General features: G+C 43.1%; 3 protein-coding genes and 3 long non-coding RNA genes across 22 annotated transcripts; 5 read left to right on the top strand and 1 right to left on the bottom strand.

The window, feature by feature from the left end:
* The first annotated feature begins 22,116 nt into the window (after positions 1 to 22,116).
* Positions 22,117 to 757,539, top strand: CACNA1E (calcium voltage-gated channel subunit alpha1 E). Of its 10 annotated transcripts, none has more exons than XM_029617785.1 (49): positions 22,117 to 22,199; positions 46,553 to 47,043; positions 188,522 to 188,788; positions 280,184 to 280,289; positions 288,864 to 289,003; positions 401,401 to 401,504; positions 406,035 to 406,187; positions 406,670 to 406,851; positions 435,578 to 435,681; positions 455,037 to 455,152; positions 461,372 to 461,425; positions 475,944 to 476,033; positions 488,089 to 488,298; positions 491,282 to 491,394; positions 503,792 to 503,904; positions 559,355 to 559,486; positions 561,234 to 561,306; positions 568,956 to 569,073; positions 569,408 to 569,475; positions 571,630 to 571,727; positions 586,173 to 586,775; positions 597,018 to 597,337; positions 605,962 to 606,133; positions 618,754 to 618,883; positions 619,467 to 619,526; positions 622,051 to 622,157; positions 634,277 to 634,288; positions 636,985 to 637,081; positions 645,078 to 645,238; positions 650,594 to 650,731; positions 651,609 to 651,810; positions 697,316 to 697,480; positions 703,851 to 703,961; positions 704,616 to 704,699; positions 712,224 to 712,349; positions 712,675 to 712,740; positions 716,317 to 716,408; positions 720,602 to 720,767; positions 722,565 to 722,692; positions 725,546 to 725,642; positions 732,880 to 732,985; positions 733,618 to 733,725; positions 737,665 to 737,765; positions 748,880 to 748,986; positions 750,002 to 750,110; positions 752,072 to 752,200; positions 755,182 to 755,365; positions 755,813 to 756,003; positions 756,603 to 757,539. In XM_029617785.1, the coding sequence occupies exons 2-49, from the start codon at positions 46,574 to 46,576 to the stop codon at positions 757,131 to 757,133; spliced, it is 7,314 nt and encodes a 2,437-aa protein (XP_029473645.1). In that variant the 5' UTR covers positions 22,117 to 22,199; positions 46,553 to 46,573; the 3' UTR covers positions 757,134 to 757,539. The 10 variants fall into 10 exon arrangements, 8 of the variants coding, with proteins under 8 accessions (XP_029473645.1, XP_029473643.1, XP_029473647.1 ...); XM_029617783.1 differs by lacking the exon at positions 725,546 to 725,642 and adding an exon at positions 727,980 to 728,076 and having other exon boundaries at positions 756,603 to 757,133; XM_029617784.1 differs by lacking the exon at positions 725,546 to 725,642 and adding an exon at positions 727,980 to 728,076 and having other exon boundaries at positions 22,119 to 22,199; positions 46,557 to 47,043; positions 756,603 to 757,133.
* A 154,729-nt stretch (positions 757,540 to 912,268) lies between these two features.
* Positions 912,269 to 936,199, top strand: LOC115100444. The gene is made up of 3 exons (XR_003859067.1): positions 912,269 to 912,322; positions 935,509 to 935,563; positions 936,135 to 936,199. It is a non-coding gene; the product is annotated as an uncharacterized LOC115100444 (long non-coding RNA).
* A 19,857-nt stretch (positions 936,200 to 956,056) lies between these two features.
* LOC115100112 (zinc finger protein 501-like) lies at positions 956,057 to 975,555 on the top strand. 8 transcript variants are annotated; one of them, XM_029618339.1, is made up of 3 exons: positions 956,057 to 956,075; positions 965,175 to 965,290; positions 973,719 to 975,555. In XM_029618339.1, the coding sequence occupies exon 3, from the start codon at positions 973,793 to 973,795 to the stop codon at positions 974,966 to 974,968; it is 1,176 nt and encodes a 391-aa protein (XP_029474199.1). In that variant the 5' UTR covers positions 956,057 to 956,075; positions 965,175 to 965,290; positions 973,719 to 973,792; the 3' UTR covers positions 974,969 to 975,555. The 8 variants fall into 8 exon arrangements, 7 of the variants coding, with proteins under 7 accessions (XP_029474199.1, XP_029474194.1, XP_029474193.1 ...); XR_003858967.1 differs by lacking the exons at positions 956,057 to 956,075; positions 973,719 to 975,555 and adding exons at positions 956,383 to 956,680; positions 967,402 to 969,294; XM_029618334.1 differs by lacking the exon at positions 956,057 to 956,075 and adding an exon at positions 956,393 to 956,738.
* Positions 975,556 to 1,002,570: 27,015 nt separating this feature from the next.
* On the bottom strand, positions 1,002,571 to 1,009,358 carry ZNF648 (zinc finger protein 648). The gene is made up of 2 exons (XM_029618876.1): positions 1,008,834 to 1,009,358; positions 1,002,571 to 1,007,625 (listed from the first exon to the last, which is right to left on the bottom strand). Exon 2 carries the CDS (start codon positions 1,007,553 to 1,007,555, stop codon positions 1,005,894 to 1,005,896), a length of 1,662 nt encoding a protein of 553 aa, XP_029474736.1. The 5' UTR covers positions 1,007,556 to 1,007,625; positions 1,008,834 to 1,009,358; the 3' UTR covers positions 1,002,571 to 1,005,893.
* Positions 1,009,359 to 1,009,660: 302 nt separating this feature from the next.
* On the top strand, positions 1,009,661 to 1,023,072 carry LOC115099887. The gene is made up of 3 exons (XR_003858910.1): positions 1,009,661 to 1,009,733; positions 1,022,238 to 1,022,302; positions 1,022,971 to 1,023,072. It is a non-coding gene; the product is annotated as an uncharacterized LOC115099887 (long non-coding RNA).
* Positions 1,023,073 to 1,095,527: 72,455 nt separating this feature from the next.
* On the top strand, positions 1,095,528 to 1,139,346 carry LOC115100431. The gene is made up of 4 exons (XR_003859059.1): positions 1,095,528 to 1,095,645; positions 1,122,394 to 1,122,803; positions 1,132,102 to 1,132,145; positions 1,139,261 to 1,139,346. It is a non-coding gene; the product is annotated as an uncharacterized LOC115100431 (long non-coding RNA).
* Positions 1,139,347 to 1,153,433: the final 14,087 nt, after the last annotated feature.

Genomic DNA, 1,153,433 nt, shown 5'->3' on the forward strand with positions numbered 1-1,153,433 from the left:
TTATATACAAAATGAGCTAGCCTTCGTGGACACACATTTAGGGAACTCCTGTCTAGTACATCTTCGGAAGATAAGCGGGGATATAGTACTGAAGGAACACTCTCTATTATTTTAATTAAAGCTTAGATAGGTGAAGAAGCAAGCCAGGAGGCGAAGCTCTCCACACAGACCTTGGAGAAGGAGCTCCACTCAGCTATTTCAACTGCACCCGGTACCAGCATTTCTCCAGCCCAGTGGCTCAACACGGGAAGAGAGGACGGGGTTGCTTTTTGCCAGCTTGTCAGCTAAGTTTTGCCACTCCTCAAAGTCCAGCTAGATTGTACCACTGACAACATTACAGAAAGTGAGAGAGAGCCATATAATAAACAGGGACAGACATAAGTAACTGTGTTAATAAAGTAAAGGAAAAATCGTACATTGCAGGAGAACTCAAGACTCACAAAGACTGGAAAACATTTAAAAGAGCCCAGAGTAACTAAAAACATACAGAGATAGATAAACAATGGCATATACCTTGTCTTAACCTACCTGAAATTCCATCTGAAATCAGTGCTCAGCTGCTCCTGAAAGACAAAAATGTAACACAAAGACTCCTATTTTTTAAAGAAACATTAAGTAGTGTTCTATTTACAGGTAAAGCACCACAGATTATAATAAAACTGTACTTATCTGATTATCTGAAAGAATCAGTTCTCTTAGTAAGGTTTATATTATTACCTATATCAGCAAAGGGAAAAGTGTTAAATGTTGATATTGAAACTGTTAATAGAAATTTATTGATAATTCTGCTTAATTGCATTTAAAACAACATCTAAAGTTATTTTAAATGCAATTGTAATCTATCTAATTATTGCTTTCAAGACTCTGGCTTCCCACTCAGTCCCTGGGAGATTGCTTGGGTGGGTTCAGTCCCTTGTTTCCTTTGAGAAGACCAAGCCGTGAGAAGAGCAACATTTTTCTCTTTCCGTCTTCACGTTGGTGAAGACATCTTACGGTGACTCACTCCCTACCAGCAGAAATCCCATTACTTACTATTGCCACCGTACCACTGAAGCAGGAGAATCATTACCCCAAAGAGTCTGATTGGTTAGACTAAGACCCATGGTTTGTCCGGCTAAGTCCAAAACTTAGCCGGACAAACCGCCTGAATATTGACCTCTATTTTACAATGTTTGGTGTTTCATTTGTGCTGTCAAGTGTTGTGCATTGCTTGGTGCTTATTTTAAAAAAGCGATTCACAAGCTTAATAAAATTAGAATGAAATGGTCTGCAGCGGTTCTCAAAAATCCGTTAGTAGTTCTTTTGGAGCCTGAGGAGTATGAAAAAACCACTTTATTCACCTTTCATCAACTCTGGTACATGTTAGATTATCTCCAGCTCAAAAAACGGCAAGTAACTTTAAACTGAAATTTCACACCTGTTGCACATAAACCTGAAACAGGTAACTTTTTAGTATTTTTAGATTGAAAGTTTTAGGGGGGTTTTAGAAATTTTCAGGCAAATTTTAAAATGAGCGTGCTTGCTCTCGTAAACGCACACATCGGCAATCGAGCGGAGAAACGCTGGAATTTTAAATCATACTCGTGCTCCTGCATGTATGTTTTAAAATACGCCTACCGTGTGTAATTATGCTCCTAATGTTAAGAGGTTACTCGAGCAAACCTACTTCACGTATCTTCCATAAGACTTTGCCGGCTTTAACATGCGTATGTCAGCGGATTTTAAAACATGTTTGTGTGAGGGACATTCCCAGTTTTTACAGTTAGTCCACCAGTTTGCCTGGTCAATATCGAGGTGTTCCAGACTCCTGTGGTTCTTCATCCCGCACCCCTCACCCTGTCCTGTAAGCCCTAAAATATGAGATCTGCAGACTTGCTCCTCACCAGGAACAGGGATAAATTTGCGCGGTTTTAAAGTACGGAGTTACGTGCGTAATGGTTGTCCCTGCCTCAGAATGCCCATGCCCTGCCACTTTTCTGCAGCCTTATTTTTGGCAAGTGCATGGGTATCTGCGTGCGTAAGTCACAGCTTTTAAAATCCACATTGCTCACGCACGGCCCACATGCACGAGTATGTGGGCATTTTTGCGTGAGCAACGCTTTTAAAATAGACCTCATTGTTACGACTGTCACTGCCCGACATCTCCACTCCGCCCTCTGGTGACTCCTCCCGCGGTTGACGGATGTTTGGCTGCCGCGGCATCTGCTGCCGTCCTCTCCGGCGTCCCCGGTCCGGCTTGGGCGCTGCCTCCCGCCATGCTGTCCAGCTGCCTTAGGGCGCGCACGCCGCGCGGCCCTGCTTCAAATACTTTCTTTGGTGCGAACCTCAGGGGCGTCCCCCTGTGATGACGTCACGCATTCCCGGATACAAAAAGCCGACACTACTGCTAGCTAATCGAGTTAGCAACAGGTATTCATACTGGTGAACTCCTTATGGATGGGATTCGCTCTCCGTACCTAGCTATTCTGCCTCTCCATTATTGGACTTACTCTATTTGGGGTACCTGCTCCTCGGGGGCCTCTCTCTTCTCTTTCAGGTCGCTGTCTGTAACCAGGTACTCGCTCCTTGAGGGCCCATGTTCCTGGACTCGCTGCCTGGACTTCACTTCTGCCTGGAAGATACCGCTGCCTACACCATCAGTGAGTTACCATCTACTTCTCTCAGAGCTGTTCCCTGGAACCAGGCACTCGCTCCTCGAGGGCCTGCCTTTACCTCAGCTCCTGTGTTCCCTACCGAGGGAAACCGCTGTGTGAGTACTCAGCCAACGAGGCTCTATTCCAGAACCCTGCATATACTTCATTGTACTCACTATCTCAGTTTCTCTTCACTACAGCACAGCCATGTGGGATCGCTTTTCCAGAGCCCTGAGGGACTACAAGCCCAGCTGGCCTTCATCTCTGCTCACTACTGCCACCTCTGGTGGCTCCTCAATACTGTTAATAAAAGATCTATCTGTGTTGTGTGTCCTAAGCTGAGCCTGACCTGTGGCCCCTCACGGGACTTCCCCCCGTGGGCGTGGTCATCTGCCACAGTGTCCAAGGGTCTACCCAAAACCTTACAAACAATAACAATCTCTTTTTTTTCAGAAGGATCAGAGTATGTTTTGCTCTTTTGATGATCTGCAGGATAAATTTGAATTGGTCAATAAAGACTTTTATGCCTATTTACAGATTAGGCATTTTGTGAAATCAGATTTATCACTTAAAATTGGTTCCATGGATCTGGAGGCTTATGAAGAAATCCTGTTAGGGAAGGCAGGTAAAAGGACATCATGTGCATTGCTGATCAAAGCTATTATAGCGTTAAATACACCAGGAACATTGCAAGATCTAGTTACCAAATGGATACAAAAGTTGGATGTGCCAATCACAATACAAATTGTACAAAAATGTCTTGAGAGCATCAATCAGACCTCTGAGACCATATTGTTAAGAGGGACGCAATTTAAATTACTGTGGCATATGTATGTTTTCCGCTTTTGGTCATTTAAAGCACAGATGTGTAAGTTAGATCTATGTCTAAAATGCGAGGTGATGAAAGGATCTTTATTTCACTGAATCTGGGCTCCCGAATCCAGATATTTTGGAAGGAAGTACTCACCTATCTTGGGAAGCTATGTCAGCTCATAATTCCTATGTCCTCCATGTTATGTCCCTTTGATCATATGGATGAACTCAACATTAATGTTACAAAGAGCCAAGTATTTTTCTTGAAGAAGTCTTTCCTTGTTGCTAAAAGGTCTACACTGGAAAAATGGATATCTTCAGATCGACCTACAATTATACATTGGAAACTATGAATACACAAGTTAACAGTCAAAGAGTATTTGTCAGCTAAGAACTCTACATCAAAAAATATTACTTGTTTCTAGACATTTGGCAAGATTATATTCAATCTTTAAATGTTAGAGCAAGGCGCGCTTTGTTTGGCTTAGCATGAAAAGGTGAAGCTACGAAACTGAGGATGTTACTATCTTTCTCTCTTGGCATGAATCATTAAACTCTTTGGACTGAGAAGCAAGCTATGGACAAGTTAAGTTTTGTTAGTTAATGTCATGGAGGGGGATCAGGCATTGGACAGAGGTGGGGGGTTTGGGAAGAGGGAAACTTGTTCCTTGGCTGTATAATGATAATGTTATGTTTTGTTGAAGGAATATTGAAAATGTAAAATAAAGATGATAAAAACTGAATTTGTGTGCATGCAAATTACTAAAACAAATAGTGATTTTAATATCTATGGATTTGCTTCACATGCATTCAGGATTTAGAATTTCTGTCAAAAAATATTTCTTGATTTAAGATTACATCCTAAGTTTTAAAAAAAAACCCTGGTTCAGAGGCCCTGCTTATCTCAGAAAATCTGAACCCCCCCCCCCCCCCCACTTTATGTGAGTTTTTTAGGCTGAGTCAAACGGAGAATCATGTCGGTTTTGCTACAAAGTGCATTAGCTTCATTATCTGAAACCCTGTCCAAATGAATATATGGGTATCATACTAGGACCCAGGAAACCTGGTCAACACATCTGTCACTAGTGAGCAGTGGGCATAGCTAATCTGTATTTTCAGCCTCTGATAATGCTTATTGCTCTGGCCAATGATTTTTTTTAAGAAATCTCCTTTGCATCTCCTGACTCTGCTGCTCTGTACAGGGTGACTAGGTGCACACAGGCATGTAGGCAACTGGCAGCCATGAAGAAGTTGACACATTTTTGGAAAGAAAGCGCTCACAGAAGCCAGTCCTGCTAGAGATATTGTATTGTGACTGCTTCTTTGTTCCATATTTCAATGCCTATTACTGGCACCTCTGTCTTTTCTGCTTGTGTATGTTTATATGCTATTGAATTGTCAATAGGTTTTACCCGCGTTACGTGCACTTAATGTGGGTAAATGGGTTTTTGAAAATTGCTATGCTAGTATGATACATTTAGATTTTCCTTGGAAAATTTCCCTGACAGTGTTTTTGTGTATAACGAGCAGCATTTTGGATGTGCTTTTGTTACATTACCTCTCTTTTAGTCATTGCCTGGCTAAAATGTAGCTGGAAAAAAAGAAGCGGAGAAGAGGGCATTCTGTGGGCATGGCTAAAATTGATCCGGCCAGCTCCAGATGTGTCTGGCCAGAACAAGTTACCCAGGGAATTTTAGCTGGGTATATTCAGCAGCTAGGTTGCCACTGAATATCAAGGTAAAATTACCCAGGTAGCTGTCCTGCTCACCAGCCCGCTGAATGTCAACATCTTAGTGGCTGTTATACCAATCCATTAAATAAATGCACCCACAATGACATGCTGCTAGCAACAGCGACACCCAACATGTGCATATTTTGGACTTCACAGAAGCCTGCCTCATAGACACATTGACATATATGTGAACAGCTCTATGCAACAACTGCGTACAGTGCAATTATATTTTGTATGAAAAAAATTGGAATAATTAGAATGAAATTTTTCTTTTTCTTTTGCTTTTACCTCTTTGCTGTATCAACAATGAGAGCTGTCTGGAAATTTGCTCATTACTCTTCTCCCATAAGAAAAACAATTGAACTCCGCACAGCAATGCCCTACAGCTGAAGAATCTGAATACATAATCTACACATAACCCTACTTTTCTGCTAACTTTAAATCTGTTCTATAAAGCTATAAAAAGAATGACAAAATAATATCCTATAAAGATTATTAGGTTGCCTTTATACATAAGTGTTTTTTTTTAGTAGTCATTGAAATTCACTAAAAGGAGAGAGAGACCTGGTTTAAATATCCCTATTAATAGAGCCCTTAGCATGGAAAACTCTTGAGCATAGTCAAAGAATCTCCTCCCTATTACAAAGCAGCCTTTCCAGGTTTCTGCCTAAATCAAACAAACCAATAACCTTAAATAACAGTAAAATCAATCACACTAAGTAGGGAAGTGCAGAAGCAATATTTTTGTTTTGGTTCTTTTCGTTTTGGAGCTCATTTTTGGGGGGATTCGGTTCATTAAGTGTCTAATTTTCAAAAGGATTTACACACATAAAACTGGGGTTTTACAAATGTAAATGCGCTTTACTCGTGTAAGCGGGCTTTTGAAAATTTCTACAATATGTGCCATTGAATTATCCATAGGTTTTGCTCACATTGAGTGCACTTAATTCTGGCAAATGGCTTTTTAAAACTGCTACGATAGTATGTCACATTTACTCCTTTGAAAACTCACCTGTTAAGGTTTTTCAGTTTGGTTTGTTTGATGAACTAAAATAAACATTTAAATTTAAAAAGAAAAGGCCTCCCTCTCTCAAAGTCCCTAGCATCCTCTTCCCCCTTCCATGGCGTTGTTGGAAGGGGCAGCAGCGATCCCCAGTGGTTCTTGCCTTGCCGGTTTTTCTTTAAAAATGTTGCCAGTTGGCACCATTTTTAAATCTCTTTATTGTATTTATATTCTGCTTTTTTGGCACTTCAAAACATGTTTAAAGCTTGTTTTATGTCCTTATTACTCTATGGCATGCTACTTACAGCTGTAAAACATGGTGCTTGCTGGCCCTGAAACTGGTGCCATTTTTAGAGGACCTGTAGGGTAGGGAGTGACTGGGGATTGCTTCTGCCCTTTTCATCCTTTGAGCAGCCCTATGGAAGTGTGGGGGCCATGGGATGATGGCTTTTAAAAAATCTCTAGGCAACTATTGGGCAAAAATGTTTGAGTTTTTGAACCCAATTAAAGATTTTTTTTTCATTTGAAATAAACAAAACCCAAACTGGGCATTTTTGGTTTGGCTTGCACATTTGTTTCAGATGAATGCCTTGACCTCTCCAGGCCCCTCTGATTCTACATACATTCACAGCATTAATATTGCGCCAGGCTTTGTCGTGGTTATAAAGGACTAGCATGTGGTAATTTGGTTCAGTTAGTGTTTGGGTCTCAGGCTTGGGCTAGGCCCCTTGATTTGGCTCATCTGCCTCTAGGCCACTGGGCATGGTCAGTGCAGCTTGAGGACTGGAGTGCAGGCCTATAGCCATTCAAAGGCTTCTCCATTGGGTAATCTTAAATTGTATTCTTCTAAATATTCCTGGTTTCCATTGTTTTGTATGGGAGGATTAAGACAGCTCCCTCTTTCTTATCTCAAATTTACCATCTAACAGCTTTCAGAGATTTGCTCTCTGCCATTTCTTTTGTAGATCAAAGTCTGTTGAAGTAGTGGTTATTTTACTTATTTACTTTGTTAAAGTGACAGAATGCAAGAGACTTGTGTAGGGTGAAATGGTCCCCACAAATAAATAGATTGTGACTGAACTGTTATTTGATCTGGTTCCAAAGTTTGTACTGTGATGCCGTTTAACCGGTATTTGGTTCTTGGATTGGTGAAATAAATGTTGTTATACTTTGAGTTAACTGTTGAATAATAGTCATCTAAAATGGTCTGCAGATTAAAAAGATTATTAACTTTTTGAAAAGAACATAATTCTGCAAGCCAATCCTGCTGAGATTTGGACAGAGAGGAACAGGAAGAGAATAGTGGAGTAAACCTGAAAAATAAATGGGACAACTAAATATATTGGAATAGCAGACCTTTGCTAACATGTATGATATTTCTTTGTCTATCCCAGAAAGTTGGCAATGATGCCAGTGCATAACTTGGCGTGAGTAACTGCTTCCAGTTTAGTGCTAATCAGCTCTAAGAATTTCAGCAACCTGCTGCATTTCATCTTGCACTAAGCAACATGTACGCATTTTAGCAAAAGTATCTAAATCAACTGTATTCAGCTGGATTTCTTCAACACAGCAAATTTTAATAAAGCAGAAAAACACAACAGGTCATGCAATTATGTGGGCTTATTGTATACCTCAGGTAGAATTTGGCTGAATGGCTCAAGACACCTGAGAAGTACAGTAATCCTCATGAATGCATGTCCTGGAGTGTCTTATTGCTATGGTGGAATAGCTGCTAATAATAAAACATGGAAAAACTAATTGTACTGCATAGACTAAATGTGAGTTTACTGGATACTGACATGCATATATAATTACCATTATCCAATCATATTGCTATGTTTGTTGGCTGTCTAAGGGTCTAATGGAAATTGTAACACAGGGGTTGAAATTCCAGCATTTTTGTAAGGAAAACTAATTTATACAATGAAGTAACAATGACCCATGGTATTATATCTATCTTCCTTTTTATACATTCCAACATATATAATGTTGGAAAGAATTATGTTAAATAGATCTGTCTGTCCATTTGTCCATCCGTTCATTTATCTGAGAGCAACATATTTCTCCAAAGAAGGATCAAAACGTCACCAAACCTGGCTCACTGGAAGAAAATGTGAATTTCTTGGACAAGCTTGAAAATCAGAAGCTTCAGGTCAATATTTTTGAAGAACAAATTTGCCCAAACAATTCCTATTGATTTACTCTGGAAGACATTCCTGGGAACAATCCCACTCAGATATACCCTGCATATGCTCCCTACCACACACACAGACAGCTGAGATTTATCGGTCTTCGTGTGTCTACGTGTCCACCTTCTCCTCTACCAAATGTAACATTCACCTTGACTTTACATATAGCAATAGGCAGTCCACGTTCCTCTGCTCGAATTTACACCAGAATGGTTGGTGCGAACTGAACTAATTGGTACCTTCTCTGGTATTTTTTCCATGTCTGTGTCTGTCTGCCTGTCTTGCTTTGGGCCAACTAGCATAAGAGGTGGGAGGAAGAGGTGTTCTTTGGGAATGGAGTCGCTCGCTGACATTTCGCTGCTTCTAACTGCCTCCCTTAAGCATCAGGATCCTACCTAAGGCTTCACATGGTCACATGAACAGTCTTGAATAAAATGTTTTATTCTGAAACAGCATAGGCCTCTCTACTTTGTAGCATTGACACAAAGGCTTGAATATGTTGCAACAAGCAGAAAAGTGTATTGAGTCATAAATATGTGTTCAGCATGTAACATAATAACTCGACCGTCCTCTTCTACAAAGCATTCCCAAAGTCATGTCTCTGCATGGTTTTCCTATTTGTTTCGTTTTTGTTTTCTTCAGAACTTTTATTTTAATTTTCTTTTTTTGTTTTTTTTTTTTAACCCCCATGCCCCAGACGGCAGGAGGGCTGAAGTGAATCCTCTTCTGAGGTTTTACCCTTGATGCCCTTCTTTTGTCTGGCAAGGTAGCTGCGATAGCAGCCGCCGCGGTCTTCCTTCCCTCCAGACTGAGCTTGTCTTCTCTGCGCCATGCCCAACCTCCTCCAGCCTTTTTGGATCAGACACACAGATCTGAGACCCCCTATGTATATTGCAGCTTGACCCTTAGGTGCTGGCTCTCCTTCGGCAGTTTTAGTTTCAAAATGTTGCATGCCTTTTAATGGAGCACACTTAAAGGTCTTTCTAGACAATCTGTTTTGAAATTATAAATTTGCTTTAGAGTATTACCAGAACCAGGCCATTTACAGTTTAGAGTTTGTCTGAAAGTGCTATCACATTGTCTGAAGAATCTCTTAAAATATGGAAGGGAATCTCCTAGCAGGGAGCTAGCAACACTTGCTATCTCTGTATCTCCCAGCAGGAGAGCCACTTATCTTGGAAATGGTGTAGAGTTATTGCTAACTATGAGGGAGTCAATAGTCTGTGAACTAGTCGTCACTGCATGGAATGTAGCAGGCACAGGAATATAGACTTTGTTTTGTCAATGATATGATATATGTCAGAGAAATAGAAGAGCGTTGAGACTGCCAAATATGATTTATTAAATAATAAATGATTTTAGATCTCATAATTGAGACTTATGAAAGGTTTACATTTCATGGCTTGGCTTCCTACCCATTTGAACAAGTGAAATTTGTGTGCTGGGGATGAAGAGTCAGTGCCAGGAAATAATTCTCTGCTTTTGTTACTTTGAAATTCTCTCCTGAATATAATCAATGGGCTTGATGTGCTGGGTAGGTGGCAGGGGGCGTTGGAATCATTGTGTGTGTGTAAAAAGGAGGTGAATCCTTCATGAGAATAAAATGAACCTGCTAAAAGGGGAGGATGGGAAAACATGTTATATTTAAATAACTCCCATCGTATTCAGGTAGGCAGGCAGTCTTTAATAGATATGTTGTACCAAAGGCCCATTTAACTGTTATGAACATTTTCTGTCTTCCTTTTCCATTTGACTGCATACCTTCGTGCTAGATGAAATCTCCACTTCTCTATTCTAGATCATTATAAATCATTTGGTCTACGAGTACATTGCTTGTTATCCCGTAGTAATAACAACGAGTAGAAAAATATCTATAATACAAGTGTGAATGTCTTTGCGTATATGTGCATGTACAGATAGTATATTAGGCCTATTGAAGTCCATATTAAACAGTTCAGCGAGTGGAAAGCTGCTCAGATATCTTTAGCTGGGATATTCAGTTGGATTTGCTCAGGTAAGTCTGTCACTGAATATAACCACTTAAAGTTTCTTGTTTAGGCCTGTGATTTCCTCGATGATCCATGCCCACATAAATTTATCAGTACTCTATGGATAAATGTAGGATGTACCCCAGAACACTCCCCCACATCACACTACTCTCTGCTTCTTTTTATCTAAATAATTTTGCCCAGATAAAAAGTTACTCGGATAACATTTCACCAGTCACCAGGATGGGAAATTGAAATCTAGGAGTTTCTCTGAGTAACTTAAGATAGCCCCAGCAAACACTTTTCACTATTGATCTAATTGAAAAAAGGAACAATGTTTTCACAAGCAAGCCATGGCCTTTGAAATGCCTGTAATGCAGCTGATGAGTGGTGCTGGTAATGACTAATGACCACTTCCTTCATCCTTGTGATAGAGTATGTGACAGAGAGCCTCAGACTGCCTTAATGGACCGGCTCCAGCTATCTGGCCCGGTCTACCTTAAGACAGACAGGAAAGGGATCCTCAGATGGGGGCATTTCCCTGAGGTAAGGGATACAAAGGTGAGGCCCTGAGAGAGTTAGAGAGGCCCCAGGGAGAAGAAGGAAGCTGTAATGGAGTGCTGTGCTCTTGTTGAAAATTGTTCTTGCATTGTCAGTCTGCTGAGGTAAGAAGCCATTTTGATTTTGTCTTGCTGAACATTTTGTAATTAAACTGTTGAAAAACAGAACAGACTCCAGCCTGGTCTGTTCTCCGACCTTCTCCTGTCTTAGACCACTCCAAGGGTATCACAATCCTACTGTTTTTTTTTTAAATTTATGCAAATTCATTTTGACCATAAAGGTAATAGGTGAGGGGTTCCTAAACTCATTCCTCAAGGGCTGTGACCCAGTCAAGTTTTTAGGATTGCTGTAATGAATATCCATAAAATCTATCTGCCTGCAACCAGATCTCATGCATATTATTTATGGCAATCCGGAAAACCCGACTGGGTTGCTGCTCTTGAGGACTGAGTTTGGTGACCCTCTGTACTAAGTTAACTACTTTTTCAAGGTTAAATGTGGTTATTCTGTTCATTTTCAAATGGTTGTTACAAACTGAGTTTGGGCCAATGACATGAAGCCTTATTAAATTTGTCTTTTCATTGTGAACACCTGGCTTTCTATGCAAATAACCTATTTATAATTCATTTTCTACTAATGCTGAATATTCTCAGTGACTTCCGACATGTATATAGTGAGAATGTTTTTCAAAATTGTATTGCACATGAATTCATTTTCCTAATATGACTGTCAGAAATATGTAAAATGGAGCAATAAATTAGGTAGTATGGTCTAGTTATGTGTGTATAGATACAGATTTATTTACATATATCTGTGTTTTCTGTTTTATAAGGGCATATATCTGTCATGATCTGTTTTATAAGGGCGTATATCTATTGTGAGGTTTTAGGTGTGATTACATTCTCTATGCAGGCTTCAGAGTGATTCACCAAGAAATGAGTGTGTTTAATTTAAGCTTTATGACTTTTATAAGGCTCTTGAGAACAGGAGGTTTTGAATTTGGAGTGAAAACATGCTAAGTCCCTCTCGCCTTTTTTTTTTTTTTTGCTAATTATAACCCCAAATAATATTTATATGTTCTCTAGTTATTTCTTATAGACTGTTCCACCAGCAACAAGATACTTACATTATTAAAAAGTCTGGAGAGCTGACAGTATATCCCTTTTATCAATGCTACTAAACACTGTTCTCCCTATATATAGCTGTCCTTAGTGCACAAATTGAGCACAGCATACATACTGCTTCTCCCTCCCCTCCCAATGGAGATCAGTCAACATCTCATTATTTTTTCGGCTTCTCATGGTGCCATTATCCTAGGTTCCTGACAAAATGGAATAAATAGGAATGGAATAAAAAGGTATTTTAGTTCCTAATAGCCGTCAATGAGAGGGAAAAGAGAAAGAAAGGCAAAGACATCAAAGATGCAGGGAAAGAAAAGAAAGTGCTGAAGATATTTTTTTCTGGGGCCCTGGCAATTACCTTCTGCTTTTCTTTGGCCTTCCAAACTCCATCGTAACTGGGGCTGGGATTTAGTGCCATGAACTGTTATTCACTTTCCCTTGTTTTGTATCCCTTCCCAACTAGGCCCAGTCATTGTGGTGAAGAGTCCCCAGATTGGGCCCTAAGTTCAACCACTAGTTATTGCTATGGCCTGATGATTTGGACTTCTTCCCTCCTCCCCCTCACCCCAGTGGCTGTGAGTGCTGCCTCAACAGCACTGCCACCGCCAGCTGGCCCAGGGAGTGGAAAATGATCTGACTTGGAAATCAAATCAAGATGCTTTGCATGGCAGTGCGAAAAATGGCCGCTGATCTACCGGCCTGTCCCTAAGGTACTTCTAAAATAGGAAAAACTGAAGTAGCATGGTGCATGGAAAGGCGATAAGAAACTTATTTCAAAAAGGATAATGTAATGAAATAAGACGTGCAGACCCACAGTGTGGCAGTTGAGGTGCAAGATTTACTTTCTTGGAAATGAAAGAACTGTAAGATTGCATCTTGAAATCTGTCAATTGTGGTAAATGGGAGTGTGTCCATGAATTTAATTGATAAAATGACCAAGACAAATATTTTGAAGTGGATAGACAATGGAGTTAATGAGCAAGTTTGAAAAAACGTACCCCATGCAGTATACAAAATTTACAAAGGCATTCTTTATATTATAGAAACATAGAAATGACGGCAGAAGAAGACCAAACGGCCCATCCAGTCTGCCCAGCAAGTTTCGCACTTTTTTTTTCTCATACTTATCCGTTACTCTTGGCTCTTAGTAACCTTTTGGTTCTATTTCCCTTCCACCCCCACTATTAATTAATTAATTATTAATATTGAGAAGAAATTTCCAAAATGTGATTGTGTGTATGTGTTTGGGGAGCTTGTGTTTGTGGGCGTGAATGAGAGTGAAACTCTCTGTATGTGCGTGAGAGAAAGCTCAGTTTTGTGTGTGTATGACTGGCAAGAGTTGTGGATGGTTCTTTGTGTGAGAGGAAGGCCGTTCCTGTGTGTGCACAGGGAAAAAAAAAGTTGTGGGTGTATATATTTGAAGAGAGTTTGAATTTACATGTGTCTGTATGTATGTGTATGTTTGTGACAGTGATTCTGCTGTTTGTGTGGGTATTTTTGTGTATATAAATTAGAAGATGTCTGTGTATATTGTCATATTGGCGGGTGCATTAAAAAGGAAATGTGGGAGACCAGACTGCTGGGTCCCTCTTCCGGGACCGGACCAACTCCCCGCCCCTGCTGATGTGAGTGGGAGGAGCCGCGAGCAACAAAAACGCCGCGGTGGTGTCAAGGAGAGCCGGAGACCAGACTGCTGGGTCCCTCTTCCGGGACCGGACCAACTCCCCGCCCCTGCTGATGTGAGTGGGAGGAGCCGCGAGCAACAAAAACGCCGCGGCGGCGTCAAGGAGAGCCGGAGACCAGACTGCTGGGCCCCTCTTCCGGGACCAGACCAACTCCCCGCCCCTGCTGATGTGAGTGGGAGGAGCCGCAAGCAACAAAAACGCCGCAGTGGCGTCAAGGAGAGCCGGAGACCAGACTGCTGGGTCCCTCTTCTGGGACCGGACCAACTCCCCGCCCCTGCTGATGTGAGTGGGAGGAGCCGCGAGCAACAAAAACGCCGCGGCGGCGTCAAGGAGAGCCGGAGACCAGACTGCTGGGCCCCTCTTCCGGGACCAGACCAACTCCCCGCCCCTGCTGATGTGAGTGGGAGGAGCCGCGAGCAACAAAAACGCCGCAGTGGCGTCAAGGAGAGCCGGAGACCAGACTGCTGGGTCCCTCTTCCGGGACCGGACCAACTCCCCGCCCCTACTGATGTGAGTGGGAGGAGCCGCGAGCAACAAAAACGCCGCGGCTGCGGCGCATCACCACCACCGGCGTGTCACCAAAGCCGTGCGCACCCAAGGGGTGCGCACGGCTTTGTCCGGCTTAGTCCGGATTAAGACGGATAGAGGAAGAAGCCCTTTGTTTGATTCTCCACAACTGAGATCATTGGAAAACAGGTACTCCTTAAAGCGTCTATTGTGCTGGTTAGATTTTGTTGCTTATAGTTTAATATGCCTGCCAAAAGGAAAGGGAAGGTAAGGGTGTTTCCCTCAGAACCCCTGCCTCCCCTTTTACAACTAGAAATAGACCGCTTTATGACACAGTTTAAAAAAGAGGACCCCGAGGAATCCTTTGGAGGCCTCTTGGAAGGAGAACAAGCGGCCTCCCAGGAAGAGGCTTCCCTCAGTCCTATCTACCGTCCGTCTCCCTTCCAACGAGGAACAGGTGGAGGAACTGAATCTTTGCCCACCGATGAGGAGGTGCAAAAGATTGCATCTGGGGGAGTAACCCCCGCCTTGATATCGGGAAGGGAAGGAGTTGAGGATGTTCCTCTTGAAACAGGGGAACCCTCATCATCCCCTATAGGTCCACAACAATGATCTCCCCAACCCGAGAATGCCATGGAAGTAAGGCCATTAACAACAAGGCCAGAGACAGTTACATTGGGAGCCATCTGGGACTTGGTAAGTGGTTTGAATGCCACTGTGAATAGGTTGGAAGGGAAACTTGATAATGTTGCTTCTAATTTACAACAACAGGTTTCTACTATGCAGAATTAAGTAATTGGTCTTACTACTAGAGTTGATGAAATAGAACGAAAGATAGAAGTGGTTAACTCTGTGAACAATAAGCTTATTAGTGATTATTTAATATGTTCCAAACGTTTAGAATATCTTGAAAATAATGTTAGACATTTAAATGTTAGGATTGTTAATTTCCCCAAAATTGTAGGTGAAACTGCATTTTCATCTTTAAAGAGATTTTTGTCTGAGATACTTGGTTTTTCTGAAAATGAAATTCCCTCTGTTAATTCATGTTTCTTTGTTAAAAAGAGATCTTCTGATCTAGTAGTGACTATTCCAGAAAACCTTACTGGTTTTCTGGAAGACTCGACTTTACAGGTTCTTGACAGGAATACTTTAATTGTATCATTAGTAACCACTGGGGATATTACCAAATTAATGAAGCACTACTTTCAAAAATTTCCGATTTCTTATATGGGACAAGATGTAAAAATTTTCCCAGATCTTGCACATCTACTCGTAGTAAGCGAAGAGAATTCCTGGCATTAAAACCCAGAGTTTTAACTTTGGGTTTTTCTTTTCTCTTGAAATATCCATGCAGATGTTTAATTAAGAGGTAATGAATCCTTTTGTTTTAATTTGGTGGAACAACTGACCCAATTCATAGTTGCTAGAGAACCAATTACCTCTTCCCCAGTGGTAACCTAGGTGTCAGGCAATATAAATAAATAACTGTGATAATGTACCTAATTCTGTAAGATAATTTCAGGTTAAAATTTCTCCATATATCTTTTCCATTGATTCTCAGACTTAGTATTTATACTCCTGATGAAAAATTTAACCTAATAATGATGGTAGTTCAACATAAGTATATTTGAAATGTTTATTTTCCATTTGTTTTATTTGATTTCTTTATTATGTTGAAGTTGAAGAGATTGAATTTCAAATGTTGTATTTGAAATGAATGATATTTGAAGTGATTATTTGTAACAATATAATAAATAATTAATTAAAAAGGAAATGTGTACGTGTATGAAGAAAGGAGGCAGTGTGTGTCTAAGAAATGGAATGTGTCTGTATGTGTATATGTCCTTGCTGATTTCTGTCCATGTGCTTTTTCAACTTACACATACAACTTTCCATTGCTGGTCAGTTTATATGTATCACGTAGATGGAAAGTGTGAGCTTATGTGGGAATGGATGCTGTATTGCTGCATCTGATATAGCTGACACACAGGCCTATTTTGCAATTGCCAATGCCATGGAACGTATAAGCATAATTTTCCTAGAAATGGAAAGTTGTGTACATAAGATGAAAAAGGACAAAGACAGAAACTGGTGTCAACAGAGAAGGTATTTTCCACCACTTTCTGTAAATAACACCTAAAGAGTGGGGTGATGTCAGTGTGAATTTGGACTTGCAATATGTCAGACTGGCAGCAGGGTTCTGCACCCAGGGTGTCAACAGGAAGGCGAAGTAAAAAGAATATCAAAAATCAAATCCTGCTTTGGGCAAGGGTAAGTACTGACAATTTGGAGGTGTCATGAAAGAGACAGAGGTTCAAGCACAGCTGAATTTTTAGCAGTAGAATAAAAAGGTGGAGTGCGGAAAGCAATCAAAACAGACAAGGTGATGGAAAAAGCAGGACAATATGAAAACTGTCTTTAAACTCTTGTCGGGCAACTGTCTTTAAACTCTTGACTGACCAACCAGACAGGCACAGCATCAAGTCAGAACATGGAAAAATGTGTAGCCAGGCCCCCATTTTGGTTTCTCTCACGGGTCAATCAGCTCCTTCTGTCCTCCAGTCAAGCCAGCTTGTTGTCCTCGTCTGATTGACAATTGACCAGGTCAGCCATCAAAAACCCACACCATGGCATTTCCAAATGATCTGGCTGGTGCTCAGTCACTGTAAGGCTATGGCAAGCAGAACAGATATCCCCTATTCCTCATGGTGGGGCGGAGTCTTCCTCTGTCCACAAAAGTTAGATTGCACTGAGTGGCTGCAGAGTGATGACACTCTGCCATACCTGTGCATCACATCCTTCTTCTTGGTTTATTGGCACAAAAATGCCATCTTCTTCCTCCTGTGGTGGGAATCGGCCATCTTGGTCCAGTGCCGCACTAAGTCAAAGAATATTATAAATCCACACAAGTCACATAGAAAACTGGGGATTTCTTTTTCCACAGAGTCAAAAATATCTGCGCCAGTGGATCCCTATCAGGTGCCAATGTATGAAGCCAGTCCCCCATTTTGGTGATTTATCCTATACTATGGGTGCTACAGGTCCAGGTTTAAGTCCAGGCGGAGAAGACTACTTCTCTTCTGGGGCCCCTGTGGCTGTCTATCTCAACCTCAATGATCATTTCACACTATCTCAAATAGTTCCAGAAGGTTCCAAATAGCGAAAAATAAGAGCAGGGAAACCAAAATTATCACCACAGAGAGAAACCAGGAATCACAAAAGGGTCCATCCATCTCCCCTATTAAGTCCACATGGGAAACACTCAAAGAAAACACTGGAGTCCGTAGTTGGTGTTCAACTAAAAGATAATCTTTACTATAACTTAAAGTAGAGGATCCAAATCAAGATGACAAAAATAAGAATCGGCATATATCCAATGATCAATAAAAAAACAAATGGTTTCTCCATCTATCCTTAATCTGCTCACTTCTTTTCTTGTTCTTGCACCTTCATCCTGATTGAAAATATCCTCACTAGTGAGAGTGGGATAACTTGTGTGTGTGCCTGTGAAAAAGAGAGAGAGAGATTGGGAGCCTGCTTGTGTGTGTACCTGTGAAAAAGAGAGAGAGAGATTGGGAGCCTGCTTGTGTGTGTGCCTGTGAAAAAGAGAGAGAGAGAGATTGGGAGCCTGCTTGTGTGTGTGCCTGTGAAAAAGAGAGAGAGAGAGATTGGGAGCCTGCTTGTGTGTGTGCCTGTGAAAAAGAGAGAGAGAGAGATTGGGAGCCTGCTTGTGTGTGTGCCTGTGAAAAAGAGAGAGAGAGAGATTGGGAGCCTGCTTATGTGTGTATCTGTGATTGAGAGAGACTGGGAGCCTGCTTGCGTGTGTGCCTGTGAAAAAGAGAGAGAGAGATTGGGAGCCTGCTTGTGTGTGTATCTGTGAATGAAAGAGACTGGGAGTCTGCTTGTGTGTCTGCCTGTGAAAAAAAGAGATTGGGAACTTGCTTGTTTGTATGTCTGTGAAAAGAGAGTCTACAATCTCAGGGTAACAGGAAATGAAAGGATTCCAGGTATGGGAAGGGGGGGGGGGGGGGAAATTTTTTTTAAAACCCATATTAGTTTTAATTATTGGGTGATTGATATGTCTGCTGTTAAATATTTGATTGATTTGGGGGAAATGTTTAAAGGATTTTTTAAAATCCTTATTCTTATTTATTAGGTGGTATTTTATTTGACATCTCTTTTGAAATATGTTTTTCATTAGTATGATTTCCTCACTGTTATGAATGATTTATATTGCTTGACTTTGTTTTATGAGGAAAGGTGATATGTTTGTGTTTGATTTATTGAAATGATCACTGAGATTGTGATCTACAGCACCAGGGGCCCCGGAAGAGAAGTCTTCCTCCCCATCCAGACTTGAACCTGGACCTGTGGCACCCCTAGTATAGGACAAAGCATCGAAATGGGGGACCAGCTACACATATGTCAGAAATTAGAGAATAGAAAAATAAATGCAGGACTGTCACCTTGCTTGCATTAAATCTTAAGTGCCAAATTCTTGACCACTCCTCTAGTTTTCTTTAATCATTCCTCATTTTACTTACTCCATTTGGAGTATCCTACCCTGTTATAGATCTTTGTACCATCAACAAAGTAATACATCTTTTCTAACAATTCTATATCAATATCACGTACCCTTAACCGGGACTGATTCTTGAGGCACTCCACTATAACCTTCCTTTTTACTCAAGTAAACTCCATTCATTTTTACCCTCTGTTGCTTATTACTCATTTTGGTTTCTAACCCAGTTGACCAACTTCTAGTTTGCACCACATTACTGGCCTCTTGTGAGTAACTATGTCACAAGCTGCTTTAAAATCTAAATCTCTCACTCCTCGTTTAATTCTTCGGACACCCTGTGAAAACAAATGATAAAATTAGTTTTATATGAGTTTCCTGTGGTAAAACCATGCTGCTTTAAATCCTGTAACTTGCTTGAGTCAAGATATTCCACCATCTTCTCCTTTAATAGTGACTCCATAAATTTATCCATTAAGGTCAGACTGAGAAGGATGTAATTACCAAATTTCTGTGGTCCTACTTTTATTAAAAGGGAGGGCATTTCCAGTTCTCTGGAACCATTCTGGTCTTCAACAGTGGAGCTGAGAGAACCTCTGTAAGCTCTTTTAATATCCTGGGATGTATCCCGTCTGGTCCCCTTTGCCTTGTATATTTTCACTGTTGTAAGTTCCAAGCAAAATATCTTCTGTGAATACTGGAGAGGCATCTACATCCTGCTATCTGCCTTTTCTAACTCTTCCTTCAGTGAATACTAAACAAAAATATTTGGTATTTCTGCTTTTTTTTTCCTTTTCATGATTAATTGGTGCCTTTTCCTGATCGGAGAGTTTTCATGTAGGGAAAAGAATATACAGGAAAAGAATAACAAAAAAAGAACCGAACTCACAATCCTTTGGAAAGAATAAAAAATGCTTCTATGTTTACTAATGAGGATGTTGGGGAGATACCGGTTCCAGAGATGGTTTTCAAGGGTATTGAGTCAGATGAACTGAACGAAATCACTGTGAACCTGGAAGATGTAGTAGGCCAAATTGATGAACTTAAGAGTAGCAAATCACCTGGACTGGATGGTATGCACCCCAGGGTTCTGATGGAATTCAAAAATGAAATTTTAGCTCTATTAGTTAAAATTTGTAACCTATCATTAAAATCATCCATTAAACCTGAAGACTGGAGGGTGGCCAATGTAACTCCAATTTTTATTAAAGGGCTCTAGGGGCAATCCGAGAAACTATAGACCAGTGAGCCTGACTTCAGTGCTGGGAAAAATAGTGGAAACTATTCTAAAGATCAAAATCACAAAGCATATACAAAGACATGGTTTAATGGAACACAGTCAATATGGATTTACTCAAGGGAAGTCTTGCATTACAAATCTGCTTCATTTTTTAATTTTTATTTATTTACTGATTTTGTATACCATAATTCGGTGAAGCCATCAAAACGGTTTACAAGATGTTAAATGAAATATATAATATGCAATACATAAGAACATAAATACAATGCGTGATAAAAAAGGGGTTAATAAACATGTGGATAAAGGTGAACCAGTAGATGTAGTCTATCAGGATTTTCAGAAGGCATTTGACAAAGTCCCTCATGAGAGGCCTTTAAGAAAACTAAAAAGTCATGGAATAGGAGGTAATGTCCTTTCATAGATTACAAACTGGTTAAAAGACAGGAAACAGAAAATGGGATTAAATGGTTAATTTTCTCAGTGGAAAAGGGTAAACAGTGGAGTGCCTCAGGGATCTGTCTTTGGATCGGTGCTTTTCAATATATTTATAAATGATCTGGAAATGAACGCGATGAGTGAGGTATTCAAATTTGCAGATGATACAAAATTATTCAGATTAGTTAAATCACAAGTGGATTGTGATAAATTGCAGGAGGACCTTGTGAAACTGGAAGATTGGGCATCCAAATGGCAGATAAAATTTAATGTGGACAAGTGCAAGGTGATACATATAGGGAAAAATAACCCTTGCTGTTGTTACACGATGTTAGGCTCCACATTAGGAGTTACCGTCCAGGAAAGAGATCCAGATGTCCTAGTGGATAATACATTGAAATTGTCAGCTCAATGTGCTGTGGGGATCAAAAAAGCAAACAGAATGTTAGAAATTATTAGGAAGTGAATGGTGAATAAAACAGAAAATGTCATAATGTCTCTGTATCGCTCCATGGTGAGACAGCACCTTGAGTACTGTGTACAATTCTGGTCACCGCATCTCAAAAAAGATATAATTGTACTGGAGAAGGTACAGAGAAGGGCGACCAAAATGATAAAGGGGATGTATCAGCTCCTCTATGAAGAAAGGCTAAAGAGGTTAGGGCTGTTTAGCTTGGAGAAGGGATATGATAGAGGTCTTTAAAAGCATGAGAAGTCTAGAACAGGTAAATGTGAATTGGTTATTTACTCTTTCGAATAATAGAAGGACTAGGGGGTACTCCATGAAGTTATTAAGTAGCACATTTAAAACTAATTGGAGAAAATTCTTTTTCACTCAATGCACAATTAAACTCTGGAATTTGTTGCCAGAGGATATGGTTAGTGCAGTTAGAGTAGCTGGGTTTAAAAAAGATTTGGATAAGTTCTTGGAGAAGTTCATTAACTGCTATTAATCAAGTTAACTTAGGGAATGGCCTCTGCTACTACTGGCATCAGTAGCATGGGATATACTTAGTTTTTAGGTACTTGTCAGGTACTTGTAGCCTGGATTGGCCACTGTTGGAAACAAGATGCTGGGCTTGATGGATCCTTGGTCTGACCCAGTATGGCAATTTCTTATGTTCTTATGATGATCCATCTAGTCAAATGTTGCAGATGTATCTATATGAGAGCAAAAATGAAAGAAAGTCAAAAAGCCGCAGTGTGAAAAATGAAAGACATGGTCTATAGCTGAAAAAGTGATCTCAAGGATCCTGACTGATGGGAACACAGGTGATTGCAGAAGTCAGCAAGCTGAGCAAGGAGACCGAGCACCCCATGAGTTGTGCTATGCAGGAGAGGAGAGAGAAGGGCTAATGGCCTGAGAGATCACCGTGGTTCAGGGAAGGCTGGCAGCTTCAGAATTGGAAAGAGAGAGGATTTAACAGAAATGGGGATGAAAGGGAGAAGGAAATTTTGAGAGATTGGGGGCTGCTGGATCATTTGTAGGACACACACAGAATGAGCAGATAATGGTGAGGATGCTGAAGGGAAATGAGGATAACCGAACAGCGCGACAGAGGAAAAGAGGAATTGATTGTGGACATTTTAATGTCTGATATTCAAAAAGCTTTGTCTGGGTAACTTTTGGAGTGCAAGAATCTTACTGGTCTAAACCTGGGCTTAAAATTAAATATTTCTTTCCATTGCAGAACCATCCCACGATTTTGTGCAATGCAGGATAATGGGCAGTCTAAACTCATCTGAGGCCCAGTGCTGAAAATCATACAGGTGGGTGAATTCACAAAGAATCTATTTTCAGTCCGTGCGTTTTCAATAAATGTGGGTTAATGCAGGGTCAGATCTAAGATTCTGGTGCCCATAGCAGGACCAGAAATCAAGGGGGAGAGGGGAGGAGGGCAGAGTGCCATGGTGGTAACCCTCTAAAGCAGCACCAGTGCCCAGGCTTCAAGCAATGGGGAACAGGCTCCTCTCTAGCACCTTGAAAATCTGGTGCTCTAGGCAATTACCTATGTTGCCTGTGCCTAAATCTGGTCCAGGGTGAATGATATAACGTCTAAGAGCCAAGTAGGGGATGTGTGAACTTTGCTAGCATAGCCTGCTATACCATTACCTGCTGCTATCTCATTTCATTCCACTGCCTTTGAGACAGAGATTGCCAAGCATGTCATGGGTGATATCAACCATGCCATGTGCTGTATGTTGCAACTGTTGTCAAGAAGGAGTAGTCCTCTACTTGGAAAATATCAGAGATCACAAATCTCATTTTAATATGACTTAAGTGTGTGACTGGAGGGGATAACTCAGCGATCTGTAACATCTCTATGAAGCGATTGGAATCTGATAATGATTGCAGAGCATAGAATTTTGTTGTGAGATGTTTTAAAGGAATTGGTGTAAGTTTGATGTTTTAAATATTTGTTTGTATTTTTGTTTGAGTGAAAGGTTGTGCACCGCCTAGAACATGTTTTATAATTGTTGTATATAAACCCTTAAAATAATAAAATAAATACATAGATCTCTATGAATCCAGAGTTGTCAAGTTCAGATCCTGTTATGTTTGACTTGGCCTCTTATCCTTCTGAGGGAGACACAAAAAAAGTACCCACTGTAACTGTACAAATAATAACTTTATTATAACTTTTCGGTATCACTGCAAACGCTTTTCATAAAATTACCAAAATTAAAATACAATAACATGGGCAGGGAGGGGACACCTCGGCATTCTCCCCTCATTCCCCTAAATACACAGACACCAATATTAGGTAACAAAAGGCCGCAGTTTGTGGAAAGATACAAAACCAGAGTTTGAACAAACACATGAGCACCCCCTCCATAATTTCAACCCCCCCCTCCCCATTTGTACAGCCTTATGACAACTCACCACCTTGTCCCAGTGATGTCAAACACTCCCTCCCCAACATCTCAACAGTAGTCCTGTGCCGCTCCCCCCTCCCCCACTGCCACCAGGTCCTACCTGCCACGTCCCAACAGGATAGGACCTCCAGCCGATCAGTGACCACACTGCCCACCAGCGGCTTCAAGCAGTACCGCTCCCTCCCCAGCTGCCATCCCACCAGACAGAAAACTTTTGTAATTTGCACATTGGAATGACTGAGGCTCAGGTTTACCACCACCATCTGCGGCATAAACCAATTACCACTTTACAGTTACAAATCCGACAGTGCCCCAGGAAGGGAGGGTGGGAGAAAATCCCGTGCCAAACGCCGGCACGAGGAAACTGAGAGGATTCCCGCCAGAGCAGGCAAGCCAAGCCGCTGCCTCTCATCCAGCAACCACCACGGCTTGGCCAATCAGGGAATTCCTAACTCTTTTAAACTAGCCACCCCTCGCCCATTCCCTCCTCCCCCAGGACCTAGCAACCAAATGCACCCCTAACCTGCAGAAGGTGAGGCCATGTTAACGACGGCAGGGTGGACCTAGCTCCCCAGCCTTCTACATAGTAAAACAACCCAAGAAGATGCAAATGATTGCAGTTGTGTGGTGTGTTCCCAGCCTCAGTTATAGATACCTTCTTCACTTGGGAGTAGACATCTGGCAAGCTGCCACATGTGGTTTGACTTTCTTCCTTCTTATAGTGCACTTGGTTGTATGTTCTTGAGGAAAACTAACTATGTGCACATTGGACAAAATACAGTATAGCCAAAATATTTACTCTGTATCTGCCAGCCACAAGTATCTATTGAAGACTAACCACCTGTTCGGTTTTTAATGGCTTTGCTTTATTTTGAAATGATCTGTTCTGTTTATAATAGAAACGTCTTTCAGTTTGTTCCTGTTTGAGTATCATTTTCCATAGTGAGTTGGAGGAGAGTGGAAGAGAACAGAGAGAGACAGCTGATGGGAGTGGTGAAGAAAACGTTCAAGGCTAGTGGGTGCAGGAAGGGGCATCGTAACTGAAGCGGGTGCAGTCAGATGACATCCGGTTACAAAGGACAGGCCAAGCCAGCCCATAATTAGTCCAATGCTGTAATTCATCCATACAGAGAGGCAGACCCAGGACTGAGCCAACTGATCTCTTATGATCTTGAGTCATTTTGTAGTTCTACAAGAGGGACAAGGGGGATTGCCTGCATGTGAGGTGCTTAAACCATGGCCACCTAAGGTACTACCTGGCCTGCAGAGGTATGACAGAGGGGCTTAGGTAGCCATGCTAGGGTGTGTCTGTGGCCAAGAGACTTTATTAGAGTGTCTCCTGTGAGCAGTCTGTGTGAGATTGTGAGAGCTTGCATGCCAGAGACCATGAGAGGGAAATGTTAAGCATTTGTTCCCTGAAGAGACCTTGTGCATTTGCATCTGAGGGAAGCCCTCTGTGTGAATTACACTATTTATTTACGTATTTATATACGTCTTTTAATCATTTCTGCAAACCAGCTCGAAGTCTTAGGTGCCTCAGGTACGGTCCAGGGAGGCTCAGCCAAACTTTATCCCCAAGCTGCGCTGTCGCTCTCTCTCACCAAGCCCGCAGCCGGGCAGGCACCCTGAGAGGTGCCTGAAGGGAAAACTGGCAAACCCATCCAAGCTATACTGCCTGACCTGGGTAAAGCTGGAAGGTCCGAGGGTTAGATTCAGAGCTGCCCCTTTCTTTTGGCTGGCATGTAAAGAAAAGTATGTAAAGGATTATCTAAAGCCGCTCAATCCCTATTGGGGGGAGGGAGGTTCCTCCATTGCCTCACATTGCCTCAGACACAAACTTAACGCATGATTTTGAAAAACATTTACACACTTAAAACTGGGTTTTACACTTGTGAATGCATTTTACCTGAGTAAGTGGGCTTTTGAAAATTGCTACAATATGCCATAGGATTTACCCATGTTAAGTGCACTTTACATGGATGAATGGCTTTTGAAAATTTCTCCAACTGTAGTGTACCTCCCCTCCTTGGTCCAGACCACGAATTGCCCCTATGCTCAGGATGGGGAGTATCTCATGAGAAATTATATTTACTAATATGATTTATCTTCAGGTTTGTAGCTTGAGTGGGGGATGAGACAGGGTACTGGTCACCCTGATTCCACAATTCTGTGCCCTTCCCAAACAGCCTCTCCCTCATGGTAACATAGACCAGATAATATCATCACCCGAGGATAAAACAGTAATTAATCTTTTTAATAGTAATATGTAGACAGTAAATGGGACAAGTACAGTAGTGAAGTATAATATAAACTTGAAATTTTCTTATTTTAAATCAAGCAATGTGCTCCTAGGCCTGGATATCTCTGGAAAGGAAGTCTCTCAGCTCCTGGCTCCTCTGTCCCTTGTTGGTATTTTACATATAGCTTGGCTATGAAGCAAGAACAGCTGTCTGTCCCTCTGTTTCCTCAGAGTGCAGACTTCTGACTCACCCTCTCGATAATTAGCTCTTAAGGTGAAGAACTGATTGCAGGGCTGCCAGATGCACTCCTCTGTTCCTGGATCCTAGCTCCAACTCCTGTCTCTAACTCCTGGCTGTCACTGCCCCCCACACACAGCTACAGCCAGCCAAATTGCACCTTTTCTACCTTAAATGGGCTTCCAGCATTCCTTTGGCTTCCTCTTCTGCTGGCTATGTAGTGCTGTTGTCTGGGCAGGCTAAACAGTATCATCCCTTTCCCAGCTTGTTAACAGTGAATGCCGAATGCTGGTTCTTTCAGAACATTTGTCATTCACAGGAGAGACACAGGGGTTTTTAACATATTTTTATATTCCTTCACCTTGGCTGTAGTTGTAGACTCTGCAGGGTTGAAAATACCTTTTTGACAGGTCCAAAACACATCACTGAGATCCAGGCGCAGCTCAGTCCATATTGTAAGGCTCCAACACATGATAAACTCATGAGGACAGGAACCTGGTTTATAGTAGCTTGCTACAGTAGTTATATATTGTAAGCCCTCTGGAAATAGGGAAATACCTACAGTTTCTGAATGTAATCTGCTGTGAAAGTGCCTGAAAAATAGAATATAAATCAAATAAAATAAATAAGATGCTACTTATTATTTTATTTTTTATTATTTTACTAGAGGCAATGCTCCTGCTCGCTTTGCTCACCAAGCTCTTCAGTGGGCTCTCCACGCTAGATTCCATTTTCATGTCTAGGTGGAAAATGCAAGCTGGATAGGGCAAGTGATGCTAATGAAAGGGCAGGGAGACCTCTATAGAATTCCCCTCCCCAAACCACCTTTATTTCCCCCCTCAAAAAAGAGAGAGTGCTAATTGCATGGCAACCTCAAAAAGCGAGTTTTATGACGCCATCAGCTCAAAGTATGCATTACCGGTGTCTTGTACTTGCTCTGTTGGGGATAGAGGAATGAGGTAGGTGTGTGTGTGTGTGTGGGGGGGGCTTCGAGGGGGGGAGAATGTAGGTCAGAAAGCTTGCAGAAGATGTGTGAGGTTGAGGGGTTGTGGTAGCGGCGAGGTTGTGGGGGTGAGATATATGGTGAAGGGTGAGGTTCATGCATGTGATGGTGTAGGTGGTATGTGTTGTTGGGTGGGATGTGAGGGGAAATTTTCCCTCTTACACTCACCACATTCTCCCCTTACCCTTCTCCTCCCCACCTGCGTGAGGCTGGTGTGTATGTGCTGCGAACGCATAAGTGATATTGGGAAGTGAGTGTTGAGGGGAGAACCCATCCCCTTCTTCCACCCATCCTCCCTCCCTCTTCTCCTCCTTCCCTATGCAAGTGTGGGGGTGTCAGTGTGTGCGTGCGCACATTCTCCCTCTCCTCCACTGCACTCTTCATTTCCCCCTCATCCCTGATGTGCATGCAAATGGGGTGGGGGCGGGAGGGTCTGTGTATGTTGTGGGAAGGTGAGAGTGAGGGGGTGTGTGTGCTGAGGGGTGGACTCTTTTTTTCCCTTTACAATCTCCACAGACTCCCCCCTGTTTGTGTTGGCTTGAGGGGATATTTGTGTGTGAGTGTGTGTGTGTGTAAATGGGGCTGGGGTGAGTGGTCATAGGAATGAATTGGGTGTGTGTGCATGTCTGGGAGGGAGGGAACTAGGGGAGTGTGTGCATGGTCTTGAACAAGTAGATGTGACTCGGTTATTTACACTTTCGAATAATAGAAGGACTAGGGGGCCATTCCATGAAGTTAGCAAGTAGCACATTTAAGACTAATCAGAGAAAATTCTTTCACTCAACGCACAATAAAGCTCTGGAATTTGTTGCCAGAGGATGTGGTTAGTGCAGTTAGTGTAGCTGGGCTCAAAAAAGGGTTGGATAAGTTCTTGGAGGAGAAGACCATTAACTGCTATTAATCAAGTTTACTTAGGGAATAGCCACTGCTATTAATTGCATCAGTAGCATGGGATCTTCTTAGTGTTTGGGTAATTGCCAGGTTCTTGTGGCCTGGTTTGGCCTCTGTTGGAAACAGGATGCTGGGCTTGTTGGACCCTTGGTCTGACCCAGCATGGCAATTTCTTATGTTCTTATGTTCCCCTCACTCAGTTGTGTGTAGATGTTATGGGCTGGGAGTGAGTAACTGAAGTTGTGTGTGCACATGCGGCATGCGGGCGTGTGTGTAGAGAGGGCTGTGTGAAGGCTGTGTAGGGGGCTTATCTGTGTGAGAGGTATATGGGGGTGTGAATATATAAGACCCAGATGCAGTTCAAAGGTCTCAGGAAACAACCTGTATTCTAATTGTTTTTACAGTACCTTTGATCTTAGCCTTTTCTATTTCCTATCTTTCCCTATGCATGGGTCAGAGACCTTTTAACCCCCAATCCCATCAAGAGATTCTATAAGTATGCTAAGTAACACGTAAATAACAAAGCACTGTGGTGACCTGTGCTCAGGGCTCAGGACTGTTACAGATACCAGAGAAACTGCCAGAAGTAATACCAAATAAGGGCAAAGGGGAAATGGGCGTACAGAGATAAGAAGGGTATAAAGTTGTAGTTACAGCAAAGAAACATTGGACTGGCTTCTTTTCTCTGCTACTTTACAGGCAGCTGGTGGAGATCTGATTCCAGTACCTCAGAAAAATGACTGTGCAGTGTTTTAAATGTACTTTTCTGAGTTTCTTTCCCATTACTCCTCTCAATAATAAAAGTTCTTTACTCGAAAGAAGACTGCCTAAGTTGTTATCTAAGAAAAACTGGATAACTTAAACTTTATTAGGCCTTGCAGAAAAACACACAACAGAAAAGGGTGGTGGATGCTTGGAATAGCCTTGTGGGAGAGGCAGTGTTGAGAGAGCAACGGTGAGAGAATTCAAGAAAGAGAATAAAGACCGCGTTAATTTGTGAGCTACAAGAAACGGTTTTGAGTAAGAGCACATGGCAGGCACTACACTGGGGGCTTATTACATGTCTTGGTTGGTGATGTGGGCACCGGGCCAAAGCCTGATTTCTGTCACCTGAGAAGTACTGTAATCTTCCTTATACTCTGGCGTGACTGCTACTAGGAAATAACTAGTGGAAAACAAAATGATTATACAATGTCTTCAAACTCACCTGTGCATCTAATTGGAATTAACATGCCTATGTGATCATAATTAGCGGAGCTGCCTGCTTGATTAAGCCATTTAATGTTGTGCATAGCATGCTGTGCGGGAGTTTAAGTTCACCAGTTACCAGCGCAGTGAGTAGATCTTCAAGTCAGGCAAATGGTGGTAGAGTCCATGCTGGCAGCAAAGCATCCATGGGGTCTTAAGGACCTCTCTGAGTGAGATCAAACAAAAACATTTTTTGTAATTTTTCCATGTTGTACTTCACCTTATACCAACAATTGTTGGAAAAACCCAGAATATAAATGTAAATGAAATATAGTTGAGCCCTATTAAGTGATTACCTGGTAATGAAACAATCTGTTAAAAGAATATTTAACAACATGCTGCTGTGTGCAGCTTTCGTGTTGGACAACTGGACTGCTCTACTGTACGGAACCGAAGAGTTCCAAATGAGGGAACCAGACTCTATCCAAAGGCTCTGAGGTGAACAGCTGCAGTGTTTGACCAGTTCCCTCCTGTTACAGGTTATACATTGTCTTCTTTATCATGGGTAATGATGGAAGATGTGAATGTGTCACTAAAGCTCTTTTTTAAAAACCAGCCTTCACCTTTTGTATGATTCATCCAGTGAACAATGTCACAAACCCACAATCTGGGAACACGCTATCTTATTGTTCTCTGTCTCTGTTGTATCTGTGTTGGGAACAATTCCTGGCTATATTACGCTGCACCTACCACTTCTTTCTTCAGCTACAGAGGACGTAATTCCTTATCATATTACACAGCAATTACCAGTTAACCCCATGTCATCCATGCTGGGAAAATCCTTTACTATTCAACAGATCATTTTAATTTTGCCTATTGCTAAGGGCACTCTTGCTGGATAGATACCACCTGTTGGATACCATCTCTTTTGCGAAGGAGGTGATTGCTTATTGTATGACACTGTACTTAGCAGTAAACCACATTTTATCTGTGCTGGAGTGCTTCCTTATTGTATGGCATTGTCTTTTATCTTTTAATCCTCTTTTTTGCTCTGTAGTGATCTCTGATTGCGCTGTGTTGTCAAGCCATTTAACGCCATGGGAGAGATGATCTCTTATTATGGAACATCACGCTGTACTTACTATTTAACACTAACTCACCCTTAAGGGAAGTGATTTGTTGTAGTTTTATACTTGTTATACATTTTGAGGTCATAAGAACATAAGAAATTGCCATGCTGGGTCAGACCAAGGGTCCATCAAGCCCAGCATCCTGTTTCTAACAGAGGCCAAACCAGGCCACAAGAACTTGGCAATTACCCAAACACTAAGAAGATCCCATGCTACTGATGCAATTAATAGCAGTGGCTATTCCCTAAGTAAACTTGATTAATAGCCATTAATGGACTTCTCCTCCAAGAACTTATCCAAACCTTTTTTGAAACCAGCTACACTAACTACACTAACCACATCCTCTGGCAACAAATTCCAGAGCTTTATTGTGCATTGAGTGAAAAATAATTTTCTCCGATTAGTCTTAAATGTGCTACTTGCTAACTTCATGGAATGCCCCCTAGTCCTTCTATTATTCGAAAGTGTAAATAACCGAGTCACATCTACCTGTTCAAGACCTCTCATGATCTTAAAGACCTCTATCATATCCCCCCTCAGCTGTCTCTTCTCCAAGCTGAACAGCCCTAACCTCTTCAGCCTTTCCTCATAGGGGAGCTGTTCCTTCCCCTTTATCATTTTGGTTGCCCTTCTCTGTACCTTCTCCATCGCAACTATATCTTTTTTGAGATGTGGTTACCAGAACTGTACACAGTATTCAAGGTGCAGTCTCACCATGGAGTGATATAGAGGCATTATGACATTTTCCTTTTTATTAACCATTCCCTTCCTAATAATTCCTAACATTCTGTTTGCTTTTTTGACTGCTGCAGCACACTGAGCCGACAATTTTAAAGTATTATCCACTATGATGCCTAGATCTTTTTTCTGGGTGGTAGCTCCTAATATGGAACCTAACTTCGTGTAAATACAGCAAGGGTTATTTTTTCCTATATGCAACACCTTGCACTTGTCCACATTAAATTTCATCTGCCATTTGGATGCCCAATCTTCCAGTCTTGCAAGGTCCTCCTGTAATGTATCACAATCCGCTTGTGATTTAACTACTCTGAATAATTTTGTATCATCCACAAATTTGATAACCTCACTCGTCTTATTCCTTTCCAGATCATTTATATATATATATTGAAAAGCACCGGTCCAAGTACAGATCCCTGAGGCACTCCACTGTTTACCCTTTTCCACTGAGACAATTGACCTTTTAATCCTACTCTCTGTTTCCTGTCTTTTAATCAGTTTGTAATCCACGAAAGGACATCGCCTCTTATCCCATGAATTTTTAGTTTTCTTAGAAGCCTCTCATGAGAGACTTTGTCAAACGCCTTCTGAAAATCCAAATACACTACATCTACTGGTTCACCTTTATCCACATGTTTATTAACCCCTTCAAAAAAATGAAGCAGATTTGTTAGGCAAGACTTCCCTTGGGTAAATCCATGTTGACTGTGTTCCATTAAACCATGTCTTTCTATAAGCTCTAAGATTTTGATCTTGAGAATAATTTCCACTATTTTTCCCGGCACTGAAGTCAGGCTCACTGGTCTATAGTTACCCAGATTGCCCCTGGAGCCTTTTTTTAAATATTGGGGTTACATTGGCCACCCTCCAGTCTTCAGTTACAATGGATGATTTTAATGATAGGTTACAAATTTTAACTAATAGATCAGAAATTTCATTTTTGAGTTCCTTCAGTACCCTAGGATGCATACCATCCGGTCCAGGTGATTTGCTACTCTTTAGTTTGTCAATCTGGCCTACTACATCTTCCAGGTTCACAGTGATTTTGTTCAGTTCTCCTGACTCATCACCCCTGAAAACCATCTCCGGAACTGGTATCTCCCCAACATCCTCATTCATAAACACAGAAGCAAAGAATTCATTTAGTCTTTCTGCAATGTCCTTATCTTCCCTAAGAGCCCCTTTAACCCCTCGGTCATCTAATGGTCCAACCGACTCCCTCACAGGTTTCTTGCTTTGGATATATTTTTAAAAGTTTTTATTATGAGTTTTTGCCTCTATGGCCAATTTCATTTCAAATTCTCTCTTCGCCTGTCTTATCAATTTTTTTACATTTAACTTGACAATGCTTATGTTTTATCCTATTTTCTTCAGATGGATCCTTCTTCCAATTTTTGAAGGATTTTTTTTGGCTAAAATAGCCTCTTTCACCTCACCTTTTAACCATGATGGTAATTGTTTTGCCTTCCTTCCACCTTTCTTAATGTGTGGAATACATATGGACTACGCCTCTAGGATTGTATTTTTAAATAATGTCCATGCCTGTTGAATACTTTTAACCTTTGCAGCTGCACCTTTTAGTTTTTTTCTAACTATTTTCCTCATTTTATCAAAGTGTCCCTTTTGAAAGTTTAGTGTTAGAGCTGCAGATTTACTTATTGTCCCCCTTCCAGTTATTAGTTTAAATTTGATCATATTATGATCACTGTTGCCAAGTGGCCCCACCACAGTTACCTCTCTCAACAAATCCTGTATTCCACTAAGAATTAAATGTAAAATAGCTCCCTCTCTTGCTGGTTCCTGAACCAATTGCTCCATAAAGCTTAGTGGCCTCAGCCATTTACAGGCAGCTGGCAGCAGTGGGAGAGTTGGGATTGGCTTGGGAGGTAGGAAGAGGTGGGAGTTGTGGAAAGGGTGGGAGGGGCGAGTAGGGAGGAGAAGGCCTTTTTTATTCCAAAATTAATGAGATCTTTGTGTGTGGAGGGCGGGGGGCAGGCTGGCCAGCCTCCTTTGGCCTTTTGGCCCCTGCCATTTCAAAACATTTTGGAGCGCCTCAGAGGGTGGGGAACACAGGCTCACCAGCTGGAAGTGGTTGAGTAGTATTTGGATGGGGAGTTTTGGGTCATAAGCCTGCTGTCTCAAACTTTTTTTAAAAATTTGGTCGGTACCTATCCAGCTATGTTTGAATATATCCACATAAGCTTAGTTATCCAGCTAAAATTTGCTAAACAACTTTAATTGATGATATTCAGTGGGATGCTTATCCCACTGAAAATCCATAATAACTTACCTGCCTAACTTTAACCTTCCATTGTAGGAATTTCTGAATATTAACTTCATTGTAAAAAGAAAAACTCCTTTCCGTAGACACTTATAGTTTCATAGTGGCTGTGTAAAACTAAATTGTAACAGATCATGAGGTAGATGCTAAACCTCGATCAACAATAATGGGAAAGGCAGAGGAAAAACTTTCCTGCTTTACAAAAGAGAGTTACCAAACAAACAAACCAAACTGCTAATGTAGGGTAATCCAAATACAACACCACAATCGAAATCTACATGTCAATACCTAATATGGTGTATTCAAAATTTGTTGGTTTTGCTATGAGAAATCCCTCTGAAACGTTTTTTAGAGAGGAAGGTGATAGTTTCATATGTAATGCTATTTTGAAGGTACCATCCAGGTTACCCAAGTATTTATTTATTTATTTGGAAACTTTTATATACCGGTATTAGTGGGGACATCATACCGGTTTACATTTGAACAAAAAGGCTTGAAAATACATGTTAACAGGGAAAGCGAACTGGGAAGGGGATAATGAGGAGCAGCTTGGAAAGAAAGATTAACATAACAGCAACAAGCATAAGTTAACAGTATAATTAGTTCCTTAATATAAGGAGGTTGTGATCACCATGAGGCGGTGCAAGGATGGGGTGGATGGGGGATCTATTCTAGATAGGCTTGTTTGAAAAGTAGCGTTTTTAGTTTCTTTTTAAATTTGAATAAACATGGTTCAAGGTGCATGTGTACACGGAGGGAGTTCCAAAGAGAGGGGCCTGCAATAGAGAGGGCACGATCGCGAGTGGAAGAGAGGTGGGCTGTTTTCAGAGAGGGAACATGTAGTGTGCCCATGTTGGTGGATCTGGTGGGATGGGTGGACTGTGGGGTATTGAAGGGGATGTCGAGCCAATTGGAGTTGTGGGCATGTATGGATTTGTGTATTATGGTCAAGGTTTTGTAGTGAATGCGAGAGAGAATGGGGGGGAGCCAGTGAAGGTCTTTGAGGATGGGAGTAATGTTTTCGTATTTACATGTGTTAGTGATGAGTCTTGCTCTCGCGTTTTGCAACATTTGTAAAGGTTTTATGGTAGAGAGGGGGAGCCCTAGGAGGAGTGCGTTGCAGTAATCTAGTTTGGAGGTTATGGTGGCTTGTATTACTGTGCGGAAATCTTGGGTGTACAGTAGGGGTCTGAGTTTCTTGAGTACGTTGAGCTTGAAAAATCCTGTTTTGAGAATGGAGTTGATGTGCGGTTTCATACTTAGTTGATGGTCGAGGAAGACACCGAGGTCCCTGACAAAGGGTTGTGGTGTGATGAGGTTGAGTTTGGGGTTGTTAGGCTGAAGGGGGGTGGGGGAGGAGTGTGAGGAGATGAGGAGGAGTTCGGTTTTATTAGTATTAAGGGCAAGGTGTAGGTTAGTGAGCAGCGAGTTAATGGCTGTAAGACAATTTTGCCAGTGTTCTAGTGCATCAGAAATGGAGGTGTGGATGGGGATGATGATCTGAACATCATCCGCGTAAAGGTAGAACTTGAGCTTGAGTTCAGAGAGTAGATGGCATAGAGGGGTAAGGTAAATATTGAAAAGGGTTGAGGAGAGAGATGAGCCTTGCGGCACTCCTTGTTGTAGAGGGTATGAGGTGGAAAGGTTGTTTCCTATTTTAACAGAGAACTTTCTGTTAGAGAGATATGATTTGAACCAAGCAAGGGCTAGACCAGAAATGCCAATATTTTCTAGTGAATATCCTCCATTAAATCTCTATCCATTTCTTCTGACTGTGATGGAAGTAGACTTATTGTAATCATCAACATACCACCATCCACCCATTTTTTAAAAAATGTTTAAATGCTTCACCCATAAAATATTACCGTGGGAAATAAATTGTTTATAATGCCGCCCTAAACTTATGCTGTATTCTAATCATATTTCAATCTCAATATATGTCAGCACCGTAGATGCTCATAAAGAACCACATATAGTTAAGGCAAACAAATTCTTAGCTGCTTGTTGTTCCCAACATGGCCAGGTTTGGGATGCAATCCTTCGTCAGGGTCGCAGCATATTAAATGAAGAAAGCTTCTGTTCTGAGTCTCTTCAACAATGCGGTGCTGCCAGCCTCAAAACATGGCAGTCTGCATGAATGTGCTGCGCTCCCTGACGAAGGATTGCATCCCAAACCTGGCCATGTTGCAATTTCTTGTAGTTTATGAATGCTAACCTTTTTTTTCTTACCTTTTCAGCTACTTCTTTATTAAATCATAGTAACCTCTCTTCCTTTTGTTTACTTTTCTAACAAAAAGGTTACAATATTTGATTTTAGTTTTGCCCACTGCTCTTCTACTTCCCATAGACCCTCCCATCTAGCTAATGACATTTTGAGGTACTCTTCCATTTTAACAAAATTAGTTTTCCTGGAGTCTAGGACCCTTACCTTAGCATGAGCCATCACTTCCTGTACTTTAATACTGAGCCACATCATCCAGTGTTCACTGGATCCCAGATAACCACCACTACGACATCAAAAGCATTCCAATTGGTAAGCACCAAGTCCAGTATCACCCCCTCCTGTGTGGGTTCTGTTACCAGTTGATGGAACAGTTTAATTCTGCAGAGAATCCATGATCTCCCTATTTCTAAAAAAGAATACAGCTGGGATATTCCAGTCAGCAGATTGAAATCCCCTAGCAATAGAATCTCCCTTTTCATGGCAATCCTGTGAATATCCTCCATTAAATCTCTATCCATTTCTTCTGACTGTGATGGAAGTCTGTATATTACACCAATATAAATAGATGTTCCATTCCCTCTTTCCAGATTAACCCACAGTGTCTCCTCCTTACCTCATAAATCCTGCAGTTATGTTGTTTTAATATTTGTATATATAAATATAGCTCTACTCTTCCTCCCTTTCTTCCTACCCTATCCTTCCTAAATAGATCGTAGCCTGGTATAATTATATCACAGTCATGGTTTTCTGTGTTCCATGTCTGTGTGACAGCCACTACATCCAAATCAGCCTCTTCCATGACTGCTGCTAGTTCCGAGACTCTTATTTCCCATATTATGAGCATTAGTGTACATAGCTTTCCAGATGTTGTCCTTTATTCTTATTACTCTTCAAGTATTAAATGTTTTAATTACCTGAGCACCTTGTTCACTCATTCTTGATGATTCTAGCTAAAAGTCCTCCTCATTAGGTTTTCTAATCTGTCCTCAAAGACGCCTCACCCCATCTTTGATAGGTGGATCCCATCTCTGTTCAGTAGTCCTTAAAACATCATCCCCAGATCCAGACACAGCTTGGTCCACACTGTAAGGCTACGACTGTTAGGAATCTGTTAGGAAAGCTCTGTGTTAGAGCTGGGAGTAGCAATCTGTAATAAATCTGCTGTTAGTTAGACTGCGGAGTTGCAATCTGTTCTTATTGGCTCCTAAAGAAGGAGGAGTCAGCAATCTGATATAGTTGTGGGTGGATTCCTGGGCCGGTGGCAGATGACCATGCCCCTGAGAGGATATCCCGAGAGCGACCATAGGCTAGGCTTGAGTATGGAGACAGACACACATTAGTTCTTTTATTAAACAGGTTTTTGAAACCACCAGATGTGGCAGTAGTGAGCTGATATGCCCGGCAGGGCTGTAGTCCCTCAGGTACTGGAACAGCGATCCAGGATGGCTGAGCTGTTGAAAAACTGTAGAAAGCGAGTAGGCAGAGTTCATGAACAGAACTAGATGACAAAACTCACAAGGTCTCAAGGAAGCTCAGTGCTAGAAAGGTTTAGGCCCTCGAGGAAGCGAGTACCTGGTTCCAGGGAAAGCTCTGAAAGAGCGATGGTAACTCACAATTGTATGTAACAGCGATAGCTTCCAGGCACTAGAGAATCTTCAGTGTCCAGTAACATGGGCCCTCGAGGAGCGAGTACTGGTTTCTATCTGTATAATCTGAAAGTAAAGAAAAGAGCGAGGCCCCCGAGGAGCAGGTACCCCTGGTAAGTCCGAGGAGGCAGAGTAATTTGGGAGGTGTAGCCAAAGCAATCCCCTTCCTTGCTAACTCACTTAGATAGTGAAATAGAGACCTTTAAATATTGGAAGCAGATGACATCATCTCAGGGGAACACCCCTGAGGTTCGCGCTCTTGCTGGTATTTCAATCAGAGCGCGCGCGCCCTAGGTCTTCAGGCAACATGGCGGATCTGCAACATCAAGCCGGTCTGGGTACGCTGGAGAGAGACAGCATGGAGACGCCGTGATAGCCAGCCTTCCATCAGACCCGGAGGGAGTCGCCACAGAGGTAAAGAGGGCGGAGTGAGGGCATCGAGCAGCAACGGTCGCAACACCAACACATGATAAGCTTGTGTGGGCAGGAACTTGGTTTATAGTAGCTTGTTACATCTGGTTAGCAGAAAGTCACCTCCCATGCCCCTCAGAAAAGAGTCACCAGCATCATTAGCTTTGCTTCCTAGACATAGTGGTTGCTGACCTTGCAGCTTTGGAGCACATGAGCTTAGGTTCCTCCTCATCCTGGGATAGTTTCTCCATTTCTATTTCCTGGGCTGCATACTGGATCTTCAGCTCAAGAGAAGGTGGGTTCTGGTTGAGGATTCTACTGGTTTTAGTAATCTCTGTCCAGCTGCCATCTTGTGGTCCAGTTTCTCCTTCTCCACTGGAGTTTTTCATCTTAGATGCCTCAAGAAGCATTCCATTCATTGTTGTAGTCCTTTTTGTCATGGATGCTTCTGAGCCTCACTGCCTCCTCTCTCAGCTCTGCCACCTGTTTTATGAGTGAGTTAACCTCTGGTATCTTTAACCCTGAACTGGTTTCTCACTGTGGCTCAAGATTTCTGTGTGGATGGAGGCAGAAGTATTAACTCTGGTGGCAGCTGCTTTGGTGCAATGTTTCCCAGCCATCCTTCTGCTCATCTTAGGACTTTGAGACCTTTAGAAAAAAATGAAAAAAGAGACCTACCAAATCACTATCCTGACCTCAGCTGACATGCAAGTTCAATTAGCTGGCTTCCTTTCTGTGAAATCTAGTACTTACACATTGATTCCCTTTGTATAGGTCTGTTTGCTTGCTCACATGTAATTATGAAGTACAGAGTAATTGTTAACATAGTGTTAGCAGTCTTTGGCTTGCTGGAGGATAAAGCAGTATGGACTCTGGCTACTCTTCTACAGAGTTTTATTATTTGCAAGCAAATTAACAAAACAGAAGCCTGCTTACCTCAGCAGAATTAGAAACAGGACAACAGCAGCTTACAGGTAAGTAGTTTAGCATAACTCTTTCTTCTACTTTCATCTAGGGCCTGTGTTCCTCTCTGGAGCGTGACTTCTTATCCATGTGAAATGCCCTGCAGCCAGGAATCCCTTCTGGGCTGCGTTAATGTAAAGCAGGCTAAATGCCTAGTCCTGGGCTTTTAAGGAGGGTTTAACATACACTCCTTTACAACAATGTATATTTTAGTTTAGAAAATGTGTGTGCTTTTTAGCCATCTGGTGTATAGTCTATAAAGAATCCTGTTGCCTTCAGTACATAAGAACAGACCAACTAAAAATAATTACCTGAAAGATCTATTATGTTATTACTAATTAAGCTCCTCCTGAACTTTGTTTTTATAAATGACTAACAATTAATCTAAAGTACTTGCTTACGTTTCTCTGCCAACCAATGTCAGGTTATTCTGTGCAATCCAACATCCTAATTAGTGGTTTAGTCTATATAATAAGAATAGAAGGTGGGATGGGTAGGAGACAAAAACAGAAAAACAAAATAAAGAAAAGCTCCCAACAGCAAAGCAGCCTTTCCCTCTATAAACTTAAGATCCGTTTTTCAAAAATGACTACTGACTTAGCCAGATGGGGAGTGTTTTCAGACTTACCCAGCTAAGTAGAGCTTATATTTTTAGACTTATCCGGCTAGTTTCGCCATTTTTACTGATGCATTGCCAAGATCAGTCGCCGTTTTTACTGATATATTGCCGAGATCAGTCGCCGTTTTTACTGATGCATTGCCAAGATCAGTCGCTGTTTTTACTGATGTAGTGCCAAGATCAGTCGCCGTTTTTACTGATGCATTGCCGAGGTCAGTTGCCATTTTTACTGATGCATTGCCGAGATCAGTCGCCGTTTTTACTGATATATTGCCGAGATCAGTCGCCATTTTTACTGATGCATTGCCGAGGTCAGTCGCCGTTTTTGATATGCAGTCCTTCTGATGGGCGTTTAAACTTTGTGCCTGTTCCGATTTGAGTGGTCAGCCTTGAGGCAGGCGGTGGTGTCCGCAGAAACGTGAGCTCATGTTGGGTTTTCCTTTTCTGTGAGTCAGCTGGGAAGTTGTAAATGGCCTGTCTACATAAGATGAGTGCATTTCTTTCTTAATATTTTGTTTATTTGTTTCAGTGGGTATATGAAAGATCTTATTGCTTTTTCATATAGAATTTTTAATAAACTAGCTTTTTATACAGCATTTAATGAACCGGCTTATGAATGAAACTGAAGGTGGGTACTGCTGATACCACTTGAGGCCCATTGTGTGGTGAGAGGTGGTGGATGTAAACTAATGAAATGCCATTGTTCTGATGCTGAGTTCTATAGTATTTGTATGAAAAATCTGTTTGAGTTTTGTTAATTTTATAGAAATTCCCCCTTGTCTTTTGGTATTTTTGAAGGGGCTTCTGCTTTTGTTTTATGTAGTTTAACTGTTATAGCTCAGCCAGCTCCTGGCTGTTTCATGGTGGCTTGAAGAACCCCTGTCATACCTGGTACCATTCTGTGCCTTCACAATGCCTTGGGGTATTCATGAGACTGTTATTGTTGCTCTTTGAGTGCCTTTGACTGTTCATGCCACTGTTGTTGGTGCCCTTTACTCCTTTCCTGATTTCCTTGGAGTTTTTATGCCACTGTGCTCTTTGCCATACCCCACACTCTATACCTTGGGGTTTTGATGCCACTGTACTGTTTGGTAATTTGGTAAAACCATGCTGCTTGGGATCTTGCACCCCACTGGATTGTAAGGAGTTAACTGAAAAGTAATTACTTCAGGTCTCACCAGTGCCCTTTTCCAAGGTGGGGTGATCCCAATGGAAATTGAAGAACAAAATTTAGAAGTGCCAACTTCTGAGACAACCCCTTCCTGGTAGCGTTCATTCCCCAGAACACTCCTCGGTGCAGACTCACCCACCATAGTTTTCAAATGTAGTGGCTCTCACAGCACAGCACCCTCCATCATAGATGTAGATGAGGGACAGTAAGATACAGGTAGCATTCTCACTAATGGAAGTGCCCATGCTCCCAGTGCTGTTCCGATTTGATCCCAGTCAGGTGCAGGTGGATAATCTTTGAGGTCTGGGCTAAAAGATATATAAAACTGCAGCCGGAAAGCCACTTCTTTCCCTTTTATATTCTATTGTTGCACACCTCTATCTCTTTGTCTATAGTGTTGTTTTCACTTGCTGATTACATTGCCTCTTTGTTGGAGTTACTTATGGAGTATAACACATTTTTTTCTTTTTGTGCCTCCCAATACACTTATATGGTGCTCTTAAAAGTTGTGAGGTAAATTTTTAAAAGCCTGGCGAGCGCCAAAATTGAGAGATGTGCACGCCTAGTGGATTTTAAAAGCCGCCTACATGTGGACGCATCTCCCAATGTGCAAAAATCTCAGATTCAGAAAGGGGCATGGTTTGGGTGGGGCACGGGCATTCCGGGGCGGGGCCGAGAGACAGACGTGCAAATACTCGCGCACCTGTGCACGTGCCAGGCCCAGTGCTGCATAACTTTACTTCTGCTATGAAGGAGGTGTAAGTTTAAAGAAAAAAAGCCATCCCTGAGGGGGTTTAAAGGGCCTGGGGTAACTGGGGGGGTTTGGAAGACCTAGCGCTACCCTGGGTGAATTGGCGGACAGATTGGTGAAACTGGTCATGGAGAGGATGCACGCCGGTTATAAAATTCCCCCACTTGTGTGGCTCTTATCCAGATGCAAAATTGGGCGCACCCAGGCTATTTTATAAGATACACACGTGTGTTGTAAAATTGCCATGTTCCTGGGTGCACAGCGACACACATGCATCAATGGACATCCTATGAGCCTCTTTGAAAGTTTATGTCCCTGTTAGCTCCCTTTTAGCAGTAAGTTTTATATGTGTGTGCTATACTTTGTAATAATTATCATCAGTTTGGGGGTCAATTTTCCAAAAGCCACTAAGCGGCACAGATAATTAGCTAATTTTAGCTAATTATCTTTAGTCAAATTTTCAGCCAAACCCACCTAGGTAGGTTTTGGGCTGAAGATTTGCCTGCACATAGCCAGTTAAGCTTTGACTAGACTTAGGACAGCTATTTATGCAGTTGGGATTGCCTGGATAATAAGGATGTGCAGCCTTTTATTTTTGTGTTCAGTTCAGGTCATTCATTTTTGGTCCATTTTCCAACACAATCTAATTTTTGGGGTGTGGTGGTTGAATTTCTAGGGTTATTCTTTTTGGAAAATAGTGTATTCAGACTATCCAAATGCACATCCCTTACAGCTAAACTTAGGCAGTTAGAGCTGGAAATTGGTTAGGCCTGTCCCAGCAAGACAACACCCTTTTTTTTTACCTGGCTAAATTTGGCCACCTTGTGCATTTAAGTGGTTCAATGTAATTGTTCAGTGGGGTGGGGGAGGAATTTTGAAAATGAGAGAGATAACCAGCTAACTTAAAGTTGGCCAGTTAAGCAGTTGAATAATTGATCCCTAGCTTAAAGTGCTTTTGAATCTTTTAGCTTGGAAGATTTGGTTCCTGCCAATACTAGCAAAAAGAAAATAATAATAAATGTTGTTTTCTTTGTATCTCTGTTTGTTGGAAACTGTATTTTCTATGTGTGATCTCTCAATAGTTGGCAAATAATTTTTCTGATTCCGTAATCAGATTTATAGGTAGCACAGACACTCCACTGGTTTCTTTTATTTATGTGTGTATGTGTGAGAGAGAATGTGTGTGTGTGTGTGTGTGTGTGTGTGTGTGTGAGAGTGAGAGAGGGTATGGTACGGGGGCTGCCAAGCTGCCTCTTCCTTGGTTGGATTTAGCCGGTAACTCAGTGTTTCCTTTCAGGCACTGGGGTTGTAAGGCTCTGCTTACCATAACTTGTTTGGACTGGACTACATTTTCACTTTGCCTAGCTCATGCTCCTCTCCTCTCTTTTCTAAATGCTGGATGAAGGCAAACAACCTTGTGCCAGCTCTGTCCACAGTTGTATGGGCTGGCGAGAGCTGCTGGTTCATGCAATTGGTTGGTGGTTCTGTACCTCAAGCAGAGCAGAGTTCTGACATTTCTAGTGCTGTAAATGTGGGAAACCTTTTAAAGTGCTACATGACCGTTTGCATGACGTGTCCTTGTGATTCCAGGAAAATACTATCTTTGGACTCGGGGAGCAGTTCCACAGAGTAGGTACTTGCCCTTTGCATTAGTTACTCTATTGTTGCCATTTAAAATACCAGTAGTCATCTCTCTGTGACAGTAGGTGAGGAGAGAATGAACTCCTCACTTTCTAATTCTGATCGCGTTGATCATTTCCAAAAGGTTTCTAACAGAACATGAAATAATAGTAGCCAGCAATTTACTTAGAATAATTCAAAAGCTTTCTTAGTTTTCAAGGTAGTGGGGTTTGTTTGTTATTTTGGCAACTTGCTCCTTTTCTTTTCCGTTTCCTGCTGACTCAGAACTTCTCCAGCTGGGACTGAGCAAGCCTCTGTTTTACTCCATTTGACTCTGTCTCTCGTCCCCTCCTCATCCAGACAAACCATCACAGTGACAATCCAGTCGCAGACTGCAGGTCCCTGAAGAACAGGGCACAAGTGCACTTTGGAGCCAGCCGGTGGCAGGGGGAGGACAACTCCGGTATTCTAGCGCCAGAAACGGGCCTGGTTTTCAGGATATCCACAATGAATTATGCAGGAGATAGATTTGCAAGCCCTGCTTCCATTGTATGCGGATCTATCTCATGCAGTCTCATTGTGGACACCCTAAAACCAGGCCTGTTTGTGGCTCTTGAGGACCAGAGCTGGCCACCCCTGCCTTAGCGGGTGTGAGTGCCGCCTGTGCAGCTTTTCCAGGACCTGCTAGCCTAAGCAGGAACTGAACACAAATCTCTTGCACAGCTGGACTACTGGGCCATTGGGGTAACCCTGCTTCTGTGTGTTGATGTGAAAATGTTAAGTTTTCCAGTGCTGGCTAAAGATAGTGTAAACCTTAACTAGTGATCTGTATATAAAAAGAAATGTAAGGGAGGGACACTGGGAGCAAAGTGGAGCACAGCCAGGGGCAGGGGGATGGGGGAGGATGGCAGTTGTCAGGTTGATCAGGAAAGAGGACTGTGTGACTGGGGGAAAGACAGACATCGTTCAGAACTGGCTTTAATGAGTTAATTAAAACATCCGCTGACTTCTTCATTTAGGTGCTTGATATCGGATTTGGACAGATAGTCCTGTTTGGCTTCTTTTCATGAGCACCCGGCTTTTGAGATGTTCTGCACATGTGGGAAAGACAACTGTGTGCACAGGCTACTGTGGGAGAGCCGCTGGGATTCCTTACTATTGCCTTCATGATGGAACCGCTCCTTGTGATGCTGACGTGACGGGATCACCCCTTGTGTCCACGAGTTACTATTTCAAGGCATTTTGGATGGGAGGGACCCTGGGGGTGCCCTTGATCTGAGGGTTTATTGATTGGGCCTGCAGTTCAGCGGGATGGCCACCGGAAGGCATCGAGCAGAGTGCTGAGCTGTGGATTATATTGCATTGCAGTCCTGTAACCTGAACGTTATTAAGGTTTCTGATTGGTGAGGGAGTGGCCTAGGAAGGTATAAATTCTCACTCAGTTTGACAGGTGCTGCCCTTTCTAGGATGGAGCTGGGGAGGAGAGGGGCCCGCAAGGATGCAGTTGTCCTGGAGTCGCCAGCCTGTGGGCTGGTGGGGCCCAGCAGGGGTTTTTCCCCTCCAGTGAAAAGGCTCAAGGCTGAGGAATGGAGAGCCTGAGATTCCTCCCGTTGAGAAACTGACTGGGAAGAGGAGCGGTGATTCCTTCCCCTAAGAAAGAGAGAGCCTGGATGAGGAGATGAAAGGGCGTTCTCGGGTGAGGGGTACCCCACGGAGAACCTGAGCGTGGAGGAGATGGGGGAATCCTGCACATTGTTCAAGTGTGAGGCCCAGGACAAAGGAAGACAGGTTCCTGAGGACAGGAGGTTGTGAGTAGCCCTTGGGGTCAGATGTGTGCGACCAGAGGGATATTAGGGATGTACACTCTGTCCCAGAAGCTGTAGAGAGGGGACTGGGAGTATGGTACTTTAACCCTTGATGTACCAGATAGTTGTATTACAGTGTATCTTTTCCTATGACTCTGCATTCCCTGAACTCTGGCTATTCAGTACTGACTGTTTAGCCTCTGCTAACATGAACACAGTTGTTGGCTGGAAAATCCAGGAAAAACGAAGTTTGGAGTGTTGGTGAAGCCTGTAAGTGGAGTGTGTGCCAGCACTAACTGAGAAATAGGGGGACCAGGTACATGGAGTGGAGGATAGGAGATGCCCTCCCTGAATAGCCAAAAAAAATAAAAGTATTCTGCCCCCTTGCTTCCCATTGGGTCCATGTGACGAACCCACAAAATAAGTTAGAAAGCCTAATCCTCACCATATGGGGACAGATCCTCTTGACAGTTTGTGTGTTCAGTGATTGGGGTCATAGTGCTCTGTCTAAGGAATGGACTGTTATTCTCTCATATTACTAGCTGTCATCTAACGAATATTCACCAGAAACGTATGGATCCCAATGCTTTCCTCCCTACCTCTCACCTAGCCAGGCAACTGTAATTTGCCCTCCCCACCCCCACCCCGGTCCTGATCTGAACACTTCCCCCTTTTACCCCTCATATCCTTAAAGTTTTGGCCTTGCCTGCTTCTTTTTGATCCCACAGGTTGGCAAGTAGCATGCACCAGCGTCCTCTCTCTTCTAGGCCAACAGTCCCTTTCCTTCCTTTCGGTGCTGTGGCTTTTCAAACTAGGCGCATTGGGTGGCACATAGCGCTCCCTTTTGGCCGACACCACTACAGCACCCCCTCTACAGTCTCCAACAGACTCCTCACGCCGCACCAAGAGCCCTAAGCATATTGGGGTAGATTTTAAAAGGTTGCGCGTGGGCGTAGTAGCGCGCGAACATGTACACCCAATTTTATAACTTGGGCGCGCAGGCACGCGCAAGTTATAAAATCAGGGGTCGGCACGCGCAAGGGGGTGCACAATTGTGCACCTTGCATGCGCCGAGCCGTGCTCCATTACCCGTTCCCTCCCCCCTAACTTGACCTTCCCATCCCTTCCCCCCCCCCCCCCTAGCCCTACACTAACCCCCCTCAAAAATTTAGTTTTACCTTTTAGGCAGGTGAAATTTGCATTTGCCAGCCGACTGCCGGCGGGCGATCCCCGGCACAGCAGCAAATATGGCCGCTGTGCCGAGAGCCTGACCCCGCCCCCGGACCGCCTTTTTAAAATAGGCGCCCGGCATGCGTAACCTTTTGAAAACCCAGCCCATTATATAGAGAGACTACAAATGACTAGGGGAAACATACATTCAGACCCGTTCCTTCTGCATGCCAATTGCTTGAGCTTTGCCAAAGCATTAGCAGTTCGGGACTCTACAAGCCAGCTGAGTGCTCATTATCTTCCATATCATGATTTTTGTAATAAAAATGCTGATAACTTTAACCCTGGCTGTTACAAGATTTACAGTAGTGGTTTAGGTTGAATGCCATGCGGAAGTGACACAGGCTACATTTATTTATTTTTATTTAGTTGCTTTTCATTTATATTCTGCTTTTTCAGGCACTTCAAAGCAGATTACCTTCAGGCAGTGTAGGTATTTCTGTCCTCTGGGAACTCACTGTCTTAAGTTTGTACCTGAAGCAGTGGAGGGTGAAGGGACTTAAAGAGCGATGATGCTCTTTGTTACTGTACTTGAATTTTGTGAGAAACCTATAGAGAGAGACTAAATTAAGACCTTGCTGCCCAGGGCTTGATGCTTGCCACCAGGCCTAAGGCACATTTGTGACTGGTCTGTGCCAACAGTAGGAATAATTTTGCATCTTCGAGGCTGTCCATCATAGGTGCCCTATGTCTTGTAAGTAACCCCTGTTTTCACCCATGTTTACAAAATCCAGTTCAGCAGGACATGTGTGGGGCAGACTCCAAACAACCACCTGCTTGAGATGTTCAAGGAAGACCAGAATGTTTTTGTCTTTATTTTATTCATTTATTTATTTTTTTTTTAAATAAAAACCTTATTAATTATTTTGGCCTGAAATTTGTCAGAATATAAATTGCATTCTAGGGCTATAATACCCAGAAATATTTAAATTTACTTGCCATGCGACAAGGATGCCGCTCTGTCTCTTTCACTCCCGAGATGGGAGTGAGCCTGGTGGTAGCATCTCGCTCTCCCTGCGGGTCCTTCTTAATTTTTTCATTTGCTAAATTCTCTCACTTGTGTGTTTTGTGTTTGTTTTTTTTTTCAATTTTCCCTAGCCAGAGCGATGTGTGGTTCTGATGGTGCCAAAAATGTTGGAATTAAGCTCATGCTCCACCAGCGCCCATGCTCTGACCGAGCCGGACCCGGCAGCGACCCTTGGGATACCCGAGTTGGAGGCTGAGTCTCAGAGGTATGTCCTGGCACTTCCTGAGGCCGAGGCCTGGCGCAAGCACCGCCTTGGGCTGACGCAAGCCACCCGCTCCTGCAATCTGCTGGACCCTGAGACGCTCTCGGAGACTATTGTTTCGCGGACTGCCAGTTACGATGCCTTGTACGAGCTGCGGGCCAGAGAGACGGAGACTCACTTCCCCTTCGAGGGGAGTAGCATGTTCCAGGTGCCCACGTCGGGCGCTGACCCCGAGATGCCGGTGAGCCCCCATATTATCAAACGCAGAAGAGGCGGGTTGATCGAGCAGCGGGATATCATCAAGGCACACGAGGCCCACAAGATGCAGAGCACGCCACAAGCAAGGCGGAAGGAATGGGAGTAAGTATCCATGTAAACTTTAATTTGCTTGCTGTGTTGGTGCCTGAGGGGGGGGGAACAGCCATGGGAAATATTTTGCCTATTAAGTGATAAATTTAGCAATGGCAAAAATCAAGGTCCCTGTAAAAAAATAAGTAAAGTACTGTTGAAATGGGGGGTAGGGAGTTGCATCAGTTTATAGGCCAAAAGTTAAATTCTACTGGTAGTCCCTGTTTGCGACATCTTGTTAAGCTCCCAGTGCAGAAAGATAGCTCTAGAAATCATGAACTCTTATCAAATTCTAGTGACATGGTATTTTCTGTGGAAAAAGTGAGCAAATCTCTCTAGCAAGAACTGTCTCTCATTTTCCAGTAAAAGACACTGGGGAGATCACTCCCACAGTCACATTTATAGAATAAGGATATCACAATCCATCATTAGGATTTTATTACTCACCTTTCCAAATCTGTGGGTGCAATCAGATATAATTGGTAGGTCCCTACCTCAGTGGGCTTACGATCTAAGTCAGAGGTAGGCAACCACAAACAGGTCTGGATTTCAGGATATCCATAATGGATATGCATGAGAGAGATTTGCATACAACAGAGGCAGTGCATGCCAGGTACTTGTGGTACTTCCCAGGTACTTGTGACCTGGATTGGCCACTGTTGGAAACAGAATACTGGGCTTGATGGACCCTTGGTCTGACCCAGTATGGCATGTTCTTATGTTCTTATGCCAATCTACCTCATGCATATTCATTATGGATATCCTGAAAACCAGACCTGTTGGTGGCACTCAAGGACTGGAACTGCCCACCCCGATGAGTGGTGCCTGAGGAAATAGAAAAGGGTGAGTGACTTGCCCAAGATCACAATAAGCATCTGTGGAAGAAGTGGGATCTGAACCCCAACTTCCCTGGTTCGTTGTTGTAATTTACTGATCGAACCACTAGGCTACTCCTCCACTCGCTCTGGATCAGAAGGAACCAGTAAGCTGGTGTTGGTTTCTCAATTCTTTTTTTCAAACCCTTTTGGAAATTTCTCAATATTAAAAAAATTTTGAAACGGGACTTTCAAAATGACATGAGGCTGCCTCTGTGATTGAAGATCCCTCCAGCTATAGCTACCTTCTCGAGGCTGTCCGGATATCACATGTCTTGCCTTTCCTAGTAATAAAACCGGATTACAGATTCTAGAAAGCCTTGCAATGGGAATTAAAAAAAAAAAATCAAGGCTAGCCCCCAAAACACACCCATGATCTTGGACAGTTTGCTTGTGTGTGTTGATGCTTCCACCCCAAAAAAGGTAAAAGATTGGTCAGTTTGGTGATCTGTGCCTTATTCTAATGCTCTTTTCTTTAAAGCAGGGCAGTCTTCAAAGGCTGCACACCAGTTGGGTTGTCAGGATATCTTTACTGAATATGCACAAGAGAGACTGAGCTTGCAAATCCTAATGCATATGCATAAGATAGGATATCCTGAAAATCCTTCTAGTTAGTGGCCCTTGTGGACAGACGGTTCCTTCTTCTTTCTTTAGAGATGATATATATTTGCAGAGATGGCCAACTCTGGAGCTTGGGAGCCACAAACAGGTCTATATTGTCAGGATATCCACAATGAATATTCATCAGATAGATTTGCATACAGTGAAGGCAGTGCACGCAAAGCCATCTCATGCATATTCGTTTTGGAGATGCTGAAAACCGGTCCCGTTTGTGACCCTCGAGGACCGGAGTTGGCCCTCCCCGCGCCCCCCTCGATATATTGTGTTTCTGCAATGTTTGGAAATAGAACCTGCTCTCCTTGCCTCCCCGAATGGGTAATGGTAGCCTCATATTCTTGGGGTAAAACGTGCAGATGTCAGTGCCAGAGAGGCCTTGTCAATTACAGGGTTATTCCTACTACTCCTTGCACAGTAACGTCATCGACCTGAATCAAAGCTTGTAGATTAATTTCTTGTTAATATACAGATTATAATGCTCTTAAGATGCATGCACTAAGGGTTGGGGTGGGAGAGGAGGTGTTACTGTAGAAAGATAGTATATTACTTTAAAGTGGCTTAAGCAGTCCTTTTTAGATCATTCATCCGTTTTGAAGATAGATATTTAGTGCCCAAACTCAAAATTAAAAAATTAAAAAAGTAACATAACATTCCACAGCCAAATGCATTGGATAATTTGAATTATATAAATTACAAGGGTCTAGTTATCAACCTGCAATGGGCAGTAACAGGTTTTATAAGTAAATAAGCCTCCCCTGCAAGTAACGAGAGAGCCGAAACAAAACACAGTAATGCAAATCGTGGTTCGATAAATAGGCTGTCACAGGCAACAAGTACGTTTTCTCCAGTAACCAAGGTCTGGGTTTATCCATAGCATTTTTGTTCTGTGATTGACATTTCATGTGCTTTCATTCTGGGACAAGACTTACAAGGATCACCAGAGGCTCTCTTGAATTCGACCTGAAGCGGTTGTGAGGTGACAGCGTAATTTGACTTGCAAATTACAAAAGCTGGGCTGCAAATGCCATTTGCCAGGCTATTCCGCATCGCAAAGTAATTTGACATATGGTAAAGTTGGAAATAGTGCATTGTTTGCCCAAACCTTAATTTTACTGTGGAAAAAACCCAGAGGTCGATATTCAAAAGCCATTTAGAAAGATAACTTTGAGTTATCTGTCTAAACGGCAAGGGGCAGATTTTAAAATCTGCGCGCGCGGGGTACATTTGTGCGCGCTACCCGGCGCGCACAAATGTACACCCGATTTTATAACATGCGCGCGCTGCCGCGCACATGTTATAAAATCCAGGGTCGGCAGGCGCAAAGGGGTGCACCTTACGTGCGCCGAGCCCAAGGGGAGCCCCGATGGCTTTCCCCGTTCCCTCCAATGCCACTCCAAAATGTCTCGTAGGGAACTTTTTTTCTGCTCCCCCCACCTTCCTCTCCCTTCCCCTATCTAACCCAGCCCTACCTAAATCCCCCCCCACCTTGTTTTACTTATTTACGCCTGCCTCTGGCAGGCGTATCTTGTGAGCACCGGCTGGCTGCCGGCGCGCCAACCCCCGGCACAGCCGCTGTGCAGGAGGCCTCAGTCCCGCCCCCAGATCGGCACCACGCCCACAACCCCACCCCTTTTTCAAAGCCCCGGGACATACGCATGTCCCGGGGCTTGCACACGCCACCGAGCTTATGCAAAATAGGCTCGGCGTGCGCAGGAGCAGGTTTTTGGGGTTACGCGCTTAACCCTTTGAAAATCTACCCCCAAGGTTTTGTATATTCAGCCCCTTAACTGGCTGTTTTGCCCGTTCCTTATATCTGGCCCTGAGGACGTCCAATTCCCGTCTTCTGAAACATTCTCCTTAGGGCTTTAAAGCTGGCAAGTCTCGTGTGCTACTTCTGAGAGTCTAATTCGGCTGACACCAAACTGCTTAGCCTTGCATGCCATAGCGCTAAGATTGTGCGTTTCTGTCATGGTTTATCATGGTAGGAGTCGTAAGTTGCTCGATGGCAGTAAAGAAGCAAAGGAATGTAAATTTAAGATCCTTCTATTTCTCCTTACAGAAATATTTCAATATTCTTATTTATGAATAAATAAGATTCATCTTCACTGGTGTCTTGAATGTACTTATTGCATAAGATTACGCTTGCTATTTTCAAATGCGGTTAGTGTCTAAACCTCAAATTCTTTCCCTTACGCTAGTAGAGTTATCTTGGGACGATCCACATGCAGCTGGCTAAACGAGTCAGCTTTTGGATTTATCAAAAATTCCTTGGAGCTTCACTGGAGAGAGAATGTTCTGAAAGAAACCCTAACCCACGGGCAGAGCAGCAATGCATGGAATCCAGTCTAAGGCTAATATATATTTGGTTTGGTCTGGAGGAGGCATCCCTTTTCTTCTCAATCCTTGCCTTAGTTATTCTGTAACATTTGGGAACCACAAAGTAAAGCTGAGCTGTTCTGTTTCAGGAAATGTCTGAGCCATCCCTCTGACACCACCATAGGCTCCTGTTAGCACTATCCCTTTACAGGCAGGGCCTTTACAGTTGAGGTCTTTTAACCCTGACAGAATAATGCATGCCCTGTACAGAGGGGAATAATGCTAGTATAAACTTTTAGTTTTAATTCTGTTAGATTTTGCATGTTAAAAAAAAAAAAAAGCACTATTTATTTTATTGATTTATTTGATTTCTATTACGCTTTTCAGGCACTTCAAAGCAGATTGCATTCCAGCACTGTGGTTATTTCCCTGTCCCCAGTTGGGCTCACACTTTCTACCTGTGGCAATGGAGGGTGAAGTGGCTAAAACTCGGAGGGGTGAATTTTCAAAGCAGTTACGCACGCACCATTAGCATATTCATGCCATGATGCGATGCTAATTTAGAAAAGGGGTGGAGTTTGGGGCGGGATTTCTGGCCAAGTGGCTGGCTGGCTTTGCAATTTGCGAAGCCATATCGCACAGTTTTAGTGCAGCAAATAACTACACCTGATGTTACCCAGGTAGAGAGTCTATCAAGCTAGGTTGAGACAACATTGTACAAATCTCATCTTTGTGAGAGTTTCCTCACTCTGAAGGACATCAAATCTTCACAAGAGTGTACTGTTCTGTTCATACGAGCTAAGTCTGAACTTAAACAGCTAAGGGGCACTGAATATGTGGGTCATAGAACATGATGACAGATGAAGACCATATGGCCTATCCAGTCTGCCCAGCTTTATAGTCCTATCTTCATCCTCCATGGTCCCCTATGCTTGTCCAATGTTTTCTTGAATTCAGATACTCTCTGTCACCACCACCCTTTTTATAAATAAATCTTTCCTTAGATCTGAGTCTAACCCCTTTCACCCTCATCTCCTGACCCCTCATTTCAGAACCTCCTTTCCTTTGAAAGAGGCCAGCCTCCTGTGCATTTATTCCTTGGAGGTATTTAAATGTCTCTCACATATCTCTCTTTACCCTCCTTTCCTCCAGAGTGTACATCTTTAGAACTTTCCACCCCCCCCCCCCATTTGCTTTATGATTAAGACCATTGACCAGTTTAGTAGCTGCCCTATATTTGATTACATTAGATGCAAAAATAAGGGATGTTTTGAGTGTTACTGATCTTAAATGGAGATTGAACTGGAGGGAAAGTTGTTAAGTGAGAAAATAAAAGAGGAGTAAGCCAGGTTGGATTTCCTGTGGGACACTATCAAACCAACCCATCTTACTTTGACTCCCATTCCTATTTTTGACGTAGCTTGACAGGGAACAAGTGGTCTGGGAATTGGATGCTCATGTTCTATTTTTGGATGATTGTGGTTAAAAGCTATAGGTTGGGTAATACGGTGACTTAGGTTAAGAGGAATCATCCTGTTCATTTTTCACCTGGCAAGGTGGGCAAATGCAAGCTGGCTCTCGCCAAATGCTGAGGCAACTTTTGTTCCGAGCCAGGCTAGACCTGCGGAAATCTTCATAGAAATTCAAACTGGACCCATCTGGGAATACCAGCTAGGCCACAAATGGTTCATTCAGTCATACTGGGGGGGGGGGGAAAGGTGTGCAAGAATTACAGAAGTGTAATTTCCAATAAAACAATACCATATCAGGTGTGGCAACTTTAAAACAAGAGTCTACAAAGTAATGAATTTTCATTGTTGGTGAAAACAGTTACTTTTGCAAATACTCCCTGTGCAGTAGCAAAGAGCTAGATGGTCTGCATGATTTTATTTTGGTTTCACCAATAAATTCCTTCCTGTTTCTCCTGTTTTTTTTTTCCTGCAGAATGAATTAGTATAAATACAGGGAGGATAACTTTCAAACAAATGTGTGAGGTGGCATATGTATGCTTATATGACCACGAGCAGATCTACACTAGTATTTTCTAACACGTGTGTATGATATATACGCGTTTTATAAAATATGCATATCTCTACCCCCAACATATGTGCAAATGTACGAATAAATGCAAAGCATTGAAAGAACATATATTAATGCATTGAATGTGCATCCTTTTCCTACCTATTTTTTAAATATATGCACTTATATTTTACATGTGATAATAAAGTAGGACTTATCGGTGTATTTTAAAACCTGCATGCATCAAGGAAATGACCATTTTACCAATTAGTCCACCAATTTGTCTAGTCCTTCTCCAGGTCATCAAGACCCTCCTGGTTCCCCCCAGTTCATCAAGATCTCCCACCTTCTCAGTATTACATAATAAACAGGATTAATATAATTTTCTCCACATAATCATTAGGTGTAAAATTATGCAAATAAGTTGGCAAATCTACACGTGTGTCTTTTAAAATAGCAGCTTATGTGTGTAAGTGTTGGCCTCGCCCTAAAATGCCCTTAGACCGCCCCATTTTATGTGCATATATGTGCACGTGAAAGCGAAACTTTTGTGTAATTTGGACTTTCATAAAATATGGAATATGCAAGTAGAGGCTACTTATGTGCATATAAGTTTAATTTTTGATAATTCACCCTGTAGTACAGAATGTGGAAAATAACTTGGTAGACAAGATTTTGAGTATTGTATTGCTAGCGTTTCACTTTCCCCAAATCTCTACGTTACACTTGTTCTCTATCCTGCGTTCTCCATCCTTGTGGGTATCACACAGCCTGCTCAGGCTGTAGCAAACAATTGTTGGATGTTATCTTCTACTGTACTGTCAGAGCCAGGAAGTGTTCAGGGGTTCAGGCATTATGAGCCACTGTAAACATGCAGATCCTCTCATCACATATTAATTATGCAGCAGCATTTAGCAGGACACAAGATCAAAGAGCCTCATCTTTGGGGTTTTTTTTGCACTAATTCCTCTACCTTCTTGGCTTTCAGAGCTTACTCAAGTGGCCTGCCATAGGGTGGGTGTCTGGCTGATGCCTGGAGGAGAGAGCTATTTGGTAGGTAGTATAACGTTCTAGATTTTGACTATAGGAGTGTAACGGGGATGCAGGAAGAGACCGCAGATTTCTCTGCTTTCCATCTGCAGACTGCCTGTAGTCAAACCGTGGAAGGCCCACACCTATTTGCTCAGAAACCTGCAACATTTTGGTGGTCTGCATTGTATTATAAAACCCGTGAGAGAGATGAATAAACCATGAGGTTAGGTATGTGTGAATTTAGGGGAGAAGTCGGGTGCGTTCCACAGTATTTTTTCACAGGAGAACTTTGCTGTTACTTTTTCTAGTTTCACAGCTACTGCTGTTGCAGATCAGAAACAATACAATTAGAGTGTATATAATTCATTGATACAGAGTGTAAGATTTATATTCACAGGGAAGGCATCTGACCCACATTTATATCCACTGACTTGCAGCGAGGGGTAGGAATTAGGGAATGTTTAAATTGTACAAATGGATCAGTAGCATGACACCTGAGCTTTTCAAATGCAGGCATCCTATATGCTTGCCCTATGTCCATTTCTTAGCAGGGAGTTAATAGACATAAGATCAAGCTTTTGATTTTAGTCTTACTAAAACTTGAAAATGTTGAATGCCGGGCCTACAAGGGAAATTAATAGGCATGCATTTTCTGTAGTTAATAATACAGATTTTTAGTCTGCCTTTCCAAATAACACTCAAGGTGACTTACAGCATTATTAGTAATTCACGTACAATAAGTCTCTGCCCTAAAGAACCTATAATCAGGGAGGCTAACTTTCAAACAACTGTGTGCAGTGGCATATACACGTGTATGTGGCCATGCGCAGATTTACTAAAGTATTTTATAACACTCGCATATGATATACACGCATTTTCTAAAATACACGGATCTCTACCCCTCAACATATGTGCGTATTTAGGCTTATGCGCAAATGCATGCAATGCATTGAAACCACGCATATCCATGCATCGAACGCATGTGCGTTACCCACCTGTTTTAAAAATATATGTGCGTACATTGTATGTGTGAAAGTAGAATAGGAATTACCTGCGTTAAGTCCCGATTTTGTTCCTAAGCGGCTGCATTTTATAACATGTGCGTGTCGATGAAACCACCGCTTGTATCCATTAGTTCACTTGTTTGCCCAGACTTTCTGCAGCTTATCGAGGCCCTCCTGGTTCTTCAGCTTAAGGTCCGCCGCGTCAGTATTACACAATAAGCATGGTTAATATCACTTAGGCTAGATAAACTAGCATGTGTAAAAATACGGGAGTAAATTAGAAAAAGCTCGCATGCAAGTGTCTTTTAAAATAGCAACTTACATGCATAACTGTTGGCCCTGCCTGGGAATGCCATCTTTTTTTTACATCCATATATGTGCATGTGAAAGTGGGAATACGCGTGTATTGTGGACTTTTATAAAATGCAGAATGCGCAAGCAGAGGCTACTTACGAGCATACCTGCTCATTTTCACACGCATAATGTTCTGAAAATTCACCTTAAAGGAAGTGCCCTGAGCAACAGAAGATAAAGTGACTTTTCCAAGGTCACAAAGAAATATCAGTGAGGGACGTGGGATTTGAACCCTGGTTCTAATCTCAGCCCATTGCTCTAATCGCTAGCTCACTTGGTTTTCATTTCTCTTGTTTTCGTTGTCTGTGGTTGGGGAAGTTTTGGCATTGCATAGGTATATATCATTAAAAAAAAAAAAAAAAAGTATTTGTCTTTTTAGCCATCAACTAGCAGATATGCATATTCTGTTACTCGTGCCTCTTGACTGACAAGCTGTGCTCTCTGTCTGAAGATTGCAGAGGTGAAAAATGCTGGCCTCTGGGTAGCAATGCGAGGCCTGACACCAAATGGGCCTGGTGAAGCTTCCCTGAAAATCGAGCGAAATCCGAATGCTGGAGGGTGTTCAGTGTTCATTCAGCCTGGATGACCGTCCAGGAGGTCGGCTGCAGAGAATTCCAGCTGAAATAGACATGGTTAATTGCTATAGGGCCAGATGTGCTAACAGGTTTTTCACGTTTCTATGGGAAAAAAAGCTGAGGACGTCGTGTCCAAACGGCATGTATTGGCTCTTTTGAAACGTGACCTCTTTACATCCCTCGGGAGTTGTAGGCCCACATGTAAAATGTTCAGAGGGTTTTTTTTTTTAGGAAAAATACTGAAAATGGTTATTAAAAAATTCTCTCAGAAAAGCCAGAAGTGTCTCAAGCAGCCCTTTGAGGGTACCCGGCCTCCCTCCTCTTTCTTACAGTTTGCTGTTGTTACATGTATAATGGAAATGGTGCCAGTGTCTTGGTCACCAGGGATCCTGAATAAATAATAAGCAAGTCGGAAATACAGCCATTAATTGTCAATTAGTGTGTTTAATGCACCAGCTGATCTCTGTGTCTTCTTTCTAGGTCAGTTTGAAGAAATTTGAATGCTGAGAGCACAGCTTGCATGGCCAGGCAGGGCCTGGCTTTTAGAGGCTGCGGCTGCTGAATAATAATCAAACGCCGGGTTGTCTCTTTGAGAGAGGGAGATTAATGAACCTTGGATTCGGTATTTAAGAGACAGGGTTGCAATTAATGAATTGAAAATCACATTCACTAAGAACCAGGATTTTTAAAATGGAAACAGGAGCAATAACATAATCTGGTCTCATTTGTTTGCCAGCAGTAGGAGTGTAACTGCTCTCCTCACCGGGGAGTTCGGGGGTGGGGGGGGGGGGGTTGTGACCCACCCTCCCGGGGTTGTTTCTTGATTGGAGGGAGGGCAGAGTGGTGGATGGAAACGAGGGGATCGATAAGTCCTTGAAGACCCTGGGGCTGGTAGAAACTCTTGTAATACTTTCCAGTAGGAGTAACGCACCTGGTATTGCCCAAAAAAATAAATCCTTATACTTAGGTATTTGATGCACATGAATAACTTGGCAAACAGTATATACTTGTGGTACGGTGCAATCCATAAAAAGTCATAAAGGCAATACACATTACAGTCCAAAAATCACAGTCAGTGCAAACCTGTGCATAGAACTGGGGGCTTCTTCGGCAACCACGCACTCTTTGGAGCAGGGACCCTACCTGTGCTTCCCCGTTATAGGCACTGATTTACTCGGTACAGATCTTTTTTTAATTTTTTTTCAAGCAGAAACACTTCTCTAAAAGAAAAACAAATGAGCTCCTGTTGACTTTCATTCAGACAGCAACTCTGGAGACTTCCTGTGACTCCCAATGCAGGGAACTTGTACTGGGAGCAAGGAGTATGGAGGTAACGCCTCATTCAAGGGGATCTCTGAGGGAGGGAGGGACTGTGAGCTGAGTAGTTGGTGTCTATGGGCAGACTAGATAGGCCATATGGTCTTTTTCTGCTGTCACGTTTTATCTGTTTCTGCGTTTTCTTATAAGGAAGTGCTGTACTTCACCATATGTGTCCTAATATGCTATGCCAGGTCTAACTCCTCCTTTTTGCTTTCTATATCACATGGATTTCCTTTCCCCTTCCTCTGACTCAATTCCCACTTTGATCTCCCCCAACCTAATTCCCTAATCTCTGCTGTCTCCTCCCCAGGTATCTTTTTCTCCTGCCATCCCTAGGACCCAATCTCTGATCCCTACAATCCCCGAGTTCCTTCTTTTCCACTCAGTCCCTCACTTGCTCTCGCCCAGTACCCAAAGTCTTCTCTTCCCAGCTGGGGGCTGCTCTCCACCACTCAATGTACCAGATCCGTGTCACCCTCCCATCCAATCCCTGAATACCATTTTCTCTTTCCGAGGCCTCATCCCCACACCCCAGTCCTGAATCTCTCTTCCTTCCACTCTCCATTAGTACCCCACTCACCCCCAACTGCACCTAATCCCTGACTCTTCACTTCCCGCATCCCCAATTTCCCACTCTCCCACCCAATCCTCCACTTCCTACTGACATCTGCTCACTTCACCAAATCCCAGAGTCCCTGCTCTCTCTCCCACCCAGGCCCTCAGTGCATTGCCCAGTCCATTATGTCCCCTCTCTTGGAATCCCTACCACACCTAAGTCCCCCTCTTTAGGCCTTTATCCTTCCCTTCCTAATTCCAGTTTCCCACTTAATCCCTGAGTTTCCCTCCCCAGTGGCCTGGTGTTTCTCGTGCTAAAGCTCCAGTCACTAACAGACATTGGGAGGGGGCAGGTTTGAATGCAGTTCTCCAGGCTCCTTTTGGGCAGTAACCCAGTGCCTGGGCTAGCTGGCAATCAGTAACACCCAGCTACACCCTCATTTCTCTCCTCTCCTGCACTGCATGCCATGTTTGCACCGTCTCTGCTCCTTTTCCTCCAGTATAACCATTCTGACCTCAGGCAAGGGTATTGACCATAGCTGGGAACTCTCAGGATTTCACCCTGAGCCTCAGGGAATTTCCTTCAGTTGCAGGGTCTTGGGGGAAATACTAGAAACCTCAGGGTATCTCTGGATGCAGCTCAGCCACTCCCCTTCCTCAGTAAACTTGCAGAGAACAGAAGTGGGGTGAGTCTGGATCAGTCACTGCGAGCAGCATATGGGGAGAAACTGGAAGGGCTCAACACACACAAAAACTCAGTCTGCAGCTGTGATTTCAGGACTTGGGGACTCACTCAGCTAAGGGTAGAACGAGGATGCATAAGTCATGGAGCAGAGAGTTATAGGGGGTGGGAAAAAGAAGATGCTGCGGTCAGGGAGAGAGAGAGAAGGGGAAGTATGCTGGGATCATCTCTGGAGGAGGGGCAGGTGATAGTGGTGGGTGGAAGAAAGAGAGAGAAACGGTGGGGGTGGTAGAGAGAAAGCGGATACACATTCCATTCCTACCTCTCCCCCAGGGTGCCCACAACTCCAAAGTTCCCAGGTATGGTATTGACTCTGTCCATCAGTAGTTAGTCCTGCACCTGTGCTTGGGGCTAGAATTGCTGCAGCAAAGCGCATAATTGGTGCCTTGCTTCAGGACCAAGACACCAGTAATAATTTGGTGCCGCATTGCATGAAGGCAAGCTTGCAACTTTGTGTTTTGAGGCCATTAATCCAGTGCTAGGTACTGTCATGTACCGTCTGAGGAAAAGCTCTGGGTGATAAAGTATTTTTGTATCAGTGCTAGCAGATGTGGCATGCAGACAACATTTTTGGAGTTCCTGCTGTTCCTTGAGTGGGAGAATATGTCTTGAGATCTCTCTTCAAGTATAGCTAATATCTATAGAGACAGAGGATATTTCTAGTGCAGAGTTGCAACATTATTGTTGTGTTCATGCCTGCTCTTCGCCCTCGCTCCACCCTCTCTGCCTGTGTGGCGACTCCCTCCAGGTCTGAGGGACAGCTGCTGCCGCGGCGTCTCCCTTCTGCGTCTCTCCGGAATCCCCGGGCTGGCCTGATGCTGCGGATCCGCCATGTTCCTGATGATGTAAGGGCGTGCGCATGCGCTCCAGAGTTTGTACCGGCAAGGGCACGAACCGCGGGAGCATCCCCCCCGTAGTGACGTCATCCGCTTCCAACTTAAAAGGCCTTTTGCTTGCAACTATGAATCGAGTTAGCAAGGACTCGAATTATACTCTTCCTGGTTACGATTCGCCCAAGCTACTCTGCCTTCTTGTACTTACCAGGGGTACCCACTCCTCGGGGGCTCCGCGCTATCTTCTTGATTTCAGATTGCTAAGATGGGATCCGGTACTCGCTCCTCGAGGGCCTACGTCCCTGAATGCTCAGAAGACTCCTTACTGCCTGGAAGCGATCGCAGATGTGAACACTGTGAGTTCTATTATAGATAGGAACTGGTACTCGCTCCACGAGGGCCTATGTTCCTAATCACTGTAGACTCTCTTCTGTTTATGACGTTATCACAGGTACGGAGATCGTGAGTTCTTATTCCAGACTGCATATAGGAACCAGTACTTGCCTACGGCTCCTGTTCCTGAATATACTGAAGATTCTCTGTTGCATAGAAACCATTACAGATATATACAATTGTGAGTGTATCATCTACTACTGGTTATGTATCCAGCATACCCAGTCTACTCACTACCTATAGTCTCTTTCTACAGCTCAGCACCCAGAGATCACAGGTCCAGTATTTGAGGGACTTCAGCCCTGCCGGGCACATCAGCTCACTACTGCCACCTCTGTTGGTTCTACTTCCAGTCTAATAAAGAACTATCTGTGTTTGTCTCCGTACTCCAGCCTAGCCGGTGGTCCCTCTCAGGATATCCTCCTGGGGGCGCTGTTATCTGCCATCGGCCCAAGGATTCACCAATTTCCATTAAGTGTTTATTCCTTACACTACTAGAGCGGTATCATACGGACTGCCACTCTGTGGGAACCAACCCACAACAGCTCATTAACTCCGCCTATGGAGTATTACAAATTGCTAATTCCTCCCCTTGGGGAGCAGCATTGAACAATTATGTAGAAGTGCAATGACGTTTTCATGACGTGTTTTGTGATTGCAAGTACTTTGGCAGTCCATGCAATGAACTGGGGGTTACTACAAGTACTTGAGATACTGCTTGGTTATATGACAGAGAATCCGACCTGGCATAATGAAAACCCTGAGCAACCAAAATTGGGGATATTATGGGGGATGGGCATTACAAGTTCCTGTAAAGTGATAAAAAGTTATGTTCTGTTGTTGACACCATTTGTAAATATTAATAATAATAGTATAAATGTCCATAGCAAACACCAGTATTTGTGGACATATCTGTGAGCCCAAATCATTTTGAGTGAATCAGATTTATTAAGAGAATGGACAACATGGCACTGTGACTCTTAGAAAGTTAGTTGGCATGCTTTTCAGTTAGAGCCTCCTGTGGTGGCTGCAGATGAACCAAGCTAGCACTGTCCGCATGTTACACCATCAGAATCCCTTTGATAGGCTGCAGCCTTGAGAAAAATATTGCCTGCTGCAGACAGCACAAAGACTGGCCTGATTACAAGCTGCAAGATCTAAGAAGGCACAGATGGGTCTCAAAAAAGAAGTATTTGACATTTTGGCTGTTATCCTTGAAAACAGGGTGGTGCAGATTAAGAACTTAACTGCAGAAAACAAATAATGATTATGGAAGAAATGGATGAATCTGTCAAAAATGTCCTAGTGAGTTTATTATATATATGTATATATGTGTGTGTATGTATATATATATATATACATATAATATTAATTTTTTGTCTTCAAATACAGTAGTTTTCAACATAGTTGCTGCTTTAACATTTTGTGGTGACCAGAGCTCAGCTTCCTAGGCCTTTTGTATGAAAGAAACCAGAACAAGTTGTACCCTCTGGAAATGTCATGCAGCAAGAGCAAGGCCAGTTGCATTTTGACTTTGCATCAAAGATGTGTGCGCCATAAACAACAGCTTTAATCCCCTCATCTGCTCGCTGGCACTGCTGAACGAGGTGACCTTGACTAGCACATTTCGTAGGCTGGATTTGGGTGGGTATGAGTGGCATTATTGCAGCATTGTTTTCCTGGCAGGCTGAGTTGATACTGCACTTAGTTTTCTACCTCCCCCCCCTATCTTGATGACATCTCTGCCGGATGTTGTGATAAATGCAGACACTTTACTTAAACAGCATCAACTCGCGCTGATCACCGAAGACGTGTAAAACTTTGACATGAATGGGAATGCAGATTGCTCTGTGAAAAATGAGATGGCTTGGCTTGCATGTGCATCTGCTCCAGTGCATCCAGGTCATATTTGCACAGTTTGCTGGCTAAAGCTCACTTCCACAGATTGTAACTGCACAGAGGGAATGATTTATGCAACTCCAGCTGTGTTCTTCCAGCTCATGACAGCACCAGACAATTATTAACAGATTGTTTGATGTCATGAGTAGGCAGGGCACAGCTTGATGTTCATAAGCCATTTTGTTTATGAAGTGTGTGTAAAATAAAAGTTATTTTAATTAGTATACTGAGCAAATTTGATCAGGAAGTCCCAGAGTGGATCATGGATTCCATAGAGCTTTGTTGAGTGACATTTATTGTTAGAAGAAAGGAGATACCCTTCAAGGCAGCAGCATTAACTGGATTCTTCAGTATATCAATTTGCCTGGTTCTTGGCTCTTTTAGTTTTATTCCTAGGCTTCTTCTTTTTTTTTTTTTCCAATGTCCTTGTGGGAATGAACAGTGATTCCCACAGGCCTGGAGACAAACTAGTCTGATTCTAGCCTTTCTGAAAATACTTTTATTATAGCTTCACCATCACACAATGGTACTCTCTTTCCTTACAGTTCAGTACTGCTTCCCTCAGTACTCACAGTTCAAGTTCGTCTCAGTGTTGTGTCCGTCGCAGTCCGACGTCTCTGCTCCGCCCACCTTACCTCATTGGCGACTCCCTTCGGGGTTGATGGAAGGCTAGCTGCTGCGGCATCTCCAGGCCGTCCTCCTCCGGCGTTCCCGGACCGGCTGGACGCTGCAAGCCGCCATGTTGACCAGATACCTAAGGGCGCACGCGGCCCGACTAATGTACCAGCGTTAGCGTGAACCTCAGGGGCATCCCCCTGAGATGACATCACCAGCTCCAGATATTTAAGGTCTCAGTTTTCGCTAACAAGACGAGTTAGCAAGGGTTCGCTTCCTCCTGGTCACTGCGGATGGGATTCGCTCTCCGCAAACCCAGCTACTCTGCCTCCTTGGACTTCACTAGAGGTACCCGCTCCTCGGAGGCCTTGCTCTCTCTTTTTCTTTGCAGGTCACAGTCCGGAACCGGTACTCGCTCCTCGAGGGCCCACATCTCAGACTTGCTCCTGAATACCACTTCTGCTAAGAAGTCAACGCTGCTTACAACATTAGTGAGTTTCCATCTATCTCTCAGAGCTTTCCCTGGGTCCAGATACTCGCTCCTCGAGGGCCTAGTGCATACCATCTCCTGGGCTGCCTCAAGAGACTATTGTGTGAGTGTTACCATCAAGGACTTGTTCCAGAACTCTGCATATACTGCCTACTCACTTTCTTAGTTTCCCTACAGCTCAGCCACCCTGGGATCGCTGTTCCAATACCTGAGGGACTACAGCCCAGTCGGGCGCTTCCAGCTCACTACTGCCACTTTTGGTGGTTTAATATATTGCTTCTAAGAAGTCTTTATTGCTTAACATCAGCGAGTCTGTATCTAACTCTCAGAGCGTGCCCTGGAACCAGGTACTCGCTCCTTGAGGGCCTAATGTATACCAGCTCCTGGGCTGCCTTAAGAGACTATTGTGGGAGTGTTACCATCAAGGACTTGTTCCTGAACGCCGCATGCTTTGCCTACTCACTTTCTTAGTTTCTCTACAGCTCAGCCACCTTGAGATCGCTGTTCCAGAACCTGAGGGACTACAGTCCAGCCAGGCGCTTCCAGCTCACTACTGCCACCTTTGGTGGTTTACTATATTGTCTAATAAAAGAACTAGTGTGATTCTGTCTCCTACACTAAGCCTGACCAGTGGCCCCTCTCGGGATTTCCCCGAGGGCATGGTCATCTGCCACTGGTTCAAGGATCCACCCACAACTATTCTAAATAACTACAGATTGTTAAATCCCAGCTTTATTAACAGAGCTTTCTGACACTCAGCTCAGTGTTTGGACAGTGTTATGTTACAGGAGCTGCCTTCCTCTTGGAGATCTGGGCCTGGTCTGGTTATCCCCACCTGGATCCCAGCTCTTATTCCTCAGTCTCTGGCTATGCCCCGCATACTCTCCTTAAGGATTTTAAGGTGGACCAGCCATCTAGCCTGGTCCTGCACATTTAAATAGAGGAACACTAGGGGCACTGTCTCACAGCCCTGATATTTGTATTTCTAATCATTCTGCACTTTCAGAAAATAAAAATTGTTCACTTTTTATTATGGTCCTGTCCCTGTTGTTAAAAATCAACTTTCATCAGCTTTTGTTTCAATTGTAGGCAATGGCTGTGGTTGTAACCATCTGCTACTATGATTCTTGTACAGGGTTCTGATGAGGACCAGCATGTCTGCCTTGCAAGTTACAGAACTTAGATAAAACGGTGAGAGAAGTTTAGTAGAAGGAACTCTCAAAAATATCGAGCACTTAGGAAGAGAACAAAACTTAGGAAAATGAGGATCTCCGAGGCTGGGAAATGACAGCCAACTGAATGATCTGAAAAGATTTTCAACTGCTGCTGCTTTTAAATTCACATTTCAGTAAAGTTGGTCAGAGGATTCCTGTGCTGAAATTCTCATTATGAATGTGTAAAGCTACAATGTGCACAGGAGCTATGGGTTAAATGATTGTACTTTTTCAGAAAGCAAAATTATTTTAAACGTATCTTTATTATAATTTGGGTCAACTAGGAACACCTGTGGCCCAATGCTGGTACCTTTGAGGGAGACCTATGTTCTGTGAGCTGATAAAGCTCTGCAGGAATTGAGAGACACATTTAGGTAAGAGCTGGAAGGCCACTGAATATTACTAAGTTAATATACTGTATTTAGTAAAGACTATGGGATGGATTTTCAAAACTTTACAAGTGTAAAAATTAGCACATATGTGAGTAAGTAGCGTCTACTCACGTATTCCATAAAAGTAAAAAAATACACACATTTTTACCTTCACACGTACATATATGTGTGTTAAAAAAGGGGCAGTCTAGGGGCATTCCAGAGCAGGGCCAACATTTATGCATGTAAGTTGCTATTTGAAAGATGCATGTACATTTTACAACTTACTGGTGTATTTTTGCACCTGCTAATTATCTGGCGTAAATGACAATAAACGTGTTTATTGTGTAGGGCTGACTGGGTGGGAAGTCTGGGTGAACTGGAGGGAATTCAGGCTGAAGAACCAGAAAATCTCGATGAGCTGGAGAAGGACTGGATGAACTGGCGGACTGATTTGTAAATTGGATGTTTTCATTTACATGTGCATGTTTTAAATTGACCGATTTATGCGAGTAAGTCCTACTTTACTTATGTGCATAAAATATGCATGCATATATTTTTAAAATAGGTAGGAAAAGTATGCATGTTCAATGTATTGATATAAATGGTTTAAATGCATTGCATGTATTTGCGTGTAAGCCTAAATATGTGCATTTGCTGCAGGGTAGAAATATGGATAGTTTATAAATCTTTCAAACAAATATGTGCGACAGCATATGCGTGTGTATATAGCTGTAAGCAGATCTAAGTATTTTATAACTCATGCATGAGAGATGCGAGACATAAAAACTTTGGGGTAGATTTTAAAAGGGTTACGTGCATAAATTATGCGCATAACCCTTTAAAACCCCCCCTGCGCATGCCGAGCCTATTTTGCATAGGCTCGGCAGCGCGCGCAAGCCCCGGGACGCGCGTAAGTCCCGGGGCTTTGCTGGGGGGGCGTGTCGGAGGGTGGCGTGATGTTTGAGGCATTCCGGGGGGCATGGTTCCAGCCCGGGGCGTTTCGGGGGCATGGCCAAGGCCTCCGAAATCGCTCCCAGGCCGGGGAATCGCGCGGCAGTGGCCGACCGGTGGGCAGGTGTAATTTTCGCAATAAAGGTAGGGGGGGGGGGTGTAGATAGGGCTGGGGGGGTGGATTAGGTAGGGGAAGGTGGGGGGAGGCTGGAGGGAACGGGCAGCACGCGCAAAGTGCACAAATGTGCACCCCCTTGCGCGCGCCGACCCTGGATTTTATAAGATACACACGGCTACATGCGTATCTTATAAAATCTGGCATACTTTTGTTTGCACCTGGTGCGCGAACAAAAGTACGCACGGGCGTGCTTTTCTAAAATCTACCCCTTTGTATATATGCTTGCGACCATAGACACTAGTATGTGCCACCAAACACATTTGTTTGAAAGTTATCCTCTGAGTGCTGCAGAACATTGCCCGTTTTCTTGAAATAGTCCTTTGGTACAGGATAAGCATTTTGCCCTAACAAGCCCTTCTTATACTGAGTGCATAATGCTTAGTCACTAGGGGCAGGTTTTTCCAGGTCTTAACTTGAACTCCTAGTGAAAAGCTTTATAACATTTTGGAGACTGCTAATTTTTCTGCTGTGAAAATAAACTTACAAATGCTGGAATGCTTTGAATGTACAAAGGAACAGAATTCTACAAACACCACCAAAAAGAAACCAATCCCAAGTCAGGCACATGTGCAATGTGGTCTATCAAATCCTCTCTTGGCAAATACTGTACCTTGGTTAAACTGGTAATAGTTCCCATGAGCTATGACTAAAACATGATACAGTCAGCTTCAGCCTGTTAAGCAGCAATATTTGAGAGAAATATTTTATATACCAGAGCTAGCATTTAAACTTAGAACGTTCTGGAGGGGAAGAACCAAAATGGTGTCACATATATTTTTATTACCTTTTGAACATGCCTCACACAAAGAGAAAAGGCCAACTGAGGGACGCTACCTCGACTACCCCTCAGTCGGCAATGATCCGGACAAGGATTGAGGGCTTCTGCACCGCTGCGGATCAAGCTCTGGAGACTGGCACCGCTGGGGCAGGAGGTAAGCAGACTCCTGCACCCTGGGAGGAAACATCTCTGAGCCCTGGAGCCCCAATGACTCCCTTGCCACCATCGCATGATGCAGCTGAGAGACCGGGTGATCAGGCAGGGCGGAGGGCGCCTGAAGCCGATAGGACCGTCTTCGAGAGAGGCCCCCCCCAGCCGAAATTGCGTCTCGCGACAGCCGCGGTGGAATCTGGACATCTACACCGCAGCCAGTTCTAACATTGGGAAGATTGGAGGCAGGTCAGTTGGGAACTCCAACGAGGAAACCTACCCTAGCAGGGAGAGAATTCTTGGAAGAGTCCCAGAGTAAAGATGGAAAACCCCAATGGTAACTTTTTCATTAAACCTTCGTTGTAACAATGGACTCTTTGTGGAAGGCCCTATCTACCTTAGAAAGTTAAATTGTTTCATTGACGTCAGCCTTAAAAGATTCTCAAAGTCAATTTGCTTCACTAAAACCGGAGGTTTTGGCACATACATTTAAAATTGAAGAATTTGAACTCAAAATATCTCAAATTCAGAACACTCAAACTGCATTAATACAAGGAGAAACTGTAATTTCAAGAAGAGTAGAAAATTTGGAAAAGTCTTCTAAGTATTTAAATCTTAGAATGTTCCGGAGAAATATACAGAGGTCTAATGTAAGTACAGGTGAGACCTGTCCTTTCCAGGCCAGAGACCAACATCCCCTAAGAATTAGTGCAGCCAAATGTCTGGCATGCCCATTAATCAGACTTCTTAGCTCTGAACGCAGCATATTTAACAGGATTTCTGCATGGCCATCATTCTAATATTCAGACCATTGGGTTTCCCGTTATGTTGGTGACAACTTCCTGCTTGAGTCTGATCCAAGTAGCAGAGATTTCCACTGACAGGAGAATAGTGGTTGGAAGTGTTCCTTTTTTGGGAGGTTAATTCTATGCTCTAATAATTGAAAAATCTTTCAAACCATTGTGGAAGGGAGAAATCTGAGATCCTACTGCTTTTGGCAGACATTCTTTTGGTACAAAAAAATTCTTTGCCCAGTGGTCTCCAACTCTTTTAGCTAGAGAAAGCCAAAATGCTGGATTCATGGCTGAGGAATTCAAGGCAAGTTTTAAAAAATTTATGAAAGTGCTCTTGAAATATCATGAAGTGCAAAACTCAAGACAAAATGGGTTCACTAAACATGAACATGTGCATCCTCTTCCATCCCTTTACAGGAACGTAAGAAACCACTGGATCCTTGCAAGTGTAACCCCTGGACTGATGTCCTCACCTCAGTCCAAGGACCACTGCCGCTGCAAGGGCTTACGCTGTCGTAACCTCCCATCATTCCCTTAAGCCCCTCTCTTTCCAGGGTTCCCTGTAGGAGGTGGGGGAGACTTCTCAGCAAGGCCCTGAGCATTGCTCCTATGGTTCTTAAGGTCTACAGTAATAATCACGCTGGACACTGGATGTTGTTACTGATAGCTGATTTTAAATAGATCTGAATAACAGTATACAAGTCGTGGTTTAATGCAATCCATTGTGTATTCCAGTTCCAATAATGCTGTGACTCTTTACTGATGGTTTACATTGATTTTCTGTTTCCACAGCCCTTCCCAATTGCAGGGCCGCTTTTGGAGGCCCTTCCTAAAATAGGTGGAATAGAATACTTCACATGATTTAGATGGCATAGAAAGCAGTCCCACTTTTCTTAACTTAATTCAGATATTTACTTCTAATTCCACTTCCTGCATTATTTCCTGATCATCTTTCAGTGGTTTGCTCTGGATGGGTGCCACGGTTCACATTCCCCCCCCCTCCTCGCAGGAATGCATGTGAATCCATTCCTTCTGAAGGATCCTTGGATCTCTCTGAGTGACAGACTCCTGAAAACTCCTTTCTAGCTGATGGCGCCTAAATTCCTTTGACCCTGAGGAATTTAGATAGTTGCCTATGCTTTAGCTGCTACTATGGGTTTTGCAGTAAGAAGCAAGAAAATAATGTTTAAAAGAAGATAGAAAATTCCTAATTGACCTTTCCTGAAGAGCTGAGACAGTGGGCACATAAACAAAGTTCAGAAACGTCTTGTGGTCAACATTCTCCCCTTGCCCTCAATTCCTATCATGAGTAAAGTCCTAAAACTTTGTTAAAAGTTTGTGCAAAATGCTCTTTAAGCTTCAACCACATATTTTATGATAATTTGCTGAAATGCAAGCTTTGACTGAGATTGATAAGAGAATTTGACAAACATGTGCAATATATTTAGAAGCGGAGGAATAGCCTAGTGGTTGGAGCAGCAGACTGAGACTCTGATAAAGCCAGGGCTCAAATCCCACTTCATCCAGACATGTCGTGTGGCATTGGGCAAGTTGCTTAATCCTCCATTGCCTCAGGTACAAACTTCAGGCCCTGTTTACTAAGCATTTTTCTCCTAGACACACAAGGGGAGAAGACCTTCAGTAAATAGGCCCCTTAGACTGTAAGCCCCTTTGGGGAAGGAAACTACCTACTGTACCTGATTGTCCTTTACCTTCAGCTCAAATTTGGAAAGGCGAATAATTAAATAAAAAATGCATTCCAAATGTAAACCCTCACCCCTGTCTTATGCATGGCATATGGAACTTTTGGAAGCTACCCTGCCTGCGCAGTTCCCAAGGAAGCACTAGGAGCTGAAAGGGTATAGAGACGGCACACTAAGAAGTATTCTGAGAGAGAGAAACCACCGAGGAACTAACATCAAAGACCAGAAGCAAGATGCCAAGTTTTTCCTCGAGGAGATGGAAGGAAGTTTGGCTGACCCCCAGGATCCCCTAGTATCATCAGGGATTGGACATCCCTTTGTAGGTGATATTTAAGGAAGTCTGGGGTGAGAAACAGTATTGCTCTGTTGGGCAGATGACTGCTTTTCCATAGCTTGTGAGAGAAGAATGTTAATTGCTTCTGCTATTGCTTTTTCTGATGATGATAAATGTTATCATAATTGTTACTCAATGTCTCCCAGCTGTTCTGATAATTGGTAGAAAATTCTTAAGGGAACATATTAGTAGATTCTATACTTGTTACCAAAAAGGTAAAATAGTCCCCTGCGTGAAATAACGTATAAGAATGCCATCATTGATAATTAAGCTATCTATCACTCCTTCTCTGTTTGATTTTCTGTTGTCACACGTCAGTCTATGTCCTGGTGAAAATGGGGTCTCCATGCCTCTCAGCAGTCAACAATTAATAAATCTTTTTCTCTCATCCTATATCTGTCACACATAATGGGCCAACATTTCTAGTAAGCTTCCCTCGCTGATGAGGTAAAACCTGTCTATAAACTCATTTATTTTTGTCTCTCTCACAAGTCTTCTTTCTCCATAAAGGAAAGCGTTTCTGCATCTAAGGCTACGCGCCTGGTCCTGGAGCTTGCTTCTCCATAAATTCAGTATTTTAGTTAATCCATGAATCCTGTGAAAGGGAACGTGCTAGATATACTGCAAAATTGATTATGTATGTTGATGTGTAAATCTCTTTGGGCTCTGGCGTTAGCGATCAATACATTTTAATAAAATACAAAAAAGTATAAATAAATAAACAAACTGTGATTAGGAAAGCAAGTACTCCTAAACAGGAGCTGAGCAGGGGACGTGAAATTGAAGCTTGTAGGAAAAATATGCTGGGACAGGATATTTGGGGCAGTCTATTAATAGCTAATATCACTTGAAAATATATACAGTATATGTACAGTAAATAACCAAGGAGAACAGGCTAATAAATGCAATGGCAATGTTTTTAGGGCTGAATATAATCTGCTCTGGAATGTAAATTCACCAATTAAAAAAAATAAATATTAAATTCAGAGCCATTCTGTATCTCCTGAACACTTACTGGTATTGGTACAGTTTCCTAAGTAGAGAGAGGATTCAGCAACAGAATGATCTGCTGTAAATAGCCAAGAGACAGAAGGGGACATCCCACTAATCTGTCTCGCTCAGCTGGGAGCAATAGAAAAAGACACAATTCATAACTCACAATGTAAGAGCACAGTGTACATAAAATATTTTGGACCTTCACCTATGGAAGAACTGTAACACTTTTCACTGGATTTGCCTTATGCATTTCTTCTTTATAATCATAGGTCCAGTTTTATTCCTTTATTTTTCAATGCACTTAAAATCATTTTTCTTCCACACCAGCATATGTCCCTTAATGCAAAATTGCACTTATCATAGGGGTTCTGACATGAATCCATGTTTCGATTTAAATTCTGCATCGCGGGGAAGCTGCTCCAACTCCTAATGTTGATGTCACTTTTCCTTCAGTGCCCTGCCTCTCATTTTATCTAGTTACATTTTAGTCTTGTAATGACTTAGCTGATTAAAATTTCATTGGTGAAAAGAACAGGGATTTCATATTTCTGGGTTTGGCTAACTTAGAAGTTAGTTAGAAAAGCACTTTTGAATATTAACTTTAGTACTTTCTTTTAAGTTGCTTAGAATTGTAGATAGGCAGGCTATATATTTTTAAATAAAGTGCAAAAATTATTTTTAAGCAATGCAAAAATGAAGTGTTTAAAAAGAAAAAACATGACTTAAAAATTCAAAAGAAATCAACATTTCCCAGAAAGTGTCAGTCGATATGCTGAATCACAGCGCAGCTTTTGCAGAAACTCTGTAGATAAAAGGGGTTAATTTTCAATAAACTATTCCACCGCGTTTTGACAAGGTATGCCTGCCTCAGGATTATAACACGGAAGCATAGGAAAGTATTGTGATTCAAACAGCTCTTCAGGAGAAGCTCTCCAACTGCTGTGAAACTTTACATGAATGCCGACTGTGACAGATTTCTCAGAACCAATACATTTCCACGACACAGCCAGTCTCAGTTTATGACCAGGCTGGTGTAACTGTTTCTGAAGATCAAGCGCGCTGTGTTTCTCCAGAGATGGAAGACAAGGTGATTCTGACTAAATCTGTATTCTGTGGAAAGATTGAAACAACCTTGGGACTTCCTGTCTTTGTTTGGTTTTTCTTTAGACTTATGTTAAAAAGAGCAAAACAAAACAAAATACCAACTTTTGACTGTTGGGACAAAATTACAAGATTCAGAAGCTTTTTTGCCTGAAGATCAGTCTCATCAGAAAAGTTTGGACATTTTATTGGAAGTCCTTGCTAGGCTTGAAGCTTTAGTAGCAGCAAAAATTGAACTTCAGCATGGAGTGGCTGTAAAGTTTGAGGACGGGGGGGGGGGCTGCAGTTCACCCCGGGTGATCGCCAGGAGCGGGAGGTCAGCGGCCGCGAACGGAGCCCATCCTGCTCGCGACAGAAGAGGGAGGCCTCCGGGCCGCGAGCGCTGGGATCACTGGGCTGCCGCCTAGAGCCTCACGGGTCTGGAGCCGGCAACCGCACAGCTTTTTCTTCTCCCCGCGGCCCGGAAGAGGAAGTGGTGGATCCGCGTGGGCGGGAAGAAGGAAAGGTCATGCAGTCGCGACCCGAAGCAGGAGGAAGAGCAACAGCAGTGCTCCCCACCGAAGATCCGGGAAGTAGAACCACACCAGCCCCCCCCCCCCCCCCGCAAGAAAAACGAAGAATCCCCGTCTGAAGGAGGAAACTGCTGCTGTGCTTCTGATGGGGAGCGGGGTAAGAAGTGGGAGAGAGTGTGTTTGTGTCTGTGTGTGAGTTAGAGTGTGTGTATGGGTGTGAGGGTGGCAACTGTGTGTACATGTGCAGGGGTGTGTGAGGGAGAGGGGAACCGGAGATCCCTGGGCGAGGAGGGGTGGAGAAGTGAATGGGGAGGAGCGATGGAGAGCTGAATCGGGGCCAAAGGAAGTATCCACCCCGGGTGCCAAGTACTTTAGGTACGCCTCATCAGGACAGGATCATTAAATACGAGGCAGTTGTGGATAAATGCAATGAAAGTATCATCTCTTGAAACCACACTTTCTTCATCTCAGGATATGTGTACTGCATTCATTAAAACTAATATTATACTTCATAGGAGACGGGAAAATGCTTTAAAGAAAAGAAATCTACGTTTGGTACATTTTCCAGTGGAGGCTGTTTCAGGTATTGATTTATTTACGAGTTATTTAAAAGAAGTATTGGAAGTCCCTGAGACTGCTCTTTTACCTATTGTTCCTGCTTATTACTTGCCTAATAGAGGGAGAAAGTAGTCTATGAAAAAGATGGATGAATTTCCAGTCACTAACGATAGTAAGCAGGTTACATCTATCGTGGAAGTTTCTTTAGATTTATTGCCTGAATCATTAGGGAAAACAACTTTACTGGTAACTTTATGGTTAGAATCACAAATTGAATTTTCACATTTTTTCCCAGATGTGATAAGAAATTTCATGGACAAATAATGTGAATATTTCCAAATGTTACTATAGAAACTCAGGCATGTAGACGCAAAGTTTGATGTTAAAATCTCAGGTGCTTACATTGGGTGCCATATTCTCTTTTATGTTCCCATGTAAATGCTGCATTTACTATCAACATGATAGGTATCTATATATTTTTTTATTTTAGCTATAGAAACATAAGAGATTAAGAATTGCTATACTGGGTCAGAGTGAGGGTCCATCAAGCCCCCTATCCTATTTCCAATAGTGGCCAATCCAGGTGATAAGTACCTGGCAGAATCCCATGCTGCTAATGCTCAGGGATAAAGTGGTGGCTTTTCCCAAGTCTATTAGGTAAATAACAGTTTATGGACTTCTGTTCCAAGAACTTGTCCAAACCTTTTTTAAACTCATCTGTGCTAGCTGCCTTTACCACATTCTTCAGCAATGAATTCCAGAGTTTGTGTGTTGAGTAGAAAAAAAAGTTCTCTAATGTGTTTTAATGTTCTGCTAACTAACTTCATAGTGTCCCCTAATGTTTGTATTTGAAAGAGTAAATAAACAATTCACATTTACTAGTTGTCTTCCACTCATGGTTTTATAAACCTCACCTCAACAATCTCTTTTCCAAAGTAAACAGCCCTAACTTCTTGAGCCGTTCCATCCCCATTATCACTTTAATCGTCCTTCTCTGTACCTTTTCCACTTCAGCTATATCTTTTTTGAGATATGGAACCAGACAGTTCTCTAGGTGCTGTTTCAACATGTAATGATACAAAGGTATGATGACATGATCCATTTTATTCTCAATTCCTTTCCTAATAATTCTTAACATTCTGTTTGCTTCTTGGATCACTGCCATACACTGAGCCAAGGATTTCAAGATATTGTCCACGATGACACTCAGATCCTTTTCCTGGGCTGTAATTCCTAATATGGAATCTATCATCATGTGACTACAGTATGGGTTACTATTCCCTGTGTGCATCATTGCATTTCTTAACATTAAATTTCGTCTGCCATTTGGATGCCCAGTCTCCCAGTTTCTCTATTCCTGCAATTTCTCACAATCCACTTGTGAATTCACTGCTTGGAATAATTTTATGTTGTATGCAAATGTTATCACCTCACTCGTTGTTCCCCTTTTGAGATCATTTATAAATAAATTAAAAGGCACCAGTCCCAGTACAGATCCCTGAGGCACTCCACTGTTTACATTTCTCCACTGAGAAAACTGACCATTTGTTTTTACTCTCTTTTCTTATCTTTTAACCAGTTTGTAATTCACAATAGGACATAGCCTTTTATCCCTTGATTTTTTATTTTTCTCAGGCATTAGTAATGGGGGATTCTGTCAATCTCTTCTGAAAATTCAAATACACTATATCCAGTGGATCACCATTATCCACGCTTATTAATTCTTTCAAAAAATGTAGCAGATTGATGAGAAAAGACTTCTCGTGTTTAAGTCCATGCTGGCTGTGTCCTATTAAACTAAGTATAACAAGTTACTATAAACCAAGTTCCTGTCCCCACGAGCTTATCATGTGTTGGAGCCTTACAATGTGAACCAAGCTGCATCTGGATCTGAGTGATGTGTTTTGGACCTGTCAAAAAGGGGTTTACAACCCTACAGAGACTGCAAGCTGCCACATCCAAGGTGGAGGAATATAAAAATACATCAAAACCCTCTGTGTGCTCTCCTGTGAATGACAAATGTTCCGCAAGAGACAACATCTAGCACTCACAGTGTTAACAATTTGGGAAAAGGGCTGAACTGTTTAGCCTGCCCAGAGAACAATACTATTTAGCCAGCAGAAGAGGAAACCAAAGGAATGCTGGGAGACCATTTAAGGTAAAAAAGGTGCAATTTGGCTGGCTTTGTGTGTGCAGGGTGGGATGGCCAGGAGTTGGAGCCAGGAAGAGAGGAGTGTATCTGGCAGCCCTACAATCCGGTCTTTTCCGGAAGAGCTAATTATCAAGAGTGAGAGACAAAGTCTGTGCTCTGAGGAAATAGAGGGACAGACAGCTGTTTGTGCTTCATAGCTGAGCTACATGTAAAATCCCAACAAGGGACAGAGAAGCCAGGAGATGAGAAACTGAGAGACTTGCTTTCCAGAGATGTCCAGGCCCAGGAGCATATGGCTGGATCACCCTCTTAAGAGACTGAGTTAAATAATTTAAACTTTGCCCAGAGAGTATCTTAGCAGAAGGGGAGAGCAGGTTTATTTCCTTGCCTTTTGTGACAACTTCAGTATCTCATCTTAACTGCTTTAGCCTTTCAGCCAAAGTCAAGCATAAACCCTTGCTTGGCAGGTCCTGGGAAAGAAAAGCTGGTGGACCTGGGTCTTTCTGAAAGAGACTGAAACTGTGCAAGATTTCTGTTTAATACCAAGTAAACCATTGGGGGAAGCTCCCCAGGAAAGAGAGACCTTTCACGCACTGCAGTGCTCATCTATTTGGTTTGTCATCTAGCCAGCTCCACCATCAAGAGGGACTTCTTCATTTTCTTGATTGCTTTTTTTCCCCCATACAATTTTGGGTTTGGGACAGGTGCACCCTTTACAAACTGTTGACATTGGGGTGGATCTGTTCCCCCCTACCCCCTTTTTGAGTACTCAGGAGTAAAGATAATTTTTGAAAGCTGTGTTCTTCACTGCTTTTCCCCCATCCTTTCTCTGTTAGCGTTCCTTTTTTTTTTTTTTTATTATCCATATGCCCTGGCTAACAGGCCATACCCAGTGTTATTTTTGCATTGCTTGATTTAAAATAAAACTTCAAATTTATATTATACTTCACTACTGTACTTTTTCTAGTTAATGTTCTGGTTGTTGCTGCTTACCTACACAGTACTAGTAAAAGGGTTAATTACTGTTTTATTCTGATGTGATGAGATTATCTGGTCTGCAGTGAGAGGTTCTTTAGGAAGGTACCACAGAATTGTGGTATCGAGATGCCTGGGACCCTGTCTCATCCCCTACTCAAGCTACAAACCTGAAGATAAATCATATTAGTAAATATAATTTCTCATGTGGTACTCCCCATCCCAAGCTTTGGGGTAATTCATAGTCCAGACCAAGGAGGAGGGGGGCACAATGCTTTTCTAAATGTTCTGTGATTTTATTCCTTAGACTAGTTTCTACTATTCTGGCACTGAAGTGAAGCTCAGCAGTCTATGGATTCTTGGATCATCCTTTAAGCCCTTTTTAAAGATTGGTGTTGCATTGGCCACTCCACTCTTCAGATTCAATAGACAATTTTAATGATAGGTTACAAATTACTAGTAATAGATCTGCAATTTATTTGTTAATTCTTTCAGAAGTCTGGGGTATAAACCATTTGGTCCAGATGATTTGCTAATCTTTATCAGTCTGCCCTATTACATCATCCAGGTTCACTGTGATTTGTTTCACTTCTTCCAAAATATCACCATTAAGTATCGTTTTCAGCACAGGTACCTCCCTAACATCCTCTTCAGTAAACACTAAATAAAAAAAATTAATTTAGTCTTTCTGCTATGGCCTTGTATTTCCTAAATGCCCCTTGAATCCCTCGATGATCTAATAGTCCAACTGACTTCCTTATAGGATTCCTACTGCGGATATATTTTTAAAAGATTTTGGTTTTTTTGCATCTATGGTCAGCTTCTTTTCAAATTACCTTTTTTGCCTACCTTATCAATATTTTACATCTAACATGACAATGCTTATGCTTTTACCTATTTTCTTCAGTTGGATCATTATTTCAAAAATTGAATGTCTTTTCGGATAAAATAGCCTCTTTCATCTCATCTTTTAACCATGCTGTCCTTCCTTCTACCATTTCTAATGCATGGAATACATCTGGTCTGGGCTTCCAAGATGGTATTTTTAAACAATATCCACACCTGATGTAAATGCTTCACCTTTGTAGCTGAACCTTTTAATTTATTTCTACCTATTTTACTCATTTTATCAGTCTTCCTTTTGAAAGTTAAAATAGATCAGTAGATTATGCTTAATGTCCTCCCTCCAGTCATTAATTCAAATTTAATTGCATTATGATCACTGTGGCCAAGCAGCACCACATCCTGTATTCCTCTAAGAATTAGGTCTAAAATAGCTCCCCATCTTGTCCATTCCCAGACCAGCTGCTCCATGAAATAGTAATTTATTCCATCTAGAAACTTTTTATTTACCTAACATGTTCTGAGATGTCATTTACCCTCTCAATATTAGGGTAATTGAAATCTCCCATTATTAGTATGCTGCCAAATTTGTTAGCTTCCCTAATTTTCGTTAGCATTTCATTGTCCTTCTTTTCATTTTGGCCAGGTGGATGGTGGTAGTATATCCCCACCTGGTAGTATCTTCCCCATCACACATGCAATTTCCACCCATAAAGATTTAGTCTCCTGTGGGATCTTTGTACTGTTGGCGCAATATTTCCTAAATCCCACCCCTCCCAAAAATTTGGAATCTATGCCATCCTGAAAGTAAAGCGCCAACCTCACCTCCAAGTTGATTCACCCTATCATTGCAGTATAACATGTACCCTGGTTTAGCAGTGTCCCATTGGTTATCTTCCTTTTACCAGTTCTCTGAGATGCCAATTATGTCTACCTCTTCATTCAGTGCTATACGCTCTAACTCTCCCATCTTACTTCTTAGACTTCTGGCACTGGTATACAGACACTTCAAAGTGTGTGTTTTGTTTGTATTAACAACCTGATCAGTTGACTGGGATAATATGGAATCTTTTATTTGTTTAAAAGGCATTTATGAATCTCTCTCTTCCTGTTTAAGAATCACTCAAAGCAATATAAATCAATATCATAATACACATCAGCTAAAATAAAACTAAAACATAACAAAACAAAAATCTACACACACAATTAAAATGTTGAGAGTGTATCTGCTGTGTACCTCGCTTACGGTAACAACCTAGTTTAGCCATGTTTTCAGCCCTCTTCGAACTTATAGGCACATGGACTACTTTTGCTTTTATTGGAACCTCTGTGTTGGGATGCCCTACATCTCCTGTTTCATTAGGATCCTTTGAAGATACCTCCCTCTGAACCATGCGCTGTTGAGTGACTGAAGACTTTCCCCCTTGTTCTAGTTTAAAAACGGCTCTCTCTCCTATTTAAAGGTTAGTGCCAGCAGCCTGGTTCTACTTCAGTTAAGATGGAGCCAGTCCTTTCAGACTAGGCTCCCCTTTGCCCAAAATGTTGCTCAGTTCCTAACAAAACTAAAGCCCTTTTCCCTGCATCATCACCTCATCCATGCATTGAGACTCCAGAGATCTGCCTTCCTCTGGGGTCCTACACATGAAGGAGCATTTCAGAGAATGCTACCCTGGAGGTTCTGGATTTCAGCTTTCTACCTAAGAGCCTAAATTTGGCTTTCAGAATCTCCATCCCATACTTTCCCATATCATTGGTGCCCATATGCACCACGACAGCTAGTTCCTCCTCAGCACTGTCTAAAATTCTATTTAGATTACTTGTGAGGTTCATTGCTTTCACACCAGTCATGCAAGTTACCAAGTGACCCTCATGTCCATCAGCCACCCAGCTATCTACATTGCTAATTATCGAATCACCAATTATGATGGACGACCTAACTCTTTCCTCATGGGCACAAGCCCTTGGAGACCCATCCTCTGTGTGAGAGTATAATGCATCACCTGGAGGGCATACTACCTACAGGATCATTTCTTACTACACCAAGTTGATGCTTTCCATTCGAGTGACCTTGCTCCTCCTGCCAGACTGGAGTTGGGACTTGGCTACTATGTCCCTGAAGGTCTCCTCTATATAACTTGTCTGCTTCAGGTCCTCCAGATCTGCCACTTTAGCCTTCAGAGATTGGACTCATTCTCTGAGAGCCAGTAGCTCTTTGCACTGGGTGCAGACATACAACCTCTCACCATTTGGTAGATAATCATATATGTGGCATTCAGTGCAAAAGACTAGAAGGCCGCCATCTTGCTGTTGGACTAGAGTCTGCATCTTAATTTTGTGTTCTTAATTCATAGGATCATTCATCAAAATCTGTTAATGCATGTGATAAGAACAGTAATGCAAATTTTTGGGAGGGATGGGATTTAGGCAATATTGCACCATAACACATGCTCTCACACAATTTTAATGCTTGAAATAACTACACCTTTTTTCCAGGCATTAGGCTGTGTGATATGCCCATAACACAATTTGAGAGAGAGAGAGAGAGACTATCTACAAGGCCTGCATAGTAGCGAAGTATTTATATCTCTATAGGAGGGGTGAGGTGTTGGTGGTGCTTTAGGGTTTAGGGACCACTTTCTCATGTAGAGTGAGACGTACAAATAGCACAGTACACCTTGGTGAAGATTTGACATCATTTGGAGTGAGAAAAGTCTCACAAAGATGACATTTTATCTCACCCTAGCTTGATGGTACCCTGTTATAGAGTCCATCAAGCTAGGGTGAGAGAACACAGTAGAAATTTAATCTTTGTGAGATTTTCCTCACTTCAAAGGACGTCAAATCTTCACCAAGGTGTGTACTGTGCTGTTCGTACATCTCACTCTACATGAGAAAGTGGCCCCTAAAGCACCAACAACACCTCATCTCGACCTATTAGATGGCCCTCCTGTACAGATATAAATACTTCACATCACTACTATGAGGGCCTTGTAGATAGTCAGTCTCTCTCTTAAAAAAAAAAAAAAAAAAAAAAAAAAAAAAAAGGTGTGATAAGTTTACCAGTGCAAAGCAGTAAGTTACCACATGGTGCAGTAATTCTAGAATTTTCCTAAACACACTCCTTTTTCTTAACAAGGGCGTTATCAATACATTAACACATTTTGATGAATCTAGGGGTTAGGTTGCTAAAGGAATAGGTATGAGTAAACTAAAGTTCTTTAAATTAATAAGGTGCATTTAATATTAATTTGGAAAAGACCTCAAGGAGACAATTAAACTACTGATAAGGACTGGGTCATTCCCTTGTTTCCTGATTGACTTTTGGTGTAAAAATGTCACTTTTTGTTTTAAATGGAATAAGAGACTATAAATTAAAGAATTTGCTTAGAAGTATGTGGGAGGGAAAGAGAGACACATAGAATGACCTACCTTTTCTTTTCTTTTTAACAGGCAAACACAATTAGAATTACCTACCTTTTCTTTTTAATGAAACACACAAACTAAAGATTAGTTTACTCCGCAATCTCACTCTTCCTCCCCAAATTACCCAGTAAAGCGATACTCACCGCTTCTTTTCAGCCACCAGCAAAATCGGATAGTCAACTTTCTGAATTTTTAAAGAGTCAAAGAGGATTCTAAGGAAAGATTGTGTGACTGGAAGTTATTATTAGAGGAATGATTTATTCAATTTCTGTTTGGTTTGGGCATTAATATTGTATGTTCTCCCCCTTATGATGGATTTATCATGGAATACATTTATCTTTGTGTATTTGGATTTTTCTGATATATTTCCTTTTTTATTATGTATGATTTCTTATTGTTGATTTACTGACATTAATAAAAAAAATGTTAATTAAAAAACATCCTCTGGCCATCATAAATCAAGTCTGTGCTTTTAGCACTGATGCAATTACAAGGAAACTCACAAATATAAAAATCCTTACAACCCAGCTCATAAAAGTGAGGAAACATGAAGAGGTCATCAATGCACATACTTAATGGCAAAGAATTCAAATTGAAACATTTCTTAAATAAGGGATCCCCTTAGAGGGAACCAAATTCTAAAATATGATGTACACTGGCCAGGCCAGATTGACTGCACCCTGCCATGTGGAGAACCTGATTTTGGCTGCCAGGTCAGATCTTCCATTCCCTGGGCAGGCTGGGTTTGAGGATGCTGCAGAGGTCTGGCAGCACTATGGGAAAAATAAACAGAATAATTCTCCAATCCTCTATACAAATATGTGAAAAAGTCTGCCCCATAATTTATTGAATTTATATTCTTTTTCACACATATTAATAAGTATCAAAAAAAAAAACAAAAAAAAACCCAGCAAACAGCTAGTTCTTGCAGCATCCCAGACCCTTGTAGTATCTGGAAAGGGGTCAGTTCTGGAGCCTCTTTCAGTTTTGGTTCTCATATTCTTGAAGCCTTTTGTACCGATAGTCCCATCATGCATACCTGATTTTCCACATGAGATCGTTATTTTGCATATGTTACCTTCTGTACCAGAACAAGCTTGTTTGGTAACTTTGGACGGAGAGGGGGGAATTTTCAAACTGTCTTCATTAGAACAAAGATTGTGTGTATTCTTTAATCATGAGCCTTGCCGGAGTTTTCAAAGAGAAAATACTCACATGCTTTTGCCTTGAAGCTTGTTGCGCATACAAAATCCATGCAGTCACTTGCACTTGCCTTTTCTGTGGGTAGATTTTTATACTTCATATTCACTGGTGGATAGAAAGGAACCCTCTCGTATTCTAGCACAGTTCATGTGTGATGTTCTAAATATTGGTTTTGGTTAATACTTTTTTTGCTTTGAGATTTTTTATTCACAGACTAAAGGGACAGCCATGGCTCCTGATGTTGCAAATTTGTATGAGTTGCACTGGCCAGTTTCATTACCTTTTCATGATTACATCTTTCTTTGCTAAAGATGTATTGATTCTATTGACATTTGGACTGGTTCTGCAGCACAATTGCAGGATTTTCAAACCTGGTTCAGTTCCCTGTTATAACAACCGGAAATCTTTTATGCAATTTCACAAACCTGAAATTTTCTTTTCTGGATAATTTGGTTAGAAAAGATGAAAGTGGCTTTCTTTCAGTCATTTTTTGTAAGCTTACTAACCGTAGTGCATGTCTGCTTTTTATCAGCTCTTAGGCAAAGATGTTTTATAAAAAAAAAAAAATCACTCCTTAGTCAATTATTTTGTTTGTGCAGACTTTGTACTTATGTTGCTGAATTTAAGAAATGAGCCAATAGCTCTTGCAAACAGATTTTTTAGTTGGAGTCTCTCTTATAACTGCATTAATAAAACTTACAAAAACAGTGTTTTTCTAACAGAATTTTTGCTGCATGTTATGAGAGAAAATGTGGAAGAGAAATCGTGCAATACCTGTATGTTACATTATTCCAACATATCTCATCAAATTTGTGATGGTACCAGAAAATGTTGAGCCTATTCCCCGATTTTTTTGACCATCCATGATTGCTTTTGCGCATGGGACTCTAAAATCAGGCATAAAGTTGCATTAATACCGCACACACTACAGACTTTTCTCCATTGGATTGTAATGTGTGCACACAAGAAGGACATTTTTCAATCAGGCAAGTCTTCAATTAGTCCTTGAACACTGTAATGCAAGGACTCTACACATCCTTTACTTTTCAAAAGTCTCAACATGTGCACTGAGGACTCCACTGCTCCCTTATCACGTTGCCCCAGACTCTCCCCAATCAATAAACCAAACAGTCTGAGGTCGAAATAAAACTTCTGTATGGGGATATTTATTTATTTATTTATTTATTTAGCATTTTTCTATACCGACTTTCCAATAACAGAATTATTGATCAATTCGGTTTACATTCTCAACAATAACAATGAGGGCTGCAGTCTTGCAAGGAGCAATTACTGAAAACGTGCAACTATAAACCATCAAGCCATACTGCAACAACCAAAACTGTGAAACTTGAACCAGCAAGAGAGAGACCCACTGATCTACCTCCGCCTCTGACTATTGTCTGCCTGTCTACCTGGCAGTAGAAGCCATTGGCGCTGGTCCAGGTTACTCACCTGCATTGCTCAAGTGTCCATGCTCTATAAAGAGACAGGGAGTTCAAGTACTAAAGTGGTTGCCATCCTTCCCCAAGTGCCACTCAAGCTGTGAGTGTGCATTCAGCTTGCATCATGCGTTCCGCTGCTAGCGGCTGTAGAAACCGCTGCAGGCATTCACCGTGTGCCACTGTATCTGCTGTCTTCTCTGTGAATTTGCCTGGCAAGCAGGCCATCCTGCCGCAGCCCCGCAAGAAATGATTTCTCATTTGCAAAAGGGGGCCCCTCCCACCCACTAAGAACTGCGGCTGTACTGAGCTTATTAGGGCGTCTGAGCTATTTTGTAAGGCGCTATTAAATATATATCCAGGATAGTGTCTGACAAATGCAGTCCATCTGGTCGGAGCAACCCTGAGCAGCTTTCATTTATCAGGTCAGAGAGGCTCTGGAGAATAGGCATGAAGACTTGCATACCTTTGTTGATCTTCCTCCTAGTCCTTCCTGTCACCTGATGGGCCTGCTCGCGTTGCTGCATGTGCCTGGTGACGATGCAGTACCAAACAATGTGGGTTTTGGGGAATAGCCCTGCCATTGCAATGCATTCTGTTTGCATCTTTTGGACCACCATCGTGTTACAAAGATCTTTTCCTCAAATCCTTAGAGCCACGTCTATGGGGAACAATACCAGAAAGGTTAAGTCCCTGGAGGTCCCAGACGCATGCCAGTCAGGAGGCCATAACCTCAGTGCACCAAGACGTCCTAGATCTGATGCCCAATCCGGGAAGAATTCTAGCTCACAATTGGGTCTGGGTGGGTCCTACCACGTTGTCAGTCCATTAACATCATATAGGAAATATTCCAGAGCTTAATGGACCTTAAGAGACACAAATACGTGGATTCTTCTTTACTATACCTGCTGTGGCCATAGCCAGCCAGCAAATGGAACCCTCCCCATCAGCATGGCCCAGCAGGCAAAGTTTTAGGAGCCTCATGAGGGATTGAAACGCCCTCGGGGTAAACTTCCTTGCCCTGCCAATGCTGGCTAAGGCCTCTGTCAATCTGGCAACTTTGTCCTGTGGGACGATGGTGACTCTAGCCTGTGTATCTATCTTTATGCCTGGCCGTCAACTCTAAATAAAGGTACTGGGCGGGGGGTGAGTGGGAGAAGGGAAAGGGTTGTGGTGGGAGGGAGGCGGGGGGAAACAGGGCATATCAGGATTTTTTATTTCTTCGGTGTAATTTAATCGGATTATATTCGTTTTTTGAATATATCTGGTTAAGTCTCAAGTTAGGTGGCTAACCATTGCTGAATAACTATATTATATATATATATATATATATATATATATATATATATATATACATACACACACATTGCCTTCATTTTTGATTTCTAGATATAGATTATATATATCCGGCAATATTCATAAAGAATATCCAGTTATGTGTAATGTTATCTGGCTATGGTTAGTCGGATAATTTTAAACAAGTATATTAAACGGGACAATTATCTCACTGAATATACGGGAAAAGTTATCTGGCTACCTGTAGCCAGATAACTTGCCCACTAAACGTCTTACTGAATATGGACCCCATCTTGTTTTATGTACATTATATGTTTCTACCCCTATTGGTTTGTAATTGCTACCTTATGTCCTGCTCATGAATGTCTAGGTTCATGTCCTAATGTGTACTCTGCTGACATGATTGTATAATGTGACTATTACCTTATCTTAATCTTCCAATGACTGATTTAACTTGCTGTACATTGCTTTGGGTGAATCTCTTCATAAAAATGGCTAATAATAAATAATAGGAACAGGCTGATCTATAATCGGGGTTTTCCTTTAAATATTGATCAAAATCCTCATTTTAACCCCACATGTAATCACCTACTTCAAATTTCCTCAGTCACGCCCTTGCTTTGCTAACTCAAAGCCTCTGATTTGTTTTTGCTATATGTCCTGTCTGTCTTGACTAATGATAAGTACCAAGAAGTAAAGATTGACCACGACGTGCCTCTGTGCAGCGCTGCATATATCTGCTATGCCCTATACCGCCTCATAACAGTAAACCTGATATTCAGCAGCGCGGGGAGCAGGCAACTTATCCGGCTAACATAATGTCTCTTCTGAACGACCCCAGCTAACACAAGGGTAGGCAACTGTGTTCCTGGAGTGCCACAAACACATCTATTTTCCAGGGTATCCACAATGAATATGCATGGGGTATATTTGCAAGCACTGCCTCCATTCTATGCAGATCTATTCCCTGCGTCTTCATTGTGGTTACCCTGAAAACCACACTTATTTATGGCATTCCAGGGCTGGGCTAACAACTTAGTCTGATAACTTGGAGGCAGTCAGCGAGCAGGAATTCTGAAAACCCACTATGTGGCTGGCTAAGTTCCAAACTTAGCTGGACAAACCATTTGAAAACTGACCCCCATAATATGAATAATAAGGTGGCAGGGCAGGGCACAGCACTCCAGGAGTGACTTTTCGTAGACTCTGCAATTTTTCTCTCTGTTTGGTCTCAAGGAGCTTCAATCACGACACCAACGCTGGCTATGTCATGAGGTGAAGGTCACATTTTCTGCATGGCTTCTTCCATCCAATAGGACCCACCTACCATTCAACATTCCTACTACTCTCTCAGTGTTCTAAAACTCACCTAAAAATCATCCTTCTTGTCTAAATTATACTTTAGCTTCTCCTTTTTTTTCTTTCTCCTTTCGGTTTGATGCTACTCTCCCACCTACTCAAGTGGATATTGTAACTATCTTTACCACTGGCCCTTTTATTAAGTCATGTTTGACAAAGCCATCAGCTAAGAACTGTAATAATACTACTAATAATAATTATCATGTCAGAAGAGGGAAAGACATTATAAAGGGAATGGGCATATTTATTATATACAGGCCTGGGATATGAACTACAAATTTGGAAGTTAAGAAGGGGGAGGTTATAATAAACCTTGTATAAATACCTAACGGGCAAATATGACATGGTTTATGTGAGAGTAAGGCTCAAGCTAGAAATGCTGGACCGAGAAGAGCGACATGGATGAACATAATCTGCCCTTTATTTCGAAGTCAAGGGAAACATTTTTATAATCCAAGTAATTAAAATTTTGAAGGATCTGTTATTCAGTCATCTTCAAACGAGTTATTTAAAAATAAAGTGCACAGCCTACTAACTGATATGACAGAGGGCACAGGGATTTATGAATGACACAATTTAAAAATGGATAGTTTGTTTTTCTTCACTGATTTTAAAAAAAAATTTCTTAGGTGGTTGTTTTTTTTTTAACGAAGATGATTCCCAGTTCAGTTTTTCTCATCAACTCCTATGTGGGCAGCCTAATGGCTCAGGGGAATGGTTGCAGTTTTTCAGAGCCTTTCACCTCCTGGTTCGGAATCCCAGCTTGGGTAGCCTGTGTAAAGTGTGCTATTCTTGTGGGCACATAGCAGATGTATTGCATCATGACTCCTGACAGATTTCTGTGAACCTGAATTTGGCTGCACACCTCATTACCCGCTCATGATAAGGAGAGAGCGAATCCTCCTGTACCATTCCCATTAGCTTGTGCATATGATGACAGGGCATCTGGGACATGAATTGGCTGCTTCTGCAGGGGTGATGACACACAGACCTCCTGAAGTCAGCTTTCCTTGTTTTTCCTGTCTTTTATAATGAGAGCCAAGTCTTCTAAACATACCCGGACAGTGTCGAATTCCAGTCATTCTATTTAATCAATCAACCAACAAACTATAAGTCAATTTTCCTCAGAAGCTCAACACTGTTAACAGCTAGAGAGGTGCTTTCATTGCGTTTTGAAAGCAAAATGAATACAATTTTCTTCATTTTTATTTCATCTCATTTTCCAAAGGAGCCACCAGCCCTGGTCCCCTTACTAGCCAAAAAATACCCTGCACTAACATCACAAAATAAAAAAAATGTAACCCCCCCCCCACTGGGACCTGATCACACCCTCCCCTACACCCCCTCCAGACCAACTTACCCCATCTGTGTGTCTTTAGAAATCCAAATGGGCAGGAACAATCTCCTGTCACTCCTGCCTCCTTTGAGCCTTATTCAAAATGGCATCAGCTAGCTCCGAGGATACCAGCTAGCCCTGAAGCTGGTGCCACTTTGTTGCATGTAGAAAATCTCTCTACATCAGTACAACAAATTGACGCCAGCCCCAGGACCACCTGGCACCATTTGACTATGACCAGGCAGGACAGGAGCGATGAGGGGATTGCTTCTGCCCCCCTTGGATATCTAAAGACCCATAGATGGGAGTAAGATGAGCCCAGGGGGCTTTGGAGGAGTGAGCAGGCAGGCCTGGGTGGAATTTTTTAATTTAAAAAAAAAAAAAAAAAAAAAAAAAAAGTGTTTTTGTCATGCCTGTGAAGATTTTTTTTTTGACAGGGGAGGTAGGACTCCAGCCCTCCTCTTTTCACTTTTTGGTTTTTTGTGTTTTTCATTCCTTTACATTTAGAAATAAACCATGAGCAAAATGAAAAAACAATGGAAACAAAAATGAAAAAAGTGCACACCCCTATTAACATTTAACAAAATACAGCATCATCGAAACAAAATCGGCAATAATAAATAGTACAATATAAAAAATCCAATATATTATACATAAAGGAATAATAAGCAGAAATATAATACAATATAATACTGTCTGTTATTAAACTTTTTATATTGATCCAAAAAGTTATTCAGAGGTCACACAGTGAAAAGAATAGTTTATTTGTTGTGCTTGAGAGCTTTCACTTTGGGTCCTGGTCCTGTAAATATTACATCTATCTAAAGAGCTAAGAGGGAGCCCTAGATTCTCTGTCATCCTTCCCTTCTCTTTTCCTCTACTTTTCTCCTTTTCCAGCCTTCCTTATCCTCTCCCTCTCAAGCTGGCCATCTTTAACTTATTCCCTTCTTCCCTTACATAGCACAGCCTCTCTTCAATTACTCCAGCCTGTTTCTTGTCTTCTTCCTGATGCTTCTTTTCCTCTATTTTTTCTTCCATGTCTCAGATTTCTGGACTCTCATCTTTTCATCTTATGCCCTCCTTTCCCATCCCTGTTTCTCTTTTCTCATAGCCCCCTCTCTCTATCCCCGTTTCTCCATCTCTCCCTATCTCTTGCCTTCCTTATTCCTATTTCTCCTTCATCTTTCCATCTCTTATCCCCATCCCTGAATCTTTCTCAATATATTATCTCTCCCCATGTCACTCATCTCTCTCACTCCTCCTTCCAGTTCAATCCACATTCCCCTCTCCTCTATCCAGCTTGATCCCTTGCCTTTCCCACCCATTTGCTCTCCTGTCCCTTTCATTTTTTCTGCATTTTACTCCCCCCTCCCTCCTTGCCCAACAATGCCAGGTCCTCACTACTTTTCACCTCAAGCCCTTGATATCAGATCCTCCCCAACTTGCTGGTAGAGGAAAGCAACAATTCACAGCTAAAGGTAGCCTAGCCTCCTACCATGCAGTATCTGTCCCAATCTGAGGTTGTGCTTAGCCAGTGGCATCTGTGAAAATAGTGTGAGATCTGAGGGTCCCTACATATTCCAAGCCATGCAGTAAAGGAGACTAGAAGCAGATAAGAAATGCTGCTCTCCTCCTATTAGTGTGGTTAGGAGGGGAAGAGAAACATGGATTAGCATTGGAGATAGGAGTGGACCCAGTGTTGGGGTGGAATGGGGTGTTGTGCTGGGGAACGTGCTGGAAAGGAGGGAAGAAGTGCAGAGGTTGATATGAAATTTGGCAGATATGCTCTCCTTCTCCTCGGCTCTTCTTTTGGCCAGCTCCCTTCACTCCACCCGATCTGTGAAAGCCATATCTTTCATCTGCAGGTGGTCTGCACTGCAGGGCTGTCTTTAGGCCTATGCGATGTGACTTCTGTGGAGCCCCTCCAACTGTAGGGCCTGGTGTAATTGTATTGTTTGCAGCAGTCTAAAGATGTCCCTACTTCTGGTCTGTCCCTACTTCTGGTCTGAGCCCTCGTCAACAGGGAGTTATGGCATTAGCAGGAAGCTATGGAATTAGTCTATACTCTCTGTTGGGAAGAAAATACTCAGTATGTCTCCTGGAAGCTCCAGGTTGTCTTTAAAATGTAGGTAACTACGTCTATTCTATCCCAGTAATGACTCCTGATTGGAAACATGTGCACCTGCTGCAGCAACCACAAGCTCTGGTCTGCAGCCAATGATGACATCTGCCCCTGTGTAATTCTTCTCAATTAGCACCAATGATACCTGTAACCCTCTTGCTTCCTAGAAAGAGTGTTGGGAGTTCTGCTCGAGGAGACAAATAAGTAAAATGCACAACAATCTCATCCCCTCTAAGGTTAGGCCCTCTGATTTCAGATAAAATATAATATGAAAGACAAAAGTAAACTATAATGTATGTTTGCAGAGTCCAGGATATAAGCAAAGATCAGCTGAGAAAGCCCTGTTCACAGTTTATTTGCACAGGGTCTGAGATGCTTTGGATTCACTGGCAGTCACAATACACTGCGTTGTTATACTTTTTCATAGACACAGTCCAAGAGAAAGCATTCCTACTGCATCCGAGAGCGTTAACTCTTTCAACGTTAGCTACAACTCTTCTTCACACTACGACAGTGCCAGCACGCCAGGTCCTCATAATTCTTGGCCATATGGCTGCATCCATTTACGTGGTTCCAAATACGCGCCTCCATATGCGCCGTCTACAATGGGGCTTGAAACATCAATGGGATCAATTTCTCCAACCATTGTCAACCCCCATTTCATTAACCAATAGTATGAAACAAGACCTGGAATGGTGGATACTTCCAGGAACGCTACAAACGGGCTCCCCCTTACGCCCATTACGACATCAGTTCATACTAACACACATGCGTCCCCCACAGGATGGGGAGCACACTTGAACCACTTACAGACACAAGGTCAATGGACTTCATACAGACACTTCACATCTACCTCTTGGAACTGAGAGCAGTACGTTACGCCCTTCGAGCCTTCGAAAGCTACCTTCGGGGAAAAATTGTAATGATTCACACGGACAATCAAGTTACAATGTTTTACATCAACAAAGAAAGAAAGAGGGTCCGGTTCTTAGAACCTCTGCAAAGAAACTGTTCAGATTCTGGAATGGGCCCACTGCAGACTCATTTCCCTGCAGGCAACTTATCTGCCAGGCATTCACAATTCCAGAGCAGACAGATTCAGCAGGATTTTTCATCCCTAGAAATGGGAGCTAAATCCAAAAGTGATCAGTCACATATTCTCGGTATGGGGTCTCCCATCCATAGATGTCTTTGCAACAGAAATCAACATGAAGATCAAGACCTTTTGCTCCATTTACCCGAGCCCGCACAGACTCAGACTCACTGCGGATGCCTTTTTAATCAGTTGGAAAAACAATCTCCTATACGCATTTCCTCAGATACCTCTCATCGCTCGAACAATTCAGAGATGTATCGAGGACCAAGCAGATCTGATACTCATAGCACCTGCATGGCCAAGGCAACCATGGTACAGCTACCTCCTACGCCTATCGATTTACAATCCAGTACCTCTAGGGGACAGCGATCGCCTTCTTACACAGGACAATGGATCACTACTACATCCCCTTCACTCTTCCCTGCATCTTACAGCATGGAGGTTGAGAGGCTCGCATATCAGCATTTGAGCATCTCTCCTGCTCTCCAGGACATACTACTGTCCTCAAGAAAACTTTCCACAAGATTAAATTACCAAAGAAAATGGATTCGCTATACTTCCTGGTGCTTATCAACAGGAACAGATCCATTCACTTGCTCTCCGGAACAACTTCTCTCGTACCTTCATTTGCTATACAGTGACGGACTCGCCACTTCTTCTTTACGGGTACATTTAAGCGCTATTGCAGCTTACCACATCCCTCTTAATGGAGACCCTATTTCATGTCATACTTTAGTTTCGAGATTCATGAAAGGAGTACTACGCTTATGTCCACCTTTACAAAAACCACTAGTACTGTGGGATATTAACACAGTTCTCGAACAACTCATGCTTCCACCGTTCGAATCTTTAGAAACCTGTCACCTTCGTTACCTCTCTTGGAAGGTGCTCTTTTTGGTGTCATTAACTTCAGCGAGACGGATAAGTGAATTGCACTCCCTGGTTTATTTCCCTCCTTATCTTCAATTTTACCATGACAAAGTGACCTTATGGATACACCCGAAATTTCTGCCAAAGGTGATATCCAGTTTTCATATTAACCAGACTATCACCTTACCTATGTTTCATCCAAAACCTCATCACAACGACAATGATAGGAAATTACATACTTTAGACTGTAAACGTGCATTGGCACAAGCAGCACACAGATTCTCCCAATAGGCCATCCCAATTATTCCTTTCATTCACTCTAAATTCACAAGGATGGCCAGTAACAAAACAACTTTATCCACATGGATAACTAACTGCATTCAGTTTTGCTATGCTCAAATATCACAGACGTTACCTGCAGCACCAAAAGCACATCAGGTATGCGCAATGGCAGCTTCCATAGCCAACCTCCATGAAGTACCAATCACAGATATCTGTAAAGCAGCGACATGGTCCTCGTTACACACTTTCACATCCCACTATTGTTTGAACAAACAATCAGCGGATGACGCATTAATGGGTCGGACTATCCTCCAGAAGAGTACAAAATCCACAAACAAGAAGCCTTCATAGGAACTGTCCGCCATTACCTCTAGTATTGAGCACATCAAGCACTCTGAACGTAACAAAACTGCTCAATACGTCAGCTGGGGACTCCCAGACAGCATGGCTAATTCAGATGCTTATCTACGTGAAAAAAGCAAGTTTGCTTACCGTAAACGGTGTTTTCTGTAGATAGCAGATGAATTAGCCATGCTGGCCCGCCCGCCTCCCCGGACAGTTCTAACATAACTTACTTGCTTTGATACTGACTGAGGAACCTGAGGCAATCCTAGCAACAGGCAGAAGGGAGCCCCTGGCTGGAAGATTTTACTAGACTTAGAGAGAGCTCCATCACCTAGTGGCACGGAAGACGTACCCAGACAGCATGGCTAAGTCATCTGCTATCTACAGAAAACACAGTTTACGGTAAGCAAACTTGCTCTTCTAAACCTGTACAGAGGCGCAGTGTCCCCTCACACTCTGGTCGCAGTGTAATAGCACTTTGCAATTGTGAATACACAAAATATGTGTGATCTTCAAGGTAAAATGCAGCCTGAAGTTCCTGAAAACTTTTAAATTGGCCCCCTGCCCTTATCTAATTAAAAAACAAAACATAAATTCATAAAATAGACAAACCTACTAAAACAATTATTTCAGTATAAAATAAATCATAATAACATCACAAAACAACAGAACCCATTGTAAAACATAAAGGCACAATATTAAGATTTTCTTCCTTTTATAAAATTGCCAGCAGGCATATTGTGGTTGCTTAGGCACAGCCATGAGTTTGGAAACAGCTAGAAGTACAAAAAGGAGGCCAAACTCCAGCTGATTCCACACACACTATTTACAATTAAAAACCCAAAAGTATAGCACAGAGGCCACTTAGCAGTCTCACAACAATACAATATATGCAGTTCTTACTTAAGCTAACTTCCTGCCTTTTCTCTGGGATTTCCCCAGCCTTCTGGGCTCTGCCTTCTTATCCAAGGCTTCAGGGATTCTCCCTGGCCCAAAATCTCATGCTGAGTTGGTTCTTAAGGAGGACTGGGCCAGATAGCTGTGGCTGGTCCTTTAAGATGTTCTGAGGGAGTTTCTTATACACTCCTGCACACATATACATATCATAAAATAGAGATTTATTTATTTAGTATTTTTCTATACCGACCTTCATGGTTAAATACCATATCAGGTCGGTTTACATCGAACAAGGGGATAGTAACAGAAAATACATATTTAAATAAGTGGATAAACAGAAGAATCAAAGTTACATTCAACAGGGATGGTAAAAACTTGGAAGCTTAAGCAGCTGGAAAGAAAGGCCTAAGAAGGCATAAAGTTAAGTAAACATAAAAACCAACACGGTAACATGGTTAGTGCTAGATTAGAAGAGACTTGTGCTTGTGGGAGTTAAAGGATGTCAAAGTGTTAATCATCTATTGTGTGTCCGATGGATCTGGGAAGGCTTGTCGGAACAGCCAAGTCTTGAGTTTTTTCTTGAATGTAAGTAGGCAAGGTTTCAGCCTGAGGTCTGAAGGGATGTTGTTCCACATGGATGGGCCTGCTATTGAGAAGGCTCGGTCTTTGGTCGAAATGAGGCGCGTGGCTTTGGTAGGAGGGGCTTGTAGAGTGCCTTTATGGATTTCTCTAATCGGTCTGATTGACGTATGAGGTTTGAGTGGGATTTCGAGATCAAGTTGCAGGTGATTATGGATGGATTTGTGTATTATAGAGAGTGATTTATGTAGAACTCTGTAGTTAACTGGTAACCAGTGTAGATAATGGAGGATGGGAGTAATATGTTCTCCTCGCTTGGTATTGGTCAGAGTTCTGGCTGCCGCGTTCTGTATCATCTGTAACGGCTTAATAGTTGAGTTGGGGAGGTAAAACTGAGATAAAACTAAAACAATTATTCCAAGAAAAATATAAAACAGAACCCATCACTAACCATAAAAATATAAATCAAAATATTACAATATTTTTCTACTATAAAATTATAAACTGATATATCCTAATCGAACATCCAGGACTTTGCCAGTTTCTGGAATTTCAGGTAGTTCACTTCTGATCAAAGCCAAGGAGCTTGATAAGTAATTGTTGACGGGCGCATTTAAAGAGCTTGTTAAGACATGTATTGACAGTTAACATTCTAATTGGTACTCCAAATATCCTTTTTCACAAAAAAATGATACATCTAGACTAGTTATTGGAACGTTGGGTTCACCACTCTAGAACTTCCATACTAAGTTTCACTCTGTATGGTCATGTAGCTACCTCCTTGCTCAGCCCACAACATAAGACAGACAGTAACAGCCAGAGTCTCCCAGTCTGGGCAAGGCCTGCTAGGGTATTGCACTAAGGCAATTGAATGCACAGATAATGTAGGAGAAATCCCGAGATGAACATAATAAAGAAATCAAAAGCTCTAATGCATGATTCTCCATTAGACTTTTTTTATTTTGCTTTAGCTCTATTTGTTTTGGCAATAAATTTCTCTTCTTTATGAACTCCATATCCCATGAGGACCAGCTTCAGGATATAGCAGGGATCATACTGAGCAACTGGAGTATATAGAACATAAGTCGACCCTTTCTAGGAGAGAATGATCGAAGCAGCAGAGTGACATGGATGTCTGCAGTAAGGATAATTTAGCTCACCCAGTCTGCCCTGTTGACCCTGCCTACTCCATTCTATTGCAGGTCATGTTAGTAATGTTTTTCAAGGCCACTACCTTGAGATGTCACCTGAGCACATCTACTAGATCAGGCCAGCAGTGGCTCCTCCCCCTTGTGAAGGTTTTGTAGTACCTCTAATAACCTCCCAGTGAGAGAATGCGTGCTTCTTTTTAACATGGAAAATAAAATCATATACTGTATATATGTACTCAGGAAAATGCTACACTCCGAGCAGTCTGTGCAATAAATCTGGAATGCAACAGGAGATGTTTGTATAATTCATCCTTATGGCTGATGTAGTGTAAGGAAAGCTGTAATGAAAATTTGAAGGTTGTAACTGCAAGCTGGAATAATAACACACACATGAAAAAGCAAATAATAACCCGGCAGCCAATGTGCAAGAACAGGATCTGTAATGAGAATCGTAAAATAAGCTGCAAAGAAAGCTTTACTCCGTTGGATAGGGAAACTGTATATATAGCAAAGCAACTCATAAAATCAAGAGATGAATGAGGACAACTTGTACTATCCTATCCTGAGAAACTTTAATCCTAATTCAATATATAATCATGTATTTGATCTCGCAGATTGAACTAGTATTGCACAATAAACCAAGAGTGCTGATCTCCATACTGAGTTATGTCAAGATACAGTAGTAAGACTCTGAGATCAGCTCATTTTAGATAATTGTTCACCATATGCCACATAATCCTTTTTTTGGGGGGGGGGGGGGGGAGAGTAGAGAAGAGTCTGTTCGTGTGAGTGGGTGGGGAGAGGGAAAGGAAGAACCAGAGGAGCATTAAATTGCTAAATTATCTAATGTTTGGGTACTTGCCAGGTACTTTGACTTGGATTGGCCACTGTTGGAAAGAGGACACTGGGCTTGATGGACCCTTGGTCTGACCCAGTATGGCATTTCTTATATTTCTTAAGTTTACATCTGAAAGTTCAGTATGAGATACAGCTCTTTTCTTCTTTTACATTTTATTGAAGCAGTTTTCTGAGGTTAGAAAGACACAGCGAACAAAGACAAATGTTTATTAACTTTTGCTTCTCTCCTGAGACCATCATTTAAAAACACAAATTCCTTTCTCTAGTACATTTAGTTCTTGTGGCAGGTTAACTGCAGTAGAAACAGAACAGGTTTTGCACGGGCAGTGGCAGTGCAAGGCTCCCCAAGCTGCCTTGGCAATGTGTCTGCGCCCTGCTCTGGAGGGACCACCTCCAGGTCCGCACACCTGCACCTTCCTTCACCACAATTCCGAGATCGCCAACAGTTGTGCCAAGTAGTGCCACCTTGTGATGGTGGTTTTGGTGATGTGGATGCTTGTCGAGTGGGAAGAGGACTGAGACCAGCAATTTCATTTTACGTAGGCCATCAGTCAGCTTTCAGGTGTGTCATGTCTTTTTCACTTACCACTGAACTGGGCTGCATTTACACAGTCAACCTAGAGGTGAAAGGCTCTGGAATCCTGGGCTAATTCCTTCGAGTTGTCCCATCTGCTGAGATTACGGTATTATATGTTTGCTGCTTCTCAGTTCTCCAGATCATGTTTGTCTCCTTTTCTGTTTCGTTGACCAGTTCATTCATGTACCTTTTAGCGCCTTAGACTAGACACAGGAGACAATCTTCAGTCTGCATAGGTATAAAGTCTTTGGATACTTTGCACCCACAGGCCTTGCATCTAATTTTAAAAGGAAAATTGCATACATTATTTCAGCTGGAAAATTGTTCCTGGGTACAAAGGACCCATGGATTTTCCACCTGCTTCTTCTGCGGACAGAGTTTGCCTGGGAAATAATGCATATAGATTGGAAAATCAAGTCTGCACTTGTAGTTTACCCACCTCGCCCGTAACTGCTTTGGGAATATCTCTCCTAAAAGCAGTAAAAGGTACCAGTCTGAGGTTATCTTCTCCAAATATTCAGTGCCACTTATCTGGATGAAGTGCAGCTGAATATTGGTTAGTCGGTCAACTTTTGAACAGCTAGATTTGTTAACGTAGCCACTTAGCACTGGAGATCAGCACACAATCGGTTAACTCAAGTCCCACTCACCTAATGGAGTGGTAAACTTGGGGCCCCCTCCCTTCTCCCAATGTAAAAAGATTCTGTTTGTGATATATCAGGATGGTCAATTTATTTTTAGTTTTCCGTCTGTATGATTACACTGAAAAAAGAAGAGGTCCCAATTTGTCCATATTCCTCGGGTCCTATCAGTGGTACCTCAGATGAAAACTGATCCTTTCTTTAATGTAGACGTTTAATTTTGTTTCTCAGGTGTCTCGTGGTGGTCAGTGCACTGAGTGCTACTCTGAATGCCTTTGAGAGAAGTCCTTTGAGAGGCCTTTGTTGCAGGAATTCCTTTCTTCCTCATGGAATGATTGACTTCATTATCATTTTCATAAGACCAATGGTGTGAGGGAATCTGTGAACAAGACAATATATAGATGAGGTCTAAATGTTCCAATTTTAACAAAGTCTGGTCAATCACAGAAACTCTCAATTCAACAAAACCAGAGAGGGGGGGTGGGTTTATATTTAGGTAACCCATGCACAGGTTAGCTTCAGTCGCTAAGTGGCAAACGAGCATATCCTAGCTAGGAGTACATTCAATTTGGTACACTCACGTGCACAAGGTGGCAATCTCTCTGTGATTCTGTCTCTGTGTAAGCAAAAACACACGCCTTAGCTCAGTGTTTCCTAACCCTCGCCTGCAGGCACACCTAACCAAGTCGAGTTTTCAGGCTTGCCACAATGAATATGCATATGATAGATTTGCATGCCCTGGGGTTCCAAAGTGTGCAAATCTGTCTCATGCTTTTTCATAGGTAGAATTGTTACTGTTTGAGTGCTAGCAGTTAGGGCTGCTTTTTTATGGAAGGTTTACCATATTGTAATTGAAATTCAGTTTACTCGTGGCTTTCCCGGGGCCAAACCCACACCCAACATGTGTTACCATAGACCTAATACCATATGGGTTCCAAGTGTCTTGTTTTACTTTTTTGCAAGGTTTTCTGGTTGGTACCACAGTAGTGCATGTAAATATAATATACATTCTGTAAATTATATTTTCAAAAAGTCCTTTCTCATGTAAAATCTGTTATTATAAATGCACAATTTTTAGTTGTATGTGGAGAGGGGGGGGAGCAAGGCTGTATGGTTCACCTGGCCCTAGAGAAGAGTGGAAGGTATGACTTGTTGGCAGATGACGGTGGAAGATGAGAGAGGGGGGGTGAGAAGGAGGATTTGGGGGTGAGGGGGTATCAAGAGAACAAGAAAGGATGCAGCTGTTGAGGAGAAATTCAAGGGGCCAGACAGCTGGAGATGGTAAAAGGAGGGGGAGATGACAGAGTGACAGGAGGGAGTTGGCAAGGTATAGGATTGGCACAGAGAACTGGAGGGAGAGAAGGGGGATGATATTTAGGTGAGTGGATAGAGAGACAGAGATAAAAGAATGAAGACAAAAGAAAAGTAAATGGAAAGATCAGTATTAGACAGAGGTGTAGGGGAGGACCTGAAGAAGACCGGAGGAGAGAAATAAAACAGAAAAAGAACAGGAGACCCTATAAAGGAGTTAGGAGACCAAGAAGAGGAAATGAGTGCCAAAAGTGATTACAAAAATAAAATGTCCAGAAAGCAAGGACAGATAAAAGCATTTTATATTCAGTTTAGTGAATGGAATATGTCGGCTTTGGGAATGTGCAGCTCATGATATCTTTGGTTTTGCACAGTACAGGAGGCAATGTTTCTATTTCTTTGGGGTTGCATGGCATGCAGGGTCTCCCTTCTGGGAAGGGGGGGGGGGGGGGTTCCAGTTCAGTTTTTGAATGAAGGCTCATGATGTTGCCAGGATCCCTGTACTGGTTCCGATTGAGCTGGAAGCCCAAAGGAGCAGGAGGAAACTGCTGGGGTAAAATAAACACAAAAATGAAAGCCCCCTCCAAGTAGCAGAATCTCCCAGCTTGTGGAGTTGGATGTTGTGTTCAGGGTGAGGGTGCACATTTTTACATGGCCGTAAGTGCCAAATGGCCTGGCTACAGCTCTGCTGGCTTCAACCTGCAAGAAGGGAAGTTACTAGGAAGACCAGGAATATAAACAAGTATGATTGCTTGTGATGTTTTCTTTCTTTCCACTACCCATGATATGTCCAGGAGAGATGGATTTCTGGGATTTATTGGACACTCAAACTCTAAATTAGTTAATATTAAAAGATTAAATTTGCAGCTTTAATGCGTTGGTGTTATATTGTACTGTACATTGCAGTATGTTTTTCAATGGAAGATAGCGTAGGTGGTAATGTGCAAATATCAGTACAAAAAATTGGATAAGAAACTGTACACAGAGGATGTGTGTAGGCAGTAGGATCTTGGACTGGAGGGGTAAATTAATAATGATATGGAATTGGGAAGTGGTGGTAAAAGAGCGGTGCCTTTCAGGGGGAGGGGGTTAAAAGCTCTGTGCAAGGAGCGTATTTTGGGGTATTTTTATTATAAACTATGTTAAGGGTATGCAGGGAATTTTTTTTTTTTCATTTTGTTTCATTAAGCAGGTTTGTGTTTGTTTCATTGTGATTCTTTCTTTGCTTTATGTTTTAGCGTATGTGAAATGGTTTTCACGTGCACTAAATGCTTTTAGTGTTAGCAAAAACCATTTAACAAGCACTAAAACGAAAAACAAAAAGACAAAATCTTGTTTGTTTTTTCTCTTTCATTTCATTTTGAAAACAATTATTGTTTCAGTGTTTACAACGAAAGCACATCCCTACTGTGTATGCCATTGAGACCAATAAAATAGGGTGAGGGTCATTTCAAAATGATCGAGCCCCACTGAGAAACAGATTGATCCCCCCCCCGAGTAATTTTATGTGTCACGGAGAAGAATAGCACTTTAATTATGAAATAAAATTGAAATGTTATCTCATTAGTCTATAGTTTATGCTAGATCATGTTACCCAATCTAGCTGGCATGGAAAGAGTACAGATTTATTCATTAGTAATATCATGGATAATATGCATTGTCTCATTAGTATGGGTTCAATTCACTGAAAACTTTTAGGCCTCTGGTGGGTGAACAAAGCTGATACCTTAAATAAGGAACTGTCATTAAAGCTCATATCTAGCAAAACAAGAAAATATTTGTCACTGGCCTGCAAAAATAGAGTGTGCAGAAAAAAGAGCCACCATAGCCACTTAGGGCTGGATTTAAAAACACGCGCGTAGCTGGGCCTTACGTGCACCGGGCCAATTTTCAAAGGGCCCAGCCATGCGTGTAAGACCCGGGACTTGCAAAAAGGGCTGGGGAGGGGGCGTGCCCAGAAGCCTTCGAATGGCTGCTGTGCCGGGGAATCGTGCGCCGGCAGTCAGCTGGCGCGCGCAAGTTACACCTGCCTCTGTCAGGCGTAACTTGTGCGATAAAGGTATGGGGGTTTTTTTTTTCCGGGCTGGGGGGCGGGACAGGTGGGGGGGGGAAGGAAAGTTCCCTCCGAGGCCACTCAGATTTCAGAGCGGCCTCGGAGGGAACGGGGAAAGCCAGCTGGTCTCCCCGAGGGCTCGGCGTGCGCAAGGTGCACTAGTGTGCACCCCCTTGCACGCGCTGACCCCTGATTTTATAACATGCGTGCGGCTGCGTGCGCATGTTATAAAATCGGGCGTACCTTTTAAAATCTGCCCCATTGTAGATAAATTGCTTCTAAATATATAATCATCGGTCTTTGCAGATACTAATCCTTATTTTATACTTCACGCTTTTATTTATTTTTATTTTTTAAATTTTTTATTTATGCAATTTCAAATATTACACACACAAACAATAATTCAATGAAATACAGATACATTGTAATATAATATATATCATTGTACAAATTTAAACCAGAAAAGCAACTTTGATCTGTATTATAGAGGAAATCTCCAAGAAAAGAAAAGGAAAATTAAAATAAAGGCAATTGAAGGAAACCCTAACAAACAATTGAAAATTAGGAGAACACATGAATTTCTACTTTTGCTCTGATCCATTAGCCAAAGATGTTTGGGCTTGGGAATCTAGAAAAGATCGTAGCTGTGAAATTTCAAAGAAAACATATTTCTGATTTTGAAACAGTAATTCGCATCGACATGGAAATTTTATAATCATTTTGCCACCTTTACTCTCCACTTCTTGTTTAACTGCGAGAAATTTCTTCCTCCTTACTTGAGTTGCTCTAGAAAAGTCTGGATATATCCAAACTTTTTCTCCATGGAAAGATTTAGATCTATTTCGCATGTAGAGGCGAAAAACCGCATCCCTATCTGAGGCAAAAACAAAAGAGACATGCAACGTTGCTCTAGTATTTATACTGGTCTCAGGAGTAGCCTCGATTATAGCTGTTAAATTTAAGGAGTTATCTCCTGGTTTACCATTTGATAATACTTCCTTAGCTGTAATGTAATATATTTTAGAGAAGGCAGGAAGAACCTGCTGTGGCATATTCAATGTTTGACTCAGATATTCTTTGAACATATCTTGTGGTGTTATTAATGTATGTCTGGGAAAATTTAATACTCTGAGATTTAAATATTTTAATGAATTTTCAATAGATTCCAATCTTTTATCATAAAGAGTCTTAGTCTTTGATGGCAACTTTCCAATTTAACCATTCTGGCCTCCATTTGTTCTTTTCCTGTTTCCAATATTGAAATATGAGTTTCAATATCTATGAATCGCTGTTTAGATTCAGTTGTTATTTTGGTTAAATTGAGAATAGCCTTTTCTAGTGATTTGATAGCAGGCCAAAGAGATTCCAACGTTATTTGTACAGGATTTTCCAATTGTAGAGAGATAGCACTTTCTTCTCTAACTTCTCCAATTCCCTCTTTGGCCAAGTCTCCTCCTCTCACATCCTTTTGATCAATCTGTGAATTTAAAAGGTCTGAAGAAATTGACTGAGGTGGGGGAGGGGTTCTCGGAGCCCCGGGGCTCAGAGATGTTTCGGCTGGAAGAATAGGCATCCGCTCTGTCTAATTCTTCAATAGCCCTCTCACCGGGTTCTATATCATGTGCTGGAGAGAATAAAGCAGGTATCTGTAATTGGGAAGGCACTGTCAGGGGAGATGATGTGGTCATCTCCCTTATTTTTGCCTTCCTTTTTGTATGAGGCATGTTAGTTTATAAGGAAAAAATCCAAACTCTTTCTTCAACACACACTCCTAAAAAATGCTTTCTTTCCTGGAGGGAGGTTAGAAGTCTGAGGAGATAGATATATATAATAAATCATTTATACCATTTACTCACGATTTTGCTGGTGCCCGAAGTTGAGGGTTTGAGATTGAGCCAGAAAATTCCAACAAAGCCACGCACCCCTTTGGCGACGCGCCGGCATCGGCAAGCGCCGCAGGGGACTGGCTTTTAAGCAAGAAGCCAGTTGCCCCTTGATGACATCAGCGGCAGGAAAAAGTTGAAGCTGTGGGTCTGTTTGGGGCCAGAGAACCGCGTCTCACCCCACCTTCTCCTCCAGCAAGTAATAAAGGGCTCAGTCAGGAATCTCCTCTCTCCGGCACCTCGGAGAATCGCTGCAGGGGGCTGGCTTTTAAGCAAAAAGCCAGTCGCCCCTTGATGACATCAGCGGCAGGAAAAAGTTGAAGCTGTGAGTCCGTTTGGGGCCAGAGAACCACGTCTCACCCCACCTTCTCCTCCAGCAGGTAATAAAGGGCTCAGTCAGGAATCTCCTCTCTCCGGCACCTCCTACTTCATGCTTTTAAAATTTTTATCAGTTGCAAGTAAAACAAAATTCTTAAATGAAATAGAAAGCCAAGCACATAAACATAGTAAGATATCTGTTTTATGAAGGTCACTTATTTCTCCAGCATGGAATAGGTTGTTAGAAGGTATTCTTTTTCTTTTAAAATTATACCAGCCATTCTGGGAATCAGTAGCCACAATCAGTGTTGCTGGGACAAACCCATTATCCAATGGCCGGAATTGTGGGATGCATGCAATGAAGTGAATATACATCTCATTCTTGCCCCTACAACTAAGGTTCCTTGCTTTGACTCATCCCAAAGACAATGGATAGCCCTAATAGAATATGCACAGGGCATGGACAATGCAGACACCTGCTGTACAAATTGAAGATGAGAAATGGCCCAAAATGTGACTGCGACCATTAGTCTAAGAATTCAAAGCAACCTTGTTTATATTGTCTAGATGTAATTCATAGAGGCTTCAATACAGGTAAACAATTTGTGCTCATATTATTAGATGTTTCAGAAGCGCTTGACATGTTGTATCATCAGATCTTAATCCATCGATTACAAGAATGTGGCATTTCTGGTACAGTTTTAGACTGGTTTCGTTTTTACATATCTCATTGTCAACAATAGATTAGAATTGGTTCATCGACTTAATCATGGCATAACATTGATACTGGTGTGTCTCAGGGCTCTTCACTCTCTCCCACCCTATTCAATATCTATTTTGCCCTGATATATAGATTGTTCTCTGTTTGCTTGGGTGTCCATTACCGGGTGCACACAGATGACATCTATTTCTTTTTCCTAGTTTCCTCCACCTGGTCGGATACAGTTCAAATGGTTTCATTCTGTTTGTCATCAGTTAAAGCAAGGCTGTTTCACAATAAAATTTTGAATCTGGAGAAAAATTAAATTATGAGCCTGGAAACTGGTCCAACACCAGATATGCCACCTTTATTTTGTGTTTGAGGATCATCAGATTCCTTTAGACCCTCAAGTTAAAAATCTTGATGTCATCATTAACTCTAATCTTTCCATGCGACCACAAGTCAATGCTGTAAGAAAAGCAACTTTTTAAAAAATCAAACTCCTTAAGAATCTTAGGCCTTTGTTAGAGGCAAGTGATTTCCGGACAATACTCCAAGCTTTTCGGTTTGCTAGCTTTCATTACTGCAATGCATTATTTATTTTATTTATTTATTTTAAATTTTTATATACCGGAATTCCTGTATGCAATACAAATCAGTCCGGTTTACAAGTAACGAAAGAGGTTGCCCTCGTCTGGGAAGTTAGACCTGGGTTTTTTTACATAGAACATGGAACAATAACAATAAACCATTGAACATTATTACAAGTAACATAGAATGTAACAATAGCATTTAACAGATTTAACCTTTTTTACAAATAACTTTAGTAGCGAATATGGTCTGCAGTAGACGGTTATATAAAGGTGAATAATGACTGTTAGAATTGCGAATAAGCAAGTACGGTATGAAAATTAAGTGGCAAGGTGTTGGTGACACCCTGCAATGTTTGGCTCTGAAAGTCAGGAGGAGGTGCCTATTGGAAAGCTTGCCTGAAGAGCCAGGTTTTTAACCTTTTTTTGAACTCTAGTAAATTGGGTTCGAGCTTATTATAGCTTGGTGTCCCTGCCTCCACCCCAAAGGCCTGATTTACTAAGCTTTTATCCCATACACGCAGACAGGCCAATGCAATACTGTGTGCTGGTCTCAGCGCACGGCTCAACGTGCACTTCAACGCGCGTCCATAACTCCTGATGCATAAACGGGGGTTAGTCCATCCAAAATATGTATAGGTAAGAGCGCTGTGGGTATGTCACCATGAGGAATGTGCTGCTCTTCTCGGGGCAATTCCAAGGATGAGTCCTTCACTTAAGGCCGGCGGTTGTGACACTAGATTCCTTCTGGGAATTAACAGCAGGCTTTGCAAAGTTTTTAAATATTTGTTCTTCTAAGACTAATGCCTTATCCTCTAAATTTGATTGGTTGACAACTATGATGGCCAACTGTCTACTTTAAACACAGGGACAGAAACAGGCATGCAGGCACACACGTGTGTGTATTCGTCAGCCCGCAGCTAAGGACACGGCCATTTTATAACACACTTGCGTATATGCTCGCATGTTCTAAAATAGCCTGACTGCCTGCACTTGTGCAAACAATTTTAAGCAGACGCATGCCTATGTGAGCAGATGCCGCTTCTAGCACGTAAGTGGGGGGATTTTAAAAGACATGGCCGCCGATGCCATTCCCAGTTTTAGCACTTCATTTCAAGTTCGTCCAGTTCACGCATATTTCAAGGTGAAATCCCGGAACGCCTATGCCTTCCCAGACCACACCCACACCCTCACCCCACCCTTTTTTGGAACTTTGCATTTGTGCACGCAGCAGGAGATACGTGCAGACACGGATGGCTTTTAAAATCTGCTCAGCCCGCACCGGCCCAACTTGTGCGCATATCTCCCGGTTTTGGTGCGCACTAGGCTTTCAAAATTCACCTTAAAGGTTGCGGCTATTGAAACTGAAATTAAGGATATTCAGTCTTTCAACTCTGTGATTGTAAAGGATCACAGCGTGCTTTCTAGGCAGATTAGAATACCTTGAGAATCACACGAGATATTTAAATTTACGTTTCTTACATTTTCTTAAGGTTATGGGGGAAATTCCACATCTTACTTTTAAAAAAATATTTTTTGGGAGGTTTTAAAATATCAGCCTGACCAATTGCCTTCTGTTAAAAAGTTGTATTGCTTACCTGGGAATATTTCTGCTGTATATCAAGAAGTCTCCAATGAATCTTTTTCTGAAATTCAGAATTTGCAAAATTTCCTTCAGAGTTCTACCCCTGAAATATAGAACAGTCTACATTGCTAGTTTCCTTTATATCTACTCAAGATCTGAGCAGTGTGATACGAAAGTATTTCAGGAGCCTATCCTCTTTACTCCCGACTCTGCATGTGTGACTCGGGAGAGAAGGAGGAGCTTTCTTGCTTTTAGACTGGAGGCTCTCTCTTTAGGTTGTTTTTTCAGATATAATACTGACTGTTTCATTTTTTGCCCCCGAACAATTGAAAGTATTTTTGGACTCTAGAAGACCTTTAACTTCATCTCCAGTTGCCAATTAATTATTATTATGGGTTTGTCAGTTTTACAGTCCGCAACATGCTATTCTATTTACTATAAAGTATTCTTATTGTCTCCTTGATTTTCATAGACTCCCCTTCATCCGGTGTAAGACTTAGTTATGGATTTTAGTATTTCTTTTGCTATTAATCATTTTTATGTTACCTTTCTCGTATGACCTTATACAAATGTCCACATATTTTCTAGCAAAGTTCTAATGCTTTGTTAAAATATTGTAAAGTTTCATAAATAAAAAATACAAAAAAATCAGGCCCAATGTATGTATTTTACTTTAAAATAAAGCCTTACATGGATTGACAAACTGAACAGCTGAGTGTTAGGCTTTTCACATTACATGAAAGAAGAAAAGCTTGTAAAAGAATTTTTTTCATCTAAATGCTGCTGACATGAGCTTTGTCTATGCACTGTTGTTGTTAAGTTATAAGCCAGACTTGCTGAGGGCAATAATTTTGGGGGGGAGGGGAAAGGAGTGGGCTGGGGTGCCGGAGAACCTGTTTGTGAGGTCAAACAATTGTGTGGCAGATAGATGCAAAATAGCTTTCAAGCAGATAGCACTGCAGTCTTACTTCCATGTGGGTAGCACACAGTTGTGTGCTAAGGTTGGCTGCAAATTATCACCCGCAGGAAGCTGGTAGTAATAGTGTTTCAGATTTAAAGAAAGAAAAACAAACTATTTTGTCTTATGGTAGTGATGCTGTTTGATATTGTGTTTCGAGAAGACACAGAGCCCAAAACTGCTTGCCATTCAACTCCTGTAGTTCTCATTACTTCATAACAGGAATTAAACATAAGAAACCTTAGGATAAAAGGACAGAGAGAATCCTAGCAGCTCTGTACTGCAGTTAACTAATGATGTCACCCAGCAGATGTCACTGTTCCTTGACTGCACAATAGGGATGTGCCCACTAACCTTTTGTTATTGTTTCATTTATTTGTCTAGAGATTTTTTTTTTTTGTTCATTTTTGTTATAGAGTAATTTTTTGTGTTTTTTCATTATTGGGAAAAGTATGCACTGTTTTCCAAAAATAAAAAATCTTCTAGATTTTTAATTTTTTTTAAATTGGTTCATGTCAAATAAAACAAAAATGGGCCCAATTGTCACATTTTGTACTTTCAATTCAAACGAATGCATATCCTTTCTGCAGAATGCATGCGCCTAACTCTACTGAACTAATGAAGAACTTCTCCCATAATACAACTATTCTAAAACACGTTTTCTTCAATTTTGTTGGGACTGATGCTTAAGGCTATATTCTGTAGCATAAAACCCCTGCACAGATTCCTCCCTGAAAAGTTATAGCCCGTTTGAGGGTTTATAACATAGGGATTGATATAGTAAAACCCACACTAAAATTGGAATTAGATTGCAGTGCAGGTTTTATTTAATGTGGGTGTTAAAAAGCATGGTTCTTGCAGGATATAGTAAGCTAATGCCATGGAAATAAACCAGGAGTAAAAAAAAAAAGTATGCTAAACTGAAAAAGCTTGCTTTTTTGACTTGTGTTGTATTTGCATGCCAACTGCATTAAAAAGAAAAACCTCAAACAAACCCAAGTTCTCTGATCTCTCCAGCATGCCAAACCACTACTCTCTCTCACAAAACTGAAGTCTGACCCAGCAGGCCAGACAGTCCTGGTCTGGGGGTTCTCCCAGCTCCCCCCTCACCTTTTAAATGAAGTCAACTAGTAGGTCTGTCTGACTCACTTTTTTAAAGCAAAGTCGGCTAGCAGGTCCAGGTCCGGATCGGTCCTATTCTCAGCCCTCTCTCGCTTTTCTGAGAAAATTAAATTGGGCCATGCAACTCCTCAACCTCCTAAATCCTCTCTCCCACTGGGGAACTCCTGCTGGAGAAAACCTTACCGTACAACCTTCTGAAAGGGGATTGGTCCTTTCACTAACACGTGACTCTGGAGGGACCAATCAGCAGGCAGGGAAGTAGTGAATACATTAACATTAAGTGTCTGATACTTAACATAAATTTATTCACTCCTTCATTGTCTGCCGATTGCAGGGGCTCCCTGCTGCTGTACTAATATAGTGGAGGTAATACACTTAGGGGTAGATTTTATAAATCTGCACCCGCGCATACTTTTGTTCACGCACCAGGCGCAAACAAGAGTACACGGGATTTTAATAGATACGCACGTAGCCATTAAAATCTGGGGTCGGTGCGCGCAAGGCTGCCCAAAATCAGCAGCCTGCGTGCGCCGAGCCGCGCAGCCTGCCTCTGTTCCCTCCGAGGCCGCTCCGAAATCGGAGCGGCCTCAGAGGGAACTTTCCTTCCGCTTCCCCCCACCTTCCCCTACCTAACTCACCCCCCCAGCCCTATCTAACCCCCCCCTACCTCTTGTTGTACAAGTTACGCCTGCTTTGGGCGTAACTTGTACAACAAGAGGTAGGGGGGGGGGGGGGGGGTAGGGGCTGCTGGCGCGCGATTCCCAGGCCCGGGAGCCATTTCGGAGGCCTCGGCCATGCCCCCAAAACGCCCCCGGGCCGGAACCATGCCCGCGGCCCCGCCCCCAAATGAAGCGCCGCTGCGACACTCCCCCCGACATGCCCCCCCTAGCAAAGCCCCGGGACTTAGGCGCGTCCTGGGGCTTGCGCGCGCCGCCAAGCCTACTCAACATTGGCTCGGCGTGCGCAGGGGGTACTTCGGCCAGGTTTTCGGGGGTACGCGCGTACCCCTTTGAAAATCTGGCCCTTATTGTCTCTTGGCACAGGTAGTGCAGATGTGCTATGCTGCTGCCATGTTTCAGTGCCATAATATAAAGCAAGGTTGTTGTGGTTGTCTGCCAGAGGTGTAATGTAACAGGGCACATGTAGTCATTTATGCACTCTAGCACAGCATGGCCAGTTTTATATTGTTTCAGTGCTGTAAATATTATAGGGCAATTGCAGCTCAATATTGAGCAGTAGGTTTCTGTTTGCTGTGCTTTTCTGAATGTATCCGAGGAAGGTGGACACTGTCCTTGAAAGCTAATACTTCAATAAATTGGTTAGTCAATAAGGTGCCACCTGACTCCTGTCATTTTTTGCTACACCAGACTAACATAGTTATCCCTCTGATGAATGTAGTTAATGCAGTCGTCATACCTCCATGCTGTGGTGTAGTAAAGATAATAGATTAGTTTGCCGATTTGGAAAGTCAGATTAAGATGGATGCCTTGTGTTTAAATGGGTCCCAAAGGCACAGGAAGATAAAAGGATCAATTCTGAAAAACTTCTCAGGGTCTAATCTTTTCGATTACATCAATGTATGGTGATTTTCAGCTGAAAATTCACCTAGATTTAGAAGCTTAAATCTTAGCAGTCTAAATTTAGACCTGCAATTTATTTTCTCTGTCCAGATTTAGGTATCTATATCCTTTGAAGATTGACTTCCAAAGTGGCTTGTTTAACAGAGGTCTTAAACATGTTCCAGGATTTTTCCTGCATCATAGTTCCCCCCATTTAAAGGAAGAATAACGTTTGCTATCATTACCTGTTCCCACCTCTAGGCGGGATCAGGAGTTCCTTGATCTAAAATCTAACAACCAGGTTTCTCATCCGCCTAAGCTTAGGATGCACTATAACAGAAGTCCCTCAGATGTACCTCACTGCTCTGCCAACCTGGAAATAATTTGCTGCCAGTGCGTCTCGTTTCTGCAGCAGGGCTAATTCATAGTTAGATAAATGAGTTAGTCTGGTTCATAAAGTGCAATCTTGTTTAAATGAGCCTAATTTGTCTGTAACAAACCAAAAGAAGGGAAAGAGCCTTCTAAAGTTCAGCCAGTCATTTTTCAGAAATAAAAGAACTCCTCCTTGTTTTCATGCAAATGACAGACGCATATCTCTTGATCATCATCTATTATTTAGTCAGTCAAGGAACATCAATAATAATAAGTGATACTGTTTAGCCTTTAGTAATTCCTCCACGGGGTGAGTGCAAGGAATTTTGTTGTCCTAGGCAGCATCAGTATTTGGTACTCCCTGGTACTCCACACATCCTCTTGCTCTGCCGTGGGGAAGTCCCTCTAATATCAGTGAATGGCAATAGTGGCAGAGGACCAGCAGTCATCCCTCCCTCCCTCTGCGTAGGGAGCGTATGTGCTCGCTTGCAAACCCCAAACCCAGAGAGGGATCAGGGATGGGCTTGTTGCTGCTGTTACACCCCGTGCATAGTGAGGGGTCTGGGACTGCTCCACCGCAGAGTAAGTATATAGTGGGGATGGGGGGTGGGAGCAGAGTAGGGGGAAGGATGACCGAGGTGGAGGTCTGCTGGTGGTTGTTGCCAGTTGCCACCCCCTGCAGCCTGTCATTCTAGGCTCCCCTTTTTTGCTACCTAATAGAGGTAGCACTGGTCTCGCACATCCGATTTAGGGAAAGTCTGTCCAATTCTCTGCAAATTGCATATGTATTCACTTCTGTTTTTTCATGCTATTTTACCTTTGATGACTCTGTAATTTAATGGAAATTTTCCCCCTTTTTGTCTGTGTATCTCCCAGCATGCAAGGGATTAAATAGTAAGGGATGGAAGTAAAACCGAATGAAGATAACCACATTAGTTATTATCAGGTCGATCCAGTATCGTCCGCTCGAGGATTGCCCGTCTGTAACGTGCTCGTAGCGCACAATTCGGGCGCGCAAGGCAATTCGGCGATACAGTCTCCAGTTTCACGCGTCCGTATGCTTCTGAAAACAGACGCATAACCCTTTCCGCACCCGGCATGTAAATGAACGAAAAAGCTGTATAATGAAGGAATTAGCTATTCCCCTGCGATACTGTAACGGGCGCTGATATTATCTCCTCCGTAACCCGCTGTTCTGCCGCGGCCTTAACCTGCTAGTTTACCGCCTCCCCCTAGTAGGAGTTAGTGTAGTGTAGGGTAAAAACATTGCTTACCCGCCCTGGTCCCGCCGGTCTCCTGCAGCCCCGTCCGGACCGGACGGGGCTGCAGGAGACCGGACGGGACCAGGGCAAAAAAAAACAAACGAAAAAGTAGCAAGGCTCGGGCCTGCTATGGTAAGTTTAAAAAGTGTAAAAAATAAAAAACCTGTGTGTTATATAAAAAAATAAAACAATTTTAAATACCTGTCGGAGGGCCGTGGGTCCCGGTGGGCGGCGGGCAGCCATCAGCGGCATCCGGTAGTCCCTTCTCCCTTCCTCCCTCCCTCCCCTGCCTGGATGAGCGCCAAAATCGCACGGGCGGGTCGGCAGCGGGATCCGGGAGCGGCGGGTAGGCGGCAGCGGGGTCCGGGGGGGCAGCGGCAGCGGGGTCCGGGGGGGCAGCGGCAGCGGGGTCCGGGGAGCCAGCAGCGGCAGCATGTTCGATCGGGCAGGCAGCTAGGTGGCAAAGTAAAGATGGCCGCCTGCACGGGAAAATCGTGCAATTGGCCGCTGAAGACGTGACGTCACGACGTTTGGCGTCACGGGGTGTGACGTCACGTCTTCAGCGGCCAATTGCACGATTTTCCCGTGCAGGCGGCCATCTTTACTTTGCCACCTAGCTGCCTGCCCGATCGAACATGCTGCCGCTGCTGGCTCCCCGGATCTCGCTGCCACCCCCGGACCCCGCTGCCGCTGCCCCCCCGGACCCTGCTGCCGCCTACCCGCCGCTCCCGGATCCTGCTGCCGCCCCCCCCCCGCTGCCGACCCGCCCGTGCGATTTTGGCGCTCATCCAGGCAGGGGAGGGAGGGAGGAAGGGAGAAGGGACTACCGGATGCCGCTGATGGCTGCCCGCCGCCCACCGGGACCCACGGCCCTCCGACAGGTATTTAAAATTGTTTTATTTTTTTATATAACACACAGGTTTTTTATTTTTTACACTTTTTAAACTTTTTTACACTTCCTGGTGCCTGTCATTTCAAATGTCATTTGAAATGACAGGTACCAGCGCACCCAGGTTACTGTATAGGCGCTGTTACAGCGCCTATACAGTAAAATGGGTTGCGCGGGCATAACCCTTCCCTAACGCTTCACAGCCGCGGCATGCATTTGCATGCGATTAGAGGAGAGTATCGGGGAGTTAGTGAAGAGAACTGTGCGTGCGGGGAGGAAGGGTGCGCCTGACACTACCTCACTGTTTTTACCGCGGCCTTACTGGATCGACCTGTATATTGGGTAAATGTTCAGTAAGCCAAAAGTATGTGCATGCCTTTCGTCCTGGACAAACCAACCAGATTTTCAAACTCTGATCAGAGTTGGCCAAATAAGTTAGCCAACTAACTCAGCTCCTCCCAACTTTTGAGTTATCCAGCCAAATGTTTGGATTATGGACCTCCCAATAAACATGCATAGTTTTCTCCCCTGATAGTCCCAGGAATGCTTCTCTTTACTAAGGCTAAAAGTCCATACGCGGTGAAAGCATGCGTGCACCTTTATCTAGCTGAAAGTCCCCTTCGGCAGATTCAGCCATTCTACCTATGTAACTCCCACCAAGCGTGTGAAAATTGACCTCATTATGCATATGCAGTGAATAGGTATGGATCTTCCTGTTGCATATTTAGTCTAACAAGTAAATATTAGCTGCAGTCACTAGGTGGATACCAGGTTACCTTCTCGCTGAGCACATAGTCTGTTTTAACAGCGTGCTTTATGGGACCCACTTGGTCTGCATCTCTGTAAGCAACTTGAGCAGTCCATGAGCTCTGAAGTAAACCTGTGCTATCTTCTCTGTCTCTCTTTCTAACTCTGGGCAATGACACAACACTTCCATTTTCTTTAATTTTCAAAATGCTTATTGAAATGGCCAGAGTAATTTCCATTGGAAGTATATTTCATAATCTAAGCACTACGTGCCAGGTGTAGTAAGTACTTTAATTACAGACATAAAATGGAAAGCAGATTGCCAGTACATCGCAGCCTCCCAGAGTAATGGACCCTTTATCACTGGTTATGCAGGGGTCAGGGATGGTAGCCATATTGGCCTGGGGGAAATCAGAATTCTTTGTGTTCTGTGATGCCTTTTATTGGTCTGACATACAAATAATCAACAGAGGTAGTTCACAAGCTTTCATGAATGCATAGGGCTTTGTTTAAAGAGAACCATACCCGCATGCACGGATGACATTTAATAAGTTCATAAAGCAAACCAAAATATCAAAATGGTTTGAACATAATAAGCTAGGCATGCTAAGGGGTATAAACGTCTTAAACATAGCCATAAATAGTAAAGTTTCAGTCTAAACAAGCTGGACCATTGCGCCAATGAAGTTTTGGATTTTTTGAACCAATACTAAAATAGCAGGGGAGTTAGGGCATCCTATTAGAGAGATTCCCATAAAAACAAATGTGGCCCATGTGCCTGTAAGTAAAGAACAGATTGAGTTGAGTAAGATTCCATGTTATCCCTGTCAATGGCAAAGAAAGTTGTATATACAAATAAAAAAAAAATACCTTGAAATTGTTAGGATTCGTGGGTTTCGTGGACCCTTGGCCCGAAGTGAGGGTTGATACCACCTGCGGGGAGGAGCCCCACAGGTCCTCACCGTCGGGAGGCGAGGTCAGCTGCAGCAAGAGGTACAGTAGTGAGTAAAGGAACAGAGCGTCCTGCGTCACAGCCACATGATCGCAGGAGCTAGTAGAGAGAGTACTGTGGGGGATCCCGAGGAGCGGGGTAAGAGACACAGTTCGGAGGGAACCCACAGTATACAGGCAGAACTGGAGATGCAAGTGCCAGAGCAGGAACCTTTGAAAGAGAAGCTCTAGGCAGGCCCCGAGGAGTGGGGAGCGCAAGACAGGAACGTCTGGAGGTACGCAGCAGAGGCAGTCCCGAGGGGCGGAGCTGCGTAGCGAAGGAGGCTGTGGTGTGATGACGTAGGCTGTCCCACGGAATGGGGAAAGCCCGAGTTGAATCTCTGAAGTAGTGACATAAGCAACCCCGAGGAGAGGGGCTGCGCATGATGGAATCTGTGGTAGAGAAACGGATACTGACCCAGTATGGTAAATGTTTTATGTATTTATTTTAACATTTATATTATATATAACAGTTCTAGGTGGCTCACATCCAGTGCAGACATAATTAAGTAGAATATAAAATACATTAAAAAGGCTTTTGAAAAATCAAAGCATGACATTTAAACAATTAAAAAAACATAAAATATAATACGTTGAAACATGCATCAGACTTAAAACTAAATAAATGGACAAAATTAATCAGTAAAATAAGGTCAGGCACAGACACAATTTAAAAAAAAAATTAAAAACAAAAAAACACAAACAAATCAGTCTGAATCAGAAAAAGCCAACAGAAATAAATAGGTGTTTTTAAACAACTTCTTAAAACTTTGTGCAGGCAAGAATCTGGATTATTTCATGTAGGGGCATTTCAAATTGTAGGACCCGCAACAGAAAAGGCTGGTTCTTTGGTCTCAAAAAGATGCACATGATGAACCAATGTTCTTAATTATGTATGTTTCTTTAATGTATTTATTTGCATTAGGCCTACCTAGCATGTAATATTTATAAGTTTGGATGTGGCTTCCTAGTTACCACTTTTAGCCTTCAGCATGCAATCTTTTTTTCTAAGTTCTTTTTTTTTTTTTTTTTTGCTTTGAGCTCTTGGATCTGTAGTTTATCAGAAGTAGTAATGCCAAACACTTGAGGCTCAGTTTACCAAAACTATTTTTTTTTGTGTTTGGAGGATGAATAGTAGAAAAACCATCCATAAAATCAGATGTTCTGGAGATGGTCATGAAGGTCTGCAAAAAAGATATCTGGAGTGTACAGGAGAGGAGAATCCATCCCAGATGGACCTAATGCCCATACACAACTACTTCAACCGAATGCATAGGCACCTTATTCGATTCTGGCAGCCCTCCGGAGACAAAAAAGTTTCTTCCTGTCTGAGGTTGGCATAGGTCTAGTCTTGGGCCTCTCTGCAGACATGAATATCCTACTTTATTCTATAGTAACAATTTTGTCACTTAAAAAAGTTTTTTGTACTCTTCAGTTCCTCAAGTCTCTTATGAATGCTACATCAGCTCTGGCATAAACTTCGGATATTGTAAAAGTTTTGCATATTGCATTTTCTGTTCTTTACAAAATAATGTTCTTTAAATCAGATCCTCTATAGTATTTTTGTCTCCATATCATTTAATTCAGACCTTGAATTTATGGTTTATATTTTCTGCTCCAAGTCAGAGAACTCTGTTTCAGTGGGTTCCTCCTTATCATGGGCACGCTAATCCGTCCTCTGTGTTTGCATTCTGACCAGACTCCTGTTTATTAAGCCACTATATCTCCAGCATGTTTTGGATTCCCTTCTGATTCATGACTGCATTGTCTTTGGAGTCTGAGCTCTGGTTTGTTCTATTTGGAGACAGGTTGGATCTGGTTTACTTCTGGATTGTAGCTCTGAAGGACATAGGCACTATTTTCATCTGTGCATTGACCTGATAGCATGAGAAAATAATGTCTTTTAAAATCCTGACTGCAAATTCCAAACTGTATTACTAAGGTTTGGAGGTTTATATTGATTTATACTGCTGTGAGTATTGCAGTAACAAATAATACTTACTAAGGGCTTGATTTTCAAAAGCATTTACATGTTTAAAACTGGGTTTTACTTGTGTAAATGCACTTTACCCATATAAATGGGCTTTTGAAAATTGCTACAATGTATGTCATTGAATTGTCCATAGGATTTACCCACATTAAGGGCCGGATTTTAAAAAGGTTACGCGCGTAAATGGAATTGCATGTGCCAGGCCTAAAGCCCCGGGACGTGTGTAAGTCCCGGGGCTTGCAAAAAGGGGCAGGGGCAGGCTCCCGGCACAGCGGCCATATTTGCTGCTGTGCTGGGGATCACGCACCAGCAGTTGGCCGGCGCAAAAGGTAAAACAAATTTTGGAGGTGTTAGAGTAGGGCTGGGGGGGAAGGTTAGGGGAAGGGGGAAAGGTCAGGTTAGGGGGGAGGGATCGGGGGAAGGCTGCGCGGCTTGGCGCATGCAAGGTGCACAATTGTGCACCCCCTTGCGTGCACCGACCCTGGATTTTGGGTGTACATATGCGTGTGCCGTGTAGCGTGCGCACATGTACGCCCGCGCGCAACCTTTTAAAATCTAGCCCTAAGTGCATTTAATGCATGTAAATGGCTTTTGAAAATTGTTACGATAGTATGTTGTATTTACCTGCATAACCAGGGCTGGTGCATCCACTAGGCGAAACTAGGCGGTTGCCTAAGGTGCCATCCAGTAGGGGGCAGCAAAGAGTAGTCGTGTGTGGCCGCAAGTGAAGCCATCCTGCTCGCAGCCAAGAAAAGAGACTCAGCGGGCTGCGAATGGTGCCCATCCTACTCACGGCCAAGAGAAGCAGGCTCTGCAGGCTGCGAGTGGCACCTGTGTGTGTGTGTGTGTGTGTGTGTGTGTGTGTGTGTCTATGTATGAGACAGAGAGAGGGAGCCTGTGTGAAGGAGTGAGAGTGCATGTGTGTGAGAGAGGGAGCCTGTGTAAGAGTTTGTGTGCCACACAGAGAGGGAACCTGTGTCAAGGGGGAGTGTATACAAGAGACAGTGTCTGAATGAGGGGGTGTATGAGAGAGAGAGAGTCTTTAAGAGGGAATGTATATGTGAGTGTGAGAGAGAGAAGGAGCTTGTATGAGGGTGTGGGTGAGAGGGGTTGAATGTGTAGGATAGAGTGATGGTGTTAGTGAGAGGAAAGGAGCCTAAGTAAGAGTATGTGTGTGAATGAGACAAGGGGCCTGTGTTTTTGTGAGAGAAGGGGGCCTGTCTGAGTAAATAAGGGCATGTGGATGTGAGGAAGAGAGGGTGTGCGAGCGAGAAAGCATATGTGGTGTCTACTAGAGTGGCACGGATTCGAAAGCCTGTGTGTGTTTGTGTGTGAGAGAGAAAGAATGTGTATAACTATGTGTGTGTTTGAGAGAAAGTTTGTGCACAACTACCCCTGCTCCCCACCCCATCAACTAATCCATGACAATCTCGGGGCATCTGGAAATCAAATGTTCCCAGGTAGTTTTGTTAGTTTTAATCATTATGGGGCAGATTTTAAAAAAGTACGCCCACGCGTACTTTTGTTCGTGCAACCGGCGCAAACAAGAGCACGCCAGATTTTAATAGATACGTGCGCAGCCGCGTGTATATTTTAAAATCCGGGATCGGCGCACGCAAGGCTGCGCAAAATCAGCAGCCTGGGCGCGCCGAGCCGCACAGCCTGCCTCTGTTCCCTCCGAGGCCGCTCCGAAATCGGAGTGGCCTCAGAGGGAACCTTCCTTCCACCCCCGCACCTTCCCCTCCCCCCCTACCTTTGTTTGAAAAGTTACACCTGCGCCAGTGGGGTGCTGGCGCACCATCACCCAACCCGGGGGCTAGTCTGGAGGCCTCGGCCATGCCCCCAGAACGCTCCCGGGCCGGCACCACGCCCCGAACGTCGCGCCGCCCCCCGACACGCGTCCAGAGGCTTCCGCACGCCGCCGAGCCTATTCAACATAGGCTCGGCGCGTGCAGGGGGGAGCTTGGGGCAGGTTTTCGGGGGGTACGCGTGTATCTTACGCTCGTACCCCTTTGAAAATCTGCCCCTGTGTGCGCTGTTTTTTCAATTTTTGTTTTATAGCTGGAACTTTTTTTTTTTGTTTTAATTATTGGATGTCACTTTGTCTATTTTGAAATATTCCTTTTACTAGTATGGTTTTACTATTGATGTTTTATATTTCTTCATTTTATTGTTGCATAATTTTTACTTGTGTGTTTAGGGGGGGGAGGGAGCGCAAGGCAGAAGGTTCATCTAGGATGCCTAATACCCTTGCACCGGCGCTGTGCATAACGTCTTTGAGCATTCACCTGTTAATAATATTAGTATGCTCAGTGTGGTGTTCAAACTCCCAACAACTTCTCTAGATAGTAGATAATAGGAGATTCAGGCTTCAGGCCACTCTGCTTTCCTGTGTTCCACATTTTTGCTTTCCAAAATTGCACAAAACCTATTTTTCTTTGGCAGAATATTTTTCCTTGCCTTTTCTGTGTAAATCCCAGTATCTATTCTCAATTTTCTCCATGCCTCGGTGATTATGAACTATTATTATTATATGGGAGAGGTGGAACAACAGTGGACCAAACCAAAGGGAGCAATTACAAAAGCAACAAATCTGTTAGACAAGTAAACAAAAGTAAGAGAAATAAGAAACCGATCTGGTTCTCGAAGGAGGTGGCTGATAAAATAAAAAGAACAGCATTCAAAAAAAATAAAAGATCCCAAAAAGAGGAACACAGGGAAGAATATTTGGTTAAACTGAGAGAGACGAAGAAAGTAATCAGGAAAGCAAAAAGTCTGGTGGAAGAAAGGATTGCCAAAAAGGTAAAGAGAGGTGACAAAACTTTTTTCAGATACAACAGAGAAAGGAGAAAGGTCCAAAGTGGTATAGTGAAACTGAAAGGTGAAAAGGATCAATGTTATAGAAAGAGACAAAGAAAAGGCAGAAATATTAAACAAATACCTCAGTTCAGTGTTCACTAAGAAAGACCCTGGAGAAAGACTGTTGCTGGTTAACAAGGCCGTGGATGGGGGTGGATTTGACAAAACCCTGTTTACGGAAGAGAATGTATGGGAAGAGCTAGGAAGACTGAAAGTGGACAAAGCCATGGGGCCTGATGAGATTCATCCGAGGATACTGAGGGAGCTCAGAGATGTGCTGGGGGGATCCGCTGAGTGACCTGTTCAATAGATCCCTGGAAACAGGAGTGGTGCTGAGTGACTGGAGAAGAGCAGTAGTGGTCCCGCTTCACAAGAATGGGAGCAGAGAGGAGGCTGGAAATTACAGGCTGGTTAGCCTCACCTTGGTGGTGGGAAAATTAATGGAGATTCTGCTGAAAGAAAGGATAGTGAACTACCTACAATCTGGTGGTTTACTAAATTTGCAACAGCATGGATTAACCAGGGGAGGGTCCTGTCAGATGAATCTCATTGATTTCTTTGATTCGGTGACTAGAGAATTGGATCAGGGAAGAGCGCTCGATGTGATTTACTTGAATTTTAGTAAAGCTTTTGATATGGTCCCACATAGAAGGCTCATGAACAAAATGCGAAGCTTGGGAGTGAGAGCCAATGTGGTGGCATTTATTATTAACTGGTTGACGCATAGAAGACTACGTGATGGTAAATAGAACCTACTCTGAAGAGAGAATGGTGTTGAGTACCACAGGGATCAGTGTTGGGACCGGTTCTGTTCAACATCTTTGTGAGCGACATTGCGGAAGGGATAGAAGGTAAAGTTTGTCTATTTGTGGATTATACTAAGATCTGCAACAGAGTGGACATGCCAGAAGGAGTGGAGAGAATGAGATGTGATTTAAGGAAGCTGGAAGAATGGTCGAAGAAATGGCAACTGGGATTTAATGCCAAGAAGTACAGAGTTATGTATCTGGGATGCAGTAATCCGAAGGAACTGTAAGCAATGGGGCGTGAAGCACTGCTGTGCACAGAACAGGAGAGAGAACTTGGGGTGATAGTGTCTAGCGATCTAAAGATGGTGAAGCAATGCGACAAGCTGATAGCTAAAGTCAGAAGAATGCTAGGCTGCATAGAGAGAGGAATATCTAGTAAGAAAAAGGAAGTGATAATCCCTTTGTACAGGTCCTTGGTGAGACCTTACCTGGAGTATTGTGTTCATTGTGGAGACTGTATCTCAAAAGGGACAGAGACAGATTGGAGGCGGTCCAGAGAAGGGCAACTAAAATGGTGGGAGGTCTCCGTCAAATGACTTATGAGGAGAGGCTTAAGGACCTAAATATGTATACCCTGGAGGAGAGGAGGAGTAGAAGAGATATGATACAGACCGTCAGATACTTGAAAGGTTTTAATGATACACGATCAACAACAAATCTTTTCCGCTGGAAAGAATCCAATAGAAATAGGGGTCACGAAATGAAACTCCAGGAATGATGACTCAGAATCAATGTCCGGAAATATTTCTTCATGGAGAGGGTGGGGCACACCTGGAATGCCCTGCCGAAGGAGGTGGTGAATACAAAAACGGTGCAAGATTTCAAAAGGGCATGGGATAAACACGGTGGATCCCTAAAGGCAAAGGGGAGAAGAATGAAGTAAGAGGCATGGGGGTAACTTGCTGGTGTGGTGGACACTACCCTTAACAAATAAGCCTTCATACTGTTGATGCAACTCCATTATTGCTCGCTGCTTCAACGGCAGGGGGAAAAGAGGAACTGGATTCAGACAACAACCAACAAGGACATTGAACTGTTCAGACTGGGAAAACAAATAAGCATGGGAGTAACTTGCTTGATGCGGTGGTTGCTACCCTTAACCAAGGCGCCTGATACTACACTTCTGATGCGGCTCTGGCATTGCTGTCTGCTTCAGCGATGGGGAAGGGGAATTGGACTCAAACAGTAACCAACAAGAACCCTGACCTTGGTCGTCTGAGTAACTGATAAGTATGGGAAACTGGGAACTATGGGAGCTTACTGGGCAGATTGGATGGGCCATTAGGTCCTTTTCTGCTGTCACTTCTATGTTTCTATGTTTTTATGTTTCTGTATTTGTATTAGCTATGTTTTCTCACAATTTGTTTATATAAAGATTAGTGGAAGAGGACTCATTGCTACATGTTTATTTTTTTTTCCACTAATAACTTCTGAAATAAGGACATGAGTTCCTCCCACTCCTATGTTAAATGCCACACCTACTTCCTGCTAGTGCTAAGGTAGCCAGGGCCAGATGGGCTTGGGAAATTTAGCTGGGATCAGTGAATAGGGCGATAAGATCCAATGAACTCATTATTGCCCTCTGTGAATAATTTACATACCTGTGCGCATGCTCGATTTTGGTCTGGCTTTTCACCCGTGCTAATTTGGTAGTGATGAGGACAACATTTTTAGTGTGCCTGCTAAGTGTCGGCAGCCTCATTGTGATGTGGCCCCCTTAGTGGCTCACAGTGTGGGAAGTACATGCACAGCGACCTAGTAGGCATGAACTTTTGTGTGTGTGATCTCAGTGCTGTGATTATACCAAAGAGAATGCACATCTCTCTTTCTGTGACAGTATAGTAGAGATAAAATGTATTTGCTGTACTGTAGTAAGTATAATTAACTCAGCCATGTCATATTTTTCTGGCTATTTAGTGTGAAGTAAACTGTGGAATTCTTGTCACGTTACAATACGGTGCTGCTAATGGGAAACCGCTATTATAAATGATGTAATTAATACAGCAAACTTCTCCTTCATTATTCAGTTTGTAGCTAAGCTCCCCCCTGGCTCAAGCAGGAAAGAGTAATTACCGCAGTCTTGTCTTCCCTGCTCTGGAAGTCCTGCTGCTCATGCACAGCTTGTGGAAAGGAGACCATGAATATTGCATCCATCTGCTCAGGTTGTCTGAGGCTCTCGCAGCACACCTGCTGTTGTCACACCACCTGGACCCATGGCCCTTAAAGGCGTGGTGCATTACAGCAGCTGCAGTGCCACCTGTGAGCCAGAGGCTGGTTTATGTAGTGAATTATAATAGAACTATATTATAGGCATGTTCTATGATATGAGATAGAGAGAGAAAATGAGGCTGGATTTGCAATAGCTGGAGCAGTAAAGCAAGAGCAGGAAGACTGAGTTTCCATGCTGCCCACAGGAAAGATGTCCCTCCGGGCTGGAATCGGGGGGGTCTATTTGTGAAGCACTTTGGATGAGCCTAGAAGCTGGTTATAATGCGAAATTTAGAAAGTATTAATAGAAAATGGTCTCATTCACCTGTAACGGGATTTTGGCTTTGTGTGTCTCACTCATCTCTAAAATGGATCGGACAGGTGCACTGTCTTTTCGTTGTATCTAGTAGCTTCTCTATTAGGAATTGAGCCGTGTTAAAAATTCACTTTTCTTTTTCCCTCATCACCCTTCCTTGGTCCTTTGAATCCAATCTAACATGTCAAATCACAGAAGAGTTTTGGCAGTGGCTTTTCTGTGCTGGAAAAAGATCACTCCCTGGGGAGAGCCTGTACAAAATATGGTTGCCAAATATGTTATACATAATACAGTATAGCAGTAACCCATGATTTAACAGAGCTCTATATATGATAATATCAAACTTTCAATAATTTTGTTCTCTTCGCCTCATTTCAAACTCAGAGATGAGGGAGGTCACATGATGCGATGAGTTTGGCTAGCCATATGTGGAAGTTCCCCGGGTGCCATCCCTGCAAAAAAAACCCTTGTTTCTGTGCTTAACGTTTCTGCAACTAATCAAGCAGCTACTGTAAAGCCTGCTCTGGCATCTGGACACAGTTTTTAACACCGCCGAACCAAGAAATGTCCTCAAAACTGGGCTGGAAGGACAAGGAAAAGCTCAAGACACAGGAAGGCCGGTATAGCTATCTCAGAAAGCATGATTTCTGAACTCACCAATGCAGTGGCACTGCCTCTTGACTGTAGGTTTGAAACTATCAGTGCTGACGTCAGCGAAGTTAAAGATATATTTGTGTGAGACAGGCAAGCATTTGGAGAAGGCTGAGATCAGAGTCTTGATCCTGGAGGATGACTATAAAGGCCTGCAGGAAAAGGTAAGCAGAATGGAACAGCTCATGGCAGGACAAGTGGAAAAACTTGACGACCTTGAGAACCGCTTGAGGCAGAACAATCCGAATTGTGGGTCTAGTGGAATCTGTTTTAGACTCTGACCTTGCTACTATGCTAGAAACACGTTTTGCTGCAGGAACTGGACATGCCGGAGCCGCTGGGTAAGATAGCAGTAGAAAGGGCACACAGAGTTGGAGCCAAGCCAGGAACAGAAGGAAAGCTACGAGTTGTTGCGTGTTTTCTTCACTTTGCTCATATCCTCCAGGCACAAAGCAGGAAGAGAGAACTGAAGTACTTGGGACAAGAGGCACTGATCTTTCAGGACTTCTCCAGGAGTGTGGTCACTAAAGGCCTACATTTAATTCGCCTGCGCGCATCTTTTAAAATTAACCTTTAAGTGAAAAACGTTCACACAAACTTCTTCAGAGTTGGTCCACAGGAATCAAAAATGTGTGCTTCAGTATTGGGCATGCCTGAAGGACTGGCATGGAGGTCAGGCGCGCATGTTTGGGAAAAGCTATGGAAGCCAAATCGTACCTGCAGAATTTACCAGACCCGGGAATTGGCGAGAAAAAAGCAGGTCACAGAGAACGTGTCCTGGAGGGATTGTATGGAGAGCCTCAATAGCCAGATCTCCTCCCCCACCCCCACCAGCTCAACAACCCTCTCTCCCAGACCCTTCTTTCCAAAAAAATACCTGGTAATCTAGGGTAGGCCCCACCCTTACCATAAAATAAATACCCGGTGGTCAAGGGCTCCCAAATTCACACTCACCCCCGGACCTCATCCTTCACATCAGAAGTCACATTAGTGAGCTAGTGGGGGCTCTGAGTGTCCCTTAGTTTCAAACTTGGTAGACACGATTTTTCAAAATGGCGCTGACTGGCCTTTCCCCTTACAGCAAATAACTACACTTCCTTGAAACATGAAAAAATAAAGTGGTTGAATTTTTTCAGTCAGCTCTGTTATTTTATTAACATATAATTGCCTATGCATCAGCTGCATTGCATGCATTAGGCAATCTTATGCATGCAAATGCATGGCAAGCAGCTAATTTCCATAGGGAGAGGAAATCTTCAGGGATATCATGTGATATCACATGATAGTTATCACTTTCTTGCGACTTAGTTAATCTAGCTGTAAGACAATGTCGTTGGGTACTTATTCCATCATTTTTGGAGGGGACCTGAACTGCATAGCGGTACAGGGAAGGGGATGAGTCTCCAAAATGGGATTCATTTTCTTTGCAAGCATTTGTCCCTGATAGAGACATGGAAGACACTAAACCCATTTGCAAAATAATTTACCCCCCATTTGAGAGGTCATGACCCTGAGATGTGGACAGATGGCTGAAACCCTTTTCCTTAAGTTAAAAAAGGGTGGATATAGAAGCATTAGTTATATCTGTCCATTGCCCGTCTTGGGGGAACTGGATTTTGGGGGGGGGGAAAGGGACTACCTAGCATTGTGGAGAATGCCGATACACCTAGCCCAAGATAAAGGCTTTCATGAGTTCCTAATAGGGAAATGGAAACATTATGAAATTTTTAATAGTCGGCATAGAGATCATCCTATTCTATGCTGGGAAGTGGCAAAGGTGGTCTTGAGGATGGACATTATTGGTTATGTGGCATCTAAAAGAAAGAGTGAATAGTATCGTGGTGGAACTTGAGGCTATTGAGGCATACCAAATGACAGATAATGCAATCTAGTACAGAGGCAAAAAAGGGAAATTTTAAACAAATTTAGTAATTGTTGAATGACTTACTGCAGCGAAGAACTGACCTAACTTTGCAATCGGTGAGATACAAATTTTGCCTTCATGGTAACAAATCTAATAAATGACTTACAGCTGTAGTTAACAGCCAGCAATCCTCCACATTTAACACATCTGTTCAGGACATACTGTGAATGGGGTCAGATGTAACTCACCTGAGGGAATAAATAAGGTTTTCAAAGACTTTTATCAGACTCTGTATGCAGCAGACGAGGAGATTTGTAGAGAGAGATTTGTCCAAGACCTAAGATTTCCAGGTATCACTCCAGAAGCACTGGAGAACTTGAGCAGGCTACTCACTACCTTGGGGGTTGGCATGACCATTAAAGCCATTAAATTTGGAGTCAGCTGGGCATAGAGGTTTAGATGTCTTATTTTATAAAAACTTAAATGCAAGTATTCAAGGTGATATCCATCCAACAAGTATTTGAAGCTATGCTACACAATAATTTTATGCCCGGTGACATGTGTGAAGCTATTATCATGGTCTTTTAAAAAATGGATAGAGACTCAGAGAAACCAGTCTGGTATAGACTGATTTCTCTTCTGAATCTGAACATAAAAATGTATGTAAAAATCCTAGCCAACTAACTAAAATATATCCTGCCCAAATTATTCTCACCAGAGCATATGGGATTTGTATATGGAAGGCAACCTAGTGTCAATCTTAGGAAATTGCTCTTAGCATTGAAGTCCAGCCAGCAGGGAATGATCAGTGATCCTATGTTGGTGGGATGTGATACTTTTGGCCCCTTCGTGTCCTGTTCTTCAGCGATTCAGATTCCAAGGAAAAATATATGAGCATATCTCTATTTTCTGTACCAGTCCATGAGCGCAAATCTATACAAATGGGCATCTATTAGTGCAGTTGAACTTACAAAGAAGCATTAGACAGGGCTGCCCATTAGCACCCTCGTGTTTGTTTTAACCTTAGAACGTTTAATTTGGAAACGGGGGGAGAGAAAAGGATGACAGATTTCTCTAGGGCAGACTGTATTAAAAACCCTTTTATTTGTAGGAGACATATCGGCACTGTTATCAAATGCTAGAACTTCTCTACCAGCAGCCGTAAAACTTTTTGCTGACTTTAGGAATTGTTGTGGGTTTCGATTGAATTTAGATAAGTCAGAAGCTTTAGATTGTAAGTGATTCCCTTTGAGAGGGTTGGTCCAAATGAACAAAAGTTCAAGTATTTAGGCCTTCACGTACATAAGAACCTGGTATCCTCATAACATTTTACCTTTACTTACTGAATTTAAGAAGAGATTGGATAGTTGGATGGGCTTCCTAATATTTCTGCAGGGGAGGATTGCTCAGATTAAAATGATTCTTGTTCCTAAATTATTGTTTGAATTATGACTCCTTTATCCCTTCTGAAGATCTTGGGTGCCTGCAATAGGTTTTTGTGGAAGAGAGAGAGCAAGATTAATCATCACTAAACTAGTGATACCAATAACTTGGGGGGGGTGGGTGGGTGGCATGTGATATCTTAATATTAAATTTTATAATTTAGCATGTGAATTGTGTACCCTAGCTGACTGGTTGCTACGCAGATATACAAGTAGAAATATTGGTGTATTGACTCTTTGATTTGAGATTTATGTTTCAATCTATGAAAGACCAAATACCTGATGGGATTTCTAACTCTCTGTTTATAAAAGCAGCTTGGAAGGCATGGCTACCCATTAGACATATAATCTTATTATCAGAGACTAAATAATGGTATGATCCTCTTGGCAAGCTTGATTTTCCTCCTGGGAATCTGAAAGTACTCTTTCAACAGACCAGACTAAATGAGATTTGGCTTATTGAAGACTTTGACAAAGGCATCCGACAAATACACATGCACAATTATTGGATGGAACATTTAAAGAGAACTTTAAAAGCCTGACACGCACATTAATTAGGGGATGCGCGAATATGTTGGGCTCGTGCCCGCCGAGAGGATTTTAAAAGCCACCCGGATATGCATGGAGATGCTACAACAAGCATGTCTCGAAAGTTTTCATAGAGGGGCAGGAGTGGTCTGGGTGGGGCATGGTGTTTCAGTGCATGAAGCTGAGAAGTGCACATAAATCCTTATGCGATCCAGCACACACCGAGGCTCCCTGCCACGTAACTTAACTTCTGCTATGGATGCCGCGTAAGTTATGAAATAAAGTAAAATCGGTAATTCTGCAAGATTTTAATAGTCAGGGATAACTGGAAGGAGGGAAGGTTATGAAACTAGTGGGGGTTGGAAGACCTATCTCTTAACTGAGTGAACTGGGGATAAACTGGAAATGGCATCGGCATGTGCCCCTTTTAAAATCCCCCAATTTATGCGGTAGACGGTGGCGTTCACGTGCACTTGCGCGCACCTACTTAAATTTGACACACTTGTACACACGGCCAGGCTATTTTATAACATATGCGCGTATGTTATAAAATAGCTGCATCCCTGAGTGCGGACCAATGAACTTGTGCATACTCGCACCCACGCTGGTTTGAAAGTTACTGTCCCAGGTTTCAGGCTCACAGACTTTCTTCTTTATGTGCAACTGCAAAGTTACATCACCTACATATATTATATGGTGCTGAACTACCACTTACCTCCTCGGCTTTTCAGGCTTTAACAAGGTTGTATTTAATGCACAGAGGCAATCTTTCGAGATTATATAAATTTTTACACAATCAAATGTCATACACGGTCTTTAAATCCATGGCAGTGGTGTGGCAAGCCAATGTCAAAAGTGATTGATGAACAAAGGCACGAGTTTTATGCAAGCTTACTGAGAATGTGTTGTTAAGGGAACTGCAGATGGGGATACTCCAGAGAGTGGTAAATCTCCCCTGTGAGAGCTCAGAAAATGAGAATAACCGCATCAAGACGTTAATTCAGTCTTTGGGTATGTGCAGTTATTTCACAATTTTGGCAGTCAATTATTAGAGATCATGGAAAAAAAAGGCTGCACGCATTCTGGCGCATTTGCTGTTTTGTTACATGTGCCAGAAGGTGCTCTGAAGGCCAGTCTTATAGCCAAAAGATGTATTTTACTGAAGTAGATTCAGGAGAATTTGCCCCATTTGGAAGTATGACGATCTCACATGCTAGAAATAGTACAATGGAGTTTTGCTCTGCTTTGTTAATTGTACATCATTAATCAAAATAAATATTATTATTACCAATATGAGCATCTTTCATTAAAACCCTGCAACCTACAATCCAAAGTAACTTTATTTTTTGAATAATCTTCAACTGATGGAATTTTCTTTTGTGTTCAATATGGTTTGATATGTAAGACTGTTATTATTGTATATCTGGACTGGATGGTATAAACCCCAGGGTTCTGAAAGAACTACAAAATATGAAATTTCAGACCTATTTCAATTAATTTGTAACCTATCATTACAATCATCATTGTTCCTGAACACTGGAAGGTGACCAATGTAACCCCGATATTTAAAAAGGGCTCCAGGGGTGATCCAGGAAACTATAGACCAGTGAGCTTGACTTCAGTGCTGGGAAAAATCATGGAAACTGTTATAAAGAGTAAAATCACAAAACATGGTTTAATGGGACACAGCCAGCATGGATTTACCCAAGGGAAGTCTTACCTCACAAATCTCCTACATGTTTTTGAAGGGGTGAATAAACATGTGGACAAAGGTGAACCGGTAGATGTGGTGTATTTGGATTTTCAGAAAGCATTCGACAAAGTCCCATATGAGAGGCTTCTAAGAAAACTAAAAAGTCATGGGATAGGAAGCGATGTCCTTTTGTGGATTGCAAGCTGGTTAAAAGACAGGATTAAATGGTCTGTTTTCACAGTGGAAAAAGGTAAACAGTGGAGTGCCTCAGGGATCTGAACTTGGACTGGTGCTTTTTAATATATTTATAAATGATATGGAAAGGGATATAACAAGGGAGGTAATCAAAATTATGTGAAGTAGTTAAATCCTGAATACTGCACTACACTATTAAAAATGCAAGACTCTAAAATAACTGGCTGCAATAACTGGTCATCGATGCTGGTGCCGGCGCATCGGACCATCAACGGTCCGTCGATGGTGTCCTCCAAGACATTCGGGCGCTGAAACCTCTGCTGCGAGGCAGTTCAGATTCTGGAGAGGGCCCACCAGAGATCCATCTCTCTACAAGCCACTTATTTCCCGAGATTCTCAATTCAAGAGCGAACTAACTCTGTAGAATTCTTTGCCCCATGAATGACACCTGACTCCAAAGGTAACTCAAGCAGTTTCTCAGTTTTGGAGTCTACCTACAGTCGATCTCTTTGCAACAAGATAATAAATAACTTTTTTACTTTGTTTCTCCAAGCCCACTAGACTTGCTCCAGATGCTTTTCTCATTGATGGGTCACACAAACTATTCTTTGCATCCCCTCCACTACCACTCATCTCTCGTGCAATGCAGAGATGCATACAAGACCGAGCGGATCTGCACCTCATCCCACCATATGACCACGACAACCATAGTGTGGTTTACCCACTACACCTAATGATCCACAGCCCACTTCCTTGGTCCACCAGCCCACGGCTTCTTACCCAGGACAGGAGAACACTGCTGCCTCCTCTCCACTCCTCCCTGCATTTCACGGTATGGAGTTTTGGAGGAATCGCTTGCCAGCACTTGCACACGTCTTCTGCCCTTCAAGGCGCATAATTCTCAAAAAAAAGAAAAAACAAAAAAAAGAGGTCAACTAGTCTCAGTTTTTTCAGACAAAGTGGTCACGCTACACTTCCTGGTGTACATCAATGTGTCTCAACCCATTAGTTTATCGCCTGAATGGCTTCTCTCCTGTCTCCAAACAGGGAGCCTGTTTCATATCCTTCCTTAGTATCCAGATTCATAAAAGGAGTACCACAACTATGTCCACCTTGGCATAAGCCACGGGTGCCATGACACATTTATGTACTTCTCGATCAACTGATGCTTTCACCTTTGAACCTTTTGATACTTATCACCTTCACTGCCTCTCATGGAAGGTGTTTTTTCTTGTGCTTCCGCTTCTGTAAGTAGAATGAATCGTCACTTTGCCATCTTTCCTCCAAGACCTCGGGCAAATGCCAAGGACAAGGTGTCACGCACCTGGGATTGCAGCCATGCGGTAGCATACTGCAGAGCGCACTCTGTCACCCAATTGACCTTCACACCTGTTTCTTTCGCTCAGTCTCAATGCAAAAGAGTATCCAGTGACAAAGAGAACGCTATCCTCATGGATATCTAAAGATATACAGTTCAGCCATGATACAAGGTCGCACACACTATTTGCGACCCTAAAGGGCACATCACGTATGAGCAATGGCAGCCTCGATTGCCTTTCTCCATCAAGTACCTCTCATAGACATCGATGCACCAATGACATGGTCATCGCTACACATTTTTCACATTCCACCACTGTTTATACAAAAAGACGGCAGATGATTCCCTTTTGGAACGGACTATCCTACAGAAGTGCACAAATTCCAAATGAATACAGCCTTCCTAGGAACTGTCCGCCACTATTATCGTTTTGAGCAAAAAAATAAAATAAAATAATAATAATAATGTTATGACACACTGTATCTGCTCAATATGTTAGTTGGGGACTCCCATACAGCATGGCTAATTCAGCTGCTTAGCTATGTGAAAAGAGCAAGTTTGCTTACCGTAAACGGTGTTTTCCGTAGATAGCAGCTGAATTAGCCATGCTGACCCACTCGCCTCCCCGGACAGTTCTGGCATACCTAACTTGCTTTGATACTGACTGTGGAGCCTGAGGTAATCCTGTCAGGGTACAGGAGGGAGGGAGCACCTAGCTAAAAGACTTCGCTAATCTCAGAGAGTTCCGCCACCTAGTGGCACGGAGGACATACCCAAACAGCATGGCTAATTCAGCTGCTATCTACGGAAAACACCGTTTAAGGTAAGCAAACTTCCTCCTACCCTTAACAAACACGGGCGGCAGTTACTAACATAAGAAACTTGCTGGGCAGTTACTAACATAAGAAACTTGCTGGACCGTTTGGTCTTTTTCTGGCATCATTACTATGTTATATTTTGTAGTTGCTTATGATTTCTAAAGGGACTAGCTGCCTGATTCACTAAGGCTTTTCTCCCATTCTGTATCTATGGGGAAAATACCTTGATGAATCAGGCCCCTAGCTTTTTTGCTAAATGCTGTAGGCAATTTCATTTTTATTTCTGCATCGTCTGACACCAGAGCTCAGTTCAGCTGCAGGAAACAAACAGAAAGATCCTTTCACCTCAATAACTCATGGAGATGTGCTATGCACCTTCAGTTTTAAAGTAGTCCTTTGACAAAAAAATACAAGAAACTGCTTTGGGAACTAAGAAATGTAACTGTAAAGTTTTAGGAGATGACCTCTTTAAAGAGTAGGAAGGCCTTGTCCAATGATGTCAGCTCCTGAAAGTATCCTCCCAAGTCCTAAATATTTTACTGTGCTATAACTGGATATATAAAGCATGTTTTTCAGTCTATGAACTGCATGGATACAACCTGCAAATCAGAGAGCATCCTTATATAGGCAACCTAAAGGTGTAAGGATTACGTAGTGACATTTATTGCCAAAGGTTTGCTTTAAAAGGTATTTTCCTAGGTCTTTAATTCTACAACATTTAATCATCTTTTGATCTTCTCACAGCTGAAGCACAAACCTGACTCCTTCGGGCACATCCTTTCTCAATACAATACAGGACAGGTCTCTGTGTAATATCTCTGGCTTTGGGACTCTTGATTATTTAAGCCTGCTGTAGCTTTACATTTGCTGTCAGGGTATATTTGTTTAACAGTTCCCTTTGCATAACAATTCTCTGCTTTTCTGTGTTTTCCAAAATCAATCAAAAATGATTGTGTGTTAAAAGAAAGCTATGCCCTCAATGCCCTGTGCAAAGTTTAGAAGGAATATGTGGTAAATCTGACTTTCAGAGGGCAATTTTGTAAGAGCCGACATAAAGTCAACAAAAGTGCGCATAAGTTACATTAGTTTTCAAAATGAACTTATACACATACATATGTTCATTTTGAAAATTATCCCATCAAAATTATCCATACACAATTACACCTGCTAAAAATATGCTGATATTTTTTGGGAAATTTTTTGAAAATCCAAAAGTATGCATGTCAGTGCCAACCCTGCCTCAAATACACCCTGAGAGCCCCTGCACTCAATCCGGGTAAACTTACGTGCATGTAGGACCTAACACCCGTAGGGTAGATATTCAAAGCTGGCTGTGTAAATAACAGCTGGTTAGAGCTTATCCAGCTAAACCACGATGTATATTCAGCAGCACTGTGAAGCCGCTGAATATATGCGTTTATATATGCACTTAGCCGGATAAGTCTACCTGACTTAAGTTTACATCTGCTCTGTGGGGTCCCTAAACTTACACATATACTTATGCGGCTAAGTCAGAGTATCAGTAGTAAGCCGTTCTGCCTAGTACATACCTACTTTTTGTGTGTGTAACTTTTAACCGCAAAGTGATGGCCACTGAATGTGCATGTACATTTAGTGGCCACCACTTAGATGCATAACTCCCACTTATCCGGCTAAATAGCGCTGAATGTGCTTTGAATATCGGCTTCCATAACTTTACATAGAAACATGACAGTGGATAAAGACCATACTGCCTATCTAGTCTGCCCATCCACAGGACTGCTCAGCTCTAGAACTCTTACCACTCTCTCCAGAGATCCCTTGCGAAAGTCCCATGCTTTCTTGAATTCAGATGCTGTCCTTATCTTTACCACCTGTACGGGGAGGCTGTTCTCCATGCATCCACCACTCTCTGTAAAGAAATACTTACTTACATTACTCCTCAGTCAGACCACGTAAAGAAGGATGGAGCAGTGTGTGTCTGCATACAAAAGGAAATTGCAATGACCAGCAAATAATACCCATAAAAAAGTTCCAAAGTTTGTCTGTAGCAGACGTGGCTTTGAGCTCCAAATCCATCCACTTGAATAGGAGGCATAGATCTGTCTTTGGAACCTTAGATGCTGAAGATGAAAGGCAATAGGCATACCTTCTCCTTGGTGGATGCACGATGTTGGCGGTTGTGAACCCGTTCAACTCTTCCCTTGTGCATTCTGACTTGGGGGATGGACATGCTGGATGCAACATTGGGTGGCACTGTGGGTCCCACACAGGTGTCGTCATTGCCATCCATGAGTGTGACTGCAGAGCCCGTTCCATCTACTAAGACACTATGATTGGTTTCAGAGAGCCCACTTGAGTTGTAGGATTCTTCAGACTTGAATCAGTGTCTGCAGGTGGGGTTGCTTGAAAACTCTACTGGCACCATGGAGTTGCTTGCATCTGCAGGGCTATTGGGAGCAGAAGCTGAGTTTCAGATTCAGCAACCTTGTCAAAGAACTAAGAATGGCATATTGGTTTTAGAATCTACTCAAGAGGTATTTCTTGGTCAAATTTGGCAAGCTGTCTTGGAAATTAAGCAGGCTTAAATCTCTAAAGTTCATGCTTTGAATAAATCCTTTTTAGAGTTAAAGGGGCAAGTTACAGAACTTCAATCAGCTATGGAAAAGTTTTGAAATAATGTGAGATCTAAGGGGCAAAAAATGTGAGAGGTAATGGATTTAGCAGTCAACAAATTGGTTCAAAATAATATTGCATTAAGTAGAAGGTTAGAGAATTATGAAAATACAATGAAATATAAATACATTAGGTTAATAACTTTTACTGTGGATAAAGGGATTTCTCCCCTTAAGTTGTTTAAAATATATATATATGATTCCTAAAGAGACTTCTCCTCTGCTGAAAGTATATTTATTTATTTATTTATTTATTTATTAACTTTTATTTACCGACATTCGTGGAACACATCATGCCGGTTTACAAAAAACTCAAAGAAGGAAAATTACAATATAACAATAAAACAGTAAAACAGATAAATAAATAAAACAATAGAACAATAGAGCAATAATACAGGGGAGGGGAGTGGGGAGGGAGGTTACAGGAAGGGTGGGAGAGGGGGGGCTAAGGGGATGGGCAAAGGCTGGACTGATAGGAGTGAAAGAACACAAATAGAGGCAACTATATACAGTTGATGATATGTACAGTCACAATCAAATTGTAGAGCTAAGGAGGTATTGCGAGGCATTTACTTAAAAGTATTCACTTAAATATGAAATGAGCAGGGGGGTTAGGAGGATTTAAAGGGCGGCATAGAGGGAAGCAGGAGTTAAAAGGGTTAGCAAAAGGAGGGTAGTGGAGGGGCAGGGTGAGTAGGGCGGGGAGGGGGTACATAGGTTTAAATATATAGGGATCTCTTAACTACGTAGAGATACGGAGGGATGAAAGTCTGTAATCACTGGGAATCATGAGGAAATACGTTTTTAGAGGGTACTAAGGGAGGAGCGGGGAGGGGGAATGCTATATTATCTCCCATCTAAAGATATGATCAATTCTAGTAATTGAGAGTGTATCTATGGATTTGCATCTGGACATGTACACTATGGGGGTCATTTTCCAAGGAGTTACCGCAGGAGATAATTCCGCAAATCGCGCTAACAGCCGTTAACGCGATTTGCGAATGCAAATTTTAAATTTTGTATTCAGGGGGCAGAGTTGGGGCGGAGCATATGTTAAGTAGGAAAGAGTTAGCGTGGCTCCTAACGTGGCCAATAGCTACACCTCTGTCATTTGCGGTACGTTGTGCGCTAGAGGCCGGTAAAGGTTTATCGCGGTTTACGATGTTTCCGGACAGCCTGTTTCAGTGTTCTGCAGGAGGGGGGGAGAGAGAGAGAGAGCGAGAAAGAGAAAGAGAGAGCCTTGCTATAGTGTCTTCCCTAGACAGGTATTTGTATCCCTATGAGAGGCCCACCTAGTAACTCGAGGTGGGGATTAGGTATGAGTGTAGGGGGTTGGGGGCCACTTTCACATTCAACGTGAGACGTACGAACAGAACAGTGGTCTCTTGTGAAGATTTGATGGCCTTCGGAGTGAGGAAACTCACTCCAAGATGAGATTTGGGCAATGTTCTCTCAAACTAGCTTGATGGACACTCTACCTGGGCAACAACAAGCTCACTCTGAAGGCCATCAAATCTTCACAAGAGACCACTGTTCTGTTCGTACGTCTCACGTTGAATGTGAAAGTGGCCCCCAACCCCCTACACTCATACCTAATCCCCACCTCGAGTTACTAGGTGAGCCTCTCATAAGGATACAAATACCTGTCTAGGGAAGAGACACTATAGCAAGGCTCTCTCTTTCTCTCTCTCTCCCCCCTCTCCAGAACACTGAAACAGGCTGTCCAGAAACATCATGAACTGCAATATATACTCGCAATGTAGCCCAAATTGGGTTAATAGTGCAACTTGCGCTAAGAGCATGTTGCAAGCTGTTATCGCGATATGCATGCTTATTAGCATAAGGTAACACCCCTTTTTGGTATCCCGTGCGATATTGGAAAATGAGGCCCTATGCTTACTAACTGGTTGCTAAAAGAACATTGATAGTGACTTTCCTCTTTAAAACAGACTGGGATTGGTTTCTTAGAATATCAGAAACATAGAAATGTGATAGCAGAAAGACCATATGGTTTTTCAGATCTGCCCAGCTTTACAATTCCTATCCCTCAGACATCTCTTGTGCTTATCCCATGCTTTCTTGAAATCAGATACTGTCTTTCTCTGTACCCTCCATGGAGAAGCTGTTCCATGCATCCACCACCCTCTCTGTAAAGAAATATAACCTTAGATTATTCCTGAGTCTACCTCCTTTCACCCTCATCATGACCCTTCATTCTAGAGCAGTGATGGAGAACTCCAGTCCTCGAGTGCCACAGACAGGCCAAGTTTTCAAGAGGCAGTGCTTGCAGATCTTTCTCATGCATATTCATTGTGGATATCCTGAAAACCTGGCCTGTTTGTGGCACTCGAGGACTGGAGTTTGCCATCGCTGATCTAGAGCCTCCTTTTCTTAGAAAGAGGATTACCTCCTGTGCCTGAAAACCTTGGAGGTATTTCAATGTCTATCATATCTCCTCAACAAAGAGTCCAGAAAGATAAGCCAATTAAAATATGGTTCAAAGACTGAGGCTTTCTAAAAATACAATTTCATGAGAGACTTTAAATGCACAGCCCGATTGGCTACTTTTTAAGATTTGACAGCTTTCATCCTCGGTGACTTAAGCACTCCCTCCCATTCAGTCAATTTTTGCGTTTGAACTAGGTGCTGTGGTTAGTCAGATGCTGTGTTTAATGAGCAAGCTGCCAGAGACACATCCTGTAAGGCACCCTCATTAAACTGAAGCAGAGAGTTTTACTGTTATCTCGAAACATGGCGCCATGTCCGCATTTGAGTGAGAATCCACAAGCCAAGTTTCATACACTGGATTCAAAGGAGAACGGGCTCTGCATTTAAGGTTTCTCATGAAACTGTTTTACTCTCCAAGTTTGTTTCCCCATGTGCTTTAGAACAAAGATCGCTGACCATTTTAGTAGCCACTTTCTTGATCAATTCCAACCGGTTTATATCCTTCTGAAGGTGCGGTCTCCAGAACTGCACACAGTACTCCAAATGAGGTCTCACCATGTGTATTGATGTTGAAGAAAATATCTCCATTTCTTAATATGTACCTACAAACCAGACAAAATATGTCCACAATTAAGCTGTTTGAAATTGTAAAGTCAAAGTATCTGACTTGTTGAACTTAGCGTACCAATCACAAAAATCTAATTGACTATAAAGCTTACAGCTTTAATATGCCTTCATACTGCAGGTGGCGAGGAAAGAAGAGCTTCCTTACAACAGCCATGTAATTATAGATTTAATTGTGAGAGGTTTTTTTTTTAAAAAACTTTTTTAAATGTGCAGTAAGACATGGATGGTAGCCTCAGTTTTTGTTTTACTCCCCATTTGCCTTTCCTCTAAGGTATACATTTAAGGGTAAATTTTTAAACCCTGGCGCACGTAAATCCCAGGCCTTATGCTCACCGGGCCAATTTTCAAACAGGCTCGGCCACACACGTAAACCCCAGTACGTGATTAAGTGCCGGTGCCTGAAAAGGGGGCGGTCTGGGGGAGAGGGGCGGGGCTGGAGGAACAGCAACTTAAAAAAAAGGTAAGGCAGATTAGGTTTAGGGGGTGGGGAGGAGAGAGGAAGGGGAAGGGAAGTTCCCTCCCAGTCCGCTCCTTAATTAGAGCGAACTGGGGAAAGCTGCGATGTGTTGTCACGCGAAACTAGCTAACGTCTACCCTCCCCTTGCGTGCGCTGCGCACACGGATTACAAAATCCGGCCCGCATGTGCACATGGCCCACCGAGTTTATAACATCTGCACGCACATGTTATAAAATCACGCATCCATGTGTGTGTGCCAGGCAGCATGCGCACATGGAGGCGCATGTGTATTTTTTAAAAATCTACCTTTATTATCTTTAAGTATCTCCCCTTGTGCTTTATTTATTTATTTATTTTAAATCTTTTCTATACCGTTGTTAAGTAGTATACCATCACAACGGTTTACATCGAGGCACATATATACATTTATAAAAATGAATAATTTAATACTATCTCTAGAAGGTGCCATTTGAAGTCCGGTAACATAGTTTCGTAATAAAGACTGTTTTGCAAAAAGTTAAAGATCTTGTCCTTTTTCTACATTTCTCAGTTTCAATTGTATATCTAACTCTATTGGAATATATGTTTTGCTTAATAAAAAAAAAACACACTTATTGAGCGGATAAAGGTGCTGCGTTCTGGTGTTCTGTTGCCAGATTTCATATACCACTATTTACCGCTGTCTTTGTAAAAATGCTTGCTTGAAAATCCAGGTTTTTAAATTCTTTTTGAATAGTTCAAAATCTCTCTGTAGTCTAATTTCTAAGGGCATGGTGTTCCACAGTATTGGTCCAGCTAAGGATAGAGCCCGTTCCCTAACTTGGGTCAGTCTGGCTGTTTTAACCGAAGGGATGGGTAGGAGTGCTTTGTTAGTCGATCTGAGGTTTCTATGTGGAACATGAACACGTAATGCTGTGTTCAGCCATTCTGCTTTTTTGTCGTGTATTAATTTAATGTATTGTGCAAAGTGTCTTGTATTGAACTCTGTATTCGATGGGTAGCCAGTGTAGTTCTGCTAGCGTTTCAGTAATGTGATCATTTTTTCGTTTACCAGTAAGTATTCTTGCAGCAGAATTTTGTAGTATTTGGAGTGGTCTAATTGTTGTGTATGGTAATCCCAGGAGAAGGGCATTACAGTAGTCTGTGCTAGCAAATATTAGTACTTGTAAGACTGTTCTGAAGTTTTTCAATGTTAGTAAAGGTTTTAATTTCCTGAGAACCATAAGTTTGGTGTAACCTTCTTTGACTTTTAGTGATATGTTGTTTGAGGCTGAGTTCCGTGTCAATTATTACACTGTTTCATACTTTTTCAGTTAATTCTGTTTTCTGATTATTTTTGAGCAATTTTGGGGTTTGGATGATCGTCAGATTTTTTCGTTCTAAATGTAGGAATTCAGTTTTCTCAATGTTAATAACTAGCTCCATTTGGTTTAATAGCTGTTTGATGATGTCTAGGTACATGTTTGCTAGATTTAGTGTTTTTCCAAAGTGTCTTCAATGGGTAGTAGTAGTTGAATGTCGTCAGCATAAATGTAGTATATGACTTCTAGGCCTGCTAGGAGGTGGCGTAGCGGCAGCAGGTAAATGTTAAATAGGGTAGCTGATTCCTGTGGGACTCCTGTTTAGAACAAAGATCACTGACCATTTTAGTAGCTACTTTTTGGATCAATTCCAGCTGGTTTATATCCTTTTGAAAGTGCGGAGGAAAGGAATTTTATGATTTTTAGGTGATTTTAATTTTCATTTTGATGGCTCTATCACAGGCCCTGTTGATAATTTTTTGAACTTTTATGAATATCCTGCAATTTCAGCAAGTGATAGCTTTCCCTACTCGTGTGGAACAATATATTTTAGATTTAGTGCTTGTGCTGAGAGACTAGGTACACTCAAATGTTATACAGGGATTGTCTACCTTGAAGATATCAGGGACGGACCATGTCCTTATTATATTTAAATTTTGCTTTTAACAGAATGAGGTAACTGCTCATAGAGTTCTCCCAATCACTGAAAAATACCATAGAGTTATTAGCCAAGATAAGTTCCAGGAAGATTGGAACCAAATGGCCTTTGACTCTAAAACAGAGAAAGAAAGTTGAGATATACCACCATCAGATGGAATTCTCTTTAGAACAGGTTGTCCCATTGAAACTAGTGACAAGGAAAACCGTTTCTCACTGAGTGCCTTGGTTTACGTAACCACCGTATAGAAAGATGATGGCAAACAAAATCCTGAGGGTTGAGAGAGCTAATGTATAGGAAGAAACTAAGAATTATAGAGTATGTTTAGATGGAGTGAAGAAACAAAATTTTGTTCTTAAACTGCGTCTGCATCAAATCGCTCTTAGAGTTGTTTGCTGTCACTAAGCAGTTGTTGCATAATAACTCTAGTGCATCAAATATAAAAGAGTTGCATGTTCAAAGTGTGGCAAATGGTTGTGTTAAAAAAAAAACCCAAAACAGTTCCCTCTGTATTGCCTTGAGGAGGCTAAAGTGGGATTGAGTGGGGGGTATTAGAAGCAGGTTAAACCCTAGGTAATGAATGATTTTCTTTTGTACTCCTATAGATAGAGATGATAACGATCTTATCCTCATTAAAACCAGTTGGCTATATTTTAAATCCTTGCCCTTTTTGGCTGATACATACGTTGAAAGATAAGTTTGTTGGATTATTTACTGACATTGTTGTTAATGTCCCACTTGAACAAGGGATCATACCTGAGTCATTGAAGGTGGCTTATTGTAACTCTAGTTTTAAAAAAGACAGCAGATGATCATAAATAATTAGCAAATTACAGACCAATCTCAAATGTGCAGAATCTGACAAAAGTTCTTAAAATGTGTTTTGCGGCAACTAAACTGTTATATTAATTATACTGATTTCCAGAATTCTAATCCGTGCAGTTTGTTTGCCAGTCATAGGATAGAAACTCATGTTGGTCATAGACTCTTTATCAGAAATAGATAAGGGTAATGCAATTATTATGATGATATTGGATGTTCCATCCGTTGTGATGTAAATACGAACGACGGTATATAAAATTTTTAAAATAAATAAATAAAAATGTTCGATGCCCCGACTCATAATATTTTGTTATCTAGATTGTCTTCATTTGACTTAGGAGGTCCATTGCTGCAATAGTTTTCCTCTTACTTATTATCTCAGACTTTAAAGGTAAGGGTAGTAGAGTGGAATCAAATAGTGATGGGAGGCCACAGGGTTTCGCATCATCCATTATTTTATTCATATATATTTGGCTCCAGTGGGTGGATTGTTGAAGTCCATGGAAATATGTTTTAAATTTTACACTGCCTGATATTCATTTGTCTTTTCTGTAGTTGGTTCGGTCCAAACAACTTTTGTTCAAATGTCGGAATGTATCTCTAAGATTAAACATAGGTTGTCTATAAATGCACTCTCATTAAATCAGTCTAAGACTGAGCTCCTGTGGGTTAGCCAGCATGGTTTACCTCAGAATATGACTCAATTTAAAGTAGATGAGACAGTTTTCCCATTCTGGTCTAGAAATCTTGGAATCATACTTGATTCAAAGTTGTCTTTCAAATCTCAGATTTTAAAAAAAGGGTTAAAAATGACTAACTTTTTTGACTGAGAATTGGTGCGACATTTTAAGTACATGTTTTTCCACACTGTCTTCCAAGTGGTAGCATCGGGGTTAATATTATCCACCCTTGAGTATTGTAATGTGTATTTTGGTCTCCCTAAGAAGTATCTCAGGGTGCTCCAGATAGTAAAAATGCTGCCATCTGATTGATCACTGGGTAGGGAAGATGGGAGCATATTACACCTGACTTGTTTCATCTTCATTAGCTCCCTATTGTTTTGAGAGTAAAATTTAAGTATCTGCTGCTTGTATTTAAATACAGCCCAACAGGAGTTTGGATCAAAATATTTGCATGAGGTACTAACCTTATATGTATCCTCATGATTATAGTCCACCAGTCAAGGAGATTTGGAAGTGCCAGAAGTTAAATAATGATACTCACAACTGGCCAGGACTACAGCGTTTTCTGCAACCAGCCTAATGATGTGGAACAGTTTACTGCTAGTGTTGAGACTGGAAATTGATTTAATCATATTCCGTAAGGGATTGAAGTGCTGGCTATTTAAAGAAGCTTTACCTGAGGCTGTCACAGTGTAGGGACAAGATATAATTTTAGATTTTTATATTCCACTTTTTTGGCACTTCAAAGTGGATTACATTCAGGTACTGTAAGTATTTCCCCAGAAGGCTTACAATCTAACCGGGTTATTCATCAAGCTGCGATGTGGCCTTATCGCCTGCGATAGCGCCCTACTGCACGTGATACCGACTGCATTGCGGCGGTACCATTCAAATTAACGGAAGGGGAGTGTGGGCAGGGTTTGGGCGGAGTTATGTCGCCAGCAGCACCACGGGAAATAAGTACACCTTTTCCCGTGATGCTATGGGCGGTGATAGTGTGCAGCGCACGAAACCACACTCCCCCCCCCCCCCCACCCCTTTTTTGTTCGCGGGCCATCGTTCTGTTATAAATACAGCAGAATGATGAATCTAGGCCTAAGCTTGTACCTGAGGCAATGGAGGGTAAAGTGACTTGCCCAAGGTCACAAGGAGCGACAGCGGGACTTGAACCCCTTGTCTCCCCGGTTCATAGCAAAGGTGATATGGTAGTTGGGGGGGGGGGGGGTTCTATTTTATGCACGCAAATCAAGAAGAGAAGGTAACTGATGCTTTTTCTGACCAACATACGTATCTAAGGCACATGACCTGTCCAGACATGGGGTGGAAAAATAATATAGTAGGACACATTAGGGCTGATTCACTATACCGAACACTACATTTTTTTTTAATATGCACTAAAGTCATATTTAGTATCTGATTTGCTGATTTAATGATTTGTGGACCACATGATTGATACAAAAAGCTCAGCAAAATTGTACTGTCCATGCTACACAGAAAAATACATGCACATGTATTGGACACATGGTAACAGACACAGGAAAGGTAATATTAGAACACCAATAAAATCTGTATATATCTGCTACATATAGAGGATGAGGGTGAAAGAGTTTCTCAGGAGTAATCTTAGGAAATGTTCTTTACAGAGAGGGTAATGAATACATGGAATGGCCTCACAGTAGAGAAAGTGGTGGAGACAAAAACTATATCTGAATTCAAGAAAGCATGAGATAAACACAGAGGAACGGATTTTAAAAGGCCCGCGCGCGTAAATCCTTCTGGATTTACGCTCGCAGGGCCCTCGTGCGCCAGCGCGCCTATTTTGCATAGGCCGCCGGCGCTCGTAAAGCCCCGGGATATGTGTAAGTCCCGGGGGCGGGAGGGGGCGTGTCCGGGGGCGTTCCTGAAACGACGCAGCGTTTCGGGGGCGGGCCCGGGGGTGTGGCGCCGGCCTGGGGGCGTGGTCGAGGCCTCCAGACCAGCCCCCGATACCGGAGGACGGAGCAGGGCTGCCAGCGACGCACGCAAAGTTACGCCTGCTGAAAGCAGGCGTAACTTTGCCGACAAAGGTAAGGGGGGGTTTAGATAGGGCCGGGGGGGGGGGGGGGTGTGTTAGGTAGGGGAAGGGAGGGCGAAGAAAAGTTCCCTCCGAGGCCGCTCCGAAATCGGAGCGGCCTCGGAGCGGCCTGGATTTTATAAGATACGCGCGGCTACGCGCGTATCTTATAAAATCCAGCGTACTTTTGTTCGCGCTTGCGTATTTTTTAAAAATCTGCCCCAGAGGATCCCTGAGGGAGTGATGGGAATTGTAAAGCTAAATTAATTGGGCAGATGGGCAGATCTGATATGCCATACGGTCTTTTTCTGTCGCCTTGTTTCCATGTTAGAATAACTTTCAAAGAATTCAGCGCAGCTCCATATAGGTGCGTATATAGGTGTGTAGTGATCTACTATAGCATTTTATAACCTGCATATATCTGGTCTGTGCAGAATATAAAATATGCGTATGTCCAACCCCAACATAAATGCGTATGTTTCAGCACAAGTGACTGTCAGCAATGATTGAATGCACACACTTTTTCTTTTCTTTTTTTTTTTTAATTTTTTATTTAATAAGTTTACATTAAAGGGCAAACAAAAACTTGCCAAACAACAATCATTAAGCATGAAATATAGTAATTAACTTCATAAAAAGAAAAATAATACTTATAAGGAAAACAAAACCAATATTATTCATGCTCAGATACAATCTTAAAGGAAAATAAGAGAAGATTAATTTGAGCACATAAACATTAATCGTATTATTCTTTAGGTATTCATGCAATGAAATCCCCTTAATACCTATTTATTAGCCGGAGTTACAATATTCTGAAGAAGACTCTCAAGATGAACAGGGTCTGAGAATAAATAATCCTTCCCTTCTAATTTAACAGCGCAATTACAAGGATATTTAAAAAAAACAAAACCTCCTTTTTCCATAACGGCTTTCTTAAGGGTTAAGAATTTTCTCCTACGGAGCTGAGTATTTCTGACCAAGTAAGGGTATACCCAAATTCTCTGCCTGTAAAATGTTTTTAATCTATTATGGAAAAAAAATCTTAATACATTTTCTTTATCCGTGATGAAAGCAAATTTTACCAACAAAGTACTCCTGTATTTTACTTCAATTTCCTCTTGGGATCTTTGAAGTAAATCTGATATATTGATTGCGTTTTCTTGAGGGGCATTTTGTTCTTTACCTTCTTTAACCTCGAGCTGAGTTAAATCTTGTTCTTGTTCCTTCTTTTTCCCTATATAAAATGCTCTTTCAATCACAGGCAAACCTTGTTCAGGAACCTTTAAGATCTGTGTTATATATGATTTAAATAAATCAACAGGATTAATTTGGTTAATTATTGGGAAATTAATTACTCTTAGATTCAAAGCCCGGATAGAATTTTCCAAATTTTCAAATTTTTTATGAAACTACTCCTCTACTTTAACCTGATTACATTGAATTTTTTCAATCTTTGTAATAGGTTCAAATCTTTTCTACATAATAGATTCTACAAGGTCAGTGTTAATAACGAATCACACCCTGTCCGCGCTTCTCTGGGAGTCCCACAAGGCTCCTCAATATCCCCCACCCTCTTCAACATTTATCTACTACCGCTCTGCCAGCTCCTCTCCAATCTAAAATTAACCCATTACATCTATGCAGACGATGTGCAAATATTCATCCCGGTAACGGAATCTTTACAAAAAACACTAGAATTCTGGAATAACTGCCTTCTAACCATCAACAATCTTCTCTTGAGCCTTAACTTAATCCTTAACTCCAACAAAACTGAATTAGTCCTCGTTTCACAGGACAGTAACTATGCAGTGTCCAACATACTCCCCACCAGTCAACCTTCATTCTCATCTCAAGTCAGAAACCTCGGAGTCATCATGGACAATCAATTAAACCTAAAGAGATTTATTAATAACACCACGAAAGATGGCTTCTATAAATTACAAGTCCTGAAATGCCTCAGACCCCTCCTCCACTTCCAAGACTACCGGTCAGTCCTACAAGCAATCATTTTCTCAAAAATTGACTAGCAAGTGTGATTGTGTGCATCTTGTTTTGCCGGAATAAGTTTCAAAGTGAACTTACATGCCTAAATTTGCTTTAAAAATTGGTGTAACTTGGTGGCCTGCTTTAAAATTACCCCCAAAATAGATTTGAATGCAGCTGAAGCAGTGTGCTTCCAAATCAGTCTCATGCATATTCATTAGGAATACACTGAAAACCCGATGGTTAGGGGCCCTTCAGGACTGGAGTTGCCTACCTCTGCTTTGGTGGCTATGCCACTAGTTAGCGAACTGGCTAAACCGGTTTTACATGTGTGCTACGGGCTTTTGCCCCATTGTTTAACATGTATCTGGTCAATATCTTGGTACAAACAATGGAGAAAAGAGTGAGAGGGAGATTTTGGTAGACTTAATTCTCACTAACAGGAAGGTGTTATTTGAAAACCAGAGGAAGAAGGCAAGCTAAGTGAAAACTTGTGATTCTAAGGAAGGAGGAGAGAAATCAAGAAGGGCAAATGCCATCCATTAAGCAAGGGCATACTCCACATAAACCTTGTATAAATGTACTGCATTAGAAAGAAGAGAACAATGGAAAAGTAAGCCCTTTACTGAATGAGGAGGGAAAGTGAATAACATGTCGTTGAGGGTTTGTCTCCCGTTCTGTGTCTATTGGAAAAGACCTTGATGAGTCAGGCCCTGACAAGGTTGAAGTATTTAATGCGATTCCACTTCTGGTGTTACAAAATAGATCTGCAATCAAATAGTGAAAGTATATCAGAACAGATTACAATAGGAAAGGAACACGTTAGGGAGTATATTTTTAATACTGTATTTAGACATTTCTAAATATATATACAAAGAAACACTTTTCTTTGACATCATACATTATACTAAAGAATAAAGATAGCAACTCATCATCCAGAAATCGCTAGTCAAAAGCCTACCACCCCACATGCTTGGAAGCACAAGGTCACAATACTATTTATAGATTATATATGAAAATTAATTTGTGTGCTCTCACTTCATTAAGAAAGTTACAAAGACATGTGATGCTAAACTTGAAAACCTACTCTCACATCTCTAACAATGAGGACTTTCCAGAAGAGAGAGGGTTGATTATCTGATGTGACTTTTGAATCTGTTATGAACTTTTAGGATGCTCACCTTTCATAAAAGAAATCAGCTGGTTTGGATCATAAAAAAAAATATAAGAGCTCCTTGCATAACTGATTTTACATTTTGCTGGGTATCTCAATATAAAAGTAGCCCCTATATCAGGGCTTCCCAGGGACCCCATAGCCAGTTGAGCTTTCAGGAATATGCATGAAATAAAGTTGCATATAGTCTCCACGAGATGCAAATTAATCTCATGCATATTCATTGTGGATATCCTGAAAACCTGACTGGCTGTGGGCTACCCAGGACAGGTTTGAGAAGCCCTGCCCTATATGAAGGTAATTTGTTCCCTAACAAAAAAAATCTCCTCATTATCTCTGTTGAATGGGTTAAATCAGGAATCTCCAAATCTTAAAACTTCAAAGCTGAGCACCCTTTCTAAATAAATGTAACCTAAATATAGGGAACCCCTAAGTCTCCGCTAGATGGCCTTAGCTCCCTGCCCTTGGGTTAGCTATCTTAGAGGGGCATAACATTCCCAACAACACCTCCCCCAGAGGATTGCTGAGGTGCTGAGCTCCTGGTGCACAAAGGGGTGGGGGGAGCTAGGATAGAGGACAGTGTGGTCATTTTAGGTTGGATTTTGGAGACCAAGAATTTGTTTTTGTTACTTCTGCTTTGAGTTAGGGCCTTCCAGCTTAACTTGATGTTTTGGGAGAAGATTCCTTTCGGTGCATCCCTGGCCTGTTAGGATCTACGTAATTTTGAACCTGCTAATTATCTTGCATAAGCGATAATAAATGTGTTTATTGTGTACTATTGGCTGGGAGGGGAGGAGGTCTGGGTGAACTGGGGTGAGTTCAGGCTAAAGAACTAGGAAGGTCTCAATGGCCTGAAGAAGGACTGGGAGAACTGGTGGAGTAATTGGTAAAACTGGCAATTTCAATTGTGCACGTTTTAAAATATACCAACTTCACGCGAGTAAGTCTTATTTTATTCTCATGTGTGAAATATATGTGCTCATTTTTTTAAATTGGTAGGAAAAATACATGCCTTCAATGATTTGAAATACATACAATGCATTGAAAGCAAGTATTTGCACGTAAGCATCCATAGGCGCGTTTGTTGTGGGGTAGAACTACACGTATTTTATAATATGTGTGTATGTGATATATGTGAATTATAAAATGCTATCACATGCGTATATGCCACCGCACGCAGTTGTTTGAAAGCTACCCTATTAGAGGATAACTTTCAGACTCCTCCGCACAGTCCTATATACCCGTGAATATGGCCGCATGGAGATCTACTACAGCATTTTATAACTTGTGCATATCAAGTATGTGCAGATTATACAATACGCATATGTCTAACATACATGAGAATATTTGCACATTTTTATTACCCATTTTAAAAACATAGGTGCATATATTTTACATGTGAAGTAAAATGACTTGCTCATGTAAAAACATTTGTGCAAAGAAGGCTGTATATTTTAAAAGATGCGTGCGTAATTAACATTGCCAGCTTGCCATAACCTCCACCAGTTCACCCATAAGAACATGCCATACTGGGTCAGACCAAGGGTCCATCAAGCCCAGCATCTTGTTTCCAACAGTGGCCAATCCAGGCCATAAGAACCTGGCAAGTACCCAAAAAATAAGTCTATTCCATGTTACCATTGCTAATGGCAGTGGCTATTCTCTAAGGGGCGGATTTTCAGAGCCCTGCTCGCCTAAATCCACCCAAAACAAGGCGGATTTAGGCGAGCAGGGCCCTGCGCGCCGGTGAGCCTATTTTACATAGGCCTACCGGCGCGCAAGTCCCGGGGTTCTCCGAGGGGGGCGTGTCGGGGGCGGGCCCGGTCGTCGCGGCGTTTAGGGGGCGTGTCGGCAGCGTTTTGGGGCGGGTACGGGGGCATGGCTACAGCCCGGGGCAGTCCGGGGCGTGGCCGCGCCCTCCGTACCCGCCCCCAGGTCGCATCCCGGCGCGCAACAGGCCCGCTGGCGCGTGGGGATTTACTCCTCCCTCCGGGAGGCGTAAATCCCCGGAGAAAGGTAAGGGGGGGGGTGTAGACAGGGCCGGGCGGGTGGGTTAGGTAGAGGAAGAGAGGGGACGGTGAGGGGAGGGCGTTAGAGGATTCCCTCCAAGGTCGCTCTGATTTCGGAGCGGCCTTGGAGGGAACGGGGGTAGGCTGCGCGGCTCGGCGCGCGCCGGCTATACAGAATTCATAGCCTTGCGCGCGCCGATCCAGGATTTTAGTGGATACGCGCGGCTCCGCGCGTATCTACTAAAATCCAGCGTACTTTTGCTGGCGCCTGATGCGCCAACAAAAGTACGCCTATTCGCGTTTTTTGAAAATCTACCCCTAAGTGAACTTAATAGCACGTAATGGACTTCTCCTCCAAGAACTTATCCAATCCCTTTTTAAACACAGCTACACTAACTGCACTAACCACATCCTCTGGCAACAAATTCCAGAGTTTAATTGTGCGTTGAGTAAAAAAGAACTTTCTCCGATTAGTTTTAAATGTGCCACATGCTAACTTCATGGAGTGCCCCTAGTCTTTCTATTATCTGAAAGAGTAAATAACCGATTCACATCTACCCATTCTAGACCTCTCATGATTTTAAACACCTCAAGTCAGTATATAAAAATCAATCAATCAATAAATAAATAAATCATATCCCCCCTCAGTTTTCTCTTCTCCAAGCTGAAGACCCCTAACCTCTTTAGTCTTTCCTCATAGGGGAGCTGTTCCATTCCCCTTATCATTTTGGTTGCCCTTTTCTGTACCTTCTCCATCGCAACAATATCTTTTTTTAAATGCGGCGACCAGAATTGTACACAGTATTCAAGGTGCGGTCTCACCATGGAGCGATACAGAGGCATTATGACATTTTCCGTTTTTTTTCACCATTCCCTTTCTAATAATTCCCAACATTCTGTTTGCTTTTTTGACTGCCGCAGCACACTGAAGCGATGATTTCAATGTGTTATCCACTATGACGCCTAGATCTCTTTCTTGGGTGGTAGCACCTAATATGGAACCTAACATTGTGTAACTATAGCATGGGTTATTTTTCCCTATATGCATCACCTTGCATTTATCCACATTACATTTCATTTGCCATTTGGATGCCCAATTTTCCAGTCTCTCAAGGTCTTCCTGCAATTTATCACAATCTGCTTGTGATTTAACTAACCCAGTCCTTCTCTAGATCAAGACCCTCCTAGGTATTCACTCTGATCTTCACCCAGTTCACCCAGACCTCCCGCCCAACTAATGGTAAACAGTAGACAAGTCTGATATCAATTGCACAAGATAACTGACAGTGGTAAAATTACACAAATGTGTTGCCAAATGCACACGCTTTAATCTCTTATAAAATAGCAACTTGCACGTGTAGTTCTGGGCTCTACTGGAATGCCCCTACACCACCCCTTTTTTGCACATAAATGTGCATGCAAAACAGAAAATACGTGCATAGCTTTTTTTTTTTTTTTTTTTAATAATCAAATAGTGTGTGTGTATGTGAGCACAAGCTTCTTACCCCCATACATGCTAATTTTACATGTTGAAAGTTTTTTGAAAATTCAAGTCTTAGATTATACCTAGGGCTTATGTTCTTAGCTGTTTAAAATGGTAAATGTAGGTGTTTATTTTCCAGCTAATTAGGGAATCTTTGAAAGTACAAACAAATCTGTGGTGTTTGGTGTTTTTGTGGCACTGGGTTTCATTGCTGGGTAGTGGGTACCTTTTCTGGTTGAATTAAATACATGCATTTGGCAGCTGAGGAGTCAGCAGTGCAGAAAAGGCACAAAACCAGTGTGCAGGATCCAAAGCAGGTAACAGGAAGGGTGAGAGAGTACTAGGAGAATTGATGTTTTACAATAAACACTTGTTTTATTTTTGCACTGGGGTATGTTATCTGTGTGTGCTGGTTAAAACAAACAACAAAAAAAAAAATCAGAAGCCTTAATTATATCCAAACAAATTTTATTTTAACAACACATCTCCTTTCTTTTAAAATTCACACCCAAAAATGATGACACTTGCCCCTAAAGGGAAAAGATACCTTTCAGATGTCACAGTGGCAGAAGCCCCACCACGAGGCGTCTTTCACTCCACATAAGCTGGGGCAGCAGGGCTTTTTTTCAGGAGATAACGACTCACGAGTGAGTGCTGGCACCTTATCTTCCACCTGAGGTCCCTCACATGCATCCTGCATTGTGAGTACTGGCATCTTTAATTCCAGGAAACAACGTACTGATGCGGGGAGATTAATATCCGGACATCTCAGCCACTTGATCTGTTTTACACAGGTGCTAGCAGTGGCTGTGGCGTGGGAGGCAGGATGAGCGACTGGTCTGTCCCTGCCTCCCATAGTGCCACCGAGTGCAGCGAGCAAGCCGTTCATAAGAGGGCTGAGGAAATCTCCCCCTGGAAAGGTTTTCCCAGTCTGTAAAAATACGATGTTCTGATACCTAAGAAACATTCTTATAATTTTCTTCCCAAAACATATTACAGAAATAAAGGTTAACAAATAAAATCAAAACAAAAAAAAAGTAAAGTAATAACTTTTTATTTGACTAATACATTTATCGACTCATCCAATAAAATGAAAGTCCAATAAAAAGGTTTCACTTTTTTTTTTGTTTTCTTGTTTAATTTGTTAACCTTTATTTCTTTGCTTTCAAGTGGACTAACACAGCAACCACACTACTTGTATACCAGTCTCATCTGGTATACAATCTAACGGAAAAAAGGATAAAAGACACACACAAAAAAAACAAAAAACAGCCAATGAGATTCCGTTTTCTCCAGAACATAAATTCTTTCTTTCTGTATGGGATGTGCCCGCAGAGCACAATGCTTTGAACTGGACTCCAAGATTTTCTTTGGGGACAGTTGTCAAAGTGTCCACACTGGGACAAAATGTGTGGGTGCATTTCATCTGCAGATTCTGTGCCAGTCCTTAAAGCGAAAGTACATTTGCACCTTCCCTTTAAAGCTTGCTACCAGGGGCACTGGAATGCCTTTTGGGTTTGAAGGGCCCTGTCCCCTGGTTATAATTGTCATTCGTTCTTGCATGCATTCTTCACAGAAACCATATAAAGTATAATAGGTTATTCTGACAATGAGCAGGTGGGGGCAGGGAGAGAAAGAAAGAGTGGGGAAAAAAGGGGCTAAGGAGAATAAGACAGGGCAGGGGAAAAGAGCAATGGGTGGAAATATGGAGAGAGAGGCGGGGCTGAAAGGTGAAGAGGGGGATGGCGAGAAAGAGGTAGGATGCTGAAGGGGTGAGAGGAAAGGGCTGGCAGGAGGTGGCTGAGGGAGAGAAGAGAGACCTGGCCCCCCTACAAGAAAAGTGATGAGGGCTCCGCGCCTCAAACATAATACCCACCCACACTCCCACAAGAAACAATAATAAGAAACACGACGGCAGAAAAAGACCACATGGCCCATCTAGTCGGCCCATCCATCTAATTTATTTAGCCCATTCCCATCACATCCTCAGACATCCGCTCTATTTATCCCATAGTCTCTTGAATTCAGATACCGTTTTTGCCACCACCACTTCCACCGGGAGGCAGTTCCATGCATCTTCTATCTTCGCTATAAAGATATATCCCCTAAGAGTACTCCTGAGTCTATCTCCTTTCACCCTTATCCCATGACCCCTTCTTGTAGAGCCCTTTTCCTTCTGTACATGGAAACCTTTGAGATATTTAAATGTCTATCATATCATATCTATCATGTCTCTATCGTATACCCTATCTCACCTTTCATCTAGGGTATACTTATTTAAATCTTTTTTTTTTTAATTCTTTATTTATCAAGTTTTTTAATTTACAAAAACAAAGTTTTGCTTTGAAAACACATGGGAAACATTTCCAACTATTAGGATAGATTACACAAAGCGAAATCCTTTCTCCATTTTTAACCAAAAATCAAATATCAGAAGGTGTCCTGGGAAATTTAAAGAGAGAATTAATACATGTAATATGATTCAAATGAAATGCATAAATACGCTATTCCAGCAATTTAAATTTAACGTGCCTATTGGGGATGAAGTGGTAGGTTTTTTAGAGTCAAGAAATATTTTGAATGGCTCTGGAGAAAAAAAGATATATGTCTCAGCCCCTTTCCTCAACAAGCATTTACGAGGAAATCTTAACAAAAATGAAAAACATATATCAATAGCATCTTGATGGAGGGTTAAAAACCCTCTACGTCTAACTTGTGTAGTAGAGGCCAAGTCAGGATAAATCTTAATACTGCATTCATAAAAGAAACAGGAAAATGTCTGCAATACTTTTTCATAACTGTTTGAATATCTGAGGTAGTTATAAAGGAAACTAATAAAGTTGCTCTATCCAGTACTTCCAACGTAGAATTTTCAAGAAACTCAGTCAAGTCCTCCTGTATATTTGGTCTTATAGGTGGATTCATGGGTTTTGGCAAAAAGCAGCATTTATTTATTGACGGCATATCTTCTTGGGTAAATCCTAATATATCTTGAAGAAATCTCTTTAAAGTTATGTATGGAATCTCGCCAATAACTTTTGGAACATTCAAGAGTCTTAGGTTCAAATGTCTTTTTGTTTTCCAGATTTTCAATTCTTTTAGCCAATGCCTCCCTATCTCTGACTGTAGCAGCCTTGCAATTTAAAGTTCCAGTTTCCTTTTTTTCTAAACTTGTAACTTTTGAAGTTAACAAGTTAACTTGACTTTGTAAATCGGACAATATTTGATTATTCTGTTTTAGCAAATGCTCTAATTTCACATTGAAACTGTTTAATGTAGCGGCAAATGCTGCCACTAAATCCCACAAGGCACCAAGGGTCACTACTTCGGAGCGTTCAGGGATTGCTAGGGGTTTAAAATCGGCGGTCCCCTCTCAAGTAAGATGCAGGTTTTCCTCCAGAAGGTTACCCCCCGAAGCCCCTGCTTCCAGCCCGGTACCTGATGTTCCAGCATTATTCAGGACCTCCGGGACGACCGCTAAAGTTGATATTGCTTCCATTGAAGCAGCGGTCAGCCTTTCCTTCTCTGCAGATAACCCAGAAGGAGCTCCCTGGAATAACGCTCCAGGCGCAGACAACTCCACAGCCCTTTGCATCGGAGCCTGCCTTAAGTCTGGGCTCAACGACTTCTCCTCCGCCAGCACAGACGGTCCTCTCTCCCCACCTTGCACATTGGGCTCCTCGAGTCTTGGAGATATTGCTGGTGAGTTTAGAAAGCGAGTGATCTCTTGCTGCGTTATCGGGGATGGCAAAGGAACTGTTGGGTATACACGCACCTTTCCCTTTCTTTTGGAAGGCATTGGTAACAAGGAAACAAGAAAAACTCGAACAGCATCCAGACACACTGCTCCCTCCGAAACTCAGCGTGCCGCCATCTTGGACCACTTATTTAAATCTTTATCTCCATATGCTTTAGAATGAAGAAGACCACTGATCATTTTAGTAGCCTTCCTCTGGACTGATTCCAACCAGTTTATACCCTTTTGAAGGTGATTGTATGCAGTATTCCAAGTGAGGTCTCATCAGGGACTTCTACTGGGGCAAAGTCACCTCCCGTTCCTTGGTGACCCTATCATTATTCGGGCATTCTATTGGGGCTGTCGAGCTTTTGTTCTTTTTCTTGTGGGAGGTAAGTATGGATGGGAACAAGAGGGCAAGATGAGGGGGAGGAATGGGAGCAGAGAGGAAACTGAGAGTGGATGTTTCTCTTACCCTGGTATAAGAGATCTCATGCATATTCATTGTGGCAATCCTGAAAATCCGAATGGCTCAGTGTGCCTCCAGGAGAGGGTAGGGAAACACTGCATTAGCATCAGTGGGGTAGCAAATTCCTCTCTCCCCCTGCCCCAAATAGAAGCCTTATTAGTGGCAGTATGACACATTACTTCCTTTTCGGCATCTCACCCCCCCCCCCACCCTCCCTTCCACTGCCACGATCCCCCTCACTCACCCTCCATGTTGGGAAAGGAGAAAGAGAGGACCGCGGTCTTCCAGAGACTAAGGCAGGAGCAGGGCTCGTCTACTCCAGTGCCTCTAAGGTAACCCACAACCCCTTTACTCCCAGGCGCAGATGGGATTTTTTTCTTCTGTTGCAGAATACCTCCTGCCCTGGTGGCAGTTTACCTGCAGGGGGTGCTATACTTGCAGCACTTACAAATTGCCTTTGGATATATATGCACCTGCTGTTTAATGGAAAATAACACACGGATTTGAAATATAATCTGTGCACATTATTTTCCTCTTCCCAACATACCTCTGAGCACGCCTCCTCTTAAATGGCTTTGAAAATTGTCTTCCTCATGTTGTAAACTGCTGCAGGTTTATTTGTACATGTGTTGTATGTTTGTTTCTCTGCGCATACTGTACCTATGCGTTTGTACCTATGTTATGTTTGCCTGTCTCTATGTATGATATGCATGTATTATGTTGGTATGTAAATAGATGTAGTGTAAATATTTTGAAGTCCATATTGAAATGCCATTTGGACAGATAACATAACAGTTATGGGCCAGATCTTAAAAGATACGCGTGGGCATAGATTTGTTCGCACAACCCGGCGCGAACAAATCACCGCCCGATTTTATAACATGTGCACGCTGCCGCACACATTTTATAAAATCTGGGGTCGGTGCACACTTGTGCACCTTGCGCCGAGCCCTAAGGGAACCCCGATGGCTTTCCCAGTTCCCTCCGAGGCCGCTCCGAAATCGGAGCGACCTCGGAGGGAAATTTCCTTCCACCATCCACCACCTTCCCCTCTCTTCCCCTACCTAACCTACCCACCAGCCCTACCTAAACCCCCATCCTGACCTTTGTTGCAGAAGTTATGCCTGCCTCTGGGCAGGCATAACTTGCGCGCAGCTGCCGGCGCACCATGCCCTGGCACAGCTGCAACAAAAGAGGCCTCAGTCCCGCCCCCGGACCCGCCCCCTTCCAGCCCCTTTTTCGAAGCCCCGGGACATACGCGCGTCTCGGGGCTTGTGCGCGCCACCGAGCCTATGCAAGATAAGCTTGGCACATGCAGGGGCAACTTGGGGCAGCTTTTCAGGGGTTACGGGCGTATGTTACGTGTGTAACCCTTTGAAAATCTGTCCCTATGTGTCTAAATGGCTTGCCTGGCTATATTCAGTCCATTTGCAGCTAAATTCTAGCTGGGTAACTAGAGAAGCTGGGGACATTTTGGGGGCAGGCAGGAGGCATTCAGGGGAGGAATGGAGTTCGCACAGAAGCTGATTATGGACCCCTTTGTGAATATGTTTATGAGGTGAATGAGTAATATAAACTGGCAGCCTTTTGAGATGATGAAGTCAAGTTGGTCATGGACATTTTTCTTCAAGTCAGTTGGTACATTTTGTCACAGAAAGCATACGACTCCTAGTTTAGAGTTACCACATCTAAGAAATAAGAAACTTAGAAACATAGAAATGACAGCAGAAAAAGACCAAACGGTCCATCCAGTCTGCCCAGCAAGCTTCGCACTTTTTTTTCCCTCATACTTCTCTGTTACTCTTGGCTCTTAGTAACCTTTTGGTTCTATTTCCCTTCCACCCCCACCATTAATGTAGAGAGCAGTGTTGGAGGTGCATCTAAGTGAAATATCTAGCTTAATTAGTTAGGGGTAGTAACCGCCGCAATAAGCAAGCTACACCCATGCTTATTTGTTTACCCAGACTATGTAATTCAGTCCTTGTTGGTTGTTGTCTGTATATAGATCAACTTTTCTTCATTCCCCCTGCCGTTGAAGCAGAGAGCTATGCTGGATATGCACGAAGTATCAGACTTTCTCCCCTGCCGTTGAAGCAGAGAGCTATGCCGGATATGCATTGAAAGTGAAGTATCAGGCTTATTTGGTTTGGGGTAGTAACCTCCGTAACAAGCAAGCTACTCTCCACTTTTTGTGAATGCAAATCCTTTTTTCCACATTTCCTCTTGCTGTTGAAGCTTAGAGCAATGTTGGAGTCGCATTAACCGTGTGTATGTTTATTGAATATGGGTATTATCTCCAGGTAGTAGCCGTCATTCCGCAAACCACCCACTCTTCATTCACGTCCTCTAGACTTTATGGATCCACAGTGTTTATCCCACACCCCTTTGAAGTCCTTCACAGTTCTCGTCTTCACCACTTCCTCCGGAAGGGCATTCCAGGCATCCACCACCCTCTCCGTGAAGAAATACTTCCTGACATTGGTTCTGAGTCTTCCTCTCTGGAGCTTCAAATCGTGACCTCTGGTTCTGTTGATTTTTTTCTGACAGAAAAGGTTTGTCGTTGTCTTTGGATCATTAAAACCTTTCAAGTATCTGAAAGTCTGTATCATATCACCTCTGCTCCTCCTTTCCTCCAGGATGTACATATTTAGATTCTTCAGTCTCTCCTCATAAGTCATTCGATGAAGACCTTCCACCTTTTTGGTCACCCTTCTCTGGGCCGCCTCCATCTTGTCTCTGTCTCTTTGGAGATACGGTCTCCAGAACTGAATACAGTACTCCAGGAGAGGCCTCACCAAGGACCTGTACAAAGGGATAATCACTTCCCTTTTCTTACTCGATATTCCTCTCTCTATGCAGCCCAGCATTCTTCTGGCTTTAGCTATCGCCTTGTCACATTGTTTCGCCGATTTCTGATCATTAGACACTATCACCCCAAAGTCTCTCTCCTGCTCCGTGCACATCAGCCCTTCTCCCTCCATCGAATACAGTTCATTCGGATTTTCACACCCCATATGCATGACTCTGCACTTCTTGGCATTGAATCTCAGCTGCCATATCTTTGACCACTCTTCCAGCTTCCTTAAATCCCGTCTCATTCTCTCCACTCCTTCCAGCGTGTCCACTCTGTTGCAGATCTTAGTGTCATCTGCAAAAAGACAAACCATACCTTCTATCCCATCCGCAATGTCGCTCACAAAGATATTGAACAGGACCGGTCCCAACACCAACCCCTGCGGCACTCCGCTCAACACCCCTCTCTCGTCAGAGTAAGTTCCATTTACCATCACACATTGTCTTCTGTCCGTCAACCAGTTTGCAATCCAGGCCACCACCTTGGCACTCACTCCTAAGCTTCTTATTTTATTCACCAGTCTCCTGTGCGGGACCGTATGAAAAGCCTTGCTGAAGTCCAAGTAGATGACATCGAGTGATCTTCCTTGATCCAATTCCTTGGTTACCCAGTCAAAAAAGTCAATCAGATTTGTCTGACAGGATCTTCCCCTGGTGAATCCATGCTGCCTCTGGTCCAGCAATTCTTCTGACTGTAGATAGTTCACTATTCCTTCTTTTAACAGTGACTCCATTACTTTTCCCACCACCAAGGTGAGGCTAACCAGTCTGTAGTTTTCAGCCTCCTCTCTATTTCCACTTTTGTGAAATGGGATCACCACTGCTCTTCTCCAATCCCTCGGCACCACTCCCGTTTCTAGGGATCTATTGAACAGGTCACACAGCGGACCCGCCAGCACATCTCTGAGCTCCCTCAGTATCCTGGTATGAACCTCATCAGGCCCCATGGCTTTGTCCACTTTCAGTTTCCCCAGCTCTTCCCATACATTCTCTACTGTAAATGAAGTTACATCTACTCCATTCCCCTCTATTTTCTTGTTAACTATCGATGGTCCTTCTCCAGGGTCTTCTTTAGTGAACACAGAACTGAAGTATTCGTTTAATAATTCTGCCATTTCTTCATCTGTCTCCACCCATTGATCCTTTTCACCTTTCAATTTCAGTATACCACTTTGGACTTTTTTCCTTTCACTGATGTATCTGAAAAATGTTTTGTCACCTTGCTTTACCTCTTTGGCAATCCTTTCTTCCGCTTGAATTTTCGCTTTCTGGATTGCTTTCTTTGTCTCCCTCGGTTCCAATAGATATTCTTCCTTGTGTTCTTCTCTTTGGGATTCTTTATATTTCTTGAAAATTCGTTAAGAATTTAAACAGAGACATAAAGCGAATTTGGAGCCTCATTCTGCTAATGAGTGAAAGATAGATGGGGTGAGGTATGTCTAAATCTTTCACTTCTGTAAAGATAGCACGGGGCAGGCGGAAATCAAGCAGAGTCGAGATACCAGGCAAGGATCTAGGCAGGCGGAGATCAAGCAGGGTCAGAACCAGAAGATCAATCCATAGGGACGAGGAGCAAGGCAGGGACTGGAGGCAAGGACCTGGAACGCTGGAACCAGAAGTCAGGGACAGGAGGCAAGCCAGGAATGCTGGAATCAAAGCAGGAATTGGGAACACAGACAGCTTGCACTCAAGAATGAGCAGGACCTGTTGCTGAGGCGAAGTGATGGTAGCAGGGCAGGGTATATATACCCACCCTGCCTGACATCATCTTCGCGGGCCGCAGGGAACTTTCCCACCACTGGCCCTTTAAATTTACTGCAGAGGCGCGCATGCATGCCTAGGGAGCCAGGCGCAGAGCTCGGCGTCAGCGCCGTGTGGAGGCGCTGCGTGAGCAGGCCACTGCCATGGCAGTTGGCATCGGCAGCAGGAGGTGGCAACGGGGGAAGCGGGAACCCGCCGCCTGCCTGTCCAGGTGAGGGGACCCAGTCGCGGTCTCACTCGGCCGGGGTCCTAACACTTAGGATATGACTGCTTGATTGACGTACACAAATGCACAGGTAGAATGCATTATTCCTGGTTCATATGTGCACTGTTAGAAGTCTGTATGACTGTTTGTGACGTATTCGAGCATTTCATGTGGGTATCTAGCCATGCCTTTTGAATTTATGGAAATAAAGGTTAAACTAAAAGGAATAAAAAAATAAAGTGATATCTCTTTATCAGACTAACTGAATACAATTCTTGACTAGCTTTCAGGAGCTAATCCTCTCTCTTCTCTGTGCATTCAAGTGGACTAACACAGCAACCACACTATGTTTTGAATTTATATGAATGAATTCTTTTAGTTTGCCCACCAACTTACATTTCTAGCATTTTAGAGTAGATAATTGGTATATTTAAAGTATATTTATAGTCTAAGCAGCGTTTGCTCATCTTCTGAATCAGATTGAATACCACACTGTTAGAGAGGAGTTTAGTTGTACAGTTTATTTTTTAAATATCTTGTTTGAATTCAAATTGGAGAATATTTGCAGACTAAATTAGGTACAGAGCATCATGACAGCAGGGTAGATAAAACTCTATTCTTTCTCACTTGGCAGCTGTTAAATGTCATTGTAAACTTTACAATTTTATTAGCTTCTTGAAGAGAGAACGAGTTTGACTTTCTTTTCTTTGTGTAGTGCTGTCCTTAAGATGAGGTCAGCTGTGCCATGTGGGTGAATCATTCACAGATGTAGCATGCTTGGATGGTGGGAGTGCTTGCATGCTTCCTTTTTGTGCATACTGCGTGATATGTTCAGCATGCGTGAATATTTCTGCTGTCAGTGCGGAAATACATGTCAGGTTTTTTTTTTTTTTTTTTTTTTTAAACAGTGGCTAGAAAGTTGCTGTTTACTTGTATGTATCACTGGCTTCCCTCTGTTTTGCAGCAGGGTAGTGAGGTTATGAATTAAGACCAAGATTTGAAATGCAGTGTCATCTCCAGTGATGATCAGTAGTTTCTTTCCACTGCATTCTGTGAGGTTACAGCAAGTGTTGAAACACGACAAGCAAATGCATCGCTAAGTATACAAAAGATTTGGGATTTGGGATTAGAGGCAGGATTGGTCTTTCGGGAGGCATTTCCAAAGAGGATGGGGAGGGGGGGAAAGAGATCCTCACTGTCTTTTCCCTCCGCAAGCTGAGATCACCTGCTCAGTCCAGGCAGCTTTGTGACACAATGCATAGCTGCACAGGTGGCTGAGCGGAGCATCATATCAAAGGGCTGCTCAGAAACAGCAGCAGCTCCATGAGTTGCCCACTCTTAGGGTCATCCCCCAAGATAATTATACAAAACACTAACATCTCTTCCCACCTCCAGCCAAGCCCTGTCAGAGGTCTAGAAAGGCCCAGGCTTTGGAGGCTGCTAGCCATAATAAAAATTTAAAAAATGATGACATAATGCTGAAATCCAGAACCTCCAGGGTGGCCTTCTCTGAAATGCTTCCTCTTCCACATGCAGAGGCAGATAGAGCTCCAGAGTCTCAATGTGTGAATGAGATGATGGTGCAGGGAAGGAAGGATTCAGTTTTGTAAGGAACTGGGGAGCCTTTTGGGGAAGGGGGAGACTTTTCCAAAAGGACAGGCTCCACCTTAACCAAAGTGGAACCAGGCTGCTGGCGCTAACTTTTAAATAGGAGATACAGCAGCTTTTAAACTAGAACAAGGGGAAAGCCAACAGTCACTCAGCAGTGCATGGTTCAGAAGAATGTATCTTTGAAGGTTACTAATGAAACAGGAGAGTTAGGGCATTCCAACAGAGAGGTTCCAATAAAAGCAAACTTAGTCCTTCCTATAAGTAAAGAATCACCTGAGATAAAGAATTCCAAATGATCCCTATCGACTGAAAAGCAGGTTGTTAATACAAACAAAAACACACTTGGAAATGTCTATATGCCAATGCCAGAAGTCTAAGAAGTAAGATGGGAGAGTTAAAGTGTATAGCAGTAAATGATGAGATAGACATAATTGGCATCTCGGAGACCTGGTGGAAGGAGGATAATCAATGGGACAGTGCTATATCAGGATACAAATTATATCACAATGATAGGGAGGATCAACTTGGTAGGGATGTAACACTTTATGTCCGAGTGGGTATAGAGTCCAACAGGATAAAGATCATAGAACAGACTAAATGCTCAGTAGAATCTATATGGGTGGAAACCCCATGTGTGTTGGGTAAGAGTTGAGTGATAGGAGTATACTACCATCCACCTGGCCACAATTGTTAGACAGATGATGGAATACTAAGAGAAATTAGGGAAGCTAAGCAAATTAGTAGTGCAGTAATAATGGGAGATTTCAATTACCCAATATATCCGTATCAATTTGTCCAATGTACAACAAAACAAGTTAAACCTATGATAAATCATGTTGTAACAATTTTTTTTACAATTTTTTGTGTAGCATTGCTATTATATGAAAATCATTTTATCATACCTTTATATTTAAATATTGGACCTTCATACTACCAGAGGTTTGCAAGAATACAACTTGTAATTTTACCGTTAGGGGTCTTTTTAATCATCGGTCCACTAAATATAAATTGTTTAGTTTTCAATTTTGCAAATTGTTCTTTGGTTTTAAACTGTTTTTGTAAAAATGTGGAGAAAGGTCTTGCATCTTAAACTCTGGACTATGGATTTGGAGTGCGATAGCGCCAGCCAAGGGAAGTACCTTTCTCCACATTTTTCCAAAAACAGTTTAAAACCAAAGAACAATTTGCAAAATTGAAAACTAAACAATTTATATTTAGTGGACCGATAATTAAAAAGACCCATAGCGGTAAAATTACAAGTTGTACACTTGCAAATCGCGGGTAGTATGAAAGTCCAATATTTACATATAAAGGTATGATAAAATGATTTTCATATAATAGCAATGCTACACAAAAAATTGTAAAAAATATATTGTTACAATGTGATTTATCATAGATTTCAATTACCCCAATATTAACTGGGTACATGTAACATCAGGACATGCTAGAGATATAAAGTTCCTGGATGGAATAAATGACTGCTTCAAGGAGAATTTGGTTCAGGAGCCAATGAGAGAGGGAGCTATTTTAGATTTAATTCTTAGTGGAATGCAGGATTTGGTGAGAGATGTAATGGTGGTGGGACCACTTGGCAATAGTGATCATAAAATGATCAGATTTGAACTAATTTTGTAAAGGGGACAATATGTAAATCTACAGCTCTAACACTAAATTTTCGAAAGGGAAATTTTGATAAAATGAGGAAAATAGTTAGAAAAAAACTGAAAGGTGCAGCTGCAAAAGTTAAGTGTACAACAGGTGTGGACATTGTTTAAAAATATAATCTTAGAAGCGCAGTCCAGATGTATTCCATGCATTAAGAAAGGTGGAAGGGAAGGCAAAATGATTACTGGCATGGTTAAAAGGTGAGGTGAAAGAGGATATATAATCCAAAAAAAATCCTTCAAAAATTTGAAGGACCCATCTTAAGAAAATAGGAAAAAGTATTCAGCATTGTCAAGTTAAGTGTAAAACAGTGAAAAAGCAGGCGAAGAGAGAATTTGAAATGAAGTTGGCCATAGAGACAAAAACTCATAATAAAAACCGTTAGATGACTGAGGGATTAAAGGGGCTCTTAGGGAAGATAAGGCCATTGCAAAAAGATTAGATTAATTCTTTGCTTCTGTGTTTACTAATGAGGATGTTGGGGTGATACAGGTTCTGGAGATGGTTTTCAAGGGTGATTAGTCAGATGAACTGAACCAAATCACTGTAAACCTGGAAGATGTAGTATGCCAGACTGACAAACTAAAGAGTAGCAAATCACCTGGACCAGATGGAATGCATCCCAGGGTTCTGAAGGAACTAAAAAATGAAATTCCAGATCTATCAGTTAAAATTTGTTACCTATCATTAAAATCATCCATTGTCCTGAAGACTGGAGGGTGGCCAATGTAACCCCAATAATTAAAAAGGACACCAGAGGTGATCCAGGAAACTATAGACCAGTGAGCCTGACTTCAGTGCTGAGAAAAATAGTAGAAACTTTATCCCAGGACAAGCAGGATGCTAGTCCTCACATATGGGTGACATCGGTAATGGAGCCCTATGTACGGAAAACTTCTGTAAAAGTTTCTATGAAACTTTTGACTGGCACCAGAGTGCCTACTGAGCATGCCCAGCATGTCATGATATTCCCTGCCACAGGGGTCTCCCTTTAGTCTTCTTTTTTCCGCGAAGCAATTAGCCTCGCGGTTATCAGGAGTCCTGTGGGATTCTCCACATATTTTCCTTACGGAAAGCTTTAAAAAACTTCAAACGCAGAGGGTCTCCCTTAGTTTGATCATCGCGGTGAGTTTTTCCCGTTCTCGCGGTTCCGTGCCGTTTTTTGACTAAAAACAAAATTTACCTGAGCCTTAGGCCGTCGACGGCTGCCCGGCCACAAAATGGCTACAGGTTTTAAAAAATGTCCGAAATGCGCGAGAAATATGTCTATTACAGACCCTCACCAAGACTGTGTACTTTGCCTTGGTGAAGGTCATGATGTAAAAAATTGTCCCTTATGCGCTACGATGACCTCGAAAGGTCGACGTCTACGGATGGACAAGATGGAGCAATTATTCAAAATTCAACTGATTACTGCTCCATCTACTTCCACACAATCGTCTCCGGCTGGGGCGATTAGGAAAGTGGTCTTGAAGAAACGTCACTCCGGTGACTCGGGAGACGCTCCTTTTTCCTCCCCCTCACCATCGTCCAGAGCATCCACATCGAGTAGCGAAAAAGGGCGCGAAAAAGATAAACATCGCCATCGGCATCGCAGGCCGCAACCAGCAACCATCGCTCCGATACCCGGCGAGCCATCGGCGGAAGACGGGGCACCGAGTAAGAAAGCCCGGCTCCAAAGTAAGGCTTCCGAGCCACCGACAGGCCAACCCTCGCCGATTCCGGCGGAAGGAATCGTACCTCCTCAGGGCCCTGAGGTCGTACCACTGTCGCCACCACCGCCTCCCCCCATGGGTGCTCTGTTCACATCATCCATGCGGGCGGAACTTGACAGTTACATACGTCAAGCGGTTAAGGATGCCTTTATCGAGGCGATGCCACGGCCTGCCACTCCGGTTCTGCCATCGACACCGGTCATAGGAGGATCTCCGGTTCCATCACCGATTCCTTCACTACCGATGCCAAGGAAATCACCGCTCTCCTCGATGGCGCCGATTCCATTGCCGGTTCTACCTAGGCCGCAGCCACCGGATTCAGCATTGCCGATTCCCCGAGTACCATCGATTCCACCACGGCCATCGATCCCGATGGCACCTTCGATGCCTTCTCAAGAGTCCATTTTTCAACCATTGATGGACAAGCTGGACTCACTAATACATTGCTTCTCATCTCTACCACATCCTATAGATGTAGATGACAGTCAAGAGCCAATACCAGGTCCTTCGGGTGTCCCACCACCCCTCAGACCTCAGACTCCACTTTCTGAAATGCCAACTAAGCCTACTAGGCCGTTGGAGCTCCCTCTGGATGATAGTGACGAAGAATTCTCCTCGGATGAAGACCTCCTTTCTGAGCCTTCTCCCCCAGAAGATAGAAGAAAGTCACCACCGGAGGATCTCTCTTTCTCCAACTTTATTAAGGAGATGTCTCAAACAATTCCCTTTTCTCTCATCTCTGAAGTGGACAGCAGACAAAAAACCTTGGAGGTGCTTCAATTCGTAGACCCTCCCAAGGAAATTCTTGCTATTCCTGTTCATGAAGTTTTACAAGAACTTATGTACAGGATATGGGAACACCCTGGGTCGGTGGCAGCTGTTAATAAGCGGGCGGATGCCACTTACCTAGTACAACCCATCCCGGGGTTCCAAAAAACTCAACTACCGCATCAGTCAGTGGTGGCCGAGTCGGCCCAAAAGAAGGCCAAAAGATTAAAGCAACACGCCTCCATACCTCCTGGAAAGGATAATAGGTTCTTGGACAATCTTGGTCGAAAAATCTTCCAAGCTGCTATGCTGGTAGCTAGAATAAATTCATACCAGCTTTTTATGAACCAGTACCAGCGTGACCTATGGAAGCAAGTTGAATCCCTGTCTCAGCAGTTACCTGACCATCTTCAGGAAGGTTTTCAAAACCTAGTACATAAGGGCCTAGAGGCAGGGAAACACGAGGTTCGGGCCACGTATGATTCATTCGAGACAACCTCCAGATTGTCTGCAGCTGGAATAACGGCGAGAAGATGGGCCTGGCTTAAATCATCAGAGCTCAGACCAGAAGTACAGGAGCGCTTGGCGGACCTGCCTTGCTTAGGAGAGAACCTCTTTGGCGATAAGGTCAAGGAGGCAGTAGCCACCATCAAGGACCATACAGAAACCCTCAAACAGCTTTCTCAGCTGCCACAAGAGGTACATCAACCTTCTAGGAGGCCTCCAAGAAGGGAACAAAGAAAGCCATATTACCGCCCTAGGCGGTATTATCCGCCAGTAGCCAGGCCCAGACAACAAAGACCTGCTCAACGGCCTCAGCCTCGCCAAAGACCTGCTAGGCCTCAACAACCTCCGCCTGCGGCGTCCACTTCCGGATTTTGAAGTTCAACCAGAGGGCATGAGTCATTATCAAAATCCCTATCCACAAGTACCGGTTGGAGGCCGAGTTGCTCACCATCTTCAAACTTGGACCTCCATCACTACAGACCAATGGGTACTCTCAATCATATCTCAGGGGTACCACTTGGACTTCCTCACTGTACCAAAAGACAATCCCCCTATTCCGTCTTGGACAGTGTCTCATCATTACACAATCCTGCAAGCAGAATTATCTACCCTCCTGACTGCCAGGGCCATCGAAAGAGTTCCCAGGCCTCAGTGGGGCACAGGATTCTACTCCCGATATTTCCTCATTCCAAAGAAAACCGGGGGTCTACGTCCTATCCTGGACCTAAGAAATCTCAACAAATTTTTAAAGAAGGAAAAATTCAGGATGGTGTCCTTAGGCACCATGCTACCTCTTCTTCAAAAAGGAGATTGGCTCTGCTCTCTGGATCTTCAAGACGCTTACGCTCACATTCCCATATTTCCACCTCATCGACAGTTCCTACGATTTCTGGTACAAGGTCAACACTTCCAATACAGGGTGCTACCTTTCGGCCTTGCCTCAGCACCTCGAGTGTTCACAAAGTGTCTAGCAGTAGCGGTGGCACATCTTCACAAGCAACAAGTACATGTGTTCCCCTACTTGGACGATTGGCTCATCAAGAGTCATACACAGAGCGGAGCTGTCACTTCTCTCCATCTCACAATAAGATTGCTTCACTCCTTGGGATTTCTCATCAATTACGACAAATCCCATCTCACACCATCTCACCAGTTGCAGTTCATAGGTGCAGATCTCAACACCATCACAGCAAAGGCTTTTCTTCCGAAAGACCGGGCTCAATCGCTCGTTCTCCTAGTACATTCTATTCGCAATCAATATACAGTCACAGCTCATCAGTGCCTCATCCTACTCGGACACATGGCCTCAACAGTTCACGTCACTCCCATGGCCAGACTGACCATGCGACTAATGCAATGGACACTCAAATCTCAATGGATTCAAGCCATTCAACCACTGTCCACTCACATCCAGATAACACCAGAGCTGAAGTATTCCCTTCTCTGGTGGACATCACCACTCAACTTGCTCAAAGGCCTACCTTTTCAACAACCAGTTTCACAAGTGACTTTAACTACAGATGCGTCCACCTTGGGATGGGGAGCGCACATTGCTCATCTGAAAACACAGGGCAAGTGGACAAAGCAAGAAGCTTCCTTTCAGATAAATTTCCTGGAGCTTCGAGCTATACGCTATGCTCTATATGCATTCAAGGACTGCCTTTCACACAAGACTGTTCTGATCCAAACGGACAATACAGTAGCCATGTGGTACATCAACAAACAGGGTGGTACGGGCTCGTACCTCCTTTGCCAGGAAGCGGCTCAAATATGGGACTGGGCCCTAGCACACTCAATTCTACTACGGGCCACCTACCTAGCAGGCATCCACAACACAGTAGCGGATCGCCTCAGCCGTCACTTTCAACCACACGAGTGGTCCCTCGACCCAGCGTTAGCAATCAAGATATTTCAACGCTGGGGTCAACCAACAATAGATCTCTTTGCGTCACATCTGAACTACAAGGTGAACAATTACTGCTCTCTCCTCTTCCGGCAGAACAGCTTACCAAAGGACGCGTTTGCCCGCCATTGGAACTCAGGCCTGTTATACGCGTATCCACCAATACCGCTCATAACCAAAACCTTAGTAAAGCTACAACAGGACAAGGGGACAATGATACTCATAGCCCCATATTGGCCTCGACAAGTATGGTTCCCCACACTGCTAGATCTCTCAGTCAGGGATCCAATTCGCCTGGGAGTAGCTCCCAATCTCATAACTCAGGAACAGGGTCAGTTGCGCCATCCCAACCTTCAATCCCTGTCCCTGACAGCATGGATGTTGAAAGCCTGATCTTACAACCATTCAACCTTTCAACTAATATATCTCAGGTACTTATAGCTGCACGTAAACCTTCCACTAGAAAGAATTATTCCTACAAATGGAAAAGGTTTACTTTATGGTGCACTCAGAAAGATTTAGATCCTTTCACTTGCCCCACTACCTCGCTACTAGATTACCTTTACCATCTCTCAGACTCTGGTCTTAAGACGTCATCTGTAAGGGTACACTTAAGTGCAATCTCAGCTTATCATAACAAGCTAGGAGATGCATCGATCTCCACGCAGCCTCTCGTCAGTAAATTCATGAGAGGCCTAACTCACATTAAACCTCCAATTCATTCCCCAAGCATTCAATGGGACCTGAACGTAGTTTTAACCAAGCTTATGCGTTCTCCATTTGAACCCATAAATACCTGTGACCTTAAATTCCTTACTTGGAAAACGGTATTTCTTATAGCCATTACATCAGCTAGAAGGGTCAGTGAACTGCAGGCCCTAGTAACTTACGAACCCTTCACGAAGTTCCTTCATGACAGAGTAGTCCTCCGTACACATCCAAAATTCCTTCCTAAGGTTGTCACGGAATTTCATTTAAACCAAACCATAGTTTTACCTACATTTTTTCCTAGGCCTCACTCTCACCAGGGAGAGAGAGCCTTACACACTTTGGACTGTAAGCGTGCGTTATCTTTCTATTTAAACCGCACTGCAGCCCAAAGAAAATCAAATCAGCTGTTTGTGTCCTATGATCCAAACAAACCAGGTAAAGCAGTGGGTAAGCATACTCTGTCAACCTGGCTAGCAGATTGCATACAATTTTGTTATGAAAAAGCAGGCCTTACTCTCCAAGGGCGAGTAAACGCACATTCAGTCAGAGCAATGTCAACCTCAGTAGCACACCTTCGCTCTGTACCTATTCTGGACATTTGTAAAGCAGCAACATGGAGTTCTCTTCACACCTTTGCAGCTCACTACTGTCTAGACAAAGAGGGAAGACAAGATTCAGCATATGGACAATCTGTCTTAAAGAACTTGTTTCCAGTTTAACCCCAACTCCTTCTTCATCCAACCTGCTGGGATTTCGACTGATTCATTCCAATAACAATACCTTACAGTCGTTTCAGCACCGAATGAATCAGCCTCTAGCTCGCTAATCACCCATATGTGAGGACTAGCATCCTGCTTGTCCTGGGATAAAGCAAAATTGCTTACCTTGTAATAGGTGTTATCCCAGGACAGCAGGATGTAGTCCTCACGAAACCCACCCGCCACCCCGCGGAGTTGGGTCCGATACGTTTTATTGTTTTATTTTTGGCTAACGCTATTTGCTACAAACAAAGACTAAAGGGAGACCCCTGTGGCAGGGAATATCATGACATGCTGGGCATGCTCAGTAGGCACTCTGGTGCCAGTCAAAAGTTTCATAGAAACTTTTACAGAAGTTTTCCGTACATAGGGCTCCATTACCGATGTCACCCATATGTGAGGACTACATCCTGCTGTCCTGGGATAACACCTATTACAAGGTAAGCAATTTTGCTTTTCTAAAGATCAAAATCACAGAGCATATATAAAGACATTGTTTAATGGAACACAGTCAGCATGGATTTACCCAAGGCAAGTCTTGCCTCACAAATCTGCTTCATTTTTTTGAAGGGGTTAATTTTATTTATTTATTTAAAAGATTTTATATACCAACAACCGTTTGCACATCGTATCGGTTTACAAATAACCTAGAACAATGATAGCTTGAGTACCAATTAGGCATGGCCTTTACAATGAACAAGAAACAAGGGAAAAATACAACAAGAACCTGAAAAATAGTTAAATATGTTCAACTGGGAGCAGCATAATTGGGAGAGGGGGATAAACAATTGAAGAAGAGAAGGCTAAGTACAAGGTTCGAATATATGTTCGTTGTGATCTCTGAGTTTTTTAGAGGGAAAAAAGGGGAAATTGCATGGCATAAAGGTGGTACTGCTTAAATTTAAAGGATTTGACATAAGGTTAGTTTATATACAACAAATAACTAGATAAACATGTGGATAAAGGTGAACCAGTAGATATAATGTATTTGGATTTTCAGAAGGCGTATGACAAAGTCGCTCATGAGAGGCGTCTAAGAAAACTAAAAGTTTTCTCAGTGGAAAAGAGTAAACAGTGGCGTGCCTCAGGGATTTGTACTTGGACCAGTGCTTTTCAATGTATTTATAAATGATCTGGAAAGTAATACGATGTGTGAGGTAATCAAATTTTCAGTTGACACAACATTATTCAGAGTAGTTAAATCACAAGCAGACTGTGATACATTACAGGAGAACCTTGTGAGACTGGAAGATTGAGCATCCAAATGGCAGATGAAATTTATTGTGGACAAGGGCAAGGTGTTGCATATAGGGAAAAATAACCCATGCTGTAGGTACATGATCTTAGGTTCCATATTAGGAGTTACCATCCTGGAAAAAAATCTAGGCATCATGGTGGATAATACATTGAAATCATCAGCTCAGTGTGCTGCGGCAGTTGAAAAAGCTAACAGAATGTCAGGAATTATTAGGAAGTGAATGGTTAATAAAATGGAAAATGTCATAATGCCTCTGGATCGCTCCATGGTGAGACCGCACCTTGAATACTGTGTACAATTCTGGTCGCCGCATCTCAAAAAAGATATAATTGCGATGGAGAAGGTACAGAGAAGGGCGACCAAAATGATACAGGGGATGTATCAGCTCCTCTGTGAGGAAAGGCTGAAGAGGTTAGGGTTGTTCAGCTTGCAGAAGAGACAACTGAGGGGGGATATGATAGAGGTCTTTAAAATCATGAGAGGTCTAGAATGGTTAGATGTGACTCGTTATTTACTCTTTTGGATAATAGAAGGACGAGGGGGCATTCCATGAAGTTAAGAAATAGCACATTTAAAACTAATCGGAGAACATTCTTTTTCACTCAATGCACAATAAAGCTCTGGAATTTGTTACCAGAGGATGTGGTTAATGCAGTTAGTGTAGCTGGGTTTAAAACAGGTTTGGATAAGTTCTTGGAGGAGAAGTCAATTGACTTCTAAGTTGACTTAGGGAATAGCCACTGCTATTAATTGCATCAGTAGCATGGGATACACTTAGTGTTTGGGTAATTGCCAAGTTCTTGTGGCCTGGTTTGGCCTCTGTTGGAAACAGGATGCTGGGCTTGATGGACCCTTGGTCTGACCCAGCAAGGAAATTTCTTATGTTCTTTAAGCCAGCCAGAACCGCCCCCCCCCCCCCCCCCATCTCCCTCCTCTCCCACTCACGCCTTACAAGTATTGAAGACAGTTTTCTTTTAATAACTCCATTGCAAAAATGAATCCATAGTAAATGCCTGAAAAACTCCTGAAAGAACCTTTGAATGTCTAACCCCCTCTAAGGGAACCTCCCAGAGTGTAGGGGCACACGGTTGTGCCGGGGGGGGGGGGGGGGGGGGGGACGGGACATTTTTGCTTCTAGATCTCCTTCTTCTCACCGATATGATATCCTGGATGAATGTCGGTATATAAAAATTTTAAATAAATAAATAAATAAATAAATAAATATACACAGTCCACTTGCCTCAGGGTGCTGGGATTCATTCTGGTGAGGAGGAAGAGAAACCTCTGGGACCCTAAGCTCACAGGGATGGGCTGCTACTCACAGTCTCTCCTTGGTTGCTCTCCATGTGTACTCGCTATCCCAATGTCCTTGCTTTGGGGCACCTTTGACTTTCAATGAAGATGCTGGACACTCTGGTGAGATGTTTAACAAACATTTACTGCAACTAAAAATACCTGAAGTCCAATTCACAGCAAAAAAATTCTCCAGTTTATCTTCAGACAAAACTAACAGTCCAAAGGTAGCTCCTTCCTCAGATGCATTAGCAAAGACCCAGTGCTCCTGGGTGCTAGAGAGTTGGTTCCTAGTGGAGCTGGGATCTTCTTATCTCTCCCTCTGAAGATAAAAGCTGGACTTCTGGTGGTGGAAAGTCCCAAAAAATGTTCAAAATCCAAAACCTCTATTCCTCAGTGGACAGGAACTGATGGCAAAAATCCCTCCCAAAACAAACAGGAACAAAACTCTCTGGAGAACTCCTTCTCTCCTCTTCCCTGCAGGTCACTGCTGTCCTCCTTGAAGATGGTTTGGAAGGAATTGCAGCATCTTATGCTGACCTCCCAAGGCAGGAGAAAAAATCCTTCTCAGGAGGGAGCAGGATCCTAAAAAGCCAAACCCCAAGCAGTTCTCTTCAACTCCTCTTCCTCTGCTCCCAGACACTCCCTTGGGGACACTGGCCAGAGCAGAGTCTCGTCCCTAGAGTCAGGCTGTGAAGCCTAACAATAGGGAGCAACCCCTACTCCACTCCTCCAACTCAAAACTCCAAAATACCACTTTCCCTGTATCAGGCTGTGAGCCCGAACAGGGGGAGCTCTTTGAAGCACTCCAGCTTCCTTGAACTCTAACAAAAATTGCCAAAAGCCAACTCAAAATGGCAAACTAAAAAGCACCCTTCTTCTTGTGCACAGCCCACTTTTATAGCGCACTTTTGACCAATCCAGACAAGCCTCTGTGGAGGTGCCTGCAGGGATAGTCTGCAAATTTCTCTCTCTCTCTCCCCAAAAATCCTAACCTAAGCTCAGCTAGGGAAAATGACTAAAGGAGACTTAGAGGTAACTACATATGTAAGAAAATAGGTGGTATAATACTTGTGGTCTATCATGTTAGACCAGCTGGGCTGAAAGTGATGTTTATAGGGCAGGTTACTGTCCACTAAGTCTTAGGGATTGATCCAGACCTTGAGCACTGCTTTTAGCATCATATTACACGGAGACACTAGCAATTAAAGGAATTTTAGCACCTACCCACTAACGTCTGCAAGGACCCTCTTCAGCGGCGCGGCCGTGTAGACCTTTAGTGCACAGGCCCCATTGTGTGCATTCGTACTGTTATACATTTCATGGAAATGGAGGAGGCTACTGCTTTTTGCCTTCTGCTAACGGCCAGCATATGTTTTGGGTTGTGTGACCATGGGCTCAGTTTGCTGCTCACTACCGAGAGATGTGTGTTTGTGATACGCAAGTACACTGTGCACCTCCCCTGTTCTTGTGGGAGCAAAGATCGATGCTCTTTCCCAGTGGTCCCCAAACCTATCCTGGAGGGCCACCAGCCAATCGGGTTTTTGGGATATCCACAATGAATATGCATGAGAGAAAATTTGCATGTTATGGAGGCAGTGCATGCAAATTTTCTCTCATGCATATTCATTGAGGATATCCCAAAAACTGGCCCTCCAGGACAGGTTTGGGGACCACTGCTCTTTCCTAATAGCTGGTTTGTGGTCTGCAGGAGCCGGCGTCACTGCTATTTGTTTGCCTGCTGTTCATTAGCAGGTGGTTAGTCGTTTATGTTGTGTGTTTGTGTGTACTGTGCATACCTCCCTGTTGTGTGGGAGCTGCATTTGCTGCCACTTCTCTGTCTGCTGCTTGCTAACAGGGCTCTCTCCTGATGCTAAAAACTGTCTTGTTTGACAATGAGTTCTCTCTGGACCAACAGAAAAGAATGAAATATAATCACTGCCAAAGCCGGAATGACTAATACGCCCACAGGGATTCTTCTGTCAGGCTAAATGGAAGCTCAATTAATTACAGTACAAGAGGACTGGGACAGGATTCCCCTTTGTCTCCCCCTGCTGATGGGTTTCTTTTCTTACCGCCTTGCTTCCTGTATCTCCCCCCCCCCTCTCCCATTTTCTCATCTTTCTTTCTGCGCTATCTTGTGTTATGGACTTCTTTATTTCAACATCTTTGCCAGAAAACATGTTTACCAAACAGAATTCAGCAGCCTCAATCTCAAAATACATCTTCCTGCTGTCCATGCCCCTTTTAGGTTTGCTCTTAAATATTTAGTTCTCACAGCCCCCAGACAGGCGATGCAGGAGCTTAGTTTTGATTCTTGATATACTGTTGGTTACAGCAGTGTTGTGAAAAGAGGGGGCTTCTAGGACACAGCTAAAGCTACGCTTTGCTGATTTCTTTTCAACAACCAATTTTAACCAATCGTAGTTGTTGTTCTTTCACATATGTGTAGTGTACCTTGTACAGTCAGTCCATACCTTCATGCCTCTCACAAAAGTGCAACTGGGATATTGCTGATTTGTTGCTTCTGGGACATCTGCAGCCCTTCTCAACATGGCTGCCTCAGCCTGTCAGCTCCTCATGGGACTGCATTATACCCCTGATTGCATGATTCTAAGAGCCAATGGGAACACAGAGGAAGATTTGACCAAACAGAAAGCTGCAGGAGACAAATATTTCAAATCTTCCTGGGATTTTGGAGGGTAGTTCAATTAGAGAAATGAGGAGAGCTGAAGTGCCATCTGTGCCCATCAGGCCTGCTGTCCCCTGCATGGATCCTACAGTGAGTATTCCCAGCTAGACTGGGCAGTGGGAGATAGTAAACGGCTTGAGGAGACTCACTAGGAGTTACAGCACCCCTTCACTGCTGAGCCTTGGTCTTTAATGTTTTGCTGAGGTCTGCTGTCGGACCTCTGTGACCAGGGTGCTGTTCATTGCAGCCTAGGAGTGGAGAATAAAGGTACCACAGAGTAGAGGGAACACCACTACTCATAGAGGTCTTTGGGAATGTGAGTTAGCATTCTCATACACATGCAGGGAAAGAGGTCCGTACCTGGCCCATGCATAAATCAATGAGCCATCAGGTTATACCCCAATGATGTCTATCCCCAGCTTAAAAGCTTAGTTATTCATCTGTACCAGATGTAAACCCAAGTTCTTTATTGCCTTTAATTTTAACCCAGAAATCACTGGCCCTATCATCATACCCCAGGGGTAGAAGGTGACACCCCTTTGCACATCCCAGTTGAACTCTTCGCCTCCTTCATTATTGCCTGTTACTCTCAGGGGCACTGAGGGCATAACACATTGCTGCTAACCCCTGCAAGGGTTAAGGGGCAATTGCCCTCAGAGATCCTGACAGAAATTGTATATGTTTATGCATGCATTCTACTGGGCCCAGTTATCCATCCCCCTATACCTGGGCCTATATCTCCTATACCTGGGCCCAGTTAATCCCTCCCTCTATATCTGTTTATTGTAATTTCCACCCTGCAGTTCTGCTATAAACTGATATGATGTCGCCACTAATATCGGTATAGAAAAGTCTATAAATAAATAAATAAATAAAATATACACCCTTGAGCTAAAAAATAATGTACAGGTATATAAGGCTTTGGTAACAGTAGACAGTTTATTGCCCTAGGGCAGAGTATCATTGAAACCTGTTTTGACAGTGCATTTATATTCATATCTGTCTTTGATTAAACCTTTGTGTATTTCTCTTACTGCAGCCCTGGTTCTTGAAATAATGCTGCACTGCTTTACCTTGGTGTGTTCATTGCCTCACAAGTAAACAGAGTTGAGAGCACTGGAAGAACACTCATTTTAGAGACAGCTCCCCTTAGAAGTCGGTTTATCAAAGGGGAATCAATCATTATACAGACCACACCTCTGGGTGGAGCTATGTATGTACAATGTGGAATGCCTTGTGTAGCTGCCCATATCCATCCATGATGTTTTTTAAACTTGTGTATAACTTTCATGTCAATGAAAAGTTAAGGAGATAACAGGAACGTCATGCATGTAAGTTGAAAAATGGACAGAAATCATCAGGCTCTCAGTATTCAGCGCTCTCAATCCCATGGTCTTTTTTTTTTTTATGGCGATGTCAGCCTCCTATGGCTAGAAAGGCACATAGCCCCAATTATCTGGATTGCCCAAGGGAAGGTGCTGTGAGTACTGTAGCAGAGTGTCACTTGTTAGTCACAGTAAGCGGCAGAGGGAGGGCATGGAGACTTCTCCTGCTGGACCCTAGTGCTGCAGGTTTCCAGCTCAGCTTTCGGTACTGATGATATGGATAGAGGTTTCGGGGATGGGGGAAAAGGGAGGGGAAGAACCAAGGGGATGAATGAGGCTTGTTGTGGAGGCACAAAGAATGGAGGATTGATAAAGGACTGAGGATTGTGCAGTAGAAGAGAGGATTACAAAGGTGGGGTGAGTGAAGAACTCACGAAGGATTGTGTGTGTGTGGGAGGTGGGGAGGCAGAGAGAGAAAAAACTGGGAATCGAGTAGACACAAACCGGCACAGACCCTCTCACACACATGCATGCACTCACTCACACGCACATCATTGCAGAGCTACACTGTGGAAGGGCAAGTGCATGTGGGAATTTCATTTTGAAAATTAGCTTGTACCAGTAGTTTAAAAATTTCCACTTCACATGCTCAATGGAGTACACCTTCCCAATCTTATTCAGCAGACACTAGGAAAAGAATACATTGGACCCTGTTTGCTACTTTATTTTTCATCCTGTTGGGACTTATCTAATGGTATTAATCAGAATCAAATGATGTGGGACAGATGTGGAAACATTAATGAAACCCGGACACCTTTCCGGGTTACCAGTAAGCCCTGGGACCCTACACGTTAGTGCAGTTAGAGGGGGATAATTAGCAGGAGGAGCTTTTTGTTGGCAGTCCTTCCCATTCAGGGTGCTGTAAGGATATCCCCTAGAAGAGGTTTTATAGCAGAGCTCGGCAGAGGGCTCTGGGGCCAGTCATAGTTGGCAGTTTGAGAGGAAGGTGGAGATTTTTCCGAGTTCCAGGTAGGCCCAAAATGTGACTTTGGACTCCATCCGAGATCCTTCAGAGCAGGTTAGGGCTCCACTGTCGTGCTCTCCAGAAGTGCAAAGTGGTTGTCCAGAGACTAATTTGGCTTTTTGGACTTTTGCTTGATAGGAGCTTTGCTGACAACCTGGGCCTTTCCCGGACTCAGGGAGTAGGAAATCCACTTCAGGGGCTAGGGAAGACCTGCCCCTGAAGTGGTGGTGACCCATTGCAAGGGATCTCCAGTCTTGTTTACTTTTGGGGAACAGAAAAAATTAATTTGGAAGACCTGAGAGGAAGCAGATTTTCTGCCCCTCTTCCTACTCATCCCTGGACCTGTGAGATCTGCAGTTCCAGCAGGGATCCCCATCCAGACAAAGAACATCTACCTATTAGTAAAAACTCATCTGTAATTAGAGGACGCCCTTCCGGAGTCTTCACAGCTACCTGGGAGAGAGAAAAAAATTGCTGTCTGGGCAGAGACAGTTTTGGCATTTGGGAAGGGCTGCCCTGACTGAGAGGATCACCATTTAGCCAAGTCCAGGAGGGTGGCCAAACTCCCTGACAAAAGGACCCCTTTCTTCCCTCAGTCAAAAGGATCCACACCTTGGGAATAAAGGGAAGCAGAAGAGCTAGTCAGGGTCCCTGCCCAAAAGAGATTATAAATAACTTCATGGCCCCCCCCCCTCCCTGTGCTGGATGTGCACACCGGGGTGGGGTTACATTAACATGTATTTCTGCCCTTTTTATTTGGATTAGGTATTAACTTCCTGGCTCACATACTATTTCAGGGCTCAGCTTAACAGGATGCATTGGAGGTTACTGATTCAGGAGATGTGGCTGCTGCAGCAGGATTTGCTGGTGGGAAAACGGGAAGGAATGGAGGAGTGGGAGAAAGTGGGAGAGTGAGAGGGAGAACTGAGGAGGAGATGGAGTGGAGAGGTGGGGACATGAGAGAGGGATAAAGATAGAGGAGATGGACAGAGAAGCCTTGGGGGCAGGAGGTGGACAGGACCAGGCAATCACAGCCACTGATCCTTGCATTCTTTTCTTGGATGCCCCTTTTAATGTTCTGATATCATTGTTTAATGTGTTCTATTATCCTGGGAGTAACCCTGAGGTTGCTGATGTTTATTCTGTTCTTTTCTAAGTGCATTTCTTTAATTCTTGTGGAATTTTCCTAAAGAGCACACTTAACTTTCCAGTATTAGCTCCTGGACTGGTGCTTTTCTTCATGAGTGAAGTGAAACATTTGTTGGCATATTCCTGCACCTGCCTCCATAATGCTTAGTGCAGCCTTTGGCTTCTGTTCCTCTGCTAGCTTTTCTGTGCTTTCCTCCATCTCCTCCTCCTATGTCCTTGTGAGGCAGTGCCCCTATGTTCCCCCTTAAAACCAGTGCAGGACCAGGCTAGGTGCCTGGTCCCCTTTAATTCCCCTTGTGAGAGAGAGAGCTCTGTGGGTGGGGCCCAACAGGGGAAGAATAAGAACTGGGACCCAGGTGGGTTAATCAGACCAGGCCTGGGTCTCCAGGCAGCTCCTGTAAAGAAACACTGTCCAAACACTGAGCTGTGCCAAAGCTGAGCTGTGAGTACCGAGGGAAGCAGTACTGAATTGTGAGTGCTTGAGCACACTGTTCTGAAGGGAAGACAGTCTACTGTTGTGTGATTGTGATGCTGTAATAAAGATGAGTGCTTTAAGAAAGGCTGGAGTCAGGCTGCCTTTGTCCCCAGGGTTGGGGGATCCCACAGTCCCCATCGCATGACAGATATAGGAAGCACCTGCTTTTGGGAGTCCTTGCTTCCTTGATATCCCATCCTTTCCCCTCCTTGTGGTGCTGTCCTGTGTGCCTTCATTTGGAGTCCACTGGGGCTGTGGAGACTCTCTCCTGCATCTCTCTGGCCTGACTCCTCTGCCCCACCATAACCTCCTCCCTCTCTCTGACTGTGCCTCCTTCCTGTAGTCTTCATTCTCCTCCCAGCAACACTGCTCATCTGTCTGAGGAGGCAAAGTGACTCGCCCAAGGTCACAAGGAGCAGAAGTGGGCTTTGAACCCTGGTTTCCCTGGTTCATAGCCCACTGCTCTAACTGCTAGCCTTACTGCTTGAAATGTAAGCATTCCTCTAGATAATTAGTGGAAGATGCTATAATGCAGCTATTGATCTTTTTGTAGCAGTGCTTTATTTTTGAAAGGTTATCTGAAAGCACAAAGTTGGAGAAAATATTTTGGTAATGAAGCCTATTAAAGTTTCCAGAAAGACAGGGACATGAAACCTTATAAAGAAAACTGGCAAAAAAAAAAAAGGATAATAGATTTCTTTTGTAAAACTAGAAGAACTTGGGTTTATTAATGGTATGTGATTGTGCAATATTGTTGGGACATATTTCTGAGAGGTGAGGACATCTGCTGGCTACAAAGGAGTACTGCACCTAGCAGTCAGCCTGGGACCAACCTGACTCGTATTTCCGTGTCCAGGAATTATGGGACACGTGTTCCGGCTCATTGGAAGGGTCTGACTCTGTTTGCAGCTCAGAAATCTGTGGAGCAGGGGGGACGTCCTCCTCTCACATTCTAATGGGATGCTGAAGAGTTCCCCTCGCTGCCCGCTCGAAGCAGCGAATCCAAGAGAGTTACTAAAACGGCTTTGCCCACCCTTCCCAGTTTGTTTTAAATCTAAAGTTTCTCAGTCCCCCTGCGATCCGGAGCTGCTCCGCGTACTTCTCTGCAGCACTTCCGGGCTTGCCCCCTCAGCCCTGGAGGGGGTCGCATTCCATGGCTATAATAAAACTGGATGCATTTGAAAAAAAAAAAGAAAACAATCAATCTCTATTCCTAAAGTATTTTCTGCTAATGCTGAGAAGTGTCAGTGAAATACAGGCGCCTGGATTACTCGGTGTAGCGCCCTTTGATATTGGGCTGTATAAATTGGTGCTTGCTAAAGGGATGGGAGGAGCTGCGCAAGCCGAGAAGGCAGTGAGCGGGACAGCTTCTTTCCGCTCCCCTAACAGGGCAGATTTCAAGAGCTGAAACCCAACCTTCACACGTCTGATCATGATCTCCGGTGCCTTTCATTCTGATTAAAAGGGGCTTCGGATGTGTAGGGCCGCGTTTGCAGGAAGAGAGACAGGTTCATGAGAGAGGGCTGGCGAAATAAACTCCTTACAAATAGCTTCAGCTTTTCAGAACAGATCATATGAAAGAGCAGATAGTTAAGTTAGTCATGTCTATGAAAAATCATTAAAAAAACCCCATACATGTTCATATAAAAATATTAAATGGATGATTTTTCTTCCCAGGTACAGGAACCTCACGTGCTGAAAAGTCAGCCTGACTAAAATAATCAAACCACAGGCTGTACAAGTTTCTGTTATTCATTTCATAATAATCAAAAAGGAAAATGAAGAAACTATATTTTCTCCTGTACTTAGTTATTCGTAAGTCTCTTAGTAGCAGGAGGTAGGCAGGCTGCTGGCATTCATTTCTGAAACCTGCCAACATCTTTTATTTCTTTGTATTAGCTTGCCGATTCTGTTTTCTCATTCGCCTTCCTCGGTAGCCACTGGGCATAGCCATGTTCTCCTCTGAATGGGAAGCCTACAGGGCAGCGAAACCCATGAAGAAAGGCAGAACGCCACCAAATCGGAGACCCAATCACGCTTCGGGTTCCTGTGTGCCCAAGACACATAGAGACAAACCCTGATGCTCTCCCTCACCCCACATTTTCATTTGTTCTTGACACAATTCTTTCTCTTATTTATTTTCTCGGAGGACCCCCCCCCCCAAAGATTAAGTGTAAAAATAGGGGGAAAAGAGTGAGGGAGAAAATAAGAATTGCCATACTGGGTCAGAATGAGGGTCCATCAAGCCCAGTACCTCTCTCCAACAGTGGCCAATCCAGGTCACAAGTACCCGGCAAGATCCCAAACAGTAAATAGATTTATGCTGCTATTGGCTAGTGATAAGTAGTGGCTATTCCCTAAGTCCATCTGGTCAATAACAGTTTATAGACTTTTCCAGGAACTTATCCAAACTTTTTTAAAACCAGCCCTAACCAGATCTTAATTATGCAGAGTGAAAAAGAATTTTCTTTTGATTTGTTTTGAATGTGCTACTTACAAACTTCATGGAGTGTTCTCTTGTCTTTGTGTTTTTTGAAAGTGTAAATAATTGATTTACCTGTTCTATTCCACTCATGATTTTATAGACCTTTATCCTATCCCCCTCCGCTGTCTCTTTTCCAAGCTGAAGAACCCTAATCTCTTTAACTTTTCCTCATAGGGGAGCCATTCCATCCCCTTTACCTTTTTTAATGCAACTATATCTTTTTTGAGATGCGGTGACTAGAACTGCACACAGTACTCCAAGTGCGGCCTCACCATGGAGAGATACAGAGCCATTATGATATTCTCCTTGTTTATTCTCCATTCCTTTCTTAATAGTTTCTAATATTCTGTTTACTTGTTTAACCACTGCAGCACATTGCGCCAATGATTTCAATGTATTATCCACTATGACACCTAGATCTCTTTCCTGGGTGGTAGCTCCTAATATGGAACCTAACATCGTGTAACTACAGCAAGGGTTATTTTTCCCTATATGCATCAAATTATAAAAATACTAATACATTAATCCATCTACAAGCTTTAAAACCATGTTTATTTAAACACATTAAGTGTTTGGATTTGAATGTTTTTATATACATCGCTTAGGAAGCTTGTGATTAAGTGATTTAATAAATTTTTTAATAAATGTAAATGCAAAATAAATGCTTAGCTGCACGTACTGTATATCTTAAAACATAGTTTGCTTCTTAATGTGCTTCCATAATGTTAGTGCAATCTTACAATCGATGAATCCACAGCACATGTATCCCCCAAAAGTTATATAAATGTGAAATAGTCTTATAACTATGATCGGACTGGGAGGGAACTTCCCTAACTATCCCCCAATTTTTTATTTTCGTACTTGCTGCTTCTCAGGAGCAGAAGTAATCTCCGCACACCTGCTGGCATGCGCTTCCCCGGGACAGCATCGAATGGCGCAGTCCTGGCCCACCCCTCTCCGCCCAGACCATGCCCCTTTCTTTATGCCTGGCCCTTCGGCGCATAACGGGCCCTTTGTAAAATACGTGCGGCGCATGCAAGGCCTGCCAACACGTGTAACCTCCCCAATGTTACACTTTCGGACCTTTTAAAATTGACTTGTTAGTGTTTCAATGTGTTTTAAAGTTTGTAGATGGATTAGTGTATTAGTATTTTTATAATCTGATGCAGGTGTTCTGTTGCTAGTTTCATTATAGTTACACACCTTGATCTTCCTAAGTTATATTTGTTTGGCTATCTATTTATATATATATATATATATATATATATATATATATATATATACATATATATCTACACACACATATACGTAACTATTAGGGATTTGAATCGTTTTTTGACGATTTAAAATATCGTCCGATATTTTTTAAATTGTCATTAATCGTTAAAGAGTGTGGTACAATAGAAATTCCACCAATTTATCATGAAAAAAATCGTTAATCGGGTTAGTGCACACTAACGGGAGTTAGGACACAACCTAAAAACCCACCCTGACCCTTTAAAACCGCTCCCTTAGCCTCTACCACCCTCCCGACCCTCCCCCCCCCCCCAAACATTTTAAAATTACCTGGTGGTCCAGTGGGCCCCGGAAGCGATCTCCCACTCCCGGGCCGTCGGCTGCCACTAATAAAAATGGCGCCGATGGCCCTTTGCCCTTACCATGTGACAGGGTAACCGTGCCATTGGCCGGCCCCTGTCACATGGTAGGAGCACTGGACGGCTGGCGCCATCTTTAAAAATGGCGCCAGCTGTCCACTGGATGGCCCACGCCATTTTTAAAGATGGCGCCGGCCGTCCACTGATTCCGGTTCCGATTCACATCTCTAATAACTATATCTATATATACTGAATATGAAGGGTACGCACTAGGCAGCCACATTGGCTGAAAGATCTTGTGTCTCATCAAGTTGCTGAAAGGCGTAAGGTCACACATATAAACACACACATGGGCACAGAGAGGCAGGCACCTACCTTGAGAAACAGCTCATACCCAAACAGACACAGACATCCAGCGCAACAGACAGAGAACAAAACAAACAGACAGCCATAGACCAACACAGTTACCCCATACCCAGACAGATAGAGACTCAAAGATGCCCCACAGAGAGACAGAAACCAAACACAGAGAAAGAGATACCATAGACAGAAAAACACACACCACAGATGAACACAGAGAAAGAGTCATAGATACACCTCACCCAGACAGACAAACCTAAGCAGAGTGAGACACAGGCAGAGAGACCATATCACACATAGAGAGAGAGACAGCACACCTGAGAACACAGACACACAGGCCACACACCACTATGATAAGGGCTGGAAAGTTTTCCAAAAGTTTAGGTGCCAGCCAAAAGTTTTTAGGAGCCGAGGAAAAACTGCATTTCATCCTGCCCACTTTTATTTGCTGTTTTTTCTCTTTAGTTTGCTCGTCTTTTTATTTTCTCATCTAACTTTTTTTTTATACCTTTACCTTTATTCTCATTCCCCCCACCTCCTCCCTCTCTCCCCTCTCTGACTTCTTTGCCCATTCCTCTCCCCTACTTCACCATTTCTTTTCCCCCAGGCATGCAACAGCTGTGAGCTCTCTCCCTGGGTAGGGACCCGGTGGCTGTGGCTGCTCCCACGTCCAGTTCTGCTGCAGAGGAAGTGGCTCCCCCTTGGGTCCACCACAGCAGAAGCATCTCCTCTCCCTGGCCCACCAAAAGAGATACATGGCTAGACCGTGGCATGCTTACAATGATGCTACTTTCTGGCAGCTTGCCCCCCCCGTGCATACAGTGCCTCCACGGCACTGACACTTGACAGCGTAGCCATTTTTAAACATCTTGATTGGGCAGCCAGTATCCCTCCCCTCAAGATTATTCAGCACCCCCCCCCCCCCCCCCAGTTTGCTCACCCCTGAGGTAGTGCATGCCATTAGCTGTGCGTTCTCTCCTTGCCCTGCCCCTGTGCTCCTGCTGGATCCTAACAGGAGCTGTTCACTGCTCGGGTCCTGAAGTGAATCCCAGGGCAGTTGGTAGAACTGCCGCTGCTTTATATCTTTAAGAGCATATGTAAATAATGGTGGTCAGCTTTGATATCACCTGGAATGCGATGTCTTTGGAAGTACATAGTATGTTGGAGGTGAAGTTTTTTTAGAAAACAACTGAAAACTTATCTTTTTAAATGTGCTTTTAAATTTTGAGTTATGAATCTGTATTGTTTGTTGTTTTTTTATTGAAGAATGTGAATGTTTTTTGTAATCTACTCTAAACATTGTTTAGAGCTGCAGAATATAAGTATGGCTAAATATCTATTATTATTTTTTTTTTTAGAAATCAAGGACAGTTTATCAATAAAACATAAACCAGCAAAGAAAAAAAAATTAAGAAAACTTGTAACATTTGATACTGCAGAGAAACTAGTAAACTAGTATGGTACAATTATTAAGATGAAATAAGTCTTTCAGACTTCTGTTTGGTTATGAAACGAATGGCAGAAGTAGTTATACAGCCTGATGATTTCAGTTTAAAGTGATTTTTTTTTTTGTTTGGGCACCTGAAGAGACTAGAACCAGTTGAAAAAATACAAAATCTTCTGCAAAAAGTCTATTTCCATAGCCTTGTATCAGATAGGCCACTGCCACATCAGGTGTCATCTTCCTCTTCACAAGGGCATGCATGAATTAAAAAAGATCCCACTGAACTGGGCTGCTCTCCTGCCCACAGCTTGGCTAAAATGTTCCTCAGATGATTTTCAAAATCTTCTGTACATGTTTAGTTGATTGCCAATAATTAGGAGCAGTCGTCTAGGGTCAGCTGAAGGAACGACAGCGAGAAGAGAAGGAAATGAAGATATAAACTGTTTTAAAACTTTGAGGACCATATTCATGGTCATTTAGCCACATAACTCATAAGCTATCGTCCTAAATGCTGAGTTTTAAATAACTTTGGTACTTATTCAGCTAAAAAAAAGTGTTTCATGAGAGTTCTGGGGCAGGGACGAATCAGTTGGGTAGCTTATCCAGTCAACTTTGATAGTAGGAGTTAGTGAAATAAGTTTTTCAACTAATTCTAGCCATGCCTTACAGCAGGTCTAAAGTTATCTGCCCTCTTGTGCCTGAATAACTTTAGACTTAACCAGCTATCTTCAAAAGAATATAGCCAGTTGCGTGGCCTTGATGTGTTTAAAAAAAAAAGTGTCTCGTGGATTGCAAACTGGCTAAATGTTGCGTTCGTGGCTGCAAGGGGGTGCACTGTGCCCTCGGGAGACCAGCTGGCTTTCCCCGTTTCCCCCCCACCCCGTAACTTTATTTCACAAGTTACGCCTGCCAGAGGCAGGCGTAACTTGCGGTGCGCGATCCAGTGGCCGTGGAGAGGCCTCTGGCCATGCCCCGGGACTTACACGTGTCCCGGGGCTTTACGTGCACCGCCGGGCCTTTTGAAAATAGGCCCGGCGCGCGTAACCCCCCTTCACGCGTAGTAGGGCTTTGAAAATCTGCCCCGTAGTGTGTAAGAGAGAGGGATGGAGTGTGGAAGTATGACTATCTGGGAGGGAGGGTGTGAAGATGGAGGGGACAGTGAGTGCAGAGCAGAAAAAAAATCTAAATTTTGATAGCCCTTTCAGCTAGTGTATAATATGTCTGTCTGTCTCAATGTGCAGAAATAAGGGTTAGCAAATAAAAAATAAAGATGATACCTTTTTGTTGGGCTAACAATACATTACTTGACTAGCTTTTGGGAGCTAATACTCCTTTCCTTGGGTCAGAATAGAATGAGCAAAAGATAACGTTACCAGAAAATATAAGTGAATCATTAGAGGCATTCGGATGATAGTGTGAGAGGAAGAGGGCGGCGGTGGGGGGAGGTTTGAGCGATCAGAAGGTGACAGGCACTATAATTCTGGCTCATAACTCAGCAGTGGTCTGGTTCCAAAAAATGCTCTGCACAGAGGTGCCTTGGGTGGTTCTTGTGTCTTTTTGAATAGACTTGCCTTTAACGTCTGGCTTTGACTCACTGAATGTGCAGCTGCATTGTGATAACAGTAGATGGTGCTGTGGTATAAAAAAAAAATCAGAAGGCATAAGAAATCCAATCTCAGCTGCTCACCAAACGCTTCCATTTTCCCTAGACTGAATATCAAAAACAGGACTGAAAATTTGAGCTATGCAGTTATATCGGTCACAGAAGAGTCCTGAGGAGGGAAGGGGACATGCCAGGATGTTCAGATTTTCAGATAATCCACAGGTCCAATTCATTTTCCCCTAGCTGCAGTGTTCTCTTTGTAGGTTTATTTTTGGAGGGGAAAAAGTCTTGTTTTTGGAACTGATATGATGTAGTTTGGGGTTGGATGATCATTCCTAATAAGAGGAGAACACAGTTTGGCGTACTTTTATGGACATTTATGAATCTGCCTAGCAATGGCTAGTAGAGAGGTTTCTTAGTCCAGACACTACTAGAATTTTGTGCTTCATTGTCTCATTACTGATTTAGAATTCATGTGGAGGAGTAGCCTAGTGGTTAGAGCAGCAGACTATAACCCAGGATTTGAACCCTGGTTTCTCTGGGTTGTTCCTTGTGATGTTGGGCAAGTTACTTTACTCTCTGTTGCCTCTGGTAAAAAAATTAGATTGTAAGCCCTGTGGGGATAGAATCTAATCCACTCTGAAGTGCCAAAAAGCAGAATATATTAAAAAAAATATATATAGAATGTCTGTGTTCTCCTGGAACTGGCTCCTATCCCATTCAGGCTGATACAATGTTTGCACGTGTTAAACAGGCACTCACTCATGAGTACCTGCTCTCTTAACATGTGCTGATCCACCTCTCCTGGGCACCCAATTTAATATTTAAATGGACTGCTACTGGGAAAAAAAAAAAAGGAGCTAGGGAGAATTTTGCATCCCTAGCGCCTCCTCGGCTTCTGGCACCCAGGAGCGGTGGCTATCAGCAGCTGTGCACAGTTTAGGGAAACGCACGCTCGTAAGATTGAGCATCCGTTTACCTAACCTGACCGCCGGCACACTTTTTTTTAATTTCTTTTTTTTTTTTACAGTTCTTTTTTGGTTCCTCGGATTATAGCGCCATGATATTAAGTCGGAGGAACCACAGAAAAGCAGTATTTTCTGCTTTTCTGTAAACTTTTGGGGCTCCTCAAGAATTAACACCTGCTCCGGGGCAGGCGTTAATTTTTGAGTAAAAATGGGCACATCGCGTGCACATTTTTATTTATTTCTTTATTTTTTTGCAGCGGAGATAATGGCTAATAGCCTCGTCAACATGAATTGTCATGTGATGAGCGCTATTAGCTACACGCTCTATTGGATGCGCATTTTGCATCATGGGTCATGGATGTGCGTCCAGTCGTGTGTTGAGTGGTATTGCATCGGCCTGATTGATTGGGAAGAATTCTCATCCACTTGAATCGAATCTGATCAGTAGCTTTAACTCCCCCCCCCTCCCCCACACTGCCATGTGGCTTTCCCTGAGTTCTTGTTATTTGGAAAGGCATAATCTCGTCCTGCAGAGGATGAAATCCGTCCCACCCCGCATCATTCCTTGTGTGGGAATGGACTTGGTGGCCTCTGTGGCAGCAGCAAGACTATAATGATTTCATCTTGAGCACCTCCTAAGCGTAGATGGAATATCATCATAATTGATCCTTAGTATTAACATGACGTGCATCGCAAAAAATGCTGACCGTAGCCTTGCAGGTGAAGACAGTGCCTGAAGTGAGTCACGTTCTGCTGAACTGGGAGCTTTGTTGGCTAATGGATTGGGGTTTGGTCATGAGCCATGTTTTACTGGCATAACTTAAAAAAAAAAAAAAATAGAAACACATGAAAGGTTGGAATAACAACCTGATTTTTAATGTGTAGGTGGGGGAAGGACGCCAAATTACATTTTGTTATTATTGTTTCTTTTCCTTGTTGTCCAACTACCCTTCCCTCCCACTTAGACTGCAAATTCTTTGCAGCGGGAGGACTCTTTTGTTCCTATGTGACCTGTGCCAGTCACTTATTTTATTCCTGATATGACCTGTCAGTGTTTACTCTGTTCTATACGGCACACTCTGTCAGTGGTCTACAACATAATGCTAGCTCGAATAATAGGGACTAAAAATCTTGGATAAATTGCATCCTCTGGGTTTCAATCACCAGCGGAGAGAGGCTTGAATCAGTTGTCTGCTCCATTTCTGGTGGCATACCAGTGCTGGCAGTGCCTGAAAATAAACAAAAGGCAAACCCATTCAGTCCTTCTACAGATTCACTACAATTTCACAGCATATATTTTGAACACTACAATGCTTTGTAAAATGTGCTTCCTTAAAAAGTGCATTTCACCATGTCTCTCCACCTGTCTGTCCTCCTGTCCACCCACATATGCATGTTTCGGGGTGCACTCTGCAATGGATTTGGTTTAAATTTGGTAGAAGAGGCTCCTACCAAAATTCTAGCTCTCCTACCAAATTTCCTGTTACTCCCTTCAAGGAGAGCACCCCTGACACGTGTTCTGGGAAAGTGGGCCACCTGTGAGGGAGGCAGTAAGATCTCTGATCCTCCCCCCCCCCCCCCCCCGACCTAATAGAGCTCCAATCCCTTCCCTTCCCGCCTTATGTCTCTGACAAAAGACAGTGAGTGGGCAGGGACTGATCCAGCTTGCACTCAGAGGCCCCACCTCCTGCACAGAAGCCTCAGTGGGGGTAGAGTCACAGTGGTGCCAGTGAGCACCATGCTCACTGCCTGCTGCTGGAGCCATGAGGTGCTGGGGATGGGGGAGTCAGAAAGAGACTGGAGTTCCATGGGAGAGAGTGATGGGAAGCGGTGGGAGGGCCTCTGTGCCAAACTCTGAGCCTGCAATTTTTCCAAATCATTTTCTAAAGTATTTCTAATTTTTCTTTCTGTGGTATCAAACCATTTTCATTTTAGACACAATAATAAAACAGTGTCACCAGATTCTGAAAGAACAGATTGCCACGTGTCTGTTGATATGTTTCCATGTGCAGTGTAAAAATGAAGGCAGGAAAGTGAACCATAATGGCATCAGTTAAGAGCTGATTATTTCAGTACCTCATATATGCAAATCTAGCTCATGCATGTTCCTGGTGGATATCCTGAGAATTTACTGGCTAGGTATATCCCAAGGACTGGGTTGAGAACCTCTGATCTAAAGCAGGGCTTCCAAAATCTGTCCTGGGGCGCCCCCACAGCCAATCAGGCTTTCAGAATATCCACACTGAATATGCATGAGAAATTTGCATATACTGAATCCCCTAATAAGGGACAATTACAGCATTTTTCAATGGAGCTGGAAGTATCGCATTGGTGAAAGGCACATTAATACACATTGTAATCTGGGTCAGTAACCAGCTGCTTTATCCAGCCATGACCTTGCTGGATAAGGGCTGGATTTAAGATTGTGGAACCCAGGGGCAAAATGCCAGGGCAGTGCACCTTTGAAGCTGTGCTGGCATATGACCCTATAGCAAGCAGAAGCTGGCTTTTCTTTGGGCAAGATATGTGGTACCTTCAAAATTTGGCAACCTAGGCATATGCCTATGTTACCTATGCCTAAATCTGGCCTTGCTGTTTAAGTGGATGCAAGGTTAGACTAAACTAAGGACTAGTTTTCAGTGTGGTGCACCTGGAGCACAGGTATCAACCATTACACTCAGATCCTCAGCCGTCCACCTTTATTCCTTCTTGGCTGGGGGTGGAATAGTAAAACCAGGGGGCCACAAGGGTGGGAGAATTACATCCTTGCCTTCCACAAGCCAGGTATCAGTTATATATATAATAATTCAAGTTAGCCAGAAATCCATTTCTATGGGAAACTTTATTCCTTACCTATCTAGCTTTAAAAGACCTAAGCCTAAAAAGGAAATATCGAATGGCTTTTAAACCTCAGGAAGCAGAGGCTAAGAGACCAGTATTGAACAGAAATCGGCCATCTGGGGGTCAATACTTCACTCAAAATAATCCTGCCTTGTACCCCCCCTCCTCCCCCCAAGAACCTGAGTAGGAGAAGTAAAAACTTCAGACCTCTTTGGCAGCTTGGAAAGGTCCCGTGAGGGGGCAAGCAAAGGGCATTTAGGCACGAATGCCCTAATGGGGATGGGGTCCTAGGCGCTAGGCTGCTCTTAGTCCTGCACCCCCCCCCCTGCCTCCCCCAGGTCATCAAGGGGCGGGACTCGGGCTTGGAATGAAGGGGGGAGGGGTGGGATTAGCAGCTGGGTCAGTCGGCAAACCTCGATAAAAGCCCAGAAAGGACGCAATTCACTCTTCAGTTCAGCCCCCCCCCCCCCAGGATTAAACGCCGCTAGTTCAGACGCCGCTCGTGAGATCGGCGTTTTCGGAGCTGACCTCATCCGGGGGCGGGCCACAGGGCTTGTGGGCAAACACAGGTGAGAAGTTTCCTGTTCCTCCGCGTGCAGGGCTTTCTGATGGTAGCAAACGCTTCGAGCTCTCGACAATACAAGCTCCCCCCAGGGACGCATTGATTTCAAGTTGTTTACATCTGGTGATCAGCTGTTTCCCTGAGGCTAACAACATGTCAAAACATCTTGAAGTTATGTAAATATCCAGCTCATGAATATGTACAGGCGTGCAGGCTGACTCCTGCGCAGGTGCAGTGCCCGGGCAGATCGCTTTTGTTGGGGGCTGCGGGCGAGGGGAGCCCTGGAGGGAGAGAAGTTTCGCAGGGAACAGTAGTCACTACTTTCCAGCGGCAAAGAATATGGACTTGCTGACTTTTTAGACTGGGGAGGGGGGCTGGTGCCTGCTCATGCATTGAATCATCTCTTCAGAAGGAGGTTATCTTGAATTTAAATTACAACAGCTCCAGAGAGGAGGGAGGGAGAGAGAGAGAACAGGTTTGTTCCACTTGCCTAGGACAATGCTGGTTGCACCCACTTTACCCGAGTGTTACGAAAAGATACATTAATAACAATCAGTCATCGAACAGCAAATACACTGGATTTTTTTTTTTAATGTAGGTGTTGTATTCTAAAAAAAAAAAAATCCATTAGGCCTTTGTGTGTGAATGTTTGTTTTAGCAGGGACGCGCTTTTTTAAAATGTGTTTTTAACAGACGATTTGTTAAACTACTCCATAGTGCTGGATAGGTTGTTTTGCACGTTCAGATTGATTTAAAGCAGATTTCTCCACCTCATACTGCAAAGGCTCTGTGGCTTTTCCAGTAGGTGCTTTCTCATTTTTTTTTCTTGCCTTTTCATTCTCTCCTCCCTGAATATTGCTGGGATTTTTTTTGTGTGTGTGTGTATGTAGGTTTCTTCTTGCAGAAATCCGTGTTTCTTTAGGAAGCTCAGCTTTCGAGTAACTTGGACTGCAGTGCAACCTGTTTCTCTTCGGGGGCCGCTTTTTCCTGCTGCCTGCCTCCCTCCCTGCTAGCATTGTCTGGGCAGATGGAAGGGCTTGGGCGCCAGCCCTGCGCTCTGGTGTTGCACACAGGCTGAGCAGCAGAGGCAGCGCTCCTCCTCCTTCTCCTCCTCCTCCTCACCGAGCTGATTTGTCTCGTTGAATCGCAGGGAGCGGGCACCTTACATAGGGGGGGAAGCGCAGAAACTCTCATTCTCTCGGTATTGGAAAAGGTAGTGGATGCTTTTTAAAATTGTATTTTAGAAGGCATACAAAATCTATTTACCCGTTAGTTATTTTATTTTATTTTTTTTTTCTGTTGGAACTGCAGGGACTGGCAGTTGTAATTTAGCAACTGCTAGAGCAGGATCCTTATTTTATGGGAAGCCAAACATGTGCTGGCTTTTTTTTTTTTTTTTGCCCAAGGATTTTCCCAGGATTTTCTTTTCTTTCTTTTTTTCTTTTCATGGGAATGGAGCTACAGTAGCCACCTTTTTAGACTGAAAATTTAGACTACTGCTTGCTGCTGACTGGACTGTTTCCATTACTGTCGTGTCTGGAGCCCTTTTATCCCGAGCTCGATAATTTTGGCTGGCTGTTTAGCCTTACTGGATCACTTCTTCTTCTTTTTTTTTTTTGTTCTCTCTTTTTTTTTAACTTGCAGGATGGCTCGCTTCGGGGAAGCGGTGGCCGGAAGGTTGGGATCCGGGGATGGAGGCTCGGAACGCAGCAAGAACTTGCAGGTGGCGGCGCCAGCGCCAGTCGGAAGTCAAGCAGCTTTCAAACAATCCAAAGCCCAACGAGCGAGGACCATGGCTTTGTACAACCCCATCCCGGTCCGACAGAACTGCTTCACCGTGAACAGGTCGCTTTTTCTCTTCGGGGAAGACAATATTATCAGGAAATATGCCAAGAAAGTCATCGACTGGCCATATCCTTTTCAATCATTGCCGCTGATAATCTTGCTTTTTGATTTTTTTTTTCTCCCCCCTTCTGCTCTGGATCTGCACCTCTTTTTTTATTTTTAGGCAGAACTTATCTCCTCCTGAGCACTGATTCTGTTTATACTGCATTAGATGCAGAGCATTTACGGCAGTGGGAGGTAAGCTGTTTCTCTTTCATTCTGAGGGGCGTACGATTCTGTATGGAGAGTTTCATAAATATAAGCTTGTGGTATACAAAATGCAAAGTCACTTATACATTTCATTTCAGTCCTTTTTCGTTGTATTATATGCTGAAGATTTGCCTTCAGGTTGTCGCCTCCTTGCGCTTCTGCATTTTCCCTCCTCTGTATCGTTTTTCTCTGCAACCCATCAATGTCGAATCCTATTGTTTTTCTAGAGATTCTGGAGTCCGGCAAGAAAGAGAGAGAAAGCATTTGAGGAAACGTTTCTCCGAGTGGCCAGAGTTTTGGCCCGTATACTTTAACTGCACTAAATGAAATCTTAGAAACGCCAAAATTTAAGTTGGTAGCCTGTCCTCCAGGACTGAATGCAAAGAGTACTTTGGCTGTAACCTTACAGTTCAATTATTTCTTTTATTCTGGACTTTAACTTCAATAAATTTATAAAAAGTTAGCTAATGCCTAATTAGTTCCTAGTAATTTGACTGCTGGACTTATCTACCCCCACGTTCTCTATTTATCAATCAAATACTAAAATAGGATAATTGCATTTAATACACTTTCCTAGGAAGTCACATTAGTATTTATTGGTAGCATAACTGGATATGTTTATATCGGTTAAGCAGCAAGGATTTTGTTGTTCTTGCATTGATGGGGTGGGAAAGAGGAAAATTGGCGTGGCTGGTTATCCAGCCAACAGAGAAGTACGGTAGGACTTCAGCGCTTTGTCCTGTGCGTCCTACCGGTTAGGTGCCACATGTAGCTATCCTTTTTTTTTTTTTTTTTTAGGGTTTATTACTATGGAAACCTCCCAGTACCCCGTTTGGGATGCAAGAGCTTCTGCTGAGTTACAGACCTAGGGGGCAGGTCGTCTGGGATTCTGTACAAAGGGCAATTCTCTTGGAGATTTCTCCGTGTGGCACCTAATCTTCAAAAGGGTGCTTCTTTTGTGGTAATCTCCCTTTTGGAGTGTGTTAAAACTGTTTTATCCCTGCAGATTACTCTCATAATTTTGTGCAGAAACCATTTTCTCTGGTAGATTATTATTATTGTTGTTGTTGTTTAAGAAACACACAAAACCGTTCCGTCTCGATCGCCCCACCCTCCACAGCCTCCTCCCACTATCCCACACCGCCACGTTTTCCTCAGCTCAACACTGCAGCAAGTTCCCGACTCGCATTCATAAATACAAACTGCCTTTCATTTGTGCTTCCACTGTTGATTGCATGCAATTTATCCATTTGTGTTACGTACGGCAGGTGGCTTTTGTATGGAATTAATGCCACTGACCTCGCCCACGGGAATAGACTGCCGTCCAAGCCATTGGACCTCAGAATTCAGACGCGGTCTTATTTCAGCACCACAGACAGCTGCTCAAACACTGCAAAGCACCGAACAAAGGGCGCGCACGCATACAGCTTTCAGCACCGTCGCCAGTTCCGACTGATAGTCTTCACATAGCTGTAATCTGAGGCGATGAAGAGCGGATGAATGTACTTTGATTGTTAGGTACAGTTCTTTCCCATGGCAATTGTTACTGAAGCACAAAGCTCCGCCTTTATAAAGTGAGGGTACTGTGCACATTTTCTCTGCATCTTGCATGCTAATTCTTGCTTTACATTTGAAATACCACTAAATGCAAAATAAGACCAGCTAGTTGCTTATTTAATGGATGTTTCTTTCTAGCCATATAAATATGTATAGTTTTCTATCTAACCAACTTTAATTTAGGGCTTTATGTATCAACATTTTTTTTCCATTTTGTGCCTGTGAACCAAATCCTGATAAAACGGTCCCTTAGATTCACTTATTGCTATCTTAGCTCTTACCAAGTGTATCATTGCAAAATATTGTTTTGTATTCTGCTCATATCAGTTTCACAAATTGCTTTGCAACAGAATCAACCCATGTCATTAACCTAAAACTTTATTTAGTAATTTTTACCATTTTTTTGTAATTTATTTTTCTGTTTTTACCCCCTTGGTTTCACCTAGATTTTATGATGTCTTCATATTCTGTAAACAAGTAAAACAGCTGTAAGAAGCAGATGGTAAGAGTTGTCCTTTGTTTAAAAAAAAAATAAATAGCAAGTGTGTTCTGAGACAGAGTTGATGGTGATTTTACCAAGCTCAGGACAGTAAAATCTGTCTGATAATTACTGTTGGTTTTGTGTGTAGGGGTCTGAATCTAAAATCTGATTGTGTTCTGACCAAAAATGAATCAGATGGATATTTTTCCCCAAGCAGGGGACAGTTCCTTCATCCAGGAAACTAATCAGTGAGTGTGTAATTAGGTGAGGTGGGGTGAGGAGGCTAGTTCATATCATCAGGTATTAGACTATTTTCTGTTTGCTGGACCACAAGGACATTAAAATTTGAGTGAACTGAGCAAAAAGCTTTGGAGACAAAAGGGCTGATTCACTCTCAGCATTCTGAGCCTGCACTTGGTGAATAGTGTCTGATTATTGGGTTTTCTTAAATAGCAAGAGTCGTGAAAGGCTATATTCAAAGCAGGTAAATATTTATTTATTCAGAAACAAGTGGGAATATACAAGAGGTGGAGTCACCATAGATACTTCACCAACCCCATTTGCTCTGTCCTAAGGCAGCCCACCAATAGTTGGTTATGCATGCATTTCCTTAATGATTTACCTCCTGGAGACCTTTACCCCAGATATGTTTACTTCTACATAGAGCAGGAGAAATCTTGGTCCTCCCATTAACTTCTACAGGAGGAAGAAAATAAGCATTTCCTTTTCCTTTCATGGAAAATATCTGGAGCTGGACCATTGGAATGTAATATGAAATCAGGCTTTGTTCACTTTCAGACATGTACTGAGGGTGGAGAAATCATAGCACATGGAACAGATGACTTGCTACCTCCAGTACAGCTCATCTGCTCCTTGTAGCCAAAAACAAAGAGCTCCAGCCTCCTGATCAAACCCAGTAGGGCTGAAGAAGAGCTGCTACCTGCTGATGCACGCCTACACCGGATATGGCTTGTACAATTGAAGAGAAAACAGCACTGATGGATCCCACCCCCCAATATGGCTCTCTAGAGCCAAAGAAGAATGCTGCCCCACCTGATGTGGTATGTGCTGCCCAAGCTCTCTGCCCCCTTTCACAGCCAGGTAGAAAGCAGTCTGACACTTCTAACCTGCTGCTCCTGCCTCCAATTTTGTCCTTTCTATGCCGGTCAATCTATCAATCTGAGTTCATGGAAGATAGAGGCACTAGTGGCAGGAGTAGCCACTTACAAATGTCAGGTCACTAATGTTGCTTGCTCTTCTATTGGCCAGAGTAGGTTATTGGGGGGGGGGGGGGGTGGGGAGGTGAGGGAAAGATAGGCAACCTGGGAAAGAGGAGGAATAGCCTTAAAGTTGAGTAAGGGGACTCTGAGATTGGGTCAAGGAAAGTAAAGACTTGGGAGACTTGGAACTCAAGCATTGATGGTGGGAATCAACTGGGACTCAGAAATTGGGGGGAGGTATGTGGGAATTGTAAAATGTGGCGAAGATTGGGGGGCTGATGGGTGGGAGGGGTTGAGAGGTGCTGTGAAATATCTGGAAGGCTAGGGAATTGCTGAGAGGAAGTGAAAAGAGACTGGGAGCTCTGAAGGGGAGCCAGAAGAAATTATTGGCTCTGTGGAGTTGATGAAATGGAAAAGGGTATTGAGCAGGGCATGAAAGAAAGGGAAACTAGGGAAGGGGAAGTACAGAAGGTGGAAATTATGGACTTGTCGAGAAGAGACAAGGTTTTTGAAAGAGGAAGAGTTGGGGGAATAGAAAGTCTGGGGTGGGGTGAAGAAGGGAAAAGAAGACTGAAGATTGGGAAGGACAATGGGGCAAAAGACAGAGGTGGGATGGAGGAAAGGAGTTGTACTGAAAATGGGGAGGAGTAAGGAAGGGTGCAAAACAACAAAAGATGTAGTGATATGGTAATGGGAGATTATGATAGAAGGTGAGGTTGGGATTTTGGATTTGATTTCATTGCTTTCCAAATCTGTGCATATTGAGAATAACTTTCAAGATTGCTCACGTGTGCCCATATATGCATGTACATGGGTGTGCATAAAGTTGCTACAGTATTTTATAATTTGGGTGCAAACAATATGTGCGGGTTATAAAATATGATGGTAACTTTGATACTGGTACATGGGCACACATGTACGCGCATATGCCAGCTTGCGCCAAAGGACACGACCATTTATAACATATACACATATATGAATGCATGGTATAAATAGGCTGTATGCCATGTACATGTGAGCACAATTTTATATGGATGCACACATATGCGCGCAAATGTTGCCTTTACTGCATAAGTAGAGGGATTTTAGTAGACGCATGCCGACAGAATTACCAATTTCCCCAGTTCGCCCATGTAAAGGATGGGACTTCCTAACCTCCCTAGTTAAATAGCCTCCCTTTTATCCTGTTTGTCCCTATCCATAAAATCCAGCTGACTAGCCTAGTTTTTTTTTGTTTAGGACCTGCATGCCATTCATAGCAGAAGTAAAGTTAGGTGGTAGGGAACCCCGGCGCATGCTTGTGTAAGTATTTACACACTGGTTTCATTCATAAATCCTAGCATGGCCATACCCTACCCACACCTCACCCCTTTTTCGGAAAAATAATTTTGGGCACGTATGTGGGTGCCTTTAAAATCTGTGTGGCACATACCAGCACGGCTTCTACGTGTATCTCCTGGCTTTGGCGCCTACTGGGCTTTTAAAATTCACCCCTATGAGTACATATGCATTCAAACATGCTGGCATATGTAAAAACTGTGAGCCGCACAAGTTCGGCCTTATCCAGGTAAGTAGCAGCAAAGCTAAATCAGATAGCCAAATAAGTAGGACTTTTAGATATTTCGCCCCTCACCTCTGATCCGAAATGACTCTGGCATAGCTTCCAGCAGCATGTTGATAGAAATTTCTCTAATTCAGGACTGCCTTTATAGGTCCCCTAGCCAGGAATTCCTGTGGTGATGTCTGATGTGTCATCCTCCAGGAGAATATAAGGAAGTATCTTGCTACCAGCCAGTGCCTCAGCAACAGGTCTGCTGGTGCCCTTGCATTCCAGTGTGTGTTGCTTTCCTTGTCTCGTTCTTGCCATTTGCATTGTTCTATGTTCCTTGTTTTCTCCTATCTCCTCTGTGCTCTGTTCCTTGTCTGGTTGGCCTTGTCTGTCTTGTCTGTCCTGTTTCTCTTGGACTGACTATCTGATTCCTGACCCTGGCTTGGCCCCTGACCTTCCTCTGTCTGCTGCCTGCCTCAGTCTCTGGCATGTTACTCGTTTTGCTGTCTGCTGCTTGCCACGACTCTTGCTCAGATCAGACTATCTCTCAGTATAGCCCTAGGGATCCACCTAAGTCCTGCCAGCCATCAGAACCCAAGGGTTCAACCTGTGGGGGAGGAGGCTGGTATAGGTGACACTCCAGCCAGTCCCACCCAAGGTCTTCTCCGCCAGCTATTGGTGCAGGCCTGGTGGGTTCACTCACTAGGCAGTGCCAATTGCACCACAGCACAAAGGGTCCACAACCCTGGGCAGTGTTATATTAGACTTATCTGGCTATTTAACTTAGGGCCAGATTTATTAGGGCTTTTCTCCCATTTGGTATCTATGGGAAAACCCTTTGTGAATCAGGTACTTAGCCAGATAACTAGTGTTTTAAGATTTATCTATCTTACATAGCTGGATAAGTCTGAAAAGTGCTACTTAGTTGGAAAGTAGCTTTTTTCAGACTTATCTGGCTAAGTTACACCGGTTGCTACTTAGCCGGATAAATCAGTATATCTCACAGTATCCAAGAGTCCACTCAAACAGCCAGGTAAGTGTGCACAAATAATATACTCATGTATTTTTACTTCAAATTTTAAAAGGATACACAAAAATTTTACACATGTTTATTTGCATTTATCCCTCATAATTTGGCTTTTATATACATAAGTGGGGGATTTTCTAACATACGCACAGCAATGAACTAACCAGTTTTACCAGTTAGTCTACCAGTTTGACCAGTCCATCTGCAGCTCATGAAAATCTTCCTGGTTCCTCAGCCTGAAGTCCACCCCCACATTTCACCCTGACCCCACATCCTGTCATTGTTTTCATTTTAAAGATAATGGTCACTTACTCCAGATGTTGAGCAGGAGTAAATATACTCAAGTGAAGTTCTAGATTTACATACATAAAATAGCAACTTATTTGCATAAATGTTGGCCTCTACCCAGAATGCCCTGGCCTGTCCCTTTTTTTTACACACACATTGACTCATGGACCTTGATTTATGCATGTATGTTGAGGTTTCTAAAATAGCATATACACACGTAAGTGCTATTTTTTATGAGTGCAACATTTGAAACTGCACCTTAAATTGAGTTACAATTCAGGTATAGTAGGTATGATTCTGCCCGGAGGTCTTACTATATAAATTGGTATCTGAAGTAATAGAGGGAAAAGTGACTTGCCAAGGTCACAAGGAGCATGTGTGGGGGAAGTAGAATTTGAATCCTGGCTCCCCTGGGACAGTCCTGTCCTGCACTTGAAGTCAGCCAAGGGAGTGTTATGGTTTTGAGGTGTTTGAGTGGACTCTTGGATACTGTGGAGATGACCATGCCCATGGGGAGGAACCCTGTGAGGAACCACAGTATTAGGCTAGACTCGGGGATGCACAAACACAGAGATTTCTCTTATTATACAGCTTAGGTGTACCACCAGAGGTGGCAGTAGTGAGGCAATCCAGAGGTAGCAGTCTAGGGACCCTTGGCAGAGGGGACCCGTCTCGCAGAGATAGTATAGAGAGATCCGGATGCAGGTTCCCAGTGCAGCAGAGCTGTAGATGAGACAGACTGAGAAAGTTAATTACTCACTAAGTTGGTAGCTGTATAGGTAAAGATTCCAGCAGGCAGAAGTAGTTGAGCACAGGTACCAAGCCAGGGAGAATAGGCCCTCGAGGAGTGAGTATCTGATCCCGGATAGGCACCTGAAAGAAAGCAAAGGGCCCCCGAGGAGTGGGTACCTAAGTTAGAGAAATACCCTGAAGGGCAGAGAGAGCTTCCAGCAACAGCAAGGAAGCGGCAGAGTAGCTCAGACTGGAGGCTTTCCATCCATTCACGATCCTTGCTAACTCGATGAGCTAGCAAACAAGGGTAGGCTAAATACCTGGCTGGTGTGACATCACTCGAGGGGGACGCCCCCGAGGTTCCCGCCATGACGTGGATAAAGATGAGGGTGACGAGCACACGCACCTTAGGAGGCCCTTAGGAGAAACATGGTGTGAGGCTTTGCCAGAGCCATTCCGAGGACGCCGGGGAGAGCGGCAAACATACTCAGCGGCAGCCATGTTCCCAAGGCTGGTGGGGAGAGCAGAAAGAAAGGTGAGGCACAAAGGTCAAAGCCGTCTGAGACCGGACGCAACAGGGAGAAAGAAGCAGGAACGTCTCCATTACAACATGAGCTTCACTCTCTCCAACTGCAGATCTCAGCTACCGTTGCCTCTGCTGTTACCTCTGAGGAACTCTCTATCACTGGCTGGTAAGGAGCAGGAGCTGCTCTGGATTGAGAGCTTCAGCAAGCAACTAAGACTGCTGGTTATTACAAGTCCCCAAATGTAGAATTTGGAATAGAGACTCCGGAGATATGAGGGTCAAGTCTACCACCACCTAAGAATGCCAGCAATGGGTATAAGGAGTGACAAAAAACCTAGTGTGCTCAATAAGTGCAACATCCAGCTAGAACATCTTTGAGAGTCCAGGCTGTGCCTAAAGATGACAGCATTGTACAGTACTGGACAGTGTCCTGGGTATTAGTTTGCCTGCTATTCCAATGCCTATGGAAGTATTGCCTACTTGAGATTTACAAGGAAGAGTTAAGGAGAATATACCAGATACTCCTTCCAGCATTACTTTATTGGATTCTTGGAAGGTGGTTATGCACACTGAGACTACTCTGCAGGACTCTTTCTCAATTTTGCAATTTTTCTAAGGAGACTGTTTTGTAAGATGGAGGAGCATGCTACTTGATTTGTAAGTGTGGAAAGGCAAGTTGCTAGGATGATTACCCAAATCTCCACCTTACAAGCTACCAATGCAGCCCATATGAAGGATAATCTACTATTGCACAATAAAATTGAACCTTTGGAGAACACGAACAGGATGAGGAATTTGCTTTTATGAAATTTTCCTGCAATTGGGTTGATTCAAGTTTTTTTTTGTTTTTTTTTGCAGATTGGAATAATACATTTTTACCCAGGTAAGGAGAACGGCATTTCTCCAATTGAAACAATGTGTAGCCCTGGGAGCTTCTTTCTTTGTTTTTTTAAATTCCTGTGTAAAATGTATGGTGTATTCTAGGAATAAGTTTACTTTTTTAAAATCTTTTGCATCCTGAGTAATTCCTTCTTGATCGGAATGAAGGGAATTAACTTTCCTTTACGTTGAAGCGTGGGGTAGACAGATGTATGGTATTAGGCAGAAGCATAGTGTTTTAGGGGTCCTGTTGCACTGGATCCTGGCCTTGATATCTTTTTGAGATATTAGGTTCCCCGTCCTTTTTTTTTTTTTTTTTTTTTTTTTTTTGGAGACTTTTCATATATATCTATCTATGCTATTTCTGTATTAGATGTTTATTCTTTTGTTTACAAGATCATAAACTATAAGCCCAGACAATCAGTAATCTGGGGACATACCACAAATCACACCCAGTTATATGTTTCATTTCATTAAACACATAATTTCTCTTTTCCCTTTATATTCTTTTTGTCTTTTTTATTTGTATTTTATTATCTTATATTATACTTCTTTGTGGGACCTTCACGAGAACAGTTTGAAATTAGAGCAAACTGGGCCAGATTTTCAAACCTACGCCGTGCGCATGTTATAAAATCTGGGGTCAGCGCACGCAAGGGGGTGCACACTTGTGCACCTTGTGCGCACCGACCCCTAGGGGAGCCTCGATGGCTTTCCCCATTCCCTCCGAGGCCGCTCCGAATTTGGAGTGGCCTCGGAGGGAACTTTTCTTTCGCCCGCCCCCCCCAGTCCTACCTAAATCCCCCCCCTACCTTTATTATTGAAGTTGCGCCTGCCTCTGGGCAGGCATAGGTTGCGTGCGCCGGCCAAGTGGGCCTTCGGAGGCCTCTGGCCACGCCCCGCCCCGGGACATACGCACGTCCCGGGGCTTGCACAGGAAGGGTTTAAAAGGGTTACACGCGTAACCCTTTTAAAATCTGTCCCACTGTGTTCTCTGCAAGTCCAGCTTTACTTTATTATTTTTTCAATTTTTATCAATATCTCACTTCATTTAAACTCAACTTCATCTTGTATTAAAAACCTTCAACCGGATCTCCGGATCCTATACTCATAATAAAGGTCCCCCAGCAGGAGCCATATAAATTGAAAAAATAATAAAGTAAAGCTGGACTTGCAGAGAACACAGTTTGTGCTAATTACAAACTGTACTCGTGAAGGTCCCACAAAGAAATATAATATAAGATAATAAAATACAAATAATTTCTCTTTTCCCTTTTTATATTTTTTATGAAACACATAACTGGGTTACACTTTGTTGTTTTTTGTGTATTCTTTTGTTTATACATGAATAATGCAAAGAAAACATGGAATAATGTTGACATGCTAATAAATATTAAATATAAAAAAAAGAAACATGTCCAGACAGCAAAGACTAGAAAACACATATTGAGGCCAGTGTTCAAAAACTCTTAAAACAGTAAACTTAACCAGCTAAAGTGAGCCAGATAAGTTAGGTAGAACATTCAGTGAGATAAGTCCCACTGAATATCTAGGATTAGTTATCCTGCTAACTATAGCTGGATAACTTTTAAACCTAACCGTCGATATTCAAAACTAGCCAGTTAGGTTTTAAAGTTATTTGGTCTTGCAGGGCCGATTAATTTTAGGCTAACAGGCTGTGTTGAAAAGAATATAGTTGGTTAAGTGGCAAAGAGAAAAAATCAAAGGGGCCAAGCTCGTCTTTATCCCTGAAACATTCTAAGCACAATTTTAAAAGAAAAGTGGTGTGGGTCTAATGGACGCCTCCCCCCCCCCAGTGCAGAAAAAAGGAACAATCAGTGCCCCCTGCTCGCCTCCCATCCACCCGCCCAGTGCCTTCATAAACCCCTTTTTAGTACTGGGCTTGTGGGGATGCTCCGACAGCAATCCAGGCCAATTTCAGTGTTGCTATGATGATAGCAACACCGGAGGAGTAAGCTTACCTGCATTTTTTACTCTGACCGCAACAGTGAAAACGGCTGGGATTGCGATGGGAGCATATCCTGATTCTAGTACTAAAAAGGAGTTTATGAAGGCACTGGTGGGGTGGAACCGGGGGATTTGATTGTTCATTTTGCCACGCCAAGGAGTGTGCAGGAGGGATATCGCCCATCAGGCCTCTACCTCGCTTCTTTTTACATTGCTCTTGGAGGAGTTTGAGCCGCAGGCCTGTCTATCATCTTTCTTTTCCTTCAATGTACTACTTAACAGCTATATATATATATATTTTTTTTTTTTAATATAGCTGGTTAAGCCTAAAGTTATCTAGCCACATGAGGCCAGATAACTTTAGGCCTGCCTCAGAACAGACCAGCTACAACAAAAAATTGGCTAAATTGCCTTTTTTTTTTAATTTGGCTAAATTTTAGCCAGATAAGTGCACTAGATATTCAAATGTAGGCATTTGGTCAGATAATTCAGAAGTTATTCAGATAAATTCCTTTGAAAATGGACCTCTTTGTCTCAACTTTGAGAAATCTCTCATGCCTTTGTCTTTTTGCACTGTACAGTCGGAAATGCATTTCTGTTTCTAGTTTTCTGGTGTTTTACTGCATGCATATTCTGAGGTTTTCAGTTTCATTTTTGTCTGCACATTTTTATTTCTAATTTATGGCCACTTATTCTCTATTTGATGAGAATCTGTTTGTGTTCTGTATGTGTGACCAAGGTGAGTCATTCTGCTGGTGAGTAATTTTCTATATGTGGATCTCTAGCAGTCTAGCTTATTTTATTTTCCCAATAGGAGGTGTATTGGTGTTCTAGTCCCAGTATAATATTTGCAGTGCTGTCTTTTTATAGATAAAATTGTTCCTCTGTGAGTCCTGGGAATTAGAATGGCAGGCTTGTTACATAGGTATTAAGTGTATATTTTGTAAGGTTTTATTTTGCATTATAAAGTGCATGCTCCTGGAGGAACTTTGTATTGCTGTTATTGAGCTGACACAAGAATTTGAATAATTTTTTGATATGGGGGAACAGGACAGGGAATGTTCTTGTGGAGATTCTTTGGGCTCCGTATCAGTTTACAGAACTTGAAGTGTGAGATTTATGTTGGGGGTTCTGTCCCATTCTGTATTTACTTGATTGGAGGGAGGTGATGGCACCAACAGTGCTTAGGGGTATCAAAAGCTAAGTCCATTACTGTCTGAAACAAATTTCCAGAATGAACCCCTTTCTAGCTGCTTTTAAAAGCAGTTTGGTGATCCTTCTGCATATGCAGGCTAACAAACACACTATTTATTTCCCATAATTTATAGCCTGCCATATTAGCAATTTCTGTTCATGCTCCTCACTATCATGTATATCTCATGCACACATGATCTCTCACACTTCTATACTTATACCTACACTGTATACATGTACCTGCATGAATACACATCAAACACAGTCATATACCGCTAATCCTATGCAAAAAAAAGTAGGACTCCACAATTACCAGCAATAACTTTTTTCTGTAATTTAATAAAGAAAAATTAAATATTTTTTTTCTTTCACCTCCCCTTCTGTGGGTGAGGCAGGATGTTGAGTCCTTGCCACTTCTTTCTCCAGTGTTGAGACACTTCTCCTCCATAAATGTGATAACTCCTTCCTCTACCCTTCTCCTAGACATGGAGAGATAGCATGTCATAAGGGTAATTTTTAGTTTCATCAGTACAGTAAATGTAATTATAACATTATTTAGAAATGCAAAGAACGACACACACATTCCCATGGAGCTGGAATGAGTAGAGTGAAAAGTGAAGAGGCTGCATATAGTGCTTATTGGGCAAAGATTTGTGCACAACATACATATTTTCTATAGTGCTTGGAGAACTTGAAATGAGAATATTTCATAGAAACCTGTGGTCTCTATCTTGCCAAATATTACTGTGGTCAAAGGAAGCAGTGTAAATAGTGATAAGTGCTTATGTAGGTTGTCTTTCTAAGCGCTTGCCTTAATATCTATATTTTGTTCACACATTAGTGGAAGCTTATCTACATGTGCTCAGTTTCAGCCAAAATAATAATTTAGAAAAATTTCTAGCACATAATTGTTTGGCAACTTGAGAGTGAAGGAGTAGCATAGTGGTTAGAGCAGTGGGCTGAGAAGCCAGGGTTCAAATCCCACTGATGTTCCTTATGACTTTGGGTAAGTCACTTCATCCGGCACTGTCTCAGGTACAAACTCTGGGTCTGATTCACAAAGGCATTTATCCTGTGTCTATGAGAAACTGCCTCAATGAATCAGGCCTTCAGACAGTAATTCCTCCGGGGACAGAGAAATACCTACAGTCCTTGAATGTAACTTTCCTTGATCTACCAGTGATAAGAGTGTGAGAAATAAATAAATAATCACATTCTGGGTTAATAGACTACATTTTGGAGGCCCTGTGTACTCTCCTAAATGTGACTGGCCCCCTTTATGCCAGATTTTAGGCCAGTTCCAGTATAATATGTTATCAGTTTCATTACAATATTTGTGATATACATTACCCAGGAGTTGCTGTCCTGATGGTATCAACATTTGGAATTAGGCAGAGGTGCAAATAGATTTAAATTCTTATTGATACTGTACTGACCTCACCCCTCACCCTGGGAAGACTGGATGGGACAAATGGCCTTTACCTATCTCCATTTACTATGTTACTCTAAACTAAACAAAAACCATTCACTTACATAGTGCCTGTCCTTCAAACGGGATGGCCTAGGATTATCATCAGATCTGTTTTACAGTTGAATAATATATTCACAGAAAGAGAATTGTAAGCCTCCTCGTATGGGAGGGACCACATAAATAACTCTTTATCTCCCAGCTGTGTGATTTTAGAATAGGCAGGTGCAGCATGCCCATACAACTAAAGATTCTCCCAGGAGTTGGAAGGAGAGGCTGGAGCAGAAAATAAAAGTAACATAAAATAACAAACACACAATATTACTATTGCAAGTAATATAAGCAAAATAAGTGCATGCACATTTACTTAGCATATTTAGATTTTACTCGATAAGAAACAGAAGCACAAGGGCATTATACTAAAAGAAGAATTTATTAGCATTGGAAAATTAAGTAATTAAACTTTTTGTAAGTTAAAACAGAAAACCACCAACCCTGCCCTATATCTCGGTTCAGTTTGACAATTCCTTTCTAAATTCTTGCCAGAATGCTAGTGTAAATTTTCAATTTAATCTCATGTGATTGTAGAATACTTTTAAATGAACTTTTCTGCAGTCCAGATGGTCAGTGAAACAGTTGCTGAGGCTTGGGAAATCTGCAATTATTTCCTGCGCTCTCATGGGTCTGGGAGTCTTCTCCAAAATAAAGAATAAAAATTCCTCTCTCTATTCTCTATATCCCTCTCGCAGCAGATTTTCTGAAAATTTCCTCCAACTTAGTCAGCCTAATCCTAGTAGTGTATCGGTAATATTCTTAATATTGTTCATCTAGACTGAAATAAAACAAACTCAGGGGGGATAATTTTCAAAAGGAGTTATGCGCGTAAATGTAACTGCTATTATTACAATTTTCAAAAGCTATTTACTTGAGTAAAGTGCACTTATGCGAGTAAACCCTATGAAGAATTCGTTGGCGCATATTGTAGCAATTTTCAAAAGCCCACTTATTCGAGTGAAGTACATTTACTCGAGTAAAACCCAATTTTACTTGAATAAATGCTTTTTAAAATCAGGCCCTTAGGGAATATATACAAATCATCTTCTTTTCCCTTGTTACAAAATAACAAACTGCTGTCTATCTCAGTACTGCTGGATAAGCCATTTTCTTAGGATAATAATTACAAGTAAACTTCCAGCTACCAGAAAGAAGCTTTTCCTTTATCAGCAGTATACTGGAAGCTATGATCAAGGTCTCATTTCATGTCTATATCTTGTATCGCTCAGCAAAAGCAACCACCATTTATATTTCATTAGCAATGCTCATTAGTATTCAACTGTTTGCTTTATATTTGCTACTAGGAATGAATGAGTGATGTATTGAGAACGTTAGTGCTGATTTGAAAATATACCATTCATTCATTCATTCATTCATTCATTCATTCATTCATTCATTCATTCAAATATAACCAGTACCCCTCCCCCATAAACTCACAAAGAACAATTAATTATAATAAATTCTAGTATTCTCCCTTTCCAGTAATGTCTTTGTTGATCAGCAGATAACTTTGTCAATAGGACAACATATTTTCCCAAGAGACATCAAAAGAAGTAATAACCATCACAAGGAAGAGTTAACAGCCCTTCTCTTGGCTTCAAAAGGAACATTTGCTTTTCTATCACTGGGTATCTCCTGAGTTTTAAAAGAAAGTGGCCAGATCCTTTGTGATTTGATTTTCCCTAACCAGGCAGGAAAACCACAATTTAATAAGCTGCTAGTTTACAGAATGTTCATAGCAGCTAGGTTACCTGATTCCTGGATGGAGATTTCAGGCCATCCTTGGTTCTGACAAACCCCATCCTGATCCATTCTGGTACCTGCAGTGCAGATTTTCAAATGGTTAGAAGCAGGAGCTACAAATGCAACAATGCATTGAGATGAAAGCTCAAAAACCAGGACCGATTTAAAATCCTTGCAGGACCTGGCAACTCCATATTTTATTTTCATTTGATGCTCCAGGTCTTCAATAACCCGATGAGCCATAACCTGTCAACTCTGGCTTCTGAGTTCTGCTCAGATTGATTTGAAACAAGCATCAAAACACTAGGAGTGGCTCAGTTGTTCCTTAGAACCAAGCCAGATGCTTACCATAGAGTTGTTCTTTCCACTAGCCAGGAAATTCTATGGAGATTTGTATTTCTGCCTTTTTAATTTGTGTACTACAAAGTACTTGAGCTTGTGCAGTGAGAAGGGAATCCCCTCTGAGCTTGAGGGGAGGGTCTATTATCAGATGTTCAACCTCATACCCCATTTGATGCCCCTGTACAGGTAGTGGAACAAAAGGTAGGAGCAGCTCCAGAGAGCTACAGATTCTTACATAAAACCTATATTTTAGCAGAACATTTATTTATTTATTTATTTAGACATTTTATATACCATTGTTCCATGTAATGATCACAACGGTTTACAATAATGACATTCATAGGTATAAATCAGCAAATAATGATGGGTTACATAGGAAGTATTCATAAACAGGCATTAACATCTATCAATTGAATTGTTCAAAAGCATATTAATTGAAGATCAAGGACATAAGATGTGAAGTACAAAAATAAAATAAATTGCACATATTATTTTGTATCGAGATTCTTACAGTCTCTCATTAATTTGTTTCTCATGCATCAATTAGTATCTCTTGTCCTTTTTGTTATTGTAGATCTCTACATTCTGATGTTTTAAGTTAGGTTGTAGCATTTTTGAAGAGCCATAGTTTTAGTTCACATTTAAATCTTTCTGTCTGGTATCATACATAGCATTTCAGGTAAAGAATTTCAAAGTTTTGGGCCCACTATGGAAAACATGCAATCTCTTACAGGCATCAGGTGTGTGCTCCGTATTGTTTGAACAGTCAGTAGTCCTTTATTTTGGGATCTTAGTGTTCTCTGCGGTGTGTACGGTTGAAATGTCACATCTATCATACCGGTATTACTAGATTGAATGATTTTGAATATTAGTGTTAAATCTTTAAAATAGATTTGGGATCGCACTGGTAGCCAGTTTAGTGAAATCAGTGAGGGTGTAATATGATCGAATTTCCTGGATGCCAACAAGAGCCTTGCTGAGGCATTTTGAAGTATTTGTAATGGTTTTAAGAGGCATGCGGGAAGACCGAGAAATAAGGAGTTACAGTAGTCTAGGTTTGAGAAAATTAGATTTTGCAATACAGTTCTGAAGTCTTCAAAAGTTAATAAAGGTTTCAACCGATGTAATATACTCTACTTGGCGTAACCTGTATTAATTAATTTGTTGGTGTGCTTTTTCATAGTAAGGTTCTCATCTAGCTGGATACCTAAATCCCAGACTTGATTTGAATGAGTAATTTGGAAATTACCTAGGTCTAGAGCCAGTGGTTTAGCTATCAAAGAGTTTCTACTTAAACAGATGATTTCAGACTTTTTAGGGTTTAATGTTAATTTAAGTTGCGATAATTCCTGCTGTATTGTTTTCATATAGGTTGAACGTGTCGATACTGTATTTTCTACTGATTTGGAGAATGGAATGTAAAACTGTATGTTAGCATACAGGAAGAATGTAATTCCTAAATCCGCAAGTAGTTTGCACAGTGAGATCACATAAATATTGAATAGTGTTGCCGAGAGTGCTGAGCCTTGAGGGACACCTGTATCAATATGGAAAGTATCAGATATGTGATTGCCCAATTTGACTTGAAATGTTCTATTATATAAAAAGGAAAAGAACCCTTTGAGAACACTGCCTTCAATTCCAATGTTGTTCTGCTGCTGGCACAACAGGATATGGTCCAGAGTGTCAAAGGTGGCTTTTAAGTTGATTCGCCCAAGAAGATAGGATTCATCAGTATCAAATTCTCATAACAGAGTCCATTAAAGAGAGGAGTAATGTCTCAGTTGAATGACGTTTCCTAAATCTGAATTTATTTGGAAGAGAATATCTTGGTCTTCCAAATGATTTACAAGTTGGGATAATACTGCTTTTTCAAGCATTTTAGATAGAAAAGACAAATTGGATATTGGTCAATGGTTGTCCCAGTTGTCAATTCTTCCAGTTTTATTTTTAGGGATCGGTTTTATCACAATTTGTTTTAACCCATGTGGTACAATTCCTTCTGAGAGAGAATGATTTATTAAGGTTGTGATTGTCGGAGTGATAACACAGTGTATTTGTTTCAAGGAATTTGCTGGGATTGGGCCACGTGGGTGAGTAGCAGGCTTAAGTTTAGCAATGATCTGACTGATTTCAAAATTAGTACTCTGTCAAACGTGGACCACTTAACCAGGCCATGTGAGTCATCAGGTGCTTTTGTGGGAGAACAGATAGGGAATTGATTTTTTAATCAATTGATGTTATCTAAAAAGAATGTAGTATACCCCTTGCAAGCGGCCTTTGAGAAGTTATAGTTTCTTGAGATAGAGGATGACAGGTCCTTAATTAAATGTTTAACAACATCAAAGAGCAGTTTAGAATTAAATATTACCTCACAAATCTGTTTAGCAGCATAATATTTTTTTGCTTTGTTAGTGTGCGGTATTTTGTTAGAGATTTATATTTTCCTAGGGTTTCAGACGATGGGCATTTCTGCCATTGTTTCTCAACTTTTCTAAGGTTCTGTTAGGATTAGTGTGTGGGCCCTGGGCCAAGGTGAGAGATGGTACCGCCCACAGGGAGGAGCCCCGTGAGCCTCACCGTCGGGAGGCGAGGTCTGTGACGTCAGACACAATATCAGTCTAGAGTCTTTATTAAAGAGAGAGGATGACACAACCCGTGGAGCGGGGGGTGCCAGAGAAGAGGTCTTACAGACCCAGAGACACAGGGTCCGTAGATAGGAGAATACCTCCAAGTGGATACTTCTGTAAAGTAGATGATGATCCGCAGAGCGAGGTACACTGATGATGTCTTCAGTAGAGATGGTAGTGGCCTGCAGAGCAGGATACACCGAAGAAGGTCCTCAGCTGAGTTTGTAGTGGTCAGCAGAGCGGGGTACACCGATGAGGTCCTTAGTAGAGATGGTAATGGTCTGCGAAGCGGGGTACACTGGAGAGGATCCTCAGTAGTGATGATAGCTGTCCACAGAGCAGGGCATGCTGATGAGGTACTTAATAGAGATGGTAATGGCCCGCGGAGCGGGGTACTCACAGTGAAGGTCCTCAGTAGAGATGATAGCGATCCGCAGAGCAGGGAGCACCGGTGAGGTCCTCAGTAGGAATGGTAGTGGTCCGCGAAGCGGGGTACACAGAGGAATCCTTGGTAGAACAGGAAGTAGTCCACGGAGTGGAGTACTCATAGAAGAGTAGTGAAGGTTCCCGGAAAGCCCTGGGGAACGGGGCAGGCAGAAGTCCCAAGTGATAGGCCCTCCGAGGAGTGGATAGCCAAGACATCTATGCCTGGAAGCAGGAACTGGAACGCAGGTCCTCTAAGAGCAAGGTGGATTTAGCAAGAAAGGTTCTCTGTGCCAAGTCATCGGTAGGCAGGGCCAGCTGGCTTAAATGTCCTGGAGGGATAATGTCATCCGGAGGGGATGCCCCCGAGGTTCCCACCATGAATGCTTTAAGACTGGCCAGTGCGCGCGCACCTAAGGACTTCCGATGGCGGTTGGCGGTGTCCGTGCCATCCCGGGAGGCCTGGGAATGGTAGACAGGCCGTCAACAGTTGGCGGAGGCTGCCAGTCTACCCCATGGAGTCAGGGAAGTAAAAGAGGTGAGCAAGAGTGGTCACAGCCGTCTGCGACCGGGCATAACAGGTTCTGTTTAGTGCATCTTAAATCATCATTGTACAAGGGTTTCTTGTGTTCAGAGGTATTCCTTTCTTCTTTAATAGTTTTCATCTGGATAGGGCTGAGGTTTTCAGCTATGTCATTGACAATTTGATCCCAGGAATCAAATGCTGAAGAGGCATTGGTTTCAATGGTTTGATGTATCTCAAGGAGTCTCTTTTCTATTGCTTCTGCAAGTACCTTCATGTCTATCTTTTTCCTGAAGGTAAAATTATGATGATTATCTGTACTTTTATGAGTTGGGTTGAGGAAGGTTATTTCCCCCTTTATTAATTGGTGATCAGACAAAGGCGATACAGTGACAGAAGTATACAGTTACCTGTATTGGCAAATATTAGGTCTAGAATATGTCCTGCTTTATGAGTAGCTTTGGAAACAAGCTTCCATTATCTCTAGAAATGTTTCACAGACTGCTGTTCTTGGTGCTTTATCTACATGGAGGTTAAAGTCTCCTATAATTAAGTTAGATTCTGGTGATGTGAACATCTTAGTGAATAATTCAAATATCTCACCTTGGTTGCACGCATATAACACAGACAGACCATTACCAAATACAGAATAAGGAGCCCCAAATTAGAAATAAAAATGAGCAGTCAAAAACTGAAACAGAAACCCCAAATAGTGTAATTTTTGAAAAATAAATACATTGCTACCCCAACACTCCTGTCCCTTCCAGATGCTGTAGGAGCAGGCAGCAGCTCCATACAAACACAGCTGCTGCACATGCCTGTCTCCTGTATTATTCTTCTGAGGCTGCATGGGCTATCTGGAGCCACGTGAGCTCCACCTGCCAGCATTATCAGTGATGCAGACTCTCTGCCACACTGGCCGTAGCTTAACTGGGGATTACAATGACTAAATAGTGTTGTAACTGGACATTGTAGAAAAAGAAGCCAAACTAGATGGCCTAGTCCCAACTCAGGTAGATGGCAACCCTAGTGACAAGAAAAAACAGAAAAGATTCCTTCCCCCCCCCAATCTACCCATAGGATTGCCACTTCTCCCAGGTCAACCTAAACAAGCTGATCAAGTCCTGCTTTTGTCCCATGGCATGTGTGAAGTTATAGTTCTGCCATGTTTGTAGAGATTCTAATGCATAGTCAGGCAAAGCGGTATATAATAAAGTACAGTAGTCTAGTAGTGGTAAGACAAAAGCCTGAACAACTGTCTGAAGATTGGTAGGGGCTAGTAAAGGTTTTAACCTCCATAAAACTCCAAAAAATAAAGTTCTCACAACAGACTTAGGGGGTCATTTATCAAAGTGCTATTATGGCGTGTTTGCGTGTGTTAAGGCGCATGCGAAAACACCATTAACACATGTGAAAGCACCATAATGTTTGGTGCGATGCAAATGAGAAAAAGGGGAGGATATTGGGCCAAGTGGGCTGGGCTCACAGTTTTGCAGAGAGAGAGAAAGTGCCTAGCCATAATGCCCTCACACTAGATAGGTATTTATATTTCTATGGGAGGCCCACCTAGTAACTCGAGGTGAGGTTTAGGTATTAGTGTAAGAGTTAGGGGCCACTTTGACATTGAAAGTGAGACGTACGAACAACATTGCACAAATCTCATCTTTGGGTGAGTTTCTTCACTCCGAAGGTCATCAAATCTTCACACGAGAGCACTGTTCTGTTCGTACGTCTGTCTTTGAATGTCAAAGTGGCCCCTAACCCTTACACTAATACCTAAACCTCACCTCGAGTGACTAGGTGGGCCTCCCATAGAGATAGGTATTTATTATGTCTACTGTGAGGGCATTGTGGCTAGGAACACATCCCTTTTCCTATCGCATGCGATATTTAGTGCATTTTGATAAATCCAGGCCTTAATTTGATGATGAAAAGCTAAATTTGCATCAATGAACACCCCCCCCCCCTCCCCAACTCTTTACACATGAAGCTACAGGAAGCCTAACATCTTCAATAGGCATTGATAAGATAATCCTTCCACTTTGGGCTTATTCTCTTGCTGCAGGTGGAAGATTCGGGCTTTAAAATGAGATTTGGCTGCAATTTCGACAGTAATATGCAATGATACAATGCTCCAGTCACTCCTGTACAAAAACTGCTTTTAAGCATGTGGTAATTCTGGTACTCAGCAACAATAAAGCTCGGACTACATTGCACAAGGTTGCAAGTGCAACAGGTACATTTTACTGAAGCGGTACAGCAAAACTCATGAATGTTAGAGTGCATGAACCAGCAGTGACCAGTTCTACACAATATACATTTTAAGGAGAACTCTGGAGTGAGTGGCTTAGGCATATCACTATTTAGTATGTAAGGGCTCAGTTTGTCCTTAGAGTGGTTGCCAGTTCAGTGTGAATTATGCGAACAACCCCTTTCAAAGCTTTCTCTTTACTGTCTTAATACTGTAAGTGGCGGCTTCCTGGAAAGCTGACTTCTGCACTGGGGGATGGGTAGCTGATCAGTTCCTCATCCTGCAGCTTGCTTTTCTTCTCAAATCCATGAATATCTGTAACAGCTTTTTAAAGACATACAGGTGGATTTTCAAAGGAGTTGTGAGCGTAAATGTAGCCAACCATCACGGCAGTTTTCAAAAGCAATGTACTTGCCTGCATTTAACTTGGGTAAAACCTATTACTGACAATTCAACGGCACACATAGAAGCAATTTTCAAAAGCTCACTTACACGGGTAAAGTGCATTTATATATGTAAAAACCCAGTTTAAATGCAGGAGGAGACAGGTGAGACTGGGGAAATACTCAGCAAAGAAGGGAACAATGTCTCTGCTCCCTCACCAGCCTTCCCTCCTGTTTTCTACGGCCTGTCTGAAGGCGTGGGGCTGAACCCTATCTCTGTGTCTTACTGGTACTGCACACCGCAGAACATGTCTTACTGGTACTCCCTACCCGACTATACCAGCTTACTAGGCAGAGGATGCCCACTGAGGATGCTCATGCTGTGTTATCAGCTTGCACTAAAGGCATGAAGCTAAAAATGCTCATCGCACTGCTAAATATTCTTAAATAGCTTTTTTTTTTTTTTTTTTAGCAGCCCATATTCACAGGAATCAATGAAAAATAAATAAAAAAAAAAAAAAGAAATCTTTTAGATTCTTGTGGAAATGCCCATAGTCATAATTAGAGAGAAGTAAATGATGATGATTTTGTAGGAGCTATGGAAAGCTTAAATGTATGCAGAAATTCAGATAAGAAATTCCACCCAGAACTAAAGGAGCCTACTTTCTCGGAGGTGCGCGTTCTGCAGTCCTCCGATATGCAGACATCTGATTAAAAAGACACCACTTGTCAGTCCACATGTTCTCCCTGAAAATATGGTGTAGCTAGGACTCCAATACACAAGTTATTGGGGTGGGGTGTGCACAAACAAGCAGACATACCAGTCTCATGAGCCTTCTTTCCTTTCAGAAGGTAAGCTAAAAATTTAAGAGGTCAATATTTTGGGCACTTATCCAGCTAAATTATATTCAGATAACTCATTATCCATTTATAATTTAGCTGGATAATGTAGCGGCATTTCAGAGTGGAGTTAAGTTAATTTATGTAATGAGAGGCGTGCATGCAAATTTCTTTCATGCAAGTCATGGGATAGGAGGCGATGTCATTTCGTGGATTACAAACTGGTTAAAAGACAGGAAACAGAGAGTAGGATTAAATGGTCAATTTTCTCAGTGGAAAAGGGTAAACAGTGAAGTGCCTCAGGGATCTGTACTTGGACCGGTGCTTGTCAATATATTTATAAATGATCTGGAAAGTGAGGTTATCAAATTTGTGGATGATACAAAATTATTCAGAGTAGTTAAATCACAAGCTGATTGTGATAGATTACAGATTGGAAGATTGGGCATCCAAATGGCAAATGAAATGTAATGTGGATAAGTGCAAGGTGATGCATATAGGGAAAAATAACCCTTGCTGTAGTTACACGATGTTAGGTTCCATATTAGGAGCTACCACCCAGGAAAAAGATCTAGGCATCATAGTGGATAATACTTTAAAATCGTCAGCTCAGTGTGCTGCAGCAGTCAAAAAAGCAAATAGAATGTTAGGAATTATTAGGAAGGGAATGGTTAATAAAACGGAAATGGTCATAATGCTTCTGTATCGCTCCATGGCGAGATCACACCTTGAATACTGTGTACAATTCTGGTCACCGCATCTCAAAATAGATATGGTTGCGATGGAGAAGGTACAGAGAAGGGCAACCAAAATGATAAATGGTATGGAACAGCTCCCCTATGAAGAAAGGTTGAAGAGGTTAGGGCTGTTCAGCTTGGAGAAGAGATGGCTGAGGGGGGATATGATAGAGATCTTTAAAATCATGAGAGGTCTTGAACAAGTGGATGTGAATCAGTTATTTACACTTTCGGATAATAGGACTAGGGGGCACTCCATGAAGTTAGCAATTAGCACATTTAAGACTAATCGGAGAAAATTATTTTTCCCTCAACGCACAGTTAAGCTCTGGAATTTGTTGCCAGAGGATGTGGTTAGTGCAGTTAGTGTAGCTGGGTTTAAAAAAGGTTTGGATAATTTCTTGTAGAAGTTCATTAACTGCTATTAATAAAGTTGACTTAGGGAATGGCCTCTGCTATTACTGGCATCAGTAGCATGGGATCTTTTTGGTGTTTGGGTACTTGCCAGGTTCTTGTGGCCTGGTTTGGCCTCTGTTGGAAACAGGTTGCTGGGCTTGATGGACCCTTGGTCTGACCCAGCATGGCAATTTCTTATGTTCTTATGTTCATTTTGGATATCCTGAAAATCAGACTGACCAAGAGGTACTCCAAGACCAGCCTGAGAAACACTGGAGGTAAAATTGAGCATCCTAGATAGGCTGATCAGTACTGAAAGGATGCATGACCTGACAGTTCTGCAGACCATGGAGATTGTATTGGCACCATTAGGCCACAGTTCCACAGAAGCCAAGTGGGTCAGTGCTGGGAGGCTGGTGGTATCAGAGTACTGTCCAATAAGTCTATGGGACCTAGGAAGTCAGAGGTTTGGGCAACAATCTTACTAGATATACATTTTTAAGTAATTTATCCAAAAAGGATTTATTTCATTCTCAAACCATATATAAATAAGTAATTCCAAGTCAATTTTTTATATTTAAAATTGTTTAATGTATTACACAATAAAAACAAAATACATATTTAACAAAATTACATACAAAAGTCAAACATCATGTGCACTTTATTCATAAGCCAGCGAATGTTGGATATAATCTCTGATTTACTGCTAGTGCTCGCCTCAATACTTGCACTGTGCTGAAAAAAAGTTTCCTTATGGATTTCATAAGATCTAGTGGGGCCGATATTCAGCCACAGAGTGACTAGTTAAGTTAGCCGGATATAGCTATCCGGCTAACTTAACAGGGATATTCAGTGGTATGGCAGCACTGCTGAATATACCCAGCTATCTTAAAGTTAGCTGGATTAGTATATCTGGCTAACTTTAGGACAGCTCTACGGTGCGACAGGAGTTAGCTACATAAGTTACACAGCTAACTCTGAATATTGGAGGCCAGGCCAGTAGTGTAGATTACAATTAAGACTGTTTTTGTATCTTTCTGTCACATCAGTCCTGAGGAAGTGCTGATCTGCTGGAAGGTAAGTTGGATTTGATGGGAAAGAGTGCTTACATTCTACAAAAGAATTTGTCGGAGAGCTACTACTACTACTACTACTGCTTAACATTTCTATAGCATTGCACAACATATGCAGCGCTGTACAAACACATAAAAAGACAGTACCTTGCCAACAGAGCTTAGAATCTAATAAGACAACACTATTACTGTCTGTGGGGTGACTTTTCAAAATTTTGTACACACAAAAATTTGTGTATACATGCGTAAGTAGCCTCTACGTGCATATTTTATATATTATAAAAGTAAAAAATGTGCATATTTGTACTTTTGCATGCACATATATGTGCTTAAAAAAGGGCAGTTAGTCGCATTCTGGGGTGCGGCCAACACTTAAGTGCTTAAGTTACTATTTTAAAAGGCACTTATGCATGTATATTTGCCAACTTACTCGCATGTTTTTATATCTGCTGGTGTAAGTGATGTTAAATGTGCTTATTGTGCAGTATTGACTGGGTGGGATGAACTGAGGGGAGTTCAGGCTGAAGCAGGAGGACTGGGTGAACTGGTGGACTAATTAGTGGTTCATTTTATTTACATGTTCATGTTTTAAAACTGGCCGACTTACATGAGTCCTACTTTACTTTCATGTATAAAATATATGCATTGACATACATGGTTTCATTGCATGCATTCATGTATGTGCATATGTTGCAGGGTAGAGAGATGCATATTTTATAAACGTGCATGTATCATTTACTTGGATTATAATATACTTGCATTTATCTGCTCGCGGCCATATCTGTGCATGCATGCCACTGTGTGTATTTGTTTGAATGTTATCCTTCCTCTGTATTTGTGTGCTAGGAAATAGATTGAGATCTTAAATTAATTCTGTGAGTAATGTAAGGTTAGAATTTAAATCTAAGTTTATAATTGAGTTTGCAAAAGTTACTTGCTTGATCTAAGAAGCTATGAGAACTGGTTCCTAGACAATTGGTCACAGATGTTTACTCCCATCCACCCCAGTCACTAACTTAACGACGGTATAGAAAAGTTTTTAAATTAAAAAAAAATAAAAATAAATAAAATATATATATATATATATTCCCGTTATGAGGAAAATAAATTAGGGATTTAGAAGCAGGTAACCTGGATTTTAATGACTGACTAATTTTAGTCCTGTTGCTGGTCATTAACGAGCTAACACAAAAGATACTTAAAACCCTAAGACTTAAAGATAACCACTCCTTAAACAGCTTTAAAAACTCAGCCACAAATAAAATGCAGACGGACGTCCAACAGCATGATGGGGGCTATCCATTTTTTTGCACCAAGTGCCACATGCATGATTGTCACCCCCTGGTTATTTACAGGCTCAATCAGAGCTAAGGTCCAGGTGTGAGGTGCTCTGGCTGGGCCTAGAAAGACTGGGAACAGCTTAGGAATCTGCTAGGTTGCAAGCAGGAATAGTAGTGGACTTGAGTAATATGCTGCAGCTGCTGGTCAAGGGCTGGAATCAGGAACGAGTCATATAGAAGCAGGCTTGAGCAGGAACTAGGGTAGCAGGACAAGAGGGAGAAGCTTTTCAGCCCTAAGAGGTCCGAGCCTTCAACGTTGGCATCGGTGTCTTTGACACTGGAGGAACAGGGGGCTGGTGCTCGGCTCTCCTCAGTCTCTTCAAGGTCGAGGGCATATGGATCTTCACCTTCCACCTTGGTGCTGGGGAAAGACCAGGCCAAGCACCATGGGAAATCGAGAAAGCATTGGTTGCTGTTGGCGCATGGAGCTGGGCTTGGGGCTGGCACTGGTTCTTGCCGCGATGCCCCTGAAGCATCCCTGAGGTGAGGAGGTTATACCTCCATCGATGCTGGGGCTCCGAGATGGTCCCCACTGATTTTGGTGCCGGGTACCGACCGACCTCGAGGCTATGAGGAAGATCGTGCCACTCCTCCTCTCATTCAGCCGGTCCTGACATCAGTGACCTTCAAGGAGGAGTTGGAGCACAGGGTGCAGTTGGCAGTGGATTGAGCCTTGTCCCTGCTGGAGCTCAGTTGCGAGACCACCACGATACTCTCCAGCACCTTTCCGTCAGTATTTCTGACCCACCATATTTGGCCAGGAGGTCGGCGTGGCAAGGGTTGAGGTGTTCCATCTATCATCAGCAGAAGTATTATTTATTTATTTATTTATTTATTTATTTTATTTAAGGTTTTTATATACCGGCAATCATGAAAAACATATCTTGCTGGTTTACATAAAACGGGAGTGCAGTAGATACATCAAACTGGAACTGTGGTGACCGAAGGTGTAGTTACATTTAACAAGGGTAGCAGAACTGGGAGAAGGAGGAAAAGAGAGGATAGATTAGTAACAGTTAAACAATATACAAATTAAATACTATATACAAGACCAAAAAAAAAAAAATTACCCACCTACGTCTCATTCCCACCTGCAGAGGGTGAGCTCTCGGGTCCGTTCCAAGCAGCAGTGAGCCCCAAGCCACAACTAGCATCTCAGCCAAGCCCTGGTATGGGGTTTTGATTGGAGGGGAGGAAGCAAAAGCCAGCCACCCATCCCATGCAGTGCCCCCCCCCCCCCCCCCCCGGTCGGAGGTCAGCTATGGTTCTTCATGGATCGATGGATTGGGGTCACCTTGGACCAGTGCAGTGAGGATACAGGCTGAATCTGTTGAGCATTCCATCAGATTCTCCTCCGAACCCCTTTTGGGGGCCATCAGCATGTCAGGAGATTCTCTTGGCAGAGCTCTCCACCCTAGTAACGGCCAGGGCGGTCGAGCCTGTTCCACCAGGACAATGGGGATGGGGTTTCTACTTCCAGTATTTTCTGATTCAAAAGAAAACTGGGGGTCTTCGTTCAATCCTGGATCTGAGGGCCTTAAACAGATTTCTAAAAAGAGAATGGTTCAAGATGGTCTCTCTGGGCACCCTGATTCCCCTCTTGCAAAAACGGGACTTGCTATGTGCCCTCAATTTAAAAGATGCCTATACCCACATCGAGATCCTCCAAGGCCACAGGAAGTATCTCAGGTTTGTGGTGGGCGAATGCCACTTTCAATACAATGTGTTACCATTCGGTTTGGCCTCCGCACCATGGATCTTTACCAAGTATCTTGCCGTGGTGGGGACATACCTGCGCAGGTTGGGAGTGCAGGTTTTCCCCTACCGGGATGATTGGCTGGTCAAAAGCACTACCCAGGTGGGGGTGATGCGTTCTCTGCGCTTAACCATCCGGGTGCTGGAGTCATTGGGGTTCATGATCAACTACCCGAAGTCTCATCTGAATCTGTCGACCTATCTGGACTTCATCGGAGCACTGCTGGATACAACTCAGGCAAAGGCCTTTCTACCCACTGACCTTGGCGTCCCTTGCAGGGGTGGTGCAGTGGAGTAAGCGAGTCTCCACAAGGCAAATGTTAAGGCTGTTTGGGCACATGGCCATTACCGTCCATGATACTCCCTTTACCCGCTTGCACATTCACAAGCCCCAATGGACCCTGAGGTCCCAATGACGTCAGGCCTCCCAGAACCTCTGGGTTCACATTCGGTTACACCGTTTCTCCGGGACTCTTTGACCTGGTGGGGGAACCTCTCTGATCTGAAGCGTGGGGTGGGGGGTGGGGGGGTCTCGTTTCAATCAGCCCCGGTTCAGTTTGTCCATCGCAACGGATGCCCATGTGGAAGGGCTCCCCACCCCAAGGTCTGTGGTCTATCCAGGAAGCGCAATGCCAAATCAACTTCCTGGAGCTCCGGGCGATCAGATACACTCCCTGGGCTTTCAGAGATCGGCTGGTTGGCAAGGTGGTCCTGATCCAGACTGACAACTGGGTTGCGATGTGGTATATCAACAAGCAGGGGGGCACGCAATCGTTCCTCCTGTGTCAGGAAAGCAGTCCAGATCTGGTCCTAGGCCTTGTCCCAGGAGATGGTGCTCCGAGCCATGTACCTGGCCAGAACAGACAATGTAATAGCGGACTGATTAAGTCGAGCTTTCAAGTACCACAAGTGGTCCCTGAACCAGGGAATCTCGTTCAGCTCTAAACCCAACTCTTCTTGCCTATGGCCCCTTTTCTTTTTGGGTTCAGGTTGTCTCCCTCTGTTACCAGCAGCACCACTGTTGTTGTGCCCATTGGCACTTGGTTAGGTGTCTGTTGTCCTTTTGTTGTTGGACACCCTGGAGCTAGGGATTCACCCATATGTGAGGACTACCATCCTGCTTGTCCTAGGAAAAAGCAGAGTTGCTTACCTGTAACAGGTGTTCTCCTAGGAGAAAAGGATGTCAGTCTTCACGAAACCCGCCCGCCACCCAGCAGAGTTGGATTTCGTCTGTTTGTTGTTTAATTTTATTTGTAATTCTGTGTTACGAGACTGAAGAGGGACGCATGGATGCGTGGATTAAGGCATGCTGAGCATGCTCAGTGAACCAGTCAAAGTTCTAGAAACTTTGACAGATGTTTTCTGTGCCGGGCTGTATCTGATGATGTCACCCATGTGTGAGGACTAACATCTTGCTGTCCTAGGAGATCACCTGTTACAGGTCAGCAACTCTGCTTTCTCCTCTCCTGGAATCTAGCATACATATCCATTTCTATGTACAGTAGATAAGGAGCTGAATTGCTCACTCCTCAATCTCCTGGTCTCACTCCTGTCTTTCCTCTTCGTTCTGCTTCTTGCCATTTGCAGTACTTTCTTCCTCATGTGTTGCACCATTCTCATTCACTGGTATCTCACCCACTACCTCCTCCAATTGATCTAGCTGTTCTGACACTTCACTTCTCTTCGGCTACTCTTTGGTTGTTCTGGCACCTCCCTTCTGGCGCTGCTCTCTAATTTCTCTTTCTGTATCAGCTCTCACTTGTTTTAAAGGGTTATCACTTAAATACATCTTTACTTTGATTTTTCTAATTAGAGATCTTAAATTTGTGTCTGATACTTTTTACAGCTTTTCCTTTGATAGTTTTCCTTTCTCTTCCAGTTTTTGGTGTACTTTCTTGATTTAAGTATAGAGTTTGTGGCATAAATATAGCAATGCGTTATTGCCATTTCATCTTCCCGGGTCCATGTAACTTTATTTCTCCCTGTTCAGTGGTCTAGTGGGCCCATGAGCAGGGTCACCATGGCCTATAGCTGTACCGGGAATGTTGTCGCCACCTAAAGGTCTGCGTTGCCACTACTGCCATCTTTAGTTCTAGTGCTGCAGCTGAGCGAGGTGTAGCTAATATGAATTTTTCTTTTTTCCTTCCTTTTTACACTTCAGTTGTAGTGAACAGCTTGCGGAGATTTATGCAATGAGGTCACTGTGTGAAGTTACTTATCTAAACTTGGCAAGAGACATTTAGTCTTTTCTCTTCCCCCCACCTTCCAGAAATGTACAACAAATATTAATCACTGTACAACAAATATTAATCACTGTCATCGCTGGCTTCTCCTCCTCTGCAGTGCAAATAGTTTTAATCAGGCCATGACAAATATATGTATATTTTGAATATCTTCTTTAACAGTTGCTTTCCGTTCCCACCACCATTCCCCCCATTATTCACCTCCGAAGGCCAAAAGTTTGTGGTCAATTAAGCGCCCCCCCCCCCCCCCCCCCGGCCCTCGTCACCAATTAATATCCACATCTTGCAATTGTCACGTTCAACAGTTAACCATTAAGGTCCTGTCCTAGAGCTAGCAGCCTCATGACTTAGTTTACTTAGGTAATTATTTCTTTCCAGTTGAAGAGTGGTAAGCGTGTGAGATTGCCACATGTATATGTATGTGTCCTCTAATAACTTTTGTGTCTGGTGTCCTGCTCACACCAATCTTTCAGCATGTCAGGGGTTCCGTGGGAATCCTGAGAGGAGTATTTTTTGAGACCCACTTATATAGTGTGGATGCATATGCCCGAGCACACACCCACATATCCTAGAAAATAGGCTCCAATAGCTCTTTGTGGAACTTTTCGGGGGGTATTTGTTTTATTTTTTGGCCAGGCACTTTCCTCCTGCTCCTAGAAACCTCCAGCTCAATCAGAACTGTCTTCAATTGAATTATGGCACCATGAGCTAGGCTGCTCTCCCCCCCCCCCCCCCCCCCCCCCCCAAGCCATTGCATTCACAGTCCAGAGGCCAAGGGCACAGTCCATAGCTCCCTCTGGAACCCAGTGCCCATGGGCCCTGAGTCTGGTCATTAAATGAAAGCTGAGCCTCTTCATTGTTCTTCCTGCAGCATTTCCCACCCTGCTTGGCCGGGAGAACACAAGACCTAACCTGGATCTTATGCATGGCTGTGCCTAGTGTTGCCACTGAGCCACCGGGCAAGTCCCATGTCTTAGATCTTAAGTGCAGTCACCACAACAGTTTGCTCTTTCACAGTGATGAGGACGTTTTATTTCTTGATGATACCACTAACTGTAGGAGAGTTAGAAAGTGACCTTTTAAGAGCCTGCAACACGATGAGAAATTCCTCATGGAGCTCTAGTGGACTGAAGAATCTAATTCAGCAGCAATGGACCAGGAGGAAAGGGGCTAGGGAATCCAATCGGACATCTTTTTAGCACATTTTATCGTATAGACAGAGGTGAAGGGGATAGGGAAACTTTCCAGCAACAATAACTGGGATGGGAAGAAAGCGAGTACACCAGATTTGCAATAGTCGATTTATGGTATTCCATGAAGAAACAAAGCTGCATGGAAGATTTCAAATATCTATTTATATACCCAACAAATAGGAACCAAAGCCAGACACCTCTTTACTGTGCAAAAAACTAAACCGACACCAATTGTATTTTAGCAGTGTGCTAAGCAACTATTTTGTTTCTTGGTATTCATTATCAGGAAGAAGACATTTAAGTTTGGTCTCCCACAAGACTATAACAGTAATAAAATCAGACTGCATTTGATGGGAAGGGGGAGGGGAAGCAGTAAATGCCTGGCCCTGTCTGTCTTGATTTCATTTACGGATTGCCTGGCAAATGACAATTCAGTTAGAATGGTGGATGGCTTCTGACTCATCAGCAGCAACTTAATCTGTTTTCCTTCTTCAATTTGACCACATTAGAGCCAAAAAGGAGCAAGAAATGGGCATATTTCATGTTTTGTTTTCCTAAGGCAAGAATATGTAAATTAGCACAAATGCATATAGATAGATCTCTACTATATATGGAAAAATGCGCACACACACACATGTGAAAGCAAGGGTGGTGGTAAGTTTTGCTTCTCAGGTTTTTTTTTTGGTTTTTTTTCCCATTGACTTTCTCAAATGAATGTCGAGAGGACAGAAACCATTTTTGGAAGAATTTTTTTTTTTTAGTTTTTATACGAAATGAAACATGAATGTTTCATTCCATTTTTCTTTTCATAAATGAATGCTCACCCCTGCAGTTTATCCCCATCCTGGATTTAGAAAATTGTCTGGCAATCATATATTTTCCACTTCATTTATCTTGTGTTGTATATTGGAAAAAGACTAGGGAGGAGAGGCCTCATGCATCTTGGTGAAACCAAATAAAACTCCCTTTATTCAAGGTTTTAATCTAGCCCATGATCTCCAGTACACAAGACATTATCAGCTTCATTATAAATATGCACAAGCCTAATTTATTTTTGACACGCACAGAAAAAAAGATGTTATAATCCTCTGGCTCAGCCTCAGTGGCTTGAAAAAGTATTCAGCCCCCCCTAGAATGTCAGCAGATTTGTGTGGATTACAAATGACACTTACACAGATTGTTCCAGACAGTACGTTTATTGCATACCAGTGTGCTCTTACATTTTCAAATTTTCAAAGTCACAACTCATTATTTCTCTGCATTTTTTTTTGTAAAATAAAATTAAAAACTGAAAACTGCTGCTTGCAAAAGTATTCAATCCCTGTGCTGTGGCAGCTCCAAGTTTACACACATGAAAGAGGTTGCCGCTTACAATTGGCCTCTACCTATGAATCATAAAAAAGGTCAGCTTTTCTGGACAAAAGTCCTCCCCCTAATTCCAGTGCCATTGATTAGACTGCGATGAAGGAAAGCTGTGAAAATGAAGATCAAAGAGCATTCTAAGGAAATTAGAGCTAGTTTTAGACATGCACAAGATATGAAAAGGCTACAAAATAATATCCAACTGCTTGGATATCCCAGTGAGCACTGTTGGACCAATTGTGAGAAAATGGAAGCTGCATCATACCACCCAGATACTGCTTAGACAAGACCGTCCCTGAAAGCATCAGAGCAAGGAGGAGGCTTGTGAGGAAAGCCACAGAGGCCAACAATCACTTTGAAGGAGCTACAGAGTTCAGAGGCTGACACTGGAGCGGAGGTGCACCAGTCAATCATATCAAGAGCTCTGCATACACCTAGTCTGCATGGGAGGGTGGCTAGAAAGAAGCCATTTCTGAAGAAAGATTTGGGCCAAAGTACATCTGGAGATTGCCAGAAAGCATCAGAGTGACCCAGCTAAAATGTAGGATAAGGTTTGTCAGATGAGACAAAAATGGAGCTTTTTGGCCAAAATTCAAAACACTATGTATGACACAATCCTAACACAGTCCATTTCTCAGCAAATACCATCCCAACTGTAAAATATGGGGGTGGCAGCATCACGTTGTGGGGATGCTTTTCCTCAGCAGGGACTGTGCATTTTATTCAAATTGAAGGACAGATGGATAGTGCAAATACAGGGAGATACTGCAAGGCAACCTGCTTCAGTCTGCTAAAATACTAAAGCTTGGGGAAAATGTCACCTTTCAGCAGGACAGTGATCCCAAGCACAAGGCCAAAGCAACACAGGAGTGGTTGAATAACAAAAAGGTGAATGTTCTACAATGGCCAAGTCAAAGTCCAGATCTCAATCCAATTGAGAATCTGTGGCACAATTTGAAAATTACAGTCCATAAGCATCATCCAACCAACCTGGAGCAAATCTGCTAGGAAGAATGGGCAAAAATCATTCCCAAACTGTGCAAAGCCGGTAGAAACGAACCCCACCAGAATTAAAGCTGTTATTGCAGCTAAAAGATGGTTCTACCAAGTACTAGTCTGAAGAGGTTGAATACTTATGCAAGTAGCATTTTTCAGTTTTAAATTTAATTTTACAAAAAATGCAGAGAAATAATGAATTGTGAAAATTTACTTTCAATTTGGTTTGCAATAAACATAGTTTAGAAAAATCTGTGTCATTTGTAATCCTCACAAATCTGACTTTTTAGGGGGTTGAATATTTTTGCAAGCCACTGTTGCTTCTGCCATGATTTGAAAAACATTCATTTTATTACCGCAGTACATAAAAACTCGCATAAATCATCTGGTAAGACCAAAAAAACTGCTGGATTCCACTGTTCTTCAGTTCTCAGTCCATCACACATTTAGACTAGACTGGGCAGCCGCCAATGTAGGATCACTATTAAAGTTCAGCAGTGTCACATGGGTCCCCATTTGAGACTTACAAGTCCATTTTAAAAGCCCTGCGCTCGTGAATAATGGGGGTTATGCGTATGGCTGGGCCTTGCACGCAGCGTGCGCATTTTCGGAAGGTCCCGGTCACGCGCGTAACCCCCATTACATGTCGAAGTGTCAGGCCTTTCAAAAGGCCATTCGACGCTGTCCCGGGGCAGTGTGCGCCAGCAGCTGGCCGGCGCGTGGAGACTACTTACTGCTCCTCGTGATCAGAAGTAATCGAAGGAAAAAAAAACATAAGTAGCTAGGAAGGGGTGAGGGGACAGGGTAGGAAGGTTAGGTAGAGGTACAGGGAAGTTCCCTCCCAGTCCGCTCCTTAATTGGAGCGGACTGGAAGGGAACTGGGGAAGCCCTACTCCCGTTGCCTTACATTGCCTTTTAAAATTCCCCTCCTCCCCGCGTGCCTTGGAGGCCACTCGCCTGCACGTGCGCGCATGGATGTTAAAATCCGCCGCGCATGTGCTCACGGATATCGTATTTTCTAACATGCGTGTGCCGACATGCATGTGTTATAAAATACCGCGTCTATGTGCGCTCGCGCGGGTCTTAAAATGGACCCCTTAGAGAATTGTAGAAAACAGCTGTATGTTTGACTTGCCATGTTTTTTGTTTTAAAAAATTGCAGTAACCAAGGGTTGTAGCCTAGCCGAGTGGTTTTTAGGCTGGAGACTTGAACCCCATAGGACTCCAGCCTCCTCTTCTCTTAAGGAATACTTTATTTTATAATTCAAATAGTTAGCAACATAGTTCCATCTGCTTATCTTGTGCCGAATAACCCAGTACAGCATACAGACATACAGAACAGCAATGGTTCAGGAGCTGCCATCTCCTGGAGACCCAGGGCCTTGCTGTTCCTCTCTGGGCCCACCCCTTATTCTTGCTCTCATGGGACCCACCCATCTACAGGGTGGGTGGGTCCCACCTGTTTCTCTAGCCTGGTCCAACAGTGGTTAAGGAGGGGATTTCTGGGACACTCCTTCACGGGGTAGATTTTCAGACGTATGCACTCTTATGTCCATAAAAGAAAGGTTAGCTCATCTAAATCAGCTAGGTGGAGTTTTAGCAGGCTGAAAGTTAGTACGGCACACGTTCTTCCAGCCACATAGAATAAAGGAATTTTGGGGAGCATTTTGGAGATTAGGGGTGTAGATGTAAAACATTTTTGTTTTGTTTTCCATTTATTTTGATTCATTCTAAAAAGAATATTACTTATTTCATTTTTAGCACATGCTATTTTACACAAGCATTAGTTTCTGCATTGCACGGTGCTTTTTGAATAGCGCATGCTAAAAAGCTTTCGTGCATGCTAACATGGCATGAACGACAAATGATATTTTTAGTTCTTTGTGCATCGTTTTAGATGGGAAATGACACACAACAATATAACAAATATATTTTCATGCTGACTTAAAAATGACAGTGAAGTACAGGTAGGGAAGAAATCGGAGCTCCCAACTATTAATTAATATGACAAAAAAGGGGGTTGGTGCTCTCCAGATCTCCTTTTATGTCATCCTAAAATGACGGGATGACCCTATTTGAGATGTGATTGAAAACTGCATGCATACAAGTAATTACCGGTAAATGTTGGTGGCTGCTGGGCTTCTGTGTGTACTTGACACTGCCTTTATAGTTAGTGTAAGTGTAAATGTGTGCGTTTAGCCCCGTAACAGTCTGATGTTCAAACACAATGTATGTGGGTACACTGTGTCTGAAAATCGACTGGAATGGTGTAGGCTAAAAAGTAGGCCTGTAGATATCCGTACTGAAAATTAAGCCCAAAATGAATATTTTTAGAAACACAGAATAAGCAACCCCCTCATTGTTTTTTTGGCCGTGCAAAGTTGCATTGCTGATGTCAACAACATTGAGAATAGAGTGAAGAGAGGTGCACAGAACCTGCTTAAGGAGTGCAGACAAACCCTTTTGACTATGTATCTCTAAACCTTTACACATGATTATCTCAATCACACAAGTTCACACTCACTTCTTCTGCACCATACATACCACCCCATACACAACTATGCCTAGAACAAATGGCACCGTACAACAACAGTCATTCAGTCTTATGAGAGTCCAGGAACTTGAAATGTAGATTTGAGAGATGGTGGTCAAAATGGGAAAAAACACCAACAGAATGGTCAATTTTGTTGACAGCTGTAACCATGGTAATTTTATTTGTGGCGCTTTTAGATAAATAAAGTTGGCTGGCAAGAGGAAGGCAATTGATTTTTCTGTAGTCTTAATCACAATCTATATTAAGTACATGACTGTGCAATGCACTGATCTCATGTCCAAAGCACCACAGGCATCACAATAAGACAGATGTTTAGGAAAGGAAAAATACTGTACTTGAGATTTTCAATACACACAAAAAAAAGAACAAAAATGAAGTATTTCCAGGATTTTTTATTTTTTTACTTTGCCTGATTTCTAGCAGGCTCAAACTGTAAATGCATTGATGAAATAATTTGTTAATTTTAACGCTTTTTGGGAGTTGATCAGCTCACTAAAGAGCCTGATACACCTCCTGCCTCTTATACGGGGCATATTCCAGTGTGCAGAATTTTTCCAATCTTAAGAGGATACCAATGAATGTGAAATTAATGGGCGCTTTATTATAAAAGAATATGGATGCTGTGGGACATGCTTGATAAGAGAGAACATTTTGCATCAGTTGGAGTAGACAGAAGTGCTTATCTTTCTGTTTTCTGGCTTTTTCATCCCATAAAAGGCTTCATTCATAGCAAGATTAAACTTTGAAACTAGATTACCACCTTCTTCCATAATCGTTTTACCCCAACAATGTACAGGGATGGTGACTTTCAATCCGGTGTGCGGACGCTCATGGTCACACGTTCGTCGGCCCTTACCCAGGGACGCAGCTATTTTATAATTTGCGCGCATATGAAAAAAACCTTGCCATGCGCACCAAATTTTAAGTGGGCAGCGCATGGGCAAGCAAATTAATGTAAATTGGAGAATTTTAAAAGAGGTGTGTGCCAATGCTATTCCCAGTTTTACCAGTTCATCCCCAGCTCACCCAGTTAAGAGAGAGATCCTCCAAACCCCCCTCCCCCCCCTCCCCTGGTTTGATAGCTTTCAGGATCATCATAGTCCCAAGCTCTTCAATTGTAAATTTTCTTGGTGTGATTACAGGAATATCCTTAGTAGTCCCTGTTTGCAATTCATTCTCCACTCTTAATTGCTCAGAAGTCCCTCCAAATTCATCTAAAAGAGGTGCAGATAATTCATTTAATTCTCTGGGACCAAGTTCTTCTAGGTCCTCTGAGATGCTTACCGATCCCTTGGCATCTTTCTGGGAATCCAATGAATTTTTTGTTGACTTTATTTTAGATTCTAAATCCATCTTTCCAGATGGGGGGTCTGGTTTTTCTGGAGCACCGGGACTCAGAGATATTTCACATGCCTGGTAGTTTGGCTCCTGCTCCTGGCCAGAACTACCTGTGGCTTCATCTGGTGCAAATGAGGAGGTTCTTTGGAAGCAATCCACTATCCGGGGTTGATTTGATCTCACAGTTGGAGTTGAAGTTAAGGAAAACTCTTTCAGTTTAGCTTTCCTCTTTGTATGAGGCATAGCTAAAAGAGGAAAATATTATATAATATAGAGACAATTCTTAACCTTGAAAAAGTTACCCCAGTTGTAGTTGCTTCTCAAATAGACAAAATCTTGTTACTTATCTTCCCAATGATCTCAAGGCCGCTGAAATCGCCAAAGTAATCTGCTCCAATCCGGGCAAAGCCGCGAGCCCTTAGCCGTGCGCAGCTTTGTTGTCGTGCCAGCAGCATCGCGCTAGTGAATTGCAGCTTTTATGGCAGTCCTGGCTCCTCCCACCAATGTCACAGAGGGCGAGAAATAAGGAAAGAAGCTTGAGGAAGTACAGCTCACCGCCAGCGGGTCCGCTCAGCTCCAACAGGAAAATCAATTACAGTGGCTCCCTGTACATTTCTAAAGATATCAGCTGCTATGTCTCAAAAGAATCAATGTGTTAAACCTGGATGTCCATCTTTTTATTTCTTAAGCAGCTTTTATGTTCGTACAACCTTGTTTTGAAAGTTCTTTTGGTTTTCCCAACATATAAGCAGGGACAAGAGTATCTGATGAAAAGATGGAAGCACTTATTACATTGCATTGTGTGAATTTTCAGCACAAATTCTCAAGTTTAAAATGTTTTGCTATTGATTGGGTTGAATGGGACATTAGGGGAGGTGATCGAGAGAGAAAAATACTTCAGCTCGAACAACGTCTGATTTATAGGTTGCACAGCGTTGAACCACATGGAATTAATACTTTTATCGAATGGCCCTCTCTTTTGTGACATTCAAGTTTAACATACTGATTCTTTTCAGACCTAGGAATTGATATCTTCAGAAACATTCAGGGGAGTTTTCCCATGATATTTTGTATTTTTATTTTTAAATTGGAAGAAGCCAAGTATTGAGTGTTTGGGTTGACAGTGTTTTAATGTGCATGCTCATAAAAAGAAAAGCTTTTTAAAAACTTTGTTTTGAAAATGTTTTTTTGGGAACTAAAGATAAGGCATAGAGTATTTGTCTCTTAATATTAGCTTAATGATGTTTCTCAGAATATTAATAGAATAAAACTTTTTTTTTTTTACTGACCAATTGCTATAAAAACACCATGCGGAGTGAGAGGGAACTTCCCTACCCCCTTGCCTAACCTTCCTACCCTTTCCCCTCTACACCCCAATCCCTTCCCCCTACCTAAGTAAAAGATTTTTTTATATTTTTTTACTTACTGCTCCGTTACAGCAGAAGCAGCTTGTGTGCTTCAGCTGACTGCCAGCATGCGCTTCCCTGGGACAGAGGCTAATGGTTTCTCGGCCGACCTCTGTCCCGCCCCAGTCTGCCCTTCCCCACCCAGACCCATGGCCCCCATCCTTCCCCTTTTTCAGGGCCTGGCAATTGTGTGCATATTGGCACTTATGCGCGTGGCTGGGCCCTTTTGAAAATGTGTGTGGTGCGCAGGTCCCGGCCAAGTGCGTAAGTGCTGATATTTGCATGCCTGGCCATTTTAAAATTCGGACGAAAATTTTTAGAAAGGTCCCCCAAAGCAGGTTTAAAAAGTAATGCATGCTCACTCAGATGTTTTTATTTCCAAAATTTGAAAAGCGAGACACTTTTAGCTTTGTATAAGCTGTGTAGCCCGAGTATATGATGGGCCAATGCATCATTGTGTGTCAGTAGATATCTTAAACTCTGCCATTTGTACCAACAGTTGGTCATTTTAAAGCAAATACATTTTTGGTGTACCAGGATTGCCCATCCTCTGTATTTATACACACGCATGCACAGTAGGCACCCACTGCAAAAAGTGGTGCAGTCAGCAAGTGCATATTGGAAGCATGCAGTCACGTTCCCCCATCTCTTCCGAGCATCTTCCCAAGTCAAGATAGTGGAAAAACAAACCATGTTAACAAAATATTATCGTGATTTCCTTTCCTTTATATCAGTTTTTAACTGTGGTTGCTATGGAAATGGGATGCAACTTAGAATAACCATGACAACAGTTGCCTCTGTTTTAAATTGAGCATCTGACAACCCACCGCTCCCTCTCTCTCTCTCTTTAGCTGTCATGAAGATGAACCCTGCCATTACACCCTCTCAAAGGAGGCTTACAATGCAATGAATCAAATGCAAACAAGCAGAAACAGAGAGCTTAAGAGAGAGCCATCTAACTGCAAGCACTTCCTTTGAGGGCACCGTTTCATGCCACTGCCAGATAACAAAAATGAGGGGACATTTCCTAAACTCCTGCTAATGTTGGACATTATGAGGTCCATATTCAAAGGATTTATCTAGGTAATGTCAGGCATTAGCTAGAGAAATCTTTGGTTTTAAAAATTCTCCCCCAACTGGGCTGGATTTTAAAAGGGTTACGCTCGCTGGGCCTAAAGCCCTGAGACGCGTGTAAGTCCCGGGGCATTACTAAAGGGGCGGGAAGGGGGCGGGGTTTGAGGCTCCAGGCACAGTGGCCATTTGCCATTGTGCTTGGGATTGTTTGCTGGCAGTCGGCTGGCAGGCGCAAAAGGTAAATTAAAAATTTTTTTTTGGGGGGGGGGGGGTTAGAGTAGGGCTAGGGGGAGGAAAGGTTAGGGGAAGGGGTGGGAAGGTCAGGTTAGGGGGAAGGGAACGGGGGAAGGTGGCTCGGCGCAAGCAAGGTGCACAATTGCGCATGCAAGTTATAAAATCAAGGGTACCTGTGCGTGCGCTGGGTAGCGCGCGCTTCTTTTAAAATCTACCCCACTCTGTTTAAATTTTGTTCAGATTCATTACCTGCACAAAATGTAGCCGAAAAAAAAGGAGGCAGTGATGGGGGCGGGGGGGTTATTGGGGGCAGGGCTTAACTTTAGCGGGATAGCACTGATATTCAGCACTATCTGGGTTAGTCTGGTTGGCTGGAGACCTGTCTTAAAGTGGTCCAGATAACTTTATTTGGGTCACTTTGAATTGTATCTGAGTATATTCAGTGGAAGGTGTAACTAGGTACGGGTAACTTTACTGGGATAGCTTCACTGCTCCATGGCTTGCTCAATATGGACATTTCTTTTTATTGCATTTAGCAAAGTTCATAGCATCCAGGTTGAAAGTGGAGGTGGTGGAGTCACTGGAGTGCATACTGCAGGAACGGTTGAAGAAACTGAGAGGGCACTAGTATGAGCAAGATTATATTGCTACCTTAAGAACATAAGATGTGTCATGCTGGGTAAGACCAAAGGTCCATGGAGCCCAGCATCTTGTCTCTGACAGTGACCAATCTGGGCCACTAGGAATTACCTGGCAGATCTCAAAGTGCTGATCCATTCCTTATTGTTATCTCCCAGGGATAACTGGTAGCTTTTTCAAGTCTATTTATTTATTTATTTATTTATTTATTTAACACTTTTTCTATACCGGCATTCGTAGGACACATCATGTCTGTTTACAATTAACTGAGAAAGGAAAGGAAATTACAATGAATAGGGGAGGGGGTTAACTGGAGGATATGCAAAAGTACAGGAGAGGAGAGTCATCAGGCAGCATTGCAGCTATTTACATTCTACTTGGCTAATAATTATTTATAGACTTTTCCTCCAGAAACGTGTCCAAATTCCTTCTAAACCCAGTTATGCTAGATGCCATGTCTCTCTGGCAACAAATTCCATAGTTCAATTTTATTTATTTATTTGCTGTATAATTAGCTCACACTTTTCCATTGGTAACTCAAGGCGAGAGAAATTCAGATGCAGTAGGTATATCCCTGTCCCCAGAGAACTTAAAATCTAAGGGGTCAATTTTCAAAAGTCCGTGCATGCATCTATGTGTGCACGGTTCCCAGCGCATGCACATGGATGCTGCAATTTTATAACATGGGCGCCATCACCGCACGCATGTTATAAAATATGATTCCCGCACGCACATGTGTGGCCAATTTTAATATCGGCGCACACATGTACCGGGCTGGTGTCCTCTAACATGTACAATGGTGGGGGGAATTTTCTAAAGGATCGTGTGGCGACACAATAGGGCCTTCCCCTATCCCTATCCCCCTGACCCCTAACCCCTACCTAGCTATTTAAATTTGTTTTGTTTTATTACTTACTGCTCCTTTGGAGCAGAAGTAACTTTTGCGTGCTGGCAGCTGACTGGCGCACGCTTCCCTGGGACAGGGCCTAATGGCCACTGTCCCAGTCGGCCCCTGCCCATCCCCCACCCCCGGACTGCCCCTTTTACATGGCCTGGCACTTCTGCACATATTGGGAGATACGCACGTGGCCAGGCCATTTTACAAATGCGCTCAGCTCGCACACAGCCCAGCCACGTGCATATCTCCCGGTATTTGCGCACACGGGCCTTTTAAAATTCACCTGTAAGGTCCTAAGTACTTTATCCATAGACACAAAATGAAAGAAAAACTTTCAGCAAATAAGCCCCGCAAGGATAGCTTTCAAACAATTCCATTCAACCCCATATACATGCATTTATGGGTTTGTGGAGATCTACTATAATATTTAATAACCTAGGCATATCTGGTCCATGCAGGTTATAAAAAACCACATATGTCCACCCTGAACAATCCTATGTTTCAGTATGCATAAATATCAGCAATGCGTTGAAAGCACATCGTTTTTGTACCCATTTCATAAACATACATATGTATAGTTCATATGCAAAAAAATTAGAACTTGTTCTCATAAAACCCTGATTTATGCAGAAAAGTGGATATATTTTGAAAAAGGTGCACTTAATTGAAATCATCAGTTTGCCAATACCTTTACCAGTTCACCCAGTCCGACTCCAGTTCATTGAGACCCTCCTAGTACTTCACCCTAAATTCCCCCCACCAGACCTCCCACCCACCAATAGCAAACAAGGGACGAGTCTGATATCGATAGTGCTAGATAATTAGCAGGTATGAAATTGCACAAATAAGTTGCTTAATGTGTTCACGTAGATCTCTTATGAAATAGCTTACATGTGTTCCTCTTGGCCCCGCCCCAGAATGCCCCTAGAGTATCCCTTTTTTGCGCAGGTAAATGTGTGCGTAAAACCAAAATAGTCACGCAGTTTTGATATTTCTCAAATAGCATGTACACGAGTACAAGCTACTTATGCAAATATATGCTTAACTTTTTCTTCATTAGGGAGCCGTTCCATCCCCCCTCTGTACCACTTTCTCTGTACCTTTTCTAGTTCTGCTATCTTTTTATTGAGATGGGGCAACTCAAAGTGCGGTCGCACCACAGATCTACCTTAGCTGGCACTAATTGCAAGATGATTGAAATGAGCTTCAGAGAACTGCATTCTCAGCTGGCACTGAGGAGCTGCTGTTTTGGAATGATGTTGTATTTCAGATCCTCCCTGATACTGGCAGAACACTGTTGCGAGAAAGCTCATACTACTGCAGTCCTAGCTGGCACCGGAGGGGCATAGTTGTGAAGAAGCTGGCACTGAGGAGACATCCTAATTTGAGTTCATTGGGACGGTAACTTTTAAACAGGCTCAGGGGCGCACCTGTACGCACGTTTGCCGGCTTGCGCCCGGGGACGCAGCCATTTTATAACACACGCGCGTATGTGTGTGTGCATGGTATAAAATAGGCTGAACACGTGTACATGTGCGCACAATTTTAAGAGGGCGCGCTCCTATGAACGCAAATACCGCTTTGGCTGAGTAAGTGAGAGATTTTAATAGACGTGCGTCGATGCAATTAGCAGGTTTCCCACTTTGAGCCCAGTTCGCTCAGGCAAGGGATAGGACTTTCGTACCCTTCCCCCCCCCTTAGTTTATCAGCCTCCCTTTTCCCCTGTTAGCCACAACCTTTGAAACCCTCCTGACGGGCGTAGATTTTTAAATTTTATTATTTACATGCCATCCTTAGCAGAAGTAAATGTATGCGGCAGGGGACCCTGGCAGGTGCCTGTGCGCATAAGTATTTATATGCAAATTTGAAGTTGAAATCCAGGAAGGCCCACCCCCCACCCCTTTTTTTTTTTTGGAACTTTTCATTTGTGCGTGCAGTGGGAGCGCTGCGTGTACTCGGGAGGTTTTTAAAATCCGCTCGGGGCGCGCCAGCCCAACGTATTTGTGTATCTCCCGGATTTGGCATGCGTTGGGCTTTTAAGATTCACCTAAATGCTGCAGTCACATCAAGCTCTGCTAGGACTCTTGTAGCTCTTTTCTGAGGAAGGTCACAGTGCTAGTGTTCACCGGGTTCCTGCCGGCTACAGACCAAGTACTGCACTGTAGAAATTTCTTTTGTGAACATCAAAATGCTGGGGCAGACTTCCTCAGTCATTGCACAGGATACCACACAACCACTAATGTGTACGTTTATCTCATGATGCTTCTATCTAGATTTTCTTCTTCTTCTTCCACTATTTATATTGTCTTATATTGGACCAACAAAACAGGAAGGGAGGCAATCTATGAAAGCCAGAATGGTGTCAACAAACAGAACAGATACCAGATTTCCTTTATACGCATTTATTATTTACGTCTCCACCACAATAAATGCGTATAAAGGACATCTGGCATCTATTCTGTTTGTTGATACCATATTGTCTTATATTGTCCTTTTTTCTATTTCTTATTTAGTTTTTAGTTTGTTTTTAACTGATTATTGTTATAATTATGAATGGAAACCACCTAGAAAGGTTGATAGGTGATGTATACATTTTAAATAAATCATTGATTAGAGATTTCTTGTAAGCAGTCAACCTTTGAATTTGGCAGACCTTGTTCAAGTGCATCAATAGCGAGCTTGGTTGAGCAAAGCCCAGCCTCCTTCAAGATGGTGGATGGGATACTGCTCCTCAAAGATTACTGCTATACCTAGAGGAGCGAAAACACCCAATACCACAATGCACAGGGATTTCATTTCTAAGTCTGCAGGGTAAAGAATCCCCATGCTTGCTACCATTTTTCCAAAGGAAAACTCAGTGAATAGTTTCCCCGTTTGAAAATCAGCCTACAAGCCTGCGGACACTAAGTAACCGTGAGCTTGTAAGCGCTACAAGGAATATGAAAATTACGGTTTTAGTAGGTAATACTCCAGAATTACAATCAGGTAGTTGTTTTGGTGCATGTAAATGCTATGTGTAACAATTACTGGCTTCCAGTTATCCTCGAAAAATATTATCTGGGGCTGTCCCTATGAATCAAGTGGCAAGTGCTGTACCCTGGCATGCAGAAGGGCCCGAGATTGATCCAAGTCCGGTCTTCGGCTCCCTGAGTTGGATGGGACTGGGGATGCTGTGGAGGCACTTTCACAGCCCCTGATGGTGGTGGTGGGGAGAAATGTTTAAGGGTGACACCTGGTGGCCAGATTCTGGGTTCTGGAAGGAACCCTATTGCAAGGCCAAGCCAGATATTTTGAAATCAGGGTATAAAATGGAGGAAAAAAAATCCCCAGGTAATTGCAAATCAAGGTTCATGGCGCTGGACCCCAGCCCTGGTTCCAATTGAGCTGGAAGTCATAATGCCTCTGTGTCGCTCCATGGTGAGACCGCACCTTGAATACTGTGTACAATTCTGCTGACCGCATCTCAAAAAATATATAGTTGCACTGGAGAAAGGGACATGGAACAGCTGCCCTATGAGGAAAGGCTAAAGAAATTAGGGCTGTTCAGTTTGGAGAAGAGATGACTGAGAAGGGATATGATTGAAGTCTTCAAAATCATGAAAGGACTTGAATAAATTAATGTAAATCAGTTATTTACTCTCTCAGACAATAGAAGGACCAGAGGGCACTCCATGAAGTTAGCAAGTAGCTCATTTAAAACAAATCGAAGAAAATTCTTTTTCATTCAGCGCATAGTTAAGCTCTGGAATTAATTGCCAGGGGATGTGGTTACAGCAGTTAGTGTAACTGGTTTTAAAAAAGATTTGGATAAGTTCCTAGAGGATAAATCCATAAACTGCTACTACAGTAATTAATAAGCAATAGTAGCTGGAGATTTATTTAATGTTTGGGTACTTTCCGGGTACATTGGTCTGACTCAGACCAATGTACCCGGAAAGTACATTGGTCTGACTCAGTATGACATTTCTTATGTTCTTATATTATGTTCGTATGTACAACAGATCAGGAGCAAACAGCCAAGTACAAAAAATATATATATATATTAACCACGTTGGGTGGGGGGGGGGGAGCTGGGTAAAGTAACAGACAAAAAATGTTGTTTTCCAAAGCCTAAGGAAATGATTGCTTCTTGAGGTCATCATTCCCCCGCGGTAGGGGATGAAAGTGGTGGTTCATGTATGATTTATGGACATACACTTAAAAATTCAGGAGAAGGGATGCTTGAAGTCATAATCAGGTGAACTACTGCCCGATGCACGAAATGTGTTTGCCTTTTCTCCAGTGATGTGACACCTGGCTTCAAGTTGAAGGTCATCAGTTGATTTAAAATGAAATCTTGCATTTGAACATGAAGGATTATTATCACTTTTCATGTCATGTAAATTGCAAATCTCCTTAAGATCAATGTGACATTGAAGATTGCTGCCTGTGAGAGATGCTTAGACAGTTCTTTTCAAATGCAAGAACTGCTGGTATGAATCTTTTCATTTATTATGAAGCAGTTGGTATGTTGAGACAATCAGATCACTTGAGTGGCTGAATGTTTCCTGACCTCTGTCTCTGCACAATGGGGCTTACATAATGGAATGATCCTGCAGCTGGGGATGTTTCATGGGGGAATAGATTTGTAAATGTTGAAATGGTATGAAAAGAACAAACAAACCCTGAGTTCCTTGTAATATATGTATATCACCACTGGGCACATCCATTTGAAACAAAATACAAGGGCTTGCGCCCCGTGTGTGAGCCCGCCGCTAACGGCGCCGCCGCCGGGCACTGGGAGCACGCCCCGCCCCCCTCTGGCAGAGAGAGGGTTTCCGGGGGCCACTTCGGCCGGGGCCTCTCGCGAGACCAAGGCCCCTGACCGATGTGCCCCCCTTCCTGAAGTCATCTGCCCGCGACGCACGATCAATACGCGTCGCGGCCGGAATAAAAGGACGGGTCGCTGCCGCCATCGCTCTCTTTTGCAGCGGCGGCGACCAAAAGCCCGCTCACCCAGCCCCCAGTTAAGCTGTCGAGATTTATCCATAGGAACAGCAATAATGACATTTATGACTGGAGGGTGGACTTGGCGTTACAAGAAGAATGTATAGTAATCGTTATCGTTAATGTCAGTCTGTATATGGTTATTTTGTTCATTACTTATTCTCTTTGTTAATCATTGCAATATTCAAATGTCGATACACATGTCGCAGGTTTAGGCGGGTGCACGAGTCGGGGCTGGAGTTGGTAGGCCCGGATGGGGGCCCCCTTGCTAGGAGGAGCAGGGCGGAGGACCGGTGGAAGGGATCGCCTTGCTAGGAGACATGGCGGGTGGCACCCTGGACTGGAGATTATATACAGATAAGAAGGGCGATTCGTGCATCACAATGTTATTGTTAATCAAATAATAAAGCTGCGGACTTTTTACACCACAAGAAGAAGACTGAGTCTCATATGTTTGAATAAATTGTAAGCAAGATACAGAAGGTACGAGAGAGCGGCGGTGCGCGTAGTGCATCTGCGGTCACAACATTAGTTTTTTTGTGGCCTGAGCTTAATAGAACTTCAGGAAGCTTGAAATGCCCCTTTATATCTCTCCCTCTATCACCATTACATCAAGCTTGTTCGCGTTCCTACTGAAAGACCTGGCAAACTCATGGACAACTGAGGTTAGGATTATATTGAGTCTAGAACCCGTGATTTCTTTTAAAATATTATTTATACCTGAGAAATGTGTCAAAGAAAAAGCCTTTTAAATCATGCCCTTGGTGCTCTCCGAATACCATTTTGAAAAAGAGGTTCAATTTTCATCAATGTAGTTTGATATCTGTATGAGAGTATGAAAGGTGGGCTAGCAAATCACACCATACTCTGCTATTGCTTCCACTACTACAGATCTTTTCTATAGTATTACTATACAGCACTGTACAGATACACATAAGACAGTCTATGCTCTGTGGAGCTTAGTCTAATCAAGTCACAAATAAAGGAATTCATTATTATAATGAATGTGGTTAAATTGAGAATTAGATCTGGAAGAGCCAGTGTTAAGATTTAAAAGCAGCCTCTAAAATGATTTTTAAGTGGGACGTAGAGAAGAAGCATGATGTACCAGCTCAGGAAAACTATCCCAGGCACATGGTGCAGAAGTGCGGAGTCGGGAGTTGGCAATGGAGGAGACAAACGCAAATAAGAACAGAGTACCTGATGAATAGATGTTATAAGAGAGGAAGTAGAGGGAGAGAGGAGATAATAAGGAGCTGAAGAGAGAAGGCATTCATAAGTGTGTTGAAGTTTGAACTGTATGTGGAAGTAGAATGGAACCAATGTAATCATGAAAAGAGGGGTTACATGGTCGGAACAACATTGGAGGAAGATAAGCTAGGCAGCTGGATTTTGATTGCATTGTAGAGGGAATAGATGGGTCAGTGGGAGACCTGTGAGAAGCAGGTTACAGTAGTCTAAGTAGCAGGTGATGATAGAGTGGGTAAGGTGTTAGGATGGATCTTGGCAGTGGCGCATGGTAACATTCAAAGTAGGGGATTCAGTAAATGCACATTGTTTTCCACTTCTCTGCAGCATAATCATCTTTCCTTTCTTCTTTCCCCTGATCCCCTGGCATAGTCACATTCCCTTCCCTCTCCCCCCCCCCCTCCTCTGGCATAATCACTTTCATTTCTATTCTCTCCTCCCCCAGCAAAATCATCTCCTTTGCCCTCTGGCATATTCACCTTTGGCAAGTTAAACATAAGACATTGATAAGACAGGCTAAGAGAGATTTTGAAAAGAAGTTGGCCAAAAAGGCAAAAACTCGTAATAAAAACTTTTAAAAATATAACCAAAGCAGAAGCCTGCAAGGGAGTCGGTTGGACCATTAGATGATCAAGGGGTTAATGGGGCACTTAGGGAAGATAAGGCCATTGTGGAAAGACTAAATTAATTATGAATTTTTGAAGGCGTTTGATAAAGTTCCTCATGAGAGGCTTCTAGGAAAAGTAAAAAGTCATGGTATAGGAGGCGATGTCCTTTCGTGGATTACAAACTGGCTAAAAGACAGGAAACAGAGAGTAGGATCAAATGGACAATTTTCTCAGTGGAAGGGAATGGGCAGTGGAGTGCCTCAGGGATCTGTATTGGGATCCTTACTTTTCAATATATTTATAAATGATCTGGAAAGAAATACGACGAGTGAGATAATCAAATTTGCAGATGATACAAAATTGTTCAAATTAGTTAAATCACAAGCAGATTGTGATAAATTGCAGGAAGACCTTGTGAGACTGGAAAATTGGGCATCGAAATGGCAGATGAAATTTAATGTGGATAAGTGCAAGGTGATGCATATAGGGAAAAATAACCCATGCTATAGTTACACAATGTTAGGTTCCATATTAGGTGCTACCACCCAAGAAAGAGATCTAGGCGTCATAGTGGATAACACATTGAAATCATCACTTCAGTGTACTGCGACAGTCAAAAAAGCAAACAGAATGTTTGGAATTATTAGGAAGGGAATGGTGAATAAAACAGAAAATGTCATAATGCCTCTGTATCGCTCCATGGTGAGATCCCACCTTGAATACTGTGTACAATTCTGGTCACAGCATCTCAAAAAGATATAATTGTGATGGAGAAAGTACAGAGAAGGACGACCAAAATGATAAGGGGAATGGAACAGCTCCCCTATGAAGAAAGACTAAAGAGGTTAGGACTTTTCAGCTTGGAGAAGAGATGGCTGAGGGGGGATATGATAGCGGTGTTTAAAATCATGAGAGGTCTAGAATGGGTAGGTGTGAATCGGTTATTTAGTCTTTCAGATAATAGAAAGACTAGGGGGCACTCTATGAAGTTAGCATGTGGCACATTTAAAACTAATCAGAGAAAGTTCTTCTTCACTCAACGCACAATTAATCTCTTGAATTTGTTGCCAGAGGATGTGGTTAGTTCAGTTAGTATAGCTGTGTTTAAAAAAGGATTGGATAAGTTCTTGGAGGAGAAGTCCATTACCTGCTATTAATTAAGTTGACTTAGAAAATAGCCACTGCCATTACTAGCAACGGTAACATGAAATAGACTTAGTTTTTGGATACTTGCCAGGTTCTTATAGCCTGGATTGGCCACTGTTGGAAACAGGATGCTGGGCTTGATGGACCTTTGGTCTGACCCAGTATGGCATGTTCTTATGTTCTTATGATGAGGCCTGAGTAAAAGCCCTATACCTTTGCCATGAATAGGTCACTGGTAACTTTGATATGGGCTGGTGTTTCCTTGGAGTGGAGAGTGCAGAAGCCACATTAAAATGGATTGAGAATTGCTTAATATGCTATATTGTGAGAACCCACTAAAAGGGTTTCTGCCATGGTAAATGTCAAATTACAAAAAGTTTAGTCTTGGATGAGGTGAATGAGAAGATGGAAATCAACAATAGTGCAATAAATGTCATTGATCAGAGGGTCTTACATGGAATTGTTAGCGTTCTTGATCTACAGAGGAAAAAAAGAACAATTCAATCACTGCCCGACATTGGCCAATGTTTCATGATAGCACTTTGGTGTGGGTCTGACTAGGAACACCTTTTTATGTTTTACAGATAAGTGATTTTCTATTTTATTGCCCCGACAAAGTGCTAAAATGAAACATTGGCTGATGTTGGGCAGCGATTGAATGGATCTTTTTTTTTTTTAATGGATTGTGCTTTGATTTTGGTTTAGGAACATTTTTTAAGCCTTTGTGATTTTATTTGCAAAATCTAAAAATATGATTGCTATACATAAGAAGGTAAATGATAGAGACCAGATGACCTGACTTTTGTAAGGGTACACTGACTGGCTTTCTAATACCTTGTTTTCTATGCAAAAGTAACATTTAAAAATAGCTTCTGATATTAATGCTTTGATGCAATTGTTCCATTAGCAATTTTTTTTTCTAGGAAACACACTTAGATGATACAGAATATCAGAAATTGAAACTTGAGGGAATAGGACAGTTTTTTGTTTTTTCTCCAAGAGGCAAACGAGAATGCCATTTTAATTAACAAAAATATGCCTTTTGAGTTTGAGAAACAATTTATTGATATAAATGGGAGATATATAATAGTGATGGTATCACTATATGGTAATAAGCTGATACTATGTAATTTGTATGTGCCTAATCAATATTCACATTTTTTTTTTACCTATTAATTCTAGGTTGGCTCAATCTAGTTATAGGTGGAGACTTTAACCTGACTGACAACTCAAGGATAGATTGTTAAGTCGCCTAAAACTCCAAGGAAAAATCAAAAAGATATGGGGGTGAATTTGTGTATAGAGCTACAAATCTTTGATGTTTGGAGGCTAAAACATGCCAATGAGTGGGATTTAACTTTTTTTCTTCAGTACATAATATCTGTACTAGATTCCATTATATTCATTTGTCGGAAGTCTTTTTTGCTAAAGTGATTCTAAGTGAAATAGATGATGATGCCTTCTCAGACCATCCTTTGATGTTGTTCAAACTGAATTATTCTCTGAAAGGGAAGGAGTTAGGTCTTGGAAAATGAACCTTGCTTTGTTTAATGATCAAGCATTTGTTTAGTATCTGAGCCATGCTTGGATGGAATATAAACAACATGATGGATCTGAGGAGATGAATTCTGTGACTTTTTGGAATGGAGGCAAGGCAGTACTTAGGAGTCATATTATAGCTTATCAAGCACACCACAATAAATTGAGAATCAAAAGGGTGGCAAATTTGTACAAAAAAATCGATAGAATTGAAATATGCATCTAGGTATAAGACAAAAGATTACAAGAGTTAAGAATGAGTTGAATACTGTATTGAATATTAAAGCCCAAAAGAATCTACAATTTTTACAATGCAAGTTATATCAATTGGGGGGGGGGGGGTGTTAGCAAAGCGGGTAAAAATCTGACCATGTTAGTCAAGAATGAAAAAAGGGAAACTCTAATTAAGCAGATAGAGTGAATATACTGCAGCTGAGATAGCAGATGCATTTCAGCAATATTATAAGTCTCTGTACTTGACTGGAACATGTTGTATTTAAATCATGTGGTTTTAGAGCTTCCTCAATTATAAGATCTTCAATGTGAACAGATGAAGGCTCCTATAAACAAAATAGAGATAAGGGCTGTCATTAGAAAGTTAGAGTTGACTAAATCTCCAGGCCCTGATGGGTTGGGTCCTGAGTTTTATAGGATTTTATGTGATTCTATATTATATTCTTTGCAGTTTATGTTTTAGGAGGCAAGAGAAGTGGGTCTCTTTTGAAAAGGATAAGTCTAGATACTGTAGTATTACTTCATAAGTTGGGGAAAGACCCAGAATATCCGGAATCGTGTAGGCCTATCTCCTTTTTAAATCAGGATATTAAAATACTTTCTCAGTTCTGGCTAATAGATTGAATAGTATCATCAAACAGATTGTGCACAATGATCAAATTGGTTTTGTCCAAGGGACATAGTCAGTCAACAATGTCCTAAAGTTATTAAACGCTGTTCAAGTTTCTAAGGGATCAAGGTGAAAAGGTTTATTGACTAATCTTAAGGCAGAAAATGGGATTATTTGATATGGGAGTTTGCAAAGTACAACTTTGGAGAGACATAAATTGAATTACATTATTATATAATAAACCCAGAGTGAGACTGCTAATTGACAGTTGACATAGGGGTTTGGTTTGTTCAGAGGTAGTATACAAGGTTGTCCTTTGTCCCCTTTATTATTTATTTTCACTTTAGAGCCACTGGCCTGTAAGTTAAGGGGTCTATCATCCTTTTAGGGAATACATATAGGAGATAGAGCACCTAAATTGAGTTTTTTTTGCTGATGCTATGCTTCCCTGTGCAACCCCTCGGAGTCACGGGATTTTATTAGAGATTTTTGGTGCTTCTGTAGGCCATAACATTATTTCAATTCTGAAGCATTTCCTTTGGATCATAAGATAAAGGAAAGTTGGCAAGGTGCTTTTTTTTTTTTTTTTTTTTTTTTTTTTAATGGACAGATGAGAATTTAAGTTGCTTAGGAGTTTGAATTGTAAGAAATATAGAAAAGGTGTATTCTATAAATATTCAAACCATTTTAGACAGTATTAAAAGACTTTTAGAGAAATGGAAAACATTACCTTTTATCATTATTGGGATGTGTGCTCTTGTCAAGATGGTTGCTTTGACCAAAGTTTTATATTCTCTTCAAATGTTGCCTTTTTTGGTTAAAAAAAACCAAAAAAAACCATATGTACAATTTTTTAGGTCCCATATTATTACTTTTATATGGAGAGGGAAAAGAGCACCAGTTAGTTTTGACATGTTAGTGGGTAATAAGGACTTACCTGACTTGGAAATGTATAATGAGGCCTGCTTGTTGAGGGATGTGCATGAGTGAGTGGCAAAGGAAAAGAAATATGATCTTGGTAGCCTTAGTGGCTGATTTGTTTCAACCTTACTGGCCAAAACATTTGTTATATTTGCACTGGTATAAATTACCAGAGGTATGTAAAAATCATTTTTCTTTAACTTGTCAGGAAAGAAATGTTGATTTTCCTGCTGGGTTAAGAAGATCTATACTTCAGGTTTGGGAAAATATGGGGATTAGTAGTTTAGGTCAAATAATTCATGAAACGCAAGATTGCCTCTTGCCTTTTCAGCAGTTAAGAGATAAATGGAAGGTTCCCTCGAGCCATTTTTTTGGCTTATTTACAAGTGCAACATTAGTGTTTATCATACAGTAGGAATAATATAAGAAGTAATGGGAGTAGTGACATAGAGGAAATGTTTCTGGAAATTACGACCAAACACAACAGAATAGGTACTTGGTACAGTATGTTAAAAGGAAATATGGATAATGCTTACTTGCAGAAACTGGCTGATTTGTGGAGTGTCAGCCTTGAGGAAGAGTTGGCAGTGATTGATACATGTTGAGCATTTACTTTAATTTTTAAAAATCTATTGTTGGTCAGCATGAGAGAAATGCAGTTTAAAGTTATTCATATAACAAGATCCTTAGGGGCCAAGATGAACCTAATTATCAAAGTGGGACTCTGAGCCAGATGTTTACAGGTTGTCACAAGCTGAACTTCTTTTGGAGAAGACTGATTATCTGCTCAGTTGTCCTGTCAGGTGGACTACTAAATTGATATATTTGGGGCTGGAACCACTCCGGCTAGCTTTTACACTGTCTCTTTCCCCCAGGGTTTTGATCCCTTGTTTGTGGGGGGAAAGATTTACTTTCTGGGCTCAGAGTGCTAAGGTTGACTTTACTTTTAATTCTTCTTCCCCGGGAGAAGGAAATCTTCTCTTCCCTGTGTGTGCTGTACGTGCCAATAACCACACTGGAGCCAGTAATGGCATCCCAAAATGTAAAGACTTTTCCCACAGAAAGGTCAGATGGAAATGGTAAAATTAACTTGGTCCTCAGCACCGCAGGATTTTTGCTTTTTTTGTTACATTCTCTTTCCTCAGTTGGTGCATGGGCTTCCTTACCAGGGCAAGGGAAGCTTCTGCCTTCCAGGGCTTGGAAAAAATAGAGTTCCCAGATGGGCAGGGTGTCCTTTAGTTGGCAGGATGAGCCCTCCCAAACTGGCAAAATTACTGTCCCTGCACAGAGAGTCCAAACCTCTCTCTCTCTCCTCAGGGAGTGAAGACTCCAGATGGGTGTGCTCTATGCGCTTGTCTCTTTACTCACAGTTAGCCGAACTTCATGTTTTCTGTCTATTCCAGTACAACCTGCATGTTCACTTCCCTGTCGTCCAGTCTATTGCAGTCTTCTCTGTTTACAGAAAGTAGCCTTTTCTCAAGACTCCTGCAGCCAGAGTCCTCAAACTGTCCGTCTTATCTCACAGCTGCTTTCCTGGTGCTGTCCGTGTCCCAGTATGAAAGCCTTTGATCTTAACTGCTTGACCTGGCCTATGGGCATCTCTGGTCCTCAGATGGGGAGGATTTCTGGTTCCTTGTCTCTCTCCCATCTCCCTCCCCCCAGTTTCTCTTTCAAAGCCTCACCTCTTTTGAAGTCACCAGCTAAGGTGTGGCTGTGCAGTGGTCTTCCTTCTTCCTAGAGCTTGGCCGGCGAGACCCCTTTTGCCTCAGGAGTGAAGCCTCTCTAAGGCTTCCGACGGAGTTTTCCCCTAGGGCTAAACTGCATTATTCCTTTAGTGCTAACTATTTGACACCTGCTTGCCTATCCTTTCCCTCCTTTACCTCTGTGCGGGATGTAAACCGTGGCACAGACCGGGATGCGGGACTCGAGACACGAGGCAATCGTGGGATCTACCTGCATTTTGAAAAGTCAACCTCACTTCAGATTTTGTGCAGAGCATTGCACATATTCATCTGTCATCCCCAGACCAAGTTGTTAGCTGACATATCTCGGAAACTCAAGATTTCTGGGCAGCATGGCAACCATTACAGCACTGGTTATTTTCAAGTTTGTGCTGTGTCCAGGCATTGTTCGTCTGACCTGTCTAAATTCAACCTTATCGTCAACTTAATTGCCAAAAGAGCAGGAAAGCAGGACTTCAGCCTCTAGTGCTGGAGAAGCTGCTCCATGTCTCCCTTGGCCCTGCTCTCATGTTTATTGCCAGAATACAATTCACCATAAAGAAAATTAATAAGCAGCAGGTGTGCAGTCACAAAAGCACAGCTGGAGTTAGCGGACTCGTTTCCGTAGCAACTCAGCTGTTTCAATGGAAGAGTATTGGGTTAAAACACTTCTGTCAAAGGGATAAATCAATGAAAACCCTGTTTTTATTATTTAGTTAATAACCTTATTCCAGCTGCTGGACAGTAAGAGAGAAAAAAAAAAACAAGTCCAATCTTATTTCTCTCTTTGCAAGGCGTGAGTGGCCTTAATGGTTGGCCTGGTTATGAGAATGTTTTAGAATAAAGAAATACCTAGCCAGTAATGGGGGAGGGGGAAAGGCGGAAAATATCATTTTCAGGCTCTGCAGGTCTGACTTGTGGAGACTGCCTTTCTGGAGTTCACTCTCGCCTTGAGTTTCATGGGAATTCCCTCTGAACTCCTTCTGTTTTTGGCTTCCTATTGTATGCATCTAATTGGTTTCTACTTTAACCTGATGGGGCTACTCCTTACTGGGGTCAGAGAGCAATTCATCTCTTGTGTAGTCTGTCCTTGCCTTCCGCTTACTGCGCGCACACCTACCGCGTATGTGCACAGTGCCGAGCGGAGGGGAATTCAGATGCACGTTTGATCCTGGGCTTTGCATGTTATAAAGCCCCATATCTGGCAGTGATAGTTGTTTTATTTTGAAGCTGGGCACTGTTCCTGGAATGACTGAGTTTCCCATAAATGACATAAATTTCCTAGCAGTGGTGCTTAACTGTGGACCTGAAATCCCTTGAATACAGAGGCTTCTCTGAGCCTATCAGTGACGACTACTGCTACTGCTATTACTATTACTACTAATCATTTCTGTAGCACTTCTAGATGTATGCAGCACTTGAAGAGCTTAATTAAGTGTGATGAACTTTTTTATATATATTTTTTTATTTTTTGCTTGGGATGAGTGTTATTTTTAAGTAGAGAAATATTGAATACCTTTCTCTCTTCCATGGCTTGGATATAAAGACTAATGTGTCTAAGCTAAGTAGTTGCTTCTTTTGCTCAAGTGGTAAGGTTACTACGTGTGGAGTGGTTCAGGTCTCGCCTTTCCTCGAATTTATGGACCAGTGTACCTCAGCCTACCCAGAAGAAAATACCATCTTCTGTTATAAGGAAGGCTCAATCATCACATTGACCTAATAGTAAAAACGTCCTTTAGCTGCTCCACCAAGAGGCCAGGTACAACTTCAAATTGTTATAGTTGGAGAACTTACACATACATTCATTTAGCTCAGATTTGCGATTTTTAAAATCTCCAACAATTCTAAAAGAATGACATAAAAAAAAAAATAGAGAGGGCAATTTTCATAAACCTGGGTGTAGAAGGTTCTGTCTGCAAACTGCCCAGTGCTTTACCATCCTAAAAGCAAGCGAGGAGGGTTCCACCATGCACACTAACATGGGTATTCGAGACTTGCCGCTCTCTCAATCGCTTTCCTTTCTCCCACCATCACTCCATAAAATACACATGACAAGGTATGGCATTGAAACTCAAAGGCCGCAGTTTATTAAACATAACCCGAGCCGCTAAATTAACATCAAATCAAATAAATCTTAACCCCCCCCCCACATTCCTCGGCCGCATGCCTCTCTTTGCTTACCGTCGCGGCCCAACAGTAAGCCGACGTCACACCCCCCCCCCCAACACTTACCCCGCCACGTCACCAGCGAGGGTAAGCTTGTGGCCTGAGCATCGGCCCCCTCTTGCTCTTTAGGCCTTCCCATGTAGTGGCCCCAAACTACACGAGCATTTTCCCCCGACCCCCCCCCCCCCCCCCCCCCCCCCCCCCAGCCATGTCCTTCATAATGGAAAACAATACATTACATCTCTGGCTCGGGTTTTTTCGCCACTAAACAAAAGCACTAATTTGCTTTTGTTCCCCCACTGCGGCCTCCAACTAACAGTTGTTGTGTCAACCCTTCTTCCAAGGCATTATTAAAGAGATCCATTCCGATCTCTGACAGGTGAACCCCATCGCCCAAAAAATAGCCTCCCAATATATCCCAGGACCAGTGATGCCTAATCCAAAACCCCCCTTCCCGAACCAACCATTTCCCAATTTGCCTATTCAGTTTCTTAACTCCATTACACCAAAGGGGCTCCTCCGCCTTCTTGATCCGAATTATAATGTCGGACCAGCCAAATCTCGTGTTTGGTAGGCAATTCATCAAATAGGCTAAGTCCTTCCGCATCATCATGATTAACTCCCTGCACGTATATTGGCCAATGTCATTACCCCCCAAATGTATTAATATTAACCTGGGCACCCCTCGTCTGACAATATTGCCTTGTAAGAAGTCACGCAGCTCCCCCCACTTCATGCCCCCTTTTCCGAACCACTGCACGATTAAGTCCTTGCGTTCAATGTTCAAATTTTCGCCATACGGCCTCTTCCGTGCCCTCCTTTGTGCTCGATGCACAAAAGAATGGCCCACGATCCAAGCACATTCGCTAAGCACCTCCACCCCATCCGAGTCTGAAAAACAAAAGGCTTATGTTAAATTCGCCAATATACTGAAGTCGCCCCCTACTTCCGAACATATCTTTTAAATATCTCCGATTTCCAACGTCCTAATTCCTGGATCCGACGTGCTGACCACCCCAATTCAGCAGCCGTCGTGGCCGCTCCTATGCGAAAAGAATGCGAACTATATCGCCCCACATCCCACCCCAACAGACCTACGATCCTGTGCAAAACTACAGCAAATTGATATATGGTTAATGGGCTACCATTCTCATGTATCAAAAAATTCTTCTCCCCTTCAGGCCTGACCCGTGAATACGCCAGGGCCCCTCTCACCGGGCACACCAATTCATTGCCCGCACATAACAAAGAAATCCACGCCCCTTTACCTTTCTGATCCGTCTTGGATTTCCTAATATAAAGTGTCACCCTGTGCTCATAAATCCGCACATCTCCCACCAACAACCCCGACGCCCCTCCCTTTGATTTTGATCTCGCTACCAATTCGCAAACTCTAAAGGCTCCAAAGAAGGCCCACGAAAAAGCTAAACGAAACAATAAAAGTTCAAACTTAGAAAAGCAAACCCAACGCAAACCTTCAGCAATCTCTAACAGGTCTGTGTATCTGATGGGCAGCCTATGATCCGTACTGTACCCTTCCCCTCTACTCCAACCTTCCAATAATTTTTTGACTAGAAAACCTCCCGCAGGGTTGCCCCATCCCCCAATCTTTTGAAAGAAAACAAAACCCGCTAAATGACTCCTAACAGATGCCAACGTGTAGCCTGCATCTTTAGCCCATAAAATGAACTGTACCACCTCACGCTCTTTTACATCCCCCCCACCCCAGCCCCGCGAAATCAAATAACTAGACACTATTCCTCGTCCTGCTATGTATGACTTCCACGTGGCTGGCGCCAGCGATTGTCTGATCAACTGCCATTGCTCTTCATGCCGAGATCCCATAAGTGTCCTGGGACCAACTCTCCTGTCATGTTCGCATGCGGAGCTTCTGCTCGGAAGACATCCCACTTGAAACGAGAGAGGGCATCTGCAATAAGATTCAAGGTTCCCGGCACATGACATGCCTTAACAGTAACATTCCACTTCAAACTTAACATGACCATTTCCCGCAACAATGCAGATACTCTGGGGCACTTCGCTGTTTGTCTATTTACAACCTGAACCACCCCCAAATTGTCGCACCACCATAGCACCTGCTTGTTTGCCAACTCTGTACCCCAAATAGTCAAAGCCACGACAATAGGAAACAATTCCAAAAAGGTAATGTTTTTAACTGTACCTTCTTTGACCCACCGCTCGGGCCATTGCTCAGCGCACCATTTACCACCAAAATACACTCCCAACCCAGTAGCCCCTGCAGCATCAGAAAACAATTCCAATTCAATATTCGAAACTTCTGCCTCCGGAATCATCCGCGTCCCATTAAATGATTGTAAAAAACTCTCCCATATATCTAATTCTTCCTTCACCGCTTTCGTTACCCGAATAAAATGATGCCCCGCCCGTACTCCCGCCGTTCGGGCCGATAAACGCCGAATGAATGCCCGGCCCATCGGTATTACCCGGCATGCAAAGTTAAGGGAGCCTATTAAAGACTGCATCTGCCGCAAAGTCACCTTCACTGACGACTTAACCACTCTGATGTATTCCTGCAACTGTTCAATTTTTTCCCTAGGTAACCTTGAAACCATTGCCACTGAATCCAACTCTATTCCCAAGAAAATCAGCTTCGTCGTTGGCCCTTCCGTTTTATCATTAGCAATTGGCACACCGAAATGTTGCGCAGTCCGCAGGAAACCATGCAACTGATCCTGACAAGAGCTAGAATTTCCTGGTCCTACGAACAAAAAGTCATCTAAATAATGTAACGAATCAGCGCAACCATTAAAATCTTTTGTGGCCCAATGAATAAAAGTACTAAAAGCCTCAAAAAAGGCACACGACACTGCACAACCCATCGGTAAACAACGATCAATAAAATAGTTTCCTTCAAAATAAAACCCTAACAAAGGAAAACTCGACGGATGTATAGGCAATAACCTAAAAGCAGATTCTATGTCTGCTTTCGCCAATAAAGCGCCCTGTCCTGCTTTCCTCACTAAAGCAAGAGCTTCATCAAATGATGCATATTTAACAGCGCAGGCATGTTTTGGAATAAAATCATTAACCGACGCACCCTCAGGAGAAGATAAATTGAGAATTAATCTATACTTTCCCGGTACTTTCTTCGGGATAACAGCCAATGGCGATAAATGCATCCTCTCAAAAGGTCTATTAGAAAAAGGCCCTGCTATTCGTCCTATCAGTATTTCGTCCTGAATCTTACCACGGGCTACCTCTGCCAATCTATACGCAGACCTCGAGTTCCTTCGTTTTCCCCCTTCCCCAGGACCTTCGTACGGAATACTAAAACCACTACTAAAACTGTCTAGCAACAGCGACGCAGCTCCTTTATCAGGATAAAACCTCAAACCTTCCTCCAAAGCCTCCAGCACAATAGGCGATTCAGCCTTGGACTGCAAACATGCATTACTTGGAACCTTTGCCACCCACAGGCCCTTGCCCCTGTTGACATTTAATGGCAGAGTGGGCTCCCCCGCACGTTGAACAGGCGTGCTTAAATTTACAGTCAGGAAACAAGCATGTAAGCTTGTTGAATCTCCAGCACACGTCTGCTCCTCCCCCGACTCCTTTAACTCCTGTATCACTTTTACGAAATGTTCTTGACCGAAAGGAAGCACCTTTGGCACCCCCTGCAAAAGCAGTACCGGCACTCGTGCCACTTCCCACTCCCAAGGACCCACCTTTACCGGAGCTAGCATCTTTCTTTGTTGGTCATCTGGGTAAGCCAAAGATGAATATCCTGTGAACCCCAGGACATAAACTTATTGCCTGCCATTTTGTCCCTAAACTTCTCATCATAGTTGAGCCAAGCCCAACCTTCATAATCCCTAAAGGCTCCTAAAATACTATCAGCATAACACAATAACGCCCCATACTGTGAAGGATCAAAATGACTTACCACACTTGCTAAACGTAAGAAACCCCGCACCCAATTAACAATATTCTTGGCAATTCTCGGTCCCGTACCTTCTTTCTTATTCCTTTTCTTATCTTTTTTGGACATTTTCCTCCCCCCTCTTCTACCTTCCAATAATTTAAATATATTAATAAATTTCCGTTTCTTAATACGCTTTAACAATCTAGTAGGTACTTCCTCCCATAATTCTGTGAGTGAAGCTAATGCTGGCTGCCCCACGTCACCTGTAGGACCATCTGCTCCTACTACCCGCTCCCTAGAATTGCTGTCACTCGAGGACGAAGAAGAGGTCGACGAGTCTGTACTAGAACTGGAGTGCGACCTCTTCTTCTTTTTCTTTTGTCCCTTCTTATCACCCAAATGTATTCCCTTACCTGCTGTATGATCTTCTTTGCTGGCACCAGCGTACTGTGTTCTTGTCATCACATCACCTGCTCCCGACCTCGACTCCTTCCGCGCACTAGGCATTGAACTCCCCATGACCCGACCTTGCGCTGCTCCTTCACACTCCCTCCACGCTTCTCGGCTGGACGGACCTGGGATTTCTTCATCGAAGTCCGCTGCAGAAAAACTTCTAACCCTGCTATCCCGGCTTGCCCTCACAAAATCCCTGTCATCTGCACCTCCCCTTAAAGGCAAACCTTCGGCCCTTGAGCTGGTAGGGACTCCCGAAGTGCCATGTTGTCTGCTGGCTGACTTAGGAAAAACTTGAACCCCAAATGGGGCGTCCTGCACTCCACGCCAACCTCCCATTCCTTGAATGTTTTCGACCCCCGACCCAGTGTTCCCTGCTGAATACCCATATCCCGACTTAGCCATATGGCTTAAAATGTCAGCGATTAGGGATGCAGTAAAGGCAGCATTTGCGTCTCCAACCGGAGGAGGAATGAGAGCAGTGCCTCTGGGAGCCCTCCTGTCTGCCATCCCTCTCTGGGCTCTGGCCGCATGGGATCCGTCCACCACCTTTTCCCCTGCTACCCGTCGCATACCCTCTGAACATCCTGCCCTTTGTCCCCATAACACTGCTCTCAGGTGAAGGCTTGAGGGGGTGGTGATGACCTGGGAGAGGTCGGCTGCCGCGGGCCAGAGCTTGCCTGCGAGCTCCAGTAAACTTTTTACCACCAAGCCTCTCAACTGGGGAAAAAATGCGGGGTCCGCACCAAACTCGGCGTGGCCGCATATTAGCAACTATGTCCGGCGCATTACCCGCTCGGAAGGGGTCTGGGTTACCAGCTGGGACCGGGAACGGGGCACCGGGGGGCTGAAAGGGAACCACGGGGGCACCACCAGCCGGCAGGCATGGTGAGGGGGTAGGGGAAGCAGCAGGGGATAAAGCCGGGGAAAGGAATTGACTTCCTTCACGCTCGGGAGACGTGGCTTCAGGCCCACTCTCACCTGAATCTGTGAAAGCCTTCACAACCAAGGAGGTGGGGGGGCCGCGGGCGAGAGGGGGGGCGGCGGGGAGGCAAGCCTGCCTTCACTCACCGGGGAGCTGTGTACCTCGGTCCTGCGGCCCGTCAGCATGTCTGAACGCCGACTCCTCGGCAGAGGTCCTGTTGTAGGTACACCCCCGGGCTTGTGCCCCTGTTTTCCCCTGGTTCTCCCCATCTTCCGCTTGTTCAAAAAACCCCTCACAAACGCGAAAAAAACGGCAGTTGGGATTTCGCTGAGCAGCAAAGCAAATTCCTGCCTCTGCTACGCTGGCGGATTCCCAACTGCCCGCTCCCCCCTTGTCCCTTTCCTAACCTTGAGTATCCCTCCAATGGCAACACAGCAATTTGAATTGCTGCGCTACCATTGGCCCTTGCTTCTCTTTCCTACTCCTTCCCCCCCCCCTCCCCGATATCGCTCGCGCAGCTCTAACCCTGTTAACTGCAGCACACCAGGACAAGCCTGGCGTGCCTCCTCTTCTGCCTGCACTAGGTTAGGGGAGGAAAGTAATGCATGCAGATTGCATGTCAAATGTATACACATTATATTCCAGGAGAAAAGTATCTGCAGAAAAAGCAGGTGCCAAGTGTCTGCAGATAATTCATACCAAGAGCAAGTTTCAAAGCGAAAATACCCACTTGTGTACTTTCACTTTTGAAAATTTGGTGTAAAGGCTATGGGCAAAATGTACCCATGGACTTTGCAGCAATATGGCAGTATGAAAACTGCCCCCATAAATCTGTAGATTTTGTAGCATCGTTTCTAACTAAAACAACTCGGGGCTGATGCAAAAAGGTTGCGCTGAAAGCGGATGCTGTGTGTTCAGCGCCCGCTTTCCTAACGCACCCCCAGGCACCTCTCCTGGGGGAGCGATGCAATATTTAAATTAGGGCTCATGCTGTCGAGGAGACACTAGGCGCGATTGCGCACTCCTAGCGCCTCCTTGTCAGCGAGCGCCGGAGAGAGGTCCGCTGTCAGTGGCTGTCTGCCGGTTAAGAAAACGGATGCTGAATTTATCAGCATCCCGTTTTCCTAACCAGCGCACATGCAGGGGTTAGGAAAATGGACACTGATAAATTCAGCGTCCATTCTCCCAACCTGACTACTGGCACCAGAAGAAGTGTATAAATCAATATTAAAGTGTCAGGCACTTAATATTAATTTATTCACTCATATTGCTGATTGGTCCCTTTACTGTCACATGTCAGTGAAAGGACCAATTACCTTTCAGAAGGCTGTCCTGAAAGGGGATTGGTCCTTTTACTGACAAATATTGATTTATATACTCCTTCTGGTGCCAATAGTCAGGTTCGGAGAATGGACGCTGAATTTATCAGCGTCTATTTTCCTAACCTATGCATGTGCCAGGGGTTCAGGAAACAGACGCTTGACAACTGAACATTTGCTTCCTGCACCCCCCTGCCAGCACTTTTTAAAAAACTTTTTTTTAAATTATTTTTTGAAAGAGTTGTTCCTCCTGCTCAATATCCCAATGATATTAAGTAGGAGGCAGTACAGAAAAGCATTTTTATCTGCTTTTCTGTACTAGTTTTAGTAGAGCTCAGCAATTAATGCCTGCTCCAGGCAGGCAGGCATTTATTTATTTATTTATTTATTTATTTATTTATTTATTTAAAGTCTTTTTTATACCGAAGTATAGCAAAAAATGCCTTCACTCCGGTTTACAGAATAACAACTTGATACATACAACGATTTTGATACATATAACTAACAATATGAAAGAGAATCCAATTAAAACAAACAATGAACAATATAAATGGGTAGCATGTAAACAAGATGTTACGGGAACTATTAAGTAATTATTTTAGGTTGAACAAGTCTAACTATGTATAAATATTGCTTATCAGGTTGAAAATAATAATAATAGTAAATATATATCTAACTATGTAAAATATTGCCTGAACCGGTTATAATTTCTGATTTCTGATCGCTAAAATGTGTGTCCTAGACGCACATTATTATTTTTTGCATTGGGAGTGAATAGGTAATAGCCTCATTCACATGCATTTGCATGTGATGAGCACGATGAGTTTCACTCCGCATTGGACGTGGGTTGTAGAGGCGCTAATCCCCTTATTGCACTGTTTTGCATCGGACCCCTAGTCTGCATGGAAAAGCAAGTTAAACAAGTTAGGTCTCTTCAGCTTGGAGAAGAGGCAACTGAGAGGGGGGATACGATAGAGGCTTATGCAATCATGAGTTGGATGAAACAGATAAATAGGAGACATATATTTAAAATTAGGCGCACTCCATGAAGCTAATAGGTAGTAGATTTAAAACAAATTAGAGAGAGTATTTTTTCATGCAATGCACAATCAAACTGTGGAATTTGCATTCCTACTGGAGGATCTGGTCAGGGTATCTAACATAAAAGGTGTATGGACAAGTTCCTGGAGTAAAAGTCCATATACCATTATTTGGAAAACCACTGTTTATCCTTGGGAATCTCCTCTTTGGGGGTCTGCCATTTTAATTTGTGACTTGGATTGTCTACCCAGTCCAACTGACAGTAACTATCCAAAACTAGCAGTTTAAAGAAACAATTGCATAGAAAATTATGTACAATGTTTACGGTAAGGGCCCCAGATTAAACAATATTTGAAATGTGCATTCTGAAGTTCATAAATCAGCTACTCAATATCAGCTATCTTTCACACTTGTTTACGCCAATGTTCCGAGGAGGGATTTGTTTTTCAAAATGTGGCAATCGTAAATCTTGCTGCCAACAATAAGTGCCTTACTAATTTTTGGTGCTTCACCAGAATCCCAGATCCTGCCCACCTACCCAACAGCCCCACTTCTGGCCTGAAGAACACATCAAACCCCAGGATATCAGCAATCGCATGGGTAAACCCAGACCAAAAATAACAAACACTTTGACATTTCTACCACATGTGCATAAAAGTTCCCACCTCCCCACATCCTCTCCAACAAACATTATTCGCACCTCCAGATATTATAGCATAATATACTGGAGTGCGGTAAGTTCTGTGCAACAAATGAATCAAAACAACTTTCTTAGAACACATTGAAATGTGATGTACAGCCTTCCAGATATGTTTCCAATCTTTAACAGTTAGTGTAGTGTTTAAGTCAGTATTACAGGCATCTATAAGCACCTGCGGAGTGTCTCTTTCAAATTTACCTTCAAGAAGGCCTTTATATATGTGTTATTCAATGCATTAGTAGCATGGAATTTATTTAATGTTTGGGTACTTGTGACCTGGATTGGCCACTGTAGGAGACAGGATGCTGGGCTTGATTGACCCTTGGTCTGACCCAGTATGGCAAATCTTATGTTCTTATGCATATGAGTATCAGGGTCTCTGATACATTTTTCAAAGCCATTCAAAGGATGCAATGGACTTGTCAGGCAGAACTTATTCGATAAAGCCTGTTGTCACTTGCAAATATTGAGGGTGACTATCGGGGTTAATGTCAAAGTCTTCTTCTAACGTCTGAAAGGACTCTAATCCTTCGTCTCCCCATAAGTGCGCTATAGTGATCAAACCTTGCTCCTTCCAGGCACCGATAAAAGGAGAGAGAGAGAATGGCTTGATAAGTTCATATTGCTATAAATGGGAGATTCAGGCGAGAGCTCAACATACACCAGCACTTGAAAAATAAAACTCCAATACAGCTTGTCGAAGGCTTTTTAAGTATCTAGAGATATTACCAAAGCTGGTTTACTGCCCCTTTTAGTCAAATGTAATATATTAAAAAGTCTTCTTGCATTAGCTGATGACACCTTCCCCTTTAAGAAACCTGTTTGGTTGCCATGTGCCAGACTCGGAAGGATTGGTTCTCGCCGCAACAGCAAATACTTTGGCTAAGATTTTATATGAGTTAAGCAGAGAAATGGGCCGATAAAAATCACATTCATGTGTATCCTTGCCTTGTTTATATATGAGTAATTACAGCATCAGCCACCATAACCAGTCCAGACCCCCCTGTACCTGCCTCCTGAAACAAAGGAAATATGAAAGACACCATGTTTAGCAAAGGGTTTTTGGAAAACTCATTATGGAATCCTTCTGGGCCTAGATATTTTCCATTAGGGAGTTTCTTAATGGTTGCTTGAATTTCTAAAACAGAGAGAGGGGCATCTAGCACAGCTGCTTGAGCATCTTGCCAGTGAGGCATCCTCAAGCCCACCAAGAAGTCACTAATGGTATTTTAGTTTACTGGAGAAGGAGCAGCATATATATCAGAAAGTATTGATCTACTAAACACTCATTTTGCTCAGGGTCTTACCACCTGTCAACATCATAATTTTTAGGATATGAGATCTACAAGCTCTATGCTTAACCATTCTGGCCAGTAAAGCACTGGGCTTTCCCCCATATTCATAAAATCTAAGGGGTCGATTTTAAGACTCGCGCACGTGCGTCCATGTGCGCGCAGTTCCCGGCATTCGCACACGGACGCGCCGATTTTATAACATGCATGGGACGGGGAGGGAACTTTCCTATCCCTAACCCTATCCTTTTTCTACTTCTTCCCATCTCCTCCCCGACCCCTAACCTAACCCTACCTATCCTTAATTTTTTTTATTTGAATACTTACTGCTCCCCGGGAGCAGAAGTAATCTCTGTGCGCCAGCCAGTTGCTGGCATGTGCTTCCCCAGGACAGTGGCTGTTAGCGCTGTTGCAGCTAACCCCGCCCAGATCACGCCTCCTGGCCCACTCCTTTTGCAAGGCCCAGCACTTCGGCGTGTAACGGGGATTAGTTTAGTACATTTGAGTGCTCAGGTAATTTTGTCAGTCTCTAGAGTTTTAAGCTGCCTCCAGCACCCTATAGGTATGTTTAGAGCAGTCTTTCATATGTAGTTTCTCCAAGTCCCAAATATTTCCCAACAGAGTCTCTGCCACCGCTCTGTACAGCTTCTGAACATAACTCACAAAACTAATAATCTTACCATGCAGACAGGCCTTAAAGGTCTTCCACCGCAGGAGAGGTGTATAGTCATTCTCAAGGTTAAACTCATTAAACTTAGAAACTGCAGAGGGCAACAGAGCTGGAAAACGTTTGTCACCTAACAAAGAAACATTTAACCTCAAGGTAAGAGAATAAGTCTTAGGGGGCACTACATCAATCAAAATTTGGACTGGATGAAGATCTGATATGGCACATATCAGGGGGTAGGAAAGAAATTGAGAGTACACATAAAGTAGTCATTCCTACTGTAAATATTAGGGCAGACTTTAAATGCCCAGCACCTGTAAATCCCGGCCTTTAGTGCGCCGGAAAAATGTTTCCAAGAGGCCCAGCCACGCGCGTAAAGGCCGGGACGCACTCAAGTGCTGGGCCTCTTGGAAGGGGCGGGCTGGAGGGCCTGTTTTGGGGCGGGGGAGGGGGGGCGCACGCAAGTTACTTCAGTTCGGGCCCTGAAGAAACTTGTAAAAACATTTAAAATTGTTTTTTAGAGGCTGGGGAGGAGAGGGGAAGGGAGGTTAGGGTAGGGGGTAGGAAAGTTTCCTCCCAGTCCGCTCCAATTTAGGCGCGGACTGGGAAGGAACTGGGGAAGGCTCCGATGCATCGCCGCGTGAAAATAGCAAAAATGTACCCCCCCTTGTGCGCGTCACCCCCGATTTTGTAACGTGTGAGCATGGACGTGCAATTTTATAACATGCATGCGCGCGCATATGTATTTTTAAAAAATCTACCCCTTAGCGTCTCTGTTATATCTGCAATTTGACTTAGGGCCCCACCTCCCAATTTAGCTTGTGATGTCTTGCCCAATCCAGGGTCAGGGCAGACATTCCAGCCCTCACCTATACAAAGATTCACAAATCCAAACAGTAGAATTTTATCTGTCGGCCTACTGAAGAATTCCTTTTGATCTGTATTTGGGCCATGCACATTTACAAGAGTAAATGAAATGCTATGTTGTTCAGGGGACAGTTAAGTATGACAAATCTACCCTCGGGATATGACTTTGATCTATGCACCAATTAAAATGCAGACCTCCCTGCTTCTGGAATTATAAGATGCATAATAGGCTTCTCCCATCCACCCCACCTTCAATTTCTCATGTTACTTCCTAGTAAGGCGTGTTTCCTGTAGCATTGAATTTGGGCTTTGGCTCTCCTAGCATATTGTAATATGCATGTCCTTTGCTCGGTGAAGAAATACCTCTACAAGTGGACATGTATACACCCCTGTAAATGAGCTTTCCATGATTTCTCTCATATCCCAACCCTATTGTTATCCTCCCACCCACAGCTAACCCATACCCTCTACCCATCCCAAAACCCCAGACAAGCTGAAATACTTGCCCCAAATTTTCCAAGCTTCTCCTGGGACAGCAAAGGTCCATTGCCCCTCAGATAGGAATACCATCAGGATCTAAGGGGTGAACCCAGTAGCCTTAAAACCTTTCAGAAACCTCAACTTCCAACCAACCAAAAGATCCCCTCCCTTCCTCGCCCAACATTTGCTATGCAACCTACTCTTCCCCCATCCAACTATTACCCAAGTTCTCCATTCTCTCCTGCAAAACCTTAAGAATTTTACCTCTAGAGCCATGTAGTTCTGTAAAAGAAAACAGGCAAAGCATAAAAGTAATCATGAAAAAAAAATAGTCAAAATAGGGAGAGTAACTGCAGGAAAGCCTTCCCTGACAAGAATGGGCCATTGATAATGTTCAGACTCGGCCAAAGAATCTCACACTTCATCTCCATGCCATTCGGTCTTCTTACATAACCACAAACAGATGAATATTATAAGTACAACAGCATAGCTAAATCCTTTATATGTCATGTCCATGTCATCATGTAAATATTTATTTATTTAGTGTTTTTATATACCGATAATCATTTGGAACATCTAATCAGTTTACAGCGAACAGCAATTCAGCAACAGACTTTACATATAACTTAACGAACAGCAATTCAGAAACAGGCGATATGGATGGACAAAGAAAACTTTGTCCATCCACATTTCAATCTTTTTGAGCTTAAGTTGCAGAGTTCACAGGATAGCTGGATAATGGAGCACAATTACATTCAGGTTCCATGGGAACTGTTATGAAGATGAAGATCTGGAGAAATAACCAGATCAGCAAAAAACTGCAAAATGAACCTCCTGCACAGGCCACATCACGAACCCAGAGTTATTCCAGCTTGTCACAAACGTAGATAAGAAAACCAGCAAACTGAAAAAAATGCCGTAAATAAAACTGCTCCACCAAGCAAGAAATTGGAGGGAATTTCATACAAAATGCATTGCTCACTTCCACTTTGTCACCAAACAGTGCACTATCGCTGCATCGGTCCTTCCACTACATATGATCAGTTTCTTGCCTTTACACAATTATGACACCAGAGCTCTGTTGTTATCACTGTGAGATCTGTAGCCACATTTCAGCCTCTTTCACCGTAGCCTTTCCCTGTTCGAACACCCACAATTTTGCAGGATATTGTATTACATATTTAAGGTTATTCTTTTGCATTTCTCTTTTGACAGCTGCAAATGCCTGCCTCTTCTGTTGCAGCTCCGAAGAAAAATCAGGGAAAATCATAATACGGTTTTCCTGATACATAACATCTTTCAGCTCTTTAGCAGCAGATAGGATTTTTTGCTTATCTTAAAAATTATGCAGTTTGATAATCACTGTTCTCAGCCATTCCCCCTGGGGCGGAGCCAAAGCCCAATGTGCTCTATTGATATTGAAAGAGTCTTTACTATTAGAAGTGTGAAGTAAGTCCGGGAGCCATTTTGAAAAAAAGTATTGGCGTCATTGTCTTCAACTTTCTCAGGGAAGCCTAAGACCCGAATATTGCGCTGCCTGGTTCTGTTTTCCAAACCATTGGGTTTTCTCCTGAATGAAAGTGACATTATGTTCCAGTTTATCTAGCTTAGCACTGGCGGATGTAGCAGAGAGCTCAAGGTCTATTATTCTCATCTCAGCCTCTTCAATTCTGGTGGCAGTCTCCTGTGCTAATTTAACTAATTCTGCCACTTTATCAATTGTAATTTCCATGCGTTTGTCCAATTTCTGCAAGATTTTTTCAGCAAATTTTTCAAAAGAGTGTATACTGTCTAGTCCTCATGTTCTTACTTCTTGCCTACCTCAGTTTCCGCCGCAGCTGCATCATTTTTTCCTCGCTAGCACGTTCAGCTAATTTTCTACTTTTTGCCGCTCTTCCTGTCCACATCAATGGCAGTGAACGATTGTTAGAACTTTTAGCTTGTGACATATTAACAGCAGGGGCGGATTGGCCTATCGGGGGATTGGGCTTCCCCCAGTGGGCCGTTCTAGCTGGTCACATGGTCTCGACTGCGTGGCTCTTCCTAAGCCCAGCCTCAGTGTCTCCCAGCCAGCCCCCGCTGGAGACCAAGCCGGCGGGGCCGAAGAAATTAAAATTGAGGCCGGCGGAGGCCGAAGAAAAGAAGATGGGCACCTCCCAGCCAGCCTCAAGCGGGGACTGGCTAGGGGGCACCCATCTTCATTTTTTTGGCCCCCGCCGGCTTGGTCTCTGGCGGGGGCTGGCTGGGAGGCGCCCATCTTCTTTTCTTTGGCTTTGATTTTAATTTCTTCGGCCCCCGCCCAGCGGAGGCCAAAGAAAAGAAGATGGGAGTCTCCCAGCCAGACCCTGCCGGAGACCAAGCCGGCGGGGGCCGAAGAAATTAAAATTGAGACTGGTGGAGGCCAAAGAAAAGAAGATAGGCGCCTCCCAGCCAGCCTCAAGCGGGGGCTAGCTGGGTGGCGCCCATCTTAATTTTTTCAGCCCCCGCCGGCTTGGTCTCCAGCAGGGACTGGCTGGGAGGCGCCCATCTTCTTTTCTTCGGCCTCTGCTGGGCGGGGGCCGAAGAAATTAAAATCAAGACCGGTGGAGGCCGAAGAAAAGAAGATGGGCGCCTCCCAGCCAGTCCCTGCTGGAGACCAAGCTGGTGGGGGCCGAAGAAATTAAAATCGAGGCCGGCGGGGGCCAAAAAAGTGAACACCGGTGCTGCTAACCGCCGCCGGAGACCAGCTGTTCAGCTGGGGGCCTTAGATCGGAAGGGTGCTTCTGTGTGTATGTGAGAAAGGAACGGTGCTTCTGTGTGTGTATGTGAGAAAGGAATGGTGCTTGTGTATGTGAGAAAGGAATGGTGCTTGTGTATGTGAGAAAGGAATGGTGCTTGTGTATGTGAGAAAGGAATGGTGCTTGTGTATGTGAGAAAGGAATGGTGCTTGTGTGTGTGTGTGTGTATGTGAGAAAGGAATGGTGCTTGTGTGTGTGTGTATGTGAGAAAGGAATGGTGCTTGTGTGTGTGAGGCAGGGAGGGTGCTTGTATGAGTCAATGTGTGTGTGTGAGAGAGAGATGGAGCATGTTTTTGGCTGGCATGTGGCTGTGAGAGAGAGGGCATGTGTGTGTGATTGAGCCTGTTTGTAAGTGAGATAGAACATGTGTGTGATTGAGAGCTTGTGTGTAAGTGAAATAGAGAGAGCATGTGTGTGATTGAAATCCTGTGTGTAAGAGGGAGCGAGAGCATTGTGTGATTGAGAGAGACTGGCCAGAGAGGTGACTGGTATGTGTGTGTGTGTGAGAGAGAGAGAGAGAGACTGGTTGGGGAGATGATTGGTGTGTGAGAGACAGAAACTGGTCTTGAGGGTATGACTGGTGTGTGTGTGTGTGAGAGAGAGAGAGAAGAGACTGGTTGTGGTCCCTAAGGAAGAGGACCGTGAGGACAGCTTCAGCAGCTACTGCTGCTTCTGGTGTGGCCTGCAAGGGAAAGAAAACTGCTGGAGAGGGTAAGTAAAGGTGGCTTTTTAAGTTCATTTTTCTTGATTGGCTACCATTTTAATTATTGGCTAGAATGTGATGTGTCCTGCTGTTTGAAATATTTTATTGGTGTTTGGTAAAGCTTTCAAAATTTGCTTGAGTCTTTAATTATTGGATATTCTATTCATCAGCTGTTTTGCAATTATTTTATTAGGATGATTTTATAATTATGATTCATGATTTATATATCTTGATTTTATTGATTGTTTCATGAGGAATGGTGACATTTTTGTTTTTCCATTGTTGCACTGTATAGAGTCTGGCATGATACGTTTTACAGTTCAGTTTTTGTCTGCACATTTCTATTTATACTTTATGTGGCTTTATTCTGTATTTGGTGAGGGTTTTTGTTCTGCATGCAAAGACTGAGAGGAAGCATTCTTTTAGCATGTGGTTTCTCTGTAGGGATCTGTAGTAGCTTGGCCTGTTCTGTTTTCCTGATAGGAGGTGTATTGATATTTTAGATTCTGGTGTAATATTTGTGGTATTCTTTTTCATAGGTGGGGTTGTTATTCTTTGAGTTTGACAGCAAGAACCAAAAGGATAAGGTCAGAAAGTGAACCTGAGCGGGAGCACCAACAAACTGCGACCTCTCAGGCTCGTAGCATAACCGGAAGTTCATGTTCTTAAGCTTTTGACTAATTGAAGGGTAGGCTCTGTCTGCTGCTTGACTATTTTTCAGTGAGGATCGCTCAGCTCTGCCGTTCATTGTTCTCTTCCTGTTCTTCCGACACTGCTGCTGTTGTGCATTTCATTTATCATAGCCTTTAATTTACTGTTTATGATGATCCTGTCTACTTTAATTTCAGCATCTGTCAGAAGTACATTGCCCTTACATCTGAGTTTTACATTCCAGATCTGTAGTGGTAGTGATGCATGCAGAGCACCTCATGCAGTGGTGCAGGGGCAGACGGGGGCTGAGCTGTAGCTCTGAACTGGATTTTGCTGGTGTTTCATAAGGCTTGCCATGGTACAGTACGCACAGTGGCTACTACTGCGTGCATCATTATGCAAAATACTTAATCTGATGATTCCGCTTAGTCACTAGCCTCATCAACTCTCTTTGATCTTTCAACTGCATTAATCACTGCATCTAGATATTTCAAGAGAAAAAATTATACAGAATAAATGCAATTTCAGAACAGGCCTGTGGCAGTTGTGAAAATGAGAAATGGCCTTGTAAAATCACATACTTCAGTCTGATTATGATGTGTAATACACAGTTTTAGCAGCCATATTGCTCTTGAGAAAACTGAAGTCTTTGTAGGTTGTAATACCTTTTATGTATAAGCTTCTTTATCAAACAAGCAAGTAAAAAGAATGATCAATATGCTTGACAAGTGTTGTTTCTGGCGTACATCTAACACACATAATACAAAGAAGATACATTGTCTATAAATCTTAAAACGCACACTTCTAATTAACCCAACCTGAGATTCTCTCTCAAAACCCTACCCCCTCTCCCCACTCCATCCCTATTTCCAGCCCTCTACCCCACCTTCAACCTACCCAAGAGCTCCTGAAAAACATTTAGGGCAATACAGAATTTCATAGATAAAACAAAACAGCAGGATAATCAACATAGGTGAATGATATCTACCTCATCAACCTCGTGGATAATTAGGAATATCACTGTTTACCCATGCAGGAAGCCCCTGTATATATGGTTCCCATATGTCCAAAAAGGCTCTCCTACATTGAAAGATAGCTCTGCAAGCTAAAGTTTCTAATTGCATTACATTGTGAAGTAAATTCCACCAATGCAAAAAAGATGGTGGCTGAATGCCCTTCCCGGAGCTCAAAATATTCTTTCCAGCAAAGAGGCTTTCCTCAAAATGTTTTTCCTTCCACTTCCCTTGACTTTAAAAACCATCATGTCATCAAATAAAATGGCATCCATTTTTGGTCAGATATTTTTTTTTCTAAAACTGTGCATGCAAATTTTGCCAATTTCCCTGCAACAAGTCTGAATCGCTGGGCAGACCCAGAATACACATGCAAGAGATCCTTTGCCAACCTTGCAATTAACACATCTATCAGACTGAGTAAATCTAGCTTTATAAACCCTATCTTGTAATATATAAGCTCTGTACAAAATCTTGTGTTGGGTTTCTCTTAACACCATGCTCTTGGGGATCTCATTAATCCTTGCAAAGCAGTGCCCTATCTGTGCAATAGTCAAATTAGATTCTAAACCATTGTTCCACCTCCATCCAATATATCATAGGATTTATTTGGAACATATTTTTTAAAGACTTATGTAATCCAGAAATAGATACTCTCTCAACTGCCTCCAATTTAAAAAAGTCTCCATTTTAGAAATCTAATTTTTGTGCAAATCCTGTGTTGTGGGTGTTGACATGAGCACTTAATACCAGCCAGCAAGGAGAAAAATGTTTATTAGTGAGATATCTTAGGAGAACTGCAGATCCCCATTGCAAGGTAAGGAAAATGAGGAACTCAAAGATGGGTTATATTTGTCACCTCCCTTAAACTTACACACCAATGAGTTAGTTACTTCGTTAACATAACATTTTTCAACTGGCCATTACTATGTCTTATTTAAAATATTATAAATACTATGGGGCAGATTTTAAAACAGTACTTGCACCCGGCGCAAACAAGAGTACGCCAGATTTTAATAGATACTCGCATAGCCACGTGTATCTTTTCAAATCTGGGGTCGGTGCGCGCAAGGCTGCGCAAAATCGGCAGTCTGCACGCGCTGAGCCGCGCAGCCTGCCTCCGTTCCCTCCGAGGCCTCTCCGAAATCGGAGTGGCTTCGGAGGGAACTTTCTATCCGGCACCCCCCACCTTCCCTTTCCTTCCCCTAACTAACCCGCCCCCCCCCCCCCCGACCCTAACTAATTCCCTCCCCACCTTTATTTCAAAAGTTATGCCTGCCTGGGGCTTGAGCGCACCACTGAGCCTATGCAATATAGGCTCGGTGCGCGCAGGGGGTGGAAGGGGCAGCTTTTCGGGGGTTACATGCGTATCCCTTTGAAAATCTGCCCCTATATTCTTGTAAGTTGATCCCTGGAGCAGGTATAGCATGCATGCACTGACCTTTGGCACATAATAGCATTCCACAGCCTAATGTGGTGCTTATAGGTCTGAGCTGTTTCAGCTTTTATTGTGCTGCTATTATCCTTTTGCCTCTTCACCATCATCTCCATAGAGACCCTTCAAAGCACTCTCATACCTGTGCATGTAAGGAGTCCATATAATGCCTTAATTACAAGTATGCAAAAGAATCTTTGTTGTCTAACTAATATTGGTCTTTTAAGGTTTGGAAAAACAACATTCACCCCTCCTCAGCCAGTACATGTCATGGATGGTGAGCCCTTTGAATTGAGGCATGGTTGACTGAACCTAGCAGGTGAACCCTCTAGGCCCACGTTGTCAGTAGGCAGACACACTTGGGAGCAAGGTCTAGTCTTCACCTATACCAACTCCTTTCATGCAGCTTAAGCCCTTGGGTTCGGGGGCCAGCAGGACTTAGGCTTGGTCCGAATGAGCAAAAGGAATCCGAGAATAGGTTCATTTCAAGGAGAGGGACGTTATTAGTAGTGTGCCGCAGGGATTGGTCCTTGGACAGCTTCTTTTCAACATTTTCGTGAGCAACATTGAAGAAAGATTATCAGGAAAGGTTTATCTTTTTGCCGATGATACCAAGATCTCAAAGTCTAGGCAGTCAAAACATGAGAAGTGATCTCACAATGCTTGAGGAATGGTCGAGGGTTTGGCAGCTAAGACTTAATGCTAAAAAATGAAGAATTTGCATTTAGGATACAAAAACCCAAAGGTGAGGTACAGTATAAGGGGTGAAATTCTTCTAAGCATAAACAAAGAGTGGGATTTAAGGTTGATCATATTTGAGACCTTATGGTGGCCAAAGAGATGGATAATAGCAAAAGCTAGAAAAATGCTTGGGTGCATAGGGAGAGGAATGGTCAACAGAAAAAAGGATGTGATATTACCCCTGTATAAGTCTGTGGTGAGACCTAATTTGGAATACTTCAAAAGCTGTGGTCTTCAGAACTGGTTGGAGTTGGTCCAGCAGGTGATTACTAAAATGGTCAGTGGTCTTTGTTCTAAAGCATATGGGGACAGACTTACAGATCTTACCTTACAGGAAAGGCAGGATAGGAGAGGTGTGACAGACATAGTTAAATACCTCCAAGGTTTCCATGTGGAGGAGATGGGCCTCTTTCAAAGGAAAGGAGGCTCTAAAACAAGGAGTCATGGAATGAAGGTGAAATGGGGTAGACTCAGGAGTAATGTAAATAAATATTTATTTATATAGAAGGTAGTGGATGCATGGAACAGCTTCCCCATGGAGGTGCTGGAGACAAGAGCAGTATCTGAATTGAAGAAAGCATGGGCTAAAACACAAAAGATCTCTGAAGGCATAGTAGGGATTGTAAAGAGGCATAGTTGATGTGGATGGGCAGTATGGATAGACCGTAATGGTCTTTTTCTGCTATCATGTTTCTATGTTTCTATGAATTTTCAAAATGAACTTCTACACAGGGCCAGTGTAAAGATGCTGGGTATCCTAGGCAAACCTTACAACCTGGACCCCCAACATAATTAAAGAATTATAAATTTAGAATATCAGATCTTATATAAAAAAGGATATATTTTGAGATAAAAATATTACTTACAACATCTTGTATATTATACTTACATGCCAGCCAGAAAACCCTGCAAAGAAGACATTCGGAACCCATATGGTATTAGGCCTATTGTAACACATGTTGGGTGTGAGCTTGTCCCTTAGAAAGTGTTGAGTAAATGGAATTACATTTACAAAATAGAAAACCTCCCATCCAAAACAAATCTAAATGCCCATTCTCAAACAGAGTTCAGAGAAATTTAGTAAAGAGAGGTTTAGGTTTTGATTCCCCATATGGGAGCAATAGGTGGTATGTTCCAGTAGGATATAAACCTTTGCCAACGTTTTAGGGTGTGGATTGTTCAGTTGGAATTTCGTTTTGGATTTCTGTTGTGGTGTTTAGTTCTGTTTTTTTGAATTGGATTCTTGAGTTGCCCTTCTTTGGGTCAGCATTTTGTCTGACTTACTTGGAAGATTTATCATTTCGCTATAATAGCAAAATGATCGCCCACAGGAAAAAAAAGGGGTAAGGGGGCAGTAGTGAGCAGGCAGCCACATCGTGGTGGTGCATTTTCACCTGCCGCAGTTGTGGCCGCACTGTACACTGTTGCCCCCGTAGCGCCAGTGAAATAGTTGTAGCTATTTCCGGTGCTAATGTGGGCGATAATGTACGATACATTATCGCCCTTCTGAGCTACAAGCCCCTAATTTTGCTTAACCCCGCCTAAACCCCACCCAAACTCATCCCCTTTCCCTAATTTGAATTTTCAACTCATGATGTGGTAGTTATCACGTGTGTTAGGGCATTATCTCGTGCAATAATGCCCTAATGCATGCGCTAGCCTATCACAATTTGAAAAATTACCCTGTAAGTTTGGCTTATTTTTTCTGAGACCTCTTTTTTGAAACATCCCTCTGAGAGCCATGGTACCCCTTCACAGAGGATTTGGGGAGTCCTTGTTTAAGGATAGACTAAGGGGTAGGGAAGATCTGCTGCTCTCTCTCTCACTTCCAGAGGATAGATCAGTAGGTGACCCGATGCAGAGGATTTTCAGCTTGGAGTTGTTGGCTTCAGAAACTATCTTCTCATTATGAGAGATAAGTGTTTTATTCCAGTCTTCCTGTCTCTTGTTTATTTTTTTCCCCTCTTTTTAGTTATTTTTTTTGTTCCTTTTGGGACTGAGTGCCGTTGGTACCAGGCACCTAGTTTCCAAACTATTGGGAGGAGAGGTATCTTTCACCTTGGAAGAGTTTAAGAAGTAAAGATTTCATCTGTGAGGAATGGATTTCCATCCATTACTAGAGGGAAGGAATCGAAGATAGTGTTCAGGAGTTTTTTCTTTCTGCTGTCCCAAATGTCCCCCGTTCCCTCCGAGGCCGCTCCGAAATCGTAACCCCCTAATCTAACCTTCCTACCACTTCCCCTAACCTATCTCCACCCCCCCCCCCCCCGAACTTTGTTTTACCTTCTGTGCCTGCTGGCAGGTGATCCCCTGCCACAGCAGCAAATAGATGCTGTGCAGGGAGCCTCTGACCCCACCCTGCCCCTTTTTCGAAGACCGGTGATTTAGATGCATCCTGGGGCTTTCTAAAATAGGCCTGGCGTGCATAGGCTTTTAAAAATCTGGCCCTTTATTTTTGCACATCAATTTATTATTTTAATTCTACTTTTCACAGCACTTCAAAGTGGATTACATTCAGGTACTGTAGGTATTTCCCTATCCCCAGAGGGCTTACAATCTAAGGGGTGGATTTATCAAAATGCGGTAAGTACCGCATGCGATAGCAAAAGGGGCATGTTTTATTGCAATTTGTGCTAATTACCTATGTGAAGAGCTAAGTTAGTGCAAACTGTGATACCATTTCAGATTCTGTGATAAGTGCCAGACCTGTTGTATTTCTGTCATTCAACCACTGGGGGGGAGAGAGAGAGAGGGGGAGAGAGAGAGAGAGACTGGCCATAATATCATGGCCCATAGGTAGGTATTTGTATCCCTATGGTAGGCCCACCTAGTAACTCGAGGTGGGGATTAGGTATGAGTGTAGGGCAGGGGTGGGCAATTTCGGTCCTCGAGGGCTGCAAACCAGTCGGGTTTTCAGGATATCCTTAATGAATATGCATGAGAGAGACCTGCATACACACTGCCTCAGTTGTATGCAAATCTATTTCATGCATATTCATTAGGGGTATCCTGAAAACCCGACTGGTTTGCGGCCCTCGAGGACCGGACTTGCCCACCCCTGGTGTAGGGGGTTAGGGGCCACTTTGACATTCTACATGACACCTACGAACAGAACAGTGGTCTCTTGTGAAGATTTGCTGGCCTTCGGAGTGAGGAAACTCACTCCAAGATGAGATTTGGGCAAGGTTCTCTCAACCTAGCTTGATGGAATCTCTACCTGGGTAACATCAAGCTAGGTTGAGAGAACATTGCTCAAATCTCATCTTGGAGTGAGTTTCCTCACTCCGAAGGGTTTTTTTTTAAATCTGTAATTTGTAGAATCCCTCTTTCAATATGGGGTAGATTTTCAAAGGGTTACGCACGTAACCCCGAAAACCTACCCCTGCATGTGTATGTCCCGGGGCTTCGAAAAAGAGGTGTTCCGGGGGTGGAGTGCCAGTCCAGGGATGTTCCGGGGCAGGGCCGTGGGCAGGGCGCCGGTCCCGGGCCAGGGCCGAGGCCTGGCCTAACTTCTACGATAAAGGTCAGGGGGCCGTTTAGATAGGGCTGGGGGATGGGTTAGGTGGGGGAGGCGGAGGGAACGGAGGAAGGCTACGCGGCTCGGCTCATGCAAGTTGCACAATTGTGCACTCCCTTGTGCGCGCCGACCCTGGATTTTATAACATGCGCATGGCTGCGCGCGCATGTTATAAAATCGGGCATAGATTTGTTCGCGCCAGGTTGTGCGAACAAATCTACGCCCGCGCGTATGTCTGAAAATCTACCCCTATGGCTTTTATTTCTTAAAATTAAATTCACTATCTAAAATAAAGCCTAAGGGGTCGATTTTTAATCCTACGTGCGTAGTGTACATTTGTGCGCGCTACCTGGCACGCACAAATGTACACTTGATTTTATAACATGCATGCGCTGCCGTGCACATGTTATAAAATTCGGAGTCAGCGTGCGCAAGGGGGTGCACAATTGTGCACCTTGCGCGCGCCAAGCCCTAGGGGAGCCCCGATGGCTTGCCCAGTTCCCTCTCCCCACCTTCCCCTATCTAACCCACCCCCCAGCCCTACCTAAATCCCCCCTACCTTATTTTATTTTTTACGCCTGCCTCTTGGAGGCATATCTTGCGCGCCCCAGCCAGCTGCCGGCGCACCATCCCCTGGCACAGCCACTCTGCCGGAGGACTCGGGACCACCCCCGGACTGCCGCCCCGCCCCCACCCCATTCCCGCCCCTTTTTCAAAGCCCCGGGACGCGTGTATGTCCCGGGGCTTGCGCGCCGCCGAACCTATGCAAAATAGACTCTGTGCGCGCAGGGGTAAGTTTTCGGGGTTAGGCATGTATATTACAAGCGTAACCCTTTACAAATTTACCCCTAAGTCTCTTACTTCCTGAAGTATGGTGTGAGTAGTTGGTGTCTATTTTATTTCTGATGTTATCTTTTCGGTGACTTTGTTACAAATCAGTAAAATTTCTGTTTTGGAGTGATTTAAGGAAAGAAACATCTGAGTGAGTAATTGTTGTATGGATTTAAAATATATGTTCCAAAGTTTCAAGGTATTCTCTATAGACTCTTTTATGGGAAGTAGAATTTGCACATCGTCGGCATATATAAAGTGAACAAGTCCTAAACCGGCCAAAAATTTACAAAGTGGAGCCATGTAGATATTAAAACGGGTGGGAGACAAGGACGAGCCCTGGGGAACCCCAAAACTGAGGTTGATTGAATCCGATTCGGCTGAGCCTAATTTGACTTTAAAAGATCTATTCATAAGATCAGATTTAAATCATGAGAGCATAGAATCTGCTATGCCAATTTCTTGAAGTCTGTTTATCATCAAATCATGATTAATGGTATCGAATGCTGATGATATATCTAATAGAATTAGCAAGTACGAGTTTCCATTGTCTAGGCCTCTTAGAACAGTGTCAGAGAGTGAGATGAGTAGTGTTTCGGTGTTAAAAAAAAAAAATTTGCGGAAGCCAAACTGAGAAGGGAAATGTAAGTGGTTACTGACCAAGTAATCCATTAATTGCTGATTAACCACCTTTTCTAGTAATTTTGCTAGAAAAGGAACATAAGAACATGCCATGCTGGGTCAGACCAAAGGTCCATCCAAGACCAGCATCCTGTTTCCAACAGTGGCCAATCCAGGCCATAAGAACCTGGCAAGTACCCAAAAACTAAGTATTCCATGTTACTGTTGCTAGTAATAGCAGTGGCTATTTTCTAAGTCAGCTTAATTAATAGCAGGTAATGGACTTCTCCTCCATGAACTTATCCAATCCTTTTTTAAACACAGCTATAATAACTGCACTAACCATATCCTCTGGCAACAAATTCCAGAGTTTAATTGTGCATTGAGTGAAAAATAATTTTCTCCGATTAGTCTTAAATGTGCTACTTGCTATCTTCATGGAATACCCCCTAGTCCTTCTATTATTCAAAAATGTAAATAACCGATTCACATCTACTCGTTCTAGACCTCTCATGATTTTAAACACCTCCATCATATCCCCCCTCAGCCGTCTCTGAAATGGGTCGAAAGTTAGCTAGATTAGCTGGATCTAAGGGCGCTTTCTTTAAAATGGGCTTAACTACTGCGCACTTTAACAAATCTGGGAAATTGTCTTCATTCAAAGATATATGTTGATAATATCAGCTAAGGAACTTGCTAAATTGTCCGGGACGGACTGCAGAGTTTTTATCGATATTGGATCGAGTGGGTGAGAAACGGGATTCATCTTCTTTAGTGAATTAGCAATTTCTAATGATGAAACATTGTCGAAGACAGACCATCTCAAATTCGGGTTAGAAGGCAGAGAAATTAGTTGCATTGGGGAGCTGGTTAAATTGTCTATTAGCTTATGGATTTTCTCTTTAAAAAAGATAGCAAATTCATTAGCTTTGCTCTTTAGATTTCCAGGGGGAGGTGAATGTGAATTGGATTTGGTCAATTCAGAAATGTATGCAAACAAAATTTTAGGGTTGAATTGAAATTTATGTATTTTCTTGGAATAAAAGTCTCGCTTGGCAGTTAATCATGGATCTGTACTTACTGAGGGTCGATCTATAGAGTGCAAGTGATGAAGGGTTAGGATGTTTGCGCCATTTTCATTCGAGATGGCGCAGACCCTGTTTTAAAGATTTTAATTGTGGTGAAACCAGGAAGCTCTATGTTTTCAGAATGGAAAGATCTATTTCTTAATGGTAGGACAGAGGGTATTGGCTAGTTCAAGCATAATTTTTCCCCAAGAATTAATTGCGCCATCAGAACTGGTTGTGTCGAGGTTAGCAAGAGCTTCAGGCAGGCTGGCTGTAAGATTGTCCATCTTACAAGGTTTTTTAAATTCGATTTCTATTTTAGACGGGGGTTGATTCAGATTGGAGGACCTTAAAGTTAAGGTGGATTGGATTAAATAATGGTCTGACCAGGGGACAGGTAGACTACTAGGGGGTTCATTAGTGTCAAAGAATGAATTAACAAACAAGGTCTAAGGTGTGACCAGCTTTGTGGGTAGGGGCATTAATGATTTGTCTGAAGCCTAATGCCTCCAGAGCAGATAAGAACATATCAGAGCTAGATAATGGGAACACGTCTATGTGTTGGCATCACAACAGTGCATGTAAATATAATGTAAGTGATATTTTTATTTTAGAAAACAGTATTTTGATATTTTTCATGTAAAATTTTATTATAAATGCATAGCTCTTAACTCTGTGTGTGTGTGTGTGTGTGTGTGTGTGTGTGTGTATGGAGTGGTCCAGGGGTGGTTGGGGGAAGGGAGTGTGTTGTTTAAGGGTATAAGGTTTGCCTAGGGCATCTAATACCCTTGCAGTGGTCATGATTTCCAGGGAAGGGGGTGAAGACCCAGGGTTAGGGAGCTGGTCTTTTTTTTTTGGTGGGTCCGGGACAGAGAATGACTGAACGAGGGGGGGGGGGGGTGCAGCACAGTAAGAGGTAGATTTTAAAAACATACACGCACACGTACTTTTGTTCGCGCACCAGGCGTGAACAAAAGTATGCTGGACTTTATAAGATATGCGCGTAGCCTATAAAATCCGGGGTCGGCGCGCACAAGGGGGAGCACATTTGTGCAACTTGCGCGCGCCAAGCCCTGCGCGCGCTGCCGGTTCCTTCCGAGGCCGCTCCGAAATCGGAGTGGCCTCGGAGGGAACTTTCTTTCTACCCCCCGCACCTTCCCTTCCCTTCCCCTACCTAACCCACCCTCCCGGCCCTATCTAGACCCCCCTACCTTTATCGGAGAAGTTACTACTGCCTCCGGGCAGTAGTAATTTACGCACGCCGGCGCGGCAGGCCCCGACACAGGCCGCTGTGTCGGGGCACTCAGCCACGCCCCTGGACCGCCCACATGCCACCGGACATGCCCCCAATCCCTAACCGTGCCCCCTGGCCACGCCCCCGACCGCCCCTTTTTGCAAGCCCCGGGACTTACGCGCATCCTGGGGCTTGCGCGCACCGCCGAGCCTATGCAAAATAGGCTCGGCGCGCGCAGGGGGGGTTTGGGGTAGGTTTTCAAGGGGTACGCCCGTATCCCTTTGAAAATCTACCCCTAACTTTTTGCACAGGACAGCAAAACATCTAGCCAATGGTCCTGTGGACAAGGGCTGTGCACGTTGGTTAATGAAAAGGGCATTGAAGCTATGCTTCTCCCCACAGGGAACCCTGGATCTCAGAAGTAAAAGCTATCTGTGGAGAAATGGTGCAAATAGGGACTCATTAATTTCTATGTGCCTTAGGGGACTCTTACTAGGGTTCGCCCACCCAGGGGTTACATAAAATAGAACGGTAGATTTTTGCACACCCATAAACTTGTATGTATGGGCATGCACCCAGCTGATTGACATATCCTCCCTAAGTATAAATAGAAATGTGCAGACAAAAATTGAACTGGAAACCATAACAAACCAGACTCTGTAAACAGTGCTAGAGTGAAAAAAACAGAGAAATCACTATTCTTTATTAAACAATAAAATCAAGAAATATAAATTATAATAGCAAAATCATACTCATAAGCAGAACTACAAAAGACAATTGCAGTAAATTAACTTATCCAATTACACAATATTGTTTTGGGGTTTGTAAAAATCCAGCTGTAGTTTTCAGTGTTCATGGACATCAAACCTTTAGACAACTTTTCTCAGAGATGCATTTTTCATTTAACAAAGGAACCTGGCTTTCAGTGCTGTTACTATAGGCAGAGTTTAAGCGTCCATAAATATGCATGCATTGCACCACAGCACTGCAAGCTTGAACAAATGGGCAGGCACATAAAAACCCTGTGCCTGCTGGAGGGAAAAAAGGCAGAAGAAACACTGAGATGTAAGAAGGTACATGGCTCTGGCAGGAGGGGCCTGATAGTTTAAATTGAATGCAGAAGTGAAGGAAATCGCTGGAGGGACTAGAGGAGGAAGAGTGCAAGCAGGTGGCTTTATTGGAAGGGCATGCAAGTTTTAGAATCTATGAGGGGGCCAGATATCCTGTTCTCTCTCCCCCCCCCCCCCCCCATCACCATACAAACATAATTGACCAATCTTCAACCTTGCTCCCAATCAAGAGGGCATGCTTTGAAAACATGACTCCTCTTTGGACTGTGCAGCTCTGGAAAGTAGCTTTAAGTACCGTGGTCCGAGGATTACTAACAGACTTATCTCAGCTCTACAGGAATAGCATGGGTAGAGCCGGCACCATGGAGCTCTGAGTTACTCAGCAGAGCCATGTGGTCCAGAGGGGACTCTAGGCTGTGAGAGAAGAGGGGAGAGGCGACAGGTCGTGGCAAGGAGGGAGTGGTGAAAAGGCTGATGGGCTGCAAAGAAGGAAAGAGACCCATGGGGAGGGGGAGTGGTTTAGAGGGTTGTGAGTGATCCTGGTCCTGCACTCAAAGGGGCCCCATGATAGTACAGCACCTCTGCCTCCCCCATCAGCTGGAGGTCCTGTACAGCCTTGGCCTTTAACCTGCACTCCCCTAGCGCCTGCCCTGGAAAAGGAAATGAGAAAGCAGTATCTTTGGAAGGAGATACTGGTGCAGGAGAAAAGGTAGGAAGCTGTTTTGCGAAGGGAATGGCCCCCATTTCTCTAGCTTCATGTTTTTATCCTATCTTATTGCCTCCTCTTCCAAGCAACCCGGAAGCCCAGATTCTCATCTAAATATGGGTCAGTAAACCGAGGCCCAGGGAGAAAGAAAAGTGACTTGCGCTTATTCACCTAAAAATTCATCACAAGAGCAATGGAAGCTATTTCTGTGAGTGTGCTGAAGCATTGGAGAAAGAGAATGCGCAGAATCATAGGTGGATAAGGCAAAGGGATATAGTGGATGATAAGGCAAGGAAAGGGGTGCGATAATGTCTATATTGGTTGCTGCTTTGGTCCCGAGAGAGATGACTGAAAAAATGTTCTACATAAATGTTTTAGTTCTTAGGTTTTGAGGCCTGTGAAACCCCAAATTATCCTTTAGATTTTTTGTTTTAAAGATGCTCATCTACCTCCCTTAAATATGACTTCAGAGATCCGAACTGCATCATTTAGGAAATCTTGTTCCAGAAGGAAACTAAGAGGTCCATATTCAAAAGCCATTTAGATGGATAATGTAATAGTTATCCAGGTAAATGACTTAATCTGGCTATATTCAGCCTTTATCCAGCTAAATTCTAGTCTGCTAATAAGTTAGGAGGCTAGAATTAAAAAAAATTTTTTTTTTAATATTCTTTATTTTACTTTTTCAGACTTCCACAGTAGAATAACATTCCACTCCCGAAGAGGCGTAAACAATGGTACAACTTTCATTCCCACATCCCCCCCCCTCCCTCCTATTGTGCTTTATTGAGCGTGCAAGTTCTAGACTACGACAGGTCCATGTCACTATCCTCATTGGGTGGACTTGTCAGGATTGATTAAATCATGTCGAGTAAGTTGCTTCTAGCTTTAGCAGTCAAAGACATTAGGTATGGATTCCACCGGACCAGATAGTCTCGATATTTTGCAACAGAAGATCTCCGTGCTGTGATATGTTCAAAACTGCCAGCTGGTGCAGCTTCAACCTCCACGGAGTCTTTGTTGGGGCATCTTCCTTAAGCCAGACTTCCAGGATCAATTGTTTTGCTAACCAGAAGGCTTTTTGGAGAAATTCCCGTTGAAACACCGTTATTGAGGCGGAAAAAGCAGTCATCTCACCAAATATATATTCACTGATTCTGGAAAAGGCGGTATTTGTAATCCATGTAGGAAGGCGGTGATATCCTGCCAAAACTGCCGTACCCTCAGGCAGTCCCAAAATTGGTGACATAATGTTCCTTTTTCTGTCTTACATTTAATACATTGATCACTGTCAGTCATTTTTACCCTAAGGGCCCAGACTCTAGAGACATATAAGCCCCTGAGGAACTTAAATTGAGTTTCCCTAAGCAGGATATTGTCTGATACGGTTTTCAGACCTACAGGAGGCTAAAATTTAGTCAGATAAGTTAGGGGCGGTCCAGGGGCGTAACTGGGAGGAGCTGAGTTAACCAGCTAAGTTAACTGATACTCAAGAGTTAGCTGGATGACTTAGCTGACCAAGTCTGATTGAATCAAAGAGCTGTCCTAAAGTTAGATGGCTAACTAATTAAGATAGAGGTCTATATTCAGACATAATCCAGAATGGAAGCATATTCAACAATGCAGCCACACTATTGAATATAGCCAGCTAAGTTATCAGAGCAGCCACGGAAAAGACGTGGAGTACATTGCCTGCAGCATTTTGATATGAAGAGTGAAAAGGTTAGGCAGCTAAGAAAGGTAGGGTTAGGAACTGTTAAGGATGCCAACTGTCCTAATGGTACCAGGGCTATGAGAAGAGAATTGTCCCTTTGGATTAGCAACAGTTTAAACCAGCCTTTTCTGGTGCCACTAGGCCCTTCTGCTGTAGTAGGATTACTGATATATATTTAGGGATGTGCATTCGTTTTGGATGAATTAGACAATTTCAACGAAATTGTCTAATTCATCCTGGTTCGGAGGACGCGAAAAACGATTGGGGGCACGCTAACCCGGAAAAAAAAAAAAGCCTGAACCGTGGGAAAACGAAATTTCCTGCGGCGGGCCGAATCCGAAGCCCAAAACGAATATTTTACCTGATGCACATCTCTGATATAAATATATATATATATATATGTATACACGAGCTGAAGAAATGCATTAATTTTATTTGTTATAGTGTAAATGTAAACCCTCATCCAACATATTTGGTCTGGAATGCTGGGTAAGACAGTCGATAGACTTTTATCTTTGGGGCATTGTTGCTGGGAGTGCAGCAATCTCTGTTCATGCTGCAGCGAATTACTAGATTATCAGGAAAGGAATCGCAGAGAGTGCTACAGTGCTGTGTAGGAAATAAAATCTTCCTCTGGAAGTTTTCATCTGGGTGACTGTTGTATCTCAGACTTACAGGTTTTCCAGCAATGATATTCTGGGAGGTGAAACACAAAGAGAAATTGCAGCTGAAGGGTAGATTTGGGTCATGATCATCCTGGGATTGTGCCGGTAGGAGATCTTCCAGAGGAGTCTGGTAACTTTCTGCCTGTGCGAGCTGGCTGGAGGCTTTGCTGTCAGCCTTGCTCTGTATCTGCGCGCGCTCTCTCTTTGCAGGGCCAGCTGCCTGTCCAGAAGCGACCCTTTCGCTCACTGCTTCAAACTCTGCAAGCTCTCTCCTGGGCAGACTGCTCCTCCCCTTAAACTCTAGGTTGTGCAAATCCCGATCGCTTCCTGCATGCAGATCTGTGCTCTCAGCTTTCCTAAAAGGATGATATTCTGTCCCAGGCATTTTCAGGGGGTCGCCAGGTTCAAGTTAATAGTAAAAACAGACAGAATTAAGCAATTATTGAGGTTCAAGGAGGCAGTCGCCTACAAAGACATGGAGCTCCGTCTGCCTCTTTGTCTTCCTCTTTACAGTCTCCATAAGTCACTGCACTGTCTCTTTATATAAAATCTCACAGCAGGTGTTCTGTAGCTTGCAGGCTTCAGCCACATGCCTCATACCACACCTTGCATCCTGTCACATCAAGTTGCTTAATTATAAAATGGATCTGCGGTATCGCTAATTAGTGTGAAAAATGCCAGCTTTATACTTTGGGTGAGTCACTCAAATTTTAGTTTCAGACATTCTTTCGCTGTTCCCGAGTAGCAGCGTGCTCAGTGTTCAGGTGATGAGCCTGCTTCTGCGATCCTGTGTGTCTGCAATATGCTGTCACCATAATTATGCAACAATGAGCCGCCTGCAGAGAAAAATCAGCTTTGCCGTTCCACTGCAGCAGTAAAGGAATGGGAGGCAGAAAGGGTGCAGAGGCGTTTTTGCGGAAGAACGGAAGGGTTCATAGTGTTTGTATGGGACAGGGATTCAGGCTGGACGAAAGAGAGAGAGGTGGCTCAGACGGCCTCAGTTTGGCCAGGCTCATTTGGGCGCTCTGGGTTTGAGGGACTGATCCGCCATCTGTAGAATAAGGGTTTATTAGGGGTGAATTTTCAAAGATATGGGGGGTTGTGCCTGTCGTATCGGTGCACACCTGCATGTGCAGCCTTTGTGTGCAGTGGGCGAATTTTCAGAAGGGTGGGAGTGCACGCGTACTGTCACTGCCGGGTGGGAAAGTATGCATGGAGAAAGAGGGAATTTCAAAGGCACTTCGGGATGAGGTTTCCCACCACATGTACATTTACATATTTTATAAGCGGAGTGCGTGCTTGCTTCATCAATCATGCATGCATGCTTTTGCGCCCGCTAATCAAGTTGCAGTGATTACATCTCATTTTTCTTTTGTTTGCAGTTTTTTGGGTGGGGTATTCTGGAGTAAGCGGTGCAGGGTGCGGGAGAATTGATGAAGGTCCGGGTTAACAGGTGGAGGCCTCGGCAAACTGGTGCTTGGAAGTAGGCGCACAAGTAGTTTTGTAAGCGAGATTCTTTATTTTATTTTATTTTTTTTTAATTTATAGCCTGCACACTTTGTACGAACGCAGCAGGTTACTACTTTACATACATAAAATTGTCAAGGAAACCTCATATAACAAACAGGCATAAAAGCAACTGATATCCTGCATAAGAGTACAAAATGATACCCAGCTGGCTTCCAGAAGCTGAATCTACATGCTAAAGGAGCTTTTTTTTTAAAAAAAAACAACTATCAAGTCAATTTTAAATGCATTGCTCGTGCAAAAATGTCCAACCTATGTGTGTATGCGGGACTTGCGCGAGCAACAAGCCTTTTAAGAAGCCACGAAGCACGCACATATATATCCAGACGCGCGTGAAGAAGGGGGATGTAAAAGAGGCAGCACATATGGACGTTCCAGGGCGAGGCATGTGCAAGTCCGAATTATAAAAAAGCTGAGCGTGGCGTGCGAAGGCTTGTTATCTGCGTAACTTTTACTTCTGATCCTGATGAGGAACGGGTCTTGAGTGCTAGGGCATTTAGCACAGCGTGAAGGTTCGGGTTCAAGTGGGGGGCTTGCAGGATGAAGGACCAGAGGGGTCTTGAAAACCTTGATATGAACCGGGCCAACTGGTGGACTACTTTGTAAAAAAAAAAAAGAAAAAAGTTTTTCCCTCACACGAGCATATTTTAAAATCCACCCACCTACGTGCATAAAAGCCGCTAAAGCCCTAGCCAAAATACATGTGAGAGGGGTACGATACGTGTGAACTGGCGAGCACAATTTAAAATTGCAGCTTGCGTGCAGATACGCGCGTTTATGGGTGCAGACGCGTTCCTTTTAAAATTACCCTGTATGAGCATACCCCAGCCAACTTTATAAAATACCCGCCTCCGCACATTAACTGAGGGTTATTAAGCACGTACGCTACAATTATTTAATGCGTAAAATATATGTGCGTACTGTTCTACGATAGGTCCGTGCACTCTGCGGATCCCTGCATTAAAAACTATCTACGTACTGCAAGATGGACAAATATTTCCAGGACTGCCGCTGCAGAGTTTATAAACTACAGGTATAACTTTAGGCTCTCCTACTTATGTAAGTGCTGAGTGATGCACACTATTGAAAAGTACCCTTCCTAGCACATATTTCTGTTTTTGGTACTGTAAAAACTGTTGCACCTCATGGAGGGGCAGAGTTCCTGAAACTAAAAGCTGATGGGCATATTGGTTTTGGAAGCTGTGAGGTCACCAGGAGAAGCTAATAATTTCTGGCAGTGAAAATCATGCATTTGTATTTGCTTTTATTTAAGCAATCTTAGAAAACACAGGAAAAGAAGTTAGACTGTATCCTGCCACTCAAATCACTACCTTTAAGGGCCAGATCCCCTATGGAGTTTCTCTCATTTTGTGGCTACTGTATGAACCATGCTTAATATAATTCCTACGGGGGACAATGACTCCTCCTTCTGTTTTTGGCTGCCTGATCATTTCTGAGAAACCGGGAGTCCTGCTGCAAATCGAAATATTTCCATTGGTGGTAGGGAGGGATTCATGCATAGCCTGAAGTGTGTTACGCAGGGAGTAACTCACTGCTATTGAGAGAATATTCTAGGAATACTTCCTGCAGGTTTTCTCTTGGGGCGGGGGAAGTCCTTCTCTTGGGTGGAGGAGGAATCATTTATACTTTTCATTGCTAATGATGTGAATGTGAGAATCTTCATTGCCATTAACATTCTGAAAACCATTTTATTTCTCCAGGCTTTGTCAAGAAAGCTGCAGGAAATGGCAGTAATGGAGGAGTGAGCCCTCTCCGGAAACCACTCAGTCTGCTTTATCTCTGTGCTTTTTTTTCATTTATTGTTTCTCCCCAGGAGAGATTACGAGGATGGCTGGACTCAGTTTACCCTCTTTATGCTGAGGGATGAGAAGGAAATCTCCTCTGAAATGGAGCCCTTCGGTGCCACTCTATGCCAGCAGGAGTTGCCTCTTTTTTTTTTTCTGGATCCCGAGTGCATCACCCGGGGTGGCATGTTCACACCCCCACCAGCTCTGAAGGACCTGGGCCTCCGGTACTAGAGTGACCTAAGCAGCAGCCGTACACAGGGTCAGCCCCTGCTTTGTGTGCCTTTTTCCTTTTCTGTTTGGGGGTTGGGGAGAGGTAGTTGTTGGGTAACTGACAGCTTATTCCAGTCTCTGGCCTGCACTGCGTGAACATGGAAGGATATTTCCACATTCACATGCCATTCCATTTCACGGTACTTGAGAGCTGATCAGTGATTCTCACCTTCATGCCTTTTGACATACTGGGCCTCTGATCGCTTGTTTCTGGTCTCACTCTACTTATTGCCATGAAAGAACCTGTACAAAGCATAAATCTGGGAAAGATTTCAGTTTCTGATGAAGGCTCTGGCTAGAGATCAACGTTTTGAAGCTATGGTTCAATAAATGGTTTTGATTTTTCATTAACTTTTTCTGGGGCTCCTGTCCGCTTTTGACTATAAAATATTTGGCATATGTTAACATTTTCAAACTTCTTTCCATATGTACAGTGTTGGGAAAGCTGATTAAGGAAACAGGAATGTTAGTAGAAAGAAACAGCTTTTTTCTCATCTTCTTTTCAAGGATTTCCTGAGCTTTGATTCCTGTTTATTCAAGATGGTTGAGAATTAAAGGGTTTGTTTTTTTTGAGCAATGTAATACGCAGATTAATTTCCTGTATTTGAAAGTGAATGAGCCAGGTGATTAGGACTGAAATGGTGGAGGGGAAGGGGTAGCCAGAAGATGACTGAGAGGTATTTTCTCCTTCCACTTTTATTCCTTAACCTCCTATCTACTCCGTTTGAGTACATGATTCTTGCCACCATCATTGCAAACTGCATTGTCCTGGCACTGGAGCAGCACCTTCCAGAAGATGACAAGACACCCATGTCCCGAAGATTAGTAAGTGCCTTTTGTACTGTTTTTTTGTTTCTTTCTCTGTCTTTTTTTTTTCAAGTTGTACAGGTGGAAATCTCAGTCAGTCACTGGCTAGAATAACTTCACGATGATGAGTATGTAGGTAAGATTGTATTTATCCCATATCATGCTTGGAAACTGTTTTCCCTTATCATGCATAGGAAGGAGTTTCTATAAGTCACATCCCTCTGTCCCCTTCTGGATTAGAGAGGCAGCAGTTTTTACAGGCATTTCCCTGAGTAATACCAGTGTTTTATGCATGGAACTGGGCTTTTTAAGAATTGCCTTACCTCTTTGCACGTGCGTAGTGCCAGCACAAGCTTACTTCTACATGCAGAGAGAGGAGGCATTCCTGGAGGCAGAGTGAAAGAAAGCTTAGTGCTTACATGCCTATGGATGTGATTACACACAGAAGCCCATGTATATGTGCGGGACAGACACAAACAGCAGGAGTGGCTGTGCACACATACTTTTTTCCAACCCAGTTCTCATCGGCAAAGTTTTCTCTTTCAAAACCACCTACGCATACTTTGAAAGTTTCCATCAAAGAGGGTAATTTTTAAAGGGACTTCTGCAGGTAAAGTAGTACTTTATTCACAGAAATGGCACCTCCAGGAAACTGTGCAGCTGATACCCACATAAAATTATGCTTATACACACTATATGCATGCATTTTATGTACACAGGGGAGAGATGTACCAAGGATTGGAGTCTGAGCAGAGGTGTGGCTTATGTGCATAATTAACATTTTTTTTATAAATGTATGTGTGTAAATTCTCTCAGCAAAACTATGCACACCAAATAGCAGGTGTAATTGGGCGTATGTACTTTTGTTGGGATAATTTTCAAAGCAGACTTACATGGGTAAGTCAAGCTTTGAAAACTGGTGCAACTTATGCACTTATTTGCTGGCTAACGTATCCACGATGTTACAAAATTACCTTTCATATTTCTTATCTATCGTCTTTTCTCTGCCTCTGCTTATTTCTGTTTTCTCCCTCACTCCTTTATGTGTGCATAAAGGCTTCATCACTTGTGAGTTATTAAAACATCTCCCCTACTCAGAATCAGTGACAATTAAACTAATGAGCCACCATTATGCATTCTTTTTATACCGTGTCTATGAATTTGGTAACCAGCCGTTATTTGACTGGTAGGTAAACTTCTAGGAATTCTAATATGTCTAAGGAGCAGCACATCTATGTCTTTTTAGGGTTGCCAATTGGCTCTAAATTTTCAGGATTCAGTCCTTGCTACACCCCACTACATCCAGGAACTTGTAGTTTTGCTTTTTGGGGGAATGCAATACGGAACTCAGAACTAGAAGTTCCTGCATTCAGTGGGGTAAAACCAGGACTGGATCAGCCTGTCCTGAAAATCTGGAGCCAGCTGGCAACCCTAAGGTCTCTCTTTGCTTGTAGAACTTTGAGCTTTGCTATAGAATGGAATGCAGACCCCCCCACTGATAGGCCTGAATATCACCACAGTGGTTGATGACATCCCAGCACTGTCCTGACTGATGCTGCTAAATCCAAACAGTCAGAGCATTTTCTATTTATTTGCTGGGCTTATTCGCACAGCCCATTAAATAAGGGGAGGCATTACAACACATGTGCCATAGACCTGCTTCCATTTCCTCATGCTTAAGGAAAGTAATGCTTTCATCTACTGGTCCTTCATTATGTTCTCTCTCTCTTCGTTTACATCTGTGACACCTGAAATTTGTAACTTCCCATTGGTGCAAGAAGAAATGAAATATTACAAATGTACTTAAACGTGTATTGCCTAATTAAAAAGTCATACAGCAGCTAGCATGATGATATCATCAAACTAGCTGTGTGACTGTACAACATTGTGTTTTGTTCCACTTATAAAACAGTTTAAAGATTGCAGTGGAACAATCAATCCAAACTAACAGTTATGGCAAAAAAGGAATACAGTAATTGTGAATAATCTTGTTAAGATTATTAACAATACAAAGAAGGGTAGTTTCTATGAACTCGTGAATGTACTGAAATATATTCAATTTTAATTTATGCTGTCATTTCAATAAAACTGCCGAAGGAGGATTTGCACCTAATTTTCAAACTAAACAAGAGGCTACTGGGTTCCCTCGGCATTCATTATGCAGCTATATCAGGGAGCTGTAGCTCCACAGGAGAACATAAGATGTGCCATGCTGGGTCAGACTGAGAGTCTGTCGAGCACAATATCCAGTCTTTAACAGTGGCCAGTCTGGATCTTGAGGAAGTACCCAGCAGATTCCATACAGTAGATCCATTTCTTGTGGCCTACTCTTAGGGATAAGCAATGGCTTTCTGGCTAGTAATTTATTGATTTATGTAGTTAATTATGTTTTTTTCTTCTAAGAACTTGTCCAAATCCTTTTTAAAGTCAGCTATGTTAGATGCCTTGGCCACATCCTTCAGCAACAAATTCTATATCTAAATTTCCACTGAATGGAAAAATGTCACCAATGTGTTTTAAATTTGCTACCAGTTAGTTTCATGGAGTGTCCCCTGTTCCTTGCATTATTTGAAAAATTGTTCAGCCTTTCTTCATGAGCCGTATCATCCCCTTGATCATTTTTGTCATCCTTCTGTATCCCTTTTCTAGTTCCTCTACATCTTTTTTGAGATGAGGCAATCAGAATTGTTTGCAATACTCAAGGTATAGTTGCACTATATTTCTATACTGTTATACTCTGTTGGTTTAGTGTGCCCATGGGCCTCAGCCCAGACCAGACCTTCAGGGCCAAGCCAAGGGTTGACGGTGGCTCCGCATGGCTGACTGTCTACCCTCCGCCAGTCCGGCAAGCTCCCATGGCTAACATCCGAGGATGTTAGAAGTTGGATGGTCCTCCGACCATTCCAAGCCCTTTTGGACCTGCTGCGAGCAGCATGGAGCAGCAGGCCTGGCCTGAGGTTGAGGGCAGACGGACCTTGACACTTAGACAAGAAGATTGATGCGACGGCATCACATGGCACGAAGACTTGGGTTGATGCGACGTCATCACATGGCACGAAGACTTGGGCTGAAGACATGACACCAGGACTATGAAGACGTGACACCAGGATCGATGCAACGGCATCGCAGACGAGACTTGACACCTAGGCTGATGCGAAGACATCACGGACCAGTGGTCGATGCGACGGCATCCCGGACCAGGGTCGATGTAACGACATCAGAAATATGACGCTGAAGTGCAGACACAACGAGGAACTTGAAATCCAGACGAGACGAGAAGCAAGGAAGGCGGACATGGGCACCCTACTCAGGCCACCCGCGGGACTGAGTCGCGGACCACCCTGTCCCACTGCGCGCCCTACACAGCCCTTGCAGACTGGTCATGGACCATGAGGAGAACAGGACAGCGCAGGAACAAACAACCAGGACATGATGGCGCAGGAGCACAGGACAACCGTCCACTAGCAGGCTAGTCCACTCAGGCACACATCATCTGAGGGACCCCCGGCCTACCAGACCAGAAGGCTCGAGAGCGTGGGAGAGACGTAGGGATGAACATCGAGGAAGGCAGGAACACCAGGACGTAGAAGATCAAGACGCCAGGACACCTGGACAAGGACCTCAGGCACGAAGACATGACATGGCATGACGAGAAGACATCAGAAGATGAGGAGCTCCACAAGACTGGAAGACCTTACACAGGCTCTGGCAGGCAGGAGCCTCCAGAGTGAAGACACCACGATGCAAGGCACTGGACAACTGACGGAGCAGCCCTTTATAGGGCTAAAGCAGGAAACAGTCACCAAGGTGGGGCCAGGACACTTCCTGTGTCTGGCCCTTTAAATCCTGAAGAGAGGCGCGCGCCGGCGCCTAAGGAGAGTGCAGGAGCTGTGCAGGACCGCGACCTGCACCGACGTAGTCGCATAAGACGTAGGGCAGGGCCTGAGGAGCAGGCCCTGACGTCGGCAGCGGCTCCAGCCGCTGCGGGGAGCCCCGGGGGCAGCTCCAGCCGCTGGATGGCACTGGGGTTTGCGGCCTAGCGCTGCGAAGAAGAAGACAGCGTCAGGGGCACTCCCAGCCCCGAAGAAAGCTGGAAAGTCTGCGGCTCCAGCCGTGGTGAAGATTGGGAGCACGGGCGGCCTCCGGGCCGCATGGGCAGGCCAACATCGGCATCCTGCCACATCGGCGAAGAACGCAGCGTGGGTAAGTGGGCCTGCTCGCGGGGAGACCCGCAGGCAGAGTTCATAACATATACAGAGGCATTATGAGATTCTCAGTTTTGTTCTCCATTCCTTGCTAATTAAATCCTAACAATCTATTCACTTTTTTGAATGCTGCTGCAAACTGAACTAAGGATTTCAATGCATTGTCCATAATAATGCCAAGATCCTTTTCCTGCATGGTATATCTATAGTTAGGCTTATTTTTCCTATCTACATCATTTTGCACTTGTCCACATTAAATTTCATCTGCCATTTATTAGATGTCCTAGTCTTGAAAGGTTCTTCTGCCATTCCTCACAGTCTACTTATGTTTAACTACTTTGAATATTTTTGTGTCCTCTGTGATATGATCATCTCGCTCAGTGCGCCATTTTTTAGATCATTACTAAGTTAAACACTAATCCCTGTACAGATCCCTGAGGCATTCCACTATTTACTTCTTTCCATTGGGGAAAACTGACCATTTAGTCCTTCTCTCTAATCCTTCTCTTTTAACCAGTTAGCAACCCACAGTAGGACACTGCCTTCTATCTCATGACTTTTAGTTTCAGAAGAGTCTCTTGTGAGGAACCTTGTCAAATATCTTCTGAAAATCCAAATTCACTGTTAATTGACTCACCTTTGTTCACACCAAAGTATTCTAATAGGTTAGTAAATCTTCCCTTTACTAAATCCATGCTTGCTGTTCCTCATTAAATAAAGTTTAGCTATATTTTTAGTAATTTTGTTCTTAACAATAGCTTCTATCATTTTACCCAACACCACTGCCTGACTCACTAGGTTCACCCCAGAGCCCTTGTTGAAAATTGGTGTTACATTGGCTACCCTCCAATCCTCAGGTCCAGAGGAAGTTTGGAACAATACATTAATGATTTCTATTAGCAAGTCTGCAATTTCATATTTGAATTTCTTTAGAACCCTAGGGTGAATACCATCAGGTCCCAGTGATTTGCTACTATTTAGCTTATCAGTTTGCTCTAGCATCTCTTCAAAATTTCCAGTTTGAATCATCATCTACAAATAATGGTTTCAGAGAGGATATGTCCTCAATATCTTCCACAGTAAAGACCCAAGCAAACATTTCTTTTAATATTTCTGCTATGATCTTATCCTCTTTTAGTGCCCTTTTTATCGCCTGGTCCTCTAATGGCCCAACTGATTCCCTCATAGGTTTTTGATATACTTGCTAAAGCTTTTATTTGTTTTTGTCTCTGTGGTAAGTCTGTCCTCAAATTCTCTCTTGGCCTGCTTTATAACAGGTTGATTTTAAATCCCCAGAGTGCGTAAATACTGGGAGATACACACGTATTTTCCAAGCAGCTAGGCCATGCACATATCTCCCAGTTCACACGGAAGTGCTGGGGTCCTAAAAAAGGGTGGGGCGGGGGTGGGGGCCAGCTGGGATAGCACCATTAGGTACTGTCCTGGTGAAGCACACGCCGGCAGCCAGTTGGCGCGCGGAACTTACTACTTATTGTGAGAGCAGGTAAGTTTTAAAACAAAACAAATTTAGGTGAGTTGGGGGGTTAGGGGTCGGGACAGAGAGGGGAAAAGGAAGGATGGATCGTTAGGGGTTAGGGAAGGTCCCTCCCTGTCTTCTCCTTTATTGGAGCACGGTGACGCAAGCATGTTATAAAATCGGCGCATCCTTTTAAAAATTTACCTTTTAGTGTTTTGCATATAACTTGGCCATGCTTATATTCCTTACTATTTTCCTTAAGAAGTCCTATTTTTCATTTTTTAAAGAATGCCTTTTTGTCTTTAATATAATCTTTCACAGCACCATTTAGCCACTATGGAAGACACTTGTTCTTCCTTTGACTTTTTTAAATTTGTGGAATGTATTTTGTCTGGGCTTTCAAGATAGTACTTTTAAACAGAGTCTATGCCTCATGCAGACTTTTAACTCCTCTAACCATTCTTTTTTAGTTTCCTTCTAACCAGTTTCCTCATTTTATTATAGGTACCCTTTTTAAATCATATGGTACTGCATTTGTTTATTATCCATTTAGTTATTTTCCCAGATTTGATTGTATTATCAAGTGACTCAACCATCATTACCCTTTGTACCAAATCCTGCATTCCACTGAGAACTAGATCTAAAGTAGTATCTCTCCCTCATTGCTTCTAGGAACCCTTGCTCTATAAAGCAAAAATCTAGGAACTTATCACTGGCATGCCCTTATGAAATATTCACCCAATCAATATTGGGGTAATTGAAATCTCTGGGCACTTTAAATTCTCTGGCCTGTGGGGCGCTTCAGATTCGCTGGACTGTGGTTATATTTTAACTCAATGATTTTTTTGAAAAAAATGTATAAAAAAATATATATATACGAAGTATAATAAAATTTGACGGTGGATGATAGAGAAGACTGGTTGGTTTTGGTTGAAACAACGACAGGCTTGCTGACACCTTCATTTAGGCTATAAATTAATATTTATCTATAAGTTCCCATTTGTTTTGATTGGTAATTGAAATCTCCCATTATTATTGTGTGTTTGTTTGGTAGCCTATCTAATGTCCATTAGAATTTTCAATCTGTTTCACCATTGTGGTTGGGTTGATTGTAGTAAACTCCATTTGCTATACTCTTTCCCCATCATAATTTGGATTTCTATTCATAGAGATTCCAGGGAGCAGTTGGTTTCCTGCAGAATTTGTACCCTTCTTCACTTTATGCAATCTTTAACATATGGTGACATGCCCGCACCACTTCTGTTTACTCTATCTTTTCAATATATTTTGTATCCTGGTATCACAGTGTCCTATTGGTTGTTCCTTCTTCCACCAGATCTCTAAGATGTCTAGTATGTCAATAGTTTCATCTAGTGCCAAACACTGTAATTCTTCTATCTTATTTTTTAAACTTCTCTTTTATAGTCTGCTCACTAACAGTTGAATCAAATAATTTGGAATCAGATTTTACACATCCTCATTGTCATGACTCTCTGGTTTCCCCTTTCAAATGGTATCCCTTGTGGATTTCATTCTCTGAACATGCACTCTTGAGTGATTCTACTATTGTGTTAGAGCAGTAGTCTCATCTAGGGACATGATATAAAAAACATTGTTACAATGTCTTTCTCCATCTCAGAAATAAAGTTTTTAATACATTTGTTCTGATATGTTTCCTTATTTAATTCTTGGAGAGCTTTTCTTTTCTTGTTTGGTACCAGTGGGGGTTGGGGATTCCCATGCTTTCTGTTTCTCCCCAATGCATCATTAATATCACTGAGCATAGTTTCTTATCATTTCCCCTTTGACAAAAGTAACTTGCGTTCCTCAGCTAGGGTTATCAACTGGCTCTAGATTTTCAGGACAGGTTGATCCAGACCTGGTTTTACCCCATTGTTTGCTGGGACTTATTCTGATTTCCCTATTGTATTCCATAACAAAAGCAAGACTACAAGTATCGGCATGCAGGGGAGTAAAACCAGGACTGGATCAACATGGTCTAAAAATCTGGAGCCAGTTAGCAACCTTGTCCTCAACGGGGAAGTAGAGGCAAGACCTCAAATGGAAAACATCTGAGAATTCAGCTGATTGCCATGTCTAAACTATATATATATATTTATTTAAAAATCTGGATTTAAAAAAAAGTTAACCTAAGCCTCCATGAATGTTCTTGTATGTATGTGTATATATATGTAGGTGATACAGATATTTTAATCTATCTACTTATCTATATAATTAAAATAGTCTTATCTGCCTTATCTCTCTGTGGATTATGATCCAGACTTTTAGTTGGGCTTTGCATGTAGTACAGCTGTAGGCTTATAGTTCTGGTGTCCATACTTTAGCTACTTGCTCTGTATTAAAAAATTCAAGAAGGATCCCACCTTCATTTTTTGATTCATTGGTTTACCCCCAGTAATCCAGCCCATCCATCTTTGTATGATGAATTATCTTTGTTCATCAAATAGCATTAAATCTGTGGGTAGAGAATTAAATTGCAGTTTTGGATTGAATGCATATACATTGACTAAGTTCGCCATTAAACTCAATGAGATTAAAAATGTTGGAGAATAGTCTCAGCAGGGTATGGCAGTGACCTCTTTCTGGAGCATTGTTAGAAGACATCCAAGCCTGAATGGACAACATTAACACTGAATTTCTCTCTCATTCCTAGAAGAAAATGGGCTCTCCTATTTATATGCATGAGCAAAGCATCTTGAGAGGGATCCCATTGGTCTTTTCTGGCCTTCCTGTTCCTGTGCAGTTTATCTTCAGATTGCAGCAGAATGTTCGCTCATGTTCTCACAAATCGCAGCTTCAGTGAAATATAATGGGATTCATTTTTGCATCCTTACTTTTGATTTTCTGTATCTCATTGTGGGTTTTTTTTTTGTGAACTTGTTTTTGTAGGAGAAGACTGAACCTTATTTCATTGGGATCTTTTGCTTTGAAGCTGGAATTAAAATTGTTGCTTTGGGATTCGTGTTCCACAAGGGTTCATACCTTCGGAATGGCTGGAATGTCATGGACTTCATTGTGGTGCTGAGTGGGTGAGTCCATTTTGGTAGAATAAGAGGGGAGGCAGTGAAGTTTTTCTCCTCAGATTGTAAAGCTCACTGTGAACGAGCCAATGTGGTAACCAGATGTTTTGGCAAGTGATAGTGATTGGCAAAAATGAAATATCTAGGCATTTATAACCATATTTTAATCTATGCTCCTGTAAGAATTTTTCCATTTCTCCTTTCAAGTAAGAGAAGATTCTGTTAGAACATTGGGCGACTGGATAGTTTTTTTCTTTTAGGGTGCTTTTATAATTGTATGGGCCAATTGTTTTGACATGGTTTGCCTATTTTAAGCAGATTATATTTTATAGATTGCCAAGTGCCCCCCACCCCCCAAAAAAAGCCATTACTAATAGCAACGTTGCTATGTAGGGAATAGGAAGGGCTGTGTTAATCTTGTGCATTATGAAATTAGCACAGCCAGCCCACAAGAGTGATATGCTGGCCAAGAGGGCTTTGTGTGGCATGCATGCCAAGTGTTGCTGACCTCTGTTACATCTGAAATAATGTTTGATAAAGACCCATACATATTGCTGTGTGGGTTTTTTCAGAAAGAAATACTGGTGAGATTGCAGATAAGGTGATTGATGCTCTCATGAAGACTCATTCACATCAGAGGGAGGAACCTATCAGTTCTGGAAAACTCATTTAATATATCATCTTTGGATTATTCTCACATTGGTCCAATAACAGGTATTACAACCTACAAAGAACCTGGTTTTAAGAAGATAAGATGTGCCATGCTAAGTCAGACCATAGGTGGCCAATCTGGCTCACAAAGGAGGTACACATGTAAATGTAACATGCTGTTGTAGCAATTTTAAAAGCCATTAACATGTGTATAGTGCACTTACATATGACTAGCCTACGGACAATTCAATGGCATATAGTGAATTTTCAAAAGCCCACTTACACAGGTAAAGTGTATTTGTATATGTAAAACCCAATTTTAAGCGTGAAAATCCTTTTTATAATCAGGCCCAAAGTGTAGATCCATTCCTTGTTGCTCACTCCAAGGTTTATGGCCTTTCCCTCCAGGATCTTGTCCAAACCCTGAATAAGACCTGTCCCTGGGCCAGATAACTCTATAATATCAGAATTAACTGTATAAGTTTTCCAGCTAACGTTTCCTGCCACTGAATGCTCCAGAATGCCTTAAAATGCCCATTACTTATTTGGATAATTTTTATGACTTTTCCAGCTAAAAGTTAGCCAGATGAGTACTGGGGATATTGAAAACTTGGCATTTAGAAAGAGAACATGTGAGTTATCTGGCTAAATGCCTTTGAATATTGGTTTCAGATACAGTGTATTTTAAAATAGTAGCTACCTAGCTCCGTTTTGAATCCTGGATTCCTTATTTTAGTGTTAGATATTAGGGCTAAACAATATATACTCTCCAACAAGTGATGCCTGGAAATGCTGCTTTCAAAATGATATACATATGTTATTCTAACCATACATTTATATGTTTGTAGCATCACAAAAAATATCCACTAAGACAGTGGAATATGCAATAAAAAAAATCTATTTTAAAAGCAAAATATGTTTTTATTTTTCCCAGGATATTTATAAACACAATAAAACATGGTAAAATATACATTAAAATTTCAATTCTTTGCTGGAAACAAAAAGCACTGTGGAACCCATATGGCTAGAAATTCCATGTGGGATAGATAAAAGTTTAGTAGTGGATGTATACTACATATCCATCTAGTCAAGATGAAGAAACATGCCAAATTTGCCTTTTTTATTTTTGCTAATACAATAATAATGGGAGAATTCAGTTACCCCAGCATTGACTGGGTCAATGTCTCATTGGGACGTGCTAGAGAGGTTAAGACCATAACTTTCAAATGGGCGCATGGACGCACATTCACACGACAATTTTATAACTTGCACGTACATACATTATAAAGTATCCTGGGCGTTCATATGTGCGTGCCCTATTTTACAACTGGGCGCACACAGCTTCGCACATCTGGGTACGAGCCGCACAAGTGGATAAATTTTATAACCAGCTTATGTCCATGCCATGATCAATTTAACCAGTTCTTCCACCAGTTTTCCCAATGTAGAGCGAGGTCCTCCCCTTGGTTTAATAGCTTGCACTCCCCCCAGTTACCCCCTTAGGGTTGGCTGGCTTTTTTTTTTTTAAACTTACACCTCCTCCATAGCAGAATTAAAGTTACATGGCACTAGACCTGGGTATATGCCCATGTGCATAAGTATTTGCGCACACATCTCTTGGCCCTGTCCAGAAAGCCCAGCCCCGTGCAAACTACAGCCATACCATGCCCCTTTATGAATCGGAGTGAAATATTCATGCATCAGGCTTTTAAAATTCAACTTTAAGTTCTTAAAGCCATAAATTACTATTTTATAAAGCAGCTAGTCCTAGAAATATCAGGGGGAAGGTGCTACTTTAAATGTATCCCTCAGAGGAATGCATGATCTGGTATAAGAAATTACTGTGATGGGGGCCGCTTAGCAATACTGTGATGGGGGGCCTGCATGGAATAGTGAGCATAATGAAATCAAATTTGACATAATCACTGGAGGCGGGACATTAAGTAAAACCACAGCAGAAGCATAACACTTTAAAATTGAAGTCTATGAAAGAGTGAGGACAATTAGATAGTTAAAATTCTAAAAGGAGCAACTGCAAATACCATTTTGGAAGCCCAGATAAAATGTAGTCCATGCATTAAAAAAGGTTGAAGGGAGACCAGATAGCTGCCAGCATGGTTTAGTGCTGAGGTCAAAGAGGCAGTTAAAGCCAAAAGGGCATTGTTTAGAAAATGGAAAGCAGATTGAAATCATAAAAATAGACAGGAACATAAGTATTGGCAAGTTAGATTTATTTATTTGTTTTTATATACCGACATTCAACGCATGTTATCACATCAGTTTACATAGAACAAGTTGAAAAAGGTTACATTGCAACAGGGTAGATGTAAAAAAGTAGTAAGACAAGCAAAGAGAGAATTGAAAAGAAGCTTCCATAGAAGTAAAAACTATTACTACATCTTTTTCATATACATTCAAAGCAAAAAACTTGGAGGGAGTCAGTTGGGTTGCTAGATTACAAAGGGGTAAAAGGAATACTCTGGGTGGGGGGGGGGAGAGATAAGGAAATAACAGAAAATTTGAATGAATTCTTTCCCTTTTGAGGAGGATGAGACTAGAAACCTTTTTTTGATGGCGATGATTTTGAGCAACTAAATCTAATCTCTGTGATAATGGAGGAAGTAATAGATCAAACTGACAAACTAAACAGTAACAAATCATCATAACTAGATGTCAACTATCCCAAAGTCGTAAAAGAATCAAACATAAAATTGCAAACCTGTTACAAGTAATCTGTAACCTAAAACAGCAACAATACCTGAAAACTGGAGGCTGGCCAATGTAACAATGATTTTTAAAAAGGGCTCCAGTGGTGACCCTGCGAACTATTGACCTGTGAGCCTGACATTTGTGCTGTGTAAAGTGATAGAAACTATTTTTAGAATCACTGGCCATATAGATAGACAGGGCTTAATGGGAAAGAATCAACATGATTTTTGCAAAGGGAAGTCATGTCGTACCAATTTTTTTTAGATTTTTTTTTTTTTTTAAAGGTGTAAACATTTGGACAAAGGTGATTCAGTTGATATAGTGTATTTGGATTTTCAGAAGGCATTTGTCAAAGTCCTCCATGAGAAATTAAAAAGCCATGGGATAGGAGGCAATGTCCTGTTATGGGCTGGTAACTGGTTAAAAGACAAGAAGCAGAGGGTAGGACTAAATGGTCATTTTCCTAATGGAAAAAGGTTATTAGTAGAATATCAAAGGGAATCAGGACTTGGACCTGTGCTGCTTTAAATATTCTGGAAATAAATGTTGTGGAAAAGGAAACAAAAAGTGAGGTGATCAAAGTTGCAGATGAGATAAAATTGTTCAAAATTATTAAACCAGCATCAGATTGCAAAGAACTGCAAGAAGGACCTTCTGAGACTAGGAGGTGGGCATCTAAATGGCAGATGAAATAATGCTGAGTTCTGTTATTGGAATCACCACCCAGAAAAAGGACCTTGGAGTCCTTTTAGGACGATACACTGAAACTCTCGGCTCCGTGTGTGGTGGAGATCAATTTATTTACCCTTGCAAATAATACTAAAGCAAGGGGGGCACTCCATGAAACGAACAGATTGAAAACAAATCATAGAAAATGCTTTTTCACATCCCATAGTCACATTGACCACATCCTCTTGCAACAGACCACTGTGAAATCTGTTGCCAGAGAATGTGGTCAGTGCAACCAGCATAGTGGAGTTTGTAAGAGATTTGGACAAGTTCCTGGAGAAAAAGTCCATAAAACCTTTATTAGCCAGATAGACTAAAAAAAAAATATTGCTATCCCTGGTAGTGAGTAAGAAGAAATAGATCTACTTTTTGGGATCTGCCAGGTACTAGTAAGAGATAGGATGCTGGGCTTAATTGACCTTGGTCTGCCCCAGCATGGCATTTCTTCTGTTCTTGTGTCTCTGATTGGCTTTTATTGGAATAAAGGATTAATGAGTTGGAAATCAAAAAGTCCAATATTGTACCTTTCTGCCAATTGTAATGTGCAGTTCTGTTCTGTAATAGCTTTTTAAGTTACTTTGAGCTAGGGATTTTTCAAGGCAAAGAAATTGCTTTCTCCATTAATAAGGTATACAAAATATATTTCAAAATATAATAAAAAAAAAATAAAGTGAAAAATGTTCAAATACAAATTTTACATGATGATGTGAGAGAAGACCTCATAAAAGTGCTAGTTTTAATTAATCCCATAGGTTTCAGTACAAAATAATCATAGGTTTCCACATTTCCAAACATATATAAAAAATATTTTAAAATGTGTGAAGAACCACAGCCTATGACCATTTTAAAAAAAAAATCTTTTTATTTGTATAACTTGGCATGAACAGACTCATATAAGCATTCATGTAAAATCTGAATATGAACAGTACATAGTACAATAATAAAAAAAAGTTTAGCCAGAGCATATAGGTCAGCCTACACACAGCATTAAGGGTCATAAGTCTAAGTAAGTACCCCAAATACGAACATATTTAGTTGTCTCTCCCTTCAAAATGTATCGAAGATATTCAAGATTTGCAATCTCTCTGCACTGACGGTACCAACGTTCCACATCGGGGGTGTATTTCCAAAACATGGCAATAGTAAATTTGGCGGAAGGGAGTACCACTAATGGTTTGCTTTGACATAATATTACTGATCCGTCCCATCTCCCAAGCAAACCTAAAAGCGAAGTCATATGTATTTCTTCCCCTATAGAGATTTCTTGTGACCTGTCTAGAAACGCTTCACCTCTGGACAATTCCATCACATATGGAAATAAAAGCCTATTCCAATTCATCCCTTCAGCACTTAACATTGATAGCAGGAACCATCTTAGAATAATCCATAGGCATTCAATATGTTCTATGTAAGAGTTTCTATCAACAGTTTGCTCCATCTATTACATATTGAGGCCCCATGGGTAGCCTGCCATATTGCCTTCCACGAGGTGTCAGCTAAAGTAATTTGTGAAAAAGAAATCAAGACCGTTAGTGAACCAAGTTAATTGGGACTATTCCATGATGTGAAGACACAGTTTCATGTTGCGGTAACTTGCTCACTCTGAGGTCAGCAGTACCTATCCACAAGTATTTTCATTAATGGACTATTTTGCCAAAACATACAGAACACAAGAGTCACAACAGCAGTTTAGTTTCCTGTTCTGCTGGATGTGGGATAATACTGGTGTTTATGAATAGTGCATTCACAATTGAAAAGCAATCCTTGAAACCTGTTCTTAAGAGATTTCTCCATTAATAAAGATCTAGCTGCTGCTGATAAACAGCCTCTCAGCGCGTTTGCCCACGGCCCTGAGAGGCTCTTTTCCTTTGCCTCTCTATTAGCTCCCAAGTGATTTAAAGATTTTGCATTAATAAATAATGTCTCTGCCTCTCATTTCCATGTAGTGCTGATGCTTCAGATTGGAAATCCCCATTGACGATGACAAAGTTGTCATTGCTGAATTTGCACTGTGAGGTATCAGTGCAGCAAGCAGGCGGATTCTTACCGTGCACTAACACTGCATTCGAAAACAGAGAGACCCAGTGGATCTCTGTTCACATCTGAGGCTCTGAATGCTTGTTGGAGCTCTGGTTTCTGCCTCTGGTTTGTTCTGAAATTCTGTGCAGCACTGAAACCTGGAACGGTGTGCGCCGTGATCAAAGTGGAGCTAGAGTACTGAGGCTCTGCAAGGGTCTGAGTGGGGACATGAGTTCAACAGTTAGCTTAATGTACTACAAAACCTCACCGGCTTCATAAATAGCTTTACCTTTTACTCTACCTGCACATCCCTAAACAGACTTCCAAATTAAAAACATATAAAAGCAAACGATGACCATGCCAGAACTGGCCATAAATAGATCTTTCCTAAAAAAAATGGTGGCCCCTCTCTTTGGTTCTGCCCAGCCTGTTATAGCCCTGCCAAACCGTATCCTGCTCAGGCTTTCTAATTTCACACCCGGTGCGGTGCTCATTCTTCAAGTGATCGATCATTCTTCATTTTATGCCCCCTCAAGTCTGGCCCCGATTTATTACCAGATGCCACACAGAAAGGGGCACTTTTTCCTCTGCCCCGGCTGCACTTTCTCACGAGCTCTGCTCAGCCTTAGCAGCAGTGCCCCATCAGATCCACCTCCTTAGAAGCGCAGGGGCAGGCTGGTGGTGATTTTGATTTACAGGGCTCTCCATGTTGCCAGCCTGTGAGCTCCTGTGTCTTTGGGTCGGAGGCGGAGGGGGCCTGATGTGGCACTGATGATCAGGCTGTGAGCATTGCTTGTGAGGAAGCACTTCCGGATGGAGGAGGAGACGCCCCTTTCAGTGCAGCACATGTCCGGAGGACACCACTGCTGCTGCTGCTTTGAAGAGTTTCCCCCTCACATCCCTGGAGGGGGATCCAGCCCCCCCCCCTTCGCTCCTATGCTTAGGGACATTTAAAAGGTTAATCTGGTCTTGCCTATAGTAATGTCATCACCGGTGCAAATCCCTCCTCTACTTCGACGGTTCCCTATGATAAAGAGAGGTTTGATAGGCTCTAACAGACTGCTTGAAGTCCTGCATATACAGTCTGTCTACCTATCTATGTAAACCCCTCTCCCCACCATTGCCAAGGGGCGTCATCTTCACAGACTGCTTAACTGTTAGTCACTCAGCAGCATCTGGAAAATGCACAGATTTGTTCTGCAGGGGACAGGATTCACCTGTAAGACCCTGAGGATCACACTGTTTCTTGACACACAAAAAAAAAGCATTGTATTTCAAAACAAAGAGGAAACTTCACCAACAATTTAAAGTAGGCCAACAATACAATTCCCCCCCCCCCCTTCTGCAGATAGTTCTTCATAAAGCAGAAGACACAAAGAAAGGCAAACCTGGTCCTTCTCCAGGTCATTCTCAATATACAATTCCTCCATGCATCTTGAGTTTACCGAAAGCTGATCTTCCCTTAATTCGAAATGGTCTCCTCTTTCTCAGAACCCCTTCAGGATTTAGGAAATCCTTTTCCCAGTATGCACAAGAAAAGTACCTGCTGGTGCACTCGGTTCTCCCAGTAAGTCTCCTCTTTGGATGGAACACCCCCTCCCCCCTCAATTTCCTTCTTCCCAGATAAGGTGAGGCACACTTGTCAGCTGGATAGGAGACAAGGCTCTCTGCCTTTTCCTGTCCTGGAGCGCAAAGAGGATGCCTCTCTCCAGCTCTTTAGTGGATGATTCCTCTTCCTCCTTTCCCCTTTGAGGACGGCCTCACCTGTCACTCTTTAGTGACCCCCACTCCCTTAGAACTTCCCATTGCTGGAAAATTTTTAATAGACTGAGGAAAATCCTAACGCTCTCTCTCTTTTTACATCTCTCTCTCTCTCTCTCTCTCTCTATATATATATATATATCTATATATATCTATCTCGTACACACACACACACCACACTGTGCACCGAGAGAGAGATATTTTTAGGTAAAGTATGTCTGTATATTCAGAATCACCCACCACATATCCATCCATAATACCTGCATGCATATACATACACCTGTTTCCATAATAACACACGGGGTACATAGATAACATTTCAGAGATGAATTTAGACCTTTCCTAGAGGGAATTTCTCTGGGACAGAAGAAAATCTGGGGCAGAAGCCACATAGGAGTCATTTTGTAGTAGAAACACGTGAGAAGGCAGTGAATGAATGTAGCTTTATTGGTGCTGTTTGGCAAGAATATTCAATAATGAACATGGTTGCACTTTTTCAGTTTCAAAGGTGGGTGCCAGGAAGTCAATTGTCCATGAAAGTAGAACCAGCCTCAGTGACTTGTTTACTAGATTCACAGGAATCAATTGGAACTATTCTTTCTAGTCTATTATGAAAGTTTTAGCTCTGACAAGCCATTTTATCAAGAATGTAGGATGTCATCTTACAGTTCTCTCTAATGATTTCTACTTACACTACAGTCATGTGTAATGATTTCACCCACTACTCGCAGCACAGCTGTGATCCTTATCCTTTTATCTTTTCTGATTGATGTATAGGGGTCGGGCTTTGCTTGCAATCCACTACATATAAAAGCAAGTTAGTTTGTTCTGCTGGTATTCTGTCAACGCCACTGGTGTGTGCGAATGCGCTGGTGGACTGCACATAGCATGGTGTCTGGCATTTTACCATTCAGTGGCACGGGGGGAGTTGTGCTACCTGCACTCAAATGGGTGAGAGCCAAGAAACAGAAACCATTGGTGGCCTTCAGCAGTGCGGGTGGTGTTGCGTCGGACATGGACCCTTGGGCCGAGGTGGGGTTGATGCAACCTGTAGGTAAGTACCTACGGGACCCCACCGTCGGCAGGCGGAGTGGGCTGATAGAGGCCGCTGGAGCTTCACCTATACCAGCCCTCGTTTCCCGCGGGTTGAGCCTTTGGGTGCTGGGGCCAGCAGGACTCTGTAGGTAGTTGCAGTAGGAGTTGGTTCAGCCCAGAGACAGCAGGTGAGAGATGGTACAGTCTTACTCTGGCCTGGGTAATATCCTGGAAACTCGGGCGCCAATGGAACAAAGGCAGACAGGGGGGCGCTCGAGCAAAAGCAGGCCGAAGCCTGAAGAAACCACATCCAGGGAGTAAGTTGGAGAGGCGTCCAAGGGCAGGCTTGAGTCAGAGCTGGCGGCAATCCGGAGGCAGTGGCAAGCAAGCTGAGATCTGATCAGGGGCGGATTGTGGGAAAATAGTGGCCCAGGGGATTTTTCTCCGTACTGGCCCATGGGTACCCAATTACACATACAATTTGGTGAGTCACCAAATACAGAATAAAGGGACCATAAAATATGCACAGACAAACTGAACTGGAAATCACAACAAATTAGACTGTATGTAATGCAGCAATGGAAAACCAGAAAATACCATCATTCCTCATAAAACATCAAACAATAAAATCAAGAACTATAAAGCATCACAATAGGAAAATCATACTAAAAATATATATTTCAAAACTGCTGATGAATAGAACCTCCAGTAATTTAACTCAGGGAAATTTTCAAAAAATTGTATATAACACCAATAAAATATTTCAAAAAGAGCAGACATCAAATAATATTCAATAATTAAAACTAATAAGGATTTTAAAAAGCCCCTGCTGCCCCTTCTGTGGGAGCTCTTGATTTCCAGTCACCCTGATATCGTCGAGGATTAGGAGGTTATCCTCTCTCTCTCACACATACTCACATGTCCATTCTCTCTCACACATACACTGTCATATACATACACATTCATGCTCTTATATCCACCATAACCTCTCGCTCTCACAGACACTGACACACTCTCAGGCTCTAAGACACTCTCCCCCCCTCCACACACAAACTCTTACTCCCTTGGATTTTCTCAAAAACACTCATGCTCTCACACTCACTGGCTCCCTCACATACACACACACACACACACACACACACACACACACACACACACACTGACCCCCAGGCAGGCACCCATGCATTCACACACATACACCCCCAGGCAGAGTCCCATTCATACACATGCACATACTAAAGGCAGACCCCCCTCTCTTTTGCCAGCAACCTCGGAACCTCTCTCATTCCTCTGCTGCCACTGTCACTGATGCCGCATGGCTATTGGGGAGGTGCCGATTGCTGCTACTGACACTGAAGCCTATTCTGCTGCTGCCTCTGTGCAGGCCCTGTGGGTTTCCACTTTCTCCATGCTGATCTCGTACATTGTGAGATCCGCATAGAGAAAGTGCTATTCTTGCACATTCCCAAAGATTACATGTGCCAATCACTAAAAAGTAATTTATTTTTTTTTTACCTTTGCTGTCTGATCTTAGTTTTCTAATTGGTTGGTCACAGGCTTTTTTTTCCACCTTCCCTTTCTTATTTTTTTTGCCAATTCCTTTTATATTGTCTTTTTTTCTTTTTCTTTTCTCTCCATCTTCTTCCCTCAAACACACAGTCAGGTTCTCATTCTCACATGCATTTCTCTCTCTCTCACACACACACAGGCTCTCACTGTCACATGCTGTCTGACTCTCACACACACAGGCTCTCTCTCACTCCCACATGCTGTCTTGCTCAAGCACAGGCTCTCACCGTCAAATGCTCTCTCTAATACAATCATTCGTACACACACACACAGTCTTTCACTGTCACATGCTGTCTCTCTCACACACACAGAGGCTCTCACATGCTGTCTCTGCAAACATTCAGGTCCTCACTCTCACACACAATCTCTCAACTCATCTCATACACGCACACACACACATTTTACAGACCCTCAGCCTCTCTCTCTCACCTCTGGGCCTCCTCTTCGCAGGTCGCCGCAGGATGGGCTCTGCAGCGGCACTGATCTTCTCAGGCCGCGGCGGCCCTGCTACCGGGCCTCTTCCTCTTCTCGGGCCGCTGCGACTTGGGATTCGCGACGGCCCGTAAGCGCTGCTCCTCTTCTGCATGCGCTGATGCTCCTCCTCCTTACTGCCCACGCGGCTCCGGCAACGTTTACTTCCGGGGCCGCACGGGCAGGAAGGAGGAGGAGCATCAGCGCATTTAAACGCGATCTTTTTCTTCGGGCCGTGGTGACATGAGCCTCACCATGGCCCTGCCCATCTGCCTATCGCTGCGCCGCATGAGCCTCCCTGCGCTCGGGGGCATTGGCTCCCCTCGGGAGACCACTGCTCGCGACACCCCAGGCCCAGGCCTAGTGCTTCCACCGGCCCTGCCCGCAGGTTTCTCTTCGGGCCGCAGCGCCAGCAGACCCTCTTCTTGTCTTTGTCTGGGAAGTTTAAAAAAAAAAAAAAATCACGTGATGGGAGCGACCAGCCCACCGGGGGAAGCCCGATCCCCTGATAGGCCAATCCCCCCCTGGGTCTGATCACGGAGATGGTCAAGAGCGTAGTCAGGCAAAGTGGAGGTCTGGGTCTGGAGATAGGCAGTAGCGTAGTCAGGCGAAGCAAAGTCAAAGTCCGTGTAGTCAATCTGAAGCACGAAACAGGGTAGGAACGAAGAGACAGGAACCAGGAGCAACAAGGAACAGGAACGCAGGACTGAGACGAATCTCTAGGAGGCAATGAATACTCGACCAGTGAGGAGACCTGTTGCAAAGGCAACGCTAGGGAGCGGAGCCTGAGCTTAAATACTGTAGTCAGGTTGACATCATCATCCGGGGCCGCTGCTAGATTCCTACTACGGTCCCTACTTAAGAATCAATGGTGCGCGCATGCGCCTAGGGAGGGGCACAGCGCGAGCAGCATCTCTCCGTGGGCCACGCGGAGAGGCCCGACGAGAAGTGGAAGCAGGACCAGGAACACCGGGGACTGTGGCAGAGCCGGAGGCACCGGGGGAGGCCCGAGGACGGAGCTGATGGCCCACCACTGCCAGCGAGGAGGAACCAGAGGCTGGAGTCACTGTAGAAAAGTGAGGGGGCCATGCCATGGCTCTGCCGTGGACAGCACGTGTAACAGGTGGCAGGGAGCCCAGGCCCTGCTGGTGAATGTAAAGGAGCCAGTGGTGGCAGCGTGTGGCTTGGCTGCCCAGGAGCCCAATACAGTCGGCTAACATACATGGACCCATCTGCACAAATTAGCGGTGTGACTTGGGGGAGAGGGGAGACTGGCCCAAGTCTCTCCAGCTGGCAAGGTAGAAGGTGTCCTGTGTGACACCCCTCACCTCCTCGGCAATGCCCTCAGGTCACAGGCTCCTCTGACAGCTCCTGGCACCATGCTGCATCCAGTGACCCTAACTAGAAGGAAACTGCAGATCCTAAGCCTTTATGTAGACCTTGCATCCGGGACTTCCTGTGGCTGATGACATCATCACTGCCTGAATAAATTAGGAAGCTCCGGGCAGCTAGCCAGTGCCTTAGCAACAGGTCCTTCTGGGATTCCTCTGCCAATGTTGTATTGTTGCTTCTGTTCTGACTCCAGTTCCTGCCTGCCTGCCTGCCTGCCTGTTTCTGCTTCTGCTTCAGTCCTCTCCTGTTTCCTGCCTTGCTTTACCCTCACTCCTCGCCCGTCCTGGTTCCTGCTTGCCTTACATCTCCTTGCCTTCGGACTGACTTCCTGTTGCTGACCTGTCCTGGCCCTTTGACATTGCTTCGCTTGTTGTCTGCCCTAACCTTGGCCTGTTTCCTCATATCTGCACGAACTCTGCTAGCACCGACCTCTGCCTGCCTCTTGTATCTGCCAGTCCTGACCGTAGCTTTTTCACATCAGCCACCGCCTGTCAGGGCGCTTGTATGAACTAGGTTTTGCCAATCAGACAGCGGCCCAAGGGCTTACATTCCTGTAGCGTGACATCCTGGCACCGAAGTGGGTGCTGAGGAGCAATGAGGGAGGACAACCTAGTGATGAAGAGGAGAGTTGATGAAGGATAGCGGATCAGAGTGGGGGAAGAGGGAGGAGATAAGGAAGGCAGAAAACACTGGTGAGTAGAGAATGCAAGAGGCATAGAGTGATTCTTCCTTCACATACACCCCACTCACTCACACATACCCTGCCCCTCAGGTATATCCCCCCACCCCACAAACATATACATTCACCCCACAAACACATGCTTCCCATGCTTGCTCACATGCCCCTCACTCTCACAGGTACATTGTCCTACCCTCCGCACATACATGTACACATACCATTCCCGCCCACACACGCATATACCACCCAACGCGCACCCCACGTCAGGTGAAATCTGCTTACGCATCCTCCTCAGCCACTAAGCACCAGGTATGGATGTATAAATAGTTCCTATAAACTGCTTTCAGTGTCAGGGGCTTTCATGGAAAGGGGCTGGTGAAGGAGATGAGCAAATGTGAGACCATGTTTGCACCCCGGCCATCCATGTTTCCCAATATTTAATAAGGGACTTTATGACTAGTACTGTAATTAAAATGGACGTTTTAAATTGATGGTCCTGCATGCACTGTGGCCATCCAAGCCCCATGGATCCATGCCCGCAGTGCATAATGGGGGTAATTTTCAAAAGGATTTAAGCACTTAAAACTGGGTTTTACGCGTGTAAATGCACTTTATGCGTGTAAGTGGGCTTTTGAAAATTGCTATATGATGTTACTTTTAGGCGCATAACTCCTTTCAAAAATTAACCCTTATGTGTTCCAAGTTAGGTTGACAGATGACTCCAGGTCATAAGAGCTAGGCTAAGATAATGTTGTTTTGATCTGTTGTATAAACAGAATTGTAGACTTGCTTTTCTAAGGGAAATTTATTACAGTCGGAAATACAGCTTATTATATGCAATGGAATAAACCCAGGCCTGCCTCAAATGGTCCCCTTGTGTCTTGAAAGCATCTGGAAATCTTAATGGGTCATTTGCAAAGCTCTATTAAGGCATTTACCATGTGGTAAAGACCTAATGCACAGATAACGTGGTATTTGAAATAGTGCATATTATCTGTCCCCCTGAAAACCTGCCACAGTGTGGGCTTTAAAATGAGATGATTTGCATGCAAATCAGCGTATTATTTGGGAATATTATGAAAATCAAATAACGCGGCTTGCCTTAAAATTCGCAAGCTGCATTATTTGATCGAGAAGTGTAGCTAACTTCTATAGGAGCATCTGGATGTTGACGCACATCCTGATGCTCTTTGGTCCAGGCCTTGGAGCTTCCTGCTTCTGGAGTTGCAAAATCACTGGGAATCTTAGAAACCCCTCTCTCACCCACCCCTGCCACCCCTGAGGCAGACAAGAGTTACAAATAACTTTGTAAGTTAGCTCCACCCTATGCTGAAATCTCTCCCCTTTGTCCACAATATAATCATACCTCCCTGGCCCCACACTCCCCTGGCCCCTTTGGATCCCCTACCCTTTAGTTCTCTGGTGCACTTACTATCAGACAGAAACACCTCTTATGTTTCAGGGCCTATGCCATTTTCGATAGGATGCCGGCCACCCTCGGGAGCCCCTTTACTCTAAAAGTGGCTACATACTTTGTGCCTGCGTTTTTTGTACAGGTCACCAAGAGGAGATTAAGTAGTGTGCATACTTGTGAAAATGTCATGTTCATGTACTCTTTTCCTTTAAACACACCTCTGAGAATGCTTCCTCGCAGTGTAGCTAAAAGTATGGAGGCTGTAGAAGCCCACATATACTTTGTTCCAAGGCACAGGGCAGTTTTCAGCCAAGCCACTTCACCTGATTAAATTACTATTTACTCAGGTAAATATCTTTGAAAATTATCCTCAGCAACTTCATTGTTGGCTATACCGCTAGGTGCCAGCAGTGCCCAAATGTTGCTGTGTCAGCTCATGATGTACCTCACAGCACCATCATTCAAAACTTACTATAAGGTGAATTTTAAAAGCCCTATGCACTCCAAAGCTGGGATATACGCGCAGAAGTCAGGCTGGCACGCGGCTTGGATTTTAATAGGGGTGTGCATATCTCTTGGTACGTGCTATACATTTTGATGGTACAAGTGTGCACATATTTTTTTTAATGAAAAAAGGGGCGTAAGCGTGGTCTGCGCGGGGCATGGGCGTTCCAGGATTTATGAATGAAACCAGCATGTAAATGCTTAGATGCATAAGTGCGATCCAGGGTCCCCCACCGCTTAACTTTTCTTCTGGAATGGATGGCGTATAAGTCTCAGTCCCAGTCAGCGGGGGTTTAAGGGTTGGGGCTAACGGGGTAAAAGGGAGGCTAATTAACTAGGGGGGGGTTAGGAAGTCCTATCCTTTATGTGGGTGAACTGGGAACGAACTGGGGAAACTGGAATTGTATCAGATTGCATGTTTACTAAACTCTCCCCACTTATGTGGTAGAGGCGGCATTTGCATGCACAGGTGCGCGTCCATATAAAATTGTGCGCACGTGTATGCATGTACAGCCTATTTATAACATGCACATGTATGTAGAAATGTGGAGATTGCAGCAGCTTCTAGTGATTTTTTTTGTCTCTATTTTGTCTGAGATAGTGTGCTGTCCTTGATGCTGTGCTAACAGACTAAAGAGAAGAAGGGTTATACTAGGCTGCCAGTCTTTTTAGTTCTGTTTAACAGTATTTATCTGTGTGGATTGGAAGAGGAGTCAACTACCCAGCACGTGCATACAGCATACACACACACTATATATGTATGTATGTGACAGACAGTTCTCTACACATGGTAGACCAGTACTGCCAGTGGGGGTACAGTTACAGTATCAAATAATATCCAAATCTCAAATTCCATCATGTCATTGAGAGGAAAAGTGGGAGCAAGGCTTGATAGCCATGGCAGGGATAGAGGATTTGCAGTAGAACTAGCTAAGCCTAGAGGTAGCAGTGAGAAAAAAGGGAGTCCTGCCCCTAAATTGAAAAGAAACTTCTTTCTGCCGAATGGCAGGAGTGGAAGGCAGCTCAAAATAGAAGCAATTGAAATTTGGAGAGCATATGCCACTGCTTTCTCTCTTTTCCCTCTTGTTTTGGAGCAGATAAAAAAAGGCGAGAGAGCCATCCATGCTGATAGTAGCAGGAAAGGGCCATGGACTGGGGCAGCAGAAATGCAACAGCCAAAACCAGCAGCATGCTGCTCTACATTGGTTACTGCATCTGAGGTAATATAGACAGTATTTTCAACAACTAATTCTGAGGAAGAATCTTGTCTGGGATTTCCTGAATCAGAAATTGAAGAGATAGTAACTGAAGAAAATTTGGGAGGAGTAACCAGTAGCATTTAAGTTTTCAGTGCATTGATGAGGAAGATAGATGATGATGATACTGACTGTGATGACAGCAACTCCCAAGAAGAGCAGGAAGCACAGGTAGAGCATGAGTGATGCCCCTGGAATTCTTCCTTAGGGTCCGCTCTCAACCTCAACCTCAACTCCAGTGCCAGTATCAGCCCTTAAGGATGTAGGGAAGAGATTGTGGAAGACATTCCTGATCTGGAAGCAGATCAGGAATGTCTTTAAAGTGAGGGAAGACTCAGGTTTTGCTCAGTGTATTCACAGCAGTAAGGTTAGTAGTTGAAGGAAGCAAGTGGGGCATCTGACAAATACTGATAGGCAGCATCACCTGCAAAAGCAGCACCCACTAGCATTGGCATCAAAGATAGATGGTAGTACTAGCTTGGGCACCCCTTCTGCCACTCAAAGAAAAAGCCAGAGGAAAGAGATTGATAAGAGGAAAACCTTTCCCTAAGCTGATCCCACCAGTCAGTTGCCAGTCCAGCAGCCTCCTGCCATGGGTCCACATCTGCCATTATAGAGGAAATGAGGTGATAAGCCATATCACTGTCCTGGGGGCTAGAGACTAGCAGCATCGAAAATAGTAACAAGGAGCATTGGGGAAATGATTGCCCTTGATGACCAGCTCCTGCAGGTAGTGGAGATCATGGGCTTTAAGCCTCTGCTGCATGTGTTAGACCCCAGTTACAAAATCCCCTCCAGGACTACATTTAGAAGACAGGTTATCCCTGCCCTGTACAAACAATGCCATAGTTGAATCCAGGCGCAGCTGGCTACGACAGAGGGGAGTAATATGCATTTCACCAGTGATATCTGTTCCAGCATGAATGCTACGCATGCTTACCTCTCCCTGATGGTGCACTGGTGGGCCCTGGCCAAGGCAGGAGCCGGTAGAAGCTTTGCAGGAATTAAGCATCAGAGTGCAGCCGGGGTGTACCACACACCCAGGTGATGAGGGTTGTGCTCAATAAAGTATGTTCAGAAGCAGTTCCACGCATTGTTTCCTGCACACTAGAAAGAAGCATTCCGAGGGACACAGTTGGGATGAGAGAACCATTTATGTGCACATTTAAGATTTTTTTTTAAAATCTGCATATAAATCTACATGTACACATTTACCCCAGCGAAGCTTCACTTCCTTCCATGCACACTCACTAATGTTCAGATTGGACTTATTTGGATAAATATGCTTTGAACATTCAGGCCAAAGATTGCTGTGTTGATGCAAACTTTAGCTCTACTTGGGCCACAGATAATTACCTTCTTAAATCAGAAAATTAGGTTTTGAAGCTCTTGTTAGTAGAAGGGAAGTCCCAGAGACCAGATATTCCTGTCCAGAGGATCTGTGATGGGAACAGGGAATACCCTCTCAGGAACAGTGAAGGGCTGCATTGCTGGAACTTGGATTATCCTGTCTAGCCAGACTTCTCATCCGCAGGTTGAGCCCTTGGGTTCTAGGGGCCAGCAGGATTTGATTTCAGTGGCTGTGCATATTGGAAGCTGGAACAGGCTGGAGTAGACTGGTACAAGGCTGGAAGCTTGGAACAGGCTGGGTTGGACTGGTACAAGGCTGGAACAAGTTGGGCTGGTCTGGAGCAAGGCTGGGTAGACAGGAGTAAGGCTGGGATGGGCTGGAACAAGGCAGAGCTGGACTGGAACAAGGCTAGTTCTTGGAGCAAGCCCAGGGCAAAGACTGGGACAAGGTACATACACAGACTGGGTCCAGACAAGACAATGGCAAGACAGGGATTGGGATAGGAAACAACAAGACCAGACAAAGACAGGACTAGGCAAGGCAGACAGGGCTGGACAACACTGAACAAGGAACACTGAGGCCCGAAGGCAGCATAGGAGTAGGCCCAAAAGCCACTAAGCATAAGACCCAAAAGCGACTAGACATGGTAAGGCCTGAGTAGGCCATAGAGCAAAGAACAGGAGGACAGAAGGCCTGCAGGCCACAAGGTGATGAAGGTCTGAGTAGGCCACAGAGCTAGAAAGAAGGAAACAGGAGGCCCGGGGCCACAAGGCTTAGAATGAGAGACAGAGGCCATGTCAAGCAGCCAAGAGTAACTCTATGAAATGTCAAGGTAGTCCTGGCAAAGCTGGGTTAAATGGGTCTGGAGCTTGGGTGTGGTGTGGTGTGAGCCGTGAGGAGGAGTTTTGGCAATGCTGGAATTGAAGCTTGCTGAGGCCTCCTAGCAGAGAGGAGGCTGCACCGCAGGCAAAGTCGGGTAGCCTGTGAGGAGATAGCACTTTAGCTAGGAGCAGAGCTCACTAAAGACCTCTTCTGGTGGGGAGGTGTCACAGCAGACTGGAATAGGGCATGGTAAGACTGCACGGCAGGTGAAACCGTGACAGTTCCCCAGTATAAATGTAACCTGAATGAGATATCTTCCATGGTTTTACAGTTTCTGATGCTGGCAGAAGCATTGGATTGCTTATTTTTTTCCAAGCTTATGTATTGCACAAACATATTTTATGTTACTATAAAACTGACAGTCATAACTTCCCAATTATAAAAATGGTTCATTTGTCAAGTAGACACAAGGCAGTTAGCGCCAAGTCATCGAGGCATAGAGACAGGTCTGCTTTTCTGTCTATGCATTCTGGTGTAGACCCTACTTCTGTTCATCCTAGAAGTGGGGAGAAGTTAGGAACAGGGATGGCTCTAGGCAGTCTGCTACCTAAGGTGAGGGATGAGATAGCGCTCCCTCCTCAAGGCAACCTCATGTACAATCACTGAGAGGTCCAAGGAACGTAGGCTTCACCTTGGAGTTTTGCTAAGTGAGAGTCCCTTGGAGTCTGACACTTTTGGTGCTTTTTAAAGTGCTGGGAAAGGGGAGGAAACAGGGATTAGGATTGCCAGAGGAGTGGTAGATAATGTCAGTGCAAGAATTGACTATGGGATTGTCTTATTACCCCTTACTAAATATATCTTACTCTATATGCTTCCACAACAAAGGGACAAAAATAATTTTTAAAGGCTTATTCACCCAAGCTTAAAGGTGAATTTTAAAAGCCCGGCAAACACCAAAACTGGGAGATATGCGGATAAGTAAGGCTCATGCATGCTGAACAGAGTTTATAAGCTGCTGGATTTTATAAGCTGCGTGCACAAAGAAAAAGTATCCAGAAAGGGGTGGGATGAGGGCTTTCCAGGGTTTTACTGTGAGATTTGCGCATACATACTTGTGTGCACTGGCGCACACCGGGGGGCCCGTGCCGCAAACCTTTACTTCTGCTACGGATGATGTGTAAGAAATAAAACAAAACCAAATCTAAACAGATCAGTGGGGTTCAGCCTGCATTGGCTAACAGGGGAGAAAGGAGGCTATTAAACTAGGTGGGGGTTTGGAAATACTGTCCCTTAACTGGGAGTGAACTCAGGAAAACTTATCAGTAGCTTCGGCACGCATCCCTTTTAACATTTCCCCACTTAGAAGTGGGATTTGCACACATATACGCGCGTCCACTTAAAATTGAGCGCACATGTACGCACAGCAAGGCTATTTTATAATGTGCGTGCATGTACGCACATATGTTATAAAATGACCACGTCCCTCGCCGCTGGCCAATGAACTCACGCACATGTGCGCCTGCGCACCTGTTTAAAAGTTACCATCTTAGTGTACAAAAAATGCATAGAAACAAAGAAGCAAGATGGCAGAAAAAGACTGAGGGGTAGATATTCAAAAGCCATTTAGATGGATAAGGGGAAAGTTAAATGTCTAAATGGCTTAGCCACATATTTAAAGGTTATCCGGCTACAATTTAGCCAGATTAATAGGGGGCATTCCAGGGACAGAAAGTAGGCATTTTGGGGAGGAGCGGTGTTAGCTGGTTAAGTTAACCTGCTCACTCTAGACGCACCTTAGGACAGGTCTGAAGTTAGCCAGATAGACATATCCGGCTAACTTTAACTTAGTTGGTTATATTAAGCGGTGCAGCTGTGCCACTGAATATCCCATATCTATCAGCTCCACAAACCCAACCATTTCATACATGAAGCCTCGCGTATGCACACTAAACTTGTCTGAAAAGTTAGTATGTTCGTACTAGAATTAGTACATGTAAATGCAGGAATGTTAGATGCAAATGAGGCTTTAGTGGGTGCATGCTCTATTCTCCTCAATGCACTATTTAGTACACATTTGCTAAGGCCTACAATTTAACACCTGCCTCAGACCAAATGTTAACATTTTAATGTGCACACTGTTTCAAGGATCATCTGGCAGGATGTTTTGGGGTTTACTGATGGAGGAGATGGGACAGTTGGAGCACAGGATGCTGTGTGAGGTGTGCAGTAGAGAAGAGATGAAGGCAAGGGAGAACATGAGAGAGAGGAGGAGGAGGGCAGAGAAGAGAGACACCAATTCACACTTGAGATTAAAAAAAAAAAAAAAAACACATTAATTAGGCAAGAAAATATGTTCACACCAAAGGTTCATTAATCAAGTATTGATGCACATTGCACAGAATAGAAGGGGCCATTTACAGATCTGCATGGGTACTTGTAAAATTTGAAGGAACTTTAACCCACGGACCCTACACCAGTTCTCAGGGTGGAAAATATGCACATACTCTCCCTATGGGAATGGCCGAGGGAAAAAATGCCCACAGAGGTTTGTACCTGCTTTTTCTGCAGATGCTTTTTCCCTTGGAAACCGCATGTGCAGCTGTGAAAATGCCAAACTACACGCGTTGTTGCATTCCCCGCCTTTCCTGCCCTTGGAAACATCACTGATCAAAGCAGGTAAAAGTACATAGGTTGTTGCACAATGTGCATACTGTTACCCACGGAAAGGCTGGTCTAGTGTCCACAAACCTCTTTACCTACATGAATGGGTTTTGAAAATTGGCCTCTTAAGGCACAATTTTGTAACTATTACAATTAAAGGCACATCCCACAAGCTATGCCACAATTCTCCAATTCTGTCCTCTACAAAGTTTTATGCCGCAGTTCTATTAACAATGCACTGCATGTGTTCCATGTCCTGCATGGGCTTAGATGGTATGGACAGTTTGCAAGAAAGGTGTTGCAATGAACTGTCGGTGCCTCACAGAAGGCATCGAGTGGAAACTAGGAGGGCTACTCATGAGACAACATCTGCGCACCCAAGTTTAGATATCTTCCTTCAGGTCTTTCCACCTGTGGCCCCAGGAGACAGCAGCTCCTACGTCAGGGGTGGGCAAGTCCGGTCCTTGAGAGCTGCAAACCAGTCGGGTTTTCAGGATACCCCTAATGAATATGCATGAAATAGATTTGCATACAACTGAGGCAGTGTGTATGCAGGTCTCTCGCATGCATACTCATTAAGGATATCCTGAAAACCCGACTGGTTTGCGGCCCACGAGGACCGGAATTGCCCACCCCTGTCCTACGTGGTATGGAAGACGTAGACATGGTCAAAGCTGTTTTGGGGGTTGGGCCAGACAGTGGTGTGGTCAGTTGCCTGGACTTGCTTTGCTGGCATGTGACAATGGTGATAGCTGCTGCCATTGCTGAAATGAGTCCGTCCAAGACGACCGCAGACATTCTGAGGCTTCAGCATAAACTGCCGTCCATATGGTGCTGCTGCTGCTGCTGAAATACTACAGGGTGGCTTTTGGAGAGGAGAGGAGGGGGGATGTTTGAATGCCAAGTCCTTCTGACTCAGGGCTGGCAGATTTCCCTGCCTGGCATCATTCTCCTCCTTGGCAGACCTCGGAAGTGCATGCTTTTGGCCTGTGTTGTCTTTTCCCTGGAAGTCTTTTACTTTCTTTCACCACCATTCATGGGGTCCACATGCTGTGCTGCTTCTATCCTCTGCAATGACAACCAGCCCCATGTGCCAGGCTTACTTTTAGGAAGGTTTTCAGTAAGAGGACTGAGCCATGAAGAAAAGAGGACAGCTCATCTTCAGTTTGGCATGTACATGTTGTTTAGCACACAGGGACTATCGGTGCATAGAAACTATGAGATCAATATTCAGTAGCTGGATAGCCAGATAAGTCACTTATCCAGCTATTTGGTTAGCTGGATAAAATGTGGGCGGGCAATGGGCAGGTCGGGGCAGCATTACTTAGCAGGATGTTATCTAACTAAGTAGCGATATTTAGCCTTAGACTGAAATTATCTGGCTAACCCCTAGATTCATCAAAATGTTATAATAATGCATGGATAATGCCTTGCTAAGAAATTGGGACATGTTTATGGAAATTTTAGAATTATTGCACTATGCAATAGCATACCACTTTGCATCAGCATTATTACAGTAAACTTTTTGTGCCAAATGATAATTCCTATTTTGCATCTTGTGTGGAGGGGAGAAAGAGAGAGACACTAGCTACAAGGCTTTCATAGTAGTCACGTATTTATATCTCTATAGGAGGGCCATCTAATTGCTCGAGGTGAGGTGTTGGTGGTGGTTTAGGGGCCAGTTTTTCTTGTAGAGTGCAATGTACGAACAGCACAGTACACCTCTGTGAAGACTCGATGTCATTTGTAGTGAGGAAAGTCTCACAAAGATGACATTTCTACTATTTTCTCTCATCCTAACTTGATAACAGGGTACCATCAAGCTACGGCGAGATATCATAGTGCAAACGTTTTTCTTTGTGAGACTTTCCTCACTCCAAATGACATCAAATGTTCACCGAGGTGTACTGTGCTATTCGTACGTCTCACTCTACATGAAAAACTGGCCCCCTAAACCACTACCAAACACCTCACCTCGAGCTATTAGATGGCCCTCCTATAGGCATATAAATAGTTGCACACTGTGCAGGCCTCCCCAGAGACAGGCTCTCTCTCCCTCTTTCTTTTTCTCTTTCTCTCTGGCATTTTTCTCACTCTGCTGTTACTTCAAGATATTTAGGTGGGCTTAGGGGATATGCTTCTGTGTCTCAGAGCTTTACTCCAGTTCATAATGTTTGTGCATCTGTGAATTTTGCAGAATAGAGACTCTTTTCATATGACAGAGCCTATTCCTGGAGGTTTTGTAATATGATGTCATGACTTAAAAGACTGGGCTTGTTAAAACTGGTTTATTGTAGAGTGAGCAGCTTAATCATAGTCTGCTCCCAATAAAGAACCAATAAGTATCAGGGAGTGTGTGTCTGCCAGATTTTTCATGTGCACACAAATTCAGGAGCAATAAATAAAATAAAATAATACTGAAAAGCACTGGTATAATCATGTGAATTTGATATGTAAAAGAATGATGAGGTTCACTTTAGTGCTTAATGCATGTTGATGATGTATGTGTTTGCTAATTCCATTCAGTTCTTTAAAAGCAAGAATGACCAATAAATGTAGTACTGCTCTTCAGCACCATGGATTGGACAGCTCCTGCAAACAGACAGATGGCTGTATCAATAGGGCTTTTAGAAAGAAAAGAAAAGATAGCAATATTATCAAGAAATGATTAATATATCCATTCATTAGGCTAAAACAAATATTGAATGAATGTTATTAGGGGTAGATTTTAAAAGGTGTGCGGGGTTCCCCGCGCGCAGACATGGACACACAGATTTTATAACATGCATGCGCCGGCATGCACATGTTATAAAATCAGTGGGCCGCACATGCATGCGAGCCGGATTTTATAATCCCTGTACACATGTGCGGGCGGTGCGCAAAAGGGTGTGTGAATTTTACACAATTATGTGCGGCAATGCAATTGAGCCTCCCCCAGTTCCCTCTCAGTCCACTCCTTAATTGAACTTCCCCCCCCCCCACCTAACCTTCCTACCCTTTCCCCTCTCCACCCCGATCCCCTACCCCCTACCTAAGTAAAAGAATTTTTAACATTTTTTTCTTACTGCTCCATTGGAGCAGAAGCAACTTGTGCGTGCCAGACGGCTTCCGGAGCACACCTTCCCCGGAACAGCGGCTAATGGCTGCTCTTCCAGCTGACCTCCAACCCGCCCCACCCCGCTCCTCTCCACCCCTTTCTCAGAGCCTGGCACTTGTGTGCGTATCGTCAGTTACACGTATGGCCGGGCCCTTTTGAAAATGCGCATGACGCGCGCAGGGCCCAGCCATGCACATAACTGCCTTTCATTTGTGCGCGAGGCTCTTTCAGACTTTTGGCTGTTAATGTATAGAACATTTTAAAATGGGTATGTTATACATCACCTTGTGTCCTTGCAATGGGGCAGTTTAAAATGTAAGAAATAAATACTATTTATTATTTATTTATTTAAAAAAGTTGGATCTCCAGTAACAGAGTGTTTTTGCTCATGTTCGGTCTCCATCTTAAAACTGACACTACAATCACTGACTGGATTATGGTCTCCAAGAGTTTTAAGACATCTTAAAAGTTCTTGGAAACATTTATTTAGTGAAGCATTTGATAGTAATTGGTTCTCAGTTTGGCAGCATGTTAACCTATTCCTTGCTATGCTATTTGTCTGGAAGGGTGGAGTTGTTTTTGTTCTGTTATGTGATTTTATGTGTATTTTATCTGTGAATTGTGTTTATGTAAGCCACGTAGACCAATGGATGACGTGGCATATAAATCTTTTAAATAAATAAATAAATAAAATCGGTGAGAAACTGATAACAAGATAGACCCAATTCACCATTTGGTGCTCTTTTACTGAGAATATCCCATCACGTTTTTCCAGGATTGCCCTGCAGGTTGGACTCTAATCCCTGGAGACTCCTGCCTAGTCCTGACGAGTGGGGATGCCTACTTCAGAGCCACCCTAGGTGCAGGCTTTACTGTAATTATAGGCCTACAAAATATCCTGCCTCACTTCTTCCTTATTATTTGTCTGCTCACCCCTCAGTGCAGAAACATTAGTTCTGGCTGTTACAGGGTAAGAATTTAAGAACTAGAATGGCTTATAATATGACTTGAAGTAAATCGGTAGTTGAGATGGTTCCAGTTCAACAAAGCAAAATAACAAACAGTAACAAATAGCACTTTAAATCAGAGTGACCCACTGTGTATGTAATCTCATAATAATCTTCTTCTTCCCAGGTGTCTAATTGCTTACTTACACATACACTTATGTGTGACAATATTTTCTTTTTTAGTATTATGTATAAATGAGATTGAATCATTTTTGGGTAGGCTGTAGTGCACTGAATGTTGACTACCTACAGAAAAGCCCACTGCTTGGCTTGAAAGAGTTCTCATGCGGCTTTGCATACCATGATGGGCACAGTTCACTAAAGTTCTCCTTCAGAATGTATTTATAAGATTTTTGTCATGGGCATGTGAGAACAAACAATCACTCGGATATGCTTTAGCTGCATCTAGTAGCCAGAATCAGATTTAGACTTTTGATGCTCCTAGGTAATGGCAGTCTGCTTTCTTACTCCCTTACTATGGATCTTGGATCACTCCACTCTCCTCCCCCCCCTCACCCCCACCCAATAAGCAGACCTCGAATCACTTCCCTCTTGCTCCCGGCTCCATGGACTTTTGATCATTCCCCTTAGTTTTGTTCCCTATCCATAGACTTTGGATCACTATCCCACCCCTAGGAATCTCTGATCCTCTCTCACCGAACATCCGTTCACTCACCCATCTCTTGCACTGATGTTCAGGCCCTCTTGCCACATCCCCCCCCTCACCACAATCTCCTGGCTCCAGCCGCATTATCAACAACAGGCTGAGTGAGCACAGAAACTGAGCCAGCGTGTCATCACGGGTCCCATCTCCTGCATGGATGCCTGGGGAGTGCGGAGGAGGGAGGCTGTGAGCAGGGCCAGAGCAAGGGTATTAGGTGCCCTAGGCACCCCACCCCCAGCTTTTCCTACTGGTGGCAGCTCCAGCACAGCACTCCCTTCTTTGGAAGAATTGGCTCTGGCATAGCACCCCCATAATCTTTTCCCCTCTCCTCCTGTCAGAATTGCCCTCTCTTTGCCCCCTGATCTCACTGCTCAGCATCAGCTCCCTCCCTCTCCCTCTCTCTCTCTCTTTCCCTGCCCAGCATATCTTCATATTCCTCCCACAGCATTCTCCTTTCTCTCTCCTCCACTCTAGGCCTAACATACCAGCACCACCCTTATCTCTTGGCCCTGTTGCCCAAGGGCTAACTTTCTGTCGCTCCACCTAATTCCCTTTCTCTCTCAACTTTGGCAACTGCTCGGCATAGCACAAGTCAGAGTCATTCTTTACTTAAAGTGGTAGTTTTGAGCATTTGGAGAGCTGCCCGGTACCGAGGCGCACGGATTAACGCCTGTATTCTGCGACACCGTGGGACCTCGCTGGCTGCTGTTCCTCTTCCTTTATTTCCTCGCCTTCTTTTCCTAATGGTGGCTGCTTTCTCACATCCCCCTTTTGTGTCTTCCCTTTTCTCTTAAATATTCTTAGCATGACTAGAATATTTCTATTTGAAAGATATTTGAAAAGGAAGCAAGAATAATTGCCATATTTGTGTGCACCTTTGGCTTGTGTTGTCCTCATAATTTCCTGCGTTTGCCTTGTTTGTTCCCCTCACTCCTAATTTATTCTCAACCCTTCAGCCGATCTTTTTTTTTTCTTTGTTCTTCCCCACTCGGTCTTTCTGCTGCCTCTTTCCCCCACAGCCATCTCAGGTTCAGACAACCGCCTCCTCTCGCCTACCCGCAATTAACCCACCCACCCACCCCCATTCCCCCTGCCCCCATCCCCAACTTCTCCCATTGCATTTGTGTGAGACAACTCTGTCACACCAATATTTGCAAAGAAGATCTTTTTGGATGGATACGGCCACAGATTAGGTCAATACATACAACTCAGTTGCATACATTTCAGTTACTAACATATTTTCAGTCCCCAGGGTGATCACGCCCTCGCCTGCTAAAGTTCAATTTGCCAAATGCTTTATAGAATCATACTACAGCAATATCGCACCATTGGGGGGTGCAGGGCCGTTGAAGCCTCACCCCAGTTTACAAAATGCTCTAGAGTATCATACTACAGCAGTGTAGCATCATCGGGGGATGCAGGGCCGTCGAAGTCTCACCCCTCAAGTTATCCTACAATTTGATCCTTAATCAGTGGCATAGTTCTCTGCGGTGCAACGAAATCCTGGTCCATAAAAGAGCAGAGGGGTCCATTCGTTAAGCCTGTCAACACAGTTTGGGGTGGTGCACAGGCCAATCCCAGCCGTCAAAGCCAAAGACTTGACAGGCAACTCGTCTTGCTCCCACCCTCTGAAGCAGCATAGAAGCAGAATACCACATCACCTGGTATCCTCTGCCTCGTCAACTTTCAAATGTTACACATGCTGTGCACCGCAAGACATGGTCAACCCCGGGAGCATGCCATGACTGTTTGACGCCACCCCCCTCACCCCCATACTCATGGCGTCGCATTGAAAATTCATAAGCCGTCCTCAAATGGACGGACTGGGTGAGAAAACCACTGCGGGCCGGCCCTTCTTTAAATCGTGCTCGCCGGCCCATTTTTCAGCCTCTGCCCCCCCCCCCCCCACCCCCTCTCTCTCTCTTGCTCCGGAGGCGGAGCACCTCCCTGGTTGTGGCCTCCACCACCTTAGAAGAGGTGGGTCGGCTCCTTTCTCTTTATCCCACTGAGTATTACAAAATGGATCAGAATAAGAAGTCGTTCTTTCCGTTTTTCACTGAGGGAAATGTGGGACCGCATTAAGACTGATAACCCTGATGAAATGTTTATTCTTGCGTCTTCTATGGTCTGTACTAAATATGATGGTGGGAACCCAGCTTCTGGGCAATACGGCATTTTAATTACCTCCCTAACTGCAGTTAGCCTGAAATTAAAGTGCTCAGCCAATTTCTGGCAGGGCTTAATGTATCTGGAGGAAAATAAAAAAGAAAACTTTGATTTTGGAATCCTGGATAGCTTTTGTGTTCCGCAACCTACAGTTTATATTACTGTTTTAGAACCTGTGAAATTATTTTTCTTTCTAGTTTAACTTTTTTCTTTTTTTTTCAAAACTACCTTTTGAATAGCAGTGTTTCGTAGGTTCTCCCAGAAGTAACTAATTTCCCAGCTCCCTCTGTAATTAGCCTTGGAGGTGTGAGATCTGCCTCCATCCTGAAGAACGAGGGGGTCTGCGCAGTGCTGGCCCTGTAATAGCAGCATGCGCGCGCGGTTATCCTCATTCCCTATTCCAGCCGTGTTCTTAGGATGTCATTACAAAGTCAGAGGCAATGAATGCAAGAAACTGTTCATAAGGCGTTCTGTCGCTCTGCAGGGTATAAATTATGGCTGTAATTCTCTTTTTTTTTTTATGGCAATTTAAAACGTGAAATATAAAATAAAAAAAATCCCAGTCTTTTTTTTTTTTTTTTTCTTTGTTTGCAATAGTTAGGAAAGAAAAGTTTAATGCACTCATTCTGTAGCGTTCTCTCTTTCTGTTTGGAAGTAGTCAGGATCAGCATTGGATCTAGATCCACCCTGCTCCAGATCCAGGCTTGAGAACAATATTGACTTTCTCATGAACTTGACGTGGGGAGAATAAAGTTGCTGCTGATAAAGCAGTAAACAAAAGACGTATGGTAAATAGGGTGCTGGGGTGGAGGTCATTGGAGAGGTTGCTGTGGGGGTTAGGTATGGAATTGAGATCGGGGGTGGGGTGGGGGAAGGGTCTGGGTGTAAAGGTTGTAGATGGGTGAGGAGAAAGGAAGGAGTGGATCATCTGTTTTCTGCAAAAGAAAAAGGGGGGGGGGGGGGAAGGATGGGAGCGCTAGCCCCCACTGCTTTATTCTTTTTTAATTGTGGGGGGGGGGGGGGTTGGCAGGTGGAGGGGGTGTCGGGTGCTGTAGCTGCAATTATTTGTTTTCTTGGGTGGGGCGGTAAGAGATTAGGCTTAAAGGCCCCTATCTTTTTTTTGTTTTGTTTTGTTGCCACTTACCCTGCTACATTTTGAATATGGCTAGTTAAGTGGCAAGTTATCTGGCCACAGGCAGAGAACTTAGCCACCTACAGCTGACAACTGGCTAAGTTAGCCGGATATCTTCTTCGCTCCCGAATACCCTCAGAATGCCGTGAGCTGCCAGATGGAAGAAGAAGTTTATGATCGCTTACTCCAGATATTGAGCAGGAGTAAATGTATGCCAGTCAACTGCCAAATTTACATATGTAACTCGCTTATAAAATAGCAAGTTACGTAAAAGTTGGCCTCACCCCAAAACTCCCCTGGATCACCTCTGTTTTACATGCACACATTTATAAGTATATGTCCAGCTTTCTAAAAGAGCGTATCCTGGTATAAATGCTATTTTACATAAACACTTCCTTATTTTTAGGCATGCAAGTTTTGAAAATTCACCTTTCTGCTTGTAAGTAGTGCCTACTCATGTACATGATATTTTATAAATATCAAACATACGCGCATATTTTTGCTTTCGCGCGCACGTATATGTGCGCAAAAATAGGGCAGTCTAGGGGCATTCCAGGCAGGGCTAACGTTTCCGTGTGCAAGTTACTATTTTAAAGGTCATGCCTGCTAACTATCTTGCACAAATGATATTAAGCCTTGTTTATTGTGTGCTGTTTGCTGGGTGGCAGGGCTGGGTGAACTCAGGGGGTTCAGGCTGAAGAACCAGGAGGATCTCAACGACTCGGCGAAGGACTGGGCGAACTCGTGGCGTAATTGGTAAATGTTAATTATGTGCGCATGTTTTAAAATATACCCACTTATGTGCATAAATCGGGATTCACGCAAGTAAATCCTACTTTATTTTTGAGGATAAAATGTGTGTATTTTTACAATAGGTAGGAAAAGTATGAGCATTCATTGCATTGAAGTACTCGCTTTCATTGCTTTGCATGTGCTCGTGTGTAAGCATACGTACTCACATATATTGTGGGGTAGAGATACTTGTACTTTAACATACATGTAGATGTGATCCGCATGGGTTATAAAATACTATTGTGCGTCTGTGTGAGGCCATACAGGTGTACATGTGCTGCTGCATGCAGGTGTTTGAAAGTTATCCGCCATCTTTTTAAAATAGGAAAGTATACGCTTAAGTTATAATTCTGCGCCAGCCCCACTCCTGGGAACAGATTCAGCACTGTCTGGGTAAACTTATGCAAGAACTGGGCAGATAGTATTATAAAATCCCCTTTTTCTGCACTTAAAACAGTGTTTCACTTGCAGAAATGCTTTGAGAGAGAGCTTTCTTTGAGTTTATGAGCTACCCCTTTTCGTACTGCTGTAGAGACTTCTGAAGGACAAGCTCTATAGGGCTCCAAGAGCTTGTGTGTAATAACATAATTAGATAACATTTCTTTTGTTGGTCCTAACAAAAGCTATTACTACCTCCAAAGAATTATTATAGTTTCTTAGGAGTTCTTTATAGTTAAGTACTTGTCTTCCTGACCAATAATCCATCTGCATGACTTTTTCATCTGCGCATGCACAAAAACTTGTATGCAGAAATTTCCTGTCCACTGAAAGGCTCTGCGGTCAACAAGATGTTTTATGGCTGTAAATTAAAAAAGAGACGGACCATGGTGGGAGGAATTAGCAACCGGAAAAACAGGGCTGGTGAGATACTCCAGCCCAAAAGAAAAGCAGGCAGGATGGGGAGTGGATGGGGAGGGGGGGGACAAGCAGAGAGTGGTTTAGTGGATGGGGGGGGGACAAGCAGAGAGTGGTTTAGTGAGGAGAAGATAGGGGGGGGGGATGCCAGTGGGGAATGAGAGAGGTTGTGAGTGGGGAAATAGGAGGGAGGGTTGGGGGGCAAGGGGTGGGGGGTGAGAGGGAGAAGGGTGAGAGGGAGAAGGTTGCGGCCAGAGAATAGAGCAGGATAGGAGAGGTTGAATGGGTAGGTGGTGGGAGAGGACCTGCACCTGAGCAAGGGAGGGACTGTGATGGGTGCACATGGAGAATGCTTTTCATCTCTAACTAATAGGAGAGGGAGATAAAGAATGCCTTTGGAAATTTTATTCATGCCATGGAATACATCTTTTCAGTCTCGTTAAAGTTATAACTGTGACATTTTGGCACAGCAATCGAGTCGAAAAATGTTATTGCATGTTGATCACTCTCCTTCATCTCCATTTCCTTACAGAAAAATACTTAACAAGCAAATTAGACTGTCCTACCTTCTCTTACCCCAGAAGCTCTCTTCCCATCATCCCCCACCATGCTCCCCTTCTCCATAACATCCAAAATGCAGCAAGCAGGTTGGGTTCCACCCTCCATAAGTAGGAGTCTTGGTGCTGTCATGATGCTCAGTTCAGTATCTTGATGCTTTGATGGGGCCCATGGCACAGCCCAACAGCATGGAAGGGACATCATGTTTAGACAATGTGACGCATGGCCCTACCAAATGCTGGAACTGCAAACCCGTGGCCATGAAACAAACGGCAACTTTGCTATTCAGAAAATCTGTCCTCCATTCTCGGGCCTGGCAGTCTTTCATCCTTTCTGCTTTCTCCCCTTCCTAACCCACCTGTTGCTTTTCCCCCTTTCCCTTCCATTTTTCTTCCCCTCCTATTTCCCTTCCACCTAATTTCAGCTTCACTTTTTCCCCTCTCTCCCTCTGTTCTCTCTTTCCCCTGTCTCTCTCTCCCTCTTATCCCTCTCCTTCCACACTCGTGTGCTTCTGCCCGATGACAGCAGGTAGATCTAAGTGATTTAGTTAAGCTGAGCAGCGGCTGAGATTTGATGTGTTTAAAAAGTGCCATTCTCCTGCTGGGGCACAGCATACCGTGGGAGCTCTGTTGCTCTCAAGCCCTGCTTGCTGAGATATAAACTGGTGATGGAGGAGGAGGAGGGAGAATGTCCTGGTCTGAAGCAGCTGGCCAGCAGATTTTATTTTTAGAGCAGGACAGGAGTAGAGTAATATTAAAGGGCCTAGGCATTGAGCCACACACAGCATTCTTACTGCACATGACATGTATTAATAGGCCAATTTTCAAAGGATTTAGGTGCCTAACTTTGGGACTTAGGAGCCTAAATTGGCCCAATTGAAACTTGATTAGAACTGAAGCCCTAAATTTAGGAGCCTGTAAAGTGGGTGCCTATGGGGGGCAGATTTAGGACAGGGAAAAAAAAGTTAGGAGCTTAGCACTGATTTTCATCATTGGGTACCTAATCTAGGAAAATGAATAGCAAGCCTAAGTTTAGTATCTCAGTTTTATAGGTACATTGGCTTTGAAGCTCCTAATGCAGGCACAAAATGTGCTATTTAGTATAAATGCAAGAGTAGTAACATTTGCTCTGGTTGGGTATGCCAACGTTATAATCCACATGTAAATGAGGGTTTGTGTCCTGCTTAGCCATTATCCTTCTGTATGTTAACCTGTGGGAAATGGTTCAAGATTTTCCACAGTGTCGTTAATGTTGGGGAGGTTTTGAGCCAGAGCAAGGTAGCATTAGGAGCACTTTGTGCCTTCACAGTGGTTTTTGTTTTTGGAACTGCTTTACATTCCAGAAAACAGGATACAGGAAGGATAAGGATAGAAGTCTGCTTTCTGTACCTTTCCAGAAAGCATAAATCTTTTTTTTTTTTTAAATTTCCCATGTTACTGCAGGAAAATCACCACAGGCTCTCTTTTCATAAATTTGTTTTTTTTTTTTTCATACTGAGCTGAAAATGTGTTTATTACAGCTTAGTGCCTAGGTCACAAAGATGGAACTAAGTTTGGGAGGTTACCTAAACGCACTGCATTTGGAAAGGTAATGATATGCAGAGTGCGGATGTGCTCTACCTTCATTATCTTTCCGATTTCTTTTGAGCTAAGCAGTCTAATGTAACAGAGCTGGGTAGTGTGGGAGGAAATTTCAGCCGACCCCCCTGCTGGGTCAGTGTGCCAGGGTTGCCAGCTGTCAGTAACAAAAATTTAACAAAAGAATGTCATGTCTGTAAAAATAATTTCATGCCAGTGAAAATGTCACGAGCAACGGGGCCTGTCTCCGGCATCATGGGCTCAGATTTTGTGAAGCCGCAGTACTCAGGAGCAGGAGCCTACATCTCTGTACACAAGGGGGGCGAGTCTTAACATAATTGGGGTAATTTTCAAAAGGTTTTAACTCATTAATTTGGAAGTTACTTGTTTCAATAGTGTCACCCTCTCTTGGTTTGAGGTCCCTAATTTGGGGGGGATGTGTCATCGTTCCAGGGCCACATTCACCGTCCTGGACTGCTGACTCGTTTCTGAAGTTTCCCTGCAGGAGTCGGCCATTGGGGAAAGCGGCAGGAAGGAGGACAAGCCTCCGGTGCCCTGGGCTCTTGGGGGTGGGTACCTTGTACACATTCTTTCGTCATTCTTTCGTCATTCAAACCACTCTCCCACAGTACTCACACCTCTAGGTCTCAGTAATTTTCAACCAGCTGGTTTTCCGATTGGAAGAAAATAGGCAGAAATGTGGAGTGGTGGTCCAACCAAAAAATATTTTACTGCAACTTAAATACTAGAAGCCAGGCAAGGAGGCCAAAAATCATCTTATGGAAAAGAAAAATGATTACTCCAAGTGCCACAGGCTCTCTGTCCACATTCAGCCTCCGAATCAGTGTCCAAATGCATAGTTTATCTATCTATCTATTTATTTAAATTTCTTGCACGCCTCTACAAACAAGTTTGGGGTCGGGTACAATTGCAACATACATAAAGTTTAAAAAATAAAATAAATGAACAGTTAAATTTAAAAAAAAATGCAGGACAAGACAAGTCAAAGTAAAGGCACAAATTGGTTTAGAAGATGTGTTACTGGAAAGCCTCAGTAAATGTGTGGGTTTTTCAAATGTTTTCTGAATTGTTTGGAGTCTTGAGTGCGCCAGAGAGATAAGGGAAAAGAGTTCCACAGGGTAGACCCAAACGAGCTGAGGCTAATCTAGTGACTCCCGGAGATGGAATATCTAATAGTTGTTGACCGGACGGACGGAGAATACGGGCAGGAGAGTGCATACGGAGGGTTGAAGTGATCCAGGGAGAGGATGCATGGTGAAGGTGGTTGTGGGAAATGACTGCCATTTTATACTTGATTTGCCATGTAATTGGTAGCCAGTGTAGCTCTTTCAGAATGGGGGTAATATGATCTCAGATGGGTGTGCCTGTCAATAAACACATTTTAGATTATTTGCAAGGGTCACAAAGAGTGAAGAGGTAGACCAGTAAAGCTTTTCACAATCACCATTCCCAGTGTAAGAAAGCGAAACCTCACTTCTCCACAAATGGCAGGGCGATGGTGGTGGAAAAATATCTCCCTGCATTGCAAAAAGCAAAACCTTTTTCACAAAATAGCTCTGTATGCTGCCTAGGGCTTCAGCATAGGCGCCATATAAATAAATAAATAAATAAAATGCAGTTATCCTCCAAACTGCCCCTGCAAGTGGCATATTGTGCATACATTACCAAACTTACATGCATGCTTCTACATCTGCTAATTGAGTCACTGAAATGAAATCATACTCACCTTTTGTCTGCAGTGTTTGTGTGGGTGGTCTGGATTAAGTGGTAGAGGGTGTGGATGAACTGGTGGAAGTGCGAGTGAACTGGTAGTGGGATCAGTGAACTGGTGATTAAAAGTGTGCGCACCAGTAAGCATTTTCATAAGCAGAGCATGCACATACGGTATCAAATACCTGCTTCTGAGCATAAACCATGGTAAATACATGCACAATTATTTCATACACAAACTTTGAGCATGTACTTTTATGTAATAGGTATGTGGCTCCCAGCATTTAAAAAAAATATATATGTGTACTGAAACATACATAGATACATTTGGGGAAGAGATACACGGTATTTTATTAACTGCGACTCCCACCACACAGCTCATAAAAAAGCAAGCCAAACTTTGTGTGCACTTACTTCTACACACTCTTGAAAATTATCCTCAGTAAGTCCAGCTGTGCACAAAAGGGCCACAGCAAAACGTATGTCCATTACAAAACACTATCTATTTATTCTTTCATTTTAAATGTCTTACTAATATTCACTCTCCCTGGATCTCATCTATATTAAAAATCCATGCCCCTGTTAGATCATTAAGATCTTCAAGTCAAACCCTCCTCAATGTTTCTTCCTCGCATAGAGCCCATCTTGATGAAACAAGAGGACGTGCGTTTTTTTCAGCAGGCCCACTTCTCTGGAATACCTTACCAAAAGAATTGAGGAGCCTCCATGAAAGAAATTTCTTTTAAAAAGCCCTAAAAACATATCGGTTCAAAAAAGCATTCTCGAACTAGGCTAGCAACCTATAGTCTGTCCTGGCCTCTTTCACCCTTAGTGTCATCCAGTGTACAAAACTCTTTTTCAGCAAAGTGACACTAATTTGTAATGTATTTCTAACACATTTTAAGTTTTATTGTAATATTGCTTTTTAACAGTTACCTATTATGTGTGTTTTAATGTACCCTGCCCTGAATGTAGGAAGGGTGAGTAACAAACAAATGTTTTAAAATAAATAATTGCTTCCTTAGCTCATCCAGGCCACCCAAAGCATTGTACAGACCAACATGCATACTAAAATGTAAAAAGGCCAGGAGGGTGGAGTCAAGATGGCGGTATGAGTGGCTGCAATCCTGAAACTTTGCTGAATTACCTTGTTTTAAGAACATAACATAAGAACATAAGAAATTGCCATACTGGGTCAGACCAAGGGTCCATCAAGCCCAATATCCTGTTTTCAACAGTGGCCAATCCAGGCTACAAGTACCTGGCAAGTACCCAAACACTAAGTAGATCCCATGCTACTGCTGCCAGCAATAGCAGTGGCTATTCCTCAAGTCAACCCGATCAATAGGTTCTTGGAGGAGAAGTCCATTAACTGTTATCTAAACCTTTTTTTTAAAATCCAGTTACACTAACTGCACTAACCACATCCTCTGGCAACAAATTCCAGAGCTTAATTGTGCGTTGAGTAAAAAATAATTTTCTCCAATTAATTTTATATGTACTACTTGCTAACTTTCTAGAGTGCCCCCTAGTCCTTCTATTATCCGAAAGAGTAAATAACCGATTCACATCTACCCATTCTAGACCTCTCATTATTTTAAAGACCTCTATCATATCCCCCCTCAGCCGTTTCTTCTCCAAGCTGAACAGCCCTAGCCTCTTTAGCCTTTCCTCATAGGGGAGCTGTTCCATCCATTTATCATTTTGATTGCCATTCTCTGTACCTTCTCCAGTGCAACTGTATCTTTTTTGAGATGCGTTGACCAGAATTTCTTCAGTTACTTTTTCCCTTTCGGGATACTGACAACAAAAAAGAAAGGGAAAATCAAAGTCTATCCCTCTGGGGCTCTAACGTTTCCCACTGGTCAGCAGGGGATTGATTTGCTTGTGGCCCAGATCTCTGCTTCAGAGGACTCTAAGATCCTCACAGTTGAGCCTGGTGGAGGAACATTGGACTTGCTAGGGGATGAGGCATCTCTGAAGCCTTTGGATCAAATAGTTCCACTGCATTAGAGGAGTGTGCTCAGCATTATCCTGCTTCAATGGCACTAGCAGGACTTAATTTGTGGGGAAATGGCTGGGAATGCAGTTCCACCACTTCTTTTTGGACTTAAGAGGCAGAGCAGCAGGGGTGTTCTGCTCTAGCTCCTCTCCTTCAGACAACCTGCAGGGGAGAGGGAGTGAGCTGGAGCAGACAGAATAGCCACTCTGTTCCCTAAGTTAAAACTTCCCCTCATGATTTACAGGGAATAGGAAGGGAAGAGCTGTTACTCTGCAGAAATTGCAGGGGTGTGCCAGGGGCGTAACTGAGAGGAGCTGAGTTAGCCAGATAAGTTATTTGGCTAACTCCAATATGCAGAGTTAGCAGGTCGAGTTATTTATTTATTTATTTATTTGTTTATTTATTTAGGATTTTTATATACTGACATTCGTGGGAAACATCATGCCGGTTTACATCAAACAATGATAATAGTAAACGAAAAACTTACATAGAACAGGGCAGGGGCCTCAGGGAAGCTTGGAAAAGATAGGCTTTACAAAGTTATAAAATATATACAGCATTAACAATAACGAGTTAACCACAAATGCAATGTTAATGGGATACAAGAGTTAAATGGAGCATGGCAGGTGACTCTGCAAGGTTAGGGGGGAGGTAGACTTATATAATCTATGATAGACACGGAAGGGTAAAAATGAAGAGTTATGTAGTAAAGCCATGTTAAGAGGAAAACGGTAATCACATGACGAGGGGAAGCATGTTAAATGGTGGAGAGGGGATATGTGATAAATGGAGGATGCAGTAGTTATCAGTAAAGGGTTGAGCAGGGTTTCATTGATAACAGTGATGGAAGTTTACATGAAGTAAGGTAGGGGTTAATTATAAGCTTGTTTAAATAGCCATATTTTGAGTTTTTTCTTAAATTTATGAGTGCATGGCTCTTGGCTGAGATCGGGAGGCATAGTGTTCCAGTGGTGGGGGCCAGCTAAGGAGAATGCTCGTTCTTTGGTGGTGTTAAAGTGAGACTGTTTAGGTGAAGGAGTGTATAGCATGCCCTTATAGGAGGAGCTGGTTGGTCTGTTAGTGTTGTTAAATTGGATAGAGTCATTCAACCATCGAATGTTTTGGTTATGGAGAGATTTGTGAATTATGGAGAGTGTTTTGTAAATTATGCGGTAGGTGATGGGGAGCCAATGAAGATCTCTGAGGATAGGGGTGATATGATCCATTTTTCTGGAGCTGGTTAGAATTTGAGCCGCAGAGTTTTGAAGCATTTGTAAGGGTTTTATAGTGGCTTTGGGTAGACTGAGGAGAAGGGAATTACAATAATCTATTTTGGATAGAATGGTGGCATGTAGCACTGTGTGGAGGTCATTAAAGTGAAGGAGGGGTCTGAGTTTTTTCAGGCTGTTAAGTCCACCTAAGGTCTAGATTTATCAAAATGCTATAAATGTAGCGGAAACAGCGCCCTTGATAAAAATCACGCATGAGAGAGAGTCTCTGTAGAGTTGATTTGTACAATGCACTAACTAGCTTGATGCATTCTCTACCTCCTTTTGTTCCTTTCATCAATTAAAATGACAGAAAATCTTCAATGATGTCAACTTTGCTGTTCATATATACTGTGTATATAAAACCATCCTCTCACACCTACCCCACTCCTTGTTAAAAGTGCCCCTTCTTTCAGTGGTATAAATAGCAGAGTCCACTAAGAGAGGATGTGATCCGACGTTTGAGTTCATCTGCAGACAATATATATCTTGATATATCAAATAAATTTATTTTTTGCATACTGATTGAATTTTACTTCTTTAGCCCTTTCAAGACCAGACTGCCTGATACCTGAATTGGTAAAAATAAATGTATTTGATATATCAAGACATATTTTGCCTGTAGATGAACTCACATGTCTGAACACGTCCTCTCTCAGTGGATTTATTCTTTGGTGTGCTCCTATCCTCGTGTTGATAAATAGTAGAGTACCATACTGTTCTCTACAGAGTCTCTCTCCCTCTCTCTCATCACATGTCATAAAATACAATAAAGAAACACTTTTTTCTAGAGAAAAAAATATTCCAGATAGCAAAAAAAATATTAGCTTCCATTTTAGATAGATCTAATCCCAACTCAGCATGATCCTGTTTTTGCTACATCATATAAATTAGGCCTATCAACCAACTTCTTATCCATAATCATATTACAGTAGGGAAACCATACCCACTCTTTAAAAAAACCAAAAAAAACCCTGTTCCTATTCATGTTTTCCTAATCTTATCCTGAACAGAACACCAATTTCTACCAAGTCATCCCTTCTGAAAAAAGAGACAGATTTCACCTTTTTACAATAGCCCAGTAGTTCACAATCTGGGTGCTACAGTCAACCAAAACCCTGACTTGCAGTCAGTCTCACCCGATTTTCATCAGTTAGAAATCCTGGCTTGAACAATGTGGCTAATTGGTACCGGTTTGAGGACAGTGCCTGAGTCGGCAATTGGTAAAGCCTGAATCTTCCTGCTGGCAGGGTGGGGAGACTCTTGCACACTGGCCAAGGTGGGAGATAGGGAGGCAGAAGCTTGGTGTGTTGGGAAAGCCCTGGAGATTCTGTAGGGGGAGGGTTTTTAAAATCTTCAGTGGGTAGGGAGTTGCATGGGACACTGGGGAGGAAAGGCTGCTTAAAAAGAGGGTTGTTTAAGACACCTGGGAAGGATGCCCAGAAGAGGGAAGGGGGATTATTAAAGACATGGGTGGGTGAGTTTAAGAATATAAGAAAATGCCATACTGGGTCAGACCAAGGGTTCATCAAGCCCAGCATCCTGCTTCCAACAGTGGCCAATCCAGGCCACAAGAACCTGGCAAGTACCCAAAAACTAAGTCTATTCCATGTAACCATTGCTAATGGCAGTGACTATTCTCTAGGTGAACTTAATAGCAGGTAATGGACTTCTCCTCCAAGAACTTATCCAATCCAATCCATAGGAAAGGGTGGTTTGAAGGTGGAGTCTGGAAGGGGCTATAATCAAAAACCTTGGCTGCTGGTACCCAAGGGTTTTGATTATTACATCAGTGTGATTATTACATCAGTGTGATAGCCCTTAGCACAATTCTCACCAGGTTGAGCAAAGTTTTGTTCAGCCACTTCATCACATATAATTTAGCATTTTGTGCCTACAAGTTAATTAGAGGGGGAAATGAGCTAATAGAGGAATAAGCTTATTGCTAATTTAAGATCTCAATTTTAGCACAGCTGCAATAATTCAATGTAATGCAGGGTTTCACTTGCATTAAATCGTTAATGATTACTGTGGTCATTAGCATGCCTGGTAATGCAAGATAACACACGCACTAGCTAACTGCGCTTTTAGTGAATCTGCTCCTACATATGTCTTGCTTTTACTCGGTGCAAGAGACTTGGATGGTGTGATTTTGGTGCTAAAGGACATGGCAAGTTCCTACAGAAAGATGCAGCATGCAGTACGGGTATTTTGCTTGTTTGTGCTGTTTTTTTGGTTTTTTTTATTTGGGATTCCTTCTACATTTTGTTTTCTAAATGTTTAGCTGATTCTGTTGGTAAGACAGCTGCAGTCATCTGCTAACTAAACCACATTCATCACCCATAGCCATTCCAAGCCTATAAAGTTAGAAGTGACTAAGCCAGAAGTGACAGCAGTGTGTGTTTACAGCATCTGCTGTGACCCCTACATCTATACTCTTTCTCTCTTTTAGTGAAATGTTCTCCCACCTTAAGTGAATCATTCATGTTTCAAATTTCATCTCTCCCATTTAAATCTATCAATCATCCACATTCTAATCTATCTTTTCCTTCAATCCTAAACCATCTTTGCTGACATTTAAATGCAGTGTACTTGTGAAATCCTCCATTAGATTTAGATGCCACAAATTGTGGATGCTTGGGTTTTGACTAACCTATCCATGAAATTCTTCAGTGTTTTGAGGAAGTGGCAGACATATTGAGGTACCAGCTGATAGTGAGCACCTGCATTTGTTCCTCCTCCTGATTTGCTATGTGGTCCCTCAAAAAAATCATGCATCCTGCTTGTGATTACCAGAAAGAAAACACTGGCCATTAGGGATGTGCAGGATTTAAACCTTTGTTTCGGTTTAATTTATTTCATAGGTCACATTCATCAGGTTCATTTGAAATGAAATAAAAAAACATTTTTTTTTCTTTTACAGTGAAATCAATGGAGGAAGATCCCACTGACTTCACTGTAAAAGAAAAAAGCAGCCAGGACCTAAGCCAGTGCCGGGGCCCAGCTCAAGGCTGGGTTCAGTCACCTAGGCCTGAGGCCTGGTCCTGTTAGAGGCCATTATTTTAAATGCACAAATACAAAAATACCCCAAAATTTTGGGGTATTTTCATCTGAGGCTAATTTTTAGTTTATATCATTCATGCAAACTGAAAATGGCTTCATTTGTTGTGTTTTGCCAATTCATTTCAAATGAATGCACATCCTTACTGACCATTAGGATTTTGCAGAACAAAAATGGAATGGTGCTGGTCTGTATCTAAACCCCGGCTTTCCACACCCTTGTTTCTAGTTATGCATTCCCAAGGCATACATATGGGCTTGTCTGTGGCAGAGAAGCTCTGTCCTGGACCACCATTCGATGACCAGAAACTCCACACAGCCACCCACTTGCAGTAAAACTCAGTGTTTATTTTCTCGCAGAACCTGAGTTTCTCCACAGGTGATAACGCAGTCCTGTTCCCTGCTATTGCAGGCCTTCCAGACCTCTATACAACAAGCACCTCACATACAGGTTGGCTTAAGCGCCAAGCCGCAGCCCGTTTCTGTCTTGCTGTAGCCTATCCAGGCCATTGCGTTCAGTGGCAGACTCTCACTCATTCCACTTATAGGGATATTTCCTATGTAGGTGGTAGCCCTCGGCTTATCCAGGCCACATCCGATTGGGTGGCTGCCTCTTCTTGCAGCTCCCTGCCGTTGACCTTTGCCTGCTAGAGAGACTCTGTTTTCCCTTAGCATTCCCTGATCCAGCAATCATTGTTACTTCTTCCTGCTGTCAGCTCTTGGCAGGCCTTGGACCCCAGCTTTCCAGAACTACAGTTTCAAATTGCTTTTTCTCATTCTAGTACCAATTTTTTAACAGGTTGCAGTTTATAGCTTCCTAGGACTCCCACTCCCAGAAGCCTCCTGCCCTTTCCCTTTCACTGAATTCATTTAAGATCAACTTGTTTCTTCTAATGTATTTATAATTTATGTTTGTAAACCGCCACAGTCATGGGCGTTTGCATTGAATAAATAATGTTAAGTAAATAAATAAATAACACCCTCTGAAGCTCCTGTGGGCAGGGCAAAGGTATTAGGTGCTCTAGGCGAACCTTCTGCCTTGCGCCCACTCCCCCCCACCCCGGTCCAGGCCCTGGCTCTGGCCCCAAACTCATTCATTCAGACAGGCCCCCCTCTCTTACACTTTAGGTTCCTTGTCGCATTCACACACGCACTCTTACGCAGGCTCCCTCCCGCTCTCTCACTAACACAATTTCTCTCCCGTACACACACACACACACACACACACACAAATAGAGGTGCTGCTCATGGCCCACCGAGCGCCTGCCGCTCGCAGCCCACCATATCTCTACTCCTCTCGGCTGTAAGCAGGATAGGCTCCGCTCATGGCCCCATATGGCTACTCTTTGCTGCCCCCTAATGGCTGGTGCCCTAGGCGACTGCCTAGTTCACCTATTGGGACGCACTGGGCCCTACCTGTGGGCTAACTTTGTAGCATGGGACTGTTTCTCTCTGTGTGATGTTGTGATGTGCCCACCTTATGCCAATTATATCTCTCTCACATAAAGATCAGCCTTTCTTCTTTCATATGTATCTGGGTGGCATTTGAGGCATTATAATTTTAGTAGTGTAAGCATTCTGATCCATAGATCTCTGTTGGAGTCTTCTTGATCCCGTTCAGTTTGAGCTAACATAAAATTGAAAGACATTTTAACTGTTTATTTCTTCTGTGGAGGACAATTTAAAGACATTTAAACTATTTTGTCGCCTTGAAAAAAAAGACTATAGCTGACGTGTCAAATGTAATAAAGCTGTTTTTTGCTTGTTCTTTATGAACAAGGTTTTGATTTGGATAATTGTTTTTATGGATATATTTGATTGGTGAGTATCTATGTGGGTATGCATGGCTAAATGTTCCTGTTCTTAATGGCGATATAAAAAAATGATTTGAGCAATATATGATGTTGTATTAGGATATTTAATGTAAATTGATTATTTTGTTGCAAACAAATTCCTTTCTGGATGCCATTATTCAAAGATTTCTCATTGCTGATATAAATTAATAAAATGTTTAGTGCTAAATATAAATGGGCAGATTTTAAAAAGGCCACGCATGAAAAATCCGGCCTTTATGTGTGTGGCCGGGCCTAGCGCGCGCCAAGCCTATTTTCAAAAAGGCCAGGCCACGCGCGTAAAGGCCGCTACGCGCATAAATGCGGGCCTTCCTGAAAGGGGCAGGCCGGGGGGGGGGGGGGGGGGGGAGGCGTTTTCTGGGCGGGGAGGATCGGGCCGGGACAGCGCCATTGTTCGCTGGCTCGGGAGCTGAAGTAAGTTGCTGAAACAAGGTAAAAAAAACCCCAAAAAACTAGCATTTAGGGGGTGGGGAGGAGAAAGGAAGGGTAGGGAAGGTGGGGTAGGGGGAAAGGCCGACGATGCGTCATTGCGCGAAGTTTGCTAAACTGTGCCCCCCTTGCGCGCCCTGCCCCCGATTTTATAATGTGCGCACTGGCGCAGGGCAGCCGTTAATTTTTGAGCAGCCCCGAAAAAGTGCTTTTCTGTTTACCCTCCAACTTAATATCCTAGTTATATTAACCAAAAATGTTTAAAAAAAAAATAAAATAAAAAATGTGCCGGCCGGTCAGGTTAGAAGAATGGGCGCTCAATTTTACCAGTGTCTGTTTTCTTAACCTATGGCTGTCACCGGGTTTGGAAAACCAGCACTCGTAAAATTGAGCATTGGTTTCCTGAGCCCGCTAACGGGCTCAGGAAACCAAGGAAACCCTCTCCTGGTTTGCTGCTAATAAGGAGGCGCTAGAGATGCGCTATCGTCCCTAGTGCCTCCTTTTTAGTGCGACCTCTCATTTAAATACAGGATCGCGCGCCCAGGAAAGGTGGCTGGGTGCACGTTGGAAGAGCGTACGCTCAACACGGAGTGCCCGTTATCCTGCGCATCTTATTGAATCGGCCTGTAAGTGATATAGGGGCCTGTGCATTACAGGTTAGCATGCATGCTAGGATGTTTAGCATGCACCCGAAATGTGATGTGCACTAAGGTCCTAGCATGTTCGCTAATCTAGAGAGCAAGGATATTAGCAGATATGAGCTAAAATTAGCACATTCCTGTATGTAAATGAGTAATCATCATATGCAAATTAGGTTTTAGCATTTGCACTAAAGAGAGTAGTATGCTACTACTACTATTACGACCACTGCTATTTATAATTTCTAAAGTATTACTAGGTCTCCATGTGCTATTTACCGTGGCCTTATTAAAGCCTATAATTTAATACCTGCTTGGTTAACATACTATCATTTTACACTAGGGGAGGATCTCCGACTCTCTGATCATAAGTGGCAGGCCCTATCCCCTTCCCATGTGTGGCACACCCCCAATCCCTGATTATGCGTGGCAGGCCCTCTAACCCCCCACCCCAAAGATCATGGGATCTGTAAGCCCCAATCACCTCCCTACCCACAGCAGACAAGTATCAAGAGGTTCAGCAACCATAAAACTCCCACCCTCCCTGAACACAATAAAAAAAAGTGACGCAGTGGTCCAAAATAATCCCCCTACCCCCCCTGAACGTAATGCCCTTCACACCACCTATGTTGGTTTTATTGAAGGGGTGCCTGCTCACTGGACTGAGATCATCAACCAAATGGATTTGATGATGGATATGAACCAAATTTGAACTAGAGGTGACAGGCTCTGTAACTCTGTGTTATCTAGACTCCAGGGATCAACCATGTTACTGAGACAGGCATAGCCTATTTGCCTTTCACTGGATGCAATTGATTCATATTGCTAGACATTACACACATTGCATGAACTCATTCACATAAAGTGATTTGCAGCACTGTTCTGAACCTTGGCACCCAGCGGTTCAGGGGAATCGCATGGCAGCAAATTTAAAAATATATATATAAAAAAAGGATTCTGCGGTAAAATATACAAATGATTCTAGGTACATCCTGTAAGCAGTTTGAAATAGTGAGCATTGCAATGTGGGTACAGTTTTCTGCCAACTAATTAGAATGTTCTGACGTTCTCTTGTTTCTAAAAAATCTCAGCACGAAACAATAAATAACTCAAACAAATCTTAACTTAGTCTAGCTCATTATAGCATTTTCCATCAGCTAATGGTTTGTTTGAGTTAGTACTTCCTCCCTTGCCTTTGGTCACATCTGAAGAAGGAGCCAAGATAGTCTCAAAAGCTTGTGTACAAACATCCTCTTTGGATAAATGTCTATATCGAAGTACCATGTTGGGTCAGACCAGAGATTCTTCAAGCCCAGCATCTCATCTTCAGCAGTGACCAATACAAAAGGTATCACAGAAAACAAAGAATTTCCTCTGACTGTAAACTAGGAGGAAAAGCTGGATTGCAGAAAGTAAATTAAAAAAAAAATACATATTTTATTTTTGTTAAGTCACTGAGTTCTGTCGTTTACAAATCACTGGAAGACCTCGAGTGAAAGGAACAGAGTTTGCCCTCTGCACCAATGTCTCAGGAAGAAGTTGTCCCAGAATGCCACAGGGTCAGCTCGCTAACCCCTCCAGTGGTTTGTGAACAAATGATTGGCAAAACTAGGGCAAAAGAAGGTCATTTTAGAAGAACTGATAAAGTTTTATGAGACAGACTGGGCACTAACTGCCACAGAGCAGCATCAGTGAGGACTTATTGCAGAGATAACTGCCTTATGTTGCCCTTTGCTTAGTGATGCAGGAATGAAGGTCTCTGGTTACACCTCTTGCTGTCTTTTTTTTTTTTTTTCTTGCCTTCTTTACTCCTTTTCTCATTCTTCCTGTGCATTTAGTTCTTGTTCAGTCTTTCCCTGTCTCTCCACATCTTTCTCATTTTCTGTTTCTTGCTTTCTAACTTTTTGTCCTCAGCCTGTCTTAATCTTTCATAAAACCACATTTGCGCTGTCTCGTGCCATCTTTCTGACTTGTCGTCTTCTCCTCATGGTGCCTTTCTTTCCCTGGCCATCAGCACATGCAGTCTCTTAAAAATCAGTATATTAAAATGTGATGTGCTGGTAACAAACAGAAACTCATTCTCCTCCTGAAGAAGCTGGAAGCCCAAGCATTATGCTGTGTGTTTTATGAAGCTTTATGGTACCAAATTCTGTACTTTTATGCACATTTTCTCATCCAGTAGAGAGTTATAAAATGCAGGCAGTGCAATAAATATGCTACTTTAACAGCTTTTCTCCTTTATCAATTATTGGGTAAAAGGCTGTAAAAGCATTTTTCATAGTCTTCTACTTGATATGAATTGTTACAGAGCTGAATCGCTCATTGAGCAGAAATGTTAAATGTGGAACATTTAGTACAATCATCCCGCTTTCCTCAAACTGCTCTCACCTCCTCCTATCTTGCTTGCCTCTCTCTCTGTTTCCTGATCCTGTTTCCCTCTCCTCTCCTATACTTTTGTGACTTCCTCCTCACATCACCATTGCTGTCTTTTTTTTTTTTTTCTCGTCACCTTTTCTCTTCCTCCTGCTCCTTTCTATGTTCGCTAATATTTCTTTCTTCCCATCTACTTCTTCTTTAGTCGTCTGCACCTCTCCTTTCTGTGATGATATTTGGGCAGATTTAGCTAAGCTTATAGTAGATCGGGGTGGGGGGGGGGGGTCTTGATAGTTAATAAACTACAAAGTTTCTGTGGCTGAAACTGCCAAAACGAGTTTCTAGGCTTTACGCTCAAGGCACCTTACTAGTGACAATGTGCAAAAATGAATTCTTAAATGTTGAAATGACTTAACAAATACACAGTAAATGAAAGCATTTGAGATGTAATTTTATAGCACATATATTTTGTTTCTTTCTTTATTTAGCTCACACTTTTCCATTGCTAATTCAGTGCGAGTTACTTTCAGGTACTTGTAGGTACGACCCCAGAGGGTTTGTAATCCAAGCTTGTACCTGAGGCAATGGAGGTTGAAGTGGCTTGCCCAAGGTCACAAGGAGCAGCAGTGGGATTTGAACCCTGGCTTTCCCTGCACGTACTGTACCTACCAAGCTACCCACCATAGGCTGAAGACTTAAACACTCCTCCAGTTTGTAGATTTCTTTCCTCTTTAAATCTTGCCACATGAGGTCTCCCATTTGAACATTTAAGCCCGGATTTTAAAAGGCCTGCGTGTGTAAAACCGGGGGTTTACGCGTGTGTCCGGGCCTTGCGTGCGCTGCGCACATTTTAAAAAGGGCCCAGCCATGCGCGTAAACCCCGATACCCGCAAAAGTGCCGGGCTTCTCCGAATGGGCGGGGAGGGGCAGGGGCTGGGGGGCGGGCTGGGATAACACTATTGTACACTGTCCCGATGATTCGCGCGCAGGCAACTTACTTCAGCTCCAGCCCTGAAGTAAGTTTAAAAACAAAGAAAAATAGGATAGATAGGAAGGGTTTAGGGGGTGGGGAGGAGAGGAGGAGAGGGGAAGAGGGAGGGTGTTTAGGTAAGGGGATAGGGAAGTTCCCTTCCACTCCGTTCCTTAATTGGAGAGGACTGGAAGGGAACCAAGAACTGCGCCCACATGGATGCATGTGCGCATCTTTTAAAATCTTCCCCTTATTCGGGCTCTTAAGTGCCCCTTACTGCATTGTAGAATCTCTTCCCAGTGGTGTTGCTGAGCAGCTTAAGAGCTGAGTCTATTGCTATGCTATGTCTATTGCTGAGTGATGTTATTGTCACTTTGTTTGTCCTGAATGTTAATTTTAGTTTGTATGCTTATTTTTATCAAATTGTGTACTTTTTTTGTAAACAGCCTAGATCTTTATATAGGAAAATAAATCCGAGTAAACATAAACATAATTTGAGCAGCGGAAGCTCCAGAATAAGTCACAGCAGAAGTCTCAGGAGGCTTCTTGTATGCAAAGCTTCTCCCGCACCCCCCCCCCCCCCCTTGTTCATGGTAGGTGAGGATAAAGGAACCAAATAAAAGAAATAAAAAAATAAAAGAAATAAAAGAACCTTTAAAAGAATCAATCTCGATAACAATGGAATACTGGGACAATTGCCTACTAGAAATCAAACACCTCCTCAACAGCCTAAATTTAGTCCTCAATGCGTCGAAAACGGAATATCTCCTTATAGCACCTGAAAACAACAATACACTTTCAAAGCCTCCAACACTCCTACAAACCACCCATGTAAGAGATCTAGGAGCCTTCTTAGATAATCGTCTTAGCCTCAAACCATTCATTAACAGAACTACCAAAGACTGCTTCCACAAATTACATATCCTGAAAAGAATAAAGCCACTTTTCCACGCGCATGACTTTAGATCAATCCTGCAAGCAATAATCTTCTCCAAACTAGATTATTGCAATTCTCTTCTACTAGGCCTCCCAGCTTCCTACACCAAGCCTCTACAAATGGTACAGAACACAGCAGCCAGAATCCTCACAAACTCTAGAAAAATCGACCACATCTCTCCCATCCTCAAAGACCTTCATTGGTTACCGATCCACTTCAGAATTATGTATAAAACCATCATGATTATCTACAAGAACATCCATCAACACACTCAACTCGACCTACAAATCCCTTTTAAAAAACACACATCAGACAGACCCATCAGGGAACACTACAAAGAATCACTACAGGTTCCACATGCCAAAACCTACCATCATAAATCCTACAGCTCAAGAGCTCTCTCATCAGCAGGTCCAATCCTTTGGAACTCCATCCCACCGGACTTAAGACAAGAACCATGCGCTCCAACTTTTAGGAAAAGACTAAAAACTTGGCTTTTTAAAAAAGCTTTCCCAGATCTGGATTAAATTCCCCACTCATCATCAACATAAACACAAAAGTTAGGAACTGTAAAAAAATTAATCCCACTAACTTCACACGCAGTCACACCAAATTTTTATTATACTTCACAACAATATCATATCTGATCATTTTTCTACACACCTATATTTTATATTTTATAATATTATACATATTTATTAATTGATACAGCTGGTTAAAATGCTAATAGTCGTTCTACAATTCCTTCCCTTTCATATCCAAGTTATTTTTCCATGTTTTTTGTAACTTTCTCACATCCAAAATATTGTTATAATATTTGTTAAGTTTCATACTATATTTGTTGTTGTATTGGGAAATGTTCTTTACTTTGGTACTCTCTGTCTTTACTCACATTGTTAATTGTAAACCGGGTTGATGTGATTCCGATCATGAAACTCGGTATAATAAAAATAATAAATAAATAAATAAAGCAGGGTCTAGGCTTGGGCCTTGGCGGAAAATATGTCAGTGGAAGAATGTTAAGTGGGAATGAAAGAATTAGAGAAGTCTTATAAAAAAAAAAAAAGGCAAAAAAACCCAAGTTTAAACAAGTTTTGATAGCATAGGGCTACAAAAATTAAAGGGGGGCAATTTTCATTAAGCCTCTTAGAGGCAAGATATGCTAGTAATTTTGTACCTTCATAGCTTTGTAATGAAGTTTCAAAATAGAAACTAGCTTGTAGTTGTCGTCTGACAGCATCCTTACTGAATCATGTTGTAGAGGCAGAAGTAAAGGCAATATTCCAGCTTGGTTTGATTGAAGAATCCAGTAGTGACTCGTTCTGCTTGATCCCAAACCCATGGTAGCCTCTGTTTTCGCATTGTCTTCCGGAAAGTCAGTGAGGGCTCAAAGATGGAAACATATGTGATGACCTGAGTGAATGAATGTACTGAAAGACTGGGGGGCCACCCAGTTTATGTCCATGCTGGATTTGACAAAGCAGTATTGAAGGTACCTCCTACCCCTGCAGTTAAGGAGAAAACAGCCTTCTCTACCCAAGGAGGGCTATTTCAATTCACCATCCTCATGTTTGGACCGCATGGAGCACCTGCCACAATTAGTATTTATATTCCACTTTTTGGAACTTCAAAGTGAATTACATACAGCTACTGTAGATATTTTCCTATCTCCAGAAGGCGATAATCTTTAAACAGGCATCCGGGCGCATATGGACTTCACGTGGGAAAACTGCAGGCAGCGCTCACAATTCTATGGAAGGCTGATGGCTAAACCTGTAGGAGGAGCAAGAAATAGAGTATTTGGGATACTCATTAGGAAAGCGGCAAGTCCACCCATGGAAAATAGAGGTCACCACATGCATGCTGGTTCCCCAGACTAAAAGTAAGGTGAGATCCTTTCTAGCTCTTATCAGATACTATAGGAGGTTTATGGAAAAGGCCGCACCCCTCCATCTTCTACAAAAGGCCCTGGAAAAGGTCAACTGGTCTGAGAAGGTAGGCCTTCCAGAGTTAAAAAAAAAAAAAAAAAAAAAGGCCGTATGCTCAGAACAAGTTTTGATGAGTCTGGAGTTCAACGGGCCCTTCACGATCCAGATGGATGCTTCAGAGGAGGGCTTTGGAGTGGTCTTAGTCCAGGAAAAATAAGGTAAGAAACACCTGCTTGCCTTTATTAGCAGAAAGCTAATGCCCAAGAAGATCTACGATTGAAACAAGGTCTTAGCAGCCAATTGGGCTTTAGAGGTCTTCCATTACTATCTGCTGGGCCACCAGTTCACACTTATGTGGACCTCTAACTCCTCATATTAATCGCACTAAATTAGAAAAACAATGGCAGGATGATGAGATGGTTTTTTACCCTCCAATCCTTCACCTTCAAGGTGCAAACAGGATCAAGAAAGATAATGCAAATGCAGACTTCCTTTCTAGAGAGGTGTCCCTGGTACAAGTAGGTGCTCAACCCATGAAGGTTGAGCTGAGGGGGTAGGTATGTAAAGGAGTATACACTGTCAAACCCTGGGATGTCTTAAAAGACCAGGACCAGGCATTGTCCATCGTAAGACCCAGCCAGAAGGGAACCTCAGCCAGTAGGGCATTTCCCCGAGGAAGGGAATAAATGCCAAAGCCCAGGGAGGAATAGAGATGTCCAGAATGAGAGGAGGAAGCTACAGGTGAAAATCCTGACTTTGACAAACATTTCTGAGATAAGCAGGTTTTCTTATTTTGTGCTGTATAAAATAAAAGTATTCGTTTGTTGAAAACTGGTGCCCAGATTGCTTTCTGTTCTCTGGCACCCCTTCCTGTAGCCAAGGGCCACTCCAAGCAATCACAAGCAGTCTATAGTTTCCAGCCTTCTCTCTGCTAGCACTTTTCTGAAGCAAGACAACAACCACCCTTCTCCAGTCTTGTAGCAACACTCCCGTCTCCAAACCAGAGGCAGTATTTTGACCCCGGTGATATTCCTTGAGGATTTTCCTTCCAGTGCCTGGGTTACCTCCATCCCCATGCCTATAAGCATATTTTTCATATGTAGTATTTTAATTAGATATTATATAATGTAATAGCTGTATGAGAAGTTGATGTGGCCTACAAATGCAAGGGTATAATTACTTTCTAGGAAGAGAATAGATTTGGTAATGTGCCAATGTAGTAATTGTAGTAAATTTACTATTTTAATGGATTCCTTCTTGTTTTGGGGATTAAACGAAGGTGAAAACACAACTGTATTCCTCATCTGTGCTTCAGGCATGATACCCTCCCTCCCCAATCCCAGGAGATGGATACTGAGATGAGTTACTGTCTGCCTGGCTTGCAGAGGGTTTAGGAGGCCTGGACCTTAGGGGCAGAATGTTGTTGCCCAGTGACCTCATGACTTTTGTTTCTGTTTCAAATGCTTGCATGATTATGTATGATTAAGTGCCTACTGGTGCCAGTTTTATAAATGTTCTCATTTACATCATATACATCGGCAGACGTAAGCAGTGGATAAGAGAATTTGAAGAAATGTTGCCCTAAAGCAGAAGTCCATGCAAAACATGGCCATGTCAGCAATATCTATGAAGCGAAATAACCTAACCTAAGAAATTTCTTTGAACTTTATGGTTAAAATATCGAGAATTGTAAACGTGGAGGCATGTTGATCTGAAGAACTATTCTTGAGAAAATGTTGGAGTAAACGTCAGTGATTCATGAATAAACGTCACAGAAATAAAGGTTTTGTTGCAAATAAAATGTGGCTTTTAAATGTTTTTTTTCCCATGATGTCAGCTGAATAATTCAGAGAAGTCTGTGACTCCTCAGTGCTGTCTGAGGTTTTACCCCATTAATTGTGTTTCTCATACTAAAGTTGATATCAAGAATCTTACAACTCACCCCAGTTTTCTCTATAAACTTTTCAGAAATTTCTACAATGTAAGACGGTCTGGCTTCTTTGAAGATTTATGAAAATTCCATTTTGGGACAGATTAAAAATAAATTAAAAAATGTTTTTATTGGTAAAAGAAAAAATTAAAAGATGATGCACACGAGAAATAATTTATAAAATTGGCATCAGCGGCTTTTGTATTTATTTATGGATTTGGCCACTGGGATTTGTTTAGATGGATTAGATACTGTATGCATAATAGCAGCATCGCATGTTAAGTGTGCAGTGTGAGTGCTCAGTCTCATACATGTGATCTCGGTCATTTTTCAGCATGAACCTACCAATTCTCATTAGTTTTGCCATCTGTGAGGCAGACTGAGTTGTTCCATTTTTCGACATTTGTCTGTATTGACATATGTTGTTTTTTTGTTTGCCTCAGAAGAGCTTGTATATGCACATAAATACTCTATTATACCCTTTTTCTTATGTTGTTTATAAGAGAGGAGTTCAAGAACAGTTTTAGGAAGGGGGTAAAGAAGTTCAGATTTACTGGGTGTTCTGTTTTTGTAACTTTTTACATAGCTCTTATTTGATGTATTTCTGCAAGGAGGGAGGAAATCAATGGCAAATGCCACCACTAAGGCATAACTCCACTGGCTTCCCCTGCCTGCTTCACCTCAACAACTGTTTGGAATCATGCCTCAGCGGTGGCATTTGTATAAACGGAGGCAGAGGAACTATGTGGAGTCATGACCCGGCTGTGGTGCTTGGGGGTAAGCAAGTTGAGAAAATCAGTAGAGTTATGCCATAGTGGTGGCGCTTGGAATATGGCAGGCAGAATCAGGATGTGAAAAAAACCCTGTGGTGGTGTTGGGGTATGGACGTGAAAGGCTCCTGCTGGATGTGCTGCCAGCGCTCTGTGGTGTCAGGACCCAGTGTTTTTGTTAGGGACATATAAGGAGGAAGCATGACAGGAGGCAGTAGGATTGGTCAGACCCCAGCGTTGTCATTGGGAACATGACAGGAGGCAGCAGAATGTGACAGGCCCCAGTTTTGTTGAAGGGGACCTGTCAGGAGGCAGCAGAGTGTGACAGGCCCCACTTTTTTGATGGGGCCAAATAAGGAGGTAGCAGGGTGTGACAGGCCCCAGTTATTTTGATGGGGACATATCAGGAGGAAGTAATTTGAGTCAGACCCCAGTGTGGTTGATGGGGACAAGTCTGGATGTAGTAGAGTATGACAGACCCCAGTTGTCTTGATGGGGACAAGTCAGGAGGCAGCAAGGTGAGAGGCCCAAGGTTTCTTGATAGAGACAAGTCAGGAGGAAGCAAACTGAGTTAGGCCCCAGTATTATTTTAAGGAATACTTAGAGGCAGTGGGATTGGTCAGACCTCAGTGTTGTTGTTGGGAATATGACAGAAAGCAGCAGGATTGGTTAGGCCTCAGTGTTGTCATTGGGGAAGTGACAGGAAGCAGCAGGATGGCACCAATTATCTTGATGGGAACAAGTCAGGAGGTAGCAGGGGGTGATGGGGACAAGTCAGAAGGCAGCAGGGGGTGATGGGGGACAAGTCAGCAGGGGGTGATGGGGGACAAGTCAGAAGGCAGCAGGGGGTGATGGGGCCCAGTTTTGTTGATGGGGACATATCCTTGAAGGGCTCCATGAGATAGTGTGTCACTGAGATTTGAGCTGCCATCTACTTTGCTGGTATTGAGCATGTCTTTCTTCCTAACTGCTTTTGCGATCATCTGGGACAGAAGTGAGGATTGTTTCCATTTTACTGTGGAAGAGGGAGTACTAGGTGTCAATGATAGGGTGCTGCTCTGACTTCCACTACTATCTGACCTGGCCAATGATGGTGTTTCTTACTGTGCTACATCCCTCCTCTGCGTCAGCCTCCAGCACTCTGGTTTACAGACCTCCTCTGTCTGCATGCTCTTCATATGTATCAGATTGTTGGCCTTGAAGGCAAGTCTCCCTTTCACATGTGGATCACATAATGTAGTGAGAATATATGTGGGATTTCTGGTCAGAGGTCCTAGTCTCTCTGTTATCTGCTTTTCCAAAGATGTCAGACAGCGCAGCACCTCATCTCTCATTCCCTCTTCCTCTTGAAAGCCCTCCAACTTTTCTATCAGAATGTTTACTATGGCACTGAGCACCTCTGCCTCATCCTTAAAGGGCTGCGGAATTGTCACAAGCTGTCTCATGACTGACCAATCATTATGACCTGGGGAGCCTGCAGACCTATCTCCATTTCCAGAGACAGATCATGCAGGGGTGTCTGCTGCTCCACTAGCCTCATGTAGGTAGAATTCCAGCAGGTGCCCACATCTTGAATGAGACATTTGTGAAGCAACTCTAATTGCTCCTGCTTTTCACGGAGAAGGTCCCCCACATTCACACTTCTGTGGAATTGCCCAGCGATTTTCCTACACTTCCCTAGTAAACTGTGCAGGTTCCCTGGACCCACTGCTCCAAAGCCTCCTTCGCTGATAAGTGCAGGGTGTGAGCAAAGCATCGTATCCCCCATCAGATACTGCCTTTACCATTTTGGAGCCATTGTCAATGACAAAGAATCCTGCATTGATACTTCTGGCTCTTGGATCCAAGTACCAGCCCTCGAGTATTTCTCTAATGGCTCCTAAAATATTGGTAAAGGTATGGGCCCCGTTTACCAGGTGAATGTGCAGCAAAGCCCACTTGCACCCTCTTATTCCATTCCCTGTGGAGCGGCTGTCTGCCCCTACCTCAGTCAGATCCCACCAGTGTGCCTTCAGAGAGAGGAAGGAGTGTGAGGTTTTGTGGATGCCCAGATGTCGCTAGTGAAATAAACTCTGCTCCCCTGTGCCTTTACCAGCAGCACCTGGATGCAGCTACAGCAAATCTTTCAGCTGAAAGTGGTCCTAGAGGGCACTTTAGAGTTTGGCGCTAACAGACTCACGTTCTCCATTACCTGCAAGGGCTGGTCATCTAGAGCAATCATCTCGCCAATAGTCCTAGCCACCACTTTGGATGTTGCCTGCCTTGTTCCCTGTGACAGGGCCACCGAACATCACCCCATTTCCTCCATTGTGGGCTCTCACTTCTTAGGTATAGCTGGGGTCTGCTGCTAGTAGAAGGAGCTGTAGGCTTGGAAGCAGCTTGAGGAACACTTGTCCCCTTTTCAGGTAGTATCCTCTGCCTTGCAGAAGGGGCCCCCTGACTACTGCTTCTACCACCATCCCCAGATGCGTATTGAAGAAGATGCTGCATCCCAGAATTACTTAAGTGGCCCACTTGCTTCCCTCAGCTGGGCTCCTTTGTTCAATACTTACAACACACAAAACGTGGGTTCTCCCTGATTTGAAAATGGCTCCAGATCATAGATTTCTTTTGTGATCCCTTGCCTCTGTCTCCATCCTTGGGGGTGGATGATGATGGCACTGAAGTGGCAGTGGAGACAGATGGAGCCTGAGAAACTGGGACAGAGGATTCACTCATCCTCTGTTCCTGTACTGTCAGTGTGGCCTGCTCTCCCTCACCAACATCAGTTCCTGCCTCCCTCTCCTCTGTCCCTGAAGTGGAGGCTAAAACAGTACTCATTAATCCTCCTAACAGCTCTCCCATCTCTGATTCAGGAAATCCTTTAAAGGAAGATTCTTCAAACTGATTCAGAGGTAGAAGATAACTGCTTTTCTGCCTGTGCTGCACTAATTGTTGATTGCGCTGTCAGTGCTTTAGGTTTTACCACTTGCACTTCAACTTCCACAGGCACTGGTGATGGTTGTACCCTACAGCTGCTGCCTGCCCTTTCCCTCACCTCTGACACAACATGGTCTAGCTGAGATACAGCTGGTGCTGGCATATCCTCCTCCCCAAATTTTAATTTCTTGCAGCTTGACATGCCTGCCTCTCCTGCTGATGTTTTGGATTTTAAAAAATCCCTCTTTATTTTGGTTGGGAGACTCACTGTTGTCTTAAAAAGAATCCTTTTCCAAATGCGGGCTTCCCATGGCCTGACATGATGAGATTTTATCAGGTGCCTGACCTGTTGTGATTTTATTAGGTACTGTACCTGCTTACTGGGATTTAAATGATGGATTGGACAAAAGATGTAATCTTTATTATTTTCAGTCAGGTGCATTGATTACACAACTGAGTGATCACTCTGTGTGTAAGGTTGAACAACACACAGAGAATGCACTACAGTACTATTTTAATATACTATATTTTCCTCTTCAGACTACAGCACTGAACAACACAGGCGCACAAAGCAGAGAATGATGACTAATGCTATAATATGTGCATGAGTGCAGCCATGTGTTCACTAATACCGCAGTAACAAAAAGTGGTTAACCCTACCTGTGACATTAACTGCCTGCTTTCTTTGTAGATGTACTGACTCTGGTGAGTAGACCCAGACAGACAGAGAGTGTATAAAAAGCCTCTCTATCTAGGGCACTGTGGCACAGCTAGCATGGCACTGTCTAGCACTAGCTGCCTGCCTGGCACAACTGCTGGTTCACTGCAACAGGTTCAAACTTAAATCAATCACTGTACTGCAGTCTGAAGCTGCAGCCTTCAGCCTTTCCCCCACAGGAGAGAAAAGGCTTGACACAAAAACCTTCCTCTTCAGTGGCAGTGACAGTGAGATGTTACAGTAAATGCAAATTAAACACCTGTGCAGATGAACACACACAGCAGCCAAAGGGATTGGAATGCAATGCTTCAGTTGTTGAGCAAGAGTGCATTTTTGATTAAACACTATGGAGTATGAAACACAGCTCACACAACAGCTAGCAATGTTTCTTCCTTGAGAGAAAGATTCAAATGCACTTTTAAACAGTCTGCACATACTATAAAAATAGAGCAGTGATTTGCTGATTTAGAAAAATGCTTCACTCTGATATGTTCCCTTATGTTGTCAGTCTGGTTTCCTTGATAACAGATCTCAGTTATTCTCTGACTTTGCACATGAGTCATAGGCACAAAGGCTGGTTGCTATGGAAAATCCCACATGACCAGCTTCAGATAGGGTCTGTTCTTTACAGTGCACTTGAATGCAGCCAATGCTTTTCTCTGGGAAACATAAACAAATGAAAAGAATGACGTTTCATTCGTGAGACATGCCCGTTCTTATTCTTGGGCCCATGAATGAAACAAACTAGTCATTCATCATGGATTGGGCATTCATTTTAAATTAATGCACATCCCTAGTCTCCGGAAGGGTTGGGAAGCCAAACATTGTTAATATAGGCCTGGATTCACCATTTTATTGCAGAATAGTGAATCCAGCAAAAATGGGGGACGGGGGGGCAAAGGGGGGGTGGGCCTGCAAAAGCTGGCAGCCTTCGCACCACCGCGGTGTTTTCGCTGCCGGCCTTCGCACCCAATAGCGCCACCGTGAAAAGTGGTTCTATTGGGTGCGCTACTGGCGATGATAAGGTTGCTTAGCTTATCGTCGTCAGCGAAGACACTGCCGAGTCCGCGTCCTCGCCGCCCCAACTCCTCCCCCAGCATGAAAATGACCCCCTATAATTCTTCCATTTCTTCCCTGGCCACCTGATATAATAACTCTTTTTTTACATTAAAGAAGGGAAGTGGGGCTTTAGGGTCCACATTCTCATCCCCTTCATTCTCTTTCACTTGGACTTACTCAAACACATGCTTCCGGATATTTTCCTTAGATTGTGCTTTCTTAAAGTTTTCCTCAGAAGTACCCTGCGGTTCCTGCCCCTCTCCCCTCCCCAGAACTAGTGGAGCAAACTCTTTAGGGGGTTTAGTCTGAATTTCTACTTTCATTATTCAGAGTTCGGAACATATTCTTCCTCACATTGAACGAATCACCACTATTCACATGAGAGTCCTTCTAAATTTGTGCAAATGCCTATGGTTTGCCCAGTAAATAAATCTTCATGCAGCATATTACTATTTTCTGTGTTTGAAATTCTTTTAAGCAATATAGAGCCTTGTACTTTTTATTATTCCAGAGTACAATTGTTTGAGCTTCCCATATCTTTAGAAGCAATGCCCTAGATCTGAACAGAATGTCTCATATATCATCATTGCCTACGTCTTTGGGTTGATTGTGAATAATACATGCCACTTGTGATGTAATATAGTACTTTCTGAAAAATTGGTTTGAAATCTCTTTACTTGTAGAATTTCTCTGCAGCATTTCCAAAGCAATGTGCAGTGTCTATATACATTCTCTCAGCAATCCATCTGATTTTTGAACCACTCTTTTGGAACTGCACACGGCAAGTTATGAAAAATACATAAAAACCTTGGCATTTATCTATAACAGTGGTTATAGTTCTGTGACCTGTGAGATTCTTGTAACTCAAGAAAATAATTGGTATCAGACAGAAAAGAAGACATTACAACTGATTAGCTGGGTTCTTCAATAGTTTATTATATGCACTGAGCTTATAGTATTACAATTACTCTGAAGGCAATCTCTAGGAGTCATTACAGAAAATAAAGATAAGTTAAATGCAAGCACTCAGTGCAAATCTGATATGACATTTAATATGCACTTTTACATTGCAGCTGAGAATTTGAATCTGTTGTAAAAATAATGCACAATTATGTCAGTGCAATTTTTTACTACTGTCTGCTAAACGTACGGAAACCATTCTGAAATCTTTCAAGGAGAGGAATTCTCAGGCAAGAGCCACAGTGACAGCAGTAACTAACAAGGGCATGCTCGGAGGCTTGCACGCATTAAAGCGAACACCAACAAAACACAGTTCTCCTTCCTTGTCCAACATAAACCAAATACAGGAGGAAAAAGAGCATAGATGCAATTAATAATATTGCATCCTCCCATTCCTGTCAAGGGTAGGGAGCTAGATGCAGTCCAGCAGCACAGTTTGCAGGAAAGGAACCGACTCCATCAGAAGAAACATTCCCATCTTCTGTTTCTCAATACAGAGCCCTTTCTCTGTTCTTGCTCTCAGAACCTCTGCAGAAGTCACATATAACTAGACATTGTCCTTCTTTTTCTTTTCTTCTCTTCAGTCTCTTGTCTTGATTAATTGCTTGCATTAAAGTTGCAGTAGATAGATAGCAAGGAAGCCTTTTCTCTTCAGCAACTTGTAGATCTGAAACTACATTTGTGGTTACTGGAGGGAATCTAGTAACACTGGCCTTAGGTCTACAAGCTCCTTTTTACTGCCTGCCGGAGAGGAGTGGTGGCAACAAAAAAAACATACATTTAAAAGTAAGAAACAGGGTAAACAATGACAATAACATTATTTAATAAATAGTGGAATAAAATCAAACATAAAAATATATCATAGTATGAAATTTGGAATGCTTTATTTTAAAGAATTTATTATCCTCATACGTTCAAAAAATGTTTGAGATGGAATACAAAAAACAGCTATACATAAAAGCAAAAAAGACATCAATGAACCTAAGGAAAACATCACTGCATATTCAATAAAAGTTTTCTTAATCAAGTTCAACCATTTCAAAGGCTTGTTTAATCAAAATTGTTTTCAGGGCCTTTTTAAAAGGTTTGTTAGATGGTATGGATGGTAGTTGTGTAGGAAGAGAGTTTCAGAAAAGTGGACCCGTCACAGAGGAGACGTGATCACGCATAACATCAAGGTATGCCTCTGATAAGCCTGTGTTTTCAGACCTTAGCATAACGGTTTATATATCCATAATACAACATTGCTCCAAGGGGATGGAGTCATTGTATAACAGTCTGTATTAACATAGCCAACTTAAATCTGACATGCCACTGAATTGGCAACAAAGTAAGCATAGTACCGGAGTAATGTGGTCAGTGGTCACACATCTTTGCACTGGTCAAAATCCAGGCAACAGAATTCTGAACAATCTGCAATGACTGTATGGCGCTTGCTGGAAGGCTAGTATAAAGGAAATTACAATAGTGCGTTCCGGTCAGTACTAGATCCTTTAGCAGCGGCTTAAGTCATCTAAGCATATACAGCTTTTAAAAAGATGATTTTAGCACTGATTTGATTTGAGCATGCATGGAAAGATTGCTGTCAATAATTACACCCAGCTTTCATGCTTGGTGAGTGAATGGGATGTCAAGACCATTAAACTGAAAAACCAATGGGGCATTAGACAATGGAAATCTATTTAAGATAATCATTTAGGTTTTCTTAACCTTAAACACAAGTCTGTTGTGGAACAGCCAGAGCTTAATGGAGTTTAAGCATAGGGTAACAAGATCAGAGGTCTCAGACTAGGTTGAGTGGCACAGTATGAAAAACTGGATGTCATTGGTGTAGATCTGATAGGTTATGCCAGAATTTTACACAATAGGGAAAGATAGATATTAGAGGGTTGCAAACACGCAAAGCCTTGTGGAACTCCGGTGGTAACAGCACTCCAAAAAGACACTGAAGCACCAGTTCTAACCTGTTGTCAGTGGTTAGATAGATAAGAAGAGAACCAATTCAGTTCTGTCCCAGAGATATAAAAAAAAAAAATGTGGGCATGTTAAGAAAAATCTCATAGTCCAAAGTACAAAAGGCAGCTGTGATATCTAAGAGAACCATAACATAATTTGAACCTCTATTAAAATCTCTTCTTAGGGTATCAGACCTTGACAATAATGACTCAGTGTTAAAAGCCTTCCTAAAACCAAACTGGAATTGGTAAATAACAGCATGTTCCTCAATGAAATCCATCAGCTGGGTTAGAACAACTGATTCCATTGCCGTAGCAAGGCATGGCCATGTTTCAGCAATTTATGCTTGCATCAGGGGTTTAAAACCTATGGAGATAATTTTTAGCAGTCTGGATAAGTCAGCACCTACATACATATATTGATGCTTCTAAAGTTACAGCAGTATTTTATAAACTGAGTAGGAGGAGCTGCATGGTTTATAAAATATCGTGTATCTCTGCCTAGAAAGTACATGCTTATGTTTGTCATACACGGACCCCTGCGTACTTTGTCCATTTTATAAAAGTATGTGCATATATTTTACACATGTAATAATTGCAACGTGCACTTAATAACCCTCCGTTATATGCAGAGGCAGGTATTTTTTTAAAGTATTCACGTACAGTACTTATGAAAATACTTACTAAATCAGCTGTGTTTTTTTGAGCAGGTTTGTGTGTGGGTTTTTTCCACACTAACAGTGTTATTGTATACATGCATGAGATTAGTGTGAAAAAACACACATAATATCATATGCACATACCCATGGCAGGTCTACCACAGCTTATTACATCGGCCCCTATATGAGTTGACAATATAGGGATCCTCTGAGAACAGTGGAACATGTACATAATCACATGGACACACATACCAACAGATCTTATCCTAAAATCATGGACAGGATTGCCAGTAGAATAATTTCATCACTACTTATGGGGTATCATAAGGCACCTAGGCAGATTATACCTTATTCATTTAAGTACTTATCCAGCTAAGTGGTGACCACTGAACATAGCCAGATAAGTTGCTACTTATCTAGCTAAGTAGCACTGTATATTGGTGTCAAAGTGATTAAAAGCATATTTGGTTCTTTGAGTTTGACTGTCCAGGCTTATTTTACTGTGATTGCTGCTGCTATTTTCCACCTCACAGAAGCTGCCACTCTGTGCAGATGCATGTTTTGCATTCCTGAATGCACTGGCATTGAAAGTACTTCGAAATGATTGGAGTTGTACATTAACAGCAGCCATCTGAAATGGATTTAAAAGATCTGTTACATGCAGGTGTTTTGTGTGCCCTTGGGCCTCAGCCCGACCCCAGACGGATCCAGGACCAAACCGAGGGTTGACGGCGCGTTCCACCATGGCAGAACACGGTCTTACCCTCCACCAGGCCTGCAAGCTCCCAAGGCCAACAACATGATGACGTTGGAATGTGAATGGTCCTCCAACCATTCCGAGCCCTTTCGGACCTGCCGCTTGGAACGGCATGGAGCAGCAGGCCTAGCCTGAGGATGAGGGCAGATGGGCCTTGACATGAAGATATGACACCAGGACTATGGAAGACATAACATCAGGGCTGATGCGAAGACATCACGGACCAATGGTCGATGCGACGGCATCCCAGACCAGGGTCGATGCGACGACATCAGGAACAAGACTCTGAAGTGCAGACATGACGAGGAACTTGAAATCCAAACAAGACAAGACGCAGGGCAAGAGGACATTGGCACTGTCTCTCAGGGCGCCCTACTCAGTCCACCCGCGGGACTGGTCGCAGACCACCCTGTCCCACTGCGCGCCCTACACAGCCCGAGGAGGCTGGTCACAGACCACGCTGGGAGCAGGACAAGCACAGGAAGGATCCAGTCAAGGTGGGACTCCGACGACGAAGCCGATGTCATCCGAAGCACCAATACGGCTGGCTGCTGACGAGACTGCTCAGGAGCTCAGGTCACCAGTCCACCTGCAGGCCTCTCCAACCTGGGAAATACGTCATCTGAGGGAGCAGGACCAGAAGGCTCAGGAGCGCAGACGTGAACACCAAAGAGGGCAGGACACCAAGAGGCGAAACACCAGGAGATGAACACCAGGACACCTGGACGAGGACCTCAGGCACGAAGACATGGAATGACGAGGAACAGACGAAAAAGGAACTCCATGGAGAAGATAGAAGACCTGACGGAGCTCTGGCAGGCAGGAACCTCCAGAGTGAAGTAACTCCGATGCAAGGCGAAGACTGAAGTGACGGAGCAGCCCTTTATAGGGCTGGAGCAGGAAGTCCACTTTCTAGGTGGGGCCAGCACACTTCCTGTGTCTGTCCCTTTAAATTCAGAAGAGAGGTGCGCGCCGGCGCCTAAGAGGAGCAGGAAGCTTGTGCAGGACTGCGGTCAGCGGCCTGCACCGACGTCTTCAGACGCAGGGCTGGGCCTGGAGGCAGGCCCCGAAAACGGCAGCGGCTCCAGCCGCTGCGGGAGGCCCCGGGGGCGGCTCCAGCCGCCACTCGAGCCCGGGGATGCGGCCTCTGCGCCGCGAAGATGTTAAGCACCTCGGCGGCGGCTCCGTGCTGCGAAGATGGACAGGAAAGTCCGCGGCTCCGGCTGCAGTGAAGACTGCTGCCAGGGACGGCCTCCGGGCCGCGGGAGGAACTTCAGTCCGCGGCTCCAGCCGCACCAGAAGGCCCGACATCGGCGGCGTCCGTGCCGCGTCGGGTAAGGCAGCAAGGGGGAAGGTAAGTGTAGCCTGCTCGCAGGGAGGACCCGCGGGCAGCATTTCATAACAAGATTCAGTTGGGAGGGCTCACAAAGTAGAGCAAGTTTTGCTTAAGTATTTGGATGACTGGGTCCTAGGAAGTAGGACTGTGGGCAGAGTTAAATATATTAGTAGAGCGTCAAAGATTTCTCTGCCTCCTGCAAGGCACAGATATATATTTTTTGGAGGATCTGATGTCTCTTTTTTTTTAGCCCAAACATCTATTATGGCTGGTATCATAAAAAAAATAAATAAATCTGCTGCTCTTCTCTGTCTTCTAGCTAACAATATTTGGGTTAAAGGAGCTCATAATGACTCTGCCTTAGCTAAAGATGCTACCCTAAGTGATTCCAAGAAGGTGCCTCCAAAATGGACATTTCTGTAACTATCAATGTCTCTGTGCGATGTGATCAACTGCTGTCAAAGCATGTACAGTAACTTACATCAGTGATGTTGGCAGGAGTTGGCCTGTTGCATAAGTGCATTCCAGTTCCAGCGTGCTGCCTAAAGTTCAATAAACAAAAAATTACATTTATGGAACTCTGTGAAAGTTAATTTCATGATTGCTCAATTAAAGCAGTTGTGTGATGTGTCTCGTGCACAATAGAGAGCAATGCAGAGAAAGCAAAATATTGATGCTGTTTGGCAGTGCAAAGCGTATCTGTCATACTTCAGTGGAACAATTCTCCATTTTTTATTTTTTTTTTGCTAAAGGAAATTGCTTGAAGAATGAAAAAGTGGATTATGAGGAACTGCAGAAAAACCTGTTGCAATTAGGAGACTAGACAACTGAATGGCAGATGAAATTTAAACATGGAAAAGTGTAATGTGGTGCACATAGGGAAAAACAATCCCACCCTGATGTACACAATGCTTAGTTTTGCATTCGGAGTTACTACTTAGGAAAAGGACCCTGGAGTACTTGTAGACATTACAATATGTTGAAATTCTTGGCTCAGAGCACAGTGGTCAAAAATGCAAACAGAATGATAGGAATGATCCGAAAAACAATGGAGAATGAAACAGAAAATATCATATACTGCCTCTGTGTCAAGCCGTGATGTGACCACATCTTGAGTATTGCGTATAGTTCTGGTCAGCCCATCTCAAGAAAGGCAGAGCGGAACTGCAGAGGAGGGCGACAAAAACGATAAAGGGAAGAAACATCTCTGCTAGGATGAGAGGCTACGCAGGCTGGGGCTCTTCAGCTTGGAAACGAGACGGCTGAGAGGGGGCAGGAGAGAAGTTTATAGAATCATGACTGGGGTGGAAGAGGCAACTAATTATTTCACCAATGCAGTCAGGGGAGATATTTCTTTCTTTTTTTTTTTTTTTTAATGAAGAAGGCAGTGATGCTGCTTATGATACGTTTTCTGTTTCCTCTTTTTTTTTTCTGGGACAATTAGCAAAGTGTTTGGTCTTTGGTTTAAATGAATAATTAAAAGGCCGTGTGAATGATTTATGCACCATATGTCACTGGAAGAGGATGTGTGTGTGTGGCACACAGTCACCTCATTGAAAGGGCAGCTTTGCACTAGAGTAACGGAGTGAATGAGTGTGCAGTTCCTGAAAAGGGATGGGATGGACACGGACAAGTGACAGAGAGAAGGGAGAGACACAGGGACAGCACAAAAAAAGAGAGCGGGGTGAGAGAAATAATGAGAGAGCAATAGAATGGAGACAGAGAGAAAAGAGCAAACCTGTCACGTTGGTAGTATTTCTCTAGCTGAAGAATTGGAGATTGATTTGATAAAAGCGAAAATCTTATCTGTTGTGTGCAGTGAGGTGCTACCGGCTCTTATCCAGGCTTCTTGCCAGCTGTGCTCCACATGGTGAGACATTCTTTGCGTAAAATAAATGAATAAGGGTCACTGATTATAGGGAGTTAAGTTTTTTCAATGATGGTTTTCTCCCTTGACCTGACCTGACCTGATCATTAGAAAGGTTGTGGCTATCGTCAGGGCTTGGCGTGGAATGTACCCGTTCTAGTGACCACACACAAATTGATCTGAATGAGATTCCTTGAGTCTTTCCGGTAGGATGAAACTGTACAGTCCCTCTGTGACCTACATGTGACATCAAAGATGTTTTTTCACTGGCAGAAAGGTTTCCAGGGATCCTATGAATTGCTTGCACAGGTGGCGTTTTTCTCAGAACTAGCAATTTTCTTCGACATGCTAAACTTAGAATTAATGCCAATCATCTTGGGCTCCATCTGCTAACATGAAAACTGATTAGCTAAATCTCTGCACCTCCTTCAGTATTTTTTTTTTTTTTTTTTGCAGTACCTGCCACGCTCATTTCTTCCTTTGCATCTTCTTTGCTTCATCCAAGACATTGTATCTGACCTTTCTGTTTCTGCTCATAAGGTGGAAGATAAACTTCTGTAGTTCACTCGTGTGGTTGTCATTCTAATTGCATCTCTCGGTTGACCCCCAGATTTTCATTTGTTCACTGTTTCTGTTTTATTCAGAAATTTGGCACAGAGGGTCAGGCTCAGTCGCTGTCAGCCTGCCAAAATTTCTGAAAAAGTGGTAAATAGGTTTTATGCTAAACAAGGGAGAAAAAAGTAAAATATTCAGCTTGAAAAATGTCAGGCTTTTTCTTTTTACCTTCTTTAAGCTCAAAATCAGTTTAGAATGCTATAAACAAATTTCACATTCTGTTAGACATTAATTCAAAACAGGTATCTGTTTTCTTGTTTTAGTTTTTAATTTTTGTGAAACTTAGATTTTACATTAATTCTGGGTCAAAAAAAGTACAATCATAGATTGTGATCCAAAATCCTTTCTGAGGGTTCCCCCAAGGATGGAGTTTACGTAATCACCAGTCCTGACTAGAAAAGTCAAATCTTCTAAAACCAGGGAAAAACTTACTAATTTTTCTACCAGATTAATAGATTGGACTTTTAAGATCAGGGATTGCGATCTGATCACTCCTACTCATGGTATTAAAAACAAAAACAGATTAGAAATTGGGCTTTGGAGAATTTTTTATCTCTCTATAAATAAATTCATATTCTATGCATTGTGCTATATGCTGGAATCTCAAACACCCTAATCCATTGCCTACAACTGGTACAAAATGCAGCAGCCAGTATGACCATGAACATAGACAAATCTGAACATAAAATGCCTATCCTAAAATACTTACACTGGCTTCTAACACAGTGTTGCACCAAATTCATACTCTTGATCTTAACTGATAAAATCCTCAATGGCCTGGCATGTACCTACTAGGGATGTGAATCATTTTTCTGACGATTGAAAATATCGTACAATGTTTTCAAAGTTGTCAGAAATAGGGGGCTCCCCGAAACAGTTAGGAAAACCCCACGAAATTGTTCGTGGGATTCTCTTATCATTTTGGGGGAGGGCGGGAAAAATGGCACACAAAAACAACCCCTAAACCCACCCCGACCCTTTAAAACAGCTTCCTTAGCTTCTCCCACCCTCCCGACCCCCCCCCCAAAACATTTTAAAAATACCTGGTGGTCCAGTGGGAGTCCCGGGAGCGATCTCCCGCTCTCGTGCCATCGGCTGCCACTAATAAAAATGGCGCCGATGGCCCTTTGCCCTTACCATGTGACAGGGTATCCGTGCCATTGGCCAGTCCCTGTCACATGATAGGAGCACTGGATGGCCCGCGTCATTTTTAAAGATGGCGCCGGCCGTCCATTACTCCTGCTCTCCTGGATTGGAATGGGGCCTGGGAAAAAAGGTAGGTAGTATGATGGATTGATTGAGATGAAACTCTGAAACTACCTTAGGTAAGAATTTAGGGTGAGTGCGGAGTACTACCCGGTCCTGCAGAAGTTTAGTGTAAGGCGGGAAGGTAACTAGAGCCTGTAATTCACTAACTCTGCGAGCAGAAATGATTGCTAAAAGGAAAATCACTTTCCATGTGAGATATCGAAGTTCACAGGATTGAAGAGGCTCGAATGGTGGTTTCATGAGCCGACCCAAAACTAGGTTGAGGTCCCAAGAAGGGGCCGGAGGACGCAGAGGAGGCTTGAGGTGAAGCAAGCCCTTCAAAAAAACGTATAACAAGGGGTTGTACTGATATGGGAACATCCCCGACACCTTTATGGAAGGTGGCTACCACACTGACATGCATCCTGATGGAGGACGTTTTTAGACCTGACTCTGACAAGTGCCAGAGATAGTCCAGAAAGTTCGTGATTGGACAGGTAAAGGGGTCAAGGGACTGAAAAGAGCACCATGATGTAAACCTGGTCCATTTGTAAGAATACGATTTTCTCGTGGAAGGCTTCTGTGAAGCAATCAGGACACGGGAAACTGGTTCATAAAAGTTAAATGGCTGAAGGATTAACCTTTCAACATCCATCGTTGAATCTGCTCGCCAAACAGATTATCTCCTACACAAGGCAGGTCGGATAATCTGTCTTGTACTTCAGGGCGAAGGTTGAAGACTTGAGCCAAGCCCATCGTCTTGCTGAGATAGCAGCTGCAGATACCCTGGTAGCAGTGTCAAAGATATCGTAAAATGATCTGATCTCATGCTTCCCTGCCTCAAAACCCTTGTTTACTAGGGTTTGGCGTTGCTCTTGAAATTGCTGAGGCAGGGAGTCTGTTAAGTCTTGTATCTGCTTAAATAAGACCCTATTATATTGGGTCATATAGAGCTGATAAGAGGCAATTCTGGAGATGAGCATTAATCCCTCGAAGACACGGCGACCAATGGCATCTAGAAATGTCTGTTCCTTGCCTGGGGGAAAGGAAGTGTGAGATTTTGATCTCCTTGCTCTTTTCTGGGCAGATTTGACAACCACAGATTGGTGATCCAATTGAGGTTTGCGAAAGCCTGGAGCTGACTGAACGAGATAGGTGGTGTCAGCTTTCCTGTGGACTAGAGCCACAGAGCCAGGATGTTCCCAGTTCTTTTTGAGGAGATCCAGAAGAACCTGGTGGCTAGGGATGGAGGTTATTTCCTTGGCAGCATCCAGGAATTGTAATAGCTCCATCATTTGATGCCTGTCCTCTTGTTCAGTCTGCAATTGGAAGGGAACCAATTCAGACATCTCCTTCACAAAATTTATAAAGGAAAAGTCCTCTGGAGGAGAACGCTTTCTGCTTTCAGTAGGTGAAGGTGGTGAAGGCAAATCCTCGGTCTCTGGTGAAGAATCATCAGTCCAGGTGTCGTAGGGTTCAGCACCTGCTCCTCTAGGGACTAGAGGAGGACAGGGCAGTGGGATCCCTGAAGGTACTGGTCGTGGCTCCAAAGGACTCGAAGGAATAACTGGAGGCACCGATGAAGGCATCAAAGGCACCGGCGCAGGCATCAAGGGCATCGATGGATGGCTCGGTGGTGCCGATGGACAGGTCTGCACCGATGGGAGGATCGGTGGCACTGACGGACGTATTGGCATCGATGGCTGAGGCATCGGCAGAACTCCCGATGGAGGGATGTGGAACGGTGTTTCTCCTCCCGATGACAAAGCAAGTGGGGAGGGCACCCGGAACCATCGGTGACCCAGGGTTCATCGGTCGAAAAGCGGCCATGAGCGCTTCCATCCTCGAACAGCAGTGCCAACGCTGCTGGAATCGGGTCGGTGGTCGGTTCCGCAATCGGTACTGGTGTCGGTGCCGGAGGAACCTGGAGTCGATGCATCATCTTGTTGATGGCCTCCTGAACCATCCGGTCCAGTTCTTCTCGGAGACCTGAACCATCCGGTCCAGTTTTTCTCGGAGACCTGGAGCAAGCAGCCCCGGCTCCGGAACAGAAGAAGGAGGCAGAGGCATAGCCGGAGGGACCACCGTTAAAGGCGGAGTTGCAGCTCCCAATACCCTGTCGGGTGAGGGTTGCCTCGGTGACCCGGTCACCGAAAAGGTCTGTGCCTTTTCTGGACGGGGTTTCTTCGGTGGCTCGGACAATGGCAAGGTCGATGATTTCGCTTCCTCGATGGTCCGAGACTTTCAATACCGGTGGCAATGTTTATCTCTACGATCTCCTCGATCCTGAAAGGGAGTAGAGGGTGTCAAAGGCCGAGAAGTCGTCGATGCCGGACAGTCACCGGCCGGAGGTCAATGCTGGCGCAAAGTTGACTGTGCCGGCTCTGACGACATCAATGCAATAGACGGCGTCGGGGTTTGAGCTCGGAAGAGAAGTTCCATTTTCTCCATTCTAGCCTTGCGACCTTTTGGTGTCATGAGGGCACATTTGGTGCAGGTTAGGATATTGTGCTCACATCCGAGACACATTACACAGACTTTGTGAGGGTCTGTGATGGACATGGTGCGATTACAGTCCGGGCACCGGCAGAACCCCGACGCCATGACCATGAAAAAATTGAGCCGTGGTACGCTCGACGGCCAGTAGGCCGTGAGGGCCAAACTCGATGGTAATCGACGGGAAACGGGTAAAAAACTTACCGGAGTACCACGGCTTGAAAAAGGTGAAGGAGGGACCCTGTGGGGTAAATTAAATTTTAGTAATTCCGTGAGGAAAATTCCTGTCAGGAATCTCTGTAGAGCTCCTTAACTGCGTGGCTACTGCTGCGTGGAAAAAAGAAGACTGAAGGGGGACCCCTGCTGGCTGCAGTGTTAGTGCCATGCTGGGCATGCCCAGTAGGGGCCAGTCAAAGTTCTGGAAACTTTGACAGAAGTGTTCCGTGATTGGGCTCCATCCTGTGATGTCACCCATATGTGAGGACTAACATCCTGCTGTCCTGTGAGAACACCTGTTACAGGTAAGCAGCATTTGCTTTACAGCTTTTTGAAAGCTCTTCCTTGTTATCCACTTCCACCATTATGAATTTAATAAATCATGGCACTGCAGTATTGGGCAATGTAGCAATCACCTGCAGGCATTTCCTGTATGGCTGCACAGTAGACAACTAAAGGCTCATGAGTGTGGCTCTGATAAAAGGCACATACCTTTTATTCTGAAAGAAGACAGAAGAAGTAATGTATTAGGGCAAAGATTTAAGGACACCAATGAATAACTAATAGAGTCAAGTTTATATTTAGATGCTTGAGAAGATAGATCTCTAAATGAACACTGATCGATAAGAGGTTATGAACGAGGGAACAGTGTCTGTTTTAACACTGAATCCATTTTTAATGTGGTGCTGTGATGGTGGGAACCAGCCTTCTTGCAGTAAGATCCCTGTGAAAATCTGAGGTATTCCTTATGATTCCTTGCTTGGAATTGAAGATATTTCAGTGAAGCTTCAGTTTCCTTGTAGATCCTTAAAGACACTTCATGCTTCTGAAGCAAACTTGGTTTTGTGGAATAAAAGTCCCAAGCAGGTGACAACTCATTGAATCCCAGTTTTGAATTGTGTGTGGAATATTTTCCTGATCTTTCTCAAGCATTCGTTTAAGATGTGGCAAAGGGTAATTAGTTCTGGATAAAATGCCCTTAACATATGTTGTCTGACGTAATTGTAAGTTTTGCAGTTAAACAATACTTAGGCATTGTAATTTCCTCCATCCCCTATGTTCTTAAGCATATCCCAGTGCAGTTGGCGTCCCGCATTCTGTTTTTTTCTTTAGAAGTTTAGGAATCCTCACAGTACAGAAATGTGATTTGCTTGGAATCCTTACAGAACTGGCATCTTATGCACTTAGAATCTATACACAAACATTTAAATGTAACCCCTAGCTTGTTTCTGTTCCTAGGACTAGCTCTGTAGGTTCACGTTTTTTGGCCCCTCAACTTCCCCTCCCTTCTCCTATCTAACCCACCCCCCAGCCCTAACTAAATCGTCCCCCTGACCTTTGTTGGAGAAGTTACGCCTGCCGGCTCTCCATCTCCCGGCCCAGTGGCTGTTCCGGAGGCTTCGGTCCCACCCCTGGAATGCCCCCGGGCTGGCACCCCACCCCCGGAACGCCCATTTTTTTTGGCCCCAAGATTTATGCACGTCCCAGGGCTTGCACGCGCTGCCGAGCCTATTCAAGATAGGCTCGGCGCACGAAGGGGGAGGCAAGGGTAGGTTTTCCAGCATTGTGCACGTATCTTACGCACGCAACCCTTTGAAAATCTACCCCTATATTTTTTTATTTGTATTTTTGTCTATATTAATAATTTGCATATTAGCAGAATATGCAGACAGTTTACAGCCATTCATACCTGTATGCTCTTTTATTTACAGCCATCTATGCTACTTCTGCTTTAACTACATACAGTCTCTCTATTGGAATATTCTATTGCGATTATAGTCAGAGGATACCTCCCTCCTATACATGTGTTCCTGAGCAAATGTCAGCTTTCCTTCATGATCTACTTTAAAAGCTGTTCTATATCTTTTTTTAAATGTTAGCACCAGTAGCCGGGTTCCACCCAAGTTAAGGTAGAGCCTATCCCATCGGAAGATGCTCCCCCTTTCCCAGAATGTTCCCCAATTTCTAATATATATAAAGCCCTCTTCCTTGCACTATTGTTTCAACACATTGAGACTCCAGAGTTCATCCTGTTTCTGGGGTCCTTTGAGTGGAATGGGGAGTATTTCTGAGAATACAACCCTGAAGGTTCTGGATTTTAATTTCCTACCTAAAGGCTAAATTTAGCCTCCAGAACCTCCCTCATACACAATTTGTTGTTAGTACTCACATGTACCAAGAGACAGCTCCTCTCCAGAGCTCTTTAAAATCCTATCTAGGTGACTCATGAGGGCCACTACTTTTGCATCAGGCATGCAAGTTAGCAAGTGATCCTCAAGCCCACTAAGCAGGGCCGGTGCAAGGGGATTAGGCGCCCTAGGCAAGCCTTCTCACTTGCGCCCCCCCCCCCCGTTGCCCCCCCCCCAGGTCTTGGCCCCGATTCCTACTCATTCTCGATCATGCTTGCTGACTGTGTGGTTTTCTGGGTCGCAAGCAGGTTGGGCACTGCTTGCGGCCTGCCAAATCTCCACTCCTCTTTGCCCTCACTGGCAGCCCCATATGGCTCGCACCCAGTGGCGCACCAAGGGTCTCCGGCACCCGGGGGCCAATGCATTTATGTGCCTCTCCAGCATCCCCCCCCCCATAATCCTTCTTGTACTAATGCTTAAGAATTTTTTGGGGGGGTGGGGGGGGAGCCAAAATGACATTTCTTCATCACACCCACCTCTATAGCATGGATCCTGCTTTAAAACTGGTTATAAAAAAAAAAGTATTAATAAAAAAGTCCAAAGGGTCTTCTGCGTAATTTTAAAAAGCTGGCCAGTTTCACACTATAAAATTATTTGATAGCCTCATTCAACTAATTCTATATGGCTATGAGAGTGAAGTCAGGAATATATAGGAAGGGACAGAATGTCAATATAAATCCTGCACCTCCAGTTCTGTAACTCTGTGCACGCACTGAAATTCCCCCAAACAATGGAGCTTGGATGTTTCCCTTACAGCTCATCATACTAAAAGATATTTTCAAATTCTGGTGTCACCTCACAGTAACAGCAGCACAAACACCTTCCACTGCCAGACACATTGTGAACTAACACAAAACCCCGCAAAAAAGACACTCAAAATCTATACTGCAATCCCATCATAACATAACAGTAATAACACCAAGGACTCAAACAACAGTAACCCTACCTGTGAATAAGCAAGGGTAAATATTACACTGGGTCCTAGAATACCAATACACCACCTACTGAGGAAACAAAACAAACCTGATTGCTATAGATCCCTATTCAGACACTACATGCTAGCAGAATCTCTCATCATGGTCACAAACACAGAGCAGAGACAGACCCTCACAAAATACAGAATACAAAATAAAAGAGCACAAATTAGAAAAAACTGAAATGGAAACCCCAAGAAGCCAGACTCTAGGGCGGATTTTAAAAGCCCTGCTCGCGTAAATCCGCCCGGATTTACGCGAGCAGGGCCTTGCGCGCCGGTGCGCCTATTTTCCATAGGCCTGCCGGCGCACGCAGAGCCCCGGGACTCGCGTAAGTCCCGGGGTTTTTTGTCGGGGGCATGTCGGGGGCGTGGCCGATCGTGGCATTTCGGGGGCGTGGTTTCGGCCCGGGGCGGTCCGGGGGCGTGGCCGCGCCCTCCGGAACCGCCCCCAGGTCGCGTCTCGGCCCGCTGGCGTGCGTGGATTTACTTCTCCCTCCGGGAGGCATAAATCCGTGGACAAAGGTAGGGGGGGGGGTTTAGATAGGGGGGGGGGTGGGTTAGGTAGAGGAAGGGAGGGGAAGATGAGGGGAGGGCGAAAGAGAGTTCCCTCCGAGGCTGCTCCGATTTCAGAGCGGCCTCGGAGGGAACGGAGGCAGGCTGCGCGGCTCGGCGCGCGCCGGCTGCCCAAAATCGGCAGCCTTGCACGGGCCGATCCTGGATTTTAGAAGATTCGCGCGGCTACGCGCGTATCTACTAAAATCCAGCGTACTTTTGTTTGCGACTGGTGCGCCAACAAAAGTACGCGAACGTGCATTTTTTAAAAATCTACCCCTCTGTGTATTAATAATGGAAAAACAGAACCACCATTCCTCATCAAACAATAACATCAAGAAACATAAAACATCAGTTATAACAGTAAAACCATACTAATAAAAGAATAGAGGGTGAATCGTGTAATCGATCGTCTTAACGATCGATTTTGGCTGGGGGGGAGGGAAATCTGATCGTCGAGTTTTTTTTTCTTTCTAAAAATCGTTAAAAATCGGGGGAGGGCGGGAAAACCGGCACACCAAAAAAACCCTAAAACCCACCCGAACCTTTAAAACAAATCCCCCACCCTCCCGAACCCCCCCCCCCAAATGTTTTAAATTACCTGGGATCCCGTGGGGGGGTCCCGACACGATCTCCTACCGCTCTCTGCCCACCGCTGCGTTGAGAAATGGCGCCGGTGGCCCTTTGCCCTTATCATGTGACAGGGCAAAGGTAGCGCCGGCGCCATTTTGTTTCCTGGCTCCCGACGTCACGCTTGCGGGAGATCGCCCCCGGACCCCCGCTGGACCCCCAGGGACTTTTGGCCAGCTTGGGGGGGCCTCCTGACCCCCACAAGACTTCTAAAAGTCCAGCGGGGGTCCGGGAGTGACCTCCTGCACGCGGGCCGTATTGCCAATCTTCAAAATGGCACCGGCGCTACCTTTGCCCTCACTATGTCATACGGGCGACCATCGCCCATATGACATAGTGAGGGCAAAGGTAGCGCTGGCGCCGGTGCCATTTTGCTACCTTTGCCCTCACTATGTCATACGGGCGACCGTCGCCCGTATGACATAGTGAGAGCAAAGGTAACGCCGGCGTCATTTTGAAGATTGGCAATACGGCCCGCGTGCAGGAGGTCGCTCCCGGACCCCCGCTGGACTTTTGGCAAGTCTTGTGGGGATCAGGAGGCGCCCCCCAAGCTGGCCAAAAGTCCCTGGGGGTCCAGCGGGGGTCCGGGGGCGATCTCCCGCACGCGTGACGTCGGGAGCCAAGAAACAAAATGGCGCCGGCGCTACCTTTGCCCTGTCACATGATAAGGGCAAAGGGCCACCGGCGCCATTTCTCAACGCAGCGGTGGCCAAAGAGCGGGAGGAGATCGCATCAGGACCCCCCCACTGGACCCCAGGTAATTTAAAACATTTTGGGGGGGGGGGTTCGGGAGGGTGGGGGATTTGTTTTAAAGGTTCGGGTGGGTTTTAGGGGTTTTTTGGTGTGCCGGTTTTCCCGCGCCCTATTTAACGATACAATACAAAGGCCCCTGATGATAAATCGTGGGCATTTGTATTGTATCGCGTATCTAACGATTTTGGACGATTTTAAAATTATCTGACGATAATTTTAATCGTTCAAAAACAATTCACATCCCTATAAAAGAATATTTTTAAGCTACTGATAAATAGAATTTCTATTAATTAAAATCATATACATTTTTTACAATTTCCCAAACTCCAATAAAATATTTCAAAACAGCACATATATCAAATAACACACAATAATTAAAACTAATAAGGATTTTAAAAAGCCCCTGCTGTCCATGCATGGGAGCTCTTGATTTCCAGTCACCCTGATGTTGTCTAGGATTAGGAGGTTATCCTCTCTCTCTCTCACACATACTCACATATCCATTCTCTCTCACACATACACTGTCACATACATACACATTCATGCTCTTATACCCACCATAACATCTCGCTCTCACAGACACTGACACACTCTCAGGGTGTAAGACACTCTCTCCCCAACACACACCCCTCCCACACACACACACTCTTACTCCCCTGGATTTTCTCATACACACTCATGCTCTCACTCTCACTGGCTCCCTCACATACACACAAACACACACACCCAGGCAAGCTCCCAATCATTCTCACACAAACACACTCACATAGGCAAGCTCCCAGTCATTCTCACACTGACCCCCAGGCAGGCTCCCATTCATTTTCACACCACACCCTCCCCATCCCCCAGGCATGCACACATTCATTCTCACACACACAGACCCCCAGGCAGGCACCAATTCATTCACACACACACATGCACCACACAGAGGCAGGCACCTATTCTCACACATACAAACCCCAGGAAGACACCCATTCATTCTCATACACACATACACCCCCGGGCTGACTCCCATTCATACACATGCACACACTAAAGGCAGACCCCCTCTCTTTCTTTTGCCAGCAACCTCAGAGCCTCTCTCATTCCTCTGCTGCCACTGTCACTGCTGCCGCGTGGCTATTGGGGAGGTGCTGATTGCTGCTACTGGCACTGAAGCCCATTCTGCTGCTTCCTCTGTGCAGGCCCCGTGGGCTTCCACTTCCTCCATGCTGATCTCCTACATTGTGAGATCCGCATAGAGAAAGTGCTACTCTTGCACATTTCCAAAGATTACATGTGCCAATCAGTAAAAAGTAATTTATTTTTTTTTACTTTGCTGTCTGATCTTAGTTTTCTAATGGGTTGGTCACAGGACTTTTTTCCACCTTTTCTCTTATTTTTTTTTTGCCAATTCCTTTTATATTGTCTTTTTTTCTATTTCTTTTCTCTCCATCTGTCTTCTTCCCTCAAACACACAGTCAGGTTCTCATTCTCACATGCTTTCTCTCTCACACACATACACATACACACACACACACACACACACACACACACACACACACAGGCTCTCACTGTCACATGCTCTCTCTCATACAATCATTCATACACAAGGTCTCTCACTGTCACATGCTGTCTGACTCACACACACAGGCTCTCTCTCACTCCCACATGCTGTCTTGCTCAAGCACGGGCTCTCACCACCACATGCTGTCTCTCTCACACACACACACAGGCTCTCACATGTTGTCTCTGCAAACATTCAGATCCTCACTCCCACACACAGTCTCTCAACTCGCTCTCACACACAATCTCTCAACTCATCTCATGCACGCACACGCTCTACAGATCCTCAGCCTCTCTCTCACCTCTGGGCCTCCTCTTCATGGGCCGCTGCAGGATGGGCTCTTCAGCGGCCCTGGTCTTCTCGGGCCACCCACGATGTGGGATTCGCGGCGGCCCATAAGCGCTGCTCCTCTTCTGCACGCGGCTGATGCTCCTCCTCCTCCTTCCGGTACGCTGCTAATGCTCCTCTTCCGGCACGCGGCTGATGCTCCTCCTTCTTCCTGCCCGCGCGGCTCTGGCAACAATTTTCTTCCGGGTCCGCGGGGGCAGGAAGGAGGAGGAGTATTTGCAGGCTTAGATGCGATCTTTTTCTTCGTGCCGTGGTGGCATGAGGTCCACCAAGGCCCTGCCGATCTTCGGCGGCCGTATGAGCCACCTTTCGGCCACCAGCGGCTCAGTGCCCCCTAATGCTAGGCGCCCTAGGCGATCGCCTAGTTCGCCTAGTGCTTCCACTGGCCCTGCCACTAGGGATGTTCATTTGTTTTAAACGAATTACAAAAAACGATGAATAAGGGCAATTCATTTCATTCGAGGACCCTGAAACGAATAAAGCAAACCTTATTCATTGCATTCATTTAAAATGAATGCATCAGGCTTAGAACTAGGCCCAAGGCCAGGGCCTTGCCTAGGGCATAGGTTGAGCCCAAAGCAGGGACTGCAGAATATGCCCGAGCACCAACATAGGGTTTCAGCCTGAGCCTGGGCCATAGCCAAGACTTGAGCTCCCCAGTCGGTCATTTACATGATCAGGTATGGGCCCAGGCCTGACACCTGAACCTCCACCTAGGCCGGAGCCCAGGCTCAGGCCTGATGCGGCCCAGCCCAGAGGCCTGGTCCTGATGCCTCAGAGGCTGAGTCCCAATGCCTGGGCCTTGGCCTTGGCCAGTTCCCAGGCCAGGCCCAGTGCCACGACCCAGCTCAGAGACCGGGTCCTGAAGCTGGGGCCTTATCTCAGACTCAGGCCAGATGCCAGGCCTGGAGGCTGGGTCCTGACACCTGGGTCTTGGTCCACGGTCAGGCCCAGGTCCGGAGGCCAGGCCTTGCAGCTCCGTCGATGTTGTCCTCTTCTTTCTTCTTTCTTTTTTAAACTGATGCCATGTGCTGGGGTAGCGCTGGAGTTAATTAACTCCGGCACATTCACCCTAGTGGATGGTGCCTACGGCAATATATGGCAATGTACTGGTGCCATCCGATAGGGTGAATGTGCCGGAGTAAATTAACTCCTGTGTGACCCCAGTGCATGGTGTCAGTTTAAAGAAGAAAGAAGAGGGAGGGTGTCAACAGAGCTGCAAGGCCTGACCTCTGGGCCTGGACCTGACCCTAAGCCAAAGCCCAAGTGTCAGGATGTGGCCTCCAAGCTAGGATGTGGCATCAGGCCTGGGTCCAAGCCAAGGCCCAGGCATCAGGACCTGGTCTCTGGGCTAAGCCACAGCTTTTGGACTGGGTCTGGACTGAGGCCCCGGCTGCCAGGCTGTGTCATCAGGCCTGGGTCCAGGCTGCAGCCTAGGCTCATGCTCAGAACTGGCCCCTAGGCCTAGGCCTTGCCGGCAGATCCCCACCAGACTGGGTAAGTGGAGGAATCCTGGCCCCCGGCATTTTTCCAGCTGGGAGGAATGAGTGGTGAGGATGGGACGGAAAGCCTTGGGAGGCCTCTTTTTCTTTTTTGGGTCATTTTTATTTGGGTTTTTTTTTTTTTTTTTTTTTAAAATGTTTGATTAATTTTTTTACTCAAATGAAATGAATCAAACATTTCATGAACCAAAATTCCTGGGGGGGAAAACCTCCCAAAAACGAACCAAAACCCCAAAACACATTTTTTATCCCTGCATGTCCCTAATGCGAACCAGCCACCCAGCTATCAACATTCCTAATGATCGAATTACCAGCTTTAATGGCTTTCCTAATCCTTCCCTCCTCCGGCACATGCTCCTGGAGATACATTCTCGGTGTGAGAGAATAGTGCATCACCAGGAGGGCAGGTCCTAACTACAGGATCACTTCCTGCCACACTTCCTTCCAGGTAACCTTGCTCCTTCAAAGCAACACAGGGGCTGCCAGACTAGAGTCGGGATCGCTCTAGTATGTTCCTGAAGGTCCCTTAGGGCTGACGGCTTCTAAAGGCTCCTCTCTACTGGATGTGAAGGTAGTTTTCTTATGAAAATGTGTTACACTTATGCAGGTAAAAAGTATCTGTGTACTTTTATCCTGCTTCATCTGTGGGGGTGGAAAAAGTGTAACAGGAATGGGTAGATTTGAAACTTCATTATACATGTGTAGTTTACTCCCCTGGCCCTAGCTTATCTCTCATAATGCCCATTTTTTGGGAGCAGCAAAATACAGCCATCTTTTGGGGGAAAATTTTCACAACACCCTGTTCTAACAGCTATCTAAGAAGTTGGCTGGTTAGATCCATTTGAAAGTTGCTCCCTACATATTTCAAATCCATAAACCGCTGTTTATCTACCTGCTTGTTACTCTAAAAGAACTTTCTTTAAACACTCTAGACCTCTTATATTCCATATAGAACACAAGGTTGATTTCTGAAAATTTCAGATTGCTTACTGAAATGTCTTTTGCATGCTTAGAATCCATGTAATGATTTTGCAAAGGTCTCAGCCTTAGTGAATCCGTACAAAGCTGTCTTTGACCCACTTGTAATCCTTTGGCCCAGAATGAATCTGTTAATTGTTTTCTCAGTTCTCTTTCTCAGATTAGGAAGTGAATATAATGCAGAGCTTTGGTTTGGAGGTGTGAAGGAAGAGTTTTGAAGCAGCACTAGAGAATTAATTAGCAAATTCGCAGCCTTATACGAGCCGACAAATAATTTTTCATCCATTATTTTCTCTTAAGTGGAACATGATCAATCTACATGAGGCAGTCCAATTGCATGGAACAGGGTTACGAACTGTGGGTTGTGACGAGAATGAATTTGAAAGCAGTAACATGTCTTTAATGTGAGATATGTCAAAAATAGATGAGGATATATTGATGGGATAAGGGGGGGTATTAAACTAGACTGTAATAGTTGAGGATGAGTTGGTGAGCATGCAGTGCATTGCTGAGGCAATATGCTAGTGAAGAGCTGGACAATTGTTCAATGGAGGACCAGACGAAGTTCTGCTGAAACTGTGAAAGGAGAGTCCAGGATCAGATGAGCCGCACGTGTGGGCATTGGTAGGATAGAAACAGTGCTCTGTTTGTAGGAGTTAAATTCACTTTTACGTTCTATTTCTTTTATTTTTATTGTTCCCTTCTCACAAATTCATCTTTAAGAGCCTGTGCTGCAAGGTCCCATTTCCATAATGCAGAATATGTTCTCCTCTCTCTGTATCCTAGGCAACTGAGCTCTGCTTTATTGAAGAAGCAGCTGTATACTGTGCTATGTCACAATGGGGGAGAGAGGGGGGAAAGAAAGAATGAGAGTGAATGAAGATTGCTAATTGCACAGCACACGTAGAGACACAGTAGCATGCAGAACCGGCCTGTAATTAGAGGAATTAGTGCAACAATGACCCAATTTTTCTGGTTTCAGAATGACTGTGTATGTATCCCAGCAATTTCTGTCTCTCTCCTCCACCCATTAGTTTCTCTTCTGCATCCCAACTCTTTATCCCTGCACACCTCCGTAGTTTCTCCCTCTCATCCACTCGACCAAAATATGCTTTCTGGGCTGGATTCACCCAAATTCTTTTTGGCTACTGGAGAGTGACAAGAGCCAAAAAATCCAAATAGCTACTAGTTGTAAAAACAGATATAGGGAGGTACTTGGCAAGAGCAAAATACTTATGCCATGCACGTCTTCCCTCCCAAACCTAAAAGTTTGTGGAGCACGCAGGGATAGAGAGCACCATAGACGCTTTGCAAATGTCCCTCACGCCATTCAGAGACTTGTCCATAAACACCAAGTCATGCGTACCCACGCATACATTTTATTCATCTCCAGCAACCCTTAGATCCAAAGACTTTTTCCTGCTTGTGGAATGCTTTCCCAACCACACTGATCCTATTTCTTTCTTCTACTGGAGTTATTTTGATACTTTTATGATGGGAAAGCTATCATGCACAAGCCCTCTTCTTTTACTCTATTAGATAACATCCTTAGAAAAATGTCAACAGCCTTCTCCTACACACCTGCCACTTTCAAAGGGCCAGTGTCGCTTTTCCTTCTGGGGGTCATAACCGTAAAAAAAAGCACCGTGGCCTACCTCAGTGCTTACATAAGCCTGTACAACATTCTCACCATTGCTCCTAACCTATTCTGAGCTTCCTCCCACCCCTTTCAATCACCATTTTCTAATCTCTCACACACACCTATTCTGTCACACCTCCCTATATTCTCTCTTGCACTCCTCTTGCTTTCCATATGCAGGTGACTCAAACCCATTAACAGACAGAAACAGTACTTCGTTGAGTGGTTGCAAAAGAAGAGACACGGTGAAAAAGAGTAAGTACATAAATCCTTCCTCAAAATCAAACCATCTATAATATTCATCTTTAACAAAATGGCTCAAGAGAGAGAGAGGGAAAGCAGATCTATCGTAGGTGGGGCCCAAGCAAGAAAAGATTATGAAGGATAGGAGAAGCACAGCATTATTTACTGTATGAACACTGTAACCAATGCCAACCTACAGTATATCAAGAAAAACGAGGAAAGCTTGTAACACTTTGAGCATCATGAGCACAAGATTAAATGACTGAATGACTTCCACCCCCTCCCACAGTTACACATGGCAAACATGCTGCAAACCCATGTGGTCTACAAATCTTTTAATAAACATACGATGCCTGACTGACGCCTACCACTACATACAGCATATAGATAACGGATGACCTGGCGATGGAGGCTCATTTGAGCATCTGATAGCTCGCATGCGTGAAACAAAGAAGCCACGTTGATGCACGACCATGTGCTACAAACAAACTTGTGAATTAACACTTGCCTACAGACACCCAGACAGAAATTCAAGAATTTGAAAATGCAGACAAAAACTGTACTTGGTACCAGGCTGAATATGGCACACCACAGCTGAGGAAACCTCCTGAGCCTTCCTGAAGCATCCATATGAAGTCTGGGATGAGATCCAGAAAGCAGGATGCCCTGGGTCACTCCTTTTCTCCAGGAGCAGGTTTTCTATCCTTTTCTCAGTCTAAAAAGCAAACGCAGGGAAAACATGTTAATAAATAACTGTCACAAGCCATTAATTGGCATCATATAAATACTTAGGATGCCACCATATCTACCAAAGCTCGCACGTGACATTTTTTCTATTGGATCTTAGTAGCGCATTCAACACCATTGATCATGAGCATCTTTTTGGGTAGTTGGATGTTGTTGGAATAAAGGGAAATATATAAGATTGGATGGTTTCATTCTTAAGTAAAAGGTCGCAGTATGTTTTCATTGATGGTGGAATATCAAAAACATACTTGGTCCAATGTGCGATCCCTCAGAGATCACTATTTTTGCCTTTTCTTCTCGATATTTTCCTGGAACCTTCAGCAACAGTGAGAAAGTATCATGAGGTGAATTATTTTTCTTTGTGGACAGCATCCAACTATTTCTCTCTTAAGGGAGAAATCATGTGAAAGGGCTGAAGAGGTTTAATAGCTGTCTCAAGAAGATCCATATGGATGTCAACTAATAAGTTAAAATTAAACTCTATAAAATAGAGGTCCTCTGGGTCCACAAAGAGGGCATGCTATTTGAGGAACCAGTACTATATTTAAAAAATGATAGATTAGAATTAAAAGATCAAGTCATTAGTCTAGGTATTAAGATTGACAGTGGTCTTAAATGGAGCAGCAGGCATTGGCAGTGATTCAAAATTGCTATCTGCAACTGAGGCAGCTTGATTAATATATCCATTATTTGACAGGAAACATTTTTTTGCCTCTATTATACATATCACCTAGACTTCTAGCCTGAATTATTGTAATTTTTTGTACTTGGGATTACCAAAAAAATCAGAGCCTCAAATGATTCAAAATGTGGTAACCTGGTTGTTGTTGGATTGGGCTGGAGAGATCTTATCTCTCCAAAACTGGTGGATTTTTTATTGGCCATCATTTGGATCCAGAGTGTGGTCTAAAGCATTTTAAGATTCTCCATAAATGGGTCCCCATATCTGAAGATCAAATGGAGGATCTATACTCTGGTACGATCACTGCACTCATAGGAGAGAAACTTGCAAGAGTTACCATCAAGAAAGTGGATAAATCAGCAAAGTCTTTGCAAAAAGCTCTAGGATAGGATATGCTGCCTTGCAAATGTAGAACAAGCTGCTTCAGACCATTCAATTGGCAGATACATTTCTGAGCTTTAGGAAATTGTTAAAATCCTGGTTATTCAGCTGGCCAGATGATTGAGGTTTTAACATCTGAATGCTGTTTTGATGATGAGAAATCAGGGCCATTGGGTTGAGAATATATATTTAAAACAATGGTGGGGGCACTGGGTTGAGGGATGGGGTATGCTTTAAAACAGGGGCACCTAAGCTTTTCAGGGTTAGGGCCACATAAGACATTTCAAGTCTTCAAGAAGGCCAGAGGTGGGGGGGGGGGAGGGGCACGTTTGGCTCTCTGGATGATTTGAAATGCCAGGAAAGGAAAGAGTCAGGGTTCTCAGGCAGTACCAGCTATATTCCTAAATTTTTTGGAAGTTGGTAATCCTGCCACAACTCCAGGAACCCTTCTCCTTGTCTTCCCCTTCCCCTCCCCTTCCCCTGGGTCTGCCTTCTAAAGTATAGCTCTTGTGGGTTGTGAACCCTTCCCATATCTCCCTCCCTTAACCCTCTTATTCACTCCTCAACTTCTCATTCCACCTCCATCCTTCCTATCTCCAGTCACTCACCCCTTCTCATTCATGCTGTTCCCTCTCACCCTCTCTCCTCCACACCATTGCCTATCTTGCCCACCAACAAGTGTCCACAGCGAAGGAGTGTTTTCCTGACAGGAGATATCATAAGGCTCCAGGTTGTCACCACACCTGATGGAGAAGCTAGTGTTTCTTAAAATTAATCTACCCCTGCTTGGCTTTCCAGATTTGCTACGTGACTGGCAAGATGAATGAAAGGAACCTGAAGGTCTTGTAGCTGGCTGCCTCAATAACAGCAAAGAGACCTACATTCAGGATCCAGCAACATCCAATGACTAACTGACCTTATCTACTGCTGGGTCCCCAACACTACCATTTGGGCCACACTTCAACAACCACACTGGTGCTGCCTCCCCGGCCTGAAAACCTAATGCAAGGGCCACAACTCACCAATGCTGAGTCCTGTTTCCCCAACACTGCCAGTTGGACCACACTTCAACAACCACTCTGCTGCTGCCTCTTAAGCCTGAAAAGCCATCTCAGGGCCAGCAAACTCCAGTGCTGAGTCCTACTGTGTCCCTGACACAACTGCAGCATGCTGTATTTCAACCATTACCACTGAGGCCTGACAAAGCTGCGGTATGCCATTTTCAATCCCATAAGCATTATAGCCTGACATAGCTGCATCATGCCATGTTCCAACTATTACCACTAAGGCCTGACACTTCCAGCTGCAGCATCCCATGCTCCACCATATCCAGTCAGGCCTGACGTATCCTGCTTAAGCCTGTTTTGCTCCAACCACAACCCCTGGGACCTGACACTTCCAGCTTTAGCCTTCATCCTTCAACCATATCAAGATAATGTTTGCAAGGCTCGTGAACCTAATAATTATTTGATTTCCAATAAACTTTGCAGACCCTAAGAATGCTACATTTTCTACCTGCAAAGGTGTTTCTCAAATGCTACATGGACCTAAAACTAACAAAATCAGTGTTACGGCTCCAGCCTCACTGTGTTGCACTGCACCTACCATTCCCATTTAAAAAAAATTATTAACCAACCCCATTTTTCCTGCTGCTGCTCCAAGCCATTCTTGCCACGTTATGGTGCTTGCTCGCTGCACTGCTCTGTGCATATGTAAGAACTGGCAGGCAAATCCCTTTGTGAGTGTTACGGATACCCTTCTCGCTGTGTTGCACGGCTCCTGCTGTTCCAGTTCTAAAGTTATACCAACATCACTGCTGCCGCTGCCGTTCCAAGCCGGTCTTGGTACCTGAGAGTGCTTCCTTCCTACTGCTCCAGCTGATTTCAAGGCTCCTGCCAAATACTCTTTTCCTATAGTACCTGCCCACTTTTCTCCCATGCCACCCTGCCTTAATGCTATGCCCCCTCATCCTATACCTTTGGATCCTTGAGCCAATTGCTCTTGCTACCATGTGCAGCTTTTCCAACTTGGGATTCTTCACTTTTTTCTGCCAATGTTCTTTCCCGGCATACTCCAGCTCTTACACTATGAGGTCTTCTTGCCAATCTGGAGTTGCTGCTGTGCAACTCTCCTATGCTTTTAAAATCTTGATACCACTCTTTCTGATTCTTGATCTATCTATCTGGACCTTGCGATTTCTTCTGCCACGTTTTCTGCTTCATTCACCCTTCATGGTGCCTTAGGGTGCTGATGCAACTTTTGGAGCCACTTTGCCTCTCGTGATGCCATCAGCTGTTCATGACACTATTGCTGGCCTGGCATCCTCTTTTAAAACCTTGGAGTGTTCTTTCTCCTATTTCTGCTTCTTTGATTCACTCATATTGGTTTAGAGAACTCCTGCCAATCCCGTAATCCTGGTACCCCTTTGTGGAGCCTTATGCTACTATCTATGCCACCATTTGATGCCACTTTGCCACACTCTAAATACCTTACAGTTCTTTCCCCCTTCTGATGATTTTTTTCACGTTTCATTAGAATTGTTAAAAATATCACTATTCTGGAGCCCATAATAGACTGTAATAGTTCCCCCATAGGTTTAATGGAAAATGAATGAAACAAATGACATGAATAAACAAACATTTTTCATATTGAAACTAATGAAACAAATATGGGTCCCAATGAACCAAATGAACAAACCAAAATTAATATTTTTGTTCAGCACTTCCTACCGGATACCCCACATCCCCTACAGTTCTCCCTTGGAGCTTGAAACATTCTTTTTCTGCTCTGCCCTGCCTCTACCTCCCCACACCTCCCTCCTTCACACTGCATCTAGTGTTAGCAGCCTGGACATGTGGTTCTTGCTTCTGCAGCACTAAAATTTCCTGTCTGTGCTCGCCCCATTCTCTGATTAGCTTTTTAAACCACATGGCTCTGTATCTATGGGGCCCTGTGTGGTTGAAAAGGCTGATCAGTGAACCACATTGTCAGATACAAGAAATGTTGGTGCTGCAAAATCAAGAAATCTGGGCCTGGATAGCAACCACAGGACATGGTATGGAGGAGGGAGGTGCTGGCTGAAAGAGGCAGGGGTAGAGCCTAATAACATCCCTGCTCCCCTCACCTGGTGGTCCATCAATCTTCTTTGGCTGGCGGGTTCTGGCCTCCCCACCAGCAGCTGTCTCTCACAGGGAGAGGGGTCCTGAAGCAGCTGCAGGTCTTCGCTTGCTGGTGGGGTCTGCCTCCCCAGCAGCTGCTGTCTTTCATGAGAAGTCTGGAGGCAGCAGTGAGTCTTTCCTTGCTGGCGGGACCATGGTCTCCCCACCAGCAGCAATCTCTCATCCCTCCAACAATCCAGCTTCCTCTGTGGGCCGGATCCAGCCACAGGAAGTAAAAGCAGCTCGGCGGGCTGGGTCCATCCCACAGGCTGGTAGTTTGAGAACCCCTGCTTTAAAGTGAGATTCTGCTCGACAGGATCGGTTAGGTTTTAATGTTATAACTATAGCTAATAAGTAAAATGTGAGCAATTGAGAGGGGTAATATTCAGCTTCTGGCTGGCTTGCAAAGTTAGATGTATAAACTTTGAATATACCCAACTATCTTAAAGTTAGCTGGACAGCTACTCTGTGCACAACCAGAATTAGACAGACAAAGCATCTGGCTAACTGAATATCGATGGATAACTTAACTGGCTGCCTCTGAATGCTCCTGGAGTGCCCCTATATTATCCAGCTAAATGCTGCTGAATATAGTACCCTTTCTTTTAATAAAAAAAAAAAAGAAAAGTATATAAATGAAGATAAATAAATAGGATTTATGAGCTGTTTAAAAAAAACACAGGGAGGATAACTTTCAAACAAATGTGCACGGTGGTATATATATGTGTATATGGCTGTGAGCAGATATATGCTGCAATTTTGTAACCTGTGTGTATGACATGAGCATGTTTTAATAAAATACGCGTATCCCTACCAGCTACATATGTGCGTATAAAGGCTTACACGCAAATAAAGTAGGAATTATTCACGTAAGTCAGTGTACTTTAAAACATGTACGCATCAAGGAAATTTCAAATTACCAGTGTTACCAATTAGTCCACCAGTTCTCCCAGTCTCTCCTGGTTCTTCAGCCTCAACTTCCCCCAGTTCACCCAGATCTCCCACCCAGTCAATACTACACAATAACATGTTTAATGTCAATTACGCCAGATAATTAGCAGGTGTAAAATTACCCACCCATATAAACAGCTTTATTGCACATACGCACACAAACATATTTTATATCATGCATGTACACTATATAAAATGTGTAAGTTTATCCAACAATATGTTTGCATATCAAAAAAAATATGGCATTTCCTTTAAACATAAATAACCTATCCAAATAAATGGCGAGAAAAGGTCAGCCAAATAGTGCTGGGTGACTTACCCCCGGCTAAGAAGCACTGTTTGACTTATCCGGCTAAGTAAGATTGCCAAATAAATAAAAGAAAAGTGCTACTTGACGGATAAGTAAAGATAAACAGATAACTAGCTTTTGAAGATTTATCTGTCCAAGTAGTGCTTTTTAAGACTTATCCAGATTAGTCACAATTTATCCGGATGATTGGCAGGCATTTGCTATGCATGTGTATTTGTGCTCCTAATTTTAATCATTTATATGAAGAAATTTAACTTTCATATTTTCTGTAGCACTTGTCAGTTTTTCACATGTAAATTATCAAATTTTATAATATGTGCACATGAAGGAAATTACCAGTTTTACCAATTAGTCCACCAGTTTGCCAAGTCTATTTCTAGGTCATCTAGCCTGCACTCTCCAATTTTACCCAGACCCATTCACCATTTGGCTATAAAGAATTCTATTCTGACTTATACGAGATAATTAGTAGGGATGTGCATTCATTTAAAATGAAACTGAAAAACGCAATGAATAAGGCTAATTCATTTCATTTGGAGGGCCCCGAACCTTATTCATTCATTTTGTTTTTTAAAAAAATGCATTGGGCCTATTTCTAGGCCTGTAGCTGGGACCTTGCCCTACAGCAAAGGCCGAGGCCCAAAGCAGGGGCTGTGGCTTATGCCCTAGGCAAGGCCTCGGCTTTGGGTCTAGGCCAAGGTGTTGGCATTGCGTTTAGGCATAGGCCGAAGCCCAATGCAGGGACCATGGCCTAGGCCCGAATGCGATGCCGGGGTCTTGGCCGAAGCCCCGAAAATAAAAAAAAACAAAAACTTACCTGATCTGTTGGGTTCTGTCAAAGGCCGGGTCCCAAAGGCCAGGCTTGATACCGCAACCCGACCCAGAGGCCAGGTCCCGATGCTGGATCCTCATGCTCAGACCCAGGACTGACACCCCGGCCTCAGCCAGGAGGCCAGATCCTGACACCTGGGCCTTGGCCCAGGATCAGACCCAGGCCTTGATATCCAGGCCTGGGAGCTTCCCTGTCCAATGACTTCTTTCTTCAGCTCTTCACTGCCAAATGACGGTGTCTGCTGGGGTCACGCCGGAGTGAATTAATTCCGGTGTATTCACCCCAGCGGATGGTTGCCATAAATCAAAATGGTGCCATCTGCTGAGGTGAATAAGCCCAAGTTAATTCACTCTGGCGCAGCCCCAGAGGATGCCATCATTTGGCAATGAAAAACCAAAGAAAGAAGACATCGGATGAGGGAGCTCCCAGGCCTAGACACTGCGGCCTGTGCCTGACCCTGGGCCGAAGCCCAGATATCAGGACTTGGCTTCCGGGTCGGGTCATAGCATCGGGCCTGGGTCCGGGTCTAGGCCCTGGTATCAGGTCCAGGCCCCGGCCAAGGCCCAGGCATAAGGACCTGGCTTCCGGGTTAGACCAAAACCTCTGTTTTGAGGAGGCCGAGGTCGCAGCGACCTACCGCGCTGTCAGCCTACGCAAGTCTGAGGCTTCAGCCTAGGGCCTAGGCCAAGGTGGCAGCAAGCTACCGCGTCCTTAGCTTATGCAAGGCCAAGGCTTCAGCTGGCGGATCCTTACCAGACCAGGTAAATGGGGTCAGTGGGGGATCCTGGCCCCAGCATTTTTGCGAGCGGGAGGCCCAGGGAGGTCTCGTTTTCATTTTTGGCCTTTTTTTAATTGTTAGATTTTTTTTTTTTTTTTTTTTAACGAATGAAAATGAATCAAACAATTCACGAACCAAGATTCATGGAAAAAGCCCCTCCCAAAAAGGAACCAAATAACGAAAGCAAAACTTTTTTTCTCTGCACATCCCTAATAATTAACAGGTGTAAATACTGATGTGACCCAGCACACACAGAGGCGCCCTGCTGCATAACTTTACCTCTGCTATGGATGATGTGTAAGTTAAAAGAGAGAGAAAACTACGCAGATCTGCAGGGTTTTAAGGGTTGGGGCTAACTGGGGGGAGTGAAGGCTATTAAACTAGGGGGGTTTGCAGGACATCTCCCTTAACTGAGCAAACTGAGGAGAAAATGGTAAAACTGGGTATAGCTTCGGCACGCACCCCTTTTAAAATCCCTCGATTTACATGGTAGAAGCGGCATTTGCGGACTCATGCGAGCACCCACTTAAAATGTTGTGCAAGTGTGTGCAGCCAGGCTATTTTAGAACATGCACGCATATGCTCACATATGTTTTAAAATGATTGCGTCCCTGGGCACGGGCTGACTTATGCGCGCAAATGTGCGCCCGCACGGCGGTTTGAAAGTCACCATCCCTGCTTGCGCATATGCAAATTATTACACGCACAACTCTTAAAATTCACCTTTATGTTCGGTCTTTTAAAATAGCAACCTGTGCAGAAATGTTGGCCCCCACCTGGAATGCCCCAGGCCACCCCTTTTCTTTTACACACATATATGTGCACATGAAGATGAAAATATGAATGGATTTTGGATTTTTATAAAATATGGAATACATGAGGAGAGCCTACTTACTTACACATGTATATGCTCATTTTTGCACATGTAACATTTTGAAAATTCACCCCATAGGATCTAAATATTTGTATTCACCAATATCGGGAAAGAATATTTGCTATATCATTTTCTAAGATCTGAATTTGGCTGAAACAAGCTTCTATAAGCCCAAGGGAGTTGTACAATGTAGGGGGTGAAATTCTTCTAAGCACGGGTCTGGGGGGGGGGGTGATCATATCTGATGATTTTCAGATGGTCAATGATGTGGATAAGGTAGCAGCAAAAGTCAGGAAGATGTTTAGGTGCCTAGAGAAGAGGAATGGTCAGCAGAAAAAAGGAGGTGACATTGCCCTCTATCGGTCATTGGTGGGGGTTCATTCGGGAGGTAATTTTCAGAGGAGTTACATAGGTAAATGTAACTACTATTGTAGCAATTTTCAAAAGCCATTTACTGGAGTAAAGTGCACATATGCAAGTAATTCCTATGGTCAATTCAATGACACATATTGTAGCAATTTTCAAAAGCCCACTTGAGTAACGTGCATTTAGTCAAGTAAAACCCAGTGTTAATCAAGTAAATGATTTTTAAAATTGGACCCTTGGAGAGCACAACTTCAATAGGATGTAAACCATATGGAGTTGGTTCAAAGGGTGACTACTAAAATGGTCATTGGTCTTTGTTATAAATCATATGGGGACAGACTTAAAGATCTAAAAATGTATATCATAGAAAAAAGGCAGGATAGGGATAGAGACATTTTAAATACCTCAACGGTATCAATGACCAAGAGATGGTCCTTTTTTGATAGAAAGGAGGCTCTGGATCGAGGGGTCATGGAATGAGGGTGAAAGGGAGTGGACTAATGAGTAATCTAAGGAAATATTTTTTAGCAAAGATGGTACATGGAATAGTCTTTCAATGGAAGTGGTGGAGACAAGGACAATATCTGAATTCAAGAAAGCATGGGACAAGCAAGGGGGGTCTCTGAGGGAGTAGTAAGGATTGTAGAGCTGAATACTTGGAGTGGACATGCAGCTAAAATAAGCCATGGTCTTTTTCTGCTGTCACACTTATGTTTCTAAGTTACATTTCTAAGTTGCTACCTCCTTATTTTTCGGAGTCTGTAACCCACCCCTGCTCGTGAAATGATCTGCCTTTACCACCATGCTTTATTCATTCAGTATGTGCTTGTATTGCCCCTTAAACTGGCCATCTGTCCTGCATTTGTAGAGATTGCCCATTATTTTGTTTTAAAAAAAATCTCTATTTCTATGTTTTCAGCCTACCTTTTGTCCACATCTTTGCTCTTACCTTTTGCTTTTTTTTTTTTTATGTCAGTGTCTTCTCACACTGTTTTCTTCCTTATGCTTTACCCGTGTATACTTCCTTCTCTGCTTCTGTCCATCCTCCTGTCTCATTTCCTTTTTTTCCCTGCAGATCTGTGTTGGTTAAGGTAAAGTAGAAATTGCTATTTCTTGACTTACTGTTTTGATCAAAATTTGTCATGATATGTGTCACAGGAATGTTCTGGCTATCCTTCAGTGTCTCACAGTCATAATGGCAAAATTTCACTTCAAAGATTGTTTAACATGTCTTCTTGAGAAAGATAGGAATATAATCTCACAATGGTAGTCCCTGTTCATTCATTTGCATCGTTAAATTTTAGAAGAGCACATTGACCCAATGTCTCCTCTGATTAACTTTGCTCTTTGAAGGATAGCAGAACTGTTGCTGTGAGGGCAGCTATTCCAACTGGTTATAAATAACTGGAAATTGTCTCTACATGTTACAGCAAAAATAACATTGTATGTATCCATTATCTTAAAAATATACAAAAGAAAATAAATGTGGTATAATCTGTGTTGAGTAGTGGTGGACAGGGGCATCGTTAGCACCGGGCACATGGGACCATATCCTGAATCTCTGAATCTTCAGATGCTGGTGGAGAGGAAGAGGGAAGAAGAGATCCTGCCTGTATGTTTGAGAGTGAAAACCTGTGTGTGTGAGAATGAGAGCCCCTCTTAATGTGAGAAAGCCTATACATGTGTGTTTGAGAGTGAGAGCCTGTGTGGGTATTAGAGAGATAATGTGTATATGAGAGAGGTATGGAGGTGTTATTTGATGTGTCTGCTGTTTTGAAATATTTTATTGGTATTTAGTTATGTTTTAAACATTTTGTATGCATTTTTAATTACTGGATGCTCTGTTCATCAGCTGATTTGATATATTCTTTTTATTGATATGGTTGATGTTTTATAGAGGAATGGTGATGTTTCTTTTTCCACTGTTGCACCACATGCAGAATCTGGCTTGTTGCGGTTTCCAGTTCAGTTTTTGCATTTATACTTTATGGCAGGGATGGCCAGCTCCAGTCCTCAAGAGACACAAACAGTCCATGTTTTCAGGATAGCCACAATGAATATGCATATAATAAATGTGCAAGCACTGCCTTCAGTGTATGCAAATCTATCTAATGCATATTCCTTATGGATATCCTGAAAATCTAGTCTGTTTGTGGCTGTCAAGGACAGTTGGTGGCAACCCCTGCCTTCTGTTCTCTTTATTCTGGATTTCAGGGCACAGTACAATTGACCAACGATAAGGCTGAGTTTAAAAGTTGTATTACTCCACGATGAAACCTTTTATGAAGGTCAATCTAATCACATGCGTCTAAATAATAACGTGTTGGTATAAACGGGCACTTTTGGTATTATGTATTAGACATCGAGTAGACACCATAGTCCTCACTTTTGAAATACGTGATACATTAATTGATTAATATCTTTATTACTGATATTGCAGAGGGTTTCGAGGAGAAACTAGACTTGTTTGCAGTTGATATAAAAATCTTTAACAGAGTAGTCATAGAAAGAGCAAAAAGATAATGAAAAAGGGACTTGAGAAAACAGGGAGATAGTCAAGGGTTTGGAAAATGAGCGTCCATGCTTAAAAAACATACATAAAATTGTGCATTTGGGGCACCAATGTCTATTAGCAGCTACTTATTTAGAAGGACAAGAACTGGAAGCTAATAAACAAGAGATCTAGAAATTATAATCTCAGATCACTTCAAGGTAGCCAATCAATGTAATCAAGCAACAGGGAATGCTAACAGCATGCTTGATTGCATAAGCAGGGGTATCATCAACAGGAAAAGTAGGTAATATTTCCCTGCTTTAGATCACTTGTGAGAACTCAAGTTACCTTATGTATTTATTTATTTTGAACATGTGCTCCCCATCTATCCATAGTCCTAGGCTGGTTATAGAATTACAGACATAATAATAAAACAGACAAAACAAATACAAGTATAAAATATCATTAGTACATAGCACTAGCAGGTGAATATGGTCAAGAAGAGGCTCACTTCTTGAATGCCACTCATAGGCTTGTTCAAAGAGAAAACCCTTCAGCTTCTTTCTAAAAACCTTTATCCAAGTCTCATCTCTCAGCCCAGCTGGCAGAGCATTCCAAAAAATACTCCTCGCAGTGGTAATAGTTTCTAAACATTATATATCCACCATTTTTATACCACAAATCTAAGTGAATTCTTCCATATAAAGCAAGTTGCTCAGAAAGCTTTTTAAAAGCTGAAGGTCCTGTGCAACCTCAGACCGCTGTATCAATCGAACACTTTTGCTTGATGATACAAAGTCTGGTGATTAGCAGTCTTGATTATTGTAATAATTTAAATTTAATTTTAAAGTTTAATTTTTGAGAGCAGACATGTTCTATTTTATTTTGTATTAGTGTGTTTCTGTCTTAAAATTGTAATCTGGTTTATTGTTTTATTATGTATGTACTCCTGTATATCGCTTTGAGCTTCTGCATAAGTGATTCATTAAATCTTTAATAAAGTTCATAAAGATATAGTTTACTTGGAGCTTCCTTTCTCCATAACAAAGTCCTCTACCATTGGAATTGAATGCTGCTGCAAGCCTGATAGCTGGTGTGTTACGCAGCGAGCATCTCTTATCTATCGTGAAATCTCTGCATTGGGTACCTATCATTTGGTGGGTGAAAGTTAAAGTGGGCCTAATGATTTTATAAAGCCCTGCCTGATGCTTTTCCTTCATGTATATCATTGGCGATCAAATTGTATGTCCCCACTCATCTACTGAGATCTCAGGGTCAGATATTACTTGAGGTCCCATCTTTTCAAAGGACCAAGCTTTGTGAATGAAGAGAGTGGCTTTTTATGGTTGTGGGTCCTGTTTTTTGGAATTCTTTGTCAAAAAAATTCTCCAGTGTTTTCATGCACCATTATAAAATACTCAACACACACTGACAATAGTTTGTAAATATTATATATCCATTATTCTGGTCGCTGCATCTCAAAAAAGATATAGTTGTGATGGAGAAGGTACAGAGAAGGGCAACCAAAATGATAAAGGGGATGGAACAGCTCCCCTATGAGGAAAGGCTGAAGAGGTTAGGGCTGTTCAGTTTGGAGAAGAGACGGTTGAGGGGGGATATGATAGAGGTCTTTAAGATCATGAGAAGTCTTGAACGAGTAGATGTGAATCGGTTATTTACACTTTCGAATAATAGAAGGACTAGGGGGCATTCCATGAAGTTAGCAAGTAGCACATTTAAAACTAATCGGAGAAAATTATTTTTCACTCAACGCACAATAAAGCTCTGGAATTTGTTGCCAGAGGATGTGGTTAGTGCAGTTAGTGTAGCTGGGTTCAAAAAGGTTTGGATAAGTTCTTGGAGGAGAAGTCCATTAACTGCTGTTAATCAAGTTTACTTAGGGCTTGATTTTAAAAAGCATTTACTCACTTAAAACTGGATTTTACTCGAGTAAATGCACTTTACTCGTGTAAGTGGGTTTTTGAAAATTGCTACAATATATGCCATGAATTGTCCATAGGATTTGCTCACGTAAGTTTCCTTTACTCAAGTAAATGGCTTTTGAAAATTGCTACAATAGCAGTTACATTTATACGTGTAAATCCTTATGAAAATTACCCCCTTAGGGAATAGCCACTGCTATTAATTGCATCAGTAGCATGGGATCTTCTTAGTGTTTGGGTAATTGCCAGGTTCTTGTGGCCTGGTTTGGCCTCTGTTGGAAACAGGATGCTGGGCTTGATGGACCCTTGGTCTGACCCAGCATGGCAATTTCTTATGTTCTTATTTTTATAGTACAAACATATGTGGCTTCTTATACTGTTTGTTAATATTTTTTATTACATTTTTTTTAAATCCATAATTTTTTTCAAGCGTTGAGCACTTAACTGAATATTGTTAATATCTTCTTCACTCTTCAACAAGACGTTATTTAAATCAAAAGGGAAAAATTTCAGGCAGCCACTACAGAGTACCCAGACTTCTGAGCATATAATGTCAAGCTGTAATCAAGCTGCCATTATGGGGAAAAAACTCTTTCAAAAAAGACATTTTAATTCTTCAATTTTCAATTGATTGTAAACCTCTTTTCCAAATCACACTCTATATTCTCTTAGGGATACATTTTTAAAGGCCCACACGGGTGTCAATGTGCAAGCAGTTCCTGGCGCGCGCACATGTACGCATGGATTTTATAACAAGCACGCATATTATAAAATCCGATACCCGCAAGAACATGTGCACCTGATTTTGTATTGGCATGCACACGAGTGCCTACTCACGCACAGGGGGGGGGGGGGGGGGGGGGGAGTGCGGCGATGTGATCGGGCCTTTGCCCAGTTCCCTACTGGAGCAAACTTCCCTATCCCCCTATCTGACCTTCCTCCCTTTTCCCTTCTCCTCTCCGACCCCTAAACCCACCCTACCTATCCTAATTTTTTTTGTTTTTCAACTTACCTGTGCCTTTGAGCAGTAGTAAGTTGCGCCGGCCAGCACGCACATGTTATAAAATTGGTGTCCATATGGATGCACTGGGAACCGTGCGCACATGGATGGCTGTACACTGCTTTTAAAATAGATTCTTTAGCCGTTAATGTTCATGAAATCTCTTGATGTAAGTTTACAGTGTACAGTAATGTCCAGTGTTAAAAAAAATACTCAAGTTTCGCCTTTAGACCTCAACAGTTTACTTATTGATGTAATCTGAAAAAGCAGCAATAATGTTACTTATCTTGCCAAAGAAAACACTGACATGGCCATGTTTTGGTGCTATTTAGGTGTCGCATTAGGGTTGGTTGAAGAACAATTTCTCCGCGACCTTCGTCTGCTTGTCTTTTGCCTCAATGGCCATCTTGAATCTATGTGGACAAGTGCAAGAGGTTTAAAATTCCCTTACACTTATACACTACTAGGGAAGAAACCCTGATGAATGGTCTTAAATACACCCTCAAATCTCCTTCCCTCAGCTAATTTGGTGTAAGACTACGCTAATAAACCTCACCTTGTTTATCTCAGGGCCCCACCCTACACCAAATACCACAAAAGTAATCACACTGTTGAGCACAAAAAATAGGAATTCAACCACATTTTATTAATAAAGCTTCCTAACAATAAACAAAATATATTTTATAATGGCAGTCAAGATATATCTTCACACATCTTTATGACAAATTTTCAGTATTTCCAGTTTGATTTAAAAACATTATCGCTGGCCACAACAACAATTCAAACAAAATTCTCAGCGTCTCTCAGTTTAAAATCACACACATCCCTGAAAAGCTTAAGTAATTTTGGGTATTCTGTAACCCTACTTGTGACTGCCTTTTAAATGTGTGATAAGCTGTTTTAAAATAGAAAACTAACATTTACAAATCCCACCCTTCATGGAAATTTCTCACCTACAAGCTGGAAATGGAATTGCCAGCGGCCGTCTATCTCTTCCCAAATGTCCTGAAGTTCTCTCATGTGGGTCTCTCTCTCTCTCTCTCTCTGCGTCGTGTGATGAAAAGGCTGCTATTCCGGATACTGTAGCCTTTGTATGTGCATTACTGTTATTCTTTCACTCGTGCTATGAATCTGTAATTGCACTGGTATTACAGTAACTTATTACTGCAGTTATGCACAGCTGATTGTGTGTAAATGAACTGGACGTTCTTTCAAGAATGAGTAAGTGTTCAAAGTGAGTTCTGCCAGCAGCTGTCTCCTAGTTGCTTATACTTTTCCAAATCAATCAGCGGAAATCTTGCCGTGACATCATAGTAGCATTTTTCATGCAAGATATTGAAATTTTTCCCAATTCAGTAGAGTTTTACTTGCTAACTGATAGCTGGTGCTTCTGATGACCAGGATTTGAAACAGGTTACTTACAAAAGTCACACATTCAGCACTTTGGAAGACCAACAGTTGTTTTCACAGTTACAAATATCCATCTTCGATGAGTTGATGACCACTGACGTATACTTCTGACAGTTTCCCAGCCTTTGGCTAATTAAAAGTTCAGCTTGTGATTACTATCTCAACCACCATCTGCCTTAAGAAAACTGGTCTTTCTCCTCTTCCTTATCTCATAGAACAGAAAAGTAACAGGAAACGTAGGAGGTAATTTTCAAAGGAATTACGTAAATGCAACACACTAGCGTAGCAATTTTCAAAAGCCATTTACTCAAGTAAAGTGTATTTACATGTGTACAACACAATTTTAAGCATGTAATTGTTTTTTGAAAATCAGGCCCTTAGATAATAGATAATAAAGGTGAAAAGTCAGTTGGACAGAGGAAACTAGGACTTCTTCTAGAAGTCAGCAGGCTTCAAAGTAAGAAATAGAAGAAGATTACATGATTTACCTAAAATATTAACTATTAAAGTCTATATAAAAAAGGAATATATAAAAATTAGGTCAAAAGGAAATATTTGCAGGCCTTTAACTTACAGACTTAGAGAATAACGAATCAGAGGAGAACATCTGATGACTAGAACCAATCAATACTAAGAGTTTCATCTAGTACACTGGCTATTCTAAATAGCTAATTCAACTGACAAATCATAAGGCTAGAAGCCTTTATCAATCATTGAGGACAAACAATGCAAATTCTTTCATAAAGAGTCCTTCATAAAAAATGACTCCACTCGATTGCCACATTTAATCCCTTTGGTTGTAAGGTATCTAGGTGAATGATCCACTGTTTGTGCCGCATTAGCTGAATTCCATGGTTCCCCCCTCAAATTGAGGGGTATCACATCAGTGACACAGCACTATAAATGAAAGAAACAATGTTGAAAAGCTGGATAAACATGCGTGGGAGTAGCTTGCTATGACGGCGGTTACTACCCCTAAACAATTAGCTAGATACTTCACTTAGATGCACTTCCAGCACTGCTAACTACATCGATGGCGGGGGTGGAAGGGAAATAGATCGATGGCAGGGGTGGAAGGGAAATAGAACAAAAAAGTCACTTACAAGGGACAAGAGTAACAGATAAGTATGGGGGGGGGGGGGGGGGAGTGAAAGCTTGCTGGGCAGACTAGATGGACCATTTGGTCTTCTTCTGCCGTCCTTTCTATGTTTCTATGTACAATGTTGAATGACTGGCACTTCAAGTTGTTGGTGAGAAATACAGCTCTTGTATTCTAATTGGAATTTTAATTTTCTCATAATTTTCTCCACTTATTCTAATCTGCAGGGACAAACAAGCACATACACTACAAAGGAAGACTCACAGTTACTAATATGTTTCAAAATATACTGATGACCATCAGTAGGGTTAAGGAACATTGAAGGCTGTGTCATGATGGAGTACACACAGTGACCACAGCTACTATGTTATCTTCTCTCAATATGATCAGATAATGTTCTCTCTTTAAACATAGAAGGAACCAATAAGTCTCTCAGTTTCTGTTCCTGTGATATGCTGAATAGATCGGTCTTCTATGACATTCATGTAGAGAGAACATATTCCGGTGTTTCCGAATTAGAGTTATACATCCTGAAAGTTTTGAAAATCAAAGTGGACAAATAATTCCTTTAAGGTTGGATTTACTTCTCTCATAAGGCTGCAATGACCTCTTTCGATCAGTGTAAAGTGTGTGCATATATCCTGGTACTGGATACCTTCACTGAATAAAACGATCAGCAAGGGTATGTGCCTGCAATTTAAACTCTGGCAACCAAGATCATAAACGGCGACACCGAAGAAATTGTGAAAAAGGTGAATTCTGCCGCAGATGTTGTGGATGGAAACTCGAGTAATGCAAGCTAGTATTTCTGTCAGTGATTTTCTAAACAAGGTGGTCAAAAATCCACTTGATGATTTCATGATTCAAACATCCAAAAAAGAAATAGCTACAAAATCAAAATGAAAATTTGGATATTTGGATTGCACTGCTTCAATCAAGTCACAAAATATTGCAACAAAGATACGGAATCAGTCCACAAAAGGAACACGGCATCCATAAACATTTCCATAGAGTAATCAACGATGAATACTTGGAGGAATATACCCAGCGTTTCTTAAATTCAACCATAAATAAATTGGCAAAAGAAGGTGCAAAAGTAGCACCGCACCCATCGCAGTTCCAGAGATCTTTTCATATAGTTGATTATCAAAGAGAAAAAAAATGTGTTGTAAGTGTAGTCCTTGCTAATAAATTCAGTAGGAACCTGCACAGATCGTTCATGATTATCCAGCAACTGCTCTATAACATCTAATGCCTCTTCTTGTAATACTGAAGTGTACAAGGAGGTAACATCAAGAACTCACCAAATAACAGGCTATCACATCATCATTGATGGAAGATAAAATGTGCAAAAACTGTGATGAGTCCCTTATGTAAGACAAACTTGATGGTTCCATAGGTCTCAAAAAGGTATCCACATATTGTGAAAATGGCTTCAGGTACAAACTTAGTGGGGTCATTTACTAAGCTACAATATGGGTATAACATGCAAAAAACACTCTATATCATTCAATATAGCTATATTGCATGACATTGTGCATTATTTTGTGCCAAAATACACCCTTGTTAAGATGATTTGTATGCATAAATTTTACAAATCACATACAAAACAGCTCATGCCTAGGTACTTCAATGCAAATGAATTAACAGGGCCTACCAAAATTAAAAAATGCAAGCTGCATTAATTCCCGAAAAGTTGTTACAAATCAAAAGATCTAGCTAACTTTTCTTCTGAGTGACGGGACAGTAAGGCACATCTTGATGCTCTTGCTCAAAATTTAAAGACCGGCATTGGCCCTAACCTCCTCCCTCTAAAGTGTAAAAACCCCCTCCAGGGGTCTTGGCAGACCCCCGCTGCCTCTAGAGGCAGCCCAGCAGGCCAAAAAAACCCTCCCTTTTGAATAAATGTACCCCAACCTCCCTGACTGCTGGAATATATTCCTAGCAGTACGGCCTGGGACAACTGAGCAGAAAGGCTGGACCAATTGGTCTTTATCCTGGTGTTACTATTTGTGCTGCTACGTTACTCATCTCTCCCGATTGTACCTTTCCCTGGTCCTCCTCCCCCATTCCCTGTCCTAGTTCAGTTCTTTCTCCTTTCTGTCTTGTGTTCTGGCTTTCTGCCTTGCCTTTTTATCATTCCTCGCCTTCCGCAGGCACTCACGCTGGACATTTGCAGCGTGCAGTGTGCTGATCTCACATCAAAGAAAAGAAAGTTGCTGCTTATTACAGTCTGTGAGGGGAGCGAGCCTGAATACGTGTTAGTGTTAGTGCGTGTGCGCGCGTACAGACATGTATCTGTGAGAGCCTGCCTGAAAATGCGAGGGCAGTTTCTGGCCATGTGTGTCGATGTTTTTTTTTTAATACCAGGAAGTGAGCCGTCATGGCTGAGGTTTTACTGTGTGTTTGGGTGAGCCCAGCAAGGTCTGCTACAGTAGAATTTAAAGACGCCGTGACCACGCCAGTGCTGGGCAGAGCTTGCTCAGTTCTTCTAGAGATCCTTGCAACAAAAAGAGCTGGGTGACACAATTTGCTGCAGCAGAGCTTGGTGAGCTCAGCCACTTCTTGTCCCTGAGGTTCAGGCGGTGTGCTGCTTGAAAGCAGTCAGGGTACAGGAATCCTGTGAAAAGTGTCTCTGCACCCCCACTCCCCCTCCCCCTGCTCTCCCCTGCAGACAGTTTCATCATTGCAGCCTGGCAATATTAGACCATTCTCTTTCCCCATTGTTGCTTGTCAATGTCATTTTTCTTTTCTCAGAGAGCTGTTGTATTTCTGGGATCAGATGACAGCTTGAGGTATAAAAGACTATGTTGAAGTAGGTCTAAAGAAAGAGCATTAACTCTGGGCTGTGTCAATAACTACCTGGGGGGGACATGGCTATCTTTCTGCGTGCTGCCTCTTCTCAACTGCGTCAAAGGGAGATTAAATTCATCCCACAGAGAGCCAGAGACTTTCCCTCGGACTAATCAGGAAACTGACAATCTGCAGGAGCTAGCAAAGCAACTTTAGTTAATAAAAGAAAGCTGTAGGCTCTGTGAGGTCAGTATTCAGTGGTTTTGGTGAAGGGGGAAGTTAGTCGGTTAAAATTAAATGACTAACTTTGATCAGGATATTCAGCAGGACCAGGTAAGTCTCCTGCAGCATATACTCTGCTAAACTTCCCTGGATAGCGTTATCCATGTAATTTCGATGCTCAACGAGCTTTTATATATTGAAGACAAAACCCGGGATGCTGAATGGATACTGATTTCTCGACCCCACTGGGTTGCACTAAGGGGATAATATTCAAAGGGATCTAGCTGGCTAGGTAAGGACTTCATCAGCTAGATCAAAGACTTTGAAAATTGCCCATCCTGATTGGTTAAATCTAGCCCCCTAGGTTTTATTAGGAAGCTGAATTTTCCCAGGCAAATTCTGGGAGACCTAGGGATGGTGTTAGGGTGAGTTCAGAAAGTTAGGTGGCTAGCGCTGATTTTCAGCACTAGCCACCCAACTTGTCAGGACAAATTTAAAGGCTGCAATAGTCAATACTAAGTCCAAATTTTGTCCAGTGATTCTTCCTTTGGCTTTTTTATTAAAATTAAAAGGGAATGCCCCACAGAACCCAAGCTGTTTCCTCTCTTCCTCCAGCTCTTTAAATTTCAAAACCATGGTTCCCACCTCCATTCAAAATATTTACAAAAGGCCCCCACCTGATGGGGACCCCCTTTTCTTTCCTCCCTCCGCCTTTCTAATAAAAAGGAAAAAGAGTCCCTGTGGTGACCCACTTTCCTTCCATTTCTTTGCCCGTTTAAAAATGAAAAAAAAAAGTCCCCGCCTGCAAAGTCCCCTTGCTTCCTTCCTTCCACCTGTTTAAAACTGAAAACATTTTACCCCCTCCCCCCCCTGGTGTGGTGACCCTTTTCTCTCCCTGCCTCCCTTCCTTACTGCTCTCAAAGTAGGGATTCCACCTCCCTCTGAAAGGGCGAGTGACGCTGGGATTCCTTCTGCCTTCTATCCAAAAGAAAAAGGGGAGAGAAACTCCCATAAAGTGACTGTCCTTTTCAGGGGGAGATGGGATGTTTGACAGTGGGGATGTGAATCGTTTTTATAACGAATTGAAATATCGTACAATATTTCTCAATTCGTTATACATCAGTTAAAAAGCGAAACAAATATTTTTACCCTGAAATTACACCGAAACACGATTTTTCACAAAAAAAAAAAAAAAAAAAGCCGATCTGCGGGAAAACAAGATTTTCCCGTGGCCAGACGAACCCGAAAGCGCAAACAATCGGGCACCCGATTCACATCCTTATTTGACAGTAGTAAGGAATGGAGGCAGGAAGAGAAGATGATTGCCACCGGGGGGGGGGGGGTGTGAGGGGCAATTCAATGTTAAACAGGTGGAGGGAGGGAAGCAAGGGGTCCTCAACCTACAAAGATATTCTCTTTATTTTTAAATGAGGGGAGGGAGGAAAGGAGAAGCACACGGAGACATTTTTTTCATTTTTTTTAGAAGGGTGGAGGGAGGGAAGGAAAGGGGTGGCTACTGCTGCAGGGGGATATTTTTTCCTTTTCTGGGAGGCAGGAGGATTCCCACCTGGCAGGGGAATTGCTATTTTAAAGGGAGGTGTGAAGTGTGGGGTTGGGATGCCTCCGTGACCATTTTTTTTAAATATTGGAAATAGCGTGAAGGAGAGAAGGAGACCACCACAGCAAAGGAAAGGGAAGGTAGCAGGGTGGCATTTATTCCCTGGTGGGAGAGAGGCATCACTGAATGGGGTTTTTTTTTTTGTTTGTTTTTTTAAAGAGGATTCAGCTGGTTAGTACCTGATGTTCAGCATTAATCAGCTAAGTTTTAGCAGGGGAACACAGACCCAGGAAATCTAGTCTATTAAATTTTAACTGACTAGATTTAGGAAAAAAAATCAGCTGAATAATTTCCTAAAGATAACTTGTTGAGAATAAATTAGCTGGGTATCTTCCCTGTTCAAGGGCTAAGTAGGATAGAATGCTAATGAGCTCCTGGCTCATTAGCATTCATTAATGCACTTCACCCCAGGTGAAAGAGACCAATCCCCATTCAGAATTTGGAAAGTTAACTAGCTAAAGTTAACCGGGTAAGCTTTCTTGAGTTAAAGGTCCTCGGTTCTGAGCGGGGATTGGTCTTTTAATGGGCCGGAAGTGGTCGGCTCTATCGTACTTAGTGTTCAGCCCAGGGGGGGTCCATTTTTGTGGGTTTAGGAGGTAGGGATGGGGGATTTGGCCAATACCTTTTCATAAACATCGGGAATCCAGGGGTGGAGGGGGAGAGGGGAGGTTAGGGCATGGGGAGTCGGCTCCCAAGTTTTCCTAATTATCCGGCCAACATTAGGACAGCAATTTTTCCAACCAGCTGGATAACTTTATCCAGTGAGTCCTGAATACCGGTATTATCCAGGGGAATGTTAGCAATGCCCCCCGCACTGCCTCGTTCTATCTGGCTAAATTTTAACCAGTGAACAGGGTGACATTTTTAAATGCAGTGTTCTGTCCAGCTAACTCCAAATGTTAGCTGGACAAGCAGTTTAAATATTGACCTCTGCCTGTTTTGCTGTAATTCAAGACTGCGTGAGCAGTAAAATTCACCTTATATCAATTCCAGTTTTCCCGGCAGGATGCATTTTACTGGGCTAAAATGAAAATTATACAGAAATGTCGTGTATCAGCTGCTGAGACCAAGGGGGCCTATGTGGGCTTGCAAGCGAATACGCAGCATTATTTCTGTGACATTATTCTGGTAGTCCAATGCAAGTTTTCACAAACTGCAAAGAACCCAAGTTTCAACAAGAAGGAGGGAGTTCGGGGATGGCTGGCACTGTTGTGGTCTTTAGATTGTCTGTATTGTTTTATCATATCAATGTTATTTGTAATGTATTTTTTTAAACATTTTTTGTACCCTGTTCTTGGTGCTTTTTTGTATAAGGCCAGGCAAGAAAACAAATACATGAAATGGAGTGAGGTCACAGATTTCAGTGCTGGTTCTTGTAGGGTTCTGGAAGTCTGCAGTCACTTTCTGGAGTTTGGTTGCAAACCCTCATGTATTCAGACTACTTTATTGACTTAAAATGGAAGGGTTCTTGGCCTACTGGTGTCATGTTACATGCTGGCCCCCATCCCGGGGAAAGTCAACCACGCAGTCTGAACAGGAACAGAAAACGTCTTTATTTATTGGTACCTCCTGGTGCCCAATGCCCTTTTCTAACAACTTTATTAATACCCAGGCCAATATTCAGTGTGCTAGTGAATGGAAAAGTTATCCTGGTAAAGTTGCTGGGATAACTTTAACCAGATAATTCTACTGAATATTCCAGGCTAAAGTTTGTGCAGGTATTGAATTATTTGGATAAAATGTAAAGTCTAGAATGGGGAAAAATATTCAAATCATGGATTTTGTCCAGCTAAATCTAAAAGCCAACTGGACAAACCCCTTTGATATTTATCTCACAGCTTTTAACTTAACATTATTTAACATTATTTGTTAACTCGTGCATTCATTCACCTACTCCACCCTCCTGTACATCAGTACCATGGTCAGACCACTCTTTGATACATGCACTCCTCTCTTTACACTCCACTACTACACACTAACACCATCATTTTCAGGAAACCCTGCTCCTCAGAGGATCTAATTTCCGCCCTCGCTGACTCTCTCAATGATCTAGATCTCTCCTCTCCTGATACAGCACTCGCTGAATGGAATAACCTTACCAACAAAATTGCCAATGAAATATGTCCCCTTTCTAGCAAAGATCTACACCAAGTCCAAAACACCAAAAAGCCTTGGTATATGCCAGAGCTAAAAAGAATGAAAAATGAACTCAGACTGAAAGAGAGAACATGGTGCAAAGACCCCAACCCTCAGCACACTTCCACTTACAAATCCGCCCTCCACAACTACAGACTCTCAACCCTTAAAACCAAACGTGACCACTATTCCAACAAAATACACGAATACAAATTTAATGCCAAAGTTCTATTTTCCTACGTCGCAAACCTCACTAAATCTGTCCCCCACCTCGTCACCGATGAAGATACTAAAAGTGAAGAACTCGCCCTCTTTTTTCACAACAAAATAGCAAACATCCTTAGCCGTTTCTCCACGACCCCCATCCCCATAAACCCACTCCCAAAAACTGCCAACGCTACCCTCGATTCCCTTGATCTCACCTCCTCCAAGGAAATTGAATTTATTCTAAAAAAAATCAAACCAGCAATCCACCCATCTGACACTATCCCTACTAAAGCACTGCTGTCCATTCTATATATCATCGCCAAACCATTAGCAAACATAATTAATTAACTGCTCCATCTCCTTTGGCAAAGTCCCTGACGCTCTAAAACACGCTGTGGTCAAACCCCTCCTCAAAAAACCCACCCTTGACCCCAAGGACCCTTCCAACTACCGTCCCATCTCTAACCTGCCATTTATAGCTAAAATCATGGAAAAGGTGGTTAATGCCCAACTTACGGATTACCTTGACACCCACAATATTCTTCACCTGTCCCAATTTAGACTCGCTGTCTGCAGACGCTCTTCTTCAAATCTCTCAAAGTGTCACCGCAGCCCTAGACCTTCGCCTCACTAAAATACAGGCCTCCATGGACGATATCAAATCCGCGCTGGAGGGTCAGACGAAACGATTGGATGAAGCGGAGCATGTCCTGTCAGACCATGGAGACCGATTGGGCGAGTCGGAGCGCAAGGTAGAAGAGCTACAAGCCACCCAACGGGATTTGTTGGCGAAAATTGAGGATTTAGAAGATAGAAGTCGGAGGAACAACATCCATATCATTGGGATTCCAGAGTCCGTCAAAGACAGCGGGTTATCTGAATTTGTGGAAGCTTGGTTACCGGGGCAGTTGGGTCTGGAGTTTTCAGCAGTACCGCTGGTTTGTGAACGGGTACACCGAATTGGAATATTATGAGAAGGAGCGGTCAGACCCAGACCGGTGCTAGTGAAAATTCTGAACTGGACACACAAAACACAGATTATGCGGGCTTTCAAGCAGCAGGCTTCCTTGGAATTCCAGGGCCATAAGATACTTCTCTTTAATGATTTCTCAGTGGCGACGACGGCGCAGCGGAAAAGTATGTCTCCGGCGTGTACTGAGCTACATAAGAGGGGCATCAAGTTCGGGCTACTTTATCCAGCCAAGCTGTGTGTCTTTCATGATAACAAAGTTCTCCTCTTCACCTCTCGGGATGCTGCAGACAAGTTTATCGCTACCCTGCCCGCTGCGGGGGGAGAATAACAGCTAGTCATAGTAGAGGTGCCTTCTTTATTCTCGTCGAGGAGGTGGTCTGTTGGCGAATCTGACTCTTGTCTCATGGATCTTTCCCTGCACTTGCTGACTGAAGAGACGAATTTCAAGTCTTGTCATTGGGAAGTGTTAGGGCCTGACTTGTCCTAATGCCTGAGCATTGCAGTGAAGCTGGAGTGTCGGGGTCCTTTCACCTGGGGGACCACGAGGCTCCATATTGCGCTTAAAGTGTTGTTTACTTAGCTTGTTTGTTTGTAAATGTTCTGTGGCTGTTTCGGGGGGGGGGGTGTGGGGCACCTAGAGGGGGGCTCCTCTCTCCATTGCTCCAGGAAGTGGAGGGGGGGGGGGGGGAGTGGCTCTGAGCCTCTTGGGGCAGGTGAATGTGTTGAGGGTGTTGTGGGTATGTGGACTGCTATGGCTGTGGTCTGTTTGGTGTGCATGTATGTGGGGTGAGAAGTTCAGTTTGTTGGGGTTGGGGTGTGGGCGGGGGGGTGGGAACCCTGGGTGACATCCCTCTCAAGAGGATATTAAGGCAGTTCTTTATGGTTAATGGCCTCTATTTTTCAAAGTTTTTTTCCTATGATCCCGGTGGCTTAGGCTGGGGAGCCCCGGGACCCCTTACTCTCATAATTACTTTGACGCATCTCCCTGGTGAGGCTCTCTAAGTACTCCCTGGTATGGCCATGGTAAAATGCACATCTCTTAACGTAGATGGCATACACTCTCCTATCAAACGGAAGAAACTATTAATGGCTTTCAAACGCATGGGGTCGCAGGTGGTGTTTCTTCAGGAGACACTCTTGTCAGCGAGCGAACTGCTAAGTTACAGAGAGAATGGGTGGGGCAGTGTTTCTTCTCTTCATACTCGTCCCGTAAACGAGGAGTGGCTATACTAATTCATAAACAACTGCCTTTTCAATCAGAAAGAGTATGGCAAGACCCTGAGGGTCGATATGTCATAGTTCAGGGAATGTGTAACCAGCAAAGAGTGGCCTTATGTAACATCTATGCTCCTAATGTATATCAACATGTGTTTTTTACCCATCTCCTGGGGATCTTAGGTGAACTTACGGATTGTAAGCCAGCAGGGTAACATATGAAATTTGTAAAGCAGTTTGGGCATAAGCACCATCTTAAGGAGGGCACTTCTGCCAAAGAGAGAAAGGGGTAAAGAGCACCAAGCTTTGAGTTGAGCATCCAATTCTGCTAATGTGTTTTTTATATTCATGGCATAAAGATCCTGAGGATCCCAAGAGATCCAAACCCCCAAGTATTTCATTTTGCTCTGAGCCCACATAAACGGGAACCCTCCCGGCCAGTGTTGTTGCACTCCAGGGTCAAGGGCAAGCGCTTCCGATTTGGAAAAATTAATAGTCAGTCCTGCGATGGAGTGAAAGACATTAAAGCATTGAATAATAACAGGGATACACGGTGGTTGCAGTCTTCTTTCCAAAAATTCCTTTGGGCGGGGAGGAGATTGAGGTTACGCTATCAGGTGTTGATGTCTCAGAAAGGGGAGGGGGGGTCTTGGCCTGCCGGACGTCCGGTTATATAATGCTGCCTGCCAACTTTGATATGTGGGGGAATGGCTTCTTGATAAGTACGCGTATTGTGAGGATGGTCTGGTTATTAGCATGGTAGCCCCTTGGTCTCCTCTGTATCTGATCCAGGCCAGCCCTGGGGCTTATTGGACCTTAACTATCCCTCGCAGCTTGGTACAGCCATGTCGTCAGGCTTGGCGTTGGATACAGTCACGAGGGGGAGTGGCTGGACTTCCTTCTCTCTTTATGCCCTTGATGGGTAGCGTGGATTTTCCTCCAGGCCGCCTCAACCATTTTCTTTTTGATGCCTGGTTACAGAAAGGTTTGGCGTTCATTTTCCACTTTTATGATAATGACTCACCAACAGTGCGCGATTTCGCATCTTTGGCTAAAGATTATGACTTACCAGGTAAACATTTCTATGCGTACTTGCAGACCCGCCATTATCTCCAATCATTTCACTGGACTGAGGAGTCCTTTCATAAGGAGTCAGCTTTCACACAACGTTTCTTTGATAGGGCCATAAAGTGTAACTACATCAAAGGCTGGTGTAAGTTCGGTAGATCATATCGCTCTGTGCCGCATGTGGCCTCTTTAGCCAGGTATTGGACAGAGGCGTGGGACATGGATATCTCTACTCCATACGTGCTTTCATGTTTCCAGCTTATGCCTAAAAGCCTACCGGACCTCTCTCTTCAAGAGTTACAATTCAAGATTTTGCACCATATTTTTTGCGATGACATTCGCCGCTGCCGGATAGGGAGGGCATCTTCCCCTAAATGTATTAAATGTCATCAAGTGACAGGTACTCCGGCGCATAGGTTGTTTGCTTGCGCTGCTTTGAGAGCCTTTTGGACAAAAGTGCCTGTAGTAGTTGCTCAATGTACAGGCTCCTCTATTGGGTGGACAGGCAAGTTACTTCTTTCTGGATTAAGGGGTGCTCTCTCTTGTTATAAATTGTCCTTGGATAGATTTGGCCACACTGCAATATTGTTGGCATGCCGAACGATCTTAGCTGACTGGATAACACCGGATGCGCCACCCAATTTGTGGGCCTGGTTTGGACGATTGGCATGTACAATGCAAATGGAGCGGCTGGTCGCCCTGAATAATGAGAGGGCACAGGACTCGATCTACCAGGCGTGCTGGTCTACTTGTTATGACCTTTTGCCATCAGACCTTCAAACTACTCTAACTGCCACCGGATATCATCCTTCTTGGAAATGATTGGACCTTTAGCAATGTCTTGTGCTTTGCCAATTAATCAGAGATCAGTGTATGTTATGATGGGGACCGAACTTGGTTGGGGCCTTTGCAATATCTTTCTCTGCAAATGTTTGATAATGTTTGTTAAGGAGGGGATTTCTCCCAGGGTAGGGTAGGGGGAGGGGGTTATGAGTAGTGTGCGGAATGTCTGTGGATGTCTGTGATGTGACTGGGTGGTGGGTTATGGTTTGAGTATACTCTGTATATTTTGGTCCATAGGACCTCAAAAGGAGAGTACACGGTGGGGGGGTGAGACAGTTGTCTTTACTATGTTGGGGGATCGTTTTTGTGGTGAACAATGGGGTTACTTTTGACGCATACTGTGTTTTTCTTCCCCAAAGTCTGGTTTTGATTATCCTTGTGTTACTCTTTAATAAAAATGATTTTGCCAAAAAAAAAAAAAAAAAATTTACAGTTCAACATCTGAAATTACTCTAGATATCTCTTATTTAGGTCTTTTGTATTCTTTGATTTTTCTGGCTGGTTCTTGATTTTTGGTATTTTAAGTACAGGGAATATAGATTATAGTACTATACAAGTATAGGGAATAAACTGTATTTCTCTCCTGATTTTATATTATTTTACCATTTTATTTGTTCTGTTTTATTTATATTTTATTTTATTTTTATAGCATATTTATAATTTTTGTTTATTTTTTGAAATTATTGTAAACCATTATGGTCAATCCTGTATTGTTAAAGACGGTATAGAAATGGTTTAAATAAAATAAATAAACAATGCCCTTCACAGATGGTAAAATTATTCACATATTTCTGGTTGCAAAATAGTATTTAAAAATTAGTTACTGCAGTGTAAAATTATGTAAAGCAGTTAATTATTAGTGCATAGTCATCTTGTGTTATGCTTTTGAGTTTTAGAAAAATCAAATGGAATATCAAATATGAATAAAATAAATACCTAGTAAAACTAGGTGCAAAATTTGCTTCTCAAAGCACTTCTTGCAAAAAAACAAACAAACCCAAAAACCATTAACTGCACCTCAGTGAGATGTACTTTAATTGTGTGGTGCTGTGAACCTAAATTGTAGTATGGTATATGCATAAATGTATATTCGGCTCTGAAGCAAAGTGGCTCATTTATATCCTGCATGGCATTTTCAGGATCTTTCCTCTTCCTTTTTCTTCACTCATCTTCCCCAGGCAAGCTCTGTGAACTGGATAATAGTTATTAGGTACTGATAAGGTAATATTATAACAACCCACATAACTTATGCATTGCCAGAGTGCATCAGTTATGGCAATATTCAAAGCCTCGCGCAGGCGTTCACTCTGAAAATTATCCTTGAGAGTGTGCACAAACTAACCTGGGTAAAGTTACACCTGTACTTTGCAGGGCGTAACTCGTGCGGGTTAATTTACACGCCTATGTTTTAAAATCAAAAGCATGCACGTAACTCCCAACTCCCCTCCCTCCCAGAACGCTGCTCCCTGGAATCGGTTTACGTGCATGAAACTCAAGCCGTTCACGTGCATAAACCCATATTTTGTGCCCAAGTGGCTATGAGAATTACCCCCTGTGAATGGAACAGCAACACCACCTTACAGAATTAAATAGACTAGAATCCGATGTGTTACAGTTGCGTAAGGGCTTACAGCTCTTTTGTTTAATGAAGCCTTCCGAAGGAGAGTTGACTGAGGAGAAGCTAAGGAATATCTTGTACCTTGGGCCATGATGAACAGAATGGCGTTTCATTTTCGCTGATGTTATAGTTTTGCATGTGTAAATTGTCTAACCATAAAATGATTATTAAATGTTTTAAATTGTAATCCACATGGTACAACAATGTTGAAAAAATTGTGCAATGTAAGTTTTAAAATAAATATATACATTATGGGGTAGATTTTCAGATGGAGCCGAGTGCCCCACTTAGCCCAGATTTTGGATTTTGAACATCACTTTGGGCGTATGTTGGCATAGCGATTTGTAAACACAATTGGATGTGGATTAGTTCTCAGTGGGCTGGGCTGTGGTTTAAAATTATCCAAAGTCTGGTTGCCTAGATTTAGGCCTGCACAGTTGACACTCAGGGCTGGGTGTTGAACTAAGCTGGCGAGCACTGAAATTGGTGCTATCCTGTCACATGTTTCCCCCGACCTTGGCTGGATTTAGCCACTCTGAGAGTAACTTTTAAACAGGTGCGCGGGCGCAAGTGTGTGTGTGCCAGCTCATGTCCAGAGATGCGACCATTATATAACATACGCACGTACATGCGTGCATATTATAAAATAGCCTGGCTGCGCATACAAGTGCACACAATTTTAAATGGATGCCCGCATGTGCACACAAATGCTGCTTCTACCGCATAAGTGGGGGAATTTTATAAGGGACGCCTGCCGATTTACATTGTTCCAGTTCGTTCCCAGTTAGCCCAATTAAGGGATAGGACTTCCAAACCCCCACTATTTTAATAGCCACCCTTCCCCCCGTTAACCCCAACCCTTAAAACCCCACTGACTAGCCAATATTGATTTGTTTTATTACTTACACCCCATCCATAGCAGTAGTAAAGTTATGTGGCAGGGGACGCCGGCACGCACCTGTGCGTGTAAATATTTATTTAATATTTATTTTTATTTTTAATTTTTATATACCGACATTCTTAAATAATATACAATATATAATATTTATGTGCACATCTCTTGGCCTTCCCTGATAGGCCCATGACCCGCACAGTCCACACCCACACCCTGCCCCTTTTTAGAATCTTTTCACTTATGCGCATAACGGGAAATACAGGCATCCACGGGTGGCTCATAAAATCCACTTAGCGCACGCTGGCCCAACTTGTGCACATATCTCCCGGTTTTGGAATGCACAGGGCTTTTAAAATTTGCCTTTCTGTGGGGGAGGAAGAGATTTTCATCTGGAACTTATTTTAGCAGCTAGATCCCTTTGAATAGGATTGACAGACAGTCATCTGCCTGGAGCGCCAAGCTGGGGGGGAAGGAGACATGGACCAATAAAGCAGGAGGGTAGGCTATCTAAGAAAGCCGTTTAGGCAAATATGTGGATTAGACGCCAAGAAATGTCCAAGTTAAACTTTATTAGAATGGAGACAAAGGTCTGTATTTGTGAAGGAGACAAGGGGCAGGAAGGGGAGACATGGGCAAACCATGCACCATCCAGCCCCCTTCTGTATCCTCCTCCCTGCCTCTGAATGTGCATACATGCTCCCCAGGCTGGCTAATAGCGGCCCAGCTTACCCCAGTGTGAGAGTGACCACAGAAGCTACACAGCCAGCCAAGGAGAGAGATATCAACAGCAACCCTTGCCCTAGGTGCCATGTTTCCCAATGAAGAGCGGAATTTAGAAGAACTATAATAACTTTGCTTTTGTTTTGTTGTAGTATCCTTGCCACAGCTGGAACTCACTTCAACACCCATGTGGACCTACGGACCCTAAGAGCAGTCCGTGTGCTGAGGCCTCTGAAGCTTGTCTCGGGGATTCCCAGTAAGCACCTATTCATTTTCTTTGTAGTGAACATACCATATCTTACTATATTAATATTTTTAGCCCTTAAGTTTATTTTCATATTTCATTAGGCCATTGGGAAGGTTCCATCTCTCATATAAAGCTTCCGTTTTTTAATGCTTCAATTCATATGTTGGTAATAACTAGAAACACCTGGGGTAATCACGTGAGTATTGGTTTCTAAACCTGTCCTCAGTATCCTCCAACCATTTGGGTGTTTTAGGAACTCTACAATTAATTTTTTTTTAGTTATATCTATACATATCAATCTAGTCCATGCAAATATATCCCACACACATACATATTCTAGAAAACCAGACTGGTTAGGAGTGATCCAGCCTGCCCTGGCCTTTTTTCTGGCTTTCCTATTTTCCCATAACAAAAAGCATCCAGTCTTACATGGCCCAGATAGAGCATCAGAGCAGACTGAAAAAGTAAATCTTCCACTGCTGGCTTAAGCTGCTGGAATCCGGGCGGTGCAGCAATATAGTTAGGGTCTTCTGTGTAGAACCTTCTTGACTGGCATGCTATCAGTGTAGGATTCTGCTCAACCAGGGCATCGTCAGGGGGGGCACCTACATGATACTGCACAAGAAGCAAGCCACAGGTGCAGAGAAGGCTTAGAGAGTGTTATTCTTAATAGAAAGCATGGGGGTTCCCTAACAGAAGGCATGGGGGTACCCTGAATGGAGCGGCAGTTACTACCCTTAACAGAATACATGGGGGTAATCTGGAAGGAGTGGCAGTTACTAACATAAACAAATTGCTGGGAAGACTAGATGGATCATTTGGTCTTTTTCTGCTGTCATTACTATGTTACCGAGTCAGAGGAAGATTCGCAAGATGGTTAAGGCTGTATTGCTGGAGGGTCACCAACCCCTGTCAGCAGGTGAGGAAAACCTATTTGGTGGAGGGAGCAGTAAGTGAGATGAGAGAGGAGATATAACGGGATGAGTGAGAGGGGAGAGGGTTCATAGAAAGGGGGTGAGGAGGGGAAGGAAGGGGTGTGAATGAGTGGAGGGGATGAGGGAAGGAATGTGAATGACTGGGGAGAAGGGGTGAGGAGGGAAAGGGAATGTGGGTGAGAAGAGGGGGTAAAAAGAATGGTGTGTGAGTGAGATGTGGATGGAGTTTACTTATGAGTGAGGCAAGAATGGGAAGAGAGTGTGATTGAGGTGGGTGAGGAGTGAGAAAAGAAGGGAAAAGAGAGAAGGTGGAAGGAAAGGGGTGAGAAAAGGGAGTGAAATGGAGAAACAGCAAGAGGGTATAGGGGGTGTCTGAGTTGGGGAGACTGTGCCACAAATATACGAACCTGCCATCCCCCCATTCTCCACTCCACCGGGGGCAGATATAGATTTTGAGGAAGGGGGAGGCAGGTGGAAGGTTCCTGAAGGTGTGGCAGGGTTGCCAACTTCCTAGAAATAGTTTTACTGACACCCTACCTATCTTACCTCCCCTTCCACATCATTTCAAATCACTGAAAGGGCAAGATTCCACGGAGAAACCCTCCATCCCTATCCTGCTCATCAAAACTCCAAGGGGAACCCCTTCCCAGCCTTCTTGGTGCTTTGAAATGTTACAGTGTCTTTAAGCTAAATTACTTTTAGCAAAAGTAATGAAGGGAATAACCCTACCAGGAAGAGAAATCCCTCATCAAGATTCCCTGTACAAGGACACTAATGAATTGTTGAGCTAAATCCTGGTCTCTAATCACCAATGCCCGGTAATATTTGTTTTTTCCAAGTAGAATAAAGTTACCAGACTATATTGAGATATGTGTTGAAAAGCAAGTGTCTCAAACATTTTAGAAAACCAGGACTACAAAGGGCAGAATATCCTGTCACTCTAGACAAAGTAGCCCCAAAGTCATGGGTTAAGCTTTCTCTCATTGTAATTGGCAGTATTGCCAATTGATCTCTGATCATTAGTGGGAAATTTAACTAACTTCCCTCTAGATTCATCAAAATGCTATTATATCATAAGCATAATGCCTGCGGTAAGAGAAAGGGGTGTGTTTAGAGTAATGTTTAGAATTACTGCACCGTGCGGTAACATAGCACTTCGCATAGGTAGTATCGTGTGGGGCAGTAAACGTTTTGCACTCTGCAATACTTCTAATTCACAGCTCACGAAGTGCTGAAAGAGAGAGAGAGCGAAGGGAGAGAACCTATTTATAAGGCCCTCATTGTAGTCAACTATTTATAGGAGGACAACTAATAGCTCAGGGTGAGATGCTGGTGGTGGTTTAGGGTTTAGGGGCCAGTTTTACATGCAGAGTGAGACATACGAACAGCACAGTACACTTCAGTGAAGATTTAACGTCATTTGGAGTGAGGAAAGTCTCACAAAGATGAGATTTCTACTATGTTCTCTCGCCCTAACTTGATGGACTCCATCAAGCTAGGGCGAGAGAACATAGTAGAAATCTCATCTTTGTGAGACTTTCCTCACTCCAAATGACGTTAAATCTTCACCGAGGTGTACTGTGCTGTTTGTACGTCTCACTCTGCATGAAAAGCTGGCCCCTAAACCACCACTAGCACCTCACCTCAAGCTATTAGCTGGCCCTCCTATAGTCATATAAATAGTTGAATAATGTGAAGATCACCCCAGAGGCAGGCTTTCTCGCTTTCGCTCTCTCTCTCTCTCTCTCTCTCTCTCTCTCTCCTCCACTCCTCTCCTCTCCCTCTCCAGCCCAGAAATGGCCGAAATGCAGTCTTTAACGTGAATTGCGTTATGGCCGTTTCGGGCATATCACACAGCTTAATGCCAGGAAATAAAGGTGTAGTTATTTCCGGCGTTAAAACCGTGCAATAGCATGCATTATGCTATCGCACTGTACAATATTGCCCCTCATTTTAATTAATCCCACCCAAACCCCTCCCCAGTCCCACCCCTTCCAAAAATTTGCATTTGCGCCATGTGTTATGATAACGCTCGCGTTATTGTGTGTGTTAACACCATAACGCATTTTGATGAATGACCCTGTTCTTTTTTAAAACTTAAATGAACACTTTGAGGATAACTTTCAAACAAATGTGCATGGTGGCATATACACGTGTATATAGTCATGCATAGTTTAACCATAGTATTTTATAACCTGCGATGTGTACATGCATTATATAAAATATATATATCTTTACTCCTCAACATATGTGCATTTGTAGACTTAAGCGCAAATACATGCAGTGTATTGAAACAAGAAATAGCAATGCATTGAATGCCCATATTTCTTCTACCTATTTAAAAAATATTTGCGAGTATATGTTACACACAAAAGTAAACATGCGCGCATCAAGGAATTACCAAGTTTTACCAATTAGTCAATCAGTTCACCCAGTCCTCCTCCAAGTCATCAAGACTCTTCTGGTTCTTTAGCCTGAAATCCCCACAGACTTCCCACCCAGTCAATAGTACACAATAAACACATTAAATATTGCTTGTGCCAGATAATTAGCAGGTGTAAAAATATGCAAGTAATTTGGCAAATATTTACATGCACAAGTGTCTTTTAAAATAGCAACTTATGCACACAAGCCTTGGAACACCATAGACCTCCCCTTTCTTTACGCATGTATATATGCGCACAAAAGTGAACATACACACGTATTTTCCACTTTTATAAAATGCCTCTGTATCGCTCCATGGTGAGACCGCACCTTGAATTCTGTGTGCGATTCTGGTCACCGCATCTCAAAAAGGATATAGTTGCACTGGAGAAAGTGCAGAGAAGGGCGACCAAAATGGATGGATGAAAACGGAACAGATGGATGGATGGAACAGCTCCCCTATGAGGAAAGACTAAAGAAGTTAGGGCTATTCAGCTTGGAGAAGAGATGGCTGCGGGGCGGGGCGGGGGGGGGGGGGGAAGGAGGATATGAAAGAGGTAAACAAAATCATGAAAGAACTTGAACAGGTGACTATAAATCAGTTATTTACTCTTTCAGACAATAAAAGAACTAGGGGGTCACTCCATGAAGTTAGCAAGTAGCTCATTTAAAACAAATTGGAGAAAATTCTTTTTCACTCAATGTATAATTAAGCTCTGGAATTCATTGCCAGAGGATATGATTACAGCAGTTAGTGTAACTGGGTTTGAAAAAGGTTTGGTTAAGTTCCTATAGGAAAAATCCATAAACTGCTATTAATTAATAAGCAATATTAGCTTGGGATCTATTTAATATTTGGGTACTTGCCAGGTACTTGTGAGTTGTGATTTGGATTGATCACTGTTGGAAACAGGATACTGGGCTTGATGGACCCTTGGTCTGATCTAGTATGGCATATCTTATGTACAGAATGTGTGAGTAAAGGTTTCTTGTGCATGTATAGGCTAATTTTTATGTGTGTTCATTTTTGAAAATTCACCTACTTTAGTATTCTTTTCAAATGGGAAAAGTTGGACAGTACACCCTAAAAATATGTTGAGATCAGCGTTATAGAGTTCTTCCCCCAAAGCATATGACTGGGTGCTGTTTGTGTCTGTTCTATAACATTCTTTTCTTGCAGGTTTACAGATTGTGTTAAAATCCATCATGAAAGCCATGGTGCCTCTTCTCCAGATTGGCCTCCTGCTCTTTTTTGCTATCCTTATGTTTGCCATCATCGGCCTAGAATTCTACAGCGGCAAGCTGCACAAAGCTTGCTATAAAAACAATTCAGGTAGGAATACTGCAACCTTGTACTTTACCTTAGGGTTGGATGGACACTGGAAAGAAGATTTAAAAGCTTGCACAATGTTTCAAAAATATTTGTATTCCTCTCCTCTGGAGAATCTCTCATTGCAAGCTCTCTAGCTAGTGTAAGTGCACCCCACTGGATGTGAACTGGCGGTGAGGAGGTTATTCTATTTTGAAGTCCTGACTAGCATTACAAAGCTTGTTGATTGAAGCTGCTCACTCTGCTGGAATGCTTTTGGATTTCAGCTGATAGGGATTTCTGTTGTGGGTACTCACATTGGTGGCATTGCCAAACTGTTCTCATGATGAAGCTTCGCTGTTAGAGTCGGTGCTGGCAAGACATTGATATAAGGAGGTTATCCCTCTTGGGGTTCCATTGGCATTGGCAAGGCACTGCTGAAGGGTAGTTGACTACTGCCCTTTTAATTTCTGTTCATTTGCTGCCTTTCTTTTCCATGACTGCAGGTGAATTTGAAGAATTTGACCCACCTCACCCATGTGGAGTGCCAAGATGCCCAGTGGGGTATCACTGCAGGGACTGGATTGGTCCTAATGATGGGATCACCCAGTTTGATAACATCTTCTACGCTGTGCTGACAGTCTTCCAGTGCATCACTATGGAGGGGTGGACCACAGTGCTGTACAATGTGAGTAACGTCCAGTGTCATGGTGGGAGGGGAGTTGCCTGTGGGAGAAAAGAAGGGAGACTTCTAGATCTCCTAGGGTCTACCTTAGATGAGATCTGGAGACTTTGTAATCTGAAACCCTATTTCTGAATTCAATGTAGATGCATACATTTCTGATGTAGATCTGATACAGTAGATTCCAGGTCTTTTTCTTAAATGTGATATTTTGAGTTGCCCTGACCTTGACTCAGCTAGTGCCATTATGACTGAGGATCGCTCCTGCCCCTCTTTGCATCCCTAGAAAATGTGTTATTCTGAAGTAGCCATGTCTCCTCTGCTTCAGCAAATTTTATTTTCTTTGTATTCACATCGCACAGGTGTGAATACGTTACAAAAAGTGAAAAGCTGCACTGACACACACTGTAGAACGTATTCGGTATGCAACGTGCCACCACCACCTCCCTTCTACAAACCCTTGCTAGGAAGCGAGCCCGAAGCAATGCCTCTTCAGACTTTCCCAGCCGGCTTCTGCTGAGGCCAAGTTATCTGTGGAAGAGCCATGGAAAGCTTCACGCAAGATCCAGGTTGATTTGATAGCCGCTTAGTTAAATGGTGGAACATTGTGGTAGGTTTGCTAAAGCTTTAGTAAGAACACAGCTACTCCATAATTTGGAAGTCATACAAGTGACTGCGAGTTTGCCAGGCTCCCTGAGGATTAAAAGCATTTGAGCAGCTGGTAGAGCATTCTGTGGCACTTGGTCAGGCCAAGTCAGTCGCTCACTGGTAATTGTTTCATGCTACATCAAATAATTACTTTCTTTTAGAGTATCTGACGAAAGGAAACTGTGCTACCCCGAAATTCCCGAGTCACATGGCTCAAATTGCCATAGGGAGAGTAGAAACGGACACAGCCACGTGCTTCTTTCCAAGCTGGCAGACCTTGAGAACCCAGTAGCACTTTTTTACTTTGCTCTTGCTAGCTAAAAAATCGAAAACCTGGCAGCTTTGGTTCCATTGCCCCTGCCAGGAAAACTTTTGAGTATATTAATTGCTTTCCATTTCATACTGGTCTTTAAGTCAATGTCCCTTTTCTCCTCACTCCTTACCCCCACTTCTGCCATCCAGCAGTAAACAGAAATCAACAGTTCCTGGGAAAAATTATTGCTGAGAATAATTACTGCTGGTTAGTATGGATTGTGACAGCATCATGAGATCTTTTGTGGCAAGAGTGTAATAGGGTGAGAAAGAGAAGTGTGTGTGTGTGTGTTAGTTCTAGGATAACCAGAAATGTATTTTATAGTGTAGAAACCAGCTGTAGCCTAGTTAATTATCTGCAGGGTGAAGCTGATAGCTTTTTTTTTTAATGCCTGTTGCAGGAAGCAGGATAGAGAGTAGGAGTTGCTGGGAAGCTGCAGAAGGCATAGTGCACTGTGTTTTGGGAATATAACTGAGTTCTAAAAGGACTTTCATACTGATGGAGTCTTACAAAATTGCCTTAGCATGAAGGATCACAGAGAGAGAGAAAAGGCGGCTGGGTGCAGGTGTTTTTGATACTATTGTTGAAAGCTATTCCTGCTGCAGTTACTGCTGCCATATGATGTAAGTTGATGAGTGTTGATTTGAATGTATGTTTCCTCTCAGGATTTCAGAGAAGAAGGTTCCTGGCTTGGTCCTCAACCCCTGATAAGTCTGTGTCACTGCCTTTCTTGCCTTCCATAGGGGGGAAGGATACACCTTCAAGGTGTATCCTTCCCCCCTATGGGAAGGATACACCTTCCCATAGGGGGGAAGGTGTATCCTTCCCATAGTATAGAATACCCCTATGGGTATTCTATACTACTTATCTTCTGAGTGCAACAAGCAAGCATGGATGCTAGGCTGGTGTTCCAAGATAAACTTTATGGGGATAGTTTTTTTTTTGTTTTTTTTACATGAACAGGATTGCACATGATATGAGACTCACTGATAAAATCTTTATGGCACCTTAAAAGTAGTAAATCTTGATTCCTTGATCTATCTCTTAGGGTCTCTGTTTTATCTTTAGATGGAATGTGAAGCTTCCCTAGGTAAACAGGAATGCATACGCCTTTCCTTAAGAACTCCCCTTGAAATGCTCAGGATCTTTTGCTTGCTCTTGAATTCTCCAAGCTTTCTCCTCTCCTTCTCTTGTACCTGTTAGGCAATGCCTTAGCTATTTGCTGTGGTTGAGCTCCATTCCTCATCACATCTTCTGAGTGTCGTACCACCTGAGTATCCGCTCCTTCTTCCACCAATTGTCGGATTGCCAAGGGAATCTCTTGGACTAAAAGACATGAAGATGACCAAAAAAAAAAAACATTCTCTTCTTTATTCCTCTCTCTGGATAGGAAGGGCAAATAGAAAGCTTCCTCCCAACTAAAATCACTTAAAGAGTAAACTACTCAAAAAAATCACATTGTTACTTTATCAACCACTATTTGTGAGTTGTAAATTAATCTCTTTAATTTCTAACGCTCTGCAGCCAGGGCTTTGGGCCTTTACTTTACAAAGTTGAGGAAACTGAAAGAAACAGCTCCTACTCTCTCAAATGCAAACTAAAAAAAAAAAATCCACACAGCACTAGGACGGCGGTCACTTGCTTAGATGCAAGCAGTAATAAACCACTACAGCATCCACCAGTGGGAGTGAAGTGGCCAAGAGGGTACATGCCTCTAATCTACACTGCCTTGACCTAGATACTAGGTCACCCTCCTTAGTAGGGAGTCCCATGGAGAACTACATGCTTGACAAGGAAAGTCGGGCAACTGTATAGTTAAAATTCTGACAGGAATCGGACACCTCTTTTGTTTTTATATTTACAGGGCTACCTCATGTTACATATCCTCAACAAGTTTTCCATATAGCTGTACTAAATAAAGCATCATAGTTACTTCTTTCCTTTGTCACCCTATATTCCCTTCAACTGTGGCTATTCAGTGATATTTCAGAATAAGGATGGTTCTCTTATCACTAGGGTTGCCATCTGGCTCGATATCTTAAGAAACAGACTAATCCAGTCCTGGTTTTACCCTGTTGCATGCAGGGACCAGGACTGGATCAGTCCTCATGACATGGAGCCAGGAGGCAACCTCCTCTTATCACAGTATGTGCACGACTGATGGGGTGGGGCAGAGTAAGAGAATGCATTGGCTTTTTATTGCCCAGCGATTCATTGGGGGTGGAGAGTAATTTTCAAACTGTCCACATTGGGACAAAGTCAGCAGGTACCTTTAACCCACAGACTTTGCACTAACTTTCAAAGTATAAATACATGCACAGTTTTGCTTTGAAGCTTGCTGAAAGTATAAAGTACCCGTGTACATTTGAACCTGCTTTTTGCACGCGTAGAGGTTTGCTGGAAGAGTACGTGCAAAGATTTGAAAATGCAATCTATGCTCCTGATCTTCCTTCTCCAACCTAAACACACACCTGCCCCTCCCCCCCCATCGGGAATGCATTTTCTCAATGCATCTAAAAATACAGAAATCGATATATTCAAAGGCTATATCTGGGTGATTTATGGCGTTACCTAGACAAAAACTGAGAATTGAAAATGTCCTCCCCTCAGGCTAAATGTTGTCCGGGTAACTCAGTTATTGCCCACAGAAACTTTAGCTGGATAAAAATAGGTGGTGATGGAGATGTTCAAGGGGCGTAGTTAAATTTTAACTGTTTGAAGTAAAGTGAGCCAGGAAAGTTTGGTTGAAAAAGTACCTGCCCTAAAATTATCTGGATAACATTATCCAGGTATACAGCAGCATACTTAAGCAGATAAATGCCACTGAATATCCGAGTACAGTTACGCAGGTAGCTTTCCCACTCCCCAGCCCATGGAATAGTCACATTGAGGGAGGACAATGTTCAGAATTATAGAGGCTGATATTTAGCGCTACTTAGCCAAATAAATATTTATCCAGTTAAATAGATAGCCGGATATCTTGGGGGTTGACAATGGGCAGATTGGGGTGAGGCTGCTTATCTGGTTATCTTAACCGGATAAGTGCCAATATTCAGACTTATCTGCCTTAGAGGAGGTCTGACTTAGCTGGATTTAACTTATCTGGATAAGTAGCAATTTCTTATGGGAAATTCAGAAGCATAACTTACATAGCTGAATAGCACTAAATATTGGGCCCAAAAATGATAAATAGTAGTAGTAGTCTTAGTCGTTAATGACTTTGAAAATTGTCTTGTATAAGACTGTAAGTCCTATAAATAAAGCAAAGACCTGGGAGCAGGCTTAGGAAGCTCATCCCGGATACTGCTTCCTAATTTATAGTTTATGGTTCTAATTTCATCAAAGTGTTTTTCAATTGAAGTTCATAATCCCTTGAGATGAGCATTTTACTTAGTGGTAATACAGGACTGAGTAAGCCAGAAGGAAATGGGCAAATACCTAGAACCCAGGGACTGGTGGGCAGGAGAGAAGATGGATGGATGGATGCACACTAAAAATGATTTTCTACTTCAGACTGTTGCCCACTGCTGCCAGTCCAGCTCAGCTTGAAAATAGTTGTTATGAGAGAATTTTTAATCCAAGTTCAAATCAGGCAACTCAGTGGGGTACCAGTTAACATTCCTCTCATAGAAGTAGTTATCTCCTTCTGCATAGCATGAAAGCAATAAAAGAGAATATTTTACAACAGCTTTTTTTTTTTCCTGGAAGTAGTTATAAGATTAAAGGTGGTTACCTCATCTTTTTCTCCTTACTACGTTCACACGCTAAAGACCCTCAGCAAATCTCTGAGGTGTGCACTAATCTGTTTCTTTTAGGTTCCCCTGTTTCAGTATGTGAACAAGCTCAGATTTCATGCACACGTTTGTGGCTTAATATGTAGCTCTGGTTTAGGTGGCAGGATTCGAATGCCTCCGTGTTCACAAAAAAATGTTAAAGTCAGCACAAATCTCAGGGTTTCAAGGATGTGTACACTGTGGGCTTTTTGGTAAGGATAATACTTCATTTTATCTTCACAGTATTCAATAACTATTCTGTCATATAAATATTGATTGTTCGCAAAGACTTTACTTAAGGATGAGGTAGAAAATACAGTAAACAATCCTGCACATTTGAGAAAATTCAAATAAGCACAAGAATGTATTTCAACAAAGGCAATTCACCAACATTTAATAATGTCTTCTGCCACTCTGCTCCTTCCATCCGTAAGTAGGCCATCTGTACAAGGGGTTGCCAACTCAGGTCCTCAAGAGCCACAAACAGTTATGGTTTCAGGATATGGACAAAGAATATGCATGAAAAAGATTTGCATACAGTGGTGGCAATGCATACAAATTGCTTCCATGACCTTCTAAATAATGTATGCCAATAAGGGACATAAACAACACAGAGATCAGACCTAGCTTATAGTTATCTACTGATCAACAACCCAAGTCAGTGTTCGGGTTGTAGGGAGTCTGTGGAAATCTGCCTGGTCTCAAGCTGAGAAAGGCCTCATCACTTTCTGCTCTTAGGCAATGGAGACTTTCTGTCCTCAACACCTCCATGACTCCTCAGTTGTCACACAGCAGGCTCTATGAACTTTACATAGAGGCTAGTTTCTGGGATGACACAGTGTTCTAGAAGTTCTAGCAGGCTATAAGTTGATTTCATATATTTTAAACTGTCATACCTAAAAAAGCAAATGTAATGCCTGCCTTTTAGGTGGAGTGAGGACAAATATAAGGGCCCCAATATGATCTCTTATGGGCTTGTTTGTATTACTCCACCAAGACCAGACATGAGTTACATGTATACTATCTATTCTCTGGGCCTGGCACCTGCAGTGCAAATGTCTGCTCATTAGAGATGAACAAGACCAAGAGCTTCATATACATTTCAAGCAGGCTTCTGACAAGAGTTATGTGATGACAGCATTCGGTGCTATTCCCAGAGAGAAGGCCCATTGTTTGATCAGCAGTGATATATCTTCATAATGGAAGAGGCCAGTGGTTTGTTCTAGCTGCACTATGACATTAGCATAGCTATACAACCTATTGGTCAGCAACAGAGTGGAGACATTGCTACATCACCTATAACCAAGTGTTTCTACATCTATTCCACTGGACAGCATATAGAGGTGAACATGAGCTAGATAGTGCCCATCTCTCATACATGCCCATGTCCCAATAGTTAGCTAAGAGTATGCTCTCTGGAAAAGGCAACATGAGCCATTTGTGAAGCTCCACAGTAAATAAGGAGTTGGAAGCACATAATGAGTTTTAAGACCTAGGCCACATGGTCTTGCAGGTGAGAAATGTGCCTAGTTGGAATGGCCGATGGCACTCTAACATGCAAGATCATGTGGGTCCCAAACCTCTAACCTAGTCAAATCTTAAAACAAAAACCACACAATAAAAAGACGCAACCAGAAAGTTAAGTTTTAAAATATGTAACTACTTTATTAAACAATACTTATAGTCACAACATTCAAAGGAGTTCAATATCTTTGGTAATCACATTCTGCTAGGACAAGATATCAAACAGCACATGTCTTTGTAACTGAAATGATCAGCACATTTCGTGGAGACATGTACATACATTGTTACAAATTCATGATTACTGCAAAGAACCTAGAAAGTGGAAGTGGCAACCCAATAGCTACAGTACATCTCTAATGTTAGAGCTGATGCTAGCACAACTATGTGATGGCAAGTCCATGTTGAAAGAGTGCACTGAAAAGCATCTGGTAAAGGCCCAGCAGCAAAGTTCAAGAGAAGACCCAGATGGTCCATGTTGAAAGAGTGCACTGAACATGGATTGCAAAAGGGTGACGGCAGCAAAGTTTAAGTAGGAGGCAGCAGAACCAGGACCGGAGAACACAGCGTGGAGGCAGCAGGACCGGAGAACGCAGCATGGAGGCAGCAGGACCAGGACTAGATAGCACAGCATGGAGGCAGCAGCAGGATGAGATGAGATGAGACACAAGCATAGGGACCAGGAGATTAGACATGATAAGAAACACCAACAGGACAGTGACTAGAGACTGCAACAAAGAGGAAGGACTATGGGCTGAGCACAGAGGAGGGCATAAAAGTAAGCAGCACAACACAGGCAGACAATAGACCATCCACATCAGCAAGCCGTCACAGGACCTCTGTAGTGAGGACAGGCCCAGCAGTCTTCTTCCATTTAGCCGGCACAGGAACTCTGTTAAGAGGACCAGCCTGGCTTGTTCAGTCAAGTCATCTTTTAGTGCATTTTTGGAGCCTTTACATCAGTGTGCCTCATGGGCCTTTTCCTTCCTGGGGAATTTTGGTGATTGGGGGCCTACCCCTGGGCCATCCTGAAAGCCGGAGTGGATTCCTGTGAGGATGTGGATTCCTGTGAGGATGGGGATGACACAGGTGCAGGCTCCGGCAAGTGCTGAATGAGTTGGATGACCACTGTGGTCAGATTATTGATTAAAGTGGATATGGTCATTAAACCCTTGTAAGAGCTGCTGTTTGCTTATGCACAGCATTGGTGTGACTGATCTGAGCCCATATATGATGAAGATGTAGTCCATGCCTCCTCTCAATGTGGTCTAGTGTGGCCTACACTGTGGGATCCATTGCTGGTGCTGCAGGTAGTGGGGTTAGAGGTCGCTGAGATGCTGTCTAATGCTGGCATTACCAGGTTCACGGGATGAGCTGGCTGGCTGGCTCTCTTGAACATCCCATTGGTCACGAGGCCTGCTGGAAGTAGGTGGCAACTGGGCTGATTCCTCCCATGGCAGGGCAGTTTCCTCCATAAAGCTGGAGATGTTTAGGCTGGCATCAAGGGGTAAGGGCAACCCAAGGGGTTGAAGTAACAGCCGCTGCCGCTCCTCCTCTTCCTCGCTTCACTACTTCTCAGCCTCCAGTTGAAAGGGGCCACTGAGACCTGTTGCTGGTACTGGAGCTTCACAGCTGAGATGAGGGGTTTCCTGGTGAGAGCTGTGGAAACAAAGAAGAAGATATAAGTATGAAGCTTAGAAGTGCACATGTACTGTTTTGCTTAAGATGTGCACTTTGCATCATTCAATGTGAGCATCCTATGCAAAAAAAATGTGGACATCTGTAGCAGACTTGACATTTACAGGTGATGTGACTTATCGGCCCATGCTCGCGTCATGTCCAGGGCCTTGTCCATCCCCTCTAATATGTCCAGTCCTAACAGTTCAATCAACCACTCTTCCATTGGCATCAGGACGATCGGGGCTCCTCCTCCTGTCTGGTGCATTTATTTGTTCCTGCTTGTCACCTTGTTCTTTATAACTGCACTTTCCCGTCCCTATAATGGTGGGCCACCTGCTCTCCAGTCCTCTTGATGCTGCTGCGTCGCAATATGGCCTGTGCGATGGTTTGCCATACCTGGTCCTTGGAAGCCCTGGAGGTTGTCGCAGCCCGACTGCCAAACAGCAGGTGGCAATTCTGTAGGATGCCAGCGATGAGCTGCTCATTGTCCTCCAGGCTGAACTTGTAAGTGCTTACACACGGCTGACCTGCTGCCTGGCTGCAGAGGATCGGGTTGTCACTTCCACTTCCGGTGAGGTGAGACTATTCTCTAGGGGTGTGCATTCGTTCCCTACGAATTGGCAATCCACAACGTATAGGGCCATATTCGTTGTATTCATGGGGAAGCGAAACTTATTGCGATTCCCCACGAATACAACAAATCTTCGCCAAATTATTCGGCCGTCTAAAGGAGCGAATTTAAACAAACTCTCCACCCTCCTGACCCCCCCAAGACTTACCAAAACTCCCTGGTGGTCCAGCGGGGGGTCCGGGAACCATCTCCTGCACTCAAGCCTTTGGCTGCCGGTTATCAAAATGGCGCTGATAGCCTTTGACCTACTATGTCACAGGGGCTACCGGTGCCATTGGTCAGCCCCTGTCACATGGTAGGAGCAATGGATGGCCGGCATCAAGTGACAGGGGCTGACCAACTCCCAACAGAATCTCTGCTGTAACTTCTCTTTCTGCTAAGAGGGAAGGATTCATTCCTTCTTTCTCCAGCAGTAATTCCTCCTCTTGCCAGTGCTGTTCCAAGGAAATTTCTTTACAGTTCTCTCCACCGGGAAGCAATTAAAGCTTTCCATCCAGAATGTCTCCAACAACCCTACTGGGCAATCACACTCTTTAGCAAATCTGAGGGGTGGATTGGACTATACCAATTCCTTCTTTAGGAGTGTCAGTCCAAAATAGGCATAGGGCCTCAGATGTTTCCAAGGAACTCACGTGAGACGTGTAACCCAAGTGAAACCTGTCCCTCAGCCATAAACAGCAGCTTGACAAAGGTTATCTCCTAACCACAACCAATCTACCATTGATACAATGGTCTCAATCAAAAGGACAGATTTCATTGGCCAAAAATATTTCTTTGGAAAGAATGAACCTTTTTTTGGTAATAGAAACTGAATGAAGGAAATTGAATCCCTTTCATTCCATAAAAGAAACTACAATTGAGAATTGCATTCTTTTTATTATGAATTATTAGTGACTGCATTGTGCATCATGAAACATGAAAGATTGTTACTTTAAACTCAACACTTTAAAAAAACTCAGACCTCTACTCCACCTTACCGACTTCCGAACAGTACTACAAGCCACTATCCTTTCCAAAACAGATTATTGCAACTCCCTCCTACTTGGTCTACCCAAAGCCACGATTAAACCCCTTCAACTTCTTCAGAATGCCGCCGCCAGAATACTCACCAACTCACGCAAATTCGACCATATCACCCCGATCCTCAAAGATCTTCATTGGCTCCCCATCCACCACCGTATAACATATAAACACTCACAATCGTACATAAAACCCTCCACAACCAGAACATGCACTGGATGGAAGACGCGATCCACTTCCACACATCCAATAGACCTACCAGATCATCATATAAAGGTACCCTTCACACTCCTTCTCCGAAACTTTTGCACTTCAAGTCTACCAAAGAGCGAGCCATATCCATTGCTGGTCCCTATGCCTGGAACTCCATGCCACCCGAACTCAGACTGGAGCAATGCGCACAGAAATTAAAAAAAAAAACTCAAAACATGGTTATTCAAAGAAGCCTACCCCTAACCCCACGCATCTCAATTCCCTCTGGATCCTCTCTACATAACCTCACCTTCCCACCCTATATGTTTCCCACCCGTTCCAATCTATTTACGCGTAATGTTTTGAACACTCTAGCTACCTTTTCACCTGCCTCTACCTTATGCCACTTAAGACACTGACACAGGATTTGTAAATAGTTCTCTACTGTTATATTCTGTCATTGTATGCTGCTGTTTTTAGTTTTTTATAATATCCTACGTATGCATCTATCCCTGTCTCTTTATGCATCTATCCCTGTCTCTCTATGCTTTTCACGTTCACTTCTCCCAGTTTACTGATCCCTATTTTTCGTAACTGATTTTGCTTTCTTTTCTCCCTGTTTTGCAATGTAAACCGGCATGATGTCTCTGACGAATGTCGGTAAAGAAAAGCCTTAAATAAATAAAATAAATAAATCTAACTGTACAAATAAGCCAGTCCCTTTAAGGAGCTAATTTTGTAATATTGCACATAAGTTAGCTGGCAAATATGTGCATAAGTTACATCAATTTTCAGAGCAGACTTAAAAGCATAAGTCCACTTTGAAAATTATCCTGGCAGAACTGTGCACACACAATTACACCTGCTATTTGTTGCGCATAGTTAAGCCAATTTACGCGCATACTTTCAAAAATCAAAAACCATGCAGGTAAGCTCCAGCTCTCCCCAGGCTCCCATCTGGCACAGCCCTCCCCCTGCAGTTAAAAGCACGTGCAGACGGCGTGTTTGCAGTAATTCTACGCACGTATCGGCGGCGGCGCCATTTTCTTAAGGGCTGTTTCTGTAGGTAAAGCACTTCTTCACTTGCAGAGGTCCCTTTGTAAATTACCCTTTAAGAGTCAAACAATCGTGAAATAAACTGGGAGGAAAAGGAACAGAAGAACATTAATAGGACAAAAAATGGAGATGCAAACAGATGGGTTATGTGCCGGGATTAGAAAGTTGCAAGGGAAGGTGACAGCTGGAGATCGGATGGAAGCTGATTCTAGCACAGAGGGGCTAGCAGAAGCCTGACTGCAGTCTGAGCGATGATGAAGGGGATTAGCCAATCTCTGCATTCTGTTTCATGCCCTCTGCTTGAACAACAACACGGAGCATGGCTTAAAGAAGGGGGGTGGGTGAGAGAAATGAAAAAGGGACAGATAGAAAGAATGAGAGAGGAGGCGAAGGAACTAGAGAAGCAAACCAAAGGAGGAGGGGCAGGAAGGAAGAAAATAAGATTGAATGAGGGGAAAGGGTGAGAGAGAGAAATAGAAGGGAGGAGGTTAGAAGAGCTCACGAATCAACATGAGAGCAAGGTGGGGGGGGGGGGGGGGTGTGAAAGGACTGAGACGCAGTGAGGGGAAATATTTTGTTCCGTGCTCTGCTTCATGTTTTGGTCGTGGAAACAGGAGAATTGCACTGGGACGTTGCCAAACCCTCAAGCTGTACTATTAACTAAGGGATCAAACAGCCTTTTCTTTACAAGAACTGTGAGGGAAGTATAAAAATTTAATCAACAACCAGTCCTCTTGCAGCTATCCAGGAAGCACAGATCTGATCAGCCAAGTGGATTGTGGCCCTGAGCGGTGTCGAGTGGAATGTGTGAGGGGGTTGGCTGTACTGATGATGCCTGAATCTCTGCAGCCAGACATAAAAAAAAAAAACAAAAAAAGAGCTGTTTCTAGATTTTCAAGCTGCAGCTTTGCTTTCAGGTACCCTCATGGCATTTATTGAGCTGGTTCTATCAAGGACATAATCTCTGAAAAATACAGAAGCATTCAGAAATTTAGGGCCAGATGTACTAAGCCTTGACTCTCATTCTGTGTCTAGGGGGGGAAAATGCTTAGTAAATGAGGCCTTTAGCTTGCAAAATCTTTTTGGGGGAGGGGAGGAGGCAAATATCAGTCTACCGGGCAGCTTGTAGGCGTGTGGGTACTTTGGAAGCATGGACCTTCAAGCCCATTTTCAGAGGGAAACTCCCTGAGGACTTTCCCTTTGATAATGTGGGTTAGTGGGGTGAACTGCACTTGCTTTAAAACCACCAGGCAGCAGCGTGAAGAGCTCTTTCTGGTTTGCTGTAAAGAATGTGAGGCTGCCATCCATTGGGGGATGAAGCATCATTCTAGGCCAGGGCAGGCCCTGAGCTCTGTCACCATCTACCCCAGTGCAGCACATCAGTGCCAATGGCGATGAAGGGAGACCTGCAGCTGCAGCTCAGGACCCTAACCCAGAGAAATGGGTCTGAGTGATGGGCAGGGTGCACCGTAGAGAGATGTGATAAGCCAGGGAAAGCTACATGTTCCATCAAGGACCTGCATGCTGCCATTTCTTCTCCCCATCTACAACCTCGCCGAGTATTGTAGAGGGTCGATGTGGCCTGCAAGCTAACGTTCATGACAGTAATAGTTTCTTCTCTCACATGGTCACCGTGCAACTGCTCTAAATGTGCAGGCAAGCTACGTAGTTCTAGGCAGAACACTGCAGGCCTTGTTGGAAGCTGGTCGAATTATGCTAGGTCTCAAGCGAAGACAGGAATCTCTTGACTCCTGTTTTGTCTGGGAAATGGAACCTGAAACCCTGATACTTCTCTTTGCCTGGAACCCTCCTTCTTAACTCTGGGTTCTGCTCTTCGCTGAAAACCTGCTTCTCTGACTCCTCCCTCCTGCCTGCACCAGTAACTTGGTCCCTGAACCCTGACTCCGGCCCTCACCTGGAACCTTGCTCATGAACCACGTTGCACCAAAATGCCTTTTTCTGAAAACAGGTGCTGAGCCTGACCAGATCCAGACATCCTGCTGCTGACTTTGAGGTACAGTGATTAAAAAATGAAAAAAACCTAATCATGAATCTTCTTGATGATTTTTTCTTGCCAAAAGTAATAGGTGTCTGAGTCCTCTAGATGAGGAGCCCAGGAGTGGAGAAGGGATGTGGGGAGAGAGGATGACTTGATCTGGGGATCCAAATGAGGACATTCTGCATAGTAGACCACATCACTTACCACCTGAGCCACTGGGCTAGCCCTACTGTAGGCTGTTTATAATAGGGCTGTATATTTGTTTTACCCAAATAAGTAAAATGGGTTGAATGAAGCCAGTTTTGGTTCATTCCAAATGGAACAAACCGAAAATGGCCTTTCCCAAAAATACCCCCAAATTTAACATTATTTTTGGTTCATTAAAGAAAAGCCCAAAACAAAAAGTCAAAATGGGCCTCCAGGAGGCCCTCCAAATCCCCTCCTGCTCCTTAGGGCCTGGGCCTACCTGGCTGGCTGAGCTGGGCCCAGCTTGGGCCAGTTAAGGCGCCTTATGACCCCCCTCAGCTAAGTAAAAATCAAGCTGGGGGCCTCAGCCTACCTGGCTAGGCCACCCCTGGACCCTCCTGCCCCTCCATGGAACCATTTGCCAGTTCCAGGGACTTCCTCCCCAGCCCCCACTCATCCCCTTTCATGGGGTCCGTAGGATGGAAAGTCTGAAGTGAATTTGTTTGCCCCTGTCCTGTTGATCGCAGATTTAAAAATGGCACCAGGCACCAAAGTAATGGGACCTGGGCTTGATTTTTCCTTGGCGAAAGGGAGGGGGACAGAGGGGACCAGGGAGGCCACAGCTGAGGCTTTCTTGAAGGCATAGGAGGGGGTCAGAAGGCCTTCGGGAAGCCTGTTATGAGGGGAGAAGTGTTGTTTTAGGTTGTCTTTTTTGTGGGAGGGGTAGATGGGAAATGAACCAAGTCTTAAAAAAACAATAAACAAACACAAAATGACTCCTCCCCAAAACCAAAAAATAAACAAACCAAAATTAATTTTTTTTATTGCTGCACATCCCGAATTTATAATACCTATCTATCGTAGTCTATTGATGCATCACTGGCATCATGCACATCCCCAAATTGCCAGGTGTGTTTGCGTGCATGTCTTGTACGTGCACACATAAACACACACCTGGCCTAGTACACCATGTGTTTAGCATCTGTCAGTGTATGTCACACCAGCACTACACAGTGCTGGTGTGACTCAGACTGACCACCACATCATCTGCTAGTCTATTGAGGAGCCACTGGCATGATCTCTTCCACAAAAGGCAGTGTTAAACACACATTATACACATAGCACGGCAGCAGCAGGCAGGCAGTGGCACAGACAGAATAGCAGCTGATGGTCCATCTTATGTAGCATGTTTCTAACATCTATTAGTACAAACCACAGAATGTGCCATCTATTAGTACAAACCACAGAATGTGCCAACTAGCCTCCCTACATTGTCTGCAAATCTCTTAACAGTGACACCACTTGTACTAGATAGATATACCATCTCACATACCATGCTAGTGTTACCCAGGAATGGTGCTTTTCTCCATTGGTGATAGTAAAACATTCATTTCTGTTATGTTATAAATAGCATTAGCACCATCCTCATTTTTGTAGTAGTGTCCTCCATTAAAAATGGAGGATGGGACTTTTCTAGTCTGCTAAACAAACACATTGTCCCTTCCATCCTCCTCTGCCTTGAAATCCCCCCAACTCAAGCATTTCTTCAGATCGGTGGTAGAGCCCTTCACCTATGCCTGATACAGAAAAAGAATTAAATTTACTAACATTTGTAAGTGATAATGGCAAAGTAATTATATAAGTACATAAGACAGGTCATGTTAGGTCAGACCAAAAATCTATTGAGCCCAACATCTTGTCTCCGACATTGGTCATTTGACCAATCCTGATCACTAGGAAGTACCCAGTATATCCTAAAGAGTAGATTCATTCCTCATTGCTCATGCCCAGGGATTAGCCGTGGCTTTCCCAAATCTACCTGGCTAATTGTTTATGGACTTTTCTACTAGAAACTTATCCAATCCTCTTTTAAACCCAACCATGCTAGATAGCTTGACCACATCTTCTAACAAAAAATTCCACAGCTTGTTGTAACTCTGCTATGTGTTAGTTTCATGGAGTTCCATAATCTTATTACTATTTAAAAGGGGAAATAATTGTTTCCTGTTTACCCGTTCCACCTCACGCATGATTTTATAAACCTCTATCATATCCCCCCTCAGCCGTCTCTTCTCCAAGCTGAAGAGCCGAACCTCTTTAGCCTTTCTTCATAGGGGAGCCAGTTCACCCCTTTATCATTTTTGTTGTTGTCCTGATCCTTTTCTGGTTTTGCTATATCATTTTTGAGATGAGGTGACCAGAAATGTGGACAATATTAAAGATGCATGTTGTGCCATTGATCGATATAGAGACTTTCTGATATTCTCTGTTTTATTCTCCATTCCTAGTTGGAAGTGAATGATGTTGCACTGGGACATGTGTGGCAGCTCTCTGTGACCCACTGTGGATAGGGCCTTTTACAACCTCTCTTGTGTGTACTGTTCCCTATAATTGCAGAGCTACTACAGTGCCATAGTTGTTTGATTGTGGATGACACCGACACATGATTTGTTGCTGTTTTCTGCTTTGCTTTTGTACCACATGGATATCATGGACTTGACAGCATGTGTGATTCGCAGTCAGTGCTTCCATGGCCTCTGTGGTAAGGAGTCACCCGTGGTTCTTGCTGTTTTAAGTAGAAATTTCTTGTGGTGACTGTCTGGCAGACTTCTCATGGTGGGTTGTCTCAAATCACCTTACCACCACCAATGGCGAGCAAACACTGTTAATCATTTGCTGATGCTATTTGCACTGGGCTAAGCCTATGTGACACTTTGACTGAGGAGCGGCCTGACTATGTAAGGGGAGAAGATTCAGAGGAAGACAGATGTATTTGCAGTGTGGGTGTCTGTGTGACTGACAGTCTGTGTCACCCAATCTCTCATACAATTCAGATCAACCCACACACTTTCACACTTTACTTTAACAGTAGTGAGTCTCTGTATAACAGATAACAGACACAGAATTTTATATATTTTTTTCATTCCCTGGCCCTAGCCTACTGACAATCAGCCCTATTTGTGAGAGGCCTGTGTCTGCATGATGCTCAGAACAGGTGGTCAATAAAATCCAAATATGAAGTATTCTGATTCAAACACATTATTTTATTATGTGATATCTGAGTACCTGGTCCTTTATTCCATATAAGAAGTTTTTTTATTATATATTTATCCATTCCATCCTGTGTTAAGGGCATGCAAGGAAAAACACTTTCTGTTCATATTTCAGTTTGGCGTCCTATTTCATTCGATTCATTCAGTTTGGATCAGAGGGCTTATTCATTTAATTCGGATTATTCGTTTCCATTAAAGTCAATGGGGTAAGCAATGCGTCCTATTTGTACTCTAACTTTGGGGTTTTCCATCCAAGTTTTATGAAACTTGCTAAGCAACAGTACCCTAAGAGACTAAGAGTGGCGTGAACACCCCATGGCACCAACAATTGCGTGAGCAGGCAAAGCCACCATAAGAGGGCAAAGCGGCACAAATATGGCATGGACAACCCAAAAGAAGGGAAAAAGAGCACAAACAGTAAAATGGACATTCCAAGGCATAAACAGAGGACCAAAGGGCTCCAACTGTGGCATGAAAACCCTAAAACATAGAGTAAGGTGTATAGCAGCAAGCACAGTGGTATCAACTCCCCAAGGCAGGCGTGCTAACTTTCTGTGCTTAAAACCTAGTGCATGTCACACACATAATAATTAGAACAGTGTTACTGACTCTGTTACACAGAGAAAGCAAGCTGCCTCCTGTATTTATTTTGTTACTTTTATTGGTTTTATTACTGCTGTTTTTATGCATGTTCTTTTGTAAATCGTCTAGACCATTTTTGTTTGGCGTTAGGCAATCCATAAATTCAATTAAATGTAAATGTAATAGTCAGTCACTGGCTACTCCTCACGCTGTAAGAGAAAATCAAATTTTCTCTTTTCTGTTTTTCCTACAAACACTGACACACACTGTCTGCCTGCTGTAGCAGAGATGTACAATCTCACCCTGCTGATATACAGTTATTGTAAATCTTTGGCAGAGATATAATAGTTTTTCCTGTTGCTAGCAGCACAGCTAAAATACAATGACAGTGACTATAAGAACACAGCTTGCTTTCTCCTCAAAATCTACATTTTTTTCCTAATCTGCTCTTTAACTGGAACTTTGAAGCAAAACACTTTAAAATCTCCTCCTTCTCTCTTTGAGATCCAACAGAAGAATGACTGAGAACAAAATGATCATTGGCTGCTCAGAGTGCTCTTAGTTTCATCTAAAAAATTGATGAAGTGAATCCAGGCAGCTGCTAGTTGAGATAGGCTGATTGATAAAGTACTGAAACATGAATGTTCCTGCTCCTTCTTTATGCCGTCTCTAATCCGCTCTGCTCTGCTTCCCCATAGACTTTAATGGAACCAAACTGAATGAGCCAAAATGGTTTTAGATTAAATGGGGGACTGTGTCCTTTCAGTTTAGATACACATCCCTTCCCTGTGTAGGACAGTCACAGAAATAAACTGAGTTCATTCATGCTATCACAAAAGGTCAGTGTTCACTGACTAGAGTTGGTTTGAGTGGCAGGTTCTGTAGCAGTGTTTGCCAGTTCAGACCTTGAAGCACCTTTAGCTAGTCTGGTTTTCTGGGCAGCTGGAATGAATAAGCATGGAATACATTTTCATACAATAGGCTTCCAGTGTATATCTTCAGATGACAAAAAAATACAATAGTCATATTTCACAAGAAACAGAACAAAGCAAAGTCTGAATAGATCATGGAGCACAAAGGAATTGCCAGGGCAATGGAAAAATCGGGCATTCTGTAACAAAATGATTTGCTGTCTGTGAAGGGCCACCCCATTCAGACATAGTTAAGCTGGGTTCAGGAGAATCTATTGAGACTAGAGCTAGGTAGCCTTGCAGAAGGGTTTGCAGTGAAGTCTTTGGGTTCCATTCCTCAGAGTCCAGTTTCTCTTTCTGGAGATACATAAACCAGACATTTGGGGAGAATTCCTCAGTGACAGAGCACAGGTGATGCAAGGAAGTATTAAGGTCCTGGGATTGAAATCACTTTCTGCCTTGGGACTCCAAGAGAATCAGCTGATGTATATAGTGATCAGAGTCCAGCTCGGCACAGTGAATGAGGTGGAGGAATTGCTGCTTATGATGCACTGCATATCTGAAGAGAGATGCCTGCTGGAAGTTATTGCATGGGTGTTGAGCAGATGCAGCCGGATAGAAGCATGCTGTAAAGAGTTCTGTCTATTCTGTAGGTATGGGCACTTCTACACCACACAGACACAATATTCGGCTGGAGGATAGGCAAGTGACAAGTAAATATTTAGAGGTCCATATTCAAAATCTATTGAGATGCATAACTCAAAAGTTATTCATCTAAATGGCGAATGTGGCATATTCAACCACTTATCTAGATAAATTATAGCCGGATAAGCAGTTATCCGGCTATAATTTAGCTGGATAAAAAAAGGGGCATTCTGGAGGCGTTCCAGGGAGGGGCTGAGATTCCTGGCTAATTTAGTCAAATATCGGGTATATCTGGCTAGTTATCCAGTCTTATGTGGCTGGATAACCTGCCACTTAACCAGCTATATTTAAATGAATATAGCGGGGTAAGTGGTGATTCACTGTGAAAAAACCCAAAAACCCTAATCGTAGACCTCCAGACCTCAAGCACTCCACCCAATACCTTAAATTGGATACAGCCCAGATCTCTGGTGCAACATAATGGAATGGTTCTTTGTATGAAGGTCCTTTCTATATAAAAATGTTGTATCCACAGTATGGACAGGAGTGCATGCCTAGTATAGGAAGGTGTTTCTTTTTTTATAGATAGTGAGTTTTTTCCTTAGTGGGAATATCTGAGTGTATGTCAGAAAGATTAACATAGATATTTACATTCAGGACTCACAAATAGTAGTATAAGACCCTTACTGGAATACTTTTGAAATGTAAGAATGCAGTGACAACGTCTCGGGGGTGGGGGGGGGTGTCAAAAAGTTTGAATAGTAAAGATATACATTATGGCAGCATTTCCCAACCGGTGTGCCACGGCTGGCGTCTTCAATTTTATGTTATTTATTTATTTATTTGCATTTTTTTTAATATACCGACATCCGTTTGCACATCGTATCGGTTTACATATAACTTGAACATCTGACAGAGTGCTGTCGGTTAGGCGTAGCCTTTACAAGGAGCCAAGTTAAATAAGAGAAAGGTAACTTATGTACAGGTGTATGATAACAGTGAGATAAACGAGAAATAAGAGAAGGTTAAAAAATTATCTGTGCAAAATGTATGCAAAAATATATACATGGGGTTGAGGACAAGAAGGAGATAATTAATAGGTGGGGGGGGGGGGGGTGGAACTAGGAGAAAAGGAGATGTTGATTGGAGGGGGGGTAGAGAAGGAGCTAGGAGGCAGAAGGTGATGAATAGGGGGAGGAGGAGACTATTAAAGTTTTTGGGGTCTAGAGGGGGGGTGCATAAGCTGTGACATTTACCGGGAAGGTTGTATTAGGCGATTTGTCTTCAGTGGGGATTTTTATTTCCCTCCTGGCCCTGTAGCCTTGCCAGACCTGCTGGCCCCGTGCAGTTCAAATTGCAGAGGGAAGTTAAACCAGAGGACGAAAATGCAGCATCCGATAGGTTCTGCTTAGACGTCTGCCAGTTCTGGATGGCGGGGAGGAAGGTGTAGGTGAATTTGCCACAGGCTGTGAGAGAGAGAGGACAAGAAAACGGTGATGATGCCGGGGAGGTGGGGGACAGGGAAGGGGAGGGAAAGGAAGCTGATAGTGCCAGAGGGGTGGGGGGGAGAGGAAAACGAAGGGAAGAAAAGGGAAGCTGATGATGCCAGAAGGGGGAATAGGGAAGGGAAAGGGATGATGGTAGGGGGAGAAGGAAGGGGGATGATGATGTCAGGGGCAGGGGGAGAAGGAAGGTGGTGATGATGCCAGCAGGGTTTGGGGAGAGGGGAGAGAAGAGAAGTAAGGATGGTGAAGCTGGTGGTAGTGTGCCACAACACAAAAGCAGTTGGGAAATACTGCACTGTAGGATAGATTTTCAAAACGATCGAGCCACCTATGGAGTTAGGCAGTTAGATCCAACGGTTTTGAAAATGTATTGTTGCTCCAAAAATGGGCATTTTGGGAGGGGTGGTTGGATCAGGGAGAGGGGGGATTCGGTTACTGCTGAAATCCCAGCACTAGCCAGCTAAGCTAAGCCCCTGTGTGTCTGTGTCCTTGCAAAGTTATAGCCTGTGATTCTGCTGGATATATTCAGGGCCTCTGCTTTCCCCTGATTCTGTGGCCTCGGCTGCACAATCAGGCACTGGCTGTGCAACCACAAGGTCGCTGCAGAATAACAGGGACCAGGATCCGAGTAAGGGGACAGCAGCTGATTGGATTCCCTCGTGTGCACCTCCCTCCTCCTTCCTCATTGATTTCTCCCCTCCTGCTATGCTGACATGGGCTGGAAGGAGGAGGAGGGGAATGGTGCTGCCTCTCAGGCTGTGTCCTCCTCCTCTGTTATGGGGGCCTGACTTGCACTTTGAACCATGAGGGGCCATCCCATGAAGTCAAAGCACAAGTTGAGCCCCCATAACAGAGGAGGAGGAGGACATGGTCTGAGGCTCCATTGCTCTCCTCCTCGTCCTAGCAGCTAAGAGTAGCATGGGGGGCAGGGGCATTATTGGCCAAGGAGAAGTGGAGAGGAGATTGAAGAGGAGGGAATTTCCCTAGGAGGGGTGAGAGGGGGGCTGGACAGGTGAATAAAGGCTTGGGGGTGAGAGGGGCGTGATTGAGGTAAAAAAGGATAGCGTAGGAGTGGGTGAGGAAGGATATTGCTTGGGGATGTGAGTGTGTGTTTGTGTGTGAGAGAGAGAGAGCATATGGGATTGGGGAAGGGGAAATAAAGGAGAGAGAGGGATTCTTTTTCTTCATATTCAAAATCTCCACCCTCCTTCTCCCATGATCCCAGAGACCTCCCCCTATCCTCTTGATCCTAGATCCTCCCTTCTCTCTTTCCCTCACCTGATCCCAGAATCCACCTTCCTTTCCATCCCATCCCATCCCACCTTTCTCTTCTTTCTTCCCTCCATGCCTGGTGTCCTCTCCCTCTCTCCTCATCCCCGAGGTTGCCTCTTCCTCTTCCTCCCCCAGACAATCCTCTCTAAGCAAAACCTGAGATTTGTTTCCCCCACCCCAAAAATGCAAATACAATTATACAGACCCCCACAAGCGAGATTGGAAAATAACTTTCTTTTTTTTTTTTTTTCTGATCTGGCAGTTTCCTCCTGTTCCATTGGGCTTCCAGCTTATTCAGAACCAGGCCTGGGACATGGAGCTGTGAGCCTTCATTCACAACCACCCAGGGATTTCTCCCTTTATTTTAAAATGGCCCTTTAGTCCAGTCAGTGCAGTAACCATCCCCAGCTGCGGAGGGGAGTGATCATGCATCGGGGCTTTTTCTAGAAACCCAGCAGTCATGGACTTGAAATCAGGCCATTGGGCATTAGGCTCTCGTGAGCAGATTGCTTGTTGGATGGGAGAGGGGAAAGTTTGGGGTTACAGGAAGATAAGTAGAAATCCAAGGACTGTAATCACTGCTGCTCAGAGCAATAAGTTATGCCTGCAGGTCCAAGTGCCTGATAGTAGTGAGCAGAGCGGAAGGTGGCTGTTGCTTCTGCCAGCCTTTGCTTTCGTGAAGGAAAATACCAATTTCCTTATTTAAGTAATTATATATAAAAAAGTTTCTCTCTGGGTAACATCAATGCTTTCTTGATGACTGCTGGCAGCAGTACAAGAAAGCTCTGAAAAAGACATTGCTTACTAGACATCACATTATTGGCATGGAAAGAGGGAGATTTATGTATGCATGTATTTATTAATTACATTTGCTCATCCACATTTTCATCAGCGACCCCAAAAAGGATTACAATAAATCAACATATATTGTATTCCAAACAGACGGAACCTCTTACAGCGTATTATTCTTCATTCTATCGCTCTTCCATGCACAATACAAACATACAAATATAAGCACAAGCATATAAACATACAAATATAAGCACAAGCATATAATCACCCAACCCCACCTCTAAACCCGGCAATACATAACAACACACTTCCAGTCTCTGTTCCTCACCATAATAACCCTGCTTTCAAACTAAAGCTAGAATCATATCATCATGTACTCATCTCCAGTCCCATGCATTACTTGACCTACTCCATACTCCTAACAACCAAGTCCTTTTTTTTGGGGGGGGGGAATAAGTAGTTGAGCTCCAAGCGAGCGTCCAATGAGAATATATTCTGCAACCTTGGACTGAAACTCACAAAAGCATTCTATTTGGTAGCAGCCAATCTATGGCTGACACTGCCAGCAGCGCCCTCTGAGAAGATCGCAAGGCCTGTTGAGGAATGTACTGGAGCAACAATCTAGCCAAATAATGCAAGATTCCTCCATGAAGGGGTTTCAAAACTGCAGAAAGTGCTTGAACTTGAGTCCTCTGTGTCATACGAAGCTGATGCAACCCCACAAAAAAAAATGGGCTCCTTTCTTCTCAGTCAAATGGGTGACCGTGAACTGAAGCGACTTCTCCTTGATCTGGCTACTGGGAGGGACCCGATAAAGGGCATTACAGTTCTCAGTTTTCCCCAATATTAATGCATGCACTCTCCTCTGTAATGGCAAGAAAGGAAGGAAGAGAACCATTGCTTTTTTGCAAGCAAGACCTGCCAGGTGAGGGATTTAATCGGGGATGATTAACATGCCAGTAAATAATTCCAAACAATAGTCCATACCATAATGGGGGCAATTTTCAAAGCTATGTCGGTTCTTGCAAAGTCCGCGGATTTTCCAGGAGTTCTCAAAGGGAAAGCATGCGTGTTCTTTGCCCCTTGGAAAATTTCCTAGGCAAAATGTACCTGCCAAGATTTGCACTTGCTTTTTTTTTGTACAGACACTTTTCTACTGAAATCCAACACCTGTAGTTTTGAAAAAGCAAAGCCATGTGCATTGTTGCCGCCCTGATCAACCCCCCTCCTTCGTTTGCCTCGGGGAAAAGCGCGCACCCATTCTTGACACCCATGCGTTACTTTTACCCTTGTACAGGAGGGAAAGTTTTTAAGACAGCCAGCTTCCTTGGGTGAATGGCCTTTGAATATTCCCTTGGTTAGATCACAGCACTTGCTCAATTGGTTCTGCTTTGAGTTTTTTGCTCACTTTGCAGAATATATAGGGGTAGATTTCAAAAAGTGTGCGCGGGTGTACATGTGCGCACGCTACCTGGCGTGCACACATGTACACCCGATCTATAACATGTGCGCCCGCATGTTATAAAATTGGGTGTCTGCGTGCGCAAGGGGGGTGCACAATTGTACACTTTGCACGCGCCGAGCCACGCTGCTTTCTCCCGTTCCCTTCCCCCTAGCCTGACCTTCACACCCCTTCCCCTAACCTTTCCCCCCCCCAGCCCTACTCTAATGCCCCCTGACCTTTGTCTTACCTTTTGCGCCTGCCGGCACGCAATCCTCCAACACAGCGGCAAATGGCCGCTATGTCGGAGGCCTCTGGCCCCGCCCCTGCTCCACCCCTTTTTGCAAGCCTCAGCACTTACACATGTCCCAGGGCTTTACGTGCGTTGCCGGACCTTTTTAAAATAGGCTGGGCCTTTTTAAAATAGGCCCGGCGCATGTAACCCCCCCCCCCCCAGATTTATGCGCGTAGGGCTTTTAAAATCCAGCCCTTAATGTAGTGCGGTTGCTGTGTTAGTCCACTCGAAGGCATGGAAATAAAGGTTAACAAAACAACCCCAAAAAACAATAGTGAACTTTTTAACTTACTGCAGTGTGACATTCCTGTGCCAGATTCATTGTGCATTTTCTGTTTGGCAATACTGTAGAATAGCAGGTAGGGTCAACCTGAAGACAGTGAGCCAGTCCTACTTTTGCCCCATTGCATGCATGGAGATGTAGTCCTGATTTTCTCAGGGAAATCAGAATGACAACTCCAAGCAATCAAAAGGGCAAAGCCAGGACTAGATCAACTTTTTCAGGCTGACCCAGATGAAGTGGTATCTACTTGCTATTCTGGAAGTGAAATTAAAGAAAGATGGTAGACTTGGAGAGAAATCAGTTTTATAATTTTGTTTGTAGTTGGGTCTTGAGTTGGTGGATTGAATTTCTAAGATAAAGCAATATTTGAAGCACCAATGTTGCAATAAGGCCTCCAGGTCTCCATCAGAAACATAACTCCCCTTGCTGTATGCCTTTTTGTGACTGTAGGGGAATCTCTACCAGGGGCATTGTAGTCGCAGAACCCTTTCTGAAGATTGTTGCTCACCTTGCTGGAGGCAGGAAACGTTCCCTTCCATTCCAGAAATGAGATTTGAAGGGGCTTGAAGTTTTTCCGGCAGTGAAGAATGTTCTTACTCCTACCCCTATGGAAATAGATTTGCTTGTATTTGCCACAAACTCTGTTGGTCTTTTTCTGAAAAACTAAATCAGGAAGTTAAATTATTTGAGGCTGACTCCATCTTCATTACGATTCATTCTTCACTGTTTTTTGCTGCTCTTTACTGAATCCTGCTGGTTAGTTCTGTAGTTTGCCTTGGAGCTTAATCCTGCAGTACAACATTAAAGGAATCTCACCAAACCTGTAACTCTCTGCTTTAAGCCCTGCCAGCCCTGGGCTCTGACCACTGACCAGAACTGTCTTTAGGCTGGAGTGGGACCTAGTGTGGTAATGAATTGCCTCTTGGTTGCTAGAAAGTTCCTGTTCCAATATTTTACAGTTCGTTTGCTTGCAATTGTCCTTTTACTGCTTTACCAATGTTTTGGATGACTGCCTGCATTTCATACCCTAAAGGCAGTCTTTGCTTTCCCTGAGGCTATTTCCAAATGCTAATTGTGCACATCCCTAAGATGACGGGACAGGATTGCCACTGCAGTGAGTTCTACAAATCCGTCTTCCTGAGGACTGGTAGTTTTGAGGATAGCCAATTGTCTGAGGATGAATGATGCAAACTTTTGACTGAAGAATGTAGATGTACAAAGACATCTAACTTGAACAACAAGTACATACATTGAATGAGTAGAAGAATAACCCAGCATTTCAAATTCTTAATCAGTTGAGAGATTTTTGAACCATATGAAAGGGGGGTTTTTTTCCCTTCACTTTTTCTTAGGAAGATCCAGGGAGTCAGATTCTGGTGCCCAACTCTTGGGCGTTTTCCTCTAAATTAATATGATAATTGGTATGTCTGCTCATGTGTTGACAGAGACGTGGGTGGTTGCCTGCAGTTGTTCATGTTCAAGTTGAAAACATCACTGCAAATGTAATGAGGGAGGGCACTACAGCCCAGGTGTGCTCCCACGCGGCTCTTGCTGCCTTATCGTGAGCAACCTATCATTCATGAGTTATTCCTGGTAATTACGGTATTTGCTTGAGAAAAGAAACAGATAAAATGAGAAAGGAGCTCAAGAAGTCAGCATGCAAGGCCCACACTGGAGCATGAGGGCAACCAGAAGCAAGGTAGGGGACTTGGCAGTGGTGGTTGTGTGGCTCTTCCCATAAAGAGCAAAAGGCTGAAGTCCCTGTAGGAGACTGAATTCACAGGAAATCTTTTGTAATAAGTTGATTACAACAGTCATCGGTAATTCACTGAAATGTTGGCCATATATTGTGGCTGAACTGTGGCCATATTTGACCATAGGCACAAGCCATGAACAATTATCCTTTTCCAATGACTAAATATTAATAACCTAATAAAATTAATGGTGCAGTCTAACTTATGGTGCAAAAAATCTGTCTTGCCTCAAAGCATACTCATTGCTGCAAGGATATGCAGAGAAAACAATTTTGTTAAATACATATAAGGGAGACTAATGATTATATAAAGTCGGGCCAATTTCAGTCTAGTGGTTGTAGGAAGAAATACGAAACCTCACAAACTACATTTGAGTGACGTCTCTAAAGCCTGTTATTCTATATGAAGGTCTCAAAAATTGGGCTCATTCATTCTACTAAGTGTGGATTTTAGACTTTCTAATATTACTTTAACAAACATCATCGGTCCCAAAATCATGCAGCAGTAAAGCAACTCTTTCCTTAATCCTCACACGCTGTTTCCTCCACAGCCTAGGACTAGCTTGTGCTCTATGGGCCTGGTTCTAGGGGAACCAGACCCTACTGCCACCTCCCATTGTAGTCTGCAGCTGGGGTTTCTACTTTCTCCTTTCACTATGGCTGCAACTACATCCACCCATGGCCGTGTTCACTTAAATCTCCTGACCTGCAGACTTCCTGAGTGCATCCTCTTCTGGAAGGAGTCTCCACCATCCGTCTCCCAGGTCCATTGGCTCAGGCTCATCCTCAGGACTACTCAACACCTCTACCTCCACCTCCACTTCCATCTCTTCTGTCTCTTCACCTGGTTCTAATAGAACTCTTTCCTGTTTCTGCCCCGCTCCTCTTCCTGACAAGGCCCCAACACCTGAGCTCTCTCCTCCCCTTGATGAGGTAAAGCCTGGGTAGTTCCTCCCCCTCCAGAACCCCTGTGTCTTATGAAGTCTGACTCCTACTCTGGCTTCTTTTACTTACTAATTCTCCTTCCCAAGTTTTCTTTACAACTGCCTTCTTTTATTGTCCAGGGAAATATAATACCAATCACTGTATATATGAAGGCAGTTGTAAGGAAAACTTGGGAAGGAGAATTAGTAAGTAAAAGAAGCCAGAGTAGGAGTCAGACTCCATAAGACTCTTAGACCTGGGGAAATTCTGCGCTATTGCGAATGCAGAATTTGCGCAGAATTCTCCCTTCTCACAGATTTCCTCCTTCGCCTCACAGAAATTTCCTCCCTCACCTAGCAGAGCAGTCTCGGCGACACTGCCACCAAGACTGCTGTGCTAGCATGTGTGCCTGCCGGAAGAGGAAGCATCACCAGAAGCGCATGGAGGCATCATAGCACGGGTGAGGTTTGCACGGGGAGCAGAGGCAGCATGGCACAAGCGAGGTTAGCAAGCTCCACTGTGCGAGGGCCAGGACCATACAATTGGTGAACGAGGAGAGGAAGGGAGAGGGGGAAAGAGGGGGTTGGAGGAAAGATAGAGGGGGGAGAGTGTTTCTAGTGGGGGCTTGAGGTATGAGAGGAAAGCAGGTGAATGGGGACTGAAGCAGAGGTCAAGTGGGGATTCATATTGCCATTTGTTCTGGGCCAGAGATCTGCAGCCTTTTACATGTGTGCTCTGGCACTGGACAGCTGAGTGGACTCTGACTTCTCCCGCAGAGGTTGAGTTTAACCAAACATCACGTCCTGCTGTGTGAGACCGGCCCCACAGCAGCTGGAGATGTTTGGTTAAATGCAACTCCTGCTGCTGCATGTGAGGCTTGGAGGTAGCTTCCTGATTTCAGTAGCAGCGGAGCTCATTGTCTGCTCAGCTGTCCAGTGCCATGTCGTGTCGTGTCGTGCCATGGGCTGCCCCTGGCCTAGAGCAGGTGGAGATGTGAATCCTCCTTGGACCTCTGCTTCTGTTCCTGTTTACCTCCTCTCATGCCACCCTCACCGTGGTGAAAGAGAGCAAGGACCCAGGGGCTGCCAGCGGACCTCATCCCACTGGCAGCTGAAAAAGAGGCCCAGGCCCTGAGTGTCTGTGTGAGCCCCTGTGTTTGTTGTAAGCTGGGGAGGGGGGATAGGTGTCTGCCTGGGAGACTGTGTATGGGGGGGGGGGGAGAGAGTGAGTGTGTGTGTGTGAGTGTGAGAGAGAGAGAGTTGTATGTGGGGAGACCGAACATGAGTGTATCAGATGGTATGTGAGAGAAAGCATATGTGATAATTTGCAAAAAATAGTGTGTTATTTTGACAAATGTGCAGAATTTAGAAAATGTGTGCGCAGAATTTTAAATTTTTTTGCACAGACTTCCCCCAGGAGTAATAAGACACAGGGGTTCTGGTGGGGAGGAAACACCCAGGCTTTACCTCATTGATATATATATATATATATTTATATATATATGTGTTTGGGTGAAGAGGCGTTTGTGGACAGGTCTGTGTATGAAATTCAGGACATTAATGAATCTTCTATGGTGGCTCCTTTCATGTCTGAATTACCTTTTATTTAGACTACAGTACAATTTGACCATATTTCTTCTAAGCTTTAAGCACTGTTTGGCAGACCTGATTTAAGACTGTCACCTTAGTCTTTAAAGCTTTGCCTGGCTCAATTCCAGCTCATTTAAATTCTACCCTCATCATTTATTTCCCTAATCATACTCTCAGGTCCTTTGGAAAGTCCTTCCTTAGTGCACTCTCATTCAAGATGTTCCATTTAGCTGAGACACAGGCGAGAGCTTTTATTATAGCAGCTCCTTTGCTCTGGAATACCCTTCCCCTTGAACTCTACCTCAAGAATGCAACATAACATTCCAAAAAAAGTGAAAGTTGTTTCTACAAACAAGTTTTGTGTCTAGTATTTTGTGCTGCTATTAAGATGCTTTTTGTTGTATCTTTGAAATTTTATAGCTTGGTTTTAACTATTTTTTATTGTGTAGCTTGTTTGTTATTATGTTATTATTTTATATTTGTATTGTTACAAGATTTTATATTCTCTTTTGTTGTAATCTGCCAAGAACGGGCGTTTTTTTGGGTTTGGTGGACTATCACTTCCTTGTAAATAAATAAATATGTTTTATGTAAGGAAATTCTTGAAATGAAATCTGACTATTGAGTTTTATGTTGGGTGGATCTCTTTTTTTTTTTCTTCCCTTCAGACCAATGATGCCTTAGGAGCCACTTGGAACTGGCTATACTTCATTCCTCTTATCATTATCGGATCCTTCTTTGTCCTTAACCTCGTCCTGGGAGTGCTTTCCGGGTAAGCAAAGTTCAGACAAACGTTTAACATTCATATTAGTTAGAAACAGTGATTACTCTAAAACTTTTCTTTATTCACTAAATTACAAATTATTTTCACGTAGCAAAATTGGAATGAATTCATGTTGATTCCGGACAATTCAACTTGATTCATATTAGCATCCTGCCTGTCTCTGGCTTCAACTGCAGTGTGATTCAGATCACTGTATTGACCCAGACTCAGTTTGAACTCATGTGTCACTGGGTATTTTCATTTCTGGCTTAATGTTAAATGTGCTTTTGGTGATACTTGGGAGTTTACCAAGGGAAAAGGAAATTAGTATATATTTAATATATCTCTAGGAAGTTCTTGATAGAAGAAATTAATGTACAGTTGATGATGACCTTCGAGAAGGAATGTGAGGTGTTAGTATGCATTTTATTATTCTGGGAAATGCTATGAGGCATGGGGATGTTTATCATTTGATATCATTTTAAAGAAATCCGCATCTATAAATTTAAACTTCACTGTTGTAGAATGTGTTAAAAAGAATCAATATCTTCCTTCAACCCTCAGTCCCAGAACCAGAGTTCATCTTGATCAGCAAAGGTTAAAAAAATAAAGCATCAAGTAAGACTAAATGTCTTCTCAATGGAGGAAGATAAATAGGGGAATGTCCCAGGGATCTGTACTGGGACCTATGCTTTTTTAACATATTTATAAATGATCTGGAAAACAGAGTGAGTGAGAGGATCAAATCTGCAGATGAATCAAAATTATTCCAGGTTGTTAAATCACAAGCAGATTGTGAGAAATTGCAGGATGATTTTATGAGATAGTAAGACTAGGAGACTGGGCATCCAAATGTCAAGTGAAATTTAACGTGGACAAGTACAAAGTGATGCACATAGGGAAAAATAATTCAAACTACAGTTACATGATGTCAGGCTTTCAGGAACGGGATCTAAGTGTCATCATGGACAATACATTGAAATGCTCAGGTCAGTGTGCGCGGAGGTCAAAAAAGAAAATAGAATGTTAGGAACTATTAGGAAGAGAATGGAGAGTAGAACAGAAATTATCATAACACCTCTGTATCCACTCCTTCATGCAGCTACACTCAAGACTAGAGTACTATGTGCAGTTCTGGTTGCTGCATCTACAAAAAGATTTAGCAAACTAGAAAAAGTACAGATAAGGGCAGCCAAAATGATAAAGGGGATGGAATAGCTCCCCTATAAGGAAGCTAAAGAGTTGTGAAGGAGATAAGATAGAGGTCTATAAAATCATGAGTAGAGTGGAACAGGTAAATATGAATCAGTTGTTTATGCTTTCAAAAAATAAAAAGACTAGGGGATATTCTATGATGTTACTAAGTAAAATTTGTTTTTACTCAATGAGCAATTAAACTCTGGAATTCATTGCCGGAGATATGATAAAGGCAGTTAGTGTAGCTGGGTTTAAAAAGATTTGGCCGAGTTCTTGGATGAAAAGACACAAATTGTTGTTAATCAGGTATACTTGTGGAAAGCCACTGCTTATGCAGCATGGAATTTCTCTGCTATTTGGGATCTTGCCAGGTACTTATGCCCTGGATTGGTTTCTACTGGAAACAGGATACTGGGCTTGATGGATTCATGGTCTGAACAGTATGATGGTTCTTATGGCTATATATCCTGCATGCCTTGAATTTCTCTTTTTCTAGTCAGGCTGAGTATATTTTTGGCAGAAAACTCAACAATCTGATGCTTTCCACCAAGTAGAAGCCCACGATGATAGTGGTGAATTGAGTCCAAATTGTCCCCCCATGGGTTACGACCTCAGCGCCCCTCAAGGGATACAACCTTGATAGAAAAACATGAGTAAAACTGAATAGCCTGCAGTATAGATATGGGTTCTTCAAAGACGCATGTCATAAAATGTACATTAGGGAAAGCTCCTTGTGTAAGCGTGGCATCCAATGCACAGTACAGCACCTTAACGGAAAGCTGAAGTCTCTACAGAGAGTTTGAATGGGATGAATGGAATCCACATGTGGAGCAACAAATGCTAGGTAATGGCTCAGGGCTTTGGACGTTGATATCTGATATTTTGCGAGAGAAAGAGAGCCCAAAATGTTGTAGCCTGATTGTTCAGAACTACTTGAGATTGCAGATATCCTACAGCAGGAACAGAAGTTAAAGCAGGAGGAAAAACCCCAAGGTACCCAATTGTATAATCTTGTTTCAAGGTTTAAATGAAACGAGATTGCATTTGAGCAAGAACCATTTATTTCAGAAGGCCCATGATGGAAGGGAAGGGAGCATGAGGGAGAAAATTAACAAAAAAGAAAAATCTGGGAAATTTTTTGTTTCCATAGCAACCTAATGAGCTCTGTAAATGCCTTCTTTCTACCCATTTCAGCTTTAAAATGCAGGAAGATTGGAGGCGTGATTTAAAAATAATGGTAGAGTCTCTGTCCTGCAGATAACAGTTTAAATCTCATTTCCACCCTTAAAAGAAATGTGCATTTTGTAAATGGCATACCATAGTTTCTCTCCGCCCCTCCCCAACAAAAATACCAAACCAACTGCCTCAAGGACCTCACTGAGAAGCAGAGCGGCTGCCTCTGAGTCATGCAGGCAGAAGCAGTGTTGCAGTATCTTTTCACTCACCGGAGGGTAAGCAGATCTCAGGACCCAGTATTAAGGAACACTTCCATATAGAGATAGCGAGAGAAAAGCTTTTTGATCCAAGAGAACAGTCTGAACAGGAATATAACTGGGAACAGCTTTGAAGCTGGAAAGTCAACATTTAATTTGGAACAACCCAGCAGTGAGTCCAGTCTGTTCTTTTCCATGCACCTATCCTGAACAGCTGCTAGTAACACTCAGGGAAAGGATTCTACCTCTATGCCTTGGGCCTTGAAGGATACCCACCACCCTGGTGACTTTACAATTGGGACTTAGCCCCAGGCTTCATGGTGGCCCCTATACAATTCAGTCAACCCCCTGAATTGGGATTACACTACGAATCCCGGTTATTAAGTATGGTTATTATTACCCCATACTATACCTGCTGTTAGTGCCTGGCTTCAGAACCAGAAAGTAGTTTGGTTATTTGAAAGTGATGCTCATGCTTTACTTGTGCCAGTTCTAAAGGGATAGTATCGGGACCCGGGTTCATGCAGGGAAGAGGGATGGTGTCCTCCCTGTCCCCACAACAGAATTTGTAAACTACCCCCTGCTGCCTCTGTTCAGGTCCACTTCACCATCTGCATGACCTAATTTCTGTACAGACTAAATAAAATTGGGAGGAAAAGACTCTTCTACAAATAGGGAAATCCCTCCCATCATTTTATATACCTTGGGAAGGTACATTTTTCATGAAATTAAATAAAAATGTAATAAATTTAATCTGAACGTGTGCCACTGAAGTGTCCCTTACCGAAGACATCAGTCTTTACAGATGCTGAATGTATGAGGTCAGAGAGAGAGAGAGTAGGAATGTAGTGCTCCCAGTGGGAGATGCCTTTTAAAGGAGTGAGTTTTTTAAAATACCAGATGAGCCCTTGTTAACTCATGTTCTTTCATCTAGTCTTCCATCTGGGAAGGTGACTGAGGCTCAAGGTTGGCGCCCTCTAGCCTTCCAGGAGGAGGAGGGAGATTTCTTGGGGGTCCAAGAAGGATCCTGAGATTGAGAGAACCAAAAAAAGGTGAAAAATAGTGATAGGGTGTTTACTCTCCTACTCCTTTCAGTTCACAGAAGATTTGCCTTGAGGGTGTTCAGAGTGGATTTCTGATTGGAGTCAGAGGTAAGGACTGCCAGATTGGGAGATCTGCTTTCCAAGTTGCTGCTTGGAAGGAGACAGCAGAATGTTATCTATTCCGGAGTATGTTCTAGTTCATGGACTACTGAGAACTAGACACCAGAAGAAGCAGGTACCAAAAAGGGGAGATCCCTGCGAGGATCCCATTCTCCTAAGAGTACCTCACAGCTAGCGAATGGTGGAGGACGAAAGTGTGGGTAGAAATTTGTAGTGATTGTGATTTCTGGACTATTTTCTTTTGGACGGTGTTCTGTCTCCTGTTTTTCTGCATTGATTGCACTGCTCTGCAGTGTGCACGCTACTGATTTTATGCATCAGTTATTCCAGAAAAGGATTTGTTTTTGAAAAACACCAGACTGTGGTGGCAGTGTGTTGTTCTTGCTTGAAAGGGTCAGAAGACTCCCTTACTGCCTGTGGGCCTTTAAAGACTCAGCCTTATCCCTCTGTCAAAAAAATAACTCTGTAGTACGGGTTACAAATTGGTCCCAACACATCCACAGGGATCCCTTTGCCCAATGAGATGATGGGCAGGTTTTCCATTGCCTTTGGTCTGAGGGGAGATTTTTTTTACATTTTTAATATTTAAAAAACTATTTTGGATATAAAATGTTCTTGTTACATTCGTTTTTCCTTTGTATAATTTATGAGCTTTGTACAATTGATCTGTTGTGTTTAATAACTTGTTGGATTTGAACTAATTGAGGAGATGTATAACTGTATATGCTATGTAGGAGGAGGTGGACTGTAACTTCTAAGGAAGCATAGAAAGCTGGCATGTTTTGGGTATTCACCTTGTTGATTTGGCCAAAAACTTGGAATTCATTTGTTTAGTTTTACCAAAATAACATGCAGTCCTAGGAGTAGGGGTATGTGGATTTATTCAGCCAGGAACTAGACTAGGTGGATTCCAGCTTGGTTCTCTTCCATGGAATTTAAAGGATTTTGCTCAGACCTATAGAGAAGGTTAGTTGGGGTTTATTTATTGCCCCAGAGTTTTGCCACATAATGCATCTTTTTTTTTTCTTTTTAAGATAAAATCAATTCATCATTAGTATTGATGTTCAAAGATTTGCATCTGGTTGGTTAAATTAGTTTTCATACATATTTTCCCATAGAAACAAAGATTGCTTTATTGACGCTTTGTATGTTTTATGCTATGCAGTTGGCCTAACATGGTATGTTCCAGTAGAGGAGGAAGAGAAATATTGTATTAAATAATAAATAAACATGATTTCAGAGAAAGACCATAGAGCCCCACCAGTCTTCCCATCCACACACCCCCCACTTAGAATTCAAGAAAGCACGGAACAAGCACAAAGGATCAGAGGGAGAGGAAGAGACTGTAAAACTGATACAGTCCTTGTCTCCACTTATAGGCCATTCCATGCCTACACCACCCACTCTGTAAAGAAATATTTCCTTCAATTTATCTTGCTTTTACCCTCTTTCACCCTTATCGCATGAACCCACAGTATAGAGCCTCCATTCCATTGAAAGAGAACTGCCTCCTGTGCATTATTACATTCTTGGAGGCATTTAAATGTCTCTATTTTATCTTCTCTTTCACCCTATCCTCCATGGTATATATGTTTAAGAGCTTTAAGTCTGTGCATTGTGATGAAGGCTACTGACCATTTTACTTGCTGCCCTCTTGACAGACTCCATTTCATTTTAAATCCATTTAGAGGTGCAGTCTCCAGAATTCTACACATTACTCCAAATGAGGTCTCACCAAAGACTTAATATAGAGGCATTATCACCTCTTTTTTTTTCTGCTGGCTAATCCTCTCCCTATGCATCCAAGCACATTCAGATTCCACTCATGTTTTGGGCACAGTACAAAGTATTGCACCCATAGATTTTTAAAACCCAAATGGATTCCCTTGGCATTTTTTTAACATTAAATCTTAGTTGCTAAACACTAGACCATTCCTGAAGCTTCAATGGGATCCTTCCTCATGTTTTCCACACTTTCCGGCATCTCTACCCTGTTGTAGATTCTGGTATCTTCCACAAAAAGACTGATAGCCCTTCTGCAGTTTGCTTACGATAGTTGCACATATGATATTGCTTTTAGTTTTGCGTATGTTGATTAGTGGGGGATGGGGGGTTTGGTGGGTGGAAAGGATGGGATGGGATGTATCACTAGGACTGATGATGTTTCCATGCCAGACATGTTTAAAGGTTATGTGGGGTGTGTATCTCCAAAACCTGAATATTCATTTACTGATACCTTTGCATTACAGGATCCTGTAATGGGCAATGAAACAAAAAAGTGGAACCAGATGCTAAATATTTCCATTAATTTATAAAGAACTGTCTTCAGTACAATCAGGAATATGTGGGTGAAATATGTCTGTAAAATAAAAGCAGATGAGATTACGAGTGGTACAAGGGAAATATTTGAGCATGCTCGTGACTTTACAAAATTGGCATTTGGAATTTTTAGCTTTCATTTATTTCTATAATAAATATTTATTTTAGCAGCTGTTATGTTTGTAGAAGATGAACAGCTAGGCATCATATAAAGGACAACATGGCTGGTTCTTTTAAGTACACAAGTTAACCTGCAATATTTCTGCTCAGAATGAATTTTTGAAATATTTGTATTTCTTCCACCCCTTTATATTATTTTATTATATTTATATTATTTGAGTAAGATGTTTCTTCCCCCCTTGTTGTTCTCCCTTTCATCCTAGTTATACCCTTCTGCCTCACAACACATAAGGCCTGATGTGCTAAACATTTTTTCCATATACACAAAATGGCAAAAACCCATTAACACATCTGGCCTATACAGATATTTAGATTCTAACCCATCAGCTCAATATAAGCACTGGGGCCCAGTACTGGGATTATGGTCATAGTTGAGGCATAAGCAGCTAACATAGAGATAGCTTGTCCGCTGCTTCAGAATTGACTAAGGCTAGTACTTTAGATAACTAGAAAAACAGGTCAACACTGGGGAATCAAGTCAATACAGGGTAAAACAACAAATGGAGTGCAAGAATGGAACAGAAGCAGGCAGGACCAGCACACAGGTCAAGCACAAGCAAACTACAAAAGGAGATGTAACCAAGAGGAGAGCAGGATCCAAAGAGATCTGAAGCTGGCAACTGAAAACCAAGAGCAAGTGCAGCTAGAGCTGTTGTGCCAGTTGGAAGCAAGGCTGGACCACGTAGCTATAGAGGCTAGCCACCTCAGCTTGATTGCTGCTGGTCCCACCGGGGAATGAAGGGTGGGTCGGAAGACAAACTTCCAGGAGCAGGAGTGAGCTAGCTAGCCTGGCTGCAAGGTATCCGGGGATAGATAGTAGAATTAGTTCATTAGGTTGAGCTGCAGGCTGAGAAACTAACCAGCCGTGATAAATGGGTCCCAGTAGACTTCCAAGTAAGTCAGAGTGATGCTCCGTTAGGAAAATCTAAGATAACGCATAGGCAGTCTGCATACAGGACAGAAAACAGCATTTGAAAAAAAAAAAAAAAAACCAACAACCCAGTAACGATGTTTCCTGGAGGAGTTTGCCTTTTCGGTGAACCCACGGATTTTTTTTCATAGCTGCTGGCTGGGTCTTGTGATCTTGTGCTAACTCAGAATCTCAGCCACGAAAATGCTTTAATTGGATGTCAGGAAAGAAAAGAGGAAGACAGTAAGAGGGCACGTTCCAAAGCCATTTATCTATTTATTTATTTCTTGCACTTTTATACTGCACTAACAGCAAGCTGACCAAAGCAGTATACAACAATGACATACAATACAATCACAACAAGATTACCCTAATTAAAACATTGAAACAGCCACGGTTTCACCTTTCTTCTAAAACCCAAATAGTTGACCTCCAGTAAGTCAGCTGACTGAAAAATGCCCTCCCTCAGTGGGGCAAAACGTCTGCATATCATGGCCAACTCCGTGCACTTTCAGCCATATTCAGGAGTGTAGGTTGGTCAGGGGAGGTCAGTCATAGGAACAGATTGCATTTTCAACTTTATGTGCATTGTTTTCCTTGAAGAAAGCACCTGCACAAAAAAAAGGCCCATATATCTTCTGGTACTTCATACCTACAGTAAGTTTCAAAGCAAAATTATACGAGTACTTTCACTCTGAAACTTTGTGCAAAGACAGCGAGTAAAAAGCACCTGCGGACTGTGACCTAAAACGCAGTGTGCAAATTGCCCCAGCCTGAAAGATGTAAGATGCGAAGGGAATCTTGATTTTAAGCTTTTCTGCATGGAATAGGCCACCTCATCTTAAGGCACGCTTGCATTGTCCAATGAGGCTTAACAAGCAGTTTTAAATGGGCTGCAGGTGGGCGACATCCCGCAAAGGTGCTGACACGGATTCCGCTCTCAGAGCTCGGAAGTCTTTTTGAGCATGTGTGGGAGTTATTGCGGGTGATGCTCAGGGCCGATGCAAGGGGATTAGGCTCCCTAGGCACCTTCTGACTTGCGCCGACACCCCCCCCCCCTCCCGGGGGTGACTCCTGCCTCTCGCGAGAGGAGGAGGCGGCGGCAGCAGCAAGGAGGAGTGGATATTCGAATCCCTACTCCTCTTTGCCGCCGCCACTCGCACCCCCTAATGGTCGTGCCCTAGGCCCAGGCCTAGCTCACCTCATGCTTCTGCTGGCCCTGACGATGCTGCTTCATGAGCCCCTCAGGCCTCCTTCATCTGAGCTACCAGATTCCTAGTCTCTAAAGCTTTTCCTACATTATACTTTTCGCTTGAATTTTCAAGTTTACAATTTCATTTCTTAGCGCAGTCTCAGTAGCCCCTCAAACAGAACTTTTCAGTTTTAAAAAAAAGAAAAGGAGAGTAGATTGAAGGCAAAGGACTGAAAGCTTGCAGCTGTGAGCGCCATGTGCCCATCATGGCCACCCACACGGAGTGCTGTCACTGCCTGTGAGAGCGTGAGTTGGGATGCTAGATGGCTCTGGGAGGTCAAGGGAATATCAGAAAAACGGAATGAATTCTGTGCCTCAGTCTTTATGGAAGAGGATGCTGGGAACATATCCACAGCAGAAAGATTCTTTAATGGTGAAGATTCGGAGTAACTAAAACATATCGGTGACAGTTGTCCTGGGGTAGTCACCTATGACAGAGCTGAACCTTTGCTGTGGGCATCCCAAGTTTCTATAACTGGTCCCACTCTGCAGTAGTCTGACAGTGTTCCTGGGGTCCAGGCAAGGTGGGGAGGGGGAGAGAACGGGTCTGATTAGCAAGCAGTCTACTCTGGTAAAGCTCCCCGTGTACCTGTCCTCCAGAGGATCAGCTCAGAGGGGCAAAAGGGCAACCAAAACAACGAATAGACAAGAAAGGCTTCTTTAGTGTATATTCCCCTTTCAGTCATTCACCGAGTGAGCAATGTTTCTCCTTGCTTGCAAATGCTCCCTTGTCTACAGATCAGCAGCTCTGCTCTCAGCCTTGCGCCTACTTACACTCCCATTTACTAACATACAAGAAAAGGGAAAAAAAAACCCCTTCACAAACAAACTTGAGTTTAAGTCCACAGGAGTCGTAGGAAAACAATGTCTCTAAGAACATAAGAAATTACCATGCTGGGTCAGACCAAGGGTCCACCAAGCCGCCCAGCATCCTGTTTCCAAAAGAGGCCAAAACCAGGCCACATGAACCTGGCAATTACCCAAACACTATGAAGATCCCATGCCACTGATGCAATTAATAGCAGTGGCTATTCCCTAAGTAAAATTGATTAATAACCACATCCTCTGGCAACAAATTCCAGAGCTTTATTGTGCGTTGAGTGAAAAAGAATTTTCTCCGATTAGTCTTAAATGTGCTACTTGCTAACTTCATGGAATGCCCCCTAGTCCTTCTATTATTCGAAAGTGTAAATAACCGAGTCACATCTACTCGTTCAAGACCTCTCATGATCTTAAAGATCTCTATCATATCCCCCCTCAGCTGTCTCTTCTCCAAGCTGAACAGCCTTAACCTCTTCAGCCTTTCCTCATAGGGGAGCTGTCCATCTCCTCTGTGCTGAAACACCTTAGAAGGCCTCTTACCTGTAACACAACTCACCCCTTCTCCCTACCATTGTGCTTTTAGGCAACAGCCTTCCCTGTCCTCAAAAAAACAAAAAAAAACCAAACTACAAAACCAAACCAGAAAAAGGCCAGTAACCAGCTGTCTTCCTCTATCTCTAGCTAGCCAGCCAACTCTGAGCCAGCAACAGCACCTGGTACTTGTATTTGCAGTCAAAGTACTGTACTCTTAGTCTAGTTCCATATCCACCTAGGTCTCTGTTTCTGGACAATGCACTTCCTTTTCCTCCTCCTCCTCTTTGGCAATTTAATCTCACCAATGTCCCGGTGTACTCCCTCTTCAAGGTGTTCAGGTGTGTGTGTCAAATCCCCCCGGGTCATGCAACCCCCACAGTGAGTGACCAGTCCTCTCTCCCCATTCCCATTGGTCTCTAAGAGACTAAGGGGCGGATTTTAAAAGGAGCGCGAATAGCCTACTTTTGTTTGCGCTCCAGGCGCAAACAAAAGTACGCTGGATTTTAGTAGATACGCGCGGAGCCGCGCGTATCTGCTAAAAACCTGGATCGGCGCGCGCAAGGCTATGGATTTTGTATAGCCGGCGCGCGCCGAGCCGCGCAGCCTACCCCTGTTTCCTCCAAGGCCGCTCCGAAATCGGAGCGGCCTCGGAGGGAACTTTCCTTTGCCCTCCCCTCACCTTCCCCTCCCTTCCCCTACCTAACCCACCTGCCCGGCCCTGCCTAACCCCCCCCTTACCTTTGTCGGGGGATTTACGCCTCCCTCTGGGAGGCGTAAATCCCCGCGCGCCAGCGGGCCTCTTGCGTGCCGGGCCGCGACCTGGGGGTGGGTACGGAGGGCGCGGCCACGCCCCCGGACTGCCCCGGGCCGTAGCCATGCCCCCGTACCCGCCCCCAAAACGCTGCCGACACGCCCCCGAAACGCCGCGACGACCGGGCCCGCCCCCGACACGCCCCCCTCGGAGAACCCCGGGACTTACGCGAGTCCCGGGGCTCTGCGCGCGCCGGTAGGCCTATGTAAAATAGGCTTCCCGGCGCGCAGGGCCCTGCTCGCCTAAATCCGCCCTGTTTTGGGCGGATTTAGGCGAGCAGGGCTCTGAAAATCCGCCCCTAAGAGTCTGAGAAATTTAGTTTCCCTCCTGGGCCTTTGCTTTCTGGGTTTGCTTCTGTCTCTACCTGGAGTAATCCCGTCCGAGTTTTCCCTGCTGGGTAAGCAGTGTGACTCGTCACACAGTGGAGGATGTAATAGATCAGATTGACAAACTAAAGAGTAACATATTACTAGGGTTACATGTACATTTATGTATTTTATAAATGGAGTCTTTTGCATGCTTCATCAAGCATTCATGTTTGCTTTTACCCCTGCTAATCAAGTCACAAATATTAAATCTGACATTTCTTTTGTTAGCGGTTTTTGGGTGAGGGTTCTGGAGCAAGTAGCAGGGTGAGGGCAGACTAGTGAAGGTCTGGATCAACCGGTGTAGGTCTCGGCAAACTGGAGCGTGGACGTACGCGCACAAATATTTTCGTAAGCGAGATACTCGCATACATCAGCCAACTTTATAAAATACCTGCCTTTGCGCATACACTGAGGGTAATTTAGCATCACATTATGATTATTGCATAAAGTATGTGTGTGTACTTTAAGAAAATCGGTATATAAACTATGGGAATCCCTGTATATGTGCATGTACTGAAACGTACGTGTGCACTTTCAGGGTGGTGATAGGTGATATTTTATAAACTGTGTGCATCCCAGCTTAATACAGGCTTAACTTTAGGCTACTTACTTATGAGTGTACGTGCTGAGTTATGTACACTATTGCAAAGTACCCTCTTAATGTGTACCCATGAATATTGTGCATCTCGATGTGTTCCCATGTCTCTGAATTTACATTTTTTGTCTCAGTGAGCTTATTGTGTGTATGTGTGTATACATACATCTGCAGTGCATCTGCATTTTGTGTGTGCAGGAATGTATTCCTGTCTCAGACCTGCTCATCCCAGTGGGTTTCATCTCTGACTGGGTTTCCATGACAACAACAAGAGCCCCAGAATCTGTAAACAGAGCTTTATATTTGTATTAAATCGATGGAGAGGAGGAGGAGGATGATAGCAGGTCTGCACCTGATCAATGGAGCCAAACGGATTTCAATCAGAAAATGCTGTCTTCCAACCCCAAGAGAAATTTTCTTGTGTGCAGGTTGGCGTCTGGGGATCCGAAATCATGAAAGTTTGGATGTGCGGTGCCCTGGGGAGAGACTGAGAGGCGCGAGTGAAGGAAGAAAGGGAACTAGCTAGAGTTTAGGAAGTAATAGCACTGCTTCTGCTTGGCATGAGAGAGTTGGGACTGACCCAGTGCAAATAAGGAAGAGCTTATGACTGCTTTAATTCTAATCTTCATGGTCCTACTGTACTCAAACTGTATTAGAGTACATGCTCTAAGGGCTTTAGCTCTATCTGTAGTCGTAAAGAATGTCCCAGTTATCTCGTTCTCAACTATTTTCTGAGAGCATTTTTTGCTGTTCATCATAATACCTCCTTTGTTTCATCTCCTTTAACAGATCACTGAATATGGAAAAAAGCTGCACTGAAATACAATCCTTGTTAATAATACATTTGCAACCATCCCCCCCCCCCTTCCCTCTCCAGCTCGCTGCAGTCAGGTTGGAGTGGAGTTCTATCGTAAGGCAACATATAATGTACATGAACAGAATTACAAGTGCAAAGGAAGGAGGAAAATAGGAGGGGGTGATGGGAGGGAGATTGAGAGAAGGAAGGGATGGCAAAATAAGAGTATAAACAACACAAAACAGGCAATCTGGGAGAAAGAGACGGAGGGGGAGGTAGATGGGTTCTTCTTTCAAAGTCTGGCTAGCCTATGTGTAACGAATGGCAACCGAGTTCCACGATGGAGAGTGCTTTTGAATTTAGTGCTATGGGTAAAAGTCATCTTTCTCCTGCCCCTTCCAATTCAGTGCACAGCTGTTTGATGTGCATACAAGGGCACAGGTGCATTAAACTAAGCGTCTTACCTTACTTCTCTGCTAGATGTATTCATCAACCAATACATACTTGTCAGCTCAGATTATAAGCCTTGGCATATGGAGTTCAACATGAACATTAGTTTAGGATGCGGAAAAGCTACAAAGGGACACATTAAAAGCATCCATCCGATGCCAACAGTTTTATTTGAAAATAATGCATTTAACAGTTGAACAGAATCACTAAGATTCCCTTTATTAATTTTGATTCTTAATGAATTGCTGAGGACAAATAAGTATCTAGAGCTTTTGGCAACTTTTCCTGCTGAACCAGTCATGAGTCTGAGTAAATTAGACTCTAGCACTCTGCTAACCCTCTTCAGAATCGCAAGCTGGCATTGCACTTCTATTTGTAAATTACGAATACAGCACAGATGATGGCTGCATGGATTTAAGAAAACCTTTAAAGCTTGTATTCCAACAGGAGTAAAAATATGTGGATTAAAAATATAACAAAAAACAAAAGGAGAAGGAGGCAAAAGACCAATCCAGAAGTAATGAATAAAGATGGGTGAATAAACGGACCCAGGTGAACTGCCTGGTTTTGAGGCCACTGTACTTCTTGGATTTTCCCCAGATTCACAGGGGAAAGTGTCAACAAACTTTCCTGGCAAATCAGGGACAATCCAAGCATATTTACTGAAGTTTGATGCAGATTTGAAGATTTGCAAATACGCCTGCTGTGGGCTTCCATATATTGGCAAGTTCACTAGAAATCCCATATGGATTTGCTGGTTCATGCAAATCTACATTAGAATTTTTTTTTTTTTTTACAAAAAAGCTTCAGCGATCTAAATCAGCGAATGCATGAACATTTTTGCAAGACTGTTGAATCAGTTGACAAACTGTTTTTCTTTTTTTGGTAAAGTTCAAATGTCTCCAGCAATGGAGGCAAGTTAATATTTTCAGCACTCTGGCTACAATACTGCTTTAAGCCTTAAACTGAAGCTCATCTGCCAATCTGATTATCTTTCCATTGCAGTAATGAAGATTCCTCTGATTTGTCTGCTTTCATTAAGCTCTTCCCTGTATGTATTAGTTACACGAGTCAGACAGAGTGACCGTCTTTCAGTAGAAGAGCGATCACCTTCATCAGACAGTGCCCTAGTGTCGCCTTCTATTGCATGAGTGAGGTTTGACAGAGCAAGACAGATACGATTAGGTGGTTTTCGAGTTATGATTAGATATGATGTGACTATCCAGAAACATCCAGCACATGCTGGCAAAATGTTACATATACTGTGCTAACTGGTGTAACTAGATCTTAAGTACTGTGGACTGTTAATGATCAATTTGGTTCCATTCAATTTTGTCATGTCTCTTGAGGCTCTGATTTGTTCATTTATCCTATTTTATTTATTTATTTCTATTCCGCCTTTCAGGCTATTCAAAGCAGATTGCATTCAGGTACTGTAGGTAGTCCCCTATCCTCCGAGGACTCACAATTAAAGGACCTCATTTACAAAGCCTTTCCCCGTACAGAATGGGAGAAGAGCCTTGATACATTAGGCCCTAAGTTTGTACTTGAGGCAGTGGAGGGTGAAGTGACTTCACTGATTTGCCCAAGGTCACAAGGAGAAGCAGCGGGATTTGAATGCTAGCTTCCCCAGCATGTAGCTCGCTGTTCTAACCACTGGGCTTCTCCTACCCCTAGAAACATATTTTGTGAGAATGAGTTCTAAACATAAGAGCATAAGACATGCCATTCTGGGTCAGACCAAGGGTCCATCAGGCCCAGTATCCTGTCTCCAACAGTGGCCAGTCCAAGTCACAAGTACCTGACAAGTACCCAAACATTAAATAGACCCCATGCTACTGATGCTAGCAACAATCAGTGGCTATTCCCTATTGATTAATAGCAGTTTATGGACTTCTCCTCCAGGAACTTATCCAAACCTTTTTTTAAACCCAGCTACACTAACTACTTAAACCACATCCTCTGGCAATGAATTCTGGAGCATAATTGTGCACTGAGTGAAAAAGAATTTTCTCTGATTTATTTTAAATGTGCTACTTGGTAACTTCATGGAGTGCCCCCTAGTCCTTGTATTATCCAAAAGAGTAAATAACCATTTCACATTTACCTGTTCAAGTTCTTTCATGATTTTGTAGACCTCTATCATATATCCCCTCAGCTGTCTCTTCTCCAAGCTGAACAGCCCTAACCTCTTTAGCCTTTCCTCATAGGGGAGCTGTTCCATTCCCTTTATCATTTTGGTCGTCCTTCTCTGAACTTTCTCCAGTGCAACTATATCTTTTTTGAGATGTGGTGACCAGAATTGCACACAGTATTCAAGATGCGGTCTAACCAGTGAGTGATATAGAGGCATTATGACATCCTCTATTTTATTTGCTATTCCCTTCCTAATAATTCCTAATATTCTTTTTGCTTTTTTGACCACCAAGCACACTGAGTCAACTATTTCAGTGTAATATCAGCTATGACACCTTGTCCTGGGTGTTAACTTCTAAAATGGAACCTAACATCTTGTAATTACAGCATGGGTTATTTTTCTCTATATGCATCACCTTGCACTTGTCCACATTATATTTCATCTGCCATATGAATGCTAAATCATCTAGCCTCGCATGGTCCTCCTGCAATTTATCACAATTCGCTTGTGATTTAACTACACTGAATAATTTTGTATCATCTACAAATTTGATGACATTAGTCATTGTACCTCTTTCCATATCATTTATAAATATATTAAAAAGTACCAGAGGAGACTGGGAAGGAGAATGGTGCGAGAGTCCTGAGAGGGTGTCTGGAGGGTGCCAGAGAAAGCCCGGAACGCCGACAAGGCAGGCCGAGGACACACCCCCTGCGTGACATCACCAACATGCAATGTTGGAGGTGGCATAAAATCACTTCCCAAAGTCCCTTTCCCCAGGAGACCGGGAAGGAGAGTGGTGCGAGAGTCCTGAGAGGGTGTCTGGAGGAGATCAGAGGCCTGTCGGGGCTGGAGAAAGCCCAGAAAGCAGATGAGGCAGGCCGAGGACTCCCCCCCCGAGTGACATCACCAACGCGCGATGTCTGAGGAGGCATAAAATCGTCTCCCAAAATCCCTTTCCCCAGGAGACCGGGAGAGGATGTCTGGAGGAGACCGGAGGCCTGTCGGGGCCAGAGAAAGCCCGGAACGCCGACGAGGCAGACCGAGGACACAACCCCCGAGTGACATCACCAACGCACAATGTTGGAGGAGGCATAAAATCGCCGCCCTATGGCGCCCAGCCACCACCAGCGTGTCGCCGAAGCTGCACGTGCCAAAGGGGTGCGTGGCTTTGGTTAATATTTTGGACTTATTACATCAAAGCACCTCTAACCTTCTCATCTCCACCGGGGGAATTCATCCTGAGGCGATCCACTCAGCTAAGTACTTTCTATTTTTTTTCTTTGATATTTTCTTTGTGACATGCCTCACTCTATCTGTAAACGAAGGCAAGAGAGAGGCCTATGGTAGAAAGCACAACAGCGAGTCCGGTGTTGGGCCCCATGGATGCCCACATCAGAAGGGGAGTTGTAATACTGGGTGAAGTATCACTTGAAGGAGTGCAGGAAGGCATAGTACCCCTTCGTGATTGGGAAATCTCACTGTCCCCGGATCAGAGAACCCCCCTCTGAGAATCCTGCAGTGATAAGATCAGAACCATTTAAGGATACTCTTTTGCCACTTGAAAGGAGTGGTGAACAGGATGTTGGACTGGGAACAACGTTGGCTGAAACTGCAGGATTGACCGGTATGGTTAATGATCCAGAGGGGAAGGTTAAAGAGGATTCGTTGTTGTCACAAGAGAATATAACAAGTTGCGATGTTGCTGAAATTATACCAATTGTAAGACCGCCTGAATTTTCATTGGAGGTTATCTGGGAAACTTTGGTTGTTTTAAATAAAAATGTTACATTACAATTAAAACCAATAATTAATAATATAGAAAGATTGGAAGCTAAGGTTAATAAAGTAATATTTGAGGATAAAATGAGAGATGAAACAATTGAGAATAATACTAGAGATTTGTAAAAATTAAGTACCCAAAATGAGTTGTTAATTGTTGTGTTCCGCGGTCTTGGCACCCCACGACTGCGGCCCCCTACCTTAGCCGCGGCGTTCCTGCACCGCGGGAGCCCCGGGGGAGGGCTCCGATCCTGGCTGTCGCCCCCGCACAGCCTCCCGAGCTGCCCGCTGCAGGGGGAGCCGTCCTGCTCCCCCCCTCGTGGCATCCAGCGGCGTCTTTCCTCTGCGGGACAAAATCAAAGATGGCCACCACCATCTTTAGGCTCGAGGCCGCGCCTCCTCATTAGCCTTAAAGGGACATGATCCCTTTAACCAGGCTCAGCTGTTCCCTATGAGCTGGAGCAGAGGAAGTATAAAGGGAGACTTCCTCTGCTCATTCCTTGACTTGGCAACATCCCCTAGCGCTGTCTAGTCTGCTTGCTTCGGTGAGTCTTCAAGCTTTGGATCCCGTTCCTGCTCTGTCTTGGTGTTCCTGGTTCCTGACTTCGGATTGGCTTACGGTGATTCTCTGGTTCCTGACTTCGGATCGGCTTTGGTGATTCTCTGGTTCCTGACTTCGGATTGGCAAGCGGTGATTCTCTGGTACACGACTTCGGACTGGTGAGCGACGACCCTCTGGCACTTGACCTAGGACTCCTTCACGACTCCGTCTCCAAGGGCCCACCTAAGTCCCAGCAGTCCGGGTCCCTACGGGCTCCTCCTGGGGGGACCGCGGGCTTCCAGGGCGAAGCTCCAGTTGGCCTTTGCACCGTTACCCTGACCTCCCTAGGTCCACCTAAGTCACAGCGGTCGGGTCCCTACGGGCTCCTCCCGGGGGGACTGCAGACCACCAGTGGTGAAGACACAGCGCCTCATCTCGTCTCTTCATCGCCTCCGTGTTCGCCTCAGTCTCCAGTGCCAAGGGTCAGCTGGTCCTGCCTCCTGTTCTGCCTCACCACCCGACAAGAGAGCCTATGGACCCTCCGAAAGGTATACCATCCTCTCATCGGCCAAGGGTCCACAAGCCTGAGCATAACAATAATAAAAGAAAATCAATATTTGTCTAGGAAAATGGAAAACTTAGAAAACCAATTGCAAAGTAAAAATGTAAGATTGGTAAACTTTCCTAAGTTGCCAACTCTATCGGCAAAAGAAATGTGGAACAAATTTGCCTTAGAATTTCTTAAAATTCCACAGCAAACACTTCCTCCCTTAACTCTTATATATTATATTCCAGCTTGGAAAATTATGCCTGAGAAGAAACAAGAATATCAGTCTATAGCACCATTAAATGTCACTGAAATTCTTGAATCCACAAATGTAGAGATGGCCCAACCAGCCACTATGATTATTTCTTTCCTTCTTAATTCAGATAAGGAGTGGGTTCAGAGTTGTTTTTCAGAAATATAAAAGAAACATTTTGCCAATTGGACGTTAGAATGTTCTCTGATGTTACGAAGGATACACAAAGGAGGAGAAAATAATTTCTTAATTTAAAGCTTAAACTGCTTCAAATGGGTGCATTGATCAAACTAAAATTCCCATATAAATGTTGTGTCACATTTAAGAAAGTAAAATATTGTTTTTTTCAGCCATCCCAACTGGTAAAGTTTATTACTGATAAACAAATAGAATTTAATTCAGGAGAGACAACTCCTCAGTAATATAACATTAGTTCTCTGAAGATAGAAGTAGGCTACCCTAGTGTGATCGTCTGTTATTTCCTAAGACATTGTTGCGAATGTATGCCTTAAAATTGTTTCCAGTTTGAATTTCCCCATATTGAGGACTTAGAAAATATGGTTTTTTTGTAATTGATTTTTATTATAAATTATTATAGTTTTTATGTTTACCTATGTAAGGCCATACATGTATATAAAAATATTTTTGATTGTATTTTGAAAAAAAACTTTTGAGAAATAAAAAAAAAAAAGTACCAGTCCAAGTACAGATCCCTGAGGCACACCACTGTTTACCCTTTTCCACTGAGAAAATTGACCATTTAATCCTACTCTCTGTTTCTTGTCTTTTAACCAGTTTGTAATCCACAAAAGGACATCGCCTCCTATCCCATGACTTTTTAGTTTTCTTAGAAGCCTCTTTTGAGGAACTTTGTCAAACGCCTTCTGAAAATCCAAATATTGTTTAACCTTTATCCACGTGTTTATTAACCCCATCAAAAAAAACTGAAGCAAATTTTTGTGAGGCAAGACTTCCCTTGGGTAAATCCATGCTGACTGTATTCCATTAAACCATGTCTTTCTATATGCTCTGTGATTTTGATCTTTAGAATAGTTTCCACTATTTTTCCCAGCACTGAAATCAGGCTCAGCAGTCTATAGTTTCCTGGATCACCCCTGGAGCCCTTTTTAAAATATTGGGGTTACATTTTTGTTGGAAAGCTCACCTTTGTTTTCGGTTCTCTTCATTCTTCTGCCCTCCTTTCCTGATTTTTTTTTACTGTCTTTCCTTCATTTCTTTTGTCTGTAAATTAATTCTGCTCTCTTTATTTAAAGGGAATTTGCCAAAGAGAGAGAGAGAGTGGAGAACCGGAGATCCTTCATGAAACTTAGAAGACAGCAGCAGATTGAGAGGGAGCTGAATGGCTACCGGGCATGGATTGACAAAGCAGGTGAGTTATCAAAAAGGGGTGGAAGGCTTCCAAGGTCTCACATTGACAATTAAAAGTGACACTGGTAACTGATGTATGCAAAGAGCTCCAACCTTCACCACGTAGTACAAATTGCCTAAAGAGGACTTCAGACTTTCGTAAGCAGCTGTGCACGCTATACTTTGAGAGCCCTTAATTCTTCGAGTATGCAGTTTGCACTGCATACATTTACAGGCAGAATCAGCAAATAGCAGCCATGTATTCAAATGTCTGTTTCCTAGAGACAATATCTGTGGCATGCCTAATTCTTTATAACTGCTGAGGACTCCATACAGTGTGAGAATGACATCTCTGTCCCCTGCTACCACCTCTCATAATGATGCATACCAACAGGTCTCCATAGTGGTGGTTTTCTGTTAGGTCATGCCTCGTCATTGACCTGAAATCTTTTTGAACTTGGTTCCTTTTCCCTATTGCAGCTACAGTGGTCGCCCTGAACTAATACTTTTTTTTTAAAATAAAAAGGACCACTAGGTGTCCAGATTTGACTGTTCCACGTGACTTTGCATACTCCTTTTTCCTTTATTTTCATCCATTTTGCCCTGGTCATTTTCTTGGTTTTTGACTAAAAGTTGTTACATTTAGTTGTAGATTTATGAGGATTATTGCCATTGATGTTGATATTCAAAGAAAGCAGTTTTAGGTGCCTAGTTAGAAGAATCTTCAGTTGAACTTAGGGACTTACATTTTAGGGTGAAAATTCTCCTAACTTCAGGGCCCTAAAGCTAAAGCACCTAAATTTGGACCTGATATATATACATATATAATATTGTTTTGCCTATGTATAGGAACCTAAGTTAGGTACCAAGAGGCTAATATTCAGCTGCTATCTAGCTGAACAAGTTAGCCAGATAAATGTATCTGGCTAACATGGCTGAGATATTCTGCAACATGGATGCACCACTGATTATGCTCAGCTATCTTATAGCTAGCTGGATAAGCCAAATAGCTGTCCTAGACTCATCTGGTTAAGTAAGCCGGGTAAGTAACTCCACCCCGGAATGCTTTGTCCCACCCCTTACTTATCTGGTTAACTATTTAGCTGGATAAACAGCTGGCTATGTGGCAGCCACTCAGCATGGCCAAATATTCATACAGCGCCATGTAGCCAACTAAATGGTGCTGAATATTGACCATCTAGTGTTTAAAATCAGCATTAGGTGCCTAATTTACTTCCTCCAACCTGACTGAGACCCTGACCATGCCCCCTTTTTAGGCTCTAAGTTTAGGCACCTAGTAGAAATATGCACCTTAATTTAGGTGCTCATTGAGGAAGAATTCCCATTTAGGAAGATCTAAGCATCTAAATTATTTGCATATTGACCTCATTGTGTTTAAATCTTCACCTCATACCCATCCATTACATTTAGTAGTTCCTCATTAATGCCTACTGCATATTGCTCTGCCTTTGTTACTGCTGTATTGAAACCTCATTGTAGAACAGTGCACTAAGTGACAGTTTCAGAGTAAGAGAGCAGTTAGAAAAAGTTATGGACAAGTGGAAACCCATGGAACTCTATGGAAATGTTGGGGTCATGAAAACCAAGCAAAGTTAAGTTCACCTGAGACCAGGCTGAACTAATTTCTCAGACTAAATTAGAGAATATGTTCTTGCTGAGAAACGCCTTTTCTTCTCCTTCTCATCCCTTCTTCCCCACACCAATGTCTGGTGCCACTACTCTATGGGTCTCTTCCAACCCCTGCCTCTGCTCCTTCTAGACTTCTTGCTATCCCCTCTTTACTGCTTTGGTCCCCCAACTTTCTTCTTCCCTCTCCTCAGTCCCTCCTGCCACTTCTAAGCATTGCTCCCTCCACTTATCCCTCTGACCACACAACTCAAGTAATATCCATCTCGTGGGTTCGCTCCAGGCATAATGGTATCTCCTGATCAGGGTGCCCTTACTCTTTCTGCCCCCCCCCTCTCAATTATGCTCCAGTTTGCTGACTCCACCAGGAATGTGTACCCTGTTTCAGATCTTAGTATCATCTGCAAAAAGATACATCTTTCCTACTAAACCCTCTGAAATATCACTTATGAAAATATTGAACAGAACTGGCTCTAGTGGCGCTCCACTGATAACCCCTTTTTCTTTAGAGTGAACCTATTTACCTCTATCCTCTGTCCATTGCTCTACCATGTTCTAATATAAAAACCGGTATATAAAAACCAAAAATAAATAAATAAATAAATAGAGTTAACCACCTAGGGACTCACCCTCTAAGCAAAGTACTTTGAGTCTCCTGTGTGAGAATGGGTCAAAAGTTTTACTGAAATCTAAGTTCAGTATATTTCTTCAGTGTGTAACAAATGTGGACCCCTGTGCATGGTAAGGTTGGCGCAGTCTACAAAACGAAGCCCACTGACAGTTGGCAGATGAGCCATGGGATGGGACTGGACTTGAGCTTCACCTATACTAGCCCCTTTCCCCATGGGTTGAACACTTAGATTCCAGGGGGCCATCAGGATTTAGATGAAAGTCCCTCAGGGTATGGCAAGATAGAGAGTCCAGGGTCTGGCTGGGTCAGGACAGGCAGCAGATGAGAGTAGTCAAAGTTCAGGCAGGCAGCAGACAGGGGTCAGAGGCAGCAAGCGAAGGGTAGTTAAGATCCAGGTAGAGGTCAGATCCAGGTAGTCAGTCCAAGGGGAAGGCAGAGGTAAGGTACGGAGGACTGATTGTTATGGGAGTGCTATGGAGCGGTCCCGATTCCAGGGAGAATTGTGTGCCCTTGAACCACGGCGTGACTGCAGAGAGCTCCATAGAAGTGCCGAGGCAGATGAGATGAGTCCAAGCACAGGCGGACAGGCTGAAGACCAAGGACTCTGATCTCCACTGAACCTGACACATCAGAAGAGACCCAACAATGCAATGCTGGTCTCTGGGGTAGCCGTCCGGCCACTCAATAGCCCTTTTGGACCTACCCATACTGGAATGGCAAATGCGTCAGGATGGACAGAGGTCGAGGACAGGCGATGATACTGGAACAAGACAAAGGCTCAAGACATGGTTAGATGAGGACACTTGAAGACATAGTCAAATAAGGATACTTGCAGACGAGGTCAGATGAGGATGCTTGAAGGCACGGTCAGACAATACTTGAAGACATAGTTGGGCAAAGGTACTTGGCAACAAGCTCGGGCGAAACATGAGGCAAGAAGGCAAGGCTAGGGCACGGTTACATCAAGGTTCAGGCAAAGTTATATCAAGGTTAAGACATGGCTACGTCAAAGTTCAAACATGACTACGTCAAAGTTTGGACATGGCCACATCAAGGTTAAGGCAAGGTTAGGCGAGACAAGAACATTGGAGACATCAAAGACAAGGCATCTGAAGGCAGAATCACCTGAGGCATCCAAGACCAAGACATAGACATGAGGACTTTGGACCACCTAGGCCCTCAATGAAGAGCAACAAGGAGACAAAGGACTACTTCAGAGGAAAACATTTGCGAACAGGGGTATCTGAGACAAAGACGTCAGGGGAGACAGGACATCAGGAAGCAAGGTCATCTGGCAACGAAGTCATCTGGCAATGAAGACAGGAACACGAAATCCGACGAGAGACCAGGACATGGAACAAGGATACAGATGAAGGATCAGGAGCCACAAATGAAGACAAGGGAATCCCCATGAAGAACAGAGTGCCTTGAAGAAGTGGAGGTGGACATCAGGGTCTCCTGGAATGAAGAGCTGGAATGGAGGAACCAGGAGCAGTCCAGCTCCATGACTGACTCCTTGTGAAGGCAAGGAGGAACTGAAGGCCGAGCCCTCTTGTAGGGCTGAAGAGGAATGCCCAGGATGACATCACTAGAAGGAGCCAGGAGGACTGGCCCTTTAAATCCAGAGGAGAGGCACAGCCTCGCATCTAAGTAGGTAGGAAGTAGGACCCTGGAGAGCAGCAAGTCAGAGCAGGAGCAGCACTAGGCCGTGAATCCAGGCCCAGCATCAGAGGTGGCACCCCGCCGTGGGAAAGAAGATGATGGCGGCCTCCAGTCCTCATGAAGAGGAGCTCTGGGGTGGCCTTCTGGCCACAGAAGAGGATGGTGCTGGTGGCGACCTCCTGGCCGCACAAGGAGAGGCTTCAGCAGTGGCCTAGGTGCAAGGAAAAGCAAGAGCGGCAATAGGCTGCGAAGAGGGAAAGCATCAGCGCCTCCCAAGCCGCGTAGAGGACGGCGGGGGCGGCAGCCTCCAGGCCGAGAAGAAAGCAGCGGCCCACTGCGGATGGCAGCGGTCAACGGTGGTGACGGTCAGCCTGCCTTCCCAATGGCGTCGAGAAGGCAGGCTGACCATGAAGAGGTGAGAGACTGCTTGTGGGCCTATCCAACAAGCAGAATCGTAACACTGATGAGACAAAAAAGGCTGGAGAGGCAAGGCAGGACAGGTAAGATGCAATCAGGCTTGGGGAAACAAGGTTGGCTGGAGAGGCACAATGAGCAAAGCAGGTTTGGAGAGACAGGGCAGGCTGGACATGAGGAGGTAGGGCAGACTGGAGAGACAAAGCAGAATATGAGGAGGTAAGGAAGGCTGGAGAGACAAGGCAGGACATGATGAGGCAAAGCAGACTGGAGAGACAACGCAGAAGCAACACACAGTGCTGTACAGCAGGAGACCCATTGCTGAGGCATTGGAAGGGAGCATGGTTGGGACTTCAGTACATCATCAGGAGGTGTTGACAGGCTTTTCCCATTGCTGGGCCTTTAAATGCGGGGTGCGGCGTGCGTGCACCTGAGGAATCAGCAGGAGAACGGCATCCCTGGGGCCTCAGCGGTGTCCATGCCGTGAAGACAGGTCAGCGGAATCCGGAGTGGGTGCAGCTGGTTTCGTGGCCAATCTGCAACCAACTAAATGTTACCCAGTGCCTTCCCCTGATCTGATTCATTGATCTTTAAGTAAGAGAGATTGATTTGATTTGTTTGACATGATAAAACCAAGCTTCCTTGGCTCCTGTAGTTCATTGGATTTTAGGTATTTTTCTGTCCTTTTCTTTTAGTAATGAGTTCATTAAAGTTACCCACCATTGTAGATGACCTCTTCCTCTGCCTTTCACCTTCACAGTTCCAAACTATGGGATGAATAGATATTTTTACATATGACTCTTAGCTTCCAAGAGGGCAAAAAGGCATCAGATGTTTGCTTAAGTTGTATTTATTCAAGCAGTTTTATAAAGTATACAGTATCAATACATGTTGTTAATAATATCACTGACCTTGTATCTCATTTAGGATAATTTAAATAGATTTTCTCTAGCCACAACTATTAAGCAATCTAGCTGGCATTTTCTGCAGCAGCTTCTAGTTCTGGATACTCTTCCAGTGGTATTCCCTGTCAAAACCTAATCTACAGGAAATAAAGACATAACTCTGTTCCAAGCTTTGCATCTGTGAATAAATAGGATGACCTCCAAATCTTATTTGCAAGCTGTGGCCATAGAGAATCTATTAAATGGATCCTAAGTGAGATGCACTGGAGGGTAATTTTGCCAGTGCCATATATTACTATAAAATTGCTTTAATAACTGTTACCCCTGGAAAGCATTTGATTCCTTAATCCCTCTTGACAGCTAAGATTCAAGAGAAGAAACATTATCTCATCCCTTACTCTGAAATTATGAGGCTGGGAGGCTGAGACGTCTTCATGGATAGTCCCTGTTTCTGAATATAAATCCAGCAAGAGGGATCCAACAGCCACAACTAAGTGCTCTTCAAACCCACGCTGGAAACATTTTGCCCTGTTAAATTGCCTTGATTGTGCTGTGCATTCGTATTTTGTATTAATATTTTCTTGTCTAGTTTGCATTTGTGGCAACTCTAATTATACTGTCAACTGTTTGATGAGTACGCTCAGCAATAAATTAATTTATGACCATTTAATACTTTTATAAAATGCCTGGAGGCAGTGTAGTATAAAATGAAGAATTACATATAAGAAATAAAATGACTAAAGCCACCATTTTTTTTTTTGGTTCCCCATCTCTGTCTGCCCTTAATACCCCTGTCTAACTCTCTTTTGTCTTTCTCTTTGTACACATTTGCACAGTCTCTCTCCCTTTTTATCTGCAATACATGAAGCTGCCCTTTCCCCGTCTGACTCTTTCTGTTATCCTTTGTGCAGAATTGATATGGCTTTAGATTCTTCTAAGTTGCTTGGCACTTTTGTAAGTTCATGAAATCATTTGTTTTCAGAGGAAGTGATGCTGGCAGAAGAGAACAAAAATACTGGTACATCAGCCTTAGAAGGTAAGAAAACTAAAAGAAAAAGCCATAAAAAATACATATAAGGATTTGGTGTGAAGCCATTCCAGGTCAATGTTATCATTTTTCGCTCAGTACATGATAATCAGTGCAAAGATGTACAGTCTGTTACCCGTGGGTTGCCATGCTTGTCTCTGAGTTACTCTGCATCACTTCAGACTCTGTGTGAGAAATTAAGGGTGAGAGCTAGAACAGTTCCTTATTAGCAGTTCCAAAAAAGAGAAAATTACATCCTTAATAAAGCATTTTTCATGTTTTTGGTGTAGCATCTATTAACAAGTGAATTGGCAACCCTATGAACCCTCCATGCGTGCCAACATGGAATAATTTGTGCCCTTCATGACCTATGTAAAGTTTATGATCCTTTCTGGCAAACTGTAAAATTATGTAGTAACAGAGAAATATTACAGAGTCTTCTGCTTTAACAGTATCAGAATGAAAAGCATGAGATAGAATAAGGGTGGCTGAGAAATGATTGCAGTTATGAGATAAGTATTCTAAGCATAATGGGGGGCGATTCTCTGCAGGTGGATGGCTCTTTACCTACGGAGAATGTACCTTTGAAGATTGTTCCCGCTTTTCTCCCAGTGAAGGGAAGGCATGGTGCTGGGGACTAGGCAAGGCTGGTGAGGTAAATGCAGGGAATTCATTTTTAAATCCCAATGAGTACTTTACTCCACCTACTCTGCACTTGTGAAGTTATTCGGCATAAAGAATCCCTTCGGCACCTTGGATTTTCAAAGAGAAATTCCCTGCGGATAACGGTGGGAGGGGAAGAGTATAAAATAACTCGTTTTGCTGACGACATCTTCTTTTCACTGGCTAATCCAGTGGTGACCTTGTCTCACCTGGTTGTGCAGCTTGATAAGTATAGTAAAGTGGCAGGGTTTAAAGTGAACATGAGCAAATTGGAAATACGAAATATTAACATTCCAGATGAGGGGTGGAAGATATGAAGAAAAATTTCCATTTAGATATGCAAAAAATCATCTAAAATATTTGGGGGTGAAGATGGTTGCAGACAGGAAAAAGATCGATTTAATCAGAGGGAGGTAATTTGCCTCTACTATCTTGAGGGACCTGCAGATTTGGATGGTTACTAGCCTTTCCTGGTTTGAGCACATAGCAACTTTATAGATGAATGTTCTACCAAGGCCATGCTATTTCCAGTGACTTCCAAATGAGATTTCAAAAGCAAATGTTGATCAGTATTCAGAAGCAACTATTAAGCTTTATTTGGCCTCATAGACCTCCTAGAGTGGCGTGGGTGTTCCGAATGTAGCAAATTATTATAATGCAGTGCAACTGAGAGCTTTAGTAGAGTGGCAAGTACAGGGTAGAATAAAGCAACAGGCTTGAACAGAACAATATTATTTAGATTCAATCTCAATTAGATACTATCCTTGCATCCCCAAAGACCAAAGATGTGCTCAAACCAGTATTAAGAGGCATACTGTGGATTTGTGGGGTGCTTCGTGGCAGAAGTTGGTAGGGATGGGAAAATATTCCCCCTTGATTGCTGATAGGTTACAATAAAGATTTTATACCTGGATTAGGGTCAGTTGTTTATATAAGGTGGGAAGTACCGGGGTTGTCAAGGTTAGCCAGCTTAGTGAACAAGGTGCCATTCTGAGTTTTGAAATGCTGAAGGAAAAATACCATCTATGTAACATAGTAACATAGTAATGGTGGCAGAAAAAGATCAAATGGTCCATACAATCTGCCCAGCAAGCGTCTTACGGTACTAAATGCTGCTCTGTGCAAGTTACCTTCATGTTTCTGTTAAGGGTAGTGGCTGCCGCTCCATGCAGGTTACCCCCAAGCCTTATGTTAAGAGTAGTAAAATTACTGCTGGCAATATTGTTATAGGGTGAGCAGCCCTCCTGTTATAGGGTGAGCAGCCCTCCTGATAATTCATACATTGCTGCTGCTTGAACGTGCTTTGCTTTTTGACTTGGCCATAGAGGCAGTTCTGGCTTTTTCCCTAATGTCTGCGCATCAGTATCCTGGACCTTAAAAGTCAAGGCCCAGCTTTGGTTGTCATCTGAATCCAATTCCCCCCCTTTTCCCCCTGCCATCGACACAGAAAGCAATGCTGCAGTTGCATAAAAAAATCATGTAAACTAATTGGTTAAGGGTAGTAATCCCCATGCTTTCTGTCAGGGGTAGCAACTGCCGCTCCATGCTGGTTACCCCCTTGCACCCTTTTCTTAATTTCCAACTCTAGCCTTTAGAGATCCACAGTGTTTATCCCTTGCCTTTTTTAATTTGTTTACTGTTTTCGTCTTTATCACCTCTTCCAGGCATCCACCACCCTCTGTGAAGAAATATTTCCTGACGTTGGTTCTGAGTCGTTCCCCCTTGAAGTTTTATATTGTGACCTCTAGTTCTACTGTTTGCTTTCCTCTGGAAATGGTTCAAGGAACATGCATTATTAAAACTATTCAGATATCTGAAGGTCTGCATCATATCTCCCCTGCAAATCCTTTCTTCCAGGGTGTATATATTCAAATCTTTCAGCCTCTCCTTATAAGTCTTCCAATATAGATCCCACACCATTTTGGCTGCCCTTCTCTGTATTGCCTCCAGCCTGTTTCTATCCTCTTTGAAATATGGTCTCCAGAACTGAACACAGTTGCCAGGTGAGGCCTCACCAAGGACCTGTATAAGGGGTCCTTGGTGAGGCCTCACCTGGTTATTTCTCTCTTACTGGTTATTTCTCTCTCTATGGCAGCCCAGCATTCTTCTGGCTTTAGGAATCACCTTGTCATATTGTTTCACCACCTTCAGATCATTAGACACTATCACCCCAAAGTTCCTCTCCCAGTCCGTGCACATTAGTCTTTCACTCCCATTACATACAGCTCTTTTGCATTACTGCACCCCAGATGTATGACTCTGCACTTCTTGGCATTGAAGCCCAGCTGCCAAGTCTTCAACCACTCTTCAAAACATAGTAACATAGTAATGACAGCAGAACAGAGCCAGATGGCCCATTTAGTAGGGATGTGAATCGTTTTTTGACGATTTAAAATATCGTCCGATATATTTTAAATCGTCAAAAATCGTTAGAGCCGCGATACAATAACAATTCCCCTGATTTATCGTCAAAAAATCGTAAATCGGGGGAAGGGGGAGGGTGGGAAAACCGGCACACTAAAACAACCCTAAAACCCACCCTGACCCTTTAAAATAAATCCCCCACCCTCCAGAACCCCCCCAAAATGCCTTAAATTACCTGGGGTCCAGAGGAAGGGTCCCGGTGTGATCTTTCACTCTCGGACCTCCGTGCGTTGTAGAAATGGTGCCGGCGCTACCTTTGACCTGTCATATGACAGGGCAAAGGTAGCACCGGCGCCATTTTGTTTTTTTGTCCCCCGACGGCAGGAGCGTAGGAGATCGCTCCCGGACCCCCAGGGACTTTTGGCCAGCTTGGGGGAGCCTCCTGACCCCCACAAGACTTGCCAAAAGTCCAGCGGGGGTCCGGAAGGATCTCCTGCCGTACGGCAACACGATTCGACCTCAGGAGGTCGTTCCGGACCCCCGCTGGACTTTTGGCAAGTCTTGTGGGGGTCAGGAGGCCCCCCCAAGCTGGCCAAAAGTCCCTGGGGGTCCGGGAGCGATCTCCTACGCTCCTGCCGTCGGGGGACAAAAAAACAAAATGGCGCCGGTGCTACCTTTGCCCTGTCATATGACAGGTCAAAGGTAGCGCCGGCGCCATTTCTACAACGCACGGAGGTCCGAGAGTGAAAGATCACACCGGGACGCTTCCCTCTGGACCCCAGGTAATTTAAGGCATTTTTGGGGGGTTTGGGGGGGGTGGGGGATTTATTTTAAAGGGTCGGGGTGGGTTTTAGGGTTGTTTTAGTGTGCCGGTTTTCCCGCCCTCCCCCCCCACTGGACCCCAGGTAATTTAAGGCATTTTGGGGGGGTTCGGGAGGGTGGGGGATTTATTTTAAAGGGTCGGGGTGGATTTTAGGGATGTTTTAGTGTGCCGGTTTTCGATTTACACGATTTACACGATATTTAAAAAACCCAAACTGTGACGATCCGATTCCCTCCCCCTCCCAGCCGAAATCGATCGTTAAGACGATCGATCACACGATTCACATCTCTACCATTTAGTCTACCCAACAAGCTTCTTATGGTAATGCCTGCCACTCCATGCAGGATACCCCCATGTTTCTCTCAAGCTTTCTTAAATCACTTTTCATTCTCTCTACTCCTTCAGAAGCATCTACTTTGTTACAGAACTTAATATCATTGCAAAAATACAAGTTTTACTTACTATCGCTCACAAAAATATTGAAAAGAACCAGTCGCAAAACCGATCCCTGAAGCACTCCACTTAACATGGTTCTCTCTTCAGAATATGTTCCATTTACCATTACAAGCTGTCTCCTGTCAGTCAATCAGTTTGTAGTCCATTCCACCACCTTGTCGCCAAATCCCAAGATTCTCATTTTATTCACGAATCTCCTATGCAGGACCGTATCAAAAGCTTTGCTGAAATCTGAGTAGATCACATTGAGTGCTCTTCCTTGATCAAATTCTCAAGTCACCCAATCAAAAAAATCAATCAGATTTGTTTGACAGGACCTTCCCCTGGTGAATCCATGCTGCCTTGGGTCCAGCAACTCATTGGATTATAGATGGTTCACTATCCTTTCTTTCAGTAGCGTCTCTGTTAATTTTCCAACCACCAAGGTGAGGCTAACCGGTTTGTAGTTTCTAACCTCCTCTCTGCTACCACTCTTGTGAAGCAGGACCACCACAGCTCTTCTCCAGTCACACGGCACCACTCCCATTTCCAGGGTTTTATTGAACAGGTCTTTCAGCGGACCCACCAGCACATCTCTGACCTCCCTTAGAATCATGAGATGTACCTTATCCAGCCTCATGGCCTTGTCCACTTTGTTTTCCCAGCTCCTCCCATACATTTTCTTCTGAAAACTAAGTTTCATTACCCAACTCCCATCTTCGGTCTTCTCAACCAGCAACGGTCTTTCTCCAGGGTTTTCATTTTGTGAATGCTGAATTGAAGTATTTATTTAATATTTCTGCCATTTCTTCATCTCTCTCAACACATTGCTCCTGGTCATCTTTCAATTTCACTATTCCACTTCGGGCCTTCCTTCTTTCTCTAATATATCTGAAAAATGTTTTCTCACCTTGTTTTACCTTTGGCAATCCTTTCCTCTGCTTGAACTTTTGCTTTCTTGGTTTCTTTCTTCATCTCCCTCAGTTTCACCAGGTATTCTTCTTCCCTGTGTTCCTCCTTTTGGAATCCTTTATACTTCTCGAATGCTGTTCTTTTTACCTTTATTATTTCAGCCACCTCCTTTGAGAACCAGATCGGTTTCTTTTTCCTTTTACTTTAGTTACTTTTCTAACATAGATTTGTGCCTTTGTAATAGCTCCTTTTTATTTGGCCCACTGTTGTTCTACTTCACCCATATTCTCCCAGTCTTCTAGTTCATCCTCCAAGAACATCCCCATTTTGACAAAATCTGTATTTTTGAAATTCAAAACTCAGGTCTTAATGTGACTTATCTGTATCTTATTTGCAATATCAAACCATACCGTCTGATGATTGCTGGTGCTTAGGTGGGCATCTACGAGAACATTAAAGATATTATCCACATTTGTGAACACTAAGTCGAGTATCATATCCTCCCCTTTGGGTTTCATTGTCTTAGTTTTGAGCAGAGTCCCGTGAAGGGCATCCACTATCTCTCTATTTCTTGTAGATTCCACAGAAGGGATACTCCAGTCTACATTCTGCAGATTTAAAGCTCCAATGAGCAACAAGTCTCTCTTCTTTCCTTCATTTTGGATGTCTTTGACCAGATCTCTATCTGGCTCTTCTGTCTGCATTGGAGGCCTGCAGACCACATGCATGTAAATGGAAATTCCATCTTCTTTTTTTAGGACAGCCCATAATGTTTCTTCCCTACCCCACTTCTGTTGCATTTCAGTGGCTTAGGTATTGTTTTGACATAAAGACCTCTCTGTTCTTCCTTAATAAGTTATAGCCAGTCATGAGACTCTGTGAACCATGTCTCTCTAAAGCAATGATGTCCAAGTTGACCTCCACCATTAGGGCCTGCAGATCTGGGATTTTATTGCCCAGACTACTAGCATTTGTGGTCATAGCTTTCCAGCTTTTCTCCTTTGGTTTGCTGCTCTTCCTAATCACCTTTTCTGATTTTTTGAGCTGCTTAATTTTATTACTTTCTCCTCCCACTTCCTGTATTGCTTCAGGGGGGGTGACATGCCAATTTCATTGACCACCTCCTGCCACCCCCACCCTCTAGCTTAAATGCCTGATAATGTACAATCTGAATTTCTTGCTTAGCATCCTCTTTCCTGCCACGGACAAATATAGATCATCCTTACCATATAATCTTCTATTGCTCCATATATGCCTCCAGCCTCCAATGTACCAAAATCCACTTTCTTCACACCATTTTTTAGAACCAGGCATTGAAGTTATTTATATGGCAGAACCTTTCCTTCCCTTCCCTTCCCTATGAGTAGGTAATACTTCCTCAAATGCAATGATCTTTGCCATGTGTCTAATCTTCTTCCCTAGATTTTGGAAATCTTTCCATGCTTCAAGGATACCATTTCTAGCAAGGTCATTGGTTCCCAGATGGATGATAACATAGATATCAGAGTCTCTGCTTTCTTCTGTAATTGCATTGACTATCTGGTTGACTGAGGATCCTGGAAGGCATTTAACTCTTGCATCCTACAGTGATTTCCCTAATTGGTTTGTCTGATGATTGAGACTCCCAGGTTTATTTACATATCTTCAGATAAGACATTATTTGGAAAACAATGTGGCCAAAACTATATTAGCACATGGTTCAGAGGGAGGTATTTTCAAAGGATACTAATGATGCATTAGAATTAGGGCATCCCAACTGTGAGGTTCCAATAATAAGAAAAGTAGTCCAAGTACCTGTAACTAAAAACTCACCTGAGCTAAAAAATTCAAATTTATCCCTATCAATTAAAAAGCAGAATGAAAATACAAACAAAAAATACACTTTGAAATGTTTGTATGCTAATGCTAGAAGACTAAGACGTAAGATGGGAGAATTAGAATATATAGCAGTGAATAATGAAATAGACTTAATTGGCATCTCAGAGACATGGTGGAAGGAGGATAATCAATGGGATAGTGCTATACTGGGGCACAAATTATATCACAATGACAGAGAGGAGCATCTGGGAGGTGGAGTGGTGCTTTATGTCTGGGATAGCATAGAGTCCAACAGGATAAAGACCCTGCATGAGACTAAATGCTCGATCGAATTTTTATGGATAGAAATCCCTTGTGTGTTGGGGAAGAATATAGTGATAGGAGTATACTACCATCCATCTGGCCAAGATGGTGAGATGGACAGTGAAATGCTAAGAGAAATTAGGGAAGCTAACCAAATTGGTAGTGCAGTAATGGGAGATTTCAATTACCACAAATATAATAACAGTTAATTCAACATACAACGAAAATCAATATTGCAAACAAATACGTTGTAAATAAGGCTTTTAACTTCCTGTGTGTCAAATCTTGTTTAATGTATGAGTAGGACCATCATAACACCCACAGTGAACAAGCAGATTAGCCAGTGTATTTAACCGCTACGGGTCATGTTTAATCATCGGTCCAAATATCTCAATGTCCTTTTTATTAATAAATCTATTTTTTTCTTTCTTTTTCACTTTTTCATAAGATTAATGTGGAACAGTACTTCCCTTATTTTGGTGGCGCTACCATGCTTTGGAGGTCCTGTCCGGTTGATGTGACACAGTACTTGTCTTTGAATAGCGCTACTGCGCTTCTGAGGTCCAGTCCTTTGAAAGGCACTGCCGTGCTTCTAAGGTCCAGTCCGACGTACGTTTCGCAGGGCTACTGCTGCTTCAGGGACTGTTGCAGATGTAATACTCCTATTAAGATCCACTCAGAAGTCCAATTTATCGTATCCACATACATATGGTCCTTAGTTATTTTCACTCGAACCTTGCCGCCTTTTCCTCTTGACGGCATCTTAGTCAGGAGGAAAAGGCGGCAAGGTTCGAGTGAAAATAACTAAGGACCATATGTATGTGGATACGATAAATTGGACTTCTGAGTGGATCTTAATAGGAGTATTACGTCTGCAACAGTCCCTGAAGCAGCAGTAGCCCCGCGAAACGTACGTCGGACTGGACCTTAGAAGCACGGCAGTGCCTTTCAAAGGACTGGACCTCAGAAGCGCAGTAGCGCTATTCAAAGACAAGTACTGTGTCACATCAACCGGACAGGACCTCCAAAGCATGGTAGCGCCACCAAAATAAGGGAAGTACCGTTCCACATTAATCTTATGAAAAAGTGAAAAAGAAAGAAAAAAATAGATTTATTAATAAAAAGGACATTGAGATATTTGGACCGATGATTAAACATGACCCGTAGCGGTTAAATACACTGGCTAATCTGCTTGTTCACTGTGGGTGTTATGATGGTCCTACTCATACATTAAACAAGATTTGACCACAGGAAGTTAAAAGCTAGATTTCAATTACCCCAATATTGACTGGGTAAATGTATCATCAGGACACGCTAGAGAGATAAAGTTCCTGGATGGAATAAATGACAGTTTTATGGAGCAATTGGTTCAGGAACTGACGAGGGAGGGAGCAATTTTAGATCTAATTCTCAGTGGAGCACAGGATTTGGTGAGAGAGGTAATGGTAGTGGGGCCGCTTGGCAGTAGTGATCATAATATAATCAAATTAGAATTGACTGGAAGGGGGACAGTAAGCAAATCCACGGCTCTAGTGCTAAACTTTCAAAAGGGAAACTTTGATAAAATGAGAAAAATTGTTGGAAAAAAACTGAAAGGAGCAGCTATAAAAGTTAAAAGTGTGCAAGAGGCGTGGACTTTGTTAAAAAATACCATCCTAGAAGCACAGTCCAGATGTATTCCACACATTAAGAAAGGTGGAAGGAAGGCAAAATGATTACCAGTGAGGTGAAAGAGGCTATTTTATAGCGATGTGTATAGTACCGGCAATCGTGTCCAGTTTTGTTTTCGTAGAACTGCGGGAAATTTCATTTCCCGCGGTTCTGACCAGTTTTTTTTTTTTGGCTGTCCCGATCCAAAAAAAACAAAACACCCCGATCCTTCAGATTAATTTATTAAATTATTTAGATTATCTTAAAAAATGTCACGGGCCATCCATTGTTCCTACCATGTGACAGGGGCCGGCCAATGGCACTGATAGCCCTGTCACATGGTAAGGGCAAAGGGCCATTGGCGCCATTTTGATTAGTGGCAGCCGACGGCCTGAGAGGGGGACATCGCTCCCGGGACCCCCGCTGGACCACCAGGGACTTTAGGCAAGTTTTGGGGGGGTCGGGAGGGTGGGGGATTGTAAATAATTAGATCTGAAGGGCTGGGGTGGGTTTGGGGGTTTGTTTGTTTTTCTGTGTGCCCTTTCTCCCCTCCCCCCACCAAAATGATAAGAAAACCACATGAAATTTCGTGGGATTTTCCTATCATTTTCAGGGACCCCCAATACACGACGAATTAGGAAATATCATACGATATTTTAATTCGTCAAAAAAACGATGCATATCCCTACTATTTTATCCAAAAGATCTTCATTCAAAAATATGTCAGTAGTTGGCAGAATCTTAGAGATCAGGAAATGAAAACTTCACCAATTTGTTAATCCTAAAGATTTCTTCATACAGGGTTGGATACCAAGGTGAAATACTGAGAGTAGGGAGAAGGGCTCTGTAGGGAAAAGTCTTTATTTTAAGCACTGGTTTGAAGATGGGGAAGAAATAATAATTATTAGGACCAAAGCAAAATGGTGTTTTATTGTGCATTTCTTATTGTTTTAACCCCCTTGGAAATTTGCTTTCTTAAATTATAACATCTTGTATTAAACCACAGCTTGGTTGTCACGTTGGTTTTCTTGATCTTCTGCATGAAAGTGTCTATCTTAGGCCCATCTGAAGAGTAGACAATTACAGTGAGTAAGTACTATAGTGAAGCTGCAGATGAGGAAATAGGTCAGGTCCTTGCTCTACAACACTCCCTCTATTGGTAGTGTACAGCCTAGTAAAGTTTAACTACTGCCCCTGTGTTTTAGAAGAAGGCAGAAACAGTGCCATCCACTGGCAGTGTCCAGCACTACAACATCACATCTACCCAGGAAAAAGCAGCAGCATTGCAAATATTATTTATTTACTTATTTTTTATTTAAAAACTTTTCTATACCGTCGTATAGTAGAGCACCATCACAACAGTTTACAGTTAGGCACAAATATGTGGTTTCTAATTTATCCAAAGGGTGCCATTATTATATGGTTACATGGTTCGATAATATACTCTAAATGGGGAATGGGTGTGGTTACCATTTATGATTAACTGTCTTTATAATTTAATACTTAAATTGTGAGAAAATAATAAAAGAAGACCAATATACCTCATATTGAAAACAGAACAAGCCAGACTTTATAAACCTAAACAGAAACTATACAACAGCAGGATCCCTCACCTCTGTCAATCATACATCACACAGACAGACCCTTACCAAATATAGAATAAGGGACCACAAATTAGAAATAGAAACATGAAAACAAAACTTGAACTAGAAACTCTAAGATCAGACTCTGCAGTGCAACACTGTAAAAATTAAATCATCACCACACCTCAACCACTGCTGCCCCCTGCCCCTATCCATCCTCTCTAGAAGCTGCTGATCTTAGACCTGGACTGAGTTCAACGGTGCCTCCTTATCTCACTCCAGAAGATTCCCCACCCAACATCTCCCTGACTGCCCTACCTTCTTCCAACCATTGCTCTGTCCCACTCTCCACACCCTTTGCCCACCATGCTCCTGAGCCTCCTCTCTTCTCCCCTATTCCCCAGCCTCTCTCTCTCTCTGCCCACCAGCCCCCTCTGCCCTCCTTCCACCATCCCCAAACCCCTCCCTCTGTCCACCATCTGCCGAGCTGCTTCCTCTGTCCTTACCAATTAGCCTCATCCCCCCAAGCTCCCTTCTCTCCAACCCCTGATCCCATTCTTTTGCTCACCATCCCCCTCACCCCTTCCCTCCATCCTCCTGAGCCTCCCTCTCCTAGGCCCCTCACCTTGGCCTCTGCCCATCATCCCCCTGATCATTTTCCCAGCATCTCCCTCTCTCACTCTTTCTTCTCTTCCCCCCTCCACTACCTGTCAGTCCCTCCCTCTCCCTCCCCACTTCCCTGCCTAGAAACATGATCATCTTCATTTCCCCCTCCCTGATGTCAGATCTCTTCCAGCCCAATGTAAGCGCAGTGGCAGAAGAAGGCCACACCCTCTCCTTCAGACAGGCCACTTCATGGGAAGCAGACATTCTTCAGACTGCGCCCTGTACACAATGACAGTGGGAGGTAGCTGTTTCACTCAGACTGGGCCAGTGGATCTGATGACAGTGGGACTCGGAGGCAGCCGTTTTTTTCAGGCCAGGCCCCAATATGGCAGAAAGAGGCAGAGACAAAAGCCGAGGTGACAGCAATGACTCCATACAGACTCCCTCCTTCCTGTTCACAGTTGTGCATGACACATCTGGGGTTGTGCATACCAAAAAAGAACAATGGATAGTGGGTGGAGAGCAGAGGTAGTGAAATAAAAGTAAGAATGTTTTCCAGTGGTTTCAAACTATGTAAATCCCTGAGTACACACTGCAGCAGCTACGGCAGCCAACCTCATAAATATTAGACCAAAGTCAATTGTTCATTTGTAGTTTGATGGGGTGGATGAGGGAGATCCATTTTACAGAACCCTTTAGTGGACATAAGAGTTTGGAGGCTCAGATGGACTGAGTGGTCTGCTGCTTTCTAATTGTAATCATAGGTCTCAATAAAAACTTTAGGAGAAGTTCATGGGACATAATGCACAACTTGCACATCCTTAACTTGCTGCCATAAGAGGTCGAGAATGAACCTTTCAGGGAAAGCGCAGATTTACCATCTTGTAAGCAGTGGCGTGAGCATGAGCTTTCAACACTGCAGCATAATTGATAACTGCCTTGTGGGTGACCCCACGAGGCCTACACTGCCGGAGAATGAAGTGGGTCTAGCTGGAGCTTCACCTGTACCAACCGCCTGCCCCACAGGTTGATGCCTTGGGTTCAGCAGCTGGCAGGACTTAGGTGGCTCTGAGGGTGTCCTAAGACAGAGTTCAGAGATAGAGTAAGAGTCAGGGCTGGCAGTAGGCAGGATGTCGTCAGTGTTTAAGGCTAGGGTCAAGTCCAGGCCAAGACAGAAAAGACACAGCAGAACAAGACAGGACAGAATGAACAAGACGAGGGAAAACAAGGCAGTGAGGGACAGGACAAGACAAGACGGATAAGACAAGACAACAGAGACCAAGCAAGAGCAGGAGAGGGCGAGGCAGAACAAGGCAAGGCTGGAGGACTGGACGAGCAGGACAGGTTACACTATGGACTGCAGGCACGGCAAGGGACCCTTTGCGAAGGCATCTGTGAGAGCGCAGTAGAGGTTTAAATACCTCCACTCCATGATATCATCGGGAGACAAGTCTTCCCGCCGCGGGGCCTATTTAGTATGGAGCCAGGCATACGCGCACCCTAGGAGAAGATATCCAGGGGTGCCGAGGAGTAAAGCCAGTCACGGCAACCTGCCACACCAGCAAGCGTAACACATCTACTTTCTTAGATTAATACTTTTAGATTTGAATTGTGTACCTATAGGGATATTCAGTCTATTTCTAAACCAGCCACAGGACCTTATTTACATGGAGAAATGCTCTCTGCACATAAGCGCATCTGTAGTCATTTTGGAATTTGCATGAAACCTTTTTTTTTCACAGTGATCATGCTAATCCTAACTTTATGTTGTCTTACATATTCTTAGGGTACTAATCCTCTCCCTGTTCCCCTCCCTAGCCCAGAAATATTTACTGCAAAGGTTTTGTTGCACTGCGTGCCCAATTATAAATCAATCATCAAGTGAAAGGGCATTCCTTCTTTTCTAGAGAGAGAGTCTAAAAATCATCTGATACCTACAACCAGTTTATCTACAATCATACTCTGAAGTAAATGCAACCCACAAATGATCAGAAGTTATTAGTGAAAAATTTTCTGTGGAAGGCTAAGAAATGCGTTAATTGTTAAAAAGAAGAAAAAACTATTTTCTGTAGATTTGGAAAGGAGTTTATTTTAAAAAGTCTTTTCTTTCAGTGTGCCTGGGAGAAAGACTAAAAGCCCATCAGAAAGCATTTACTTTCCATATGATGCTTATAGATTCAGAATTAATAAACATTGCTAATGTGTTAACTGTAGGGATGACACTGATAGCACATTCTGGCATTCAGCATGAGACCTTAAAAATATGGAAATCATTCTGCGCAGAAAAATAGTAGAATTTGTTAGCTCTTCTGACTTGCTGTATTCATTTAAATGTATTTATTTTTCATTTTCATTTTTGATTTATAAGCTCTTGGATTCCAGATGATCTGTCCGGTGTGCAGGCTTGCCGTATGGGCAAGCACTGCCACCAGTTCAGACAGAGGATGTCTCTTTGTAGCCGATGTTACGATACCACTGCAGCGGTAATGGGGACTCATGTATTCTGATGAACTAGTGGGAAACTTCACCCTTTCCATGTGCTATCTGGTACTTCATAATAACAGTTCTGCATACAGATAGAGATGAAGAAAACAAGACAATGACTTATTTCATAACTCTCTTGGAACTGTTGTATTTTCATTTTCAGCAGCTCAGCCCGGAAACACAATAAACTATCTAAATAAAAAAATAAAAAGGCTTCCTCTTAGTATACTAGAGAGTCTTTGTTAGTTAATGTTTTTCATGAGAAAAGATATAATTTTGGTGACCAGACACATTCTGACACATGTTCTAGACTTATACTGTGTCTGAAATAAATAAATGTTGGATTATTTGTGATAGTTAAGGTAGATTAAGGCTTTGATGTGCAGATCTGCTTTTAAACATGAGTAGCCCTGGAAGGAATGCCACTAAAGTTGTGCCAACTTTTGATCGTATAGACAATTCATTATTATTTGAAAATGCTATAATTATGTTGGCATATAAAATGTGACTTCTGCTGCATTGATAACCACAAATATATGGACTAGAATGAGCAATGAAGCTAGAGGTCTACTAAAGCATGTTTCACTGCTGTTTAGCCCCCATGGTCTGGGCAGCTCCTGTGATGAACAGACAGACACATCAAAATTAATAGCGCTTTTCAAGTTTTTGTAACGCACTGAAAGGGAATGCTAGGAGCCATACCACAGTCTTCCTTGATTAGACAAGATTCAGATGTAGGAACTGTGTTACATTCTCTGCTGATCAGAGGAAGCCTGGCATTCCAGCCATCTAGGCATTAAAGGACAGTCTACCTTGTTCACAGCAGGGAATTTGATGGTTCATAGAAGTGCAGCGTCTTACTCTACAGTTTCTTATGTGTTTCCAGTGCTCAGAAGAGCGACAATTAAAAGGAACAGACCAGAAGCCATGAATCGTGACTCTAGCGATGACCACTGTGTAGACATATCATCTGTGGGTGAGTATGCATGTTTTGTAAAGAGGTTTTGATCTTTCTCTAGTTTTACTACAGGAAGACCCAACATTTTTTTTTAAAGAGAAGGAGTTGCATGTATAAGATTGAATATATAGAAAAGTACCTTGGTTTTAAAACAATATTAGACACAAAAAAACCCATATCCAATTACGAGGTGTTCAATAGTGTGAACAATAGAAGACTATTCTGAGTGTGCAACTTGGTTTTTTTTTTTTAAACTTTAATGTAGCATCTCTCTAGGCACCTCAGCATAATAAATTATTAAAAAGGGGATTTGAATGTTGGATTTAGTGTTGGTCTTGCAAAAATCACAGTGAAAGATCACGAAGCCTGATATGGCCTCCCAGTGGAGGTGGTGGAGGCCAGCACTTGAATAGTTTCTGGGCATGATTGGGACTGATATCGAGGTCAGCAGTAAAAAAAAAAAAGAGGGTTGAAAGTTCCCTGTAAAAGACATTGTAGATGGGGAGCTGATATTGGGGTGATTGTGGGAATTTATATACGGTATCTATATACCGAAAGGAAGAATCGCAACTGGACAGGCTGGGCCAATTTGGTCTTTTTCTACCATCATTTAATATGTTACTGTGCTACACCAGTCTTCTAGGACTGAGAAGGCAGCTTCCTCAGTCCAAAAATGTAAATATTTTGTTTCATTGCAGACCAGGAGTAGGTTCTGGTTTCTGTTAACAGAAGAAGCAGCTCTGGCAGTTCACAAAGCCCTCTGGCACTGGCAGTGTCAAAGCAGCCTAAGTGCATTAAAAAGGATTCATGTGCCCAGATTATCAGTGGCCAGGTTAGACACTGTGGGCCTGATACTGAAAGTGCATTTAACGCTGGACAGTCAGATAAGTAAGACTTATAAGTCATTTATCTGGCTAATTTGTGGGCGGGCGGTGGGCAGATCTGGGCGGCATTACTTAACTGGATAAGAAGCGATATTTGTTCTTATCTGGTTAAGGTAATCGGATAAATTAGAGCAGCCATAGAACTGATTTAACTTAGCCTGATTTAACTTATCTGGCTAAGTAGCGCCTTGACCGCGGATATTCAGCAGCATAGCCATTTTGTACGGAAAAACGATTCGCGTGCAGGAAGTAGTTCCCGGACCCCCGCTGGACTTTTGGCAAGTCTTGTGGGGGTCAGGAGGCCCCCCCAAGCTGGCCAAAAGTCCCTGGGGGTCCAGCGGGGGTCCAGGAGCGATCTCCTACGCTCCTGACGTCGGGGGACAAAAAAACAAAATGGCGCTGGCGCTACCTTTGCCCTGTCATATGACAGGTCAAACGTAGCCCCGGCGCCATTTCTACAACGCACCGGAGGTCCGAGAGTAAGAGATCACACCGGGACCTTTCCTCTGGACCCCAGGTAATTTAAGGATTTGGGGGGGGTTCGGGAGGGTGGGGGATTTATTTTAAAGGGTCGGGTGGGTTTTAGGGTTGTTTTAGTGTGCCCAAGAGTGGAAGATCACACCGGGACCCCCCCACTGGACCCCAGGTAATTTAAGGCATTTTGGGGGGGTTCGGGAGGGTGGGGGATTTATTTTAAAGGGTCAGGGTGGGTTTTAGGGATGTTTTAGTATGCCGGTTTTCGATTTACACGATATTTAAAAAACCCAAACTGCGACGATCCGATTCCCTCCCCCTCCCAGCCGAAATCGATCGTTAAGACGATCGATCACACGATTCACATCTCTAGTTTCTATGCCATTGGCTCTAAATCTTCCGTCTGCTCTGGTTGGGAATTGTTGTTGGTGTAGAACCTTGGACTGAGATAGGGTTGATGCAACCTGCAGGGAGGAGTCTCTTCAGGCAGACTTGGACGAGGCAGAGATCCAACTAGAGCTTCGCCTTTACCAGCCCTCATTCCCCTCAGGTTGAGCCTTCAGGTTCCGGGGCTGGCAGAAGGGGGCCTCTGCGGATGACGGGGATTCTTTGACATAGCAGGATCGGAGCAGACTGGGAACTGTTGTATCTAAAGATGGGCAAGGGTCCGTAGCAGGTAGTGTTCAAGGAGAGTCCAGAGTCAGGCAGAAGCTGATTACTGGGTATCCATCCATGGGAAAGGTGACATGGAGATGCAGAGCCGGAGGAGGAACTGAAGATCCAAGCTGGAACTGGAGACGAGATGCAGGCAACTCACACCACCAAACAAAGAAGCCTGCGTGGTTGCGAGGCACTGGAATCATGTCAGGAGAGGCCTTTGGCAGACATCATCAGTGGGGGCTGCAGAGGATTTCCTGCCGTGGCCCCTTTAAATTCTGAGGAAGGACATGTGCACCTAAAGCAGCGCACCATTCCTGAAGTTGTTGACAGCATCCAGCCACAGTGAGAAGCAACTGGACGGCCTGGGGCAGGGGCTGCTGGCGACATGTTTGGCAGCGTCCTTCTGTGTTGCAGAGTGGCTGAGAGTGGAAAAGTTAGGAGTGGTGGTATGTGGGACAACCCATAGGTCAATGATCGTAACATGAATAAAGTGAACAGGATCAACATAAAAGGCTGATAGAATTATGCTTAAGGATATTTGAGATGTTGTGACCCAGATAAAATCAACATTGTCAAACTGTTGATCAATTATGTTTCTTTACTGTAAATACTGTCTCTAAATCATCAGAGTTGAATTGCAAGTTTGATAATTTTGAGAAACAGTTTAATGCTTTCAATAATTCCCTCTTAAAAGTACAATCTTCTCTAGCTGCAAATATGAAGGATTGTTTATTCTTGCACAATAAGATTGAATCTTTGGAAAATAACACGAGAGCTAAGAACCTTCACATTATAAATGTATCTAAGACACATTTTATATCCCCTGCTGAGGTATTTAAGAAATATACTTTAGATGTACTACAAATTACACAGGAGAAGAGTACTGCCCTGTCAAGATGCTTTTATGTTCCTGATAGAAAAGGTGGAAAGCAGTATGGATATACTAACTCCATTTGATAGCTCCAATTTAACAGATTATCTGCAAGATTCTCAGGACAAGATATCTACGTGAGCTACCTTAGTTCTAACATTTGCATTAGATGTAGATAGAGATATAATGTTAAGACAATACTTTAAGTATAAAGATTGAGTTTTTTTGTGGTGATAAAGTGCAGGTTTTTCCCAATGTCTCAAGAGAAACACAGATGTGAAGAAGGGCTTTTTTGCAGCTTAACTCACGGGTTCTTTCCTTAGGTTGTTTTTTTTTTCCTTTCTATGTAAATGCCTGATTACCTATCAAGGTAATAAATATGTCTTTGTTGATCCTGCACACTTAGTAACCTTTATTTTGGATAAATCATAAATAGTATTGGAAGATTCAGATACATAGTTTAGGGGTTATTGAATTTGAGATATCTGGGAATGCAGCTGGTCATTAATTGAAATACTGTTAATTCCCTTTATTTTTCTTTTCTCCTTGAATGTGTCCCATGTATATGTGGACTAGTGAGAGGTTTTCTTTTGATTGTGTCTTATTTTGATTTTTCTTGCTTAAGAATGTAAGAAAACTCTTTTTTTTTCCTGGTTTTTATCCAATATAATGTATAAATACCAATAAAATATAAATTAAAAAAAGAAAGATAAGAGTTTACAGGAAGTAATTCAGATGAACGAAAGAGCAGAATCTTAGAGGTGCATATTAAAAGGATTTGTCAGAGTAATTTTTTAAGTTACCAGGCAAAAAACAAGAAACGAAAATTACTCTCCCCTGCTCCCTGAATAAATTTTTAATTGGACAAAAATAACTGGATAAAGAGAGGTGGTTATGGGAGCGTTCTGCGTTTGCGGCTAAATTTTGGCTGGTGAGCTCCAGTATTCAGCACTACCCAGGCAGAGATAGCTGAGCAAGCCTGTTTGGAAAATGGCTGCCCTACAGTTACCTGGGCATTGTTCATCGGGTAGATTTGACAGAATAGTTACCCTGGTATGTTCTGCTAAACCTGGGTAACTTTCCTGCTCACTGGGTCACTGAGTATTCAGCCTCTTAGTTTAAGATTTTATAGCTGGAAGGAAGCTGATAGCCCATCAGGTCAGTTGTTAACAACTAAGGGGGTCATTTTCTAAAGGGATTGCACGTGAAAAGTCCCTTTTCGCGTGCAATACATAGATCGGGGCGGAGTCCACACCAGAAGGGGAGGAATCGGGGCAGCGTCGGGGTGGACTCCGTGACGACTTCGCTGACGGCGAAAGGTAAGAACCCTTTTCGCTGCCAGTAGCATGCCCAATAGCACCACCTTTTACGATGGTGCTACTGGGTGCGAAAGCCGGCAGCGATCACACCGCGGAGGTACGATTGCTGCCGGCTTTTGCAGGCCTGCCTCCCACCTCGCCCCCCATTACCGCCGAATTCTCTAAGGTCTGCGACCTTAGAAAATCCAGGCCTAAGGAAGTAACATACTATCGTAGCAATTTAATGTGGGTAAAGCCTTTGGACAATTCAATGACATATATTGTAGCAATTTTCAAAAGCCCACTTGCACAGGTAAAGTACATTTACATGTATAATACCCAGTTTTAAGTGTAGAGACCTCCTGGTCTCCACTAGATGGTCCTATATCCCTGTTCTGGGTTTCCAGCTTAGGGCCTCATTTTCTAAAGTATCGCAGGCCTGCGATACTTTAGAAAATCACGCTAACGGGGGGGGGCGGGGGCCGAAGCGGGGGGGGCGGTCCGGCAGCGATCGCACCGCCGCGGTGCGATCGCTACCGGCATCGCGCCCAATAACTACACCATAGAAGGTGTAGTTATTGGGCGCGAAATAGAGAGCGAAAAGGGCCTTACCTTTTCGCTTGGCGCGCTGTCCTCGCGAAGTCGACCCCGGTGACGCCCCCGACTCCTCCTCTTCCGGGGCCGACTCCACCCCGATTTCAGTAGCGCAGACCTGCGCTACTTTCGCTAGCTATCGCAGGCTTGCGCTAAGAGCGCAAGCCTGCGATAGCTTTGGAAAATGAGGCCCTTAGTGGGAGATACTATTCCTCTACAACACTTCCCCTTGTGGCTGGCTGCAAATAGTAGATCCTTACGGGTGAATTTTAAATCGCCCATGCACGTAAAATACGGGGGTTATGCACGCGGCCGGGCCCCTTCTAAAATGCACGCGGCACGACCGTGCGCGTAACCTTCGTTACACACACAAGAGTTGGGCCAAAGAAAAGGGGAAGTCTGGGGGACAGGGAGGGGCGGACCAGGAAACGGGGAGGGGCGGGGCTTCAGGCGCTGGTACAGCGCTCATTTGCTGCTGTGCCAGGGAAGTGCGTGCCGGCAGGGTGCCGGTGCGCACAACTTGCTACTACTCCTTTGGAGGAGCAACAGGTAAAATAAAAAAAACAGGGGTAGATGGGATTTTATAATGTGCGCCACACGTATCTTTAAAAATCTACCCCTTAATGCACATGGGAGGGGAGGGGGGCATGGGGGCTAGTGGTCTAGAGCAGTGGTTCTCAGTAGGTGTATTGGGACATACTAGTGTGTCACAAGGTCCTGGGAGGTGTATCGCAGGGTCAGAAGGAGGCCGATCTCTCCTCATCAGCCCAGATGGGAGTTGGTTGGCTTCTTATCAGGCCTGATGGGAGGCTCCCTTCTCTTTCTGGCTCAGTGGGAGGTTGTTTCGTCAATCACCCAGATCAAAGCAAGACATTGCCAACTCCTGCTCTTCTGGGTCCGATGGAACACTAACTTTATCTTCCCCACTGGGCCTGGAAGTGATGCGGCTGATGCTCTCTTTCCCCTATTTGGAGTGGGGCAAAGAAGGTTGGAGATGCTGGGCAGGGAGGTGGAAGAGAGAGGGAATGTGGGGGCTGTTGAACAGGAAGGGGTGGGAAACAGGGTGGTTGGACAAGGAGGAGAGGAAGGGGGAAGGGAGATTTGAGCAGAGGAGAGAGGGAGCAAAAGGAAGAGGATTTGGGGGTCGGGAATGCTGAACAGGGATGTGTGAGGGCATGATTGAAATGGAATAATTGGGAGAAATGAGGGATGATGGGAACATGGTGGGAGAGTGACAGGATGCAAAAGCCATAACATGTCAGTTTTTGGAATGTACATTTCTTCTATATTTGTACTTTGCTTAGTGTAGGAGAAAATATATTTCTGTTTCTATTTCTCCAGTTTTGTACTGCATGGAGAATGGCATTTTGAGATTTCCATTCCAGATTTTGTCTCCACATTTGAAATTTGTGATCTTTTATGCTGTATTTGGTGAAGGCCTGTTCTGTGTGTGTGACTGAAGTGAGGTATTTTATTAGCATGTAGGCATTTGTATCAGTCTTATTTGTTGGGTTTTCTCAATAGGACATGTATTGTTGGTGCACTGCTGCCTTTTCATTGGTAGGGCTGTTGCTGTTTGAGTCCTCGGAGTTAGTGCTGTTTTGGTATGAGAGGTTTGCTGTACATGTGCTGAGCATATTTTTCAGATTTTGTATTTTCCAATGTGCCTGGTAGTAGAGAGAGTTTTTTTTTTCTGATGCTGAAATAACAGTATCAAAATATCTTTTTTGTATGTGAGTTGTTCAGGGAAATATCCTAGTTCTGCAATGCATCTATATTATTGGGGGTCGTGGGATTCCTGTGGATGCAGAGTATATGTTAAAATGTATCCCCATGATGGGCATGTGTTCAGTGTGTCACTCATGTGAGCATCATCTACCAAGTGTGTCCCAACAGAAAAAAGGTTGAGAACCACTGGTCTAGAGAGTGGGGTCATTTTGGCTTGGCTTCTGGAGAGTTAGGAGCCAGTTTGGGAGCTGGCTAGAATTGAGGAAATTCTTGCAGTGCACCCCTTGCCTATCAGAGTCTGCCTCCAGTTTGGGAAAAGAGATTTTAGTTACAGTTTTGGCATTTTTTGGAGTTGGTGAGATCCTGGTCCAGTCTGGTGAGGGACATGCTCCGATGTAAGAAGACCTGTGAGCTCCTCTTCCTGCCTCATCACCTCAGAGGAAGATCTGGACTTTGAAAGTGTTTTGCCATTTTTGGTTTGTGAGGGGGTTTAGTGCCATTCCCTCCTCACAGGTGAAACTGGGCTCTATTAGCCGCCTATCCCAGCAGCAGATCTATCCGAATGAGAGGTCACATCAGGAGGAGTCTGAGGAGCAGAGGCAAGATCTTTTGGAGACCTCTATCTGGATCGCCACACTTTGGGACACAGGACATAGGCTGGAGATGAACTGGACTCGTGAGAACCTCAGGTATGATTTTTGAGACTAAGGGGATCCTCCTCACACATAGGAAATTCCCTGCCCACCTGGGATACCTTACCAACTCATTCCCTGAGGGACAAGCTATAGCCCAAGCCCAGGGCCCTGTTCTGAGGACACTTACACAGAGGAAAGGAAGAAGAATCCCCCTTGTAAATAGAGAAGTGGGAGTACAGATGTAAAGAAAGGAATTATCTTTTTGGTAGGATATGTATTTATTTATGGAGAATCACAGTAAAGTTTAAATTGAACACCCAATCTGTGTCCTGTCTATTCCATGCACCACTACTTCTGATAGCCAGCACAATAGCACACAACAGGAGGGATCTCACTAAACCGCCTGGGCCCTTTCCCCAGTAGAAAACAATTTACCTCTTGGGACAAGAAGACTGGGGAAAGTGAATTAGCCCCAAGATATATAGACCCTTAGGATACAGCCCATCTTCTAAAAAAGGATTACATAAGCGTGTAAATCCTTTTGAAAGTTACCTGCTAAATCTTGGCATTGAATAATCCTATATTAGAGCATGCATGGAAAAAAAATGGCATCTTATTTATTTTTATTTGTTTTTCTTTTTGTTAGAATGGGAGCCTGCATGTGAGAGAGAACATGTAAGAGTGAGAGCCTGTGAGTGTGGGGGAGTGGGAACCTGCGTATGAGAGAGCCTGCATGTGAGAGTGGGAGCCTGGGTAAGAGAGAGTGTGTGGGAGTGGGAGCCTGTATGAGGGAGGAAGTAAAAAAAGGCAGGAGAAGAAACAGAATAAAAGACACCTTGAAAAAGGAATTAGGAAAAGACAGACAAGGGGAAAAAGAGACTGTGACCAGCTGATTAGAAAAATAAGATCAGACAACAAAGGAAAAAACATTATTTTGACTTTCAGTGATTGAAATATGCTATCTTTGGGAATGTGCATTTCTTATATATTTATATTTTACTTTTTTCTCAGTATTCCACTGTTCACTGAATCTGGTTTCTTGGATTTTCCATTTCAATCTTATCTGTGTGTTTGTTTCAAATTAATAGTTTCTTATTCTGTCTTAGGTAATTAGATATTTTATAGTTTCTTATTCTGTCTGTTTTGCTTATGTGTGACAGAGGTGCAGTATTTTGGCTAGCGTGAAGTTTCTCTGTAGAGAATTGTAGCAGTCTAGCTTGTTAGCCCAGTGGGTGGTATTTTAGTGTTCTAGGACCTGGTGTAATGTTTGCTTTGCTGCCTTTTCATAGATAAGGTTAGGTTGCTGCTGTTTGAGTCCTGAGAGTTACTGCTGCTATGGTATGGGATGGCAAGGTTCTAGATGGGGTTTTTTAATGATATTTTTGTAGGGGTTTGTATTATTTCACAAATTGCTTGGCAGTGGAGGGAATTTGTTTTGCTGTTAATGAGGTGACACCAGAGAATCAGAATTTATATTTTTTTTCATGTTGGATTATAGTATGAACAATCCTAGTTCTGCTCTGCACCCACTGAAAATCTTAAGTTCTTACGATGATTATTGCTGTTTTATTGTAGTTATGATGTATTCTGCATTTTTGGAAAGAGGATTCATAAAATAATACATTGATATGTTTATTATGTGATTGGATTTGATATTTCTGTGAAGTGTCCTTTGTTTACTTTTTATATGATTTTGTGTATTTATAAATTGCATTACATATAAAATAAATTAATAGAGATCAAAAAGCTATTTTAAATGTTGGTAACTGCTTGAACCAAAATATTTTAAAGCAAAACTCATGATGCATGATGGCTGTTGCAGACTGCAAAGAAATCCATTGTCAGCTGCATACTAAGGCATTATTTATTGATAAGAGGTACAATTAGTAGGACTCAAACCTATACGCCTACTGCCTACCCATGTTAATCTTGGGTGCCCCAAAAATTCAGTTCTGGCTATACCACTGAATGGCACCAGCCAGCTCTCAGGTAAGAGGTCTCTAGGGCAGTAGGGGACACAGATGAGGAGTTCAGGTTTAAAATGTTGGCAGCGGTTTTTTTTTTCATTTCTAAAGAAAAGGAAACAAAAAAAATAAATCCAAGGATTTGGTAGCTTTTTTTGTTTTGTTTTGTTTGAAAATGAAGGGTGAATTTTCAGAACATTTACACATGTTAAATTAGCATATATGTGCTTAAATAGCTTGTACTCGCATACATACTATTTTATAAACACAAAAAGTATACTCGTATTGTCGGTCTCTCACACACACTTATGCTCCAAAAAAAAGAGATGGTCTGGGGTGTTCCAGAGTGGGGCCAAGAGGCAGGTGAGCAGGTTGCTATTTTATAAGAGATTTGCATGTTTGCATTTGGCAACATATTCACACCATTTTACACCTGCTAAATATCATGCGCAATTGATATCTGCCTCGTCTGTTGGGTGGGAGGTCTGGATGAACTGGGGAGAGCGGAGGGAGGGTCTCGATGACCTGAAGAAGGACTGGGTGAACTGGTGGAGGGTTCCGCAAGCCGATAAGGTTTTAAAATATACTGACTTCCAGGCATAAAACAGGTTTTTATAGGAGTAAGTCACAATGGTTTTTGTGCATAAAATATACGCACGTATGTTTTTAAACTAGGTAGGAAAATTATGTACTTTCAGCACTCTCAGGAAGAAAAGTGGGAGAGTTCAGGAAGTGGGGAGTAGTAGGTGGATTATAAGGAATGCAGTTATATTTGTGGGTGGTGGTTTTATAAATGAACTGTTTAAAGGGAAGGTTTGAAATTTAAATTGTGTTTTATGTGTTTTAAATGATGTAATTTTATTATTGTGAACCGCCTTGATCGTCTATATGAGTATGGTATGTGCGGTATCTAAATAGTAAATGAAATTAAATGCATTGCAGATATTTGTGCATAGGGAAACATACACGCGAACATTAAGGGTATTTTATAATCTGCACGTACCTGATCCACACAGATTATAAAATACTGTAGCAGATCTCCATGCGGCCATATATGAGGCTGCACAGAGTTCTCTGAAAGTTATCCTCTGAGGTTTTATTTTTCATTTTGTTAGACAATGCACATCCCTATCCTATATAACAGTATGAATTTGTCGCCCTCCTTTTAAAGCTACATTCTGATCTTAATTTGCAGCAGCCTCACCTTCAGATATCTTCTTCCAAATGTTGTCCCCTGCTCTTTGAGTAGAGTAGGGGACATGTATGCAGGTTAGCAGGTGTCCTTTTGAAATACAGCACCAGCAGGTGAGATCCTGGAGATCATTTCTTTTGCTATGATTAGGGAGGGATTTCTTTTTATTTTTGGTTGCTTGTTTCTTTGGCCAGTGTTCCAATCCAGCTGGGGAAGTTTAGGCAGGAATTGGTGAAGAGAGGTTTGGGCTATATTCCCCCCATGTGGGAAATGCAGATGGTGTTTGTCATCCCCAAACACCATCTATCCTGGAGGATTTTAATTTGAATTTTGTTGAAGCAGGAGCTCTCTGCTTCCTGTCTTTTTATGTTTTGTAACTTAATGAAGTGAGGAGCTAATGGGATCTCCCTTGAAATCAGCCTGCATGTTGGAAAGGAATTCAAGTGTTAATAAGGGCCCTTCCAAAGCAATTAAAAGACTTTGCTCTAGAAGCAAGATCCCAAGCTTGCTACGTTATCTGTTGTATTATTATTTATTTACTTTATTTGAAGAAGAAATGAAGCTGTAAATATGCATCGGTCATCAAATCAACCATCAGGAAAAGAGGTTGGAAAGCAGCCTGCTTCTCAGTGTGTTCTGTGGCTAAAAAGACTGGGCTGATCGATCGTGCTGTGTACAGAGGATGGAGAAGGGCTTGTATTGTAAGAATCGGGAATAAGAGTTAATATTGTTCATCCTCCACATAAAATCCTGGAACTCGGAATGGGAACGCTGTCAGTGGAGAGAGAGAAATGGAAAGATTTCGAAGGAGTTGTATGCAGAAAAGGCTCCATCCTCTCTTTTCCTAATTGCCCCTGGGTGCCAGCTAAAGGATTCGTCCCGCCCAGGGGTTACTTAAAAAAAAAAAAAACCCCCAAAAAAACAAAACATGAAGCAAAACAAAAAAAAAAGTTAAAGATAAACCCAAAATGGAACAAAAAAAAATCCTATCAATGAAATGAAAACAAAAGCAGCTCCCTCCCCTACACACACCCCTAGTATGAAAACGTGTCATTTTGAAGAGCTGTCCCCTGACTGGATTATTGTGACCCCCATTTGCTTTTCATGTTTTATTAAGAGGAGAGTTTTCTAAGTCATTTACCTGGGTAAAATTGCTCTCCTCTGCCTAAGTAAAGCTATGCGCAGTCCTTCACAGCCAGTGCATTTCCAGCCGGTTGCATGCATAGATATAACTATGATAGCAAGCTTTTACTGTAGCGGTTCTTTATTAATGAGGGCAGGACCAGTCGCATTACCGTGTATTGAGTAGTAGAGTACAGATATCCTTAGCCTCTCTGCCATGGAGAATGATTTTATTTCTGTCTCCGCTGCTGCTCAGTGAAAGCGGCTTGCATTCCGTGCTCTTGCCATTATCGCTCAATGGGTTGGGTCATTACTGGGTGACGTCATGATCAAGGAGAACCAAACTCGGCTGAGCAGTTCGTTTTCACTGAGCAGCCACAGGGATCCAAACTTTTGCAGTGAACTGAGCAAATACGAATGGTGGATCATGAAATCGGAGCACTGCATTTGTAACACACACAGTGAGTTTTTGATTAATGTTATGGTTAATGTTAAATCCCCCTGTTCCTTGTAAACCGATATGATATGATCTGTAATATGAATGTCGGTATATAAAAGTACTAAATAAATAAATAAATGTCAAGGCCATGCTAGTACAGAATTGTAGCTGAGCTGCTTTTTTTCTCCTTTAATCTCTCTTCCCTTTACTAGGAACCCCACTTGCTCGTGCTAGCATCAGGAGCACAAGAGTAGATGGTGCCTCTTATTTCCGCCACAAGGAACGACTCTTGCGCATCTCCGTTCGCCATATGGTCAAGTCCCAAGTTTTTTATTGGATTGTTTTGAGTGTGGTGGCCCTTAACACTGCCTGCGTGGCTATTGTTCACCATGATCAAGTCAAATGGCTTTCCAACATTCTCTGTAAGTTTCCTATGTTTAACTGTACCTGTTGGGTGACTTTTCAAAGCCATATGCACATAAAATACAGGTTTATGCACGTGAAAGGCTTGTTTTACAATTGCATACATGTAACCTGAGTTATACCGAGCAATACTTTTATATGTACAAAAAAAAAAGAAGTGTCCTGGGGGAGGAGTTGGGGCAGAGTTTAGATTTATGCGCATATTTTTCATTTTAAAAAGTATGTCTGTACATTTGCGCATATGTTAACCCCTGTATGTGTAGCTTGGTGCAGGTGAGTTAGTGTGCATTGTGGGCAGGGCCAGTGCTACCTGTTTTGCTGCCCCACCCTCATGGATTCTAATGGAGCTTTCCATAGGCTTTAACTCTTGAGTGTCTGAACACTGTGTACCGCTGCCATGGCTTTAGAATAAGGCTACCAGATTACTGGTGGGTGAACCTGGGATACTTGCTATCTGTAGTACCAGTAGCGAGTGAGTCATTCATTCGGGACGAGGATGTGGGTTATTGTCTGGGACTGTCCCCCATGAAAACATTTAGTAATCTACTCTGAAAAGAGACCTAAAAGCACATTCTTTAAATTTTTTGTTTTACCACAAATTATTTTGAATCCAGCATAGGGCTCGGGGGGGATATGTCTTGCATCAGTAGCATGGGATCTTCTTAGTGTTTGGGTAATTGCCAGGTTCTTATGGCCTGGTTTTGGCCTCTGTTGGAAACAGGATGCTGGGCTTGGTGGACCCTTGGTCTGACCCAGCATGGCAAGTTCTTATGTTCTTATGAATAATTAATTATAAGCCAGAAAAATGCAAATTTGCCAAAAAAAATCCCACTGTGCAAAAATGTAAATTCTATAAGGTGAATTTTAAAAGACCAACACGTGCATCAATTAGGAAATCTGCGAATATGTCGGGCCAGCATGCGCGAGCAGATTTAAAACGCCACTGGGATATGTGCGTACACATCACTGCGTACACAAATAAAAATTTTCCAAAAAGGTGTGGGCGTGGTCTGGTCAGGGCATAGGCAGGGCATGGGCATTCCAGGATTTTAACATGAAATTTGCGATTAAATACTTACACTGCATAACTTTCCGTCTGCTATGGATGACGTAAGTAATAAAACAAATAATCTGAGCAGATCAGCGGGGTTTTAAGGGTTGAGGCTAACAGAGGGGAAGGAAGGCTATTAAACTAGAGGGGTTTGGAAGATCTATTCCATAACTGGGAAAACTGGGAACGAACTGAGAAGACTTCAGCGCACATCCCTTTTAAAATCCCCCCAGTTACGTGGTAAAAGTGGCATTTGTGTGCACAGCTGCCCGTCCACTTGAAACTGAGCGCACGTGTGCATGCAGTCAGGCTATTTTATAACATGTGCATATAAATGCCCACGCACCACTTTGAAAGTTACTATCTATCGGGCCGATACAGTAAAGTCCGCGGGAGAGCGGGCGAACACCCGCTCTCCCGGCGCGCGCACAGGCCACTCTCCTGTGCACGCGATTCACTATGCAAATTAGGCCCGGCGGTAAAAACAGGCAAAAGGAGGCGCTAGGGACACTAGCGCGTCCCTAGCGCCTCCTTTTGGACCGGAGCGGTGGCTGTCAGCGGGTTTGACAGCCGACGCTCAATTTTGCCGGCGTCGGTTCTCGAGCTTGCTGACAGCCACGGGTTCGGAAACCAGACGCCGGCAAAATTGAGCGTCCGGTTTTCGACCTGCGGGCCAACTTCAAATTTTTTTTTCTTTTTACTTTTGGTAACTTTCGAGACCTCCGACTTAATATCGCCATGATATTAAGTCGGAGGGTGCACAGAAAAGCAGTTTTTACTGCTTTTCTGGGCACTTTCCCGGTGCCCGAAGAAATTAGCGCCTTCTTTTGGGTAGGCACTGATTTCTGAAAGCAGAATGTGCAGCTTGGCTGCACATTTTGTTTTCTGAATCGCGCGGGAATACCTAATAGGGCCATCAACATGCATTTGCATGTTGCGGGCGCTATTAGGTTTGGGGGGGGGGGGTTGGACGCACATTTTCGGCCCCTTACTGAATAAGGAGTAATGCTAGCGCGTCGAAAACACGCATCCAAAACGTGCGTCCAATAGAGGGTTAACAGTGCGCGCCGTCGGAGTGCACTGTACTGTATCGGCCCCTATGTGAGGGACACATCCAAGTCACAGTCTTTGAACTGGGTCCCAGGATATTTATTCTGAGTTATTAACATTCTCTATCAAGCAATAAAGTTTCCAACCTTTGGTGTCTCTGGGTGATTTTCTGGCTAGCGTCTTTCTTTTTTCTCATTCTCTGTCCTTGCCTCTGCTCTTTTTGTTTGTTTGTTTTCTCACTTTCTTTAGTGTTGTCCCTTTTTTTCTGTTTTCCTTCTCCCTCTTTTATGTCTTCCTTTCACTGTGACTAATTTAATACCTTTTCTTCCTTCCTTCTTTCTGTTCTCTTCTGCTTTTCTCCTTTCTTCCCTGCCTCCTTGTCTCTTCATCTTGTTCTTCCTCTTTCTGCCTGATTTCCTTTCCCCATTCCTCCTCCTTTCTGTTCTCTTTTTTCTGTGCTCTCTCTTCCATTCCTCATCTCCTTCCTACTACATTATCTTCCTGGATTTCTCCCCCCCTCCCCCAAATAAAAGCAGGGTCCTCTCTCATCCTTATCTCCTGTCCTCTTTCCCTTCCCCATCATGAATCCTTCCTCCCTCAATCCTCATTTCTTTTGCCCTCACCCTCTCCCCAGTCCTCTGTCCCTAGACCTTGTTACTATTGCAGCAATTTTCAAAAGTCATATGCCTGTGCTAAGTGCACTTAATGCTGGTAAATCCTATGGATGTTTTAATGGCATATATTGTAGCAATTTTCAAAAGCCCACTTACACGGGTAAAGTGTATTTGCACATGTAAAATCCAGTTTTAAGCATGCAAATGCTTTTGAAAATCAGGCCCTTAACGTGCAAATATAATACATATGTCTTTTCCCTCTTTCAGACTATGCAGAGTTCCTGTTTCTAGGGCTCTTCCTCTTGGAGATGTCATTAAAAGTGTATGGCATGGGACCCCGCCTTTACTTTCACTCTTCCTTCAACTGCTTTGATTGTGGGGTATGTAGAAATCCTGAGCTTGACTAACACTGGTTTTCTGTTCCCCAAAGGGCTTCATCACAACTGTAATCTTATGGTGAAGGCAAGACAAAGTCAAAGCATACATTAGTTAATATATCTATGAAGTTGATATATTAATCTGTGGGATTTCCTCATGGGTTAGAAGCCCATTCCCGTGAAAACTTGCTATGGATGCAGATGAACTCTTTAGCAAGCCGGCCAGAAAGATAATTATACCTCATTGAGGTATAATTATCTTTTTTTGTGAAAACTGGCCCATGAAGCCTTTTTTCAAGCATCAATTTAGGCTGAATTCATAATTAACAAGCTACTTTGCATGATCTTGTTTCTCTCATTAATTTTGAATTCAAATAAAATTGTACATAATAGGAGATTATCCACAGAATTTTACTATTGTTAAAAGGGAAATCTACAAGAAAAGAATTAACAAATGGGACTTTGTGTGCAAAACTGCAAGGAAACCCTGAAATTCTGAGGGTTTCCCTGCAGTTTTGCATGCAAAACCCCATCTGCAAATTCTTTTAGTTCATGAGCCTCCTTGGTTATCACAAACAGAAGCCTTACTGCCAGAAATAATTCTTTTATTTGTTTTTACAGTCACATTGTGTTTTAATAGATCCTCTATAACAATTTGACTTGTTTTCTTCCAACACACTTGTTCAAAACAAGGGTCACACAGCTTGAAACCTCTGAAGGTCAAGAGGTTAACAGTAATGTCCAGATTCACACTTCCTGTTGCACATTGTAGTAGGTCTCCCACATTGACTAGGGAAATGCTGTTTTGGAAAGATAGAGAAATAGCGACATTTCTTTTTTCATTTGTTGTTTTCCCTTCCCAAATATTACGAAAAAAACAACAAAGTGTCCTTTCATTTCTTTATTGTACCATATACTAAATGGCGCTAGCATGCTAAAACCATTTTGGCCTACCAAAACACAGGAACAAAACTGAAAAAAGTTAAAGTGGTAAATGAAATGAAAAACAAAATGAAAGATTTTCCCATGCACAATCCTAACATTATCTCCCTTATATGAGATTCAAACTTTCAGCTTCTAAATTAGAGATGATAGCACCCTATAGGTTCTTAACATTATTAATAAGGATTCAGAATATGAAGGTGTTCTGGATGGATCTGATTGGTTCTAATTAATTCAGATGTATTTTTTAATTATATAAGCATGTAATTCTGTGTGTAAGTATTTAAGGAATGTGGAAATTGTTTGAATTATAATTTCCAGTTGGTAAAATAAATATTTTATAGAGCTCTGTGAAGGCTTGTTCCTGAAAACCCTCCTTAACCAGTGCTGGACTAGGCATCTATCCTGGTTCACCGTAAAGTCCCTGGAGAGCAGGAATAAGATTTTGGGCCCAGGTGGGAATGGACAGGCCCTGGGTGTCCAGGAGAAGGCAGCTTCTGTAGGGATATGAAAATTGAAGTAAATGCTAAGATGTGAATGCTGAAAGTAAATGCTGAGATTTGAATACCAAAGGTAAATGCTGACTGTGAATCTGGCTGAAGGTAAGCCGTTGAAGTTGCTTAATGTGCTTATGGGAAATAAAGCAGAGTCAGAGTTCAGTCTGTCCTCTGGGAGTGACAAACCCCTTGTGCTATCTCACATATGGTATCAGTTAGGGGATTTCTGCACTAAGCAAGGCTCAGCCAGAGACCCATATCTGCAAAAGTAGAAACTCATACCAGAAAATAAAGGAAAGAGAGAATTTGTTTCTAAGAAATCTGATTTTGCTCTAAGCTTGTTACAGAGCAGGAAGTTATGCTGAGAGGTTATGGGATAGACAGCAGCAAAGACCAGGGATTCACACTAAAGGAAAAGAAGTAAGAAGAGAAATTTTAGAAACCTGTTTATTACTGCACAGAGCAGAAGGCCCATGATGATGGACTGTGTGTAGAACATAGGAGCATGTAATGAGAGAAAATTTACCGAAAGGGCCCGACTGAAAAAAAAAACCATCCATGAGAGTTAAGAATAACAGGCCCGGGAGAATAGCTCCAGCTGAGAGGGGGGGGGGAGTGAGTCAGAACTGGATAAGCAGCTGGTTGGTTCTTTTTTCCAAGAGAAAAAAAAAAAGAGAAGGAAGTAGAAAGTTTGGGTTTCTAGCAAGGGTTTTGTTCTTTTTCCCCCAAAGAGAAAAAAAAAAAAGAGAGCTGAGCAGGGCATGGTCCGTAGAGAGCAACCAGCCCAATTTACAACAAAGCACAGGTGAGCTAGTATGGAAGCTTTACTTCAAACTCTCCTGGAAGGACTGCGGCAGCAGCAGCAGCAGCAACTGTTACAGGTCTTCAGGGCCCAGCAGCAAGACTTTCAGCAGCAGAGGCATAAGCTGAGCCAGATCCTGAGAGAAAGGCAACATAAGTTCCTACTACTGATGTAGAGCTAGAGTGCTGCTGCAAAGCAATCACCAGAAGCAACTGGATACCACTGAGAAAGTGGAAAGGCAGGAGGAAATAATGAAACCACAGGAGGGCTTGGAACCTCTGGAAACAGAGGAATGTGAAGATCAGAATGTGCAGAAGGAGGACACGAGTTATAGCAGACCCAGCACTACTGAGCCGGATCCTCCACAATGCCACTGACATAGCTACAAGTGAGGGCCCAACCACGGCCCTGGCAGGACTGAGGGAGGAAAGTGCTACAGAGTAACTTGGCAGAGAGCCAAAGGAGCCAGTGAAAGCACCAGTGGAGTACATAGCAGAAGTAAATCCAGCGTTGCAAGAACAGTCAGAATTGGTTGCAGGAGAAGAGTGTAGAAGCCAGGGGAATGAACCTATGGTGAACATTGAAGAGGCATGACCCCAAGGCAAGGATGCACAAACAACCAAACCTGGGCTGGGCCAGATCAAGATCTGAAATAGATACTGGGTTCCCCCTCCCCCACTAGCCAGATTAGACCTGGTAGCCAAAAAAAAAAGAGCTGCTTCAAGGTGAAGCTAAAACAAAAGCAGAAATATTGCCAGTGGCAGAGAGGCTGGACCTGAGGCCCTAAAGAGAGGCTTGGAGAGGAGATGAGAAAGATTGAGAAAGAGAGAGAGAAAATTGTTGGTAATAAAGCAGATGGAAGAGAGAAAAAATTCTCATGGCAGAGCAGAACCACAGCCTGCTAAAGAATATAATAGAGAAAGAATAGAGCATGCACGCTCTGGGGGGCACGGCTATGATGCTGGGCTGAGCGGACGCTCCTCTATCCTGCTCCTTCCGGATCAACCATTTTTATATAACTTTCTGCAGTTTTTTACCTTAGCCACTACCTCATTTTCAAGCATTTGCTGCTGCTGCTGCTGCTTATCTGGCTTCACCTGTTCCCAACGGTTGAATACGTCACTAATGGCAAATAGATCACGCAGAGGCTTGGACCACATGGTGGGCCCAGAGGACAAAATGGTACCCGACCCTGAGCTTCCTGTGGAAGGTCTATCGGAAGCTGTGCTGAAAGAACATAAGAAATTTGCCATGCTGGGTCAGACCAAGGGTCCATCAAGCCCAGCATCCTATTTCCAACAGTGGCCAATCCAGGCTACAAGAACCTGACAAGTACCCAAACACTAAGAAGATCCCATGCTACTGATGCCAGTAATAGCAGTGGCTATTCCCTAAGTCAACTTGATTAATAGCAGTTAATGGACTTCTCCTCCAAGAACTTATCCAAACCTTTTTTAAAGCCAACTTGTTTTAAATTTCTTTTTCACCTATAACAGCATATGCTAAACGAATTACAATATTTAAAACATGAAAAATACAATTAAAAATATACAAACATTTAAAATACAGTACTAACATAAAAACTGTTACCGCCAAGAGAGCTCCCGGGCGCTGGCGTTCCTCCTCCGCAGTGACTTCCTCCTTGGTGCGGCCCCGCGCGAATCGGGGCGAGGCCATGCCCCCTAATGACATCAGACGCCGATGGAGCTCTGGTCCTGCGTGGGAAACTAGGGGTATTTAAAATGACTCTTTTCTTCTCTTCGCTGCTTCGGCCACAAGTAGTTCTGGTTGCTGCTTGCTGCTTGCTGTGATTCCTGTTATCTGCTGCCTGCCTTGACCCGGACTGCTTAGTGGATTATTCTTGCCTGCTGCCTGCCCTGACTGGACTGCTTAGTGGATTATTCTTGCCTGCTGCCTGCCCTGACCTGGACCGCCTTGTGGATTATTTTTGCTTGCTGCCTGCCTTGACCTGGTCTGCCTTTTGGGATTTCGTTGCTTGCTGCCTGTCCAGACCCAGACCGTTGACAACCTCTGAGTCTTCTCGAGACAAGGTAAGCGGTCTCTTGTTCTGGTTCCACACTTACCCGTAACAGTTGGCCGAAGCCATGGAACCAGTTGATCTGACCGCACTTCAGGCTATTCCTGGTTTAGCGTCCCGGCTACAACAACAGCAGGGGGTTCTTGATCAAGTCACTGGAGTCCTAGACCGGCTAGTCGCCCGCATGGATGCCTTGGCACGTACACTTGCAACTCCAGTAGCTCCCGTCAACGATGTACCTAGCTCGATACGATTACCTCCTCCACCGCAATTCAACGGAATTGCTGCACAATGTCGGGGCTTCATTAATCAGTGTTGTATGCACTTTTCACTTCAGCCATCTTCATTCCCTTCAGATAAGACTAAAGTTACTTTCATCCTGTCGTTATTGGAGGGTTTAGCTCTGGCTTGGGCTTCACCATTATGGGAGAGAGAGGACCCCATCCTTAACAATCTAGACAGATTTCTGAAAGAATTCAGTCTCATCTTCGATGAACCGGGACGATCAACTTCGGCGGCCAACGATTTACTACAGATTAAACAAGGCTTTCGCTCCGTGGGTGAATATGATATTCAATTTCAGAGTTTGGCAGCGGAGCTCGCTTGGGGAGAGGACAGTCTCATCGCTATCTTTCGACAGGGATTGTCTGAAACCATCAAGGATGAATTGGCGGGCAGGGATCCTCCGGAATCTTTGGAAGAGCTTATCCGTTTAGCAATTCGTTTGGATCTATGGTTTCAGGAAAGAGCACGAGAGCGTTCGGTCAACTGGAGAACTTATCGGTTGGCTCCAACCTTTCAACAACCTATTGTCGTCCCAGGGCCGTTTGAGGAGCCCGATAAGACTGATGAACCTATGCAGATTGACAGATTCCGATTATCTCCGGAAGAACGGCAACGGCGAAGATTGAAAAATCTATGTATGTACTGCGCTGGGGCCGGTCATTTCGTTAACAAATGCCCCAACAAGTCGGGAAACTCTCGGACCTAGGTCGGGTAGGAGAGGCCTCTCTGGGTCCCAATATTTCCTCTCCCCAGCTACTGATTCCAGTAACCTTCACCATTAATCAGGAACCTATTACATTTCAGGCTTTCATAGACTCAGGGGCGGCCGGCAATTTCATAGAAGAGATCCTGGTTAAGAGTCATCAAATTCCTGTGGAGTCATTACCCGTTTTTCTTTCGGTTACTTCTGTGTACGGTCAGCCTCTGGGCATTCGAATATCTTTGATTACCAAACCCATCCTTATGAGTTCCAGGGTTCTTCATCAAGAGAGTATTCAACTTTATGTACTCCCATCTTCAGTCAATCAAGTGATCTTGGGTCTACCCTGGCTACGAAAGCATCAACCCCGACTGGACTGAGCTTCGCTACAATTGGTTAGTTGGAGTCCTTTCTGTTTTCAGAACTGTTTAAAGGAAGTTCAGAATTGTCAAATCCATCATACACAAATTTCTTCACCTATTCCCACTCCCTATGAAGAATTCACAGACGTCTTTAGCCAAAGACAGGCTGAATCACTACCACCTCATTGAGAATATGATTGTACTATTGACATTCTTCCAGGGAAAGTTCCTCCCAGAGGCAGAATTTATGCCTTATCCAAACCTGAATCGGCAGCCATGACTCAATATATTCAGGAGAATTTAGCACGAGGATTCATAAGACCTTCCACTTCACCTGCCGGGGCGGGATTCTTTTTTGTTAAGAAAAAGAATGGAACGTTACGGCCTTGTATCGATTATCAGGGGTTAAACAATATTACCAGAAAGAATAGATACCCTATTCCTCTTATCTCAGAATTATTTGATCGAATCAAAGGAGCCCAGGTCTTTACGAAATTGGATTTAAGAGGGGCTTACAACCTAATTAGAATTCGAGAGGGGGGATGAATGGAAGACTGCCTTTAACACACATGATGGACATTATGAATACAGGGTAATGCCGTTTGGACTGTGTAACGCTCCTGCTGTATTTCAAGCCATGATCAATGATATATTTCGTGACATTCTCTATTCTCACGTCATTGTCTATTTGGACGATATATTAATTTTCTCCGATAATATGGAACAACATTTGGAGCATGTACGACAGGTTCTTCAACGCCTCAGAGAAAATAAACTGTATGTCAAATTAGAGAAGTGCATGTTTCATAAGAACCAGTTACCATTCCTGGGATATATTATCTCCAACAAGGGATTATCCATGGATCCGGACAAACTCAAAGCCATTTTAAACTGGCCGCAGCCGACAGGATTAAAAGCCTTGCAAAGATTTTTGGGATTCTCTAATTACTATAGACAATTTATTCCAGATTTTTCATCATTAGTGGCTCCTCTGACCTCGCTCACAAAGAAAGGAGCACCTATTCAGAATTGGGCAGAGGAGGCTGTTCATGCCTTTATTACACTCAAGAAGGAATTTCTCAAGGACCCATGTCTTAGGCACCCCGACCCCAACAAACCTTTTATCCTTGAGGTGGATGCTTCTGCTGTGGGGGTGGGGGCAGTTCTGTTACAGCCAACAGAGGAGGGGAGATTGGTGACATGTGCTTTCTTTTCGAAAAAATTTCTTCTGCAGAGAAGAATTACACCATTGGAGATCGGGAACTTTTGGCCATAAAATTAGCGTTTGAAGAATGGCGTCATCTCCTAGAAGGTTCCCGACATACGGTAACTGTCTATACGGATCATAAAAATTTAGAATATCTAGCGAAAGCATAAAGGTTAAACCACCGACAGGCTCGGTGGGCACTTTTTTTTAGCAGATTCGATTTTGTTTTCCATTTTCGACCGGCAGTAAAGAATTTGCGGGCGGACGCTCTTTCGAGACGTTTTAACCTTGATGATATGCCCGAACCTCCCTGATACATAATAGACCCTGCAAAAATTCTGCTCGCTACTACATTTACGGTTCCCATTGGTAAGACAGTGGTTCCCAAACGTCTGAGATTAAAAGTGCTGTGTTGGGCACATGATACTCAATTAGCAGGTCATGCTTGGATTTCCCGTACCAGAGATCTGGTATCCAGATATTATTGGTGGCCTCAATGGAGAAAGGATATCAAGGCTTATGTAGATTCCTGTTCTGTCTGTGCTGCCCAGAAGAGTCCCAGGCGGAGGCCCTTGGGCCTGCTTCAACCGTTACCAGTTCCTATCACACCGTGGACCCACATTGCCACCGATTTTATCACTGATCTTCCGGCATCGGATAATAATACTGTAATATGGGTGGTCATAGACCGTTTTTCCAGAATGGCTCATTTCGTCCCACTTCCAGGACTACCCACTGCATCAGAACTAGCCAGACTTTTCATTCAACATATTTTTCGCTTACATGGTCTACCTCTTAGCATTGTTTCGGACAGGGGTGTGCAATTTACAGAGCGATTTTGGACAGAACTGTGCAAGCTTCTAAAGATCAAGCTTGAATTCTCTTCCGCATACCATCCTCAAACTAATGGACTTACAGAGCGTAAGAATCAATCCTTAAAAACTTTTCTTCGATCTTATGTTAATAAACGTCAAGATAATTGGGCCTCTTTGTTGGTTTGGGCAGAGATATGTCACAACAATCATCTGGCTCAAGCTACCAGGAAGTCCTTTTTTGTTGTTTTTGGAAGACACCCACGGCTCCCGTTACCCATAGCCGCCTCTATCTGTCCGGCGGTCAATAATACCATTGACTCTATAACTAACTTATGGAGAGAGACACGAGCTTTACTATTAAAGAATGTCGGTAAGATGAAGCTCCACGCGGACAAGATGAGAAGCCCGGCCCCTCGACTCCAGGCAGGAGATCTCGTCTGGTTGAGCACACGTAACCTCCGATTAGGCATGCCATCCATGAAATTTGCACCTCGCTTTATTGGGCCTTTCCCTATTGAGAAGCAGATTAATGCAGTAACCTTCAAACTACGCTTACCTCCCTCTCTGCGCATTCATGACACTTTCCACGTTTCCCTGCTTAAACCTGCAATCTTTTCCTGGCCCTCCAAAAGAAGGAGGGTTAATACGCACTTCATACAGAATGATAATCAATTCGAGGTTGAAGAGATTTTGGATTCCAGACGATGCAGGGGTCAACTACAATATTTAATTTCTTGGAAGAACTTTGGACCCGAAGAGAATACGTGAGAACCTGCCCATAATATCCAGGCACCTCGTCTGCTCAAGAAATTCCATCAGCGTTTTCCTCTCAAGCCCAGACCTAGGGAGAGGACAGGAGGGCCTTGCGGGGGGGGGGGGGGGGGGTTACTGTTACCGCCAAGAGAGCTCCCGGGCGCCGGCGTTCCTCCTCCGCAGTGACTTCCTCCTTGGCGCGGCCCCGCACGAATCGGGGCTAGGCCACGTCCCCAATGACGTCAGACGCCGACGGAGCTCTGGTCCTGCGCGGGAAACTAGGGGTATTTAAAAAAGACTCTTTTCTTCTCTTCGCTGCTTCGGCCACAAGTAGTTCTGGTTGCTGCTTGCTGTAATTCCTGTTATCTGCTGCCTGCCTTGACCCGGACTGCCTAGTGGATTATTCTTGCCTGCTGCCTGCCTTGACCCGGACTGCCTAGTGGATTATTCTTGCCTGCTGCCTGCCCTGACCTGGACCGCCTTGTGGATTATTCTTGCCTGCTGCCTGCCCTGATTTGGACTGCCTTTTGGGATTTCGTTGCTTGCTGCCTGTCCAGACCTGGACCGTTGACAACCTCTGAGTCTTCTTGAGACAAGGTAAGCGGTCTCTTGTTCTGGTTCCATACTTACCCGTAACAAAAACCTGTAGGTGCAGGAGGATTTGTTTCATCCCAACCCATCAGCATGGGGGTGGCATACTGGGGAGAAAAGTCATTTCCTGGAAGATATCCAGGGGGAGTAAGGATGCTCGACAGGTCCAAGCTGAGGGGGAGGGTACTTGTATATATGCTTTTTTTTCTACATGTTCAACTTTTTGAAAATTCACCCCTCCAACTTTATTTATGTATTTATAAGACAGACCCAGAGCTCTCAGCTGTACTTGAAATGTAGTAAAATGTATATACTGGCTTTAAAGCATGCTTCTAGATAAACGTGATAGTTCTAGTTTGTTCTGAGAATATCATTTCAGCACAGCCCACCTCAGAACTGCGATTCTTGAGAGGTCTCTTGAGTGTTATACAATATGAAGGGCTACTTATATCTTGCTTTGCATTTTTCCCAACCTGCATAAAAATCCCCAGCAGATTGATGCATATTAGGGATGTGCTTAGAAAACATTTTCATTTTCGTTATTCAGTTTGTTTTCAAGAAGTTTTTTTTCCACGAATTTCGGTTCATAGATTGTTTGATTTTTCATCCGTCAGGAAAAAACGAATCAAACAATTAACCCCCCACCAAAAAAAAAACAAAGCCTCCTGGGGCCTCACATCTGCAAAAATGCCAGGGCCAGGGTTCTCCCCCAGACCCCAATTAACCGGTCAGGACCCAGGCCAGATGCTGTGACCCAATCTGGAGGCCAGGTCCCGATGCCAGGGCCTCAGAGCAGACCCAGGCTTGATACCGCAACCCGACTCGGAGGCTGGGTCTCGACACCGGGGCCTAAGTCCGGACCCAGTCCCCGATGCCTGGACCTCGGCCTGGGGTCGGGCCCAGGCCTCAGTGTTCAGGCCTGGGAGCTCCCCCGTCCGTCGACTTCTTTCTTAGGCTCTTCACTGCCAAATGATGGCGTCCGCTGTGGTCGCGCTGGAGTGAATTAACTCCGGTCTTTTTACTCCTATGGATGGAGCCATTTTGATGTATGGCAATGCCGTACCCTGGGCTGAGGCCTATGTATTAGGACCCAGCCACCTTGCTGAGGCCTCGACATTGGGACTGGCCTCCAGGTCTGGTCGCAGTGTCTGGCCTGGGTTTGGACCGAGGCCCTGGTGTCAGGACCCAGCTCTGGGTTTGGGTCCCGGTGTCGGGCCAGGGTCTGGCCCTAGAACTAGGCCTGATGTATTTTTGAAAATCGAAATGAACAATAAGGTTCATTTCATTCAGGGGGCACCGATTCGGTTTTTTTGCAGTTTCATTTTGCAGTTTCGACATTTTGCAGTTTCATTTTAAATGAATCCACATCCCTAATGCACATTACCTGCCAGTTTTAATGCAGTCGAATACATCAGGCTTTAACGCCCTGTATAGTAAATTAATTTGATGCCATATTAAAAAGAGTATGGCCATTCTAGCTCTAATGTTTTGGGCAGCTCAATTTTCCCCCACTAACTGGCCCAAAGTGAGAGCTGGTTAACAGAGGAAACACTCTCACATCTGCTGAAAGCCAAAATGGGCCACCGAGACCCTTCAACACACACCCCTCCAAGTTGAAATTGGATCACCATCACCTACCCCTTACACCTCTCCACAAGATAAAATGAGCTTCTGGGCCCCTCCAGCAGACTAGACAGTGAGCCTCTTAGCCCACCAAGCGCACGTCTAAATCATGCCTCTGGGACCTTTTAGCTCTCAACCTCTCCCTCCCCCAGGAGTCAAAATAGGCTTCCAGACCCCTCTCACTCCCATCTTTCCCAGACTCCATTCATCCTCCAATATACTGCTGAAATCTTCACCAGCAAGGGGAAAGCGGTTTTCCAAATGGTGCCATGGACATGCTGACCCACATGCCACTTGCCGCTGAGGTGCAATTAACTTTGCAGCCTTAAGCTTCAAAGATATTAATGTTGGATAGGACATCCAGCATTAATATCTAATGAGGCTATTTTAAGTATTTGTTTTGGGGGGAGGGGGTCTTGTAAGTATATTATTGTTAACATCAAGAAACTGGCCCTTAATATAGGCATTACTTCTAAAACCCATTGGTACATAGACTCCTAAATGTCTTTATCCAGCCCTGGAAGTGGAAACAAACTTACTCATGCCAGGTTTGCAGTTATTAGTTTATTTATGTGGCTGCTCACGCTGTCTAAGATAGCGTGGGGAGCCACTCTTATAGTGATAAGAGTGCACCTCACATGTCCGTTTGGTGTGCTTCAAATCATTTAATGGGCTTATGGAAGCAAGCACTCTGGTGCATGTAGCCGCAGAGCTGTGACTGGTCATGTATGCTTGTCTTGGCTGGATTGTAAATTCCATGGAGCACAGACTGGCTTTTGTTTTGGGTCTGTACAGCTCTGCTTATGTCTGATAGTGCTTTAGAAATTGCAGTAATAATGTGTTGTACCCTCAAGACTATTTTACAAACATGAGCATGAAGTCGGTCTGACTGGGCAAATGATAACAGTCTGAGGAACTTTAACAGACTCATTGTCTCATGGAATGGGCTACTTAATTGTATGTTTCGAGAGAACCTTTTAAATTTACAACTAAAAAATGTGTTTTCTTTTATAATCCCATATATTAATGTATGCAAGAAAAGGGGAGTGCTTAATTTTTCTATAAAACAGTGTGTTGGGTTTGATTTATCAGGGAGTTTTCCTATACGTAATGCATGGGGGAAAATCTTTAATAAAGCAGGTCTGTTGTCTTATATTCTTTGACCAGATACAATAAATAACACTGTTCACTATAAGTTCATGGTCTACATCTCACTTAATCCTTTCATGTGTCTGTTGGAAACAGAGGCCTTTTACCTATCAGTATCTGCATAAATAAATGTTTTAGTACAGTATATTGCAATATATGTTAGTATAAGTAGTGGTATCCTGTCAACCTCTTATAGCCTAAACTGAGCAAAGAAATACTCCAGAGTTATACACTTTTTTCTCAGTGACTGATATATCAGATTGCCTTACAGGTAAGGGTGAACGCAACTCTATGACCACAGGGACATTTTTATTCGCTTCATGGTTTTTCTGCTAATTCATCTCAAATTGTCTTAATATCAAATTAAGAATAAGTAGCCTCTGAATATTTTGGCTTGCAAATTAAAAACCTTGAATAGGCAAAGAAATTTCCTCAAAGTACCCTTGCTGTTCAAATACAAGTTGGCTCTGCCTTAAGCACAAGACAATGGGAATGCTATCATGGCGATGCAGGTGTTTCAAGATCTGCATGTGGCTTTGCCTTGTGTTGCTCGTGCTTTGCTAAGCAAATGTCCCCCTCCTCTTTGTGATCATCCTCCGGAGACTGCACGTCTTACACCCTGTTTTGCGCTTGCAGGTCACTGTGGGAAGTATATTTGAAGTGGTCTGGGCCATTTTCAGACCTGGAACCTCCTTTGGGATCAGTGTGCTACGAGCTCTCCGGCTTCTCAGAATATTTAAAGTAACCAAGTAAGGAAGAAGCATGGTCTCATTCTGCTACTGCTGCCCGCCACTCGCTCTTGACCTACATTACAAATTCAAGTCATTCCCTTCCCTTCCCCTTTCTTCAAAACTGCTGCTAGATGCTATCTTTTGCCCTGCTTAGCGGTCTCGCCATTACAGTCTCCTTCCTCTCTCAGAGGCTATCCATTACGTCACTGCCATACCATGTAATGTACTTGTCACCTCTGGTCAGATCTACATTTCCATTGCCCACCCCTCTCATCTCTAACCCATCCTTCATTACTTCTCTAAGTAGACCTGTGTCACCTTCTTTCTTGTGTTTTACGGTTTCAGCTGGTCCTCTTAGTTGTTATGGATTACTGCACTGGCAATTCATTCAACAGTTATATGTAGAAATGAAAAGGTCAACAAATAAGTTGTAGGGGATAACCTTTTTATTGGACTAATTAAATACGGTTATGGCTAGCTTTTGTGTGCTATACGTTTCTTTCATGAGGATGATGTCAGAATGAGGTCATGGCGTCTCACAAATGTATTAAGTTAGTCCAATAAAAAGGCATGACCTCTAGCTTCTTTGTTGATCTTTATTTGTGCACATCCAAATGGACTCCTATTGTAATTTCACTACTTTATTCAGCAAGCAGGCTGGTGGAAGCCCTAGGCAGCCACCTGGAGCGCCATGGAACTGGAGGTGACTTGACAATGGCATTTCTTCCTTCCCGCTCACACGGGCCCAGATGAGGAAGTGGCGTTACGCAGGCCCATGGGGGATGGATAAAGGAGATGCCATTGCTGCCGTGGGAAGGAGCCAGGAGCAGGCTGCAGCATCTGCCTTCACAATGGGAAGGAACAATAAAGTGGAGCAGCGTCGAGCCCCGCAGCCAAAGAAAGGACACAGAACAGGAGACAGAATGATGTCAGGTGCATGCCACCAAAAGGAGGTGGAGCAGGAGCGGCTTTGTGTCATGTCCCTGTGACCAAAACATAAAAAGGAATAAGAAGCAGAGCAGCAGGAACAGAACTGGCTCCTGCCACCCAAAGAAAAAGGAGGAATTTCATCCTCCATGAGGACTGAAGGAGAGGTTACTGCTGCTGCTTGTGCTTCCAGAGGGGGATAAGAGTGAGTGAAGGAGGTAGGGAATGCTATTGAGCAGGTATGAGAGTGAGAGTGCACGCAAGTATGCATGTGTATGAGCGAGCATGTGTGTGTATATGAGAGAGAGAGGAGAATGTGTGTGTGTACAACACCCTCCCCTTCCCTGCTAATCCACAACAATCTCAAGGCATCTAGAAATCAAAGGTTCCCAGGTATGATATGCAGCAGATTTTTAAATCCTTATTCATGTTAATTATTGTTTTGTTTAAATTGTATGTTATTTGAAATATTTTATTGGTGTTTGGAAAATGTTTTAACATTTTTATATGAGTTTTTAACTACTGGATATTATTCATCGGCTGTTTTGAAATATTTATTCTTTTTATTAGTATGATTTTACTATTATTGATGATTTATATCAATGTTTCTCGACCCTCTCCTGAAGGCACACCTAAGCAGTTGGAGTTTCCAGATATCTATAATGAATATGACTGAGAGAGATTTGCATACACCAAGTTTACAAAATATGCAAATCTATTTCATGCATTTTCATTGTGGCAATCCTGAAAACCTGACTAGATAAGTGTGCCTCCAGAAGAGGTTATGAAACACCGATTTATATTCTAGATTTTATCTGATGTTTTATGAGGCATGGTGATGTTTCTGATTTTACATTGTTGCACTGAATACGGAGTCTGGCTTTTTGTGTTCTCAGGTTCAGTTATTGTCTGTATTTTGTAAGGGGCTGTCTTTGTTCTGCATGTGTGATCAAGGTAAGGATTTGCTAGTGTGTAGTTTCTGTGTAAGGATCTATAGCATCATGGTTTGTTCTTTTCCTAATAGGAGGTATATTGATGTTTTAGGGCCTAATGTAATATTTGCAGTATTGCCTTTTCATAGGTAGGGCTGATGTTGTTTGATTGCTGGCATTTAGTGCTGTTTTGGTATGGGAGATTTACTACAGGGTGGCCCATGGAAAAGTAGCCTACCTGCGAGGCACTAGTATTGGAGGCGGGCTACTTTTCCATGGGCCACCCTATATATTATGTTTGTAATTCAGTTTACTCTTGTCTTTTGAGGACCAAGCGCATACTCAACATATGTTACAATAGGCCAAGTAGCATATGTTTTCCAAGTGTCTTTTTTTTTTTTTGCTTTTTTGCAGGGTTTTCTGGTTGGCACCACAGCAGTACATGTAGATATATTATACATGTTGCAAGTGATATTTAAATGTACTTTTTCATGTAAAATGTGTTATTATAAATGCATAAGTTTTAATTGTGTGTGGGGAGGGTGTGCGAGGTTCGAAGCGGGGAGTGCAAAGCTGTAAGGTTTGCCTAGCACACCAAATACACTTGTACTGGCTCTGTCAGCAATTGTGGAAAAAGTGAATTAGTCATTCATTTCAGAACAAAGAAAAGAAGAATGAGCTCTTCAGAGCAGAGGGGCATTTAATTTGATTGGCAAAAGAATTAGAAGGCTAGAATAAGAACTTATATTGCTCTGATCTGTCCTTTCATGTATCTACTTTAATGCCATTTTTTTTTCGATTATTTCTCACCTGTCCTTCAACCACTATTGAAAGATTGCTAGGAAATTGCAGTTTGTCCCTTTTTTTTTTAATCTTTCTAGAATGTATCATTTCCTTGTGATATTTATTGGAGGACTAATTTGACTGCAATTTTTTTTCCTGCATTTTTCACAATAAGGGACTTTGGGATAGATAGTAGTGCTGAATTTCACTCTTATTTCTGTTGTGTTCTCTTCATTCCTCTTTAATTTTTTTTTTTATTTAAAATATTTATAGACTGCATAATCCAAAGCTCTAAGTGGCTTACAATAAAACAGGCATGGCTGGAATAAAACTAAACTCTATACAAAAACAGCCCTGGCAGTTTCTTGTTCAGCTTGCAGCATAAAAATAAAAAAACCTCTTTTTTTCAGTTAGGGTGCCGTGCTGAATGAGCTAAGAAAGTGCACCACAGTGCTCCTGACAATCTGAAAGCTTTCTTTAAATGGGAAGGTTTTCAACTGCTTTTTAGATGCGGAGAAGCTTGGCTCCTTGCGAATCTCTTCGGGCAGAAAGTTCCAGAAGAAGCCGGCAGCCGCCAAATGTTTGGGTTTTTTTTCCGCCGAACTCCTCTAGACTAACAGACCCCCACAGTCGGAACACCCCGGAGGCACCGGCTGAATCTGAGCAGACATACACCTTTCACGGTACCAGATCAAGGGGCCAATTTCCAAAGGGTTTAAAAAAAAAAAAAAAAAAAGATGCTTTAAAAATCTGCCCTGGGCCCTTGGTAGGAAAGGAGGCAGGGCTGGAAGCGGAAGCAGGATAGGCCTGGAAAAGCAAGCGCGGGGAATTTCTTTTCAAATACCCGTACCTGCTCTTCACGGATTTGACCAGGGATGCACTTTCGATGGAAACAATATTGGAAAAGCTCAAAGAAATTTTGTTTTCAAAAAGAAAGTTTGTTCCTTTTTTCATTTCATTTTGAGAAGAAGCCCCCAGTCTAGAAACTGAAAAGGCCCCTCAGGCCTCTCTTCCAAACCCATCTTACCCCATCCATGCCTCATGCTGGGGCAGGAGCAATCCCCAGTTGCCCCTGCCCTCCCAGTGCTGTATTCCAAACTGGAGTAAGGGAGAGGTCCAGAGAGGGGGGGAACGTTTGCTAAGCCTGGGGTGGAGCTTTTCTTTTGTTGTATGGTTTTGGCGTGCACTACAACCGACAAACCAGAAAAAGGCCGGAAACAAAATGAAACCCACTCCACCAATGAAAAGGAAATGAATGAAATAAAAATAACCTCCTTACACACCCCTAGATTTAACCTGTATACGTTGCGCCTGCAAATTGTGTGGGTTAAATGCACGCCATGCAATGGATGTTCAATGGGAAACTCTGCGGGAGTTTCTCTTTGAAAATAGATTTGCAAGCCCCCGGGTACAGCAGCCGCTGGCCACTGAGAATTTGCCCTCCCCTGTGACCAATATGATGTCACTAGAAGCTGCCAATCAAGTAGAATTAATATTCAGCAGTAAGGATGATGGAATATTGAAGCTGGGCGTGACACTCAAACCTTTTGCTTTTTGTTCTTTCATTTATTTATGTATTTTTTTAGAAAATGTGGAGGGGGTGGCAGGGCCCTGCAGTTATATTCTGCTTCTTTGAGCTTCCCGCTTAATCGTAAGCAGCCTCATACATTCCATGTGACTTCATTGGCATCTACCTGAAGCTGTTCCCTCCATCCTCTCTAACCTAGCCATTGCAGTGACAGCGGCCAAAAGCCACAGAGCCCCAAGGTATCACCATTGCCTGATGACTGAGACGCCCTTCCCCAATGGGAGTGCAAAAGCTGCCTCTGCAGCTGCCTCAGCCCTTGCCAGCCCAAAGATGAAAAGCGAGGCTTACGAACAGAGCCCAGGGCTCCTGCATGGCAGTGCACAGCACAGAGGCAGCTCGCCTCAGTAAAATATGCACGGATAGCCTTTCCTTACAACATACTCATTACATAAAATTAAATCTTTCATTCAGAATTAGCATTCTATGCTTGCACTATGCGGGTGTGTGGAAGGGTACAATGTACGGAGAGGGAGAATTATTATGTTAGCACATTTAGGTAAGTTGAGGGTGCAATATGCAAAGCCGTGTCTCTGTCTATACACACATATATTTCTACTTAATTTGTACAAGTCTACTTTTAATTTATTTCCTTTTGTACTCCGTTTCAAAATTCATAAACCATGATTTATCTTAAGACTCACAGAATGAGATATCCCCAGGTTTCTCACTGTTAAGAAAGGCAGAGAACATAAGGGAATTTCAGGACAACAAGTTGTTCCATTTTGACTCAAACTACTTCAGTACTTTTTATCAGCCATCGTGACAGAAACAGTAATTGGGCAGGCTCTGTTAGAAAATATTTCAGAGCTGCCCAATTTTAGAAAATTACAAGATTCTAAGCCGCCTTTCTTTCGTTATTTAATTGTAGCATCTTAAGCTTTGCTTTCGTTCTCTTGTCTTCCCATATGGGGAGGGCAATTTTGAGACCTTCACGCGCAGCTTGCGGATCCAAAAGTACAAATCGCCCACAGACTTGGCAAAGGACTTTTCAAAAGAAATGTCCCGCAAGGAGTTTCTCTTTGAATGTTTGGACTGCCCACGTGACACGAGTGTTTGTTTTAGCCGCACACTTCTCATGTGCCTGGATTCAGGTGCAGTGTGTGCGGGGGAAAGCACACATGGTAACTTGAAATTGAAAACACTGCATGTAGTTTCTTACGCCCAACCTACCACTGCCCCTTTTACCCATACAGGGAGGATGACTCTCAAACAACTGTGTGTGGTGGCATACACGCAATTACACATATATCTGGCCGCACACATATTTGCTACAGTATTGTGTGATACGTGCAGTTCATATGTGCGCATATTATAAAATAGGTGTGATTCTACCACGCTACATACGTGCGTACGTAGGCATATGGGTGAACACATGCAAGGCATTAAAACCTTGCCTATACTTTACCCACCTAGTTTAAATATATACTTACATGTAAAAATAAACTACAACTTGTGCAAGGTGTGTCTTTAAATTAGCAACTTACGTACGTAAATGTGGACCCCGCCTTGGAATGCCCCAGACCACCCCTTTTTTACACCCGTGTAGATAGATAGATAGATAGATAGATATATATATATATATATATGTGTGTGTGTGTGTGAAAGTGAACATACGCAAATATTTTTAACTTTTATAAAATATAGAACATGCGACTAGAAGCTACTTACACGCACATATGTTATATTTTATGGGTACATGTTTTCAAAATTTGCCATTAAGTGGGAGTGGGGGGGCAGGGACAATAATCAAACCTCTTTTTTTTTAGCCGGGTAAATTCATATTTTCCCTCATAACATCTTTTGATTATTGCCCGAAAAATAACTGACTAAACTGTTATATATTGAAAAGTTCCAGCTGGCACCCTAGGTGATAGACACACGGAGAGATCTCGGCAGTAAATTTGTACTGTGCCGCTGCATTCTGTCCTAATAAGTTTTATCCGGCTAACTTCAGATCTGCTATCGAGCAGGATAAATCTGAATATCAGCAGTTAACCGGCTAAGTTAGCCAGCAAGTCGTTCCTCCCCATTACTCCCACATGCCACCCTCTACCTGCTGGCTAGCTACATAACCAGATAAGTACTTATCTGGCTAAGTGGTTGCTGCTGAATGGGAATGGATAGAGTCAGCTATGTCCCTACTTATCTGGCTAAGTAGCAGTGAATATCACTAGGGATGTGAATCGGTACTGGACTCGTTTCCGGTATCGAGTTCGGGTAAAAACCGCGAGATCTTCGTTCCCGTGATTCTTACCCGTTTTAATCGGCTGTGTCGTGCCGAAAAAAACCAAAACACCCCGACTCTTTAAATTTAATTCTTTCGCATCCCCCACCCTCCCAGACGCCTCCCCAAAATTTTTTAAGTACCTGGTGGTCCAGCAGGGATCCCGGGAGTGATCTCCCGCTCTTGGGCTGTCGGCTGCCACTAATCAAAATGGCGCCGATGGCCCTTTGTCCTTAGCATGTGACAGGTTATCCCTGCCATTGGCCAGCCCCTGTCACATCCCTAAATATCACCCTCTTAATATTTAAAGCACCAGTTTCTAATGTTAAACAGATTTCTTACTTGTTTTACTCATTATTGGCTGTCCTAGAATCGGAGTCTGTTTTGTCAACATTAACGATGCATCTTGAAATTTTTCCAGTTTTTAAAAGTATCTTTTCCAACTCTGGTAGCAAGATCTTTATTTCAGAAAGGTATAAGAACACTAAGGACCTGATTTTCAAAAACATTTTCATGCTTAAAATTGGGTTTTACACATGTAAAGGAAAATTGGTTCTTACCTGCTAATTTTCGTTCCTGTAGTACCACGGATCAGTCCAGGACAGCTGAGTTTTGCCTCCCCACCAGCAGATGGAGACAGAAAAAGACTTCACGGACTCTGTCCTATACACATGAGGTGCCACCTAGTGTCTGCCAGTATTACACAGTACCCAAGCAGAAAATATATAAACCAGAACTACAACTAGAAAACAACCTCCCCCTGAAGAGCAGAGGAGATGAAAACACCGAAAAACATTGTCCACGCCGGCAATGTGAGAGGCCGCTGTCTGATAAAGATGCTTCTCCACCCAAAGGAACAAGAGCTGGGCCTCCACCGCCACTGGACGGCTCCTGGTGCTGCCCTGAAAATTGATGTAGGCTACCACCGTCGCATTGTCTGAGAGCACCCTCACCAACCTGCCCTCCATCAGCGGGAGGAGGGCCTGGAGCGCTAGCCGAACCATCCTGGTTTCCAAGCAATTGATTGACCAGGAGGCCTTCTGCCTGGTCCATTGGCCCTGGACCACTGTATCCTGACAAAACGCTCCCCACCCAGAGAGGCTGGCATCCGTGGTCACTACGATCCAACAGGGAGTCTCCAAATCCACCCCCTGCCACAAGGTGTGCGGCGAAAGCCACCACCGAAGACTGGAACTCACCCCGCCCGACAGGGGCAAGACAAGCTGGAAGCGCTGCGAGAGGGGATTCCAACGGGACAGCAAGGCTGACTGAAGAGGATGCATATGTGCAAATGCCCACGGCACGAGGTCGATGGTCGAGGCCATTGAGCCCAGGACCTGCAAATAATCCCAGACTCTGGGTCGAGCGAGAGATTGCAACCCTACCACCAGCGATGTGAGCTTCAAAATCCTCTCTTCGGTCAGAAATACCTTTCCTAAGGCTGTATCGAAGCGAACCCCTAGGAACTCTAAGATCTGAGAAGGAGCCAGATGACTCTTCTCTGGGTTCACCTCCCTTCCTAATGAGTCCAACATCCAAAGCACATGCCTCACAGCGGCTCTGCAGAGTCTTTCTGACTATGCTCGAATTAGCCAATCATCCAGGTAGGGATGTACTAGTATTCCTTCCCGTCTCAAGGCGGCCACGACCACCACCATCATCTTGTGAATACCCTGGGCGCTGTCGCGAGACTGAACGGAAGGGCGCAGAACTGAAAATGGCGCCACAGGATCGCAAACCGCAGATATTTCTGATGGTCTGAACATATCGGGATGTGCAAGTATGCTTCCGTCAGGTCAAGCGACACCAAGAACTCCCCCTTGTGTACCGATGCTATGACAGAGCGAAGCGTTTCCATCTGAAATTGGGATACCCTCAGAGCGCGATTCATCCGCTTCAAATTGAGGATGGGACGAAAGGTGCTGTCCTTTTTTGGTACCACGAAGTAGATGGAGTATCGCCAACGCCTTAGCTGCCCTGCGGGCACTGGAACTATGGCCCCCAGATCTTGCAGGCACTGCACGGTGTCTTGTACCGCCCGGCGCTTTAGGTGGTACGCGCAAGGGGACACTATGTAATGCTCCTTGATCAGCCAAGCAAAATCTAAGGCATAGCCATGCTCTATTATGCTGAGGACTCATTGGTCAGAGGTTATTTGGGCCCACGCTTCCCGGAAAAAAGTTAATCTTCCCCAGATTCTGGGAACGGAAGGGTGGACCAGCCTTGCTTCATTGTGTGGACTTGGAGCCACCATGGAACTGCAGAGCACCATCTCTGGCTAGTCGGCCTCGAAAGGACTGGTTCCAAGAAGCCTGACGGGGTGCACTCTGACAAAATGATGACCCGGTCGACCATGAAGAGCAGAAACAACGATTTCCCCGAAATCTCGCCCGCTGAGGAAAGGAGCCTTTGGACCGAGGTCTATCTTCTGGCAACCTGTGGACCTTATTGTCCTCCAGCTTTTGCCCAAAAAGGAGCTTCCCCTTAAATGGCAAAGAACTCAGCTGCGCTTTAGAAGACGTATCCGCAGACCAGTTCCTGAGCCAGAGGAGCCTGCGAACAGACACCGCTGAAACCATTGTACAACCTGACGTCCTCAGGAGATCATACAGGGCATCCACGCTGTACGCCACTGCTGCTTCCAGTCGGCTAGCTCGCAGTGCTGCCGCGCCGGAAAGGTCTGCCTCCGCCTGCCAATCCTGAATCCAGCGGAGACAAGCCCTCTGTGCGAAACTGCTGCACATCGCCGCCCGGACTCCGAGGGCTGACCCCTCAAAGATCTTCTTTAGCTGTAGCTCCAGCTTACGATCCTGCAAGTCCTTCAACGCAGTGCCCCCGAGACTGGAATGGTAGTCCGTTTCGTGACTGCTGAGACCGCGGAGTCCACTTTGGGAATCCTGAGGAGTTCCAAAGCATCCTCCGGGAGCAGATACAATTTGTCCATAGCTCGTCCTACCTTCAAGCCAAGATCTGGATTGTTCCACTCTTTAAACAAGAGATCCGGGACCGACATATGAAAAGGAAAGGAACGAGCAGGACCTCGAAGGTCCAGCATGACAGGATCCATAGCCCCAAACCTGGAATCCTCAGGCGGGACCTCAATAGTGAGTTCCTCCAGAATGACTGGTATCAGTGGTCCCAGCTCATCTCTTCGGTACAGCCGCACCACCTTGGGATCATTGCCCTCCACTGCCGGGACACCCCCCGGTTTGGATGGCTTAGGGTGCAGATACGGATCTTCCTCCTGCCCCTCCCCCGGGGCCGATGGAGGCGGCTGATCGTCATCCGATGAGTCCGTCTGCGATGACTCTGTCGGCCGGGACCTAGACCGGAGAGGGCGCTTCGCCTTGGAAGCATCTCCACCCACTGACAACCTGGAGCACTTTTGCGAAGAGAACCTTCTCCCCACCCCCAAGGAAGCCGAGGATGCCCGGGGCAACTTGGAGCGCAATCTCTTTTTCATCCAGTGGGCCTTGAAGAACTTGTGTAGCATCCTGACAAATTCTGAGGAGAACGAAGAAGAAGAATTATCGGACTCCAGGTCCCATTCCTCCTCCGAGAAATCCCCATCCTGGGCATCCGGAACTGTGCCCCCCCCCCCCCCCCCCCCAGGGGCAGCCGGCCTCGGAGAGAGTGGAGGAGGAGAAGGACCCCTCTGCCAGCACCTCCAGCGCTGCTCTTTATTGGTCCCTTAAGATTTTCAATAAGGCCTCCGATCCTGCACTCAGCAGGAAAGGATCTGAGCTCTGCCTCCCTCAATCGGGCCTTCTCGGTTCCTGATGAGGCCTAACTCTGTCCTTATCAGCCTTGTGCTGAAATTCCTGCAATGGGCCTTCCCCGCTTGAGAGACAGGCCGTGCAGACCCCAGCGCGGGAAATCCGCGCGCACTGCCACAGGCAGAGCAGGCCGCACCATGTGGCATGTCCCCGGACTCGATTTTAGGCTCCCCAAAAAAAGAACCACGGTGATCGGTCGAATTTCCCGGTCGAACAACAGGCTGGGAAAGCGGCGAAAGCGCACCAAAACGTGACGAAAATGGAGCAAACACTCGGCCGGAAGGTCCTTACACTCAAAAAAAGTAACTTTGATTTTTTTTTTTTTTTTTTACTTGATTGTTTACCTGGTCGAAGTCAGGCTGGCTGAGGGTGAGAGAGCCGGGTCTCCCGGTGTCACCCTTCGCCACAGCAGTTTTTAGGGTCCCTAACCCTCTGCTCTCCAGCCTCGAATACCAGGGGGGATGGTCCCACCAGGACCTGGCAAACCCCGGGAGGCTAAACGCTGCTGCTTCTTTTTTTTTTTTTTTTAATTTAAAGGAACCCTTAAAGTTCCCCTAATAAACAAACACCAGCGCTAAGGCACCAAAAGCAGACAAAACTACCCCTAAACTTAGCACCTCTAAGAGACACTAGGCTTTGCACCTCCACCATCTGCTGGAGACAGAAAAATACTGGCAGACACTAGGTGGCACCTCAGGGGTACAGGACAGAGTCCGCAAAGTCATTTTCTGTCTCGATCTGCTGGTGGAGAGGCAAAACTCAGCTGTCCTGGACTGATCCGGGTACGTACAGGGAAATACATTTTACATGTGTAAGTGGGCTTTTGAAAATGGCTGCAATATATGCCATTGACTTGTCAATAGGTTTTACCCACGTAAGTGCATGTTAAGCATGTAAATGGGCTTCTGAAAATTGCTATGATAATGTTAACTTTACATGCAGAACTCCTTTGCAAATTCACCTGATAATCTGCAAATAAGGATATTTTGTTCTCTTCTCTCTTTTCCTCCTTCGCTTTTGGGCTTGATTTTCAAAAGCATTTACACACATAAAACCTATTATTATGTGCACGTATAAGTACGCCCATTATCCTGTTATGTGCATATTTTTATGTGAACTCAGCTTATACGCAGAAGTTCTGCCCTGCTTGGAACAGATGTAACTTGGTGTGTGTATAGTTCAGCATGAATCCAAACAATTAAAACAGAATTTTCAAAGCGAAAATATGCACATAAGTTTGCTTTGAAAATCCTTGGTAAAATCAATGAATACAATGTACCCACAGACTTTACCACTGTGCGGGGAGTTGTAAAATTCCCCTCCCTGCACATTTCAATCTTGGCAGCTAACTTGCTAGTGATTCCATAGCTAAGGCAAAAAGTAAAGGTGGAGGAGGGCATCCTTGGCTGTTGTCTTTCATCTGGAGATGAACTTCCCATTTATTTTATCACTAGAGAGGAATTGTTAGAGCCTGATTTTCAAACTGACATATGTGCAGAAAACCCTGTTTTATGCCTGTGAAGTTTTAAAAATCGGGGCCCAGTGCACATAAAAGTATGCATGTAGAGTTGCGTTTCACGTGCACTGAGATGAGGTATTCTAGGGGGGGGCAGAGTTGGGGGCAGTATTGTGATTTATGCAAACCAACAGGCTATATTGCTATAAAACATACAATCCCCCAATTGATTTTCTTCATATGCATAATCCTTATAATAATTTATATTAGTCTATATTGTTTGTTACCGAATAATACTGGCACCACCTATGTAAATTATGATCCATATTCTCTTTGATATTGGTGCACTATTGTAAACCGTTATGATGGTAAATAACTTAATGACGGTATATAAAAACTCTTAAATAAATAAAAATAAACATACTTTTTCATTTTAAAATGTATGGGCTCAAAATTCAAAGATATCCAGCTATCTGTTAGTTGGATATAACTTATCTGGCTAAGTTAGAAGGGATATTCAACAGCCCAGATATGCTGAACTTATCCAGCATGGATATTGCTGAACTTATCCAGCATGGATTAGTTAGCCAGATAAGTTATATCCAGCTAACTTTAGAGCAGGTCTAACTTACTTAGTTAACGTAACCAGACAAGTCTGAAAATCGGCACTTATCAAGCTAGTTTAAACAGATAAGTAGCTCCTCTCTGATCTGCCCACATCATGCCCACCACTTATCCGGCTAACTACATAGCCAGTTAAGTGGCGACCGCTGGCTGCAGTCAGATATTCAGCCACTGCCACTTATCTGGTTAGGTAGCACTGAATATCGGCCACCTCATGCAGAAGTTCACCTCCACAAGTTACACCCTTGATAACTTTTTGCGGATACTCATGCACTTATGTGCGAATTTTCAAAATTGAGGTTGTGCGCAAAAGTTCATTTTCCAAATTTGAGTAAAGTCTGCACATCAAAGGTAGGCGCAGTTAGAAAATTACCTCATAGTGTCTGAATTCAAAAGACAACTCTTCTGGAACATTTTATATGTATTTTAATATATGCTACAAAAATTTCCATTTCACTTGCTCTTAGCATCTAAGAATAATATTAAAGATGTCAGCTCCATATTTGTTCCATTAGATTGAATATTCAATAATCTCCAATTATCTAAACTTTTACCGAGAATGAATTCATTCCAGTCTATGTGAATTAGTCAGCCTGTTGATGTCGCCACTCTTTTTGCTAGCATTTTTGTCAGCATTTTATAATCCACATTTGATTGTATCGCATTGCAGATTTATACAACACTCTTGTTCAATAAGGACCGAAGGCAATTTACAACATATTTAACAATAATAAAAAATACATCAAGTAAACAATAACTTATCAAAAACATATAAAAAGATATAAAATACAACATATCAAAAAATACAATTGCATATATCAAAATACAAATTATCCAAGACTGGTGCTTCCACTAGGGGAACTAGGGAGTCACCTAGAGCGTCAACCCTTAGGGTTGCCAAACCACCATCATGACTCCTATGCAGGCCGAAGAGAGGAAGGAGAGAGGGCTGTGGGTGGAGCCCATCCTGCCAATGACCAAAGAGAGGAAGAAGAAAGGACTGCAGGTGGATCCCATCCCGCCCGCGGCGAGAGGGGTATGGGTGAAGCCCATCCTACCCGAGGCCAAAGATAGGCCTAGGAGGGCCGCCTGTGGAGACCAATTCATGTGCAGCAGAAAATGATGTGGAGAGGCTTGGAGTGAGAGAGCAATAGATGGGCTGAAGGAGAAAGAGGCTGTTGATGTGCATGTGCTTGTGGCGAAGGCGGGGAAGAATGAGTGAAATAGCATGTGTGTGTGTGTGTGGTTAAGAGCATGTATATGAAACAAAACATGTGTCTGTGGGTGAGAGAGAAAGAGAGGACAATCTCAAGGCATCTGGAAATCAAAAGTTGCCAGATATATAGAGAGGGTTTTATCCTTATCAGGTTTAATTATCACTTTGGCTGTTATTTGATGAATCTGAAATATTTTATTACAAACAAAAGAGCCCAATATGTATAGCAAAACGAAGTTATCTATATATAGCCAAACACGTATTGCAAAAATTGATTTGTCAAATGATAATCAACAACTATTGACTTAACACTGGGGCCATCATCCCGCTCTTTAGGTTTAGAGCATAGTGATGTTCAAACAGAGACCAATAGGGTTTTATATAATCACCGGTCCGATTTTTTGATATATTTTTTTAAACATGAAATTACTTTCACCAAAGTGTAAACACATTTTTACTTCCCCTTCGAATATATGCAATCCTGTTATGCAAGGCCATGGGCTGAAAATCTCTCTTAAAAGTTGCTCCCCCTTGGCAGTTCCAATATTGGGAGGGCCTATGATCAAGGTTTGACAAAAAAAAATGACACTGTTATATCTCATAGAATACAGCAGTTATCACTGGGATTTCCAGGCAAAGTCTGGGAAGCCCCACATGCGATTATGGCCCTAGAACTGGGGAGGTGCTGACTGCTGAGCTGCCAGGGCTGAGGATATGCCTGTGCCGAAGTGTCTTATGTGGACTCTGCAGGTCTGGACCTGGTTCCGGCCTGGAATCTGAGGGCCAGAGGAAGGGCTGCAAGGAATGGGGAGGCAGGAGCAGTTCTTGGGCTCAGGGAGGACAAAGCAAGAAATTGATCCAAGCCTGCGGAGGAGGGGAAATCACAAATTAAGAGGCAAACTGAGCCTGTCAATGAAGGTAAGCCTAACAAGCTGAGGAGGGGTGAAGGGTGAGGAACAGAGAAGGAAGGGATCTGGCTAAGAAGTGGTGAGGAAGAACTTGCTGGGAGTGGAGAAATGGGAAGAGGACCTGTGAGGGGAAACCTGGAAGGATGGGTCAAGCTAAGGAGGAATAGGGAGTAGAGTAGGCAAAGGGGTTAAATGCTTTGACCTCAATTATAAATGTGGACAGGTTGAAAACATTTATGGGAGCACCTATGCGCCATGAAGAGCCTCCTGGCCAGGCTGAAGAAGCAAGCAGGCAAAATAAAATAAAAGGAAGAGGGATGCTGGAAGTTGCAGGGGACTGCAGAAAGCCACCACTTCAGCCCCTCTGGAAATCCTAGTAATTCACTGGGGCACAGGGGAGAGATGGGATAGCAGCCAGGGACTATGGGATAGTTTCTGGTGCTGTGACAACTGTACTAGAAAGATAGAGAGAGAGAGAACCTGGGAGGCAAGTCCATACAGCCCCCAGGGAAAACTAAACCTAATTGTTGGGCAATATTGAGAGGTAGGGTGCCCTCTACTAGCTCCCATCACCTGAGCAAGGATGTTTTGGGAGGTGTTTGCAGCCAGGGACAGCCCCTGTGCTGAAACTCTAGTCTAGGCAGGAATCCATGCCATGTTCTGCCTGCAACTCTCTGTATATTCCCTGTAAAAGGCTCAAAAGCACGAGGGCTACCCTCGTGGCTTTTGGAGGTGATTTGCCCAGTGTAGTGACACTAAAATTTAGGTGCCCAGCCCTTAGGAACCTGGTTTGGGGCAGCACAAAGTTTAAAAAATGTTAGAAATAAAATAGAAGTGGCTGACTATGCCCTGACATTGTGATGGCTGAGAGTAGCGGCGCTAGACAAGCTAAGAATGTTTTAAAAGTGGCACTATTTGGGTGACATCAGCAGAGCAGGGATCTGCTCCTTAAAAAAAAAAACCAGGGTCTGCTCATGGAGACTTTTGGAGAGAACAGGGAATCGTTTGAGAAGGCAGAAGTACTGATAACCAGCTGTGTCTTCCTTCAAAGAATTGTGGTGGACCCAGCCTGCACCAGAGGGGAAGAGAATCAGGAACCAGTAGCACTGCTGTTGCTGTATTCCTGAGGAGATTTAGACGCAGAAGGAGAGAGGAAAAAAAAAAAGAAGTTTGGTTCCGGTTTCCAGACTGACTCCTGTGCCCTGGAAAGTAAAGACAAAAGGGACAGGGTAGTTAATGGTAATAAAGCTGAGCCAAAATGTGGTATAACAGAACCTTTTCTAGTTTGAGGGGAGTGGGAAGATTTAAAGATTGTAAAAGTGATTACTATTCCCCTGGAATGAAAGGCAGGGAATCTTTTTTATTATCATTTGCTTTCCATAAGTACATATAATCAGTTCCAACAAGTTGACAGACACCCACACTAGAAAGATCTTAGGTTTGCGAAAGATAGTCTGTGTGTCAGATAGGTAGCAGGTGAGTTCTCCCCGCTGGCGGTGGACACTGAAAGAGGAAGACTCGACACCAGGGCCCATCGCAGGAGGAGAGATGACACGCCCGTGAGCATCACAGAGCTCAAACCCAAAACCTTGGGACCACAGATAAGGGTGTGACTCACATCTGAGGGACACAACCTAGCTTTGGCCAGCCTAGTAAAAATTACTGAGCTCAGTAGGAAAGTGACATAAAAGACAGACAACACAAAGAAAAAGACAAACACAAGTAGCCAAGTAAGACAAAGACACTTACCCCATAAGAGGGACTCTTTTTGTGTCAGCAGAGCCTGGAAGAGAAAATATAACCCACAAAGACAAAAGTATTTTATTATGCATGTAATTTTGTAATCCGCTGAGATATGCGGATCAGCAGAATACAAGGTTTTTTTAAAATAAATAAATAAATAAATAAATAAGTACTTAAAATACAAATTTGAAGTTTGAATACAAGTTTGAGACACGACTAAATTAAGTGATACGTATCTGACTCTGAGTTGAATCCAGCTTGAGGTTCTACCATAAAGAAAACAGAATTATCAATATTGATTTAGTACATCTATAGGTAAAATAAACGTTTAGAAGCATTTACAGTCTAAATATTTGTGTAATTGTTGATTACTGTAAAAGAAGAAAAAGAGAAACTTCCTTGAAATATTGTTTCACCAGTATCTATTGAAAGAACTTAAACATTTGTTATTGTTTGTTGTAATTCCTACAATGTCTTAAAGTTTTTATCTTAGGAGTGGTTTATTAGAGAGGTTCTCCAGATAGCATCCTCCCTCAGGACGGTTATCCTAACTGCATCCCTGCTTCCCCTCCCCTACCCCCAGGTTCTGAACCCCGTTTCTGCACAGGAAACCCAGAATAGGGAAGGGGGCATTAAGCAGTGCACCCTGTGAGGCTCCATCTAGAGACCTTGCATCACAGAAACTTTTAACACCAAGTGCCCCTCCAACCTCGGCCATGACAGCGGGAGAAGGTCTCTGTCCAGGGAGGTGCAGTTTAGATAAATCAAAGTATGCTCATGCAGGAGGAGAATTTAAAAAGTTCAGAAGGAAGTAAGGAGGGGAGGGGGGAAAAGAGGATAAGATGGTGAGAGGAAGAAGATAAGGAGATTGTGAGAGTGAAAGGGGGGGGGCTTGAGAGCGAGAGTGCTGGGGACAGGCAAGGGTGACTATGAGAGGCTGTGCTGTGGATGGGCTGCAGGAGGTGGAGAAGAGGGCAAGGGGGGAGAGACTGGTGTGGATGAGTTGGGGATTGGGAGAAGAATGACAGGTGAGACTTTGAGTGTTTCCCTAGCTTTTGTTTTGACCACATGAGTCTTTCCCATAGCCGTAATAACCTGCTCCTCTCTGGACATTTAAATACAGGCTGGTCAGTCACACTCACTATGGGTTGTCATTTTCTCTTTTGCCGAGGGCGCTATAATTTGTGTTGAGTTCAGCACTACCCAATGATTTTCAAGACTTAGCTCTCCTGCTTTTTCCTGCTGTGAACGGAGGGAGGAGTGGGGATGGGGAGGGATTTGTACTTGCATGCATACTATCGAATTTTCAAAACCATGTATGCAGTTTTTCCTGAAGAATACTTCCCGCGCCTATTAGCAGGTATAAATATGTGCGGGTAGCTTTTCTGGGATAAATTTCTAAGGGAATGTATGTATGTGCATACTTTCCCTATGAAAAGCAGTGCAAAGTCCGCCAGGAAAACAAATCCGCAAACCTTGCACCAATGCGAGAAGTCTAAAATTGCTTCCAAGGAGGTTCATTTTTATAATGTCGTACGTAACTTATGTGGCAGCTACGTACATAAGTAACACGGATTTTCAAAGCAAGGTTAGTGCACTTTGAAAATTATCCAAAATGATGCGCACAAACTCACCTGAACTAAATTGCACCTGCTCCATTCAGGGAGTAACTTGTGTGAGTTAATTTACTCGCGTGCTTTTAAAATCAAAGGTATTTATGCAAATCCCCTCCATCCCCAAGAACACCTGTTTTTTTGTGTGCATAAATGGATGCACGAAAATCAGATTACACATATATGTTTATGCGCATGACCCCGTCATATATATATAACCATGAACCCATGTCTTATGCGCAGTAGTGTCTTTGAAATATTACCCTTTAAATGACTTCTGAAAATTCTGGGACCAGGAGATTATTATTATTTTGCATAGATTAAAGTATCTGAGCTAGCTCTTTATTTTTCACAGTGGAAAATAAATATTTTATCCTATTCCCTATTTAACTTGTTTAACTACAAAGATTAAAAGAAAACTTTATATTAAAAAATGATCTGCAGTTTCATTGGTGTATGCAATTGGATGCAAAACCTTGTAAATGTCTCTTATCTCATTTAAATCATGTATCATCTCTCTTGATTCTTGTTTTCTAATATTTATTATTGTTCTGCTGGCCAGTTGTTTTTTTCTAGATTGAAATGCTGATAACCTGATTACCACACTCATAATATTTTTTGTTGTAAAAATCTCAATTTTTTCTACAATCACCGACCTAGAAAAGTTGATAGAGCAATTAACAAATATTATAAATAAATAAAATATACAGTCTTTAACCTAATCAAAGTTTAGGTTTTCTATTATTTCCTGGTTGCTTATGGGTTTTTCCCTAAAACCAATTTCTTTGTGTTTTTTCTTTTTTTTCATTGTTTTGTTGCTTTCTATGTGAGGTATATGCGATTATTCTACTTCTCATTACTGTTTTATAGCCATCCCATAATGTCAGAGCATTCATTTCTGAGGTATTATTGTATCTCATATAGTCATGTTTTTCTCTCTGGAGATATTCCTTGATTTCCTTATTATTTAATGAAAAATAGTTAAGGCTCCAATTTTTCTTCCCTGGTATCCTATTTTGTTTCATAATCAGTGTCGCAGGGGTATGATCTGAGACGGTAATTGTCAGTATTTCAGCTTGAAGAAATTTACTGGCAAAATTGTTTAGGAGCAGAAAACAGTTTTTATTAAAATAGGAATGTATATTTGTAAAAAAAAAAAAAAAAAGTACAGGGGCTGATATTCAAAAGAAGTTGAGCTCCTAAATTAGGTTCCTGAGTTAGGCGCTTATTTTCAAATGAATGTCGGAGTTTCAGCTGAAACTAAATTAGAAGTTTTCAGCTGAAAATTCACATAACTTTAGGGGCCTAAAAGTTAGGCCTGCTATTAATTTTCCTAGATTTAGGTCTCTAAAATTGAATGCCTATGTCTGAAAATCCATGCTAAGCTCCTTTGTTTCCCTGCCCTTACTCTGCCCCTGAAGCTACCCACAGGAACCTAAATTTAGGGACCTAATGAAACTAGGAGCCTAAATTTAGGTACTCGGCCCCAGTAAACAGGGACAATTTAGGAGCCTAACTCCAAAATTAGGATCCTAAACTCTTTGAAAATTAGCCCCATAGTATTTTCGGTTGTGTGCAAAACCCTCCAAATATCTGTGAGGCCCAGTTTTATAAGAATGTCATTCAGTAATTTAGATTTCCTCACAACTGTTCTTGCACTGTATGGCTGTGTATAATTACTAAATTAGCCACCCCTTATATTGATCACGTGGATGCTTTCTCAGCAATTATGTTTTCCATTTCTTTTTCAAGCAAAATATACTATTGGAATTTACTGCATAAGAACAAGCAGATGTAATATCTCTTTGTAACCCAAATCTGGCCTAGATGTCATGTAAGTATTCAGTGTAACGGGGATGAACCCTTTAATTTGTACTTGTTTAAAGCAGCCTGGGTATCTCTGCTGCCTGCTTATCTCCAGGGCCGGTGGAAGCACTAGGTGAACTAGGCGATCGCCTACGGCGCCGAGCATTAGGGGATGCCGAGCCGCCAATAGCCACCGGTGGACCTCATCCCACTGGCGGCTGAGCGGTGAACTACTGCTGTGCTGTGTGCCGGATACACACAGCAAGAAGATCAGCAGGGTCGTGGTGGAGCTCACGTCACCACGGCCCGAAGAAAAAGGTTGCGTCTAAACGTGCAGGAAGGAGGAGGAGCATCAGCCACGTGCAGAAGAGGAGCAGCGCAGCCCGAGAATACCAGGGCCGCTGCAGACCCCATCCTGTGGCGACCCGTAAAGAAGAGGCCTAGAGGTGAGAGAGAGGTTGAGGTTGTAGAGTGTGTATGTGTGTGTGTATGAGATGAGTTGAGAGATTGTGTATGAGTTGAGAAACTGTGTGTGGGAGTGAAGACCTGAATGTTTGCAGAGACAGCATGTGAGAGCCTCTGTGTGTGTGAGAGAGACAGCATGTGACAGTGAGAGCCTGTGCTTGAGCAAGACAGCATGTGGGAGTGAGAGAGAGCCTATTTGTGTGAGACTCAAACAGCATGTGTCAGTGAGAGAGACTGTGTGTATGAATGATTGCATGAGAGAGAGCATGTGAGAGTGAGAACCTGTGTGTGTGTGTGTGTGTGTGTGTGTGTGTGTGTGTGTGTGTGTGTGTGTGTGTGTGAGAGAGAGATGGAGAGAGAGAGAGAAAGCATGTGAGAATGAGAATCTGACTATGTGTTTGAGGGAAGAAGACAGATGGAGAGAAAAGAAATAAAAAAAAGACAATATAAAGGGAATTGGCAAAAAAATAAGAAAGGGAAGGTGTAAAAAAAAAAAAAAAAAGCCTGTGACCAACCGATTAGAAAACTTAAGATCAGACAGCAAATGTAAAAAAAAATAAATTACTTTTTACTGATTGGCACATGTAATCTTTGGGAATGTGCAAAAGTAGCACTTTCTCTATGCGGATCTCACAATGTAGGAGATCAGCATGGAGGAACTGGAAGCCCACTGGGCCTGCACAGAGGAGGCAGCAGAATGGGCTTCAGTACCAGTAGCAGCAATCAGCACCTCCCCAATAGCCACGCGGCAGCAGTGACAGTGGCAGCAGAGGAATGAGAGAAGCTCTTGAGGTTGCTTGCAAAAGAAAGAGAGGGGGTCTCTGCCTTTAGTGTGTGCATGTGTATGAATGGGAGTCTGCCTGGGGGTGTATGTGTGTGAATGCATGGGTGCCTGCCTGAGGGTGTATCTGTGTATGAGAATGAATGGGTGTCTTCCTGGGGTTTGTATGTATGAGAATAGGTGCCTGCCTGTGTGTGGTGTATGTGTGTGTGAGAATAAATTGGTGCCTACCTGGGGGTCTGTGTGTGTGAGAATGAATGTGTGCATGCCTGGGGGATGGGGAGGGAGTGGTGTGAAAATGAATGAGAGCCTGCCTGGGGTTCAGTGTGAGAATGACTGGGAGCTTGCCTGTGTGTGTGTGTATGTGTATATGTGAGGGAGCCAGTAAGAGTGAGAGCATGAGTGTGTATGAGAAAATCCAGAGGAGTAAGAGTGTGTGTGGGGGTGTGTGTGTGTGTGTGTGTGTGGAAGGGGAGAGAGTGTCTTACAGCCTGAGAGTGTGTCAGTGTCTGTGAGAGCGAGAGGTTATGGTTGGGTATAAGAGCATGAATGTGTATGTATGTGACAGTGTATGTGTGAGAGAGAATGGACATGTGAGTATGTGTGAGAGAGAGGATAACCTCCTAATCCTCGACAATATCAGGGTGACTGGAAATCAAGAGCTCCCATGTATGGACAGCAGGGGCTTTTTAAAATCCTTATTAGTTTTAATTATTGTGTGTTATTTGATATATGTGCTGTTTTGAAATATATTTTATTGGTGTTTGGGAAATTGTAAAAAATGTATATGATTTTAATTAATAGAAATTCTATTTATCAGTAGTTTTAAAATATTCCTTTATTAGTATGGTTTTACTATTATAACTGATGCTTTATGTTTCTTGATTTTATTGTTTTATGAGGAATGGTGGTTCTGTTTTACCATTGTTAATACTCAGAGTCTGGCTTCTTGGGGTTTCCATTTCAGTTTTTTCTAATTTGTGCTCCTTTATTTTGTATTCTGTATTTGGTGAGGGTCTGTCTCTGCTCTGTGTGTGTGACCATGATGAGAGATTCTGCTAGCATGTAGTGTCTGTATAGGGATCTATAGCAATCTGGTTTGCTTTGTTTCTCACTAGGTGGTGTATTTGTATTTTAGGACCCAGTGTAATATTTACCCTTGCTTTTTCACAGGTAGGGTTATTGTTGTTTGAGCCCTTGGTATTATTACTGTTATGTTACGATGGGATTGCAGTATAGATTTTGAGTGTCTTTTTTGCGGGGTTTTGTGTTAGTTCACAATGTGCCTGGCAGTGGAAGGTGTTTGTGCTGCTGTTACTGTGAGGTGACACCAGAATTTGAAAATATCTTTTAGTATGATGAGTTGTAAGGGAAACATCCAAGCTCCATTGTTTGGGGGAATTTCAGTGGATGCACAGAGTTACAGAACTGGAGGTGCAGGATTTATATCGACATTCTGTCCCTTCCTATATATTCCAGACTTCACTCTCATAGCCATATAGAATTAGTTGAATGAGGCTATCAAATAATTTTATAGTGTGAAACTGGCCAGCTTTTTTAAATTAAACAGAAGACCCTTTGGACTTTTTTATTAATACTTTTTTTATAACCAATTTTAAAGCAGGATCCATGCTATAGAGGTGGGTGTGATGAAGAAATGTCATTTTGGCTCCCCCCACCACCCCTAAATTCTTCTGTCTAGAGATGCCAATGATTTTCTGTGACCTTAAGCATTAGTACAAGAAGGATTACGGGGGGGGGGGGGGGATGCTGGAGAGGCACACAAATGCATTGGGCCCCGGGTGCCGGAGACCCTTGGTGCGTCACTGGGTGCGAGTCATATGGGGCCGCAAGCGGTTGCAAAGAGGAGTGGAGATTTGGCGGGCCGCAAGCAGTGTCCAACCTGCTCGCGACCCAGAAAACCACACAGTCAGCGGACGTGATCGAGAATGAGGTAGGAGTCGGGGCCGAGACCAGGGGGTGGCGGTGCAACCGGGGGGGGGGGGGGCGCGCAAGGGAGAAGGCTCGCCTAGGGCGCCAAATCCCCTTGCACCGGCCCTGCTTATCTCCTAGGGGCACTGGAGGTTTAGCCACCCCAGGTTCTTCTTCATGTATAGATGGCTTTGTGAGGAACAACCTGATTTCTCACAGTAGCACCCAATTAGACAGTGGTTCCTCCTTCTCAATTAACCCTCACCCATTTACAACTGCATCCTCTGACTACCCTTCCCTTTCCCTAGTGCTTACTGTTGCTAGCTGTGTTGTTATCCCACTTAAATTTCCTATACTTCCTTCTTAATGTTAAATCACCCATTTATTTTTCCATTTCTCTCCTCTACATCCTTACTTCTACCCTGTCCACTGCCTAACTCCTAGCCTCTTATTTGTGTGTGCGTTTGTGTGTATGTGTGCCCACACTGGTGCAAAATGCCCCGTTCCTTACACTACTTTTAAAAATGAAATTATGCACGTAATTTCACTTTGAAAACTACCTGCACACACTTGCTCCTGCTAATTTGTGCAGGTCGTTTTCCCCCAAAAATGTGCATGCATACTATTGAAAATTCAAAAGTGTGCATAGAAGTGCAAACTCCTCCCTGCCCCCACCCTCAGGAATGCCTCCCCCTACTGTGGGTAAAAGAACATGCAGAGTGGACCTATGCATATGAGGGGAAGGGGGACTCTGGTGAATGTCCCTATTCACTCACCAGGTCCCCTCCTTATCATATAAATAGAGCTTAAAAAATGCACTAAGCAGGCACAGAGCAATATGAATGCACCCAAATTTTATTAGCAGAAGTTTCCTGATCAGGAAATACCTACAGTACCTGAATGTAATCCACTTTGAAGCGCTGAAAAAAGTGTGAAAAGCAGAATATAAATCTAAATAAATAAATCAAATAAATAAACAGGATATAAAGTTTGTATTTTTACCCGTTTTCCTGTTTAATTATTCCAGTACAAGCAAATAAAGCTGGCAACATCACTGGATGTAGTGGAAGCTGAACAACCTCTCTGCCACTGAACAAAAGCCACACAATATAAACATCAGTCTTTGAGTTTAATAAATTTTATATTTCTTCTCTTATGGCCTGATTTTAAAAACAATTTACTAGAGTAAAACTGGATTTTATTCGAGTAAATGCACTTTGCTTGAGTAAGTGGGCTCTTGAAAATTGCCACAATATAAGCCATTGAATTGTCCATAGGATTTACGCAAGAAAATACATTCTACTTGAATAAATGGCTTTTGAAAATTTCTACAATAACATGTTGCATTTACACACTTAACTCCTTTGAAAATTACCCCATTACTTTATAAGTGTAAAAATTATCTCCTTCCTTGTCTCTTGGAAGAGGTTCTTTATCATTTGTCTTGCCCGTTGTTGCCCACTAGTTTTCCCTTCTTTCCTGAACGACATTTGAGAACATGCTATTTTAAGCTTAAGGTAAGCATACTTCTTTGTGCAGGGCTCTTTTCCACCCCATAACAAAGCTCGGCTCACAAATCAGAAGCTTAATATCAAAATCTTGGAGTCCTGTTGCCCTGAATTAATCTTCCGGCTAGTTAGTTATAATTGTGAAATACAAATGGGCTGATCCTTAGTGACTTCTGGGATCCACTTCCCAGGTTTCCAATTGATATACAGTTGACCTTAGTAGACCTCTCCACCTCCCAGACTCTGTAACAATGCACAAACAAATTATAAACTATATGGCCCCACCCTTTCCAGCAACTCCACCGGCTCCAGGCTATTACTTGAAATAAAGACAAATGAAGACAAAGTAGAAATGCACCCACAATTTGACAAAGCTCACCACCTTCATTGCTACCCTATGAAGCTGGTTCGCTAACCCTCAACAAAAGTGTTTACCCCCCCCCCCCCCCATCTAAGGTTTATCTTTTTTATATGCATATTTGTGGGTACAAAGGTGAAAATCCATGCGCATTTTCAACTTTCATAAAATACTTAGTATGCGAGTAAAAGTTACTTATGCACATATATGCTAATTTTTACGCATATTACATTTTGAAAATTCACCACACAGATTGCATTTTTAAATCTATGCCCGCTGATTCTAGTACTGTAGAAAAAACAGGTACAAACCTGATGGGTATGAGTGGCAATGTTGCCCCAGCTGCTATTACTACTTTTAAAGTACTATTAGACATGTGCAGCACTGTACATACACACATAGGGGTAGATTTTCAGAGGGTTACACGCGTACGTTACGCACGTAACCCCCGAAAACCTACCCCAAACCCCCCCTGCGTGCGCCGAGCCTATCTTGCATAGGCTTCCGGCGCGCGCAAAGCCCCAGGATGCGCGTAAGTCCCGGGGCTTTCCTGGGGGGGGGCGTGTCACGACCGGCTCGTTATCGGGGGGCGTATCGGGGGGCGTGACGTGGCCGGCGTGTCATCCAGGGTCATTCCATGGGTGTGGCCGCAGCCTCCGGACCAGTCCCCGGACCGGAACATGGCGCGCGGCAGCCGGCCCAGTGCGCGCAAAGTTACACCTGCCTCGAGCAGGCGTAACTTGTTCAACAAAGGTGGGGGGGTGTAGATAGGGCCGGGGGGGAGGTAACGGTTAGGTAGGGGAAGGGAGGCCTCGGAGGGAATGGAGGCAGGCTGCGCAGCTTGGCGCACACAGGCTGCCGATTTTGGGCAGCCTTGCGTGCGCCGACCCCGGATTTTAATGAATATGCGCATATCTATTGAAATCCTGCGTACTCTTGTTCGCGTCTGGTGCGTGAACAAAAGTACGTGTGTGCGCAAATTTATAAAATCTACCCCATAACATAGTGACATAGTAAATGATGGCTGATAATGATCAAATGGGCTAGTTGCTTATAATAACTGCAGGTTTCCCCCATGCCTTCTATCCCTGCTCCATTGAGCTTATAATCTAGTCAAGACAAACATACATAACAAATGAGAGTCTATGAGAAGTGAGCAGTTTAAAAAAGGTGAGTTTTTAAACTGGATTTGAATATGGCCAGAGAAAGAGCATAAGGCAGGCCTACAACACAGCAAGGTGGAAAGCATGGAGTTAGGAGTTGGTGGTGGATGAGAAAGGCAAAGATCAGAACAATTTGCCAGGTGAAGAGCTCATGAGGAAGGATGGAAGGATGGAGTAGATAGGTAATAAGAGACTGCAGAGTGAATGCATTTATAAGCAAGTAAGGGAAGCTGGAACTGTATGTGCAGCGGAGCCAATGCAGCAACTTGAGCAAAGGGATACACGGCCATAGTAACGTAGATAGATAAGTCGTGCAGCTGAATTTTTAATAGACTGCAGTGGAGAAAGACAGTTCAGTGGAAGTTCCACAAAGAGCAAGCTGCCGTAGTCTAAACAGGAGATGATAAGCGTGGATGCTCAGAAAGGAAGGGACAGATTTTAAGCGATGTTATAGAGGAAGAACCGACACTTTAACAGCAGTTTGGGTGTGCTACAGAAGGGGAGAGAGATACACTGATGATGATCCCAAGGTTACAGGCCAAGAGAACCATGAAGAAGGAGAGTGCCAACCACAGAGACAGGAAAAAAAGGGGAGGGGAAGCAAGTTTTGAGGGTGGGGGTCGAGACATTACCTCTTGGCCATGCTAAATTTAAGATGCCAGCGGGAATTCCAAGTGGCAATGTCAGACAAGCAGGTTGAGATTTGGGACTGAATTTGTGGTGATGCTGCTCCACGCAGGTTACCCCCATATTTCGGTTAAGGGTAGTAACTGCCACTCTGTGTAGGTTATCCCCAAGTCATATGTTAAGGGTAGTAATATTTACAATCAAAACCAAGCAACTGTCAGACCCATAACAAAATTACTGCCAGCAACATTTTTACAGGTAGAGCAGCCTTCTTGATAATTCAGACAATGCTGCTTGAATGTGTAAAATGCAACGAATGAGCCCATTTTTGGTTTATTTCAAATGGAAAGTAGCCTTCTAAAAATATATTGCAAAATTTTGGAGTATTTTCATATTTGTGCAGTTAAAAACAAAACAAAACAAAAACAGGCTTCTATTAGGACCAGGCCTCATTCTAATCCCATTGCTGAGCCCAGACCGGAAGGCCTGGTCCCATTGTTTAGGCCTAGGCCTGGTGTTGGAACCCGGTCCAAGATCTGTTCCCATCACTGAGGCCCAGCCCAAGCCCTAGGCCTAGACTCAGCAATGGGACCCGGTCTGAGGCCTGTTCCTGTTGCCGAGGCCTAGGACTAAGTCTTCCTACCTCTTGTTTCTTTGATGATCTTTGAAAATGACGCTGTCCACTTGAAGGATGCACCACAGTCACTGTGGTGCATCCTTTAAGTGGACAGCATCATTTCTGGTGGCCTGGTTCTAGGCCTCTTGGCTGATCCTAGGTCTCTGCAATGGGACTAGGCCTTGTCTTTTTATTTTTTTCCTTCTTGCAGTTTTTTGTTTTTCTCTTGTTTAATTTTTTTGTTTTGGAAAACGAACCACACCAACAATTAAACTAAATTTTGATGAAAATAAACCCTCTAAAATGAAAAACAAACTGAGCCAAGAATTTGGGGGCCACATTTCCCTACCAACCAAAAGCAGAATCAGTGCCCAGAAAGAACCAGAAGATACAGTAGAAGTGTGATGGAAGAGGTAAGAATATATCCAGCTTCCTAATGTGAGCCACTGCAACAGACCAGCTGGTGGAACAGAGGCTTCATATAAAACAGATTCAAATCATTGGACTGTTTACTTCCTCTTCCTCTGCTTGGCCCAGCATCCTGGAATAAATTGCCACCAGACATGCAGGAAAGATGTTAACACTTGTTAACATAAAATCTGTTAGCAATGAATACCTGCTAATTAAAAAATATTACCATTGTTTTGATTAATCCTGTGTAATATCGCCCTCTACCCCAAGGATGGGCAAACTTTTTTTTTTTTTTTTTTTTTTTAAAGAGGGCCACTTTACTAGTGCTAATCAGTAGTAATCAGATCACAGGGCCAGGGTCCTTGTGAGCGGGGGGGGGGGGGGGGGGGGGGGGAACGAGACATATGAGCCCCTTCAAACTCTGCGAGACCTCCAGGCAGGAACCCATTCATTCTTACACACAAACACACCCATAGCCCCCCCCCCCCCAAGCACGCATCCATTTATTCACACACACACACACTCAGACTCACCCAGACAGGCACCCATTCATTCTCTTTCACGCACTCACCCAGACAGGCACCCATTCATTCTCTTTCACGCACTCACCCAGACAGGCACCCATTCATTCTCTTTCACACACACACACACAAACAAGGCAGTCTCTGAGCCTCTTGTTACTCCTCCACTGCTCTCCAGAAGTCTGCTCTGCTGCTCCTCTCTGCAGGCCCCGTGATATAAAACATTTGCTGGTGTGTTAGTTTCTGCATGCTGATCTCATCTATCACGAGATCAGCACAGACAACGTGCTGCCCTGGCCAGCCTTTAATACCGCAAGGTCTGCGGAGACAACAGATGGGCTCAGTTTGCCTGGTGGCACAGAAGCGCACCATGGGGGCGAACTGAAGAGACAGACCTATCTTCTTCTTCGCTGCCAGTGGGATGAGGTCCACGGGCGGCTTCTCAAACCTCTGCTCCACTTCATGGGCCAGAAAAATTGATCATCAGGCCGGGTTTGGCCCCTAGTTTGCCCATCCTTACTCTACACTGCTAGAAATCCCTATGACTCCAGGACCCCGATGAATTCAGGAATTCTGAACATATACAGCTTTCAACAATTATAGGAGCATCAATGAAAAAGAAAAGTACATTGAGGGCTGCAGTAGTCATCAATCGAAGAAAATGTATTCCCCTCAGGGTGAGATGGCAGACCTCATTGTCTTTTCAGCTGAGTCCAATAGACCAGTCAAGGACAGCCTTCTACATAAATTGAGCCCATATAGATCATTTCCATGAGTGGAAAATATAAGTAAACTTATTGAACAGAGCCCATCTTTCCCCAAATATGATAGAAATGTTTTATTTATGAATTAATTCAAAATCAGGAAAAGTCATCTTTATTCACATGCAGGTGAATTTTCAAAACAGATATGCGCATAAAAGTAATATAAGAACATGCCATACTGAGTCAGACCAAGAGTCCATCAAGCCCAGCATCCTGTCTCCAACAGTGGCCAATCCAGGCCAAAAGAATCTGGCAAGTACCCAAAAACTAAGTCTATTCCATGTTACTGTTGCTAGTAATAGCAGTGGCTATTTTCTAAGTCAACTTAATAGCAGGTAATGGACTTTTCCTCCAAAACTTATCCAATCCTTTTTAAACACAGCTACACTAACTGCACTAACCACATCCTCTGGCAACAAATTCCAGAGTTTAATTGTGCGTTGAGTGAAAAAGAACTTTCTCCAATTAGTTTTAAATGTGCCACATGCTAACTTCATGGAATGCCCCCTAGTCCTTCTCATATCCGAAAGAGTAAATAATAGATTCTCATTTACCCGTTCTAGACCTCTCGTGATTTTAAACACCTCTACCATATCCCCCCTCAGCCATCTCTTCTCTAAGCTAAACAGCCCTAACCTCTTCAGCCTTTCCTCATAGGGGAGCTGTTCCATCCCCTTTATCATTTTGGTTGCCCTTCTCTGTACCTTCTCCATTGCAACTATATCTTTTTTGAGGTGTGGCGACCAGAATTGTATACAGTATTCAAGGTGCGGTCTCACCATGGAGCGATACAGAGGCATTATGATATTTTCCATTTTATTAACCATTCCCTTCCTAATAATTCCTAACATTCTGTTTGCTTTTTTGACTGCTGAAGCACACTGAGCCGACAATTTCAATGTGTTATCCACTATAATGCCTAGATCTCTTTCTTGGGTGGTAGCAATTTTTAAAAGCCATTTACGTGCGTAAAGTGTACTTACATAAGTAAATCCTATGGACAATTCAATGGCATATATTGTATCACTTTTCAAAAGCCCACTTACACGGGTAAAGTGAGCATTTACACGCGTAAAACCTAGTTTTACGTGTGTAAATGGTTTTGAAAATCAAGCCCATATTATCCATATCTTTTTTGATGCAATCCTTAAAGTGAACAAGTCTACTGAATTTAATGAAGAGAGATCAGTGGAATTACATGGATTTATTCCTTACTTGTTAACATTTACAGGTAAATTTTAAAAGCCTGACACGCACATTAATTAGTAGGTGCACGAAGAGGGGCTTGCACACATCTGAGCATATTTTAAAAGCGGCCGAGATACATGCGTATCTCCTCAGCACGCACATCTCGAAAGCTTTCAAAAAGAGACTGGGTATGGTCTGGGTGGACATGGGAGTTTCGGGGCATGAACCAAAGATGTGCACGAAAATACTGACGTGACCCGGCATGTGCTGAAGCCCTCTGCTGCATAACTTTACTTCTGCTATGGGTGCCGTGTAAGTTAAAATTTAAAGAAAACTTGGTAGATCTGTGGGGTTTTAACAGTTGGGGCTAACTGTGGGAGTGAAGGCTATCAAATCGGTGTGGGGGGGGGGGGCGGTTGGAGGACCTATCTCTTAACTGGGTGAACTGGGGCCGATAAAACTGGGAATGGCGGCATGCACCCTTTTTAAATTCCCTGAGTTACACAGTAGAGGTGGGATTTGCGTGCACATGCATGCACCCACTTAAAATTTGGTACATATGTGCCCACGGCCAGGCTATTTTATAATGTGTGAATTTGGGTGTGTATATTATAAAATGACTGCGTACCTAGTTGCAGGCCGACATATGCACACAAATGTGTGCACGTGCACCGATGTGAAAGTAACCTTCCCTCTGCACATGACTTTTAATAAACTTCAAATTATAGTGTAAGGGCCCATTGATAGTGATGAGGGAAAAATCCTTTTAGGAAAAAACAATATTTCCCCTGACCCCCCCTCCCTTTTTCTCAACCATGCATAGACAGTGCGCTATTTGGAGCGGATAAATAATGTATAGTGTAATAGTGTGCATATAACATTTATGTGCACAGAGGCCGGATACTCCTAAGGATGTAATATTAAAAGGAGTTACAAGTGTAAATTGAACATGATCTCGCTGCAATTTTTAAAAGCCATTTTTACTTGAGTAAAATGCACTTACATGGGTAAATCATATGGACGATTCAATGGCATATATTGTAGCAATTTTCACAAGCCACCTTCATGGGTAAAGTGTATTTACACATGTAAAACCCGATTTTAAGGAGGTAATTTTGAAAGGAGTTACGTGCATAAATGTAATATACTATTGTAGCAATTTTCAAAAGCCATTTACTCGAGTAAAGTGCACTTATGCGAGTAAACCTCATGAACAATTCAATGGTATATATTGTAGCAATTTTCAAAAGCCCACTTACTCAAGTAAAGTGCATTTATTCAAGTAAAAGCCAGTTTTAAGTGTCTAAATGCTTTTTAAAATAAGGCCCCAAGGAGGTAATTTTCAAAGGAGTTAAGCGTGGAAATGTAACATACTATCGTAGTAATTTTCAAAAGCCATTTAGTTGAGCAAAATGCACTTATTGGAGTAAATCCTATGGACAATTCAATGGCTATATTGTAGCCCAATTTCAAAAGCCCAATTGAGTAAAGTGCATATACACACGTAAAACCCAGTTTTAAGCATGTAAGTGCTTTGGAAAATCAGGGCTTAAGTATGTAAATGCTTTTTAAAATCAGGCCCTAATGACCTGATTTTGAAAAGCATTTATGCACTTAAAAATGGGCTTTACATGTGTAAATGCACTTTACACATGTAAATGGGCTTTTGAAAATTGCTACAATATATGCCATTGAATTGTCCATAGGATTTACTCGCATAAGTGCACTTTATGTACATAAATGGCTTTTGAAAATTGCCACGAAAGCATTTTACATTTACATGAGTAACTCCTTTGAAAATTCATCTGTAAGTGCCTAAATGGGTTTTGAAAATTGCTAGGATAATAGGTTATATTTATTCGTTTAACCTTTTTTGAAAATTACTCTTGCTGCTAGTAATTTTCAAAAGCCCATTTACCCATTTTAAGTGCATTTAAGTCAGGTAAAACCTACTGACAATTCAATGGCAATTCAACTGTAGCAATTTTCAAAAGTGTTTATCCAGCTAAGTGGCAGCCCCTGACTGCAGCTGAATATTTAAAATGTGCCACTTAGCCAGATAAGTCAGAACTTATTTAGCTAAGAGGCACTGAATATCAGCCTCAACATTTTATTTCCTCATCAGTTAAAGCTATAAGGGCCTGATTATTGCTGGATACCGAAACCCACTCAGAGGGAAAAAAAATCATTAAAAGATATACTTTATGAATGTTGTTGTGTAATCCACACTGAAGAGCTATGCTAGAAATTGTGGCATATGATATAAAATTTTCTATAGTGTGAGTGACACAAACATAGCAAAATATATATAGAGAGAGAAAAGCAAAGGATGTGCTTGTTGTGCTGCCATATAAATACTTTTAAGAAAGATTGCTGGAAGTTTTGGGGCTACAATGTGCCTTAAACACAGTGGGGTAGATCTTTAAAAAATACGCGATCACGTACTTTTGTTCGCGCACCAGGTGCGAACAAAAGTACGCTGGATTTTATAAGATACGCGCGTATCTTATAAAATCCGGGGTCGGCGCGCACAAGGGGGTGCACATTTGTGCAACCTGCGTGCGCCGAGCCCAGCGCGCGCTGCCTGTTCCCTCCGAGGCCGCTCCGATTTCGGAGCGGCCTTGGAGGGAACTTTCCTTCGCCCTCCCCCCACCTTCCCCTCCCTTCCCCTACCTAACCCACCCCCCCGGCCCTATCTAAACCCCCCCCTAACTTTGCGCGCGCCGGCCGGCAGCCCCGCTCCGTCCTCCGGTCCCGGGGGCTGGTCCGGAGGCCTCGACCACGTCCCCGGGCCCACCCCCAAAATGCCGCGGCCCGCCCCCGAAACGCCGCGTCGTTTCGGGAATGCCCCGGACACACCCCCTCCCGCCCCTTTTCGAAAGCCCCGGGACTTACGCGCGTCCCGGGGCTTTACGCGCGCCGGCGGCCTATGCAAAATAAGCCCGCCGGCGCGCGCAGGCCTTTTAAAATCCGCCCCAGTGTCATCCTGTGTTGTGTTTATCTCTTGCACATGTGCAGTTCCAACCAGATAAAAGCAGACAGCAGAGAAAAGGCAGACAAGAATATTTGCAGAGTTGAAGCACATCATGCCGGCAGAGACCCATCAAGTAATTCAGCAAGGCAAGGCCTCAGCCAGGGACATTTGGGAACTCTTTAGAAGCTCAACTTATTTTCTGTAAGAAAAGTTGGAAATATGGTGAACATCTTATAGACTTCATTCAGTCATAGTCGAAATCTGTGTTTGATAAGGAAATGGCCTAAGGGTTTTACATGGGTAAATGCACTTTGCCCTTGTAAGAGGGCTTTTGAAAATTGCTACAATATCAGCCATTGAATTGTCCATAGATTTACCCTCGTAAGTGCATTTTACATGCATAGATAGCTTTTGAAAATTGCTACAATAGTATGTTACTTTTCCGTGCGTAACTGCTATGAAAATTATCTCCCAAGGGCCTGATTTTAAAAAGCATTTACACACGTAAAACTGGGTTTTACATGAGTAAATGCCCTCGAGTAAGTGAGCTTTTGAAAATTGCTACAATATTTGCCATTCAGTCGTCCATAGGATTTACGAGTAAGTGCACTTTACATGTGTAAATGGCTTTTGAAAATTGCTATGATTTATGCAGCAGAATCATGAATTTGTACTATTTATCTTGTTTCTTTAGCAGAAGCTATTTTGAAGCATATATTTAGGCATTGGGATAGTCTGAAAAGAAGATATACTCATTCCTCTGCAGCAAAGTTCTTTTTTTCTGGATAGTACAAGTTTAACTCAAAGAATTTCAATGATTCCAGTGTCCTTTAGACCCAGCATCGTCCTGTATTAGACTTATCCCTTACATATATGAAGTTCCAACTGGATAAAAGCAGACAGCTTAGAAATGGCAGCTGAGAATATTTACAGGGTCTACTCACATTGTACCAGCACAGACACTTCGAGGTCGATGCAATAAAATGTACCCAGCCTAGCGCTCAGGTTAATGAGCAGTTGGACGCACATTTTGATGCATTTCCATAACCCCCGATGCAATAAGGGGATTAGTGCCTCCAAAATGTGCGTGCAAACAAAGGTGTAGCTAATAGTGCTCATCACATGTAGATGCCATGTAGATGAGGCTATCAGCTATTTACACCCGACGCAAAAAATCGTCGTGCGCCCAAAGTGCACTTTTTAACTCGTCAAATTTTACACTTGCCCCGTGTCAAGAGTTCTACTTAAAAACAAAAAATACTGTTTTTCCATGGTTCCTCCTACAAGTAGGAGAAATTTCTGGGCGCACAATATGCACCCTCCAGGCCATGTATATTGTGCCAGTAAATTCACTGCCACAGGATAAAATGGACGCTAGTAAATTGAGTGTCCGTTTGGGAAACCCGCACACAGCCATGACTCCTGGGTGTTCCCTGCCATGGACACGCTAGGGATGCACAATTTATTCCTAGCGCATCCATTTTAGCACGGCAGCTCATTTACATATTGCATCGGGCGCCCAGGGAAGGTGGATATGCATGCGTTAAAAAAAAAAACAGGTGACCACTTTGGATGCACATTTTTTTTACACGTACTTTATACGAACTAGAAAAAAATCCTCTGCGTTGAAATCTTTGCATTCGTAGTAACTGGAGGCTGTGAATATAGAGATTTGTCTTAGTAGAAAACAGCAGCATTTCCATTCCCCTGACATATATTGAGCTCCAGCATGCATACATATCACATGCACAGCATACCATGTCCAGTTCTGATTGAAATTCAGGGAGTTAAAGAGAATCCAGGCAGTCCATGAGGCCTTGCACTTCGTCTTTATTGGCTCCGTTCACTAATGAGCTAATTGTCAAAGGAATTATATGTGTAAAATTAGCATATATGCTCATAAGTAGTTTGTACTCTCTTACATGCTATTGTATAAATATCAAATGTATATGCATATTTTTGGTTTCGCGGCACATTTACCTGTGTGCAAAAGGGGCAAGTGTAGACGCGGTTGGGATGAAGCTCAGAGGAATGCATGTAAATAGCTCTTTTACATGAGATTTATGAGAATTCATTAAGCAGCTTATTTTTGTAATTTTACACCTGCTAATTATGTAGCACAGCTTATATCAGATTTGTCTGTTGTCTGCTATTGTTGGATAGGAGGTCTGGATGAACTGTGGGGAATTCAGGGTGAAGTACTGGGAAGGTATTAAAGAACTGGAGATGAACTGGGTGAACTGGTGATTTCAATTGCAGCACTTTTTTTAAATATACCTACTTCCACATATAAATCAAAGGTTCCCAGGTATGAAGAGAGGGGAATTTTTTAACCTTATTTGTTTTAATGAATTCATATTATTTGATATATCTACTGTTTTGAAATACTTAATTGGCATCTGAGAAATTTTAACACATTTTTGAGTTTTTAATTATTATTCTTTTTGTTAGCCTTTTTGAAATATTAATTATTTTTATGATTATGGTTTTATTGTGATGTTTTATATTTCTTGTTTTTATAGTTTGATATTATATGAAGAATGTTGATTTTTTTTCCATTGTTGCATTGCATACAGAGTTTGGCTTTTTGCAGTTTCCTGTTCTATGTTTCTATTTTATTTATTTATTTAGAGTTTTTCTATACCGGCATTCGCGATGGGAATGCCGGTATATACTTTATGGTCTCTTTATTTTGTGTTTGGTGAGGATTTGTCTGTGTTCTGCATATGTGTCTAAGATGAGGTATTCTGCTAGCTTTGGAGTGTCTGTGTAGGGATCTATAGTAGCTCGGCTTCTTCTATTTTCCTAATAGGTGATGTATTGGTATTTTAGGGCATGGTGTAATATTTGCAGAGTTGCATTTTCATAGGTAGGGTTACTACTGTTTGAGTGCTGGCAGTTAGTGCTGCTTTGCTTTAGGAGATTTAATATATTGTAATTGTAATTCAGTTTTTTCAGAGGATTAATTGCCAGTTTGTTTTAAGCATCAAATTAAAGACAGTACAATTTTTAAATGTCTACAGTACTGTAACCCAAAGGCTGTATGTAAGTGAAAGTATGCTGTGCTATGTCTGGGTCCCTCTGCCGGCTGTTTGGATACCTTAAGAAGAGATTAATGAAGAGTGTGGATGGTTTCCATAACATGGGGAAAAATGAGCAATGCACCCATATAGTTCACATGTAGCATGTACACAATAGAAAGCATGCATCTATCCATCATTCTCATGGTATTTCAAATTGATTCATGAGTGCATCGCTCATCATTGATAGCTCTGTGGGTTTTGTTGATCCATTGGTAGAGTGTTCATTGCCACTGTCCTTCAGTTGCTATAATTGAAGGTACAGAGGGACAAGAGAGAGGAGGCCAGTTCAAGGCATTGGTGGCAAATTTATAAAAATAAGCATAGGGTCAGGTACTCAGGTCCCCCCCCCTTCCCCGGTCCTTAAGTATCTAGTTCTGATCTGTGGAAAAGTGGGCAACTCTGGGAGAAAGGGACCATCTGGGGCACATGCCCTAGATCTTTGAAGTAGCTAGCAATGCCCCTGCTCAGAATTATCAAGACAAAATATGTATTCTATTCAACTTGGAAGATTATATAGATTAAAAGCCTTTAGCAATGTAGCCTGAAAGTAAATAGCAGCCAAGCCTGTTTGATTATTGACTCTTCACTTCCTCTACAATATTTTCGCCTTTTCTTTTATAGCTCCAGAAGTCACACTTTGCTAGTTGCCAAACAAGATATGGAGATCTTCCTCTCTTTTGAACTGGAAGTAACTGTGACTAACTGTGGGAAAGTACCAGTTGACCCAATAATAGCAGAAAATATTCAAATTTAGAAGCTCCTTAAATTAACAGGGATGAAAGAAATGTTGCTATAACCTTAATTGCCCAGAAAGTGTTAACTCTTTAACAGGAAAGAAAAAAAATGCAGGCACATCCTTAACTCACTCACCACTCATACAACCATACAAGTTAATTTTCAAAGGAGTTGTGCGTTTAAAATGAGTGAATATATGTGGAAGTAGCTTGTATTCGCGTACGTGCTATTTTATAAGGATGAAAAGGCTGCATGTGTTTTCGGTTTTGCACACATATTTACTTCTGCAAAAAAAAGGGGGCATTCTGTGGCAGAGCCAAGAGGTTCATGCATAAGTTGCTATTTTGTTAGAGAAGTATGAGAATACATGAGGCAAAGTATTTGTACAATTTTACACCTGCTAATTAACTAATGCTATTGATATTTATGTCAAAACTTTTCTATACTGCACATACAGAAAAACTGCTCAGAGCAGCTTACAACATAATAAATACAATCAAAAAATTATAAGTAATATAAAAACATACAATACAGTCTCAAAGGACATAAAAACTAAACAGAGCAACCAGGCCTATTACAGTCTTGGAAAAAGCTATGCCTTAACTTTTTTTCTAAATGACAAGTAGGGATGTACACATTTGTGCATCCATTTGTTTGATTCGTTTCACTGTTAAGTGCATATCTAACGAATGGATACTAGGCGCATAAAACAAATGGTGTGTGCTTACATCTATGGGTGCCCATTTTTGTTCACACCATTCGTTCTGTGCATCCATTCATTAGATATGCGTTTAGCCGCGAAACATGGCAAAAAGAATCAAATGAATGGATGCACCAATGCATATCTCTAATGACAAGAAATTAGTCTCCAACCTAAAGTCCATTGGTGCTGAGTTTCAGAGCACAGGCCTACACACTGAAAACATCCCTTTTCGAAACATCACCTTTTTAATCTCTTTAACTCCAGGCACTACAAAGAGAGGGCCATTTGCAGAAAGTCAATTATGTCTTAGAGTATACCTCTGCACTTATCTGCTTAAATAATTAGCGTCCTCATCCCGGATCACCTTATACATCAGGGTCATGATCTTAAATTTTACCCTTTTTTAATGGGGAGCCTGTGTAATTCATTTAAAAGGGTTCTTGGGCAACCAAAAACCAACCTAACTGCTATATTCTGCATTACTTGGAGTTGTGGATATTCTTTACTGTCACCCCCATCAAGACCCCATTACTAAAAATGTGCAGTCATTTGCAGCAAAATAGGAAATAAAGACGTTGGCTGATTTACTGTTTGCTGTAAACCGAGGTGATGTGCATTACGTGCAGCGGTATATAAAAATCTATAAATAAATAAATAAATATAATCAGGTTCTGGAAGAGGTGACGGGCTGGGTTTGCTTGAGCACACAGGCTATGAAAAAGGATAAGGCTCTGTATACAGTTCTTAATCAGTAAGCCGAATGGGGAGAGTGTAGTTGAACATTTTATTTTAATCTAAAGCAGTGGTTCTCAACTTTTTCTCTATTGGAACACACCTGGCAGATAATTTTTACAGGCCTGACACACTGAACACTTGACCATCATGGGGCTAAATGTAAACATATACTCTGCATCCACAGGAACCCGCCCCCGCCCCCCACTCCTGTCACCAAACAATGGATGCAGAGCAGAACTAGGATATTTCATACACAACTCACTACATAAAAAAGATATTCTGATTCTGGTGCTGGTGCTGGTGCCATCTCAGGGGCCGATGGAAAGGAGATCTGGGACGGTGCCATTTGTAGGGACGTGAATCGTTTTTTGACGATTTAAAATATCGTCAGATATTTTTTAAATCGTCAAAAATCGTTAAAGAGTGCGATACAATAGAAATTCCCCGATTTATCGTGAAAAATTGTTAATCGGGTTTGTGTCCACTAACGGGAGTTATTTGGGGGGGGCGGGAAAACCGGCACACCAAAACAACCCCTAAACCCACCCCGACCCTTTAAAACTAATCCCTTACCTTCCCCCACCCTCCCAAACCCCCCCAAAACATTTTAAAATCACCTGGTGGTCCAGAGGAAGCCTCGGGACCGATCGCCCGCTCTCGGGCCGTCGGCTGCCACTAATAAAAATGGCGCCGATGGTCCGATTAAAAAAGAAAAACCCACCCCGACCCTTTAAAACTGACCCCTTAGCCTCCCCCACCCTCCCGACCCCCCCCCCAAAAACGTTTTAAAATTACCTGGTGGTCCAGTGGGGGCACCGGGAGTGATCTCCCGCTCTCGGGCCATCGGCTGCGCTAATAAAAATGGCGCTGATGGCCCTTTGCCCTTACCACCTGCACCATTTTTAAAGATGGCACCGGCCATCCAGTGCTCCTACCATGTGACAGGGGCCGGCCAATGGCATGGATACCCTGTCACATGCTAAGGGCAAAGGGCCATCAGCGCCATTTTTATTAGCGTAGCCGACGGCCCGAGAGCGGGAGATCGCGCCCCGCGCCCCCACTGGACTGGTAATTTTAAAATGTTTTTGGGGGGGGGTCGGGAGGGTGGGGGAGGCTAAGGGGTCAGTTTTAAAGGGTCAGGGTGGGTTTTTTGTTTATCGGATCGGGCGCAGCCGATAAACAAAAAACCAATCGGGCCGGACGATAACAATCAAGAGGCCGCCAATGAAGAGTGGGTGACTCGCCAGAATGATGGCTACTGCCTGGAGTCAATACCCTTATTAAATAAACATACACAGGCTTACGGTGACTCCAACATCGCTCTAAGCTTCAACAGCAAGAGGAAATGTGGAAAAAAGGATTCACACTCACAAAGAGGGGAGTAGCTGGCTTGTTACGGCGGTTTCTACCCCAAATCAAATAAGTCTGATACTTCACTTTCAATGCATATACAGCATAGTTCTCTGATTCAACGGCAGGGGAGAAGAAAAACCGATACTTCACACATCCAGCAGAGCTCTCTGCTTCAACGGCAGGGGAGAAAATGAGGGTTCGCACTCACAAAACGGGGAGTAGCTGGCTTGTTACGGCGGTTACTACCCCAAACCAAATGTGCCTGATACTTCACTTTCGATGCACATCCAGCATGGCTCTCTGCTTCAACGGCATGGGAGAAGACTTATACGTCACACATATCCAGCATAGCTCCCTGCTTCAACGGCAGGGGAGAAGAAAAACAACCAATAAGGGCTAATAACATAGTCTGGGTAAAACAAATAAGCATGGGTGCAGCTTGCTTATTGCGGCGGCTACTACCCCTAACGAATCAAGCTAGATATTTCACTTGGATGCAGCTCCATCACTGCTCTCTACATTAAAGGTGGGGGTGGAAGGGAAATAGAACCAAGAGCTAAGAGAAACAGATAAGTATGAGAGAAAATATGTGTGAAGCTTGCTGGGCAGACTAGATGGGCCATTTGGTCTTCTTCTGCCGTCATTTCTATGTTTCTATGTGAATCGGAACCAAACTGATTCCGGTTCCAATTCACATCTCTAGTTATTTATTTATTTATTTTTTGTTTTTATATACCGATGTTCCTGTATAATATACATATCACACCGTTTTATATCTATATATATATCGCACACTCTAGCCATTGGTAACTTGGCGGTATGCTGGGGGAAGGGGGCAGCATGGCATCAGCACTGAATCAGTGCCTAAATCCTGCCTCTGCCATTCTCCTTCCACTTTATTCTCACTCATTTCTATCTTCCCTGCCCCTCCCTCCTCCTCACTCTTTCTCTTCCTCTCTCTCTCCCCCTATCCTTCTTTAGTATTTATCTGGGTAAAAGGTTTCTGACATTTTTCCTTTAATATTGTTTTTGGGAGATTCTGGATAATAGGAGAGGAGGGTTTGTTTTTTTTTTTTTTTTTTGGAGGACTGCGAGGCTCACATTTTGGGGCCGATGCAGTAAATATGTGAGGAAAACGGGTGCTCCGTGTTGAGCGCTTACTTTCCTAACGCACGCCCAGCCACCTCTCCTGGGCCCGCAATGGAATATTTCAATGAGGGGTCACCCTGCCAAGGAGGGGCTAGGAACAAATGTGCGCCCCCTAGGGTCTCCTTGACTGCCACCTCTCCCAGGAGAGAGGTGGCTGTCAGCCGGTTAGGAAAAGGGACGCTCGTTACATTGAGCGTCCCTTTTCCTAACCTGACCACGGCATACTTTAAAAAAAAAAAATCTTTTTGTCCTTTTGGTTCCTCCGACTTCAAATCGCCATGATATTAAGTCGGAGGAAGTACAGAAAACCAGTCTGTTCTGCCTTTCTGTACACTTTTTGGGGCTGCTCTGGGCAGGCATTCATTTTTGAGCGTAAAAATGTGTTGGTCGGGCACACACACTTTTTTTTTTCGGGTCTGGGGAGAATAGCTAATAGCCTCTTCACAATGCATTTTGGACGCGCTAATCCCCTTATAGAATAAGGGGTTGTGGACGCACGTCCAAAACCGCGTCCAACCACAGGCTCGGCTGCGCGCACTGCATTGCATCGGCCCCTTTAAGCATAAATTCCTTCTCATAATGTCCCCGGAAGTCCTACTTTTTGTTTTCTTTTAAATGTCACTTTGTATTAATGAAAATATAATCATTCTGGTTTCACAGTTGCAAGGAAGCCATCTGAAAGTGTGACAGTAGTGCCAGGATAATGATCGTGCAGAATGCTGCATGCCATTTTTGCTTCCACTCAGGCACGTGAAGTAACTCACGGTTATAAAATAGCTGCTTCCCCAGAGGGTGAGAGCAAAACCGTATCTGGAACTAATAATTATTGTATTCCCTAATTTTCATAGGAGCCTTTCAGCTGAAGTCTGTGCACCAATATGTAATCATGGGACAACAGAAATCAAATGTCAAGCTGCTGTATGATTATATTGTCATGGGCGGGGTCTGAACCAAATAGGAAGTCAGCAAATTGCAGCACAGGCCTTCTAGATTTCTGTCTGCTGCCTACGGGTCTTTCCACACATGGCTGAACTGAAAGCGAGCTGTAAAGCATGCACTTTGATCTTGAAAAAAATCTGCTTGTTGCACAGGAGATAGTTAACATCTTAATCCAGCAAGAGGAGGAAGGTGAATAATGTGCAACTGCTTGAGGAATTTAGAGGTACTCCTACATTTTCACTCCACTAGATAATGGTTATTTTGAAATCTGATGGGATTCGCCAGTGTAAGGGTAGAATGCTGCAAGGAAAGCGTCTATAGACTTTACCTATCTTGAGCTGACTTTATTTTAAGTAACATCATTTCTTTGTAGCATAGAGGATAACTTTTAAACAGCTGTATGGAGGCATATACGTGCATATATGGCCACACATAGTTTTACCATGGTATTTTATAACCCGCCCATATTATAAAAACCATGCATATTTCTCCTGCAACATGCATATGCATATATATATGCTTACACATGCATTGAAAGCAAATATTTCAATGCATTAGACGCTTGTACTTTTCCTACTTACTTTAAAAATATAGACGCATGTATACCTGCTAGGGATTCATATAAAAAGAGTCCTGGCACTAGCTTCGTTGGTCCACAGAAAAAGATGAGGTAAAAATATAGGATTGGACCAGGCATTGGTTTCTTTGCAGGCCAGGGAAAAGGCAACTTCTCCCCTCTGTGACTATCTACTTTCCCCATACGGAACTTTCTGTTCCTTTTCGGAACACCTCTGTTTCCTTCAGCTCAACCCCTGGGCTTCAAGACAGTGAATCTCACACTATAGCTAGGGGTCCAGCTTGGTAAACTTTTTTTTTTTTATTCTGGGGGTATTAGCAGTAAAACATAGAAGTTATCAAAAACCACAGGATCCTAAATGCATAGATCATGGGTGCTCAAACCAGTCCTATGGGCCCCTCAGCCAGTCAGCTTTTCAGGCTATCCCTAATGAATATGCATGAGACTTATTTGCATGCACTACCTCCTGTGTATCAAATATTTCTCAAGAGTATTCATTAGGGATAGCCTGAAAAGCTGACTGGCTGGGGGGAGGCCTGTAGGACTGGTTTCAGCATCCCTGGCATAGATAACAAACCCTAAATCTTTATAACAACACAGCCATTAGAAACAAAAACTTCCAGCTTAATCCCTTAACACCACCAGGTTTCTTTCTGGAAGGGAATTCTTCTGATAAATAGATGTGTCCATAGTCCCTTCTAGGATTCTCACATGGAATCATGTTATATAAAACATTTCAATAAATAAATGAATAAGAGATTAGGTATTTGTGCTCAGGAACAGTTCTCCATAAAGAAGAAAAACGTCCTTCTGGGCTTGAAACCCAAAAGGCCTTAAAGGATATTCTCCCCCAGAACCCAGGAACTGGTGCTGCTCCCTTGGATGCCTCTTTATACATCCCTAGCAACCCCAACATCTCCCTCACGGCTCCCTTTAGAAATCCCCCCCAGTCAAATATGCAGGACTGTGCTCCCTCTAGAGGTCATTATTCCAACACATTTACTTGAAGGAATATAATATCAAGGTGATCCTGCGCTGGAGAACCATTCAGCCCACAAAAGCCCATTCGTAGAGATTAAGCAGTAGAGGCTAAGTGAACAATAAAGATATACCTACAGTCTCCAAGTTTAGAGCAAGACTACATTTATGTATTTCTAAATTTTTTTTTTTTTTTTTGCAATCTACTCTAAAAATTACAGATGACATATTCATCAGACACTGTGACATGATTTCTGAAGCATGTTTGTATTTTATAGATGTATTTATTTAAAAGTATTTCTAACCCCCTTCTCCATAGTTTGGAGTGGGGTACAAAAAAAATCACATAATAAATAAACACTGTATTAAATACAAATATGCCTCTGAGGCATCATGTGTGTCTGTGTATATATATATATATATATATATATATATATATATATATATATATCTTTCTCTCTCTATGAAAAAGTACAGAGAAGGGCAACCAAAATGCTAACAACACGAGATCTATTTATTTGTTGGGATCTTGCCAGGTGCTTGTAACTGGGATTGGCCAGTGCTGGAAACAGGATTCTGAGCTTGATGGACCCAGTATGGCAAATTCTTCTGTTCTTGTGTAATATTTAAAAGTATGGGGGCAATTTTCAAAACTGTGTTAGTGCAAAGTCCATGGGTCCTTAGATCTGCGGGCTTTGCGCCAGTTCTCAATGAAAAAGTATGAGTTAGGGATGTGTATTTTTTTCTATTTGATTTCAGGGGTTTGTGCACATGCATTTTTCATATGCATAAAGTTTGATTTTCTGCAAACAAGTGCAACAGCATTGACATGCATAAATTTCAGGAAAAAAAAAAGGAACGAATGGGCATTTCAAAATGAAGATGGGAAATTTTCCTATGCATATCCCTAACATGAGCATAGTTTTAGATGCTTTTAGGGTGGGAAATTTCCAAAAAGGCTTTTTACCCGGGTATTTATTCACAAATGATTTTTTAATATTGTGCTCCCTAAGTCCAGTCCTGTGTTTTTATAGGATTACTGTAGGAGAGTAGTGGTGTGATCATCGTGATTGTAGAGTTTAATTATCAAATTGGGAGGGGGCGTACTCTGGGCCTAAAAATTAATGGTTGGGCATGGGAGGCCTACTAGCCATACACTGGCCCTGCAGCCATAAAATCAAAACAGTCTGAGATGACAGGATTAGGAGATCAGATTAGGCAACCATGTATTTGATGCTTTACTTGCAATGTACGTAGACACTGAAAGTCGTTCACAAAGGAGTGACAGGAAACCTCCATGCAATACATTTTTGACCATCTCAACTGGCAGATCACAATCTGCTAATTAATCGCTGGACCAGTACAACAACCATACAACTATAAACGGATTCCTGGGGACGGATGATTGTCTTGTCAAGGGAAACCAGCTTGAAACCATTCACTTGGTCTAAAAATGCCAAATGTAACCCAGGTGGCAAAACAGTGTATTACTTCAGAGAGCTATAATTAATCTCTTCTACACCGTTAGAAAACATCTTCAATAAGTCAGCTCGTTGCATGTTCCAAAAGTATAATTTGAGCCATTTATCTGGCTAGATTTTAGCTGAATAAGTCATTATCTGACTAAAATCTACCCGGATAAAAATAAATAGGTGTTCCAGGGATGTTTCTGGGACGTCTTTAGTTGTCCGGCTCAGGTGGCCAGACAACTAGACCTGTTTCAGAAGTAACCAAATAACTTCCTACTTAACCAGATATCTTCAAAAGAAATCCAGTTCAGTAGTGCTGTTATAAATAAAAACGAGTAAGTATGGGTCCTTCGACATGTTTCTCTCTCTTCTCCTTGAAAATGTTACATATGGCCCTATTGGGCTCTGCATCCCCACCCTCTAATCCCCTCTTAGATTAAAAAAGAATGTTCAAGGGAGTGGTGAAAACACCAGCTGAGCACCTGAGATTCTCCACCGTGATCAATGCCACTTCACTGCGTCATTGAGAGTTACCACCAGTGCACCAAAGCCACATGCCAAAGGGGCGCATCTCTTTGAGCAGGTTTGAGTTTCTCACCGTTTTTTCTGTCTAGAATAATGGGAAAGAAATGTAAAGGCTCGGTTCTTGTATTCCCCTCTATACACTCACGCCAGTTTCTTCTTCTCAATCTACTCTGGATGCTTTTCTCTTGGCCCAGAATAACCAGAATAGCTTGGAGATTGGGGCTGTTGTTCCCACTCCCTTCGAAACTTCGGTTTCTTTTAGTCTTGGTAATCCAGCATTATTGTAGGTCATTTTTTCTGCTTCTCCAGAGACTGTACCTTTGATTTTGAATCATGGGCATATTGATTCCTCTCAGTTTAAGGATAAATTAATACCTATGTTAAACCCTGCTATTGATGATCTGGTTCTTCTCATTGAACACTTGCATGATTTGGTCCTTCAAGTTGCTGATTCGTTAGCTCTCTTAAGACCATGGCATCTCAAATGCTCTAATTATACACCCTGGTTTATATGTGTCTGAATGGAGCAAAAATGCACTTTGCGCAGAATTGAGGTCAGATGGCGTAGGACACTCTTCTGAGAACTTATTGGTTTATAAATCCTTGCTGGAGAATTACAGCTCTGCTGTTAACTCTGCTAAACGATCACACTTGAATGAACAAATCATAAAATCTGGTAATGATTCCCATGAGCTATTTTCTATTGTCAAATCTCTCTCGCAGTGTCCTACTGCCTGACCTCCTCTATCCACTCAGGGACCAACGATACCCCTGCTGATAAGTTAGCTATATTTTTTTGGTAATAAAGCCAAGTTAATCTATAACAATTTCCTTCTTACCCATCCAATTTCTATATCCCTTAATCCCTCAATACCTCTATTTCTTCTGATGACATCAAACGTATTATTCATGCTACCAATAATACCACATGTTCTCTTGATTTCTGTGCCACTGCCCTCTTAAAATGTTGCTGCAATGATATTGTTCCTACTTTAGTAAATATTACTAATCTCTCTCTTTCCACTGGAATGTTATTAGCCTGTCTCAAACATGCCTCAGTTTCCCCTATTCTGAAGAACCATTCCCTTGATCTCTCTGAGCTGTCAAACTATTGGCCAATTTCTACCCTTTCTATTTTTTTTTGTTACACTGATAGAATCAGCTGTGTTGAAATAACTCTCTCAATTTTTTGATGAGAACTCTATACTTGACCAGCACCAATTCAGTTTTTGTCACCATCATAGCACTGAATCTTTACTTATTTCTTGTCTTGACACCATTCACCATGGTTTTGATTCTGGCACTTGTTTTGCTCTCTTTCTTTTGGATATTTCTTCAGCCTTTGACACCATAGTAGATCACACTATTCTATTGTCACAGTTATCTGAAGTGGATATATCTGGTTCTGTTTTCTTGTGTTTCTCTTCTTACATTTTGGGCATTCTCAGCAAGTGAAATTTCATGGAACTACTCAGCATGGGTACCAATTTCATCAGGGGTACCTCAAGGATTCGCTCTATCAGCTGCAATTTTCAATGTCTATTTTACTCCTCTTTCACATCTCCTTGGACATCTTGATGTTTCTTAAAAATTGTATGCGAACGACATACAATTTGTTTTCCTCTGTATCGCTGCTACTATCCATTTTGCTTCTGTCTGTCTTCAAAACATCTGTTCTTGGCTTTCTGCTAATTATCTTTCTCTGAATCATAAAAAACTAATATCATTATTTTAGGGTGATACCCTCCTTTCACAGTCCCCAATTCTGCTCAGCTTTTGGGTAATACCATTCTCATTTATTTCACTGTTCGCAAACTCAGCATCATTCTCAACTCAACTCTCTTCATGTCACCTCATACCAAAAGTATAGAAAGAACTTCTCCTACAAGTTAAGGATGTTAAGACATTTGAAACTCATATTGCAACCAAATCACTTCCATACCATTCTTTAAGCACTTCTTTTATCTTCTGTTGACTATTGCAATTCTCTATGCTGGTTTCACCCAAAATGCTATTCATGTTTTACAAATTATTCAGAATGCTGCCACACATTTACTTACCAATGCCCCGATATGTCACCATATTACCCCAGTTCTAAAGGATTTGCACTGGCTCCCAATCTCTGCCCGAATTAAATAAAATATTGCCATCTCCATTCATAACTTCCTCTATAATCTTAAATCTTCATGGATTAGTTCTATTTTAAGAATCCACACTTCTATCAGAACACTCAGGTCTTCTAGTCAGTTCCTATTAGATGTTCCACCTCCCAAAGTGGCTGGTCTAATCTCCACATGCGAACACTCTTTTTCGATACATGGACCAATTCTCTGAAACCCACGTCCCCTCTCTGTACGACTCATGCAAGATGCAAAGTTATGTAAAAAAGCATTCAAAACTCATTTGTTTAATGAAGTATTCCAATAGTCTCTCCCTATTGCTCTACCTCCTTCCACTCCAGTCCAGACCTTTAATTTCACCTTGCCGATTATTGCATTATTTTATTATGCTTTATTTTGTCTGTTCTGTTTTATTAGCTACTTTTTTAAATGCTTTATTGTACCCTACACAGAACTTTGGAGGGGCAGGTAATAAATCTTTTAAAATAAAAAAAATAAAAAAGGGTAACTCATGGTGAAGTTCCATTGGAGACCTCCAAGCAAGATGGGAAGTCTCTGGTTCCTAGTAGGACCTTGACATTGTTTCCCTTAGATGTAACAGCAGAATAACATCGTGTAGTCCTGTGGGAATTCTGCGCTACTGTGGAGCGCAGAATTCCTGCAGAATTCTCCTCCTGCACAGTAGCACAGAATTTGGCAGGCCGCAGTGTGCCGCGAGCGGGCCAGACTCCACTTGTGGCTTGCCAGGGACTACTCCTTTTTCAATGCGATTGGGTCGGCCTCTGCTTGCAGCATGCCAGGACCTGATCTTTCTTCACCGCCAGTGGAAGCCATGTGTGTGTGCGAGAGAGAGAGGGGAGCTTGTCTGAGGTGTATGTGGACTAGAGAGAGGGAGCCTGTGCTAGGGGAAGTATTGAAAGAGGGCTCAAACTCTGAGAATGGAGATAGAGTAGAAGAGATTGAGTCTAGAAGGGCAGGGGAAAGATAGTGGTAGGTGGAGGAGTTGGCAAAGTGAAAGGAGACTGGCCAGGGGAATAGGGAGAAAGGGTGGAAGAGACACTCTTACAGTGAACCTTTAGGGAAATTCTGGTCAAAATATTTAAAACTCTGCATCTTTAAATAATATATTTTGTCTGTATTACATTTTAAATTAATTAATTAAAAACTGTCATGTATATTGTGTTATTTTGACCAATATAAAGTATGCTGAATTTTGCGTTTTTGTGTGCAGAATTTTAATTTTTTTTTTTGCACAAAATTCCCCAGGAGTAATCGTGTAATCAAGAAACCAGCAATTATGACTCTAGATGCTCTTTGGACTCCGAGTGATCTCTTTCCCTTAAAATTGACTCAGTGCTGGGTATGGTTGGGATCCTTACATTAAAGGTTAATGAGAACTTTCATTTGTTAAATCTGCAGGGAAATGTAATTAAAGATCTTGTTGAGAAATGTCTTGAAATACAAGAATGTCAGTCTAATCTTATAAAAGATAACTCTTTTATGCACTGAAAGTTGGAGAATGTTGGGAATTCCTTAAGGAAATGTAACATGACTTTTCTCAACTTCCCCCATGTCCTATGATATCTTCAACAGAGCTATTAAGATAGTTTTATCTTGATGTGTGCAAGGTTTCTCAAGATACGATTCCTTTGATAGTTAAACCTTATTATTTCCCTAATTCTTGTAGAGTTTCCTCAGTAGTTGAAGGGCCCCAAGTTTCTCCCAGTTTGGATGTCACGGGGTTTTAGAGGCTTCTAGCTGTGAAAACTTGGAGCGATCCACTGTGTTGGCAACTTACTCTCAGGAGACTAAGGACTTGACTCTGAGATGGTTCTTTCACCTCAGGGACAGATCTTAATTAGGATCTCCAGTGTCTGTATTTCCTGATGATGTAAAAGATACCTAGCAAAGGAGAAAGATTTTACTTGCTAAGAAACAAAAGCTACTGAGTATAGGTGCTACGTTTGTACTTAAATTTCTTTGTAAATGTTAATTATGTCATTTTTTTATCCTCCTCAGTTAGATTATTTTCTTCTAAATAAGATCTCCCTTAGTCCACAGAGTCCATAGAGCTGATTGCGCTACGATAATTATGGGTTTTTTCTTGCTTGTTTTTTTTTTCTTTTCTTTTCTATCTCTCCCAATAAATTTTGCTGTACAGAGCAAGCTTGCTTAATTTGGATGAAGAGTTTTTCTTGATATGTGTGTTATGTGAACTTTATAAATAAAGAATGTTCTGGGGTCTGCTGGTGCTCCCCCCTCCCTACTCTCATCCCTGGTTCTATTAATATTAGAATCTGGTGCTACTGCTGGACACTCCCATCCTCCCCCCCCCCGAAACATACGTCCCTGCCGGGAGCAGGGTAGGAAATTACCCGCTCCAGCCCAGCTTTTGTCAAAAGCTGCACTGGAAGCATAAACTGCACACACAGGGGAACAGATCCTCTAGCATTTCACCCTGAACCAGGGCCGGTGTAAGGGTATTAGGCACCCTAGGCAAACCTTACAGTCTGGCGCCCCCTCCCCATACACAATTTTAAATTATGCATTTATAACATATTTTACATGAAAAATGACATTCTGAGGTAAAATTAATATACAAGTTGTTGTGATAATTTCATGCACTGTTGTGATGCCAACAAGAAAACTTTGCATCTTGGAATTCATATGGCATCATACCTATTATGATATATTTCGGCATGGTCCTCCCGTATCAACACAATACTATCTGCCAACACTCAAAGAATAACAACCCTACCTATGAAAAAGAATACCAAAAATATTACACCAGAATCTAAAATATCAATACACCTCCTATCAGGGAAACAGAACAGGCCAAGCTACTACAGATCCCTACAGAGAAACCACATGCTAAAAGAATGCTTCATCTCAGTCTTTGCATGCAGAACACAAACCCTCACCAAATACAGAATAAAGCCACATAAAGTATAAATAGAAATGTGCAGACAAAAACTGAATTGTAAAATGCATCACGCCAGACTCTATACAGTGTAACAATGGAAAAACAAAAATTTCACCATTGCTCGTGAAACAAATCAATAAAATAAAGATATATAAATCATTAATCATAATTATAAAATCATACTAATAAAATAATTTCAAAACAGCTGATGAATAGAATATCCAATACTCATGCAAATTTTGAAAGCTTTACCAAACACCAATAAAATATTTCAAACATCAGACACATCACATACTACCCAATAATTAAAATGATAGTCAATCAAGAAAAATGAACTTAAAAAGCCACCTTTACTTACCCTCTCCAGCAGTTCTCCTACTCCTTTCCCTTGCAGGCCATACCAGAAGCAGCAGTAGCTGCTGAAGCTGTCCTCACAGATCTCTTCCTTAGGGACCACAACCAGTCTCTTCTCTCTCTCACACACACACCAGTCACACCCTCAGGACCTGTTTCTTTCTCTCACACACCAATCTCTCCCCAACCAGTCTCTCCTCTCTCTCTCTCACACACACACACCAGTCATCTCCCTGATCAGCCTTTCTCACACATACACACGTCACCTCTCTGGTCAGTCTCTCTCAATTACACATGCTCTTGCTCTCTCTTACTTACACACAGGCTTTCAATCACACACATGCTCTATTTCACTTACACACAAGCTCTCAATCACACACATGTTCTATCTCACTTACACACAAGCTCTCAATCACACACATGTTCTATCTCACTTACAAACAGGCTCAATCACACACATGCCTTCTCTCACAGCCACAAGCCAGCCAAAAACATGCTCCATCTCTCTCGCGCACACACATTGACACACAGAAGCACCCTTCCTGACTCACATATACACCACACACATACAGAAGCACCCTCCCTGTCTCACATACATATTACACTCTCACGGAAGCACCTTGCTTTCAGACTTGTAGACTTGCAGCTTTCAGACTTGGGATGCTCCCAACCGTTAAATAAGAAAACCACATTTCTATCAAAAGGCGAAATGACACCCTTCCTTCAGGTTCTGTCCTCCCAAGGGACAGCCACCCACACAGTACAGCTTCTCTTGTTTTACGCTTCCAGGCAATAAAGCATGTGTCTTTCTTCAAACTATCAGTCGTATGATTATTCATGTGGGAGATATGGAACAGAAAGACATCCTTAGTCGGCTTCCCTTTTAAATGGGAAGATTCCAGTTTTAGTCATTAAAAAATATACATTTTCTAAAGGCTTAAAAAAAAAAAAAAAAAAAAAAAAAGCAAAACCATTTCAGATTCTATTCTAGTCTTCATGCTTAAATTATGCTTAAAAAAAAAAAAAAAAAACCAAACCCCACCTGGCATCAGTATCTTAAATTTGTGATTTTGCTGAGATGAACATTTTAAATACTTTAATTTTTTTTGCTTTAGTATTTGTCTCTACCCACTTTAAGTTAAATTTTATTTTCCAGAAGAGGGATGCTTAAAATGTAGTAATTTTATCTTTCATCCAACTTTTCAAAAGTTCAGGTATATTTATTATAATATTTCATTTTTTTAAACTGGCAGATTCCTTTCTCACACACACTCACAGAAAGAAGATCGGCGCCGAGACTTAGGAGCTCCCGGGATCTCCGCTGGACCACTAGGGGGGTGTCGGGAGGGTGACACGGGGGGAGTCAGGGCGAGTCGGGAGCTGGCTGCCTGCCGCGGCGCCCCCTAAATCTCGGCGCTTGGTCTCCATCTAGGCGAGTCGAAGGCTGGCAGAATTTTGAAAGGGCACTTTTTGCCCTTTCAAAATTCTGCTGCCTGCCGCGGCGCCCCCTAAGTCTCGGTGCCCTAGGCACAGGCCTAGCTCGCCTAGTGGTTCCGCCGGCCCTGCCCTGAACCCCCACCAAAAGTTCACCCAGACCTCCAGCTCAATAACTGCAGGCAAAACGGAAGCGCAATTTAAATTTTGCGAGTCAGTCAGCAGCTATAAAAGCGATGGGATGATTTCGGAATTGTACATAATAGCAACTGGTGCGTGCACTTCTGAATCCCTCCTCAGAACCTCCCTACACAGCATCTTTTTTTTAATCCTGTTAATATTTATGTGCCGTATGCGCAAGTTTTATAAAGTAGGTTATATTGGTGTATGTGTGCTTGTAGGCTCTTTTTTTTAACCCGGGCGACTCCCTCATATCTGTCTGAAAATTACCTCCATGGAATTTCGTGGATGAAGAAAGAGCCTTTGTAAGAAATGGGGCTCCTTCTTTATTGTCAATATCCTGCAGCCCTTGGATTTCACTGTGAACTGATTGTTCCTAAGCGCTTTAAAGGAGCAATTTGCAAGCTGGTGTGCTGTGCTTATTACCAAATAGCCGACTAGGAGTAATAGTGACGTGGCTGCAAAGAGTGTTGCATAACGGCTAATAGAAAACTCCCAGCAGCTGTCCTAGCACGAGGAATAGCTGAGGCACGTTACAAAGGTTGGTAAATGGGCAGCACAATGCAGACGCCTCCATTACAGTATGGCCGGAATAAACATAGCACTACTAGTTTTGTTTGCATATGCAAATTTATGTTTTTAGTATGGAAAAAAGATATATTAAGCATATGCAAATATTGTTTTGCTGTGATTATTGCCAGGTCTACAGAATCATATTCTATTTCTAAATTTCAAATGTCGTACTTGTAACTGAAATTAGGGGTGTCTGCCCCCTGTTTTGGTAATTGATGAATGATTACTTTTATGGTTTTGTTCCAACTGCTGCTTCCCTGATTTGAAATAAATAACCAAGAAACTATCCCTACCCATATATTTAAGCAATAGTCCCATAGGCTGCAGGCTCTGCCAGATAATTACCTGCATCATAAGTTAGATGTTCCAAGCTAAAGAGAAGAGTAATTACTGCAGCTCAGCCCTCTGCCAAGGGGGCTGTTGCTTCTGCAAAATGGTGATTTAAATGTTTGCTTTTAATTTTTGTTAAATACTGCTGTAGCTACCCTTTCCAGCGGTCTTCTGCCGTCAAATTATGTCTGCTGGATCTTGCAGCAGGTGGAAAAACGTTATTTTCTAAAAGGAGAATCGCGCTTGCCAATGGCTGATGTTGCACACACAACTCCTCTTAAAGAAAGTGTTCGCTGCACTTGGCGAGAGCGAATCAGTTGTACTGTCTGGTGGTGATCCACAAAAAAAATAAAATCCAGCTTGTTAGATCTTAATTATGCAACTAAATCTTAACGTCCTGTTGCGGTTTAACTTGCGTGCATTGAGTGGAACAGAATCTTTCCATAGTGAGCCACTGATTGGCTCGCTGTTCCTGCTTCCTGCAGAAGAGTGATGGGACTGATGGGATACCTCAGGTTAATCTCTTTATAAAATGTAGTGAAGTTGAAGATAGAAGCAGAGAAAAACTCTAAGGCCTACCTGGTCTGCCAATTTTTTTATTGCTAGTTCAATACCGTAGACCCCAGTGGATCTCTGGCTTTTCTGTCACATATTTGCAACTAGGGATCCTCTGTGCTTATCCCAGGCTTTTGTGGTTTGTTACAGTTTTTGTCTCTAAGGCCTCTAGTGGGAGGCCCTTCTGTGCTTCTTCCATGCTTTCTGAGAAGAAATAGTATCTGATGTTGCTTCTGAGTCTGGCCCCTTGGAGTGACCTCTTGTTTTAAAGCATTCTTTCCTCTGAAAAATGATTTACCGGTACTTCTTGTGCGTATATACCTTTTGAGGTATTGGATTATCTCTATCCTCATCTCCCCCTTCCTCCTCCCCTGTCTCTCTTCTCCTCTAAGATATATATGTATATATTTAGGGCCTTAAATCTCAATTCTTTTGGCTTTTAGGGGTAGAGACTGCACCAGTTGGTCACCTTTCTTTTCAGTATGGGTAACCCTGGTGAATAACTCTTTTTTTTTTTTTTTTCTTCTAGGACTCAGTTTGCCCAAATTCAGAACTTAAACAAATTTGTGGCATAAAGATTTGTCAACTTGAAGGAATAAAAATAATTACATTCTATATTTAAAAACAGCTGCCTTGGTAGCTAAGTTGCTAATGTAACCGTCTCTTTTTAACTATCTTGGTGACTTGAGGAAGGCACAGAAGGCTAATTTGGGCCTGGAGGATAGCAATTGAGTTCAATTTTCCCTCATAGGCTAAGTAGTTATCATTGTTTAGGTTCCTCCTTTTGTGTATTCTGAGTGTCTTCTCTTTTAGGCCGTGATGAATGTTTTCAATTTTTTTAGCCAGTTATCTCCTACTATTCAGAGGATCCACTATGCATCCTGTAGACTTCAAAACTGTATCTGAGTAACCATAGGGGTCAATTTTCAAAAGATTTAAAATTGGGTTTTAACCGTGTAAATCTAACCGGTTAAAAATTTCCCCTCGACTGTCCGGCTAAAATTTGTGCACAGAGAATTATTGTGCACATATTTATCCAGAAAAGAAAGAGGAGGCTGGGTCACTCTGGGGGGTGTTCAATTTAGCCTATCAGCACAATATTCGGTACTAACCAACTAAACTATCTATCAGACTCCCTGATTCATCAAGGCTTTTCTCCCTTTCTGTGTCTCAGGCCCTGTGTGGTCACACACTAAATCTAGCTGGACACATTTTGTGTGCTCAGATTTAGTCGGATCTTTAGCCACACATTTAGCCAGTTAGTTCTGGTTGAATATCCATATAAAAATAATTGGGTAAAGTTACTCTCTTATCTTTGGCCACTAAGACCCCATAGTGAATAATTCCTGGAAGTCAGAAATATGGACTTGATGGACCTTTGGTCTTCATTCAACCTGACCAACTATGGACTTCATTCAAAAAGGGCTTTTTTCTTATTCTATGCCGACAGAAAAATTTGTTTTGCATAAGGCCCTAAATATAATTGCATTACACAAAGGGAAGTATACACTTTTTTTTTGTGCCTTTCTGTCTTTCTGTGAAATGTCTGATTTATTTTCGTCACGATTTTGCTACCAATGGTGGCCAAGTTTGATAGCCCCAGGCTGGGACAGGTTTGCTTAATATTGAAATGCTCAAGAAAGGAGGAGTCATGCAGTTTTATTCCATTCTGCCATATCCTTTTCACTTCCCACCACAGCCCAGTTGAAGGGCCTGCTTCCTATCTCCTCTTGTTCTTTTCTTGGGCTGGGGAGTGGGGGGGGGGGGAGCGGGTGAGAAAGGGACTCCTTGGAGCTGGAGGTTGTGAGAGGGACCAGGCTCCTGTAGTGATTGTCTTTGGATGTTTCAGGTACTGGGCCTCCCTGCGGAATCTTGTGGTATCGTTGATGAATTCCATGAAGTCCATTATTAGCCTCCTTTTCCTTCTCTTCCTCTTCATTGTGGTCTTTGCCCTCCTTGGAATGCAGCTTTTTGGAGGCAGGTAAGTCAAGCAACCAAGACTGAAGTTATACAGGTAGGACACTCTTACCTTGCCCTTTTGTCACAGAGGAACAGCCGACACACTAACGACCAATGGAGCTCCTAAGACAATCATAGCATGGGAAGCTTTAGAACAATGAGTGGAGGAGCAGAATTATTCCGTTCAGCCTGGGCTTTTTGTAAGAGAACATTAGAGAGAGTAGACAGCAGTTCAAAGAGATCTGTTGTCCCCTGAGGGATTTTCTGCAGAGAGTATCCTGCTTAGGGTGGGCAGAGAAACTGACAGCTTAGAATGAGTTGTTCAAGCAATTGGCGTCTCCCTGCTGCAGCTCGCACAAGGAATTGAAGTGTCCCTACTGCGTCCACTGCAACTCTGGTAGCAGAGCTGGGATAAAGGCTCCTGGAGTGAACATCTGAATGATATGTGGTACTCCTTGGGAGCATGAGTACTTTTCTCAGACACACACAGGAAGTACTGGGCTCTGTGCTATCTCTGTGCTGCTAATTCATTATAGTGACATTCACCACTTTCTTAAAAATAGTTATTCATCTGCATCACCTGTAAACCTGTGGATTATAGATAAATCTAATTCTGTGGTACTCAAATGTTAACTCTTGAATCCCCAGCCCCATCACTATACCCCAGGGCTAGAAGGAATATCTTGTTTTGCTTATTACAGTTGAACCAGCTGTGTGGTTCAGTATTGACCCACCCTCAGAAGGTCACGGGCACATCATGAGGTTGCTAACTCCTATGGGTTAAGGAACATTAAGCATTGCAACACACACTGTATTACTGAGCCTAGTCATTGGCTTAGTGATATACGCGTGAGGGATATAGTGAGCTGACTGATAATCAAAAGATATACCAGGCCCCAGTACCAGTAAATACAAAGATTTACAATATCCAAGGTTAATTATTCTAAGGGCCGAATGTTACTTTAAACCTTTTCATACTGATTATGGATATTTGTACTTGTATATGTAATTAACCTTTTATGCACAGCTTCTTAATGCAGTCCTGGGTCCTGCAACAATAAAAGCAGTGCTGTTTTATTTCATGTGTTTGTTGGTTCACAGAGACAGATTCCCTCAGAAGTCTATTCACAGAGAAGGAATCTGTCACCACATGGGCTACATACACTATATAGTAATGTTGTGGGACCAATAATCACATGCTTTTCACATGAGTAAATCCCTTATTTAATATTTATTACTACTACTTATATCTACAAGACATATGTAGTGCTGTACGCAATACAAATACGAGAGAGACCCTACTGCATGGAGTTTGCAGTCTAGTCAAAACACACAAGAGGCTATAGGAAATTTATTTATGATGGAAAAGTGTTTAAAATGAGCAAGGCAGACATTCAAACCTAATCGTTCCTACTTATCTAGCTAAATAGCACTGAATATTAACCTCAAGAAGACTGCCCTTACGCATGTAAAAACATGGCCTGATTATTGCCCCTTTCATGGCAGTGTGGGTAAAAGTACAGTGTACAGACTTTTAGCATGCGGGGTTAAGATGGTGGGGAGGGGGGGGTGGAGAGTACGCATAGAGATTACACTTTTACATTTCCATGCGTATTGCCTGGCTAGCACTTTGCACCTGCTTCAATACTGGTACCTCGTCCTCGAGTTGTGCACACCAATGGGTTTCTCAAAAGGAAACGCTTTGCACACTTTTAAAACACCTCCAGTCAGAAGGTACCCCACTCATGTCTTTTTTTTTTATTTTCTAGGTTTAATTTTAATGATGGCACACCGTCTGCAAACTTTGACACCTTTCCTGCAGCCATCATGACTGTGTTTCAGGTAAGGTTCTTTCTTCCATTTACTGACACAGCGTCTACTTCAACTAGTTAGCAACATCTGAAGTCAACAGGAGGGAAGAAATTAAAAACAACAAACCCAGAATTAATCAGTGTTTCAGAATGCTCAGCATAGCTCCTAGCCTTGGCCAGCCCATTGCCAAGCACTGCTGGTCTTCTACTGTGCTGTGTGTGACCTTTTTGTCACTTGGAACTGGCGGGCCGTTATAATTGGCAGTAGTTTGGATTCCAGTCGCGTTTTCTTTTGATTCTCTCGCAAAGCTATGGAATATGTTTGGTTCTTTTTCTTTTTCTTTTTTTTTCAGAGCAAATATTGACTCATTGTTGCAAATCTAGGATCATTGGTAGTAAGAAACGATCTCCTTTCATTTGGCAGCAGCAGTCAAGGAAATGTGTTTCACTGAGCCTTGAATGTTCCAATGTTTCATTCAAATGGAGGGAAATTCTTAGATCATGCGATACTGCATAGCATTGGGTATCTTTCTCTTTTAACGTTGCCATGCCAAAGACTCCATTTTTTTGAGCAAAATTGAATGTGCATACGTTTTGCTTGTTTATTTTTAAAGAGAAACAATACGGGTGGCTTCTCTTTGAAGAATTACCTAAAGTAGGGCCATGAAAGGCAGCCACATAGTTTGCAACCATGCAAGCTGCTTAAAAATTGCCCCACGTTTCACTTCACTGTAAGCTCCCAAACATACCTGTAGGGAGCTTGCCCACATGCATGTCTCTTTCACATGTTTATAGTACAAAACAAACTATACATTTTCCCCAAAGAATACTGAGTATGAGTGGAAACCAATACAATTCTTCAATTTACCACCTTACCCACACCTTTTTTTCTAATTAACAAAATAGACCGTCATACTACGCTTCATCAGTGGAATGTATTTAAACACTTGAATAGCCTTCAGTCTTATATATAATCATAGGTCTTTCTTTCACGCTCTTATTAGGTTGGATCATTTTCTTTCTATTCTTTTACTTATATTTTTCTTGCAAATAAAATCAACCAGTAACCAGTAAACAGTTATTGTAGCTTATCTCAGCAGAAGCAATCCCATATTAAAGTTTATCTTCATTGGTCTTTCCTGCAAATTCTTAGCTGAACTCTTCAAAAATTGTAACCAAGTTCTTCATCATCAGGAAACACTTGACAAAACACCGTCGACATGGATCCGTGTTTCGAACTTATCGTTCTTCTTCAGGGCAATCTTCACCCACTCGGTCTATGAGAAAAAAACATACTTGTATGGTAAAAGAAGAGAGATTAACTACATAAATGCTATTGTACACAATACTCACTGATGCATGCATTTAATCAGGAAATGACGTCAGATGTCACATTCCAAATAACCACCCCTTGTATACATGCAGGTCTGTCATTCAACTAACGTTATCACAACATGCTTATATTAAAGTGTACCAGTCCACTTCATTATTTAAGCCCCTAGGTGATACTGTGTCCAAATATATTCAATGTTGTTTTCTGAAATTGAGTTTGTATAGGAGGTCACCACCTCTAGGATTCTTTTGCACCTTTTCAATACAGGTACCTTGCCATTTTAGTTCTGAAAACACATGTGAATGGTCCACAGAGTGCTGAACCATGGTGCTTGCAATTTACCCATGGAGATACAACTACAGTGTTCTATAATGCGTTTGTTGATGGAATGTGAAGTGCATCCAATGTATTTTTTCTTGCAGGGGCACACAATCATGTATATGACATTTACTGTCTTGCAATCCATATAGCACTGTGCTATATATGTTCTCCTGTTAGATTCATCACACCATGTAGTTCCTGTCAATGCCTGTGCACATACTGAACACTCTTCACATTTCCAATGTCCTTTTTGGACAGGTATGTCCTGCTCCGCTACATAGTCCTTTGTTTTTTCCACGTTTATTCGCTATTAGAGGTTTATTGTGAAAAATAGGATAGCATTGTAATAAAAATCAATATTTATGTATCAGGGAAGCCACAGCTCCTGCATTGGCTGTATACTTTTGTATGCCCTTTTTACGATCTTATTAGGGTATCCCCAGATCAATAACTGCCTATATCAGATTGTTTTTTAAAATCCTGTTAAGAGGAGCAAAGACTCTTAAGTCTCAAGAATTGGCCTATTGGAAGATTTTCTTTTAAATGCCATGGGTGGCAACTAGAAAATTGAAGTAAGGTGTTCCTATCAGTTGCCTTGTGGAACACCGTAGAACCCAACTTGATCCTTTTTTGAAAATAGTTAAATGAAATTAGTTGATGGATTCAAAATCATATGTCATAGAGAATTGTATTTGAGGATGTAACAAATTGAGCCATTCAATAAAGAGACCCAGTTGCTCTGCATCCGCCCACCACAAAACAAGGACATCATCAATATATCTCACCCAAAGGGCTACACGCCGGACCCATGTTGAAGAATATAGATGTAATTGCTCAAATCTGGCCATAAATAAATTGGCCAGAGAGGGGGGCCATTGTTGCTCCCATCGCCGTTCCTTGTATTTGCTTGTAAAAATCACCCCCAAAGTGGAAATAATTCTCTTTTAAGGCTATAGTAACCAAAGTTACTATGAAATCTGTGGGAATCCTATGAGGACAAACCCGTGTCTCCAGAACATCCTGTATCACTTGTAAAGCCTCCTGCTGTGGGATACTCGTATATAAGGATTTGATATCAAGTGAAACCAATATCTTATCCTGAGTACCTTGTATCTTATCCAAAATCCTTATCATGTGAGTCGAATCACGAACATACGACCTAATGAGCGGAAAGTACACATAGAGATTACATTTTTACATTTCCATGCATACTGCACCCTTGCACCTGGCCTAGTTAGCACAATATCTATAAACCGATACGATGTGCAAACGGCTATCGGTATATAAAAACCTATAAATAAATAAATAAATAAATATGACTGGTGTAAATTCTGAGGATTGGACCCAGGCCATGTGGACTGGCTCTATCGTGATATAAATCGTGTTAGAGCTCTAACTTGGCTTGATGCATCACCCAATTAGTTAGGACAGGGCTGATAATAAGAATGGAGAAAATCTAGGATAGTAAAACTTCTCCTAAGACAAGCAGGGTGGTAGTCCTCACACATGAGTGACATCATCAAATGGAGCTTGGCATGGAAAACTTTTGTCAAAATTTCTAGAAACTTTGACTGGCACACTGAGCATGCGCAGCATGCCACTATCTGCACGTCCACACAGGGTCTCCTTTCAGTCTCTTCATTTCCGCGGAGCTATCATCTCAAGTTTGTGGAGCCTCTGCCCTTTTTTTTTAATTTTCAAGTCTTTCCTGGTCGGTTCTGACCTTTTCCTGGACCAGGGTCCCCTCTTCTCTTACCGGCTTAGTCAGTAGGGCAGTGTGATAATTTTTCTTCCTTTTTTGCAGTCAGTTACTGGTGCATCTCACTCTTGGTGCCCCCAATGTTTGTGGACAATGTTCATTATGGACACGTATGAGGTTTGTATCCTCTGCCTGTGTGCATCATATGACATCCGGGGGTGTCATTTATGTGATCAGATGACTCCCAAAGGCTGTCGCACTTGTTTGGACAAGATGCAAACATTCTTTGGTTCCAAAAAATCCTAACCGTCAACTCCAGCGTTGGGGGCATTGACTCCAAGAGGCTGTGGGGAACCGATGGACACCAAGCCTTCACTGCCCACTCCCCTTCTGGGGCCTTCTCAGGAGAGGAGGACTGGAGATTGGCCATCATCTGTGTCTTCACGCTCCAGGACATCTGGATCACCTCCATCCTCCTCGACACGGAGGAAAGACCGGGCTGAGCACCATGGGAAGTCACGGAAACATTGTCACCGTCACCATCTTTGCATGGCACTGGGCTCAGGACAGCACCGGCGCCTGCTATCACAGCAACCCCACGGAGAAGAGGCGTCAACCTCCATCGAACCCAGGAGTCCCAGGCATTCCTCACTGTGCCGGGCACTGATTAAGGGAGATCTGAAGATGCTTCCCCCTCCTCCGTCCGTTCTGTCCTTAACAGACTTCCAGGAGGAATTGGATTGTAGGGTGCAATTGGCAGTGCTCCAAGCCTTTCCTGGCATCGAATTGCTGCCCCACCGATGCTTTCACCAGCCCCGGAGCCTGCACCCTTGATGCTGGCATCACTGCTGGAGCGCCTCAGTGTCCTTCTAGGCATCCTTCCCACACAGTCGCTGCCGGTGCCCAGGGTTCCATCGATGCCACGCTGCTACCATTGCCTCCCCCATCTGGAGGGATTCCCATTGTGGGTTTCTCCAAGGAAGAGGGCCCGGTGCAGCCCATGGCATTGCCAAGGCTCTTGGTTCCTCAACCAGCATTCCCCGGTCCTCTTCCGGGTCCTTCGGGAGCAAAGGTACCCTTGGTGCTGGTGGTGCCTTCGGTGCCCAAACCGAAAGGGCCTGAGCAGCGTCCCTCCACCGGTGTCTCTGGGTGATCTCAGTGAAGAAGATGCCAAGTGTGACCCATGGAGGGATGATACCTCTGTGTCCTTGTCCGATAACTCCGGATATCTTCCTTCAGACCTGTCTCCTCCAGAGGAACGACATCAGTCCCCACCTGAGGACTTAAGCTTTAGGGGCTTTGTCGGGGCCATGGCAAAAACCATTCTGTTCTGGCTTCTAATGAAAGAGGATGCCAGGCATAAGATTCTGGAGGTTCTCCACTTCGTTCATGCCCCTAAGGAAGTGGAAGCTGATCCTGTGCATGACATCTTCAAGGAGCCACTCCTTAGAATTTGGGAACACCCCATCTCTGTGTCTCTGGTAAACAGGAAGGCAGATGCTGTCTACCTGGTGCAGCAGGCCTTGGGGTTTGAGAGGCATCAGCTCCCACATCAGTCTATTGTGGTAGAGTCTGTGCTCAAGAAGGCCAAATGTTCCCTCACCCATGCCTCTGCCCCTCTGAGCTGAGAGCACAGACCACTGGATGGGCTGGGCAGGAAGGTATTCCAGGGCACCATACTGATTGCCCATATTGTTTCCTACCAGTGATATATTTCACACTATTTTCAGAACCTCTGGAAACAAGTCCAGGAGTTATCCAAGTGTCTTCCCCAGCAGCAACAGGACGTCTTTATGGCTATCGTCCATCAAGGCTTGGAATGTGGCAAGCACGAGGTGCATTCCACCTACGACATATTTGAAACAACTGCTAGGGTGGCAGTGGTGGACATTAGTGCCCGCAGAATAGCCCGGCTCTGAGCCTTGGATCTCTGGCCGGAGGTCCAGGAGAAGATCGCAGATCTCCCATGCATGAGCGAGAATCTTTTTGGGGACAAGGTCAGGGATGCTGTGGCTCAACTGAAGGATCACCATGAGACCCTCCAGCATCTATCAGCCAGTACATCAAACCCCCCATCCTCTGCCAGGAAATCCTCACGACCTAGCTTACGAAGGTGCTTTTATGCCAGAGGAAATATTATCCTCCAGCATCTCATGCCCGAGCTCAACAAGTGGGTTCTAGAGGCTGCTCGAGGCAGCAGCAGACCCCCAGGCCTCAGCCGGCGTCCCAGCCGAGCCCCACTACAGGGTTTTGACTGGCTGCTGGGAAGCACAAGCCAATAGACCATACCCGTGACACCAAGCCCTCCTGTTGGGGGCTGACTGCGGTTCTTTGTGGACTGCTGGCCCGGTGTCACCACGGACCGGTTGGTCCTCTCCATTATTCATCAAGGGTATCGACTCAATTTTCTGGGTGTTCCTATGGACACTCCCCCATGACCCACTTGGGGTCATTCCTCGCATCAGAAAATACTCTTGACAGAGCTCGCCACCCTCATAACAGCCAGAGCAGTCAAACCTGTCCTGTTGCGGCAGCAAGGGAGGGGTTCTATTCTCGCTATTTCCTGATTGCAAAGAGAACAAAGGTACTCCATCCTATTCTGGACTGAGAGCTTTGAACCAGTTTCTAAAAAGAGAAAAGTTCAAAATGGTCTCTCTGAGCACCCTGATTCCCTTCCTGCAAGAAGGGACTTGGCTTTGCTCCCTCGATCTCAAAGACGCATTCACCCACATCAAAATCTTCTCCAGCCACAGGAAGTATCTTCGCTTCATCTTGGGCGAAAGGCATTTCCCAATACAAGGTGTTGCCATTCGGCCTGGCCTCAGCACCTTGTGTCTTCACCAAGTGCCTGGCAGTGGTGGAAGCGTACCTCCGCCGGTTAGGGGGTGCAAGTGTTCCCCTACTTGGACGACTGGCTGGTCAAGAATGACTCCCTGGAGGGGCGCTTTGGTCACTGCACTTGACCATATGGGTGTTGGAGTCTTTTGAGTTTGTCATCAATATCCGAAGTCCCATCTGACCCCATAGCCACAGTTGAGCTTCATCGGCACCCAGCTGGACACCACTCAGGCCAGAGCTTATCTACCTTGCAATTGGGCGATTGCACTGGCATCCCTCGTGGATCTGGTTCACCAGAATCAGTAGGTCTCCGTCCACCTCATGCTCCGTCTTTTGGGTCACATGGTGGCTACCGTCCATGTCACACTTTTGGCTCGCCTGCATATGCGCAGAGCTCAATGGACCCTGTGGTCCCTGTGGTGGCAAGCCACCCAGGACCTACGCCTGCACATCTACATCATTCTGCCGCTCCAGGGCGAATGGGCACTGCACAGCTTGGATTGCAAGAGAGCCTTGGCCTTCTACCTGGAGTGGACAGCAGGCCACAGGCAGTCCATGCAACTCCTCATTTCATTTGATAAGAACAGATTGGGAGTTACAGTTGCCAAGCAAACTTTATCTAACTGGCTAGCGGATTGCATCTCTTTCTCTTATGCACAAGTGGAGCTGCATCTTGGTCAAAACTCATTGTGTCAGAGCCATGGCAGCTTCAGTGGTCCACTTGAGGGCAGTCCCCATGTCTGAGATCTGCAAGGTGGCAACATGGATTTCCCTCCACGCTTTCGCTGCTCACTACTGCTTGGATAGAGATGGCCGACATGATAGCAACTTCGGCCAATCTGTCCTTCAGAATCTCTTCCTGCTGTAGAGCCCAATTCTTCCGGCCTAGGGCACCTTTTTTGGGTTCAGGCTGTAACCCTCTTTTTCCTACAGCACCTCTGTTGTTGTGCCCGTTGGCATTTGGTTGGGTGCGTTTTGGTCTGGCTTACATTCGGGAACAGCCTGTAGCTAGAGATTCACCCATGTGTGAGGGTTACCATCCTGCTTGTCCTAAGAGAAAGCAGAGTTACCTACCTGTAACAGGTGTTCTCCTAGGACAGCAGGATGTTAGTCCTCATGAAACCCGTCCGCCACCCTGCGGAGTTGGGTTTCATTCTTTATTTTATATTTTCATAATTTTATGTTAAAACTGAAGGGGGGACCCCAACATGGACATGTGGATAGTGGCATGCTGAGCATGCTCAGTGTGCCAGTCAAAGTTTCTAGGAACTTTGACAAAAGTTTTCCGTGCTGGGCTCCATCTGATGATGTCACCCATATGTGAGGACTAACATCCTTCTGTCCTAGGAGAACACCTGTTACAGGTAAGCCACTCTGCTTAACCAGTAAAATAAAATGATTTTAGCCAAGAAAGGGGTTTATGCCAATAATTAAAACTAGTAAGTAGATGATTAGTCAAATCAGCATGTTAATTGTTTTCTTTGTTCAGATCCTTACAGGAGAAGACTGGAATGAAGTGATGTATAATGGAATTCGGTCACAGGGCGGGGTCAGTACGGGCATGTGGTCATCCATCTACTTCATCATTCTTACCTTATTTGGAAATTGTATCCTTATTTTAGAATAATAAATCCTGTTTTTCTTTGATATCCAAACACAATTTTCTGTGGCTGAGGCTGCTGTACTGCAGAGTTCCCGTGATGCAACAGGATGGGGGAGAGGTCAAGCCATAGGCTTCCCTTGTCCCATGCTGCGAGAAGGCTGTCCATGGGTGAGAATAGGCCTAGTGGCTTTTTTCTTTTGACCAGTTTCTCTCTACATTTAGAAACAGGTAGAAATTACTCTGTTGATTTGAAGACCTTCATAGTAAGCTCTTTAGCTGAATCTTTGGGCTAGTGATGTCTACTTTCAGTATCTCTTATACTCCCTTAACTCCTCTAGACACCCTGCTAAATGTATTTCTTGCCATTGCCGTGGATAACCTTGCAAATGCACAGGAGCTAACCAAGGTAAGCCTTGTTTACTATTATGCTGCAGCGATCTCTGTTCAGAGTCCCCTTAGCTTACTGCTTTACCACTTAAGGACTGCAAAGCCTGTTTTCCAAAATCACATTCTTGCTTTTCAGAAGCTTTTATAGTAGGTCAGCATTTCATCCGGAAACCAGACACCATTTCAGTGAGATGTGATAAATGCTGGCCTCCTGTCCATTTATTAGTGGAGAGATTTAATAATTGACAAGAGGCCAGGATGGTCTAGAACAATATTTCTCAAGCTGATCCTGGTGTACCCCCTAGCCAGTCTGGTTCTTGGGCTGTACACAATGAATATGCATTGGAGGCAGTGCATGCAAATCTATCTCATACATATTAATTGCAGATATCATGAAAACCAGACTGGCTAGGGGATACTTCAGGACCAGCCTGAGAAAATTGGTCTAGAGCAAAGGTCATGCTGTGAGGTTGGTGGGTGTAGTCAGATGTAACATATGGAAGCATTTTTTCACAGAAAGGATGATAGATGTATTAAAAAAAATCTTCCTGATGGAAGAGATGGAGCAAATTTTGGAATTGATTTCAAGAAAGCATAGGAGACAATCTCAGAAATGTCTTTAGTGCTGCAGAGGAAGGATAACTTGAACGTTGAGTTTAGTTCATAGTATTGCTTTAAATAAAGAGAATGATCAGACTGGGTCCCAGAGTTTTGTGATCATTATCTGATTTCCTATTATCTCATTCTATATTTCCTGGAAGACAGCATTTTGTTGGGGGGTGCTAAGGACTCAAGACATTTGTACTATTTAAAAGGATAATAATTGATCTTGCTTTCTTACTCATTTTGGAAACTCTTCTGGAATGGTCATCTCTACTTTCAATATAAGGATAAATATTGGGTAGACTCAAGTTTCACATTGATAGGTCGATATTCACTGTATAATAAATTGCATGACAAAAATAGTGGCAGATCATTGAGGGATTAGAATAATGGATTTGGAATCAAGAGTTATAGGTTCAAACTTTGCTTCTGTCCTTGACTCTCATTGTGACCTTTTTGCACGTCACATAATCTCACATTACTTCAGACACCATCTTTGATCACAAGCTGTCTGGGACAGGGATTCATTGCACTTATAGGTAATTTGTTCTAAAGAACCCTAGTTCAGGGCTCTAAATTAATTCTCAAATAATGAAAAATATATATAACAGTTTCACAAAGAGAGGTCCATGTTCAGCATGTTTGCTAAGTTTTGGCTCTCAGCCAGACAAATGCCAGGATTTGAAAATCCCAGCAGTCTTACTGCCCCTGATATAGCCAGATAAGTTGTTAGCCAGCTAAAAACGTATGTGGCTATGTCAGTAGCATTCTGGGGCAGAGCGATTGTTATCCATATCCAGATAATGCTGGCGTTCAGCGCTATCCTACAGTTAGCTGGATAAGCTTCTTTGGCTAACTTTAAGATAGGTAGGTATATTCAGCTGTGCGACTGCATTGCTCAGTATCCAGGCTAACTTTGCAATTGCCCAGTGGCTGAATATGGACCTCAGAGTGATTTATTTCTTGACTAAGAACTCTTAGACATTACCTAGGAGAGATCAGGTTACATATAACTTCACAGCATGTTATGCTCTGAATAAAAGAGTAATGTATATATAATTTGGTCTGATTTGCATGTAAATGAATTTATTTTGCACAAGAGCTGGTTATCCTCATCGCTAACATTCTCTGGAAGGAAAAGGAAAAATCAAAGCAATTCTTTCTAAAGAATGCAGTTGGAAGCATTGCTCTCAGATGTGTTGTATATTGGCCCGGTTCTTATTTTTCGCTGTATAAAAGTTCTGTTAGTATCTTCTGAAATGAATTCTATATGCATTCCTTTCCAAGAGTTGAATGCAATTTCCTGTCCATGCAATAAAGTGGTTTGTGCAATTTCTAACATATTTTGATAGCTTCTTGAATCTAATGAAAAGATTCATATTTCTATCATTGCCTGTGGCTATAGAAAATTATAACATGCAGGGATATATTTTAGCAATTAGCCCATACTAGCCTCCAGATATTATACTTTAAGTGAATTCAGTTTCTTATCTTAATCTTGGATTTTGTGTTGCATTTTTGATCTGTATCTGACTGTTTACTCCTCTCATGTCTCTCTTTACATTTACAGGAGGAACAGGAAGAAGAGGAGGCCTTCAACAAGATGCATGCTTTACAGAAGGCCAAGGAGGTCAGCCCGATGTCTGCCCCAAATGCACCCTCAGTAGAGTGAGTCTGCTGTTACTACCCTGATGGATCTCCTTTTCCCTTTCATCAACCAGCAAACAGAAAATGTAGGGCCTCATTTACTAAGAATGAGACAGAATGGGAGGAAAGCTATAGTAGATCAGGCCCATGCCACCAATACTTCCTGGTATAATACTGGCCCGGGAGATGAAAGGGTTCATATTGTTTCCCAGCATGCCTCACAAATTTCACTTGAGCTAATAGTGCTGTAAACAAAAAGAGAAGGAGGGGAACAGATAGGACAAGAAGAAAGAAACACACAGTGAGAATTTGAGAGGGAGAGAGGAACTTCTAATAATCAAGAATAAGAAAAAAGAACAGGAGTCATATTTTTGGAACGTGACAGAGAACTGGCAAGAGAAGTAAAGAGTGGAAGAGAATGTAAAGAAAGAAGTGCCCAGCATCCTGTGGCCTATTCAGTTCACTAGGGGGTACCTAGCACATCCAAATGGGGGGAGTAAGGAAGAGCTTTCACTGAAAAGGAAATAGGAAATGTCAGCCAGATTTCCTATTTCATTTCATTTTAGCAACAAAAGAAAAACCAAAAAAGTGTTTATTTTCATTTATTTTGTTTTTAATAAGCAGTCAGCCCTGCCCTGCCTTCCTGCCTTATAAACCCACCACCAACGTTTTAAAAAGAAACCCAGGCTTGCTTCTATCATCTTCACCCACTGGTTTCCCCGCTACCCCTGCCAACATCTTATTCCATCTGTGGGTTTCAAAGGGGACAGGAGCAATCCCCAGTTGCTCCTGCCCCTCCGTTACCATTCTCTAAAATGGCCCCTGTGCCCGAGAAGGGGCTTTTTATTTTATTTTATTTTTTAATTTTGGTGGCTTGAGTTTTGCTTTTAGTGAACACTGCTAATACCATGTACTAAAATATTTTAATGTGTGCTATTGCAAAATAGCAAGCAGTAGAAAAAAACAAAACAAAACAAAAAAATCCCAATGAAATAAAACCACCACCTTCCCCGCCCAATCAATGACATGAATACAAAGCAAAACACCCCGCCCCTTGCACACCTCTAATGGGGAAATCCAGTCATTGTTGCTGGCTCCCAGTAGTAAGAGGTGGCATTCCCAAAGCCTACCTGGCTAATGATCGTTAAAGGACCTGTCCTCCAGAAACCTTTCCAAACCTTTTAACATCCAGCTAGGCTATTGACTTTCACCACCTTTTCTGGCAAGACCTGCACAGTCCTTTCTCGCTTGTCTCTTCTCCAAACTGAAGAGGCCTAACCCTATGGCATCCCCTCCTCTGTCATTCTGTTGCTCTTTTATGACCCTTTGGTAGCTCTTTTTGAGATGGGGCAGCCAGATCTGCACACATTACCCAAGATACAGTCACCATGGATTGATATAGAAGCATTATAAATCACAATGTTTGATTTTCTATGCTTTATTCCAAATAATTCCTAACATGTTATTTACCTTTTTGACTGCTGCTGAAAACTGAACTGAGGATTTCAATATACTGTCAACAATGACTCTGTGATTCTTTTCCTAAGTGGTAATTCCTACTGTGAAACCCAACATTGCCTTCATATGAGAGCCCATGCACGAAAGTGTGCTAGAGCTATTGCAAGCATTAATGGGTAGGGATGTGCATTCAAACGAATGCAAAAAATACAGCAAATGAAGCCATTTTCAGTTCATGTTGAATGGAATGAACCAAAAATAGCCCCCTACAAGAATACCCACAAATTTTGGGTTATTTTTTTGTTTTTCTGGCATTTTGAATAAACTAATCCGGCTTGACTGGAGCCTGCCGGGGCCGGGACAGAGCCTACCTGCATTTCTCCTCACCACATTTAAGGATGCAGGGTCTGGGGGGCTCCCACCCTTCCACCAGTTACCCCTTTCCCAGATAATGGCAGGAGCAATGCCCATTCGCTCCTACCTGGATCCTGTTAAAAATGGCACCATCGCTTGGACGGCGGCACAGTAGTGACATCACTTTGGCACTTTCCATCAAAATGGCCGTACTAGAGGAAGGCGCCATCCTAGAGACAGAACTATTTTTAAAGCATCAGGACCCAGGCAGGAATGAGTGGGCATTGCTCCTGCCCCATTTTTTTTTTTTTTACCAAGGGTCTGGGATGGGGTAATTGGAACTGGGGTGGGAGCTCCCTGTCTGGCACCCATAAATGTGAGGAGAGGGCTCTGGGCAGGCTCGGTCAGGTCTTGTCTGGATCAGATTAGATGTTAGGGCCAGGAATGAGACTTGGAGGAGCCCATGGAGACCCTTTTTTAAAATCTTGGTTCTGGTTTCTTTTTTATTTGTTTGGGGGTTTTTTCATGCTTAATGCATTTTTTCAATTTGGCAAATGAACCGAACTGAAAAAAACATTGAAACAACTGAAAAAAAACAACAAAAAAAACTCCCCTGAAAACAAAAAAATGAACCAAAGCCAAAAATTGGAGACCACATATCCCTATTAATGAGTAGTAAAAGCGCTGTTAGTGCTTGTAAGCAAGGTTTACATGCACTAATGGGGCATTTCATTTGCAGAAATTTGTTTTCTATAGTTTTAACATGAAATGGATGTTAATGAGGTTTGAAAATTGTTTTCCCCATGATATTAATACCTAGTTGTGTTTGCATTTTTAATATTGGTATTTTTATACCTGTTGTCCTCAACTCTTTTTTAAAAAGAGTTTTTTAAATTAATTAAAGAGACTAATTTAACACTGATGATCAATGGTTTTTTTTGTCATCTTCCTTCATTATACTATGAAGAAAGGAAATGTTAAGCTAAACAGCATATTTTTAAGTGTTTATACTACATTCTGACATTCTGTGGGGCCTAACTAAAGTTCATTTAAAATGCTTGTTAATAGGAATTTTTAACTTTTTTAGTTTCTGGCAGCAAACATGGGACTTTCTAAAGATACAATTAACTGCTGGCCATGTGGACAAAATCACCTGGACTCTCTTAGTTTCCTTCTAACTAATGACCTGATTTTGTCATAATCTCCCTTTTTCAAGTGAGATGCTACTGCAATAGTTTTAATTTTATTCTTCCTCCAGTGTTAATATCAGATTTGATTATGTTATAATCAGTATTGCCAAGCAGCTCCACCACCCTTACCGCTTGCATCAAGTCCTGCATTCCACTGAGAATTAGGTCTGAAGTAACTTCCCCTTTCATCTGTTCCAGGACCACCTGCTCTGTAAAGCAGTCATTTATAACACCTAGAACCTTTTCCTCTATATCGTATTCTGAGAAGAAATTCACCCAATCGATAGTGGGGTAATTAAAATCTCCCCATTAATACTGTGTGTCCAGTTTTAGTGGCCTGTCTAATCTCTGTCAGCGTTTCACATCTGTTTCATCATCCTGGTCAGGTGGATGGTGGTATAGCCCCCACTGTTATATTTCTCATCATATATGGAACTTCTATCCAATGAAATTCCAAAGGACAGTTTGTTTCCTGCAGAACTTTTAAGCTACATAGTTGTATGTGATTCTGAACATATAAGGATCAATTTTCAAAACCATTTATGCATATAAAACATGGGTTTATGCACAAAAATGGTGTTATACAATTGTTCTGGGTTTGTATGCATACTTTTACATATACCAAAAAGAGGCATTCTAGGGGGGCAGAGTTAGGGTAGAGTTTGGATTTATGCACGTGCTTTTGATTTTAAAAAGCATGCATGCAAATTCACGTGCACAAGCTATGCATTTTGCTCAGAGCAGATGTAATTTTGTGCAGGGGAATTTCTATGCATACTATCACATAATTTTCAGAGTAAACTTAGGTGCAGATGAAAACTGGTATCACTCATGAGGGTAGCTGTTTCATAAGTTATCTGAGATGTTACAAAATTACCTTCCTAGAGGGCAATTTTCCAAGTGATCTTTGCAGATAAAAAGCATTTTACCCATATTAATCACCCATGTGAAAATTGCCCTCCCTCAATGTGGCTAAATGTTTGCACATTATTCTGCCATTCGCTTACCTTTATTCTCATTAAGGGGATACAATCCCGGGGACGCGGGTAGGTCAGGCAAGGAAAAGTACACGTGTAGATGGCATTTTGAAATCTATCCACCTATTTTTCAAGCAAAATTATATCCTTCTCCTCTCCCAAAATCTGGTGCAAGTGATTGTACAGATTTTATTTGAATGGCAATTTTCAAACACACGTAGACGTGTGCGTTCATTCTCAGAATTGGTGCAAAGCCTGCAGGTAAAATGTGCATGCAGTCTTTGTCCTGGTGCAGACAGTTTGAAAATTGCCCCCATTGTGCCACCCCCACCACCAGTTCGATCTGTTCTTTCATTTTGATGTATTTTGTACCTTGGTATCATAGTGTTCTGTGGATAGTCTTTGTTTCACCAGGTCTCCGAGATGCCTGTTCTGTCTGCCTCTAATCCCATTCACTAACTTTCTGGTCTTATTGTATAGATTTCTGGCATTTACAGGTAGACACCCAAAATGGGTGAAATCTCATTAATGCATAGTGGTACATAGAAATCACCAAGTTAAAAAAAAAAAGAAAAGAAGCCCGATAATCAAAAAAGGTTAAGGCTTAAATTTAGGCACCTAAGAGGGTCATTTAGAATACTGTAATATAATCTATAATGAATTGCGAAAAAAGAAAAGTTTTGCAAAATATTCAGAACTCAGCTGCTAGGTTGATCAAGGAAGTTCCAATGAGGAGCCATATTATGCCAATTTTATTAAAATTGCATTGGTTACCTTTTGTTCAAAGAGCTAAATTTAAATGTATTATGTTGGTTTTTAAAACGCAATTGCAAACTGGACCGAGATACCTGAATGATTTGTTGAGTCCATATATATCCTGACAGGGAGCTGCGATCAAGAGAGCAAAAGCTCTTGATTGTTCCTTCTCATAGACGATGTTCTTTAGTAAGCTCTAGCAAAAGGGCCCACACTGTGGAATAATCTTCCCGAGGTGTTAAAAAAAAGAATCTGATGGAATGAGGTTCCGGAAGGGTGTAAAAAATGGCTATTTCAAGAGGCTTATGTTGAGTAGTATTTAAGAGCTCTGAACAGCGGTTTTATACAATTTTAAATATTATGTTATTTTTATTATGTAAAGTATGTATTTTTAAATTGTTTATATTTTGTTGAACTACGCATCGGACAGAATCTCTCAGAGATAACGGAATAAAAATCTTGTAAATAAATAATTAATTGGTTTGCTGAGCTATGGTATTTTTTAATGATTTAGGCAAGCTCATCAGCAAGGGAAAGTCAGATGGGTGAGTGCTTGTGGCACCACCTAACCCAGCGAAGGCCTGCAGTATTTAGCACATTTCATTTTTAATGACTTTTGTCATTTTTGTCCTAGAGGGGGGGAGTTGTGTGCCTACCTTGTAACTTTGGCTTCTCTTCCCAACTCTGTCCTGCCCATCCCCCTGAATATCATAATCCAAACTTGGGCTATCTGTGACGAGGCCACCCACCCCTCAGCTCTCCCCAAGGCATAGGCCTCCCTGAACTCCTTCCTGCTCCCCTCTGGTGGAAGGGAGGGCTGCTTACTTCCTGCTGTCTTGCCCATCGCTGTCCAAACGGTTCCAGTTTACGCCATCTTCACACCTTGAACTGCATGTGGACAAAACGTGAGGTGCTGGTGAACTGGTGTGGATTTGGGCACTACTGGGCAAGGCCTCTCCTTCTGCCTGGGGAGGAGTGTGGGGGATCAAGACACCTTGAGGGGTCAGGTAGGTTTCCAAGACCTCTGGGCAGCTTGGAATAAGTTGGAGCCCACCCTTGCGCTACAATGAAAGGCCTGAGTTACAGAGAATTGATAAATATAATAATAAATGAGACTGCTGTGTTGGGGAGCAGCAGGGGATTTGTGCGGGCTTATGGCTTAGTTGTGAAGGCAGGGGAGCAAGCAGTATCTCTATGATCCTATTTTTTTTTTATTTTTAAAGGGATGCTAGACAGGTTAATACTGTGACGCTGTGATGCAGGGCTGGCACGCTGGCCTTTTCCCCAGAACTACCCCGCCCCGGTGTCATTAATTTTCTCACAACTACATGGCCGTGAGAAAGTTAATGCACTTCAGTGCTTGGGGGATATGAGCTGAGAAGCCTATTATCCCTCTTATTTAAACAATTAGCCCGTGTGTAATTTGTTCTTGAGTCATATAGCAGCAACAAGTTTTCTGGTGCAGCGTCAACTTAATCACCTGACACCTAAATGTATTCATTTTATTCCAATTCACAACCCATTTATTAATAGTCGGTTTAGGTAATTTGGAATCATTCATGTTTATCTGCTCTTTATTTAAATCTATCTAAGCTCCCTTGGATTTACACGTGCCTTCTATCAGGTTACTCTGCTTGCTCGGTTTTAACAGTATCCTTTGAAGGATGCGGTTCACTCCGAACCCTGTGCTCCTGAATGTCGGCTTTCTGTTACGATGTAGTTTAAAGACTGCTCCATCTCCTCCTTAATTATTAGCACCCTTCTGAATAAGGTAGAGCCCACCCCATCGGAATAGGTACCACTTTACTTAAAAGTTCCCCAGTTCCTAATGAATCTGAAATGTTCCTGTCCAGAGCTCAGTCTGTCTCTGAGATCCTGAGCTTGGAAATGAGAGGTTCTGGACTTTGATCTCCTGTTGGAAGCCTAACTTTGGCATCCTGCACCTTCTTAAGACATTGGTATCATCATGTACGCTGACGGCTGACTCCCCCCCAGCACTCTTTAAAATCCTATTTAAATGATATCTGAAGTTCACTACCCATGCACCAGACAGGCAAGTTACCAGCCATCCAGCTATCTGCAGTCTTAATTTATTTATATTTATTTATTTTTAATTTTTATAGACCGAAGTTCTTGTAGGAACTACAAATCAATCCGGTTTACATACAACTTTTAAATGCCCAAAAAGAGTAGTGGGCTTTACATAGAACAGTTGAACAATAAAACAGGTAACAATAGAACTAACAATAATGCTGGAACAAATAGAATAATGATCAAACAGAATTAATGATCAGATCACCAATAAGAGCCATCCTAACCTTATCCTCTTGGGCACACATCTCTCGAGTCACATCTTCAGTGTGAGAGGATAGCATATTGCCTGGAAGGCAGGATCCAGCTACAGGATAAATTCTTGCCACTCCAAGGTGATGCTTCCCTTCCTCCAAAACAGTACAGGCACTAGGGGTGTGTATGGCCAAAAATGTAATCTCTATTTTCATTTTTTGATTTGTGTGTGGAGTCTTTTCATATTTTATTTTTGGGGCTTCTATTTTTTTTTTCACTTTTGTTTTATTTATTTTTGGCAAAGTATTGCAAATAATGCACACTATTTACAATTCTGTGCTCAAAACAAAACACTGCAGTTTTGTTTTTTTGGAGGCCAAAGCTAATTGTGTGATAAGAAATGAAAATGGGCTGATTTGTTCTGTTTTCCATTTTCATTTCAAATGAATGCATATTCCTAGCAGGCACTTTCAGAGTTCAATCTTAAAGTATAATCTGGATCTGAAATTACCTTCTCCAGTCTGCCAGACGATGGAAGGCTGCATAGGAAGTGCAGCTCCCAGGGAGATTCCATTTACGTCTTCCATTCTGTTCTCTGGCTGCAAACTTTAGGTTCATTCTGCCAGTTTCCTAGTCGGCATTTGCACATGCCACATCAGCTTATTAGAGTTGTACTTACTGACTCAGGTGGAGGCTGTAGGCGTGAAGTTCCTTCTTTTTTTTTTTTTTTTTTTTATGGAAGCTTTATTTCACTTTTTAGTTTATTTTGCTGAGTTTCCCGCTCATATTTGTTGTATAAACTTCTCCAGCCTGTCCTCCCCTCTGCTCAATAAGACGGTAGCTTTCAAACAGCCACACTAGTGTACATGTATGAGAGTATGCCGGCTCGTGCCCAGACTCGTGGCCATTTTGTAACATACGCACGCATGATATAAAATCGATGCATGCGTGTACACGTGTGCACAATTTTATATGGAGGCGCGCATGTGCTCACAAATGCGGGCTCTGCTCCCAGTTTGCCCAGTTAAAGGATCGGATTTCCTAACCCCCTCCCCCCCCCTGTTATTTAGCATCCCTTTTACCCTTTAAACCCTGATCCATAAAACCCCGCTGACTCGCTTAGTTTTTTTTTAATCTTAATACTTAGCAGAAGCAAAGTTACGTGGTAGGGGCCCCTGGCACGCACATTTCAAAGGAACTTCCCGGAATGCCCATGTCCCACCCAAACCACGCCCACTCCCCGCCCCTTTTAAAAAGTTTTGGGTTTGTGCATGTACGGGGAGATATGCGCGTACTCGAGTGCTTTTTAAAATCCACTCGGCTCGCGCGTGTATTTCCCGGCTTTGGTCCGCATGGGGCTTTTGAAATCAGCCTTGAATTTTCACATCTTCTCTGTAATTGTAGGCTTTCCCTCTTCTTGGTCATTAGGCATTCCTCCAATGGCGTTTGCCTGATTTTCTAAATCTTTCTAGCGTTATTCTTCTCTTGTTTCCCTCTTCTGATTCTCTTTTCTTTTCTCTTTTTACTTCCTTATGTCTCTCCTCTTCCCACTTGCCCTTTTAGATTCCTGTCCCCTTCCATTTTTGCTGTCCTCTTCTGATGCTACTTCCTTACTTTCCATACTTTCTGCTGCTCCTCTCTCTTCTTGGTAGATTTCCCTCCTTTATAATTCTCCCTTCCTGTCCCGTCCCCCTTCTAATATTACCCTTCTATACTATTCAGTACATTTTCAAAGAGATCACGCGCAGGAAATTAGCATATACATGTATAAGTAGCCTGTATTTGCATACACGCTATTTTAAAAACATCAAAAGTGCACGTGTATTGTCGGTTTCACGCGCAGTTACCTGCACAAGAAAAAGGGGTGGTCTAGAGATGTTCCAGAGCAGGGCCATGAGGAACGCGCGCAAGTTGCTGTTTTGTAAGAGATTTATGTGAATACATTGGACAATTCACGTAATTGTACACCTGCTTGTACGATTGATATCAGACTCATTTGTTGTTTGTAGTTTTCGGATGGGAGGTCTGGGTGAACTGGGGGGATTCAGGCTGAAGTACTAGGGAGGGTTTCAGTGACCCGGAGACAGTCTAAATGAACTGGCGGGGTATTGGAAAACTGGTGATTTCAAGTGCTCATGCTTATTTTAAAATATACCTACTTCCACGTATAAATCGGGATTTTACGCATCTAAAATATACGTATGTATGTTTATAAAATAGACCGAGAAAATATATGCTTTCAATGCGTTGCAGATATTTGTGTGTACTGAGACATATGCATGTACTGTCAGAGCTGAACTAAGCTGTATTTTATAAACTGTGCAGTAACCCGCTGCACTGTTTAAAAAATACTAGCATAGATCTCCAGGTGTCCTCATACGCCCACAAATCCAGTAATGCAAACATGTTTGAAAGTTATCCTCTATATTGTGTTACCCACTTGTTCTGTTCATGCTTGGGCAAACACTTACATACATCACACCGATGCAAATCCGATTAATTTATTTGACTGAATATGGGAGAATGCTTGATGTGGTGCAATTAGATTTCAGTAACACCTTCACCACTGTTGTACACTGGAGGCTCATTAACAAACGCAGCGGCCTAGAGGTGGGCCCTAAGGTTATAGATTGGACTATAAACTGGCTCGCTGATAAGTATGAATAATCTTATGGTCAGGATAATTAAAGGAAATTTTAAAACAATGCAGGAATCTATCACTTTTGAAGCTAAAATGATCAGAAACTTTGGAACTGACAAGAAGGGTCTCAACAAAGACTTAGGTTACTTACCTCATTATGTACTGTAAATTATTATACAGTCTGTCACCTTCTGATCACCCATTAATCACTCCCCCACTACCCAGTGGGGTAGTGTAAAGGGGAAACGGGTGAAGGGGTTGATGAGTGAAAGGAAGGTGGCAGGCACTATAATTTTATGGCTCATAAGGAGATGATAAACCTATGTCCTTGAATCCTTTCGTGCCAGTTCTGTTCATTTAACTTGAGAAGTCTTGAGTTTCAGGATTGTTTTAAATGATCTTTTGATTATCCTGATGTAGCGGTCTCGTCCCGAAAAGTGCTCCCCAGCAGAGGTGTGAGCCTGATCTTCTCTGTGGTGTTTGATCTTGTGTCAGTGTGAATTGACTCTTGACTTTATTGCCTGGCCTGTCTCACCAGTGTAGCATGCTTCTTCACATGTTCTGGTTAGAGTGATTTGCACAATATTAGAGGAGGAGCTGGAGACTGATCTCCTTAGGTTGAATGGTTTTTCCCATGCGCATGATCGTGGGGTCCTGTAGTAAGTACTGGCGTAGCTTGTAGCGTGGTACATTGCAGGGACAGGTGCTATTTTACTTTGTTCCTGAGTTTCTCTTAGAAGCTTGGTTTTGACTAATTTTTACTTCTGATTAGGTGGTTGCCCGAAGGCCAGTACTGGTGGATCAGCGAATTTTTCTTTCAGTGACTCATCCTCCATGAGAGGTGGCTGTAGGCCTTTTAGAATTTTTCTTAGTTTTTCCATCTTTGGGTTGTAGTAAACTACAAGCGTTATTCTCTCTGTGGTAGATTTGTCCTGGAGATGATTTTTGGGTTATAGACTTTTTGTTTAAGGATTTAGTCAGGACTTTGAGGAATTCATCCCTGTCTTTTGTATCCGAGCATATACAGTGATATCATGTGGATCTGTGAATCATGGGCTTTATTATATGTGAGGAGTGGAAGCTGGGACAGTGAAGGTAACTGCATTTGTCAGTTGGTTTCCTGTTATCAGATATTGGTAGGTGTCCATTGTTTATAGAAACTGCAATATTCAAAATGGAAATTTTTTTTTTTTTTTAGTAGTCCAGTTTGCATCTGATTGAAGGATGGCATGTACTAATGGAGTTGTGAAATTGTTCGAGGATGTCTTTGTCCTCTGTCCAAATCATAAGTTTGCTGGTAATATTTTGAGGGCCTAGTCTGATGTTTATTCAACAATATTTCTTACAGTTCTGCCACAGAAATGTCGGCATGCTGTGATGCCATCCTGGTGCCTATGGCAGCACTCATAATAAACTGAAGTAGTTGTGTATCAGGATGAATTTGATAAATTTTGTAATGGTTTCCAGTATGCACTGGAGGTCTTGGTTGGATATCTTTAGAAATGTGTCACATACACTGGTTAACCACAATGAACAACATGCTTCTTCTTAACACACCGTGTAATATATCAAAACAAAAAAAATGGAAAACAAAAGAATTTATATTAAAATGGTACATAATTCAATGAGCGATTACAGTCAAAGGGGTGGCGAGTGTCGATATTTATGTTACCGGACATCAGAGGTAGCCATGAAGGCTTTAACACTCCGGGTTGGTTTGTCTTGACATACACTGGTTAACCTGAAAACTTGCCTGCTCTGGGGATTTAAAGGCCGGTTTGAGCATTGTTGCCCTCGAGGAGACTTACCACAAAGGTGCAAAAGACAAACTGGAGATCAAGATTGGATTACATCTGTAACCCCTGTCCCATCCTCTCATTGTGCATAGGGGCTCCGTATTCTGACCCATGTTCTTGGGTTCTTTTCCCAACCGGGGGGGGGGGGGATAGTTTTTTAAGGCCCTTAAGCTCTCTAGAGGTCTGCTGCTATTATCCAATTAAAAAAAAACAAAAAACAGCTGCTCACAGTCCGCAACTGTTCAAAAATAATCCTTTTGCTGGTTAACTTGATTACAGATATAAATTCACAGCAGGTACACTTTGGAATAGTGCACTTGAATACAGAAAAGAAAATCTAATAATCACAGACACAGTCACTGGTAAATTTGCTCTCCCTGGCAGTAGGCACCCTTTGAAAGGGACTGGCCTCAGGCGCTTCCCCAAATGGTACCTGCAGGCTGGATGCAGTCTCCTTCACAGCAGGAAAACTGGAAATTCTTCTTGCAAGGAGACTTCAGATGAGTCTCTGTTGACAACTTGCTTCAACAGCAACACTGAAAGTAAATGTCCCAATCTGGCCATCCTCAGGCTGACTCCAGCCACAAATCCATTCATCAGAACTCTTAGGCATTCTCCACAGAATATGAGGAGGACGGAACACACTCTTCCTCTTGATCACCCCTTGGTCCTTTCCACTCTCAAGGTCTTCTTTGAATGCCAAGAAAATCTCTCAAATCTTAGGACCTGGGAACTCCACCCTTGGGTTCCAACCACCCTCTCAGGACAGGAGATAGAAGAAACAGAACCCGAGCCTAAGTGGACTCATGAGTTTCGTTAAAGACACAACCCACTCTTACTCCCTCAGATCTCACCCATTCGGGGTCTATGAAGACTCTGATGTATATAGTAAGGGATACTTTGGGGACACCCTTACACACATTTATTCTATTTCTGCTGTGTGGCGTGCACTGTGGGAAGTACAGAAGGAGAGTCTCTCCTGATCATGCTATTGCTGTTGTCTCCTCTTCTCCTTTTCTTGCTTACTTCCTCTTTTTACTGCAAGAGAAGCAGATACTATATAAGTTGGAATGGAGGCAGATTAGAATGGTGCTTTATTTCTCTCCCCCTAGCTCTCTCCTTCACCTTCTTCTTCTTCCCTGCCCCTTCTCATTGTAGATCATCTTTCTGTCCTCTCTTGCATGAGCATTCCTGACTTATCCCTACCCGCATTTTTTTTTCCACTATGCCCATTCCTTCTCTCACACTGCCTTCAGTAGCTCATAGTTCATCTAAGATCACATTTTCAGTTTGCCCCTATCACCTTCTCCTTTGGTCCTTTCCTGATAATTTGCAATTCCCTGATCTAGTCTATCTTTGACTCCCAACTCAGTTTCTCAAAAGATTCTCTCTTTCAAATGCCCTGCTTTAAGTACCAGCTTCATGCTTTACAGTTTCTAGACCTCTACTCGAGAACAAGCTAATTCCATCCACTCAGCCACCTTTACGTCTATGTTTAAATAATCTTCTTTGTTCCCATCATTTGTGTTCTTCTTCTTGATCCAGTGCCTTCATTTTTTAAACTTGACTTCTTGTTGGATCTGCCTTGTGATTATTGTTAATGTATTTTGGATAAAAATGCTATGCAAATCTAAAAAAAAAGAAACTGAGAGATTGGAAGAAAGGATTCTTTGACATCAGCCATGCTAACCAGTCGAAAATGAAAGTGATAGCACGAGGGATTTCCTGTTCCACTGAGCCCCATTCTTTTTGGACCTGTTTGCACAGTGGATTTGGATACAGAGAAGTACAGTTTTGGGCCTTAGTGTACACGGTAAAAATGTGAACAACTTGTCCGAGACAGGTGTTACATTTTCAGTCCCACTGATTGATTACTGAATGGCTATTTACCACGCACATGTTCAAGGCTCATTTGCATGTGACATTGCTTCATTTACTTTTACAAGATGCTAATTTTAGTGTGTTGCACTAACGTTTTTCAGACTGCTTAAGTATGCATGATAAGGCCTGTTTATAACATACGCAAATAGCCCTTATCATGCATGCTAAGCTTTATTGCGTAGGCCTCTATAAAAGTTATAAGCAAAGTGTAATGCATTGGTAAGAAAAGAAACCTGTTGATATCCTAGGATTTCTGCTGATTGCCATATCTGGGATAAGATTAGCTACTGGATTGCATAATTTTAGGCTTCTCTGGATCTGCAAGTTAGTAAGAGGATTGAATCTGATGGACCTATGGTCTTGTGTGACCGACACCAACTTTATAACAGTGCAATCTTAGATAGATTTTTTAATATAAAATGCACATACATGTGCTTTCACGTAGAAATTTATGCCTGCAAAATATACATTTGTATTTATGATTATATGTTTGTATTTTGAATATGTACATTTGTGAACATACCATTATATGTTTACTTGTAGGCACTTTGTTTTGTAGCTATCTGTTAGTATGTCCATGTTGTGCTATGAAACTATATCTGCATATGTGTTTTGGTTTGTGGACATGTTGATGGACATATCTTTGTATGTAGTTATTCAAAGGCATTTATTTTTATTCATATTGAAATTTAAAATTTGTATCTATTTAAACTTGGAAGTATTTGCATTTCTTTTATAGGTTAAATTGATTAAAAATGTCTTATTTTATAAGAAATAATGTCAGTTTTTGGAAGGATTATACTAACTTTTTCATTTTGGAAGTATTTCTGAAGTTTTTAGAGATAAAATACTTTCAAAATGCTTGTATTTTTGGATGAATGTGTATGCATGCATTCCTAAAGTAGGCATGCTTTTCTAAAGTATGTTTATGTATGTAAGTGTAGACATGTGCCACAGATACGTGTGTGGATATGGGTGGATGCATCATTTGATTGTATGTAGATATAAGTGTGTGGGTGCTTGAATTTTGTAGGTGAGATGTGTACAGAGTTGCATGTAGGCATATATGTGCATGTTTTTTCTATTAAGCTATCTATGTGATAATTGAACTTGATCCTTTATCCTAGGAAGGAGAGGAGGAAAAGACACACAATGTCTGTGTGGGAGCAGCGCACTAGCCAGTTAAGAAGACACAGACAGATGTCCAGTCAAGAGGCTATTGAGAAGGAAGAACCCGCAGCACTGAATCCTCATTCCAGCATCTATCGTAAGATGAAAACCAGTGATGGTTCCATACTGGAAGAGGGAGGAGAACAACGAGAAAAACCAGAGACCCTGCAGGAGGAAAGCCAAGAAGATATCTTGGGACCTAACCCTTCAGAGGGTACTACTGATGTACAAAGAAGTCCAACCACTCAACCAAAGAGGGATCACTGGCGTCATAAAACCCATCACGGGAGCTATGGTGCACGTGAACAAGAGGGTGGGGGAGTTGATGAAGCAGTACGTCGGAGATATAGTCAGAGACGTAGTCGGCACAGGAGATCAAGAGCTGGAGGCAGAGAAGCTGCAGGGACTCCAGACAGTACCTCAGCGAGCCAAGAAAGAGGTCTGGATGACCTGAGCCCACTGGAAAGAGGGCAAGATGGAGAAGAAAAGAAAAATGAAGAGACGGAGGCGCTGGCTGAGGAGAAAGAGAAACAGGATGAACAACCTAAATTATCCCCCAGGTAATATGAGGGCCTGCTTAGGAAAGTGTAGGAGGTCTCTTTACATGAAGGTTCAGAATGAATCAACGGAAAACATGCAACATACTGCTGGGTAGTTTTGTAAATAGTTAGCACCAAAGGTCAGATTTATATTTCAGGCAAATAAAAGTATAAAGACCTTATAGATATGCTTACTTGCAGCATTTGAAATATTTCTGTAGGAATTTAATTATTTGTAATTTCAGAAAAGAAGAATTTGAACATAAAATCCTATAGAAGCTAAACCTTATAAAAATAGGACTGCAGTATTTTTGTCTAATTCTTAAAGTGAACCCTTGGAACAAAAATCCTACATTGCCTTCTAGAGGGGTTTTTGCTTGAATATTTTTTAGCGGCATCTTCTTCCCTTACTGACGTTTCTGGGCATTCAATCCTTGGACTTAAAGATGCAGTAGTTTAAAATTGTGGCTAGCTCAGGGTCTATTCTGTTGTCACAGTTCACCAACCAGAGTTCCAACTAGTCACGCTAAGACATTGTTTCTGTAGCGACCACGAGTAGACTATCAACAAAACCCTTTCTTCTTCTGAGGGTTTAGTTTTTAATTAAACTAACCGTCTCAGAAAATAACTGATCAGACAACTTGCTAGTCCAAAGGTGAAGGCCACTTTATGGATGAATCTGTTAAGAAATAAAATAATTTTATTCACAAAAATAACAGATCACAGTTCTTCTTCAAACTGACACTTTCTGTGGCATCAATGGGATAGTTTATTATACTGTTTATCAGCAACACAGAGGGAAGTCACACTGTTTTCTTCAGATGAAACATTTGATGACGTTATGGATACTAGAGGTGTGTATAGTTTTTTTTTTCATGTCTATTTCATTTTTGGATTGGGGGTGGGCCATTTCGGTTTGGTGGTGGGCTGAAGAGTACCCAGTACACAAAAGCAATCCCTGAGGAAACTGACCAGGAGCTCTGAGAGCCAACTGCAGCAAATTTTCTTTTGTCAAAAAATTTTTTTGTCAAAATTTCATTAAAAAAATACCATCCCAAAACCCACCCAAGCCCTTCAAATTTAATTAAATATAAAGCCCCCCCCCCAAGACTCTCGCAAAGTCCCTGGTGGTCCAGTGGAGATCACTTCCAGGCCCCCCTGCTGGACCACCAGGGACTTTGTGTGAATCTTGGGTGGGTTGGGAGAGTGGGGGGCTTTATATTTAATTAAATTTGAAGGGTTGAGGCAGATTTTGGGGTAGGGTTTTTTTTAGGTTTACACTTCCTGAAAAAAAAACCACTAGCAAAACCACACGAAATTTCATGAGTTTTCCTATCTTTTTTTTTTTTTTGCTTCCTGAAATGCAGTGAAATAGGAAATATTGTCTTTATTTCCTATTTTGTTGCAAACGACTGCAGATCTCTAATGGATACCGCTTAATTGTCCCTTCTTATGCATTCAGTTCTGCAGACTCCTTGCAGAGTTAAAAAGTAGGTTTATTTGAATATTTACAACTTCTTTGGAACGATGAACCGTAGTGTATCTCCTAGACCTTACTAACTTGTAGCATAGGCTACAAGGGTTTTGCTGCAGTTGGCTCTCAGAGCTCCTGGTCAGTTTCCTCAGGGATTCCTTTTGTGTACTGGGTACTCTTCAGCAACTTCTGTTGCTCCAGATGAGCAGATAATATGAGGAGAATGGATGGTCCCATCTTTGGAATGTGAAATACTTTGAAACGAGTTAATCAGACTTAAATCATATTCCATAAAGTCACCCAAATCTGTAATAAACTCTCACCAAATGCAGAATAAATGAACACAAATTAGAAAAATAAATGTGCAGCTAAAGACTGACATATAAATTCCAAGAAGCCAAACTCTGCATGCAGTTCAACACTGGAGGAAAATAAACGGGAATGATTTCCTCCTGTACTGGATAAAACGCACAGATAGAAGAGATTCACATTCCCAAAACTACAGAAAAATTAAAGACAGCCCACAAAAGAATGAACAGGAAACTCCTTGGGGAAACAACAGTTACAGAGGCAAAATACGTGGGATCCTGCTACCAGGAAAGAAACTTAATACGACCAGGACCATACCGGACATTGTCAAAACCCTGGAATTGTCTTAATTTTGCTTCTGCACTGTAAGTCATTCCTTTCTACCACTTTGGAAACAGATGTACAAGGTTGCCATGCCCATAACATTTCTCGAGTCTTGAAATCGCAGAGTAGAGGAACTCCAGCAGCTGCATTTCCCACTCCCAGCACGCCACTCCAGCTGGGACGGAAATCATGAGGCTTGCTAAAATGAGTATTTGACCAGAGAAGGAAGGTAAAATGTCACAGAGGAAGGAGCAACATTCCTACAGCAAGCTCTGTCCTTGGTACCAGTTTCAGCCAGGACTCGGAGCCTCTAGTGGCAGAAGAAGCCATTTTTTCTCCCCAGATAAGTGGGTTACATGAGCAAGTTGTATTGCTGGCTTTTCTCCCCTTTTTTTTTGCTCGACTTTTCCTCAAAATGTCTAATCTGGTGATACATGGTAAGTCTAGAGATTGCGGGGTGATAGTGCAGACCTAATGCACTACTAAGTCATTTTTATGGTATAAGGCAGGTGAAAACCGTCAGGACAACTGGATTGATTTAACAAGTTTAGGAAACTATTTTTAATTGTAATTAAATGTTTTTATTTGTATTCTGCCTTTCATGACTGGTCAGCCACTTCAAAGCAGATTACATTCAGGTACGTTAGGTTTATCCCTTTTCCTAGAGGGCTTACAATCTAAGGAGTAGATTTACTAAGTCGTGGTATTTTCCCCAAAGAGAAATATACCACAGGATTTTTACTAACCAGCCGTATTCAGTATGGCAGCTTAGTAAGTCCCATGGGATTTTTCCTAGTGGTAAAACAGTGGGGTAAAATACCACGGTGAAGTGAACCTGCATGATTACAGCCCCACATTCCAGAGCTGCCATCTTTTAAAGGGCCCTGTGCGGCCTGCAGACGTCCCCCGTGGTAGTGGCAAAATCTGTGGAGGTCTAAGGAGACACCTTCTCCCATGCCCTGTTGCACCCTGAGGTGGCCACATTTGTTAACATTTTCTTTAAAAAAAAATGTTAAATGCTCTGCCTTGGTGCCCTCTCTGCCCCTGCTGCCAAACCCTACCCATCTGGAATTTTAAAATTTATCTCCTTGCCCCAGATCTCCTCTCCCCCCCCAATCACCCGCTTTCCCGGCTCCTTTAACCATTATCTTAATTTCCCTGCTGGCTGGTGGTGCCCAATGCTCTCCTCTAGGGCTCCAGGTCAAAATGGTGCTGGCCGGCCTCAAACACCTGTGTCCCTATCGCATGACCCCCACTGATTTTACCACTTATGAGGAATGGGGGGAGGGGGGGGAAGTAATGGGCCACACAGCCCTTTTCAGGAAGCAGTCCGGGTGCATCACAACCTGTGTTATTGTCCCGATGGTCCTGGGGAAAGTTAGCTACACTTCTTGGCAGTGTGGCATATTTTCATTTAAATATCGCTGCTTGCTGAGTTCACCACAAGCCGCAATATTTGCTTAGCATAAATATATGTATATATCCTGATTTGCATGGATTTCCATGCATTTACATATCTGCTTTGCACCCAGTTTTTTTCGTGGGCGGATAATGTATGGAATTTGAATTTCCGAGCATTATTTCTGTGGTAAGCATTTAGCACATGGTAAAGCCTTACCGCAGCTTAGTAAATCTACCCTCAAGCGTGTATCTGTTATAATATTGTTTTCTGGGCTACTCTCATTTTGCTTGATTTTCTTTGAAGCATTTATAATATATATTACTTTTTCTTGCATGCATTTACATGACTAAATAAGATAAATAGTAAGATTTGCAGTCTGTATTTTAGACTTGCACATCCCTGGCTCCTGGCTTTCATTTTAAGAGTGATACGTACTTTTATAAATACACAGACAAACCACCAAACCTTACAGATGACCTGTATTTTCACATCGAATATTGCACCAGGAGAATGGCAACAGCCCATTTTTTAAAGTGTTTTGACGCATAGTTAGAAACAAAAATAATTACTATTTTTTGGCAACAAAAAGAGCTCAGCCTCCATTGGAGATGAGCTTTACAAGCAAAAGGGAGAATAAGAGGCAGGGTCAGAGAGGGCATATGATTAGTTTTATTTTTCAGATTTTTCTGGGAGACTATGTCCTCTTTACTGTTCTTTCTTTAATGGCATTATTGGCATACTTGAATGCTATAGCAATTATCAACATGATTTGCTTTGTAAAACATGACAAGTACAATATAGCAGCACGAATTTGTGTAGTTCCTGAATTCCAGCCTTCTCAGTACAGAATGCTGTGTTTAGAATGACACTCATTTCCTCCCCAGTTACAGCCAGCACCAGCACTGCAGCACATCCTCCTCCCAGGTTACAACCAACACTCGCACTGCACCACATTCTTCTCCCAGGTTACAGCCAGTGCTCGGACTGCACACATCCTTCTCCCAGGTTACAGCCAGCGCTTGCACTGCAACATCCTTCTCCCCAGTTACAGGCAACACTCGCACTGCACCACATCCTTTTCCCAGGTTACAGCCAGCGCTTGCACTGCAACATCCTTCTCCCAGGTTATAGCCAGCGCTTGCACTGCACCACATCCTCCTCCCAGGTTACAACCAACACTCGCACTGCACCACATTCTCCTCCCAAGTTACAGCCAGTGCTTGCACTGCACCACCTCCTCCCCAGTTACAGGCAACACTCGCACTGCACCACATCCTTTTCCCAGGTTACAGCCAGCGCTTGCACTGCACCACATCCTCCTCCCAGGTTACAACCAACACTCGCACTGCACCACATTCTCCTCCCAAGTTACAGCCAGTGCTCGGACTGCACACATCCTTCTTCCAGGTTACAGCCAGCGCTTGCACTGCACCACCTCCTCCCCAGTTACAGCCAGCGCTTGCACTGCACCACCTCCTCCCCAGTTACAGGCAACACTCGCACTGCACTACATCCTTTTCCCAGGTTACAGCCAGCGCTTGCACTGCACCACCTCCTCCCCAGTTACAGGCAACACTCGCACTGCACTACATCCTTTTCCCAGGTTACAGCCAGCGCTTGCACTGCACCACCTCCTCCCCAGTTACAGGCAACACTCGCACTGCACCACATTCTCCTCCCAGGTTACAGCCAGTGCTCGGACTGCACACATCCTTCTTCCAGGTTACAGCCAGCGCTTGCACTGCACCACCTCCTCCCCAGTTACAGCCAGCGCTTGCACTGCACCACCTCCTCCCCAGTTACAGGCAACACTCGCACTGCACTACATCCTTTTCCCAGGTTACAGCCAGCGCTTGCACTGCAACATCCTTCTCCCAGGTTACAACCAACACTCACACTGCACCACATTCTCCTCCCAGGTTACAGCCAGTGCTCGGACTGCACACATCCTTCTCCCAGGTTACAGCCAGCGCTTGCACTGCAACATCCTTCTCCCAGGTTATAGCCAACACTCACACTGCACCACATCCTCTTCCCAGGTTACAGCCAATGTTCACACTGCACCACATCCTCCTCCCAGGTTATAGCCAACACTTGCACTGCACCACATCCTCCTCCCAGGTTACAGCCAACGTTCACACTGCACCACATCCTGTCCACAGGTTACAGCCAACACTTGCACTGCACCACATCCTCCTCCCAGGAAACAGCCAACACGCGCACTGTACCACATCCTCCTCCCAGGTTACAGCCAACTCTCGCACTGTACCACATCCTCTTCCAAGATTACAGCCAACATTCACACTGCACCACATCCTCCTCCCAGGTTACAGCCAATGTTCACACTGCACACATCCTCCTCCCAGGTTACAGCCAACGTTCACACTGCACCACATCCTGTCCACAGGTTACAGCCAACACTTGCAATGCACACATCTTCCTCCCAGGTTACAGCCAACACTTGCACTGCACCACATCCTCCTCCCAGGTTACAGCTAGCATTCACACTGCACCTTCTCCTTCCATGTGACGTCAGCATTTATACTACACCACAGCCAACACTCGTACTGCACTACATCCTGCTCCAAAGTTACAGACGACACCCACATTGCAGTGACAGTCTCTCTTGTCCCTTTCTTCCTTTTTTTTCTCTGAATGCACACTGCATCGTTCCTAGACCGATTCGTAATATTTCAGCTTCCATAGCATATGGTTTCCTTTCTTCTATCTCTGCATTATGAATGTCACTGTCCATCACTGCCAGCATATGTATGTAATGGTGGTTTGAATTCCATGCCCCCTCAAAGGTGGATGCGGCCAGGAAGCCCTTGATTACTGGTAGCCCTTTCATATCATGAGGCCACCATCCATTCTCCAAAGGTGAGTGTCTTTGATGAATTCATACCAGTGGCATCGTGGAACCTGGAGTATGCTTCCCCAGCATCTTCTCAAGCTTAAAGTTTTAGAAGTCAGAACTTGATTTCAGTTCATCTGCTTACTGTCCCCTCCAGTCCTTTGCTCCGTTCCCTTTACGCTCCAAGAGGATTTTCTCCTGTTTGATGGGGGTTATTTGGTTCATTTTTTAAATTTAAATTTCTTACATTTTGTCTAGTATTTTTTTTCCCTTTAGGTATTCTTTGGGGAATAAAATGCAAAAAGGTATTTTTCACTTTTGTACTGAGACCTGGATATTTGTTTTGTCATGTACTTATAATTGTTTGTGTCTTTGTCCATGTTTATATTTTATGTTAAATTTATAACTCGCCTAGCATAACATAGTTACTATAGGCAAAAAATATATATTTTAATAAAAAAAAATCAAACATAAATAAATATACTTGGCCCATTCCTGTTTGGCTTTAATTATTATTCCAGTTCCTTGAATGAATATTCTTAAGGGAGACATTTACTCCTGTGTAACTTTATATTATCTATTAACTGTGACATTTCTTCAACTTTGCATGTCTACCATCAATAAATGGCACTTTTGTCACAAACTCTCTCTAAATTTGTATAAAACAGAATTTATTTTAATACAGAGGCCTCATCTAAATCACAACCCTCTTTGATAAAAATCAATAATACAACTTTCACGCCCCAACCTTGCATCTGAAGCCTTGGAGTCTGGATTGACTCCAATTTGTCTTTTTGCTCTCACATTAAAACCGTCATTAAGTTGAGAGTGTTGTGTGGTTTTAAAACATCTTTTAGAGCATTCTGGTTTTCATTCCGTTGTTCAGGCATGCATTTTACCTATTTTAGATTACTGTAGATGTAATCTACATAGATGTCCGCCTCCTTTCCTTTATTACAAAACCATTCTAGATGCTTCTGGATGCAGCTGCCCAAAGCTCTCTATGAGATTTCTGGCAAATCTCATAGAGAGCATATTATTCCGTGTGGTATCCAGCGAGCGGCCAGGGGTGGCCAGCGAACAAACTTCAGGCTGGACTCTGGCAAAATCCTTTATAAATCTCTTTATTTGTGGAAAGTAACAAGTAAAACAACTTTGCTGTTCCATGCAATTCAACAAAACAAATGTGGCAATGCAGCTTACAGTTTAGTGCTATTCCCTCTCTCGAGGCTTCCTTCCTTCTACTGGGGCCTGCCTCAACCTTTGTGGGCCCTGCCTTATCCCAGGCTAAAGGGATTCTCCCTGGCCCAGATGCCCTTGCTAGGGTGGCTCTTAAGGATGACCAGGCCGGATGGCTCTGGATGGTCCTTCAGGGTTTTCTGAGGGAGTTTCTTATACACTCCCTCACACACCAACTCTGCGTGATCTTCATTAGCTGCCAGTCTCATACAGGATCCAGTTTAAGATCTGTCTGATGGTTTTTCAATGGATTAATAGCCATAGCTCTCCCTGGGTCAAATGCTTTACTTTGCATTTTCCGACTCGAGCTGTGAGGACCTCTCAAAGGGGTCTTTTGGACATCCCCTCAGTTAAACAGGCACGTTTGGCTTATACAAGAGATAGTGCTTTCTCGGTGGCTGCCTCAGAACTGCGGAATTCGCTTCTGATAGATCTGCATCTTACAGATTGCATCAAAATATTTAAAGTAATGCTGAAAACATTTTTTGTCAGGCTTTTAGTGAATATATTTAAGGAATCTTTCTGCTGTGTTCTATCTTATGATCATTCAACTTGCGCTTTCCGTTGCGCAATATTTTACTGTCAGGTTCTAATGTATATTTTATTTCTTTTGTTTCAAATATTTTTACTTGTTTTATTTTGTTTTCATGTACTTGTATTTTACTTATTGTTTTATGAATATATTTTTGTACATCGCTTATAGATTCTGCAACTAGTGATTAATAAATCTAATAAAAAGATAAAGAAAGACCATTGTCTTCATGGCATAGAGAAGACAATTTGCAAAGCCCTTTATCTGGGTAGCTTGGCCAGTCTGAACATTTCCCTTTTTTCACCGCCTACAGAAAAAAAATACAAGTTCCACTTCTGGTAGTTTCCCTTTCAAAATTTGCTACCAGTTCATTGACAATAACATTGGTTAGTCAAAATTGCTCCCAAAGATTTCAAGGTTCTTATCCAGTTTACACAAGATCATTTTAGCACTTTGTTGAATCCCTCTCTTGCCCTCTTCCGGGAGGTTCTAAGGCAGTGTCTCCCGACCCTCTCCTGGAGGCACACATAGCCAGCCGGGTTTTCAGGATTGCCACAATGAGTATTCATGAGAGAGATTTGGGTCTCCAGTGTATGCAAATCTCTCTCCTGCATATTCATTATGAAAATCCTGAAAGCCCGACTGTTAGGTGTGCCTCCAGGAGAGGGTTGGGAAAAACTGTTCTAAGGTCTCTCCTTCTCTTCTCTAAGTCTGTTTGGCCTTAATCGCTTACTCTATTGTTTCAGAAAACTCCTCTGTTTCTGTCATGAAATCTTGCACAGCCTTAACCCTGCTTTAGGGTCACTTGTGTGAGAGCTGGTTTGGAGCTCAGTTGGGAGTGCCTCAATCTTTTCTTTCTAGCTGAGTCTGCTATGCTTCTCGGTAGTTCAGGGTTTCATTTAGCACACAACTCCCTTTTCCACCTGAGCACATTTTATTTCAGGAAGTCTTCCCTAAGATTTTTCTTTTGCTCTTGGGGAAATATCTTTTAAGTTTGCTGAGGTCTATCATTGTGAATCCATCCAAATTGCCTACCTTTGAAGACAGGATAATTACTAGCAATTGTTCTCTGATCTGTATTTTCGAGGCTTAATACAACTGACGTGTTTTTCTGTGAGAGCAGAACGTATGTTCACGTTGGAGGCGTTCTCAGACTGCCTGCCTTGTGGGAAGCCCACCGGTACTTTTTAACACCAGCTCTCTACCCGTTTCAAAGAGAGAGCCTGCTTTCTGTGCGGGTAGATTCTGCAAGGGCATAACGCACAAAGGCTTGCAAATATAATCTAGACGTGTTGCTTTATTATCCTACCTAAAACAAATCCTAGGAATGTCTCCCCTAATTGCGGCTGAAAGTAACATCTCACGGAGCAATGCTTATACTTTTATCCATTTTAAGGGAAGGAGGGAAGTTTCTCAGGCAGCCAGTTTACGTGGCTGAATTGCTGTTTACCCGCCTACATGGCTGTGAAAAATGTCCTCTCTAGGTCTGACGTTTCCTTGGTTAAAAAGGAACTAAAGGCTGGAGCTAACAGTAGGCAGTTGGTCTAAAATTGGCGCTCTTCAGTTTGAACTCTAAGCTTGGCAATCTACTCGGGATGGAATACACCAGGTGAATTCCCAGAAATGCTGCAGTCAGAGACCAGCATTGGAGGTAAGTAATTGAAAGTGAGGTCATCGCAAGGGAAATTATAAATGGAAATGATCTTAAATAAATGTTTATGAAAGAGACTAAGCATTCAATTTGTTATAACTTATGAAAACGTAAACTTGCTGAGAGGTAGTTTGACTTACTGCAATTTAGCATTCTTAGAATTTCCAGGTGTTGCAGGGTAATTAACAGGTTTTAAGTTTCAGACTTCCAAAATGATCCAGACAATCAGAATCTCCTTTTTCTTCTGCGTCTGCCTTCTTCCTATTCACCCTTTTTTCCCCTCCACTTTCTTCTTTCCCATCTTCCTTTCCTTCCATCACTCTTGAGCTGATGGTTTTTTGATTCTTCCTTGAGGGGGGGGTCCTTTTGTCTGTCTTGCATTGCTTCCCCTTCTCTCGCTTCCTTCTTCTCATTCTCCATCTCTTCTCTTCTTCCTGTCTACCAACATGCCCCCTCCCCCCTTTTTTTTAAAATACAGATCAAATGACCCGACAGCTGCGGATGTGGGGTGTGTCGACGCCGCCCTGGATGTGAGCCCCGTTGATGGCCTTTCTCCCCAAGACTTGGACCAGGTGAAAAACATCAGCCCGTCGAAGCAGGACTGCATCAGCCTAAACAGCAGTGAGCAAGCCCTGATGAGCAGGTTGCAGACAGAGACGGGGAACGGGAACCCAGTCAGGAGGAGCGAACCTGACCTTTCCTCTAGCACAGCAAACACAGAGCAGGCCACGGAGAGCACCAGCATCATTATAGACCTCCCAGGCATGGGGATGCCACCTGAATCCACCGTGGTACAGAGTGAGGATTTGACTCGGTCTCTTTGTCTCTCCTTGTGTCTGAGAACCTTCCTAGCCTCTCTTCTCTTTTTGCTCTTTCTTTCCAATTTCCCTCTCCCCTCTTTAATTTTCTGTAAGCCTCAGAGGGACCGCCAAAGCTGTGCAAACTCTGCTGAGGGCTGCCTGACCATTTAATTAATGTAAAGGGGCAATGGGATTTCATCCAAGAGAACATATTTCTGCTGGCGTTTCATTTCACCATTCGCAGTGGGTCCCCCTGTATTGTACCATACGTCATGCACTGCAGTGTGTACCATGAACCTGCCATTTGTCTCCCTGAATCTGTCTTGCATGTCTTTCTCTATATATTCTCTAACTAATAAGAAAAAAGGAGCAAGGCACCTGTGATACTCAAATGCAAAAGGTGTCACATATTTATATTTGATTCTATGAAAATATTGTAGGACTTGGTATCAGCTCAGCAGTGCTCAAGACTTAATCCACAGTCTCTTGCCCTCAGTGGGCTGCAAACTGTATCGTGTGGAAGCACTAGAAATCACATCATCTGCCAAATCCAGCCTACCTTCCTATTTTATTGTATTTTATTACTAATAAATGATTTTAAGTTTGAACTGTTTTATTTTATTTTGTACAAAAAAAAGTCCAGTTCCAAAAAGTGCATCAATAAATAATTTCACAAATATATATTTGGATAATAAAATTCAAATTCTGAGACAGGCATTGCATTCATTTGATGGGACCCTCATAACACCGAGCGGTTACTTTGTCAGTAAGAGGTTTCTACCACGTCACTGGTCATAAATAATCATTGGCCCCAACAATCAATCCTTTTCTCTCTTTTTTTTTTTTATATGTATTTTGTGTTCATAAAATGTAAATACTACCCAGATACTTGGAGTTCATGCAGTGCTTAATCTTGATTTTATATATTAGCCCACCATGACACCATGTTTCGATGTCACTGCTTCAGGGGCTGAGTCTCAGTTTGAAATGCCAACTTGTGCTCTTGTCAGCTTGGCAAAGGTCCCATGTTAAGAAGTAACAACCAAACACTGACACAACTGACTTCATCGAACAGCCAACGGCCATGTTTGACTGACTTTTCCTTATGGAAAGAAACCAGCAATGCATCCGCTTCAAGAAATACCCAATGTTTACAATGTTTTGGTGCTAAAATGTCTTCATCAGGGATCCAGCGTACATGCTTGCCCCCCCCCCCCCCCCCACCTCCCCAAACTGCTTAGCTATTTTACAAAATGGCGGCTTCCGCAGGATACAGTTTGCAGCCCATTGGGAGAAGAAGCTGAAGATTAAGTCTGGAGCACTGTTTAGCTGATACCTACATTAAATATATTGTAAATATGTGACACTTTTTCCATTTGGTGCTATTTTTTTTTTTGTGTGTTTCTCTATATAGTTAACATTCAGATTTGCTTTTTTTCCCTTTTCACGTTTTGGGTGCCTTTCACGTTCTTTCTCCCGTCCCATTTCCCCCCTTAAACATTGTTCTTTGACGGCTTCCTCTCACCATATCCCTATTGTATCCCGCTTTCCCTATTCTCTCTCTATTTCTCCATTTCCTTCTGTGAAGTTCAGTTTGCTTAAATAGCTTGATTATAATGTAAATGTTGCTAAAGGTGTTACAGAATTGTACAGAACATGCATACATTATGGGCCAGGGTTAATGCGCTTCATGCATTTTCTTTCTTTCATGTTCTTTGTATTTTTCTCTGCTTCCCCATCAGGGTTTGTACCTTGCTTTGATCCGTTTGCTATAAGCAAGTGAGAAATGTTTTAAAATAAGTATCCCCAGCCATCTTTAGACTGTTGCCTAGTGCAATAATGAAATGCAGGGCTGGGAAGAAAGGATGAGAGGGAGGCAGTGGAAGAGAGGGGAGAGAGAAGGACAGCTGGAGGAAAAGGGAGATGTGGCGAGATGGAAGGGAGGAGGGGGAAGATCTCCCCTTTCCCATCCCTTTCACCGTCCATCTGTCTCTCTCTGTCCTCCCTCCTGTCTCCATCCCTCACTACCCCGTGGTCTGTATCTTGTCACGGGACTCCTGTAAGGGTTGCTGACTGTGATTATTTCCACAAAAAAATGGACAACTCTTCCCCCTCCCTCTTTTACCCCTCAACTGACATCCGCTTCATCCTCCCTCTCGCCCTCACTGCATGGACCTGTTCTCTCCTCCTCCTATCCACTCCCCTCTAAAAAAAACAAAACAAAAAAAACCCCACATATTAGCCTGAACTCTTTCCTCCTCCCTCTCTCATTCCTCCCTCCATGTGGTTCTTTGTTCCTTTTCCCATATTTCAGTCACCTCACCTTATATGCAGGGATACTGCTGGGAGAAGAGGGTGACAATGAAAGCAGCAAGTGAACGTGTGGGGCCTGTGAGCTAGCATGCATTCACAGTCCCTGCAGCAGTACCGCCTCGCTCGCTGGTTTCCTTTCTGAACAGGGAGTCTGTGCATGAAATGGAGGCAAGGCCATTGGAGGCTCTGTTAGTGCTCCCTAGCTCACAGGCCCCCCCATGCTTACTGCTCTCCTACTAGTGGGACCCAGGTCCAGCCCCAGCTGCTTCTCTGCTGATGAAGGGAGGAGGTGGTGCTCTCGAACCTGGCCCGTCTTCCTCCTCATGCCACTGATCCGTGCTGTAAGGCCATCTTTAGGCTTGTGAAGAGTGGTCACTGATCCTTGTGAGGTCTCTCAAGCCATGGAGTCTGGTGCCGCTGCACTGTTCACACCTGCCCAAAGATGGCTCTGTCTCTATACTCTTATTGAAATAGTAGAGTGCACATAACAGACTTGTTAGTTTTGCACTGTGACATTTTCTGAAATTGGCGCTATTTTTGTTGCAGCAATTTTTTAATTTGACATAGTGGGGGACTATGCACTAAAGATTAGCGTGCACACCAAGGCGCATGGAAAAGCATACCATGTACTAAGAGGTACATATAGTAAGGGGTTTGAAAATTTCCACTAGTTTCATCATCCCTAAGTTATCTGGCTAAGAAGTTAGCCAGCAGTATCCAGCTCACTTAGCCAAATAACTTTACTCCAGTTAAGTCTGAGGCATTGTAGGGTAGCGTAAAGTTAGCTGGCTATGTTAGCCAGATAAGTTTATGCGGCTAACTTTCCAGTAGCTGAGTACATTCATCAGTGCAACCACACCACTGAACATCTGGTATAAGATAGCCTGACCCCCAGCAGCTCATTATCTACCACTAAGGTCATAGTGTACGTACAAGCACATCCATGAAGGAATGACAGATGCAAATTAGGATTTAATAAGCTCATGGAAATAGCATGATAGCTTTTCTCAATGTGCTATTCAGCATATGCTTATTAAGGCCTAAAATGTAACACCTGCTTCAGACCAACTGTTAATGTTTGAGCATGCATGCTATTTAAAGAGTTAAGCTATTAGCAAGTATTGTGGTTGAAAGCTGAACGTGTCATGAAAGAGATGACACTGTAAACATTTACCCAGAGGCCCTTGTGCTGTTTATTATACATCTTCCTGCATTTCTTTCTGCAAAAGAAAGAACCAACCCACACTTTTATTGACACAATAAAAATGTCTATTTGTACAAAAGGTTACGACATGACACGTGGTTTGCAAACATTGCTGTACAGTTCCCAGGCATAGGATGCATTAGCATGATGACCTGTAATGAAGGGCCATAGCACAAGATCCTATAGACTGGCATGATTTTGATGTTAAATGTTGTCTTTGCTCTGGTTGTTTTGTCCAAAGATCTTTGCAGGCACTCTCAGTTTTCAGTCAGAAGAGGCTTTCTTTGACGTCAACAGTTCTTTTTGTTTGACTGCAGAGCTCTTTTCTTAGAGCTTTGTTCCCCACTTGGACTGTGTCCCTCCTGCTATTGCAGCCTTAGCCAGGACTGCATCTACAACTCTCCTCCCCCTCCCCTTTTACCCTCCTACCCAGTATCTTAAGACTTCCTACCCAAGGTAGCACTAAGGCAAAGGCTAGTTCTCTCCACACTACAGGTCGCTCATACACAGGCCCATACAGTAAAATCCGCGGGAGAGCCGGCGCTCTGAGGAGAGCGTCCACTCTCCCAACGCGCGCCCAGTCACCTCTCCTGGGCGTGCGATTCAGTATTTAAATTAGGGCCCACGCTAATGAGGTGCTAGGGACACTAGCACGTCCCTAGCGCTTCCTTATTGGCGGAAGCGGTGGCTGTCAGCGGGTCTGACAGCCGACACTTAATTTTACCGGCGTCGGTTGTTGAACCCCTGACAGCCACGGGTTCGGAAAGTGGATGCCGACAAAATTGAGCGTCTGTTTTCCAACCCGCGGGCAGATTTTTTTTTTTTAAGATTTTTTTTTTTTTTTTTTTAATTGTTGGGGTATCCGACTTAATATCGCTATGATATTAAGTCAGTGGGTGTACAGAAAAACACTTTTTATCTGCTTTTCTGTACACTTGCCCAGTGCCGTCTGAAATTAACTCCTGCCAATTTCTGAAAGTAAAATGTGCGGCTCGGCCGTACATTTTGCTTTCTGTATTGCGGGTGACTACCTAATAGGCTCATCAACATAGAAACATAGAAGTGACGGCAGAAGAAGACCAAACGGCCCATCCAGTCTGCCCAGCAAGCTTTCACAGTTATTTTTCTCAAACTTATCTGACCGCTGAGGTCAGGGCCCTTATTGGTAACTTTTTGGTTCAAATTTTCCTTCCACCCCTGCCATTGATGTAGAGAGCAGTGCTGGACCTGCATAGAAGTGACGTATCAAGCCTAATTGGTTAGGGGTAATAACTGCCGTAATAAGCAAGCTACTCCCATGCTTATTTGTTTACCCAGCCTGTGCAATTTAGTCCTTGTTGGTTGTCTTAATATAAATCCTCTTTTCTTCATTCCCCCTGCCATTGAAGGAGTGAGCTGCGCTGTATATGTATTCAAAGTGAAGTATCAGGCTTAATTGGTTTGGGGTAGTAACCACCGCAACAAGCAAGCTTCTCCCATGCTTATTTGTGATTGCAGATCCTTTGTCCCACGTTTCCTCTTGCCGTTGAAGCAAAGAGCAATGTTGGAGTCGCATTAACCGTGTGTATGTTTATTGAATAAGGGTATTAATCACCAGGTAGTAGCCGTCATTCCCGAAAGCCACCCCCATGCCTCTTCTCTTCATTCACATCCTCAAGACTTTATGGATCCACAGTGTTTACCCCATGCCCCTTTGAAATCCTTCACAGTTTTAGTCTTCACCACTTCCTCCAGAAGGGCATTCCAGGCATCCACCATCCTCTCTGTGAAGAAATACTTCCTGACATTGATTCTGAGTCTTCCTCCCTGGAGTTTTAAATTGTGACCTCTGGTTCTGCTGATTTGTTTGTAATGGAAAAGATTTGTCATTGACTTTCGATCATTAAAACCTTTCAAGTATCTGAAGGTCTGTATTATGTCATCCCTGCTCCTCCTTTCCTCCAGGGTATACATATTTAGATTCTTCAATCTCTCCTCATAAGGCATTCGATGAAGACCATCCACCTTTTTGGTCACCCTTCTCTGGACTGCCTCCATCCTGTCTCTGTCCCTTCGGAGATATGGTCTCCAGAACTGAGCACAGTACTCCAGGTGAGGCCTCACCAAGGACCTGTACAAGGGGATAATCACTTCCATTTTCTTACTCAATATTCCTCTCTCTATGTAGCCCAGCATTCTTCTTCAAACAGATCTCTGTCTAGTACTTCCATTTGATTTGGAGGCCTGTAAACCACGCCAATAAAAACGGATGTTCCATTATCTTTTTTTTAGGACGGCCCATAAAGTTTCTTCTTTGCTCCATCTTCCCTGCAGCTTGGATGCTTGGATTTTGTTTTTGACATAAAGAGCCACTCCTTCCCCTTTTCTATCCTCTCTGTCCTTTCTTAATAAGTTATATCCCGGTATGGTAGTATCCCAATCATGTGAATCTGTGAACCACGTCTCCGTGACAGCAACAATGTCCAAGTCCGCCTCCACCATTAGGGCTTGCAGGTCTGGGATTTTATTGCCCAAACTACAAGCATTTGTGCACATAGCTTTCCAGCTGTTCTGGTACAGGTTAATGTTTTTCTTGGACTCTCTGTGGGATTTATTTTGCTGACTTTTGTTATCCACTTTGCCTTATTTTATTGTATTTGTATTTGGGGTGACATTCTAATGTCCTACTGTCATTGACTGTTTGAATAGCATTTCTGCTGGCCGATGATCCTGGGAGGCTTTTAACTGTAGTGTTTCCCTCGCTGAGAGTTCCCAGATTAGTGCCTCTGATGACAGAGTTACCCAGCATAGTGAGATTTTTCTTTTGGTTACTGATTGTATTATGGAATTTCTGTATACATTGGATTTCTTCTTTCTTTTCAGATAACACTTGAATCTCTTTCTCAAGAACTTCTTCAGTATTTAATACAAAGAAGGCATTTTGTACTTGTCATTTGATACAGCATGTGTCCTCCGCATCACAGGTCTAATTCTACCAGAGCCCACTGTAAATCCCTTTTTCCTTGACTTTTGGTTTTAATGTGGTAATGTGATGAGTGCTATTAGTTTCGGGGGGGTTGGCCGCGCGTTTTCCACGCGCTATTACCCCTTATTGTATAAGGGGTAAAAATAGCGCGTCAAAAACATGTGGCCAAACGGGGGCTAACAGTGCATTCGGCCGAGCGCATTGTTCTGTATTGGCCTGACAGAGAGGTGGTCACATTCCAGTGCTCTCTGGAGTCAGGACAGACAGATATCCCTCCTTAGTATCAATGGGATGAATGTGGCAGAGCTGGCCAAATCACTGTCTGATGCCAGTCTTGCTCTGCTGTTGTGTGAGAATATGGGTCAGCCATCCTGGATGTGAGTGGCACAGCCTCAAGTATAATTTAATCACTTCCCTATTCTGATTCCTCTAAACATTTCACATCCTCTACCTCTCTGGCAGACCTCTGAGGTGCATGCTGTTGGTCTGTCTCCTTTCTCCTAGAAGTCTCTTCTTTTACCTGCTCTCTTGGGGTCCTCATTCTCTCCGACTTCTGCCCTCAACACTGACAGCCTACCCCATGTTCTAGGCTTACTTCTATACAGGTTTGCAGTAAGAGGACTGAGCCATGAGGAAAAGAGGGCTGTAACACACTGTTTAACATGTATGCATCACATTATTACCATCCAGACTCTAGAGATACGGTTAGTGTAAGTGTTGACTGCATACATTTGCTATTGAGAGTAATTTTTAGCATGTGCCCTAAAAATGTGGTGCATCACATGGTAAGTTTAAACTTGAGATTTAGTGCATAGGCCCCTATATGTGTATTTTCTTAATTATCCACAGATATAAAGATAGGAAATATTTTGGTTAAATTTTGCAGAAAAATAAATAACATATATTGGACACAATATATATACATACAATGATTGGATTGTCTCAGCTTTGAAAAGTAGTGTTTAAAATAATGTCCCTTTAATAAAAAAAAAATCTTAATTCCATTCCTGAACAGATGATGCTAAAAGCAGCAATTCTTCCTCTCCTACCAGAGACCAAGGAGGCTGAAAGGCAACCCTGTAACTTTAATTATTGATAAAGCTGAGGGGCTGCATTTCAAACTTCCTGACATTCGGTTGGCTAGACTGACACATTCTTTGAGCATTGCCTTGTCATGAGTGGGATTATATTGTTGTCATTAATCACAGCGTATTACTCTAACTAGGCTCCCTCTTTAAAGGAGCAGGCAAAGAGGGGCTTGTATGTCTCTGAGGGCATGTTTAGAAGCCATTTACTTGGACAAATCTGCAGCGGGCTGAAAATTAAAATGCTCTCCCTTACTGTGGCTTTACAAAACAATGCATTGAGAAGAGGCCTTCTCGGGGTATGTTTAGGAACCATGCACGTAGTAGGCCGCATTTAGAGATCTTCACGCTATACTTTCCATGAAAGAAATGCCTGTGCAAAAGGTGGGTGCTTTGTGCCCATGGCACCTTTCAAAGCAAAAGACCATGTGGGCCTTCCCTTTGAGATCTGCTGTAAAAGGTACTGGCAGACTCTCCTGGTGCAGGCAGTGTGAAAACCTCCCCTTCTGGGCATCCTTATTTTTCCCCCCATATCTTTGCATCCTGTTATTTTATCACATGACACAATTTCTCCCTTGTGCATCTTTCTCTCTCCTCAGTGTCTCGTCTCTTCATATATTTCTCTCTTTCCTTACATCTCTAACTCTTCAAATTTCCATTTTTCTCTCTGTCTCTGTTTCTTTTGCTCTCAATATATTTTAAAAGTTTCTATATTGCTAATTGTTGATACTTATAGATACTGTAATCCGAGCTTTTCTATTTTTTTTTTTCCTTGAGTTTACATTGTCTTCTTCAGAGTTGTCCCATTAATTAACCAAGCAAGTTCTTATATGCTACATCCGGCTCAATCTCAGTTGAAACAGAGCGTATGACAACAAATCCAAGGCAGTATAAAGATAGCAAAATGACATTCTTGCCCTTTCATTCAGTAAAGCCACAAGCAATGCCATGACACAGCTGTGGTTCATCTGCTATATGCTTTAATTCATTCTGTTATACGGTGTTGTGAAAACTGGTATTGTGGATTCTTGGTCAGATGTTTTCCATTTTTATAGTGGACGACAAAACAGATGGAGAAGCCAGCCCCTTGAAAGAAGAGCAGGTAAAGGAGGATGGAGATGATGAAGATGAGGAGGAAGAGAAAAAGATGACGAATGAAAAAGGAGCAGAGTCACCCAAAGCCATCGTGCCATACAGTTCCATGTTTATCTTCAGTTCGATGAACCCGTGAGATATCTCATTGTCTATTTTGACTGTGGTAGCTTTGAGTGAATCAAGGTGGAAGGAGGTAAATCAAGGAATTGTAAGAATATACTGAATCATCAGGAAAAGAGAGAGTAAACAGTGAGGTGGCTGGGACCATGTAATTTAGTACCACTGATACAGAGGCCTACCAAATGCAGGGGAGTCTCTATTACTGTAGGAACAGGAAGACCTTGTCCCTAGGATAATAGACACTTCTTACATCCAGCACCTCTATCAAATTTTAGCAACATGCTTGTGGTTTAGAAGCAGGCATTATTGGGGCTGCCTCAAAGTAGAGGTAAAGTAGATAAGGAGGTCCTCTACAGGAAGGACCCTGAAAGAGACTGCAATGGAACTCAGAGGAAGAAAAAAACCTAATAAAGAACTTTGTAGGGAAGGGTATAGAGTTTCAAAAGAACCATGGGGGGAGAGAAGTGTGGTGGGTGTCAAAGCTTGCAGTGATTGGCCAAAGACTGAGGTGCTAGTTAGCTGCAAAGGGCATGTGAATTGCATATCATTATGCCACTAGGTACAAATGACCTGGATAACTGAGAGACAGTAAATGTTTTAGAGCGTTTCATGGAATTAAGGCAGGGTCTTCAACAGAAAGCTAATTCCTCTGTTTTGTTGTACGCATAAGGGAATAGACAAATTCCTCTCAGAAAGAAATTCAATTACTGGTTGAAAGACTGATGCAGGGAAGGTAGTTTTGGCTTGCATCCATCTAAGAAAAGTACTGCAGAAGTCTATAGCTAAGATTCAAATGTTACTTTGACAGCATTTAAATTAAGGAGTGAATTTTAAAAGTATTGCTCACGCTAAAAGGTTCATATATATGAAAAAAAAAAGGCCCATATATCTAGGCTGCGCATGAACAACACATACTTTAAAAGCTGCAAATTATGCGCATATATGCGCCTGCTCAAGCAAAAAGAGGGAGCAGAGTTGGGGAGGGCACGGGTGTTTCGGGGCGAGGCCAACAGCTACGTGTGTAAATCCGCATTTTAAATCCGGCAGTCACAGCACTTGTTTACTTCTGCTCCTGATGAGGTGTCAGTCTGCCTAAATCTCTGTTTAGGCCTTAAACTACTGGGTGAGGGGTCTGGGTCAACTGGAGGGAGTGCAGGCTGAAGAACCAGAGGGGTATGGATGACCCCAAGATGGACTGGGCAAACTGGTGGACTAATTGGAAAAACTGGGAATGTCCTTCACATGAACATATTTTAAAATCTGTTTACCTGCGCATGTTAAAGCTGACAAAGTCCTAAGGAAGATATGTGAAATACGTTTGCTCGATTAACTGCTTACAATTAGAAGTTATACTCTAGGATGTAAGAGAGGTTCAGGGCCCCACAAGGGTTACTATGATTGATATCTGGAGGATGGTGTCCAAACTGGATAGAACCTTAACCGTTACTGTTCAGCAATTGAATATTATAACATTGGACACTAAAACAAAAATTCAGGAGCAAGATTCGAGAATTAATGCTATTGATAGTTCCATATCTAAATTGAACTCTCAGATGTCTGTGGTGCAAGCAGTTGGAATTGCACAAGTTAAAGATAGCTTGATGATGGATAATCAGATTGAGATGATAGAAAATTCTACCAGAAGGAAAAATTTCCGTTTCTTAAATTACCCAGTGACTAGATTATTATTGGCCTTGGAATTAATTAAAAAATATATTGTGGATATTTTGCTTATTCCTTCAGATAAATGCCCTGCTTTATCCAAGATTTATTACCTACCTAAAACTAGAAGGGATGAACTTTTGGGTGAGGGGAGTTAGATGTGCTCCTGGGGCAAAGTCCCTGCCTATCCACATTTCTTGAGTCTTCATTTGATGATATTTCCTCCAGAGCAATCCTTCTGGTCATTTGTGTGTCTGAGCAGGACAAAGATCCGATTTTCTGGAAATTTTGCCAATATAAAACCAGATTGTTCTGTGGACAACAGCTTTATGTTGTTCCATCTTGTGCTACGCAAGAACATAGAAAGCAATATTTACAGTTAAAACAGAGAGTTATAGAGATAAATGGCTCCTTCTTTCTTAAATACCCTTGTAAATGCCCGGTAATGTATAAAAAGAATAATTTTATTTTTTTGGTCCCACCACATCTCAGAACCTTTCTTAAAGATAAGGCTAAAGGCTAAGTGATACTAGTTAGACAATTTGTATTAGCTCTCTATCTTGTTCAGGTATCGATTGAATATGGTTGTTTTTTTTCTCCCCCAATGATGTGGGCTAGATTGATATTATTGAAGTGTATGATGCGTTTAATTCATTATTTTGTTTTGGTATCTTACCTTTCTGTATCAATATTCGTCTATTTTTGCTTATTGTTGAGTACAATTTAATAAAGAGAAAATAAAAAAAATTAGGAGCACACACATGCGCAGTAGCCATATTTTAAATCATACGTGCGTAATTGCACGCATGATTTAAAATTAAATTGTATGAGCGCCCCCGTGGTCATTTTAAAGTTTACCGTCTTTGTGATGAAGGCAGCAATGAATAGGAAAACCCTGAAAGGAGAAAGGCCCAAAATCAACTATGGAGTAATATCTGTAAGACAAAAATAAAAGGTAGAGGAGGGTTAGGTAATGAAATGATTAATAAAACAATTGGTAGGGAAGCAAAGAAAGTCTAGAGACCCAGCGGTAGAGCATCGTGTTGGAAAGTTGGATGCAAATGCTTGAAGTCTTGTTTGCAAATCATAGTCCTAGAGGAGACAACTTTCAAAGTGAGGAGGAGTAGCTTTTTACAATTAGGGACACAGTAATTGGCACTGAAATACAGAGAGATCAGAGAGAAACTGAATAACTGTGAGTTTTCCCTGAAAAAACATAGGAAGACCTCCATCTACATGGGAACAATAGAGGCATTCAGGAAAATTTATTTTTGTTGCACTTCATTTTTTGTTTGTTTCATGGTTGTTGTAAAATGTTGATTTTAATGTTTATTTCGGTTTGTTTTGTTTAATGAACCAAAATACTCATTAAATTTAAAAAAAACAACCCTAAAACAGAAAAATTGCTTCTCTGGCACCAAAAATTAAACTTAGCCCCCTGGCCTTGCCATAAGCCCCTCTTCACCCTTCCCAGAGACACTTTAACCCGTGTTGGGGTCTGCCAACTCACCTGTGGACCTGCAGCGATGACAGCAAGCTTTTGGAGAGGTCAAGAAGAAGTTGCAATGTTTGAATTATAAATATGCTATGCTGTATCCCGCTCACCTCCGGGTCATCAGGAATGGCCGTCTAGTCATCCTGGATTCGGTAGAAGTGGCAGAGAAGTGGATTTGAGATGCTGAGCACCCAGGCTCGACAGAGTGATAGAAGGGGACCGGTGAGTGCTCTGTCGCCTATGCAGTGCATTTCCTGACTTTTGGTAGGAGGCTTGTAGGGCATTCAGAGAAGTGTCTTCCCTTTCCCTGGACGCTGCATCTTCCCATTATGGAGATCATATTGATATCGGACACTTTCATCACAATATCTGGTTGCCGGGCCACCCCGGGGTTACAAGTTTCTGTGCTATATTCTGTACATCTTTTCCCTGATAGAATTTGTGCTGTGGATGAGACCTTAGCTTGGTTGGCAGGGGTATCCTTGGACTAATCACACTGAGGAGCCTGCTTGTGCCGCTAGCTTTGGCGGTTTGTTTTCTGCTCTAAATATTGATTGGGCTGGTTTTTTAAGTTCCTGCTCAGGCCTTTTTAAATTTTTTGCCTGTATTAGGGACGTTTTGCCATTGGCACTATTCCCGTGATTTGTGATGTCCCCTGAGCCTGCTTTAATCTGCACAGAGAAACTCTCTATGCATGATGGTGGTTTGCTTCTTTGCCTATGCTCCAATTCTTGCTAATGGGCTCCATGCTGGCTCCTTTTTTAATATATTGATTTTTATTTGTCGACTAAATTTGAGGTCTGTGCATGATATCGGGCCTTTGTTAGTGGAGTAGCCCTGTTTTGGTGGGGTGATCTGGCAACATTTGAAATGTTTATCTGTTTTCAAATTATTGCTTCTATGGGAATTTGCAGGTTGGGATTAAAGGGTGAGGTTGGTTTCTGGGAGGTGAGAGATGAAGAGGTGGTTGGACTGCCTTCTTTAGTCCCGATTTCCTTCCCACCGAGAGGCCATAGGATCTGTTTGGGGTTTGAGGGCTGCTCAGGAATGGTATGGGGTTTAATGAGAGTGAGTGGGCAGTATAGGTTGGTATGGGGTGGTTTTTGTGATGGTTTTGTGGGGGGGACAAGGGTAGGTTTGTTAGTTGTTATGATTGTATGTTGGGGTGGTGGATGCTAGCTTTTTTGACATCTGTACATTAGTGGGGAGGGGTTAAATGGCATACACTCTTTTTTTTTTTGTATGTATGATGCGTGAGGTGGTACTGTTAACAGCTGGAATGTCTAACTTACATCATTCTTTCTTATTGGCGGGCATGCTTTAAGTTGCCCTGCCAGGCTAGGATCTGTTGCCTTGGTCTTCCTGTGCTGCCCCTCCTCCAGATGCATGTTTACTGTTTGGAACTATGATGGTATGATGTCTCTCTCTGAATGTTAGGGGGAATGTCCTCTCCTATAAAGCGGAAGCGTATCCTCAACCTGGCTAACTGTTATAAAGCTCAAATTTTGATGTTACAGGAGACCCATCTTACTGACCAAGAGCATGAAAAATTTAGGGTTGGCTGGGTGGGCCAGCTCTTTTATTCCTCATATAATTCCAGGAGTAGAGGGGTCTGTATACTTCTTCATAAGAGCCTGCCCTTCATTGTCCGCCAGATGCTAGCAGATGAGGATGACAGGTTTATTATGGTTGAGGGTTTATTACATTCTATCCCTTTCATGTTGGTAAATGTATATGCACCTAACACTGATCAATCAGAATTTTTTCATGCTCTTACAGATAAGATAGCAACATTTGGGTTTGATCATTTATGTGTGGGTGGAGTTTGGAATCTTAGTCCATATCCCTTGGTTGATAGGACTTCTCAGTCCAGATCTCACACTCCTTCTAATTTGGGATTCTGGGACCTTATCACTACTTTTAACTTCACAGATGCCTGGCGACATTTTCATCCCAGAGACAAAGACTACACATTTTATTCTCCCAGGCGTGCCTCCTATAGTAGGGTAGATTTTTTCTTGTGTACTCCTAACACGGTATCTCATTTGAATAGCAGCCAAATACTGTCCTGTACTATCTACGATCACTACCCAGTGGAGCTTTGCTTCACTTTTGAGATTGCTCAATCTAAGCCTTTTACTTGGAGGCTTAATACTTCTCTGTTGGGAGACAAATGCTTCCCTGACTTAAAGAAGTGGTAGCAGAATTTGATCTCCACAATCCGGAGGGGGATTATACGTCAATATTACGCTGGGAAACTTTTACTGCCTTTTTCAGAGATAAACATATATTAGTTTTGCTAGTCATGTTAAGTGGAAGAGGATGCAAAAGGAATCTCTGTTGCTAGCTGAGATTTGGGATTTGGAGACTCAGCATAAACGTCCTGGATCTCACAGGACTCTTGCAGCCCAGGACAAATGTAGATGAGAATCACAGTCTCTGGAACTCTATAAGATCGGGAAGACCCTGAAGTACATTAAGCTCCGATACTATGAGCATAGGGATAAATCAAGGGACTTCCTGGCTAGGATTGCTAAGAAAAGAGCATGTAAATCACATATTGCTCAAATGCAACGGCCTTTGGGAGGGCTCACTTCTAATACCCGTGAGATAGAGATGGTGTTTGTACACTATTTTTCCAAACTCTACAAGGCACCCAATGAATGTGACAGGTCTAAGATTAATAGGTTCTTGGATGATTTGGGTTTACCATCTCTACCTGACACCCAGAGGGAAATGCTGGCTGAGCTCATTTCATTACTTGAAATACAAGCTGCGGTTAAGGCTTTACCGGGAGGTAAATGTCCAGGGCCAAATGGGTTCTCCATCAATTTTTTTCAAAAAATTTCTGTCCCTAGTCTTTTTTTTTTTGCAGGTTTATGATGAAGCTGGTATTGGGGGGGGGGGGGGTGTTAATCACTGGGCACCATGGCCGATGCTACTCTATCACTTATCTACAAAAAGGGGAAAGATGCTCTAGGGTGTGGGTCTTATAGGCCATTAACTCTGATATAAAAATACTTGTTAAGATACTATAACTCTGTCCCCAGACTTTACTCCCACACCTAGTGCACCCTGATTAGGCTGGAATTTGTTAAGGGGTGGAACTCAATGTCTAACACCAGGAGGCTGTTCAATCTTTTACACCTGGCTAGATCGAAGGGGTTGATGGGAGTTATCTCGCTAAATGCCGAGAAGACATTTGACAGTTTAACTTGGCCTTTTTATTTGCGGTCATGGAGAGGACTGGTATACCTGCCCATTTTCTCGCCTGGGTTCAGGCTATGTACGACAAACCAAGGGCACATTTAAGTATTAATGGGTCCCTCTCCTCCTTTTTTGATACTGTTAGAGGAATGTGGCAGGGTTGCCCTCTTTCTCCCATACTTTTTGATGTAGCTATAGAGCCTCTTGCAGTTGCTAATAGACAATGCCCTGCCATTTCTGGGTTTCAACTGGGGGCCAGGACTCACAAAATTTCCCTTTATGCAGCCGATGTGTTGATCTACCTGACATTGCCTAAAACATCAGACCCAGTGTTGTTGGATCTATTACTGATGTACGGTGTTATCGACCAGCTCCCCCGAGGGGAGAAGTTAGCAATCTGTCATCGACCAGCTCCCGCGAGAGGAGGAGATAGCAATCTGTTGGAGATCAGCTTCCCCAAGGGGAGGAGTTAGCAATCTGATGTCGATCAACTCCCCCGAGGGGCGGAGTTAGCAATCTGTTACTTCTCCGGATAAGGAGTTAGCAATCTGTTAATGATCAGCTCCTCCAGAAGGGAGGAGTTAGCAATCTGATCAATGCTGTACCCCGAAGGGGAGGAGCTGGCAATTTATATAACTCCGTAGGCGGAGTTATCAATCTGTAGTGGGTTGGCTCCCCACAGAGTGACAGTCTGTACAATACAACTCTTGTAGTGTGGGGAAGCGCACCCAATGTAAGTTGGTGAATCCCTGGGCCGATGGCAGATGACAATGCCCCCAGGAGGATATCTTGAGAGAAACCACTGGCTAGGCTGGAGTATGGAGACAGACACAGATAGTTCTTTATTTAGACAGGTAGTAGAACCACCAGAGGTGGCAGTAGTGAGCTGATGTACCCGGCAGGGCTGAAGTCCCTCAGATACTGGAACTGCGATCTCTGGGTTTGCTGAGTTGTAGAGAAAGACTATAGGTAGTGAGTAGACAGGGTATGCTGGATACATAACCAGTAGATGATACACTCACAATTGTAGATATATCTGTAATGGCTCTTATGCAACAGAGAGTCTTCAGTATATTCAGGATCAGGAGCCTTTAGGCGAGTGCTGGTTCCTAAATGCAATCTGGAATAAGAACTCACAATATCTGTGTTTGCGATGGCTTCCTAAATAGAAGAGAGTCTTTGGAGGGTTATAGAAGAGTCTTTGAAGGGTTTTAGGAACATGGGCCCTCGTGGGGCAAGTACCGGTTCCTATCTGCAATAATCACTCACGATCTCCGTACCTGCGAGAACGTCTTAGACAGAAGGGGAGTCTTCAGTACTAGGAACATGGGCCCTTGTGGAGTGAGTACCGGTTCCTATCTGCAATAGAACTCACGGTGTTCACGTTTGCAATCGCTTCCAGGCAATAGGGTGTCTTCTGAGCATTCAGGGACGAAGGCCCTCGAGGAGCGAATACCGGATCCCGTCTTAGAATCTGAAATCAAGAAGAGAGAGTGGGGCCCCTGAGGAGCGGGTACCCCTTGGTAAGTTTGTGGAGGCAGAGCAGCGGAGAAAGAATTCCCCTTGCTAACTCGATTCATAGTTGCAAACAAAGACCTTTTAAGGTGGAAGCGGATGATGTCACTACGGGGGGGGGGGGACGCCTTCGAGGTTCGCACCCTTGCTGGTACAAACTCTGGAGCATGTGCGTGCACCCTTACGTCATCAGGAACATGGCAGATCCGCAGCATCAGGCCAGTCCGGGTAGAAGCGGAGAGGAGAAGCCGCAGCAGCATCTGTCCATCAGACATGAAGGGAGTCGCCACAGAGGTAGAGAGGGTGGAGCGAGGGCGAAAACAGACACGAACACAAATTATGGCTCCCTGGCAGGCTACAAAATTCATTTTGATAAGTCCAAAATGTTTCTGTTAGGTCCAAAAGTGGTAATCCCGGAATCCCTTCGGGCTTTAGAGTGGCTGAACATGGGTTTTATTACCTTGGGATTTTTGTTCCCAGAGCCTTTAAAGACCTTTCTGCAAAGAACAATACCTCTTTAATAACCCAAATTAAGCAAACATTGCAGAGTTGGAAGCACTTGCCCATTTCTTGAATGGGTAGAATTAATCTTTTAAAAATGTCCTTACTTTCTAAACTATTGTATCTGTTTCAGCATTTCCTCTGCTCGATTCCAGGTAATGTTTTCAACGACCTGAATAAATGTATCTCAAAATTTGTCTGGCACAGTAAACAGGCCAGGATAGGACTGAGATACCTTTGGTTGCCCAATGTGCAGAGTGACATGGCTTTACCTAACCTTTGGATATACTATTGGGCATACAGACTTCTCTTAATGAAAGCTTGGTCGGGGGTTGGGGAGGAGTCCTGGATTCAGCTGGAGAAGCTTCAGGCTGAAGCGCTTAACTTAGGAATCCTGTCCTTTTTGCCTTGTGACTCCCCCAATAGTAGAAGGATTTGTAGGAAGAGCCCTATGCTTGCTTATTCTCTCCAACGGGCCGATACAGTAAAAGTCGCGGCTTGGCTGCACATTTTGCTTTCTGAATCGCGCAGGAATAACTAATAGGGCCATCAACATGCATTTGCATGTTGCGGGTGCTATTAGGTTCGGGGGGGTTGGACGCGCATTTTGGAAAGGACTGAAAATAGCCTAATTAGCAACATTTTGTGCATATATTATATACAAGTGTACATCCCTAGCATTCTGATTTGGTATCAGCCATGAATATTGTCTCCTAGTCAACCTCTTTGGTTTGCATGGTTATGCTGGCTGAAGTATGTGGAGGTATTGCAGGGAAGTGTGAAAAAGTTGGCATGTCAGGTTTAGGGGTACATAAGGTAAAGAAATACCAACCTAGCAGCCACAATCTGCTATACTAACACTTCTCAAATTGTTGCAAGAAGACAGAGTGACACAGGTTAAAGGAGTCCTAGCATGATGCAGAATATGTAGACACTGCATTCAGCATTTGCATGTTTGCATCCCACACCATTTGCACATGCAAATGATGAAATGATTTCCTGATTCTATAGGCCTCTTCCCTTTTGCGACGAGGTGTAAGCACTACATGCATACAATCAAGTGTACCATCACATTAGGGAGGCCAGCAATGCCATCAAAATCCCTTATGAGCTCTTGCCATTGTTGCTTCTGGTTGGGATATTGAACAAGCTCCCAATTTGTCTGTGCAAGGTTTGTGGTACCTGATAGAAATATGTGGGGAAAGTGCTCTGTTCAATTCCAGCTGCAGCCACTATGATTTCTAGGGGTGTGCATCCATTTAAAATAAATGGGAAATCTGAACCGAAACAGCTCATTTTCATCTCTCTTCATTTTCCCCAAAATATTTGTTTTGACAAATAGTACACACTATTTGCCAAATCAAGGTAAACCATAATAAAATGAATTAACAAAGCCCCCTGAAATAAAATTCAACCAAAAAAAAAAAAATTAGCCAAGCTGAAAGCATTTTGCCTGCACAAACCTAGTGCTTATTTGCTTTCAAATGAAATGAGAGACACAATGAAAAATTGCTGTTGCATTTCATTTGAAAATGAAATGTAAAAAATAAAATTACTAACATTGTCTTTGTTGACTTTCATTTTGTAAAGACAGCACAAAACCCCTAAAAGGCACCATAATTTTCAAATTTACATTTAAACCCCTCCCCCCACCCCGGCCTTCCCCCTTCTCTGTACGCTTAGCTCACTATATCCGTAGGATTTTAGCAGTTCAAATGGGGAAGGAGTGAGCCCAGTCACTCCTGTCTCATTGTGCCCTGGTTGTAAGATGGCGCTGGCCAGCTCCAAGGCCGGCACCTAATTGTTTTATTGCAGTATGTCTGATATCCATACAGCATAAAGCCAAAATGGCATTGGTTTTAGGGCACTGAGGCCAACACCATTTGTAGTATGGCTGTACAGCGGCATGGTGCCGGCCTCTAGCCAGCCAGCACCATTTTGAAACAAGAACCTGCCAGGGCAGGAGCATCAGGAGAATTGTTCCTGACCCATTTGGATTGCTACAACCACATGAATGGGGTTAAGCTATTACCTACGGGCCCAAGGAGATTTGTTTGTGGGGGCACTGGAGGGGAGGTTATCTAGAACTGTTTTTGTTTTTTTTTACTTGTATTTTTCTTACTTCTCTTCTTTTTTCCTTAGTTTTATTTTTATTTCACTTCAACTAAATGAAATGAAATAAGCATAAAACAAAATGAAAAAAAACATTGAAAAGAAAAAATGAACCAAAATACAATTATTTTGTGTGCATATATCTGGTCATTTTAAAAGACTCAGAAGGTAGATAATGTAATGAGTTTGACAAACCCACATATGGCATGAGACGTGGCTGTCTGAGAATTAATGTCAGATCCCTAATGGTCTGTGAGCTCATGCAGTACATTCAGATTACCTTTTCCTCTGGCAGGCCTAGTGCAGTGCGCCTGGGCCTGAATATGCAGGGCTATGGGGCCCTGCATAGTCAGATCTCTTCCCGGTGCCGAGAGAAATTAACACCTACTTTTGGGTAGGCGCTAATTTCTGAAAGTAAAACGTGCAGCTTGGCTGCACGTTTTACTTTCTGAATCGCTCAGGAATAACTAATAGAGCCATCAACATGCATTTGCATGTTGCGGGCGCTATTAGTTTCGGGGGGGTTGGACGTGCGTTTTCAATGCGCTATTACCCCTTGCTGAATAAGGGGTAAAGCTAGCATGTCGAAAACGCGCGTCCAAATGCGGAGCGCACTGTACTGTATCGGCCTGTATGCTATTTAACATGTAATCACTAAAACCTAATTTACATGTGATATTCCTTCATTTAGATGCAGATACATAATAATTAAAACATGTTAACATCCCCTGTGCCGTTTAGCATGCTTGCTAGTGCCTTAAAAGTGAATTTTCAAAAGATTACACGCATATAAATTAGCATATAATCACATAATGCTCTACTCGTGTACTTCATATTTTATAAAAGTCAAAAATATGCATATGTTTTCACTTTTGCGCAAACATATACATGTGTAAAAAAAGGGGCGGTCTAGGAGTGTTCCAGGGTGGGGCCAACACGTGCATAGTTTAAAAGACACCTGCACACATTTTCCAATTGCGTATTATTAAATGTAAATGTGCTTATTCTGTAGTGGGTGCGAGGTTTCTGGGTGAACTGGGGAGAGTTCAGGAAGTTCTTGATGTCCTGGAGAAGGACTGGACACATCGCTGGGCTAGTTGGTAAATCTGGTAACTTTCTTGGTGCATGCATGTTTTAAAATTGGCTGCCTTCACGCGCGTAAATCGGGACTTACACAAGTTAGCCCAACTTTACTTTCTCACGTAAAATGTATGCGTGTAATTTTTAAAAACAGGTAGGAAAAGCACGTATACCTAATGCATTGATAAATGTGTTTCAGTGCATTTCATGCATTCATGCGCAAGCCTACATTCGCGCAGATGTTGAGGGGTAGAGATGTGTATATTTTATGAAATGCATATATAAAATACTATGGTAAAATTACACATGGCCATATCTGTGTAGATGTGATTGAGTGTTTGATTTTATGTTATATTTTATGGTTTATGATTGTTTTATATTTATGTATGTATTTATTTGATCCGCCCTGGACAAATTCTGGTTTTGGAAGTAGCGGAAATCAAGCATTTTAAATAAATAAATAATATATGCCGCCACGTGCTGCTGTTTGAAAGTTATCCTCCTTGTGCAGAGCACACGAAATGGCTTTCCTTTAGTGCATAGGTCCCATAGTCTCAACTGAAGTCGTGGCAGGAGCATGTTTATTCCTTCGTCCAATTCCAGGTGTTGGTGACATCAGGAAAATGACTCTGCATAGTGGGAAAGGGATAATAAGATCATACTTCTGAGTGGAAGATCAGTCTAAAACAGAATATATAGGGGGGTTTATTTGACATCCTTGAGATACACAGGTGCTCTTAGACATTTTTGGTAATATATAAAGTGAGTAATTGTATTCGCCCATGTGATAAATAGCTTTTTGGTTGTAAATTTTTGTAAGTCCCGACTCTGAGTTGGCTTGAGCCTTATCTGCATGACAAAGAAATTAAAACCATGCCTCCTATCAAAAATTGCTTTTGACCATAAACTTCCATTTTAGTTTCTGCTGAATTTTGCAATGAGTGTTTAGCAGTGAGAGTGTGCATGTGGGATAAGACAGGAGGGGTATGAAATGGGTATCATTATAAATTTTCTGCCAGCACCTCTAAGCGCCACTCTCTTTGTACTTCTCTCTTTACAGGGTGCGAAGAGTCTGCCATTTCATCGTCAACCTTCGCTACTTTGAGATGTGCATCTTGCTGGTGATAGCTGCCAGCAGCATTGCGTTAGCAGCTGAAGACCCCGTACTGACTAATTCAGAGAGGAATAAAGTGGGTCTCCTCCGTTTCACTCTCTCCACTCCTCTTTTCTTTCCTCGCCTAGCTGTGTGCGGTCTGAGTCTTATCTAGCGCCACCATTAGATATTTTCTGAGAGCTAGGATCCTGCCTACCACAGCTCTGATTGTCAGAGATTCACATCCTCGAGAGATGCTTCAGTTTCCTAATGTAATTATTTATGTGCCTGTATTATGCCCTACCGTGGGACCTTACACATATGTATGTTTCTACAGGCATGCTAATATTTGTACTTTCTATTTCCAAGTACCATGCCTGTTTTTATTTTCTGCACAGTGCGTGGGTGTATAGTCAGTCTAAAAAGTATGTTTGCATCTGTGTGCTAGTGAGAGAGAGACTATGCATATGAGCCAATACTGATGGTGTTTTAATTTAAAACATAGAGGTGTGTAGCTTTTTCAGGTCATGTGCATGCATGTTTACAGTTAGATACAGGTCATACTGTGGTTTGAACATGGACATGTTCAGTTTGTGCTTATATTTATGGGAACTTGAAACAACCTGTGGTGAGGGCATGCTTGCATGGAAATTAATGTTTTTTTGTCTTTGCTTTGGCAGGTTCTGAGATATTTTGATTATGTTTTTACTGGGGTATTTACGTTTGAAATGGTTATAAAGGTAAGTTAGAATATATTGCAAACGGATGGAGGAATTTTGTGAATTGATTTGGTGAATTAGTGAATTGATTTGGTGAATTGATTTGATGAATGTGGTGAATTGATTCTACTTTGACTTGAGTATACTGTATAAAAAAAAAATAGTTTCCAACCATTTATTTGCACGGGACAATCAATTTTAGGTTGAGATCCATCCTTTCCTGTAACTTCTCTCTGTCTATCACTAATGCAGAATTCTGTTCTCATGTGGTTAACTTCCCTGAACCCTGAAGGAGCAAGAATTCATTCAGTAATTTATTCAGCTTTGCTTGGTTTTCCAACAGCAGAACACCTTCTTGGCATTTGGAAATATATTGTTAGAAATGAACTAGTGTTGAAAGCAATTAAGAACAAGCTGCAGTATAGATTCCAGGGCAATTACTGAATTTGAGCTGCAATGCAAAATGGAATAATCCACGTCAAAATGTACAGTGGAGATAAATGTGATGCATTTTTGGCATATCAGCATTGAATTTTGGAAAAAGCAGCAGCAGTACCGGAATCAAACTTCGCACTGTTTCAAGTAACTGAATACTCCATATACTTAAAATGCCTTTGGATGAATGCATTTCAGCCTCAGATACTGGATGACAGGAATCAGCCATATTTATAGTTTTACTTCAGGGGTCAGTTTCAGACTCTCTGGGCTGAACCTGCAAGAAATACCCTGCGGAGTTTCCTTTTGAAAATTCACTGGCGCACACACCGTGGATACAAAAGCACCCGCAGACTTTGTACCTGCATTGTAACAGGCGCACCGTATGCGTTGGAAGGGGCTATGCAGTGATTTAAAAGTGAAATCGCCATGCATACCTTTCCTCGCCGGACCTATCCCTGCCTCTTTCCTTCATGTGTAAAAGTATGCATGCTGTGAATCAGCATGCCTGCTTTTTCCTGTACTGAGGTTGGACAATTTTCTAAAAGTATTTTTACACAGGGGTTTACCCACATTAAAAACCTTTGAACATTGTTCTGTTTATGTGAAAAACAGGCCCCAGCACGGCCTATTTTTATTCTGCTAAATTCTATGTGGGTAATGACTTATGCAGCCAAAATTTAACCTGGGAAGGGAAGCAGTTGGGGAGGGGATTTTGCAGTTTGTTTTGTTTTTTTTGTCTGTGTAACTCCACAGGTTTCTCAGACAAAGCCTTTGAAAATTGACCTGTGAGAAATTTTCTTCTCGCCTGCATTAGCTTAGGTCTATAACTTCATCACCTTATTTAATTCGACAGGTACTAGCCAGATTCTTCAATGTGCCAGTTTCTTGGTTGCATTGGTTCTTCTCTTTAAGTTCCTAGATCTCTTCTTTTTTGTCATATTTCTGTGCTATCTTTTTGCAATAAAATGCATGCCTTCGCCCCATTCCTTTTTAAATCTTTCCCTGATTCCACCTCAGCTGTTCATGACATATTTTGCTTTACATTAGTGTTAGATCTGCATGAGGGTTTTCTGAGAGTTAATAAAGCACCCTAGAAACATAGAAACATAGAAGTGACGGCAGAAGAAGACCTTACGGCCCATCCAGTCTGCCCAGCAAGCAGGTTATTTTGACTAAAAAAACTGCGATCTGAAATTGCAATACAGATCCAAAACACAGTCCATTATCTGGATATTTACTGCTGGGCAAGATAAGGTTAAAATTATTTTTAAAAGGATTAGAGAAAACATAAAAATGTTCCTATTCTTTAGTCATAATATTTATGGCATATTGTAATTTGATATTCCTTCATGATCCTGGAAGCCTCGCCTTAGTCTAAATGCCTGAATAATAGGCATTGCATTGGATCATGATTGAAGACTCTGATTTTTTTTTTTTTTGCCAATCTCTATTCATATTGGAGGAAGTGAATAAGTAGGAGGAGTTTTCAAAAATTATAAACACTAATGAGGCCAATATTCAAAAAAATACGGAACGGATAACTTACATTTAGCTGGATAAGTTATCTCTGATCAACGTTATCAAGCTGTCTTTTGAATATCGCCAATTAGGTTTAAAGTAATCTGGATTATGTGGCTGGATAACTTTAGTCTTAACAAGCTGTATTCAAAAGAATATAGCTGCTTAAGTAGCAATGGCCTATTAAAATAATAAATAATTTGAGGATGACAGGACTCTGGTCCCGAATACCAGACCCCAGGACAATGCAAAAAAAAAAAAAAAAGTGCCCTATTGAGCTGATCCTTCCCCACCCCCAAACCCCTCTGAAAGTATTTAAAAAATAATGGTGGTAGGGATCTGGGGCCAGCCTCCCCCCACCCTGAACCCCTGGCTGGTCCCTGGTCTGCCATAATTTTTAAGTGATAACCCCTGTTCTACCTCTCTCTCCCCCCTCCTCCCCCGGCCATCCCCAGCCTCAGCCTTAACCTTCTCACCTTCTCGGTGTCTTTCAAAAACTCTTTCCTCTGCAGGAATCATGATATGCTCTTTCAGTTAATATACTTGAATATATGCATTAACTCGGTATATCTTGTGTTGCCTTCTGTAGATGATAGATCAGGGATTGGTCCTGCATGATGGTGCATACTTCCGTGACCTCTGGAACATCCTGGACTTTATCGTGGTTGTTGGAGCTCTAATAGCCTTTGCCTTAGCGTAAGTGACTTAAACTAATTCATTCACTTCTTTGGCTCCATGACCATTCTTTACATCCTAATAAACCAAGAGTGATACCAGTGCTTATTTTCAGCATTAAGGAGAGGATCTGAAGATTTTTTTCTGACATATTGTGATCTAGGGAAACAGTCCATATTCAAAATCATTTAGCCGGATAACTCCGAAATTATCTGACAAAATGAAGATTTTTGCTTTATCTTGTTAAATTGTATCCGGATAATAAGTTAACTGGCTAAAATTTGGCCAGATAAGTTAAGGGCATTCCTGAGGCGTAATTGGGAGGAGCTGAGTTAGCCAGATAAGTTATCCCGCTAACTCCAATATTCGGAGAGATGGACAACTAAGCCAACTAACTCTGGATGACCCATAGACCTGTCCTAAAGTTATCTAGATAAACTTACCCAGCTAACTATAAGATAGCCATATATATTGAGCGGTGCAGCCGTGCTGTTGAATATATGGGCTAAATTAGCTGGATAAGCTTAATCTGGCTAATTAGCTGAGCCGCACAGCAGCTGAATATGGACCTCTAAATGTCTTGTAGTCCCCTTCTTACCTTTGATTCAAACAGATTCAATCTGTAACCACCCTTCCAGTACTTTACAGGCAAGGGGGCACATCTAGGAGCAGCTGAACCATCATGCAACCGCCATCGGGCTCCTTGGGGTTTCTTTGGCAGGGCAAAGCTTTGCCTTAGAGCTACTGAGGCACTTTTGTGGTCTGAAAATAAGGACAACTCCACATCAGAATATGTTGTTCCAAAATGAAAACAGTTTAATGAATAACTTGCTGAATAGTGATTAGTTGGGAAATATATACTGTATATAGTTTATTCTGGTAATATCCATCCATAAAGTCAATTTAAACAGTTACTTAAATAGACATGCAGGGGCTTCCGTGATGCTAATTACCCCTTCAGGCTATTCCAGGGTTCTATTTTTGACTCCTTTGGATTCCCCTTTGTATCTGAACTCTTTTTGGCTCCTCTCTGTGTGACTTTTCTCTTCACTTTGAAATACCAAAAAGCACTTCTGGTTCTTTTCTCTTCTCTCTCTTATTCAAACACCCAGTTGAAGAAAGCCCTGCTACCCTCTTCCATTTGCCTACAGATTCTCCACACTGGACCACCTTGATCCCCTGTGTTTCCCCCATTTGCATAAAATACTGGAAAGTTAAATACCAGCAGAGCAAGAGTCTCTCTATTCCTTCCTTCAGGAAGGCATTCCCGATTCCTTCTCCATCCATCCTATGGACAGGTCCAGGAGCTGTGCCTTTGAAAAGCCAGAAGCTCCCTCTTAGGTCCATGGATCTACCTGAAAGAGTCGCACAACATTCTGAGCCTTTTCTGTTAATGCTTCTCTAACTTCTAAGACCCTGCCTTGTAGGCATTTCCTTAGCACTTTCTTCTCCTACTCTTACACTAATCATATGTGCCCCCTTGTGGAGAACTATGAAAATCTGGTAAGAGCATAAGATATTCCATGCTGTGACAGACCACTGTCCATCAAACCCAGTATCTTCTCTCCGACAGTGGCCAGTTTGGGTCACAAGTACCTGGCAGATCCCCCAAAAAAGTAGATCTGTTTCTGGTTATTCACTCCAAGGGATAAGAGGTGGATTTCACAAGTCTACCTGCCTAATAATTGTTTATGAACCTTTTCTCCAAGAACTTATCCAAACCTGTTTTACATTTCACTGTGCTAGATGCCTTGTCCATTTCTTCTAGCAACAGATTCCACAGCTTGATTGTGCGCTGAGTGAAAAAGTGCTTTCTACAATTTGTTTTCATTTGCTGGTTGTTTCCTTGGCTGTTATGCTTGGAGCCTCCCCATTGTGTGCTGAGTTTGGGACTGTAGTTTAGTATTCAGAGGATTAGTTTGGTTAATGCTGAGTTGAGTTGCCTGTTTTTCTTTATAGAACATAATGATGAGTTGTACAAGAACTGGGTAATCATTTTATGCAATATCCTACATAAAAGCCTCCTGCTAATACTACTTGTTCCTTTGCATTGCCTCTTACTATAACCTTGTAACGTTTTTTTGTTTCTAATATAATATTCTTTCTAACAAGTTCATTCATCAAAATGCGTTATGGCGTTAACGCACTATGTTATCTCGCCCTAGCTTTTCAAGCTTTTTAACAAATAATATACGTCTCCACCAATTAAAAATTCGTAAAAGACCCTTGGGCATCTATTCCTGTTTTGTTTCCTCACGGCATTGTTTGATTGCCTACCTTGCTGTTTTCTGGGCCCGTCCCTCATACATGAATGACAGAGGTTTATCAACAGCAGGAATTCTTTATAAGATCATGACCTCAGTCTTAGAGATGTTAAGTAATAATCTTTTGTGTGACAGCCAGCTCTTACTCTGTGAAAGATATAGTGAGACAAATTGAAATACAGAGGCCCAAGAAGTTGACACAGAAAATAAGAATTGACTATTATCCACATAAAGCCTGCAATTCACCCCTAAACAAGATAGAACATAACAGAGAGAGGCCAGATAAATGTTAGAGTCCATGAAGAGCCGAGCCCTGCAGGACACCAGCCTCTGTCATATGGGAAGGAGGGGAGATGGGTGGGTGGAGGGGAGGAGGGTAGATGGATGGGTGGAGGGAAGGGGGGTACCTGGGAAGATGTGGCAGAATTGTTGGGATTTGAAAGGGTTTAGTTTAATATATTTTTAGTCAGCTAGCTTTTGGTTTTAATGTATTTTAGTCATGTACCATGTTTTGTTTTTAGTATATATGTGTTTGAAGGTTGCTACTGCAACTTCAATCAATGTAAACCGCCTTGAAATGAACTTGAAAGCCGGTATATAAGATTGAATAAATAAATGTCAAGAGGAAGTACCAGGCTCGATGTGTATCTGCTGCTGGAGAGTTGATAGATAAGAAACAAACCAGACCAAACCTTTTACAGCAATTGCATATTGCTTTAAACAATTTGTCAAAATTTTGGGATTGACAGTATCTAATGCTGCCAAGATGTTTAATAAAACCAGGACATACCTTTATCCAGAGTCAAAACTCCTTTGGATGGTATCCACAGTCAAAATGAACAAAGTCTTGGTATTGGTGATTTCTTGAAACCAAATGAATATGGATCAAGAAATGGCAAATCTTCTATATAATCATTCATTTGTTATATTACAATTACCTCAATTAATTTGGTTAAAAAAGGCAGCAATGAAATTGGATGGTAATTGCCAAAACAACTAGTATCCAGGGAAAGAGTTTAATAATAGAAAATCCTGATCCCAATAATGCAGATTTTCTCGCATCCATGTCTGTGTTAGGATTTATGCAAGCAATTGTATCTCCTACCCATGAGAAGGGTCACATACTTTCAGACAGGTTCAGACACCAGGTGAGTGATCTCAAGACAGTACCACTGTCATGATCAAACTACTCTCTAATTGAGCTCTCTCTAACCAATGATTTAAAAAAAAAGTCCCTACAAGTCTTGAAAGAAATCTCACCATTCAAAACTTGCTAGTGGCTAGATGAGATAACAACTTCAGTAATAGAATAGATGGATATGTGGTATACCCATTTAGCAACCACCCTGGATGAAATTGTATCACTAAAACTAGTCCAATGCCCCACACACAGACGTTTAACCTGTTACATCCCAGAATTATGAAGCCTCGAATGCCTAGGATGCAAACTAGAAAGGACCCAAAAAACAAAGCGGTAGCCGATCCAGTAGGCTGTGTAACAGTGATTCCTATTGTCTTCACTGCAAACTAGAAAGGAAATGATGCAAATCATACCTGGAAGTGAACAAGCTAAAATAGATCCCTTGTGGCAACTTATTGCTGAGCCATAATAACCACCTTAAAACAAAATTTCTCTCTCAAGCCATCAAGCAGACTGCAAACTCAACCAAGCAGTTATTCCAAGTAGAGAACAACCAACTACAACCCCCAACAGCAGAATCAAGTCTCCCAGTCTACACTAACCTGCAAAGACTTTGCCTCCTACCTCAATGACAAAATCAAGGGCCTCTGCCAGAGTCTTTAGAAGAACTCACCAAGCCTATTCCCCACCTAGGCAAGAAAATACAATCCTGCTTCCCCTCAAACTAGATTTATAGGACAATCATGTAACAATTCAAAAGATCAAAAATGCATAAAACAATACATTGTTCCAATAAGTCCAATATGGTAAAATCACAAGAGTCTTCAGCAAATGTAAAATTCTCTTCAATGGGTAGACGCGCAGTGATTCCAGGAGCTCAGAAAACATCACTGCAGTAAACTTGATGTCGAAGTTTCAGCAACATCAACCATTGCCTGCCTCTGGGGAGTGTTCCAAAATACAATCCTAGTATCTTCAAAACTTCCAGTACATAGGTAGCATTCCAGTGGTTCAGCCCGACCCCAAAGCCTTCCTCATGCACTGGTCCCTGCTACCTCAAAACACAGAGGACTGGGCTTTTATCTTAAACAGATGAATGAGGAGTTAACAAAAGAGGCAGGATTAACTAAAAAAAGAGGAAGCCCTTAAACAAAAGAGGTGTATTTAGCCAGTAATAAATTATTCAGAAAAAAATTGAAGCAGTCCACAAGGACTCAAAAAAAAAAAAAAATTACCAAACTTAAAAGATGCTCAGAGATGAAGAAAACAGTGGGGATAAATATAAGAAAAATGTTGGGAAAACTAATGTGTTTAGACTTTGTTGGTACTTTGTTTTATTGTATTCCTTAATAAAGATATATTGAAAAAAAAGATGCTCAGAGGTAAACAAACTAATCCAAATTATTATTTAATCCAAAAGGTGCAATGGTGTGTAAAGCATAAATCCAATGCTGCTCCCGACATAACAGCTAAGTATTAATATCCTCACCATGAGAATGTAATGGAGCTCTCTCAATCACTGAGAAAATCAAATCCTTGAACATGCATTGCTTAAATGTATAGTGCGATACCAACAGTGCTTCCAATTTGCCATGATAGAGACAACTCCATAGTTCAATCATACAGATATGAATAGATCACGTCATTTTCCCAGTATAAAATAAGTTGCAAAGGCACTTAATGATAGTTGCACTTTAGAACTTTGCTATTTATATCAAAGCCAGAATAATACCACTTAATTAACTCTATTTAAATCATTGTCTTATTATTGTCAGTTACAGACATCTATGTGCTAATCATCTGGCATACTATGCACTTTATCTACACCATTGTTGTTAGTTTTTCACCTGCTGTACCAATCTCATCTGACTGTCGGTGGATAAAATCTGATGTATTATTTCTGTGTATCACCATCTCCAGACTTGTGTGTAATGCCCTACTACATAATGTACCAATGCTATTTATTTTCATGCATATCATTTGATAGGTGTACCAGTAACTTATACCATTATTGGGTAAAAGTTTACTTTCAAAAAGGTGGATAATACATAATATTAAATAAATAAATGACAATAAATGAAAGTTTGAACAGTATACAGACTTCTTTTAAAATATAATTATCAAAGTATACCTTAATCGGTAGTTAACACAAGCTTGCACTTACAAAATATTGCATATCCTCATCTTTTCATCTTAACACAATGTAGAATCTTTGTTTGGGTTGGGGTAAATTGGGATAATGGTGGCATTTTATTCTTCATTTGAGTAATTGTACTGATTAGAAGGAGTATAATAAATATGAGAAGTCGTATCCCAGCCTTCTCCCAGAACACCTTACAGAACTGGCTCCAGAGATCTGTCCATGTTCACCTTAAACCTAAAGCAGCAGGGAATCTTGGTCATGGGGCATTTCCCTAGGGAAGGGAAATAAATAGCCAGGCCAGGAGAGAAGAGAAGGAGCCCAGGGAAGGCCAATACTGATGAGCTATGAACTCCATTGTTGTCTTGTTTTTGAGAACTGCTAAGGTAAGCAGAGCTGCTTCTGTTTGTTTCTTGTTATTAAGAAACGTTTATGAAAGACCAGCTGGAGTCCAGTTTGAATCTATTCTCTGGCCAGCCACAGTATGATCAAGGTGCCACATTTGGTGTGAGAATGGGGATATTTGTGCTACACTTAACACAGGCAGAGAACCATGCCAAAAGAGAAAAAAGGGGGAACATTTTTTTCTTTTCCTGGGGTTGCGCTGGAGTGGTGGCCAAGAGTTTAATTCAGAGCAGGCTAAAGAGGATAGCTTTGCCTGAAGGACATATATATATATAGATAGATAGATATAGAGAGATATATATATAGATAGATAGATAATCAGCATTGAACAGGCAGATTTTATTTTCTCTTCTTCTGAGGAAAAAGGAAATTTGTTGTCTGGTGTTCCGCAACAGGATAGAGCCCTCCAAAGAAAGCTTTCATGCTACAGGAGCCAGTAAGGTAACATGAAGCAAATAATACAAGCCCATGCTGAAGGGCAGCAGCAGTTCTAGAGAGGGTTTCAAGCCTTATTTGAACAGTTTAATCAGGAACTGGGGGTATTGAACCAGCAACAGGCCAAACTGATGCAGATGGCCCAAGTAATTCAAGCTTCTATGACACAGGCAAGGCAGGGGAAGACCTGGATATGTCCTTGAGAAATTTTGAAAGAAGTCAGTGTGCTGTGGCAATCAAAAAAGCAAACAGAATATTAGGAATTATTAGGAAGAGAATGGAAAATAAAACGGAGGATGTCATAATGCCTCTGTATCACTCCATGGTGAGACCGCACCTTGAATACTATGTGCAATTCTGGTCACCACATCTCAAAAAGGATATAGCTGCACTGGAGAAAGTGTAGAGAAAGGTGACTAAAATGTTAAGGGGCATGGAACGGCTGCCCTATGAGGAAAGGCTAAAGAAGTTAAAACTGTTCAATTTGGAGAAGAGACTATTGAGGGGGGATATGCTAAAAGTCTACAAAATCATGAAAGGACTTGAACAAATTAATGTAAATCAGTTATTACTCTCTCGGATAATAGAAGGACCAGGGGGCACTTCATGAAGTTAGCAAGTAGCTCATTTAAAACAAATCAAAGAAAATTCTTTTTCACTCAGTGCATAATTAAGCGCTGAAATTCATTGTCAGAGGATGTGGTTACAGAAGTTAGTGTAACTGGGTTTAAAAAGGTTTTGATAAGTTCCTCGAAGATAAATCCATAAACTGCTATTACGGTAATTAATAAGGAATAGTAGCTTGTGATCTATCTAATATTTGGGTATTTGCCAGGTTCTTGTGACTTGGATTGGCCACTGGTGGAAACAGGATACTTGGCTTGATGGACCCTTGGTCTGATCCATTTTGGCTTTTCTTATGTTCTTGTGACTGGCTGGACAAAAACTATCTTGAAAATTGTTAGAAAAAAACTGAAAGGAACAGCTACAAAGATAAAAAGTGTGCAAGAGGTGTGGTCATTGTTAAAAAATACCATCCTAGAAGCACAGTCCAGATGTATTCCACACATTTAAAAAGTTGGAAAGAAGGCAAAACGATTACTGGCATGGTTAAAAGGGGAGGTAAAAGAAGCTATTTTAGCCAAAAGATCTTCATTCAAAAATTGGAAGAAGGATCCAACAGAAGAAAATAGGATAATGCATAAGCGTTAGCAAGTTAAATGTAAGACATTGTTAAGACAGGCTAAGAGAGAATTTGAAAAGAAGTTGGCCATAGAGGGAAAAACTCACAGTAAAAACTTTTTAAAATATATCTGAAGCAGAAAGCCTGTGAGTGAGTCAGTTGGACCATTAGATGATCGAGGGGTTAAAGGGGCACTTAGAGAAGATAAGGCCATCGTGGAAAGATTAAATGATTTCTTTGCTTCGGTGTCTACTGAAGAGGATGTTGGGGAGGTACCCATACTGGAGAAGGTTTACAAGGGTAATGATTCAATGGACTGAACCAAATCACGGTGAACCTAGAAGATGTGGTAGGCCTGATTGACAAACTGAAGAGTAGTAAATCACCTGAACCGGATGGTATACACCCCAGAGTTCTGAAGGAACACAAAAATGAAATTTCAGATCTATTAGTAAAAATTTGTTAACCTATCATTAAAATCATCCATTGTACCTGAAGTCTGGAGGATAGCTAATGTAACCCCAATATTTAAAAAGGGCTCCAGGGGTGATCTGGGAAACTACAGACTGGTTAGCCTGGCTTCAGTGCCAGAAAAAATAGTGGAAAGTGTTCTAAATATCAAAATCACAGAACATATAGAAAGACATGGTTTAATGGAACAAAGTCAGCATGGCTTTACCCAAGGCAAGTCTTGCCTCACAAATCTGCTTCACTTTTTTGAAGGAGTTAATAAACATGTGGATAAAGGTGAACCGGTAGATGTAGTGTACTTGGATTTTCAGAAGGCATTTGACAAAGTTCCTAATGAGAGGCTTCTAGGAAAAGTAAAAAGTCATGGGATAGGTGGCGATGTCCTTTCGTGGATTACAAACTGGGTAAAAGACAGGAAACAGAGAGTAGGATTAAATGGACAATTTTCTCAGTAGAAGGGAGTGGCCAGTGGAGTGCCTCAGGGATTTGTACTGGGACCCTTACTTTTCAATATATTTATAAATGATCTGGAAAGAAATACGACGAGTGAGATAATCAAATTTGCAGATGACACAAAATTGTTCAGAGTAGTTAAATCACAAGCAGATTGTGATAAATTGCAGGAAGACCTTGTGAGACTGGAAAATTGGGCATCAAAATGGCAGATGAAATTTAATGTGGATAAGTGCAAGGTGATGCATATAGGGAAAAATAACCCATGCTATAGTTACACAATGTTAGGTTCCATATTAGGTGCTACCACCCAAGAAAGAGATCTAGACGTCATAGTGGATAACACATTGAAATCGTCAGCTCATTGTGCTGCGGCATTCAAAAACGCAAACAGAATGTTGGGAATTATTAGAAAGGGAATGGTGAAAAAAACGGAAAATGTCATAATGCCTCTGTATCGCTGCATGGTGAGACTGCACCTTGAATACTGTGTACAGTTCTGGTCGCCGCATCTCAAAAAAGATATAATTGAAATGGAGAAGGTACAGAGAAGGGCTACCAAAATGATAAGGGGAATGGAACAGCTCCCCTCTGAGGAAAGACTAAAGGCGGCTGAGGGGGGATATGATAGAGTTGTTTAAAATCATGAGAGGTCTAGAATGGGTAGATGGGAATCGGTTATTTACTCTTTCAGATAATAGAAAGACTTGGGGGCACTCCATGAAGTTAGCATGTGGCACATTTAAAGCTAATCTGAGAAAGTTCTTTTTCACTCAACGCACAAATAAACTCTGGAATTTGTTGCCAGAGGATGTGGTTAGTGCAGTTAGTGTAGCTGTGTCTAAAAAAGGATTGGATAAGTTCTTGGAGGAGAAGTCCATTACCTGCTATTAACTGAGTTGACTTAGAAAATAGCCACTGCTATTACCAGCAATGGTAACATGGAATAGACTTAGTTTTTGGGTACTTGCCAGGTTCTTATGGCCTGGATTGGCTACTGTTGGAAACAGGATGCTGGGCTTGATGGACCCTTGGTTTGACTCAGTATGGCATGTTCTTATGTTCTTATGTACCTAGCAGATCTACTTACCAGTAAGAGCCAAGCAGCATTTCAAGCAGCCAATCCCAATGGGAGAACCAATTATTCCAATGTTAAAACTGCAGTCCTGGAAAGAGTGGATTACATGGGAGAAATCTACTGGCAACAGTCCCGAACAGCCTGAGGAAATTCCACAAAGCCTGTTTTATCAGCTAAAATATGCTGGATAGAAGTGACTACAGCTTGAGCTAAAGACAGGCCTCAAGGTATCCAAGCATGTTCTCCTGGAGAAGTTCCTGGATGGGCTGGACCAGCCCATGTGGAAGTGGGTGTGTCAGCACCCAGGGCTCATCCTGGAGAAGGCCTTGGAAGTGGTGAATACCTTTCACTAGGCTCAATTGATGCCAGAATTGTTATGTAAGCTGAAAAGTCTACCGGCACAGGCTCCCTGTCATGACAGTGAGAATGCAGGACCCCAGCAATGGTCCTTTGAGCAGGACAGCTCTAATTCCATATTCAGATCATAGCCGCCAGGCTCCTGAGCTTCTTTCAACTGTGAAAGGAGAGGTCATTTTGTCAGAGATTGCTAATACCAAGGAAGCAAAGCCACGGACGTCAGCTTGGTAACTCAGCCAGCACTAGAGGCTAAAGTGCACGTTGACAAGAACAGGGCTGACCGCAGAGTCACAGGAGAAAAGAAATCCCTGCGGTACCTGTGCAATCAAGCAGAAAGGCTACAGATATCTTTTCCTTTTCCTCACTTTGGGGCCGATGTAATAAGCTGCACTAAAGCTTCCCTGGGTTTTTGCGCATACTTGCACGAACATCTGTGCATGCTTTTCCTATGGTGGTCTTTCGCGTGTATGTAATATGTTCAGTGTGGGAAAAACATGCACACAAACCTGCTGAAAAACCCACGAATTGTTTTGTGCAAGTGCATGCAAATGGCATGCAAAGGAGGCAATTAACTATTCATGGGCTAGGTAGGGAGCTTTGCATGGGTTTTTGCATGAGGGTTTTTAGCACCTGGATCAGGGCAGGAGTCAAGTTAAAGTTCGTGTCTGGAGGCCGGTTTACTCTATTGTTCTCATTAGTGTGGTGGTGTGTCCGTGCAGCTCTGAGGTAATCATGGATTTCCTTCTCGTTTTCCGGATGCTCTGGTACATTTTGAGGGTTGGCTGAAGAAATCAGTGCTGCATTTCCTGTGTGGTACAGCTGCTATGCGGTCGGAGACGGAACATGAAGGGTAGGACATTGCTCTACCCACCTTCAGTCCCACACCCGAACCACTAACTAACTACTTCACTGTTTTGTGAAAGAGGAAGGCTTTTGCCCCGAGAATCACTCATGGATCACCACATTAATGCGGGTTTCTGCACAGTTTATTACATTAGGGCCTTGAGCGTGTATTTGCATGCAGTTTCACACATGTTTTACTTTCGCATGGATTTTCTGCTTACATCTCATTTGCATATCTGTCCTTTAATACATTCCTGCGGAGGTGCCTGCTTTTGCCTATGCACAGACTATGCCTAGCACCAATTTCACTGTAGGTCTTATTACATCAGTCCCTTTGTGCAGGGACTGGGCATGAGGAGGATTTTTCCCTTATGCGAAAGAAGAGAACAACGAACCCTTTATGGGAAGTGTGAAAGTTAAAGTGGAACAAGTCCTGCAGGGCTGCTCCCACTGTGAAGGAAATTAACACGATGTCAAGAGTGTTCCTGGCTCCAGGATGAAGAATGGGAATGCAAGCTAATGAAACTTCACAGTTGTAACTACATTGATAATCTGTGTTCGGGGATTTGTAAGTTTGTGATCCCAGTTGAACTCGATGTATACAGATCTTGGAAGGTACCACAGCCTTCCAAGATCTGTATACATATCTGAAAGAGGTTGCTCTGACAGAACCTGGATAGTTCAAAGAAGGCACCTAGATCTGGGATTTTTATTTCATCTGGGCATTTGTATGTACAGGGGAGCAGAATAAAGGTATCTATACTTGCATTCATTATAAACCCCAATGATGTGAGTCTTTACAGTAGCCTTAAGGTGAAATAATAGTATCAGGACGTTTTGTGTAATTCCGATGTTTACATATGAAGAGTAACACTGGTCCCTTATTGAGTCTTTCTGTGGTTTGCTGGAAAGAGTAATCAGTAGCTTGGTGAAATCTCCAAGGTTGTGAAATATGCTCATTATTTCACTATCATGGAACTCTCTTGCTCTTGCTCTCGCTCTTATTCGTTTTCATTTCCTTTCTCTGTTCTTGTAGTTTCATTTATCACCTATTCTGACTTCTGCACTTTGTTCCCTTTTGTTCTTTGAGTCGCTCTTCTTGTCCCTCATCATATTTCTTTCTTTTTTTTTTTCCTGGTTCTTTTTTTTCTCTCCCTAATCCTTGTTCCTCCACTTTTCATGTCTCTCTTTGTCTTCTGACACCTCGTTTTTTCCCTTTTCCATTATTCTTATCTTTGCTGTTGTCTCTATCTGTAAATAATTTTTCTGAGGTTTTTTTCCTCCCCTTTCTCTTTCAATGATTTGTTCTTTCTCTTGTTTTTCTTATTTCCTCCCTTATTCTGATGCTGCACTCCCTGGATCATCCACAGCAATGTTTTGGGGTAAATATGACCTTTTCTTCATTTTAAGATACAAGATCAAATGGATTCCGGGTATGTGAGCATAGGCGTTAATTGGGTAGCACCGTTGGAAATGTCCTATCCATGACTGAATTTCTGTATTGACATTAGCTTGTATAAAGCCATGCAGATTCAGAGAAGGATAGGAAGAGGAAACAGGATGAGTTTTCATTGCATACATTTCAGGAAATAGTACAAGATAATGGTGCTTTGGTTTTTCTTTGGTACAGCATTGACATGCTTGCTTGCATTTATATGTGTGGGGATTAAAGTCATATATTCATCAGATTAGTCCACTTACATATATAGAAACAGAGATCAATAAACAAGTGGCTAGGTTTCCTTTATCAGGTCAGTACAAAAAGAACAAAAGTCAAAGTTGACTGAACATACATACCTGAAATACGTTTATCTAAGATTACAATGTGTATTTATTTTAAAAGTCATACCTACATTTACAGGAAGGCTTGGAAAGAGAAGACAAGCATGGGCTAAATGTTAATTAAAACCAATCCAGCTACTATAGGAGCAATATTCAAATATTTTGACTTGGGTGCCTGGTTAGATTGACACTCTCTCCCCCCCCCCCCCAAACTGTGACTAAAAGTGGGTGGGGTTAGATCAGGGGAGGGAAAATATGCATGGCGATAAGATTTTCAAATTTTTGCACATGCTTTCTGGCACAATTCAATTCAGGCGAAACGTGTGCAGGCACATTATACCTTTGCTGTGTGTGCTAGCCCACGTTTTCAAAGGGAAGCTCCACAAAGAGTTTCCCTTTGAAAATGAACATGCAGGCCCTGGTTTTTTGTATTTTCCTCCTTCAGTTATATTGTAAACCAGCATGATGAACCCACGAATGTCGGTATATAAAAGCTAATAAATAAAATAAATAAATCCTCCCCATTTGTTAAGATTTATATTCTTTGGTTTAATGCGTAAGGAGTTGTTGAGGAAGTAAGAAAAGGAAGGGAAAAAAGAAACAGGCTTAATATTAACAAAAATGCGTCTGATAATTTGTGAAAACATAATTTTTTTTCTTCATCACAAAGTCTATTTATTTTTTTAATTTCAATGCCACATTATCCAAGGTGCAGTCATCTCTTTATTCATGTCAAATATCTAAATATATGTGGGATTTGTGTTATATGTAATTTTAATCTGCGAGGCTCTCCAGTTTACAGCAGACTCGGACATTTTTCAGGCTAAACAGGGTTCTAACAATGTTTCTGTCACTCCATAGAGTTCTTTCCCAAGTCACTTACTTGCTTAATTGCTCTGCCTGCACTTTTATTATCACAGTTCAATCTAAATTTATTTCATATTCTCAGTTACTGCACAGGGAAAATGGAATACAGGTTGCAGGATCTGTCCTTCCTGGACCTGATGGTCTCATAGAAATATTGAATGTGAAATTTGGAACGGTGCAAACAATTCTATGCAGGCGCAAATCTCTACGAGACAAAAGCCAAACGTCCCTCTAGCCATCCCAACTATCCTTTTTTTGTGTGCCAGTTACATGACTTAGAAATTGTATAGGACTCAATCCTAAAGGCCAAATGTAATAAAGGGTTTCCTCTCGTTTTGTGTCTATGGGGAAAATGCTTTGTTCATCAGCCCTATAGTGACTCTCTTATTACCAAGTAGGAATGTGCACTTTATTTCATTTTGTTTTGTTTTTCATTTCAGTTTTTTCTGTTTCATTTGTGTTGGATTTTTTTTTTCCATTTCAAATAAATATTGAAATGAAATAAACAATATGAATTAAAAAACAAATGGAACCCCTCCCCTTATCAAAACTCCCCAGCACATCAGAAATTAAAAGGTTCAAGGCCCCCCCTCCCCCCAGGCCTGTCCCCATCTTCCAGATGCTTCTTACCACATTGGGGGCTTTAAAGTACAAACAGGGCAAGAACAATCCCAAGTCATTCCTCCCCTGCAGGGTTGGTGTTTCAGAACAGCACTGGCGGGCCCTGAAGCCAGGACATTTTTCTTGTACAGACAGTTTGTTGCTGTGTAACAAAATGGCACTGGCCTGGTGGGGCAGGACTGACTGGTGATCACTCGCTCCTACCCCATTCGGACTTTAAAGAACCACAATGAGGGTAATAAGGCATCTGGGGGGTGGGGGGGGGGGGTGATAGGGGAGGCCTGAGGGGCCTTGAAGTTTTTAATTTTTGCAATGTGTGTAGGGAAGGGGGAGTGCCAGCCTGGAGCTGGTGGCTGCTCAGAGAAGAAAATGAACAAAAGGTTGTTTGTTTATCTTTCGTTTCATTTTCCAAACTAAATCAAAAAAACAGGAAATTTCATTAAACTGTCCTGTTTCATTTCAAATGAAAGTACATCCCAAATACCAAGGGACGTAATCACCGGAGACAGAATACAGAAAGAGCCATGTAAACTAGTATTGCTGCTATATTATTGACTGTGGGGAGTAGTAGCTTCAAAAATGATTCACTATTTTGGAGAATCAAGGCTAACAAATACTCTTTAGCAGCAACATGGTGGTTTTCAAATCTAGATCCTGGAATCCCTCTGTCTGTTGATTTGTTTGTGTGTTTGTGAAAATAATTTCATGATGAACAACGAGTTATAAAATAACGCACGTGTGTGTGATTTTTTTTGTTTTTTTCGATTCTTATTTTTGCTCTTTGTATCTTTCCCCATGAATACCACAGTAGCAACAAAGGCCGGGACATTAAAACCATCAAATCCCTCCGTGTATTACGTGTGCTGAGACCACTGAAAACCATCAAACGATTGCCAAAGCTGAAGGTAAAACAAGTTTTCCTGATTTTGGATTTCCCGCTCAAATACTGCAGAGATGAAGTAGGCGATTTTCATGCTTTCAGTGATACTTGTGATAAGGCACCATTAAGTGGATGGAAGCTACGTAGTAAAATTTCTTAACATGGCATGGCCCAAATGGACCATTAAGGGTTAAGCGGCCATTCCATTGCTAAAATATTTCCCTGGTGCTGCTATGAGCTTTCCATCTGTAGAAGGTATCAGAATATGTTTCTTTTTAAAACTGGTTAAACTATATACTTATACAACGAAAAAATGTGCGGCAAATAATATTTACTGATCAATATTTCTTAACAATTTTTAATAATACAGTCACCACAAAGGTACATTTTTATATGTCAGACAATCAAACAGTCGAACAATAAGGACCCCAACACGGCCGTGTTTTGCGTCAGGGCTGCGTCAGGGGGACCAAACCTTCCGTGTATCAAATGAATCAGCAGCCTTGAGAGCTCATCACAGGGTACCAGGAGCTGACTATGTAATTAGAAAGGTCTACTGGAACTCATATCATGAAGATCAAAGTGTACCCATTACTGAACTCCAATACGTGTCGCAGAAAACAACTGCAATGGGTCTGTGGAGTGGCATCTCCCGCAATTCAGCCCAGTAAACGTCAGGGCAACTGACAGCTGCATTGTTAAAAAACTTAAATACATGAAAATAGACCCGAATGAAAGTGGGGTGGAAATGACTTCTATGACCTGAGCTTTAAAAGTTGAGAAGAATATTTACACCCCGCTTTCGTTTGGGTCTGTTTTCATGTATTTCAGTTTTCAACGAGGCAGCTGTCAGTTGCCCTGACTTTTACTGGGCTGAATTGTGGGAGGTCCCGCTCCGCAGACCCGCGGTATTGGAAATTCTTAACTATTGCATGGTCCACCCATTGCAGTTGTTTTCTGCAACACGTATTGGAGTTCAGGAATGGGTACACTTTGATCTTCATGATATGAGTTCCAGTAGACCCTTCTAATTACATACAGGCAGCTCCTGGTATCCTGTGTTGAGTTGTTCTAGCTCTCAAGGCTGCTGTTTCATTTGATATACGGAAGGTTTGGTCCCCCTGACGCAGCCCTGACGCGAAACGCGGCCGTGTCGGGGTCCTTATTGTTCGACTGTTTGATTGTCTGACATATAAAAATGTACCTTTGTGGTATAATTGTGCCTGCATGAGAAGAAGAGGCGAGGACAGGTCAGCTCAGGGGAGTGAAAGATCTCATTCTGAATTCTCTGTACATACTTTATACCTGCTCCCGTGTGATGCTGAATCTGCTCTCTGTGTGTGGGGAAACTCTGGAGGAGGTAGCTTCTCATTGAAAATCTATTGCAAGTACCTGTGGTAGAGTTACCCACATACTTTGCAACTATGCGGACTACTTGAAAATTGCCCCAAGGAAGGGCAACTTTTAAAGCCATTTAATTGGTGTGTCTGAAAGGGGTTCTTCTCTGCCTGGCTAAAAGTACCTGCGGGCTTCTGTAGCACTTGCCCTTTCAGCTGTAATGAAAAGAGGCATCCCGGGGGTGGGATTTTCAGGTTGGGGAGAGAAACAGCATGCATGCATTTGATTTTCAAATGTACGTGTGCAATTTTACCCTCGTTCTACCTCCCACACAAATAGCATGTAAGAAGTATGCATGCCGCTTAGAACATGTGGACTTCATGCTGGCTAATTATCAAAGAGAAACTCCCCAGATAACTTCTGTATGAAAACGAGCTATGAAATGTAGGCGTTAAAAGTGCCTCCTTTCTTTGTATCTTGGAGGCTTATTGAAAATTGCTCTCCCCCCTTTAATAGAACTGCAGGACTAGGACACATCAACTGTATTTTCACGTCTTGTGTTAACTATTATCTAAAACGCAAGATAATGTTAATGCAAAAGTGTTTACTAGGATAAGAAGGGCCTGATAAGTGAGAATAAACTGCATATAGAGGAATTAAGTTGTTCCCTGTACGTACCAGGATCAGTCCAGACTGCTGGGTTATGCCTCCCCTCCAGCAGATGGAGTCAGAGAAAAAACTGAAAGGCACCCCCTAGATATACCGGTGTGCCACCTGCGACCTCCCAGTATTTTCTCTGACTCCAGCAGATTGAGAAGCATAACCTGCGGTCCTGATCTGTTAAAATTTCTACTTGGTTATTCAGATCAACTGGTTTGCTACTGTTTTACTGTTTTACCTTAAAAAAAAAAAAAAAAAGTTTAGTACTAACAAGCAGGGGTCTGTTTCCTTCTTTCTATTCCCATTGTTGTTAGGCTTGCAGCGCAGGTTTTAAGGCAGGCTTGGCAGGGCAATGCCCTAACGCCACTTACCCGGAGGTGATACCCAGGGACCGGGGAAGAGTTTACCGGTGAGCCGGTCACCCCCCCCCCCCAGTACAACTATTCCAGAGGTATTAAACTTCTGAAGGGGGCTGTTAGGATGCTAGTTTGATTAAAAAAAAAAAAGGCAAAGAAAGAAGCCCGTCAGTCCTGTTGGTGACAGGCAGGGTATCTATTCTGCTCAGCCCTGGCCTGCCGCCTAGTATCCCGGGTCTCCGGAGGGGGTGGCTGGCTCACCCAGCGCACGTCTTTCTGTGAGGGCTGTGCTTACTTTTATTGGCGCGCTGAGCTATTAGATTGATCATTCTCTGGTGAGGCAAAAATACCTTGCCCACCAAAGTATCGAACTGAGCTCCTAGGAACTCCAATTGCTGAGTCGGCTCCAAATGGCTCTTTGCGAAGTTGACTACCCAACCTAGCTTCTGAAGCTGCTCCACAACTAACCGAACCGCTCGCCTGCACAAGGCTTCCGACTTTGCCCGAATCAGCCAATCGTCTAGATAGGGGTGTACCATCACTCAGCGATGGGAGGTTCCGCACTTGGACTTGATGGCGACTCGGATAAATGCCAAGGCGGCATGCTTCTTCAGCCGAAGGCGAGAGCACGCATCGGAAGCCGTGGATGCACTGGTGCTTCCGTGGCCTCTTCACATCCTCCTATATGTGTTTCCCCCGTGGCCTCTAGTGGAAAAGGTCTTACGGCGCATAGAATCCCATCGGGGTCTGGTAATTCTCGTGGCTCTGGAGTGGCCAAGACGCCCGTGGTTCGCGGACCTCATAAATCTGGCAGTGGACGGACCGTTACGCCTCGGTCATCTTCCACATCTCCTTCGACAGGGTCTGGTGTCTTTCGAGCTGGCGGATCGCTTTTGTCTGGCGGCTTGGCTTATGAGCGGAGGCAGTTGAGAAAGAAAGGTTATCCAGAATCAGTGATTGCTACCCTTCTTCAGGCGCGCAGATCTTCAACCACTCTTACCTATGCGAGGGTGTGGAAAGTCTTTGATTCATGGTGTAATGGATTAAAGATTTCACCACGGCAGACTTCTGTGGGACATATTCTTAAGTTTTTGCAGGACGGTTTGAAGAAGGGGTTGGCCTACACTTCCCTTAGGGTGCAGGTGTCGGCGCTGGGATGCTTGAGGGGCAAGATTGAGGGTTTTCTCTCTTGCATGTCACCCAGATGTGGCTCGGTTTTTGCGAGGAGCTAGGAATTTGCGTTCCCCAGTGAGAGTTCCTTGTCCTTCACGGAGTTTGAACTTGGTTCTGCGTGGTCTCTGTCTTGCCCGCTTTGAGCCTATTAAGAGTTCCACCTTGAAGGATTTAACTCCCAAGACAGTATTTCTAGTGGCCATTTCGTCAGCACGTCGCGTTTCGGAACTTCAGGCTCTTTCATGCAGAGAACCGTTCTTGCGTATCTCTGAGTCAGGAGTGTCTTTGCGCACTGTTCCTTCCTTCTTGCCTAAGGTGGTATCTTCTTTCCATGTCAATCAAACAGTGGAACTGCCCTCCTTTACTGAGGAGGAGCTCCGGTCTTCGCAAGGATGGGATTTGAGGCGTTTGGATGTTCGTCGTGTGCTCCTCCGGTACTTAGAGGTGACGAATGAGTTTCGAAGGTCGGATCACTTATTTGTGTTGTGGAGTTGACCCAAGAAGGGTCTTCAGGCATCCAAGGCAACTATCGCCCGCTGGTTGAAAAGCACAATCGCGGCCACGTACATTGGCTGCGGGAAGTCTGTTCCTGAGGGTCTTAAGGCGCATTCGCTACCTTCGCAGGCGGCGTCGTTGGCTGAAAGCCAGTTGGTGTCTTGCCAAGAGATTTGCAGAGCGGCTACTTGGAAGTCGTTGCATACCTTTGCTAGACATTATCGCTTAGATGTTCGCGGTCCATCGGCAAAGTCCTTTGGGAGCAGCGTGATTCGAGCAGGACTCTCTGGGTCCCACCCCATTTAAGACGGCTCGGGTACATCCCAGCAGTCTGGACTGATCCTGGTACGTACAGGGAAAGGAAAATTAGTTTCTTACCTGATAATTTTCGTTCCTGTAGTACCAAGGATCAGTCCAGTCGCCTGCCCTCATTATTTTCAGGAGAGTCCGCTCGTGCTATATCTGATTTCTTCACTTTTTGTTCTGCAGTACTCGCCATCTACAAGGGACAGTGTGGAGTATTACTGTGCATGATACGGTAAGTTGTTCTATGGTTTCTTTTCTATTTTGACTATTAGGAAATAGGTTTGTTTGGGCCTTAGGGCAAGATTACCGTTTGCTCTGGTCAGTGGTTGAGTTACAAAAGTTGACTAGTTGGTGGAAGTGAATGTTACAGTTCCTTCTGCTTTGATATCGAATATACTGAGAGGTCGCAGGTGGCACACCGGTATATCTAGGGGGTGCCTTTCAGTTTTTTCTCTGTCTCCATCTGCTGGAGGGGAGGCATAACCCAGCAGTCTGGACTGATCCTTGGTACTACAGGAACGAAAATTATCAGATAAGAAACTAATTTTCCTTTGCAGCTGCTGTCACAGGATCAGTCAGGCAGCGACTGACTGGTGTGATCACAGCAGAGTAGATGGGTTGAAAGGATCCTTGTGGGGGACATGGGTTCTATTCCCATGAGTCAGGGCTTCGGCTTCCCAGGTCATCCAGGGCTGGGGATGCAGCAGCAGTGTTCCCAGTGGCTGGGGAGCAGCAGGGGTGCCGTAGTCATGCAATGGCAACACCTAGTGGTCCAGAAGCAGCCCTGATGTATTGCTACTGGCTGAGTACTGTCACTACAATGACTGGAGTAAAGTAAGGGGAAGGGATATAAAATAGAGAGAGGCTTTTGGTGCCAGATCCCAACCCTGGTTTCAAATGAACTAGAAGCCTGAAAAGAGGAAGAAGAGGAGGAAACTGCTGGGTGAATAAAAGAGAGAGAATCCTTGTTTATTTCACACCACTGATAATGGTAATTGGATAATGGATTTTAATAAAGGCCTGGATATATAAGAAGGCAGGATATGGAATGTGACTTCTTCCTAACTTGACCTGGCTAAGATGAGTATATCTTTGACTTCCACATCTGTCACTCTGCAAATGTCTCTCATCTTTTATAAATCTCGTAGAAGTTGCTGAGTAAAAGAGCTGACTGAGGCTCCCTGACCAAGTTTCACCTGTGAGAGCAGTTGCATGGAAACCTGCATGGACTACTTTCATAGATTGGCCACTGGCTCCTCAGAAAAGGTGGCAGGAGACATGGCTATCATCCAGATGTCGGCTCCTTCATGGGTTCTGTAGTTGCGTACAAGCCCAGCTACATCTATATGCCTGTGTACTAAGTCTGAGAGACTGGGGATGGAAAAGGACTGTTATGAGAGAGCTTACTGCCCCACTGTTATGAGAGATATCAGTTGCACGTTTATTGGCATTGTCCTTCCGAGGATCCAGGATGCCATCTTCTGAATCATTATTAAAGGCTGTCCATGCAGGGTTGCTTTACTTTGCTGTGACTAACTACTGCTGGTGATGAATGCGATGTACGGCCTGAATATTAACCCAGAGGCCCCTGCATGGGTATGTATAATCATGATCCTTAAGGCACAGGTGTGCTGGGATAGACGTGGGAGTGAATAAGTCCTTGTATGTGGTGCTGTGAGGTAATTATGAAGTATTTCAGTTGATTGTATCTTTCTGATTATACATATGTATGTGATAATGGGTTTTCCCAGTTGACCTAGCTATCAACTCCATTCCTGTGGCCAGAAAGTACCTCTGAAAGTTGTTATAATAGTGCCTATTGGTTCACCAGACTGAATGCATTTTTGGTATCTTGAAAACTTGCTTTCAATGTTTGAACCATCCATAACTCGTAACAAAGCTTGCAAAGGATTTAGGGTATTCTGTGTATCCAGCATCATCTACTGTGACTAAAGGCAGATCCTGTGGAGTTGAGATTGGGATCCACAGGAAGCAGAAGAGCAGACAGAATCTTCAGTTACTGTGAAAGCATCTCAGAGAGACTGAATTGTGAGTCAAGTACTTCTAGAAAGTTAGAAAGATGTTGTCTTGGTTGAATTTGGTTTCCTGGTTTGGGTGTGATATGAGGTATGTGTATTTCTTGTAGATCTATAGTTTGTAATCTACCTTTCCTGTGTTTTACATTATGAGCTATTAGTGGCAGAAAATGTGTGTGCTGTCTGAGATAGGTAAGCATCTCTTTCTCTACCCTCTCTGCTCTGTATAGTGCAGTTTTGAATTGTTAGGACATATTATACTTGGATGGGTGGAATGGTGACTGTAACTTCTGATTCGTAGAAACATGAATATGAATGGAATGGTCTGCCTTGTGCAGCTGTAGTTGATAAGACAATGAGAGCAAAGCAAAGTATGAAAAATTTATGCGACTTTTTTCCATGCATGAGAACGTTTACCTCATGTGTAACATTCTCTGAGCCCAATTTCCTAAAGCTTTTTTTCCCATACACAAAAAAATGGGAAAAAGCCTTAGGAAACCGGGCCCTTGCTCAGTTATATCTGATTAAAACAGCATTTTCCCCTCAATAATAAATATTTCATTGCTTTATCCTTTACTCCCATTGCTTTCTTTGAAATTGGGATGCAGAAACAGTTGTGAAAGTATTCAAATGAGGCAATATGATGGTGCCTGAAGTTTTTTCTTTTCTACCGTTAGTTCATACTGACGTGTCAGAAGTATGCTCCCTGTGCTTTCTGCACTCAGTTCCAGATGCTTGTGATATCAGGAGGGCAATTTTGCATATCAGAAAAAGAATAATGATACCCATGCATATTGTAATAAACTTGATCATGCATTGGCAAGTCAGAGTAGGGACTAGTCTAACAACTCAAATAGCAGCGGTTTATGTGGTTATTTAGAAGCTACACAGGGTCTCTGAGCTGCATTTTTTAAGCATAGGAGGTGATTCTTTTTATTCACACAATGTGTTGATCATCTTTGGCCATAAATCTTTCTAAGTCCTGAATCTGAGAGAACTGAGCCCCCAAGCGACTCAAAGCTTGAGGTCGAGCATTCCTCAGTAAGTACTCACTGGGGGAGAGGCTCCTGTTCTCTCTTACTAGCGGGGTTCCATGCAGTTCTGAGGCTTCACACCTTGAGACTTATGCATACGCCCATTGATCACACTTCAGGAGGCAATTCTAAAACTGTGTGTTTTGGTGCAGCTTTTCCGAATGCTTTGACCCTCAGGCTTTGCACTGGTTTTCAAAGGGGAAAGTATATGTTCATACTTTCCCCTATGAAAATAGCCTGAGGAAAAAAAACTCACATATTTGCACCTCCTTTTTCTGCAGATGATTCTCCTGCCCCCCCCCCCCCCCAAAAAAAAGTAACACGCCAAGTTTTGAAAATGCAAAACTAAGCACATATTTGCATGCCCCCCCCCCCCCCCCAGCCCGTCCCTGGAAATGCTTTCGCTCATTGTGGGCAAAAGTATATGCATTGTGGCACCATGCTCGCACTTCTACCTGCATACAGGGCGGCCTATTTTCAGTAAGTCCTTTTTTTTTTTTCCAGGTAAATGTCTTTTTGAAATTTTTCCTCCTGATGCGAATGCTGCTGCTGTTGCTTCCCGAGTTTGCATTTTCTTCTCTCTGGGGCGGCTCACGCTTTTCTCTCTCTTCTCTTTCCCGTAGGCTGTCTTTGACTGTGTGGTGAACTCCCTAAAGAACGTCTTCAATATCCTCATAGTCTATAAACTCTTCATGTTCATCTTTGCTGTCATTGCTGTCCAGCTGTTTAAGGGCAAGTTCTTCTACTGCACCGACAGCTCCAAGGACACTGAAAAGGAATGCATGTAGGTGCAGAGGGCGGCATGTAAGATACAGGGCACCTTCTGGGCGAGTACATCCTATCCAGCCCTCGGGGGTAGATTACGTGAAGAGATGAGCGTAACTGTGTTACACACACGTAACAGCCAAGATTCTGTCCATGTGCTGCTTATTTGACAAGAGTTAGCCAAAGATGATGGCATGAGCTTTTGAAACTATATAGGCCCTTTCTTCAGGTCCTACTTGTGTGTTCTTGAAAGCTCATGTACAGTATCGTCCGCAGATGATTCTGATGTTGTTCCAAGAGAAGATATCACAGCCTGTACAGAATCCAAATAACCGAGCCACACGGGTTTTCGCCATTTAAAAATGAAAGAAGGGCTGCCAATGCAGTAAAATGGGTGATGTTTGCTATGTTTTTATCTGTTTCATCAAAAATTGTAACACACACATAAGCACAAGAGAGTAAACAAATGTTATTATCGAATTGTTTATGTGTCATGCTGGTTTCACAACACCCACCCTTATGTTCATTCACACTCTTACCCATTCATTCCATTAAAAACACAAAAACACAATATTATCATTGAACAGCCCTGCTGCACCAAGTCACTAACACATATGAAAAAAGCTATATGCGCATACATTGGTAAAGCTCTTGGATCCTTATGGTTTATATGCCATTTACAACATTTAACATGAACTTATGTATGATTTACATCACAACAGTGCTTTCTTCAAAAAGAACCCATGCATCTTCAATAATATGGTTAGTCCTGAGATCTTCCCATATCTTCCATAGACCACAACTTATGTGAGGATTTCAGTTTACCTAAGGATATAACTCTGTTCTTTTCTTAGCTGTGTTTTTTGAAGGTGTGAGGAGTCAGCGTAGTGACTGAGAACGGTCTGGAGCCTGCTGGAACATCGTATTGGGTGGTGGATTATGGGTTTGCCGTTCAACCCATTGCACTGATAGTAAAGAGCAGGTCATTGTGTGTGTCGTCCCGTGCAAAAGCAGCTGGTTCAGCATTATAGCTGTTATTGCAACTCTTTTGATGGCGTGTTCCCCCTGATGAAGCCCTTCATGGAGAAACAAAGGGCCTCTTGTAGGGTGATTAATCTTCACGAGGAAGGAAAATTGTCAACAGCTAAGAAAAGGAAAGAGTGTTACATCATTGAAGATGCACGGGTACTTTTTGAAGAAAGCACTGTTGTGATGTAAATCATACATAAGTTCATGTTAAGTGTTGTAAATGGCATATAAGCCATAAGGATCCAAGAGCTTTACCAATATATGCGCATATAGCTTTTTTCATATGTGTTAGTGACTTGGTGCAGCAGGGCTGTTCAATGATAATATTGTGTTTTTGTGTTTTTAATGGAATGAATGGGTAAGAGTGTCAATGAATATAAGGGTGGGTGTTGTGAAACCACCATGACACATTTTATGGTATATGTTAAGCAATTCGATAATAACGTTTGTTAACTCTCTTATGCTTATGTATTTGTTACAATAATTGTTCAGAGTATAGTAATTTCACCCACTGTGTTTACCTCATCAAAAATTGTACCATTCAATTCTGGGATGATGAAATCCCACAGAGGGGTAAAGCCTCTTTTTCACCATTTTTAGTTTTGCTGTGAATATTTTCACAATCTGTAATTCCCACCTTTCCATTCATGCAGGGCGATAAGTTTATACAAGAGATTTAAAAATGTATTCCTGTACTTTGCATTATCTTCTGGGCTCTGACACAGCCCTTCTTCAAAAGGAGACACCCCTGAATCTTACATGCTCAGAAACATGTAATTTAGGAACAATATGGCAACAAATATATTGGGTCATTTTTAAATAGTCTGTGTAATTTCTCTTTGAAAATTGGCATATAGTATGCATGCTAAAAATCCCCACATTTTGTAGGGATATACATGGAGAACATTTTGTTTCATCTTTTTAAATTTGTTTTTAGTTTCATTTGATGTTTATTTCATTTTGATTTGTTATTAGAAATGAGATAAACACCAAAGCATAAACTAAAAATAAGAAAGAAACAGAAAAAAAGGGTCCTGCTTCTGCTAAAACCCCCCCAGCACTGCTGACATTTAAAAATGGAAACCCCCTCCTTCCAGGCCTTCCCTTAATTCAGTACTGTCCCTGAATGCCTCTTACTCTCTTCTGTGGAGTTACTGATGTAAAAATGGAGCAAGAGCGGTCTTCAGTCACTCCTGCTTTTCTGGATCCTGTTTTTAAAATGGTGCCAATTGTCCCTGAGGTTGGCGCCATTTTGTTTACAGTGTGTGCTGTACGGCCACATAACAAAATGGCACCTGCTTCAGGGTCAGTAGGCACCATTTTAAAAATGGAACCTGGCTGGTCAGGAGTGACTAGGGATCACGTCTGCCCCATTTCAACTTTGAAGACCCCCATGGATGGGATAACAGGCATATGGGGAAGGCCCAGGGGGAGGGAGCTCAATTTTTAAATGTCAGTAGCACTGTATTTTTTATTTCTGAAATGACACACACCAATATTCAGCAGGTATTTTTTTCATTTTGTTTTCTAACAAAACACGTTTTATTGATGCATTTTTTATTTCTTTTGAAAACAGATGCTCATCCCTAGTACTTCGTGCCTGTTCTTTTTGTGTGGGATAAAATAGCACAAATACTTTTCAAATGACATATGTGCTGCTTTCCTTTCCCAACCTAAACACAAGCACCCCCTAGGAACACCTCCTTATAATGCAGCTTAACATGTGCTCGGGGGGGGAAGCCTGCACATACTTTTGGCCAGCCAGAGGAGGCTATTTTTCAGATTAGGCAATTGAGTTGTGGTAATCCATTTTAATGTGTCTAGATTGCTTTGAAAGTTGCACTCCCCATTTGGAAGATGTTTAAGTGTGTCTTATTGCAAATTTTTTAACTATCCAAAATACCGCAACTGGAGCAGGTACTGCACTCAACAGTATAAGTGTACACACGACAAGTGCAGAAAAGTCTTTGTTGGTCAGCTAAATATATTTATTATGTTATTCAAATATGGCAACTCCACATATATATCAATAGTCTTTCAAAAGCAAGAGTCCCACGACACAGACCCTGTGTTTCGCCAGTTCGGCTGCATCAGGAGGGACAGAATTGTATGCCATCAACCTGTAACAACTGATATACAGTTCCTTATATTCATAGATTGGCTGAATCAATGTAATAACAATTTAATTTTTATATCAATCCAGAACAGGTACCATTTTGGACATCTTGATTTCAATAAATGACACTGGTGTGTCAACTTCACTGTGTTGGGAAGACACTGATTGTAACACTCTGCTAGCATTTGATAGTTTTAACCCTCACCATCTCAAGAAGAATATCCCTACCAGCCAATTCTTGAGACTCCAGCGGTTTTGCTCCACAAAGGAGGAGTATTTATATCAAGCTAAGCAGATGATGTTGAGGTTTGGTGAGAGAGGGTACCCTCACATAGTACTAAAGAAGGCCTTTAAACGTGCTCTTTATGTTAACAGGGATTTTTTGTTTCTCCCGCAAGACAGTACTCCTTCGACTGCTGTTAATTGTATTTTACCCTTTTCTACATTAAGCAGCACAGTAACTAGGATTATAAGGAAACACTGGGTAGCCCTCGCAATAGAGAATGTTTTTCAGAGCACACTACGATTCACATTTCATCGCGGAAAAAATTTACGAGATAAACTTGTTCACTCGGCATTCTCTAGTAATTTTCCATCTAATAAGGGAATACATAAACCGTGCGGACACTGTTCGGTGTGTGCTCATACATTTTCATTGACATCATTTGTTCACCCGACCACAAAGAGAACATACTCGCTAGTCAGCGAATCTGATTGTTCTTCAACAGGAATGATATACATCATCAGCTGCCCCTGTCAAAAATGTATACATGGGGAAAACCTCACGAATGATACAGACCCGTATTATTGAACATCGGTCCAATATAAAAAATTGCCGGGAAAAATCACCATTGGTGGATCACTGGGTACAATGTTCCCATGCTGTGTCTGATTTGAAATTTTTTGTTTTGGAGATCATCACGCCCCCTATGAGAGGTGGGAATTTTTCTGAGATAATAATTAAAAGAGAACAAAAATGGATCTATGCCTTAGATACTGTAGCTCCTAAGGGCTTAAATCTGGAACTGGAGTGGAATCACTTCATCTGAATGTAAGCGCTTTGCCCCTGATGTCCCGCATGTGTCGTTTTCTGATTGGTTACTTGACTTAGTCCTCTGATTGGTGTAAACCTTTCGCACCAAAAATATGAGCGTTTCAATGCCTTCTGTACGGTATATCCTGTGCGCTCCCTATGAAACAACATAGTCTGGAACACCGGTAGGTTTTATAAATGTTATTACTCTGTTTAATTTAAGGCTGCCCTATCATATGTTTTGGTCGATATATACATATATTTTGTTGTTACAGGTTGGTGGCATAAAATTCTGTCCCTCCCGACGCAGCCGGCCTGGCGAAACACGGGGTCCGTGTCGGGGGATTCTTGCTTTTGAATGACTATTGATATATATGTGGAGTTGCCATATTTGAATAACATAATAAATATATTTAGCTAACAAAGACTTTTCTGCACTTGTCGTGTGTACACAAATCTTTAAACTATGAAATGTCACTTCTCCTAAAAAGCATTTCTCCACTCCTCCCTCCAAACTTCACATTATAAGAGAGTTTTAAATGCTTGAAAACTGGGACATATGAACTCTCAAAATATCTCTTTCCATTTGGAGGAAAGGGCAAAATTCTGGGACAACCCACTTCCATTGTTGGACAAAGAGAAGACTCTGGATCATCCCTCTGTCCTTGTAAGATACATGGAAGGATCTTGAGGACAGCTCCTTTCTAGATGGAACCCTTGGAAATATAGATTCTTAGTGTGGGAAGATGGGCCTTGAGGTCAGGTCTAAGTACATTAATGTTTCGCTATTGCAAAACAGAACCCCTCTCTCGTCATCTGGGATGCATAAGTTTCTTAATTTTGTTGTTTGTTTATATATTTATATATGGATTTGGACTTGGTATCTTAAGGTAGCTGAAGATGTCAATGGTCAATAAAAATGAAACTTGAAGATCCCCAGTTTCTTCAATGTCCCTCTTTGTTTAATCTCTCTCTCTATTCTGCCTCATTGTTCTCTTCCATTCTATTTACTTTCTTTCACCATCATTATTTCTCTGCTCTTCACTCTCTTTCCCTTATCCCATCTATGTCTCATTTACCCACCTCACCTTATCTTGAAACTCATCTAACTAGTCCAGTGTCTATAATCTTTCAGCCGTCATTTTGCTAGCTCTGCATGTTTGATAACACCATGTTTGTCTTTCTGAAATTTATAGAGGAAATTATGTGGATCATGATAAGAATAAAATGGAGGTGAAACATCGGGAATGGAAACGACATGAGTTTCATTATGATAATATTATCTGGGCTTTGCTTACTCTCTTCACGGTCTCCACTGGTGAAGGCTGGCCACAGTAAGTATTGTTTTATCTTGTCTGCATCTTCTGTGATCTTTTTCCTCCCACCAGCTTTACCTAAAAGAGTTGAACAAGAGCAAATGTTATCCTTGAGACCTGTTTGCACGTCTTTGAATGATAAGTAATTTCAGAAGTTAATTTCTTTGAATGTTGAACCCCTTTCTGCTGCCTCCGAAACTGAGTGCTAATAGAAGGTAGAAATCTTCTAGTCCTCCTGATTCTCTTTGACCCTTTCCTCTCCACTGCCTCTGGGTGCTGTATTCCCTGAGTACTGTCCTTCTATTCTTCCTGTATCTTATCTCAGCCTCTGCTTACCTCTATTTCTACTGGTGAAAGCCAACATCATTACTTTAGCACAGAATGTGGAAGACCAAGCTAGGGGCTGAATGCTCCTGAGCAGCGATCTGGGGTTCAGAACTGTACAGTGCTCTAAGAGATGGAATTAGGAGGGAGAAAAGGGTCAATTTGTAAATAAAGGTTGTGAGAAGTCGTATTTAGGTAGCCATACACAAATTGTGATATTAAATTGCCTCAAGAGCCCTCAGACATTTTTCTACCAGTGTGGGACAGCCCAATGAAAGACAAAAGGAAATTTAGAATTGGTTTTCTATGTAGCTAGGAGACTTCTAGGAAAAAAAATAATTGATTGGTACATTGGGAGAGATTTATCTATATAAAAACATGGAAGATTGGGGAGGTGCTCTGTTAGAAAGACACAAATCGATTGGTTGTGTGAGCGAAAAGTCCTATAATGAAATATGTCTTGGTTTTTTCAGTGGGAGAAAATTTCGATCCTAAGACTGGCATTAGTGGGTTTAGTAGCTCGTAGGCTAGTGTTTGTGACTTTCTTGTTTTTTATATTTCCTGGCTCTAGGGTACTGCAGCACTCTGTGGATGTGACAGAGGAAGATCATGGGCCGAGCCGTAGCAACCGCATGGAGATGTCCATTTTTTATGTTGTCTACTTTGTGGTGTTCCCTTTCTTCTTTGTCAACATCTTTGTGGCCCTCATCATCATCACTTTCCAAGAACAGGGTGACAAAATGATGGAGGAGTGCAGCCTGGAGAAGAATGAGGTAAAATGAGGAAAACTGATCAAACTTCTGTATCTGTAATGTATACAGCAGTAGGGATGAGCATGGGAACAAATTTCATTTCGTTCCTTATTTTGTCGTCTAATTTTTTCATTTCGTTTCACTTTCCCCGCCATTTTATTTTTACTGTGCTGGTAAAAGTGGCAGTAAGCAGGGGCAGTCCAAGGGAATCTGCTGCCTGAGGCGAAGGTTGAGATGGTGCTCCCCTTCTTTCTCCTTATGTTTTTTGCACCACCAAGGCTCCTCTTCTGGCCCGTGCACATCATGTGTTTGCACCACTGCTGGGATCTTTAACTATGTGTCTGGCAGCAGGTGAGGCAGCCGCTGGAAGAGAATTTGGGGGGGGGGGGGTGATTTTTGTCGCTCCAAAATTCCTTTGCCTGAGACAACTGCCTCACACTACCTAATGATCGAACCACCCTGAAAGTAAGAGCTCTATGCCCTTCCCGCTCTCCCAGTATCCTCTCCATCACAAACCCCTTTATAAAATCAATGGTCCTCCATTCTTCAACCCCTTTTAAGAAATGTCTGTGAAGCCCTGCCCCTTCGGGGAACCTCAGCTCCACCCATAAAGTCCAAAATTGCCCCACCCCCATCTCCAACCCTGGAGCACCTATTCATTATGGGCCCGATTTTATAACATGCGCGCGTAGCCGCATGTTATAAAATCCGGGGTCGGTGCGCGCAAGGGGGTGCACAATCAGAGCAGCCTCGGAGAGAACTTTCTATTGGCCCCCCCCCCCCCACCTTCCCCGCCCTTCCCCTATCTAACCCGCCCCCAGCCCTACCCTTATCCCCCCCTACCTTTATTTCATTATTTACGCCTGCCTCTGGACAGGCGTAGCTTGTGCGCGCCGGCCGAGTCCCGGCACGTGATTCCCAGGCCCAGCAGCGGTGAAGAGGCCTCTGGCTCCGCCCATGACCCGCTCCCCCAACTCCCTGCCCTTTTTTTCGAGCCCTGGGACATACATGGGTCCCAGGGCTTGCGCTCGTCGCCGGGCCTATGCAAAATAGGTTCAGCGCGCACGGGAGCAGGTTTTCGGGGTTACGTGCGTAAGTTACGTGTGTAACTCTGAAAATCTGCCCCTATGTGCATAAAAGTACATGTGAAGTTGTGTTCCATGCATAATTTCATGCGCATACCCACTTTACACGCCCATAAAACTAGGTTTTATGCATATAAGTGCTGTTGAAAATTACCTCCGCATTGTTTTAAACTGCCCGCTTTACTTCATTCCCAAAGCCCATCTTTAATTCCACAGCATCCTGGAACAGGAAATGCAAACTTATTGTGAGTTGCAGAAAGGATGGAAATAGCCTATTTCATTAATAAAATGTTTCAAAACACAATGAAACAAAACTCTCAACAAAATTTATTGTGTTTTTCATTTCATTTCAGAAATAGCAGACCTCTACCCCTGCCAGGTATCCTGACTGCTCGGGACATCCCCCCCAAGCCCGCCTTCACCTTCCTGGATACCTCTTACCCCTTCGTGGGGTCTCTGAAGTTCAAATGGGGTAGAACTGATACCCAGTTGGTGCTGACTCAGCGGGTCCTGATTTAAAAAATGGTGCCAACTGGCCCTGGGACCAACACCATTTTGATGTATGGCCGGATACTGTACATTCTGTACATTCGTACAACAAAATGGTGCCAGCCTTAGGGCTAGCCAGTGCCATTTTCAAATTGGGACCCAGTGGGGCAGTAGCAACAGGGAATCTTGCCCCATTTGGATTTTAGAGATCCCATGGAATGGATGAGAGGCATCCTGGGGATGGGGGTAGGAGAGGTCAATTTTTCAATTTCAGCAGTGCTAAGTTTTGTTTTGGCAGGGGGGGGGGGGGGTGCTCAACTCCTGGTTTTCCTTTTGTTTTTTATTTTCCGGGTTTTTTTCCTGTTACTTTTGATGTTTATTTTGTATTGAATAAATGAAATGAACAGAAATAAACATCAAACTGAACAAAAAATCCCCATAAAAAAAAAAAAGACAAAAAGCAAAATGAACTTTTTTTAAGTGCAATACCCTAATTTTACATTATAATCAGGAGCCCTGCTGTGAGATTTCAGGAGTTAGAAGATTCTGTGGCACAGTTCTTTGGATTCTGTGGCATAGCTGCATAAATTAACACATACTTCTGATTATTTAACATGAAAAAAGCGAATTTTATTATTAAAAATGTTTATATCTTAAAACAGCTTTAGTTTCACAGTGCATATCGGTTCATTTCTTTTGTTCAATTTTTCTGTTTTTGTTCTTCTTTTTCTCTCTTACTTTCTGCTTACTATTTTTTCTCCCTATCCTTTTCTTACCCAACCATCTTCCATGGCCGTCTGTTTCTACTTTTCACCTTTATTCGCCTCTCACCTGCCTCTACTCCCACTCTCTTGTGCTTCCAGTCCCCTTCACTCCAGTCTGTTTTTCCTTCTCTCCTTCAGCTTATCCTCTTTATTCCCTTCTCCAGTCTCTCTACTATTCGTCCCAGCAGCGCCTCTGCGCCTCTCATCCACTATGAACCCCATCAGCCCCTCTCTCCAAATGCATTCTACCATCTTCACCAATACGTCCACAGAGAAAGAATCACCCCTGATGTTTCCAGGTTGGGAAAACTACCAGTCTATATGAAGTAACCCATTTTGGGGGTTAAGCCCATGTGAGAGGTTATTTTGTAATATCTCGCATAAGCTAGCCAGCAAATATGTGCGTAAGGTACATCAATCTTCAAAACCAAGTCACATGCGTAAGTCCGCTTTGAAAATTATCCCAGCAAAATGATGTGCACTCAGTTAAACCTGCTATTTGGTGCAGATAGCTTTGCTGAGAGAATTCATGTGCATGTTTTTTTGGTTTTTTTTTAATAAAAAAGAATGCGCATAAGTCCCAGTCCCACCCAGACTCTACTTCCTGGAATGCCTCTCTCCTGTGCACGGAAATCTGTGTGCATTCAATGCGTGTTGCACATAGCTTAACGCATGTATCAGTCTCACAGTTTTCCAGTGAGCCATTTCCAAGTCCCTTTGAAAATTACCGTCTCTGAGAGCAGTTGCCTAACAATTACAAGAGTTTCTTGATGCAGATGTGATTTATGATCTGTTACAGCCAGTGTTACAGCAGTGTTATTAGCTTTGGGGGATGATTTGAGTAAAGAGCTTAACCAACGTTCTGAATCTCTTCTGGTCCTGCTTTGCTTATTCTGCAGCATTTGATATGGAGAGAAATAGGGATACATGGCCTGGCTTATATCTAGGGAACTTCGTTTTCAGTTTAAATCGATTTTCACCCATAAATTCCCAGTTTCTTCCAAAGGTGACAAATCAGTTTAAACTGATATCCACCCTAATTTTAGGCTGATTAAAAAGCTGCTCCAGAGCTGCAGATGCAGTGTTTCAAGACATTCAGGCACTGCTGGAAGCCAGTGTGGGCAGGGCCACCCATGATATGTTTCAAGTCCCACAACCTCACCCACCATGTAGCCTAAGTGCCTGCTGTCTGGTGCCATCAATGCATCTGAAACAGGCCCCACCCACCAGAAGCACCTCCTGGCAGGCTCCCTGGCCCTGTACAAAAGCAGAAATGCAGTGCTGCAGAGCGAGGAGGGTGGGAGGAGAGAGCGATGGACATGCTGGGCAAAGGATGGAGCTAGAGATGGGGATGCTGCTGAGTGGGTGGGTGGGAGCATCTGTTAATGTTGTTTTATTGGCCTGGCTTCTGTCCACCAAACTAATCTCAGATATATACCCAGAAAAATTAGTCTTTTTTTTTTTTCAGCTGATTTTCTCCTGTTTTGTTCTTGTCATAATAAACCCTGGTAAGTTGCTGGGAAAAATAAGGAACAATAAAAACCGAAAATGAAGGTCCCTACTTATATCATTCATATCTGATAGGATGCAGCAGGTCAGTCTTCCAAACTGCTTTTCTTCTCCATGGCTGCTAACTGCTAGGGATGTGAATCAGGCTTCGGACGATTGAAAGTATCGTATGATATTTTCAAAATCATCAGAAATCGGGGGCTCCCCCAAAACAATAGGAAAACCCCACAATATTGTTCGTGGGGGTTCTCTTATCGTTTTGGGGGAGGGCGGGAAAAACGGCACACAAAAATAAGCCTCTGGTTCAGAGGGAGCGCCAAGCAAGGATCAGCGACAGCATCTGGCACGGCATGGCACCACCGCACCCTTTGCAGGTTGCACCTAAGAAGTGGAGGGCCGGAGGCTCTTATTCAGCGTGGCAGGGCCAGGAGGGAGGAAACCAGGACCAGGCCGCATCGGCTCGATGATGGCGGACAGAGGTCTGACTAACTGGCACACACAGAGGACTGTAGAAGGCAAGCACAGTCTAACGTAGCAGGGGCTGGGAGGGGGGGGGGGGAATGAGTGTGCTGGGGCTTGGCAGGGAGGGGACATGAAATGAAGGGTAGTTCTCGCTCTCGTGACTGCTACAGGAGGATGCGAACTGCGGCAGGAGAAATAAACTGAGGGTCGCAACCATGGCGGGAGCAGGAGAATGAGGGCCGTGGCAGGAACAGGGTTGCGGCAGGAGCAGGAAGACGAGGGCCACAGCAGCAGCAGCAAACTGGTAAGGATCTGGCTGGCTTTGGTGGTGACGACAGCGGGAAGATGCGCGGGACCTGCTGGTGGCCACTGGAAGATCAGGAGAAGGAGGTGGGCTGAGAATAAGAGCTAGAAAATGAGAGGGAGATGGATGGAGGACTGTGAGACTCCTGGGGAGGGGCATGGGAGGGGGCCAGGGGTCAGAGGGAGACTGATGGGAAGCAGGATGGGATGGGGGCTGGGGGAAAAGAGGGAGAATGCTGGGGAAGGTCAGTAACAGCGCTAGGAGACAGCATCCCACAGTCCTGGGAGGTGTCATCACTGCCACGCCTGAAAGAGTGGGAGGCAGCAGGGTCAGCAAAGGTCGGCCTGTGCACCAAAGGGAGGAGAAAGGAGCAGATCAGCATTGCCCCACGGCCTAAAGAAAGGGAGAAGTCCCGTAGGTTGTGGGGGGCTATAGGAGGAGGCTGCTATCGTCTCTTGTTTATACGTCCAAAGGGTGAGCATGTCTGAGGGCATCTGGAAATCAAAAGTTCCCATTGGCTGCCATTAAACTATAGAATACAGTACAAAACCGCACGCATTCTCCTCCACAATATAATATATGGAGACAAGACAGAATGGCTGAACACTGCAATAAGAATACATGCTCCGCAAAGAGACTTAAGATCGGCCAATAAAGGCCTTTTGACAATACCGACCATCAAATTGGCCCGGTTAAGCCAAATAAGGGAATGGGCAGTATCAATAGCAGGATCTAAACTTTGGAATGCTTTCCCCACGCATTTACAGTTACAAACAGATAAATTCAAAACCGAATTGAAAACTTGGCTTTTCAAATGCGCATTTGCAGAAAATGAATAGCAGAACTTATTAGTACAGCACGAATCTGTTTCTTAACTTCTTTTAGTAATATTTTATTTTAATTTAGTTTGTCTTAAAATGGTTGTTATTATTGTTTTATTGTTTTGTTTATCAATTTTATTATTTTTATCCATCACAAGATATTTTATGTTTCATTTTAATATGTATAATTGTTATGATTTCTGGCTTCCTAGACTATTAATATTTAAAAACTTAGCATCTAAAATATATTTTATGTACTTTTAACAGATTTTAGATGCAACTATACTTGATAAATGTTTGTATTTCTTTCTATGTTATGCAATGTGAACCGTTGTGAAGGCCAGGCCGATGTGATGGTATATAAAAGCAATAAACCATAAACCTTTTTTAAAATGATTGGTGATATGAGATGTCTGCTATTTTGAAATATGTTATTGGTGTTTGGAAAATTTCTAAAAACTTATGAATTTTTAATCAGTGAATGTTCTTATTGTCAGTTGTTTTGAAATATGGATTATTTGTATTACTATGATTTTACTATTGATATGTTATATTTCTTAATTTTATTGTTTGTTTTATGAAGAATGTTGATGTTTGTTTTCCATTGTTACTATAGCATTTGAGGTCTGGCTTGATGGTTCCAGTTCAGTTCTTGTCTACACGTTTCTGTTTATGGTTTTTCTATTCTGTATTTGGTGTATGTTCTGCATATGTGACCAAGTCGAAGTGTTCTGCAAAAGTGTAGTTTTTGCGTAGGGATCTACAGTATCATGATTTTTTTTATTTTCTAATAGGAGGTATATTTGTGTTTTAGGGATAGTGTAATATTTGCAATGTTGCTTTTTCATAGCTAGGTTTGTTACTGTTTGAGTACTGCTGGCAGTTAGTGCTGTTTTAGTGTAGGAGGTTTATTATATTGTAATTGTAACTTAGAGCTTTCTGAGGACCAAGCCCATATCCAAAAAGCACTTTAGCCAGATAAGTAGCGCTTTTAAGACTTATTTAGCTGTCTTACTTAGCCATATTAAGTAGTGCTTTTAAAACCGCCACTTAGCCAGATAAGTCAGAACTTATTCAGCTAAATTGAATATCTATTTTGAATAACTGTTAGTGCATGCTGCAGGGTGGATTTATGCATATTATATAAGCTGCAAGTATATGATACATGCAGGTTCTAAAATATCTCGGTAGATCTGCACACGGCCATATACATGCGTATATGAGTGCCCTTGCAAGTGTTTTAAAGTTATCATCACTATTGTTACTTATATTTTTCTTGTAAACCACATTGGGTCTTCTTTGGATTGGGGAAGGCAGTGGGGGAGTAGCCCAGAGCAGCGCTTCTCAACCGGTGTGTCGCCAAGCACCGGCAGACGTGTCGCGTGCTTCCGGTCTTTCCCGCTGCTCTTCCTTCCCTGCTGCCGTTGCCACCGGGCTATCAGTACGTTCAAGCCCAGTGGGAACGGCAGCGGTGCTAGAAGAAGCTGTGGCACCCGTGGCTGGCCTTTTCCTCTTCCCACGCCCCCCCCCCCCCCCCGTGACCCAGAACAGGAAGTGATACGCGGTGCGCAGGAAGGAGAAAGAGTCGTGCCGCGTGGAAAAATAGCAGCGGCGGCAGCAGTATCGGCCCCCGTGTAATTGAAGCAGCCGGTAATCGGGAAAGGAGACAGCAGCATGAGCCTCCCGTGGCCGATGGGATTCTTCTTTCTTGGCCTGCGGGGGCTGGAGGAGGAGGCTGCTGCAGCTACCATTTGTGCTGGGGGGGGGAGAGGAAGTGAGTGAGAGAAAGAGAGAGAAGCAGCCAGCCTGTGTGTGATTGAGAGCATGTGTGTGATTGAGAGAAACTGGTCAGAGAGCTGATGTGTTTGTATATGTGAGAGACAATGAAAGTGACTGCTCAGGGAGATGACTGTTGTGTATGTTAGAGTGTGAGACATTAGTCAGGGAGGTGACTGATGTGTGTGTGTGTGTGTGTGTGTGAGAGAGAGAGAGAAAAAGCATGGAAGTGAGAAATCTGGATATGTGAGAAAGCATGGGCGTAAGAAGCCTGGTGTTGTGTGTATGTGTGTGTGTGTGGGGGGGGGGGGTGGGGGTGTGAAAGAAAGCATGGGAGTGAGAAGCCTGATTATGTGAGAGAGAGCATGGGAGTGGGAAGCCTGTATGTGTGTGCATGCATGAGAGAGAGAGACTGGTTGGTAAGGTGACGGTGTGTGTGAGAGAAAGAGACTGGTGTTTGTGAATATGAGAGAGAGAATGTGATTCAGGGAATGAGAAGCCTGTGCATGTGAAGAGAGTGAGCATGGGAGTGAGAAACCTGTGTGTGTGTGAGACAGCATGGGAGTGAGAAGCCTGTATATCTGAAAGAGAACATGGGATTGGGAAGCCTGTGTGGTGTGTGTATGCATGAGAGAGATCAGGTGACTGGTGTGTGTTTGTGTGTATGTGTGTGTGTGAGAGAGAAAGAAAGTGATTATGGGAATGAGAAGCCTGTGCATGTGAAGAGTGAGCATGGGAGTGAGAAACCTGGGTGTGTGTGAGACACAGCATGGGAGTGAGAAGCCTGTGTGTGTGTGTGTGTGTGTGTGTATGCATGAGGAAAGTCAGGTGACTGGTGTGTGTTTGTGTGTGTGTGTATGTGTGAGAGAGAGAGAAAGAAAGTGATTATGGGAATGAGAAGCCTGTGCATGTGGAGAGAACAAGCATGGGAGTGAGAGACTGGTGAGTGTGTGTGTGTGTGTGTGTGTGTGTGAGACAGAGAAAGTGATTATGAGAGTGAGAAGCCCATATATGTAAGTAGAACACGGGAGTGGGAAGCCTGTGTGTGTGTATGGCATGAGAGAAATTGTTCAGGACGGTGACTGGTGTGTGTGTGTCAAAGTCTGTTTGGGAGATGATTGGTGTGTGAGAGACAGAAACTGGTCATGGGGGCATGACTGGTATGGTGTGTGTGTGAGAGACATGGGCACTAAGGAAGTGGACCATGAGTATAGAGCTTAGCTTCTACTGCTGCTTTTGGTGTGTACCACGGCCTGCATGGAAGGGGAGTAGGAGAGCTGCTGGAGGGGGTAAGTAAAGGTGGCTTTTTAAGTTTATTTTTCTTGATTGACTGCCATTTTAATTATTTAATATTATGTGATGTCTGCTTTTTTGAAATATTTTATTGGTGTTTGGAGAAAGTTTTTATGAGTTTTTAATTGTTGGATGTTATTCTGTTCATAGCTGTTTTGAAACATTTATTCTGCTTATTAGTATAGTTTTACAATTATTTCTGTGTGGGGATCTATAGCTGCTTGCTAGTTCTGTTTTCCTAATAAGAGGTGTATTGGTTTTTAGGGCCTGATTTAATATTTGTAGTGTTGCCTTTTCATAGATAGGGTTGCTCCTGTTTGAGTGTATTCCATAATACAGGTGTAACTGTGTGCGGATTAGTTTATGTGCATTCCTACAGATCCTGGGAGTATGTTAGGTCGGTTCTGTGTCTGTTACGAGATGAGATATTTTACTTGCATGTAAGCGTTTGTATCAGTCTTATTTGTTGTGTTTTCTCAAGAGGACATGCATTGGTGGTAAACTGCTGTGTTTTCATAAGTAGGGCTATTGAGCCTGGAAGTAGAAAGAGTTTGAGTTGCTGTTCTGAGATGACACCAGAACCAGAATATCTTTTTTTGTAGGGTGAGTTGTATGGGGAATGTCATAATTCTGCTTTACATCCATTATTGTCGGTCAATGGGGGTTCCCGTGGATGCAAACTGTACTTTTGCATCTAGCCCCGTGACTATCATGGGTCAGTGTGTCATGCATGTGAGAGCCATCTGTCAGGTGTGTCCCGACAGAAAAAAGGTTGAGAACCACTGGCCTAGAGGTTAGATCAGCAGGCTATGAACCAGGCAAGCCAGGGTTCAAATTTTGTTGCTGCTTCTTGTGATCTTAGGCAAGACACTTTACCCTCTATTGCCTCAGGTACAAACTTAGGGGGTTATTTTCTAAACATTTATCACGTGCATGAGGGCCTAACGCATGCGATAGGATGCAAAAAAGCTGGAGGGGAGGAGTCAGCCGCGGCCCCACTGCCGGCGATAATGTGAGGAACATTATCTCTGGCAGTAGCACGGCGAATATCACCACCTTTTACGTTGGCGCTATTTGCACGAAAAGCTGCAGCTGGCTGCACCGCAGCTGGCAATATCGCACCACCACGGTGCGAATGGCTGCGGCCTTTCGCAGGCCCGCCCCCCCTTCGCCCCGCCCCCTTTTTCATGGGATTCATCATTCCAGATGAATGTCATCTGCTTTGAAGTGCAGTAGTTTTATTTTAATATCCTCCTTTCAGTGATTATGTGAAAATTGATTACATTATGACCACTAATGCCAAGTGGCCCTACCACTACCTGCACCAATTCTTGCATTGCAATGAGGATTAAATCTAGATTATTCCTTCCTTTTATTAGTTCAAAGCCAGTTAATCCATGAAGAATCATTTATGGTATCTAGAAATTTCACTTCCCTAGCAAGTCTCAAAGAGACATTTACCAATGAATGTTGGGGTAATTGAAATCTCCCATTATTATTATGTAGACTAATTTATTTATCTATTCATTCAAAATACTTATTACCCACACCCTCCAAAGTTTAGTAGTCTGTTAGCTTTCCTCAATTCTCTTGGCATTTCACTGTTTCTCCATCATGGCCAGGCAGATGGTAGTAATCCCCCATTGTTATACTCTTTCCCATTACACATGTAATTTCCACCCATATAGATTCCACATTGCATTTCATCTTTTACAGGACTTTTATCCTGCTTGACTCTATACCATCCTTAACATATAGCACCACCCCTCAACCAATTTGACTTGGCCTATCATTTCGATAAAATTTGGTCCTTGTATCACAGTGTTCTATTGGTTATCCTCATTCAACCAGGCAGCTGAGATGCCTATTATGAATACATCTTTGTTCAGTGCCATATGTTCCAATTCTCCAATTTATTTTTTTAGATATCTGGCATTCATACACAGACAATTCAAAGTATGTTTTTTTAAATTGTATTCACAACCTGTCTAGCAGTTGAAATAGGTAATTTGGAATCATTTATCTATGAATGCTCTTTATTTAAATGCACCTGGGCTACTTCTGCCTCTATCACAACCTCTCCTTCTAACTTCCCTGTTACACCAGTAACCTTTGAAGATACCTCACACTGAACCATGCGCTCCTCAGCAGCTGTCAGCTTTCCCCCATGATTAAATTGTAGTGGATGTTTTTATATTTTATCTCAGCCTGTTTTATCAGTGAATTTAATAGGTTTTATTTTTTACCATTATTTTCAGTTGATAATGCTGGGCTAATTTTCGACCTTTACTGTAATTTGTTTACTTGATGATTTCATTGTACTATTTGTTTGCTGTGTTTAGTGTTGCATTTTTGTATTCTTTGGGGGTAACTTTCTAAAGAATTTACATGCTTAAAACTGGGTTTTACACACGTAAATGCTCTTTACGCATGTAATTTGGCTTTTGAAAGTTGCTATGATGTATATTATTGAATTGTCAATAGGTTTTATGTACCTCCCATTAGAAGTGTGTGTGTGTAGTGGGGCCTGTCATCGGGACTGAGAGAGAGATCCAGCTCAGAGGGAATGGGGAAGAACCCCCAAGTTTTCCAACTCCCGATATTTGAACTCCACTGGGGAAAAAAAGAATCTAACTTGATCTAGAGATTGATTAAAGAGGCTCCTGTGCTGACTGGAGGCACATGAACCTCGTCTTCCCCATATGAGGAAGAAATCGGGAGAGAAAACGGGCATAGGGGTGCGCTCTTTGGTGTGAGGCTGCGGCATGGCGGGATGCCACCAGAAGAGGGATTTGAAGCTTTCAGGGTGCCAGGTCATGATGTCGGCATCGGTTCCTCCATAGATCTGCAGCTCAGCGTCTCTCTCAGCAGACAGGGCTCCTCTAACATCTCTTTTTAAAGAGCAAAGATAATCTGTAAACCAAGAAGTGATTTGGTTCCTCCTTTTACTTACTAACTTCCAGGGTCAATTTGATCTAATACTTCAACTACAATCTGATTTCATCTGTTAGTTAGATTCACATGACTCCTCATTAAATCTAATTGTAAACCCCCTCATCTGAGACTTCCTGGAATGCAGGGTCACATGGTTATCACTAGGGTCACTCTTACTCCCAATTTATCTTCTCGCAACAGTCCAGTCCATACTCCCAGTCTCCTCGCATTGGCCCCAGGTGCTAGGATTCGTTCCAGTGGGGAGGAGGATAAACCTCCAAGGCCCTGAGCTCATGGGAGTGAGGACCAACGCATAGTCTCTCAGTCTCTCTTTTGCTCAGCTGTATTCACTATTCTGATGTCCTTGCACATCTGACACTGAATGAAGACGCTGGGCGCTATCAGGCTAATTTTAAAACGAGTGCGTGAGAGCCCATACATGCGCATATGGGTGCATGAGCAGACATACGCAGGCATATAATTTAAAATATGCCTACCTCATACAAATATGCTACTAATTTTAAGCAGTTACTCGAGCAAACATACTTCGCTTATCTTCCATAGGACTTTGTTGGCTTTAATGCATATGGGTAAGCAGATTTTAAAACATGCTCACGCAAAGGACATCCCCAGTTATTCCAGTTGTTCCACAAGCTTGCCCAGTCAATCTCGAGGTCACCTAGACCCCTCTAGTTCTTCATCCTGTATTCCCCCCCCCCCCCCCAATTGATCTGGACCCTTCACCCTGTCATGAGACCTAAATAGCAATTTCTGTAGACTTGCACCTCATTGGGAACAGCAGTAAATATACGCAGCTAACAAGCCACCGCGCGCTGCGGCCTCTGGTTTTAAAATACGGATTTACGCGCATAACTGCTGGCCCCGCCCTGAATGCCCAAGCCCCGCCTCTTTTCCACCCCCTTTTTCTTAGCTTTTAACATCTGCGTTGCTCGCATATGGCCCAGATAGTGGCTTATATGGGGGGTTTTAGCACAAGCAATGCTTTTAAAATTTGGTCCTATATTGAGGTGTTCAACAAAAATTTACTGCAACCAGAAATACTTAGTCTAATTCACAACAAAAGTTCTCCAGTTTATCATCTCACAAAAAAAAAAAAGTCCAAAAGTTGCCTCTTTCTCAGTTTTACTCGCTGAGCCAGTCTCCTTTAAGATGGCAAGCACTCGGTAAAGACCCAAGGCTCTTGAGGGTTAGAGAGTCGGCTCCTAGTGGGGGCTGGGATCTCCTATCTCTTTCTCGGACAGTAAAGGCTGGACTGATGGTAGAAAGTCTCCAAAGGTATTCAAAATCCAGATTCTCTCTGCCGCCTCTGTGGGCAGGAACCAGCGACAAAAATTCCTCCCAAAACAAGAAAGACAAAAGCTATTTCTCACCTCTCTCAGCTCACTGGGCAGCAGGGAAATGCAGCATCTTATCTTAACCTCCCACAGGCAGGGATGACAATCTTCCTGGCCAGGAACAAGAGTCCAAAAGCAAAAATCCCACAAACTCCTTTTCCATTCCTCCAAGACAATTCCCTTCCAGACCGTGGGGTGCTGGCCAGGCCAGAGTCTCTTCCCTTGCTCCAGGTTGGGAGTCCTAGTATGGGAATTCTCTTAGCATTTTCCTTCTCTTCCAGACTCTCCAAAAGAATGCCTCTTCCCCTCTGTCAGGCTGTACAGCCCAACGGTGGGGAGAACTCCAAAACTGTGACTCAACTTCCAACAAAACCCACAAAAAGCCACACTGCTTCTCATGCACAGCCTGCTGACCAACCCAGACAAGCCTCTGTGGAGGTGCCTGCAGGGATGGTCTGCAAACTATAAAATCCTAGCCTAGGGACCCAGCTAGAGATCAGCTGGATAGTGGCGACCTAGGAGTCTCTCTATGTAATTGTTTAATCATTTTATCATTGAACTTTTCTCTGTCAGTTTTACTTCTGGCCAGTCTACATGCTATAATCCTTTGATTTATTTAAAACCGTATAATCTTTGCTAAATTTCACAAAGTAACACTTTATAATCTGACTGGGGAACTTGTCTGGATCTTAACACTTCCACCTTACATTCCCTTCTCATAAGTCCTGAGGCAAAAAAAACAGATCTAAAGTGTGACCTCCCTTATGTGTCAGAAAATCAATGTCTCGAAGATAAGTAACAAAACTCTGTGCCAATGGACATAATACATCATCACAATGCAGATTGAAACCTAATATAATAAGATAAGGGAACCTCAAAGGCACTTGTGAGATATAATCCAATAGTAAATTCAGTGTTGTCTAGTTAATACCTGGAGGCCAGTATGTCACCAATAAATCTATATTAATGCCTACATTAAGTTGTAAAAGTAGGTATTCACAACCTTCTGGACAAACAGATTTCGCCTGTAAAATAACCCAATAAGGTCTGCCACAGCTGCTACAATTCCACTTCTTTTCTTAGCGCCGGAATGAAAAAAAAAAGGCGATAGCCAGCCGGACAAATCTGACACAGGGAAATCCGACCCTCTACCGGCATCCGGTCTCAGTAATGGAAACCAACACAGGGTTTTCCTCAACAACCAAATCACAAATTTCCAGTGTTTTATTTTGAAGTCAGCAAGTGTTTTTTAATAAACAGCAGCTAAAACTTGTCTGAATAATACTTTGGTCATTATTAAGTACAATTGCTTGTTTACCATCCCTCTATATCTAGATTGAGCAATAGAAAATGAAATAGAATATGCACCTTGACCCAGAAGAGAAGAAATATAACTTCCCTGCCCCCCAATCCCACCATCTTCCTGTATTGTATTCCAACTCACCCACAGACAGGCAGTGGCGTACCTAAAGTACTTGGCACCCGCGGCAGATACTTCCTTTGGCACCCCCCAAAAGTATAATTTTTAAAATTTAGACACACAGAAAAATATGTTTGGAAGTAGATTTCAAACATTCACTTTATATCAAACACAAACAAGATAAAACATCACAATAAAGTAGTATACAATCCAAGCAAAAAAAACAACAAAAAAAACCAAGAGGCTTAAATCTAATCTTTCCCATGTAATGCCCGGACTGAAAGTAGATTTTTAAATTCTTCACTAAGTACAGAACTGTCGCAAATTGAAAATAAGAAAAATGCAAGACATTTATGTTCAAACTTTTCATTGAAAGCCAGTAACAGTACAAATAAAGGCACAATGCAAAATTGTCTTTTACATCCATCCAAGAGCAAGAATCTTAAACACAAATTTGCTGAATTGTTTTGTATTTATAACATTAATCCCCAAACCCCAGCCTTCTCCATATAATCCTCCAAATGCAGGACATTTATAATTTAGTGAACAAGTATTATTGCATTTTACTTTATACAAAAACACACAAAATCCAAACTCAACAATCAGCCTATTCACAGTCTCTGCTTTCAAGCCTTAATCTTTGCAAATCGATCGATAGTCTCATCAAAATTAATTTCCTTTGCATATTCATGTTCAATTGAAAGTAAAGCCAAATTTGTCAATCTTGTCTGACTCATGGTTGAGCAAAAGACATTTTTTATCAATTTCAATTTGGAAAAACTTCTTTCACATGAAGCAACAAACACACAAACAGTCAAAAAGAATCACAAATACAGTGTCACGCTTGGCAGAAATTCACAAAAAACCCATTTCATAATAAATTTCAGAAATTGCAATGCCGCCCATTTCTTTGTCTCTTCAACACTGATTTTGTCAGCTTTCAAATGCCTCCAAAGTGATCCAGTTTCCATACTGATATTTTCATCAGAGAATTCATCAAAAATGATGGCATGTCTTCTTTGTGATAACAATACTACACATATACCTGCGTTTCATTTTTAACACATATTTTTATTGAATTCTAATTTTAACATAACTTCATAATTTAAATTACAATATATTAAAATTCACACCAGTGCTCTCACTCATACTACATTCACACACATTCCATCACCTATCACTAATACAGCAAAATTTATCTACTGCTAACAATATTAAAATACACATACATACTAAAGCTTAGATAGCACAATATTTTCTATTGTCAACAAATATCCCAACCTATTGCCCTTTAAATTGTTTCACTATTAGTTCTAATCACTATTAATTCTGATTCTTTTTATTCACTATATATTCTTCACCAGTTATAAACTACCATAGTTCCCTTCATATTCCTCAAAAATTATTATAAACTCCCGACGAAAAGCTTCCGTTTCACCGAGGTGGTTTCCTCAGGGGACTATTTTCAATCCACTTATTTCATTGAATCAGCCGGGAACCTCTCCGTTTGGTATGTGAATATTTGTTTCGTGCTATGGTGTGCACTGGTGTGCACTGGTGTGAATTTTAATATATTGTAATTTAAATTATGAAGTTATGTTAAAATTAGAATTCAATAAAAATATGTGTTAAAAATGAAACGCAGGTATATGTGTAGTATTGTTATCTATTGAAGTTATGCCTGTGGGTTACCCATATGATATCTTATTGATTTGACCTTTGTGGTTACCTTACGTTGTAGGGGTATTTTTCCAGTCACTGATTGTTATATATGCCGTTGATTATAATTATATGTCAAATTGTATAAAGATTATTCAATAATGGAAAATTTTTTTAGTTTTTCAGAACAAACGGCATCTACTATCATATCCCATTTTAGTTTGTTTGATGACACTTCCACTGTTATCGCTAAAGGAAGCATTGATGATTATGTAGCCTTAAGAAAAAAATTAATAAGGATGGAATTACATGCTTCTTATCTGTCGGAGTACTGTAAAATTAAGAGAATTCCTAGGGGATTAAGGGTTATAAAAGCACCATTATTGTTTTCTGAACAGGAGGATTTTGTGGTAAGATGGAATGCGATTTTAAACAAATGTTCGTATGATTTAATGATTTTAATTATTGAACGAACGCAACAAACCCTGGGTAAAGTAGAGGAGGAAGTGGAGGTTCAGTTGAAATTATTACAGGAAACATCGCAGAAGGAAGTGATTGATAAACAGTTAGAGGAAATACAGGAACAAATGGAAAAGTTTAAGACAGAGACTAAAGAATTCAAAATGAAGAAATTTTTCCGGGATCAAACAGATTATACAAAAGGATATGTTTATCCATGGATGGACAAACAAAATAAGAGAAAAGGAGGTAGTAAGACGTTTTCTTCATCAGAAAGTTCTTCAGATGAAGAGATAGGAGCGGTAGATGTGAGACCAAAAAAATCAGTTGTATTTGCACAACCATTGATCCACCCAGTAGAGGAGATGCCCAGAGGGGGATATTCGTCTAATAATGGAGGGTATCAGCAGAATAGGGGTAGTCATCAATATATGAGTACGGGGAATCAATATAATAATGAGGAAAATCCACATTTTTTACGGTCACAGAATCGGGGGGGGCAGGAGGAATTGGAATACGGGGTACCGATTCAAGAATTATCGATTCCCCCGATAGAACTAATAGGACTACCAACAAAGGATCGAGTGTTACAAGACTCTGTAATAAATTTATCATCTCGAGTATTGTCGCCATTGGAAAGAGGGGTATTGAATAAGGGTTTAAGTTTTGTACCGACTGTGGATTATGACCCATTTGACACTAGGGTTGAGTTGTATAAATTTTTCCGTAGATTGAGAATAAAAAAATTTTTTGCCACTGTCAATGATTCTGAAACTATTGACTATAATCAACAATCAAAATTTGTTAGACGTTCTAAATGGATGCCCCCGGACCCGCAGGATCCGTTTTTAGTTGTTTTTGAAAGTTTGGTCTTAAATGATTTAACCAAACTGGAACAAAGGGAATCGTTTGTGTATAATAATGTCTCAAGAGATGAAAGAAAGGCTTTGCAGCAGTTAGGACAAGATGGTAATATAGTAATAAAGCCGGCGGACAAGGGTGGGGCGCTGGTTATTATGAATAGACATCAATATATAGAAGAGGTTAATCGACAATTGCTGGATATTGACTTTTATCATCTTCTGGATAGAGATCCAACTGAGGGCATCCAAATTGAACTTTATTCATTGATTCAGCAAGCAGCTAAGCATAAAATCATTGATAGAAAATTGGCAGATTATCTTTATGAAAGTTTACCGGTATGTCCTGTATTTTATATAGTCCCTAAAATTCATAAGAATCTTGAATCTCCTCCAGGGAGACCTATAGTGGCGGGAATTGGGTCCTTGTTTGAACCCATATCTAAATATCTGGATTATTTATTGCAACCAAAAGTTCAGGCAATATCCTCTTACATTAAGGATTCAGCGGATTTCATTAGAAATTTGGAACAGTATGATGATATAGAGGATGATTGGTGGTTAGTGACAGCGGACATATCATCATTATATACAAATATACCGCAAGACGAAGCAGTTAAGATTGTTGAAGATACTATGAATGACTGTGATTTCTCGGATAAGAAAAAACAATTGTGTATTCAATTGGCTACAGTGGTGTTGAAGAAAAGTTTTTTTCAATTTGATGAAAAATATTACCATCAAACGAAAGGCATACCGATGGGGTCATCTATGGCCCCATCGGTGGCATGTTTATATGTAGCGAATTTTGAAAGTAGGTTTGTTTACACCTCACAATTTTGGGGAGAGATAAAAATATGGAAACGGTTTATTGACGATATCTTCTGTATTTTTATTGGAAGTAGAGAGAGGTTGGAAGAATTTAAGATATGGATTAACTCGTTGGATGAGAACTTGGCTTTTGAATTCACTGTTAGCCAGCAGAGGATATCTTTTTTGGATTTATATGTATACAAGAATTTAGGGAAATTACATACAACCATTTATAGGAAAAAGACAGATAGGAACACAACATTAGAATTTTCTAGTTTTCACCCCAAACGATTAAAGGAGAATATTCCAATAAGTCAATTCCTAAGGTTAAGGAGATTGTGCACAACAGTAGATGAGTTTAAGTTAAAATCACAAGAATTGGTCGACAGATTTTTGGAAAGGGGCTATAAGAGGAAAATCATAAAGAGAGCATACAAACGGGCTCTCTATGCTAATAGAGAGAATCTATTAATAACTGGCAATAGAACTATGTTAAATAGAATGGTGTGCACGCTGCCTTTCTCCCATCAAGTGATGCAAATTAAAGACATTGTCTATAGGTATTGGTCTATTATTAAAGATGGTGGAGTGTTTCAGGATTTCCCTATTTTTTCCTATAAGAAAAGACGTTCCTTGAGGGATATGTTGACTTCAACTAATTTAAGTACATTAGGATCACTGAACGAACAGGGAGGCCAATACCAATGTGGTCATTGTGTAGTTTGTCCCTATGTATATGTGACATCATCGTTGACAATACCATTTACGGGTCGGACATATTATTTGTCTAAAAGATTTGACTGTGAAACGGCTCAAGTAATTTACGTAGTGGTATGCCCATGTGGGCTTTGTTACATAGGTCATACTAAAAGGAAAATTAAGGTTCGAATTATTGAACATCTTAGCAATATACGAACACAAAGGGAAAATGCGCCATTGGTTCAGCATTGGCTAGAAAAAAGGCATGATGTTCAAGATTTAAGATTCTGTGTATTGAATCAAGTTATATTAAAGAGAGGAGGGGATATAACGAAGGTTTTGACTAAAAAGGAACAACGATATATATTTCAGTGGGGAACAGTGTCCCCTGGGGGTTTAAACCAAGAAATAGAATGGAGTGCGTTTCTATGAAGTGAATGTGGTATCTCTTTGTTGAAGAATGATATAGAGATGTAGAAAGGAGGAGTCATTTGAGTATTGATGGACCACATGTTAGATGGTTAACCAATGGTAGCATGAGGAGGTTTCTTTAAATTGATTGGGTTTTGAGAACAGGTAGTGCGCAGCCGCGGCGTTTTTTGATGAGAAAGTGCAGTAAGTTTTGGAAGACGCGGTTAAAGGTGAGCTGATTCTGTCCACAATATATAAAGTTTTAATCAAGATTATATATAAGTAAGGGTGGTATAAGCCTTATTATATTTGTTTTTTTCAGATGAGATTATCGTGTGATATATTGCTGGTGTCTTTAAATGAGAGTTCAAAGATATAGAGACTGCAAACCTGTGCAAGTAGCGGCGTTCAGCACGGAGTTCAGGCGTTATAATGTGTTCTGGAATTAATGAAATATAAATAGTAGGCTTGGATTTAACAATTATTGGAAGGTTGGTATGATTGTAGTAACGGCATTGAATGAATTTAAGCCATATGGTGGAAGTTTAATATATTGCATTTAATGATTTTGTTAGGTTGTATAAAGCTAGATACAGCCAGAGAGCGTTATACCTGAGGGATCATATATAAACGGATAGGTAAGCAGCTATTGGAATTTCATATTGGTGACTGGGTAAATATATTATTTATAGTTATGTGTATTTTATGATATTGATTAAATTTTATCATTTAATGATATAAGATATATGTTTGTATTTAGGAGTGTCTCATCATTGATAGCACGAAACAAATATTCACATACCAAACGGAGAGGTTCCCGGCTGATTCAATGAAATAAGTGGATTGAAAATAGTCCCCTGAGGAAACCACCTCGGTGAAACGGAAGCTTGTCGTCGGGAGTTTATAATAATTTTTGAGGAATATGAAGGGAACTATGGTAGTTTATAACTGGTGAAGAATATATAGTGAATAAAAAGAATCAGAATTAATAGTGATTAGAACTAATAGTGAAACAATTTAAAGGGCAATAGGTTGGGATATTTGTTGACAATAGAAAATATTGTGCTATCTAAGCTTTAGTATGTATGTGTATTTTAATATTGTTAGCAGTAGATAAATTTTGCTGTATTAGTGATAGGTGATGGAATGTGTGTGAATGTAGTATGAGTGAGAGCACTGGTGTGAATTTTAATATATTGTAATTTAAATTATGAAGTTATGTTAAAATTAGAATTCAATAAAAATATGTGTTAAAAATGAAACGCAGGTATATGTGTAGTATTGTTATCTATTGAAGTTATGCCTGTGGGTTACCCATATGATATCTTATTGATATGTCTTCTTTGTGACCACGAAAAGGAAGATTCTGGCAAGCTAGAAACAATGTTACATCCAAGAGGCAATGTAAAATATCCTTCCATTTCTTTCTCTCCCTGTTCATTGCTGCTTGACGGATTTGATCAATGATTTTTTGAAGCTTCAGCCCTGCTCCCAAGGTCTTCCCTTTCTCCAGGCGTGAAACATGCTACTCAGAAGCCTCATGGTCAGCCACCTTTAGGTTTAGCTTCCACCATGCTTTTGAAGCCTAGTGACAAAGCTGGATGTTCCAATTCCTTTGTCATCAAGAGCAAATAGTCTGCAGCAAAAACGAGCAAACTTTCTTTTGATTGAGAGTAAACCATCCATGATCTCAAAAGTTTCTCACCATTTGGTGTGGACCTTGTACAGGTCCTCACCAAGGACCTGTACAAGGGCATTATCTCTTTTTTTTTTTTCTTACTGGTTATTCTTCTCTCTATGCAGCCCAGCATTCTTCTGGCTTTAGCCATGTCACATTGCTTCACTGCCTTCAGATTGCCAGCCACTATCACTCCAAGGTGCCTCGCCTAGTCCATGCACATTAGTCTTTCACTCCCCATCACATACAGATCTTTTGGATTACTGCAGCCCAGATGCATGACTCTGCAGTTCTTAACATTGATTCTCAACTGCCAAATCTTCAACCACTCTTAAAGCTTTTGTAAATCACTTTATTCTCTTTACTTCTTCAGGCGCGTCCACTGTGTTGCAGACCTTTATATCATCCGTAAATAGACAAACTTTACTTTCTGAGACTTCTGCAATGTTGCTTACAAAGATATTGAACAGAACTGGTCCCAACACCAATCCCTGTGGCACTCCACTTGACACCAGTCTCTCTTCAGAGTAGGTTCCATTTACCATTACACACTGTCTTCTGTCAATCAACCAGTTTGTAATCCACTTCACCACCTTGGTGCCCACTCCCAAGCTTCTCATTTTATTCATAAGCCTCCTATGCAGGACTATATCAAAAGCTTTCCTGAAATCCAAGAAAATCACATCGAGCACTCTTCCTTGATCTTGATCTTTCAAAACTTGATCATAAGTTGACTGCAACTCTACTAATTATTTAATTCTGTGGGCAGGACCAGAAGAAAGAAGAGCTAGCAGCCAGATACAACAGGCATTTGTAGTATAGTCCTAAATTTTCAACTGAGCTGAGAACTGCCGAATTACACAAGTACTGTCAGGCATGCACAAACCTCAAATTTTAAAACACAAGAATAACACGTTGACTGTAAGAATTGGGTTATTAGGCATATAACCAAAAACATGCAGACAAAAGCTGAACTAAAAACTGCAACAAACTAGACTTTATGCAGTGCAACAATGGAAATGCAGAAACATCACCATTCCTCAAAACAATACAATCATACTACTAAAAAAATATATTTCAAAACCACTGACAAATACAGGGTGGCCCATGGAAAAGTAGCCCACCTCCAATGCACTGGTATTGGAGGCGGGCTACTTTTCTATGGGCCACCCTGTAGAATAACATCCAATTAAAAATTCATATACAAATTTTAAAAAATGTCCTAAACAGAGATAAAATATTTCAAAACAGCAAATATATCAAACACCCCCCAATAATTAAAACTAATGAGGATTTTTAAAATCCTCGACTTTCCACTTTCCCTGAGGTTGTCATAGACTGGGAGGGGGGGGGGGTCATGCTCACAATATGTTCCCTCTGTCTTCCACACATGCTTGATGAGAGACAGAGGAAGCATGTGTGTGTGTGTGTGTGTGAGAGAGAGAGAGAGAGAGAGAGCCACACACTCACCATTTCTATCTCTCATACACACACAATATGCTCCCTGTCTCACAAACATACATGCTCAGTGAAAGACAGGAGAATTGCATGTGTGTGACAGACACACACAGACTTCCTCTGTTTCTCTCTCTCTCACACACACACACACTCTTTCTGTCTCTATCACTCATACGTACACATTTTACAGGGCTCCGTGGGAGGGAATAATGTGAACCAGCAGCCCGCAGTACAATTAAGCAGGCACATAGCTTTAAGAAGACAGCAACTATTTTTCTTAAGTCTGCAGCAGCACTGCAGCGTTCACGTGGCACTCAAGAATTGGCTGGGAGCGGACTCTGAGGAGTCAGAGAGATGACCAGGCCAGCCTATGACTTGGAGGGAGGTAGCACAGCAAGCAGCACTTTCTTAATCATGGGAAGAGACTGTAGGCCTGAAACCTCTGGCTGCAGTGGATCAATGGAGCACGCTGGCAGATTGAGAGTGTGGCACTGTTGCATGGATCGGCACTGTTGGGGATGCAGATACTGGATGTGGTCTGTAGGCCTCAGGGGTTGCAAATGAGTTAGCGTCAGAGCTCGTGGAACCTGGAGGGATATGGCAGTGTCCGGATGTCAGCGCGGCACATGGGAACCTGGAGTGATTAGGCATCAGAGCGCCACTGTTGATGGGCCCTGGCTGCTGCTATTGAGGCACTGCTGCTAATGAAAAGGTTAAAGCAGAAAAGGGGGAGGGGGAGAGCCGTGGCCTACCAGAGAGTCAGGGCTGCCGAGGAGAGGTTGGGGTGGTGAGAGCAGCATCTGGTGCCGTTCCTTTTTGTTTTTCCTGCCACCCATTGACTTCCCCAGAGCTGGTGAAAGAGAGAGGCAAACACCCATTACACTCAAATAATAAAATCTCTGGTCAGGGGCTGCCTGCAGCACCCTCTCCAAATCAGGACTCGGAGGAGCCAACAAGGAATCCAAATGAGGTTGGGAACCAAAGCACTGCCAGCACAGCACAGCTGAGAAGCGTGCATCCAGGGGACTCAACGCATGCTTTATTTTTCTCTCTGCGGCTGCGCTGACAGGCACTACTCACAGCAGCTGATTGGTTGCTGGCACCCCCTCTTTGTCGTCTCTCAGGGCAGACTGCCCCCCCCTCGCACACAGATAACCCTTCTTCAGCCCTCCACGAGGCCCATGAAAAAGCTTAAGTGAGCCACCTAATGGCATCTCTAGCAGATTTCAAAAGTCTGTGGGTGATGTCAGTGATGAGATCGGTGGGTAGAGTCCTCAGCATCTCTTGGAGCACAGTATGAGCGAGCGTCCATACGCTACAGTTCAGGGACCGTGATGTTAAGCGCCTGGAATGACTGCCAATGTCAGGGGCAGCCTTTTTTTTCTCTCTGCAGCCCCCCAAGGGAAGAGTAATGCAGCAAAGAGTATTGGCAGCTCCGGCAGACTTTAAAGCTAAATGCCTTAATGCATAGTATTTCAAATACCATGTGATCTCTTCCCCCTGAAAATCCCAGTGCAATGTAGTTACTAAAATGAGCTGATTTGCTTGCACATGCATGCAAAGATATGCACATCCGCTGTTTTCTGGAGAAATCTTATGCTAATCAAACAACACAGCTTTGCTTCAAAATTCACAAGCTACGTTATTTAATCGAAAGTTAGCTGCACCTCATGAGATGTAGCTGACTTTCCCTGGGAGCACTGAGATGATTACGTATGTCCCAGTGCTCTTGAACCTTCTCTTTAAAGGGCTGGTGTAGCCCCCAGTGCACCCCCCTCCCAGCACAATAAAAACCCTTGGAGGTCTCGTAAGACCCCCTTTCTCTCTCTCTCTCACACACACACACACCCTGATGATGGCCAAAGTAGTTACAAATTTAAAAAGAAAAAAAGTTTAAATGTAGTATTTTCGGCCCTGCCACCTTGTTTATTAAAATGTCCCACCCTGGACCTCCTTGCCCCTTTCTAGCCCAGCCCCCTGGAACTCTCCCAAAGCACAAACTTAAACTTCCCCCTAAGCATTTGGTTCCATCCACGACATTGGCAAAATGGTGCCAGCCAGCCTCAGCCAACTCTTTCCCCATCAGACGGTAAAACCCACACTTCAAAGACCGAGGGCAGGCTAGACTTTTTTACTAAAACCTCACTAATCTTGGTAGATGTATTATTACAAAGCTTGGCAATAACACATGGAAGGGGACCTGGGTATTGGCTTAACTATTGGTCTTGCAAATGCAAAGGCTTGAAATGGCCCACTGGCAGAAGCCATCACTAGAGCAGATTTTGGGTCTGCTTGGTACAGATATGAAGGGCAGTGATAGGAAAAGAGTTAAGAGGTCAAGGAAAAGATAAGGGGCAGATGAGAGTTGATGTTGGATTGCATATGGGATTTATATTCACACCTACACAAAGTGGACAAATCTCAACTGGGCAAACTGGATGGGGCCATTTTGATCATTATCTGCCATCATTCTGCTGTGTTGCTATGCTTATGAAAAGATTTTATAATATCAAAAGCAAAATCCCATAGATATAAAGCACAACACTTTTTAAAATTAGAGTAGAAAAATACGTGTACCTAATGTGCAATGGAATCAGCTTGCTCAGTGCAACCTCCCTTTGGATAAAAGATGTATTAGAACATGCAGTTTAAAGTCATCTGATTGGCTGCGTACAGCCACCTAATTTATAATAGTAATGATAGTAATTTGCATTTGTTTTATGCTATCCATCCCAAATGGATCCAAATGTACTTTGTTGTATTTCTTAAGAAGCATACATACACAGTGCTGCCCATTCATTAGACTAATGGGCTGGACCAGTACTCTATAATTTTAGGCCACCACGCTATAATTTTGGATTACTAATTTGTTTCTGACATAACTAAACACATGTAGTACTCACGACTTTCTGAGCCAGTTCTGAGGATTATTTGATTTCTTTTTCCCTATTCCATTGCATTAGATCTCTAAAAATATTAATGCTCGCTATTAATTTGTCAGGGTGCTTTGAGGAACTGTTATGAATCTGCTATGAAATCTGCTGTCTGGTGGGAGGAGCAAGCATATAGGAGTAGCAATCTGTATGGATCAACTCCTGGAGAGGGAGGAGTTAGCAATCTGTTAGGTTATACTCCTCAAGAGGGGGAAGAGATAGCAATCTGTTAGAAACTAACTCCTACGGAGGGAGGAGTTAGCAATCTGTATGATCCCATGAGGAGTTAGCAATCTTGCTAGGTTTGCTAGGGAGTTAGCAATCTTGTTTTGCTTCGGCTCCTGTGGAAGGAGGAGTTAGCACACTGTACCAGCAGAGTGCTTGGAGAGGACACTCAGCTGTAGAGGAATGTAGATAGGTGGATCCTTGGGCCCATGGCAGATGACAGCGCCCCCAGGAGGATATCCTAAGAGGGACCACCGGCTAGGCTTGAGTACGGAGACAGACACAGATAATTCTTTTATTAGACAGGTTAGTAGAACCACCAGAGGTGGCAGTAGTGAGCAGATATGCCCGGCAGGGCTGAAGTCCCTCAGGTGGAACCACGATCCCAGGGTCGAGCTGTAGAGAAACTATAGATAGTGAGTAGACAGGGTATGCTGTGTTCATAGCCAGAACTGGATGACAAACTCACATAAGGTCTTAAGAAGCTCAATAGCTGGAAAGGGTTAGGCCCTCGAGGAGCGAGTACCTGGTTCCAGGGAAAGCTTTGAGAGAGTGTTGGTAACTCACAAATGTCTGTATCTGCTATAGCTTCCAGACAGTAGAGTATCTTCAGAGTGTTCAGGAACATGGGCCCTCGAGGAGCGAGTACCGGTTCCTATCGGCAATCTGAAATAAAGAAAAGAGAGCGAGGCCCCCGAGGAGCGGGTACCCCTGGTAAGTCCGAGGAGGCATAGGTAGCGAAACCCTTGCTAACTCAATTTGTTAGCAAATATTGAGAACTTTTAATTGGAAGCGGATGACGTCATCTCAGAGGAACGCCCCTGAGGTTCGCACCCTTGCTGGTACATACATCGGAGTGCGCACGCGTGCCTTACGTCATCAGGAACATGGCAGATCCGCAGCGTCATGCCGGTCTGGGGACGCCGGAGAGAGACGGCAAGAAGACGTCGCGGCAGCTAGCATTCCATCAGACCCGGAGGGAGTCGCCACAGATAAAGAGGGCGGAGTGAGGGCATCGAGCAGCAATGGACGCAACAGTACCCCCCTTCAAAGGGTGATCTCCTTTGAAGGGGGGTTCGCGCCCTTGCTGGTACATACATCGGAGTGTGCACGCATGCCTTACGTCATCAGGAACATGGCAGATCCACAGCGTCATGCCGGTCTGGGGACGCCGGAGAGAGACGGCAAGAAGACGTCGCGGCAGCTAGCAGTCCATCAGACCCGGAGGGAGTCGCCACAGATAAAGAGGGCAGAGTGAGGGCATCGAACAGCGATGGACGCAACAGTACCCCCCTTCAAAGGGTGATCTCCTCTTCGGGTACCAGGCTTAGGTTTCAAAGAATGCGCGAGGTGAAACTGATGAAACATCTCTTTGTCCAAGATATTGGTCTGAGGCTCCCAAGAATTTTCTTCGGGGCTGAAACCTTCCCATTTCAGAAGGTATTCAAAAGTCTTGCCTCTTTTATGAACATCCAAAACTTCTTCGACCTTGTGTTCTAAGTCATCTTCTGCATTGATGACGGTAGGTTCTTGAGATTTGGGAGAAAATTCACTGAGTATGAGTGGTTTCAAAAGTGAAACATGAAAGGCATTATGAATGTGGAGTCCAGGTGGTAACTTCAGACGATAGGTGATGTTGCCAATACGTTGAAGGACTAGAAATGGTCCCACATAGCAAGGAGCAAACCGAGAGGAGGGTAGTTTGAGTCTGAGGTGCTTGGTAGACAACCAGACCTTGTTTCCAGGCTTGAAGACTCGAGCTTGCGCATGGTGTGCATCGTAGTATTTCTTAGCATGATCACTCGCTTTGATTAGCATATCCTTAGCTGAACCCATAGTTTATGGATATCATCAACAGTGGATTGAGCTGCTGGGGATGTCACTGAGAGCTTCAGTGGCAGTGGTGGTATTGGGGAACGTCCAAAAACTACTTCAAAAGGTGACTTTCCAGTAGATGTAGCTAGATGAGAGTTGATTGCGAATTCAGCCCATGGAAGCAATTCGGCCCAATTGTTCTGTCGGGACGTGACATAGGCTCGAATAAGCTGTTTCATCGTCTGGTTCATCCTTTCCATCTGGCCATTCGACTGTGGATGGTAGGCTGAAGTATAGTCTAGAGTGATGTCAAATAATTTACACAAGGCCTTCCAGATGTGTAAGGGTAGACAGTGGAGAAGGAATATGTGTTGTATAAAAAGCTTAGCGAGTTCTAATGCAGAGGGTATGCCCGGAAGCGCCACGAAGTGTGCCATCTTGCTAAATCAATCCACTGTCACCCAGATGGTGTTCATTCCTCCGGATGTAGGTAGATTGACTACAAAGTCAGTAGAGATGTGCGAACAGGGCCAATCTGGAACTGGCAGAGGTTGTCCCGAAGTAGGTTTGTTCTTAGCACAATTGGTGCAGGATGCCACATAGGAGTATGTATCCTTCTTGATGGTAGGCCACCAATATAGTTCCTGTATCTTGAGCAGGGTTCGGCGTTGACCAGATGGCCAGCCAGCTTGGAATCGTGTGCCCAAAAAAGCACTTTCTTCCTGAGATGCTTTGGAACAACAGTCTTACCGATGGGTACCGACTGGGTAGTAGCCAAAATGGTTTCCTTTGGGTCAATTATGTTCTGAGACTCATCAGATATATCTTCCCACATCATCCTCTCATCAAGATCAGAGGAAGGATCCATTCCTTCTTCTGGTAGATCGGTATTAGTTCCTGAACCCCTGGTAGTCTCACAGGGCCCGTGTAAAGGAAGAACCTCAATCATCTTTTCAAAAGATCCATCTTGAGAGAATGCATCCTGGGGCTGCAGCTCTGGCCCCGCTGGTGTAGCAGACATGCAGATAATAGGCGAGACCTCCTTGAGGCATTTCCCATGACATTCTGGGCCCCATCTTGAGAGATCTAGGGATGCCCAGTCAAATTGGGGTTGATGCACTTGCAGCCAGGGTAACCCCAGGACGATAGGGGGCATGGTCTTTTCTAGTACAAAGAAGGAGATTGTTTCCGTATGGAGTGTTCCTGTGCGAAGCGTAACTGATACAGTTTCGCAAGTCACGTCACCCGGCAAGGGCTCCCCATGAATGGAAGAAAACAGTAGTGGATCTTTTAATTTGATGAGAGGAATCCTCAAGTATTCCACTAAACGTCTAGTAATGAAGTTGCCTCCTGCCCCTGAGTCCACCACTCAGACGCAACAGGAACTCTCTTTTAGCTTACCCTATTTGGGCCTGGCATTGGGCCTCAGCTCACAGTTCAAAATCCAGACCCTGATCCTGGCAGGTCCAATCATGATTCCAGCTAGTAACCAGTCAAAACCCTGAAAAGGAAAAGCAGTCTGGAGCCCAATCGATGGCACTGTCATCACCCAGAATACTTCATCAGATCCTAGGCACAGCACATCATCCTCCTGGTCTCAGGAAACCAGCATTAAACTGATGTATAAGATGACAGCAGATTCATCACAGTCTCAAGCACATTCAAGTCACTGATACAATCGAGGTTTGGTTCCTCCAATGCATGACTTGTTTTCCTCAATATCTATATCTTTCAATTAGAGTTAAGATCTCATCTCCCCAGTGAATGGCTGCCTCCTAACAGTCTTTTGGGATCCATCGTGTTTATCTTTTAATCTTTTATTAAAATGCCTTTATCACTAATGCCATAGCTCTAAACGATGTACAGATATAACACACATAGACGGTAATTTTAAAAAGAGTTATGCGAATAAATGTAGCATACTACCATAGCAATTTTTTGTAGCAATTTTCAGAAGCCTACTTACCCGGGTAAAGTGCATTTACACATGCAAAACCTAGTTTTATGAATATAAATCGTTTTTTAAATTACCCCCATAATTAAAAGCAATTGTAATGGACATAAAACAATTCACATATAACTATATCTCCTAAAGTAAGTACCTTGTCAGCATTATCTGAAGGTGAAAAAATAGACTAACTGTTCAAATAACTTCATGAATAAGCCTGCCTGCCTGCTTCAAAAAAGAAAAGTTTAATGTCTTCACACAGTCAGATTGACGCAGTACACCTGGAAGCGAGTTCCATAATGTGGGAGCTGCAGCAGAGAAGGCACAGTTTCTTGTGTCAGCAAGACAAGCTTGTTTTGCAGACAGAATGTCTAATAGACCTCTTTGAGAGGACCTGAGGGTTTGTGCTGGATGATAAAGCTGCAAAAGAGCATTGGAGCAACGAGATGTAGCACCATTAATCATCTTAAAGACCATCATACTGCTTTATTTTGAATTCTGAGAAAATTCACCAATTATCTATTTCTAGGGCTTCTTTTCCTCTGCTTTGCACCATTCTAGGGAAACTTTGGTGGGGAGGCTATTGTTTCCCTCCATAGAGATATTGCAGTGGTGACAAGACAAGTTGATTGCCAGGGGACAACTCAAGGACCCTGAAGTGGCCCTCTCCACTGAATCCACATTGCTCATCCCATAGGCTAGCCATAGTGAGGGTGCTTCTTAGTGGGGATACATCCTTAAAGGTGAATTTAAAAAGTTAGACACATGCCAAAATCGGGAGACAGATGTGCATCTAGCACATACACGTGTCCACCCAATTTTATAAGCCGCCCACATACACGCACAAATATCGATGCATGAATATCTCACATTGGAAAAAAAGGGGTGGAATGTGGGCAGGACATGGGTGTTCCGCCCACATTCTAAAGAACCCTTAGGGGGAGGGGCCAAGAAATATGCGCATATGTACCTGTGCACCTGGGTGTGCACCCAGGTATATTGCAATGCAAAATTACTTCTACTATGGATGAGGTGTTAAGTCTGAATAAAACTATTTCCAACCATCTATTAAGTGCTTGAGGGGTCTGGTTTAACTGGGGTAGTACAGGCTAAAGAACCAGGGGTTCTGGAAGACCTAGCTATAGGCTGAGAAAACTAGTGGATAAACTGGTGGGCTGCACATGCGCCAGTTATAAAATTCCCTCACTTGCATGGCTCAAAGCCAACATTACACTGCTGTGCATGTACAAGCTTAAAATTAGGAGCACAATTACATGCACCAGGGCTATTTTATAGCATAATATAAAATTGCAGCTCATCTGGCCACACACCCATACATACTTGTATATGTGTGCCCGCGTGCTCGTTTTAAAGTTACTGACCTTGGCACCGAGTTGCAAGGCTTACCCATCTCGTTTTTTACTGCTGTGACCAGATTTAAATTCATCAGTATAGGATCTTGCATCCAATTTCTTTTCCAGAAGAGAATGCTCCATTTTGATGGAAGTGTTTCTGAATTCCCTACTGCTATGTCTGATAACCCATGGCTCTCCCGCCCATGTCTTTCTGCACCTCATCTGTGCTGCAAGACAGCACTCAGATCTCCTGCACGCATCCACTCCACTAACACTGCCAGCATAAGAGACTCGCAATGCTTATTTCCACTCTCACGGTGCCAACCATGTTCTCATGCAGTGATTTGATAATGCTGTTTAGATGTGGTGATACCACTTTTCTCACAGATGGAGCTCCTCCATCTGTCTCTTTTCACTGTTACTCATCATGGTTGGTATGGGGAACTTGCTGAAGTAAACAGTTTAGATACAGTTGGCGGCCATCTTGGCTAGTTAATATTCAGCCATCCAATGTTTTATCTTATTCTGCTTTATCTGATATTGGCATTATGCTGATTAAAGCTCAAGCAATTAAGAGTAAATTTTTATTAGTTCATGACCTAAAAACAGTTGAAAAACCAGACTTCTTTTGTGTGACTGCATCTTGGCTGTTGAATTCTGATTTTGTGATTTTAAATCAAATTTGTCCACCCAATTATGCTTGTTTCTCTCTACCTAGAAAGAAGAAGGGGCGGGGGTTTACTTATTGTTTTCAACAACTCTTGGAATCCTTCTTTTGAAGATTTGGGTGGCAACACTTCATGTGAAATTCTGTTGCTTTCCACTTTGAGTTTTTCAATTTGCCTTTCTTATTACCCACCTAAAATATTAACGGCAAATTGATCCATCTTCTTTGAACAACTAATCACAGTTAAACCTGATTTCAATAATCTTATTATTTCAGGTGATTTTAATTTACCTCTGAGAAGTCCTCCCTCCTGCCCCCCCAATGGGGTTCTTTTTTTTTTTTTTAGAAATTTTAGAATCTCTGGGCTGGCCCCAAGTAATTCTAAAACCCACCCATCGGCTTGGTCACATTTTAGACTTAGTTTTTGTGAATGCTTCTGTTAGAAATCAGTGTTTGGAGAGTGTGAGTATTCGAGCTGTACCATGGTCTGATGAGGTTTACTTTAGTTTTCTTTGCCAAAAATCATCCCTATGAAACTTGTATCGAGAGATCATGCGCCTTCATTGCAGCGAGGAATGATATTGTACAATTTACCGATTCCTTTTCATCTAGGAATACCCTTCCTTTTCCAGAGACTTTAGAGCAGCGGTTCTCAACCTATGGGTCGCGACCCCGGCGGGGGTCGAACGCCCAAAACGCAGGGGTCGCGCGCTCCCGGTCTCTCCCGCTGCCGTTGCCGCCGGGCTGTCAGCACGTTCAAGCCCAGCGGGAACGGCAGCGGCGCTAGAAGAAGCCCTGCACCCGCGGCTGGGCCTTTTCTTCTTCCTGCGCCTGCCCCTCCCGTGACCCGGAACAGGAAGTGAATCGTGGTGCGCGGGAAGGAGAGAGAGCCGCGCGAAAAAGTAGCAGCGGCGGCTGCAGCATCGGCCCCCGAGCAGTTGAAGCAGCCGGTAATGGAGAAAGGAGAGAGCAGCACGAGCCTCCCGCGGCCGATGGGATTCTTCTTTCTTGGCCAGTGGAGGCTGCTGCAGCTCCCATTTGTGCTCGGGGGAGAAGAGGAAGTGAGTGAGAGAAAGAGAGAGAAGCAGCCAGCCAGCCTGTGTGTGATTGACTGGTCAGAGAGCTGATGTGTGTGTGTATGTGAGAGACAATGAAAGTGATTGCTCAGGGAGATGACTGATGTGTATGTGAGAGTGTGAGACATCAGTCAGGGAGGTGACTGATGTGTGTGTGTGAGAGAGAGAAAAAGCATGGAAGGGAGAAGTCTGGGTATGTGAGAAAGCATGGGCGTAAGAAGCCTGGTGTTGTGGGGGTGAAAGAAAGCATGGGAGTGAGAAAACAGGGTGAGTGTGCATGCATGAGAGAGAGAGACTGCTTGGTAAGGTGATTGTGTGTGTGAGAGAAAAAGACTGGTGTGTGTGTGTGAATGAGAGAAAATGTGATTCAGGGAATGAGAAGCCTGTGCACGTGGAGAGTGAGCATGGAAATGAGAGAGACTGGTGTGTGTGTAACAGAGAGAAAGTGATTATGGGAATGAGAAGCCTGTGCATGTGGAGAGAACAAGCATGGGAGTGAGAGACTGGTGAGTGAGTGAGTGTGTGTGTGTGAGAGAGAGAGAGAGACAGAGAAAGTGATTATGAGAGTGAGAAGCCCATATATGTAAGTAGAACACGGGAGTGGGAAGCCTGTGTGTGTGTGTGTGTATGGCATGAGAGAAACTGTTCAGGAAGGTGACTGGTGTGTGTGTGTGTGAGAAAGTGATTATGAGAGTGAGAAGCCCGTATATGTAAGTAGAACACGGGAGTGGGAAGCCTGTGTGTGTGTGTGTGTGTGTATGGCATGAGAGAAACTGTTCAGGAAGGTGACTGGTGTGTGTGTGCCAAAGACTGTTTGGGAGATGATTGGTGTGTGAGAGACAGAAACTGGTCATGGGGGCATGACTGGTATGGTGTGTGTGTGTGAGAGACATGGGCACTAAGGAAGAGGACCATAAGTATAGAGCTTAGCTTCTACTGCTGCTTCTGGTGAGTGCCACGGCCTGCAGGGAAGGGGAGTAGGAGAGCTGCTGGAGGGGGTAAGTAAAGGTGGCTTTTTAAGTTTATTTTTCTTGACTGCCATTTTAATTGTGTGATGTCTGCTTTTTTGAAATATTTTATTGGTGTTTGGAGAATGTTTAATAGTTTTTATGCGTTTTTAATTGTTGGATGTTCATAGCTGTTTTGAAACATTTATTCTGCTTATTAGTATAGTTTTACAATTATTTCTGTGTGGGGATCTATAGCTGCTTGCTAGTTCTGTTTTCCTAATAAGAGGTGTATTGGTTTTTAGGACCTGATTTAATATTTGTAGTGTTGCCTTTCATAGATAGGGTTGCTCCTGTTTGAGTGTATTCCATAATACAGGTGTAACTGTGTGCGGATTAGTTTATGTGCATTACTACAGATCCTGGGAGTATGTTAGGTCGGTTCTGTGTCTGTTACCGAGATGAGATATTTTGCTAGCATGTAAGCGTTTGTATCGGTCTTATTTGTTGTGTTTTCTCAGAGGACATGCATTGGTGGTAAACTGCTGTCTTTTCATAAGTAGGGCTATTGAGCCTGGAAATAGAAGGAGTTTGAGTTGCTGTTACTGAGATGTCACTAGAACCAGAATAACTTTTTTGTAGGGCGAGTTGTATGGGGAATGTCATAATTCTGCTTTACATCCATTATTGTGGGTCAGGGGGGTTCCTGTGGATACAAACTGTACTTTTACATCTAGCCCCGTGACGATCATGGGTCAGTGTGCCATGCATGTGAGAACCTATGGTGAGTTGAGTTACATTCACATTATAAATGTCATAATTAAATGATAAGTGTGCACTAAAATCCAACCCCATCCATAACCCCGCCCCCATATGACCAAAGCCCCGCCCTCACCCCACCCTCACGGGGCGAGGGCGGGGCGAGGGGTCACCGCAACATGAGGAACTGTATTGCGGGGTCACGGCATTAGAAAGGTTGAGAACCACTGCTTTAGAGAATTTAATTTTCCATTGGAATGATACTGTTATCTGTACTCTGGATGAAATTGCTCCATTAAAACTAATGACAGATAAACAAAATAAATTATATTTTACAAATTCCCCAGATTCAATCTATTCTCGCCATGCATTAAGAAAATGCGAACGAGCATGGCAGAGAGCTCCCTCTACTGAATCTGCAAAAACATTTAGATTAATGCCCTCTCAATGCCAGATGAAAGCCTTAGAAGTGAAAACAATTTTTTTTTCTGAAATAAAATTCAGAAAATTGGTTATAATCCAAAATCTCTATTTCAGTTGGCAAAAAATTTCACTACAAATACCACTCTGGACCAGCCCATGAATAGTTCTATTTCTGCCGATTCATTCTTGAGATTTTTTTTAAATTAAAGTTTGAAAAAATTTGCCTTAATTTTGTTAGTGTACCAGTTTGGTATTCTTTACCATGTTCTCAAATTAAGAACACTTGGTCTTCCTTTTTCGCATACCTCACAACTAGAGGTTAGACAGGTTATTTCAAAGATGAATACTTTTTTTTTGTCCTTTGAGTAATTGTTCACTGACCTTTTTTAAAACATTGAAAGAGATATTGAGTCCAGTGTTGACTGCGATAGTAAACAAGTCTTTTGAGGAGGGTTATCCTCCAGACATTTTCAAAAAGGCCATAGTAAAACTGATCTTAAAACCCCCCCCACATCTGACCTAACCAATTTAAATAATTATAGACCTATTTCTTCTTTACCTTTTGTTGCCAAGGTAATTGAGGCTATTGCTTTTACACAGTTAAGAGCTCATCTGGAAGAAAATGAGATCTTCGACCCCCCCCCACCAATTTGGTTTTAGAAAATCTGAGTACAGAGCTTTTGCTTTTATCTCTTACTGACACCCTCCGAAGAGGGCTTGATAGTGATAGTGAATTTCTTCTCGTCTCTCTTGATATTTCTGCCGCTTCCAGTACAGTTGATCATGAGATACTTTTGTTTCCTCTGCATGAATGCAGCATTACTGGAAAAGGTTTAGAATGGTTTACCTCCTTTATTAAGAATCGATCGTTTCCGGTAAAATGTAATAACAAAATGTCACAAGTAATTCCTATGGATAAGGGAATCCCACAAGGTTCTGCTCTTTCAGCAGTCCTATTTAATATTTACTTGGCCTCGATTGCGAAATTGCTTGCAACCGTTTGCAAGGGATACAACACTTACACAGACGATATTCAGTTTTTTATTCGTCTGCGTAACACCTGGAAGGAGACAATGGAGCTATTAAATGTTTGTCTCACTTCAATTCAGTTCTGGTTAGAACATAGGAGCACGCAAGGGTCCATCAAGCCCAGCATCCTGTTTCCAACAGTGGCCAATCCAAGTCACAAGTATCTGGCAAGTACCAAAACATTAGATCACAAGCTACTATTGCTTATTAATTACCATCTTACGGGCCGATACAGTAAAGTCCGTGACAGGCCACTCTCCTGTGTGCGCGATTCAGTATTCAAATTAGGGCCGGCGGTAAAAATAGGTAAAAAGAGGCGCTAGGGACATTAGCGCGTCCCTAGCGCCTCTTTTTGGACAGGAGCGGCGGCTGTCCATGGGTTTGACAGCCGACGCTCAATTTTGTCGGCGTCGGTTCTCAAACCCGCTGACAGCCACAGGTTCGGAAACTGGATGCCGGCAAAATTGAGCATCCGGTTTTCAACCTGCGAGCCGCGGGCCAACTTCAAATTTTTTTTTTTTTAAACTTTTTATAACTTTCAGGACCTCAGACTTAATATTGCCATGATATTAAGTCGGAGGGTGCACAGAAAAGCAGTCTTTACTGCCTTTCTGTGCACTTTCCCGGTGCCCGGAGAAATTAGCGCCTACTTTTGGGTCGGCGCTAATTTCTGAAAGTAAAATGTGCGGCTTGGCTGCACATTTTCCTTTCTGAATCGCGCGGGAATACCTAATAGGGCCATCAACATGCATTTGCATGTTGAGGGCGCTATTAGGTTCGGGGGGGGGGGGGTTGGACGCGCGTTTTCAACCCCTTACTGAATAAGGGGTAAAGCTAGCGCATCGAAAACGCGCGTCCAATCGCAGGTTAACAGTGCGCTTCGCCGGAGCACACTGTACTGTATCGGCCTGTTAATAAGCTAGCACTAAATATGACAAAACAGAATGTGTAGTTATTCAGCAGTCTTACATTTCAAAACCTTTTCCAGTGATTTCTGTGGGGAACTACTCGTTTACTGTTTCAGATTCATCAGATTAAATCTATGATCAGATCAAGATTTTTAAACTTCAAGTAATTGCAAATTTGAGGCATTTGCTTTTTGCCCCAGACTTTCAAATAATTGTTCAGGCAATTATTTTTCAACAATTGATTATTGTATTGGTCTGTATCTGTTATGACTTGGGATGTGAACCCTTGGTCCAGCGAAGAGCATGCGTCTCGTCGCTGGAAGGCGAGGCCAAGACCAGGACTCTCAAGAGACGGAGAAACAGGAAATCTGGATGCAGGCACCTCCTGCAGGTCGTGAGGTCCAGATAGCTGGCACCTCCAGCAGGTCGTGGGATCAGAAGTAGACGTCTCCAACAGGTCGTGGAGGATAGCGCTGAGCTGGCGCCTCCAGCAGGTCGTATATTTGGTATGCACAGTCCAAACAATCAGAGCCAAAGGAACCCTGCCATCGGTCCAGGGTTGAGAGCCAGAAGAATGCACCGCAGTCAGTCCAAGGGTCGAAAGCCAAGGATTCTCCACAGCCAGTCCAGGGATCGAGAGCCAGAAGAACACCACAGCCAGTCCAGGAATCAAACACGGAGGTACAGACGCAGGAACCAAACTCAGGAACAAACCACAGGAGCCAAGATGAAGTCAAGGCAAGGTCTGAGGTGCAGGCCGCTATGCCGGGGCAGGGAGCCGGTGGCGCGCATAACTCCATGAAATAAGATGGGGGGGGATTTAGTTAGGGCTTGGGGGTGGGTTAGATAGGGGAAGGGAGGGAAAGGTGGGGGGGACCCAAAAAAAAGTTCCTCGGAGGGAATGGAGGCAGGCTGCTCGGTTTGGCATGCGCAGGTTGCACAATTGTGCACCCCCCCTGCGCGCGCCAACCCTGGATTTTATAACATGCACGCACATGTTATAAAATCGGGCATAGATTTGTTCGCGCCGGGTTGCACGAACAAATCTGCGCCCTCGCGTAAGTTTAAAGATTTGCCCCTTAATGAGATCAACATAAGTAATGAGATACCAAATCATCTCATAAAGACAACAACAAAAGATTAAAAAAAAGATTAACCTTCTAACAAAAGGAAAAACAGATCTCTATAAACCACAAAGAAGGGGGGAGGAAGCGAAAAACAGAAGAGATCCAAGAACATCCAAAAGAAATAGCAATTAACATGAAAAAAATCCTGCAGCTAGTATAATATAAAGTCTATACTTGTTCCAAATTGTTCAATGAGGGACCAATAGACTGCCTAAAATCAAGAAAAAGACAGAGTCGTTCTGGTGCAAAGAAAATAAAGCAGTCTGCCCTCTACTCTACAACACATTTGCAAAGAAACCTCAGTAGGAAGGAGGCTCCAAGGGCCCTGGTTCCTGGCAAGGAGCTAGAAAGTCCTTTCTTCTTTCTTAGGTGATCCTTGCCAAGTCAGGAAAAACCCTGACTATCTGGCCAAAAAAAGAAACATTCACATTTTTAAAGTCCCAACGCATAACACTGCTAATATCTTGTTCACAAATGAAAGAAACCAATAAGATTGCCTTTCAGTAGTTTCTTGAGTAGTTGCTGGACCTATGCACTGGAACTCACTCCCAACCCACCTCAGACTTGAACCTTGCATCACCAAATTCAGAGCCCAGCTCAAAACCTGGCTATTCAAACAAGCCTTTCCCCAACACCCTTGATGAATATGGAATTGTGATGGATCATGACCTGAATTTGACTATGACCTTGTTCTTATGACATTATAGTTCACTTGTTGTTTGTTCCTATGCTTCTCTGCTCTCCTTATGGTTTTTTGTACCCCTTACCCTTCCCCTGTTACTTGTAATTTCTGTTGCTTTTGTTCCATGTAAACCGAGGTGATGTTTCGACTAACATCGGTATAAAAGACTTTTAAATAAATAAATAAGATTCCAACATTCCAGTTAAATTCCTAAAATCAATGGATGATTGGGAAACCCCTTCTGACCTAGTAGGAGCATAATAAGGCACGAAATGCACTTTATTAAATGCAGGAACCTTATCTAATGGAATGTGGAGAACATCTATCAAATTTTCCTCAGTCACATGGGGTTGCTCTCCTACAAACCGAGGAAAATTCAAAAACTTTAAGTGTCTTAAGTTGTTTTCAATAAACCCCACTCTTCTAGACAGACTATCTTGTTCCTTAATAATGGAAGCATTAACAGAATGTAACTGTTTCACATTAGTTTCCAGAACTTTGATCTTCCCCGAACAATCTCGACATTGCCTAAAATGTAGCTTTAGATAAAACCGAAGTCTGGAGGAAGTATCATTTACCTTAAAAAAAAAAAAAAAAAAAAAAAAAGAGCATGCAGCACAGGAAACCACGAAATTGGCCATCAAATCCAAAATAGCCTCAAGAGTAACTACCGCTGATTTTGTCTGCAGAAAGAAGGGCTGACAGGGAACCGGTTCGACCCAGATGAGGGAACACCCAGGGAGAATCGAGGCTCCAGAGGGGAAAAACCCTCACCCTCCCCTTCCTTTTCAAAGGCATCTAGGAAAGTAATCTTGCAGGGCGGCTGGATTTGTGACATATTTCATTTCACCATCTTGGTTCCTCCCTATCCCTTTTTATAATTTTTTTTTTTTTAAAGGAAGAAAAGACCTTAGAATAATAGAGCTTCCTCCAGAACAGCTTAGAATCATTGGGCCTTCAATCATTTGATGGTTGGCGCAACTGCTCACTACTTTTGAGCTTATGCTATCTCAAGTCATTTCTCTCCTGCTTTCTGAAGGGAAGGCTTGTGAGACCAACCTGGCTGGGTGTGCTTGTCCTTGCATCCTACCCACACCAGATTTTTAGTACACATTAAGGGGATCCAAGAGGATCCTGATAAGGCTATTTGAGCCAATGTAAACCGATGCATGCACGTGATTCCTGAAAAGTGGGTTCCATTGGCTCTAAGTGGAACCTCTGAGGGCAGCTGTGTGCCCCATGTATGCAGTATGTGCTACCTTTTCTCTGCAACTGCCTTGTGGTTCTGCCACTCATGAATACAGATAACATTCCTTTCAAGCATGATCAATGAGGATTAGCCTTTTAATTAATGAAGAACCATTATTTGGTCTCTGTTACTGGGAAAGTGTATCGTGAGTCATTTAGTTCAATGACTTTGCAATCAATCATCACCAGAGCACATAGTCTGGATGCGGAATTGGACTTATGAAAAGCAAATAGAATACAGCTAACATTTGAATAGATGCCAGATGAGAACAGTAGCATAAGATTTGTGGAATTATTAGAAGATGCAGAGCACGCATTTTATCAGATTTTGATGTTCATTCAGCAAAATCAAAATACAGTGATAAACCCTTGGGTTTTGACTGTAGTTTGTGATCACAATCTAGAATGACGATTTTTCAGCCTGCCTCTAAAAATAGCATTTGCAAATATTCCTCTTATCATTGACACACTTTTTTTTTGTTTGTCTTATTGTCCTGGGTGAATTTTTGTAATTTTAAAAACAAACATTTCTTGATCTGGAGATTTTGGGTATTCTCAATCCAAAAGAAAAGAAAAGTTTCAGTACGAAAGAAATTAAGAAGGCAATTTTCAAAAGATTTTCTTTTTTTTTATTATGTAATTTATTTTATTTTGATGTTAATTTCCCTGATTGTATTGAGTCAAAAAGCGGTCAGTCAAATGTAATAAATAATAATGGCAGGTTTGTGGATACAAAGAGAGATCCTAACTGGCTCCAGATTTTCAGGACAAGCTGATCCAGTCCTGGTTTTACTACACTGCATTCTGGGATTTGTAGTCTTGCTTTTTCTTGAGAACTGCAATAGGGAAATCAGAAAGACAAGTTCCCACATGCAATGGGGTAAAACCAAGACCTGGAAATCTGGAGGGTTGCATCTGGGGCTTTGTTGGCAACCCCTAGATTAAAGTCCCAGATACATTAAAAAAAAAAATATCCCCTATGCATGCAAATCACAGGTAAGAATTAGATTGTTTCTGGTCTGGATTGAAATATCCAGGGAAATGTCCTCTTCTGTTATTGATGTAGCATTTCATTCCCTTAGCAGTTCTGTCCAAATGAGCAGAGGGCAAGAGGAGAGGATGATAAGGACGAAAGGTAGAGATGCTACAGGCCATGGAGTAGTCAGGCTAGCATCAGCAGGCTACAGCTCTCCAGACAACAACGAGGTCCATGCAGGCAGGCTGGTGGAAACCAGGTACTGGCCAACAGGGCTATGAAAGCCTAGGTGTCCAGACATTCGGGCTACAGCCACTCTAGCTTTGTTAGCTGTGTGGATTTTGCAGGGCTCTGAGCAGAGGTGGGGCTACGTAATAGATTTCAGGTATGGGGTCTTGTATGGTCAAACGCACTTCTTGTGCCTGAACTATCCATTTATTTATTTATTAGCTTCAATATATAAATTTCCTTTCCACAGAAGAACTCCAGGAATGTAAAATGCATTCATCATAAAATTAATAAGGCATAAAATCAAATTGCCCTAGTCACTGAAGCACGAAAAGTCCTGCTTAAGATGCTAAAAGCCAGATAGTTTCCACATCAGGGGATTTTTCTCACTGTAGTCTAATGTAATCATACATTTGTATCCTGCCTTTTTACTCCTTTAGGACCACCCAGGGATTTGCATTCATTTCAAATGAAAAAGTTGATTTTTACTTCATTCTGTATGGAATAACCTAAAAAAAATCAACTTATTGAATAATATCTGAAAAGTTTTGAATATTTACCCTTCATTACTGAAAAAAGGAGGGCCTTCTCGGCACCCCCCCCCCCCCTTCATTGCTGCCTTACCTGACCTGGGCCTCTCTGGGACCTTCTGATCCCCCTACCCCCTTGCAAATAGGCCGGGGCCTCCACAGCTTATTTGCGGGATGCAGGGGGGGCAGAGCAGCCCGGGGAGGCTCTGGCTTATTTGCAGGGGGCGTGTGGGAGCAGAGAGGCCCAGTGAGACCCTAGACTTGTTTTTCTGGCCCCGACACAACATCTCCTGCCACACAAAAGCAGTTTCCTCCCTGTGGCACTCTCCCTCGGGCCGTAGAGTCTCCCAAGGATGCAGAGGGGGTGAAGCGACTTCAGTAATGGGGAGGAGATGGCACTTCCAGGCAGGCAGGCTGGCTGACCCTGACTTCAGTAGCAAAAGGAGGCGAAGGTGGTTCCTAGACAGGCAGGCTGCAGTGATGGTGGGAGCTCCCGAGTCCCAGGCAGGTCGCAGTGATGGTGGGAGCTCCCGAGTCCCAGGCAGGTCGCAGTGATGGTGGGAGCTCCCGAGTCCCAGGCAGGCTGCAGTGATGGTGGGAGCTCCCGAGTCCCAGGCAGGCTGCAGTGATGGTGGGAGCTCCCGAGTCCCAGGCAGGCTGCAGTGATGATGGGAGCTCCCGAGTCCCAGGCAGGCTGCAGTGATGGTGGGAGCTCCCGAGTCCCAGGCAGGCTGCAGTGATGGTGGGAGCTCCCGAGTCCCAGGCAGGTCGCAGTGATGGTGGGAGCTCCTGAGTCCCAGGCAGGCTGCAGTGATGGTGGGAGCTCCCGAGTCCCAGGCAGGTCGCAGTGATGGTGGGAGCTCCCGAGTCCCAGGCAGGTCGCAGTGATGGTGGGAGCTCCCGAGTCCCAGGCAGGCTGCAGTGATGATGGGAGCTCCCGAGTCCCAGGCAGGCTGCAGTGATGATGGGAGCCCCTGAGTCCCAGGCAGGTCGCAGTGATGGTGGGAGCTCCCGAGTCCCAGGCAGGTCGCAGTGATGGTGGGAGCTCCTGAGTCCCAGGCAGGCTGCAGTGATGGTGGGAGCTCCCGAGTCCCAGGCAGGTCGCAGTGATGGTGGGAGCTCCCGAGTCCCAGACAGGTCGCAGTGATGGTGGGAGCTCCTGAGTCCCAGGCGGGTCGCAGTGATGGTGGGAGCTCCTGAGTCCCAGGCAGGTCGCAGTGATGGTGGGAGCTCCCGAGTCCCAGGCAGGCTGCAGTGATGATGGGAGCCCCTGAGTCCCAGGCAGGTCGCAGTGATGGTGGGAGCTCCTGAGTCCCAGGCAGGTCGCAGTGATGGTGGGAGCTCCCGAGTCCCAGGCAGGCTGCAGTGATGGTGGGAGCTCCCGAGTCCCAGGCAGGCTGCAGTGATGGTGGGAGCTCCCGAGTCCCAGGCAGGTCGCAGTGATGGTGGGAGCTCCCGAGTCCCAGGCAGGTCGCAGTGATGGTGGGAGCTCCCGAGTCCCAGGCAGGTCGCAGTGATGGTGGGAGCTCCCGAGTCCCAGGCAGGTCGCAGTGATGGTGGGAGCTCCCGAGTCCCAGGCGGGTCGCAGTGATGGTGGGAGCTCCCGAGTCCCAGGCAGGCTGCAGTGATGGTGGGAGCTCCCGAGTCCCAGGCAGGCTGCAGTGATGGTGGGAGCTCCTGAGTCCCAGGCAGGCTGCAGTGGGTGGGGGGGAGCTCCCAACCAGGAGGCTGCAGTGATGGTGGGAGCTCCCGAGTCCCAGGCAGGCTGCAGTGATGATGGGAGCCCCTGAGTCCCAGGCAGGCTGCAGTGATGGTGGGAGCCCCTGAGTCCCAGGCAGGCTGCAGTGGGTGGGGGGGAGCTCCCAACCAGGAGGCTGCAGTGAGGGCTGTGAGCCAAAGCAGCAGGAGGTGGTGGGAGCTCTGAAGGGAGAGGTAAATGTCAGTGGCAGCTTGCAAGCACTGCTTCCTGCACATATCTCTTGTGTCTTAAGGCAGGTGGCTCTTTGGCATCTGCACCTCTCCTCCTTCCGCCAGAGATTTGCCTTTCACTATAACTGGAACGAGTGCGCTGGAAGAGGGAAGGAAATGCCACCGCTACCGTCCCTGCACACTGTAGCCTGAAGATGTTGTTATAGTATGGGTCCGTTATTCGGTGCCACTTAACCAGATAAATTGGGACTTATCCTGCTAAGTGGTGGGGTTTTCAACATCCAGCCACATTCAGCAGGTTAGGATTTGTGGTCCTGCAAGTCCTAGCGCCTACTTCCAACGTCAGCCAAGTCTCAGAGCAGCAGGATGCCGCCAAGTTACGCCCCCTGCCTCTCCTTCCAGTCCTGACACCACCCTGCCTCAGCACAGCTCGAACGTCACCATCTCCAGTCTTCACTGCCACTATGATGCTATGACCGGGTTCCCCCATAGACACACGCGCACACACTTTCCTCAGTCATAAAGGGCTCGCAGTGGGAAAGTCCCTGCTGTGCTTCTGATGACATCACACAGCCCTTCCTATATAAGGGGTCCATGGACAGCTCATCTTTGCCTCAGCAACAGATCTCCTACTTATTTTTATTTTATTTATTTATTTATTTAGCATTTTTTTTTTTATATACCAACATCCGTTTGCACATCGCATCGGTTTACAAATAACTTGGAACTTTTAGGCAGTGCCTTTACATGGAACAGTAACTATAATTAAATGAAAAAAAAAAAAAAAAGATTTAACTTCTGCGTTGCTGCAGGAAATAGTTTAGGCCGGTTAAAGGTTCAGTATCTTCACGCCGCTGAGAGCTGCCAACATTTGTATACGCCCTGTAGCGATAGTCCGCACATCGCTTAGAACACTCGTGAAAAAAGTGCAATTTAGCACAGCTGAACTATTTCCTGCAGCAACGCAGAAGTTAAATCTTCGCCATCCAAACAGAATTTTGGCTACATTAATCAGTACGAGTGACATGCCAGATTACTGCGAAGCAGACCCGATCGCAGTGACAGCACACCGTCCACAACCAGCCGCAAAGAAAACTTCCCTCATTGAACAGTGACATCTTCATAAGTGTGTATCAGCTTCCACCCCTAGTCTCCATTGGTTAAGTGAATTTTCAATAACTAAAGGATATTCTTATATGTTTTTTGTGCAGATTTACAGTGCTCCACAGTTCATTCTTGCCAACGACAAGCCCTTGAAGAAGGAGCCTTGCCACTCCAAAACGTCTAGATGTCGGCTTTATAATTTTGACCAGACTCAATCTATCAGCACAAGATAGGTGGCACAGTAAAATGTAAAAAGGCTTTATAATTTTGGCCAGACTCAATCTATCAGCACAAGATAGGTGGCACAGTAAAATGTAAAAAGGCTTTATAATTTTGACCAGACTCAATCTATCAGCACAAGATAGGTGGCATAGTAGAATTCTTATTCTTGGAAGTGGACTGTAATAAGCACAAGAGATCAAGTTACCTAATGATTTAAGAAGCCTAATAATATGGCTTACAGACATGATAGCTACATCATTTATAGCATCGTATGAAGGTACAACTTGATCTCACAAAGAATCTCCTCACATAGCAGGTCTTATATTTATACTGCTCTCAGATATTCAGCATAGCTCTTTCTTTAGTCCTCTCTGTCTCTCTGCCCAGGTCTCCGGACCTCTCTAACCTTACCCCTAAGCCTTACCTCATCCTTTTGGGCTTCATGGGACAAGTACAATCTCCAGTCATTCTTGCCCCACTAGTGCTGTATTTCAAAATGGTGCCAACCAGCCTGAAACAGAGAGTGGCAGGAGCGACTGGGGAATTGCCCCTGGCCCGTGAAGATCCAGAGATGGCGTAAGGTGCAGAATGGAGGGGACTCGAGGGGAGTGGGGATGGCATTGAGCTCTGGTGGAGCTTTTTTTAATAATGGTATGGCAACGTGAATTTTTTGGTAGCAGGAGAGTGATAGTAAGGCGACTCCAAGGCTGGCTGTTAGTGCTTTTTTTTTTTTTCCTTAAAACAAAATTTTGGGTTTTTTTTCTTTTGTTTTGAAAAGGAAATGAAAAAAATGGAAATTTTGTGGAGATTTCCTGTTTTGTTTCAAACAAAGCACATCCCTGCTAGTAAGTGCAACGGTTGCATAATGTATATCCTTTCAGTCTCCGAGGCTCAGGTTAAACAAAATAAGCGTAATCAATAAGTCCAGATAAATTTGACCTGACCTGCCATTAATATTGTTGCTCTGTGCTGCAGTATCGCAGTTTCCATAATGTATTTTGGCATTGATAATGCCAGGCCTGGCATGTTCTGTTGCAAGATTCAATAAAGTTTCGAGTCATGCTGCCGCGTGAGTGACTGAGCGGTGGTGAGCGAAATGATAGTATTAAGTTTTTTGTTTTTTGTTTTTATTTTTTACTCATTCAGAGAGCATGCATCGATTTCGCAATCAGTGCCAAGCCACTTACTCGCTACATGCCACAAAACCGTCACACCTTCCAGTACCGGGTCTGGCACTTCGTGGTCTCCCCATCATTTGAGTACACCATCATGGCCATGATTGCTCTGAACACCGTGGTACTAATGATGAAGGTAAGTTGAAGTCATATGATCTAGGCCCTTGAACAAGAGAAGCAGAATCAGATTTTAAACTATTAAATCGTGTTAATTGTACCCATTACTTTTCACCAGTATTCCAGACACAAATTTATTTTTTTTTTAAACTAAGTCAGTTGGCATTTAACCACAAACAAAAATGATCAAGCTCCTTTTTGGTGTTGTGATGTTTTTTCTTTCATGAGATATTCACTGCATCTTTCACTTTGCTGCTTCCCTGTGCTGTGATTGTTAATAAGTCTTGATGCTGATGTGCTTCTTATCATAATCCCATTCATGCATCACAATCTACATGAAAGTCTGAGTAAATCACAAACAGCTGAAGTCAAGGATGCCAATCTTTTTATTTGAAAGGTGTAACCCGTCGGTGTGCACCTTTCAGTCTAAAAAGAAAAAGTGAAAAAAACAAACCATAAGAACCAATATATTAGGAGAGAAAAAGGGAGACCTAGGGTTACTAGACAGGGAGGGAAATTTTCAGAACGTCAACAGGGCTTGCAGGCCCGCAGGTTACTGTGTCTCCATGGGGTCGTCAAGCTCATGTTCAAAGGGAGGCTCCCCATGGCGATTTCCTTTGATAGTCTGGCTAGCATTCACATCATTGGGTTGACATTTGCTGTTTCTTTTTAAATGACAGCACATCCCTAGTGCAAAATATGCGCCAGAAAGTACATGCGGTGTTTTCAAAATTAAGTCGCCATTCATTTCTCCCCTCCAGCTTAGCCCCCACCTCTTTTTTTCAGGGCGGATACTTTTACCCGCACTGAAGATAGGATAATTTTTCAAAGAGGCTCTTTACACAAATAAACACAATAACCGCGTATAACAGCCCAACTTTCCAAAATGTGCATGGTCCACCGTCTGCGCATTCATGGGGGTCCGCGGAGGTTTATACAAGCAGAGCCAGGAGAAAGACATTTGGCACCCTAGATGAACCTTACAGCTCTGTGTCCCTGCCCCGGCCCTCCCTACGCACCATGAAAAATTAGGCATTTATAATCACAACGTTCTTGCTACATGTGGGTCCATCAAATTCATTAAAAATGAATTCTAAAATTTTAAAAAATATTTCAGATGCCAATAAAGTATTTAAAAACAGCAGAAACAATTAAAACTAATAAGGATTAAAAAAGCATCCCCTGCTCTCCATACCTGGGAAGTTTTGTTTTACAGATGCCCTGAGATTGTCGTGGATTAGTGAAAAGAGGGGGTGGGGGGGGGGGGGTGGTGAGGCCGGGGATGGTGGTCTTTGTGCGCACAAACTTTCTCTTCTCACACACACACACACACACGCTCTCATTCACTCATTTTCCCCTCCTCTGGAAGCACAAACTGCAGTAGCAGTCTCCTCTTTCTGTGGGCCAGGGCTGCTCCTGCTGTATTCAAACCCTCAAAAATCACAAAAAACCCAGATATAGCATGAATAAATCAAAAAGCGCAATTATAATGATCTTGCTATAAGAACGTGAAAAGATTAATCTTGTTATAAAGTGACCTCATAAAGCGCCGCTAGTAGCAAATGGCTTTTTAGAATGAGCCCTGGGAAGCGGTCACTGTAAAGAGTTAAAGATTCTTCAATACGAAGCTATCATGCACTTATCTGAATAGCTGGTTCAAGTCCACACTCTGGTCATACTTCTTAGTAATCCATAATGGTGGCAATCTGAACGAAGTCCACTATAAGGTCGGGCCGGGCTTTTTGGTAAAATGTGTTGTTCTCTCCGACACTGCAATGCTTCGGAGGACACTCCTTCTTCAGGGAAACAAAACGCTTAATGCCGGCAAGATGTGGATTGTGGACGTACATGGTCTATGCAGAATGGTCAGTATGCTGTCAAGACCAAAGCATCACTGATGATACGCGGTGAAAGAGTCTACCTGCTGTATCAGGATGATAGGTCCGCCACCATTATGGATTACTAAGAAGTATGACCAGAGTGTGGACTTGAACCAGCTATTCAGATAAGTGCATGATAGCTTCGTATTGAAGAATCTTTAACTCTTTACAGTGACCGCTTCCCAGGGCTCATTCTAAAAAGCCATTTGCTACTAGCGGCGCTATATGAGGTCACTTTATAACAAGATTAATCTTTTCACGTTCTTATAGCAAGATCATTATAATTGTGTATTCAAACTCTCAGCAGCTTGGCCTCCTCCACTACCTCATTTCGTCAGCCCCGTGGGCCTACTGCTGCTCCTCCTCATTTCTTCTGCCCAGCGGACTTGCCGCTGCTTGGTCAACTCCTTCTCGGTTTTTAGGCCCTGCAGTCCTGATGCTGCTCAAGTTCCTGCTCCTTCCTGCTGCAAGCTGGTCCTATTGTGACGATGGCATCTCTTTCCTGCTGGCATGGGCCGATGTGACATCACTTCCTCTTCTGGGCCCATACTGGCAAGAAGGAAATGCCATCACTGTGCCATCCCTCAAGATGGTAGCACTCTAGGCAGCTGCCTAGTCTGCCTAGCACTTCCACCAGCCCTGTATGCAAGTTTTTTACAACCTGTGTTGTAGGAGCTGCACAGGTTTTATAATACACAAATCTCTGCCCCCAAAAGTACAAGCATACTTTTTTGTGCACAAAATAATGTGTGTAGTTCCAGGCATGAAATAATACGTGCATACTATTTTGTTTGCACTGTTTCTGCTTTCCTAGGAATGGTCCCTCCCCCCCCCAGCTCAGAAATGAACCCTCATAGCAAATCTTCAAAAAAACATCTCAAAACATGGCTTTTCACAAAAGCCTTTCCACCAGACACCTAACCCACCCACACACACCATACTCTTCCGAATACATCACGCCCCCCCACTGACCCACCCACACACCCCTGCTTCCCCTGACCTGCCACGCCACTGCCCTCCCTCCACCAACCCTTATATACTATTTGTTAAATTACCTTACCCCCTCCTCTCCTAAATTATTTAACCCCTCCTGTCACTTGAATCATGTCTGAATGACTACCATGTTATTGGGAACATTGTTACCATGTTACAATGGTACCAGGTTTTACTGTAATATAGTTAAAATTTTCTGCTGTAATATAAAGCTTATACTGTAATATAGTTAAAACAGTTACTATTACCATGTTATAATGTAATTTAGTCTCAGTTTCAGTATTAATCTACCATGTTATAATGTAAAATAGGGCAGCCCCTCCCTATCCCTAGTTTCCTGTAAACCGATGTGATATTTCGATCGAACGTCGGTATATAAAAATAAATAAATAAATAAATAAATAACATGGCTGCCACTATGAGAAAGCCAAACTTTTCGAGGTCTTTTCGAAGTCTACCAGCTAGTAGACCTCTTTGTAAGGAATGAGGACATTCTTTTCCCTATGGAATAAGCCAGCCCTAGAATCCATAAAGCATTATTAAGGTGGAGTTGTAGAAATCTACTGCTTATCCCTGGGATAAGCAGCATGGAATCTATCTACTCTCTGGGATCCTGCCAGGTACTTGTCACTGCTTATCCCAGGGATAAGCAGTGAATTTCTACAACTCCAACTTAATAATGCTTTATGGACTTTTCCTCCAGGAACTTGTTCAAACCTTTTTTTAAATGCAGCTACATTAACAGCTTTCACCACATCCTTTGGTAACGAATTCCAGACTTTACGTGTGTTGAGTAAAACATTTTTTTTTCACTTATTATTTTTAAATGTACAACTTAATAAGTTGTGTGTCCCCTAGTCTTTCTACTTTTTGAAAGAGTAAACAATCGATTCACATTTACTCGTTCCACTCCACTCATTATTTTATAGACCTCTATCATATCTCCCTTCAGCCGTTTCTTCTCTAAGCTGAAGAGTCCTAACCTCTTTAGCCTTTCTTCACAGGGGAACTGTTCCATCTCCTTTACCATTTTGGTCACCCTTCATTGTACCTTTTCTAATTCTGCTATATCTTTTTAAAGATATGGTGACCAGAACTGCACAAAATATTCAAGATGAGGTCACACCATGGAGCGATACAGAGTAGGGATGTGCAGAGGGACGCCATACGTTGCATTCGGGATTCGCATTCGTCAGGGGGCAGATATGTTGCATTCAGCAAGGGGGCCCCCGATACGTATATACGTTAATTCTTATTCGTTTCCCGACTAAAATTAAATTAACTACAACCCCCCACCCTCCTGACACCCCCCCCCCCAAGACTTACTAAAACTCCCTGGTGGTCCAGCGGGGGGTCCGGGAGCCATCTCCTGCACTCACGCCCTCGGCTGCCGGTTTTCAAAATGGCGCCAATAGCCTTTGACCTACTATGTCACAGGGGCTACCGGTGCCATTGGTCAGCCCCTGTCACATGGTAGGAGCAATGGATGGCCGGCGCCATATTGTGATATAATCAGTGCCTATCAACTTATGTTACATACTCTGACTGCTGGTGGTAACACCAGAAAGTAACAGTTATGTTGTTGGATTGTGTCCTCAGAGTGAGACCCTGTTTGCTGTGACTGTTGGAGTGGTAAGGAGCCAGCAGTCAGAGAGGGGATTCTCTATCCAGTATGGGCATTCTACATACCATCCATGGCTTCTGGGTCCAATTTGACTCAAATTCCTTTTGAACTCTATTGAGAGTTTGGCACTTGTTCACTCAGATGGCCGACGCCATCACATTTTGTGCCCCATTCAAGTGGGGTTGCAGAACAGTTTTAGGGATGTGAATCGTTTTTTGATGATTTAAAACAATCGTCAGATATATTTTAAATCGTCAAAAATCGTTAGAGCCGCGATACAATGGCAATTCCCCCGATTTATCGTCAAAAAATCGTAAATCGGGGGAGGGGGGAGGGCGGGAAAACCGGCACACCAAAACAACCCTAAAACCCACCCTGACCCTTTAAAACAAATCCCCCACCCTCCCGAACCCCCCCCCAAAATGTTTTAAATTACCTGGGGTCCAGTGGGGGGGTCCCGGCGCGATCTCCCGTGATCTCCCGCTCTCGGGCCACGGCTGCGTTAATAGAAATGGCGCCGGTGGCCCTTTGCCCTTACCATATGACAGGGCAAAAGTAGCGCCGGCACCATTTTGGTTCCTGTCCCCCGATGTCATGAGTGCAGGAGATCGCTCCCGGAACCCCGCTGGACCCCCAGGGACTTTTGGCCAGCTTGGGGGGGCCTCCTGACCCCCACAAGATTTGCCAAAAGTCCAGCGGGGGTCCGGAAGCGACCTCCTGCACTCGCGCCGTATTGCCAATATTCAAAATGGCGCCGGCGCTATTTTTTTACGATTTAAAAAAAAAAACAAACCATGACGATCAGATTTCCCTCCCCCCTCAGCCAAAATCGATCGTTAAGATGATCGATCACACGATTCACATCCCTAGTTACCATATCATCTAGCACCAGGTCTTGAAGTGCTTTCATTGGTTTTTAGATTTGTTTACTCATTTTTCCAACCCCAAGCTCAAGGCAAGTTACATTTTAGGTACAGTAGGTATTTCCCTGCCTCAGAGGACTTACAATCAAGTGGCCTATTTACTAAAGGTTTTCTCCCATTTTGCTTAGAGCCCAATATTCAAAGCTACTTGGCCAGATAAATAGTAACTTATCCAGCGAAGTGGTAGCTATTGAATATCTGGCTGGCTATGTTCAGTGGTCACCACTTAGCCAGATAAATCACTTATCCAGTTAAGGGGAGGGAAATGAGCGGATTGGGGTGGCACTAATTGTCCAGCTAAGTTAGCCGGATAAGTAAGTGCCAATATTTGGACTTATCCGGTTAAGCTAACCAGATTAGTTAGACCTGCTACAAAGTAGGTTTAATTTAGCCAGGTATAACTTATCCAGCTAAGTAGCATCAAATTCAGGGATACTCAGTAGCATAGCCATGTAAGTTAGCCAAATAACTTATATCTGGCTAACTTACTTAGCCATTTTATTTTTAATATTGACCTCCTAGTAAATAAGATAATGGAGGGCAAAGTATTTTGCCCAAGTTCAGAAGAAGCATTGGTGACCGAAGAGGATTTGAATCCTGGCTTGCCTGGTTCTCAGTCCACTGTTCTAACCTCTAGGCTGCTACTCCTACTCTCCTTTCTCCCCATGGATGTGTTATGCCAGCAGTCCTCATTTGGTGAAATCCTGACTTCAATCTGGCTAATAACATCTGATATACAAATGATGGATCCCATCTCCTAGACACCTGATTAATGAAGTCCTGCTTCTATCCAGCAGAGATAATGCCGGAGGCCCCCCACTAGTGAAATGTTATGTTGCCATAGATGATTAATGCTGGTGGTCCATATGGATAAATTCTGTGTCCACTATGAATGGTTTGCCCTTGGAGCTCTTGTGGATGCAGTTTCTCTCTTTCATTATTCTGATTATCTGTCTTTCTTCCCATCAGTATAGTTCGGCACCCTGGCCATATGAACTGGCATTAAAGTACCTGAACATTGCATTTACAATGCTCTTCTCACTTGAGTGCATCCTGAAGATCATTGCATTTGGCTTCTTGGTGAGTAACTGGCAGCATTACATCTGGACAAAGTTTTGTCTTCTGGCTAGCTGGTACTAACATCAGGATTACATTTTGCTTCATGGCAGCATTTTCTTATTCATGTTGAGAAGTTAGTTTTTTCTTCAACATGTAGAACTAGGATGGAGATTTCTCTGTTATTATTTGTCGCTACGGAGTCAACCTAGAAACACTTTAGCTTGCTTAGTTAAAATGAGACACTATCCTGGATGGGTCTAAGTTAGTGCAGCAGTTTTTAACATGTTATTACTTATCATTAATCTACCTATCCCTCAATTCTACTCACTTTTGTTTCCCTCAAAACTAATTTTTTATCATTAATCGCCTCAAAATCGGTGGGCCAGAAACTTGTCTTCAGGGACCCCGCAGCCAGTCAGGTTTTCAGGATAACCACAATGAATATGTTTTATCCATATTCATTGTGGATATCCTGGGGGTCCCTGAGGAAAGGTTTGCCACCCACCATTCTAAATCTTGTTTGTCATTTCTCCATGATTTTAGGTAGTGTGTTGCTTTCTTTGACTGTAGCCTACTCCCTGCTCAACTGCACCCATCCCTTCATTTTCTCAAATTCTTTTCTCTTTCTGCAAAGTAATAGCATTGAGATTGAACTTATTTCTGTTCCCTATGCAGAACTATTTCCGGGACACGTGGAATATCTTTGACTTCATTACAGTTGTTGGTAGCATTACTGAGATCATCCTGACTGATAGCAAGGTAAATAGGCTGCTTTTATCAATACAGTTATACTATTGGGCTTTTTCCTGGTTTCTCTTTAGTTGTCTTGTGCAGAAAGCAGAAAGAGAGAGAGAACTATTGTACTACTCAATAAATGATACAAAGAGCACCAAAGAAATCACATCCTGTATCCGTGTTCTTGTGTTCCACAGCATCATGTCATTATTAGATGTTTCTTGTTACTAAAAAAAAAAATATATATATATATATATATATATATTTGCTGTTTTTTTTCTTCCTGACATTTGGTTTTCTGCATGTTAAAACAGAAACCAAACAATATTATTTTTTTATCATTGCACTTAGAAAGCGAGCTTGTGCCAGTTCATTTTTATGCAACTCGTGGAGCCTGCTAAACTCTTACTCCTGAGGGAATTCTGAGCAAAAAAATTTAAAATTCTGCGCACAAAAACTTACAATTCTGCAAACTTTATATTGGTCAAAATAACACAATTTACATGACAGTTTTTAAGTAATTACATTTTAAATTAATACAGAAAAAAAGTTATTACTTAAAGATGCAGAATTTTAAATATTTTGAGCAGAATCTTCCTAGAAATTCACTGTAAGAGTGTCCCTTCCACTCATAGACACATAGAAATGATGGTAGGAAAAGACCAAACGGCCCATCCAGTCTACCCAGCAAGCTCCCACACTTATTTATCTGTTTCACCAACCACCCAGTTCAGGGCCCTTGTTGGTAACCGTTTGATTTGAATTTCCTGCCACCCTCTAATTTACTGCCACCCCCCTGCCACTCGATCTCCCTACTCCCCTGGCCACTTTGCCCTCTCAAGTCCCAACTCCTACACCTGCCAGTATCTTTCCCCTCCACCTCTAGGCTCAACCCCTTCCACTCTTATCGCCAGTCCCAGAGTTTGACCCCATTCTCAGTACTGTCCCTTTCACAGGCTCCCTCTGTCCCACCCTCTCTCACACACATGCTCCCTCTCTCTAGTACACATACACACACCCTCATTCAGGCTCCCTCACTCTCTCGCACACACACACATCCCCTCATACAGGGCCCTCTCTCTTGCATAGACACCCACACAAGCTCCCTTTCTCTCTCACACATACATCCTCACACAGGCTACCTATGTCTCTCTCTCACGCAGCCCTTCACACTGCCTTGTCTCACACATACACAATCGCTTCACACAGGCTAGCACCCTCACATAAACCCTTTTTCATATACATGAGCTCCCAATCTCTCACACACATACACCTTCCTTCACAATCTCCTCATATAGGCTCCCTCTCTCTGAAACCCCCGCTCTCTTACCTCCCATGCTCTCTCTCACACTCCTCTCTCTCACACCCCTCTCCCTGCTCTCACCCTTCCCTCTCTCACACCCCCTCCCCTCTCTCACACCCCTCTCCCTCTCCTCTCTCTCACACACACACACACACACATTCTTTCTCACCAGGGCCTTTATCTTCGCCATGAGTGGAGCACACTCCATTCACGGCACACGGGGGCCTTCCATCTTTGCACAGTGACACAATCGGGCCTTTCCCCAGTTCACTCCCAGTCTGCCTAGCTATCTTTCCCCTCTCCTCCCCAACCCCTAAACCCTCATTTTTGTTGTTGTAAAACTTACTTGCTTCCAGCAGCTGAAGTAAGTTCTGCACACCAGCTGGCTGCCAGAACGTACTTCACCGGGACAGCATCTAATGGCGCTGTCCTGGCCAGCCCACCCCAGCCCTCCCCAGCCCCGCCCCTTTTTAAAAGCCCAGCACTTCCGCGCATACCGGGAGATGCGCGCGGCCAGGCCGCTCTGAAAATGTGCTCAGCGCACACATGGCCCGGCCATGCACATATCTTCCGGTATTTGCGTGCGTCGGGGATTTAAAATTCCCCCGTAAGTGGGCAATTTTTTAGATTGTCCATGTTGGAAGAAAGACTGCTGTTGCTTTTTACCTTTTGGCTTTGCAGCAGTTTTCAAAAGAGAAGTGTGCACGTTCACATTTGCTTTGAAGCTTGCTGTGGGTACAGAGTGCTCGCGGTCGCTTGCGCCTGCTTGTTCTGCAGGTAGATTTCTGCTGGAAGAGCAGGCCTGCCAGTTTGAAAATGCAATTTGTGTACTCACCTTTCCGCCCCTAACCTAAGCACCTCCCCTGCCCCCCCCCCCCCCCCAATGGGGTTAAAAGTGCATTCATAATTTCATTAATCTTATCTGGGCTTTTTTTTTTTTTACTAACAATGCACATTAACGTTTTGTGTTGGGAGGTGAAGGGCTCGCTTTCTAAGTGCAATGATAAAAAAAATAATATTGTTTGGTCTCTGTTTTAACATGCAGAAAACCAAATGTTGCCAGGAAGAACAACTTTTGCAGATTATTTCTTTTGCTAGCAGGTATCCTTTGTTTTCCATTTCCATAACTTCACTCTTCGCAATATCAGTTATTGCATCTAAACAGCTAATGTGGCAGTCTGCTTTCACTTTCTTTTCTGTCTGACATTCATGTGTGTCATTATCAACTTTATATACTATGACAGCATCACTTGCAATACAGAGTCAGGCTGATGCAATATCGACTCGTGCAAAATGGACACTCGTGACTAAGCACCCACTATCCTAACGTGCCCCCAGCCACCTCTCCTGGGCACGCAATGCATTATTTAAATGTGGGGGTCATGTTACCATTGCCATTAGCAATGGTTACATGGAATAGACTTAGTTTTTGGGTACTTGCCAAGTTCTTATGGCCTGGATTGGCCACTGTTGGAAACAGGATGCTGGGCTTGATGGACCCTTGGTCTGACCCAGTATGGCAATTCTTATGTTCTTATGTTCATGCTAAAAAGGACACGCTAGGGATAAATTATGTATCCCTAGCGTGTCCATGGCATTGGGCTTCCAGAAGAGGTGGCTGGGAGCACGTTAGGAAAATGGACGCTCAATTAATGGGTGTCCATTTCCCTAACCTGTCCGCTGGCAAATTTGTTTTTTCATGCTGCTTCCTATGGTTCCTCCTACTTAGTATCTGGATGGTACCAAGTAGGAGGAACCACAGAAAAGCAGTATTTTGGGCTTTTTTGGGGGGGGCTTTGTGGGGGGGGGGGGGGGTTAGACAGCTTGGAGCACGTAAAAATTTAACACCAGCCCTGGGGCTAGCATTAAAATGGTGCATCGGGCGCACGGTGATTTCTTTGCATCATCATTGTGATGAGCGCTATTAGCTAAGCGCAGATTTGGATGCAAGTTTTGGACGCGCTAATCCCCTTATTGCATCAGGTCCAAAATGTGCGCCAAGAGCTCATTAGCATGTGCGCTAGGCTCAGCTCATGATATAGCATTGGCCTGTATGAGAGGTCAATGTTCTGACAAACTGAAATGGGTGCCCATCTGTCACCATTTCATTTGCCTTTCAGTGTTAAATCATTGTCAAACAAGGCATCGGAATACTGTAAAAATATCTGAGACAGCTAAAAGAGAAAAAAAACCGTTATTGTTATGGTTTATTATTCATGGTTTTTTCCTTTTAACCACTTATACACTTATACAAGACTTGACCGAGTTGTTGTAGGTACCTGGTTGCTTAAAGTCTAGATGGACTTGAGGAATTGGAAAAGAAATTTATTGACATGTGGAGGAGATTCCATTGATTAAAATATGGTTACCATCTTTTCTTGACCTTTTCGTTACATTTCTCTATGGTATTCAAGAGTAATTTTTCAATAAGTTGGTTGGATGCATACATATTTTTATAGTGTCACGGTTGTGAGCCCTTGTGCTGTGGCTTGGCCCATGCCAACAGCTGTCAGACACGCCCTTGGTTGGGACTGAGCTAGTCCTTCACCTATACCAGCCCGATTCCCTGCAGATTGAGTCTTTGGGTTCCACGGGCCAGCAGGACTTAGGCAAGTGTCCCAAAGGATGATCAGAAAGAGAGAGTCAGGAGCTGGGCTGAAGTCGGGACACGAAGTGATCAGACAGTTACCAGGTTCGGGCCGAGGGTCAGGGAGCAAGGCATAGTCAGATTCCATAGCAGAGGTCAGTGGCAGCAAGCAAGAGAGTGGTCCAGGTCCATAGCAGAGGTTAATGGCAGGCAGCAGGCAAGGGAGAGGTCTGGGACCATAGCAGGGTCGATACCAGGAGATGAAGGTCCGGGACAGGACAAGGCAGGCTGAATCAAGGCAAGGCAGGTTCAGGAACACGACAGGAAGCAACATGCACTGCAATGGTAGCAGGAGGACCTGATTTTGAAGTAAGTGCAGGGAGTGCGGCTTGGGTTTAAATCCCCAGCCTGCACTGTCGTCATCCTGCGTCGGAGAGGGTTTCCTGCAGCAGTGCCTATTAGAGTGGTGCGGTGCTGAGCGCATGCACCTTAGGGTCCGGTGTAGCACAGCCAGAGGAGCCAACGATGGCAGCGTTCCTGCCATGAGAAGGGGAAGGCAACGTCAGGCGACATCCAGGGATGTCAGCCGGTTCTGGGGCCATCCCACAAGCAGCCCCTTGTTACATATAGAACCTGTTGTGTTCCAACATAATATCTCATGGTGTACAGAACAGGAGGAAATTATTTGTTGCCCTACCTGTTCCCACTGGGTAGGGATAGCACAAGAATGTTATATATATATATTGCTTTATGTGATTTGTTGTGCAGTGGCAGGGTAAGCAGTGGTTAGAAGGGTTGTTGTGCAAGAAGGGAACAGTCATGTCTACCTGCTAATGTTGAATGTTCTTTAGTGTGTAGAAGGAAAACATGACCTCCTCATCTGGAAATACAGAGCTCGGTATTTTGGGGTCTTTGCAATAAAACTCATGCTAAGAAAAGCTTAGCATGTGAGTAGGTAAAAAGTTGTCATGCATATCAAAATGCCACTTAACAAGTAATGCTATAAAAGTTTTAATGTGTGCATGGTAAAAACGCCATGCTCATGCTATTATGCATTGAAACCCCAAAATGCATTGTCTAAATAGTGTGACCAATTTACTTACTGAGGAAAAACTTAATAGCGTGAGCCCATTAAACTGGCGTAGCTATTTCTGCTTACTTCCAAAGGCCTGCCACATCTGGGGTTGTTTGTCAGTACTGAGAGGAAAAGTAGAAGAGCTATAGGATTGGCCATATTCCTTTTATTTTCAACAATCTAAACTGGAATTTCTTTAAGGCTAAAGCATGTTATGTCATCAGGCATTTTTTACGTTGCCTGGCCCCAATGAATTGCTACCTGTGCATTAAGTGGTTTCAATGAAAGTGCAGAAGAATGTAGAAGAAATCCCACTTGACGTTTCTGAGTGATTTTATAGTTCTACTACCTTTATTGTGATCTAACCCACTTTATCCTTATCCCAAGCATACACGCATCTTTATGAAATCACAATTTTTACTTGCCTGACATTTTGTTGGAATTAACCTTTTTTTTTTTTTCTGATACTTGCCACCAGGAGTGAGACTGCCATGTCCTCATGTCCTGCCAAACTTCATTCTAGCTATTGACATTTTCTGCTGTTGCATCCCAGTGGGGATTAGCATGGATGCTATGATTTTGATGTGGTGATCAAAAGACATAAATGATGATTTCATAACAATATAATATTGGAAGGGGACACTGGGATGTTCTGCTACTGTATCCCACTAGGGCTAAGTTGGAACAGCTCAGTATCAATATGGTGATTTATAAAATTAAAAATATATGTGTATACATTTGTGTGAATTTATTTATTTATTTGAATGTTTGTTGTGATATGATATTAATGTGGGCATAGACTCTGGGGTGCTCTGCTTTTGTAGCTCAGTCAAAATCATTAGAGCTAGCATGGTATCAGTAGACTCTAATCACAAAAATAGAAATTAGATGATAGATAAAACTGCAAGGCTCCTCTAGTCTACTTATTCCCAAAGCCTACCCAATCAATGTTTTATCCTCTCGTCTGAGAATCCTCTCTACTTATCCAATTTTTTCATGAATTATGTTACTGTTTAGGGCTCCAGTGGGAGGTTATTCCATGTCTCCATAACCTTTACTCCAAAGAAATATTTCTTTTGGTTACATTATATATCTTTCAGATATCTAAATGTCTCTCTCATACCCCCCTCCCCCTTTTCCCTTTGCTCTTCGGGGATATGTATATTTATGTTCTTCAGTCTCATTTCACTGATGTTCACAATGGTCTGGTATCACCATGGAAGTGGGCACTATGTATGTTGATGTTCATGGTGAACCACTGTTTGCACGGAGGTACATACCAACAATAATAATGAGTTGCTAACCATGGAAACCTTTCTCTCACTGCATGGAATAAATATGTTGAAAGGCTGGGAGAAACCTGAAGCCATTTAAATCTTTCTTGCTAAGGTAGCAAGGATTGGCTCACACCTTGATTTTCCATCATTGACAGAATGGCCATCCCCGTCAGAAATGGACTCAGAAGAAAAGTCTTGGGAATTTATTCCTTCTAGCAGTTATAACTCCTCATCAGCTCATTGCATTGCAATAACATCACATCAAGATAAAAACATTACGTCATGAATGAGAATTCTATGGCACACAGGTTAAATCAGAGGACTAGAAAAAAAAAAAACCCAGAGAGGTCTACATTCAAAAGCCATTTAGACAGATCTCATAATAGTTATCCATCTAAATGATTTACCCCCGCTATATTCAGAGCAGCGCTGGATGCGCCGGGAGCAGGGTAGAGGGTTTCTTGCTCCCAGCTCACATAAAAAAGGTTATGGGGGATGATGGGGAGGGTCCGAAGGATGAGGGTACAGGTGGCCCAATTCTTTCTTGTGCGAGGTGGGGGGAAGCAGCGGGTCCTGTATTTATATAAAATTCAGGACTGGGGTTAAATGCAGCATAACTTAAATGTGTGTGTGTGGGGGGGGGGGTGTGGCGTTAGAAGAGTAAGGCCTGACAGGGCCTTAGCATTAGCTCTGATGGAGGAGGAAGGGGGTTAGGGCACTGATTCTTAAGTGAGGACAGCGCTACTTAGCTGGATCTGTTTTTGTTTGAGAGTCTTCCCACTCCTTACGTGGTCACTATTTAACAGGTTCCAATATGTTCTTAATTTTTTATTCCTTTGCTCCCAGTTCCTTATCACCCTGTTCGCTCTTTGCAACTTGTGTTTTCACTGTAAACCGATGTGATATGTAATCTACCACATGAATGGCGATATATAAAAATTCCAAAATAAATAAATAAATGTCTTTTAAAGATATGCAGTTCAGTAGCGTGTTATTTGCCCACATAAGGCCGGGTAACTTAAAAACATAAACAGCTATGTTCAATGTAGCCAGATAACCTTAAGCAAGTATATTCAGCTGGACGTTTATCCCGCTGAATATAGGGGACAGGTTATCTGTCTGAATTTAACTGGATAACTTGCCCTCTAACCGCCCTGCTGAGAATGGACATCAGAATGTGATCTGCTGTGTTAGTAGTACATATTTTCCCCACAGAATTCGTGGATGAGTTTGGCTGCTTAGCACGGATCCTTCCACTCTATAACTTTCTTCCTTTTTTTTTTTTTTTCTGTTGTTGTCTCCTTAGTTAGTAAACACCAGCAGCTTCAACATGAGTTTTCTTAAACTATTCCGAGCGGCACGCCTCATCAAACTGCTGCGCCAGGGTTACACCATCCGCATTCTGCTGTGGACTTTCGTTCAGTCCTTTAAGGTAAGGCGATGCACGTTGCAATAAGCGCATGGAGCGAGAGAAGCAGGATCATTCTAATTACCTTGCTACAAGTTCAGGGCCAAACGAGGGTTGATGAAATATGTTCAGCCACAAATAGAAGGCAGGGCAGGGGAGGCTGGATCAACACTGGAGGAGGAGGATGAGTCATCAGTGCTAACAGTGCAGCCGCAGGGATTTCTCTAGATTTCATTTCTGTTATATCCTCGTTCTGATGAACTCACAAAGTGCTTCCTGGTTCACTCAGCTGAAAACCATTATTTAAAACATGTAACATCCTTGTTCATTATTTTTGTGTTCTTTGTAGGCTCTACCTTATGTCTGCCTTTTGATAGCTATGCTGTTTTTCATATATGCAATCATTGGGATGCAGGTAAGGCTATATATTTTTCACGTATACATATATACATATATTTATGAGGGTAATTTTCAAAGCTGTTCTAAAATTGACCTGGGCTCAGTGCACATAAAAATATGCGCGTAACCCAATTTCAAGCATACTTTTATGCACACTGAGAAGAGACGATCTGGGGGATGGGGCTGAGGTGGAGTCGGCACTCATGCGCATGCTAGTGATAGTAAAAGGCATGCGCGTAAGCGTACACATGCAAGGTACACGCTCTGAAAAGAAGTAGGCCTACACATTCGTGCGAGTGAATGCATGTGCACTCGACCAGTTATCCGAGTATTTTCAAACGTGCCTAAGCTGGCTTTACTGCTCTGTGCGCGGTTCCAAAATGACGCTCGATGATGGTAACTTTTAAACAGGCATGCAGGTGCAGAGATACGTGCGTTTGTTGGCCCACGCCCAGTGACGCAGTCATTTTATAACATACATGCCTGGACGCACGGACATGTACACTCAGTTTCAAATGGACCTGCACACGTGCGCGCAAATTCCACTTCTACTGTGTAAGTGAGGAAACTTTGCAAGGGACGCACGCTGACGCCATTGCTAGTTTTCCCAGTTCGTTCCCAGTTCACCCAATTAATGGATAGGACTTCCAAATCCCCTCGTTTAATAGCCTCCCTTCCCACTGTTAGCCCTAATACTTAAAACCCTGTTGACTTGCTTAGATTTCTTTGTTTTGAAACGTACTCATCGTCCATAGCAGAAGTAAAGTTATGCAGCAGGGGACCCTGGCACGCACCAGTGCGCACAAATATGTACACACAAATTGCAGGTTGCAACCCCAGAACGCCCATGGCCCACCCAGACCATGCCTATGCCTCACCCCTTTTTGGAAACGTGTTCTTTGTGCGTGCAGTGGCACGTACGAACATATCCCTGCGACTTATAAAATCCGCTCGGCATGCACAAGTCCAACGTGTGCACATATTTCCCAGTTTAGGCCCACGCCAGGCTTTTAAAATTCACCTTTATGTGTTTCGCTCACTGCTTTTCAGTGGTAGTCCAGTACTTCTCTTAATGCTTCCATGCAAATCAAAGCATTGGCCTAGGCTCAGCCATGTTTCCCTTACCTAGGGATGCCTGTGATTGTAGAGCAAGATCCTATAAAAATGTCACTGATGCTACTAAGTTCACCATGGTAGAGACTGGTCAGTTAAGAGAAAGTTATACAGTCTCAATCTGTGAGCATTATTTCACTGGTACACATAGCATGTACTAATACTTTCTAGCAAATGAATCTGTTGGTTCTAAGTCATTATGTTTGAATCCTTCAAGCAGCTCCTCTGTAATTCTCTTGAACTTTGGAAAAAGCCAAGCAAGGAGACGTGCTCTAGTGGTTAGAACTGTTCCTAAGCTGCATGAGAAGTCTTGGATTATGACTTCAAGAGTTAACCTCGACTGCTGACTCTGTGTGATCTTGGGCAAGTCACATGAATGCCTCTCTGTTGCAACTGAAATGAAAACCAGCCATCTGGTTTATCCAGTCAGCACATTTCTTTTTTTTTCATCTTCAGAATCATGTCACATGGAATGGAATTTGATTGATTTTTGCAGTGTCTATAATATCATTTGTTAATATGGACCAGTTTGACTTGGTGGATATGGCATGATTTCTGACTTTTCTGAGAAAATAACAGCTGTGAAAGGGCCAGGGCATTATATGAAAGCTGCATAGAGAATTTGAAAAAATACCAACTTTGTAAAGCATTAATTCATTTAGGGCCTGAGTTACTTGTGATAATCCATATGTATGCACAAAGAGCTTCATTTTCGAACCTATTTTCGATATGGCATTTGCGGGAGCTGCACAGTCTCTAAAATACTGCGTTCAGCTCCAAAAGTACATGTGTATGTTTAAGTAAGCGCAAATAATTCCAGTGCAAGAAAGCTTATACTTTCTCTACCTATTTTATAAATATATGCCTGTATATTTTAGGCACATAAAAAAATATAACATGTACACATAATAACCCTTATTTGTATTCAGAGTCAGGTATTTTATAAAGTATGCATGTATACCATTTTGAAAATACTTGCATACAAAGAATCATCAGCTCTCTGATACTTCCACCAGTTCACCCAGTCTCTCTCCAAACCCTCTAGCACTTCACCCAGACTTCCGACCCAAAAACTGCAGACAACAAGCAAGTCCAATTTCACTTGCACCAGTCAATTAGTGGGTGTTAAAGTGTACAAATAAGTTCAATAATGTATGTGTGTATATCTTTTACAAAATAGCAACTACCGTACATACTTCCGAAGCCCGTACCAGAATGCACCTAGCCTGCCCCTTTTTTCTGCCACAGAAAGTACATGCAAAATGGAAAATGTGCATGTCCTCTTGATGTTTTTAAAATAACATATATGCAATTACATGCTACCTACACTCATATATGCTATTTTTACGTGCAAAAGCCCTTTGAAAAGCTATTCCATTGGTAGTAAATAGGTCCCATTATTCTCAATGTGACCTACTTACTATGAAATGCATGACAATAAACATTAATGTGCATTAATGCACTATTGCAAGTCCGTAAATATATCCCGTACCAGTTGGTGAGATGTTCAGCATTAATCAGCTAAAGTTGTCTCCCTAAATGCATACATATTACCAAATTCAGTTTTGTGCAGTTAAATTTAGTCAGTGGAGCCAAACGTTCTGATCACATCACTCCTACATTACACCATCTTCAATGGCTGCCTATTCATTATAGGGTTCAATCTGAGACATTGCTTCTGACTCACAAACTTCTCAGCACCTCTTTTTTTTTTCCATGGATCAACTTTTTGCTGCAAATTACCAACCCACCAGAAATCTCAGATCACAAGAAAGGGGTCTCCTTCAGGTGCCTACAGTGCATACAGCTAGGCTGTCAACCACAAGGGACTGTGCCTTTTCAGTGGCAGCTCCCATGCTGTGGAATTCCATCCCCGCGATTTTGAGACTGAAGGAGTAAATCATTTAAAATGCTGTTAAAAAGCTTTTCTGGTTAAGCAAGCATTCACCTAAATTGTTCTTGTATATTTGATTTATGTCTATACTGATTTATGTCTATATTGACTTTTAGGTTGTTGGTTTGTTGTATATATGATTTTTTGATGTTATGTTTTGTTATATGATTATATTATGTAGGTTTATTTTGTAAATCGCTTAAAGCCTGTGCACAAAACGATTAAGAAATTTTAATAAGCTAAGGAAACAAAACGTAGATACTCAGTTGTAACTTGAGCTTGCTAGCTGCAGCTGAATATCCAGACAAAGCTAACCAGTCAAATTTAACCGGTTAACTTTACCACTCAGCGTTCTTTGAATATCTGCCCCTTAGTAATTCAGGCCCATAATATATGTGTGTTATTATTCACCGTGTGCTCATAAATACTGCGCAATACATAAGAGTGTGTTATATTGCACAGCCTGTTGATATTGATGCTGCTGTTGGTGCTGCTGTATCAAGCACAGCTGAGAAAGATTTGTTCACAATGTCTCTGATGCTGTTGTATTTATCAACCTTTTATACAAATATAAATTTTTTTTAGGTTTTTGGGAATATCCGTCTAGATGAGAACAGCCACATTAACCGTCATAATAATTTCCGAAGCTTTTGGAGTTCTCTCATGCTTCTTTTCAGGTAAACCCAATGTATTTGTAGAAGTCCATATTCAGCCGCTGTACAGCTCAGCAAGTTAAGCCGGATAAACTTATCTGGCTAACTTAGCCTACAAATTCAGCAGCACAACCACACCACTGAATATATCTGGTTATCCTAAATTTAGCAAAATAAGTTTATCCGGCTAATTTTAAGTCAGGTCTAAGGGACGACCAGAGTTTGCTGGATAAGTTATCCAGCTAACTCTGAATATCGGATTTAGCCATATAACTTATCTGGTTAACTCAACGCCTTCCTATTATGCCCATTCCTCTCCCACCACTTAGCCAGATAAATACTTATAGGCCAATATTCAATAGGCCATTTAGTGGACAAATTATCCGGCTAAAGTTAACCGGATAGCTTGTCCCATATATTCAGCAGGATAAATGTCCCGCTGAATATACCATCCTAAAGTTATCCGGCTACCTTTAGCTGGATAACAAAAAACCTAACCTGCTCTGTTTGAATATAGCTGGGTAGGTTCTTAGTTATCCGGTCTTGTGTGGCCGGATAACGTGCTACTCAACCGGATATTTTTAAAAGACGTCTGGCTAAGAAGTGCTAACATTAAAGAATAAAATTGAAACACATAAGTGGGCCAGCGGGCCATTCCCCTCCCTCTCTCCTCTCCCCTCCCCTAAACACCTTAGAGGTCAATATTCAAAGCACATTTAGCGGTATTTATTCAGATAAGTTGGACTTATGTTGCTAAGTAGCGTCCACTGAATATTGAATATGCACCCATGTTCAGCACCATATGAGACCCTTCTAGGGCTAAAACGTTAGCCACATAAGTTGTGGGCAAGCAGTGGGTGGATTGGGGTGGAGCGACTTAACCATACAACTTATGTGGTCAATTGACGATATTTGGACTTAGCTGCGTAAGTTGTACGGCTAAGCTTAGACGTGCCATAGAGCAGGTCTAACCTTAGCCAATTAGACTTGTCTAAGTGCTCCATTGTACGTGTATATTCAGCGGCAAATATATTTAAGCTTACATTAAGCTTACGTTTCCAGCACTGTCTCTCTTACAGCTTGCACTGGAGGTGCCGGGAGCAGGGCGAGGGTCCCTTGCTCCCAGCAATGTATGAGAAGGTATCAGGGGGAATGGGGGGGGGGGGCACCGTAACATTTTGAATCCTTATGGAGGGAAGGGAAGGGGGGGTAGGCTGATATATTTATTTAAAGTTTTTTGTATACCGACATTCGTTAAGAAAACATCACATCGGTTTCCATCCATAATATATCGGGCTTGGTAGTGTGTCTGTCAGTGCTCGCGCATGTTCCCCAGCCCGCCGATAGATGGCGCAGGCAGCTCCCTGGCCACCTTGGAGGCTCAAACATGCCGTACAGCGGCCATATCACAACACCAGCTACAAGAGGTACTCCTGGGGGAATTCAGCGCTAGTGCGGAACGCAGAATTTGTGCAGAATTCCTCCTTCCCGTAGATTTCCTCCCTCACCTCGCCAATTTCCTCCCTCGCCGGAAGACTATTCAAAACCGGAAGGATGGCGGCCATCACGGGACAGGCAGAAAATAGCAGAGGAGACCCTGGCATGCCGCAAACAGAGCACGTCCCTCGGCACATGCTCCGTGCGCGGCGAAGATGAAGGCCCGGCACGCTGATCATCTTCGCTGTGAACGGAGCGTGTGCTGCAGGATGCGCTCCGTTCGCGGCATGCTGGGGTCTCTGAAGCTATTTTCTGCTCAAGGTGAAAATGGAAGGCCCCCATGTGCTGCGAACGGTGCGCCGGGCCTTCATCTTCACCACGAACGGCGCGGGTCCTGTGGCATGCCGGTGAGAGAGAATGTGTATCAGGCAGGGGAGGGTAAGAGAGAGCAGGAAGGGTGTGAGAGAGAGCATGGGTGGGGGGGGGGGATGCTGATGAGAGAGAATGCGTGTGAGAGAGATGGGGGGTGACAGAGAGCATGGTTGGTGAGAGGGGGGTGGGGAAGGTATCAGAGAGAGCATGGGAGGTAAGAGAGGGTGGGTGGGGGGGATGCTTGAGTGTGGGTTTCAGAGAGAGGGAGCTTATATGAGGGGAGGGAGATGCCGGTGAGAGAGAAGAGCATATATGCCAATAAAAAGGCTCGCCGCCCGGACGAAGAACTAGTAATTTAATAATTTAATAATACACCGGGACAGGAGTCTTTCACTATATTAAGGTTTTAGGGGTGAACACAGCACGGCCCAATAGTTCCTTTATAAGATATTTTGGTGGAGAGGGAGGGATTGGCCTGCTGCCCGTTTATGTATTTCGATTTATTCTTTCAAAGATATCCAGTTAAAAAGCATGCTATCTGCCCACACAAGACCAGATAACCTAGCGGATATACCCGATACTTGGCTAGGTTAGCCGGATAACTCAACCACTCCCAGGAATACCCCTGAACCGGCCCTTTTTTATCCAGCTAATTTGTAACCGGATAAGTAGTTATCTGTGTTGCGATGCTGCTTGCGGACCCAACCATGAGCAGCCTCTCACCTCTTGACATCCTGACGCTGCTGAGGCCTTGCTGGTCCTTCCCCGTGTTGTCACTCGCTCCCGTGCGGCTCACAGGCCACTGCCGCCGCCACTCTTTCCTCCTTGGCCTGGATGCCACCGATGTCGCTGCTTTCTTTGTGGCAGGAGAACTGCCCCCAGTTTTCTCTGTGCGGCCCTGGTGCCACCGATGCCGCTAATGCAGCTGCCAACTCCGTCCTGGCCCGGCTTTTCCTTAGGCACACGGCCACGCCTCTCTTCTGTATTTAAAGGGCCAGCAGCAGGAAAAGCCTCGCAGCCCCAACTGATGATGTCATTCCTTATCGACTCTTCAGCCCTATAAAAGAGCTCTTTGCCAGTTCCTCAGGGCTTTCGCAAGGAGCTGCTTGTTCCAGCTCTTCATGCCAAGAGGCTTCTGAGGTCCATCATCATTTCTTCAAGGACTTCTGTTCTTCATGGAAGCTCCTATGTCTTCGTCCTGTGTTCTTGATCTCTCGATGGATCCAGCTCCTGTTCATTCCTGTGTCCAGATGTTCCAGTTTCTTCGGTTTCTGGGTCCAGATGTTCCAGTCTCTTTGGGTTCTGTGTCCAGATGTTCCTGATTCTTCAGTTCCAGGGTTTGGGGTTTCCAGCCTTGTTCCTTGCCACCAGATCCAGTTTCCAGAAGACCACCCTTGAATTTAAGTCTGAATCTGAATTTGAACCCGAACCTGAATCCTTGAATCTGAACCTGAACCTTGTTCCCATCTTTGGAGCTCTGTTCCAGTGGGATCCTCTTTCCAAGTACTGCCCGGTTCTCTCTCCCATCCTGAGTTCCAGTCCTGTGCCTATTCCACTCTCTGCGTGGTCCGCGACCAGCCTGTTCAGGTTGTGTAGGGTGCACAGTGGGACAGCATGGTCCACGACCAGCCAATGGGGGGTTGTGTAGGGCATGCTGAGGGGCAGTGCCTCGTCTGACTCTTCAGTCCCCTTCGTCTCGTCCAAGTCCCCAAGTACCTTCACCATGTCTTGTCCTTGTTCCAGAGTAATCTTTTGTCCTTGACCTTTGTCCATCCTGACGCACTTGCCGTTCCCATGCAGCAGGTCGAAAGGGCTAACGAGTGGCTGGAGGGCTACCCCAGAGACCAGCATTGCATTGCTGGATCTCCTCTTGGTGCGTTCAGGTTCGACAGAGACCTGAGAGCTCCAAGTCTTCAGTTTATCTGCCCATGCTTTGATATGCCTCACCTGCCTCAACGCATACCCTGGTTCTCATCTGGGATTGTGCTGCGGCCTAAGGGTACACTCTTCCGAACAAGTGACCGCTCTCCCGCGCTCGCAACAATCCAGCTATAATTGGCTGGATAAGTGGCTGAATGTGCCACATTTGCCATTTAGAAGGATAACTTGCAAGTTATCTGTCAAAATGGCTTTTGAATATTTACCTCCATGTATTTATCCAGCTAAGTAGAAGCCGCTGACCACGGTCATGTATTTAAAATGTGCCACTTAGGTGGATAAGTAGGAACTTAACCAGCTGAGGCACTGAATATGGACCTCATATTGTTGTTTAGATTTACAAAAATACATAAATGGTAGCAGGGTGTCCTGTTGTAACAAATGGGGATGAATGAACATAGGAGCGGGACAGGTTTAAATAAAAGGAATTCCGCTATTTGGTGTTCATATATGGTGTGCTTTAACCACAGGAGTGCCACAGGTGAAGCCTGGCAGGAGATCATGCTATCATGCTTGGGTGACAAAGGCTGTGAGCCAGACACCACAGCCCAATCTGGACAAAACGAGAATGAACGCTGTGGGACAGATCTGGCATATGTTTATTTTGTCTCATTCATCTTCTTCTGTTCCTTCCTGGTAAGAATGCTCAAAATGGCACATTTTTCAATTTGCAAATACTTTCAGGAAAGGTCTGACAAATATGCGAGTTTGCAAAATAGCAATGACTTGGTAAAAGAATTTGGTGCTCAAGAAATGTGAAAATATTCAAATCTGCACACACAGTTAACCAAAATTAAAACTGTACTGAAATCTGAGTGCTGAGCAGCCAGAATTTGTTGCCACAAATCATAGTTAAAAATAATGGGGGTACATTTTCAGTAATGCACCTGTATGAAAACTTCTATTTACACACATCAGTTCAAACATGTTCAAAACATGCTGCTCTTCAAACACAAGAATTACACATAAATGGAGTTTGCAATGCATATTGGATTGTTAAATATATGTACATAATGTTACCCATTGTAAAAAGGGACATAATGTTATGCACAGGAACATTATGGCATTTATGCATTGCATATACCTTTTGAAAAATCAAGCTATGTGCCCAAAATCATAAACCCCTTCTCCTCAAAATGCTTCTTTTTTTATGTAACCACATTTATGCACGTTATGAACTTGCTTGGGTATTTTTAGGTATATACATAAGTTATTTCCATAATGCCTTATTTTTTTGCTCAGAAATACCAACACTGCCAAATAGCCCAACACAACTGATCAGGCCGGCAAATTTGCAGAAACGACATCCTCTATTCCTTTCTCGGTCTTACATCACAGATAACACAATTTCATCCTTGAGGTGGTGCCATTCCATACAGTAGACAGATGGGCATGAAGCTTTATGCAACAACTTAAAACTTCCCTTAAAGTTATAACTTGCCACTCACAAGTGTAAAGCAGGCCCCAACCACAGTTTGTGACAGGACTAGGCCCTTGTGAAGGTGGTATCTAAGTTTACCACGGTCTCCTTTCAACTGGTCCTTGTTCTTCTGGCTGTCACCTGTTCCTTGCGGACTCCACCAGGCAGCTCCTTGACCCTCTGTTCATTAATTCTCTCTTTCCAGCTTTCACTAGGGACTTTTCATTTTGCTTAAGCCACGTCCTACTTGGCAACTCCTGTCCCTGTGTCACCTTGTTCCATAGAACTACATTACCCGAGAAGCTCATGGCTATAGTAACATAACTTCTTTCTTCCTTTTTTCATTGTTTTTTATGTGCAGTACCTTCTGCTGCCCTGGCAGGCTAACTGCATCTTACTCCTGCTCTGCTCTCAGCTGGGTGGAGTCCTAACTGTATTGTAGTACTTATTTTAAGGGTCTCCTCTTTAAAGTCGCATTCCCTCTTTTTTTCTCTCTTGATATTCCTTTCATCATACTTTCTGTGTTGCCAATAGATTATCTGATCTGAATCTCTAGGCTACTGCCAGGATGTGGAGTCTTCACACCACCATATGTGCACTGCAAATTTCTGAAAAAGGAAGCCATTGTTGTCTCAGTCTTGAAAAGTGTTGCCATAATAATGTAGAATATGAATAAAGAAACTTAATATTTAAAAATATTGTTTTATAAATTATATGATACAAATAGGACCCTATGAACTAAGCATTTTTCCTATGGACTCAAAATGAGAGAAAGCGTTTGGTACAAGGGTCCAAAATATCAGCGTTTAATATCGCATCGGATAATGCATTGGTTATGATTGATTAGAGTCTATACCTAAACCATTATTTCTCCACACCCTACCCCATATCTCTTTCACATTTTCTTTCTCTTTTCATTCTTTTGCTCTCTTCTTTGACTTTTTTCATCTTATTCTCCCTCCCTCTCATATTGCTCTCTATCTCACTCTCATTCTTTGAACACCTTCCTTCAGATGCTGAATCTTTTTGTGGCTGTTATCATGGATAATTTTGAATACTTGACTCGAGATTCTTCCATTTTGGGGCCTCATCACCTTGATGAATTTGTACGAATCTGGGCAGAGTACGACCGAGCTGCATGGTAAGTGTAAGCACTTTGTTGTTCATTTCTGTTTTCAAAGGGCTCCTTATTGGTGCTTGATGGCAAAGCGGGCATGGGATAGAGATATAGTGCAGATCACTAATACTTTTGGTTAAATGAGGAATAATCTGGTTACCCCTTGGGATGCTCAGAAAACAAGAGATGAATAGATTTTCTAAACTGTAGTCACACAAGTAAGTCCTTCCATGATACATAACACTTATATTCATACAAGCATTATGCATATACCTTCAAATGGCCATTGATGTGAACTTGCAAACATGCCATAAATCTTCGGGTTTCTTTTAAATCATTACTAAGACCAAGCTATGGGTCTCCTTAAAGTGATTACCAAAAATGTTTGATGGCTACTTATACAGCCGTGCAGGCCTTCAATGTCCAGTCATCCTGCCCATTTCGCTAAATTGAGTCTATAGTCAGTCATTGACATTTGTCCCCTGTGCTATGATTGGAAATAATCCTATTCATTATTCATTTCATGTCTGTTGGACTACAGGCATGTACCCAATTATTGCCCTGTAGGTTTCTTCCAAAGATTGCTCACACTGTTCTTTAAAGAGTCAGTTTTACTGCTCTGCAATTTCCCTTTCTGTGAGGTTAAAAGTCAATTTTTTAATCTTGGGGTCCTGGGATTTGAATTTGCCTCTGAAGACGGATTCTACTACTGAACTAAAGAAGTAGCCACTCTAGCAAGTGTAGGAGATCTCTAATTATTTTAGATGAATTGTTCATTTTCATCACCAACTTTCCCCTGTCCAACTTTGCAATCATCCAGGGTCATATTCAAGGCCTCATGCTACCACCATATTTACCCACCCAAGGATCTAGGAATTTGAACTTGCAACCCTCTGGCTCCAAATCCTGAAATCTACCACCAACCTAAAGAAGAAAGTCCTTTAGTTGAGCTCGTTGATGATCCCTATCAATGCTGCCCTGGTTTCTCATTTCCATCCACTTTTTGCTTTGCCCTTTCACAAGCTCTGAAGGTCTGTTTGGAATAGTCATGTAGGTTTTCACTGAACACCACTTTTATGGCCATGGGACATATTGTAATCCGAAAAAGAAACTTGTATTGTGCGGGATAAAAATATTGCAAATAAAATAAATAAATGGTAGTCTTTAAATGGGCACTCCTACAAACCTCCAGGTCCCTCTCATCTAGTCAATCCTGCAGATCCTCATTTAAAAAAAACCCATCACGTAAAAATGATTTTTTTGCATAATTATGCAAACCCAGTAGTTGGACTATATTATCAGTGTTCTTTCATGGATCATTCCCATGCAGGGGGCCCCAGTAATATTAGGCATAAAACAGAATCTGCCTTTAAGAAACTGATATAACTAGCAGGCAATGGTCGAAGCACGAGCAAGAGAACATTAACTTTAGTATATTTAAAATACTGAGCATTTTTAGTTTTATTTTTTAGTTGTGTATGAGTCATAAATCCTCAATAAAGATTATGGAAAAGAAGACTCCAAAACAGGCCTATCTGTCAGGCGATGAAGTCATGAGTTCTGTTAATGCTTGCTTATGGTAGCGGCAAATTGTTTTGACACCAGTTTTATGGGCAATCAGCTAATGAGCATAAACTTAACATAATGTCTGCTGTTCCTTTCTAGTGCCACCAGCTTTTTATTCTGGTCCTGCTGGCCATAAAAACTCAGTAAAAAAAATATCCCAGTGGCGCCAATCTTGAATAATACAAAATGGGGTGGCATTTAGGTGTAGTCTTCTCTGTTTCTTCCACACATAAGTCATGGAGTCATGCTCTCACTGAGCTCTGAATATGCTTTCAGAAACATCAAAACAATGCTTAGGAACAAAGATTGTCAATGATGAACCAGCATAACTTTATTCAAAAGCCTATTGCAAAACTATATACCTGACGCTGGAACTGGCTCAAAATGCCATCCTAGAGGCATGAGAAAGAATGATGAAAAATAACCCAATACTCCTTTCTCAGGTCAGTAGCAGGCTATTGATCTGCAATATCCATCCCAAGACTATGTTATAAGCAAACGATTGATCCATAAGTCCATTTTACCGTCAGTGGCAGGTGGATGGACTACAACAGAAATATACATCCAAAGCTTGGAAAAGAGACTGTACTATAAGCAATTATTATCAATTTATATTCCTAGTGCTTAAAGTATCAAAATTAAATTATTGATGGTAATGACAGAAAATGAATTATAACACATTCCTGTGTTCATAGCTATAGAGTACCAGGCTATGCTTTGAATTCCACAGAAGGACAGGGCAATCAGATGAGAACGTAGCCACTGTGCTTAGATTTTAGTCCTGATCTAGACTTAAAAAAAAAAAAAAAAAGATTGAATAAGAACCAGAACGCTTACTTATTCAGAATATCAGTAATAGACTCCACATCAAAAAAATATCCTGCCAACTTCAAAGACTGAAACCTGAGGTGTGCATTTTAACTTATTTAAGCTGTAATCATTGATGATATTTTCTGTTTCTCGGAATCTTTTCATAGCATTAGATAAATGGGATGAGATCCATCACATAGGTGGGAGCTGAAGAAGCAAAACTCCCCAGGAGGGAAGAGGATTCACTAACCTGGTATTCCCTTTGTTAGTGGGGGCAGTAGCACTATAGCCCAGACTAAATTTACCTGCACGTTTTGCAACTTTGATCCATCCCCACTGACATTCTGTCTAGTCTGTCAGAGCCATTAGGGTTGAGAGCAGATGGGTTCTAGGTTTGTTCTCTGGGTGCTGCTCTCCCTTCTTGGCATTTGATTCCTCTCCACATCTTGCTTCAGTTCTCTCTTGTGTGTCCTGATTAACGCGCCTGTGCTTCTTTTACAGCGGCAGGATACCCTATAAGGATATGTACATATTAGTACGAGTGATTCCGCCTCCACTGGGCCTGGGAGAGAACTGCCCCTACAGGGTGGCGTGCAAGGTTTGGCACCCATCCCCAGCCACGAGCCGGCAGTGGGGACACCAGCATAACGTTCCCATCCCCTTCCTTCTGCTCCACTACTCCACCACGCAAGGGAACCCCGTGCTGCTTTCCTCTGAGTTTAAAGAGGCTGATCACTCCCACCATGCGCATGAGTCATTAGACTTTTGAAGTCATGAACGGGGGGGAGGAAGGGAATCCAGCAGTGAGCATACAACTGTGTCCCTTCCTCCTCAGTCCAAATGCATTAATCCACAGGTTTTCCCTAACTGGGGAGGGCAGCTGCTTGGCACATCAATGGCAGTGCTGGTCAGACTAAAACTAGCAGCACCTAACAGTTCTGAGAACGCAACAGGATCCCAGTGTTACCCAAGTTGCTAGGAGAGAATGCAGTTTAGAATTTAAACTAGGCCTTAAATAGTGGTTTAGAGAAAGGAAGATAAAGGGAGAGAGGGGAACACAAGACAGGTAGCACAGTGGCAGTTAGCATGAGATACTGGCACTGGTGATTTAATATGCTGCAATTCAAAATGTGATGATGAGTCACAAGTCTGGCAGATATACTGTACAAGTGTGTGCAGAGCACATGCACAATAATTTTGCATGGAAAGAGGTAATTACTATGTGTGCTTGTTCACAAATATGGAGGAAATTTGGCAAAAAGATGACAAGATGCCAGAGAAACTAGTGTAACCCATTCTGTTCTGTCACAACAAGTTGTGACCTGTCCCCTGTTGCTAACTATAATTGTATATCATAATTGGAAAGTCAAGTATGGGGAAAAGTGAAAGATAAAAGGAAACACTGCATAAAAGGAAAGGGAAAAATACAAGAGGCAAAAGATGCACCGAGATTGAATTGTGAAAAGTTGAAATAAAAAATTACCGTGCCAGTGATCTTCAACTCTGTATCTCATGAGCTATGAACTTGTCTGGTTTCAGGATATCTACAATAGACATTCATGGCATCTCCTTGCATCTGGGAACCAGATATTTATTTTGGTTATCCTGAAAACTAGATCTGTTTTTGGCTCACAAGGACTAGATTTGGGGACCACTCTATTATACTACGGAGTTTTCACTGCATTGTGTTGTGGTAGGGTTTGCGTTATGTGTTGTATTGCATCATAATATTTCTTGTTGTGACAGGCAAGGAATTCTTTATTACACTGCTACATTTAGTGACTTGGAAGATGACACAAATTGCTGGGAGAATTCAGTGTAATCCTTTCCTATCTATTCTGCTCAGACATCCCATACCAATCGTCAAATTTGTCCAAGCAAATAACTTCAGGTCCATTTGCTCTGTACCTCCTGTAGTTACAGGGTGTAGCTAGTCACATTTCTGGAGAGGCACATTTAGGAAGCATGAAAAGCTTTGGAAGTCAGTGAGCTGCAGGAAGTGTAGTATAATGAACCAATCAGAGAGGGAGCACTAAACCTGCTCAACCACTGCCTGCACAGAGAACCAAAAGGAGAAAGTCTGAGACTGTGGGATAGTTGCCTGACTCTTTAAACTCGGACCTGGCAAATCTCGCAGTCGCATGATGGCATAGAGCTCTGGGGGCGGGGGAGGGAGCGTGCATGCGGGGCTTTCTGATTTGTTTTCAATCTTGAGCATGCTTTGCACTAGTGCATGCTGTAGGTACCTCTTGCTCCACAGATCCAGGTGGAAGCAATTGGGCTATTCCTTTGAACTCTAGCCATGCCCATATCTTCTATGCAAGGCCCCATTTCCGCATTGCATAGATACCAAAGGGGATACACGACCATCCAAACATGGGTTATGAGAGATGGAGCTGCTGCATGACATGGAGGAGAAGGACGAGGCAGCAGCTAAAGCAAGTAAAGAGCTGGAAGGTAGCGAGGCACAAAACACTTGCCTCCATAGTCAAAGCGCCTTCGATAACCCATCGTTTGAGTGCCGTATATCCAGTTTATACCGCTGTCACGCAGCCCTGGGAACTGGAAAACCAGAGTGGAAAAGGAAGACATGAAAAACAGAAACCTAACAGGAAGATACAATCAAGAAGCGTAAAAACAGAAATCAGGGAAATGTAATGCCTGAATTGGCACAGGGTTTTCCGATATGTGCGGCAGCGATGATGGCAAGGTATAAACCTTCACAGGTATGGACAGCGAACAACTTGCATTGATTAATGGGTCTCCTGTTCTTTTCTGTTTGTGTTTTCTTTTTCTCTCCTGTTCTCTGTGTTTCGTTTTTGTTTGTTTGTTTTGCTCTCTTGGGTATGCCTTTTTTCTCTCCCACTGTTGTCTGCATTCTCTCCCTTCCTCTTCCTCCTCCTGCCTCCTGCCCCCTTTCCCCCTCCATGAGCAGTGGCCGCATCCATTACACTGAGATGTATGAAATGCTGACACTCATGTCACCGCCTCTAGGTCTCGGCAAGAGATGTCCATCCAAAGTGGCATATAAGGTAGACACCAATCCTTCATTCTAATGTGCCAGGAAACAGAGGAGGCTTGGGAGGAGAAAATAGGGCACAGGTTGGTGGCAGAGGCAAAGACAGTAAGGCTTTAAGGATGTTCCCTAATGTAATCACAATTTTAATGCTGCATTTCCCCCACTACTGCGCATTGATAGTCGTGAAAAGGATTAAGATCACCAAATGACCCAATGTCGCCATGCTTATTTTCAAGTTCTAAAGCATCAAAGGAGGCCATTGGCAAAAAGAACAAAATGCAAACAAAACCGTATTGGTAACACCATCTGCTTTCGAAAAAGGTAAAAGCAAAAATAAATCCTCGGCACACCACATATCATAACATTTGCTTTAATTTGGCTATCAGTAGAATAGTAACGCATGCAAATTCAAACAGTCCCATGTGCCCCAGCATTCTGCAACATATAGAATATTTCGTTATTTTTTTTCAGAGGGTAATTTTGTGACAACTGGCATAACTTGTATCTTGTCAAATCACATGTAATTTTCATAAAGAACTTGTGCGCATAAGTCGTCTTGAAAATTATCTTAACTAACACGCAGAAACTAACTTGCCCAAAATTACAACTGCTTTTTGCAGCACATTCATTGTGCGGGTTAATTTTATGGGTATACTTCTAAAAATAAAAACGTATGCATGTCAATCCCAATTCTGCCCTCCCAGAAATCCTTTTTGTGCACATAAGTGTGCATGAAATTGGGTTATGTACATCCATCTGTGTACACAAACCCTGATAGAGGGTGATTTTATAACAGCCCGCACGTACTAAGTGCCCAGGGACTTCCCAGGTATGCACATATCCCTGCGCTGCATAGGTATAACATTTACGCTTCCTTTAGAGCAGGGATAAAGGTCATGCGTACTTCTTGAAAATGTAAAGTACGTGCGGAAACGGTTTTTCCCACCCTCACTCTGCATGTACTCTGACTCGTTATAGCCCCTGGGGTGATTTTGAAAAAGCCCATTTACACATCTAAAACTGCATCTTGTGCGCATAAATGCTTTTGAAAATTCCCCCTAATGTAGGAATCTTCCTAAACAGCTCCAGAGTTCCATGCTGACAATCGAATAAGAAAGGGAACATAAGATTGCAGGAGAATTAAAGGAGGCGGACAGAGAAATGAGTGGGAAATGATTATGAATGTACTGAAGTTCATATTGAAATAGGGCTTTTCCCATTCTGTGGCTATGGGAAAAAAAAGTCTTTACTGAATAAGGCCCATCAGCTCAGTTACACATACACTTTTCTGCTCCGCAAAAATGTAGAGCTAGCCCATCTTATCTCTTACATAACCTGGTGATCATAAAGAAGTCAATCTTCAAAGCCAGTCACAGGATAAATTGCAATGTACGGGTGTTACTTGGCTGTTTTAAAATTGCCTTCCCTCAAACTGCCTAAAGCAGCGCTGGTTTCTTTGCCCATAATGTGCATGCTTTTATAGCCACAGGTAAGGGAGGCATTCCCAGAGTGTGTGGTGGGGGGGGGATCAGAAAATAATCCATGTAGATTATATTTTCTAGTCTATGCACATTTATTTTCCAAAGCAAATGTACCTACAGAAAAAAGTGCAAATGTCCAAGCACTTTTCCAAGTGAAAATCTGTGTGACTCAGTGTCCACAGATAAAAAGTACCTGTGGACTTTATTCTAGAGTGGACAGTCTGGATATTGCCCCCAAATTATCAGTCTAAAGGAAGGTATTTTCTTTGGGTGGGGGGGGGGGGGGAGTTCAGAAATTGAAGTTTATATACTTGTTTAGACAAGAACACCCTTGCAATTATAAATGTAAAAAAGAAAATGTGAAATGCTCAAAGCAACAGAACATAAAGAGCAGAGCGATCAGCATCATTGCACTCTGCCCTATGTGGAAAATCCTTCAGCAGCAGGGAACATCTTTAATGTACTGCGCAAATAGCTAACATGTTGCAGATTTCTGTGGAAATCCTTGGGCAATTCGGTGCGGAGCAAAGGCGTTTTCTATGAGTGTTTGAAGAATGCTACAGAATTTGGAGCCTTGTAAGTGGTCCGCACTGCAGGTGCTAGGGTGGTTGTTTCTCTGTTATAGTGAATGCAGTAGGGTGGTTTGCTGGTGCTTGGTTTTTGAATCCCCCCTGTGCCATGTGGAAAAGGGAACTCATGGATAGCCAACTCTAATGTGAAGCAGCGAAAGCCTAAGACAGCTACATAGTGTGAGAAAGAGGAGACCTTTTAACCAGCCTTCATCCTGAGTAGGATAGAGAAGACTTCTGAGACAACCCCACAAAAATACCTTCAACCCCTCCCACACAAATACACAGAGAGCATGCAACCTAGAAAATGTTGGGACAATACCTTGCCCACTGGAAGAGACCTGTATGCCAGGACAATCCTCTCTCCTTAGGAGTCCAAAGTCAATCCTGTCTCTGTGAATCCAGGGAGCTCCAGTGCTTCCCTCTTACCTTCTCAGACTAGATCCAGCTTCATCACATTGCTTTTGGAATGGGTATTATAATATATTGTGCCTCATCAAGAATGTGCCACCAACATAGCCTTAACTTTCCCAGCTCTGATTGTTCTGACCAGTATGGTACTGGTCCATAATGTGCGTGCTTTTAGCCACAGGTAATTACATATGTAATCACATGAAATGTTGGTGCGCATGCAGATCTAAAGTCGATATCCACCTGTGCATAGGATTTGGAACCTGTCCCTCAGTATATTTCTTTATTGATTATATGCACTCTAGTTTCCACATTTTTGTCACCTGGAGGATGTTTAGCATCAAGAAAGATGAGTATTAAGATAAAAGTGCTCTCTACCGCCTCTCATCTCATTACTATGTATTTACTATTAATGCTTAGTTACAGGGCGCAAACATGTAAATATTCTTTGCTTATACTGTGACTATTGGCCATTTCATTGCATGGTGAGCCACTTTCAGTGACATGCTAATTAAATTTGTGAGTCCCAGACCAAATTGTGACGATAGTGCTCCTCACATTCTGGCATGTATGACAATGGATATTTAGGGAGCTAAAAGCATTCTTTCAGTTTGCAGAATACCAGTTAAGATTTGTGTTAAAGAACAGTTTCATTGCTATGCTTCAAAAGAGATTAAGAAATTTAACAAGGTGCAGCTTTTAGAAAGCAAACGAATTGAAATTGAGGAAAAGTTGTACTTTTGAGTAAGGCTTTTCCTACCTGAAGGAGGCAATATTTTGATTTCTTTGGTGAGTTATTTAAGAAATACGGAAGCACTATGGAACATCATCTTATAATTAAGAAGAAGAAATGCCATCGTAGCTTTAGAAAAAGATCCAGTACCACAGTGTCAATAAAACTGCAGTATTTTCCCAATTAGAGCAAACCCTAGGGACATCAGTATTTGCATTAATGGATGATTTTCAACATTAGTAAGATATCTCTGGAAAATGGGAAGGCTGAACTTGATAAAGGTGAATTTTCTTTCAACCTGAAGTCCTTATAATCATAGTGTGCTGCTTTCAGGGTAAACAGCCAGAGATCCCAGTACTGGCACTGTGATTTCTTTGCTTAAGTAAAAACAGCACCCGATGCAGTAAAAGAGCAGCTCTACAGTGAGAATTATAAACACAGGTGAATTCCAGGAAAGACCAAATGTAATACATCTATTGATTCAATATTCATTAGAAGAAATGGCCTGAATAGTTTTGTCTTCCACTGAGCCGCACTTCTTGGAATCATTTCCTGGGTGCTGCTGTTTGTTTTTTGTTCTGGTTCTATGGTGGGCCCTGTATCATGTCAGCGATGTGTATAGTACATATGCAAGGCTAGTTCTGTAGTCCATTCTGTAATTCAGGTGTCTTCCTAGTGGCAGATTACTTCAATGATGTGTCATTTGCAGTCACAGGAAATTTCCTCAGCTATGTTTCTGTTTTGTAACTGGAGTGCTGCACTAGGCTATTGCTATATTCTTCAGGTAGAAAGTAGAGTTATTGTATCATCCGTGGAACAATGGAGCTATGATTAGATCTCGCGAGCAACTGTAGAAGGAAAGAGTTCTCATTGTACATGGGATTTGTGTCCTGTAAAATTCTGAAATTGAAGGAGGGTCTCTTAGAAGTCAACCCTACAAAAAGCAGGGTCCAAGCCATACACAGAATGGGGACTGTGTTTTCTTCTTTAGATCAAACACTTTTATTTGGGATTACCGCTGTCTGTGTAATACCATAAGCACTCAAAACTCAGGGAGTGGAATGGGGAATCTGGAGTAAAAGTGACTGTCTGCTTTCAGTCCATCCCTCCTTGGGGAATGGAGTCAAGCTTTTCCCGCTCTCCCTACTTCCTTTGGTCTTACGCTTCTCTCTCTCCACCTGCCCCCTGGCAGAACACGGAGCTCTGCATGCGCTTCCATTGCCCTGGCAAACTCATCTCTTACAACTCAAAAAGGGGGCTCGAGACCACAGATACGTTTATGGACATAGCCATAGAAGAGGAAATTCTGAGCAGCCGTGGGGTGATAGAGTAAAAGAGCTGCCGTTATCCTGCAAATTCTTCCAGCCACAATTCTCAATCATACATGCTGAAATTCCTTGTCATATTTTAATTGGATGCCTCCATTATTTTCATGTTGAGATGCAGGAAGGCAGCAAGCAAGTAGTGGGGTAGGGAGGAGAGGGGAAAAGGGTTAGGAGTCCTTGCCCTACTTTTTGTTTGTGGTGTAAACATTGTGTGTTTGTGTGCACTTCTTTTTTTTTTTTTTTTTTTGCCTTGTCGATGTGTTTCGATATTTTTTGCACCCAATGTTTTTTGTGCAGAGGTTGGTTCTGATGAACATGCCTGTGGCTGAGGACATGACGGTCCATTTTACCTCTACTCTGATGGCACTAATTAGGACAGCTCTGGACATCAAAATTGCCAAAGGTACAGTAACCGCAACAAGGCGGAGTTGTGAGCCTTAAAAGATAAAGACCAGGGTTAGGTTTCAAGTTCAGATTGAGATCTTCACTATGATTAGTTTTCAGTGGATAATTTCTGTATTTGGGGGGGGGGGGTGTCACAGTTGTAGGCCTCTTGCTCGGGAGAGGTCAGAAGCTGGAATAGCAAGGAGGGCATCAAGTCAGTATTGAGTTCTATTAAGAGAGCTGTAAGTGCTACAGGTCAGGGTTTAACTGCATCTGCATTAGCCGTTCCGTGAGGGGTTTTAGAAATAGAATTGCAGGGTATATTGAAAGCCAAGATTAGAATGTCTGGATGAGCTATGGGGGAAGCATGTGCAGCTCTCACATTAAGCCTAGCTAGCTGATTAACTGTGCCAATGCCATGATTTGCATATACATCTTATCCTGGTAACAAATTAACAATGTCATGTTAACAAACTTGATTACATTTGGGCTAAGGCAGAACTTCTGACATGTCCTCTCTGATTTGGCATTGAAAGAGATTTTGGAGATTTGTCAATACGATTTGGATGTGAACATAAATCTTGGATGTATTTTCCCCAAGCTATCGGATCTTCCACCTAGCTTTCCTTGAGTTTCTTCACTCTCTTCCAGGGGGTGCAGACCGACAGCAGCTGGACTCAGAACTTCAGAAGGACATCTTAGCCATTTGGCCTCACCTTTCTCAGAAGATGCTGGACTTGCTTGTGCCAATGCCTAGAGGTAAGACGTTTGCCCATTTATATTCCTATTCCTGTCTACACAACACACGCTGCCCATTGAGAAAAACAACATAATGGGACAGTTCAGATCCTTTACTAAGCATTCTTCCCGTAGACACAGGATGGAAGAAAAAAATAAAGAGATTTATTGAGCAAAGCACAGCAAACAAACAAAACCTGTTAAAGAAGCACTTGAATGTGGATATGGTCTGTAAGGCCCCTTTGCCTAATGGCTAAATAAAATCCATTGCTGTAAACCAGTGAAATGTTACGATCCTGTCACTCCTACCATGGACAGAAAGGAGGTCTACTCGAATCCCTGAGAAAAGTCCAGAGATTTCTCCAAGAGTAAGCGGAAGGTTTGGTATGTGCTTTGAGCTGTCAGAATGCCAGAAGAGTCTGGAGGCTTGGTGAAGATGCAACATGACACTCTTCTTTGTGGAGGACCCCATATAACCCTCTTCTCTGTGGAGGACCCCATAACCCTCTCCTCTGTGGTGGACCCCATAATCCTCTCCTCTGTGGTGGACCCTCTTACCTGTTGCAGCCCTCGGCAACAGGGCTGGCAATGGGAGAGGCTTCCTGTAATCCAGTGGACCAGTCTTACTAGAATCTTGAACTACACTTCCATGGATCTGTAGGTAGATACTATCTGGTCTTTGGTGTCTGTCATCAGCTCATAATCATGATCCAATGGAATGGGGAGACAAACCCCATGTTTTGGCATCACGGTCAGATCCTGATAGAATCTTTTCTGCTCTAAACAAAAGGATATTGCCTGTGTCCTGGGATCTGCTGCCCATAACTAATGAAGGATGAGGGGGAGCGGAGAAGATAACTACTGAATACTGGTTGGCATACTGACTGTAAAGAGATTATCTTTTCTAAATCTGCCATAAATATCTACAAAACCTACTTCAGAAAAATAAATTGTAGGCCAGTTCTGTGTGGCACACTGTTTGTGCAAAAGGGTTAAATATTAGTGCTTCTACCCTCTGGAAATTCAGTTTCAATATCTCCATGATCTACTATTGAAATGCAATCTTGTGCCTGGACTTTTTACCTAGAGATAGCACTTTCAACAGATAGAGCAGAGTTAGGAAGAAGGTGAGATGAAAAAGATGAACTAACAGCAGCCAGAATGCATCCAGTAGTGGGATGCGCAATGTCTTCACTGAATTCAGAAACAACACAGGTTTTTGTAGTATGTGGAGCTCAATGCTGTGACTCTGAACCTCTCTTTTAACACCTGGGTGTTCTGACCTCATGCTGAATATGTGCATAGAATGTTTTTTTAATTAGGCAGGACAAGCTGGCGATATATTCTTGCCTGTATGCCCAAGCCTAAAGGAGCGTTCCCCACCCCCATCATTAGTCAGATTAGGTCATTTTTATTATAGCTTCATAGCCTTACACGTTTGGTTTGATAGTTGGCTAACAAAAAAGGATTCTAATGCCGATTGCTGGTACAAGGTTGAAGAGCAGATGGAAATTCTCTAGGCATGCTTTATTATAAAGCCATGCTTCTGTGTTTTTCCTGGCCAACAAAAAAAGAAATGCCCTCATTGTGCATTAGTACTCTGATACTGGAGAAAGACCTAAATATAAAAACAATTGAGCCACATTTTTTCTATATCAGCCCTCATCTCCCTATACCTACCTCATTGCGCTGAAGTACTTCTAGATCCTGTAGTTAATCTGTTTATTTAGTGATTACAATATATTTTGTTCCATCCCTTCTATTGCTATCCCATCATCACTTGGCAGGGTCGTAACTTCAGCTCTAGTAAAATCTGCCTTCTAATAAGCTGGTTAACGTCTTGGGTTAGCAACAGCAGCGTGGCCATGCTATGCACAACACTCCTGATCTTCAGGACTAACAGGCTCCGACAGATGGCTGGACCCCAAAAAGGTGAAGGGATAATGGGGAAGGAGAGATGGTCGCTTGCTGCAGGGATAACATCTTAGTCAACAGAGGTCCTTGTTTTGCAAAAAGAATCAGGAGGGCTTGGGGACTGGAGCGTGATGGGAGATGGAGGGAAGGAAGAAAGAGAATGCCAGCCGAGAGCTGACTGGAATTTGTCATGCATGTGCCAGGAATAAATAAATAAAAAAAAGTTGCATCTAAAGCATCCCAGATCATTGGGGCTTCTCTAAGAACAAGCATCCAGATGCAGTGGGTGATGCAAGCTGAATCAGAAAAACTTCTAAGTTGTGTCATTCTCTTACCGTTCATTCTGCTATAGGTGGCATGGCAGCCATTGGGAGCGAATGCCTCCTTTCTTTTTTTGCTGCCTAATACTGAGAAGCCACACTGGCCTCCATTCTCTTCATTCCTCTCCAAAACCTTCTGCATCTTCCTTCTATTTTTTTCCATCTAGTATTTTGTTATTTTTGAGCAGATAAAGATAGAAAGCCCTTATTTTTTTGACAGAATTTACATGTCAGTTGTTGCGCGGAATTTTCTCAATCCCAAAGTGCATTGAAAATATCAACCAGATGTTTTCCATTTAATTTCTACAACTTTCTTTTGATTTAAAATTTATTTATTGTGAGTGAAAATTATGTTCTGTCTTGCAGTGTTTCCTTTTTTTGTGTGTGTGGGGGGGGAGGGGTTTGAAGGGGAGATTGTGGATGATCTGGCATCAAAGCAGACTGGAAGCTTCAACTCCTGTTCCTGGTGCACATAGGAAACCTTCTAGAAAGTTGTGGAGTCGTCTGCTATAGGTGTCGATGAGCAAACCACAATATGTCTGAATGTGAGATCTATTCAAGGATGTTGCTTGTCTATAAGGACATCATGTCTTACCTACTTGAGAAGAATAAGTTGGCTCCATTTTGGCTCAGAAGACTAAAGAAGAAATCTTCCTGGCCTGAGGAATATCTGCAGATGGTTGGGCTCTATCCAAGCAGTGGCTTTGATGCCTCAGTAGTAATATGGTAGATAAACCCCGAAATGCTACAGCTGAGATTTATCCAATTTGGGTAGGTGCACATCTGAAATCCCTTAGGCAACCCAGCACCTACTTCCTCTCCCTCATGTCTTTTATCTGTTTCCTCAACCCTTTCCCTACCCCTGTCCACATCATGCAAGCGCAGAGCCAGGAGTGAGGCATCTTCCCACTTCAAAGGGCTCGGAGTGTTTGATGCACAAGTCTAGAAGATGCAAGAGTGCATTGACAGATTAGTGCTCATCTTCTTCTTCGACATATAACTTGATAGGCAAGTTGTATATTACCCTTTTTTTTTTTATAGTTTATTGAATTTCACAAATATGACAAGACAAATCTTGCAAGGAAAATTTGAAAAGGCATAGGAAATACATAAACAAAGAAGTAAAAATAAGATCAGTAATTATACTAAAAGTACCTATTTCAAGTCAAGTCCTCAATCTGGGAGGAGCCCTTACACAATTTCAAGAAAAAATATATTAAATATTAAACATTAAGCAAAAGGCGGTGTAACTAACGTGGGCTATTAATATAGGGACTCTAGCGCTGAGATGACGGGTCCTTAAGTTGGCGAAGAAGAAGAATTATTAACAGGAAGCTTATTTGCAAATATATTACCCATTTTATGTATGCTGTCACAATGGCTATAACTCCATCTAAAGGTTACAGAGTTTGGAAGAAGCGCCTCCAGCTCAGCACGTAACAGGTCACATGCCCCATCAGGGTAACTGTACTGAAATGTGATCTTCCAAAAACCTTATCTAATGGGCAGTTGCAAGACTAACTTTAATCCCTCAAAAAAGATCAGCAAAGGTAGCGCATAGCAACCCATGACCATGAAAGCTGCTGCTTCGTAAAGGAGGGAGAAGAATCCTCCAGATGTACCCCATTTCCTCTGGGGAGCAGCTCTGAATTCCCATCATGAGGGGTGTGTGTGTGTGTGTGTGTGGCTCTGCTGGTTTGTTTTACACGCTTCTTTCCTGTTGTAGCATCAGACCTGACAGTCGGCAAGATCTATGCTGCCATGATGATTATGGATTACTATAAGCTAAGCAAAGCAAAGAAGCTGAGGCAGCAGCTGGAGGAACAGGTGAGGAGCTGTCAGAGGCTGGTGGGCCCTGGCATATGTGTGTGTGTGTGTGTTATAGTGACTGCATGCTAAGGAGAGCCTCAAATACTCAGCAATGTGAGTGCATACTGCTGACATTACAGTACTAGGCAGACATTTTCATACTTTACAAATGGTAAAATAATCCTGACATGATCTATAAAGTAAATAAAACCAGTAAACCAAAGCTTTTTTTTTTTTTTATTGCTCAATGTTTTTGGGGGAGTTTGTTTGTTTACTGCATTAAAACCTGCTAAGACCTGCTTTTTTCATAGAGTCAGGCCAGGAACACAATAGGTGATTTGATCAGTTTATTAGAAGGTGGGTGATTTTATCACCTTTTGCTCGGATGTATGTGGATTTATCTTTACAAGGCTGCATCCACTGCCTGCATTGCATTTCAAAGCCAAACTTTGAAATGTTCTCTTCTTTAGGTTTATTTGTATTTCTTGTTTAAGTTCTGAAAAATATTGTATGGTACTTTTTATTTTTTAAATGGGAAGGATGTCATCTCTTTCTGGATTTTTGCTGCGGCTTTCTCCCTGAAATGAACAAGAATGCCTACACCACTCTCTGTGCTCACACTGTAGCGGGTATTTGGGGAGCCCTTGTGCTGACAGCATGCAGGAATCCAGAGGAAACCTGAAGACACGTTTTAGTTTGTAAATGAATTAAATGACCTATTTTTGGAACCAGCCCCATGGTTCATCCACAGTGCCCTTCGCTATGAGACAGAAGACCCAGTATTGAGCATCCTTTCTGTCACAGGGGGTAGGATTTAGGAATATTATGAAATAAATAATGCACAAGAGGCAGGAATGTATTTTTGGTGGAATAGAAGTTTTTGGTCTCCAGAAAGAAAAAATTAAAAAAGAAAGACATTGCTGGCAGTCTAACCATAGTAATTCACCTGTCGACAGGTTGAAAGACTGCTCGTTATTTTGGATTTGATATATATTGAACGCTTTTCACTTCATTGCCGGCATCACATAGCATCGCTATGTGAATTAGAGAAAACCCATTTGTTTTGGTGTGAAATCATCAACGCTGATTATCAATGCGATATCTTCTACTGACTATTTCAAGTCCTGGTTGAATGAAATTTGCCCCTGAGGCAGCTCTGTGCAAGGGAGCGAAACTCGGCCAGAGTCGGGCGTTTTAATAAAGGGCTTGTTTTTATCCGATTCCTATTGTCGTCACTGTTACACAGCTCACTGGATCGGCTACCGCTTTGTTTTTTGAGTCTAACCATAGTAACATAGAAATTAAAATAGCCTATCCAGTCTGCCCAGCAAGGTCTTTAGGACTATACCTCCTGCTCTGTGTTGGTTACTCCATGCCTTCTGTTTAGAGTGACAGCTGCAGCTCAGTGTGGGTAACCCTGTGCCTTTCCTGGAAGCATAATAAATCATTTCAATGGTGTTTTGGGTTGAACTGCTGTTTTATGCGTTATGCCCCAGTATTTTGTTTCCATCTTTGCTAAAAAGGGATCCTCTCTGTTTATCCCATTTTTTTTCTTGAATTTTGCTACCGTCTCTTGTCTTTACTACTTTCTCCGGGAGGGCATTCCATTTCTGTGAAGAAATATTCTCTGATTATGTTCCTGAGTCTACCTCTTTGTAGCTTCAATCTGTGACCCCTAGTTCTACAGTTTCCTTTCCAATGGAAAAGGTTTGATTGTGTGTTAAGGTTTAGATGCATTTAGCACATGCAGTAGCCAGGCCAATGTATGTGTACCAAGGTCCCCTAAGGTGGCCACATTAAAATAACATGATTGTGTTAACTTTTAATGCAGCGGAGTATGTAAATACTATGGTAATGAGCTCACTAGTTAGACTGTGGTATTTACAAAGCAGTAATAAATTTATCTCAACCATGTTATCATTGTAAATTCAACCAAACTTCCTGGGGGAACATGTGCTAACATTATTAAACTATACAAACACTACAGAGGAACTCGGCAATATATACTGCCCAAATATTTTATTGTTATTTATTATATACACAGTTTTATCAAATAATTTTAGCACACATATTTCATATAACCAGCTATGTGAGATAATGCTCCCCCAAATATTAAAACATCATCATACATGCATTACCCTCCATACATCCATACTATCCATATGCACACATATGAAATATGTGTGCTAAAATTATTTGATAAAACTGTGTATATAATAAATAACAATAAAAAATGTGGGCAGTATATATTGCCGAGTTCCTCTGTAGTGTTTGTATAGTTTAGATGTAGGACAGAGGCATTGCATGTGTGTTTTTTTACCTGCTAACATTATTAAATACATGCAGGGAACATTCTAAGGACTTAGCTTACTTTAATGCAGTTTCAGCATGCACATTAGGGGCCTGATAGTCAGACTCTGGAGATAGCCGGATAAGTAGGACTTTTCCGGTTATCTTTCATCTGCTGAATATCCGGTTATACTAAGTGACCACTAGATAACCAGATAAGGACCTCATTCACTAATCCGGCTTATCCGGCTATCTAGCATCTGCTGAATATCCGGTTATACTAAGTGGCCACTAGATAACAAGATAAGGATCTCATTCACTAATCCGGCTTATCCGGCTATCTAGCATCTGCTGAATATCCGGTTATACTAATTGGCCACTAGATAACAAGATAAGGACCTCATTCACTAATCCGGCTATCTAGCATCTGCTGAATATCCGGTTATACTAAGTGGCCACTAGATAACAAGATAAGGACCTCATTCACTAATCCGGCTATCTAGCATCTGCTGAATATCCGGTTATACTAAGTGGCCACTAGATAACAAGATAAGGACCTCATTCACTAATCCGGCTATCTAGCATCTGCTGAATATCCGGTTATACTAAGTGGCCACTAGATAACAAGATAAGGACCTCATTCACTAATCCGGCTATCTAGCATCTGCTGAATATCCGGTTATACTAAGTGGCCACTAGATAACAAGATAAGGATCTCATTCACTAATCCGGCTTATCCGGCTATCTAGCATCTGCTGAATATCCGGTTATACTAAGTGGCCACTAGATAACCAGATAAGGATCTCATTCACTAATGGCCGGGTTTTAAAAGTTCTGCGCGCGTAAAACTGAGGGTTTACGTGGGTGGCTGGGTCTTGTGAGCGCCGCGTGCATTTTAAACTGGCCCGGCCAAGCGCGTAAACCTCAGTTCGCGCACAAGGAAGGGGCGGGGCAGGGGGCAGGCCAGGACAGCGCCATTGTTTGCTGTTCCGATGACTCACGCACCTGCAGCCGACCGGCACGTGCAACTTACTTCAGCTCCGGCAGTGAAGTAAGTTGCAAAAAAAAAAAAAAAAAGGATAGATAGGAAGGGTTTAGGTGGTAGGAAGGAGAGGGGGAGGGAGTTTAGGTAGGGGGGTAGGGAAGTTCCCTCCCAGGCCACTTCTTAATTGGAGTGGATTGGGAGGGAACGGGGGAAGGCCCAATTTTATCGCTGCACATAATTCGCAAAGATTTACTCCCCCCGCCCCTGCACGCGCTGCCCACACATGCGCGCACAGATTGTAAAATCTGGCGCACGTGTGCGCATGGCCACCCGATTTTATAACATGCATGCGTGCATCTTTTAAAATCTACCCCTAAGGCTTTTCTCCCATTCTGGGTCTATGGGAAAATACCTTGATGAATCAGGTTTTAAGACACTTATCCGGCTACCTGGCTAGCCAGTTAACTTGGGGGCAGGCAGTGGGCGGATCAGGGTGCGCTAAATAACTTATCCGGCTAAGTAGCGATATTAAGACTTAGCCGGATAAGTTGTATCCGTCTAACTTAGACAATTTATCTAGCTAAGTATCAACTTCTACACGGACATTCAGCAGCATAGTCGTGCCACAGAATATCCTTGTAACTTAGCCAGGTAAGTGTTATCTGGCTAAATTACATAGCTATGTAGGCTATGAATATCTACCTCTCTGTATATTTAACTTGGTATACTGGGTGCTAAAACCTGGAGTATCATGCATGTTAAAATCATCAGGTAATGCATACTAGCCTGCTGGTTTTAATGTGTTAGTACATAGGCCTCATAGTTTGTTAGCAAATTATCATAAATATAATATATATGTCATATAAACACAGAGGATCCCTAGTGGCATGAAGCATTTGGTAATCTGCATGGAGTGGCAGTTACAAGCCTAAAAGACACATGGTGGAAGGAGAGTGGGTATCTGGTTCCATGTGGGAATTTGTATACATGTAACCCCATTTTTGCAGGCACTCCCAGAATAGGCAAGGGGAGCTATCTTAAGATGATGCAGGGGTTTGAGGAAGACCTGGTTGCACCTCTGGATCAGGATTCTTCCATGGCAAACAGTAAAACTTTAAGTGCCGAGTCTTTCAAAAAAACAGAATATCTACCACTAGGTTCAATTCCAAAACAAAATGTACTTTACTGAAAACCAAAGTAAATTGTTCTAGCAGTATAAAAATAGGAAAAGACAACTGGAAGGATGTCAAAAAATTCAGCTTCTCATGTCACTTTATTCAGTTAGTAAAAGAAAACAAACCCAAGTCGTCCTCATGTGCCTAATGGGGATAAATTCTCCATTTAAACCCCTCAGGAATGTGAAAATCATCCACTTGAAAAGTTTGTTAATACCTGGTTGGTGTCTTCAGTCTCCCAAACCAAATGTCCTGCCCCTGACACCTGCGGACAAATGCCTTCCAGAGTGCTGCAGACTATAGGACCCCCTCCTGGAATTCCTCCAACCATTTCAGAGAATGAACACATCTCGCAAAGGAAGGGCAAGACCACTGTCCCCTCCTGGAGCTAGGAGAGCCACAGTCCTAGTTGCTTCTTCCTTGCTCCTTTCATCAACGACCCTCCCAGTGACTTGTGTAAGCACTGTTTATAGATTTTCAGGATTGAGCCACCTGTAGGGAATGGATCCTGACTCTCACTCAAAAATTTGATTCACACCCTGAAACTTTTCATTGCTGGACCCTGACAGGGCCAAAAAATGAGAGTGCCTGATGCCTGTTTATGAGCTAAGCACTAGTCTCTCATTGGGTTCACAGAAAAATGAAAATGGTCAAGCAGATGGCGTAGTGGCCCTGGCACAGAGTCACGGGTAGGATCTATCAAGCTGGACAGGGAAAACTCTATAAAACATATCTTTCCCCTCTGTGACCCCTCTGAGTGCACCCCGTCTTCTTCCATGACCCAACAGATACCTTTCTTGAAACCTACATGTTGGGATGAAGGGGGGTATCTTCAACAAAGCAAATATATTATTTCTGTGGTCTCCAGTAGTCAGAGAAGAGCAATACTAAAATTCACTGAATAAATTAAGGTTTACAGATTCTTACAGCATTGATTAGCAACAACACCGACAGCAACAAAACATTCTTCTTCCAAAAATAGATGTGTTTTAGTACTCACAACTCCACACTGAATTCTCAGTCGTAAGCCCCTTAGTATAGGATACTCACCTTCCAAAAGGTGTCCATAAGGCTGATTTGCTCCATACTCCTCCTGGATTGTCGTTGGACATTCCCCAGGAGGCCAGTAATGGTTCACTGATCTTCCATGCCTTGGGCTTTGCTGTATTTAGAAGAACAATTGCCCTCCTAGAAGCCATGACATTCCCACTCTGCTTCAAGTCAAATCCCCAGCCAAAAAATCACAGCAAATGAACAATTCTCACTCTGAAGACCACCTTCTATTGATCCAATAGAGACTTCCCCTTGTGGTTCTCCCTCATAACATCCACTTAAAGGAATAAACCTCTGCCCCAATAACTCATCACAATAACCCAACAGTAGATGTTAAATGAAGTCCCTTAATATTTACCACAGGATAATGTGCCTCAAATATTAATGACCAGGACCTGTTTCAAGACTCCATCATATAGCAGTGTAAAGAGACCTATATTCAGCCTTACATGCACAGGGACCCAGAATGGATGGTTGCTACTGGGTAGACTATGTGGGCCATTTTAGTCTCTATCTGCTTACATTTACTATGTTGCGACCTCTGATCTTCTGTGTGCATACATGCACATACATAGTAACATAGGAAAAAGGTTTCATTCCTGTGCAATACTAATACCGTACAGGTATTTAAAAGTCTGTATCATACCACCTCTGTTTCTCCTGTCCTCCAGTGCATGCATATTGAGGTCCTTCAGTCTCGTAACTCTTTAGGTACAGACCCCACATTAGTTTGGTCACCTTTCTCTGCACTGCTTCCAACTGAAAAACCAAGGTCATCCCATTATTTTCAAATATTGTACAATTACAAAATATCATGAAAGAAACATTTCTGAAAGCCCTAAAAAATAATCAAATTGTAGCTTGGAGTAGCAGCACCTCCCTGTGGATCAAGTATTTATATCATTTAGCTAATTCCCTGTGTAGATTAATGGCCTTCAGCTTTGTCTGTGGACTTCAGTTCTCCCACACTGGGCATTAACTGGCAGTTATGAAACTGCCTGCCTTGGATTATTGCTTAAATGACATATGCACTGCTTTTTAAAAGTGGATTCATTGGGAATTCAGCATTAATAATGCAACAATCTCCTCTGAACAGGACATTTACTGGCAAGAGCTTTTTATTTTACATTCTCTTTATTAAGCAAGTTTTTCAGTGTAAATGTACTCATGGTGGGACAGCTTAACAAAACAGAGCCAGAAACCACCAAGTCAAAACAAGCCCATCCAAATGCGTGGCCACAAATTGCATAGCACGTGGAACCCCTGGCTCCTTGTTAGATAAAGAATAAACAGGGTTCTTGTTTACAGGAGTAAATTCAAATCCATAGCACCCTCTGGCAAATTGTAGACTCCTTAAACCCTTCCGTTTCCTATGCACAATCAAGAACCGGACACACAGGAAGTGGGGTTCGCCAAAACAAAGTCTCTCTATCTGATGAAAGCTGCAAGGCAAAATCTTTACACTTCTGCTCCAGTAACTTAAAGAACCGATTGCAACATTTAGGCAAGGAAAGGACCTCATTCTTTTTTCTCCACCAATACCTAATATTTGATGCAGCTTATGCCAACGACAGTCCTAACAGCAAGGGCCCCCCCTTGCAGACATTACTGCTATAGGAAAACTGCCCAGCTCAGCTCTCTTCCTCTGTCCTTCAGGCTCCGGGGGAAAGCTACACTGCATCTGTTCCAGATCTCCTCCTCTTCTGAGAGGATTGAAGTAGAAAAGCTCCAGCTCCCCTCTCTGGAAGATGAAACCCCTCTCCTTCAGCGATCTGTATTAAGGTTTAGACCAGGTGAATGATCAGGATAAGAGGGTCACCTTGATGGTTGAAATTCCAGTTTCCACTCGGTACTGCTACAGAGGAAACTCCACTTTATCCTCTGTTCTCTGCTTCTTTTCTAAGAGCAGGCCTCTCGATGTACTTTCTCTTCACCTTCAAGATTCACTTTCTCCGGAAGTTACTATTGCAGGGCTCCTTCTCCCCTGGATTCCCAAGCTCCTTAACTCTGAACCTCTAGGCAGCTTATTATTTAGGAACTTAACCCCCAAACTCAGGTCTCTCCTCTGTGAGTCACAGGGAATACTCGGTACTGGAGCAAAGTGTTTTTTTTGTTTCACAATGTCTTTTTTTTCAGTTTCCCAGTTGGAAGGCCTCCATGGAAATGGGGATGGGGCGGGGGGAATAATAAACATTGTAGGCTCTGCAAGGTGTACACACAGATGGTGCTCAAACACAATGTTACTGATGAAATATGCAAATATGGCCCTTGGCACAAATCTCTTTCACTTACTTTCCACAAAGAAATTCAGAATAGTAAATCTGTGATCCCTTTATCCATCCCTTAAGGTCCTTCCTTATTCTTGGATGAAATGTGAAGCCTCCCTGGTAAACTGTGAAATAGGGAGCCCTCTTCCAAATTTAGTTTCCCATCCAAATACCTGAGATCTATTTGCTTGATCTTAGACTCTCAAACTTCTCTTCTGCTCTCTGAATACCTTCTTGTACTTCCTTAGCTATTTGCTTGCTGACCATGCAAAATGGTAGCTCAGATTGTCTTCTCTCCTCCCTGTGATGATACTGTCTATGTTTCCACTCCTCCAAGCTTCCATGCTTTTGCCAGATTGGCAAGAAAATCCCTTAGACCAGTGCTTCTCAACCCAGTCCTTGGGACACACCTAACCAGTCGGATTTTCAGGATATCCACAATGAATGTGCATGAGAGAGATTTGTATGCACTGCCTCCACTGTATTCAAATCTATCTCATTCATATTCAGTGTGGATATCCTGAAATCCTGACTGACTAGGTGTGCCCTGAGGACTGGCTTGAGAAACTCTGACTTGGTCCAAGCCGGGAAACCAAGTTGACCAAAGAAACTTCTCTTTTTACTCCTCCCTTTATGGGCAGATAAAAACTTCCTCCCCAACAAACATTTACATAGAATACTTAATTGCAGAAATCACTAGAGAGGTCTCACACTAGGTATGGGTTAAAAATTACTCTCTTACTTTTGAAGTCTCCTGCAGCAAGGCTTTATGCTCTTACTCTGACAAATTAGGAAAACTGAAAGGAAATACTCAATCCTTTCCTTAAATCCGAGCTAAATATCCACACAGACTCTAGGGGTCACTTGCTTTTATGCAAGCAGAAGCACAATGGGGGCTGCTGTGGCATAGGTGGCACATTCCCCTACCCTGCACTGCCCTGATCTAACCACTAGGCTAGGGGTAGGCAACTCCATTCCTGGAATGTCAGAAGCAGATCAGGTTTTCAGAATATCCGCAATGAATATGCATGAGATGGATGTGCGTATTGTGGAGGCTGTGCATGTATTCATATATATGCAGGCAGCTTAAGACCCAGATGGCTCTGTACTATTTAAACCCAGAGTAACTGTGCTGTTTCTTCACTGGCCTGATGAAGGGAAGATAGCAGCTCTCGAAAGCTATTAATAGATGTTTTAAGTTAATTAAAAAGCATCACATACAGCTTTTATGGACCCTTAATTCTACATGTCCTAGTGGATTTACACAACAACCACAGTTTCTTCCCCCATAGAGAACAATTTTCAAAAGCCATTTACTTGGATAAATGCCGATTTGCCCAAGTAACAGGGCTGTCTGAAGACGGCCTATTCCTAATCTGGCTAAAAGTGCTTGCGGGGTTTCATTGTGCATGTACCTTTAGCCGAGTTAAGGATGAACCTGTTCTGGGCAGGATTAGGAAGTAGCACTCGTACTTTGCATTTTCAGATGTATTGCATGTAATTTGCTTGCCATATTCAGCTCACACAAAAAGCAGGTGCCAAGTCCATGGGCCAGTTATACACATGTGCACAGTAACATAGTAAATAACTGAGAGAGAGATTCAGTCTGCCCAACTGAGATTCTTCCACTTTGGTTAGATAAGCATACAACACCCATACGCAACCCAATACTAGTCCTGTGTTCATGCCTTTGACCTGACCCTTCAACCCTTTCTCAACCACCACCATCCATAAGTGCTCCTAAATATGCCCAGAATCCAAAATGTACTGGCCTCCACCACCTCTATGGGTAGGCTATTGAAAGCCTTATCTTCCTCTTTCATTCTTACACGATCAACACCCAAGGGCACATCCTTGTGTTAGCACCAGGCTTTCTAACAATTTACACAGCTACCACAGCTGGTAAGGCAATTGTCCAAAACATCCTGTGTCCTCATGCTTATTCATGCATTGATTTTAACCATGCACTCCATGTGGGTTATCCCAACCTTCTTAGAAGCCCAATGCAGCCATACCACCACTATTAGGATCCTAACTGCTGCACTGTGCAGATCACCCGAGTTTGTTCTTGGAAGTTGGATGCAGTCTTACTGCAGTTGTTAGGGTGATAATCACCACGCTATGCAGCAAGGGCAGACTTTTCCTTTGAGAATTTGTATAAAGCGTTAGGATTCAAAGTACCTGCAGACTTTGCATCAGGGCAGGCTGTTTTGAAGCTTGCCCCCATAGTGATACTGTCCAGTAATGGAAAAGAGAGATATCCAACAATTTATCTAAAAAAAAGCAAACAAACATACAATTTAGAAATCTAACCATTTCATCCAGAACAGTTCTGAACCTTCATATTAAGTTTAATAACAGTAAAAAGCACCAGAGGAGAAGAATTCAAGTCAGCATAACAGAAATGGATTTCCAAGCTTTTCCTGTAGACCTTAAGTTTGGCATTTTATAGCTTTTTGTCTTTATTTTTTTGTTGTTCTCCAGTGGTCTCTTCCCTACTCCCTGGTCCCTAAATGGCATGCCCAGTGAGCTCCAGGCCAAGAGCTGAAGGGCTGTTTCCTGGGAGGTATTCCTTCAGTAGCACTAATTGCCAGCAGAGGTCACCAGAGTAGCAGCAACCATCTTCCCTCTCCCCTCAGGCCTGAGTGCATGAGTGCCTGTGGGGGGACTAGGTGGGGTCATTTGCTTCCCCCCCCCCCCCTTCAACCCCTAGATTTGAATGACTAATTGTTTTTTTGTTAAGTATTTCTATGATTTTTTTTTTAACATACCTGTTTTTTTGTCATTATCCCCCTCCCTCCCCTGAATAATTTTCTGTAGGCATTCATGCCTTCGCACACTGACTCCATGGCATGCTGAGGCCATGGAAATGATCCATAAGTTTGCCGTTAGTGAAACAAGGCATTCCAAGGGTATTAATACTTTTATGTACCAGAAATCAAGTATCTAAATTAATATTCTACTTAGCTTGCAATGATGCTTAAATATGTTTAAGGCAAAACTATTTGTCACATAGGTTTTCCTGAATTAGCATGTTACAGTTGTTTTTATTTTGTAAATTTTCCACGGTCTGACAAATTAGCGACAGTTTGCTTTGCATACTTTTAATGCTCAGCAGGAATGGATTGTTGGTCACCTCCATCCCAATGCATTGTATTCCTAGATGGCCTCCCCCCCCCCCCACCCCCCTCGGTCAGCGCCACAAGTATCCCAGGGATACCTAAAGAAGCCAAGATTGGCCAAAAGTATCCCTCCAACAACTGGGTCCCATCATATCCCTGCCTGAGAACTTGTTAGTGAAAAGTGAATTTTAAAGAAGTCCATCGTTTGTACACTCAGGCATAATTCTTTTAACTTCCTCAGAAAAACGCCCCGATGTTCCAGCGAATGGACGCCTCGTCTTTGCCTCAGGAGATCATTTCCAATGCCAATGCGTTGCCCTACCTTCAGCAGGAAGTGCTCTCGACCTTGTAAGTCATGTGACCTGGGTTGAACTATCACACTAGAGTATGGACAGCACCATTGGCACAATATCATTGCCTAAGCCAGATCCTGGGTAGCCTCCCCCATAGTACCAGTTGAATGAACCAATACAGCAGATCAGGTTAGTCATAGCAATGCCGGCTGGCCAAAAAGTGTACTTTTGTTGTTCACACAACTACTAATTTTTCCATAAATAAAGGTTAGGAGAAAATAATCTTACAGTGTGTATGTTGGAGGCAGGGGGTGGTGTTCTTAAATAAGTTTTGGACAGGAGATATTTTTCTTTGTTTCTCTGTTACAATGTTTTAATGCCTTTTTTTTTTTCATTTCAGTAGGTTCATACACAAGAGTTGACCTAAAATCTGGCAATGGTCATTTTAAAATTACACTTTCAACATACATCAAGACATAGCATGACATTTGGAAAGGTGTGGGGAGGGGGTTTGTTGATGCACAAACAGTATATAATAAATACAAGCAGTAACTGGCGTAGAATCAGCCCTCAGCAGTGCTAGCAAATTTATTTATTTATTTATTCATTTGTTCAGTTTTATATACCGTCATTCAGTTCAGCCATCATAATGGTTTACAAATTTACAAATTATCAGGTCCACTGACAACACTGGCACAGATTCGGTCCCATAGACACAAGATCAATGCATAGCCAACCTCATGGACACTACCCCAGCAAATAACCAATAGACTAAACATCAGTGAATAGTCAGCCCCGTGAAGAGAAATTATGCACAATCACCCTGATAAACAGCACTGGAGCACCAGTTCCACTTTGAGCCACTTCTTGGTTTTCATTCCTCAGTAATCATACTTGGGGAATCTTTCTCATCAGATAAACTGGAATGACTGGATGAAATGTTATAGTACAGCATTCGCTTATTTACATACTCACAAAATCTCTTGTTCATGCCCGTATTTTGCATAGATCACGTTCACCTACTTCACTTTGCTTGGATGGTCTTTTTTATTTTTATTGTTTTTTAATAGGAGCATCCGAAGTGGGTTCCCATCACTGAGTCCGCTCTCCCCTCAAGAGATATTTCAGCCACCTTGCTTGGACAGGAGACAAGGACAGTTCCAAGAGCAACTATCTCTGGTAACACCATCTTTAAAGTAGTCATCCACCCTGCCTTATTTCTGATTTGACTACAGGATTCTTTAAACATCTGGTTAGCTGTGATTCTTTCTGGACTGTATGACACAGCTTGTTTTTAATTTTATATAGCTGCACATGTTCTTGTTGCTAAAGTGTCAGAAGATGAAGTTTATATTCACAAGGAGAATGTAACTAACTATTGGTTTACCCACACTCACTAAAGTGCTATGACACTGTTATGATATAGCCTTGTGGTTGTGGGCGCCTTTACGAGGTGGCAGTGAGTGTCCACATAAGGAGGCGTCATTAGCACAGGCAGCACAATTGGAGATCTTCAATCTGAGGACCGTTTGGAAATAGTAACATAATATCTAATGTACATAGCATGAATTAGTTGAGTACAAGCTCCATTAAAGGACTGACCAATCATCTGAGGCTTTACGGACATGCCATGATATGTAACCTAGAAAATTTGTGTTGAATCAAACTAATTGCCCTTACCATATGTGAACCGGAGGATTTCCTGGGAACTATATTATAAAATGTGCTATAGTCAAGAGAAAAACTAAATATAATTGCATTTTTTTAATCTTATTCAGTAAGAAATTTCGAGGTAATGTCTATTATGCTAGATTATATAAGAACCCACATGTATGGAGTAAATGTGGACACAGCAAGGCATAGGCATGCACATTTACACCTGCTAGAGAGCAGCTGTAAACGTCCACGCAGACATTTCCGTGCACATTTCCGAAAATCTAAAATACACACGTAAATTATTTTTTGCCCCCCTCCCACTTCCAAACACTTCTCTGCAATATGCATAAAAGTACATGCAAGATCATTTATGCGCGTACTTTTACATGCACAACCCCTGAGGTCACTTTCAGAAAGCCTGTTTACACACGTAAAACTGTATAAATGCTTTTGAAAACTACTTCCATTAGATTGATTTACCAAAGATATGTTCTATCTTGCAAAGCTGTACTTATAAATGGTCTTCTTTTATCACATTTTTTCCTAGTATTTGATGGTTTTCTGGATCTCTGTTTCTCTCATTGTCAACTCTAGTGTCCATGAGCTGAGTTCTACCTCTTCCACATTCAGACCAGCAAAACTCCAGTCCATGTGCCCATGACTGTGTGTAATTGTTGTTAGGTTGCAGTGTTTAATTAGTGTGCGTTCCAGTTCAGTTGTGTGTGTGTGTGTCTCAGAGTTCGTAGTCGTATCTCTGTGAATTCTTTATATCACACACCACACTTCCCGGCACAACTGATACATCAGAAAAAATTAACTCACTTATGGCTGCCCTGCCATCTACAGTACCTGAATGTAATCTGCTTTGAAGTACCGAAAAGCGGAATATAAATCAAATAAATACTGGAAAGGCCTGGAGCACCTTCCTGATGTTTCCTGCTGACAGAAAACTGTCAGAATATGCATCTTTTTCTTCCCGCTAATGACTTTGAAGATAAAAGGTGCTACATGTGAAAATTAAGCATCTTAAAAAGTTATCTAACTTTATTTAATTTATATAAAGTTGAGCACAGCCAAAATGTAAATAAAGAGATTTTTAAAGATGGATCAACAGAATGCTTTGTGGAAATAGGCCAATGGCAAATCACAACTTTTGTCCATATATTTAATTGAAACATGATAAAAAAAAAAAATTTGAATCATGAGCTGACTTCCTGTGCACTCTTCAGATGGATTCTGGACAAGATTGTTATTCCAGCTTAACTGTAGTCTCTAGCTATTCAAACTTTCGGTAAATAAATACAACCTTTTCTTTTCATTTCTTATTTGGCTGGCAGTAATATAAAAATTGCATTCTGTTCCTGCACGTTTACACAATACATGTCTGGTTCCCTCTTCTGAGAAGCTCCTGGCAATATCCGAAGGAGGTGAGGAGATTAAAATTAAACCAAGTCCCACGACGGTGGCTGTGTGTTTGCTTCCAGGAGCCAGAGGTTAGAGAGTTTAAAAGGTCGCAGCCCTCTAACTGTGGCAACTATCTCCCAGTGGACATGCTGGAGCGTACCGCATCTATGAGGGCTTCCTCCATGCCACGCCTGGCTGTGGATCCCCAGGTAAAAGACAGAACACAATTAGAATGGCATGATTATAAACACCAATTCCATCTTCAGCATTGTCCGCGCCATAATTTTAAGATGAGGTCTCGTTGCTAGCCCAGCTGCATCCTGTAGTCTTGCTTGCCACCACAATATCTTTATTAGCTTAAATGACCTTGGGATACCTGCAAAAAAAAAAAAAAAAAAAGACTCATGCTCCCCCTTTTTTTTTTTTTTCACTATCCCATTTTGGAGCCAGCAATCATGCCTACCAGGAATCGGTCCTTACGACAATGCATGGGTGGGTCCCAACGTTGTGCTTTGTCCACGAGGGAACTATTTGAAATTGGTTACCCCATTTCCTCATCCCCTGGCATGCCTCCTAGTCACACCTGCACTTTCCCTGTTTCACATCCACCAGTTCCAAGTGACACGATATGACACCCCCACGTTTTGTCTGTCTGCTACCTGGTTCTGTCTGTTTGTTTGTATTTATCGCTAAGCAGAGGGCAAGTGAATTTGTCTGTCGACTTAAAAAAAAAAAAAAAAGCTACATCTTTACTAATGTTCTTATGTGAGTTAGGATTGATTCCTTTATTTTGCTCATCTGTTGTTGATTCTGGCAGAATGATCATCCAGGCACAGAGATGATTAATTGATACAGTCTGAGGCATTGTCTCTTAAGAATCGGAAGCAGAGCAACATTAAAACTTGTGGGCAGCAGTGAGGGAGTTGATGTGTTTTTACTGTGTTTAAAGAAAGGGAGTGAAGGACCTAAGGAAAGACAAGGGAAAACAGAACAAGGGACATTTAGAGAGTGGAGGAATACAGAGCAAAGAGGGCCATTGTAAAAGGAAAGGCGAAGGAAGAGCATGCAAGTGAAAAAAAAAATGACTAAAAAAAGAGTAGGACATATACCCAAAATTATAGAAAGAGAGGGAAAACCGGAATGTTAATATGCACTTCTGCTGGTGGGTGGCACAGGAGGCACTCCATCATTCTGGCAAGAAGCCCACTCGTACCTGTGGTGGTAAGAGCAGAATGATGAAAAACAAAAAGAAGCATTACAATTACACACTGAAACCTAGAATTATTACGAAGTTTCTTCTTTAAAACTCAGGCAATACTTAAAGAAATTGTTTTGCACGAGGAGCTCGCTGACACTTCCAGGTTTTCACCTGACTCTGAAAGGTACCTCTGAATTAGTTATCTGCCCAGCATGTCTATCCTACTTCCATGAAGAAAATGAAGTATTAAAAAGAGTGCAAGACTAGGAAAACAGGGGAAAGAGGAGGACCATTAGCAGATGGCTCGCCGCTCACCTCCCCTCTCTCTTGCATTATTCCTCTCCTCTCCCTCCCTCCCTCCCTCCCTTCCATTTCCTTCCTTTGTTTTCCTTATCTTCACAAATGAGAATAATCCTGCTCTTTGAGATGCCATAAGGTCAGATTAGCCCAGGAACCTATGCTATGAAGTCCTTCAAGAGTGGGACAGACTCTTTCCTAGAATGATCAAGCTTGACAACAAAGATAATATCAGAGCCTGATCTCTGGAATCTCTCTCCTGGTGGAGATTTCCTCCCCTGAGCAGCCTGTCCTGCTTGGATATGTTCGGCAGAGATCTCTTCTGGGAGACTAAAACTCTTGGATTTACCAGAGGGTGACTTTTTGATTTCACAATAGGAGATATCAACCGAACAACAAATTCATTTTCAAAATAAATTAATAAACAATAGGTATCTCCTATATATTCTGTTGAAATTTTGGAGACCATTACAGTGATTATGGAACCTAAAGTGATGTGGTTTCCTGTTGGGGGTTATTTTATATGTTTGGAGTTTGGGTCCTCTGCCTGTATTAGAATATTTGGAAGGGAGGGGGGACTATGGGCATTGCTTACAAGTAAGTATCTTGACATCTGTTGATAATATGGGATGTGTGGCATTGAGGGGGCGGAGGGCTCCCACTGATAGTTTAGACTGCATGACTGCATGTGGGTATTTTCAGGTTTATATGGATAAAGGGGAAACATCAATCAATATAGTGGAGTGGCTTGGGTAGAATTTTACCTCCTCTAAAGTTTACCAATTAGCTGTAATGGGAACCAGCATTAGCACGCTTTGCCTCTGAAAGGCCGGGCATTGATATCCCTAGGCTTCATATATTTATTTATTTATTTAAGTTTTTTATATACCAACATTCAAGACGATAGTCCCATCATGAAGGGAAGCACACTTTTATTCCTTAACATCTCATGCTAAAGGTTTTGAGGGCTTTCCACATTAAAAAAAAAAAAGTCATAGTTAATTCTTTACAACAGAAGTTGCAAAATCACGTTGGGGAAGTCATCTGATTGCCATAAGTTACAGGTACTTCTGTAACAGACATTGCCTCTTCTGATGGCTTTTGGTTTTTTTTCCCGACAAGCAAATGTATTCAGATGATCATTAACAAAACAGATTATTTTGATTTTTCTTTATTCTGTTTGTGGCCCTCACAAAAGCAGGATCCCCACTTTCATTTTTTCAAACTTTCAAACCAATCTTGGTAATCTTAATCTGTTTGTTAAGGCTGTTTCTAGATGAGAGTGTTCCAGTCATGCGCATACGTTTTTCAACTCTCACAAATAAAAATCCTCCTCAGAAACCTGTACAATTTTCATGATTGAGAAGGCTCTAGACAGCACACATTGCTGTGTGCACTGAATCCTTTAATTTTTTTTCTGCTGCTACCCTCGCTTTCATTTTATATTTATCGCTGGTTTCCCAGGTGCTTTTTCAGCTCTGGGTGACAATTTCATAGCCGCCTCCTTTTGTGCTTTGACTAGTTCTATGTTTTGAGGTTTTGGCTGCGCGCGCTTTATTTCTTTGGAACAGTGTTAATGTTCGCATTAAATGCAGAATTAAAAGCAGAGCTGGGCCGAAAAGGCTAAATCTAAAAGAGCATTCTGAAAACTTGCCTGGGATATAATCCTAAATTCTGTGTCGGGGTGACTTCCAGGTGCTTACCGACGCGAGTTCCATGAGAAGATCCTTCTCCACCATTGGCGATAAGCGAACCCACATATCCTGGCTAAACGAGTTCTCGCTGGAGAGGAGCGGCGCCGACGCCAGCTACAAATCTCGCCGACGCAGCTACCACGCGTCCCTGCGCTTGTCTGGGCATCGTTTGAACCCCGAGTCAAGTGAGGAAGTGCCATTTTTGTTTGTTTGTTTGCTTGCTTAACCAAGGAGCTGGTCTCTTTCGGAGAGTTTCATGGCTCTTTTCTAACTTTCATCTCCGTAACAAATGTTCTTTGTTTCAGGTGATAAGATATATATACACACCAAAGAAAGAAGACAGGAATGATCTACAGGAGCATTCTGGGTCCGATGTTCTAACAATGGCAATGAGTTGCAAATAGCTTTAATAAATGCCATTTACTTAGCACCAGGTGCCCTTTGGTTTCCGTTATGTATAGAGATTGTCTACAGGGCAAATAACACTTAAAATGAATATATACCAATAAGCAAAAGGATAGAAATTCCAATTAATGGACATCGTTGCAGAATGAAATTCAAGTTCGCTGGACGTGATTCCATTCCAAGCGGTAGTTTGCGTGTTAAAATGTTTTTTTTTTTTACCACTTTAGGTCATCGATCTGAAACACATCGCTCAGGTGGAAAGGAACGAGGGCGCTCAAAGGAGCGTAAGCACCTCCTGTCTCCAGATGTTTCCCGTTGCAATTCTGAGGAGAGGAGTCCACAACCAAGCTGTGAACCCAGAGAGCGGCAGCAGTCCAGATCTCCCAGCGAAGGCAGGTCGAACTCACCAAACAGGCAGGTTAGTCTAGAAAAAGCCGGCACGATTTGCTGCCATACCAGGTTGTTTGAGAATATGACTTATTAACCATAATTCCCTAGTCCAGGGGTGGCCAATGCTGGTCCTCAAGAGCCACAAATAAGCCTGGTTTTCAGGATATGCATAATGAGCATGCATGAGAGATGTTTACGTTCAATGGAGGCGTGCATGCAAATCTATCTCATGCATGCTCATTGTGGATAACTTGAAAACCAAAACTGTTCATGGCTCTTGAAGACTGGAGTTGGCCATCCCTGACCTAATCAATATGCAGAATGCATGTTTGTGCCTGAAGATTTCTGTACTTTGGCACAGATGTCAGAAATAAAGTCGTCTTCATATTGACACATGTAATAAACACCTTGTGACCTGATTTGTTCTGCACACACAAGTACACAAAGTGCATGGTCCTCAGTATGATCTGTAACTCTCTCTCTGACATAAAAGATTGTATGAAAGTATTGGACTCTCCTCCATTCCATCACCATCACCCAACCAAAGTGCCTGGAAAAACAAAAGATGTGATTATAATAATGTAGCAATCCATCTGTATATGTATCTTTTATCTTTATGCTTCACAGGGCACAGGTTCGTTAAGTGAAAGCTCTATCCCCTCCGACTCCAGCACCCCTAGGCGAGGCAGACGACAGCTCCCTCCCATCCCTCCGAAACCTCGACCTCTCATTTCCTATTCTTCCATTCTGCGGCACCCAGGCAACAACTCCTCTCCACCCAATGGGGATGAAAATGGGTCACCTCTGCCTGACAAGGCCCTGGATCTGAACGATGCCTGTTTGACTGAGTCTTCCAGCTCTCTGCAAGGGAAGAACAGCCGGCACTCTACCCCCCAGCACTACATCTCTGAGCCATACCTGGCACTTCACGATGAGCTCCAAGGCTCAGACTGTGCAGCGGAGGAGACGCTGACCTTTGAGGCTGCAGTGGCCACCAGCCTGGGACGTTCCAACACAATTGGATCTGCTCCTCCTCTACGACATAGTTGGCAGTTGCCCAATGGGCATTATCGGAGAAGGAGGAGGGGAATTGTGAAGGCAGTCTCCGGGGCAACTTGTGAGCTACTCAGTGACACAGATGAGGATGATAAGTGCTAGAGGTCGATGTCCTTCAATGCATGCTCTTTGCAACATGTTGAAGCAAAACAAAGAAAAGGAAAAAGGTCTCCTGCAAAAATAAATCCCTACGAGACCTTTGCACAAACACTAGGTAAATCAGCTTGTGCAACATCTGAATTGAGTTTTGCACATGCGCTAGCTGAATGGGAGTCCTTCCCTAGAGACTGCCGTGACTTTGTGCCTAAATTGGATCCAAAAGTCAATTTCCCAAAGCAAAATTTACGAGGAAACTGGGCTGTGATTTCTCATTTGTTGATAGTTTGGTCAAGTCCCAGCTGCTGGTGGTGCTGGGCCAAAGAGCTGTGTTTCCTTTAAGGAGGGAAAATGAGGAGCGAAAACAAAAAAAAAAAAAAAAAAAAATGTGATTGTGGGTGGGAGCCGAGACTGAATATGCTCAGTTGGTCTTGTGCTGCCGGTCGTTTTTTTTTTGTTTCTCAAACTTTTGTGCCAAAACTTGAATGAGAAAACAGTTAGTTAACTAGATGGGTGGACGGACTGGAGGGGCCAGCATGGGCAAGTTGCTGTAGTAAAGCAGGAAAACGCACACCGGGGGACACTGAGGAGGAGCGGGATTGGCTTTTTTTCGGAGCTGCTGATAATGTAACACGTCTGCCAGGTCTGTGCATGGAAAGAGAACCGGCCAGCTAGCTAGCCACAGATACATCATTTATTTATAAAACAGGTTGAGAAATTTCTAAAGCAAGCTGTGTGGCTGAGGAGCACTGCCGTTGGCTGTATATGGATGGCAGTGAGCCAAACTGCACAGCCTCACCTCTTTCCTATTGGACGTACATGAAAAATGTGAATTTTATCATTTTCTGATAGGTTGCTTTTGAAAAGCGTGTTTATTTTTTCAATTAGTTGATTTGGATATCGGCCTGTTTTATAAGTGATAGAAACAGTGAAAGTGTTGTCTTCTCAGTACACACACATGACTTCTTTGGGGTTCAAGGCATATGATATTACTGGGGTATGATATGTATATATATATATATACACAGTATATACATTTCTATATGTATGTATCATATACCCAGAAACTGGTGTTATTGTATACATTTCACAAAGGTAGGTTATGCCTCCAGAAATCCATGTATCTGTAGGGATGTATAAGATTTCCAAAAGATCAATGTATGTTAATATGTGCAGCCTTTCTTTGCCACTGGTAAAAAGTTATTCTGTATTATCATAAACCTCCAGCCACTGATCTTTTCTAAGCTCCATAGACGTGAAATAACATGTTCTCTGCCACTTCTTTTGTATGACCCATTGCTTCACCACCTGTGAATGACAATCATTCATAACTCATATAATACATAAAATAAAATCATCTATGTGGCTTTTCAATGTAACATATTTCAGAGTGTGTATGACTAGATATAGATATATAGATCATTCTCTCTATATATACTATATGCTATACTATATATAGTACAGAAGCTATATATAGAATATACAGTATATATGTACACTATATATACCATATAGAGATAGATATGTGTGTGTCCATGCGTCATACATTCATGTAGCAACAGAAGGTATCACAAAGCATAATGGGAAGGAGTGATGCATAATTATTGGTGCTAAGTTGCCTTGTATACAATACCTGAGGAACCACTGAACTGGGAACATTTTCATTTTGCCACCCAGTCTAACATCCTGGATATGCACATTATTTACAGTGTTACCATGTTTGCACTGGGGCAGTATTGTTTCCAAAGATTGCAACTGGAATCCCTGTCATGCTCCTTTTATAGTGGTTCAGTAGCACCGAGGAATTCCCCTTGAGTGATACTGGGTTATGTCTGTCTGTCGGTACAACTGGCAGAGCATTAGCATAGGCAGGCTTGAGCCATTCGTAACCATGTAAACCTGATAATTCGATCTGCTCGCTTGTATCAGCACAAGGGCCTCTCTTTTTTCAGCTGTGAGTGTCAGTGCAGGCATTTGATACCATAGTCCCCCATGTTTATTGACAAGCAGGTGAGGATATTTTTGCTCTCAAGCTATGCAGAAAGGAAATGCAGGCATGGTAAATGAATTCTGAAATCATCATTAATCAGTGGAAGTCAGGACTGAGCTGCACTGTATCCAGTCCAGCGGATATTTTCTGTTGACTGCAGTGATTGAGGATAACTCTTGTTTTTTTTCTTTGTTCACTTTATTCGGCTTCACTTCTATACCTTCTTTTTTTTATTTATTATTTTTCAGCAATTACAATAGTTCAAAAAAAGAAACAGATCATAATAGAATATTATTTCAATGAAAGTTAAAAAAAAACCTAAAGAAAAAAGAGTAAATTACTTTGCTCATCTGTGTATAGACCACTCATTGGGGGAGCAAATAAACAAAACTTCAAGAAACACGTCCCAGCATAATTTTACTTGGCATCCCTAAAACTCAAGGACTGACTGATTTAAGCTTGAAGACATCTTTTTGAAGCTGCTCAAGATCATAGAAGGAGAACTTGGTGTTGGCAAATTTGATATGGCATTTACAGGGGAATCGCATTTGGAAACTAGCACCCGCTGCCAAGGCTCACAATCTTTTCCGGAGAAACTATTTAGTCTAAGTTGGGTTGCTTTGATTCACATCAGGGCAAATTGTCTTTTTTTCCCCCCAGAAAGAATTTTTCCTTAAACTTGAAAAATAACTTTAATGTCCATTCTCTCTCGGACTCTAAAGTGTTAATAATTAATAATGTTGCATTGGGGGAAATCTTCTTCTTGAGATTCATGCAAGGAAGTTGAGAAAACAACTCCTTCAACTGGAGCAGCAGCACCAGCTGCAAAACTAGAAACAGAAACCTTAGAACCTCTCGCTGAACGATAAGCAGCTTTGATTATATCAGGAGCTGCAACAGTAGAAGTAGAGGAGGATACCTCCAAGGTTCCAGGAGCAGTCACCAAAGAGTCAACCTCAGAAATTGGGTTACTTCCCCTTCCAGACCTGGGCCCAGTATGAGCAATAGAACCATGAACCATCTCAGGTAAATGATCCTGCCCCGCCACAACTGTAAGCCTCTCTCTCCCCAGGGATGGTGGAGTCCCAGAGTCGAGCTAAATGATGTGTCAAACTCAAGGGGGGGAGGGCAGAAGGAAACCCTTTAAACTTTCCACTCCCTGAAACTTGCATACAGCTGGAGAAAAAAAAAAAAGTCTAACCTTGTCTGGAGAGTTGAGGAAGGAACTCCTGCAGTAGCTGGAAAAGCACAAACGGCACCTTTCCTCCTCTTCCTCATTTAATCAACCACACTGGACCAGAGCAAAATTGAACGTAGGTGTGCGCCCTGGTGGCGTTGGTTTTGTACTTGTTCCGGGATGCCTACAGATGATGTCACTCAGCGTGCCAGCATCCAGAAACCTCGCTGAGCTTTGCAGCAGCACCCTCGCAGCCAGGGACGCCCCCCTTTATACCTTCTTATATCAATCTTCTGTTTTTTTTTCTTCCAGTAGAAACTGGGAAACCTGCCTTACCGTTGTTTAGTGCACAACTGCATTTAATTAGGTGGTAAGAAAAGATGGAAATGATAGGGAGGGTGATTTTCCACAGTGTGCGTAAAACATCAGATACATGCAGAAGTGGGTGCAGGGAAAGTTATGCTTGTATTTCATAAACATATCTCATGCCCGAAACTACGTGCATATGTTTCAGTTCATGCACATTTTTGTAATGCAGGAAGCAGCAGCCTTCTCACATCTATTTTAGAAAAGTACACGTTGCATATTTTCTGTACAAAATAATTCCCACATGTGCACATGTACTGCAGTTTATGCATGGAGGCAGGCATTTTATAAAGTGGGAGGAAAACTTTCAAACAACACACGCTGTGGAATATAGGCTTGTATGTGGCGTAGTTTTACCACAGTATTTTATAACAAGCGTTCATCATACAGGCGCATACTATAATATACATGTGTGTTTACCAACATGCAAATGCATGCCAATCATTTAAACCACATATTTCAATGCATTGAGTGCACATCCTTTACCTACCTATTTTAAAAATATACGCGTTTATATTTACTTACTCGTGTAAGTCCCGATTCACACGTGTAAGTGGGGCCATTTTAAAATACACGCACATTGAGGAAATTAGCCGGTTTACCAATTAGTCCACCAGTTCGCCAAATCCTATTGCAGGTCATTGAGACCTTTCTGGTTTTTCAGCCTGAGCTTTCCCAGTTCAGCCAGATCTCCCACCCAGTCAATAATATGAAATAAGCACATTTAGTATCACGTACGCCAGAAAATAAGCAGATACAAAATTACACAAGTAAGATGGGATATGTACACTTGTGTCTCTTTTAAACTAGCAACTTGTATGTGTACCTGCTGGCCCCGCCCCAGAACACCCATAGACCTCTGAAAATACCCGTTCATTTTGGACTTTTGTAAAATACAGAATAAATGAGTAAAGACGACTTAAGTTGTGTGGATGTGCTATATTTTTACAGGCACAGCATTTTGAAAATTCACCTTCATGTGCGTACTTCGCTTAGGAAAATACTCACGTGTGCACCTCTACCAGTCCACCGAAACCCTTCAGCAGTTTACCCAGACCCCCAATAACACTTCGCCCAGACCTCCAACTCAAAAATCGAAGACAAAAGACAAGCGTGATTTCACTTCCATCATTCAATTAGCAGGTGTAAAAGTGTGCATACAGGTTTGGTAAGGAATGCGTATATACCTCTCGCACAAATTTCCAAACCCCACTGATGAATACCACTAAACCACCCCCCTATTTTTTACCCCTTTAACATTTCCAGGCAGCCCTGCCAGTGAGCACACACTTTAAGCTTTTGTAAAATACTACTTGTGTGCAAACAGGCCACCCTTTTGAAACTTACCCTCTTAAAGTGTAATTCTTAAATATGTTTGGATAAATTACACAGAGTATATGCAGACACTGATATAGCTTTGTAGGTTTTGGAAAATGTTTCTCTGTCCTCATTTACAGAAATAAATATCACTAAATTTATAGGCTGTTGAGCTTTTCTGTATAAATACATGTATATATAATATTTTTCACAATATGTACTTATAGCACTATTTGATTAATAGCAAATTGCTTGATACAACATAGTTTATTATATAGAATCTTAAGCTAAAGTTTATATAATTAACAGTACAGTAGATACCCCAAAACATCAAGTGGATCTTAACAGTTCCATAATGTGTCCCACTGGATAGATTTATCACTGCACCCATTTGCAAATGAGATATTTTCTTAACATAGAGCAGTTAGGAACGTTATAACATCAGTAGCACTTCTGCCACTGTTTTACAAGCTGTGAATAACTTGTACAGATATCTTCAGATATCTCTCTAGACTATAAGTTTGGCAGTTTGCATAACTTTTTAGCCTTCACCTCACAATACTGGTTCTCAGTCCAGTCTTTGGGAGAACTCTAACTGGTCCAAATTTCAGGCTCTCCATAATAAATATGCAAGATATATATATATATATATATATATATATATATATATATATATATATATATATATTGAATCCAGGGAAGGAAACAAATCGGAAAACAAAAGAGGTTTACTGGAGAGTTTGTTTGTTATAACTGCCATTCTTATTTCCTTAACAAGGTTAACATACGACTCTCAGTCCAGACCTCAGATGCATATTGTCCAGTCAGGTTTTCAGGCTACCCACAATGAATATGCATGCGATATACTGTATCTGCAGATACTAGCCTGGTTTTTAAACTGAGTTTATGCATATATATATTCTTACACTGAGTTTATGCATATATATATATATATATATATATATATGCATAAACTCAGTTTAAAAACCAGGCTAGTATCTGCAGATACAGTATATCGCATGCATATTCATTGTGGGTAGCCTGAAAACCTGACTGGACAATATGCATCTGAGGTCTGGACTGAGAGTCGTATGTTAACCTTGTTAAGGAAATAAGAATGGCAGTTATAACAAACAAACTCTCCAGTAAACCTCTCTTGTTTTCCGATTTGTTTCCTTCCCTGGATTCAATAAGCATTAGTTTATGAAAGTTGTTCTTGCCAAGCTGCTGCTCTCAGTATGGATATCAGTAAACTAAAGTGCCGCCCTGCTGTTTGTCAATCAGAAAGCCGCACTTGCAGTCTGAAAATGGAGAGAGAAGTTGACACAATTATTTTCAAAGATGTAAGGTATAAGTATGAGTGTGTCATGGATCTGTACTGGGACCAGTGCTTTTTAATATATTTATGAATGATCTAAAAAGGGGCATGACGAGTGAGGCGATCATATTTGCAGACGACACAAAATTATTTTGAGATGTTAAATCACAAACAGATTGTGACAAATTACAGGAAGCCCTTGCAAGACTGGAATTTTGGGCATTTATGTGGCAGATGAAATTTTAAGTGGACAAGTGCAAAGTGATGCACATGGGGAAAAGTAACCCACACTGTAGTTACACAATGTTAGGCTCCAAATTAGGAGTTACCATCCAGGAAAAGATTTGGAGGTCATAGTGGACATTACTTTGAAATCTTTGGTTCAGTGTGTGGTGACGCCCAAAAAAGCAAACAGAATATTAGGAATTATTAGGAAAGGAATGGAGAATAAAACAGTGAATGTCATAATGCCTCTCCCTCCACAGTGAGGCTGCACCTAGAGTACTGTGTGCAGTTCTGCTCGCTCCTCCTCAAAAAAGATATAGTTGCATTGGAAAAGGTACAGAGAAGGGTGACCAAAACGATAAAGGGCGTGGAACAGCTCCCTATGAGGAAAGGCTAAAAAGATTAGGGTTGTACAACTTAGAGAAGAGACAGCTGGTTATTTACTTTTATGAGGGCTAGGGGACACTCCATTGTTAGTAAATTGCACATTCAAAACAAATTGAATGCAATTCTTTTTCACTCAATGCACAATTAGGCACTGGAATTCATTGCCAGAGGATGTGGTTAAGGCCGTTAGCTTAGCTTGGTTTAAAAAAGGTTTGGGCAAGTTCCTGAAGGAGAAGTAAATACATTTATTAACCAAGTAGATTTAAGAAATAGTCACTACTTATCACTGCATTATAGTAGCATTACATCTATTTATTGTATTGCTAGGTACTTCTGACCTGGATTGGTGACTGTTGGAAACAGGATCCTGGGCTTGATGGACCCTTGGTCTAATCCAGTATGGCAAATTCTTATGTTCTTATGAGTATAAAAAAAGAGGCATGGCAAATTACCTCAGAACACATTTGAAATTAGGCAGTAAGAAAGAGTGGCTACAGTATTATCTGAATATGTAATAAAATTATTGTGTATGTGGTGTGGGGGAAAGGTATCTACTAAAAACAAAAGAAAGCACCACCATATAGTATAACAGGCTGATTATGTAGCAAACACTTATAGATGAGGTATTATGCCGTAAATAAAATGGAATCAGATTCTCCTGGTACAGATCCCCATGGGTTATTCACTCAAGAGCAGAGGCAAGGGGAAAGGCGCTAAGGACAAAACAAAGGACCGATAAGGAAATCCTGATCTAGCGATACTGCAGGTCATGTGGTAGCCAGCCAGATTGATGCTGGTAGATTGGTGGTGGCCAGGTACTGTCCAGGATGGCCCAAGGGGGACCTAGGAGGCCAGATGTTTGAGAACAGCCTCACAAGCTTTGGAAGATGTTTAGATTATTGCAGAGCAGGGTGGTAAAGACGTGGTGGGAGGAGAGAGGGGTGGGTTGGTTGTTGGATTAGAATGGGATCTTGAATGTTCATTTTTCCAAGCTGCTAAAGAACCAAAAAGAATGAAAGCAAAAACTGATTTAGATAAGGGGGTAATATTGTACAAGCGGCCATGGTTCTACAGCTGCCAGCAACGCGGACAGGAATAACTGGGCAGACTGGCTGGATCAATTGGTCTTGTTCTGCTGTCATCTACTATGTTACTATGTCTACAGGTTAACTATTAAGATCAGCAGGAGGAGGGGAAAATATGAACACGTGCATTTTGAGGAGCGTCTGTTACACAACCCTTGTAAAAATGAATAGATCGCGGGAAATGGCTCATCTGTGCATAGGTGCCAGCTCAGAGGGTGCTTAAGTACCCCCGGTCCGGAGCAAACTCCCTTAGTGTACCCAAGGAGTGCTAATTTGTGCCGAGTTTAATGCTCCCTATTGTTTTGGAAAGTTGGGCCCCTTTGACCGTATTCCCTGAAAACATATTTCTTACAGCTGTCTAAGCTATCAAATGAATTACATCATTTCCCCTGAGTTCCAATAGACAAATTCCAAACTGTTTCCTGTACAGTTCAGTGCCTTGAAGGGAGACGGCTTACAGCTGACGGATGTTTTAAAGCCTGGTATTTCCTATGTACCTGACCAGGCCTCAATAAGCTACATTTGCATCGCAGCTGAGCAGTTTGATTAAAGGTCTCCGCATAAGTGGGATAAATTTAAAGATCATGCACGGTTCTTTAGCAATTTAAAACAAAAACCAGCCCAGCAAGTTACACAGACTCCCTTGTCTGTGCCTCGTCTGGCAGTTTAATACGGTACCTTCAGCGTTCAAAGCTTCATGTGATGAGCCAGGGCAACAGAGGGCAGACATATAGTGGTTCATTCTGAAGTGTAGTACAGCCATGGGATTTCTTTATAAGATTATGTAAATCCAATTTAAATAAACTTGTTCCTGAGCCAGCAGGCAAATTTTGCACTATTGCTCTCTGGGCTGATCTGGCAGTGGAATCTGTTCTGCTCACTAAACTTATAATGCCCTCAAGTTATTTTAAATTAAAACAACATGAATATAACAATGGCAGCATTACATGGAAGTTTTCTGCCTTTATTTTTGCCTGCTGGCTCGTCAGAGTACTTAAAGTCAGGGTAGAGTACTGCTTGCAAGGGATGGGGAAGCACTGCTCTGCACTTCATCCTGCTGCCATTGTTACTGGAGGTGCACTGGATTATTCACTGGGAGGTCAATATTCAAATGCTCTCGTTTGAAAAGGCCTATGTGCGCCGAAGCCAGCAGATACGTGTACATGTCCGGCCGGCGCACACCACATATTTTAAAAAGCACGCACTAATGGCCGAATTTTAAATCGGCCACACGTGCAAATATCCTCACTTATGCACATGCGCGCATTTTCAAAAGGGCCCGGCCAGGCACGTAAGTGACAATACGCGCATAATTGGCGGGCCCTGAAAAGGGGGCGAGCTGGGGGCGAGATCTGGGAAGGGCAGGACGAAGGCCGGCCTGGGCAGCAGCCATTAGCCTCTGTCCTGGGGCAGCGCACGCTGGCAGCCGGCCAACGCACGTAAATCACTTCTGCTCCCAAGGAGCAGCAAGTAATGAAATAAAATTCAGGGCAGGTAGGTTAGTTTTAGGGGGTGGGGAGGAGAGGGGAAGGAAGGTTAGGCAGGGGGTTAGGGAAGTTTCCTCCCAGTCCGCTCCTTAATTGGAGCGGACTGAGAGGGAACTGGGGAAGGCCGGATTGCGTCGCCGCACGGAGTTTGCAAAAGTACACCCTCGCTTGTGCGCGCGGATTATAAAATCTGGCGTGCATGTGGGCGCAGCCACCTGATTTTATAACATGCGCGTGCCGTAAAATCGGCGCGTCCATGTATGTGCGCCAGGAAGCGCGCACGCACACGTTATAAAATCTACCCCTTATTTCCCAGTACCCGCACAAGAAATGTTTTACAAAAAGGGGGCGCGGCGTGGGCTCTGGATGGGGCATGGGCATGCTGGGATTGTAACCTGAAATACGTGCGTAAGTATTTACCCACACAAGCACATGCCGGAGTTCTCTGCTACGCGACTTTACTTCTGCTGTGGATGGCGTGTAAGTTTTAAAATAAAAAAAAATCAGGGCTGGCAGCAGGAATTAAAGGGTCGCGGTTAAAAGGGTAAAAGGGAGGAAGGTTAATTAGAGGGGTTAAGAAGTCCGAAGCTTTTACCTGGGTGAACTGGGAATGGACTGGGGAAACTGGTAATTGTGTTGGCGCGCGTATCTAATAAAATCCCACCATTTATGCAGGGAGAGCAGCATTTGTGCGCATAAGCACACGTCGTCCATGCACATGTACGCACATGCAGCCGATTTTATATCATGCGTGTTATAAAATGGTCACATCCATTTGCGTTAGCTGCCATACGCACACACATGTACACCCATGCAGCTGTTTAAAAGTTACTGTCAAAACACGTTCAGCACTATTAAGCCACACAAGTGTAGCTTAGTGGCTTTAGTGGCGGGCTGCTGAATATGTGCCAATGTTTAACAGTGTCAGTTCACCGCATAAATTGTGGGTGGGAAGTGGGTGGATCATAGCAGAGCCGAACAACTTATGCTGTTAAATGGCGATATTTCCTCTTAGCTGCATGTTAACCAGCTAAGCTAAACCTGCCATAGAGCAGGTCTAACTTAGCCGGTTATAACTTATGCGGCTAAGCATAAATATATATATATACATATATTCAGTGACATAGACATGCTGCTGAATGTACCATGTAACTTAGCCAGATACATTATATATCCGGCCAAGTTAATTAAATGGCGTGCTTTGAATATTGAGATCATGCAAAGTCTTAATAAGGAAGTTATAACTCCAGCCAGAATATCTGATAATATTGATATTCTGCTCCTGCTATCTTTATGCTATTTTTCTTTTACGGCTATTGCTGGATAACCTCTATCGCATGAAAACCAAAAGAAGTGCCACGCAGTAATGACTAGGGCTGTTTATTTCTCATGATCAGCTGATCATCATGGAAGTTGTGATTGGGGAAATTTTTCTATAGATGTTGCCATTTGCTATGTTCTTTTGTACAATTTCTGCTTTTTCTAGTATTTATGCTCCTAAGGGTAATTAAATGTCTGTTGAATTTATTTTTTCTTTTTTTTTTTTTACATGTTTTTGCAAGGGTATTAACATTGAACTAATAAGCTATCAGGATGGAAGGAAGTGTTAGAGAGCTGACAGCATACATAGGAACAAACTGAGCAAACAGACATTTGTGCTTTGTGTTCAATCATGCTGTGGATTTTGTTGCTCATACATCCTTGAATCTTAGTAGACTGTGATACCTTTTATGGGACAAATAAAAAAAAAAAAAAAAAGAAGGTAGTACATGAGTTTACAAGATCACTCAAGGCATCAGAAGAACCTTTGTGGTCTCAGAAACTCCCTGTACTGCATCGTCTTTGTATTGGACCAACAGAAAAGGTATCGTAACCTTCAAAGATTCCAGTTTCCTCCACAACCAACGTGATCACTGGATCTTATACATCCTTATAATCCATAGATGCTTTTAGGAGCCAAAACTGCAAATGCTTTAATTACATCTGGAGGCAGATTATTCCACTGCCTTAGCACCTCTATTGTTAACAAGTAACACAAATCGGTTTTAGAATGCTTTTCCCATTAATGAGCTTCTGCTTTTTACGCCACCTTCCTTTCGAGTGCACTTCAAATGATCTTGGAGGAGCTTTGCAAATATTTGTATGTTCGTCTTTTAACTCCCACCTCCTCCCCATTACGTTTTGCAGAGTTATTAAAGTTTAGTATTTCTAGGCTCTGAAATGACTTGAGATAGGAAAAATATCCTTACCTACCAATCAGTTTAGTAACACCATACGGATTCTCCCAGTTCCTCATTGTGTCTGTGATAATGTAGCAGAATGAGGGCCAGATTTAAGAACTGGATGTAACCATTTGGAAACCAAAATACATTAGCCCATCATGGAAACTGAGTATTTTGCATGAGCAATGACATTTCCTTTTGTGGCAAATGTAAGGGTTGCTCAAAACAATTAAAAAACGCCCTTTTTATCTCTTAAAAGTACAATGCATGAGAAAATTGTGAAGATATGTAAATTTGTCACAGATCATTAAGCTTGCACAATTTTTAAAACGTGCCTGCTGTACCTAAAGCATACATTTTGTCAGGGGCAAAAACTGTTCTCCCACATGTAAGAACATTTTCTCCATGCTTCGAGATAAAAGTGAGGCTGCAGTCGAATTTGAAAATGCTAACAGTGTCATTAATAGAGGGTGTACATGCTCTATATTTTCACGGGCAGAAAATAAGGGAGATGAATTCTGGCCATGAAAATATAAACGTCCTCTATTGTCCCCTACCTTTTACCAGCTGAGCATGAAGATATTATGATTCCTCCCAAGAGCACAGACTCCAAAAAGAAAATCCCAGGGAATCCAAGTTTGAGGATTTTTGCTTGTTATTCTAGCAAATTTAATGAATCATCTTTTTTTTTTTTTCATGAAGTCTATGAACAAAACAATATTCTGTCCGTAGTCCGAAGTCATCTGGCATCAGCCATTGAAAAGCTCTTAGGAGATTCCATCTCCTTATCCCAAGTAGAGCAACTAACAATATTTACTTTTGAAGTAATACATTTGCTTCCTGTAACGTAGTATCCAAGATGGCCTCAGCGGTTGACGTGCCATGGACTCAGTTTCTCACAGCTTTACCATCAGAGAACACAGTCGACTCCTGAACCTCTCCTGGGCTTCATGGGCATTCTTAGTTATTTCACTGTCAGAGGTCTTTAAGGCTGCTCACTACAGACCTGATTTTCACAAGCATTTACACGTGTGAACGCACTTCACCTGTGTAAGTGGGCTTTTGAAAACTGCTACGACAGTACGTTACGTTTCCACACGCATCTCCTTTGAAAATTCACCTGTAAGGCTTTTATCCCATTCTGTGGCTGCAGGAAAAAGAAAATGCCTTGTCAATCAGGCCCTAAATGTAGTTATGGTTTACAGACTTGCCATGGGGACTCCATTGTGTAGGACCTTATTGCAGTCCTAAATGCATATACAGAGAACACTAGATAGATTAAACATTTTACATAATGGTACAACACACAGAGAAAGCATCGAGTTGTGATTCAGTTACAAGGACAGGCTCCACTCCCCTAGTGGTAGAAACCTTGCAACGATGAAACACTAATGAGAGCATCAGTAAAGCAACAACCTGTCGGAAAGTCTTGCTCTGCTAACATCAGTTTTTTTTAGATAACTATATTTTTCATAGCATTAGCAGTGTGAGCAAAACAATATTTACAAAAAAAACCCAAAAAACCGGCGCAGAGGAAACGTAGTGACGATGTATTTCCAGTAAGCAGGTAATATCACATACAAAAGAGTGGGCTCCAAAGGGGTTTCCGTGATGGCAGAGTGGAATCCGAGCTCACCCACTGCTGCTTAGCACCATCCTAGCTTCACTGTGGCAACTGCACAGACAAATTCTGCCTCCCTGGTCCAGCCTGCTGCAAAAGGCAGTAAGGTTCAGGTCAGAGAATGCTGTATAGAGAAAAGGGCGGACATCTTAAATTTCTGGATGCAAAAAAAAAAAGTGATCAAAAAGCCATGCTCTGTGTATATACCTTATTGGGTTTGTTTTTAATTTGTTTTGGGCTGGTGGGGGTGGGATGAAGAACGGGCCTTGTTCCCTGTTGAGTTATAAGCCAGCAACGTTTGACAGGAGACATGCATGAAGAGAAGCTGGGGAAAATACAAACTGGAATATTACCCAGCCAGAGGAGATTTAGCTTGTGACCATGAGAGATATTTGCATGCACTGCCTCCATTGTATGCACATCGATCTCATACAAACCGGTCCTGTTTCTGACTCTTCAGGGCCAGAGTTGGCCACCCCTGCCTTAGAGGTCCTACTGGCTACTGAGTTAGATGTCAGGCTGAATGTGAAATTAAACCTTCCATAATAAGAAGAAAGGAAAGTCAATGCACTACCTTGTGAAATACAAGAAATATTTCAGGAACTAACGTGGCTGGAAACTATGTAGCCTATGTCAGCTATATACCAAACCCGAAAAGTCACTCTTAGAATTTTTTTAAGGGAAGGTCAGAGTGGGAGGGAAAAAAATGTATTATGCGATCTTGCCAAAAATTTAGCCTAATACAACTGGTAACAAGATCCTCTGATATGATTTGAGTAACAAAAAAGAAAAGAGAACTCAGTAGAGTCAGTCTGGGGGAAGATTTCAAACTCAGCATTTGACTCCATATTTGAGAACATAAACTGGCTACAGCTTTGGGCAAACCTAAATAGAGGTGCCCAAAGGCAGTTTTAATTGCATGGCTCTATAAATCGCCTATCAGATTGCCAACTGTTTCCTTCACTGCTAATCCAGTTCTGGGTTTATCCTATTACGTGCATGGAGATGCAGTTCTGCTTTCTCTCAGAAAAGCAAGGCCACAGGTCCGTGCATTCAGTGGGGTAAAAGCAGGATCCAGCCTGATCGGCAGAAATGGAGCAGGCTGGTAACCCACGTGCTGGCAGCCAGGATTTTCAGGAAGCCTTAGTGACTCCTGGTAATGGACCCAATTGCAGCTCTGTCCCTTGATTGGCTTCCTATAGAATGTTTAGGTTGAGAATCAGCCACATAAACTGTACTGCAGTCACACTGTCTCCAGGAAGTACTTGGGTTTCTAGCAGCAGCCACCCTTTCTGAATCTGCTCTGTTTTCTATGGCAGTTCAGCAGACCACAGTAGCTGCTCTCTAAACCCAGCGCTCTTGAAAGTGCAACATCCGTTCAGCATATTGGGCACTTCTGGCTAGGAAGAAAGGCTGTCATTGGTGCTGCATGTTGGTCCAGATGGTTTATGCTGTAATATAGAAGCTCATTTAGATCAAGAAAAAAAAAGGAAAGATGTAGAAATTTAATGTTTTTTGTCAAAAAAAATTTAAAAATTTGCTGTAAAAAAATTAAGTCAAAATGTTTGAATTTTTCCTTTTCTTTTTCATTCAATAAATAAAAAAAAATTTAAATGAAATGTATTGATCACCTGTGGTTTTGTGTTTTCATTTTTTCCTTTTAATTAACTCTTTTGAAGACATTTCTAAAATAAAATGATCAGGTTACAAAAAATGATTCTTATTTATGAAAAGAGGTATAATATAACTCTTTGTATTTCTGCCCAACAAAATCTAAATGGGATGTTCACATTTTTAGTTGCTGAATTAAGAAAACAGTAACAAACGGCTTGTAATGCAATGAAATTGAGGTCACACTGGTAGGAAAGCTCTAAAAATGAGCATAACCAGACTTACAATGTTGTGTAACAAAAGATTTATTTATTTATTTTTATTTATTTTTAAAGGCTTTTATATACCGGAGTTCATGCACTAGTGCATACCACTTCGGTTTACACGGAACAAGGAACAGAAAAAGATGTAGCCTCAATGAATCAATAAAAACACAGGTCCATATTCAAAAGAATTTACCTGGATAACTCAGACTCTATCCAGCTAAATAAAGACTTGGGCACTTATCCAGCTAAATTCTAGCCAGATAACAAGTTAACCAGCTCAATCCCTAATGTTCTGTTTGCCACACATTAAACCAAGGATTTCAATGTATTGTCCATACAGACCGCAACTTCTTTTTCCTGGGTAGTGACACAGAACCCAGTATCGTATACCTATGGTTGAAATTATGTTTCCTCTCCCACATTCACAAGAGAAATGCTGTATTAGGGGCTTAAAGGCTGTTTAAATGGAATGCAGGAACATGTGTTGTCTGCATGCAATGTGAAACTATTTCTGGACCAACATCAAACCTAGCTTCAGCACTTGGTCCAGCTCTGTTGGGAGTACCAGTGCTGCAAATTTACAATATTTCCCAGATGAGGTGAGGATGCACAAAGACTAAAGGTCAGAAAACAAGTTAAATGAAGAAAATGATAACACAGCCTATTTGTTATATATTAAGGTCTATTGCTTTTGCAAATCCACTCAGTATGAGTTTAAATTACTCCATATTTTTTCAAAATGTATCATCTTTTATTTTATTTATTTATGTATTTAAAAAAATTTTCTATACTGTCGTTAAGTTAAATACCATCACAACGGTTTACAGAATGGCATCTGTGGCATCCCTTAAACCTTTTAAACTTCCTAATCATAGCAACTACTTCTTATGTTGGTATATTTTATTTATTTTATTTATTTAAAAAATAAATAATAAAAAAAATAAAAAAAATATGTTGGTATAGTCATGTGGTGCCCTGTAGATTCATGAGGAGGTTGGTGTCGTTATTTTAAATCTCCCTGTAGTTCCAGTGAGGTCAGACTGTTCCAGGAGACAGCTCCCTTTTTCTTTAGCATTTCCTCCAGAATATTCAAGTCAGAACACAGCAACACCATTCATCGTAGGCTAGAATTTCAGCTGGGTGAGAGGGAAGGTTGCGCAATCTCCTGCTAATTGGAGTTTTTCTCTTTCACATTTCAAATCCTTCTGAGTGGTGATCACAATTGAATATGGCAGCCCCCACCTGCCTCAGGGAGGTTGGGGCTACCATAGCTTGTGGGCCCTTCTGGGATCTGTGGCTTGCAAAATTAAAATCCACAAAAGAAATGAGCAAATACAGCACTTAGATCAGATTTTGTATAATATCCCAGAGCTGGGAACACATCTAGTGTCTACAACAGCTCCATGCAATAAAAATGCTCACAAATAGGTGTCAAATAAGTTGTCCAGTATATGCTTTTGCAAGTGACTGCCTGCTTCAGAGACTGCCTGCTTCAGAGACAGCAGAACTACATTACTAGAAAAAGTCTATTCTAACACAAAGATGAAAAATACTTCATTCTATCTAAAGGACTTTCAAGAACATTGCTGTAACAATGAGCCCCAAAGTGAATTTTATGGGAAAAAGCCATCAATTGCTTTGAAGCACATGGTTCAAAGTGAGGTATCTTCTAAGAATGCTGTCATAACAGGGAATTTAGAATACCCCAATAGAAAGGTTGTGATAAATGCTGAAGTAGCCCAAGTGCAACTAAATAATAAGCAGACAAATATTAAGGACGCCAAATTACCTGTATCAATTGCTAATAATCAGGTTGTAAATACAAATAATTGGAAAAAAACATGCTCTAAATTGTCTATATGCAAATGTCAGAAGTCTACAAAATAAGATTGGAGAGTTGGAATGTATGACACTTAATGAAGATATAGACATAACAGGCATCTCAGAAATCTGGTGGAAAGATTACCAGGATACAAATTATGTTTAAATATCTTTATTGAGTTTCAGGATACAAATTATTAGGATCATTCATCAAAATGTGTTACGGTGTCAACGCACATGATAACGCGTTAATGCCATAATGCATATGATAACCATATTACCGCATGGTGCGAATGCAAATTTTTTGAAGGGGCGGGATTGGGGAGGGATTTGGGGAGGATTAATGAAAATGAGGGGCAATATCGCACCATGCGATATCATAACAAATGCCATCACACGTTTTTAACTCCGGAAATAACTGCATCTTTGTTTCCTGGCGTTAAGCTGTGCGATATGCCCTAAACAGCTATAACACAATTTGCAATAAAGATTGCAAATTGCATTTTGGCTATTTCTGGGCTTGGGGATGGAGAGGGAGAGTGGAGTGGATTAGAGAGACAGAGAAAGAGCCTCTGGTGAGGCTTTCACAGTATTCAGCTTTATCACTATAGGAGGGCCAGCTAATAGCTCGAAGTGAGCTATTGGTGGTGGTTTAGGGGACAGTTTTACATGCAGAGTGAGATGTAAGAACAGCACAGTGCACATCATTCGGAGTGAGGAAAGTCTCACAAAGTTGAGATTTCTACTATGTTCTCTCGCCCTAGCTTGATAGTACCCTGTTATAGAGTCCAAGCTAGGGCGAGAGAACATAGTAGAAATCTCAGCTTTGTCAGACTTTCCTCACTTCAAATGACATCAAATCTTTACTGAGGAATACTGTGCTGTTCGTAGGCCTCACTCTGCATGTAAAACTGGTCGCTAAACCCTAAACCAGCATCAAAACCTCACCTCAAGCTATTAGCTGGCCCTCCTATAAGTGATATGAATAGTTCACTACTGTGAAGACCTTATAAAGAATCTCTTTCTGTCTCTCTCACTCTCTCTCTCTCTCTCTCTGGGTATTATCCATGCAACATTATAGCTGTTTGATGAATCTATGGGTATATCAGCATAACAGGGTTGTTTAGATTGAAGGAAAGATGGTACTATATATTAAGGATGGCATAGAGTCATAGAAACATAAGCACGACGGCAGAAGAAGACCAAATGGCCCATCCAGTCTGCCCAGCAAGATAGTAGCTAAACAGGAAACAGAATTCAGTGGTGATGATTCAGAAGAACTGAAACAAATCACAGTGAAGCTGGAAAATGTAATAAGGCAGATTGACAAAATAAAGAATAGCAAATCACCTGAACCAGATGGTATATACCCCAGAGTTCTAAAAGAACTAAAAGAACTAAAAAATGAAATTGCAGATCTTTTACTAGTAATTTGTAATGGATCATTAAAATCATCCATTGTAGCTAAAGATTGGAGGTGGCCAATGTAATCCTCATCTATACAAAGGGCATCAGAGGTGGTCCAGGAAACTATAGACCAGTGAGTCTGATTTCAGTGCCAGGAGAAACCATAGAACCTATTCTAAAGAACAAAATCACAGAACATATTGAAAGAATGGTTTACTTGGATACAGACAGCATGGATTTACAGACTCACCAATATGTTACACATTTTTGAAGGGGTTAATAAACATGTGGATAATAGAGAACCGGTGGAAGGTGTTTGACAAAGTGCCCCATGAGAGACTCTGAGAAAATTAAAAAGTCACAGAATATGAGGCAATGTCCTACTGTGGATTGCAAATGGGTTAAGAGATAGGAAACGGAGTAGGACTAAATGGTTAGTTTTCTCAGTGAAGAAGGGTAAACAGTAGAGTGCCTCAGAGATCTGTACTGGGACTGGTGCTTTTTCATATATTTAAAAAATGATCTGGAAAGGGGAACAATGAGTCAGATGCACAAATTTGCAGATAACATAAAATTATTTTGAATTGTTAAATCATAAGCAAATTGTGAAAAATTGCAGGAGGATCTTGTGAGACTGGAAGATTGGGCATCGAAATGCCAGATGAAATTTAATGTGGACAAGTGCAAAGTGATGAACATGGGAAAAGTAACACACATTGTAGTTACACAATGTTAGGTTCCACCCAGGAAAAGGATCTGGGTGTCATAGTGGATAAAACTTTGAAATCCTTGGCTCAGTGTGCAGCAGCCATCAAAAAAGCAAACAGATTGTTAGGAATTTTTAGGAAAGGAATAAAGAGTAAAACAGAAAATGTCATAATGTCTCTGTATCGCTCCTTGGTGAAGCCACACATGGAGTACTAGGTGCAATTCTGGTTACTGCATCTAAAAAAAAGATATAGTTGCATTGGAAAAGGTTCACAGAGGGGTGACCAAAATGATGGAATGGCTCCCCTCCGAGGAAAGGCTAAAGAGGTTTGGGCTGTTCAGCTTGCAGAAGAGATGGCTGAGGGGAGATATGATAGTGGTCTATAAAATCAGAAATGGAACAGGTAAATGAAAAACGGTTATTTACTCTCAAAAAATACAAAGACTAAGGGTCACTCCATAAAGTTAGTAAGTAGTACATTCAAAACAAACCAGAAACAATTATTTTTCACTGAACGCACAATTAAGCTCTGAAATTCATTGAGAGAGGGTGCAATTAAGGCAATTTGTGTAGCTGGGTTTAAAAAAGGTTTGGACAAGTTCCTGGTGGAGAAGTCCATAAACTGTTATTAACGAAGTAGTCTAATGAAACAAAATAACCATCTTACATTTCATTTTTTTCTAATTATCACTAATTGTCACTGTGTGATAGCAGTATGGCATCTATTTACCTTTTAGGATCTTGCCAGGTGCTTGTGACTTGGATTGGCCACTGTTGGAAACAGGATGCTGGGCTTGATGGACCCTTGGTCTGACCCAGTGTGGCAGTTCTTATGACTATACAGCAAAAAAGTGTTATTTTTTCATTTCATTTCTTCATTTTGATTTTTTTTGTTAAATTTGGGGTTTAGTTTATTGAATCTTTATTTTGGTTCATTTCATTTGATGAAGCAAAATAAACATTCCATGAAAATAGAAAAAGAGCCGTAAATCCCACCCTCCCCAGACCACACTTACCCCTTCCATGAATTTCGCTGATTATAGAAAGGGGCAAGAACAATCCCCAGTTGCTCCTTCCCCACCAATTCCTGCTGGGTAACCCTGAGGCTGGTGCCATATTGTTTTACACTTGTACATCATAAGGGCTTCAAAACAAAATGGTGTCATTTTCCAGCCAGGATCCGGCAGGGCAGTTGAAGATCACTCCTGCCCTTTTCTACATCAGAGACCCCACAGAAAAGATAATTGTGATCTTGTGGAATCTGGTGGAATGAAGAGGTGGTGGGGAAGGTGGGACAGGAGATACATTTCACTTCTCAGAGGTTCTTTTAGTGACTTTCTCAAACAAAAGTCATTAGAAAAAAAATGAAATGTAAGATGGTTGTTTTGTTTCATTTTTAAATGAAACGCAAGATTTTTGTCACATTTTTCATTTTGTTTCTAAATGAATGGAGAACCCTAATGATTACAATGCAATCACATTTTACACAGTCACTGGACAACTACTGCAGCAGCATTTAACTTTAAAAAAGGAGACCAAGATAAAAAGGAGGAAGTAGTTAAAGAAAAACTAAAAGTAGCATTTGCAAAGGTTAAAAATGTTCCACAGGCATGGACATTGTTTAAAAATACAATCTTAGACGTGCAGTCCAGATGTATTCCATGCATTAAGAAAGGTGGAAGGAAGGCAAAACGATTACCAGCATGGTTAAAAGGTGAGGTGAAAGAGGCTATTTTAGCCAAAAAAAATAGTCAGTATTGACTATAATCAGTATTGACTATTTGACCAAAAATAGCCAAAAAAATATTTTAGCCAAAAAAATAGTCAGTGTAGTCATGCTAGGATTCTCTTATAACTCCCAGTTGCAACATAGCCACCAGCTCTTCTTCAACTGTCCTTTCGAAGCTCTCTCAAATTCTCTAAGGTCTCTGGCAAATGATCTCTCTTGAAGTTGAGATCATTTTTAGCCAATGAATGATTACTCTTATCCTGGATGGATTGAAATCCATCCAGGATAAGAGTTGCTCTGAAAAGTCTTTCGGGCACCAACCCACCATCTGTGACAGTTATTCTCTCTGATAGGCTTGCAATTGTTCACCCATTCATATGGGGGCATTCTATTTTGTCCTTTACATTGAAGAATCAAAGCCTATCTTATCCCTCTGTGGATTATTTTAGAGTTTTAATATGTGTACGTGATCATTTATTTTCATTTTGCAATCCAAGTTGGCTTACCTCAATCTACAGGACCATTCTTCTGACTACTGCTTCAAGGCTAATAGCTTATTTGTGCTCAAGTATAATAGGACTAGGGCATGGTTCCCTAGTTGGCAATCACTAGCTTTGATTCTTTTATCATAAATCCCATCTGCTTCACTTGTTCCATAATCAAATTAAACTGTGCCAATTGTGCTGCTTATATTTTCTGCCTGTTCTCCAATGATGACACCTACTGGGCAGTCTTAGGGTGCATACATACTCCTTGTGACCTTGGGCAAGTCACTTCACTCTCCATTGGCTCAGTTATAAACTTAGATTGTGAGTCCTCTGGGAACAGAGAAATACCTACAGTACCTGAATGTAATCTACTTTGAAGTGTTTGAAAGGCAGAATATAAATTGAAAAATAAATAATAAATAAATAATAAAAGGGACTGTAACTTTCAAACCCATGCCAGGCGTCCATGTGTGTGCAGTTGCTGGCGCGTGCACATGGATATGGTGATTTTATAACATGCGCACACCGACACACACATGTTATAAAATCCACAACCGGCACGCACATGCGCACAAATGCCGAATCGCGCACGTAAGTGGGGGGATTTCACAACCTGCGTGCAGCAATGCAATAGGCCTTTACCCCAGTTTCCTCCCAGTCTACTCCAGTAAACTTCCTAAACCCCCTACCTATCCCCTACCTTTTACCCTATCTGCCCCGACCCCTAAAACTCTACTGACTAACCTTGCTTTTTTTTGTTTTTTAACTTTCCCGCCCATGCCCCACCCACACCCCGCCTCCAGCTTGCCCCTTTTCTTAAAAAAACATTCTTCTTTGCGTACCAGGAGATACATGAGTGGCTGTGGGCGTTTGAAAATCTGCGCAGCGCGTGCACGGCCGGTCACATGCATATCTCCTGGTATAGGCGCACGTAGGCCTTTGGAAATTCAGCCTTAAATGTACACCAACATTCTCTCTCTCTCTTCATAGAAGAGTGTATATCCACTTCTTCCTCACCACGGGCCGCAGCCCTCTTGTTAGACACCTGTATAGTAATTTTAATTGGGGAAAACCCAGTCAATGCCTGGCAGATCTCCTGTACTGCAAATAAAAGAAATTGGATGGATTTGTCCCAGTCTTTTGCATTAGAGGTGAGGAATTTCCTCAACACTTATATTTAATAGACTGGATGAAATGTTTAACTAGGCCATCTGTCCGCATGTGATATATTGAAATGCATATGCCCTAATTTCTAATAGTAGACAGATTTCCTGCAAAAGTTGTGACATACAATTCCTTCTGGAATCCTGAATTTCTTCTTCTTTGGTCCTATCCCTGTGGAGGGACAGACCCACCGAGGGACCTCTGCAAGGAGGGGCACTTGCCACCTCAGCCCTACTCTAAGGGTAACACCGACCCTCTCCAAATCCTTGCTTATCTTTTTGCATCACACACTCTTCCAATCCCTCCCAATGAAGAGCGGTGTACTTCACTAACACACTTCATCACACTGACCATCACCTCGCACATAGGGGCAGGGTCTGTTGAGACTTCGGGCACATTCTGCTGGCAAGCGGACCTGCTGAGGCCATAGAGACCATACCATTAAGGAGCAACCACTGCTAGTAGGGGGCCAGATTTTGGAACATACACACACCCCTCCCCCACAACTACATTATAACGATCGTGAGCTAAAGATTCCAAATATCAAAAGTACTCTAATATTAATAGATCCTGACTCAAAATGGAAGTTAAATAATTGTTGCTTAGGAACTACAGAGGAAAATGGCATTGAACATAATGTTATTGCATTCAGAGGTCATACAAGGGAAATTACTGCAAGGTCTGTGCCTGCCTGAGCAGAAATGTGCCATGGTATAAGTATGTAACAGATCGGAGTCTGAATCTTTATCAGACAGGGTATGAAATGTCATGTGTGTTGAGGTCTGGGGTTAAGGCAGTGATGCTAGCTGTAATGGTGTGCCCAGTTTTCACTATATGTATCAACTTGATACTGTTTGAACAATCACAATAATTTAATTAGACATGGCCCTGCTTTCATTTGTTTATTAAATAGCAATGTAAGGAATGTAAGGAATTGAACATATGTTACGGAAAGTCAAATACATGCAATAAAGGGCAAAACATGCAGTTCTTGTCCACAGGGATATGATTGCACTGTGTCAATGAGCTTTATTGCAAAAGAGCACAATCCGGCACATCCAAAAATAATTCCACTTTTCTCATTCCCTTCATTTTTCAAGGTGAAAGTTCACTTTCATATAAAGGATTGGTAGGCAAGCTACCTGAAGTACAAAATACAGGTGCCTATTTGAGCTGCAATAAGAAGCTCGGCTATGGAAGTGTCCATATAATGGAAATAAGCTAGCATGTAAGGGTGTGCACACACATTTTGCTCATTTTATTTTGGTTTGGGTTTTTTTTTTATGTGTTTCATTTTTCATTTCTTTAAAACAAAAAAAAATAAATAAAACAAATGACATTTTAAAAAATAAAATGAAAGACAAAGTTAAACTTAAAAAATGTAAAGCATCCTTGCTGAAAATAAAACACACTCCAGGGCTTTCCCCCATTCTTCCCCCCTCACCCCCAAACTCCCTTACCTCGTAGTTTGAAATGACTTCACAGGGCAGGAGTGATCCTTGGTCAGTCCTGCCCCACCGCTGTTGCTATTGGAAATGGCATCAGCATACCAAGGTCGGCATCATTGTTCATTTTTGCCGTACATAATTAAACCAGCACCATTTTGTACGTTGACATTTAACCATGGCGCCGGCCTCAGTCTGCCGGCACCTTTTCCAATAGCAGCAGCAGCAGCGGGGCAGGAGCAATCGGGAAACCCTCCTACGCTGTGAAGAAATTTCAAACTACAGGGTATGAGAGTCCAGGGTGGAGGAGCGAGATGGGGGAAGGTCAAAGAGCATTTTTTTTTAAATTTTTTTTTTGTGGAGGTGGTGCTGGCCTTCATTTTGTAAATGAAATGAAGAAAAACAAAGGAAATTTTGTTGTTGTTTTTTTTGTTTTGTTTCATTTTAAAAACAAATTGAAATGAAATGAGAAATTGCATTAACATTTCTCATTTTGTTTCATAAGAAGGCACATCCTTACTAGTATGTGCACAAAAATTACATACTAGGTCTATAAGAAAACCTGGGTCCTGACAGCAGTTAATTACCACATCGCATTCAATCTAATCTTTATGTTAGTTTGCTCTTAATCCATTGAAAATGTGTTCTCATGCAATGCAACAACCACAATTTCATGGTCCACTATAATAAAACTATTTTGATACTTAAACTGCAAATGCTGATTTATGCCTTTTACTTATAAATCCTATCCGATCGGGTTTTATAATGGTTTCACCCTTATCAAACATTCAAGAACTACATGCATGCCAGGAAGTCTGAATATATTAATTCCAAAGTCAGGGTGAAAGCTCAGTGATTTTATTTTACTTGCACTAAAAGAGGTCTAGCAGTATAGAATGAATATTTAACATGTTCAAGAGTGCTTTGCTTTACAATTCCCAGAATGCAACAGAATGGAGACTTCATTTGAAATATCATCTAGGGAATAGAGATACCAAGTAAGAATCACTTAGAGCTTTTAAGCTGTCTCTAAAGATGGTTTAATCCTGGGAGGAACAGGATTAAAATGATTCAAATGCAGCCCAGCCTCCCTTGAATTTGGAAATTGTTCAGTTTGCACTAAATAATAATAATAATGTAGATTTATATAATGACTTTCATCCACAATAAAGTTTAGGATTTAATAGTTCTGAAACACAGATGCATCTCTAGGGTGAACTGTTTGGCAGCAAATTTGTCTGAAAACTTTCAAAGGAAAGGAACAATGTACTAATTACTAGAAACCCAGCACTGGAAAGACTAGTGCAAGGAGCAAATGTCCTGACCATGAAAATTCAGTCACTGAAAATGAGATCTGAATTTGTTTCCTCAGCTAATCTTGGGATTCCAAAGTTATTTTTTTTTTTTTATGAAAGGTTATACTGTATGATGAAGCAAGGGCTTCTCACAGGCCAGAAGCAACCCATAGAGCCAGGACAGTTAGAGACACCAGAACACAGTGGGAGCTCTAAAGGGAGGTCCAAGGGGAACACTGCTTCAAGATGGAAAGAAAAAGTAAACAAGAGCTCAGTGAGGGATTTGTAAAGCCAGAAGGAACAGGAAGCGCAGGGCTGCTGGGAAATGTTGTTTTGAGATCCTTGACAGAGAATTAATTAGGATCAAGTTAGTGGCCACAGGAATGTGTGTTACTAATTGGGAGACACAGCTGAAGCTGATTACAGAGCTACTGCAAGGAATCGGCATGTCTCTTAAACCAGGGGGAACACTGAGACAGAGAGAGGAGAAAGGGCTCAACTAGATTCAGATTCACACAGACTACGGTTAGGGATTTTTTGGGAAGTAGGTGAACTGTATTCCTAGGAAATTGGGCTGGCCTACAGATGTTGACCAAAGTATCTTACTGGAGAAGCCCTCATGTTTCAGGGAAGGAATTGAAAGTTACAAGTGTGCAGTGAATAAAGTTGTTTTACTGCAATTTGCTGGCTCTGAGTGTATTCCAGAAAACCATGAGTGGGTTGTGCAGGACCTAGGCAGCAACCTTCACTTGCCATTATGAAACTAACAACTTTCTGATGTGGCAAGCATACATTCTTTGGTAATGGCTAATTCTAGATCACCCAAATAAGCATGTTGAGCAGGCAGACCAACTATGATCATCTTAATGAAATGCAAAAATCTTGTTTATTGTGAAAGAACTAGATTATGAAAATTGATGCAAGAAGGTAGAAGCACTGAAAATAAATCAGCAGCTGCTGCCCAGTGGCAACAAAGGAAAACAAATGATGCTGCTTAGAAAGTCTGCAACAGCAGTACATCGCTTCAGAAAGACTCACTGAAAGAAAACCGACATTAGTGGCACATAACTCTATTATGCTTAATTAAAAATAAACCCAGGCAGACTAATATATCAAGCAGACTAGTAGAGCAATGCACTTATAGAAGCTGTAATATGAAAATGGCCTCTCAGGATAAAATGACATGATGAATTAAAGTGCTCAATAAATGAATAAAATAATGAATAGTGAAAATCAAACCTTTAAAGAAAGAATGAGCAATCACAACAAATTACCTGTGTATGCAGTGAACACATACAAAACAAAAACTAAAGAGTCAAACTTTGACATGCAAAATTTATTCAGTGGACTGTAATGAGAGTGCAAAGGCCAAATACAGCCAAATATCTGTACTTTGAATATTGATGATGATCTGATGCTCTGAATTCCTGTCTGTCTTTGTCATCTAAGAAAATGAAGCATCATAAAAGATAAGTGCAATTGCTATATGACCATTTTATCTGCATTATGTTAAAAATCTAAAAATCAAAAGAGGAACTTTTTATGGAACCTGTGATGATGTATCATGATAGGAGGTGTTTCTCCTGGGATTTGTTTGATGGCTATACAATCCAGTAGTTGTGAAGCTCACTAACAAGTTATTTGGACCAATCTGACTAGCATCTTTGGAGGTTTTCTCAGGTGTTGTATATAAAGCAGGAGCTGTGCTGAACCTGAACACTGAATAGTTTAATAATAAACACTTTCCATCATTTGCATTATTTGTACTATATTTGAAGATTTGGGCTCACTTTAGATTTACAGTTTTATGGATGTTTTTCTGCCAGTAATGATTTAAAAATCATTTGTGCTTATGGGGCAGTAATGAAGCTGTGTATGAATAGGCCTTTCCCTCTAATTTAATTAGAATTTTTATTATAATTAGTGTTCATTCTGGATGGAAGGGTGTCCCCCTGGCTCCTGAAGGGCTGCATTTAAGACCTTTTGCCTGAGCTAACAGCAGCAGCAAGGGTGAGAAGAAGTTGGGACTCTTGATTAGGCAACTCAAGAGACTCAGAGGACTTGAGAGTTGGATTACAGTTTTGGGAGTTTCTGACCATTTGGACATTGTAAATATTTTTGGACGGGGGGGGATGGGGGGTGTCTTTTTCCAGCTTCTGACCCGTGCATGCTGGAGTTGCACACCAGTTGCCCCCACCCTTCAAGGGGAGGGGTTCCTCAACATGGACGGTGCTGCAAGAGAAAGGAGGCTTGTGAGAAGATTTGGAATGGACAAGGAAACGATAGTCTTCATTACCCTAATATTTTTTATGCTATTCTTAATTTTTTTCAATTCTGGCCTAGATAGTCCTTTATCAATTAAACTGTTATTTGGAACACCAACCAGTACTCTGCATGGTTATTGTTTTTTTGACTTGCCCTTTGCAATGTGGATGGACAGTGGGTTGATTGCTACTTAACCCTTCTGTTGATTCTTGCTTCCTTTCCCCTGTTTTGGACCCTAGTGCACTTGGTGGGCATCATCCAGCTGGAGCGTAAAGTTGTGTGCTCAAGAGCTCGTGGCCATGCCAAGAGCCCGGAAAGATAGCTTCCTCCCACCAGACTTAAACTCTGGAACCGTAGCACCCCTGGATGATGTGATCAGCCCAAACAAGGGACCAGCTACACAATAATTTAAACATATTTAAAAATTGCTTCCTCTGTTAACAATAAACCACCCAAAGCTGTGTACATGGCCGAACCAGCAGCAAACCGAAAACATCAAGCTAACAAAATTGCATGTAATGGGAGTCCCAAAATTGCCCCTTACTAGAGTGCATCAGTGGTCCCGACAGACCCCACTTGCAATGAGTGATGTCAGGGTAGAAAAGGGATGTTCAGAAGAGCTTTGACGCTCTCCCGTGGTATCTCGTGGTTAAGGGGTTTTCAGTGGCACCTCTCTCAACAAAGAGGTGCTAGCGGGGGTGCTTTCTCCAAGAAGAGAGGACTATCAGTCCTGCCTCCTGGCCCAATATCAGGCTGCCTTTTCAGCGTAAGAAAGATTTTGCCCTTTCAAGATTGACTCCTGCAAAGTTGCTGCAGCAATTCCAAATATGAAATCCAGCACGGGACCTCCTTTCATCCCATTGTGTACTCAGAGGTCCTATGGAGGCCCTGTCTCTCCCACAGTTTCCATAGCAACAGAAAGCCCATGTGAGAGAGGGGGGGGGGGAGGAGAGGCTGCCACAGGGCCTGTCAGCTTGCAACAGACAGCTGGAGGCCTCGCACTGGATATCTTATTTAAAGCTGTTGCTGCTGGTTCTGCTGCTGGGACAGGGGTGCTGCTGCTTTAGGGAACAAGCAGCCAGTTGGAGGGCAGGCCTGGATAGAGGCATGAGAGCAGTGGCAATTCTCCAGCGCCTATCATTCATCACTCAACCGATTCTATATAAAAGTGAAGTCTATGATCTATACAGGATGGGACAGAACCCCAGTATAAACCCGTACCTCCATTTCTGCATTTATCTGTTTTACTTGTTTTTTTCTATGCTGGCTGAATATTGATCCCTATCTGACCTCCAATATGAAAAATTCTCCCTCACTTGGTGGAATGCCACTTGGTTAACCAGAGGTTTTGTTGTGCATGAAAGAGTAGAAGTTCTGGGAGAAAGAGGTTTTTAACATACAGAACAAGGATAATGTCTTTTTTAGGTTGTAAGCTGTATTGCATAGGGACTGTCTTTTTTGCTTGTACAGTGCTGCATATGTCGTGTAGTACTACAGAAATGTTTAGTAGTAACAGTGGTAAGAATCGTATATTGACTACATAATGTCTTATCACACATGTCATGTAAAGCAATCAATTGCCTCTGCCACTAATTTTATTCGTTTTCCATCTAAAGAAGGGTTTGCATTTTTGGGGTCCTCCCACCTGTTTTGACTAGCCCAATTTGAGATGGATATCAGGGGTATAAATTATCCCCTGAGCATGTGCAAAAGGTCTGCTACTGATCAAGAGGTTTTTCTGGTCCCTGGCGAATTGATATGGAGGTGGTTGAGACTGGTAAGCTTTTGGAAGGAGTTTTTGAAGATCTTTGGAAATATTTTTGTCTGGGTGTTATGCTTATGAGGTGTTGGAGTGGATTCTTGGGTACTGCAGTGATGACCACGCCCACGGGGAAGAGCCCCATGAGGAACTGCAGTACCAGGCTAGACTCTATACACGCAAACACAGAGAAGTTGTATTTATTGTACAGCACGGTGATACTGGCCGGGAAGCGGATAGCAGTGGAAGGTAGCCCAGCAGTGGTAGTCCAGGGATCCTCAGCAGAGAGGACCCGTCTCACTCTTGAGTTGGTGAAGACAGCGCGGCGAACAGGAACAGCTCCCGGATGTAGAGTGCTGAAGCTGTAGGTGAGATAGACTGATAGGTTAGTACTCACTGAATTAGAAGCTGTATCTTGGAATTCCTGGCAGGGAGAAGTTGTAGAGTGGCAGGCACCAGATTAGGGAGAGCAGGCCCTCGAGGAGCGAGTACCTGGTATCCCAGGATAGGCACCTGAAAGAAAGCAGAAGGGCCCCTGAGGAGCGGGTACCCAAGTTAAAATAGAATTACCCAAAGGGCGGAGAGAGCTTCCTGCGGCAGCTGGGAAGCGGCAGAGCAGCTTAGACTGGAGCGATTCCAATCCTTGCTAACTCAGTTTGTTAGCAAATGAAGGGCAGGCTAAATACCAGGATGATCTGACATCACTCAGAGGGGACGCCCCCGAGGTTCCCGCCATGATGTGGATAAAGACGTGGGTGGCGTGCACATGCGCACCCTAGGAGGCCCTCAGGAAAAACATGGCAAATGCCATCGCCGTTGCCGATCCGGGAACGCTGGGGAGGGCGGCATGAAGACGCGGTGGCAGCCAGCTTCCCAAGGCTTGAGGAGAGAGAAGGAAGAAAGGTGAGGCACAAAGGTCGAAGCCGTCTGAGACTGAGGGACGCAACACTGGGCTCTCCTAGGAAGGTAGGTACTCCCTCTCTAGAAGGACTGGATGAGTTCTGGGGAGGGGGGGGGAGTGTCAGTGCCCAGTAAACAGCAAGGCATAGACTCTGGGAGTGAAGATAGTGAATTGGAGATTTTTGGGACCAATTTTGCAGTAAGACCAGTATCACCTTGCTGCAGTAACTGGAAGTTGGCTGTTTCATCCCATGAACCAGTAAACAGTGGGTGAGCCTGCTGATTTTTGTGAGGAATTTTGAAGAATATTGGGAGACTTTTAATTATTGGAACAAGGGGATTTTTTTCCATCCTATCTTCTTGCCTTATAAGAAAATAAGAGCATGCCATTCTGGGTCAGACCAAGGGTCCATCAAGCCCAGCATCCTGTTGATGTGTTCTCCATGAGGAGTTACCAATCTGTTGTCAATCTGTTAACAAAGCTCTGTAGAGAAAGCTGGGAGTTAGTAATCTGTAGTTATTTAGAATAGTTGTGGGTGGATCCTTGAACCAGTGGCAGGTGACCACGCCCTCGGGGGAAATCCCAAGAGGGACCACTGGCCAGGTTTAGTGTAGAAGACAGACACACACTAGTTCTTTTATTAGACAATACAGTAAACCACCAAAGGTGGCAGTAGTGAGCTAGAAGCGCCCAGCTAGACTGTAGTCCCTCAGGTACTGGCAGCGATCCCAAGGTGGCTGAGCTGTAGAGAAACTAAGAAAGTGAGTAGGCAAAGCATGCGGCGTTCAGGAACAAGTCCTTGATGGTAACACTCACACCATAGTCTCTTAAGGCAGCCCAGGAGTTGGTTTGCATTAGGCCCTCGAGGAGCGAGTACCTGGTTCCAGGGAATGCGCTGAGAGATAGATACAGACTCACTGATGTTAAGCAATAAAGACTTCTTAGAAGCAATATATTAAACCACCAAAGGTGGCAGTAATAAGCTGGAAGCGCCCGGCTGGGCTGTAGTCCCTCAGGTATTGGAACAACAATCCCAGGGTGACTGAGCTGTAGAGAAACTAAGAAAGTGAGTAGGCAGTATATGCAGAGTTCTGGAACAAGTCCTTGATAGTAACACTCACACAACAGTCTCTTAAGGCAGCCCAGGAGATGGTATGCATTAGGCCCTTGATGAGCGAGTACCTGAACCCAGGGAAAGCTCTGAGAGATGGATGGAAACTCACAATGTTGTAAGCAGCGATGACTTCTTAGCAGAAGTGGTATTCAGCAAGTCCGGGACGTGGGCCCTCGAGGAGCGAGTACCGGTTCTGGACTGCGACCTGCAAAGAAAAAGAGAGAGTGAGGCCCCCGAGGAGCGGGTACCTCTAGTGAAGTCCGAGGAGGCAGAGTAGCTGGGTTTGCGGAGAGCAAATCCCATCCGCAGTGACCAGGAGGAAGCGAACCCTTGCTAATTCGTCTTGTTAGCGAAAACTGAGACCTTAAATATCTGGAGCTGGTGACGTCATCTCAGGGGGACGCCCCTGAGGTTCGTGCCAACGCTGGTACATCAGTCGGGCCGCATGCACCCTTAGGCATCTGGTCAACATGGCGGCTTACAGCATCAAGCCGGTCCAGGAACGCCGGAGGAGGATGGCCTGGAGACGCCGCAGCAACTAGTCTTCCATCATCCCCGAAGGGAGTCGCCAATGAGGTAAAGTGGGCGGAAAAGAGACGGCGGACAGCGACAGACACAAAACCTGTTTCCAATAGTGGCCAATCCAGTCCATAAGAACCTGGCAAGTACCCAAAAACTAAATCTATTTCATGTTACTGTTGCTAGTAATAGCAGTGGCCATTTTTAAATCAACTTAATTAATAGCAGGTAATGGACTTCTCCTCCAAGAACTTATCCAATCCTTTTTTAAACACAGCTACACTAAGGGGCAGATTTTAAAAGCCCTATGTGTGCCAAGCCTATTTTGCATAGGCCCGGCGACACATGCAAGCACCGGGACGCGCTTATGTCCCGGCGCTTGGAAAAAGGGGCGGGGCGTAGGCGGTCTGGGGCAGGGAGGGGGCGTTGCCAGAGGCTTCCATAGGGCCTCTAGGCTGGGGGATCGCGCGCCGGCATTTGGCCGGTGCACGCAACCTACGCCTGATCGGAGGCAGGCTCAATTTGCAAAACAAAGGTATAGGGGGGTGGAAGGAAAGTTCCCTCCGAGGCCATTCTAATTTCGCAGTGGCCTCAGAGGGAACAGGGAAAGCCATGAGGGCTCCCCTAGGGCTCGGCGCGCGCAAGGTGCACCTCTTGCAGGCACCGACCCCGGATTTTATAACAGGCGCGCGGCTGTGCACGCGTGTTATAAAATCGGGCGTAGATATTAAAATCTGCCCCTAACTGCACTAACCACATCCTCTGGCAACAAATTCCAGAGTTTAATTGTGCGTTGAGTGAAAAAGAACTTTCTCCGATTAGTTTTAAATGTGCCACATGCTAACTTCATGGGGTGTCCCCTAGTCTTTCTATTATCCGAAACAGTAAATAACCGATTCATATTTACCCATTCTAGACCTCTCATGATTTTAAACTCCTCTATCATATCCCCCGTCTCTTCTCCAAGCTGAAAAGTCTTAACTTCTTTAGTCTTTCCTCATGGGGAACTGTTCCATTCCCTTTATCATTTTGGTCGCCCTTCTCTGTACCTTCTCCATCACAACTATATCTTTTTTTAGATGCGGCGACCAGAATTGTACATAGTATTCAAGGTGCGGTCTCACCATGGAGCGATTCAGAGGCATTATGACATTTTCCGTTTTATTCACCATTCCCTTTCTAATAATTCCCAACATTCTGTTTGCTTTTTTGACTGCCGCAGCACACTGAACCAACGATTTCAATGTGTTATCCACTATGACGCCTAGATCTCTTTCTTGGGTGGTATCACCTAATATGGAACCTAACATTGTGTAACTATAGCCTGGGTTATTTTTCCCTATATGCATCACCTTGCACTTATCCACATTAAATTTCATCTGCCATTTCTATGCCCAATTTTCCAGTCTCACAAGGTCTTCCTGCAATTTATCACAATTTGTTTGTGAATTAACTACTCTGAACAATTTTGTATTATCTGCAAATTTGATTACCTCACTTGTCATATTTCTTTCCAGATCATTTATAAATATATTGAAAAGTACAAGTCCCAATACAGATCCCTGAGGCACTCCACTGCCCACTCCTTCCACTGAGAAAATTGTCCATTAATCCTACTCTCTGTATCTTGTCTTTTAGCCAGTTTGTAATTCACAAAAGGACATCGCCACCTATCCCATGACTTTTTACTTTTCCTAGAAGCCTCTTATGAGGAACTTTGTCAAACACTTTCTGAAAATCCAAATACACTACATCTACCGTTCACCTTTATCTACATGTTTATTCCTTCAAAAAAGTGAAGCAGATTTGTGAGGCAAGACTTGTCTTGGTTAAAGCCATACTGACTTTGTTCCATTAAACCATGTCTTTCTATATGTTCTGTGCTTTTCATATTTAGAACACTTTCCACCATTTTTCCTGGCACTGATTTCAGGCTAACTGGTCTGTAGTTTCCCGGATCGCCCCTGGAGCCCTTTTTAAATATTGACGTTACATTAGCTACCATCCAGTCTTCAGGTACAATGGATGATTTTAATGATAGGTTACAAATTTTTACTAATAGGTCTGAAATTTCATTTTTGAGTTCCTTCAGAACCCTGGGGTGTATACCATCTGGTCCAGGTGATTTACTACTCTTCAGTTTGTCAATCAGGCCTACCACATCTTCTAGGTTCACCGTGATTTGGTTCAGTCCATCTGAATCATTACCCATGAAAACCTTCTCTAGTACGTGTACCTCCCCAACATCCTCGACAGTAAACACCGAAGTAAAGAAATCATGTAATCTTTCTGTGATGGCTTTATCTTCTCTAAGTGACCCTTTAACACCTCAATCATCTAACAGTCCAACTGACTCCCTCACAGGCTTTCTGTTTCAGATACATTTTGTGAGTTTTTTTTATCTATGGCCAACTTCTTTTCAAATTCTCTCTTAGCCTGTTTTATCAATGTCTTGCATTTAACTTGCCAATGCTTATGCATTATCCTATTTTCTTCTGTTGGATCCTTCTTCCAATTTGTGAATGAAGATCTTTTGGCTAAAATAGCTTCTTTCACCTCCCGTTTTAACCATGCTGGTAATTGTTTTGCCTTCTTTCCACCTTTCTTAATGTGTTGAATACATCTGGACTGTGCTTCTAGGATGGTATTTTTTTAACAATGACCACGCCTCTTGCACACTTTTTACCTTTGTAGATGCTCCTTTCAGGTTTTTTATAACTATTTTTCTCATTTTATCAAAGTTTCCCTTTTGAAAGTTTAGCACGAGAGCCGTGGATTTGCTTACTGTCCCCCTTCCAGTCATTAATTCAAATTTGATCATATTATGATCACTATTGCCAAGTGGCCCCACCACCATTACCTCTCTCACCAAATCCTGTGCTCCACTGAGAATTAGATCTAAAATTGCTCCTTTTCTTGTCTGTTCCTGAACCAATTGCTCCATAAAACTGTCATTTATTCCATCCAGGAACTTTATTTCTCTAGCTTGTCCCGATGATACATTTACCCAGTCAATATTGGGGTCATTGAAATCTCCATTTATCACTGCACTACCAATTTGGCTAGCTTCCCTAATTTCTCTTAGCATTTCACTGTCTTTCTCACCATCTTGACCAGGTGGATGGTAGTATACTCCTATCATTATTGTCTTCCCCAACACACAAGGGATTTCTACCCATAAAGATTCTATTGTGCATTTAGTCTCATGCATATTGTTTATCCTGTTGGACTCTATGCCATCCTGGTCATAAAGCGCTACACTGCCTCCTGGGTGCTCCTCTCTGTCATTGCGATATACCGTAATTTGTTCCCCGGTATAGCACTGTCCCAATGGTTGTCCTCCTTCCACCATGTCTCTGAGATGCCAATTAAGTCTATGTCATCATTCACTTTAAACAAATTTAAAGACAGGGGATACCCAAAAAAAATTATCAACAAAGCTTATAAAAGAGCAAAATATGCTGACAGGAACCAACTCCTCCAATATCAAAGTAATAAAGAACAGGGCAGGCTGACTTGCATCATACCCCAAAGTACTGCGACGGCATACATTACAGCCTCAATACGGAGACATTGGTCTATTCTATCCATACATGAAATATTTAGAGAATTGCCACTCATAACAACTACTAGAGGCACAAATATTAGAGACAAAGTAGTCCATGCGGACATCAAGAGGGATATGGAAGAGAAATCCCAGAGAGGATATCACAAGGCATGTCAACATTGTGACATGTGTAATATCACTATTGAAGGCAGTGAGTGGAAAGATCCAGTCACAGGGTACAACATAAAGAGGGGTAGAAATTCTAATTGTACATCCAAGAATGTTATTTATTTAATCCAATGTCCCTGCCCGAAGAACTACGTGGGTAGAACATCAAGAGCTATAAGGACGCGACTTATTGAGCATAAATCAAAACTAAACACGAAGACAGTAGAAGCACCCATGGTACAACACTGTATAGATCATGCCCATAGTTTTGAACAGCTCAGATGGACAGTCATAGGCAAGATGGAAAGCATACATAACGGAGGTAATGACAAAGAGAGATTGAATTACATTGAACAACAGTGGATATTCAAGTTGAATACAGTGACACCGCAGGGTTTAAATGAGGAAGTAGAGTGGGCGAGTTTGATCTGAACCTGACAGTGTCTTTGATTTGCATCCACCAATAGATGAAGATTTGAGACAATGACGTAGTACGTAAGACGTAATCCACCCCATTGGTTGATTTTTGATCTGATGATCAGCTTTTAAAGCATGGGTTAGATGTTGAACAAATAACGCCGTTGACTCGGAGCTTGTTAGCCCGAGAGAGAGGACGTAGAGAGCCATGCAGCGCTTTAAAAATTGAACGGGAAAGCCACGAATTGTTGAATACCTGATTGAACAAGAAAACGAAAGGATATGCTCCCCTGATGAAGGAAGAACAAATTTTCGAAACGCAGCTGTGTCGGGAGATAAGTTATAATTTTGTTTCATTTTTGGTAGTGGCAGTTTAAAGTGCAAGAGTCGGGCGTCCATAAATTTAAAGTGTAAGAGATTGGCGTTTCTATTTATAGAAGATTTGAAATGAGAAGATGTTCGTATTATTATAATCAATTCAAATAATTCCGCCCGAACATAGGAACAAAGAATCTGGACATTAAATATAAGTTTTCAGAAAAAAAGTTTTTGGCAAGTACAAAAACTTAATGATCCTATTATGTAAGGTGGAGAAAATATTTGATTTTTAGAAAAATTCACATATTGAACAACACATTGAAAAAAATTGTTTTTGAATTATTAAATAAAACACATAAAGGAGGAAGGAGGCAAGTTAATGATTAAACCACAAGAAGGTCGCAACGCCGCGGAGGCGAGCACCCTGAATATGAAACTTACCTCTTTTTCTCCAATTATTTTTCATGTTCAAATTGTTTGAAATAAGTAGTTAGTTCACAAGAACTTTTTTGTAGGAGAGAGTACGATTGTTTTGAGAATCATTCACTGCTATACATTCTATTTCTCCCATCTTATTTCCTAGACTTCTGGCATTAGCATACAAACATTTCTGAAGAGAATTTTCCCACCCTCCACAGGGAAGGGATTTTGGAACCTGGTTTGGTGAGAGAGAGGAGAGTAAATAGAGAAGGTACTATAGACAAGGAAACCACAGCAGCTTTTTATATGAATTTTACGATTTTATCTTGGATCATTGTTTTTAAGAACATAAGAACATAAGAAAATGCCATACTGGGTCAGACCAAGGGTCCATCAAGCCCAGCATCCTGTTTCCAACAGTGGCCAATCCAGGCCATAAGAACCTGGCAAGTACCCAAAAACTAAGTCTATTCCATGTAACCATTGCTAATGGCAGTGGCTATTCTCTAAGTGAACTTAATAGCAGGTAATGGACTTCTCCTCCAAGAACTTATCCAATCCTTTTTTAAACACAGCTATACTAACTGCACTAACCACATTCTCTGGCAACAAATTCCAGAGTTTAATTGTGCGTTGAGTAAAAAAGAACTTTCTCCGATTAGTTTTAAATGTGCCCCATGCTAACTTCATGGAGTGTCCCCTAGTCCTTCTACTATCCGAAAGAGTAAATAACCGATTCACATCTACCCGTTCTAGACCTCTCATGATTTTAAACACCGCTATCATATCCCCCCTCAGTCGTCTCTTCTCCAAGCTGAAAAGTCCTAACCTCTTTAGTCTTTCCTCATAGGGGAGTTGTTCCATTCCCCTTATCATTTTGGTAGCCCTTCTCTGTACCTTCTCCATCGCAATTATATCTTTTTTGAGATGCGGCGACCAGAATTGTACACAGTATTCAAGGTGTGGTCTCACCATGGAGCGATACAGAGGCATTATGACATTTTCCGTTTTATTCATCATTCCTTTTCTAATAATTCCCAACATTCTGTTTGCTTTTTTGACTGCCGCAGCACACTGAACCGACGATTTCAATGTGTTATCCACTATGACACCTAGATCTCTTTCTTGGGTTGTAGCACCTAATATGGAACCCAACATCGTGTAATTATAGCATGGGTTATTTTTCCCTATATGCATCACCTTGCACTTATCCACATTAAATTTCATCTGCCATTTGGATGCCCAATTTTCCAGTCTCACAAGGTCTTCCTGCAATTTATCACAATCTGCTTGTGATTTAACTACTCTGCACAATTTTGTGTCATCTGCAAATCTGATTATCTCACTCGTCGTATTTCTTTCCAGATCATTTATAAATATATTGAACAGTAAGGGTCCCAATACAGATCCCTGAGGCACTCCACTGTCCACTCCCTTCCACTGAGAAAATTGCCCATTTAATCCTACTCTCTGTTTCCTGTCTTTTAGCCAGTTTGCAATCCACGAAAGGACATCGCCACCTATCCCATGACTTTTTACTTTTCCTAGAAGCCTCTCATGAGGAACTTTGTCAAACGCCTTCTGAAAATCCAAGTATACTATATCTACTGGTTCACCTTTATCCACATGTTTATTAACTCCTTCAAAAAAGTGAAGCAGATTTGTGAGGCAAGACTTGCCCTGGGTAAAGCCATGCTGACTTTGTTCCATTAAACCATGTCTTTCTATATGTTCTGTGATTTTGATGTTTAGAACACTTTCCACTATTTTTCCTGGCACTGAAGTCAGGCTAACCGGTCTGTAGTTTCCCGGATCGCCCCTGGAGCCCTTTTTAAATATTGGGGTTACATTTGCTATCCTACATTTCAGTTGAACACCATCCTTGGACTCCGTGGGCTGGATTTTAAGACGTATGCGCGAGCGTACATTTGTGCATGCAACCCGGCGTGCACAAATGTACGTCCAATTTTATACTATGCGCTCGCATGTTATAAAATCCGGGGTTGGCACGCACAAAGTGCCCTGATGGCTTTCCTCATTCCCTCCGAGGCCGCTCCGATTTCGGAGCAGCCTCGGAGGGAATTTTCCTTCCACCCCCCCCCCCCCCCACCTTCCTCTCCCTTCCCCTACCTAACCTGCCCCCCAGCCCTACCTAAACCCCCCCCAACCTTTATTTTATAAGTTGCACCTGCCTTCAGGCCGGCGTAGGTTGCGCGCGCCGACCACCGGCCAGCCCGTGATCCCGGGCAAATGGCCGCTGTACCTGGAGGCTCTGTCCCCGCCCATGCCCCCACCCCTTTTTTCAAGCCCGGGGACTTACATGCGTCCCGGGGCTTTACGCGCGCTGCTAGGCCTTTTGAAAATAGGCCCGGTGCGCATAACCTCTCCCGGACTTACGCGTGTAGGCCTTTGAAAATCTGCCCCTGTGTGTTATTCTAGAGTGCCTTGTTCCTCAAAGAAGACTCATCTGTTGTAAGTATTTGTTAACCAGTGACTGAAAGAACAAAAGTTGGAGTGCGAATTCATGACTTAAGATTGTGTTATCCACTACTGCATCAGGGGCCCAGGAGGTTGAATCTCCCCCTCATCCCGCATCCCACCCATGGACAATGTGAAAGAGGAATAGAGATCCAAGATATTGAGGAGCTGGCCTGGCTACTGTATGATCCCATAATCTAGTGCATCCCGGAGTGGGGGTGAGGGGCAGAAAATTTTGGGAGTGGGAATGTACCTTACATTCTTTTATTGGCAAGATTTTGCATCACTCAAGCAAGAAAGCAATGTCTCAGACAGCATTTTCTTAAGTGGGAGGGGAGTTATATTTAGCTCTAACCATCTCAGTAAGATGGGTTGTCCCTTGTGTGCTATAAAATGATTTATATGACATCTTAATTATCCTTTTCCTGTTCCAAGATATAGCACATCACAAAATTAAATTGACCATAGAACATTCAATTAACTTTACTGTAGTATTGATTATTCTCAGGATATTATAAACTTTCCTAAAATATCAAAAGGAATGCCAATTAAGCCTTTTTTGTTTAGATTAAAAATAAAATAGCATACAGCTCAGAGTCAAAGGTGGAAAAATGATAGATCAATTCACTTCCACTTGGGAAATGGAAATATTTCCAGCAAAAATGTATTCAGCAGTTGGAGTAAATAGAAATGATCCTATCCTAAATCTGATGCTGCTGATGGGAAATCCCACGCACCTCAGCAATCCCAATTAAACCTTGTTTATGTGACATTTTTGGCCCTCCCTTGCTGCCCTGTGTGTTCTGTATGATCAGCATCATTGCAATGTATATTCAGCTCGTTATCCCATTTAAAATATGAAAAGCCATTCTGCTGACATCAGCGACATCTGAAACTAGGTGAAGTGCACGGAGCATACTTACGGCATGACATTAGCATGATCTAACGGCAAGAAACCAAAAACACTTGCCAACACTTCAATCAGGTCACAGATTCATTTAAATGTGCTCTAAGGGGGAAATTTTGAAAACTGCCTGCATAGATGCAAAGTGTTCAGTACTTTTTCTTGTGGGCTTTGCATCAAGATTCGAAGGTAAAATATGAGGATAGTTACCCTTTGAAAACTGCACAGGGAAAACATGCCTGCAGAGATTTGTACCTGGGTGGTTTTTTTTTTGTGGGTAATTTTTCCCTTGAAAATAATGCACATAGATTTGAAAACGTAATCTTCATGCATTATTTCTCTCCTCTAACCTAAACATGCTCCCACAAATGCCTACTGTGAAGGTGGGTAAAAGTAAGCATGTTGTTAATCCCACACAACCTTTTAACTATGTAAAATTTCAAACAGCCAATTTGCCCTGGTAAATAGATTTTGAAAATTGCTCTCTAACTGCCAGATTCACAGGGACGGTAACTTTGAAACAGCCACGCGGACATACATGAAGACGTGTATGCCGGCTTGCACCCATGGACGTGGCCATTTTATAACATGCGCGCGTATTTACGCCATTTTATTCTGAAGCACGCATGTGCTGCTTCTGCTGTGTAAGTGGTGAGATTTTAATATGCACACGCAATTACCAGTTGAACCAGTTCGTTCCCAATTTGCCCAGTTACAGGATAGGACTTCCTAACCCCCCTAGCTAACTAACCTCTCTTTTATCCTACCTTCTACAACCCTTAAAACCCCACTGACTAGCCTAGTTTTTTTTAATTCACATGCCATCTATAGGAGAAGTAAAGTTACACGGTAGGGGACTCCTGTGAGCGATTGTGCACGCAAATACTTATGCGCTGGTTTCCATTTAAATTCTAGGAATGCCTATGCTCTGCCCAGACCACACCCATGCCCTGCCCCATTTTTGGACTTTTTGTTTGGTGCACGTACTGAGAGATACGTGCGTCCATGGACACTTCGAAAATACACGCACCTACGTGCCGGCCTGAGAGATGTGTATAGCTCCCTGATTTTGTGCATGTAGGGCGTTTAAAATCTACCCCAAGGCTTTTCTTCTACTCTATGGGGTAGATTTTAAAAGCCCTGCACCAGTGCACCTATTTTGCATAGGCCGCCGGTGCGCGCAAGTCCCGGGGCTTCGTAAAAGGGGCGGAAGGGGGCATGTCCGGGGGGCGTGTTGGCAGGCTGGGGGTGTGTCCGGGGGCGTGTCTGGGGTCAGGGGCAGTCCAGGGCAGGTCCAGGGGTTGGAGACGGTTCGGGGGCGGGCAGGGAGGGCGGTGCCGGGGGATGCCGAGGCGGCGCGCACAAGTTACGCCTGCCTCAAGCAGGCATAACTTGCACAACAAAGGTAGGGGGGGAGGGGAATTGGGGGGATGCGGAAGGAAAGTTCCCTCCAAGACCGCTCCGATCTCGGAGCAGCCTCGGAGGGAACGGAGGCAGGCTGTGCGGCTCGGCGCACGCAGGCTGCCGATTTTGCGCAGCCTTGCATGCGCCGACCTCGGATTTTATAAGATACACGCGGCTATGCGCGTATCTTATAAAATCCGGCGTACTTTTGTTTGCGCTGGTTGCGAGCGTGCGTACCTTTTTAAGATCTTCTTCTATGTGTATGGGAAAATATCTTAATGAATCAGGCCCTAAAATAGCTATAGAACATGACTCCATAGGAAACAAGAGGAAAAATCAGCAACAAAAACATATTAAATAAAAAAAAAACAACAGCAGTTTGTTAAAGAGCTACAAAGCATGAACTGCAATCTTGGAAGGTCAACATGTAACCCAAGGCAAAAATATCCTACTTTGCTCATGTCTGCACTGTGTCTTCTCCTTAACTGATAAACTACTCTCCCAGCCATAAATGTATAATACTGGCAGATCAGATGGCAAAACACACTTTCTTCTTGCAAAGAACACACCATAGTCAATTCCTGCAATGCTTTCATAGCCTGACAGCTCACAACAGTATTAAACGTACAGAACCCAAAGAATTCTCTACTAGAAAGACTAATCCAATTCTTTGAGAGGGGAGCAGAGTGTATATCTACTGGGAAAACCCCAATCAAATGCTCATCTAAGAAAATTTCTATACAGGTTCTTCAATATACAATCCACCCAGTCTCAATAAATTACAGATCGCAGTTTTATTTTTTGGAAAGTGTTACATCACGAGGGGGACATATTACTCCCTTTGAGTTATATGGGAAAGATGCCAGTGGTCTTACCCATTCAGCCTTAGTGGTTGTTACACTGAACCTCCCTGATGAAGCTGTGAAGGTGAAACATGGACCACATAGGAGGACTCCATTAAGGGATAAATCTCTTTTGAGCATTTCTTGGAGCATATGTTTTAGCATTGTGTGGGGGACTTATTACAAGTGATTATTAAGCTAATCTATATAAATAAAAATGTTAAATAGTTTGGACAAAATCGCTAATCTCAGAAACCACTGAACCGATTGCTTTCAAATTTGGACACAACCTTCATTTCGCATACAGGAAGGTTCTTCTGTACTTACATTACAGATATGTCACACCTGTGACAGGTAAAATAGGTTTAAAAAATTTTTCGAGAAAACAGCAACATCTGCTGGACGTAAGCGCCATCTGTTACACCTTATACTAACACACGCTACACTAATCATTTCGCCAGTCCAGGTCCACATTTCACTTCCATTTTAACACATTCGCGCACTTTTTTCGCCAGAAGATAACTATTTCCTTTACAGATAAAATACACCCACCACCCTCCTCACACCCCCCACACACATGCCAAATTCATTTACTTCCCACAGCCTCCCAACACACACAAAACCACCCTCCTCACACCCCCCACACACATGCCAAATTTACTTACTTCCCAGGCCCTCACAACACACACAAAACCACCCTCCTCACACCCCCACACACATGCCAAATTTATTTACTTCCCAGACCCTCACAACACACACAAAACCTGACAGAAGTCCGGGAGGCTCCAGCGAGGGGCCAGGACCGATCCGGGACACATCTCCTGCACTACGGCCGTCGGCTGCCAGCACTCAACATGGCGCCGATGGCCCTTTCCCTTACTATGCTACTCGGGGACACAATGGAGGCAGTAGCCCATTTAACATAGTAAGGGCAAGGGCCCCTCTGCGCCATTTTCAGGACTGGCAGCTGGCAGACCTTTGCCCTTACTATGTCAGAGGACCTACCACTGCCATAGTAAGGGCAAAGGGCCGTCGGAACCCGTTTCAGTGCTCGCAGCCAACGGACCAACGCAAATACATCGCTCCCGGACCACTCCTGAATGCCCGCTCCACCGACTGACATTTTTATCAGGACTCGGGGGGGGGGGGTCCTGGAGGGTGGGGGGTGGTAATGAATTTATTGCGAACACCTTGGGGAGGGGTTACGAGGGGGGGGCAGGTTTCATTCATTCAGCAACTCTGGGGGGGGGGGCGGGGGGGGCTACTGTTTTTTGCAGGGCTGGGGGAGGGGGGGCTGGAGAGTGTGGAGTGGTTAGTTTAAGAGAACGTTTCTCATACGGTTGTTTTTTGGGGGAAGGGGGAGGTTCACACACAAATACATACACTAAACTTGCACGATCTCGGGAACGCACCAAAATAGCCCTCCCCAGACCACAAAACAAATTTGGAAGTGCAAATTTGGTTAGGCACTCCCCTATTTGGCTACATAACGCGCACAGACGCCCAGGGACAGACCACATGTAGCACCAACAATTTTAATTTCCCAGGTCTTGGGAGGGGGCAGGAGGGTGGGGGGTTATTATTTGATTTAAAGGGTTGGGATTGGGGGTTTTTTTGGGGTGGGGGGGGTGGGGTTTCCCACAAATAGAAAGACAAAGGTTTTCTGATCTGAAGGGTAGGCAGGAGGCGGGGGGAGGGAGAATGAGGGAGGGGAGGGGAGTGTCAGGGGAGGGAGAATGAGGGGAGAGAGTTGGAGTGGGGACAGGGGAGGGAAGGGGGGGTGAGTGACCAAGGGGGAGGAGGATGAGTGACTGAGGTAAATGAGCAAGGGGAAGGGGGGGGGGGAGGGTAAAGAACCTGACTCTGCCACTGCAACGCAAGGCCGGGTACCGCTAGTATAATATAAGAACATAATTGGAGTGAGACACTTTACATTTTTGTGGAATTTATTATGTAAACAACAGAGACAACATAAATATTATTGCTTTAATATGGAGCCTTTTCACCTTTGCTGTGGCTTATTTTGAGCCATCAGGTTTTACTTCATTGTATTTCATTCCAGCTGCATAAATTGTGGATTGTTGAATGAAGAACCGGTATGGAATCCTGCTTAGATGAACATTGGATTGGGATTTTCCCACTAGATATTCACTATTATAAGACTGATTCCTAAGGCTTTTCTAAATCTTATTTTTATGTGATGTTTAAAACATATAGCTCAACATCCTGTGAGACATCTAAGATGTTAGCCTATGTATGATCATACTTTTCACTGATTTATACTAAGAAATTTATGGTAGAATATGATGGAGTAGAACAGGCGAGTTCTAGCTTTAACATCTGTAAGACACAAGGGTTTTAATTGAGTATTTTCTTCGGACTTTTTCTTTGGTGTGGAATAATTTTTCTGTCCATGGTAAATATTAAGTAGTAGAGGGTAAGTATTCATCTGACCATATTTTTAAAGGCTACAATTTTGGGACACGGATCACACACATACCCCTCCCCTATGTGAAAACCCAGTAGTAATCGTCCAGTAAGTGTACAGGATACATGAGGTAAATAAGCAACTTTGAAACATAGTCAGATACTGAGAATCAATCTGAGAAAATATATGAGACAAAGTGAACATTTCATTTAGCCACCCATAAAGCAAACTAGCATGAGAATAATTACATTTCATTACACATTAAATTAATTATCCCACTTTTCATAACAGACTTCAGATGGATAACTAATATAAGGATACAGAATTGATATACTTGTTCCTCTTTCACGAGAGTAAGAAATAATTTCATATTAGGCACCACATGATGAACTAATATAAAAACATCAAAATCCATCGATGCACTTCATCCTCTGATCAGAAGGTAACCATGGTAACAGGCCCATCAATTCCCCAGCTAGGGAACTGGAAACACTACATTACACCAAATCATCATTGTCTTACTCCATCACAATTCTGTTTGAATTAATGTGTCTCCACATTCCCTTATAATTCATTATGAATTATTACTTTCCACATCACACTATTAAAGAAAACACACAAAAATTATTTTCATCCGAGTCGTTGACCAAAATCATTTCTTACACACTTCTTCTTTAGTCTGGTCATTCCTGAATTGGGATTGCCATCTCCTGCAACTCACAGCCATCTCCTGCAACTCACGCCACTCCACATTTAAAAAGAAACTTAAGACTTGGTTATTTAAACAAGCATTCCCGCAGAGCTAAGAGCAGGTAGAAAGTCAGTCACATATCATCCGTTTATCCCAGCATATTTCACATAACTTGTTATCTTATTTACTGTTATTTTTCATGGATGTTTACTGTTAGTTACTTATTTATTTCTATTTTATTTATGTATTTATTGTTATTATCTATTTATTATCACTTCTTAATTGTTAACATTATTATTATATTTCCCTGTTATTTGGATTAACCATGTTCATTGTAAGCCTCTAACTTGAAGCGATATTTACTGTTCATTGTAAACCGGGGTGATATGTATATTATACAGGAACCTCCGGTATATAAATCCTTTAAATTAAATTAAAAGGGAAATTTAGAAAACAGACTATTGGTTCAGAGATCTCCTTCATAGAGCTAGGAAGTAAGCAGAGCTATTGCAATGTATCATACAGTCGCAACATGACATTTATAGAGTGAAGCCTTTTTAAAAATTGTATATTATTTTTTTCTCTGTTTTGTTGCTAACAGAAAACCCTCAAGAATAACAAATACTCTTCCACATTAGAAGTCATGTTAAAGTCTTTCAAACAGGAAACAGAGAGGTATAAAGAACACACTCTCTAATCAACAGACAAGGCAGGCAACACTCCTGGCTTGACCCTGGTTTGAGTCCTAGGCTGTGCTCCAGAAACAGGCCAAGTCCTGATGAATCTTCAAAGCATGGAGTCTCTTTACATGGCGCACCAACAAAAATAGGCCAAATGATATTACAGGCTTGAGCCCAGCCAAGATGGCTAGAAATACTCAGACTTTATCCTTCAAACCCCTTAAAATATGTAGCCCTCAAGATCTCAAAGGAGAAAATATTAAGCCGTTTTCTGACTAACACAGGTTGTAGCAAAACTGTTAAAACCCTGGCCATTGTATCTTAAAGCAAGTATACCTAATGGCCAGGATCCGTTTTCTGAACTGATTCTCCTGCTGAATGCTTAACTGTTCCAGAGTAGCATTTCCTTCATCATTCCTTTATGAGAGAGTCATCAGAAAATTAAAAAGTCATGGGATTGGAAGCAGTTTCCTATTGTGGATTGGTAATTGGCTAAAAGATAGGAGACAGAGAGTAGGACTGAATGGTTATTTCCTCTCAGTGTTGAAAGGTAAATAGTGGAGGGCCCCAAGGATCTTTCCTGGGACCAGTGTGTATATGTTTATAAATGACTGGGTATAGGGAGTGATAAGTGAAGTGATCAAATTCGCAAATGACACTCAATTATTGTAAGATGTTAGATTACAAGCCAATTGTTAGGCATCTCAGGAGGACTTTGCAAGACTGTTGGATTGGGCATCTAAATGACAGATGAAACTTAATGTGGACAAGTGCAGAGTGAAGCATATAGGAAAGAATAATCCAAACTATATATGTATGTGATGCTGGGTTCCATATTAAACTTCGCCACTCAGAAAAAGGATCTTGGATCATTATTGACAATACTTTGAAATCCATGGCCCAGTTTGTGGTAGCAGTCAAAAAAGCAAATAAAATGATAAGTATTGTTATGAAAGGAATGGAAAATAAAACAGAGGATATCATAATCCAATTGCATCTTGAGTATTGTGTCCCCTGTCAAAAAAGTTGTAGTAGATCTAGGAAAGGTACAGAGAAGGGTGACCAAAATGATAAAGGGCATTGAACAGCTCCCCTATGAGGAAAGGCTAAACAGGTTAGGGATGTTCATCCTGGAGAAGAGACGGCTGAGGGGGGATATGATAGAGGTTTCTAAAATTGTGGGTAGAATGAGTAAACGGAACAATTATTTACCTTTACAGACAGCATTAGCACTAGGAGATACCCCACGAAGCTAATAGGTAGCATATTTAAAACAAATCAGAAAAACTGTTTTTTCACTCAACACACATTTAAACTGTGGAATTGTTGCCATAGGATGTGGTGAAAGCAGTTAGCATAGCTGGGTTTGAAAAAGGTTTATACAAGTTACTGGAGGAAAAGTTCATAATCCATTATTAGCCATATAGACTTGGGAAAGCCACCGCTTATCCATGGTTATAAGTAAGAAGGGTTAGTTCTTTGGGATTCTGCTAGGTATTTGTGAACTGGATTGGTCACTGTCAGAGACGGGATGTTCAACTTGATGGATCTTTGGTCTGACTCAGTATGGCATTCATTATGTTCGGCTCATCAAAGACCAAATCTATATTCAATTCTGTTCAGTGTGTGGATTAACAGTGGCCACCAACTGTATGGAAGCATGTGCGAGCATCTCAAAGATCCTTTCCCTTATGGAATCAGGAGTTCCATCATCAGTAGTGGTCAGGATGGGGGAATATTCTTGAACACAGCCTCCCACTTCTTGTAAATTGACATTAGTCAATGGTAACTGGGCAAACCTATTATATCCCATATGCTTGGGGAAATAGAGGCTCTCGGTGGATCATGGACCCATCCCATGGCTCACCATGCTTACTTTCAGCCTGGGCCTGTCGTTGCCACTTCCCGATGCTGGGGCTGGTCTCCCTGGCGAGACATGGCCATCCTCTGGATTCCCGCAGCGATTATTCAACATAGACCTGCCACTCCCAGATGTGGTGGGAAGCCATGCCATGCTCCTCTTCTGTGGCAGGACACCAAGACCGCAGGACCCTGTCCCCCTTAGGGTACGCGTGCGTGCCGATTTCCTGCTATTTAATGGGCCAGTGGCGGGAATCCTGCTGCAGTGCCTCCAGACGACATCACAGCCACCAGGGTATTTAAGGCTTCCCTGGATGACCCTTAATGCCTCAGCAATAGTTTGCCTCGACTTGAGAAGTGCATTGCCTCTGTGTTCCTGTTCCTGATTTGTCTTCTGAGTTCCTGTCTTCGTGGTCAGTAGGGATGTGGAGAAGGAAAAAAATGTGTTTTGATTCTTATTCGTTTCGCCAGGACCCAAATTCATTGCATTCGTTTTTGTGGGAAAAATCCTGATTCGTTTGATTCGTTTTCCCATTAAAGTCAATGGGGGAAGTATTTGCAGCCTATTTTTGGCTGCAGAATTGGGGTTTTCTTATCAATTCTGATGAATCTTCTGGGGAGCAATCATCAGAATGAGAAACGAGCTCCAAGGTACTTAGACTGTGGCAAAGTGGCACCAAAGTGGCATGAATAGCCTAAGGCCTTTAAAGGGGCAAAGGGGTACCAGGAGTGGCAAGAATGCTTTAACAGAGGTGCAAAGCAGCAGTGAGAGTGTCAAAAACACACCACAGCTTCAAAAGAGAGCACCGATAACAGATGCATGAACCCTCGAAGGCAGCATGATAGGCAAAGTGGCAAGACAAGTGGCATCAACATCCTACAGCACAATGAAGGGGGAACATAGCAAGCAGAAAGACTAGTACCAACACACTGAGGAACCATGATAGTGGCAAGAACACCACAAGGAGTTGAGTGAGTCATCTGGTGTATGGCAGCAAGGCAGAGTGGCAGAAAGTTGATAGGGGCAAGACAGGTTGGCAGAGCGGAGGTAGTCTGGTCCCTATGGTTTTGATAGGGGCTAGACAGGCTAGCAGAGCTGAGGTAGTCAGGTCACTGTGGTTTTGGTAGGGGCAAGACAGGCTGGCAGAGAGGAGGTAATCAGGTTGCTGTGATGTTGATAGGGGAAAGACAAGGAGGCAAGACAAGATGAGGCTCAGCATGCGGCGCAGCTGTCAACTGGGGCGTACTGTCCACCCGACCCGTCTTGAAACACATGCTAGGACCTGAAACATGATGAACTATGCCTGGGTGGGGTGGAGCATTGCTGCTGTGCACAGGGCCGGTGCAAGGGTATTAGGCACCCTAGGCAAACCTTACAGCCTGGCGCCCTAATGCCACCTCCCCATACACAATTTTAAATTATGCATTTAACACATATTTTACATGAAAAGTGGCATTCTGAGGTAAAATTAATATATTTGTTATTGTGATAATTTCATGCACTGTTGTGATGCCAACAAGAAAACTTTGCATCTTGGAATTCATATGGCATCATACCTATTGTGATATATTTCAGCATGGTCCTCCCGTATCAACACAGTACTATCTGCCAACACTCAAAGAATAACAACCCTACCTATGAAAAAGAATACTACAAATATTACACCAGAATCTAAAATATCAATACAACTCCTATCAGGAAAACAGAACAGGCCAAGCTACTACAGATCCCTACAGAGAAACCACATGCTAAAAGAATGCTTCATCTCAGTCTTTGCATGCAGAACACAAACCCTCACCAAATACAGAATAAAGCCACATAAAGTATAAATAGAAATGTGCAGACAAAAACTGAACTGTAAAATGCATCACGCCAGACTCTATACAGTGTAACAATGGAAAAACAAAAATTTCACCATTCCTCGTGAAACAAATCGATAAAATCAAGATTATATAAATCATTAATCATAATTATAAAATCATACAAATAAAATAATTTCAAAACAGCTGATGAATAGAATATCCAAAAATTAAAGACTCATGCAAATTTTGAAAGCTTTACCAAACACCAATAAAATATTTCAAACAGCAGGACACATCACATTCTAGGGATGTGAATCGTTTATCTGACGATTGAAAATATCGGACAATATTTTCAATCTCGTCAGATATCGGGGGGTCCCCGATAGTGATAGTAAACCCCACGATTAATTTTGTGGGTTCTCTTATCGTTATTGGGGGGAGGGGGGTGGGAAGAAAGGGCACTTACAAAAACACATCCCGACCCTTTAAAATTAGTTCTTTAGTATCCCCCCACCCTCTGGACCCCTCCAACCCCCCCCCCCCCCAAACGTTTTAAGTATCTGGTGGTCCAGTGGGGGTTGGGGGAGCATTCTCTCACTCTCGGGCCGTCGGCTGCCAGTAAACAAAATAGCACCAATGGCCCTTTGCCCTTAGCATATGACAGGGTATCCGTACCATTGGCCAACCCCTGTCACATGGTAGGAGCACTGGATGGCCCGCGCCATTTTTAAAGATGGCGCGGGACATACACACGTCACCTCTCTGGCCAGTCTCTCTCAATCACACAATGCTCTCACTCTCTCTTACTTACACACAGGCTCTCTCTATTTCACTTACACAGAAGCTCTCAATACACACATGTTCTATCTCACTTACAAACAGGCTCAATCACACACATGCCCTCTCTCACAGCCACAAGCCAGCCAAAAACATGCTCCATCTCTCTCTCGCACACACACATTGACACACACAAGCACCCTCCCTGAGTCACATATACACCACACAAATACAGAAGCACCCTCCCTATCTTACATGCATGAAGCACCTTCCCTGTCTCACACACAGAAGCACCATTCCTTTCTCACATACACATACTCAGAAGCACCCTTCCGATCTCAAATACATATACACACAAAGGCCCCCAGCTGAACAGCTCGTCTCCAGCGGCGGCTGGCAGCGGCCATCTTCATTTCTTCTGCCTAGTCTTGGGCGGTGCCAGTCTTCATTTCTCCGGTGGCGGCTGGTGGCGGGCATCTTCTTTTCTTCGACCTAGTCTCGGGCTGCGCTGATCTTCTTTTCTTCGGCCCCGCCGGCCTGCTCTCCGTCGGCAGCTGGCAGCAGCCATATTCTTTTCTTCGGCCCCGCCGGCCTGGTCTCTTCATTTCTTCAGCCCGGCGCCCTCAATGGCCTGGAGCAGAGGAGGCCACATGATCCGCTAGTCCGGCCCACCGGGGGAAGCCCAATCCCCCGATAGGCCAATCCACCCCTACTTTATCACATGGCCTTTTATTTCTCAAACACCGCGGCGCTAACCAAAAGAATGGAAATGTATGATATGTTGCATTCGTGGGGGATCGCGATACGTTTCGCCGACCCACAAATGCAACGAATAGGGACCTATACATTGCGGATTACGCATTCGTTCAAAACGAATGCACATCCATACTGGTCAGTTCCTTCTTCATCTGTTTTCAGCATCTATCTTGCTCCTGTAGGCCCTCATCTTCTCCGCCCTTCTTTGGATTAGACTTCTGGCTTTTGACGTCAGACCGGCTCCTGGTTTCATCCGAATTTACCTTCTGGCTTTGACCTTGGCTTGGACCTTGATGCTGCTTGACCTCCGACTTCCCAGACCATTGCCTGAATCTCGACATCACTTGAAAACTGCCGCCTAGACCTCAGCCCGAACCTGACTCTGCTTGCTCTTCCACTGCTGGCCCATCGCATCCTTGTCTCTACAGATCTTCACCTGCCCAGAGGCCCGCGCCTATGTTCAGCTGACCCTGGCACCTGAGTGCTCAACCTAAGGGGAACAAGGGCTGTTATTGGTGAAACTCCAGTTGGGCTTCTGCTCCAGTCAGCTTCGCCTGCTGATGGTGGGGACCTGCAGGTTGCGCCAACTCCCCCTCGGCCCAAAGGTCCACTTCCCTAACATTCTCTCTCCTTGTTGCATGGACTACTCTCACCTACTTCTCCACTGGCTCCAGTGACCCTGTCATGCAAGCCACATCATAGTGTGGGAGTATCCTCTGAGTGTGACTGTATGTGCTAGAAAGTATACTGTGAATTTGCAAAGGTCACTTACTTGATCTGAGAAGGTATGAGAGTTGGGGTCCTGGGCAAGTAATCACTGATTTTCATCGATCCCAGTGTCATTTTTTATACTGTATATAGTTTACCTTCATAAGAAGGAAAACCTTCAAATATGAGTCAATTAGGGATTTAGAAGAATGTACAATTAATCCTGATGTTAGTAACTGATAAATTTTAATCCTATTGCTGGTTATTTACAAACATGGAAGAAAGAATGGTGGAGGAAAGAGGGATTTAGGTTTGTTAGAACTGTGAAACCTGCTGAGTAAAAGGGATTCTATTCTGATGGGATGGGCTCCACTTTAACAGAGTGCAACCTGGCTACTGACAATTAAAGGGGAGATAGATTAGGTTTTAAACAAGACCATGGGGGAAGTCAATAATCACTCAGGAGTGCATAATTCAGAGTGAGATTGTCCAAAGATTCTTGAAAAATAGGGATGTTAGATGTCCAATAGAGAGGCTGAGGTTACGGCTGAAATAACCCAGATGTGTTTTGTGCTTTAATAAATTAGCCTTACAAACTTTTAGCATTATTCATTTACACTTGGTTGTTATTTATCTATCACAAAATGACAAGCAGCTGAACTTAAGAAGCAAAGGTAAGAAGCAGAGACCTTAGATGGAAGAGGTATGTCTCTGGCCGAGCACCTTTTACAACATAAGCAACATCACTTGTTAATTTGTTACAAGGCACGCATGACTTCTGCACTCACAAGTGCTTAATGATAGATATTTTTTAAGATAAAAAGCAAACACCTCCACATACTGTAGCACATTAGAGGGTATTAAGCAATGGGTGGTGTTCTTTCCTCATAGAAAAGAATAACTATTATCCACGTAGAGTATAACATTAAAAGCCCAGTATAAACCTATAAACATATGTTTTGTACAAGGGACTAGAAATAGCACACCAAGCTGAATACACTTCTGTCAAGTCCTAAAAGCTGTTTCATATCAAGGTCGTGAAACCCAAGTAAAAAGTATTTTGTCTTAACTTTAAGCATTTACTAATTCTTTTTTCCAACGAGGGGCCTTATTCACCCAAATTCACCAAAAAGATATCCCCATGCTCGCTGTTTGCTATTAGTACAATTCTTCTGTGCGTTGTGACATTTGAATACCACATGCTCAGAAATGTCTGTGAAATGTGTGTGAAATGTGTGTGCCATGTCCGTCTGGCCTGCTTCTTTTCAGTCTCATTCATGAAGCCTCTCAGCTGGTTAGGAAACACGTCTGAATCTTGAATCCAGCTCTGACAAGGGGCTTTAGCTTAGTTATTTCAACAGGCCTCACACAGATTCAGTTATTTTACGCCGGTTATCAACTCATATTTTCCTTAACCTACTTCTTGCTGTTCCCGGTTTGATGTCTCATGTTTAAAGCGTTTGATCTTTATTCTCAGCCTCTCTCTTGTTCTCTCCTTTCTGTGTCACTTCCCACATTCCTGGCTTCTCTCTGCGCTCTGCCTTCATTCTTCTTTTCTTGCTCTCTTTCTGTCCACCCCTATCTTCCATTCCCCTTCCTTTTCTGCTCTGCTCTGCCGGGTAACATCTACCCTTCCTAACACCTCTGTTTCTTCATTTTTCCCAATTCTTGGCCTGCTTAGTACTATTTACCCATCTGTTATCTGTCTCCTCCTTTGCTCTTTCCCGCAGCGGGAACCTGGCCGCAGACCCAGATGCTGACGTAAGACTCTTCAGTGTATAAAAGCTCAGGCCTTGCTCCATAGCATTGCCTTTGCAATAGGTCTCCTCATACTCTCTCGTTGCTGATCCGATAATTGTCTTTTCGTTGTGTTTCTGTTTCCTGTGATTCCCGGTTCCTGTTCTCCTTGTTCCTGTTTCGTCTATGTGTTGGACTGACTCTTTGGATTTGACCACCTCTATGCCTGACTACTCTTCAGCTTCTCTCCAGCCCCGGACTTTCACTATGCCTGACTACAGCTTCTCTCCAGCCCCGGACCTCCGCTACACCTGACTACTCTTCAGCTTCTCTCCAGCCCCGGACCTCCGCTATGCCTGACTACTCTTCAGCTTCTCTCCAGCCCCGGACCTCCGCTATGCCTGACTACTCTTCAGCTTCTCTCCAGCCCCGGACCTCCGCTATGCCTGACTACTCTTCAGCTTCTCTCCAGCCGCGGACCTTCACTACGCCTGACCACGCCTGCCTTCTCCATGCCCTGATCATTGCCTTGACTGACTACGCCTGCTTTCTCCATGTCCTGAACATTGCCTTGATTGACTATGCCTGCCTTCTCCGAGTCCTGACCCTTGCTTTGAACGACTTTGGTACAGACTTTCCAGTGTCCAGAGTTCTACGGTGCTTACCACAACTTCTGCTTGCCGCCGGCTCTGATCCTCGCCTGTCAGTGATGCCTCCCCTCGCCTATCCTCTGGACGTGGACTTACAAGGCTTAGGCCTTCTTTTGCACCTACAGTTACTTATTGTTCCTTTGGTGCCTGAGTTCCAGTATCGAATCCTGTCCAGGATAGGATTACGCCATTTACCGGCTGCTGTCTCTGTGCTGAATCACCTTCCATCTCTAGCTAACCCTGAGGCCCACCTAAGTCCTGCCGGCCCCGGCACCCAAAGGCTCAACCCGAGGGGAACGAGGGCTGGTATAGGTGAAGCTCCAGCGGCCTCTGTCTATCAGCCCACTCCACCTGCTGATGGTGGGGACCCGTAGGATCCCTCCTACGGGCAGTGCCAACCCCATCTCAGCCCAAGGGTCCACCTCCCATGCAACATTTTCTTTTTAAGATCTGCAGGAGGTACAGAACACCTTTGCTTGGAGAATACTTTATATGATGCAGGAGAGTGGACATACTCCCTGTGGGGAGGCAGCAGCTAAGTAGTTTGATGATCAACCATAAGATTTTTTTTATTTTATATTAAATAAACTCATTCTTTATTAAAGCAATCAATATTTAATTAATAATTTTTTTTATAATAAAAGAGAGAAAAATTTTCTTCCTTCTCTTTTCCCTCCCCTCTTTGCCTATTTTTCCCTTCCCCTTATCCTTCTCTCTCTATCTTCTTCCTTCCCCTCCCTGCTTCTTTTCTCTTCCTCCCTTTTCTTCTTTCCCCTCCCTCTCTCTTCTTTCCTTTCCACTTTCTTCTCCCCTCTTCCCGATCCCCTTCTTTTTCTTTCTCCTGTTTATATTTTCCTTTTCTGTTTTTGTCCCTTCTTTCTAGCCCCTTGGTTTTCCTCCCTTCCCTCTTAGGTATTGAACTCCTGTTTTGGGTGTATATTTGTTGAAATTCAGATAACATATTAGACTCATGGAGTAAGTATATAAATAATTTTATTTTGAGCCAGGTACACTTTATATTTTATTTCATTGTTTATATTTTATTTTATTTTTTTATTAATATATTTAATGTGATAGAGATCTTATTGTTTTTCTACTGAACTTAAGAACATAAGAAATTGCCATGCTGGGTCAGACCAAGGGTCCAGCAAGCCCAGCATCCTGTTTCCAACAGAGGGCAAACCAGGCCACAAGAACCTGGCAATTACCCAAACACTAAGAAGATCCCATGCTACTGATGCAATTAATAGCAGTGGCTATTCCCTAAGTAAACTTGATTAATAGCAGTTAATGGACTTCTCCTCCAAGAACTTATCCAAACCTTTTTTGAACCCAGTACACTAACTGCACTAACCTCATCCTCTGGCAACAAATTCCAGAGCTTTATTGTGCGTTGAGTGAAAAAGAATTTTCTCCGATTAGTCTTAAATATGCTACTTGCTAACTTCATGGAATGCCCCCTAGTCCTTCTATTATTCGAAAGTGTAAATAACGAGACACATCTACTCGTTCAAGACCTCTCATGATCTTAAAGACCTCTATCATATCCCCCCTCAGCTGTCTCTTCTCCAAGCTGAACAGCCCTAACCTCTTTAGTCTTTCCTCATAGGGGAGCTGTTCCATCCCCTTTATCATTTTGGTTGCCCTTCTCTGTACCTTCTCCATCGCAACTATATCTTTTTTGAGATGCGGCAACCAGAATTGTACACAGTATTCAAGGTGTGGTCTCACCATGGAGCAATATAGAGGCATTATGACATTTTCTGTTTTATTAACCATTCCCTTCCTAATAATTCTCTTTTTACATATATGAGGTAGGGGTTTCTCATTTTAAAAAATTTAGCATATTGTTTATTATAGGGTTTTATGAATGTTGTTTTATGAAGCATGATATATTAATTTGATTTTTATATTATTGTACTTTTGTAGATTTTATGAGTAGACACTGATGCCGACTGTAGCCAAAACATGCCATGTCAAGCTCTTTTTAGTATGACTATTTGGTTCTTAGTATGATTGTATGGGTTATGTAATATTGATTTTATCGTTTCGCACCTTTTAATTTTATGGTGTCCACATATTGCCTTTCTTCACCAGTTGGTGGCTTTCACGGTCAAAGGTTTTGTTGTAGGTAAGCCAGTACCATTTTGATAGATGGCTGCTGGTGGAGCAGGAACAAGTGGGGATTGTTCCTGACCTCTCAAGGACCCTCTTGGATAAAGTGGGGAAGGTCTGGGAGGGAGTGGGGGAACAGCACCCAAAAGGGGGTCATTTTTTGGCAAGAGGGCAAGACTTCATGGTCCGCGGCTTCAATATGGCACCTTTTTTTTTTTAATCTGCTGGACAGAAATGTGGGCAGGGGATGGAGATCAGGCGCTACATTGCCTGAGCAGCCCTATGACAACCAGGAAGATTTTTGTGAGAGGGTGGGGAAGCATCATGAAAAGGCCTTGCAGCATCTTTACACCTGCCGATCTGGATGGGGACCCACCCTCATGCATTGCTATGGTCAGGAACATGCAGAAAATACCTGTAGGATTCACTAAGCTGTGCAGGAATTTACTTGTGGTAACAAGGCACAGTAACACACCATTTTACCACAGTTTAGTAAATTGGGCCCATAATTAGCTTACCATGGAATACATAGGACTGGTCCTGTATGTGCTTTTACCTCAGAACATGTATGACCATCTGGTTTAGTTTGCAAATCTCTCTCATTGTTGTGGATATCCTGAAAATCAGATTGGCAGGGTAAGTCCCAAGGACTGTTATACTATATGTAAAAGATTAGCCATCTAGATCAGTGCTTCCCAATGACTTCAAGCCCAAGGCACACCTGCATTAATAAAATAGCACCCCAACCTCTGCAGCGCAAACAGTATGGACCCGAAGTAGACTTCAGGCCAAAAGAAGAGCTAGGGAAGTACTGAAAGCCCCAGCCTCTCTCTCAAATTTTAAAACAAAAGCTGAGAAAGGGCAGAGACACACACATGGACCTCTCATAATGGAACAGCCTTCCAGTAACAGTGAAATTATCTGATGTGGAGGCGTGCACTGGCAATTAGAGCAATGAGCTATCCATGCACTGCGTGCTACCAATTAATTCCCACATTTGAGAGGGATTATGCTATAGCTAGGAAGGAGACATGCAAGAGTACACATGTACTCAGAAAAGAGCTCCTGCACATTTAAGAGCCACCGCTGGCGGGTCTTGTTGCTGTGAGATGCTGAGAACAGAGCCCAGGTGCTGGTTTGAACCTAAGCATCAGACAATAGCAACATTTCCATGGCACTTCTGATCAGGAATGAAGGCATCCCAGTGCATCATGGAAACACTGATCTAAATCAGCCAACCGGTATAGTTAAAAGGCTACATTGCTCATTTGAAACAGTTCAGGCACTCGGATACACGTTCAAAAAATATGTGGTCATAAACAGTGACTTTTAGAAATTGCCATACCTTACTGACTTAGATGTCTAAGTCCCAAATTTTAGATGTCTTTCTCCCGACTCTGCTTTTGAAAATTTAGCCCTTAATTAAAACACCTGCTTGGATGTGCAGTTCAGCTATCTATGTAACCTAAAAAGGCAGAGCACTGACAACTGGTGGCCATTTACTAAAGTTTTTTCTCCCCTCTATGCCTACAGGAAAGAAGCTTAGACGACAACTTTCAAATGTCCGTGCCCGCACCCATATGCATTGCATGAAGTGTGCACACACTTGCCAGATGATATTAAATGCACTTGCATTTAATATCATCTGGCAAGTGTGTGCACACTTCATGCAATGCGCCCCAGCGCACACACATGTGCTTCTAATTTTGAGCATTTACATGCGCAGCTGCGAATCGTGCTTTTTCCTTAGGGATTGTTGGCTTTTGCACACGCAAGTGAGGTAATTTTATAATATGCATCTGGGAAGGAAAGGATCAGTTTAACCAGTTCGTCCACCAGTTTGCCCAGTTTATCTCTAGGTCATCAAAACCCCCCCTTGGTTATTCAGCCTGCACTCCCCACCCCCCTCACCCAGTTAGTAATTGGCTATAAAGAGAGTTATTCTGACTTACACCCGGAAAATAGCAGAAGTAGACGGGTTATAAAATAATTTATGCGCACGCGTGCTGGCCCCGCCCACCCCACCCCTTTTTTAAGCCCAGCGATTTGTTTGTGCATCGGCATTTGAGTACATATGCGTGAGATTCATGGAATGGGGTGGACACGTGTAAGCACTATAATGCATGCACAGCTGCCGATTAGGACACGCGCAGCTCTTTAAAAATTCACCCTTAGTAAAAATAAGGCCCCAAGTGACTTAGAAAGGGGATAAAAACTAGGAGAAATGATCCCAGAGGATCCTGGTTCAACAGAGGCCAGGTCTCGTTGAAACGGAAGCCCAGGATAAAACCAGGAGCCCATTCATCTATTGGGCAGAGCTGTGCATGCAGTGGTCACCGAAGGAAAGAGGGCTGCGCTTACTTTGCAGTAGAAATGATTCAAGAGTCCTCAGCAGTAGCAAGCAATTACACTTTACTAGGAAACTGTGGTAGAAAATCATGAAAAGGTTACAGGGTACTTGAGAGACAAGTCCCGATTTTACTGGGGACACAGCTTAGCAGAGAGAGAGATTGTTTGTACAGGAAACTACTGGTAACTCAGGTTACAAAACTCTGTAGGTATACAAGGATTTTCATATTACAAGGCAATACTTTGAGAGTCCTCTTACAGCCCAGGGATGTTTTAACCCCTTGCTGAATGGTTGGGAATGATTTTCTGCTTTTGCTCCTTCAACGGAAACTGCAGAGCTATAAACATTTTTTTTTTTTTTACTAGCAGTATGATCCTCAGGATTTCCTCACTTAAACGTATCTAATTATATTTTATTTATCACCTAACTAAAAAGCTCTAAGCAATTTACATAGTATGAATTTGCAAGACAAAAATTATGACATGAATAAAAATGTAAGTCCATAAACATCAATAGGAGCGAGTGCTGCTCTCCACAATCAATATCTGAATCACCACGGAGAAAGCAGAGAAATTAATTCAGTCCCAAGGCATCCAAATTTTTGAATATACAAATGTTTTTATTCATTGAGTCGGCAACTCCATTGCTCAAAAGTACAGAATATGCTCAACACCGGGTCCCCCGACACGGACCCGTGTTTCGCCAAACGCGGCTGCGTCGGGGGGGAACAGTGAATTCTTTATGGTATTCAAACTAAAATTAAAAAGAAAAAACTATTAAAGTATTTGAATTAGAGACTGAAAACAACAAAGGATCCTATATTATCAATACAATGAAAATAATACTGGTAGTAACTTTTGTAATTTATACCCGCGGGAAAGAAACAAACAGTACTTATATAAAATAGTGGGAAAATTCAGACGAAGTTTAGCTTAAATTAACAGGCACCCAAACGGACACGCAAATCAAACCTTAAATTCTGCAAGTAGCTATCCTTGAAATGACAGCAAGTTTATATTATACATCTAATAAACTTGTGGAAAAACAACGGACTTCAAACAATACAGTGAAATAAATCAAGCTACTTATAATGTGAACCTTTTAAATTTCAACAGTCTGAATATATGAAAAATGCATATCAAGAACACGAGCAGGTTACCTTTAAACTTCAGAGATTTAGACGGCGTTTTCGGCAAGGAGCGCCCAGAACGCCGACATTACTCGATATTTAAAGTGTCAGAATTGGCGCCAAAAATCTAACCAATCCAAAACGGGTTACCTAGGTAATCAGCCAGCCAATCAAAGTTAAGCACGTCCAGGGGACAGCAGCAATCTGTCAAAGAAAATACTGCCACTCAATTTCATTGTTAAGTCCCACAGGGGTAAGACTATTCAATTTAAAAATCCATTTTTGTTCCCTGCGTGCTAATATATCAGAAAAGCAACCTCCTCGTGATGGTGGCAGAACTACATCAAGAACATAAAATTTAATGTCAAATTCAGTGTGTCCCATAGACGTCCAATGTGCAACTAAAGGAGCTATTTCTCTGCTATTTTTTATGTTCGAACGATGTTCGATGATGCGAGTTCGAATCTGGCGGGACGTCTTGCCCACGTATAGTTTTGCACACGGACATACAATTGTATAAATCACGCCTTTAGTTTGACATGTTGAATTAAAATTCAAACTGTACTTAGCATGAGATCCAGGATGTTCAAACACAGTTAGATTGGATGTCAAGGAACACACTAAACAGTGTCCGCATGGACCATGACCCAAATTTTGTGTTACTTCTGTTACAGTAGGCTCCAACAATTGAGAATGTACCAAAATATCCTTAAGATTACGACCCCGACGAAATGAAAACCGAATTGGAACATCAAAAATCTTATGAATAGATAACATTGGCCAGTACTGTTTAATGATATTTGTGACATGATATATATGAGTGGAAAATGGAAGGACACAATTGAAACAATCATCAGATGATCTAGTTTGCGGTAAAAATAAATATTCGCGGTTAGCATACAAAGCTCTTTTAAAGGCTCTATGCAGAATTCGACGTGGGTACCCACGTTCCTGAAACCTTGCTATCATCTGCTTAGCTTCATTAATGAATTCATCGCGGGTAGAGCAGATCCGTCTTAACCTGAGTAATTGGCCTGTTGGAATATTTGATCTTAAAGGGGTGGGATGATGGCTATCGAATCTTAACAATGTATTCCTATCTGTAGTTTTTCGAAAAATGGATGTGCTAAAACTGTCATTATCAACTGAAACAGTAACATCTAAAAAGGCGATGGATCTGGGATCAATCATATAGTTAAATTGCAGGTGTTTATTACATGAATTCAGCCAATCATAAAACATGTAAAATTGGATGTCAGAGCCCGTCCATACTAGAAAAACGTCATCTATATATCTTAACCATATAGATATAAAAGGGGCCCAAGATGATGTATAGATAAAGTCATCCTCAAATTTACTTACATAGAGGCAAGCCAGGCTGGGGGCCATGGTGGCCCCCATAGCTGTCCCCTTGATTTGTTGGAACATGGTGGTTTGAAATTGGAAATAATTTCGAGTTAAAGCCAATCGTGTAAGTGTAAGGAGAAAAGAAGTAGAGATGCGTACTGGTTCCGGACGTTGATCCAAAATCACCTCGATCAAATTCAGAGCTTCCTGTTGGGGAATATTTGAGTATAGTGAAATAATATCTAGGGATACCAAGAAACAACCCGAATCATGAGGAACTCTTAAAGTTTCCAAAACCTGAATGAAGTGATTTGTGTCCTTGACAAATGAACGTGCCTTACATACCATAGGTTTAAGAAAAATATCAACGAATTGTGATAGTGGTTCTAAAACCGAACCGATGCCCAAGACAATCGGGCGACCTGGTGGATTCTGTAATGATTTATGAACTTTAGGTAGTATGTAAAATGTGGGAATGATGGGAAATTCAGTCTGTAAAAATGAAGCCTCACGTTGTGTGATTTGATGGGATCAGAAGGCTTCCTCTACTGCATTTTTAATAATCTCCTGTAACTCTCCAGTAGGGTCACATGTAAGAGGTAAATAGAATTCTGTATCAGATAATTGACGTTTAACCTCATTGGTATACATATCATAATCTAAGACAATGATGCCACCCCCCTTATCTGCAGGCTTTATGATGATAGATGGATCATTAACTAAGGAGGTGATCGCCTGTCTTTCTGCCCTTGAGATGTTAAAATGTTTCACAGGGGGTTTTGGAGACAAACCCTGTACTGCAGTTTGAGTCAATTTTTCGAAAGCTAATAATACAGAATCTATCGGTCCAGGAGGGGACCATTTAGATTTTTTCTTAACTAGTGACATATCAACGGTGTCTGGAGAATCTGCAAAAAAATGTTTGATACGAAGAGCACGAAAAAATTTGTAAAGATAAATTTGAACCTCAAATGCATCATACAATATAGTGGGAACAAATGATAGTCCTTTTTCCAATACCGATACCTCCAATCTAGACAGATTGTGTGCTGATAAGTTGAACACCAGTCCTGAAGAGGCAGGTGTTACTGCCAAGGGTTGTAAGGTTGTTGTTGTTGTTGTTGTTGATATTGTTGCTGTTGGTATCGAGTGTTGCGGGTAACTCGTGAAGTTGGCAAAGTCCGTGCTCGGCCTCGGAAACGTGTGTTCCGATCGGTTGGACCGGATTGAACCTGATTTGTAGGAGGATGATCTAAAAAAGGTTGTGGTTGAGGTAAAGCAACTGCTGAGGGCTGAAAAAATAAGGATGATATAGAGGATTCTGAAACATGAGCAGTTGATGGTTGATTCTGAATATTGGCAGAAGTTATTTCGTCTCCGGAAGAGTCGTCGGAGGATGTATTTGCAAAAGTCACCTTGCGGCCAGGGGGGCGATTTGAGGCCATCCATGGGTACACAAATCCTTGTGAATAATCACCCTCGTCGCGAATGAACTTCTTATATTTTGCAGCCTTCAGATCGTTCCGAAATTTATTTAAATTTAAATTGAAATCAGTCAATTGTTGATCAAAATTTTCAACTGTGGATTGGTTCTTAATACTTTCGATTTGAGATGATAATTCTTCTTTCAGGGAAACTAGAAGAGGTTTAGTGGTTTCAATGATTAAAATCATCAAATTGAAAGAACATTTGTTAAGAATTAAATTCCAACAATTTAGGAAGTCCTTATTTTCTGTGTGTAAATGTGGTGCTTTAAGAACCCTTAAACCACGCGGGATTCTCTTAACTCGACAGTATTCAATGAGAGTACACATATGCAGTTCCGCTCGGGTAAAACGTTTCTGTAGATTGATAATATCAATCCAAGAAATATTGGGAGGTGATGCAGAAGATTCTGAAAAGAATGGCTGGTCCGTGAGTACTGCTTGAAGAGCCTCTTCTGGGTAGCTAAATGTAATCTCTTCCAAGGCAGGATCCATTTATAAGCTCCAGAAAATACCGGAGAAGTCCATAAACATCAATAGGAGCGAGTGCTGCTCTCCACAATCAATATCTGAATCACCACGGAGAAGCAGAGAAATTAATTCAGTCCCAAGGCATCCAAATTTTTGAATATACAAATGTTTTTATTCATTGAGTCGGCAACTCCATTGCTCAAAAGTACAGAATATGCTCAACACCGGGTCCCCCGACACGGACCCGTGTTTCGCCAAACGCGGCTGCGTCGGGGGGGGGAACAGTGAATTCTTTATGGTATTCAAACTAAAATTAAAAAGAAAAAACTATTAAAGTATTTGAATTAGAGACTGAAAACAACAAAGGATCCTATATTATCAATACAATGAAAATAATACTGGTAGTAACTTTTGTAATTTATACCTGCGGGAAAGAAACAAACAGTACTTATATAAAATAGTGGGAAAATTCAGACGAAGTTTAGCTTAAATTAACAGGCACCCAAACGGACACGCAAATCAAACCTTACTACTACTTGCAGAATTTAAGGTTTGATTTGCGTGTCCATTTGGGTGCCTGTTAATTTAAGCTAAACTTCGTCTGAATTTTCCCACTATTTTATATAAGTACTGTTTGTTTCTTTCCCGCGGGTATAAATTACAAAAGTTACTACCAGTATTATTTTCATTGTATTGATAATATAGGATCCTTTGTTGTTTTCAGTCTCTAATTCAAATACTTTAATAGTTTTTTCTTTTTAATTTTAGTTTGAATACCATAAAGAATTCACTGTTCCCCCCCCGACGCAGCCGCGTTTGGCGAAACACGGGTCCGTGTCGGGGGACCCGGTGTTGAGCATATTCTGTACTTTTGAGCAATGGAGTTGCCGACTCAATGAATAAAAACATTTGTATATTCAAAAATTTGGATGCCTTGGGACTGAATTAATTTCTCTGCTTCTCCGTGGTGATTCAGATGAATAAAAATGTAAACAGAAAAATAAAAAGATAGTATTATTATCTCATCAAGGTAACCCAACAGTTAAAATACAAAGAATAAGATAAAACAACACAGCATAGACTAAAAAAAATATGCTGCACTAAATATAATCATCCTTGTCAGAAAAGAAATTGCCCCTCCACAAAGTAATATGAGGCAATACAATCCACAAAATCTAATCAATCTGACATATCTTAATCAAAAGCTTGAATAAAGAGATGGGCTGCAGAAACCTTAAGTAATTACCCTCCAAACAGATTTCCTCTGGAAGGGAATTCCACATAACAGGGACCGTGCATGTAAAGGCCCTGCTTATAGACCTTGGGAGAGGGAATACAATGTTGGAACGTAAGGCTTCACTTTGTTTCCCAAATAGTCTGAACATAGAGAGGAATATTCAAAGCTTCCCACACTACGTATAGGAATGCAAATATTAGTTGTGAAAAATGGTTACGTAGCTCATGATACATCAATTTAAAAGGCATTCTTGTAGTCCTTTAAATCTGTTGTAATAGCAGAAGACATTTGCAGAACTTAACTTTCAGAATTCTCCAGGATGGCCGCCCACAGAATTATTGAAATGGCGTTCTCCACCTAGAGTGCTACGCTCAGAGACCGAACCTTTCAAACTGGTGCAAGGGTGCTCTTTGGCATGTGTGCATCAGTGCATGCCCAGATACGCAGCCATTTTATAGCTTCTGCTCGTTATAAAACAGCCTGTCCGCACGCACAAGTGCACCCAATTTTAAGTGGGCATGCGCATAGGCATACAAGTCCCACTTCTGCCGCATAAGTTGGGGGATTTTAAAGGGGGCGGGCGCTCAAGCTGTTGCCAGTTTCACCAGTTGGTCCATCAGTTCACCCAGTTAACAGCTAGGTCCTCCACCCCCCCCCCTTCTCCCAGTTTAATAGCCTTCACTTCTCCCAGTTTCCCCAGACCCTTATAATCACCTTAGTTAATGCTAGTTTTTACTTTTTTTAAATTTTACACCTCCTCCATAGTAGAAGTAAACGTACGTGCCGCTGGTGCTGTGCATGTGCCCAGGTGTGTAAATATTTATGCACACATCTCTTGGCCATGCCCTGTAACACCCATGCTCCACCAAGGCCACACCCAAACCATACCTCTTTTTGAAAACTTTTGAGATGTGCATGCAATATGAGATACATGCATAACTGGGAGGCTTTTAAAATTTGGTTGGCGTGCATCAGCCCGACTGATACGTGCATGCCCCAATTGATTCCCTCGCCGGGCTCCTAAAATTCTCCTTAGAGAATTTATTTTTGCTCGCTGAACCCAGTATAAAGCATGTGCAATTGAAGAAGATGTGTAGATGTTGTCACGGTCAGCGACTCGCAGGACGGCTCCATGAGTCACCTCACTCACCCCCAATGCAGCACCAGCTCCTCAATGGCCAGGATGCCACCTCCTATGACCAGAGCTGCTTTGCACGGCTTGTGCTTCGATGCTGCGGCTGCATGCCACTATCTTCCAGCTCCTCCGAGCCATTCTCTTAGGCGTGCGCTCACAGTATGCGCCTATATTTAAAGGGCCTTTGGTGGGAAAAGCACTGCAGCGCCCGGTGGTGATGTCAGCAGGACTTCCCTACTTAAGCGTGACCTGGGCTCCCTGTCTTTTCCTCAGCAATGGATCTCCTGTCTAGTGGCAATGCAGATTGCCACAGCATTCCAGTGTTCATAAGAACATGCCATACTGGGTCAGAGCAAGGGTCCATCAAGCCCAGCATCCTGTTTCCAACAGTGGCTAATCCAGGCCATAAGAACCTGGCAAGTACCCAAAAACTTCTCTCTCCAAGCTTGCCTCATCCAGCCTTGTCTCTCCAGGCTTCCCTTGTCCAGCTTTGCCTTCTCTAGCCTTCCTTGTCCAGCCTTCCTTGTCTGTCTTGTCCAGTGTCTTCTGGGTGTCTTCATCCACCCTTGGCCTGACTCTCTGGATCTTGACTTCCTGCTTGGACCTGACCACGATTCCCTGCCGCTTGGATCTGACCTCTTGCCTGGACCTGATTATCCATGTTAGCCGTCTGCCCCGACCTTGGCCTGTCCCCAACTCCAATAGTCTCTTGCCTGCTCTAACTCAGTGCATTTGGACTCTGACTCTTTTCACCACCCTAGGGACCCGCCTAAGTCCTGCTGGCCACCAGAACTCAAGAGCTCAACCTGTAGGGGAGGCGGCTGGTATAGGTGAAGCTCCAGACTTTCCTGCTACAGGACGCATTCCCCAGCAGTCAGCAAAGGCCTCACAGGTTCGCCTACAAGGCTGCTTCAAATACACCGCAGTACAAATGGCTTACACCCCACTACCCATCACAGACGTGCTTTCTCATTTGCAGCCCTCAGCCTTTGGAATAGCCTTTCCTTGTTCATCTGCAAAATGGATGATTATTAGACCTTTAAGAAGTTCTTAAAACCTCACATATTTCAGGAGGCTTTTACGCAATGTTAATAGGATTATTATGAGTTATTTTATTTTTACTAAGTTTCAGTATAATGTTTGAATGATGTTCTTACTGATTTAATTGTTTTATCCCATTACTTATGTGATTGAATGTTTTATCTCTTGTATTGCTTTGTTTTATGGTTTGACTTTTGTATTTTATACTGTTAGAATTTGCCTCAAACAGGCTCTGGTAATACACAGAATATAAATGTTTATAAATAAATAGAGGAGTGGTGGTAAAAATAATTTATATCCAAAGATTGTTTTTAAAGTAACAATTATATTAAAATGCATGACCACGTTGTGCAATAGCAATATTCCAAAGTTTGATACCAAATCATGTTTTTAAAATCATATTTAGAAAGTCCTGGGTGGCTCTATTCAATTTAAAAGAGTTGCTGTGAGATTTTTGTAGCTGACCCTGCCTTTCTGTCTCTATAAAGTGGATATAGACTTCGGAGATTATTTGCCCTTCAGGGCTAGCTGTGGTGGCTGAATTCCCAGTTGGATTCTGCCCCCTTTGGCTCACTGGGATAAATCAGCCACCCATAACAAATATTTATTAAACTTTATGTCTCACTTCCTTAAGCAATTCAATGTTTGAAGCAAGGTACAGTTAAAAAAAAAAAAACAAACAAAGATGCAGACAACTCACAAAACAGCAAAAACAAATTACAGAGTTAAAAATAACAGTTACATCTAAACCAATTGGATCTCCCCACCTACACCCTGTCTAAACATAACTCTCCCTCATAGTTACCTAAGAGCAGGCCTCCAAAAATAGAAATGTCTTAATTGCCTTACAGAAGCTTAACAAATCAGTTAACAGCCTAATATCTTTTGGAAGTTCACCCTACAACCTAAGAGGAACCACAGCTTACTGTCTAGCTGTTTTCTCTGAAAAAAGTGATAATAAGCCAGATTAAGAAGAGCATAAAGCTCTGTCTAGTTAATAAAGCACTAAAAGGTGACTTTTAAAAGAGCTACATGAGCACAAAATAGCAGATGCAGGCACAAATAGCGCATGATTGCATAAGTGCTATTTTATAAACCTCACGTGTATACGCACAAGTACTGGTGCACAAATAAATGTGCTCATGTAAAAAAAAGGGACAGACCAGGGGTGTTATTGGGCAGGGCTAACCAACAAAAGCGGAGAAACACGTGGCTGCTACCTGCGCATACTTACACCTGCTAATTCTCTGGTGCAAGTCAGAATAAAGCTCTTTATACTAGCCAAATACTGAACGAGTGAGGGGTATGGGTAAACTGGGAGAAGTTCAGGCTAAAGAACCGGGGGGGGGGGGGGTCTTGATGACCTAGAGACAGACTGGGCAAACTGGCGGAGTAACTGATAATACTGGTAATTTCCTTCATGTGCGCATGTTATAAAATTGGATGATTTACACGCGTAAAAGCCAACAAGTGTAAATGATTAAAATTAGGAGCACAAATACGCATGCACAACAGATGTCCACCACTTATCTGGATAATTTTTTACTTATCTGGCTAAGTGGTGGGAAAGCTACTTAGTCGGATAAATCTTAAAAAGTGCTACAGAGCCTGATAAGTAAGATAGCCAGATAGGTCTTCAAATATTAGTTACTTCTCCGGCTAAGTAGCACTTTTCTTTTACTTTTTCGAATATCTTGCTTGGCCAGATAAGTCTTAAACAGAGCTACTTAGCCGGATAAGTCGCCACAGCTCTAGTCAGCTGGTTATTTGTTGCCACTTAGCCAAATAAGTCAATAACAATCAATCATTAAGGGAACTCCTTAATATGTGGTAATGTGCGGTGGCCCATTACACGGCCGCTGTCGGACAGGCAACCCCGACCGGATAGAAGCAATAAGGACTCCGCAAGATAATAAAATAAAAGAGTTGATAAATATCTAGATAAACCAGCGGAGAGGCTCACCCATGGTCGGGTTCACCGCCGGGGAGAGAGCACTACTATTAAGCATAGATAAAGATAAAAAATTTAAAAAAGCAAAAAACATTAATAAAGGTTTTTGAAGAATAAATACGGCAGCTGCGGACTGAGACAACCAAACACGGGTTGTCTCATATGTGGCCACCGCACATTACCGCCAAATAAGTCAATATTTATGTGAGTATGTTTAAAATACATGCTACATATTTTTTGATATGCAAACATGTTGATGGGTAGACTTATGCATATTTTATATAGTATGCAAGCATTTGCATGCATGATATAAAATAAGTGTGCATGTGCGCGCCCATTCATACACCTATGTATATGGGCTCGCTCACACATGTTTTAAAGTTACCCTGTAATTTTTCTTGTTGATAAACAGAGGCCAGATCCTGCAACACTTTGAAAACCAGCAATAATACTTTGAAACATGAACATTCAGTTACTGGAAGCCCTTAAAACTGGGGTTAGACAGGGCATGCGCAAGCAAACTGTGTGCCCTTGCTCAGAGCAGCATCTTGGAAGGGAATCCAGCACAGTGCCTACTTCTTTGGCAGTATTGGCTCTGGTACAGCACCCCTGAGGACCTCACATTGTGACAGGATATTGCCACCCTCAAAATCTTGGTGCTCTAGGTCATCACCTAGTTTGCCTAATGGAAGCACTGACCCTGCACCTGTTTCCAAGTCAGGAGGCCGCTGCGGGACTGTTGGCAGACCCCAAGCTGCCATCAGCCAAACTGAAGAGTTTGCAGGCCACCCGGCAGACCCCCAACCCACAGGCATCCAAGGTGAAGAAGAGGCCACAGTGGTTCGACGATTCCCAATCCAGCAACTGCCAAATTAAAGAGAAGTCCCTCGGTATCCTGGGAGTTGCCAATGGTGAGAAGGCAGTGGCTGCCCAGCGATTTCTAATCTACCAGTCACCTAGCTGGGAGAAGAGGCCATGACAGCCTGATGGTTCCCAACCCGCCAGCCAGATGGAGAGGAAGCCATGGGCCCCAGCAATTCCCAACCCACTGGCCACCTAGAAAGAGAGGAGGCTGTGGCAAGTGAAAAAAAGAGGAAGACCCAGGCCTGCTGGTGGGATGAAAGACGAGTGAGGCCCACTGTGAGTGAGGATGTGTGTTAAAAAGGGAGTGCATGTGTGTGAGGTGTGTGTAGTAACGTAGGGGCAGATTTTAAAACCTGCACGCAGGCGCAGATTTGTTCACGCAACCCGGCGCAAACAAATCTACACCTGATTTTATAACATGCACATGCTTCTGCGCACAAGTTATAAAATCCAGGGTCGGCGGGCACATGGGGGTGCACAATTGTGCAACTTGCGCGCACCAAGCCGCGCAGGCTGCCTCTGTTCCCTCCGAGGCCACTCCGAAATCAGAGAAGCCTCAGAGGGAACTTTTCTACCGCTCCCCCCCACCTTCCCCTCCCTTCCCCTATCTAACCCACCCCCCAGCCCTAACTAGATATCTCATTACCTTTGAGGCAGGCGTAACTTGCGCGCGCCGGCGCAGCATCCCCCGGCACAGGCTGCTGTGCTGGAGGACTCGGGACTGCCCCCGGACCATCGCCACACCCCCAGACCCGCCCCCTTCCCGTCCCCTGACCCCCTGGACCCGCCCCTGGACTCACCCCTGGATCGCCACCACACCCCCAGACCTGCCCCTTCCCGCCCCCTTTTCGAAACCCCGGGACATACATGCAAAATAGGCTCAAAGCACGCAGGGGCAGATTTTCTCGGGTTACGCGCGTAGCCTTTGAAAATCTGCCCCATAATGTTGTTTTGTTGGTAATATCAAAATGTATGTTCTTGTTTATGTATGGAAAATTATTAAATAAAAGTTAAAAAAAAAAAACCATGTGTGAGACAGCATGTATGCATATGAGAGAGCAGGGGCATGTGTGAATGTGTGTGTGTGAGAGGGAGCGTATATGTCTATAAGCTTGTGTGTAAGTGGATGAACATGCGGGTATATGTGTGTGTATAAATATATATATATTTATGAAAAAGGAGAAAGTTTACTTACCCCGCTCCACTACCCCAAATCTATGACAATCTCAGGGTGGCTGGAAATGAAACGTTCCTAGGTATTGCGAGCAGGGCATTTTTCTATCCTTGTTAGCTTTAATAATTGGGTGGTGTTTGTTGTTTTTGATGTTTTGAAATATTTTACTAGTGTTTGAGGTTTTCATTACTGAATGCTCTATTTATTCTATTAGTATTGTTATACTATTTTGATTTATGTTTATTTCTTATTATATTGTTTGATGTTTCATTCTCTATCATGAGAAATGTAATGTATGTTTTTCCATTTGTTCCACTGCATGCAGAATCTGGCTTCTTGCAGTTTCCAGTTCAGTTTTTGTCTGCACATTTCTATTTATACTTTATGGTGTCTTTGTATTCTGTGTTTGGTGAGGGGTCTGTCTGTGTTTTGCATGTGTGACCAATGTGAGGTATTCTGCTACCATGTAGTTTCTGTGTAGGAATCTGATCTATTGTGGCTTGGCTTGTTCCATTTTCCTAATAGGAGGTGTACTGGTGTTTTAGAGCCTGGTATAATATTTGCAGCATTAACTTTTTATGGTTAGAGTTGTTACTGTTTGAATGCTGACAGTTAGTGCTGTTTTGGTATATTGTAATTGTAATTCAGTTTACTCATGTCTTTCTGAAGGCCAAGCCCATACCCAAATGCATAATTTTTAATTGCATGTGGGGAGATCTTTTTTTTGGGGGGGGGGAGGGGCTGTAAGGTTTGCCTAAGTCTCCCAATAGCCTTGCACCAGCCCTGCAACCAATGATTAAATAGTGTAAGGGAAAATAATGGCATGCCAGAATATTCTGAGCCACATCCCAGAATAACCTTTGAGATGACAAATGAATTGGACCTACAACTATATTCTATGTCCTGTTGTTGAGAAAAGATATAAACCTAGTCAAGCAATCCCAATTTCTCGAAGCTTCTCTATCAGGATTGTATGGTCTACAGCACTGAATGCTGCAGTAAGTCCAGAAAGACCACTGTGATATATTATCCATCGCGTTATCAAGGGAAATATGCAGATAGTCAAAAAATGTTACCAAATTCATTGCAGCGCTATGGTTGTGATGGAAGTAAAACTGAACTGCATTGAGAATGTCATTGTCCTCCAAAAAACGATTCAGCTGAGTAAGTGCATCCTTTTCACAAACATTAGAAACAGGTCTAAAATTGGCCAAAGAAGTTGGATCTAATGATGTCTTCTTAACTGCTCAGAACAGATAGAGCTTTGAATGGGGACAGAGAAACTTCTAGGAATGGAAAGAGACAATTTGTGACAGACCAGCAAATCTGAAGAAAAATAACTTTGCTGTAGAAGGATGTATATAATTCTGTGAAAAAATGCTGTATCTATAAGGGTGCATATAAATATAGTTGAGTTTCAGCACAACGGAGCAGCTCTTTTAGATATGCAATGCATTAGCAATCTCTTCCATCCTAATTACACATTTAAGATCTGACTTCAAGCTGGGCTACTTTGCTATCATAATGGAGCAAACAATCATAGCTTATGACATCAGAAAGTAAAAATAACCACTTTCCAATCTTTGTTTCACTTCTGATTTCTTCTTTAACTTGCTGTTTCTTTTAGTTCTCTAGATCAGTGGTTCTCAACCTTTTTTCGGCCAGGACATACCTGACAGATGGTTCTCACATGCGTGACACACTGAACATGTGACCGTCACAGAACAAAATGTAAATATACATTCTGCATCCTCAGGAACCCCCTCGACCCCCAAAAATGGGTGCAGAGCAGAACTAGGGCATTACCCGTACAACTTACCATACAAAAAAAAGATATTCTGGTTCTGATGACATCTCAGTAAAAGCAAAACAAACTCTCTTTACTGGCAGGCACAATACCCCTCCTTATGAAAATACAGTAATTTACCACTACAAATATTTAACCAGGCCCTAAACACTAATACACCTCCTATTACACCTCCTATTTCGGCGGCCTACATCGCGGCGCCCACCCGCACCCTACCGCTCCCTCCTCCTCCCTGCCGAGGCTTGCGCGATCGGCGCGGCCCATCCGGGGCAAAAGCCTGCTTACCAGTCACTCAAGGTGAGCCGTGCAGGAGAGACGGGAGGCAAAGGACAAAGATTTTGAAAACGAAACCAAAACTAATCAGCCACCCCAGAGCTGAGAGCCAGCAGGACGCAACGTGGTGAGTGAGCCGCGCCCCTAAGCAGGCAGCAGGCCTATCAGAGGGCGGCTACTGCCCCCTTTAAACTCCGGCGCATCTCAGAGGCGTCACGCGCCCGGCGTCGCGCGCCCAAAGGAGCGCGACCTAAGGGGCCGCGCGCTCCTTGGAGCATCCCTGAGCCTGGGCCGTTACCCACCTCATCCTTTCATTCAGCGACCACTCTTCCACCCATTCAACCTCCAGCTGAACACAAAGCAACACATCCAGTCTCCAGCAGCACTCATCCAGTCTCCAGCAGCACTCATTCAGCCTCCAGCAGCACTCATTCAGTCTCCAGCAGCACTCATCCAGTCTCCAGCAGCACTCATCCAGTCTCCAGCAGCACTCATCCAGTCTCCAGCAGCACTCATTCAGCCTCCAGCAGCACTCATTCAGTCTCCAGCAGCACTCATTCAGCCTCCAGCAGCACTCATCCAGTCTCCAGCAGCACTCATCCAGTCTCCAGCAGTACTCATTCAGCCTCCAGCAGCACTCATCCAATCTCCAGCAGCACACCCAATCTCCAGCAGCACTCATCCTATCACCAGCAGCACATCCAATCTCCAGCAGCACTCATTCAGCCTCCAACAGCACTCATTCAGCCTCCAGCAGCACGCATTCAGCCTCCAGCAGCACTCATCCCGCACCGATCCAACCTTTTCCAACTATGCACTACCCGCCCACGCAACTACAAATCACTCATCCCAATCATGATCTCCCCCACTACACAATTCTTAGGTCTCACTCTATTCACCATCATCCTTTTCAACGCGCAATCGCTCACCAACAAAACTCTGATACTCAACGACATACTGCAGGACACAACCCCAGACTTTTGCGCCATAACAGAAACATGGCTCAAATCCACCGATATAACCCTCATTAACCAACTACCAACACAGACTTACGATTTCTTCTCCATCCCTAGACAAAAAAAAAGAGGAGGGGGTATCTTCTTAGCTGCAAAAAAATCCTTAAGGTTCACACACCACCACATCAGTACAGCTACCAAACTAGAACTAGGATTGTTCAAATCAGAACATCTCCAAATCCTTCTAGTCTATGCCCCTCCAGGATTACTAGAGTCAGATGCCTCACCTATTATCGAAACCATAACTCTACATCTCAATCTTGACTCCCCTGCTATAATCCTGGGCGACTTCAACTTACATGTTGACAAAGTCCCCCTTTCAACAAACTGTGAAGCTTTCCTCACCGCAATGTCAGCGATGGGTTTCAAACAACAAATCAACAAACCCACCCACAAAGCAGGCCACACGCTCGATCTCTTCTTTACAAACTCTGGTATTTCCCTTACAAAACAACCAAATTGCAAAAAAGTCCCATGGTCTGACCATTCGCTAATCTCCACCAGCTTTTCTTTACCAAGATCAGACTCCAATCTTAACTCAAGACCCTCTTTCCTATACAGAAAACCTTGCACCTCGGAACACCTCAGCAACCTCCTAACCTCAGATCTACCACTCATCGATGTCTCTACGCCCAACTCTGCCCTTCAATCCTGGTCCAAAATAACAAAATCTATAGCAAACACTCTCTGCCCACTGACAACCAAAATAAGGTCGTCTAATGCATCCAAAAGACAACCCTGGTTTAATGATGAACTGCGAAAGCTCAAACAACTACTTCGGCAGAAAGAAAGAAAATGGCGCAAAGCCCCTTCACCGGCCTCACTATCTGACTACAAACGCTCACTCCATCTATACAAAAGTAGCACGCTGAAAACCAAAAGAGACTATTATGCCAGGAAGGTTCATCATCTCATCTTTGACTCAAAAGCTTTATTCGCCTTCGTTTCCAGCCTCACTAAACCTGTCATTCCAGATATCCCACCCGAGTTAGCCCAGACTAAGGCAGATGAACTGGCTCTTCATTTCAACAAAAAATATCTGATCTCCTTAATCAGCTGATTACAAACACTACTGCTCCAGACAACTCATATCTCCCCCAAAACAAAGACATACAGCTAAACGCCTTCGAACCCATTACAATCACAGAGATACATTCGGTGTTAAAGAGAATGAAACCGTCATCACACCCATTTGATCAAATCCCTTCTAAAATGCTTCTTCTCATCCCTGACACTATAGCAAAAACCCTGGCAGAAATCATAAACTGCTCCCTATCACACGGTATCTACCCAGATGACCTAAAAACTGCCTCAATCAAGCCTCTGCTAAAAAAACCAAATCTAAACGCATGTGATCCCAACAACTTCCGCCCTATTTCCAACCTCCCATTCATAGCTAAAATCATGGAAAAATTGGTAAACACCCAACTATCCAACTACCTAGAGGACCACAGTATTCTGTCCCCAAACCAATATGGTTTTCGCAAAGCCGCAAGCACCGAAACACTACTACTCTCTCTCACGGACTACCTCATTTCTGGAATTGATAAAGGCCAAACATTTTTACTAATCCTCCTAGACTTCTCGGCGGCCTTCGACACCGTCAATCACGCCCTTCTTCTAAAACAACTGGCAAACATTGGATTGACAGGTGCTACACTAAACTGGTTCAAAACATTCCTAGAAAACAGAGGATATAGAGTCAAAATCCACAATAAAGAATCCCAATACCACCCTTCTAACAGAGGAGTGCCGCAAGGTTCATCACTTTCACCCACGCTCTTTAATGTCTACCTGTAACCACTATGTCAACTTCTTACAAAATTAAGCCTGAAACACTTCCTGTTCGCAGACGATGTACAGATCGTGATTCCCATAAAAGAAACAATCTTAAAAACAATGGAATTCTGGGACAGTTGCTTATTAGAAATTAAACTTCTCCTCACCAGCCTAAACCTCGTACTCAATGCTTCGAAAACGGAATTCCTGCTCATATCACCGGAAAACAATAACTCACTTCCAAAACCACCCACACTCCTTCAAACAACCCACGTAAGAGATCTAGGAGCTATCTTAGACAATCGTCTCAACCTCAAAACATTCATTAACCAAACCACCAAAGATTGCTTCTACAAATTACATATTCTGAAAAGAATTAAACCACTTTTCCACGCTCAAGACTTTAGAACAATCTTGCAAGCAATAATCTTTTCTAAACTAGATTATTGCAACTCATTACTACTAGGCCTCCCAGCTTCTTATACCAAACCCCTTCAAATGGTTCAGAACTCTGCAGCCAGAGTGCTTACAAATTCCAGGAAAATTTACCACATCTCCCCCATCCTCAAAAACCTCCATTGGTTACCTATCCACTATAGAATCATGTACAAATCCATCAACATCATATACAAGACCATTAACCAACACACACAACTCGATCTACAAATACCACTTAAAAAATACACTTCCGCCAGACCCATCAGGGAATACTACAAAGAGTCACTCCAAATTCCAAATGCCAAAACCTTCCAACATAAATCCTTGAGTCTCAGAGCCTTCTCTTCAGCAGGTCCATCTCTTTGGAACTCTATCCCACCGGATTTGAGACAGGAACCATGCTCTCTAACATTTAGAAAAAGACTAAAAACTTGGCTTTTCAAAAAAGCATTTCCAAGCCTTGAATAAAACCTCCACTCTTCAACACAAACTCGCATGCAATAACTGGATCTAAATAAGAATCCAACTACCATAAACTTACGCACATCATTACCTGCGGAGTTTTATCATATTATTATCATTCACTACTGTGTCATATTTATTCTCTTGGTTACTTATTTTACCGTTTCATATTTATGTACTGTCCCATTTATTCACATAGGCTTATTTATTCACTCCGCTATACTACTACACTAATTGGCTGAAATGTAAATATTGCATTGTTCAATCTCTCCCCTCTTCCAGCTCCAAGTTAATTTTCCCTGTTTTATTGTTTTATTGTAACTTTCTCACCCTTCAATTGATTCTCTGTATTTAAAGTTCACAGTTCTATTGGGAATATTGTTATCACGTTACCTTATGCTTTTCACACATTGTTAATTGTAAACCGGGTTGATGTGATGCCAGTCATGAAACTCGGTATAACAAAAACAATAAATAAATAAATAAATATTAGGAAAACAGAGCAAGCCAAGCTGCTATAGATAGATCCCCACTCAGAAATAATTGTAAAACAAACTTTGAAATGTTTGTATGCTAATGCCAGAAGTCTAAGAAGTAAGATGGGAGAATTAGCGTGTATAGCAGTGAATGATGACATAGACTTAATTGGCATCTCAGAGACATGGTGGAAGGAAGACAACCAATGGGACTGTGCTATACCGGGGTACAAATTATATCGAAATGACAGAAAGGAGCACCCGGGAGGCAGTGGGGTGCTTTATGTCTGGGATGGCATAGAGTCCAACAGTAAACATCCTGCATGAGACTAAATGCACAATTGAATCTTTATGGGTAGAAATCCCTTGTGTGTCAGGGAAGACTATAGTGATAGGGGTATACTACCGTTCACCTGGTCAAGATGGTGAGACTGACAATGAAATGCTAAGAGAAATTAGGGAAGCTAACCAAATTGATAGTGCGGTAATAATGGGAGACTTCAATTTCCCCAATATTGACTGGGTAAATGTAACATCAGGACACGCTAGAGAGATAAAGTTCCAGGATGGAATAAATGACTGAATCATGGAGCAACTGGTTCAGAAACAGACAAGAGAGGGAGCTATTTTAGGTCTAATACTTACTGGAATGCAGGATTTGGTGAGAGAAGTAACGGCGGTGGGGCCACTTGGCAATAGAAATCATAACAAATTTGAATTAATGACTTGAAGGGGGACAATATGTAAATCCTCAGCTCTAGAACTAAATTTTCAAAAGAAAAATTTGATTAAATGAGGAAAATTGAAACAAATTGAAAGGTGCAACTAAAAAGGTTAATATTTTATTGATTTTATTTTTGTGTTGTTTGGTAGTCTTGTATTTTCATTTAATTGTATACGTATTACTGTAAACTGCTTAGCATTTATTTATTTAATTGAAAGTATTTATTACCCACCCCTCCAAATAGTTTGGGGCATGGTACAAAAGAACATACACTGTTGTGATCCCCCCTGTTGCTGCGCTACAGGAGGTATCTTACCTTCCTTCCGGAGGCCGCTGCGAAGCCAGGGCCTCTCCTGTGCACCATCCGAGACTCGCTCCAGGGCCTGGGAGGCCTAGCTGTTCCTGTGGCCTGCCTGTGGCTTGCATGCAGGCGTTTGGACTTCCTGTTTGGCGACGCCCTTCTCCTAGGGGCCGGCCCGCAGCTCTCCACCTTACTTTTAGGGCCAGCGAGGGGCGGTCCAGATAAACTCCTCCCAGGGAGTTGCCTACAACCTCCAGTATATAAGGACTTTCTTGTCATTTGCAACTTGCCTTCGGATTGAGTGCTACAATTGCCTGTACCTCTTCCTCGATCCAGGTCTTCCATGGTCTGCCTTGTATTGATGGCTCCTTGTCCTGTCTCTGTCCGGATGTTTGCTTCCTGATGTTACTGACGTCTGCCTTGATGTGTTCCTGATGTCCTGATCCAGTTCCGCTTGTTCTGCCCTACGTCCTGTCTGGCTCCTGAGCCTTCTGGCCTGTTGGGCCCTGGAGTGGCCAACAGGTGGGATTCTTCCCTGCGCTCTGGAGCTTCCCTGCCTGCCAGCCGAAGGGGCTTCGGATGTCAGTACCCCAGCATCGGAGTTCCTGCTCGCCTGGATCTTCCCTGCGCTCTCCTGTTCTCAACGTGGTCCGCGACCAGCCTTCCTGGGCTGTGTAGGGCGCGTATGGGACGGGGTGGTCCGTGACTCAGTCCTGTGGGTGGGCTGAGTAGGGCGCCCTCAGGGACAGTGCCCGTGTCTCCTTCCAGCCCTCCTCTTCGATGTCTGCACTAGCCTTGTCTACGATGTCTGCACCTGCCTTGTCTACGATGTCTTCAGTGTAAAGGACTCTGTCTGCCCTCGCCTCTGTCCGGCCTGCTGCCCATTGCCGTTCCCAGTGGCAGGTCCGAAAGGGCCGGGAACAGTCGGAGGACCGTTCATCAATCAACTTCCCAGTGTTGGTTGCCATGGGCGTGCAGGTCCGACTGAGGGTCAGACTCCACTCCTTACTTCCTGCTTCTGTACCCGCCTGGCTCACCATGCCTGCCCAGCTCACCTCCCACGGTGTGGCTTGGGGCTCCTCCTTGAGTCCTGCCGTGGCCCAAGGGCTCACCACCCGCTTGAGACGACCGCGCCTGCGCGTGCTCGTAACATACACAGTAATTAAAAACATACAGAATGATAAAAATGTCATACAGTATAAAATGCATTGACTAAGTACAAAATGCCTAAACTGTCTATAGTAGATGGTAAAGTAGACATCCTACCAGATCGCAGAGTCTTTGATATCAAGGTGCTTTAAATAACACTATTACATCAGGGAATCACAGCATCAGGAAAATCTTGCTGAAATAGGTACGTTTTTAGCAATTTTTTAAATATCTTCAGATCTTTAGTTAGACGGATGTTACTGGGCAGAGAATTCCACAAGATAGGCCCAAAAAGTCCCTAGTGACTATGAGAGGTGTACTACTTTTGGTGAGGGAGTGTCAAGGAGGTTTTGACTGTTAGAGTGCAATGTGCGGGCAGGAGTGTGAATTCTCAGTGTTGATTGAATCCATGGTGATGTGACATTACATAAAAGGTTATGAATATTACAGCTGGGCACAGTAATGAACCGGAAGTCAATGTAGCAACTTAAAAACTACTGGGCACAGTAACGAACCGGAAGTCAATGTAGCAACTTAAGAACAAATGTTATATGGTCTTGTATAGGTTTCCCAGTAAGCAAACATGCAGCTAAGTTCTGTAAAATCTGCAATGATTCTAATGATGAATGAGGCAAACCAGAAAATAAGGAATTACAGTAATCAAATCCAGCATGGTTGTCCAAACTTACTAAATGTCCAAACTTTTGGGCAGAAAAGTTTACTTTGTTTTTTCTGTGCTATCGCTGTATGCTGTAGGAATCCCCAATGGTTTGCGCTTTAGTAAGATCTGTAGATGGTTTACCATCATAGTAGTGGCATGTGCTATTATTATTTTATTTATTATTTATTATTTTTTTTATTTTAGGTTCCAATTATTTTATTATCTGTTCTGTCTGATTTTAATTATGATTTTCATTTTAAGAATGTTTTGGTTGTAATCTGTGTAGTACTATGGCTATAAATATATATAAATGAGGTTGCATTATAGATCGATACTGAGGTATTATGATATTCCTAACATTCTGTTTGCTTTTCTGACTGCCACCACACAATGAGCTGAAGTTGGACTTTGGTTCTGAATTATGTTCCAAACTGATCAATAAATGAGGACTTATACATGAAATTTTAAATCAAGTTTCTAATGCAATTGATCCGGGGCAGTTTCACTAATCTGGGGTTTCCTTGATATGCAATGTAAATTATACCTAAAATTAGAGATTTATGGTTATAAATCATTGATATGTAAATAAGTATAGTCAATGGCAACCGTACCTTTTTAATTTTATGGATTCATCTACTTTCCTCCATTATCATATTCTTTTAACTCGAGTGCTATTTTCCCTTTCAAAATGAGAATAATTGCATATTCTCCAGAAGTTAACAATTAAGCCATGACAAGTGCCATCGTTATGAAAGGAAGAAGAGTCAAAACTCACTATATACATGAAGCAAGTATATCTTGCTAGTAAAGGAAATTGGAACTAAATAATCAACATTTAAAATTATAATAGTATTATGCTTACATCTTAAATTCATCATTCCCACAATGTGAAAACAGTCCATATCGCATAAAAGAGATATACAGAGAAATAACCCCTACCTCTCCAGTCGGTTCCAAGAATGGTACTGATCTTGCTCCTCTAGTTCACAATATGTCTCACCTGGGACTTCATTGGAAAGCCTCAGAAAAATGAATCTTCACTCCTTCTCTCTGGCAATGGCTGGGAATCCACTCCTCTTTGAAGATACAGATAATCCTCAGGTTCTCTCTTAGTGAAAGACTTCTCTTCTCCAGAAGACAAAAATCCGAGTCCCTGGGGCCTAGGGTTCTCCATGAATTCATCACAGACAAAACTCTTAATAAAGAAAGGGGAAGGGTGGAGAAACTTCCTTCTCCAAGGAAAAAGTCTCCAAGATCTCTGGAACCAAAACACAGGGCAAAGACAATCTGCTTCCTGCTCTCTTTTACCCAGACCCTCAGAAAAGCAGACAAAAAGAGGGACTGCACAAACAGGGCTGAGCCTCGGCAGGGCAATTTGGGAAAATGAAACTAAGATGGTGGCAGGGTTTTTAGAGGCTCGGGCACGCACCATCTCTTTCTCCCACGGTTTCTCCGCTCCTCGCAAACAACCTGTTTCATTCCTACTGGTAAGGAAAGCAAGGATTCCTTACACCAAGGAATGAGCCAGAGCATGGCTTACGACGCTGAACAATAAATAGTTGGGGGAGGAATATAAAATAAACACACAACTGAAATCAGAACTGTATTTTCTCTGTGCTTTTCCACCTTCACTGTAGCTTTAACAGTCAAAATGAGCTGGGAGCTAAAGGATGATCTCACTCCTAGTTACATCCTCTCTGGCCCGAAGGGTTTCTTTCCATCCTAATTGTCAAAATGTTTATTTAAATGCATTTTAGGAATTGACTGTCCTTGCAATCCCGTTCCCTCGCTTGAAGAGTAGCTGACATGTATATTCATTTACACCCTCCTCTCTGCTCGCAGACATGGCCACAAACACCTATTCACCCAAATACAAAAATATCTTTTAGACTGATCTGGCACTCCTTAAATATATTTACTCCTTCTCAAAGATGGCACAAGTTTGGGCTAGAAAAGTACCAAAACCTAATAACTCCCATTTTTCCTGTGGGAGTAATCCTGCCATATATAAAGCTTTTTTACACTTGCGGAGAAGCTAGCATTTTGTTCACATCATAAATGGATCTATGGTTGGCTAAATGACCCATTAAGAGACCGAAGTCCAAATCCTGTCCAATAGGACCAGCTTGCTTGGGAATACCACCAATGTATCAGATTCAGTCATGGGAAGAGAAGGAAATGGCTGCCACTGCTGTGATTGCCCTACCAGCATGGAGGAGCAGCACAGAGGGTGAGCCTTAAAGACTTCCTTCCAGATCTGCTGGTTGGGGAGAGCACATGTACAATCGAGACATGTCATCTGTGGTTGCAGATACACAAAAGAGGGAAAATAAGGAATAAAAATAAATCTTAAAAAGAACAATTTTAGCAAACTTTGGGGGTCATTTTCTATCCATATCGCATGCGAAAAGGGACTTTTCGCGTGCGATACCTTGATAGGGGCGGAGTCGGGACCAGAAGAGGAGGAGTCGGGGCGTCGTCGAGGCGGACACGGTGGTAACTTTTGCTGGCGACGATAAGGTAAGACCCATTATCGCTGCCACCGCACGCCCAATAGCACCACCTTTCACGGTGGCGCTATTGGGTGCGAAAGCCGGCAGCGAAAACACCGCGGAGGTGCGATCGCTGCCGGATTTCGCAGGCCTGCCCCCCGTTACCGCGGGATTCACAAAGCTGTGCAACAATAGAAAATCCAGCCCTTTATTTTTTAAACACTGGCTAGTTCCCCCATGCAAAATCCACTTTTAAAAGTCCAATATTACTTTTCCTGTTGAGAAACATATTGCTTGCTTTTTTTAAAAACTGCTTTGGCTTAACCTAGTGCTTATATTAACATTCTCTCTCTCTAATCCTATTTTGAGCTTTGTTTTACTAGCATTGACAACTTTATTTCTTCACAGTCTCTTATATTCTCATTCAGTAATGCCATACTTGTAGGCCACATACTTTCTACGTGCATGCCAACACTTTTACACATACCCACCTTTCATCTACTCAAACACACAGGACACATGCATTCTCAGGACTGTAGGGATACTAAAAGACAGAGAATACTATTACTAAATCCTTCTGCATATTGCAGTAGGATAGTATATAGTGAATGTTGTTAGTGATCTTTATCTTCTTTGTGTGTTTGTAAGTTACAATGAATATTCCCCCTTACTCTGGCTGTTAACTTTGGGGTCAGTGTTTAAAGTGCTGCTAGGCACCCAACTTAGCTGGCCAACATTTAACTGGCTAAATCTAGTTGGCTAGATTTTTGACTGAAAAAAAAGATTCCTTAACCTAGCTAGCTAAAAGTAGCCAGCTAAATATAGGATTTCCATTTGGGTGGTCTAACTTAGGTGGCTTAAGTTAGCTGGGTTTCTGCTGAAAATTAGCATTAGCTAAGTCAGAAGTCAAATGTAACCATGCCTCTATGGCCACAAACGTTTTGGATGGCTAAATTTAACCAGCTAATGAATCTAGCCAGTCAAATTTAGCAGCTCTGCAAGATATTTGCACCTTGAACGCTGACAAATTCTTGTGTTAGCCGGCTAGACATTTCTTAAAAATTTTCCCTTTATTCCTATGCCCATCTGTTGGCTCAGAACAGTGCTATGATAATTAATGCCCATCAGCCTATCAAAGAAGTTATTAAGAATGTCAAGCCTTCCAAAAACTCACTTTCACATTTTGCTACCGACTTCTTCCTAGGAGTGGGGAACTTTTTTTCCCCCTAATTTCAGCATACATTCGACATTTCTGTATTTCAAAGGCTACTGTCTTATAAGGTGTTTAAATTTTGCAGTTACCAGCAGCAGCGGGAAATAGGCGCTGCTAACAACTCGAAGACCCTATCTGACTCCACAGCATGCAGACATAAACTGCCCCAAAATCATCATCTCTGTTTCCTGTATTACATTTTGTCATTTACTTAGAAATATTTATTTGCTTGCATTTAATGTTATCTCCCTGGACCTTAACAGAACACCCAAAGTGGTTTACAAATGCAGGTCTAAGCACCACATGTAAAGTACAATCAATAAAAAACAGAAAAAAAATCATTAAAAATAATTACAGTAAGTCATTTTTGATTAGCTTTGAAGGGAAAGAGATTATTTATTAGGAAATCCCATCTGACTGGAAAGAAATCTTAGTCTGTGTCACACAGGGAGGAGGAATTACCTTAGTTATGGCAGTGGAGAAACACATTGCATGCCCTACTGGAGCTAGAAAACATTGCATCCTTGGAATCTCCTCAATGCAGAAAAAGGTTTCTTGATGTCTGGGATGCCTTCTTGCAGAGTTTTTCATCTATAGATAGGAGTTAAATTGTGAATTGTCTTTGCTTTGTTGATGAGGCTATATAAGTCTCCTAGATTTGAGAGGCCATGCCGCTATTCTGTTAGTTGGTGATCCTCTCTTATGGGTGGGAGCCTGGAGGGAATGGCATGGGAAGGGGTAATTGATATGGGGTTTTTATTTTTTCATTTGGGATGGAAACGAAAATGTTCTGTAATTATTGGAGAATTTATGTAAGCATTATTGGATGTACATGAGAATCAATTGTGTATCCTGTAATTGATTATTAAGCTTTAATGAAAAAAAAATGATTTAAACATAAAAACAATTCAAAACACTTCACAACTGAGATATTAATATCTTGCTACTCCCTCCATCTAATGAGACCTGATGCATCCCAACATTAAACCTTTCAACACTATATATAATTATCTGTGATGCCCACCCACTATCCCAATCACTCATTCAGCCAATTGCCAGAAATAGAAATGCCTTGATCTTTTTTCTAACTGCTAAGATATTCAGTTCCTGTCTCATTTCCTGCAGGAGGCTATTCCACAATTGATGTACTAACACAAAGAAGCCTAGATTTGTATTGGAAGGGCAGTTTTCCAAAGGATCTGGTCAGGGAAAGAGGGACAGGAGCGCTAAACCTGCAGGGGTGAAAACTGTACCTCTCAGAGCAGATAAATATACCTGTTCAGTTTTGCAAAGTGGATATATCGACCCATGGGAAAAAATGGGCCCACACGAGCAGGGAAAAATATACATTTCAGATCTACATGCATATTTCCTCTGCTGACTTGCCCCACAGAAATAGCAGCTCCAAGATCCATGGATCTTGAAAATTAGTTACAAGGTACATGGATGCAAAAGCAGACTGTGAGCAAGTGAAAACTGCCAATACAAAAGAGCCACATTTTTTTCATTATCCTCATTTCTGCATTGATTCATATGGTGTTGGTCCTCTTAATTATTTGTGAGCAAATTTAAATGAGGTAGTATGGTGACTGAAGTATGGAAATGCTCTTTTAGCTGCTTGCCCTTAATTTTAGTTGACATCATGCTCTGAGTTTGTGAAAATCTATGCTCAGAATTCAAGATGGTTCATAGTCCAGCTAGATTTATTTATTTATTTAAAATTATTTATATAGGGCCGGATTTTAAGGGGTACGCGCAGGTGTACATTTGTGCACGCAACCCGGTGAGCACAAATGTACGCCCGATTTTATAAAATCCGCGTGCATGTTATAAAATCCAGGATCGGCGTGCGCAAGGGGGTGCACACTTGTGCACCTTGCGCACGCCGAGCCCTAGGGGAGCCCCGATGGCTTTCCCCGTTCCCTCTGAGGCCGCTCCGAAATCGGAGCGGCCTCGGAGAGAACTTTCCTTCTGCCTCCCCCCCCCCACCTTCTCCTCCCTTCCCCTACCTAACCCACCCCACAGCCCTACCTAAACCCCCCTCACCTTTGTTGAATAAGTTACGCCCACCTCTGGGCAGGCGTAGATTGCGTGTGCCGGCCAAGTGCCAGCGCGCGATCCCTCGGCAAGGCCACTGTGCTAGATGCCTCGGTCCCACCCCTGCCCCTTTCACAAAGCCCCGAGACATACACGCATCCTGGGGCTTGCGCGCGTCGCCGGGCCTATGCAAAATAGGCTTGGAGTGTGCAGGAGCAGTTACGCGCCTAAATCCTGAGGATTTACGTGCGTAACCCTTTGAAAATCTGGCCCATACTGTTTAGCAATAAAATAATGGTTAAAAAGCCTTACAATAAATTAAAAGACAAAACAAATTAAAAACAAGAGTATGAAAATTACATACATAAAATTATATAAAATAAAATAGACAAACATTATAAGATAACGTTAAAAACTAATTAAAATCAAAGGAAGGGAGAAAAGAAATGAGAGTAATAAAGTAATAAAGTGGAGTGCCCCAGGGATCTGTATTGGGACCCTTACTTTTCAATATATTTATAAATGATCTGGAAAGAAATATGACGAGTGAAGTAATCAAATTTGCAGATGCTACAAAATTGTTCAGAGTAGTTAAATCACAAGCAGATTATGATAAATTGCAGGAAGACCTTGTGAGACTGGAAAACTGGGCATCAAAATGACAGATGAAATTTAATGTGGATAAGTGCAAGGAGATGCATATAAGGAAAAAATAACCCATGCTATAGTTACACAATGTTAGGTTCCATATTAGGTGCTACCACCCAAGAAAGAGATCTAGGCGTCATAGTGGATAACACATTGAAATCATCGGTTCAGTGTGCTGCAGCAGTCAAAAAAGCAAACAGAATGTTGAGCATTATTAAAAAGGGAATGGTGAATAAAACAAAAAATGTGATAATGCCTCTGTATCGTTCCATGGTGAGACCGCACCTTGAATAATGTGTACAATTCTGGTCGCCGCATCTCAAAAAAGATATAATTGCGATGGAGAAGGTACAGAGAAGGGCGACCAAAATGATAAGGGGAATGGAACAGCTTCCCTATGAGAAAAGACTAAAGAGGTTAGAACTTTTCAGCTTGGAGAAGAGATGGCTGAGGGGGGATATGATAGTGGTGTTTAAAATCATGAGAGATCTAGAATGGGTAGATGTGAATCGGTTATTTATTTTTTCAGATAATAGAAAGACTAGGGGGCACTCCTTGAAGTTAGCATGTGTCACATTTAAAACTAATCAGAGAAAGTTCTTTATCACTCAACGCACAATTAAACTCTGGAATTTGTTGCCAGAGGTGTACTGAATGTGGACCCTTAGTCCGGAGCGAAGGATGATAACCCACCGAGGATCAGCCCCGATGAACTCGTCTCCGGAAGGTGGTATGGGCGACAGCCCTATAGAAGAGAAAGTCCCACAGCACCGCCAAAAGGCCCTCCAAGGAGCGGATAGCCTGGAAGCGTCAGGAAGTCCCCGAGGAGCGGGTACTACAGACGTTCCTATAGATATCGGGTACTATGAAGGAACAGACCGGTCCGAAGGTCTGAGCCAGGTGGAGAGAGGCAGAGACGGGCCCAACCGGAACTCCGAGGCTGGTAGCAAGGCACGAAGTCTGAGTCCGGGCAGAAGATCCAGGGCCGGCAGCAAGGTGTGGAGTCAGAGTCCAGGCAGAAGATCCGGGGCCGGCAGCAAGGTGCAGAATCAGAATCCAGGCAGAAGATCCGGGGCCGGAGCAAGGTGCAGAGTCAGAGTCCAGGCCAAGGTCAGGGCAGGCAGCAGACAGAAGAAAACCAAAAACCAGTCCGAAGTCAAGCCAGGAGATAAAACAGCAAAGGCAAGGCAGGTAACACCACAGGGACCTAGTTGCAAGGCGTCTTCTAGGTCCCAGGGAGAGGTTTAAATCTCCCTGGTTGATGATGTCATCTTCCAGGGCCAGCCCGGTTTTCACACCGTGGCCCCTTTAAGGGGAAGAGCCTGCCGCGCTCTCCCCGATGCTGCCTGCAGGGACACCGGGGAAGTCGCGCCGCAGCCCGCACGCCGTCCGCCGTGTCAGGGGGGGGGCCCCCGCTCCGGCGAACCACCGAAGGTAGGGTTCTGGCCGGGGGCTACCGCGGTCAGGTATCGCAACAAGATGATGTGGTTAGTTCAGTTAGTATAGCTGTGTTTAAAAAAGGATTGGATAAGTTCTTGGAGGAGAAGTCCATTACCTGCTATTAATTAAGTTGACTTAGAAAATAGTCACTGCTTTTACTAGCAACAGTAAAATGGAATAGACTTAGTTTTTGGGTATTTGCCAGGTTCTTATGGCCTGGATTGGCCACTGTTGGAAACAGGATGCTGAGCTTGATGGACCCTTGGTCTGACCCAGCATATTTATATATAGAACCATAGTTCTATATATAAATATGATTGACAGATGGTTATCTCACAGTTGTCTAAAACTAAACCCCAACAAAACTAAAATACTATTTCAAAGTTTGATCGCTAACCCTTAAAATGGTCACCCTGCACATCTTCTCTTAAACCGCACTTCCATACCAATTCTCACTAAAACTTGAAATTTGGGAGTCCTACTAAACTCAGAGGTGTCTATGTCACAACACATTTCTTTAACAGTCAAAAACTCTTTCATTAAACTGCATCTACTCAAATGCCTACGTCTGCTTTTATTTTTTTGTGACTTCCATTCTTTCCTCCAATCCTTAATCTTTTCAGGATTGGACTACTGTAACAGGCTTTACATGGGACTTCCTGACTCTGCAATCCGACCTTTACAGCTTACAAAATTCTGCTGCCCGTATCTTACTAGATGCACCTGTCAAAAGTCATATCACCCCAATGCTATGCTCTCTACATTGGTTACCCATCAAATTTAGAATCTTTTATAAAATATTGTCTATTGTGCACTCACTATTACATAATCCATCCTCAATTTGGCTCTGTTCCATTCTCTGGATCTACAAACCATCTAGGCATTTAAGATCTCTAAACAAAATCTACTAGATATCCCTTCAATATGTTTAGCCCGCTTAGATATCACCAGGAAAAGAGCTTTTTCAGTAGCAGGTCCACTACTATGGAACTCTACAGACTCCTGTTCGTTAAATCTCAAATTCCAAAGAATTCAAGAAATCACTAAAAACATACCTATTCTCAAAAGCTTTTGCCATCTCTGACACAAACCTCACTTAACTCCATTATACACAGTCGTTACCACCATTCTATTTTAAGAACATAAGAAGAACATAAGAATATGCCACTGTCAGAGATAAGATGCAGATTGCAGAACTAGATGGACAACTGGTCTGCCAGCTTGGCCATTCTTATGTTCTTATAACTGGGCAGCCTGTGAGCTTGGCTCATATATCCCAAAGTAAGACGATCTTGTATTGATAAACTATTTTCTGCTTTCCTCACTATCATTAGTGTACAATGTGCATTCTTCTAGTAATGGATAATGGGACCGTATCAAAAGCTTTGCTGAAATCAAAGTAAATCACATCCAAAGCACAGTGCTGATTTAATTCTCTAGTTACCCAAACAAATCAATAATATTTGTTTGTCACAATTGACTCTAGAAAAAAAAACAAAACATACTGCCTCAGATCCTGCATAGCTAACTATTCTGTCCTTCAGTAGAGTCTCGGTTAATTTTCCTGAGGTAAGGCTAACCAACCTGTAGTTTCCAACCTCCTCCTTTTTACCAAAGATCTATTCGGCATGTCCTTCAGGTCTGAACTGTGTAGTGTGCGTGCTCTTGAAAGGAATCAGCTACCAGCTTGCAGTGGGACTGAAGGATAAAGGTGATAGACAAATTCTATAACTTCATACTGAAAACCACATTTATTAACACATGACAACCAGTGTTCAAGCACTGTTGTACACAACACAATGTCTGAGTAACCCTGGTTTCACTCTCTCTGCTAAAGGTCCATTCCCTAATAGCATGGCATGATTGTAATGATCATTGCTATTATGGGAGTGCTTAGCCACTCCAAAGATCAGTGCAGACATTCTGAAACTTGACTTGAAGCAGCCATGTCTGAATACAAACCTGAGGAACTGCAGAGCTCTTTTTAAGGCGCTTTTAGATTCGTCTTAAGCTACTCCATCCTGCTTTCCCTTTCCCTTGGGTGGTCTCAGCCAGGGTTGCAAGGGGGGGGGGGGGGGAGCTAAACCCAAATATCTTCAGATCACCTGCCCAGGGCACTACCAGAGCAACATCCAGTCCTAGATGCAACACTGGGATGCATTGGAATTACCGATGAAGTGTTCGAGGCTGATACAACAGAAGGAGTTATGAGAGATGTGAAATATATGATAGAGGACAGAGAGGGAAAAGAGGGAAAGAACGACAGAGTGAAGAGGAGGTGACAGAGAAGAAACATCAGTGAATACTTGAATACTTCAAAAATACATCTGCATTTATTTATACAATGCAAATTAATTTCCAAGCAAAAAGGCTCACAGAGGAGCACAGTTTTTCTCATGTTGCTGCACACTTCAAAACGTGTAAGGTATTGTGAATGGAAATAAAGAGCCGTGGCACAAGTTGCTACCCATTGCCACGAATGCATACAAACATTGGTTCCCACAGTCTGCAGGACAGATGTTGTAGCAGTGACACGGCTGCAGCAAGTGAGGGCTAAGTCCCTTAAAGAAAGCATAGAAGGGACCTACGAGGAATGGTCAGGTGGCAGCCTCTTCCCATCCGACTCTGGATGTCCGTCTGCCTTTGGGTCTGCGGCACTCTGAGATGGCCACTCATGTGTAACATAGATGCAGTAGACATGGTGGAAGGGATCAGAAAATAACTTCAGTGAAAGGGACACATGGTGCTATTGTTGGTCACCTGAAATCTGTTAGCTGGCATACGATGATGGCCATTCCTATCATTGCTGTGCTTAGTCTGTCTAATGATCACAGCAGAGAGACTTCAATATGAACAGCTGTCTGGGGATCTCTGGTTCCTTTCAGCTCACCAGTTCTTACATTAAAAACCTTGTTTTATTATTATTTTGAAATTTTCATTTTGGTGACAGTGATAGTGTTTTTGTTAGTGAGATAATGCACCAGATAATTTACCACTACCATTGTCTACAGCATAGGTTATTATAATGTATGTGAACCCCTGATGGGGCACATGAAATGTGAGAGGGTCTAGTGCCTGTTAGGAAGCACAGCGCCAGTCTCTCAATAGGGTTTGGTAATAAATGGATCAAGCAGATGGTATAGAGCATCAGAGTCCAGAAGCAAGGTCAAGATTCCTGAGCTGCCAGGGAACCCCAATCACATAGGTATCCCCTCCATGAACCTTCTTTCTGCTCTCCCAAATTTATCCCCTAGAAACTCGTACCTATACATAAAGTAGGTTCTCACTCCAAAGACATATTTCAAACAAGCACACTTTTCTTTGCTGGGGTTACCATAGTTGAGTTTATAAAGCAGTTTTAAAAAAGCACTGATTAAATCAAGGTCTCACAGGCTCCTCTGCCAGGCTGTAATAGCATCAGCTTCCATAAACAACTGATTGTCCAGGTTTAGTATTACAAGCCACTTTTATCCCTTGTTAAGCCATGTAATCCCTCCACAAAATATCACTTTCACGTTTGAACATAAGAAATTGCCATGCTGGGTCAGACCAAGGGTCCATCAAGCCCAGCATCCTGTTTCCAACAGAGGTCAAACCAAGCCACAAGAACCTGGCAATTACCCAAACACCAAGAAGATCCCATGCTACTGATGCAATTACCGGTAATAGCAGTGGATATTCCCTAAGTAAACTTGATTAATAGCAGCTAATGGACTTCTCCTCCAAGAACTTATCCAAACCTTTTTTGAACCCAGCTACACTAACTGCACTAACCACAACCTCTGGCAACAAATTCCAGAGCTTAATTGTGCGTTGAGTGAAAAATAATTTTTTCCAATTAGTCTTAAATGTGCTACTTGCTAATTTCATGGAATGCCCCCTAGTCTTTCTATCCGAAAGTGTATATAACCGATTCACATCTACTCGTTCAAGACCTCTTATGATCTTACAGACCTCTATCATATCCCCCCTCAGCCGTCTCTTCTCCAAGCCCTAACCTCTTCAGCCTTTCCTCATAGGGGAGCTGTTCCACCCCTTTTATCATTTTGGTTGCCCTTCTCTATACCTTCTCCATTGCAACTATATCCTTTTTGAGATGCAGTGACCAGAACTATACACAGTATTCAAGGTGTGGTCTCACCATGGAGCGATACAGAGGCATTATGACATTTTCCGTTTTATTAACTATTCCCTTCCTAATAATTCCTGTTTGCTTTTTTGACTGGTGAAGCACACTGAGCCAACAATTTCAAAGTATTATCCACTATGATACCTAGATCTTTTTCCTGGGTACTAGCTCCTAATATGGAACCTAACATCGTATAATCGCGGAAAGATTAAATTATTTCTTTGCTTCGGTGTTTACTGAAGAGGATGTTGGGGAGGTACCAGTACTGGAGAAGGTTTTCATGGGTAATGATGGACTAAACCAAATCACGGTGAACCTAGATGTGGTAGACCTGATTGACAAACTGAAGAGTAGTAAATCACCTGGACCGGATGGTATACACCCCAGAGTTCTGAAGGAACTAAAAAATGAAATTTCAGACCTATTAGTAAACATTTGTAACCTATCATTAAAATCATCCATTGTACCTGAAGACTGGAGGATAGCTAATGTAACCCCAATATTTAAAAAGGGCTCCAGGGGAGATCCGTGAAACTACAGACTGGTTAGCCTGACTTCAGTGCCAGGAAAAATAGTGGAACGTGTTCTAACCATCAAAATCACAGAACATATAGAAAGACATGGTTTAATGGAACAAAGTCAGCATGGCTTTACCCAGGGCAAGTCTTGCCTCACAAATCTGCATCATTTTTTTGAAGGAGTTAATAAACATGTGGATAAAGGTGAACCAGTAGATGTAGTATACTTGGATTTTCAGAAGGCGTTTGACAAAGTTCCTCATGAGAGGCTTCTAGGAAAAGTAAAAAGTCATGGGATAGGTGGTGATGTCCTTTCGTGGATTACAAACTGGCTAAAAGACAGGAAACAAGAGAGTAGGATTAAATGGACAATTTTCTCAGTGGGAGTGGGCAGTGGAGTGCCTCAGGGATTGTATTGGGACCCTTACTTTTCAATATATTTATAAATGATCTGGAAAGAAATACGACGAGTGAGATAATCAAATTTGCAGATCATACAAAATTGTTCAGAGTAGTTAAATCACAAGCAGATTGTGATAAATTGCAGGAAGACCTTGGAGACTGGATAATTGGGCATCAAAATGGCAGATGAAATTTAATGTGGATAAGTGCAAGGTGATGTATATAGGGAAAAATAACCCATGCTATAGTTACACAATGTTAGGTTCCATATTAGGTGCTACAATCCAAGAAAGAGATCTAGGCGTCATAGTGGATAACACATTGAAATCGTCGGTTCAGTGTGCTGCGGCAGTCAAAAAAGCAAACAGAATGTTGAAAATTATTAGAAAGGGAATAGTGAACAAAACGGAAAATGTCATAATGCCTCTGTATCGCTCCATGGTGAGACCGCACCTTGAATACTGTGTACAATTCTGGTCGCCGAATCTCAAAAAAGATATAATTGCGATGAAGAAGGTACAGAGAAGGGCTACCAAAATGATAAGGGGAATGGAACAGCTCCCCTATGAGGAAAGACTAAAGAGGTTAGGACTTTTCAGCTTGGAGAAGAGACGACTGAGGGGGGATATGATAGAGCTGTTTAAAATCATGAGAGGTCTAGAACGGGTAGATGTGAATCGGTTATTTACTCTTTCGGATAATAGAAAGACTAGGGAGCACTCCATGAAGTTAGCATGTGACACTTTTTTTTTTTTAATTTTATTTTTTGAAAATTTTCAATTTTTACAATCAAGCATCCTTGATGGAAATACTGGCAACAGCCAATTCTAAGTCCACAAAATATGAGGAAAAGTTTACACATATTGAAGGCATTTCAATCTAACACATATAATAGAACTAGGTAATAACAGGCGATCAACCAGGATAACCCTATTAATTATCATTTGGAGTATCAGCTATTTCACTAGGGGAGCCATCATTAGTTTCTGTAACTTGTTTATCCATTATAAATCTATGCAATTGGGATGGTTGGAAAAAACAATATTTATTTATTTATTTGTTTGTTTGTTTATTTATTTAACATTTTTATATACCGAAATTCATGTAGCAATGTTACAAATCACTTTGGTTTACATTATAACATTAACAAGCATGTAAGAATGCGATTACATCGAACAGGGAGATAAACTGGGATCAAGGAACTGGGGCATAAATTATAATGAATACGATAAAGTAATGAGATTCTAGACTAAAACCTGGCTAAGTATCTAGGAGTCACGGTACATGGTGCACATATTTGGATAGATTGAGGGGAGATTATTGGTATGGATTAAAAGCTTGTTCGAATAGCCAAGTTTTGAGTCTCTTTTTAAAGATGATTGGGCAAGGTTCCTTCCGGAGTTCTGGAGGTAGAGAGTTCCATTGCGCAGGGCCCGCTGTGGATAGAGTTCATTTATTTAATGAGGTTTTGATGGGAGGGGCGAGGAGAGTATCTCTATAAACTGCTCTCACCGGTCTGGAGGGTATATGTGGTTGAAAAGGGATATTGAGTTCCAGTGGAATGAGCTTGTGTATAGATTTGTGTATGATTGTTAGTACTTTGTAAGAGATTCTAAACTTAATTGGGAGCCAGTGTAGGTTTCTTAAGATGGGGGTAATATGATTTCTTTTCTTAGACTTAGTCAGAATCCTGGCTGAAGCGTTTTGAAGCATTTGTAATGGTTTTATGGTGTTAGCTGGGAGGCCGAGTAGGAGGGAATTACAATAGTCAATTTTTGAAAAAATGATTGCTTGGAGAACTGACTGGGAGTCTTGGAAGTGGAGGAGCGGTCTGAGCCATCTCAGGACTTGCAATTTATTTCACCTTATTATGTAAAATATCACACTTACATGGGTATCTTAACCAGAACATTGCACCCATTTGCAACAATTTAGGCTTTAATGTGAGAAATTCCTTCCTCCTTTTCTGAATTTCCTTCATTACATCAGGAAACATTCTCACTTCCATCTGACAAAATTTTTCTTTGATATTAAGAAAAAAGAGTTTCTGAACCCACTCTTTATCCGTTTTCAATAAAAAAAAGATATTATCATAGTAGTGGGTTGAACTTCTTCTACACCAGTGGATTCAAGAATATCAGTAATATTCAACGGTTTCAAAGATTGATAATGATCTTCTTTTACAGATGACTTTTTCATAGAAGGTAAGTAATATACTTGAGATAATGGGGGTAACGCTTGTTGTGGAATTTTTAAAAACTCTAAAGCGAATTTATTCCACATTTCCTTGGCTGACAAACTTGCCGATTTAGGAAAATTTATCAGTCTTAAATTGTTACTCCTTAATTGATTTTCCAAATTCTCCATTTTTCTAGTCAAGAATTGATTTTCTTTCATTATTAAACCATTTTGATTGGTTAATTTTTTTTATTTCTTGAAAATTCCTTCCAATTACTGAATCTCTCTTTTTATCATCACTAATTATTTTATTCACTTTTATTTCTATCTTTTCCATATTTTTACTATAGGTTTTAGTTGGAGAGAAACATTTTTATCTAAAACAACAAGCGTTTCCCATATGACCTCTAATGAAAATGTTTGTGGTCTCACAATAGGTATCTTTTCAAATTTCTCACTTTCAAAAACAGATTCTTGAGATAACTCCCCACTTATAGCTGCCCCTTCTAGTTCACTAGAGTTCCTAGTTTCTTTTGCTACGGGAACCTCAGATGTTTCCAGAGTAACCTTTACGTCTTCACACTTTCTCATGGAAAACATAATGTCCTCTGTAGATTCAAATCTTGAAGTAGCGGGGTTTTCGGGGGGCTACTCTACAATCCAGGGATAAAGAGATTTCAAGGTCATGAGGGTTTGCATTGCCTTCTTGCATTCCCTCAAGCGACAATCCACCCGGAATTAAGGGGATCCTTCTGATATGGGCATCCATGGGGCCCAATACCGGACTAGCTAGTTCCCCTTCAGTAGCAATCCTCTCTCTCGCCCTTCGTTTCCGGGCGGAGTGAGGCATAATAATTAAAAAGACAAATCAAAAAAGAAGAAAAAAGAAAGGGAACTTAGCTGGGTTGATCATCTCTCCTATTTCCTCATGTGGGGTCTTGAGGGCAAATAGCCTTTTTTCAACAAGAAGAAAGATTCCTGGATTCCTTGCAATTCCCTGCGATGCCCGGCAAAGCCTAAAAACTGCGCGCCCCTTAGGTGTGCGCGGCTTTGGCGGCGTGCCGGCGTCAGCTGCGTGCCGTTAACAGCCCGATGTTATAGGGCTGTTTCTGGGTCCATCCTCAGCGTCAGGAAAGTCACATGGCTGAAGAAAAGCTTCAGGGCACTGAGGCTCCTCTTACCCCGGCAAGTATAGTAGGCAGTCCACCTCTCTCAACCCGCCGCATGTGACACATTTAAAACTAATCAGAGAAAGTTCTTTTTCACTCAACGCACAATTAAACTCTGGAATTTGTTGCCAGAGGATGTGGTTAGTGCAGTTAGTATAGCTGTGTTTAAAAAAGGATTGGATAAGTTCTTGGAGGAGAAGTCCATCACCTGCTATTAATTGAATTGACTGTTATTTATTTATTTTATTTATTTAAAAACTTTTTTATACCGGCATTCGTAGGACACATCATGTCGGTTTACAAAAAACTGAGAAGGAAAGGAAATTACAATGAACAGGGGAGGGGGTAACTGGAAGATATACATAAGTACAGGAGAGGAGAGTCAACAGGCAGCGTTACAACTATTTGCATTGGATTAGGATTATATATGCAAATGAACTAATATACAATGTTAAGTGGCATGTGCACTTGATACACTTAGTATATGAGGATATTTACATTAATACAGGTGCAAGTAGTACAGTAATACAGGAGCGTGCAAGAGTGATAAGAGGCTGGTGATGGGGGGAGGGTGGGGAAGGAGGGAGGGGGAGTGAGGAGAAGAGGGGGTGGAGGGGTGGAGTAGGGGAGAGGGAGGGCGGGGGTACAGTGGGCAATGGGGGAGGGAGCCGGGGAGGGAGTGGGGATGGTAGGCAGGGGGGTGTGGGGTAGGGGGAAGGGGGAAGGGGAGGGAGTCTCTGTTTAGTGGACCCTTGGGCCGACCTGCAGGAGACTGGGAAAGATGGTCAAAGTCTCTAGTGTATAGCAGGCCGGGAGGCAGATGTTCAGGCAGGATGTAGATGCTCTTCACCCTGGAAGCTGGTACTCCCCCGGGAGGAGCCCCTAAGAGCCCAACCGCTGGGACTTAGGTGGCTTCACCCTTGGAAGCCAAAGGCCCCCCGGGAGAAGCCCGTAGGGGACTGGCCACTGGGACTTAGGTGGGTTGTGGATCAGCACAGGTAACTGGAACCAGACTAAGACAGTAGCAATACTGTAACTGGGTACGGTTCTGGAACCAGACAGGAACTGTAGCGAGACTCGGGTACTGGAACCAGGCAGGAACTGTGGCAGGATTTGGGCACTGGGACCAGGCAGGAACAGCAGCAGGCACCGGGTACTGGGACCAGGCAGGAGCTGTAGCAGGATTCAGGTACTGGAACCAGGCAGGAACAGTAGCAGGATTCGGGTACTGGAACCAGGCAGGAACTGTAGCAGGATTTGGATACTGGAACCAGGTAAGAACTGTAGCAGGCAAACTGGGGCCAACCAGGTACTGTAGCAGGCTGGCAGGAACCAAACCGGTACTGAGCAGGCAGGTACGAACCAGCAGGTACTGTAGCAAGCAAGCAGGGACCAGCAGGTACTGTAGCAAGAGAGCAGGAACCAGCAGGTACTGTAGCAAGCAAGCAGGAACCAGCAGGTACTGTAGCAAGCAGGCAGGAACCAAGCAGGTACTGTAACAGGAACGGAGCGACGAAGCAAGGCGAGTCACTCCGGGGCACAGCGCAACAGGAAACCGGGAGTCTAACCCGTTGCAAAGCAAAGACTGGATGGCCGCGACCGGCTTATCAAGGCCACGGCGTCTGACGTCAGAAGTTCGGCGGAATCACCAGTGGCGGGAAACAGCCTAGAAAAGCGCCCAAGTGGCGGGCGCGCGTGCCTAGGAGCCGGACGTCCACAGGAGGACTCACAGCAACGCAGCCCCAGTGGGGACGCCACCAACCAGGCCACACAGACCAGACCTCTGGAAGCGGGAGCAGGTCCGGGAACCCGGAGGTAAGGGCCTGGCCGCGGTGATCGCAGCCAGAACCGCAACATTGACTTAGAAAATAGCCACTGCTATTTCTAGCAATGGTTACATGGAATAGACTTAGTTTTTGGGTACTTGCCAGGTTCTTATGGCCTGGATTGGCCACTGTTGGAAACAGGATGCTGGGCTTGATGGACCCTTAGTCTGACCCAGTATGGCATGTTCGTATGTTCTTACTTCAAGGGTTATTTTTCCCTATGTGCAACACCTTGCACTTGTCCACATTAAATTTCATCTGCCATTTGGATGCCCAATCTTCCAGTATTGCAAGGCCCTCCTGTAATGTATCACAAGCCGCTTGTGATTTAACTACTCTGAATAATTTTGTATAGTCCACAAATTTGATAACCTCACTCGTCGTATTCCTTTCCAGATCATTTATATATATATTGAAAAGCATCAGTCCAAGTACAGATCCCTGAGGCACTCCACTGTTTACCCTTTTCCACTGAGAAAATTGACCATTTAATCCTACTCTCTGTTTCCTGTCTTTTAACCAGTTTGTAATCCACGAAAGGACCTCGCCTCCTATCCCATGACTTTTAGTTTTCTTAGAAGCCTCTCATGAGGGACTTTGTCAAATGCTTTCTGAAAATCCAAATACACTACATCTACCGGTTCACCTTTATCCACATGTTTATTAACCCCTTCAAAAAATGAAGCAGATTTGTTAGGCAAGACTTCCCTTGGGTAAATCCATGTTGACTGTGTTCCATTAAACTATGTCTTTTTATATGCTCTACGATTTTGATCTTTAGAATAGTTTCCACTATTTTTCTTGGCACTGAAATCAGGCTCACTGGTCTATAGTTACCTGGATCACTCCTGGAGCTCTTTTTAAATATTGGGGTTACATTGGCCACCCTCCAGCCTTCAGGTACAATAGATGATTTTAATGATAGGTTTACAAATTTTAACTAATAGATCAGAAATTTCATTTTTTAGTTCCTTTAGTATCCTAAGCTGCATACCATCCGGTCCAGGTGATTTGCTACTCTTTAGTTTGTCAATCTGGCCTACTACATCTTCCCGGTTCACAGTGATTTGGTTTAGTTCGTCTGACTCATCAACCATGAAAACCATCTCCAGAACTGGTATCTCCCCACTAAGCTCCAGAAAACCAATCCAATATAAAATCATTAATTCTTACCACTTTTGTATCTCACAGTAACCTCCTGGGTCAACACTGGAACACTCTTTGAGGCCTTGGCAAAGATTCCTTCCATTCTGCAATTTAAACTTTTCTGGCCCACCTCCTGGGAACTCTCTCACTGCATCAGCTTCTGGACCAACGTCAAATTCCTTATGGACCCAGGACAGAAACCTCTCTAGACCCAAGCCTTTTCTCTTGAGGAGAAAATCCCCTGCAGAGCCCCCTGCTTGAAGAGAGGCACCCCAGGCACCCACACCCCTTGTGGGTCCCCTCAATCTCCTTCAAAGTTCAAACTCAGGATTATATGGTCTTAATACCACTCCCCAGCTCCCTTCTCAAACTTCTTAGAGAAGACACTTTCCACATCTTTTTCAAAGTTCACATACAAAGTGTAATTTTACCCTTCATGATGCTAACTAGAAACTGTTCCATGGAATTATCTCCATAGTGGGGGGTTTTTCCTAATCACAACACTGAAAACATTATCAACCCATTTTACAAAACCCCATGTAGAGGTCAAATGGACTCCCCCATCCAAAATCCTTTCCAGGGAATGCCTCAGTGCTGCAGGGCTCTGTTTGGAACACCCCATCACATAAATGTCAAAGAATTTTGAAAGAATGCAATGTAAAGTTTTTGAGGTTGGCACAAATGTTTCCTCAGTAGACATACACGGGTGCCGTCTGCTTGTACTGCTGTATTGACTTTCACAGCAGGATGCGGCAATCCAGCACTTACAGCATCTTATTTTCTCATAAATCTATTGAGCATCTAGCTTTGAGAGAATAAGGCGCATAATGTTCAATGTTACAAGATGTGGAATCCATAAAGGCGGCGTGTACATTGCTGTCTGATAGGTAACCTCTGCCGTTCCCACAGAAAGGGACCCGAACTAACAATTTTCTGGTCAGACAGGAGGAGCTGTTTCTAGAACATTGGTTGTTTTTCTTGTGTTTCCTGCCTCACAATAAACCTCTCACTCGATTAAAGATGTTCTAAACGTTGGCGTTACCTTGACACAATTTAGTTTATGAGTGCTGCTTTGCTTTCTGTTCTTTAAGTGCTTGGTGTGCCACTGGCTTAGAGAAACTGGGGATGTTATTGTTCCTGGCGGTTCTTTTTATTCTTTATTTCAATTCCTTATGAAGTTTGTGCTAACATTAGATGTAATATTTCTCTGAGTCACAATTAAAGAAGAGTTATGTGAATTGTGAATTCAGCTAATTAATAGCTGGCATTTTAGAAATTATAAAAAACAGAAATTTTGGAAGCACTGACCATCTCAAGTATAGATCCAGGAAATTCGGATGATTTTCTGTATTGGCATTGCTTACTGAACATAAGAAATCGCTAGGGATGTGAATTGTTTTTTGACGATTTAAAATATCGTCTGATATATTTTAAATCGTCAAAAATCGTTAGAGGCGATATATAATAGGAATTCCCCCGATTTATCGTCAAATCGTAAATCGGGGGAAGGGGGAGGGGAAGGGGGAAGGGGGAGGGCGGGAAAACCGGCACACTAAAACAACCCTAAAACCCACCCCGACCCTTTAAAATAAATCCCCCACCCTCCCGAACCCCCCCAAAATGTCTTAAATTACCTGGGGTCCAGTGGGGGGGTCCCGGTGTGATCTTCCACTCTCGGGCCATGGGTGCGTTGATAGAAATGGCGCCGGCGCTACCTTTGCCCTGTCATATGACAGGGCAAAGGTAGCGCCGGCGCCATTTTGGTTCCTGTCCCCCGACGTCACGAGCGTAGGAGATCGCTCCCGGACCCCCGCTGGACCCCCAGGGACTTTTGGCCAGCTTGGGGGGGCCTCCTGACCCCCACAAGACTTGCCAAAAGTCCAGCGGGGGTCCGGGAATGACCTCCTGCACTCGAATCGTGTTGCCGTATTGCAAAATGGCCATACGGCCGGCGCCATTTTGCAATACGGCCCGAGTATTGCAAAATGGCGCCGGTCGTATGGCCATTTTGCAATACGGCAACACAATTCGAGTGCAGGAGGTCGTTCCCGGACCCCCGCTGGACTTTTGGCAAGTCTTATGGGGGTCAGGAGGCCCCCCCAAGCTGGCCAAAAGTCCCTGGGGGTCCAGCAGGGGTCCGGGAGCGATCTCCTACGCTCGTGACGTCGGGGGACAGGAACCAAAATGGTGTCGGCGCTACCTTTGTCCTGTCAAATTGTAAATTGTGTTAAAATGTTTTTAGAAAGCCCTGTGGATAGATGTTGGATACATGAGCAGTGGGAGATTGTTTGGAAAAGCTCTCCTGAAGAAGCCTGAGGGAAGGCGAAACATGTAGAGAGAATATAAGGAGATCAAGAGGATTGGCGTTTGTGTAACGCATAAACTTATGTGCAATATGACTCTTTCTGCTTACAAAATATATTGTATCTATATTTGATAATGTGTTATGAGACGATTTGTATTTCACGTCAAAGCATTTGAATGTTCAGAAATTTGGAAATGAGGTTTTATGAGAGGTTGAATGAATGAGTGTGGATGATATGTGATGGATGGGTGGGTATGATTATGTTTTATTGTTATATCTATTGTGTGGGGTATTTGGGATAAATTGTGAATGTTTTTTATAAAAAAAATTTCACCAATAAAGCTTGATAAAATTGGATTGATGTCACAATATATGTATTAGTTGTTAATTGGTTTGTGATATATTAATAAATTGCCAGTTTGGGTATCCTGTCATATGACAGGGCAAAGGTAGCGCCGGCGCCATTTCTATGAACGCACCCGTGGCCCGAGAGTGGAAGATCACACCGGGACCCCCCCACTGGACCCCAGGTAATTTAAGACATTTTGGGAGGGTGGGGGATTTATTTTAAAGGGTCGGGATGGGTTTTAGGGTAGTTTTAGTGTGCCGGTTTTCCCGCCCTCCCCTGATTTACGATTTACACGATATTTAAAAAAAACAAAACCGCGACGATCCGATTCCCTCCCCCCCCCCAGCCAAAATCGATCGTTAAGACGATCGATCACACGATTCACATCTCTAGAAATCGCCATGCTGGGTCAGGCCAAGGGTCCATCAAGCCCAGCATCCTGTTTCCAACAGTGGCCAATCCAGGCCACAAGAACTTGGCAATTACCCAAACACTAAGTAGATCCCTTGCTACTGATACCAGTAATAGCAGAGGCCATTCCTTAAATCAACTAGATTAAAATAGCAGTTAATGGACTTCTCCCCCAAGAACTTATCCAAATCTTTTTTAAACTCAGCTACACTAACTGCACTAACCACATCCTATGGCAACAAATTCCAGAGCTTAATTTTGCATTGAGTGAAAAAGAATTTCTCCAATTAGTCTTAAATGTGCTACTTGATAACTGCATGGAGTGTCCTCTAGTCCTTCTGTTATCCGAAAGTGTGAATAACCGATTCACATCTACTCGTTCAAGACCTCTCATGATTTTAAAGACCTCTATTATATCCCCTCTCAGCCGTCTCTTCTCCAAGCTGAACAACCCTAACCTCTTTAGCCTTTTCTCATAGGGGAGCTGTTCCATCCCCTTTATCATTTTGGTTGCCCTTCTCTGCACTCTCTCCAGTGCAGCTATATCTTTTTTGAGATGCGGTGACCAGAACTGTATGCAGTACTCAAGGTGCTGTCTCACCATGGAGCGATACGGAGGCATTATGACATTTTTCATTTTATTCACTATTCCCTTCCTAATAATTCCTAACATTATGTTTGCTTTTTGGACTGCTGAAGATTTTTCTTTTTGTTTTAGCTCTTTATCAAATAATGGTATGCCTGAGTTAAGCAAATATGTATTTTACCTATGTTCCTCTCTACATATCCATTTCTCTCATCTGCCTATCTATGGATCAGTATAGGGCAGGACCTGGTTACAGTCATCATCTTCCATTGAAGTAGCCAAAGGCAGGAAATGATAACTAAGTTCTTGTGCTCGGCTTTTTGTAAAGTGGGTCCATCTTAATGTATTGAACATATTGTCATACTTGCCACATTGTGTTGCGCTTGACCGGAGAGCCTTGAGAGGCCTTCACAATCTGTTGCATGTCGGTGGCTGGGAGCGCTAGGGGTGAGATGTGTGCCCCTTGCTGTAAGACGGACCTCGTCTAGGGTTGGAGGTGACCAGGCCCCTGCCGACCTGCATGCCTGAATGAGGCCAACCATGCAAGGTTGGTCTCTGAGTGGTCCTCCGACTACTCCCAGCCCTTTCGGACCTGCTGCAGGGAGCAGCACAGGCCAGACAAGAGATGAGGGCGGACAAGGGCTGAAGCTTGAAGGCTGAGACGAAGGCTTCAGGACTCAGGAGAAGAACACAAGGCATCAACAACAGGAACGAAAGACCTCCGGAAGGGCGAGCGGGTGGAAGCTCTCCCATGGAAGGCATCTGGAACTAGAGTAGATGGAGGCTCAGTGCATCAGGAACGTCCGAGGCAAGGATAACTCTTACGGACCTTGGGAAATCCAGACGAGACGAAAAGGACTTGGAAGACTTAGACGAAGACAAGTGGGCACTGTTCCTCAGGGCGCCCTACACAGCCCACTACTCAGGGCGGATTCAATGGGCTGGTCACGGACCACCCTGTCCTCTACGCACCCTACACAGCCTAAGGAGGCTGGTCACGGACCATGCGGGAGCGAGGCAGGCTCAGGAAAGGAATCCAACTGGCAGAGGCTCCAATGACCGGAAACAGGAACCGACGGAACGGATTTACCTTCGGGGTGGCCATCTGGAGGATTCGGGGAGCTGGAACATTGCAGGAACAGACGACAGGAAGATCAGGAACATAAGGACCTCTAGCCATTGAGGACGTCAGGCCTTCTGGAACATCAGGAGGGCAGAGACGGAGGATGTCAGGAACATCAGGAGGGCAGAGATGGAGGACGTCAGGCTCAGGAAATGAATCCAACTGGCAGAGGCTCCAATGACCGGAAACAGGAACCGACGGAACAGATTTACCCTCAGGGTGGCCATCTGGAGGACTCAGGGAGCTGGACCATTGCAGGAACAGACATCATGAAGATCAGGTGCACAAGGACCTCTAGCCATCGAGGACATCAGGCCTTCTGGAACATCAGGAGGGCCGAGACGGAGGCCGTCAGAAACATCAGGACATCAGAGACCGGGATCAGGAACAGCAGAGAGAAAACGAAGAGGGATCCCTTGGAATACTGGAACACCAAGCAAGAGCAGGAACATGGAGTCCAAGGGGAAGGAGAAGCTCCTCAGACGACTGGCTCATTGCAAAGGCAAAGCTGACTGGAAGTTGAAGTCCTTTTATAGGGCTGAAGCCAGGCAACTCCCTGGGAGGAGTTTGGATGGGCCGCACCTAGCTGGCCCTATAACTGAGGAGAAGTGCTGCGAGCCGGCCCCTAGAGAGAAGGGCGCGGCCCAAACCAGGAGGTCCATGCAGATCAGAGCAGGCCTCAGGCATCGAAGGCCTCCCAGGCCCTGGAGCAAATCCTGGACAGTTCGTAGGCGACACCACGGCTTCGGAGCGGCCTCCAGGAAAAAGTTGAGAAGCCTCCCGTAGCACAGCTACAGGAGGATTCATAACACATTGCAATCATTTAAACTTTTTCTAAGACACTGTACTCTGCTTTTGAGCCATACTTTGTAGTATCTAGTATGGTTATGCTTTCATTTGGAAATTATATTTCACGTCATTCGTATTTTTTTGCATGCAAAACAACACTCCATTGTGTTATGTAGTTTGTGTCCCTTTAGATGCTTGCCATCAATAAAATAAAATTTGGTTTGGTTCAGGGACACCAACTCCCAATCCCCCAATCACGTCATGGGGATAAGATGGTGTTGTAAACCATGGGAGAGGTTTTCCATACGCTTGAATTCATGATCATGCTTGAGAAAGCATGTTTGTAATCTTAAGAGGGCAGGTAGAAGTGTCCTGGCTTTTTGGAACCACTCCTTGAGGATTTGCTTACATTTCTATGGTGGTGATTCTGGGATTTCTCCTCAAGTGGTATTGGTGAACAAGAAAGTTGACAAGATTCTTTCTGGTGTCTCTGGTAAAAAAAAGTTTCTGTTTCAGCAGTTGTGGCGTGATATGAAGAACAGAAGATTTTGCTTGTATCAGTATTAACTTTGGCCACTTAAGAGATTGTGCTTAATTTACATAAGATCAAGCTGAACGAGATGAAGAATGGAAGATTTGACTCATAATAACAGCTATATTTTCCATTATTTGAAGAGACTTTCTTGTGTGCAATAGAATGTGTGAAACTCCTGGCAGCTCAGTAGGGTGTTCTAAGAATTATCTGGAAGTTTATATGCTTTTTGTAAAATGTATTCACCTGTCTTAATGAATGATTTATGTTTTTTTCATTTCTCTACCTTCACAGATTTTTGTTCCATCTGTATGAGATTTAAGTATTATATTTTCCCCTGAAGAAGCTGTATCAAGTGAAACATGTTGGGAATGATTTTGTTTTAATATTGACTTGAGTGTGAGTGGCTGATTCTGGGTGTTGAGTCTTTGTATGTACGAATGTGATTTTTTTTTTTTTTTTAAATATCTGTGAATGGTTTAATCTTTCAGCCATGGGCAGTGGACCAGCAGCCATGCTGTTAGCACCACAGACAGGGCGCTGTTTTGTAGAAAATCACACCTCTAGCAGCTGTGCTGGCCCTCAAAGGGCAATGCAGTTATGGTGGTGGGATGGAAGGAGCAGGGCACAGGAGAGGATGGGATGATAGACTCCACACCTAGCATAACTTGTTTCATCTGCACTGGCTCTGGAATTGTCAAAATGTGCCTAGATTCCTTCTGCTGTATGTTAAAGGGGCACATCAAGCTGTTTTGCCTTTCTTTTCCTTGCAGAATTGTTTGGATTGTGTCCGATTATTCCCCCTTGATGGTGGACTGAAATTAGATTGCATAGTGATTTGATTTTTCTTTCTTCAATTATTTCCCTTTTATTTTCCCTGAACAATGTAAGTGATTATCATCTCAAGATTTTCTTGTAGTGTAATTTTGAAATACATAAATAAAGGATTATAAATAAGTAAAGGGACAGATAATGGAGAACGTGGGAAGGATGATTTAAGACTTGGAAAGCATAAAATTGCCAAATGTGGCCATGAACTATGTAGTAAGAGAATTTGTCATCTGATGCCCATTTTGGATTTGTGTGCATTTAATGTGAAGATTTTAGAGATGGTTTAAAAAAAAATTAAAGGATTCAGGTGTCTCTTCCCTTTTTTTCTAGCACATACTGGGAGCTCTAGATCCAATGGGAGTACCCGGAGATCTGGGGCAGTGGTTAAGATGCTTACATCTATTTGCTTTTAGTTGCCTTTCATCTTTCCTTAGCCTTACAATGGAGAAAGAACAGGACTTCCAGTCATGGCCAGCTTTTGGGTGTGTGACTTCTGCAGCTGCACAGGGTGCCATGCTCAAGGGGGCGCCACTGCCCTCTCCCTCCTGCACCTGTTAGCCTACAGTTGGTTCTACTTCCAGTTATAGTGTCTCTATCTGCTCTCGTCAAATAAACTGTTTACAGTTCAGTGACTCTGTCCAGCCTCCAATTTGATGGCATCCTTGTTACCACATAATGTTCTCCATCTTCATGAGAAATGTTCACATATCTACTCTATCTGAATCCTAAAGAACTTATCTTCATTATAATCAGAATGCTCTTGCTGGTCACTTCATTTCTTCCCCAAAGTTCAACCATATGAATTGGCCTCAGAAGATGCTGCACATTGGGTTGCTTCTCTTTCAAGGCTCAGCTGAAAATCACTTTGTGTGTCAAACTGTCTGGAACCTTGGTACTAAGTCCTCAGGATTTCTCTCTAGTCATAGCCCTCCATGTTCCTCTGCTTTTTGTTTGTTTTGCTGTCCTGTGGGATTTGGCCAGAGTTGGTGGCTATTCTTTGTGCTGCACCACCAGATTGAAAATAGTAAACAGACTGCTAAACTGTACTATTACCTTGAAAGAAACAGTGTCTTGAGCCAAAATGATGACCTCTTGATGCATCATCAAATTCTTGAAATTCAAAAGGTGATGCAGTGTTTGTCTCTTTTTGTCTTCTAAACTTCTCAATGCCTTCTGAAATTACTGTATTTGAGGGACCTGGGAGAAAGTGTCTTCTGCCCCTCTTCCTACCCATCTCAGAACCTGTAAAGATACAGTTCCAGCTTGGATCCCTCCCAAAAGGGATCCCTTTCATATTAAAAGGAAGAGATCTATTAACCGTAAGAGACTTTTGAAAATCATTGAGGACACCTGTCAGGAGTCTTCAGCCCCCTGGGGAAAGAGGATTTACTCTCTGTGCATGGACAGGATTTTGGCCATCTTTGTAAGGGGTTTTCCCGGCCTACTGAGACCCCCATTTCACCTAACCCAGAAGGATGGATGGATCCCTTGCCTGCTTGAGAGATTCCTGCACAGATACAGGTAAAGACTGTAACCAAGGAGAGAGAGACTGTGGTGCTGGAAACATATTTATTGTGCCATTTGAAACTACTTTATCATTTAAGACTTTAATTTTGGACACTAACAGAGAAGGGTTGCCAAAAGGATAAGGGGAATGGAACAACTTCCCTATGAGGAAAGACTAAAGAGGTTAGGACTTTTCAGCTTGGAGAAGAGACGACTGAGGGGGGGATATGATAGAGGTGTTTAAAATCATGAGAGGTCTAGAATGGGTAGATGTGAATCGGTTATTTACTCTTTCGGATAGTAGAAAGACTAGGGGGCACTCCATGAAGTTAGCATGGGGCACATTTAAAACTAATCGGAGAAAGTTCTTTTTTACTCAACGCACAATTAAACTCTGGAATTTGTTGCCAGAGGATGTGGTTAGTGCAGTTAGTATAGCTGTGTTTAAAAAAGGATTGGATAAGTTCTTGGAGGAGAAGTCCATTACCTGCTATTAAGTTCACTTACAGAATAGCCACTGCCATTAGCAATGGTTACATGGCATAGACTTAGTTTTTGGGTACTTGCCAGGTTCTTATGGCCTGGATTGGCCACTGTTGGAAACAGGATGCTGGGCTTGATGGATCCTTGGTCTGACCCAGTATGGCATTTTCTTATGTTCTTATTTATTTGGACACGTAGCACATACAGTGAAGATAAATTATCCCTCTCCCAGGGACAACCAGAAGGAAGTTAGTCATCGCTGCAATGGGCCCTGAAAGTTAACCTTTCCCCCCAACAGAATGGATCCATAATCTGGGGAATGGGGCCCAAAGAAGAGGTAGACAGGAGGATCCCTGCCTTGAACAGTTATATGTTCTTTTATGTCCCACCCATGCAGTACAGGCACACCTGGTATCTTGATCTTGATCCTCTGACTAAGGGCCACAGCAACTAAGCAGTTTTATAGGCCCAGCACCCAGGATTGCTTGTGAGCGCCCCCTGGTGATATCAGAACTGCTCAGAGATAAAGGAAAGCTCAGTCCTCTGAGCAGATGCCTGATCAACAGCTTTGGATCAATGTGTTCTTGTGTATTGCTGTTCCTGTTTCTGAACCTTCACTTGAAACCCGGCCTACTTCCTAACTCTGCCTCCATCTGCTGTCTGCCCTGACCATTGCTTGTCTTTGATATTGGACAAAGACTGCCTGCTTTGACTTCTTGCCTGCCTCTCAATTGTGAACGGACTCTGCCTGCCCTGATCTTGGCCTACCTCCTGATGCTGAACGAAGCCACCTGCCTCGACCCTATCTGTCTGACCACGCTTCTGCCTTTCAATTCTGTTTCAGTGTTTTGGACTTGACCGTCAGCTACTGTGAGTCCACCCTCAAGCACATGACAGGGAGCGACATTGAAGAGTGCCAATTCAAGCCCATTGATCCTAACACACCATTGGTACTGCTTTACCCCTATGATAGTGCTTTGGAGTTTCCGTACCAATACTGGTGCTGTTTTGTTCCACTTTTGGTGCCTTAGGCTCTTCATGCCACTGTTATTGGTGCCCTCTGCTTCCTCTTCTGGTTTTCTGGAGTGTTCCTGTCACTCTTGATACTGTTTTGCCCCTCTCGTGGTGCCTTGGGGTGTTCATGTCACTGTTCGTTCTGCTTTGCCTTTCTCTCGGTATCTTGGAGTGCCGTTCCCTCTGCTTCTGATGGCTGCCTGCAAGTTTCATTAAATTTGGATAGAAACCCCCCAAATTAGAGTTCAAAATAGAATGTACGGCTTCCCCCATTGAGTGTAATGGAAAGAAATGAAACAACATAACACAATAAACAACTGAACTGGGAAACCAAAACAAACACAATGAATAAAAAAATAGCAAGCAAACCGAAATAAACCAAACTGAAAAGTACCGTACATTACAACCAGGTCTGAAAAAAGAAGGGGAATGCGTTTTCAATACATAGCTGGAGTGTGAGGTGGAATGGAAATATTAAAACATGCAGTTTTTGCTGACTTGTTTTCTTGGTGTCTTATTAGGATACCTTTTCGGGATAAATATTATAGGCCGCATCTGAAGGATTTTGTTTTATGGTGCTTTAAGGCACTCTGAAACAGTCCCAGAAGAATAACTGGCATGAATTGGCCTGGGGATGAATGAGGTACTACTCAGTGAAAATCCTGAGGTTTTTCCTTTCCCACAAAGTTTATTCCTCTCTGCCATGTTTATATGGAGCTTGGGTAAGCTTGTCTAGTATTTCACAATGCTCAGAGGAGTTTTGGGGTTCAGTCTTAGTTTCATCACCCAACCTATTGCATTCTGGACACTCCTGGTTTCTTTAATAGGATAAAAAAGATCCCCACGATGAATTACTGTGGGCGGGAACGTGGGATTACTGATACTGACCCTAAGAGTTCCTTAAGGAACAGGTGTGCTAGACGTTTTACACCCCGGCTAAAACAAACGCTTGCCCGCAGTTTCCTTCAATCGAAACCGCAGCCTTTATCCTCCATTTCTCCTTAATTACAAAGATTTAAAGAGCATAATTCGGCATGCTACCACCCTGAAGCATAGCGTGAAGGACGGAACAGAAATGCCCATACAGGTTCGTTATTCGCACATCTTCTATCACATTTTATGCCGCATTTCCAACACAAAACTGGGGGAGGGGGAGGGGGAGGTGTTTCGCCTCCAGCAGCAGAAAGAGGGGAGGATTTGCTGTTGCCCTCCTGCCTGCCTCCGGCCTCCCCTTTTTATTATCTAAGGAGGTCCAAAGGGAGGAAAAAGCCAAAGCTGTGGGTGTTACCTTTTCAGTCTGTTGTTAGATTAGAATGAGTGGCCTCAGGATTTTTGTTTGTACTAAGGTTCAATGTTCACTCCCTGCCCTCATCTCATTAGTGCACTGTTGCCATGGAAATAACTACAATGACACAAAATGGAATTCACCTCACAGCAAATATGGAGGGATTATGCTGAAGGCTGTCTTAATACGTGACAGAGACATTTTGAGGCCAGTATTTAACAAAAGCAGTTAACAGGCAGCTTGAGCCAGATAAGTTGTAGGGATATTCAACAGGATAAACATCACCCTGAATATACTTGAATAAAGTTATCTGGATAATGTTTACCAGATAGCTTTCAAACCTAACTGCCGATGTTTATATATAGCTGCTTAGAAACATGACAGCAGAAAAAGACCGTATAGCCCATCCAGTCTGTCTGTCATCCATCCAATTAGTTTAGCATTATAATTCTCATCACTTCCTTAGAAATCCCCTGGATTTATCCCATGCTTTCTTGAATTCAGATACTGTTTTTGTCTCCACCAGTTCCCCGGGGAGGCCGTTCCATGCATCTACTATCTTCTCTGTAAAGAAACATTTCCTAAGATTACTCCTGAGTCTACCCCCTTTCAACCTCGTCTCATGGCCCCTTGTTCGAGAGCTTCCTTTCCATTGAAAAAGGCTCGCCTCCTGTGCATGGAAACCTTTGAGATATTTGAATGTCTCTATCATGTCTCCCCTATCTCGCCTTTCCTCTAGAGTTTACATGTGAGGGCCCCCCCCACTAGTCCAGACTATGAATTCCCCCTATGCTTAGGGTGGGGAGTACCACATGAGAAATTATATTCATTAATATGATTTCTCTTCAGGTTCGTAGCCTGCGTGGGGGATGAGACAGGGTCCCGGTCAACCCCCCATACCACAATTCTGTGCCCTTCTCAAACAACCTCTCACTTGTGGCACCACAGAGCAGATAAAATCATCACATCAGAATAAAACAGTAGATAACCCTTTTACTAGTATTGTGTAAGTAGACAGTAAATCCAACCAGAACATTACATGGGAAAAGCACAGTAGTGAAGTACAATATAAACTTGCAGTTTTCTCATTTTAAATCAAGCAATGCAAACATAACTCTGGGTATGGCCTGTTAGCCTGGGCAACCAAAATACTCCTATGGATAGTAAAAAATAATAAATAAGGAGCTCTGATAGAGAAAGGGGGGGGAGGGGGTGGTGAAGCAGTGAAGCTCACAACGTTCAGAAATTGCCTTTACCCCTGAGTACTCCAAAAAGGGTCTGTAAAGGGGGCAACTGTCCCAAGCAAGAGCAATTCTCTGACAGCAATGGCTTGTAGGTTGCGCTTCCAGCATCGCTGTCAAAGCAGTGCCGGAAGCCGCTGGGAGCGACTCAGTTGTACTGCAATCCTGGCTGCCCTGGGGGGTTTCAGAGACGCTGTGGTGGTGTGGAGGGGAGAGAGCGGGGATGAGGAGGGGACCCAGGGGCAGATATAGTTTGAGAGAGTGCGGGGGGGTTGGGCTAGCTCTTGGACCAATAGGCCCTCAAATTTATGGTTATTTTTAGGGGGTTTAGGGAAGGAGGGGAAGATTGCGATATTACGTTCAGGCATTTAGTGGCGGGATCAGGCCTAGAAGCCCAGCCATTTTTTAAAATCTTTATTGACGCTTAACTGGCTATATAATTTGAATAAGGCCATTTAAGCATGTCCAGACATAATTAACTCTGAATATCAGAGACATCCGGATACATTATCCAGCTAAGCTACTAACAACTCAGAAAGCTTCAACTTATCCAGGTAAGTTTTATCTGTTTAATGACTTAGCTGGAAAAAATGTATCTGGATAAAGGGGGCCAGATACTCAAACCTTGGGGTTTGTCCAGCTAACTCAAAAGTTATCCGGACAAACTGCTTTGAATATCGACTTCTATGTATCTATTTATTTAGTTGGATTCATAAAGCTGTTTTAAACAAAAAGCACAGCATTTGCTTGTAACCAATCAATCCCTCTCCTAGTAGCCCTTGCTAAAACATTTGGGAATCTGCTTCAGGGAGCCATAACAACTCATTAACAGGCTGATACAGAAAAACCCGCGGGAGAGCCGGTGAGCACCCGCTCCCCCAACGCACGCCCAGGCCACTTTCCTGGGCACGCGATTCAGTAAAAAAAATATGTAAATGAGGGCGGCTGTCAGCGGGTTTGACAGCCGACGCTCAATTTTTCCGGCATCGGTTCTTGAGCCCACTGACAGCCACGGGTTCGGAAAACGGACGCCGGCAAAATTGAGCGTCCATCTTCCAACCTGCGGGCCACGGGCAGATTTTAAATTTTTTTTTTTTACTTTTGGAGCCTCCGACTTAATATCGCTATGATATTAAGTCGGAGTGTGTACAGAAAAGCAGTTTTTTCTACTTTTCTGAACATTTCCCTTGTGCTGGCCGAAATTAACGCCTGCCTTTGGGTAGGCGTTAATTTCTGAAAGTAAAATGTGTGGCTTGGCTGCACATTTTACTTTCTGGATCGTGTGGGAATGACTAATAGGCCCATCAACATGCATTTGCATGTTGCGGGCGCTATTAATTTTGGGAGGTTTGGCCACGCGTTTTCGACGCGCTATTACCCCTTACTGTATAAGGGGTAAAAATAGCGCGTCAAAAACGCGCGACCAAACACAGGCTAACAGTGCGCTTCGCCGGAGCACACTTTACTGTATCGGCCCTTAAGAGAACGTGGCCACCTCGCTGCTATTTCTATAGAACATGACAGTGTCCTTTAGTCATACTTTTTCATCTGCCCAGCCAGTAAATCCCTCAATCCATTTCCCCTTGAGATTCCAGACTAAAAAATAAACATCTTGAGATGTGCATAAAATTTAATTATTGAGATTTCTACTAGTAGATATTTCATGAAACTTGATGATCTCATGACATTTTATGAAAAATTAAGCGCCATTATCAGATAGGAAATGTTCATTAGTATTCCAATGAGCATTTGTACAGGATTTTTACAATTTTTTTGACCCAGAAGTTTCCTCTTGCTCCTTTGGGCTTCCAGCTCAGTCAGTCAGAACTGTGGCTGGGATCTGGTGCCACGATCCTTCACTCCCAACTACCCGAAGATTTTTCCCTCATGTTGTATCTCCTTCTAACCTTCTTCAGCCCGGTCACTGCAGTGGCAGCGAGTGGTGCACCAGGGCTCCATCTGAATCTCTACAATCTTGGGCCCTAAATCCAATCACTACTTGTCATTGTACAATGGCCAAGACTCCTTCTTCCCCGGGGTCTGTGAACACTGCCTGTGCAGCATCCCCACCCGTCTGACTGGTGAACAGAGACCTGGTTCAGGAAGCAAACCTAGGTCCTCTGCATGGCAGAGTGCAGATCTGCCACTGAGTCACCGAGCTGGCAGGCAAATAACACTGGACAACAACTTTTGTAGAGAAATAAATGTGTGATTTCAGCAGCACTCTGGTTCCCATTAGCTGTTTGGATTAAGGTGGGAATGTAGCACAGCTGTGATGGAGACGTCACAGAACAGACCCCAAGAACCCCCCCAAAAAAAAAAAAATAGCAAGTGGCTGGGGCAAAGGAAAAGAATGGAGGATAGGGGAACTACAACTCTCATCAGGCAGAGCAATTGGGAGATTCAAGGGAGCTCTGGGGGATGGGGCCAAGGTCCCTCCCACCCAAGCACAGGTGGGGCAATAATAGATTGGAAGGAAGTGAAGTGTCCTCCCTTAGCACGGTCTCAGAGAAGAAGCAAGCTGAAGTTGAGTGCCTATAAGGAGGTAGGCCCATGAAAGAATGACAAAAAGAGAGGTTCTCAGGCCTTGATTAGACAAGGCTGCTGGGGGGGTGGGACCCAGCAGAGTTGCTGAAGAGAGAAAGAGCATGAAAAAGACTTGGCAGTAAAAGCAACTGATACCATTTGGAAGTGTTTTCACGCTGCATCATGGGAGGAGAGGCAGCATTGCCCAAGTAAGGTCCAGACTTTAAAGGAACATGCAGTTTTTTTCTTTGTGTCTCTTGAAAGATTGATAAATGCTACAAAGCTAGGGTCAGCACTGTGCCAAGGCACGCTTAGCATGGTGGAAGTTTGAGAGTATTTGCCCAGCGACATTAGAAATGGGGGCTAAGGTCCCGAAAGCCCAATAATGCTATGAACCGCTGCTAGCCATAGAGAGGCATGGGAAATGGGAAATTACATGCAAATGAGAGTAACTGTATACTCCCCCCCCCCCCCCACACACACACATTATTCCTTGGGAAATTCTGCGCACAAAAACTTAAATTCTACATACTTTATATTGGTTAGAATAACACAATATACATGACAGTCTTTAAGTAATTAATTCAAAATGTAAAACCAGAAAAAAGTTATTTCTTGAAGATGCAGAATTTTAAATATTTTGAGCAGAATTTCCCTAGAAGTTCACTGTAAGAGTGTCCCTTCCACTCGGTCTCCCTACTCCCCTGGCCACTTTGCCCTCTCAGGCCCCAACTCCTCCACCTGCCACTTTCTCTCCCCTCCCCCTCTAGGCTCAACCCCTTCCACTCTATCTCCACTCACAGAGTTTGACCCCTCTCTCAGTACTGCCCCTCACACAGGCACCCTCTGTCCCTCTCTCTCTCTCACACACACAGGTTCCCTCTCTTTAGTGCACATACACACACCCTCATACAGGCTCCCTCACTCTCTCTCACACACACACACACCTCATACAGACTCCCTCTCTTGTACACACACATCCCCATAAACAGAGTCCCCCCTCTCTCTTGCATACACACCCACACAGGCTCCCTTTCTCTCTCATGCATGTACCCTAACACAGGCTACTTATGTCTCTCTCTCACAAATACAAATCCTTTTACACAGGCTCCCTCTCTCACAAACAAACAAGCACCCTCACATTCACACAATCCCTCTTTCACACACCATCAGCTCCCAATCTCTAACAGATATACACACGCCTTCACAATCTCCTCATACATGCTCTCTCTCACACATGCTCTCTCTCCCTCACACACACTCACTCTCTCTCACACACTCACTCTCTCTCACACACACACACACACACACCCCAGGCTCGCAGTCTTACACAAACACACACATCTCTATACACACTCACTCTCACAGGGGCCTTCATCTTTGCCTCAAGCGGGGCGTGTTCTGCTTGCGGCACGCCAGGACCTCCTCCATTTTATGCAGAAAAGGCAATTCTGCGCGGTGGGGGGGGGGGGGGTAATTCTGTGCAAATTCGGCAGTAGCGCAGAATTCCCCCAAGACTAACACATTCGCACCATGACAGTGATGGCGAAGTCCAGTCTACGAGTGCCAGAAACAGGCCAGGTTTTCAGGATATCTGCAATGAATAGGCACGAGAAAGATTTGCATGCACTGCCTCCATTGTATGAAAAATCTATCTCATGCATATTCATTGCGGATATCCTGAAAACCTGGCCTGTTTGTGGCACTCAAGGACTGGAGTTTACCATCGCTGCACTATGACTTGGACTGAGGTTAGGTTACCGCTAGTGGAGAAGAGAGAGGTGTGGGAACTGCCAGTAAATTGAAATTATGCTGTAGAAAACTCAGGCACCAGTGTAGGCTGAATTGTGCCAGTTTTACCTGGAGGTTTTTTCCCCAGAATTTTGGGACTGAGATCCTGTAGTGTGGAACCGGAGGGCGAAATACGAGCTGTGTTCTGATGGAGGAAAACCATTCAAAAGGTGCGGACATCACAGCACATCGTGAATCTGAGGACAATTACAGTGTGAGCTTGCTGCTCTTGGGAGGTCACATTCATACTGCATTCTTGGCCATTGTTTTTAAATTACCCTTTTACCAGGGTTCCTGTCCAGAAGCTGCAGAAGGTAAATCCGTGGGGAAAAGTTTCACTGTTTCTTTTTTTTTTATATACATACTTTTTTTGTTCTCTTTTTGCTTACAACTTAATGCTGGCCCTACTTGTTAAACGGATTTATAGTTGGTGGTTTATACTGACAGCAGCATTTATTAGGACCTCGGCTACTACTCCTTTGACACTACAAGTATCGAACAATTAAAACGAAGGGAAGAGCTCCGCTCGGTGCCAGCTCTCAGCTAAGTCTGTAGCATTTTTATGTGTGTCTGCTGCTTTATTTAACGTTGGTAGCAAACCCCTGAGGGATTTCTTGGAATGATGTGTGAAAAACTAATTTCCCTAATGAGTGTGACACCCGTTTGCTTGTTTTCGCTGTGCTATTTCTGCTTTTCCCTGTTTGTAATTTAACTGTATATGTTCCTTTTTTTTTTTTTTTTTTAAGGGAGCCCAAGGCCCACCAGGACCCCCGGGTAGTCCAGGGGTGGATAGGGCTAATGGGATGAATGGAAAAACTGGTCCAAGAGGTACCCCAAGATTAGCTGTGAGTAAATATGTATTACAATTACAGTGTAATGTGTCACCCTCTTTTTTTGGTTAAAATAGTGACTGAATTTGTGTATAAATATTTTCCCTTCTGAGTTGTATCTTGTACTGTAATACATTGATATAATGCATAGAACAGCCAAGGTACAGCTCTGCAGGAACAGTCTTAGGCTCACTGCTCATCAATGCACCGTTAATAACTCCTGTATTGGAGTTTGTCTCTGCTGCTTCTCCTGCACTGAGCAGCTGATTGAAGTCATTTTTAAGTTATAGAAAGAAATGTGCCACATAGGAGACAGTATTTTCAGTAAGGAGAGATCTTTCTTGGAATGACGAGTGGTTCCATTGCAGTAGCATCATTTTTTTGCTCCCAGGAATTTGTGCTGAATTCCTAGAATGGCACTGCTTTTGTATTTCTTTTCAGTTCCAATGGATATGAAGGGGGAAAGGGAATGAAAGGAGACGAAGGAGACCAGGTACTATGGAGAAAAAAAAAAAAAGAAATCCTCTTTGCTTCTTAGCACAACTGAAGCAGGAACACACCTACAAATCCATACTACAGAGCTCATCCAAATACTGCTGCCTCCCGGTCTCATATCACCGAGCTCAACCAAGTGCTCTTTCCATTAAGTTACACACCACAGGAAGCAACTCGATATCTTAATCTTGCAATTTCATTGTTCCTGCTGAAACTCTATTCTGGATATGTTTAAAATCGCAGGGTTCTAAGATTTAACCCAGCTGATGCTATCTGGTACTGTTCTCTAAAATTTCATATGCAACACTGGAGCAGGTAGAATTTTTGGTGGGTTGGCATTGGAAGATCAAGAAGCCTCTCTACTGCCCATTCTGATGGGGATCAGCAGGCAGAGAGGGCTGCTACTTTTCTCCTGCCTCCTATAGCTGATTGGTTAGACTGTGTTCAGGAGAACCAATCAGATGAGGGAGGCAGAATAGAGCAGCAAATGCCCAAGTCAATGCTGTAGGCAGAAGGAAGAAACGGGAGAGGATGGCTGAGAGGAGTTACAAGGAGAAGTCAAGGAGAGAGTAGAGAGAAGAAGGGATGGAGAACAGCAAAGAGGAAAGTGGTAGTCAAAGAGAGGGCAAAGAGAAGGAAAGAAGGAAGAGGAGAAAAGAGGGAGCAACACACAGACTAGGAAAGAGATGATGTGGAGCAAGAAGAAAAGAGGGAATATAGCAGGCAGTTAGAAGACAGAAAATGTGATAGAAAGCAGCAGAGAGGATAAAATAGAAAAAGAGATCAGCAGCGTAGGATTTTAAGAGAGGAGGAGTTGGGGAACGGAGCATAGGAGTTGGAGGGAGGAGGATAGGAGTAAGAGGGAGACAGCGCAGCAGTGAGGAAAAAAGAGGGAAGAGTAGAGGAGAAAAACTGGAGGGAACTTAATGGAGAGGTAGAAAGGAAAAAGATGAGAGGGTGGGAGAAGAGAAGCACCAAGAGAATAGGGAAGAGAGGAGGAAGATCAAATGAGAGGAGGAATTTTAGAGGAGGAGGAGGGGGTAAGAGGAAAATGACAGCGTAGAATAGCAGAGATCTGGCTTCAGAATGGACACTGAGTCAGTCTCTGTACCAGCATGTTAGGGAATGAGCTGAGCTGGAGGAAGAGAATGAGCCAGAGAAGTGGAAGAATGGGCAGAACGGGGGGCTCACATGAACCAATAGAAAGGCAGGCACAGGGGATGGTGGACTGGAGGAGGGGTGGATAAAAACTGAGGGGCAAGGGACCAGACAGGCAGATGAATGGAAGGTGATGAAACGGGTTGGACTGAGAGAGCGATGGACTGGTTCTCCTCTACACGTCCTTATTTGAAAGTGGCCCACCGTGGAAAATACTTGGGGACCAGTGCTCTGCAGGTTTGACTTTGTTTGCATAGAATCAAAGCAAGAGGTAGCTTTGAAGTCGGCCCGCGGCTTGAAAACCGGATGCTCAATTTTGCCGGCGCCCGGTTTCCGAACCCATGGCTGTCAGCGGATTTGAGAACCGACGCCGGCAAAATTGAGCATCCGGTTTTCAAGCCGCGGGCCGACTTCAAATTTTTTTTTTTAACTTTTTGTAACTTTCGGGACCTCCGACTTAATATCGCCAGGATATTAAGTCGGAGGGTGCACAGAAAAACAGTCTTTATTGCTTTTCTGTGCACTTTCCCGGTGTCCAGAGAAATTAGCGCCTACCTTTGGGTAGGCGCTAATTTCTGAAAATAAAATGTGTGGCTTGGCTGCACATTTTCCTTTCTGAATCGCGTGGGAATACCTAATAGGGCCATCAACATGCATTTGCATGTTGCGGGCACTATTAGGTTCAGGGAGGTTGGACGCGCGTTTTCGACCCCTTACTGAATAAGGGGTAACATTAGCGCGTCGAAAACGCGTGTCCAATTGCGGGTTAACAGTGCGCTCCGCCGGAGTGTACTGTACTGTATCTGCCTGTATGTATGTTATTATGCTACCCTCCTAGAACTTTGGAGGGTGTGGGCTACAAATAATTTAAAATAAATAATCCTGCTCAAAACAGCCCCCAGGAACACCTCCTCTAAATACAGCTATAAATGCACTGTTCCATGGCATATATTTACTGTTTTATCCATTTTATTTTGTATTTTATTTATATTAGTCTCGATGTTTTGTTACTTATTCATTTAAAATCAAAAATTATACAAATAGAGTCAAGTCAACAACCCAACATAAAGTCATGTTTCAAAGCACGGCAGCTCTACATCAGGGGTTCGGCGATGCCATGATGTCACATATTGGGGTCACTATTTGTTGGTAAGGTATACCCAGCACAGGCTCAAGTACTGTCGAGTTGTTTACAGCAGTTGGATTGAAGAAATCACCTATTCAGGAAAGGGCTGGTTTTATTTGCATAACTAGAAATTTAAACAAAAAAAGTGCTGTGTTTGTGGACTGATGATTACACTTGACCCACCAAATAGGTGTAATTGAGTTCACCGGTGTGGGTGTTATAGGGGTCCTTTAACAAGTTTGTTTGGTTTCATTAATATTTATTACATTGACTGTTGTATTGACTGTGGATGTCACTGACGCTACTTATCAAGAAATCCTAAATAAGTGCTTGAATGTTCAAACTTTATGGTATTATGATTTTGTTACATTTTCAATAGTTTATATCGATATGTTTTATACTATTTTCTTTTGTCAGTTTTAGCTTGTTAGCTTGTTTGAATGTTATTGTACATCGTTTTCTTTTACCAATGTAATTAATTGCAATTAATCAAGCAATAGCAAATGTAAACATTGGTAACCTCACTTTCACCAGGGCACACTAAACCAGTGTGAGAAAATGAACTTTGCTGTCCTTGGGTTGAAGGCAAGTTCACCCACAAGGCCAAATTGGACCAAGGGTACCTCAAAAACCACACTGTCCACGCCAAAATTGTGCTCCAAAAGAAAAATAGTTTAACAAATCACCAGTTCAGCAAAATAAACAAAATTTCATAGTTCTCAGTCCAATATAGCAGAGAAGGCAGAAAAATAAAAACCTTCAAATTTCAAAATCACCGTCCACACTCTCCCAAAGAAAATTTTCCAAAACAGATTTTCTGTTATTCGCCCGCAGGTCGGTATTAACCCATCCCCTGTCCTTAGGCAGATTCAGCTTCCCCAGTTCGGGACTGAAGCTCCGCACGGGCACAGAATTCCTTTCTAGTCCTGCAGGCCTCCAACACAGTTCCTTCTCCTGGACTTCCCTCTCCAGCTCCTTTTTTCTTTCTTTCTTTCCTCCAGCTCCCTTGAGGGCCTGTGGAAGCACTGCCAACTCTTTAGTACCATTGGCACCAATCCCAGTGGTACCTTCTCCATCTCTTTCCACTCCCCAAAATCCTCATGGAAACCATATTTTAGGCTCCCTCTCCCCCACCCCCAGTGGCTGGACCACTCTCACTCAGCTTAATGGCCCTCATGCCCTCTTGTCCTTGGTGAGCTTCCTTTTCCAGCGGGATCACACTGTAGAATTCCTCTGCACTCCCAATGTCCTTTCCCTGCTGAAGAATATTATGGCTAGAGAGAGACACCGCTCTTTTACAAGAGCACAGTAGCCAACTACGTAGTAACCAAGCTGGGGCCACACATTCTTTCATCTGCCTTGAGGGAAGACAGATTTCAGACAGGCCAAATCGTATTTCCCCTTAGAAATGGCTTTGAACATTCTCCTCTGAATGTGCCAGGGTCAAGCCTCTCTATCCTTGGAGGCTCCAAGCCTGGGGCAACGGGTCCAGGGCCACCTGCTCATCTTGAGCTGCCGTGCTTGAGTGTCCCAGTCAGAGCAGCAGCTTTTCCCGATGGCAGCAGAGGCAGCAGTGCCTGGGAGCCAGCCTGCTCACTGGTCCTTGCACGGCTCTAGCTCCTCTTCATTCCTGGGCTTCTTCATCAATAAGGAAACCCTTGTAGGAGGCGCAGTCACTGCAGACCCTCTGAGCTCAGAGGCAGCGTGCTCCATGATGTTTGCCGCCACCACCACGGGCTGTAGCACCGTAATCGATCACACAGGCTGGCAAAACAGCTTGCCCCAGCTAGGGATGTGTCTTTATTTGAAACAAAACAGGACATTTCAACGAATCCTGATTTTTGCGGTTGGGTTTGGGGGGGCCCTGAGACTGGGGGCACCTGCCTTTTTTTTTTTTTTTTTTAATGAAATGTCCTTTTTTTTTTTCAAACTCAAAATGAAAATTAAAAGACACTTCCTCCTCCCACACCAATGAAACAAAATCAAAACGGAATGAAAAGAAACACTTTGCACATCTTTAGCACCAACCCTGTATGCAAGCAGTAGCATTGTACTATAGAACAGCTTTACATTGGCTGAAAGTTAAAGGAGAAACGTATTCTTTACTCTAAATGCATTTCTCGTCCCTGATGTGTTTGTCTTAGGGAAGGGTCCTCACCAGCTCTGCTTCCTTTAATCAGCCAAAATAATATTAACATGGGGCTCCAGGGAGCCTCTCAAGACCCCCCCTCTAGCACATCACTCTCTCCTAATTATGGTACTACTTGTAGCCAGCGGACATTTATAAAATCATATTAAAAAAATAATAATTTCCTCACTACACTGCAATCCCCAAAACTAAACCAATTGTCTCATAGTTAATGACATCACAGTCAGTTTGACTATATGAACACCAAAGCAGAAAAACTAACTGGGAGGTTATCAGCCAAGGAGCCTGACTGTGACGAATCAGGGCGTAGGTCATTCACTGTTACAAACTGCAGCTGGTAGCCATCAGAGAGCTGCGGAGAGTAAACCATTTAGTAGGATGCAGCAAGCAAACTCCTTCCTGGATGTCTTCCACCAGTCACCTTACTAACCTGGCCGCCATAAAGGTAGGATCTGGTCCTTCTGCTCCGCCTCCAGCACCATTGTTCCGTAGAGTAGATGCGGAAGTGCCATTGCGTAACGCGCAGTCTCGGCTCTGCCTGCACATTCCCTGCACGTGCACAAGCATTCAGCCCCCCCATACATCCGATGGCCTTCCTATGGATCCCCTGGTAGCGCCAGGATGCCATCACGTTGTAAGCAGGATGGGGAAGTGGCTGCTCTGTTCAGTCATGCGATGTATGCTTGGGATGGGAAGAGATGACTTTAAGAGGCCGCATCCTTACGTCCCTAACATTGGTGTAAAAAGTGAGTTGCTTAAATGTCTAGGGTACAGTTATTCCAATACAAAGATGACCATTCTCGGCTGCCGTTTCACAAACTGCAGACCCCTGCAACTGCCAACCCTTCCAGTATTTTATGATACACGATTAACCACAGATGATAATGTGTGTCGTTCAAATGAAAATATTCCAATTACATTCATTGGTTACATGGGGTAAAAAAGCCCAGTAATTCTCTCTCTTTTTTTTTTTTTTTTTTTTATCTACTCGACTCCATGAAACAAAGTTTTGCAGACTTTGCCCTGTTTGAAAATAAAAATATCAAGGACCCTGCCCTAAGAAAAATAGATGAAAATTAAATTAGCTGATACATGCATATATTTAAAACAGCTGAGTAACACTTCATGACAAAAATAATCCTATCGCGAAACCCATTAGCATTCTTGGCAAGAGAAATAGCTGCTGCTTCCACAGAATGCCGTTGTAAATAACACAAATTAATTTTTTATAACCCCTGTAATAAGTTGCAGAATAGCTGCACTAAATGCCTATTGTAAGTGACAAAATAATCGGTCACATTACTTAGTTATCTTGCTGTATAGCACGGCTCCCTCATGTGCTCAGTTTGTTACACTGGAAGTATCGTGCAGGAACACTGACCTCATGGGGCATAACGAGAGACTGCCACGTGTAGAGCGGCGAAGGACGGAAAAAATGTATGCAGGTGGAAAATGCATCGCTTACAACTTGGTTTACTGACACAAACCGCAAGAACAGGAAGCATAATCACAATCCTTTTTATTTCATATAGTTCCTTTCACACAAGCTGGTTCTCGACATGCTTTCCAATGTAATGTGAGTGATGCAAATCCCTTTGTATATTAAAATAAGTAACAACTCTGAGACCTTCCGGTTGGCTCTGTGACTTACAGGTCAGACCTCTGCAGTTTACTGATCAGAAATCGCATTTTGACAGATTTACTGCACAGTCAAAATGCATTAGGATTCATAACATTCCTCTCCTCAGTTGTCCCTGTGCCTTTAAAAAACCTTCTGAGCACTGCATTCTGTGGCAATGTTCCCCCCCACTGGGGGCTATTTCAGACACGCCCAGACGAAGCCACCTTTGTGGTAGAAAATCTGGTGACTAATTCTTGCTGCCTGATCTTGCGGCGGCGGGGGTGGCTCCACTCTCTCACTGCTGCTGTTTGGAGCACTGTGGGACTCTCCGGCCTCCTTAGACCCGGGGGCACTTGGGTTTTGTACGATGCACCAAGTTGCACAGGTGATGCATGAAAGTTTCTAGGAGTCAGTATCTTTTCGTGCCTGACCCTGTGAATCTGACTCCTGTTGGGGTAAGAGCCCTCCTTTTCTAGGCTATATCCCCCGACGCATGAACTTGCCACCTATTCCTTCACAGATGTCTGTTCCCTCAAAAAGTGAAGTGTTTTGCCTATCATTGTGCTCCTCTCACTGTGCTCAAAAAGTGAAGTGTTTTGCCTATCATTGTGCTCCTCTCACTGTGCTCAAAAAGTGAAGTGTTTTGCCTATCATTGTGCTCCTCTCACTGTGCTCAAAAAGTGAAGTGTTTTGCCTATCATTGTGCTCCTCTCACTGTGCTCAAAAAGTGAAGTGTTTTGCCTATCATTGTGCTCCTCTCACTGTGCTCAAAAAGTGAAGTGTTTTGCCTATCATTGTGCTCCTCTCACTGTGCTCAAAAAGTGAAGTGTTTTGCCTATCATTGTGTTCCTCTCACTGTGCTCAAAAAGTGAAGTGTTTTGCCTATCATTGTGCTCCTCTCACTGTGCTCAAAAAGTGAAGTGTTTTACCTATCATTGTGCTCAAAAAGTGAAGTGTTTTGCCTATCATTGTGCTCCTCTCACTGTGCTCAAAAAGTGAAGTGTTTTGCCTATCATTGTGCTCCTCTCACTGTGCTCAAAAAGTGAAGTGTTTTGCCTATCATTGTGCTCCTCTCACTGTGCTCAAAAAGTGAAGTGTTTTGCCTATCATTGTGCTCCTCTCACTGTGCTCAAAAAGTGAAGTGTTTTGCCTATCATTGTGCTCCTCTCACTGTGCTCAAAAAGTGAAGTGTTTTGCCTATCATTGTGCTCCTCTCACTGTGCTCAAAATTGAAGTTTTTACCTATTATTGTGACTCTCTCCACCACCACAACTCAGCTGTACCAATCACCCAATTATCCCTCATTATCCTTTCTTTTCTTGTTTCCTTCTTTCCTTTCTCACACCTCCTCCCAACACCCCATCCTACAAAATGCATCAGCACCAGATCTCCATCCTCAACTATAACAAACGCAGACCCATCATCCCCCTATACCCACGACACCACTCTCATATAAAAACTATTCTCCCCTCCATGATCGCCCCCCCTCTTACCCAAATTATTGGTCTTACTGCACTATCTCTTGTCCTTCTCAATGTCCAATCTCTAAAAAAAAAGATACCCCTTCTCTGCAACCTACTCTCTGACCAAGACCCAGATATTTGTGCCTTAACAGAGACCTGGCTAAAGGATACCGACTCTGTCCTCCTTAATCAGCTTCCTTCCGAAACATATGATACATTCTCCATCCCCAGGCCAAAAAAGAAAGGAGGAGGTTTACTCTTAATCATAAAGAAAAAGTTCAACATGATTCTCCACTCTACTCCGCCCCCTCCGAAAATTGAAATAGGCCTTTTCAAATCCCCCTCTTTACAATTATGTCTCATATACGCCCCCCCAGGCACCCTACATAACAACCCCTCAACCCTTATAGAATACATTGCAACGAATATCTCCATTGACATTCCAGCCATCATACTTGGAGATTTCAACTTGCATGTTGATAGCTCCCCTCGCACCCCTTCCTGTGACGCTTTTCTTGATTCACTAAATGCTTTAGGATATAAGCAATCTATCCATTTTCCTACCCACAAGGCGGGCCATACCCTCGACCTTCTATTCACCAATGCCCTCATACAAACTGATCACCCTTCCCACACACCCATCCCCTGGTCAGATCATCACCTCATTGAAACCTCTCTTTCCATTAAGACACCCACCTGCCATGACAACACTAACATAACCATTCACTACAGAAAAAATTGCACAAGAGACGACCTTACATCGGCTCTCGCCAACAAACTTGACCACCTAGAGCTCACCAATGCAGACACAGCGCTTACCTCATGGTTTGACATCACCAATAGTATAGCCAACACCACCTGTCCCCTACAATCCAAAAGTGTCTGCCCACAAAACAACAAGAGTAAGAAACCATGGTATTCCCAAGAGTTAAAAAATCTCAAACAACTCCTTCGGAAATCTGAAAAGATCTGGCGCAAGGATCCCTCACAAACGCACCTGGCACAATTTAAATCCTCCCTAAATCTCTATAGTGACAAACTTAACAAGACAAAGCGAGACTTCTATGCCAACAAAATTCATCAATTCCAATACAACCCTAAAGTATTATACGATTACGTGAATTCTCTCACTAAAACAGCTACCCCTCACATCCCTGATGTAGTAGCCAAATCCAAATGTGAAGAACTTGCCACATTCTTCCAAACCAAAGTCGACAATTTGCTATCCAAGTTCTCCTCCTCTGCCAATCCTACCAACCACTTCGAACCTAACATCAATCAAACAAAAACCAGCAATTACACCAATGCCCTCTCCTCCCTAGACTGCACTTCAACATTAGAAATAGAAACCTTATCAAGAAAGCCAAACCTTCCACCCACCCATCTGATACCATACCCACTAAACATCTTCTTACAATACCCAACATCATTGCCAAACCTTTAACAAAAATCATCAACCTATCCATTAGCTCTGGACAGGTGCCGCTCTCCCTGAAGCAGGCAATAGTCAAACCTATTCTAAAGAAGCCCAAACTTGACCCTTCTGATCCAGCTAATTATCGCCCCATATCCAATCTTCCATTCATCTCTAAACTACTTGAAAAAACTGTCAACAAGCAACTCACAGAATACCTAGAAGAAAATCATATCCTGGCCTCCGCACAATACGGTTTTCGAAAATCTCATAGCACTGAAACTCTTTTACTTTCCCTGACAGACCACATTATCAAAGGATTTGAGAAAGGGCAATCATACATTCTTGCCTTCCTTGACATCTCCTCCGCATTCGACACCGTTAGCCATCCCATTCTCCTACAGCGGCTAACTGAAATCGGTATTACAGGTGTTGCCCACAATTGGTTCAACTCCTACCTTAGTAATAGAGATTACAAAATCCAGCTAGGAAATCACGTATCCAAGGCCATCCCCCTCAACCGAGGTGTCCCTCAGGGATCCTCCCTATCCTCAACCCTATTCAATATTTACATTCTGCCCCTCTGTCACTTCCTCTCCAGTCTAAACCTCCCTCATTACATATATGCTGATGATGTTCAGCTGCTTATACCCATCACTGACTCCCTAGCAAAAACCATGGACTTCTGGAATGAAACCCTCCAGTCCATTAACAATCTCCTTTCCTCCATCCACCTTGCTCTTAATACCAATAAAACTGAAATTATGCTCATCTCACCCCAAAGCCAACCGATCCTCCCCCCTTTTCCTCAGTTCCAATTTACTCAACAAGTCCGTGATCTGGGTATCATTCTTGATGGTCACGTCACACTAAAGAAATTCATAAATAACATTCTAAAAGACGGCTTCTTTAAACTCCACACACTAAAAAAACTCAAACCCTTATTACATCCCCCCGATTTCCGTACAGTTCTCCAAACCACAATCTTCGCCAAAACCGACTACTGCAATTCCCTACTCCTCGGCCTACCTAATAATGCCATCCATCCCATTCAAATCTTACAAAACACCACAGCCCGGATCTTGACCAATTTACGTAGACATGACCATATTACACCTGTTCTAAAAGACCTACATTGGCTTCCAATTGCCTCCCGCATACAATATAAGGCTCTCTCTCTCATCCACAAAGCCCTATACAATCCCGAAATGAACTGGTTCAATGAATCCTTCCGTTTACACCAGTCTAATAAGCCCACCAGACTAGCACATCTAGCAACCATGCCTATCCCCTCTCCTAAACTCTATAAACTCACTTCCACAAGAGCCCGTGCACTATCGATAGCCGGGCCGACCCTCTGGAACAAAATGCCTGTTGAACTACGGCAAGAAGAATGCCTCAAATCTTTCAAGCGGAAGCTCAAGACCTGGCTCTTTGCAAAAGCATACACTTAATTTTTCACTATACCTCACCACTGTTCCCACTCTCCACACTCCTCCCCTGTTTCCCTTTCTTCCGCCCCACTCTCCCCTCCCTTTTCTCCCCCACCTTCTTTTCTTTCTCTCTGCCCCCCTCTTTCCTTGCTCTCCTCCCTTCTCTTCCCCATCTTATCTCCTAGCCTGATTAAAATTAACCTCATAGTTTTCTTTCTTTTGTACATATGTATATAATTGCAATTCTTGTATATAATTTTATTGCAAAACTTCCCATATTATTGTTCCCCCCTCTCGTTAATGCCTTGTTATCATGTTTTTTACTGTTCAATGTAAAGCGCCATGCCGTGCGTTTGTTTTTGCGTTACAATGTGAACCGATATGATATCCTGGATGAATGTCGGTATATAAAAATTTTAAATAAATAAATAAATAAATAAATAAATCTGAAAGATTTCTTTGACTTCAGAGTTACAAACATAAACCCGATCTGCATCATGCAGTTAGTGATACTCATCCCACTCTTTCTGTTAAGCACAGGGAGTTCCATACAGTCCAGCAACGGTTCAATTGCAACTCCCAGAGAAAGAAGCAGCTCCAACAGAAGACTTCCCGGCTCTGCTCCACAGCTCTTCCTTTGTTTCTGGCTTGGTCATCTGCAGTGGGCACAAATTTTGTTTAACACCGTTCCCCTTCTCTGTGGCTTCCTGTATGGACACTCTGCCTGTGTAAGTGAACGTTGTAAACTCTCCCTCCTCAGCAGAGCCCAGATCTGGGTCTTTGGAAAGAAACTGCAGCAACAATGGGCCTAAAGCTACAGACTCCAAATTTACTATCAGCAGGAAAACTTGCTTGCATCAGTGCAGAGTGAATTATTTCTAGCACATTTCTGACCAGATTAACCCTAAGCATTCAGTCCAAATATTGTATCTTAACTAATGGGTTTTAAAAAAATGTTTAAAATCAGTTGCCTATTGTGACAGTTCAGTGATCACTGTAGGTTCAGCCACAGCCTGTGTTTCAGTTGTGGATCTCAGGTTTTGAATGTGTGAGTATCTGGCTAAACTTTGGCAGAGAATTTCCCCCTGTATTTGTGACAGTGTTGATCTACATCCCTTCCCCTATCACTCCACCCTGTTTCAGAAGGCGACTGACAACTGAGAGGCAGGTACTGCCCATGCAGACAAAAAGAATCTGTAATTCTCCCTGTCAGATCTTTGCTTAGGTACCCTTGGTTTGTAGCACCCTCTGCTGTTTTCCTAGTCTTGAAATGAAAAGCAGTTACCATTGATCAGGACTGTGTGACTGTTTTATGACACGGAATAGACTTGAGAACTAAAATTCACATTTAAAGGGGGAAGGGGGACATCGTGCACGTTTTGTTAAGAATGCTGCTGTAAATGAATCCTATAGCAAGGGAGGCTGCGATTTTGGAAACAGCAACTCCTCTTTATTTATTTATTTATTTATTTATTTGTACTTATTCTATATTCTGTGCTGCTGTCACTGCAAGAATATAGTTCCAGATATGGAATCCCAGTGTCGTCACTTTAGAAATTTCAAACCTGTAAGAACGGGGGCCGGGCATGCGGAATATCAACCAGGGTAAAAGTCTGTGGGCTCTTTTTATCCGCAGACGCCACAGCAATTTTCCAAGCAAAAAGTACGTGCTCACTTTCACTTTGGAAATCATCCCAGCATAACTACGTTTGTGTTTGTTTAATCACATTTTCTTACATCAGTAAAACAAAGCGAGGTACGGAGAAAAAATAAACACTCATAATTATACCTGTTATTTGGCACACGCGTTTTGCTGAGAGAATTTCTTCGTGTACTTTTTAAACTTTTAAGCATTGGAGTGAATTTTCAAAGGAGTTGCGTGCATAAAAGTAGCAGATACAGTAACAATTTTCAAAAGTCCATTTACGCACATAAAGCCTTTTCGAAAATTCAGTCCTATGGCACTGGCAATTTTCAAAAGCCCGTTTACGCGCATAAAACCTCTTGAAAATCACTTCCATTGAGCACAAGTCCCCTCCCCTGCCCAGACTCCTCCCCTTGGAATGCTTTTCCCCTGTGCATGTAAAAGTGCATGCTTACAGTGTGCCTGTGTGCAATTTTACACCTGTATCTGTTGCACAATTTTCTAAATGGCCATTCCTGCAGGTAAAGCGCTACTTTACCCCAGAAGTCCCATAGAAAATTCCCCTCCCTAACTCAAGTTCCCATTGTTGAAGTACTGCATTAAAAGAGTTAAAAAGGACGGTTTTAAACAGACGACATTTCTGAAATCAAAGCTCCCTTGGGTTATGTGATTACAGTGTTCACTTGCAGGGATATTTAAAAATAGAATCTTCGGTAGTTCTTCTTTATTTCCAGGTGAAGGCTCTGTACGCCCCTGTGACATCTTGTGGTCTATATTCCGCTCGCCATCCCTGTCTCTAATTGGTAGGTTGTTTGACAACGAGCAAGCAGAGGTTGCTCTGACAAATTTCTTCTCATTTCTCTGGCAGGGCAGGAAGGGTGAAATGGGAGTCACAGAAGAACACGGCTATCTGGTAAGCAGCTGTTTTCCATCTTAGAGCTGAAGGATTAACATTCAAGCCTGGGGCTCACGAATCCCGGGGTGTACTGCTTCAATAGGAGCTTGAGGATCACATTAGCACTCTGTGTTTCAGCGACTCCAGTAGAATCGGTTAACCACATTACTATTGGATTCTTCCCCTTCCCCTGGTCATGCTGAACGTGTACTGCTGCCACCTCAGATTTCACATCTGTGAGTGCTTATGTTGGGTTATGTCCAGGGCTCCTGGAAACCTAAAGGAAATCATGACAAAAACCATGAAGGAAAAAAATATCCTTATCAAATCAACTGCAAATGAAGCAGGAAGTCTGGGCAGAATGGAATCCCTGAAAGTCTGGGTGGGGGCCTGTGATCGTGGCAGAGTATCATGGAAGGGGATGTTGCAGTATTTTATTTAAAAATTCTTATATACCGCCTTCTGGCCTACTGACCTGTGTGTGTTACTGTACTGATGCTATTCAGATGGGGGGCCGAGGAACTTTTCCAGTCGGAAATAAAAGTGTGGAGGTTTTTTTTTTCAAGATTGTCAGCAATGTAATTAGAAAAATGATTTGCATTTCATTTTTGTCTTAATATTAATGCAACTAGCATAAATTGAAAGCTGTGGTGTCAGTGGAGTTGGCAAATTAGGACTTATCTTGGGTATACAGAAAAGGACAGACTGCCCCTCCTCCTGCGTGTGCAATCCCAGTAATAGTCCTGGCCCTGCTCCTGATATTTACTGCCCTCTTCCCCTGGGGGCTCATTGCTAAACTGCCTAGGCTGAATTTCATAGCAGTGTAAGCTATGGAATGCAGCACCCGCCACTGCTTCTCATGAGCCCCCGTCTAACTGGAGAGCACTAAATCAGCATTGAATTCCTAGGCTCACTCCTACTGTTCCTACAGCTGAGGTTATCTCGCCTCTAGCCAGCCACCTCCTCCATTACTGCCGTATGGGTATGGGGATGTAACTGCTCATAGCTAGAACATGCTCTTGCATGTCTCCAGGAGAACGCTGAGCAACACCATGAAAATCTGAGAGGAAAAACACCCCAGAGAAAAGCAGGGGGATCGATGGAAAATGTGCTCAGTGTATTTCCCACGGGAATGGATGCTATTTTCTTTTTTCCCCCTAAATTGCAGTTTCTCAATAGCCTTACTTACTGCAGGTCCCTTAAATGCCTTAAGATTCTGTATGGATAGAAGCCAAAACTACCACATGGCAGCAATGAGCCCAGTAACAATATTTATTCATTTATAAGCATTTGATATTCTGCCAGTTCTTAAAGACAGGCCCAAGGCAGATAATAAAGTAAAAGGCATTGGGGATCTGATGGGTACTTGTGGCCTGGACTGGCCACTGACTGAGACAGAATGCTGGGCTGGAGGCCTGGCCCAGCGTGACGCTACTTATGTTCTTATGATGCATACAGATATGAGTTAGATTGCAGATAGATAAGTGGGGTACATTAGGTAGGAGGAGGGAAATAGGTGCATTGGGTATAAGTTTGCCTTTATCAGGGGTGTGAAGGGGTAAAAAAATGTTTCGTTTTCAGGGGGTTTTTCCCCATGAATTTTGTATGTTTAATTTGTTTCTTTCATTTAAAAATTTAAAAAACTGGAAAAAAAAAAAAAGGCCTTGCTCTCCCAAGACTTTCCGTCCCCGCACCCATCCCTCCCACCCGGAAAAATGCTGGGAGCAGGATCCTTCCCGGCCCCCCACTTAATCGCTCCAGGAGGGATACGCTGACAAGGCCTAGGCCGCAGTACGTTGCCTAGGCACCACGCAAGGCCGAGGCTTGGAGGCCTGGTCCCGACGGAGTGGAAACTCCTTTGGGGGTGTCCCAGGTGTCCTTCTCCTTCTCTCTCCCTCCAACTCCTTCTCCAAAAGATAAATGGAGCCTTCCTGGAGGAAAGGTCTCCTACCGAAAGCAATCCTCATAGCTTCCATCTCAGGGTAAGGAAGGGTGACAGAAAAATATTTCCTTCCCGCTTGGTGGAAAACTCAATTCCTGATCAAATCATTTCTCTTCTCTCTGCATGGTCACTGCAACCTCCTCTTGAACTGGGCAAAGAGGTGCACAGTTCCCTCCCAACCAACTGGACAGGGGATTCTGTCAGCCAGAAGGCTCAGGTGATCCTGTAAAACTCAGAAAAACTGCAAACATCCTCTCTCTTCCCTCCAGTCCACTTCTGGGGACCTGCTAGGGCTGGGTCTCTTCTTTCTGTGCTAAGCTGGGGAGCACACCGAAATCACTCCTCCTCCTTTAAAAGCAAATCTACGCTGCCACGCTTTTAACTTTACGACCCCTTCAGGTACTTGAGATCACTAAGGCTTGTGTACTTACAGGTAATAGACACTAGGATCATATTACACCTATATTAATATCACTTCATTGATTGCCAGTCCAATATCACATCCAGTACAAGACACTTTCCTTAATTATAAAATTACAATCAGCAAATTGGATTGCTGCAGCAGTGCATCTACACGCACCCTCAAGACCCCCTCATATCATCAAAGGATTTTTAAGCGTACCTTCGCTAAGGTCTGCACACTTGCGCGAAGTCCGTAACAGCAAATTCAATAGCTGGCCCTAAATTGTGGAATCGCATGCCTGACTATTTACGGGTGGCTAAAGATGTAAAAACCTTCAAAAAGGATTTGAAAACCCGGCTGTTTAAATTAGCCTTTCGAGCAGAGGTTGAGTTAACTTATGGCATGTTCTTGCATTCAAATGTTTTATTCTAAAACAGCGCATTTAGTATAAGTATTGCAGATATTTAATGATTTTAAAATGTAAAATTAGTTTTGTACGCCTGTATGTTGTGCATACTGTGAATGTTCTTAACGTTTATAAACCTCCCCGATTTGTACATTTAGGAAGGACGGTACATTTCAAAAATATTATTTAAGTGCTTACCTCCATGTAAAAGCACACGAAAAGGGAAATGCCAGAAAAGAAATCTCTCAGGTACTGGGCGTGCCAGAGCCAGGATGTGAGCAGCCCAGGATGACTCCCTCCCCCCCCCCCCCACCCCCCTTCCAGAGCTGCTTAATTAGGTCCTAGTACCGTGATTGTGAAATGCTTTTTCCAAGACACTCTTTTTTGGATCCCCGCTTGTGGAGCGCGTGATGGTGCCATGTGTCAGCAGATGACACCTTGTCTCACACGGGGTGGGGGTGGGGTATGAAAATTCGACTCCAGCTGAGACAAGACTGTGAAATTGCTAATTATTTCTGCAGCACACTTTTCGACCTATGTCTTTACACCTCGAAGCTGAATAACTTCTCCACTTTTTGCTTTGGAAGTGAAAGCAGGCATGTTGCTTCAGAAGGCAGTGCTGGTCCTGTAAGACTCGCTTCCTACTGAACTCGTAGGGGTTGTGTAGCTCTAGATTCAAGTTGTGTTGCAAAAATCTGCTCTTAATGGAGACAAATTCCCCTCTACATCAGGACAAAGACCTCGCCTACTTTCTTACCCAGAGGCTTTGCCCTAATTCTCAAAGTCAAAGTGCACTGTGTACTTTTGCTTTGAAACTTTTTGCAGGAGTACCAAATATGTACAGTCACGTGCACCTGCGTTTCTGCGGGTAGATTTTTGCTGGAAGCATACAAGTAAAGCTTTGGAAATGCCATCTACGTGCACACTCTTCCTCCCCCCGACCTAAAATAAGCTCCCTGGGAAAACCTTGCAATGAGGCTAAAAGTCTGCATGCCATTCCCTCAATGCAACTTTCAGCCACATTGCGGGTAGGGAAGCAATTTTTAGACAGCCGATGACCACAGGTAGACTGCCTTCCCCATCACCTGCCTACACCACCTACTTACCAGATGTATGGAAAACAACATCTACGCTCTACTGTGGCCGGCCGGAGATTTCACCAGATGCAAATCATTTAAAGTGCAACACTTTAGTTCATGAAAACTTTGAGTCCAAACCTGAGCCAATGATCTGGGATTGCAAGGAAGAGGTTTCGGAAGGAAGTGCAAAGTCCATATTCATCTGTGGGCTGGGTAAGGTATCTGGACTAACTTATCCAGATAATTTAGACGGGATATTCAGCTGCGTGGTTGTGCCGCTGAATATACCCAGCTACATTAAACTTATATGGATAGGTTTATCCAGATTACTGCCTCACTGCTCGACCGGATATACCCAGATAACGCAGGATACTGGAATTATCTGGCTTAGTTATATGGCTAAGTCACCCCACACTGAAATGCCTCTAACTATTTGTTGTGAATCAGAAGGTGGACCCCTGTTTCGAGGTAGAGTCAGCGCTACCTAAAAGGAAACAATCCCCTTAGGTGTCTACTGTTGAAGGGCGAGGCCGAAGGCTGTAGCTGTTGAACGAAGACTTCACCCTGGAAGCTCGTGTTCCCCCCCAGGAGAAGCCTGTAGGGACCCGGCCGCTGGGACTTAGGAGACTCCCTTGAAGACTGAAGAAAGGTCTGGATGCAGGCGCCTCCGGCGGGTTGTGGGTTCCAGACGGCTGGCGCCTCCAGCAGGTCGTAGTAGTCTTGAGGAAGGAGTCACAGAGTAGTCCAGAACCGGTGCGCGGGTTCGGTACACAAGAAGGGTCGAAATCCAGTCCAGGATCAAATCAGGAGAAGGGTCCAAAGCCAGTCCAGGAGAAGGATCGCAAGCCGTACCAGGATCAAGCCACGGAAACATGAACACCGGTCCAGAGGTCAGAAGCCAAGAGTCAATCCACAGAGCAGGGAAGCAGAGCGGGATGAAGAACCAGGAACAAGAAGCTCAGGACTAAACCCAGCCAGAAACCTTGATACCAAGGCAAGGTCTGAGGATCAGACCTTGCCTTAAGTACAGGAAATCAGGGGAGGAGTCTCAGGAGGAGCCATGACTATTTCCTGTCATGGCTCCTTTAAGAATTCACATCAGCCATGCGCGCGGCCCTAGTAGAGGCAGAAGGGAGGAGCTGACCTGGCCGAGGAACCATGCGTCCGAGCCTGGCCACGGAAGCAGCCGCAGGAGAAAAACTGAAGAGGACTGCCTGCTACCGCAGGAGTCCTTGACGACACCTGACGCCTCAGGTGAGTTGTCTTTGCCGCGACCGCCGGCCCGACCCTGGTTGCTGCCCACCGCGGCCGGCGGCCATGACACTTGGTCCCAGTCGCGGGCTGCTGCGGCCGGCGGTGCTAACACCATTCTGGCTAAGGTTTTTATCCAGATAACAACTTATCTGGATACAGGACCAGTTCTAGCTTTTTTGCTGCCCTGTACAAACAATTAATGTGCTGCCCCTCCCCCGAACCCATGGCTGGTGCAAGGGTATTAGTGCCCTAGCTTTGCACAACAGAGGGCAAAGTGACTTGCCCAAGATCACAAGGAGCAACAGTGGGATATGAATCTTGGTTTCCCTGGGTCGTAGTCCACTGCTCTAACCACTAGGATACTCCTCTACGCTACACTCCTATTAGGAAAATGCCTCACCTCAGTCACACATGCAGATCCTAAACAGACCCTCACCAAACACAGAATAGAGCACCCATAAAGTAGAAATACAAACGCGCAGGTAAAAACTGAACTGGAAACCTCAAGAAGCCAAACACTCTATGCAGTGCAACAATGGAAAAACAGAACCATCACCATTCCTCAAACATCAAACAATAAAAATCAAGAAATAAAATAAATACATAATAATACTAAAAACATACTAATAATATTATTTTAAAAAAGTTGAAGAATGAAAGATCAAATAATGAAAAACTCATATACAATTTTTTTTAAATATCCCAAATACCAATAAAATATTTCAAAACAGCAGACACATCAAAATAAAAAGGATTTAAAAAATTCACACACTCCATACCTGGCAATTTTTTGATTTCCAGTCACCCTGAGATTGTCGTGGGAGTGGATTGCACTAACTCTCGTCTTTCTTATGCATACACACAAGCTCTCTCTCAAACAAATCCACAAGTGTCTCCAGCTCTTCTTTGGTTGGGATGTATCAGCAGCCTCAGGCCCTCATCTTCATTTCAGCTGCTGGCAAGTTGAAATCCACCTGCATCCCCCATTCTCTCTCTCATACACACACATACACCCCAGGCAGCTCCCATTCTCTCTCTCTCTCACACACACACACACACCCCCACCCACACACCCACCCAAGACCAGCTCCCATTTACACCCACATATCCCAGGCACACTGATTCATATCCACCAAAATCCCAGGCAGGCTCCCATTCTCACATACACACCCCTTGCCAATCCCAAGAAGACTCCCATGCATGCATGTGCACACACACATGCACCCCCACCCATCCTAGGCAACCTCCCTTTCACACGCACACATACATATATGCAACTCAGGCAGGCTCCCAATCATATACACCCACCCCTCCCAGACAGCCTCCCATTCACACACTCACTCAACTGAGGCAGCCTCCCATTCTCACACACACACATCACAGGCAGCATCCCATTCACTCTCACACACACATGCAGACCAGGCAGTCAGGGTCCCTGGGGACATTCCTCCTCCACAGCTACTGCCAGCCAGATGTGAATCGGTTATTTACACTTTCAGGTAATAGAAGGACATGGGGGCATTCCATAAAGTTAGCAAGTAGCACATTTAAAACTAATCAGAGAAAATTCTTTTTCACTCAATGCACAATAAAGCTCTGGAATTTGTTGCCAGAGGATGTGGTTAGTGCAATTAGTGTAGCTGGGTTCAAAAAAGGTTTGGATAAGTTCTTGGGGGAGAAGTCCATTAACGGCTATTAATCAAGTTTACTTAGGGAATAGCCACTGCTATTAATGGCATCAGTAGCGTGGGATCTTCTTAGTGTTTGGGTAATTGCCAGGTTCTTGTGGCCTGGTTTGGCCTCTGTTGGAAACAGGATGCTGGGCTTGATGGACCCTTGGTCTGACCCAGCATGGCAAGTTCTTATGTTTTTATGTTCCTTCTTCTTTGTGGGGAGCAGCTGTTCTTCGGCTCTTCTTCATGTGCTGGCCCCGAGGTAATTCAACACTGATGGTGCTAGCACTTCCTTTATTCTCATCTCGTGAATGGGAGCCTGCCTGGGATGGGTGGGTCTATGAATGGGAGCCTGCCTGAGTTGCATATGTGTGTGTGTATATGGGAGACTGCCTTGGATATATGTATGTGTGTGTGAGTGTGTGTGTACATGTGCATGCACAGGATCCTTCCTGACATGGGCAGGGGGTATGTGTGTGAGAATGGGAGTCTGCCTGGGATTTGGGTGGATGTAAATGTGTTGCGTCCATCGGTCTTCGACGGCTTCGCCCCGCCTACCTCTCTCTACTTGCGGCTTCTCCCGCTCACCTTGGACTGATGGCCGCTGCGGCGTCTGCTTGCCGTTCTCTCCGGCGTCCCAGGACCGGCTTTCACAATAATCTCAGGGTGACTGGAAATCAAAAGTTCCCAGGTATGGAGAGTGTGAATTTTTAAAATCCTTTTTAGTTTTATTTTTCAGGTGTTTTGAAATATTTTATTGGTGTTTGGGACATTATTTGATCTTTCACTCATCAGCTTTTTTTGAAATAATATTATTAGTATGTTTTTAGTATTATGATTATATATTTATTTTATTGTTTGATGTTTGAGGAATGGTGATGGTTCTGTTTGTTCATTGTTGCGCTGCATAGAGAGTCTGGTTTCTTGTGGTTTCCAGTTCAGTTTTTGTCTGCGTGTTTTTATTTCTGCTTTATTGTTGCTCTGTTCTGTATTTGGTGAGGGTCTGTTTATGTTCTGCATGTGTGACTGAGGTGAGGCCTTCTCCTAATAGGAAATGTATTAGTGTTTTAAGGCTTTCAGAGGGTCAAGCCCACACCCAACAAACATCACAATCAGGCCGATACAGTAAAAACCGCGGGAGAGCCGGCGCTCCGAGGCGAGCGCCCGCTCTCCCGACGCGCGCCCAGGCACCTCTCCTGGGCGCGCGATCGAGTATTTAAATGAGGGCCCAAGGTAAAAGGAGGCGCTAGGGACACTAGCGCATCCCTAGCGCCTCCTTTTTGACAGAAGTGGTGGCTGTCAGCGGGTTTGACAGCCGACGCTCAATTTTACTGGCGTCTGTTTCGAACCCACTGAAATTGAGTGTCCATCTTCCAACCCGCGGGTCGCGGGCAGATTTAAATTTTTTTTTTTTTGGGGCCTCCGACTTAATATCGCTATGATATTAAGTCGGAGGGTGTACAGAAAAGCAGTTTTTTGTGCTTTTCTGTACACTTTCCCTGTGCCGCCCAAAATTAACTTTTGCCTTTGGGCAGGCTTTACTTTCTGTATCGCGCGGGAATAACTAATAGGCCCATCAACATGCATTTGCATGTTGCGGGCGCTATTAATTTCGGGGGGGTTGGCCGCGCGTTTTCGACGCACTATTACCCCTTCCTGTATAAGGGGTAAAAATAGCGCATCAAAAACGTGCGACCAAACCGGGGCTAAAGGTGCGCTCGGCCAAGCGTACCATACTGAATCGGCCCGAATATGCCTAATACCATATGGGTTCCAAGTGTCTTTGTTTGCAGGGATTTCTAGTTGGCACCACAGCAGTGCATGTAAACATAATAAAAGTGATATTTTTACCTCAGAATACTGTACTTTGATATTTTTCATGTAAAATATAAATTGATGACTCTTAACTGTGTGTGTGGAATGGGGGGGAGGGGCATTGTGCAAGGCTATAAGACCCGGGCACCTAATACCCTTGCACCAGCCATGGGTTCGGGGGGAGGGGGAGGGGGGCATTTTTAAAGTTTGGATCACTGAAAGGAGCTGGGTTTATTTTTGGTGGGCCTGGGACAGAGAATGAATGAACAGAGCAGCAAAAAGAGCCAGCCCTGAGTATATGTAAGAAACCTTTTAAGTTAGGATCATTTGAATGGGATATTTAAGAAAAGGTATAAGAAGTTAACATTTTTCCATTCAATGAGAAGGACTCTAGGGGTCATCACAGGAAGTTGAAGGGAGACAGGACGGAAATGAATTTTTACTGAGAGGTTAATGGACGTATGGAACAGACTTCTGACAGGAGCCCAAACTGGTCAAATTCAAGCCAGCTTGGGACAGACACAAAAGGACATTATTATGACCATCAATCAAGTATCACATTGGAACAGCATGGCGGGCAGGCTGAGCCTTTTCTGCTGACATCTATGAATTCATTTTTAATAGGAAATAAAAGATAAGATGGCAATACATCACCAAAATGAAATTATTCAATTTCCTGTACTGCCCCATCCCTGGAGAGTGCTTCAGCGAGACGACCTGTCACAATGGATTTGTCCCTCCTACATTAGTCTCTTTCTTCGAGATCCAACTTCCTTCCAGCACAGAACAAAGGAATCACTCTGAGATACTTATTACTATTCGATTAAGCCCCCTGCCCACTAATCTCTTTTGCATTTTGCATAAATAAAAGAGTATAGTCATCGGGTAGGCGTCTCCTGCTGTTTGCAGCTGCCCTAGCAGAAGAGTCTTCCTGGACCGCTGACATGGAAAGCCTGACATCTCACATCCCAGGATTAGCTCAGACAAAAGATCCAAACTAGAGCCAAGAAAACAGCCACGTTTCAAAACTTACCAAAATAAAGAGGAATATTTATCAGGACCATCTCTTTTTCCCTTTGAGTAGTAATTTCCATCCACACAAGACCTCAAGCCTGGCAACTGCATCATTTAAATAAAATAATTATCCTGTAAACATTGATCTAGACAGCCGTTAACAAAACATCTACTTCCCTTTTGACATCAAACTATTAAGTTACGACTTGCCTCTCTCTCTTTATAAAAGGCCAGGTTGGTCCCAGAGGAAGAAAAGGACAAAAACGGAGAAGGGGACCTTCTGAATTTCAAGGAATCCGAGACCAAGCAGAACACGGCATTACTGGGCTCCCAGGTAAGCTCTTTTTCTCCTGTTATATGGTGGAGTCAGGTGTTTAGTGATCAGATGGCATTAACGACAAGCCCACATTTCTTGGCCCAAGAACTGCCTCCACCTGCACCCCCATCCTGCTTCTTTGGGCTTCAAGCTCAATCAGAACCAGTCTCTGTTGCAGCTAGGGTGCCATAAGCATTCACGTGCAGGTACCTTGAGATTTTTCCCCATTTATTTAACCCCTTATCCCCATCTGGCCCTGCCATTGGAGCAATAATCCTTGATCAGGGGTTTCAGACCCCAGCCTCCTCTGAAATCCACTCTCTGTATATGCCAAACAAGCCACAAGGTGTCATTGGTGTATGACGGCAGAAACACCAATCCCTTTCTGTTTTGTGCAGTAACATAGAAGATGACCAATAAAGGCCAAAATGGCTCATCCAGCCTGTCCGGTTGAGATTTTTCCACGTTGGGTACATACATAAATTCCTATACGCAATCAAATACCAACTTCCCTTTCTCTGATTTCTTTTCCCTGATCTCTCAATCCTTTAGCCACCACTGCCCTCCATATCTTTCCAAAGCATGCCCAAAATCTGTTAAAAGGGTTGGTGTCCATCACCTCCACTGGTGGGCCATTTCAGACCTTCTCTTCAAGCTTTGATTCTTACAAGACATACTTAATCTAACTCCCAGGCCTCCTTCCCTGTCTTATCAAGTTTTCCAATAATCCTCACAATCGCCAACATTAGTAAAGATGATGTAAAAAAAAACCAAAAACTCAGCCTCCCTATGCTTATTGAAGTCATGGTTTTCATCACAGTTCCCCCATGTAAGTTCTCCCGGCCTTCTTGGATGTCTGAGGCAGCCCCGTGCACTCTCCAGCAGCCCCGTCTCTGGAACCACATTCCTTTTCTAACAACTGTTAAAATGCTGCTAATTAACAGCCTTACAATCCAGCAGCAACCACGAAATCGCTGGAGTGTTCATCCAGAAATCACCATCAGAGCACCTCCATATTGGCAATCTGTAGCTACCACTTTTATCTTCTAGTGCAGCTAAGATGCTGGCTTTATGGCTTCAACTAAAGTATGAAAAGGCATAAAAGAATTTCTTTTAATTTCATGTTCTGTTATGAATGAAAAAAGACTGCTCCTGGTAGTTCTCTGGCAGCAGACACTGCCCCACGCTTCTGTTAAGTACCTTTGTCAGTCTCTGTGTGAACTAAGCATGGATATTTCAGGTAGGTAGTTATTTGTCACTTGAAAGTATAGAAATCTGTTCTTTTTCCTGAAAATAGTCTGTTCTAGTCTTCAGGGTATTTATTTTATTCTTAAATAAGATTGCATTTTAACTTTACAAGTATAGATTTAAAATCCTGGAAGAGTCCTTGAAAATAATAGTTTTCCATTTCTCCTCTGTGACCCCTGCTAAGGACACATAAAATAAGAGTCCTGGTGCTGGAGGTTTTGACTTTGACACCAAGTCTGTGGGTTCAGAAACGATCGGGTAAGATGGTGCACTGGATTGGGCTCAGAGGGAACGAGGGAGTGGAATTTCTTGCATAACAGGAGAAAGATTTTAAAATATCACTTCCCCCTCTATGACCATCCAGCTGCCTCACCAAAGTGGAACTTCAACTCTCATTCTTACATCTTTCTCAAACCCACAACCCTGGGAATTCACAAAGGCAGTCTCGCACCATAGTTCATGTAACTTTCTTCTGGGGGAACCAGCAGTAAAGCACAACACAGTAGATGAGTCAGAGGTTCCAAACTGCAGCCTTGGGTTCTCAAGATCCCAGATCTTGAGAACAGCCTCACCATTAGTGCTCCAGTAGCTCTAGCAAGCAAAACAGTCAGCTTGGCCCCATATTTAAATCAGGTACTACTTGCTTGTAGCCATGAGTCCATCTGCCTAGGATTACCCCTGTCCATATTTCCCCCTAGGGCTCTTGGTAAGCAACTGGGCTTCTGCACCTAGGAGCAATCCTTGGACACCTCTGCATTCACTGTAAAAGAGAGGTCTTGCTGGACTGGCAGAACCAGCAGGACCTAAAGGACAGCCCAGAACTCAGGACAGGTCCTGCTCCCTTTGACTCCCCTCTTCAAATTCTCCCAATCTCCCCCTCCAGGATCAGGCTTATATATTCAGGACCATTAGAGGTCAATTGTCATAAGGCTCCATGCTATATGACAATTAAAGAAATAACATATCAAGAGATTCTCCTGTGCCGCAAAACCATCCACCCATAAGGAAAAGTGGTAGAGGTTAAGTACAATAGAGGTATATCTACAGTCTCAAATTAAGATCAGGCCTACACCTATTCAGAGTGTCTATACTATTTTAAACTATGTCTATACTATTTTAAACTATTTATGATAAACCCACTGAAATATTGAGTTATTTTATTTATTTTAAAACATTTCTATGCCACCTATAGCACAGTTCTAAGTGGCATACAGCCAGGAACATACATATAAATATAATAAAACAAGACAAAACATATATATCAAATTCTAAAACAATAAAAACAGTCTGTTTGAGAAAAACCATTTACAATAGCATAATTAATCAGCTTCAGATCACAGGACATCCTGAAAGGCCAGCTGAAACCGATGGTTTTAAGCTGATACATTTTAATTTATTTTCAGCTAGGCTTCTCAACTGACTAATGAAACTGCCTCAGTGTAAATACAAATCTATACAGGAAACAAGATGGCCACTGAGGGAAAAGCAAGGGGCACTGGATTGGGAAGACTGGATAGACAGTCCAAACAAGTACAGGCCAGAGAAGAATTCAGCAAAAGAGCTATAAGAACATGCCATACTGGGTCAGACCAAGGGTCCATCAAGCCCAGCATCCTGTTTCCAACAGTGGCCAATCCAGGCCATAAGAACCTGGCAAGTACCCAAAAACTATGATGATCTTAAACTCCTGCCCGGATGGTAATCCTGCAGTATTTTAAACAGATATGCAGGGGCTGACTGGATGCAGCATTTAAAGACTAAACCTGTGCAATTCCTGCAGGATGGGCATAATGTGATCCTCCATGTAAACTGGCTGGAAGTGAAAGGGCTGGTTAGCAGAAAAAATTCTATTTCTCTACCCCATCCTTCAGCAAAACTGAAGGGGGCCACACTGCCCCGATGGGGTAGAGAGAGAAAGCTGAAGAGAACTTTAAGGCAGTCTCATCCCCAGATTCTTAAGCCTAGGAACATCCTCTGGGTAGTCCTTTTGACTGACGTAAGCTGAAGGTAGAGCCTGAACTCAGAGACCATTATGACCTTATGAGGATTTAAAAGAAGACCTTGAGAGCTGGCCTAGTGGCTCAGTGGCAGTGCTGCACACTGCCATAGAAATGTCCCCAGTTTGATCCCCAGTTGGGACTTCTGCCCCGTGAATTGGCTGAAGCTTAGGATGCTACAAAAGCACCATTCAGAGCCCCTGGGGTAGGGACTTGTGGCCATTGCTTACATGTAAAACCTAGGGGTGAGATTCAGGGCCTGGTGCATGGCCCCTGGCCTAGGACTACCACTAAAATGACCAAACAAGGTATACTGGGATGTGGGAGGGAATATAAAATTGGTTAAATAAACCCTGGATAATTAAGAACATAAGAACTTGCCATGCTGGGTCAGACCAAGGGTCCATCAAGCCCAGCATCCTGTTTCCAACAGAGGCCAAACCAGGCCACAAGAACCTGGCAATTACCCAAACACTAAGAAGATCCCACGCTACTGATGCCATTAATAGCAGTGGCTATTCCCTAAGTAAACTTGATTAATAGCCGTTAATGGACTTCTCCTCCAAGAACTTATCCAAACCTTTTTTGAACCCAGCTACACTAACGGCACTAACCAAATCCTCTGGCAACAAATTCCAGAGCTTATTGTGCGTTGAGTGAAAAAGAATTTTCTCTGATTAGTCTTAAATGTGCTACTTGCTAACTTCATGGAATGCCTCCTAGTCCTTCTATTATTCGAAAGTGTAAATAACTGATTCACATCTACTCGTTCAAGACCTCTCATGATCTTAAAGACCTCTATCATATCCCCCCCTCAGCCATCTCTTCTCCAAGCTGAACATCCCTAACCTCTTCAGCCTTTCCTCATAGGGGAGCTGTTCCATCCCCTTTATCATTTTGGTTGCCCTTCTCTATACTTTCTCCATCGCAACTATATCTTTTTTGAGATGCGGCGACCAGAATTGTACACAGTATTCAAGGTGCGGTCTCACCATGGAGCGCTACAGAGGCATTATGACATTTTCCGTTTTATTGACCATTCCCTTCCTAATAACTCCTAACATTCTGTTTGCTTTTTTGACTGCTGCAGCACACTGAGCCGACGATTTTAAAGTATTATCCACTAGGATGCCTAGATCTTTTTCCTGGGTGGTAGCTCCTAATATGGAACCTAACATCGTGTAACTACCGCAAGGGTTATTTTTCCCTATATGCAACACCTTGCACTTGTCCACATTAAATTTCATCTGCCATTTGGATGCCCAATCTTCCACTCTTGCAAGGACCTCCTGTAATGTATCACAATCCGCTTGTGATTTAACTACTCTGAATAATTTTGTATCGTCCACAAATTTGATAACCTCACTTGTCGTATTCCTTTCTAGATCATTTATATATATATTGAAAAGCACTGGTTCAAGTACAGATCCCTGAGGCACTCCACTGTTTTCCCTTTTCCACTGAGAAAATTGACCATATAATCCTAATCTCTGTTTCCTGTCTTTTAACCAGTTTATAATCCACGAAAGGACATCTCCTCCTATCCCATGACATTTAAGTTTTCGTAGAAGCCTCTCATGAGGAACTTTGTCAAATGCCTTCTGAAAATCCAAATACACTACATCTACCAGTTCACCTTTATCCACATGTTTATTAACCCCTTCAAAAAAATGAAGCAGATTTGTTAGGCAAGACTTCCCTTGGGTAAATCCATGTTGACTGTGTTCCATTAAATCATGTCTTTCTATATGCTCTACAATTTTGATCTTGAGAATAGTTTCCACTGTTTTTCCCGGCACTGGTCTATAGTTACCCGGATCACCCCTGGAGCTTTTTTAAATATTGGGGTTAAATTGGCCACCCTCCAGTCTTCAGGTACAATGGATGATTTTAATGATAGGTTACAAATTTTAACTAATAGATCAGAAATTTCATTTTTGAGTTCCTTCAGTACCCTAGGATGCATACAATCCGGTCCAGGTGATTTGCTAATCTTTAGTTTATCAATATGGCCTACTACATCTTCTAGGTTCACAGTGATTTCGTTCAATTCATCTGACTCATCACCCCTGAAAACCATCTCCGGAACTGGTATCTCCCCAACATCCTCATTAATAAACATGGAAGCAAAGAATTCATTTAGTCTTTCAGCAATGGCCTTATCTTCCCTAAGAGCCCCTTTAACCCCTCGGTCATCTAATGGTCCAACCGACTCCCTCACAGGTTTCTTGCTTCAGATATATTTTAAAAAGTTTTTATTATGAGTTTTTGCCTCTATGGCCAACTTCATTTCAAATTCTCTCTTCGCCTGTCTTATCAATGTTTTACATGTAACTTGACAATGCTTATGTTTTATCCTATTTTCTTCAGATGGATCCTTCTTCCAATTTTTGAAGGATTTTTTTTGGATAAAATAGCCTCTTTCACCTCACCTTTTAACCATGACAGTAATCGTTTTGCCTTCTTTCCACCTATTTTAGGGGTAGATTTTAAAAAACTGCGCCTGCACGTACTTTTGTTCGCGCGACCGGCGCAAACAAAAGTACGCCGGATTTTAATACATACGCACGTATCTTTTAAAATCTGGGTCGGCGTGCAGCCTGCCTCTGTTCCCTTCCACCCCCCCCCCCCCCCCGCTACCTTTGTTGGCAAAGTTACGCCTGCCCGGCCGGCCACCAGCACGCGATTCCCCGGCTGGGTAGCAGTTTCGGAGGCCTTGGCCACGCCCCTGAAACGCCCCTGGGCTGGAACCACGCCCCCGTCATGCCCCCCCAGGAAAGCCCCGGGACTTACGCGCGTCCCAGGGCTTGCGCGCGCAGGGAGAGCTTGGGGCAGGTTTTCGGGGGGTACGCGCATATCTTACGCGCGTACCCCTTTGAAAATCTGCCCCTTAATGTGTGGAATACATATGGACTGCGTCTCTAGGATTCTATTTTTAAACAATGTCCAAGCCTGTTGAACACTTTTAACCTTTGCAGCTGCACCTTTCAGTTTTTTTCTAACTATTTTCCTCATTTTATCAAAGTTTTCCTTTTGAAAGTTTAGTGTTAGGGCTGCAGATTTTCTTATTGTCTCTCTTCCCGTTATTAGTTTAAATTTGATCATGTTATGATCACTGTTGCCAAGTGGCCCCACCACAGTTACCTCTCTCACCAAATCCTGCGTTCCACTAATAATTAAATCTAAAATAGCTCCCTCTCTTGTTGGTTCCTGAACCAATTGCTCCATGAAGCAATCATTTATTACATCCAGGAACTTTATGTCTCTAGCAAGTTCTGATGTTACATTTACCCAGTCAATATCGCCTATTATTATTGCACTGCCAAATTGGTTTGCTTCCCTGATTTCTCTTAGCATTTCATCATCTGTCTGACCATTTTGTCCAGGTGGACGATAGTATACTCCTATCACTATACTCTTACCCAACCCACATGGAATTTCTACCCATATAGATTCTACTGAGCATTTAGTCTCTTGTATGATCTTTATCCTGTTGGACTCTATACCCTCCCGGACATAAAGTGCCTCACCTCCACCAAGTTGATCCTCTCTATCATTGCGATATAATTTGTACCCTGATATAGCACTGTCCCATTGGTTATCCTCCTTCCACCAAGTCTCTGTGATGCCAATTATGTCAATCTCATCATATAACCGAAACTCTAGCAGACTTTCATTGGTTACCCATCGAATACAGGATAAAATACAAGGCCTTATGCACCATACACAAACTAATATATGATAAAGAAGCAGACTGGTTAAACACAGCCTTACGCGTACACGTTCCACAAAAAAACCCTCCGCTCAGCAAACAAAGCACTACTAACAATCCCTTCAGTAAAGTCAGGAAAATTAACCCAAGTGAGAGAAAGGGCTTTATCATTGGCTGGGCCCATACTATGGAACACGATGCCCCCTGAACTCAGATTACAGAATAATCTCAAAACTTTTAAGAAAAATTTAAAACATGGCTCTTTAAAAAAGCCTTCACTAAAGAGTGTGGAGGGTAGAGAATGAAAGTACAGGGTAATGCAGATCAGAATGAATTTACTCAATCCTACATTTAAGAAGTAATATCTCAAAGAGATAGTAACTCAATAATATACCTGGACTTGACCAACATTACTCAAATAATGATTTTATTTATGAAATTGTAACCGAACTTTATTGGCACCTGTTAGAATGTACGATATCATGCATTTACTTACCTTAGTGTATGTGCCTATTTGTAAACTGTTGCAATGGTATACAACTTAGCGACGGTTTAGAAAAGTTTTTAAATAAATAAATAAAATAAATTTGCTGCTATACACTCTAATTCTCCCATCTTACTTCTTAGACTTCTGGCATTGGCATACAGACATTTCAAAGTGTGTGTTTTGTTTGTTTTAACAACCTGCTTTTCAGTTGTTTGGGATAATTCGGAACTCATTAGCTTTGGTGATTTTTTACATATAGGCATATGGACTATGTTTGCTTTTAATGGAACCTCTCTGTTGGGATGCCCTAACTCTCCTGTTTCATTAGTATCCTTCAAGGATACATTTCTCCGAACCATGCACTGCTGAGTGACTGTCGGCTTTCTCCGTTGTTCTAGTTTAAAGCTGCTCTATCTCCCTTTTTGAAAGTTAGTGCCAGCAGCTTGGTTCCACTCTGGTTAAGGTGGAGCTCATCCTTTCGGAAAAGTCTCCCCTTTCCCCAAAAGTTTCCCTAGTTCCTTACAAAGCTGAATCCTTCTTCCCTGCACCATCGTCTCATCCATGCATTGAAACTCTGGAGCTCTGCCTGCCTCTGGGGACCTGCACGTGGAACAGGAAGGATTTCAGAGAATGCCACCCTGGAGGTTCTGGATTTCAGCTTCCTACCTAAAATCCTAAATTTGGCTTCCAGAACCTCTCTCCCACATTTTCCTATGTCGTTGGTGCCCACATGTACCATGACAGCCAGCTCCTCCCCAGCACTGTCTATAATCCTATCTAGGTGATGCGTGAGGTCTGCCACCTTCGCACCATGCAGGCAAGTTATGAAGGCCTATCTGCCAGATCCCAGCCCAGATCCTAGAGCTGGAAGTACAAAGGAGAAGGAGAAAACTATTGGGTCAACAAAAAAAAAAAGATGATCTTGATCATCAGACAGGCAGGTGTCATGTCATGCATGGACTTAAACTCTTGTGCTTATAACTTACTTGTCTCTGGTCTTTTCAAAACACTATGGCTTTAGTTGGTGAAATGTCCCTTAGATTATCATCCAAATTATTCCATCAGGTTCTGCAAATCATACCATGACAAATTAGGAATTAAATTGAATTTCTCAATTAGAGGTCACCATGGCAGGATCTCAAAAAGAGATTTCCTTGCGATTGCTGGCATACATAACATGATGGGCGATACTGATTGCAGACACATCACTCTGATGCTATCTCATAACAGAAAATACGGTCACTCTCTGAATGTGTAAGCGTTATGTGGTATGTGTATGATAATTTGAATGTAATTGCCAACTCCCTGGTGTCCTGCAACTATTCTTATCTCCTTTCCTCTTCCAACAGTTTGAGGAGGGCTGGAATGACAGAGGCTGAGTTCTTGGTGAGTACTTCTCCTGTAGTCCAACTTTTCACCCTTCACATACTGCATCTCACACACCTGCTAAAGATATCTCAACATGTGCTAGTAATGAAAATGCAACACAGGAAACCTGCCTAGCAAGAGCCACCTCCATTAAAAGGTCACCTGTCTATGGACAGCTACATCAGCTGCACCAGAGCTCACACTTGCTAAGGTTCATCTCTGGGAAATGATCATGCAATTTCCTTTTCCTAGTTGTCACAGGATATGGATGTGACATGTCAACCCTGACTTCTCTTGTGCACCTTTCTCCCAAACAGGCCGATGGATTATCGTGCACTCAGGCTAGCGCACAGGTTAACCTGCAGTTGGACGTGCATTTTGGTCACGCGTCCATAACCCCTGATGTAATAAGGGGGATCAGTGCATCCAAAACACACATCCAAACCAGCGTGTAGCTAATAGCGCTCATCACGTGTAAATGCCAAGTTAATGAGGCTATTAGCTAGTACCCCTGAAGTAATAAATAACTGTGTGCCTGACGCGCACATTTTAACCCTCAAAATTTAAGGCCAGCCCAGAGCTGGCTTAACTGAAAAGCAGAAAATACTGCTTTTCTGTGGTTCCTCTGACTTAATATTGTCGCGATATTAAGTCAGAGGAACCACTGAAAGTAGCCACGTGACAAAAACAAAGTCTTGACAGTGGTCAGGTTAGGAAAACGGGCGCTCAATTTACCAGCATCCGTTTTCCTAACCAGCGCACAGCAGTTCTCCTGGGCGCCCGATGCTGGAGAGGCACTAGAGATGCACAATTTCTCCTAACGCCTCCTTTTGAACACCGCAGCTCATTAGCCTACTGCATTGCATGCCCGAGAGAGGCGGATGGGCGCCCGTTAGGAAAGCGGACACTCAATCACGAGTTTACGCTTTTCTTGCACAGATATTGCATCGGTCTGAAAACTGGGCAGACAGAAAGTCATCAAGAGCACATTTGGAGTGTTAAAAAGTTGCTTCATATGTTTGGATCATGCCAGTGATGTCTCCTTGAAAAGCGGATGTGATTGTGATTGCCTACTGCATATTTTGCGGTCTTGTGATTCGGCATTGCGTTCTACATGACATTAATCTGGGTAAAGAGGAGAATCTCCCTTGCCCTCTGTTTCGGTGGCCAGCTTAGGAACAGGGTGTGTTTGGAGATGGGGGGGGGGATCTATTAAAATAGACAGGGGTGAGAAAAGATTGGAGAGAGGATGCAACTTGTGGGGGTTTTTTTTTATTGATGCCTGCTGTTTTACATTGAAAATGAGTCAGTAAGGAAAGTGTCAGTCTCCCTCTAAGGAAAAGAAGCAGGGAAAGGGAAAAGAATACCGTTGATTGTGTTGATGCTGCATTGATGTGAATCCAGTTTATAAAATATTTACCTTGAAAATAAAGCCCTTGGAAATAGCAACTGGATCGACACTGACCGTACCATTTGTGATACAGCAAAAGGTATGAAGTGACAGGTTTATGTAAACCTTCAAACCAGGCTTCTTGAATAATATGAATATCATTGAAAACCTCAGCAGTATAGGAGAGGATAGGTTCCTGAAAAATGAATGCTGGGTAACCTCAAATACTAGACAAGGAGCTACGCTGACCTACCCATTGTTACACAGTGGGGAGGAGTGCAGTCATTTATGAGGTTTGCTCAGCCAGTTCTCAAACGAGTAGGAGAATCATGAAGTATTGCCTGTGGAATGTCTAGAATTGTTTATGCCAGGCCATACAGAGAGGGCTTTAAATTGCCACCACTGCTTACTACTTAAAATTTGCAAGATCTGAAATGGTGTAATTACAAACATACCTAGGTGTGATCTTAGGACAAGATTGCAGGCTGTGTGCTGTAAAACACACAGAGCTGTGAGTAATTGCGCCACATCACAGGCAGCAATTCGATTATGAAATTAATGCATAGAGAAAAAGCACAAATAAGGTCAAAACAATATAAGGTGAATTTTAAAAGCATCAATTAGAGGATGCGTGAATATGTTGGGTTGGCGCAGGCCGAGCGGATTTTAAAAGTCGCCCGGATAGATGCATAAATGCTGCTGTGCACGCATCTCGGAACTTATCAAAAAGGGGCAGGGCGTGAGCGAGCATGGGTGTTTCAAGGCTTGACCCAGAAATTTGCGAGTAAATACTTACGCGATCTGACGCGTGCCAGCGTTCCCTGCCGTGTAACTTTACTTCTGCTTTGGATGATGTGTAAGTAAAAAAAAACAAAAACAAAAAACTAATGAGCCATTTCGGAGGCTATCGGTGTGCAGGCTATCAAACCAGGGGGGGTTTAGAGGACGTAGCTGGTAACTGGAGGATCTGGTAAAACAGGCAGTGGCATCAGCGTGCATCCCTTTGAAAATTTCCCCACGTATGCGGTAGAAGCGGCTTTTGAGCGCAAAGGTGCTCACCCACTTAAAACTGCGCGCACTTGTGTGCGTGGCCAGGCTATTTTATAACTCGCGTGCATATATGTACGTATGTTATAAAACAGCCGCACCCCTAGGCACGGGGTGACAAGCGCGTGCACATGTGCGCCCATGCACTGGTTTAAAACCTACCTTCTGTTTTTAAACAACATGTTTAATAGACCGTAAGTTCTGAAAGTCAGCTCTGCCCCTGGTTAGCATCAGTATGGAATGTTTATATAGTATGAAGATGTAATTGTAATATTTTGTTTGTATTTTAATTGTTTTTATGTTTTGTTTTGTTTTTTAAACTGTTTTACTTGTCTGTAATCCGCCTAGCAAGGGTTCCCGATATAGGCAGAATAAAAATTGCTGGAAATAAATAAATAAATAAAATTAATAGAATGCATTAATTTTTAGGAAGGTTTTATTTAGAGAGGACACCATCATGTCACCAACCTGTACAATTCATACTCTTGCATCGTCTGTTCCCTTCAAAAGGTTTCAAGTCTAGGTTTGAACACAGGGAGGATAAGTAGTTTCTCTGCAAGGTCTGAATGTTCCCACTCTCTTGCTCTGTGTTATGTCTGTGGACCCTTGGGCCGAGGCGAGATTAGCTCTACCTGCAGGAAGTTCTTAACCGTCGGCAGGCAGACCCAGCTGAGGCAGAGACAGGTCAGGACCTTCACCCAGAGGCTTACTAAGGAGGGGGCAAGGAGGGCAGTCTGCCCTGTGTGACAACAGGGGAAGGGGTGCCATTGTGGGGTTTCCACTCCCTGCCAGCAAAAGCAAGGTCCTGTGAAAGAGGACAGTGGAAGAAGAAGCCCAGTAGTGCCGCCAGCATCTCCTGAAGCTGGCAGCAGAAGAAGAGGCCCTGCAGTGCAGCTAACAGCCGAAGAAGTGAGAAACTGGCCCTGTGAGACTAAGTGTCAGTGTATGAGAGGGGTGTGTGTGTGGGTGTGTGTGTGTGTGAGACGGTGAGTGCATAGAAGAGTGAGTGTGGGTGTGTGCCTGTGTATGAATATATATAAATATGAGAGTGTGCCTGTGTGCGGGGCTAGGGGTGAGAGAGAAGCATGTGTGTGTATGTGCTTGGGTGAGACAGGAATCATGTGTGAGAGATACAAAGGAAGCGTATGTGTGTGTGAGAGAGAAACGTATGTGTCTGTCTCTTTCACACATACACACACGCACACTCAAGCTTCCTCTGTCTCTCACCAAGCGTGTATGTGTGTGAGAGACAGAAGGAGCAAATTTGTGTCTGTGTGTGTACTCCCAGTTCATGACAATCTCTGGGTGACAGGTATGGAGAGTGGGAGATTTTTTAAATCCTTATTAGTTTTAATTACTGGGTGCTATTTGATGTCCGCTATTTTTAAATGTTATTAATATTTAGGAAATTTTTAAACATTTGTACAGGAACTTCTAATTATTGAATATTATTCTATTCATCAGCTGTTTTGAAATGTATATTTTTAGTATGGTTTTACTATTCTAATTGATTTGTATTTCTTGATTGTATTGTTTTGAGGAATAGTATTTTTTTGCTTTTCCATTGTTGCACTGCATACAGCTTGTGGTTACCAGTGCAGATTTTGTCTGCATGTGTGCATGTGAGAGAGAGACATAGAGGAAGCGTGTGTGTGAGAAAGACACAGAGGAAGGAAGTGTGTGTGTGTGTGTCTCTCTCTCTCTCACACACACACACACACACACACACACACACACACACACACACATACGCTCCCTCTGTCTCTCATCAAGCATGTATGTATGTGTATGAGAGAGGAGCATAGTTATGTATGTGTGTGTGTATGTGTGTATGTATTTGCATGTATGCCCCCAGTCTACAACAATCTTAGGATGATAGATATGAAGAGACCTCACCTATACCAGCCTACGTTCTCCTTGGGTTGAGCCTTTGGCTGCCGGGGCCGGCAGGACTTAGGTGGAGAACTCTGCAGAAGAGAGAAGGGAAGGTCCAAAGTCAACTAGGGTCATGGGCAGGCGGCAAGCAAGCGTATCTGAAGTCCAGGCAGGGGTCAGAGGCAGACAGCAGTCAGGCGTATCCAAGTCCAGGCTGGGATCAGAGGTAGGCAACGGTCGGGCTTATCCAAAGTTCAGGCAGGTATATCTGAAGTTCAGGCAGGAATCAGAGGCAGATGGAAGTCAGCTGTATCTGAAATCCAGGCAGGGGGGCCACCAAGTATCCATCCAAATGAGAGGGAGAGAGACGGATAGGGAAGAGGCAAGCAGGCAAAGGCTGGGACAAGTGCGCAATGGGGAATGGAACAGTCTGGGATGAAGACAAGCTGGACGAAGACTGGAATGCTGAGAAGCAATATGCACTACTATGGAGTAGCTGGACCTGGCGCTGAGGCAGTGAGGGAAGGACAGAGAGCCCTTTATAGGGCTTGGTGTGTGAGGTCATCAGTAGGTGCTGCTGGGCCTTTTCCGCCCTGGGCCCTTTAAATAGTGTGAGTTCAGGCACGCACGTGCCTAAGGAGGAGCGTGGCTGGATGGGTCTGGTGGCGTTATGCCACATGAAGAGCTGGCAGCATCTTGCCGCTTCAGAGTGCGGTATCCCATCGCATGGAGGGCCAGTGGCATTTGGACACATCAGAAACCAGCGGGGACAGCCTGGCCAGGTTGGTGAGTGAGGCAGTTTGCGGGAGCAGCCTGTGGATTGCCAGAAACAGCTGTACTTTGGTTGATGTCATCAAGCTTTGCTAAAGGCCGTATGTTCTCCATCGCAGGCCCGAAACTATGGAACTTTCTACCTGAGACTCTACGACTGACTCCAGAAATAAAGAAATTCAAACGGACCTAAAAACATGGTTACTTCAAAATGCCTATAACCCAACTTAAACTTTTCTGATCTCATTACTTACCCCTACATGGGTAAATTCATTAAGAACCTAACTGGTGAACTCAATACCACAGAACGTTTCAATCCTCAGTGTCACATCACTTCCCAACCCATCCTAAGTAAATAAACCTGAAACTGAAACCTTTTTCTTTTCCACCACCCATGTATCAAACAGCTACATTGAGTTAAAATTGCTAGCTCATCCGTGCATATCCTCTCACCCCCAATAACATGTGCCCCTAAGAACTTTAGTCATCGTATGTGTCTATCTTTAAATTGTATGTTATATGAACACATTAAGGGGCAGATCTTAAAATCTACGCGCGGGTGTAGATTTGTTCGCGCAACCCGGCGCGAACAATCTGTGCCCGATTTTAGAACATTCCGCACGCTGCCGCGCGCATGTTATGAAACCAGGGTCAGCGCGCCCAAGGAGGTGCACACGTGCACCTTGCGCGTGCCGTGCCTGAGGGGAGCCCCGATGGCTTTCCCCATTCCCTTCAAGGCCGCTCCGAAATCGGAGCGGCCTTGAAGGGAACTTTTTTTTTCTGGCCCCCCCCCCCCAGCTTCCCCTATCTAACCCACCCCCCATCCCTAACTAAATCCCCCCCTACCTTTGTTGGACAAGTTACGCCTGCCTCAGGCAGGCGTAACTTGTGCGCGCTGGCCTGCTGTCGGCCCGCCATTCCCTGGCCCGGGGGCTGCTTCGGAGGCCTTGGCCACGGCCCCAGAACGCCCCCGAATGTCGCGCTGCTCCCGACACGCCCCCAAGCAAAGCCCCGGGACTTACGCGTGTCCCGGGGCTTTGCAAGTGCCGGCGGCCTATGCAACATAGGCCGCCGGGCTTTTAAAATGTACCCCTAAGTGATTGTATTTGTCAATTCATATTATGTATGTCATAATGTAAACTGTTGTGATCTTCATTTGGAACGATGGTATATAAAATAGCTAAATAAATAAAGGACTTCCTCAGGTTGGTTAGTGCCAGTAATGGTTGTCATGCATTTTGAATAAGACTCTTGAGAATCCAAATGATGCTATTGACCATATTTGATTTCATTATCTTCTGTGGTCCCAGATAATTGCATGTTCATTATTTTTAAGTACTATCTTTAGTATAATTCTCTGGCACAGGTACTGAATTAATCCATCTCCTAACCATACAATTAATCTGCTCATCCTTCATTTTGAACCACAACTTTTCCTGGCTCAGTCGCACCTGCTGAATTAGTTCATTACTCCTCCATTGTATAGGGTACCGAAGGTGAAACGAGAGAACAAGGGAAGATGAAAATGATGGATCAAAGGTGAGTAGGCGCTGGTCATGGATGCGCTGGGTATCTGTGCTAGGGGTACTCTGAGGAGGATCAACGTTAATGCTGAGCTTTGATGCTCAGCACATTCGTTCTGAGCACGAATACTGCAGGCTTTATTCTTACAATTCTTTTGGTACATAACAAGGGATAGATCGGTCCTACAATTTTTTGGCAGATAACCACTTCAGGCTTTATTCAAACCATTTGCCTGATTTGTTTTTCTATATGCTACCCAGGATGTGGAGTTAAATAGATAACTAGAGGCATGTACTGTTTACAATATTCTGATTTCCCAAGCTTTTTAAGGTAGCACTGGTTGGGGATGCATAAGGGCAAATCCCTTTCTTTTCATTTTGCATTAGATTAATTCATCCCAAAAAGCTTCTATAATGGGGACCATTGCTTCCCATTATAACATCGCTAGCATCTAGATTCTGGAAGGAAAACGTACAAAACCAATCCTTCCAAAACCAAAGTACAAAAGAGAGACCTAACTCGCCTTGTTGTAAGATAGCAGCTCTTCTCTGAAAGAATACCAAAAATCCAAAACCAGAGTATTCTGCCTGCAGGACAAAATTTGCAGGAGAAAAAAAACAAAACTCCTACAGAAACTCCAAATCAAAATTCCACAAAAACCACGAGGAGTCACTGACTAATTAGAGATGTGAATTGGAATCGGTTCCGATTCCGGTTCCGATTCACATCGTGACATTTTTTTTGTGTGGTCCGATCGTTTTTTTTTTTTTATCGGCTGCGCCCGAGCCGATAAACAAAAAACCCACCCTGACCCTTTAAAACAGATCCCTTAGCTTCCCCCCCCCCCCCGACCCCCCCCCCCCCCCCCAAAACTTTTTAAAAGTACCTGGTGGTCCAGTGGGGGTCCCGGGAGCGATCTCCCGCTCTCGGGCCGTTGGCTGCCACTAATAAAAATGGCGCCAATGGCCCTTTGCCCTTACCATGTGACAGGGTATCCGTGCCATTGGCTGGCCTCTGTCACATGGTAGGCGTAATGGATGGCTGGCGCCATCTAAAATGGGGCCGGCCAATGGCACGGATACCCTGTCACATGGTAAGGGCAAAGGCCATCGGCGCCATTTTTATTATTGGCAGCCGACGGCCCGAGAGTGGGAGATCGCTCCCGCGACCTCCAAGGGACCACTAGGTACTTTAAAAAAGTTTTGGGGGGGGGTCGGGATGGTGGGGGAAGCTAAGGGATCTGTTTTAAAGGGTCGGGTGGGTTTAGGGGTTGTTTTTATTTGCCGTTTTTCCCGCCCACCCCCAAAACGATGAGAACCCCACGAACAATTTCGTGGGGTTTTCCTATCTGTTTCGGGGAGCCCCCGATTTCTGACGACTTTGAAAATATTGTACGATATTTTCAGTCGTCAGAAAAACGATTCACATCCCTACTGACTGATAATGGCAGCTGAATTTGACCATTACAGCAACCTCCAGTGGGGGTACTGGGAACAGATGGTACATTTCTGAGGTCTGCACTGCATAGCATGATCCTTCTACTGGGACATACTCCTTAGTGAGGTTTCCAATGAGGCCCTACATGTATATATAGAAATAGATCCCATTCGTCATTTAACATTCCCATGAATGAGTATGAAATGTATTCCTTCAAAAATTTCAAACACATTTACTAAAGTGCATTTGAAGACCAAATGGAATGCATTTCAAACTCATCTGAATGAAAATTAAATGATTGTACTACAATATATACATGTGTGTATGCATACAGAATGAGGACAAGTTTTCAAAGGGATTTACTTGTATAAATAGGGATGTACCTGAGTAGATTATCCTGACTGAAAATTGTCACTCTCAAAAAAGGTAAACATACAGGTGGGCTTTCACAATGTGTGTATGTCTAGCTGTATTAAAAAGAGGCATTGCCAGGGGTGTGCTTAGTTCAGGATAATAAACAGCCCACAAACATTAAGGTTTTTGAAATGTACATACAGTATTTTATCTCCAATCTGCCATCTGCAGAACTAGCAAGTACAAACGCATGTGTAACCCCGAACTCAGGGAGTGCTTTAAAATCCACAGGATCAGTCACAAAGATGTTTCAAACAGCAGCATATCCCTAATGTGCATAAGTCTCAACTCTGCCGCAGTGCCACCCCCAAACCATAAACGTATGCCCAAAGTGAGGTAACGCCCATGCTTTTATGCACAGACGATTTTCTAACAGCCATTGATGTGCAGAACATTGTGTTTTATGCGCATACATAGCTTAGACAATCCAAGCCAGGAACAGCAGCTCTCTCTACCGCTGCCCTGGAAAAGTATCTGGAATTATCTCAGGGATCCTACTCCAGCAGGGAATGTACAAGGTCATGTCTCATCCCATCATAGGGGTGACAGGATCATACCATCCTGATTTAGGGGAATGGCATTATTTAACTATAAGGCAAAGGAATCTTAATTATAATACTATAAACAATTCTCACTTTTCTTTTCCTCTCCGTCTTTGCACACACTTTCTCTTTCTGTTTTCTCCCTCCATCTTTTTCTCTCCTACAGTATCCCATTTACTTTACACTCTGCTCCCATCCCACCCTCTGGGCTATAATCTTCTATGCCTATTTCTTTCTCACGCTCCCCTCTTGCAATCCATTTTAACGAGTGCCTCTCAAATCCTTCCTTCGCTCCCCTCTAGGGTTGCCAATTGGATCCAGATTTTCAGGGCAGGTTGATCCAGTTCTAGTTTCACTCCCCTGTATCCAGAATCTTGCTTTTTCTTAGAGAATGCACTAGGGAAATGAGAACAAGTCCCTACGTGCAAGGGGTAAAACCAGGACTGGATCAACCTGTCCTGAAAATCTGGAGCCAGTTAGCAACACTCTTACCTGCCAGCATTCTTCTCAGTCCATCTCACTTCTATCCCTGATCATCACAGAAAGTTTCTGTCTTGCATTCTGATGTACTGGCCTGCTTGTTGGGCAGCTGCAGAGACAGAAATGATCTGTGTGTGTGTGTCGGGAGAGGGGGCAGAAGGACTTGTATTCCTTCTCACTCTGCACATGCTCCCAGCCAGTAGATAATTTGGCAGTCATCCATTGCTGTATACTAGAAAACTACTCCATCTTCTGTAATCCTGAAAAGGGCAGGGCTATGGAAATGGGACGTCTCAGTCATCAGACACACCATTATTCTGTTTCCCTGGGTTCCTCTACTTTGCCAGTTCTTTGCCCACGATTCCTATGAAGGCAAAGGGATCCATTCTTTTTTTTTTTTTTTTTTAATTTCTGAAAATTATACAATAATTAAACAAAGAATACACTTTGCATCAAATCATGGTTACAGTAGTAATAAGAAATATTTTAAAGTTACACACTACACCACTTTATACGAGATACAAAATCTCTACATTACTATTGAACCCAAAGAAAAAGAAAATTTGGGAGAGTATTTTCTATTGTTAAGAGGAACACACATTGCAACAATAATATTTAAAGATAGACTTCACAGATAGGCGGTCCAGTTACATTCCTTCATGTCCTAGATCTATTCAATGGCACTGTCCTGTTGTCTAGATACAAGAAACTGCTTCAGATGTTCAGGCATAAAGAAAACAAAAGTATTATTGGACTTTTTTACAATATAGCGACATGGGTAGTGCAATAAAAACGTTGCCCCAATCGCTGTTACTTCTGGCTTTAGTAGCAAGAACTCTTTTCGCCTTGTTTGAGTGGGTCTGGCCAAATCCGGGAAGAGTCGAACTTTCTGTCCGTGGAATAGAGCATTTAAATTCTTGAAATAAGCTTTCATAATGAGAGCAAAATCTTGTTCCGAATAACATGACACAAACAATGTTGCTCTATCCACTACTTCAAAGTCCGAATTTTCTAGATATTGAGTCAAATTTAGAAACTCTGGTTTTATCTCCCTTTTTTCCTGAGTAATAACAGTTTTCTGACTCAGAAAGCTGATCTTCTTAAATGATGGAATCCTATCATCTTGGATTTTTAAAACCTCTTTGAAGTATCGTTTCAACGTAAGTAAAGGCAATTCTCCCATTCTCTTAGGAAAATTCAGACAGCTAATGTTTAAATGTCTTAAGTAATTTTCGACCGATTCCAGTCTCCGCGATAAGACGGAGTTTTCACTTACAAGACCCCCAGTCATTACTTGTATGTCTTTCACATCTTGTTTAATTGTTTCCACAATCTGAGACTGCTGTTGTACATCTAAGCCATCTTCTCTTATTATTAAGTCCAATTTTCCTTCCACATTCCCCACCCGAAGTGACTGTTCCTGTAACTGTTTCGACATACTTGCCATGAACTCCCACAGGGAGTCCATTGTCACCACCTCCGGTTTTTTTAAATCCTCAAACCTCTGACTTGATATTCCACGGGAGACTCCTTGCACTTCTCTTTCCCTTACGGCGGATTCAGGGCCTCCAACTGCCCCTCCACTCTCGGGGTCTCGAAGCGCTGGCTCTCCCAAGGCAGGGTTTACTTCCGGTTCAACATCGGGGATCCCAGCCGGCTCAAGGCCTCCGAAGGATACACCGTCCACTGCCTCCGCATCCACCGATGCCCCCGATGAAGAAGCCGATGGAGGGGGTCTAGGATCCACTGGGGACAGAGTAACATCCCAGGACGAAAGTAAGTCTCCTCTCCTTACCCCGTCAATGGGGCTTAACCCCGGCGTCATCTGTAATGGGACAGCATACTGCGATATCAGTCTCTGCTCAGGGGTGGTAACGGGCTCTGCTAGGTACACCCGAACCTTCCCCTTACGTTTATGCGGCATATTGAAAAGGTAGAAAGCCTCCCGATTTACCAAAACCAGGAATTTTAAAAAGAAATCCAAAGAGAGTAGGAGCAGCACTGCCGTTCAAGCCGCCATCTTGGAAACTCCCCTCAGACCCAAAGGGATCCATTCTAAGGAAGATCAGGAATTATTGTTCAGGAGGCTCAGGTTTGTAAATACCTCTCTTTTTTTTTTTTTTTTGTTTCTTTTTTTGGGTCCTCTTTTTATAACAAGGTGAGAAGGGGCAGCCTAGAACAGGATCTCAAGGTATCGCTGATCCAAAGGTATGTGGTGTAAGCTTATAGTTGATCATTTATTTTCAAGTTCTCATATTCCATAGCTTCCAAAAAAAAGTAGTTCAGTGCAGATTACAAAATTACGTTCATAATCACATAGAAGTGTGCATACATAAATATAATATATAGTAATATTAAAGCCTTACTTCCCAAACCAAGTCATCCTTGCCTAAATATCACTCCCTTCTGCCAGATGTACATATTATTCATGAGTGTTCTGGGAAAAAGCATTGCTTGCTGCCAGTCTGTCTGCCTCTTTCTTTCGTTTTACACTTTCGGGTGACCTTCTAAGTCAAGGTCATAGAGGACGAGTAAGCAAGTTACATTACGCGCTATAAATTTAAAGCCTAATGCAATCAACTCTTAGTAGTTCATTTATCATCAGCAGGAACAGTCTCATTGCAGCAGTGTGAGACGTTCACCATTTCAGAAGGGACTCCAAATGAACGTTTTCATTTCCCCGATGTTTTGAGTTTTGTGTAGATTTCTTGAATCTGTATGTGTTTACTCTCATAGAACTCCACTGTTATCAGCACTTTTACCTGAGACGATAGTCTCCCAATATCCTTCAGATATCTACTTATTCAGTGAACTCTTGTGTCTGTCTGTACAGCTGATTTTTTTTCTCTTGCTAACAGTATTCGCTCTTCTGTTTGATTTTCCTGGATCAGATTTGTAAGATTGCCCTTAGTACAGTATAGGGGCCAAACTTCAGCATTTGTTAGGTTTTCTTCAACCAAAGGTTTTGGATTGGTCAGCTCTGCCCTGTAAAAATGAGCTGAGCACACGCAGTGAGTGGCATTTGGCAGGGGGAGTCGGGTTCAGGAGTGAGATGAGTGAAGTTGGGGAGGATCCTTTCTGTAGGCCCCCCCTGACCTATGCCATAGGGAAAAGGGGAATTTTTCTTTTCAGTCAGGGCCCCACAGACCTGAGAGAGATAATCGTTGAGAAGAAAGGAACAGAATGAGAGGGCTTGATCTTTTTGAGGAGAGTGGGTTTTTTGGACCTGTTCCCATTCAGGAGGGAAGTCACCCCTGCCTAAAGGGATCTGGATAGGGTGCTGCTGCTTTGCCCTATTAAGAGCTGAAGTAGGGGGTTGCAGTTGCCCGAGAAGTGTTTGATGAAGAATATATTTTTCCAGTTTTGTTGGAAGAAATTTGTCACCAATCTCTTGCCCACCAGAAGGAAGAGGATTTTTTATTTATTTATTTATTTATTTATTTATGAATTTTCAAAATTACAATTCCAAAAATACACTTGAAAGGTAATGCATATAACCAAGAAAGTTTCATTAAAGGAAAAAGAAAAAATTAATAAAGAAAATACACAAGTATTACATGCTTCTCAAGTCCACAATTTAAATAGATCCAAGGACACTACCCAGTAGAAAAATAATATAAAATCCAACTGCCAGAAAAACTCGCTCAAATGGAGTAGCTCAGCGAAATGTAAAAGGACAAGTTGCTGGAATATGTGCTCAACGTGCAAAAGCTGGTGAAGAACAAGACTGACCTCCTACTTTATTTCAAGACTGAAAAAACTAGAAAGAAATGCGACTGAATAATAATGTTCTAAGAAATAAAGTCACATTAATCTCATGGTTTTATGAATAAGGAATACCCTCATACCAGGGCTGATGCACACTTCCGCCTACCGGCGTCTTTTACTTTTATGTACAAACACCAATTTGGCTGCCCATTTAAAGTGCAATCATAGGGTAACCTTTGTTTTCTTTAAAAACCATGGTTTACATACTGCCGCTAATTTTTAAGCAGATTTTCCAATGGATTTAATCACTTTTTTTTCCTTTTTATATTTTTTGATTTTTTTCTCCTTTTTCAAAATATCTTCTCAGTAACGCAACAAGTCCAAAAAACCTACCCCAGACCCCCCCCCCCCCTGCGCGCCGAGCCTATTTTGCATAGGCTCGGCGGCGCACGCAAGCCCCGGGACGCGCGTAAGTCCCGGGCGCGTAAGTCCCGGAGGGGACGGGCAGCGTGCACAGGGCTCGGCGCGCGCAAGTTGCACAAATGTGCACCCCCTTGCGCGCGCTGACCCCGGATTTTATAAGATACGCGTGGCTACGCGCGTATCTTATAAAATCCAGCGTACTTTTGTTCGCGCGCGCGTATGTTTTTAAAATCTACCTCATTTTGTAGAGAGGTTTTTTAATTTTCATTTTGTAAATTGGTCACTGAAAGATTTTTAATGGATTCATATTAGAGGAGAAGAGTTAAGAGGAGGTGCACTATGGAAAAAGAAACTGCAGACCATGGAATTTTATGTTGATGATCTTTTCCATTTTGGCATGGATTCTGTTTTTGAGAGTGAAGTAAACCTATTTTTGTATTGACCACCGCTCCTGGACTGCAGGCTGTGTTTTTCTTGTGGTCTCAGCTCCTTGAGAATCCTTCCTTCTGTAAGTACATACTGAGCTGAGATCTGACGGGTGACTGAGTGTGCATCTAGGGTCCTGAAGGTTATACCTCCTCCCCGCCGGTGAAACCCCGGCACCCAGGGCTGGAAGTCTGATGTGCAAGAGAAAGAAAAGAGGTCTGTATTAGGAACTCTGAACCCAAGAGGGGGGTTACATGTTATTTTGTAGAGATTTTTTTAATTTTCATTTTGTAAATTGGACATTGAAAAAGTTTTATTGGTAACAGTAAATTTTATTTTCAACATCAACTTCCCATGTCAAGCCTGTTTCTTCAAGGAAAGTATCTGCAATCTGGGACATCCAAAGCTGTGAGTACCATTTGAAAGAGATTGGAGTCGTTATTGGGAGTCCCCACCCACATGAGCCTAGGGGCCCGGAAGTGTATCCTCGTTCCCCCGGGACCGACCTCAGCACCCTGGTGGCCTGTGGAGAAATGTATTGAGAGAGAAAGTGGAGAGAAGCAGAGGTCCAGGTATAGAAGTGGTCCCAGGGAAAAATTATATGCCCCTGCATTCTGAGAGGCCCCTGAAGAGGGGGTAATGGATTTGATTGCACTTTATTAATGATCAATGATTCAAATACATGAGTATCTTCTACTGTGTGAAACAGCAAATCTTCAACTGTTATCTAATGGCATATTAAACTAGCTTGGCTATTAGAAATGAGATTTCTGACATGGATGCTGTTATTAAGGCCACCCCTTATCTAGGTAACTGGAGCCATTTAAATATCTGGTCATGGTCAGTGGCTATCACTTAGCCAGCTAACTTTTTATTTGGTTAAAGGTTAGCCAGTATTGAGGGGCAGAATGTAGGTGTTCCAAGGAGGAGACTGTCTGGATAATTTACCCCTAGATGCATCAAGCCCGTGATATTTTTCTTGGGAGTGGTCCCACTGTAACGAGGGGGGTGTCACCACAATAGTGAGGCCTCTTCCCTGAAAAAAATATTGTGATTTATTATACTTCTCATGAGGGGAAAGTTAATATTTCCCCGGAAAATCGCAGCCCAGCAACTGCCATTGCTGATCTCCCTGCTTTTTTTGGCAATTTCTGGAGATGACCATGTGAAATATCATGGAACTTTACTTGTTACCTTTCTTTTTCCATCTGCTTGGGATTTAGTTTTAAAGCTTTTTCTTCATAATAGCGATAAGTTATAATGCGGTCAGAAGTTATGGATATATCCTGACATCACCAGGGCTACCCAACAGCGTAGGAGGAGATTTCTAGCAATGTGTCAAGACGTTTGTCAGTTGAGTGCTCAGATTATTAATCGTTATCCTTGTAAATGTGTAGTTAAGTTTAATAATGACAGATATGTTTTCTTTGAGGCTTCCCATTTAAGGTTTTTCCTTGATTTGCATTTGACATCTGATAACATTCGCTAACTTGGCTATGGAATAAATGACTACTCTTTGTTGTCCCCTCGAATATTGCTTTTTACCATTTGCTGCTAAATTTAAAGCGCTTAATGACCCTTGGTTCCCCCATTTTCCTTGTTCTTGAATCTATAGAGGCTATTTTGTCTATCTTATAAGAGGATTTTAATTTTTCTTCTTTTCTTTTTTCTTGTAATTTGCTCCAATATGACTCTGTATTTCATTGACATGCTTGTTTGCTGTCTTGTGTTGTTATAATTCAGTTAAAAAAAAATATATCATGGCTGTATGATGCATTTTTTTTGTCTCGTGGCCAAATATCGTGAGCCAAAAGAAAGTGAGGACAGCCCCAACCTCACAAGACTGCCATCTCTTAAAAGGCCAAAAGTAAAAAATCGCGGCAAAGAGGTGAAGTTGAACAGGGCCAGTGCTGAATGTTAAAACGTTGCCACACGGTGATGATCCTGGCAATTCCCATATCCATCCCCTACTCCCAAGTCAAAAATAGGATTCCAAACTCCACCCCCCTAAAAACCAAAAAAATGAACTTAGGGTCCCAGCCCCACCAACCCCCCCCCCCCCCCCATGGCACCTTCCCTCCACCCCCAAGCCCCCCCCCTGCATTCCCTGAGCCTTCAAATTAAGTAGCGGATCCCTCATCAGGGCCGAGATGTCCCCTAGTACTCCGCCCAGTCGGCGCCATTTTCCAAAATGGTGCTGACCTGTTCTTGCCCCAGCCATGTGACTGGGGCAAGGTCCGTGGATTGGCTAATTTATTTTTTTGGCTTTCAGGAAATGGGGGTTGGGTAAGGGAAGTGGGACCGGGATCCTATTTTTGACATGGTGGCTGAATACGGGAAGGGCAGCTGGGACCCTATGTTTTTTTGATGACTTGGGGGTGGGGTGCCAGGATCGTTGTTGCGTGGCAACATTTTAACCTTTTTTACAATTTGGGAGCGTCAGGGCTGCTTCGAGTGGCAGCCCTGATTTGAGGTGTGCCTCAGCACTGACCTTCCACGCAACCTCCCCGTTTGCCTGCAATTTTTTTTCTGTCTCTTTAAATGTGAGGCAGGAGTCTCAGGACCTGTGTTAGGATCCAGGGTCTCCCGCCTCACATTTATCACTTTTCTAAGAAATGTAGGTATTTTATCATGGTTGACCACCTTCTCAGTCAGCCACGATAAAATATTTGCATAGGATTGTCTATGTATGACCTTCTGTGCATGCATTTGTATTATTCATGCATGCAAATCACTTGCAAAGAAGGTCATTGTAATAGAGGAGGGAACCTGGGCAGGGAGATGCAAAATATTGCATATATCACGTGATATACTTGATATAACACGCATTAGAGCACTATCTCCCTGGTAGCCGAAAAAATGCCGATATTCAGTGTTATCCAGATTAGCAAGCCAGATTAATGTATGACTGCTATTCAGCTATAATAAAGTTAGCCAGATAAACTTATCCTGCAAACTATAAGGTAGCCGAGTAATATTTTAGCTAATTTATAGTAGCCAGGTAAGTTTATCTAGCTAGTTTGTACGGCTAGATAGCAGCTGAATATCAACCCCTGTGCTTATAAATATAGGGCCTAAGTTAGGCACCTATTTTCTGCTGAATTTAGGAGCCTATGGTGCAATCTTTTTCCTAACATTTGGAGTTAAGCTCCTAAATTGGCCCTTTTGAAAATTTACTAGGGCTAGAGTATCTAAATTTAGGCCCCTAGTTTTACTAAGCTCTTAAATTTACGATCTTAAAATGGGAGTGACTGCAGGAGCAGAGTTAGGGCAGGGAAACAAAGTTGGGAGGTGGTGACTGGAACTTTTTTTTTTTCTTTTTGTTACAATTTTCAATTGTGGGCTTCCTTTAAAAGGGATAAAGGGTGGATGGGGGTCTGGCAAATGGTGAGAGGCAGGGTCTTTAGGCTGTTATGGCTCTTTAAGAAGATGATGGCTCTGGGAGAAGAGCACTATCATTTCAAGATTTTTGACCCATTTTCCCCTCAATATTTTTTCTCAAATTTCCATTGGAAAAAATGCTACCATAGTATTTTTCACTGAGCAGAAAACTACCATAGGGAAGCCTCCTGCGCTGTTTTTCCATGGCCCATGACATTTTTCCCATCCGCAACAAAATACTGTGGTATAGTATATGACCGCCTAGATTTCTTGCCTATCTCCAGCCAAACTTAGAAACTTAAGTTTTAAGCTAAAAATTCATATACATTTATGATTCTAAAACTTAGATGTAGGCCTGCTCTTTAGTTGCCTAGATTTAGGCTCCTAAGTTAAGTGCTTAGCTCTGAAAATCAGTGCTAAGCTCCTCACTTTGCTTCCCAACTAACTCTGCCCCTCTAGCCACCCCCTTTTTAGGATCTTAAATTCAGTAGCTTAGTGAAACTAGGAGCCTAAAGTTAGGTACTCAGCCTTAGTAAATTTTTCAAAAGGGCCAATTTAGGAGCCTAACTTCAATAGTCAGGAGCCTACACACTTTGAAAATTGACCTTATTTTCTAAATGCAAAGTCACAGTACTGCACCAGAGAAGGAAGGGCATGATCATAGGTAGGGTAAGAGGAGGCTAGCTCACTAGTTTGCTTTTTCATGGACTGAGTTTTGGGCAGTAAGTACAAGGAAAAGAAAAGTGGGTCTTTATATATAAACTCTGGTGAGGGGAACCACAAGTAATAAAAGAAAATAGAGGACAGTCTGAAAAGCAGGGGATTAGACATAAGCCTTAAATCTAAGCGGCCTTTTAGTGTTGATGCTATAACAGCAGTACAAAAACAGGTAAGAAATGAGACCCAACAGCATCCAAGGTCATTCCCCCCTGCAAAGCTCACTGCACTGACACTGGATACTGATTAGCTAAACTGCTAGTGCCCCATCACTTAAACCCATGGTTTTGCTTTCTTGTTTTAAAGTGAAAGAAGGCAGAGGAGAGTGTATCACCTCTCTGAGAATCACTGAAATTCTGTAACCTCTGTGCAGCATGAAATCATTAGATAGTGGCCTTGTGCCCGTTAGACTGGTTTACATCAAAGAGCATTACCTTTGCCTTTGCTGGAAAGGACAGTCTCATGCCATGGAAAGAGACCAGCCAAGCCAGCTTGATGGATCCCGTTAATGGTCCACATCTGAACCATTGGCAATTTTGCTTGGGCAAGGAAGTTGTACATGGATTAAAAGGTCTGCTCCCATGCCTGTGAAGCATGAGACATGAAAGTGAAAAAGCAAAACCAACAAAAGAGCTATTTAATTGTATGTTAGAAAAAGAACAGGAGAGCAGCAGAAAGATCTATGTTGAATTATAATGCTTTGCATCATTCTGTTAAGGTCAAACCAACTATTAGCTATTGCAACCATAAAGAATAACTAAACCCCTGGGACATTACTTTGTCCTTTTAGTCAATTAAATAAACCATTGATGAGGCATTCTTCAAGACCCCTTATCTATTTGTCTTCAGTCAGACTCCATCATGACTACTTACGTCATTCCAACACACCAGGGGCGAATTGCAGGAAACTATCAGCCCGGGGGATTTTTTCAAAACCGGCCTATCTGACTCCCTTATGCACTTTCTCTGCAGCACATGCATCAACACACCAAGTCGATTCTGAAACCTGACAGAATTAAGCCCAAATATCTCCAAAATAAATTTCAAATTTTCCTAAATAACTAAGAAATAAAGCATACTCTAGACCAGCAGTGAGTAAACAAAGCTGTAGACCCCCATTCCATCCATGCAAATTGGTTGGAGCCACCCCACAAGTCTGCTTAGCAGACTACCTCACCTTAGTCACACATGTAGAACACAGACAGACCCTTACCAAATACAAAATGAAGAGATAAATAGAAATATGCAGACAATAATTGAACTTGAAACCACAACAAGCCAGACTCTGTATGGAATGGAAAAACAAATATCATTCATCACTAAACATCAAACAATAACATCAAGAAATATAAAGCATCAAATATAATAGTAAAACCAACTCATAAAAAGAATAAATATTTCAAAACAACTGATGAAAAGAACATCCAATGATTACAAACATATAACATTGTTTTTTTAATTTCACAGACATTGATAAAATATTTCAAAATAGCAGACACAGCAAACAGCACCCAATAATTAAAAATTAAAGCTAAAATAAATCCCCTGCTCTCTGTACCTGGGAACTTTAGATTCCAGTCACCCTGAGGTTGTCATGAATTAGTAAGGGGTGGGAGATATGCACAACTTTCTTCTCTCTCTAACATACATGTTCATTCTCACACAAACTCCCTTATATTCTCTCACACACACATGCTCACTAGGTCACACGCTGTCTCTTGAACATGCTCACTGGCTTACATGCTTTCTCTCACAGACATGCTCATTGTGTCCTCAACGATGACATCATCAGCCTGCTCCTTCACCAGCCCTATAAAAGGGCTCCCTTCCAATTCCTCGGGACCTTCAAATTGGATCCATGGTCATCCATGCTTCTCTTCTCTGGTCAAGGTCCTCCATGGTCTCCTCATGTCTAAATGGCTCCTTGTTTGATGTTCCAGATGTTCCTGGTCTCCTTCGTCTGATGTTCCTGGTCCTGTTCTTCGTTGGAGCTCCTTTGTTATCTCTTTGGTGTCCTGAAGTTCCGATATTCGATGTTCCAGTCCTGGTCCTGATGTCTTCGTCTCCGGCTCTTCGTCTTGCTTACAGGTTTCCTGCTTGTCCACATTTCCTGGCGTGCCACCGTCATGGTCCATGACCAGCCCATGGGGGGATGTGTAGGGCGCTTCGTAGCACAAGGCCTATCTTCATGTCTGCAGCGCAAGTCTCTGGAAGGCCCCTTGTTTTTAATTCCGAGGTCTGTTCCTGAATCCGAGTTCCGAGTTTTGAATCCTGAGTCTTGAATCTTGTTCCCGGTCTTTGGAGTACCTTGTTCCTGCTTCCGTCCATGCCCTAGACTCAAGCCAGAACCTGCTCCGCTTCAGCGTGGTCCGCGACCAGCCATGGGAGGCTGTGTAGGGCGTGCCTCGGTGCAGGCCTCTCCTGAATCTTAGACATGTTTCCAGTTCGAAGTCTCCACTTTCTCACCTGGAGTCTGCTTCGCTTCTGGCATGGTCCGCAGCCAGTATGGGCAGCTGTGTAGAGTGTGCTGAGGTGCAGTACTCAGCCTGTACTAGTGCCTGAATCCTCGCCTGAGCTTCCAGGTATCCTGGATCCTTGTCCAAGTCTTCCAAGTTCCTCAAATCCTCATCTGAGTCTTCCAAGTTCCTGAGTTCCATGTCTTGTCATGTTCCTGCCTCTCCATCTGGCCTCACGCACTCATCGTTCCCAAGCGGCGGGTATGGAAGGGCTACCGAGTGGCCGGAGGGCTACTCTTGAGACCAGCATTGCATTGATGGGTCTCACCAGTGCATGCAGGTCCAGTGGAGGTCTGAGCCTGCCTAGTTCCAGTTCCTCGATGTTCCATGTCTTGATCCTGGTCCAGCCTTGTTCCAGCTCCAGCCCATGCCTGAACACTCTCACCTTCCACGGTGTGTATCATGGGGCTCCTCCCTGAGCCGCGCCGTGGCCCAAGGGCTCAGAATCTCTCTGAGCAAGCGACCGCACCTCTGCATCGCAACACACAGAGACGTGCCAGTGACTACGTGCCAGTGTGAATTGTTAATTAAATGGTAGATCATCTTGCAGGTTGGTGGAAATTGTCCAGACTATAGTTCTGTTTGTGAATCTCCTCACTAATTTTCATAAGAGGACTTAGTGCAATTGGCTATACAATTCCATTGAATCTGAGTTAGATGTTGTTGAAATGTTGACAAAACCACAAAACAAAAGAGACTACAACATGACCCGAGATAGTGAGATCCAGTCAACATCACAGAAACTTGGCACAAACTCGATACCTATCTCCAAAGTCACAGAATTTGTGGATAATGGAAATAACTTTGCTATAAGCCTCTTGTAACCCACTTGTATGTCTTTTGTTAACTAGTGCAATATATTTGCACTCACTGAGGTTCAACAGTATCCAATTCTTTCTGAATTTAAATTAAATGCAAATAGATTCTCTGTCAAGTTTGATTTCAGTTTCCACTTCAATGCAAGTGTCACCTCACAGTGTAAGTCTTGGGCTGTCATTATTAAAAAGAAAATGCACTAGAGCCAGTGAATAGAAAGATAGCAGTCAGCCTACAGTATCTAATGTCTAACACACTGTTAATACTGCTGTCTTTGTGTCACTATAGGTGCCACAAAGTGCAGCAGGTGTGACTGGGGTGCCTGACCCAAAGGTACAGCACGCATCCAGCAGTCAAACAAAGGTTATTGCATTGCTTCAGCTCATGATGCCAGCACCATTATAAACAGAACACACTTAGCTCTCACTACCAGGGTCCTGTCTGGCATTGACATGGCAGCACTTTGAAGAAGTATTGTCAGATCTTGGACCAGGAGGCAAAGATGAAGCACTATTATAAGGCATCCTTTATACTAAATCCTGGATGGTCTTCACAGGACCTTGCTAGGAGGAAATATATAGTACTAGTCCCAGCTGGCCCTGACAGGGCCCTACTGGGAGGAAGGACATACTTCAGGAAGCCTATCTGATGCTAACTGGGTAAGAAAGCTTTAGTGCCAGCATTATAGCAGGCTCTGGCAAGGAACTTGTACAAACATATAAAAATGACAGAATCAACCACATGGCCTATCTAGTCTGTCCATCCACAACAACTGCTAGCATCCAAACTTCACCGCATATTCAGCCAGGTTTCAGAAGCCTTGACGGAAGTAGAACAAATCAGAGGCCATCACCGCTGCATGACCTGAATCCTCAAAGATGGTGCAGAACTATGCATGAACTGTTGCAGCGGTCAGGAGCTTCAGAACACCTTGTTGATCTTGCAGCCTGTGGGCTATGCTGGGGATGGCCTGCAATGATATCAAGTCCACCAGGTCCATGGCTTCAGTAATCTGTTGTGTCTGTAGACCCTTAGGCTGAGGCAAGATTGGTGCAACTTATTAGGGGGGGGGGGGTCCTGCAGGTTCTCACCATCAGCAAACAAATCTAGGCAAAGCAGAGACTGGTCAGGACCATCACCTATACCAGCCCACATTCCCCTTGGGTGGAGCCTTTGGGTGCTGGGATCAGCAGGACTTAGGTGGGGGTCTCTGCTGCTGGCAGGAGACAAGGTTTGTGGTAGGTAGGGTCATGGGCAGGTGGCGGTCAGGGGTATCTGGGTTCCAGGCAGTGGTCAGAAGCAGACAGCAGGCTGAGGGAGATCCAAGATGGCGCCGAACCGAAAGGACGCAGCGTTTGGATCTCCTGCATCGAGTTTTTTGAATTACCTTACCTCACCGTGTTAACGGGTTAAATACATGCCTAATACTAAAAGGAAAGGCAGAATAAGGGAGGTTACCTCGGGCACCACCATTCCTGCCCTGATGCAGACGACGATTGAGGGGGTTCTACATGCCGGCAGGAAGAACTCCAGAGAGTCCCGTGCTTGCAGCGACTGCTGAGCAGACAGCATTGTTTACGGGTGAAACATCTCTAAGTCCTGGAGCGCCGTTGACACCTCCTCCCCCCCCCCACACACACACACACAAAGGCAGCAGAAACAGCAAGCTCAGAACTCTCATCATAACGGATGTCGCTGTTAGGTGTGAGTACGCCTGAGGTGAGCATTGCTGGGAACAACGTAGGCCTTGAGATAGAAGGGGATTCGAAAACATCCACCCCTGTGGGGGGAGGGGTACCCTCAGTAGGCGTTCAAGCTGAAGGAGGGGGAGGAAATGTCCCTGGGAAGGTGTCGGGGATGTCCAGAGCTTCTGAAGAGCTAACGGTTGTGGTTAATCCGTACCCAGTATTAAAGCCTTTGGAAAAACCTAATAACATTACATTGGAAACCTTGTGGTTTGCTATCTCTGGGTCAGACCAAGGATTCATCAGCCCCAGTATCCTGTTTTCAAGAGTGGCCAATCCAAACCTGGCAAGTAACCAAACATGAAATAAATCTCAAGTTACTATTGCTACTATTGCTTAATAATTAATAGCAGTTTTAATCGAATCATCAATTATAACGACTGACTTAACCCTTCCTTCCTGGGCAGTAGCCCTAGGAGAATTAACCTTGATGCGAGAGCAGATCCTTGCTACAGAATCACTTCCTGCTACACCAAGGAGATGCTCTCCAACCCGAAGACCTTTGTCCTCCAAGGCAGCACCAGAGCTGCCAGACTGGAGTTGGGCCTTGGCTACCACATCCCTTCTATCTTTATTTATTTATTTATTTAAAATCTTTTCTATACCTCTCTGTCTGCCACTCCAGAGATCACACTCGTTCTCCGAGAGCCAGGAGCTCTTTGCACCGAGCACACACATACAATTTCTCACCAACAGGTAAAAAATCATACTCGTGGCACGCAATGCAAAAGACAGGAAGGCCCCCCCCCCCCCCCCCCACTTACTGCTGGACTGCTGCTTTCATCTTAATTTTGTTGAGTTCTTAGTTAAGTTTCGGTTGCTATGGGAATAGGAATGCGTACAATTAGAGTCCTTTAAATTTACTAGCGTATTCCCTATTAATCTCTTGTGACCTCTAAGGGAATAATTAAACTCTTGATAAGGGCTGCAGCAATCCTCTGTTTTAGATAAAAGCCTAATTGATTTTTATTCTGAAAGTGTCTGTTACCTATAAATCAAAGGATGAGCTAGGAGTGGGCGGGAGGGAGGGAAATACACAGACACTAGGATTGCTTACCTTAGGCTTGGTTTTTATTATAGGCAACATCTATGCCACCATGAATGCAAGCTTCTCTGTGAGGAAGCTGAAGTCATGGTCTTCCCAGATACTTAATGTTGAAGCCTTAGCAAGGCCTGACTGAGAGCCATTGTGAGGTGACCTCTTAGGTATAACAGCACTGAAGAGCTCCCCATTATGGCTGGCACTGTGTTTTAGAATAGCTGCAAGATATTCTTTTTGTTCTTGCAAGGAATTTGTTCTGCAGCTGGATTGCGGGGGCTAGATAACTTTTCTGAAGCTCCTGTAAGTTCTTAACGGGTCATTTTCAATCATTAAAATTTTTTATTTTTTTTTAATTTATGAACCACCGACACTCTAACCAAAGCAGGGCACATCAACAATAAAATACTAGGGCTCTGCTCTGCCCAGAGTTTTGCTTTGGATTGTTTTTCATTTGGGAGGGGTATTCATGGTTTGATTTGTTTAATATTCATTTTGGTTTTGACTTGTTTGCCAAACTGAAATAAACATTAAAAAAAAAAACAACAAAAACCCATATAAAAGGAACTGCAGCAGGTCCTCCCCGGGCCCCCACGTACTCATTCCATCAGATCTCCAGTGTGAAAAGAGGCAAGGTTATCCCCCAGTGGCTCCTGCTGAGCAATGGCACAGGCAGGTCCTGAGACCAGTGCCAGCGTTTCACAGCCGTAAAATCTGGTGTGCATCTCAGGCCAGCCAGAACCGTCTTACTGTACAAGAAAAGAAGAACAGCCTCAGGGCAACTTGGAGTCAGCATGGCAGGAGTGACTGGGTATATTGCTCCTGCCTCTTTCTAAGTTGAAGACCCTCAGAAGGGGTAAGTGAGGGCCACAAGACCCTGTTTCAAGCTCTGGGAAGGAGGAGGGGGGACAGTGAGCTCCTGTTTTATTGGTTTTATCTTTTTTAAAGGAAGGAGGTGTGCTGCTTGGATACTGTGTGTTGCATTTGACGGCTTGCAGGGTCAGCCCGCGAGACGTTGTGCCCACCTTTGCGGCCGGCGTGCTCCGGCCGGCTGCAGCTGTCACTGCCAGCAGCTGGACACCGCCGACCCTTCTCATGGCAGGAGGCTACCGAATGCCAGCGGCTCCTGCCTCTTCCTGCACCCTTTAGGGACCACAAGAGGAAGTCCTCACGTCCCCTACTGATGATGTCATCCTCTTCACCCCATTAAAGGGCAGCTCCCCAGATGCCCTGTGCCTCAGAAACAGGTTCTTGTATGTTCTGGAGTGCGTGTTGCTTCCACCGTGTTCCTGCCTTCATCTGCCCAGCCTACTCCAGCCCTATCTGTCCCTCTTCCTCTCCCTCGGATGGATATGTTTCTGACCCTTGCCTAGAAACTCGATATGCCTGACCACCGCCTGCTTACGACCTTAGCCTGGCCTCAGACCATGTCCCTTGTCATCAGCAGAGACCCTTGCCTAAGTCCTGCTGGACCGGAACCCAAAGGCTCAACCAGTGGGGAATGTGGGCTGGTAAAGGTGAAGTTCCAGACCGGTTCTGCCTGGGAACCTTCAGGGCTCCTCTCTGCAGGTAGAGCCGGTCTCACCGCAGTCCAAGTGTCCACAAATACAATAGTTTGCTGAGGCCATGGACTCGGCAGACTTGATCTTGCTCCAAGTCACCCCCGATATAGCTCTCAGACTGCAGGATCAACAGGGTGGCTTGAGCTCCTTGCTGCAGTAATGCAAACACTGACAAGGGAAGACCAATATTCAAATCTAAAAAAAGAGAAAGGGAGAAAAATGTACAGCATAAAGATCAGGGAAGTACAGGCAAGATATTTCAGGTTGGTTTCAGATTATTTTCATGAATTTATAGAATAACTGGTAGCTTAGTCTGAGAATAGAAAAATGCATTCTTCTTACCCCACCCCACCTGATTAGTCAGATGATCTGTCTCACTCGCTTGTGATGTCATGATGATGACACAATAGCTGCTTATAAAGAGCTGCATAATCTTAGCACTGTAACATTTCAGAGCAGGACAGCAAACAAGGAGCATCTCTGCTGCCACTGGAATTGGATATCATGGAGTTGAAGGACCTGAGGCTCCTGGGACTGAATCTGCAGGGCAGAGCTAAGCTCCAAGTACCATAGAATTTCTAATCTTTTCTCGCTTCTCATTAACACCAAAATTCTTACACCCATACCCTTTTCAACCCTCTTCTTCCTCTTCCCCTCCTTCCTTTCGTTACCCTCCCTTACACATCCTTCATCACCCCTTTACCCTCTCCTTTCTTATTTATCTACCACTTCTTCTCCCCCCTACATGCAATCCATTTTCTTCCTTTCTTCCCTTCTCCCATCCCTTTCTTTCTTTACTCCTCTTGTAATGCTTCCTTCTATCCTCATCTTTTTCTTATCCCTCCCCCACTTTCTCTCTACCATTGTCCTACACCTTCATCTTCACCCCTTCCATCCCCTCACCTTCTGTCACACTTCTTCCTCACCTCTTGCCCTGATTCTTTTCTTCCCTATCACCCAAGCCTTCTTCCCTCCACCTTTATCTCTTCCTTCTTCTACACCTTCTCTTATTCCGTCCCTTTCCACTGTTCCTCTTTACCTTTCTTTACCTTCCCTCCTCTTCCCCTTTTCCCTTTGTCTTTCTTCCACCTTCTTTCTCCTTCCCCATATTCCACTACTGTTCCTTTTTCTCTTCCTCTCTCTCTCTGCGCTTTACCTTGTTTCCTCTCATCCCTCCCACCTCCTCTCCACTCATCCACTTTCATTTCTTCCCATTCCCTTTTTCTCCTCTTTCTATGCCTTCAAGTCCTCTTCCTCACCTTCACCTGCCTCTTTTCTTTCACCAATCCATTTTCTGCCTATCTCCCCTGTCCCTCTCTCCATTGTTTTCTGCTCTTTCCTATCACACTTTCCTATCTCCATTCTTTCCTTTACATTTTCCTTTCTTTTTCCCATCTTCCACTTTCTATCTTTCCACTGTTATTCCTCTTTCTTTTTTCTTTTACTTTTCTTGACCACTTCCTTCTTATTCCTCTACTCTTTCTCTTAGCCTCTTATATTTCCTCTTCCTGTACCACTCATTTTTTCTTTCTTCTTCCCTTCCTTTGTCTTTCTTCAATAGAATACTTTCTCATCCTCTTTCCCCTCCTTCATCTCCCACCCATTCCCTCCCTCTCCTTGCCAATCCCTTACCTTTTTTCCTCACTTTATCTTCCTTCCTCTTTTGTCATCTTCTCCCCTTATCTCCCTGTTGCCTTTTTCCAGTCACCTCTGTGCCCTTCCCATCTCTCTTCCCTTTCCCTGGCTTCCTTTTTTTTCTTTATGTAGCGCCTCCCTCAGGTAATACAGAAGGGGATAAACTGTGCCAGAAGAAAGAATCCCAGCTGCACCCATGGGCAGAGGTAGACAGAGTGATGGTTACAGGTTACCATATAGCCACTGGGATAATGAGCCCTGTGCCCAGCTGATCCACCTTTCCCCTTTGTCCTCACCAGGATCCCCTATCCCAGCCCACTCCTGGGAAACCAATCAAAAGCTTTTTTTCTTTGTACGGATCCCATATAACTACATTCAAGTATAAGAAAGGGAGAGAGGGATAATGGAGTATAGGTCAGCAAACAGAAACTATGGAAGGAAAACAAACAGTGACGTACAAATATACAAGCTGATGATAGTGTATGCCAGTTAGGTATGCACTGAATAAAGTTGTAAACTTTTATCAAACCGCAGCTAGTACTTAACCAATGGGTACCCAGGAAATGTATAAACTTTATAATGTCAATGTCTTTGTGCACAAAAACAAAACTAAAATGGGTGGGGCCCAAACTATCCTATGAGAATGAAGGCAGGAAACTCTGTAGGTTAACAGAGAGGTCAATATTAGAAAACCATTTCGACAGATACCTTGGTTTATCCATTTAAATGGCAAGTATTGATATATTCAGCTCGTTATCTAGCTCCTAGGTTCCTTAATAATTCCTGCATCCAGCAAATCTTATAGGTGCTTTCTGACACCCTCTTATGTTTCCTGGGGCCAGTCATGACCTTTCACGGGAAGGGCATGGCTCATCCTTTGGCCAGCACCACATCCCATTCATGGGTTGAGAACACTTTGGCTCGATGGGATAGTTGACATAGTAGCCTTGAGCGGCATGAAGCAATTTGGGCCTCCACTTCAAATTCCAGTCCTGATCTGGAATCTGAAATTCATTTTGGCTTCTTGGCAGAATCTCAGTTTCCTCTTCTGAAGATGGTCTCTCTACGACTGCTTACAATGAAGATAGTTTTTTTCCTGGTTCCTTTTTGCTCAGCTTGGAGGGTATCAGAATTGTAGGGTACCTTTCCTGTTGGTCACAGAGAAAGGTGAAATTACTACTTACCTGATAACTTTCCTTTCCTTGAATACAGTCAGACCAGTCCAGGACTCTCCTTATGCTGCTGGTACCTTCAGTGTCTTAATTCACTCTCTGCATTGCAGAAGTTGTCCTTGCAGGCAAGCAAGTGGAGTTGGGAAGCACAGGGAATGTCTACGCTTTCCTGCAGGTGAGCGATTTCTTTTTCTACAGTTTGGAGTCTTTTCTTTCATTTCTGCTTTTGGCTTCTTGGTAATGTGATTGAATTGTTGATTGGGTTAAAGTTGTCTACAGTTAGCTTGTTACCGAAATAGCAGCAGTCTGGTGTCAGCACAGATGTACAGAAGGAGCAACATCAGCAAGCTTGTTAATCTCTGTCTCCATCTGCTGGTTTGCATGCATAACCCATTGGTCTGACTGTATCCAAGGAAATGACATTGTCAGGTAAGAAGTAATTTTGCCTTTGTGATCCCTCTGTGCAACTCAGTTGATATACCACAATATCAGGGGAGCCTGCTTCCCTTCCTCAGAATTACTGTTTGAACATAATATGTTAACTTCTCATTTCATTCATTTATTCAGATTTGATTTTCAGCCTTACACTATGCACATCAAGGTGGTTTGCACTGAATAAAACAAAACATAAAAACAGCTTAAAAACAGAAATCCAACAATAAATATAATGCTTCCTCTCATAACCCCCTTCCCCTACTCATGAAAAATTATCTGGCCCCCCAAACTGCTAAGTCCCAGCCAAATACATCTTTAATAAGCCAAGTTATGGCTTTGTTAATCTATCAGGTCTGAGAGATTGAGTTATCCCCTCACATTTGGTTTTAAATACTACACTGCTTAAGTTTACTGTTTAACAGGAATCAGAATAAATGATATATTGCTATGGAAAGACAATAGAGAGATTGCTGCAGCACTGATTTTGATACTGGAGTCTCTGTTCACCATTTGCACAATCATTACTTCAAGATGCTATTCTGGATCCATGACTCATCTATATGCAGATGGCATGGTACTGGAATATATTTATTACACTGTTTGTTGCCTATATAGTTTGCTTCACAGGTTCTCTATTATAAAATAGGCATGCTGTCTAAAAGAGAGAGAAGGAATTATTTTTTGAATCTCAAACTCCTTCTGATATATCCATCAATGCCGGCTGACACTGAAGATTCTCTTTCATTTCTACAGGGTAGATCTGGGAGTAAAGGAAAACATGGGCAACCTGGAAGAAAAGTACTCCAAGGTAAATGCATGCAGACAAAATAATGTTTACACAGCAACACAGTAGCAGTAAATGACAGCAGAGAAAGACCAAAATGGCCCATCCGGTCTGCCCAGCAAGGGTTTTAGGGTTGCAGCTGCCACTCCATGCAGGTTATCCCCATGCCTTATACCATAAACAAGGAAAATCAAGCACATATGTAGTGCATGTAATAAATAAAACATATTAAAAGCAGTTCTGAGACAGTAAACTGTATCCTTATAAGCTAAGGGTGGCTTTTTCAGATCTGAATAGCATAGACCTGGAAGTCGCTTGAGATCACACCTATTCAACAGGGCTACAAGTCTGGTGGATCCCAGACTTGTAGCCCTGACTCATTCTCTTTATGCATCTTATAAGAGAAAGACAGTACAGATTTTCCATTGCATGAAAGTAAAGTGTAATGTACCTGTTTATGCCCAGTATCTTAATTTCTATTAATGCAGGACTTTCATTCCAGGCCTGTGGAGCTGTCATTCTTTGCTATGGTGGTAAAGTAATGCTGAGTAATCTGAACTGAATGACATAACAAGTGAATTTCTTTCTCTTCTAGAAGGGATTGGTCCTGCTAGAGTTGGTACTGGACTCATGAAGGGAAGGCTCTGAAGTGAAAGCACAGACCCAGTTCTCCTCCTGAGGTGGTTTCAGAATTACATTTTGTATCCTCAAGTACAGTAGCGTAGAAAAGTCCAAGATTTAAATGGAGGGCTCTCCTGTTATCTGAACCGTAGTCAGGCAATTAGGCACCTCTGGCCAAGTGAAAATGTGAACTCCTCTGCCCCTCCCCTTCCTCCCAACATCCACTTATACACTCCCCCCATCTCACTACCTCCACCACCACCACGACCACCACGCATGGCCTAGGCATAGGCAACATAGGCACATGCCTATGGTACCAAATTCTGAAGGCCCCCAAAAACTAGAACTGCCTTTGCTGCTCTCTGACCTCTACAGGCAATACTCTCCACTTCTGGTCCTCTGTCTGTGGGAGCCATAATCTTAAATACAGCACCCCCCCAGTTAATTTATCCTTTTCCTATTGGAGCCAGTGGCTCCTGCTGCATCGCGCTCCCTCCTTAATTCCTTGACTGCACAGCTGTTCCAGCATAACACACAGTTCTTCTCGCTTCATCAGCAGCCGTGGCAGCATGGCCCTCTCTTCCACAGCAGAAACATGACCTTATCTTAGTCATCGTCGATGTCAGGGCCTTCTCTTTATCAACAGCAGAGCAGCAGTCACAGCTGTTTCTCAGTGGTGGCCTCCCTTCATACCTGGCTGCATGCTGCGTGTGGTTCACACTTTGCAATAGGTGCTTGTGCCTACTGCAAGGACCACAGTACTGGCCTGGGGGGGGGGGGGGGGGAAGAGGATAGAATTCCATGGGATAAAGGAGAAGCAGAGGATCATGGGCTGTGGGGCAAGAGGAGCATGGCAGAAGTGCTCCTCCTGCATCTCCAGCCCCCCCCCCACTTCCAGCAGTGGCACCTATGGTTGTGCCATATTGGCCATAAGCTAGCTACAGCATTGCCTATTATTATCAGTGTTGTTTCTTGGACTGTTGGAGTTTGTCAGTTGTAACCTGTCAAACATGATCAGTTGGATTTTCTATGCAGGGTGCAATGTGGAAACCTGGCTCCACAGGATAAAAGGGTCAATCTGGACTCATGGTAAGAGCCAGTAACTCTCATTTCTTCTTCACCTCTTTATTTTTTATACCCACCTCTTGTCCAATTGGCCTTCTCTCAAACGTGTTTCAGACTCACAGTGGGAAACCTAAGGCCCCCAAGCTAGCTGAAACCAGGAATAAAAGCCAACACCCAGGCTGGTTCTTTCACTCTTAGGCAAGCAGAGTCACGCCTTACATGATTAGGATGTGATAAAGGTGCAGTGGGAAGTGGAATCTGCATGACATAGGGTACAGTAGGCATGATTATTGTCTTACCTAATGAACAAACGAGAGAGACCCCTAATTTTCTTAAGTTATGATGTGCATGACAACTCTGTTGATGAAAACGTTCTGTAGTTGGGGGCAGCTAATGGACAATCCTTTGTAGACTGCAGGGGCTAGTAGGACTAACTGTACAGCATATATTAGGTCATAGTTGAAGTCATGGTCTGCACATTTCACATTATTGATAGCTTTGTGAAAGGATGCAGAATTACAGAATTGCATGTTCCCACCGTATAGTTTGGCGTGCACCGAGGAGGAGAGCAGGAGCAATGGCGGCAGCATTTCCTTACCGCCAGGAGCAGCGGCGTTCGGCTGGGTGGTGCTGGGTTAGTGAGTCCTGTGAGCCGGCAAACATAACACTGAAACGCTATTTAACTGGAATTTAATTTAAATTTGATTGTAATCCACCTTGAGACTGACTTGGAAAAGGTGGAAAATATCAAATGTTTATAAATAAATAGAGAGATAAGATGAATCTTTGAGGAAATCTTCTAAAATTTCTACTGCCTATGGGGGTTATTTACTAAAGGTTTATCGCACATGAAAAGGGCCTTTTCACGTGCGATTGGATGTAAATTAGCTGGTCGGGAGGAGTTGGGGCGGGAAGGGAAGGGGGAGGAGTCGGCCACAACACCGCTGCCGGCGATAATGTGAAGAACATTATTGCCGGCAGTAATGCAGCGAATAACACCACCTTTCATGGTGTCGCTATTCATGTGAAAGGCTGCAGCCGGCCGCACCGTGGCCGGCGAAATCGCACCACTGTGGTGCGAACGGCTGCGGCCTTTCGCAGGCCTGCCCCCCTTCGCCTCCCCGCCCCCTTTTTCGCGGGATTCATCATTCTGCGAAGAATGATGAATCCAGCTCTATGTTAGCTAAACCTCCTTCACAGAAACTTTTTTGATATCTCTGGCTGGTTATTACTTTCACTAACACAATATGTCTCCTCTTCCATTTACTGATGCCCTTTTCTCATTCTGTGGTCATAATATAATTCTTCTTTCCAGTTCTTGTGCTTGGGAAAAACTGTTTAAATACTATCCCAATTTGTAATAGCTTTTGGAAAATTCCCTTATTGTATTTCTCAATCAGTTTTCAAAACAAAACAGAGCAATACCAAACCACAGACACCAACACGATAGCTTAGACTATTCATGTATACTATATAAAGGTAGCATCATCATGTATCCAACAACCTATTTTTGTAAATATAATAGAATATTTTATTTAGACATTTTATATACCGTCGCTCCACGTGAAATTCACAAGATCACAACGGTTTACAAATTAACATAGAAATGCTAAGTAGTAGTAATAGTAGTTGCCCCAGACGAATGGCTAAAGCTGTTTTGCAATTTTAACAGTGCAAAGGGTTTCACCTTTGTCAATGTGTTTCCTGGGTAAAAATGTTGGAATAACTGGTTCCTGTTTATACCCAGATCAGTCCAGACAAGTGGTCTATGCTTCCCTACCATCTGCTGGAGGCAGAGAACAAAACCCCAAGGCACTGCCACACAAATCGAGTGTGCCACCTGCAGTCCCCCAGCATTTCCCCATCTCCAGCAGATGGTAGAGGTGCAAACTTGCAGTCTGACAAGTTTTATTGAGGGGGAAAAAAAAGATTTCAGATTCTACTTGTTGCTTCCTGAGGTGTTAGGCACCTTCGTGGGCCATCCCCCAGGTGGAGCTGGGTGACCGGGGGGGTTGGTAACCCCTACCTGTTTGTAGCCCTTTCGTGATTAACCAGGGGACCTGGCTCCCTTGTGGCCTCCAAAGCCAATCTGTGTATGTAATATCAAGGTCTACTTTACAACAAAATATGTTAGTATGTCATGTGAGGCAGCTATTTAAGAGGCATTTTTTAAATGCCTGACTTCTTCCGAAAGGTACATGTAGGATGGCAACCAATAACTGCTACTTTTAATTGTTAGTGAGAATATACAGCAGGGATGTGCAGACTCAAAAAATGTATTTCAATTTGTTGGTTCGTTTTGTGGGTGCTTCAATTCGTTTCATTAGTTTTAGAGTGAAAAAGAAATATTCATTCCATCTTTTTTTCATTTTACATTGAAGTCAATGAGGGAAGGCCCCAATGACTTCACTGTGAAAGAAAAATGGAGGCTCAAGCTTCAGCCTGGGTCTGAAGCCAGGGCCCAGCTGAGACCGGGTCCTGGTCACCTAGGCCTGATGCCAGAGCCAGGCCCAAGGCTAGGCCCCAGTTGCCAAAGCCCAAGCCTAAGGACAGAGGACATCATTTGTACTTGCTGGATCAAGAAAAGAAGATTTTGGAAGGCCTACTCCTGGATATCTGGGCCTAAGCCTTGGGTCTGGACTTAGAATTGGTCCAGGACCTGGCAACAGGATTCTGCCTTGTTTGGGCACAGGCCTAGGCCTAGGTCTCGGCCATGTAACTTGGCCTCAGCCGGGTGTTTGTCTGGGCCTAATCCTTGGACCAGGCCCTAGCCTCAGCCAAGCTTGGTAACTGGAACCCAGCCTCAGGCTGGGCATGGCACTGGAGGCTTGGCAACTGGAACCCAGCCTCAGACCCAGATAATGGCCTATACCCTAGACTCAGGCCTCGGTGACCAGGACCCAGCCTTGGCCCAGGCCTTGGCATCAAACCCGAACCTAGGCTTGAGCCTCAGCAACCGGGACCTGGCATTAGGCCTCGATGACTAGGACCCCACATTAACTGGGCCCCAACATTTAGCCTGGGCCTAGACCTAGGTGTTAGGCCCATGCCTAAGAAACTGAGAACCAACTTCAGTTGGGCCCCAGCATCAGGCTTGGGCCTTGGTTTCTGGCCCAGATCGAGCCATGGCAATAGGACCCAGCCTATACTCAGACCTGGGCCTGGTCCTACCGGAAGGCTGTCTTTTTTTTTTTTTTTTTTAACTGAATGAATACAAATATACACAAAAATTTTCATATATATTTGGCTATGGCCTATTTTTAGTTTGCATCATTTGTACAAACTGAAAATGGCCTTGTTCTTTATTGCATTCACTCAAAACAAATGCACATCCTTAATTTGCAGGTCTCCTTCTGGGCTACCCCAAAATAGGAAATGTTATGGCAATTCTCATGCCCAAGTTAGTGACTAATATCACAGAGGAAGTTAGTTTTACACTCTAGTTCATTTACTGATCCACTGGTTGATGGGTTTAGACTTCTTTATCTACATTTTTGAGTCAGATTTGACAGGCTTAGCCTGGTTTGAATAGTTTTCTGATGCTGTCAGCTTTTGAATGGAGCTGGCTCTGATTTTTCCAGATAAGAAGTGGGCATTTAGTTTCTCATCATTTTGAGTGCCTCTCCCACCTATTCAGGACTTTAAGCTGCTTTGAGCATTATTTGGAATGGCAAGCTAAAAATAAAAAAATTTAAAAATCAATTTTTGGCAGCAATCTTATGTCGGCTAAGAGCAAGGTGAGCATCTAAATCAGGGTCATCCTCATCACTGTCTGGCTATCTGCACACAATATCGTGAAAATGTATCATAGAAATGCAGACTTTGGGTCAGAGCTAGCTTAAATGAGCACAAAGAGAGTACATTTTGAAAAAGCCCATCTGTGGATACTTTTTACCTGCAGCTTTAGCTTGAATTTTCATAGCAGATATATTCACTTTGAAAATTTGCAGATGTTCATGGAAACCCCTGCACCATATGGGCACAAAGTTACACCTCAAGAGCAGATGCAACTTTGTGCCTGTAGATTTACATGCATTGAAAGTATGTGCATAAATCATTTCCACATCTGAGCTCTCCCCCAGAATGCATACTTATTTTGGGGTGAATTTTCAAAAGGTGTACGTGTATTGTATGCATAAAATAGCACACGAGCAGTTTTGAAAGTTACCCTCCCTGTGCATATAATTACAGGGCGAAATCATACTTGGTGTGTACTTTTACACGCATATACCCTGACTTGATTTTCAAATGGGAATTTATACACAGAAACTGGGCTTTCTGCACATAAAACCTTTTGAAAAATTATCCCTACAGTGCTGTGTCTAGTAGGAGCTGAAATCTGGTCCAGGCCCAGCTAGTCATGTCAATCTAATATTCTCCGTTCGTTCGTAAACATAAGTCACCTAACCTTTCCCTTGTACTCAGGGAAGTAAACTCATATTAGTGAGAATGTAGCTAACCTGGGGGCCAATGCAAAAAAAAACAAAAAACACTGAAAGCAGGCGCTGAATCTTCAGCTCCTTGAACTGGACAAAAACAAAATTATCACCATTTTATATTGTTTTGTAGGGCCAACAAGGTGATACTGTGCTGAATGGTAGCCCGGGGAGCCCAGCTAAGTGTCACTCTCTCCAAACTCCCAGCTGCGTGTGCTGACTAAGCCAGACAGGTCAATACTGCTGGAAGATATGTAGGAAATAAGTAAGAAGATTAGGCTGGAAAGAAATAATTTATCAATTCGATTTACTTGGAACAAGTGGAAGGTGTTTAATGCTACTGTTGTTTCTCTGTTGAGATCCCTGAAGGAGAGAAAAAAACTCACAAACACTATAAACTTGTCACAACATTGCCCAGTGCAGCTGTTTCATGCTTTATTGAAAGGGAACATTAATTAGGTTCCTGTGGAGTTGCTGACATCTAGTGGCCAATCTGAGAAAACAAACTTGTAGTCTATGGTTCGCAATCTTTTCTCTGTTGGGACACACCTGGCAGATAATGCTTACAGGCCTGACGCACTGAACACTTGACCATCACGGGCCTAATGGAAACATATACTCTGCATCCACAGGAACCCGCCCCCGCCCCCCACTCCTGTCACCAAACAATGGATGCAGAGCAGAACTAGGATATTTCATATACAACTCACTATATAAAAAAGATATTCTGATTCTGGTGCTATCTCAGTAACAGAAACACAAACTCCCTTACTACCAGGGCATTGTAAAATGCAAAACCTGGAAAAAAAACAAACTCAGCACATGTGTAGCAAACCTTCCATACCATTGCAACACTAACTCCAAGAAATCAAACAGCAATAGCCCTTCCTATGAAAAGGCAGCAGTGCAGCACCAATGCATGTCCTATTGAGAATGAGAAAACACAAAAAGAAGATTGATACAAATCCCTCCCTACTAGTAAAATACCTCACCTCAATCACACACACAGATCCAACCTTCACACCAAATGCAGAATACCCTCTTATGTCCATGTTCACTTTGTGATTGCTCCCCCCTCGTCCCCCTGATAGCACCTCCATACAATTAACACCTTTCAGTCCCCAACCCTCCCCCCCTCTGCCCTCCCTCCCCCAATAATAGTAAAACAAACCTTAAAAAAAAAAAAATGCCCCCCTACACATGCTGCTGTCCTTTTCCATACCAACAGAGATACCCCTCATATATCTCCCCTTTCAAACCCTACCCTCCTATACACATTCAAAGGAGACTCACACCCATCTTGATTTCCCCCCTTACTCAACTTCTTGGCCTTTCTTTGATATCTATACTCCTCCTCAATGCCCAATCCCTCCAGAAGAAAACACATTTACTCAACGACCTCCTTACTGATCACAACCCCGAAATCTGCGCCATAACAGAAACATGGTTTAAGCTCCATGACACCCCCCTCATTAACCAGCTCCCTACCGAAACATACGACTTTTTCTCTATACCCCGGAAAAAGAAGAGAGGTGGGGGTCTACTCCTGGCTGTAAAGAAAGAATATAAACTCTCCTCCATAAAATGTAACCTCCCCAAACAATATGAAATTGGATTTCTCAGATCCAGCGTCCTCCAAATCTGTCTCATCTACACCCCCCCAGGACTGCTAGAAAATGACTCCTCCCCTCTCATCGAATTCTTTGCAGACTCTCTCTCCCCAGACCTTCCTACCATAATTCTTGGTGATTTTAATCTTCATGTCGATGCCACTCCTCTTTCCCCTGCCTGTGATGCTTTCCTCTCCTCCCTTGAAGCCATGGGTTTTAAACAACTCATACACTCCCCTACTCATAAGGCCGGCCACACTCTAGACCTTATCTTCGTCAATAGCCCCCTCACTGTCATCAACTCACCATACTGCACCCCCATCCCATGGTCCGACCACTCTATCATCCAAACCACCCTGGCTGTCCAACAGTCCTCCCCCCCTGCCCCCACCCAGGCGCAATCCTTCAAATACCGTAAATCATGCTCCCTCGACACCCTCACTATGGCCTGCTCGGACGTTTCCAACCTACTTGATATTTCCTCAGCCGACAAGGCCTTCACCTCATGGCACGACATCACCCTCAACATAGCAAACAAGCTCTGCCCCATTACTACAAAAACCATTAAACCTGCCCATCCAAACAGGAAACCATGGTATTCCGCAGAGCTCAAGAACCTCAAAACTCGTCTCAGAACCTTAGAAAGGCAATGGCGCAAACACCCCTCTGCAGCATCCAAAACTGCCTATTACCAGCTTATGCACCAATACAGGAATACTACTCTCTCAACTAAACGTGAATACTATGCCAAAAAGATTCACAGTTTCCAATACAATCCCAAAGCACTCTTCACCATGATCTCCAATCTGACCAGCTCAAACCCCACTCAACCTCCTACTCCCACCACAAAAAAACATTGCAATGAACTTGCTCACTTCTTCCAAACCAAAGTGTCCTCTCTCACTGCACGCTTTGCAGCCAAACCTAACACCGTGAAACTGCCTTCTTTCAACCTTACCTCTACCCTCTCATCTTTCGACCTATCCTCTTCCCTTGAAATTGAAAACATCTTAAAAAAAATGAGACCCTCCTCTCACCCCTCTGAAACCATTCCTACTAAACTTCTCCTATCTATTCCCAAAGCCATTGCCAAACCTCTCTCATCCATCTGCAACTGTTCCCTGGAGCAAGGTATAGTCCCTACACTCCTAAAACAGGCAGTGGTGAAACCAATCCTTAAAAAACCCAGCCTTGACCCTTCTACTCTAGCTAACTTCAGACCTATCTCTAATCTCCCTTTCCTATCTAAAATCTTGGAAAAATTAGTCAACTCTCGCCTATCTGATCACCTAGAACAACACAACATCCTTCCTCCCACACAATACGGCTTCCGGAAAAACCTGAGCACTGAAAAACTGCTGCTATCCCTGACGGATACCATCACTAAAGGATTCGACACTGGGAACTCATTTCTCCTTGCTATGTTAGACATATCTGCAGCTTTTGATACTGTTAACCACATCATATTAATCAACATTCTCAGTAACATAGGAATCTCCGGCACTGCCCTCTCTTGGATCAAATCATACTTACAAGATCGTCATTATACAGTATCCACTGGCAACAATGAATCCGACCCAGTTAGCCTTAACCAAGGCGTCCCCCAGGGTTCCTCTCTCTCCTCTACTCTATTTAACATTTATATGCTCCCCCTCACCACCCTCCTTACTAATCTTGGCATCAAACACTTTATCTACGCAGATGATGTCCAAATCCTTTTCCCCTTCACTGACTCCCTCCAAACTGCTCTTCAAAAATGGGAATCCTGCCTGACTGTTATCAACCAGCTACTCACCGACATGCACCTTGCCATTAACCCGCAAAAAACTGAACTCCTCATCATCTCCAACAAACATTCCTCTCTCTCCATTCCCACTGCGTACTCCTCCACGCTCTTCCCCTCCCACACCCGTAGCCTGGGCATCCTCATTGACAACCAGCTCTCTTTCAAACCCTTCATTAAATCTATCCTAACTGACTGCTACTTCAAACTATCAAAAAACTCCGGCCCCTCTTATTCTTCACTGACTTTCGCACAGTACTACAGTCTATTATCTTTTCCAAAATAGACTACTGTAATGCACTCTTCCTTGGTCTCCCTGCAACACATACTAAGCCATTACAACTCCTACAGAACGCCTCAGCACGCATCCTCACCAATTCCAGGAAACGTGACCACATTACTCCTATCCTTATCGATCTCCACTGGCTCCCAATACAGTCTCGCATCCTGTTCAAAGTTCTCTCCCTCATTCATAAAAGCATCACCAATGAAAATACTGACTGGATCAACCCCCCACACTGCTTTCTCGCACATCCACTAGACCGACTCGCACTGCCCTCCAAGGGACACTCCGTACCCCCTCTATCAAATCCACCAATCTTATTTCCACAATGAACAGAGCCTTTTCCCTTGCCGGCCCCACCCTGTGGAACTCTATGCCCCCAGACTTGCGCACTGAAACATCCACACCCAAATTCAAAAAAAACCTAAAGACCTGGCTATTCTTACAGGCCTACCCCTCCCTCAGCAATCATCCTCCTGATAACCCCCTAAGCTGTGTATAATGCATTCCCTGTATCACCTTTTACAATGTGCTTCTGCTGTCTTTATCTCTCAATTACCTTCTCCCCTATGACCTCTTGATTTGATTACAATGCTTTCCACGTACTACCGTCACTATGTGCTCTTGTTAATTTTCCCTCATCTGCTTCCAATTGAGGAACCTTCGTTCCCTGTAAATAGTTACCCAGTTACTGTTTGTTGATGTTTATTTCTTGTATGCAAAGTTTACTGTTCTATGTAATGGCAGTGCCAAAAGTTCTGTATAATGACACTGTCAAAAAGTTTTAGTTATCTGTAAACCGATACGATGTGCAAACGGCTATCGGTATATAAAAACCTATAAATAAATAAATAAATAAATAAAAGACCACAAATTATAAATGTGGAGACAAAAACTGGAATGGAAACCTGAAAAAGCCACTCTGCATGCAGTGCAAAACTGGAGAGCTAGAAACAGAAATTCATATCCTCCTACACTAAGCAAAGTACAAAGGAGAAGAAATGCACCCTGTCACTCCCCTTCCATACCTCAGTCATCCTTCATTTTCCCCCAAGTATTCCCTTTCAATTATCCGCTCACACTCCTATTCCTGTCCAGCATTCCTGACCACTCACATCCCCCTGTGCTCCCTCTCTCCCCTGCTTGACTCTCTCTATCCCTTCATCCCATCTCCCTGCCTGCCCAGCTAACCAGACCCCCTGTTCCCATCGCTTCCTGCTCAGCAACCCCCACACTCCATCTACACCTTCATCTTCCCAGCACCCCCACCCTCCACAGGGTGAAGAGATCAGCAGCAGCATCACTCCCAGACTCAGCAGGGGAAGATAAAATTTGTGGCCCATCAGGCCCAAAACAGCAGGAGCTGGCAATGTCCCGCTCTGATCTGGGTGAAGGAGGAAACAGCCTACCAGTGACCTAGAAAGAGAAGGAAGTGAGAGTATTTATTTATTTATTTTATTTAAAAAGTATTTGTATACCATTTTTTTAAAAAAGGAATTTTATCAAAAATGGTTCACAGATTTAAAACAAAAATAAAATAATCAAAATAAAATTGAATTTTTAAACTTTACATAAAAATAGGCAATAACTAGACAGGATGCTAGTATATAAGATTTTAAAAAATATAAAAGTTTGGGGCCATGGGCTTAATTGTTTTGGGGGAAAGGGGAACGGGAGGGGGAGTGGGAAAAATACAACGTAAAAATTATATAATAATAAAGGGGAGAAGGAAGGAGGATATGATAATTGGAGACATGTGAATGAGCAAGTATGTTGTAGTTATGAGTAGCATAAATGGGGTTGTAATGGGTGTAATTAAGTTTATGAATGTAGGTTCGGTATTGATGATTGAGTTTAGTTAGAAGACGTATTGAATGCAAGTTGAAAAAGATAGGTTTTGAGAGATTTTTTGAAATGAGAAGGGTTGGATATTGAGCGAAGATGGTTTGGCAAAGTGTTCCAGAGTGTTGGACCAGCTATTGAAAAGGCTCTTTTTCTAGTGAGATCTAGTCTGGCTTGTTTAGGAGAAGGGATATCTAGTAAATTTTGGTTAAGTGATCTTAGGTGTCGTGTCGGTTTGTATATGCGCAGTAGTGAACAAAGCCAGGTGGATGTATGATTATGGTTATGAATTAAGCTATGGATGATAAGAGAGAATTTTGTATTTTATTCTGAACTTTATGGGTAACCAATGTAGCGATTGTAAAATAGGAGTGATATGATGGCGTAGAGAAGTTCTGGTTAATATTCGGGCTGCAGAGTTTTGGATCAGTTGAAGGGGGTATAGTGAAGAGTCTGACATTCCTAAGAAAAGAGCATTACAATAGTCTAAGCCAGAGAAAATTAAAGATTGAAGAATGGTTCTATAGTCTCGGTAGAATAGTAGAGTAGTTTCCCTTCAGGCCCAATGTAAGAGAACTCAACCAATTCCCACCTGGACTGATAAGGAGGCAGCCATCTGCTGGCCCTGCAACACACCTCCCAGGACCTCAGAACACACCTGTTGAGAGCCACTGGTCTAGAGGCTGGTTAAATGGCCCTTGTGGCTGCAGATAAGTTCTGATAATAAATGAGTAAGTTGTTATAAATAAATCATATATATATATATATATATATATATATATATATATACACACATATATACATACACCATAAATATATATATACACACGCGCACACACACACATATATACATACACACACGTATATATACATACATATACATGTGTGTGTATATATATATATATGTACATATGTACATATATATACACACACAAACATACACACATATATACATAAACACATATACACCCACACACATATATACATATACACACACACATATATACATACACACATATATATGTGTATATATATATACACACACACATATATATATATATACACACATCTATATACACACACACATATATATATACACACATATATACACACATAGATATATATACACATATAGATATATATACACACAGATATATACATATATATATATATACACACAGATATATACACACATAGATACATATATATATACACACACATACATATATACACATACATATATATACACACATATATATACACACATACAAATACATGTATACACATATATACACACACATATATATACACACACACCACATATATACACACACATATATACACACACATATATATATATACACATAGATATATACACATACACACACATAGATATACATATATATACACACATATATATAGATACACACACACACATATATATATATATATATACACACACATATATATATACCCAGTTATATATACACACACATATATATATATGTATATACACACACACATATACATATATATATTCACACACACATATATATATATATATATATATATATACACACACACACACAAATATATATATATATATACACACACATATACACACACACTCACACATATATACATATATATGCCCACATATATACATACACACACATATATATGCATATATACCCAGTTATATATATGCACACACACACATATATATATCCACATATATATAAATATATACACACACACATATATATATGTACACACATAAGCCAAATATGCAAGTTCATTAGAAAACAGATGTGAAAAATGTACTCACAAGGATTCACCGAAGTACTAAAGATACATAAGAACATGCCATACTGGGTCAGACCAAGGATCCATCAAGCCCAGCTTCCTGTTTCATATGAACCTGGCAAGTACCCAAAAACTAAGTCTGTTCCATGCTACTGTTGCTAGTAATAGCAGTGGCTATTTTCTAAGTCAACTTAATTAATAGCAGGTAATGGACTTCTCCTCCAAGAACTCATCCAATCCTTTTTTAAACACAGCTACACTAAGGGGCAGATTTTTAAACCTACGTGCGTGGCCTACATTTGTGCACTCTACCCGCGCACATGTTATAAAATCCGGGGTCAGCGCGCGCAAGGGGGTGCACACTAGATCACCTTGCCTGCGCCAAGCCCTAGGGGAGCCCCAATGGCTTTCCAAGTTCCCTCTGCGTCCCGGGGCTTTGCGCGCATCGCTGGGCCTATGCAAAATAGGCTCGGCGCGTGTAACCCTTTTAAAATCCGCCCCTAACTGCACTAACCACATCCCCTGGCAACAAATTCCAGAGTTTAATTGTGCGTTGAGTGAAAAAGAACTTTCTCCGATTAGTTTTAAATGTGCCCCATGCTAACTTCATGGAGTGCCCCCTAGTCCTTCTATTATCTGAAAGAGTAAATAACCGATTCACATCTACCCGTTCTAGACCTCTCATGATTTTAAACATGTCTATCATATCCCCCCTCAGCCGTCTCTCCTCCAAGCTGAACAGACCTAACCTCTTTAGTCTTTCCTCATAGGGGAGCTGTTCTGTTCCCTTTATCAATTTGGTCGCCCTTCTCTGTACCTTCTCCATCGCAACTATATCTTTTTGAGATGCGGAGACCTGAATTGTACACAGTATTGAAGGTGCGGTCTCACCATGGAGCGATACAGAGGTAAAATGACATTTTCTGTTTTAGTCACCATTCCCTTTCTAATAATTCCCAACATTCTGTTTGCTTTCTTGACTGCCGCAGCTCACTGAACCGATGATTTCAATGTGTTATCCACTATGACGCCTAGATCTCTTTCTTGCTGGTGGCTCCTAAGATGGAAGCTAACATTGTGTAACTAAAGCATGGGTTATTTTTCACTATATGCATCACCTTGCACCTTCTACCCATAAAGATTTGATTGTGCATTTAGTCTCATGCAAGATGTTTATCCTGTTGGACTCTATGCTATCCCGGACATAAAGTGCCACACTGCCTCCCGGGTGCTCCTCGCTGTCATTGCTATATAATTTGTACCCCGGTATAGCACTTTCCCATTGATTATCCTCCTTCCACCATGTCTCTGAGATACCAATTAAGTCTGTCATCATGCACTGCTATACATTCTAATTCTCCCATCTTACTTCTTAGATTTCTGGCATTATTTTATTTTATTTATTTAGATTTATATTCCGCTTTTTGCACTTTTTTCAGCGCTTCAAAGTGGATTACATTCAGGTACTGTAGGTATTTCTCTATCCCCAGAGGGCTTACAATCTAAGGCCTGGATTTATCAAAATGCGCTAAGTACCGCATGCAATAGCAAAAGGGGCGTGTTTTATGCTAATATAGCATTTATCACAATTTGCACTAATTACCTGTGCGAAGAGCTAAGTTAGCGCAAATTGTGATACCCTTTTCAGATTCTGCGATAAGTGCCAACCTGTTGTATTTCCTGCATTCAACCACTGGGGGACCATTGTTAATGGTGAGTGAGAGAGAGAGACTGAGACTGGTCATAATGTCATGGCCCATAGGTAGGTATTTGTATCCCTATGGTTGGCCCACCTAGTAACTCGAGGTGGGGATTAGATAAGAATGTAGGGGGTTAGGGGCCACTTTGACATTGTACATGACACCTACGAACAGAACAGTGGTCTCTTGTGAAGATTTGATGGCCTTCGGAATGAGGAAACTCACTCCAAGACGAGATTTGGGCAATGTTCTCTCAACCTAGCTTGATGTTACCCAGGTAGAGAGTCCATCAAGCTAGGTTGAGAGAACCTTGCCCAAATCTCGTCTTGGAGTGAGTTTTCTCACTCCAAAGGTCATCAAATCTTCATGAGACCACTGTTCTGTTCGTAGGTGTCATGTACAATGTCAAAGTGGCCCCTAACCTCCTACACTCTTACCTAATCCCCGCCTCGAGTTACTAGGTGGACCTACCATAGGGATAGAAATACCTACCTATGGGCCATGACATTATGGCCAGGCTCGCGCTCTCTCTCTCTCTCTCTCTCTCCCCCCCAAAAGGTTCCCCATTTCCTTACAAAACTGAATCCCTCTTCCTTGCACCATCATTTCATCCATGCATTTAGACTCCGGAGCTCTGACTGCCTCTGGGTACCTGCACATGAAACAGGGAGCATTTCAGAGAATGCCATCCTGGAGGTTCTGGATTTAAGCTTTCTACATAAGAGCCTAAATTTGTCTTCCAGAGCCTCCCTCCCACATTTTCCTATGTCATTGGTACCTACATGTACCAGGATAGCCGGCTCCTCCCCAGTACTGTCTAAAATCCAATCTAGGTGACAGGTGAGGTCCGCCACCTTCGCACCAGGTAGGCATGTTACCAGGTGATCCTCACGCCCACCAGCCACCCAGCTATCTACATTCCTAATAATCGAATCACCAACTATGACTGCCGACCTAACCCTTCCCTCCTGGGCAGTAGGCCTTGGAGACACATCCTTGGTGCGAAAGGACAATGCATCACCTGGAGAGCAGGTCCTTGCTACAGGATCCTTTCCTGCTGCACCAGGTTGATGCTCTCCAATCATGAGACCTTCCTCCTCCAAGGTAGCACCAGGGCTGCCAGACTGGAGTTGGGACTTGGCTACTCTGTCCCTGAAAGTCTCATCTATATACCTCTCTGTCTGCCTCAGCTCCTCCAGGTCTGCCACTCTAGTCTCCAGAGATCGGACATTTCAGTCACTCAGAGAATTCAAGGACAGATGCACTACCAGTACCTGTTATGTGACAGCTGAAAAAACAGAACCTCTGCTTAGCAATAAAACAAACACTGAGTTTATCCTCAAAATGATTCCTTCCGTAGAAAAATGGCAGTGTCCCTCATATTGTACAGTCATAGCTGGAGATTTTACAGGGCACTGGTAGACTCTGAAGCCAGGGGCAGCTCAAGGCAATCTGCTGCCTGAGGCGAAGAATGAAATGCTCCCCCTCCCCCCCCCCCCCCCCCCCCCCCCCCAATGGCCTGGTGCAGGTGAAATCACCAAGGGCCAGGGCAGGGAGAAGGCAATGGAGGGTGAAGTGACTTGCCCAATGTCTCAAGGAATGGCAATAGGATTTAAATCCTGGCTTCCCTTGTTTGCAGTCCACTGCTGTAACCACTCGGTTTTTGGGCCTGTTATTTTTTTGTTCTCACTCTTCAGCATCCGCACTAGGGGGCGCCAGAGAAATGTTTAAAGGGGCAGTGCGGCCTTTGGCCACCCCATCTCCTGAGTCTAGAAATAGGTCTCCTTCATTCCCTGTTGCCTGCCTCCCACCCTTCTCCAGGATCTGCCCCCTGGGGATGTGAGAAGTTGGTGAACGGTAGGAGTCTGTGTGTGACACTCTCTCTTAGGGCTGATCCAAGGATATTGGATGCCCTAAACAAACCTTACAGCCTTTCATTCCTCCTTTCATCCCCTCCTCACATAATTAAAACTTATGCATTCTTTTCCATTTTAAAATGTATTAACTTCCCCAATCTAAAAAGGCAGATTGCATATGAAACATAGACATTCAAAGTACAACCTTCTGAAGTAAAAATATCACAACATATATATTATATAGGCATACACTGCAAAAAAACACATTTTCAATAATAATAGTTTAATAGTTAGGGATCGATTTTAAGATCCGCGCGTGTGCGTCCATGTGTGTGTGCTTCCCGGCGCACAAAATTGGAGGCGCCAATTTTATAATGCAACAAATTTAGGGCCGGATTTTAAAAGGGTTATGCGCATAAGGTACGCACGTAACCTTTTTAAAACCCCACTGCGCGCGCAAGCCCCGGGACGCGAGTAAGTCCCAGGGCTTGCCTGGGGAGGCGTGTCAGGGGGCGTGTCAGGAGTGACGCTGCGTTTTCGGGGCGTGTCCTCATTGCCAGTGAGGGAGCAGTTGTGAGTCAACATCTCAGAGACAGCTTTATGGACTTTGAAAGTGTTTTTTTTTTTTTTTTTAGTTCGTGAGGAAGTTTTAATACCACCCTTCCTCACACTGAAGCTGGGTTATATCAGCACCCCTCCTTTTTTTTTTAAACAGCACTAAAGCATTTGAACTATGCTGTTCCAGAGAGAAGACAAACTCTTTGGAGACCCATCACTAGTCTCCACCCTTTGGGACACAGAACCCAGGCTGGGATTTTGAAGAACGGGACCCTCTTGGACATCGGTACGTGGTCAGGAAAAAGGGGATTCCCCTCACACCTAGGATTATCCTGCCCACCTTACCCATTCACACTATGAAAGGAGCCAGCGTGAACCTAGATGTAAATTGGAACAGTTTTGGGGTTTTTTTTCAAAGAAACTGGACTTTACTGTGATTTCTGCAATCAAATAAACTTTGATTTTGGAACACCCACACTGGGTGCTATGTTCCCTCCAGCACCATCACAGCGAGGGTATAGTAATACCCCAGGGAAGGGGATGCCACTTACATGCCTGGGCCTTGAAGGACATCCTTCCCCACCCCCATTAGACAAGTACCCGCACCCCAGGACAACAAGGACTGGTGAGTGATCGTGAATGATTTGGAAGTAGCTTGGGATTGTTTTGTTTTTATGGTCCCCATCCAGATTCAGTTAGGGTTGTATCAGTGTTTCTCATTCCTCTCCTGGAGGCACATCTCACCAGTTGGGTTTGTAGGATGGCTACAATGAATATGCATGAAATACATTTGCATACCCTGGGTTTCCAGTGTATGCAAATCTCTCATGCAAATTCATTATGGATATCCTGAAAACCCAACTGGATAGGTGTGTCTCCCAGCGAGGGTCATGAAAAACTGAAATAGAATCAATAAACTGCATAGCTCTGGAAACCCAGAGTATGCAGTTCTATCTCATGCATATTAATTACAGCAATCCTATAAAACCAACTGGTGAGATGTGCCTACAGGAGAGGGATAGGAAACACTGATACATGTGGAGATAAAGACCCCCAACTATAAAGAAGTAGAGCAGAGCAATAGAAAATAAAACTCCAGAAAAATTCAGCAAGAAACAAATCAAGTGTAAGTACCTAGCCAGTTGTGTTTTTAGGATTGCTACAATGAATATGCAAGGCAGATCTATATATTTATATTCTGCTTTTTGGCACTTCAGAGTAAATTACATTCAGGTACTGGGAGGTATTTCCTTATCCCCAGAGAGTTTATAATCTAAAATTTGAAACAGGGGCAATGGAGGGTAAAGTGATTTGCTCAAGGTTGCAAGGAGTGGCAGTGAGATTTGAACCCTGGTTTCCTGCCTGTTGCTCTATCCTTTAGGCAGTGGTTCTCAACCTTTTTTCTATTGGGACACACCTGGCAGATAATGCTTACGGGCCTGTCACACTGAACACTTGACTATCATGGGGCTAAATGTAAACATATACTCTGCATCCACAGGAAAACTCCACCCCCAATCAATGTATGCAGAGCAGAACTAGGATATTTCATATACAATTTGTTATATAAAAAAGATATTCTGATGCTATCTCAGTAACAGAAACACAAATTCCTTACTACCAGGTAACATACAAAACTTGAAAAAACTAAAAAAAAACAAACACCCCGCAGCAAACCTACCGTACCATTGCAACACTAATTTCAAGAACTAAAACAGCTATAGCCCTTCCTATGAAAAGGCAGCAGTGCAGCACCAATGCATGTCCTATTGAGAATGAGAAAACACAACTAAAAACTAATACAAATCCCTACCTACTAGTAAAATATCTCACCTCAATCACACATACAGATCCAACCTTCACCAAATACAGAATAAAAGATCACAAATTACAAATGTGGAAACAAAAACTGGAATGGAAACCTGAAAAAGCCACTCTGCATGCAGTGCAAAACTGGAGAGCTAGAAACAGAAATTCATATCCTCCTACACTAAGCAAAGTACAAAGACAGAAGAAATGCACATTCCCCCAAACTGACAATTACTCACTTTCAATCATCCACTCTCACTCATATCCCTGCCCAACATTCCTGACCCCTCCCTCCTCTTCCCTGTGCTCCCTCGCTCCCCTGCTTGACTCTCCCTATCCCCCTTCATCCCATTTCCCTGCCTGCCCAGCTAACCTGACCCCGTGTCCCAACCCTTCCTACTCAGCAGCCCCCACACTCCCTCTCCATTCCATCTTCCAGCATCCCCAGCCTCCACAGGGCAACGAGATCAGCAGCAGCATCACTCCCAGACTCAGCAGGGGAAGATAAAATTTGTGGCCCATCAGGCTCAGGAGCTGGCAATGTCTCACTCTGATCTGGGTGAAAGAGGAAACAGCCTACCACTAGGCCAGAAAGAGAAGGAAGTGAGAGTAGTCTCTCATCAGGCCCAATGTAAGAGAAGTCAACCAACTCCCACCTGGGCTGATAAAGAAGCAGCCATCTACTGACCCTGCAACACATCTGTTGAGAATCACTATTTTAAGCTACTCCACTTTCCAATGTATGCAAATGTACCTCATGCATATTCATCATGGATATCCTGAAAACCCAGGTGTGCCTCACTGGAGAGGGTAGGGAAACACTGGTATAGCCAAGAAATTGTGCAGAGATGAGAAATGGAAGTGAGGCTTGAACCAGCTCTGCTGCATTAGAGAGTCAGAGCTTCTCCAAAAATAGTGCTTCTTAAATCCCGTACTCAGATCCTCAAATTATGCCTGGTTGTAAGGATCCACATTCAAAATTCCTACATATGCTGTCATAACAGGTTAATTAGTGCATTTTGATTACTCTGAAAACCTTAGCTTTTTAGCAGTCTTGAGGATCGGATTTGAGAAATCAACCTTTTAAGGGAGGAGATCCATGGTCTTTACAATTATGAATTCAGCTATAGGGAGACCAGAGGCCTTTCAGCCGGATTAAATCCGCAGGTAAACTTATAAAAAAAAAAAAAAAAGAACTGCTACAAAAGTAAATAGAAAAACTTAAGGGAAAAAAAAAGTTAAGCATTAAAAAAAAAAGCTGAAATGGGAAAACTAAGACACTGCAGCATTCCACTGACCTGTGAAGGGAAGCATAGCTGAAACGAGAAAAGAAAAGGCTGCAGTTGGGGGGGAGGAGGTGAAATAAATAGATTGCAGGCTTGAAACCTGTCAGGGCTGAGCAAGGGATGGGTTTCGAGCGGCAGGGTACGGTTACCCGCGGCCAGGGAAGGGTTAAAGGAAGGGGGCGGGGTCGGAGAACCGAGTCACACAGAGGCGGTCGCTTCCTGCCGGAGGGAGCTCCGGGAAGAAAATGGCTGCAGTAGGAAAGGTGCTGGGTTGTGAGAGTTGAGCATGCGGAGGGCTTCCCGCTAAGCCCCAGGACGGGCTTAGCTATGAGACCGGCTGCACTCTTCACCGGAAAGTGGCGGACTGGGCTGTAACCTGCACCTCCCAGTGAAATGGTGATCAGCCGGGCCCCTCTCCTTTGTGCATGTGTGCGAGCCCGCTCTGTTTGTATCTGTGCAAGTCGGGCGCGTGTGCTGCAGAACAAGGTGTGTCCGCGGATACCAGGGTACCGTTCTCTAGCGAGCTACGATCTGCACTCAATAGGTGCATAGATTTATTACTGCTTGCACTTATTCGCCTTATGACCAAGGCTGTTCAAGTAGGTTTGTAGGCATAATGTCTGCAGAGTGGCATGCATGCAGACGTAATGTGGATTTTGCTGACTGTCTTTTACCGCAGTACGCTTTGTGTTGTTATTCTATTTTGGAAAGCTGCCTACAGCCACTTCTGTGTAAAAAGTTTTTGCTTTGTTATAAGTTTTGATGCCCAAAGGAAATAATTAGTGTTTAACTCTGTGCCCCAGTTAGTTCCATTGTAAAATGAAGTGACTTGGCCGTCTCGCACACCCAGTTAATGGGAACGCAACATGTAAAACTCAAAAGCTTTTCAGACCTGAAGTCCAGTGGTCTGAATACTAAACCACTCTTCTTCGGTGCACACGAGTTCCAACCGCTCCTCCCTAGACGCTTGCTGCAGTGGTGAGCTGGTGGGCAAGAAAACACCCACAGGTACATTTGTAGTGCATTAGTATTTCATATTTGAATCCATGGGAATATCAGGATTTGCCAATGGCCCAGATCACTTGAAACCTACAGAAATCGGTGAGCAGCCTGAGCTGGTTTCCATAAAACAGCTGGGTTGCTATGGTAGCTGCAGATTGGCCACAGGTTGCCCTGATGGAATCTGCACATTATTCTTGGAGGCCTACTCAGACGTAGTAAACTGGTAGAAGTATTAGAGGAGATACGGAAATATTGGAGGGGGGGGAGGGGTATTGTTTTAGCTGTATTTTATTATGTATTGGCATAATGTTTTGATGATAGTCATGTTTTTTAATTTATACGTTATTCAATTTCTCAAACATTTTACAATGAAAAAGAAAGTAGGTAAATTTGGACATCATAACAGTAAATTTAAGGTAAATTTAACAAAAAAATAGAAAAAGAGCATATGCATTTCCAATAATTAAGTCCACATTATTTGGGAAGCCATATCATAAAGAAAAATGTCTGTCATGTTTAAGATTATAATCCACCCTGTACAAGTTTGAGACAGGCAGTAGAAACATTGTTTAAATAATCACTCCTCTCCTAAGTTTTGTAGTTTTGATTACTCTTTCAAACCAGAGCTCAAGGCAAGTTAGGTATAGTAGATATTTCTCTACCCCAGAGGATTTACATTTTCTGCATACTATGTATTTTTATGCACATGGACTAGTAATTTTGTATTGATTTGTAAGTCCAGTGCTTTTGTACCTGTGCATTTGGGACTTCCCCACTCCTCAGTTGCCACAGACAGAGGGTACACTCACCTTTATTCTTGGCTATAAGAGGGGCACGGCCTTAGGCCTTTGCCAGTAGTCTGTTTCCTGCAGCTGTGGAAAGCATAGATGGACTCTTTAGGATCTCTCAGAGAAAGGGTGCGGCCCTGACCTGGTAGAGCTTTCTGAGCTCCTAGAGCAGCAGCCTCTCGGGGTTGCTTCCTCTAGTGCAGCTGTCTCCCAGCAAGGGACCCTAGGAGGGCTTATAGTCCTTTAGACATAGAGGATCCAAGAGGGCTTCACCCCATTTTTAAAAAGGGAAAATTCCTTTAGAATTTCAAGGTTGCTTAAATGAATCTATTTGATTAATCGCATTTCAATGTGGTGATTCTTGCCCTCTCCTCTCGCTTGCTTTGCACTCTGCCTCTGCTCCTCCTGGGTGGTGTGGGAGAATAAAGCTTCCTTACCAAAAAAAAAAAAGTACAGCCTGCTTTGGAGGGGAGCCATGGCAGGCAACACCACCACGGCCTGAAACACTTTCCCGGAGGTGGTGGGAAGGCGTGGATTGCAGCGCACAACGTCATTGTTTGAGGCAGGCCCGGGAGGTGCTTCAGCAGAGTGGGATGCCTTAAAAAAAATTATTATTTTTTTTTTTTCTTCTGTACTCAACAGGCCAATCCACACCAGTGGGTTATGCACCTCTGCCAGCAGATGGACACTGAGTAAAGTTGACATCAGCCTGCCAGTATTCTCTGTCTCCAGCAGATGGACATGCATTTCCCTACTGGGGATTGCTTGTGGTAAAAAAATAACGAAAAAAGAGGAGGAGATGTTTCGGACACCGCTTGAGCTCCTGAGGTAACACCAGTGGGTCCTTCCCTCAGCTGAGTGTTTTCAGTCCAGGAGTCTGCCTCAGGTGTGGACTTGGGGGAGGTGGGAGGAAGGTGGTTGGAGTCAGAGGGAGGACTCTGCAGTGACAGCTTGTCCTCGTCCTCTTCTCCCCCCTCCCCCCCCCCCCCCATAGCTAGAGTCCAGTTTGTGCTCTTAGCCAGGGAAGGCTGAGCTCAGGTACACACAAAAAAAAAAAAGAAGAAAGTAGAGGGAGGTTTGTTTCCCTCTTCCTTCCTTACCGGGTCTCCTTCCCTCAGTGCCTGGGTGTTCGACATCCTTCCCCCACTGCCCTCTCACTTCTCTGCTGAGTTTAGTGTAGAGCAGAGGCAGCGTGGGCTCAGCGGGTTGAGCTGCCTGTGGCTAGGCCCCCGCTCGAAAGGTTTGGTTTCTTCAGCCTCACGGTAGGCCGCAGTGGCCTGATTTGCCCGTGCGCTGGCGGGGGAGCGTGCCACCCAGCTTGCATGGACTAAAGCGTGCACGTGTACTTGGGCTTGTAAGGCCGCAGCCTGGGTTTGGGCATAGCGTTACGCACACAGGCACTTATGAAGATTCAAATAGTATGTGTACATACCATCAGCTCATGCTATCAGAGTGCATACTATTTGGGCACATATGTAGGTGCATACTATTGCAGCCCTCTGGGTGCATGTACTCCCGGACACGGTTGATGTGTGCAGGTGGCTGTCTAGCACACTGTGCCGGACAGCTATGGTGCCAGGGACATAGAGGTCTGAGTCTAGCTGTCTGTGCAGCTTGCCTTGTAAGGGCAATACAGCCATCTCTTTCTCTAAGCCTGTGACAGCACTGTTAGGACAAGGCGATTTGCCTACTATGGCTGAGTCAGACACTGGGCCATCCCCTCAGACTGAGGGGAGTGAGGTGGAAGGCGATACAACAAATGTATCCCCTCCTATTTTATTTCCCATGACAGAGACATCTATGAGAGATGCGGGTCAGCCGAACAGTGTTAGGTTCTGGCCTATGGATCCATCCTTTTTCTGGGTGGAATTTTTTTCCAGGATCTTCAGACCTTTCTGCAGGGTCACCCAGTGGAGCCATGGATCCCTTCTAAGTTGGGTTTGCATCCTTGGGGATCCCACTTTTCAGCCACTGCATGCAAGTGCCACAGTGAGGCAATCCTTGGTGATGTTAAGGAGATGTAGATAAGGATACATTGAATGACTCCGGGGATTTGGGTTTCTGCCCTGTGGAAGAGGGGGAAATTCCTCCAGTTTGGAGTCACATAGGACTTTGCTCAGATTCTTTCACAAAGATGTTTTGCCAAGTCTTTTGTCTCCAGACTCTGAAGATGCTTGATGTGGCTGGGCATAACTGGGTGGCCCAAAGGAGGACACCATTTGGCTATCCTATACAAGGTGCCATGTTTCTTTCCCCTCCTGGATGTGATTTCAAGGGTTGATTGGCCTTGAATGGAGCACCCCTGGTTAACTTCAAAGAAGGGCGCACTTTTGCGGAATTGTTCCTTGGATTAAAGACAAGGGAACATTTTGCGATTCCCAAAAGTGGCTACCTTGGTAGGTGCTGTTACCAAGCGAACAATCATCCAGGCAGAGGCCTATCTCCACATTCCCAGCAAATCTTTTCAAAGTCTTCTTCATTTTTGTGTTTCAGCCCTGCTCTTTGGGTTTACAGCAGGCCTGAGGACCTTCACCAAGGTCATGCTAGTCATAGCAGCAGTTTTGCACAAGAGGGTGTATTGGTACATCTCTGTCTGCACAATTGGCTTATCAGAGTGAAAACCGTCCAAGAGAGCTGGCAGGCTTTAGCCACAGTGGTCCTGCTTCTAGAAAGGCTGGACTGGGTGGTGAACTATGTGAAGAGCAACTTGGAACCTTCAAAGTCCATAGAAACAGGAGGGAAGGGCCTGTGACCTTGCTACCCAAGATGGTCACCAAACTAATTGAGCTGGTGAAGGTGTTTCGCACCCTAGATTCACCCTCGGTATTGAATTATCTCCATCTACCAGGGCTAATCACAGCTGCCATAGATTTAGACTCCTGGGCCAGGGCACATATGCATCCATTGCAACAGTTGCTACTAGCCCACTGGGTTCCAGCCTTCCACAGCTACGACCATCACCTACGGGTCTCCCGTGTGGCAGACAAGATTCTAGGCTGGTGGCTAGATCCCCACAATGTCACAAAGGGGATAGAATTAGAACTTTCTGATTAGCACAACCCAATCATAGATGACTATGTGGTCACATAGTGAGCACATTGCCAGGATCCTCTGGCCCAAGGGAGATGGTTGGAAGAGAAAGCTTTATGGCCATTAAACAAATTGGCAGTAAGGACCATCAAACTGGCACTTTGGTCTTCCTGCCAGGGATAAAAGGGAAGACAGATAGTGCCATGGTGGTGGCATATGTGAATAAACAAGAGGCACTCTCAGTCCTAGGCTGGCAGAGAAAGTGAGCAGATAAAAAAGTCTAACAGGAAGAAATGGAAGATAAAATTGTTCTTACCTGATAAATTTTCTTTTCTTGAGTCCTGCTAGACAGGTCCAGACCCTACCCAAGAATACAGGGGCCACAAATAGAGACATCGAGGTAATTTGCTTGCTCTCTTCCTCTTTTCGCTCCCTCTCCTGAGAGGGGGAATAACCTCGAGGGATGAAAAAAAATTATATGTATTTAGATATGTGAGGAAGAAAAGGGATAAGAATGAGGTCCTTGTGCAGTTGCCTTGATACTAACAAAAGGCCTATTGCCACGCCCCTCTTATGGCCAAGAATGAGTTTATGAAGGTGGTGTGACCTCTGTCTCCGGCAGCTGAGAAGTCAGGAAATCTCAAGTGTAATAGACTGTCTAGCAGGACTCAAGGAAAAAAATCAGGTAAGAAAGATTTTACCATCTACAGTTTTATTCATAAATTTTATGCAGGGTAATATATGTGTATGTGTATATATACCATGTAACTCAATGTAACCGGACACAATTTCACACTGAGCTCAGGGTAGACACCACCTAGTCTCTCGTATAAATGGCAACATGTTACATCTGACATCTTAATAAGCAAATAAGAAACCACCTCACAATACTATAGTTAGTTTGGAAAATGGTTACATTAAGTCAACTTTGCATGAGGCAATGGAAAATCATGATTTTATTTTTTATTTATTTGTAGCTTTTCTAGACCAATGTTCGTTTGCACATCATTTCGGTTTACATTGGAACAATTAGAAGAAAAAGATAGGGAATTACATCTCAAAATTTAAGAAATGTCTTAATAAATTAAAAGGCAGTTAGGTTACAGGAGGTAGGCTGAAGCTTTAAGCAGTGAGGGAGAAAAGAATCAACGATGCTTTTACACTATATAGAATGAAAAATTATTAGTGCGACAACAACAATGAAACTGACATATGAATTTTCCTAAATACAGCTGACCCAGCATCTGAACATTAACACACATATTGTAGAAATTAAAAGTTCCTGATGACGGGCGAAACAAAGGCCTTTATGGAAGACTAAGATATGAGAATCACACCAGTTATGTGAATAAGATCAGCGTTTATGCTTAGGGATCATTCTGTGCATATAAACGAGACTTGCATGTGTATACTATGCTACTCATGCCTTTCTTTCAAGAGTCAATATTTTCATTCTGTTTATAAGGTTAAAATGTGTAGAAACTTTCTCTTTTGCCGAAAATGTTTTGCAACTTTGTATTGATGTTCTGTAAGATGTATAGTATATTCCTGGAATGTAAATGCGGTGACGTCATATACTTAGAATCGCTTGCAGTCGATTCAGTAGTTTTTAACTGATAGTATTACACTTGTTATGAGTGGTGGTGTATGGATGATTTGGTATGTGTGTTTTTTTTTTGAAGTGTGAGCAGTGTGATGCATAATTAGTACTTAATTGTGGAGGATGGTGCTTTGTGTAACTTATATGTTTTTACATACGTTTGTTAGAATAAAAATGTGAGATACTTTTTAGACCAAATATATAAAAAAGTGTACTCTTTTTTTTTTTTTTTTTTTTTTTAAATATATTTGTATATTAACATAAGAGGGAGGAACCCAACTGCTGATTATTGTTGCAGTACTGATTTTCCATTTAATATATAAATAGAGAGAGAAAATATACATAATGGTTCATTATTTACCCAGTAGATTTTACTCTTCATTACTTCTGTGTGGAAAGATACCATATTTCACAAATCAAGATAGATAATGAGTGATGTTAATGATTATCTTTTTCTACTACTACACATTTATATAGCGTTCTACAGATACATATAATACAGTCCCTTCTCTATGGAGCTTAGTCTAGATCAGATGTAAACCTTATATGGTACAGCACAGACAGTATTAATAGGATTGTAAAAAGTTGAAATTAACTTTTACTTAAGAATTTAATTTTTTGGAAGCTTCCTTTTTCTTTCAGCTTCCAACTCAGTCAGAACTGGGGTTTATTAAGCTATGGCACGAACAGTATTCCTTCACAACTACCCAGGGATTTTCCCTTTTATTTTATAACCCGTCCCAACTTATCCAGCCCGGTCATTGCAGTGAAGGTCCTTGACTAGGGACCTTCAAATGGGGACCTTATTTGGCCACTAGGTGTTGCTGTTGCTCAATGACAGAGCTCCCTCCCACCCCCGAGGTTGTGACTACTGCCTCCATAAGCATCTCCAGCCACTGTGATGTCATATGCTGGCCCTGAAATTTAGTTTTTAATGTTGCTTTACGATGTTTTCGGTTCACTGTAGCTACCACAGTAGTGACATGTCCGTGGCTGTCCTCTGCCACAGGTAAGCAGCTTCTGATCACAAAGGCTGTCCATCACCTCTCCTAGCTGTTCTAAAAACCTGGCTAAACAGGAGGATAAGGGTCTAGTTCAGGGCTTATCAAAACTTATCATGCTTCCCTCTTTCTTCTCAGTAATACTTTAAGCATTTCCTCCTACCCCCCAAAAATAGGTATAATTAGGGTGTTTGGTTTTTTTTAATAGTATATTGTACTGCAAATAAAGTTACATTGAACCAAACATCTTGGGTCCTCTTCTCTGGTCACTCCGGAAATCCCAGTTCTCTCTCCCCATTGGCTCAATGATGATTATAGCATTGGACTGTTTGGAAGAAGTCCCGGGGTGTATGTTTGACGCTTCTCAACCGCTGTGATTCTGGCATCAAATAGAAAATTAATTTTATCTTAATTTGGCTTTCCTGATCAATCAATCTAATTTAAAAAAAAAAATGTTCCATTAGAAAGATAAACTAACTGTTCAGTGAAGTCATCTCTGCAGTTTTTAGACTTCCTGTTCCAAGTACTGTGCACTCAGCTCTTTGATAAGTTGCTTTGACTCCAGTAGGGACTTTCCTGCTGATGCTTGCATCTTCTGTGCCCTTGCTTATGAAAGAAGTATATTTTAATTTACAAGTGGGTTAGAGAATGGCAAATGCCATCCCTGATCATAGGGAACAGATTAGTAACTATAAGACCATTTAGTCTAACCTTGGTGGTGGGTTAAGTGATGGAGGCACTACTAAAGGATAGGGATAGTGCAGTATCTTGAATCTGGGAGGGGAGGTATCCTGCCTAATGATCACAAAGTTCCTAAACAGTGTGACTAAGCAATGAGGAGAGACAGAGGAGTGCCAGGTTGCATAGGGGGGGGAGAGAGAGAGAGAGAACCAGCAGAAAAGTGGCATGGCTTCTGTACAAACTGTTAATATTATGTCTGTTTCTGAAGGCAACATTACCTAAAAGATATAGACAACAGGAATAGAAAAGTCCAGGGTGCCTACAACTCTGTGCCAGGTGCTGCCTGGGCAAGATGGAAGTTGGTGACGAGAAAAGTATCTTTCTACTCCAGTAGATGAAGCAGAGGCAATCCAGAGAGACTCTTTACCTTAAGCACTTTTGGAGATAGACATATTTAGGTCCTTAAGTTTTTTTTGTCTTAGAGAAGACAAGATGGGGGGGGGGGGGGTATGATAGTCAAGCACCTGAGAGGTAACAAGTAAAGTATAAAAGACAAACCATCCTTCCATGTACAGAAACTTATAGAACAAGGTGCTATTGTATGAGGCTGACTCTGGAGAAATGTAAGAGTATTTTACAGCCAGGGCAGCTTCTCAGTCAAAATAAAAATGGTATCAGAATTTCAGGGAGCATGGAATGAACACAGAGGGTGCCTGGATCCCAGGAAGTGAGGGTGAAGCAGGAGCTCATGTTAGGGCCTGTGCTATTCCAGTGAGAGAGGAAAACGTGCTGACTTAGATGGGCTCTGTTGGTATCGAACGTCACAATCCGTTTCTCTGTTTGGATGTTTATGTAATTTGGATGGTTGTCTTTCTCAGGTCTTGTGGGATGTGGAGCATGGAGGTTGCGGAGCACCACAAGTAGAGGTGGTCTGCTGGAGACTGAGTTGGATCCTTTTCCTCTGACCTGTTTGACAAAAGCAGAAGGAAATCAAGTAAGCAAGCATCCTATTCTTAAAAGGCTGGTATTTAGATATTTGACCTGTATCTTCAGAAAAGCATTTTCAGAAATGTTTTCAATGCTCTTCTGGGGTGCAGAAACGTGAATGGCGTGGAGGTCCCTTGTATTTGCGTATACCCTAGTGCTTCTGACCCCTGGTCTTGAGGACCACCTGACCAATTTGGTTTTCAAGATGACCGCAGTGAATGTGCAGGAGCTTAATTTGCATACAGTGGAAGCAGTACATGCAAATATACCTCAAGCATATTCATTGCAGATATCATGACAACCAGTCTGGGTCCTCAAAAGACTGAGCGAAGGACCACTGCCCTAGAGGATAGGAGGCAGATGGGAGAGATGAAGGTTCAGATACCTCCAAAGGTATAAATGATGCACCCAAGGCAAGTCTCTTATAGCGAAAAGTAAACTCCAGTAAATATGAGGCTGGAGAGAGGTAGGTTTGGAAGCAAAGTAAGAGTATGTGGTCATGTAAAGACTGGGTTGTGAGGAAGCCAGTCAGAAAACAAGAACTGGCTGCAGTACTGAAATGGGACGACAGACTAGATTAGGCATTTTGGAGGGGGGGATTTCCTGCTGGCCATAAACTTTTATTTTGTAGAGTGAAGGAGATTGAAGAGGGAATAAGAAAATAATTGATGCTCTAGCTAAGCAACTAACAAGGCTCCAGCGAGATGCCAGGAGGGGTCCGAGCTCCTTCTACCAGTTTACTGCTCCGTCAGAAGCCTCTGGGAGGTGCTAGGGACAGTCTTGAGGCTGTGCGACCAGTAGGGTCGTACAGGGTATGCCGCAGGGGACCTCACCCTTCCCGGCTCCACCGGGTTCAGTTTTCCTCCCCCACAAGGTGCCATTGAGGCTAAAGGCCAGCCCCAGGACAGGTCGTTGATGAGATGTGGGCGTGGCTTTCTGTTACCAGTTTTAATTGTTGTACAAAGACCTCGCCCCCAACCCTGGTTCTGGGTTCACCAGTTTCTTAAGGAAATGGACTGGGGAGAAATGGTTACGTTTCTGTTCCTCCCTTCAGCCTCTCACTAGCTGGATGAATTGTCTGCAGCCAGTATTTTTAAACAGCTTCTATGATTGTTACTTTGAACCTTTTTTTGGGTGGTGATGCGGGTGAGGATTGAGAGAGGTACACATTGTGTAAAAATGAGAATAGTATGAAAATCTCTTATGTCTGAAACTATGAAATGTAAATCACTAAGTTGAAGAACAAAGTATAATTAAAATGGTGCTGAAATACCTCATTAGGAATAATATTACTCTTTCATTTTAGACTTAAGGGAAACTAAAATAATAAATATATATCTATATCTATATCTGAAATACTGATTTTATTACATCATGTCAGCCACAAACTCATCATTAGTATAATGTGGTGCTGGGTTAGTTAATTTACATAACTATAGAAATGAAGATCAGCAAAGAGGTTGTAGGTATTGCAATTTTGTGATTAGTGCTTATTTATTTTTATTTACAAAACATTTATGCTGCTCCATCCCATGTTCTGGGCAGCTTATAATAGCAACAATCATAATTGGTTTAAAATGCATTAAGACAATGAAACCAAATAAGATTCAGAGCGAAAAACAGATGATACAGTACAGAAAGTGAAAACAATATATAAATTAAAACATATTATATAAATCAAAATTAAAATCATAAGTTCTTGCACTTAAATTATAAAGCATAAAAACAAGTGCACATGAGCTATTGCTGAAACGCCAATATGCTGAAATCCATTTTTTCTCATTTGTGCACACCTTTTCTATTGCTGAGTGATTTAATAAAATGCTAACTAAAATGTGTGTTAATTGTTTGAACATTTTAATACATTTGTTGCTTCTGCAGATTAATAAGTTGTTCCAAAGTATGGGCCCTGCTACTGAAAGCAGTCTCTCTCTCTGAAATCAACCAAATGGATGGATTTGTAGTTGGGAACATCGAGGTAGCATTGTCCTTCTGACCTTAAACTCTTTGTAGGATAGTACACTTTTAAGCATGAATTAATAGAATGAGGAGATTCATGGTTCAGAGCGTTGTGCATCATAACCAATACCTTACAACGGATGCGTTTTTATTCTACAGGGAGCTGGTGCAGAGGACTAAGAACAGGAGTAATATATTCTCAAACCTTGACGTCCCTGACATAATCCCAGTTGCTGAATTCTGAATGGACTTGGACTGCCTTAATCGCATTGGCAGATAAACCTAAAAACAAGGAGTTAGAGTAGTGGAAAGAAGGCATGATTTAGGTCTGAGCACTTGAGACTTATATTCTCTTCAGCAGATTGCAATGAGCAGAAATGATGCGAGGGTGACATTGGACCCCCTCAATCCATCATGTATCTTTTCTTTGCAGCTCTTCGTAGCTTTCGTATGCTTTTTGTCTTTTCTCCCTCTTATACTCTCTTTGATAGCTGCCCTTCCCCCCCCCAGCAACATGTTCAGTTGCCTGGAGACTCTTGTTGGCTAACAGGTGCTGCTGCTGTACTGGTTGTAGATCACCCTCGTCTCTCCTGAGGCTGAAGCCGCCCCTGCGGTGACTAAATCAAACTGCACTGGCCCCAAGCAGACGAGAATCTCTGACCGTCACCCCCCCCCCTCACCCCCCAAAACTGCAGTGAATCGCACTGTGGCCTGAGCCACAGGATGTACCCGAACTCTTCCACTTTGAAAGTGAGAATTTATATGAGCCATTGGAAGTTAAGGACTTACCCCACCATTAGCTGGCGTTTTCGTTGCAGTTGGTCTCTGAGTAATGTTAAACTTACTGAATGACTGTATTATGAGCCTTCTAAAGGCTTTGTAGTGCCTTTCATGTTTTTGAGGCAGCAGCATCACATGGGGGTGATTTTTTTCAAAGCCATTTATCCTCATAAACCAGGTTTTATGCAAAAACAGTTTCGGGTTCAGAGTGCGAGAAAACAAAAAGTATGCACGTAGCCCGGTTTTGTGTGTACTTAAACACTTACTGAGGAGAGGGTTTTCAGGAGGTGGAGCTGGCACTTACGCACAGACTTCTTAATGTGCGTATACGTGCGTAAGTTATGTCCTCCGAAGAAGGTGTGTCTTCATGGGAGCGAATGTCTGCGTGGACTCTGCCAGCTGCCTAAGTAATTTCAAAGCAAACTTGCTTTGCTTGTGTGGATTTTATTTATTATTTATTTATTTTTTGCTTTAAAAGAACTAGAGTTGGCAGATTTTTGCCAATGCACAGGCTGCTTGAACATTTCCCTCCCCAAAGGCTTGGGCGGAGGACTTTGTGCAATGTCAGCATGTGACTGAGGATTATTAGAATGGGCACAACTGCGCTGGCAGCAAAAGATATGGAAAAGCCAGAACCTTCATCATCGCATCAGGTTGTGACATGGAGCAGCAGGGAATGGTATTTGGGCTGCCGCTGGTGCCGAGTCAGAATGACTGCAGTGGGCCACCAACCAAAACTACTGTTAATGGCAGGGATCGTTCACTGTGGGGCTCGCTTCCACATTACGACAGTAACTTTGATACAGCCGCACGGGCGCAGATGTGCGGGCATAGGCTAGCTCATTCCAAAGGACGCAGCCCTATTATACGCGCGTATATGCGTGTATGGCCTAAAATAGGCTGTACGTGCATACATGTGTGCATAATTTTATATGGACATGTACACCTCACCTGCATAAGAGGGGGGTGGGATTTTAGTAGACCTGCACCAGTGCAGTTACCAGGTTCCCTAGCTCGCCCAGGTAAAGGATAGGTCTTCCTAAGCCACCTAGTTAATTAGCCTCCCTGTTAGCAGCCATATTACTGCTGTTAGTGTCATAACGTCTGTGCTCTGCATGTTACCCCGATGCCATCTTGGAAGCATTGTCACATTTTATAGTAGAGGTGGTTCTGATAAAATTCAAGAGGTTTGTAAAAATGGTTTTCTTTTTCAGGTGGACTTATCAGTGATCACCAGTCATAATATATGAAAATGTGACAGTCTGAAAAGTTAAAAAAAAAAAACCCCAAAAACCTCATGTTACATTTAGTGAAATTACACAAGTCTTTGGTTTTTACTTCTTGTTTCTGTAATTTATATAACTATAAAATGCAATAAACTTTTAAATTCCCTTTCTTTAGTACCATTTTATTGCACATGTAAATAGCTTTTGAAAGTATATAAAGGCATATAACAGGGCATGAACAGATTAGGTCAGATCTTCAGGTCAGTAGTTGACCGACTTCTCATAAGAACATGCCATACTGGGTCAGACCAAGGGTCCATCAAGCCCAGCATCCTGTTTCCAACAGTGGCCATTCCAGGCCATAAGAACCTGGCAAGTACCCAAAAACTAAGTCCATTCCATATTACCGTTGCTAGTAATAGCAGTGGCTATTTTCTAAGTCAACTTAATTAATAGCAGGTAATGGACTCCTCTTCCAAGAACTTATCCAATCCTTTTTTTTTTTTTTTTAAACACAGCTATACTAACTGCACTAACCACATCCTCTGGCAACAAATTCCAGAGTTTAATTGTGCATTGAGTGCAGTAAATGCCACATGTTGTCATTGTTAATCTAGGAAATGTGGGTTTAATTATTGATTATCAGAGCAGGGACAATACTGTTATAGTTTCTGACATAGCTAGAAGGAATCAAGTGGAAGGAAAAAGTTCTAGAATGATTCTCTGCATTAATGTGCAGATACAGATGAGAAAATGGAATAATGTTATATACTCTGTATAGGAAGATTTTAGTTTTGATAACTAAGATCCAATAATTACTTCTAGTTTGAAGGCAAAATCAGGCAATTTTATTAAGATCTGCAGTAATTTGAGAATTGTAAGGTGATACAATGCTGATTGTGATAAAATTTATAGATTTCTGTGGGTAGCTGTGTATACAGAAATGGTGCTATCAGTGGGCCCCTGGAGTTTCTGGCAAGCTATAACTTTGACAGGTGCTTTGCCGATCCAGCTTATGGTATAATACAGTGGTTCTCGAGCATGGTCCTTGAGATGCTTGACTGTTTTATTTGTTAGGATATGCAAAGTGTTTATTCATGCGACTCATTTGCATAGCATTGGATTATTTATATATCTATATCTATAGATATATCTAGATATATCTATATCTATAGATATATCTATATCAAAATGGCGCCGGCCATACGCTGTATGGCCGGCGCCATTTTGTACGGCAAAATGATTCGAGTGCAGGAGGTCGCTCCCGGACCCCCGCTGGACTTTTGGCAAGTCTTGTGGAGGTCAGGAGGCCCCCCCAAGCTGGCCAAAAGTCCCTGGGGGTCCAGCGGGGGTCCGGGAGCGATCTCCTACGCTCCTGATGTCGGGGGACAAAAAACAAAATGGCGCCGGCGCTACCGTTGCCCTGTCATATGACAGGGCAAAGGTAGCGCCGGCGCCATTTCTACAACGCACCGGAGGCCCGAGAGTAAAAGATCACACCGGGACCCCCCCACTGGACCCCAGGTAATTTAAGGCATTTTGGGGGGGGTTCGGGAGGGTGGGGGATTTATTTTAAAGGGTCGGGGTGGGTTTTAGGGTTGTTTTAGTGTGCCGGTTTTCCCGCCCTCCCCCGATTTATGATTTTTGACGATAAATCGGGGGAATTCCTATTAAATATCGCCTCTAACGATTTTTGACGATTTAAAATATATTGGACGATATTTTAAATCGTCAAAAAACGATTCACATCCCTAATGGACTTCTCCTCCAAGAACTTATTCAATCCTTTTTTAAACACAGCTATACTAACTGCACTAACCACATCCTCTGACAACAAATTCCAGAGTTTAATTGTGCGTTGAGTGAAAAAGAACTTTCTCGGATTAGTTTTAAATGTGCCCCATGCTAACTTCATGGAGTGCCCCCTAGTCTTTCTACTATCCGAAAGAGTAAATAACCAATTCACATCTATCTATTCTAGACCTTTCATAATTTTAAGCATCTCTATCATATTCCCCCTCAGCTGTCTCTTCTCCAAGCTGAAAAGTCCTAACCTAGTTAGTCTTTCCTCATAGGGGAGCTGTTCCATTCCCCTTATCATTTTGGTAGCCCTTCTCTGTACCTTCTCCATCGCAATTATATCTTTTTTGAGATGCGGCGACCAGAATTGTACACAGTATTCAAGGTGTGGTCTCACCATGGAGCGATACAGAGGCATTATGACATTTTCCGTTTTATTCACCATTCCCTTTCTAATAATTCCCAACATTCTGTTTGCTTTTTTTTACTGCCGCAGCACACTGAACAGACTATTTCAATGTGTTATCCACTATGATGCCTAGATCTATTTCTTGGGTTGTAGCACCTAATATGGAACCCAACATTGTATAACTATAGCATGGGCTATTTTTCCCTATATGCATCACCTTGCACTTATCCACATTAAATTTCATCTGCCATTTGGATGCCCAATTTTCCAGTCTCACAAGGTCTTCCTGCAATTTATCACAATCTGCTTGTGATTTAACTACTCTGCACAATTTTGTGTCATCTGCAAATTTGATTATCTCACTCGTCGTATTTTTTTCCAGATCATTTATAAATATATTGAAAAGTAAGGGTCCCAGTACAGATCCCTGAGGCACTTCACTGTCCACTCCCTTCCACTGAGAAAATTGTCCATTTAATCCTACTCTCTGTTTCCTGTCTTTTAGCCAGTTTGCAATCCACGAAAGGACATCGCCACCTATCCCATGACTTTTTACTTTTCATAGAAGCCTCTCATGAGGAACTTTGTCAAACGCCTTCTGAAAATCCAAGTATACTACATCTACGGTTCACCATTATCCACCTGTTTATTAACTCCTTCAAAAAAGTGAAGCAGATTTGTGAGGCAAGACTTGCCCTGGGTAAAGCCATGCTGACTTTGTTCCATTAAACCATGTCTTTCTATATGTTCTGTGATTTGATGTTTAGAACGCTTTCCACTATTTTTCCTGGCACTGAAGTCAGGCTAACCGGTCTGTAGTTTCCCGGATCTCCCCTGGAGCCCTTTTTAAATATTGGGGTTACATTTGCTATCCTCCAGTCTTCAGGTACAATGGATGATTTTAATGATAGGTTACAAATTTTTACTAATAGGTCTGAAATTTCATTTTTTAGTTCCTTCAGAACTCTGGGTGTATACCATCTGGTCCAGGTGATTTACTACTCTTCAGTTTGTCAATCAGGTCTACCACATCTTCTAGGTTCACTGTGATTTGATTCAGACCATCTGAATCATCACCCATGAAAACCTTCTCCATTACGGGTACCTCCCCAACATCCTCTTCAGTAAACACAGAAGCAAAGAAATCATTTAATCTTTCTGCGATGGCCTTATCTTCTCTAAGTACCCCTTTAACCCCTCGATCATCTAACGGTCCAACTGACTCCCTCACAGGCTTTCTGCTTCGGATATATTTAAAAATGTTTTTACTGTGAGTTTTTGCCTCTACAGCCAACTTCTTTTCAAATTCCATGTCTTTAGTTTCTTTTTAAAAGTCTGAGGATTTATTTCTGCTCCCAAATCCATTGGTATGGAATTCCATAGTTTTGGCCCTGCTAGGGAAAGTGCCCGCTCTCTGTGTTTTAGGTGGGCCAATTTGGGAGACTGTATTGATAGTAGTCCTTTATTTGAACGCAAATTTCTTTTTGGTGTATGGAAATGTAATGTGACATTAAGCCATTCAATTCTTTAATTAGTGTCAATATTTTGAACTGTATTCGAAAAGAAATATTAAACACTGTAACTCATTTGACAACCAAGTTTGTGATGTCAGAATGTGATATTCCTGTTTAGGCACAGTATATGCCATTTTTATTTTCTCTCTGAGAAAGCCGAAATCAAATGAAATGCAAAAGGCAATTAAAAGTATATGAACTTGACAAAGGAGATTTGCTCAACTCGATTTTTTTTTAATATCAAAAACGGAAGCTATATTAGCAACAGAACTGACAGATGCAGATGTATTTTCTGACACAGGACTATGCCATGAGAGCCTTTCAAGAACTACCTCAGCATTTGTCATACAGCATTTTCAGAATTAGTATAGATTGAGAACATTTGTTTCATTATCTAGATTTTACTATTTCAATTAATTTTCCTCATTGCTATCTTTTATATTAGACAGGAAAAACAAAGCCTGACTCTAGTAAAGTTGGATCATTCTACTGATATTCTTTTATTTTAAAATAATGTGGCTCATGAAATAGTTAAATGGTGATTGATGCAATTAGTATGCTATTACAAAAAACAAATATATTTCCTTTAATTTGAAGACTAGTATAAATAGTTGTTATGACTCCTGCTCAGCATTATAGGCAACACTGTTTAAACTGCCCTGTCTGATGCCAAGAGGTCAACAATCTGCAATGATATCCATCTTCAGAAAACCTACTTTTTGTAACACTTTCCGTTTTGTTTTCTAGGACAGAGGATGGAAGAACCAGTGTGGAACCCTCCTACATTGTTTCTCTTATAAGTCACAGCCAGATTTTTTGGCATGATGGAAATGGTGGTTGTCTTGCACTCAGATGAGGACGACACCAGAGACACAGCAGAGGAAGACTGGGATGAGTCAAAACAAAGTTTGAACAAAGTGAGCCTCAAAACCAGCCTAAAGTTAGAGGTGGAAGAAAACTATTCGCCTCCATGTAGCCCTATTTGTAGTTCCCCTGGTCCTTCTAGGAAGCAGGAGCTCCCTGTTGAGCTGCAATGTGAAGATGGAGAGACACATGAATCCTTCTGCAAGAAGCAGGGTAAGACTACAACTGGTGTCTTTGTCACTTCCACCACTAAGTTTGACCTGCAGTGTGAAGATGAGGCCATGGAACTCTACTCTGAAAACTCTGAAGAAGCTCAAGATAAGCTGAGTGATGAAGAGGGTTATGAAAACACAGTCAAGACTGAAGCAGTTGATGATGAAGACTTAGAGCTTATTTCTGGGGCAGCCCTGCCTTATTGCTGCAAGAGGTGTGGTATGTGTTTCCAGGACCTGAGTGGATTGCAAGAACACAAGCAAATCCACTTGAGTGAACAATCCTATCAGTGCCCTATCTGTGACAAGGAGTTCTTTCGTGCTGCCAACTTACGAATGCACAAGCTTATTCACTCCAGTGACCGGCCTCATAAATGTCCAGAGTGTGACAAAGGCTTTATTCGCACTGCTGATGTCTGGCGCCATTTGCGTAATGTACACAAGATTGAGCGCTCCAAGGTGGTCCTGGTTAACGGTATAGTCAGAAATCCTTGGTCTACAGTACATAGCCGGCACATTGGTGGAAAAGATGGTCAGTTGGGAGATGATGTCCAGAAAGCTCGAGAAGAAGAACCAAGGCCTTATATTTGTACAACCTGTGGCAAAGGCTTTCGCAAACCAAATCTTTTATACAAGCATAAAGTGATACATCGGAAAGACAAGCCCTTCAAGTGCACAGAGTGTGGGAAGGCCTTTGTGCAGCTGATGCGGCTAAAACGTCACCAACAGACTCATTCTGGAGAACGCCCCTTCTATTGTGAAGAATGTGGCAGTAGTTTCACCCGCCTTGCCTCGCTTCAGCGACACCAGCGTATACATACTGGAGAGAAACCCTACTCTTGTGTCTACTGTGACCATGCCTTCACTGAGTCAGGCACACTGAGAAGACATGAGCGCGTACATATGTTGGAAAAGTCCTAGTGGCAACCTCTATGTGGGAGCCATTGTGCACTATGGTCCATTTGCATCCAGTCCATATTCTCTTTTTTGTGAACTGAGTTCTAAATTCTGAATCTCCAAAATCTCTTCCAGTCCCAGACCTGGAAATAGCTGGTTAATTTATCTGTATCCTCTTTCAAAACGACAGTATCTACAAGTTCATTATGGACCTTTTGCTCCAGGTGGAAACCTAAGGTTTTTGGAACATGAAATTCATTAATAGATGAGACAAGAGAGGTTCTGTCCATTGACTAGGCCCATAGTAGTAATGCTTTCTGTCTCCATTAAATGAAAATTTAAGATCCCACTGAAACTTACATTTCCATTGTAGGAGTTAATTTGACTGTATTGTACTTAAAGACTGGTAGGATAGGTAGAAAAATGGAGACATTGCAAAGTCTAGAACTCTGGAGCGATAGCCTGACTTCTCCAGGCAGATGGTCAGAGACACTAAAATGAGCAGCCCAGGCATACTTCTTTTCTCTCATTAAAAAAAAAAAAAAAGAGATCTCTTTATTTTGAAAATAAGTCCTACTAGTGGTGGCTGTATATCCAAGAACCTAATAAAATGGACATTTTATTCAAAAGTTCTGATGTACCATTCCTCCTCATCCTGGTCTCTCCTCAGACATCACCATATTCTCATATTTTGAAAATGTATATATATTTTAGAATAAATGAATGAAAGCATTAAGAATATAGCAAGGGAAGATGAGATCATTGATCTTCAAATTGTTTCATTGACTTCTAATGGTAAATGCCACAGTGTCCGTCCTTATTGATTTAAGAATTTTCCTACTCCTCTATTGCTGTCTTGTCACATGTCTTTAATAACACATTTTATTTTCTTAGCAAAGACCAAGCTGTTAGGTCAATTGTGATATCACTAGGAGTTGGGGAGAAGGATAATGGGTGACTAGACAGGAAGGATTCTCTTCATAAATACAAATCTCCACTAGCACATAGTTAAGAACATAAGAAATGCCATACTGGGTCAGACCAAGAGTCCATCAAGCCCAGTATCCTGTTTCCAACAGTGGCCAATCCAAGTCGTATGTATCTGGCAAGTACCCAAATATTAAGATAGATCACAAACTACTATTGCTTATTAATTAGTCATAGCAGTTTATGGATTTAACCTCTAGGAACTTATTCAAACCTTTTTTAAATCCAGTAACACTAACTGCTGAAACCACATCCCCTGGCAACGAATTCCAGAGCTTAACTATGTGCTGAGTGAAAAAGAATTTTCTTTGATTTGTTTTAAATAGCTACTTGCTAACTTCATGGAGTGGCCCGGGGTGGTCCTATTATGTGAGAGAGTACATAACTGATGTACATTAACTTGTTCAAGTCCTTTCATGATTTTGTAGATTTCTGTCATATCCCACCTCAGTTGTCTCTTCTTCAACCTGAACAGCCCTGATTTCTTTAGCCTTTCCTCATAGGGAAGCAGTTCCATGCCCCATATCATTTTGGTTGCCCTTCTCTGCACTTTCTCCAGTGCAGCTATATCCTTTTTGAGATGCGGTGACCAGAATTGCACAGTAGTCAAGGTGCAGTCTCACCATGGAGTGAGACAGAGGCATTATGACATCCTCTGTTTTATTTTCCATTCTCTTCCTAATAATTCCTAACATTCTATTTGCTTTTTTGATTGCCAAAGCACACTGATCCGACAATTTCCATGTATTATCCACTATGACGCCTAGATCTCTTTCCTGGGTGGTAGCTCCTAAGATAGAACCTAACATTGTGTAACTACAGCAAGGATTATTTTTCCCTAGGTTCATCACTGCACTTGTCCACGTTAAACTTCATCTGCCGTTTGGAAGCACAATCTTCCAGTCTCACAAGGTCCTCCTGCAATTCATCACAATCCGCTTGAGTTTATTTGAGTTATGGAAAAATGAACACACAGAAATTACATTATACTGAATTTGAACAAAGTTTTTGTTCAGTAATAATTCTATAGTAGATTGAAGTAATGGAGGTGGTTATAAATAAACCCTACTTAGCACCCAATTTAGACCCATAGTGATAATCTGTAAAAAGATGCTAGGAGCTCTATAGTGCACCTTGTGTCCATAATATTGCTCAAAGCTTAACAGAGTAATTGTTGCCCCTGCCTGTGTTGAACTTGTCTGATCTGTCTTTTCTCTACTTTGCTCTTACTGTTGTCCTGTATTTTTGCTACAAGCATGCTTGAATACTGTCAGTGTTTTAGCTACTCAGAAGAACTCTGGTACAAAAGTAATCTTAATAAAACACCAACTCATTTACATAAATAGTAATGATGGCAGATCCACTTTACCCAACAAGTTGCTTATGGTAGTAACTGCCTCTTCATACAGGTTACCCTCATGTCTTCTCTTAAGGGTAGCAACTGCACTCTGTACAGGTTACTCCCATGAACCTCTTTCTTCATTTCCAACCTCTAGGGCTCTGCAGTGTTTTATCCCATGCTCTTGAATTAATTTACTGTTTTTATCCTCACCACCTTCTCTGGGAGGGCATTCCAGGCATCAACTATCCTCTCTGTGAAGAAATATTTCCTGATGTTTGTTCTGAGTCATCCCCAACTCCATGAAGTTTTCATTACATGACCCCTAGTTCTAGAGTTTCCTTTCCACTGGAAAAGGTTTGAAGTTGGTAGGTATCATATCTCCCTCGCACCACTTCTCCTCCAGGGTATACATATTCACATCTTTCAGCCTCTCTTCATAAGTCTTATGATATAGAACCCAAACCATTTTGGTCACCTTTCTGTGGACAATTTCCATCCTCTGTCTATCCTTTATGAGATTCGGTCTCCAGAACTGAGCACAGTACTCAAGTGAGGCCTCACCAAGGACCTCTAGAAGGGCATTATCACCTTTTCCTCTCTCTGCACCCAGCAGTCTTCTGGCTTTAGCTATTGCCTTGTCACATTGCTTTGCTGCCTTCAGATTACCAGACACTTGATCCAAGGTCCTTCTCCTGATCTGTGCACATTAATCTTTTGACCCCCATCACATACAGTTCTTTTGGATTGCTACACCCCAGATGCATGACATTGCACTTCTTGTTATTGAATCCCAGCTAGCAAATCTTTAAGAAAGTTTGAAGCGTAGTCAAATTGCTTTTCATTCTCTCTAAGCCAACTTTACTTTCTATCCCCTCCACAATGTTGCTCATGAAGGTATTGAATCGAACTGATCCTGGAGGCATTCCACTCAACACAGTTCTTTCTTCAGAGAAGGCTCCATATACCATTACATACTATTTATTTCCTGTCAGTCAAATAGTTTGTAATTCACTCCACCACCTTGGTGCTCACTCCCAAGATTCTCATTTTATGCATGGGCTTCCAATGCAGAGTCATATCAAAAGCTTTGCTAAAATCCTAGTAAATCACATCAAGCACTCTTCCTTGATCCAATTCTCTAGTCACCCAATCAAAAGAATCAATCCAAAGTGTCTCTGGTTCAGCAACCCACCGGATTGTAGATAGTTCACTAACTTTTTCTTCAGAAGAGTCTCCATTAATTTTTCCACCACCAAGGTGAGGCTAACTGGCCTGTAGTTTTACAGCCTTCTCTCTGCTACCACTCTTGTGAAGCCGGACCACAACTTCTCTTGTCCGGTCTTGCGGCACCACTCCCATTTCCAGCGGACCTGCCAGCACATCTCTGAGCTTCCTTAGTATCCTGGGATGTACTTCATCTGGCCCTATGGCCTTGTCCATTTTGTTTTTCTAGCTCTTCCCATGTATCAGACAAGAACCTTGCCTGCTGACTTTCAGAAAAAGGCTCAAGACGTGGTTGTTTAAACAGGCCTTTCCATAAACCACGGAGCCCCCTCGGCGACTACGATCGATTACTCAACAATTTGTAAATATTTGATACAGGTATCCAGTTACTGTCTGCTTTATTTTCCTCTTCCCAGTTATGGCACACCTGTTCATTGTAACTTATGTCTTCTCTATACCATGTTAATAGTTAGTTAGGTCTCAACCCTGTTATTTGTAAACCGACATGATATGATATCTATCATGAATGCCGGTATAAAAAAGCACTAAGTAATAAAATAAATATTATCTTCTGTAAATGGGGTTGCATCTATCCCACTCCCTTCCATGGTCTTGCCAATTAGCAACAGTCCTCGAGGGTCTTTAGAGAACACAGAACTAAAGCATTTAATGTAGCAGAAATATATTCATCTTTCTTCACATGTTGTTCCTTGTCACCTTTCAATTGTGCTATAAAACCTCAGGCCTTCCTCCTTTCTCTGATTATATTTTAAAAATATTTTGTCACCTTGCTTTACCTCTTTGGCTATCCTTTCTTCCACTGGACCTTTTGCTTTCCTGATTTCTTTCCTCGTCTCCCTTAGCGTCACCAGGTATTCTTCCCTATGTTCTTTCTGGGATCCTTTGTACTTCTTGAAAACTGTTCTTTTTGCTTTTATATTTTCAGCCACTTCTTTTGAGAACCAGATTGATTTCTTTTTCCTCTTACTTTTGGTTACTTTTCTAACATATAGATTTGTTGCCTTTGTAGTAGTTCCTTTTCGTTTGGCTCACTGTTTCACCTCATCCATTTTCTAGTTCTTCCTCCAGGTACATCACTATGTTGACACAGTCTGTATTTTTGAAATTCAAAATTTGGATCTTCATGTGACTTCTCTGTATCCTGGCTGTGATATTGAATTATACCATCTTATTGTCATTGGTGCTTAGGTGAGCACCTATCCGGACTTTACAGATATTGTCCCCATTTGTGAGTACTAGGTGGATTATTGATCCCTCCCTCTCTGGTTACGTTACCATTTGTTTAAGCAAAGTCCCTATCTACTAATTGCAAATTCTGCAGTAGGGATGCTCCAATCCATATCTGGCAGATTAAAATCTCCAACAAGCAACACTTCTTTCTTCCTCACCTTTTTGGATGCCTTTGACCAGATCTCTGTCCAGTTCTTCTATTTGAATCAGAAGCTTGTACACCGCACCACACCACTGTAAATGGAAGCACCATCTTTTTTTTTTAAGCACAGCTCATAATGCTTCTTCCCTACCCCAAGTCACTGGCATTTCCGTTGCTTGGATATTGTTTTTGACATAAAGAGCTACTACTCCCCCCCTTTTTCAATCCTCTCTGCCCTTCCTTGAGTTATAGCCTGGGATGGCCATATCCCAATCATGGGACTCATTGAACCATGTCTCTGTAATAGCCACAATATCCAAGTCCACTTCCACCACTAGGGCCTGAAAGTCTGGAATTTTATTGGCCATAGCTTTCCAACTTTTCTCTTGGTTTGCTGCTCTTCCTAGTCACCTGTTCTGCTCCTTTCCTTAAGTGTGGAATATTGAGCTGATTGATTTTTATTTTCTCCACTCACTTTCTGTATTGCTTGGGGGTGACATTACAATCTCATTGGCCACCTTCTGCCACCCCCATCCTCTAGTTCAGGAGTTCCCAACCCAGTCCTTAGGACACCTAGCCAGTCAGGATTTCAGGATATCCCAGTGAATATACATGAGACAGTTGCATGCATTGCCTCCATTGTATGCAAATCTATTCCATGTATACTCATTTTAAAACCATATTTCCTAGTGTGTAGCAGATGGACTCAGGACCAATGGGTATAGTGTGCTCTTGATAGTTGGAGACTGAGTCAGATTTCAATCTGACGTCAGTACTACATATACCCATGCAGGAAGCTCTGCTCTTCAGTATTTCTCAGTCTCCTTAGCAGTAAAGAACTATACACGCGCTTGCACAGAGTTAGAAAATCCAAACCAAAGAAGAAAATTCCAAAACAAAGAAGAAATAATCTTACCTCTACAGATGAGCTCCGCTCTCCTGCGGTGGTACCTAAGGGTCCCTCCCCTAGTCGAGAATTCCTGACGCGATTTCCGAGATCCCTCAGAGGTAAGCCTCGGTCCAGTAGCCAGTTTCCGGCGTGGACTTGGCCCCCAGGAATGGGAGTGGCTGAGAGGCAGCGGGTGCAATACAGAGCGTGGCGGTGAAGGTATTTTTCCCTCTCCCCCCGCAGCCGGAGACCGCTCGGCCCGAGACCGGGAAACGCCGAGACAAGGTAAGAGAGAACTTTTCTTAAAGTCTCCGGTCTCTGAGGCTCGGATAGCTGCACAGATCACCAGCCAGCATCTGTTCTATCGGGTTGATCGGCTCCGTCCAGGCTAGACACCGATCCGGCACGAGGGTCCTCCTGCATGGAGATCCTCCGGAGGGGTCGCCATCTTGTCTATGTGGTCGTCAGCACCACTTTCCCCCCTTGATCACCGTACTGTCAGCTTAACTGAGCTGGGCGCACAGCAGTGAGCCAGGCGCATAACCCACCTGTGCGCACAGCGGCGCATGCATCATCTGGGCCGTGTGCACAGCGACGCGCACGAGGGTGCCGGGCGCACAAATTAAGCCTGTGCGCATCTCTGTAAGCGCACATAGCAGCCTGCACGCATACCTTCACAGCTTGCACGCACATCCTCGAAGCACCCGGAGCGCATATCTAAGCCTCCCGGCATATGCATTCAAACGCACAGACCAGTTTCGAACACCCCGACGTGCACAAACCATGGCACCACCAGCCAAGAAAGCCAAGGCACAAGCCCTCTGCCCAGCCTGCCACCTAAGAGCTGCGCAACACGAAGAGGCTACTGCCCTGTGCCTACAGTGCGAGGTGGCTCTGGGGGAACCGGGACAAGGCCCCCCTCTGACAGTACAGGAATCCAGCTCCACCGATAGTACCCCAGACCTCTCTATCCCCAGCTCGGCCCCTTCTCAGACTGGGCCCTTGGGGGAACTCCGCTGGGTTCAATATAGACCCAGGAACCTTTTCCTGGGTAGAATTCTTTAAAGGTCTGCAAACCTTCGGCCAGGTGCAATCAGCAACCGCAAACACAGCCACAGCCTCCACCAGAGAACCCAAACCTCCCAGGTCCCTCTCGGCCTCCCAGAGATGTGACTCGCCTTAGGGGACACGGACACCTCGGAGGAAGATAAAGACTCCCTAGAGGAAGGGGAAATCCCTCCAGGAACGGAACCTTACTGAACCATGGTGCGTTTCTTCTCCAAAGACTAGGTACCAGACTTCGTGTCTCTGAGCCTGAAGGAGCTGGCCATCCCAGGAACAAGCGCCACAGCTGAACCTAAGATGAACTCTCTTCTGGTCGGGCTCCGTCATGCCTCACGCCATTTCCCATTGCTACAAGCCGTACAACAACTGATCGATCTGGAATGGAATGCTCCGGAGGCCAGTTTCAAAGGAGGACGGACCCTAGAGGCCCTATACCCACTGGAACCCTCAGCCAAAGAACTCCTGGTGTTCCCCAAAGTGGACGTCATGGTCTGCGCTGTCACAAAGCGCACTACCATTCCAGTCGAAGGAGGAGCAGCACTCGATGCCCAGGACAGACGTCAGGAATCCATCCTTAAACAGTCATTTGATGTAGCAGCTATGTCACTGCAGATCGCTGCCTGCTGTGCCGTGGTGACACATGCCTACTTGTCACTGGCCAGGAATGCTACCACGCCTGTTGAAACATTAGAACCAGCGATATCCTTCCTCATGGATGCAACTTACGACCTGGTGCGCACCTCAGCCAGGGGCATCTCATTCATTGTGACAGCCAGACGGCAACTCTCCGAAGCTGGTCAGCCGATGCGACCTCCAAGACAAAGCTCACAAGAATGCCCTGAAAAGGAGCCCTTCTGTTCGGAAGCGAACTGGAGAAGTTAGCTGACAAATGGGGTGAATCCCCAGTACCTCGGCTACCGGAGGACAAGAACAAAAGAAGCAAACGCCCCTCTCCCCAAACATCCAAGGGCAGAGGATCACAGCGTTTCAGACTGTACAAAAATACATCCCAAGCACCTCGTCCCACAGGCAGGGGCCAGCCCTTTCGGAACAAATCCAACAAAAGGGGAGCCGACTCAGGTCAAGGCCCCAGCTGCACCCCACAATGAGAACCAACAGACCCATCCACAGGAAGAAGCAATAGAGGGCAGACTTGCCCTATTCTACCAAAGATGGGTCGAGATAATGTCGGACAAGTGAATCCTAGACATCATTCGAGAGGGATACTATCTGGACTTCCACAGCACCCTTCCAGACAAATTTGTGAAATCCCCTTGCCACTCCCCCTCCAAAAGGACGACAGTGGAAACCACACTGACAAAATTGCTCGCCCTAAAGGCTATAACACCGGTGCCCACGCACCAACAAAATACTGAGCACTGTTCCATCTATTTTATCATCCCCAAGAAAGAGGGAACGTGCCAGCCCATTTTGGACCTCAAGTCCGTCAACCGCTACCTGAGGGTACTACACTTCCACATGGAAACCCTATGCTCGGTCATAAGGGCGGTACAGCCGGGAGAAATTCTGACCTCCCTGGATCGATCAGAAGCCCATCTCCACATCCCGGTCCATCTCGACCACCAGTGATTCTTACACTTCACGATCATGGACCACCACTACCAGTTCCGAGCGCTACCCTTCAGACTAGCCACTGCACCTCGGACATTCACCAAGATCATGGTTGTAGTGGCAGCAACACTGAGGAAAGAAGGAATCCTCGTACACCCGTACCTGGACAATTAGCTGATCAGAGCAAAATCTCCAGAAGCAAGTTATCAGGTGACCTCCAGAGTCAAGAACCTACTGCAAAACCTTGGGTGGGTCATCAACACAAGCAAGAGCTGGCTGCAGCCCTCCCAATCTCTAGAATATCTGGGAGTCCGGTTTGACACCCAACAGGACAAGGTCGTCCTTCCCTTTACAAGGAGAAGGAAATTGATGGAACAGTTGAGAAAACTGTTGAACGGTGCTCGCCCTACGGTATGGGACTACCTCCAAGTACTCGGCCTCATGACATCAACCCTAGAAGTCGTACCATGGGCAATGGCCCATATGCGACCACTACAACATTCCCTAGTGTCACGATGGAATCCGATGTCCCAGGACTACACCGTCCGCCTCCAGTTCCCGGTGGAAGTACGGATCCAGCTTCTATGGTGGCTACAAGAAGACCATCTGAGCAATGGAGTAGGGCTATCCCCCACCGACCAGGGTCTTGCCCCACCACGGGCTCCCCACCCTCGAGCCTATGAGGGTGGGGAGCCCACTGTCAGGAACTGACGGCCCATGGGCAATGGGACAAGGGAGAGTTGGGATGGAACATCAACCGACTGGAAGCCCGGGCAGTCAGACTAGCCTGCCTACGATTCAGAGTCAGACTCCAAGGAGAATCTGTCAGTCATGTCAGACAACGCCACAACAGTGGCCTACATCAGCTGCCAGGGAGGAACCAGAAGCCAACAGGTGTCCCTGGAAATAGTCCCCCTAATGACGTGGGTGGAAGCAAAACCTGCAAGGGATCTCGGCAACCCACATAGCGGGAAAAGACGTCATCACTGCGGATTACCTCAGCAAAGAAAGTCTCTAGACCCAGGGGAATGGAGGCTGTCAACCACAGCCTTCCAATTGATGATAGACTGCTGGGGAACCCTAGCCATGGATCTTCTGGCAACCCAGTCCAACGCCCAAGTTCCCAACTTCTTCAGTCGCAGACGAGACCCTCAATCTCAGGGGATCGACACCCTCGTCCAAACCTGGCCACAGGGAAGACCTGCTATATGCATTTCCTCCATGGCCACTACTGGGCGGGATCATCTGCATGATAGAGCACCACAGGGGGCTAGTACTTTTGTGGCCCAGGACTGGCCAAGAAGGCCGTGGTACGCAGATATGTGAAGACTTTGGGCAGGGAACCCCCTGAGTCTACCTCCACACGGGGACCTGCTCCAGCAGGGACCGATCCTTCACAAAGACCCAACTCTATTCTCTCTTTCGGTCTGGCCATTGAGAGGATTCTCCTGAAAAAGAGCGGATACTCAAGGGCAGTGATTGACACCTTGCTCCGAGCACGCAAGTTTTCCACATCTTTAACTTACATACAAATATGGAGAATATTCGAAGCTTGATGTGAAGACTTCGACATCCTTCCGCGTACAGTTAAAATTCCCATGATCCTGGAATTCCTGCAGGATGGCTTGAAGAAGGGGTTGTCTCTCAACTCCAAGGTTCAACTGGCCGCGCTGGCCTCCTTCAGAGCCAAAGTGGACGGCATCAGTCTATCTTCCCATCCAGACGTCTCCCGCTTTCTGAGAGGGGTCAAGCAAATCCGACCACCACTAAAGTGGCCGGTACCCCTATGGAATTTCAATCTAGTACCCTACTTCCTAGCGGGAGCTTCTTTCAGACCCACACGGGTCTGTCCCTACGGTTCCTTGAAGACTGCGTTCCTAGTGGCAATATGTTCAACCCATAGCATCTCCGAACTTCAAGCATTATCCTGTCGGGAACTGTTCCTCAGATTCACACCGGGATCCATACAGCTACGCACTGTCCCTTCCTTCCTTCCAAAGGTGGTTTCTCATTTCCATCTAAACCAAACCATCTCGCTGCCATCTCCAGACGAGCATAAGGACTCGGAAGACTCACGCTTTCTATGCCATCTTAACGTCTGCAGACTCCTAGTCCGATACCTGGAAAGATTGGAACCTGTACGAAAGATGGACCACCTATTCAACCTTCACAGCGGGAAGAAACAAGGGGAAGTGGCCTCGCGGGCAACCATAGCCCGCTGGATCAAAGAAGTAATCAAGGCAGCCTATGTAGAGGCAGGCAAGTCACCACCCCTACAAGTAAAGGCCCATTCCATAAGGGCCCAGGCAGTGTCCTGGGCAGAAACCAAGATGCTGTCACCTGCAGAGATCTGTCAAATGGCGACGTGATCCTCCATCCACACATTCGCGAGATTCTATCGCCTGGAGGTTCAGGCCAAGGAGGACACAGCATTCGCAAAGGCAGTACTAAATGGTCCACGGGCAGCCTCCCACCCAGTTCGGGAGTAGCTTTTGTACATCCCATTGGTCCTGAGTCCATCTGCTACATGCTAGGAAATGTAGAAATTACTTTCCTGATAATTTCGTTTTCCTTAGTGTAGACAGATGGATTCAGCACCCCGCCCATGGCTGCCTCGTACTCAAGAATCCTCGGGGGAACCTCCCCCCGAGAGCAACACAAGCACGGGTAAGCCAACCCCTATCTCTAGTTCAGACACCCATATTACCAGGTGTCGGTGCTTCTCAGTTGATTGCCCTGGCGGTCTCCAGCTAGAAACCACGCCAACCAATCAGAGTAATCAAGTTAACCAAGTTAATCGAAATTATCCAAAACACATATATCAATAATTGCTTTTCTAGGAGAAAAATGAGGATCAGAGTCTCGTGCACAGGTATATGTAATGCTGACGTCAGATTGAAATCTAACTCCGTCTCCAACTGCTACCAGGAGCACACTATCCCCATTGGGCCGGAGTCCATCTGTCTACACTAAGGAAAATGAAATTATCAGATAAGTAATTTCTACATTATTGTTGTGCTGCTAGATATATTTGCCCTTCTAATTTCTGCTAGCATTTCACAGTTTTTCTTCTTTTTGGCCAGGTGAAGGGTAGTATATATACACTGCTGTTCTCTTACCTGTCACACCTGGAATTTCTAACCATAAGGATTTCACAGAGAATTTTGTTTCCTGCATAATTTTATTTTGCTTGACTCTGCCATCCTTTACTTGTATACCTTCCCTCCACCAATTAGATCTGCTCTGTCAATATAATTTATACCCTGGTGTCGGTGTCCCATTGGTTATCCTCCTTACATCACATCTACCATGCCTGTTACATCGGTATTCTTGTAGAATCCCATACATTCTAACTCTCCAGATTTTTGGCATTCACATGCAAACATTTTAAAATGTTTTATTCTTTCTATTTGTATTCACAACCTGCTTATTAGCAGAAGATACAGGTAATTTATAGTTATATCTGTGTGCTCTTCATTTACATATATCTGGGCTACTTCAACCTTATTCTAACTTCCCTGTTCTGCAAGTATCCTTGGAACATACCTTCCTCCAATCCATCTGTTTCAGAGCAATTATCTGCTTTCCCCCATGGTCTAATTTAAAAGCTGCTCTATCTCCTTTTTAAATGTTAGTATAGGTAGCCAGGTTCTACTATGGTCAAGGTAGAGCCTAACCATTGAAATAAGCTTTTCCCTTTCCCCAGTTTCTAACAAATCTGAAATCCTCTTCCCTGCACCATTGTGTCATTCATGCAGTGAGACTCTGTTCAGCTGCCTCTGCTCATGGAACGGAGAGCATTTCTGAGTATGCAACTCTAGAGGTTCTTTTCAACATTTTAGTTGAGCAACAAGTGGAAGGATTTCAGGAAAGGGTTTGTTTTTTGCCAAAGATACCAAAATCTGCAACAGCTCAGACAGCTATGAGAAGGGATCTAGTGAAGTTTGAGGAATGGGGTAGAGACTGGCAGGTTAAGATGTAATTCTAAAAAAAAATAAAAAATACAGAGACATGCAGTTAAAATGCAAAAACTCAAGGGAGAGAGACAGCAGTGGAGGCAAAATTATTCTAAGCACCCAATAGCTGGATTTGGAGGTGATTGGTATCTGATGATCTTAAGGTGGCCCAGCAGGTGGTTAATCCAACAGCAAAAGCCAGAAAGATGCTTTGGCTGCATAGGGAGAGGGAATGGTCAGCAGAAAAGGGAAGTGATATTGTCCCTGGTAAGTACCCATTTGGAATACTATGTACAATTCTAAAGACTACACCTTCAAAAAGGATTTAAACCTGTTGGAGTTGGGCCAGAGATTGGCTACTAAAATAATCATTGGTCTTATTTCTAAAGTATATGAGGATGGATTTAAAGATCTAAACAAGTACATGCTAGAGGAAAGGTGAGATAGGGGAGATATGATAGAGAAAATAAAGATTTTCTTTCAGAGGAGGCCAATCTCTTTCAAGGGAAAAGAGGCTCTAGAATAAGGAGTCATGGGATGAGGGTGAAAGGGGGTAGACAGGCATAATCTTAGGAAATATTTCTTTGCAGAGAAGGTAGTGGATGTATGGAATGGCCTCCTAGTGGAGGTGGTGAAAGCCAAAATAGCATCTGATTTAAAGAAAGCATGGGATAAATGCAGGGTATCGTTGAAAGAGTGATGGGAACTGTAAGTCTAGATAAATTAGATGGATGGACAGACTAGATGGGCTATATGGTCTTTCTGATATCCTGTTCCTACCTAAAAACCTTCATTTATCCTCCAGAACTCCCCACCCCAGCACTCTAAAATTGTATTTAGGTGACACTTGAGGATCTGCTACTTTCCCACCAGGAAGGCAAGTTACCAAGCTATCGACATGCCTAAAGATTGAATCGCCAACTGCAACAGCAGTCCTAACTCTTCTCTCCTGTTGGTAGATACACATCCTAGTAAATGATGGCAGATAAAGACCCAAAATGGCCCATCCAGTCTGTCCATGTTGGGTAAATGCACATATAAATTCCCCTATGTAGTACTATAACAGCTCTCCTCACCATGTCTCTTACCCAACTTCTCAACTCTTTTCCTACCATTGCCCTCCACTTATGTTCCAAGTATGCCCAGAATTGGTTACAGTTCTGGCCTCCACCAGTAGGTCTTCTCGGGCCTTGTCAGCTTCTGCTTTGGATTCTTACACCAATACTTATTTAAAAAAAAAAAAAAAACCCAGAAAGCTCAGCATGCTGTTCTCTGCTGTCTTTTTTTTTTTTTTGTTTCATGCCTGTTGGCAACGGTGAATGCTTGAGCTAGAAGCAACCAGAATAAATCACCATTGCCACTAGCATATCCCAGAAGGTCGTTATAAAAGTCAACTCGAATGTTAACTAATCAGCGTGGAGTTTTCATAATGCAGATTGGGCATTGCCATTGTTGGATAGCAGTTCAAGTGACAATGTGTCCGGTGTAGTAAAATGTGTTAACAGGCATGTTTAGCATGCATTAGCAGCCCATATTACTGACATGCAAATACATTCTGCAGTAATTTTACAAATGTTAATGTTAGCGCAGTAATGCAGCATTACCTCCAAAAAAAACCAACTACACCTTCAAATATTTGGTGTTAATGGGTCTGTGTTCATTCTTTTTCTGTTTGAGCATGTGATGTTTAATGTACCAATAGGAAATAAGCTGTTTTGTATCCTGTTACTTCAGCCTACGTTTTTTGAATTTAGAATTCACAAGCTACTTAACCTGCATTAATGGCACATACAGCCTAGTTTACATGCATTAATAGTACTTTTAACACATGTGTGTTTAGTGTACTATTTCAGAAACAATCTGGCTCCAGCATAGAACTTTTTGTTTTTGAAAATACTTTGTGCTCACTTAAAACACCACTGACCAAATGCGGTAAAACAGATCTTTCAGAATTAGGAAAAGATTGGGTGGAGTTGTGCTACATTTAAAGCTAATGAGCTACGCTGGTGATATTGCACCTTTTTCATTTTAAGTTTCAGATTGAAAGCGCATGGCATGGTTATCCCTTACTTCTTGTGCACATTATAAAGTTGTGTACACTGAATAGCAATTTAATGAAAACAAAATTTGTTGAGTCAGAGATTTCCTATGCAATATCATTTTTAATGAGATATAAAGGTCAAGATCCTTCAGTGGTTAAAAGATTAAAACTATTGTTTGTAATCCAGTGGCCTAGAATTAAAACTCTTGACAACTCACAGACCACTGCAATATGAAGCGCAAAAAAAAGTGTGTCCAAACTGGGCGCGTGTTTTTGCAAGGTGCGCATATTCCCCGCTGCTGGGCACCCGATGCAATAGGAAAATGAGCTGCCACACTAAAAAGGACACACTAGGGATAAATTATGCCTCCCTAGCACGTCCATAGCATCGGGCGCCTAGGAGATGTGGCTGTGAGCGGGTTAGGAAAACAGACACTTAATTAACGAGCATTTGTTCTCCTAACCCGCGCACAGCCACAGTTTGGTAATATGGACCCTCGTAAATTGAGCGTTTTTTTTTCCTAACCTAACCACCATTGAGTGTGTTTTTTTTTTTTCTTTTCATGCTGCTTCCTGTGATTCCTCCTACTTAGTATCTGGATGAGGAGGAACCACAGAAATGAGTGGTAACTTATTTTTTTTGAGCCCTTGACACATGTCAAGACTTGACATGTGTCAAGCTCCAGGGCTGGCGTTCATTCTTGCATGTAAAAATGTGCGTGTCAGGTGCACAGTGATTTTTTTTTTTTTTTTTTTGCTAATAGCTTCCTCTACATGGCATTTACAGGTGCTAAGCGCTATTAGGTACAAGCGTGTTTGGATGCGCATTTTGGATGTGCTAATCCCCTTTTTGCATCAGCTGTTAGCCTAGCACATACAAAATGCGCATCCAATCATGGACTAGCCTCCGTGAGAGAGGATAAGGCAAGATCCTGCCTGGGTCACTTCATGGCACGGCAGGGTGATGGTCTCGTTCCACATCACCTTGCTTGTCCAAAGCAGCGCAAGGGCTATTAAACTGGAACTAGGACCACTCTTTTATGTCCCTTAAGTCTTATTGTGTATATCTTTGCCTGCCACTCTGGCTTCCAGCCTCATTCTCTGAAAGCTTGGAGCTTTTTGCACTCTGTGCACGTGTACAACCTCTCACGATAGATAATCACACCTGTGCCACTCAGTGCAAAAGACTGCATAGCCCTCATCTCAGTGCTAGACTTTGCTTCCATTGTAATTTTTGTTGAAGTGTTAAAAGTTTTTAAAGGTGTTGAAGGAGAGAGAACTTCCCCTGAAACCGTTTTTTGTGCCTTCTCAGATCAAGCAAATGAGCTTTACAAACTTGCAATTATAAACTTAACCTACAGGCAGGGTTAATTCAAGCTTGCTCTCTCTCTGTCTCTGTTTCCCAGAACACAAGCAATTATAAATTTAGAATTACATTTTTTTGTTTTACTTTTTTATTGATCCAATAATACAAACAGCGGGCAATCATAGACTCTCTTGCAAGCCAGATCCATAGCAATGCAATCAGACATGCAGTGTGTTTTGTGTATAAAGCCCCCCCCCCCCCCCCCCCCCGAAACTTGAACATGAACCAGCTACATTGTTTATGATCCCAAACTCCCCCCCCCCCCCCCCCCCCGTGAAGCGAGGACGGACTCCTTTTGGCTCCCTATCAGGTATGTGATATTTCCAACTATTTATTTTATAATGTACATGAAAGAAGAGGTCACTCCCTAAGTACACTTATAGCCAGGATCACTGGAGTAGAAAAATGGCATCTCGTGGATAGTTTTATCACCTCACTCCTCACCCTAGGAGAGTGCATCTGCAAGTGTGAATCCCAAATCTCAATGAATTTGAATTTGCATGTCAATGCACATGGGGGCCATCGTCTCCTGGATCAAGGCATGAAACCTGTTCCTCCAAGACCAATGTGCAGGCAAAGGACTGAGCCTTCACGCCAGTGTGTTAAGATGGACTTCTTCCCTATCAGCCAGGCTTTCCTAAGAAGATTAGCTCTCCTCCCTCTGACTTTAAAGGTGGCACCGATATAAAAAAAAAAAAAAAAGCCCCTTCTGAATTATACACAATAGACTCTCCCATCAAGGCTGCTAAGTATTTTCTCACCCTGTCCCAAAATGTCAGAATATCAGAACAGGATCAAAAATAATGTCCCAAAATCCATCCCCCCTCCCCCCAATAACTCTTGACACTTAAGGCACAATTCTGACTCCAAAAGCCCTGCCCTATAAAATTGAACTGGGGCCAAATAGGCTCTTTTCATGAACTTATATTAGCTATGAATCTGTCTTGAAATATATAGATCTTCAACCAATATTGTTTCTTGGTCCAGCACTATTGTAACCTACTTTAAATTTATTTATTTATTTTTTTTAATTCTTTATTTCTCATTTTCAACTAACAAACAATAAGAATATAGTTTGCTTGGAAATACATGTATTGGGTTACATTTATATAAACAAAAATCTATACTTCTTTCCACAATTAGTAATTACAGGAAATTATAATGAAAACCCCCAATAACATTTGGTATCAAACATACTTGAGAGTGAATTTGCACTTAAAAGAAACCATTAGGGAGTTAAATCATGAAAACAAAACAATTAAATCAGGGCCGCATAATACCTGCTATATTTCTATTCCAATTAACTCGGTATAGGGGACGATGATGGGATTTGTCTCTGCACTACAAACTCTTTTAATTGTTCTGGGGTGAAAAAAATGAATATATCATTCTGTTTTTTCACTATGCACTTGCATGGGAATCTTAATGTAAAAGTATAACCTAAAGCAATTACCTCCTGGCGTAAAGCCAAAAAGGCTTTCCTTCTTAATTGAGTAGGATATGCCAAATCAGGGAATATCTTAATTAACTTATCCATATAGTTGACAGGGTACTTTTGGAAAAAGGTCTTCATAATTAAGTTTATCTCTTTAAATGAGGAGAAATTTACCAACAAAGTACCCCAGTCTATAATCTGGGCACTGGTCTCCAGAAAATTAGTAAGATCTCCTTGAAATGGTAAATCTGATCTATTATTCACATTTCTATTTTTTGGCAGAAAATAACAATTTACTATACTTATGGTTTCTCCAGAGACAATGCCAAGTGCATCCAATAGAAACTTTTTTAGAGTGACTGAGGGCAATTCCCCTATCACTCTTGGAAAATTTAAGAATCTCAAGTTATATTTCTTGGCACTGTTTTCCAGAGATTCCAATCTTCTAGTAATTGACTCTCTGTCTTTGACGACAGCTACCTGAAATTCCATATTTTTCCTTTGAACATTTTCCCAACTTTTTGTCTTGTCATCTAATTCTTTAATTTGTCTTTGAATTCGTAATGTTTCTTGCTGATTCCCACTCATTAACAAATCTACTTTCCTTTCTAATCCCTTTATGTTTAAAGACATTCCCTCCATCTTTTCCCACAATACATCGAGTGTTACCACCGCTGGGTGGGTGGGTGGTTCTGGATTATTACCCGGATTGGATAACTCAACATTCCCTTCCAAGGGACTTGCTACCTCCAAGTCTCTTTCTCCACCACGGCTCCCTCAGAACTTATCCCCACCAGTCTTTCAGCAGGAGGTATGCCGGTGTTAGGGCTTAGTGAAGCCTCGTCTGGGGGCACATTCAGCCCTCCCAAGCTGAATGGCACATCAGAGTCCTTGTTTTTCACATCATTTAAAGCAGGAGAGAGCAAATACCTGCTGATTTCTTGTTGGATTGGAGAAGGTAAGGGGAGTGAGGGAAAAACTCTCACTTTCCCCTTACGTTTAGGAGGCATGGTCAATTCAAATTACAGGAGTATCAGCAGTTCTCTCAAATTTTGTGGCCAACAATTTTAAGTGCAAGCTGATAAATATCAGAGAACCAGAAATATAGCTCACATGGAAAAAAATATACAAAGTACCTTTAACAAAGACCAGCCTGCAGATGATGGTCCGGACGTCCCAGCGTATCCGGGCAAAGCCGTTACACTGCGCGCCCCTTTAGCGCGCGCGGCTTCAGCGGCGCGCCGGCTCTGCTGCGCGCCGCTGACGCCCTGTTTTTATAAGGGCTACTTCCGGGATCCGCCTCTGGGTCCGCCCCTCCGCGTCGGCAAGAAGCTGGAGTGCTACAGGCAGGTAGGGAATCCCTGCCCCCGTTCTCACAGCTTGCAGGGTTGGTCGCGTCTTTCTCTGCACTCTCCTACTTTAAAATTATTATAATCCTCTTTGTGGTCATTCATGGTGAAATATGGAATATCAAATGCCAATAAAAAATAAATATTTCATGAAAGTTGGCATCTCCCATTTACTTAGGAATCTGATTTTAAATATTTGGATATCTGTAATGTCTTCAAAGAATGTGGAAGTTCAAGCTGCCATTTGGAAAGGAGAGTCTGTAAAATGTAGGTACGTAAAACATTGATATATTTGAGGTATACCCACTCTATCCCGTTCTTCGATTTGAAATAAATCTTTCAATTTTCATCCAGAATTCCTGAGTAAGATTGGCCTTAGAGAAGGCTTGTATATAATGCTTCAGCTGCAGGTAAGCATAAACCTGAAAGGGAACTCACTAGTTATACTTACTGCAGTATTTTCATGAGTAGGTACAAAAGCCAAAACCTTTGAAAAAATCATCAAACCCTGGGCAGACAAAAGTTCTATTGAATAGTGGAAAATGTGGAGGAGTGTGAGAAGCATTCAGCTCTGTGTCTAGAACTTCAACTATGTCTATAGGAGCATAAAGGTTCACATGGTTGCATGCAAGTAGCCTTGATGAAGATGTGCACGATCAATTGGTGGACGTACCCTATTCAGAGGATAACTTATTCAAGAATGAAATGCAGGAGATGGTGGCTCTGATTAAAAAGCATCAATCCACGCTAGAGTCGTCATCAGCAATGGCAGGATACCAACCCACCACAGACTGATGACAGTACTTCTGCTTAAACATTAGGGATGGATATTAATTTCATTGTTTTCAAAATGGAATGAAAGAAAAAATAAAATGTAATTGGTTTTCCTTTCATACATCAAAAATACCTCTGCCAGTCCAGAACTCTCTTGGGCTCCCCAGGAACTCTGCAAACCCCTCTGACCCCCACCCTCTGAAAAAGCTGCCAGGATTGGGAATCTGTCTGCTGCTGCCCCCCCCCCCCCCCTCCCAACCACCTTTACGATCCAGGACATCTTGGGAGTCTTGGATTGTAAAAAGTGTAGGAGGGATGCCCACTCACTGGCTCAGTTCTCTATGCTTACCTGCCAATTTCTCTCATTGCCAGGACTGTCCAGAAGGCCCTTCAGGTCAAAGCAAAGGTAATCATCATAGGACTGACCTGTCCAAACAAGTTTGGTATCTGTATGTAGTCTATCTGTTCAATCTATGATTCTATTGGAGATGTCTTAGACTGTTTTCACACAGTAGGACTACACGCTGTGCCATCTGAATATGCTATCACTGGCCGTCATGGCATGGATGTTGAACATACAGTAGTCTCCTTACTCCTTTCTAAGAAAGTTGGGGCATGCTTATTTCAGCTAGAAAGTCTTCTACAAGATCCTACAGTTTCACATAGAAGAGGTTTTCAGTATGGTGTGGAACCAGCCAGTTGGATTCTTTCTCCTGTGGTCCAAGGGCCTTGCTTCAATACCTATTCTTACTCTCATCTTCTGGCTTTGGTACATCTTCAATTACAGTTCATCTTAGCACCATTGCTGTGTATCACCAATAGATAAGAGACTCCAATCTCTCTCCACTCATTAGTATTAAAGTTCATGAAAGACTTATGGCATTCTAAGCCTCTGGTCAGTAAACCTTCAATACCTTGGGATCTCAGTGTAGTCCTGGCTCAACTTATGAAACTTCCCTTTGAGGAGGACTTGGAAGAATCTTGTCTGGAAAGTGTAGTCATCACTTTAGCTCGAAGAGTAATCAAACTGCAGGTTCTAGTTTCCTACTTAATATACCTGCAGTTTTTTCACAACAGTGATTTTGCGTTCACATCTAAAATTTCTTCTGAAAGTAGTGTCCACTTTCCACATCAACCTATTTTATCTACTTTTTTTTTTTTTTTTTTTTTTTGCAAGACTACATGTGTATAAAGGGGGAAAGGGCTTTTTACCCCTTGTACTGTAAGTGAGCCCTGACATACTCTCTAAAGAGGACTCAACCTCACCATCAAGCTTCCCAAAAGATTGAGGAAGGCAGTTGCCAAACTAACTTGGTCTAATTGGCTAGCAGACTGTATAGCACACTTGTGCACTGGCTGACTTACAGATTACAGATTCTGTCAAGACTCATCAAGTAAGAGTCATGGAGACTTCAGCGGCTCGTCTCAGGGCCACCTCCATTGAATACATATGCAAAGCTGCTACTTGATTGTCAATTCACACCTTTACATCCCACTACTGTCTGGATAACATGTCTTGAGGAGTTAGTAGCGTTGGACAAGCAGTTCTGCACAGCCTGTTCATCCAGGTTATCTATTCAATAGTTGCTCAACAAGGTAAGCCTCAGCTTGGGTTTCACCATGCATGATGGCTGACTTATGCCTGCTTGTCAATGGAGAAATAAGGTTTGCTTACCTATAAATGTCTTGTCCTGTCTTGTGGTCTTGGCTTAATTTCCCGGTTCTGACCTCAGCATTGGATCTTGATTACTCTCTTGCTCGCTGCCTGGATCTGACCTTGCCTCATACCGACTTCGCCCTGCCTGCCCTGACTTTTAGCCTGTCTCTGGACTCTCTCTTAGATCACCCTCGGGACCCATCTAAGTTCTGTCGGCCCCTGGAACCCAAGGGCTCAATCTGCAGGGAACGGGGCTTGTTTAGGCGAAGCTCCAGCCTGTCCCAGATCAGTGCGGGTTTGCCCACTGTTGGCGTGGACCTAGTGGGTTCACTCACAAGACAGCATCAACTGCACCACAGCAGGGCTCACAATCCTTACAGCTTCCCTATCTGAGGGACATGTTCCTCTCTTAAAACTGCTACTGTATGGCCTGTGTTGAAAAAGGAGAATCTTGATCCCTTAGATCTAGGCAATATCTTCTCTATCTTTCCTATCAAAGTTTATAGAGAAGATTGTTTTGAGGCAATTAAATAGCTTTTTAGATGATTTTCAGTTTGGATATAGGGCTGGTCATAGCACGGAGACCCTTCTTCTCTCCAGTTGTGATTCTTTTCTGCATGGCTTTGACTCTGGCATTAAGTTCTTTTTAGTTTTATTGGATCTGTCTTCAGCCTTTGACACTCTAAATCATGCTATTCTAATTCAGTGCCTTTCTAGGTATTTCCTCAGTGGTGTTTGTCTGGTTTTCATCCATAAGTTTGTCTAATTTGGGAGTGAGTTATAAACTCTAGGCTGATGATATTCAATTCTATTTTCCCCATTCTTACTTCCATGAATTCCTCATTATCTAAAATAACACACTGTCTTAGTGTTAATTCTTGGCGGGCCCAAAATGGGCAGGCTTTAAATTTAAAGAAAAAACTGAAATTATCTTACTATCCCGCTTTCCCCCGTTGATTTTCCATGAAGTCTTTCCATGAATAATTTACAGAGTCCCATTACTTATCAGGTTCATAACTTGGGAATTCATTTGGACTCAGTTCTTTCTCTTCATCCACAGATTAAGAGTGTAGTAATGAGTTCTTTTTTCAAGCTTCATTTACTACATAATTTGAGACCTTTCCAAGACTTTTGGCGATCTTAGAACTGTAGTACAAGCACTCATTATTACACCCATTAATTATTGTAACTCCTTGGATCTTGGGCTGCCTTAATCTTCATTGAGAGCGCTTCAGCTTATTTAGAACACCACTGCCAGACTCATTTTGGGGGTTCCTCCGTGGGAGCATATTACCCTGAGCCTTTGCAAGCTTCACTGGCTTCCAGTCTCATGGCATATTAACTTCATAATATTAAGCTTCTTTTTATGGCTTTCAATAGCTTGGCTCTTCGTTATGTTAATCCCGTGTTAAAAATCTATTTGCCATGTTGGTTGCTTCATTCTTTTCTTTGTAGTTTATCAATGTTCCATTGTTTAAATTGATCAGACTTGTTGAATCATGTGAACGTATGCTTAGTGCTGCGGGTCCAACACTTTTTGTAATGCACTGCTTGAGGCGCTAAAGAATGAAGTCTCTCTAGTTCACGTTAGGAAGCAGCTAAAAATGTTTCTAATTTCTTTTTGGTGTTGATAATTCTTGATTGGTTCTTATTGTAGGCCATTGGACTTTTGATAGTGTTGAGCCTTGTGGAGAACATCTCATGCTATGGTGTTGTAAGGGTTTGCCAACACTTTTTTATTTTAGGAATTGTTTGTACTTTAACACTGTGATTTTCACATTTCCTGACTTTTGTGGCATGTGGTGGGGTGCTCCTATGCTTTTACTTGTTTTTAGTTGATTTTATTTAATGTTGTGGTTTTGTTTTATTTGTTATCTGATTTATGATTGTAATGTTAACTGCCTAGATTTGGCAATAATGTGGACTAAAATAAATAAATACATTTCTATAGTAACTTTATAATTCAATCAATGCTCTTGCACTCCTTTATTGGAACTTATAAGAACATATTTGCCTTACTGAGTCAGAGCAAAGGTCCATCAAGTCCACTATCCTGTTTACAACAGTAACCAATTCAGGTCACATATACCTGGCAGGATCCCAGAAAGGTTGATAAATTCCATGCTGTTTATCCCAGGGATAAGTAGTAGATTTTCCCAAGACCACCTTAATAATGGCTTATGGACTTTTCTTCCAGGAACTTTTCCAAAGCTTTTTTAAACTCAGCTACACTAACATCTTTCACCACATCCTCATGAATTCCAGAGTTTAATTATGCATTAAATAAAAAAATATTTTCTATTTGTCTTAAATATTTTATCTAGAACATTGCGTGCCCCTAGTCTTTGAACTTTTTGAAAGACTAAGCAACTGATTCGTGTTTACCCGTTCGACTCCACTCATTATTTTATAGACCTCTATCATATTTCCTCTCAGCTATCTCTTCAAGCTGAAGAGTCCTAACATCATTAGCCTTTCCTCATAGGAGAATCATTCCATCCTCTTTATGATTCTGGTTGCCCTTCTCTGTACCTTTTCTAATTCTGCTATATCTTCTTTGAGATGCAGTGACCAGAATTGTATAGAATACCCATGTGTGGTCACAACATCAAGCGATACAGAGGCATTATGAAATTCTCTGCTTTATTACAGATTGCTTTACTAATAATTCCTAGCATTTCTATTTGCTTTCTTGACCATGACAATGCCTAGATCCTTCTCCTGGGTGATGACTCCTACTGTGGAACCTTGCATCCTGGCAGCTATAATTTGGGGGGTTTTCTCTATGTGTATCACTTTGAACTTTTCCATTAAATGTTATCTGCCTTTTGGATGCCTAGTCTAAGGTCCTCTTGCAATCTTCTTGTGATTTAACAGCTTTGAATAATTTTATATCATCAGCAAATTTGATTGCCTCATTCATTGTTCCTATCTCTAGGTCATTTATAAATACGTTAAAAAGCAGTGGTCCTAGTACAGATCCCTGGAGCACTCCACTATTCACCCTTCTCCATTGCAAAAATTGACTATTTAGCTCTACTCTCTGTTTTCTATTTTTTAACCAGTTCGCAATCCACAAAAGAACATTGACTTGGTGCCCATGACTTTTTTATTTCCTTAAGAGTCTCTCATGAGGTACTTTGTCAAACGCTTTCTGAAAGAAAATCCAGATATACTGTATCAACTGGCTCACCTTTATCCGCATGTTACCCAAAAGCTTTTTATGCATCTTTTAAAAAGAAAATCCTGGTAAACCATTAAAAAACTCTAGGTACCTGCAAATTTACACTGCTTTTGAAGTTCAAGAAACAGCTCTCTAATGGGCTTTATGGGGTACTGAAGCATCACCAGTAAGGTCACAAGCATTCCCTTGAGGTGTGAACAAAATCATACAACACAGAGGAAATAAATTATTAGTGAGACAGGGGTATTTTTTTTTTAAATGGCTTTTTAAGCCAGGATTCAAACCAATAACCTCTGCCTCAGTCTTAACTGTACAACCTAATGTTGCGCCCTTCGGTTGCAGACGGCTGTGACCTCTGTTGCTCACCTCTCTTTTGCCTGCTCAAGTGATTTCAAAGAGTATTTCGGCCTTAGCCTGCAAATGCTGCTCTCCCCAGCATCCCCGGGACGGCGCGGGGGATCCCGGATGCCATCTTGATGACTGAGTTACCTAGGGCGCACGTGTGCATCAACCACCCTCTTATTCCCATCAAGGTGGGAACCACTGGGGCGTTCCCACCTGTGACGTCACCTGCCAAAAGGTATTTAAACCCTACGCTTCCTGACATCCAGCGAGTTAGCAAGGACTTCCGTCTTGTCTGATTCCACTCCTACGGAGATCTTCTCTTTACTTCGCATTACTCGTTCCTGACTACTGAAATTGGTCTTAAGGTACCCGCTCCTCGGCGGCCTATTGTGCTCTGGCTGTCTGCTCCTCGGAGGGCCATCTCGTCTGCAGGAATCTACTACTTCTGTCTGTGAGTACCATCATCTACCACCTTGGTGACAAGACCTCCGGCGTACCCCGAACCTCAGGCCACTACCGAGTGCTCTCTGTCACCTGCCTCATCTTTACTAAGTGAGTGCTTTCATCTCCTCTGCTACAAGTGCTTCCCTCTCATCTCCACCTGATTCATGGTGTAACCCGCGCTGCAAGCCACTACCGGATCACATCTAAGAAGCATCTTCACTCCAGAGGAGCTGCCCTTGCGTACCCCACTCTGCGGACCACTACCAGGAGGACCAGCTTCGCACCACTTCACTCCGGACTGAGCTTATGCCCACTTCGTGGGATATCTACGTTCCTGCTTAATAAAATCTATTACTGTTGTCTGTCTATTGAGGCTAGAGCCTGACGTAGTGAGTCCCCACAGGGCTCCTCCCTCTACGACCCAGGGGTCCACAACCACACTGAACAATAACACCTAAATTAAAAGGATTCTCTGTTAGATTAATTGGTTAAATCAGTGTTCTAATATGTTTTTTTTTATGCACAAACCCCTCCTTCTCCTGAACTAGTTAATCAAGTATGCAGTTGATTTTTGTTAATCTTGTTTTGCTCCCTGTTCTGTTCACAGTGGAAAATTATTCCCATATTAAATGTAGAGTAGGTCCCTGTTGGTTTCACACATATCCACAAAATGGGAAAACCCTATGGAACATCTGATCCACGGTACTGTAGTTGACTTCTAAATAATTCAAATATATTTCATGGAGTATTAGCTACTCCGGGAACAACTAATCCAAGAGTGAAGTTTACTTCCTGGATGGGATCAATTACCTCAGGCTTAATGTGAAACTCCTTATCCCATCTTGATCTAGTATAAACACAAACAGCAGCGCATTCTATGCCATATTAGAGGCATGAATGAAAACAATATAAGAGCCCTGTTTTGCTTCTAGTTTCATCTAGGATGTTTTCAACTATCACTGCACTTACAACCTCTGAGAAATCCAGACCCGTTGGATTGCACACATGCATGATCATGTTTGCATACAAGCTAACAAGTGCATGCATTGCCACAAAGACATGAACACGGAACAGATCTTGAGCACATTGTGTGTAACCAAAAGTCGAAGTAGGGAATTTATTTCTGGTGGTTTTTGTTTCAGAATGTATTTATTTATTAGAATCATCAGGTTAAAAACCAGCTTGGCCAATAATATCAGACACTGTTCTTCTCTTGCTCCTTGACTTTCTTCTCCTAGTACTGACCACTGTTTGGTCATCACATGCAGCACTGTAGACTGTAAACATAAAAATGAAGCCCCTGGAAAGATCACTACTGCAAAATGCAACCACATCTTGCTTTGTGCGTGTTTATAAGTCTTGGGTATCTCTGGCTTTGTGTGATCTATTGCTGAGCAGTGTTCCAAAGCAGCTTTGTTCCACTCTAAGGTGTCCCATCATTGATAGCGAAATTAAGGATTGGATAATTGGTCCCACCCAAAGTAAGCCAGATAATAACCACTTCATCACCAAAGGAATAAAGGTTTATCTCTTCTGGTTAGCCCTGGATCTTTCACTGGAATACTAAGGTCTATTTTATTTTTACCTCTCTCTTTTTCCCTAAAAGAAACCGCATACATGGGTTTTAATCCTTATCATTCTTCTGCTATGGCACCAGCGGGCTGATTTTAACCATTGCTTTTGCAGCTGGCTGTATCGTTTTCAGGTGGTTATGAAGATGATTAGTACAAAGGGGCCAGAATCTGGCAAGTTATTTGAGAAAACTCAAGCAGTGATTTTTTTTTTCTGATATTGTGGAGGACAACTGCTAATTGTCTAAAAGATCCAGAGCTTCTTTTTGATAGGGAAAGAAGGGAATTAGTGGAAGATCTAGAAGTCATAGAAATAAGGCCTATAGTATATAGCTCAGCTTCAAATGTGAACTAGCTCGATAGTGTGTGCCACACGGGTAAATAGAAACATGACAGCACAAAGACCAGTCTGGCCTATACTCATCCACAGCAAATGTTCTGCTCTACAATCACTACCACTTCCTCAGAAATTCCCTGTGCTTGTCCCATGCTGCCATGCATTCAGATACTGTCCTTGTCTCCATTACCTCCTCTGGGAGGCTGTTCCATGCATCTACCATTCTTTCTGTAAAGAAATATTTCCTTAGATTCCTCCCGAGTCTACCCTCTTTCACCTCCTTTCTGTTAAAAGAGGCCCACTTCCTGTGCGTTGATACAAATATTTTCATCATCTCACCTTTCTTCTAAATGTTTCATAATGAAGACCACTTACCATCTTAGTAGCCACCCTCTGGATTGACTCTATCCTGTTTATATCCTTTTGAAGGTGTGGTCTCCAGAATTGTACACGGTATTCCAAATGAGGTCTCAACAGGGACTTATAAAGGAGTAATATCACCTCCCTTTTTCTGCTGACCATTCCTCTTTCTGGCTTTTTCTGTCACAATATCCATCCATCTGTTTGGCCACCTTGAGATCATCAGATACAATCAACCCCAAATCCCTTTTTGTGCTTAGAAGAATTTCGCCCCTGTATTGTACCTATCCCTTGGATTTTTGCAGCCCTAAATATGGGAACCTGCATTTTTTAACATTAAATCTTAACTGCCAGACTCTAGACCATTCCTCAAGCTTCATGGATGTTTACCCTGTTGCAGATTCTGGTATCATCTTCAAAAAGATTTTCCCACAATCCTTCTGCATTATTACTCATGAAAATATTGAAAAAAAATGGTCCAAAGACTCAACCTTGTAGCACGCCACTAATAACATCCCCTCTTCATGGAGTGAACTCCATTTACCACCTCCCACTCAATCAGTTTCCAACCCAATCAGTCACTTTAAGGCCTATACCAAGGACAATCAGTTTATAAGTTGCCTATGCAGGACCACGTCAACGGCCTTATTGAAATCTAAATACACTATATCTAGCGCTCTGGTCACCCAGTCAGAGAAATTGATCCGATTCGTCTGGCAAGCTTTACCTCTGGTATAACTATGTTACCTCGGATTTTGTAATCCTTTGGATTCCAGAAACTGCACTATCCTCCTGTCTTAGCAGCGATTCCATTAATTAACTCACCATGGAGGTCAGACTGACCAACCTGTACTTCCCAGCCTCCTCCTTATGTCCACTTTTATGAATAGGAACCACATCCGCCTTTCTCCAGTCCTCCGAAACTACTCCTGACTAAAAAAGCATTGAGAAGGTCAGCCTGTGGAGCTGCCAGGACTTTTCCAAGTTCCCTTAATATCCTGGCCCCTTCACTTTATCTACTTTTAGTTTTGTTAGCTTCTTATGAAAAGGCTTTTGAAAATTATTTGAGGTTTACCTCCCTTCCAGTCCTAACTGTCTGCATTTTCTGTTGTCTGACTCCTGGTCTACTTGTTGCTCTTTCTTCATGAGCCTCTACAAAGTCTTCCCTTTCACCTCTCACAGTGCCACTTTTGCACTTCCTCCTATCACTCACATATCTAGCAAAATAAAAAGTCTTGTCCCCCCATTTTACCATATTTGTCTGTCTTCCTCTTCCTGCAATTTCTTGCAGTTTTATGAGTGCTATCTTTTTTCTTTACCTTTGCAGCTATTTCTTTAAAAATCCATAGTGGCCTCTTTTTTACTCTTATCTTTATTTGCTTTCCAACAAAAAGGTTCGTTGCCTTTTACAATACCTCCTTTTAGTTTTGCCCATGGCTCTTCTGCTTCCCCTAGATTTTCCTGTCCGGCTAACAACTCATTGGGTTACTCTCCCATTTTAACAAAGTTAGTTTTCCTGAAGTCCAGGACCCTTGCCCCGGAACGAACCATCGCCATCTTTACTTTAACACTGAAGCACAGCAGCCAGTGATCACTGGATCCAAGTCGATCATCCTCTACCACATCGGAAATAACTGTTCCCGTTGGTAAGGCATCCGATCCAGTATCGCTCCATCTCATGCGAGTTCTGTTACCAGTTGATGGAACAGTTCTTCCTGCAGAGAATCCAGGATTTCCTTCTTCTAGAAGACACCGCAGCTGCGATGTCCCAATCACCATCCAGCAGCTTGAAATCCCCTACCAACAGCACCTCCCCTTTCATACCAATCCTGCGAATATCTTCCGTTAAATCTCTGTTCATTTCTAACTGTGAAGGAAGTCTGAATATCATTCCAGTATAATGAAATGTTCCATTCCCTCTTTCCAGAGTAACCCACTGTGCTGCTCCTTACCTTGTAATGCCTGCAGTTCTGTTTCTTTAATATTATTTTGAATATTTTGCATAATTCCTCCTCTCTTCCTTCCTATCATGTCTTTCCTGAATTGATTGTAGCCTGGAATAATTATATCCTAGTCATGCTTTTCCAGGTACTATGTCTCCGTGACAACCACTCCTTCCAAGTTAGCCTTTTCCATGATTGCCTCTAGATTCAGGACTTTATTTCCCATACTATGGGCATCAGTATACACATTTTTCTAGATGTTGCCCTTTTTTCCCTTTTTCTATGCAAGCATTTAATGTTTTACTTACCTGAGGGCTTATACTTACTCAAAGGGCTTTTTTTCCCGCTCATCCTCACCAATCCTAGTTTAAAGCCTTCAGTACATTTGCCAGTCTGTTCTGGAAGACACTTCACCCCTTCTTCAATAGCTGAACACCATCCCTGCAGTCCTTGAAGCCGCAGATGCAAGGCCAGAAGTAACTTCTGAGCCAGTGAAGCAGAACTGCAGTCTTAGATATCTGGGTATCCAGAATGAAAGTTCAGCACAAAGATTTATGAACTCGATTTTCACATTATCCTAAAAACCAGACCTATCTATGGTCTTCAAAGACTGAAGCTGAAAAGCACTAGGTCCAATCAATGAGTGGTGGGGGAAAGGGCAGATTTGAGAGTAATATAGAGACCAGGATCTGTGCCTTCCCCTCCCCCAGTACGATGTTCCTGGATATCACTTCTCTCCGAGCCTCGCTCAAAGTGCTACCTTTTCCTGGGGTAAGTACTCCTGTGGCATGTATGTAGGTATGTGGGTGAGCGGGAGCTGCCTATGCTAGAAATACAATTCTAAACAGATGAGAAGTTATTCCATTCTCTTTTTTCCACTCATCTGCAATATGAATTCTAGGCTGCTGTGTCAGTGAGGTGCTTTCACATTTACTAATGGTTAATACTTACAAATTTGTTTGAGATACTCAGCTAAACAGAAGCATCAAATGACTCAGTCCTCACTCTGCCAGTTGGACATCTGAACAATCGCTGAATATTTCCGAGCAGGTGATAAGCAGGATGACTTTAAATCACTCCCTTTACAGAATATATAGCTAGTCATCTGCAACACTGTATATAACCTTTTTGTGTCAGTACTTGTTCTGGTCAGCATGTGTTTCTTTTTGTTCTTTTTAATCCATTAGGGTAAGGTCTAGCAAATGAAACAAGTAATGACCATTCCGCTTTCTCCTCTTCTTCAGGCTGAGGAGCACCAACAGTTTTTCATGAAACCAGAGTAGCTGATAGGCAGGCACAAGCAAAACGATCTTATGTGCTCTCTCCATTGAACTACGCAGCACTCTGTTTTACTGAGAAAAAGATTATATAGCCAAGCTTCCAAGGATTGTGCAATATCAGCAGATATGGGTAATAAGACACAACATAGTATTCTCAACATTCCATCTATATATAAACAGACCCTAGTGCTGCTAGAAATGTACAAAGGAAAGGTCCATCTTAGAATCAGGCATTGGACAGGGCTGGAGAGATGTACCTGAGAGCAAATGCATTCCACTGCTACACTCCAAATAAGATGGGGAATTAGGTGGTCCTGATCAGCTCAGCAGAATTTAAGCATTCAAAGATGTTAAGCCTTCCTCTTTCCAGGTACCATGTTTTGCATAGTGACGAATGAGATGAGGGGGCTGCATGAAGGATTTCCCACAATACCCTCACTGGTAAGGCCTTTCTCCTGAATGACTGTGCATGTGCTGCGTCAGCTGTGATGCATGCCCGAATGCCTTGCCACACTCTGAGCATAGGTAGGACTTTTCACCAGCATGGATTTGCTGGTGTCTCTTTAGGGTGGACGAACGAGCAAATGCCTGGCCACATTCACCACATGCAAAGGGGCGCTCCCCTGTGTGGATCCTTTGGTGGCGGATCAGTCGTGAGGACTGAGCGAAGGCCATATTGCAGTCTGAGCACTTAAAAGGCCGTTCTCCGGTGTGTAGCGTCTGGTGCTCAAAAAGGTTGGAGGACTTAGTGAACGACTTGCCACAGATGGTGCAGGAAAAAGGGCGCTCTCCAGTGTGAATGCGTTGATGCTCCACCATCCGGCTAGCAACGGCAAATTCTTTGTCACAGTTAGGACAGTGGAAAGGCTTCTCGCCAAGGTGCGTCCGTTGATGCCGCAGTAATGATAGTGGTTTGTTGAAGGTCTTGCCACACTCTTGGCATGGGAAAGGCTTGTCATTACTGTGCATGTTTCGCTGGTGTTTGTGGAGATCCGAGGAGCGTACAAAAGCCTTTTCACAGTCCAGACACTTGTAGGGCTTCTCACCTGTGTGAGTGCGAATGTGTTTACGGTAATCTGATGACCATGTGTAAGCCTTAACACAGAATGTACATTTATATGGCCTCTCCCCTGTATGAAGCCTCTTGTGCTGTTGAAGCGTTCCCTGGTGCGAGTAGGCCTTCCCACATAGCTCACAGGCGTATGGTTTCGCTCCACTGTGGGTATCTATATGACTTAAGAGATTACTAGATTTCTTAAAGGCCCTGCCACACTGCATGCATTTGTAAGGTCTCTCCTCTCCAGCACTGCTAGCCACCTGCAGATTCCCACGCAATATCTTCCTTGTATGGACTGCAGTTGGGCTACCACTGCCTGCTTCAACTGGCAGCTTGACAGGGCTTCGCTTGATCCTTTTGGTTACTTTCTTGCCTTTCCGATGAAGTGCAGCAGTTTCCCCCTGCTGATTTAAATCCAGGCTAGAATTTGCTGGGAGCTCAAGACGTCTTGACCTGCCTCTTGTAAGCTTTCTATGGATACTGGACCCTTTGCATAAACTGTTGTTGGACACGTCAGTGGAATCATGTCCCGTGTTTACAACATCCAAATCCTTCTCTGGGATCTCTAGCACTCCAGCAAAACATTTTTCATGCTTTAGATAAGGGGTAGTAGCACTCTGCAATGCAGCTGGATGGCTGGGCCATTTTTTGCACGCCATTTCAGCCACTCTTTCGTTATCCTCATGTTGCTCACTGTTTACATGAAGGCTGACCATCATATTCAGTTTTTTGGCAACACCATTGGCATTAATGAGGGTAAAGGTTTCATAAGGGGCCCCATCCTGCTCGGACTGAAGACTGGCTGACAAGTTTTCTGTTGACATAATACTCCCAGATTGCAAAGTAAATTTCTTCTGCGTCCTCTGCAAGCCATTCCTTGCATGGGTACTATCACTGTCTTCTTTCTCAGACTTCCCCTTCTCCTTATACTGCAGGTCTACAGTCGTAGATGTCTTCCTCCTCTGTATATACGAAGCTCCCCAAACACCAGGGCAAGAAGATTCCAGGTCCAGCATGTCCGAGCCCTGAATGTCTGCCATTGGGCACAGCTGGCTTGGAATATCCGGCTTTATTCCTCTTCAGGCAGAGCAGTACTTTATGGCAAGATGCCTGCAAAAAGCACAGAGAACATTGAAGAAATTGTATTTCCTTCCCTGAAAATCCTTGGCTTTCGATTTACTTACTTGTCTTTCTAAACCGGTGCTCAAGGCAAGTTACAATTCAGGTGCAGATCTGCCTTGACATGCCTGCAAAGCAGAATCTAAATAGGTCTAGGTAGAACTAGATATGCACCTCATAGCTGCATCTTAGTCCTAACCTGCAGCAATCCCTGCTGCTCCTTGCTAGGCCCTTTGACCTTTCAATACTAGCCCAGGCATAGCTCTGTTAAACAAATACAATCTTGATTCCTTACCATTCCTGTCATTACATGAACACAGGTTTCAGTGTAAAATGACTTTTTTTTTAACTGAAATAGCACTGCATTTTCATTAGCTGTTAAGGTTACCTGCAATAAGAATAGCTTTCCATTGTCTGTAAATAACTGTGTTTTTGCTTGCATAGCAAAGATATGGGAACAAGGAATCACATGACATTTGGCAGCATGATAAGAGTAAAAAAATATATATATATAGATATAGGATTATAGAGTGGGCATGGTATATGCAAAGGGTCCGTGGTATGCTATACATAAATTCCACGTGTATGATAAGATTTCCAGATGTTACACCATGAGGCTGTGGTAAAAGTTGCAAAGTTTTTATTAGGACACGTTTTCTGCACAACTGATTTGTCTTAAATAGATAAATGATGAAATAGAAAAGAACTGTAAAAATCCACACACAATGACCCACAGCAATCAGGAATCTGAAATTCTAAGACTTGTTATCCATTACTGCTCCGCATTTCAGCTTGCACAAGCATCTTGTGAAAGATTGAGATTTGCATCATCCTATAAATTTTCACAGAATTAGGGAAAGCTTCCGTAGGTTTTTGGTCTAAAAAATAAAAGTTGCCACAGTAGATAAGAGACTGCGTACCTTCATCCTAATAAAGCAGGTTACTCGCTAGCCCAGGGGGCCCTGCTTCTTGCAAACACCAAACCCAAATGTCACTGCAAGGACAGATTGCAGAATTAATCTCTGCAGCATGAGCGTAAATACAAACCTCATCCCCTTCTCCCTCCCTCTTTGCTCTGCTCATTTCCTTTGCCTGTTCCTCACCTTTCATCGCTTTGGGGGTTTGGATTTTATTTATTTTTTTTGTCGCTTTTATTGCTTTCGCCCTCCGTTCTGCCGTGCCGCAGAGAGAGTACGTACCCGGGGTCTTTTTTTTTTTCCGCACGGGGATCCTCGGCTTCTCACGGTACCACCTGCCAGCCTGAGCAGCAGCGACAGCGGCGCCTCCGTGCGTGCTCAGTCCTTCCGCCGCAGAGGCGGCGCTTCCCCGGAGCAGCTTGGGAAAGGCTCGGCTGCCGGGGCATCCCTGCGCTTCGCGCCTGCTCTGCCTTGTGGCGGGGCGCGCTCTCTTTCTCTCTCGCGCTGCTGCCAGCAGTTTTATTTCCAGCTCTGGTTCCCATTAGGAGCCATTTCAAATGCTGAAAATTGAATGTGAGCTTAGATTTCGTTTGCTCCACCGCGGGGGAACATTGTAAATGGGCTGCTTGAAAAAGGGTCGTATTTAAACAGCATCGGTGGGCTCGAACCTGGCTCTGGCTTGTCGGCTTCATTGAGATCCAGCCAAACAGAAACTGAAGCCAGCCTTGCTCGCCCCTCAGCTGACGGGATGGGCAATCGAGGCACAAGGCATTGCCTCGTCTTGACCTTGTCGGGAGGTCAGGTAGTCCCGGGAGCTACAAGTTTGAGACTGATGATAAACTTTACCTTTATCATCAATGACACCAGCACGAGACTGTGACTGGGCTGAACCAAGCCTGGCAGGGAGATGCCAGTGTTCAGGGAAAGAGAAAACTGCCGACAGAAAGTACAGATAGCATATTTCAGCGTAATGTAATGTGATCGCATCCTCCCTCGTCTCCTCTCGGACCCAGATAGTCTCGCCCGCCCTGTTGTGACGTCACACGATGATGACACAATGGCTGCTTATAAAGGGCTGAGTAACCTGGAAACGGCAGCATTTCAGAGGAGGACAGCGAGCAGGTAGCATCATTGCTCTGACCAGGGTCTGAGGCTATTGGGATTGAACTACAAGTAACAGAGGTAGCAGGACAGAACAAAACTGTAGCCCTTAGGCCTTCCTAAGTGCTCTTCCCCTTTCCCCATCTTTTTTCCTTCTCTTTTTCAACCCTCCTTCCACTAGCCTCCATTCTCTCCTTATCATTTACCCTCCCCCTTCCTTTCCTTCCCTGCCTCCCCTCATCTCTTTCCCTTTCTCTACCTTTCATTCCCCCCCCCCCCCCACACACACACATCCATTTCCTTTACCTTCTTTCCTTTTCTTCCTCTCATCCTCATCCTTTTCCGTCCTTTTTCCCTTCCCTACTGAGGGCAAGTAGGGGGTACAGAGAGAGAGGATGGCTGGCACTGCATAAGAGGGCAAAGAGATTGGCGTAAGGCTGGTTTGCTGAACAGGGAGTGAAAAAGAGGATGCTGGGAGGAACAGGATAGATGTTAGTCAGGGGGATAGAGGCGTCTGTAGTAGAGATGTGCATGCACAAAATTTGATGAATGAGGTTGATTTGTTTCATTTGAGGGGCCAACCTGGAGGGCCGAGTCCCCACACCTGGCCCTTGGACTAGGCCAGAGCACCAATGCTGTGGCCCAACCTGAAGACCATAATGTCAGGGCCTCAACTTAGACCTGGGTCCATGTGGCCTAGGCCAGGGCCTGACAATTGGGCCTTAGCCTAGGCTAGGGCCCAGGCCTGACACTACGCCTGGCTAGGAAGCAGGGTCCCAACACTGAGGCCTCGGCCAAGGGTCAGACCCAGGCCTTGGAGCAGCTCCAGTGCCGTCCAGTGTCCTCTTCTTCTTCAACTAACGCCATGCACTGTGGTCACGCCGGAGTTAATTAACTGCAGCACATTCACCCTAGTAGGTGGTGGCACCATTTTAATTTATGGCCTCCAGGCCAGGCACAAGCATCAGGTCCTGGCCCCAGGACCTGGCCTCCAGGCCAGGCTGCGGCATCAGGCCAGGGCCTGGACTCCAGCCAAGGCCGAGGCCCAGGCGTCAGGACGCAGTCTCTGGGCTGGCACTGACGTTGGACCTGGGAGTGGATAGAGGCCCTGGCGTTGGGACCCAGCTTCTGGGCTGGGCCCTTGTGCCAGATCTGGGTCTGGGTCAAGGCCCTGGCATTGCGACCCAGCCTTTGGGTCGCGGCATCTGGCCTGGGCCTGGGCACTGGCCGAGGCCAAGGTCGCAGCAACCTGCCTTGGTCTACACAAGCCTGAGGCCTCACTTGCGGATCCCAACCGGGCCGGGTAAATGGGGGCCGGGGGGGGGGGGGGGGGGGGGGGGGGAATCCTAACCCCAGCCTATTTCTCGGTGGGAGGCCTTGGAAGTCCTGTTTTCAGTTTTTGGGCCATTTGGGGGGTGGGGTGGGGGGGGTTATGGTTGATTTGGTTTTATCACACAGATGAAACAAACATTTCATGAACCGAAATTCGTGGGGAAAAAAACCTTCCCGAAAATTAACCGAAAAAAGAAAACTAATTTTTTTTTCTCTGTAGGTCCCTAGTCTTTAGCATAAAATATAAAATTCTTGGAAGATTCTAAAATTTAAGTTACAAACTAGAGGAGATCAGACATCCTTAAAACAATCAGTTAAACTAATTCAAAAGCTGTGTAGACAACCAGACTTTAAGGCATTTCCTGAATCTGCTGGTAAGTCAGAGGAGCTTGGGCATGGCATTCAAAAGAAGCCTGATATCGAAAAGCAGTTTGCCTTGTGTTTTCCACCTTCACTTCGGGGGGGATGGAAGCCTTAATAGTTCAAGTTGGGAATACCTTACTGCTCTATGAGAGACAAGCAGATGTGCCTGAAAACCTGGTGAGCAAAGGGAAGGGGATTGACAGAGAGTGGTGGGGATAAAATGGGGGAATTGAGAGAGAGAGACTGTTGGGGACAGGTGGATTGAGAGAGAGAGAAACTGATGGGAAAAGGGAGGCAGGGTAGAGATCGGTGGGAGGAGGGTAGAGAGAATGAGAAAGGGAGAGTGGTGGGAGAATTGAAAAAAAAACTGGGGGCAATTTGGAGGAAATGAGAGAATTACAGAAAGAGATATCAGTTGGGACAGAATGAAGGAACTGAAAGAGAGAAAAACATTGCTGAGAGGATTGAAAGACACTAGTAGAGACAGCATCTGGGGATTGAAAGAAACATACTGGTTGGGGTAATGGAGAGGGGAGCTGGGGGTGGGGCACTTTCTTCTCAGAGAGGACTCCTCCCCCCTCTTGAAAATGTGAGGCTTTTTAGTCCTGCACATTGTGCTTCCTTGGCTCTTGGTGCGTGAAAAGTTGACCACTCCTGAATTATAGATTTCAGGACGAGAGGGCTGGGGGCAGGTGGGTGAGAAGCAAAGGCTACAGTGTTTGTAACACCCCTCATCCAAATGACAGGACATAGAAACTACAAAGAATAAGAACATAAGAAATTGCCACACAGGGCGACTTGAACAGACGCATTCTGCACTGCTCCTGCTCGGTTTCCTAAAAAAGAATCAACCTGGGACTTCCTCGTTGAATTATTACAAGAAAGATGCCACATAAGCGTAAAGGGAAGATAAGAGTTTACCCGGCTGAGCCTGCTCTTCCCTCGGAGCAGAGATTAATATCTGAATACGCCATTCCAACACAGACTTCGTGGGCTTCTAGCCCCATTGGCGCTGCGGGAGGAGGCAACCTCCTTCGGCTTCCCTACCGTTGCAGAGGTGAAGGATGCTGTTCTCATCAGACAACCTCAGTCGACCGAGAACGCCGGCGTTGGCCCGGAAGAACTGTCCGCATCGGGGGTCACACGGTCTGAGGAACCCGTGGAGAGGGGGGGGGGGGGGCGGCTGGTGGAGTCGGCCTCACAGCGGGAGAGGAAAGAGATGTGGCGAGAAGACCCGACATGAACAACTTGCTGACAGAGGATATTACCCAACCGGAGGGTGTTACACTGGACTCATTATGGGACCTGGTGGCAGGCATGTCCAAGCTATTTAGAGAACAGACCTGTCGAGTGGAATCGCTGGGAATCAAGTTGGACTCAGTTGCAAAAGAAAATCAACTAGCAAGAGCGGACTACTGAGTTCATTAAGATGGATGTAAAAAAGTTGCAAGATACTTCTGCAGTTCTTGTCCGGGATACTTTAATCTCCTCCAGCAGGTTAGAATCGGTCGAGAATTTCCTAAGGCATTTGAACATAAGATTATTGAATTTTCCAAAGATTATGGGCGGATTACCTATTATAACTTTCAAGTATTATCTTCAAGAGGCCTTAAACATTTCTCCATATCAGATACCTCCTGTAAAAAAGATCAGTTTTCTAGTACAAAGAACTGGCAATACTCAAAGTGCAATAGATAATAGGCTAGGCCTGATTTCCTTAATTTAACCCAGTACTTGGAAAATTGAAACCCTGAAATTATAGAAAGAGCCGTATTATTTGTTTCTCTTTATTCTGAACAGGACTTTAGCCTTATAATGAAAGCGTACTTTAAAATTTTGAATGTAAATTATCAAGGACAGTCTGTTCGTATATTTCCTGACCTGGCAAGAATAATGCAATTAAGACGCAAAGTCTTCCTTTCTATGAGATCTGAAGTTAACGCAATTGAGGCCATCTTCCAACTGCGTTACCCATGCAGATGTGTCATAAAGATTTCTAGTAATACATTTATTTTTTTCAACCCAGAGCACTTGAGGGAATTCCTAAATAGCAGAAGGCAAGACACTGTCAATGATTAATAGTTGGGGAAAATAAAAATATACTGATTGTAATAGTCGCCAATCTATTCACTTGATTTGTAAATTAATTTGATGTCTCCTTTAAGATTAGAAATTACTCCCCTATGTTTCTTTATGGGTTTGAGATATGAAGTTGGGAAGCGGTAGGGGTCATGATTGTAATGTATCTATCTGCTTTGCAATTACTTTAATGGAAGCTTTGATTGTTAAATTTCTTGTCATATTCTCTTACAATTTCATACAAAGTGTATCTTTGTTTAATTATTGTAAAATGATAAATAGAAAATAAAAAAAAAGAGAAATTGCCATAGTGGGTCAGATCAAGGGTCCATCAAGCCCAACATCCTGTTTCCAACAGTGGTCAATCCAGGCCACAAGAACCTGGCAAGTACCAAACACTAAGTAGATCCCAAGCTATTGCTGCCAGTAAGCAGTGGCTATTCTCTAAAAGGTAGATTTTAAGACTCGTAAACGCACGTATGTTATAAAATCGGCTATCCGCGCATACATGCACACAGCATTTTACATCAACGTGCGCATGTGCGCACAAATCCCATCTCGATCACATAAGGGGGAGGGATTTTAGTAGGTATGTGCGGCAAAGCAACAGGCCCAATTCCCTCTTCCCTCCCCATTCACCCCATAGAAAAATGAGTTTCGTAATCCTCCTATCTAACCTGCCCTGACCCCTAAAACCCTGATGACTACCCTAGAATCTTTTGTTTTAATACTTACCCACAGTCCAGAGTAGCAGCAGGTTATGCGGTCATCAGGTCCCGGTGGGTGCTTGTGTGCTGATAGTGCTGTCCCACTCCGCCCGTGCCCCGCCCCCACTCTGCCCCTTTTTCATCTTACTGATTTTATTCGCATATCGGGAGGTAAGGGCTTGGCTGCGGGGCTCTTAAGGTCCGCACAGTGCGTGCACGTCCCAATCACATACATATCTCCTGGATTTCCCTCGCACAAGGATTTTAAAATTAGCCGTCATGCCAACTTGATTAATAGCAATTAAAGGACTTCTCCAAGAACTTAGCCAACCCTTTTTTAAACCCAGATACACTAACTGCACTAACCACACCCTTTGGCAAAAAATTCTAGAGCTTAATTTTCCATTGAGTGAAAAAGAATTTATCCGATTAGTTTTAAATGTGCTACTTGCTAACTTCATAGAGTGCCCCTAGTCCTTCTATTATCTGAAAGAGTAAATAACTGATTCACATTTGCCCATTCTAGACCTCTCATGATTTTAAAGACCTCTATCATATCCCCTCAGCCGTCTCTTCTCTAAGCTGAACAGCCCTAACCTCTTTAGTCTTTCCTCATAGGGGAGCTGTTCCATCCCCTTTATCATTTTGGTCACCTTTCTCTATATCTTCTCCATCGCAACTATATCTTTTTTTAGATGTGGCGACCAGAATTGTACACAGTATTCCAGGTGCGGTCTCACCATGGAACGATACAGAGGCTTTATGACATTTTCAGTTTTATTCACCATTTCCTTCCTAATAATTCTTAACATTCTGTTAGCTTTTTTGACTGCCACAGCACAATTTGAGCCAACGATTTCAATGTATTATCCACTATGATGCCTAGATCTTTTTTCTAGGTCGTAACTCCTAATATGGAATGTAAAATCATCTAACTACAGCATAGGTTATTTTTCCCTATGTGCATTGCCTTGCACTTGTCCACATTAAATTTCATCTGCCATTTGGATGCCCAATTTTCCAGTCTCACAAGGTCCTCCTGCAATTTATCACAATCAGCTTGTGATTTAACTACTCTGAATAATTTTGTATCATCTGAAAATTGATTAATTCACTCATCGTGTTCCTTTCCAGATCATTTATAAATATATTGAAAAGTACTGGACCAAATACAGATCCCTGAGGCACTCCTCTACCCTTTTCCACTGAGAAAATTGACCATTTAATCCTACTTTCTGTTTCTTGTCTTTTAACCAGTTTGTAATCCACAAAAGGACACAGTCTCCTATCCCATGACTTTTTAGTTTTCTTAGAAGCCTCTCATGAGGGACTTTGTCAAACACTTTCTGAAAATCCAAATACACTACATCTACCAGTTCACCTTTATCCACATGTTTATTAACCCCTTCAAAAAAATGAAGCAGATTTGTGAGGCAAGACTTCCCTTGGGTAAATCCATTGCTGGCTGTGTTCCATTAAGCCATGTCTTTCTATATGCTCTGTGATTTTGATCTTTAGAGTAGTTTCCACTATTTTTCCTGGCACTGCAGTCAGGCTCACTGGTCTATAGTTTCCTGGATTGCCCCTGGGTTGCCCCTTTTAAATATTGGGGTTACATTGGCCACCCTCCAGTCTTTAGGTATAATGGATGATTTTAATGATAGGTTACAAATTTTAACTAATAGATCTGAAATTTCATTTTTAATTCCTTCAGAACTTTGGGGTGCATAACATCAAGTCCAGGTTCTTTGCTACTCTTTAGTTTGTCAGTCTGGCCTACTACATCTTCCAGAGTCACAGTGATTTGGTTCAGTTCATCTGACTCATCAACCATGAAACCCATCTCCAGAACTGTTATCTCCCCAACATCCTCATTAATAAACACAGAAGCAAAGAATTAATTTAGTCTTTCTACAATGGCCTTATCTTCCCTAAGAGCTCCTTTAACCCCTCAGTCATCTAACGATCAAACTGACTTCCTCATAGGTTTCTTGCTTCAGATATATTTTAAAAAGTTTTATTACAAGTTTTTGCCTCTACAGTCAACTTAATTTCAAATTCTTTCTTAACCTGCCTTGTCAGTGTTTTACACTTAACTTGACAATGCTTATGCTTTTTCCTGTTTTCTTTAGATGGATCCTTCTTCCAATTTTTGAAGGATGCTAAAATAGCCTCTTTCACTTCACCTTTTAACCATGCCGGTAATCGTTTTTCCTTCCTTCCACTTTTCTTAATGCATGGAATACATCTGGACTTCGCTTCTAAGATTGTATTTTTAAATAATGTCTACACTTGTTGTATACTTTTAACCTTTGCAGCTGCACCATTCAGTTTTTTTCTAACTATTTTCCTCATTTTATCAAAGTTTCCCTTTTGAAAATTTAGTGTTAGAGCTGTAGATTTACATATTGTCCCCCTTCTAGTCTTTAGTTCAAATCTGATCATGTTATAATCACTATTGCCAATGTCAGCTATTAGACAATCCAGTTTGATTATAAAAAATACATATAAAATCATTACTTTCCAATCACATAATCAGATAGTTAATTTGAAAATAAGACAATTTTACCTTTACCTTTTTTACCATCTCACATTGTTCTCTCTCCTCTATTTTCATCTTCTGGCTTTTCTTGTCATTGCAATAGTTAGTCGACTTGAACGCTATAGTCCCAGTTCCCAAAAATCAAGAAGGTACTGGGCGCTATTCCATTTACTTTGTGATGCCCAAGAAGGAGGGCCTGACTCTTGAAGAGAGGCTATTCCTTAGAGGTGGTAAGCACTTTGTTATGAGCTCGAAAGTTCTCTGTCTTTGGCATACATTTGAGTCTGGAGATTTTTATTGGTGCTCAGGACTGTTGTTCACCCTCAAAGGCATCGATACCCCTGGTCTTGAATTTCCTTCAGGAGGGTTTGGTGAAAGGTTTGGCCCTTGACACACTGAAGGTGCAAGTGGCGGTATTGGCGTGTTATAGAGGGTGTAGTCAAGGTGTTCTTTTTCTTCGCATTTGGATGTTGCTCAGTTTTTGAGAGGGATCAAAAATATTCGACCTCCCTTAAGCATTCTGGTGCCTCTCTGGGATCTTAATTTGATGTTGTCATTGGCGGATCCCACCTTTGGCCCTCTGTGGCAGATTTCCCTATGATTTCTTACCATGAACATAGTGTTTCTGGTCACAATATGTTTCACGAGGCAAGTTTCGTAATTGCAGGCTCTTTCCTGTTGAGAGCTGTTTTTAGTAATTATCCTGGACAGGGTACAGATTACAATGGTTCCTTTCTTAGGTGACTGATGATTTTCATAAAACCTTCTTTATGCGGGTGTAAAGAAGGGGAAAGTGGCTTCTTGAGTCACAGTGGCCCGCCGGATCAAGGATGTGGTTACAGCGGTCTATGTGGATGCGGGAAAGCCTTTACCAAAGCAAATTAGAGCTTATTCTACTAGAGCCCAAGCAGTTTCATGGGCTGAATTGTACTTGGTATCTCCAAAGGAGATATGTAAAGTGGTGATGTGGTCTTCTTTGCCTACCTACGCCAGACACTATCGTCTGGACACTGGAGCAAGAGCGGACACAGCCTTTTCAATGGCGGTCCTACCACCCATCTAGGGAGTAGCTTGGGTACATCCCACTTGTGTGGACTGGCCTGCCTGTATGAAGAGGAAGATGAAATTGCTTCTTACCTGATAATCTCCTTTCTCTAGGACAGATAGGCCAGTCCCCCTTCCCCCAAGACTGCCTTGCTGTAAGCTACATAACTGAATTCTTTGTAGGACGTTTGGGAATGTGCGAGTTTTGCTTCTGAGTCTAATGCATCCTATTCCTCTGGAAGTACAAAAAAAATTAAATAATATTAATTATTATTACTAGTTGAGCTTCTTAGTTGTCCACAGTTGGCTTTTGTAGAAATACTGGCAGACTGATGTCAATACAGGGCTGAATGAAGTGGCATCAGCGAGTCAGTAATATCTTTCTCCATCTGCTGGTAGGAGTGAATAACCCACTTGTGTGGACTAGCCTGCCTGTCCTAGAGAAAAGGAAATTATTAGACAAGGCATAATTTCACCATAGGCACCTGTAATTTACAATTGCCATTGATTTGCCTAACTTTAGATACTAGAAATCTGCACTGAGTGCCTAACTTCACTCCCCAGACCTAAACCCTCCCCTGGCCTGGGTCTTGTAAATTTAAGCTCCTGACTTTAGGTGCTCAGAGTATAAATTCAGTTTTCCTGATTTAGGAAGCTAACACTGAAAATTGAGCATTGAGATCTTTTGAATATGGGGCTCATGTACAGCAAAACCTGTTTAGCTGTGCCCCTGCACTAGTCTAACCTTCCACCCTTTCAGCGTACTATAGTGATCCTCCCACATATATGGCCGAGGTGTGTTAATGAAAATGGGATTTCAGATGTTATTAGAGGAGTCATCCTATCAATAAAACCAAGAAGGGAATTTTCCTTCCAAATGAGTCTCCCTTAAATGGAAAAATTGATCCAGAACCCACCCAGCACGTCCCTCAGGAGTAGAGAGGAAAGGCAGAACCCAAATTATATTTAATTTTTGGTTTTGAAAACAGATGAAAACCCCTAGAGCATTCAAAATACTTAAAAACTGATGAATGTACTCTCACCCTAGCTTGTTGCACTCTTTACCTAGCTGCTATCAAGCTAGGGCGAGAGTACATTATACAGATCTCATCTTTGTGTACCTTTCCTCATTCCAAATCACATCAAATCTTCACGGATGTGTACTATGCTGTTCGTACCTCTGACGGTGCATGTAAAACTGCCCCCTAAATCCTAGACCACCACCAGGCCTGGCACAACCAGGTGTGCATTCCATGCATTTGCACAGAGCGGCATACCTGGGGAGGTGGTGGGCCGGCGGCAGCAGGCAAGGCCATGGGCCGGCAGCTGGTTGGCCTTCGCCTGTAGCTCAAGGCCTCGCCTGTTGCCATATGGCCCACCAATCTTTCTGCTTGGGGGGGGGGGGAAGAGGGAACGGAAGCTGTGCCGTGGGCTACAGTGGCATACTAAGGGGGGGGGGGGGGGGTACAGGAAGGTCCCGTGACGACGTGAAGTATCATGCTAGTGGGATTCCTACTCCCCACTAGCAAAAGCGATGTCCTGCAGTGCCACCAGCGTTTCTTCCAAGGTGGTGGAAGAAGAAGAGGCCCTGCAATGCCACTGGCCTTTCCCCGGAGCCAGCGGCAGATGCAGAGGTCCAAAATGTGTGTGAACAAGCGAGAGATTGGCCCTGTGAGAGTGAATGCCTGTGTTTGAGAGGGTGTGTGTGTGTGTGGGGCTGCCTGTGTCAGTGTGTGGGTGCCTAAGTGGCTGTGTGTGTGTGTGAAGGTGCCAGTGTGTGTGTGTGTGTGTGTGTGTATATGAGGATGCCTGTGTTTATGACTGTGAGAGCTTCTGTGTGAGAACATGTGCCTGTGAATGTGTCTGTGTGAGAGTTTGTGTTTGTGTATGTTTTGTGCTTGTGAGAACCTGTGTGTGACATATAGGCTCTCACAGGCACACGCGCGCACACACACAATGTATCTATGAGGGTGAGGGAGAGGCAGCCTCTGTATGCTAGAGAGAAGGAGTGTGCAAGAGAATGAATGTTTTACTGTGTATGTGTGTGAGAGAGAAGATAAAATTTGTGCGGCCCTACCTCCCCTAATCCACGACAATCTCAGGGTGACTGGAAATCAGATCCCAGGTATGGAGAGCAGATTTTTAAATCCTTATTAGTTTTAATTATTGGGTGTAATTCGATGATTCTGCTCTTTCAAAATATTTATTTTTGGGGGGAGGAATAGAACATTTTTTAATTTAACTTTTTATTCATCAGGTGTTTGAAATTTTTTTGGGTGTTTGGGAAATTTTCAATATTCTGTTCATTAATGGGTTTGAAATATTCTTTTTATGAATATCACTTTACTATTATGATTAATGTTTTATATTTCTTGAGATTATTATTTAATGTTTTATGAAGAATGGTAATGTTTCTATTTTGCATTGTTGCTCTGCATATAGAGGCTTGTTGTGGGTTCCAATTCAGTTCTTCTCAGCACATTTCTGTTGATACTTTCTGATCTCTTTATTCTGTATTTGGTCAGGGTCTCTCTGTGTTCTGCATATGTGACCGAGGTGAGGTATTTTGCTAGCATGTATTTTCTATGTAGGGATCTATAGCAACCTGGTTTCCTAATAAGAGTTTTATTGGTGTTCTATGGCCTGGTGTAATATGTGCAGTGTGGCCTTTTCATAGATAAGGTTGTTAGGGTTGTTTTGGTATGGGAGGTTTACTATATTTAATGTTAATTCTGTTTGTTCATGGCTTTCTGAGAGAAGAGCTCACATCCAGTAAGCATTAAAAAAAAAGTCTAATTCCATAGAAGCTCCAAGTGTCTTTTTTGCATAGTTTTCTGATGTGCACCATATGAGTGCATGTAAATATAATATGAATGTTGTAAGTGATATTTTTGCCTCAGAAGACTATACTCTTGAATGTTCTTTTTCATGTAAAATTTGTTATAGAAACATAGAAATGACGGCAGAAGAAGATCAAACGGCCCATCCAGTCTGCCCAGCAAGTTTTGCACTTTTTTTTTCTCATTCTTATCTGTTACTCTTGGCTCTTAGTAACCTTTTGATTCTATTTCCCTTCCACCCCCACCATTAATGTAGAGAGCAGTGTTGGAACTGCCTCTAAGTGAAATATCTAGCTTAATTAGTTAGGGGTAGTAACCGCCGCAATAAGCTTATTTGTTTACCCAGACTAAATAATTCAGACCTTGCTGGTTGTTGTCTGTATATAGATCTACTTTTCTTCATTCCCCCTGCCGTTGAAGCAGAGAGTTATGCTGGATATGCATTGAAAGTGAGGTATCCGACTTTCTCCCATGCCGTTGAAGCAGAGAGCTATGCTAGATATGTATGAAGTATCAGTCTTTCTCCCCTGCCGTAGAAGCAGAGAGTTATGCTGGATATGCATTGAAAGTGAACTATGAGACTTTCTCCCCTGCCGTTGAAGCAGAGAGCTATGCTGGATATGCGTGAGGTATCAGTCTTTCTCCCCTGCCTTTGAAGCAGAGAGCTATGCTGGATATGCATTGAAAGTGAAGTACCAGGCTTATTTGGTTTGGGGTAGTAACTGCCGTAACAAGCCAGCTACTCCCCGCTTTTTTTGTGAATGCAAATCTTTTTCCACGTTTCCTCTTGCCGTTGAAGCTTAGTGCAATGTTGGAGTCGCATTAACCGTGTGTATGTTTATTGAATAAGGGTATAATCTCCAGGCAGTAGCCGTCATTCCCGCGAGCTACCCACTCTTCATTCACGTCCTCTAGACTTTATGGATCCACAGTGTTTATCCCACACCCCTTTGAAGTCCTTCACATAATTTAACTGTGTGCATCTGTAAAGGTGTGGGAGTGTGTAAGGCTGTAAGGTTTGCCTAGGGTACCTAATACACTTCCTTATCCATGGGTGCTGGGCGGGGGGTCTTAGCAGTTTTTAAAAATATAGATTGCAGGACGGAGCCGGCCTTAATTTGATGGGCCCAGGACAGACACTGAATGAATGGGGGGGAGGGGCAGCACAGTAAGTGTTTGCACAGGGCAGCACAAAAGCTAGCACCGGCCCTGACCACCACCAAAATCTCACCTCGAGTTACTAGTTGACTCTCCTACAGAGGTATAAATAGTTGACTAATATGAGAGCCTTATAAAGAGGTTCTCTCTCTCTCTCTGTCTGTCTCTCTCTGTCTGTCTGTCTCTCTGTCTCTCTCTCTCTCTCTCTCTCTCTCTCTCTCTCTCTCTCTCTCTCTCTCTCTCTCGTCTGGGCATTTCGGAAGCTGCAAAGTGAAAATATTGCAGGTGTGATAAATTTTCCACGCATTGCAGTAAAATACCTATGCAGTTGCAGTAACTCAAAAATTACCTTGACCACGCCCCTATTTATTTTTTTTTTTAATCGTAGGTGCTATTCATGCGAAATTTATAGCAAAATGATGAAGATGCTTAAAACCTTATTTAGAATTTTCTAACTTTTAGATGGTTCTACAAGTTTTAATATTCTCAAATTTGGATTATTTTAATTCTTTATTCTTAGGTCACCAAAATATATTCTGCAATCCTTGCAGATGATTCAGAACTCTGCAGCAAGAATCTTAACAGGTACTTCAAAGTTTGAACACATTTCACTAGTTTTAAAATCTTTGAATTAGCTATCAATTGAATGCAGAATTCAATACAAAATGTTATCTTTAATACATAATGCCCTAAGCCATGATGCTCCTGTTTGTCTTAATATTCTTCTAAAGATTCACCGTCTGGTTAGAAATGTAAGATCAGAGGGGCAGTGTTTATTGGATATTCCAAATAACAAAATTTTTAGTGTAGTAGACTCAAAATAAATTATTATCTGTTGCTGGTGCTGAGATGTGGAACAAACTACCTTAATCATTATGTAAGCAGGCATGTCTTAAGTCTTTAAAAAACAGATTGAAACACATTTGTTTGAGATAGCATTTTTTAATAAATGATTGGCAGGAATATTAATCAGGTTTGTGAACAAATCTGGGCCTTTTTATTTTTATCTTGATATAATTTTTTTCTGTATTTTTATTTTATTTTATGATTTTGAAATTTATGTAGTTTTGCTGTTAATAATTATGCATGTTTTTATTGTAAGCTGCTCAGAAATTTAGATGATGCGGCATATAAATTTTAAAAAATAAATAAATTATCAATGTTGTATCTGCAATGAATAATATCTTAAAAAACCAAAACAACATGTTCATCTAAATATTAACTAATACGAGCTCTTTTCTTATTTTTTTTAGCTCAAGGAACTAACAGAACCAGTTCTGAATAGAAACCAAGATAACTATTAGATAAGTCCTCTCCTTTAACAGTGGACTATTAAAGATGAAGATTTAAATCAATAGTTGTTTAAAGAAGCTGATTCTTTGTGTAAACTGTTTTTCAGGTGTTGTTACTAGAACCAGCTGATGAATAATACTTTGAAAAGATTACTAGGAAACGTCTCGCGTAAGTATGTTAGTTACTATCTGTGTCTCTCTTGTTGTCTCCTTTTATTTTTTCTAACACTATCTAATTTTGTTTTTTTACTCTCCTTCTTTCTCTCTCTCTCACTCTCTCTGTTTGTGATGTTCACTGTTGCCTATTCTGTGTAGATATAAATAGCTTTTTGGTCAAGCTAGACTTTCTGGTGTCCGAGATGTCAGTGTACACTTACCTGTGTCTTTATTTGAGTGTGACGAGGTAGTGTTAGGGTGTGCTGGTTCTTCTTCTTCTCACCAAGTCTGGGAGTCACCGATAGGGGCGCTGTTTGTGTTAGCTGCTTGATTAGCTGAGAGGCACTGGTAAATTCTATCTCAGGAACTCTTTTTTATCATAATGTGTTGATCTTCTCCTATGCTGTACTTTAAATAAATGAAAAACAGGATTCCTGACTACTCTAATGCGATATGGTCTTCTGGTCAGAGAAACTAAAGTGTATATATAGAAACATAGAAATGATGTCAGAAGAAGACCAAACAGCCCATCCAGTCTGCCCAGCAAGCTTTCACACTTTTTTTTTTCTCATACTTATCTGTTACTCTTGGCCCTTAGTAATCTTTTGGTTCTATTTCCCTTCCACCCCCGCCATTAATGTAGAGAGCAGTGTTGGAAATGCATCTAAGTGAAATAGCTTAATTAGTTAGGGGTATTAATCGCCGCAATAAGCAAGCTACACCCAGACTATGTAATTCAGTCCTTGGTTGTTGTCTGTATAGATCCCCTTTTCTTCATTCCCTCCTGCTGTTGAAGCAGAAAGCTATGCTGGATATATGTGAAGTATCAGACTTTCTCCCCTGCCGTTGAAGCAAAGAGCTATGCTGGATATGCATTGAAAGTGAAGTATCAGTCTTTCTCCCCTGCCGTTGAAGCAGAGAGCTATGCTTGATATGCATTGAAAGTGAAGTATCAAGCTTATTTGGTTTGGGGTAGTAAGCGCCGTAACAAGCAAGCTACTCCCCGCTTTTTTATGAATGCAAATCCTTTTTTCCACATTTCCTCTTGCTTTTGAAGCTTAGAGCAATGTTGGAGTTGCATTAACCGTGTGTATGTTTATTGAATAAGGGTATTATCTCCAGGTAGTAGCCATCATTCCCGCGAGCCACCCACTCTTCACATCCTCTAGACTTTATGGATCCACAGTGTGTCACTGTGGTGGTATAAAAAAAATTGCTTTCACATAAATCCTCCTTTCCTGAATTTAGAATATCAGGTTTGCTTAACTTTATAATGTTTAGTAATAAACCAGCTTTAAGATTAGGAGGGTTTATTTAAAGAAGAGGTGGGCTCTTTCCCTGCCTTCTTATATAGCACCTTTATGTTATCTGGGATTCTACTGGTGATGATAACAAATAATATCTCAGAATGCTATTCCTTCAAGGAACCAACCTCAAACCCTCTCTCACTAATTCCTGCTGAATATTTATCATACTATTACCATTCACAACTGTCATATTTATTCATTTGATTACCTATGTACCGTTTCATAGTCTTATTTTTTCACTTGCTATTCTAATGTATCAATAGGCTGAAATGTAAATATTGTGCTGTTCAATTTCTCCCCTTCCATCCCAAGTTTATTTTCCTTGTTTTTTGTAACTTTCCCTCTCCCTTTTTCTGATTCACTGTATTTAAAGTTCAAGGTTCTTATTGAAAATATTGTTTTTTACGTTACGTTATGCTTTACACTCCTTGTTATTTGTAAACCGGGTTGATGTGATGCCTATCATGAAACTCGGTATAACAAAAACAATAAATAAATAAATAAATAAATAAATTAAAAAGTATTTGTAGTGGGTAGGAACATTGGTGATTATTTTGTCATAGATTACATAACACACTTATTTATAAGTATAGAAGTTTTACTTATAAGTCTGAGAATCAGCAATAAAAGCATATAAAGGTTAGCGTTTGCATTAAGGAATATACACAAAAATACTTCCCCTCACAGTTCCCAATGTGAGTCTGATGTATCTTTGAAAATACAGGAACACAGGGCTGGGAAACCAGCAATAGCTCATCAGGCACTTCATTAACCACTGCCCCTAGGCAAATGATCTTCAACACCTACCCTATACTCCCTCCTATCTACATTTGACCTTTATGCTTTCTATTAAAAAAAAAAAATTCTCTCCCCCATCCCTTCCTCCAGCATGAGGAACACTTCATACCTGTGTCTTCGTTCTCTACCGGCTTCAAACTGCCATCTGAACACATGGTGCTAGTATAAACCATGAGAGATGGGACCCCACATGCTTCAAACCAGACTGAAGCTTGGCAGAGGAAGCAGGTACAAGTAGGAAGTGCTACACACCTCCTGCCAGAGGAAGAGGGAGGGAGACAGGAGAGAATGGCACCAATGTGATGTTGAAGCATGGGGTTGTGCAAACTTACCATGGATTCCCACTTAATATTAACATTGCTTTGTATATAATTATTAAATAACTTTCCTACTCATTTTTAACCCATGATACCTCTAGACATGTGCCTAATGGGAAATCCAGCCCTGCTTACATGCTCAAAGTTACTAGTTTTCGGAAAGTTACAAACTGGGTGTTTTATTTGTCCTGCAGGCTAATGTACAGAGCAACATAAAGTCACTGAATACTGTAGCTGGCAACATAAAGTAGATTTTGTTATAAATCATAGGATAACAGATTACTTGTGATAAATCTGAGAGATGTGCTTTTAATTATTTTTTCTTTTACAGATGAAGTTGGCTCCTCATTTGTAGGTGCAATCTGAACAAAATACAGGTATTCTGCAAATAGTTTACAAGTAAACTTTTCAAATGGACCAGTAGATGGCACTGTTAGACCAGTCATAAGCATAATGTAGCTCAGATCAAGGATAAAGCCCTTTTGTATTTACCTTTAGAGAAAGACAAAACAGGCAGTGCCATTATCTCATTTCTACACAATTCCTTAGCCACCTAAATGGCTGAATATATTCTAGCCATGATACAAAAATATTTGGACAAATCTGGGGCACATTCATCTCTTTCTCATGGAGATCTCCTTGTACATATTTGAATTTTGCAGAACAGAGGCCTGTATGAGGTAGTGAAGGGAAACCACATCTGTAGTTACAGACCCCCCAACAATGCTGTAAAATACATTCCATTTTATTGTCTGTACAGCCACATCGCTAACAGCACAGGACATTTTCCAGAGGGAGAGAGAGAGCCTGACAGCACTATGGTTTATAATGAGGGCACACCTGACAAGATTATTATAGCACAGTTCCAGGTGGATAAAAAAAAAATCACCTTATGACTGGTGGTTATACAGTCACTAAAGAAAACTAGTTACTTGATCACTTTATAAAGCAGGGGTAGGCAACTCTTGTCTTGGAGTGCCAAAAACAGGACAAACACAAATTATATGCATGAGATCTATTTCCAAGCAATGAAGTTGCCTACCCCTGTTATAAAATATGGACATATGTGACCGTTAGAAATTTTTCTGGAGCTTAATGAACAGATGAATTCATACTGATGCAAGCTGTGTTTTTGGGGGTTTTATGATACCCACTGACTTGTAGAATTGTTTACCCCAGCAAAGCAGAACATTTTTAAATTCAACTCTACCAATTTAATCTATTGTGGCTCACTGTTCCACTGTCATAAACAAAGACATTGCTAGGTATTCAAAAGATCTGAAGCTGAGGCCTTTAGGCAAGGCCAGACATAAGCCAAACTAAGTGGAGCTCTAGGGGAGTCCATTCTGAAGAAAGTACCATGGGGAGGCCCTCTGAAAATGCAAGCTCTTTTGACTCTCTCCCTGCTGCAGTGAAAGGGTACCTGCACCAGGCAGCCCTCTCTCTGATGCAAAGCTCTGTTGAGCAGCAGTGTCTCATCTAAGTCCCTGATGAAATAAGGTGTTCTACTTAACTCCTGATGTAGCAAACAGTTTTATATACAAAAACTGTGCATACAATCCTGAGTAAAAATGTGCACACAACTTAGCACTCCTCCATGTAAATCCCATGTTAATCAAGGCATTAGCTATTACTCTCCTATTCAGAGAGGTGTGTAGGCTTAATTCGTGTTTTCTTAATGTTAGAAATGTAATTCCTGATCAGAGGTGGAGTAAAGTTTTTGGAACTAGTGAGTTTATGGCAGTGGTTCTCAATTCAATCCTCGGGACCCACCAGCCAGTCAGCTTTTCAGGATAACCCACAATTAACATACATAAGCTATAGTTATAAACAAAGAACCCATGTGTTAGTGCGCACTAACGGAGTTACTGCGCACTGCATATCTCTTTGGGGCAGATTTTAAAGGGGTTACGCGTGTAATATATGTGTGTAACCCTTTAAAACCCCTCCTGCAAGCGCCGAGCCTATTTTGCATAGGCTCGGCGATGCGCACAAGCCCCAGGACACGCGTATGTCCCGGGGCTTGAAAAAAGGGGTGGGGCGGGGCTGGAGTCTCCAGGCACAGCGGCCATTTGCCGTTGTGCCTGGGATCGCGGGCTGGCCGTTGGCCGGCGCACGCAACCTACGCCTGCCCGGAGGCAGGCGCAACTTATAAATTAAAGGTAAGGGGGAGTTTAGGTAGGGCTGGGGGGCGGGTTAGGTAGGGGAAGGGAGGGGAAGGTGGGGGGCGGAGGGAACAGAGGAAGGCTGTGCGGCTCGGAGCACACAAGTTGCACAATTGTGCACTCCCTTGTGTGCGCCAACCCTGGATTTTATAACATGTGCGCGGCTGCGTGCGCACGTTATAAAACTGGGTGTAGATTTGTGCGTGCTGGGTTGCGCGCACAAATCTACGCCCGCGCGTAATTCTTAAAATCCGGCCCTTAGTGCACAATAATACCAATTAGTGTGCACTGTTTTTCTAGCTAACGAACTCCTCTGAATTGATACTTTTTAATTTTTAGGAAGCATTTTTTAGTGCGCACTAACATTAGATAATCATTAGGTTGTCTTAAGATCCTTATAATATCTCATTCCTTATTTAACCTTGTTATTGTAGCCTCTGCATTCTGATGGTTTTTGGTAAGGTTACATGCATTTTTGAATAGCCAGGTTTTCAGCTTGCGTTTGAATCTTTTTCTTTCTGGTATCAGACGTAGCGTCTCGGGTAGAGAATTCCACAATTTTGGGCCCGCTATGGAAAACACACAATCTCTTATTTGCATCAGATGTGTACTCCGTATTGTAGACACATTCAGATGTCCTTTGATTTGAGATCTTAGTGTTCGGTGCGGTGTGTATGGTTGTAATGTCATGCCTTTCATTCCAGGGTTATTGATTTTAAATATTAATGTTAATACTTTATAATGGATTCGTGATTGTACTGGAAGCTAGTGCAGTGATATCAGCAAGGGTGTAATGTGATCAAATTTCCTTGTTCCTAATAAAACTCTTGCTGAGGCATTTTGTAATAACTGTAATGGTTTTAATAGACTTGTATGAAGGCCGAGTAATAGGGAGTTGCAGTAGTCTAAGTTTGAGAAAATTAGCGTTTGTAGAACAGTACGGAAGTCTGTGAAGGTTAATAATGGTTTCAACTGATGTAATAAGCACAGCTTGGCATAGTCTGTTTTAATTAATTAATTTATGTGCTTTTTCATTGTAAGGTTTTCATCTACCTGGATACCTAAGTCCTGCACTTGATCTAAGAGGGTAATGTGAAAATTACCTAGGTCTAGAGGCAGAAATTTAACTACATTAGAATTTCTCCTTAACCAGATGATTTCAGTTTTTTTAGTGTTTAATGTTAGTTTAAGTTTAGATAGTTCTTGTAGTAATGCTTTCATGTATGTTCATAGTGTCAGTGACGTATTTTCAAATGATTTTGTGATTGGTACGTAAAACTGTACGTCATCAGCATATAAGAAGTTAATTCCTAAATTGGCCAGTAATTTACATAGTAATTTCATATAAATATTGAATAGTGTTGCCGAGATCACTGAGCCCCATATCAGTATGAAAGCTATCAGATATTTGGTTGCCCAGTTTGACTTGGAATGTCCTATTAGATAGAAGGGATGAGAACCATTTGAGAACACCGCCTTCAATTCCAATTTTTCTCAGCTGATGGCATAACTGGGTATAGTCCACAGTGTAGAAGGCTGCTTTTAAATCAATTAGTGCCAGGAAATAAGATTCATCTTCATCTAACCCACACAGGACAGAGTCCAGTAATGAGATGAGTAAAGTCTCAGTTGAGTGATGAATCCAAATTGGTTTGGGTATAGAATATCATGGTTATCCAGGTGGTTTACCAGTTGGGATGACACTGCCTTTTCAGGAACTTTTGATAGAAAAGACAAATTGGATAGAAGACTATAGTTATCCCAGTCGTCTATTCTACCAGTTTTGTTTTTTAGGATTGGTTTTCACTGTTTGTTTTGCCCCAGCTGGAACCAATCCTTCAATCACTCGCTCTCAGATTATGGTTGCAATTCTCGGAGTGATTACGCTGTGCACTTGTTTCAAGGAACTAGCTGGGATTGGGTCAGGTGGGTGAATAGCAGGATACATTTTAGAAATGATTTGACTAGTTTCAAGTTTAGATACTCTGTTGAATGTGGTCCGTTTAATCTGATTTTAATATTGATTTTATCTAAGAAAGAAGAGGCATATTCGTTGCAAGTGTTCTTTGAGTAGTTATTGTTACTTGTGATGGATCCTTTAAGTTTTTAACAACTTCAAAAGGCAATTTGGAGTTAAATATTACTCCGTGAATCTGTTTATCTATTTATTTATTGGAGTTTTTATACCAGTGTTTGGAAATACCGTCACATCGGTTTACAATAGTAAAAATACATATAAAGAACAAAAGTATAGTAGTCTTTTTTTTTTTTGTTTGTTTTGTTTGTGTTATTAATTAGTTCATGGTATTTTGTTAGGAAAGATTATATTTTCCTTGGGATTCAGTGGATGGGCATTTCCGCCATTGTTTCTCAAACGCTCTCAAGGTCTGTTTAGTGCGTCTTAACTCATCATTGTACCATGGCTTTTTTTGTTTAGAGGTTTTTTTTCTTTTTGAATAGTTTTCGTTTGGACTGGACTTAGTCAATGAAATAGCTGAAAACCTGTCTTATCCCAGGAATCAAATGCTGAGGGAGTATTATCTTGATTAAATTCAATTAGCTTGTCATGCCTGCTACTTTCCCTCCCATGCTGCATTGCCCCCTTTCCTACGTATGGAAACCACTGAAGAAGAGGAAGTGGTAGGTATAATATTGGGTCACTGGAGGAAGAGGTAGCAATTAGTTGATACTACAGACAACCATCTGAGGGACAGATACAAATATTTTTTGATGCACTGCACAAAAATACTCATCATTTCAAGTAATGGCTAGGTTATTTTGTACTTGTAGATAAGGTAGGCTTTGGGTAAAACGAAGAATCCCAATGTTTTGCAAATATTACATCATAAATATTTCAGTAAAGCACTTGCACACCTGTGTGATGTTCACTGCCAGGCTGCAGGTGTTATGTCCATGTTGCATGCCTTCTGTGGGCTTTTTAATGGCTTTGGATTTATATTCTTTTGCACCTATCACAAGGTCCTTGTGATACCTTTTATTTAGGGTACTTTGTTTTCAGTTTAAACCAATTTTTACCCACAAATTCCCAGATTTTTCCAAAAGTGATTTAAACCGATTTTCACCCAACTTTTAAACTAATTGAACAGCAGTGCCAGAGCTGCAGATGCAGAGTTTCAAGGCCTCCAGGAACTGCTGAAGCCATTGTGAGCCAAAGCAGCTGCAGCATTTCAAGTGCCACCTCCCTCCCCCACCAGCGAAAGCGCTCGCTCTCCAGTGTTACTGAGGTGGCGCTGGAAAGCAAGCGCCTGGCTCCCCCTCCCCCAAGCTCCTTGGTGCTGCCAATGCAACATTTTGAAGTGGACCCTGCCCACCAGAAGCGCTTCCCAGCAGGCTCCCTGGCCCCGCACAAAAAAGCAGAAGTGCAGTGCTGCAGAGCGCGGGAGCCTCAGTAAAGCTGCTGCCGACGGAGAGAGGAGAAGCCTGGAGCCACCACTAGTAAGGAGGGATGCATTGCAATGGGAGAGGGGGGGAGAAGAGGGAGATTCTCAGGAGTATGGGGAGAGAAAGGGACTTGCTAGGGGATGGGAGTAAAGATAGGAATGCTGGTGAATGGGGAAAATCTGCTTAATATTTTTTTTATTGTATGGCTTTTGTCCACCAAAATAAACTATCTACTCAGAAAAATGTCATATTTTTCTTCTGTTTTGTACTTGACATAATAAACCCTGATAAATTCCCAGAAAAAAATTAAAATAAAAACTGAAAATGAAGGTCCCTACTTTTTATTAAACCAACATAAGAATTATTCAAAGACAATGCTGTGCCTCAACTCTGAAGACCATGTAGGTGTTCATTCCATCACAGAAGAAGGGATCCCTATGGTCTTGAAAACCCACTGACGACATCATCATCATCATCATCATCATCTCTGTATAATTATTACAATGATCCAATCAAAAATATAACCTGTGAAGAAACCAGTTTTCACCAGAGCCAATGATGCTATTACACTTGTGCCCGAGCTGGGAATTACAAATAATTACAATTCATCTGTTCTCAGAACTGACCAGCAGGTGCCACTATTTCACCAGCTTATTACGCTACCATTTGTATAAAGAGAAGGGCGGCTTGAAAATTTGAAAACAAATTGAAAAGTCAAACAAATTGCAGTGCAGCTCATCCCTTCTACTGCATTATCATTTCATAGATACACAAACCAAGCTGCCAAGCTGGGCTGAATGCAAGCTATGAGCAGGCCTTCCCCCATCCATTCTTAGGAACAGCTATGAGTGTGCTGCAATATCTTCCAATTAAGGATATTTCAGTAATGTTTTTGGGGGCTGCTATTGGCGTTGTAACTATAAAGCATGTTTTACTGTGTACTGTTATGGGCTGGTTCCAGGGCCTGGTGGAATGTGTTGGCATATGTGCCATCTCTAATGTGAATTTAGCATTTTTTTATGTACATACTGGTATTTATATGGCACGCCAGGCACTAAATCATATTAGCTTTTTTCTCAGGATTTAATTTTAGTATTTATTTAGGTTGGGTCTTTGTTTATATTTGCAATGATACCAGGGAATAGTGATTTTCAGTACAGGGTGATGATGACAAATGATTCTATTTGTTGATAAGATTTGTCTAATGCTGACATTATATGATTATTAATAGTTTTATGCTTTAATTAATGTTTTGTTGACTACCCTTTGGATTTGTTATGATGTATGCTTGAAAATGTTCATTGCTCTGAGCAGGATTTTCTTGAAATAGTGGCATATAAGCTTTCTAAATAAGTCAATAGATCTAGGTACAATGAAATAAAGGTCAACCAAAAAGTTGTAGGTAATACCTTTTAGTTGGACTAACTTAATGATTAGTTCTGATTAGTTTTCAAGAACTGCCTACCCTTTGTCAAGTCAAAACAAAACCACTGATTCCTCGATACCAAATGACAGAAAAGTGTTTTTGGACAGAACTCTGCAGATTAACCATTCTGGTCATGTAATAATGCTGCCTCAGCATCTGGGCTTAGGATTGTTGTAATGTGGCTTCCACTAGCATTTCGGTAGAGGTGTGTTATGTATTAAATGCTTACTTGTGTTATATGCATGCTTACTTTCTTTGAGCTAGGTGTAATAAGGTGTAGGTTAAAACCTTGTGCTGAAATTCAGCCTGCAGTTTCTTTTAGCACAGGTTATAAAATACTTTAACTTCCGATGCAGAAAGCTAGTGTCATGCTAGTGCATCAGGAGTTTCAAAAGTGTGCTGATTGGAGAACGAGTGCACAAATCCGAGTTAAAATGTGTGCTCAGCACAGGCTGTGATTGCACATTGTAACACGGGGGAGCAGGGGAGTCTCTCAGACAAAATTTGTGCTCAAAAACTATAAGTGCTTGTTTGTGCATATAAAATTATCTATGCACATAATAAAGCATGTTTTCTGAACATAAACCCCAATTACCGGAACTCTGGCTTCTGCCCATGAACTAACACTAGTACTGGAAACCAGGAGTAAACTTTCCAGCGCTAAGAAAACCTGAGTTATGCCAGCGTTACCCCCCCCCCCAGTATTAGGGAGTAAATGTTTAATGCCTTCATCAGCCTGGAACTTCCATGCAAGGACGCTAAGCAGGACGCACAGTTTACGTGCACACTTTGGGGTAAATTTTAAAAAATACGCGTGGGCGTCAATGTGCGTACGCTACCTGGCACGCGCGCATGGATGCCCGATTTTATGACAAGCGTGCGCAGGTGCTCGCATGTGATAAAATCGGGGGTCAGCGCGTGCAAGAGGGTGCACACTAGTGCATCTTGCGCTCGCTGACGCCCGCAGCCTTCACCCAATTTAGGAGTGGCCTGTGAGGGAACTTCCCTTCCCCCTACTCTATCCTTCCTACCCTTCCCCTAAACTGCCCACCCCCTAGCCCTATTCTAAACTCCCCCCCCCCCCATTTCTTTAACTTACCTCTTGTGCCTGCCTCTGGGCAGGTGCAAGTTGCCCGCGCCGGCAGCCTGCCGGCACGCGATCCTCTGACACAGCAGCAAATGGCCGCTGTGTCAGAGGCCTCTGGCCCCGCAGCAAATGGCCGCTGTGTCAGAGGCCTCTGGCCCCGCCCCGCCCCTTTTTCGAAGCCCCAGGACTTAGATGCATCCTGGGGCTTTACGCGCATCGCCGGGCCTTTATAAAATAGGCCCGGCGCGTGTAACCCCCCCCCCCCCTACACGCGTAAATCCATAGGATTTACGCGTGTAGGGCTTTGAAAATCTGCCTCTTTTTGTGTGCAAAACTTCCTCTTGCATCGGGAGCAATATTGTGCACCAAAAATGTGTTCACAACTGCAAGTTAAACTCTGCTCTGCTGCGTGCACCTTATTACATCAGGCCCTTTAAAAGAAGAAAGCTATAAAGTACTGTGGAAGATTCTAGATGTCACCGTCATTAGTTACTGTGGGCAGCAAATAGAAGCATAACGATTGGGGTTGTTGGTTTTACAAAATGGAGTCTTTACACGTGTAGGCTTCTCAGTGTAAATAGAGAATCTAAGAAAAACGTGCCTGCAGATTCTTTCATACTCCCGCCGGCCACTCATCCTTAGCAGCCTGTTTATAATGCAGCAAGCAAAACCTGGTGCATAGCAACTACACTGAATCCCTGCCCCAACGATTTTACAGTTTTGAGTGGGGAGCTGAGGCAGCCTATGTCAGTGGGAGAAGCAGCCAGATCTGTAACCAACAGGCTATACCTGCTCCCTAAATTCTGACCTCAAATCTTACCTTTTGGAGAGCATCAAAAATGGACCTTTTTTTAGCACTACCGTAGGTGTTAAGGCCTGGGGAAAGGAAGAGAGGTGGGTTCTTCTGCCTCAATGTCAGGAGACCTTTGTTGGTTTAACAACTAGGACTACAGTAGTGAGGGAAGATCTGTGGTGTGCCAACAAAGCAGCAGTACTCTCCTTAGTGCTCCCCTAGCGGCTTTAAGTGCTACCTCTTTCTCATCTGAACTGAGATGGAAATCTCTGTTTGGAATGGTGCACAGGTTTTGGAAAGCAGAGAACAAAGTAAAGTATTCAGCCCTTTCACTGGCTGGCTCCTGTAAAGATCATGAAGAAATGTCTGAGACCCACAGGTGCGGCATCATCGTGTCGTAGAGGCGAAGAACTGTGCAGTGATTTAACGGTGGGAGGAAGACCGAACTCAGACAGGTGATTTGTCAAAAGCCTGAACCTCAAGGACGCTGCTTACTTGTTCCGCTCTGTGACTGAGCAATACATATCTCAGCAATCTATTTGAGGGCGATGAAGCCAGCCATGGGAGCTGTCTGAGAGACCCCATTGTGCCATTTATCAGGCCAATCTGTTAAGCACTGAGAGAACAGAAGAGCAGGCGCTGGAAAGAGGGCAAGGAATGTGAGCACATAGCCTGCTCTCACAGTACTGACGTACAAGGAGATAGCCAGGAATGCGTCTGTGCCTGCTGCCTGAATTTAATGAAAAAAAAATAAAAAATCCGCTATTGCAGGGGTGGCCAGCTCCGGTCCTCAAGAGCCACAAACAGGACTGGTTTTCAGGATATCCACAATGAATATGCATGAGAAAGATTTGCATACAATGGAGGTAGTGCGTGGAAATCTATCTCATGCATATTCATTGTGGATATCCTGAAAACCGGGCCTGTTTGTGGCTCTTGAGGACCGGAGTTGGCCACCCCTGCGCTGTTGAATTCTTGGTTTCAGATCATCTCACCTACCCCCTGTACAGACTGCCTGGCTATCACTCATTCACGATTTCATTCTTGCGATAGATCAGTGGTTCTCAAAAACCTGTCTTCAGGGATCCCCAGATGGTCTCTTGTCAGGGTATCCGCAATGAATACACACGAGACATGTGAGATATATTTGCATGTGCTACCTCCATTATATGCAAATAGGTTTCATGCATATTTATTATGGATATCCTAAACATCCAACCAGTTGGGAGGGTCCCTGAATGATGCAGGTTTGGGAGCCACTGTGATACATTATGAAAGATGAAGTGAAGGTAAAAACTGCTTGGGTTATAGCAGGGGACCTCAGAGCTACCTCATTGGGATGCCTGCTGGGGTTGCAGATGATTAGCAGTAGAAATGGACTATAGCTGGAGAGGTGTGTCATTGAAAGTCATTATCTACCTAATTAACATAAAAATTAACCACAAATGATGCTGTACATGGCCTTTTAAGTCCACACTGGGCCCCTTCTTAGATGTCTCTAAAGCCCCTAAATTACATTTTTGCTTGATGATTATTAAGTTAGCCCAAATAATCCAGTTTTTTTCAGGATGGATAAAGCTATAAAAAATGTGCAGATAGGAAAAGTACCTGAAAGTTACTCAGAAGTAAGGGCTTTTCCTCTTCTGTGGTTGATTTGATAGAATCCCAGCCCCACTATTTTCTTGTTTTGTGCAATGTGTAGTTCTGCATTTGTCCAGCAGGGGCCGATGCCAACACATGTAACTGAGCTACAGCAGAAAAAAAGCCACCAGGTTTTGTCTCTGGGCAAAGCAAAACAAGACACTTCCCAGCAAGCCACAGGCTTGCTGTTTTTTTGAAGACTACCAAATAGTACATGGAATTCTAATCTATTAGATGTGAGTTTTTCTTTTGACAAAGTGAGCGAATAATTGTTTCTCTCATTATTTTTTCTGCTATTTTAAGAAGGAAATGGGGCTTGCTGTGAAGTGTATTCAGGAGAAAGAAAATAACATACCTTTGTCTCATGTATTTTTAAATGTGATATTTAGGTAGAAAAGGAAATTTAGTTTGGGGTAAACCTCCCGACTGTTTTTCAGTGAGTACCCCACTGGTTGCTTAAAACCCGATGGATGGATCTGCTCCTGTACAAAAAAATATTGATGCTCGGAAAACAAAGGAGTCCTAAAGCCTAAGGCTCTGAATCTCTGCGATTATAAAGCACAATCCCTGATCCACTTTCCTTCCCTCTCCCCAAGAGCTGGATCTTGTGCCCGGCCTCAAGCTGCTGAAAGGGAGCCCTGGCAATCTGCACCTGAAACAACACAGACATTTCACAACTTCCAGGCTTCTGGCTTTTCAGATTTTACTGCAGTTTTCTTTGGTTTAGGCGGGTTGTTTGATCAGGCTCCAAACTGCATGCCCCCACTCCCCGAAAATAAACAATTAACTGGGGAAACTCACAGCAATGGTGAGCAGGAAGGGAGGAAAGGAGAACAGAAGATGAAGGGGGAGGAGGAGAATTAGGAGATAATGATAGGCAAAGGGGGTTAAAACTGACTGGCAGAATATTAATATTTCATCAAACATTCCCCTGCAGACTTCCAGCTTTGATTCCTGTACAGATGTGCTTACATTAAGCAGACTTCGCACCGCAGCATTTCAACAGACTGTAATTCAGCCAGCAATGCTGACATGCACTGTTGCATGGGTGCATTTTTGGTGACATGTGAATATTTCCAGCAGCCACTGTATATTATTTCCCTTTCATAGTGACAGCAGATAAGACCAAAACAGTCCACCCAGAATGCCCAGGAAGATGTTCAGGCTTGTAAGTGCTGCTCCATGCAGCTTACCTCCTCACCGTATCTGATTTGACTGTAAGCTGTTCCTTGAGACCAACGTTGGGGAAAAGGCAAAATATAAAATGTCAAATAACTGCCTCTCTATGCAGGTCTACAGCTTCCTTCCCATTGGAAAAGGTTGGTTTGCTGTGTGTTTGTAAAAGTCTGTATCTCATTCCCCCCCCCCCCCCCCCAATCTCTCCTCTCCTGTAGGAGATACATACTTAGGTCCTCCACTCTCCCCTCATAAGTCTTTTGGTGAAGATCCTACATCATTTTGCTTGCCGTTCTCTGAACCACGTCTGTCCTTTCCCTATCCTCCAAAACTGAGGCCTCACCAGCATACCTGGGAACTTTTGACTTCCAGTCACCCTGAAATTACCATGGATTAGTGGGGGAGGGGGGAACAGAGGGAGGACAACTGCACAGTGGGACCGGATGCTCACAAATTTGCTCTCATAAACATTCTTACATATTCACACTTTCACTGCTCATTCTCTCACATGTCCATTTACACCTTTACTTCTGCCATTCTTTCACCAACACACACACAGTCCCTCTTCCATACACCCATGCCCACTCACTTTCACACCCATGCTCACTTGCACTCAGCTCTCTCCTACTCTCCTATTCACCTACATACACTCTCAGATCTTTTTCCTACACAAATACACACTCTCACAGACAGGGGTGGATTGGCCTATCGGGGGATCGGGCATCCCCCGGTGGGCCGGTCACTCCAGTCACGTGGTCTGCCGTGCAGACCACGTGACTGGAGTAACCACGTGATGTGCTTTGGGCGGCGAATCCCCGGGCTGGTCTTCCTCGGGAATCCGCCGCTGTTCACAGACATGTTCATTCATTCTCTCTCCCCCCCCCCCTCCCTTGCAAACCACACTAGCAACAGCAGACTCTAACTTGGGCTCCTGGAGCAGCCGCCGCCTCTTCCTTCTCCTCCTGTGCTGCGGAAGTGGACGCTGCATGTTTCTTACTCCTCGTTTGATGCACGGGCAGGAAATCGCAATGTCGATTGGCCAAGGCAAACAGGATGGGGCGGGCAAGTGGCTGGATACAGGAAACAGGCTGTGCAGGAGCAGGTGGTGCCACGAGTAAGCGAAGTTAAGAGTTAAAAAGGTCCGGAGATGGTAGAAATCGCTGTCGAGTTCCTCCTTTTTCAGCTGCGCAAGATCAATGATGTTCCTTTCTTCTTTCCAGGTCCAAGCAGATTGGTTTTGCTGCAACACCTGGAGACTTCCGGACAGATTTCCGGAGAGATGTTGCAGTTATTAGTGTCATCTGCAAAAAGACAATTTTTTTCTTCTAACCGTTCTACAATATCACTCATAAAGATATTAAACAGAATTGGTCCTCGAACTGCTCCGTGAGGCACCCTACTAATCACCTTTCTCTCCTCAGAGTCACTTCCATTTACCATTGCCCTTTATTGTCCGTCAGTTAATCAATTTCTGCTCATTTTATTCATGAGCCTTCTATGTGGGACAGTATCAAAAACTTTGCTGAAATACAAGTAGGCCACATCAAGTGGACGCCCTTAATCTAATTCTCTGGTCCAGTGTTTCCCAGCTCTCTTTGGGAGGCACACCTAACCAGTCAGCTTTTTCAGGATAACCCTAGTGAATATGCATGAGTGAGATTTGCACACACTGGGTCTCCATTGCATACAACTCTATCTCATGCAGATCCATTGCAGCAGTCCTGAGAACCTGACTGGATAGAGGAGCTTCCTTAGCCCTCTTCCACTCGTGCTTTTGTCATTCTGATTTCTTTCCTAGCTTCTTTCAGCAGAACCAGATATTCTTGCCTGGGTTCTTTTTTGCAATCCTTGGTACTTTTTGAATGTTGATCTTTTTGCTTTTATTTTCCAGCCACCTCTCTGGAGAACCATATTGGTTGTCTTTTGGTTGTCGCCCTTATTATAGTTCCTTTTAATTTATCCCATGGTTCTACCACTTCACCTAAATCTTCCCAGCCTGTCAGCAATTCTACAAGGTACTTTCCCATTTTAGTGTAACCAGAAAAAAAGAGATTGCAAAATGTAATTTTTTTATTTTTTTTTGTACCTGGCTGGCAGGGCTGGAGATCTGGGGCAAGCTGCTCCGGAGGCTCAGTCAGCTATGGGGAGGCAGGATCGCTGTGGGAGTAGTGCTCTCCTGTAGTGCAGAGGAGGACTGCTGCTCTTCCCAAGATCACAGGCAGAATTGTGACTGTCACAGGTGCTTTTATTTTAGCACTACTGTGAGGCAGCCCATTCCGGGAGTCCCAGGCAAGCCCCCAGAGCTGCAAGGAAGTGAAGGCCAGGCTGCTCGGGTCCCGGGGACGACACTTCCGGGTCTCGCGGGCCTGCCAAAGTCAAAATCAAAAGTACGAAAAAACCCCCCCAAAACTCAAGAAAGTAAAACTAAAATTTAAAAACCTGAAAACTGAGGTCAGGAAAGCCACAGGATGGTCCCATGTCAATTTCAGTGCCATGATTTAAAAATGGTGACCGCAGTAATAAAAGTGCTCAAAACACCCAAAATAGCCCAAAATAAAATAAACCAAACACAGGCATCATCTGAGGGTTGGGGGTTCTAAAACCACTAGGCTGGCCTTAGTTGTCAGTTTTGAGGACTTTAAGTGCTCTAATTGATGGTGGTGCTGTATGCTTAAATAAAGGCTTTAATATCTTTAAAAAAAAGGGGATAATTAAATTAAAAAGTCAAGTAGGCATCTAAGGAAGAGTTGGAAATCCCAGTGGTAAACTTTTATTGACTGAAATTTCAGGGGAAACAGAGTTGTAATACATTGTAACAATGATGATTTGTGGCTTCTTCATTATAATATAAGCAGGTGTTAGTTGCCACTTTATGAGTAATAACCCTAAGTGTATACATTTTTAGCAAGTGTGTTTTGTTCATCAGGCAAGTTTAGAGTGATTTTTTTCCTGATACTTCTGTTTTTCCATTCTTTACTGTATATAGTCTAGCACTGCACGTTTTTATTTATATTCTATGGTCACTTTTTTTCTGTATTTGGTGAGGATCGCTCTGTATTCTGTATGCGTGACCGGGATGAGGTATTCTGCTAGCATGTACATTCGTTTCTGGTGTAATATTTGCAGTATTATCTATTCTCAGGTAGGGTTTTTACTGTTTGAGTGCTGGCAGTTCGTGCTGTTTTGGTTTGAGAGATTTACTATATGGTAATTATAATTCAGTTTACTCATGGCTCTCTGACAGCCAAGCCCACACCCAACACATTTACAAAATGGGGTCCAAGTGTATTTTGTGTAGGTTTTCTGGTTTGCACTCATGTAAATATAATATTGCTATGTCATATTTTACATCATTTAAATGTCCTTTTTCATGTGAAATTTCTTATAATCACAAATACTTGTCATTTATCAGGTCTGACGAACTTTCTAAAAAATCATAAAATCTATGTTGCCCCATTACTGATGCTTATCCCATGAGCCAGTGATCAGTCTTATAGTAAGATACAGATGATGGCAAATAAAGCCCCAGACTGGTCCACCTAGTCTGCCCAGTTGATATTCTTCTGCTTTAGTAGATGAGCATACAAATTCCCCAGACTATCTTGTCTTTTAATCATGATATCACACTCATTTTTTCCACCACTGCCATCCCAGGGCCAGTTCAAGGATATTAGGTGCACTAGGCAAAACTTAAAGCCTTGCATGCCCCCCTTCCTACACACACAATAAAAAAATTGGAATATTATTTGTATGATATTTGGCATCACATATAAGTTCCTCTCATTCACTTTGTGCACAGTTTTCTAGTAATAAAAGTTTAAAATAAATAGTCATGTGGAGGGACATAGGTAAAAATGTTACTCCACATGACCATGTGTTTGGAATTTTCATAGTTGAAAGTTGGCAACCCTAGTGAAGAGATCGGTGTATGAACACTTCATGTCAGGTAGCGATTTGTCCAGTTTAAATTATTTGGGACCCAAACCAGCACATTGAAAGTTCTTATCCTTTACTGTCACCTAAAGCAGAAAAGTTTTAAATAGTTTATTATACTCTAAGAACCAGCTTAAAGCAACCCCTGGGACTATTTCCTAGTGAAGTCAGAGAGGGAGCAGGGATACCTCTTGGGAAAAAAGGTCAGTCTGAGAAGAGCTTGGAGAGAAACATACTTGCTCAGCAGCAGCTGTTCTTGGCAGCTTCTCTTTCACAGAGACTGCTAGTGCCAATCGAAAGCTTAAAAATACAGAGGGATCATTTTAGGACACTTGAATGTGAACTTGATTGTGTGAGTGAAGGGTTTTAAAGTGTTAAATAAGTGTAAATTGAATCTGCCAAGGTTAGACATTGAATAGTGTCATTAATGTTAACAAAACAGCTGAGTCGTGGCATTAGACTCAAGGTAGCAGAGTATGAAAGAAAAAGTTGTGCACATGTGATTGATACCTGTAATTATTCTGTGCAGCTGGAATTAAGGTCAGTCAAACATCTTTCCTCTGAAAAGGAAGGGGATAATTTTGCTGAACTGTTCTCCAATAGTACTGGTATTAAGGAAAATACTGAATGGCACCACATTCAGAACTGAGTTTGAGTCAATTGAGAAAAGCTCTCCTCACAATGGAGTTATAGTTAAGTTTGGACATTTATTTGCAATTACTATGCTAACCCTGATTGAGCAATCTCATATTCAGGATTAGATTATTTTAATGCTGTGAGACAATGGCAGGATTTTAAAAGTTTATGTGAATTTATTAATATATCTTATCACTGTTAATGAATATACTGGAGATAAAAGAAACCCAGTGCTCTGAACAAAAGAAACTTAATCATTTCAGAAGATAGCTGTGCTGCAATAAGAGAAGTCTGTGACAGCATTCATTCTTATTCCAAGAGACCTTGGTATGAAATGTATTTAAGTTTGTTATGAAAAGAAAAATATTAATTTACTTCTGCAAGAGTATAACATTTCCAAAAAGCAGACAGAGAGTGAATGAAAGCAATGAGAGATGGTGAATTTCTTTATGATCATCGCTGTATCCAACCTTCACTGATCCCTCTGTGACATTTTAGATAGGGATTACCATAATTATCTTAATTTTTTTCACAAAGATAAGAAAAATTCAACTAGCCAGCAGAGATTACATTGAGCAAGCTATTAGTACATCTTCGGAAGAATTGCAGGTTCAGTTTAGTCAGTTACATGCTGTTGTTTTATTTAGAGAATAGGGAGTATTTTTCCAGGAGAAAACCACCTCTGACAAAGATAGCACAGACAGACAGAGAGAGCGAGAACTTCTGCAGAGTCCACCAGCCATACTAGCCATGAACACTAGTCAACAGCACCACCAAGCCTTGGTGGGAAAAAGACCACAGTATTATCTGATAACAGATAAGTGTGCACACGCACGAAGACACAAAAAAGAAAAATAGAAGGTCTAGCTAGACACAGTACTTCAACACAAGATTTGCACACACTGAAACAAATAAAAGAGAGAGAAAAAAAGAAAAGAAGCAGTAGAAAAAGAATTGCAGTGGCATATATCAACAGAATAATTTATATTTACCTGCTGTCTTCAACAATCAACACAGGAACATCTGTGAAAAAGAAGTAGAATCAAATTTTTTAAAAGCAATGACTATTGGCATCACATATAAGTCCCTCTCATTCAGAAAACCTTAAAATGTACTTATCTGATAAGCAGTTTTGCAGAACTGGTTCTGATGTTTAAGACACTCTAAAAAGAAATTTGAAAAACTTTTAAAGTATGTATTTAGCATGCTATTTGTGGTGTTCTGCTTATAATTATATGTTAATAATAATAGACAATTGTTTAAACTGGAAATCTTAAAATTTAGATTTTTGAACTTTAATCACGTTAGTCCTACCTGATTACTATTTCTGGGTTCTACTTTCCCTCTCTACCCCTGAGGGACTGGCTGGGTGGATTCCGGGCCCATATCCTTGCAGGAGACCCAGCGGGAAGGAGAATTCTTTTTCTGGCCTTCATGTGGAGATAGTATTCAATTTAGTAACTCTCCTGGAAACATTTGAAGCCCCATTATACATAATTGCTACCTTAGCCATTCTTTTATGGTCCCAACGGGTGGCAGTCTACACCCGGAGATGGGGGTTACATAAGGAATATTCTCTTTAAATATCCAGTATCCCTGGTAATGAGCTTCCTCTTGAGTGCTGCTTTGTCCTCACGGCTGTGATATGGTTTGCACTCCTCCAGAGGTTGAGTGCATCCAGTTCCAGCCAAAAGGGCAAGCAACTCACAGCGGCTCCTGACCAAGCCTCAATTTCCTAGTAGGCAACTGGCTAGGAGCATCACGGGGGAAAAGGTGCCTTCTCCTTTCTCACAAGCACTGCTCAGCATGAGCAGTAACATCTCATTGGATCCCCCCCACACAAACACAAAAGGATAGGGGCAGGTCAGCATTCCGAGCACTAGAATATAGAATCACCGCCAGTCCACCCCTGAGCCTTTCTATGACCGCATTTGATGAATGCCCTTGAGAAAGTGCCACCAGGATAGAGGAGGAGGATCCTCTTTAAACATGGTGTATGTTCAGAGAAAGGACCCTCCCAACCACTCTTGCATCTTTGGAGGGCCACCTCTGTTCCTGTGACTAGAGCTTAAGAGGTAGATAGATCTGATCCTGGATTCCAGTCTGCAAAATGTGGAATACATTTAGTAATAGGTTTTGCTTTTAAACACAAAATAGAAGAAGTCTGTGAACTAGGAGGTGGGCAGGTCCAAAAATCTGATAGCTGAGCCAAGGACTGACTTGCCTTTATGAGCTAAGCACAAGCGCAGCTAATTTAATTCAGCACCAAAAAAATGTTTAACTATAACTAAAATGCATTATTATGAATCTGATTTTTATTTGTTCCTTCTTTTCTTGATCTTTTCCATCTGTCTCTTCATTCCTCCTTTTCAGTCCATCTTATTTTCCAGTCTTCATTTCTTTATTTGTCTTCTTTCTCTTCCCTCTGTCTCTGTATTTCTTAGCTCTATCTCTACCCTCTGCCTGTCTCTTCAGTGCTTACTCTCCCTTGCCTAGCTTGTCTATAACTCTCAAGGACTATGTATCTAATGAGTAAGGTATCTGCAACCTTCCTCTTAATTCTTCCCCTCTGTCTCATGAATCCAACACTCCATTTTTATTTTTCACCCCTCTATTGCAAGCCTCTTACTATTCTATCATCTCTTGTTCCTCATCTGTCCTATGTGTCTCCCCAGTCTATCTTCTCATCCCTCCATCCTAGCTTCCTGTTGTCATAAGAACATAAGAACATAAGAAAATGCCATACTGGGTCAGACCAAGGGTCCATCAAGCCCAGCATCCTGTTTCCAACAGTGGCCAATCCAGGCCACAAGAACCTGGCAAGTACCCAAAAACTAAGTCTATTCCATGTAACCATTGCTAATGGCAGTGGCTATTCTCTAAGTGAACTTAATAGCAGGTAATGGACTTCTCCTCCAAGAACTTATCCAATCCTTTTTTAAACACAGCTATACTAACTGCACGAACCACATTCTCTAGCAACAAATTCCAGAGTTTAATTGTGCGTTGAGTAAAAAAGAACTTTCTCCGATTAGTTTTAAATGTGCCCCATGCTAACTTCATGGAGTGCCCCCTGTCTCTCCTTCCCATTACCTGTTTCTATCATGACCCTCCATTTCCCAGTCTCTCACATCGACATCTCCTTATGTTTTCCCCCTTCCAGTCTCTTCTAGCCATCTCTATCTCACCCCCTCCAGCTCCTTTTTCTCCTCTTTCTCTTCATCTCTATTTTCTCTCCAGCTTTTTTTCTCTCCTCTCTTAATCTCCCACCTCCTCTCCTCCAATCACTCTTTCTCTCTCTGCTTCTCTTCAGCTCCTCTCCCTCCCTTTAAATTCCTCCCTATTCCCTTCCCTCACTCCTTGGGGCTTCTTTCTCTCTTCTCCTCCCCTGTCCTGGCCTGCAGGTATGGTAGTAGTAGAGCAAGCCACAAAGATTCCAGGACAATGAAGCATTTCCTTCCCTATAGCTAGCAGCCCCTATTCTTTTGTCAATGCATGCTTCCTTCGTGTAATTTTTCACCCAGGCTCTCCTTAAGGAACATGGGTAAATAATAAACAGGCTAAATCCTGGATTCACTCTAGCAGCCCTGAATGCAGGCCCTCCATTGGGGGAAGGATAAATCTCCAAAGCCCTGGATGCTACATGTCTTATCTTCTTCTGTGTGCCAGTAAAGAAGCTAGACACCATGATGGTGTTTCAGTATAAACTTTACTGAAGAAAATGTTCAACATAAATACATGGTAGTAGATATATGTCTTTTTCATAGTCTCCATAAATTCAACTTACAAGCAATAAACTTCATCTCTCCCTCAGGGTCCTTCTTGGATGGATTTTTAAGCTGCCATAGGCAAACTGGATAAAAGGGTCCTCCTCTCCCCTTAGGGATGTTCCCTGAAATATCTAGGATCTGCTCCTTGCTTTTGAACTATCCAGTTTTCTCCTCTCCTCTCATGTACCTTGTTGGCCCCTCCTCAGTTGCTATTAGTGAATACTAGTGTGGTGGCTTAGTTCCTGCTCTCGCCTTCTGGCTGTAATACCACTGGCTAACCATTCCTTCTTCCACCATTTGCAAGATTGGCAACAGCATCCCTTGGCCTGAGGTACATCTGGATGACTTGTGAAAAATCAAATCTACACTCCTCTCTCATGGGTTGGAAAGGTAGGTAAAAACTTCCTCTCAAAAAAATTACACTAATGAGTTAACTATCTAAAAAGAGAGAGAAATTATTGCCACTGAATATGAGTTGAAATAAATCTCTTAACTCTCTAAGACTCCTCAGCCAAGGCTTTGGGCCTGTACTATACAAACTTAAGTGTAGCTCCTCTTCTAGATTTTCCTGACAAGGCAGGAGTTTCAATTAGTCCCAGGGCTAAGTCCTTGCAGAGTCCCAATAGTTTCTGGGTGTGGATTCCCCAAAAAAGGAGGAGGATACCTCCAAGGGGGAAACTCTTCAGTGGGTGATGGTCTCTGTAAAAGAAGTGTGGATGGATGTAAGTTCCAAATAAAAAGGCTGGAACTTCTGGATGGTTATTCCAAATTAACTTTATTGTAGCACTTCTTCGACCAAATTGATAAAGGGCATGGAATGGCTCCCTTATGAAGAAAGGCTAAAGAGGTTAGGGCTATTCAGTTTGGAGAAGAGATGGCTGAGGGGGAATATGATAGACATCTATAAAATCATGGAAGGCCTTGAACGGGTAAATGTGAATTGGTTATTTACTCTCTCAAATAATAGAAGGACTAGGGAGCACTCCATGAAGTTTGCAAGTAGTATATTTAAAACAAATGCTTGCGATCTATTTAATGTTTGGGTACTTGCCAGGTACTTGTGATCCTGTTCTTGCTGGTGAGGCAACCCTCATAACCAAAGGACAAGAAGGAGAAGACCTATTTATACCTTTCCTGTCTTGAGAGATCTACAATGACTCCTCACCCAGTGGTGAAGTTTTGGGATTTTGAAAGAGTTGCAGTTTTGTTGAGGAGGAAGCCCAGCCCAGCCTCCTCACTGGAAGGCTGGGCTGTGAAAACCCCTTCTAGTATCTAGAAAATGACCTTTTCCCTGTAGAGGGAGTTCAGAAGAGAAAAGCATTCAACATCAATAAGGGACTCCCAACTGGATTGCCACCCTGGAGGAATGCAGGGCACAAGCTGGGGACATCCGAGACTCTGTTGAATTGCAGGTACGACTTTTTTCGGGAGCCCCTCAATAGGTTTCCCTTCCTGGCTGGGACCCTTGCTCTGCAGGCAAGTAAGGAGGCAGAGCTGCTCCTAGAGAGTAATAAAAACACCTAAAGAGAGTAAAGAAGAAAGTAGTCCATCTTGTAAGCACTCAGTGGGAAGTGAACAAGTAGCACATTGGACATAGTCTGTTAAATCAAAGTAAAATTTTCTGTGGAGCACCCACTCTGTCTCCTGCCTATTCCTGCAGTAACAACACCAATAAAAAGGACATAAACACACCTCAGGGAGGATTCCAGTTCGCCGCCTGGGCCTAAAAGGTTAAGCCTTTCTCCCATAGAAAGAATCCACTCTTTGGGACTTGATAAAATTGGGGAAATGGGAAAAGAAGATATCCCCAAGAGAAATTATTTTGTGTGCCCTCTGGACCTGGTAAAGTACAACGAAAATGGTTACAATGTGAAAGTGCTAAAGAAACCTGGCTAATTCACCCACTGACCAGAGCTAGGAGCTGAACCCCTCTTTCTCACCACTGCAGTGGATTCCAGTGACGGCTGCTCTCTTAGGAATCACTGCGGCTGGGTGTCACACGCTGGTTGTCTCCGCTCTCCACTGGCCTCTGGAAATGCCTCTATTTATTTATTTATTTTATTTATTTATTTAGGGGCTTTTATATACCGATGTTCATGTACTGGTACATATCACGTCGGTTTACATAGAACCAAAGTAGGAAATTACATCGAACAGTAAACATCGAACAATCGAACATTGTGTCAGACAAGAGGTAACAAGTCACAGGTCAAACAACATGAGAACTTATAGATTATGCTGGGAACGTTTGGATGGAGCTGGGGACAACTTAAAGGTTAAACTTCAAATTAAAATTGTTATTACAAAATCAAATAAGAGTCAATAAACAGAGTCAATAACAGAGTCAAAATATCAAATAAATAAAATTAACAATCAAAAACAGAGTTGGAAATTACAACCGACTTATTAAACATGGGTGTAGATAGATGTAAAGTAGAGCTAAACAGGGGAGTTAAGGGCTACGGCGTCCGGGTTCTAACCTGATGGGGTGTTAAAAGGGGGCTCCCTCTGTCACTTGAGAGCAACAAAGTGGATTCAGCCCTTCTGCTAGTAGCATGGGCTGAATCCCAGGGAAGCATGGGTCGAATCTGCTGTGCTCCTATTTCTGCATCAGTCTCTTTCAGCCCAGGTGAAGGGAGGGGCTGTCGGCACTTGGATGGCTCATTTCTACTTCTTGATGGTCGTCAACCCTTGTGCTTTGCTCTCTGCCTCTCTGCATTTTAAAGGGCTTAGATACAGGATGCATACTCAATGGTTTGATGCACATTTAAGTGAATACACAAAACTGTGATTGGCTGCATTTTCACACTCTTCGAGAGTCCTTTGTCTCCTTCTCCCAGTTCAACTCCAGGCTGGCTAAGATTAGCCAGCAGTTCACAACTGGCAGCTAACTGATAGCTCTTCTGGCTCTGATTATCTTGGGTGCCATAAATGGGACCCAGGGTGTTCTGTCACACACACACACAATACCAATTGTCCTTAAGTTTTTCGCTGTGTTTCCAGAGTGGCTGGCAAGGCTCTATAAATCAGAGTGGCTGGCAAGGCTCTATAAATCAGATAAGCTCATCATGTACATAACTTGACCAGAAAAGTCTCTCATCTCTGCTTTTGGCTACAGCAATACAATGCCCATTTTGCTGACGACAGAGAATCCATCTTAGCTGCTCATGCAGTTAGCAAGAATTTGGGGTCTCCTTACAGAAGTAAGGAGGAGACTGGGAACTACAGACCAGATAGTCTGACTTCTGTAGTAAGCAAATTAATGGAGGAGAGTGCAGTTTCTGGATTCCAGTGGATTCCATGATCCGAGACAGTATGGTTTTACCAGAGGTAGGTCTTGTCAGACAAATCTGATCATTTTCTTTGATTGGGTGACCAGAGAGCTGGATCAGGGGAGAGCACTAGATGTAGTGTAGTTGGATTTCAGGAACCTTTGACACAGTTTTGAATAGGTGAATTATAAATAAATTGAGTGCCTTTAGTATGGACCCTCAAATGACTGACTGGGTTAAAAACTGGTTGTGTGGAAGGCAAAAATTGGTAAATGGAGTTCACTCTAAGGAGAGGGGCATTACTAACAGGGATCATCCTTGGAACAGTTCTTTTCAACATTTTTGTGAGCAACATTGCAGAAGGATTATAGGAAAAGGTTGGGGTTTTTTTTTTTTTTTTACCAATGATACCAAAATCTGCAACAGGATAGAACAGTCAGAAGGGTATGGAAAACTTGAAGAGGGATCTAGTGAAGCTCAAGGAATTGTCTAGGGTCTGGCAGAAAAGATTTAATGTTAAAAAATGCAGACATGCATTTAGGCTTCAAAAACACAGTGGAAAAGTACAGTATAATATATGAAATTCTAAGCATGAAAAAAAAGAGTAGGATCTAGGATGATTGTATCTGATTAACTTAAGGTAGCCAAACAGGTGGATAAGTTGATGGCAAATGCCAGAAAGAAGCCTAGCTGCACAGGGAGCAAAACGAATGGCAGATAAAAGTTGACATTGCCCCTGTATAAGTCTCTGGTGAGACCTCATTTGGAATACCTTCAAAAGTCACTCTAGAGGGGGCTACTAAAATGGTCAGTAGTCTTAGATATTCGGCATATGGAGACAGATTTAAAAATATAAACATGTATACCATCAAGGAAAGACAGGATAGGAGAGATATGATAGAGACATAATAAATATCTCCACGATATAAATGCAGAGGAGGTGGTACTCTTTCACGATGGTTCCATATTAGGAGCTACCACCCAGGAAAAAGATCTAGGCATCAAACAATATGTAGATACTTTGAAATCGTCAGCTTAGTGTGCTGCAGCAGTCAAAACAAACAGAATGTTAGAATTTGTAAGAAGGGAATGGTTTACAAAATGGAAAATGTCATAATGCCTCTGTATCACTCCATAGTGAGTCCTCACCTTGAATATTGTGTGCAATTCTGGTCACCGCATCTCAAAAAAGATATAGTTGTGATGGAAAAGGTACAAAGAAGGGCGACCAAAATGATAAAAGGGATGAAACAGCTCCCCTATGAGGAAAGGCTGAAGAGGTTAGTGCTGTTCAGCTTGGAGAAGAAATGGCTGAAGGGGGCTATGATAGAGGTCTTTAAAATAATGAGAGGTCTTGAATGTGTAGATGTGAATCAGTTATTTACACTTTCGGATAATAGAAGAACTAGGGGGCACTACATGAAGTTAGCAAGTAGCACATTTAAGACTAATCGGAGAAAATTCTTTTTCACACTACACACAATTAAGCTCTGGAATTTGTTGCCAGAGGATGTGGTTAATGCAGTTAGTGTAGCTGGGTTTAAAAAAGGTTTGGATAAGTTCTTGAAGGAGAAGTCCATTAACTGCTATTAATCAAGTTGACTTAGGGAATGGCCTCTGCTATTAGTGTCATCAGTAGCATGGGATCTTCTTAGTGTTTGGGTACTTGCCAGGTTCTTGAGCCTGGTTTGACCTCTGTTGGAAACAGGATGCTAGGCTTGATGGACCCTTGGCTGAGCCAGCATGGCAATTTCTTATGTTCTTATGTTCTTAAAAGAAAGGAGTTTCTGGAACAAGGGGTCATGGGATGAGGATGAAAGAGAATAGACTCTGGAGTAATCTAAGGAAATATTTCTTTACAGAGAGGGTAGTAGATGCATGGAACAGCCTTCCAGTGGAGGCAGTGGAGTCGAGGACAGTATCCAAATTCAAGAAAGCATGGAATAAATGCAGAGAATCTCTGAAAGAGCGGTGGGAATTTTAAAGCTGAATAATTAGTGTGCATGGGCTGTAGATAGGTCGTATTGTCTTTTTTTTGCTATCATGTTTCTACGTTGTCTATGATGAAGACTGTTGACCATTTTGGTAGGCATCCTCTGGACCGATTCTATCTGATTCGTATGCTTCAGAATTGTACTTAATACTTCAAATGAGTAGTTTTATTTTGTTTTATTTCGTAATACTTAGATTTCACTAGTGGCACAAGTCTACTCTTGTTAGTTCTGTATCTGGCACTGTTTAGCAAATGCTGCTTTTGAGTTTTTGCAAAAGCAGACTCCCTGAAGTGCGCAATCCAGACTTGGGCTGTCTGCTAACACTCCCTCCTGCCACCCCCTTCCCCACGTAACTTTATTTCCTCATCCTTAGTTCCTCCTTTTTCTGTCTGCTAATGTCTTTACATCTGGAGCCCGTCCCTGAATGTTCACGTCACTCAAGCTATGGACGCAATATGCAGAAAGAAGACAGTGAAAGTGCCCTGCCACAGCTGACTTTTCCGTACATATCACAATCAGTAATATTTTCTCCTTTTGCAGATTCCTTATCGGGAAAGTAAATGTTTCTCAAGATTGGTCAAACACCGAGGAGGTGATAATCACTCACCTTACTCCTAAGCTGTTCTGATTGCAAAGTGGCAGCTTTGGAGGGGTACAAGCCAGGGAGAGCAGGAGTTTCAGCAGAAGATAAGCGGCAAGCAAGAGCACCTGACAGCAGCTGCGCAGTTCTCTTGGGCAGCACCGCAGTTTGTTTAATCCTTGGATTGCATAAGTGTAAGGCGCCTGTGCAGATTGCATGTCAGGTGCTCCCAAGAACAGAGACCATGCCCTTCTCCTTCGGCCCAGACCTCCCAAGGCACAAGTCTCTCTGCAGATTCAGCATTGCATTCTATGCCTGGCTTGTACTATTTAAGTATGGGGGGGGGGGGGAGGGAAAGAGGGTGCAAAGAAAATATGCTCAGTGCTGCCATTGTAGATTCAATTTTCAAAGCCACTTATGCTCATACAACCTGCAATAGCAGTCAGTGAATGGGGCCTGAACCAGCGTGCCTTCACAGGTCTTACCTCTTGCATGGCTCTCCTTTCCCATCAGGAAGCTGGTGTATGAGGGGACGGCCAGGGCCCGTGAGTGCTCACCAGCTGAAGTCTCTATCAGTGACTGCCAATGCTGCCACTTGGCCCAGAAGCAATTTCAACAACTCTCACTTCAAGAACGATAAGATGAGGGAGGTGGCAGGAGCAGCTGCAGGAATGAAGCAGACTACGAAGGCCCATGCTCCTACTGCTGCTATGGCCAAGTCCAAAGTCCAAAAGCAAAGCACATCAAGCAGCTTTGTCTGAATTTTCAAGAAGGCTCTTCACCTAGTAAAAATGTTCCTATGTTAATATATAAGGCTTGGGAGTTACCTGCACAGAGCGACAGTTACTACCCTTAATAGAAACGTGGGATAACATGCATGGAGCAGCAGTTACTACCCTTAATAGAAACATGAGGGTAACCTGCACAAAGCGGCAGTTACTACCCTTAACAGAAACATGAAGGAAATCTGCACGGGGGCGGCAGTTGCTACCCTTAATAGAAATGTGGGATAACATGCATGGAGCAGCAGTTACTACCCTTAACAGAAACATGAAGGAAATCTGCACGGAGCGGCAGTTGCTACCCGTAACAGAAACATGGGATAACATGCATGGAGCAGCAGTTACTACCCTTAATAGAAACATGAGGGTAATCTGCACGGAGCGGCAGTTACTACCCTTAACAATAAACATGAGGGTAACCTGCACAAAGCGTCAGTTACTACCCTTAACAGAAACATGAGGGTAACCTGCACGGAGCGGCAGTTACTACCCTTAATAGAAACATGGGATAACATGCATGGAGCGGCAGTTACTACCCTTAATAGAAACGAGGATAATCTGCACGGAGTGGTAGTTGCTACCTTTAACAGAAACATGAGGGTAATCTGCACGGAGCGGCAGTTACTACCCTTAACAATAAACATGAGGGTAACCTGCACAAAGCGTCAGTTACTACCCTTAACAGAAACATGGGATAACATGCATGGAGCAGCAGTTACTACCCTTAATAGAAACATGGGATAACATGCATGGAGCAGCAGTTACTACCCTTAATAGAAACATGAGGGTAACATGCATGGAGCGGCAGTTACTACCCTTAATAGAAACGAGGGTAATCTGCACGGAGCGGTAGTTGCTACCTTTAACAGAAACATGAGGGTAATCTGCACGGAGCGGCAGTTGCTACCCTTAACAGAAACATGAGGGTAACCTGCACGGAGCGGCAGTTGCTACCCTTAACAGAAACATGGGATAACATGCATGGAGCAGCAGTTACTACCCTTAATAGAAACATGAGGGTAATCTGCACGGAGCGGCAGTTACTACCCTTAACAGAAATATGAGGGAAACCTGCACGGAGCGGCAGTTGCTACCCTTATTAGAAACATGAGAGTAATCTGCACGGAGCGGTAGTTGCTACCTTTAACAGAAACATGAGGGTAACCTGCATGGAGCGGCAGTTGCTACCCTTAACAGAAACGTGAGGGTAACCTGCACGGAGCGGCAGTTGCTACCCTTAACAGAAACATGAGGGTAACCTGCACGGAGCGGCAGTTGCTACCCTTAACAGAAATATGAGGGTAATCCGTACAGAGCGGCAGTTACTATCCTTAATAGAAACACAGAGCAACGTGCAAGGAGCGTCAGTTGCTATCATAAGAAACTTGCTGGGCAGACTGGATGGACCATATGGTCTTTTTCTACCGTCAACACTATGTTACTATGTATGGCAGGGGGAAGTAGAGTGTGAAGGCTCAAGGAAGAATGCAGCCCCAATAAGTGGATGCCCCCGTATTATTGATGCTATAGTCAATCCTGTTTCAGGACCAGAACGGATCACAGTATTCAGTGGTAGAGAGTGCCAGAGTTTGGCTTGATCTAAGGAGCAGAGAAGCATCACTTCCCCAAGATATTCAAGCAATTTTCTCTGTAATATTTACTGCTTCACTGTCTGTCTGTCAGTCATTTTAAGGTGTTGGCAGTACCTGAGCATTTGATACAGAGTGACTCCAAATTACTGTTGATGTTTTTGTGCAGTTTGGAGTCATTAGATTGTTGGGTATTGATGATTTGGGTAAAATCTTTGTGGTCAATTTTAAAAGTGTTGCTCACGCTAAAAGGCCCATTTGCGCAAGAATCTTGGCTGCGTGTGAGCAACGCATATTTTAAAAGCTGCAAATTATGCACGCATAAGTGTGTGCGCGAGCAAAAGTTTGCAAAAGAGGTGGGTCATGGGCATCCAGAGTGGACCCAACAGTTAAAGCGCGTAAAGCCATATTTTAAATCGGGCAGCTTTTTAGCTGCGTATATTTACTGCTGCTCCTGAAGAGGTGTAAGTTTTCAGAAATTGCTTTTTAAGCCTAACACACCAGGATGAGGGGTCTGGATGACCTCCAGATAGACTGGGCAAACTGGTAGAGAAATTGGTAAAACTGGGAATGTCCTTCACGCGAGCATGTTTTAAAATTCCACTTACCCATGCGCGTTAAAGCCAATAAAGTCCTAAGAAAGATAAGCAAAGAACATTTGCTCGAGTAACCTCTTAAAATTAGATGCACACATAAGTGCGGTAGACGTATTTTAAATTATACGCACGTAAATGCACGCATAATTTTAAATTCCAGCACGTGTTTACTCTTTTCCCCTACCATTTATGTCCTTTCCAATGGAGGTTGGTGCAGCATTAATTTCTGTTATAGGCACAGTAAACTGTTTAGTACCACACATGGGATCTTGGATTATAGTACTTAACTTTTATTTTATTTTATTTCACATCTTTCTACAAAATGTACCCAAAGTGTATTACAATAAAAATCTAATATATTATACAAGTCAAAATGCATAATACATCATAAAATCATCAAATACATCATATTATTTATCTCTTTTTTATACCATCGGTTTGTAAACAATCTTAACGGTGTACAATGAAACAATGCTGAGAAAAATAAAAACAGTGTAGGAAAAACATTAAAATAAACTGGATAAAATAGAGAAAGTAAAATACATCAAATCAAAATACAATACATAATAATAATAAATATTATTATTCAATTTTCGTACGCGCTTTTGAATAGCCATGTTTTAAGATTTTTTTTAAATTTAATGTAATCCTTTTGGAGTCTTAAGTCTGTAGGAAGCAAGCTCTACAATTTTGGGCCAGCTAACAAAATTGCTCTTTCCCTAACCTCTGAATAGCGCGCAGTTCCAATGGAAGGAATGTTCAGTAAACCTTTATTAGCTGATCTAGGATTCTTTTCTGGGATGGGTAAGTGAAGGGCAGCATTTAACCATTCTGTTTTTGTCATGATTTAATGATTTGTGAACCAGGCAGAGTACCTTGTATTCGATTCTTTGTTTAACATGGAGCCAGTGCAAGGTTATTGGGGTGGGCTTGATATGATCAAACTTCTTTCCTCCACCCAGCACTCTTGCACTTGGCATTCTGCAATAATTGTAAAGGTCTAATAGTTGTGGCAGGTAATCCAAGAAGGAGTAGAGAAAATTAAGGATTGAAGGATCGTACGGAAATTATTGAGTTCTAATAGAGGTTTTAAATGTTTAAGAACCTGTAATTTATGGTAGCCGTCTTTAATTTTTCATTTAACATCTAATTTAAAATGTAACTCTTGATCAATTATAAAACCTAAATCACAGACCTGAGTGACTGAATTAAGTTGCATAAAATCAGTATTAAATTGAATTGTTTTATCAGCAAAACCCCCATCAATAACTGAATATATAAACCCTGCCTCTCCTAGTTGCTCCTGAAGGTGCTCCCAAAGGATAACAACCTCTGATTTGCTCCTTCAGTGGTGATATGCCACCCAAAGTGGGCCTACACATCATTGGCCTGAAATGACATAGGCAGGAAGGGGCGGGATCACGGGAAATTACACAGTCGGGGTCACAAGTCATAGGGAGCTCAAGCAGGCAGTTCCCCTCTCGGCTCCTGCAGCCCTTCTTCCTGGCAGGGTGGGCCTAGACTGCAGCCCTTCTTCCTGGCAGGCTTCTTTCCTTTCCTGTGCTGGGCCTAGACTTATTGTCAGCCCAAGATGACAATGTGGCCACGGAGAATAGCAGACACATCAGTATTGAGTTCATCAAATGCTTTTAATAGGGTGTAATTTGGGCAACCAAATTAGTTCACATTCGGGATATTTTTCAGTTGTCAAAGGCACCACACAATTCTCTATAAATCATCACTAATTATCTCTCTCTGCTCAGAGAGTTTCAGGCCTGAAATGACAAAGTAAAAGCAGGTCAGGACTGAGTTATGTTGGCAGAGGTTTGTGGAAAAAATTGTACAATGCCAGCTTATTATTATATGATTGTACCTTTTATACTTCACGATGGGCACAGCCTTGTGGTTGTGGCATAGACTTGGAGAGCAGACTGAAGCCTAAATGTTGCTATTTACTGTTATAACCTTAAACAATACAGTACCTGACTGTAGTCCGCTCTGAAGTGCCAAAAAGCAAAATATAAAAATCAGGTGGAAAAAAATCAAATAAATACATACATTTGTGCTCCTTGGGGCCTACATTCAGCCATGGAGCGATTAGTTAAGTTAGCCAGATACACCTAACTTAACTGGGATATTCTTCAGTGTGACAACAACGCTGAATATACCCAGCTATCTTAAAGTTAGACAGATAAGTATATTGGAGTTAGCCACATAACTTATGCAACTAACTCTGCTCCTTCCAGAAATACCTCCCGCCCGCCTCCAGCCTGCTCCCAATTTATGCAGCTAGAATGTAGCCAAATACAGCGATGAATATCGCAGTTTTGCCATTTTGATGGATCACTTTTCAGTTATCCATCCAAATGGCTTTTGAATATCGACTCCACTGTGCATATGTGAAAACTGTAAGCATATATGAACTTTGTAAGTTTATGATTTTTTTTTGTACTATATCAAAAGTAATAAATGCATAAAATGATGGTTATTAGCAAAATCATGCACTGAAAATACAATTCTGTGGCCTCAGTTATATAATACTTCATCAATCAGATACAAATGAATGCAATGACTGTATAGTGCACATCAAGAGATGTAGATTTCTGGGATGGTCTGTAGCCTGTGAACAACTTGAGGGTGGATGTATGTATGCCCACAGTTTCTCCTTGGGAATCTGCACCACATCAATGGTTTGAACTATAGTGCAGTATGTTAAGTGTGGGGGCACCCCCCCAATTTGACCCTTGTTTTGATTTATAGTTGCACAAGATATTCTTGTTATGCTCAGGCTTGTGAACCCTTGGGCCGACGGGAGGATGATATACCTTAGGAGGTGGATCCTTAGGTTCTCCCGTCGGGTGGCGAGGCGGAACAGAAGATGTGACCAGCTGACCCTTGGCACTGGAGACTGAGGTGACCGTGGAGGCAGAGGAAGAGTCATGACGTCGAAGAAGCCAACTGTGTCTTCGCCACTGGAAGCCCGCGGTCCCCCCGGGAGGAGCCTGTAGGGACCCGGGCCGCTGGGACTTAGGTGGACCTTTGAGAGGTCAAGGAGTCATGAGGACTGTGCAAGGGCTAACTGGAGCTTCACCCCTAGAAGCCCACGGTCCCCCCCGGGAGGAGCCCGTAGAGACCCGGGCCGCTGGGACTTAGGTGGGCCCTTGGAGACGGTGGTCCAGAAGAAGTCCAAGGTCAAGTACCAGAGGGTCATTGCTTACCAGTCCGAGGTCACACACCAAGGGGTCACCGCTTGCCAGTCTGAAGTCACACACCAGGAATCACCGCTTGCCAATCCGAAGTCAGGAACCAAGGAATCACTGAGACTAGACAGGAACCAGGAAGCAAGGATCCGAAGCACAAGAAGACTCACCGAAGCAAGCAGACCTGACCAACCACGGAAGTTGCCAAGTCAAGGAATGAGCAGAGGAAGCCTCCTTTTATACTTCCTCTGATCCAGTGCATAGAAAACAGCTGTGGTCAATTAAAGGGGCGAGGTCCCTTTAAATCTAGGAAGGAGGCGTGGCCTCGCGCCTAAGATGGTGGCGGCCATCTTGGATTTTGGCCGCGGAGGAAAGGCTGCCCGACACCGCGAGGGAGGAGAAGGGACGGCTCCCAGCCCGGTGTCCACCGTAGAGGGCCTCGCCGATGCGCAGGACCGATGGGCATTGGGCTGCTGGCGCTTCCCCCGATGTTGCCGCTGCAGGTCGCCATCACGGGTCAGGCAGGGGACCGCGGCTGCAGCCGTCCGCGGCCGCGGAACACAACAATTCTGGGTGAGGAAGACCTGGAATTTATCATGGTAGATACGTGGAAAATTGTGGCTTATGAATGTGGGTAAGAATATATCTGGGCACTATTTAAGGTAAATGATTGGTGGTTCTGTGATATTTAAACTAGTTGTTATGGTGATTTAATGTATTTCAGTTGGAGGCTGTGTGAGGAATATATGCATGGTGTGGAGAGCTACAGGATATCGTTTTGAGAAGATACGAAATTAAATTATGATATATGTTCAGTAGAGGGATTATTTGTAATTACATCATAGCAAGAAAATTGCTTTGCAAATAATAATATATGTGCCCCTGGAGTACGACACATGGAGGTTCCCTGAAGAAGCCTGTGTGTGCAGGCGAAACGAGAAATCTCGTCGTGGGATCAATGATTTTAGAATTTATTCTATATGCATAAATGTCTCACACAAGTCTGTATTGTATATATTTATAAATTTTGTATACACAATAAATTAAATAAGCGTTGGGCATGAGATTTTGCCTACTGTCCTCTGGTTTAGTAATACAGTCAGTAGAAGAGTCATAACCTGCCGTCTATTCGGGTCCACTTCACCATCTGCATAACCAACATTGATGAACCCACTTAATAAATTTGGGAGCAAGACTCTTCCATGAATAGTGAGTTCCTCCCGAACTTTTATGTAACCCCATTAGAAGGAGGATTACATAAGGACAGATAGTATAGAGGTGACGGTTAGGACTGAATGAACATTAAGTCATATTTTCACTTCACTTTAGAAAGAAGTCTCGGAGATAGGTGCATCCGCTGGTTGATTTGCGTGTGGAAACCAATGACTACAGACCACAGGCAGCAGACAGCAAACTACCATTAAGCTCTGGCAATGTACATGGGTTATGAAGTACCCAAAAGAAATAGAGAAGCTCGATTCATTGATTGAACCTGAACTGAATCCTCTCACCCCAACTGCTTGACCTTTTTCAGCAGAGCTCATCGCCGAAATAAACCAAAAAGAAGTGGGTGATGAGAGTTTCCTAATTTTTCCTGCAACCTGACATTTTCTTTTTTTTTTTTTTTTTTTGTTTCTTTAAAGCAGAGATGGACAAAATGATCGTGTTCAGTGGATATCAGCTCTGCCTCTGTTCCAGGGCTCTTCAGATTCCAGTAATACAAACTCAATAAATGGGGTAACAATTATGACATCCCTGTTTGTTTTAGGAGCTGCCATTTCCTCGCTACCCCCCATGTCCTCGTGATCAGTGATGATGATCAAATAAACTTTGCTAATGATGAAATATCTAGGTTGGAGGCAGGGTTTAGGATCCTGCTGGCGTTCCTGGGATCTTGGCTCTCTCGCCCCCGCTGCTTCTGCAGGCAGTTGCACGGGCCTCCTTCTGCAGGGTGAGCCCCTACTGCACACAACAAGGAGTGACAGCTGGACAATGGTGGGGCAGGCTTTGGTGTGAGAAAGGGAGCACGTTCCTGGAATCTCAGAGGCGGCTCTGTTCAAACTTGGCTCCTCAGTGTATGAAGTTCTTGGTAGCAGTGGGCAGGACAAAGAGGCAGACTTTATACTTTAATCATTTTCCCACAGGGTGGAAGGGCTCTCGAAACCAGAGCCGAGGACAGAGAAGAAAAGCCAGGAATAAATGTGGTCTTTGCATGGCCATGTTAGCCTGCTGTCTCTCTGCCAGAGCCACAGAATGAGCCCTCTGTATGAGGAAGCAGAGAGCCTTACATTGGGGAAGGTGGAGGCCTGTGAGGTGCTGTAGCTCTCTCTAGCCCTCTCCTCAGCAATCTCCCTTTCTGGTTTTTTTTTTTCTCATTCTTTAGTCAATAACCTGAGGACATTTAAACAACAACAAAAAAACAAAACAACACATTTTGCAATCAAAATTTTAAACTCTTCAAAAAAGATAAGGCATCAGCATTTGAAATAAATTACATTATGCAATTATACTTTTAGAACAAGGTTGCAGTCTGTTAAAAAAAAACAAAACCCTTCAGAATTGTAAATAAAATCCAACTTGCATGCCTAGCATTTGTACTCCTTGCCCACCGTCACTCTTCCCCACCTCCCCAGTTGCTGCAGCTGTGGCTCCTTCCCCCCCAATCCCAGATGCTGCTTCTCCTCCTGCCCCCCTCAGCCAGTGGGAAGGATGCTCCCAAGGGGGGCGACTGTGACAGAGCTGCCAAGAGGGAGGCATTTTTTAGGAGGGAGATTTTCAGTGCACGGTGCAAAGCACCCCTTTCCCTCACCCCCACCCCCAGCCCTTCCAGAGAAATAACTTCTTCATTTCTATTTTGTAACTGGCCAGCCGAGAATTATTTACACTGGTGACACTAGGACAGACAGCAGCCGTGTCCCCTGCCTCTGGGAGCCCCTTGCCTTAAGCTAGTAGCTATCTAGCATAGGGTAAAAAAAAGGGCAGGAAATCCCTACCAAAATAAAATAAACAATTCTCCGTCCTGTGTGCCTTTAGTGTGATTTCTTTCCTCTGTCCCATGCTTTTCTCTTAGTTCCATTTCTGCCTCCTTATTTTTCCGGTGTCCTTCTCCCTTCTTTTTTCTGTTTCAGTTCTTTGTTTCTTTCCTTCAGTGGATATTTTAATACTTTCTCTTGCTTCTCTCCTTTCTTCTCTTCTTCCTTATCTCCTCACCCTATTCTCTTCACCCCTCCTCCCTTTTCTCCTCCCCTTCCTCCTCCATGGTCTCCCTGTACTCCTTCTCCCACTAAATCCAGGGTCCTCTTATCCTCTCCACTCCCAGTCTTGATCTTCGCTTCCTCTGCCATATCGCCAGCTTTTCACTGCTTTCCCCACACCGTGGTTGGCATGAGAACTGGCGCTGAATAGCACGTTGGCTTTCTCTACTGTGTGGAGCCGACCATTTCTGCTGCCTGCTCACTGGAAAAGACAGAGAAAGGGCTGGGCTTCTTTTCCATCTTTGCACATTGAGGGATGCGATAATCAGCAGTTTACATAAGTAAACCTGTGTTTACCCCTATAAAATTGCGGGATGGTTATTGTCCTGCCCTCTTCCCCCTTTTTGCGGGTGAAAATGGTTATGGGAGAGAAATTCTGCAGGGAGATTGCATAACGAATGTGTCAACCATTGCCGGCATGTACTTTTTGCTCCTGCTTCAGCGTAGGAACAAAAGTGTGCAAATACTTTGTACCCTCAATCCATGCACTGATCAAACGAGCTTCCAGTCCCACAAGTGCAAAATACCCACAGGACTGCAACCTTGGCGAGGGGGGGGGGGGGGTGTTGATTATTAGCCATTCTGAGAACAATTTTCAGAGCTCTTTATTCAGGTAAATAATTTATCCAGGTAAAATGGCTTGTCTAAAAATTCCCCCCTTCCAGCAGGTTGAGGAGTTCCCAAGATGGCAGTTACCCTACAGCCATGGCATTCAAGCACTCCTGGTTTGAGTAGCTGTTATCTTGTTTTCTTCAGTGGTTTTCTTACCTGGATTCAACAGTGAGGGTGAAAAGGAAGGGCAAGCTGAGGGTTTTCTCTGCTGAACCTTCTCCAGCTCAGCAGCCACTATAGAAAAGTATGTAGTTCGTGGCACTGGATCAATGGCCCTAGGATGTCACACAGCTGGTTCAGAGTCAACCTCTCAGGTGGCAATGGATGCAACATTTGGCCCCAACTGCCAAATGTCTGATTGTGTTGGCTGTTCCAGAGCTTGACAAGTTGGTGTAACTGGAGGCAGTGGCAGCGAAGACACACTGGAGCCGGTGATGGCAACCTGGTAACCCCAATGGGATTGATACATCATCAGTGAGTAGATTGGCCTTGAGGGAGCAAGTGTGATCCACGTTCTCCTCAGGCCACTTTTTCTCTAGCTGGGCAGAAGAGTGTATTAGTGAAGCCTGCAGTTATAATCCTGGAGGAAATTATCCTGTTAGAGAAATCAGTTTCCAACTGAGTTGGAAGATTGGACACTGCATTGGGAGAAGTGAAACACAGGAGATGATAATGCCCTTGTATACAGGTCCTTGGTGAGGCCTCACCTGGAGTACTGTGTTCAGTTCTGGAGACCATATCTCAAAGAAGATAGAGACACGATAGAGGTGGTCAAGAGAAGGGTGACGAAAATGGTGTGGGGTCTGTATTGGAAGACTTAGGAGAGGCTGAAGGATCTGAATATATATGTCCTAGAAGAGAGGAGGTGCAGGGGAGATATGATACAGACCTTCAAATATCTAAAAGGTTTTAATGATGTACGGTTCAAACCTTTTCTGTTGAAAAAAAACCAATTGAACTAGGGGTCACAAAATGAAACTCCAGGGGGGACGACTCAGAACCAACATCAGGAAATATTTCTTCATGGAGAGGGTGATGGAGGCAAGAAATACCCTTTTGGAGGAGGTGGTGAAGACAAAAACATTCAAAGAATTCAGAGGGGCATGGGATAAACAATTTAGATATCTCTAAAGGCTGGAGCAGGGGGGAGCAAACGTTTTAAGCCACGCCCCCCCTTTTCATCCATATAATTTATTGGGCCCCCCACCCACCAAAGTTGGATTTCATTGTGTGTGTATATATATATGTGTGTGTGTGTGTGTGTGTGTATATATATATATATATATGTGTGTGTGTGTATATATATATATATGTGTGTGTGTATATATATGTGTGTGTGTATGTGTATGTATATATATATATATATATAAAAATAAAAATGTAAATGTTCGTTTGTTCAAAATCTTAAATCTCAAAAAGTTCTTCACCGATTGCTTTGAAATTTTGACACAACGTTGCATTCGAATACACACGTGTTTTTATATACCTATATTATATAGATGTCACACCTGTGACAGGTAAAACATGCTTTTTTGGAAAAACAGCGCCATCTGTTGGACATACAAGCAACACACGCTATCTACAATATAAATGGGCTCTGACCGACGGCCCGCAAATGTGCAGTAGAGAGCAGCTCTACCGCGCATGTGCGGACCATTGAGCTCTGCGCTACGTGCTGGGTGTCACAGAGGGGAGGAGGAAAGGGCAAACAAGTCGCCGCTCCGAGAAACGGCTCAGCCCGTTCCTCCGCTGCTGGGGAAGGGAGGAGGGAGTAGGGACTGCCGGACAGTCACACACAGGAGGAGGAAAGGGTAGAAGAGTCGCCGAGCCAGTCTATCCACCGCCGGGGAAGGGGGGGGAGGGAGTTGGGACAGCCAGAGCAGAGCAAATGCAGTAGAAAGCGGCTGTCAAGAGATCACAAGCAGCTGCAGCCTGCAGCAGCCAAAGTGCAAAGAGCTGAACAGAGAACAGCTCGCCCTCCTCCCCCGTCCCCTGAGTCCCGCAGATAAGGAGAAGCCAAGTAAATATCCCACAACTGGGGGGGGGGGGGGGGGGGGGAAGGCAGTGCTGTCAACCTGCCCGTGGGTCTCTCCTGCCACGGGAAGAGTTTACATGGGCATCGCTCCACCCCCACTCCCAGAAAAGCACTGTGAGGAAACTGAAAGCCAGAGCCCTGCTCCCTCCTCCCTCTCAAGCCCCCGATCGGATTTCTTAAAGGCACAGGTCTCCCAGAAAGAGCAAAGTAAGCTAGGCAACGTGTGCCAAATCTGTTGCAGTGCCTGCCGCCTGCCCTTTGCGAGGGGGGGACGGAGTGTTTTCCTCACTCTCCCAGACACAACTGGCGTGGGAACTTTGCAAGCTCTTGCAAGTGCAGAGTAAAGACTTAGGTGGGAAGGGGACAAAACTCCCGCCCGTTTTAACTGTGTGAGACAGAAGTGTGGTAATGTGCGCTGAAGGCGAGTGTGAGTGCCAGACAGAGAGGGAGACTACGTGAGGGATTGTGTATATGTGTGAGAGGGATTGGGCGTGCGTGTGTGAGAGACAGAGTGTATGTGCAAGAGAGAGAGAGAGAGGAAGCCTATGTAGGAAGCTGTATGAGAGAGAGATTCTCTACCTCCCCCCCCAGCTCTCCACTTATAGGTTACAGTGGAAGGGGTTCAGTGTAGAGGGGAATGGGAAAGCAAAGGAGTTGGGGCCTGTGAGGATAGAGTGAAAGGGGTCTGAGCCACCGGGGAAGAGGGGAGGGAGTTGGGATGGCAGGACCATCACGCCTTGCGAGATCCCCCTCGGCCACCGCTGCAGCTCCTACTACCGCCGCCGCCTCTGGCCCTTCGTGGTGCTGGGGTGGAGGGGGGGGGAGGAGCGGAGCAGAGCAAAGATGTAGGAGGAGAGGGGACAAAAATCTTGCCCATTTTAACGGGCTTAACGGCTTGGACTAAATATTTAACGATTCCATTTCAATGTTTCCGATTGCATTGTTAAATTGAATTTTCATAGATTTCGATTTATTTTCATTTTGATTTAATTATTTCGTGTGACATTGCGTTGGAATTGAGCTGTGTCGTTTACCATACCGTTCATTTACTGCGTATAGTTTATGTTTTTTCTTTTTTCATTCTTTTTCATTTCTAGAATTATGCGGTTTACATCTAGACACGGATTGCTTCTCACATGGACAATTATATGTTGCGTGTTCTAGAGTCGGCAAACCAGGCAATCTCTATAACTGCACAGACAATGGAACAACAAAAAATATTGTATACCCACAAGCATTGTGAAATTAAACATATTCGAAACGTGCGCTTTCTCTTTTCTTTCTTTTTCATTTAACCAGACTGAGCCACAGCAACGCGTGGCCGGGTACAGCTAGTAAACATATAAATAAAGGTGAACTGGTAGATGTAGTGTATTTGGATTTTCAGAAGGCGTTTGACAAAGTTCCTCATGAGAGACTTCTAAGAAAACTAAAAAGTCAAGGGATAGGTGGCGATGTCCTTTCATGGATTACAAACTGGTTAAAAGACAGGAAACAGGGAGTAGGATTAAATGGCCAATTTTCTCAGTGGAAAAGGGCATACAGTGGAGTGCCTCAGGGATCTGTACTAGGACCTTTGCTTTTCAATATATTTATAAATGATCTGGAAAGGAATACGACGAGTGAGGTAATCAAATTTGCAGATGATACAAAATTATTCAGAGTAGTTAAATCACAAGCAGATTGTGATAAATTGCAGGAAGACCTAGTGAGACAGGAAAATTGGGCAGCCAAATGGCAGATGAAATTTAATGTGGATAAGTGCAAAGTGATGCATATAAGGAAAAATAACCCATGCTGTGTTACACGATATTAGGTTCCATATTAGAAGCTACCACCCAGGAAAGAGATTTAGGTGTCATAATGGATAATACATTGAAATCGTCGGCACAGTGTGCTGTGGCAGTCAAAAAAGCAAACAGAATGACAGGAATTATTAGGAAGGGAATGGTGAATAAAACAGAAAATGTCATAATGCCTCTACATCGCTCCATGGTGGGACTGCACCTTGAATACTGTGTACAATTCTGGTCGCCGCATCTCAAAAAGATATAGTTGCGATGGAGAAGGTACAGAGAAGGGTGACCAAAATGATAAAGGGGATGGAACAGCTCCCCTATGAGCAAAGACTAAAGAGGTTAGGGCTGTTCAGATTGGAGAAGAGATGGGTCAGGGGGAATATGATAGAGGTGTTTAAAATCACGAAAGGTCTAGACCAGGTAAATGTGAAGTGGTTATTTATTCTTTCGGATAATAGAAGGACTAGAGGGCAGTCCATGAAGTTAGCATGTAGCACATTTAAAACTAATCAGATTTTGTGAGAATGAGAGTACCTAAATTCTTTTGCTTACCATGTCTAATTTATTGCAGACTCTAAATCAAGGAGAAGCTGTTTTTGCTATCTTTTTAGATGTCTTCTCTGCCTTTGACAAAATTTGTCACTCAGTACTGTTAAATCGGTTGAGGTCTCTGGGAATTGGAGGTGTGGTATATTGGTGGTTTATGTTCTATTTAGAATTAAATAAACAAAGAATTCTCTCTTTTAATTTCTCTTCCATCTAGTTTATCATTTCCTCAGGCGTTCACCAACGTTCAGTTCTCTCCTCTGCCCTTTTTAATGTTTATTTAAGACCTTTGGGGTAGATTTTCAAAGGGGTACACGTACCCCCCGAAAACCTACCCCCAAACCCCCCCTGCATGCGCCGAGCCTATTTTGCATAGGCTCGGCGGCGCGTGCAAGCCCCGGGACGCGCGTAAGTCCCGGGGCTTGCATGGAGGGGCGTGTCGGGGGCGTGTCAGGGGCGTGCCGGGAGTGATGTGCCGTTTTGGGGGTGTGTCGCGAGTGATGTGGCATTTCGGGGGCGGCGCCACGGGCGTGGTTTCGGCCCGGGGGCATTCCGAGGGTGTGACCGCGGCCTCCGGACCAACCCCCGGACTGGAACATGGAGCGCGGCAGCCGGCCCAGCGCGCGCAAAGTTACGCCTGCTTCCAGCACGCGTAACTTTGCCGACAAAGGTAGGGGGGGGTTTAGATAGGGCCGGGGGGGGGGGGGGTGGGTTAGGTAGGGGAAGGGAAGGGAAGGTGCGGGGGGGTGGAAGGAAAGTTCCCTCCGAGGCCGCTCCGATTTCGGAGCGGCCTCGGAGGGAATGGAGGCAGGCTGCGTGGCTCGGCGCGTGCAGGCTGTCGATTTTGGGCAGCCTTGCGCGCGCCGACCCTGGATTTTAATGGATACGCGCGGCTACGCGCGTATCTATTGAAATCCCGCATACTCTTGTTTGCGCCTGGTGCGCGAACAAAAGTACGCGTGTGCGCAGATTTATAAAATCTGCCCCTTTGTGTTCAATGCTGGAAAATCTTTCATTTGAATTAAAAATATATACTGATGATGTCCAACTATTTTTTACAGTATATGGGAACTTAAATACAGTACTAACCACCATTTCTGAAAGTTTGAGGTTGGTAAATATGTGGATGATTCAGAATCATCTAATGATAAATATTGACAAAACAGAATTTTTGTGTTTCTCTATTTATCCAGATTTTCTTATTTAAAAAAAACCATACTTGATATTTCAGTCTTGAGATAGTCATTTCCTTTTAAAAATTCCATTTTGGAATTTTGGTTTCTGATATGATTCAAACCTAACTTTTAAAGCACAGATACATCAAGTACTCAAATCTGGATTTTATAAATTATGTTTATTGCATCATTTAAAATTTATCATGGATGAAAAAGACTTTTATACAATTGTTCAAGCATTTGTGCTCACAATAATTGACTATTACCATTCTCTTTATATTAGACTACCTTCAATCTCATTAAGGTTATTACAAGTTTTACAAAATTCTGCTGTCTATATCATTATGGAAGGTCATTATAGAGATCATGTTTCACATTTACTGCAAACTTTACACTGGCTTCTGGTGCAGCAGTGAATTGAATTTATGATTTTAGTTTTAATATTTGAATTACTTAAGAACAAATGTCCATCTCAGCTATCTAATTTGCTAATTGAATATAATCCTCTTTGAGATCTCAAGATAAATCCCTTTTAAATGTTCCTTCCCTTAAAGATGCTCACTTACAAGGGACTTGGGCTTGCGCCTTTTTTGTTAAAAGGCTTAAACTATGGAATAAACTTCCTGAGCATCTGCGTCACTTGAATGATTTAGAAATATTCCAAAAGCAGCTATAAGCTAATTTAAGTCTGCATTTAGTGTTTGTTGATTGAAAAGGTGTTTTCTTAACAGTGACAGAGTCATAATGATTTATTTATTTATTTACCGTGTTTTGTATACCGTCATTCGGTTTCGCCATCAGAATGGTTTACAGTAGTCGAGAAATAATATATTGGTTACAAACATCATTGCAGCAAACTGTCATTTATTTAGTATTTTATTTTTGTTTTATTTCATGTTGTAATCCATTTAGCACTGAAATCAGTTATTTTTGGAATATAAATATTTTAAATAAATAAATAGTAAATAGTATATAAGTGACATTACTGGTTTTATGAGAAGACTATTCCTTCCTCCTATCATCCAGGGACTTTCCCAGTGCCCCTGATGCTGAATTCAGGCTTCTCCCTACAGCAGCAGGTTCCCCAAGGCTGCAGCTGTAAAAATGAAAGTACAAATGGCTATCATGATTCTCCCACTATCACAGGCAACAGTATCACAGGAGCAAGCACAGCTCCCATAGCCATTCTTGCCTCCCTAGCCATTATCTGCACAGCTGACAGCCCTCCAACTGACAGCACACTTCTAGGAGGGGGAGCATGCCTCGGCCTAGCACTGCTTCTCCCTCAGCTTCAACAAAAATTTATTCTCAACCCCATCTTTTTCTCTGGTTACATAACCTTTCTGGAAAAGTTAACATTTTTGCATTTTATTACCATCCAATTTAACCAGTTCATATACTATGTGTAAGGAACTCTTGGTTTCCTTACCAATCAGAGTGAACCAAATTCTTAAGGGGGAATAGAGAAAGGTTAGTTAATAGAGGTTGGGGGTCTGAGCTCCCCAATGTGGAAGAGATATTGGGTTCTTAAGCCCTTTTAAACCCCTGCACCCATCTAAGAGCATGGATACTTAGTTAAAAATGTTTCCTGATTTGTCCTGTTGAGGAATAGCCCTGTTTGTGCAGTTTCTCTTTTGATTATTTTTTGGGGGATAAAAGAACTCTGAGGGTTCTCTTCCAGTAACCCCTGGGTTACTGGAAGAGAACCCTCAGAGTAAAGAGAGCAGAAACAGAGTAAAGAGAGCAGAAACAGAGTGTCTTAACTCTATATTTGGTCCAGAGTTTTTGGAGACATTTCTGTTTAGAAAAGGATGATTTTTCCACCCTTCCTTTCTCTCCTTTGGTGGTCTTTCTTGAATCATTTTTTGCAATGATTTTTGTTATAGTGGGACTGAGTGTTTTTTGTATCAGGGGCTCAGTTTCCAAATCATCTAGAGGAGGAGGTATCTTTCTCCTGGAAAGAACCTGAGCAGAAGCTGTATCATCCAGAGGAATGGATTCCCATCCATTTCAAGGAAGAAGGAGATATTAAGATATTTTTCAAAAGAGTTCTCACTGCTGGCTTAAGTGTGCTACATGTTGGAGAAGAGGCCCATTTGGTGCTTCCAGAAGAAGATCTGTGGGAACAGAGAAGACTTCATAAGAGGTATGAGAATTGGGACTTTGCATTTTGTTAGGTAATTGGGACTTGTAATCTGACCATTTCACAATGGGAAGAATCTAATATACATTTGGGTTGAAAGAAGGACTATATGTTCCTCAATCTGAGTAACTGAAAAGGAGATAGAAAATTATTAAGACTTTTACTGGAAGAGTAAGGTCACAAATTTATTATATTCTCTCAGTGATGTACATCAATTTAATGGACTCTCTCCCTGGGTAACATCAAGCTAGGTTGAGAGAACATTGTACAAATCTCATCTTTGTGTGAGTTTCCTCACTCTGAAGGATGTCGAATCTTCACATGAGTGTACTGTTGTGTTCGTACATCTCACTCTGCATATCAAAGTGGCCTCTAATCCCTTACTACTACCTAAACTTCCATCTGGACTTACCAGGTGGGCCTCCTATAGAGATATAAATAGCTAACTACTAGAAGGGCCTTATAGCTAGTCTCACTCTCTCTCTCTCTCTCTCATGCCCCAAAACATTTAATTTTAAAAATTGGCATTGCACCATGCGTTATGGTGCTTTTCACACGCGAAAAGGCAATAACGCGTGTTGGAAAATAACCCCCTAAATTGGAAACCACTCACCTTCTAATGTATTTATTACTATCCTAGACTGTGGAGATTATCAGTGCTGTGTGCGAAAGGATTGTGAAACTATGATGCAAAAGGACCTTGAAGCTATGCTTCCTCCACAAGGAGCCATGAATCACTCAGAAGTAGGAATGGTCCGAGAGAATTGTTGCAAATAAGGTTAAATATTTGATTGTGTGCCTTTGGGTCCAGCATCTGGGATTATCCCACCCAGGGGTTATATTTCGTTGTAAAGATAATCAGAAGCTGTATAAAAACAGGGAGGAAAATAGGACTGCAAAGTGAATGAGCACTGGAATCTGTATTTTTACATCAGTATATGCATTTGTAGGGGAAGAAGGTGTTGAGGTTTGAATAAATAGAGATATTTATTATCTGACCGGTATCTTTGAAAAGAAATTTGACCTGCAGGCCCTAGAAATCATTTTATATGTAAGGCGCGTATTCTAGGAAGGAGAAGGGAAGAATGTTTGACAGTGAGGCGATCCTATGCTGAGCTGAGGGAGCTTCCCTTTGCAGTGATTCTTGGAATGTGAATGCTGCTTATGTAGGAAAGGGGCCATGGACAATGGGTATGTGCTTTCCGGTGGAATGTAATTACTTCTCGTCGTTCCCTACATTATAAACACTGTTTCTTGGAGGAGAGTTGCTGGAAACAGGTGGCATAAAACGAGCAATAAACGTAATAAGCTTTGTCCTTCTGCAAGCCCAGACAAAACGAAGAAAAGAGCTACACTTTCTGAACAACTTCCATGCATATTATTCATGGACACATGCCAAACAACCTGGTCTTTCAATACACTAAGAATACTTGAATTCTTTAGTTTCATTGAGTGTATTTCCAAGGAGCAAGAAAATATATCATTGTGTTTAATATGCCTGTAACAGTGACAATGAACTTGCCAGTGCTCAGTCAGGTCTGGTTTTCAGGATTTCCACAATAAATATTTATGAGATTTATTTGTATACTTGTGATCCAAGAAAGGGATTAATTTGTAGAGTTTGACTATTCTGAAAAATCAGTAATTTGCAGCATTGGAGGAGCAGGGCTTTGCCAGGTTATCAGAAGGTTACCAGATGGCTTGGGCTTGTTATGGACAGTCAGGCCTAACTGGTTCCCACATGTAGGCTTTGGTAAGAGGCTAAACTGAGATTTGATACTGTTGTTTTCAATTTGTGTTGCAATATCTAAACAATCTTTATTATCATTATCAAACATTATGTAACCCTCATTGTAATGCCTTGTTCTATTCTATCCTGATTCCTATAGCAGCTTCTTTTTCCTCTGTAAATTGAAAACAGTCTGTGGTTTCTATGGCAACCTTCTCTTCCCATAATTTTCTTTGGGCTGAAAAAGCAACTATTTGTATTTTATAGAAAGCAAAAAAAAAAAAAAATGTGACTGCTTGCAAAAGCCTGATCCAGGATTGGGGCTGATTTTTATTCTTAACAGTCTCATTAACGGAAACTGAGGCAGAGCTGATTTATTACCAGCTAGGGTAGGTGTTCTCAACCCAGTCCTCAGGCCACACCTAGCCAGTCAGGTTTTCAGGATATCCACAGTGAATATGCATGAACTGCCTCCATTGTATGCAAATCTATCTCATGCACTTCAGTGTGGATATCTTGAGAACCTGACTGGCTAGGTGTGTCCTGAGGACTAGGTTGCCCCTGAGCTTGATAAATAGACATCATAAATGACAAAATTTGAGAGCTCGTAAATTTCATAGTGCAGTACACATGTAGTCCATTTTCTCTCAAGATTGGAAAGGTGAATTCAGTGGAGTTAAGTTGCCAATTGGCTGATTTTTGGCCAGCATGATGGGTTTTCTTAAAATGAGGCCAGTGGCCAGTAGGACCAGAAACTGGCCAAAGTGAGTGACAATTTTTAGCCCATCACTGGCCTCCGGAGCAGTAGAGACCCCCTCCCCCTCCCCCACTCCCTTTCCCCTGCCATGTGGATCCTTTCTTTTCACAGCAGAGGCCAGTGACACATTTTGGGGTTTCCCTCCCCTAGGCATGGTGCTGTTGCTCCCCTTCTCCCTCCCCTCCCCTCCAAGACAGTTGGATTTTCAGGATGACCATAATGAGGAGGGAGAATGAGCGGATGGGGGCAAGAGAAGGGATGAGTGAGAGAATCAGGATGGAGGGCAGACTATGAGTGAGGGGAATGTAGGGGCAGAGAGAGAGTGAGAGGATCAGAAGAACAATGGGGAGTGAGTGAGGACATTGGAGAAGCTGTGGAGTATGAGTGAGGGGATCAGGGGATGCAGAGAGAGAATGAGGTTATCAAAGGGGCTATAAACAAGGAGATTTGAAGGTTGTATGTGGGGAAAATGATTGAGGGGATCAGAGGGGTTATACGGTGTGAGATAAGGGATCAGTGTTGAGAGAAGGGGTGTGAGTGAATCATCTCTCCCCTTCTGATCCTGGATCCCTTTCCCTGATCCAGGATCTTCTCTTTCTCCTCCCTCCTCTCTGATTCCCCTTACATCCCCCCCCCCCTCCCTGATTCCACCTGATTCTGTTCCTCCTGCGCCTCCATCCTCTATCCCTCTACCTTCTGTTTCCCTCTTCTGAGATCTCTCTCTCCCCATCCCTCAAATACCTTTCATTTTGTTTATCCCTTCATCCCTTCCCAGCACCATCATTAAGACCCTTTCCGCCCAAGAAAAAGAACCAAATAAATGAACTGGACACAGAATGTCAGAAAATGAATTTCTTTTACTAAAGTGAAATAAAATGTTGTATTAATTAATATGCATATATAGCCAAAATTTAAGCAGCCTGGGCTTCCAAACGTCATCTGTCATTTAGATACTGGGCATCCAAATGGCAGATGACATTTAATGTGGACAAGTGCAAAGGGATACATAAGGAAGAGCAATCTAAATTATAGCTACACAATGCAAGGTTTCACATTGGAAGTCACCACCCAGCAAAAGGATCTAGGCATCATTGTTGATAATATATTGAATCCTCTGCTCAATGTACAGTGGCAGCCAAAAAAGCAAATAGAATGCTAGGAATTATTAGGATCCCTGGACCTTGCCCCTCTCGTGTGAAAGGGGCAAGGTAAGGTCAACGTCATTTTGAAAAATAGCATTGACGGGCCTGAAACTAGAGGGTGCATTGAGCCCCCACTGGCTATCGAAGACTCATTTTAGAGGTACGGGGGGGGGGGGAGTGTTAGGGGATGGGGGTTACAATTGGGGTCTGTCTGATCTCCCCCTAGATCACCAGGATCATTTTTGGGGGATTTAACTTTCTTTGGAAGGGTTGGGCCAAACGGGGGAGAATCTTTTGGCTAAGGGGCTATTTTGTTTGTTTAAGGGGAGGGGATGGGAAAGGGAGCAGGCCATCACCATGCGATTGGCCTCATTTGTTTTTTCAGATACCAAAGCCACCTCAGAAGGCAGTGTGGGGGCAGGCGGGGGTCTCCAATGACCCCTGGGGTAATTTGTATACTTTGGAGGGGATGTGATGTCTTGGGCCTCGGGTCCTTTAAGCAATGGCAGCCCGGGCTGAGGTGGGATGCCATCGCACAGAATGGCCCTGTACCGCGGCACAAAATTTTGTCACACATTTGTGCTGCCTTAAAAAATTGTGCCACCGGACTGCCATGATAGGTTGTCTAGAAGGGGCTAAATGCCACGGGGTCTCCCCCCCACTGCAGAACTTGGCCCCTCCAGTGATAAAGTATCACGTCTTAATGAATCTCCCTATTAAATTGTGATCCTTCTGGGTTCAGAGTATTTGTGCATATATTGAATGTACCTGACTGTAATCCACTCTGAAGTGCCTGAAAGATGGAAAATAAATAAATAAAAAATCTATGTTGTTAACTGAGGAAGATGGGATATTCTACCATCCCAATTTCTCAGTCCTCAATCTTACAGCTTGAATGTTGAGCACTCAGTGATCGCTGATCTCCACTTACCTACTGAGATTGTGGACATATTAGTTTCATCTAGAAAACCTTCAACTAGAAGAAACTATGCCTTCAAATGGAATAGGTGCTCCAAATGGTATCAACAAAAGGCTTTGGACCCATTTTCATGCGACCTTAAGTACTTGCTTAAATACTTGCTTCACCTTTCTGACTCAGGCCTTACCACTATAGCCCTGAGGTGTGAGTGCACCTCAGGGCTATAGTGGTTTCCCTTAAGTAGATAGCAAACCAATCTCTACTCATCAATTATCTTGTTTTGTGAAATGTCTATGGCATGTCAAGCCTCCAGAGCAAAAGCCACCTGTTCCATGGGACCTGAATGTGATCCTTTCCAAACTAACGAAGCCTCCCTTTGAGCCACTGGAGTCAGCTTCTCTAAAGTTGGTGTTCCTCGTCACAGTGACTTCAGCTAAGAAAGTCAGTGAACTCCAAGCTCTCGTCCACCATTCTCCTTACATACAATTCTTCCATGACAGGGTGGTTTTCCATACTTACCCAAAATTTGAACCAAAGGTTTTTTTGATTTCCATATCAACCAATCCATCGTATTACTTACCTTCTTTCCTAGGCCCCATCCACATGAAGGCAAAAAAGCCCTACATACTCTGGACTGCAAATGGGCTTTAGCATATTATCATGTAAAACCTCCCAACAGTTTGTCTCATATGATGCCTACAGACTAGGAGTAGCAGTTGCCAAGTGTATTTTGTCTAACTGGCTGGCCAAGTACATTCAACACTGCTAAAACTTAGCAGGACTGCAAGTCACAGACTCTGTAAAGGTTCATCAAGTGACAGTCATGGCTGTTTCTCTTGTTTATCTTTGAGAAGTACCTAGTAAAGATAGCTTTAAAACTGCTACTTGGTCTTCCATTCACACCTTTATGTCCCACTACTGTTTTGATAACCTCTCAAAGATTGACAGTAAATTTGGACAAATTTGAAACAGGCTAGTACTACCACTGCATCTCGTATGGTTCCAGTAACTTCTGCTACTGACAAGGATGAACCGATACAACTTGGTCATGGACATTTGACCTCCAAGGAGAGAAGATTTTGGAAGAAACACGGCTTATGCATGTACTGCGGTCAGCCCGGCCATGATGTCTCTACATGCCCCATTCATCCGGGAAACGGACGGGCCTAAGTCCCGCGGTAGGACTGTTCTTGGGCCATACTGCATTTTCTCCTTCGCACTCTCTTCTGGTCTTCGTGATCTGTGAACCGGCTATGGTTCAGACCCCTGCCCTGATGGACTCAAGGGCAGGAGGCAACCTTATTCTCAGACGTCTAGTGGAAGACCTGAGGAGTCGCTTCGTCAAATTAAAAGATCCATTATTGCATCACAATATGAAGTGGACTTTGGACGTTCCTTTACATCGCCACTTCTCCTGAAGATCTCAGTGACATCCACGGCAGTTCAACTCATGGCTGCTGATATTCATAGCGCCTTCTACATTCACCTTGGTTCAAAGGCATTCAACATATATCCACATTCACGGATTTTAAACTAGAGATATCTGTCACGTTTTATCCTTTCAGAAGAAGTGTCTGATGAGCCACAGCACATAGATCCAAAGAAGATATCTCTGACAACCAGCTTCTGTTCACTGGTGATGCCATCATCTTTAGAAGTGGGTCTAGGACGTACCCTAGCATCGCCACTTCCGCTGAAGCCTCAGTGATGTCCATAGCAGCTACTTGTTACTGCTGAATTCTACATCATCTCTCATCCAGCAATTCTACTGGAGAATCATCTTTAAAAGTGGATTTTGGACGTACTTCAACATCATCACTTCTACTGATACCGTCAGTGACGTCCACAGCAGTTCAAGCCATTGCTGCTGATAACATCAATAACACTCTGCAAGATTCTTCCATATCTCAAGATCCACCTGCAGAAGATGACTTTGAAATTAAGATCAAAGAGATTTTGGATGTTCGAAGCAGAGGCAAGACTTTTGAATATCTTCTGATGTGGGAAGGTTTTGGCCCCGAAGAAAACTCTTGGGAGCCTCAGACCAATATCTTGAACAAAGAGATGCTTCATCAGTTCTACCTCGTGCATCCTTCTAAATCTAAGCCTGGTACCCGAAGAGGAGATCGCCCTTTGAAGGGGGTTACTGTTGCATCTGTCGCTGCTCGACGCCCTCACTCCGCCCTCTCTACCTCTGTGGCAACTCCCTCCGGGTCTGATGGATGGCTGGCTGCCACGGCGTCTCTATGCCGTCTCCCTCCGGCATCCCCAGACCGGCTCGATGTTGAAGATCTGCCATGTTACCTGATGACCTAGGGCACGCGCGCGCGCGCTCGGATTTAAGTACCAGCAAGGGCGCGAACCTCAGGGGCGTCCCCCTGAGATGATGTCATCTGCTTCCAATATTTAAAGGTCTCTAATTGCACTATCAAATTGAGTTAGCAAGGGGTTGGTATGGGAATGTGTCTCGCTACCTTTGGACTTCTCCCCCCAAGCTACTCTGCCTCCTCGGACTTACCAGAGGTACCCGCTCCTCGGGGGCCTCGCTCTTTTCTTTACTTTCAGATTACAGATAGGAACCGGTACTCGGTTCCTATCTGTAATCTTTCTTTACTTTCAGATTACAGATAGGAACCTGGACACTCTGAAGATTTCCTTCTGCCTGGAAGCTATCACCACTACAAACAATTGTGAGTTACCATCACTCTCTCAGAGTCTACAGATAGGAACCGGTACTCGCTCCTCAAGGGCCAATGTTCCTGGACACTCTGAAGATTCTCTACTGCTGGAAGCTAATGCTACTACAAACAATTGTGAGTTACCATCATTCTTTCAGATTACAGATAGGAACCGGTACTCGCTCCTCGAGAGTCCATGTTCCTGGACACTCTGAAGATTCTCTTCCGCCTAGAAGCTATCGTTACTACAAACAATTGTGAGTTACCATCGCTCTAAACCTTTCCAGCTTCTGAGCTTCCTTGAGACCTTATGTGAGTTTTGTCATCTAGTTCTGTTTATGAACTCTGCCTACTCTGCCTACTCACTTTCTATAGTTTCTCAACAGCTCAGCCATGCTGGGATCGTTGTTCCAGTACCTGAGGGACTATAGCCCTGCCAGGCATATCCAGCTCACTACTGCCACCTCTGGTGGTTTCAATACCTGTTTAATAAAAGAACTAAATGTGTGTATGTCTCCATACTCAAGCCTAGCCGGTGGTCCCTCTCGGGATATCCTCTTGGGGTGTGGTCATCTGCCACCGGGCCAGGGATCCACCCACAACTATATCAAAATCATTACAGATTGCTAACTCCGCCTATGGAGTACTACAGATTGTTAACTACTCCCTCTTCCAGGAGCCTGCAATACAGATTCTTTACAGACTGCTGACCCCTAGCAGTCAGAACCATGACACACTGTTTATGGCAGGCCTTCCCAAACTGTGGGTTGAGACCCCAAATGGGATCACAAAGCCTTCAGCTGAGGTCATAAGTGCCTCAAATGGCAGTATTCTTCAGGTGGAGAGGGACTGGCTGTGGAGGTTGGGAATGAAAGAAGATCAACTGGGAAATGTAAGAGGAGCTGGGGGGTAAGAGGGAATCAGCTGAGGAGGGAATGTGAGAGAAGGGCTGGAGTGGAGGAGGTAAGGCTAGAAGGTGAGAGGAGACAGGGGATGAGAGTGAGGAGGGGATAGGGTAAGAGGGAGGGTATGACAGAGGATCAGTTGGAGGTTATAAGAAGAGCTTGGGGTGAAAGAGGATCAACTGGGGGATATGAAAAAGGATGGAGGGGATGAGAGAAGAATGGGCAGGGGAGATAAGGAGCAGAGGTTGAGAGAGAGGGGCCCTCTGGAGAGAAAGTCTGGAGGGGTTGGAAATTAAGAGATGGTATGAGCTGAAGTGCAGGGAGGGTAAAAATGCATTTTGCTAGAGGGGGATCTCATCCCTACTAATTTGTTTTGGTTGTCCTCTGGAGTCGTGAATTTTCAAGTGCTACAATGGGGTCACATTGCTTACCTTAAACCAGAGTCTCACAGACTTTTAACCAAACTTGCTTTTTTGTTTACCTTATTTGCTGTATGGTATAAGCATTGTATGGAAAACATAGTGAAGATTTGTATAATCTAATCTTAATTCCTTCACAAGCATTGTGACCTAAACAGAATCTCCTCTTTTCTGTAACTAATTTTGATTCCATAACAGGCATCATATAGTAACAGGATATCTATCCAGACATCCTTTGGACATCTGTCCATCTTAGAGGACACTAAAAGAAACTGGTGTTTTGCTTGTTAGTATTGTAGCTGCAGAAAAAAGGAGTCTGGAATTTTACTGTTTGGACCTTATGCCTTTTGGGTGCTATGATACATCAAAACACAAGTAGCACTGTATTCAGAAAGAAGTTAGTATTGTGTTCATAAGAACATAAGAACATGCCATACTGGGTCAGACCAAGGGTCCATCAAGCCCAGTACCCTGTTTCCAAAAGTGGCCAATCCAAGTCACAAGTACCTGGCAAGTACCCAAACATTAAATAAATCTCAAGCTACTATTGCTTATTAATTAATAGCAGTTTATAGATTTTTTTCTCAAGGAGCTTATCTAAACATTTTTTAAACCCAGTTACACTAACTGCTGTAACCACATCCTCTGGCAATGAATTCCAGAGCTTAACTATGCACTGAATGAAAAATAATTTTCTTTGATTTGTTTTAAATGAGCTACTTGCTAACTTCATGGAGTGCCCCCTAGTCCTTCTGTTATCTTAAAAGAGTAAATAAAATCGATTTACATTAACAAGCCCTTTCATGATCTTAAAGACCTCTATCATATCCCCCCTCAGTCGTCTCTTCTCCAAGCTGAACAGCCCTAACTTCCTTAGCCTTTCCTCATATGGCAACCATTCCATGCCCCTTATCATTTTGGTTGCCCTTCTCTGCACGTTCTCCAGTGCAACTATATCTTTTTTGAAATGTGACCACCAGAATTGCACACAGTATTCAAAATGCGGTCTCACATGGAGCAATACAGAGGCATTATGCTATACATCGTTTTATTTGCCTTTCCCTTGCTTTATTGACTGCCGCAGCACACTGAGCCGACCATTTCAATGTGTTATCCACCATGATGCCTTGATCTCTTTCCTGGGTGGTAATTCCTAAGATAGAACCTAACATCATGTAACTACAACAAGGGTTATTTTTCCCTATATGCATCACCTTGCACTTGTCCACATTAAATTTCATTTGCTGATTGAAAGCTCAATCTTCCAGCCTCACAAGGTCCTCCTGCAATTTATCACAATCTGCTTGAAATTGAACTACTCTGCATAATTTTGTGTCATCCGCAAATTTGATCATCTCACTCGTTGTACCCCTTTCCAGATAATTTATAAATATATTAAAATGCACCGGTCCAAGTACAGATCCCTGAGGCACTCCACTGTTCACCTCTTTCTACTACGAAAACTGACCATTTAATCCATTTAACCATCTTGTAATCTAACTTGTACTGGTATGCAAAGTTGAAAGTCTGTGATGTGGTTATTGTATTGTGTTTTGCTTCTCTTTGCAGGAGTGGGCAGGTGCAAGCATTTAAGTGTCTCTGTGTGGGGGGTGCAGCATGTAAGGCCCCTTTGCCTTAGAATTGAATCCATTCACTCACACAAAGAATGGTGCAGTGCAGTATTCCCTTCTGGAGTTACAACAAGTGTTTTTTTGCCAGAAGGTGATGTATGTACTATAGAAGTAATTAGTAGTTGTAGTAGTAGTAGTACCGTTAAGAGAAGTCTAGACATTGTACAGGAGAATAGGAGTAAGAGCTTCTCTCCTGTGTGGAAGGATGTGAGAAAAATCGAGAGGTCCTATGAGAATTCAGCATTACTTCATATTGCCTAATCTGGATAGGATTATTTCATAATTTGCAATTCTGTAGTTAGTTAACCCCTTGAGCTGAATATCACTGGAATCTTTTCTGCCCCAAACAAAAATATATCTTGTGTCCTGGTACCAGCTGTCCAAAACTTGAGCTAAACCTATTGGTAAGTCTGCACCTCTAGCTCAAAGGAGCAAAAACGAGAAGATCATCCTGTTCAACACTAATAGGCATTCTGACTGTAAACAGACTGTCTTCTTTAATTCTTCTGTAAACATCTACCTCAGCAAAATAAAGTGTAAACCCTTGGGAACATCAAAACTGTTGTGTGGAATACTGTTTCTTCACTAGGGCAGAGAGTTAGGTGTCCAATTCTTCATCTCCATGACCTAAAATATGAAGAGAACCCATGGGCCTGTGTCTAGGCCAAATACCGAACACCAGAAGTATATGGGGGCTGGGGTAATTTATGAAGGTATTGTATGGGGTTCTGATAAGCCCATGCTGGGATACTATGGCCACTTCTGGAAATAGATTCTGAAAAATGGGCCACAGAGATTTCAGAGTAGAATGCAATCACAAGATCTTTGAAGAAGTGACCTAGACACTTCAGAGTGAGGGAGACATTTGAAAGTTGACACGACAGAGCCTTTGCAGTAGACAATTGACTATGAAACGATGCAATAAGACGCACGCTGAAAGCTGGCACTCACAATGAGCGCACATTTTCCTAACGCATGCACAGCCACATCTCCTGGGTGCCAGATGCAAAATTTAAATGAGAGGCAGCATTAAAAAAGGGCACATTAATGAAGAATTAAGCATCCGTAGTGCTCAGCAGTTTATTGCTTCAGGCTCTCAATTGCAATGGGCGCTTAATACAAGCATCCATTTTGATCCGCTTCCTTTTTTGCTATAATTCACTTCAACAATCTCAGCAAAATATTAGGCATCCCTTGTTATGGACATCCAAATTGTGTGGCAATAAGTGGTGTTGTTTTTTTTTTTAATGAAGTGAAAATGTACAATTATTTTTCTTCACCAAAAGCAGTAAATTAAAGTGTCACAATGATACTAAGGGGAGGACACACTTATCAGAACACAGAGAACCCATTTGTAATGTTTTTCACGAGCCCTTGACTGTAAGCTGACTTTACTCCATCTCCAAGGCTGGAATTCAATTTGCCACGTTAAAAACTGCTTTCGGTGCCCAGTGCTTTACTGAATCAGGGGTAATAGCTAATATCCTCATCTACATGCAATTAACATCTGATGGGCGCTATCGGATTCGCGTTTGATAGGGCGCGCGTTTTGGATGCGCGAATCTTCTTACTGTATCCGGCACTAGTCTAGCGCGGCCAAACGTGTAAACCTGTGCCCTAGGCTTAGAGCACTTTATTGCATCAGCCCCTCTGTGTGTGAGAGAAAGGGTGTGTAAAGGGAGAGAAAGGAGAGATAATTACAGGTTAGCAATGAGGAAATGATTTTTCACAAGAGCAGCCAGTATATGGATGCAGTGGTTTACCAGGAAATACAGTAAACTAAAAGGTTTAAGGTCTGATAAAATGTCCTCAGAAGAGAGAAAAACTGGAAGACCACATAAGCAAGAGGGTGCTCGTGGGGTCTGCTGGCTGCTGTTAAAATTTTTCAAAAAGTTATTTTCCTGTACACCTACAGCCTGCAAGGATTCATACAGGGTTCTTGCCTTCTCTAAAACAGCAGTAAGGGAGGTTTGACTGGAAAGGCTCCAAAGATCTCTGAGAGAAGTTAACAAAACTGTCGCTTGCTCTCAAGAAACCCTCTTTGTTCATGACCATCCCTATCTGTGCTGCAATAATTCCCTTTTCTCCTGCAAGGTTGTGTGGCATTATTAACCCACCCTCATAATGGCCTAACCCTTGAACAGCTTCTGAAATGAGTTTGCTCGGAGTTGGATTCCCACGAGGTGCTCTGGGAAAAACGATTGCGAGCGCATAACATTTCAGGACATTTCTGCCGCCTTCCTAACCTAATTATTGATTTGCAGCTGTGGAAGAATGCGTACACTTTTTACTCAGATCCATGCTTCAGGGGCCACGAGCAAATGGCATCATTGTTTACTTGCAGTGGTTGTCTGTTTATCCCTTAATTAATGATCCCCTCATTATAGCTTCAAAGTTTTCTAATTAAAGAAGCTGCAATAGCAATTTTGTTTTAACTGAGTTGATGGCAGTGTCTAAAGTTTTTGAAAGCATCTCCTGCTTGGCGACCAACATGGGACAAAGCAAATCTGGCCACATTATGTGCCAATTGTCATTAGAACTATGAATGAATGAATCAGTTCAGGTCAAAACTGAACTGGGGAGGGCACATGATAATCAGGCTTAAAGTGAGACCGGCTGCAAATCAGTTTGGATAAAAATAAGCCATTTGTAGCTTCCAGCCTCTGTATTTGCCCAGTTTCAATTTTTGTAAAAATTGATTCAGATAACCATGAATTTGCATCCACGTTGAAAGTATTAAAATTAGCACTATCTTGGAATAGTTCAACTAGTGTAATTCTGTGAATATGCACAAGTATCCGTACTGGACAAGAGCTTTGGAAAATGCACAAATAAATAAATGCAGTCTGCCCATCCATACCAACTGCTCAATCTCTACCAACCCCTCAGAGATCTCTTGGGCTTATCCCATGCTTTCTTGAATTCAGGTACTGTCCTTGCCTCCACCAACTCCACTGAGAGGCTGTTCCGTGTATCATCCACCACTCTCTCTATAAAAAAAATATTTCCCTAGATTTCTCCTTTCACCCTCATCCCATGACCCCTCCTCGTTCTAGAACTCCTTTCCTTTGAAAGAGGCTTGCCTCCTTTGCATGGAAATGTTTGAAGTATTTAAAAGTCTCTAACATGTCTCTCCTATCCCACCTTTCCTCTAGGGTGCACAAGCTTAGATCTTTAAGTCTGTCCCCTTATGCTTTACAATGACAATCACTGACCATTTTAGTAGCCATTCCTTGGACCGACTCCATCCTGTTTATTTCCTTTTGAAGGTGCAGGCTCCAGAACTGTAAAAAATATTCCAAATGAGGTCTCACCAGGGACTTATACTGGGGCAATCTCACCTCCTTTTTTTTCTGCTAACCATTCCTCACCCTATCCACCCAAGTATCTTTCTGGCTTTTGCTATCCCCTTATTCACCTGTTTGGCCACCTTAAGATCATCAGATCTGATCTCCCCCGGATCCCGCTCTTCTTTTGTGCTTAGAAGAATTTCACTCCTTATACTGTACTGCTCCCTTGGATTTTTGCAGCTCAAATGCATGACTCTGCATTTTATAGCAATAAATTGTAGCTGCCAGACTCTAGACCATTCCTTGATTCTGACAAGATACCTCCTCATGTTTTCCACACCTTCCTGCTGTGGAAAACCTACCGTGCTGCAGATTATGGGATCATCAGCAAAAGAACAAACCTTTCCTGATAATCCTTCTGCAATGTTGCTCACAAAAAGTTGAAAAGAACAGGTTCAAAGACTGATCCCTGTGGCACACCACTGGTAATGCCCCTATCTTTGGAGTGAACTCCATTTGCCACTACCCTTTGTCGCCTCCACTCCACCAGTTTCTAACCCAGTCAGTCACTTTAGGGCCCATACAAAGGTGCTCAATTTATGTATGTCACCTATGCGGAACCATGTCAAAGGCCTTACTGAAATCTAGGAATCTCTTGATTCAGTTCTCTGGTTACCCAGTCAAAGAAATTGATTGGATTCGTCTAAGATGTACTTCTGGTAAAAACCATGCTGCCTCAGATCTTGCAATCTATTGAATTCCAGAAACTGCACTATCCTCTGTCTTAGCAGCGATTCCATTAATTTTCTCACTACAGAGGTTAGACTAGGATATGCAGAGGGACCGCATATGCTACATTCGGTATTCGTATTCATCGGGGGGGGGGGGGGGCAGATATGTTGCATTCGGCAAGGGGGGCCCCCGATCCGTTCATGCGTTCCATTCTTATTCGTTTCCCGGCTAAAATTTAATTAACTACAACCTCCCCCCTCCTGACCCCCCCAAGACTTGCCAAAACTCCCTGGTGGTCCAGCGGGGGTCCGGGAGCCAGCTACTGCACTCACGCCGTCGGCTACCGTTATTCAAAATGGTGCCGATAGCCTTTGCCCTTACTATGTCACAGGGGCTACCGGTGCCATTGGTCGGCCCCTGTCACATGGTAGGAGCAATGGACGGCCGACGCCATCTTATGTTCCTACCATGTGACAGGGGCCGACCAATGACAGTCCTCTGGAACTACTTCCAACTCTAATGAAGCATTGAAAAGGTCAGCCAGTGGAGCTGCCAAAATTTACCTGGTTAATTTTAGGATGGGTATTTTATCTGTCCAGCAGGGCCAGATTTAAGATGTTGGTGTCCACAGGCAGAAGGCTATGGCAGCACCCCTTTGACACTGTGCTGGCACATGGCCCTAAAACAAGCAGGAGTAGGCTCTTCTTTGGCCTGGATATTGGGCACCTTCCTAATTTGGCACCCTATGCAACTGACTATGCCTAAATCCAGGCCTGCCGACCAGACTTACTCGGTTAACTTTAGCCAGGTAAATAGTGCTGAATATCACCTCCAGTCCAGAAACAGTTAAAATCCTTTGAAGACTTTAGTTAGGACTGCTGCCTACAAACTTTTTCCAGCTTTGGCAGGTTTGCATTTCTTCTTAGCTCAAATAGCAGGGCCTGACTGCAGGAGATTTCCTGTTTGCTGAGATTTACATTTCAATGAGAAAAAAAAAAAGGATTCCTGGGGTTTGTTGTTTTTTTCTTTTAGTCCCTTTAGAGCATGGAATGAAAGCCCAAGGTTCGTGCTTTCCCCTCTGGACAACAAGTGACAGATTAATTCTTCCATTAAGTGAAAGTGCCAGGTAGGGCTCCATCAGTGACCAGAAGCTGGGGCTGGCGAACAGGAGTATAGGCTGCACTTACAGAAGAGGAACTCAACTCTTCTTTAACCATAGTGACCTATTTCCTGTGGCACAAGGTTTTCATAAAAAAAAAGCCATATCTATATACAGAGAGATCCAGTTATCTGGACAAAAGTTGAGATCTGAATATTTCTCCCAGCTATTCTGCTAAATGTCATGCAGGTAGCTCATTACCCACACAAAATGTATCCAGATAAAAAGAAATGGTGATGGAGGCAACCTGGAGCCCAGAATGCCAACTAGCTTCACACAGATATAATCCTAAAGCACCTCTGGTTTTGCAACCCATAATTGATGCCCATTAGAAAAAGTGTAGAATTCCAGCTCTTTCTGGCACTATCAAACTATTCCACATGATACTCATAGGCAGTCCAACAATGCTCTATATCTGGCAAAGTAATTGCGTGGGAAATAATTAAAATAGTTAGTTATGTAAGAATTCCTTGGGTGATCCTCTTGAACCAATGGAGTAATTTCATATACCAATTACTCCAAGACATCTGTGCATTGTTTGGGATCAGCTTGATTCATGCATCAGCCTATCATTCTCAGACAGACGGCTTGGTGAAACAGTTGAACCAAACCTTGAAAATGATGATTATAAAATGTATCTCCACAGACACAAGGGACTGGGACAAACTAATCCCCTTTCTATTCTTTACAGTGAGTGAGATGTCCCAAACTTCAACAAGCTTCAACCCCTTCAAATTACTTTACGGCTGACGTGATATGATAAATCTGGGAGGAACCAATGCCCAGAAACAACAGTATTATAAGCTATGTAATCAGATTATGGGAAAGACTGGACAGAGCACCTACTTCACGAGGGAGAGTTTATGGAAAGCTCAGAAATAGCAAACTGAGCACTCCAACAAGGGATCTAGGCTATGAAATAAGCACCAAAAGATAAGGTCCACATACTGGCAAAGTGGAAAGAGGTTCATGAAATATGATGAAGGATTGGGTACATTGACAACAAAGTTTACTAGTCCAGCAGGTCGAAGGACAAGCAAATGTACTGTGTCAACTTCCTTAAATCCTGGGTCCGTAGGGCCATACTGCTATTACAGAAGAAGAAGAAGAAGATTTTGGCAGGGCCACAGCTCATGGAAGTTGTGCCAAAGGGACAGTGTCCATGGCAGAGCAACTCTCATCGGCACAAAGTACACAGGTATAAAATGTAGTCAACCACTACATGCTCCATGTGACATCAGGCAAGTCACTTTACCCTCCATTGCCTTGCGTGCAAACTTAGGACCTCATTTACTAAGTATTTTTCCCATAGACACAGAATGAGAATAAATCAGGCCCTTAGATTGTGAGCCCTCTGGGGACAGGAAAATACCTCCAGTACCTGAATGTAATCCACTTTGAAGGGTCAAAAAGCGGAATAAAAATCAAATAAATAAATAATTGCCCACCCATATTTTCATTGGTAGCCAGAAGGACCTAGTTGATCACCCACAATAAAAACACAGAAGTCAGAAAGGTGATAGTGACAGAGGCCATAGTTCTTACTTGATGCCAGGAGAATAGAGGTGAATAGGCAGATGAAAGAGATTTAGCAGTCACAGAAGAGTCAAGGAGTGCCTCGGCCAGCCCCATTATACTGATGCCTATGTAGGATGGCACCAGCAACTACGTCACAGATTTTTGACAAGTTAATGCGATATCTGAATTTGACATGTAGACAAAACCTGCGCGGAGGAGCTCCTGGACAAAATAGGCAAGACCCAGTACATTATCACCAGGGGTGGCTCAAGGCAATCTGCTGCCTGAGCTGAGGGAGGCAAGGGTACCCCTTCCCCGAGATATGCCTCAGGTCTAATCAGTGAGGATGCCAAGCTAGAAGGTTCCCATTTGGAGACTGGCCTTTTTGGTAATTTGAAATACTGGAAAGGGGAATGCAGAGGTGAGGGTTCCCAGAGAAGCGCTAGGTAGAGCAACAGTGATTATATTGCTAGAAAGCTGATATTCCTGTAACACTCCTAGGAACCCTACCATCTGCCCCCTGGGGATGTGGGACATGGATGAATGGTGGGGTCTGTGTTTGGTGCACTCTTTCAGGCCAGTGCAAGGCTATTAGGCATCGCAGACAAACCTTATAGTCCCCTCCCTTCAGCCCTCCCCAAACACAGTTAAAAATTATGGATTTATTTTTAAATTCCCTGACCCAGAAAGAGAGGTTTTACATGAAAAATAAAATTCAATGGTCTTCTGAGACAGAAATATCACTTGCAATAACATGTATATTTACAGGCACTGCTATAGTACCAACCAGAAAACCCTGCAAAAAAATCACTTGGAATTCATATGGCATTAGGCCTATTGTAATGTATGTTGGGTGTTAGCTAAGCCACGAGTAAACTGAATTACAATTGTAATATAGCCATTCCGAAACAGCTCTAACTGCCAGCTCTCAAACAGTAACAAGCCTACCTATAAAAAAGGTAATGCTGCAAATATTACATCAGGCCCTAAAATAACAATACACCTCCTATTAGGAAAGCAGAACAAGCCAAACTGCTCTAGAACCCTACACAGAAACTACACACTAGCAGAATATCTTACCTCGGTTATAAATACCGAGCACAGATAGAACTCCCACCAAACAGAGAATAAAGAGAACATGATAATAAGCATAAATGTGCAGACAAAAACTGAAGTGGAAACCACTGTTGAGGCCATCGGTGCCCAATGCCCTCTCTCTGCCCTCCTTACCTCTCTGGCGCCTCCCTCTCCGTCCGCGGGAAGACTGGCTACCGCGGCGTTCTCCTGCCACTTGTCCTCGGATGTTCCCGGATCGGCTCAACACTGCAATTGCCATGTTTCCTGGAGGCCTAGGGGCGCGTGTGGCGCGGCCCCGATTAAAGTACCGGCATTGGCGTGAACCTCGGGGGCATCCCCCGAAGATGACGTCACCCGCGACGGATATTTAAGGTCTTGGAATTTGCTAACACACTGAGTTAGCAAGGACATGTATTGACAATTGACTCACTTTGTCTGTCTAAGCTACTCTGCCTCCTTGGATTTACCAGAGGTACCCGCTCCTCGGGGGCCTCGCTCTCTCTTTGTTTTTTCAGGTGACAGTCTGGAACCGGTACTCGCTCCTCGAGGGCCCTCATCCCAGACTTACTTCGTATACTCTTCTGCCTGGAAGTCTTCACTACCAACTATCTCAGCTACATCAGTGAGTTACCATCGTTCTCTCTGAGCTTTCCCTGGAACCAGGTACTCGCTCCTCGAGGCCCTATACTTTCCAGCTCCTGGGCTTCATTGGGACATTGTGTGAGTGTTACCATCTGCATACACTGCCTACTCACTATATCTCAGTCTCTCTTCAGCTCAGCCTCCAGGGATCGCTGTTCCAGTATCTGAGGGACTACAGCCCAGCCAGGCTTGCCAGCTAACTACTGCCATCTCTAGTGGTTCAGTATACTGTCTAATAAAGAACTAGTGTGTGTTTGTCTCCTAACTCTGAGCCTGACCGGTGGTCCCTCTCGGGATCATTCCCCAGGGGCGTGGTCATCTGCCAGTGTCCAAGGATCCACCCTCAACTCTCATATATAACTTCAAATCTCGAGCGGATTGCTAACTACTATCTGATTGCTCCTCCCATCAGGCATCAGATCTAGAACAGATTGCTAACTCCCTAGCAGATTCTAAACAACCACAAACTAGACTCTGAATGCATTGCAACAATAGAAAAACAGAAATAAACATTCCTCATAAAATAAAATCAAGAAATATAAAACATCATAATAATAAACCACACTAATAAAAATAAACATCAAAACAGCTAATAAATAGAATAATACCCAAAAAACTCATTAAAATGTTTTTAAAATTCCCAAAAAGCAATAAAATATTTCAAAACAGCAGACACATCAAGTAACACTCAATAATCAAACTAATAAGGATAAAAAAAATGTTCTTGCTCTCCTTACCTGGGAATTTTTTATTTCATGAATTAGTGGGGGGAAGAAGGGATGCAAAAACTTTGTTCTCTTTCACACATGCTCACTCTCATACACATACTGTATGCTTGCTCTCTCACACACACACACACACACACATGCGCTCGCTCTCTCTCACTGTTGCTCACTCACCCCTTCCCCTTTACTCACACCCCTTCTCCCCTTACTTCCCTTTTGACTCATTCCTTCCCTTCCCTCTCATTCACACATCTTCCTTTCCCTCCTTTTTGACTCACCCTTCCTCTCACTCTCCTCTTACCATCTCATTCACATCCTTCCCTCTCATTCAGTCCCCTTTCTTCACCTTTCCTTCCTTCTTAATCACTCACCTTCTTCCTTTACCCCCACTTACACCCCTGCCTTTCCTTTCGACTCAACCCTACCTCTCACTTCCTTTTTGAATCACCCCTCCCCTTTCCTTCCCTCCACTTTCACTCATACCCCTACTGTCCCCCGTCACTCGCTCCCTTTACTATACCTTCTTTTTGACTCACTTCCCCTCATTCACCCCTTACTTCCCTTCCTTCTCATTCACTCCCCTTTCTTCCCATCTCGTTTCCTTTCCTATCAATCACTCACCTCCATCCCTTACATCCTCACTCACACCCTGTCTTTCCTTCCCTTTTGACTCATCCCTGTCTCCCCCTCACTTTCTTTTTGACTCACCCCTCCCTATTCCTTCCCTCATCTCTTGCTCATAATCCTTCTGTTCCCTGTCATTCCTTTTTGGTTCACCCCATCCCCTCTCACCCCTTGCCTTCCCTCTCATTCACACCTCTTTCCTCCCATCTCCTTTCCTCTCCTCTCCATCCCTTTTTTCCTTCACTTACTCTCCTCCCTTCTCCTTTTTCTTCCTCCAACCAACAATCACCATCCAGAGTGGCCATACTGGTCCAGAGTCATGTGGGGCCATCTTCTTGTTGGTGGGGAGTGGTAACCCCACCAGCATGTCATTTTTATGTGCCAACATCAAGCGGGGTCTTCTTCCTGCTGGCGGGGAATGGGAACCCCACCAGTACTTCAACAAGTGCATTGCTGATGTGTTTGTCTTCCTTTATCCTGTCAGTAGGGGTGGGAACCCCACTGACTTTCATTAAGCAAGGCAGTGAGTTAACAACCACAGGGATATTTTGGGGGTGCAGTTTCTGTCACCTCAAAATTTTGCCGACTGAGGTGGCTGCCTCATTATAGAATTGCCCCTGATTACCACCTTGAATTTACCAAAAGGATATTATTCGCACATTGCCCTGTAAAAGAAATTTCCACTTCTCAGGGTCTATATCAATTCCAGGTTTTGCCTTTCAGACTTCATAGGGCTGCAGCGTCATTCCAGCTCTTACTGAATCTAAATCTATTCCACACCAGTAGTACCTCAGCATATCTAGATATATAAGAATTTGTGGGAGAGTAGGAAAGGTACCTGCCAAAAGCAACTGCAGAACTGTCTTCCCTGAGGCAGGCTAGATTAGCAGCAAACCCTGCGGATGGATTGGTAACTGGCTATGTATGACCAGAAACAAGGAGTAGAGTGGAGTGTCCCAGGCATCTGTAATATGATCTGTGCTGCTTAACACAGTGTTTCCCAATCTTTCCATGACCAAGAACATATGAAATACCATACTAGCCAGTATCCTGTTTCCAACAGTGGCCAATCCAGGTCACTAGTACCTTTAATCACAGTAAGAATATTTGCCTGTTGCTGTTTTTTGTCAATGTCTCTTGTTTTGTGATCTTTATTACTGCTGATTTTATATTTTTTGTTAACTTATTATTTATTTATTATTTATTTAACATTTCTTATATAACCGATGACCGTTCACACATCACATCGGTTTACAGTGAACAAAAAACCATTGGGCAGAGCCCTTACAAATAACAGATAATATAGTAACTAGGTAACATATAAAAATAGTTGGGAGGAGCCCTTACATGAAATACAAACATCAAGGAGGGAATGCTAAGGGTATATGCTAAGGGACTGAGCTATAACAGAACCTATATACAGATTATTGCACAGTACAAAATCATCAGGCAAAAAGGCGTTCATACCAGGATATCAGAAAAACATTTGTAAGGGGCAATTAAGTAATGGGGGGTGAGATGGAGTAAGCTTGCTGGAAGAGCCAGGTTTTAAGTTTCTTTTTGAAGGCAGGGGTATAGGTCTCAATGCGAATATCATGTGGCAGTGAGTTCCATATGGCTAGGCCGGCAAGGGAAAAAGTTCTGTTCATGGTGGAGGAGAGTTTAAAAGGTTTGATAGATCGGGCATGGAGTGTTCCTTGGAGTGCAGGGCGGGTGGGTCTCTTGGAGGTACGGGGTAAGAAGGGGGGGTTAATCCAGTTGAGGTTGGAGTTAACTAGACTCTTGTGTATGATCGAGAGAGTTTTATAAAGAATTCGTGACTGTATAGGGAGCGAGTGTAATTGAATAAGTGTGGGGGTGATGTGATCTCTTTTCTTTGTGTTTGTCAATATCCGAGCGGCGGCGTTTTGTAAGAGTTGGAGAGGTCTAGTGTGTATTGCAGGAATGCCAAGTAAGAGCGCATTACAATAGTCAATCTTCGATAAAATAATAGCTTGGAGGACAGTACGGAAATTATTGAAATGTAGCAAGGGTCTGAGTTTCTTTATTGTTTGCAGTTTAAAGTAGCAATCCTTTAAGATGGATTTGATGTTGAGAAGGGGGTGTTTAGTGTGCCCTTGGGCCTCAGCCCGACCCCAGACGAATTCAGGACCGAGCCGAGGGTCGGCGACGTGTCCCAGAATGGCAGAGACACGGTCTTACCCTCTGCCGGGCCTGCAAGCTCCCAGCGCCAACAACATGATGATGTTGGTAAGAGAACGGTCCTCCGACCATTCCAAGCCCTTTCGGACCTGCTGCTTGGATCGGCATGGAGCAGCAGGCCGGCCAGAGGATGAGGGCAGACGGAGGCCTTGACACAAATACATGACACCAAGGTTGATGTGACGGCATCACATCGAGGGTTGAAGCGAAGACATGATACCAGGGCTGTTGAAGACATGACACCAAGGTTGATGCAACGGCATCAGAAATGAGACGAGGAACTTGACAACGTCCAGACGAGATGAGAAGCTGGGCAGGTAGACATTGGCACTGTCTCTCAGGGCGCCCTACTCAGCCCACCTTCACGGGTGAACGCAATGGGCTGGTCGCGGACCACCCTGTCCCACTGCACGCCCTACATAGCCCGAGGAGGGCCACGCGGAGAGGGCCCGAGGACGGCCACACGGAGAGCGGGACAAGCACAGGGAAGAATCCAGCCGAGGCAGAACTTCGACGACGGAGCCAGATGTCATCCGAAGCACCACAAAGGCTGGCAGGACAAGACGGCTCAGGAGCATAGGACACCAGTCCACTGCCGACATCTCCCATAACGAAGCTGCGTCACCCGGAGATCCATGGCCAGCAGAACTGAAGGCTCCGGAGCAAGAACGAACACCAAGGAGGGCTAGAACACCAGTAAGCGAGACATCAGGAGATGAGACACCAGGACACCTGGACGGGGATCTCAGGCAATGAAGACATGACATGACGAGACGAGGAGCTCCACGAAGAAGACAGAAGACCTGACGGAGCTCTGGCAGGCAGGAGCCTCCAGGACAGAAGACACTCCGATGCAAGGCAACAAGGAAATGTAGGAACAGCCCTTTTATAGGGCTGTGGCAGGAAATAGTCACTAGGTGGGGCCCAGGGCATATCCGGCCGTGGGCCCTTTAAATATAGAAGAGAGGCGCGGCCGCGCGCCTAGAAGGCAAGAAACAGGAATCTGACTGTGCAGGACCATGGACAGTGGTCCTGCACCGAGGTCTACGATGCAGGAGCAAGGCTAGGCATGGAGGCAGGCCCCGAAGACGGCACCGGCTCCAGCCGCTGCAGAAGGCCCCGGGGGAGGCTCCATCCAATCCAGGCCGGGGCTTGCGGCCTCTGGCCGCGAAGATCAGAAGGACGGCGGCAGCAGCTCCGTGCCGCATTGAAGGTGGCAGGCAGAGATCCTCGGCTTCAGCCGCGGCAAACAAGGCAAGGTGGGCGGCCTCCGGACCACGAGAGAAGGGAAAGTCCGCGGCTATGAGGGCAAAGGTAGCGCCGGCGCCATTTTGAAGATTGGCAATACGGCCCGCGTGCAGGTCGCTCCCGGACCCCCGCTGGACTTTTGGCAAGTCTTGTGGGGGTCAGGAGGCCCCCCCAAGCTGGCCAAAAGTCCCTGGGGGTCCAGTGGGAGTCCGGGGGCGATCTCCTGGACGCATGATGTCGGGAACCAGGAACCAAAATGGCGCCGGCGCTATCTTTGCCCTGTCACATGATAAGGGCAAAGGGCCACTGGTGCCATTTCTCTCAACGCAGTCGTGGCCAGAGAGAACGAGATCGCGTCGAGACCCCCCCACTGGACCCCAGGTAATTTAAAACATTTTGGGGGGGTTTGGGAGGGTGGGGGATTTTTTTAAAGGTTCGGGGTGGGTTTTAGGGTTTTTTTGGTGTGCCGGTTTTCCCGCGCCCTATTTAACGATACAATACAAATGCCCCTGATGATAAATCGGGGGCATTTGTATTGTATCGTGCACTCTAACGATTTTGGACGATTTTAAAATTATCTGACAATAATTTTAATCGTTCAAAAACGATTCACATCCCTAGTGGATAATGGTCCTTGCGGGTTATGGCATTTAGCCCTCGGTAGTCTATACAAGGACGTAAACTGCCATCCTTCTTCTTCACGAAGAAGAATCTGGCTCCTGCCAGGGAATTGGAGGGTCTTATGAAACCTTTATTCAAATTTTCTTTAATGTACTCTGACATTGCTTGGGTTTCCAGAAGCGAAAGAAGATAGGTTCTGCCCTTGGGAGGCATGGTTTCCGGTAGGAGCTCTATGGGGCAATTGAATTCTCAGAGTGGAGGTAGGATGTCAGCATTTTGTTTGGAGAACACATCTTTGAACTCTGAATACGGAGCAGGTAACCCGGAAAGGGATGTAGAGTTCAGAATGGTCACCGCTGGAGACCATTATCATAGACAGCGGTCTTGGCATTGAGGGACTGGACGCATGTTTTCGACACGCTAGCTTTACCCCTTGACTGCACATTTTGCTTTCTGAATCGCGCGGGAATACCTAATAGGGCCATCAACATGCATTTGCATGTTGTGGGCGCTATTAGGTTCGGGGGGGAGGGGGGTTGGATGCGCGTTTTCGATGCGCTAGCTTTACCCCTTACTCAGTAAGGAGTAATAGCACGTCGAAAACGCGCTAAGCCGCACATTTTACTTTCAGAAATTAGCGCCTACCCAAAGGTAGGCGTTAATTTTTCTGGGCACTGGGAAGTGCTCAGAAAAGCAGTAAAAACTGCTTTTCTGTGCACCCTCCGGCTTAATATCATGGCGATATTAAATCGGAGGTCCCGAAAGTTAAAAAAAGTTAAAAAAAAAAAATTTGAAATCGGCCCGCGGCTCGAAAACCAGACGCTCAATTTTGCCGGCGTCCGGTTTCCGAACCCATGGCTGTCAGCGGGTTTGAGAACCGTCGCCGGCAAAATTGAGCGTCATCTGTCAAACCCGCTGACAGCCGCCTCTTTTTGCCGTGGGCCCTCATTTAAATACAGAATCGCACGCACAGGAGAGTGGGCATTTGCCTGCTCTCCCGCGACTTTTACTGTATCAGCCTGTTTCTGGGGGAATAAGTGCTATTTTACAAACTGTGACAAGTACTTTATGAAGAGTCTGTGATGTGAACAGCTACAACAAAAAACTGATGTATCAGTAAACATAAGGCGGTAGAACAGTATGGACAGTCCCAGACCATCAGGAGGACAACAGCAATTTGTGCCACCCAGCAAGAAACTGGGTGGCACAAAGACTTGCTATCAAACTGCTTCCTACCAGTTCTTAATTTTAGTTGCAACTTTTAAAATGTTTTTACCTTTATTGTTCTTCTCAATTGGAAGCAGCAAAACTGTACTTGGACGTTACCGAGGACAGAGCTACCTTCCACTAGTCAAATCTAAAGGGGGCAGGTCAGCCAAAGGCTGCAGCACCGCAGGAATAATAAGAGTTCCGGGAAGAAAAAGCACTTCACAGGGACAGCAGGTGACAAAAATGTATCTTGTCCCATGGGATGCTGACACATCCAAGAGTAGATTATATTCTCGCTATATAAATAAATTGTTTATACTGGACGTGAGAAACAGGCTTATATCTGATGGCATTAATGCTATTACTAACGTTTATCAACTGGGGTGTACGCTTCTTAATGACTCTTTTCGATGCACTTTGAGCCTATCCAGGAATTGCATTTGTCTGGGGTGCGTGAGAGGGAAGATGTTTAATCCCCTCCTCCCCCCAAAAGCTTTGATGAGTTAGCGAAGTCTGGCGACGGTAATGCGAGTCAGGTCACACTGCAGGGTGCTTACATAATATCAGGAGCAGGCAGAAAAGCCAAGGAGGCAAGTTCAGCCTCGGGGAAAGGAAAACAGTCTGAAAGCGTTAGAAGATCCAGTCAGAACCGGTCCAAGCCGATCCCAGCCTCACCACTTCTCTCCTTTCCCCCACTCCGCCCCTTCATAAAGAGGGACACATTTCCTTCCCACTGCTCCTCTGGCTCCCATTCTGATTTCATTCAAAAGCAGATTTTTTTTTCTTTTCCACGTAACTGAACAGAAGCTCTTTTATCCTTCTTGCAACTAAAGATAGGCAAACTGCAGGTTTTCACAAAAGCCCTGCGATCTCTAGCTTCCCCTCCCCAGAGCTTTCTTATTTAAAAAAAACAAAACAAAAAACAACGGTACTGGAGCCAGGAGGGGAAAGAAAACCTGCTTTTCCTTTGGAACCTGAGCGCCTCTCCGAGAGCTGCACTGCAAGGCGCCGGCCGAGCAGAGGTTGGATGGGGGAGGGCGGGGCGGGCCTGCTGTTACCGGGCAGACGGAGGAGGGTGAAAGAGGGGGTGGGGAAAGCAAGGGAAAAGGGGTGCCCGTGATGACAGAGGTTGCTGCGGGGATGCAGGACGTGCATTGGCCTAGCACGACAGAACTGTTGCTGCGGCACAGACTTCACTGACCGTTCCTTAGTTGGTCAGCAATAGGTGACGATAGGAAGGAAGGGGAGTGTGGTGCGTTGGGAGACATTAGGTGGCTTTCGGATGGCCGCAGGGATCTTCGTTGTATTTGTTTTTAGTAGTTTGCGGAGGGAGCGTTGCCCCTGCTGCCATGCCTTCATTTGGGCCTTCTGAGGCGCTGCTTCTCTTCTCTTTAGTAGTGGTGCAACCTCCAGGAATCGGCGGCCATGCCAAACAGAAAGTCAGCAAGGGGCCTCCTGCAGCCCTCAGGTTATGGGACACCCCTCCTCATTTATTTATTTATTTATTTATTTATTTTAGCAGGGGCTTCCTGTTACCTTGTGCGAGGGTTGGGGCCTGTCAACACATGAGGGCTGCTGCAGGAGGCCCCTTGCTTAAGTTCTTAAATCTGGAGTTGCTGTTGCTTGGAGCCCCCCCCTTTGATTTTGTGGCGAGTGCAGATAGGGAGATGAATGCCTGAAAGGGAAGGATTTGGCTAGGGGTGATAGGAGAGAACTGAGGGGATCTTCCTCCCCCCCCTTTATTGACTAAATGCACACCTCTAAGCAGGTGCTGGTTATATAGATCTGTCCTTGTTCTCTGGCTTATATGTATGCATAGATAAAAGACAATATTAATTCATGGGGGTGTAGGCAGCCCAAATTTAGGCATAGGCGATGTAGGCAACTGCTTCCAGTGCCAAAGTTTTATAAGCACCAGAGCATTGTTGCCACTGCCATGCCTGCAGCCACAGTACTTCTTCTCTCATCTAGTTGCCCAAGATCCAGGCAGCAGCAACTCTAGAAAAAATTCCATGTAGAGCATCCTGCAGCCTTTGCATGCTGACAGGCCCTGCTGTGCCCCACTCCCTCCTTCAGTACGTTACCTTGGAAACACATGTACAGGGCAGGTCACCACTGGGCCTGTCAGGTGAGGACTGCTGCTGCTGCTTGGAGCCCGCAACATGACTTGGAGGTGAAAGGATGGGGATACACTGAGAGGAGAGGATTTGGGCAGGTCCTGTAAGGGGGAAGGGAGGGAATCATCCCCCTCCGTTCCCATTGTTTTATGGGTGCACACCACTTGAATCAATCCCTGGGTGGAGGCCTGCCCTGTTGCTTGAGGAAGAGGTTTCCCTTGGAGAATAATGCACTAGAATCCAGGATTTACCACTAAGTTACAGGAAAGGATGGGTAATAATTGGGCATTACCTATGCCTGTTCCAAAATTGTTAAGTCTCTTCAATTTCTGGGATAATGAATAATATTAATATAGTAATGAGGGCAGAAAAAGATCAAATAATCCATCCAGTCTACCCAGCAAGTTTCTTATGGTAGTAACTGCCGCTCTGTGCTGGTTACCCCTAAGCCTTATGTTAAGGGTAGTGATATTTACAATTAAAACCAAGCAACTGTCAAACCCATAACAAAATTACTGCTAGCAAGATTTTTATGGGGTGAGTAGCCTTCCTGATAAAGGTAGACAGTGCTGCTTGAACATACTTGGCTTTAGGACTTGCTGCTAAAAACACTTCTGTGCTTTTTCCCTAAAGTCTGAGTATCGGTGCCCTGGACCATAAAAGTTGCAGCCCAGAGTTGGCTGTCATCCAATTCCCCCTTTTTCCCTCCACTGTTGGAGAGCGTTGTTGCAGTTGCATCAAAAGTATCGAGGCTGATTGGTTAAGGGTAATAATTCCCATACTTCAGTAAGGGTAGAGGCTCCCACTGTGCAGGTTACCCCCATACACCCTTTCCTTCATTTCCAATCTCTAGCCTTTAGGGCATAAGAACATAAGAAAATGCCATACTGGGTCAGACCAAGGGTCCATCAAGCCCAGCATCCTGTTTCCAACAGTGGCCAATCCAGGCCATAAGAACCTGGCAAGTACCCAAAAACTAAGTCTATTCCATGTAACCATTGCTAATGGCAGTGGCTATTCTCTAAGTGAACTTAATAGCAGGTAATGGACTTCTCCTCCAAGAACTTATCCAATCCTTTTTTAAACACAGCTATACTAACTGCACGAACCACATTCTCTGGCAACAAATTCCAGAGTTTAATTGTGCGTTGAGTAAAAAAGAACTTTCTCCGATTAGTTTTAAATGTGCCCCATGCTAACTTCATGGAGTGTCCCCTAGTCCTTCTACTATCCAAAAGAGTAAATAACCGATTCACATCTACCCGTTCTAGACCTCTCATGATTTTAAACACCTCTATCATATCCCCCCTCAGTCGTCTCTTCTCCAAGCTGAAAAGTCCTAACCTCTTTAGTCTTTCCTCATAGGGGAGTTGTTCCATTCCCCTTATCATTTTGGTAGCCCTTCTCTGTACCTTCTCCATCGCAATTATATCTTTTTTGAGATGCGGCGACCAGAATTGTACACAGTATTCAAGGTGCGGTCTCACCATGGAGCGATACAGAGGCATTATGACATTTTCCGTTTTATTCATCATTCCTTTTCTAATAATTCCCAACATTCTGTTTGCTTTTTTGACTGCCGCAGCACACTGAACCGACGATTTCAATGTGTTATCCACTATGACACCTAGATCCCTTTCTTGGGTTGTAGCACCTAATATGGAACCCAACATCGTGTAATTATAGCATGGGTTATTTTTCCCTATATGCATCACCTTGCACTTATCCACATTAAATTTCATCTGCCATTTGGATGCCCAATTTTCCAGTCTCACAAGGTCTTCCTGCAATTTATCACAATCTGCTTGTGATTTAACTACTCTGCACAATTTGTGTCATCTGCAAATTTGATTATCTCACTCGTCGTATTTCTTTCCAGATCATTTATAAATATATTGAACAGTAAGGGTCCCAATACAGATCCCTGAGGCACTCCACTGTCCACTCCCTTCCACTGAGAAAATTGCCCATTTAATCCTACTCTCTATTTCCTGTCTTTTAGCCAGTTTGCAATCCACGAAAGGACATCGCCACCTATCCCATGACTTTTTACTTTTCCTAGAAGCCTCTCATGAGGAACTTTGTCAAACGCCTTCTGAAAATCCAAGTATACTATATCTACCGGTTCACCTTTATCCACATGTTTATTAACTCCTTCAAAAAAGTGAAGCAGATTTGTGAGGCAAGACTTGCCTTGGGTAAAGCCATGCTGACTTTGTTCCATTAAACCATGTCTTTCTATATGTTCTGTGATTTTGATGTTTAGAACACTTTCCACTATTTTTCCTGGCACTGAAGTCAGGCTAACCGGTCTGTAGTTTCCCGGATCGCCCCTGGAGCCCTTTTTAAATATTGGGGTTACATTTGCTATCCTCCAGTCTTCAGGTACAATGGATGATTTTAATGATAAGTTACAAATTTTTACTAATAGGTCTGAAATTTCATTTTTTAGTTCCTTCAGAACTCTGGGGTGTATACCATCCGGTCCAGGTGATTTACTACTCTTCAGTTTGTCAATCAGGCCTACCACATCTTCTAGGTTCACCGTGATTTGATTCAGTCCATCTGAATCATTACCCATGAAAACCTTCTCCATTACGGGTACCTCCCCAACATCCTCTTCAGTAAACACCGAAGCAAAGAAATCATTTAATCTTTCCGCGATGGCCTTATCTTCTCTAAGTGCCCCTTTAACCCCTCGATCATCTAACGGTCCAACTGACTCCCTCACAGGCTTTCTGCTTCGGATATATTTAAAAAAGTTTTTACTGTGAGTTTTTGCCTCTACAGCCAACTTCTTTTCAAATTCTCTCTTAGCCTGTCTTATCAATGTCTTACATTTAACTTGTATAATCTAATAAAAGTCGGGCTAAACAGGATTCACAGAGTTTGGCCTATGCTATTTTGAATTAGTTTACTGTTTTCATCCTCACTACCTCTTCCAGAAGAGCATTCCAGGCATTCACCACCCTCTCCGTGAAGAAATATTTCCTGACGTTGGTTCTGAGTCCCCCTGGAGTTTCATTTGTGACACCCCCCCCCCCAGTTCTATTGTTTCCAACAGAAAACATTTGAAGTTCATGCATCATTAAAACCTTTCAGGTGTCTGAAGGTCTGTATCATATCTCTCCCTGCACCTCTTCTCTTCAAGGATATACATATTCAGATTCTTCAGCCTCTCCTCCTATGCCTTCCGATACAGACTACAACATTTTGGTTGCCCTTCTCTGGGCCTAATTTTAGAGAAGAGAGAATAAACATTAAGATATTGTATTGGAGTAGATTACTACTGAAATAATACAAAAATATATATTTTAGGTAATATTCAGCTGGTGCAGAAATGACAAGTCTATGGCAAAAGTGTCAATAGTAGTACTTACGGTTTGTTCTAACGCTGAAGTTACATAGATCCTAATTGAAAAGGCTCTATTTTATGTTGTCTTCTATCTACACTTGTGTCCTTGGTGCTCTGATCTCCTCTCACAGCTTTCAGTATCATCTTTATATCAATGACTCCCATATCTAACTCTGTGCACCAGAAAGTTCACCAAGAATCCAGTCCCAGATGTCAGCCTGCTTGCCTTACATCACCGCCTAGATGTCTCATCAGTACTTTAAACTTATCATGACCAAAACACAACCTCTTACCTTTTCTTCTAACCCCCCTTCTCCACTTCCCCCTTGTTTTTGTAATTTGAGATTTCTTAGCATACAGACAGGTAAATCCAGAACTAGTGGGTTATGCACCTCTACCAGCAGATGGAGATGAATCAAAGTTGACATCACAGTATATATACCCCTGTAGTGACATCAGCCCACCAGTATTCTCCATCTCCAGCAGATGCATCTTCCTAATAGGGATTGCTTTAAAGTTCTGAAGGAGAAAATAAGAGGAAATTTAATTTGTCCCTCCTTCAGTTGAAAATTCCTGAGATGGTTTCCATGGTCCCTCAGAGGAGTGCCTTGGTCTGGTAGCAGATTTTTCAACTGGCATGGGCTTAGCTGTAAAAAAAAAAAAAAAGCTGAAAGGTAAGAGGGTGCAGGAAGCCAAGGGTGGCGGTGAAGGTCTATGCCCTCTCCCCCCACAGCTGGAGATGTATTCAGCCAGGATCGGCTGAGCTCAGGTAAAGGGTATTGAAAAAAAAAAGGATGAAGAGAAGGAGTTGAGTAGGGATTCCTCCCCTCCCCTCCTGATCTGCATGCTTGGCGCGCAATCTGACAGTTGTTCCCACCTCCAGTGGAGATCAGGGGATGGGGGCAGCTTGGTGGGTTGAACAGCCCTTGCGGCTAGGCCCCGCTCCAAGGCTCTGCTGGTTTTCTGCATGGTAGCCATGGCGGCGTTTTTGCGCGTTTTCTATACATCACAGACTGCTCTCTTCATTTCTGTTGGATCATGCTAATGCGGGACGTTATGCATTTGGTTGAGCACCTACTTGGGTGCCTAGTTAGGCGCATAGGAGCACCTATCAGGGCGCCCAATTGTGTGTGCACACATGTGCCTTTTTTGCCTTTTTGTGTGCATTATCTCATCATCCTGAGGGAGCTCAGGTTGGTCACATATAGGCACAGTGTTGCCAGATTCCTGATAGGCATATTGGCAAATGATGGCACCCATAGGGAAGAAACCTAAGTGCCTTGCTCTGTGTGTTGCTTGTCATAGTTGGGCATTTCAACCTGGCATTCTCTCGAATTTGTGTCAGTACTGTTTGGAGACTCGGAGACAATTACCTCCTGATTTTCCTAAGTCTGGTTCTTCCCAGCCTGGTGCGGGAATGAAAAGAAAGCAGCCTGAAGGGTTGCCTGATTTTGGAGCTCCCCTAACTGGTTCGTCAATGGGGGAAGGTAGTTCAGTGGGCACAGGACAGTTGCCCCCTGGTTTTAGCATGCATCCTTCTGCCTTTTCTTGCGTAGAATTTTTTTCAAGGACTGTACTCCTTCCTTCAGGCGTAGTTCCCGGCCCCGGCCAATCTTAACAATTCAGGATTGCAAGTGGTGAAATCCCACCTGCCTGATGCGGGTAAGCATCAGGGTATGCCTGGGACTGGCCTTCCCAATAGGGACACGGATGATGAGACCGATCCTTACTTCCTGGAAGATGGGGAAATTCCTCTGGGTTTGAAGCTGTATAGAACTATGTTGAGGTTCTTTCATAGAGATGAGTTACTGGCTCTGATTTCCCAGATGTTGAAGATGCTAGGAATACCTGGGGCTGAATCCATGTCTGAGCCAAAGAAAGATCCTATTTTGATTTCCTTGCGTAAAGCCTCATGCTTCTTCCCTGTTATGGAGGCTATTCAAGAATTAATTGATCTTGAATGGGGCGCCCCAGAAGCTAATATTAAAGGGGGCGAGTCTTGGAAGGACTTTAACCCCGGGATCCAGCTGCGAGAGAGCTATTACATTTTCTGAAAGTGGATGCGCTTGTGTGTGCTGTTACCAAGTGTTACGATCCCTGCCCGCAGAGAGTAGCTCCACGAGCAGGCCTCTCACCTTCTTCAATCACTACTGCCTGGACTGCAGCCGTTGCTGCCAACACCTCCTCTAGCGGCAGGAGCTGCCGTTGAGATCTCCTGCCTTGTGGCAGGAAGCTGCGCACCTTGCTCCTCCTTGCGGCCTAGTGCCACTGCGACTGACGCCCCCCTGCTCCTTGTGCTGCCAGGAGCTGCCGCCGGCCTGCAACTGCAGCAGGGAGCCACGACGTCATCCCTGGGGTCCTGTAGCCTGCCTGCTCCTCCCTGCTCTGTTTCCTTTGTGTGGTTGGGCTCCACTGTCCATGGTGCTTCCTGTTTCTTCCTGCTTCCTCTTAGGCACCGGCGCGCGCCTTTTCACTTCATTTAAAGGGCCCGCGGCCGGATATGCCCCGGGCTCCACCTGATGGCAACTTCCTGCTTCTGCCCTATAAGAGGGCCTCCTCTTCAGTCACTCCAGGCCTTCGGATCAGGTTCCACAGTTGGCTGTGTCTTCTCTCCGGTGCAGGTCCTCCGTGGTCTTCTCCTGCTTTGTCGGCTTCATCTTCATGTTCCTCGTCCTGGTCTTCAGTCGTCTTCATGTTCCTGATGTCCTTTGTCCGGGCCTCCAGATGTCTTCAGGTTCCTGATGTCCTTCGTCCGTGTCTTCATGTTCCTGATGTCCTTCGTTCGTATCTCCTGATGTCCGATGTCCTTCCTAATGCCTTTGTCTTCGCCTCTGCCTCCATGCCTTGATTTCCTGATATCCACTTTCCTGACTTGCCGTTGTTGTGGTCCATGACCAGTCCCATGGGTGGGCTGTGTAGGGCGCCTCACGGTACAAAGGCCATCCTCATCTCCACAGTGCAACCCTCCGGAAGACTTCTGCTTCAGTCCTAAGTTTTTATCGTTGAATCCTGTGCTTGAATCTTGTCCCGGTCTTTGGAACCTATTGCTAATTGCATCTGTCCATGTCAAGACTCTGTTCGAACCTGCTCCGCACCAGCGTGGTCCGCGACCAGTCCCGCGGGTGGACTGTGTAGGGCGCGCCCCGGTGCATGCCTCTTCAGTATCTTCGTCATGTTCCAGTTTCAGCTTCCACTATTCCTCCTGGAATCTGCTTCGAGCCCAGCATGGTCCGTGACCAGTCCCGCGGGTGGACAGTGTAGGGCACGCTGTGTCGCAGTCTCGACCCAGCACTTTGGTCCCATGCCTTGAGTCCTTGTCTACAGTGTCCTCACTTCAGTCCTTGTCTACAGTGTCCTCGCATGAGTCTTCGTCCCAAGTCTTCTGTGTTCCAAGGACTCCATCTGCCCTCGTCCTCTGTCCGGCCTGCCGCCTCTTGCTGTACCCAGCGGCAGGTCCGAAAGGGCTTGGAACGGTCGGAGGACTGTTCATCAATCAACATTGCGTTGTTGGTCATCCTGGGGCGTGCAGGTCCGGGAGAGGGTCAGACCTTGTATCCTTGTCTCCGCTTCAGCCTTGTCCTGTTCTTCGTTACCCGTGCTTGCACCGGCTCACCTCCCGCGGTGTGTCTTGGGGCTCCTCCCTGAGTCATGCCGTGGCCCAAGGGCTCACAACACCCGCTTCAGAAACGACCGCGCCTCTGCGCTCGTAATACTAGCCGAAGGTCCCAAGCCCTCAGTTTCTAACAGCTGCCGGAGGTTGTGCTCGTAACAGGATCTGAAGGCCTCCAAGCCCTCGGATCGTAACACCAAGTAGATGACTATTCCCGTAAAAGGGACAGCGGCCTTGAAGGATGCACAGGATAGGAGAATTGAGTCTATCCTTAAGCAAGCCTTTGAATCAATGGCAGTGAATTTGCAGATAGCTTCCTGTATACACTGGTAGCTTTATTTCTCAGGAGATCTGGTGTAAATTCCAGGGCAGTGATGGAACCAGCAGTTGCCTTTTTGGCAGATGTGGGCTGTGATTTGATCTGCACTTCGGCCACATAGGCAGCTTCTGTAATAATGGCTAGGCGTCAGCTATGGCTGAGAAATTGGTCAGCCAATACAATCTCAAAGTCTAACCTTACGAAGTTGCCCTTTTTTATTTTATTTTATTTTATTTAAGTTTTTCTATACCGGCATTCGCGATAAAAATCGCATCATGTCGGTTTACAATTAACAAGTAGATAGGAAACAAAAGGCAATAAATAACATTGATCTAAGTAATAATAATAATAAAATAATAGTAATAGTAGTAAAAAACGTTAAACAAGAGAAGGCTAAGGAATGCAGTTACAATAAAACAAGGGAGTAATATAACTTGGATCAGAGAAAAGAAGCAGGGGTTTAAATATATATAACATATATGCCAGTCAAAATGTCATATATGCCATATATGTCATATATGCCAGTTTAAAGAGAAAGCCTTTAAAGGCTTTCTCTTATTTGGGAGTGAGCTGGAGAAAATGGCCAATAAATGGGGTGAGTTCCCAGTTCCTTGTTTACCAGAGGATAAGAAACAGGCGCTGCAATCCTTCAGCATGAGAGGTCATTCTAGGGGATTCAGATGTTTTGACCCTACAGAGGAGCAGCCTTTCAGAGGACTCGACCTTTGGGAAGATCGCAGTCCTTTCATACCAGGCAGCTCAGATGGGGTGCAGGCTCAGGTAGTGGAGCACCCCGAGCCTCCCAATGAATGTGTGCTGACCCACCTTCGGGATATGGAAAAAGGAGGTCATCTCTCTTTTTTTTTTATTGGAAGTGGGTTGTGATCACGACAGACCAGTGGGTGCTGGAGGTGATAAGGGATGGTTATGTGCCGGAGTTTCGCAGTGTTCCTTGGTGCCTCCCTGCAGCTCTCCACAGAAGAGACAGGAGGTTATGTTTTCAAGACTCCTCAGCCTGCGAGCTGTGGTTCCATTACCTACGTCTTAAGTAAATACGGGCCAATATTCCATTTATTTCATGATGCCCAAGAAGGAGGGCTCTTTTTGTCCCATCCTAGATCTCAAAGGAGTCAACAATCATTTGTGTGTGACTCATTTTTGCACGGAAACCTTGCGCTCAGTGATAATAGTGGTACAGTCACGGGGAGCTCCTGACATCTCTGGATCTCTCCGAGGCATACCTGCATATTCCCATTCATCTAGAGCATCAACAATTTCTCCTTTCACAGATTTGGGACGTCATTATCAGTTTCAAGTGCTACCTTTTGGTTTGGCCAGCATGCCCAGAACTTCTTCCAAGGTTGTGGTGGTGGCGGCAGCAAAGTTGAGAAAAGATGGGATCCTGGTACATCTGTACTTGGACGACTGGCTGATTTGGGCCAAGATTCTGGAAGAGAGCCTCCAAATCTCATGCAAGGTGATCTCCTTGTTGCAGGAGCTAGGTTGGGTCAGGAACTTGGCCAGAGCAATCTTCAGCCATCTCAGGCACTGGAGAATCTCGGTGTTCAGTTCGACACGAAACAGGGCAGAGAGTTCCTGTCAGAAGGCCATATTCAGAAGCTGATGGTGCAGGTGCATCTATTGACTAACACGATATGACTGACGTGGTTCTATCTTCGGGTGCTCGGATTGATGGTGGCAATGCTGGAGGTGGTACCCTGGGCAAGGGCGCATGTGCATTCGCTTCAGCACTCTCTGTTGACTCGGAGCCTACAGTCTCAAGACTACATGATTCGGCTCCTTCTACCGATTGAGACCTGCACTTAACTACAGAAGTGGTTAAAAGCGAATCATCTCAGGAAGAGGTTTTCCTTAAGTTCATCAGACTGGCTAGTACTCATGACAGATGCGAGCCTCCAGGGCTGGGGTGCTCACTGTCAGGAGCTGACAATGCAAGGGTGCTGGAGTGCAGAAGAGTCTCTGGAACATCAATCAGCTGGAAGCCTGTGAGGTCAGGTTGGCATACTTGCAGAACGGTGACAGATTGCAGGGTGGAGCAGTCTGTATAATGTCGAACAGTTCAATGACAGTGGCTTACATCAATCGGCAGGGAGGAACCAAGAACCAGCAAGTGTCGCAGGAAATAGATCAACTTATGGAATGGGCAGAAATGCATCTTCAGGAGATCTCAGCTTCACACATTGCAGGAAAATAGATTTTATTTATTTATCTATTTATTTATGCTTTTTATATACTGTCGTTCCAACAGCAGATCACAATGATTTACATAAATTGCATTTGATTATGGTGTAAAATATTGTATTTACAGGTTCTTATTTAGAGTAATGGTATCTATTGTAATGCTATTGATTAATCGAAACATTCAAAGTTAATCTAATATTGATAATTACTGTTTAGTTTGGAATTGATTTTATTCTAATATTATTTGATGTGCTGAGAAGTAATATTTCTGGAGTAATAATGTTCATTAAGTAGCTTATATGATATCTCTTTACATTAATTCATAGGCTTTTCTGAAGAGCCAGGTTTTAAGTTCTTGTTTGAATTTCTTTTTTTTCGTTAACAGTCTTATTGATCCGGGTAGATCATTCCGTAGTTTGGGTCCTGCTATTGTGAACATTCATTCTCTTATTTGGGTTAGATGAGTGCTCAGACTTGAAGGAATTGTAAGAAGAGTTTTGTTTTGAGATCTGAGATCTCAAAAAGATAATGTAAGAGCAGACTTTCTCAGCAGACAGTCGGGATCCAGGAGAATGGGAGTTGTCAAACGAGGCATTTCAGCTAATAGTGGATCGTTGGGGTCTTCTGTTTCTGGACATGCTGGCGACTGATCATAATGCGAAGGTTCCTCGATTCTTTAGTCACAGGAGAGATTTAAAGTCCTTGGGCATCGGTGCTGTTGTGCAGGAGTGGCTGGAGGGCAAGGTGCTGTATGCTTTTCCCCCATGGCCCATGTTGGGCAGAATGGTTTGGAGGGTTGATGGTTTGGCACCAGATTGGCCCAAGAGACCGTGGTATGCAGATCTGCAAAGGCTTCTGGTGGACTCTCCCCTCCAATTTCCGGCACACAGGAATCTGCTATGGCAGGGGCCTGTTCTTCATGAAGATCTGAATCAATTTTGTTTTACGGTATGGCCCTTGAGAGGGCTCGGTTGCTGAAAGCATGGATATTCTGCTGTGGTGATTGCCACCTTGCTCCACTTCCTTAGCCTATGTGCAGGTTTGGTGAATGTTTGAGGCTTGGTGTGAAGATTGAGGGGTTCTTTCTCTTTCGGTTAAGATCCTGCTCATTTTGGAATTTTTGCAGGATGGATTGAGCAAAGGGTTGGCTCTTAATTCCTTAAATGTACAGGTGGTGGCTCTTGCCTGTTTCCGAGGTCAGATGAATGGTGGGCCCTTGTCGGCTCATGAAGATGTGGGCCGTTTCTTGAAAGGAGTGAAGCATCTTCGTCCTTCCTTGCAGTTACTGGTGCCCTCGTGGAGTCTTAATCTAGTTCTGGATTTTTTGGCGGGTCCTACTTTTTGACCAATGCGTAAACTTTCCCTGAGGTTACTGACCTTAAAAATGGTGTTTTTCATGGCAATTTGTTCTGCGCATCGGGTATGTGAACTACAGGCCTTGTGTTGCCAGGAGCTGTTTCTACGAGTGACTCCAGGGGTGATACAGATACAGATATCCTTCCTTTTTGTCAAAAATGGTTTCGGATTTCACTTGAATCAGTCTATTTCCCTGTCTTCTCTGGACAGGGCAAAAGATGCAGAGGAATATCACCTGTTATGGCCCTTGGATGTCAAAAGGTATATCTTGAGGTATTTAGAGATTTCTGACCCTCTCAGAAGGACTGACCAGCTGTTTATTCTCCTTGGTGGGAGTAAACAGGGAGAGTTGGCAGTTACGGCCACGTATGTGGATGCTGAGCAGCTGTTGCCTAGTCAGGTTAGGGCTCATTCCACTAGGGCTCAAGCAGTATCATGGGTGGAAATTAGATTGTCTCCCGTTGACATTTGCCGAGCTGCAACGTGGTCCTCCTTACACACCTTTTCCAGGCATTATTGCCTGGATATATAGGCCCGGGAGGGTGCAGCCTTTGCACATGTGGTTTTGACTGTTCAGGAGTAGCTTTGGTACATCCCACTGCTTTTGGATTCACCTCTCTGTACGCTTAGAAAGGAGAAATTACTACTTACCTGTTAATTTCCTTTTCCTTAATTCGGACAGGTGAATCCAACTTCCCACCCTTGGCTGCCAAATGTTGTACTATGGTCCTCCTGTGTGGCGGTGTGTTCCAGGGAGTACTGGCAAGTGTCAGTCCAGTCCCTAGATTAGGGTTCTTACACTCTTTGTCTGAGCTCTGTGTTTTCCTGTTTGCTGAGTGCTGGAATGGTTATCTGTTAATAATCAAGATTTTGCTAGTATGTCCACAATTGGCTTTTGCAGAGAATACTGGTGGGCTATGTCACTACAGGGGTATATATATTGTGATGTCAGCTTTGCTCCATCTCCATCTGCTGGTAGAGGTGCATAACCTCTTCCAGCAGATGGATTCACCTGTCTATACTAAGGAAAAGGAAATTATCAGGTAAGTAGTAATTTCTCCTTTTTATTGAACCAAAGTCAACTGTAACAGCATACAAAATCATACCTAAAAATACAAAACATGGTTCATATTGATCCCCATACAACCTGCCCACTCCAAGCCTTACCCCCAACCTCCAATTTTCAACAAAAATCTATAGATTGTCACAGAACCAAACAAAATAATTGAAAAGTAAAATCACACATTGCACCATAATTCAAAGAGTTTCCATATCACCTGAAATGAACAATAGAATTATTCTTTATCGCCATGAACCAAGTGTAATAAACCCTTCAAAGACGACATTGCAAAGAAGCCAAAATCAGTAACATAGCACTCTTCCATCGCACAACAATCTCACACCTTGTTGCAATAATAACTTAGAAAACCAAGATTTATTGTTTCAGGAAAAAACATTTGGGTCTGGCATTCCTAATTGAAATTAATTTAGGATCTCGCAATAATTTACATGTAATTTACGTTCTACACAGTGACACCTTCCCTGCCCTGGGGAGCATAGGGTTACTCTCCCAAGGTGGGAGAAACAATCTCTGGGACTGTGAGCTGGGGGCAGGATAACCTGCAAGACCAATGGTGAGCCAAGGACACTCCATAATAAAAAAACAACACCCAGTCATTAGTTGAGCTCCAACATAAAACTAGTTTACTGTAAAATCTTCAGAGTAAAACATTGACAAACACCAGTAATAGTGGTAAATAAACAAAATCACAGTTCTTAAGCAGCTCTTCACTCAAAACACAGACAAAACTTCTTTACTTCTTACTCTTCACTTATCTTCCTTTTGTAACAATCACTTCTTCGGTTGACACAGTATCTCCTTTTACTTTAGCTTCTTCTAGTTACTCAGTCTCTACCCAGACCTATCCTGGCCCTCTTTTCCTTTTCATTATCAAAATAATTACTCACACGTTCCTGTTCTGCTCCAGGAAAGACTCGCACTAATGTAGCAGAGAGGAATCCACCGAGCCCTACAGCAGGTTCCTGCTGGCACAGTTTGCCTCCTGATGCAAGCAGGTTCTCGCTACAGTTAAATACAGGTTTCTTAAGATTTTCAAAACTAGGATTTTGTAATTCTGTAGTTCTTTCCTCCAGGCTTCCTGAGATTTAGGAAGAAAATCTCTGCCCCACTTCTGCTGCTCCCTTCTGCAACCCTGGGAGAGGATCACAGCTGCAATCTTTATCTGTCCTTCCAGTCTGGTGCAGTCCCAGACACAATAGAGTCAGGGGTTTTATCATTTTTCCTATTGGCCAAGCCCATAGGGGCTGAACTCCACTGTCAATCAAGAAGGGCATGAAATATCTCCTGATCAAGAGATGACCTGGAAGCCCTGGAACATTCTCACTCTAATTCCAATGCAACCTTTTGCTCTTTAATTTCCTATGCACCATTTACTGATTTTTTCAGATTTCCCATAATGGGAGAATCTCCACTTTACCATAAACCTTTTAGAAATGTCATCTCCTATACATATACACTCTGTGGTATAGGGTTGTTTCAAAAATTAAAGTGATCACCCTATTCCACTCCATTTGAATCTCAGAGCATTCTCACCACTTCCCCCACACCATCTCCAGCAAAAACTATCAACAGAAGGGACAATTGTACGTAATCTTTCTGACATTAAATAACAACTTATAACCAATGTTTAGGTTTCTCAATCAATTCCCTATTCAACAAAGAATAAAGTTATGAAATGAGCCCTTTATAGTCTGAGGTTTATCACATATGTCTTTAATAGGTCAGTTATAAACTTTCCCACTAGAAATGAAATGGTGCATCTGGATATATAAAAACCTATCTTTCTCACTTAAGAATATTTCTCAACTAGGGAATTAAAAGTACATTGTTCCAACAAATGACCAAACTGACTAATTCCTAGTGTAACTTCCCGACCAGGTATATAAAATGATAGAATGGGATTTCCATATGAGAACTGGTGGTCCCTTCCTGATTTATTTTGTGAGTTCTTCAAAATGGTCCTACAGATGGCGAAGTGGACCTTGATGGAGACAGTATGATTTAACACAACTTTATTTCTTTTGTGTTGTTAAGACAGGGGGGAAACCCCTTTACTCCCCTCCACGATCTCTGACCCCTTCCATAGGAATAGGCTAGCAGAATAATAGAGACTGACACATTGTATTAACTTCCAAACCAAAATCACAAAAGGTAGTAGCCTTTCAAAAGGCTACTACCTTTTGAAAGCTACTACTATAGCTTTCAAAAGGCTACTACCTTTTGAAAGCTACTACTATAGCTTTCAAAAGGCTACTACTTTTGAAAGCTTATAGTAGTAGCTTTCAAAAGTAGTAGCTTTTGAAAGCTACTACTATAAGCTTTCAAAAGAATGTTACCCACAAGCAATTGCTCTTTCTGAGCCCATTGTTTAGCCCTAACTTTATTATGCCAATTTAATATCCCTTGTAATTGCAAAACTACATAGTACTTCCTAATATTAGGGGCCCCTAACCCTACACAAATGTAATCTGAAATAATACTGTTTTTGCCATCTGAGGAGGTCTATGTCTCCAAATAAACCCAAGGATTTTCTTCTGCAATAATTTAAGAATCCTTATCAGAAATCCCAATGGGCAATGTATAGAATAAATAGCATTGACGAGTGAGCCACTTTTTAACTGCCACAATTCTTCCTAACCAAGAGCTAGATTCATCATTTTGCTATAAATTTCGCAAGAATAATGCCCGTGATATAAAATAAAGGGATGTGGTTAGGGTAATTTTCCTGATACTGCATCGCATAGCTATTTTACACAAAGCAAGTTAAATTTATTGCAGATGCAATATTTTCACATTGCACGCTGAGAAGTGCCCACACAGGCCTTTATCACATTTTGGGCTGCAGCTGAGAGAGAGAGATTAAAATGTTATAAATTACAAGCTCAATGTAAACTTGTACCCCTTCATTTTCTTGCTGACACATAGAAGGGGCTGTTTTCACTGGTGCAGTAGATTCGACAAGAAAATTTCACTATTATGCCTGCCGCATGTAATATGGATAGCACTTTCGATAATCTAACATAAGAGGTCACTTCACTAATGGTGAAGACCGCTGCAAAAGGATTGCCATAACCCAAATGCCAATGCATTTGAGTTACAACAATCCAAAGGAGTTGTATGTATTGGAGGGGCGAAAAAGTGATGTTCATGAACTGGGAGAGAGACCTTGGGGTGATACTGTGAAGTTGGCAAAGCAATGTGACAAGGCAGTAGCTATGATCAGAGAGATGCCGAGCTGTATGAAAAAAGCATAATCAGCAGGAAAAAGAAGGTGATAATGCCACTGTATAGATCATTGATGATGCCTCACTTGGAATACTGTATTCAGTTTTGGAGACCTTATCTCAAAAAGAATAAAGACAGAATGGAAGTGGTCCATAGAAATGTGACCAAAATGATATGGCATTTGTTTGGAAACTATATGAGATGAGACCAAAGAATCTTAATTTGTATACCCTGGAAGAGAGAAGAGACAGGGGAGATATGGTACAAACCTTCAAATACCTGAAAGGAATAATGATGCACAAAAATTAAATCTTTTCAGATGGAAAGGAAGCTGTAAAACTAGGGGTCATGATATGAAACTTCAAAGGGGAAGACTTATGAATAAGGTCAAGAAATATTTCTTCATGGAAATGGTGGTGGAAGAATGGAATGCCCTCCCAAAGGAGGTAGTGAAGACAAGAATGGTTGAGGAATTCAAAAGGGCATGGGACAAACGCAGAGGATCCCTGATAACTAGAAAATGGAAATGTAGAACTGGGGTAACTTTTCTATTTCACCTAAAATTTACATTTCTGCTTGGAGGTAACTTGCCCAGAGCAGTAGTTACTACTACCCTTAACAGAAGGCTTTAGGGGTAGCTTCCATGGAGCGACAGTAGTTGCATCTACCCTCAACAGAAGACTCAGAGGTAGCCTACACAGAGCAGCATTATTACCCTAAAAATCTTGCTGAGCAGACTAAATGGACCATGTTGGCCTTTATCTGGCTTCATTTACCATTTTACTATTCTACTATGAAATAACCAGTGATATTTTTTTATGTTCCTTCTGTAGAATAGTTGTAATATGATTGAGTTCTTTGCACTTCTAGAGTGTAACCAGTGAAATGTTGTAAATTTCCACCTTATTGCCTTCTCATTCCAAGGAATCCAGAGATCTTGCATGCTATATATTAGCTTTCTTTGACTGGAAAGTCATGAAGACACACAATAATGTCTCTATGTACATTACGTTTAGGTACTCGAAATGCTTGATGTGCCTAATGTACTATTATTTCTACTACTTTATTGGGGTAGTCACCTGCCATCAAAACAGCATTGTTGATTTGCTTAATCACTTGAGTGCAATCCAAATAGTTGTCCAACTCGGGCACCCCATGGAATCTCAAGTTCTCTCTCCAGGATCTATTTTCAAGATCCTCAATTTTATCAGAAAGTTTATTGTTCACTTTCTCCAAACCACATAGTGAAAATTTCAGTTTCAATATAGTGTCAGCATGCTCATCGGCCTCCTCCACACACAGGCCAATATCATCAATATCCCCTCAGAGATCATTCACTATCTCAAGGATTTCATCCTTACTCCTGTAATGCCCCATTTTAATTCTTGGAGCCAAGAATGAAACTCATCTCTAGAGGCAGTCTTAACTGCGCTCATCCAGTCAGCGTCACCGCTCACCTTTGTCCATGGTGTCTTATTTTCCTCCAAGTACCTGACACCATGTTCCCCACTCTATCAGCAGAGCCACTGCACTTCGGATAGAATTGCTTTAAGTCCACCGTCTTATGTCAAACAGACATAAATAGCTCGATCTCACTTCCCGGTAGGATGTGATGGAGAAGTCAGCCAACATTAGATTCGGAGGAGTTAAAGGATTTATTCAGCTTGTTTGAGGGAGCACTTTTCTTAGTCTGCCATTATGGTCGCTGATGTCACTTCCTCCCTTCATTTCCCCCTTTTTCTTTCTCTGTTATCCCTGGCAGTTTCCTCAGGCTACAACTTTGTGGTCATCTTCAGCTCCTTCTCTGCAAACATCCAAACACTGCTAAACTACAGATCTTTCCCTTTTTTCCTGAACATACTACCAAAACTCTTGTCCACTCTTTCATCACCTCCCACTTAGACTACTAATGCAGCTTGCTTCTCACAGATCTTCCACTGACCCATCTATCTCCAGTACAGTATATTCAAGATTCAGCTGCTTGATTTACCTTCCTCCAATGTCATTACAACCATGTAACCTCTCTTTAGTCACTACATTGGCTCCCCATTGTTTCTGCCTAAAGTTTACATTTCTTCTACTCGTCTATGAATGCTTTCACTGTTCAGCTACTTTTCTCTCTATATCAGAAAATATTTTACCAAAAGGGTGGTGGATGTATGGAATTGTCTTCCAGTAGAGGTGTTGGAGATAAAAATGGTAATGGAATTCAAGAAAGCTTGAGAGAAACACAGAGAATCCTTAGTGGCAAGGAGGTGAAGAGGGGTGGCCAGATTTCAGCTGGGATTTGTAGCCTTCCTCCAAGAATGAGAAGGGATGAACTAGATGGACTTGATGGTCCTTGTCTGATCTCATATTGTATGATAGTGATAGGAACAGGATTGGGAGACTGCAGTTAGCAAACAACCCACTTTCCACTCTTTAAGGCAGAGGCAGGGGGGTGAGGTGATAAGGAATTCACCATTTCTGTATGCAAGTAAACCATACTCTTCTATTAATAATGTGATAGAAGAATATGGCTGACTTACGTACATACGTGGTGAATTTGTTCCCCCAAGGTGGGCACTGTTAGTGCCAAACAAATGGCTATATTAGGAGTCACAGTCTACAGAATAAAAATGGGATACAAGTATGAAGGTCGTATGATAACTCACAACATATAGATGGGATATACAGCACGAAGATAATATAAGTAACCTCATTTGTTTCTTTTACATTTAAGCTCATGAGTTTGGCAGTTATTTTGTGAGTGTATAAATACATACACTCACAAGCTTTTGGTACGGTCCCGCACAGGAGGCTTGTGAATAAAATGAGAAGCTTAGAAGAGAGTGCCAAGGTGGTGGCCTGGATTGCAAACTGGTTGATGGTCAGAAGACAATGTGTGATGGTAAATGGAACTTACTCTGAAGAGAGAGCAGTGTTAAGCGGAGTGCCACAAGAATCGGTGTTGGGATGATCCTGTTCAATATCTTTGTGAGCGACATTGTGAATGGAATAGAAGGTAAGGTTTGTCTTTTTGCGGATGATACTAAGATCTGCAACAGAGTGGACACGCCGGAAGGAGTGGAGAGAATGAGATGGGATTTAAGGAAGCTGGAAGAGTGGTCGAAGATATGGCAGCTGAGATTCAATGCCAAGAAGTGCAGAGTCATGCATATGGGATGTGGAAATCCGAAAGAACTGTATTTGATGGGGGGTGAAGGGCTGATGTGCACGGAGCAGGAGAGAGACCTTGGGGTGATGGTGTCTAATGATCTAAAGTCAGAGAAATAATGCGACAAGGCGATAGCTAAAGCCAGAAGAATGCTGGGCTGCATAGAGAGAGGAATATCTAGTAAGAGAAAGGAAGTGATGATCCCCTTGTACAGGGCCTTGGTGAGGCCTCACCTGGAGTACTGTGTTCAGTTCTGGAGACCATATCTCCAAAGAGACAGAGACAAGATGGAGGCGGTCCAGAGAAGGGCGACCAAAAAGGTGGATGGTCTTCACAAAATGACTTATGAAGAAATATTGAAGAACCTAAATATGTACACCCTGGAGGAGAGGAGGAGCAGGGGTGATATGGTACAGACTTTCAGATACTTGAAAGGTTTTAATGATCCATGGTCAATAACAAACCTTTTCTGTTGGAAAAAATCAGTAGAACTAGGGGTCATGATTTGAAGCTCCAGGGAGGAAGAACCAATGTCAGGAAGTATTTCTTCATGAAGAGGGTGGTGGATGTCTGGAATGCCCTTCCAGAGGAAGTGGTGAAGACTAAAACTGTGAAGGTTTTCAAAGGGGCATGGGATAAACATTGTGGATCCATAAAGGCTAGAGGATGGGAATGAAGAGAAGAGCCATGGGGGTGGATTACTGGAGTGGAGGCTACTACCTGGTGATTACTACCCATACTCAATAAGCCTTCGCATGGTTAATGCAACTCCAACATTGCTTTCTGCTTCAATGGCAAGGGGAAATGTGGAAAAGAAGATTTGCATTCAGAAAACAACCAACAAGGACTGATCTTCACAATCTGGGTAAACAAATAAGAGTGGGGGTAGCTTGTTTATTACGGTGGTTACTACACTAAACCAATTAAGCCTGATACATCACTTTGAATGCATATACTGCGTTGCTCTCTGCTTCTACAGCAGGGGGAAATGTGTAAAAGAGGATTTGCAATCAGATAACAACCAACAAGGTCTGAACTTCACAATCTGGGTAAACAAATAACATGGGGGTAGCTTGCTTATTATGGAGGTTACTACCCTAAACCAATTAAGCCTGATACATCACTTTGAATGCATATACAGAGTTGCTCTCTGCTTCAATGGCAAGGGGAAATGTGGAAAACAGAATTCTCATTCAGACAACATCCAACAAGGCACTGATCTGTGCAGTCTGTGTAAACAAGCATCGGGGTAACTTGCTTGATGCGGCGGTTACTAACCTGAACCATTAAGCCTTATGCTCACCTTTGATGCAACTCCAGCATTACTCTCTGCATCAATGACAGGGGATGGCAGGAAATTTGAATCAAACAGTTACCAACAAGGGCCCTGAACTTGGTGGTTGATGAAACAGATAAGTATGGGAAAATAAGTGTGGGAACTTGCTGGGCAGACTAGATGGGCCGATTGGGCAGACTAAATGGGCTGATTGGTCTTTTTCTGCCGTCATTTCTATGTTTCTATGTTTATTAATGAAGGGGAGCGCTGCACACAGATTCATGTGCTGAGAATTACAAGACTTTTTTAAGTGAAAAATTAGTTGAATATATAACTGTTCATGTGTGCAAGATAACTTGAAAAAATCTTTTAAAAATTGTTGTAATGGAGTCATAATTATAAAATAGCTTATCTCTATACATTATTATGGAGATTTGAGCTTTATATGAGCATTCCTTGAAGATTTTTTAGAAATCCACATTGTTGTATTTGATTCATTATCTTCATGGATTCATCAGGTTGATTTTTAGTGTTTCTATTTAGTTGTAATGTAAACAGTTTTCAAAGTCTTTTACCTAAGTCAGTGATACATGGGTACTGATCTCCCCTGATCCAAGCATCCTCCTTGGAATACCTATTTTAAATGCGATTAGAGCTGCATTGTGAAACAAGGCAGCTATATTTAACTGCTCTGCCTTTGGCAATTTTCAAACCCAGAGATCTAGGCATCTAGATCCTTTTGAAAATTGCCCTCAGAATGGGAAAAATGCCTTAGTACATCAGGTTCAAAATGGGAAAAGCCCTTTAGTACATCTGGCCCAGATGATCTGTGTGCACATTGTACTGTTCCAGTGCACATGTAGTTTTACTTGCCTAATACCAGTCAATTCCCTTCTTTGAATACAAGACCTTAAATGTTCAAGCTCTTCTTCTTATATCCATCTATGAAAGTCATATTTCTTTCCACAGATGAGCACATTTCAACCCTCATGAGTTGGCTTCAGCAAGATTCCACACCATGCCAAGACCATCCTTAAACAATGGGGCAGACCAAAAGGTGCTGCATGGTCTGCATCTTGCCCCAACTGCAGGTCTTAGGTCTGGCAGAGTATCCTTATTTCACCATGTCAACTTTTGACCTTCACCTACTGGAACTTTAGACAGTTTGCCTGATTTGATAGGACACATTGGTACCTGATACTTTATGCAGTCCCTGGATGTTTTTTGTCTATAAAAACTTAGCCCTGGCTAACAAACGCTGAGACATGCAGGGAGAGCCCTTAACAAACAATGGGCTCCCACTCTATGCCTTCCAGGGGTCTAATATGATTGGCTTTCAATATTGAATAAAAAAATAAATTTATTCTGATTAAAACTTGGTACTGGACCTCTGTTCTAATGGCTCGGACAATAGTATGGAGGTGACTTAGGGTCTTCCAGATGGGCCATTCCTCTTCCTCAGCCTGGCTCTTTCAAGACTCCAGCACTACCTTGTACGAGTATTGTCAGCTGCATCTGCAGAAACCAGAGCTGTTTGATATATAGTACAGGTAGGATTTCAACTTCAGTTTCAGCTCTAAAGAACCATGGGAGCTTGTGCTGGAACCTTGAAAGAACTAGGCTGAATGCATAAGATACATAACAAACCCGACATGTCATGGTAGATGAAAGATTTTACCTAAACTTCAATGACCTGTCTTTCACTCAGTCTGTATTTTCCTGAGCCATGCTTAGTATTGAGGATCTGTATAGTAAAACAGAAAACTTCCCCAGTATGATTAACCTATCTGATCCATCCGTGAAAGAACAAACTACTCTTTGCCACACCCATTTCGTGGTGTACTTTGTTGGTACAAACAGTGGATTAAGAAGTAGAAATCACCACTGGAATATGACAGACTGAGCAGAAAGGTTTTATGTAAGCACATTTTAAAAAATGTACCTGAATATATATGAGACTTTTTGTTTCATATGGGTCCCTTCTCCCATTCCTTCATTCACGTCAAAGAATAAGTGGTGGGAATGCTAACTCCAAGAATAGGATAAAAGAATTACAGACTGAGCCCACCGCATCAGTTTGTTCAGAGCCAGGAGTAAAGCGTTCACAGATAGGGTTCATTGATGTGGTATAGTATAAACCTGTTAATGCTCTCTAGGATCCATTGTCATGCTGCAAATCATTGGCATGCAGTGACATTAATAGGGGATTCAGTAAATGTGTCAGATATTAGTGCAATGACTAACCTAAGTGGATGCACTTATTGTTCTGGAGGGTAGAGAATGAAAGTACAAGATAATGCAGATGAGAATGAATTTAATCAATCCTACTTTTAAGAAGTAATATTTCAAAGCGATAGTAACGCAATAATATACCTGGACTTGACCAACATTACTCAAATAATGATTTTATTTATGAAATTGTAACCGAACTTTATTGGCACCTGTTAGAATGTAAGATATCCTACATTTACTTACCTTAGTCTATGTGCCTATTTGTAAACCGTTGCGATGGTATATAACTTAGTGACGGTATAGAAAAGTTTTTAAATAAATAAATAAACAAATACCAAGAGCCAAGGAACCAGAATGCATAGTATCAAAGAGCCTCACATTTTCAAGAGACAAGGGGGTGGGTAGGGTATGGAGTTTTTCAGTGTCTGCAAGATCTCTCAGCCTTTCCCTCTGTCTGTCCTCCCACTCCATCCCCACCAGTCTCTCTTTCTCTCAATCCCTCCACCTTGTGCCCACCGGTTGCTCCCACTCTCTGCTCAGCATCTCCTTCTCTCACACACAGTTTAGCATCTCCCTCTCTCTTTTCCTGTCTCTCCCCCACACTCTACCAAATGTCTCCCCTCTCTGACCCCCAAGCTCTGCCTAGCATGTCTCTCTCTCTGTCCCCCATGCTCTGCCTCTCTCCCCACATGTTACCCGGCATTTCCCTCTCTCCCTAAGCTCTGTCCAGCATCTCAGGCTCTCAAACATGCATGTCTCAGCGTCTCCCTCTCTCTCTCCACACACTGCCCAGTCTTTCTCTCTGTCCCCATGCTTTATCCAGCATCTTCCTCTTTCTCTCCCCTATACATTTTCCCCTGATCATCCTCCTTTTCCTCCCCCATCATTTCTCTCTTCAATTTCAATTTACAGTATTTCTTAATCACATTTTCTTGCATTTCACAAATCAGAGCAATGTAAAATCTCAATAAGAACAGTAAACCAAAGCACAGTACAATTCAATAAAAACATTCATTACAAATCACTAAAACTAACATGGACTCTAAACTAACTAACTAAAACTACCTCTCCCTCCCCCTCCCCCCGCCCCACTCTGACAACACTAAAAATGCAGAGTGAGATAGAGCCTGCTTCAGTCCCCATTGGATGCCTGTAATGCGGTGCCACTTGAGTCCTGACAGTGGCTGTGACTCCCAGGTCTGGCTTGTTCAGTTGTGGTGGGGGACTGGTGAGGGTGACTCCCAGGTCCAGCTCCTTCCAGGGGTTGGGTATGGCAGCAGCAGCAGTGGTGGCAGCAGACAGCTCCTGGACACAGCAATTCTCAGCAGCACACGAGTGGGTAAAAGTTGTCTGTACAACTTCCGCCCACCATGCAGTGGCTACTGAGAAAGGGAGAGGATTGCCATGTGCAGAAGCTGTGAGTACAAGAGGCAGATTCTGCGCCTGCCTGGCCCAAGGGCATGAGGGAGGATTTCACCTACAAGCTACAGTTTATGCTTCAAAAAGCCATATGTGACTTGGAGATTCACTGAATCCTTAGACAGCCCTAACTGCAGGCCACTGTTAAAAATAGACCTTAAGATAAGGTTATGTTTACTCCCAACTAACATTCTCCCTACCACCTCACTGCCTGCACTTCAGTTTACTGCTCTCCCTCCTCCTATCATTCTTAGAAATTTGGAAATCCCCAGGAAACCTTTCTGTCTCAGTAGGAGGGCTGAGAAGATACTGAACAGCCCTGTTGGATGCTCTGTTAGCTTAAAGGGAACCTCAGATATCCTAGGGAAATTCCCTGCTCTATCCTGGTTCCTAGAGTGCCACATCAGGATTCCTTTTTGGAAAACAGAGCATACAAAATGCATTTTGCAGCATGCTGAGCCGACGCTTTGCCCGTTTAGTAGTCACTGGCAACTCCTTTGCAGCAAATGTGAGGATGATTACACAGCCCACTACTGCTCAGAAGCCTTGTTTATCACTAGAGAGACTTCATCTTGAGGACTGCCTGATAACTGCCATAAACTGACTCCAGCTCCTCATGGACAGACTGAGCCAATCCTGGGTTTACCCCCATTGCAGGAGGGGACAACGTTGGTCCTGGAGAGCCACAAACCAGTTGGATTTTCAGGCTATTCCTAATAACTATGCATGAGAGAGATTTGCAGGCAAACTTATTCCATGCATATTCATTAGGGTTGTCCTGAAAACCTGAGTAGTTTTTGGCACTCAAAAATGCCCACCCCTGACCTAGAGCCATCTAGTAACCCTAAGCGATACTGATCCTTAGAGAGTCTGATGTTGTATAAAGGTCTTTGTAGTTATTCCCAGTGAAAAAAAAACTGGCAGTGGTGATTTGGCATTCAGGTTATATAAGCTACATGATGGGTGCTGAGTTCTGCTGCCGAGATGAAAGACACCTCTGTGTTAGGAGAAGGTTTCTCTGCTGCTAGCCTTGCCAACAGCTCTCAATGTCACTTGCCACATTTAACTCCTTACTGCCACTTTCTTGTACCTTGTAGCTCTGCTTTTTAGTTTACCTAATTCTATTCCCTTGGCATATGGCTATCAATTAGAAAAGCAAACTGCCTGTGTCATAATATCTGTATCTGTGTGAAGTTGTCTGGTGTTTAATTATTATTATGTGGTAACATTTTGCCTCCAAGAGGGTTTCATATCCCATAAATGCAAATTTTAATCTGTCTCCAAAACCTGACAGAGATCTGAGTCATACAGTTAAGTACATAAGCAGAGACTACTAGCAGAAAATAAATTCCTGTTATCGGAATTTGCCATAAAACCTGTCCAGGAAGAGTGTCTAGAACGGGGTGAAATATACATTTTAACATATTACAGTCAGCTGGAGTAAAATTAATTTATTTAAGGAATTTATGATTCTTTTTGGTGTAAGCAAAACCTTGAATAATTGCATACTCATCTCCCAATAATCATTAAGTGAAAACATTCAGTAATACTCAATCTGACTTATGCTCATCAACATCTGCAACAGGGGAAGGCCACTCCATTCCTCGATTGTCGCAAGCTATCCACAGTGAGTATGCATGAGATGCACTAGTATGGAGAGGAGGCAACGCATGCAAATGCAGCTCATGCGTGCTCAGCGCAGATATCTTGAAAGGCACTCGAGGACTGGGGTGGCCTACCCCTGATCTACAATTACACATATCAACCACTACTAAACATTCAAAACTAAAATCCACAGGTATAATGAAAACTAATTGGGCCCACCGCCACCACTCATCCACAAGAACAGTAAACCCATAGTAAAAGATTAGCAAAACTAACCCAAAAAATCAGAAAAATCAACCCACAAGCAGCCATCCCAGATCAGCAGTCCAATGCTTGGTAAAGCAACCAAGACTTCAACAACCAACAGAATACCAAGTAATTATTTTCAAGATGGGCCTTCCCTGGGAGTTTATTCCACAAGAGTGGAGCAAAGCAGGAAAAGACCCAAGTCTGAGAGAACCTAACTTCTTTGACAGAAGAAACAATTAAAAGGAGTTCCCTTTTTAATGGGATATAATGATGTAGCCACTGCTGTAAATAGATTGGACTAATATCATTTATGACCCTAAAGGTCAGATATAATACTTTAAATTGCACTCCCCCCAAAAAAGAAAAACTGGAAGCCAATGGAGTTCCCTCCAATATGAAGTAATATGAGTATTGGGCGCACACTGTAATAACACGGGCAGCTGTATTTTGGACAAGTTGTCATGTCATGGGAATTCTGTTTGGGCACGCATTTCTGCTGGTCAGACGAGCACTCAGCGTGCGAGGGTATTAGACACCCTTACAGCTTGCCACCCCCACCCCCTAGTGACACCCTCCCCACACACAATATGCAAGATGACGATAGGTGTGGAGATGTGTTGAAATGATTTTTTTTTTCCACTTTTGAACCCCGTTTGATGCCGCCTCAATTTATTTTTTTTAAGTTTTGGGTTTATTAAATTGTTTGGTTTTTTTTGTTAATTTGACAAGTTGATCATCTTTAACCTTTTTTGACTTGTGTTCTGTTGCAGTGACATTTTCACCGGAAGGATCCTATAATGATCAACCTGTTCACCAGATCGTCTCTTCTCCCAAGACGTAACACTCTCTTGAATTGTTCTTTATTGAACTGTACTGTGTGTGCGTTCGGTTCATGGGGGATGATCAGTGATACCATAACTTTAGCGCACTGTTAAAGGCGAAGAACTGCCTTCGGAGCTAATTGTGCTGAGGTCTCTGGCTCAGGGGAAAAGGTCTCATTTCAAACAAGAAGCTTCCCAGGAGGATCTGGCAACAAATGATTGAAAGAAAGTACCTCTGCCTGAAAGAAACAAGAAGTAATACTCCTGCAGCTGTAGTAGATGGCTGGGAACGTGTTTACCAAAGGATTATGCACAGGAGCCTTCCAAGCCTAGTCATGCCTGGTTTGCATTGTAAGGAGGTATGTTTACTATATGAATGAATGTGAAACAGCTTTAAAAGTTTCTGAAACTCCTGCACAGAAAGCAGAGCAGACTTGAGAGTCCTTTGCTTGCTTAGGAAATCTTTATCTTTTTTGCATCTTGCTCGGGCTCTTATTTCTTTCCTTGTCCACTCTCATCTCAGTTTTCCTCAGTCTTTCACACTCTTTCTTTCACTCTTTTCTTTTAGATTTTTCTGCACTTTCTCTCTTCCACTTTTTTTCTCTGTTTCTTTTCTGTCATTGGCAGTTGTAGTGCGACCAGGTGAAAGGAAGCCATGGATTTTCCTCCCACTGGCAGCTACTTTAACTGTGACCTTTCTCAACCCCCATGCCAAGCCTTAAAAACACTGCCCAGGTAACAAAGCAGTCAGCCAGTTAAATCCCTGCAGGTTAAAAACTAAGAAGTTGCCATGCTGGGTCAGACCAAGGGTCCATCAAGCCCAGCATCCTGTTTCCAACAGTGGCCAATCCAGGTCACGAGCACCTGGCAGGATCCCAAAGAGGTTGAGAGATTCCAAGCTGCCTAACCCAGCAGGTACACGTATGAGTGTGTACTTAGCTAAAAGTATGTGTATGCACTTTTAGTTACCGATGAAAGGGCAGGCCTGGCACTGAGTTAGGGCAGGGAGGGAAAGGCCACAAAGAGATTTCATTTTCAGATCCCGTTGAGGCCTTGGACCCATACACAAATTTTCCACAGGGAGTTTTCCTTTGAAAATTATCTGCACAGTTGAAAAAATTGTCCTCATAGTGGCAGGGAAAGCTAACTGTGCTCGGTTATATAACGAGGGGTATCATCGGCAGTGAGATTGTAGAAACGCAGTGTGAAATTTGGCCTTCTCCCATATGCAAATAAATGTGCATGTGCATTACTTTTACCCACTTGAAAACTGGGGGAGTTACGTTGGGGGAGTGAAAGTTCGCATGGAGGTTTTACTTTCAGATCTTTGTGCAGATTGTGTTCCTATGTGGGCACAAAGTACACAGGTACAGAAGTGTCCACGGCATGTGCGCCGGGTGGATTTTCAAAGGCAAACTGCACGGGTTTCAGACGTGCCCTTTGTTCACAGAACGTCTTGTATTTTGTGTCTTATTATGCCACTCAGTGGCTGGAGTAAATATTGCACATGCAAATATATATATTTGTGTCACCACAAAATGTAACTTTTGCTCTGATTGATTAAAGTCCAGGATGGGAAAGTGTACATGCCGGGAGTTCTGACTTCACTGTGTAAGAAACCCCCATCTTCAGATACCAGCTATCCACTAAGCTTGCAACTTCTTGTTACCTGCACAGAAAGCATTGCCTTTTCACTTGGTTCACGCAAATATTCAAAGAAGGCATTCGTTCAGCTGCACCAAAGCTTAGAACTTTTGTTCCAGTTATTCTTGAATCTGTTTCCAGTAGAATTTTTAATACATGCTTGGAGTTTAACATTCAGCCTGTCTTCATGTATGAAACTGATTAAGAGTTTAGCCGACTCTGTAGTTACACTGTAGGTCAAGTGGCAATGACAGAATAGTCACTCAGCATCAGTAAATGTATAAAGACATCGATTTAGCTGCCCAACTCCCACAGCTAGGAGCTAACCCCTTTGAAAATTGACCCTATATGCGTAACCAGTAATCACACGATTTTTTAATGTAATTTTGTGCACCTCTTTGGGCAGTTATTTATAATTGGGGAAGCAGTACATAAGCACCTATAAATAGGATACAAATCAGGCATGCTAGGTGTACTAAATATTTTTTATAATTTTACAGCATCTATTATGTTTCTATTAGGTCGATATTCAAAAGCTTTTGTGCACATATCTTAAGAGTTATGCGCACAACAGCTGTTTCAAATATTTCCCCCTGCCAAATGCATAAATTTTGTGTGCACAGAATTTATGTGCACAAAAAGGGTCATCGTTGGAGGAGTTCCAGGGTGGCGCTTAATTTCAACCCATGTGTAAGCATATTTGGCGCATTCCAAGTAAAGTTATCCACATGTCTGGTTAGAAAAATAGCAGTCATAACTTTATCTGAGTATATGTGGCAGACTTGTACACTTGTAAGTTCCAGTGAATATTCAGAACAAGTTATGTGTATAACTTTCCCAGGCTATTTTTTCCATTCACCGTGTCACTGACTGTTTATTATATTATTGTTGGAGGATTTTAAATTTCCAGTTTCTTTCTCTATACTTGTGTTTCCTATTATTCTCTGTTGCTCTTTATTTCCATATTCTCATATCTTTGTCTTTTGTCAACCATTTCCAACCTTTTCTTATACTAGAGTCCAGGAGTAGGTAACTCCAGTCCTCGAGCGCCACAAACAGGTCTGTTTTTCAGAATATCCACAATGAATATGCATGAGACGTATCTGCATACAACAGAGGCTGTTTATGCAAATATATCTCATGCATTTTCTTTGTGGATACCCTGAACCCAGACCTGTTTGCAGCACTCAAGGACTAGAGTTGCCTACCCTTAGACTAGTATCAGTGTTTAGTACGTATTTGATCCAGTAACCACCTCAGTTTTACCTGCATACTATGGTAGAAACATGCATGACAGGTCAGCCATGTGATTTCATGTATTTATAGGAAGGATATAGAAACATAGAAATGATGGCAGAAGAAGGCCAAACGGCCCATCCAGTCTGCCCAGTAAGCGTTCACACTTTTTTTTTTCTCTCACATACTTATCTGTTTCTCTTGGCTCTTAGTAACCTTTTTTATTCTATTTCCCTTCCACCCCCGCCATTAATGTAGAGAGCAGTGTTGGAACTGCATCTAAGTGAAATAGCTTAATTAGTTAGGGGTATTAACCACCACAATAAGCAAGCTACACCCATGCTTATCTGTTTATCCAGACTATGTAATTCAGTCCTTGTTGGTTGTTGCCTGAATATAGATCCATCTTTCTACATTCTCCCCTGCTGTTGAAGCAGAGAGCTATGCTGGCTATGCATTGAAAGTGAAGGATCAGTCTTGCTCCCCTGCTGTTGAATTGTGGCTGCCTGCAAGTAAGCCATTCAAATCCAGGATTTTCACCACCAGGCTTGATTTTAATATATGTTTTCATAAAAAGCAGGTATGTCCTGGCTTACTCTTGCAGGATTATGTATCAGGTTATAGATCCCTTCTTCTCAGGGACAAGTTAACCAGGGGATTCAGGTTCAATACCATCTTGAAAGGAAAACTCACATTTCAATCCGGTCCATGTCATGTTACACAGTTCACCTTTCTGGCACAGATACATTTATGTACAGAAACACAAGACTCCTAGGTCTCCTCCTAGTTTGGTCCTTGGCCCTCGAATTGCCACGAATGCTGTCTTGTTTCCAGCAAGCTCCTTCTAAGTCCCTGAGGATCAACTTGAGTCCTCATGAGCATGGTTGCAGGTCTTCCAAACCCAGACCTGCAGTCAGGCCCCTGAGGATCCAGATTGCTATTGAACCTGAACCCCATTGTTCCTTCTGAGTAAGAAAGCAAGAATGCTTTGTTAAAAAAAAAAAAAAAAAATGCATTGATTGTAAAAAAAAAAAAAAATTGCATGCACTAAAAATGAAATGAATGAAACAAATTAAATAGATGTAAAAACCAAAATGACATTTACAAAATAAAATAAAAATTTTGCAAAAAAACAACAAAATACAAGATTTTTTTCCATGCACACCCCTAAAATACACTGCACAATATACACACAGGATTTCTGTTAACATTTAATTAACTACCAGTACACTTACACAGATCGTGTAACACAACCAGAACTTTGAACTCTAAGAATCCAGAAGTAACATTCTTTTGGTGTTCAGAATGGCACTTTTATTCTATTATATTGAGAAAAAAGGACTACCAGTACCAGAATAAATGGGGAACCTGGCGTATGTTTCACAGAACTTATTTATGCCAGAGACTATTCTTTAGGCCTGTTGACTGACTCTCCCTGATGACGCACAATTCCCAACAGTTGGCAGTGTTTGTCTTTAATCCTATTTACTGGCCACATGCCAGGGCTTTTTATTACCATTTTCTCATCACTTGATTGTAAGACAGGATCCATGTAAACAGCCTCGATCTTTATTTTCTGTATCTGAAACTAGGGTAGTTTAAGATGGTTTCTTTTTCATTTGCTTGCTCTGTGCTGGTGTTGTTAGAGGAGGAATGGTTGACCCCAGGTCACTCCTTAGTTTCCAAACTGTTACTAAAAGGTCATCTCTGTTCAGATGTCCCACTGATAGAGACAAGAAAAGAGTGCAGTCATTGGTGTGCAAACTGTCAGGCCTATACAGTAAAGCACGGCCGCGGTTACCCTGCTTCTAACCCGCTTTCTACTCACAATTTGGCCGTGTTAGTCCAACCCGCGATTCACTATCCCTTTTAACCCATCCTTACCGCTTCTTTAAATCAACGGGTAACCCTTTCCGCCCGCAGCATGTATATGAGATGTAAACGATCGGATTAGCTATTCCCTCCCATTCAGTAACGTGCGCCCTGATTATCGCCTTTTTAACCTGCAGTTTTGCCGCGTGTTTAACCTGCTAATTTACTGCCTACCCTTATCCCTGCGTTAGTGTGGAGCATCAGGTCAGAGAGATGAAATTTCACGGGCAAACGACCCCCTCACCCCCCGGGACAAGACCTTTAGAGGAGCCAGGATCGGGCAAACTTTCCTCCAGCCCCCGCTCACCTGCCCTGGCCGCGTCCATGGGTGCCGTTCTCCGGAGCAGCCCCAGTCCTCTCTCCCGTCCTCCCGGGGGCAGCCGGCGGTGAGAGCGAGAGCAGCTTCAGCAGCCCGGGGTGGATCGGACGCTCCCCATGTGAGGCACGGCTTCCAGCAGCCCTCGCCAGCGATGGTGAATGAGTGCATGAGCGCACGCCGTGACCTGAGCGCCCGGCTGGACGTCCGAGGTCACGGCTTGCGCTCATGGCAGTGAAGGTGCATGAATGCATGCCGTGACCTGAGCACCCGGGCCTTTTCTGATGATGTCACTCCCGTGGGAGTATTTAAGGCAAGCTCTGGCAACCAGAGCTTGCCTTTGCAACTGGCTTCCTCCATAGGTTGTCTGGGGTCCTGTTACTGTCTTAAGTCTCTTGAATCTCCTCGTTCGTCCGATATTGACCTCTGCCTGCCTGTGATCTCATCTGACCTCCGGAACCCGACCTCTGCCTGATTGATCACACTTCCTTCAGTCCTGTTCCAGCATTCTGCTGTCTCAGTGCCTGTCTTTTCCTGCGCAACCCCAGGTTGTACCTTTGGACTGTCTCTTGGTACTGACCCCAGCTTGTCTCTTGACCCATCTCTCTGCCCGCTGCCTGCCTATGACCTCGGTCTGTTCCTCAACTTGCCTGCCTGCCACCTGCCATCTGACTTCGGCCTGCCTGGGACCTCCTCTTATCTCCAGTGCCTGACCCCTGCGTTGTCTGACCACTCTTGGACTGACCTTTGGACATTGACATCTTGCCTGCCTGACCTTGTCTCCAGAGTCTGGCATTGTTCCGTGCCTTGTCATCACAACACTGTTCTGGTCCTCCTTGCTCCATTGGACCTCCAGTCTCAAAACCCGATTGTGCTCTCCCTGTGTCTATGGGCACGCTGGACTTCTACTCTCCCAGGAGACCCTGCGAGGCCCACCTAAGTCCAAGCGGCCCGGGTCCCTACGGGCTCCTCCCAGGGGGACCTCGGGCTTCCAGTGGTGAAGCTCTCCCCAAGCCTCCAGTGCTCTGCCCCCTGGGGGCAGTCGCCTTCTGTTCCTATCAGGAGGTGTCCCTCCACCTCCCCAGACAAGCGTCCACCCCCGAGCGCAACACAGAGGTCCATCAAGGTCAACAATCTTCTGCTTATCTACTAGTATTTTCAATATAGAAATCCAGGGGAGGTGCAAAACACTGCAACTGCAGCCAATTCTATCGCAGTGAAGAAAGTTTCTTCTCAACCGAGTCCCACTGTGTTACAGATGTCGAGAAATGCATATGAGGACAGTTTTCAGATTGGATGCATTGGGACAAAGACTACACGTGCTTTTAACCTCAGACTTTCAACTAGTTCTTAATGCAAACGTATGTGCGTACTTTCATTTTGACACAAGCAATGGTTGTAATGTGCAGTCAGTTGCATCCACTTTTTTTTATATGGGTAAAGTTTGAATGGCAACATGCACGTGAAGATTTGAAAATGCAATTTTCAGGTGGATTATTTGTTCCTGACCTAAAAGCGCCCATGGGAACTCTTCCTCTCAAGGCGGAACCAGCGATTCACCTGGGTAAATGGCCCTGTCTGAAAATTGCCCTTTGTTCATCTGGCTGAAAGTGCATGCCGGCTTCCACTGATTGAGCACGTTTAACCAGTCAGGGGGAGGTGTTCCCCGGGGGCAGGTTTAGAGCAAGTTCTGGAAATAATATGCGAACACTGAAGTTTTAGAGCTATGTGCCTTAGTTTCTTGCAAAATTATGCCCAAACTGAAAGCAGGTGCAAAAAGTTGGAGGGCACTTTGTGCCGCATGTATTTATTTTCCCCGTGAAGTCTGAAGCTAAGTCCACAGGTAAAAAATGGGAAGTTTGAGAATTACACCCAGTGATAGCTGGTAGAAAAGGGAGTACTGCTTAGTGCCCTCACATGGAAATCCCATGCAAATGAGGGCATAAGAAATTACCATACTGGGTTAGACCCAAGGGTCCATCAAGCCCAGCATCCTGTTTCCAACAGTGGCCAATCTAAGTCACAAGTACCTGGCAAGTAACCAGAAACTAAGTCTATTCCATGCTACTGTTGCTAGTAATAACAGTGGATATTTTCTAAGTCAAACTTGATTAATAGCAGGTAATGGACTTCTCCACCAGGAATATATCCAAACCTTTTTTAAACCCAGTTACACTAACTGCACAGAGTTTAATTGTGCATTGAGTGAAAAAGAACGTTCTCTGATTAGTTTTAAATGTGCTACTTGCTAACTTCATGGAATGCCCCCTAGTCCTTCTATTATCCAAAAGAGTAAATAATCGATTCACATTTACCCGTTGTAGATCTCTCATGATTTTAAACACCTCTATCATATCCCCCCTCAGCCGTCTCTTCTCCAAGCTGAACAGCCCTAACTTCTTCAGCCTTTCCTCATAGGGAAGCTGTTCCATTCCCCTTATCATTTTGGTCGCCCTTCTCTGCACCTTCTCCATTGCAATTATATCTTTTTTGAGATGCGGCGACCAGTATTGTACACAGTATTCAAGGTGCGGTCTCACCATGGAGCGATACAGAGGCATTATGACATTTTCCGTTTTATTCACCATTCCCTTTCTAATAATTTCTAACATTCTGTTTGCTTTTTTGACTGCCGCAGCATCCTAAGCCGATGATTTCAATGTATTATCCACTATGACGCCTAGATCTATTTCCTGGGTGGTAGCTCTAATATGGAACCTAACATTGTGTAACTACAGCAAGGGTTATTTTTCCCTTTATGCAACACCTTGCACTTGTCCACATTAAATTTCATCTGCCATTTGGATGCCCATTTTCCAGTCTAACAAGGTCTTCCTGCAATTTATCACAATCTGCTTGTGATTTAACTACTCTGAACAATTTTGTATCATCTACATATTTGATTACCTCACTCGTCGTATTCCTTTCCAGATCATTTATAAATATATTGAAAAGCACAGGTCCCAGTACAGATCCCTGAGGCACTCCACTGCCCACTGCCTTCCACTGAGAAAATTGTCCATTTAATCCTACTCTCTGTTTCCTGTCTTTTAGCCAGTTTGCAATCCACGAAAGGCCATCGCCACCTATCCCATGACTTTTTACTTTTTTTTTAGAAGCCTCTCATGAGGAACTTTGTCAAACGCCTTCTGAAAATCCAAATATACTACATCCACTGGGTCACCTTTATCCACATGTTTATTAACTCCTTCAAAAAAGTGAAGCAGATTTGTGAGGCAAGACTTGCCCTGGGTAAAGCCATGCTGACTTTGTTCCATTAAACCATGTCTTTCTATATGTTCTGTGATTTGATGTTTAGAACACTTTCCACTATTTTTCCTGGCACTGAAGTCAGGCTAACCGGTCTGTAGTTTCCCGGATCGCCCCTGGAGCATTAACCAGTTCTCCTCAATTTGGGGGCTAATGCAATAATGTGCACTCAGGCTAGCACACAGGTTAGCCCATGTTTGGATGTGCGTTTTGAACACGCTAGGCTAACACCTGATGCAAAAAGGGGATTACGCATGCAAAGCGTGTGTCCAAACATGCTTGTAGCTAACAGCACTCATCACATGTAAATGCCATGTAGATGAGGCTATTAGCTATTGTCCCTCATGCAAAAAAAATCACCTTGAACCCGACACACAAGAATTAACTCCAACCCCGGAGCTGGCGTTAAGTCTTGACGCGTGTCAAGGGCTCCAAAAAAAGCAAAAATTACTGCTTTTCTGTGGTCTTTCTTAGTGCTGGAAACTTAACTTTTGGTCAGAGGTGGAGTCAAGTTTCCAGTGCTAATGTGCTGACAAAAAAAAAAAAAAGACAAAAAAAATCAGAAACACCAGCCGGATAAGTAGTGACTTATCTGGCTAAATGTTGGCGGTTGCCAATTAGCCAGAAAAGTATTTTCCTCCATATCGGGCGCTTGTTCTATTATCCTGTGCCGAACGCACATTTTAAGGTAAGCATTGCTTTTTTATTACAACTCCCGATGTATTAGCCTATCATTTGCTTGCTGCATCGGCAGTTAAAAACATTTTTAATCTGAGCGTTAAAAGCGTGCACTGAAATCAAGCACACGGCGTATTAACATCCAGATTTCTGCATCAGCCTGTCAGGTTTAATATGTTTTCTGTTCGAAAACATTCAGCTACAGCAAATATTTAAAGCCAGCAAAAAGAATATAAAATATTATGGAGGTCCATTTCAGCCGTCACTTGGCTAGCAAAGTTATTTTTCAGTAAATAAATAAACTTTGCTGGGATATTCAGTGGTGCTGCTGTGTCACTGACTATATCTGGCTATGCCAGAGTTAGCCAGATACATTTATCAGGCTAACGTTAGGCCTGATAACGTTGAAGATCAGCATTTCTCCAGCTACCTTAGCCGGATAACTGACCCCCAACCTGGAACACCCCTGCCCTAAAGATTTAGCTGGCTACGTCTGGGGTGGTCTTACCGGCGGGATTTTAAGTCCTGTGATTTGTCTGGGACTTCACCAGACAAACCGCTTTTATTATTGACCTTGTAGCCTTTACTTACCTGCAGCTTCATTTTCCTGTCTGATTATGATCATTTGTTTCTTTTTCTAGAGCATGGGGGCCACGATGTGAGAGGCTCCAAGAGGCCAGGCAAGGTGAGCCGAGGGCTTTATCAGAATTTTGCCACAGCTTTACGCTGGCAATCACCCATTGAACATATTGGAATATTTTCAATGATAAACAGGGGGGGCAGATTTTGCAGTATAATGAAACTGGCGCTAAGCTTTAATAAAATCTTGCCTCTGGTTGTTGGTGATGCTTGGGGAGTGGTGAGTGGGAGACTTGTTTTTATTCTTCTTATGCACCTGAAAGTGCCATTAGCACTGCTGACGGTATCAAGAGTTTTTAGGTGTTGCTGCTAACGCCTAATCTGGGGAAAAAAAACTGAAACCCATGCCTGTTGGGAGAGGTTGCCTGAAGCTATTAATGACCCAGTTTAGAAAAAGTCCTGCCGCTTGCTGCTGCGCTTGAGCAGCTGTGCCAGGAGTACAGGTGCCTGGGCCACCGTGCCAGTCTGGCAGAGCAGGTGGCCCCCTCACCCCTTCTCTAGCACCTCCCTCCTGGATTCCTCCTTAACTCCATCCCAGGTGGGGGAGGATAGGGGGTTTGAGATGGGGCAGCTTCGGAGGCGTAATAAATGACAGTAGATAAAGAGCAAAGTGGCCCATGCAGTCTGCCCAGCTGTCATTCATTCAATTTGGGTAGATGCACCTATAAACATCCCTGATGTACCTCAATTTATTTTATTTATCAAACACGATTTGCCACTTGGATGAAACAAACCAAGCGATTTACATAATCCAAGTGCATACATAATAAATATAACAATAAACAGACACTACATTCTGTGCTCAACCTACAAAACACATCACAATATCACCAATATCACTTCTGCCCCCCATGTCTGTTAACCACCGTTAAGGGCCCGGGCCGTGCTCCGGTCCCTCCTCCTACCTCCGGGCCGGCCCGGCCCGTTCGGAGCGCTCCTAGGCCGCCTGGGCCTCATCCTCCGCCTGCCGCGGCTCTCCCTCGAGCAGGGAGAACGCCGCCGACCCGACGCGCTGGGCCCCGCCCCCTAGGCGCGCGCGGGGGCTTGACCCTTAAAGGGGCCAGCGCGGGAAAAATCGTAGGAGGGTCTCCGGGTGACGTCACACGCTGCAGGGTATTTAAACCCTGCAGCTCCATCAGCCCTTTGCCTTGCAACGAGGTTCCTCAGGTTTTCCTGACTGCTAGTTGCTGCGACTCTTGGATTGCTTCTGTCTTCGACCCGGCTTGCTTCCTGAACTTGTCTCCTGCTTCCGCCCCTTGGTTTTGGTATCGACGTCTGACTTCTGGCTTCTGACCTGGCTCCGTTCCATGACTTCGTCTTCGGCTTCTGTTCCTGGCTTGGTATTGACTTCTGACCTTCTGGTTTCCAACCCGGCTCCATCCACGACTCCATCCTCTGCTTCGTCCCTGGCTTTGGTGTGGATCTCTGACGCCTGGCTTCCGACCCGGCTTAGCTCCTGGACTCCGACTTCGGCTTCTTCCTCACCTCTCGTATCCGGTACTTGCTGGCCCAGAGGATTCTCCTAAGTCTCAGTGGCTCGGGCTCTCACGGGCTCCTCCCGGGGGAGCCGCGGGCTTCCGAGGGTGAAGACTCTTCATCTACCTGGGTCCAGTCCTCGTCCATCTCTTCAATCGCTGCCTGGGTCCTTGGTCGCATAGGACTCCACCTAAGTCAAAGAGGTCCGGGTCCCTACGGGCTCCTCCTGGGGGGACCTCGAACGTCCAGTGGTGAAGCCTCCTCTGAGTCTCTTCCGAGCCGCTTCCCGGCTAGGACACTTGCTGTGGCCTTCCATAGCATTCCATCCACTGTCCCAACCGGCCCAAGGGTCCATGAACGTAACAACCACCTTCTCAATTCTTTTGCTGCCCCTGTTCTCCACATGAGTTCCAAGCAGGTCCAGTCTGCCTTGGTGATGGCCTCCACCACCTCTGCTAATAGGCCATTTCTGACCTTGCCATCTTCAGCTTTGCTTTTTAAACATCCAGTACTTAAGCCTGCACCCTTTCTGTGTCTATTACCTAGCGTAAGGCCCCACTGAGATCCCTATGAAGATGTGGCCTTGTAGAAAGGCTGTGCAAATAAAGAAGGTGAAAGGAATATATCAGTTACGTCACAGAACCCTCATGTAAGGTTGCTGCAACTGTTGTTTCCCAAGTCTATAATGGGCAGAGACTCCTAAAGGAGTGGTGAAGTTTTGTGCTGAAAGTCTAAGGGAAAGAGTTTTTCCACTTCTCTTTCTGGAGACACTCTAGACCCAGTTCCGTGGGATAAGGATTTTTGGAGTTTGGAGAGATTTTTTTTAATGAAGTTATCTTTTTTTTTTTTTATAGAAGGAGAAGCGTTTTCATTTTGGAACTTCATTTGAAAGGAAGCTTTTCCGCCCTTCCTTTCCCAGTTTTGTTAAGGGAACTGACGCGTTTCCACCTAGTTCTCCTTGGAGACAGTGCCTTTTTGACTGAACTGTTTGCTGAGGAGAGGATACCCACCCACTATCCATCTTATGAGGTGAACAGAAAGAAAGGAGACTGGCATGGAGAGCAAAGGCGGCTCAGTACAAGCAGAGAAACTAGAAGCGAGGCGTGGAAACAGAGAAGAAAGGATTAGATCAGAGCATCTGGAAAATTCAGGTATGAAACAAGGAACTCTAAACTGGAGGGAGTATCCGAGTATAGTGTCCTGGAAGCCACTACTTTCAAGAGAGAAATAGCAGGGAACCCCAGTAACAGAGAAGAGGGAGCACAGAGTTGATATCTGAATCATTTCTAATTTCGGAACTATGGATTTATGAAGGAGAAGGCCCATTATGTGCAGGATTATCTGTAGTAAACAAGTGCTTTGGTAAAGATTTTAGGCTGGAACACCATTCATGAGTCATCCTAGTTCTTGTGCACTTGGAGATAGACAACCCAGAACTCCCAGGGCCTTGGAGGCTAACCACCTCTGCCCGGAGAATCCACTACAAAGAGCTTAAGGAGATTGAAGATTGTAGACTGTGACCTAGCCCTACTATTAAGTGTGAGCCCTTGAACTCCCAGTGAGTCAGCTGAGATGGGGTTATACAAGTTTTGCAGTAATCCTCTTCACAGTCACCAAAGTTAGTTGTGCTGTGGTAAAAAAAGATCCATCCTCCTCATGCTCATTGAAATTTGGATCTGAACCCTTCTTAGAAGCCCAATGCTGTTGTACCACTACTGTTCATGGTTGCAATGGCCACTCCTTGCAGATTTACCCCAATGCTTTCTTGGAGGCCTGATAAAATCATGCTACTGCTGTTTGGGGTTGTAAGAGTCAGGAGCAGATGGGGATCTGCCATCTTGCCTCTTTGGTGGAGAAGGTCTGGCTTGAGGGGCAATCTGCCTTTAGGGATGTGAATCGTTTTTTGACGATTTAAAATATCGTCCGATATATTTTAAATCGTCAAAAATCGTTAGGGCCACGATACAATAACAATTCCCCCGATTTATCGTCAAAAAATCGTAAATCGGGGGAAGGGGGAGGGCAGGAAAACCGGCACACTAAAACACCCTAAAACCCACCCCCGACCCTTTAAATTAAATCCCCCACCCTCCCGAACCCCCCCCAAATGCCTTAAATTACCTGGGGGTCCAGCGGCACACTAAAACACGGCACACTAAAACACGGCACGCTAAAACCCACCCTGACCCTTTAAATTAAATCCCCCACCCCAAATGCCTTAAATTACCTGGGGGTCCGTAGCCTTAAATTACCTCCGTAGCGGCGGTCCGTAGCTAAATCGGGGGAAGGGGGAGAGCAGGAAAAGCGGCACACTAAATCGTGTGGTCTTCAGCCGGCGCCATTTTGCAAAATGGCCGCCGCAAAATGGCGGCGGCCATAGACCAAAACGATTCGACGCAGGAGGTCGTTCCGGACCCCTGCTGGACTTTTGGGAAGTCTTGTGGGGGTCAGGAGGCCCCCCCAAGCTGGCCAAAAGTTCCTGGGGGTCCAGCGGGCGTCCGGGAGCGATTTCCTGCCGCGAATCGTTTTCCGTACGGAAAATGGCACCGGCAGGAGATCGACTGCAGGAGGTCATTCATCTCAGGATGACTGGAAATCAGAAGATCCCAGGTATGGAAAACAGAATATTTTTAAATATTCATTTAATTATTGGGTGTAATTTGATATTTCTATTGTTTTGAAATATTTTATTGGGTTTTTTGAGGAAATAGAACATTTTTTAATTATTGGATGTTTTATTCATCCGATGTTTTGAAATATTTTATTGGTGTTTGGTAAATATTAGAACACATTTAAACAAGTTTTTTTTTAATTATTGGATGTTCATCAGATGTTTTGACATTTATTCTTTTTATTAGTATAGTTTTAATATTATGAATGATATTTTATATATCTTGATTTTATTGCTTGATGTTTTGCCATTGTTGCACTGCATAATAGAGTTGGGCTTGTGATTTCCAGTACAGTTTTTGTTGGCACATTTCTATTTTGTATTTGGTGAGGGTTTGTCTATATTTTAAAGGTCCAGTTCTTGTGTAACTTGAATTCTTGCTGTGAAAATAATGGTACTTATCACTGGCTTTTATGGCATTATGGTCATCTCTTCCTCATTTCTATTTTAAACAGAAGTTTACTCTTTATTAATTTCATTTGCATGCAGAAAGTGGTTTTGAATGTTCTTGCAGAAAATATTTTTTCCATTCACTTATTTTATTATAACGGCTGTTAGTAGATTAGTTGATTATTTTAAGGGATGGATTTAGTTAATTTTCTCTCTAAGGACTGGGTTGCTGTGAGCATCAAAGAAAGCAGTACTCACTAGCAGGCCGATTCAGTAAAGTCCGCTTGAGAGCGGATGAACGCCCGCTCTCCTGGCGCGCGCATCGACCACTCGCCGGTGCGCGCGATTCAGTATTCAAATTAGGTGGTGCGGTAGAAACAGGCAAAAGGAGGCCCTAGGGACACTAGCGCATCCATAGCGCCTCATTTTAGCCCGGAGCGGCGGCTGTCAGAGGGTTTGACAGCTGACGCTCAATTTTGCCGGCGTCGGTTCTTGAGCCTGCTGACAGCCACGGGCTCGGAAACCGGATGCCGGCAAAATTGAGCGTCCGGTTTTTGGCCCAACAGCCGCCGGCCCATTTTAAATTTTTTTTTCTTTTTTTTCAACTTTTTTTACTCTTCAGGACCTCCAACTTAATATCGCCATGATATTAAGTAGGAGGGTGCACAGAAAAGCAGTTTTTACTGCTTTTCTGCACACTTTCCCGGTGCCGGAAAAAACTAGCGCCTACCTTTGGGTAGGCGCTAATTTCTTAAAGTAAAATATGCGGCTTGGCTGCACATTTTACTTACTGTATCCCGCGCGCATACCTAATAGGGCCATCAACATGCATTTGCATGTTGAGGGCGCTATTAGGTGCCGCGGGTTGGATGCGCGTTTTCCTCCCCTTACTGAATAAGGGGTAAGGGAAAACGCGCGTCCAAGGGCCTGTAGGTAATGTAGGAGGGTGTACTGTGTTCTAAGGCACATGGCAGCAGCAAATTTTCTGGTGTACCACCAACTTCAGCAGTCACCCTACAACCCTGATGATAGGCCAGATCACATTGGTGGAAGGGTGGCAATATATGTTAAGCATGGCATACCTGGAATGACATGCCCCCTGATTTACGTCAGGAATCATGCCCTAAAAAATTTAAGCGAAAACTTAAGACATGGCTCTTTTTGCAAGCCTTTTCCTGCTTTACCAACACTCGCACAATGCAGTAGTCACCAATTTTTTGGCCACCCTCCTGACCTGTTTCTTTTGCTTTCCTATTCTACAGCACCCCACCCTTGCTTTTCTGCCCTTACATCCTATTTCTAGAATAATCACTCGCTATGATACCCTTTTTTCCTCTTGCTCCATTATATCTCTCTGTTCTTGTACTATTTTGTTTAATAACCTTTGATTGCTATAATTTCTAGTTTGTTTAATATCCTATTGTTTCTCTTATAAATTGCATTTGTAAAGCACCAATGCTATCTTTCTTGTTGAATGTAAACTGATGTGATGTTTTTCTAAACAAATGTCGGTGAAGAAAATCCGCAAATAAATAAATAATAATTACAGTTAAACAGGATAAAAGTCCTGCAAGAGACTAAGGGCCTCATTTTCCAAAGCTATCGCAGGCCTGCGCTACTGAAATCGGGGCGGAGTCAGCCCCGGAAGAGGAGGAGTCGGGGGCGTCACCGGGGCCTAAATGCACTGTGGAATCTGTATGGATATGAATTCCACGTGTGATGGGGAAGAGTATAGTAGGTGGGGGCACACTGGCCAGGAAGAAGAGTATAGTAGGTGGGGGCACACTGGCCAGGAAGAAGAGTATAGTAGGTGGGGGCACACTGGCCAGGAAGAAGAGACAGCCAGTGAAATGCTAATAGAAATTAGGAAAGTTAACAAATAAGGCAACACAATAATAATGGGAGATTTCAAATACCCCAATATTGATTGGGTAATTGTCTCATCAAATCTGCCAGGGAGGTAAAGTTTCTAGATGTCATAAATGACTGCTTCATGGAGTAGCAGGATCTGGAAATGATGAGAAGGGGAACTACTCTAGATCTAATCATCCCTGTGATGCAGGATCTGATGAGGTCATTTGACAATAGTGATCATACCGTAATCAAATTTAGCATAATCACTAAAGGGAGAACATTAATAAGCAGTAGTATTTAACGTTAAAAATGGATAAAATGAGGAAATAATAATTTAAAAAACTAAAAGTAGTTGTTATAATTAAAAGTTTGCATGCAGCATGGACACTGTCTAAAAACATATTCTTGGAAGCTCAGACTAAATGTATTCCATTCATCATAAAAGCAGAAAGAATAGCTACCAGTTGGTTAAATAGTGAGGGGTTATTAGAACCAAAAGGACATCTTTCACAAACTGGTAGGTGGATACAAATGAAGAAAATATTAACGAGCATAAGACTGGCAAGTTAGATGTAATGCTTTACTAAGTCAGGCCAAGAGTATTTGAAAAGAAGCTCGCTAGAGAGGTAAAAACTGAAAATATTTGAAGCAAAAAGCTTGTGAGGTAGTTGATTGGATCACTAGATGTCCAAGGAGTAAACGGGATGCTCAGGGAAGAAAAGACTATAGCAGAAAAGCTAAATGAATTCTTTTCTTCGTTCTTTATTCAGGAGAGTGCTGGGGAGATACCTGCACTGGAAACATTCTTTGAAGATGATGACTAAGAAGAACTGAATCAATCAGTGTGAACTGACAAGAACAGAGCAAACTGTCAAATTAAAGAGTAACAAATTACTGGAACTGGATGGCGCGCACATGATATAAAATGCGATATTTGCGTGCACATGCACACCGGATTTTAACATCCATGCACGTATGTGCGGGCGGCCCATGTCTCATGCATGCAGGGAGGGAATATTCTAAAGTACGCATAGTGACGCAATCAGGCCTTTAGCCCAGTTCCCTCCCAGTCTGCTCCAATTAGGGAGTGACTGGGAGGGAACTTTCCTACCCCTAACCCTATCCTTCCTCCCTCTTTCCCTCTCCTCCTCGACCCCTAAACCTACCCTAACCTTCCCTATTTTTTAAAATTTTTATACTTACTGCTCCTTACTGCTAATGGCGCTATCCCGGCCCACCCCCTGCCCCGCCCCTCTGCAGCCAGACCATGCCATGGCCCGCCTCTTTTGCAGGGCCCGGCAATTCTGCATGTATTACTAATGGTGGTTACACACATGGCCGGGCCCGTTGTAAAATGCGTGCGGTGCGCGCAAGGCTCAGCCACACGCGAGGCCCTTTTAAAATCGGGCCTTAAACCAGGAAAAGTTATTTGCCCTTTCAAATAGTACTAAACTAGGGAACACTAGCTAATTGATAGCACATTTAAAACAATCAGAGAAGGTATTTTTTTCAATCAGTGCACAATTAAATTTGTTGCCAGAAGATGTGGTGAAAACAGTTAGCATAGCTGGATTTTAAAAGGGTTTGAAAAAGATCATAAGTCATTATTAACCATGTAGACTTGGGAAAGCAGCTACTTATCCCTGGTTACAAACAAGAAGGACTGGATCTATTCTTTGGGATCCTGCCGGGTACTTATGGTCTGGATTGACCACTGTCGGAGACAGGATGCTGAGCTCCATGGACCTTTGGTCTGACCCAGTATGGCATTTCTTATGTTCTTATGACCTCTTTGCCTTGACTTAATTAAATCTGTTACCCTAAACCAGAGAAATGGCGTGATTCTTCTTCCCTTGCCAGGAAACTGTAAGTAGGGAGTAAGTAGTAAGTCCAGTGGGGAATGTTCTTGGATCCCAGAGAGTTTCCAGAGATTCATTCTCCTAGGTGGCTGAGAAAGACACCAGGAGTAAGGATGGCTGAGGAACTGAGAGGGTGATTAGAGATGTGAAACCCTATTACTCTGACTTTCTAGCAGGACCTTCAAACGGGAACAGCGTGAAGGAGGCATCTGAGTACTAGCCTGCCAGAGGTACTGATGTGCATACTCTTGTGTGATAAACAGAGCAGCCTCAGAGTTTTGGCATGATAACTGGACAGCAGCACACTTCCTGATCTATCCATGTAGGCTGGGCACAGATGGAGTTTTTTTCTACCCTAAACAAAATGATTTCCTCTGTGGCCTTGAAGGTTCCATTCAGAACTCTCACCATGAGGTAGGAATGTGCTTTTGTTTGAAACAAAATAGGAAATCTCATCAAAATTACCTGGATAAAATTTAGATGGTCAGTGGGGGAAAATTCTTAAATCTCGGGTTTTTCTGTTGTTAGTACGTGCAACTGTTCTACCTCAACTATAAAGGCAAACCACTGAGAACACAAGCCTGGTGTGTGGAGTGCCTTTATACCACAACTTTTTGTTCCCTGCTGTTGAGAATCCATTTCAACATTTACAAGGCCCCTTAAGCATGATAATGTGAAAGAAGTCTTATGAATTTATAATTAAAAAAATAATGGGGTCTCATGCCCTGTAACAGAGATGGCCACATACATATGCTACCAAAAAACTTTATTTCACAACAGCTCTGAGACGTAAATTCATTTATTTTTATTTACTATGTAGGCTGCCTATCCATTACAGACTCGCTACAAAGTTTGCAACGCAGAGGAAGTGCTCCAGGTGTCTAATTGCTGTTCCTTCTGAAAATCTGGTACCTTAAAGTATTTACAGTTCAATTATCCAGAGCTGGTTTAGCTGGTTTCTTGCATGTGAATACATTTTGGAGCCACTGGACCTCACTGTCCAATATGCAGAACAAATACTGTAAGAGAAACCTTTCAATCATGGATTACAGTGATAAGGGGAAGCTCGCTTACTAAAGTCAGGTAAAACTGGCAGATGGAACTGCAGTGAGGAAGTTCGCTGATGAAGTGTGGGTTATGATACATGAATGGAACTTAAAGCGACTACAATTCATGTGATAGTTATCAAACTAATAATCTCCATAATATATTTAAAAACCTAAAATTACTATAATGCCAGGAACTTAGGTACCATATGAAAGCCTTTTGTTTTCCTTACAGTGAAATCCTCTATATGAAAATCCCACTTCGCTTTGAAAGATATCCTGGGATCACCTGTATTTTTATTGCCTGTGACCAGAAAATGTTCTTAAATGTGTACCTTGGTATCATCAAGAAAAAAAGGGAGGAAGTGGGGCTTGCATACACAGCCTGGCTCCCTCCTTCTGCCGCCAAACCATGCTAGAGAGCTGCCTTTAGTCATGTGTAGTATGACTGAAATAGTGTCCCTCCAGCTATGGATCCTGGTGCAATTGCATTATCTGCCTAAAGAAGGCCCTTTCTACTATGTTACTGTCTCCAGCTGTGCACTTCAAGTTGTTGTAGGATGCGTTCTTCACACCATCTCCCAGAGCTATGCACCTCGGAAAGGAATCAAAACAGTGCTCAGTCAAAAGACTTTATACTTTCATACTGCGTGCCTTATACAAAATTTAAAGACAGCTTCTTTCAAAGCTTAATAATATATTGCATTTATACATGGTAGGAATGCTACTCCTTATGAGACATTTAGAAACAGTGCATGGTAAGAAAAATTTCCTTTAAACAACAAAAGCATCCATTTCCCTCAGGGTATGAGTGACTAAGCAGACATACATCACTGGGAAAAGCAGGTAGAGAAACACAGAAGGTCTATAGGAAGAGTAGTGCACTGTGGCCCAGAGAGCTCTATGTCTGTTACAGGTCATGGGCCAGTGATGGTAAGGAAGGTTTTGCTTTTCTTGGAGGCCACAAGGAAAAGAGAGACTTTACATAAACTCAGGATATGCTGTCATTTTAAAATGGCATGAAGCATTAATGATATTTGTTTATGCTTTTATGTCATTCTCATCTAAACAACCCAAAAAACTAATGCAATATATCCTTCATATTGATTTAGCCTGCACTATTCGAAAAAACACTGTTTTAAAAATCAGGGTGCATTATAAAATATAGCGCAAAGTAAAAAAAAAAAAAAAAAGTGAGCAAAACAATACCCTTTTCTAAACAAACAAAAAATACAAAGTCAATGGAAAATTAAACAAAAAAGTAAACAAAACAAAATAATGTTTACATGCCCACCCCTAATCTAAACCAGAATGCCCCTCTGCTGCCTCTTCAGACTGGCTGTGCTTATGCCATGCTTTCATGCCTATTAGATGTTTGCAGCATTTTGGAGAAGAGCTCCCAGTAATGTTAAAGGAGCGGGATAACAACAGCGAGTCTCACACTGCATTTCCTATTTTGGGACATACTAGAAAGACTGGGCATTCTCAGCCATCCCATATCTGAATCACAGTGCGTTAGTGTTATTATACCTTGTCCAGCACTGTGTCTTCCATAGCAGACTGGTTTAAAGCTGTAGCAATAAATAGAAACAATTCATGCCACTCTTTCAGAGATCCCTGTGCTTGTCCCTTGCTTTCTTGAATTCAGATACTGTCTTTGTCTCCAAACCTCCACTGGGAAGCTGTTCCATGTATCTGTAAATAAATAAAATCTGTTCCCATATGCTCTAGAACAAAGATCACTGACAATTTTAGTAGCCACGCTGGCCTCTGGATCAACTCCACCTAACTGCAGTGGGCCCCACTACTGCTGGGGCCCCAAGTGCACTAACTGGGATCGGCGGTGAGATTATAGCTCCCAGTGCTTCCTGTGTCCCTTCTGCCCAAATCATTGTTTTGCTGATACTTCCGCCCTGTGGGACTTAAAAATAAACTGTTTGCTTTGCTCCGCTGTTGCAGCAGGAATAGGATGCTGAAACTGTCCCAGCTCCAGGAGGAGAAAGACTGACGTGCTTTGCAAAGTGAAGGAAATTTTCTGTTTCTAAGCGTCCAGTCAAACGAATCCAGAACAAGTGGATTATGCACCTCTACTACCAGATGGAGACGTAGCAAACTGACACCACAGTACATATACCCCTGCAGTGACATCAGTCTGCCAGTATTCTCCGTCTCTAGCAGATGGTGGACGTATATCTCCCTACTGGGGATTGCTTCATTTTAAAGAAAAGGAGAATTAAGGAAATTAATTTGCCCGCTCTCCTGCAGAGATACCAAATGATTTCCATGGTCCCTCAGACGAGTGCCATGGTCCATTAGCTTGTTTTTCAGCTGGCATGGACTTAGCTGCTTGAGCAGCTGAAAGGCAGCAGGTGCAGGAAGCCAAGCACAGCAGTGATGGCAAATGCCCTCTCCCCCCACAGCTGGAGACAGTCTTTGTACTCGGCCAGGTAAGGCCGAGCTCCGGTAAGTTTAAAAAAAAAGATTATACAGAGACTTAGGAGGTTTTTTGTTGTGCAGGGTTTCCTCCTCGCCCGGTCTCCATGCATTGTTGCTAACTTCTTGGGAGATGCAGGCTGTGATTTGGTCCACATTTCATCTGGGGGGTGGCTTCGATATTAGCTAGGTGTCAGTTATGGTTGAGAAATTGGTTGTCCGATGTGACCTCCAAGGCTAACCTCACCAAATTGCCGTTTAACGGTTCGCTTTTGTTTGGTAGCGAGTTGGAGAAGCTGGCTAAGAAGTGGGGCAAATCTCCGGTTCTTCTTTTGCCAGAGGATAATAAGCAGGCACAGCGCTCCTTTAACATGAGAGGTTGTGCTAAAGGATCCAAGTGTTTTCAACCCTACAGAGGAGTGACCTTTCAGAGGACTCGACCCTTCGGTAGGTCTCAGTCCTTTCCTCCCCGAAAACCCAGAGAGGTGCAGGCTCAGGTAGTGGAACCTCCCGAGCTTCCCAAAAAATGTTTGCTGACCCACCCCTGGGAATAGGAGATGAGGGATGCCTCTCTCTTTTATAAGAAGTGGGTCAAAATCACATTGGATCAGTGGGTCCTGGAAGTGCTATGAGAAGGATATGAGATAGCATTTCGCAGTGTACCTCAAAACGTATTTATGGAGTCTCCCTGCCACTCCCCGCAGAAGAAGCAGACACTGGAAGGTTCATTGGCAAGCCTCCTCAATCTGAGGGCTGTGGTCTGAGGGCCCATGTCTCAAGAAAATACGGGGTGATATTCCATTTATTTCGTTGTGCCAAAGAAGAAGGCCTCTTTTCATCCCATCCTAGACCTCAAAGGCATCAACCATCATCTGTGAGTGAAGTATTTTCACATGGAAACATTGTGCACAGTGATAATGGCTGTGCAAATGGGGGAATTTCAGACCTCTGGATCTGTCTAACCAAATCACAGTGCACATCTGCCAAGAAGGCAGCAGCTGGTTCCATAACTGCCCTAGTGTTTACCCCAGAGTAGTCAAACCTCCTGGGAGAGAAGCAAATGAGCAAGCCACGAAGGAACAATAAGAAGCGATCTACAAGGTCATTGCCACTGCTTCAAATGCTTGCTTAAGGATAGTCTCACTCCACATTCCCATCCGACTAGAACATCAATGCTTCCTGCGGTTCACAGATCTGGGATGCCACTTACAGTTTTGGGCGCTGCCGTTTGGTCTGGCCACCACTCCCAGAACCTTTTCCAAAGTAATGGTGGTAGTTGCGACAGAGTTGAGAAAGGATGGAATCTTAGTACACCCATATTTGGACAACTGGCTGATTCGCGCCAAGTCACTGGAAGAGAGCTACCTGGTGACTCGCAAGTTTATTTCCCTGTTGTGGGAGATCAGTTAGGTGGTGAACCTAGCCAAGAGCAGTCTTCGGTCCTCTCAATTGCTGGAAACCTGGGGGTTTGGTTCGACACGAAACAGGGCAAGGTGTTCCTGCCGGAAGCTTGAATTCAGAAGTTGCTAGCTCAACTCTGTCTGTTGTGGAACACTCTGTGCCCGACCGTATGGTCTTACCTGCAGGTCCTTGGCTTAATCGCAGTGACCCTGGAAGTGGTACCATGGGCAAGGGTGCATATACGTCCTCTTCAGCACTCCCTGCTGTCTCAGTGGAACCCGCAGTCTCAGGACTATTCATTCGGCTCCACCTGCCGATAGAGGTCTCCTTCCAACTGCAGTGATGGCTGCAGGTTAATCATTTACAGAAGGGAGTTTCCCTATCCCCACCGGACTGGTTAGTACTGACAATGGATGCGAGTCTCCTTGTTGGGGAGCTCACTGTCTAAAACTGACAGCACAAGAGCACTGGAGTGCAGAAGAGTCTCTCTGGAACATCAATCGGCTGGAAGCCAGGACAATCCAGTTGGCATGTTTAGAATTTGGAGCAGGCTACAGGGTCAATCGGTCCGAATAATGTCAGACAACGCAATGACTATGGCTTACATCATTCGGCAGGGAGGTACCAAGAGCCAACAAGTGTTGCTAGAAATAGATCAACTTATGGAATGGACAGAGGTGCATCTCCAGATGATCTCAGCCTTGCACATTGCAGGCAAAGACAAAGTAAGAGCAGACTTTCTCAGCAGGGAGAGTTTGGACCCAGGAGAGTGGGCGTAGTCAAAGCATTTCAGCTGATTCAGGATCGCTGGGGGTCTCCCATTCCGAGACCTGTTGGCGACTTTGCACAATGTGAAATTTCAGCAATTCTTCAGCCACAGAAGAGATCCAAAGTCATTGGGTATCGATGCCCTAGTGCAGGAGTAGTTGGAAACAAGTTGCTGTATACCTTTCCTCCATGGCCCACGTTGGGCAGATTGATTCAAATGATTGAATGCCACAGAGGGATGGTGTTCTTGGTTGCTCCAGATTGGCCCAAGAGACCGTGGTATGCAGATCTGTGGAGACACCTAGTGGATTCACCTCTTCAACTTCCAGTGCACAAGAACCTGTTGCAGCAGGGACCTGTTCTTCATGAAGATCCGACTCAATTTTGTCTTACAGTACAGCCCTTGAAAGGGCTGGTTTGCTGAAGCGTGGATACTCTATGGAAGTGATTTGCACCTTGCTAAGAGCTAGAAAGTTCTCCTCTTCCTTGGCCTATGTGAGGGTTTGGAGAGCGTTTGAAGCCTGGTATGAGGATCAAGGTACTCTTCCTTCCTTGGTTAAGATTCCACTCATTTTGGAATTTTTGCAGGATGACTTGAATAAAGGCTTGGCTCTCAATTCCTTAAAGGTACAAATAGTGGCTCTCACCTGTTTCAGGGGTCAGGTAAATGGTGGATCTTTGTCAGCTCTTCATGATGTTGCCCGATTTCTGAAAGGAGTAAAACATGTTTGTCCACCTTTGCGGTTTCTGGTACCATTATGGAATCTTAATTTGGTTTTGGATTTTTTGGCAGGTTCTAAGTTTAGACCGGTACGTACTGTGTCCTTGCAGTTGCTGATCTTGAAAATGCTGATCTTGAAAATGGTGTTCCTTGTGGCAATTTGTTCTGCGTGTAGGGTTTCTGAACTGCAGGCCTTGTCTTGCTGGGAGCCATTTCTTGAGGTGACTCCAAGGACGTCGGTTCAGCTGTGTACAGTTCCTTCCTTTTTACCGAAGGTGATCATTGAGTTTTACTTGAATCAGTTCATCTCTCTGCCATCTCTGGATGAAGAGAGAGATGCAGAGGTGTATCGGCTGTTGTGACCTTTGGATGTCAAGAGACATATTATCAGGTATCTAGAGGTTACTGAGCCTTTGCAGAAGTCGGATTACCTGTTTGTCCTTCACGGCACTACTAGTCAGGTAGCTCCAGCCTTGTGGGCTAAAATATCTCGCTGGATTAAGAAAGTAGTTATGGCTGCATACGTGGATGCTGGGAAGCCGTTACCTAGTCAGGTTAGGGCTCATTACACTAGGGCTCAGGCAGTGTCATGGGCAGAAGTTAGATTGTTGTCTCCTGTTGACATTTGCTGAACTGCAACATGGTCCTCCTTAAACACTTTTTCCAGGTATTATTGTCTGGAGGTTCAGGCCCAGGAGGACGCGGCCTTTGCGAGTGTGGTTTTGATTGGACAGTGGGCAACCTCCCGCCCTATTCAGGAGTAGCTTGGGCACATCCCACATGTTCTGGTTTCATCTGACTGGACACTCAAAAATGAGAAATTACTACTTACCTGATAATTTCCTTTTGTTTAGGACAGTCAGTGCTGGGGAGGAGCCAGCTGTCGTGGTACACATGGGCATCAACGACATAGGAAAATGTGAGAGGGAGGTTCTGGAAGCCAAATTTAGGCTCTTAAATAGAAACCTGAAATCCAGAACCTCCAGGGTAGCATTCTCTGAAATGCTCCCAGTTCCACGCGCAGGTCCCCAGAGGCAGGCAGAGCTCCCGAATCTCAATGTATGGATGAGACGATGGTGCAAGGAAAAGGGATTCAGTTTTGTAAGGAACTGGGGAACCTTTTGGGAAAGGGGGAGTCTTTTCTGAAGGGATGGGCTCCACCTTAACCAGGGTGGAACTTCAATGCTGGCGCTAACCTTTAAAAAGGAGATAGAGCAGCTTTTAAACTAGAACAAAGTGGAAAGCCGACAGTCGCACAGCAGCACATGGTTCAGATGGAGGTATCTTCAAAGGATACTAATGATGCATTAGAATTAAGGCATCCCGACAGTGAGGTTCCATTAATAAGAAAAGTAATCCATGTGCCTGTAATTAAAAACTCACCTGAGCTAAAAGATTCCAATTTATCCCTATCAAGTACAAAGCAGAATGAAAATACAAACAAAAAACCCACTTTGAAATGTTTGTATGCTAATGCCAGAAGTCTAAGAAGTAAGATGCGAGAAATAGAATGTATAGCAGTGAATGATGACATAAACTTAATTGGCCTCTCAGAGACATGGTGGAAGGAGGATAACCAATGGGACAGTGCTATACCGGGGTACAAATTATATCGCAATGTCAGAGAGGAGCCTCTGGGAGGCGGGGTGGCACTTTATGTTCTGGATGGCATAGAGTCCAACAGGATAAACATCCTGCATGAGACTAAATGCACAATCAAATCTTTATGGATAGAAATCCCTTGTGTGTTTGGGAAAAGTATTGAGATAAGAGTATACTACCGTCCACCTGGCCAAGATGGTGAGACGGACAGTGAAATGCTAAGAGAAATTAGGGAAGCTAACCAAATTGGTAGTGCAGTAATAATGGGAGATTTCAATTACCCCAATATTGACTGGGTAAATGTAACATCTGGACATGCTAGAGACAAAGTTCCTGGATGGAATAAATGACAGTTTTATGGAACAATTGGTTCAGGAACCGACGAGAGAGGGATCAATTTTAGATCTAATTCTCAGTGGAGAACAGGATTTGGTGAGAGAGGTAACAGTGGTGGAGCAGCTTAGCAATAGTGATCATAATATGATCACATTTGAATTCATGACTGGAAGGGATACAGTAAGCAAATCCATGGCTCTCGTGCTAAACTTTCAAAAGGGAACTTTGATAAAATGAGAAAAATTGGCATGGTCATTGTTAAAAAAAAATACCATCCTAGAAACGCAGTCCAGATGTATTCCACACATTAGAAACACAGAGGCCAATTTTCAGAGGCTGTAGGTTCCTAATTTTGGATCCTAAACTGGCCCTTTTCTAAAGGCCCTAGGGCGGAGTCCCTAAATTTAAGTTTCTAGTTTTATTAGGATCCTAAATTTATGAGTCAAAAAGGTGAGTGGCTATAAGGGCAGAGTTACAGTGGGGAAACAAAGTTAGCAACTTAGCACTGATTTTCAGAATTAGGAGCCTATATCTTGGCAAATTAATTGCAGCATTAAATTTTAAGGCCCTAAATTTATGTGAAATTTTCAGCTGAAAACATAGTCACCTAAGTTCAGCAGTAAATAGGCACCAAACTTAGGACCTAAATTTAGGAGGGCAGCTTTTTTGGAATATTAGCCTCATAGGATACGATGCAAGGCCCATCTAGTTTTCCAAATGTAATTCCTTCCTGTTGTATTGCTTGTGACCTTGGCCAAGTCACTTCACCTTCTATTGTCTCAGGTACAAACTTAAGGCCGGATTTTAAAAGCCCGGCGCGCGTAAAAATCGCCACTTACTCGCGCGTGGCTGGGCCCTGCGTGCGCTGTGTACATTTTCAAAAGGGCCCCGGGACGCACGTAAGCGGCGATACGCGCACAAGTGCCGGGCCCTAACAAAGGCATAGTCTGGCAGGGGAGGGGCGGGTTGGGATGGAGGCCAGCCGGGACAGCAGCCATTAGCCGCTTTCCCGGGGAAGCACGTGCCGGCAGCCAGCCGGTGCGCGTAACTTGCTTCTGCTCCTGAGGTGCAGTAAGTAAGAAAATTTAAAAAATGGTGAAAGGTAGGTTAGGTTTAGGTGGTGGGGAGGAGAGGGGAAGGGGAAGGAAGGTTAAGCAGGGGGGTTAGGGAAGTTCTCTTCCAGTCTGCTCCTTAATTGGAGGGGACCGGGAGGGAACTGGGGAAGGCCCCATTGTGTCCCCGCATGAAATTTGCAAAAATTAACCCCCCCTGTACGCGCATGTTATAAAATCGGCACAATCTACCCCTTAGATTGTGAGCCCTCTGGGGACAGGGAAATCCCTTCAGTACCTAAATGTAATCCACTTTGAAGTGTTTGAAAGGCAGAATATAAATAAAATTAGATTGGAACTGGATTGGATCCATTCATTTATTTCTTTATTATTTATTAAAAATATTTATCATCCGCCTACATTGTACAGAACATGCCATAGGCTCTCAGTTGATCTCTTTCTCTCCCTTCACTCTTTCACAGCTAAGGATTCTTTAGTGTTTATCCCATGCTTTCTTTCCTGGCATTTATGCTCAAAACTGAAGTTTTAAGTACATCAGGACTGGGAAAACATGTAGCAGGTGTTAGGTTTTATTCCTCAAGAAGGGAGGAGTTAGCAATCTGTTATGCTTCTGCTCCTGAGGAAGGGAGGAGTTAGCAATGTAATTAATCTGCTCCTGTGGAAGGAGGAGTTAGCAATCTGATATGCTCAGCTCCTGTAGAGGGAGTAGTAAACAATCTGTTAGGGTATAGACTGCGGAGTAGCAATCTGTTATGAATCTGTTGCTGAAGACCCCTGATGGAGAAAGAGTAGCAATCTGTTACCAGTTGAGTGCTTGGAGAGGTCATTCAACTGTAGAGGAATGTAGATAGGTGGATCCTTGGGCCAATGGCAGATGACTGCGCCCCCAGGAGGATATCCTGAGAGGGACCACCGGCTAGGCTTGAGTACGGAGACAGACACAGATAATTATTTTATTAGACTGGTTAGTAGAACCACCAGAGGTGGCAGTAGTGAGCTGATATGCTCGGCAGGGCTGAAGTCCCTCAGGTACTGGAACAGCGATCCCAGGGTTGCTGAGCTGTAGAGAAACTACAGATAGTGAGTAGACAGGGTATGCTGTGGTCATAGCCAGAACTGGATGACAAAACTCACATAAGGTCTTTAGGAAGCTCAGTAGCTGGAAAGGGTTAGGCCCTCGAGGAGCGAGTACCTGGTTCCAGGGAAAGCTCTGAGAGAGCGATGGTAACTCACAAATGTCTGTATCTGTGATAGCTTCCAGGCAGTAAAGAATCTTCAGAGTGTTCAGGAACATGGGTCCTCGAGGAGTGAGTACCTGTTCCCAATGGCAATCTGAAATAAAGAAAAGAGCGAGGCCCCCGAGGAGCGGGTACCCCTGGTAAGTCTGAGGAGGCAGAGTAGCTTGGGAGTAAGCCGAAGCAATCCCCCTTGCTAACTCGATTCGTTAGCGAATACCGAGACCTTTTATATTGCAAGCGGATGACGTCATCTCAGGGGGACGCCCCCGAGGTACGCGCCCTTGCTGGTACATCAGTCGGAGCGCGCGCAACCTACGTCATCAGGAACATGGCGGATCCACAGCATCGTGCCGGTCCAGGGACGCCGGAGGGAGACGGCAAGAAGACGCCGTGGCAGCTAACCGTCCATCAGACCCGGAGGGAGTTGCCACAGAGGTAAAGAGGGTGGAATGAGGGCATCGAGCAGGGACGGACGCAACAGCAGGGAACTCAGAGACCAAATTGTAGAAGAAGCAGCCGGGCATCCAAGACCTGATCTCCAAAAACAGCAGAAAGCCTATATTGCTCATCAGAGAAACATTTAGACAATGCTCTTTTCCCATCATAAACACTTGGTTTGAATTTGCTGCAGCTGGCCATTGGATCTGACATAAAAACAAAAACAGAGCAAGCGAGAGAAGAAAGATGAGAGTGCCCCACTCCCTCAGTAATTGTTTAAATATGAAAATTCCAAAGAAAGAAATGAGAAGTGCAAGATGGCACAAGTTTCTTGGAAATGCTACAGACTCTTTTATGAGGTTTGTTTGCTTAAGAGTGGGGAAAATCAACAGGAATAAATTGAGAAACTAAATAACTACAGAGCTTGTTGATTTGAAGCCTGAGTCAGCTAATAGGTAAGGGAGAGAGGTTCCACATTAGATTTACAACCGCTAAGGAGCAGGCCCAGTTTAAGAAATATTCTGAACTTAAAGCAATACCAGATTTGGAGGACTCTCCCCCATCCGTACATTTTATGGCAGAGAACTTTGTAGTTACCACACCTGGCTACAAAAATAAATGCTCACCCACCCTTTTTATGGCAAACCAATGAGAAATTACTATTTACCTGATGATTTCCTTTTCTTTAGGACAGTCAGATGAATCCAGAACAAGTAGGTTATGCACCTCTACCAGCATATGGAGATGGAGCAAACTGACGTCACAGTATATATACTCCTGCAGTGACATCAGCCTGCCAATATTCTCTTCAAAAGCAACTGTGGACAGACTAGCAAAAAACTTGATTAAAAACAAATAACCGTTTCAATACTCAGCCAACAGGCAATACTGAGCTCAGAAAAGAATGTAATAATACTAGTCTAGGGACTAGAGTAACACCACTAATCCCTGTAACACATAGGCACACAGGAGGATCAATATGCAATCCTTCGGCAGCCAAGGGAACATAAGAAATTGCCATACCTGGTCAGACCAAGGGTCCATCAAGCCCAGCATCCTGTTTCCATCAGTGGCCAATCCAGGCTACAAGTACCTGGCAAGTACACAAAAACTAAGTATATCCCATGCTACTGCTGCTAGTAATAGCAGTGGCTATTTTCTAAGTCAACTTGATTAATAGCAGGTAATGGACTTCGACGAGAACTTATCCAAACCTTTTTTAAACCCAGCTACACTAACTGCACTAACCACATCCCCTGGCAACAAATTCCAGAGTTTAATTGTGCGTTGAGAGAAAAAGAATTTTCTCCGATTAGTTTTAAATGTGCTATATGCTAACTTCATGGAGTGCCCCCTAGTCCTTCTATTATCCGAAAGAGTAAATAACCGATCCACATTTACCCGTTCTAGACTTCTCATGATTTTAAACACCTCTACCATATCCCCCCTCAGCCGTCTCTTCTCCAAGCTGAAAAGTCCTAACCTCTTTAGTCTTTCCTCATAGGAAACCGTTCCATCCACTTTATCATTTTGATCACCCTTCTCTGTACCTTCTCCATTGCAACTATATCTTTCTTGAGATGCTGTGACCAGAATTGTACACAGTATTCAAGGCGCGGTCTCACCATGGAGTGATACAGAGGTATTATGACATTTTCCATTTTATTCACCATTCCCTTCCTAATAATTCCTAACATTCTATTTGCTTTTTTGACTGCCACAGTGCACTGAGCCGACGATTTCAAAGTATTATCCAGAAAGATGCCCATATCTCTTTCCGGGGCTGTAGTTCCTAATATGGAACCTAACATTGTGTAATTATAGCATGGGTTATTTTTCCCTATATGCATCACTTTGCACTTATCCACATTAAATTTCATCTGCCATTTGGATGCCCAATTTTCCTGTCTCACTAGGTCTTCCTGCAATTTATCACAATCTGCTTGTGATTTAACCACTCTGAATAATTTTGTATCATCTGCAAATTTGATTACCTCACTCATCGTATTCCTTTCCAGATCATTTATA

This window comes from Rhinatrema bivittatum, chromosome 10, assembly GCF_901001135.1.
Source record: "Rhinatrema bivittatum chromosome 10, aRhiBiv1.1, whole genome shotgun sequence".
Lineage (NCBI taxonomy): Eukaryota > Metazoa > Chordata > Amphibia > Gymnophiona > Rhinatrematidae > Rhinatrema > Rhinatrema bivittatum.

Coding starts and splice junctions, on each gene's coding strand:
- CACNA1E (XM_029617785.1), top strand. CDS start 46,574: ATGGTGCCAAAAATGTTGGAATTAAGCTCATGCTCCACCAGCGCCCAT. Junction 559,487..561,233: donor ATGCAGCTTTTTGGAGGCAG/GTAAGTCAAGCA, acceptor TTTATTTTCTAG/GTTTAATTTTAATGATGGCA. Junction 650,732..651,608: donor ACTGGTGAAGGCTGGCCACA/GTAAGTATTGTT, acceptor TCCTGGCTCTAG/GGTACTGCAGCACTCTGTGG.
- LOC115100112 (XM_029618339.1), top strand. CDS start 973,793: ATGATGGAAATGGTGGTTGTCTTGCACTCAGATGAGGACGACACCAGA.
- ZNF648 (XM_029618876.1), bottom strand. CDS start 1,007,555: ATGGCAGACATTCAGGGCTCGGACATGCTGGACCTGGAATCTTCTTGC.